Source organism: Schistocerca gregaria, chromosome 1 (assembly GCF_023897955.1).
Source record: "Schistocerca gregaria isolate iqSchGreg1 chromosome 1, iqSchGreg1.2, whole genome shotgun sequence".
In the NCBI taxonomy this organism is placed as follows: Eukaryota; Metazoa; Arthropoda; class Insecta; order Orthoptera; family Acrididae; genus Schistocerca; species Schistocerca gregaria.
Window position 1 is genome coordinate 1038545993 of NC_064920.1, and position 1153433 is coordinate 1039699425.

At 43.3% G+C, this 1153433-nt stretch overlaps 1 protein-coding gene and 2 pseudogenes across 3 annotated transcripts; 2 read left to right on the forward strand and 1 right to left on the reverse strand.

The window, feature by feature from the left end:
- Positions 1-33421: 33421 nt before the first annotated feature.
- LOC126279690 (ras guanine nucleotide exchange factor P) lies at positions 33422-597870 on the reverse strand. 3 transcript variants are annotated; one of them, XM_049979699.1, is made up of 11 exons: positions 597667-597870; positions 436702-436743; positions 316727-316964; positions 99962-100141; positions 97557-97683; positions 92552-92654; positions 55963-56256; positions 52685-52804; positions 46653-46791; positions 42642-42934; positions 33429-35265 (listed from the first exon to the last, which is right to left on the reverse strand). In XM_049979699.1, the coding sequence occupies exons 1-11, from the start codon at positions 597757-597759 to the stop codon at positions 34486-34488; spliced, it is 2409 nt and encodes an 802-aa protein (XP_049835656.1). In that variant the 5' UTR covers positions 597760-597870; the 3' UTR covers positions 33429-34485. The 3 variants fall into 3 exon arrangements, with proteins under 3 accessions (XP_049835657.1, XP_049835658.1, XP_049835656.1); XM_049979700.1 differs by lacking the exon at positions 436702-436743 and having other exon boundaries at positions 33422-35265; XM_049979701.1 differs by lacking the exons at positions 436702-436743; positions 597667-597870 and adding an exon at positions 426772-427340 and having other exon boundaries at positions 33424-35265.
- A 24754-nt stretch (positions 597871-622624) lies between these two features.
- On the forward strand, positions 622625-622742 carry LOC126289896 (5S ribosomal RNA; annotated as a pseudogene).
- A 124754-nt stretch (positions 622743-747496) lies between these two features.
- LOC126286719 (U6 spliceosomal RNA) lies at positions 747497-747590 on the forward strand (annotated as a pseudogene).
- Positions 747591-1153433: the final 405843 nt, after the last annotated feature.

Consider the following 1153433-nt stretch of genomic DNA (forward strand, 5'->3'; position numbering starts at 1 on the left):
CAGGAGTACCCCCCCCCCCCCTCCCCCAAGATGTCTCGCGCTGCTCTGGACTTGAGGAATCGAAAAGTTTTTTCGACCATGGCCGTACATCCCGGAAGACTCATCAGCAACTTTGACGCCCTGCTATGCAAGCCTCCATTACATAAACATCACACTTTATTCATACTTTACGTCTTGCAAACAACAGATGCAGGAGAACATTCTGTCTTTTAGATGTCAGAACGGCTTTCGACAGTAAATCACCTGGTTGACTACAATAACCAAAATAGGATCTTGCGGTATATCTCCACAAATGAGTGATGAACTCGAGGGGTATTTGATTTACAGAAACCAGTACTTTCTTGCGGAGTATCTCCACAAATTGCTGATGAAGTCGAGGGTTATTTGTCTAGCAGAAACCAGTACTTTATACTGGACGGCCTAATCGCACAGAATCGCAATATGATCTGTAATGTTCTCGACATACACAACAGTTTTATCAGAGAGAATCATGACCACTATTACATTCTTCGGTGACGTTACTGTTGTGCACACGAAAGTATCGTCTTTGGATAATCGGATGGAATTGCAGAAAGACACACATAAAATTTCCGCTTGGTGAACAGCAGTTCTCTTTAAATATGTATAAATGTAAGGTAATACCTATGACAAAGGAAGAGAACCAAATAGTATCTGATTACAAGATTTCTAACAAACAGAACACAGCAGGTCATTCTCGACGACAGTGGTCTTCAGACATAGAAGACCCCCAGAGAGTATTAGACGCCAATTACTTTTCACAATATATATAAATGATATAACAGACAACATTCACAAGTTCATGAGGCTTTAGGCGAATTATGCTCTTTTATACAGAGAAGTCGTAACGCTAGAACACCGTAGCGAAATGGAGGAAGACCTGCAGATGATAAACACTTGGTACAGGGAGTGGCAATTGACCCTCAACACACACAAATGTAAATCAGTGCGAGTACACATACAGAAACATCTATTATTGTACCATTACACGATCGCAGAACAATCACTGGAAGCTTTTACTTTTATAAATGTGCATACGGAGCGATTTAAAGTGGAATGACCGCATAAAAGTAATAGCAGGAAAGACGGATAACAAGTGAGACTGGTTGGAAGAATCCTCATGAAATGAAGTCCATCACCAGCGCAGGTAGCTTACAAAACCCTCATTCGATCAATGTTTGAATATTGCTCGTTAGTACGGGATGCGAATCAAATAGGACTGATAGAGGAGACAGAGAAGATTCAAAGAGGATCAGCGCGTTTTTTTACAAGTTCATTTAATAAACACTAAAGCGCCAGGGAAATAATCAGCCAATTCCATAGGCAGACGCTTCAAGGAAGTGGTCTGCACAAGGGTGTGGTTTACTGTTAAAGTTCCGAGAACGTCAGTTTCTGGAAGAGAGGGTGTCTCAAACCTTTTAGATCAACTTGAAAGAGGTGATTGTGGGTCCACAACCGATTATTCGGGGCTTCTGGTGCAAAATATATATTTATTGTGTTACAGTCACACGCAGCGTACACCGAACAACAACGTAGTTGATCAAAGTGACGACGCCAGTCTCAAAGCATGCATGGCAATGGCGCGTGAAGTTCTGTTGTAGTCTCTCAACGATCCCTGGTGGCTATTGTACCAGGAGACAGGCAGCTTGGGTCCTAGCAAGCGGGTTTTCTACCGTTTCTACACCAGAGTCTTGACGTAACCACAGAGGAAAACGACCAGAGGTGTGAGATGCAGTGATCGCGCTGTCCTCCCTTACTTGGAGGGCCTGCTTGCCCGCGTGGTCCCACTCTGATGGTCGACGTCAGAGCCAACCTCTTGATGCGTCAATAATTTTCCCATGAAGTGCATCTTTCATTCGGCCAAACAGTTGGAACTTGGAAGGTGCGAGATCTGGGCTGTGAGAAAAATCAGGAAGAACAGGTGGCAAGAAACCTTGCGGGCACACCCCTTTGAGTACCCAAACTGGTCGACGAATGTGTCAGCACCACGAACAGACATCGATCGAGAGTGTCCGCACGTTCCAGCATTGCAGGTGTCAGAGCTTTGTGCGGCCGGTGGCAAGAGGCAGATCCCACATGTTTGCGCGATCCTGATGTGATGATGACAGGCGTCTCGCTCAACGACTCACCGTGCTTTTCTTCACTGCCGGCTCTCAGTAGACATACTGCAAGGGTCTGTGAATATATGAGATGCTCTGGTTTTCCACCAAAAGAAACTCAGTGACAGTTATCTGCTTGGAATGCAGCTCCGTTACAGACGTTACTTCGAAGATTACGTATAGCGCCACCACCTATTGGAAATTTGAAACGTTCCCTTTGAACAATTATACATGACTGTGCTTAAGGTGACACACAATATTTTTAGCGCAACGCAGTCTGACTTTCAAAAATCCCTACAAAAGAATGGCCCTGACTAACATTAGCCTATACCTTGATATTAAATGATTTACGGAAAAATGGGAGAATCTAAACCAAAATGACAGGATGAAGATTAGAACTCGATATCTGGCTACTACAAGTCTCGTAGCGTTCCCACTGAGTCACATGGTTCCGGGTGTACGTGGAACAGACAGTTCGCCAGCGAGCGCGTGCTGACAGAGGACCCAGTTAGGGCCGGTTCATTGATCTCTTAATTCGACGTGGGCTACTGCGGCAAATTATAGGGCGGGCCTCAGGGGCTCAGCTGAGACTGCCGTCGCGTCGCCGCAGCTACTGACTAATCAGCCGGCAGCCGGAGAATTGGATCTCCTATCGAGGGGGCCCCGCCAGCATTATCTGCCGGCCTGCCACACAAATTTAATTCCGCCGGTTCACTTTTAATTTAATTATCCTGATCACCTGCGCCGCCGCGACCAGGTGCATTACTGAAATCCTCGCAGCCAATCAGCGGAGGAAAGTTAGCCCCTTCAGGCTCGCGGCTCTAGCAGAGTGCTCTGCGGCGGTAGTGCACATTGTCGAGTTATCAGGAAGCCAACTGCCACAGTTTGTTTGTTGTCGCGGGATTCAGTCCGGAGAAATGTCGGACGCAGCTCTATGCTAGTCTATCCTGTACTATAGTCCGATTAAAATTACTTGACAGCTCACAGTTCGCGCGCTGTATCTGGTTTCCTCCTGTCAGAGTGCTCTGCGTCGCAACCGAACCGTTCACAGCTACCGAACTGGCTGTTTTTCTTCACTACACGAAAGCATTCAAATCCATGTTGATTTAAAGAAAATTATTCGCAGTGAACTAAGATTTCAAGACACATTATAATATCGCATGAAAATGTATTATTAGTATTGTGGTTGGCAGGAGAGCCAACACCGTGTTACTAGAGGAGGCCGAAAGGCACGCGATTTAGCTCACGCAGGTTGGCGTGAGGTCTGGAACAGGACAAGGAAATTAGAATTTAGAAACAACGGACGTAGCTGATGGAATAATTAACTTTAATCCATTAATGACGAACGTCATGATTCACAGTATCAATAGTAACTGAATATGGCGCCTTGCCAGGTCGTAGCAAATAACGTAGCTGAAAGCTATGCTAACTATCGTCTCGGCAAATGAGAACGTATTTTGTCAGTGAACCATCGCTAGCAAAGTCGGCTGTACAACTGGGGCGAATGTTAGGAAGTCTCTCTAGACCTGCCGTGTGGCGGCGCTCGGTTTGCAATCACTGATAGCTGATAGTGGCGACACGCGGGTCAGACGTATACTACCGGACCGCGGCCGATTTAAAGGCTACCACCTAGCAAGTGTGGTGTATGTCGGTGACATCACAATTAGTCTAAATTATGAAGCACAAGAAAGCAGACTAAAGCAGTTTTAATTCGCGTTCTGGGCTCATCAGCATATTCATATACAAGACCAAAAACATAACTACGAAATATAACCAGTTGAGAGCCTTACTGGAAACGTTGTTGCAGCGTAGCTGCTAATCAGCGGTAGTAGAGAAGAGCTCAGAAGAATGGTAGTCTCTTACTGCAAGATTGCCAGTAGGGCAGGCCTGCAAGTCAGTGAAGATAAGACAGAATACATGGCCCTGAGCAAGTCAGCGACAGATGGAGACCCAATCACTGTGGACAGTCTCCTATTCCATCTTTCAAATACCTTTGTAGTCTCTGCAGTGATCAGAATCACTGTGAAACTGAAATAAATTCAGGAGTTGTTGGAGGCAACAGAGCATACTTTAGCCTTCAGGACGTGCTAAAAAAAAAGATCCCTATCAAGAAGTTTTATGATCAGGCTATACCAAAGTATGATTCAGCTAGAGATTATAAAAAGAATATGAAGAAGAAGGTTGACCAGAGATGGACATGTAGCCAGGATGAATGAAGGAAGGATACCCCATGATGTGTTACTGGGAGCTATAGCTCGAAGGAGATAATGCAGAGGACGACCTCGAACACGACGGCAGGACAATATTGACAAGCACACCGAGGACAGTTTAATAAGTCACGGCTGCAAAATAATAATATTCTTTACAGACGAATAGAAAAACTAGTAGAAGCCAACCGAGGGCAAGATCAGTTTGGATTCCGTAGAAATATTGGAAAACGTGAGGCAATACTGACCCTACAACTTATCTTAGAAGCTAGGCTACGTTTCTAGCATTTGTTGACTTAGAGAAAGCTTTTGACAATGTAGACTGGAATGCTCTCTTTCAAATTCTGAAAGTGGCAGGGGTAAAATACAGGGAGCGAAAGCTATTTACAATTTGTACAGAACACAGATGGCAGTTATAAGAGTCGAGGGGCATGAAAGGGAAGCAGTGGTTGGGAAGGGAGTGAGACAGGGTTGTAGCCTCTCCCCGATGTTATTCAATCTGTATATTGAGCAAGCAGTGAAGGAAACAAAAGAAAAATTCGGAATAGGTATTAAAATCCATGGAGAAGAAATAAAAACTTTGAGGTTCGCCCATGACATTGTAATTCTGTCACAGACAGAAAAGGAATGGACAGTGTCTTGAAAGGAGGATAGAAGATGAACATCAACAAAAGCAAAACGAGGATAATGGAATGTAGTGGAATGTAGTCGAATTAAGTCGGGTGATGCTGAGGCAATTAGGTTAGGAAATAAGACCCTTAAAGTAGTAAAGGAGTTTTGGTATATGGGGAGCAAAATAACTGATGAGGGTCGAAGTAGAGAGGATATAAAATGTAGACTGGCAATGGGAAGGAAAGCGTTTCTGAAGAAGAGAAATTTGTTAACATCGTATATAGATTTAAGTGTGAGGAAGTCGTTTCTGAAAGTATTTGTATGGAAGTGAAACATGGACGATAAATAGTTTAGACAAGAAGAGAATAGAAGCTTTCGAAATGTGGTGCTACAGAAGAATGCCGAAAGTTAGATGGGTAGATCACATAACTAATGAGAAGGCGTTAAATAGGATTGGGGAGAAGAGAAATTTGTGGCACAACTTGACTAGAAGAAGGGATCGGTTGGCAGGGCATGTTCTGAGGCATCAAGGGATCACCAATTTAGTATTGGAGGGCAGCGTAGAGGGTAAAAATCGTAGAGGGAGACCAAGAGATGAATACACCAAGCAGATTCAGAAGGATGTAGGTTGCAGAAGGTACTGGGAGATGAAGAAGCTTGCACAGGATAGAGTAGCATGGAGAGCTGCATCAAACCAGTCTCAGGCCTGAAGACCACAACAACAACAACAACAACAACAACCGAGGACATGGGACTAGGAGCGGGCGAGTGGTGGCAGGAGTCTCGCAACTGGGAACGATGGCGGAGGAGTGTGGAGCAGGCGTATGGTCACTAAGGCCTAAGCTACGGATAAATAAGTAAGTAAGTAAGAATCGGAAATCAAATGCTTCGTAGTTGCATCAGACATTATTTTAGCGACTGAACTGATCAGAGGAGCAGCTCGTGGTCGTGCGGTAGCGTTCCCGCGCCCGCGTTCCCGGGTTCGATTCCCGGCGGGGTCAGGGATTTTCTCTGCCTCGTGATGACTGGGTGTTGTGTGATGTCCTTAGGTTAGTTAGGTTTAAGTAGTTCTAAGTTGTAGGGGGCTGATGACTATAATGCTCAGAGCCATTTTTTTTAAGGGGAGGAGCAGGGGATTTCTGGTACTAATAGTCTTTAGCTAAGTGTAAGAAGTAATGTGTAATTACAGTACAGATTTTGTGAAGTGTACCCTACACATACCTAGCAGACACATTATTTATATTTTTATTGTGAGAAAAGAAAGTTTGTGCGGAAGCAATTCACATGGAGATGTTTATTTAATCACATATTTATGTCAAAATGCCCTCGTTTTTTTTTTTTAATTGGCCTGATATTTTGAATGCGTATCATGGAAATAGAGTTACTGCAGAAATAAAACTGCACAAAATTCACCTTCTTTTTTATTGTAGACACATTTAGCTTATGTAGTTTTGACAAATCGGCAACACTGTCCTTGTCTGGCTTTCTTACTTCTTGTGTTTGGATTCCGAATTCTAGGACTGTCGATTTTACTTCGCGTTTCATCATAAATGGTAACCACACCAAACACAACATACGATGCACAACGATGCTAACGAAATACAGCCGTTTCATACACAGCACTAACCGAACACTACTGTATCCTTCCGCATAGGATGCGATTCGGTATTACTTGTACAGGTTTCATTGTATAAGTTTGATACGGCATTGCGTGAAGCTGAATTTTTGAACGCTGCAATTAATCGTTACGACTGGATCGTGAAAGTCATAAATATACCGATCCACGAAAGTGTAGTGGCGTCGTGGGGTGGTTAGACATATAAACCTGCTGCGGATAAGGTTTTAAGCTGGAATCACGTCAAATGCAGTGAGATGTTTTTAATCTTTAAATCTAATCAGAAGACTTCATTTATTATTTTTATTCAGTTAGTTGATTTAAATGTAATATTTTATTTATAATATTTGATCGAGTCAATTGCAAAATCGTATTGACCATTTTAATTTCTATCATCTGTTTTTTCTTTGGAATCGTTTTGTGTCGCCTATAATCCGTAGATAAGTGCCAACCAGGACTGCTCGTCGGTAGGTAACGCGACAGCTCGTGCAGCTTATGCGACGTTAGTTTCACGGAACTAATGACAGCGAGAAATTACAGATTGCTTTTTGCGCTTTTTGCGGCAGAACCGACTAAGCAGTTTTAAGGAGCAATGAAAAGTAAATTTGGATGTATAGAAAAAATGTTTTTATTTTCTAAATTCGTGTTATATACCATTTTACATTCATTTAGTTTTGAAGATAATCTCCTTCAAGATGGCGGCCGTTAGCATCAGTACATTGTTGTAGACGACCCCAGAAGTTTCGAGCAGCTCTTGCACACATATCGCGGGGTATGGCCTTCACTTCGTCAATAATCCGCTCTTTTAACTCTGGTAGAGTGTGACGGCGGCTTTCGAAAACCTTTTCCTTCAGATATCCCCAAAGAAAGTAGTCACAAATGCTCAAATCTGGTGACAGCGCAAGCCACCCGACATCACCGCTCAACGAGACGAGACATCCCGGAAACATTTCTCTCAAAACGTCAAGTGAAATTCGAGATGTGTGAGCTGTAGCTCCATTCTGTGGGAACCACAAGTCCCCCAGTCCATCTTCTTCAATAATCTCGTCCATTCTGGATAGTGGAACATTTTACGACAGTGAAACATAATGCGTGGAATTCACTGACACGGTCACTCCTCCCTCTTCAAAACCATAAGGGTCTACCACGCCAAACTGTAATATGGCCCACCACACTGTCACTCTAGGAGAATGTTGCTGTCTTTCATGAATAACTCGGGGGCTATTTTCAGCCCATTAGAGAACATTTTGCTTATTCACAGACCCACTAAGTTGGAAATTGTGCTTAGTCACAACTGAAGAAAGCTACATTCGGAGGGATCTGTGCAACCATTTGCTAACACAGATTTTGACGGTTGGCGTAGGCTGCTGGGCGTAATTCTTGACTAATCATAATTTTGAAAGGATGGAACTTCAAATCGCATTGCAGAATCCTTCTCAAACTGCTGTTTGAAATCCCCAGTGCTACAGAATGTCGTTTAGCAGAGCGTTGCGGCGATTGTTGAACTGCTGTTCTCATCCGCTGCACATTTTCTGCCTTCTGACAGATCTGTGTCGGCCATGTGTATCTATTCTTTGTGTGCTACCAGTTTCGTCCAATTGCCGAACCCAGGACCGAATAACGTTGGCATTAGGAACGGCATTGTTGCGTGGAATGTTGAACTGTCGCCGAAAAGATCGTTGTGTAGCGATCACAGATCTGTTGTTTTTATAATAAGCGCGAACGGCAAAAACAAAATGTGCACCGGTCCATACCGTATTGGCTACTGAAATGGGGTCAACGACTGAACAAAGGCAGACCACATGCAACTGCCTACCCCCACAACAGCCCCAGCGGTAATCGATAGAAACTGCTTAGTCGGTTCTGCCGCACCCTGTATTTCCGGTAGCGATTGTGGCATCACAGTAACGCCAAGTGACAGGAGCCAACAATCAAGTAATTTTTATAGCACTATAGTCGCTTCATCTCTGCTTAGCTATTGCAACCTATATCCACTTGAATCTGCTTACTGTGTCTAAGCCTTGGTTTCCCGCAACAACTCCTCCCCCATCCCCCCCCACCCACGTCTGCCACCCACACCCCACACACTTTCTTCAAATTGACGATTTCTTAGAAAGCGTCAAATCTACCGATACCTTCTATTGGCGAAATTGTATTACAAAATTCTTTTCTCTTCAGTTCGATTCAATACCTTTCCATTAGTGGTTCTATCAACCCATCTAATCTTCAACATTCTTCTGAATCACCACAATTCGCTTCACGCTTCATTTCCGTGCAGGGCTACACTCCAGACAGACAGTTTCAGAAAAAAGACTTTAAGTCCATGTTAAGAAATTTCTCTTTTTCAGGAATGCTTCTCTTACTTACAGCCAGTCTGAATTATGTATACTCTCTCATTCGGTCATTGGCAATAATTTTGCTGCCAAACAGCTAAACTCATCGGCTACTTCTAGTATCTCATTTCCTAATCAAATCTATCAGCTTCACCTGATTTAGTTCGATTAAATTCAAGTACCGTTATAGGTATTCATTTTGTAACAACTTTTCATGACAATATCCATTCCGTTCAACCACTCTTTCAAGTCCTTTGTCGTCCCTGAAAGAATTAAAATGCCGTCGAAAAACTGCATAGTTTTTATTCCTTCACCTTAAAGTTCAATTCGCTTTCCAAATCCCTCTTTGATATCCTTTACTGCCTACACATTGTACAGATTGAATAACGTCTCTTTACTCCATTGTCAACTACTGTTTTCCTTTCTTTCCCTTCGACACTTTTAATTGATTTCTGGTTCCTCTACAAACTGTAAGTAGAACGGCACTGCCGGTTCTGGCAGAAAACGCTTATTCATTATCTGTCACCACTTTTATATTAGTGGTGTCATATTACAACTGAGACAACTTTTACGCTATTATATTTTGCTTACTGCAGCATCAATACTCCCTTATCTCCAAGGCCATTCCAGGAATAAGCCGGCCGGAGTGGTCGTGCGGTTCCTGGCGCTACAGTCTGGAGCCCGGCGACCGCTACGGTCGCAGGTTCGAATCCTGCCTCGGGCATGGATGTGTGTGATGTCCTTAGGTTAGTTAGGTTTAATTAGTTCTGAGTTATAGGCGATTGATGACCTCAGAAATTAAGTCGCATAGAGCTCAGAGCCATTCCAGGAATAATGACAGCCTGCCTCGTGCAGGAACTGACCGGAAGAGAAGAAAACGAAAGGCAAAAAGGCATCGTTAAATGTAATTAACTTGACAATGTTGACTGAAATACTCTCTTTAAATTCTGAAGGTAGCAGGGGTAAAATACAGGAGCGAAAGGCTATCTACAGCCCGTACAGTTATACAACTGAGGTGACAAACACCATGCCCATATTCATGTGTCGGTAGCATCGTGTACGCGATGTATAACGGGACAGTGCATTAGCGGAGCTGTCCTTTCTACTCAGGTGAGCCTTGTGAAAAGGTTTCCGATATGATTGTAGCAGCCGGCCGAAGTGGCCGTGCGGTTCTAGGCGCTACAGTCTGGAACCCGGCGACCGCTACGGTCGCAGGTTCGAATCCTGCCTCTGGCATGGATGTGTGTGATGTCCTTAGGTTAGTTAGGTTTAATTAGTTCTAAGTTCTAGGCGATTGATGACCTCAGAAATTAAGTCGCATAGAGCTCAGAGCCATTCCAGGAATAATGACAGCCTGCCTCTTGCAGGAACTGACCGGAAGAGAAGAAAACGAAAGGCAAAAAGGCATCGTTAAATGTTATTAACTTGACAATGTTGACTGAAATACTCTCTTTAAATTCTGAACGTAACAGGGGTAAAATACAGGAGCGAAAGGCTATCTACAGCCCGTACAGTTATACAACTGAGGTGACAAACACCATGCCCATATTCATGTGTCGGTAGCATCGTGTACGCGAGGTATAACGGGACAGTGGATTAGCGGAGCTGTCCTTTCTACTCAGGTGAGCCTTGTGAAAAGGTTTCCGATATGATTGTAGCAGCCGGCCGGAGTGGCCGTGTGGTTCTCGGCGCTACAGTCTGGAGCCGAGCGACCGCTACGGTCGCAGGTTCGAATCCTGCCTCGGGCATGGATGCGTGTGATGTCCTTAGGTTAGTTAGGTTTAATTAGTTCTAAGTTCTAGGCGACTGATGACCTCAGACGTTAAGTCGCATAGTGCTCAGAGCCATTTGACCCATTGGATTGTAGCCGCACGACGGGAAGTAACAGACTTTGAACGCAGCACGGAAGTCGGAGCTAGACGTATGGGGCATTCCATTTCGGAAGTCGTTGGGGAATTCAATGTTCTAAGATACGAAGCTCAAGGGTGTGTTAGGTATTATCTGTCACCACGGACAACGTAGTTGCCGACGGCTTTCACTTAACTGTTAGCATTAGCGCTTGTGCAGAGTTGTCAGTGTTGACAGCCAAACAGCACTGCGTGAATTAGCGGTTGAAGTTAATTTGCGACGTAGAACGAAACTATCCGTTAGTACAGTGAGGAGAAATGGGGCGTTATTGGGCTATGGCAGCTGACGACCGACGCAAGTGCCTTTGCCAAGAGCACAACATCGCCTGGGCTTGTGACCATATCGGTTGGAAAACTATGTCCTGGTCAGATGAGTTCCGATTTCTGTAGTTGAGGGCTGATGGCAGGGTTCGAGCGTGGCGCGCACCCCACGAACCCATGGACCCAAGTTGTGAACAAGGCGCTGTGCAAGCTGGTTGTGGCTCCATAATGTTGTGGGCTGTGTTTTCATGGAATGAACTGGGTCCTCTGGTCCACGTGAACCGATAATTAACTGGAAATGGTTGTGTTCGGCCACCTGGAGACCGTTTGCACCCAGTCACGGAACTTCATGTTCCCAAATAACCATGGAAGTTTTATGGCTGACAGTGTGCCATGTCATCGGATACAGTTGTTAGCGAGGGTTTGTAGAACATTCAGGACAGTTCGAATGAATGATCTGGCCACCCAGATCACCCGACAATAGTTCCATCGAACCTTTGTGGGACATAGTCGAGTCGTAAGTTCGTTCACAAAATCCTACGCCCGCAACGCTTCCGCGATTATGGAGGGGTACAGAGGCAGCGTGGATCAATATTTGTGCACGGGACTTCCAACGACTTGCGAGCCCATGCTACGACAAGTTGCTGCACTACTCTTGGCGAAAGGAGGTCAAACACGATGGCAAGAGGTACCCCATGACTTTTCTAAGCTCTGTGTCGTACGGCAAGAGATGTAGTGTCAGTGCAGACAGTTTGATGGAAATTAATGAAAGATGTATTCAAGAGTGCAGTTGCGAGGTATCACATTGCTTGTCGCCATCAGAAGAGTGCAGGTGAGACCATGAACTGTTGTTTATCCTAAGGACAACATTTGGAGTCTGTGTACAATTTGCGAGCTACTACGGATGAGAAATACCCATTTGCGAGCTTCACTAAGTCGAGAAAACCATTTGCGACGTGCTACGGTTTCTCTCCATGCGCAAGCTTGGGATAAACACACTGGTTGCACTGGGTGATCACAATCATTTTATTTCAAAGCCAGTTATCCAGTAAAACTAGATGGCTGGAGTCCCCATGTGCTTCTGTTCAAAGTCAGTTATCCAGCAAAACTAGATGGCTCGAGTCCCCATGTGCTTCTGCACGAAAAAAAAAAAAAATACAATTATCACCCAAGCACGTACATAGCATGTATCCCCTTGGGGTTCCGTAAAATGTGGTTGAACTTATTAACTAAATTGGCTACGTTAGGTCTGAGGAGTGCCAACCACGTCGCTGCACTATCCCCAGTAATTTTAAATTAATGTCAAGTTTATAAAACAAATGTTAGCAGGCAGGAATAATTTTTAGTGAACACAACACAGTTTTAAGTAAATGGAGTTTATTTTAACTTGTTCAGGACCGATTTGACCGAAATACTGTTGAGTGTTCTTGATTTGACCTCAGATACCGAGTTAGTTCAACAGCGTCACTCAAATACTAATCACAGTCATTCAGCAATTATTCACTTAATGTTTCTTTTAAAATAGCTGAAACCCCAAAATGAACAAAGTTCCCAGCGGAGAATACTTCTCGAAAACAAAATGACAATAATAATAAAAAGACAATTCGAAGTCCAACAGCGTCACTCAAATATTAATCACAATCATTCAGCAATTATTCACTTAATGTTTCTTTTAAAATAGCTGAAACCCCAAGATGAACAAAGGTCCTAGCGGAGATTACTTCTCGAAAAGAAATGATAATAATAATAAAAAGACAATTCGAAGTCCAACCGCAAGCTGAAATCACAATGCCCCATAGCGGTTGTTCAGAGTTAAAGCTCCACACGACTTCGCGGTACGAAAGTATTCTAAGTTCAACTGGTGCGCGAAATTTTCTACAAGTCTTACGAACGCACCACCGAGAATTCTTCAAAGTCCAGCAGCACCCAACTGCTGAAAATTACAAGTTCCATGCGATTTCGCGGTACGAATATATTCGTGCACGGACTTTTGCCAGTCACCCGTGCTACCCCTTCCATAGGAAATGGCCGCCCTTAAAAGCCCTCGGTTTGAACACTCTGAAGTCAAATCAAGTTTGTTTTGCACATAAAATTTACTTTTACACTTAATACGGATACAATAAAATGCATAAACACTTCTATTCTGAAGGAAATTTTTCACTAAATTCAGGTTCACCATCAGAATTTCTATACGGGATCTTACTGTCGTATTATTAAGATTTATGTGCTCTTCATATAGAACTTTTCATTATTTAAAATACTTGCAATATGTAAATAACTGATATTATTATTGTGTTACCTATTTCCTTATGTTTACTTTTCTGCACTGCCGCTATCTTTGTAGTTCCTATTTTTTATTTACCAGAATTCTGCATTTTTAATTTTTTAAACAGCATTCTGGCTCCTCATTTGTACTTTTAAAACATGTGCAAAAGTTACATACACATCTTAATACTACTCAGTCAGACATTTCATTTGACACTTCGTTCGTAAAATTTTGTCAAAGCCTCCCAAGATGTCCAATTTAACGATCTTACTTAGTTCTTAAAAGATTCAACTTACTATAATTCAAAAACGGCCAGGGCGACTGTACGCGTGTTTATATGAGCACAACCGGCTGATTTTTCTGCTTTAAAATGAACATACAAGCTCCTTTGTACCACATTGGCATCCGTTTATATCATACGTTCACTTTAGCTCTATGCTAAAAGCGGGCCGGAGAAAGCCCGCCATGAGCCAACGTGCCGGCCATTGAGTTTCCCCGTCACGTGACTGGACGGCAAACTGACCGTACTCATTTTAAAGTACCGCCATCTGTCGCTCAGTGCTGAAACTAGGACGATTCTGCTGCTGTCAAGACGGCTGACACACACGCATCTTAGATGTTAACACGCCAGATTCTCGACTGACACTCTCCCGCGATTTTTACTACAGAAAATGCGATCTTCACATCCATCCCCCAAACCCTATCACTTCACAGGTTCAGTGCCTGCACCCGCCGTCAAATGTTTTCGTCTCCAATACGTGAAAAAAGCGTGTTCTTCCCGTCGGGGTGACACCAAACATACCTCTACATCGGAAAGACGTTTTGTTTCGATATGAAGGTCGTGCATAGGATATTACACAACAATGCTGACAATAATGTTTACTGAAAGCGTACAGTATTTCGGACGGCCAAAAAATTACAGTGAGAACCCAGGCAGCCCGCGGCGGGCGAGGCGATGGAAAAGTTTGTTTCTCGCTTCGAGTCTCACCCTTTGCAGGCAATCTTCTCAGCCATCTCCCGTAGCTGTAATCTTTGTCTGTTTTTACAATACATACGTCTTTCATCACATGTTGATCTTTTTTGCGTAACAACACGCTCTTGTGTTGGAAATGACGGCCTAATGTAGATTGAAAAAACGTGAAAAACTGATGTGATGCGTAATAGAAGGAATATTTGTACATGGACCCGAAAAAAAAATATTGGTGGTGTTCTGGAAAAATAGCTCTGAGTTTTAAAGTCTGTGTGCTTGCACACTGGACGCAGTGTTCGTTAGGTCTATGGATTTCAATATAGCATGAATGTGTACCTACTCTTAAATACGATTTCTAAAAGTAGTGATGCGAAAATATCAAAGAAATTGCTCAAAAAAGGTTTTGCACTATCAGAATGTCTGCAAACGAGTATGGAGTTACTAATCAAGGACACAGGGACTGAAAACATAAGCCTTATTGTTATAGTTGTAGCGGCCTTCAGTTCGACAACTGGTCTGATGTTACTCTCCCACGCTACTCTATTCTGCGCAACCCTCTTCATCTCCAAATAACTACTGCAGCCCACATTCTTTTGAACCTGCTTACTGTATTCATCTCTTGCTCTCCCTCTACAATTTTTAACCTGCGCACTTCCCTCCAGTACTAAATTGTTTATCCCTTTGATGTCTCAGAATATCTCCTGCCAACCGAACCCTCATTTCTGCCCAGTCATATATTTCCTTTCGTTCCCAGTTATATTAGTACCCCTCATTGGTTACAGGATCTACGCACCGAATCTTCAACGCTCGTCTGTAGCATCACATTTCAAAACCTTCTATTCTCTTCTTCTCTGGACTATTTATCGTCCACGTTTCACTTTCATACAAGGCTACACTCCAGACAAATACCTTCAGAAAAGACTTCCTAATACTTAAATCTGTATTCGATGTTAACAAATTTCTCATCTTCAGAAGTTCTTGCTTGCAATTACCAGTCCACTTCGGCCATCATCAATTACACTGAAGAGAAACTTCGTAGCACAAAAAATAATACTGTGCAGTAATGAAAATTCGGGAATTCGCATGTCTGCGTAACATATTTAAGTGATTAACATTGCAAGCTCACAGGTCAATGTAAGCGCGAGATAAGCCATTGCAAATTTGAAATGCTGGTACATTAATAACCGGTGTAGCCGCCATAATGTTCAATGCAAGCGTGCAAACGTGCATGAATTTTGTTGTACAGGTGCCGGATGTCAGTTTGTGGTATGGAGTTCCGTGCCTATTGCACTTCGTCTATCGACACAAGGACAGTTAATGCTATTTGTGGATGACGCTGGAGTTGTCGTCGGATGATGTTCCGTAGGTGCTCGACTGGATATAGATCTGGTGACCGAGTAGACCATCAGGAAAGTGTCGACACTCTGTTGGGCATGTTGGGTTACAACAGCGGTATGCGGGCGAGCGTTATCTAATTAGAAAACACCTCCAGAAACGCTGCTCATGAAAGGCAGCACAACAGGTCGAATCACCAGTCTGACGTACAGATTTGCAACGAGGGAGCGTGGCATAACGACGTGTATTTGGTCTCCGAACGCTTCTGGGTTCTCTGTGTGTGTCGACTTATGATTCGTCCTTGTTGTTCCACACTGACTGGTTTAAATATTGTTCGAGTTGTTTGTTTAAGTGTTTCGTGGAACCGTGTGTAGCTTGTGTGCTCGATGGAGTGAGTAGGTTGGGGCGGAGCAGCAAGCAAGTCTCCGCGGCGCGAGGCCAGGACGGTGCCGCACGGGGTGTGCATGCCCGACATTTGCCATGTCATACTTTTGCCACCTCGGACATCTGTCACACTTGCCTCTTCGTCAGGTAGCAATCCCTCAGGTAAGGGAGGCCCTTCCTCGTATTTCTTCTGTCCGCTTTCAAACCGCCGTCTCGATATCTTACTTGATACAACCAGTACGTAACGGAGCTTCTTCTTCGGCATCATGGCCAAGTCCAGATCTCCTTTTCCGAAATTGATATATTTATAACTTTTGGGAAACGAAAGCAATACCGACGATTATGTCCGTATGTAATTAGTTCTGCCAAGTATAAATATAGATCCACCTGTCTGTACGATAGCTTCCTTTCACGCTTACTGATTGCGATAGAAACAGTGCATCGCCATGGGAGTAACAAGAAAGGAACGATGTAATAAGGATGCGAATGTACGCTAGTCATTTCTTTTTGATCACTGCATTTGTGCCTACTTTAATTACTACAACTGCATGCCCAAAAGACAATAAGGAAAAAAGAATGGGTATGCGAATGTTTGAAAAGAAGAACGACGTACTCCATATTAATTTACTCTCTAAAATGCGACGAAACATTAGTTGATAAAGTGTAGCGAGACAATGTTCAAAACATGACTGAAAATACGTTCGCTAAATAGAGATAAGAACATCTATGATTGACATGTCCTCTAAAATCGACGTTCAATTTTAAAATGTTAGAAATAAGGAAATGAAGTAATACAGAATGCTATGCTTGTAACGTACGTTGTTGTTCTACATTGTTTAGCTCTGGTATTTACAGGGTCATAGAGAAAGCATCCTAGGTTTTGGAGGGAAAAGCCGTAATTGTAATGATCTGCACTCCAACAGAAACAAGAAGCACAACTTAGGAAAAATAATATAATGTGTGTTCCAGCTTACAAGCGACATTGAAGCAGATTGTTCCTGTGACTGCGTGTGGGTAGAGGTTATATTCGACAACCGGAATAAATTAATAACTGGCTCCTTTTACCGACTCCCAGTCTCAGATGAAACAGTTGCTGAACAGTGAAAGAAAACCTTAGTCTCATCACAATTAGGTACCCTACTCATACAATTATAGTTGGCAGTGACTTCAATCTACCTTCCGTATGTTGGCAAAAATATATTTTCAGACCCTACTGCAGATAGAAAAAAACTTCCATAACTGCTCTAAATGCTTTTTAAAATTTATTTTGAACAATTAGTTCACGACGCCATTCAAAATTTAAATGGTTCAAATGGAGCACTATAGGACTTGTGTGATGTCCTTACGTTAGTTAGGTTTAAGTAGTTCTAAGTTCTAGGGGACTGATGACCACAGTAGTTAAGTCCCATAGTGCTCAGAGGCATTTGAACCATTTAAACGAGAAATATATATTTATAAAGCAACTAAAAATTCGGTTGACGTCTTTCTAAGAGACAGTCTCCAACCCTTCCAAACTATGTAAGTGAAGACCATATGTGGCTTAAGTTCTAAGAAAAAGTATCAACAGCACTCGAGAGATTCATACCAAATAGATTCATAAGAGACGGAACTGATCCCCCATGGTGCACAAAACACGAGAGACAGCTGCTGCAGGAGCACCGAAAAAGGCAACTATAATTTAGACGAACGTAAACTCTTCAAGATTGGCGAAGTTTTACTGAGGCTCGAAATTTGGTGCGGATTTCAATGTGGGATGGCTTTAATAGTTTTCACAACGAAACTCTCTCTAGAAATGTGGTGGAAAATCCAAAGAGGTTATGGTTCTATGTTAAGTAAACCAGCGGAAAGTCTCAGTAAGCGATGAGGAGGTTCGAGGAGGATGGGGAGGGGGGGTGGGAGACAAGGGACCCAACCCTTCGGAACAGGTAAAATTATGGCAAATGTCCGCACACCGCATGCGCTGTCGGATCGTGAGGCACTAGCTGCGATAGCGACAAGTTCGTTTCCCACTGAACCTGGACGCTGAAGCTGAGTGACCAGTTAACCTGTTATGAAACCTCAACTATTGTGGCATCTCTTCATTCATTTGCAGGCTGTTGCCGCCTTGACCGTTCAGGCTAGTAGCATCATATGATGAGTTGGAGTTGGCGACACCTTGCAGCTGTCTTCCTATGTTGCGATTAATTATTAATTTGACTGTAACTTATAAGTGAAGTGCACCAGCGGTATTTTCTGCCCTGTGGCCGTTAATGCTCCATTTACCTGCCATTTCCTTAGCGTAGTTGTAGGCAGTGTGACATTTCCTCGTCATGTCGTTGCTGCCCAGCGTGACGTGTAGTTCGGCAGCCTTTTAAGTTGTTTGGTTCATATTTGCTTAGAATGGTTGTTGTTCCCCGGGCTCTTTTTATACGCCGATTCCTCGTTCAAAAAATGGTTCAAATGGCTCTGAACACTATGGGACTTAACTTCTAAGGTCATCAGTCCCCTAGAACTTAGAACTACTTAAACCTAACTAACCTAAGGACATCACACACATCCATGCCCGAGGCAGGATTCGAACCTGCGACCGTAGCGGTGGCGCGGTTCCAGACTGGAGCGCCTTTAACCGCTTGGCCACCCCTGCCGGCCGGATTCCTGGAGGCGTATTGCTGTTCGTATTCTCGCCCTCGGCGGATATTCTCCATCGTCGTGCTGTTGGTAGCACGGAAGGAAATTGGTTAAATTGTCGGCCGGTCCTTGGGTCGTCTCTAGTTTGGGCTGCCATCCGATTATATAACTTCAACTCTTGGCTGCCTGTGTCAGCTCACCTTACGATTGAGCTACCTTCCAAGGCCGACCCTTGGAACACTTCTGAGCACCACTTGTTCTGTTTGTTTTAAATTGTGATTTTCATTTTAGTTGAAGTATTGTGCGAGGCCATTTGCCATGTGTTAATCAAGGTTTTTTAAATTTTATATAAAGGTCTTCAGCCGTGTTAAATTAAAATTTTGAGCATTGATTTTTTTAAAAAAAGGAAAATTTATTTATTCTTAGAAATTGTTCTATCTGAAATTGTTCGTAATCTAGGCCCTAGGCCGTTAGTTGTTCCATGTGTTATGTGTGGCCTTCAGCCAAGGATTTGTGTGAACCCGTTAATAAGGCCTTCAGGAAAATTTTCATGAGAAGCTAGGGGTTTATTACAAATTATTTATCTGGCTTGTGGTTCAGGCCTTCAGCTGTTGTTTCAAATTGCTTGTGGCCTTCAGCCATTCAATAAGTTAGTCAGGTTTCAGCCGTTCTGTTGTAAGTTTAAAAAGAAATTTTTTGCTTGGAAAAATTGTTTATTAAAGTGCCTTGATTATAGTTGTCCTTCAGACGTGTAGTGTAAACCTTCAGCCGTTAATTGTTTTCATTGAATCTTTTTTTAATTTACCTTCTTTTTTAATTGCTTTTGATTTCTAAGCCAGGCCTTCAGCCATTCTAGTGTTTTCTGTGTGGTTTTGGGCCTTCAGCTCAGAAAGCGTCTCAAGTTTTTTTTAACTAGGCCTTCAGCCGTATTGTTTAATTGTCATCCTTTCAGCAAATGTGGTTCTTAGAAAAATAAAGTTGTGTGTTTGATTGTGCAACTCACATAAATGCTTACGGCCCCATCCACAACCTTAACCTTATCCTGTGCGCTCTCTGACTACCTACTAATCACGTTTCAGGTAACAAGTGCTTTTCAAATTGCTGCTTCAAATTCAGTACGATGCGCCAAAGCCATACGCCGAACACGATGGTCTTACCTCTCGGTAATGCCACGTGCCCGTCCGGAGCCCATTCTTCTTGTGACTGTAGATTATTCACGTGACCACTACTGCCAGCAGTCATGTGCAGTGACTACATCCCTGCAAAGTCCATCTGCAGTATTGCAGAAGGAACATCCAGTTTCTCGTGGCTCGATAACACGACCACGTGCAACCTCCGTTAGGTGTTGATACTGACTTCTTTATCACCTTAAAGGCATTCTTGACTAACATCAATTCACCACGTCCAATTTCAAACGTACTAACGCTCATGAACGTTATGGTGTGTATTTAAAGCAAATTTGATTTGCATCCTCATAGTGGGTCTACCACTGGAGCCACTCTTATGCGGCTGGAGCGAAATATTAGTAGTCATCGTCCTTTAAATGTAAAAACGCGCCTACGAACTTTCGTTTACGTCGCACACCTCCTTCTTGGTGTTGCGATTTCTTTTTCATCCAGTATATTTTGATGTCAAAATATCAAAACTCATCTACTTCTTTCAGTGTCTCGTTTCCTAATTTACTTTCCTCAGCATCGCGTGGTTTAATTCGACTACATTCCATTAGCCTTCTTTTGCTTTTGTTAATGTTCGTCTTAAATCCTCCTTTCTAGATAGTATCCATTCCGTTCAACTGCTCTTCCGAGTCTTTAAAATGTCATCGGCAAATTGCAAAGTTTTTATTTCTTCTCTCTGAACTTTAAGTTCGTCTCTAAATTTTCTTTGTTTCCCTTAACTGTTTGCCAGTGTACAGGTAGCATTATGAAAGTAACAAAGAGAGAAAAATATTGTTCTGAAGTAAGAACAAAGCAATAATCTTAATAAAACTAGCCTTTTAGAAAGCGCACATGTACGCACCAATGTGCAATAAAAATCTACTGCTGGATAACATTCAGCACTGTGTTACTCCATCCTGTACAATGTAATAGGCTTGTGTAATTCTTGCTATGCTGTTCACAAGTTGAGTGAGATGCTCCTCAAACCTCTCGCAGCGGTGACGGCTACACTTATCGACGGTGGCCTTTTTCAGGTCACACGTGTGACAAGGGCTCCGGCAAAGACGCACTGCAAGTGCCAACTGGTCGCAAGCATGCTGAGTCGCCTTAACCCCGTATCACACGGAGTAAGATTCACTGTAAGCTTACTTGCTGGCTTCCATCGACTGCTAGAATATTTTGCTGAACGCGTTTTCGCGTGATTGAAACGGTGCCATTCCCTTCCCTTTGAATGTCACCAGCACCAGCTTACCAGGGGTCCTGTACGCAACAACTGACGTCACAGCCTGGGAGAGGGGGCTTGCCGGAAGCGCAACCTCGCAAGAAAGACATTCTGCTGGAACATAACCTCAGAGTGCCCTATAGTTATCGTAGGTGCCTCCACAGAAAGAAAGCGTTATTATTTTAATTGATGCATGTAGGAAAGAGGTGGTCTTATTTACTGAGAAAACTCTCCTCTATTCTAAAAGTATCATCTATACTTGGAGTGGACTTTTTGCCGTGATACAACTTGCTGCCACCTTGTGACGTCTCCGCCTCCAGTCGCTGATAACCACGAATCAATTGTAACACCTAGCGAAGTAATGCTGTATCGTACTCCCTGTCCATTCGGTTGGTTCCTGCCTCCCGAAGGATGGTGTTCAGAAGGAGATACAGAGCGGCCGATCATTATCCTCTCGGTAGATGAACCCATCGCCGAAATGTTGACTGTAAGACTTGACAATGTGTTGGAGGATCTTGTCCCTATATTGGAACTCCACAAATTACCCTCAATAGCAATTAGATACATTCGACAACCTTTTCTGATGCCAGCTCAAAATGTGGATGAACCCAGCTCTCTGTCATGCTCGTAGGACTGCTTCTCTGAATCTCCATTCCCTTCCATGACGATCATCAGGCGTCAGGCAAATCCTGCTCTAGTCGATGAAGATTGGTCATATTTCAGTTTCCTTTCCCACTTTCTTCTCACACCTCGATACTGCGAGTTTGTAAAGCTGTTCATAATGGACGTCTAGAGGACACACTGTTCGAATTCCAATTAGTCCTTACTCACTGGGTTGAAACTGCCTTCCCAGTTCACTACAAAAACGTTATGTGCAATTTATCGTTGCCAGAGTTTGCCAGTAGTGTTCACGTTGGTGTTGCTGATCACATGTCGCCATTAATAAGCAAATATTCAGTGCTCCTTGTGTCACATAACGAATGAATGCTGAAACGACATCGCTGTGGCTGTACACCAATTTACCGGGCTACTTCCCGTTCTGGTAACCCTTCCTGTTACGATGTAGATGAGATCGCCCACTCTAAGCTTGAAATGATTTTCCACGCATGTTCCTTGGTTGAACTGTGTGCAAAAGCCACATTCTTCTGTTCATGATTGGAGACACGGCACTCCCGTATGAAATACGCTGAGAATGCAGATTTGCTTTTACCTCCATTAACCAGGCGTCTTGCGTAACAATTCCGCGTTGTCGAAAGAGGCTGCTAATGAAATGCACTGCCGGAAAAGGAATGAAACACCTTTAAGTACTGGGTCCATTGGCACCAGTGTATAATGTGTGCGTACTGAGGTGTCACTGTCATCGGCAATTAGATGGCCCTCATGAAGCCTCCCTGTGGACCCTCTGTATTGCCTTTGCAGCCGTAATTGTGCTATGGTTAAAGGTGAACAATGTTTGCGACATTCATTCTAACATACAGCCATGTTCACCCTCCTGTTAAACAGCTTCAGCCCTTAGAACTGGGTATGTGGGAAGCTGGGTGGATGTATCACCGGACATGTTGGGCACTTGGAATCGATGGTGTTATCGCTGCTTTCAGCTGTGGACTGTTGAACATCCCCACACCTATGACCAGTTTCTGGACGTCCGTCGTAGTATAGACACACGTCAAGATCGACGCATTGTGAGAGCAGCGGTGGCCGGTCGGACATCATCCAGGGATGATATCCGGGCCCATGTGGCACCTGCTGTGTCAGCAGGTGGCTGCTGTGGCCGAGCGGTTCTAGGCGCTTCACTCCGGAACCGCGTTGTTGCTGGGGTCGCAGGTTCGAATCCTGCCTAGGGCATGGATGTGTGTGACGTCCTTAGGTTAGTTAGGTTTAAGTAGTTCGAAGTCTAGGGACTGATGACCTCAGATGTTAAGTCCCATAGTGATCAGAGCCATTTGAACACCGCCAAGCGTGGCTACTCTCGCTTCGTGATGGAGTCGACTTGGGCGTGGATTGGCCCTCTTTTGCCTTCAGCGATGACAATAGGTTCTACCCGTATGCCACTGATGGACTTTCAATTGTATGGTGTAGTCCTAGTGAGCTGTCTGTTCCAGAATGTATTCGCCTACGACAGACAGATCCTATCTCCGGTTTCAAGGTATGGGAGGCCATGATTTGCAACTCGCTGTCGCATTTGGTGTATCTACAGGGTGCCCGCAACATTCTACAGGACATTTCTTAGCCAGGAAGATGATGTGCTTTTCAGCAGGAAAACGCACGTTCACATAAAGCTTCTGCGATGCATTGTGGTGTACAACAACTGCCCTAGCCAGAAAGATTACCCATATATCTTTCCAATGAAACAAGTATGGGACATGATGAAGCGGGAAATTACTCGTTCTCCAGATCCTGTAACAACTATTGACGAATTGCAACAAAAGTCGGAAAACGCTTGAAGTAAACTGTCAGAGAATGCGACTCGGCATATTTATTATCGTTCAAATGCGAGAATACACGTCTGGGTTGCTGCCAGAGGGGATACTCTGTGTGCTGATATGACTGTTTTGTTACCATTTGTGTGTGTGTGTGTGTGTGTGTGTGTGTGTGTGTTTGATTTGGCCTAAATATTTGTTTCACATAGTCCTACAGTGATGAACTACCTGTCACCTCGCTTGTCAATGAAATGACCTAGTCCTTGAGGGTGTTGCCCTTTTTTCTGGGAGTGCAACTAAAAAAATTTTGCATAAAAGTGAAGTAAAACATTTCCTAACGTGAAGCACTGCTCAACTTGACATTTTTCACTTAAAGAAAACATGTTTGGTGCAATAAATCGAGCTCCCAACCATTGAATTTGCAGTCGGTTTCTCACCAAGACAGCAACCCTTTTTGTAAGTTTTATATTTCTGAGGAGAACTACGAAACATATTGAAGAAAATCTCCTGAAAATACAGCCTTCGAAGTACTTATGTAGATGTTGTTTACAACATCGAAGGACTGTCACTGTGCTTAATATCGGACGACAAATTTTTTGTACCACAGTTTATTACATTTCTGAGGAATGCGTTCGATAGACAAGATTTTTTTTCTTTTTAAGGCATCAGTCTTCTGACTGGTTTTATGCACCTCGCCACGAATTCCTCTCCTTCGATACCCTAGCACTTGCACTTTACGATCCAATTATTGATAATTAATTGAAGCCCTCAGCTGCCGACAGGTGTTGTTGATATGCCTCGATGGGGACACGTTCCTAGAAGAGTCAACCAATGTCCTGCTTCCTCCCCCCCCCCTCCCCCACGTACCGTAAAATGAGGTGAATCCGATCATTTACCCAATTTTTCAACACATCAATATCTCAGCGTGGCATCTAAACGTGATTAGCGCATCTGACAACTGTTGTGAATTTTTGACTGATTTTTCTACAATAATGGTGTGTTGCAACACGCGGTACCAACTTAAGGTATTGTCAGTGGGTGCGTAATTCATCAAGTTGCACTCGTGAAGTAAATATGTACATCAGTGCGAAAACTTCGGCTGGCATCAGGTACTTCCAGTGTGCAATTAGTAAGCTGTAATGTTTCTATTTGTATATGATCATCTCAAGTGCTACTGTTTCATTGTTTTCATTGTTAATACCGCTTCGACACTATCCACGCCTTATTACGAAATTGCATTTTTATAGGGTGAGTCCAACCATGCGAGTATATAACAAGATCCCAGGACCAATCTGGCAATTAAGCTACACCTAGAAAATTATGCATTCGTAAAGCTTCAGAACAATACGACGTTCCTTACAAAGCATTAAATGACGATCTCACGAACAGATACAAAACACAAAATAGGCGGCCAATCAGCGTTAAGCAAAAAAGTTGATTGAAGGAGCATTGTATTGTGCTGAATCAGAAATGAAGGTTTCCATTCAGGAATCGTGATGTTATGGACGTTCTATAGACATCTCCTAATTGATTAGAGCGAATTGGAAAAAGATTTCATGATAATGGACCTGGTGGAGAGTGGGTAAACCGCTTTTGCAATGTGAGTGAAAACGAAATAGAGAGCAAGGGTAGCAGTTAGCCGAGAAACAATGAATCATTATTTTAAGATTCCTTAAGGGTCGTTGGACGGTGTTCCTTCCCTCAACACTATAAACTGTAAAAATATCAACTTTTGTGGTGATACTGGAAAATTTAAGTTAATAGTGAAGCGAGGTATCAGAAATACTGAAAGGAATGTGGATAGTTCTGAGTCAAGTGTCAGGGCAATTATAGCAGTGGCTGCAGAGGGGGCAGTCTATAGAGCAAAACATCTCTACCACACTTTGACTGCAGGAAGTTTAACTGTTGCAGGTGGATTTGACGTAGCAATGTTTGAATTGTGGTTTGTTCAAATGGTCTTGCCTGATGTCCAGCATTTAGAGAAACACACAGCGATTATAGGTGCAATCTCTCGAGTCATCTGTCACTTAAAGTGATTAATCTGCGCCAGGAACATGACATTCAGTTTGCGATTCTACCAGCTAAATCTACTGATTTGTGTCAGCCACCTGATATGGCCGTTTTCAATCCTCTAAAACTTGCCTGGAGAAAACTGAAAAATGAAGAATAGAAGGTTGGTGGCAAAATCCGAATTTCCTAGGGTGTTGAAAGGAGCCTTTGAGAAGGTAACAATGACTTCTAAATCTAATCATCTATCTGCGTTCGGAGACTCACGAAATTTGCCTTTCTGCCGCTAGAAATTTGTTTGACAGTATCCAGAAGAAACAAATCCCACATGGCGCCGAATCACGAGAATTTTCTTGGACAACAGCCGCCGAAATGCAATTGAAACGAGATCCCTCTAATGAAACAAAAGAATGCCACCCCGAGCAGGTACTTAGCATTACCTTCAGGAAAAGGTCATGCTGTCAGGGACTTAAATGAAACTGACCGTGATAGTGTTCAAAGTAGGGAATCCCTATGTTGTGACTCAGAGCATCTAACGGTGATGTATAACAGCACAAGTGAATTGGAAATGTAGGGATGGACATAGAAAAGGATAAAGATGATGGTGGTTGTTGTGGTCTTCAGTCCGAAGACTGGTTTGATACAGTTCTCCATGCTACTCTATCCTGTACAAGAATCCTTCATTCCCGAATAACTACTACAACCTACATACTTCTGAACCTGCTTACTATATTCATCTATTGCTCTCCCTCTACGATTTTTACCGTCAATACTTACCTAAAATACCAAATTGGTTATCTCTTATCTCAGAATATGTCTTATCAACCGATCCCTTCTTTTAGTCAAGTTGTGCCACAAATTTCTTGTCTCTCCAATTCTATTCAGTAGATCCTCATTACTTACGTGACCTGCCAATCCAATCTTTAGCATTGCTCTGTCTCACCATATGTCCAAAGCTTCTGTTCTCTTCTTGTCTAAACTTTTTATGGTCCATGTTTCACCGCCATATATTCTACACTCCATACTATTTTCAGAAAAGACTTCCTAATACTGAAAACTGTATTCGAAGTTGGCAAATTTCCTTTTTTTCAGAATGCTTTTCTTGCCATTGCCAGTTTACATTTTATATCCTCCCTGCTTCGGCCATCATCAGTTATTTTGGTGTCCAAATATAAAAACTCATCGACTACTTTAAGTATCTCATTTCCTAATCTAGTTCCCCCTCAGCATCACATGATTTAATTAGACTACATCCCATATCCTAATTTGCTTTTGTTTTCATCTTACATCCTTCTTTGAAGACACTATACATTCATTTCAACTGCTCTTCCAAGTGCTTTTCTATCTCCGACAGAAGTACGATATCACTGGCAAACCTCGAAGTTTTTATTTCTTCTTCCTGAACTTCAAGTCCTACTCAAAATTTTTCTTTTGGTATCCTTTACGACTTGGTCAATGTACAGATTGAATACCATCGGGAACAGGCTACAACCCTCTCTCACTCCCTTGTCAACCACTGCTTCCTTTTCATACCCCTCGACTCTTACAACTGCCGTTTGGCTTCTATACAAGTTGTTAATACCCTTTCGCTCCCTATAGCTTAGCTCTGCTACCTTCAGAATTTCAAAGATAGCATCACAGTCAACATCGTCAAAAGCTTTCCCTGAGTCTCCAAATGTTAAAAACATGTCTTTGCCATTCATTATCATATCTTCTAAGATACGTTGTAAGGTCAGTATTGCCTCCAGAGTTCCTAGATTGCTTCGGAATACAAACTGATCTTCCCCGAAGTCGGATTCTACCCATTTTTCCATTCCAGTGTAAACAATCGTATTATCCTATCGCAATTTTTACTTATTAATTCCGTAATTTTCACACCTGACAGGAACTGCTATCTTTGGAATTGGAACTATTACATTCTCCTTGAAGTCTGGGGGTATTTCAGTTGTCTCTGCGTCTGGGACACCAGATGGAAGAGTTTTGTCATAGCCGGCTCTCCCAAGGCTCCCAGTAGCTCTGACAGAATGTCGTCTACTACCGGACCTTGTTTTAACTTAGATCTTTCAGCCCTCTGTTAAATTCTTCTTGTAGTATCTATCTCCCACCTCCTCTCCATCTGCATCCTCTTCCATTTCTACACTATTGCCTTCAAGTTCATCTCCCTTGTATAGCCCCACTATACAGAGTGTTACAAAAAGGTACGGCCAAACTTTCAGGAAACATTCCTCACACACAAAGAAAGAAAATATGTTATGTGGACATGCGCCCGGAAATGCTTGCTTTCCATGTTAGAGCTCATTTTATTTCTTCTCTTCAAATCACATTAATCATGGAATGGAAACACACCGCAACAAAACGTACCAGCGTGACTTCAAACACTTTGTTACAGGAAATGTTCGAAATGTCCTCCGTTAGCGAGGATACATGCACCCACCCTCCGTCGCATGGAATCTCTGATGCGCTGATGCAGCCCTGGAGAATAGCGTAATGTATCACAGCCGTCCACAATACGAGCACGAAGTGTCTATACATTTGGTACCGGGGTTGCGTAGACAAGAGCTTTCAAATGCCCCCATAAATGAAAGTCAAGAGGGTTGAGGTCAGGAGAGCGTGGAGGCCATGGAATTGGTCCGCCTCTACCAATCCATCGGTCACCGAATCTGTTGTTGAGAAGCGTACGAACACTTCGACTGAAATGTGCAGCAGCTCCATCGTGCATGAACCACGTGTTGTGTCGTACTTGTAAAGGCACATGTTCTATCAGCACAGGTAGAGTATCCCGTATGAAATCATGATAACGTACTCCATTGAGCGTAGGTGGTAGAACATGGGGCCCAATCAAGACATCACTAACAATGCCTACCCAAACGTTCACAGAAAATCTGTGTTGATGACTTGATTCCACAATTGCGTGCGGATTCTCGTCAGCCCACACATGTTGATTGTGAAAATTTACAATTTGATCTCGTTGTAATGAAGCCTCATCCGTAAAGAGAACATCTACACTGAAATGAGGATTGACACATTCTTGAATGAACCATTCTCACAAGTGTACCCGTGGAGGCCAATCAGCTGCTGATAGTGCCTGCACACGCTGTACATGGTACGGAAACAACTGGTTCTCCCGTAGCACTCTCCATACAGTGACGTGGTCAACGTTACCTTGTGCACCAGCAACTTCTCTGACGCTGACATTAGGGTTATCGTCAACTGCACGAAGAATTGCCTCGTCCATTGCAGGTGTCCTCGTCGTTCTAGGTCTTCCCCAGTCGCGAGTCATAGGCTGGAATGTTCCGTGCTCCCTAAGACGCCGATCAGTTACTTCGAACGTCTTCCTGTCGGGACACCTTCGATCTGGAAATCTGTCAAGATACAAACGTACCGCGCCACGGTTATTGCCCCGTGCTAATCCATACATAAAATGGGCATCTTCCAACTCCGCATTTGTAAACATTGCACTGACTGCAAAACCACATTCGTGATGAACACTAACCTACTGATGCTACGTACTGATGTGCTTGATGCTAGTACTGTAGAGCAATGAGTCGCATTTCAACACAAGCACCGAAGTCAACATTACCTTCCTTCAACTGGGCCAACTGGCGGTGAATCGACGAAGTACAGTATATACTGACGAAACTAAAAGAGCTCTAACATGGAAATTAAGCGTTTTCGAACACATGTCCACATAACATATTTTCTTTCTTTGTATGTGATGAATGTTTCCTGAAAGTTTGGCCGTACCTTTTTGTAACACCCTGTATACTCCTTTCACTCCTCCTTTCCTTAGGACTAGTTTTCCATTTGAGCTCTTGATATCCATTCAGCTACTTCCCTTAACTCCAATGGCCTCTTTATCTTTTCTTGTAGGCGGTATGTATCTTTCCCCTCGAGAAATATGCTTGTGAATGCTTACATTTGTCCTCTAGCCATTCCTGCTTAGCCATTTAGCATTTCCTGTCAACATTCTTTAGACGTTTGTATTCCGTTTCGCCTGCTTCATTTACTGCATTTTTGTATTTTCTGCTTTCGTCAGTTAAATTCAGCGTATCTGAATTATCCAAGGAATTTTACGAGGCCTTAACTTTTAACCTATTTGGTCCTCTGCTGCCTTCAAAAGCTACCCATCCGTCTTCTATTGTATTCCTTTCCCCCGTCCTAGTCAACTGTAGCCTAATGCTTCCTCAAATTCTCAACACCCTCTGGTTCTTTCAACTTTTGTAGGTCCCATCTCTTTAATTTCCTACTTTCTTGCAATTTCTTCAGTTTTAATCTAGAGCTCGAAAAAAAAAAAAAAACAAATTGCAATCCGAGTCCACATCTGTCCCTGGAAAAGGCTTACAGTTTAAAATATGGTCCTGTAGGTCTCTTTCTTGCCATTATACAGTCTGTCTGAAACCTTCCAATGTCTCCAGGTCTCTTGTACATAGTCCCCTTTCATGACTCTTAAACCAGGTGTTAGGGATGACTTAGTTTATGCTCTGTGCAAAATTCTACTTTCTCTCATTCATTTGCCTCTTTCAGTCCTTCCCCCAGACCATATTCATCTACTATTTTTCCATCTCTCCCTTTTCCTTCTACCGAATAGCTGAATTGCGGTCCCCCATCACAAATCTTCATCCCCTTTAACTATCTGGATAACTTCTTTTACCTCATTTACATTTCTTCAATACCGCATTAACTGTGGAACTAGTTGCACACAAACTTGTACTGTTGTGGTATGTGTGGGCTTTGTGTCTATCTTGGATTATAATTCTAAAAAAATGATTTCACCGCAGTCAAATGCCCTATGAAAAGAAGTTTCAAGTGTTTTGCAGTTAAAGTTGATAATATCTTTAATGTGGTGCTTCAATTTCTCCTAGTGTGTGTGTGTTGATCGAATAGTCCACGTCTTTACTGCTGGTTCGTTGTGTCCAAAGGGCACAATATTTCGGAGATCAGTCATGTAGCCAGCATCAGGTGCGCTGACGAACTGGTCTCCTGAGGTCGCGCGATGCAGCACTCGGACTAATTAAGAACACAGTCAGCAAATACAACGTTCTGGTGGTCAGAGCGGAGACACAGCAACTACGACGACGTCACCAGAGACGGCGAAGAAATCGCCTCCACGACTGCCGACTAGCACCCTCCGGCAGAGTGAACGGTTCTGTTGGGTAGGGGATATAGGTCACCAGTGCACCCTCGAAAGGTCAGTTCCGGGATGGAAAAAAAAAAAAAAAATTATTCACCGTACTTGACAATGGCGATACATATGGCAGTCAAAATATTTTACTCGTTGTACATTAGGAACCGGCAGTACGCCCGTGGACTAATCGATCAATGTAATGGCAGTCAAATTGTTTCTGAAAGAAAAGTTCTCAATGGTAAAGTTTCCTTTAGGTTTCCGGTAACAGAAGACGCGGTAATTATAAGGATTATAATATTGAATAATACCTTTGATGTCCACAGTGGCATATAATCACTGGAACTTATATTTGTGAAATTTCCTGAATGCAAGTATTTTTATCGCAGTAATGTTGAACTTCATGTACTTATGAAAACTTGTTTAGGCCAGAAAATGTAACATATTATAAACACACCAAAATTAATGATCGGATTCACACCATCTTCCAACGTGAAACAGATCAACAATTAAATTAAAATAGTAAGTGCAATTATGAATAAAAAATAAAATGAATACACCATCATTGAAGTTATACAGTTAACACTCATAGTTTGTGTTGTGATATAACTACAGTAAATGGATGATACGTCTTTTAAAAACTAATGTTTTTGGTCAGTTTCACCCCAAATTATCGTCTATCTCACAAAAAAACAATGAAGTTAAAATTAGAGAGAGATTAGAGCCCACATGGAGGCTTACTGGCAATCGTCCTTCATGCAAAGCATTTTGTAACTGAACAGAAAAAAATGGGGGTGTATCCTCCACCATGCACCATCAGTTGGCTTGTAATGTACAGATGTAGATGTAGATCTAGATGTAGCGATTGTATGTTCTATTCTGTCTGCCTACTGAGCAAGAGAGAAATGATTATCTATGTGCATCTGTATGGGCTCTTAATTTCTCATGATACTTATGAGAGACATACAATGGTGGCAGGATAATGGTGACACAGACTTCTTCCTCAATAGCTTCTCTAAATATTTCCAACATTGTTTGATGGGATCTATATTGTCTTTCTTCCAAGAATTCTCATGTAAGTTTGCCAAACATTTCAGTTACACTCTCATATTAGCTACACCACCTTAATACTAGCCTAGCATCGTGCCTCTGAATTCATTCAATGGCAGCTCCCATGTCTACCAGCAGACTACAGTCTTGTATGTGGTTTTCTGCCCAAACCCTTCCAACAAATTCATGTCTCCCTTTCCCTTCCATGTTGCTTGTTTCTTGTGATCATCCCATTTCATATCACTTCTTAATTTACCCCTAAATACTAATATGATCTGACTTGCTGGAGCTATTAGGCACTAGTTTTGCAAATACATTTCATTAAGGATCCAGTCATTGGAAAGATGGGAGGAAACATTTTTATAATGAACACCATGTTGACCATAGTACAAACTGGATTAAAGTAGTAACTCAAGCTAAACAAGAGAGGGGGGAGGGGGGGGTAGAGGCAGGCCTCTGCTGTGGTTTAGCACAAGAAGTCATATTTAGTGCTTTTAGGAAGTATGGAGGAAAATTGGGGTTGCTAGATGGTGACTGTGTTCCAGTGCTCCCATAATTGTAAATTTTGTGCCTCATCTCCTGTGCCAACCCTCTCTGAGTCTTATAGACACAGCACGAACATGACTCAGCGAGCAAATGCCATGCTTTAGAGATAATACTGAAAGCTGAGTTTGGGCAATCAAATAAAGAATTTGGCCTCCACATAACAAGTATGAGCATAGTGTCCTACATCTTAATGACTGTACTATTTTTCTTAATTAGAAGTGCTATAAAAGGCTGGTTGACAAAAGAGAAACAGATGGCAGATGATGTATATGAACAGGAAACTGGAGCAGTGTACACAAACAAAATAAGACCTTCACTAAAACAAGGTGGAAACTACACAAATTTTAGCAAGCAGTATGGACTGTAATGAATAATAAGAGTATGCAATCAGAGCCACAAATAGACAATAAAGAAGAAAGTTTTAGTTTCGACAACCAAGCAATAAAATAACCATAATAATTCAGAGCTAGCTTCTTTTAAGTGAAAGAACTGTAAAATATTATTGTACTGGTTATGTAAGTACTGTGTAGCTATGCCTGTTCACTCTTAAAGACTCACCTACTGAGACAAACATGATGTTGTTGAAGGAGAGAGAGAGAGAGAGAGAGAGAGAGAGAGAGAGAGAGAGAGAGAGAGAGAGAGAGACAGTGTGTGTGTGTGTGTGTGTGTGTGTGTGTGTGTGTGTGTGTGTGTGTGTGTGTGTTTAAGCATTTCAGCATCAGGCCATACAGGTAGTATCATTACCATTGGGAAATAAGTAAAAACTGTTAATGGCAACATTTGTCTGAACTGAGGCTGAACATATAATAAAAAAATACATTACATACTTTTATCTTTAAACAACTACACTTGTGATTGCTCCCTACCCTACCATCATCCCTCCCTCCGGACATGATTAACAGCCATGTTAATCTCAACCAATGGTATAAATCTAGAAAATCATTCGCATAGTCCCACATTTGAAAAATATAATGAATATCTGTTTGTCACTAATAATATAGTAAGGTCACAATTGTCTGCATCTCCTTTACATATCACAGCTTGCTGTGTAACTAGTGGCAAGTTGTCACAGGTTAAAAAATAAAAAGACTGCCGTATTTCTGTCAGTTATACCACAATATTACTAGTGACACTGTCGATGTCTATACCAAAATGTTTTATGTGCTTCATTGTGAGGGTGTCAAAGTGTTATTTTATTTTTTTAATATAAGTAAATACTGTGGTTATATAAGCAAAATAATACCAGTGCTATATTACTGAAATAAACCTTAGCAACTTTGACATAATGCAATGTTTAGTTCTCAGTATGTTTATTCCTGTAGAATAATCCACATACACTATACAGGTTTTGTAAAAAACTCAATCTTTGGTTTCAATATTTGCACAATAATCTTGAAACATGCATATAACTAATTTTAAATTACAATAACTCAGACAAGATAGTTGAGTTATAAACAGGTGCAAGGAACTTGCTTCTAGTATATTTGGTAAGTCAAACTATAAATCATTTATGTTGGCTGATAAAAGTTTGAATACATCTTGGTGACATTTCACATGAAAACAGCAACAGAATTTTATACTCAGTCCAACCCATACCTGTAATTACACAATTTTGCATATGACTTTTATTTGCAGCTATGGAATATTCATTATTGTTACAAATTTGAGGATTCAACTTGTTCAGTGCCTGTCTACAGTGACTGATAATATATGAAATCCATGTAAAATGTATGTATTTGATAATAGTAACACATGAAAATTTCATTCAATTTCCACATTAAAACATTTCAAAATTATAACAAAGAACTAAGTATCTCACAAAGCTAAACACCTACATAAAAAGTAAATTTCACAAGTGAGATAAACATAAACAACAACATTGAGAAAGTTAAATATTCGTGAATTTAAATGTAGCAGTCATAAAAAGATAAAAAGCTTAAAATTTTAACAAGATGTGGGTCTAAGTACATTGCTCTCAGTGACATAATGAAACTTTAATACTGAGAATGGCATTTCATGAGAGTATTGAAACAGTTCTTCTACAAGACATTCACAGAGGAGACTGCACAAAATCTTGTTAAATATGTCACTCACTCACCAGAGGTAGTTAGCTGCCAGTCTTTATACACCATTTAAACTCCTTTGCATTTCATTACAAACTGAATTTAAGGCATTAATACCAAAAACACCTCTCCATTAAGTTTATAGAGGAGCTGTCCCATTCTCACTGGCACATATAGTAATGAGAATCAACAAATATTTTAACATGAGATAAATCTCTACTTGGTCCTTACCACTTGGTAGAGAACAATGTTCAATTTTCAACAGTTAATAAATACAATGAGTAAATTTATTCATGACCAGGTGGTGACTGATGTCTGTACTGGTGACTTCCAGGAGGAGGAGTATCAAACAATGACATTTTGAGTCTCTTGTTCTTGGCCCTTCGATTCTTGAACCAAAACTGCACATTTTTTGGTTCTAGTTTTGGAAATTTCTGCCTGTAAGGCATGCGATTTAGCTCCTCAGTATACTTCAGAATAAGGTTGTGCGAGGGGTGAGTGTTCAGTGCAAACCATTGCTCGAGCCGTGGTACTTCCGTCACTGGGTCAATGAAAGTGCGATTACGCTTACGTCTCTCATCCGCAGATGCTGATAATGCTGATAAGTTAAGTCCACTGCTGCTACTGGCTGGAGGAGCTGACACCTGTGATGTCGGTGGAGTACCTGGTGGACCAAGACCATGATGTGGTTGAGACAGTCCAGGCAAATAGTGACTCATGTACATGATACTGTGGGAGAACATTGAATTTGACACCAAAGGAAATCCTAGGCTGTGTGGTGGGTTACCATGTCCATGAATACGGGGCCCCATCTGCTCAGTTGGACTGGGACTGTGAAACTGCTGAATACGTCGCAAATCATGCTCTTGGGGACAAAGTTCATCCTTCCTTCGCTCTTCTAGTTCATCCATCTCTTCATCTTCATCCTCTTCATCACCCTCTGTCATGTCATCACACTCCTTCAAATTGTTGTTGTTATTGTGAGTGTTGTCATTGCTGCAGTTATTGTTGTTACCAGCGGGAGGAGATGGGACTTCATCTGGAGGCTCTTGCTTAATGTTGTCCATCTACAGGGAAAAAAAAGCATAAGATTATTTGAAGGCCGTAGTCAGAGATCATGCCTATGTTAAGCAGAAACAACGTAATTTTAAGACACTTTTGTACAGATTTAAGACGAATTTGAGACTAGGAGCTTTCTCTTTAGAAACTTATGCCGAAAAAAGAGTTCCGTTTCATAGGGTTTCACGCTTTTGGTAGATTTGCCTGCATCTCATGACCTAAGTGTCAATGATTATGTTCAACGTGGGTAAAATTGAAGTTAGATGTGAATTGTAATTGAATGTGCGACTGCAAAAATGTAAAACCTGGGAATGACCAACAAATTTTCTGATTCAGTGAAACGGAGGCAGTTCTGCACTGATCATTTTCTTAGCGATTGGAACGACTGAACGAAAACAGTCGTTTCGGTTGGTTGTAATTTTGTGAGTTAGTTTGATTATTCATTCCTCTTTTGAATGAGACCAATCTGGGGGAGCAACCGAACGGAAACACGCAGTTCGCTTTCAATTTTGGCGGAAACAATCACCTGTCAGAACTATCATTGCCGTTCAGATATTAATTTTTCACTGAGTGGATATAAGTAGCTTTCAGTTCAGTTTTTGGTCCCTGTTTGTTCCTTAACAGTGACCATCGTGTGTTGACCGCAATGCCAAAACGCTTAGTGATGTAGGAATGGAAGAAATCATATGAATGGTTACCTAGTGACTGGAAGATAAATTCCACTGTAACATATAGATTCTGAAAGGACGATGCGTGTTATGAAACATTAGTTAAAAAAATTCAAAAATTAACGCATGATGGAAATTATGAAGAAAGGTACTTTCAGCCGGTGTCAGTGTATGCATAAAAGGCTAATGATTAGGCCCCAAACCATTTAAAAAATTGTTGATTATATACTTTCTGTTATCGTCTTAGCAATTACTGAAACTGATCTATCGGTAATCGGTGCAAACCAGACAGAGGGAGGGACGGGCGATATATATATATATTCAATGATATTAAATAAAAAGCAATTTTTTCATTATTTCAACACACATATAAAATGTAGTACCATTTATTAATTTTTTAAAAACAATCAAAAATTCATGTATAATGCCATAAGTACGAGAAATTTGTATTAAAGTAAACAAATAGAACTAGTCGAAATAAGACACGTTATAAAATTAGCATCCCAAGTCAAGGTTCATGTAAAACCGGAAATGCAGGAAAAGTACATTATTAAGGGGAAACGTTTTCGAAACCCCGTAACAGTCTCCATTGCACGCCTGAGTTTGAAATTTGGCTCCAAGGTGCCTACCGTCTTCCTCTGTAATAATGTGCCCTGCGACATGATCCTCGGGCTAGGCGGCGCTCGTAACAGGAAAGTGTCGACACACGTGCACAATAAGACCTGAGCTCAGAAGTTCATACGAGGTGTGAGGTGGGTTAATGGTGTCACACTGGCATCCAATTTCACCACAGTTCCGCCCAAAATCCCCGAGGACTTATCATCCCTTGTGAAGATCTCACGGTCCAACCCCCCCCCCCCCCCCCCTCTCTTACCCACATTTCACTTCTTCACTCCTTCTGACGTCTCTGCCACTCAGGTCAGAACTTGACACCTAGCACTGAAATCATAATTTGCTTGTGAGTGACCGAGGGTAACACTTCAGACACACTCGACGCTCAGAATCGACACGAGAAGGTGTCAGGGGATACCAAAAAGATCATAAATGAAACCACCCCTTTCTCAAGGGCGTTGATTTCCACATATTTCGCGGTTGGAAACTACAGATAGAGGTACGATGAGCAAGAGGGCTACGTTTGTAACATTCTTTGATAACGCTGTCACCTCTGGGACGCTTCAACACTTCCCTGAGGACAAGGAAGGGTAGCAGCCCCACTGAACGGGATCGCACTCCTTTGGGGTAGAACGCGACCATGATTTTCGCTCTCATGCACAGCGTGGAACAATTAGGGACCGTCTTGATCAGTTGCTATGAGCTTTGAGAAGGGGTATAATCTCATAACTGAAGCAGAAAAGTATATTGTATACGCATAGCACATACAGCAGATTCCTCTTTCGGTAGTTTAAAAGCAAACCTGTTTCCATAATTGCCATGTAGGTTACCTGCTTTAGTTAAGTGGTAAGTATCTCCTACAACACACAAACACACACACAAATACCCACCCACACACACACACACACACACACACACACACACACACGGCAATATTATTCTTTTCGCCATTAATATCATATTCGCCATGAAACAGTGTTGGTCATTGGAGTGACAACAAACAATTAGTCAAGCTTATTTCGTGGCTTATACAGTATTTTTAAATACGTTAGAACTTTACCTGTCATAATGATAGGATAAAAGCCAGGAGTTCCCCATTATCTTACATCGTAATGTACCCTTACATGGTAGGGTAAATTAACCTAAATACACTCCAAGAAGAAGAAAAAAATACACCGCGAAGGCATTACACGAATCAGTAGACATGATGAACATGTGCAGAGAAACAAATGATTACTATTTCAGGAGAACTGGACTATTGATTCCAAGAGAAAGAGCTTCAAAAACTGAGCAAGCAAGTAAAGCGTTGGTCCACCTCTGGACCTTACGCAAGCAGCTACTCGGCTTGGCATTGATTGATATGGTTTTGGGTGTCCTCCTGAGGGATATCCTGTCATATTCTGTGTAATTGGCGTGTTAGATCTTCTAAATACCGTACTGGTTGGAGGGCCCTGCCTATAATGCTCCAATTCTCCAGTTCTCAATTGGGAATAGGTCCGACAACCTTTCTGGCCTAGGCGGGGTTTGGCAAGCACGAAGACAAGCAGTAGAAACTCTCGCAGTGTGGGGCGGGCATTATCTTGCTGAAATACAGCCCCAGCATGATTTAACAAGTAGATCAACAAAAGAGGGCGCAGAATATCGTTGACTTATCACTAAGCTGTGTGGGTGTCTTGGATGATGTGAAAATAAATGGCACCCCAGACCATCATAGCTGGATGCCGGGTAGTCTGGCGGTCGAATTAGGTAGGTATCCCATAGCTATCCGTGGCTTCTCCATTTTCTCGCTGGTGATGTGGTCAGTTCGAAATGGGTTCATCACTGAAGATAATGCTGCTCCAGATAATAAGATTACAGGCCGGAGCTGTGGCGGGAGACGTCCCAGATGGCCTTGGGATACCAACCTGTCTGTCGCCTGCCATAAGGCCCGACAACCGAGAGTTATGTATGGGGTGCCATTTCTGTTCATAGTCAGACCCCTCCGGTTGTCATCCGCTGTACCCATACAGCACTACTGTACGTCGACGGTATTCTACACCCCGTTTTGTTGCCCTTCATAGCAAGCCATTGTGGGCTTACATTCCAGCAAGGTAAAGCCCGCCCGCACACGGTGAGAGTTTCTACTGCTTGCCTTCCAACTTGCCATACCCTACTTGTCCAGCAATGTCGCCGAATCCCTCCCCAACTGGGAACGCTTGAAGCATTATGGGCAGAGTCCTCCAACCAGATCAGGATTTTGACCATCTAACAAGCCAGTTGGACATAATTTGGCACGAGATCCCTGAAGAGGACATATAACAACTATATCAGTCAGTGCCAAAACGGATAATTGCTTTCATAAGGATCAAAGGTGGACAGGTGGACCACCGCGTTGCTGACTTGCTCAATTTGTGAAGCTCTTTCTCTTGAACAAATCATGCAACTTTTCGGACATTGTAATTGTCTGTTTGTCTGCCCAGGTATATCAGATCTACCGATTTCCGTCTCATTCTAATAATTCCATCGCGGTGCTCATTTAACCACCCGTGGAAGTTTCCCATGTGATGAAACTTGTAATGTGATGATGGCTAATAATGAAGAAGAAGTAAGTCCCAGAAATTGAACCAGTCTGAACATGTGCGACGAATACCCCAATTTGACTGGTTTGAACAGTAATATAAGTATGTGCCACAGATTTTTTAAAATTTTTGTCACCCTGTTACTTAACCATTCAGGCATTGACACAGCGTGTGTAATGCAATGGAGAAGTCAGCTGAATTTCTCAAAAGGTGATTTACTTCCTCATTGGAAGAAATGGTATACACGCAATTTAAATACCGGGTGATCAAAAAGTCAGTATAAATTTGAAAGCTTAATAAACCACGGAATGATGTGAATAGAGAGGTAAAAATTTACACACATGCTTGGAATGACATGGAGTTTTATTAGAACCAAAAAAAAACAAAGTTCACAAAATGTCCGACAAATGGCGTTGGCCAGCAAAACGTCAGTGAGTGCTACCGTGACGCCGATATGTTACAGAATCCCATCATCCCCAGCCTGGCTAATAAACATCTGCTGGAACGTACGATGTTTATGCAGGATGGCGCTCGACCACATATTGCTAGACGCGTGAAAGATCTCTTGCGTGCGTCGTTTGGTGGTGATCGTGTGCTCAGCCACCACTTTCGTCGTGCTTGGCCTCCCAGGTCCCCAGACCTCAGTCCGTGTGATTATTGGCTTTGGGGTCTCCTGAAGTCGCAAATGTATCGTGATCGACATCTCTAGGGATGCTGAAAGACAACATCCGACGCCAATGTCTCACCTTAACTCCGAACATGCTTCACAGTGCTGTTCACAACATTATTCTTCGACTACAGCTATTGTTGAGGAATGATGGTGAACATAATGAGCATTTCCTGTAAAGAACATCATCTTTGCTTTGTCTTACTTTGTTCTGCTGATTATTGCTATTCTGATCAGATGAAGTGCCATCTGTCGGACATTTTTTGAACGCTTCTATTTTTATGGTTCTAATAAAACCCCATGTCATTCCAAGCATGTATGTCAATTTGTACCTCTCTCTCTACATCATTCCGTGATTTATTCAGTTTTCAAATTTATACTGACTTTTTGATCACCCGGTACATCAAATCTATAAACTATGAAATAACGCCCAACTTCAGCATCTTAGTAATGGATCATCTTGAATGGTTCGAGAGTATACATGCAGACTGATTTGTTATTCCTTTAAGTTAATTTTTAAAACGATCTTCTATATGGATGAAACACACTAAACACAGTCATACTAGCACTTCAGGACTCCACATACGGAGATGAGAATGCATTTGAATCAGAGGGCTACGGGATCTATAAAGGGAAACAGACAACAAATAATAAACAAAGTCACCATGCCCGGGACAGCTTCCATTGTCAAATGGATTTTAAAAGAAACCTCAATAAATTTTGCATCCTCGTTGGAGCGAATCTCTATCCTCTCGTTTAGATCAACAAACAGGGGCAGTTTCGGGAAAAGTAGAAAATCAGACGTCAGAAATACCAAAACAACACATGAAACTACTTTCATGAGGCTTGAACGCACAAATCGGCAGAGAAAAGAAATACAAGGCAATAGTATGAAACTTTCCTGCATACAAACGCAGCAATAAAAATGGAGAAAGGATCAACAACTTCTGCAAATAGTTCGACTTAAAACTGTCAACCTTTTTCAGAGAATAACCAAGGAGAAGGAAGACCTCTTTCGTAATACATACCTACGTGCATGTCAACTGCATCATCTGGCAATAACCAAACAAAACGTTAGAGGAAATCATGAATGTACGGCTCAGAAGAGGACTAGGTTACTGCGAGTTACTAGCAAAATACTTCAAAAATATTCTAAACTGCGAGGAATTAACATACTAATTTTCAGACAGCCTCAAAAGGAAAATCCTCCTCCAGAGCTACCGTCACTGTATCGAACTAAACAATACAATGGCAAGCTGAAAAACAATAGAGTGCCAGGTGAAGACGAGATATTAGCTGAGATGTGTAAACTAGGAGGGAAGTGGGTAGCTAAAACCATTTTTAAGGCTATTAAATATTAGTGGGAGAAAGGAAGCATAACTGATCATTGAAAAGAAGTCTTAATCCACCCGCTACATAATAAGGATGACAGGACAGACACCAAAAATTACTGAAGCATATCTCTACATCCAGTCGCATATGCAAAGCTCTACTGAAAGACGCCCACGACCAAGCAGAACAAACAATATGCGAGTACTATCCGAGATTCAGAAAAAAATTAGATAGTGCCCAGGGCAAATTTTTATCTCCGAGAAAATCTTCAGGATCAGAACAATTCGCAACTTAGTGGCTACACTCATTGATTTCGAAAAAGCCTACTGTTCTATAGAAAATATTCGTAACACTGGAAGAAACAGGTATCGACAAAACCACTAGGCAATTAGTCGAATAGATAACTTCGAACGTTGAATTCATGGGCGAAGTTAAATTCTTAGGGTAAGATGTTCGGCAGAGCGACGGGCTCTCACTGAATCTATTCAGTCTGGTCTTAGACAAGGAAATGAGACAGTGGGTTAAAGAATTACCAGAGATAAACGGCGAAGGAATCCATCTATGACAAGGAGAACGAAAACCTGATGTTAAATGTCTCCTTTTTTCTGACGATATTGAGTAATTTGTAATGACAAAACTGATGCAAAGGTAATGAGAGAAACACTTCAATAAATTGCAGGTAAAGCAGAATTACATATATCATATGAGAAATCGGAATACATTGAACATAAACACAACAGATAAAAACATTTACAAACACAATACGGAAACATCGAAAGAGTTGACAAGTTCAAGGATTTGGGAGAATGGATACAATCTGATGGATTACATCACAAGTAAAGAGAGATGAAAAAAATGGAATTAGCACTCAAACTCACGCAAAACCGATTTAATTAAAGATCATTATCATTCCAGGCACAAATTAAACACCACACAACAGTAATTTAAGCAGAAGCACATTACGAGTGTGAATGCCTCACACAGAATAAAAGAAGTGAACAAGAAGAATTGGAAAAGATGGAAAGGAAAACAAAAATTTAGGAGCACAAAAGAACGAAGATTACAAATAAACGAAAAGAAGAAACTAAGATCTATACAGAAACATAGATATAATCACAGACACAATAAGCAAGAAGGGATGAAAGTCTTACGGTCGTATTAGAATGAACTGCAATAGGCTAAAGAAGAAAATTTTTGATTTCATTTCAAAGTTAAAAAACACCGCGAGATGGATTGAAGAGACAAGAAGGGATTTGAAGAAAAAGATCACAGACGACAGCTTACAGGATAGGGAACGTTTCGGGCTACTGACCAATACTGCAAAATTTCCACAACCTAGGGGTGTGATTTCAAATGAACAGAAGAGGCCGTCAACCAACACATAAGTAAGTCCTGGGAAGGTAAAAAAATAGTTTGTACCTTAGTCTTAGGTTCTAAGCGGTCTTTAAATGGCGAAATTCTGTAATAAAGAAAAAAAAATATTTGTTATAAAACCCAGCAGTTCAAAAATTAAGAATTATTGCTAGTGATTTTGAACACGTACTTACTTGCACAGGTGAGGCTGTATGTCCTTTAGGAGAGCTGGGTCTGCTAGCTCTGTCATTTGTGGTTAGAGAGAGGGGCCCCACGGGACTGGCTGGGGGACCAGCTTCCTCGTCGTCCGAGCCGCCGGCTGAGTTGTCCGACAGGTAGGCGTTTGGAGGGAGGCCTCTGGTGCCAGGGCTGTGCAACGGCGGGCTCTCGCTCTTGTTGGTGCTGCCCATGGTGCTGCCACCCCCACTCATCATTGGTCCTGGGGGGCTGTGGCTGCTGCTGTTGTACCCATTCAGTGACAGAATACCTGTTCAACAAGAAAAAATTTTTATAATTATATAAAATTAAGTTCTTTTTTTTGGGGGGGGGGGGGGGAGACCAGACAGCGAGGTCATCGATCTAATCGGATTACGGAAGGAAGGGCAAGGAAGTCGGCCGTGTCCTTTCAAAGGAACCATCCCGGCATTTGCCTGGAACGATTTAGGGAAATCATGGAAAACCTAAATCTGGATGGCGGGATTGAACCGTCGTTCTCCCGAATGCCACTGATCCACCTCGCTCCGTTAATATTAAGTACCTGGCTTTCGAGATACGAGAGTATTTCAGAAACTAAAGATACACCGTACGCCAGAGGAACAGAATAGTTTTGGCGAGCAAGTTGGCAACAGTGGTGTTGACCTTGAACCGTTAGCTTTCTGCTCGCCGTCGTTCGGCAGTTGAACGTTGCTTCTGGTTGGAGTAGGTGGTGTTCAAAATGACTGCGTCGATGCAGAAGCCCGCCAAATGCGAAGTGCGCTCCGTCATACGTTTTCTTCATGCAAAAGGTCAGCGACCAGCGGATATTCACAAAGAAATTGTTTCTGTTTATGGGACATTATGAATCGACAAAATGTAACGAAATGGCGTCGTCATTTCTCTGAAGGTAGGACCGATGTTCATGACGAACAAAGAACAGGTCGGAAATCTGTGTTCTCTGATGCCCTTCTTCGGAGAACGGAGGAAGCGGTTCGTGCAAATAGACGTCTCACATTGGAAGAATTGCATCAGATCATACCGGACGTGTCAATGACAACTCTTTATGACACTGTGACTGTCAAGTTAGGGTACAGTAAATTGTGTGCGCTCGCTGGGTTCCAAAGCTGTTAACGGAAGAACACACAAAGAAAAGGATGGGCTTTGCACTCGACTTCCTCACACCCTATATTGAAGCAGGTGATTAGTTCCTTGATCACACTGTGACAAGTGACGAGACATGGGTTTCTTACCATACACCTGAATCCAAGCAACAATCAATGCAATGGTGTCATTCGACTTCACCAAAAGCCAAGAAATGCAAAACGTACATTTCAGCGAAGAAAATCATAGCTTCTGTTTTTTGGGACAGACAAGGCATTCTTCTGTTTGAATTTATGCCTCCTGGAACGATAATTAATGCTGCTGCATATTGCCAGACTTAAACGTCTTCGAAGGGCAATTCAAAACAAACGCAGGGGAATGCTGACAAGTGGAGTCCGCTTGCTTCGTGACAACGCTCGGCCTCACACAGCGCTCGTAACCAAAGCACTACTCAAACAATTCAAACTGGACATATTGGACCACCCGCCATGCAGCGTGGACCTTGCGCCCACCGACTTCCATGTCTTCCGTTGCCTGAAGTCACATCTTGATGGAAAATAATTCCATGGCGATGAAGAGATCAAAAATGAATTTGAAATGTGGTTCCGACAACAGGCGGCAACTTTCTATGACAGTCGGATACAAAAGCTTGTGCACCGACTTACCAAATGTTTGGATAACAGGGGTGATTATATCGAAAAATAACAAATAATCCAGTTAATAAGCTGTAACTGACGTTTTCTAAATAAATGTTCTATTTAAGGACTGCAGGCCATTGTATCTTTACTTTTCGAAATGCCCTCGTACAAACAAGGACAAAATATTAATTCCATACGTAGCTGTAATCAGAGCAGACTAATCGTACATTTTTAATGACAATCTTTATAAGTGTAGTATTGTCCACAGTCGTCAAAGATATAGTTTATGGCCATATATTGCGCTGCATATCATTATTAAAAATTGTTAGTGACCAGCTGTCGGAGTTGAGTGGAGACGATCCTCTTGTAACTGTGAATGGCCCGTCAGACCGTGATGCACAAATTTTAACTCTAAAAGGCTTTAGTACTAAAACAAATGTCACATATAATTACAAACCACGTATGAAAGTTAAGCCAACAGCAACAGAGAGTTTTTGAACCTTGTCAAGGAACAAAAGTGGCAGAATGTTTATAATGCCGATAACATACATGGGTTGGAACTTTAAATGATGGCTCTGAGCACTATGGGACTTAACAGCTTTGGTCATCAGTCCCCTAGAACTTAGAACTACTTAAACCTAACTAACCTAAGGACATCAGAACACCTAGTCATCATGAGGCAGAGAAAATCCCTGACCCCGCCGGGAACCGAACCCGGGAACCCGGGCGCGGGAAGCGAGAACGCTACCGCACGACCACGAACTGCGGACTATTTATTTACAGCTCGTACAAAATAGATACGTTTTTCACAGTTTTAATGACCTTCAAAGTAGTTACCAGCATTGTGTATAACCCGTTGCCAGTGATGTGGAAGTCGTGGGATACTCTAAGCAGTGCCAGTTGCGTTCACAGTTTGAGTGGCGAGGTCTATTGGCCGACGAATTTGTAGCAGTTCTGAAGCGAATGCGGTGAAGTATTTCCTTCAGTTTGGAAATCGATTTGAACTTACGAGGGCTTAAGTCCGGGGAGGGCAGTAGGTGGTATAGCACTTAGCAGCCTCATCAGTGAAAAAAATCAGTAAAAGCTTGCACTATACGTGCTTGAGCATTGTCCTGCAAAATGATGGTCAGATCCTGCAGAAAGTGTCATCACTTCTGTCTCTATGCTGTTCATTTATTGGAACACAACCTACCACCAGCTTAGAGACGGAAGTGATGACACTTTCTGCAGGACCTGACTACTATTTTTCAGGACCTACCTATTATTTTTCAGGACAGTGCTCAGACACGTACTGCGCAAGGTGTTACTGATTTGTTTGACTGATGGGGCTCCTAAGTGCTATACCACCTACTGCACTCCACGGACTTATGCCCTTGTGAGTTCAACTCGGTTTCTAAACTGAAGAAAACACTTCACGTCAATCGCTTCAGAGCTGATAGTTATGAGGGTAACAAACTTTTTTAACTTCTGTTAAATATTTATCCGTAGTGAATACAAAATTTCAAAACAAATGCAGTCCAGTTTTGCACTGACATTGCTATAGTTTGGAAGCACAGAAAAATGGCGTAATTTGGTTAGGTATTGTGCAAAATACAACAGATGACAGAAAATTTGGTATTAGAGCCAAATACCTAAAACCTGCTGAAAATGGAGTGGACCAATCCTAACACAATCTTCATGAAACTTACAACTTTAATTTCACATCCTGACCATTGAAAAAAAAAAAGAGTCTTGGTTTCCTTCTCTCAGCAAAGGTTTCTGTACAAACATGTTTTCAGAATGTATGGTCCAACATGTAATATGAAGGAAATTTTACTAAAAAAAATAGTAGAGTCGCACACTTAAGACTCCAAAAGGCTCCAGAGAAAGAAAGAATAGTTCTGCTCTAAGAAAATTTCACATGTTATGAAGTGGTGATAACACCCTTTATGGTGGAGCATAAAATAGCGTCCAGGCACTGCAATACAAAATACATCGTCGTACGAAATATAAACTGGTGAGACCTGCTGAAGCATAATCATCACTCGATGAATGAAGGAGCTAAAGCGACCATAACAAAATACGATCAAGCGTAATGCATAAATCTAAGACTAAGCAAGATGGGTGACAAAAGCCTACCGTCTTTTAGTTCAATAGTCAGGATAACAGGGATAGGGAGATCTTATTACTGAGAAAATTGCAGCACAAAATCAGCAGAGAAATTGTAGGATTTCGGGCTTGCTCTGCACCACCTACTGCAACACGAAGTTACAGATGAAACAGCGAACGTACCTGGACCGATGCTGCGGAGTTCTGCTCTCTTCTGCGCGGCTCGCGCATTCTTGAACCAGTACACCACGTTGTTGACGTCTAGCTGCTTCCGCCCGCGACGAGATTCCAAAGTGTTTAGCTCTTTGACGTACTGCTGGATCTGAAATACCACACAGTTACTTCAGTGGATGCAATTACTTATTGACAGCAAAGTTAGAAATTTTTTTTTTTTTGACTGTGGCTTATATTCTTTTATTATGTGTTTCTTTTTTCTTTTCTTTTTTGTTTTTGTTTCGTCATTCCATTGATTAAGACGTGTATTACTTTTGATTTTAACTCATTGTTTCTAGGTAGGCTCTTCCTTCAAACATGTGTCAATGATCTTTAAAAAACAAAGTGATCTCTCGAAGTCTAATCGAAATCATACATATCTTTCATAACTCCAGAGAAATGGTTTCTCATATAGCCCGTACGTACGTGACATAACTGAGGACTCAAAATTGTTGTTGACGAACAACCCTCACGTTTTATAAGATATTCTGTTACGGGACAAGTCGTAGTCTAGAAATAACTAAAAATTATTAATAAATTTTGAACTGTCTCGCGCAATTACAAGTACAATAGGGAAATGATATACTAGTAGCCCTGCAAAGTACGCAAATGTGCTGAAAAGTAATGCCTCCAAGATTTTTACGTGAAAAGTCTTAAGGCTTTTTAAATAAAAACTATTAACATTCTACATCTCTATTCTTAATGTCTAGATATTTATTTCTCAACACAGTCAACCTGGCGACGAACATACTTCTCGGAACGAGAGCCCAGTTTGTTCATACCGTCACTGTAGAATGTTTTACTTTGTTGGAGCCACAACCGCACGTCTGCTTCCATCGCTTCAGCATTCTACATCTACATCTACATCCGTACTCCGCAAGCCACCTGACGGTGTGTGGCGGAGGGTACCCTGAGTACCTCTATCGGTTCTCCCTTCTATTCCAGTCTCGTATTGTACGTGGAAAGAAGGATTGTCGGTATGCTTCTGTGTGGGCTCTAATCTCTCTGATTTTATCCTCATGGTCTCTTCGCGAGATATACGTAGGAGGGAGCAATATACTGCTTGACTCTTCGGTGAAGGTATGTTCTCGAAACTTCAACAAAAGCCCGTACCAAGCTACTGAGCGTCTCTCCTGCAGAGTCTTCCACTGGAGTTTATCTATCATCTCCGTAACGCTTTCGCAATTACTAAATGATCCTGTAACGAAGCGCGCTGCTCTCCGTTGGATCTTCTCTATCTCTTCTATCAACCCTGCCTGGTGCGGATCCCACACTGCTGAGCAGTATTCAAGCATTGGGCGAACAAGCGTACTGTAACCTACTTCCTTTGTTGTCGGATTGCATTTCCTTAGGATTCTTCCAATGAATCTCAGTCTGGCATCTGCTTTACCGACGATCAACTTTATATGATCATTCCATTTTAAATCACTCCTAATGCGTACTCCCAGATAATTTATGGAATTAACTGCTTCCAGTTGCTGACCTGCTATTTTGTAGCTAAATGATAAGGAACCTATCTTTCTATGTATTCGCATCACATTACACTTCGCTACATTGAGATTCAATTGCCATTCCGTGCACCATGCGTCAATTCGCTGCAGATCCTCCTGCATTTCAGTACAATTTTCCATTGTTGCAACCTCTCGATACACCACAGCATCATCTGCAAAAAGCCTCAGTGAACTTCCGATGTCATCCACCAGGTCATTTATGTATATTGTGAATAGCAACGGTCCTATGACACTCCCCTGCGGCACACCTGAAATCACTCTTACTTCGGAAGACTTCTCTCCATTGAGAATGACGTGCTGCGTTCTGTTATCTAGGAACTCCTCAATCCAATCACACAATTGATCTGATAGTCCGTATGCTCTTACTTTGTTCATTAAACGACTATGGGGAACTGTGTCAAACGCCTTGCGGAAGTCAAGAAACACGGCATCTACCTGTGAACCCGTGTCTAAGGCCCTCTGAGTCTCGTGGACGAATAGCGCGAGGTGGGTTTCACACGATCGTCTTTTTCGAAACCCATGCTGATTCCTACAGAGTAGATTTCTAGTCTCCAGAAAAGACATTATACTCGAACATAATACGTGTTCCAAAATTCTACAACTGATCGACGTTAGAGATATAGGTCTATAGTTCTGCACATCTGTTCGACGTCCCTTCTTGAGAACGGGGATGACCTGTGCCCTTTTCCAATCCTTTGGAACGCTTCGCTCTTCTAGAGACCTACGGTACACCGCTGCAAGAAGGGGGGCAAGTTCCTTCGCGTACTCTGTGTAAAATCGAACTGGTATCCCATCAGGACCAGCGGCCTTTCCTCTTTTGAGCGATTTTAATTGTTTCTCTATCCCTCTGTCGTCTACTTCGATATCTACCATTTTGTCAACTGTGCGACAATCTAGAGAAGGAAGCACAGTGCAGTCTTCCTCTGTGAAACAGCTTTGGAAGAAGACATTTAGTAATTCGGCCTTTAGTCTGTCATCCTCTGTTTCAGTACCATTTTGGTCACAGAGTGTCTGGACATTTTGTTTTGATCCACCTACCGCTTTGACATAGGACCAAAATTTCTTAGGATTTTCTGCCAAGTCAGTACATAGAACGTTACTTTCGAATTCATTGAAAGCCTCTCGCATAGCCCTCCTCACACTACATTTCGCTTCGCGTAATTTTTGTTTGTCTGCAAGGCTTTGGCTATGTTTATGTTTGCTGTGAAGTTCCCTTTGCTTCCGCAGCAGTTTTCTAACTCGGTTGTTGTACCACGGTGGCTCTTTTCCATCTCTTACGATCTTGCTTGGCACATACTCATCTAACGCATATTGTACCATGGTTTTGAACTTTGTCCACTGATCCTCAACACTATCTGCACTTGAGACAAAACTTTTGTGTTGAGCCGTCAGGTACTCTGTAATCTGCTTTTTGTCACTTTTGCTAAACAGAAAAATCTTCCTACCTTTTTTAATATTTCTATTTACGGCTGAAATCATCGACGCAGTAACTGCTTTATGATCGCTGATTCCCTGTTCTGCATTAACTGATTCAAATAGTTCGGGTCTGTTTGTCACCAGAAGGTCTAATATATTATCGCCACGAGTCGGTTTTCTGTTTAACTGCTCAAGGTAGTTTTCAGATAAAGCACTTAAAAATATTTCACTGGATTCTTTGTCCCTGCCACCCGTTATGAACGTTTGAGTCTCCCAGTCTATATCCGGCAAATTAAAATCTCCACCCAGGACTATAACATGGTGGGGAAATCTACTCGAAATATTTTCCAAATTATTCTTCAGGTGCTGAGCCACAATAGCTGCTGAGCCCGGGGGCCTATAGAGACATCCAATTACCATGTCTGAGCCTGCTTTAACCGTGACCTTCACCCAAATCATTTCACAATTCGAATCTCCGTCAATTTCCTTCGATACTATTGCACTTCTTATCGCTATAAACACGCCTCCCCCTTCACTGTCCAGCCTATCTCTGCGGTATACATTCCAATCAGAGTTTAGGATTTCATTACTGTTTACGTCTGGTTTCAGCCAACTTTCTGTTCCTAGTACTATATGGGCGTTGTGACCGTTTATTAATGAGAGCAGTTCTGGGACCTTTCTATAGACGCTTCTGCAGTTTACTATTAGCACATTAATATTGTTATTCCTTGTTGCGTTTTGCCTACTCCTGCCTTGCCGCGTCTCAGGAGGCGTCTTGTCGGGCCTAGGGAGGGAATTCTCTAACCTAAAAAAACCCCATGTGCACTCCACACGTACTCCGCTACCCTCGTAGCCGCTTCCGGCGTGTAGTGCACGCCTGACCTATTCAGGGGGACCCTACATTTCTCCACCCGATAGCGGAGGTCGAGAAATTTGCACCCCAGCTCTCCGCAGAATCGTCTGAGCCTCTGGTTTAAGCCTTCCACTCGGCTCCAAACCAGAGGACCGCGATCGGTTCTCGGAACGATACTACAAATAGTTAGCTCTGATTCCACCCCGCGAGCGAGGCTTTCCACCTTCACCAACTCCGCCAACCGCCTGTACGAACTGAGGATGACCTCTGAACCCAGACGGCAAGAGTCATTGGTGCCGACATGAGCAACAATTTGCAGTCGGGTGCACCCAGTGCTCTCTATCGCCGCCGGTAGGGCCTCCTCCACATCTCGGATGAGACCCCCCGGCAAGCAGACAGAGTGAACACTGGCCTTCTTCCCCGACCTTTCCGCTATTTCCCTAAGGGGCTCCATCACCCGCCTAACGTTGGAGCTCCCAATAACTAATAAACCCCTCCCCCCGTGTGCCTGCTCGGACCTTGCTGAAGGAGTTTAGTCTTCGAATGTGTTCTTTCACGACTGGAAACATTAAAATTGGATGCGGCCAAGTCGGGACTGTACGGAGGATAGTCGTTAACAGCGAACCCAAGGCGTAGGATTGTTGTAAACGTCACAGCTCGTGTGCGTGGTCTGGCATTTTTATGCTAAAGAAGAGAGTGCTCCATGTGTGGATTAACTATTCCAATTGTCCTCCTCGGTAGCTGTGCGGTCAGCGAGGCGGACTGCTAACCGAAAGGCCCTAGATTCGATTACCGGCCGGGTCGGAGATTTCCTCCGCTCGATGACTGGGTGTTGTGTTGCCCTTACATTCGTATAGTCATAATCGACATTCCAGTGTTGATACCGCTGTATGGGTACGTCCCAAAACCCGATTTAAAGAAATCGCTTTGAATTCAGTTTTCTGAGGGTCTCTCAGTACACTGACCTAGGTATGTTGCACAGCGCTGTGTTAAACGCTACTATTCGGATTCACTTAGCGGAAGAGTATTACAAATTGCTTCAGCTAAGCGGGGAAGTCGACCGAGGACGATGCATGACATGCAACACCTCAAGCGATTTTGAAAACAGAATAAAAAGTTCCGAGGCATTACTTTTCAGTATTCCCTCATACTTCCTTAGAATTTGAACTTTAATTTTTTTCTTTTGTGACTCTAAAATTTCTGTCGTGTAAATAAAGGTCGACTATGAAACCTACCTCAAGTAAACTACCAGTAACGTTATTTTGTTAAAAACAGACAGCAGGTGACCTCACTTAGGCGGAAAAGCAGATAAGTGCACCAAGATGTTACTTTCAATTTTAGGTTTGTTACACAGTTTGAAGACGTGCTCGACGGAAATCTTCATGAAATTATGCTATCCAGTGTGTGTGTGTGTGTGTGTGTGTGTGTGTGTGTGTGTGTGTGTGTGTGTGTGTGTGTGTGTGAATGAAAGAGAGAGAGAGAGAGAGAGAGAGAGAGAGAGAGAGAGAGAGAGAGAAAGGACCCGAAAACACACTTTCTGGATACTGTGTTTTCGTTACCTTTACTGTATTAACTCAGTACGCCGCAAAACTTATTAACATACTTCCAGTCCAGCTATACCTTTACGGATCAATACTTTTCTATATGATCGTCACCGACCCTGATCGATAAGTTGCGCTTTGGAACCAGAATCATGAAAATATGTCACTCAATTTCTTTGTTGCTTCTCTAATAATTACATTGACTCAGAAACTGATCTACGTTAACACTAAATCGCTTTACACACTTGATGTTTCATTGCTTCATGCAAACAGGTCACGCAGTAGTAACATAATTGTGCTGCCCATGTACCCATAGTGACTGAAGGTAAGGCTATTGTCGGGAAAAAATATTGTTAAAATTTGAAAATCATATTTAATTTCCCCTCCTCTGCTGTACCACTGTTCGACCAACACTGCTCTGTTGTAAGGATCCCCCAACAGTTCGGACCAAATCAAAAGCTCAGCTCGATTAAAAGTCTCTGCTACGACTACACCACTGTTTCATTAAGACAGTAAGGGCTGTCGAGGTTTAAGAGTGGATGAGCAAACCGTATTGCGTGCAGTGTGCTGTTGTTGCCGGAGTATAGTCGTTACTTCTTCGGCCAGGGCCGGCAATGAACTCGCATGACTCTAGTGCTGGCGCCTTCAGCAGCGGCAACCAGCTCAACCGCAGGAACTCACCTGCTGCCTGCTCGGGTGCTGGTTCTCCGCAAACCACCGTTGCAGCCTCGGTAGTTCAAGCTCCGGGTCGAAACTGGTACGCATCCGCGTCTTCTGCGTCGGGTACTGGCTCTGCACAGTCTGAAAATCACATTTAAATTGATAGTTTTAGGTATTTGTTACTTTTAAATTACTGTATACATTTAGTAACGTACCAATTCCTGTCCGCGCTCATTGGCTTGGAGCTATTCTATTGTGGACGCTAGAGCAGCTTTTACGGTTTCCGGAGGTGAAAAGGGGGAGAGCGGACTTGTTCAGCAGCCTGGAAATAAATGGCCTGCCATACCTTAATCCTGCGACATGATGGAGGTCTGGCCCGGTTGCTGTTTCCAAGGCGAGTGGTTTCCACAGGATTGCCGGGATTTTCAAACATCCTCAGATGATCGGCAGGGAACAGAATCTTGCAGGTCCAATTGAAGTACCTACATTCCGCTCTGGAGTCTGACTGGCCGAAAGGTCTGCAAGTTAAAATAATTTCATGGAACGGTTTTCTAGCTCGCGAAATCGGGAGTCGGCCGGCAACCGTTGCGAGGGTAGCACGGGAGTCGCAGTCCTTCGGGGAGGAGCTCAGACTTTAAATGTGTTGGCCGTACGACGTCGGGAGTGTGTGATTCTCAGTGACCAATGAAAGTGGGTTTCCGGCTTTTGTGAGAAAGGAAGTGACTCAATGAATAAGCATTTGCCAGGTGAACGGAAGCCTGACGTTACACGCATACATCGCTAGCCAACGTACGGTAGACTACCCTGTACCACTACAAGTAATTTCATCTTCTGTTCAGCTCGCAACCAGAGCGAGACAATGATGCCTCTGTGTGTTAGCTACATCGGATATTAAGTGTGCTATCGTCTGTCAATGAGGCTCTACGTGTGTAGGTAGTATCGCAGATTATTTGCAAAAATAAGAGAACCTGTATGAAATTTTGCTACAAGAACGAAATAAACTGCAGTATAATTTTAGGAATATTAAATAATGATTTTGGTGAGTGAAATATTACAAACTGATGTTGTTGAGCCTGCTATGAGTAAAATTAAAGTTTACGAGTGCTATAAGCGTTTTGAAGGAGCTTGTGAAGAAGCTACGTAGACCGCCGAATCACGATCTGATAAGTCGCTGATAATGGAAAATCAACAGGCCTACTCCATGAGATTTTTTTCTTGTGTTTTGGGTATGAAACGCGAAATTCGTTAAAAAATTGCTGCATTTAGAACAAAAATAGCATCAAACCTAACATTTGCGTGAAGCATTATGAAAAAATGACCGAATCTGTGGCGTAACTGTTGATGGCTTTTGTACCACGACAATGCGTCTATTCACACTTTGAGCATGTTTGTGAATTTTTGCCTAATGCAGTACTGTAATGATGCTCCAGCCTCCATGTGTGTACACATTGTCTCATGTGACTTTTCGTACTCAATAATAAAAAATCCTTATACACTAGTCATTTTAAAACATAAATGAGATTAAAAACGCCAGAGTGAGAGGACTAAAAGCCACCACAAACACTTGAGTTCCAGTGTTGTTTCTGAAATTGAGAAAAGCGCTGAGACAAATTTGTTACGTCTAATGAGGACTGAAAAACAAATTCCCGTTCAGTTTTTGGAGTTTCGTGCCTCGGCCTGTAAAAACGGAACCCTTTAAGGTCACTTTGTTGTTCGTACGTACGTCTTTCTCTCTGCCCGTTTGGTAAGAACCCTTTTCCTCAGGAACTGGTAGGCTTATCAGGTTCAAATTCATGCCACATTTTAAGGTTTGTAGTCCTTAGCGGTGTAAAAATGTTAAGCTTCATAGTCAGTTTAAAAAAAAAAGCTACGGCCGTTTAACGTCACATATTTTAATACTCGGAAAAACTCAAAGACCAAAACCTACATGGTACTTGTCGTTGACCTATAATCATTAAATTTCGCCAGAAGTAAGGTTTCAAAGTGCAAATAAAGGAAAAAACCCCGAAATTGTTAATGTATAATTATATCACACGAAAATATTTTTTTAACCTTTTTTTATCCATATGCATGTCTGTCCATCTGTTAAGGCACCTTTCCCTCTGTTGGCATATCAAGATCAAATTCTTGTCACATACTTAAGTCTATGATCCCTTGTCGGTGCACAAATGTTAAGCTTCTAAGTCAGTGAGATCAAAAGATCGGCAATTTATGTCATATATTTTGAAATTCGCAAACCCACTCACTGAAACCTATGGCGTACTTATCGCTGACATAAAGTCAAGAAATTACGCAAAGCAAATTTTTATAGTACAAGTAAAGGAATAACATCCTAAATTATTAATATGTAACTAAGTGACACGAACAGATCTCATTTTTTATCTTTCTGTCTCTCTGTCTGCCCTGTTAAGACCTCTTTTTCTCATGAACGAGTTGGAATATTGAATTCAAATATATATCAAAATATTCGGTCGTTTATGTCACATGGTTTGATACTCGCAAACTCACTCATCAAAACCTATAGGCTACTTCCCTTGGACGTAGAATCTTGAAATTTAACAAGAAGCATGTACTACTAAAGTAAAAAAATATTTGAAAATTGTTAAACTGTAATCATGTCAGAGAAAAAAATACCTTTTTGGGTTGGATAGAGTAGCAATCAGTCGTAGGATTAAGTTGCTTTAATATGACATTTATAGTCACAATGCAGATCAGATTTCAACCTGTGTCAGGTCATTATCAATGCAGTGCGGAATTGTTGAACTGTGTAAGCATTCACTTGAGCACGAACAACTGCTACGATTCCGCACTCTATTGATAATGACCTGACACAGGTCGAAATCTGGTCTTCGTTGTGACTATAAATGTCATATTAAAGCCAATTAATTTTACGACTGATTGCTGCTCTATCTAACCCAATATAACCACAGTCGTTGCGTGTAGCCACCCCATGGAGGGCAACCTGATGAAATACCTTTTTGCCATTGAGAGATATATTTTGAAACGGTCTCGTAATTTTCGGGACCAATATCTTGTCAGTATCTATACCGAACACAGGCAGAAATCGTTGAGATTCTCGGTTCCAAGGGTCGATGGACTATAGGTACATATACCTAGTTAACTTTACACGGAACGCTAAATGCGCAAGTTCTAGAAATCTGCTGAAACGTAGAGACGCTGCACTATACGACGCCATGCGTTTGTGGATGTACGCATTTATAACAAAAGTTCCCATTCAGATATCGGTCCATTCAGGCGCTGTGTATAACAGCCTTGCAGTTACGGTAGGACGTGCTCACCTGGAGGGCAGGGTGCAGCCCCTCGGGCGTGCGGTCTGGCGCCGAGACGCCGGCTGCAGCGGCTGCAGCAGCGGCGGCGGCAGCGGCGGTCGCAGCTGAGGGCTTGGGGACGACGGGCGGGCTGTACTGCGGCGGGGGCGGTTGCGGGGGCGGCGGCTGCGGGGGCGGGTGCCGGTGGTAGCCCGACACCTGCGCGTTCCACCACTGCTCGAACTTGCGGCGGCACTCTTCGTTCAGCTCGGGGTGCGGCGCGCCAGTGGGGCTCGAACCGCGGCACATGTAGGACAGCACCATCTACCAAAACAAAGACATCGCTTGTTACTGGACAGTACACACAGTGCGTCGCAGTTCCTTTAGGACTGCTGTGAGAAATGCTATCTCGTGGCGAGCTGTATCATTAGGATCCTTGATGCTTCAATAATAGCCATGTAGAAGGTCGAAGTCTAGCTGCACTGAAGCAGGCGTCCTGACCACAAAAGTGATAGTACGGACCTCACACTTGTCGGAAAATTGCGGTAGAGCAGCTAGGCACCATCAAGTGTTTTTGAGTCTTCTATTAAGGAAAGGCAAACCTACGTAAAAAAGATAAACAAAAACCTACGTTTCTAGCATTTGTAGACTTAGAGAAAGCTTTTGACAATGTTGACTGGAATACTCTCTTTCAAATTCTAAAGGTGGCAGGCGTAAAACACAGGGAGCGAAAGGCTATTTACAATTTGTACAGAAACCAGATGGCAGTTATAAGAGTCGAGGGGCAGGAAAGGGAAGCAGTGGTTGGGATGGGAGTGAGACAGAGTTGTAGCCTGTCCCCGATGTTATTCAATCTGTATATTGAGCAAGCAGTAAAGGAAACAATAGAAAAATTCAGAATAGGTATTAAAATCCATGGAGAAGAAATAAAACTTTGAGGTTCGCCGATGACATTGTAATTCTATCAGAGACAGCAAAGGACTGGGAAGAGCAGTTGAACGGAATGGACAGTGTCTTGAAAGGAGGGTATAAGATGAACATCAGCAAAAGCAAAACGAGGATAATGGAATGTAGTCGAATTAAGTCTGGTGATGCTAAGGGAATTAGATTAGGAAATGAGACACTTAAAGTAGTAAATGAGTTTTGCTATTTGGGGAGCAAAATAACTGATGATGGTCGAACCAGAGAAGATATAAAATGTAGACTGGCAATGGCAAGGAAAGCGTTTCTGAAGAAGAGAAATTTGTTAACATCGAGTATAGATTAAAGTGTCAGGAAGTCGTTTCTGAAAGTATTTGTATGGAGTGTAGCCATGTATGGAAGTGAAACATGGACGATAAATAGTTAGGACAAGAAGAGAATAGAAGCTTTCGAAATGTGATGCTACAGAAGAATGCTGAAGATTAGATGGGTAGATCACACAACTAATGATAAAGTATTGAATAGAATTGGGGAGGAGTTTGTGGCACAACTTGACTACGAGAAGGGATCGATTGGTAGGACATGTCTGAGGCATCAAGGGATTTAGTATTGGAAGGCAGTGTGGAGGGTAAAAATCGTGGAGGGAGACCACGAGATGAATACACTAAGCAGATTCAGAAGGATGTAGGTTGCATTAAGTACTGGGAGATGAAGAAGCTTGCACAGTATAGGGTAGCATGGAGAGCTCCATCAAAGCAGTCTCAGGACTGAAGATCACAACAACAACAACAACAACATCGTTTGTGAGCGAGAATTCATCTAATTCGACCCGAATATCGAGAGACACGTTCCTGGTCGCTTTCCCACGACACTGACCCAGTCCACAAAGTGAAGATTGTGCGGGGGGAGGGGGGGGGGGGGGGGTTGGCCGGCAAATGGACCACAGTCCTGAGTCACCCGCCTTATTCACCGGATTTGGCCCCAGACGACTCCTTGTTCCCAAAATTGTAGTTGGCAATGAAAGGACACAATTATGATGCAATTCAGAGCATCAAAGAAAACTGCACTGCAGAAGTAAATGCAATTCCAAGAAAAAGGGCTACAGTATCTGCATGAAAACGCTTTAGCTGTATACTTATTCAGGAGGAAGACTATTTTGAATAAATGCTGTGATTTTGTGAACATAAAACATGGATTTTATTTCTCATACTCGCAGTCCTTCCGGAACTGGGACACACTGTGTAGATACAAAGACAAAGGTTAGTAAGAAAGTTCGACAGTTACATTTACTGGTAACAGGTATATTCACTTCTGCCAAATGTGAAACAGCTAGAACGAGTCGTATGCCATTTGCCCACTTGATATCTGATCATGTACCCTACCACTCATATTTATATACACCATCTCACTAAAATATCCGGACACCCGCATGTAATGCGGAACTGACGAGAACCGGACCCAACAGTATAAGAAAAGGAAGCGGGGAGTATAGTATTGTCAGCAGCAAAACAGTAACAGCAGGACGGGTGTCAGGATAGCTGACTTCCAACGTGAACTTTCATACCACACCACCTGAGAAACAAATCCATCACAGACATTTCAGTACTTCTAAAGTGGCTCGAATCTACTGCTGGTGAATACAAAGTGCACACGCGAAAGAAGAAGTGTAGCTAAACGGCAACCATAAAGACTGCATGTTAAGAAGGCCGAGCATTGGCTGTACAAAATTGCACGAGATCGGTGGAACAAATTACTGCTGAGTTCCAAAGTGCTACCAGTGACTGTGTGTGGGGAGTACAAAAAAATGGGATACAATGGTCCATCAGCTCCCCATAAGCTCCACAAAGGTGAAGTCAACCGCAAGGACTAACTTACGATCAAAAGAACAATATTGTAATCGAGATCCGTTTCATTTCAGGTAATTGAAGCATACCAGAGCAGTAATTAAGACTAGAAGGTTAATAAGGAGTGTAAGAGGTGAAACAAAGCAAAGATGAAGGTGATGGAGAATAGTATGAACGAATTGCTGCCAAAATTTTCGGGAAAAGTTTTAAAGCTGCTGAGGGGCGTAGAACGAGACAGGTGGTACTACACTTTTCAGTCTGTCCTTTAAATAAATAGGAATATAATCGTATTTTTTGTGCTCTGATAGAATTTTTTCGCTGATTCTCTACTTGTCTAAACTACTTACAGTCCATGTTTCACTTCGACGCAAGTCTAGGCTCTAGACAAATACCTTCAGAAAAGACTTCCTGTATTCGGTGTTAACAAATATAACAAATATCGCTTCTTCAGAAAGCTTCTCTTGCCATTGCCAGTTCACATGTTATGCCCTCTCTGCTTCGCCCATCATTAGTTATTTTGCTGGTCAAATAGCATATCTCAACTACTTTTACCGCCTCGTTTTCTAATCTAATTCCCTCAACATCGCTTTAATTTTATTCGAGTGCATTCCATTACCCTTGTTTTGCTTTTGTTGACGTTCTTCTTATATCTTCATTTCAAGACACAGTCCATTCCGTTCAAACGCTCTTTCAATTCCTTTGAGGTTTGCCGATGACATTATAATTCTGTCAGATACAGCAAAGTTGTTATTTTCTTAACTTTCTACTCCAAATTGGATTCTTTAATGCCTTCTCAATCTTCGAATTGAATAATACTGAGGACAAGCTAGAACCCTGTCTCAGTCCCATCTCAACCATCCGTCCCTTTCATGCCCCTCGACTCGTATAACTGCAGACTGGTTTCTGTACAAAATGTAAATAAGTTTTCGCTTCCCCTGATAACTTCAGAATTTCAAACAGCGTTTTTCAGTCAACACTGTCAAAAGCTTTCTCTAAGTCTACAAATGCTATAAACGTAGACATGCCGTTCCTTAAATTCTCTTCTAAGAGAATCCGTAGGGTCAGTATCACATCGCGTGTTCCTATTTTTCTACCATTTTTCCATTCTTTCGTAAATAATTTGATATTAGCATTTTGCAGCCATGACTTATTATTCTGATAGTTCCGTAATATTCACAACTGCTTTCTTTGGAATTGGAATCACTACATTTTTCTTGAAGTCTGAGATTATTTCGCCTGCCTCAGAGATCTTACTAACCATGTGGAATGGTTTCGTCATGGCTAATTCTGCCAAGGATACCAGAAGTACTGACGACATGTCTCATATTCTAAAACCCTGTTTAGGCTTAAGTTTGTTAAATTTTTAACCTTTTGCATGCATATTTTGCATGGTTTCTGTATAGAGCCATGGTTACTACCGCTGTCAAACATTTGAGACAGCTACTGATCCGTTTTTACCGAGAGATGCGATAAAGCGCTTCATGTAAGTTTTACATGGTTCTGAGTATGTGAACGGAATGTTTCCAAAATTAATTTCTGATTTTATTTTAATTTATACAATAATCTTTCACGTTACTACAGAACCACTTGAAAGTAACCGCTCTATATCTGCATATCCACATCTAGAGAAAGATACTCCGAAGACCACAGTACGGTGCATAGAGGAGGGTACCCTGTGCCATTACTAGTAATGTCCTTTCCTGTTCCGCTCGCAAAGAGAGCGACGGAAAAACGATAATTTATATGCCTTCGTATGAACCCTAATTTCTTGTATATTAACTTCGTGGTCCTTAAGTTCAATGTATGTTGGCAGCAGTGTAATCGTTCGGCAGTCAACTTCAAATGCCGGTTCTCTAAAATTTTCACACTAGTGTTTCTCGAAAAGAACGTCGCCTTCCTTCCAAAGGTTCCCACTTGAGTTCCCGAATCATCTCCGTAACACGTATTGTTCGAACCTACTGGTAATTAATCTAGCAGCACGCCTCTGAACTGCTTCGATATCCTCCTTTAATCCGACCTGGTACAGATCCCAAACACTCGAGCAGTAGTCAAGAATAGGTCGCACCAGCATCCTGTACTCGGTCACCTTTACTGGTGAATCATTCTTTCCTAAAATTCTCCGAATAAACCGAAGTCGACCATTCGCCTTCCCTACCACAGTTCCCACATGTTCGTTCCATTTCATATCGCTTTGTAACATATGCTCCGATATTTAAACGACATGACTGTGCCAAGCAGGGCACTGGTAATACGGTACCCTAAGCCATTCATCACACCAACTGGAAATTTTGTCTAAGTCGTCTTGTGTCTTCCTGTAGTCGCTCAAGTTCGACATCTTACCGTACACCACAGCATCATCAGCAAACAACTGCGGATTGCTGCCCACCGATAGCCTAAATCGATAATGGAATACTTCTGCTGTAACCCCAGAAAAATGCTGTCTTTGCCTCTTCCAAAGAGCCAGCTCATTCGTGTAGACGATACAGATGCCACGCAACATCCGTTAATCGTTCTTCTTTCGTGAGGCTGTTTTGGAAATACTGTAGAACAGTTAGGGACTCGAAGCGTATTACAACTCTCTGACCTTATTGCGCTGCAAATTATGTATAACTAATGAACACATCGAATTCTTTCAAACGTACAGTTCAAAAAATTTACAGTTGAAACAAGGTAAAATCCATACTAAGCTCACCCTTAGCATACCTTTCGAACTGCCATAAAAGCGTTGATTTGAAAATAAGAATTGGTGAGTTCTTTCTAAGGGGAAACGAACTATCTATCCTGAATGAAATTTCATTATATGCAAGATTTAGTGAACATACTACATTATTTGATGACTGTTGTTTACTTGAACGCTCTGCTCTGTAGGTATATCTTGGGGTACTCATTCATCATAAGAGTTACCCGGTGAAATGTTTGCTGTTTGCCAGAACTATCACGTGATATCCAGGGCTAAGCAGAAAGAGTCTGTGCGATGAGGAGTGACGCAGAAATCCCACCCACACCAGCTGCCAAGAAATGTTTGCATCTGGCTGCACCAAATTTTCCACGACGTAATTCGTTTTGGGTCGAGATAAGAAGCAGCGCGGATGTTGGCTCAGCGAGCGAGTCGCTGCATATTTCCGTCCGGCGCACCTAAGCCAATCAAAGGGCACCTACTTCTCAGCGTAGCAGCCGGAGCGCAGAGGCGCATAGCAAATCATTCCATAAATCCTGGCCCGGGCAGACAATAAGGTGGCGCAGTATTTTATGGGGAATCAAGGCGTCGGATTTGCCCGCGAGTAATCCTGGACAACCTTAGGTGCTGCGCGCTTGAATTATGATTGTATTTACCAGCGCCTGTGTTGACGGGTCCGAGCATTACGAAACGCATCAGCCTGGATTAAGATTTCACGGAGAATTAAGTTCTGAGATACGAGCTCGAGGTAACGCGCTGCTCTGAGGGGAATTAGCTGTTGTATACGACGCGAGCAGGTCGTCCGCTGGTGACCGAAGAACCACTAAGATGCTCAGCGATGCGACTCCTCCTATCTACCTGTGACGAAATAAGCCACTACAAGTACTCTCATTTCCTTACAAATAGACAGTGCATGACGTTAGGCGATAGGTAAAACAAATGTATGTCATGAGCCTCTGAACTTGCTGGAAGCCTTTCTACTTTGATGTCACTTCGACGTCTTCGCTTCATTACGACACCCGCAATATTTAGATAACTGCTATGGTGACGAAAGCCATGGGAGGCGTGGCGTGCGCTCAACAAGTCGTTGGAAGCCTCTTCAAAAAATAGTGACCCATGCTGCCTCTGTAGTCGTCCATAACTGCGAAAGTATTGCCGGTGCGCCGGCAGAGGTGGCCGAGCGGTTCTGGGCGCTACAGTCTGAAACCGCGTGACTGCTACGGTCGCAGGTTCGAATCCTGCCTTAGGCATGGCTGTGTGTGATCTCCGTAGGTTAGTTAGGTTTAAGTAGTTCTACGTTCTAGGGGACTGATCACCTCAGAAATTAAGTCCCATTGTGCTCAGAGTCATCTGAAACATCTGTTGCCGGTGCACGAACAGACCTCTCGATTGCGTACCATAAATATTCCATGGGTGGCCGAATCATTCGCTCGAACAGTGCCGAATGATCTTCAAGCCAGTAGCGAATAATTGTGGCCCGGTGACATGACACATAAAATTTCATCGTTGTTTAGGGGCATGAAGCCCATGAATAGCTGCAAGAAGTCAATGATCGTTTCGTCTGACCAGAAGACACCGTCAGTTCCATGCAGACACAGTTGACACAATCATGGAGCCAGCTTCCCGTGTTGACGACTTGGGTCCATGGCTTCTGTGGTCCGCGCCACACTCGATCCCTCCCATCAGCTCTTACCAACTGAAATCTGGATTCATCTTACCAGGCCCAAGGTAGATCTAGCGTCTAACCGATGTAGGCAAGAGACAGGAGAGGCGCTGCAAGCGATGTCGTGCTGTTAGCTAAGGCAGTCGCTCTTGTCGTCTGCTACAATAGACCATTAACCCCAAATTTCGCCCCACTGTCCTAACAGATACGTTCGTCGTACGTCCCATAATCATTTCTATGGTTGTTTCACGCAGGGTTGCTTCTCTGTTCGCAACACCACACTGCGCAAGCGCCGCTGATCTCAGTCTTTACGTCAAGGCCGTCGGCCGCAGCGTTCTCCGTGTTGAGAGGTAATGCTTGAAATTTTGTATTCTCGGCATACTCTTGACGCCGTGGATTTCCGAATATTAAATTTCCTGACGATTTCCGAAATGGAATGTCCAATGCGTTTAGCTCCAACTACCATACCGCGTTCAATGTGTTAATTCCGATCGTGGTGCCATAATCACGTTAACAACGTTTTCACATGAATCACCTGAGCAAAAATGACAGCTTCGCCAATATACTGCCCTTTTACACCCTATGCGTGCGGTACTACCGCAATCTGCGTAAGTGCGTATCGCTATCACATCATTTTTGTCAGGTCAGTGTATATGCATAAAACAGCCTATGTTATTGTAGGCCCCTTGACCGTTTTCAGTCACGTCTGATTTGCCGGATTCAAAATGATCAGGATATTTGCTGGGACGGCAGAACGAAGGAAATATACTACTTAAGTATCCAATACAGTCATAAAGTCTGTGTCAACGTGGACTACTGTTTTTATTTTACAATAATCAAGAAGAATGATTACAATAGCAGAACGCGTTGATGTTGTTAATGCGCCACTGCGCAGTTTATCCTATCTGGAGGTGCAACAAGGGTTCACTTGGAAATTTCATAGCCGGCCGGGGTGGCCGAGCCGTTCTGGGCGCTACAGTCTGGAACCGCGTGACCGCTACGGTCGCAGGTTCGAATCCTGCCTCGGGCATGGATGTGTGTCATGTCCTTAGGTTAGTTAAGTTTAAGTAGTTCTAAGTTCTAAGGGACTGATGACCTCAGAAGTTAAGTCCCATAGCGCTCAGAGCCATTTGAAGCATTTGAAATTTCATAACCAGCACCAACGAATGCAAATGACCTCTTACTTGAATGTAATTTCCAATGAACTAGGGTGAATGATGCTGATGAGCTCTGGGAGACGTCCTGTAGCTTAATAGACTGTTCAGCGAATCGGAAAATTATACCGAAGATGTCCCAATGTATCAACTCGAAGTCTAAGCATGAACTATACACAAATTAGACCAAAAACACTACACAGCTCGTCAATCTGCGTGGCACGATTTGGTAGAAGCTGTGCACAAGGAACATTTCACGGGTCACATTTCGTTTATGGATGAGGTCATATTCCACACCTGCGGAAAGTTAGCGAACAGAACTGATGCATACTAGGTAAAGACTCACATTGCACTGCCATTGCATGGCAAAGGAACACACCAAAAGCTAATTGTGGCTAAGATTCGAAAAATACAACAGAGACTACAGTTTATGGACCTTAGTTTTGCGAAGAGACGATTACCGGAAATATTTTCCTTGATAAGCTGGAGCAATTCCTGAACCACAGCTTCAACAAGAAGGCACTGTTCACACGGTTGTGTTCGAACAGGATGGAATGCCCCCTCATTTTGCTAACAGAGTTAGGAGGTACCTGAATCGATGATTCACCAGTAGATGACTAAGAAGAGGTTCAAGTCATTTGACACCCTTGACGGTACCGAAGCTGAAAGATGTCCAAAACAAACGTGAGGGATCTCCAGGATCAAAGAGTCTGAATCCGGAATACAGCGTTGGCTGATTCACAAGATATGCTTCAGAATGTATTTGGGTCTCCTGTTCACCGACGGGAGCAATGCTACTAAATGGACGGAAGCCATGTCGAAGTACAATGAAAATGTATACGTAGACTGACAATACGCAGACATGCATAGTATGTAAGTGTATCCATTACTTCGTAAAAATGTATTGAGAGTATGACCATCCTGTATAATAAAACAGAATTAAAGTAAAAACAAAGAACACACTAGAAGAGACCTAAAAAAATGACCTGATTAAAAAGGATGTAGACGAGCGATGTAGTCTTTCTCCTCCATTGTTCAATCTGTGCATGGAAGACGCAATCACGGAAATAAGAGAAAGGTAAAGGAGCGGGATTAAAAGTCAGGGTGAAAGAAAATCGGTCATAACATCCGCTAATGACATTGCTATAATCAGAAAAAAAAAGAGGAGGAATTGCAGAATGCGGTGAATGGTATGAGTAGTCTGATAACCACAGAATGTGTATTGAGAGTAAATAATAAGAGTAAAATAATGACAAAAGTAATGAGAAATAGCGGAAATATTAGCGATAAACTTTTCTCAATTGAGGATCCCGTAGTAGATGCAGTTAACGATTTCTGCTACCTTGAAACAAAATAACGGACGATGAACAAAGCGAGGAGGATAAATGAAGCAGATAATCACAAGAAGAGAGATCATTTCTCTCTAAAACAAGTATACAATCATCAAAAACTGGCTTTTCAAGTAATCTAAAGCAGAAATTTCTCAGATAGCACAGAGATGAGGGGGGTCCTCTGCGGAACGAATCTATGAATAACACTATAAGTGGAACGCTACGTCAAACAAATCAGGAGACTTACTTTTTTAGAAAAAAAATGAGAAGCATCCACTCGTTGGAGCACTTTCTCACGCAGTTGTATTCAGTATTTATGTAGGGCAGAATTTAATGAAAGTGAAGCTTTGACTATCGTCTTTCAGAAGAGACATAAATTATTTGAATGCACATTTATCCTTCATAGGCCTCTACACAATAAATAGTGAAGGTATTTTCAGAACGATGCTGGTCAGTTACCTTCCTGTCCCATACACGTGTAATTTAACGGGAAGTGCACGCGTCCCAGTATCTTTTGGTTTTCTTACAGTACTTTAGCAAAATATTCAGTGACTAGCTGTAATTAGTTACTACATCTTTGTAAACAGAAGAGAGAGAGAGAGAGAGAGAGAGAGAGAGAGAGAGACGACCGGCAAGAAGCTAGTATAGAATATTATTTATCAACGACTAATTTAAGAAAAACTATTTTCTTCTGTTAGAATGAGCCATAGTCGTCGTATCTTCTTGTTCTCCTTCTTCCCGCATCCTCATGGGATCGGCATGATATTTTTAGAATTTGGCACTGTTAATGTTAGAGGGTGGCCGGATGCCCTTCCGACGTTAGCAAACCAATATCATTCCATTACGTCGAATAGAAGATGATGGTAGGTCTATCGAAGCGAAATGTGAATTTTTTTTCCACATACTTAGGCACTGCACAGAATAGTAAACACGTCTGCGAAATTCTTCAATGAGATTTTCACTCTGCAGCGGAGTGTGCGCTGATATGAAACTTCCTGGCAGATTAAAACTGTGTGCCCGACCGAGACTCGAACTCGAGATCTTTTCCTTTCGCGGGCAAGTGCGGGCAAGTGGTAGAGCACTTGCCCGCGAAAGGCAAAGGTCCCGAGTTCGAGTCTCGGTCGGGCACACAGTTTTAATCTGCCAGGAAGTTTCTTCAATCTCGTTTAGCAGACATGTTTATTAAGTGACCCAAATGATCAAGCAGAACTCAAAAAATCTCTTCTACTACTTTCGCGACTCATCCGGTTCTTTTTAAGCGTACAGTGTAAAAGTATCCGTTTATTTATATCTCATTCCCTTACACACGTATTGTTGTCACGACACTGCGTCAAACACCGACAGAAATGTCGTGACGTATATGTCACAGTCAACTCAAACCGACTATTTCCCTCTTCTGAAACGTGCAGTTGAGTATGAGGTTGCCGTATTGCCTTAACGAGGCACAGTAATTACTCCCATGCGCCCGACGCTTACGCTGCGCTACAGTGCAGACAACTTGGTCTCCAATATATGGAATGTTCACGTGACTGCTCAGAATATAGGAGCTACACACTCTGTCCATTGTTGTTTCCAAACTTACCCCTGATCCGAATTCTCGTTACATTTCATTCTGCTCAGGTGATTCCTCGGATACTTAGCAGATTTTACGATTTGTGTGTAATAACGTGTTTTCAGACTCTTTATATTTTCACTTCTCAAATGTGGAAAAGGAGAGTTCAGCTACGTGGCCAAGAAGATGTGATCAACGAAAGGAGGCATCGCTGCACTCAGGTAGATTTGAAGAGACTAGAAATGAGACTTAAAACATTTTTTTCGAAGAATATTGGCAGCACTTCGCCGCTACCGCTCACCGTGTTTCATCGAAACAACGCCTTCGATAAGGCACTTATCGTATTAGATTGGAAAAAACACCCTGTCACAATTACATTTTGTTCCATTATGCCAAGACGTTAAATTATTTAAACTGGAGATTGGTTGGAACATTACGGAGCTTCACCAAGCATTGTCTTACTGGAGGTAGCATGACCTTGTCTTCCTCCGACCTCTGAATTGTTATCTTGTCGGTTACAGGCGGACTTGGACCCCGAATTACCGTACAGTTTTGCTTGTCTGTCGTATTCAGAGTATTTGCAGAGGTAAAAGAAGCAATAAGCTACAGGAGAAAATTCCTAGAACTATCCCAGGGCTATATTCCGAACATTTCCAGTTCTGATCATACGCAGATAGCCACCTCGTTACACAAAAGATTAGGGCAATATAAACTTCACTGGCTTGCCAGAGGGAAATCATACCACTCTGCTGCCTTTCAGCTAAGTAACTGTTATGTGCATATCTGAGCAACCATTATTTTTTAGTATTTATTGTAACCATTTTCGACAAAATTTGTAGGACTGTTTCGCAGTTCGTTAGTTCATTATAGAATCGGTAGAAATGCCCGTCAGTATTACTAATGGATAGTTATGCCAGACATTCACGCTAAATGAAGATTTTTAATTTCATAGTAGGTGGTTAAACAATGCTTTAATGTATACATCTTAATGAATACGGGTCGCAGTGCGGTAATTGTGACTGGTTTCAGTATTCACCAACAATCATTTATGGCCGCGGAGTTCACGAGATTGAGAACGACTAAAATAACAGGGTAATTATTGTTCCTCTAATGCGAATTTAGCAGATAATAATTGTGATTCATGTTACAACAAATACTGGAGTGAATGCCAGTGATGAGCTGTGGACAACACGAGGATACAACGAGCTAGCCGGTGTAGTTTGCTGTAACTTCAAGTAAAAGTTATAATTAAAAGAGGCTTACTTCCTTTAATTCATATCCAGCAGTTCACTTGACCATACAGTCTGTTAGTGACGAATATCTATATTCAAGCTCTACAAACTTCTCACGTTAAAACACGTCATGAGACACCGCGAAAAGATTTGGAATGTAACTGGCACGTTGCCACGTAGTGCGGTGATCATGAAACTCACGCTGTCATCTTTCATCCCCCGGCGGAGCAAATTTCTTGCACCTCCAGCACTGAAGCCGACGCCTCCTCCCTAGCAACCACTGTCATGCAATTGGAGGTAGTTTTTAATCCACACGTGAAATGAGGAGCTACTTAGATGCAGTTATTAAAATGCGCTTTCACGCATTACATGACAGTCCGAACTCAGTGTGGAGAAATTAGTCCTAAAGGTGAAATTCTCCACACAAGAAATTAGCTATTCATATTCCTCTCTTCGGCTCCATGTCAGTTGCGCTTTTTATTACATTACATTCCTCTGACTCTGACCAGATGAAGAAAAGCTGGCAAGCTAATTTGCCGCGAGAAACACTTCGCATCAATTTTGTTTGCACGACAGTTGGTTTATGTGTTGATGTATATTCGTAGTACCGCGGAAAGTATATGTAATAATTGCTGATCGTGAGTTCAAAAACAAATAGTAATGTTTTCTCACTGATAAATTTAAATATTGGCTACCAAAAACTGAAGAGTGAAGGTGAACAGCCTAAAATTACGCTATCGTACGTGCAAACGAACATAAACTGCCATAGAGCACGGAAGAATGGAATCCATTCGAATAGTTATAATTTCAGCAAGTGTTTGTTAATAGAAGGTCCTCGTCAGGTACAGTAAACCAATTTAGTGATTACGGAATCCTAAGTCCCTCAGTTGTAAACTTTTCTAGTGTATTCTGTATTTTTCGGTGCTCGTTTAAAACTGTTAAGGAATACTGTCGGCAATGTGCAGCGAACTCCCGAGACAGCCTGTAGGTCAGCTAGGATTTCCGTTGCAAAACTGACACGATGTAAAACTTAGCCCTGCAAGGCTTCACCGACTGACGGAACGGATGAGGTTTCTCTGCGCTAGTGCGATTATCTGGCCACGTGCACCGGATATTGCCCTAGACGGACCACTTAGGACCACCAGTCAGCACAAGCAATTTAGGAGAAGCTTATTCATTTCATGGAAAAAGTATGTTCCTAACATCCCATCTACATAAAGATTACTCATTACAAACGTAATAGGAAAAGCATGCAACAAAAAAATTGGACGTAATGTGAAATGATCCGTTTCTTGAGGTGGTCGATACGAATGCGTCCACGGAAGTAAGCTATTTGCAAAATGCATCGGTTTAAAAAATCTGACAAAAATTCAGCCAACGCCTTCCTAAGAAACAGTTTCCACTCCTTGCAAACTGACTATGCAAGCGTAGCCTATACGTGGGTTAAGGTCAGAGAAATAGTATCGACGACAGATGAGAGACATATACCAAATAAATTAATAAGAGACGGTACTGACCCCCCCCCCCCCCCCCCCCCCGGCACAAAACACGTCAGAACACGAGGAAACGATATAAACATGCCAAATTTAAAAGAATGCAAGATCCGCAAGACTGGCGAAGCTTTACAGACGCTTGAAATATAGAGTGAACTTCAATGTGATTCGCTTTCAACAGTTTCCAACGAAACTCTGTCTCGAAATCTGGCAGAAAACCCAAAGAGATTCTGGTCGTATTAAAGCACACCTGTGGCAAGAAGCAATCAATACTTTCACTGTGCGATAACAATGGTGATGTTTCTCAGAACAGTGCCACTAAAGTTGAGTGGCTACACACGGTTTTCCGAAATTCCTTCAGAAGAGAAGATGAAGTAAATATACCAATATTCGAATCAAGAACAACTGCCAACATGAGTAAGTTAGAAGTAGATATCCTCGGTGTAGCGAAGCAACTTAAATCACTTAAGAAAGACAACGCTTCCGGCCCAGATTTTATACCAGCCAGTTTCGTTTCGGAGTATGCTGATACCGTAGCTGCGCACTTAGTATCATATACAATCGCTCGCTAGTATAAACATCTGTACCCAGACTGCGAAGTTGCACAAGTCACAATAATACCCAAGAAAGGGAACAGGAGGAATCCTCTGAATTACAGACCCATTTCATCAACGTCGATTTGCTGTAGGGGTTGGGTTGATTTGAAGGAGGAGACCAAACTGCGACGTCATCGGTCTCATCGGATTAGGGAAAGATGGGGAAGGAAGTCGGCCGTCTCCTTTCAAAGGAACCAACCTGGCATTTGCCTGAAGCGATTTAGGGAAATCACGGAAAACCTAAATCAGGATGGCCGGGCGCGGGATTGAATCGTCGTCCTACCCGAATTCGAGCCCAGTGTGCTAACCACTGCTACATCTCGCTCGGTGATTTGCAGCAGGGTTTTGAGATATATGCTAGGTCCGAATGTTATAAACCACATTGAAGTAAACGATTTATTGACAAATAGCCAACAAGGATTCAGGAAACATTGTTTTTGTGAAACACAACTAGCTCTTTATTCTCAAGAAGTAATGAGTGCTATCGACAGGAGACGTCAAATTGATTCGATATTTTTAGATTTGCAGAAGGCTTTCGCCACCGTTCCTCACAAGCGACTTCCAATTAAATTGCAAGCCTATGGAGTACGGTCCAGTTGTGTGACTGGATTTGATTTTCTGTCAAAAGGTCACAGTTCGCAATGACTGAAGGAAAGTCATCGATCAAAACAGAGGTAATATCTGACGTTCACCAAGGAAGTATTATAGGCCATCTGCTGTTCCTGATCTGTATAAACGTTTTAGGAGACAATCTGAGCAGCCGTATTAGGTTGTTTATAGTTGATGCAGTCATTTACTATCATATAAAGTCATCAGATGATCAAAATGCATAGCAAAATGATTTAGAGAAGATATCTGTATGGTGCAAAAAGTATCAATTAACTATAAATCACGAAAAGTTTCGAATCATCGACACGATCACTAAAAGGAATCCGTTATATTTCAGTTGCACGATAAATCACACGAATCTAATGATTGTAAACTCATCTAAAGGTTTGGGAATTGCAATTACGTATAACTTAAACTGAAACGATCTCTTAAATAGCAATGTGGGGAAGGCAGACATAAGACTACGATTTATTGACTGAACACTTAGAAAATGTAACAGTTCTACTAAAGAGACTGCTTACGCTACGCTTGTCCGCCCTCTTCTGTAGTATTGCTGCGCGATCAGGGATCCGCGTAAGATAGGATTGACGGAGGACATCGAAAAAGTTCAAAAAGGAGCAGCTCGAATTGTATTATCGCGAAATAAGGATCGAGAGTGGAACCTCAGAGAAGAGGTTCAGTGAACCCTCTTCCGGGCACTTAATTGTGAATTGAAGAGTAATCATGTAGATGCTGATTTATGTAGATCTCCAGGTAAGGCACAGCACGACTGATTTCACTCAACGTAATGACGCCGTCTTGGGCGAGAAACATTATTGGCGTGTTCTCGGTAACTTCTCACACCCCTGCACATGGTTAAAAATTTACTAGTGAGTGTCGTAAACCTCGCTTCGATATGCGAGAAAAGTTGAAGTTGTTACACACCACGTTGCGCTTTGTCGGCCGCCTTTCATTGCCACTGAGGGTACTCCACAGATATGAGCAGTGAACTGGAAGGCAATTGGACGGCAGATAGAACATCATAAGCTTTCTCTTCTCAGCTGTCTACTAATACACTACACAACCACATTTACGAAGGGAAACCTCTGTAAGCAAAATTTACAAGCATGAGAAAGAAAACCACCTTATTATATGTAACGCTTTGCTTTCCCTAGAACTAAATAGTTTACTCTTTCCTATTGGCGAAGCTTTCTCCAGCTGGTTATTAAGATTCTCCACTTGCACTGTTCTGACGTCGAAAACGAACTTAGCCACCTTACACACCGCGGAATGGGTCGTGATCATCGGACTGGGATCTGGAACATGCTTCGTCAAAATTTGTGTTCCTGTATGCTTAACTGCACACCTCTTACTGTTTGATAACAGACATACGGATGTTTAAGAGTTGTCTTATTCAACCCTGAAATCGATAACATGTGGTACTAATAAACAGCCAAAACAAAGGTAGCTGAATGGAACACATCAAACTTATTATTAGTACTGCACTTATAAAGCTTATTCCTACCACAGTTGATCGCTAATTAGATATAACTTTGTCATAAATGTAACTGAATAACAAGATGCATCAACCACAGGAACAATCTTCACTGAAATAGGAAAGGTGCTCGTATACTTGGTGAAATACCCAGAACCAATCAGTAACAAAAATGCACTGTAAGAGCTAGCCAATGGTACAGCCTCTGAAAAGGATATTAAGTAAGAAGTAAAATGATTTGTTGTAGTAAAAAGTACAAGCTCTTGAAGAAAGAAAATGACGTGCTGACGATACCTGTTGGATGTCACTAATTGTTAAATAAGATAGCATGAGGGATCAGTTCCCTAGTTTGCGAATGTAAACATACATTTTACCGAGTTATAATATACATTGTTACACTGTAACACGTTTGCACTGTTCTGCAGTGAATTCTAATTAAAGAATGCCTGTACATACTGTGTATCATACAACGATATTAAAATCATTACAACCTCGGACAACTACGTGTAACCACGCAAAGAACGTTCCCATGACGTCACTATTATATTTGAATCCGGATGTAGAAGTGTTTGATAGTTGGACGTAGAAATAAAACGACGAGGGGGAGGATTCCGGTTCGATGTTACCCACGCGTGTGTATTACGGCTGTGGCAGCAACAACTGTGCGACTGCGTTCTGAATACTTTCACACGTTCCCAGGTAGTAAGCAGCATCGAGATCGATTTACGGGAACTTAGAAGTTTCGCCACTTTTCATGAATACTCCTGAGGTAGCAGAGAGATATAGTGTGGGTGAACAGACAGTACACTATACTAAGTACTTCCTCTGATTTCTTGCCACTATCAAAGCTGTCCTGTGAACATTTTTTTGTGAAACACTTTGTTACTCCCATTCAGATACAAACAATTAATAGCCACCGACTTACGCTCAGGCGAAAGCGTAAGCAGCGGCAAATCGTGCGTATCACGTAGGTGACCAACACCCCACAACTGGCTCGGCTTCAGATGTTATAACATATATTAACTGCAGGTAATTTAATACCATAAGTGAGTAATGTATTTGATACTCGTCCCCTTACCGAAATTTAATTACGAAGAAGAACAACAGAACAATTTTAATACTATGTGCAGTAATTACGGAAGTTTAAGAAACAATCACAGTAATACTGGCTCTAGGCTACCGCTTGAAAATACAATAGCCGCAGTCAAGTGAATTTTTATTTCTATGTTTACGTCATCAGTAACAGTTTGGGTGGAAAATCCCCAGTCAAAATTCTACCGAAAATCAATTAGACGTTTTCCAAGTGTTTGTTTATTTTATTTATTTTCTTTCACAATGCAATAAACCATATAACCTTCGACAGATTTGTCAGGCTGGGGAAAACAATTAATCACCTTTCTCACGTGGATCTGGAATTAAATTTGGGTACGACAGGCCGATGCAGTCCGTTCATTGACACCGGCTACTACTTGTAACTGAAGACTAATTTATCTCACCATCTTAACATTTCCTGTAATTCGATTAGCGGTTAGGAGTGATAAACATTAAAAAAAATATTTTAATATGCTTGCAATATGTTTAACAAACACGTAACTTTTTTGTGTTTTGTCGGAATTCCGGCGAAGGAGATCACATTGCTCGAGAGTAATTCTTTTGTAATTCCCTGATGCGAAGAAAAAACCATTCAAAATGAAAACAGACGGAAAACATAAGTTGTAAGAACTTTTTTAGGTTTGGTGCCCCTTAAATTTCCGCACACGCAGCATGTGCTTAGTTAACTCACATATAGTAGAAACGGCCGAAGTTATTCCAGTGGTACCAGTTATTAGCGCTTGACTTAATCCGTAGAGGAGTCAGTGCAGACTTCAGTCTTCAAACGTACCGCTTCCAGTCACGAGCATGTCAGCATTATGGCATCCGGTAGAGGGCAAGCATCATCATGAATTGGGGTGCTCGTCTACAGTGGCTGCATTCTAAATTAATCTACATATAATCAGACAATTATTAAAGCCACCTCTTGTGCTTCACAACACAATGCAGTGCTCACGAAGTCGGCCTGTTGCGCCGTCCTCATGTGGGACGGGCAAGCTAATATGGAGAGGAACGTGACCAATGAGATGCAAAATCGCTGAGTATGTCAGAAGCAAAACATGGGAGACGCCATACTGGATTACACCGTTTGCAGCTAAGGCCCATATTTGGTAGTTCTTGTATTGTTACTGAAATGAGCTTTGATTATATGTTGCTTCAAAACGCCGGTCCATTGAGGATCTCTCGAAAACGTACAGTTTTTGTAAAGATTATTTGTTGTAACAAACTGGTAAGAAGCGACAAAACGGCAGTTAAAAGCTTTCGTATTTGATGCTTTTTGCTTTTTAACTTACGTGTTATGAAAGTCTGACGTTTTAAGGCACCAGCAGATTGAAAATTTATTAAAAAATTGTCGGTTTTGGCACGATCTGTTAGAATTAAATGCCATTTAACGATAAACTAGTGATTAAAGCTTGCAGAGCGTCGTAAGATCAGAGACAAACTGCAACAGCCAACTGATAATTGTGGTGTAGTGGATAGAGGAGCGAAGAGAGTTATGAAAGTCTGCCCTCTGCATATATAACTTTTCTGTTTGTTTGTTTTCATGTTTTCTAGAAGGTTCCAGGACGTTCTTACTAATTTCATGGAAATATGTTTTGTAAGATACGAAGTTATGGGCATGTATGATCGCTCTCCTTTCATGATCGACTACATTCTATTTAGTGAATGTGCCAAGGATTAGGGACCAATGAACTGCAATAGCTATTGCCGTCTACGTCACTGCCCGATTCTTTCGCAATCCAGTGTTTATTTATCTATCCAAAATTCTTTCCAGACTATGTCTTTGTAAGTTTTTTGTAAGAATGTGTGAAATTAGTTACACGTTCCATACAGCATCTGAGCGACTTCTATGGGAATTACGTAGAACAGAGGAATATGAGAAATAAGGCCTCACACTTAGCTTGGAAAAAACCAAAGATCGTAAAGTTGGCGACAATGCCACAGCGGATGTGGAGGTTGGGGCCACTGAGACCAAGTAAGTCTTATAAATATTTGAGAGTCATGAAATCATCAAATGGAAAATGTGAAGGTGGCTTAAATAATAAAGTAAGGCGAGGTAAAAGGGCTTTACGACACCTGAAGTCAGTCCTTTGGAATAAAAAGGGCCAAGCAGATGAAGAAACGTTCAGATGCTGAAAACATCGCTACTTACGGAGCAGAAACATGGGGAGTGAACAAACGTCAGAGACAAAAGTTGCTTGCTCTAGAGATAGACTTTTGGAGGCGAAGTCATGGTATCTGCAAGCTAGACAGTGTACCTGTAATGTCGGAGAGTCTATGGGTGTTGATTACACAATAATGGACACCATAGAGACGAAACGTCTAAAATGATATGGACATCTTAGAAAGAAGTGACAACAGCCGATGGCAAAAGAACGCGTGACAGTGGACCCCAGCGGAAAGAAGAAACCGTAGACAATCTACGAAGAGCCGGAGTCAAGAGGTTCGGGTCCCGGCGGATGCCAGAGAACTATAAGGTGGAGTCTGGCAGGATCGGAGGAAATGGAATGAGAGAAACGAGAAGCGGCGCCAAATGTTGAATACTCGGAGTATGTTAATTATAATTATTATGATTATTTTTATTATGACGTGGAACGAGTCAGTTTATAGCATACGTAGCTCGTTTCAAATGGATGCCCCAAGATGGCTATTTACAAATTTCTAAACGATACACTGGCCTAAATTTAATATTAATGAGAACGTTTTTCAGTCTCCCTCGTACACTAAATTTAAAAACTAGTTTTTCATAGGCTATGGAATAGATTTTGTCCATAGCAAACGATTTTAGCTTCGATTTGAACCTTGTTCTACCACTAGCAGATATCTCGTCGCTAAGCGAATGATCAAAAATTTTTGTTGACACACATCGAACTCATTTCTGAACAACTGACAGCTTTAGTGATGATTAATAAATTTCTTTTGGTGTTGGAGATATAGACATTGCTAATTTTCTCGAATTGTGTAGATTATTTATAACGAATTTCACCAACAAATATATTGTGAAGGTGTAGTTAAAATGTCCAAATTCCTGAAGAACTAACAACAGGATGGCTGTTGAACAAATATTATTCTTACTGCCCGCTTTTGTGCAATCAATAGTTTCTTTATAAGTGATGAATTACCCCAGAAAAGTATTCCCTAACACATTACAGAGTGGAAATATTCAAAGTATATTAGGAAGTTGAATCATGTGTTTCTTCCAGTTGAATTTTCCATCAAAATTTTCGCGAAAAATATGAAAAATTCTACCCTTTTTATTGTCCTGCTCATAAATTATACAAACTGTTGGTTTGACTATTTGTTGTACAAAACTGAAATTAGTGCATTTTTTTTTCAAAATTGAGCCTGAACCCATTTCCAGAGAACCACTAAATACTAAATTCTCTGAATATCGTCGTTAACAGTTTCCTCTGTTGTCTTCTCTCTAATGTAATTTTTTATAATGGTAGTATCGTCTGCAGAAAGCACCAATTATCCTTGGTGAATGTTAAGTGGAAGGTCATTCACATTAATGGAGGATTAATCTTCTTCCCCCCTCCTCTTCTGCCAACCCCTTTCTGGCCTCACCATCTCTTCTTCGTCTTTCGCTCACTACTCCTCCCATTAGGATTGAATTCCATCGCTTGACGGTTTCTCCGACGTGACATATGCAATACGTGCTCTTTCCGATCCTGCTTTCGTTGGCTTGCTCTTTCTGTTAATGCCTGCACTCCTAATTCTCTCCTTATTTCTTCATTCCTTATTTTCTCTTATCGAGTGCAGTCTTTCACTGGTGTAGCGAATTTATGTCTTACAAGGGGACAGCACCTACTCGTCATCACAGAGCTCCTCTAAATTCATTGTTTATGCAGGAGCTGGCCAGAAATAAAAGTGGCAGAAATGGGACCTTCAGATGGCCAAGCGTTCAGAAAAAGTACCAATTTTGCGGAGGTACGGGTGGCGAATGAGTCGTTCATCTTAGTGCATTTTCCAGGCAACCGTTAGCGCAATGAAAAGAGTACAGAACGTTAATACTAAGTTCGTGGGATCGAGTCGCTGTGCAGGAGTTTTATTTATCCCCTGTACATCGTGATCACCAATCCACATGTTAAGTTTCTCACTTTCCATTTCTGGTACTTCTCATTACTTTCGCCTTTCTTCAAGTTACTCTGAATCCATATTCCGTATTCAATAAACATTTTATTCCACTCTACATATTCTGTAGTTCTTCTTCACTTTCAGTGAGGATAACAGTATTATCAGTGAATCTTAACACTGATGTCCTTTCACGTTGAATTTTAATCCCACCCTTAAACCTTTCTCTTATTTCCATTATTAAATGGGTCAAATGGCTCTGAGCACTACGGGACTTAACATCTGAGGTCATCAGTCTCCTAGAACTTAAAACTACTGAAACCCAACTAACACATCCATATCCAAGGCAGGACTCGAACATTTGACCATAGCGGTCATGCGGTTCCTGACTGAAGCGCCTAGAACTGCTCTGCCACAGTGGCCAGCTTTCCATTATTACTTCTTCGATGCATAAATAGGACTGTGTAGTCAAGAATATTACATCAATATGTACATCAATTGCAGACTAATAATTATAACTGTTGCAAGGTGTGTAATTTTGGTACGTGTGACACAAGCACACCATCGATGTTTATTTTCCCCTGGGCAACAGGTTAGAGCACTTGCCCGCGAAAGGCAAAGGTCCCGAGTTTGAGTCTCGGTCGGGCACACAGTTTTAATCTGCCAGGAAGTTTCATATCAGCACACACTCCATTGCAGAGTGAAAATCTCATTCTGGAGGTTAGATATTGTAGTGCAGAAGCATGGAGGCAAATCGGGAAGTCTCTACTGACAGGCGTATTCCACTATCGTGGCATAGTTATGACTGTCTAAAAACATCAGGCAGTTAAATTATGCGATGTATTTGTGGGACGACGGTTACAAGCAGAGAAAAAATACTAACTTACTGAAGTGAGTACATATTAAGGTACCATTGATCACGGCAGCTATATCTGTGCATTTAACGCCGTGTGTGTAGAGTGTCGGTAGGCAGTTGCTGCCTCGTCGCCTCGAGGATCTCGCGGATAGGAGGGGCGCAGCGCGGCAGCGGCGGCGGGAAAGAGTTGGTGTGGAATGGTTTTACGAGCACCAACTGCGGCAGGTCGGCCAGCGGCAGCGGCAGCGGCGGCGGCCGCTTATTAGGATCCAGTGCTGCGCCGGGTGGCGAGCATTCTGCGCACGTCCTGGGCGCGCCGGCCCCGGGCGATCGCCCAGTAATAACCGGCGGATAGCCCGCCAACTAATCCCCGTGCCTAATCCCGGCCGGAGCACTTCCCAAACGAGGCGCGCAATTTATGGCATTGTTCCTCAGAAGAAAAGCGCCGCCGCCGCTGCCGTCTTACCGCTGCCCGCTCCTCTCCCTCCCCCCTACCTCCTTCCGGCGCCGCCGGCGCTGTTGCTCTTTCCCACAGAAAGTTAAGTCCACGAAAACACGATGTACGGCGGCCCGGCGGCGCGCTAATCCCTGCGGGGTTTATGAGCGAACAAATTTACGATAGACTCCGAGTCGGCGCCCCGGGAAGCCAGTCGGGCAGACTCGGCGTCGGGGAGCTGGCGGACCACCAGCGTGAGCCCGCCTGATGCCCTGGCGCCGGCCGTCCCCCGCTGCCACGTCATAACAGCGCACTGGGGTCCAACACAGTCACTCTGCTGCCGATCGCGCCCTGGATTTCGCGTGACAGCACCAGTACGAAATTTTCTCTTCCTTTAACCACTGGAAGTAAACTTTTGTCGTAAAAAGACTGATCGACGAGGGCACAGGACAGTGCAAGAAATAATAAGAACGACAGTAGTATTCTAGAATTTAACAAATATTTCTATAAGCAGTTGGTACAACCTTCAATTACGAACAAGTGAACTGTTTTATCCTCCTCCTCCTCCTCCTCCCACTATCTCTTCTTGTTCTCCGTCTTTTCTTCGCTGCCCTTCTCCTAATTCTCCACCTGCATCGTCCTAATCCTTCACTACCCCTTACTGTGCTCCTATTTTTCCTCTTCGTGGCACTCTTTCTCCTACTTCTTCCTTTTCGGTTTCCCTTACCATGCTAACATCCCTCCTCCTCTTCCTCATTTTTTTTATGTCCCGTGTCTTCTCCTACTTCCTTAACCATCTCTTTAACAGAGGTCGCTAATGCACGCTTGTGCGCTGGTACTGTACTCCGAGGTACGCCGCTTCGATTCTTGGTGGCAGATGAAATTTTCACCGCCAATATTCGGGCGGCCAAAGCGAGGAGAGATCGCGGCGTTAAAAAACAATCTTTGTACCAATGTATTAGATTAAATTTCAAACTTCTCCGCAGTGCCTAATGAACTGACGTCGTGTGACACTACTGATGGAGATGCGTCCGGGGTAGTTAAGCTCGGCGCTCTTCGACAGGAGTATATTATGGCCGACACCGAGTTTCATCCTCTCCCTCGTACCATCATCAAGCAACACAGACATTACACCACATATTGATTATAATCACCTACAATGAACAGATAAACGTAAGCCTCACCTCTCATAAAAGCGCCAGGAAAGGAGCTTTTGTGCGAGTGGGGAAGGAAAAGACCCCATTCCAACTAAGGTGGTTCAACCTCTCCCTCACAGTCTCCCAGTTAACAATGCCGTACGATTCATTCACTCACTCCATCTTTCCTTCTCATTCCTCCTATTTATCTTTCTTGTTCTTTCATCCCTTATTCACTTCAACATTCCCAAGTTTCAGCATCTGACAGTTATCCATCCGTAACTGCCGTTTCTGCTGAAATTGTAGTATCGTGCATCCTATCAAAGCCTATTTTTACCCAAATTTCTTTTTTTCTACGTATTTTTGTGGCACCTAGCAGACAGAGCGACTCAGTTTATTGAAAGATAAGTTACGTCAATCAATAGGGCGGTTATCACTGATTATGTAAGACAATAACGTCGAGAATTACATATGAAAATCCAATAAATATGAATCACGCAAGCTCTCAATTTTGACCCCCCCCCCCCCTCTCTCTCTCTCTCTCTCTCTCTCTCTCTCTCTCTCTCTCTCTCTCTCTCTCTCTCCGTAGAAGCAGACAATGCTCATTTTGTCCGCTCTCGCAGCTTCTGTGGCGTCCCACAAAATAACTCTCGCGACGGAGGCAAGAACCAAAGTACTCTTGCCGACGTACGGCACGCAAGACAAATTACGCTAAGTCCTGCTCCACGGATTTAAATGGAAACATTTATTGACGGACCCGGACTGCTATAGTGTACTTCTACACTATAGCAGATCAGTATACGGTTCTAGGCGCTACAATCTGGAGCCGAGCGACCGCTCCGGTCGAAGGTTCGAATCGTGCCTCGGACATGGATGTGTGTGATGTCCTTAGGTTAGTTAGGTTTAAGCAGTTCTAAGTTCTAGGCGACTGATGACCCCAGAAGTTAAGTCGCATAGTGCTCAGAGCCATTTGAACCGGATCATTAGAAGTAGGGGTCCTCAGCCTCGCTCTGACTCGCGAGACACGGTTACACTTTTCACAACTCAAAAGTCAGTACCAGAAATCTCTATAGCTACCTAATTACTTTGAGGAAGGATTCCGAGGTCTAGACATTGGGCCAGATTATCTCAACCGTTAACAGTTTATTACAACGCCTTCGACTGACTAGTAGTCATTGCCGTTGACAATCATCATAACACAAAAAGAAAAAAAGGGAAAAGGCCACTCAAAAACACCACACTCAAGTTTGCATGGTGTCAATGAATTCCAGTCATGTCCGACAGTTCTCTCTGACGCCACCATCAGTAAGCTAACTGTTCTAGACTATAATCTGAGGCGTCGGTTGAGCAAACTCCACGCTCACGAATTTACAACACTCGCTGAGGTAAACAACTACCTGAATAGAATTCGACGCCTACGCACGGGAACGTACTGTCCAATGATTCGTAAGCTTTCTGTGCCGTTCTCCAGAACTCCCGAAATGATAAACGAACTCCACCCAAAAGGCCCACGACCTGGATATTCAACTGCACGAAGGCTGCCAGCCGAGTCTTCGATTTCGCTAACTCCAAACCGCTCCACGAAATTGTTCATATACAGGCGTTTCAGCCAGTCGGAATCAGGAGTAGCCAGTAGGCATTGAGCACCTGTTTTTTAAAGTGGTGCCTCCTCCCAATACTCCTGGTGGTTTTTCTGCAACGTTGGAAAATACTGTCAGGGGAAACACATTTGACCTTCAGCTGGCTTCGCATGATCAATCCCCCTACCCATGTAGAAGAAATAGGGGGGACCATTCCAGTAACTCCAGGCTGCAGGAAACTTCCTTCGCCGGAGTATACAACAGCCACCGAAACGAGAAATTCGGTGCAGTACAGGAAATGAGTAAGTTGCAATCGATGTCTAGACATCAGTGATGAGATCGAAATGAGCATCCATAATTTTCCACATCGCACACCCCTGGTGTACACCTTACAGGATCCCAATAGTTGATGGCATACGGCTTCGTTGTAACTCTACAACGAAGATACTGGTGCGGGGAAAGCGCACCTTCTGCCAACTGCACCACTTCCTTGAGTGCCTTAAATCTCGCCTACCCACCAGCAGCATGGAACTGGCTCTTTTCCAAACGCACAGTGCTACATCTACATCACTACTAGCAGAGGGTTCATCGGACTTCTTCAGTTCTCTTTGTATACCGTTCCACTATCGAACATCGCACGGCAAACCAACACTTAACACTTCCCACGCGAGCCCTGATTTCTCTTATTTTACTACGATGATCATTTCTCCCCCTGTAGGTGTGCGTCAAGAAAGTATTTTCTCTTTCTAGGGTGAAAGTTGGAGATTTAAATTTCGTTAAAATATGTAGCTGCTACGAAGAACGTCTTTGTATTAATGATTGACATCCCAACATGCCCGTCATATCCGCGACACACTGTAACCTGTTTCGCGATAATAAAAACCAAGCTTCCATTCTTAGAACTTTTTCGATGTCCTCTTTCAGTCTTGCCTGGTAAGGATCCCATATCGCACCCCACCGCAATACTCGAGTAGAGAAGGGACAGGCATAGCGTAGGCAGTATCTCTAGTAGCTCTGGTGCACCTTCCGATTTTTCTGCTAAAAAATCCAGTCTTTGGTTCGCCTCCCCACAACATTATCTACCCGATCGTTCCAATTTAATTTGTTCGTAATTGTTATCCAAGGTATTTGGTTGAACTCACAGCCTTTAGATTTGTGTTATTTGTCATGCAGCCGAACTGCACGGATTTCTTTTACTACTAGTGTGGCTGACTTCATACTTCATATTATTTAGCCAGTTGCCAGTTCTCGCACCATATAGATATTTTGTCTGAATCACTTTGCTACTGGTTTCGACCTCCTGATGACTTTATTAGTCGGTAAATGAAAGCTTCATCTGCTAGCAATCTAAGATGACTGCTCAGATCGCCTGCTAAATCGTTTATGTAGATCAGAAACGGAGGAGGGCTTATAACACTTCCCAGAGGAACGTAGATATTACTTCTGTTATTTACGATGACTCTGTCAGTTACTACGAACTGTGACGTTTCCGACAGGAAATCCAGAATCCAGTAGCACAATTGAGACGATAATCCTTAGGCACGCAATTTGATCGGAAGGGGCGTGTGAGGGATGGTATCAAAATTTTTCAGGAGGACATGCTGGACCACTTGATAGTATATGCACAATTGCCCTGAAAGCATTCACAGTTCGATGCATTTTCCTTCGCCGCAACTGTACTTGTTGGGTTAATGTCACCACCTGTTTCCGATCACCGCCACGGTAGACCAAGTGCAAAAATATCGTGGTCGGGTAGTATTAGCACACGCACTTATTAACTTTCGCATTAATAACTTTCATAATATTACACTACTGGCCATTAAAACTACTACACCAAGAACAAGTGCAGATGATAAACGGGTATTCATTGGACAAATATATTATACTAGAACTGGCATGTGATTAAATTTTCACGCAATTTGGGTTCATAGACCCTGAGAAATCAGTACCAAGAAAAAACCACCTCTGGCCGTAATAACGGCCTTGATACGCCTGGGCATTGAGTCAAACAGAGCTTGGATAGCGTGTACAGGTACAGTTGCCCATGCAGCTTCAACATGATACCACAGTTCATCAAGAGTAGTGACTGGCGTATTGTAACGAGCCAGTTGCTCGGCCACCATTGACCAGACGTTTTCAATTGGTGAGAGATCTGGAGAATGTGCTGGCCAGGGCAGCAATCGAACATTTTCTCTATCCAGAAAGGCTCGTACAAGACCTGCAACATGCGGTCGTGCATTATCCTGCTGAAATGAGGGGTTTCGCAGGGATCGAATGAAGGGTAGAGCCACGGGTCGAAACACATCTGGAATGTAACTTCCACTGTTCAAAGTGCCGTCAATGCGAACAAGAGGTGACCGAGACGTGTAACCAATGGCACCCCATACAATCACGACGGGTGATACGCCAGTACGGCGATGACGAATACACGCTTCCAATGTGCGTTCACCGCGATGTCGACAAACACGGATGCGACCATCATGATGCTGTAAACAGAACCTGGATTCATCCGAAAAAATGACATTTTGCCATTCGTGCACCCAGGTTCGTCGTTGCGTACACCATCGTAGGCGCGCCTCTCTCTGATGCAGCGTCAAGGGTAACCGCAGACATGGTCTCCGAGCTGATAGTCCATGCTCCTGCAAACGTCGTCGAACTGTTCGTGCAGATGGTTGTTGTCTTGCAAACATCCCCATCTGTTGACTCAGGCATCGAGACGTGGCAGCACGGTCCGTTACAGCCATTCGGATAAGATGCCTGTCATCTCGACTGCTAGTGATACGAGGCTGTTGGGATCCAGCACGGCTTTCCGTATTACCCTCCTGAACCCACCGATTCCATATTCTGCTAACAGTCATTGGATCTCGACCAATGCGAGCAGCAATGTCGCGATAAGATAAACCGCAATCGCGATAGGCTACATTCCGACCTTTATCAATGTCAGAAAGGTGATGGTATGCATTTCCCCTCCTTACACGAGGCATCACAACAACGTTTCACCAGGCAATGCCGGTCAACTGCTGTTTGTGTATGAGAAATCGGTTGGAAACTTTCCTCACGTCAGCACGTTGGAGGTGTCGCCACGGGCGCCAACCTTGTGTAAATGCTCTGAAAAGCTAATCATATGCTACCACAGCATCTTCTTCCTATCGGTCTGTAGCACGTCATATTCGTGGTGTAGCTATTTTAATGGCTTGTTGTGTATTAGTCGATCACAGTATTATTGCACCTGGGAGTGTCGGCGCTTTGTTAGGCTTATCGTGAGCCTTTATCGCAATATTTCAGGAGGACATGCTGCACCACTTGATAGTATATGCACAATTGCCCTGAAAGCATTCAAAGTGCGACGCGTTTTCCTTCGCCGCAACTGTACTTGTTGGGGTTAATGACGCCACCTGTTTCCGATAACCGCCACGGAAGACCAAGTGTAATTATATCGTGGTCGGGTAGTATTAGCACACGCACTTATTAACTTTTCCATTTATAACTTTCATAATATTACATCAACATACCCTGAAAGGAACCTAAATAATATGCAGTCTGGACCAGAAGGCTTGCATTTATTACGCGATTTGAGTTGCTTCGCTGCACAGAGAATATCTATTTTTGAGTTACTCATGTCCGCAGCAGTTCTTGATCCAAATTCCGGAATATTTACTTCGTCTTCTTTGGTGTTGTTTTAATCACTCTGCAGTATCGACAGTCGCTGAGGAGAGCACCTTGTAACCTGCGCACACAAAATATTTTCCCGTCTTGTGCAACCGGCTGTGCGACGTAAAGACCGGCGCAGGTAGGAAGTACTGGGAGCGGCAAGCAGCTGCCGCCGCTGCCGTCACCTGAGCGCTAAGCTGCAGACTAGCGGGTCGGCTCCCGGCCGTATAATCCTCGCGCCGGCACGTCATAAGCGAGAGGAGCCGCTAATGTGCTCCGCGGCGCTGAACGCATCGCAGATTCCGGTAATTAGCATTACAAGGCCCGCTCATTAACGAAATAAGACGAGCGAGCGGAGCAGAAATAAGAACAGGTAGGAGTGCGGTTTCGTTGCATTCACGGCAGCTTAGCCGCGAGGTGAGGCCCGGCACCCAGCCGGTGTCTCCTGCACGCCGGCGAGAGGGCGAAGGAGCGCGAAGCACCGCGAGTGGGAGGCGGGGGCGGGAGGGGGAGGCCGTGGGGGAGGGGGGGGGGGAGGGACGAGCGCTAATACGGCAGATATTACCGGCAAAAGGGATTGCCGAGTAACCTCGCTTTTAATAAGATTACGAGGTATTATTTCGTAGCATTAATAAGATCAAAAGAGCTATGCGTGTCTGCGGAAGCCGGGAGTCGGCGCGGATTCTTCCGCAGGCGTAAGAGAGAGCGAGAGAGAGACAGCACACGCGCACTCCCGGAAACCATCTTGAACAGTGGCGCCCGCGAGCGGTGTTAATTGATTTCGCAGCGCGGCCGAAGGCGTGCAGTGTTTCCGTTCCGGAAGGCGCCCGCCGCCTCCTGCGCTGCAAATCGCCTCAATTTTGCGACAATAAAGGCCGCGACGGAGAGCGCCAGCTAAGGGGATTAGCACGAAATACTGCCGAAACAGGGGTATTTGTGGCGCGCGGGAGCCGATGTCGCGATACCGCGGTCTCCGTCTTTAATCACACCGTAGCGGACGGCACGGCGGAGGTTGCAAACGCGATGGAAAGCGATGTGCCCCACTAATGTAGCCGGGAAGTAAGAACACAAAGAGCGCCTAACACGCAGATACGTACATACCGCTTCAGCATCTGGAGTGCTGTCCATGATAAACCGATGATCAAGTATTTTCAGCTCATTCAACCAGTCAAGTAACAGAAGGGCATGATTGATAATTCATTATATTAAGGCCGAGATATCACATGAAAACTATCCATCTCCATCTTATAAAATGGAAGACAACAATTGTCAGTGGGGAAGAAACCGAATGGTTAAGGCTGTGGTATCATGCGTCGATACCATCCCACAGCAAATCAAGAATGGTAACAGAACGACAAGTTTTCCCTCTGACGCTGACAGTGGTCGCACGGGATCTGGAAGACGCTACGCTGCGCGCCTTCAGAGCCACACCTCCACCAGCTCTGTATTACGAGCATCATCTGCCGCCGCAATGCAGGATAGCCAGTGACAGCCGCTCATAAAAAATGGCTCTGAGTACTATGGAACTTAACATCTGAGGTCATCAGTCCCCTAGACTTAGAACTACTTAAACCTGACTAACCTAAGGACAACACACACATCCATGCCGAGGCAGGATTCGAACCTGCTACCGTAGCATCAGCGCTGTTCCGGGCTGATGCGCCTAGAACCGCTCGGCCATAGCGGCCGGCCGCAGCCGCTTAGCCCACTAACACTTTGAGTCACTGCACTATGACACCATGGTTTATATTTAGTATAATGAGCTCCATCCTAGTTGCTATTGTATGAGTTGGACTACATTTTGCTGCATTATTTGTAATCAGTCGTCGTGTTCTTGGAGAAACAAAAGTTAAATAAAACTTCTGCGTAATGTGTTAGCTAATCACTTCTGCTCCTGTCCAGCTTCCTCCGAGAACAATTGCCATGTCACTCTGTAGCCCATTGTTGTCTATGAAGTCATACACAACAATGGCTTTCAGCGTACAATGACAGAATGGTTCATAGTAATCAATGAGTCATATTAGAAACCTTATAACATTTTCATGGGGTTTCTTCTTCTGGGTGGGGACAAACTACTACTGCTGATCCTCAAGTTTCAGTATTGGGTCCTTCATTGTACTTGTAGTAGTGATTTTCCACTCTGAAAAGAGCATAAGTTCTGCTCTCTATTATGAACAGGGATTGTAATGAGTCGTAGCAGAGAGGAGCACCAGATAGAACAATAGAAGAGATATTCAGAAACATTCCGGAAGGTTCTCCATAGGAGGCTTATCACTTATATTCAGAAAAAAAAAAACACACAGTTCATTTAATTCTCTACGTGTCCAAAATGGTTCAAATGGCTCTGAGCACTATGGGACTTAACATCTGAGGTCATCAGTCCCCTAGACTTAGAACTATTTAAACCTAACTAACCTAAGGACATCACACACATCCATGCCCGAGGCAGGATTCGAACCTGCGAACGTAGCAGCAGAGCGGTTCTGGGCTGAAGCGCCTAGAATCGCTCGGTCACAGTGGCCGGCTCTACGTGTCCAAGATAGGCTATATCACAATAAACAAAAATATAGTACAGAGGGAAAGAAATACTTAAAACTGTATGCTCGACATTCCTAGGAGCGTATATTGGACAGAACGCGGATAGGAAAGAACATATTTTATGTTATCGTTATTCTCGGTCTGAGGTATACGCAGCCTGACTAAAGGCAAAGGTTAAGCGGCAACAACTGCCTCCCCAACGTAACTTGATGAAAGTCGATTCATAATTAGCTAATAAGCAATCTAGAGCCCATTTGAAGTTGCTAAAGAAAAGACATCTCCGAGATAGATTTTACATTCGTTAAGATTTTAACTTGCATTCCACAGGTGAAAAGCTCAACTCCCTGTCTCGCAATATGGATAAGCGATATCTGTGGAATCCCTAAATCACTAACCTAAATGACGCGTGGTTCTTTTGACAACAGCACGGTCAATTTCCTGTAACATTCTCGCCTATTTCGAGGCTGAACACCATGTCTGTGGGTCTAGTCTTTCTACATCTGTATTTGAATCCGCAACCATGTCCACAGATTCTAAACCACTGTCAAGTATATGGCAGTTATTAGGGCTTCTTCTCGTCGCATTCGCGTATGGCGAGTGGAAGAATGAGTGTTGAAACGCGTCTCTGCGAGCTGTAATTAATCTAATATTGTCCCTTCGACGGCTGCAGGAACAATACGCAGAGGAGGAGGGGGGGGGGGGGGGGGGAGCCTTGTAGTATACTCCTAACGTCATCATTTAAAGCCGGATCTTCAAATTTTGAAAGTAAACTTTCTCGAGGTAATTTGCGTCCATTTTCAAGTGCCTGTCAGTTCAGTTTTTTCAGCATCTCTCTCACATGACCCAGTGTCGAACTGTGACCATTCGTCCCTCCTTTCTCTGTATACGTTCAATATTCCCTGTTATCACTATTTGGTACGGGTCTTCCTTCCTAAAATGGTTCAAATATCTATGGGACTTAACATCTGAGGTCATCAGTCCCCTAGAACTTAGAACTGCTTAAACCTAACTAACCTAAGGATATCACACACATCCATGCCCGAGGCAGGATTCGAACCTGCGACCGTAGCAGTTGCGCCGTTCCGGATTGAAGCGCCTAGAACCGCTCGGCCACAATGGCAGGCTCCAGCTTCCTGCCGCGCGGGGTAGCCGAGAGGTTTGAAGCGTCTTGTCACGGTTCGAGCGGCTTTCCCCGTCGGAGGTTCGAGTCCTCCCTCGGGAATGGGAGTGTGTGTGTGTGTGTGTGTGTGTGTGTGTGTGTGTGTGTGTGTGTGTGTGTGTGTGTGTGTCGTCCTTTGCGTAAGTTAGGTTTAAGTTAGATTAAGTAGTGTGTAAGCTTAGGGACTGATGACATAAGTAATTTGGTCCCATAATACCTTACCACAAATTTCCAATTTTTATTCCTTCCTACCTATTTCGCTTGGAAAGAGGTCCAAGTGTTCACAGAACTTCTGACGAATGCTTTAATGAATTGTGAAGCATGTCTTCACCTGACACATATCATTTTTACAGACAACCGCGAGGTCGTTAGGAAGGAAATGCTTCAGTTAGACAGGAGTGTCATGACTCGGACATTCCTTTTTGAGAAAATTATCACACATTTATTTGAAAAAATTAACGGAAACGATAGCGTACGTACATCGGAATGCCGCCAGTAAAGAATGAAGACGAGCTGTCTGTGAGCAAGTTGTCTGTGAAATACAGATTGTTTTTTACCATCTCGGCACCAGTTGAATCAACACGCCGGAATATTCTCTTTTTTTTCAATTTTGGAGCAATCATAAATGCCAACTTGTTTCCGTTACTCCATATACACCTCGATCAGACTGATTTTGTCCAGGAACCCCGTGAAGATTCGAAGGAATTAAGATCAGTATTGAAATCTGGGCCTCAGCGAATATCAAGTCTGACGCTAGTTACAATTAAAAGCTCGGACTAACAGTGGCTGGTTACGAAGCGCTGTTGCATCCTTCGAACAAACGCATGCAGCTGTGTGAATCACATTGAGCGGCATCCCAAAACACACACACACACAGACAGACACGAAGTATTACGGAGGCGGGATTTCCGGCGGCGCCTGTGGGAGGAAGTTTAATTGTTCTGTACACACGGAATCCGGCATCAGTAAATTCCAGATAGAGCGATAATCCTCGCCGACACTACAGCGCATTAGTCTGCTGCCGGGGCTTAATTAATAGACGCAGGCCGTACAGAGACGAGCCACGGCGTGTATAAGGCGGCAAGCGGGTGACGGACATGGGGTTGCAGTCAGCTTCCTAGGAGCAAATACCCATACAGGAAGGAGATAAATAATAAAGCCTCTGAGTCGTAATTTATTTATTTATTTATTTATTGGAAGAGCGTGGTTCAAATCTACATTTGGCGACTCAAATTAGACTTTCCGTAGTTTCTCCAAACGTCTTCTGAGTAATGTTCGAATAATTTACTGAAACAAGGAGCTACATCTTTCTACTTACATCTGTTCTCCACAGGCCGTCTCACAGTGTTTAGACTGAGTTACTTCGAGTATTAGAATCGCTGTCCCCCATACCTCAAGCGTCAGCGATTGTAGTGCGAGAAGCACAGTTGGAGATAAGTCTCCGAATGGACCAGAATTCCTCTGATGGCTATTTTGCAACATGTATGTTGGAAATAGCAAAATGTTGAATACCTGTCCACGAAAGGCACCATGTCTCTTGTAGCTTTTGGGAATTTCTTGAGCGTATCCGTAACGTTTTCGAGCTAACTTAACAATTCCGGGACGAAGCGCCCCGTTTTCCTTTGGATCTTGTCTTATGTTAGACCATACTGTGAAGTCTGACACTATGACTTTCCTGGGCGGAAAACAAACCTCTCTCAAAGGATCGCAACTGATTCGGGAAAACCACTCGTGTGAAATACAACTTCCTTATTATTCAGACGTGATATGTTGTAAACAGTAAATACATCTGAACAAAAAGAGTCCGACTTCCTAGATTTCTAAAACTTAATAGACAGTGCGTCACAACGTCGACTACTAAATAATATAGGATCATACGGAGTGTCTTCGCAGATATGTGACTGGCTCGAAAAATATTTGAATAGCAGCACTCAATAAGTTATACTGAACGGCAAACATTCAATAGTAGCGTAGTAAAATCAGGTGTTCCCCAATGAAGTGAAATAGAACATACAGTGTCGTAAGTAAACAACACCAGACAAAAAAAAAAGCATCCAGTAGACATGGTCGGAAGTCAATGTAACTTCGTACATGGAAACACCTTCGGCGAGCATGTAAGTGGTAAGAGATGAAATTCTCTGTGAAAGGTAGAACGACCATTAGTGTTTAGCGTTGTTGCCAGGCCTCGTACACAGAGAAGGGACTTGAAAAACGCCGCAATGTTATCAGTAACTGAGAGTTTTTAAAAGGGCCTCAATGTGGTTCTCCATTTAGCTGGCTATTGGACGCGTGCAGTATCCGGATTTGTGGGGCAACGAAATGTGAGACTGGCTGATGTTAGAGTGCATGGGAACGTGAGAGTATGCATACTCCTCTTCAAGACTCCAATCGACCACGTCTGTCGACAAGGCAGCGCCTCCGCATTGTGCACCAAGCACATCGTTGACACTTGCACCTCTGCGCCTGCAGTGTCATACAGCACCATTGATTGGATACAACCAGCAGCATTGAATTACCGTTCCACGCATAGGCATGCCGTTAACACGACACAAATGGCTTTGTTTGGGGTGATCCCACATGGAGTACTGATGAATGCGTCGCATTGTGTTCAGCGATGAATCGCATTTCTGCAACATTCTGAATGACACTCGTCGGCAAGTATGGAGCCGACATGGGAAGAGGAGTGAAGATGCACAGCAGTGTTTTCCTGTGGTCATGGTTTGAGGAATCATCGGGTGTGACTTCAGGTCGCGGATGCTAGTAAACTTTGACGCCACAACGGTGCGTCACGGCAGTCCTGAGCTCTGATGTGTTATCTCTTTCGATAGTATCGTGGAGTTGCTTTTTAATAGGGCAATGCTTGTCCACAAATGGCACTCGTTATGAACTGTCTGTGCGATGCTGAGGTATTCCTGTGGCCAGCAAGATTCCCAGACATATCCCCGGTAGAATATGTTTGGGACCAGCAGTGCCAGTATCCATAATTTCAAGAACCATTTATAACAGTCATGGGCAAGCTTGCGTCAGAAAAGGATACAATGGGGTATGTCTCTTACACTGTTCCCAACCGAATGAGTGTATATATCATCCACGCCAAGAAGGCGTGAGGGTGGGGGGGTACAACGTAGCAACGTAGTACTTGCACTGTGTAGTTCTTTGAAAATTTAATTCTCTCAATCACTGAAGTCTCATTTCGTTTCTTCGTCCACGTCTGGGTGCTTCACTGCTTTTATTATTTTTTTTTTGTCAGGCAGTGTAAACAAAAGATTTATCCGTAGTACAGCTCTGTTAGTATGTTCTCTGAGTATGCTATGGTCTACTAGAAAATATTATTTTGCGACAACACTGAGAAAATGCAAATAGGCTTGGACAAAATTTCCATTTGGTTAATGAATGGAAGCTCTCTTGAAACACGGAAAAATGTAAGACCACTGTTAAGTCCAGTGCTGCTAAGGCGCTTAGAGCTGGTGTGTGGGTTAAGTTTCGACGTTTGTTACTCTATCACCTTTTCACAACAACTTTTAAGTGCACATTGAGGGCGACAGACTTACCTCGTCGAGGGGGCAGCCGCTGGACGCCAGCATCGTGTGCGAGTGGAGCAGCAGCAGGCGCAACAGCTTGTCCTTTATCTCGGACATCACGGTGGGCCGCGCCCTGGAACACAACACGGCTCGCTGTCACACGTCGAATGCAATCACCTTGCCGCTAAAGACGAAAGGTTCCGACGGCAATGAAAGACTTTTTACACCACATTAACGATATGATTACCTTCAGCTTTGGCGTTGAGTTATGCTAGCAATGGTGTGTGCTGATAAGTGGAATGCAGTGGTCGTGGCTTAAGCGCGGAAACGCTGATGTGGCACCGACTGTGATCTCTTGCGCTCTGACCGAAAGGGGGAGAGGCTCGTGCACGGCAACGTAACTTTGAGTCTAATGGCGACGAATGGAGGCGGATGCATGACAAGTGGACGAAGGAAGTATTTTCCTACATTAAAAACAGTAAATGACGAAAACATGGGTGTTTATCACTCAAAACAGTAGTGCACTAAAAGGCCTATAGACCATCTCAGTTTCGGAGCGGCTGCCATCTGCATCTACATCTACATGATTATTCTACAATTCACACTTAAGTGCCTGGCAGAGGGTTCTTCGAAGCATCTTCAGGATATTTCTCTGCCCTCCCACACACTAACAGCGCATAGGGAAAAATGATCACTTAAATCTTTCTCTACGAGCTCTGATTTCTCTTCTTACGATTTCTCCCTGTTTAGGTTGGCAACAATAAAATATTTTCACCTTCAGAAGAGAAAACTGGCGACCGAAAAGTCGTGAAAATATCACGCAACAACGTAAAACGCCTTTGTTTTAATGATTCGCACTCCAACTCGCTTACCGCGCTACCTTTACGGTCGCAGGTAAGAATCCTACCTCGGCATGGATGTGTGTGATGTCCTTAGGTTAGTTAGGTTTAAGTAATTATAAGTTCTAGGGGACTGATAACCTCAGCAGTTAAGTACCATAGTGATCAGAGCCATTTCAACGCAACTCCCTTGTCATCCCTATTTCTCGATAATACGAAACCAGCTGACCTTCTCTGGACTTTCTCGACTTACTCCGTTAATCCTATCTGGGAAGATCATACCACACAACAATACTCTAAGAGACGACAGACAAGCATAATGCAAGCAATCTTTTTAGTAGACCTGTTGTACGGGTTCCGCCAATAAAACGCAGGCTTTGGTTTGCATTTCCCATGGCATTATCCGTGTGATATTTCCATTTCAATTTGTTAATAATTGTAATTCTTAGTTATTTAGTCGAATTGACAGCCCTTACATTCGTGTAACCGAAATTTAACGGATTTCTCTTCTAGCTGTTGCGTACGGCCTCGCAGTTTTCCTTATTCAAAAATAATTACCGCTTCTCTCATCATACAGGTATTTTGTCTAAACCATTTTTCAATTGGTTTTTATCTTCTGATAATGTCATTATACGGTAAGCGACAGGATCATCTGCTAATAATCTAAATTTTTTATATAGATTGGAAACAGCGGAAGGCCTGTAACACTTTCTTGGGGAACGGGCTGATATCGCTTTTGTTTTACTCGATGATTTTCCGTCGTTACTTATTACTGTGCTATTTCCGACAGGGAATCATGGATCCAGTCGCACAACTGAACCGATTTCTCACAGGCACGCAGTTTGATTTAAAGTCTCTTGTAAGGAGCGGTGTCAAAAGCCTTCTGGAAATCTAGAAATATGGAACCAGTTTAAGATCCACTGTCGATAATACTCATTACTTTGTGAGAATAAAAATCTAGTTGTGTTATTTTTTCTGAATTCATACTGACTGTGAGAGAATAGACAGTTCCCCTCAAGGTAACTCGTAATGTTCGAACACTGTAAAAATTTCATAACTCTATTGCAAATTGACGTCATTGATATGAGTCTGTAATCAATTGAAATCCTCCTCTTTCCTTTCTTGAGTACTAGTGTGTCCTGTGGAAGTTTCCGCTCCTTTTGCGTGGGTCTTTTGTTGACCGAGTTCTTGTATATCATTGATAAGCACAGGGAGTATTGTAACAACATCTGAAAGGAATCTGATATACTAACAGAACTGGAAGACTTGTCTTTATTAAGTGATTCAAGCAACTCCGAGGATATCTACTTTTAAGTTACTAATGTTGATAGTTATTCTTGATTCGAATTCTGGAATATTTACTTAATTTACTTTAGTGAATGAATTACAAAAAAACTAACTTTTGGGTTGGTGATGGTTGTTGCTGATGATGATACGTTGATGACGATTCTACAACCATCGTCTTGAAACCACGAAGAAAATCTAAATTGATGTTATCTCGGAACTAATTAATAGTTTCTGGGTCATCAAAATTACAGCAATTAGATCATCCTACCTGTCCCAAGTTGATAATGGAAACAATTATATTGAGTTAATACTGTCAAACTGCGGCCACGGAGAAGACTAATAGCTAAACGAAAGAACAAAATGCTTTAATTTTAATTCTTTCCTATTCGTCGAAATAATTGCAAGTCCTATCAAATATTGAATCGTCACGTATTTGGCTTGAGTTCGCGAAAACACCGTAATTACGTCAATATTTGTTTTTCTTTCGATTCACAAAGATCTAAAGATGAGCGTCACAGTTATGGACAAATTGTCATGCAAACTAAGACGCTGTGACCAATATAGTAAATTAAATGAAACAGTGACGTGGTTTACACGGCAACACCTCAACAGATTACGGTGATTTTTTATGAATAATGTAACAGTGGACTATCTCGAATGCTTTGCAAACTGGTGTGAATACATATGCTCACAGTTTTTCAACGGAAGGTAAGCGGGTTGTAGCTTTTCGTCCGCATCGGTTTCGTTAAAGGTTGAATAGCTAAGGTGTAAACATAAGTCCACAATTCACCGTGGACTTTTAGTAAGAAACATTCCGGCGTTCGTGTTGGAAAAAAAAAAAACCTCCCCGTTCAAGCGGACGAACGAGACTTCTCATTCTGATCCGGTGACGAGCCGATTCTGGTGCATACTACACAAAAGATGAAAATCAAGAGTGGATGCTATTTTTTCTATATCTGTCTTAATAAATTTAGGCCATCTTTAGAAATGCTACGCTACATTTGAAGCAACCATTCTTGAAAGGAGATCAGATTCGACCTGGATGCAATACGAGGCAACAGTTGCATTACACCCAGGTGTTACTCATTACTAGCATGGCGTGTATGAGGGATTGGTGGGCAGATACTCCGCTCACGACGGAGGTTGCGTCGTGCAGCGAGCGGCTCAGCTCGGGTAGCCAGAGCTGTGAGAAAGTTCTCCCCAACAACTATAGCCGAGATGATACACACGGCACTGGGCTCAGATTGCCCGATACCGCCAGCAGACTGTAAAAAAAAAAGGAGGAATAAAAGTCTTTGCAAATACGCAGCATGAAGACGAGATCAGCACCATGACAAGGATGTAGTCCACCTGTACGACGTCTTCAGAGTGTGGTTTTCACGCCTTCCTAACCTCCGCTACGCAGCAACGACCTTACTTCACCACCGCTGATTGCCTACAATTATTCATCGTCCAGTTACACTCGCTCCAAAACGAAACTTACATAGCAAACGGGCTGTGTTGGGTAGCTTCCCCCGATTGAGTGCCACATCTGTATAATATTGGGCTCCTAACAGCCCTGAAATAGTTTAAAATCCGAAACTAGCAATTTCGTGAGGCCAACATCAAATTTTCTGGCTTTCTGTCCGTTCTGCACACGTTGCTATTAGTTACAACGTTGTTCTCTTGACAAAATACTAGTCTAGATGGCTGTTTTTGCCTTCCTTACATCGATAGATGTTTCAGATGGGTAATTGTATTGCACTCGATATTTAGTTTAGTGACAGTGGGATATTTCACCTTGTTTTTGTACCAAGGTGTTAGATGACGCGCCTCGGAATTTGCTTCATCAAGCCCATAGATGTTTCGAATAAGTAAATATTTCGTATCGGTAACTGAAGTCAATGCCTGTGCAGTACACCGTTGTGTTTTGGTTGTTACGGACCACTGTTGTGTGAAGTGAAGGCGAAGCGGAAAACTGGTGCCGAAACCGTAACAAACCGATTCTAAGAGCATCAAGGGGCCCGCCGTGTTTAACATCTCCTCCTGGTGGACGCACTTACCGCAAATAGTTTTAATGTTACCGCTCCGTAAAATACAACGCTGAGATTTAGGCTTTGACCGCGGACGTTGACGTACAGTCTGATGATCAGTAGCTGTATCCCAGAATGTCTCTTTCCTTTTTGCCGAAAAAATACTGCAGTACAAAGTCCCTTCTACCACCGGGATTCCATCTGGCGACCTTGAGGTGCTGCGACAACCACCTTGCGTTTAACAGCTTCAAAAAAATGGTTCAAATGGCTCTGAGCACTATGGGACTTAGCATCTATGGTCATCAGTCCCCTAGAACTTAGAACTATTTAAACCTAACTAACCTAAGGACATCACACAACACCCAGTCATCACGAGGCAGAGAAAATCCCTGACCCCGCCGGGAATCGAACCCGGGAACCCGGACGCGGGAAGCGAGAACGCTACCGCACGACCACGAGCTGCGGACGTGTAACAGCTTCCTCGGCGAATCAAGCGGTCTGCTTATCATCGAATTCTATCGGACTGTTAAGGCATAAAGAAAATCGTGAAGGGGCGTAGTCTGGTGGCACAGTAACCTGGCAACGGAAGTGAAATATATTGCACAAGCGGATGGAGGTAATCCCGTTTTAACTATACGATAGCTACGGACATCATCTATCACTACTATGTACTACATGAAATATCAGACAGCCTGGTGCCGTTACATCAAACTCGGAAATGAAAAGAGAGAGACTGCTGCTAATTCTCAGAATTCCTTCAAGAACACGACAACTGGCGGTATAGTTTCTTTTACACACTATTATATATATATAAAACAAAAATACCATTGAGACGTCCACGACACCCACAGACAGGCAGGCAGGCAGGCAGGCAGGCAGGCAGACAGAGATACTGACCTGTAGACTTCTATGCGTAGCGTGGCGACAGTGCTAAGGTCGCCCAGGATGTCTCCGACTGTGGCAAGTGGGCCCTCTGCTATCTTCTCCAGGCTCAGAGGCTTCCAGTTTTTTATCACAACAGAACCTAGAACAAGGTAAAAGGTACGTGAAACACGAAGAAGTGTTCGTATAATTAGAATTCTACATACAAATTTATGAGTTTAAATCGATTAGTATCTGCACTTTCATTCTAATCGTCTTTAGGTTGGCAGTACGGCTTAGTGCGGTCACCAAACGCTAGATGCCAAAATATTGCCTTCAAAGCCAGCGGTTCATGTGAGCGGAAATGTAACTCAGGGGCAGCCAGTTACCGGCCGCATTGTGACTGATCAAACACTTCGTATCGGAAACGCTGCAGAAGCATTTTCATTGGCCCTGCAGAGTGCGGCTGAGTACTGGCATGAAGAGGAGACCGCGTAACAGTTGTGTTATATGGGTTGCATGACATCAGGCGAAATCTCTTGCCCTCATACTTAGTAGGAGACGCTACTTCCTACACATCTTTCCGTGCTTACTGTGCACTCAGAACTGCAAAAAATGGCGACGTGACGCGATCGACGGGCATACAAGAGGCACGGCCCAACACATCTGTGCAAAGATTCCTCGGATTTTCACAGTCGTTTGCATTTCGCGATCGGTCGGAACTTACTTCCCGAATAGCCCTCGCATTTATTTATTTTTCTCGTATCAACAAGCAATGGTTTCTGCCATACAAGGCAAGGTTTTGATATGCGGGTATTCTCGTTTCTTTCACGAACATTAGAGGAATCTGATAAAAATACGCTTCTGGAATTTATTTTATGTAACGATCTTATAGACATCACATAACAAAAAGAATAGGCGTCAGTCAGGAAGATAATATTATCTAGTACGATATTACTTTGTGTCAGTGTTCTTTTTCCATCTCATAAGAGTGCATCCATAGATTTTATTATTGTTGTTGTTGTGGTCTCCAGTCCTCAGACTGGTTTGATGCAGCTCTCCTTGCTACTCTATCCTGTGCAAGCTTCTTCATCTCCCAGCACCTACTGCAACCTACATCCTTCTGAATCTGCTTAGTGTATTCATCTCTTGGTCTCCCTCTACGATTTTTACTCTCCACGCTGTCCTCCAATACTAAATTGGTGATTCCTTGATGCCTCAGAACATGTCCTACCAACCGATCCCTTCTTCTGGTCAAGTTGTGCCACAAACTTCTCTTCTCCCCAATCCTATTCAACAATTCCTCATTAGTTATGTGATCTACCCATCTAATCTTCAGCATTCTTCTGTAGCACCACATTTCCAAAGCTTCTGTTCGCTTCTTGTCCAAACTATTTATCGTCATGTTTCACTTCCATACATGGCTACACTCCATATAAATACTTTCAGAAATGACTTCCTGACACTTAAATCTATACTCGATGTTAACAAATTTCTCTTCTTCAGAAACGCTTTCCTTGCCATTGCCAGTCTACATTTTATATCCTCTCTACTTCGACCATCATCAGTTATTTTGCTCCACTCGTTTTCTACCTTAAGTGTCTCATTTCCTAATCTAATTCCCTCAGCATCACCCGACTTAATTCGACTACATTCCATTATCCTCGTTTTACTTTTGTTGATGTTCATCTTATATCCTCCTTTCAAGACCCTATCCATTCCGTTCAACTGCTCTTCCAATTCCTTTGCTGTCTCTGACAGAATTACAATGTCATCGGCGAACCTCAAAGTTTTTATTTCTTCTCCATGGATTTTAATACCTACTTCGAATTTTTCTTTTGTTTCCTTCACTGCTTGCTCAATATACAGATTGAATAACATCGGGGAAAGGCTACAACCCTGTCTCACTCCCTTCCCAACCACTGCTTCCCTTTCATGTCCCTCGACTCTTATAACTGCCATCTGGTTTCTGTACAAATTGTAAATAGCCTTTCGGTCCCTGTATTTTACCCCTGCCACCTTTAGATTTTTTGATCAAACATAAAAGAATCAAGCATTTATCCACAGTGTACTCTAGTGGTAAGGCAGAGTCTTCAATTGCACTATTTCACTTGCAACGTTTTTCTTTTTGTGTTGTTGGTAAAGCAGTAAGGTGAATAGCAAATGAAGTAGTTTTTTTATTTTCCTCAACTGCCTTTTATATGATAGTCTGGCCTGGAGCCGATGAAGGAACATGAAATGCCAGACTGCAGTCTCGCAGTATTACTGGATGGTATGCATCCAGTGAAATGCAAGAGGCAAAAAGTCTTGGAATACCAATCTTCACAGTTGTTTGCTAGTACCATAAAGGGAGCTCGCTGATTCCGTGACGACACAAGGCAGCACGTTCACAGCTGAGCACCACGCCTGCTGACACTGTGTCCCTACTGTAGTGCACTCACCCCTGGCGGCGGCGACCATGTCGCTGGGATAGCCGAGGCGCACCAGTGCAGCGCCCACCAGGTCGGCGAACGCCGTGGCCACGGGGATGATGACGTAGCTGTCCGTCTCGACCACCGGCCGCCTGCGGAAGCCGACCGCCGACACCGCCTCCACCACGCAATGCACCGGCAGCGACTTGCCTGCCAAACACAAACACATACATACCGTCAGGTATCACAACACCAGAGTCATATACTGCCTGCCAACTGGTACATTTCACACAGCTCAAGCGCTTCGATTACTGTAACGCAGGGATGGCGTAATTGTACAGGGTGGCAGCCAATCAAGGAATATTTTAGGGAATTAGTTTAAAAAATTTACTTCAAAGGTCCAGTGGAATCTTTACAGGTTTTCTCCCAGAGTAATTCACGCCGTGTCTACCTGACACAAGGCGCTTGCCTTTCAAAACCGAGGCAGTTCTGCCCAGTTAAAGCTGCTGACAGGTGATGCCCTGAGACCTCTGCTTAAACTGCTATCGGATTCATGCCATTGGTTTTAGCCAAATAGCGGTCAGGGGATACTGATCACGTGTGTGGACGCTGGAGTCGTCTGCGATGCCGAATACAGTTGTTTCTCTCTCTTGCAAACCTGACCTCGAACAGAACAGACGCCAGAGGCTACCAACGTAAGTTAACATGAACCACTTCCCCTTCCGTTGCCCATTTAATTAATTTTTCGACCTCCTACACCGGCCTAAACCTGCTAACTTCCGACCCTAGGGGCGCCCTTTGTGTTCCATTTATTGAAATATATTCTCTTTATTGTACTTAATTTCCTGTTTTGTCATTTAACGGCAGTCCTGGATGCCCACTCTCTAACCCTGACCGCTCGACTTCCTGCACACTGCTGCCACGAGGCATATGTAACAACCTTCTTCCCCCTTCCGTGCCATTTTATACATTAACATTGTTGTGCCAAGTTTCTCTCCCCATCCCCAAACCACGAACTCTTTAGAATTGGTGTCAGGAGTGAGATGTAACAATTATATGCCCCCTTCCCGGCACGAGCTCTTTTACATAATGTTCTGAAAATTACAGCTGGTTTCTCAATATGAAGACAAAAGAGAGCTGTGTTGAAACAATCATGCTTTGCTAACCACGATGATAAAGCCTCGCCTTTCTTCAGCCTATAAAAAATCTAACGGGTCAGTTTTAAGGCCATTCATTCAAATCATTTTGCCCTTTTAACACGCAAAAATTTGGACTTAACTATGATTTTTTTGGACCGTATATGGAGTGAGTGGTTTAAATCAGAGCATTTTTTTCATTTTCTCTCATTTGACACCTTTCATTTGGAAAGTGATATTGTGAGTATCCTGTCTCTTAGTTAATTACACTCATGTTCACAAAAACAGGACAGCCTGAACGACTAGAGGCAGGACATTCATGATCACAGGGGGGCACACATTAGTCTGTATTGCAGAAATGATTAGCGTTTCAGTAACTTCGGTTCTGCATGTGTCTTGTTGCCTAGTAGGCACAGGATCCACCACGTGCCCTGATTACTGGTTTCAAACGTGATGGCACCGACGTGTATAAGGCGCGAATGGCAACCTGAGGTATAGCCACCCACACTGCATTCGCCTGGTTCCAAAGTTTTTTTTTTTTTGTCGGCTGGCAATGGGACACAACGCTGCACCCATCATTTCACCATATCCCACATATTTTCGATTGGCAGCAAGTTTGCTGATATGGCGGGTCACAGCAAAAGGCTGACATCCTCTGACACTAAGAAGGCACGTGTTCGTGGAGCAATCATATGGTTCGTGCATTGTCTTGCTGAAAAATGGCATCTGCGGCTTGTGCAGAAAGGGTATGGCTTCCGGTCGCAGGATGTCATTAACGTAGGTCACACTGATCACAGTGTTCTGGAGAAGCACCAGCTACGATTTCTGGGTGTACCCAGTCGCACCCCACACCATAAGGCCTTGAGCTGGCACTGTATGTATTGTATCTTGGTCGAATGCAGTCACTATGATGCTGCTCTCTCTGTCTGCAGCAAACCAAATTGCAGCCATCATTGTCAAACAAACAGAAAGTGTATTCCTCCGAAAACACTATTTAATGCCATTCCTGTACCCAGAGACATCGTTCCATACATCTTTGCCATCTTTCTGCACATTCGTCAAAGGTAGGAGGAGAAGTGGACGAGGCGCAAATAATCCATGATAAACGCGTCGGACTGTCATTACTGATAGTTTACCATGGGTTAAATTCTTCCACTGTTGCGTCAGAGTCGAGGAGGACTCAGATCTGTCTTGCAATGCAGTTTCGAATTAGGTGTCCATCACCTCAGGGAACGATCTGCGTGGTACGACCAGACCCATTTCGTGGTGTTCTACGGTCTTCCCTGAACCATTCAGCACACACCCGTTGAACTGCCGGAACATTTCGTCCTTCATGAGCAGCAACTTCCCGAATGGATGCATCACATTCTCATGCCACTAACACGCCCTCTTTCAAACTCACTGGTCTGACGGTACGGTTAGCGCATACATCCGCGTAGCATCCTGTACGTATGCTTAAGTCACAGTGATCCATTACTTTCGATTTATAGCAACAATGAGAACCGAAACACATTTTACCAGTAGTTAGTGTTGCATCGAGATATCGGTGTTGACCTTGAACTCGTGGGCCGACATGGTTCAATTGCTTATCATTTCTGCGGAGCATACTAATGTACTGCTGCTGTGAATGTGGACGTCCTATGTGTAGTCGTTCAAAGTGTTCAGTATTTTCCTGATCATGAGTGTACTTCCTGCAGGCATCTGCGATCAGTAGACGCCAGAAGTGTGGTGGCGTGTTCGTGCTCTTATGAACATTTGTTTCGAAGATCTTGCTCCAAACGTCTAGGGCTGACAGATCACGTGATGGGAAACAACATTTGTGAGAGAGAAAATGTTTCCTAACGATTCCTGGCGACGACAAGCGCCTTTTGTTATCGATTATGCCACTAAGACGCGGCACGGTGTAGGCACTCCGTGGGGTACGGGTGCAATGTGTGTAGCCTATGACCCAGCCATCTGCTACACTTGACAGGAGGTAGTCCGAATTCCTGATTCGCTTTTACAATATCTTTCTCGTCTTAAAGATCTGCTTAAACTTTTGCTGTTGAAAATTACTATCAGTTTTCTAGGGCTAGTAGTATGCAGCTACAGAGCTTTAGCACACCGGGTAAGTGGACCCTGCTAGCTGGGGGAAATCTCGTCATCCTTGGGCCATCGAAACCGGGAAACATCAGCGAATATTTTGTTTGTTACGAAAGTTGTTCCCATGACTTGAGCTATCAACACTAAATTTTTCATGCAAAGACTTGTAAAGAACCAGTGTACACATGGTGCCGGTTAAAGAATGGGCAATATTCAGAGATGTGACAGGAATAATCATTCTGAGCAAAAAATCCTAGTAGTCATGGACTCTAACTTGCATGCCTTAAGAACTGCGACCACTTTTTTATCTTCGCTACTGTCAAACAACTCTCTTCTACTGAAGAAATGCTCATAGCTCTTGAGGTATGCATTTTAGAACCTAAGGTTACTAGACCTTGTCTGCTTCGAATGATCGTTCTTGTAATTTCCTTAAATATTGACCATTTCTCCTGAGAAAACGTATGTAATATATTCTAAGAGGTGTTAGGCGGATTTTCTCGTGGTTTGGCAGATACCTACAATTTCATTTTTGCATTGTGTAGCTGGAGTCACCACAGACAATTACAACTCGTCACGTCTTTCATGCGACGCCCACTGTCTATAGAAAGAGTCGGTTTGTTTCCCATTACAAGAAAAATTATTTTTACTTCGGAATTTTACGTGCCTATTCGATAGAGTGCTCCCAATTAGTCTAGTGCGGTGTTCGTTTTATCGATATGATACTCGAACAATAAACAACAATCCAGCAGCGCTTGAGTAGCGCTGCATGCCTGCCGGTAGCAGTCAGCGTTGGCCAGGGCAGAGCTGTCTCTGCTGAAGTACTGGCTATTCTGCCCCTGTTAATACATATCGATAAAAATATATTGCACTAATCTACGACCTTTCTATCTCGTGTAAAATTCCGCTTTAAATGTCGTTTTGTTTGTAACGGGAAACAAACTGAAGTTTTCTTTTGACACTGGACGTCGCATGAAAGATGCGACAAGCTCTATTTGTTCTGTCTGTCTGTCTACACTTATCAAAAACTAAGCTGCAGATGTTTGCTGAAACACCAGAGAAATTACGTCTCACAACTCGCAGGAGGGACACCCTGTATATAAAAAGAGTGTGAACCCGACAGTTCGGGGTGCTGTTTAGGGATATTTCTGGAGTATTTTTGAATGAGTGCTCCATGGCCTCCTGTGGTTCATTTCAGAGTGATTATAATTTATTCGGGTTGTCACGCCAGTTAGCTTTGTTTCTGTGAAAATACCGCCAGAACAAGAAAACTCTGAAATATGGAATCACACGTAGTAATGCAACAATCATCAAATGAGAAAGTACTGTGATGTAGTTGATGTCGTTGCGGCAATAGTTCACTACAGCGCCGCTGCGCCGCTTTTTCACTGCAGTCGCTGTACCCGTATAAGAAGTGCATATTGGTCCAGTGTTTATCAGTAAACCTATCCATCCTGCCGTGTATCAGTGCAGCTAACACTACTGGAAAAGCAAATCCAAAGCAAAAGCCACCAGCACTGAATGTAAGTTTGAGGGCGAAGAGTCAAGTGCGTAATCTCGTCTACTGGAAGTACATTGAGTGAATATAACAGTTATGTTCCCAAGCACGAGACACAGCGCATACCATCGTTATTTTCTCTGCTGTGTATATAATATTCAGACCAAGTAACATATTACTTCGCAAATCTATGCCGGCAGAAAAGTATAAAAATAATGTTACTCATCACAACTTCGTGTATTGAACAGCTTATTTATCCGTAAACAGTTCAGAACTTAAAGACAACTTCAAACAGCGGTATCCAATTCAAAAATTTAGTTCGCTTTTTGAAAACGGTGTTATAAATTAATTACGGACAAATACATCTTACATAAAAAATAAGACAGCTTCGTAACAAATCAAAACTAATGTAAGAGTAACATAGTCCCTTGGTTCTCTGGAACCCGGTGAAAAAATGAGATTTAATCCAGGCTATTGATACAAGCTCGGCTTTTCTGAAACTCCTGGCTGACATCTCGCCTCTACTACCATGACTTGAGCGTTTTAGCGAACTCAGCTACCTAAGTGGGTGGTTGTATCTCTAACGGCGGGACAGTAATAGAGCTATCAAAAGAGGAATTGAAGTCAACGCCTGCCTTATATAGAGGACTCAAACACGTGGGATAACGTAAGGACAACATTTTATTTTTTCGGCCTTCCTGTGTTCTTTCACCAGGAGGACATTACATTAAATCTGCGATTGAAGAAAGGTGAAGGTACAGGCGAATACTACGCAGAGATAGTCGAAACATGGAAATGATAAACGTTATTTAAAATACATGCAATACCTTATGATCTAAATAAAAAATTGTATGTCATAAACTGGCAGACTAAAATACACAACAAACAGTGAAACTTATTTAAACAGCACGTATTTCTCGCACATCTATGTCCTAAGATACTGAAACCATATATTAACGCATACATTAGATGGTATAAGACGGCTGCTCGACATAAACTAAATAAGTAACGTAAACACTTTCAGAACGTCGAGGTTGAAGACTGAACTGACATTTTGTGGAAAGTGGAAGTGAAGCCCTAAAATTCTCAACTGAAGCATAAATTCTTTCCTGGCATCTTTATGGAAGACACATGATGTATCTGATCGATTCATTATTACGAACACAGAATAAAGTTTTCTTAATGTTAATTTTTATAAACAACTGAGGGAAAACAGTCCCGATCACATTTCATTCTGCAAATCATAGTCATGGTTCTTTTCAAGTAGCAGGCTTTAAACCAAAGTTTACACTGGACCATCAATTGTATACGCACATCACGCATTCGCCTATTGACTTCTGAGGTGTTCCATTCTTCTCGCTATTCATTTGGAATTCTCAAAGCCAGACAGCTATTAAATAATTTGTAGGAAACTTCAGTTTGAGATATAACCATTTTTTACTACTTCCTTACTACTTACTACTTCGTTTCTACGTTCTATGAGCTCTTCTACTATTTTTTCAATGAAAGCTGAATTCCTGTTCCTCCAGTTTCCTATTTCAAAAGATTTCAGTACGTAAACTGAGCAGGTCAAGATCAAATTTTTCTTACAGGATTTAACAAATATCATTGCAATGGCTGCAAAGGAAGAAGATTGTCGAGGCAGCTGGAACTGTTTATTTGTTGAGTTCAGAGGACACAGAAAGACACATCCCAAATGACTATTCGTGTTTCGTTTTTGATACGACTGCACAGAAATGAAAATCGGCTTGCCACGTATTTTATAGTGTAACTGAAAATTTAAATTGTAGCTCAACGATCCTGAAGTTATTCAGCTCCGGTTATATTACTTGATGTCCAAGATTTTGATACCAGATACCAGAACAGATGGCGGCTGCATAATTTCCTCGATGATACAGAGTCCAATTACTGTAATATAACGCTGATAATTGTCTGTTAGTTCTTCTCGGACTTGACATACCTCTAATTACTAATATCTCCTGAAAGATCTATGACCAAACATCTGGAAAGGAAATACTGATCAGATACCCACTGTGTCACCGGGATTGAAACAAGGGCCTACACGTGCAGATGCTAATCAGAACTGCCACTGTAGCTGTGTCCTCTTTGCAACCATAGCAAGAACTAGTTGCTAATGACATGTGGAATGTCTTCAGAGATTTCTTGTATCATTTGACCGAGGTACAATGTAAGGTGTCAGTGAGTGAGTGGCAGCTAGCCTGGGTGGGAGTCCCAGCGAGTGTCCAGAATTTTGGGTTATTAGCTCTTCGGTGGCGGTGACCCCGCTGTGGGTTGCGCAACAGTGGTAGAGTCGCGGCGGCTTAGCGGATCTCTCGCACCTTGCATAACGTCGCGAAAGGCGGCAAGCGGCCACGTCGACCAGGGGCTTCCCGCCGCACAACACGTGTATTAACGCCTCGCTCAGCCGTGTGGTCGCCTCTGTTTTAGGGGGTCGGCCCTCCCGCCTTCACCGGTTCCGCTGACTGCGACGGCTTTCGGACCTCGCTTTTCCTGACCACCGCTACATTTTTCCTGGAGCTGTTATTACGGAAGCTGGTGTAATAAATCATCGTAGGCATTTCTCAAAAGGAGGCTACTTAACAGGGCACGATCTAGCCAGAGAAATGTGTTAGCTAATGTGTATAATATCTTATGAAAAGTACCTGGACACCTGTTAGTGGACATTGATCAGGGATGTGGCCACACTTCGCCCTTATAGCGGTTTGAACTCTGCTGGTGGCACAGTGAAATGTCAATGTCTATGGAGGAGAGGTGGCCCATTCCTACTCATCAATGAAAACTAGAGAATGTATTGATGTTGGACGCTGGGGTCTGTGGCGAAATTGATGTTCTAACTCATCCCAAAGGTGTCCCATCGCATTCAGGTCGGGACTCTCGGCACGCCAATACACTTTAGGAATGTTATTATCCCCAACTAGTGCCTCAAAGATACCGCTTTATGAAAGGCTGCCTTATGAAGATGGCAGAAACAATGAATTGGTCTTTTCTTGTATACAGTAATTTGTACAGAAACCAGATGGCAGTTATAAGAGTCGAGGGGCATGAAAGGGATGCAGTGGTTGAGAAGGGAGTGAGACAGGGTTGTAGCCTTTCCCCGATGTTATTCAATCTGTATATTGTGCAAGCAGTAAAGGAAACAAAAGAAAAATTCGGAGTAGGTATTAAAATCCATGGAGAACAAATAAAAACTTTAAGGTTCGCCGAAGACATTGTAATTCTATCAGAGACAGCAAAGGACCTGGAAGAGCAGCTGAACGGAATGGACAGTGTCTTGAAAGAAGGATGTAAGGCGAACATCAGCAAAAGTAAAACGAGTATAATGGACTGTAGTCGAATAAAATCAGGTGATGCTGAGGGAATTAGATTAGGAAATGAGATGCTTAAAGTAGTATATGGGTTTTGCTATTTGGGGAGCAAAATAACTGATGATGGTCGAAGTAGAGGGGATATAAAATGTAGACTGGCAATGGCAAGGAAAGCGTTTCTGAAGAAGAGAAATTTGTTAACATCGAGTATAGATTTAAGTGTCAGGAAGTCATTTCTGAAAGTATTTCTATGGAGTGTAGCCATGTACGGAAGTGAAACGTGGACTATAAATAGTTTAGACGAGAAGAGAATAGAAGCTTTCGAATTGTGGTGCTACAGAAGAATGCTGAAGATTAGATGGGTAGATCACATAACTAATGAGGAAGTATTGAATAGAAATGGGGAGAAGAGGAGCTTGTGGCACAACTTGACTAGAAGAAGGGATCGGTTGGCAGGGCATATTCTGAAGCATCAAGGGATCACCAATTTGATGTTGGAGAGCAGCTTGGTGGGTATAAATCGTAGAGGGAGACCAAGAGATGAATACACTAAACAGATTCAGAAGGATGTAGGTTGCAGTAGGTACTAGGAGATGAAGAAGCTTGCACAGGATAGAGTAGCATGTAGAGCTGCATCAAACCAGTCTGTGGACTGACGACCACAAGAACAACATTGTATACAGTACACAATGCTGTGAAATCTGTTCATATCCTCCTGCATTTAGCTTCTTATTAAGGGCAGCATGTGGACTACGCCCTAACGACGATAAACACTCCCAGACCGCAGTACCACCTCCTCCGTATTTCACAGTCGGCATTACACATGATGGAAAGTAACGTTTCCAGGCATTCACCGAAGCCAAATTCTTCCATTGGGTTGCCACAGGGTAGCCTGTGGCGTGATTCATCATTTCATATCGCTCGTTAGCAGACAACCACTGTGACATGGCGTCGCTATTTACTCTACTCCAAGTGTCGCTTAGCACCGGCTACAGGAATGTGGCTTACGAGGAGCTGTACCCCCATTATTTTTAACTCTCTACGACAATCATGGTAATAGCTGGAATGCTGGTAGCGCATTGGAAATCACAACTGATTCCTTCCACTGATTTCATGAGATTTTTTTTCATCCACCGTCCACAGTGCTCGGAAGTTCCTGTCTGTGGGTACACGAGGTGTACCTGGACTTGGTTTAGCTGTGATTGCTCCTTCGCGTTTCCATTTCACGGTCACATCATCAACAGACGATTTGGGCATCTTTAAAAGGGATGGTTCATGGATTTGTTGCTCAGGTGATATGTAGTAACTAGTGCACGTTCGATGCTACTTAGCTGTCCTCATCGACCCATTTTCTTCTTATGGCTTCTCTACTGTCAACACAACATTCCTCGCCTCTGTGGCATCTATTGATCAATTAGGCATTACGCAGGGGTGTCCCGATGCGTTTGTTCAGATAGTTATGGATGTAACTCTGTTCCATCAGGTCACTTGATCTTCAATCACTTTCTTTACAAAGCCGCAACAGTACACATTGGTCGACATTCTTCTCCGCACTGACGACCACGCCACATTATGGTCCTTTCAAAATTGCAAATGGTGATCAGTTACCCCTTCATTACAGTTGCCGCCAGGGACAATTCCGAAATGCCCAGAAGCAAAACCCAGCTTCTGGTATTCTGTAGCAAAATTATGGCAGAAGAAGTAGCATTATTAAATACTCTGGTGCCATGTTACACACAGCAACGGTAAGGTCACCAGGAAATTTCAGAAATGTATAGAATAGTTAAAGGAATACTGTGGTCAAAATTTAGTAAGACATAGATAAAATTAGCAGAATTTTCGGCATGAACATACTTCTTGTTTGATAGATGAATTCAGGTAAGAAAACCAAAGGACTAAAGAAGAGCCCCGGCGGATGAAGCAAAATGTCTCAGAGCTCTTCACTTCATGAACGCGTGAGGGAAAGCGCATGAGAAATAACACAACCGAGACGAACTGAACATATTACCCTCAATGACGAAATACATTCACTTATTTATACATTTATTTCATCTCGCAATATTAGAAACTTCACGCCCTCACTTACACCTAATGAGTGTAAATAACGCTGTAACGTTAGCAGATGAGATGGGGGGTATGAAACAGAAATTGATAGGGATGATGGATAGTATTAACAATTTGGGAGAAATACTATCTCGCTGCTGGAAGTAAGGAGGGCACCGGCGAAATGCCGAGAGGGAGCGTACGCTGATGATATTGGGTAAAGGTTTAATTTCCTCTGGAAAACAGAGTGGCTTTGGTTGATTCGTAGGTCACTGGTTAGTCTGTTGCAGAATCGTTTGACTGAAGTGGAGAAAGAGAGATGGAGAAAGATTTCGTGTTATGCTTCACTACAGTCAAAACGTGGACGTTTACCACCACGTATTATAGAAATAATGATAGGTATTTTGTAAGCGACGAGAGATATTCAGGGCACCAACATCAATGAAACCGATGAAGAGAACATGCAGTGAGAAAATTTCGTTGCCTGTCCAGTTGTATCCACTCTTAACTGAGCGAAGGAACGACTGCCGTGATCAAACAAGTGGATGGTGCAAACAAGAACTGATATAAGACCACTGAAAATGATATCAAAACACCTTTGGATTGGCGGACTACCGTTCGCCAAATTCAGTTCTCGCGTAGCAACCAGGGGGTAGAAACAGATGGTGATAGGAAATCTTATTGGTGACACGAGCGAAATGGTGAAGTAGCCAAAGCCGTCGTCACACAGGGCGAGTTAGATAACGTCGATGTGGAGCTCTATGAGTTTTGTAACGTCACTTTCTGCAGTTGTACGTTGAGGAGCAATTTCGCCCCGTTATACACACAGTAAGTTGCGATACTTCGGAAACGTGCTGCGTAAAGAAATTCCAATACTGTCAACAGTCAAAACTCCCTACGGCACAAGCAGAACTTGCAAGACGTCGCAATGTATTCACCTTCAGTTGAAGCCCGTGTTTGGTGGATTTTGTGTTACAACTTGCACCCTACGAATATAAGCTATCTCTAAGCACCAGCCCACTTAATGTCTCGAGAGAGCGTAGATATTGGTACTATATGCTGTAATAAAACGATGAGGAACGTCATACTGGTGGTTAAAAAAATTTTCGTATTTAGTTACTTTCGTGTTACAACTAGCGTGTTAGGAATGTGCGCTGTTTTAAAGCAATAGCACACTGAAGATTCATCAAAAACTTCGCATTTTTAGTAGGATTTGTTATAACTGAATGCTAATTAATAACATATGGCGATTAAAGCCTTCAGAAGACTTAACGTAAAATACGAGGTCATTCACTGCAGAACTTCAGCGTAGCGCAGTTGGTAGGGTCGACGCGTTACGTAACAGTGGATAATGACTTCGCGTCTATCTGTATCCAGTACCTTTTCATTGTTGGGTTTGTTAATAGGCTGAGGGAGTTTCTTATCAAATTAACAGAAATTATTTCTGTAATATTTGGCGTCATGTAATTATAATTGTGCGCTGTATCAGGAGTGAGTTAGTTCGATTTTGTGAACTTCGATCAGCTGATATCCTTATTGACTGAATATGTATTAGCCGGCCGTGGTGGTCGAGCGGCTCTAGGCGCTACAGTCTGGAGCCGCGGGACCGCTACGGTCGCAGGTTCTAATCCTGCCTCGGGCATGGATGTGTGTGATGTCCTTAGGTTTGTTAGGTTTAAGTAGTTCTATGTTCTAGGAGACTGATGACCTCAGAAGTTAAGTCCCATAGTGCTCAGAGACATTTTGAATATGTATTTTTCATTTTTGTCTTATTATATGTTTATGGATATTTAATGTATACTACAGTCAGAAAATGACTAGGATATGTACAAGGGAAAAAGTATTCGTTTTAATAGTCCAAACGTAGGAACTCTCTTCTGAGAATGTACGTTTGGAACACAGCTCTGTCTGGTAGTGAATGCTGAACCGTGAGAAAACAGATATAGTAGAGAATCGAAGAGTTTGAGATGTGTTAGAACAGGAGGACGTTCAAAACCAGGTAGAGCGTTAAGATAATGTATGAGGAAGTTTCCCGGAGAAATGGCGAAGAAAGGAACATATACAGTACACTGAAAAGAAGAAGTGACAGGATGATAGGGCATTCATTAATGAATAACCTCAATGGTAGTAGAGGGAACCGTAAAAGGTACAACTATAGGGGAAGACTGGAATGCATCCAGAAAATAACTGAGGACTTAATGTGCAAGTGCTACTCTGACATGAAGACGTTGGCGTAGCAGAGGAATTCGTAGCGGGCTATGTTACCAAATACTAATATACTTTGAAATTTTGCTCTCAGATTCCGTACCCACTACAGAGTCAAATTAAGGCCTTCTCTATATTTAAAGCCTATCTATTTAGTGGACATGGTCCACAATTAAATACTATGCTAGCAGGAAGAAATTTCGAAATTTGTGGTAAGTTCTATGAGACCAAACTCCTAAGGTCATCAGTCTCTAGGCTTACACCCTATTTAAGCTAACTTAAACCAATTTACGCTAACGATAACACACACGCACCCATGACCGAGGGAGGACTCGAACCTCCCACTGGGGTAGCCGCGTGAACCGTGATAAGGCGCCCAAGACCGCGCGGCTATGTAGCGCGGCGAGGAGGAAGAGAATCTTTTCGTACGGATCTTTGATCAAGATTCCTACCAGTGGCTGACAACTGGTTTGTCAATGACAGGATATCTCATATAGCCACGATAAGTCTCCACCTTCATCAGGGCGAAAATGTGGTGCTACATGCTCCTAGATTAAATTTATCAAACACGTTTAAATTACAAGCACAGAGTTTTTCACTACTCACCAGACAATTCCCCTTCCTCTAGAACTAGAGTACTCTAGTGACTGTGGCATCAGAAGTGACACTAAATCAAGCGAGTGAGCACTGATGCAGCACTCCGCATAGCTGAGAGCGTACTGCACAACCAGTGGATTACAAGATGCACACGGCTCTCGGTGGCAAATCTCTGCGAGAAGCGCGAGCAGAGCTCGGCCAGCCGTTACGCAAGTGAGGGTGGCGCCTTGTAGGTCAAGCCGGCGCGAACCGCCGCCTTAAGGAAGCTATGCGGCCTAAGCCGACCTTAAGCCTGCTGTATAATGTGTAGCCTTCTTAGCTTAACAAGATTACGCGCGCGCAGCTCGGCCTGGATCAGCGGACTTCCGCGTCTCCGCTACCTGTGCGCGTCCCGCCTTACTGGCTGCCCGTCAAACACAAAAGGCGGCCACGCCCACCCACCCCTGACAACTCCAATCTTCCTTTCCGATCGGCAACTGTCTGTTCACTATCAACAGCACGAGAGCAAAGCACGCTGCTAAATCACGACCGGTATTTCTCATTCCTAATCTGGATCCTTGAGATACAGCCACTTTGCGTTTCCACAACTGCAACGTCTTTTCAGTCCGTCTTTTCACACGAGCGTAGAATACTTCTGACTGTTGCGCCGAGGACCTCCGTTCGATCTTTTGTACTGGTACGGATTTTTCGCTGATGTTACGACAGGAATCGGATGTAGTTACGTGTATAATGATAATTTAGGGTCTACTTGAAAGAGCAGACTGGTTCAGACTTCGAAAACCGACATTAAAAGATAGAAGGAACATGGGTTAACCGCTTGCCCCTGCAGTACTGGCGACTCTGACGCAGAATTGTACAGCCAATAGACAAAAGAGGTCACCTTCTCCCTCCATCGCAATAACCTATTACAATAAAATTCCCTCTCCTTCTTCCTGAAGTGACCAATGAAACTAACAACCTTAAAAAAAAATGGGTGAAATGGCTCTGAGCACTATGGGACTTAACATCTATGGTCATCAGTCCCCTAGAACTTAGAACTACTTAAACCTAACTAACCTAAGTACAGCACGCAACACCCAGCCATCACGAGGCAGAGAAAATCCCTGACCCCGCCGGGAATCGAACCCGGGAACCCGGGAACCCGGGCGTGGACCGGCCGTGGTGGCCGAGCAGTTCTAGGCACTACAATCTGGAACCGTGCGACCGCTACGGTTGCAGGTTCGAATGCTGCCTCGGACATGGATGTGTGTGATGTCCTTAGGTTAGTTAGGTTTACGTAGTTCTATGTTCTAGGGGACTGATGACCTCAGAAGTTAAGTCCCATAGTGCTTAGAGCCATTTGAACCATTTGAACCCGAGCGTGGTAAGCTAGAACGCTACCGCACGACCACGAGATGCGGGCCCTTTTTAAAATTATGACCTAATGGCATGCGCAGCGAACAGGAACAACAAAATATGTAGGACACTGCATAGCTAGAACGCACCATGAAACCCAGAAGAAGGCCGCTCCAACCGTGGCCGAAACGTTGGTTTTTCTCCAGCAGCAGTAGTTTTTTACATTATGACGCGGTACCATACCCAGAAAACTTTTATGTCCACTGACTCTGGTCGCGGAAGCCTACGCAATTATTCAATCGTCTCAGTTGCCCAATTTTTATAATGATTACTAGTTTCGGTCTAAGAGAAAGATGCTGATATCAGCATGACGATTCCGAGTATCACCATCAAAATTTCGGATCCTGTTCAATATTTTCGCACTGGAAGCAATGGAAGAAAGACAGGTGCAACGATGCTATGCAGAAACGATTTTTAAATTTCACAGTACGCTGTCAGTTTTCTTGTACATGTGAACATTATTGCACCGCGTATTACATCACTAGACTCTTTCGGTCCGCGGCTATTTTCAAACGTCGGTTTTCAAATACGACACCGGTTTCAATCACGTAACTGCATTTGAAAATGATAGCATGTCGAAATGTGATGCAATTAATTTCATCTGTATAAAAAAATAACATATGTTGACTATTTAAAATGGTTTTTGCTTTCAGAAATTAGCTCGAGGCTCCAAACCCACACATGACGAAACTGATGCTATGCTGAGGTGTTCCCGCAGCAACGGTAACTAGCATACAGTAGTTCTGTATCTGTAAATGTAAGATATACAGAATGACTGAGTACTGCTGGCTTTTTCACTCTTGTGAAAGTATTTTCACAGAAAAAATTAATTAATTAAAATTAACAAAGTAAAACACTATCCTTATATTATTACTCTGTAACGAGATGACTGGTCCTTTATACCAAAATACTAAGATAATAAACCTGAATAACCTCTGAAATTTTTGTCGGTGTATTTTAGGTTTCTCCCTGCATTCAAATCCCTACCGATGGCAGAGTATACGCTGTCGTAATGAGCGTTTTGAGGCGAGTGTACTTTGTCACCATTAGGAATATAGTAACTTGCTTAGGCAATACTGAAAAGAGCTTGCCCACCGACCGTGGTGGACGAGCGGTTCTAGGCGCTACAGTCTGATCCCGCGTGACCGCTACGGTTGCAGGTTCTAATTCTGCCTCGGGAATGGAAGTGTGTGATGTCCTTAGGTTAGTTAGGTTTACGTAGTTCTAAGTTCTAGGGGACTGATGACCTCAGAAATTAAGTCCCGTAGTGCTCAGAGCCATTTGAACCATTTTTTGAACAGAGCTTGCCAGATCGAAACTAAGAAGACCATAAAAATTGTGCAACTCAACAAACAATTAGGCATATTTGCCACATTGCTTGCACAGAGCTTTAGTGAGCGCAATAAATACGACTGCAGAAGTTATCAGTCAAAGCTCACGTTACAGGATGTTTCGAAGCAGGGCTGCGTCAGCGAAAACTTGGTCTCTAACAAAACTTCTTCCCCATGAAGTAATTTCTCACTCCTAGATGTCTGATGCAAAGACATTTAAACAACTAGTATATTATGTAAGTTTGAAAGCTTTCGTGGCCGTTTTCACTGTAATTAAAAATCTTCAAATGGTTGAAATGGCTCTGAGCACTATGTGACCTAACTTCTGAGGTTATCAGTCCCCTAGACCTTAAAATACTTAAACCTCACTTACCTAAGGACATCACACGCTTCCATGCCCGAGGCAAAATTAGAACCTGCAACCGTAGCGGTCGCGTGGGTCCAGACTGTAGCGCCTAGAACCGCTCGTCCATCCTGGCCGGCGGGCAAGCTCTGTTTTGTATTGTGTAGTTACCTAAGCAAGTAACCATATTCATAATAGTGCCTAAGTATACTCGCGTCAAAATGCAAATTACGACGGCGTCTAATCTGTGGTAGGTATGGATTTAAATGTTTCCATAGCTACATGCAGGGAGAAACCTGAAATACACCGACAAAAATTTCAGAGGTTATTAAGGTTTATTTTCTTAGTATTTTGGTACAAAGGACCAGTCATCTCATGTGGCTCGTTACAGAGTGATAATTTAAGGATGGTGTTTTAGTTTGTTAATTTTAATTAACTAATTTTTTCTGTGAAAGTACTTTCACAACAATTAAAAAGCCGGCAGTACTCAGTCATTCTGTATATGTTATATTTACAGATACAGAACTACTGTTCGTTAGTTACCGTCGCTGCGGGAACACCTCAGCATAGAATCTACTGGGGTCTTGAGTCTTGTAGTGTACACTGAGTGCCCAATCTATATTTGGCACCACAGGATCCTGAAGAAGATCCCAGCAGAGGGTTCGAAACCTCGATTGTTCGAAGAAATATGACCCGCCTAGCAACTCAGAATATTTTAACTTTACATTGTATATTATTCAAAGGCTAAACATGTCTCGGGGCTTTAATCATTCTCAGTACTTCTTAACCGATGGCTGCGTCAATACTGTGGCAGAGTATTGACCTCTGTAGTCAATGACTAAGGCAGTTTCGGGAGTAGGTCAATACATTTCATTCCAGTCCAGATAGCCCCGTCAGGAGAAGTGAAAGGGGACATCAAAACGACGAGTTCCCACGAGCAACATCTGCTCTGCTCCAGACCGCGGTAACGAAGAGCGACCGAGAAGACGGCAGAGCACAAACGATCTGCTGCTGCTTTAGAGGACGCCAGCCGCTATCAGGTGACGAAGCAAACTCCTCCCCCCCTCCCCTCCACCTACTCCTCCCTCCTGCTGCTGGTGGAAATGCAGGAACTGGCGGTCCGTTCCGCGGCGCCGGCAGCCAACAGCTAAGGCAAAAGTAAGTATCGAGCGAGACAGGTCGGTCGGCGGGCATTGAGTCGCAGGTAAACAGCTGTCAGGGTCCCGCCTTTATCTGGCGCGGGGCGCTGTTTCTTGAGGAGAGCGAGTGGGCGGGCGCTGGAACGACGCCTTGACGCGAGCGCAGCGCCACACGACCGCCGCCGGCTGATACGGAGACAGCCGCGAAGCGCCGCCGCCGCTGACATCTGGGAGGAAATGAAGAAATAAAATAGAATCGTTTATAAGCAGGCGCGGGCCGAGCGGAAGGGGGCAGCGGTGGCGATGGGGGGGGGGGGGGGGGGGAGAGCGAGAGGAAAGAAGAACAAGGAGCCGTGGGTCCCCGTCACAGATTGCCGCGCCGACTTCTTCTCCCTTAACGCGTCGCTACCCTCCTCCTTACTCTTTCCATTAAATTCGGAATCGTTGAAAAGCTGCTGTGCAGAGAGATCTCTGAGTGGGCAGCGCCGCCACCCCTCTCCGTGCGCAGGCGCCGCAGAAGTTAATGTGCAATCATATCGAAGCCGCCTGGCCCGGCGGGGAAGTACCGCGCCGGCGGGGCAGTGCGGCGGGGAACCCCCGTGCTGATTAGTAGCAGCGTCGCTGGCGTCCCCAAGGCCGGTTCTTTTATCGTTTTAACCGAACACGGTTTATCAGGTCATCATGATCTTTTTTTATTGTGACCAGGCATAAGGCGCTGTTCCCAATCAAGCATCTGTTCTCGGCTGTCCTCCGCCTTGCCCGCAGTCATTCATTCATTCTCTCTCTCCCTCCCTCCCTCCCTCCCTCTCTCTCTCTCTCTCTCTCTCTCTCTCTCCCACCACCCGCAGCCACCACGCACTGATGATGATTCCTGTCTCGCTGGTGCTGCCGCCACCGCGTTATTTTGCGCTCGCGGCTCGTTTGCGAGATACGGCAGTCGTAAAACATTTAAACGCGCCTCCCACAGGCGTTACCTCTATCTTTCGGAGGTGCTCCATTCCCGCAACATACTTACAGACGTACTTGGCAGTTTTCGTTGTGAGATAAGCGCCGTGAGACATTTACTCCTCCAGATGCAGTAGTCGCATTAAGGATACCGGCCGCGGTGCAAGGACGAACGCAGCTTCGTCATCGCATTGCGACGGAGGGTTACAGAGAGTGAAACAGTGCGCTGGATTCGTAATCTGCGCCGGGTTCAGATCCATGTCCCGTCACCGAAATCTAAGTTTTCAGTGGTCTCCCTACATATCTCCAACCGAGTAACTGAGATTCACATTGTATGGGTATCGATTTATCCACGAAGAACGTCTTTGGCTTGACTCTAGCATTTCTTTTCAATACGTCACTACAGTTCGTCCTCCTCCTACGTACCTGCTACATACTGTCTCTGTTCTTTCCAACATTTTATAATTGTAATGCAGAAAGTAGATAGCGATAATTTCCATGTAAATATACATGTTTGGTCATGCTTAGTAAGTTTGCCTTACGTGACGCATTTTTGTAGTTATTTGATGCTTATTTTTCATCGGTTCTAATTATAGCCTTCGTCCTTTGCTGTTACATGCCTCAGGATGGTTCGTTGTTTCCTGGAAAATGATAGCATTGCAATAAAGAAGTGACGTGCCGCTATTTTGACGAATTACAGTTTTGGAAAATAACGGGATACCCCTTCCACAATAGCAGGCCAACCGAATACAAACTAGTGTTTGTCTTTTTATGAATACGGTGTCGATGGAACGTTAAATTCTTTCCTTATCTAATAGCTGAATTTTTTAAGATAACCTGAATGTTCCACAACTTCTTTAATTGATTTATCACACACTTCACAACTTCCATATAAAAACATCCAAAGTTGCAGGTTTCACTTTCTATTTAACTGATGTCTAGTTTCGGGTTACCTGAACCCATTTTCAAATCATCCATTCACAAATCCGAAATAGCACATAAACCATGACAAGTTTGTACATACACGTGTAACGAAGAGATTTTTAACCCTGAAGAGAAATAGAACAAACGTATATGTTTGTTACATCACTGTTCACGGTTAAAATTAACTTGGTTATACGTAGACGTAGGGCCTTGACATGATTTGTATGCTATTTGGGAAAATACTGTTTTGTCTGTCTGGATTATTTCAAAATGCGTTCAGATAACCCGAAATTAGTCATCAATTAAATAAAAAGTGAATCTTGCATTTTAGTTGTTTCTGTATCGAAGTGGTTAACACAATTTAATTTAGCATGCTGGAAATCGATATGCATATATAAACGAGTTGAAGTAAAAGGTGAAGTCTTTACCTGTCACTATCACTGGAGAGTACTCACAATTCGAAGGATGATTACTTCTATCCCATTTCAAACTACGTAAAAGTGTACTGAGGTTATTCGTTGAGTAATAAATGCATAATTTTTTGCAGCTGAATCGCTTCCGTTGAGCCAAGACAAATAACTTGCCTCTACAAGCGTAAAGTATCCGAAAGACTTCCAGTAAAACTTGTATTCTTGACATTCAGATTTTATCAAGTGTGTTCTGTATATTAGCTGTTCTTTAATTATTATTATTGTTATGGTCGTTGGTTGGAACCTTATATGCAAATTATCTGTAATAGTATCTGAAGGGGATCACTGCTGACAGCTGCAACGGTACACCCAGCGGTTCTAGGCGCTTCAGTCTGGAACCGCGCGACCACTACGGTCGCAGGTACGAATCCTGCCTTGGGCATGGATGTGTGTGATGTCCCTAGGTTAGTTAGGTTTAAGTAGTTCTAAGTTCTGGGGGACTGATGACCTCAGAGCCATTTGAACGAGTGAAAGTGTGTACCAGACCGGGATTCGAACCCGGGATCTCCTGCTTACTAAGCCACGGCCGATGCACATTCCCACAGAGCGCCACCTGTCCGCAGTTCCTGTCCATTATACTTCCGTTCCCTACTCAGAGATTCCCACAGGAGGCTGGACACATTTGTGCATCCGCACTGAAGAAGGTGGAACCATTTCCCAGCTAGGCTTATCAACTATACGAATACGTGGCGCCCGGTCTTTCGGACACGCGGAAAGAGCAGACACCAAGTATTCATATATTTCAAATAATATCTGCAAAGGTTCCCGAATATTCCATTTATTTAGGACATATGTAGTTTCTAGAATTGACTTTTCACTGTGCAGTGGCGCACAAGGATGAGCAGTCGAAAAGCTAATCGACATTTGTGACATTCTAGAATGACTGAGCTCTCAAAGCTAGTTAGGCCCTAACAAAAGAGTATTGCGGCGGCTATCTGGAGATAATTTATACTAAATTTCAAAGCTACATCAGCTGCGTTGCCAACTGGTCAGTCACACTTCGTAATGAATAAAATCTGAAAGTCGTAATTTATTTGTTGTTGATATTGAATCATAGTCTACATAGGGGAAGTGAAAACTTATTTCTGAAAGAATTCCTTTTTAAATTTTGAATGTAATGACGCTTTTTTCCGCCTTGAGTTCTTTACACAGCGCAAATGCCCCTCTTCTCGGGAACTACAGAATACGTCTGAGGTAATGCCAAGGTACTGTAGTGGTAGTCATGAGAAAATTCTCTTGTATGTGAACAAGATTACACAAGATGGCCGGTGCAAGCAAGATATCAGAAGCTGATTGGCACAAGCGCAAAAAAAATCTTCAGTAACAAAACACTATTGGTATCAAATAGTCATATGGAAATGATGAGGAAGTCCCTGAAAGTATATGCCTAGAGCAGAGAAAGGTGGACCGTCAGAAGCTTGTAAAAAGAGTGTTGAAAGCGTTTAAAGGTGGTGCTGTTGAAGAATGTTACAAATTACGTACACAATGAAGAACTAAATAAAGGGAAGATGAGAAGTCTACGGAAGGCCTTTACCATGAGAAGTCATGAACGTGACTCCATGTACGACTTTCATGAATAGTTACCTTCGCGTTGGGAAGCTCAGTAACGGGAAAAGAACAGCAAGAGCACGCAAAGATTAGTAAATGCGAACTGGTAATAGACCATGTTAAGTCTGGTATGTAAAGTGGAAAGGGTAACCTAAGAAAGGGGATTTTATAAGCTATTAGGGATATACGCTGTTATTGAGATATTATACCACGAATCAAGGCAAGAACACGTATTTTTTTTTCCTACTGTCAGAGTAGCAACGTTGAAAGCGTGAGCAATTTTATAACAGAGTTGATGTGACACATTTTTCTGACATCTTTATTTACATTTTTCTTTCCTCTGCTTTAATTAAAATTATCGGTGTTACTTGAAAATGTGAAAATTTGTGTATATGTGTTGTATACGTATATGTTTTCTGTTGTGTGGGTGCTAGGTCCAGAGAAATTAATTACTGCGCAAAAACAGAGTTGTAGGAAGTACGAAACGGTTAGCGTGAGATTTTCTCGACACCGAGTGTACGATTTCATCATTTTCATCTGAAAGGCTCAAGGACTAACTGCTAGTGAAAACGGTGTGAAAGATCGAATGAGCAGCGTGTGATTTCAAGTGATAAATGTTAGTGATATTTTGCAAGCGATTTAGGAGCTTAGAAGAGGTGATGTGTAATCTATAAATAATGGAAGAACGTGATTTTTTACTTAGTTTCCTTGAGGAATGATTTATTGCTAAATAATATTTTTGTGGAGAACTAGGTGTCATAGCACACGTACTTGTTCAACGTGTCTACTATTAAATAAAAGATCGCGCCCCTTCAATTATAAATTCGGGGAAGAATCAAATATTAGTCCACCTGCATTCGTCTACTATTCCGAATTTATTTGTAGTTTTCAGAAGAGATGTTTGATTTAAGACAACTTGTCGCCCTAAAGAGTCAACCACAAGTTTAGTGTACATTCGCGTATAATTAAGAAGGGGAGTCGCCAGTATAGCAAAACCAGCGAAAGCAGAGTTCGCAGCATCACTTAACGCCTCACCACGTAATTTGGTGACGTTTGCATTCATCTTCCGGCATCGAAAAACTTTGACAGCGGAAGTGAACAAAAGAACCACGTGAGTGCTACAAGAAACAGCAGTTGGGAGCCTTCCTTGAAAAACAAATAAGAAAACTCGCAGACGATATTATCTGGACTGCTTACATATTTTATTGGTATGACAGCTGAGAAAGATACAAGATTGTGTTAAAGCTCACAATGGGGAAGGCGACCCACGAGAGAAAACTGGATCTAGTGGAGACGCGGCACGCAGTGTGTGTGTGTGTGTGTGTGTGTGTGTGTGAGGCCGCAGGCGGTCGCTCAGACACAGAGCAGACACATAGCGTTTCGATCGTCCTTCGACGTTCATCCTCAGGTCGTCAAAAGTGAAACTTGCAAGCAACAGCTCACAATGGGGAAGGCGACCCACGAGAGAAAATTGGATCTAGTGGAGACGCGGCACGCAGTGTGTGTGTGTGTGTGAGGCCGCAGGCGGTCGCGCAGACACAGAGCAGACACATAGCGTTTCGATCGTCCTTCGACGTTCATCCTCAGGTCGTCAAAAGTGAAACATGCAAGCAACAGCTCACAATGGGGAAGGCGACCCACGAGAGAAAACTGGATCTAGTGGAGACGCGGCAGCAGCCTGCGGCACGCAGTGTGTGTGTGTGTGTGTGTGTGTGTGTGTGTGTGTGTGTGCGTGTGCGTGAGGCCGCAGGCGGGCGCGCAGACACAGAGCGGCGCCGCAGATGCGATCAGGCCGCGGCGGATCACGCGTGTCACGCGCTGAATGCTCGGCGGTAAACCCGGCGGGGCTTATCTCAGACGGGGTGCCGGGCGGAGCCGAGCCGGGGCGCTCATCTCCCCACGGCCGGGGCGCCTCCACCAACAGCGAGGGAACGCGGTGACGAACACGTGCGATTCCAGGGCAGCACTTAGAGAACCAGGAGGATTGGGAAAGAGCGATACACTGATTGGAGCAGTTATGGACGGTGTTCGCGAGCCGTAGGAGGGGGGGGGGGGGGGCTGTCAGTTGCCTCCCCCCCCCCTCCTTGGATGGCGATTATCGCTGAATCAACCGGTTTTCTTATACATCAGTACCTTCCGTGCCAGTTTAACTCTTGATGGTGAAACCGATCAAAATATCTGGTTTCTGAATTAATCGATGTTTTGTTTTTTATACCTGTTATTTCCTGTAATAAACGTAGAAGTCGTCCGCCGGTAGCTGAGTGGTCAGCGTGACAGAATGTCAATCCTCAGTGCCCGGCGAACGGCCTACCCTACCGGAGGCCCTAGTCACTCGAAAGTAGAAATCAAACAAAGATTGAAATATTTTCACTCTTTCGCTTTCAAGATACACAGAAGCACAATATTAAATAGGGAAATAAGAGAAAACTTATTCCGTCCACTGCTCGTTGCTTTTCTCGACAAGTGACAAATGAAATCACCAGTATCCTCCTACTGATTCTAATTTTTTCAGCTCTGTTCAATAATCAAGTGTAATCAGCTATCATACCACTATTTGGGCATTATGAGTAGTCAGAGATAAAGAGTGAAAACTGAGGGTGGAGAGCTCTATTTTTTCGCGTTTCGTGTTACTTTGTCTGTTTGAAAGTCTTGCAAGCAGAAAGAGCATACTATATAGACCAGGCAACAGATTCACGACTTTCTGTTTTTGATGTATACTACGAATGAATCATTAAGTTTTTGATTGATTGCTGTTACCAAATTTCCTTCCTCTTCTATTTCACAGAAATAACAGACAAATCAAGGATCTTTTGAAGCAAATCAACCATTGTACTTTACTGCTGCGTCACCCCGTTAAAAACTTCCAGAGTAGGGTTGGTACCATTCTACAACAGATGTTCTGCGACGGCAGCGAGAAACCACTGTATGGGCCAGGTGGGGGCAAGTCTTACACATTGCACATACCTTAAGCCATGACAGACGGCAACATATTATTGTCTCAGCAATGCTGTACAACTTCATACGCCGTGTGTTTATTGCTCGTTTCTGTCGGTATTGTTATTAAAATGACACTGATCTCTTTTCCATTTTCTACAATATCGCAATATTTCAAACGGAAATTTTACGAATGAAAATCACCCCTCTTTTTTAAAAGAAGGTAAATTTATAAAAGGAAAGTTATGCACTGCTGCTGTGTTTAGATATTTCGCTTCTTTTTAACTCGGTTACTAGACAAAAATAGAAAAAAGTGAGAAACATCTGTCATAACCGAGATCAAACAAATACCGAAAATGTCGCTTATCCATAACTAAAATGTCGATATAAGTTTTAACCGGTCCATTTTTCCGAACTCTACCTTCCTCTCCCTGCACCTCCCCCACCGCGTAGTAAAGAGGAACGATCGCAAATCGAACGCACGTCCTGCCCCACATACAAACAATCGTTTCTTGTATGTTGCGTGCTGCGCAGGTTGTATGTATTTGATGAGACTTTTTTACCAACACCATGAGCTGCACTTGGAATATATTTATTTACCAGATCAGTATTCGGGCGTTTAGCCCGTCATCAGTGGCGATACAAGCTGTCGTTGCGTAGTGAAAAATTATTAAAAACGTTGCCAAAATCTGCGGTACTCCGATAGTCGTCTGTACATGTTACTGTGAAACGCTCAACGACCACACTCCTTGTACTTAACGGATACTGAAGTTTCAATGTGGATAGTAGCGCCATTTTTAAAAACGTCATTTTGAGGCACATTTTGAAACTGAAATCGTTGTCAGTGGAGGATGGGAGAGAACATTGCCTCTCTGGAAAGGTGGTGGGTGCGTTGTATGTCGAGCCACACGTCGACATTCACGTTTGTACCAAGTTTGTTGTGGTCGTCACTTTTCGCACCAGCTGTAACGTACATCAATTGTACTGGTTAAGGAGAGAACTACCTTTTTGCACGCTACGCATTAATTTTTGTTTACAGGGCCAGGGGGGTTTCCCCTTTTACCAATAAGGCATCTCCAGTGGGTGTGAGTTAAACGTCTTATAATAATTTAAGTTTCCCCCATGTGGAAAACTGTTTACGGTTGCATTTTTCTGTGTAGAGTCACTATTATTTCATAACATTAATTCATTGAACTGCATGATCTTCAAGTAATGAATCATATAAATATCTGACACACACACACACACACACACACACACACACACACACAGAGAGAGAGAGAGAGAGAGAGAGAGAGAGAGAGAGAGAGAGAGAGAGGACGCCTTGTCAAAAAGGCAAAACGCCTCTGGAACACATACCCACCTATGCAGCATGAAACAGCATTTTACTAACAATAACCTGCCAACAACCTAGTTGGCACTTCGTTATAGATTATAGACGATACAGGCGATTATACACGATACATTGCAAACAAAAGAAAAGATAGGAAGAAAACCAGGAGCAAATTAGAAAATAACACGGCAAACAACTAGAAATTAGAATGAAATACATTTAAATTAATTAACTGAATAAAAATAATACTGCAATTTTTTTTATTAGAATTGAAAATTATAAAAGAAGTTTGAATGTGTATCATGAGATTCGAATTTACATCATTCTACAAGACAGGTTAATTCGCTTGCCAGTGCACCGCCGCGCGGGGTAGCCGGGCGGTCTTGGGCGCCTTGTCAGGGTTCGCGCGGCGCCCCCGTCGGAGGTTCGAGTCCTCCCTCGGTCATGGGTGCGTGTGTTGTATTTAGCGTAAGTTAGTTCAAGTTAGATTAAATAGTGTGTAAGCCTAGGACCGATGACCTCAGAAGTTTTCAACCCACAGGAACTTCCCACAAATTTCAAAATTTCCACCACCCTACGACTCTATGATACGTAAACTTGTTACTGTAACGACTCTGATAGTCCAGTACCAACGATAAATTGCAGCCTTCAAAAATTCGGCTTCATTGTCGTGCGAAACTTATCTAACGTAAGCCGATCTCTGTATTCATAAATGTGTATGTGACGCTGAATCGCGTCTACTGAGGAAAGATCGAGTAGTGTGTGGTTAGCGCTTTGTATGAAACACGTACATATCGTTGCCATCGTTCAGGAAACGAGCTCCAGCGCGTGAGGTGTCAACTATCAGGTAATCAGACTGTACACGAAAGTGTATCGAAGGCTTGCCACAAGACCGATAGGTGGTGTAATAGTCTTGTTCGTAGCAGTAAGAGCTGAAATGGAACCGGCTTCCCGTAAACGTCCCTGGTGTGTCACAGACCGTGCTCCATTTGTCTCGCGCGTTTACGGCACACATTAGATGGACTTTTAGGGAAACCAAAAGCCCCTGACCGTGGTGGAACTTGATACCGGAGTTTCTTACGGCTTTAGCGAGGGATACGGGGATAAATGCGAGCGGTCTATAATATTCTATATGAAAGGCGCCGGGTAATCCCTTAAATGGACTCTGGCCGAGGGGAGGGTCCCTCCGTCCTGCCTGGCGACAAGCCATCTGTGCTTATTATACGCGGCGGGGGCCACTACGCTAGCGGAAACACACTTGGCTCAACATCCAGTGCCTTCAGTGATCCTAACGAAGTCAACATTACTTCCGCCGTAACTTGTTTAATTGCCTCCATATAGCTGCGTGCCATAATTTCTACGGAAACAATAGATTTGTAGCAGAGCATAGCACTTCCGAAATCGATGTATGCAAGACGTCGTGGTCTCCTGACCTTCATTGTATACATATTCCGCCCTCACAATCATATTCCGCACATCAAGACGCTTCATTCGAACCCGAACTCGATAAGATAAAGTCAATGTTGCATGAATTCATGCAAACGATATGCAAATAACAAGTGCGCACCGGGGTTGAAATACTCGAGGCTGGCGTACACACATACATTCCAGACACGACGGTCACAGGAGCTTTTAGTTCGAGAAAGACAGACCACACACCGGGAGGCCGGTCCCTTCAGAGGACGAGTCAACCTCAGCCGCCAGTGGAGCAGACAGCATGTGCCCGAGTGAAAGGGGGAACGACCCTACGTTCGGCTTAAAAGCAAATTCCGCTACATTGTGTGGGAGCGTTCAACCTATGCATTCTTTACACATAGCACGCAGCTTCAGAGATTTTCACAGGGGGACAGCAAACGCCAAACGCCGATACTACAGATTTCCGGATTGGTCGCCTTAAACGAAACGTCATTCTCCCGTTTTAGAAATACAATCCTGATTGGCAGACGATATTTCTGACGCCTTGAGCTGAAAGAGTAATGGAAAAGACCAAAAGATATACCCCTTCACGTCTGGCGTGGAGAGGCGCCGTTCCATTGTCGCTCTTGGAGCAAGGAACAAGTCTCTCCTCAGTACCTCACTGCTGCGAGCGAATTTTTGAGTGGCAACGCGGTGGACTGGTTATCTGACCGGTGCACCACGCCAATAGTTAGACTAGGGGCGAAAAGGACTCCTTGACTTCGTCAAGGCATAGGGAGAGTTTGGTTGGCGAAGGTCAATCCAGATAGAACGAGATTTATCTTATTTGTCAGCAGCGAGCGGCGCAGACAGCAGTCATCGCAGCTTACGGTATTATGCGCTACAGCTATTGCGAGCCCCATATTTCCTCCACAACACTACACTTCACCGCATTTCACACGCGACAGCCTCGATGGTACCTAGCAACATTCTAAAGGATAATTATTCAAGTTGAGTAGGCGCTCCTCTCAGCCATTATTACAAGTCAATAACAATCTTAAACTTTGTATAGAAATTTACTTAGCGAATCCTTTCCTTGAGAGGTAACTTCACATTCCGAAAAGAACCAGGATATAACTTGTTCAATTCATAACTAAAAGTGCCATTGTGATTTCTCAGAATTTTTGCAAAATAAATAATTTTTGTTAGTTTCATGTTTTTCTTAGACTAACTAGCACTACTCCAGAACCCTAGTATCCCACTAGTTACGCGAGAAATTTTGTGAAGTTTTGTGTCATTTCCTTACAGCGGACGACTTCAGAAGATATTTATTGCTGAAAGTTTTTGAGTCATTTCTCTTTAGAACGTTAGGAGCGTCTGTCTGACTTCTGTAGTAGTGTGGGGGTGGAAATTGCATGTTGCAGGAGCCACAGGGTAAAGGGTACATCTCAGATTAATCCGTTGTGCAGAGTAACAGAATAGCAAATCAACCCCACACGCTCACAAGTATTGTATCTAGAAGACTGAGTACACTAGTTCTATAAAAGAAACGAAGTTGTCAAAGAAAAGTTGCGTTTAGCCTGATGTGACTGATCCATTCATCTCCAGTGCAAATGGAAAAAGTTGTCACCAAAATTTATTCTGAGTGAAAAAATTGAACCGAAATTATTCCTCCTAAACGGAACCAATAGATGTCCACTAAGGTGACAAAAGACATGGGACACCCTGTAATATTGTGTCGGACATCCTTTTGCCCTGTGTACTGCAGCAGCTTGACATGGCATGGGCTAGAGAAGTCGTTGGAAGTCCCCTGCAGAAATAGCCGACCATAATGGTGAAAATGTTGCCTTGCAGGGTTTTGTGCACGAACTGACCTCTCGATTATGTCCGGTAAATGTTCGATGATCATGAGGAGCGATATGGGTGGCCAAACCATTTCCTCGAATTGCCCAGAATGTTCATCAAACCAATCCCGAACAACAAGGTCCCACTGACATGACGCAATGTCGTCCACAAAACTTCCATCCTAGTTTGGGTACACGACGTCCATGAATGACAGCAAATGATCTTCAAATGGTCGAATATCCAGAGTATCCAGTCAATTCCACGTAAACACAGCACACAACATTATGTAGCCGACACTGCATTGCTGACAACTTGGGTCCATAGCTTTGTGTCGTCTGCGTCACACTCCAACCCTACCATCAGCTCCTAACGACGGAAATCGGGACTCATCTGACTACGCCACGGTTTTCCAGCCGTCTAGGGTTCAACTGATATGGTCACGAGCCCAGACAGGTGCTAAAGGGATGTCATGCCGCTGGCAAATGCACTCGCGTCCATCGTCTGCTGCCATAGCCCATTTACGCTAAATTTCGCTGCACTGTCCTCACTGATACGTTCGTCGTACGTTCCACATTGATTTCTTCGGTTATTTCACGCAATGTTGTTTGTCTGCTAGCACTGACAACTCTTCGCGAACGCCGCTGCTCTCTGTTGTTAAGTGAATGCCGTCGGCCATTCATGCAATGCCTGAAATGTGGTATTCTCGACATACACGTGACACTGTGGAACATGGAATATTGACTTTCCTAAAGATTTCCGAAATGGAATGTCCCATGCTTCTAGATTCAGCTACCATTCCGCATTCAAGGTCTGTTAATTCTCGTCGTACGGCCATAATCACCTTGGAAACCTTTTCACATGATCACCTGAGCACAAATAACAGCTCCGCCAATGCAGTGCCCTTTTATACCTTATGCAAGCGATACTACCGCTATCTGTGTATTTACGTATCGCTGGTGTCTTTTGTGGTAACAACGAAGCTGTAAGACTGTGGCATAAAGTGCTTAGTATCAGGTAAAATATCTAGAGGAAGTGTGTGTGTGTGTGTGTGTGTTCTAGGGGCGTAGATGGGTGCGGGAGGGACACACACACACACACACACACACACACACACACACACACACACACACACAGAGAGAGAGAGAGAGAGAGAGAGAGAGAGAGAGAGAGAGAGAGAGAGAGAGAGATTAAGGAAAACACCTGTTCAACTACGTATTTTATGTACCGGAGACAAAGAGAGACGTAAGCGGAAAACATTATTTTAATGTAAATTCCCGGTTTTTGCATGTTGTAAATGGCAAGCTGACCAAATATACCAAAAAATCTAATGTCTCAATATGTATTACAAAGCAATTAAGAGCACACTGTAAGCAACAACTACTATAGAAGACTAATTTAAGGTGACAACGCACCCATTTATCGTTATGTTAAGAGTTACTTTTGGATGTCAGAATAAATCACAGACGCATTGATGGAAACACGAAGGTGCAGAAAAACGACTAGATAGACATACAAAAAATGGTGGAAGTGTTGCAAAAAGAGGCGGAGTAAATTCTTTGGCTGTTATGCAAGTGCCACATAATTATCAAATACTTCAGTATTTAAAAATTTAAACACATTGAGCAGGTAAATGTGAAAATATTCTGATACAAGGATATTGGCAAGTTCTCCATGTTGACGTAAGCATTAAAAAATACTAGGCAAAAAAGTTAGTGCAGCATGTAATTCTTAATGTTCCCAAATACAAGAAAAAAAGAGAAACAGATTGAATATTTGCACACGTAAATGCATGTATAAAGACGACAAATATGAACATTTTCAAATGTCACAACTAATCGGAAAATACGCGAAGTATTCTATAAACTCAACGAAAAGGTAATAATATCAGAACAGTATGAATTGATCTAAAGATGAGGAAAGGAAGACTAATATATGGTCACTTGGAACCTCCCGCTACAAAAGCGACGTGGTAAAATGTGTGAATAAACTAGGCAATCGACGCGTGGGTCATGACCGTCGTGGGCTACACTGCTTTTTTTTTTTTTTTTCCAACCCCACCCTCATCCCATCCCCTTTAATAGGTGGGTGGTTCTTATCTCCACACTGATTCTTACCAGACAGTGTGTGTTTAGTTGAAATCGGTCCGCTAGTTTACGCGGGGATTTGGAATATATATACGTATGTACAACCATTTTTATAATTTGTACGGTTCATTGCACCCTCGCTACGGCATCCTTCGCAGCTGTAAAACCTTCCCGCCTAAAATAGCGGGTCTAGTGCCCCACCCTTCCCCACACAAGTACTTTCTGTGCAGCATTAGCACCGTATTCGTTAATTCATATATACTGCTGCTCTTGTCTTCTCCTCCTCTTCCTCCTCGTGGTATTGGTGAGCGAGTTTTGCGCCAGCGGAATGGAAGGAGCACGAAGAGGATCGCCCCCGGCGCAGAACGCCAGCCACGGCGCAACCTCGGCGGGCGTCTTATCCCTAGAGTTAACAATGGCGCGACCAGTTTTTGGGGTTGGGGGAGAGGCGGCGAGGTCAGAGCAGGGGAGGGGGTGGCAGCGGGTGGCGGCGGGAAGGAGGCGGGGGCGGCGGAGCGGCGACCTCGCAGACCGCCCGCCCGCCAATAAGATTAACGCCGGCTGAGATTCCGGCGCCGTTAACACCTTGCTCATTGTTCCCGGGCCCGGCGCCACCCGACTTATTGTTGGAATATTAAAGACTGCGCCGGCCGGCTGCTAAGACCGGACCGGGGGGATTAGCGCTATTGTTACCTGGCTTAGCCCGTAGCCACTTCTCCCGGCCCGGGCTCCGCTCCGGCGCGGCCCCGGTACACTCGCCGGCCCGGCCGCCGCAGAAGGCATTATCTCGGAGCCCTCTGCTGGCCTCCTCACGGAGTTTGAAGCTGATACCAACTCTTCTCCACGGGCCGAATTCTGCTTTGTTCCGTGCACCGGGGAGATTTGCTTCCTCCTCTCTTAAAGAGGGCAAGAGCCTACTCGCCGTTTTTAATTTGCATTACCTCGCAAAGCCACACAGCATCAGAGGCTACTCGCTTTGTCGTGTCTCGTATTCTATTACTTCAAGGAAGGCTACTCTGTCAGACTGCTATTAGTTTCCTATCAGATTTTCTCCACGAAATTTTTTATTTTCAAATACGTTAGTTTGCAGGTTTGTTAATGTTGTCATCTTTCTTTACACGATATTTCAACATTTTTTCTAGTTCCTTGCACCAAGTGTCGAAGGTAGTAATCTGCGCTCGACACCTGACGAAATTCATCTAAGGAAGCTCTCTAAATCTCGTGGATTTAAAAATAAGAACCATTGAAAAAAACCATGCTTGCACACAGCTGTATTAATCAATTTCGTACATAACCAGTTTCTGTCATGAAATGACCACCTTCATGTGTATTGTAACATCGACATCAGATGTGGGACAACTCATAACCACTATCAACTATCATGTCACAATCAAACGTCTCCATTTCACTGTAAATCAGGAGCAGATCCAGCGTGCAATATATCTGTTGTATTATGATGTGCTTCGCCACAGATATACTTTATGCTACATGTTCAGATGGTTCAAGTGGACCTGAGCACTATGGGACTTAACAGCTGAGGTCATCAGTCCCCTAGAACTTAGAACTACTTAAACCTAACTAACTTAACGACATCACAACCATCCATGCGTGAGGCAGGATTCGAACCTGCGACCGTAGCGGTCGCGCGGTTCCAGACTGAAGCGCCTAGAACCGCTCGGCCAATACGGCTGGCCATGCTACGTGTACACCTGGTTCATAGTTAAATGAAGAGGAGTAACGTTAAGTAACGTGGTGGTTGGCAATGGTTACAGGTTGTCACACATGTGATTACATTGTCATAGTACACCGGAAGATGGCCTATGTACGACTGAATCTGGTTGCATAATAAACTCATTACTACTGCTGTGTGCAATCATTGTTTTCAGACAGTTTTTACACACTGTAAAATATCACCTTCTGAAAACAATAAAAGTGGAAACATTAATTCGGTAAAAACCCAGGTATTGTGAATCAGAATAGCCTTATTTCCGATAGTATATGCTTAGAACTGACAAAATTTCCAACTCGATGATATGTTTCTTTTTTCATATTGCGTCCACGGCCACCCATTTATTAAAAACTAGTTCCACATTCCACCTTGGCTGTATTAGTAGCACAGTCATTTGCTTCACACGATCAGTTGATATAGGCGATGTTTTATTTTCAAGTGCATACTCCATACATGTACGTCTGTCATTTAAATATGTAACTTCTGTCGTAGTAGACTAACGAGAAGAACGTTCCATACTCCCCAGTGATTTGAAGAACACTTCTGTCTTAGTGACAAATGTATGTAAATATAAAAATCCTTGATACATAGCATAGAACATTGCTCTGCATGGGTTGATATGACACTGTGGACAGATGGACTTGTAAGTTATGAGCGGGCACTTCGAGCACTTGACAAAAGCACATCACAGAATCAGCTAATAGAGTGAAGTTCAAAGCAGTCTGTTAGAATGTATTTCATGCTCGTGTTACGTATCTACACGTGAGTTGTGGCTCGTTCAGATGGTTCAAAGACTATAGTCATCGTCTGATAGAGAAGTCTTATCTTTGATGGTATAGCTCGGCTTGTCAAAAGAGCTAACACGAAAAAAGCGGGAAAGCTCTGGACTTGCAGCATGCTATGTTACAGGACATCTGTGGTGTGGAAACAGGGAGATTGGTTTTCCCACCCACTCAGGAAAGGAAATTTCTCTCATCTACTCTGGTTTATTTGAAAAAACTCTTCTAAGCATCCATTTCGTACAGACAGTAAGGGTCTCGCAAGAGAAAAGGCTGCTGATCTTGAAAGAAATAAAACTGTATCGTTTTATCGTATTCTTTTTCCATGTACCAGCACATGCTCTACTAGATAGCAAAAGCAACAAACTATCAGCAGTGCATGAAATCATAAATTACGAAAGAGGACAAAAGACGTACGCCTCTCTGAGGTATCAAACGAAATTAGTGACTGGGCTGATGATTTGTTGGCGGAGACGACGCAACATGTTAACATCCATCCAGAAGTAGCTTCAAGTGCGTACCTGTGGAGTGTGTGTCCGGAACCTTGCTATTCACGTTATTTATTGATGGCCTTGAAGACAATATTAACAGTAGCCTCGGAATTTGTGCAGAAAGCACAAATGTTGAGTTCGATCCAGGTGAGATACCAAAGTGGTATGAAGATTGTCAACTTACCTTGAATGTTCAGAAATGTACAAGTTTTAAGTTTACGAAGCGAAAAAACGTAAGACTATAAGATTGTGTCGCAATTGGAAATGGTCGACTCATAAATATATTTGGCTGTAACAGTTTGTAGGAATATACAATAGAACGATCGCATAAACTCAGTTGTAGGCAAAGCAGGTAGCAGACTCCGGTTCATTGGTAGAACGCTAGGAAAATGCAAAACGTTTGCAAAAGAGAGTGCTTACAAGAAACGTGTGCGACGTGTGCGACCTGTGCTAGAATATTGCTCAAGGATGTTGCACCTGCACGAAATACGACTAACAGGGAATATGGTAGGTATGCAAAGGAGAGCAGTAGGAATGGTCTTAGGTCTGTTTGACCGATGGGAGAGTGTCACGCAGATGCTGAAGAAACTGTGCGGGCAGGGTGGTGAATAAAGACGCAAGCTATCCCGAGAAAGCCTACTTACAAAGTTTCAAGAGCCAGTTTTAATTTATGACTCTAGGAATATAACTACATCCCAGTGTGGAGCTAGTGGACATGATGAACAATAGAGCGCACAGAGACATTTAGATAGTCCATATTAGCGCGTCCAAGGCCCCGGGAGTAGACAACATTCCATTAGAACTACTGATGGCCTTGGGAGAGCCAGTCCTGACACAACTCTACCCTCTGGTGAGCAAGATGTATGACAAAAGCGAAATACCCTCAGACTTCAAGAAGAATATAATAATTCCAATCCCGAAGAAAGAAGGTGTTGACAGATGTGAAAATTACCGAATTATCCGTTTAATAAGTCACGGCTACAAAATACTAACGCAAATTCTTTACAGACGAATTGAAAAACTAGTAGAAGCCGACCTTGGGGAAGATCAGTTTGGATTCCGTAGAAGTATTGGAACACGTGAGGCAATACTGACCCTACGGCTCATCTTAGAAGCTAGATTTAAGAAAAGGCAAACCTATGTTTCTAGCATTTGTAGACTTAGAGAAAGCTTTTGACAATGTTGACTGGAATACTCTCTTTCAAATTCTGAAGGTGGCACGGGTAAAATATAGGGAACGAAAGGCTATTTACAATTTGCATAGAAAACAAATAGCACTTATAGGAGTCGAGGGGCATGAAAGGGATGCACTGGTTGGGAAGGGAGTGAGACAGGGTTGTAGCCTCTCCCCAGTGTTATTCAATCTGTATATTGAGCAAGCAGTAAAAGAAACAAAAGAAAAATTTGGAGTAGAAATTTATGCCCATGGAGAAGAAATAAAAACGTTGAGGTTCGCCGATGACATTGTAATTCTGTCAGAGACAGCAAAGAACCTGGAAGAGGAGCTGAACAGAATGGAAAGTGTCTTGAAAGGAGGATATAAGATGAACATCAACAAAAGCAAAACGAGGATAATGGAATGTAATCGAATTAAGTCGGGTGATGCTGAGGGAATTAGATTAGGAAATGAGACACTTAAAGTAGTAAATGAGTTTTGCTATTTGGGGAGCAAAATAACTGATGATGGTCGAAGTAGAGAGGATATAAAATGTAGACTGGAAATGGCAAGGAAAGCGTTTCTGAAGGAGAGAAATTTGTTAACATCGAGTATAGATTTAAGTGTCAGGAAGTAGTTTCTGGAAGTATTTGTATGGAGTGTAGCCATGTCTGGAAGTGAAACATGGACGATAAAAAGTTTGGACAAGAAGAGAATAGAAGGTTTCGAAATGTGATGCTGCAGAAGAATGCTGAAGATTATATGGGTAGATCACATAACTAATGAGGAGGTGTTGAATAGGATTGGGGAGGAGAGAAGTTTGTGGCACAACTTGACTAGAAGAAGGGATCGGTTGGTAGGACATGTTCTGAGGCATCAAGGGATCACCAATTTAGTATTGGAGGGCAGCGTGGAGGGTAAAAATCGTAGAGGGAGACCAAGAGATGAAAACACCAAGCAGATTCAGAAGGATGTAGGTTGGAGTAAGAACTGGGAGATGAAGAAGCTTGCACAGGATATAGTAGCATGGAGAGCTGCATCAAACTAGTCTCAGGACTGAAGACCACAACAACAACATTCCCGCGTTCCATATGTGAATTGATGAAGCCCTAATAACTGGTACAATGGAAAGTACCCTCTACCAAGCTCTTTACAATGGGTTGCAGAGTATGGATGCAGATCCGAATAGGTAAGCGAAATGACTGGCCCTTTACCCTACTGGGCTATAACCGGCGGGACAGCAGGCAGAGACCCAAAACCCCGAATACCGGTTTTGACGGGTGGCGCCCCGCGAGTGGCGGGGTCAACTTGCGGTGGCAGACGGCTCTGCCACCTGGGGGGCATTAAGGGAACCTGGGAGCGCGTGGGGGGCAGGGCCGAGCTCCGGCTGTGCAAGACGAGACGAGCGGCGGCGAGCATTATGCGGGCATTAGGCGAGGCGCCGCGCCCCCCGTGGCATTGTGGCGGGCGCCGCGATTGTTCCCCGATACACGGCGCCCCCAACTTTAAGCAAGCCAGCAAACCGAAAACAATCCCCGCCAGACCCCGACCCGGGCCGCCGCTCGCGACACCGCTGCATAATCGGCTCCGTTAATGCGACTTAAGAAACAAAATTTCCCGTTTTCATTAAGGCGCCGCCTGGGATTACTGTGGCCGCCTCCGCGTGACGTGCGCCCACCCCCACCCATCGCTAACGCCGGCTGGCATCGGAAATCCGACATTTCTCGAGTCACAAATGCGAACCCCGCCTGTAAATTCTAGTACCAAGATCTGTCCGTCTACAATTACGTCTGTACACTGCGAGCCGTCTTTCGATTTACGGCATAAAATGTCTTCGATATCACTATCTTTTCTTCCCATTCCCTGTTCCATCCACGAAAGTTACATGGGAAGAATGACAGTAAAACTCCGGATGAACCCTAATGTTAGTGATGTTCTCTTCGTGGTCATTTCGCCAGACGTACGTGAGAACCCGACTCTTCCCGAAGGTAGGGTCTCGGTATTTCGACAGCAAACCCCTCGGTGAAGCACAGCCCCTCTAATGACATATGCCAGAGAAGTCTGAACACCTCCGTAACAGCCGGCCGGTGAGGCCGAGCGGTTCTAGGCGCTTCAGTCTGGAACCGCGCGACCGCTACGGTCGCAGGATCGAATCCAGCCTCGGGCATGGATGTGTGTGATGTCCCTAGCTTAGTTAGGTTTAAGTAGTTCTAAGCTCTAGGGGACTAATGACCTCATATGTTAAGTCCCATAGTGCTCAGAGCCATTTGAACCATTTTGAACCTCTGTAACGTTCCTGCGCACTATAAACGATCTCTCCCTCTTTCTCTCTCTATTTCTGTCTCTAGAGCTAGTCCAGCCTGGCAAGGGTTCCAGACTTACAAGCTATGCTCAAGAATTGATATAACACCTATTTTGTATGCCACTTCTTTCGCGGATGAATAACGTTTCCTTTAAATTCTCCTAATGATTCTTACCCAGCATCTGCTTTTCCTGTACTGTGTTTCAAGTTGTCATTCCGCTTTAGGTCTCTCCGGATAGGCACTATAACGTGTTTTACAACACATACTGTTTCCACTGATTTCTCGCCAACAGCACAGTAGAAAAGCAGTGGTTCTCTTCTTCTGTAATGCTTAATATATTACAGAAATTTACGTTCAGGGATCAGAAGCGTGTGTTCTTTTCATAAAGCTCTACGTACAGGGTGTCCAACGAGGAATTATCAGTATTCAGTGATACTATGGGAACAATCATTTAAAGCACGAAACTGCATACGGAGATACGCCCTGTTCCGAATGGTTTCCGAGACAGAACACATTTATCGTACATTGTTACTTATTTTCTATATTATTCAATATATTGTCAGGTTTACGCATGTGCACAAGTGCAGCTAAAACTAAACATTATCACATGCGCTTTTACAAAGCATCAATTGAAAAAGTGTATTTTTAACATATTCTTCAGTAAGTGCAATTGTACATATTACAACAGCAGAAGCCATAAACATGCGCCATATTTGCATATTCTTCATTTGTGTAGATTTGTCGAATTTTCGTCACCGCGTATGCAGACACATTCAACCCATGCTGTTCTCAGCCCCCACGCATCGCTTCACTCGCAACACACCATGGGCAACTGTGCGTTCAACGGGGTATTTTAAGGGGGGAAAGACACCCCGAGCAAATAGACTGAACGCAAGAGGTAGGTTGAGCTAGAATTAAACGTAACAGAGATTGGGTAGGTAACAAAAGTACGTGCGCGCCATTAGCCCATAAACAAATGTACATTAAATTTGTTCTATCTTGGTAACCATTCGGAATAGGTCATATATCCACAAGAAGCCTTTTTATTCAAATGGTCGTTCCTGTCATGCCCTTGAATATTGACTGTTCTTCCTCGTACACCATGAACATAGCAGCATTTTCACAACAACAAAATTATTCTGGGCCTTGGTCCTGACTTAAGATGCCACAGATTCATCAAGGTTGATAATTTCTAAGCATATCTGAATGGGTTACCAATCCCTGTTCTCAGACATGACACATAAACAGGTCCCCTCCCTCCTGTTTCTCTGTGTCTTTACATTCCTCCATCCATCCCATCCTTTTTTTCTTCCTCGGAAATACTCACTGCACCTGTAAGTCTTTCATTCACATCTGCGAATATTAAGATTTTGTAAATCACTGTAACCCTTTCACTACGCCAGAGGCCGGAAGGTATGCTTGCTCCTGGCCTGAAATTTCGGCTACTGAAGTCTGATCTCGTTATTACGTTTTACAGGCTAAGAAGGCAGAGCGTTATCATGGCCTTATCTTAATGTAACACTTCCTGTCAGAATACTGATATGTTCAGTAAATTACAGCTTATTGTTGTAGTGCTGTAACGGAATTCATGAAATGTAAGTGTAGCCGTACAATGAAGTAAAATTAAATCGTTTTAGAAGTTGTCGCCACACTCTGCACATTGTTCAGTGTTAGCCGCATAGTTTTCGAATGTTTTTCATCGGCTAGTGTATGTGAACAGTATAACGCTGCCTTTCAGCATGCACACGCAGATGCACAAGCACACGAGTCTATGATAGTATTACGAGGTGTTTTAAATGATATGAAATACCCTATCATAGAAAACAATTCGTTATACTGTCACAGACATACTTACACTGTCGTCGTCGCTGAAATGTAATTGAGAGTAACGCCTGGTTGAAGACTGTAATGTTAGGCGAGATATTTAGCCATCTAGGGTTCGTACTGGGGAGAGGTGAATCTGTTTGCATGACTGTGTATGAGTCAGGAGGAATAGGAGGCCGCTCGGCCAGTCTAGGGGAGCTCAGGTACAAGGCGGTCAGCACGTGCCCAGGTATGGGTAATCCCAGAGCAGGTAGAAATTGGACGGCAGTTGCTTGTGTGGTCAGAGTGCAGAAGATGTAACAGTAATGGCGGCTTTTAAAGTAGTCCAAAATAGGGTTGTATTGTATTGTATTTTAACCGGGGACCTAGAAATGACGGAGAGGCTCCGTCCTCGCTACAGCCGCAGTGGTCCACAAGCCCACGACGACTACCGCAGTCCACTTCACCCCTCCGCCGCCCCACACCGAACCCATGGTTATTGTGCGGTTCGGACCCCGGTGGACCCCCCAGGGAACGTCTCACACCAGACGAGTGTAACCCCTATGTCTGCGTGGTAGAGTAATGGTGGTGTACAGGTACGAGGAGAACTTGATTGCCCAGCAATCGCCGACATAGGGTAACTGAGGCAGAATAAGGGGAACCAGCCTGCATTCGCCGGGGCGGATGGAAAACCGCCTAAAAACCATCCACAAGTGGCTGGTTCACCGGACCTCGATACAAATCCGCTGGGCGGATTCGTGCCGGGGACCAGGCATTCCCTCCCGCTCGGAAAGCCAAAATAGGGTCACTTACTACTCTTAGAAAATCAGTAATAAATCACAGCTCCATATTAAAGCAAATCTGAATACATCTGTGATCTCAGAAAACTGAGGTGCACCCAAACAAACAATAGTCTTTTCAATATTTTAAAAACTAAAAAAGTTAATAATTTACAGTACCCCAATATCTTCACAGCAACATTTGAATGCTTCATGCAGTTTTAACAGACAATATCAAGAATGGTAGCAGAGTGCTATAACTATCATCCCTTGAAGCTGCACTTTTGAATCTATTTTATTCATTGATTCTTTACGTTTTTAAAATCTTTTTCGTTATGCAAGTGTCTGTCAGAACATCATATTCTCCACAATAACACAGCAGTTGAATGCAGCAGGAATACCTTATATCTTGTCACACTTGAGTAATTATGTAACGAATATTTTATTGATTACAGTTGATACTAAAAAACATTTTAATTAAAAAGTGGTTAATTGCATTCATTGGCTGTGCCACCACTGAAAAGAATGCCAAGAGAAACTTCAATCAAGCAAGGGAAAGAATACCAACAAACATTTATGTCAAGTAGGGGAGAGAATGCCGAAAGACACTTTTGGCAAACATGCCTAAGTAATTGTTTAATCAATATTTGACAACAGTTTACTGTCATTTAACGTGAGTGCACATGCACAAGAATGATGGCTTATGTATATGTGAGAAAACTATTATTTATATTTATTGTAAATGGTCTCAGGGTGAGTGAATGTCTGTAGCATTTTTTTTATTTAAGATTGTTATAGTTTATTAGTGTGGAAAGTGGTGAGGTTGAGTCACATCTTCTCTGTAGAACATAAGAACGATTTATTTTTGGTAAGGATGGCCTTCAGCCGATGAGAATGATACAGTGGCGAATCAAGTAATGACAGGCACTTCATGACTGGTGCACTCAGGGGAGTGATTCAGAACAGCTTTACATCGAAATGTGGAAGAAGTGCCTGAGGTAATGGGTGATAATTGTTCATGTAGGTAATAGACTATTCATGGTGAACGGCCGCTAGAACTCTTTAACTTTAGAAGTGGCTTTAACTTTCGTGAAGTCCGATTGTGTTCCAGTTCAGAACTTTACTTTCTCCGCTTGCTTTACGGAGCTGACTCTAAAAAGAGTATGAGTTCCCACTCGTTATCTCTGATCTGATGACGTGTAAATCGTCATGCTCAAATCTGAGCAACTTTCAGATGGCGAATATTTCGTTAATGTAATTACGATATGGACTTAGTTTTTCGCGTGTCTTTGATCACTATTTGGCTTGGGGATTCTGCTACCATTCTTGTAATGCACTTAACGTAACTTTAATGCCTTTTAACAACGTTATCTTTCTGACTAATTTATAACTGGTAATTGTAGGACCAATTTCCGTTTGTCTGAGGTTATGTATTTGGATAAACATTATTTAGCATAATTCTCTAGTGTCATCTACATCAGTTTCAGACGTTAGAATAAGACCCATTTATTAATTATCTTTTACTTAATATTTATGATTATTTTATTAATTCCCAACTATTGCCAATGCATGTACTATGTGTCCTCGGAGTCGTTCGCGACGGCATACATGAATAAAACGTTCTCGGTTTTCCAGCCGCGTCAATTCGAATAAAATCCTCGAGCTTTCGATGGCCATCTGCGCCGTCGTCGTCAGGAGTTCACTGACTGCCGGGGCAGCTACGGTAGCAGACCCGGCAGTCAGTGAACTCCTGACGACAACGGCGGAGATGGCCATCGAAAGCTCGAGGATTTTATTCGAACTGACACGGCTGGAAAACCGAGAGCGTTTTATTAATGCATATACTATTTGACAGCAGGATCACAGTTACACATTACTGCAGCGAGTTTAACTGCAGGGCATGAAGGCAGGCGTGCATGGCTCGCGCCATCCTTCTCAAAGTGAGACGTGCGTATCCCAGTTGCCTAGGTAACCCGTATGGAGGTAAAGTCGCAAGTACAGTACGCTATTAACCCTTCCAGGCTTCAGCTTCAAGCTTGTTATATATTCACAGACAGAAAAGTTTGGATGGCTTAACTTTATGGTTGCCCTTATACGGTTGCTTCCTTTTCCTAATTTACACATACTTGTTACAGACGAAATTACTCGCGCACAGGTTTTTTACGATTTTTGTTATTCATCGAACAATGGCACGACATTAACTGTTATTTTTCGTGCCCAAGATAGCCTCACGGAACAAATTCAACAAAAGAATTGTTTGTTTTTTGATAAGTGAAATGCAACGTATGGTGGAGAACAGAAATGTGAGGGCGGGTGTGAACAGCGGCACGTGGTCGCGACGGCCAGGCATGTGCAGACGCCGTGTCCCGCACGTGCGCAGGCGGCTGCGACGCCGGGCGCGGCGACCCGAGCGCCGACGCGGACCCGGCCCTTTGTATTGTGTCTAACAAGGCATCCCGGCATTAAAGAGGGCTAAAATCTTAGCGCAAATCCACCGTGAAATCGTATTAGCAGGCGGCGGCGGCGGCGGCGGCGGTGGTGGAGCCGGGGAGCTTGCGGGGGGCGGCTGCGCCTTCCTTGTCTTTCAGGCAACTCTTAACTGTAAGTAGGTCTGGTGTGAATTAAAACTTTAGACTAACAGGAATTAGACCTCGTCGTAAGACGCTTTGGCCCGGGCGCCGCCGCCGCCGCAGCGCGTCTTAGCCCCTCACCCTGCACCCTGCGAGCCCGCGCCTGCAAGCCCGGCAACCCGCGCACACTCCGGGCGCACCACTGCCGCCACCCCGACACCTATCCGAGAACTTCCAGTCCGTCCACCAGCAGGAGCCTCCTCTTAAGACCAAGTCACTAAACTGCACCCGTACAAAATCTCAACAAAATTTTTTCCATCCCAAGCCACTACAGGAAATTATTGTCCAATAGTTTTCTCACGATACAGTACTGATTTTATGCTTTACTAGTGAAACCGCTACATATGTGTGGAAATTGGATATACTTCGTAGTTTCCTTTCCCCCTCTCTCTGACGACGTTCTCCCCTCCCCCCCTCTCTCTCTCCATCTTCTGATCCTCAGCATCCCTCTCTGTCCGTCATCTCCTCCATCCCTGCGCTCTCGCCGTCTCATGTTCATTGTTATTGCAAATTAAAGTTATTTTTGTTAGTCATCTGTCTTCTGACTGGTTTGATGCGGCCCGCCACGAATCCTTCTCCGGTGCCAACCTCTTCATCTCAGAGTAGCACTTACAACCTACGTCCTCAATTATTTTCTGGACGTATCGCAATCCCTGTCTTCCTCTAGATGTTTTTTGTCCTCTAATACCATGGAAGTCATTCCCTGATGACTTAACAGTTGTCCTATCATCATGTCCCTTCTTCTTGTCAGTGCTTTCCACAATTCCTTTCTTCTCCGGTTCTAGGCAGAACCTCCTCATTCCTTACCTTATCAGTCCACCTAATTTTCAACTCTCGTCTGTAGCACCACATCTCAAATGCTTCGATTTCTTCTGTTCCCATTTTCCCACAGTCCAAGTCTCACTACTATATAATACTGTGCTCCAAACGTACATTGCCAACTGTGGTGGCCGAGCGGTTCTAGGCGCTACAGTCTGGAACCGCGCGACCGCTACGGTCGGAGGTTTGAATCCTGCCTTGGGCATGGATGTGTGTGACGTTCTTAGGTTAGTTAGGTTTAAGTGATTCCAAGTCTAGGGCACTGACGACCTCAGATGTTAAGTCCCGTAGTGCTTTAACCATTTGATTTTGAAAGTAGGCTACGCGACTGGCTCAAGAAATACGTATATACACTGCATGGCGGATCTACCTTGTCCCACAGCTAGTCATTCTCTGTCTAACGGGTCGAGGGATAAATGACTGTCCATGTGTCTTCGTACGAGCTCTAATTTCTCTTCGCGGTCCTTACGCGAAATGTACGTTGGCGCTACTAAAATCAGTCGGAAGTCAGCAACACGTACCTCTTCTCAAAATTATCTTAGTTTTGTTTCGTAAGGAGAACGTAGTCCAAACATTTTCGTATTACTCACATGCTGGCCGAACCCAACAGTAACAAATCTAGAAGGACGTTTGCTAATTGCTACGATTTCTTCTTTTAATCCGGATTGGTTAGAATCTAAAACACTAGAGGCGTACTCAATAAAGGGTTGCGCTAGTATTCTCTAGTGTTCTATACCCGATTTCCAACATTTGGCTGATGGAACCCAAGATGCTATACTGGACGACAGATGGTCCACAGAAACGAAGGTAAAATCTGGTGTGCCACAAGGAAGCGTAATGGGAGACCTATTATTTTCAATATGCATAAACGATTTATCAGGTATGATCAGCAAACTATGACTGTCCGACGACGACGCTCTTGTCTGCAGAGATGCTAAGGAATTCCAAGGCATGGACGAAATTATCGCTTGGTGGCAGCTCTCTGTAACCGTTTGAGTAGCAGACGTTTCTGCCTCATACCAGCACTCCAATAATTTATTTGAAGTACCAATGCCTTTTGCATGAAACCACCGATGCTAGTGTAAGACAAAGCCCTCTAGTTCCGCAATGACAAACTTCTAAGAATGTGATGTATTGCAGCAGTCATTAACGTCGTTCGAAGACAAAAATCGGCGCTACGTGGTTGCAGGTGATTGTGACATGACTTCTTTTTTATAGTGATAATATTGAGGACATCATTGACTATGAAAGTAAATACATATGAAGTTATTGTTACGTAAATTTGTGTTTGTACGTCTGCTTTTATGAGTGGTTTCGAAATGAAACCACTGAAGTAGTATGTACATTTTATACAAATATATTAAAATTTAGGCCACTTTTCGTTGTTATTTAGGACTAAAATTTATTTTAGTCATTATAAGTTCATGAAAGTTTAGAGATAAGGGATTCTCTAAGAAGAATCTGTAATGTGAAATTACCTCCTTAAAACATCTGATTGTTTACGTTTTACCAGTTTCTTCTCGTATTCGTTGCTTACTATGATAATACAGGTTAATTCTGTGAAAAAAAGTAAAATAATATTTTTTCATATTATTGGGACTTAAAGGCTAAAACGTACATAAATATAGGATTCTATCTGTAACAAAGAGGAACAATCGTATAGTAACTGATTACAAGATCGGTGATGAATATTTCAACACTTATTTGTGTAAGTATCTGGGTACTATACTAAGACGTTATCAAGTAAAATCCATATTAGGAAAGGAAAATGTAGGACTTCCACAAGGAAGAGTTAGAGGCTCCCTCCTGTTCCTGATCTACATAAACGATTAAGGAGATAATCTGAGCAGTCTTTTTAGACTATTTGCAGATGACGCAATCATTTACCGTATGATAAAGTTACCAGATGATCCAAACCTATTGTGAAATGAGTTAGACAAGTTATCTACATGGTGCGAAAAGTGACAGTTGACTCTGAAGAATGAAATCCGCTAAATTTCAATTACACGATATAGCATACAAATCTAAAGGCTGTCAATTCAATTAAATACTTAGGTATTACAATTATGAATTGAAACAATCAAATAGATAATGTTTAAGGGAAAACAAACAAGAGACTGCGATTTATTGACGGAAATCTGAGGAAGTGCAAGGGGCCTGCTATAGAGACTGCTTACAGTACGCTTGTTGCCTTCTGGAGTACTACTGGGCGGTGTGGGGTCCGCATCAGATGGGAATGACGGAAGACATCGATGAAGTTCAAAGAAAGGCAGCTCGTGAAAGAGAGAAGAGAGTGCCGCGGACATTGTACGTGAACTGTGTGGCAATCATTAGAAGAAAGGGGTTTTTCGTTGCGGAAGGAACTTCTCGTGAAATTTCAATCACAAACTTTCTCATCATGTTGCGGTAGTATTCTGCTGGCTCCCACTCACAGAAGGATAAATTAACATAATAGTGAAATAAGATAAATCAGAGCTCGCACAGAAAGATTTAAGAGCTCGTTTATCCCGCACTCCAATCGAGTGTGGAACGGTCGAGAAGTAGCTTGAAGCCCTGTCAAGTACATGAATGTGGATTGCAAAGTAATCATGTAGAGTAAATGTAAATTGCGCTATGACGGAATTAGAACTAGAAACACGATGGTAACTCCTATTCCTGGTAAATTATGAGAATTTAGCTGCAAATAACACTCTGGGTTACGGGTTATCTATAAGGTTGTCGGAGGCTGCTTTTACTACCTTGCGCAAAACTTGTGCGTGGGTCAGTACGGAAACAGCGGAGGCGGCCCGGATCCAGTGGGTCGGTCGGGCGGTGGCTGCAGGAGTTGTGTCTTCGCCTGCGGGTTCGCGACTGTACTTGACAGGCGGGCCGGGACTTATGGTAATAACGCGGTGCCGAAGAACGGGGGACTATCGAGACGAGTCGGCGGCTAAGAATAAAGAGCCGGAAAAACAGCGCCGCTGCTCGCGGGATTAGGCGGTGCTCTGGAGCGAGGGGGCTGGGGGAGGAGGCCGTCTGGTGGAGAGGGCGTGCACGAACCTGCCAGCTAGCTGTGTGGCATGAATTAGCGGCCGCCACCATCGCGGCTGCTGTGGAGAAGCAATGGCTGTGCTCTACTGTGCTACAGACCTGCGGGGATACTAATTCTTCCTGTTCAACTTCTTACTCTCTCTCACCGAGCAAAGCTGCTGGTAACCGTTCGTTCAGTCCTCCCTGGAATACATTCGATTTTATCTTTCAGTCCAAGGAGGTTTGTATACCACATACCTCAGTTTTTTTTTCAGTATAGGATCTACGTCAACACTTCCTTCGTTACACGTACGTACTTTTACATCTACAGGCACATCCATACGCTGCAAACAACTGCTCCACTTAAAAAAATTTCTTATACTGCTCTCTTTCTCCCACCTTTCTTCCCCCTCACTCTTCCTCGCAGCTCTTCTTACCTCTCACTCTTCTTCAGCCCTCTCCTTCGCCCTCATTCTACCTCGCCCCTCTCCTTGCCTTTCATTCTTCCTCTCCCCTCTCCCTCTCTTTCATCCTCCCCTCTCCACCTCATCTCTCTCTCTCTCTCTCTCTCTCTCTCTCTCTCTCTCTCTCTCTCTCTCTCTTCCTCTCCCCAACATACCAATGTTTTCTGTCGGTATTAGTCTATACCTTTTAAAATATTCACCGTCTTCAGAATGAGATTTTCACTCTTCAGCGGAGTGTGCGCTTATGTGAAACTTCCTGGCAGATCAAAACTGTATGCCGGACCGAGACTCGAACTCTGGACCTTTGGCTTTCGCGGGCAAGTGCTCTACCATCTAAGCTACCTAAGCACGACTCACGCCCCCTTCTCACAGCTTCACTTCTGCCAATATCTCGTCTCCTACCTTCCAAACTTCACAGAAGCTCTCCTGTGAACCTTGCAGAACTAGCACTTCTGGAAGAAAGGATATTGCACAGGCATGGCTTAGTTCTGCAAGGTTTGCAGCAGAGCTCCTGTGAAGTTTGGAAGGTAGGAGACGAGATACTGGCAGAAGTGAAGCTGTGACGACGGGGCATTAGTTGTGCCTGGGTAGCTAAGATGGTAGAGCACTTGCCCGCGAAAGGCAAAGGTCCCGATTCGAGTCTCGGTCCGACACACAGTTTTATTCACCATCTTATTTCGGTGCTGTCTCCTCACAGAAGATCAGCGACCATCACGGCGTGTCATTCTCCATTCTCAGCTGTTCAAACCAAAGTGGCAACACTGAACTAAATCTTAGTTTCTAGAACAATTCCTCGCATTTCTTATATACAATGCAACGCTAAGCAGCACTGCTGGGGTCAAAATATTACTCCTTATTTCGGTCTCTAGGAGTTGAATTAAAATTCAGTTCTTTGTCGTTTTGCAGTTTCAGTGTTTGCGTTAAACCTCGATTCATTAAAGCTAGTTGGGCAAAGAAGAAACGTTATTAAAACACATATTTCACCTTTTTTCAAAAAACGTGAAATCACATAGGTGATCCCTACTTGATGAAGTTCGGTCACCGAGTTGCAAGTCGTTTCAGTTGATGCCGCATTGGGAGACTTGAGTGTCGATGATAATGAAATGATGACGAGGACAACACAACACCCCGTCCCCAAGTGAAGAAAATTTCCGACGCGGCAAGGAATCAAACCCATGCTCGCTGCGTGGCAGTCAGGAACGCGGTACACTCAGCTAAAAAGGCGGACTTTATTCCAGTTACAACGTCTGCACCTCGCGCTAGCCAATGGGAAGACGCCAAAAGCCAGGCGCCTGCGATGCTTGCGCCACAGTCCCAACGCAAAGTACCCAACTCCAAAATGACAATTATTACAAATTTCGCACATTTTGGCATTCTAAAATGATTTATTACAGTATAAAATTTTATCTTCAATTGTTCTTAGTAAAAGGTAATTATTCTGTATAAACTCGGTAAGAAAAATTATCCACAATATTTGGTATGCGGACAGAAACGCGTTCACAATGCCTAAGAGCTCCGATTACTTGTTGAAACAACTGACGAGCTCAAGTAATAGCTTCGAGTTCTTCAAAATCTCTGGTATGCAGTCTGCAACGACTCAAAGATAGGAATCAAAGATATTATTGTAAGTTATAATAAATTCACTGCAAACCACGGAAGTGAAAGGCAGAGGAAACTTGGCACTGTACCACGTGTTATTGCTTCTTATCGTTCGAATCGCGCGCGCGCAGTCATTGGTATTGCAAATAGTAGCAGGCTGAGCTGGAACAAAAGCCGAAATAAACATACGTACATGTTGTAGCTCTCTACCGCGGATCATGGTAAACGTGGATCTCAGATAGGTCATCGTGGAGTCTATACTTCCAATTTTTTTTTTAGGCCAACTTGTGACCTCCTTCTACCAGGAACAAACTGTCTAACTTTACAAGCTACCTATCGGCGTGTATTCGATCACGTAGTTTGCTTACCAAAGACATTCGCTTCATCTCAGCTGTACGATGTTTGGTCATTTGTGTATGGCAGCGGAAGATACCTGGCATCAGTAGGTGAAGAACACCACTGTCCCATTAAACTTTTGGCGAAAAATCACTGGAAACAGTAATTACCGTAAAATAGCTAAGAATAACCATACGGAACGACCTAAAGTGATTTGATCATATGGAAATTTGCAGAAAAAGGAGGCACCAGGTTGAAGTTAATGACAAAAAATGTTGTGGTAATGTGATTCGTCCACGATAGAAGTGGCGTACAAAACCTTGTTCGATCGATTCCGTCTGTGACCCTTACGAGGCTGGATTAGTAGAAGAGACAGACAATATCCAACAAATAGCCGTGCGTTTCCTCATGGGATCATTTAGTCTGCGCGCGACTGTTATGGAGATGTACAACAAATTCCCGTGACAGACGGTACAAGAGATGCATTATGTTGCGGAGGTTTGCTACTGAAATTCCGAGAGAGTATGTTGCGAGAACAGTTGGACAGCATACTAACTCCTACCCTGTCTCACGCGAAATGATCACGACGAAAAAAAAAGAAAAAAACAGGGAAATTATATATAACATGGGCCTATCCCGCCAATTGCTAGCAGAATAAGGAAAAGGGCAAAAGATAGTGATACCGGAAGTATACTCCTCCACATACCACAAGGTGGTTCCAGTAGTATACGCTCTCATTTGCAGAGACGACAGTTTAGCATAGCCTTCAGCTACGTCATTAGCTACGACCTAGCAAGGCGCCATATTCAGTTACTATATGTCTTCTGAACAGATAATATTGTGAATCATGTACCGTCAAGAGCGACGTTCATCATTAATGGATTAAATTTAAGTATCAACCTAGCTACTTCCGCTTTCTGAATTCTAATTCCTTGTCATGTCAGTATAGTTCTTTCCTCCTCACGCCAGCCTGCCTGAGCAAAGGACTCCTCTAGTAACACAGTGTTGGCTCTTCTGCCAACAAAACATCTTTCATTCGCATCGTCCGCTGAAACAAGTTTTTTATTTGACGGCAAACAGCATGGATGAGGCACTGCGCTGGAGTGCGTTCCGTGAGCAGCGCCTGCGCCTACGCACGGCTGGAGCCCGTCCAGGTGAGCGCAGCTTACTGCCGGCAGCGCGCTGGAGCTGGAACTGGAACCCGCCGCGCGCCTGACGACCCCGCCCTGGACACCCGCCTCATTGTTATTAACACCGGCGGAAATTAGGATGGTGCCGGCCCACGCCGCGCCGTCGTTACACGCCTTCATTAAGCGGCTCCAATTTTCTTTTTAATTAAAAGAGTAGCCAAATAGTAGCCGGTTAGCGAGAATGTGACTGCCGAGCGTGTACGGCTCCCGTTCGGGGAGAGGCGAGACACTATTGGCCGGTCTGCTGGCAAGCGTAGGAGACGCGGCAGTTCGTCGTTGTGAAAGGAAGTGGCATGACCTATTGCGTGGGGTCGTGGTACAATCTGCGAATCAGTGTAATGTGATGGCAACGGGCTGGAGACAAGGAACAAGTCTGTTCCTCCCATTAGCCTGCCACAGCCTGTGTCAGTCAGTAACTGAATAAGAGGTAGCGTCTGTGCTCGGAGGAGGTGTGTGCTCCTGCCTATGTCCACATCCACTGGCTGGGTGTTTCACTGTTCCTATTACAGGTTTCAACGAGCTGTAAACGGGACTTGTAGATAAGGTTTTGGTAAGGAACCGCGGTCTGGAAATGTATCGTTTGGATAATATAAAGTAAGTTTTAAACTCGGATCACTTTCAAATCTCTCGCTTCACGGTACATGCACAGCGGAGACAACGAGGTGTGCCCGGTGTGCTGTATAGGGGCAGCATCTACATCTATATACATACTCCGCAAGCCACCTGAAGTACCTCTATCGGTTCTCCCTTCTATTCCAGTCTCGTATTGTTCGTGGAAAGAAGGATTGCCGGTATGCCTCTGTGTGGGCTCTAATCTCTCTGATTTTATCCTCATGGTCTCTTCGCGAGATATACGTAGGAGGGAGCAATATACTGCATGACTCCTCGGTGGGGGTATGTTCTCTAAACTTCAGCAAAAGCCCGTACCGAGCTACTGAGCGTCTCTCCTGCGGAGTCTTCCACTGGAGTTTATCTTTCATCTCCGTAACGCTTTCGCGATTACTCAATGATCCTGTAAAGAAGCGCGCTGCTCTCCGTTGGATCTTCTCTATCTCTTCCATCAACCCTATCTGCTACGGATCCCACATTGCTGGCAGTATTCAAGCAGTGGGTGAACAAGCGTACTGTAACCTACTTCCTTTGTTGTCGGATTGCATTTCCTTAGGATTCTTCCAATGAATCTCAGTCTGGCATCTGCTTTACCGACGATCAACTTTATATGATCATTCCATTTTAAATCACTCCTAGTGCGTACTCCCAGATAATTTATGGAACAAACTGCTTTTAGTTGCTGACCTGCTATATTGTAGCTAAATGATGAGGGATCTTTCTTTCTGCGTATTAGCAGCACATTACACTTGTCTACATTGAGATTCAGTTGCCATTCCCTGCCCCATGCATCAATTCGCTGCAGATCCTCCTGCATTTCAATACAATTTTCCATTGTTACAACCTCTCGATATACCACAGTATCATCCGCTAAAAGCCTCAGTGAACTTCCGATGTCATCCACAAGGTCATTTATGTAAATTTAGAATAAAAACGGTCCTACGACACTCCCCTGCGGCACACCTGAAATCGCTCTTACTTCGGAAGACTTCTCTCCACTGAGAATGACATGCTGCGTTCTGTTATCTAGGAACTCTTCAATCCAATCACACAATTGGTCTGATAGTCCATATGCTCTTACTTTGTTCATTAAACGACTGTGGGGAGCTGTATCGAACGCCTTGCGGAAGTCAATAAACACGGCATCTGCCTGGGAACCCGTGTCTATGGCCCTCTGAGCCTCGTGGACGAATAGCGCGAGCTGGGTTTCACACGATCGTCTTTTTCGAAACCCATGCTGATTCCTACAGAGTAGATTTCTAGTTTCCAGAAAAGTCATTATACTCAAACACAATATGTGTTCCAAAATTCTGATCGACGTTAGAGATATAGGTCTATAGATCTGCACATCTGTTCGACTTCCCTTCTTGAAAACGGGGATGACCTGTGCCCTTTTCCAATCCTTTAGAACGGTGGGCTCTTCTAGAGACCTACGGTACGCCGCTGCAAGAAGGGCGGCAAGTTCCTTCGCGTACTCTGTGTAGAATCGAACTGGTATTCCATCAGGTCCAGCGGCCTTTCCTCTTTTGAGCGATTTTAATTGTTTCTCTATCCCTCTGTCGTCTATTTTGATATCTACCATCTACGTGGCGACCAAGCTGTTCGTTCCGCAAGGCGTATCTGCGACGCCTGCTTTCATACACGCGGCCCACAAACTCGGTGCGAGTCCTTGTAGCACCACAGTCAACACTCCTAATTGCGAACGTACCAGGTTCACCGGCCGTTGTTGTAGACCAGTGATTCCCGATCTGAGAGTAAATACGCTCTGAGGGGTGAAATGTTATTTTCTAAGGAGTAAAAACAAAACGTTGAACAGTGATTCGGTCGAGAAACTAAATTGTTTTCAAAAAATCATTACTATTATCACAATTCCATAAGACGATAATAATGAATACCTAATTTACCAATAATTACATTTTTTCATGTCACCATTAATGTGTGGCACCTTGTGGTGGTTACAGCTTGTCAAGTGAATGTATGGACAGCATCTTCCTCACATAGTTCACCCGCTACAGACATACTTTGTACTTTGTACCACGCTCCTGTGACAGTGAAATTGAGACGTACACATCACATATGCTTCAATATTCATGAAAATGCGTTATTCGTGTTGTAGGTAGATCCCATTACAGAACAGAAGTTACTTCATTATTCACTTCGCATCAATAGACAAAGTAATTGGCAGCACAACAAAAGAGCAACTATCTAATGTCTAATAGACTGCTTTAGAGCCTACGCTGTATTATTATTATTATTATTATTATTATTATTATTATTATTATTATTATTATTGTTGTCGGAGGTGGTGGTGGTGATGGTGGTCAGTCGAAATACATGGGCAGCCTGAACTCCTCGAATTTGTACCTTTTCAGAAGTAATAAGGCAGCAATCAAGCGATTTACACAAAATGGGAATGAGTGTAGTGCACACATGTTAGCTTGGTTAATTTAAGCGAGGACGCGGGGTGTGGATGAAGCAGTTTTTGCTCGGGAGGGGAGTGATGCTGAGGAAATATGTTTTGTAACAAATCATTAAGCTTGATGTGGGTAGTTAGCTTCCTTTTCTGAGAGGAAGTTGGAGATGGCACACTCTATGCACTGAAAATTGCTTCACAATTCCATAAAATTGTTAGAAATAACCAGTAGAAATTGTCTCATTGACTAATTAGTTCGTGGTTTAATGAAACACTTGCAATAACAAAATATGATTTATGTTTAGTGAGTTTGAAAATGAAAATTTTCAAAGAAAATTCGTTTTTGTTCTAAAGTTTACCTCGGAGTTTAGGTTGATTATGGTGGTCGTGGGAAGGGGGGGGGGGGGGGGATGGACTACTAGCTAATATCTAACGAAAATATTATGTGATGGATTGAAGCGAACCGGAAAACGTTCTCGATGCATGCTTTGTTCAGCTCTAGCATTACTAACCGTGCCGTCAAGTGGGAAATTGTAAAGTGATCGCATCTTCAATCTTTTTTAATATCCAAACCGTACATTTCCGGACACGGGTTCCTTATCAAAACTTTATCTACGTCCCCTTTACAAGCCTTAGAAGACAATGAACAGCTATTGTGTAACTCCATGTATATAGCGTGAACCCGATCAAATTTTGGAGGTTGCTCAGTGATATTTTCTGAGTATTTTGGTACAACGCTGATTTGAATCTCGTGCTTGAGTTGAAAGAATGCAATTGAAGATTGACAAAACAACGCTACGCTGAGCTGTACATCTCAAGATTGTTAAATTATTCCTTGTTTTCTTGTGAACGCTTTAGTGTTGCATATTAAGGTTTTTTTCCACTCCTGCGAGTAATTTTCACATGGGCAAATGTAACTGGGTAATAAACCTAATAAATCCTAAATGCATTTTTACTCTGTAACGAGCCACCTGAGACCATGGATCCCTTTTACCGAACCGCACTAAAAATGTTCTTGAACAACCTCCGTTATGTCTCTGGAGTTCGGCCGTATGTACATTATGCAAGGCACCGTACAGTGCATGGCGTACTGTATATCGATTTTTTGTTTACTGACATTTCTGCTCAAGAATACATTTGTCGCCGTGGTTTCATACTTTTGTCCAACCCTTGTACGTCGTCTTTCTTCAAAGCAATTCTTCTATCGGTTTCTCGAGCATACCTGTCGCACTTTCCCCTCGGCAACACCGTCCTGACACTAATGTAGCAGCACGTCTCCGATATCGTTGGATCTCCACTGTCGTGCCTATTTGACAAGGCCTCCCAACTCCGGAATAACAGTCCAGCATTAGTTGCTCTAGCGACTTGGTTGCAATTTCCTATACAGATGCAATTCACTTACCCTGTACTTCTTGCTTTACGTTAATGTTCCAGTGCAAACGGCTACTTGGAACTACTCGTATGTACGTATACTCCAGGGTTCTCTCTCTCTGTTACAGGCATTACCTTTCATCTGTCCACATTTCAAGGCAACGGCCATTCACTACAGCAAGCCACGGTGAATGGAAAGACTCACCGTGTCACGTGACTGACGTAATCAGATATATTACTAGCCGGTGGCGTGGCAGTTGAACGCAAGATAAGCAGGACGCGTGATACCATCACATTACATTACATCGCTGGCAGATAGCCCGCAGATAGACGCTTTAACTGCGAGATAGCGCAGGCACAGGACATAATACGTGGCAACACTCTGTAACAAGGTGGAACTACTGCCGCCGGCATAGTCAACTGAGAAGGGCAACGAGTCGTTGGAAATTTGTGGTAAGGTCTTATAGGAGGCCCGGCCGGTTGGTCGTGCTGTCTAACGCACTGCTTTCCGAGCGGGAAGGAGCGTCGGTACCCGGAACGAATCCGCCCGGCGGATTTGTGTCGAGACCCGGTGAGCCGGCCAGTCTGTGGATGGTTTTAGGTGGTTTTCCATCTGCCTCGGCAAATGCGGGCTCGTTCTCCTTATTCCGCCGCAGCTACACTATGTGGACGATTGCTGCGCAAACAAGTTCTCCACGTACGCGTACACCACCATTACTCTACCACGCAAAAATAGGGGTTACACAAGTCTGGTGTGAGACGTTCCCTGGGGGTGCCAACCGTGGGCCGAACCGCACAGTAACCCTGGGTTCGGAGTCGGGCGGCGGAGGGGTGAAGTGGGCTGAGGTAGTCGTCCTGGGGTTGCGGACCACTGCGGCTGCGGCGGGGGCGGAGCCTCTTCGTCGTTTCTAGGTCCCCGGTTAACATAAGTTCTTACGGGACCAAACCGCTGAGGTCATCGACAGATGTTCAAATGTGTGTGAAATCTTATGGGACTGAACTGCTAAGGTCATCAGTCCCTAAGCTTACACCCTACTTAACCTAAATTATCCTAAGGACAAACACACACACACACACACACACACACACACACACACACACACACACACACACACACACTCCCGAGGGAGGACTCGAACCTGCGCAGTCGCACTGTTCATGACTGCAGCGTCGTAGACCGCTCGGCTAATCTCACGCGACTGAGGTCATCGGTCCCTAAGTTTACGCACTACTTAATCTAACTTGAACTAACTAACGCTAAGGACAACACACACACTCATGCCCAAGGGAGGACCCGAACCTCCGACGGAGGGAGCCGCGCGGACCGTGACAAGAGGCCTTGGACCGCGCGGATCCCCCGTGCGGAAAACGAGTCATCGATGGTGGTATTACCGCCGATTGTAACTGCATAGAAGGACTACAGCATCTCATATCACTTGACAGTTCAACGCTAGACAATAATAACCAATCGTAAGAGATGACAGAAAAACACATAAATATGGTCCAGTGTAAACAGTCTCAGGCGCTGCCAGAATGCAGAAAAAATTGTACCTCGCTCTAATGCAGACGGAATGATTTGGATAAGGCATAAACAATAACAAAGAGAGCAGCAACAGCCAAAGCAGATGAAGGAGTTGTCGCAAAAGTAAAAAAAAGAAGGTAACAAAAACACGAAAATTTAGAAGCGCGAAATGTATGGAAATTGCAGAAGAAAATATGAAACAGCCCACTATTTGTGAAGATTCAACATCAGAAACTAAAAAGTCTTCTCTGCCTGTCTGTTTCATAGCACTGGTTAAGGAATATACATTACTGCTACCTTTTTTGCGTGTACTTTAAATGTGTTTGTGTTTCTGATAGTTTTCGCACTGAAAATGCTGAGAAAACTTTCTTGCCATGGCCCCGACGTTTTTTTTTTTTTTGAGAATTTTTTCACGTTTAATGGAACTAAGTGAGATCAGGAACTCTACTACAAATTTATTAAATTATTTTAATGCGTCTGTCACCTTTAACAAATATTTATTAGCATCATGCGTTTCGGCTGCAAGCTGCAATCTTCAGCTGCGTTACAGTTACATGTACATTAATCTGAAGCGTGATGAGGATTATTTGGAGGGTGTGCCAGTGAGGCTGTTAACCGAAATTTAACCATTTTTGCCGGAAATTTGTCTATCACGCACAGCAACGTAAAACACACCATCACTTAACACTTTCACATACAGATGTTTAGACACGGAAGAATCTTAGCTGCTCTATGTTCTAAGCAAATTTCCAGCGACAAATGGTTAAATTTCGATACACAACCTCACTGGCACGCCCAGCACATAATTACCATCGCACTTTAGAGTATTGTACATGAACTGTATGCATCTGAAGATGGCAGCATACTGCCGAAACGTGTCATGCTAATAAATGTTAGTAAACAGTTGATGAAGCAGTAAAAAAAATTACATCGTGACAATACTGTTCTACAAGCCGCATATTCAGAAGGATTGTACCTTCTCACTGTTTGCCTTTAACACGCTATCTTGTATTTTCAGTTATCCTTGAATTTACCATAAAACATTTTTTATGCAGTAACGGACAATACTGAGTGATTTACGAGTAACTGGGACAACATACTACATCATTGTCCAGAGATTATGAATTAGGTTTTTCCTAGTTGTAGCTGTTGCTACTTTCCGAATAACCAAGTCATAGGCGAAACGTTGATCTTTATTTTTCCAACTTAGGCACTTACGGCAAAGTTTAAGCTTAAGCGGTGACAGACTCAGAGCAAATACCAGTTTTTGCTTTGTTTGCCACATGTGAATCACTTTTCCCATTATCCTTTACGTCTTTTCAGCCTAAGTATATACCCGGCATGAAAAAAACAAATTGAACAGATTACAAAACTTGTTTCCTAAGCAATGTAATCTGTTATATCACTGGCATACATTTGCTCCTTCATCGTTGCTACCCGCTAAGCTACACCGTCGTGCAGTGAAACATAACGTAGGAGCTATTCACTTGGCGTGTACTCCCATCAGCTGTCCCTGTGTCTGCCTTAATCATGCTGTATCCATTGAAATCATTAACAGGAGATAGCACACTGAATAAATTATTTACTGTCAATAGGAACATCCAGTACATTTAGATAAGCTAGTATATGCACAAATATACTAAGTGGGTCTTCGGAATTTAACGAGATAGGTGGAAAGAAAAGGATTTATTGATTTATTGTATGCAACTGAAGTGTAACACAAAGAAGACACACAGGGGGAACTCAGAGATTTCAGTAACTACTCGGAAAATAGCACCATTTTGATAGATGGAGGCGGAGCTGTTGTTTCTACGAGCCACAAATAAAAGCTATTACTTAGTTTTTCGGCGCGGCCACAGATGTCACTCCGCGAGCGCTACTGATGCCCTCAGCCGGCTGACTCGCGAATCTCGCATCTACTTTAAATTATTCTTTCCTCATTTACAACAGCTATTTATTTTCAAACAATTTACTTTTTATTAGTGTTGTTCTACTATTTCACCGCGGAAAAAAGACTCACTCTGCATGTTCTTACGTATTTTACAGTCTTCTGTCGCGAAAAATCTGAATACGGAAACTCCGCTTCTATGGTTACGGAATAACATTTCACAAAATAGCATTACCGTTTTCCAGTATAATTCCCGATAAACCAGAAGTAAAAACGATTTCAAGACTCGCAAGAATCAACTAATAAATTTACCATCTCATCATAATTGGTTGTATAACTTTGAAATGGCGCCGAACTAGTTACATGGAGAGTTTTAGTGGAGTATTGCAGAGTCTTCCACCAACCAAGGGGAAAAAATAGAAAGCGAAAGAATTGCATGATCAGGCTGATAGGACCCAGCTATGCCGACCTGCCCCTGTGTGCTAGTAATGTTGGGAAATGTTTGCTGGAAACGTGGGACTGTGAAAGCTAAAGTCAGGTCTGGAGACCTGGTCAGGATGTCTAAAGGTTAAGACGACTGCTTACTATAAGCAGGAAATCTGGGTTCGAGCCCCTGTCAGCCACAAATTCTCCTTAGTGAATATGTATTCATACCGTGACAGGTTTTGCGAATCGAGTTTAAATCGTTGTCATACTTTGCGCAGGGCATGAAATTAAATCATATTTACAAATATAAATCAACATTTATGTTGTTGGTGTGGCACGACAGTTGGCTCATAATACTTCTCAAATTAAAAAAAATGGTTCAAAGGGCTCTGAGCACTATGAAAACATCTGAGGTCATCAGTCCCCTAGAACTTATAATTACTTAAACCTAACTAACCTAAGGACATCACACATATCCATGCCCTAGACAGGATTCGAACCTGCGACCGTAGCGGTAGTGCGGTTCCAGACTGAAGCGCATAGAAACGCTCGGCGACAGCGGCCGCCATAATACTTCTCAGGAGCTCTACTTCCTGCTGGCATCAGAATATTTCAGTGCCCTGATTATACGACAAGATCTCGTTGGTTTACGGATGGAATTGACAATGGCTCAATTAATGGTACTGAAAAACGTATCACCCATCATAGAAAATTCTTCAGTCATCAGCGATTTGACTGAATAATGCTGCAAGGCAGGTTTCGACCACGCTCTTTTCGATAAAGCGAAATCGAACAAAATAATTCCGTTGTTATAAGTGGTAACGGACTTGAAAAGGGTAAATAATGCATTTCCAAGAAACATGGACGGTGAGATTATAATATAGACTAGAACTGCATTACCACTTCCGAGAAGTAAAGTTTTGAATCAATTTCATACTAAAGTAAATAGTGCAACTGAAGTCTATATCTATATCTGAAGTCTGTATAATGAATATTACACTTGTACTACACTTCCAGTTACAGATCATCGAAATGCTCGATACTTGTTCAGTTAGTTACAAACACGTATTGAACTGCCTGAAAAAAAGTGATGCGCCCAAAAGGGTGGGGGGGGGGGGGGGGGGAGAGGAAACGAAACTTTACGGGCTGTGAGGTTACTTCAGGTCAAAATTACAAGCAATCTGGCACAATGAGCACACTTACCTACACTTCAAATGTTCAGAGATTTAAAGTTAAGGACTTCACGAAACGAAAACATATGGTACTCTACGACTATAGTATCAGCGACTCTCAATTGGAATCGGTCAACTCATATAAATACCTGGGCATACGACGGTTGTAGGGATATGAAACACAACGATTACATACTTTTAGTCGTAGGTGAAACGAGTGGCGGACCTCGTTCATTGATAGAATATGAGAGACATGGTTTCAGTCTACAAAGGAGGCTGCTCCCCAGTAACTCGTGCGACTCATCTTAGAATAAAGATCAGATGTGTGGGACCAGTACCAAACAGAACCAACAGGGCACATTGAACGTATACAGAGAAGGGTGGCAAGAATGATTACAGGTTTATTTAACATGAGGGAGATTGGCTTAGAGATGCTGAAGAAACTGAACTGTCAGACAGTTGAAGACAGACACAAATTAGCCGTATAAAGTTTCGAGAATCAGTTTCAAGTGATGAATCTGGGACTTCACTACAACGTACGTCCTACGTATCGCTACGGTGGCGGCGGCGAAGAAAATATTGGATTAATTACAGCACACGCAGAGGCATTCAAAGCGTCATTCTTCCCGCGCTCCGTACGTGTATGAAGCGGTAAGATGCCGTAGTGCACTCCTGGCCATTGAAACAGCTACACCAAGAAGAAATGCAGATGATAAACAGGTATTCATTGGACAAATATATTATACTAGAACTGACAAGTGATTACATTTTCACCCAATTTCATTGCATAGATCCTGAGAAATCAGTACCCAGAACAACCACCTCTGGCCGTAATAACGGCCTTGATGTGCCTGGGCATTGAGTCAAACAGAGCTTCGATGGCGTGTACAGGTACAGCTGCCCGTGCAGATCAACACGATACCACAGTTCTTCAAGAGTAGTGACTAGCGTATTATGACGAGCCAGTTGGTCGGCGCCCATTGACCAGACGTTTTCAATTGGTGAGAGATCAGGAGAATGTGCTGGCCAAAGCAGCAGTCGAACATTGTCTGTATTCACAACCGCCAGTACAGGACCTGCAACATACGGTCGTGCAACATCCTGCTGAAATAAAGGGTTTTGCAGGGATCGAATGAAGGGTAGAGCCACGGATCGTAACACATCTGAAATGTAACGTCCACTGTTCAAAGTGCCGTCAGTGGGAACAAGAGTTGACCGAGACGTGTAACCAATGCCACACCATACCATCACGCCGGGTGGTACGCCAGTATGGCGATGACGAAAACACGCTTCAAATGTGCGTTCACCGCGATGTCGCCAAACACGGATGCGATCATCAAGATGCTGTAAACAGAACCAGGATTCATCCGAAAAAATGATGTTTTTCCCTTCGTGCACCCAGGTTCGTCGTTGAGTACTCCATCGCAGGCGCTCCCGTCTGTGATGCAGCGTCAAGGGTAACCGCAGCCATGGTCTCCGAGCTGATAGTCCATGCTGCTACAAACGTCGTCGAACTGTTCGTGCAGATGTTTGTTGTCTTGCAAACGTCCGCATCTGTTGACTCAGAGATCGAGACGTGGTTGCACGATCCGTTACAGCCATGCGGATAAGATGCCTGCCATCTCAACTGCTAGTGATACGAAGTCGTTGGGATCCAGGACGGCGTTCCGTATTACCCTCCTGAACCCACCGATTCTGCTAACATCATTGGATCTCGACAAACGCGAGCAACAATTTCGTGATACAATAAATCGCAATCGCGAAGGACTACAATCCGACCTTTATCAAAGTCGGTAACGTGATGGTACGTATTTCTACTCCTTACTGCTTTTTGTGTATGAGATATCGGTTGGAAACTTTCCTGATCTGAATTGTAGGTGTCACCACCGGCGCCAACCTTCTGTGAATGGTCTGAAAAGCTACTCATTTGCATATGACAGCATCTTCTTCCTGTCGGTTAAATTTCGCGTATGTAGCACGTCATCATCGTGGTGTAGCAATTTTAGTGGCCAATAGTGTAATTGATACAATGGTGAGTGCGCCCTGACACGCACTTAACAGTAGTTAGCAAAGTGAGAATGTGCACGCAGAAAGATGAAGTGCGCTGTGGCCGCTTCTGCTGCTGTTAGGCACTGTTTTCCAGCCTGTCAGTGGAGGCAGGTGGAGAAGAGCGCCGCCGGACAGCGGCGGGCTCGCGTGCCGCGTGATCTCGTTTGGCAATTACGAGTCGCGCCGGCTTCACAGGGCAGCAGAGCGCGGCGCAGGCGTACGCGGCCGCCCCGTGGGAGCATGGCTTTCTGGCATTCTGGGCTGAGGCGCGCTGCGTGCCTCCAGGGAAAGCGCTCTCATTCCGACATCCCTTACGGTCGCACGCGTGACGAAAATGGCACGACGATGAGAGGACTTTTGATGTAATAACAGTAACTAGTAAGTCCAAAAATGAAGGGCAGCACGGTCAGATCCTTGCATCGGCACTTCTAAGAGTAGCCTACGAGATTAATGGGTGCATTAAAATAATGGCGTAAACGCAAATGGTTGAAAGTACGCGGTACTAGAAGCAAAAATGTCTCAGTAAACTTCGGTCCCCAAACGAACTGTTTGTGAGGTATACTACTGGCCATTAAAATTGCTACACCACGATGATGACGTGCTACAGACGCGAAATTTAACCGACAGGAAGAAGATGCTGTGGTATGCAAATGATTAGCTTTTCAGAGCATTCACACAACGTTGGCGCTGGTGGTGACACCTACAACTGACATGAGGAAAGTTTACAACCGATTTCTCATGCAAAAACAGCAGTTGACCGGCGTTGCTTGGTGAAACGTTGTTGTGATGTCCTGCGTAAGGAGCAGAAATGCGTACCATCACGTTGCCGACTTTGATAAAGGTCGGATTGTAGCCTATCGCGATTGCGGTTTATCGTATCGCGACATTGCTGCTCGCGTTGGTAGAGATCCAATGACTGTTAGCAGGATATGGAATCAGTGGCTTCAGGAGGGTAATACGCAAAGCAACGCTGGATCCCAACGGCCTCGTGTCACTAGCAGTCGAGATGACAGGCATCTAATCCGCATGGCTGTAACGGATCGTTCAGCCACGTCTCGATCTCTGAGTCGACAGATGGGGACGTATGCAAGACAACAACCATGTGCACGAACAGCACGACGACGTTTGCAGCAGCGTGGACTATCAGCTCAGAGACCATGGCTACGGTTACCCTTGGTGCTGCATCACAGACAGGAGCGCCAGGTTCTGTTTACAGCATCAGGATGGTCGCATCCTTGTTTGGCGACATCGCGGTGAGCCTACATTGGAAGCGTCTATTCGTCATCGCCATAGTGGCGTATCACCATGCGTGATGGAATGGTGTGGCATTGGTTACAAGTCTCGGTCACCTCTTGTTCGCATTGACGGCACGTTGAACAATGGACGTTTCATCTCAGATGTGTGGCTATACCCTTCATTTGATCCCTGTGAAACCTTTAGTTCAGCAGGATAATGCACGACCGCATGTTGCAGGTCCTGTACGGGCCTTTCTGGATACAGAAAATGTTCGACTGCTGCCCTGGCCAGCACATTCTCCTGCTCTCTCACCAATTGTAAACGTCTGGTCAATGGTGGCCGACCAACTGGCTCGTCACAATACGCCAGTCACTACTCTTGATGAACTGTGGTATCGTGTTGAAGCAACATGGGCAGCATCCAAGCTCTGTTTGACTCAATGCCCAGGCGTATCAAGGCCGTTATTACGGTCAGAGTTGGTGGTTCTGGGTACTGTTTTCTCAGGATCTATGCACCCAAATTGCGTGAAAATGAAATCACATGTCAGTTCTAGTATAATAATTTTTCCAATGAATACTCCATTATCATCTGGATTTATTCTTGGTGTTGCAATTTTAATGGGCATTAGTGTAATTACGACGTTATGGTTATTAGCCATCAATGACCTGAGTCTGTGTAAATATCAGCCCAATCAGGAAATGGTAACAATACCGTGCAACACTAAGAAAAGTTACTAGAGATACTTGGGTAGTTCAGGTGTTTTGAATGGACACGACAACCGTTGCATTACTGTACTCGTAGCTAAAGGAGGCTTCGCAAATATCGTCCTTGTACAATGATGCAATCCTGTACCTGTCGCTACAATGACTTTCGAATCATTTCAAACTCATCTAGATCACCTCGAAATTCTTGACAGAAAATGACAAGGCTCTGCTCCAATTGATAAACCGTGTTCACCGGAACTGTGTACACTACACATTGAAGGTGGTCACAAAACCATTGCGCTCACATCAAGTAATCTTGGAGACCACGGTACAGTTCCTCCTCGTCCAGTTCGTCTTTGGCATATCAGCGAGTTACGTGTAGTCTTGTCATAGTAACAAAATGTGCCGGTGTTCCATCATGCATGTACCATATCCTATGGCTTTATTCTAAGGGAATATTCTCGAGCCGTCCCGGAAGATGGTGCCGCAGAAACTGTTTGTAAAGATTCGTGGACAGTGTGTGACTGCTTCCAGCATCGCATCTTCAAGCACAGGTGTAATTCCTGTGCAACGTTTCCAGTTTCTGCGAGACGTTGATGTACATTTCAAAACGTCCGATCTCTGAGTGTCTTCTGGCAGAGTACGCTTCTTGGCACAAGCTGCGGCCTCTCGTGCTTTGCCATTACCCTTACCATAAATGAAATACACCTTGTTACTATAGCATTCCGTGTTACCAGCAGCACTCGTGCAACACAACTAACGCTCAACATACAACTGGCATGATCGTGTGCTGTACTGCCGCATCCATTCTGTTTACCACTACACGCCTCGAAAATGTAAACTAAGACCACCACGGACCAGCATGCTGTGTTTGCGGAGTATCACGTCAGTTGTGGCTGGTTATCACAATGTTGCAATTACATCGCAAATGGTTCGTTTGTGGAGCTATGGTCACTGAGATTTTTCTGCTTCTAGTATAGTGTACCATATGCAAGTGCGATTCAAATGGTTCAAATGGCTCTGAGCACTATGGGACTTAACTTATAAGGTCATCAGTCCCCTAGAACTTAGAACTACTTAAACCTAACTAACCTAAGGACATCACACACATCCATGCCCTACGCAGGATTCGAACCTGCGACCGTAGCGGTCGCCCAGTTCCAGACTGAAGTTCCTAGAAGCACAAACTCTAATTTTGATAATTAATTAAAAATAATGTAAGATATTGAGTACAACCCTGGTCATAGTCCTACCCTAATTGCTATCATTCTTAGTTCAAAGAAGAGAGACAGGATAATAGCATTTCTTTAGCCTCCTCAGAAGGCCTTAATTCATACTGACAACAAATGGGTCCCCATGCTATATGTAGATCTGACTTTAGAGCAAACTAAAATCCAGGAACCATACATTAGGTTACTATAGAGCCTACTAGGAACGCTACAGAGTACACTTCTGTTCAGTAGTGAAGGTAAGATTACATCTTTAGATGAAAGTGGAATTTATAGGATAACCTGCAATTTATGAGACAAGTTGCATCTATGTCAGTTAGGTAGGGCTGTACATACTAGGATGACTGAACGTAAAAAAATTTGGAGAACTACTGGACGAGTGTATCAGGTGTATCAATACTACCAACAGAGAGGTGCATTTGTCCAGTGAGGTGTTCAATTCTGATCACCATGAATAAGACTGTCCGCAGTTTCCAAAACCGCAGGAGAAGCATCAGCGTGCGGCAGGCAACCACGCAAATAATCTGACAAGTTTAGGTGACCTTGTTGCGATAATGACAGACGCTTCGCCCAAAGATTCACCCTGTTTTTGTTCACTGCCAAGTCAAGGTTGACATTATTCAAGCACCTATGAATAGCTCCGGTTTTCCGCCAACAAAAATTCACTGAAAGCTCTCTTTTTGAAACTCACCTCTGTTGCAGACGCCATTCTGAAGGCCAGATGTAGCGCCGCCACCAGTTGAAACTATAGTGGCTGAGTCGGGAATATCCCACAACAAATTCAGCATTTTTTTTCCAACCGAAGTTGGCCGCGAAAAGAATGTGAAGCTTCACTTATCGAACACCCCTGGTATAAATGTGTGGACTGTTTATTTAGTAGTCTGAGGATGACCTAGGAAGCCGGAAACCGTTTCACATGTTGTTGTTGTGGTCTTCAGTCCTGAGACTGGTTTGATGCAGCTCTCCATGCTACTCTATCCTGTGCAAGCTTCTTCATCTGACAGTACCTACTGCAGCCTACATCCTTCTGAATCTGCTTAGTGTATTCATCTCTTGGTCTCCCTCTACAATTTTTACTCTCCACGCTGCCCTCCAATACCAAATTGGTGTTCCCTTTATGCCTCAGAACATTTCCTACCAATCGATCCCTTCTTCTTGTCAAGCTGTGCCACAAACTTCTCTTCTCCCCAATCCTATTCAACACTTCCTCATTAGTTATGTGATCTACCCATCCAATCTTAAGCATTCTTCTGTAGCACCACGTTTCGAAAGCTTCTGTTCTCTTCTTGTCTAAACTATTTATCGTCCACGTTTCACTTCCATACATGGCTACACTCCATACAAATACTTTCAGAAACGACTTCCTGACACTTAAATCTATACTCGATGTTAACAAATTTCTCATCTTCAGAAACGCTTTCCTTACCATTGCCAGTCTACATTTTATATCTTCTCTACTTCGACCATCATCAGTTATTTTGCTCCCCAAATAGCAAAACTCATTTACTACTTTAAGTGTCTCATTTCCTAATCTAATTCCCTCAGCATCACCCGACTTATTTCGGCTACATTCCATTATCCTCGTTTTGCTTTTGTTGATGTTCATCTTATATCCTCCTTTCAAGACCCTATCCATTCCGTTCAACTGCTCTTCCAATTCCTTTGCTGTCTCTGACAGAATTACAATGTCATCGGCGAACCTCAAAGTTTTTATTTTTTCTCCATGGATTTTAATACCTACTCCGAACTTTTCTTTTGTTTCCTTTATAGCTTGCTCAATATACGGACTGAATAACATCGGGGGTAGGATACAACCCTGTCTCACTCCCTTCCCAACCACTGGTTCCCTTTCATACCCCTCGACTCTTACAACTGCCATCTGCTTTCTGTACACATTGTAAATAGCCTTTCGCTCCCTTTATTTTAACCCTGCCATCTTCAGAATTTGAAAGAGAGTATTCCAATCAACACCGCTTCACAAGAAACCGAAAAATAAATACTGTTGTGGAACATTGGTGTGTGTGTTTCAGTTTTTAACATGGAAGTCCGCGTGAGCGAGAGCCGCCCTGGGCTGCCCACGGCTGTTGCGCGGGCGCGAAACAAAAGGCCGGTGGGCTGCCTTGGGGCCGGCGCGGAGCCGATCGCCGGCGGAAGTGGCTAATCTTGTGGCGCAGCAGTGCATTGCGGGGTCGCAGCCGCTCGCCGCTTATTCTGCTGCCTGCTCTAGCCGGGATTACTGCCGCTGCTTCCACGCGCTCTAAGCCCAATTAACACGGACCGCCGTTCAGGGACTTGCCGAAAGCTCCCACGACACACACTCTGGCGACACATCAGCCCCCGTTCTGCAATCGTAGCTGACGTTCTTTTCGATCTTCTGTTACCGACAATAACACTCTACGTCAATAAGTCAAAGGTGAAGTCTTTTGCAGAACGTTAATGGAAAAGGTCTTGGCAGAAATGAGAAAGTGCAACGAGTGGACAATAAAATACTAGCGGCGTTCAGTAAGTAACGCAACGGGATTTTTCCTTGCCAAATTTCAGTTGAAAAATGCGGAATTTGTTGTCGGGCATCGTGAAATATTCCCGCTTCAGCCCAACTACCAACTGCCTATGCGGTATCGTCTCAGTTGTGCGACTGGATTCGTGATTTCCTGTCAGGAAGGTCGCAGCTCGTTGTAATAGACGGCAAATCATCGAGTAAAACTGAAGTGATATCAGGTGTTCCCCAGGGAAGCGTCCTGGGACCTCTGCTGTTCCTGATCTATATAAATGACCTGGGTGACAATCTGAGCAGTTCTCTTAGGTTGTTCGCAGATGAGGCTGTAATTTACCGTCTAGTAAGGTCATCCGAAGACCAGTATCAGTTGCAAAGCGATTTACAAAAGATGGCTGTATGGTGTGGCAGGTGGCAGTTGACGCTAAATAACGAAAAGTGTGAGGTGATCCACATGAGTTCCAAAAGAAATCCATTGGAATTCGATTACTCGATAAATAGTACAATTCTCAAGGCTGTCAATTCAACTAAGTACCTGAGGTGTTAAAATTACGAACAACTTCAGTTGGAAAGACCACATAGATAACATTGTGGGGAAAGCGAGCCAAAGGTTGCGTTTCATTGGCAGGACACTTAGAAGATGCAACAAGTCTACTAAAGAGACAGGTCATACTACACTCGTTCATCCTGTGTTAGAATATTGCTGCGCGGTGTGGTATCCGTACCAGGTGGGATTGACGGAGGACATAGAAAGGGTGCAGAAAAAAGGCAGCTCGTTTTGAATTATCACGGTATAGGGGAGAGAGTGTGGCAGATATATGATACGCGAGTTGGATGGAAGTCATTAAAGCAAAGACGTTTTTCGTCGCTGCTAGATCTACTTACGAAATTTCGGTCACCAACTTTCTCTTCCGAATGCGAAAATATTTTGTTGAGCCCAACCTACATAGGTAGGAATGATCATCAAAATAAAATAAGATAAATCCGAGCTCGAACAGAAAGGTTTAAGTGTTCGTTTTTCCCGCACGCTTTTCGGGAGTGGAATGGTAGAGAGATAGTATGATAGTGGTTCTATGAACCCTATGCCAAGCACTTTAATGTGAATTGCAGAGTAATTATGTAGATGTAGATGTAGATATACGAGGGTGAGTCAAATGAAAACCTTAAATTTGTAATAACAAATCGAATTTTCCGTACGTTGGTAAGCATGCTACAAACAGCGTGCAGAATTGCCTGTAGGTGTCAGCATAGTTGAGGTGTACACACACCGTCGCAGTATCAGTATAAAGATGGCCCTCCCACTTGCGACTTGCACCAGGGAAGAACAGCGTTCTGCTATTCGGTTTTTGCGTAGTGAAGGTGTGAAACCTACTGAGATTCATCGACGAATGCGGTGATGCATTTTTGTCACAGTAGCAAGTCTACAAATGGGGTAGGAAGTTCGCAAATGGTGTGTTTTCAGTGGAAGATGCTCCTCGTCCAGGTCAGGCATAACGAGTTGTGACTCCACAGAACATTGCAGCAGTTGAAGCCTTAGTGAAGTAAAACCGCCGAGTGACACTGAATGATATTGCAGTATGTTTACAGATTAGTCATGGGTCAGCACACCACATTGTGCATGATGTGCTCAAGATGGGTGCCACGGCAGCTGACTCCTGAAATGAGAGAACGTCGTGTAGATGCTTGTGAAGAATTTCTTCGGCGCTTTGAACAAGAAGGTGATGGCTTCCTTGCAAGAATCGTTACTGGGGACGAAACCTGGGTTCACTTCCACTTTGAGTGTCTTCCTCATCCACCCTACTCAGCAGATCTTACTCGAAGTGATTTCCATATGTTTGGACCACTCAAAGACGCAGCGGGAGGGAAGAAGTTCTGTTCTGATGAAGAGGTACCCCTGTGCCGAACAAGTCCACCAGTAGATACTTTGCGCTCGCTCTGCGTGTGATGCCAGGGCGAGTCGCCAGTAGAAATAGAAGCAAACATGTGTTTCATCGCAATTTTAATCTATACAGTAATCTGGAAAGCTGGCCCAATATATTTTGGAGTGTACAAAACATGAAAGATCGGACACTTCCGCGCTTACTGGTTCAAATGTTTGAAATGGCTCTGAGCACTATGGGACTTAACGTCTGGGGTCATCAGTCCCCTAGAACTTAGAACTACTTAAACCTAACTAACCTAAGGACATCACACACATCCATGCCCGAGGCAGGATTCGAACCTGCGACAGTAGCTGCGCGCTTACTCAAATACCTATTCGTCATTCATCTTTCTCGTGATGAATAAAACAACAAACTACAAAATGGAAAATTAGAGAAACAAATCGCACGTTACAAGCGTTGGACGGCCTTGAATGAGAAATAAGGGATGCCTGGGCTACAAGTACACGAAAACGTTTGTTTATATTTCAGTAGCTATTACCGTTTATAACTTTATTTGTCCAACATTGTACACAGGAGCTGAAACATATTTACGCATGTTGGTACAGTTGAATGTGGACACCGTTTGTATATCGACAGATATCGAAATGGTACTCCACTTCTCGGCACATGTTCGTAAACATGACAGGGGTTATGGCACCTACTGCTACGTAGATCCGTTGTCTCAAATCCACGAACCTTTGTTCTGTAAACTGTGCCCTTGATAAACCCTTATCCAGTGAAATCCAGCAGACTCAGAATGGAGAATCGATGGGGATCAGGCAGTGGGACTCACCTTCCGACCAAACGGTCAGGAAACACCTCATGCAGAATTGTGCTAACATTACAATGATGATGAGGGGTGTGAGTGGTAGCATACTGCTGGAAAATAAAGTCGGAAAACATCTGTGAAACTGCATAGTTCGCCAACATGTCGACATAGTTGTGCCCTGTCACTGGCGTGCATGCGCCGTGCGATTCAGCGCTGTTCATGCAGTAGTCAAGATATTATCTCGGAAAGTTTATCTATTGACTGCATTTACCCAACAACACAAAATGTTGAATTATTTGGTGACGATTTATTTGTGTATACCCCTAGCCCGGACATGATGCTTGTTCCGCAACAATGCGACGATAGCGCTCACGGTGAAAATGTCGTGTGCAAGGAATCCAATGATCATGGAACGGTGAAGGCGACAGCAGTCTTGGTACCGGCATGGTCAGACACCAGGTGAGTGCGAATATACCCACTCATATGCTAGGAAGCATGTTTGGTAACTTTGCACGTAGACGCATGGGGCCCATCACAGCACACTCGCAAACTACCGTTAGTCACACAAATATTCATGAAAGGTAGTAGGAATAATCCCCTAAATTAGAGGCCCGTATGGTTAACGTCAATATTCAGCAGGATTTTAGAACATATATTGTGTTCAGACATAATGAATTACCTCGAGGAAACGGTCTATTGTTACACAGCCAACATTGGTTTAGAAAACATCATTTCTGTGAAACTCAACTATCTCTTTATTCACATGAAGTGTTGAGTGCCATTGACAAGGGATTTCAGATCGATTCCGTATTTCTGGATTTCCGGAAGGCTTTTGACAGTGTACCACACAAGCGGCTCGTAGTGAAATTGCATGTTTATGGTATATCGTCTCAATTATGTGACTGGATTTGTGATTTCCTGTCAGAGAGGTCGCAGCTCGTAGTAATTGACGGAAATTCATCGAACAAAACAGAAGTGATTTCTGGCGTTCCCCAAGGTAGTGCTATAGGCCCTTGGCTGTTCCCTATCTATATGAACGATTTTGGAGACAATCTGAGCAGCCGTCTTCTGCTGTTTGCAGATGACGCAGACGTTTATCGACTAATAAAGTCATCAGAAGAACAAAACAAACTGCAAAACGATTTAGAAAAAATATCTGAAAGGTGTGAAAAGTGGCAGTTGACCCTAAATAACGAAAAGTGTGAGGTCATCCACATGAGTGCAAAGAGGAACTCTTTAAACTTCGGTTACACGATAAATCAGTCAAATCTAATAGCCGTAAATTCAACTAAATACCTAGGTATTACAATTACGAACAACTTAAATTGGAAGGAACACATAGAAAATGTTGTGAGGAAGGCTAACCAAAGACTGCGTTTTACTGGGAGGACACTTAGAAAATGTAACAGACCTACTAAGGAGACTGCCTACACTACGCTCGTCCGTCCTCTTTTAGAATATTGCTGCGCGGTATGAGATCCTTACCAGACAGGACTGACGGAGTACATCAAAAAAGTTCAAAGAAAGATAGCACGTTTTGTATTATAGCGAAATATGGGAGAGAGTGTCACAAAAATGATACAGGATTTGGGGTGGACATCATTAAAATAACGCGTTTTTCGTTGCGGCAGAATCTTCTCACGAAATTCCAATCACCAACTTTCTCCTTCGAATGAGAAAATGTTTTGTTGACAGTGACCTACGTAGGGAGGGACGATCACCGAGATAAAAGAATGGAAATCAGAGCTCGTACGGAAAGATACAGGTGTTCGTTCTTTCCGCGCGCTATACGTGATTGGAATAATAGAGAACTGTGACGGTGATTCGATGAACCCTCTGCCACGCACTTAAATGTGCTTTGCAGAGTATCCATGTAGACAAATGCAGACCGACGGTACCATCACCGCCGCAGAGCTACAACACGCTGCCAATGCTACCGTCTCTGTCACGAAGCTACAAAAAAACCATCGACGGTATTGTCATCGTCGCGGAGCTACAACGAACCACGATGGCACCGTCACCGCCGCGGAGCTACAACAAGCTGCCGATGCTACCGTCTCTGTCACGGAGCTACAACAAACCACCGATGCTACCGTCATCGGCGTGGGGCTACAACAAAGCGCCGATGCTACCGTCTCCGTCGCGGAGCTACAACAAACCACCGATGCTACCGTCATCGCCGGGGAGCTACAACAAACAGCCGATGCTACCGTCTCCGTCAAGGAGCTACAACAAACCACCGATGCTACCGTCATCGCCGGGGAGCTACAACAAACAGCCGATGCTACCGTCTCCGTCGCGGAGCTACAACAAACCACCGATGCTACCGTCATCGCCGGGGAGCTACAACAAACAGCCGATGCTACCGTCTCCGTCGCGGAGCTACAACAAACCACCGATGCTACCGTCATCGCCAGGGAGCTACAACAAACCGCCGATGCTACCGCTAAGTGAAAGAAAAAGAAAAGGCTGTGTACGTGCGATGCTCGTGAGCAGGTGAACTCACAGCGCGAGCACGGGACGAGGTGACGCGCACACGGCAGCGTGACGGCGGCCGCTTTATGAATCACCGGCAAAGCGTGAAGCCGGCTGCCGGCTGCGGCTGCCTGCACGCCCGCTCGCGTGACGTCACAGGGGACCCCCGCGTGGCTCCCACGCAGCGCGCCAGTCGCAGCCGGAGCGCCGGCAGGGCCTCGCGAGTGAATGAACGAACGAGGCGCGGACACGAGCAGCCGGCAACCGGTTCCCGCACCAGACCACACCGCGGCTCGGCGCAGCGCGGCAACCGGAAGCCCTAATTGTTATTTTCCTTTGTGGTAAGGCCCCTCCGCCGCGCCGCGATACACCGCAAACCGCGGACGCGGCCAAGGTCGCAGATCGGCCGCTGCAACGCCACGCTCATTCACTTCTCGCTGACATCGGCGTACACAACAGCCGTCAGCATCGCCTCTGTTTGTCCGGCTTTCCACTCGCACGCTTGAGCTTCCGCACGGTGCATACGAGCTCTCTCTGAAGCTCTTCATGAATGTTTACGAAGTCGTTCTGTGCAAGGGAGCCACCTTAATTTAATGTGAACATATTAGACAGCCAATGTCACTGACAAGGTCAGTGATTTGTTTTTAACATCTAACTTACTTATTAAATCATTACCTTGTGGCTAGCCAGTTATTACGAAGCTTACAGTAACCGTTACCCACCTCTGTAGCTGCGGTACCCACTACAAATAGCTCAAATGACTCTGAGCACTATGGGACTCAACAGCCGAGGTCATCAGTCCCCTAGAACTTAGAACTACTTAAACGTAACTAACCTAAGGACGTCACACACATCCATGCCCGAGGCAGGATTCGGATCTGCGACTGTAGCGGTCGCGCGGCTCCAGACTGAGGCGCCTAGAACCGCTCGGCCACTCCGGCCGGCCTCGTGATGACTGGGAGGTGTGTGATGTCCTGAGGTTGGTTAGGTTTAAGTAGTTCTAAGTTCTAGGGGACTGATGACCCTAGACGTTAAGTCCCATAGTGCTCAGAGCCATTTGAACCACTCCGGCCGGCGTACCCTCTACAGTTTAGCACTTGACAAAGGCTAGTCAGCAGGGACTGCATAAGATGATACGTGAGTTAAGGAATCCTTAACGTCATCCTGAGTTACGGCATAAATCTATATAAAAACCACAGCACATTGAGAGAGACTTGCTGTATGTCTGGTCTTAAAGCGAATCTCAACTGCCTCATGACGACTACGAGTAATAAGCAGTAAGCAGTTCTACTGTCAAACGTCAATGCCACTCAATGCAAACACACGGCGGGCAGTATTATCTTCGCCGCTTCTTACGTTATTCGACTAGAGTCACTCTTTTCGCCGGCCGGAGTGGCCGAGCGGTTCTAGGCACTACAGTCTGGAACCGCGCGACCGCTACGGTCGCAGGTTCGAATCCTGCCTCGCGCATACATGTGTGTGATGTACTTAGGTTAGTTAGGTTTAAGTAGTTCCAAGTTCTAGGGGACTGATGACCTCAGAAGTTAAGTCCCATAGTGATCAGAGTCATTTTGAGTGACTCTTTTCACTTTTTCTTTCTATCTTGTCCACACATCAAGGACCTTTGCATGTCTGCTACACCCAACGTCTTCAGCAACGTCTCTGCTCTTCCCTCCAATGACAAATTCTCTTCCCCGTTTGCACTGCCAAGTAATCAACATATCCCTTCTTTCAGTATGCGTACGTTTCGCAGATTCCGTCATTTCATAATTTATCTTCCTTTTGTTAATCACATGTACGAATACACCTGCAAATTCACTTGTACACACTGGCGTGGACCAGACGTACATATTCACGAAAGCCTCTCTCAGTTTCATTAAGTGTACCACAATCAGGCGGACAAACCTCGAGAGCTGTTCTTCGCAACAAACAAGTAAAAACAGTTATAGTATTATTTTCATCATATTAACGTTAGTAATGCGTTCTTAGCCAAACAATAATTGGGTGCGAAATTTATTCTTTCCCCAGATGTTGTTGTTGTGGACTTTGTAACGTTCCCTCTTTCTGTTTATTTAGGTTTGATTTGTTTGATTGTTATTCTTTATTTCTATTATTCGGAATCTCTTTTTTTCATTAAATTGAGCCTGAAACTTACGTAATAAATACTTCGCGTGAAGTACGATTTGCAGCATAAACAAAAATTAATTTCGGAAGTGTAATCCACTGAATATTAAAAGTAAAGCTTTTGAACAACGCGCGTGACTGACTAGATACATTCAGAGGGTACGTACATTCGCGTGCGAGTGGTTGCGGTCTGATGAAAAATTTTCATTGTGAAATAATTTCGTCGTAACACACTCGGAGATTGCGAACGTACATTCAGAGTAGAGGCACGTACGTTCTATCATTCTCCGTGGCCTGGGTAAAAGAATGGCAATTATTTAAATCTAAGAGTATTTCTTTTGCATCGGACTAGTATTTTTATAAGAAAAAGAAGATTGCAGGTTCTGAATGTCTCGGCAAAACGAATCGGAAGTAATTTTAGCGGCCACGAAAGGAAAGTAGAGAGCACAATCACGTACCTCTATTGTTGAGCAGCGCCGTTTTGAAGATCTTCGGTTCCATCTAAAACTCGCCTTCTCTGCTTAACATAAATACTCCATAGGCATGGGAATAAGGCTTGTTGTGCGATGAAAATAATATAAAACACATCTTGCGTCTTTTAACTCTTTCATTTACCACACACACACACACACTAGTAATTAGACAGTACGACATCCCACCAGCCCATCAGAACAAAAAGGTAGTCGTTCATACAAGAAATAAAAAACGAAGGGCGAAATTGTTCCTATGTCTCTCAAAGATAAAAAGTTTACCAGATATTTCTCTGGTGTGTCACTGGAACAATTTTTCAGCACCTCTGCGATTAAATCACAATATTTTCAGTTCCTTTACAACTTCCGTCCAGAGACTGGTTTGATGCAGCTCTCCATGCTAGTCTACCCTGTGCATCTACATCTACATCCACACTCCGCAGGCCACCTGACGGTGTGTGGCGGAGGTTACCATGAGTACCTCTATCGGTTCTCCCTTCTATTCCAGTCTCGTATTGTACGTGGAAAGAAGGATTGTCGGTATGCTTCTGTGTGGGCTCTAATCTCTCTGATTTTATCCTCATGGTCTCTTCGCGAGATATACGTAGGAGGGAGCAATATACTGCTTGACTCTTCGGTGAAGGTGTGTTCTCGAAACTTTAACAAAAGCCCGTACCGAGCTACTGAGCGTCTCTCCTGCAGAGTCTTCCACTGGAGTTTATCTATCATCTCCGTAACGCTTTCGCAATTACTAAATGATCCTGTAACGAAGCGCGCTGCTCTCCGTTGGATCTTCTCTATCTCTTCTATCAACCCTACCTGGTCGGATCCCACACTGCTGAGCAGTATTCAAGCATTGGGCGAACAAGCGTACTGTAACCTACTTCCTTTGTTGTCGGATAGCATTTCCTTAGGATTCTTCCAATGAATCTCAGTCTGGCATCTGCCTTACCGACGATCAACTTTATATGATCATTCCATTTTAAATCACTCCTAATGAGTAGTCCCAGATAATTTATGGAATTAACTGCTTCCAGTTGCTGACCTGCTATTTTGTAGCTAAATGATAAGGGACCTATCTTTCTATGTATTCGCATCACATTACACTTGTCTACATTGAGATTCAATTGCCATTCCGTGCACCATGCGTCAATTCGCTGCAGATCCTCCTGCATTTCAGTACAGTTTTCCATTGTTGCAACCTCTCGATACACCACAGCATCATCTGCAAAAAGCCTCAGTGAACATCCGATGTGCAAGCTTCTTCATCTCCCTGTAGTTACTGCAACCTACATCCTTCTGAATTTGCTTAGTGTATTCATCTCTTGGTCTCCCTCCACGACTTTTACCCTCCACGCTGCCCTCTAATACTAAGTTGGTGATCTCTTGATGCCCCAGAATATGCCCTAACAACCGATCCCTTCTTCTACTTAAGTTGTGCCACAAATTTCTCTTCTCTCCAATTACATTCTATACCTCCTCATTAGTTATGTGATCTACCCATCTAATCTTCACCATTCTTCTGTAGCACCATATGTCGAAACCTTCTATTCTCTTCTTGTCTAAAGTATTCCCCAGATACTTTATTTAAATCTGTTCTCGTGGTATTACAAGTTTTCGTTTCAGAAACTGACATACGTTTATAAAGGTTTGAGACTGGGACTTGCCTTGACAAAATACGTCATGCCTTGACAAAATATTATGAAAAGAAGAAATATTTTTTAAAAATCGTTAATGTGCTTTCATAAATGTTTCCCTTTTGAGTTATTACTGAAAGAATATTTTACGTAATACCATTGTGATAAAAATCTGTGTGCAGAAGTGCATTTCCAAATAAGAATAATCTCTGTTCTTCTTTCGGCATTGAGCGTCCTATTTCTACATAGTCGGACAGCAAATGGGTACTTCTTTGACCTCAATATTCAGTTTGTTTTCTATTTTTTTTTCTTTTTTTACAGGGAGACAAAATAATTCACGAAACGTACGTTTAGTACGCTCTGTCACTTTATCGATGTCTCGAGCGAAGTTGGGAACGCTTGCCACTGGGGTTGCAAATCTTTGAAAACGTGTCACAACCAGTTTACGAGTGAGTAGAACCAGATGGAACTCTTTTTTTTAAAAAAAATTCTATGAAGTGATGAATCGAACAGTTGCATCTGCAAAAATTGACAATGTTTTGCTTTTTCCTTCAATAACAAGTAAAAAGTCGTTTAAACATCTGGGCGTAAAAAGATATGAAAAGAAAAGAAGACGTGAGGATTCTGGGGGAAGGCGAATGGGCGACACCGATTTAATGGGAGAATTCAGGAAAGCGTGGTTCGTCTGTAAAGGAGACCGCATACAGGAGGCTAGTGCGACCTATTCTTGAGTACTGCTCGAGTGTGTGGGATCCGCACCACATGGGATCGAAAGAAGACGTCGAAGCAGTTCAGAGGCAAGCTGCTAGATTTCTTACCGGTTTGTTCGATCAGCGAGTGTTACGGATGTGCTATGGGAGCTCAATTGGGAATACCTGGAGGGAAGAAGAACACTACAGAAAACGTTTAGAGAACTGGCATTGGAAACTGACTGGAGAAAGAGCCTATTGCAGGCAAAATACATTAGGCGTAGGGACTACGGTCGCAGGTTCGAATCCTGCCTCGGGCATGGATGTGTGTGATGTCCTTAGGTTAGTTAGGTTCACGTAGTTCTACGTTCTAAGGGACTGATGACCTCAGATGTTAAGTCCCATAGTGCTCAAGGCCATTTGAACTATTTGACTACGAAGATAAGATACGACAAATTAGGGCTCATACGGAGACATATAGATAGTCGTGTTTCCCTTGCTCTATTAGCGAGTGGTACAAAAAGGGAAACACTAGCAGTGGCACAGCGTACCCTCCGCCACGCACTGTGCGGCGGTTTGCGGAGTATCTATGTAGATAAAGACTTAGGAAAACATCTAGAGGTTCTTTGGACGACAGTTTTCCTTATTTTGGTTTCAGAAACTAGCCCTCAGAACCGCCAGAGAATTAGAATGAGATTTTCACTCTGCAGCGGAGTGTGTGCTGATATGAAAATTCCTGGCAGATTAAAACTGTGTGCGGAACCGAGACTCGAACTCGGGACCTTTGCCATTCGGAGGCAATTGCTCTACCATCTGAGGTACCCAAGCACGACTCACGCCCCATCCTCACAGTTTTACTTCTGCCAGTAACTCGTCTCCTACCTTCCAAACTTTACAGAAGCTCTCCTGCGAACCTTGCAGAACTAGCACTCCTGGAAGAAAGGATATTGCGGAGACATGGCTTAGCCACAGGCTTGAGGATGTTTCCAGAATGAGATTTTCACTCTGCAGCGGAGTGGCAGAAGTAAAGCTGTGAGGACGGGGCGTGAGTTGTGCTTGAGTAGCTCAGTTGGTAAAGCACTTGCCCGCGAAAGGCAAAGGTCCAGAGTACGAGTCTCCGTCCGGCACACAGTTTTAATCTGCTAGGAAGTTTCGCCAGAGAATTATTTATTTAACCTGAGGTCAATGTTTGATGCCGCATGTGCGCAGTGCTTTACGTAGTCGCCGCGTATTTAGCTGTGGCAAGCAGTGGAGGAACATCTCCACCCATCTAAGTATCGTTTCTTGTGCCATTCTGCTAGCTTAATGTGAAGGTACCATTAGCGATACCTGACAACTATATCGTTGGGCATTCGAGAAGGTTCCAGATGCGGCAACGGTAGGGGACTCCCCTATTACAGATGTCGTGGCGACGACTCCCAGCTGGGACGCGCTGCCAGTCAGGTAGCTGCGTGTAGCAAGCCGGCCCGCACAGTGGGTAGCGGTGCCCCCAGTCCGTATTCACTATAAATCTGCAGTCTACGGCACCGCAGGCCCCTGACTGCGAGGGCGGCGCGGCTAATGAAGTTCCCCGGACGGCGGATCTCGATATAAATCTCGGCCGCGGTGATCAGTCGCAACTTAAGTTGGCCCGCGTAGCGTAATTTATTAAAGTTCCCTTTAAGATACACCTCAGGCCGGTACCGGCGCCGGTTACATTCATCAATTAGCGCGCGACGGCCGGTGCTAATTTATTATATTAGTTGCGAGTTATCTGGCTGCCACTGATCCCTTCAGCAGAGGCGTAATTTATGGCGGGCAGAGGCAGCCGCGGGCCGCGCGCGCTGCCCGTCTCGCACGCGCCGACCCGGTCACCCACATAGCACGCGCTGTCTTGTCTACCTGCCGCCCGCTGCAGTCCCAGCCACCGGTTCCTCGCTCCACTCCTGCCCACTACAAGATTATCTACAGCGAGCGCGAGAGTCGTCTACCAGGTTTCACCATTTAGCTTGTCAGACTGTCCCGGCCGCAGCACCCACGAGGCAGAGAAAAACACTGCAACCGTTTTGTATTTTTACACTCGCAAGTTCCCATATTCCCCAGATAACTTTCGTAGAGTAACGTAGCATGAATATTGACAGTCTCGAAAATGACGTAGAATTCTAGAAATTTCAAGCTGTAGTTCACATAAGATACTTGGCATATTTCTTCCGACCGTGCCACGGAGTTTCAGTGGCTTCGCACAAAATCACAAGCGCTGCCTGAATCCATGAACTCTCGGTGATGTGCGGTGCGCGGGACAAATAACGTAGCGCCCTGCTCCACAATGTACTGCGGTATTCCAGATAATTTGAAGTTTTATGGTAGTGAAGGTATAGCCAGCCAATGGAAGTCACATCTTACCGAAGGAGTGCAGAAAGCTGTACTTAGTAATTCAACCAACATAGTCCGGGGCGCGTAGCTCTGACTGGGAACAAATCACGTATGATGTTCCCTAAGGCTCAATCTTACGCCCACCACTGTTCCTCATATAAGTTAACGATCTATCTAACATACAACTAGCAGATTTAGTTGCTTTTTCAGACGACACTAGTATTGTAATCAATCAAAGCCCGCATCAGGGAAACAGAAGAAAATTTTAAACATTAATCTTAAAAGTATCATTGACTAGTTTTCTGCGAATGGTCTCGCTTTCAATTTTGAAAAGACGCACAGTTCGACACATCTAGGGGTACTACACCAAATGTTACACCTGGTGAGGAAATAAAAAAATAGGATGGAAACTTCAAAAATTTTTATATATTCATATTGATGGAAATTTAAAAGGGAAAGAACACATTCTGGACCTTCAAAAAGAACTTAGTTCAACCACGTTTTCACTACTTCTGGACTGACAAATCAGCAAGCTGCCATATTTTATACATTTCCATTCAATAATGTAATATGGAATAATGTTCTGGGGTACCTCATCTTTAAGAAAGAAAGTCCTCGTTGCTCAGATACGTGCTGTAAGAATAATAATATATTGTCATCACCCACGACCATCTTATACACATCTACTTAAGGTGCTGGCCATTATGACTACTGCTTCACAGTATATTTATTCTCTCATAAAATTTGATGTAAATAATCCGCTAGACTTCGATAGGAACAATGGTGTACATGATATTCATTACTTCACATTAGGGTTGTCTTTAGCTAAGAAAGGTGTGCACAATGTTGCAACAACAATATTTGATCACATACACAATGATACAAAATGTCGTACAGACAGAAAAGCAAAACTTGATAACAAACTGCAAACGTTCTCCTTGACAAGTCCTCCTATTCTGTAGAAGAATTTCTATTATTGTGACGAGTAAAAAGTGGTGCGTGGGATGGGAATTACTAACTCACATCTGTATACCTAAAAAAAAAGCTTAGAAATCTTCAAGTTGAAACCAAATTTAAGGAAAATGGCCCATGGAACATGAAACTAACTAACAAGTTTAATTGGAAAGGCTTATTCGCGAACCCGGATTAGTTATGATCTGTTACACTCCCAATCATTCTAAATAAGAATCACCGGTCTCGCTTTGACTTTGCGACAGAGTGTTGAACTTCTCACTATACCGTCAGTAATTAAAAGCCCTGTAGCTATCTATCTACTTTCAGGGAGGATTTAGAGATCAGTTAAAACACCCTCTCTAACCGGTCATCTCCATCATAAACATAGGACAACCATCCGAAGTAAAAATGATAAGGACACACAAAACTCTTCAAATTTCCAATTAGTATTTTCTAATTACCTTCGTCAAGACCGCGACACTTCCAACTATGTGACAGCTTCACGCCTCTTTCTACAGAATAGCTGTACGCCCACTAGACAGGAAAATCTGCCTCGAAAACAAAAAAAATGACTAAGACAGCACAAGGAAACGCACTCGCGACCTCTTCAGAAATTTTCCTAACTGTGAGAACCAATACACTGATTACCGACTACCAACATCCAAAAACACACTGAAAACGCTCCTCTCACGAGACGTGAAAGCATTCGTAGACGCGGAGCTGGTGACACCACACCACGTTCCACTACAGTGAAAAGCGTGAAAGAAAAAACCTGCCAGATTTTTGCCTCTTGGAGAGTAACGTGGCCAATGAGATGCGGCATCGGTTTTACGTCGCAAGCAGAACTTAGAATCTACCATATTGCATTAGGTAATATGGAGCCGAGTTCCGTATCTGGTGGTTTTTATATTATAGCTTACGTCATGTAAATATAAGTTGGTTTAAAGCATCAGCACACTGAGAATCTCTCAAAAATGCGTTGTTTTTGGTGCGATATGATGTGATAACATGATGGGAAATTACATATGGATAGTTTAGAGCTTGTTGTATTTCATGCTTTTTGTATTATAACTTGCGAACTGTGGAAGGAACCCGATTCAGTGCTGCAGCACAGTGATAAAATATCAAATAGACATCTGCAGTTGCAGCATACAGACGTATGTAACACTCGCATATTACGAGGTGTGTGTAAGGTACTACAGCTATGTTGAGACTGTAGTGTCCAAAACTGTGAAGCGAAAGGTAATGGGTTCCAATCTAACCACCTTAAACTTTTTCCCGCTATTTCGTCTTCAGAAAGAGTTATTAAATGAATAGAAGTATGATGTACAGCTGGTGTTCCATAGGCCAACGGCTAGAATGTTTCACCAGTGGCCAGAAATCTTAATGTGTGTGCCAGTATCTGCCAGGAGGACAATACAAGCTACACTCTGCAGGTTTTGCTATTGTGTGGAAGATAATTAACTGTCCCTTGGTTTTATGGGCTACCTCATGTTTAGTTTAGTTTATAGTAACCTGGAAAACAGTATCAAACCACTCTTTGGACGTAAATCCACAATAACGGTAAAGAGTCTTGCCTTACTCAACTTCCTGTGTTTTGTTGGTTATATCCGTGCTCTCACGAAGCAAACGAGATTTACTGATGTGTGCGGGTATGGCTACCTTGAATGTCCTCTACCGGCTGGAGTGGCTGTGCAGTTCTAGATGCTACAGACTGGAGCCGAGCGACCGCTACGGTCGCAGGTTCGATCCTGCCTCTGGCATGGATGTGTGTGATGTCCTTTGGTTAGTTAGGTATAAGCGGTTCTAAGTTCTAGGTGACTGATGACCTCAGAAGTTGAGTCGCATAGTGCCCAGAGCCAATGTCCTCTCCAGGAGACCAGATCGGAAGTCCATCAACGTCGGCAAGCCCTCGCACAAACAACTGCCGCTCGTCACAACAATTAACACACTATTTACCCGCGGTTCTAGGCGCGCAGTCCGGAACCGTGCGACTGCTACGGTCGCAGGTTCGAATCCTGCCTCGGGCATGGATGTGTGTGATGTCCTTAGGTTAGTTAGGTTTAAGTAGTTCTAAGTTCTAGGGGACTAATGACCACAGCAGTTGAGTCCCATAGTGCTCAGAGCCATTTTGAACACTATTTACCATTCCTTCAATAATCAGGCCACTGCTCGCAGTTGGAACAGCGAAGCACTGATACAATTATTTCGAGTATTCCTGATTATATTTGTTAAATAAAGGTCGTCTAATATTGCGATTAGTCATAGAAAGTAAGGTTCATAAATGCAAATCGATTTCGCAATCACCAAATAAAAAAAAACATGAAATCATACTGAAATATTCCCCTTAGAACTACTGAAAAACTATCAAGAAAACCTCATGTGGCACTTTCAATGAAATAGGAAGACTGAAAGAAGCAGGGATGAGAAGAGAGAAACACACACACACACACACACACACACACACACACACACACACACACACACACACACACCGTGACACCCCCCCCCCCCCCCCCGCCCTCCTTCCGCCGAACCGAATCAATCTTGGACTCCTGATAAAGAGTAAATAAATAGATACGAATAGCGCTAGCATGTATTCGGATAGCCTATTACAGGATTAACTCAGTTTCGGTTAGGTGCTGTCATAAATGGAAGAGAAATGCACGCTAAGCTAACATACAGAAGTACTTTGCATGCTATGTAGTTTCTGGCAGAAGTACTATTTGCACGACCCCATTCCTAATGGAGTCGCAGATGCGGGTAGGAAGAGATGTCATGTAAGGCTTAACTCTAACGGGGGAACAAAAAGAAGCAGTGTGCGACTAGCAATGGCGCTGTGGATACCAGTAAGGAGGGTAATGATATAGGTGCAACTCTGTAAAGCCTGGAGACATTTTATGTGAACTTGTTACACACGTGGCTTACTATGTAGCAGAAGATTCTGTGGGAGTGGGAAGAAGTTAACATGTAAAAGTCATAGAAAACGATCGACATTAGAGTCAAGAATATGAGAGTTACGACTTGCTACACACTAAAATTGTGAAAAAAGTAGATGTAATGAAAAAATCTGATGTATGTGCGTAACTACTACATAACGTGGCCGGAACATGGCTTGAGAGGAAGGCCTACATGACGAACGAGACTTTCTTTGACAAATGACAGTACTCGAGTTAAATACTGAATAGGAATCAAGGAAGAAGTTGCTGGACGTGACGTCTGGAGCACAACACTGTATGAAAGTGAAACACGGCCGTTGGAAAACTGGAGAAAAATAACGAAGCATCTGAAACGTGTCGCTTCATAATGATCGTCAAAGGTGAGCAGATATAGCGTGAAATTATGCAGCACCAGTAAGGATATGCTTATAATGAAGTTGTACAAAACTATTAGGAGAAAGAAAATCGTAGATTAGTGGGACGTCTATTAAGGTGTCCAACAACAGTTATTTCAGAGACTGACATCCTTTAGTATTGAGTGTCCTCGATCGGGGTGAATCTTTTCCTACAATTATTTTCATTCATTCATCGCATATGCACTTAATTATGATTACCGCTTTCACTGTTACACATTTTCTGAAGATAAAGTGTATATGACGTCAATAACTGAAAATATTTACAGCAAAATCGGTTACGTTGTCATTGTAGAAGGCAGACGTTGTGACAAACATAAGAATGTATAGCTCAGATAACCAACGATTTTAGGTGTAATAAATATACAGCGAAAAAAGATATGCGCTAGAAAGGTTATCTCCAATACAAAAAATATTCTTCTTATTATCTAGTTTATTTATCTATTTATTAGATAAAGTGCAATTCCGAAACAAATAAATGCATTGCAAAAGTACTTTTATAGAACTTAAACCACCAAATTTAATGAACGTCAGAAAACAGTTAAGTACTCATGCACAAACCAGTATCGACCACAGCTGTGCTGGACGCCTTTAAATCGTTTACCCCAACTACATGCGTCAGAACGAGAATATAAAGACGTTCATAATGTTCAGGTTGCAAATAACTACTACCAAGGCAGAATGTACAACGCATTTCCACACTGTCATGTCTGTCTGTTCCTACTCAAACATTACAGACACACGATAAAGTCTGTGCAAATACGTGGTGCAGTCATACCCTTGGCAGTTCTAATATTACAAATATATGGTAGATTCATATCGTGATGTTTGCTGTGAGGATAAATGATTTACATTGATGTCCAAGAGAGGTATAACATATAATGAATTGTGTATGAGTACTCGAAATATTTCTCTGGTTTCAGTAGATGTATGATATTTTTATGTAACACAGAGGTGGATTTGAAATAACATTGTATATTTACATAAGGAGAAAGCAACGTAGTAGCATTTTCAGGTTTATTCAGTTGTCGAGCTAACCCAATTACATCAACATGGAGAAAATAAAGGAGGTCATGTAAAGCTCATTGAAATGTTTCTAATTTGAAAACTAAATCAAGCAGTCCTTTTCATTACAAGGAGTCTACAGGTTTCCGCACCAACGAGATCTATTTACGTAACAAAAAATAGAAATTGCAAATGCTGCCTAACCCACGAGTGTCTTGTCCGCTACGATCAAAGGAAATATTCGATGGAAACGCCGTCCTTAGCATTAAGACGCTGTAGAAACCTACAGCATTGTACTGAATGATATTCCCAAAGAATTGTGGATTGTACTGTTTGCACAGATTGATTCATTAGAGAAGCATAAATATCAAACGGATTGAAAAAAGCCGAACAAGCTAACTAAATTATCTTTCGTGAGCAAGACAAATGTACAGATAAAGAAAATGATGTAAGTGGATGAGTGAACTATTTGCTGTGGCAGACGTGTATGTGTTTCAAAAATGGTGCGATGTCACGATTAAAGACAATAAAAAGCGGTTAAGTACATAGTCATAAAGTACAGCTCTCTGTTCACGGAAGTAATGCGAAATGAAATACAGGTGACGATGAGTGAACATTGCACGAACTACTAAGTCATCAGAAATGTTAGAGTTTGTTGCTATTACACTCTTGAGTCAGTTGTATAACACGTGCACTTCTTAAATTTCGAACGAATGTTTTTAAAATGCTGTGCCTGTCTGAATTGCAACTTATTTCAAATTACCGGGTGATCAAAAAGTCAGTATAAATTTGGAAACGTTATAAACCACGGAATAATGTAGATAGAGAGGTAAAAATTGACACACATGCTTGGAATGACATGGAGTTTTATTAGAACAACCTAGGCTCACGGTTACTACGAAATTGTGTTAATCATGGAGAAAGAAAGAGCGCGAAAAAAAGGAAAAGAAAAACATTCTGACATGTGATAGTAACCAACATTTTACCACTCGTTACTTCACTCTAAAATGCTATTTATATGGTATTTATTATGGGTACTGCCGCCTGGAACAGTATCTTAGATGGTGAACAACGTCATGCATTAACAAACTGAATATGTCTGAAACGTGTGTGTACTACTGCACCCTAAACATCCAGTGGGCACCCAATGATGTGGTACTTCAAAAGCTGATAAAAGTCTCCTGAAAAAATCGTTTAGTTTAGGAATAAAAATATAGAAGAAGTCAAGACGGCTATCTGAAGTATATCTAAAGTACGCTCTTACGTAGTTCCGACAGCCGGATATTACTGAAGTCACAGAAAACGGTCAGAAGCGATAGAAGTATGACCATGAAGAAAGCTAATGACGACCAACTGGACAGAAAGAAAATTAAATGGTTTGAAAGAGTTGTCAAGTGGCAGAGAAAAGTAGTAGAACTATCCAAAAGAGGAAAACAAAACATGTTTAATATTTAGATCGACACAATAAGTTTTTAAGACATATTGGAAAGAAAAATTTTGGGGAAGAAAACAGCGGAGAGAAAAAGAAAGAAAATAGTCGAAAATCTGTAGGAGGTAACGAACTGCTAAAATTATTTAGGAACGAAGAGGACAGCACAAAATAGAAAAAAATGGTTGCTACCGCAAGACCTAACCCCTTAATAACATCCTGAACAATCTTGATGTGGTAACCACGACAAAAAGTAGAAAAGCAGTTAATTTTGGGAACACCTTCCGAAGCGAGAATTACTACTTCACGCGACACATCATGAAGGACAGGTATAGCGTCAAGGAAATGTTGAAATTTTCGGATTGGCAGACAACAAGTATCTGGTGGATGCCTCCTTACAAACTTGTCAAAAGTGTGTAAGTGAGGAATGAACAGAGATTCTTCTGCACCTTACAGCTCGCTCCGTTAGAGACCGTGAAGGCAAGATTAATCTAATTACAGAGCGCACGCCGGCCGGAGTGACCGAGCGGTTCTAGGCGCTTCAATCTGGAATCGCGCGACCGCTACGGTCGCAGGTTCGAATCCTGCCTCTGGCATGGATGTGTGTGATGTCCTTAGGTTAGTCAGGTTTAAGTAGTTCTAAGTTCTAGGGGACTGATGACCACAGCAGTTAAGTCCCATAGTGCTCAGAGCCATTTTAACCATTTTTGAACAGAGCGCACGGACGTCGTTTATCGACAAAAGCCACGCACATTGGATGAACTTCGAGAATCCATCGTACATTCATGTGCAAATATCCAACTGAACACGTTGCAGTCAGTAGATCAAGCTGGCCTTCGGCGGCATCGTTTGCGTGTGGATGTTAATGGTGACCATCACCTACAGTGATATCTTTAAGTTGGACCAAAAATGAGACAACTCAGTCGATTAGTTTGCAAGTTATGCACTTTTTAACAGTGGACACATTTTTTTGGACCCCTCTGTCTATATCATCATTATTGTTCAGACGGTTTCATCGCGCGATGAAGGGATGGTTATTAAAGTCATCGGCGACGTGCGTGCTCGCTAGCTTTAAGTTCCGCTGCGAGGCGCCACTTTAAGCGACGCATCGTGCCGTGCCCATTTGGCGGTGTGCGGAGAGCGTACCTAGCTGGCTGGCTGGCTGGCTAGCGTGGCGGCGTTGGCGCTCGGTTTTGCAGGATTTGGGCGCGAGGCTGTAATGAGATTAGTTTAGCGTAAAGCCAGCTTTAGAGGGCAGCTAGGCCGGCCGGACGTATCGCTGTCAGACCGTCGTCTCGCGGATAAGCCCGCCGGGATCAGCGGCCGCTGCCGCCAACGCCGGCTCCCGTGGGCGGCGCCGCCCTTCGCCGCCCCGCCGCCCCCGCCGCCGCCGCCGCCGCCGCCGCCGCCGCCTGTCCAGCTACTGCCGTGCCAAGTGCGCGCTGCGTTGCTCCACTAGCATCTAGTTCAGCGCCCCCTTCCGGCACACGTTTATCCGCTATTCTCCATGCACGAGGTGCGATATAAAAGTAACGGGACTTTTTTTAATTTCGCTGGTTTTATAAATACGATTGTCAAAAATTTCCTTTATCTTGTTGGTATACATGTTCCTGACGTGTTCCTACACTACTAACCATTAAAATTGCTACACCACGAAGATAACGTGCTACAGACAGGAAGAAGATGCTGTGGTATGCAAATGATTAGCTTCTCAGAGCATTCACACAAGGTTGACGCCGGTGGCGACACATACAACGTGCTGACATGAGGAAAGTTTACAACCGATTTCTCATACACAAACACCAGTTGACCGGCGTTGCCTGATGAAACGTTCTTGTGATGCCTCGTGTAAGGAGGAGACATGCGTACCATCACGTTTCCTACTTTGATAAAGGTCGGATTGTAGCCTATCGCGATTGCGGTTTATTGTATCGCGACATTGCTGCTCGCGTTGGTCGAGATCCAATGACTGTTCGCAGAATATGGGATCGGTGGGTTCAGCAGGGTAATAACGAACACCGTGCCACACGGCCTCGTATCACTAGCAATCGAGATACCAGGCATCGTATCAGCAAAGGCTGTAACGGATCGTGCAGCCACGTCTCGATGCCTGAGTCAACAGATGGGGACGTCTGCGAGACACCAACCATCTGCAAGAACAGTTCGACGACGTTCGCAGCAGCATGGACTATCACCTCGGATACCATGGCTGCGAACCTTGACGCTACATTACAGACATGAGCGCCTGCGATGGTGTACTCAACGACGGACCCGGGTGCACGAATGGCAATACGTCATTTTTTCGGATGAATCCAGGTTCTGTTTACAGCATCATGATGGTCGCATCCATGTTTGGCGACATCGCGGTGAACGCACATTGGAAACGTGTATTCGTCTTCGCCATACTGGAGTATCAAATGGTTCAAATGGGTCTGAGCACTATGGGACTTAACTACTTTGGTCATCAGTCCCCTAGAACTTAGAAGTACGTAAACCTAACTAACCTAAGGACATCACACACATCCATGCCCGAGGCAGGATTCGAACATGCGACCGTAGCGGTCACGCGGTTTCAGACTGAAGCGCCCAGAACCGCTCGGTCACAATGGCCGGCCCTCTACCCTTCATTCGATCCCTGCGAAACCCTACATTTCATCAGAATAATGCACGACTGCATGCTGCAGGTCTTGTACGGGCCTTTCTGGATACAGAATATGTTCGACTGCTGCTCTGGCGAGCACAATCTCTAGATCTCTCACCAATTGATAACTCTGGTTAACGTTGGCCAAGCAACTGGCTCGTCACAATACGCCAGTCACTACTCCTGATGAACTGTGGTATCGTGTTGAAGCTGCATGGCAACTGTACCTGTACACGTCATCCAAGCTGTGTTTGACTCAATGCCCAGGCGTATCAAGGCCGTTATTACGGCCGGAGGTGGTTGCTCTGGGTCTAATTTCTCAGGATATATGCACCGAAATTGCGTGAAAATGTAATTACATGTTAGTTCTAGTATAATATATTTGTCCAATGAATACCCGTTTATTATCTGCATCTCTTCTTGGTGTAGCAATTTTAATGGCCAGTAGTGTATTTTCAGCTGTTTTGAATACTTAGTTTATTGTTGACAGTCGAGAAGGTTATATGCGTTTTCGAGTGTTCGGTGAAAGATCATAGAATTTGCATATAATTCTGCCTGCAAAATGGAGTAAAGTGCAGCACCGCATGCGAAATGTTGACTGTGGCTTTTGGCGAGTCTACTGTGAGTAATTCAAGAGTTTACGAGTGATATAAATATTTCAAAGAGAGTCGAGAAGACTTTGAAGATGTCACCGCCCTGGACGCCTTAGCATATCGATTACTGGCGACATTATGGAATAACTAAAGAAAATCGTTCGCCGATTCGCCATCAGAGAAGTTGCTGATGGTCTCTGTGTATCCTTTGGATCATTTCCAGTTATTTCATCGCATGTTTTGGGCATGATAAATGTAATGGCGAAGCCTGTTCCGAAATTAAAACGACGTCTCGTAGACATCGCTCAGTAATCGCCGACTGGAGTCGACAAAGAGCCAGAATTTCTAAAGGAGGCTATAACTGGTGACGAGTAATGGGTATACAGGTATGACGTTGAAACCGAGGGCCACTTTTCCGAACGAAAACTGCCTGAAAAGCCAAGACCGAAAAAAATCTGCGAGTCGACAACACTTGAAGGTTCTTCTCATTGTTTTCTTCGATTATAATGGGATAGTGCATCATCAGTCCCTGCCTTACGGCTGTCCGGTCAATAGGAAATACTGCTTGGAAATTACGCACTCTTCGCGTGAAGCATTCAGAAGAGAAAGTCCAGAATTGTCGCAAAACTACTTTGGAAATTGCATCATGTTAATGCTCCCGCTCACACCTCAATGCTTGTTCGTGGTTTTTGGCAAAAAACGAAACCGTATTCGCCGGACATGTCCTTCTGGGGCTTCTTTCTATTCGAAAGGCTGAACAGAACCATGAAAGGACGTCGTGATGAGATAAAAATAGATCTGCTAAAGCAGCTGAACATCATAAGGAAAAGTTAATTCCGAAAGTGTTTACAATACTGGAAAAAGCACTGGCACAACTTTATGGTATCTGTGGAGAATTACTTTGTAGGGGACAAAGTTGATGAATAAATAAAGATTCTTTAATTTGCTGTTTTTGATCACACCCCGTATGTATCAAAAAGTGACCATTTAAGGTCGTCATATTCTACTGACGGCTGTACTAATTTTTATCCGTTTTTTTACAGTTTCGGCTTTACTTCAATGTCAGTCATTTATAAACATCCAATATCTGGAAAATATACTGGGTGAGACAACAAGAATGATGACAACAAACTCATAATATACTCTCCCATATTTTCGCAGCAGTTTCAAAAATGCTACACACTCAGCCCCTCATTCACAAAAGAGACAGCACATCTCTAGACATTAGTTTTCGTCCTTGTGGCACAGAACGGATTCGGTTGAGAAACTTCCAAGTAGCCCATTCGTTTGTGCGACCATGACGGCGTCTTTCTTTAGGTATCACACTTGAAGTTGCAACATCACGCAGACAGCATGATGGACATGCAGGTAATTAGCTTTTCAGTGCATTCGCACAAAGTAGGCAGCACTGATGCCATCTACAATATGAACATAAGGAAATACTTCACAACGTGTTTCTCATTCAAAACTCGCATTTGAATGTTGATTGTTTACGAGAAGATTTTGTTATACTTTGTGTAAGGAGAAATGTCTTCCACAACGTCTCGAGTTTCGACAGCGGCAGATGGGCCGTACCCAACGTCATGCATGATCTCAAAAGTGTCCCTTAATGCGGTACCCGAGAGAAGCGCTGACAACTGTGAACCCAATGAGAATAGCAGACACACGAGTGCTGCCATGCAGTACCACATCGGTGTGAATAACAAATTCGGAATCTACTAAAATGCACATACTTGTAAATGTTGCTAGCGGAAAGTGACAAGAGATAAAGCAGACACGGGGGAGAAAAGACTGCCTCTTTCTGGCAGTACACAAAACGGACGGGTTATTTTTTCCGATGACAGTGGCAAAAAATGTAATACGGTACTCATGTTTTATGGGATATTGGCTCCTGGGAAAAAGTACATAGAACTTCCAAACACATAAGTCGGTAGTATGCTATAGTATTATAAAATTCTGAGTACGCCATCTTGTGATTTTTAAAGGCAGCTCCACAGAATTTAGTAGCCCTTTCTTGGCAGTTACATAGCGTGAAATTTCCAAGTAGTATTTTTCTATTTATTTTTCTTTATTTTTTCTTTCCTTTTCTTGTGAAACAATAAGAGGAAATGAGGCTGTTCCATCATAGGCCGTTTCCGCCCACAAAGCATTGGAAATTAATGCCTTTCATTACTCGTACTTTACTGATGCGTAAATGATTTAATATACGTAGGGTGATCAAAACGTTTAGGCTCAAAATTGTAGAGATGTAGAGGATTTTAAACTGCATGTTTGATGACAGTACATATTTTTCCAGTAACTAAGTCGCTGCAACGTCGGGTAAACCATATAACTTTTCCTATTTATAGGTAATAGTTCCGATTGCTACTTTAAAATAGAAGAATGTCCTCCCTTATTGAGCTCAAGGAGGGAGCGATCAGGGGAACTGGCAATGTTTCGTAAATACTCAGCGTGGTCTTGAGTCATAGATAAATGCAACAGCAAAATAATAATTTCTGAGAAAACCGTTAACGTTAAAGCGTACGTAGCCAAGAGTGGCCAATCTCATTCACTGTGTTTCGTATCTACAAATATCGTATTTTTCATGCGTTGCATCCCTCGTCATTAGCTAAAAGTGAAAAGCTTTTAGCGTTGTACTGTATTAAGGATACAGAATTAGATCTGTCTTCGAACCTGGTGATTCTATTTACTAAAATGCTGTAGAGTATTTAGTTTTGTTAGATGAACAGTTGAGTGAGGCAACCTCGAATGACTCAACTGAAGGAAGGCTGCCCATTAAACCCAGGTGTATGATGCGAATCCTCGTATGTCATAGAGTTATGTCTATACGAGGGAAAACGTCTGTCATTTTCTGTTGAATATAAACACTCTTGCGGGAAACAACGCTTTATCGGTGATTCATTAAACTGAAGAAAGACGAGTAATCTACCAATTCGAAGTCAGGGAAGTAAAAGTCGAAAATCGTAACGGTATGTTCAGATTATTGGGTTTAACGTGTAGTTTCAGCTGGCCTTTTAAACTATTTGCCAATGAACAAGTGAAAGGAAATGAAACAAATTTTCGAAATAGGAAAAGAAAAAACACAACGTGAACAGATGCTACTTGCTTATGGTTCGCAGACGACTTAGTGATTGTGGCAAGAGTTGTCGAATGTTCAGAAGAAATGTTGAATAGAATGGAAAGGCTGATTAGTGCAGAGTTATGATTGAGTCAAGCAAAGCAAAGAGCAAAGCGATGAGCTTAGTGGAAATGATATTAGCGACATGATAGACATGAAAACTGGCGAAATTAGAACAACAGATGAAGAGCTATTAAAGAAGAGTTATTACTAAAAATTGGAGAAAGTACACGTTTGGTGCAGACTGTTAAAGGCAAAGAAAGTTTTCTTCGTCTGGCAACAAACACAGGGTGGGTCAAAAAGAACTTTAGAACTCTTGGAATAATTTAAAATTTATTGAAATGACTTACATAATCGGTAGACGTGTCATTTTATAGCGAACAATCTCAAGTTTGATTCACGTAGTGACCGACCACGAGCGCCATCTTAGCGCACAGATAAAATCCTGTTTTCACCTGCGCGAAGCGTGCTAGCTGTGAGTTTTAGTTTAATGATACGAACTCTGCAACAACTGCTCGGCGTAAATTTCGCACAAAGTATGCTACAGAACTTCTATGAGACCTACAACTTTGATTTCGGCAGAAGAACTTTGTTGACACGGGTTGTCCACTTGTTCACCAAGTCGCCATGTGTCCACCTCGCTCCCCCGACTTGACTCCACTGTATTTCTTTCTCTAAGGTTTCATTAAGGACATTGTGTATGTTCCTCCCTACCAAACAATTTAGCCGATCAGAAAAAAATCGAATCTACGCTGCCGTTGCACAAGTTACGCCCGATTTTCTGCAACGAGTGTGAGAAGAAATTGACCATCGGTGGAATGTTCTCCGAATCACAAATGGTACTGAGGTGGATAGAAAATGACATTTGACACTTTTATGTGAAACGTGAGGTTCTTTGCTATAATACAACACATCTACCGATTCTGTAAAATATCTCAATAAACTTCTGTATCATTTCAAAGTTGTAAAGTCCTTTTTGATTTACTCTGTACTAGCACTGAATTAAGGTCCATGTCACAGAAGCTGCCTTTGGCATTTACATCTATATTCCGCAAGTCACCTTGCGGTGTATGGTGAAGGGTAATGTTCCCCCTTTCCTGTTGCACTCCTGAACACCTATTTGGTGCTACAGGGTAAGGTTAAAAATTGCACGAGTAGACAAAGTACTAAACGGATGGGTGCTAGAAAGATCACGAGTGTTAAGAAATGTATTTAAAATCCTTAGAAGAAAGGATTGGTAACTGGGAGACATGCTACAACATCCAGTAACAGGCAAATTTGCATGGGACAGTGGTGGAAACACTGAGGTAGTAGAATATGTAATACCTGAAGGAGATATGTAGAGATCTAAAGATTAGTGCTGGGCAGGAAGAGATGGAATACGGGATTAAACCAACGAAGTACCGGTGACAGAGGTACTTTGACATCCTGCTTCTGGCAAGATGGTGCACGTTCTCGTGGATACGTAGGAGGTAAATTACGACTGAAGCACAGGACGCGCCGTCAGAATTCAGTTTCGAGGAATTCTTGTACGTCGTGGCCATCAGAAAGAGAATGAGATATCGCACAAGGATCGTGGCGCCGCAACCGCAGCCGCTATGGAAATCAGTCACCAGCAGACAGCTTCCCGCATTCCCAGGCATCACTGGCCGTCATGGGGCGGGCCCTGAGACAATGCATCGATAAGTGCCACAATGGCAGCCTCATAGGAAAAACAGCGGCGTGTCAGCCAGATGAGCTTCCTGACAAAACGGACAAAAAAGACGGACGCAGCCGACACGTGGCCGAGCGCTGACACGCGTCACCCGCGGTCCACACGCAATTGGTTTCTCTACCGCGTCGGTCGCAACAGATCGCTTGCGACAAGTTTTCTCAAATGTCCTACCGAAGCAACCTACTTTGCTGTAGAATTAATTAATGTGCTGTACTAGTGCATAATGAGACTATCGGAGGTCGTGTAACTCTTCAGCAGTGAATACAACAGGGATGAGGGAAACACTAGTTATACTAAAGTTAGGCCGCTCTTTCCATTAACGAGATCCATAACGCTATGGATTGCGGGCTCAAGCTCATCCCTTGTTCTTACATTTGCGCAAAGCTTTGGATGCAGTTGCTTCCAACATTGATTGCAAATGGACAATGACTCCCTTATGGTTTTCTTATCACAGGATGGATTACTTTCTTTCTTAAACTGAGGAGAGAGAGTTATGGAATTACAGTATCCTCGAATAAACATCTCAATAACAGTATTTACTTTGATTAACCTATGTTATGAGACGACATTGTGGTACAACAGCATTGATAGTAATGAAACAAACTTCCAAGTTAAATTGTGAAGAAATTGAAATAATCTCCTAACACTATTGAAGCAATTTGCTGAATAAGGAACTAACCCAGATGTTTCTTTTAGAGACTGAATTATTCTAGTGTCTGGCCTAGTACACACTGCAGCAGCGGTGGGCAAATAGAGACACACGGGCCACATGCGGCCCGCTAAGAGTTTTTGTGTGGCCCGCCAAGACATAAAAATAAGCCTAGAATCAACATTTCCTTCCCATGCGCGACCGAAGATTTCCACTAGGATGGCCACATCAATAAGCATGCACCGTGCACAGTGTAGGTATTAGTCGCACAAACAAAGTTGACACTCTGCGCAGTGGCTGATGGCAGCGACCATTAAGGCATTTTTTTCATTTATATACTGACGTGCCGTCAGATCACACTGTGAAAGACATTTCATGCTGTCACATTAGCTGCCTTTTACAAATCTTTGCCTGCCGAAAAATTACCACGTACGAAGAAGATTGCTGAAAAAATGTTCTCTACATTTATGCCTATATATATTTCTAAACAAAGTTTTTCTTGAATGAAGAATAACAAAAGTAAATAATGGCTCCTTGATGCTCTTTGGCAAACATTAAATTGTAGGATCGTGATGAGGATCCTAACAAGCAATCCTGATTTCGAAAAAAAAAAAAAAAAATACTGTAGGAAAGGATGACCTTATACATTTGTCTCATTAAATTAATTCTAAAACTAAATGTCTTTGCAGCTATAGATGATATAAAATTAGCACAACACGTAAATTTATTAATGCTACGGCTACTTTATTTAATTTATATTTATTAATTTTACGGTAAAATTTATACGCTTTCTTAAATGAAACGTTAACTAATGAATGCAATAATTCTGAGAGGTGCAGCCCTCCGCTAACCACTGATTCCACAATGTGACGCCCGAGCCAAAACAATGGCCTAATTGCGGTATAGTGATTACAGGCGGCTATTTTAAACTTGATCTCTGCCTTTTGCAGGTGTGACGTGTGATTATGTCGACCAATACGAGTTCATCTGCCAGACTGAAACGTTTATAGACAATGCTCTCCCTCACTGAAGCAACCGAGAACACCTCACTACATGATTTAAACTGTTATCTCCCAAAATCTCTCTCCAACTCCATCCTTCGAATGTTGCCCAATGGTTAGCTGAGGTCGGTACATTCTTCTGATGAGAAAATTCATTCGTATGACAACCTTCTTGGAATTTTCATGGCCATCTTTCCGGGTCCCTTGATCACTAATTAGACAATCCAGCTATCTCCGCAATCAGATGTCGAAATTAATAAAACAAATGGTAACCTAATGCGATTCCTTCTGAACCTGTTCTTCGGTCCTTGTCTGAGAGAAGTACTCATTCGTAGAGAAGAAAAGAAATTCACTGTTACCAGGCAACTTAGACAAATCCTGTTTATCACCATGACTGCTAAGACAAAATTAAGATAATTACTGAGCGGTCCTGTGGATTTGATGACAGTTAGGTTATGCTTTTGGAGATGAAGCAGGATAACGATCCAAGCTTAACTTCCTGGTTTTCTTGGGTCTGTGCAGCTACAGGCACAGATGATCATCTTGATTTACCCGGAAGACTAGGGAAGAGAGAGAGAGAGAGAGAGAGAGAGAGAGAGAGAGAGAGAGAGAGAGAGAGAGAGCGACGTGATTGTAGATAGGGTGCATTCGCAGCTAATAAGCGGCGTGTTATCTCTGCGTGAAAGACGTCTCAGATGAACCTGCGTGACGTTTCTCACACTTTCATCTCGAAATTAGCGCTGAGAATTAAGAGACCGTTGCTATCTAGGAGTGCGTTGTCGACGGCCGCTGAGATGACGAGGGAAAAAATTATGCGAATGGTCCGACATCCGCCAGGCAACAGATTTTCTTTTGGGGCACGGAACCCTTTCAACTGCTTATGGTTTCGTGCTCTCTTCTATCTGCGACTCTCCTGCAGAATAACAATGTCACGTTTTGCTACCATTCCACCTTTCTTGATCTCGTGCCACAGATTTCTCAGTTTATGTTGTAGACTGACAAAAAGCCACTGTGTAGCGATATGCACATATGTCGATAGAGCTAGCGTGCGTACACAAGGTATTAGGGGCAGTGCATTGGCAGAAATGTTATTTGTACTCAGATGATTCATGTGAAAAGGTTTCCGACGTGATTATGCCCACACGACGGGAATTAACACACTTTGAAAACGGTTAGCTAAGTGGAGCTAGACGTGTGGGGCATTACATTTCGGAAATTTTTAGGGAATTCAATATTCCGATGTCCACAGTGTCAAGGGTGTGCTGAAAATAGCAAATTTCAGGCATTGCCTCTCACCACGTCCTGAAGATTGGCAACGATACTCAAAGATTGGCAACGATACTCAACAGTGGACAGTTGCGGAAACAAGGAAATGCGTGTGACTCACAACGAAATTGCAAAACCATATAAGAACATACTGAGAATCACTTTTTCGACACATCTACGGAATTAAGTTATTCATTTAACGTATTGCGCACTAATGTAGGCCAAATGCCAACATCTTGGCGGCTGTTTGCACTGATAGTCGCCAACACCACGGCTTCAATTTCTCTAACAAGGAACCCCTTGAGTGCAAGATCTCAAGCTCATTCTTTAGTAAGGCTCATTTGAAAGCATTGTGAGGTAACAGAAAAGGGGTGTCTGGTAGATGCAGAAATCGACGTTGCGTGGGATGTATGAGTATGTATCGTACTTCATAAAATGGACATCGTCGACATGCAAGTAATTTTCAAAACAATCCATTAACTTGCACTATGAACACCAAATGAAAAATGGCGCGCCACAGTGATCAGAAAGGTTCGCACCATCAAGATCGAAGGCGAACTCCTTAGAAGTTACAAACATGCTGTATTCGAACATTATGGTTTTTTTTCCTACTCACCTGCATTAACTTACGGTTTTCTACGTTTAGAGCTGGCCGCTATGCATCACGCCAACTACAACACTTCCCTGGAGCACTCCTGACGGTAACTTTGTCTCTGAAAGACACTCGCCATCGAGGGCAACATACTGGGTTCTGTTACTTAAGAAGTCTTCGAGCTACTCGCATATCTGGGAACCTATCCCGTATGCTAGTGCCTTCGTTAATAGTCGAATAGTGGCACCGTTCACATCCTTTACGGAAATCTAGGAATATAGAATCTGGCTGTTGTCCTTCACCCGTGGTTCACAGGATATCATGTGAGAAAAGGCTAAGTCGAGCTTTGCAGAAGCGATGCTTTCTGAATCCTTGCTCTTTTGTGGACAGAAGTTTTTCCCTCTGAATGTAGTTTATTATATTCGAAGAATTATTTTAGAGCGAGTAATGTGACATCTATGGAAACGGTTTGAGAATATAAACACTCCCAGGTTGCTCCAGTATTTTGATTAACAACAGTTACCTGGCTTGGTTTGTGCACAACTCGTCGGAAGGCAAGAAAACACTACATCCAGTGGTGTCATTATTTGACAAGCACTATGCTATCGTACCAGCCCCAGGTTTCCTCTCCTGTGGCGTTTGCACTGCAGTGCAAGTTGCCCATAGAAATAATTGTGTGCAGCAACAGGATACTTGCCTTTCGTAGAGATTTCCCTCGCCATCTGTGCTACTCCAGCACATTCCACTGCACCTATCACATGGACCGTGCATCCGAACGTTGAGCGTGCCGAGTTTCTGACATCATATCGTGGAATAGCACGTTCGGGAGACTTTCCGAACGTGCAGAGCAATATCTGACAAGTCAGATATTCTGAGCGTGCGTCTGAGCGTTGACCAGTGAGATGGCACAACGCCACCTACGTCACAAGCACCCCGTCTCCCTACAGTACAGAGTTGTGAGGCGCCATATTGGCATTCATTTCAAGCCTATATGTACATATATAGGCCGTTTCTGAGCACCAGCAAATTGAGAATCACTGGAAAACCCGTTGTTAGTTGTGTGATTCGTTCCAATAAAATTATGAGAAACATCGTCTTCGTGGCAAAAGGATTATTGTAACCTGCGTATTATGAGAATAGGCATTTGAAGGCAGCAACACACTGAAGATCCACCAAAAACGCATTGTTCTTGGTACAATTTGTTATAATTAAATTACAATTAGCAACATAATTATCTGCTATTAACGGTTTTAGAAAGCGGTAACGTAATATAATTAAGTACACAGGAAAAGTTGGGGTTTAGCGTAATGGGTAGCGTTTCTGTTCCAGAACTTTTTGTTGGGGCGGTGGTTCGCCTCTTTACGCTTCCAATTTTTTTTCCCTAACATTCGCGTTTTCATTAGGTTCTGATAGTTTATTTTATACTTTATTATTAGTTTAATATAAGTATATGCTATAATATTTGATGTTATGTAAATATAAGTTCACCTTTTTTTGAGGGGTGACTGTTCGATTGGCTTAATCTACAGGACAGCTTTCGCTACTTGTATAAAGTTATTTTGCTCCTTTTTCTTTTACGCTTCGTAATTCACATGTTGCAAAGGTTCTGCTACTGGGTAGGAACAGTGATCAAGTAAGCCTGACCTTGGGGTTTTACTAAAATGTGGGAATGATGAAATAATGTTTATCGTATGCAGAGAAGTATTCCAAATTTGTACCGCGCTGTTTGTAATGCAACTTTTAGAAGCCTGTGTCCTTATTGACTGGACATGGTACTTTCCTTTTTGTGGACGATGGAGGAAACGTGCATTTTAATAGAGCTAACGTGGGAATTTTACGCACGCGCGTTGAGTAAGCAGTGTGATTTACGAACTACTAGAAACATCCCTCAACTGGCGCTGGAGTGCGTTCCGATCGCGTATACCACGTTGGGGCCCACGTACCGTATGCACAAGTCGCATCGTTCCTGAGCGTTCAGCAGCACGTTGGATTTGGCACTCTTAGCGTTAACGTTCGACAGCAGCGACCGTGTGCCGACGGCTTAAGAGACGGACCATGTCGCGTCTTCCAGTTGCGCCAGCTTCGCTTATACTGCTGTTCGGCGCCGCGATCTCTGTGACGGAGCCAGAGAACGTCTCCATAAGCAGCGGCCACGGAGCCGCCGGGTTCTAATTTGTCGATTCTGCACGGTCGCTGGGCCTCAAATGAGGCCTGGATAAAAAGCGGCCCACACTTAATTCCTTCCACTAATAAGAAATTCGCCTACAGGGCTGGGTCAATCGCGGGTGCCGCTGCCTCTGCGTACGGAGGAAGCCCATCACGCTCGCCTCATTCCGGTGATAATTAGTTTCGGACGGCTCCCGAGGACAGCACAGAGACGGCGGGACACTTTGGCGGCCGCCGAGGGGCGCTCTCAAAGAAAAAAAGCCACCACCGCTGGAACCACCCACTTGATGTGGATATTTAATTAAGTTTGTCGCTGTAATTAAGAGTACTCGTAAGGCTTGGTCGCTACTTTGTACCGCCGCTGCCTTTGTGCACAGTCAAACTTAAGAAAACACTTCTCAAAAGACAATAATCTCCCGTTTTCAAGACTGTGCTGGCAGCAGCACGGTGGGGTGGGGGGCCAGAACGAATGAAATGAGACGAAACACAAAGCTGTAAATACAATACGCGGTGTCGCCGAAAACGAAGGGATGGTCGCTGGAGAGAAAAAAAAGAAGCCAGATAAAAATTTAAAATCCGATTGGCGTCTCGAAAAGATGAGTATTACAGTTCCGAAAGGTTTATTACTATTTTTGTGTAGACGCCGTTGCCTCCTGCACATTTTTCTCAAAGGGGAAATGTTATCATCGGCTTACTCAGCCGGGCGTAGTGCTTTTGTTTTTTTGTATACGTGGAACTTAATGCCATCTGCTAATTAAGGCTTTCTTTAGCGGAGCGGCAAAAGGAAGTACAGGTTACAGGACTTTTCTGGGAAGGGCGCGGCGAAGTTGGTCCTCGAAAGACAGAACGCCGCAGTAAGGAACTTTCTTACAAGAGACTTGACGGCGCTATTTGAGACTTCTGGTCTTATCTTCTTCCCAGTCAACAGTTCGTTGTTCAAAGACTCACCTCGGAAGTTCTATAAAATTGGTGGTTATTCACAGCAAAATGGCTCTTTGTTATTATTTGGTAGAGACACTCTTATACGAATGACAGCAATATGTTATTACCTAAGTTTACTGAAGAGACGCTCCGTGTGTGTTTCACAGTATTCGTTTTAATTTATGTAGAGGGAGAACCACAGGTGTCTGCAAGGGGGGGTGGAAGGAGGGGGGAGGGGGCAAGAGGTGGTCAGTTGCCCTCTACTGAAAACTGTGGCAGACTCCTTACTCACTTCAAAAATCTCGTTTTCTAGAAATTCTCGATTTTTTTTTTTTTCAGCGGCTAGCAAATTCTCTTCGGTGTTTGGTCTTTTGGTTGTCAGGTCGTTCAATGAAAATTGTACAGCTTTCTTGCCGTGGCTGCGTTTCCAGCATCGTTTTGCAGTCTTCGGAGACGTGAATATTTACAGAACATTGCCAAAATAGAACACCCGGTCTCTCGTATATCTCTTCCCTTTACATCCCTTAATAAGGTGCAGAAATGGACAGTTCCAACACTCGCTACGGTTGCATTGCGCCTGCTCGACACACGTCTCCAGCCCCCACGAAACCAGCACCTTCGCTTGGACACCTCTTAATCGGAACAAAAATATTGAATTTGACTAGTCAGGATCTGCTGAGACTTTCAGTTTCACACAGTACAGCGATTTTAATAGCATATGAAGAACACTGCCATGCTGTACTCAGGGTGTATTCGTCTTTAATTTATCTGAAGACTCAAACACACACACGCAAAAATACAATTTTCTGAGTTAGATGCGACAAAAAAATTGGAGAAATATCAAGGTCGAAAAGATCTGGGACCTTCTTAAATTATGTAGTAAAACTTTGAACGTAGCTGGTAAGGTTCAGTGACCGTGTCAGGATTATATTGTAACAAATCAGCCCTCGGTCACAAATATTAAGTCAAAATTCACCTGGTTTTGACGCTACTATGAGCGTCGTCTTCAGAATAGTAGCTTCGAAACCAGGTCAATTTTGGCTTAATATTTGTGACCGTTGGCTTATTTGTTACAATATAATTATGTAGTTCTTGAACTGTATGAGTTGCTATCCTGTGCGACAACCATCTATATAGAATTGTGAGTTCAGAAGTACAGGTACCGTTTATACACAACGTGCCAAACGATAGGCAAAGGCCATTTTTGTTGAGTTGTAAGCTGCTAAGAGTTAGTTCTACCTATGAACTTCTACTTGCATATGAATACTAATAATATAAACAGATGTACTTAGGGTATACAGAATGCTCTAAAATTTCCCTTACAGGCCCCTAGGAACCTTTATAGGGGACTGAGTAGACCATATTTTGAATTGTATCCAATGTCTGGAGACGTACCGTTTCCGTGCTACAATCGTTTGAACACAATTTTAGTAGGTAATTACGCAACAAAATAGTCATGGTGGGGTCGCGAACGGGGGGAGTTCTTACGTCAGATAGACTGATAACATTTGACGTCTATCCTTCTTCTCTGACCTGGTTCGAGCCTCATTCACGTGTCTGCGTTGGAGCAACATGACTGACTAAACGTTTGCAGAATACACCGACATGATTCTTCTGAGTGGTGAAGCTCGAGGTAACGAAGAGCTGCTCGTCACCTTTATCAAAACGGTTATCCGCAACGTCCGACTCCATTCGAATTTTTCCTCTGAGGTCGAATGAAGAGTTTGGTTTATGGGACTGCTGTAAGGACAGAAGAATATCTGGTGGCACAGCTTGTGATGGCTGCGGACAAGTTGCAGACACTAAGCCTAGTACAGTGTGTGTACCACAACATCATTCATAGGTACAAAGTGTGCGCCGAACTTGGTGATCGCCTCACCGAACCTTACTTGTAGCCGATCAGAATACTAACCCTCCTTCGAAAAGGACAAAACGGTTTGACTGTAACAAAACTGTTTGTGAAAACTGATTCAATTTGCTTTTTCTTTCTTTCATTATTAATGAGTGGACGAGTAAAACAAGTGATGAATTGGGTCACGCACAATAAATTACATGTAAAAGTGGTCGCGATACCAACATGTTATCAAATGGTTGTAACACGAAAACGGTACGTTTCCGGGCGTGGGCTCCATTTCAGAATAATATCTAATCAGTCCTCTCTGCAGATCCTAGAGGTTTGTAAGGGAAATTAACAGAACCATGGTTTAGTAAAATATGCTTTTCTTTAATGTAGACCAATCATCTACATTCAAAAACACTTTGACTGGATAACGGCCAAACGTGAAAGACGTAATATAGCTCTGTGTAGTTCCTATCAAATATATTTCTTAGGGCGCGAAACGTTCTGAAATTCGACAAATCAGTTTTATTAAAAATGAAACTTCTGCAATCTTGCACCCTCTTGGATAAATGTCTGCGTACACCCGTTGAGAGAACCGTTTTATTCAGTTAGACAAGCGTTGCATCGTCCCGCATAACGTAATGGACTCCAGTTTGAATATAGTCGAGTAAGGTAAATAGTTAAAAGTGATACAAGAATTGCCGGTGTATGTTTTTGTCATAATTATAGTGCTGACAGGACACAATGCATACATAATATTGCACGTACCGTAAAAACCCTTAATATTCGATAAACGTCTACGTGTCAACTTAGAGTTTTGTATAGCTAATCTATTGGGATAAAGTGTACACTCCCCCACTCACCGTGCGGTGACTCCCGGGGTGTATATGAAAATATAGATTCTGGAACAACAGTTTTTCTTAGAATTGAACTTTCTATTTAAAGGGGGTAGGAAGTCAAACAGGCTGACTTGGAGCAGGAGAGGCACCTCAGGACATTTTAATTTCCAATGTCTATATTTTTACAAATCAATTAATAAAACTTTGTCAGCATGACCAGGAGGAATTTAGTTTTCACACTCATAGCACTGGAGTTGAAAAACATAACAAAATCATTTTTACATGTGAAATTTCATCATTTTTTCGCTTACTATTGGCTGCATTTGTTGCTACAGGTACACTTTTCTTCCTAAGTATGTTAAATTCATGGGTGAATTTTGCACAGCGTACAAACCATACTTACAGGTGTATGAAACTCTACAATCTATTTAATTTATGAACAAATGAATGAGCTGTTACCTTTTTAACTTCATGTTTAGAAAAAGACAAATTTTAAATTATCTCAATTTTTACCACAGTTTTTAATATATTTGCGAAATTCTGAGCGTCATAAACCTTTAGGTGTGGTTTGTATGCTGTACAAAATTCCTACAAGAATCTTATTTATGAAGAAAAGTGTACCTATAGCAACGAATGCAGTGAAAAAATGATGAAATTTCACATATAAAAAATTATTTTGTTATGTTTTTAAACTGCCACTGCTGTGAGTGTGAATCCTGAATACTTTCTGGTCATGCTGACGTAGTTTTAAGAATTTATTTGTAAAAGTATATACAGTGGAAATTAAAATGTACTGTGGTGCATTTCCTGCCCGTTTGAAGTCCTACCTCCCTTAATTTGACAGGAATATGAAGCACTGTCTAAAAGGTTGTCCCTATAGTTAGGGCACTGGACTGTTACTGAAGAGGATCGGTGTTCAAATCCCCCTCACAACATACAGATTTAGGTCTTTCTGGTGTACATACTAGTAAACTGATCAGTGTAAATGCTAGGTTGGCTCCTTTGAACATGTCACAAGGGACTGACTTTCCCGTCCTTGCGAAACCCGAGCAAGTGTTCCATCTACGTACAACGATCTCATCGTCGACGGAATGTTAGACCCTGATTGTCATTTCAGACTCCCTAGAAGTAAGGGCACTGGAAATTTAGCTTGTTAAATGGCATAGTATACTTCTGAGTAAAGACGGCGGAGAAATGCTCGAAACACACAGCTCAAAAAGGTGGGGGCACCCCCGTATCAATGTCCGGTAGGCTAAATCTATTTTGCTACAGGCGATAACTGCGGTCTTATTGCATAGCCCGAGATCATCGCTTTCAATGTATGCAACATCTAAAGCGATTCAACATATATCGATTGTGTTACTCATTTCGATATCAAGTGACCCCTTAGAAAGAAGTGAGTAATAGTGTTCCAGTGTTTTCTAGTGAGGTATACAGACGGAAATTGTCATTTGTGGACGTCGTATTCACCCAAGCACATGCAATACGAGATCTTAGTGGAGTGCCAGTCGCAAGGACACTCTGATACAAGAAGGATGGACTTTCCGTCGTTTTGCTGCAGATACCAGTGTCCCTCCATCAATGAAATAGGTTATGGACTTACTACAGGGAGACACGTCAGTAAACAAGGCAAGGTTCACAAGGTCGCCGACGCATTGCAGCCCCACGTGAAATCCGATATCTTGACATCTCTGCGTTGGGGCGTCATACGGCAAGCGCCCGAGCAGTACAAGACGATCCCGCAAAGGCCACTGGAGCCTCTGTGTCCGATCGGACTGTAAGCAACAGGTTATGAGAAAGGACCATACGACCCAGACGTCCCGTTCCAGTATTCCGGTTGAATAATATCTCGCAGCTCGCCTATCGTTCTGCCGTTCCCGTATCAACCGGCAGCTTCGTCACTGGCGAAACGCGTTATTCAAGAACGAGGTTTCCTCTAAAGCAGGGTGCTGGCCGTGTTCGTATGTGGAGACGCCGTGGTAAGCATGTTGTTCAGGAAATCGACAGATTTGACCAAAGTTCGGCGATAGTGTTGGGAGGCAACACTACTGACGGCCGTACGGTTCTTGTCGTTGTCCGTGGTTGCCTTAGCGCCATGCACTACATCGAACAGATATTGTTGGACCATGTGGTGGCAGCTGCATGAGATGGTTGTCCTGAATTCTTTGTCATGCACGATAATGCCAAGGATCTCTTGCGAAGCCTGTACATTGAAGTAATGCAATGGCTAGCGGTGAGTCTCGACCTAAGCCCAGTCGAGCATGCGTGGAACAAACGTGGCAGACGTGTTCGTGGTCGTACTATTTCATCACAGTGTCTCCAACAGCTCTCAGGAGCTCTCACTGAAGAATGGGAACGGATGCCCCAAGATAACATCCGTAAATTGATACGGAACGTGTCACGTAAGTTTCAGGATTTAATAAACGCTCACGGGGGACATACAAGTTACTGAAGCTCTCACAGTCTAATGGAAAAGACCCGGGGTAACGGGATGAATGACTGTTTTGCAATGTAGTCTGAGGACATAATTCTGACTGGGGAGAAATCACATATGTTCCCTAATGCTCAGTCTTCCGTCTGATATACAACAAGCAGAATTAGTTCTTTGTGCGGCTACCAGCCGCCCGCGATGGCCGAGCGGTTCTAGGCGCTTCAGTCCAGAACCGCGCGACTGCTACGGTCGCAGGTTCGAATCCTGCCTCGGGCATGGATGTGTGTGATGTCCTCAGGTTAGTTAGGTTTAAGTAGTTCTAAGTTCTAGGGGACTGATGACCTCAGATGTTAAGTCCCTTAGTGCTCAGAGCCATTTGAACCATTTTTGCAGCTAGCACTAGTACTGTAATCAGTCCAAGCATACGTACAGAAACAGAAGAAATGGTAAACACAGTTCTTAAAAGAATCATTGACTGGTTTTCTACGAATGGCGTGAACCCTAATTTGAAGAAGATACAACATATTCAGTTACACACATCTAAGGGTAATACGTGTAACACGTGGCGAGGAAATAATAAATAGGGTGAAAACGTCTAAGTTCTTAGGTGTCCATATTGAAGGGAATTTAAACTATACAAGCACATTCCAGGACTCCTAACACAACTTTGTTGAACCGATTTTGCTCTTACAATAAATTACAAACCTTGGAGAGAGACAAATCAGTAAGTTCAACATATTTTACATATTTTCATTCAGCAATGCCATATAGAATAATGTTCTGGGGTAACTCACCTTTAGGAAAGAAACCCTTGATTGCGCAAAAACATGCTTTAAGTGTAATATGCGGTGCTCACCCACGATCATCTTGTATACATCTGTTTAAGGCGTTGGGCACTATGACTACAGCTTCGCAGTATATTTATCTCCTCATGAAGTTTGTGTAAATAATTCACTACAGTTCAAACGGAACAATGACGTACATATTTACAATTGCATAAGGAAAAATGAGATGCATTACTCCACATTAAGGTTGTCTTTAGCACAAAAAAGGTACACAATGCTGCAACAAAAAGTTTGATCACTTAGTCAGTGATATATCATGTTTGACGAACGGCAATGTAAAGTTTGAACACAAACTGACAAAAGTTTCTCTTTGCCAATTCTTTCTACTCCATAGAAGAATCGCTGTTGCTGTAATGCGTAAAGATGGAGGGTGGACTTACTAGGCAACATCTGTATACTGTTTTCCTTAATTTTTTTTTCAAGAAAACGTAAACGTGTGTACACATTTGCCATATGAATGTAAAATGACTTGTTCCACACCATTACGATCTATCGCGCAAAATGATCCATTGAACATGAAACTACCTAATTAACTTCGTTTTCGACACCGGTCGGACCTTTCAATCTTTGTTTGTAAATGAACCAGAACGTAATAATGTTTCGTTGTGCACTTAATTTGTGAAAGATAAAGGTATAATTTGGTAACATACCAGTCCTCAAATTATTGCTCAATGTAGTATGGCGGTGTATAAGAAACAAGGCGTCTCTCTGAGCCCCACTTATTCGGAAACATAGGTGTAAGTGAGCTGAACGATCCAACTTGCTCCTCTTTTTTCTCGCCTACTGCAAATGTGCAATTTCGTTAAGTCATTATACTTATTTTTTCTTTAATTGTCTGAGGATGTCGAAGGGTATCAAAAATAGTAAATTATTTTATTCGAAACAGCCGTTATTTAGTGTCCTGGTAGACAATGTCACTAGAATACAAAAAAAATCTCTCATCTCATTTCGAACTGGTTCTTTTTTTTTCACGTATCCACTTTACGTTCTATATACATTTAAATATGAAGACAAGAAGCATAGTAAAAGCTATCATTCTAGAACCAGCCCGACAAAAACTTAAACTTAGAGAACACATTATTTCACTTTGCGTTGGAGTGTGCCAGTTCTGGAGCTTCCGGACAGATTACAACTATCTGCCAGATAGGGATTAGAACCCGGAACCTTGCCTTTTGCAGGTAACGACTTTACTAACTGAGCTACCTAGTCGTAACTCGTCCTGATAGTGTTAATTCTGTCACCAACTCTATCCTAGTTTAAAAATTTCGCAGATGCTCGTCTGCACACCTTACTGGGCAGACTAGCATCTCTAGAAGCGAAGATATTACGCCGAAATTGCTTAACCACATCATCGGCATCTTTTACAGAACGAATATTTTCACTTTGCAGTTGTGTGTCCGCAGATTTGAAACTACTAACCAGATTAAAACTGTGAACAGGACAGGGAAAAAATACGCAGGAGAACTATTGTGCGAAGTTTGTGAAATAGGAGGGAGGTCCTAGTGGAAGTGAAACGACAAGAGCGGGACGTTCACCGAGCCTTTGCCTTTCAGCTGGTAGGAGCGTTGCCCCCGAAAACCACGGTTCTGGGATTGAGTCAAGACCCGGTACATAGTTTCAACTAGCCAAATAATTTCCATTTGTAACTTACCGCACTTATAATGAGGTGACAAAAGTCACCTTCTAATACAATGTAGGGCCTCCTTTTTCCTCGCGTAGTGCAGCAACTGGACTAGGCATAACCTCAACAAGTCGTTGGGAGTCCCCTACACAAATCTGGGCCATGGCGCCTTTACAGCCTGACCTCTGAATTATGTCCTTTAAATGTTCAGTGGGATTCATATCGGTCGACCTGAATGGCCATATCAGTGTCTTGAATTGTCCAGAATGTTCTTCGAACCAGTTCCGAACAAATGCGACCCGGTGGCGTGGCCGATTGTTATCCATAAAAATTGCATCGCTGTTTGGAAACATGAAGTCTATGAATGTCTGCAGATGGTCTCGAAGTAGCCGAAATAACTGTTGCCAGTCAATGATCGGTTCAATTTGACCATAGGACCCAGTCCATTCTAGGTGAACACAGCCCACACCATTAAGGAGCCACTACCAGCATGTACAGTTCATTGTAAATAACTTCGGTCCATGGCTTCGCTGCGTCTGCGCCACACTCAATCCCTGCCATCAGCTCTTACCTACTTAAATCGGAACTGATCTGACCAGGCCACGGTCTTGCAGTAGAGTGTAACCGACATGGACACGAGCCAAGGAGAGACGCTGCAGACGATTCGTGCTGTTAGGAAAGGCACTCGCATTGGTCGTCTGCTGCCGTAGCACATTAACGCCAAATTGCGGATACGTTCGTCGTTACGTCCCACACTGATTTCGGCGGTTATTTCATGCAGTGTTGCTTGTCTGTAAGCACTGGCAACTCTACGGAAACGCCGCAGCTGTCGGTCGTTAAGTGAAGGCCGTCGCCCACTGTGTTGTCCGTCGTGAGAGGTACTGGCTGAAATCTGGTATTCTCGGCACACTCTTGACCCTGTGGATCTCGTAATTTTGAATTCCCGAACGATATCCGAAATGGAGTTTCCCATGCGTCCAGCTCCAACTACCATTCCGCTTTCAAAGACTTAATTTCCGTCGTGCGGCCATAATCGCGTCGGAAACATTTTCACGTGATTCTCCTGGGTGGAAGTGACAGCTCCGCCAATGCTCTGCCCTTTTATACCTTGTGTACCATCTGTGTATGTGCACACCTAACAGTAAAAGAAAACCTCTATAGCTTTTACTACATAAAATAGTGAGTGTGTCTTACTCTTACTGGTGCCTGCTTAACCCGTTATACCACCAAAAATCACCAATGAAACGATACATTGTCACCTAATGACGACGATCTTGCACCTGCAGAGAGCAGAATTTGATCGCAACGAAGACTCCTGCGCAGTTCTGAGCTCGGGTTGAGGCGGCTGCTTCGCAGTGCGCCACAATCCTGAGCTGTCTGCGGTGCGATCCCAGCGCCGATAGCGCCGCGTCCTGGCGCGCGATGACGCAACAATGGCCGTGCCTGGGATTGGCCAGCGAGATGAGCGCCGGAAACGAGATAAACGAGGTGGCGCTGGCGCGGGATTAAGGGACTGCCTGCGCTCGCCAGCCGGCTTCAAACCGGGTGGGGGGATTCGCCCCCGCTGTGGCAAGCTGCCCGCGCGCCGCGCATTTGCCACATGTGTTAAAACTCCATTTCTATTTCTCACCTACAGGACAAGGAGAAAACTCACTCTGCCTGGAACTGGAGATCGAGTAGATATCTATGACCCTCCTTTTCTTTATATTGGCACATACTGGCCTTTCCATCAACGAACACACAGAAGCTCATTTACCGCAAAAATTTCTGTAAAATGCAATATAATAGTACAATGAAAATCAACTGCGTTCCCGATAAAATCAGTCACGTGAAACATATTTCGAGGTCAACGCTCCTCCAATATTCAACAAAACGATGGTAAATGTCGTACGCTTTTGTTAGCAAGGAGGCCGAAGTGATAGGTTGAAGCATCTAATCGGTTTTCTTCTTCAGCGCACAATAGCCTCTCTTCTCTCGGTGCGTGAGAGTTGCGTCTGTGAAGTGCACGTCACTGTAATAGACATTTGTACGGAAAAGTGCACAAAAAAGCGTAACTGAGTTATGTTTGTATATAGTAAGATCATATCAGTTCCTCGTACATTATTATTATTATTATTATTATTATTATTATTTCTAACTGTTACATAAATCTTCTGGCTTAAGAGTACATAAATACGAAGCTTTGTCACCTATAGTTGACCTGTATTCCGTGTTATTAACATGCGAGAAATAACAATGGATTTAATCGTTATTTGGTAGTCACGGATTGATTTCTTTTTGTGTTCAAATCAGAAGGTATAAAGCTGTGTTAAACATATCTAAGGTCATCAGCCCGTGTGTATCTGTGTGTTTTTTAGTGTACATGTAAGGACTGGCTTTCACAGTCAGCATAGTGTGTTGGATGCCAAAGAAATTCCGTATGGTAGCACTACACGAACTTTGATGTTCGCCGATGACATTGTAATTCTGCCAGAGACGGCAAAGGACTTGGAAGAGCAGTTGAACGGAATGGATAGTGTCTTGAAAGGAGGATATAAGATGAACATCAACAAAAGCAAAACGAGAATAATGGAATGTAGTCGAATTAAGTCGGGTGATGCTGAGGGAATTAGATTAGGAAATGAGACACTTAAAGCAGTAAAGGAGTTTTGCTATTTGGGGAGCAAAATAACTGATGATGGTCGAAGTAGAGAGGATATAAAATGTAGACTGTCAATGGCAAGGAAAGCGTTTCTGAAGAAGAAAAATTTGTTAACATCGAGTATAGATTTAAGTGTCAGGAAGTCATTTCTGAAAGTATTTGTATGGAGTGTTGCCATGTATGGAAGTGAAACATGGACGATAAATAGTTTGGACAAGAAGAGAATAGAAGCTTTCGAAATGTGGTGCTACAGAAGAATGCTGAAGATTAGATGGGTAGATCACATAACTAATGAGGAAGTATTGAATAGGATTGGGGAGAAGAGAAGTTTGTGGCACAACTTGACCAGAAGAAGGGATCGGTTGGTAGGACATGTTCTGAGGCATCAAGGGATCACCAATTTAGTATTGGAGGGCAGCGTGGAGGGTAAAAATCGTAGAGGGAGACCAAGTGATGAATACACTAAGCAGATTCAGAAGGATGTAGGTTGCAGTAGGTACTGGGAGATGAAGAAGCTTGCACAGGATAGGGTAGCATGTAGAGCTGCATCAAACCAGTCTCAGAACTGAAGACCACAACAACAACAACAACATATTCTTGTACAGTTATAATAAATTTTGGATAAAAATATTGATAAATATGGAAAAACATGGAAGAACAGTAAAACTATGGATACGAAATGGGAATACAGGATATTCATTATTTATACAGAAGGAATAATCCAAATTTGTGGCTTTTGATGTATCTGCTAGACAGATATAGGGGAGGAACGACACCACATGTGTGTGTTTCATAGCGGAAAGACGGTGCTATCTAGAGATATATGGTGTCAAGACAAAACTAATATATTCCCACACAAGCCTATCACACTGCATCAGCAACAGGCACACAGGAAAAATTTAGTAGGGAAGTGCGTTTATGGAACACATAGTGATCTTAAAAGTTCCTTCGAAAAACTGGCCAGCATTACGGAGTTACGATTTTAGTGCTAAAACGTATATTTGACAGACGATATCAGCATTTGTCGACATGGACGTAATTCTGCAGGGTTAAGGCGTAATCGCCAGCGCCTTCGTGCCAGATCTCGTATCAGTTATATTGGTTCCACATAAAACACATGACCCTTTAGAATAATATTATATTTGCTTATTAAACACAATAGAGTCTCGTTGACTTCTGGCCAAGTAGGTCACACGGTAATCGTTGTTCTAGCTGCCACACACCTGTCGGTGAAATATTATATTCTTATTACGCGTTGGTGTCTCGATGACTTTCGATCACACTCTCATTGGCGAATAGCAAGGTTATCATGGCACTGAAATGAGGCTCTAAGCACACTGGCATCTGCATATTTGTCATTTACTGGTTTACACTCGACATTTGATTTGACCAGTAGACAGATCTCATATTAATGTCCATCTACCATTTCTTATTTCACTTTCTCTACTAAATCTGTCAAGTTGAGGCCTGCAAAAGTACTTAGTAAACGAGTCGCTACCTTAACCCTGAGCGGCCAAAAGAAGAATCAGACATCAACAAGTGCGCATGATCTGCACCTCACGCGGTACCTTTAAAAACGCGTTAGGTGTGTAACAAACTAGAATATGGATGAGGAGAAGAAGGAAGTTCATTTTACGAATGTGGAGTGTACATCGTTACACATTTTAATAATCGGTATTTTTCTATATACGTAGAGGACCACCTAGGTCAGTTATTCTAACATTATTATTATTTCTTATGTTACATAAATTTTACAGCTTTAGAGCACAAATACGAAGCTTTGCCGGTCGTAGTTGCGACTTTATTCTGTACTATTAGCATACAAGGAAGTTCAAAGGCCCTGATCATTGTTAGTTGGTCATGGAGTGATATTTTGTAAGAATCGGTAGGCAGCTGTGTTTAAGCTGTCTTAAGTCAGCAATCATTGCGTGTGAGTTTTAGCATATACACGAGTTGACTTTGGTACCTACCAACTTCCCATTTTAACGTCTGTCCTACAAATTTGCCAATTTATGACCTCTCCTAGCAATCAGCCAGTTTTAGCCAATTCTTCAGTTTACCAATTTATGGATTGGGAGCCACTAGAGTAAGATTTGCCGCCATTTTGTAGAATCTGAACCGCAAAAACCATCTAATAACTCGCAATAAGCAAATTTAGAAGCAATGTCGTGCTTTGTTATCAATGTTGGAATCTATCACCTTCCTCATCAATGTTTACAAAATTTTCCGCCTCTTGCTGAACATGCTGTGATATCATTAATTTATACCCACTGCAATGTCCACTGCATGTGGGATTCAGATTCTATGTTGCCTCACGAAGCTACACTACCAGTCTATACTAACGCATTTTAAGGCGCGCTGAGAAACTCTTTATGGGTCTTCATTGTCGTGCGGGAGTCATATGAACCTACCGTAAAACGTCTTTTCTCAGCCTTCAGGACAGAGTTAAGGGAACCAAAGGAAATGTTCGGGGGAAAATTCCACATCAGATTAAAACACCAGGACTTCCACTAGAAGACAGGAACGTCCAAGTGTTTAAAGCTTCCAAGCTATGAAGCTTACATGGTTTTCTTATATGTATTTAGCGAGGGATGACAATCTATAGCGATTCTTTGCTCCACCTTGAATATATTCATCGAATAGTACATTGATGTATAGTTGCTCATCATGCGATGGTATTAACGACGACTCCTTACTTCAGATATTTTCAGTGTTAAAGAGAGATGCAAAATAAACATATTTTAACGCTGAAGTAATGCATTTTTCTTAAAGAGGTATGCTTGGCAATGCCACCGTGACTTCAGAGACGTCAAACACTAATAATTAGGGTAAAATGTAGACTTGCTACATATTTGCTGCGGAACCTATTAAACATCCCAATATCTTGTTCTTACGCGTGTGTTTTGGAGTAGTCATGATGGCATTAAATTAGAGCAATTTTGCCGAGAGCAAGTGTAGATTGCTTGTATTATCTTTGTCAAAATACTCATCCTAGTTCTATTTAAAACGACGTCAAAGTCACTCATACACTGTAGTGACCCTCCATGCTAGGGAAACTTCCAACGTTAGCATTCTTTGTTGTTGTTTACGTTTTTTGTTTTTATTTTTTTTACTTCTGCTCTTATATACAAGTGTCGGGGTGGGATGTACTTTTCACTTGGGAACGACATCTTGCATTATTTGTAGCTCGCGTAAGCGATAAAGAGGAAATTTTCTACGAAATTCTTAATTAATAGCGTGTAAAACTGTCTCATAGACGAGTTGCAAAGTTTAAGCCATGAATTAAGAAGTAGCGAAATCAGACAGATGATTGCGCTCAAGGTTAATTGACAAGGCGATACAAGGACTACATACCCTACAAGCTTTCATTGCTGAAACGAACATCTCTTTCTGGAATTGAGCATGTTAAGTGTACTGTGCTTGTTGGCAAAATTGAGTTAGGATAGTTACACAAGTTTTGTAAAACACTGTTTGTTGTGCTAAGAGCTAACTAAAATGGGTTTGACAATTGAAATGCTGAACATCGAAACATTTCAAAGTTAGTTTTCATGTATCAGTAATATGAAGATGTAATTATTAATTAACACGGCACGTGGATTCAAATGCTATGACGTGTCAGAACACCATACCATGAATCTACTTTAACGGATTTGAAAACGTGTTGAGAAGCTATCAAGCAAATGGAACATCAGATGTGATCCATTAGAAATGGCTTTGAGAGCCTGTAGCTGTGAAAACAATGTTTTTCTTTTTAATATCTTTTCTGCTACTAGTAACGATTTACATTTTACACGAGATGTTTCGGGTAATGATTCCCATTTTCAAATGCATTTTTGTCTGTTTACTGTGCCATTTTTTTCGTAGAGGTGTTGGTACGTGAGGTTCTGCTTTGATCTGTTGCCTTAACTGCAGAATTATTAGTTGATTATTGGTCTATATGTACAGTTAGTGCATTTTAAGTCTACAGTATATATATATATATATATATATATATATATATATATATATATATATATATATATTGTGTGTGTGTGTGTGTGTGTGTGCCGGCCGCAGTGGTCTCGCGGTTCTAGGCGCGCAGTCCGGAACCGTGCGACTGCTACGGTCGCAGGTTCGAATCCTGCCTCGGGCATGGATGTGTGTGATGTCCTTAGGTTAGTTAGGTTTAAGTAGTTCTAAGTTCTAGGGGACTAATGACCACAGCAGTTGAGTCCCATAGTGCTCAGAGCCATTTTTGTGTGTCTGTGTGTGTGCAAAAATGGTCCTAAGCACTATGGGACTTAACATCTGAGGTCATCAGTCCCCTAGACTTTGAAGTTAAACCTAATAACTAACCTAAGGACACCATACACATCCATATCCATCCCCGAGGCAGGATTCGAACCTGCGAGCGAAGCAGCAGCGCGGTACGGATAGAAGGGCCTAGAACCGCTCGGACACAGTGGCCAACGTATGTGTGTTCAAAGTACGTAAATGCAGCATTAAAATCTTAGACATTTGTATATTTTGAAATAAGTACGTTCAATGCTTGCTTCGTGGCTATGCACCGAAGGGGAAGTCCAGACGGTATGAACCCAGAATTTGAGAAAGGAACTGATTCATAATGTAACAATTGTCAGAGCGACCCTGTAGAGAGCTCCACCGCGCCAAGTATTTACGCTGTGCGCTATCCACAGTTTGTGCAAAATTAGTGCCAAGTGTCTAGGCCGTTCGTGGACGTCTTTCTGTCTGCTGTGGTGGTAAGGGAAGACGACTGGCCGGCTAGCGGTACGATGCAACGGGTTAAGGTGCAGGCGCGCTTGTATCGCCGCATTAAGTCCCTAATCCAGGAGCGGGGAGCGCTTGTAAACTTATAAGCCGGTTAGCGACCGTCAAATCCACTTGCTGGAGATGAGCCGCGCTCGACCCCGTCCTCGGCTCAGCGCTCCTCTCCTCTCTCTGCTCCGCGCTGGAAACTGACCTGTCTGCCGCCCACGCTGTGGCCAGACTCAGCGCCGACCCCTCCTACTGCCGAGGAACGAGACCTGGACACTGACTTCCCACCAGCACGCAGTTCACCGGGGCACTGGTTACACCGAGTTAATCTGCCGTCGTCTCCTTCGCGAATCATTCCACACTAGTGCATGCCAATAAAGGGGAAATGAGGAGAACGGTATGAAGAAGATCTGACAGGGATTTGAACCCCGTTACTTCAGAACACGAGATATGAGAATTAAGTACTGTGCTTTCAGTTCCAATGCTTCAATATATGAAACCAAACATCATTACTGCTGTTGTGTTGGCAGAAGAGCCAACGCCGTGTTACAACTGGAGGCCGAAATGCACGCGTTTTAGCTCACGCAAGCTGGTGTGAGGAGGGAAGAACTATACTGACGTGAGGTCTGGAACATGACAAGGAATGAGAGTTCGGAAAGCGGACATAATTAGTTTGATACTTTAATCTATTAATGAGGAACGTTGCTCTTGACGGTACATGATTCATTATATTATGTTTAGAAGACATATAGTAACTGAATATGGCGCCTTGCTAGGTCGTAGCAAATGACGTAGCTGAAGGGTATGCTAAACTTTCGTCTCAGCAAATGACAGCGTATGTAGTCAGTGAACCATCGCTAGCAAAGTCGGCTGCACAACTGGGGGCGAGTGCTAGGGAGTCTCTCTAGACTAGACCTGCCGTGTGGCGGCGCACGATCTGCAATCACTGATAGTGGCGACACGCGGGTCCGACGTATACTAACGATTTAAAGGCTGCCGCCTACCAAGTGTGGTGTCTGGCGGTGACACCACAGCTGCAATCCCACCTGTATACTCTCGCGAACCACTCTAAAGTGTGTGTTAGAAATTACTTCTCAATGCACCATACACCGAGGCGTCTTATTTGCTTCCACTTCAGCTGAGGACAGAGTGTTTCACAATACTAGTATATCTATAAAGAGGTCTTTGAAGAATGTACACAGTATCTGTCCGTAAACCACCGAGAGAGATGGGGTAGTTGTTAGCATACTGGGCTTGCATTCCGGAGGACGACGGTCCAAACGCGTGTCCGGCCATCCTGATTTAGGTTTTCCATCATTTTCCTAAATCGCTCCAGGCAAATGCCGGGATGGTTCCTTTGGAAAAGCACAGCTGATTTCCTTCCCTTCTTCCCTAATCCGAGCTCGTGCTCTGTCTCTAGCGACCTCGTTTTTTACAGGACGTTAAACACTTATTTCCTTCCCTCTCCGTCCTCCGAAGAACCACTTGCAGCCGGTGATATGCAAAGCCTCTCTTGTAGCCACTGCAGTTTGCTGAGCATCTTCGTACCGCTCTCACTTCTACTGCACCATCCCGTGACAATGTGTTTGGAGTTGGGCACCAGAACTAATCGAGCGACAGTCAGTTTCAACGAGTAGGCTGCTACTACGTTACACACACACACACACACACACACACACACACACACACACACACAATGGCTAGGTGCCAGTGGAATCGCGCTCTGAGGGTTCCGTCCAAAACTTAATGACGTACATAGACGGTTCATCCATCCCGGGAATTTAGCATCTTGTAATTTTTGCCTATTATTGATGTTGACACTGGCAAAACATCGGTCCCGAGAATGCCAAGACTTTCGAGAATGCTTGAATATTAAATTTTAAGTCGGACAATAAACTAGAAAAGTAATATCTTTTCGGGTTACATAATTACAAGTTCACAATTTTCGTAATTTTTCCATTATTTGCACTGCCAAACCCTGAATCTTGCCAAATTTCATGATTCTTGGCCAACTGGATGTGCCCTCTAGGTTTTAATGAGATAGTTTACGACAGTCAAAATATTTGACGTAAATGGCCGTATCTTTCGATTGCGTTGACTTAGAAGATTACAGTTATTATACTACCAAGGGGCCAGAGACCTTAGCGTGTGCCATAAATTTCGTATTGACAGATACACACGTTCCCGAGAAAATGGAATCTTAACAGACAGATGGACAAACAAACATACAGTCAGTTTAATAACAAACGACTAAACTTTTCTTTCGTGTGATATAATCACATATTTACAGTTAACAAACATTCGGGAAGACGGCGATTCCAACGTCGATACCAGGCAAAATTCATCAAGATTCTAAATTCCCTGGATGGATGAACTGTTTATTTCCGTGCTATTCCGAGAACTGAACTTAAGTGCAGTCGTGTCCAGACGCGTTAGTAGCGTAACGATATGGCAAAAATTTCCTGTCAAAACTTCGTTCTCTTTGATACACTCAGAAGACAATAATCTACGTAATCTTTCTTACCTGTAATTCCTGTTAGCTGTTTATTTTCACTCTAGTAGTCCGAATCTATGGATTTCGCTAATAATTATAATAACGCTGATCATTCGCACACCCAGTCTACCACACAAACAAACAGCGATTGGGATTCACCCATTTGGGTTTATTCCACTCAACTCGTACAGCTCCGTCCCCTTTACTCTGCGGGAAAGTTTATTTCTAGATGCAACGGAGGTTCATCTGGCAGAGACTATGCACGCATTCAAAAATCAACTTACACCACTGGCCATTAAAATTGCTACACCAATAAGAAATGCAGATGATAAACGGGTATTGGACAAAAATATATTATACTAGAACTGACATGTGATTACATTTTCACGCAATTTGGGTGCACAGATCCTGAGAAATCAGTACCCAGAACAGCCACCTCTGGCCCTAATAATGGCGTTGATACGCCTGGGCATTGAGTCAAACAGAGCTAGGATGGCGGGTACAGGTACAGCTGCCCAGCTTCCATACGATACCACAGTTTATCAAGAGTAGTGACTAGCGTATTGTGACGAGCCAGTTGCTCGGCCACCAATTGATGAGAGATCCGGAGAATGTGCTGGCCAGGGCAGCAGTCGAACATTTTCTGTATCCAGAAAGGCCCGTACAGGACCTGCAACATGCGCTCGTGCATTATCCTACTGAAATGTAGGGTTTCGCAGGGATCGAATGAAGGGTAGAGCCACGGGTGGTAACACATCTGAAATGTAACGTCCACTGTTCAAAGTGCCGTCAATGCACTTGGCGTGTAACCAATGACACCCGATACCATCAAGCCGGGTGATACGCTAGTATGGCGATGACGAATACACGCTTCCAATGTGCGTTCACCGCGATGTCGCCAAACACGGATGCGAGCGTCATGATGCTGTAAACAGAACCTGGACTCATCCGAAAAAAATGACGTTTTGCCATTCTGTCGTTGAGTACACCATCGCAGGCGCCCCTATCTGTGATGCAGCGTCAAGGGTAAACGCAGCCATGGTCTCCGACCTTACAGTCCATGCTGCTGCAAACGTCGTCGAACTGTACGTGCAGATAGTTGTTGTCCTGCAAACGTCCCCAACTGTTGACTCAGGGATCGAGACGTGGCTGCACGATCCGTTACAGCCATGCGGATAAGATGCCTGTCATCTCGACTGCTAGGGATACGAGGCCGTTGGGATCCAGCGCGGCGTTCCGTATTACCCTCCTGAACCCACCGATTCCATATTCAGCTAACACTCATTGGATCTCGACCGACACGAGCAGCTATGTCGCGATACGATAAACCGCAGTCGCGATAGGCTATATTCCGACCTCTATCAAAGTCGGAAACGTGATGGTACGCATTTCTCCTCCTTACACGAGGCATCACAACAACGTTTCAGCAGGCAACGCCGGTCAACTGCTGTTTGTGTACGAGAAATCGGTTGGAAACTTTCCTCGTGTCAGCACGTTGTAGGTGTCGCCACCGTGTCCAACCTTGTGTGCATGCTCTGAAAAGCTTATCATTTGCATATCACAGCATCTTCTTCCTGTCGGTTAAGTTTCACGTTTGTAGCGCGTCATCCTCGTGGTGTAGCAATTTTAATGGCCAGTAGTGTAGGGATGCGTTTCAAAATCATATGAATAATCGATAGACCTGCGTATGCTGGATGCTAGGTGCCGCTCCCCTCCCGCTCCCCCTGCCCCGTTAGATCCGGACCTGGGCTGTGAAGATTCGAAACCCGCCGGCTGCTGCTGTGCCCTAGTTGCGGGCGGCAGCTGCTGCCTGCAGAGCCCCACCTGATGGCCGCGTCTAGCGGCGCTCCCCGTGCTAATCCGGCGGCACTGCCTGCGCTGCCCGCCGCCGGCCCCTCGCACAGTGGAGGCGCGCCGCGCGCTCCTGGCCGGACGGCGCGGATTAGCGCTTATTTATAGCCTAGCCGCCAGCTGCCGTGTCATCTGTCTCGCCCTGTGTTCGGCAGGCGCGGCCACCGCTGGGCCGCTCACACTGCGTTTCAGAGCCACTACTACGCTGTCTACAGTTCTCCAGCACGGTGCATTCAGTTAGCAGCGCTTGCTCATATACAGTCGTGTCCAGACAAGTCTCTACCGCAGAACAGTTTGGAGACGCAGACTGTTCAGCGTTGGCGAGGACTGCACTAGCAGGCCGTATCTTAACAACACTACACAGACTAGGACGTGAACTTACAGTGCCACGCTATATCTACAGTAAGGTGACAAATGTCCAAGGATAACTGCTAATATCGTTTCGGACCTCCTTTTACAGCAACTCCACTCAGCATTGACTCAACAAGTCATTAGAAGTCCTCTGCAGAAATACTGAGCTATACTGTGCCTCTACAGCCGTCTCTACCAGCGGAAGTGTTGCGTGCACGAATTGACCTCTCCATTTCGTCACGTAAACGTTCCATGGGATTCAAGACGGGCGATCCGGCTGGCCAGATCATTCCCTCGAACTGTTCAGAACCTTCCTCAGATCGATTCGATCACTGTGGCCCAATAACATGAAGCACTGTCATCCATAAAAATTTAATGTGAAATGTATGTGAAATCTTATTGGACTTAACTGCTATAGTCATCAGTCCCTAATCTTACACACTACTTAACCTAAATTATCCTAAGGACAAACACACACACACACACCCATGCCCGAGGGAGGACTCGAACCTCCGCAGGGACCAGCCTAAATTTAATAGTCTACATCAAGTCTACAAATGACTGCAAATTATTTCCAGGTATCCGAACATAACAATTTCCAGTCAAATATCGGTTCCGTTGGACCAGAGAACGAGGTCCATCAAATGTAAACACAGCCCACATCATTATGGAGCCACCACTAGCTTGCACAGTGTTTTGTCGATAACTTGGATCCATGGCTCGTCGGGTCTAGGCCACACTCTAATTCTACCATCAGCCCTTACCAACTGAAACAGGGACTCATCTGACAAGGCCACGGTTTACCCCTAGGGTCCAACCACTATGGTGAGGAGCCCGGAACAGTCGCTGCAGGCGACGTCGTGCTATTAGCAAAGGACGCGCGTCGTTCGTCTGCTGTAAATCGTTCGTCCCACATTGATTTCTGCGGTTATTTCACGCAGAGCTGCTTGTCTGTTAGCACTAACAACTCTACACGAACGTCGCTGCTCTCGGTTGTTTAGCGAGGGCCGTCGGCCACTGCGTTGTAATACCTCAAATTAGGCATGCTCTGCACACTGTTGACGCAGTTGATCGTGGAATACTGAATTACATAACTATTTCCGAAATGGAATGCCCCTTTGCGTCTTGCTCCTACCACCATTCCGCGTTCACAGTCTGTTAATTCTCGTTGTGCGGCTGCAATCACGGCGAAAACATTTCACATGAATCACCTGAGTAGCTTGATAGCTTCGCCTATGCACTGTTCTCTTACACCTTGTGTACGCCATGCTATCGCCATCTGTATAAGCACATATCGCTGTCCCACGACTTTTGTCATCTCAGTGTAAATCTGCACCCCGCGAACCACTGTGAAGCACATGAAAGAGGGTATGTCCCTCTGCACCAGTTATTAGGGTATTTTCCCGTGCCTTTCATACAGTATATGGAACGCGGGAAGAATGATTGTTTAAATGCCTCTGCGCGTGTTGTAAGTAACCTGATCTTATTCTCTTGATCATTCTGAGGGTTATATGTAGGGGATTGTAGTCTATTCCTAGAATCATCATTTAAAGCCAGTTCTTGAAACTTTCTTGAAAGACTTTCTTGGGTTAGTTTCCGTGTCTCTTCAAGTGTCTACCAGTTCAGCTCTTCCAAAATCTCTCTCTCATACTCTCGCGGGTCGAACAAACTTGTGACCATTTGTGCTGCCCTTTCTGTCTACGTTCAATATCACCTTTTAGTCTTGTTGGGTAGGGGTCACACACATGTCAGCGATATCCCCCACACTTCAGAAATATTGTAAAATGGACCGCAGCAGTGAGTTGCAAGCAATGTCCTTTGCAGACTGACTGCATTTTCCTAATATTTTACGAAAAAATCGAAGTTTGTGTTGATATGTTCGTGGCCCCGTTTATATGGACCGGTTTGGTTTGCCAATCTACCAATGTTTCCACAGCTGTGACTATTTGGCTCCTGCTTAGTACAAGGGTCGTCCGACAAGTAATGCAACATTTATTTGTTAAAGGAAGATGGATTGCTTCACCAGTTAAATACACCACATTGTTCCCCAATTTTTTGGCTATGAAACCAAATGTTCCAACGTACACTTCATAACAGTCTATGGACTTACCATTTTAATGTAAGCGTTTCTATGCCGTCCTAGTTGAATTCTACTGCTCTGCGTCTCAGGCAAGTTCTTGCTGCATCGTTAACTTCCCCGTCACTGCTGCAGTGCTTCCAGCGCAGTGGGCCAAAGCTACGGATGTCCTATTTCATCGCCTGTGACAGTATTTGACAAGAAATAGACACCATTAACGTCATGACGCGTAAGCAATTCGGTTCATACGTTCCTTCGTTGCTCTCGTAGCTCCTCAGTTGGGCATTGAGGACCCCACCGAGCAGAAACCATTGAATACGCTAAATGATGGATAAGTATATCGTAACTACCAACTGAGATAAGAATTCGAGCAGTGACATGCTGGACTGTTATTCGTCGATCACCTCGAATGAGAATGTCCGGACGTTGCAGCATTGCAGGGGGCACAGTTGTGTGCCGCCAGCCTATGAGTGGAAGTTCGGACACATTCCGTCCTGATTGTTCTGCTGACGGCAGATGATTCACTCAGCGAAGTAAATGGTACTATTATCGCCTGCCCGGTGTTCTTAGACATTGTGTAAGCTGCTGTGAATATCTGTGGTGATCCGGTTTCCCACAAAAATAAGTACAGTAACTGTTCTTTGCTTGGAAAGCAACCTAATTGCTAAGTTACACTACTGATCATTAAAATTGCTATACCAAGAAGAAATGCAGATGATAAACGGGTATTCATTGGACAAATATATTATACTAGAACTGACATTTAATAACATTTTCACGCAATTTGGGTGCTTAGATCCTGATAAATCAGTACCCAGAACAACCACCTATGGCCGTAAAAAACGGCCTTGATACGCCTGGGCATTGTGTCAAACGGAGCTTGGACGGCGTGTACAGGTACAGCTGCCCACGCACCTTCAACACGGTACCACAGTTCATCAAGACTAGTGACTGGCGTGTGGTGACGAGCCAGTTGCCGTGCCACCATTGACCAGACGTTTTCAATTGGCGAAGGATCTGTAGGATGTGCTGGCCAGGACAGCGGTCGAACATTTTCTGAATCGAGAAAGGCCCGTACATGACGGGCAACATGCGGTCGTTCATTATCCTGCTGAAATGTAGGGATCGCAGGGATCGAATGAAGGGTAGAGCCACGGGTCGTAATACATCTGAAAAGTAACGTCCACTGTTCAAAGTGCGGTCAATGCGAGCAAGAGGTAACCGAGACGTGTAACCAATGGCACCCCATACCATCACGCCGGATGATAAGCCAGTATGGCGATGACGAATACACGCTTCCAATGAGCGTTCCCCGCGATGTCGCCAAACATTTCAGATGTGTTACGACCCGTGGCTCTACCCTTCATTCGATCCCTGAGATCCCTACATTTCAGCAGGATAATGCACGACCGCATGTTGCCGGTCCTGTACGGGCCTTTCTGGATTCAGAAAATGTTCGACCGCTGACCTGGTCAGCACATTTTGAAGATTAGTCACAGCGTTTTCATCTACTGGAAGTTACCGGAAATAAATGAGATGATGCTGCAGTGTTCAAGAGAGTCGCAATCAAATCAGAAAATTGGCCAAGAAAGAACGTATGTTGCACTGCTTATTGGACGCCCCTCGTACGTAATTTCCGCCAAAAGTCATTGTGACCTGCACCGCAGCTGATCCCGTAACGGACAGCAGTTGAGCGGCCAGCAGCTGCGGTGGCCACTCGCAGACTCGAGAGTCCTCCAGCGACGGCAGGGGGCGCCCGCATGCCTTCGGCACGCCGTGGGAATGGAGGAATACCGTGCCGCGCGCTTGCGCGCCCGCAACCGCGCGCTTTGCCTGCCGGCAGCGTGGCACGCACAAACTTCTCCGCCCACCTCCGAATGAACTGCAGTTTCGTCTCAAAAACCTGCATAATGATCGGCTGCCTCTGATTATGACGTAGTAAAAATATAATTTCCAATTCAAAGTTCCCTGCAAACGTCTTTCGTCATTTCGAGAACTAATGCTATTTATCAGTGATTCTAAAGTAACAGAAAAATCGACCACTCACCTCTGACATGAGCAGTCCAGTTCTGAATGTGGGCATATACAAATGTCTTTAATGTTTTAACTTATATTTACTGCACTGAAGATGGCTACAAAAAATGGCTCTGGGCACTATGAGTTAATTTCTGAGGTCATCAGTCCCCTAGAACTTAGAACTACTTAAACCTAACTAACCTAAGGACATTACACACATCCATGCCCGAGGCAGGTTTCGAACCAGCGACCGTAGCGGTCGCGCGGTTCCAGACTGTAGCGCCTAGAACCGCTCGGCCACCGCGGCCGGCCCTAGTTCATTATTTTAGGTCAACGGCAAGTACCCTATAGGTTTTGATGGGTGAATTTGAAATCATATGACATAAATGGTCGTCTCTTTTCAGTGCAATGACTTTAGCAGCTTACATTTTTTACGCCACCAAGCGACCATAGATCTTATTGTGCGACATAAATTTGAACTTGATACGCCTAAAAGCCCCCCTGAGGAGAAGGATTCTTAACAGTCGGACAGACAGACGGACAAAAAGCGATCCTATACGGGGCTGCTTTTTTAACGGTTGAGGTACAGAATCCAAAGAAGAAGATGTCATTAATCAGCTGTTTCATGTGGTCCTGAGTAGGCCAAATTCAAATAATACCAATAAGACTGGCTGTCTGAGACATCTTTAATGGCTGTGTTTGAGATAACCATAACTCTGACTGGCCGAGCGGTTCTAGGAGCCGGAACCGCGCTGCTGCTACGGTCGCAGGTTCGAACCCTGCCTCGGGCATGGATGTGTGTGATGTCTTTAGGTTAGTTAGGCTTAAGTAGTTCTAAGTCTAGAGGACTGATGACCTCCGATGTTAAGTTCCATAGTGCTTAGAGCCATACTGCTTGGAGCCATAGAGTGCTGGCGTGATAAATCTTTCATTGTACTTCGACATTTGGTGTGTGATGTAGTGCGAAATGCAAGGTGTAACTGTCCTGGATGTCAATTTCTGTTTTTTAGTATGGTTACTACAATCATGTGCTCCAAAGAAATGCTTGCTGAAAATTTTGATACACCAAGCATTGTACAAAGCTAATTAATCCTCTAAACAATGCAATAATAATAATTCACTGATTACTCTTGAGCTGCATGGCACTATAAATCTTCAGGCATATGTATTAAGTCCCAAATACTTACAGAAAATATTATCCCTTTGAACTAGAAAACAAGTTCTGAACACTTACGTCCGGAAACAAATACTCGTTCAGCTGTGAGCTACTTTGCCTATATAGGGAACGATCAGTACTCACTGGTACTGTTGTTTAGCCAACGGCATTAGTTAATAGGCGCGTGTCTTGTACGCAGAACAACATTCTCAATAACTCATTTAATCTGGGGAAAGAAAATCAGCAGAGTGCGCAAGTGTCTTGCAGATACGAGATAGTTCGCAACGAGGAAAAGTGATTGCGATAGAAATCGCGTAGTTCACACGACGTATAAAGAGAAGCGAGTCTTGCTACGGATAATTGGATAACTGGAAAACGTGAGCGAAGAAATGGAGCTGTTGAAGGCACAAACCACTCTCTTGCGTGATCAGTTCTGTACGAGCAGTTACTCTGAACATATCACTTCAAACATGTGCAAGCCATCAGGGTACAAGGCCGTCATACCATATTACAATTCTCCCAGGGGACTGTAAGACAGAGCGCTGAGGATCTCGACTTCATACTTGGCTTTCTATTTGCGAACGAGGCGGGATTCGCACAGAGTGAGACACACAGTAAGGACGTCCGGGCAAACGCAAATCCTCGAGTTATCAAGGAAGTAAAGCAAAAATTTAAATATCACTGTGTGGGCTGGAGTCTTGGGTGACAGAATCTTTACTACACAAATTAACAAGTACCGTTTAACATCAAATTCTGAAAAACAAATATCTACAGTACTGGAAATCGTTACCCAACGCATAGACAGCGGATATCTTTTAAAAACGATGGGGCACCACGCTATTTTCTACGGCTCGTATGACAGTAATTAATACGAATTATTAATGGGCGAGGGGCTGGTTGTGCAATAGCATAGCCAGCAGCATGGTCTCCTCGCACGCCTGACCTCAATTCCTTAGATTTATGGCCATGGGAACACTTAGAGGCATTGGAGTATTCCACAGCCATCGAATATATGTACAATACACATTGCAGGAACGTGTGCGCGACGCAAATTACGCAATTTCTAGGGAGAGTTACACGTGGTCGCACGAGCCTCTAATTCTTTCACGAGAACTGAATTGCTGAACACACTGAACACTTCATTTTGTGTCAAACGGCAGGTGGCTAGTACAGGACGGAAGAGATCATGTCTCAAGTTTTTGTTTTCGGTCTATGTTTGTAGGTCATTTTTTTCTAGTTCTATCAGTGTTACTATCTTATGTAGGAATGAATAGAGGACACCTTTTTAATACCCTTATACATGAAAGATCTATTCTGGCAAATACGACTGAAGCGTCACAGCGCATTCTTTTCACAAAACGGTGATAACACCATCGTACGGCACTTTCAGCTTTGGACGACGGTGCTGAGTAACATATCTTTGTCAGTGACAACGGTCACTAGAAGCGGGTATAGATGCGTCAAGAAATCCTTATACCTGCTGCCAGGCGCCTCAGGTAAGCGCACGTTGCTACTGAAGAAGACGAATCGAGGACGGCTGGAATTATTTTGTCTACCTGCCAGGCAGTTCTAAGAATACCGTTCAGTGACATAGCCACTTTCACTCGTGACGTCGCTATGCACATTCCTAACTAATGTCGAAGGCAATGTTAAAGTCCACACAGACCTGCGGAAATAGCATTCTGCAACACAGCTTCTCCGTAAATATGGTGTCTGGTCCTGATTCAGTTCACTGAGTCTTTCTTGGTCTCTAATTTTCTGGAAACGTGAACTACAACAATTACTAAAAATAAAAAGAAGAAAAATGTCATCCGTCATGAGGGAATTTAGCACTCATAGAAACGCGGCATACTGATCCTCTTTGGCAAAGGAGAATGTTACAGCGAAATCTATATGCAAACTGTAGAAAGACGAATTGACATTACTACATCCACGGAAAATGAACTGATGTGCTTTTGCGAAGTGAAATGATGTACCAGTTGAAGTCGATACTAGGAGATTAAAACTTAAAAATTACCTTATCCATCTCAATAAATAAATGATTCCGTAAATCATCAGCAGACACTTGATCGATTTGGGCCATTTCTTTCGCGCGTAATAATCGTTACATATGTGCAGTATCAATCTAATACAGGGAGCCCAAGACGCTAGAGAGCTGTGATTTTGCGTAGCAGTTGGTGATAATTTATGCCACTATCGGAAACAGTTACGGCACTGGGAAAAAATTCTGATAAATCAAAAATTTGATTTAGACACTTATTAAATAGAAATACAGCAGCAAAATGTATCGGTGAGACAGAGACAGCAAGTGTACAAATAGATACAAGAGCCTCTTGACAACAGGTGGAACGGAGTCTTTGAGAAGAACACGCCTCACTTCCTTGCCTGTCCTCCTTTAATCCAAGATCGACGGCGGGACGCTAAACCCTAATCCTCCTTTCCTCGTTCTCTTTAGCACAGTAACAACGATATAGAACTCAGGCCGAAGGAAAAAATCAAGTTTAATGTATCTCAATAACATCTCTGAAGCGCTGCACATTTGTGTAACATCTCAGTGAGATCGTAGACTGTGCTGAGGGCTGCGTCTTTAGATCAGGCTCTACTGGGAAACAGAATTCATTAAGAATAGACTGTACTGAAACTCTAAAAATAAAAGAATTGCATTTGATTATGCTTTTCTTAACGTAATCCAGAGTATAATTTTTTTTGAGTCGTTAACCTTCTGACGGGTTTTGATAGAGACCGCTACGAATTCCTCTGCTGTCTCTTCATCTTCGTCTTCACATGAGAGTAGGACGTGCAGCGAACATCCTGAGTGATTTCTTGCATGTATTCCAGTCTCTGTCTTCCTGTACAGTTTTTACTCTCTATGCTCCATCTAGTATCATCAAAGCTTTTCTCTGTTGTCTTAACACATGTCCTATTATCCTGTCCCTTCTTCTCCGTGTTTTCCATATGTTTCTTTCTTCACCGATTCTGCGCGGAACCTCCTCGTTCCTTACCTTATCAGTCCTCTTACTTTTAGACTTTCTGCTATAGCACTACACGCGTTTAGATTCCATTCTTTGCCGGTTTTTCCACAGTTTATAAATCATTGCCATACAATGCTGCACTCCAAACGCATATGCTCAGAAATTTATACCTCAAATTAAGGTCTATGATTGATACTATTATTCTGTTTTCAGAGTAGCAGAATTCCTTAACTTTCTTCGTGCGCTACTCATCACTTTCCCCGTTTTTCAGTTTACAGTCAGTTCATATTCTGGCCTCATTAGACTATTAATTGCATCCAACTGGTCCTGTTATTATTCTTCATTTTCACTGAGAATAACAGTAACGTCAGCGAATCTTCTTCGTTCATCCATTATGGATCGTGGGACAACGGCTGGCATGAACTTCTTGATGCAATAATTTACTAGCAGCCGTATGTGTTGTAGTAATTTATCTTATTTTACGAACTTCTACGTGCTACCAGTTTCGGCATTATACTGATGCAATCTTCAGGCCCCACCCGTCATAGCCGTGTATAGCGATTTTACGACGATGACGAGTGGGGCCTGAAGATGGCATCAATATAATGCCGAAACTGGTAGCACATAGAAGTTCATAAAATAAGATAAATTTCTACAATAGAATACATACGGTTCTTGGTAAATTATTGCATCAAGAAGTCACCGAATCTTATCCCTGACGAAATTCTTTCACCCTGACTTTAATCGAATCCTTTAAGTTTTCTGAGCACAAGACTAAAAACTACAACTGGATCTGGTGGTTTCGCGGTCAGTTACGTACAACAATCACAAATAACTCAAAACATTTTGTTAAAATTGATTTTTAAAATTGTCTGCACTTGCTTTCCTCTGCAGTGAGTGCATCGTAATATCATTAGACAACGGAGTTGTGTACTGGAAGATACCTTTATTCGAATTTAAGTCTTGGTAGACAAACTGTCATTACGGCTAACTATACCTGATGATAAGTACGACTCTTGTACTGCAGAAATAATTAAACTACTCATCGGTGACTGATTGGTTCAGAGTCATTTGTTGTAAGTCTTAAATATCTGAAATAGAGAGTAGTTTTCACTGAATCATTGAAGCAAATACAGACTGTGCTTTGTGTTGTGGAGTCATCAGCGGCCACAACGCCAATGCTGCAGCTCGAAGTGTGTCCAGAGCTGGTCCACAGTGCACCATGTGTGATTAGGACCACGCTAACGACCAAGGCACACCGGGGGTGAGGGTGGCGGCGTTGGAATTGTGTTCCTACGACTGACTTGAGACCTGAAGCAACTGGCTGCAACGAGGCAACGTAGCGCCTAATGTTCTGCAGAGTAAGGCATCTAACAACACAGCGTTTCCCACTGCATATCCGTTATCCCCTCAACTAACCTATCACTAACTGCCATTCATCTCGTTCACTGCCTAGGAAGGTTTGGATCGGACGAGCAGTATCACACGAAACTGAAGTAAAATTTTTGAATGCATCCTTTAACCTGCGATAAGAGAAATAATATCAGTTCTAACAGACTGACTATACTGTCGATACCACAGCAGTGGAGAAACACCGTTCAGTAAACAGATAAACAATTACGGGTTTTAATAATCACGTCTAAAAAAAAAGTTACGTAATTTTTTGTAATACCTCAAAGTGGTATACGGTAACTTAGCATGGGCATATCAATGAGTACCAGGATTAAAGACGTGCACCCGAGAACAAACGGAAGTTAATTACGCCTTTTCTTTTTCGCTGAGACGATTAAAACGTTACTACTTCTCGTTAGGGATGGTGGTTATCGATGAAAACCGATTTTCGGTTATATTTTTTCCCTGCCAGTTTAAACCGACTTAAAACCGCTCTAAATAACCGGGTTCTGAAATAATAGTAATAACAAATCAAAAATCGGTTATTCCTTGTACTAAACGTAGAAAGATCGAAAAAACTGACACTCAGTTTCAAGATACATCGACTCAAAATAATAAATTAAATACGCAAATAAAAGAAGACGTGGTCCATCCATCGTTCTCTGCTTTTCTCGAAAAGTAATAACTGGTTGAAAACTACAAAAAAATCAGCAATATTCTCTTACTGATCCTAATTATTTGAAACTGTGCTCAAAAATCGTGTTGTAATGTGGGTTTATAACGCTACTTGGGCATTGCGAACAGTCAGTGCTCAAGGGTGAAAAATGTGGTTGAAGAACATTGTTCTTAGTGTTAATTTGTCCGTTTTCAAGGGCTACAAGCAGAGAAAGGCATATTGTGGAGACACAGGCAACACATCAGCTACTTTCTATTTTTATTGTGTACTATAAATTACGTGCTTTTAATTTACTACTGTTACCATAATTTTCCACCTCTTACTATTTCATAGAAACGGGTGAGAAATCTTTAATATTTTAAAGCAAATGAAGCAATGCACTTCATTGCTACGTCACTTCGAAAAAAATATTTCCAGCATTATGCCGTGAGTTCGTCGCTCGTTTATGTCGGCATTGTTATTAAAGTACGACTGATTGCTTTTCTTATTTTTCATAATAACGCAATATCTGAACACAATGTAAATTTTACAAATTAAAATTATTCCTTGTTTTGTAAATAAAACTGCCTTTTCCTGCTGCTAGTTACTTTATTTATCCCATACGCGTTTCGCCTTCTCCTGTTCTAAGGCATCATCAGTGGGATCTATAACGATACAGTTTTGTTAATTTTAGATTATTAAGCAGTTCACTTCACGATTTTTTTTAAAAGTAATTACTTGCGATTTGCTGATCTGCGTTTTCTCACTTCAAGTCTGTAGGTCGCACTAACACTTTTATCAAAAAAATTGTTCACATGGCTCTGAACACTATGGGACTTAACTTCTGAGGTCATCAGTCCCTTAGAACTCAGAACTACTTAAACCTAACTAACCTAAGGACATCACACACATCCATGCCCGAGGCAGGATTTGAACCTGCGATCGCAGCAGTCGCGCTGCTCCAGACTGTAGCGTCTAGAACCGCTCGGTCACTCCGGCCGGCCACACTTTTATCACTGCCCTATAATCACATCTTTGTGTTCTCGCCTTCCACACACTGTTCACCATGTTTCTCACTCTTTTTGTGGTAGACTATTGTTCTTTTTCACTCACCACAAAAAAGAGTGAGAAAAATGGTGAACAGTGTGTGGAAGGCGAGAACACAAAGATGTGATTGTATGGCAGTGATAAAAGTGGTAGTGCGACCTCCAGACCAGATGTGAGAAAACGCAAATCAGCAAATCGTAAGTAATTACTTTTTTTACAAAAAAAATCGCGAAATGAACTGATTAATAATCTAAAAGTAACAAAACTGTATCGTTATAGATCCCACTGATGATGCTTTAGAACAAGAGGCAAAAAGCGTCTGGGATAAATAAAGTAACTAGCGGCAGGAAAAGGCAGTTTTATTTACAAAACAAGTATTTATATGAAACTTCCTGGTAGATTAAAACTGTGTGACGGACCGAGACTCGAACTCGGGACCTTTGCCTTTCGCGGGCAAGTGCTCTATAATTGAGCTACCCAAGCACGACTCACGCCCCGTCCTGACAGCTTCACTTCTGTCTGTACCTCATCTCCTACCTTCCAAACTTTACAGAAGCTCTCCTGCAAGATTTGGAAGGTAGGAGACGAGGTACTGGCAGAAGTGAAGCTGTGAGGACGGGGCGTGTGTCGTGCTTGGGTAACTCAATTATAGAGCACTTGCCCGCGAAAGGCAAAGGTCCCGAGTTCGAGTCCGGCACACAGTTTTAATCTGCCAGGAAGTTTCGTATCAGCACACACTCCGATGCAGAGTGAAAATCTCATTCTGGAAGTATTTATATGCTTGCTGCGGAGGATGGCCACACAAACAAACTTGTTAAAATTACTCCTTTTTAAAGAAAGATGTATCCAAAAACGAAAAATTTTAGCACTGCTACTATGAATAATCGATATTTCAGTTTCTTTACTTCAATATTAGTAAAAAAAAAGAAAACTATTATAACTGATACCAAACAAATACTGAAAAATACCGGTTATTAGAACTAAAATACCGGTATCGGTTTTATCCAGTCTGCTGTTTCCATCCCCACTTCCTGTATATGATTTGGCTGAAAATGGAAGAACCATCCAAACTGTTTTTTTCAATTGCCGATGGCGACAGTTGCTGCCAGAAATGGACACCGGCGTGGCGCCTGGAGCGTTTCTCTCCAAACTCGCTGGCACGCTTAGTCAACGCATGAGGCGCGCCTTGCGGTGCGTATGCACGACGGCGCCCGCAGCCTTTGTTATCAGAAGACACGGCTGCTCGCCAGGAGGTTAGGCGCCCCTCGCACGCAGCGCGTGGCTCCGGGGAGTCCGCCAGGAAAACAGAAATACGAGGCCTCCTCGATCAAGAATAAGTAACATTCCCCTTTCGTGTTCCCGGGCGCATCCGCGCTTCTCCACGTAGCCGTGAGCAAGAATGATGGCTGCTGCTTCCTCCACGCGTTCATTACGATGCCGTTCGCTATCTGCCCTGTGCATGACAAAACGATTGTGTCGGCTTCCTTGTCCACCCACGGTGATCAATAGTCATTTTAAGAGGGCTATTACAACACAAGGTATGCGTCTCCCAGCATATCAAGACTGCTCAAAAGGTGGAACCTGTTGTATTATTCACATATTATCTCTCTAAAATGAGACCTAGGAATGTACTCTGAGAGGCATTTCATAACAAGCGGTATATGCTAACTATGTTAATAAATGATAGATCCATTATGTGTAGTCGATTACATACTAAATTCACACACTTCTGTTTATAACGACCTGCAAATGGTGTAAGTCCACGCTTCTTAGGCAGAATTAGCCGGGCGGGGTGGCGAGAGCTGTTCTAGGTACTAAAGTCTGCAACCGCGCGACCGCAGGTTCGAACCCTGCCTCGGGCATGGATGTGTATGATGTCCTTAGGTAAGATACGTTTAACTAGTTCTATATTCTAGGGGACTGATGACCTCAGAAGTTAAGTCCCATAGTGCTCAGAGCCATTTGAACCATTTGGGCAGTATCAGGTAACGCACTGATATAACGTGGAACTGCCTCTTCTTTCGAAGAAGTGTGCTGCCCATCTATCTCTTACGTGGCCTTAGGAAATTAACAGGGGCCAAGGGACATGAGGCGAACAGAGGTTGAGACACCACGCACACTTGTTCTACTTGCAAAAAGGAGACCGTTCTCTTTGCCTTATATTCGATTAGTTGCAGTGCATTTAGATAACTTTTCTTTGACCTTTGATACTTCTTAGTCCAAGAAGAAATAACTTTATGGTATACATTGGCAGGACTGTTTACTTTGCAGTGACTATCCACAAGTGTCAAAAGCACTTTGTGAGGCAAACATTGAAATCCCCGCAGTTGTAACCCCCCTTACACATTTGTTGGAACACATTGTCTAGGTGGGATCATATCTCTGTATGGTTCGATGACGAATGATTTGGTGCTCTGTAACACCATGCAGTATGTACTACTACACCTCTCACAACCTTCGCGCCACATCTCTGGTGCGAACGCCGTATGAGCTTGTATACCAGCTCCCTGATCGCCAGAACAGCGTTGCGTTTTTGTAAGTGAAGCGTACTGTCAAAAATAAGGGAAGTATGTGGTAACAGATATTTTCGAAAGATCGATGAGATTCTTGTGTGGCTACGTTATCAAAACACAATTAAAAATTAAAAGCCAGTGGTGCAGTCCGATATGTAATGCACAATGATGTCAAAATATCTCCGAAACGAAGACAGATTCTATCAACATATTAGTGACGTACGGCGAACAATTGTTATTCAGTAATCTGATTCAAAAATGAATTTAAATACAGAAAAATATTTATAAGATGGCATTCCTCAATGTACAGTGTTCGCACTCGTCATTGTAATGTTTGTATTAAAAGTAACCAAATAACTGAAATTTATCTACGTTAGGAACCAGTTGTTGTTGTTGTGCTCTTCAGTCCTGAGACTGGTTTGATGCAGCTCTTCATGCTACTCTACCCTGTGCAAGCTTCTTCATCTCCCAGTACCTACTGCAACCTACATCCTTCTGAATCTGCTTAGTGTATTCATCTCTTGGTCTTCCTCTACGATTTTTACCCTCCACACTGCCATCCAATGCAAAATTGGTGATCCCTTGATGCCTCAGAACATGTCCTACCAACCGATCCCTTCTTCTGGTCAAGTTGTGCCACAAACTTCTCTTCTCCCCAATCCTATTCAATACTTCCTCATTAGTTATGTGATCTACCCATCTAATCTTCAGCATTCTTCTGTAGCACCACATTTCCAAAGCTTCTATTCTCTTCTTGTCCAAACTATTTATCGTCCATGTTTCACTTCCATACATGGCTACACTCCATACAAATACTTTCAGAAATGACTTCCTGACACTTAAATCTATACTCGATGTTAACAAATTTTTCTTCTTCAGAAACGCTTTCCTTGCCATTGCCAGTCTACATTTTATATCCTCTCTACTTCGACCATCATCAGTTAATTTGCTCCCCAATTACTACTTTAAGTGTCTCATTTCCAAATCTAATTCCCTCAGCATAACTCGATTTAATTTGACTACATTCCATTATCCTCGTTTTGCTTTTGTTGCTGTTCATCTTATATCCTCCTTTCAAGACACTGTCCATTCCATTCAACTGCTCTTCCAAGTTCTTTGCTGTCTCTGACAGAATTACAATGACATCGGCGAAGCTCAAAGTTTTTATTTCTTCTCTATGGATTTTAATACCTACTCCGAATCTTTCTTTTGTTTCCTTTACTGCTTGCTCAATATACAGATTGAATAACGTCGGGGAGAAGCTACAACCCTGTCTTACTCCCTTCCCAACCACTGCTTCCCTTTCATGTCCCTCGACTCTTATAACTGCAATCTGGTTTCTGTACAAATTGTAAATAGCCTTTCTCTCCCTGTATTTTACCCCTGCCACCTTTAGAATTTGAAAGAGAGTATTCCATATATATTCCATATATTGGAACCAGTACTTCATGATAAAACTCTGGACGAGGCGGTTCTGAACAGGAAGTACTACCAGGGATTCGGCGCTCACATTTGGCATAATGCCAGAAGTATAGAAAAAAGTTGAGACATTCAGTGTATTAATCCATGAGCCACATTTCTCGAAATGTAAGATCTGTACCTTGGGCTTACGATTGCCGAGGAAATAAAAAGTGAACATAAATATCAGAAAGGAGGCCACCAACTTCCTTAATACGTTGGTTGGAGGAACTGAACGTATGCACTAAAAGAAACATGCAGGCCAGGAAGGAAAATCGCACAAGTTGAGTGGATCAAAGGCGACATCTGAATTACAAAAAGAAAGTGAATAAAGCTTTGGAAATCAAGGAGTACTTACTGTATATAGTGACGTAGAACTACGGGAGGAGTCAAACTGTGTCGTCCATTTGCAGAAATGAAAAGTAGGCCTTCGGAAAAAACGAGCAACAATTGAGAGCTCCTGAAATGCAGGGCTTCACAAGATAATGAAAAGGGTAGATAGATAAAGCAGAAAATGTAACTGCATTAAAAAGAATAGGCGAAGAATGACTTGTACGGTAAAACCTAATCTTAAGTCGGTAACATTGACAGGAAATCGGATTAGACATCCAAGAATGATAATCTTTGTATTCTAAGAGTCACTTCATGGGGGGGGGGGGGGGGGGGGGAATTCGTGTTATAGACGAAGATTACCGATTATAGGTTGAAGATGTTTATGTATGACACTTTATGGAGCATCAAATTATACTACACATACCGCTCATGAATTAAAAATGAGAATTACGTACAGCATGGACACAGCTTCCGGGCTAAGAATCTTTACAAAAGACTTTTTCTTCACGAAAATGCCGAGACCTGACGACTATCTGATATATACTCGCCTCATGTGTGAACGAAAGATATTAGGCCATCAGTATGATACCCTCACTGCACTTACCACTGCGAAGATCCCCTCCGCTAGTCCACTGCATCCGATTTGTTTTTGTTTTCGGTGTCCAGCGCGGTTAGACTCCCGCTGCCAGACAACACACGACGAAAAAAGCGCGAAACTCGATACGTACGCGAGACAAAACGGCTTATACAAGAGCCAGTCATATCCGCTTCACGCCGTGAAAGGCGCTTTACGCTAGCTACGGCGAACGATGTTTATGACCCGATAAAAGGAAGCAATGGCTATTCCGAGAATGGAGGGGAGGGGCGTTTCTATAATGCCTAAAGGGCATAAAACACACGGATTTATTTGAGCAGTACATTGACTTCTGGCAGCGACTCTCCTCAGAAAACGAGGCACGTCTCTTCACTGCTGTTTCAGAATTTGATTGCCACCATCTTCTGTGAATCGTTGATACTGTACAAGCTTCCATACCGTAACAAACATCCATCATCCGCTCAACAGCTGTACACCTTGTCAGCTCCCTCCGCCAGCCGTTACTATCATCTATATAAATCGACCCCTTCGTATGACTCCCACTTTTTCGCTCTGAGAAACTGGAGGTATTGTCTAATACAGGAAGATCACATGACTACTCAACTTCCACAACAGTGTTTTTCTTTTAGCTTGGTGTTAGTCAGTTTCTTGTGGTTTTTGATGTTTTTTTTTTTTTTTTTTTGTAATCTTAAAGGCATATAGAATAATTTAACTAGTCCTGATGTGACGCTGTATGTGATTAAGAGAAGATTTCATGGTTCCAACGTCGTATGAATTATAATCTCCTCTTGCAGCATTTTAAGGATCAACGTATATCAAAATGATGTAGCTTTGTCAAAAGATCTGTCACGATTTGCACTGACATGCATCATTAAAACTGAAATACCAGTTTTCCCCTGTTCATTGTAAGTTTGATAGACGCTTTGGATGAACTGTATTTACTTTGCAATTTACAAAACTCAATCTCTTCATGTCTATGGCCGAATGGTGCACAGGACAAAAGGTATAAAAAATTAGTCTTGTATAGTTACATAGCTTAAGGTGTTTGCTGATAATAAAAGTGAGTTGGAGCACGTCCTCCATAGCAACCATAAATCTCTCTTCTGGTACTTAGGAAGTTGGACTCGGCGGATTCAATGCAGGCTGCGCTGTCAAAAGTGTACGCCACTTGAATGTTATCTGACATTTTTGGCAAGAGCTATTTTTTAGATCAAAGGCGTTCTCAAAAATGGCACTGTTGGGACGGAAGGATGAAAACCTTGAATTAAAAAAAAAAAAAAAACTTGTTCTCCAAAGTGTGATCTTTTTTCTGGTTTATTTATCCATATATTTTTAAGCACCTAGATGTCTTCTCCTGTTCTTAGAAAACAGAATACAGGACGTCATTATTAAGACGGAGAAATTTTCGGATGGTAAGGTAACGCCGGGAATACTCCAAGGGAATGTTGTAGGAAAATTCGTGTTCAAAATATCTATAAATGGCGTTGTTGTTAATGTCGGAAGCTCCATGTTAGCTGATGATGGTGTTACATACAGTGAACCCGCAACGCTAAGGATTTGCAGCGAAATGCAGTAACACCTGCAGAAGGTCGACACTTGGTGTAGCATTGACTGCTTTGTGGGTTTAAGGGACTAAACAGCAGTATGATCAGTCCCTCACTCAAGACAGAACCGATTTGGAGTTGGTGACATTAGCCAGATATTTGATGCAATTGTGATACAGTGTAAAACACAGGCACAGAAAGCAATATTGATGCCCGAGATAAATAACTTAAAGAGAGGTAAAAGTACATTAGTTAGGACGGTATTAACGTCATAATAAAGACGAGCGGTACCAAAGCGTGTTTGCATAGTATCAGGCACTTGACCTCCAGAATGAATCAGTGTAGCATACTACGCGTGGTCAGGTGAAAAAGCATTATTACACGATTGTCGGATAATCACTGACAGCAGGCAAATCCTTTAAATGTCTGAGAGTTAGCGTGCAACATAAGAACCTTCAAGAAACGTAGCCCAACGACGCAAGACATAGCTTACAAAACCACTGTTCTTGAATATCGCTCTGCAGTCTGGGTCCAGTGCCAGGAAGAACTGAAAGAGGAAGCAGAGATGATCCAAAGAAGAGCCGTGTTTTTCGTTACAGGTTCGGTTAGCAAGCACGAACGCGTAAGGGAGGGGCTCTTCCAATTCCAATGGCAGACGTGAGAGGAGTGGTGTTGTAGATGACGTTTGGTTTTCTGTAAGACTTCCGCGAGCCTACGTTCCTAGGAGAGTGAACCGGTATATTGCTTCGTCCGTCGTACAGATCACGAAAAGATTGTGAAATTGGAGATTCGAACTCTGACAGAGGTTTACCAATAAACATTACCGCTGACCATTAGCGATTGGTTCAAGAAAAAAGAGTGATGATGGGGAGGGGGGGGGGGGGGGGGGGGGGAGAAGAGACAGTTGTTCACTGAAGATTAATGTAACGCTGTGCGATGCAAAGTTGAGAACGACAGTTATGAAGTAACACTGTCAGGAGATGTTACGACTTGTTATCTACATCTACACCCACGCGATTCCTCTGCTATTCACAATAAGGTGCCTGGCAGAGGGTTCAATAAACCACATTCAAGCTGTCTCTCTACCGTTCCACTCTCGAACGGCACGAGGGAAAAACGAGCACTTGAATTTTTCTTTGTGAGCCATGATTTCTCTTATTTTATCGTGATGATCATTTCTCTGTATGTAGGTGGGTGCCAGCAGAATGTTTTCGCAATCGGAGGAGAAAACTAGTGATTGAAATTTCATGAGAAGATCCCCTCGCAACGAAAAACGCCTTTGTTTTAATGATTCCCACTCCAATTCACGTATCATGTCTGTAATGCTATCTCCCCTATTTCGTAGTAATACAAAGCGAGCTGCCCTTCTTTGTACTTTTTCGATGTCATCCGTCAGACCCACCTGATGTGGATCCCACATCGCACAGCAATACTCCAGAATAGGGCGGACAAGAATGGTGTAAGCAGTCTCTTTAGTACACCTGTTGCACCTTCTAAGTGTTCTGCCAATGAATCGAAGTCTTTGGTTTGCTCTACCCACAATATTATCGATGTGATCGTTCCATTTTGGGTTATTTGCAGCTGTAATCCATAAGTATGTAGCTGAATTTACAGTTTTCAGATTTACGTGACTTACCGCGTAATCGAAATTTACCTAATTTCTTTTAGTACTCATGTGAATAACTTCACACTTTTCTTTATCCAGGATCAATGCCACTTTTAAAACCACACAGAAATCTTATCTAAATCATTTTGCAAGTCGTTTTGATCATCTGATGACTTTACAAGACGGTAAATGACAGCATCATCTGCAAACAATCTAAGACGGCCACTCAGATTGTTTCCTATGTCGTTAATATAAAGCAGGGACAATGGAGGGCCTATAACACCTCCTTGGGGAACGCCGGATATTAATTCTGTTTTACCAGACGACTTTCCGTCCATTACTACGAAATGTGACCTTTCTGACAGGAAATCGTGAATCTAGTCGCACAAATGAGGCGGTACTTCGTAGGCACGCAGTTTGGTTGGAAGACGCTTGTGAGAAACGGTGTCCAAAGCTTTCTGGAAATCTAAAAATATGGAATTAATTTGACATCCCGACGATCGCACTTATTACTTCATGAGTATAAAGATCTATTTGTGTTAAGCAAGAACGATATTTTCTAATTCCGTGCTGACTGTGTGTCAATAAATCTTTTTCTTCAAGGTACTTCATAATGTTCGAATACAATATATGCTCCAAAACCCTACTGCAAATCGACGTTAGTGATATAGGCCTGTAATTCAGCGGATTGCTCTTAGTTCCCTTTTTGGGTATTGGTGTGACTTGGCAATTTTCCAGTCTTTAGGTACGGATATTTCTGTGAGCGCCGGTTGTATACAGGGTGGTCCATTGATCGTGACCGGGCCAAATATCTCACGAAATAGGGGTCAAACGAGAAAACTACAAAGAACTAAACTTGTCTAGTTTGAAGGGGGAAACCAGATGGCGCTATGGTTGGCCCGCTAGATGGCGCTGCCATAGGTCACAATTTTAGACGAACAGTTGGTAACAGGTAGGTTTTTTAAATTAAAATACAGAACGTAGGTACGTTTGAACATTTTATTTCGATTCTTCCAATGTAATACATTTACCTTTGTGAACTTATCATTTCTGAGAACGCATGCTGTTACAGCGTGATTACCTGTAAATACCACATTAATGATATAATGCTGAAAATGATGTCCGTCAACATCAACGCTTTTGACAATACGTGTAACGACATTCCTGTCAACAGCGAGTAGTTCGCCTTCCGTATTGTCCGCACATGCATTGAGAATGCGCTGACGCATGTTGTCAGGCGTTGTCGGTGGATCACGACAGCAAATATCCTTGAACTTTCCCCACAGAAAGAAATCTGGGGACATCAGATCCGGCGAACGTGCGGGCCATGGTATGGCGCTTCGACGACCAATCCACCTGTCATGAAATACGCTATTCAATACCGCTTCAACCGCACGCGAGCTATGTGCCGGATATCCATCATATTGGAAGTACATCGCCATACTGTCATGCAGTGAAACATCTTGTAGTAACGTCGGTAGAACATTGTATAGGAAATCAGCATACATTGCACCATTTAGATTGCCATCGATAAAATGGGGGCCAATTATCCTTCCTCCCATAATGCCGCACCATACATTAACTCGCCAAGGTCACTGATGTTCGACTTGTCGCAACCATCGTGGGTTTTCCGTTGCCCAATAGTGCATATTACTCCGGTTTACGTTACCGCTATTGGTGAATAACGCTTCGTCGCTAAATCGAAGGCGTGTAAAAAATCTGTCATTGTCCCCTCATTTCTCTTGTGCCCAGTGGCAGAAGTGTACACGAAGTTCAAAGTCGTCGCCATGCAATTCCTGGTGCATATAAATATAGTACGGGTGCAATCGATGTTGATATAGCATTCTCAACACATACGTTTTTGAGATTCCCGATTCTCGCGCAGTTTGTCTGCTACTGATGTGCGGATTAGCCGTGACAGCAGCTAAAACACCTACTTGGGCATTATAATTTGTTGCAGCACGTGGTTGACGTTTCACATGTGGCTGAACACTTCCTGTTTCCTTAAATAACGGAACTATCCGGCAAACGGTCCGGACACTTGGATGATGTCCTCCAGGATACCGAGCAGCATACGCAGCACACGCCCGTTGTGCATTTTGATCACAATAGCCATACGTCAACACGATATCGACCTTTTCCGCAATCGGTAAACGGTCCATTTTAACACGGGTACTGTATCACGAAACAAATACGGTCCGTACTGGCGGAATGTTACGTGATACCACGTACTTATACGTTTGTGACTATTACAGCGCCATCTGTCACAAAGCGAAGAAAGTGGCCCAACTAAAACATTCATATTTCTTTAAGTACTACACGAATATGTAATAAAAATGGGGGTTCCAATTTGAAAAAGAAAACAAAAAAAAAACCGCAGTTGATATCCGTTTGACCTATGGCAGCGCTATCTAGCGGGCCAACTATAGCGCCATCTGGTTTTCCCCTTCAAGCTAGACGAGCTTAGTTCTTTGTAGTTTTTTTTTTTTTTCGTTTGATGCTTATTTCGTGAGATATTTGGCCCGGTCACTATCAATGGACCACCGTGTATAATTGCTAAATATGGAGCTATAAACATTGTCTCCTTCCATATGACTGGAGCTCTGGTTGCAGAGTTTAAGAGCTGCGATGTCGCGCTATTACTGGGTTGCGAATTCGCTTGTGCCTCGTGTGTGGTAATTCCGCAGCACGGGCCTGGAACAGCGCACAGTAGTTGCGGTTGGGAGGCTGTGCCGGCCACACCCGCGGAGGCGCCGTCTCCTCTCCTCTCCTGTCCTCTCCTCTCCTCCAGACAGACCGGGACCGGCCACGCCACGCGTCTCCCTGGTCCCCGGGGAACGCGCAGGCATGCTCTCACCGGGCTCCGGCCTGCGCGCACAATGGCCAATAAAAATGCTGCCCGAGTTAACATGCAGCGCCGTCACTTCCTGAGCCGAAAGAAAATAATATTCCCACTAATTACAAGTATTAGAGTCGGAATTTTAACCGCTCCTCAGGTTAATCTCGTTTAATGTTTTTTTCTTCTCCTTCTCGTCCTCCTCCTCTTCGACTCAAGGCCCTTCCAATTTCCGAGTATAACCCTTTCTTCGAAAGTTAATTAAGAAGCTAGATCCGACCCATTAGTGGCTCCCATTATAAGTAAATACATTCCTCGCTGTCTTTGGGATCATACGGAACGGGGTTTTTATCCGGCGCGGTCCGGTAGCCAGCGCCACCGGAAATCTCCATACAATGCTCCGCGCTGCGCTGGAAGTAATTACGGGCCGGTGTCGCGGCGGCGGCCAATCAGAGTGGCGTTTCGGCGCCCCACCCTTCCTCAGACTCCGATCTCGGCGAACCACCACCACCGCCTCCTCCATCCTCCTCCACCTCTCTGCCCGGCCGCCGTTGCTTTTTTCGCTAACCGATCGCCTCGGAGCCGCTCTCTTTTTCCCGGTGCGTTTCCGGAAAAGCGCCCCGACGCCTCGGAATGTGGGCGCTATGGTTTGGCGCAGCTGCGGCCGTGGCCCGTTAAGGACATGCATGGCGTCACGCCGCAGCTCCGGCAGTGACAAAGACAATGGCCACCACAAAATATAACGCGGCCATTTCGTATTCCGCTCCCGTGCCGGCAATAGTGGATCGCATTTCCTTTCTGCCGCTCCTAAGACCATTAGAAGCTCACTGCGTCGACGGCAGCTGCTGCCTGATTACGCAGACCATCTTCAGTTGTATTCTCCTGAATTACTGATTACAGATCTTTTGTTGTCATTTGAAATTGATTTTCGTGACATCAGTTCTATGACAGAACACAGCATCTCACTACAGTTTACAATCCATCAGGGATAGTAGAGTAATCGCAACGCTTGAAAATTTTAACCAAATCCAATAAGACCTGCTGACAATCCACGCTTGGTGCAGTTATTAGCAGCTGTTCCTAAATAAAAACAAACGTAACGCATGCTGTTGTTGTTGTTGTTGTTGTGGTGGTGGTGGTTCAAATGGCTCTGAGCACTATGGGACTTAACTTCTCAGGTCATCAGTCCCCTAGAACTTAGAACTACTTAAACCTAACTAATCTAAGGACATCACACATATCCATGCCCGGGGCAGCATTCGAACCTGCGACCGTAGCGGTCGCGCGGTTCCAGACTGTAGCTCCTAGAACCGCTCGGCCACCCCGGCCGGCGTTGTTGCTGCGGTATTCAGTACTGAGACTGGTTTGATGCAGCTCTCCATGCTACTCTATCCTGTGCAAACCTCTATCTCCCAGTACCTACTGATTACAGATCTTTTGTTGTCATTTGAAATTGTTTTTCTTTCTGAATCTGCTTAGTGTATTCATCTCTTGGTCCCCCCCCCCCCCCCCCCTACGATTTGTACCCTCCACGCTGCCCTCTAGTGCTAAATTGGTGATCCCTTGATGCCTCCGAACATGTCCTACCAACCGATCCCTTCTTCTAGTTAAGTTGTGCTACAAACTCCTCCCCAATTCTATTCAATACTTCCTCATTAGTTATGTGATCTACCCATCTAATCTTCAGCATTCTTCTGAAGCACCACATTTCGAAAGCTTCTATTCTCTTCTTGTCCAAACTATTTATCATACATGTTTCACTTCCATACATGGCTACACTCCATACAAATACTTTCAGAAATGACTTCCTGACACTTAAATCCATACTCGATGTTAACAAATTTCTCTTCTTCAGAAAGGCTTTCCTTGCCATTGCCAGTCTACATTTCATATCCTCTCTACTTCGACCATCATCAGTTATTTTGCTCCCCAAATAGCAAAACTCCTTTTCTACCGTAAGTGTCTCATTTCCTAATCTAATTCCCGGCTACTGAACATAAATGGGAGGAAAGTGGTGGCGACAAGAATGGTATCCCACCACTCTCTGTCACTAAAATTTCCAAATCCAAAATTAATGAGCCAGTCCACGAAAAAGAAGAGAAGACAACTTATGGGAAAATATTCTGCGCTGACACCTCACTTAGGCAAAAACCATTCATTGCGCAAAAGAAACTAATTATAAATACTGCTCTGCAGCTGCAACATGTTTCATTAAAGACATTTATTTAGCTACAGTATCAGCTGCTGTCAAAAACTTCAGTAAGTTTCTACTAGTATCGGTCTTATGCGCGGACCATCTTCCGGTAATTAACAACAAATACAGACCATGACAGTAATAGTAAAATGTAGAATTTATAAATTACATAAATTCACACAATAAATTGATGATGTCACTATGTACTTACTGGAAAAATATTCATTATAGCACTTTCTTCTCAGATACACTATCAGCTGTTGCTCTAACTTCAGTCCGGAACCGCGCTGCTGCTACGGTTGCTGGTTCGAATCCTGGATGTGTGTGATGTCTTTAGGTTAGTTAGGTTTCAGATGTTAAGTCCCATAGTGCTTGGACCCATTTTTTGTTGTTGCCCTAACATTAACTTAAATACACAATGATCAACAGTTGTTATTACATGCCACTAATACCTTTTTAGTGATTGAACACATCTGAAATTTCGTGGAAAATACGGCTCATTCAAGAACTTATTCTCAATCTGCTCACATCGCAACCCTGCCTTGAAGTTAATTATGAATAGCGCATTCACCTTGTCAGTACGGTATTCTTCAGCAGATGCACTATGTACTACTCATAGACAACTCATTGGCTACCAACAACTTGAGAACAGCTATTGTCATCACACAAGTGACCAGCAAAGAGACTATAGTGATCTATCACTCTGTCACACACATGCTATTTTTTCCTTCTAACATCTTTCCGTATGAGCTTCCTTTTTTATTTAAAAAAAAGGCCACGATTTCTTTATCAATTTTATATTTTTCTACTATTTAACTCGGGCTAACCTATGTAGAAATGTAATTTACCTGTCAATTTTCAGCTAATTAAGGTTGTCCAAACGGCAATGTACATAGAAATGTGTGGAGGCACCGCTTTAGACAGCTAGGAATATTGACCACAGCTTCGCAATACATATTTTCATTTATGAAACTTTTTATGATTCCTCTATATGAGTCTGACAGCAACAGAGACGTACACAAGTACAAACTAGAAAGGAAAATGATCGGTATTACCGTTTAGTGAATGATAACTTTAGAACAAAAAGGGGTGAAATGTGAGGCTGTAAAACTGTTCGACAACGTACCCTGTAAATCACTGTCTGCCAGATAGCAGCAATGACTTCAAATGTAGATTAAAGATGTTTCTCCCTTGAATGTGATCAACGAACTATCCCACTAATTGAGCCGTGGACCCTCTATATGGCCAAATATCTCAACGGCCCAGCGGAGAACAAAGATGACTGCATCCCACTGATCACGTGGCTACGTCAGATGCTTGTTCATAGCATTGTGAGACAAGAGCCCGCTTGGAATCGGCTACGTTGCAATAATAATCTATGGGCAACACTACTGACCAGTTTAGACCCAATGCCCATTAGCAACTGTATGTGAATGTATATATCGTACAGACCGAAAATAAACTTTCGAAACAAAACGAAAATGGTTCAAATGGCTCTGAGCACTATGGGACTCAACTGCTGTGGTCATTAGTCCCCTAGAACGTAGAACTACTTAAACCTAACTAACCTAAGGACATCACACACATCCATGCCCGCGGCAGGATTCGAACCTGCGACCGTAGCAGTCGCACGGTTCCGGACTGCGCGCCTAGAACCGCGAGACCACCGCGGCCGGCTTTAGAAATATACTCTATGTGCTTCTATGAGCAAATTGATTGTAAGTCAAAATTAAAGATATAAAAATTAGGTAATAGGGATTTCATACACGCCGTATGCTGCGCTAAAATACAAGTATCCGCTAACGTAAGTGAAACAACAAAATCTGTAGAGAACTTCCAGATTTTTTTCTGATTATTGTCATTTTTTTGCCAATCAACGATGGAAAAATCCATTTATATCAGATAATATTAATACTATCCACATGAAATGTGTGAACCATAGCGGTGAACGTAATTCTGTGAGTTCTTCATGAATTGAAGAAACTGAAAGTGTAGAAATTCTGAAGAGTAAGCTATCAGCGATGTAGAGCTCTGAGGTACTGAAGCATTGAACCGCGATGACCTAATCAAGATGACATAGTGGCGTTATCTCCAGTCAACAGCACTGAGCCGTATAATATACAAATTAAGAGACTGGTGGCGAAGATTTTCCACTTCACTGACAGGAGCATTTTTTCCGAACTGATGCTATGACTCTGTTAGTTCGAAAACATTCACTCTGTCCTCGGGACAGTAATGCAGTGTGTTGTCCGTAGAAGTAAGTGGTGACCTGATCCATAAGTAGATGCCTGCAAATCGAATACGATATAGTAACGATAGTATTGGGTTGGGTTGTTTTGGGGAAGGAGACCAGACAGAGAGGTCATCGCTCTCATCGGATTAGGGAAGGACGGGGAAGGAAGTCGGCCGTGCCCTTTGAAAGGAACCATCCCGGCATTTGCCTGGAGCGATTTAGGGAAACCACGGAAAACCTAAATCAGGATGGTCGGACGCGGGATTGAACCGTCGTCCTACCGAATGCGAGTCCAGTGTTTAACCACTGCGCCACCTCGCTCGGTAACGATAGTGTGCGATCATCTTTGAATCAGCATATCCGTTCATTTGATGTCAAATGCTAAGAAAAAAATGGTTCAAATGGCTCTGAGCACTATAGGACTTAACATCTATGGTCATCAGTCCCCTAGACCTTAGAACTACTTAAACCTAACTAACCTAAGGACAGCACACAACACCCAGCCATCACGAGGCAGAGAAAATCCCTGACCCCGCCGGGAATCGATCCCGGGAACCCGGGCATGGGAAGCGAGAACGCTACCGCACGACCTCAAATGCTAAGAAAATAAATTACTGGCTGCGCTGTCAGCAGCGAGTTGCGCAAATGTAGTTGTTGAGACGCGGCGATGCAAATGCTGATCTACTTGGCGCGTCTTTTTCAGCGAACGTCCGGTCGACGTACTGGTCGGCTCGCTTCTTGGTACTTGTTTTGAGTACCCTTGCGGCGGAAGTGCGGACTGCGTCAGACTACTGCATACCATCAGCAACAAACACTCCAGTATCGCGCTCACTGGAGGGCAAAACCCTCATTTACTAGGTATGGACATTCCGTCTGACGCAGTCTATACTGATGTTCGTTGGAACTTGCGAATCCCATCCAGGTCAGATATTGCTAACTCCAAAAGTTCGGAATTCCAGATTTCGATGCAGCTACAATATAGGACTGGGTGGTGAAGTTACGAATTCCAGATTTCAATGCAGCTACAATATAGGACTGGGTGGTGAAGTTACGAGATAGGCTGTCAGTCTCCACGAGGCACGCATACGATGTTTAAGGGGCTGCGATGACAAAGGCTGCCTCTGTCGGCTCTTTAAAAAAGCAGGCTCAGTTTCCCGGCGCGCTGTAAACCATTAATCAGTATTCTCACGACGCGAAGCCATCCTTCTCTCTCCCGGCGGTCATTATGATTCCTCGGCAGGCCTCTGTATTTAAGAAGTCCTCCGCCACATAGTGAAGGACTGCCGGAAGCGCCGGGCGCCACTGTCACCGTTTGACGACCAAAGAACGCGCCGACGGGTCTTGAATGCGTACTCTAAGTGGAGGAGAAGGCGTTTGCGCTCGTAATAATGTTTATCGCAGTCAAATTCGCGTGTATATATATATATGTGTGTGTGTGGTTTCGACTCGACAAATATCTTCAGTTGCTTATGAAGTGAGTTTGTGGCAAAGGCTATGTTTTAATATTTGAGCGTCATTTTACATGCGAAGCAATCACCAGTAGTCCCACTGTTGTGTATGACGGCGTCCGAAGTACTACAGATGGAGGACACTATGCTAGTAGTCGTCAAACTTTTTTGCTTCACTTTGCATTGAGATGTACAGCGACACATCGGCCGCGTTGGAAGTAATGAAGGATAGTGGGTGGCGGCCAGGGGGGGGGGGGGGGGGGAAGAGGGGATGGGGGTGGCAGTCAAAGAGAAATTCAGTTTTGACGGAATCATAGTTATTGACAGAAGCTTACCACTCAACACATTTTGAATCTACGTATTATAAGGTACCACACCAATTTTTTTAATTGAAGAAGAAAGTAATATATTGCAGCTACGTGTGTTTTTCTGAGGGCGTACATAGTGATCAATTTTCCGTACATAAGCGTGTACTATGATCAGTGACATCGCAACAGACCCCATGTTTCTTTTTCTGATTTCTGGGCACATTTTCTAGTCGTCTTCACGCCCTAATACGGGAAAGAATACCGAGCGGTGCAGCAGGCAGTTTTCAATCGCACTTGTGTATTAGGTCACATACAACAGAACAGACTCGGTTTTAAATAATATAACATAATTAATTCAAAACTGTCACTAGAGGATGTATGTTGTATTGTGCATGTTTTTTGGAAATACTTTTGTTATTGTGAACACCTGGGCCAATTTTCCCAATCGACCTTAGCTGTCCACAGAAGGAACTGTAAGATTAAACTACATTAGTAGGCAAAAGAGGTTGCATAAACATTGATATTGTAAAAAATTATTACTCATCACACAACTGAGGCAACAATTAGAACTTCCCTTACCACTTCTCTGGAGCTGCCAGCACTGTGCAATGCAAAACGTATGTAGCTGCCACTTTTCCTGTCCTGGTCACTTTATCACGCCTTCTTCTTATGTTCGTAGTATTAATTGATAACCTACATAAGTAAGTATGTTATATTAATCAGTAACAGTAACTGCAATGCGACATACGATCGCAGCTGTTTACTAAATGCTTTGAATATCATTTTTCTTTTACTCGTTGCATTGTGTTACAAGAGCCTCAATATAGTTGCTAAAACATGTGCAATATTTGAAGCTGACTGTGTCTCTATTGTGCATTCACGAATCCGTGCTACTTCAGTTTGGCATTTACATAACTGCAACTGATCTATTTCACTTGCTCACGCTCTTGAGTTGTCAGCATTGGAAGACAAACACTGGAATATTTCCCCTCTCACTTCTATTAGGTCCGCAGCTGGTGTCTTCTCTTCATTCCTAGAAGTAAACATCATTATAAAAAAAACTGCTGAGAACAGCCGGCCGCAGCAACACTTGATTCGGGGCGCAGCTTGCCGACCGCTGCACTATACCCACAGAATTACTTGGTGCTTCAAAAAGAATATACGTATTATGTTGTATTACGCTGTCAAAACTATCGATCGCTGCGCCATAACTCGGGTATGGGAGGAACGAATACATTGTCTAGTTTACATTCATTGTCCCTAGATGTTGTTAGTCTTCTGTTTGCTTGGTTATCATCACACGTTGCAAAACGGCTACTCCGCAGAAATAATTTCGTATTCTAGAGTTTTCGGAGTGTAATTCCGTGTTTACAGTGCAAAGATGATCCAGGTTGAGGTACCAAATTGGATCGAACATTCGCAGATGGTACTGACGATTTGTAGGCTCAGGTTGTATATGTAAAAAGAATGAGTCCTGCCCGCCTTCATGATTCCGACGAAACTGTCCCACGAATTCTAAATGCTTTCCAACGTAGTGGTGTAAAATCAACTCTTCGGTCCAGTAGAGAGTTACAGCTGGCTACAACAGTAATTTGGCGTGTTTTGGAACGTCGGTTGATTATTAAGCCATACAAATTACAGCTGTTACAGGCTTTACGTCTTGATGACAAACGCAAATGTGTGGCATTTGCTGACGAGCTTCAGAATGCTATTGACGATAAAACTTTCGCACACTGCATAGCGTACAGTGATGAAGCGACTTTCCACTTTAGTGTGACACACAATTTTCGAATTTCGGGCCTACATGCACATAATGAACATGTTCGAAATTCACACAAAATCAATGTGTTTTGTGCGATATCCCTCTCATCTGTTTATTGTCCACTCTTCTTTGATGGAAACGCGGTTAACGGTCAGTTGTTTATTGCTGTTTCAAACTTAGTTGTGTCAGAGGCTAAACGAGGACAACATTTTTCATTCAGACGGGGCATCCCCTCATTGGAGTCTCAGTGGAACTCTACCGAGTCGATGGATTGGTCGTCAAACAGCCGGCTACAAACTGCTTCTGAGCTGACCCCCATGGTCACCGAATTTGAAGCACTGTGACTTTGAAGTTCTGTGACTTGACCCTTTGGGTTTCAATGAAGACAATGTTTATGCACCCACATTACCACAGAACGTAAAAGAGCTGAGGAGTCGGTTCCATACTACCATAACATCAGTGATGATGAACACGTCTACCGGAGATTGAGAGGAAGTCGAGTGTCGATGTTATATTGTTTGTGTCGCTGATGTGGGACATATTGAACATCTATAATCTGAACTTGAGAGATTCGTAAGTTTGTGTCCAAACTTCATACTTCTATACCTTACAATTTAACAAATTTATGTGTTCGAAATATGTATATTTTTTTGAATCACCCTGTATGTACATGAGTTTTGACGCCGATAATCTTTACTTCCAAATAGGTGCTCGCCGGTGGCATCTGCCTAACATGGCACACATGAGCCAGTTTTCATTAGTATGTATCGTTAGTGTAAAGCTATGTGACAACTGGTACTGGCTGCTGAGATAGACTGCATTTGTTTTCTTGAATAAATTTTTTAAGTCTCACAGTATAGTGAGAGCCTTTCAGTAGCCTTAGTGTCTCTATTTACTGGAGCAGATTATCTTACTGCTGAAAGGAAAACTCTTCTCAACTCTAAGATTGGCTTGCCCATCGCAGCGCTCTGCCCGATAACCTCCTATCTGAGGTGGTACACCCATGCTTCCTTTGTTTTCGAACTGACTAACGAAGTCAGTTATACTGGTGACCTACAGTTTAACGACGTGGGCTCCATCCACCAATTACACAGTAGTTCGTTAAGAGTAAGGGGAAAAAAGTTTCTTTGGGGTTATACCAAAGTTATGTGTGTGTGTGTGTGTGTGTGTGTGTGTGTGTGTGTGTGTGTGAGAGAGAGAGAGAGAGAGAGAGAGAGAGAGAGAGAGAGAGAGAGAGAGAGAGAGAAGGTGGAGGGGGAGGGAGGGAGGGGGGAGAGGTACATAGATAGATGGACTGACAGTGACGGAGAGAGGGAGGGAGAGAGAGAATTATCCCTGGAAATAATGTTTGTATACGGTCAAATAACTTGGGTACCTAAATCAATACAGTTACGAGACTTATCTCACGTGAATAAAGACAAGAAACAAGTGTACTGTCAAGTGAGAAAAATTATTATCCTATCATTCACCTAAAGCGATCTAGGAACACCAGGGCTAACCTTTATCTGGATGATCGGTAAGGAACTCGAACACTGCAAATGGCAGGCCAGTAATAATCGTTGGCGAAACTGTGACAGAATTGTGCTCCTAATGATGAATGAAAGGAAGCTTAGGGCTTCAATGTCCGTCGATGGAATTCTTTAGACACGGACCACAATGTCGGGTTGAGGAAGGAAACATGCCATGTCCTTTTTAAAGGAGATATTCCGATATCTCTTTTAAGCGGTGTAGGGGAAAAAACGAAATAACAACATATGGATAGCAGGCTAGGGACATGAACCGCCGTTCTTCAGAACGCGGTGCCAGTGTGTTAACCACTGAGCCTCTGTTACACTGAAAACCTTTGCGACTGACTAAAACTGGAGCTAGCATCATAAAAGCGGAGGTAAATATGTGTCATACAATGTGTAAAGGTTAATCCCAGGGTGGCAATAATAGTTAACAACGGCAACAGACGAGTAAGAGACGAATATGTAAACCGCTCGCACAGTAGGGGTTTCCGACACATATTATGACCGACGGGAAAGGGCTCACGCAAAACATTTTGCGGAATGAAATAATATCGGACAGCTCCCTTTCGTCTAGTTTTTCAAATCGGACAGCAGCTGCCAGGTGGTTTCTGGCGCTGCAGAATCTACGGACGTGATTAATGTTTCCCGACGAATCACCTCCAATCGCCACAGACTTGCCGCCGGGATTTCCGCCGCCGGCCGGCACGGCGGGCTCGTCGGATGCCGGACTGCCGCCGGCGCTAATGACCAGCGCGTCGACGGGCTGCCAAATCCCCGCGTCCATCCATCGAGCTGCCGCCGCCACCGCCGCCGCCGCCGCTGCCGCCGCCGACCGCGCTCCAGCCCGGGGCCGCGCCGGTCCGCTGTTTTTGCGGCGAGTGCGCATCCGGATTGAAGCGGATTTGGGAGCATAAAGCAGATTATCTCTTCATGATTGATGAAACTGCGTTGTCGGGCGGCCGCTACTAGCCGGCGCAAAACCTGTCGCCCGCGAGGCCCGGGGCGGCGCCGCCCAAACAAACGGCGGTGGGCGGCGGGCAGCGGGCAGCGGGCGCGCCGCCAGAGGATTAGCAGGGCAGGGCTGCGCGGGCACCGCGAGGCGCTGGTCGCTGCGGCGGCCGCCCGCGGCGGCAGGTACGGCCCGAGCGAAAACATCAGCGCTGCAGCAGCGCCAAGTGCCGACGGCCCGACAGGCCGAAGCGCGGAGCGACGCCTCCGCTCTGCATCTCATGCCTCGCGCGGAACACGAGACAGCTCGTGGGCTAGGTCTCGGTCGCGTCTCTTTTTATTTATTTACTTCTATTTCTATTTTCATTTTACACGACTAGTTCTGTAGGACCAAACAGAGGAGAAAATCTCCATCTCATTGAACGAGTCAGTACATGGAATTAACAAAAAAATGAAATAAAATGTAGACGAATCCGGCGCAAATGATAATATGCGCGTATACATTACGATAACCGACAACGTTACACGAGAACCAGCTTGACCCTACGTCTTCATCCACATACACACTCCGCAACACACGGTAAGGTGCGTGGCGAAGAGTAACCTCTGCCAATACAGTCACTTCCTTTCATGTCCAACTCGCAGATAGAGCGACGGGAAAAAGACTGTGTAAGAGCTTCAGTCTGAGTCCTAATTTCTTCAACATAATCTTCGTGGTCCTTTCGCGAAAAATATTTTGGTGGCAGAAGATCGTTAGGCAGTCTCAAATTCCAGTTCTCTAAATTTGCTTAACAGTGTTCCTCGAGAAGAACCATCTCCGTAATATTTGTGCCTTGTTCGAACCTAGTGGAAGAAAATCTGAATTTTTCGATGTTTTTCTTCAATCGGACCTAGCGCGGATCCCAAACACACGAGCCATAGTCAAAAATATGTCGCACCAGCGTCCTACATGCGGTCTCCTTTACCGATGGGCCAGCAGGGGTGGCCGAGCGGTTCTAGGCGCTTCGGTCTGGAACCCCGTGACCGCTACGGTCTCAGGATCGAATCCTACCTCGGGCATGGATGTGTGTGATGTCCTTAGGTTAATTAGGTTTAAGTACTTCTAAGTTCTAGGGGACTGATCACCTCGGAAGTAAGTCCCATAGTGCTCAGAGCCATTTGAACCTTTACCGATGCACCACACTTCCCCAAATTTCTCCTAATAAACCGAAGTCGACCATTCGTCTCTCCTACCACAATCCTCACATGCTCGTTCAATTGCGTATCACTTTGCAAGTTTTTCTAAAATCCGAAAGGTATTGTTGTTACGAGTAGAACATTACTTCTACTCAGAAGCAATAATTTTAGAACATCTGAAATACAAGATTTGAGCGTTGTATTTCACATGTTCTAAAAATGCCACTGTTAAATAAAGGTAATTATCTAATAAGAGTAGCTTTAACGCTTTGTTAAAAAGTGAGAATTGAGTAAATTGTATGTTGTGTGGAAGACTTTTCTAAATTTTTATAGCAGTGTTTGTAATGGAAGCTAGAAAAGCTGATGTCCTAACAGACTGGACAGCGAACTTGCCTTTTGCCTTCTACTACGTACACCGGTATTAAACTTTTTCCTCTATTGATACGACAGACAAAAAATCTTTACCATATGAACAAGGCAGAAATAACGCGTTTTAATAGAGCGAGAACATTAATTTTACGCACGTCCGTTAAGTAAACAAACAGTGCGATTGTTGGTCGGATATAATCGGCTGCCGCTGGAGAGCGCTGCGGTTGTAAATAATGGCGAGGAGATCCTCCGTGTGATGTGTCAGACCTTTTCTAAGGTAGCACCAACCACGGTGAGAAATCACGTAGGCGTGCACCACCATGAGAAACAGGCCCCGTACTACGATTACGACTACTAACGCATGTTTTGTGGGTCTACAGTCCCGCCCAATACGACATCTAAATGGTTTCTCTTCAATAGTATTGTTGTTGTACTAGCAGTTGTTACTGCCATCGTCAGTCTTAACACTTTATCCCGTGCAAGTTCTTTCATGTCTGTAGAGCTACCGTAAGTACGTCCATCTGAACCTGCGTACTGTATTCAACCCTTGGTCTTGAAAGGTGTGCATGTAACTTTTAGTAGGAATTTTTCGTTTTTTGGATGTATGGAACCACGCTCGTAAGGTTTGAATTGCTTAGACATGCCCGCGCAGCCTCATCAGACAAGCCACGCTGCACGGAGATCAGTTAGAGGTGGTCTTTGCGGTGCGAGGATGAGCGTCAGATTTATCTGTCGATCGCGAGGATTGGAGAAGAGACAGACAGTTGAGCTCTGGTGTTATAGGCGAACAGTCGAGTTTTGTTTTAGTAGCAGCAAGTAATGGAGATTTTTGAGAATTACATTATGGATTAGTGGAAGATTTATTGTGGAGAGAAGAAGAATTGTTTTTCGCATTGGTACGATTATACTCTTTCTGAAGAATGGGTGACAGGTAATGATTATGTCTGTTTTATTTATGGTAGCGGTTTGATAATACAGCGTTCTTGGTTCGTCAGACATCCAGATCAGGAATCTTTCTGCTTTTTATTTCTTTTCTTTTGCTTTGGTTAGGATTTATCGATCATTGTACGAGAAATGGATTTAAGAATTAGATTTTGGAATTTCGATTAAGGAAATATTATGTGTGTGAAGTTTTATTTTTGTAATTCTACGATTACAGTTGGGTGGTATTAGAGAAAGTTTAACTATTATTAAAGTTCCATTAAATAAGATTAAGTTAAATGGTATGAGAATGCTATTAAATTCATTTTAACCAGGATCATTGTCCACATTCCAAGAGTCAATTAATTTTCAATTCATTTAAAACCATTATCACAATTACGAACCAAGAATGATAGCAATGTTTTAGAGAATGCATTGCAACTTTGCGTATCTCAATGCTTAGATTCTGCTGCTCTGTTATGGAGACATGCTGTAGCTGCCCGCATCTCGTGGTCGTGCGGTAGCGTTGTCGCTTCCCACGCCCGGGTTCGATTCCCGGCGGGGTCAGGGATTTTCTCTGCCTCGTGATGTCTGGGTGTTGTGTGATTTCCTTAGGTTAGTTAGGCTTAAGTAGTTCTAAGTTCTAGGGGACTGATGACCATAGATGTTAAGTCCCATAGTGCTCAGAGCCTTTTTTTTTTTCGCTGTAGCTACGAGAGCAGTCTGCAAGGCGTTTCCCACTGTAACCCATATAATCCAAATAGCGGAGAAAACAGATTCTTTCTTTAATTAAATTACACAGGGTTCGACTGAAGTTGCAAAGTAAACAGTTTTTCTTCAAATTCCATAGTCAGATTTTTTGATAACAATAAGTTTCAGACAGGGCATTATTTTCTTACTTATCAAGTCCTTTGCTCACTCTGACAGAATTGCAACATCTGAACTACTGTTTCGCTTTCCTGTTCTTTCACTCTTATAATTGCAGTTTGGTTGTAGATAACTTTTTGCTCTCTGTATTTTATCCGTGCTACATTCAGAATTTCAGAGTGTGAAATCCAGACTTAATTAATTGACAGAGAGTTCGTAGTACCATTTTCAGACTGTTTCTCGAACATTACACTCTCGAACTGTCAGTGAAAAAGTGAACACAGGAAATCCTTTTGTGTGCGGTCTGATTTTTTTAAATCACGGTGTTCATTCCTCCCACTTTACATGAGAGATAAAAAATATATTAGCGTTCGGAGGAGAAAAGATCTCGCCGCAAACAGAAACGTCTTCGTTTTAATAAATGGCACACCAGCAGGCTTATGACGCCGTGATACTCTCTAGCCCTCTTATTGCGTAATAATGAAGAACAAGCCGTCGTTCATTGAACTGTTTTAGATGTCCTCCGTCAATCATATATAGGATCCTACACCGCACAGCAATAGGCCTACTCCTAAAGAGGACGTACCAGCATGGTTTGTTGCATCTTGTAAGTGTTCTGTTCTGCAAAAAAAAAAAAAAAAAAAAAAAAAAAAAAAAAAAAAAAAAAAAAAAAAAAAACGCGTACTTAATTCCACCTTCCATACATTTTTATAGGATAGTTCCAATGAAAGTTGTTCGTAATTGTAATCCACAGATATTTAGATGAATCGACAGTATATTTCTGTAATTTATCGTGTCACCAAAACTTAGTAGCTAGTCCCTGTGGAACTTGCTGCACCGAGCTCAAAACCATCACTTCGCAGCACTTTCATTATCGAACTATAGCTCCAGTCCTGAGTATAAAATACGTATTTTACGCTACACGTGAATTTCGTGTAGTATAGCTGCCCTCTACCCCTATGTTAGTTTGAATATCGCAGCGCTTTATTAGCCATGGTACTATTAGAGATGGTATACCCCTGCCTACCTCCGACCCTTTGAATTGGTGTACCCAGATAGAGTCGTAACTACAATTTAAAGATGACTCCTTTACGCGGTATGATTTAGCACCAACAGATGTCTGCAATGAATGTGAAATAAACACAAATATTTTTTTAAAAAAAAGTTACTTATCGAAGCAGCCTGTGACTGTATGTTGGACACATTTAACCTGACAGCATTCTAAAAACTCAACTGCAGTTACAATGAAGTACTCTACACAGTGACAGCTGTTGATGTTACATCCGATTTTATTTGACACAAAAATACTGGACAGAATAAGACGATCTTCGATGTTCAGCCGCGTTGAGAATTACACATTTATGAACATTTCGACTACCAGCGGTATGATTCCTAAATGTGTTTCCTGGCACCAGTCACTTTTCTAAAAACTGTATTTAATCTATTTTACAGACAAGCGAGCAAGTTGAGAAGTTTCATGTTGCACTAGCAAAGTTATCACAAAACGCGTTTTGTTTCACGACTTCCGACTCAGACGTCTGGACCGTGATTTACAATCTCAAATGATACATAACTTCTCCATAAGTTTATATCGTAAGAAACAGTTAACATACGCTATGAAATCTAGCATTATTACGACGGTATACTAATTAAATCGCAAAAATAGAAATAGCTGTTTAAAGACTAGTATACACCTGTCACAGTGAGAATATTGCAGTGGTAGTCGCCGGCCGCGGTGGTCTCGCGGTTCTAGGCGCGCAGTCCGGAACCGCGTGACTGCTACGGTCGCAGGTTCGAATCCTGCCTCGGGCATGGATGTGTGTTATGTCCTTAGGTTAGTAAGGTTAAGTAGTTCTAAGTTCTAGGGGACTGATGACCACAGATGTTATGTCCCATAGTGCTCAGAGCCATTTGAACCAACCATTTTTGCAGTGGTAGTCGTTGTGTTTCTGAGGTGATTTACGAACACCATGGATATTTCCAAGCAGGCCTGGTGGGCGGGCACTTCAGTTCTCTGGTACTAAGTCGGATTCTTTTGTCTTAAACACTGCTCTCTCATTGTTCAGAGTCTTTCTGTCACAGTGAGCAGATGTGGCTCAATTATTTACTCTACAGCCAGCACAGCTGGAAATCAATAAGCGGCTCTACTAGTGTCGTTCCGTAGTAAGGGATGAACGTGGCATTGTCACCTCCATGTTTCATACCTAACAATATCCTACATAAGTTTTAATTGTGTATATGCAGTCTACGTGTCTGAGCAGTGGTGTAATCGACTTCTTCCGGCAAAAGTACTCCGTCTTCAGGCCACAAGTGGCCCATTGGGACCGTCCGACCGCCGTGTCATCCTCAGTTGGTGGATAGGAGGGGCGTGTGGTCAACACACCGCTCTCACGGTCGTTATGATGGTTTTCTTTCACCGGAGCCGCTAGTATTCGGTCGAGGAGCTCCCCAATTGGCATCACGAGGCAGAGTGCACCCCGAAAAATGGCAACAGCGCATGGCGGCTGGATGGTCACCCATCCAAATGCCGGCCACGCCCGACAGCGCCTAACTTCGGTGATTTCACGGGAACCGGTGTATCCACTGCGACAAGGCCGTTGTCTTCTTCCGGCAAGCTGTGAGTTTATTCCAATTTAAAGATTGGAGGTAAAAGTAATTAGCGTCGTGGCATCAGCTCGAAAAAAATGCAGCCGCCTGACCTTTACACGAGAGAAAAAGCGTGTCCTATACAGTTCATACATTCTATTTCCCCCCTTCTGCGTGAAACTAAAGAACGCAGCTGTTCCATAGGATGTACTTGTGAGCCGTGAACACTTTCCAGCCGCGCGAAGTTTTACTGTTTTGCCGTGTAACCGCGTCACGATCTTTGTGGGGGGCGGAAGCCGTGGGGTGGCACCGGGGGCGGCTCCACCTGTTGCTGCGCGCCGCCACCATTCTTTATCTCGCCTCCAAGGAGGGGGAAGCAGCTCTGTCGTTGTAGCAGCCGCAGCCCCGCTTTAAAGCGAAACTCAGCGGGCCCTGGAGTGCAGAGGTGCTGCAGCCGGTCCAGCTTAAACGTGCGATCCTGACCCGGCTAGCACACAGCCCCTGGCGCCGCAGGTTACGTCGCGTACCCCAGGTCCGTTCAGCGATCTGCTAGTATCAGCTGGTTCGCGATCGCACCCCAGCAGTAAGCTACGGGCCGGCTCATGTAATATAATTGTGAAGGGAGGGGGAGAAGGGGAAGGGAAAAGAGGGAGAAGAGAAGGGGGGATATGGAAACGAAACAACCAGCTCGGAACGAGAGACAGCTGTCAACAAGTCTTCTCTACAGAATGTCGAATCAAAACATCTTTCAGCCTCCTAAATTCCCAATTACTATTTTATTAAGTAATCCGTTTCAACGATATATTACGCCATCTTCAGGCCCTCTGACCGCCATGTAAAAATATTACCACCTATGGTCCAGTCAAAATAGGCGCCAGCATTCGATGACTGGTATCCGTAGATTTATACTTGACACAGTGATCCCTTCCATCATCACTTACCGACTGTTAGATAAATTTTCGAAGGGGTCGCTGTGTCAAGCAGAAATCTACGGGTACCAGTCACTCAATACTGGCTCATATTTTGAAAAGACCGGAGGTGGGAATCTTCCTATACGTCGGTCAGTGGTCGTACTAATTCAGGCCGCTTCCAATAGGTACTGCGTGGCAGTTTCTGTCTCCATTCATCTGTCACAAGCAGTTTAATTGAACAGTAGTAGACTCCCTCGTTTATTTATACGTGCTACGTTACTTTTATGTCCATAGTCAAATGTCAGTCCCTGTCACCATAGATCCTCTGCAGTGCAACACAATTACCTGGCGTTGCTGCGATCTTATAGAGAACCAAATAAACTGCGAAAAGTCTCATTGAGGTTCCGATAACTGGATAATGTCGTGAACAATAACGGTGCCACGATACACTCTTGGGTTACTCCTGAAAGTATCTTTAAATCTATTGATTTTGTTCCCTTAACAGGTTAAGAGCGAAACGTTGAGTTACGGCTGCAAACAAGTCCTGAATCCAGTTACAAATCCAGTCAATTGGAAAGTTCCATTTGTAATGACCTTCTTTCTAATAGTTTACCTCTTTTGTGGCAATATTGTAAGTATAGTCCTATGGACATTTTAGGCCAAACCTCACGCTGTTTATTTAAGTGTTAATTGTCACTTCTACGGTCGTGGGGTCGAATCCTGCATGGAAGTGTGTGATGTTCTTAGGTTAGTTATGTTTAAGTAGTTCTAAGTTCTAGGGGGCTGATGATCTCAGATATTAAGCCCCATAGTGCTCAGTGCCATTTGAACCATTTTTTAACATTATTTAAAATAAATAACATAAAACAGAAGGTGAAAACAAATTAAAAGAAGGTGGACCTAACCTATTACCTATCCCTTCACATCTGCGGAGCTGACGACGCTATCACTTCACTACAACTTCGACATTGCAAACAAAATTCAGTAAATGACAAACACTTTGTAAAAACTGTTTTTAAAAATGTCATTAGTTGACACTTAATATGTAAATATTACCGAAAAGATATTAATTTTGTAGATCATCATTATGCCGTAGCACTGGAGTGGTATACTTTCGTAGCACACAGCTATACACTGAGGTGACAAAACTCATGGGATAGTGATATGCACATATGCAGATGGCGGTAGAATCACGTACGCGAGGTATAAAAGGGCAGTGCATTGACAGAGCTGTTGCTTGTACTAATCTGAGTCATGTGAACAGGATTCCGATGTGATTATGGTCGCACGATGGGAATTGCTGAAATGTTCAAATTGTGTGTGAAATATTATGGGACTTAACTGCTAAGGTCATCAGTCCCTCAGCTAACACACTACTTAACCTAAATTATCCTAAGGGCAAACACACACACCCATGCCCGAGGGAGGACTCGAACCTCCACCGGGACCTGCAGCACAGTCTATGACTACAGCGCCCCAGACCGCTCGGCTAATCCCGCGTGGCACACGATGGGAATTAACAGAGTTTTAACGCGGAATGGTAGTCGCAGCTAGACGCAAGGAACATTCCATTTCGGAAATCGTTAGGGAATTCAGTATTCAGAGATACACAGTATCAATAATGTGCAGAGAATAAAAATTCGAGGCATTACCTCTCACCACAGGCAACGCAGTGGCCGAAAACTTCCTCTTAAACGACAGTTTGGTTACAGTTGTCAGTACTAACACACAAGAAACACTGCCGGAAATAACCGCTGAAATTCATGTGGGATGTACGACAAACGTATCTGCTACGACAGCGCGGCGAAATTTGGCATTAGTGGGCTATGGTAGCAGACGACCAACGAAAATGCTTTTGCAGTTGCACGACATCGCCTGCGGCGCCTCTCCTGGAATCGTGACCATATCGGTTAGGTACTAGACTGGAAAACCGGGCCTCGTCAGACGATTTCCGATTTCAGTCGGTAAACGCTGATTGTTGGGTTCGAGTCTGGCGGAGACTCCATGAAACCATGGATCCAAGTTTTGAACAAGGCATGCTGGTGGTGGCTCCATAATGGTGTGGGCTGTGTTTACATGGGACTGACTGGGTCATATGGTTCAAATGAACCGTTATTCACAGGAAATGGTTATGTTGGACTGCTGGGAGACTATCTGCAGCCATTCATAGATTTCATGTTTCCAAAGAATGATGGAATTTTTACGGATGACCAGGCGCCATATCACTGGGTCACCAACGGCTCGCGATTGGTTTGAAGAACATTCTGAACGGTTCGAGCAAACCACCAACATCGTCCGACGTGACTACCATCACACATACATGGGTAATCGTGAGGTCAGTTCGTGCGCAAAATCCTGCAGCGGCAACACTTTCGCAATTGTGAACTACTTTAGAGGCAGTATGACTCAATATTTCTGCAGGAGACTTCCAATGACTTACTGAGTCCATGCCACGGCGAACTGCTGTACAACACCCGACAAAGAAGGTCCGACACGATGTTAGCAGATACCCATGACTTTCGTCACCTCAGTATAACGCCTAAGTGCCGGCCCCTGTGGCCGAGTGGTTCTAGGCGCTGCAGTGCGGAACTGAATCCTGACTCGGCATGGGTGTGCGTGACGTCCTTAGGTTAGCTATGTTTCAAAAAATGGTTCAAATGGCTCTTAGCACTATTGGACTTAACATCGGAGGTCATTAGTCCCCTAGAACTTGGAACTACTTAAACTTAACCAACCTAAGGACATCACACACATCCATGACCGAGGCAGGATTCGAAACTGCAACCGTAGCGGTCGCGCGGTTCCAGACTGAAGCACTTAATTCTAAGTTTAGGGGCTTGATGACCTCAGATGCTAAGTCCCATAGTGTTTAGAGTCATTTGAACCTTTTTTATAACGGAAAAAACATCAACTACATGAAGCTGTTACCTATCGCTATGTAGTTTTCTGTCATTTTATTATAACTAATCGTAGCCAAAACGTCACATCTTCGAGAGATCCTCAATTTGCTGATGCTTTCAAACAACTAACTTTCATACCACGTACGTTATGCGAAAGAAAGACCACCAAATGCTATGGTTTAACGCCTTACAATACGGCGGATCAGCTGGCCACGGTGGCCGTGCGGTTCTAGGCACTTCAGTCCGGAACCGCGTGACTGCTACTGTCGCAGGTTCGAATCCTGCCTCGGGCATGGATGTGTGTGATGTCCTTAGGTTAGTTAGGTTTACGTAGTTCTAAGTTCTAGGGTACTGATGACCTCAGATGTTGAGTCCCATAGTGCTCAGAGCCATTTGAACCAATACGGCGGATCCCATATTCTGTTTGTAACGTAGAACGATGCCGCATCTCAATGGCCACGTTCCTCTTGAAGAGGCAAACATCTGTCGTGGCAGATTCTTTATTTCACGCTCCCCAGAGTTGTGGTTCTTGGAGTTCCTCTCCGTGACGTCACCAACTCCTCGTCACGTGCGTTTTCTCGTCCCGTGAGCGGACGGCTTAAAGAGTTATCACGTGCGTGGTACGGAGAGCAGCGGTGTAGTATGGTGCGGTGTAGTGAGCGGGGCCGTGCTCCTTGAGCTGTGCCGCAGCTGGCGGGGCCGGCTTATCCGCTCCAGACACGGCCTCTCATCGCCGCCGCCTCAATAGAACAAAAGCGGCGCCCAATTGCGGCCGCCCTGCCCTCCTAACTAATCGCCAATTCGAATCGCTTACGGGGCCCGCGGCGTTCTCTGGCCCGGCCCACGCTGCGCTGGTCTCGTCTGGTCGTCCTCTCCACATACAGCAGCAGCTGCTCCGCGCTCGAGAGCCACCCCACACTAGGCGTCGGCATTTGTTTGCCGCTTTGCCCGGCCGTTTCTCTGCTTGCAGTGTTTCAACAAGCAGGCAGTAGCCTCTTCTGTGGATTAAGGCACATTTCGGAACTGTTCGTAACGAACAAATCGACTTCTTCCTGAGGAATCCACAAAGACTGTTTTCCCCATTGGCCCCACTAGAGATCGGCGTGCTTTATCATCTTTAGAAATTATCGTATGTTTTATGGGTCCTTTTAGGGACCTGCTCCACTGTTCATTTTTCCATCTAGTCGTGTTATGCATTACGGGTATTAAAAAAAAAAGGGTAAATTAGCAGTACTGTACCCGATAACAAGAACAGTCCCAGCATCTGAATGGGGACGGGGTGGTGATGGGGAGGGGCGTGGTTGGAGGCTGGAGTTCGGATGGGGTTGGGGAGTGGGTGGGTGTGGATGGAATGAATACAATTGAAACCTCCTGCCAGATTAGAACAGTGTGCCGGAGCGAGACTCAAACCTCAGGACCTATGCCTTTCGCGGGCAAGTGCTCTACCAACTACGCTACCCAAGCACGACTTACCCTACCGACTACGCTACCCAAGCACTACTCACGACCTGTCGTGCCTTCCAAACTTCACGAAGACTCTCTTGGAAGAGAGGATGCTGCGGAGACATAACTTTGCCACAGCCTGGGGGATGTTTTCAGAAAGAGTTTTTCACTCTGCAGATGAGTGTGCGCTGATATGAAACTTCCTGCTGAGCGCCAGACCGAGATTCGAACGCGGAACCTAAGGAGAGCTTCTGTGAAGTTTGGAAGGTTGGAGACGAGGTGCTGACGGGAAGTAAAGCTGTGAGGACGGGTCGCGAGTTGTGTTTGGATAGCTCCGCATCGCATAACAGCAGCAGTGGAAGCTGTAACTCAAGACATGCTCGCTACAGTGTGTGAACAATCTGAATATCGCATTGATATATGCTGTGCTGCTCGGGAGGGGAGGGGGCATTCTGAACACCTATGAAAAGATGCGAAAAAAAGTTTTTGGGTTTCCTGTTCATCAAAAAGTATAATTCGTTGTATGTGTTTATTAGCTTCAGAAATGTAGACCTGTCAATTCGATGATTCTTTTTTTTTTCGCCGTGTATTATGGGAGCTACCGTAAAGGGCATGGCACCACGTAAGCTGCCAAAAAAAAATGTAATATCCTCAAGGACGGTGTTTAAGGGCACCAGATTGTAATAAGAATTCGCTTATTGCAACCTGAGGAGCTGTAGTGCTAGTAATTCGGTCACTGGCAATCAGATGGCGCTCATGAGGCCTATCTGTGCACCATCTGTTTTGACTCTACTGGCAGTAACTGTACTGGGTTTAGCGGTGAACAGTGTTTGCAACATTCCTTATACGGAACAACAATGCTCCACCGACGAGTATGTATTCCTGTGGAACAGCTGAAGCTGTTCAAACGGGGTCGCGTTTTGCGCCTGCGGGAAGCTTGATGGAGGTGTATCGACGGATTGCTGCACATGTTGAGCACAATCTATCGGTGATGTGTCGCTGCTTTTAACAGTAGTCTGTGGAACGTTCTCACACCTGTAGGCCAGGTACTCGATGTCAAGTTCTACAGACTCACGTCTACATCGATGCATTGTGCGAGCAGCTGTGGCTGACTGCCCAACCTCGAAGGACGAAATCCGGGCACATGTTGCGTGTCTGCTACGTTGCAACGGTTTTTGGCCCCGTAATACTGCAATTTCTTCGACGAGAAAGGGACATGCTTTTTTTCAGTGCGACAGTGCACTTTGACATATGCTGCAGGGCAACGCGCTCTGCGCCGTGTACGTCAACTGCCCTGGTCAGCAGGATCACCAGATCTCTTTTAACTGAACACAGGACATGATGAAGTGCGAACTTAATCGTTCTCCAGGGCCTGCAAGAGCCATTGTTGAACTGCAACAAAAGATGCAAGATGGGTGGGACAGTCTATCGTAGGATACCATTCGGCACCTCTGTGGTGTTCGCTTGCGAGAATAAACGCCTGCGTTGCCACCAGAGGGGGTTATACTGTGTACTGGGGATACTATTTGGCACTCTTTACTGTCATGTGTGTGTTTCATTGTTCTGAAATTGTTATCATATACTCCTACTACGATGAACTACCTGTCACCTCACTTCCCTATGAGCTACCTTCCCTCGGAGGTGCTGCATTTACTTTTCTGGTAGTGTATTAAATCTCATCCGTTTCATTCAGAATGGAGCCAGGAATAATTTCTAATATAACCTTCAGAGAGTCTGGAAGAGCGAAAATTAGAATGCTGTAGATCATTTGTATGTGCCGCCCTAAAACCTGTATTATATATGTGTGTGTACCTATTGCTTATGTTGTGTGCAATAGCTACACGCATACATACTGCAGGACACCCATTTGTAAAAGCAGAGCAAAATGTCAAATTACTACATCGACTAAATAAAAGACATCAAATGGGTATGTTAGAAGAATTGGAGATTTATACACTCTACAGAAAATATGAAGACAAAATGCAGTCCGGAACCGTGCGACTGCTACGGTCGCAGGTTCGAGTCCTGCCTCGGGCATGGATGTGTGAGATGTCCTTAGGTTAGTTAGGTTTAAGTAGTTCTAAGTTCTAGGGGACTGATGACCAAAGCAGTTGAGTCCCATAGTGCTCAGAGCCATTTGAACCATTTGAAGACAAAATGCTACACGAAAAACTTGAAAGTGACTCGGTGAATTTCTTCAGTTGCCTCGACAATATACTTAAATAAAAGTAGTAACACACAGAAATAAGCATTATTGTAAAATAAATGTAAGCAAATCATAATCCATGTTTTTAACATAAAAATCTTCTGTGCAAAAGCATATCTGTGGACGGCATGTAACATTATCTCTGTCAACTACGTCTAAAAACAGTTTTGTGACTGTTTGTTTATGTAAGCTATTCTCGATGTGTGCTGTGCACTGAAAGTTGTGAGTGATGTTTAACATGTGTGAGACTCTGGACAGAAGGACCATAAGAAAACTGTAGGTACAAGTTCTTCCAAATTTCGCCACTAACTACAGGTAAAAATCGATAAACAACTAAAAAATGCGGGTTTTTTATGTATCGCAGTAAAGTCAACAAAACAAAGCAGAACTTCCCACATCAACATCATTAATAAAAATGGCATAGTACAAAGAAATACACACTTGAAAATGACAATCATTTCCCGAACCGCATCGTGTAAAATATGAATAAAAGAAAATCCCGACTGGTAGCAGAGAGGTTATTTAGAATCAAACCCATCGAACCCTATCAGTTGTTTGAACTACAATATTCCTAGCAAAATATGTTCGTAGAATTTATAAGATTTGTTGTGCAGAGCAGTATCGTCATCTTTCCACCCGACTCATCTGACTTATAATTGTACATCACTCTGTCTTACAATCAATACTTCTCAATTTGTCACGGTGGAAGTTTGCCAACGTAACATCAGAGCTAAAGGTAATTAGGATTTACCAAGGTACAGGTCATAAAGAAAATTCTCAGAAAATGAATCCACTCAGGATCTACAATAAATTGCCACTTTTTCTCTATTGATGCCAGTAAAAACTTAAAATGAATCTATTGTTCTGGCTATCAAACAACATATTACACAATATTAATTCATTAGTTTGTATGCGTTACGACGAAATTAGCTTGTAACAAGTATAAATGTAAACTACTGTATCTCGTCCTGTAATATCATAACTGCAGACAGCAGTGGAGTGATTCTGAGTACTAGCTCAGTGACTAGAAGATAGATAAAAAAGTCTTTAATGTATCGCCATACATGACAGTTACACAAAGAGCAAGAAAGAAAATTTGTTTCTCGATAAAACTCGCCATATAACCATTACTAACGGCGACACATTACAATTTCTTTTTATGTATCTTGTTTTCAAGAAGCCAGTGCCCAGTATCACACTGCGGAAAAAAACTTCGGTGTATCACATCTGAAGATAAGTCAACAGATCCGAAAAGTAACATAAGGAAATAAACAAACATTTCAAAAAGTGACTATTTGCAGTTTTCTTTCTTTACAGTTATATGGCCATTCTCCAATAATGGCTCTCGATTCTTTATACAAGAAAGTTCAACATCACCTCCAAATACGGTATTTCACACGAAGGAACGAGTACTTACTTGAATGTCTGCTTTAGTGAAAAATTAACTCTGTATTTAGCTTAGAAGAAAGACTGAGCACAATAAAAAATAATTGGTAATGGTAAAAGTAATAGAGATGCAACGCTTCTCAATGTCAGACTGAAGTACTGGCCTCCAGTTGTCTGGATTATATGTGAATGTTTATCATGGTCCAATTATCGAAATGATAAAAGTGAAAGAAGTTTGGTGTTAATTTTAAATCAACCAATATTTCAACCTCTAATTAACTTTATGGAAAACGCTGGCTGCGATAGAGAAGATCTCTAAACCAGCAAGATGCCAATTATCAATTTACTTTTTATAGATCGACTTGGTAATTTTTCCACAGTGTTGAGTGAGACATGACTATGGGAGTCTAAGCATGTAGCTGAAAAATGTGCAAGCTCTATGGAAGGGGTTTTGACTGCAAAATAAATTTGCGGAGATGGACCTACTTAGATGATGTAAAAAGCTGCTTCAACGCTGATTTGATGCACTGCGAGCGATCATAACTCCTACGGTAATTATTAGAAGGTTACGATTTTAAGCAATTTTAAACAACATTTTCTTTACTTTTTTCCAACCATTTTCCTAAACACACTTAGTCCGCACTGAAAACGTACAGGTTCAGACTAAGTTCCAAGTGCGCTTCTCTCATTTATAGGATGCTCTGGTGAAGGAATTACGTTTATAGCAATTTATTATTTACCAGCTGCACTGCGCCCCTGTTCCCTTTGAAGCGGAACAAAGCGCGCCGCCGCCATGGAAACAGCTTTATTTGCAGAAATTTCATACGTTTTTAGGATTATCTGGATTTAATGTAATTCCATTCGATTTCTGTCCACGGAAACGCAAAACAGCGTACATTCTATTGCTGACAATAATGTCACACTCATCCGACAGACGAAACTGAAAATAACTGTATACATTATGCTCTTTAATTGACTGACCGTTCAACAACTGGGAACTAATCAATGTCAGAGAAACTAATTTGCCATTTCGAGGTTGCCTGCCGCTGAGACAACACTAACTTATTTTGGAAGCAGTTTTGAAAGAATTAACCGCGAAACCCGTACTACTTAGGTACTACCAAAACTGCAGACATTGACTACCATTGCATACTACGTTCCGTATGCCTTTTATGAAACACTTACATTTTTATATTACATTATATTTAACGTCGTTAATGAATGCATTTGGATCTACAGAGGATGTAACGAAATCTGTACGTAGTTGTCTTACAAATATGAAACACGTTGAATCCGGAAACAAATTTTAGGCAATACCTTTCCACAAATATGATTAACGCGACACTCTCATAGTTCCAACCAGAGTTTTCACATACGATTTTTGTTCTACCCAAGATTCTTTCGGAAATATCCATAAAATACCCTGAGAAACGTTAAAATTGTCTATATTTAAGGTATATAATTATAGTAAAGAACAACATATTTCCTCACGTCTTTAATAACATGGAATACGTGTAATATACCACAGGAAACACAGATTTACGGATTCAGAAGCTGAGCACTACTTTTATATCTTCACTGCACTTACATGTTACTCCTGGGCTCTACAACTGAAATTTTTTTCCTAGAATTCCCATTTTTGCATGGAGCTACACTTTAAGTATCGAGTTGTTAAGTCTATCTCTTTTGTCCGTTTTCCCAGTTTTGAGAACACTGAACAATCGTACTACCTCATTATTCGAAGATGGAACAGCTAGTAAAAATGAAATGATCACTTCGAGGTGTTCGTAAATAAAATTACCATGGTGATCTTTAAAGCTTAGTACCTTATTTCAATAAATTTCAGTTGCCACTTTTTTATTTCTTCCTTGCCTTAAACGGAAAATTATTCACTTCGATTAGAGCTTGACATATTCGTTCATTATCTGATTTTTGCATGTTGCTTTTTGTCATAAAAAATTGAAATTTCTAAAAACATCTTCCACAAACTGTTTCTCCAGATTTCGTTCTACTTGTAGATTACACAGTTACACACCGTTGTAATCGGTCAACTTTTGATGCGATTGCTGTTGGTATAATACGAATCAGTTCCGATGTCGCTCTTAACAATGGTAATAGCACTGTTAATATAGTAAGCTACAATTAGACGGATTACATTCAACAAGTATTTGAGGAAATCCCCGTTATTAAATCGGTGGGACAAAGTAATACTACGAGTGCTGTTGACTATAAACAACAGGGTTATCACACGAAGTTCAATTTTATCCCAAATTTCCCTAAATCCCTGTCAAAATCGGTAGCCCTAAGCCATGCATGACGTAAGACGTTTCAGCGAAATCCCTTAAAGTAGAAGCTGTGGTTCTAATATCGGTACTACGGGAGAGCTTTATTCGTTTGGTGCAAGTAATCTCCAGTCTTGGTTTGACAGCACCGGGGATGAAAAAGATGGTGTCTACTGAGAACGATAATGAAGCCACAATTGTCATTCTCTACGTTGGTCTATTATTCATATATTACGTGCACTGCAACTACGTGACGCCATCGTTACTTACTCGCGTTCTTCCTCCTAATAATTGTTTCTACTATGGATAAAAGAATAAAAGTTTTAACAGGAGATTAACATGATACTTCTAAAAAATTAACAGACATATCTTTCATAAACTAAGATTATTTCGCAGAAATACCTGCAACCAGACCAGAAAAATCTAGAAGGATTACACAATTTCTTTTCTTTATTGCTAAACCCACCGATCATGCAAGAATAATTCAAGGGCTTTCATTTTCAAAGAACTGGCTTCTCTAATTTCACAACGAAAACATGTCGACTGTATAGCACACAATGTGAAAGATCTGAAAGGTTTCTTTGTCTCTACTAGCATTACCTGCGGAGTTACGGTAAGCAATGACATCTGCCACACTGCGTCGTAAGGTAAATTTTTCTTGCAAGATACATTAGTGACTCACTTATCATAAAATGCTTGGAACGTAGCAGGTTGCTGATACGATGTGAAACAATCTCACAGGCTCATTTGTAGTTAAAATCACAAGTACCCGTTTGTTGTTAGGATTCTGGAAAACTACGGTTTTATAAGCATTTCTAATGCCTACACCTGAATACTGCTCAACAGTGGGAGGACTGGCCGTATTAAGTTGAATTAACGGAAGAATTTATTTGATAAGGGAAAGGCCAGCGCGAATGCTTACAGATACGCCTGATTTTCTTGAAAATGCGAAATAAACTGGCAAACGGTTGAGTGTGGATATCTAATAGTTGACGAAATACTATTAAAAAAATTTCAAAATAAAATTTACAAAATTTCTTCTTCTTCAATTTACTGTTACTTTTCCGACCGTGAAGCAGGAATTAAAAGAGTAACGCCTCGTATCTCTACCCTGGAATGGAGCGAGAGTGCATTTTGATAATAAATTTAGAAGTGGAAGACAATTTTACAGCGGATATCTAGCCAGGAGAGGGCGTTAAGATACAACGACGTTTCGAAGAGTGACACACATCTTTGGGCGACGAAGATGGTGAGTATGAAGGTTCAGTACAAGACGCTTCCAAATGTCGCGGCATCTTAACGCAGCCACCCGGCTGGATTCCAGAGAGCTTCTCATCAATAACATACCCCGCGGAAAGTCAACATTCAGTAAGTGTACTGCGTGTCTAGCTATCGTAAATGTGTGTCAGCATGTTTACTGAAAGGTTGTCGGCAGCAGTGCTCTTCAAATCAAATCAACGTTGCGTCGGTTGCGGAGATATGACGGACGATACATAAAACTGTGTTAAAGTTATTATGCAATTTTCCAGTGCTTGGTAGAATAAATGGACAAATAGCGAGTAAAATTAAGTAAATAAATGGTTGGAATAACTTTAGGACAGACACAGACACAGTGTACGAAGCCAAAATTCATTAGCACCTAGAATTTAGAATTCAAGGAAGTTGTATTAAAAAGGTATAAAACTATCAGTTAAAAAAGTGGTTCAAATGGCTCTCAGCACTATGCAGCTTAACTTATGAGGTCATCAGTCGCCTAGAACCTAGAACTAATTAAACCTAACTAGCCAGGGACATCACAAACATCCATGCCCGAGGCAGGATTCGAACATGTGACCGTAGCGGTCGCTCGGTTCCAGACTGCATCAGTTAAAACGAGATGAGCCAGTACCTCTGAGAAAAATCTTCATCCAGCACTCCAAGAACTGGGTATGACGCTGTACGAAAGAGTAAGAATGATACTTTCCCTTCTCGTTGTTAGTTGAAATTGTTTGCCGTTCGGAGTGGCCGTGCGGTTCTAGGCGCTACAGTCTGGCACCGAGCGACCGCTAGGTCGCAGGTTCGAATCCTGCTTCGGGCATGGATGTGTGTGATGTCCTTAGGTTAGTTAGATTTAATTACTTCTAAGTTCTAGGCGACTGATGACCTCAGAATTTATGTCGCATAGTGCTCAGAGCCATTTGAACCGTTTTTGAAATTGTTTAATCTGAGCGATGCAATTACTAACAAATAAAACACAACACACCGGAATTAGCCAGCACATCAACGGGGTGGACAAAGTAACGAAGGGTTGTACCTATAAAAGTAAAAGAGAAGAGGTCGTTTTCCAGAAACTTGGTTTTAACGTCGCAGTACTTTACTATGCATAGTTCCGTAGCAGAGGTTGCAGAAACTCCAGGCACCGGTAGTTAAAGAGAGACGTATAATCTGACGTGGAATTGTAGCAATAGAGTAGCAAGGGTTTTTGACTAGTACGAAGCATTTATAGACGTGACATTAAGCTACAGAACAAAATCCTAGTACCGAAGAGAGATCCGAGACTGATACTTGGCAATAAATACGATTGTGCAACTATGTCGTAAACCGTGAAAACAGAGTATTGCTTTTCCACTGACACGAGGAACGATTAAGGAGAGCGAATATGAGTCCAGGGAGGCCAGCAAATCTATATAACTTTGCGTTTCCAACAGCGCTACCACGAACAGTTCGGCAGAAGTTCGGTGCGGAAAAAAAGGAAAAACACGGGGGTTTAACACAGTGGCGGACAGCGCGGAAGTGTGATACAAAATGTATGAGCCGCCGGCCGATCTGACAGGTAATCTGTAATCTACTTGGCGCGCAGAATCGCAGATGGCAGGCCTCGCGAAATTCTCGCGATCGACGGCTAGCGTTGAGCACGGCCAGGTGAAGCGACCGGCGGGGCGAGCCCAATGTTTTCTGTCCAGATGATATAATCTGGCGCGCGGATCTAAAGCAGGATTAAGCTGAGCGAAGGGAATTAGGGGAAACTGAGGATTAGTGTGCCAGAGGAAATCCGATGGGTGAAATGTGGGGGGGAGAGGGGGAGGGGTGAGCGGGTAGGGGCGGCAGGATTAGAGGGGGATCGGCTTAGGATTTCCAGGCGGGGGAGTGGAGCCCGCATATAGCAAAGCTCTGGCCGGATTAAGGCTTAAAATCCAGGGGATTTTTTTCTTTTCGCAGCAAATCCCCCCTCTGGCCCGCCATCAGCGGACTGTGCTCTGTTCGCGCGCGCACACACACACACACACACACACACACACACACACACACACACACAGAGTCCAGCTTGGCCGCGTCTCGTCGCACAGTGCTGCGCATTTCCGTGGCCTACTGCGCTACAAGCGCCGCTGTTGACACTGATTTACGGTTACCTGCTCGGTCGATACTTGTCTTCAATGGTTCATTCGGGGGGTGACGCTTAGCAAAAACTGCAGAGTCCATTGCTATTTCTTCCATCAAAGTAAAATTCAATGTCTCTTTTCAACCAACGACTGCATGGAGAAGGTAGGAATGATTTTACTGGAGATCCACCGAGTTTTTACTGTACTTAAGAGTGAAACTTTGTAGGGAGTAGACTCCGTTGTTCAGTCCACGTCAATACACGTGTCAGTACACCTGATGACAAAAACTGCTTGTACTGATGCGTCTGGAACCGCGTGACCGCTACGGTCGCAGGTTCGAATCCTGCCTCGGGCATGGATGTGTGTGATGTCCTTAGGTTAGTTAGGTTTAAGTAGTTCTAAAAGTTCTATGGGACTGATGACCACTGATGTTAAGTCCCATAGTGCTCAGAGCCATTTGAACCATTTTTGTAAATGCTGTTTCTTTCTCTTCTTCCGATTCTGGCCAACTATGGGCAGCGTAGAAACTAAGGCTGCTTGGCCTTTCTGTCCCCCTCTTCCTAGAAGCTCTTCACTCTTTCCCTTCTTTGTCTTCTCCTCGGAAACGTAATGCATCGATATTCCTTTTAGTGGTTTCTCTCGAAATGTTTTAATGCTGTTAACTTTTCTTCTGAATTCTTTAGTTCTCCTAGAAAATAAACACCCTTCCCCCCCCCCCCCTCCTCTACCTCTCTCTCTCTCTCTCTCTCTCTCGCTCTCTCTCTCTCTCTCTCTCTCTCTCTCTCTCTCTCTCTCTCTCTCTGTGTGTGTGTGTGTGTGTGTGTGTGTGTGTGTGTGTGTGTGTGTGACTGTCTGTCTCTGCCTGTGCTTCTCTCTCTCTCTCTCTCTCTGTTATCAACTGGCATATACTACCAGCACTATTTATGGACGAGTAACTCTTCACCCATGAAATACACTTCGGCTAGATGCTTCCACTGAGTGCGATAAATAATTCTAGTGACCAGAATAAACGTTAGTTTAAGTGGATCACACTACATTTGGTTGTGATGAGCGTCAATTACCACATTATCTGGCGTCTCTCAACTACGTTCTAGTCGGCCGGAGTGGCCGAGCTGTTCTAGGCGCTACAGTCTGGAATCGCGGGACCGCTGCGGTCGCAGGTTCGAATCCTGCCTTGGGCATGGGTGTTTGTGATGTCCTTAGGTTAGTTAGGTTTAAGTAGTTCTAAGTTCTAGGGGACTGATGACCATAGCAGTTAGGTCCCATAGTGCTCAGAGCCATTTGAACCACGTTCTAACAATGCAACCTTCATGTGCGTTTAGTAACTCAAGAATGTTAGTCCTTCCTCTTGTACCGAAGCTGTCCTTTCGCATTTCTGATGTACATTGGGCACTGCTTTTTTTCTTACTATGCCTCTCTGCAGAGGACAAGCGCAGAGTTTTTTTTTTCTTCATTTACACAACGGTATCATCTAAGAAGTCAAGAAAATTAGCCCTTCCTCGTGTACTGCAGCAGTTCCATCGCATTTCCGATGTGCATTCGACACTACTTTGTTTTCTATGTCTCCCTGAAGTGAACAAGCACAGATTTTTGTTTTCTACTTAGTCTTCGATCCAGTCACTGAACCTGTTTAACAGTAGACTCTTTGGCGGGCTTCTACATACAGATAGCACAGTCAGTATTTACGTCCTTCCCTGCGTCCTCATTGCTGTAATACATAGGCAGCGTGAAATAAATATACGAACTCCCACATATTTACATTAATTTCTCTAATGGTTTCTTTCTTCTTTTTTGTACCAGTGTTTTAATTACGTTAATGGACTGTATGAATAATTTAGCGTTCCACATCGGTTTCACATACGCTTGCGTTTTGTAGCTTATTGTCCAATGGAACTTGGGACTGACTGGTACTAATATTAGATTCCCAACTATCCCCTGTTATTATAGTAAGGTACTCATTACAGAAAAGGTATAGTTTTAAAAACGGTATATGTAGCCCAACTTTCCTTGTTTAAGAGACGCGATCACTTTACACTGTACGTGAACGGCGGCAGTAAGTTTTGAGATCTCTCCAAGAAATAAGTTCTTCCATTTTTTTTAAACCAGCTTCTTGCCGGATTTTGTTTTATTGCTGCGAAACGTCCATACGCTAACTGAAGAAAAATGCTACTGCTCTTACCGTACTTAGCGAGAGAGATGGCGGATTGGTAAGACGATGGACTGTTATTCGACAGGTTTTCCATGATATCACTAAATTGCTTGAGGGAAATGCTGAGATAGGTCATCTGAAAAGACGCGCTCCGTTTCGTTCCCAATGCTTTCCAAAGGACGTTTTACTTTGTCGGTAATAACCTCTCCACCGACGAGACGGTAAACCCTAACTTTCTCCCTTCCAGTCGTTAACATTCAGTTCTTCGGACAGTAGACAGTTACATGCAGAATCTGACTGATATCTCTCATTTGCAGCACTGTGAACGTAGAGTTCTTGTTTCGCATGGTAAGTTTGGATTGCCAGGGAGAATTAAAGCTGAAGTGTGAAAGCAACGCCGAAGAGGGAGACAAAACAAAAATAAAATAAAACGCTGATCGGTTATACAAATTTTGTATGTATATATGCAGACTGAAAAGATGAAGGGAAATTTTTACCAAGGCCGGAATTCGAAGCCAGGTCTACTGCTCACTAGGCCGACGTAACTGCTACGCCACTCTGGTAAATGTCTCCGCACAACTGTATTGTCTACGTCAGCACACTTGCCTCCTCGATCCAAATTCCCGTTCACACATCAGCCCACTTGGTATTCTCCCTAAACTCGAGCAGCACTGGGACCTGAAAAAGTCTCGGAAACGAAATAATTTCATTTGATTAAAGCACCTATGCCCGAGTTACAGACAGTATGGTCCATTTTGTTCGATGCTGAGGCACTATTCCAATACAGTTGAAGAGCCTCTGCAATGCTGTTCGAGTTTCTGAGGAATCCCAAACGGGCTGAGGAGTGAACGAGAATTTGGACTGAGGAGGGAGGCGTGCCAGGGTAATATGTACAGGTGTGCAAAGCTGCAGCGCCAGGGTGACGTAGTGGTATCTGCCTAGTGAGCGGCAGAACCAGATTCGAATCCTGGCCTTGGTGCAGATTTTTGCTTCAGTCTGCGTATATACATCACAGATGTTTTAGACTTGAAGAGGTCTCTGGAACCATATATTTCGATTTACACAAATTTGATTCTGAAAATTATCCGCAAATGTTCAATTTTGAGCTTTGCTCCTGTTAGTCATTAAGAAAGTTACAAGGCATTCTGCAATACTGAAACGTCCCCTTAGAAAAATTTATCAATGACAGTGCTGGTAAACCCCTTACGTTATTTGATTTTCAAACAGCTGAGCAGAACTGAACGTACTCAGAGATTTCGCTCTTTACCTATTCTCATCAACACTAAACTGACACACAATATTTTTAGCGCAACGCAGTCTGACTTTTAATAATCCCTCCAAAAAATTGCCCCTTTCTAACAATAACCTATACCTTTCATGAATCACTTACCTCACAAAAATCTTCGTTACTCGAACTACTGCAATACAGCGAGCGCCAATACTGCCAGCTAAATAAAAGATTCAAACTACTGAAGGCACTAACTTCTGATAGACATAGTTAGAAAATGAAGGTTTTGGTAGAGGACAAGCAACCTTAATAGTATATATATATATATATATATATATATATATATATATATATATATATATATATATATATATATATATATCAGTTCATTTACTGTCTCTGATGGACACACGTCCAGATCATCCGCTGTCAAAACTCCGCCATATCTCTCCCCACATCCACCACTGCTGGCGGCTCACCTCCAACTGCGCAACACTACAGAGCGCTACGTGGCGTTACCAATAGAAAAACCTAAACAGTCTACTTACAAAACATGTCATGAAGCTAAATCCACAACACTTTTCTACCAGGAGCATGGAATACAGTAGTCTAAAAGGTGAGACATAACTCGATCCATTCCAGCCAATAAGTTCTTTTCAAAATTAATTTCAGCCACCTTTAGTATTCATTTACCACAGTCCCAGCAAAACACTCACTCACCTCTTTATGAGCAATTTTATTACGGAACAACCTACTTACCGAAAAAATATGGCCGCATTATACCACAACAGGGTCTTCGCTTGCATTTGAGACTACATACACTCATGTTACTAATTAAATACAGGTACCAAAAATTGGGAGTAACATAAATAATAGTGTTCTTATGGTAGCTGTCACTGATCGTGTGAAACTCAATGCTGTTAGTGGCGATGTATGCGGAACTGATTGCGTACAATTTCTTAAAAATTTCATTAGAAAAATTATCTGGGTGTGAGACATTAATGAACTTCGATGCTCAGTAGTAACGGGCCCCGCAAAGTATAATTCATAATCTTCGTCTGAAGTATAGCTAATTAATAACCGCAAACTAAATCGAATTGGACTCAGTACACTCTTTAGAGTCCAAAACTTAGATCATCACTAAAATTTAACTTACAAAGTTTCACGATATTCTAGCTTTACTAGTGTCTATTGATAATGTATACAGACGTCACGACGACGACGACTACCACCAAAGGAAACTCTGAGGTACTGAAAGAAGAGGCAGAGGGAGACTGGGACAATTTGCACTCAGGTGTTCTCATCCCAATAGTCACCACTTTAAAAGAACCGACTACTTACTGCAGTAACCTGAATACCATTATTCCACACATCCACCATCAGCATAAATCTACAGCCCTTTCATAGACTTCTTTCCTAGCCTGTTATTTCTAACATTTCATTTCATTTCTTAATAACGTTCTAAGGCACTACATTGGAAACACAACCAGCCGCTTCTTCTTCGGGTTCCTTAGTTGTAGCATTCACTTCTGTACAATAACAAGCTGCGGACGTACCGTGCAGTTTCAGAACGTCTACTGCAATCCCGTGCAAATAGTACGCACGTATCAGCAGAGCCTTTTGTTGATGGAACTTATCTTCTATGAAAAATCTGTTTTCGCTACCTCCCTAAGTTCTGTCACACTGTATAATCTTGATAATACAGTTGGACGTGTCGATGGAAGAAATTGGTAACCCTCAGTTCAGCAGTGATTATTGTTGTCAAACAATCTGTTCAGTTTTCGAATACTTTCTGGCAGCGATTATTTCAGTCTGTTCTGTTCGGCACCAGTAGCTGCTATGTACAGTGTTTTGTCTTATCGCACTTATGTTCTTGCCTTTGAAGTCTAACAAAATCTACGACATGCAATAACTCCAAAAATCCTCTTGCGGATTAGCACTTTCTTCAGTCAATCCCTTATATTACTTCAGTTTTTCAACTCTGACATTTACCGTGCCGTCACTCCCATTTTTTACTGTTTTTCAGCGGTTTGGTCTGCTTATCTTTCAACAGAATACAGTGCTATGTAGACTGTTTCCATTAACTGAGCTTTGAGTAAGTTAGATCGGTTATCCCGCTTGGTGGGGGCAGAAGAATTTTTTTTCCTCCTGTCGTTAGCCTTTAAAATGGTCTGGTACTATCTTTCATATCCTCCTATCTTGTTCTAATCTTTTCGTCTCTACTACACAACCAAGTATTATTGCACTTGGCCTCCCGTGGCCGTTATTGGAAACACGCGATGACATTACAATAAACAAGTACACTGGCAACTAAGAAAAACGCATCGCACTTTCAGTGCTTTCAGGTCATTGTGTATAAACTATAAAGTTGTTCGGTGTGTTCTCGTGAAATATCGTCAACAGTGCAGTGCGGTGTTGGCCACAACCATGAGAGTGGAAAACAGCGAGATATCGCAGGAAACACTCTTGTGACCGACAAAAACGGTAGGGAAGGAAGAATAGTAAAATAGATTTGAAAGACTTTAATAAAGAGAAATAAATCGGTGTAAAACTAAAAACATGTAGAAAACAAAGGCATTATAAAAACGTAGTTTCTCTACGTGACTTCAATAAAGCACTTGTTCGATGAAATATAAATTTTCAGTGGAGGAGGCGATTTTTCGGAAAATTAAAATTTTGAGAGATGGGTTTTCTTTTTTAAAAAATTAAAACAAGAGAACCGTTCAAACAGGACTTTCCGGTATCGTTGGAAAGGATGCAGAATACTTGACAGCAATCAGAAATAATAAAAAGAAGGCAAGTGAATCAGTTGTATTCTAGACAAAACGTGGGTGGTTACACATTATACTGTACCGTAGAGTGCAGACGTTTTGGGTATGGCATCGCACTTTCAGTGCTTTCAGGTCATTGTGTATAAACTATAAAGTTGTTCGGTGTGTTCTCGTGAAATATCGTCAACAGTGCAGTGCGGTGTTGGCCACAACCATGAGAGTGGAAAACAGCGAGATATCGCAGGAAACACTCTTGTGACCGACAAAAACGGTAGGGAAGGAAGAATAGTAAAATAGATTTGAAAGACTTTAATAAAGAGAAATAAATCGGTGTAAAACTAAAAACATGTAGAAAACAAAGGCATTATAAAAACGTAGTTTCTCTACGTGACTTCAATAAAGCACTTGTTCGATGAAATATAAATTTTCAGTGGAGGAGGCGATTTTTCGGAAAATTAAAATTTTGAGAGATGGGTTTTCTTTTTTAAAAAATTAAAACAAGAGAACCGTTCAAACAGGACTTTCCGGTATCGTTGGAAAGGATGCAGAATACTTGACAGCAATCAGAAATAATAAAAAGAAGGCAAGTGAATCAGTTGTATTCTAGACAAAACGTGGGTGGTTACACATTATACTGTACCGTAGAGTGCAGACGTTTTGGGTATAGCGACTAATCGCAGTGCAACCGAAAGAGGCTGGAGGAGCAATGGGTTTCGTAGAGGGATCAGAATTAATTTATGATTCGAAACGTAAATCTCTAGATTATCACGATGATATAAATTAGGATAATTATTCCATATTTTTGGAAGAGAAACGAGAAACTGATTCCCAGTATCCCAAATGCTAGTATTCACAATCTGGTGTATCAGCTTGTTTGCTGACAAAACCAGCTCCCAACCTCCTTTTAAACTGATTGGTGCGCCTCTCGTGACATCTAGTGGTCAATCCCGTATTACATAGCGATGTGCGGATACTTTTGACCAGACAGTGTGAATTAAAATACGGCAGCACTCGACTGTGCAGAACCGCACGGTGATTCGCCGGAAGTGACGTAAGCTAGCGGCGGAATGATCCGCACCGGAACTGACAGGCGCAGACCTCTTTCTCTCTCTCTCCCTCTCTCTCTCTCTCTCTTTCCCCTCGACTGGACGCGATCGACTGTTTGGCCAAGTGGGGTGCACAGCAGAAGACGCGCCGCATCAAGTGTGGGGCGCGGCGGAAGACTCAGGGGGAGGGGGCGGTCGGCCGAGTCTTTGTGGCGCCGCGCTGCGCCGTGACACCGGCGATGGATTACCCGCGAACCGCGCCTTTGTGCGCGAGCCAAGGCGGCTGATCCGCTTACTGCACCAACCTCTCGGGCTCTGCGAATAAACATCCGCCATGAGGTACACTCCGTCCTCTCTGCCCGTCTCTCTCTCCCTCTCTCCAAATTCCGTCGCTTTCCACGATCAATTGGGGTCAAGTATCCCAAGTGCGCCGCCCCCTCCCGAGAAACTAATAAAATCATTTAAATTTTTGAATTATTTACTCATGTTCAGAAAAAATCTCGAACGACAAGAGATACTCCGTCTTCAGACCACGAGTGGCCTACCGGGAGCATCCGACCGCCGTGTCATCCTCAGTTGTGGATGCGGATAGGAAGGGAGTGGGGTCAGCACACCGCTCTCCCGGTCGTTATGATGGTATTCTTGACCGATCCCGCTGCTATTCGGTCGAGTAGCTTCTCAATTGGCATCACGAGGCTGAGTGCACCCCTAAAAATGGCAACAGCACGTGGCAGCCTGGATGGTCACCCATCCAAGTGAAGACCACGCCCGACAGCGCTTAACTTCGGTGATGTCACGGGAACCGGTGTATCCACTGCGGCAAGGCAACGTCTACAGATAGCACGTTCATATTCACAGGATATGTACATTAACATGTTCTACAGAAATGATTAACATTTGAACCACGTCGGTGCCCGCATTAAAGGATATCGCGGCGCAACACTACCTACCGGTAAAATATCCCTGCCGTTCGCTTTGTTGACTTGAGCAGACGCACAGAACGTCTCGCAGACGTATGCGCGAACCATACCGTCAGATCAGTAATTTTGAAAGAGGGCGCATCATTGGTACGAGAGAATTTGATGTATCTGGGAAACTTCTGCTCGTGTGGGACGAAGTGTTTCGGCAGTGCAACGGGTTCGTGCAGAATGGTTTACCGAAGACCGTGGAAAAAAATGGTTCAAATGACTAAGCACTATGGATCTGAGGTCATCAGTCCCCTAGACTTGGAACTACTTAAACCTAACTAACCGAAGGACATCACACACATCCATGCCCGAGGCGGGATTCGAACCTGCGACCCCGGCACCAGCAGCGCGGTTTCTGACTGAAGCGCATAGAAACGCTCGGCCACAGCGGCCAGCGAAGGCCGTTGAACACGACTAGATTGGTCAGGTCGCACCACCCAGATCATACCTCGAGAAGGTCGACACCCCATACGAGTGGCGTTGCAGGAAAGATCTGAGTCTTCCTCTGCTCTGACGCAACAGTGGAACACATCATACACCATCAGGGGTTACTGCCTATCGACGTTTATTACGGCGTAGGTTACGTGCGCGTCATCCACTTCTCCGCCTACCTATGACGAATACGCAGAAATATGCTAGACGGCAGTGGTGAATGGAACAACGTCACTGGGAATAGGAATGGCATCAGAGTGTGTTGACGGACGAATCTAGGTCCTGTTTGTTTGAAAATGATGGCCGTATTTTGTTTCACCACAGACAGTGGGACTGGTATCACAGTGACCGTATTCGCACAGGACCTACAGCGGCAACTCAAGGCCCTATGGTGTGGGGTGCTCTTGGGTACAACTACAGCACTCAGAGACGTTCCCGAACGCAGGTATAAGTGGCAGGAATTAACAGCATTCCTCGCACTGACACGCTCGCATAACCATATGTGTTAATCTGAGTGCTAATAATGGGTGCACACTACGATTTTTCACTGTGTAAATTATCAAATTATCGACATTGTGAAAGATCGTTACTATTGTAGTTTCTGAATCAATTCTATGTCACATGCACTTATTAAATTTTGAGGCGAATTATTCAAACCAATTATCTCCCTGAAATCTAGTTCCTTTATAATTATACCAAAGCGATTCACTAAGCACTGACGCAAGCAAACTATTACTACTATTACATTAAAAACTTTCATATATTTTATTGATATTATTATTAAAATCGTAGCCATCGGTGCACATTAAAACACTGACTGCAAGTTGTATTAGGAGGAGCGTGGGGTGGAGACAGTAACAACCTTTTTCAATAGTGTTTCACGCAAAGGACATCGTCTTTCCGCCGGGAATTCCAGTTTGAGTTATCGGAGCACTTCGATAATACTCGCGTGTTGATCGAACCTACCAGTTACGAATCGAGTAGCACGCCTCTGAATTGCTTCGACCTCCTCCTTTAATCCGATCTGATGAAAATCCCGAACAGTTGGGTAGTACTCAAGAATGGTTCACCCTAGTGTTCTGTTGGCGGTCTCCAGGTGAGCAACTGATAGCTAGGATACTGCCAATAAACCGAAGCAGACCATTCGCCTTCCCCACTTCCGATGTACGAGCTCATTTTATTTCCTACTCCTTTGCAAAGTTATGCCAAGATATTTAATCGACGTCACTGTGTCAAGCGACAGATCACTAATTTTTTATTCGGACATTACAGTATTGTTTCTCCTACTCGTCTTCGCTAACTTACATTCATTACAGTTAAAGCAAGCTGCCACTTATCATACCAAATAGAAATTATGTCATCCAATATATTCATACAATAAGTCAACGACAACAGTATCCCAAACTCTACAGCGCCGCCAGCAAAAGGTCGCAGATTGCTCACCTACCCGTCAGAACATTTGTCACACTTCCTTGGGGCACTTCTAACGGCATCTCTATCTCTAATGAACACTTGCGTACAGACCAACGTATTGGGTTCTATTACTTAAGAAGTGTTCGAGCCACTCTCATATCTGGGAACCTATTTCGTAAGCTCGGGCCTTTGTTACCAGGCTGCAGTGGGGCATCGTATGGGAAATATAGGAAAAAATAACTACTCCTCTTGCCCCTCATCTATGGTTCGCAGGATGTCGCACTAACTATTCTTTCTAAATCCGTGCTGATCTGTGAACAGTAACTACTCTGTTCCAAGGAAATTTATTGTGTTCGAACTTGATGATTAAGAATTCTGCAGCAAACCGACGTTCATGACATTGCTCTGCAATTTTGGAGGTCTGTTCTTTACCCCTCTTGTATACTGAAGTCATCTTGTATACTGAAGTCATCTGCGCTGTCCGCCTCCGTAGCGTAGCGGTAGCGTTTCCGCCTATTCCCGGCAGGGGACTGGGCGTTGTGGCCTTTATCATCATTTTCATCATCATCATTGACCAGCAAGTCGCCGAAGTGGTGTCAACTAGAAAGGACATGCAAATACGGCAGCCTAACTCCCCAGCATGGAGCCTCCCGGCCAACAATGCCATGCAATAATTTCATTTCATTTCATCTGCGCTGTTTTCCAGTCGGTCGGGACTTCGCGATGGGCGAGCGAATCGCAGTAAATGCAGTTATGTACTCTCTCTGTAAAACCGAAATGCGATTCCATCCGAATCTGGCGACTTATTTCTTTTCAAATCTTTCAGTTGCTTCTCGACGGCTGGGATGCCTAATTCTATGTCCTCCGTGAGAAAGACTGTGCTACAGTCGAACGATGGTATGTCTGTACGATCCTGCAGCGTGAGTGATAATCGAGCTCTTCAGCTTTCTCTTTACTGGCTTCTGTTGCCACATCACGCTGGTCTACGAGAGAATGAAAAGAATACTCTTAGGAAGAATTACCCTGACAACTGGTAAAATTGATGTTTATTAAAACATAACCGGTTTCGCGGCTTAAAGCTGCATAACAGGTGCAACCTACATGGTAAAAAGAAAAGTACAGTGTCACCATAATTTGTGGATATTAGCATTAATAAAATATACTCACAACGTTAATATGTCATAATCATACCCATCGTTCCTACTCAAAATTTATTATTCATGGAATACTATCAATACTACGGCGAGCGGAAGATAAAGACGTGCTCCATTCTTTAAAATTTACTTTCACCTAAAGAAGTGTATATTTTAAACATTTCTTTATTAATTTTAATATTCACAACATGTGGTGACACTGTGCGTTGCTTTTTACCATGCAGGTTGCACCTGACGATGCGGCTTTAGGCCGCGAAACCAGTGGTGTTTTAATAAAGAACAATTTTACCAGCTATCAGCAGAATTCTTCCTAAGACATGCCTTTCAACAGCTGTGGATGGCCGGAATATAAAATAGTTTGTGACTGAATAGAAGCTTTTCAACCGCTTATCGACTGCACGCAGGACCAGAATATTTTTCTGGTTCTCGGCAGGACTTTTTTATTAAAAAAAATTTTTTAGTTTTTATTTTTATTTTTACAGACGCACGAGGTTATGCTAACTTACGCCTGTCGGCATTTTACCGTTCTTCTTTGAACAGCGAGTGCAACAATTTCCGTTTCCTCTGCAGTTCGCGCATTTTATTATTATACCATAATGGGTATTGTCCGTCATTAATCTACTTACTCGTCACATGTTTCCCCAGGGCGTGATTAATCTGCGTTTCATATGCGTCATCGACGTTTGACACAATGTGTCAAAGCGACACATGACTCTAAAACTTGCAACGTAAAGTAACATACGATACTGGAATGCCTGGTGAAGTACCGGAACGGTATTAATACAATCAAATTACGAACAGAGACTTCGTAATATTATTACCACGAAACACTGATCCCACCGGAACAAATAAAAGTGAAATACAGCTATAAGGACCAATTAACAAACCCACTCACAATACATACGGTATCCCATCAGCTAACCATAATCCTGCGAAGCGCCATACTCGGTAACTATCACTTCAGAGGCCTCTTCAATACATGTATCCTGTTTCAGTGACACCAATTAGCGTTCCACTCAGTTCCAGCAAAATGAACAACCTTAATGACCGAATCGGAGCTGGCTGAGAGGCGAAGATTAAAGCACAAAATACGCAAGAGTGTACCACAAACATTATTCTGCACACTGACCGCTGCTGACAATAGAAAACTGATGGGTAGTATTGGGTCAAATAAAGATGGAACTAAACCGGACGGATTTCTACATAGACGGGAAAATTAACAGCGTAGCTTTCGGACAACGCCTACGCGATGTTTTTTTCTTTTTTTTTTCTATCACTTTCACCACATCTCATAGCCAAGCAATGCATGTCAAAATATTTCCAACTCTCTGAAGATTGACTGTTTGTTTGACAGTAGACTTGGACGAATTGAGAGGCACTGCCGAGGGATGACGAGAAAGACGACAATTTATTAGCGGATCCAACCCTAGACTGTACAATCGCTGTAATAGTACCAAAGCATGGCCCATTGTCTGCGGCCAGTCACTCAACTGGACGCCACTTCGGCGACTTGCTTGTGTCTGAATTCAACGTCACCTGGCGAACGCAGACGGTCACCAATCCAAGTGCTAGTCGGGTCCGACTTTGCTTAATATCGGTGGTCGGTGACTACCGGTTTTTTCCAGCGCGGTATTCCGTGATAAAACCATACCCAAAAACGTGATAACTGGAACTGATTCCGTGCAGCAAACTATATATGTAGAACAAACGAAAGTAGCGCGAACAGGTCTCCCTTGGGCGAGCGGGGGAGGAAGGGGGGGGGGGGGGGAATTGGATTTGGCTTTGTTGAGATGGAATAACTCACACGTGAATTACAAAAATGAAAAATCATTGAAGCTTAAATAATGACGGGGAAAGAAACTGTGTCCTATTGAAATGCGACTGTAGTTTAACAGCCTACCTATCTCACTCACTGCGTCATGTTCACATTCGTTGGAAGAATTCTTGGAATTTGTAACTCGACCAAGACTTGGTCTATTCTGGTGTGATAATTTTTGTAAACGTCACGTGAAGAAAAGCGATCAAAGTGTATTTTAAAAAAGAGTAGAATATTCTTCATCACATAATAACGTTTATTAAAATAGTGACCAATTTCAGTCAATTTTTAAATGCAGCTTCAGACCGTTCTCTGAAACACATTTACGAACTTAGCACAACTAACTACAAAAGTTACGATACATAAACGTAAGAAAAATTAAAAGAAAATATACCCATTGGTGGCAGGTGGAGGTGGTGAACTGCTAGAGCAAGCAGTTTATCGGAATACATTAAGCACAACCAACAGTAATGGTTCGTGAGACCGAAGACTGCCCCCCTGTGGGCAGCTCATGATCTCGGCATCGATACACAGTGCATAACAACAGCGAAGATAAAGTAAGTAGACACCTTTGGTTGTCATGGAGAAGACAAAGTATCGATATGAAACGTCTGAGGCAAGCAGACGACAGCATCAGGGATGTGACAGACACTGGCCGCTGCTACGTGTTGATATGGAACGGCAGAACTGAAGATCCATTAATGTGTCCGCTAGATGCATCATGACTACTAACGTTTTCTTGTTATTTAGCTTAGACTTCACCTTTTGCACTTCATTTTATGCTGCTACTTTATATGGACATTATTTTCGTAACGTTTTTCCTCGCTGTGGCCTTTATTGGCTGCCACTGATGTGATGCGGTAGGCGGTGGGCGGAACCTCTCCTACTTCACCCACAGTCTCTCCTCGGTATCCAGCTGTTGACGTTCGTATGTCAACATACGGTACCTGCTCCGTTCACCGCCTCCGCCTGCCAGCACTGGATATATTGTGTTTTAATTATTCTTACATTTATAAGCTGCAGTTTTTAACTCTTGCTGATTGATGTCCTTCTAAGTCAGTAAATGTACATACATTTTCGGGAAAGGCCTAAAAATTACACAAACCTATCACCATTTTAATAAACGTTTTTATGCGCTCAAGACTGTTTTAATTTTAAAAAATGTTCTGTACTAGCTTCATTCTTTCTGAGGTCCTTATTCTTAACGCTTGCTATTAGATGTCCTTCTAAGTCTGTAAATGTACATACATTTTCGAGACAGGCCTTAAAATTACACAAACCTATCACCATTTTAGTAAACGTTTTTATGCGATCAAGAAATTTATTTTTTTTTTAAAAAAAAAAAGATTCTGCAGTAGTTTCATTCTTTCTGAGGTCCTTACAGAAAAGACGTTCAACACGGAGCCAGTTTGAGTCACGATGCATTACTTATCCAGATATTGTTTATAAATTGTAGCGATGGGCACTTAAAAAAAAGAGACAGAATAAGAAAGGAATTATGAAGTTTGATTATAATGAGCAGTCTAAAGTGAGAATTAAGGTACATACATATCGAATAATTACAGTTACACAAGCAGTTAGGGCTCAATCAAAACGTGGATATCGTCTAATCTTTGGTTATGATGCGTGACTGGACTTGAAACTGTGACTGTTGGAAACTATGTACCATAGCCACATCCCATATGGTGACTTGCTATGTAGATGGAAGGGCGTCCCTTACTCGCAAGGTCTACCTGACAGTGGTTCATGTTGCGGCTTCAGTACTAATGAGAACGCAGAAGCAGATCTGGCGAGTGTGGGCGGCACAGCTGTCTGGCTGTTTTTACTCGCCGCGGGTGCAGTGTGCGCGCCGCGAGTGCAGCGCAGAACACCAAGCGCCTCTTCCTACTGCTACTGCTGCTGCTGCTGCTGCTGCTGCTGCTAACGGATTTAATTAGCTGCAGGAATAGGCCAACCTTTTAATCCGGCGACAGAGAAGTCCAGTCCAGCGTGACTGAGTGTGTTACTGTTTGAACCATTTGATTCCGTCGACTACCATAAGCAAAATATTATTTCTTTTTCATTTGCATCTAGGCCATTACAGAACAATAAAACAAAGACACAATATTGTTGCAATTGCGTCACTGCTGCACAAACGTAAGTGTTGTAGGATGTATATTGTTTTGGGACGATGGGAACGAAGACAAGACAGTGAAAGGTTCATAAAATTGTGTCATATAAAATGTAAAAAATAGAACAGAGATAGAGGCGTGTGTGTGTGTGTGTGTGTGTGTGTGTGTGTGTGTGTGTGTGTGTGTGTAAGAGAGGGGAGAAAGAGAGAGAGAGATGTGGATAGATAGGGGGACAGATGGAGGGAGGGAGGGGGAAGAGAAGGCAGAGGGGGACAAAGAAGATGAAGGGTGACAGAGAGGGTAGAAAGCGAAAGGGGGGGAGAACTAGAGGGCGGTGGAGAGTATATTGGAGTAGTAGGGAGAGATAGAGGCAGAGGGAGAGGGGGAGGAAGATACCGAGAGAGAGGGGGAGGGGATGGCGAGAGGGAGGGACAAGGGGAGTGCAAAGAATAAGAAGAGGGGTAGAGCAAGGGATCAGGAACGGGCTGATGAAGGGTAGGGAGAGGGGGAAGGAGAGGGAATGGGGTAGAGTGAGGGGAAGGTGGAGAACGAGGGTGGCGGGGTGGAGAAGCAGGGAGAAGGTGTGGAGAGCAAGGGAGAGGGGTGGAGAAGGAGGGAGACGGGGTGGAGAAGGAGGGAGACGGGGTGGAGAAGGAGGGAGATGGGGTGGAGAAGGAGGGAGACGCGGTGGAGAAGGAGGGAGATGGGGTGGAGAAGGAGGGAGACGGGGTGGAGAAGGAGGGAGACGGGGTGGAGAAGGAGGGAGACGGGGTGGAGAAGGAGGGAGAGAGGGGACTGAGAGTAAGGGAGAGGGGACTGAGAGCGAGAGGGGTGGACAGGGAGGTTGGGAGGTTGGAAGGGAGGGAGGGAGGGAGGGAGGGAGGGAGGGAGGGAGGGAGGGAGGGAGGGAGGAGTTCGAGCGGGTGTGGAGAGAGAGGGTGCAGGGAGTGAGAGATGGTGGAATGCAAGAGGGGGTGAAAACTGATATGGGGTGGAGGGGTTGAAAAAATGTGGAGTTGCATAAAATGTGGAGGGTTAATAAGCAGCTGTGGGAGAACAATCAGTCTGAGGAGAGAGTGAAGATTGGATGCAAAGTGATGAAAGACACAGAGGGCAGATGGGAGAAGTGTATGGAGTGACTATCATTTCGCTGTTTTACAACAAAGTAACAGCCCTTGAGAAGCAAGGCATATGTTAGGTTTTGTTGGTGACCTGAAGATAATGTACATTAATACAACAACTTTCATTGGATAGTGAGAAAATCAGATTTGTGAAAGGACTCGGGCAAGAATACCATATTTATGAAACAAACTCGGCTGCTCTAGAGGAATACCTCAGATTTCGAAACTGGGAAAATGAAGAAGCAACACGTATTAATCAAACACATGTGAACCACCATCGTTTTGGTGAAGGTTATGCTGTTTCCCCTCTAGTGCAAACAAGTTGGACAGTGAACGAAAGCACTTAGAGTGTCTCTGAAACCCCAACCGAAATATAATTTAAAATTGTATTTAAATATTATAAAATGAAACACTGGAAAAAAGTACCAGGGAGCAAAGCAACTGAATGGACAACAAAAGAAATACGAATAAGATTTAAAACGGCATGGAGTGCTTCTGGTAAACAAAATAGAGTATGCAAAACTATGTTTCTGATTTTTCTGAAAAAGAAAGTTTACAGTTAGTGTATGTTATAAGTTTTAATAAATGCAGAGAAACTTTTGATGTCGAAAACCATTCAAGAATTTGTAGCCGCTAAGTCGATAACTGAGGGTGTGTGTAAGAAATTGAGGGGAGGAAGAATAAAACAAACCGAAGCATCAGTAGACATAATTAGGTCTCATGAATATAAAATTCATGAGCTGAATTTAAGGAGGTAAATGGACGATAAATAGATCGTGGGTATGTTTTCTGCATTTATTAAGATAAAACTGAGAAAGCAACGTATTAGAAAGTACCCAGATGATAATAACAGACAGGAGCAAATATCTGAAGATCGTAAAACTTGGGACGCTACGGTGTTGTTGTTGTTGTCTTCGGTCCTGAGACTGGTTTGATGCAGCTCTCCATGATACTCTATCCTGTGCAAGCTGCTTCATCTCCCAGTACCTACTGCAACCTACATCCTTCTGAATCTGCTTAGTGTACTCATCTCTCGGTCTCCCTCTACGATTTTTACCCTCCACGCTGCCCTCCAATGCTAAATTTGTGATCCCTTGATGCCTCAAAACATGTCCTACCAACCGATCCCTTCTTCTAGTCAAGTTGTGCCACAAACTTCTCTTCTCCCCTATCCTATTCAATACCTCCTCATTAGTTACGTGATCTATCCACCTTATCTTCAGTATTCTTCTGTAGCACCACATTTCGAAAGCTTCTATTCTCTTCTTGTCCAAACTAGTTAACGTCCATGTTTCACTTCCATACATGGCTACACTCCAAACAAACTCTTTCAGAAACGACTTCCTGCTACATAAATCTATATTCGATGTTAACAAATTTCTCTTCTTCAGAAACGCTTTCCTTGCCATTGCCAGTCTACATTTTATATCCTCTCTACTTCGACCATCATCAGTTATTTTACTTCCTAAATAGCAAAACTCCTTTACTACTTTAAGTGTCTCATTTCCTAATCTAATTCCCTCAGCATCACCCGATTTAATTTGACTACATTCCATTATCCTCGTTTTGCTTTTGTTAATGTTCATCTTATATCCTCCTTTCAAGACACTGTCCATTCCGTTCAACTGCTCTTCCAAGTCCTTTGCCGTCTCTGACAGAATTACAATGTCATCGGCGAACCTCAAAGTTTTTACTTCGTCTCCATGAATTATAATACCTACTCCAAATTTTTCTTTTGTTTCCTTTACTGCTTGCTCAATATACAGATTGAATAACATCGGGGAGAGGCTACAACCCTGTCTCACTCCTTTCCCAACCACTGCTTCCCTTTCATGCCCCTCGACTCTTATTACTGCCATCTGGTTTCTGTACAAATTATAAATAGCCTTTCGCTCCCTGTATTTTACCCCTGCCACCTTTAGAATTTGAAAAAGAGTCAACATTGTCAAAAGCTTTCTGTAAGTCTACAAATGCTAGAAATGTAGGTTTGCCTTTTCTTAATCTTTCTTCTAAGATAAGTCGTAAGGTCAGTATTGCCTCACGTGTTCCAACATTTCGACGGAATCCAAACTGATCTTCCCCGAGGTCTGCATCTACCAGTTTTTCCATTCGTCTGTAAAGAATTCGCGTTAGTATTTTGCAGCCGTGGCTTATTAAACTGATAGTTCGGTAATTTTCACATCTGTCAGCACCTGCTTTCTTTGGGATTGGAATTATTATATTCTTCTTGAAGTCTGAGGGTATTTCGCCTGTCTCATACATCTTGCTCACCAGCTGGTAGAGTTTTGTCATGACTGGCTCTCCCAAGGCCGTCAGTAGTTCTAATGGAATGTTGTCTACTCCGGGGGCCTTGTTTCGACTCAGGTCTTTCAGTGCTCTGTCAAACTCTTCTCGCAGTATCGTATCTCCCATTTCGTCTTCATCTACATCCTCTTCTATTTCCATAATATTGTCCTCAAGTACATTGCCCTTGTATAAACCTTCTATATACTCCTTCCACCTTTCTGCCTTCCCTGAACTGGATTGCCATCTGAGCTCTTGATATTCATACACGTGGTTCTCTTCTCTCCAAAGGTCTCTTTAATTTTCCTGTAGGCAGTATCTATCTTACCCCTAGTGAGATAAGCTTCTACATCCTTACATTTGTCCTCTAGCCATCCCTGTTTAGCCATTTTGCACTTCCTGTCGATCTCATTTTTGAGACGTTTGTATTCCTTTTTGTCTGCTTCATTTACTGCATTTTTATATTTTCTCCTTTCATCAATTAAATTCAATATTTCTTCTGTTACCCAAGGATTTCTAGCAGCCCTCGTCTTTGTACCTACTTTATCCTCTGCTGCCTTCACTACTACATCCCTCAGAGCTACCCATTCTTCTTCTACTGTATTTCTTTCCCCTATTCCTGTCAATTGTTCCCTTATGCTCTCTCTGAACTCTGTACAACCCCTGGTTCTTTCAGTTTATCCAGGTCCCATCTCCTTAATTTCCCACATTTTTGCAGTTTCTTCTGTTTTAATCTACAGGTCATAACCAATAGATTGTGGTCAGAGTCCACATCTGCCCCTGGAAATGTCTTACAACTTAAAACCTGGTTCCTAAATCTCTGTCTTACCATTATATAATCTATCTGATACCTTTTATTATCTCCAGGGTTCTTCCACGTATACAACCTTCTTTCATGATTCTTAAACCAAGTGTTAGCTATGATTAAGTTGTGCTCTGTGCAAAATTCTACTAGGCGGCTTCCTCTTTCATTTCTTAGCCCCAATCCATATTCACCTACTATGTTTCCTTCTCTCCCTTTTCCTACACTCGAATTCCAGTCACCCATTACTATTAAATTTTCGTCTCCCTTCACTATCTGAATAATTTCTTTTATTTCATCGTACATTTCTTCAATTTCTTCATCATCTGCAGAGCTAGTTGGCATATAAACTTGTACTACTGTAGTAGGTGTGGGCTTCGTATCTATCTTCGTATTTATCTTGGCCACGCTACGGAGGATGTTTTTATTTAACACTGCGTATCAAATGGCTGACGACGAGGTTGACTAACAACGTAAGGAATGTCTGTAATAAAATGATTCACAGAGAATAGTGTTTCTTGTCTCTGCACAAGTCAGCCAGATGTCATTGTGCAAATGGGAGCGTGGCATGACGGTGATGCCAGCTGATGCCAGATTACGAATAATTTCAGAACTTGATATTTATTCATCTGTGCTACTGGCGAGAAAAGAAGGGCAGAGGAGATGGGAGTACAGACAGTAAGTTATACTCGAAAGACAGAGACGGGGGAGGGGGAGGGAAAAAGAAAAATAATAGGGGAACAAGACGTGGGATATAAATCTGGAGGTAAGAAATCCGCAGCTAGGCCGTGAGCCGCCAGATGAAAGGAGTTATGTGTAAGGCGGCTGGCCTGGCGGCTTCTGAATAACACGCGCGCGTATCCGGGCACGCACACACACACACACACACACACACACACACACACACACACACACACAGCCCGCAGGCCCGGCGCGCCGGCGGGGAAAGAAATAAAACACGCGGCCGGCAGGCGGGGAGTGGAGAAGTGCGCTGCGTAGCCTGACGCGGCCGGCGATATCGTCTCAAAGAAGGTCGCCGGTTATTCATCAGAGGCGGGGTGCGGACAAAGAACAGATTAAGGCTAAATCTAAGCCGGAGGGAGCAACGGACTCAAGGAAGGTAGCAACGGCTGGCCGGGCCAGCGGCTGGCGACGGAGCGCAGAGAGAGAGAGGGGGGGGGGGGGGGGGGGGGCAGCACAGTGGGGCTAAGCCGCTCAGATTAAAAAGCTAGCGGGCCGCGACTTGAGGGCAGAGAGCGGCGGACGTGCTGGGCCAGTGTAAATGGCGGCTGCTGTACCTGCGAGCTCACCTCGGAGCACTGCGCTTCGCGGTGGCGGCAACTTTGGCGTGGCTTACAGCTGCCTTCCGTTTCTCACAGGGTGCCGAATGCGTGCGTGCGTCTCTCTCTCTCTCTCTCTCTCTCTCTCTCTCTCTCTCTCGTGTTACAAAAAGCTACGGCCAAACTTTCAGGAAACATTACTCACACGCAAATGAGGAGAAGATGTTCTGTGGACATGTGTCCGGAAACGCTTTATTTCCATATTAGAGCTCATTTTAGTTTCGTCAGTATGTACTGTACTTCCTCGATTCACCGCCAGTTGACCCAATTGAAGGAAGGTAATGTTGACTTCGGTGCTTGTGTTGATATGCGACTCATTGCTCTACAGTACTAGCATCAAACACATCAGTACGTAGCCTCAACAGGTTAGTGGTCATCGCGAAAGTGCTTTTGCAGTCAGTGCAATGTTTACAAATGCGGAGTTGGCAGATGCCCATTTGATGTATGGATTAGCACGGAGCAATAGCCATGGCGCGGTACGTTTGTATCGAGACAGATTTCCAGAACGAAGGTGTCCCAACAGGAAGACGTTCGAAGCAATTGATCGGCGTCTTAGGGAGCACGGAACATTCTAGCCTATGACTCGCGACTGGGGAAGACCTAGAATGACGAGGACACCTACAATGGACGAGGCAATTCTTCGTGCAGTTGACGATAACCCTAATGTCAGCGTCAGAGAAGTTGCTGCTGTACAAGGTAACGTTGACCACGTCACTGAATGAAGAGTGCTGCGGGAGAACCGGTTGTTTCCGTACCATGTACAGCGTGTGCAGGTACTATCAGCAGCTGATTGGCCTCCACGGGTACACTTCTGCGAATGGTTCATCCAACAATATGTCAATCCTCATTTCAGTGCAAATGTTCTCTTTACGGATGAGGCTTCACTCCAACGTGATCAAATTGTAAATTTTCACAATCAACATGTGTGGGCTGACGAGAATGCGCACGCAATTGTGCAATCACGCCATCAACACAGATATTCTGTGAAAGTTTGGGCAGGCACTGTTGGTGATGTCTCGATTGAGCCCCATGTTCTTCCACCTACGCTCAATGGAACACGTTATCATGATTTCATATGGGATACTCTACCTGTGCTGCTGCAATATGTGTCTTTACAAGTACGACAAAACATGTGGTTCATGCACGATGGAGCTCCTGCACATTTCAGTCGAAGTGTTCGTACGCTTCTCAAAACCAGATTCGGTGACCGATGGATTGGTAGAGGCGGACCAATTCCATGGCCTCCACGCTCTCCTGACCTCAACCCTCTTGACTTTCATTTATGGGGGCATTTGAAAGCTCTTGTCTACGCAACCCCGGTACCAAATGTAGAGACTCTTCGTGCTCGTATTGTGGACGGCTGTGATACAATACGCCATTCTCCAGTGCTGCATCAGCGCATCAGGGATTCCATGCGACGGAGGGTGGATGGATTTATCCTCGCAAAAGAAGGACATTTTGAACATTTCCTGTAACAAAGTGTTAGAAGTCACGCTGGTACGTTCTGTTGCTGTGTGTTTCCATTCCATGATTGATGTGATTTGAAGAGAAGTAATAAAATGAGCTCTAACATGGAAAGTAAACGTTTCCGGACAGCATTCTGATATATGCTTCTTGTCTATTCGCACTGATTTAACTGAACAGGGGATAACATTATGAATTGATATTACAGTTTTTTTTTCATTTCAGTCGCCACAGCCAAAAATTTATTGAAGAACAATTTACCACCCTGGCTGTTAAGAGCACTGATATTTGCACCGGGATCAATTGGTTTTGGTCGCTAGTCATTTTGAAGTGCCTAGTCCAGTATGCTTAAAAACACGTTGTTCTCCCCCGTGTTTTTAAGAATATAGTCGTGCACTCTTGAAAACGGCTGAAGGCCGAGGATGGGGAATTGAGTTGTCGTTTGATGTTATGATCGTCAGTCCTGATACACGTGCGGTGCAACACTTCACGTTAGCAAAAACAGACGTAATGTCTGATGGGATAACAGCAATCACTGGTTTTTCCAATGTTATTTATAACCCGTATGATTGCAAAAAATGTTTAATCACATGACCAGTTTCGGTTCATCTAGAACCATCTGCAGATCTGCAATTTCGGTTACAGGAGTAACCGGTCCATACACAGCAACCTTCACAATGTTTCGTCACATGAGGTGGTGGAGGGCAAAGCCTGCACAGTAAAGAAATGTGCATAGAGTATAGAGACAACAAAGCCCTAAGGGGCTCGAGTGTAGAAAGAGTAGATGCAATGACAGTTGAAACGACAATATAGTTCAGTGTCCTCACGCAGATGACCACTGTGAGGCACAGAGACGGCAGCAACGAGCAGATCTAACCGAAGTCCTCGGTGCAGGTTTGCATCGACCGAGGGCTCCTCTGACGAAGTCCGATGAGAGAGGCACGTGATTAAAGGAACCTCTTGTGTCAAGCTAATGCGATATGGCGACCAGATGAGAGAAGCACTTTTAGAAATAACAACGTCGCGGTTTGTCGGGAAGAAACTTTTCAAGATGACAGTACAGGGTGTGAGGGAGGGGGGCGGGGATTGTGTATCGTTTTTGCTGACATTATGAGTTGACCGTCTTCCATAACACTTACTCGCGTAATAGTACTACATATCGTACTTTTTTGGCTTCTCAGTTTTAATTTTATTATTATGCTTTGGTTTCTTGGCACATTGCAAATGGTCTACGACAACTTGGGTAGTTTTTTTATTACATGTTCTCCTGCAACTGTGGCCTGGTAGCTGAAAGCGAAATTTGACTGTTTTACAATGTCTGGATAGAGAGTAACGCCTACAGTGTGTGTAAAAAAGTAACATATATTAATGAAGCAATTTTAATTAAATAACGTTTTTAACCAGTTAGATCGATGAGAAGAATATCGAGCGGTCATCGGCGTAGCAACTCGTTCTTTTTTTCTAATTTCTTCTTATTATTTATTCTGGGTTTTGACAATATCAGTTATCGGCGACTGTAAAAGGAACGTTGGGTGAAACACACAGAACAGACTATACCACTACTACTGATAAAAGGTGTTAGGATTATGATGCCACAGGAGTGATGCTGCCGAGTCAAAAGTGTGGATTGAATTTCTGTTACGGAGGCGCATGTTTACAGCATAGCATGCTGATAGTTCTTCGTTTAGGTATCAAAATCATCCATGGATGGAACTGGATGGCTAGCAACAAAGTGCCTTTAGACTTAGGCAAGAGATAGTGCCAATTAAGGTCCTAATCTAAGCAAGCAGTGGTGCCCTTTCAAGAATCGGCAGCCCTCGGTAGAGACTGGGACCCTGAGGTACCATTTCTACGCAGTGCAGGGTATTGGTGAGGACTGGAAAGCGACAAATGCAGTGCTAGCAAAATTATAAAAAGTCATTCGTCTCATCAGTCGCATGATACTGACCTGGGAGAAAGAACAGATGTTAAGACTGCAGAAATAATAGAAATTTCTGAAGACAAGCGGTACAAATTAACGTAACTTCTAAATGAGTACGAAACTGTTTTACCATTTCACCCTGGATAGAGACCTATGTGATCCAGGCAAAGCTGCACACGGCGCATTATACTAAATCATACCTGATCGCATTAGCTAAGCATGACACAGCAGAAAGGAAATCTGAGCTAATGTTTTCAAGGCAGTGTGTTCGAATCAGCAGGTAGTTTCCTTTAAGGAGAGAATTGACCCGAACTAATGGATGAGTTGTTGCAACGGTTTGAAGGGGCTCAAACTGGAACGAGTCTGGACCTTTTGAGTACAGTCACTAATCTGAAAACATTCACCTAGCAATATAGTTTTTGTAGTAGGAAATTACCACTTCTGTGACTCTATTGTGAACTTTGGCGTCTTCAGCAGTGCGCTGCCCCTTATCACGATCCGACACTAGATTATTCCACTCCCCATAGCCCATTTTCTGCAAGTCCTCCATGACTACATATGTCCGTCCAGTATGCGGTCAACCCCATCCACTTTCACCCCTTCTATTGCTCTCTAATAGTTTCTTCCGTTTCACTCTCCCATGCTACACACACTGCTTAGACCAATTTGCCAAATTTCACTATTGAATTAGTACTAGACAGCGTCACAAAACTCCTTATAGATAGTTACGAGAACATATGAAAACAGAAGACAAAATTGTAAAATCGAAATGCGGTTTGCGAAGCAACAGAACCGAGAAATGTCTGCTTCTGATACGTGTACGGTTCAGGTGGGTGGAGGTAAGACGGACCAAAGACAAAAAGGAAAAGAACACAACAAAGACGGAAAGATGCTTACCTCCACCGTCAAGCTTTGTCTACCGGCCAATTGTGGCCAGAGCGAGAGCGCAAATCCCTCCGCCCACGCTTCTGCGACGACAAACACAATGACAGACCGCGGTAATCTAATCTCCAGCTTTTGTAACATCAGATCTCTCCGCGGAAGCGGAAGACGACGGCGGAAGAGTAAGACGCGCATTTGAGGAAGTTTTTTAACTCTGCCTTCGGGGCCGGGAGAATCAGACCGGATCAGCGACAGACACGTGGAGTAATCCTCCGGCTGACAAGGTATATTTATTTTTTTCTGCCGGTCCTTCTGCGGAGGGATATAGAGGTAGGAGGGACTGAGCGGGGGAGGGGGGGGGGGGGATGGACGGGAAGGTGGGGTAGGAGTGATGACTGGAAAGGGGAGTAAGCTAAACCGCGGCGGCTGGGAGAGGAGCGAAGGAAGCGGACGGAAAGGCAAGCAAGGCGACGTGGGGGCGGAAAGCCGGCGCGGCCGGCCTGCAGGAAAAGTGGCATTCGTTCGCGCTGCAGCCTGCAGCCGGGGAATCATCAAAGGCGGATCTCAGCTTAAGGGCGGGATTTAAAGAAAGAGCGGCGCGGGCGTGAAGGCGCGCGGCTACGCTGACGTAAGCAGGCTTAGCTGGCGCACCTGCGCGCCTTTAGCGCCGCGACGCGACACACACGCGCCTGCGCGCAGCTCACCTCACCCCTCCCCTCCCCTCCTCACCTACATTAGCGGCCGGCGGAATCCTCTTACGGCGGCGAGGCGCCGCGGAGGACCGCGACTCGCCGTCCAGTCGCCGAAACCGCCAAATGCGAAGCCGCGAGGCGGCCGCGCGGTAGCGTCCGCTCGACGCGTTCACAGGTGAGTGGCCGAGTTGCCGTCCAGTGGGCTGTGTCGCTACAGCCGGAGGTCGCCTATCACACCTCCGTAATGCACTTCTTGAAGGATGAGCGCAAAGACTGCATCCCCATAACCATTTGTGTGTGTGTGTGTGGGGGGGGGGGGGGGGGGGGGCGTTTCTCTGTGTGTGTGACTGGCGGTCAACGGCTCGAAGAAACCAATATTCTCAATGGTTGGTTGGTTGTTTTAAAGATTAAAGGGACCAAACTGCAAGATCATCGGTCCCGTCTTTCATAAAAACACAGAGCACATTGAAACCATCCACCAGTCAGGCTAAGCTAAAATAAAAATTCCGGGGGAACAAAAGCCCCAAGGTCCACGGTAAGGCAACATGGAAAATGGAGCACAGCAACAAAAACAACAAATAGACGAAAGGCAGAATGAATTAAAACTGTAAAGCAGAGGACCGTGGCTGGCTGATCACGAAAATAAAAGGATAGGCCAGCCACTCTGCAACACGTTAAAACCTCCAGCCTAAAAAATTAGGCTGGAGTCCAATTAGAACACAAAACTAAGTAAAATATACAGCACAAAAGAGGGCGACGCAATAAAATTAGATGTACCTATAAAACCCAATCTGCCATAGAGACATTGTCAACTAAAAGAGATGATAAATGACCCAGGAGATTAAAAGTTCGCCTGAGGGTGGTTAAAAGAGGACATTCCAACAACATATGGGCCACCGTTACGTTTGCACCACAGCGGCAATTAGGGGAGTCCTCTCGACGCAGCAGATGACCGTGCGTCAGGCAAGAGTGACAAATGCGGAGCCTACACAGAACAACAGAATCCCTGCGAGAGGCCCACATGAAGAACCACACACAGTCGTGGTCTCCTTTACTCGTTGCAGCTTCTTGGGTGCAGACAGAGTGCACCATTAGTCTCCCCACATCCCAAAGATCCGACGGCGCAACACCGATTGGAGATCAGTTGCCGGGCGGCCGATCGCCAGAGTCAGTTTGCGAGTAGCCTCTTTGGCTAACTTGTCGGCGAGTTCGTAAGATTCTCAATGGAGAGACGTCTACAGACGTCAAAGTAACCTCTGGCGTACCACAGGGGAGTCTTATGGGATCATTGATTTTAACAATATATATAAATGACCTAGTACATGGTATCGAAAGTTCCATGCGGATTTTCGCGGATGATAATCTAGTATACAGAAACGTTGCAGCATTAGAAAATTGCACCGAAATGTAGGAAGATCTGCAACGGATAGGCAATTGGTGCAGGGAGTGGCAACTGACCCTCACATAGACAAATGTAATGTATTGCGAATACGTAGAAAGAAGGATCCTTTATTGTATGATTATACGATAGCGTAACAAACACTAGTAGTAGTTACTTCTGTAAAATATCTGGGAGTATGCGTACGGAACGATCTGAAGTGGAATGATCATTTAAAATTAATTGTTGGTAAGGCGGATACCAGGTTGAGATTCATTGGGAGAGTCTTCAGAAAATGTAGTCCATCAACAAAGGAGGTGGCTTACAAAACACTCGTTCGGCCTATACTTGAGTATTGCTCATCAGTGTGGAATCGGTATCAAGTCGGGCTGACAGAGGAGATAGAAAAGATCCAAAGAAGTGCGACGCGTTTCGTCACAGGGATATCTGGAAAGCGTGATAGCGTTACGGAGATGTTTAGCAAACTCAAGTGGCAGACTCTGCAAGAGAAGCGCTCTGCATCGAGGTGTTGCTTGCTGTCCAGGTTTCGAGAGGGTGCATTTCTGGATGAGGTATCGAATATATTGCTTCCCCCTACTTATACCTCCCGAGGAGATCACGAATGTAAAATTCGAGAGATTTGAGCCTGCACGGAGGCTTTCCGGCAGTCGTTCTTCCCGCGAACCATACGCGACTGGAACAGGAAAGGGAGGTAATGACAGTGGCACGTGAAGTGCCCTCCGCCACACACCGTTGAGTGGCTTGGGGAGTATAAATGTAGATGAACCATTCCGAGGTACTCACCGTCAGTCACATTCGGGGATGGTACTAACAAATCTCTTCTCTATATTTATATTCTTCTTAAAGAAAACAACAAAATTTTATTTATATTTCGACCTTAAATTATTGTTATTTTGAAAAGAATTCTTTGTAAATTCTGTAGATAAAACAAAAGACAACTCTAAAAAGATGGAAAATTGTAAGATGTACGACCTGTTTTAAACATCAGGTAACAGGTCTATAATTTGGCAATAAATAAATAAAAATAAAAAACCCTGTCTTTTGTTGCAAAACACTTCCCAAGTTACGCTCGGAAAGGGTGTGAGAGCATTGCACGTGAAAGGCAAAGTTCTGCGTTCGAGTCCCAGCCTTGCCTATTGTTTTCTGTAATTACAACATACACTCCGCTACAGTGTCAAAGATAAATTGTGTCACACCAACAAATGCTTCCTGTCTCCATAGCGTCATCTGCCATGGCGTAGTTGCTACAGTCACTGGCTGCCGACGTCATCGTATCACAACAATTGTCGCCACCCGAATTTTGTTTTCGAAGAAAATTTTTGATCTTCAAGAATATTTTCTTTTCCATTAGGCTGTTTCAGCTTTGCGAACAGACAGTTTCTACTTTAGAAACAGTTAATTTCAATACTGCAAACAGGAAGTTTCAACATTGTAAATAGACAGTTTCTACATTGCAAACAGTTTCATTTACATCCGCATCTACATGATTACTCTGCAATTCACACTTAAGTCACTGGCAGAGGGATCATCGAACCATTCTCATACTACTACTCTACCATTCCATTCTCGAATGGCTCGTGGGAAAAAGGAACATCTAAATCTTTCCGTTCGAGCTCTGATTTCTCTTATTTTATTATAATGATCATTTCTCCCTACTTTGGTGCGTGTGACCAAAATATTTTCGCATTCGGAAGAGAAAGTTGGTGATTGAAATTTCGTAAATAGATCTCGCCGCAAAGAAAACCGACTTTGTTTCAGTGACTGCCACCCTAACTCGCTTATCATATCAGTGACACTCTCACCCCCATTGCGCGATAACACGAAACGGGCTGCCCTTCTTTGCACTTTTTCGATGTCGCGCAGCAATATTCCAATAGAGGACGGACATGTGTAATGTAGGCTGCCTCTTTAGTGGATTTGTCGCATCTTCTAAGTATTCTGCCAACAAAGCGCAGTCTTTGTTTCGCCTTCCCAACAATATTATCTATGTGGTCTTTCCAATTGAAGTTGCTCGTAATTGTAATTCCTAGGTGTTTTGTCGAATTGACAACCCTTAGATTTATGGGATTTATTGTATACCTAAAACATTGCAAACAGACAGTTCTTCTAGAACAAACATTTTCAACTACTCGAATAGTAGTACAAAGAAAGGAAACAAATCTTTGAGTGATTATCGCGAGTCACATGTACAGAATTGGGTTCGATTCCCGAAACTGAAAGGGTTTTTCCCTGAGCAGGTTGGCTGGAATGGAGACGATGGGGACCAACTACAGAGCTATTTGGGTGATATGTAGCGGCGGCTTCGAGGTTCGTAAAGCTGCTAACATCCGGGAGAGCGGTGAGCTGATCACATGCCTCTTGTTGCCGCATCCCTTGACATGAAATGATCGTATGGCATTGTTGGCCGAAAGAATTCGTCCGGGGTTGTTCGGTCACGTGGTGCAACTTTCTCTATTAGATATCAATTCAGTGCCCTGAGAGTCTCCATTCTGAAGATGAGATGAAATAATATGAACACCAAGTTTCCGAGCGAAGCAAATGTGCGACCTGCCAGGATTCAAATTCAGGATCCCATGATGTAGACGCATCGACGCTAGTCAGTAGATGATCCGCCGCGGACAACTCATGCCTTATGCAGACACATTTGGTCCTCGAGCTCTCATCACATTTTTTTACCCCCCCCCCCCCCTCAACCCACCCCGAGTGTACCGTGACTGTTTTTCTCACAAGCGACTTCTTATCAAGCTGCAGGCCTATGGGGTATCGTCTCAGTTGTGCGACTGGATTCGTGATTTCATGTCTGGAAGGTCACAGTTCGTAGTAATAGACAGCAAATCATCGAGTAAAACTGAAGTGATATCAGGTGTTCCCCAGGGAAGCGTCCTGGGACTTCTGCTGTTCCTGATCTATATAAATGACTTGGGTGACAATCTGAGCAATTCTCTTAGGTTGTTCGCTGATGATGCTGTAATTTACCGTCTAGTAAGGTCATCTGAAGACCAGTATCAGTTGCAAAGCGATTTAGAAAAGATTGCTGTATGGTGTGGCAGGTGACGCTAAATAACGAAAAGTGCGAGGTGATCCACATGAGTTCCAAAAGAAATCCGTTGGAATTCGATTACTAGATAAATAGTACAATTCTCAAGGCTGTCAATTCAACTAAGTACCTGGGTGTTAAAATTACGAACAGTTCACTAATTTATGTAGGACAGCAGTGGGTAAAGAAACAACGGAAAAGACACATTTGAAATTCTGGGTGTTATTACATTAATGATGAATGAAACTGAGGAAAGGGTCGTAGATGACATAGCAATAGTAATGACGAAATCAGGATGGACATAAACTTCTTTACAACAGGCCAAAATAGAATAAATACTGGGTGTCTTAGGAGAAAGGGTCAATGTCCAGGGATATGGCAGATACAGTCATTCGAACCAAAAGACTAGTACAGATGGGCTCTACAATGCATATCTTAAGACCTGTTAGCACTTCTTCAAGACAAGAGATGTGTTTCACAGTGGCGAAGGTGAACAAGTGTTTTTGTGCTTCGAATGATAGTTCCTATCATATCCCAGAATACTACCCATTCGTCTTGGAAGACTATGTACAGTAACAAAATCAATAACCGAAGATGGCATTTTAGGAATCGGAACCTTAGGGAGAGAAAAAGAGTCAAGAAGTGACCAGTAAAAGCTTAGTATTACTTCGACCGAATGCCTAATTCTTATAAAATGAAAGAAGAATACTTTTGACAAGAATAGTAATTAATCAGTTAGGTGAATCATTGGATGGATTAAAGCTGAATATCATAAGAACCCTGGAGAAAATATCAATCATTGAAGACAAGTGCTGACGAATGGGGTAATTAGTTAAGCACCAAGGACAGTACGGAAAACGTGGTGTCCGAAGGACAGACGCCATCCATTAATATAACTGACTTGCCTCGATGGGTAATGAAGCCTTCTTCAGTGCGATTACAGAATTTTGTTTGATCTCCTGTGGAAATCTCAAAGTAGCTAGCATGGCGGACATGGACGGAGAAGCCCGGTCCGGAACACATTTTCACTCGTCATTTTGGTGAGGAGGGTAAGTATGGTGTTGAAATGACTGAATAACCAACTCAGAGGGAAAAGTTGAGTTTAATGTCTTATCGTCGTCTAGGTCATTATAGACGGCATTCTACCTCCCTTATACACTGGCCTTGTTTAATGAATCATGCTAACTTTAATAGAGCTATAAATAAATAAGTTAATTAATTAATAAAAAATTGTATCGGTTGTGCTGCCTTGAATTTGAAACAGATCTGTTTATTAACGATGTTGTCTTAATCGCTGTACTAATGCAGTGTATTACTTATATTTTAAATATTAAGGTAAACACAAAACTAGAGCCGATCATAGTGCAGTAGTTGGAACTTCCGGGGTGGCGCTGGAATGTGCTAAAGACTGCTTAATCAGTCTGATACGTTCGCTGACCCGAACAGCATTCGAAGAAGAGACGTCGTGGTTGTATAAGACCCTGAGTTGAAGCAGACCAGAGAGTACGCGAGGCGGCGGCGGCGGCGGCAGCGGCAGTGGCTGCGATGGCGGCGGGGAACCCCCGAGAACAGGGCAGCCAGAAGAAGAGCGCTAATCCCCGGGTTGACCCCGGCCCTCGCCATGAATAATGAAGCAACTTTTAGCTCCGGCTCGAGAGATTTGAGGTTCTAAGGGTATGTGTGCGCCACGGGCCGCGGAAGGCGAGGCCCCCCGGGCCCGCTATAGGGAGATTTTCTTGCTCCTAATCCCATCCTAATGAACCTGAAGATCCGCCGGGGCGCCCTCAAGGTGCAGGGGGGACCAGCCGGTGGGGTGGGGTAGGGCGGGACGGACAGGTGGCGCCGCGCAGCGGTTTCTGTGGGCACTAGTCTACCTCCGGCGCCGTTTCTTAGCAGAAGGTACCTGAGAAAAGCTGCCGCTTTTGTCTAAGCAAGTGTTTAAGGGTCGAAAATTAAGACACTAAAAGAGTATATACGAGCTTTAAATTACTGCAGTATAATTCTAACATAAAATTTCTCGTAGCATTATCGTAAAAGTTGGTAGACATTTCTACAGCAACAGTCAATACAACGGGAAGGGGAAGTGAGCCGAATGAGCATCACGCTAAACACACGTCGGCTCAGTGGGAAGTATCTGTCTATAACTAAAAATAAAACCATCTGTGTACAGTTGGTAAGCGTACCTCCAGCCGTGATTTGAAGAATGTATCCCATTACAGACTTATTCCAAATTCAACGAGTTTCCTCACTATCAGATCCACAAATTAGTTTACATTCAGTCCTCACCTCATCCGCTGTTCAAAACGAAGAAAAAGCGATAGCCAGGGGAGGTATGGATGGATGGTTGGAGATGGAGGGAGGGAAGGAGGGAGGGAGACAGGGAGAGACAGGACAGAGAGAGTGTTTTGCAATGATGTCAAAACCTCTTCGTTTATATGCAAAATGAATTCAGTAATACACGCGTAGCATTATAGTGGTTACATGTGAGAAAGTTACGTATGAGGACGATCATATGTGTGTGTTCTGCAGAAGATAAACACGTGTTGCATAAATTTGCTAAAACTATTACATCAACATTTATTAGTGTATTGAATGAAAAACTAAAGGCAAGATTAAGACATGGAAGCACGAACAACTACTATGTCCTCGAGACTTGAATGTTGGCAAGCCCTTGATGCTGAAAAGTTGAAGACCTTCAAAACAATGAATCAAGTAGTAGCCAAGCACCAATTCTAACACTAATCTGACTGGTTTCTCACAAGTATCTACCTCGTATATTCATATACGTAACACAACCCTAATGTAATGGCTTCCTGCTTAGCGTGACGCGTGTTTATTGCAAGAGACGTTAAGCACTCGTCGAAAGCAAAATTCGAAGCGATTTACGTTAAAAACACTGGCGCAGAAAGAATTGAGGAAATTATTTAGAAATATGTCTTTGAGTTCCACTTAAAGAATGATATTACGAGATTAAGTATTTTTCTTACATTTAGAGTAACATATATATTTGTGCGCGCGCGTTACTGATGGTTTTATCTGGCGCAGAAACGAAGAACCTTAGCCATTCTCATTACACTGACAATAGCAGATTATACAGCTGGGTACGTCAGCAGCCTCATGAAATAATAAAAAACCTTTCAAAATTTGAAGTGTAGCCTAATTACAATTGAGTATCTGCTAAGACGTGAAAAGACCAATTTCTATTCTAAGCCAATTGACAAACACTACGAGGAGCGTTAATTGTAAACAACTCTGCATTCTTACAACGTATAGTCTTTACTAAAGTAGTCTATTGTTCATTATGTGCGAACGATTACTGCAACCACAGTAATAACCTGTGCAGTGATATATAGCTGCAAGCTGCAGAAAGGCGCCAAAGCCCCCTCCGCCTGCGGGACAGACACGCAGCGAAGTTTCTCTTTACTGGAAATCCGATGCAAGCAATTCGGGACAAGCGGCCGCGCTTTGCCGGATCCGCGTGTCGATAAATCGGGCGATAGCTCTCTACGGATTATCCGCCCGCCGAGCGACACCTTGCTGGCTTCCCCAATCCTACAGCGCTCCGCGCTTACCAGTGAAGCGGCGTCTGGCGGCTTCAGCGACGTATCTCTCGACAACACTTCGGGGTACCTGTCACTGAGCAAAAGTACTACTATAAAAACAGATTCCAAAAAGCATTATGCATCTGTCAATTTGTATTTATAAGTCCAGTACCGAAAAAGAGCCGCGTGGGTTTGCCGCGTGGTCTAGGACGCCTTATCACGGTCCGTGCGGCTGCCCCCGTCGAAGGTTGGAATCCTGCCTCGAGCATGGGTGTGAGTGTTGTCCATAGCGTAAGTTAGCTTAAGTTAGATTAAGTAGTGTATAGGAGTAAGGACTGATGACTTCAGAAGTTTGGTGCTATAAGACCTTACCACAGATTTCCAAAATTTCCGAAAACGAAAGCACATAGGCAATGATACAGAAAAACTGCAAGTGAGGTCTGATGCGATGTGGTTAAGAGCCACTCAAGTCGCAGACAGGCTGAAAACGTCTTTCTCAGCAAACAGTCCACATAGAGCTCTCATTAATGTAATCGTCACCAGTTAAGGGTGCTTCTTATGGGTGGAGAAAAAGAAACGAAGACATTTTGGGAACCGATATAGGCCAGAATATTGTACCTGTCCAAGAACCCACTGAATAAGGCATTTAACCTTAGGTTACGACAGGAAATGATCTCACATCAAGCTAAGCCTAAAAATCTGTGTGGCATGAACGTTAAGGAGGGCTCTGAGCCCTATGGGACTTAACTTCTGAGGTAATCAGTCCCGTAGAACTTAGAACTACTTAAACCTAACTAACCTGTGGACATCACACACATCCACGCCCGAGGCAGGATTCGAACGTGCGACCGTAGCAGTCGCGCGGTTCCAGACTGAAGCGCCTAGAACCGCTAGGCCACGCCGGCGGGCCGCAGATATTTATCGTACATCGTAGATATGCAGTATGCATTATCGAAGGTGTGCGATAACCTTAAGTAAACAGAAAAACGAGGGAACGTCAAACTTCTCTCAATACGAGGTAGATTTTCTGCTGGAAATTATATATATATACATTTAAAAAAACAGGTAAAGTCACTATGGCCAACAATGTAAAGCCATGGAGAAATTGACTTTAATTCTCTCGTAATACAGATGCCTTATGAATGGCTCTACAAGCTGCCGCTGTGTCTGCTTTAAACAGATCACCAACCACTATTTGAAGAGTTCCTGTGGCGCAAAATCTTAAGATTAACAGCAACAGTCACATTCTGTCATTGATTGGTTGTTTTCATCAGATAGTCTCTGAGCCTTAATTCCAACTGCTCTACAGTGCTTTTCTCCAAGCGAAACCTCAGATTAAATGACTTGTTATTTAACTCCAAAAGTGGGTTCACTCTTTCACTCAGCGTGCAGGGAGGTCGTTGGGGCTCGTTATAGGATCGTCCCCAGTGGAAACACCTGAAGTAAAGTAAACGATAGGAGACAATGTAATTCACATCGCCTAGGGTTGTTGCACACAGAATTTTGTCCAGCGCTGGTCTAGAGCGCTCGGAAAACGGAGAGTATGGTATGTTTTCAGTGGTATGCTATGGGATGCTAAAGCTTTTATAATTATCTCTACGACCAATGAAGTAAAGAAAAATAGTAAAAAGTGGAAAAAATTCAAGAACTGACGTGGGTTCGAATATACACGGATGTGCACAACGGGAATTCTGAGCCACCGAAATGAATTAAACACGCCTATGTCGTTAGTTTAATTCAAGATACTTGCTTATGATCTATTTATCAACGCACGTCCAATTGTCATAGCAGTTTAAGGAAATGTTGGATAGTTAAAAATTTAATGCGAATTGCATAGTTGCTGCTACTCGAGCCGAAAGAGAAAATTGTTGGCTGCCGTCAAAATTCCCAAACTTAATTGTTCACAGCAAAAATTTCGAATTTTACTTTCTTACTCTGCTGCTAAGTGTCTACAAAATGCCTTTGAACTCATCACATAGATTACCGGTCGTCTCCCAAGAGCTGTTATGAGACTGACCATTAAGTACACACGGTGGCCAGTAATGTTTTTAACCTAACCTTTCAGATCGAAAAGAAAAAAAAAATTCGATCTGCGGCGTGGGAATCGGATAATACAGATTTACTTGCCATTATTTGTGTTAATAACAACTTTTTTATTATTTTAGCAACTATCTGCTAAAAACAAAAGCGAAGAATCATAGTGCCACAACACTATGAACTGACGACTAGAGTGGAGCCTGACTTTGAACCGCAAATTTTTGCCACTCAGATACAAACATCAAAAATAGTTTTGCTAAACCTCGTTTCCGAGAGTTCCGGAACTTGTACAGAAAATTGGAAGAGAGATCAACATGAACATCATTTCCGCCCCTTTTATTGCTCATGAGAACCACACATTGCATATTGTACCAACGCAGAGCGAGACCTTCAGAGGTGGTGGTCCAGACTGCTGTACACACCGGTACCTATAATACCCAGTAGCACGTCCTCTTGCATTGATGCATGCCTGAAATCGTCGTGGCATATTATCCAAAAGTTCATCAAGGCACTATTGGCCCAGATTGTTCCACTCCTCTGCTGTACGCGGTACAAAATGGTATAAAACGTGTCATATCGTAGCGCATTTAACGTTTTCTTAAGGGCAATAAAAGAGCACTATACTACATCCTCCGTACTACACTGCTGGCACTACACAACATGGCAGAAACTTCCACCAGGCTTTCGCAAAAACCGAAACCCTTCTATCGCATTACCACATGGTAGAGCGGCATTCGTCACTACAAACTATTCGTTTCCAGTCATCCACTGTCCAGCTGCCTTGCTCCTTATACCACCACAAGCGTCACTTAGTAATGACTACAGAAATGCGTGGCGTTGAAGGCTGACTTTGCTCCCGACCCCAGCGTCAAGTAGCACAACACTCTTCTCGATTTTTGGATCTTGCGGAAAAATGAGCTGCCATTCCTCCACAGACACTCAGACACCTCACTGATAATGTCGCTAGCAGATTTCAGGTCGCCATGAAGGCAAAGGGCGGACGCACTCCTTATTAATATCCACTGACAGTATCGCCATCAACTCTACAGTTACAACTGCAGTAACTCATTTCTTCTTGACCTTCAGATTCTCAACTGAGACAACAGCCGGGACACCTACTTCGCCAAAGCCACACCCGAAAGCTGCCCAATAGACAGGTGCTCCGTGCCCGCACGGCCCCCCGACTTCACCGCCCTGGAGCGCCTTGGGCTGCCGTAGTTGTCGCAGCCTCGCGCCGGTGCCCGGCTGGTTACCGAACGCCGGGGGCGCGCCGAGTTGCGTTCTGTTCTGTTCCTGCGGCAGCGCGTCACGCTCTGGTAGCGCTCGTAATTCCCAGATAGGAATCTCGCTGACGTTCGCCGAGCTTCCGCCCCGTTATAATCGCCCGCACGGTACGGATCTCACGCACTGCGTTAACAGCTCTCAGCCGGTTTAATAATTTCGTTTCGACAGAAGTTCAGCGGCACGACATCATGATCTGCAGCGTCCCACGTCAATAACGCCCGCCACGAAACTGCGCAGCTTCTCGGGTTTCTCCCAGTCTCTAACTATGTAGCTGTGCTAGGGTCGACACCTGGAGGATAAATAATTAATTTCCCGCCTGTGATATCTCTGAATGTCTATTACTTACGTGATACTAGGGTGAGAACATACTGCTTAGCAGAAAAAAAGATTACATTTTAACGACTCTTCGACGAAGGCCTTAGAGTCGCGTTGGGGAGGAGAGAGAAGGAAATGGGCCGTTTCCTTTTCAGACCCCTCTAACATTAAGGACAGACAGTTTAAACCTACACCGGTATTTGAGTTGTGAAGAACAGTTTTTTTTTCGGTATATGTTTCGCCTTGTTACAAGTGTTTTATTTCTTACTAATGACCGAGTAAAAAACGGAAATATAAGTTAACCATACGAACAGAACTAGAATTTTTCATTTTTATAAGCCTTTTTCGAAAACTGAGTAATTTTTATTTATAAGATTTGCATTGGTTTCAAATATTGCGTTATTAAAGAAAATGGAAAAATCAGTCAGTAATATTTCAATAATGCGTAATCCTAGTGAAAAACAGAGCGCAAGTGTTTTCCTTAAATATGAATGACGTGTCGTTTACGATGTTCTAAAATATAAATTAAGTGATACATGTGAATGACTGTATTACATATATTTAAGACACGTATTATCATGGCTAAAAACTGCGTTTCATTAAATTATCTCTGATAGCGCTCCTAAAGTGTGCTAGCTATGTGTTAACAGTACAAATCCGAAAATTGTGCAAGTTTCCACTATAAGTGTCAACTTTTTTCCGAAGTATTAGATGTTACACATTAAGATTTTTTATAGATTACTGACTTCTGACGAAGCCTACTTTATGTCAAGGTTAAAGTTCCCGTTGAAAGGATAACAGCTATTTGACTTCCCTGGCTTGTTACCAACTTTGCGTTTCAGTACGTATCTGATATGCCAAAGAATTTTAGTCTGCAGCATTTCAATGAGGGAAAAGAAAAAGTGCGACCTATTCGAAGCTACGCTCCGTTTATAGAACCTAGTACATTTATGGATACTAGATAAATTCTGTAATTTCTGTGTTGCAACTCAAAATACTCCGCTCAGCTGCATGCCAAGAAAATGAGAGTCGTTATACGGAAGCGCACACAGATCGTGCAACAGAAGATAAAATCAAACGGAAGTCAGCACTCACTAGCACTGAGTGCTAACTCTATGATTAACACCTGGTCTAGAAGTCTTGACGAGACGTTCACGTTTGAAACTTAATGGAACTGCCGCCTGTAACGATTCATATCAAGCCATTAATGCAGCGTGCGTGTCGAGAACCGTTCCCAGGCTTGGAAGCGGTACTTGCGTTTGTAGAGCGGAAATCTCTCCAGTTTATGATTTCTCAACCTGATTTGATCCACAGGAAATTACCGGACTTACTTCAAGAATGGTTCTTGAATCTAAGTCTGAGACCGAGCGCAGCAATGCTCTTTCGTTCAGAAAGAGCGGGGTTCAGATCCCCGTCCAGAGTTCATATTTGGGATTTCCGTGTCTTCCCTAAATTGTGTGAGACTAATACTGAGTTGATGCCCGCCCGGCTAGCCGCTCGGTCTAACGCGCTGCTTCCCGAGCGGGAAGGCGCGCCGGGCCCCGTCACGAATCCGCCCGGCGGATTAGAGTCGAGATCCGGTGTGGCGGCCAGCCTGTGGATGGTTTTTAAGGCGGTTTTCCAACTGCCTCGGCGAATGCAGGATGGTTTCCCTTATGCCGCCTCAGTGACGCTATATCGGCGATTTCTGAGCAGACACTGTCTCCTCGTACGCGTACACCATAATTACTGCATTACTCTACCACGCAAACATTTGGGGTACACTCGTCTCGGGGGGAGTCCACTGGAGGCCGAACCACACCATAACACTGGGTTCGGTGGACTGCTGTGGCTTGTTGTGGGGTTGTGAACCACTGAAGGCTACTGCGGGACGATGCCTCGCCGTCGTTTCTAGGTCTCCGGTTCAAGTACACAATACACAAATACAATACTGAGTTGATGTCTCATAAAGGACGCGGCCATTCCGCTTCCTCGTCTTTGTCCCGTCTTCGCCCGTGGTGAGTCTTTAATAGGACTGAAATCCTATTTCACTTCCTTTCTTTCTCTCTCCCTCCATGTTCAAACTAGAGAAGACCACACGTATGCAGAACTCATCCCTTCAGAAAGTCAGTCGCTTCTGCCCAGCTCTCGACCGCAGACAGCACCTTTAAATAGCTGTTACTGCCGTCTAGCTGCCTACCCACGTTTAACACCCACTCTGTCTCTCGAATAATGCTGCTTACAAAGTACGCTCCTGAGCAGTCTTACCACTATGTTTCATTATCCTGGTAACAGTTCGAGTTCACCTAGTGACTAGTAGACATCGATACAGTAATATCACGACCAGTCCCTTGCACTGTTACATGCTGCATGATCTGAATTAACGACCCGAATCAATAGACTACCGAGAGAAACAGAGCGAAGGAGATGCTTCTAACTCTTCCTATTCTATGTCATTAGCTAGACGTTTGTGAGTGGAGCACATCGCCAACGAACCAAAATTGTTTCTTTCCTTTTTGTCAAAATCCATTTGGACTCCATTAACATCGATATTAATTTTGCATAATTATAAGATCACGTTGATTCCGCTCGATGTTGCTCTGTCGATCACAGCTACAGTAATTTTCAAGACCACAACGTATTTTTCTCACCTGTTACCTGTACCGTCACTGGTAAGCGCTAACAGTGTCTTGCGCAATCACGTCATTACAGCTCTCCAACATCGTGGATGTGTGGATGGGATAATTTTTATGCAAGATGGCGCACCTCCGCCCAACGCAAATCCAGTTAAGCAGTTGCTGAAGCGCCGTTTCGGAAATTCTAGAATTATCAGCCACCATTTCACTACGGCCTAGCCGTCCTGATCACCTGATCTTCGTCTGTGTGACTTTTGCCTGTGGTGCTATCTGAAAGAAGTCGTATTCAGTATTCCGATTGCAAATTTAGCTGCATTGAAGACGCGCACTACGCAATATATTCTGAACGTGATCCTGGAAACACTTCGATCAGTTGTGGAACATGCTGTTTCTAGATTGCAACTTGTTGCGGAAAACCGTGGACAGCATATTGAACATGTTTTGCGCCAGTCATAAGGAAATTAATAATCCTATTTGATTTTCATTGATACTTATTACGCGGGTTGTGGCCTGAGAACAATTAAAAACCGATGGGTAAATACGTTTTATGCAATTTTGATCCTCAGGACAACTAAAAACCGATTTTTCCCATCCCATGTGATATGACCTTGCCGTGGTGGATGGGCTTTCGTAACTAACAGTATCACACCTGTACACCCATGCACACTGAGTAGTACAGTTTGCTTAACGTCAAACGTACACCTTAGGCATTTTTGTACGATTCATTTGTCATTTGTAGTCGACCACTATAAAATTATGATGATTACAGCGCCATCTATTGTTACATTTTGTAACTATCTATTTTTCTTCTTTCGTGCGTTTTTCCTCGTCTCCGATAATATTCCGTTGCAATTTGATGTCATTCTGACCAGTGGTGTTATTTGTACAGCGGTTTGGAAGTTTAATTACAGTCGCCCTGGAAGACTCTCCAGAAGTTGCAAACAGTGTGAAACAAGCCTCTTACGACAAAATTACTTTTTTTCAATGCTCCTTGATTCAGGAATTATGTCTTAGGCACCACTTTTTTCTGTTACGGTCATCACTTGTGTGTGGTTTTGGAATTCCCCCCTCTCCCTGAATCTATCAGTTTATGGAGGCCCCTTCGTATTGTTTTGGTGCTGACAGGGTTGGCGATTGCGAAATTCAGTTCTGAAATGACTTTGGAAGCTGTTGTCCTCTTATTTTTCATCACAGTCCTATTCAGTCACCGTCGGTCACGACCACTCATCACACTTTCGTCGACGTTGTGACTTAGCAGACAGTGGTTTTCCGGTTTCCCTGTATGCGGTATAAATTTCCTATATGACGACTCTTGAAACGCCAGACTCTTCGACTTAGTAACGGAAGAATCCACCATATTAGCAAGTTCGAATTCACTTAGTTCCGAGATAATGCAATCGCAAATTTCACAGAACATTATTCAAACGAAATGACAACTTCAGAGACTTGGCTGGTCACATACAGATATGATTTTATGCATACAGACTGAAGGTGAGAGTCCAAATTTCTACCAAAGCCGGGAATCGAATCCGTATCTCCTTCTTACAAGGCAGGTGCTTTAGCCACTAAGCAACATTGGCGCAGCGGTTCACACTACCGCAGGGATTACCCTGGCATGCGTCACTCCTCTATCCAAATTCTGACTGTCGCCCCAGTCTACTTTAAACTCCCCCTCACACACGAACAGAATTGCCGAGGCTCTTCATGTTCTGTCTGGAATAGCACCTCAGTGTCGAACCTGAAAGGAGGATCCAGCCTGAAACCTAGGTGCAGGTGCTTATACAAATCAAATGACAAATTCAGAGACTTTGCTGGTCTCATACGGATATGATTTTATGTATATAGACTGAAGCGACGAGTGAAAATTTATACCAATGCTGGCTTAGTGGCTAAGTACCTGCCTAGAAAGTAGGAGACACGGGTTCGATTCCCCGACTTGGTACAAATTTTCACTCACTGCTTCAGAAATATTCTTAGAAATACGTAAGAGACGTACACCAACTGTCAGTTTTCTGAATTTTTATCGGACATAGGGTCATTAAACTTCATATATGGTAAGAGTTACATACGGACAAAACATCGGCCTTTTGGAAAGATCCTAGCGAGTGCCGTATTTTTAGGATCAACTACAGAAAAGTATTTAAGGGATTTCAGTATTTTTCGACATCTGACGTGATAAGTTTGAAACTGTTTCACGGATGGAAAAATTCCACCCGTTTCAAAACAAGAAAACTGTGTCCCTGATAAAAATGGGGAACATTTTTGATATGCTGAGAGCCACTACGGAGATATATAATACACTTGAATTTCAGATGTTCCAACAGTTCTTTGTTGGAGACAAACATCTGAAGGATTTTTTTATCGTCGCACTTGCTTGCAGACAGCACTCGTCGCAACTTTGGGCTTTAGACGTCGGGTGCCGATTGATTTAGGTCAAAATAGTGCTGCAGCTTTCAGACGATTACGTCCTCGTTTTTCAAATACTCAAAGCTGCAGAGAACCAACTACACAAAATATATGACTACTATAGTTAGCAGCATAATGTTGTTGACGTTCTTAAATTTTAGGAAAACGAACATTTCAAAATTTTAATTAAGTCGCTATTTGCTTACATTTGCATACTACGAACATTTCAAAATTTTAATTAAGTCGCTATTTGCTTACATTTGCATACTACTCTATACTAGCCTTGATTTTCTAGCCATACGAAATAGCAATCACACATATTCTTCTTTTGGACTTGCAGCCCCTGCATTTGCCGTGATTGCAGTAAAACGTATTAGATATAAGGACCGCATGTTATGCAAAACACTTTCTTCATGTTACCCGAATATGTTTCAGAACATCTGTGCCGTCATCAGTTGGTTTTCGTTCTTCAAGACACAGTCTTGAGTCAAGGAAACTCACTGATCATGACTCAGAAGTGCTGAAACATTTTTGGTCAACCTGAAAAAACAGTGCTCTGCATAACAGCCGGATCTTATATCCTATACGAATAATCACACAACCAAAAAAATGTTCGTTTACTTATCTTCAATTAAGTAAAACATAACTGCACCACAAGTGCAGTTGCTTCGTAGGTCTGTATGAGAGTTGTACTGTTGGCGTTTACTGATAGTGCAACACTAAACATCATACAAATGACCTTCCTGCCATCAAAAGGTTTAGTTACTCACTACCTTGTTTCAGTTGAAGTTTCCTCTCCAATTACAATGTTTTCCTACCATAATCTGTCCCGTGATATAATATTTTCCGATAAACTCTGAACGATTAATATTGTTCCTTTCTCTCCATCATTCACGTATCTTCTTTTTTTACGTCCATTGTCAATAAAATACAAACAAACGCCTTCGACGTGTTGGCTTCTTGAAATCGCATTGTCAAATGGAAGTACCCATGTAACTAATGAAAGTGTGGTGGTGGCGTCAGTGTATTGAAGGACTAACAATGAAGTTTTGTAAATACATATTGAACGTTTGGGGGCTTGTTATTTACAAGCGGAATCGGGAAATATGTGGACACGACGACTTGGAAGCGGAGATCTGCGGACATCACCAGCTCGAGGAATGCGTTCCCTCGCCCTTAGGGATTGCTGCCGTGACTACATAGGAAGGTAGTGTTCTCTGACCGCCTTGTCCTCATTCTTGTGCTGTGGGAGCGCAGTGATTGTTCAGCGTTGTACTCACCGGAGGCGTGCTTGCCGTTGTCGTGCTCCGAGTCGCGGTCCCTGTCGAGCTGCGGGCTGGGGGTGGGCGACCTGGAGGAGGAGGGGGCGGGCGGCTGGTGCGGGGGCGGTGGGGGCGGCGGCGGCGGCGCCGACAGCTCGAGCCGGCCCATCGGCAGAGACGGCGGCCGCGGGGGCGGCAGCAGCGGCGGTGGCGCCGGCGGAGTCTTGCAGCCGCGCGTCAGCGCCATCGCCTGCGTCTGCAACAGGACGCCGAGGACCTCTTCAGGAGGTGCTAAAAGCCTTATCTCTTCGGGTCCTTGGGGTTACTCTGACAACGTGTACCCCATTCTTGTCAGAGTGCTGAACGTCTCGAGCTACAAAAATACACGATGGTAAAACCACAAAATTAATCAAAATGTCTCAATGACAGTCCAGAGAGGATATGTCCATAAACGAATAACAGCAATTCCCTCATCGGCAGCTCGAGAGGCGTCGCTGTATGTACAGGAAACAGGATAGAACTTGAGCATCTTGTGGAGTGGTTTCTCCATCCTCACCCAATAACAACCTTCCGATTGGTCTTTCAGGACTTCCAGATCGCCCACATCTATTCCAGCTGATGTCTGATAAGGAGACAAGGGGATGGAGTGGTGGCGGGATCTGTAGCTACCACGCACTCTGGAATGTACTTACTTCTGATTCACCTTCTCTCTCAACATGCTGATGTTGCTTTATTCAAGGCTACATGTCATGAAGCACACTACTCCTCCCCTTTAATTTTCCAGGTGGAGCTCACTGCCAAAGCACACTTCGCGCAAACTAAGTTGACACTCGGCGCGGCGGTTGATGGGAGCTACCGTAAAGGCATTTCCCATTTACAGCTGCTCCCATCAGCCTCCGCGTCGAGTATAATACTTTTGAATTCTGCCATTCTTTTCTCACATATTGTAATCACATGTCGCCATATATCTAGCAGGGGGATATAAACAAGGAAATAAAATTTTCAGTGGTTGTTTGTTGGTTTCAGATACCTAGTATTCACTCTCAAGGTTTCAGTAACGGCTACATCCACTCGATTTGTGTGCTTCGAGCTGAGCACCACTGGGGAATAATACTCTATGACATAGAGAAGGAGAAAGCAAAAGGTATGGTCATTAACAAAGCTATTTGCAAAAAGTTCGATTTTGGAGACAACTACAGTGGGTTGACATCATCTGCCCAGGGTTCAGACAGTAGTGGAGGTCTATTAGACCTCGGTCCAAGGTGCCATTCATACTAAGGAGGGGAGCAATGCACTAGTCGTCCAGACTGCTACAACATGCAGCTGTCTATTAACCTTTCTTTTCCAACTTGAAATTCTCATACTTCGTTTCTCGTAGATTAAATAGCAGGCAGTTGCTGACTGCAATGCGGTGCGGCCGAATTCTATTCCCGGACTTGCAGGGATTTCTCCTTGATGGTGGTATTGGACGGGACTACAGTCAGCCTCGTGAGACTAACGGATGAGATTCTTGGCAGAGTAATATCGATTTCAAGGTCAAGAAACCTGACAAATACCAGGGGAGCCGTGTGCTTACACGTGACCCTAGATACCGTATCCACTGACGTCACTGTCAGATGATGACTTGGCGTTCGGTCGGATCCGATTGGCCCTTCAGTGTCAGAAAGCGCAACTTTATTATTGTTGTTGTTGTTTCTGGGGAGCACGGGTGCTCAACAAAGAGGTTATCAGCGCCCTTGCAAAAATTTAAAGAAACGAGTATGTGTAGAAGGGCTAAAAATAGTGGCACGTACATACCTACATACGTACACTCACTCACTCCTACCTTACTTACGTTGATCCAAACAATCACTCCATATCACGCGCCGTAAAACAAAGGAGATATAGAGAAAGTTGCTATACCTGGAATGAAACGGAAGTAAAACGACGGAGGAGATACGGCACAGGTATATGTGACGGTCTGACCATTCAAAAAAGAAAAGAAAAAAAACCTCCTTCTGTGAGCCGGGCACCCTGTTAACACATTAAGGACACCTCTCTAAATTTTTCTGAAAGAATTTCGTCGCATTAGAGAACCTTATAACGCTAACCAAATTCATTTCACTGTCACTTAAAATACAGGGCAGAACTGCCGGAAAATCTGCAGCCGCCCCCTGCTCCGAAAATGAAACAGTCTAGTAAAATGTGGCCCACAGTGATCTGTACACCACAAGCACATTGAAGTGTCCTCACGGTGGAGGAAGAAGCTGTGCGTCAGAGGACTGTGTCAAGTAAGGACGACTTCATTCTGTATTCGTGGCTGAAAGGAGGTAGGCCATGGCCGCATAGTGGCCTTTAAGAGATGCACCTTATTACCTGTCAGTTCCAGCCACTCTACTCCCATCGATGCATGACTATATAACTCAACAGCGAGGTGACAGCATGTAGCGGAATGGCACACTGAAATAACGGAGGATCACGACACGCCTTCTTAGCTGTGACATCCACTCTTTCATTCTCCGCAATACCAATGCGCCCTGGTACCCAGCAGAAAGATACCTCCATCCGCAGCCGTTGTAATTGGAGGCGGGCGTCTTGGATATTCAAAATGGTTCAAATGGCTCTGAGCACTATGAGACCTAACTTTTAAGGTCATCAGTGCCCTAGAACGTAGAACTACTTAAACCTAACTAACCTAAGGACATCACACACATGCATGCCCGAGGCAGGATTCGAACGTGTGGCCGTAGTGGTCGCGCGCTTCCAGACTGTAACGCCTAGAACCGCTCGGCCATCCTGGATATTCTGGACTGCTGTATCTGCTGGGTACAAGCGTTGTAGAGAGTGAAGGGCTCTCGGAGAATGGGAACAGACAAGGAATTTTGTACTCGAAGTAGATCTCATCTGCTCCAGTGCCCACAAGATCGCATATAATTTTGCGTCGAGGACACTAAAATCTCGAGGCAGTCGGACCTTGAGGATACGATCAGGGGAAACAACAGAGCAAACAACGGGGGTCTCTCTGTTTCGATGCATTCGTAAACACAGCTGTAGAGTTGTGGTTCTCAGTTAAAATGTCATAAAATGGTATATTAAAAACATATGCAGGAGTACCACCTCTCCTGCACTGCACCAAATCCAAAATTACTCTTGGCCTCTGCAGTATCCATGGTGGCAGGTGGTTAATGATGATGATGCTGCTTGGTTTCAACTGCGTAGTTATGAACACTCATACAAATTCCCGACCCCGTGCTCGGGAAGCGAGAACGCGACCTCGAGACCACGAGCTGCGGACTGGCAGGTGGTTGAAAACCTGGATTTGGGGTTGTACGTGCCCCATGCAAGTGACGCTGGATCCCAAATGGCATGTTGCTCGTGGACTGTTGGAGAAAAAAGGAGTTCCAGGCGTAACTTTAGGTTACCTTTAATATGTTTATGACGGATGCTATAAGCTCAGCTCATGGACTGTCGGACGATGTACTTAAAGCGACATCGGATAACTTACGAATGGAGATGCATATTCAGAATCACGTCATTGCTTCCATCACCTGCTTCTTCCAGCTTTGAGACCGTTTGGCAAAGGGATGAAGGTTTGCTGGACCCTGGTTTCGCGAATCCAACGTCAGAACGCAGTGTTGATGCGAGACTCGCAATCAGTCGGGGATCAGCAACTGCGCTAATCCGCGCTGCCCGCGCGGATAACGGCCAGCGCCGCGAGACGTGCTAATCCACTTGGCGCGGCGATCAACGCCGTCGGGGGCCGGCGCAGGCCCGCCAGCCAGACAAAGGCAGCCTGCGTCACTCGTGGCGGCGCTGCGGCGGGGGCCCGAGATTAGTGTCGGAAGCGCGGCGCGGTGATTCGCCACGGGCGACGTGTTCCTTCCTGGCCGCAGCCTTCTCACTCCAGTGAGCACCGGCCGCGTCCGGCCAGGGGTGCCACAACCACAGCGGCCGCCGCTCTTCTTGCCGGCCGCAAAGCACCGTCACCGCCCCTCTTACCGGCACATCTGCGCGTCGTACCGGCCTCTAACCGAGTCGCACGAGAGCGTTCCTGACTGTCAATCAAAATGAGAGCGTGGTAAGTGCCGCAACTTGATTTACCAGAAATTTCGCTCAGTTGAAGAGGCGTCAAAATAAGCGAACTCTGTCTCGGCTTATTGTAAACATTTGACAGTTTCTGAAAAATCTAAGGGCAATGTTTTTTGAAGAATTTTGGAGGTAATGTATGTGCCTATTAGCGCATGACATCCTCCGACGAAATGGTGGCACAGTGGTTAGAGTTGTGGGATCTTAATTTTGTCCCCCGTGTTCGAAACCAGATTGTTACTGCTATTTTTGTTTTTCATTTATATACCCATGTCTGTAGAAGATTATTATACGAATCATTTCCAGCGTATATTAACATCACATTATCCTTATTCGTCTACTAATTGTATGCCAGATGAATGAATTTTGAAATAAATAATGAGAGAAATGTTTGAAATTGTTTTGGCTGAAATTCCACTTCTGAATCTTGATTCATAATCAATAACAAGCGCAGGTTTTCGGAAAAGTAATCTGTTATTCGGGGTTTCCCCCCGAAACTGTTTCCGACGCGCGAAATTGTCAACACTGTTAACGACGTTTCATCCCCGAGTGAGAGTCATACGAAGAAATGTCACTGTGTCAAACCTGCTTTCGCGCGGTGCTCTTGGTGTTTCGAGAAATCAGTGTTTCGAATGTTTCTACGATCGGTACCATCCAAAGGAAAATAACAGATCTGAATGAATATGAATAAAATATAAGAAATAATAATTGATCCGAGAATCAAATATTAGAAATTAAAAAGATTGTTAATTCCCTGCATACCAAACAAACATACACTATATGATCAAAAGTATCCGGACACCTGGCTGAATAGCCGGCCGCGGTGGTCTAGCGGTTCTAGGCGCTCAGCCCGGAACCGCGCGACCGCTACGGTCACAGGTTCGAATCCTGCCTCGGGCATGGATGTGTGTTATGTCCTTAGGTTAGTTAGGTTTAAGTAGTTCTAAGTTCTAGGGGACTGATGTCCACAGAAGTTAAGTCCCATAGTGCTCAGAACCATTTGAACCATTTTTGAACCTGGCTGAATATGACTTACAAATTCGTGGCGCCCTCCATCGGTAATGCTGGAATTCAATATAGTGTTGGCCCACTCTTTGCCTTGATGACAGTTTCCACTCTCGCAGGCATACGTTCAATAAGGTGCTGGAAGGTTTCTTGGGGAATGGCAACACGTTCTTCAATGGAGTGCTGCATTGAGGAGAGGTATCGATGTCGGTCGGTGAGGCCTGGCACGAAGTCGGAGTTCCATAAAATCGCAAAGCTGTTCTACAGGATTCAGGTCAGGACTCTGTGTAGGCCAGTCCATTACAGGGATGTTATTGTAGTGTAACCATTACGCCACAGGCCTGGCATAATGAACAGTATATTACATACCATTTTTGGAAGGTGACTCTCAACAGCCGTCAAGTAATGAATAAAATGCGTATTTGACCATTACCTGCAGAGAAGATCTTCAATACTGCTCTGTGTACACTTAGTATATTTGCCTCTAAAAGTCCTGTATCGTATATTGACATTCGTGACATGCTCTACACATTATTTAAGTTCAAATGGTTCAAATGGCTCTGAGCACTATGGGACTTAACACCTGAGGTCATGAATTCCCTAGAACCGCTAGGCCACGGCGGCCGGCATTATTTAAGTAATGACAAACATAATGTGGTGCCTTCTACCATTTTAACCGTTATCCGTGAAGATGGTCCATGACTGAAAAGGTTGATATTTGGGTATAAAAAAAAAAAGCAGTTGGTGGTCAAAAATGCATTTTATACATATATTATATAGTAAATGTATGACACTTACTGTCAAATCCGTTTGCAATTTTACAGTTCATATAACGCACTTGCACCTCTAATTTCATAGGAAACATTCGTGTAGTAACCTTCTAGAGACATGGGTAGATAAATGACAACAACAAAAATAAAATAAACAAAAACAATAATTTGGTTTCGCACACAGAACGCTAAATTAAAAAACGGCAACGCTAACCAATGAGCCACCATTTCGCTTGAGGATACCGTGCAGCAAAACTCACATAAACTACCTCGAAAATACCGCGAATACTTTGACCGTCGTTTTTTCTCAAAAACGGTCGGCTATCTATGAATAAGCCGAGATACATGTTCGCTTATTTCGACTCCTCTTCCACAGAGCGAAGTTTCTGGGATATCGGCTAGAGGCACTTGCCGTGTTCTCCCCGTCACCAGAGACGTCATGAGTAGCACGCAAGTATCAACTCCGACCGCTCGCTCACTCGTTACCGCATGATATGAAATGTGTCGGGTCCCACATTAGCCGACTTCTGCATCTAGATCCACACGATTTTTATGCAGTTCTCACCTAAATGTTTGGCAGGGGACACACAGGACAACTTCTGGCCTATTTACCGACTCTCTATGCAAAATGAACACCTATATTTTTCCGTGCGCGCTCTGGTTCTTTTATCACGTCGCTCATTTCTGCCCATGTACGTGAGAATTACCAAACTGTTTTGTCGTTTGTAGCAGAAATTTGGTGACTGAATTATCACTACAACGAATAGCGCCTTGGTCTTAATGGTTGCCAATCGAGTCTGCTTATCATATCCGTGACACGCTCCCCCCTGTTTCACAGTAAGAAAGAACGACCTGCGTTTCTCTGATGTTTGTCGATGTCCTCTCCTATAATATAAGGTTCTCATGCCGCACAGCATTTGTCTAAAAACACAACGAACAAGCATAGTGCGAGTAATCCGTTGTTGCATCTTCTACGTGTACTGCCAAATAAACGCAGCCTTGTCTTCCACTTCCCTTCAACATTTTTTATGCAATCGTTTCAATTCAAGTTGTTCGTAATTATAGTTTCCAGTTATTTAGTTGAATCGACAATCGTTAAATTTTGTAAACTGAAATTTACCGTAATTTTTTGTGCTCATGAGGAGAACCTCACGCTTATTATTGTCCAGCGTCAATTGACACTTTTCCACCATGCAGATGCCTTGCAATTCGTTTCGTTCTAACGTCTTTAGTAGACGGCAAACAACAGAATCATCAGCTGCTCATATTGTCTCTTAAACGGTTTGCAAAATTGATGAACAGTAGAGGAGCTGTACCGCTTACTTGGGAACTGCCATTTTTAACTTCTTTTTTTCCCTAGATGCGTTCCCGCCGATTAGTAAGAACTGTGACCTTTCTGAGAGAAAATCATGAATCTAGTCGCTCAGCTGACACGAAACTTCATAGGCAATCAATCTGATTAGTAGCAGCTTATGAGGAACCGTGTCAAAAGTCTTCCCGAAATCTACAAATATGTAGTCAAATTGAAATCTTATGTCTGTAGCACTAATTATTTCGTGTGAATAAAGAGGCTGTTGTGTTTCACAAGAACGATATTTTCTGTTTAAGTGACAATAGATCGTTTTCTTCTTAGCCGTCCTTATGTGACGAATGAAGACACACTCTGTATACAGACCAACGTACGCACGGTATCAGAACAGTTTATGCATCTGACTGTCAGTACACAGGCCAAGTACATTACCAAGCTGCGGTGTACAAGGCTACTCCGCAGGGTAGCCGCGCGGTCTCAGCACCTTGCCACTGTACACATGCGGCTCCCCCCTTCGGAGCTTCGAGTCCTCCCTCGGGCATGGGCGTGTGTGTTGTCCTTGCCGTAAGTTAAAGTTAGGTTAAGTAGTGTGTAAGCCTAGGGACCGATGACCTCGGCAGTTTGGTCCGATAGGAACTTAACAGCACCAAGGCTACTCACACCACTATTCGTAGACAGCGTAATCAAGAAGGCCACTCGAAACGATGCACTCCGTCTTCTTACGTGTTGAAGTTCATGTGGAAATCATCATAAACACATTGTCCAAACAGATCAATTAGACGACCTGGTACAACGTCTAGTAGCTGACTTGACATGAAACGTAGAAACTATTGCATTAAGACTGACGTTTCGTGGATAATAGGACTGTCATCGTCAAGCAGGCTGGTCTTGTTCTCAACATTTTGTCCGGGGTGATGCAGGACATACCGGCTACTGAATGCAGTCTCTGCACCTTATCGGGGACAGTGTGAAAACCATCATAAATTATACGCACATAACTGTCTAGTCCTTAGAGGAGAGTATGTCGTGCTGTTAGTTGTTACGGCCCTGATTGTGATCTCCTGGTTTGGCCTAATTTCTCTTCTTTTTACGGTTCTTCTGCAAGATGTATGATAATGCCACTCAGTCTCTGGTGTCGGTTCTCTAAACTTATCTAAAAGCAGTAAAAAGAATACAGTCTTTCTTTCCATAATATTTCACGATGTATTTAACATTTTCATATTCATTAAGACGACAGGTTTCTAATCTTTCTGTCCGTTTCAAAAATTCTTTGAGCTCGTCTTTGATTCTGACCGAGTAAAACTCCCATAAACCTCAACTGTACACAACAGTTCAGTCATATAAAAACTTCCGGTGAAATTTTACGTTTCTCCTCAAATATAGCTCTTTCATTTCACCCTCTACAACTGCCTGTTTAAATTAAGCCATGTTTTCGATGGGGCTGTAACTTTATGTAAAACTTTTATTTGCTATCGGTTAATTTCATTTTTACTATCATTCTCAGGTATTTTCGTACACATAGTCACACGTTCATACGAATGACCACGAGTAAGAATCTGGACAAATTGCAAATAAAAGTATCACAAAGTTAAAGGCTCATTGGAAATACGGCTTATTTACTCGGTATGTGATGTGGACCCCGTTATGAAAGAAACAATTGATTGTTTATCACTGTTGTGAAAGCATTGTGCCATTCTTAAGATTTTACTGAAATACCTAAATGCAGCTGCCACCGCTCACAGTATTCGATCACGTCACAACAGTGAGACGCGATAGGTCAAAGAACAGTCGGTAAAGAAACATCGGCCTTTACTTCCTTGAAGAACAATGGAGCTTTACTCTTTGGTTGTGAAGGGCATTGCTTCAGAGACAGTTATGTGCTACAGTTAGAGTATTTACCGACTGTAGGGGATCGTTGTTACCGGTAAATGCTGAATGACTCCTAAGAGGATCATTACCGCTTAGCGGATAGCAAGGTGGCCAAAAATTTTGTTCAGGAGGTAGGGGTCTTCTGAAAACGATGAGCAGTCCTTACGAACTCTTCAAAAAATATGTTGAGTACCTTTACAAAAAGTATTATGCCTCTTAAGGTCACGTGTCACTTGTTACAACATGGGCCTCTGCCCGCCTGCATGTCCTCATCCAGACAAAATTAATTACCACGGATAAGAGGAGCATTCGCTGTCGGTTTGATGATGCGCGCTGTAAACGATCAAGTAGAACACCTGTATATGCTGATACAACAAGCTTTTCTGCTAGTCATTTCGTAGTAATTTCAGGACGATCCTTACATCCCTCGCAGCTAGCTTCTGTAAGTACATTTCACAGCTACAGTACACACATGACAATGTTCATGTGACAATTTCGATTGCAGTCACTTAACACTGGTCCATCTGCTGGAAGACAACCATTAAACCAGTACCGACTCGTGACTCATGACTAGACGACACAAACTGGTAATTCCGAGTGGAAAGGGATATGCTATTTCAGCAGTGCGTTTTAATTTGTGCTTATTTTGGGAAGAACGCAAATGATGTTTATTGACAGTATTATGAATTTCGTTTGCAACAGCAACCAGCTGGATGTCATATCACTGTCTTTAGATAATATTACTATTATCTGAAGACCGGCTGTTGTGACAATGGAAGTCGGTAACACTGTGCTATACTTGTGATTATTCTTCTTGAACTACTTTTAAAAAAATGTAAGGGTGATAGATTTCTCCATTCCGACAGGGTTTCGGACTTTACGCATATGGTGGTGACGGAAAAATTTTAGGGCTGTCAACATCACGGTTGTGTTTATCCGGACGAGGAGTACAATTATTTCATTAACTCAAAATCAAGTTTCTCAGGACACTACACAGTGACGATGTTAATATGGCAATCACATTGGGAGATCGCTGATGCCATTCACAAATCCAGAGTATAATTTCAGGGATATGCACTTCTTTTAGAACTGCGGAAATAATCGCAACGTACAGCTATAGCACGTAACCACGTAATTAATCACAAATGTTATTGTAACGTATATGTAGTCGCTTAATGGACTTTCTACCTTCTGTGGACCATGTCTCAATAAGAACACCACAACTCGCGTTTAAAAGAATTGACAAGAGAACACAGTATCGAAGATGTATAGACATAAATATTATTGTAAAGATGGCAACTGAGTTCCATATCTGAGTAAAGTAACTAATCGAGTCATCGAAATCGATACACTGAAATTAATTACTATCTGTCATGGGCTAACGTGGATCATGAGCACAAGTACACGTGTGAGCAAAACTTACAGACGAAAGTAACTTTTTTTCCAGTTTCAACATTTCGTTGACACAGGGCCAGCAACTTTTTAATAGTTCATGAAGCCTTTACAAGCTGCAGTACTTATGTTTGATGACTCGTTTAGAACCAATCGGTTCATTCTCAAGCCTGGTCTACTAAGGCTGCAATGAAAGTGCCTGATCTTAATAACAAACATCAAAATAGCAATACATACTTTAGAAAGTGTTCCCAGATGAGTGTCATAATCAGCATGTGCCTACGTGGCAAGTCAGAATCAAAATCTAAATGCTTCTGATTCGCATCTAAAGTATCTTTCTCTGGTTAGAAACACTCATTCTCAAGGTTTTCTCATTGAAACTCACTGGCAGTTTACGGGTGTGTGTAGTATGCAGCATACTTGGTTAGTAGACCTTGCGAGTTCGGCGAAATCTCGTCGTCCGAGGGCCGGAGAAAGCTAATTGTCTAGCGTCGCCGGAATGTGTCAGCGAAAATTTTATCTACAACAAAAGTTTTCCCCGTCACGTGGTCTATTACCCATAGACGTTTGATGCAAAGATTTCGAAACACCCCGTAGATGTTGTTTTGCATTTTGTTTCCGTTTTAAGTGCTAATTAACAAGGAAGACTCCCTTATCCAACACATCTGACTTTTCACTGTCGAAGCAATTTTCATTTATTTCTGTTTTTATTTATGCACAGTGTAGATTTGCTTTTTTCAGGTGTTGTAAAACGTAAACAGCTTTAAACTTTTATATATCTGGTCTCTTTTGTAGTAAGACACGAGCAGGAAGCATATTCGGTCCTCACGTAATCTTTGAATGTCACGAAACGGGAGGAAAAGATAAAATAAAGTTTAAGAAAGACACAAAATATAGTCAAATGAAACTACATGGATCCAGAAGCCTTTTCCAGTCTCAAACATCCACACACACACACACACACACACACACACACACACACACACTCACTCTTGACGGCTAAATTGTATGAAAATTGTATGAAGGATCGGATTCGAAACCCAGCGGCGGTAAAAATTTTCATTCGACGTTTCTCTCTCTCTCTCTCTCTCTCTCTATTCTCGCTGCGAACACACACATATATATATAGATGTTCGCAGTGAGAATTGGTTATAGCTTCCGGTTTTAGGAGACTACGTATGACTGCCTCTTTACATGAGCAGTGTTTATCGTAACTCGCTTGCGACGTTGTTATCGGCTGATTTACCTATTAGCGTGTATCCTCTGTGGGGTACCACGAAACGCCGTCTCTGCATTTGTATCTGTAATCCATGTTTGTAAATTCTCTGCAAATAAAGTTTTATATCAAATCACTTTCAAATTGTTCCAACACATTTTCTGGCGCCAAAACCCGATAGCGAACCTGGGACCCGCAGTCGACTTTGATCATAAAGCGGAGCATGTAACAAGGGCTTTAGGGATGAATGAAAGAACTGTTTGCTTACAGCTTTCCGAGGAGGTACAGTTTACCTATTCAACAACTTAAACCAAGATTCCAGTGCGACCAATTCTACAGCACTGCCACAATATCAGGGCTCCCTGTAACCTGCGCGTAAACACCCGCCGAAAGCATTAGGAAGCCCCTCGTTGGGGTCAAACAGGTCAGTTTAGCAAACACGGAAGTATACCAACGAGGCTAGGAAAACGTAGCAGAGGATGCTGGAATAAATGCAATTTTACTACTGCTGGACCCTGTGAGGTTCATATTGAAGAGCTATATTGTAGGTGCGCTTCGAGCAAAGCGGAAAACGTCATGGAGTCGTTCATCCAACCGCAATAGATGCTGTGCATCACCGCGTGGTTTACGGTTTAAAATTCCGAGAGCGTACATTCCAACAAGAGCATTGCTGCGTTCTACCCACATGTCGCGAAAAGGCTGTGAACATAAAATCGCGGAGATCCAGTATTACACTGCTTCCCGCCCATCATTCGCAACTTGTACAGGGTGTCCATAAATTAACTTTAACCGGCCGCGGTGGTCTCGCGGTTCTAAGGGCGCAGTCCGGAACCGTGCGACTGCTACGGTCGCAGGTTCGAATCCTGCCTCGGGCATGCATGTGTGTGATGTCCTTAGGTTAGTTAGGTTTAAGTAGTTCTAAGTTCTAGGGGACTGATAACCACAGCAGTTGAGTCCCATAGTGCTCAGAGCCATTTGAATTAACTTTACAACTTAACTCTTTAATAACATAAATACTATAATAAATATTAACAAATGATTTCAACATGTGATAAGACAGCTCAAAGTGGGGTTTTACCTTCCAGGTGACGCAATTTCGATGCAAAATTTAACTTGAAAATCTGATACAATGTGGGCTCCACAGGAGAAAACTCAGTGTGTGACCTGGTTCATATAAACTTCATTCTGTGGGGTTTTTTAAAGGATCTCGTATACCGAACCAAGGTTAGAGACCCATACGGCTTAAAGGTACGTATTCGCAATGGAATGAACGTGTCACAGTGCAGATTTTGAATCGCACGTGACGGAAATGTAATTACGACTGGACATTATTCTTATCACGAAGGCTGAACACACTGATGTATATGAATGAGGAAACAGAAATTTATGAGTTATTTTATCACATGATTAAAACCATTCGTTAATCTATATGGTAGTTGTTGTGGTCTTCCGTCCTGAGACTGGTTTGATGCAGCTCTCCATGCTACTCTATCCTGTGCAAGCTTTTTCATCTCACAGTGCCTACTGCAACCTACATCCTTCTGAATCTGCTTGGTGTATTCATCTCTTTGTCTCCCTCTACGATTTTTACCCTCCACGATGCCCTCCAATACTAAATTTGTGATCCCTTGATGCCTCAGAACATGTCCTACCAACCGATCCCTCCTTCTAGTCAAGTTGTGCCACAAACTTATCTTCTCCCCAACACCTCCTAATTAGTTATGTGATCTACCTATCTAATCTTCAGCATTCTTCTGTAGCACCACATTTCGAAAACTTCTATTCTCTTCTTGTCCAAACTATTTATCGTCCAAGTTTCACTTCCAATTCGACTACATTCCATTACCCTCGTTTTGCTTTTGTTGATATTCATCTTATATCCTCCTTTCAAGACACTATCCGTTCCGTTCGTTCTACTGCTCTTCCAAGTCCTTTGCTGTCTCTGGCAGAATTAAAATGTCATCGGCAAACCTCAAGGTTTTTATTTCTTCTCCATGGATTTTAATACCTACTCCGAATTTCTCTTTTGTTTCCTTCACTGCTTGCTCTATATACAGATTGAATAACATCGTGGAGACGATACAAAACAGTCTCACTCCCTTCCCAACCACTGCTTCCCTTTCATGACCCTCAAATCTTATAACTGCCATTTGGTTTCTATACAAATTGTAAATAGCCTTTCGCTCCCTATATTTTACCCCTGCCACTTTCAGAATTTGAAACAGGGTATTCCAGTCAACATTGTCAAAAGCTTTCTCTACGTATACAAATGCTAGAAACGTAGGTTTGCCTTTCCTTAATCGAGCTTCTAAGATAAGTCGTAGGGTCAGTATTGCCGCACGTGTTCCAGTATTTCTACGGAATCCAAACTGATCTTCCCCGAGGTCGCCTTCTACTAGTTTTTCCTTTCGTCTGTAAAGAATTCGTGTTAGTATTTTGCAGCCGTGACTTATTAAACTGATAGTTCGGTAATTTTTACATCTGCTTTCTTTGGGATTGGTATTATTTTATTCTTCTTGAATTCTGAGGGTATTTCCCCTGTCTCATACATCTTGCTCACCAGATGGTAAAGTTTTGCCAGCACTGGCTCTCCCAGGGCCGTCAGTAGTTTTAATGGAATGTTGTCTACGCCCGGTGCCTTGTTTCGACTTATGTCTTTCAGTGCTCTGTTAAACTCTTCACGCAGTATCATATCTCCCATTTCATCTTCATCTACATCCTCTTCCATTTCCATAATATTGTCCTCAAGTACATCGCCCTTGTATAGACCCTCTATATACTCCTTCCACCTTTCTGCTTTCCCTTCTTTGCTTAGAACTGGGTTTCCACCTGAGCTCTTGATATTCATACAAGTGGCTCTCTTTTCTCCAAAGGCCTCTTTAATTCTCCTGTAGGCAGTATTTATCTTACCCCTAGTGAGATAAGCCTCTAAATCCTTACATTTGTCCTCTAGCCATGCCTGCTTAGCCATTTTGCACTTCCTGTCGATCTCATTTTTGAGACGTTTGTATTCCTTTTTGCCTGCTTCATTTACTGCATTTTTCTATTTTCTCATTTCATCAATTAAATGCAATATTTGTTCTGTTACCCAAGGATTTCTACTAGCCCTTGTCTTTTTACCTACTTGATCCTCTGCTGCCTTCACCACTTCATCCCTCAAAGCTACCCACTCTTCTTCTACTGTATTTCTTTCCCCCATTCCTGCCATTTGTTCCCTTACGCTCTCCGTGAAACTCTCTACAACCTCTGGTTCTTTTAGTATATCCAGGTCCCATCTCCTTAAATTCCCGCCTTTTTGCAGTTTCTTCAGTTTCAATCTACGGTTCATAACCGATATATCACAATATATCTGCCCCTGGAAAGTCTTACAATTTAAAACCTGGTTCCTAAATCTCTGTCTTAACATTATATAATCTATCTTAAATCTCCCAGTATCTCCAGGCTTCTTCCAAGTATGCAACCTTCTTTTATGATTATTGAACCAAGTGTTAGCAATGATTAAGTTGTGCTCTGTACAAAATTCTACCAGGCGGCTTCCTCTTTCATTTCTTAGCCCCAATCCAGATTCACTTACTACGTTTCCTTCTCTCCCTTTTCCTACTCTCGAATTCCAGTCACCCATGACTATTAAATTTTCGTCTCCCTTCAGTATCTGAATAATTTCTTTTATTTCATCGTACATTTCTTTAATTTCTACGTCATCTGCAGAGCTAGTTGGCATATAAACTTGTACTACTGTAGTAGGTGTGGGCTTCGTGTCTATCTTGGCCACAATAATGCGTTCTCTATGCTGTTTGTAGTAGCTTACCCGCATTCCTATTTTTTTTTATTCATTATTAAACCTACTCCTGCATTAAGCCTATTTGACTTTGTATTTATAACCCTGTATTCGCCTGACCAAAAGTCTTGTTTCTCCTGCCACCGAACTTCACTAATTCTCACTTTATCTAACTTTAACCTATCCATTTCCCTTTTTAAATTTTCTAACCTACCTGCCCGATTAAGTTATCTGACATTCCACGCTCCGATTCGTAGAACGCCGGTTTTCTTCTCCTGATAACGACGTCCTCTTAAGTAGTCCGATGGGGGACTAGTTACCTCCTGAATATTTTACCCAAGAGGACGCCATCATCATTAACCATACAGTAAAACTGCATGCCCTCGGGTAAAATTACGGTTGTAGTTTCCTCTTGCTTCCAACCGTTCGCAGTACCAGCACAGCATGACCTATGATACGGCTATCTGTATCGCTGAGGCACGCAAGCCTCCCCACCAACGGCAAGGTCCATGGTTCATGGGGACAGGCAATATCCCGACCGACTGACTCGCTCACTGGCGCCTCATCAAATGGTTCAAATGGCTCTGAGCACTATGGGACTTAACTTCTCAGGCCATCAGTCCCCTAGAACTTAGAACTACTTAAAGCTAACTAACCTAAGGACATCACACACACCCATGCCCGAGGCAGGATTCGAACCAGCGACCGTAGCGGTCACGCGGTTCCAGACTGTAGCGCCTAGAACCACTCGCCCACCCCGGCCGGCAAAAAAAAAGTGTTACGGAATAAAGTTTCTATGGAAATATCTCGACAAGAAGGAAAAAGTCGTGAGTAATAGTACCTCTATGCAAAGCAGCTGGCACTAGGCTCGTATCTAGTAAAGCTTTACAGGCGTTTAAGTATTAAGTTGTAAAGATAATTTATGGACACCCCGTACAGGAGGAGGGAGGGGGGGGGGGGGAGTGGTAGTGGCTTCTACATCCACATGGATATTCTACAAATCACATTCAAGTGCCTGGCAGAGGGTTCATCGAACCACCTTCACAATTCTTTATCATAACAGTCCCGTATAGCGTGCGGAAAGAATGAACAGACGAAGTACCTTCCGCCACGCACTATAACACGGCTTGCGGACTACGGACGAGGCTCCACGGCTGCTTTGAACCTATTGGCACAGGACTGTCAATCGGAGGCAGCTAGCGCGCGCCAGACCGTAGCGAAGGCAGAGTGCGAAAGAGCGGAGAGGGCCACGCACAGGTGTTGGTCCCGCGGGAGGGCTTTAGCGGGCGCGGTCTCCGTGTTGTTCCTGCTGCCGCGCCGCTGAGGTGCGCTGCGCCGCTGCGAGCACAGGCGGGCCGGTCCATTCGAGCGGCAACGTCCGGCCAGGGCTGCCACAGCGCCGCCTCCCTGCGGGCTGGGCTATCAAATACACACCCCATCAGCAGGTCCCCTAGCCACATCTTTACATCTTCTATATGTCCGCGGATATCGGTATGCGTACTACAGTCACGCGGTAAGACGCAGTCAATACCTTCGCTGCGCAGTGCCGATGGTACTGTTACCGACGGCTGTGTTGCTAAAGCGGAGTTATTGAACGCAGTTTCCCGAAATTCCTTCACTAGGGAAGACGAATGGGATATTCCAGAATTTGAAACACGAAGAGCTGCTAGCATGAGTTTCTTAGAAGTAGATACCTTATGGGTTGCGGAGCAACTCAAATCGCTTGATACGGGCAAGTCTTCAGGTCCAGATTGTATACCGATTAGGTTCCTTTCAGATTACGTTGATACAATAGCTCCCTACTTTTAGTAATCATATACAACCGCTCGCTCACCGATAGATCTGAACCACGGGGCACAATGAATCAGGTAGCATAATTTCAGTATAAGGTGGTAAATTATTTTTTCCTCTGTGGATATGTTGTCAGTACTGCTCTACCAATTGCCACTTGTTTTCTGCAAGATCTAGTTCCTGCCATTAGTGTTGTACTGGTGATATGTTAGTTTCGCGACAGTGAAGTAATTTTTGGGGCGTAGATAGATTGAATTTTGTTCAATCCTTTGTCACCAAATTTTAGAAAAAGCAAGTCTTTGTAACAATATCAATACTGAATTTTAATGATATAGATCTTCAAATATTAACAATGTTCATACATAACCTCACATGAGCTTTGTTTGAAACATGTACTGTTGGGGCACATTGAACCAAGCTCTTTTAATTGTCCAATACAAGCACTCTGTGCTTTGTTTCCTTAGCATGGGTAAAACGATGTGTAGGAATTTAAGGCTTTTAAATCACAGACGTTCAGCAGTCCTGTTTTATATTATCAGGTTTGAAGATGGTTCTTTCATACCGCCGGAGACGGACAGAGGTAAAACTGACCATTACGTTATGCAAGAAGCCGTACAGGATGTTCTTAATAAGGCCATGGCTGTTCACCAAGCAGCTGAATGTCATTTAATACCTTACCCAACTCTTCATTGATATGTTAAAGACATTAAATGTGGTTCCAGAGAAAGATTGACACCAAACTATGACAATCATAAGGTATTTTCTGTAGAGAAGGAGAAAGAATTAGGTAAAGGATGAAGCTTTTGTTCCAGATAGCAACAAACTTTATGTGCTCCCACGAGTTGCCACTGAATATTTCAAATTTGGAATCAGCTTCGAGTCCATTGATGTTCGGTAATTCCAAAATAAGTAACGTGATTGTGTACCTACAGATTTAATTACATGATACACACATGGAATATATGTAAACATTATGTTTAAAGTGTATTTACACTTACTTTGTATGCTAAATAGGTCCTTTCAATGAACCTGTTTAAGTGGTTCATTGTAACCCACATGTGCTGCACAATGAACCATTTACCAAATTTTCTTCAAAGGCTTGCAGCTAAAAAAAATTAATGACAATGCAATCATATAATGCCATTTGATACTTGAATGATTAAACTGTAACATCTATAAATCACAACCCTGTAATAAAATTATTGGATGAGTAACACGGAGAAATATTCGTTATGATTCAATGTGCCCCACTCTCTCCTACCTACAGATGGAAAAATTGCGCAGGTCGCACCAGTGTTTAAGAAGGGTAGTACGAGCAATCCATCGAACTACAGACCTATGTCACTGACGTCGGTTTGCAGTAGGGTTTTGGAGCATATATTGTATTCAAACATTATGAATCACCTCGAAGGGAACGATCTATTGATACGTAATAAGCATGGTTTCAGAAAACATCGTTCTTGTGCAACGCAGCTAGCTCTTTATTCACACGAAGTAATGACCGCTATCGACAGGGGATCTCAAGTTGATTCCGTATTTCTATATTTCCGGAAAGCTTTTGACACCGTTCCTCACAAGCTACTTCTAATCAAGCTGCGGGCCTATGGGGTATCGTCTCAGTTGTGCGACTGGATTCGTGATTTCCTGTCTGGAAGGTCGCAGTTCGTAGTAAAAGACAGCAAATCATCGAGTAAAACTGAAGTGATGTCAGGTGTTCCCCAGGGAAGCGTCCTGGGACCTCTGTTTTTCCTGATCTATATAAATGACTTGGGTGACAATCTGAGCAGTCATGGCTCCGATACTATGGGACTTAACTGCTGTGGTCATCAGTCCCCTAGAACTTAGAACTACTTAAACCTAACTAACCTAAGGACATCACACACATCCATGCCCGAGGCAGGATTCGAATCTGCGATCGTAGAGGTCGCGCGGTTCCAGACAGTAGCCTAGAACCGCTCGGCCACTTCGGCAGGCACGTGTGGCAAGATCAAGCCACTAGTGCTTATTTTCAACTGAGTAGCAGATCTGGTGTTGACCCGTGGGTACACAGCTGTTAGTCTATACTGACAGGTGTAGTCCACTTAGTGGTACAGTCACAACTGCGCTGGTGGAGGAAAGTAATGTACTACCACAAGCACTCCTTACTAACAGTTTGGCCAGCATGGGAACGCGTTGCAGAGCATGCGTTGCCGTTCAGCGTTATCACGCACCCTATTATGAACTACGGCTCTTCTTTTCTAAGGCCCAGAGGACATCATAAATCGCGGTGACGTCAGTGTAATTATTGTGTTTGAATAAAAATGTAATTTCTGTTGGTCCCATTGGATGATTTTATTATTATTATTATTATTATTATTATTATTATTATTATTATTATTGCCATCTTGTGAAAGTTACTTTCGTCCTTCAGTTTTGCAAAGTAGAGGATAATGTTTAACGTCTGATGATTTCTCCGTTGTTCTTGCTAGCAACACGCACAAGCGCCGCCCTAAGAAAATGAGATACTCCTTTATATTCTGCGCAGGGAATGATCTGAAAAACGCCTATCGCTAAGCGTCAACGGTGGTGTGCCATTTCTTAACGGCCGACTTACCGAAATTATGTCTATGTGTGCCCTTCTGCAAGGCTTGAAGGCATGAAGACTGTATTTACATTAACGGCGCCCAGACGCGATCATAGGTTATCGACGGAAACTTGACCACCGCTAAAAATCCTCCTTTATTGCCAAAACCGAAGTTAGACCTACTTGAATGACGAGATTAAGACATTAAGGATACTGATTGCTACATAAAATTCGTGACGTTTAATTTATGTAAATTGATCCTTTAAGCTAAAACGGATAAATATGCTAATGAGACAGGGTTCGTTAATACGCGCATAAGTAACGAGACGGTTTAGGTTTATGGGACCACCTAGTGTCGGTATTTTACAACCCTAAACTTGTCTCATGGCGACAGGTTATGCCCCTTCATCAAGTAAAGGGAAGCTTGATGTCTCTGGCTTGGTAAACTTTCGACATATCTTAGTATAGCTTCCTGTTCACGGCGACGGTAATATTTATACACAAGACATCTGGTTGGCGCAGGTCAAGTAAGATAAATGTGATCGTCTGCGACCTCTAACGTACATTTTAGAGATGTCAACGAATATAGGAAATACGAGCATAAATGTTTACACGCACAGTAAAACTAATGTTACAGTGAAATAGACGACCTGCCAACAGCACCTGCTGCAAAGTGTTTCCCGTGTTTTCTCTTTCTTTTTATGTAGATCTGACACGTGTTCTAATACTCACACTTACCCAAATAAATGTAGATGCAAATGAGCACTGCCAATGGAAATAACTATATAAGTCAGTAATAGGAAATAATAAATATTTTTTTTAGAACAGGAAAATAAACAATAAGTGAACTGTGTAACATGTGAGTCAATAAGCAAAGTTGTTAAAATAACAGAGATAGCCGGCCGGGGTGGCCGAGCGGTTCTAGGTGCTACAGTCTGGAACCGCGCGACCGCTACGGTCGCAGGTTCGAATCCTGCCTCGGGCATGGTTGTGTGTGATGTCCTTAGGTTAGTTAGGTTTAAATAGTTCTAAGTTCCAGGGGACTGATGACCTTAGAAGTTAAGTCCCACAGTGCTCAGAGCCATCTTTTTTTAACAGAGATAGTACAAACTGTTCACCTTCTCTTAGCAACAAATCAAACTGATAAGCTTGGTATGGATTTCCGATCACATAGTATAAATATTAATAGTAACGCCCAGCGTCCATATCAGTTAAATACTGATGATTGTTGACAACCATAATATCATAATCAACTAGAATTGATTATTAAATGGGAAATTTATTTTTACTTAGTGTATTAAGCGGTTTGCACACTGGCTTACTTGCATTAACATTTCGCTCATCGTAACACGGAAGTTTTACCTCATTTAATGAATCTGACATGCTGCTTAGATATGCTGTTCTTACCGGTAAGTAGAGGTTACACTGTGCTGAAGGTCTATTGGGAATAACTATAATTTAACAGAGTCATCAGTTGACACTGTAAATGGTAATACCAAACCATGGAGGAGCTGGTAACTTACATGTGATTCCGCTCTATTGAAATGCAACCACGCGGTGCATTTAATAAAGTAAGGTACGCTATTTGCAAAAATTATGTTAATGGTCCTCCACATAATACAGAGTGTACAAGAAAGGATACGCGAATTTTCATTTTCTCGCTGAAAAAGTGTACTAGTGCATGCTAAAGTGATAAAATCGGTACATGGAGCAGGAAGATGACGTAAAATTTTGTATCACTGATCGCTGTTAAGTTTAAGAGCCTTCCTTGTTTACTGAGCAGTTTTACTGACTTTATGTAATTTGATAACTGTTACTGTTACACATTCCTGTTCTTTGCACTGCGAATACTGTTTACACATTCAGCAATCTCACAATGGCGGTATTTTCGTAAAGTGAAGTTTTTAAAGTCCAAACGGAGATAAGTTCGAAATCGTTTCACATTCTACTTGTCCGAGTTGAATTCGCGCTGGCGTTTATACTTTCGACGCATGTGATCCTATTCTGAACTCTATAGATCATCTTTTTTGTGTAAATATCAGATCTAGAAATTGTTGAGTTCTTCAGTTGATGTTTTCGAGAATTTTATGTAGCTGATGTCTGTTCGCAGTAACGCTTCTGTCACGAAGAAAAAACAGTCGTAGCGGGCGTATGTAGTTGGTGGTAGAGCGAACCACAAAAGAGATCACTATTTTGTAGTGATGAAGCGGTACAACAGGCAGCGACACCCATTCGCATAAAAATGTTCGACAAAACGATGATAATTGGGGGAGTTACGCGGAGTGAATCTAGACTTTTTATATTTGAGGCGTCATGCTCGAATAGCCTCGGAACAGTCTGGGCGAACAGATCGGCTCTGAAAAAGAAACCGAAATGACTGCAGACAAGTGAAGGTGCCTCACAGAATATCGAGTCCACGAGAGTTCAGCATTATCCAGCCCGCTGTGTTCAATTACTGAGCAACCAGTTGCGGTCAGCTTGTTCTCAGACGGTATTCATCAGACACCTGCAAAGCACAGTTGCAGGAAGAAGCAATGACGCACTTTCTGGTCCCGCGGTGTCAAAGGACCTAATTTGCCCGATAAAGTTATGTACAAATAACGCTATGTTTGTTGCGTGATTTATCACTACCTCAAAAAGCCTTGTTTCAATAGAATTTCATGATCACGCACGGAAGAAAGAGCAGCTGTGGCTTTTTGTTTTTTGATTTTTTTGGAGGGGGGGGGGGTGGCGCAGGAGGGATGAAGGGGAGAGCTTATTGTCTCAGTGATCTGGTGACGCATCTGGTCTACAAGATCGGAATATCACAGCTTTACTTCTGCCAGTATCCGTCTCCTACCTTCCAAACTTTACAGAAGCTCACATTCGCAGGAGAGCTTCTGTAAAGTTTGGAAGGTAGGAGACGGATACTGGCAGAAGTAAAGCTGTGAGTACCGGGCGTGAGTCGTGCCCGCGAAAGGCAAAGGTCCCGAGTTCGAGTCTCGGTCGAGCACACAGTTTTAATCTGCCAGGAAGTTTCAACGGAGAAATAATACGACTTGTTGTGGAGGAAGAGATCGTGGAGGAAGAGAACAGCTCGACAGTAAGATATCAATTAATTAATCGAATGAAGGGGAATAGGTCCAGTAAACCGTCATCTTGACTTCCAAGCCAACTCTGAACAGAAGACTGCACCACGTCCATAATATTATTGTGAAAATTAATTAAGAGCTCATGTACCACTGATAAAAAATAACGGTTGCATACCTATTCATTATTTTCATCTTGCTGTTCTTGCACGGCTGGTCCGGGCGAAGGTTCGAGTCCTCCCTCGGGCATGGATGTGTGTGTTTGTCCTTAGGATAATTTAGCTTAAGTAGTATGTAAGCTTAGGGCCTGCTGACCTTAGCAGTTCAGTCCCATAAGATTTCACACACATTTGAACATTTTTTTGTGCTTGCACTGTACACTGTACACGGCGATACTGCTTGTCTCTGTCCTTGCAACACTCTACCTTGGCCAGCAAGCTCACCGGATCTCTCTCCAATTCAAAATTATTGGAGCATTAAGGGCAGGTCCCTGCACTCAAAGCGGATTTTGACGATCAGACTCGCCAATTGAACAGAATTTGGCACCATTTCTGTCAGGAAATACCTGCTTGATGAAGGATCAGAGGTGGACCAACGATTTATTCACTTGCTCAATTTGTGAAGCTCTTTCTCTTCAATAAATAGTGCAGTTCTGGAACTGTAATCATTTGTATTTCTGTGTATGTACGTCACATCTACCGATTTCCGACACATTCGTGTAATTCCTTCGTGGTGCGTAGCTTTTTTGTGTAAAAGTGTACTTCATCGACGAAACAGCGTCAGGCCTTGACGTATACATTGGTCCTAGATTAGTCTTCCCGATCCAGTTATTTGTAATCTACACACATGCTCATAAATTAAGGACAATGCTGATACATGGTGAAACAACGCTCTGGTGGGCGGTCTGCGGGTTTAAATCACCTCGGGGTATCACCATGCTGTGCATTTGACCTGAGGTCGTCGCACGGTGGCGCTGGCAGCAGTCCACATATGCAGAGGTGTGTTGGTGCATGTCAGAGTACGGTGCAGCGAGTAAGTGTGCAGACGTTTTCAGACGTGCTAGTGGTGACCGTGTGTTGAAAATGGCTCAAAGAACACATATTGATGACATTATGAGGGGTAGAATACTAGGACGACTGGAGACTGGTGAAACACAGCTGGCCGTAGCACGGGCTCTCCGTGGGCCACAAAGTGTGATCTCAAGATTATGGCAACGATTCCAGCAGACAAGAAACGTGTCCAGGTGTTACAGTACGGGACGTCCGCAGTGTACAACACCACAACAAGACCGATGTCTCACCATCAGTGCCCGCAGACGGCCACGGTGTACTGCAGGTAGCCCTGCTCGGGACCTTACCGTAGCCACTGGAACGGTTATCTCCAGACACACAGTCTACAGACGACTGAACAGATATGGTTTATTCGCCCAGAGACATGCAAAGTGCATTCCACTGACCCCTGGTTACAGGAGAGCCCGTAAAGCCTGGTGTCAAGAACACAGTACCTGGTCATTGGAACAGTGGTCCCAGGTTGTGTTTACGGACGAGTCCAGGTATAGTCTGAACAGTGACTGGCGTGAACCAGTGAAAGGGACCTGTATGGAGGTCGTGGTTTGATGGTGCAGGGTGGGATTATGATTGGTGCACGTATACCTCTGCATGTCTTTGACAGAGGAACTGTAACTGGTCAGGTGTATTGGGACGCTATTTAAGGCATCGCAAGAAATTAATGATGACAGCATTTGTAGGCTGTTTGCTTCAGTATGAGAACGAATTCAACCGTGTATTCGTGGCTTTCGGGGTCACAGCTCATACTGATGTTGGGTATGTTCGTCAGCTTTGAAGGGAATGAAAGTTTAATCGTTTAATGCCCGCTTTGTTATGATCAGTATGGTGCTTGGAGGTGTAACACTTTTCATTCCCGCCAGTGCATAATGGCCGGAATTACCCTTTGGCGTCAAGTTTCGCTGGAACGTTTGCCGGCGCTTGTTTACCGTTTTCTCCCGCAAACTTTCCAGCAAGAAGGGAGCCGCGGACGGATCTGGCGAAACATCCGCCACGGGCGATCCTAGAGCAGGGGCAAGCGCGCGTGCGGTGGGCGCCAAGGTGTTTCGTAACGCCACTGCTGTCCACATCGTTCGGCTTTCGTAGCACATCGCGATACAGGTGCTCGCACACCAGGAGAACGGAGCTCAGATACGCAGGCTGGCTGTCACACTTCTCATTTTATCATCGTTCTCTGCACCGTCCCACTTGAATAAATCTCTTATGGTTCTGCAGTGTTTTTTCAATGCCGGTTTTCTTGTTGTGGAGCAAAACATTTCGACATATTTGCTGTTGTCCATTTCTGCTTCCGGGCTACTTTTTTTCTCATCAAGCCTTGTGTTTCCATGTCTGTATTAAGCGTTTCCAGCAGCCAATTTCTCGATTTCATCCCTTTACTTCTCTGAAATAATATTCTTTTGACGGTGTTAGGACAGCAACCAGCCACAAATTTACTTTCAGTTCCTTTATTCAAAGGCTACCGATATCGGTTTCGAATCGTTGTGATTCATCCTCAGACGGTTTACATGCTATCTTTATGACATGTGGTGTACTTTTTACAGATTAATTGTACTAAAATATAAATAATACATAATTATAAACACGCCACATACAGATGGTTGCGTTACAGATTTTCGTTGCATGTGACTTACGTGAAACGTCGGTTTCGAGTGTTTGTTTTCATAAAATTCGTCCAGCAGATGTAAATGCATTCCAACTGCATTCTATTGTTACACTCGTAAATTGTTCTCACTGAACACTTAAGATTTTTCACTGAGATGATTTCTACCACGCACCACATGTTTTGATACATACAAAGAGCTTACAAACATATGAGTGTCACAGATGATATGATACATCGTAACATTTGACGATGATGTCCTATGTCTGGAAAGGATCATATATTCATATATATAATACTGATCAAATGGTTCAAATGGCTCTGAGCACTATGGGGCTTAACTAATTTAACTACTGAGGTCATCAGTCTCCTAGAACTTAGGACTACTTAAACCTAACTAACCTAAGGGCATCACACACATCCATGCGCCTAGAACCACTCGGCCACTCCGGCAGGCCCAAAGACTGCTCTTTATTGGCAGAACACTTAGAAAATGCAACAGGTTTACTAGAGAGACTGCTTACACTATGCCTGTCGGCTCTTTTCTAGAATATTGCTGTGTGGTGTGCTACCCGTATCGTATATAATTGACGGAGTGCATCGAAACCGTTCAAAGAAGTGCAGATCAGGTTGGGTTGGGTTGGGTTGTTTGGGGGAGGAGACCAGACAGCGAGGCCGTCGGTATAAGCGGATTAGGGAAGGTTCAAATGTGTGTGAAATCTTATGGGTCTTAACTGCTAACGTCATCAGTCCCTAAACTTTCACACTACCTAATCTAAATTATCCTAAGGAGAAACACACACACCCATGCCCGAGGGAGGACTCGAACCTCCGCCGGAACCAGCCGCACAGTCTATGACTACAAAGCCTAAGACCGCTCGGCTAATCCCGCGCGGCGGTTAGGGAAGAATGGCGAAGGATGTCGGCCGTGCCCTCTCAAAGGAACCATCCCGGCATTTGCCTGGAGCGATTTAGGGAAATCATGGAAAACCTAAATCAGGAAGGCCGGATGCGGGATTGAACCGTCGTCCTGGCGAATGCAAGTCTAGTGTACTAACCACTGAGCCGCTTCGCTCGCTGAAGTGCAGCTCACTTTGTATTATCGCTAAAGAGTGGAGAGAGTACCACGGATAGGACACGCGATTTGGGGTGGAGTAATTAAAACGAAGGCATTCATCGTTGGGGAAAGAACTTTTCGTGAAATTCCAATCACCAACTTTCTCTTGAAAGTGTGATAATATTTTGAGGCTCCCACCTACAAACGGAGAAACGATCATCATAATAAAATAAGAGAAATCAAGCTCGCACGGAAAGATTTAAATGTTGCTTTTTCCCGCAGGCTGTTCGAGACTGGAACAGTAGAAAATGGCTCTGAGCACTATGGGACTTAACTTCTGAGGTCATCAGTCCCCTATAACTTAAACATAACTAACCTAAGGACATCACACACATCCATGCCCGAGGCAGGATTCGAACCTGCGACCGTAGCGGTCGCGCTGTTTCAGACTGTAGCGCCTAGAACCTCTCGGCCACACCGGCCGGGTGGAACAGTAGAGAAACAGCTTCAAGGTGGTTCGATAAACCTTCTGCCAGGCACTTATTATGAATTGCAAAGTAAGCATGTAGGTGTAGGAACGCGTCTTGCTATCCGTGAAAATACGTAATTGGTTCAGTGTGTTAATTGGTATTTAAAGCTTAGCGCATACTTAAAATGTTGTACAGATAAAGCAACGAACAGAGATATTTTGACTGCTAAAGCAGACGCGCACAGGTGGGGTGTTTCGTGGGGCCGCCTCTTGCACGGCGCTGGTGTGCCGCCACAGCAGCCAGTGTGCTGTCGGGCGCCGCGGTGGAGCGGAGCGGAGCGGCTCCCAGCCGGCCCCAGCGGATGCGGATATCCGTGGATAAACTCTGTATAGCCGCGCCGGCTGGGCGCCGCCAGCCGCACAGATAGAACGCCGCCCGCCTGCCCGCTTGCCTGGGCTGCGCAACGCTATAGCGCTACTCGCAAGAGTGTACGGGTTTCATCACGTCGCAAATACATCACGACCCGAGCTACACACGAGTGCTTGCGTAAAAATATGAGTCCAACGCTTTTCTGATCGCTTCAATTCAGCTGAAGCGTACAGGCTTCAGCCGATATTACAAGACGCACCTGTCGTATAGAAATCTGCTCCAGCGCCCCAAGCGTGCAATGTGGAACTGCCAACTCTCTACGTGTTTTACAGTGTCTAAGAGTATTGAGGTGTCACTTCTTGCTACACTACTGGACGTGATCCAGACGCGAAATTTAACGGACAGGGAGAAGATGCTGTGATATGCAAATGATTAGCTTTTCAGAGCATTCACACAAGGTTGGCGCCGGTGGCGACACCTACAACGTGCCGACATGAGGAAAGTTTCCAACCGATTTCTCATACACAAACAGCAGTTGACCGGCGTTGCCTGGTGAAACGTTTTGATGCCTGGTGTAAGGAGGAGAAATGCGTACCATCCAGTTTGAGACTTTGATAAAGGTCGAATTGTAGCCTATCGCGATTGCGGTTTATCGTATCGCGACATTACTGCTCGCGTTGTTCGAGATCCAATGACTGTTAGCAGAATATGGAATCGGTGCGTTCAGGAGGATAATACGGAACGCCGTGCTGGAGCCCAACGGCCTCGTATCACTAGCAGTCAAGACGACAGGCATCTTATCCCATGGCTGCAACGGGTCGTGCAGCCACGTCTCGATACCTCAGTCTACAGATGGGGACGTTTGCAAGACAACAACCATCTGCACGAATAGTTCGACGACGTTTGCGGCAGCATGGACTATCAACTCTGAGACCATGGCTGCGGTTACCCATGAAGCTGCATAACAGACAGGAGCGCCTGCGATGGTGTACTCAACGACGAACCTGACTGCACGAATGGCAAAACGTCATTTTTTCGGTTGAATCCAGGTTCTGCATCATCATGGTCCCATTCGTGTTTGGTAACATCGAGGTGAACGCACATTGGAAACGTGTATTCGTCATCGCCATACTGGCGTGTAACCTGGCATGACGGTATGGGGTGCCATTGCTTACACGTCTCCGTCACCTCTTGTTCGCATTGACGGCACGTTGAATAGTGGACGTTTCATCTCAGATGTGTGGCTATACCCTTCATTTGATCCCTGTGAAATCTTTAGTTCAGCAGGATAATGCACGACCGCATGTTGCTGGTCCTGTACGGGCCTTTCTTGATACAGAAAATGTTCGACTGCTGCCCTGGCCAGCACATTCTCCAGATCTCTCACCAACTGAAAACGTCTGGTCAATGGTGGCCGAGCAACTGGCTCGTCACAATACTGCAGTGACTACTCTTGATGAACTGTGGTATCGTGTTGCAGCTGCATGGGCAGCTGTACCTTTATACGCCATCCAAGCTCTGTTTGACTCAATGCCCAGGCGCATCAAGGCCGTTATTACGGCCAGAGGTGGTTGTTCTGGGTACTGATTTCTCAGGATCTATGCAATGAAATTGGGTGAAAATGTAATCACTTGTCAGTTCTAGTATAATATATTTGTCCAATGAATACCAGGTATGATCTGCATTTCTTATTGGTGTAGCAATTTTAATGGACAGTAGTGTATTCATCATTGGGGAGCCATTCCGTCAGGTGAAACACAAAATGAATTCTGCGATATTTCGGCAACATGCCATGTAAGGCTGAACCAATTGGAAGCAAGAACGCTCCCTACATCACAAGCAGAAATCAAGAGGCCATATTGTATTTCTCGTGTTCAGTAAAAGCCCATATTCGGTGGCTTTTGTATCATATCTTCACCGTATGAATATATGCTGTTTCCAATCGCCAGAACTCTAAAATTCACAAGAACAAATTGTTATTGTCACGATTTGCTATAGTAAAATGACGGGAAACGTCATGTTGGTGGCTAAAGAATTTTCGTATTTAGTTATTTTTGCGTTATAACCCGCTTGTTATGAGAGTAAGCTGTTTTAAGTCAACTAGCTCTCGGAGACACATGAAAACGTGTCTCTCTTGTTAGGGTTTGTGTCAGTAACATGTCGAGGATTAAAGCTTTTAAAAGATTGTAGTATACACTGAAGTGCGAAACAAAATATTACAGCCGGTTCGAATCCTGCTTCGGGCATGGATGTGTGTGATGTCCTTAGATTAGTTTGGTTTAAGTACTTCTAATTTTAGGAGACTAATGAGCTCAGATGGTAAGTCCCACAGTACTTAGAGCCATTTTTGAAACTGGTACAGACATGCGTATTCATGTACAGAGATATGAAAACAGGCAGAATACGGCGCTGCGGTGGACAACGCCTATGTAAGACAACAAGTGCCTGGCGCAGTTTTTAGATCGGTTACTCCTGCTACAATGGAGGGTTATCAGATTCAAGTGACATTGAACGTGGTGGTATAGTCGGCACACGAGCGATGGTACACAGCATCACGGAGGTAGCGACGAAGTGGAGATTTTCCCGTACGACCATGACAATAAGAATATGAGGAATCTGGTAAAACATCAAATCTCCGACGTCGCAGTGGCCGGAAAAATATCCTGCAAGACCGGGATCAACGACTACTGAAGAGAATCGTTGAACGTGACAGAAGCGCAACCCTCCCGCAGATTGATGCTGATTTCAGTGCAGGGCCCACTTGGCGAACCATTCAACAAAACATCACCGATATGGCCTTTCGGAGCCTAAGGCCCACTTGTGTGCCCTTAATGACTGCACGACACAAAGCTTTAAGCCTCTCCTGGGCCCGTCATCACCGACATTGGACTGTTGATGGCTAGAAACATGTTCCCTCGTCGGACGAGTCTCGTTTCAAATTGTATCGAGCGGATGGACATGTAAGGGTATAAAGACAACCTCACGAATCCAATATGGTGGAACCGGCCGCTGTGGCCGAGCGGTTCTAGGCGCTTTAGTCCGGAACCACGGGCCTGCTACGGTCGCAGGTTCGAATGCTGCCACGGGTTTGGATGTGTGTGATGCCCTTAGGTTAGTTAGGTTTACGTAGTTCTAAGTCTGGGACAGATGGCCTCAGATGTTAAGTCCTATAGTGCTTAAGCCATGTGAACCATTTCAAGCTGGTCGAGGCTCTGTTATCGTGTGGGGCCTGTGCAGTGGGAATTATACGGGACTCCTGATACGTCTAGGTACCACTCTGACAGGTGACACGTACGTAAGCATCCTGTCTGGTCACGTGCATCCATTCATGTCCATTGTGCTTTCCGACGGATTTGGACAATTCCAGCAGGACAAGCTACACCCATCACGTCCAGAATGTCTGTAGAGTGGCTCCAGGAACACTCTTCTGAATTTAAATACTTCCGCTGCCCACCAAACTCCCCAGACACGAACATTACTGAGCATATCTGGGATGCCTTGCAACGTGCTGAGAAGAGATCTCCACCCCCTCGTACACTTACGGATTTATGGACAGCCCTGCACGCCTTCTACACTAGCCCATTTGAGAGTCTGTAGGCAGTAGCTGTCATACTACCATTGTCCTGCTGCTGTGACCTTCTCCTCGGCAGATGTTTATGCTGTTTGTCTGCCATGCGTGGCCACCCATCTTATGCATCCTTCTTCAATGACTTTTTTGATCGCCAGTATGAGGCCCGTCCCTCTTCTCTGTTAGCTTCTGAAGTTTGCTTTCGGCTCTTGCTCTGGCATCTTAACCTCCCGCTACCTGCCAGTTTCCCAATAGGTGCGAAGCCTTCACCACCTTGGCTTCATGTGGCAGTCGATGTTCACATTGGCCTTTATTGGCTTACTAAGGACACTACTCCAGTCTTGCTCTACCACCTTCAGTTTCACAACCTTCACATGAAATTTCGCGGTAGTACCATTGTGTATACTGATGGCTCTTCGACAGACCTTAGTGTCAGGTGTGCCCTTATCATAGGCGCTGATATTTGTTGGTATTGGCTTCTGGAACACTTTTCAGTGTTTACAGCAGAGTCCTTTGTCTTCTATCAGGACATGCAGTACATCCAGCGACACAAGCTATTCAATTGCGTCATCTGCTCAGACTCTCTAGGCACACTTTGAAGCCCCTGTGTGCTGCACACCACATCCCTTAGTGCAACAGGTCCAGGAAAGCTGTCACTTGCTCACTCTTGATTGGAGCTACTGTGATCTATATGTGGGTTCCTGGTCACATCAGTCTGGCAGGAAATGAGGCTGCTGCTAAGACTGCAATCCATGTACCTCAGCTGCCTAGTTCTTATGTTCCCTCAGAGAATCTCTGTGTTGCCGCCTGACAGCAAATGGTGTCTCTTTGGCATCACCACTGGCCCTCCCTTCATGGGAACAAGCTCCAGGTCATTAAGACTCTCCCAGCAGTTTGGACAACCCATTTTAACTAGGTTGTGTATACGTCACTGTCTCTTTAGCCATCGCTATTTGGCATTTTTTAAGTGTTGCTCCCCCACCACTTTCTGCACAGTGTGCCCAACTTTTGACTGTCTGCCATTTCCTGTCAGAATGCCCTTTTTTTAACCACTTACATTCCCGTTTGTGTTTCCCATCTGAGTTATCAGCCGCATTTTACTTTTTATTTGTCACAGCAATATGATGAAGGCCATTTGGTTTTTTTGTTCTGGAGCACCAATTCTCTATGGCATCTGAAGTAGCGTCAGTTCCCTCGAGCACTACTTCAGACATCAGTGGAGTCCACGCCACGTCGTGTTGTGGGACTTCTGCTAGCTCGCGGGGGCCCTTCACCATATTAGGCAGGTGTACAAGCTTCTCTGGCTCTTCTGTGTATATGCTGTCTCTAATCACCAGCACACTGAATGTCACGAGAACGAATCATTATTAGTGTGATTTGACGTCTTAAAGCGCCGGAAAACGTCATATTGGTGGTTAAAGAATTTTCGTATTTAGTTATTTTTGCGTTATTGCTCGCATCTTATGAGAGTAAGCCGTTTTAAGACAACGATCAATAGAAGATACATGAAAAAATCGTTCTTGTTAGGATTCGTTAAAATTAAGTCTCAGTAACATGTCGGAAGGAATAAATGACATTAAGATTATTCAGAATTATAGACTAAAGCGTTCGTTGTACTGTGTGTAATGCTAGTGCAGACAATTGATTGATTATGTTTACGTTTCGCAGCATTTTAGATATGGAGGACGCAATTATCTATGCTGCAGTTCCCTTGAAAGCGTCCGCCTTCGTCGTTAAGCGAAAGGCAGAACAAAGACGTAATGCCAGGAGTAGGAATTGGGTTCGTCCCGGGCCGAGAGGAATGCCTGTCAATGAAGAAGCTGAGGCCCTAAGATCCACAGCAATTTAGGGACTTCGTCAGAATGGATGTGCCTCATTTTGACAAGCTACTGTTGGTTCTACATGACGGAACTGGCGCAAGGGACAGAGTAATGAGGCAAGCTATTTCACACCAGTGCTACCGCGGAGGTGCAAAACGGCTTTTACAGTCCTCCCTCGTCGCGGCGGACACAGCTGCTCTGACTCTTGTGGCTATTCTTTCAACGGTGCCCTTCCTATCATATTGACACAATACAAAAGATACAATCCATGCAAACACGTGCGGTACTTTCGCCATTTAAGATAATACGCAAGGTATCGAACGTAGACTTATTTGCACATGAACGTAAAACATATAAACTCAGAACCAAACATTAGTAGAAGTCCCTGATCATGGCAAAAACTTATCTGGAGGATCAGAGACGCACTTTGCCTTGCCGTATGCTTCAGCAACCACATTTATACAATTATTGTTTCATTCCATTTCAAAAATAAGAAGTTGTCATTAGATACGAAGCTTTTGTCAACGACTATACAAAGAAATATGTTTTCATTTGTTTTATTACTGTACCTATAAACAAATGCTCACTGAAAAATTTGTAAAATATCTCGCGCAACAGCCAGAATCATCAAGAGCTCGCGTATTTCTCATCTGCTGACCTCAGGTGAAAACAATAACACGCAGAGAGCCCACTCGATACACTGCGTTCTACGCATGTGAGCCTACACCCTTCCTACTGCGCATGCGCGAATACACGGCAGAATACAAAATTGTTGCTATTTCAGTTCGGCCGGCAGATAGACCGTCTGCTAAAATCGCATCTTCACCCATTCTGTCGCTAGGTGGCAGTTCGTCTACAACAGACTGGAACACGTCAGTTGTGTTGTGTAATACCCTTCTTAGAGCTGCCTGCCGATCATATCGATATTACGCTCCCTCTGCGAGTGCGAATGTAGTTGCAACAAGTAATTTCAGAGGTTGCCTTTTTCCCAGCCCTGTGGACATTAGTCAATTTCAAGGATGCCTGTTGTTGGCCGATTATGAGTAAGGGAATAGAAATATCGCAGTAGATCAGGAACTTGACATTACAGGCACTGGCCAACAGCATTCAGTGCAGCGTATATAAGCAATGCCGCTTTTTTTATTGAGGTTAGAGTAAAGCCAAGTTTTCACATATATTAACAATGCTCGGAAACTCAGCAGTCGGTTGCACACAAAACGGTTGTGCTTAGGTATTAAATAGTAACAATAATGATGTTATTGTATATACGGAAATTCCGTGACGACGTTACAAACTTTCAGGGATGATGGAAAAATATAAATGCATCTATTTGAAATAAGAGACTCTGGTTCGGAATCGACTGAGTTGAAAGTTTTAAGCGAAAATCGTTCTGATATATCTGACGGTGTGAAATGTGATACATGTACTGGTACTATTGTTGCTAAAATTGTAGGTAGGTGACTTTCAAAGGTGGTTAGTTTAGACCGAAAACAGAAAAAATGTCCATTAAACATGGAATCTGAAAAGCATACTGTAAGAGCTACGAGCACTTGCTCTTCTTCGATACTGTCAAACACATGTCTTTTACTGCAAGCTCTGTAATTTTCACATTCTTGGAGAAGGTTGTGCGGACACAAAAAGAAACTGTCCAGTAAATATAGGTCTAAAATGCATCTGTTAAGAGGTGGGAACTTGTTCAGTAGAAGAGATTTGTTTCACAGTTGTGGAGATGTGAAAACACAACAGTAAGGCTGGAACAAGTGCAGGAGTAATCCATCTAAATACAAATAGCAATTTACTTGGCTTGATCACAATTTACATTCCGCTGACAAAAACCAGAAATTGAAGTTTAAGTGAAGACTGTACGTAAAATGTGTTGGGGCTCATGATTTTTTTTTTTTTATGTTAAGGGAAAGTGCCTGTCCGTGTGAAGAGAAAAGCGCTATTTGCTGTATGATCACTACGCTCACAAACCAGGAGCAACTTGGAGGCAGTAATGTTTTTGTAAATCGCCGTGTCGTACTAGCAGGCCAGAAAGTAGTTTTGAGTGGTCTCATAATTATTTGTCGTCCTCTTTCACGACATACCTGTTTGCCAATTCTATAGCTGCAGCGAAGGCGAGGTATAAAGTGCTCACGGGGCAAACATCCGAATCCAGTGTTTTTCCGAGTTGTGAGTGTAGTGAGGCAGCCTTGCATCTTTGGTTGAGAGCTTTTATGGTGGAAAAGTCAGGTGTGTGGTGTTAGTGGTTTGCGCCTTGAAGCTTTTAAGATATGGGATGAGTTAGATTTTTGGAAATTTCGTTGTAAATATTTACCATGTAACTGACGGCTGTCTCTCTGCCATAACAAAATCCCAAAGAATTACCAATATCTCGTATGTAACACATAACCTAACTCACGTTCTAAGTTTAGCTGTTTCTGTAACAAGTTGCCACATATGATAGCTGATACCGGAAGTTCAGAAATCAGCGCAACTGCGCGAACATCCTACGAACTTGTTGCGGCAAATGTCCGCGTGCGTAGCTTTGTCCCAAAACGTTTGTCTTTTTCTTCCTCCAATATTAGTACTGAACGCGCAAGATTATTAAACATATTTCATCGACCTTAATTTATAGTTCGAAATTTCACGTAAACGATGTATTGATAAGTATAAAAGACGAATGAAAACAATGAGACGATTAAACGATTGTAAGTAGGCTGTTTAGGTTTTTTATTGGTAACGCCACCGCCACGTAGCGCTCTGTATGAAAATCACTGGCTGTGCCGTGTGCAATCTGTGGCTGGTTTGCATTGTTGTCTGCCACTGTAGTGTTGGGCAGCGGCAGCTGGATGCTAACAGCGCGTAGCGTTGCGCAGTTGGAGGTGAGCCGCCTGCAGTGGTGGACGTGGGGAGAGAGATGGCGGAGTTTTGAAATCTGTAAGACTGGATGTCATGAACTGCTATATATATTATGACTATTAAGGTAAATACATTGTTTGTTCTCTATAAAAATCTTTCATTTGCTAACTATGCCTATCAGTAGTTAGTGCCTTCAGTAGTTTGAATCTTTATTTAGCTGGCAATAGTGGTGCTCGCTGTATTGCAGTAGCTTGAGTAACGAAGATTTTTGTGAGGTAAGTGATTTGTGAAACGTATAGGTTAATGTTAGTCAGGGCCATTCTTTTATAGGGATTATTAAAAGTCAGATTGCGTTGCGCTAAAAAATATTGTGTGTCAGTTTAAGCACAGTCTTGTATAATTTTTCTAAGGGGACGTTTCATATAGAACAGTCGTGTATAATTGTTCAAAGGGGACGTTACACGATATGCGAGGATAATTTACATCTAAAAGGATCCCATCGACAGAAAACGGTGTAGAACAATGAGCAAGGTAACGAAGTAAGCTGAGGACATAAGGAGGACCGCCACGACTCGTGGTCTGCGCGGATGATAAAAATGCTATCCGCGCCGGATCCGCAAGTCTCTTACCCACATCCGTATCCGCAAGCCGGCTATTCATATCAGCACCTGCGGGTTAAAATTTTGTGATCTACTGTACTTGAACCCAGTCTGTACCCTCGTGGTGTGACGGAAGACCAATGCTGGGCCTGAATTTTCGTCTGCTGAAGTTGGACCCTCGTAATACACACTGTCCTGTCATCTTAATGCGACCATCTGTCAAAAGCCTGATATACTACCTCCTGCAGTGCGGGCATCTGCGAGACTTGCAGGTAGAGGGTCAGTGAGGTTCTGGAAGGTACTGACATGGATGTGGAGCCGTGCCGAATCCATTGTCGTTGCCAGCTGCGCTAGGTTTCTCGGTTGAGGATCGATGGCGCGAACAGCCCGACAGAGGTAGTCCCACAGATTGGATTTATATCTGCGTAGTGTGATGGCCAGAGGAACACGGTAAACTAATCCTAGTGCTAACCGAACCATGCACGTACACTGAGCATTATGTGACACGATGAATCGTCCTTCTGGTAGGTGGCGTGGCGCCAAGGAAAAGTATGTAGGGGTGAACGTAGTCCCCAAGGATTACTGTGCCTTCCCGAATGACGAGATCACCCAGGGAGTGCCGCGAAAACATTCTGGAAAACACTACTTTCCGTTTGCCATCTCGGGTATTGACTTATTGTAGGGAATTAATTTTTAGTTCTTGACACAGTCACATTTTCATGATATAATTATTAACTTTCAAGGCCATTTTCCGACGCTATGGGTGGCATTTGATGAACAAGTGTTCATATTTTTTCAGTGAAAACATTCCCCAGACTATAACGCTTCCTCCAGCCTGGACCCTTCTGACAGTTGTTGCAGGGTCTCTGATTTATGACGTTTCAGGTCATACACACCAACGGCTATCTGGATAAATCATGATTCATTTGGATAAGCCACCTGTGACCACTCAGTGCATGTCCAGTTAAGGTATTGGCGTGCAAATTACAGCTTTCGTCCCCCACGAACTGCAGTCAGCATGGGTCTGCACCGGGTGCCAATATGGAGCATAGTGACACCACCAGCAGGCGACCAATGGTGTAAAAGCCCAGAAGATGACCCCTACGCCGGGTTGAAACCGGTTGGCGGTGTAATAATAACAACAAATGCGATTAAGACTGTTTTTGAATTATTGATACCGGTTGGACCCTAGACGACTGGAAAAACTTAGTCTCGATTTCAGTTGATAAGAGCTGACAGTAGGGCTCGAGTGTGACGCACACTTCAGGTAGCCATGGACCCAAGTTGCCAACAAGGGTGGCTACATGAAGGAGTGGTCTGCGTTTACATGGAATGGATTGGGTCCTCTGGTCTAGCTGAACATGAAACTTTTTGTTTTCGGTTACTTGGAGATCTCTTGCAGCCAAACAACGATGAAATTTTTACGGATGACGACGCGCCATTTCACTGGACCACAGTTGTTCGCGATAGGTTTCAAGAACATCTAGACAGTTCTGATTTGGCCATCCAAATCTCCCGACATCAATCCCATCGAACATTCATGGGATATAATCGAGAGATCAATTCGTACACAAAATTCTGCACTGCCAACACTCACAGTTATGGACGGCTATGAGGCAGCAAGGTTCGTTGTCTTTGCGGCGACGTACTGAGTCCGAGTCACGTCGAGTTGCTGCGCTAATCCGGGTAAAAGGAAGTCCCACACGATATTAGGAGGTATCCCATGACTTCACACCTCAACGTATACCTGCACCTACCCTCATTAATGTGCTGCCACAGTTGGGTTTTCCGTACCGCCGATCGTAGAAGGCAGCTGTTTCATCAACGATACGAGTATGCAATTGAACGAGAGTTCATTCATGCGCCACAGTAAATTCTGCCTCAAGGCCAGACACGCTTCGGTTGAGGGCAAGGCGTGCGGCCGGTACGGATGAATGAACTGGTGTGGGGCAGAGAGAGAGAGAGAGAGAGAGAAAGAGAGAGAGAGAGAGAGCAGCAGAGGGCCGCTGCCGTCGTGATTGGGCGAGCGAGCGGCCGCTGTGGCGCCGGCGGCTCTCCAGGGGTCAACGGGCCAAGACGCGCCAATTGTCGCCCAGCGCTGTGGGCTCTGACTGCGGCCCACCGACAGCCAGCGGCGAAGCCACGGGGCCTCTGCTACCTTCCTCTCATATGTTGTTTGCGTTGCCGCACCATTTTCTCTGAACCCTTCACATGTTCTTCACGGCATCAGACAGCTCGCTTCTCCCTGTGCCTGACTGCGAAGGACATTAACAAACACTGTCTGATCAGAAGTATCTGGACGCCCGTATGTAATTCAGAATTGATCACTAGATGTCACGAGAAGCGGACACTCCAGTACAGAAGGAAGCGGGAAGTACTGCCTTGTCGAAAGCATTAACGGCAGAATGGGTCGTTCAGGAGAGCGGGTGATTTGGAACGTAGATTCATCTTTGGATGCCATCTGGGTAACAAGTCCATCAGAGACGTCTCAACCCTTACATATCTACACAGGTGGACTATTGGGGATGCGTCTAAGGTGGAAACACGAAGGATCAACGGGTCAACCAAGAAGAGGCTTCACCACCGCACCAGGGACTGTCGAACATTGCGATTGTTGTCCAGCTAGGACTACGACAGAGCGTAGAGAGCTAAAAAGAATGATAATTTGATTATCTATTTGCTATTTCCTTTTAGTTTGTTATCTTTATACAAGTACACAAGGAATGTTGCACATGAAATGACATACAATTTTTGTATAATTTCAAATGTGTTAGTACAACGAAGCGTTATGGTGCTTAAAACAATCTACATAGAATACCTACATAAAAAGAAAAATAATTATAAATTTAAAATAAAAAATAAATGTCTACATACTATCATTTGACCATCTGATGTACAGATGTAGTAGCACACCCTTCCGGTGGGGTGCCAGGAGGTGGAAACGACTGAAGGTATGTAAGCCGTATTTGGAAGCAGATCGAATTGAGTGACTAACAATACGCATGGATTCGTTGAGTAGTAGACCTGTATGAGTCGCATACTGACGATTAAGACCGGCATACTCACAGTTCTCTGCTTTTGATGATACCGGTCCGAGTGGCGATTCTCTAAAACTATGTGCTGAAGACACTAAACAGAAAAAAATTTGTGCTTTTGAGCTCAACAGATGTTCGCGTCAAGTGCTCATTACAAGAGTGTGTGCCCTCTGACGTACTTCTGAATGCGTTATTAAGTCACACGTGTGGTGGTAAGGAACTGCCTGATGGAGGCAAGTATCCAGACAGACGCTGCCAGATAATCTCAAAGATAACGAATTTGTCATAGGACACGGATGAAAAAATGGTTCAAATGGCTTTGAGCACTACGAGACTTAACATCTGAGGTGATCAGTCCTCTAGAACTTAGAACTACTTAAACCTAACTAACCTAAGGACATCACACACATACAAGCCCGAGGCAGGACTCGAACCTGCGACCGTAGCGGTCGCGCGGTTCCAGACTGAAGCACCCAGAACCGCTCGGCCACAGCGGCCGGCTGTGATTAATTACGTGATTTCCTTGCTATAGCTGTATGTTGCGGTTTATTTCCGGCGTTCTAGAAGGCGACGACACGGATGGGCAGACTTACATTTCATCTACACAGATACTCTGCAAGCGACTCTCACGGTACGTGGAGGGCGGTCCCCTGTACCACTACTACTCATTTCTTTCCTATTCCATTCGCAAATAGAGCGAGGGGAAAATGGCTATCTATATGCCTCCGTATGAGCCCTAATTTCTCGTATCTTATCTTCGTGCTCCTTACGCGAAATGTATGTTGGCCGCAGTAGAATCATTCTGCAGTCAACTTCAAATTGCGGTTCTCTGAATTTTCTCAACTGAATTCCTTGGGGGAAAAAACGTAGCCTTCCCTCCAGGGATTCCGATATGAGTTCCTAAAGCGTCTCCGCAAAACTTGCGTGGTGTTCGAACCTACCGTAACAAATCTAGCAGTCCGCCCGTGAATTCTTCGATGTCCTCCTTTAATCCCACCTAGTACAGATCCCAAACGCTCGAACAGTCCTCAAGAATAGGTAGCACCAGCTTCCTATATGCGATGTCCTTTACATATGAACAACACATTCCTTAAATTCTCTCAATAAACCGAAGTGGACCATTCGGCTTCCCTGCCACAGTCTTCACATACTAGTTCCAGTTCATATCGCTTTGCAGATATTTAAACGACGTGAGTGTGTCAACCAGGCCACAATATCCAAACATTAACTTACGATTGTAGCTAGCTGCCATTCAGCATACTAACTAGAAATTTTGTCTAAATGATCTTGTATCCTCCTGTACTAACTCCACTTTGATACCTCATCCACACCACAGCATCATCAGAAAACAACCGCAAATTACTGCCCACTCTGTCCGTGAAATCATTTATGTATATGGAGAACAACAGCGGTCCTATCACACTTCCCTGAGGCACTCCTGACGATATCATTGTCTCTGATGGACAATCGCCGTCGAGGACAAAATACGAGGTTCTATAACTTAAAAGGTCTTCGAGACATGGACACATCTGTGAACCTATTCCATAACATCGTACCTTCGTTAACAGCCTGCAATGGGGCACCATGTGAAATGCTTTCCCGAAATCTAGAAATATTGTAGCTGCCTGGTGTCTCCCATCCATAGTTCGCAGTATATCGTGTAAGAAAAGAATCAAATTGATTTAAGCACGAGCGATACTTTCTAAAGCCGTACTGATTCGTAGATATAAGCTTCTCTTTTTCTCAAGAAAACTTATTATATTTGAACTGATAGTATGTTCAACGGTGGGATGATAATGGCATTGAAACAGAGGATGACATGCGTAAAGCTGAAATACTAAACACTTTTTTCCAAAGCTGATTCATAGAGGAAGACCGCACTGTAGTTCCTTCTCTAAATCCTCGCGCGAACGAAAAAATGGCTGACATCGAAATAAGCGTCCAAGGAATAGAAAAGCAACTGAAATCACTCAACAGAGGAAAGTCCACTGGAACTGACGGGATACGAATTCGATTCTACACAGAGTACGCGAAAGAAGTTGCCCACCTTTTAACAGCCGTGTAAAGCGTCTAGAGGAACGGAAAGTTCCAAATGATTGAAAAAGAGCACAGGTAGCTCCAGTTTTAAAGATGGGTCGTCGAGCAGATGCGCAAAACTATAGACCTATATCTCTGACTTCGATCTGTTGTAGAATGTTAGAACATGTTTTTTGCTCGTGTATCATGTCATCTCACATGAGACCCAGAAAATATTAGATACAGGCTCCCACGTAGATGCCATTTGCCTTGACTTTCGGAAGGCGTTTGATACAGTTCCGCACTGTCACCTGATAAACAAAGTAAGAGCCTACTGAATATCAGACCAGCTGTGTGGCTGGATTGAAGAGTTTTTAGCAAACAGAACACAGCATGTTGTTCGCAATGGACAGATGTCTACAAACGGTAAAATAACCTCTGGCGTGCCACAGGGGAGTGTTATGGGCCCATTGCTTTTCACAATATATATAAATGGCTTAGTAGATAGTGTCGGACGTTCCATGCCGCTTTTCGCGGATGATGCTGCAGTATACAGAGAAGCTGCAGCAATAGAAAATTGCAGAGGAATGCAGGAAGATCTGCAGTGGATAGGCACTTGGTGCAGGGAGTAGCAACTGACCCTTTTCTTTAAAATATCTGGGAGTATGCGTACGAAACGATTTGAAGTGGAATGATCATATAAGATTAATTGTTGGTAAGGCGGATGCCAGGTTGAGATTCATTGGGAAAGTCCTTAGAAAATGTAGTTCATCAACAAAGGAGGTGGCTTACAAAACACTCGTTCGACCTATACTTGAGTATTGCTCATCAGTGTGGGATCTGCATCGGGTCTGGTTGACAGAGGAGATACAGAAGATCCAAAGAAGAGCGGCGCGTTTCGTCACAGGGTTATCTGGTAAGTGTGATAGCGTTACGGAGATGTTTAGCAAACTCAAGTGGCAGACTCTGCAAGAGAGGCGCTCTGCATCGCGGTGTAGCTTGCTGTCCAGATTTCGAGAAGGTGCGTTTCTGGATGAGGTATCGAATATATTGCTTCCCCCTACTTATACCTCCCGAGGAGATCACGAATGTAAAATTAGAGAGATTCGAGCGTGCACGGAGGCTTTCCTGCAGTCGTTCTTCCCGCGAACCATACGCGACTGGAACAAGAAAGGGAGGTAATGACAGTGGCACGTGAAGTGCCCTCCGCCACACACCGTTGGGTGGCCTGCGGAGTATAAATGTAGATGTAGAATCCTGCAACAAAGCGAAGTTAGGGATATTGGTCTTTAATTTTATGGGTCGGTTCTTTTACCCTTCTTTTCGAGTTATTTATCCCACTCCCTCAGTGCCGAAGTTAGCTTTATTATTTTTTATACGCCCTGCGGGTGGGGACCTGTATGTTTCGACGGGCAGTCGGACCACTGGCAGTGTATGAGTTCCGAGAAAGCAACCTCGGCGCTCATCCCCGAAACGAGACACAAGAAGTGATATTCGCAGTGCACGCACAGCGATCGATAGGCAAGAAAATGGCTCGGCACGTTTCGGGCCTTAAACGGCGGAGTTCAGTGTCCCGGGCTGGGCGGGTAGCGAGTGCCGCCCAGGCGCCGGCGTTCGCGGAAGCGCGGGCCCTGAGGGCAGTGGCGGCGCGACGGCGCTGCACGCCGTACCGGGAACGACGGCGGCTCGCCTTACCGGCCGCAACCCTACACCGCGGCCGCAGCAGCGGCAGCAGCAGCTCTGGCCACTCCTCGGCAATGCCATTCTCCGCAGCCACGTTTTATATAATTGTAATGGACTACGGAACCGTAATTAGATCTTTACCCCTTATGTTTGAGGTGACAAAGGGACTACGCCAGGGATGCACACTTGCCCCTACACTCTTCAAGATCTACCTAGAGGAGGCCCTAAAATCATGGAAAAGGAAATGCGGAGGAATGGGTGTCCCTATAGACGGCGAGATCTTGTTCACTCTATTTTTTGCTGACGACCAAGTGTTAGTAGCTGGAGATGAGGAAGATGCAAATTACATGCTCCGCAAATTAAAAGAAGAATATGAAAAATTGGGTCTTGTCATGTTGTTGTTTGTTCTTGTCTTCAGTCCTGAGACTAGTTTTATGCAGCTCTCCATGCTTATCTATCTTGTGCAAGCTTCTTCATCTCCCAGTACTTACTGCAACCTACATCCTTCTGAATCTGCTTAGTGTAGTCATCTCTTGGTCTCCCTCTACGATTTTTACCCTCCACGCTGCCCTCCAATGCTAAATTTGTGACCCCTTGAAGCCTCAGAACATGTCCTACCAACCGATCCCTTCTTCTTGTCAAGTTGTGCCACAAACTCCTCTTCTCCCCTACTCTATTCAATACCTCCTCGTTAGTTATGTGATCTACCCATCTAATCTTCAGCATTCTTCTGTAGCATCACATGTCGAAAGCTTCTATTCTCTTCTTGTCCAAACTATTTACCGTCCGTGTTTCACTTCAATACATGGCTACACTCCATACAAATGTTTTCAGAAATGACTTCCTGATACTTAAATCTATACTCGATGTTAATAAATTTCTCTTCTTCAGAAACGCTTTCCTTGCCATTGCCAATCTACATCTTATATCCTCTCTACTTCGACCATCATCAGTTATTTTGTTCCCAAATAGCAAAACTCCTTTACTACACTAAGTGTCTCATTTCCTAATCTCATACCCTCAGCATCACCCGACTTAATTCGACTACATTCCATTACCCTAGTTTTGCTTTTGTTGATGTTCATCTTATATCCTCCTTTCAAGACACTGTCCGTTCCGTTGAACTGCTCTTCCAAGTCCTTTGCTGTCTCTGACAGAATTACAATGTCATCGGCGAACCTCAACGTTTTTATTTCTTCCCCATGGACTTTAATACCTACTCCGAATTTTTCTTTTGTTTCCTTCACTGCTTGCTCAATATACAGACTGAATATCATCGGGGAGAAGCTACAACCCTGTCTCACTCCCTTCCCAACCACTGCTTCCCTTTCATGTCCCTCGACTCTTCTAACTGCCATCTGGTTTCTGTACAAATTGTAAATAGTCTTTCGCTCCCTGTATTTTACCCCTGCCACCTTCAGAACTTGAAAGAGAGTATTCCAGTCAACACTGTCAAAAGCTTTCTCTAAGACTACAAATGCTGTAATTGTAGGTTTGCCTTTCCTCAATCTATTTTCTAAGATAAATCGTAGAGTCAGTATTGCCTCACGTGTTCCAATATTTCTGAGGAATCCAAACTGATCTTCGCCGAGGTCGCCTTCTACCAGTTTTTTCATTCGTCTGTAAAGAATTCGCGTTAGTACTTTGCAGCTGTGACTTATTAAAGAGATAGTTCGGGGTCTTGTCATAAACGTATCTAAAACATAATATTTGAAAGTGGGAAAAAATACTGTTAACGACTCACAGCTCGGTTCTGATACTGTTAAAGAGTCTTATAATTTTAAGTACTTGGGGGTGACACTGTCGTCCAATGGTAGAAGTGTGGATGATGTAAACAATAAAATAGGCCAGGTCAAGCGAGCCATAAAACAACTAAATGGTATTCTCTGGAACAAAAACATAACGCGCAGAACAAAACATACCATCTACCACACAACTATTGAAAGTATCACAACATGTGGTGCAGAGTTGTGGGAACTAACTCAGAGGCAGAAATATCGCGTGCTGTCTGTCGAGATGGCTTTCTGGAGGCGGAGTTGTGTATACTCCAGACTTGACCATATTAGAAATGATACGATCAGAGAGGTTATGAATGTCAAAAGCACAATCCTAGACTACATAGAAAGGAAGCGGCTACTCTGGTATGGTCACTTTCATCGTATGCCAGATACAAGGTGGCCAAAGCGGGAATGGCAATAGACTCCACATCAAAGAAGAAAACGCGGTAGACCTGTGAGGTGCTGGGAAGACGACGTCAACGAAGCAATGGCGGCGAGAGGTCTTAATGGAGGAGACTGGAACGACCGTGAACGATGGAGGTTGGGATGCGAGAGGCGGCGGCAGCCGTAGAAACCTCTCTCATATACATCACTAAATGCCGTGTTGATTATACGAGATACTTTACAACTGTTTTCCAGATAAGGGCTTCAATCTGGATGCATGGTGGCATATTCGTTAAGGCAACGGACTCGCATTAGGATAGCAGGGCTCCCCTTTACCTTCAGCGACTACAAGAACAGAATATTATCATAAGACCTCTCACAACACCAAAAGCAATTCTCATCATTTGTAAATACTATTTGCAGTGCCAAACTTGGTGTCCAGACACTCATACACGAGACGGGGAATGATATGAAGGGTAGCAAAACAAAAACAGAAATACTCTGTTTTCAAACGTTCCTTCACGACGGAGGAATCGAAGGATATTGCCCCAGTTTAAACCTCGCACCCGTGCAAAGACGAACGATATAGTGACACAAACGATGGCCCAGGAAGAAGGATCAGTACTGAGGGATATTACAGGAACAATCAATCGTAGTAAAACTTTCTAATAAACGTGGACTCTACAACGCATGCCATAGGAGCTGAGAGCACTTGTTCATCTTCGCTGCCGTGAAACACTTCTTCTGAGCGAGTGCTCATAGCCCTTAAGGTATGCATTTTAGAGCCCATGTTTATAAGACAATTTTTTCTTTGCTCTGATCCATACTACCTCGTACTAAACTATGGAAAGCTTGCAGTAGAAATGTGTTTCACAGTGTAATAATTAAGAAATGCTCAAACCTCTTAAGTCATGGATTTTAGAGTACATGTTCACTACACTTTTACATCGTAATCAGAATAACGGAGGCACTCGAATGTCGTATATATGTGGAACGCTTGTCGGAAAGTGTTTGTCCTGAAGTATTTATCTGCAGTTTGGATCCTCGAGAATCTGATATAAGGTGTTCCTGTACTCAGTCGTAGTAAGTCGTACCGGGAGGACCAATTGTTTCCGTACTCATGTTTATCAGAATTTTTCGCTTGTTTTATTATCCTCTGCTCAGCCATCTCATTTGCACCAATAACACCTAAACACCGTGTACAAACTAACCTTGATAAAGGATTATAATTTCACCGTAAGTCGAAAGCATTAGAAGATTACAGTTCCTCAAACTGCCATTAGTCTTTCCTCACACTTGACACTAATTTGTATCTCTCTGACGACACAGGCAGCAGCAGCGTGATCTCTTACAAACTTCGCTGCTGCATCTAAATAACTCTATTACAGTTTTAATGATAATAGACGTATCCAGGCAGTGAGAGCATGTTATTTTCAATCGATTTAGAAAGCACATCAACGATTCCATCTCAAAGTAGTTACTAAGCGCACATTTGCATGAAACTGTTCATCTTATCACCGACATCCGAAAGAATATGCAGGTACTACATTTAGAAAGCAAAGACAATATGCTTAATAGTTTAAAAGAAGTTAAGATTCACTTCCATCTAAAGAGATTTACTGATTCTGCGTTGAATGTGCAGACAGATCTGCGAGACAAGGCTCTTGGAAAATTTAAACCGTCTAAGCAGATAGGCATAACTCCTATAACTCCTATAGCCCACTTTTTTATTATCACAAGCCTTTAGTTTCCCAGACTAACCCTTTACTTTTGTCCACTAATATGGTATTGCTGAGAAACAGAGAATTTGTACTACAACCCCGGCTTTATTAATATTTTACATTTTAACTAGCCACTTTCAGTATTTTATAAATTTTATTTGTGAGAGAGGGAATTTATATTTTATTAACATGCTGCATTTTAATTACCCACTTTCAGTATTTTTAAAAATGGGAATCAATCTTTTTACATGTATTTTTTAAGTACTTAAGCATATGTACAGCTACCCCTCCCCTCACCACCCGTCACGGAGGAGGAGGAAGAGATTACTGTTTAACATCCCGTTGTCATCGAAGTCATTATAGACGGAGTACATACTCGGACTAGCGTAGGATGGGGAAAGAAATCGGCCTTGCCCTTTCAAAAGAATCAGCACGGTGTTTGCCTAAAGCGATTTACGGAAATCACGGAAAACCTAAATCAGGATGAGCGGAAGTGGGATTGAACCGTCGCCCTCCGGAATGCGAGTCCAGTGTGTTAACCACTACGCCACATTGTTCCGTATAGTCTCGATGCATTGACAGTTTACAGCTTGACTTGGCCCATTAAGTTTTTATCCAGATTTTATTTTTATAGGTTCTGCTACCCGCTTCGTTTTAAATAAGGGCTACCGCTTTTAGCGCGCTATTTGTTTGCGACATGACACCTTTTCATTATCCCTTTGTCCTTCACACCATTATTAAGGATCCTTTCTAAAAGAATTTTTTCTTTAATATTTGTACGTATCACCTGAGGATGAGTCTTCTAGTAGCGCGAAACCGGTCGTGACTTTAATAAAAAGTACTCTACAGCCAATGCGGGTTATTTCTTTAAAAAAAGTGAGAGGATGACGAGAAAGGCAGAAAGGAATTCGAATCGGAAGTCAAACTTCGTTTCAGCACTGACCCTAGAGGAAGGCGAATATAAATATCGTCATCAAGCTCAGACAACAGATGCGTGCCATGCTACTGGACAAAGACAATGTTTATATTAGTTTCCGTTCACTGAGAGTTAAAGAATGTGTTGCAATCCCATAGCGTTTTAGGTGCTGTGACCTTGACCACACGAAGGAACACTGCACAGAAACTGACATAGTGTGTAACAAGAGTCTAGATTGCAAAACAAAAGATGTTGAAGTAGGATGTATCCCATCCCAGAAAGCTGGTTGGGGATCCATAATGGTGTGGGCTGTGTTTACATGGAATGAGCCTATCATTGGCTGGAAGCGGTTATGTTCGACAACTAGAAGACCACTACCACTCGAATTCAAAACGCTTAGCAGCAATCCACGGGCTTTCAAATCGAAACTTAAGAGTTTCCTCATGGGCCACTCCTATTCTGTCGAGGAGTCCCTTGAAAAATTAAGCCAATTCGTGTTGTATTGTTGATTGCATTTACTCAAACTTATGGATTGACTTATTTCGGGCTCATAAACATTTATTTTTATCTGTTATTACTTTTATGTTGTAATTTCATGTACTGACACGTTCCATGACCTTGGAGATTTGCTCCTCAATTTGGTCCTATGAAACTTGACGTGTAAATAAATGAATAAAAAACAATTTGAAGCCATTCATTGATGTTATTTCCCCAAAAAGCGAAATCATGGCACCACGCCACAATTGTTCGCGATTTGTCTGAAGAACATTCTAGACAATTCGCGCGAATGTTTTGGTCATCGCTCGACATGAACCCCATCGAACATTTATGGGACGTAATCGAAAGATCAGTTCGTATACAAAATCCTACACTGGCAACACTTTCGTAATTATGGACGGCTTTAGAGGCTGCATGGCTTAGTATTTCTGCAGGGGACTTCCAAAGACTAGTTGAGTCCTTGCCACGTCAAATTGCTGCATTAAGGGAGGTCAGACAGAGTATAACTTGCTTCTCTTGCTTCTGTCATTTAAGTGCCGGCCGTAGTGGCCGAGCGGTTCTAGGCGCTACAGTCTGGAAACGCGCGACCGCTACGGTCGCAGGTTCCAATCTTGCCTCGGGCATGGTTGTGTGTGATGTCGTTAGGTTAGTTAGGTTTAAGTAGTTCTAAGTTCTAGGGGTCTGATGACCTCTGATATTAAGTCCCATAGTGCTCAGAGCCATTAGAACCATTTGAACAACCGCACACATTTTCAAATAGAGCGGGTGCTCGCAGCAAACACAGCCTTTATAGTAACAGATAACAGAGCTACCCATCACATAAAACATTGGGAAGTTGCGGACTGTATCTCTGGCACCGACCGCAATGTGATCCTGATAGACATTGGTTTTGACGCGCAAACCCAGTCGGCGTCTGAACGGCTCCCTAACTTGCGCAAGGCGGACAGGGAGAAGCTTCGTGACTTAACATCCTCCTTCCCGCTACACTAAGTGGTAGAATAGAGGACACCTGTACTGACTGAATTACTAACACGTGTAAAGAACGCTACCAACCCAGTCTCCACCGCTAGACCCAGAGACAGAATCCTGTAGAACAGGGAACTGACTAGACTAAAGAAGGTCTTCAGAGACAAACGTTAAGTTGTAACAACGTGATGTGGCGGCTAGAGACCAACAAGTCATACGTGAGCAGTTTAGACAGGCTAAAGTGCAGTATAAGGAAACTCTGTTCCGAGCTACAAAGAACGACTGGGAGGATTACCTGGACAGACAATTGGAACATAATGACTGGGATGACCCATATAAACTCCTGCTGACAGAACAAAAACGCCACCAGTATCGTCAACACTGGGACAGGACAATGGTGAAATGACACAGGAATGGAGACACACGGCGGAATTTTCGCTGTATAAGCTGCTCACTGACATCGATCCACAGACTGACGAACCTGAACACACGCAATTACGAGCACAGATGGAAACACAATACACGACGGACGCCGCTGTCCGCTCCTTCGCACAAGAAGTCGCTTCAGCCATTAAGAGGCTGAAGAGGTGGAAGGCATCCGGCCGTGACGGAATTCATTCAGAAGTGCTACAGCCGGTCGCTCCCCAATCACCCTGCACCTGACCAAACTTTAATGACGCCCTCCGGCTGGGACAAGGGCCTGCACCCTGGAAAGTGCCTATCACAGTTATGATAAATTATCCGTGGGCGCGATTTCGTCAGAAATCGAATCTTATCGATCGACCTGCCTTCTAAATTCACTGGCTAAGGTCCAGCAGCGACTACTGTGTCAATGCCCTCAGGCATACAGGGATCTTACTGTAATAGGCCCAAATCAGTCTGAATTTACACCCGGAAAGTCGAAAGGTGACGTGGTTAATCAGGCTGTTAGAATAGTGAACAGAAGGGAAAATAACCGCGATGTTTGCACGCCTTCGGGGCCTGCAGCTCCCAGTTTAAACTTTACAAGTATTTAAGGTTGCGAGATTATTAAACTTAGTTAAGATAAGGAGGAATCGTATACGCCTCATATCTTGTGTATGTACAATTTAATATTGTGAAAACACGACCTGACTTAGTAACTAGGTGGCAGATCATTTGTAAATGGAAGCAAATATTAATAAATAAATAAATAAATAAAACATCCAAGCAAATTTCTGCATGAATTTCTCAATTTTTGGAACGAAATTTAAATGCAACGTGTTTCCTTGTAGTCCCAACGTATATTAATCGTAAGAAAATTATACATCACTAATCCAAAATTACTTACCAACTTTCTGCGTAAATAGACGATGATAAAGAGACACGTATTCTACTTTATAGAAAGATAAACAGAGGGAAAATAAATGTATGCCCAAAAAAGAGTTCTTAAACAATAATCTGCTGTTACATCTCCATTAAAAAACTTAAACCTTACAGAATGTGAATTTAAGTCCAAAATCCAGCCTATAATAACGGTGATTGGCGTTTATATAACTCAGTGCCTAATCAGATGCGATAACGAACGCTATCTTCCAGTGAAAGATAGAGCCTCAGACGTGCTTCAAGTTTGGGTAGTGGCTCGAAATAAATAAAAAAAAGTGTAAGAAAAAGTCGAAGAAGTCATTTCAGGTATTTTCGCGTTTGTAGAACTCCGGATGAACATGGCCTGTCCACACTGTTACTAAATCATGTATTAGCTGTGTGTATCACTTTGTTTGTCCCAGAAGAGACGTTTCCAATGCGATTGCTCCACCAGACCGATGCTAATTCATGTTACTTATTTATACTGCTGAAAGCAATAAGGTTAGTAAACTTTTAAAAATGTTTATTAAAGACTCATTCTATTACTTTCCTGCAGAATGTTGGTCTGATTATGTCATATATCATTATTTTATTATTATTTTTTAAATGTTAACTGGCGTAATTAGAACTGATAAATATTTATTTTAGAGGACTCTGTTCTGATTCCCTTCGTAAAATTTAACTCTCGGCCAGCATCCGAACACGACAAAACAACTCTGAAGTTTGCCGTTAAAACGGACTCTTCACAGCCCAAGACAGAAACAATACGGTTATAGTGTTCGCAGTAGGACAGGGGCAGTCTGGTGTTGCCACTTGGTGTGCAGAATTCGTAACTCTGCAACTGCATATAGTGCTGAGTTTCACCCCAGTTCCAGTTCCTAGAGAAGAGAGTGTTGGTTCTTTTCTATACGAATGGTAAACTACTGTTACTATTAAGTTGTGCAGCTGGGGAAAGAAGCGTCAATGTGAAACTTAGGGATAGGTGTCGAGCAATATACTGCCGCCATTAAACTTTCTGGTACATTAAAACTGCGTGCTAGACCGAGACTCGAACTCGGGACCTTTGCCTTTCGCGAGCAAGTGCTCTACCAACTGAGCTACCCAAGCACGACTGACGACCCGTCCTCACAGCTTTAATTCCGCTTGTACCTTTGTAAGTAGGATGTTTAGGTTTTTTTATTGGTAACGCCCCCGCCACGTAGCGCTCTGTATGAAAATCACTGGCTGTGCCATGTGCAGTCTGTGGCTGGTTTGCATTGTTGTCTGCCATTGTAGTGTTGGGCAGCGGTAGCTGGATGCTAACAGTGCATAGCGTTGCGCAGTTGGAGGTGAGCCGCCAGCAGCGGTGGACGTGGGGAGAGAGATGGCAGAGTTTTGTAATTTGTAAGACTGGATGTCATGAACTGCTATATATATTATGACTATTAAGGTAAATACATTGTTTGTTCTCTATAAAAATCTTTCATTTGCTAACTATGCCTATCAGTAGTTAGTGCCTTCAGTAGTTTGAATCTTTATTTAGCTGGCAATAGTGGTGCTCCCGGTATTGCAGTAGTTCGAGTAATGAAGATTTTTGGTGAGGTACGTGATTTGTGAAAGGTATAGGTTAATGTTAGTCAGGGCCATTCTTTTGTAGGGATTATTGAAAGTCAGATTGCGTTGCGCTAAAAATATTGTTTGTCAGTTTAAGCACAATCTTGTATAATATTTTTCTGAGGGGACGTTTCACCTTTCAAACTGGAACTAGTGGAAGTACAGCTATGAGGACGGGTCGTCAGTCGTGCCTGAGTAGCTCAGTTGCTAGAGCACTTGCTCGCGAAAGGCAAAAGGTCCCGAGTTCGAGTCTGGGTCTGGTATACAGTGTTGGTTCAAGTGGCTCTGAGCACTATGGGACTAAACTTCTGAGGTCACCAATCCCCTAGAACTTAGAACTACTGAAACCTAATTAACCTAAGGACATCACACACATCCATTCCCGAGGCAGGATTCGAACCTGCGACCGTAGCAGTCGCTCGGTTCCAGACTGTAGCGCCTAGAACCGCTCGGCCACTTCGGCCGGCCAGTATACAGTGTTAATCTACTAGGAAGTTTCATATCAACGTGCACTCCGCTGCAGAGTGAAGATATTATATTGCCGCCATGTTTATTTTATGCTGGAAAATGGCACCAGAATCCTGGCACCATGATGCTGGAGCGGTCCGTCTCTGCAGCTCTATAAGTGCTGTACAGTGTAGTCAGAGGGACTATTTCGGCAGTTTTCTGCAAAGGTTCGTATCCAACTTGCCATTATTACAGTAATGAAACCACCTCCGACCCAAAAGAAACGATTTCTCGTGGTCAGCCTAACAAACCCATGCTACATTGCGAAAAAGCTGGGAGATTTCCCTTTGCTGTAGGAGACTACGTGTGCAGTTTAGTACAACCGCTGACAGTTATCTCTATAAAGAAGCAAGAATTCTATAATATGTATAAAGTCTGCCCTCCAAATTCCAGGAGGAGGTGAACGCCCACACTTTTCACCTCTCTGTGGACTCTGGTGAGTGTGAAACTTCCACAAGCGTTTCCGCGCACCTTCCACTGCGCGTGCGCGTGACCGCCTGGAGCAATTGTCAGGGCGGGCAGGCGGCGTCGTCGTCCGGCATGCAACGCGGCGCATTCTGAAAGTCTTTGACATCAATTGACCCAGATTTGTGGGCTCAGATATTCGAGGATTAGTGGCGGCTCCGTGGCGTGACTCATCGAGAATTCCTCAGGCCATTAGCCTACAGTGACTCGGGCCGCCGGCAAGGCGTCTCACAGCTGGCCTCGTATGCTAAAGCTCTGTGTAGAGTGTAGCTCGTAACTAGGTTTGCACTAGCCACAGTCACAGCTGAAGAGTATTGAGTGAGTGAGTGTGTGTGTGTGTGTGTGTGTGTGTGTGTGTGTGTGTGTGTGTGTGTGCGCGTGTGTGCGTGTGCGTGCGAGGGAATGGGGAGAGGGAGAGGGAGAGGGAGAGGGAGAATATACAGGAAAATCATGAAAAAATTGTGCTTGCCTAGTTTTACAACCAGAAATTGACTTTGTACGCCGCTTGATTACACGATTTGAAGGCTGTGTGGTGAGAGATTTCATCATTAGATCCTCAGATTTTTTGCCACTGGCTGCCCTCTGCGTACGTGTAACTGATCAAGTTTCACCTCGTCTTAGATTCCATGTCCACTTCGAAGATGGCTAATGATCTAAGTGGATAGACCGTCTCGTCGGATTTAGAGACGAAGTACAGGTTCGTAAGCCAACGGCCTTGCCGCAGTGGTAACGTCGTTTCCCGTCAGATAACCGAAGTTAAGCGCTGTCGGGCTGGGCTAGCACTTGGATAGGTGACGACCATCCTATCTGCCGAGCGCTGTTGGTAAGTGGAATGCAGTCAGCCCTTGTGAGACAAAGTGAGGAGCTACTTGATTGGGAAGTTGTAGCACCGGTATCGTAAACTAAGATATGGCCGGCAGAGCGATATGCTGACCACATGCAACTACACATCTGCATCCAGTGACGCCTGTGGGCTAAGTATGACACGGCGGCCGGTCGGTATCGTTGGGCCTTTATGGTGTGTTCGGAAGATATTTAGTTTAAAATAGGTTCGTAAGGAAGGAGGAAAGAATTACTTATGTATTGGGATAAATAATCCAAAAGTGATTTTAAAGAAATCAAAGAAAAACAGAGCGAGGTGGCGCAGTGGTTAGCACATTGGACTTGCATTCAGGAGGACGACGGTTCAATCCCACGTCCGGCCAACCTGATTTAGTTTTTCCGTGATTTCCATAAACTGCTCCAGGCAAATGCCGGAATGGTTCCTTTGAAAGGGCACGGCCGATTTCTTTCCCCGTCCTTCCCTAATCCAGTGAGACCGATGACCTCACTGTCAGGTCTCTTCCCCCAAACAACCCAACCCCCTCCAAGAAAACTCAAAAACGATTGACTTGAAAGGTCCTTCTGTGAGCCTCCTGCCGAGTGCGAATCTTTATCTAGATCTGACGTCCACTTGTATACAAAGGAACAAAAATTTTGAATTTAGGTGCAGTAATCGTAATCGTAAATAATCGGAAACTTGCATTGGCCTACTACACCTGTAAGTGACTGACTCAGTGGAAAATAACAAACAGTGGAAAACGGATATCAGATTTTTTATGATCTAACATTCACAGGAGCACATTTCTCTGTCTCTAGCAACAGACTCAATACAAAGAAATGTAGAATGTTGTGTACCACAACACTCGCTTATGTATGAACGCAGCGTTCCAATATGTACTAATATATTAAAAAGTAGCACCTTAATTAAAAAGCTAAACATTTCATTAAACATTTTTGAGTGGACAGTGTTTCACGAAAGCGTTGTTCATCCTTTTCTTTCCAAGCGACGTACGGTGTTTTCATTTATTTGCAGGTCATAGTCTAATTTTTTCTCCCTTCAACACATCTGCAAGATGTTTGGCACTTGAGTAATGTTTAGTAACAATTTTGCAGGTAAGTGCTCCCTTATAAAGATTCTCCTGCTGCTTCAATGTGAAGCATAGTTTACGTTTGTCTAGCTTCAACATTAAGTTTAGCACTCCGCGAAGTGAGAAGCGGCACCTTAGTGTAATACTAATGAGGACTCGCTGGTGTTCTTTGTCAATAAACAACTCTGGTGACTGTCTCAAGTAAATTAATGAATCGACGGAAGATCTAAACCAGGAATACCAGCCAGGGATTTGAACTTTTTCTTAGCCCGAATAAGAAGTCCGCTGTCTCACCTACTTTGACACCTAAGTCGGTAATCAAACTCGTGGAATGGTGACTCAAAGGAGTCCCCACGTGGCTCGAAGATCGCAAACAAATCACGCAGATAATGCGTGAGTAGTGCATATCGTTTACGTGATATCCTTCAGAGATAAGCTGTAATATCAATACCCTTGCAGATTATTGAACGAGTACTGTCAGATTTCCTAAAATTATCTCCCTATGACAATTCTGATTACATGGTTTTTCCATATAAAAAATGTGCACGTAGTTTCCAGCCGAAAGTAACATTTTTCCAGGTCAGAATATCTAGATTAGTCCTTGCGAATTCACTCCTCTTCCCTGATCAGGCAGTTGAGCTTAGCTCTTACAAGTTCTTATTCTGAGATGACCTGTTCTAGTATCGGTGCAATGGGCCTTGCGTTTCAGCCACATTTTTCCTTCCAGCAAGGAGAATTAAGAACAACTATAGATAATATTTACATCTGCATGACTATTCTGCAGGGTACCTAAGCGTTTGGCAGTTGGTTCAGAAAACCATCTTCAGACTGTCTCTACCGTTCCACTCTCGAACAGCTAGCGGGAAACACGAACACTTCAATCTTTCCTTGTCGCCTTATTTTATTATTATGGTCATTTCACCCTATGTTATTGGTTGTCAACAAGACATTTTTACAGTCGGAGGAAATAGCTGGAGATTGAAAATTCGTAAAAATATCTTTCTGCAACGAAAAATGCCTTTGTTTTAATTATTGCCACCCCAACTCGCGTACCATATCAGACACACTCTCCCCCTTTTTCGCGATAGTACAGTAAGAGATGCCCTTCTTTGAACTTTTTCGATGTACTCCGTCTATCCTAACTCTTAAGAATCCCACACCGCAAAGCAGTGCTGTAGCAGAGGACACACAAGCGACTGGTTAGTGCGTCTGTTCCATCTTCCAAAGGTTCTAGCAATCAAAAAGATAGTATAGAGTCAATTATCACTTTTCGCAGCATACACATTCATGTAAATTTTTTGCAATTAATTTTGGTTTTCTGATGACCTTTGGTTGGTTGTTTGGCTTGGGGGAGGGGACTAAACAGCGTGGTGATAGGTCCCATTGGATTAGGGAAGGAAGGCGAAGGAAGTCGGCCGTGCCCTTTTAAAGGAACCACCCCGGCATTTGCCTGAAGCGATTTAGGGAAATCAAGGAAAACCTAAATCAGGATGGCCGGACGCGGGTTTGAGCCGCCGTCCTGCCGAATGCGAGTCCAGTGTGCTGACCACTGCATCACCCCGATCAGTCTGATGACTTTACTAGGCAGTAAATAACAGGATCATCTGCAAAAAGAGTAAAACGGTTGCTCACATTCTCTCCTAAAGCATTTTTATGGATTAGGAATAGGACAGGGCCTATAAAATTTGCTTGGAGAACGCCATGTGACATTTCCGTTTTACTCGATGACTTTCCGTCAATTACTACGAACTTTGGCCTACCCGAGAGGACATCACGAATCAAGTAGCTCAACTGCGCTGATGATCCACAAGCAAGCAATATGGTTAGAAGACGAACTTCTTTGTTTTTCGAATCCCACATTGATCATATCGGGTAAAGATCCCATACTCGCAGCAATACTCCAGAAAACGACTGAGAAGAATATGACGTGAAGTGCTTTTAGCAGATTTGTTGCATCTTGCAAGCATTCTGTCACCTAAAAGCAGTTCTTCGTACGACTACTCCACAATATTGCCAATGTGAGGACATCTAAAATTGTTCTCAGTATTCTGATCCCTAGGTACTTACAAGCAAACCTACTTAAGGGATGCTTTTCGATTTCGATCGGCTTTGAGTAAGTTGCAATGTAGAGCAAGTTCACACGGTCGTTAAAGGGCTGAAAAACATCCTTAAAAAGTTTAATATTTCCGAATAAATAACGTTGAGACGGTAAGGTATATAAAAGAAACTTCAAATGAACGTTCTGTGGTTTTAAATGTACATTACAACGGCGCACCAAGATCTGTCGAAAATGTCATTTATTTCGAAATCCCTGGCCCTCAGTATTTTGATTTTTGTTTTGACATTTGACTCATAGCAAAACGTATGTTGTTGTTGTTGTGGTCTTCAGTCCTGAGACTGGTTTGATGCAGCTCTCCATGCTAATCTATCCTGTGCAAGCTCCATCTCCCAGTACCTACTGCAACTTATATCCTTCTGAACCTGCTTAGTGTATTCATCTCTTGGTCTCCCTCTACGATTTTTACCCTCCACGCTGCCCTCTAATACTAAATTGGCGATCCCTCAATGTCCCAGAACATGTGCTACCAACCGATCCCTTCTTCTAGTCAAGTTGTGCCACAAACTTCTCTTCTCCCCAGGCCTATTCAATACCTCCTCATTAGTTACGTGATCTACCCACCTAATCTTCAACATTCTTCTGTAGCACCACATTTCGAAAGCTTCTATTCTCTTCTTGTCCAAACTATTTATTGTCCACGTTTCACTTCCATACATGGCTACACTCTATACAAATACTTTCAGAAACGACTTCCTGACACTTAAATCTATGCTCGATGTTAATAAATTTCTCTTCTTCAGAAACGCTTTCCTTGCCAATGCCAGTCTACATTTTATATCCTCTCTACTTCGATCATCATCAGGTATTTCCTCCCAAAATAGCAAAACTCCTTTACTACTTTAAGTGTCTCATTTCCTAATCTAATTCCCTCAGCATCACCCGACTTAATTCGACTACATTCCATTATCCTCGTTTTGCTTTTGTTGATGTTCATCTTATATCCTCCCTTCAAGACACTATCCGTTCCGTTCAACTGCTTTTCCAATTCCTTTGCCATCTCTGATAGAATTACAATGTCACTGGCGAACCTCAACGTTTTTATTTCTTCTCCATGTATTTTAATTCCTACTCCACATTTTTCTTTTGTTTCCTTCACTGCTTGCTCAATATACAGATTGAATAACATCGGGTAGAGGCTACAACCCTGTCCCACTCCCTTCCCAACCACTGCTTCCCTTTCATCTCCATCGACTCTTATAACAGCCATCTGGTTTCTGTACAAATTGTTAATAGCCTTTCGCTCCCTGTATTTTACCCCTACCACCTTTAGAATTTGAAAGAGAGCATTCCAGTCAACATTGTCAAAAGCTTTCTCTAAGTCTACATATGATAGAAACGTAGGTTTGCCCTTCCTTAATCTAGCTTCTAAGATAAGTCGTAAGGTCAGTATTGCCTCACGTGTTCCAACATTTCTACGGAATCCAAACTCATCTTCCCCGAGGTCGGCTTCTACCAGTTTTTCCATTCGTCTGTAAATAATTCGTGTTAGTACTTTGCAGCTGTGACTTATTAAACTGATAGTTCGGTGATTTTCACATCTGCCAACACCTGCTTTCTTTGGGATTGGAATTATTATATTCTTCTTGAAGTCTGAGGGTATTTCGCCTGTCTCGTACATCTTGCTCACCAGATGGTAGAGTTTTGTCAGGACTGGCTCTCCCAAGGCTGTCAGTAGTTCTAATGGAATGTTGTCTACTCACGGGGCCTTGTTTCGACTTAGGTCTTTCAGTGCTCTGTCAATCTCTTCACGCAGTATCGTATCTCCCATTTCATCTTCATCTACATCCCCTTGCATTTCCATAATATTGTCCTCAAGTACATTGCCCTTGTATAGACCCTCTATATACTCCTTACACCTTTCTGCTTTCCCTTCTTTGCTTAGAACTGGGTTTCCATCTGAGCTCTTGATATTCATACAAGTGGCTCTCTTTTCTCCAAAGGTCTCTTTAATTCTCCTGTAGGCTGTATCTATCTTTCCCCTTAGTGAGATAAGCCTCTACATCCTTACATTTGTCCTCTAGCCATGCCTGCTTAGCCATTTTGCATTTCCTGTCGATCTCATTTTTGAGACGTTTGCATTCCTTTTTGCCTGCTTCATTTATTGCATTTTTATATTTTCTCCTTTCATCAATGAAATTCAATATTTCTTCTGTTACCCAAGGATTTCTACTAGTCCTCGCCTTGTTACCTACTTGATCCTCCGCTGCCTTCACTACTTCATCCCTCAGAGCTACCCATTCGTCTTCTACTGTATTTCTTTCCCCCATTCCTGTCAATTGTTCCCTTATGCTCTCCCTGAAACTCTGTACAACCTCTGGTTTAGTCAATTTATCCAGGTCCCATCTCCTTAAATTCCCACCTTTTTTGCAATTTCTTCAGTTTTAATCTACAGTTCATAACCAATATATTGTGGTCAGAGTCCACATCTGCTCCTGGAAATGTCTTACAATTTAAAACCTGGTTCCTAAATCTCTGTCTTATCATTATATAATCTATCTGATACCTTTTAGTACCTCCAGGATTCTTCCATGTATACAACCTTCTTTTATGATTCTTGAACCAAGTGTTAGCTATGATTAATTTATGCTCTGTGCAAAATTCTACAAGACGGCTTCCTCTTTCATTTCTTAGTCCCAATCCATATTCACCTACTATGTTTCCTTCTCTCCCTTTCCCTACTGTCGGATTCCAGTCACCCAGCAAAACGTATATCATAATTAATACCAAATTCAGTCATATGTGGTGATGTGGTATTTCAAAGATGCATGTATTTGTGCTTGTAGTTGGTGGGAAAAATGAAAGTGTATTCAGCTTTTTCGGTAGGTGATCCGAACAATTATGCGCTTTCTCATTATTGTTCCTATTTACAATAAAATTACACCAATAATTTAGAAACATTCCAAACATAAGGCAATTAATTTTGAAAAGTTACATCTTGAAACAAAATATAGCACATGTAAAAAGAAAACTCAAATACAACACAATATATATAAGGGGGAGAGGAGATTTATTAACAACCCTAAATGACAATTGACATTGGAACCGACACATATGGGGCCCGCCTACAGCGATTTAAAGATCTTTCTAACTTACTTCTGACAAATGCTTCTCTGGAATAGTACTTCAACGTATATGATTTGCATTTAATATTAACGATGATATACGTTTGCTATTAGTCAAATGTCGAAATGAAAAAATTGTGAGGAGAGGGTGATTTCGTAAGAAATGACTTTTCCGACAAATCTGGCTGTACTGTTGTAACGTACTTTAAAAACACAGAACTTTTATTTGAAGTTTTTTGTATGTATGCCACCGCTTCAACGGTTTTTATTCAGAAGTAGTAAGCTCAATTTTTCTCAAGAGGATGTTTCACCTCATTAATGGCCGTATGGGCACGCGTTTAAAAAAAGAGTACGTGTGTCTTATTTCGGTCTTCACTACAACATATTAAAAGTCCTTCATTACAACATATTCAAAGTCTATCATGATAGAAATGTATGCCTTGGTTTGGTTTACTTGTTAGTTGAAACAAACATGTTTAAATTGGTGAGTTTGATTGTGTAACCGAAATGACATTCAACTGACGCTATACCCAAGGCAGAAACAAGTACCCAATAAATCCGGACGAATCTTAATATATGGCCACAAATATTTGTCAGAATGGTCATAAATGAAAGACTGCAGGTAGCTTGTACGATTGTTTGCCGGAAAGACAGAGGCATTCCTCACCTGCACCTCGGAAGAATTGAAAAGCAATAACCAGCGAAGGGCGTGGTTGTCATTATGGACGGAAGTGACGCACGCCAGCTGGAATCTCAGGGCCCGCGTGTCCAGACACCGAGGGCCGCCTTGCGGGTTCTCCAGCCATCGGCACCTCAGCGGGCAGTCTTGGCGGTGGTTCTCGCTTCGCGACCGGCCGGAACGACAGCTTATCGACCATGGCGCTCCGCAAAGGTAAGGGCTAGCCGTTCCCGAAGCAGGTGTGGTCGTGTCAACAGGTGGTCGCAAGTAACATGCAAGGGGACAATTAACGGACTGACACGAAATGGTCGCCCGCTATCACAACAGACTCACGGGAACAGAGGAATCAATACACGAGCTTCCCAACAAACGCTCCGCAATCGAGCTCGCCGTCACAGGCTGATGTGATTTACGCAACAGATGTTTTGTCAGTCTGTTGCACGATTCTAAAGCATTTTCTGACTTGTGAGTTTAACGAGTTTCCTTGGACGGGAAAGCTTGTTGTGTATATAAATATGGAAGGATATTGAAAGCACCGTTCATGCATAATACAACTCTCGCCTTTCGCGCACAATAATCTGGATACTTAAGATTCAGTTAAACACTCACTTTCTATATTCCTCGACTTGTGCAAAGCATCAACATAGGTTCTCAAATACTTTTATGTCATGGCTTCGAATACTTTGCGTAAGAGAGACTAGTGCGTTGTGCTGGAAGTGGCTCTTCATCAGGGACAAGGGTAGCATCTGGAGTGCCCCAAGTTTCATAGGACAGCTACTGCTTTCCCACTACAAAATGATTCAAATGGCTCTGAGCACTATGGGACTTAACTTCTGAGGTCATCAGTCCCCCAGAACTTAGGACTACTTAAACCTAACTAACCTAAGGACATAACACATCCATGCCCGAGGTTCCCACTACACAAACGGTCCTTCGGTTCTAGTGGACATCTACACTATGTGATCAAAAGTATCCGGACACCTAGCTGAAAATAACTTACAAGTTCGTGGCGCCCTCCATCGGCAATACTGAAATTTAACATGATGTTGCCCCACCATTAGGCTTGATGATAGCTTCCACTCTCACAGGCATACGTTCAATCAGCATTGGGAAATGGTAGCCAGGTAGCCCATTATTCACGGAGTGCTGCACTGAGGAGAGGTATCGATGACGGTCGCTGAGGCCTGGTGCGAAGTTGGCTTTCCAAAACATCCCAAAGGTGTTCTATAGGATTCAGGTCAGGACTCTGTGCAGACGAGGGATGTTAGTGTCCTGTAACCGCTCCACCACAGGCCGCCCATTATAAAGATGCTCGATAGTGTTGAAAGATGCAATTGTCATCTCCGAACTGCTCTTCAACAGTGGGAAGCAACAAGGTGCTTATAAAATCAATGTAGGCCTGTGCTGTGCCATGCAAAACAATCAAGGGGTGCAAGCCCCCTCCACGGAAAACACGTCCACACCATAACACCACCGCCTCCGAATTTTACTGTTGGCACTACACACGCTGACAGATGACGTTCAAGGGGCATTCGCCATACCCACACCCTGCCATCGGATTGCCATATTGTGTACCGTGATTCGTCACTCCACACAACGTTTTTTCCACTGTTCAATCGTCCAATCTTTACGCTTCTTACACCAAGCGAGGCGTCGTTTGGCATTTGCCGGCGTGATGTGTAGCTTATGAGCAGCCGCTCGACCATGAAATCCAATGTTTCTCACTTATCACCTAACTTTCATAGTACTTGCTGTGGATCCAGATGCAGTTTGGAATTCCTGTGTGATGGTCTGGGTAGGTGTCTGCCTATTACACATTACGACCCTCTTTACCTGTAGGGGGTCTCTGTCAGTCAAGAGACGAGGTCGGCCTATACGCTTTTGTGCTATTAGTGTTCCTTCACGTTTCCACTTCAATATCACATCGGAAACAGGGGATCTAGGGATGTTTAGGAGTGTAGAAAACTCGCGTACAGACACAGAATCACCTGACAACGTTAGGAGTCCATGAGTTATGAGGAGCGCCCCATTCTGCTCTCTCTCTATGTCTAATGACTACTGAGGTCCCTGATATGGAGTACCTGGCAGTAAGTTTCAGCAAAATGAACCTAATATGAAAAACGTCTGTTTTTGGGGTTGTCCGGATGCTTTTGATCACATAGTGTATTTCAGACTTTGCTGATGACACTGTTATGCAAGGGAAAGTTCGAGAGACAATAGGAGGTTTTAAGGAACTTGAACTTTGTCCACAAGACTCATAAAGCAATGGATAGCGAGGCTCAGGTTGAAGCAGTATTTCCTAACTTCCGAAGGTGTTCGATAGACTTCCGCAATGCCAGCAAACGAACAGGATACCAGCTTATGGAATATCATAGTAGTTGTGTGTTTTTACTGAAATGTCTTTAGCTAACAGAACACAGCATTCTCAGTGCAGAGAAATATCCAGACTTAAAAGTAACTTCGAGCGTACGCGATGGGAGTTTTACAGGGCCATTACTGTTCGTAATACACTCCTGGAAATGGAAAACAGAACACATTGACACCGGTGTGTCAGACCCACCATACTTGCTCCGGACACTGCGAGAGGGCTGTACAAGCAATGATCACACGCACGGCACAGCGGACACACCAGGAACCGCGGTGTTGGCCGTCGAATGGCGCTAGCTGCGCGGCATTTGTGCACCGCCACCGTCAGTGTCAGCCAGTTTGCCGTGGCATACGGAGCTCCATCGCAGTCTTTAACACTGGTAGCATGCCGCGACAGCGTGGACGTGAACCGTATGTGCAGTTGACGGACTTTGAGCGAGGGCGTATAGTGGGCATGCGGGAGGCCGGGTGGACGTACCGCCGAATTGCTCAACACGTGGGGCGTGAGGTCTTCACAGTACATCGATGTTGTCGCCAGTGGTCGGCGGAAGGTGCACGTGCCCGTCGACCTGGGACCGGACCGCAGCGACGCACGGATGCACGCCAAGACCGTAGGATCCTACGCAGTGCCGTAGGGGACCGCACCGCCACTTCCCAGCAAATTAGGGACACTGTTGCTCCTGGGGTATCGGCGAGGACCATTCGCAACCGTCTCCATGAAGCTGGGCTACGATCCCGCACACCGTTAGGCCGTCTTCCGCTCACGTCCCAACATCGTGCAGCCCGTCTCCAGTGGTGTCGCGACAGGTGTGAATGGAGGGACGAATGGAGACGTGTCGTCTTCAGCGATGAGAGTCGCTTCTGCCTTGGTGCCAATGATGGTCGTATGCGTGTTTGGCGCCGTGCAGGTGAGCGCCACAATCAGGACTGCATACGACCGAGGCACCCAGGGCGAACACCCGCCATCATGGTGTGGGGAGCGATCTCCTACACTGGCCGTACACCTCTGGTAATCGTCGAGGGGACACTGAATAGTGCACGGTACATCCAAACCGTCATCGAACCCATCGTTCTACCATTCCTAGACCGGCAAGGGAACTTGCTGTTCCAACAGGACAATGCACGTCCACTTGTATCCCGTGCCGCCCAACGTGCTCTAGAATGTGTAAGTCAACTACCCTGGCCAGCAAGATCTCCGGATCTGTCCCCCATTGAGCATGTTTGGGACTGGATGAAGCGTCGTCTCACGCAGTCTGCACGTCCAGCACGAACGCTGGTCCAACTGAGGCGCCAGGTGGAAATGTCATAGCAAGCCGTTCCACAGGACTACATCCGGCATCTCTACGAACGTCTCCATGGGAGAATAGCAGCCTGCATTGCTGCGAAAGGTGGATATACACTGTACTAGTGCCGACATTGTGCATGCTCTGTTGCCTGTGTCTATGTGCCTGTGGTTCTGTCAGTGTGATCATGTGATGTATCTGACCCCAGGAATGTGTCAATAAAGTTTCCCCTTCCTGGGACAATGAATTCACGGTGTTCTTATTTCAATTTCCAGGAGTGTACATACAAATGACACAGTAGATACCTTTGGAAACTGCTGAAGGCTCTTCGCGGATGATCCTCTTATACACAGGGAAGTCACGATGCCAGAAAATTCTAGCGAAGCGCAGTAAAACCTGCAGAGAAACGGCGCTTGGTGTAGGGATTGGCAACAAACCCTCTACATAGACGGGTGTGAAGTATTGCGCATGATTAGGCAAACGTATCTAGGAGTATGCATGCGGAGCTATTTACAGTGGAGCGACCACAGGTTCATTGTATGAATCGTCTTGAAATATAGCCCTCCCACAAAGGAAGTAGGTTAGAAAACTCTTTTGACGAATTATTGTATACTGTTCGTCGGTCAAGGATCCTTACCAGATAGGATTGATAGAGCAAACAGAGGAAATCCAAAGAAGAGCAGCGTGTTTCGTTATAGAGTCAGTTAGTAAGCGCGATTGCATACGGAGCTGCTCAGTCAACCACAGTGACATATAATGGAAGAGAGGCGTTCTGCAACTCGGGCTTTATTAACGTTAAAATTTCGAGAGCGTACGTTTCCAGAAGTACACAAGGTACCCTCCGTCACAGAACGTAAGGTGGTTGTGGAGTACAGATGTAGATGTAAAAGAGTAAATCAATGATGATGGGCATGGAGCCACTCCTGTAATATTCCAATACAGACGCGTTGGAATGCCGCTTAAGTCAATTATGTCATTTAAAGTAAAGCGCGACGTAGCGAAACGGCACGAAATGCAACGAGCGCGTCAGAAACCTTGATTTATTGGAATATTAACGCGAAAGGGTAGCGGTCCTATGAACGAGACTGCGTATACTGTACTTGTGTAACCCATTCTTGAGTATTTCGGATATCCACCAGGTCTGCTTAAAGGGAAACCTAGTGGCAGTTCAGAATTGAGCTACTAGATTTGCTGTCAGAAGGGAACACACTCAAGCCGCTGCACGAAAGGACGACGCCGGGTACTTCGCACCAATGCCAGTTATTCCCTACCTTATTCTGTTCCTGCTGGCTTCGTGGGGTCACAGAGGTCGATATTCGTCCGATGGCGATATTAGGCTGGGCGGCTTGTCTGGTGTCATTTAAGAGGAGCAGTCTACACCCTGACACAACACTTAAATCTCTCCCTTCTCAGCTTTCCCGTAACAGCTATACGAAAAAAGTATGCTGCACCCATCAAATTCACCCATACGACACAGGCACGAACTGGATGAAAAAACTGTCAGTTTGGCACCAAACATGGCAACACATTTGTTGCCAGACAGAAACTGCAATTCTGAAACATATATCGCCCATACACAGGGACTGAAATATACAAGGGTAGTTAAATAAAGCCGACATTTTTTTTTTTACAGCCGTTAACATGCAGTGTATAGGTAAACGTCCTTTTAGTTTCTTCAAATTTGATGTTCCTTCTGCACGTATGAGAAGTTTCGAACAACCCGAGAAGTAGTGAAACATCAAAATTGTGTCTAGGCAAGACATTTTTACAAGGGACGTGCTTTAATTGAGTTTATGGATGCGGAGGAAAACCGTGGTGAGCGCCCATAAACGTTTCTGTTGAGATATCGGTAAAGAGAGTTGACCCGACAGGAAGTGCAGAAACTATGGTCTTGCGATCGGCCACGTTCGGGACGTGTCTGGCGTATCAAAACTTGACACTGACACTAAAGCCATCAGTGCGCAATGGAAGCCCGTCTGTAATGACTGGAACACTTAGATATTCTAAGGTGTGTTGAAGGTAGATTTCACCAATGCTTGCAGATGACCACTTTTAAGGTTCAAAGGAAAACCATTTCATATCTGAACTGTTGGAGCTGTTTGAGGCCATTGGAGAGGTCTTTCTGTTACGGATCGTTACAGCTGATTTAACCTCGGTGCATCACTTTGAGACGGAAATAGAAAGACAGTCAGTAGAGTGGTACTACCCCTAATCACAGTGAGAGAAGAAATTCGAGTCATTTACCTTTGCTGAAAGAGGCATGATGACAGATTGGAAATTTGTGGTAAGGTCTTATGGAACCAAACTGCAGAGGTCATCGGTCCGTAATCTTACATACTACTTAATCTAACTTAAACTAACTTACGCTCTGGACGAAACACACCCATTCCCAAGGGAGGATTCGAACCTCCGACGGGGGAAGCCGCGTGGCTCGTGACAAGACGCCTCAGACCGATCGGCTACCATGCGCGGCCATGATGACAGTCTTTGGGATAGTGGAATGCATTGACGTGTTGTAAAAGAGTCAACCATTAATTCCGGCGCATACATGTAGACTCGGAACAAACCCAAGAACTAATTCCGACGAGCTCGGTCTGACAAGAACCCGAAAGAAACTTGCTCTAAGACAACATCGTTCGCCCACGCCCAATTCTCAGAACCCTGGAAAACTTCGCCTAACTGAACTGGATATCATTGCCACACCCATCTCACAGCCCAGATCTGGCGCCCTCGGGCTTTACCTGTATGGACCAGTTAAGGCTTCTCTACATGGGACGCACTTTGAGGATGGTAGCGAAATTGATGACTTCGAATACAGAATCATAGCTTTCAGCAACAGGAAATACACGCTCTTACAAGAAGCTTTTGTAAGGCCACAAAATGTGATGGGGGCATTGTAGAAGAAAGGTACTTGTAAGAGAAATGTTGAATGATTTTGTCACCAAATTATAACTCTTAGGAATAAATATTTTCTGAGAAAAAATGGTGGGGCATTCTTCACTGAGCGAACCTCATGTGAAATGAAAAATAAACAAGTGAAGATGCAGTTAAATACGGAAACTACCAGACTAAAATTGCAAATTGTACATAGCGGTCGCATCGCAATGTCGAACACTTGTGTCGAAAAAATTACCTTGAAATTGCTTTCAAACCACCTGTAATATGAAAACGCAGGTAAAATTTAAGCACAAGGTCGCGAAATAGAAACAACTGTGAATATCCGATTAAGTTTTGTACAGATGTGTTGGGTAGTATCTCTAGAATGCCCGTCGATCGCAGCACGACGCTCTTTTCAATTCTGAGCGTACAGTGAACACGTAAATATGCCTAGAAAACAGCATCTTCTGCCAAGTATGAGAGGACTGGTGAGGGACTTCGCCTGACATCGTGCTGCCCACATAACAAACTGTCATTCGTTTGCCGCTCTCAGCTGGGGCAATGAAGATGCTCCTGCAGCGTTGATCACCCATAACACAGCCCGTTAATGGCTCATCTCTGCTCACATAAAAAGGTGGCTATGAAGACAGCATTTCGGCTTAGACAACGAGCTGTAGACGAGTACAGGGAATTGGCGGAAAGCACAGGCTGCTGCCTTCTGTGACGGGAGTACTGAAAAGTTGGGCAAGGCTACGACAAATGGCTAAGTCGAAGCAGCGATTATGTAGGGAAGTAGCTGTAAGGTGTAGCTAACTACTGCAAATAAAACATTTTTGATTTTTGTAATAGTTTCCATTTTCCAACCGATCGGAACTTACTTTCCGAAAAGCCCTCGTATTTTAAAGATTTGTATGATAGTAAACTGAAGACGATAATTGCATAGATCACTTGTAAGCTTAATATCCACCATGCTACAGGCAAAAAAATTATTTTTTATAAGTAAGTGCATGCGAAGTACGGGTTAAGTTGTCTCAAAACTTAAAATGGTGGAAGCAGTATGTAAAAACAATCATAACCTTGATGTCTAATTCCATTTGGAACCGTAAGCACCACGACCGTATTATTGTCAATATATTTTGGATAAATGGTAGCATCGGTCTTAAAGATTCAAAATCTTTATTTTACAGATCGATTTCGGCCGCTGTGTGACCATCTTCAGGGTAAACTCTTCGAACCATGTAGGCCCATATCATATAACGCAACATTTTCAGTAAGGTGTAACATGAACTGTGATGATTACCTCCAACATATATCTTCACTTTTACTGTACACAATAATTTTGAAATACAGAAGAACCTATCTTGTGACCTCGGCAGCTCCGGGTGTTCACCACATCCTGTAGTGCAAAACGTGCCTTGTCACTCCACAGAATGTTGCCCGGTCACGTGTCGTTAACTTCGATTCGTGCCAGAAATCGAAGAGCAAATTCAGAACTATGCTGCAGATCTTGATGTTTCAGTCTCCGCACCGTATCGATCTTGTACGGGTACCAGTGTAATACAGATCGCTAAACTTTCCGTACTACTGACTGTGGGATGGACTGTGGGTTACAGCAATAGCGACCTCGTTACCTCTTCCAGGTTCCACATCAAGCTCAGTCCTGTTTTCGAATTTAATAATCATCTTCTTTAAAGCCATTTAATGACATCGGGCCTCTCCTCAGACCTTTCAGGCGGCGATACTCTATCATGCAGCACAGTAATTACTTCCGATCACAGTTCACCAAGAGCGCACGGGGTCTCTTCTCGATACCCATACTGTTCACTCACGTTGTTGTTGTGGTCTTCAGTCCTGAGACTGGTTTGATGCAGGTCTCCATGCTGCTCTATCTTGTGCAAGCTGCTTCATCTCCCAGTACGTACTGCAGCCTACATCCTTCGAATCTTCTTAGTGCATTCATCTCTTGGTCTCCCACTACGATTTTTACCCTCCATGATGCCCTCCAATACTAAATTGGTGATCCATTGATGCCTCAACACATGTCCTACCAAAAGATTCCTTCTTCTAGTCAAGTTGTGCCACAAGCTCCTCTTCTCCCCAATTCTATTCAATACCTCCTCATATTAGTTGTGTGATCTACCCATCTAATCTTCAGCATTCTTCTGTAGCACCACATTTCGAAAGCTTCTAGTCTCTTCTTGTCCGAACTATTTATCGTCCATGTTTCACTTCCATACATGGCTACACTCTATACAAATACTTTCAGACACGACTTCCTGACAAATCTGTACTCGATGTTAACAAATTTCTCTTCTTCAGAAACGCTTGCCTTGCCATTGACAGTCTACATTTTATATCCTCTCTGCTTCGACCATCATCAGTTATTTTGCTTTCCAAATAGCAAAACTCCTTTACTACTTTAAATGTCTCATTCCCTAATCTAGTTCCCTCAGCATCACCAGAGTTAACCCGACTACATTCCATTATCCTCGTTTTGCTTTTGTTGGTGTTCATCTTATATCCTCCCTTCAAGACACTGTCCATTCTGTTCAACTGCTCTTCCAAGTCCTTTGCTGTCTCTGACAGAATTACAATGTCATCGGCGAACATTAATGTTTTTATTTCTCCTCCATCGATGTTAATACCTACCGACTCAGAACTCTTCTTTTCTTTCCTTTACTGCTTGCTCAATATACAGATTGAATAGCATCGGGGAGAGGCTACAACCCTGTCTCATTCCCTTTCCAACCACTGCTCCCCTTTCATGCCCCTCTACTCATAACTGCCATCTGGTTTCTGTACAAATTGTAAATAGCCTTTTGATCCCTGTATTTTACCGCTGCCACCTTCAGAATTTGAAAGAGAATATTCCAGTCATCACTGTCAAAAGCTTTCTCTAAGTCCACAAATGCCTGAAACGTATGGCTTGTCAAATGATAGCGCGGATGTCATACTGTCATACGAACATGGTACAGAGCCAGATTTGCACCTAGTGGCCAAAACTTGAACTATACTGTTTCCAATGTAAATCGGTTCCGCATTTACGCATTAGCGTATCTACCAAGTTTCGAAGTCATACGATACTTACAGGCGACGCTGGTCCTCCGTGAATAGCTGCAATTCAATTATAAACACCTGGTAGTAAGGCGAGGATCGCAAGGAGTGCTAACTAGGAAAAGTCCCCATCTTGAAACAAGGACCTCTCGTTCTGCAGCTGCTCACGCTAACCACGGGACCAAGTCGCTCCTCAGCTCCCACTATTCTTCACGTTGCCTATCTTGCGCATGGACTACTCAGTTTGTATATTTTGCTTATTTTTTTCGTAGTTCCACACAACTTCTCCCTGTCTTCTCGAATCATCTGTGTTCAGTTTTTCAAGGCCTATCCACTGTGCCAGCGTATAACTAAACCTGAGGGGGGTGCGATGGGGAGGTTCCCTTGTAAGCAACGTTGCCGCAGCCTCTCCGTGTGTCCTCCACCTCCTTGGACACCAGGCGGCAGGCGGCAGGCGGCAGCGGCGGCGCCACTCGACACAGCCCACAGCCCACGGCGCTCGCGCCGCCACCAAGAGGCCCGCCGCCCAGAGGTTCGAGCGCCACGAGTCCAGCGCGCAGCGTGCTCCGTTCTGCTCCGGCCGTGCCGTTCCGTTCCTCCAATTAGCGAGATGATCCCCACTCGTCGGCAGTCCCCCGGCCCCACTACTACAGACGCAAATCTGCTTACCGGCCCGAACCTAAGGCAGACCGCCGCGCCTTCCGGCCCTGTCCGACTCTCCACCTCTGCAACCCATCCTCCTGCCCCTCCAATCCGGCTGCTACGCGCCGCTTTGCTGTTTTGCGTCGGGCGTTCTTGACTTCTTACCGACCTACAGCGGCTTAGTCTACGCGGAAACACCGGCCGGAATTATCGGCAAGCGAGACAAATCCCGTTTTGACGATGCAGGCCGCCGGCTAAGCGGCGGTACGAGAGCCTGCCAGCGCGGCGCCGCGCGCGCGTCTTGCCCTCTACCGCCCACCCACCTCCTTAACAGCGGGCCCACTTGTCAGCCAGATAATTCTTCTTAATTACTCTCGAGCTCGATAAAAATAAATCTGAGCAGAGATGCCGAGAAAACAAGCAGAGGATGTTCTCGAAAGGGCTCAGCACTGCTTATCGCCATTATCTGCTACCTCACTACGCACTTTATCCCCGGTTATTGCGATAAAGGGCGCGGGAGATAAAGGCGAAATGCTTCCAGACAATTTCCTGGAGCTGTGCTGCAGAAGGCTGCTACACAACACGAGCGCGTTGTTCTCCGCCTTCTTCCACAGCACCCTTTGAATAAAGGGCGAATGGGGCGAGTTTGTTGTCTATTGTAACATTTCATTCAACATTATTTTGAGGATGCTTTTGAATTTCAAAACTCGTGAATTGGCACAACAGGTTTCTGTCACTTCTTTATTGAAATGACACCAGTTGCTGCCAAAGTACAGACCATCTTCAGGCAATTGTATGCAGCGAAACACGACAATAATTAGCATTGTGGTCAAAGACCACAAACCAAAAAGATTCACCATATAACCACAAAACAGTCATTACATAACCGCTTGCTAAAAACCATTTTGATTAAGGAGTCAGCCGTACGGTGTTGGTCGAGCGGTTCTAGGCGCTTCAGTCTGTAACCGCGCTGCTGCTACGGTCGCAGGTTCGAATCCTGCCTCGGGCGTGCATGTGTGTGATGTCCTTCGGTTATTCAGGTTTAAGTGGTTCTAAGTGTAGGGGACTGATGACCTTAGATGTTGTCCCATAATGTTCAGAGCCATTTGAACCATTTTTGTTTAAGGAAAAAATGTTCAAATGTGTATGGGACTTAACTGCTAAGGTCGTCAGTCCCTAAGCTTACACACTACTTCAGGTAAATTATCTTAAGGACAAACACACACAACCATGCCCGAGGGGCACTCGAACCTCCGCCGGAACCAGCAGCACAGTCCGTGACTGCAGCGCCTCAAACCGCTCGGCTAATCCCGAGCGGCTTTTTTAAGGAGTCATGCGTCCAAATATTATCATTTTTATCTAAATCTATTGGTGAATAAGGACGGTGTACATCTACATCTACATCCATACTCCGCAAGCCACCTGATGGTATGTGGCGGAGGGCACTTTGAGTACCTCTATCGGTTCTCCCTTCTATTCCAGTCTCGTATTGTTCGAGGAAAGAAAGACTGTCGGTATGCCTCCGTCTGGGCTCTAATCTCTCTGATTTTATCCTCATGGTCTCTTCGCGAGATATAAGTAGGAGGGAGCAACATATTGCTTGACTCCTCGGTGAAAGTATGTTCTCGAAACTTCAACGAAAGTCCGTACCGAGCTACTGAGCGTCTCTCTTGCAGAGTCTTCCACTGGAGTTCATCTATCATCTCCGTAACGCTTTCGCGATTACTAAGTGATCCTGTAACGAAGCGCGCTGCTCTCCGTTGGACCTTCTCTATCTCTTCTATCAAACCTATCTGGTACGGATCCCACACTGGTGAGTAGTATTCAAGTAGTGGGCAAACAAGTGTGTACTGAAGAACACTGCATCAGTGTTTACGTCATTTTCAGACTAATAATTCTGACCATTAGGTCGTACGTTTTTAGGTTGATAGCAGTTAGCAACGGGTTAAGTTGTCTTAAAACTTAAAATGGTGGAAGCAGTAAGCAAACTACAATCATACTTCATTATAAACATCCCTTGCTGAAAATTTAGCATGGCGATGTTGATAAAAAATAAAATACAAGGAAAACGTGTAGCGTTATCTTCACCCTTAATTTACCTTATTTAATATGAGAACGGATACCATGCTGGCGTTCATTCAGTTTCTTAGGCAGTGTAATAAATTTCGGAGCCTCGAAGCCTCATAAGAACAATTCAGAATTTCTTGTAATATTTTTCCAGAGAGATATATAAATGACGTCATATTTGTTTTGAGCTCTTACTGTTTTCATTTTACTATTGCAACCTCAGCATTTGTGCCATTTTCAAGCACGAGGTTTGATGTCATGTTATACCAAAGAAAGAGATCAAAATAACTTTGTTGTATGGTTGTGTTATTTTTATGGCACTATTTTTGGTTGTAATTAATGAGATTACTAAATTTGTTATTGCCACGAAGGTTGACGTCACGTTATTTTTAAACTATTTCTGTGATATGATAAAACATCAAATCTTATGCTTGAAGATGACACAAGTTCCGAAACTGTAACAGCGAAAGAAAAACAGTAAGAGTTAAAGGCGAATACTACGTCAGTTAAAAAAAAATTAATTCTCTTGCTTGTAGAGTCTACAAAATGACAGATCTTTTAGTTCTTGAAAATACGACCTCTTATTTCTTCAGCTATGGGAATAATAAAAAAAAAAAAAATGATCCTCGGAAATAATACGTCCACATTGCTCATGTCTCTTGTAGTCACCCCACAAATAAAACCTTTGCAGCCATTTGTTTGTAGATTACAATGCGCACAGAAGTGGAAGGGACAGGGACGAGGTTAATAAATACGCTTAATGAGTTCGTATCCGGCAGCAATCACAACTTCTGGTTACGGACACCAGACAGCTTGTCAGTCTGGGCTTAAGTGATAGGTCTACCTGATACCTAATGAACATACACCAGATGGCAGAAGACTTGGGGTCAAGCGCACGATTAAAGAAATACAAACATATGGTTCATAAAGTACCCACAAGAAGATTAATAACAACGTCAAATCGAAGTACTTGATAAGGCTTGTTTCGAGAATCTATAAGTTTAGAATGAAAGTATATGGGAAAACTGCTCACTCCACGCGAGGTATTGCAATGTGTTCGGCATGACAAATAATGCATAATAATGGCTACAGCTAGACCAAATCTTCAAATACGAAACTGTTATACCCATTTTAAGAGAAGAATGCTTGGCCCTGCAAAGGCCTCCTAAGTGATATTAATAACAGATATATGAAAGTTAACAATGAGATAGCCCTGTTCAATGCAATTTAATGTGATGTTACTGGAAAAACATATAAGTAGCTCCTGTCTAGAGAAGATACCACACAGATGAAAAGCAATGGTTATAAATGCAAAGAAGTTTCTTATTTTCACTAAATGCAAAAGTTGTATAAAAAGATTTTTAAAATGGTTCAAATGGCACTGATCACTATGGGACTTAACTTCTGAGGTCATCAGTGCCCTAGAACTTAGAACTAATTAAACCTAACCAACCTAAGGACATTACACACATCCATGCCCGAGGCAGGATTCGAAGCTGCGACCGTAGCGGTCGCGTGGTTTCCAGACTGTAGCACCTAGAACCGCTCGGCCACTGCGGCCGGCAAAGATTAACTTCAGCGGGTATTAGGATGACAGACTCGTAACAAACGTATCCAAAATTTCAGTGGTTGACCAAACGTAGACTAAGAAAATGCGTGACTTGGAAAGTCCTACGTTATCCAGTAAATAAAGTACTTGTGTGTACCCACTTGCAGACATGCTTGAAATATGCCAAGCAAACAAGATATTTTATCGTATGAGAAATATAAATCCGTGTCGAATATCAGGGCAATATTTGACGATTAAACCAGATTTATCGAATGATTAGGCCTTCAGATGTCAAATATAAGATCCATTTCAGTTTCAAGTGCTTCCCGTGTGTGATAGCTCTTATCATTGGAATTGCTTTTAGCTTGAGTACCTGAGATAATCTGAGGGATTATTTCTCAAGATCACACATACATTGCATGTGATGCCTGCATAACGAACATTATCAGATGATCCAGGGAATTTACCATTACGAAAATTATCTATTCTGGCGTTCCACTAACTTATGCAAGTACGCTCATACGTAATCTTGCTTTAGATAAGCGACAACATTAAGATGCTAATAAAAGAGTTAATGCAAGATCTTACTTGATATCTGGTGATAGTCGTTGACATAAGCTGTTTCAGACTACCGGTGACTGTTCTGTTTAGGTACAGTGATATCAAACTGTGGTTCTATTTCATTGCTCCTAAGCTACACGAAGGAGAGGATTTTCATTTTATAGTCATGGCTAACTAAGAAGGACATCAGTTTGCAACTGGTACACAATGTTATCAAAAGTATCCGGACACCTTGCTGAAAGCGATTTACAAGTTCGTGGCGCCCTCCATCGGTAATGCAGGAATTTAATATGGTATTGGACCACCCTTGGCCTTGATGATAGCTTCCGTTCTCGCAGGCATACGTTAAATCAGCACTGAAGGAAGGTTTCTTGAGGGATGGTAGCCCACTCTTCACGAAGTACTACACTGAGGAGAGGTATCGATGCCGGTCGGTGAGGCCTGGCGCAAAGTTGGCGTTCCAAAACATCCCAAATATGTACTACAGGATTCAGATCAGGACTCTGTGCAGGCCAGTCAATTCAGGGATGTTAGTGTTCTGTAACCACTCCACCACAGGCCGTGCATTATGAACAGGTGCTCGATCGCGTTGAAAGTGCAATCACCATCCCTTAATTGCTCTTCAACAATGGGACGCAACAAGGTCCTTAAAACATCAACGTAGGCCTGTGCTGTGATAGAGCCACGCAAAACAAGAAGGGCTGCAAGCAAGTTCTATGAAAAACACAACCACACCATAACACCGCCGCCTCCGAAATTTACTGTTGGCACTACACACACTGGCAGATGACGTCCACCGGGCATTCGTCATACTCACACCCTGCCATCCGGTCGCCACATTGTGTGCCGTGATTCGTCACTCCATACAACGTTTTTGCATTGTTCAGTCGTCCAGTGTTTACACTGCTACTTACACCAAGCGAGGTGTCGACTGGTATTTACCGGCGTGAAGTGTGACTTAAGAGCAGCCGCTCGACCATGAAATCCAAGTTTTCTCACCTCCCATCTAACTGTTATAGTACTTGCAGTGGATCCTGATGCAGTTTGGAATTCCTGTGTGATGTCTGGCCATAACATGTTACGACCCACTTCAACTATTGGCGGTCTCTGTCAGTCAACATTCGAGGTCGGCCTGTACGCTTTTGTGCTGTAGGTGTCCCTTCACGTTTCCGTTTCACTATCACATCGGAAACAGTGGACCTAGAGATGTTTAGGAGTGCGTCAATCTCGCATATAGACATATGACATAAGTGACACCCAGTCACCTGACCACGTTCAAAGTCCGTGAGTTCCGTGGAGCGCCCCATTCTGCTCTCTCACGATGTCTAATGAATACTGTGGTCGCTGATATGGAGTACCTGGCAGCAGGTGGCAGCACAATGCACCTAATATGAAAAACGTATGTTTTCTGGGGTGTCCGGATACTTTTGATCACGTAGTGTATTTGGCAACACACGTTGTCCCAACGGGGACTCGAACCCGGAATCTTCTGGTAACATGGTAGACGCTCTATCCGACTGAGCCATCGAGGACACAAAGGATATTGCAACTGCAGGAACTTATCTGTGCCACGCTATAAGCAGCTAATGGCTAATGGTCTGGATTTCATTGTAATTTGATTCTTCGAGAGCTGGCACACTCCCCGTGAGACCCACACTTCCAACTTACTGACCACGCACTACATTTGTAGTGCCCTGGCCACTATACTCATTACTCGTGGCAGTCAATCTACCGATTCCCGTAAGAGTTTGAGCAATGTGAGTGCATCCGCACTGAAGAAGATCATTAGCCGGTAAGCCTTATCTATATGAAGATGGTATCTGTTGTTTCGAAGATGTCCAAAAGAACAGATACCATTAGTCATCTTACAGCTCTCGAAGAATGAAATTACAATGAAATTCAGACCATTAGCTGCTTATAGCGTGCCACAGATAAGTCTCTGGAGCCGCATTGTCCTCTGTGTCTTCGATGGCTCAGTCGGATAGAGCGTCTGACATGTAAGCAGGAGATCCCGGATTCGAGTCCCGCTCGGGGCACACATTTTCTACTGTCCCCGTTGGTATTTACGCCTGTAAGCAGCTAACTGTGTGGATTTAATTGTAATTTCATTCTTCGAGAACTGCACGGACATCATAATAATTATTTTAGTATACATTCGCGACAAATCAAGAGAGGCACCACGTCATTTTAACGAAATCAGCGGAGGTAGCAGCATCACCCGCGATCTTCATATGTCACGAGATAGGAGAGACAGTTTCGTTGGCATACACCTTGTATCTCTGGGCACTGGAAAACGCTGAAAGCAAAAATGAACAAAACAGACAGCGTCAAGTGCACATGTCAAGAACCAAAGTACAATTTGAAGACGTCTCTGTCATTTTTAATTAAACTAATCATCTTACAAACATTTTCACGGTCGAAAGTACTTGATCCGTTTAAACTTATTTAGTGTTTCAGTTGTGCATATGTTTATAAAGGTTTTACAGTCGACAAATACTACCTGTTTTGTTTTGTGGACTGCACTTCAATTACATATTCATTGTAGCAGGTAATTAGCGCGTAAGCACATCATATTTTGTACCGGATAATTATAATTCAAGTGTTGCTACTCAAGGAGGACAATTGTGAGCTGTAATTACTGTATGCCAGCGATACTTGGTAGATAAACTAATGATTTAGTGCGGAACCGATTTACTCTGAAAAACTCTTAATGACACCTAGTAAAAGGTTTAACATAAGAAGAGGCACCAATGTTAGCACTGAATAGGGGATCATGGAGGAATTTTATAAGGGGGGCTATGAAAGGCATAATCAGTGTTGAATTATGATGATGATGATGATGATGATGAATGACACCTTTGGACGTCGGCAGTAAGGGGGCACATAGTTGGCACAGCGGTTCCCCTAACTTTAATGTCACATAGCAGACGGCAACACAACTACACTACGGGCCATTAAAATTGCTACATCACGAAGCTGACGTGCTACAGGCGCGAAATTTAACCGATAGGAAGAAGATATTGGGATATCCAAATGATTAGCTTTTCAGAGCACTCACAGAAGGTTGGCGCCGGTGGTGACAACTACGACGTGCTAACATGAGGAAAGTTTCCAACCGATTTCTCATACACAAGCAGCAGTTGACCGGCGTTGCCTGGTGAAACGTTGTATTATGCTTAGTGTAAGGAGGAGAAATGCGTACCATCACGTTTCAGACTTTGATAAATGTCTGATTGTAGCCTATCGCGATTGCGATTTACCGTATCGCGACATTGCTGCTCGCATTGGTGGAGATCCAATGACTGTTAGCAGAATATGGAATCTGTGGGTTTAGGAGTGTGATACGGAACGCCGTGCTGGATGGTTGGTTGTTTGGTGGTTAGTGTTTAACGTCCCGTCGACAACGAAGTCATTAGAGACAGAGCGCAAGCTCGGGTTAGGGAAAGATTGGGAAGGAAATCGGCCGTGCCCTTTCAAAAGAACCATCCTAGCATTTGTCTGAAAAGATTTAGAGGAAATCATGGAAAACCAAAATCAGGACGGCTGGAGACGGGAATGAACCGTCGTCCTCCCGAAAGCCGTGCTGGATCCCAACGGCCTCGTATCACTAGCAGTCGAGATGACAGGCATCTTATCCGCATGGCTGTAACGGATCGTGCAGCCGCGTCTCGATCCCTGAGCCAACGGATGCGGACGTTTGCAAGACAACAACCATCTGCACGAACAGTTCGACGACGTTTGCAGCAGCATCGACTGTCAGCTCGGAGACCATGGCTGCGGTTACCCTTGACGCTGCATCGCAGACAGGAGCGCCTACGATGGTGTACTCAACGACGAACCTTGCTGCACGAATGGCAAAACGTTTTTTTTTTTTTTTTTTTTTTAGTTGATGAATCCAGGTTCGGCTTACAGCATCATGATGGTCGCACCCGTGTTTGGCGACATCGCTGTGAACGCACATTGCAAGCGTGTATTCGTCATCGCCAGACTAGCATATCACCCGGCGTGATGGCATGGCGTGCCATTGGTTACACGTCTCGGTCACCTCTTGTTCGCATTGGCGGCACTTTGAACAGTGTACGTTACATTTCAGATGTGTTACGAACCGTGACTCTACCCTTCATTCGATCCCTGCGAAACCCTACATTTCAGCAGGATAATGCACTACCACATGTTGCAGGTCCTGTACGGGCCTTTCTGGATACAGAACATTCTCCATATCTCTCACCATTGAAAACGTCTGGTCAATGGTGGCCGAGCAACTGGCTCGTCACAATACGCCAGTCAGTACTCTTTATGAACTGTGGTATCGTGTTGAAGCTGCATGGGCAGAGATACCTGTACACGCCATCCATGCTCTGTTTGACTCAATGTCCAGGCGTATCAGGGTCGTTATTACGGCCAGAGGTGGTTGTTCAGGTTACTGATGTCTCAGGATCTATGCACCCAAATTACGTCAGGATCTATGCACCCAAAATACGTGAAAATGTTATCACATGTCAGTTCTAGTATAATATATTTTTCCAATGAATACCTGTTTATCATGTGCATGTCTTCTTAGTGTAGCAATTTTAATGGCCAGTAGTGTAGTTTCGATGTCTTGAGATTACATGTTTATGTTTTCGTTTTTAATGCAGTTTTGCCAATTTTTATAGTAGCGAGAGAACATTTAAAGTAATGAGTTCAAGAGTGCACAGTAACCAAATACAGTCACAACGTGTCTGCGTGATAGGTCGCGGTCTGCAAGATCACGTGCCGTGATAGGCGCTTCGGCGCCAGCATCGGCACGTAATTAACGACGAGGTGGGCCTGTATCTCCATCTGGCGGTGCGACACAGGCCTCCATCTGGGCGCCGCGGACGGTTCGCGCCTCCATGTAGGGGCGACCGCGTGGGCGGAATGCACGCCTCGCAGGCTGTAATAGCGGCCGACCCCCGCGGCACCGAAACTGAGGGCCGCGATTGTCGCTCATAACGGCCTGTTGCCGCCTCACACCCACGCGGCTGACGGCGCACTGTGAAGAACCTGCAGCGCCAATGGCGGCATTCAGAACGGAGGTTGCTGCCCTCAGCAGCGTTCAGCGCAGCATCGCTGGCCGAACAGTGGTTCCCGACAGAGAACACATGTCACATCTCTATATAAGGGCACGGGGAAAGTTTCTCGTCTCGCTGCTGAGAAGGCGTTCAATCAGTGAACTATTGCATTATTAACATACTTTGTGCAATACTTTTAACCCGCTGTTAGTGTGTAGGAGAATGGTACAGCACTTACGACGAATTTTTATAGTTAATTGCTAGACGGAATGTCTCACTGCTTTATGGCTCCAGATAGCTACAACGATAGTAGCGAGTTTTTGTAACTTTAGTTGAGAATAGGAATTCGTGAGATGCTGTTGAAACAAATTTCAGTACACTGGGGTTTGTGAAACCTCATCACCACTCTCGACCCATAAGCAGAAAAAAATCAACGTAGCTATTTCATTGGATTTTTGTGTGAATTTGTATGGGATCTGCATCTACATTTATACTCCGCAAGCCACACAACGGTGTGTGGCGGAGGGCACTTTACGTGCCACTGTCATTACCTCCCTTTCCTGTTCCAGTCGCGTATGGTTCGCGGGAAGAACGACTGCCGGAAAGCCTCCGTGCAGGCTCGAATCTCTCGAATTTTACATTCCTCATCTCCTCGCGAGGTATAAGTAAGGGGAAGCAATATATTCGATACCTCATCCAGAAAAGCACCCTCTCAAAACCTGGACAGCAAGCTACACCGCGATGCAGAGCGCCTCTCTTGCAGAGTCGGCCACTTGAGTTTGCTAAACGTCTCCGTAACGCTATCACGATTACCAGATATCTCTGTGACGAAACGCGCCACTCTTCTTTGGATATTTTTTTTCTCCTTTGTCAACCCCGCCTGATACCGATTCCACACTGATGAGCAACACTCAAGTATAGGTCGAACGAGTGTTTTGTAAGCCACCTCCTTGGTTGATGAACTACATTTTATAATGACTCTCCCAATGAATCTCAACCAGGCACCCTCCTTACCAACAGTTAATTTTATATGATCATTCCACTTCAAATCGTTCCGCATTCATTATCCCAGATATTTTACAGAAGCAACTACTACCAGTGTTTGTTCCGCTATCATATAATCATACAGTAAAGGCTCCTTCTTTCTATGTATTCGAAATACATTACATTTGTCTATGTTAAGGGTCAGTTGCCACTCCCTACACCAAGTGCCTATCCGCTGCAGATCTCCCTGTATTTCGCTGCAATTTTCTAACACTGCAACTTCTTGCTATACTACAGCATCATCCGCGAAAAGTCGCATGGAACTTCCGATACTATCCACTAGGTCATTTACACAGGGTGTTACAAAAAGGTACTGCCAAACTTTCAGAAAATATTCCTCACACAAAAAACAAAGAAAAAATGTTATGTGGACTTGTGTCCGGAAACGCTTAATTTCCATGTTTGGCTTATTTCGTGAGACGTGTTTGGGAGGAAGTAATGCGCCGCCCGACTCTTTCCGGACAGTACTCTCCCGAAACGTCAATCGTAAACTTCTTCGTGATGCAAAACGCCTCTCTTGTAGCGTCTGCCTGTGCAGCTTGTTGAGTTTCTCCGTAACGCCCTTGTGTCAACTTAACGATCCCGTGACCAAACGCGCCGCTCTTCATTGGATCTTCGCTATCTCTTCTATAATCCTACGCGGTAAGGGTCCTAAACTGATTGAAAATTACTCAAAAATTCATCGAACAAGCGCCTTTTAAACAGCTTCTTTCGTAGACGAGTTACATCCCCTTAAGAACCTCAGTCTGTCATCTGCTTTTCTTATTACACTTTTTGTTTTATGTGGTCATACCGATGGTCGCTCTGGATAAAAATGGTTCAAATGGCTCTGAGCACTATGGGAGTTAACATCTGAGGTCATCAGTCGACTAGAACTTAGAACTAATTAAACCTAAGTGCATCACACACATCCATGTCCGAGGCAGGATTCGAACCTGCGACCATAGCGGTTGCTCTGCTCCAGACTGCATCGCTTAGAACCGCACAACCACTCCGGCCGGCCATTACTATACTCCTGAGGCCAAGCAACAATCTAAAGAATGTGTTACCAAGGGAGAATCTGCATCAAAAAAGGCGAAGACCATTCCTTCGGCCGGAAAGGGATTCTCAAGGGAGAATTCTCATCGACTATCTGGAAAAGGGTAAAACTATTACAGGTGAATATCATCGTCATTGGACCGTTTGAAAACCAAGCTGCAAGAAAAACGCCAGTGATAGGACCGTAAAAAAGTCCTTTTCCAACACGACAATGCACCAGCACGTATCTCAGCAGTTGTGGTCGCAAAATTAATGGAAATAGGATTCCAACTCGATTCACCCCCCCCCCCCCCCCCCCCAACCCCCCTATTCTCCAGACATGGCTTCCTCGGACTACCATTTGTTCCCCAATTTGAAGAAATGGCTGGCGGGACAAAGATTTTATTCAAACGAGGAGGTGATCGCAGCAACTAATAGCTATTTTGCAGACTTCGACAATTCCTATTATTCGGAAGGGATCAACAAATTAGAACAGCGTTGGACGAAGTGCATGAGTCTAAAAGGAGACCATGTAGAAACATAAAAAAGGTTTACCCCAAAGACGTAAGTAATTTTTATTTTTGCACGGACTTTTCAATCGCTCCTCGTAGTGTAGTTGCACAATAGTGATTTATTTTCCTGTATATGCGCCATATGTTACATTTATTTACGTTGTGGGTCAACTGCCAGAGCCTGCACCATTCCTCAATAGCCTGTAGGTCATTCTGCAGATCGATAGTCTTAAGGCGTTACTACCTTCTTACAGACAACCACATCATCTGTGAAGTCTTAAAGACCCTTCGACGCTTTCTACTACATATATATACGTTGTAAACAGTAACGGTCCTATCACACTTCCTTGGGTACTCCGTAAATTACCTTTACATTTGGATGTTTTTCACCGTTATGAGCGACGCGTTACATGTCCAATGAAGTCTTGAATCCAGCCGCAAATCTGGTGCAATAGTCGGTAAGCGGAATCTCACAAGTCTATCGCCATTTGCCGAGTCGGACTGAAGAAGGCTATAGAGAGGATCTGAAGAAGACATGCGAGTTGGTTTGCTCAACGTGGGAGTCTCACAGAAACGTCCAACCGGCGCCAGTGCAAGACCGCACAACAACTCTTGTGATACCTGCCGAGAGCCTTATCTCACTACATGGTAAGGACTTGCGTTCCAGTACGAGTCTTTCTGCAAGGTGGAAATGAAGACGGAGGAGATGAGCCGTCGCCGTGTTATCCCGCAGTGCGTGCCGACCCCCGGAGCCGCGGCACGGCTTACCAGGAAGAGACGCCGGCAGCCGGCGTGTTCACACGCCTCGCCGCACCGCAGCACGGCGAATACGCGAACTCAGATTCCGAGAACGCTGCTCCTTGTAGCCGCTCTCTCCGTCTCCTCTCGTACAGAAGCCGCGCCGCGCCGAGCCGTCAGAAAGACGAGACGCCACGGCAGCCGCCTGGTGCGGTCATCACACTCGTCGCCGGCCGAGAGGTTCGGCGTCTGCAGACACCTTCTGGACCGTCCGGAGCAGCGTCCCGTAACCTCTTTCAACTGCCCATCCCCTTGAATTAAATTTTGGACCACCTCGCTCCGTAAAAAGTAAACATTAAAACTGTTCCGGTTTCACGTACAGTGCAGAAAAATAATAATAACAGTCATGATGACGATAATGGTGATGATGAAACGCAACTACGTCCAGGAGACCAGAGGGTGTAGACAAACCGCGGTGTTGTTCTCTCTTAATGGCACCTTTGGACGTCGGCAGTAAGGGGGCACATATTTAGCACAGCGGTTCCCCTACCTTTAATGTCGCATAGCAGACGGCGACACAAGTACACTACTGCCCATTAAAATTGCTACACAACGAAGATGACGTGCTACAGACGCGAAATTTAACCGACAGGAAGAAGATGCTGTGACGTGCAATATGATTAGCTTTTCAGATCATTCACACAAGATTGGCGCCGGTGGCGACACCTACAACCTGCTGACATCAGGAACGTTTCCAACCAATTTATCATACACAAACAGCAGTTGACCTGCGTTGCCTGGTGAAACGTTGTTGTGATGCCTCGTGTAAGGAGGAGAAATGCGTACCATCACGTTTCCGACTTTGATAAAGGTCGGATTGTAGCCTATCGCGATTGCGGTTTATCTTATCGCGACATTGCTGCTCGCGTTGGTCGAGATCCAATGACTGTTAGCAGAATATGGAATCGGTGGGTTCAGGAGGGTAATACGGAAAGCCGTGCTGGATCCCAACGGCCTCGTATCGCTAGCAGTCGAGGTGACAGGCATCTTATCTCCATGGCTGTAACGGATCGTGCAGCCACGTCTCGATCCCTGAGCCAACGGATGCGGACGTTTGCAAGACAACAACCATCTGCACGAACAGTTCGACGACGTTTGCAGCAGCATCGACTGTCAGCTCGGAGACCATGGCTGCGGTTCCCCTTGACGCTGCATCGCAGACAGGAGCGCCTGCGATGGTGTACTCAACGACGAACCTGGGTGCACGAATGGCAACAGGTCATTTTTTCGGATGAATCCAGGTTCTCTTTACAGCATCATCCGTGTTTGGCGACATCGCGGTGAGCGCACATTGGAAGCGTGTATTCGTTATCATCCGGCGTGATGGTGTGGGGTGGCGTTGGTTACACGTCCCACTCACCTCTTGTTCGCATTGACGGAACTTTGAACAGTGGACGTTACATTTCAGATGTTTTACGATCTGTAGCTCTACCATTTATTCGATCCCTGCGAAAACCCTACATTTTAGTAGGATAATGCACGACCGCATGTTGGAGGTCCTGTAGGGCCTTTCTGGATACAGAAAATGTTCGATTCCCGCCCTGACCAGCATATTCTCCAGATCTCTCACCAACTGAAAACGTCTGGTCATTGGTGGCCGAGCAACTGGTTCGTCACAATACGCCAGTCAGTACTCTTGATGAACTGCAGTATCGTGCTGAAGCTGCATGGGCAGCTGTACCTGTACACGCCATACAAGCCTCCCAGGCGTATCAAGGCCGTTATTACGGCCAGATGTGGTTGTTCTGGGTACTTATTTCTCAGGATCTATGCACCTAAATTGCATGAAAATATAATGACATGTCAGTTATAGTATAATATATTTGTCCAATGAATACCCGTTTGATCATCTGCATTTCTTCTTGGTGGAGCAATTTTAATGGCCAGTAGTGTATTTCTTCTATTGCTGACACTATCAGATCAAATGTATGCGGATACCTGTTGGTGGACATTAACATGGAAGTATCCATCCTTCACCTTTATGACCTTATTAAATGTGCTGGGGGCATTTTCAGTGACACTTCGGAATGTCTGTGGAGGAATGGCAGCCCATGCTTCCTCTAGGGCCGAAACCAGACAAAGTATTACTGTTTGGCGTTGGGGTCTGGAGCGAAGCCGACGTTATAATCCATCCCGAAGGTGTTCCACTGGGTTGAGAACGAAACTCTGGGCAGGCCATTTCAGGCATGCTATGCTACTTTATGACAGGGTGTTTTGTCATGGTGATAAAGTCAAACATCGTCTCCGAACTGTTCCTCTATGTACGCAGTACACAATCGTGTGAATTGTATTCACATGTATCTGCATTTGGCATTTGCTTAAGGGCAATAAGTGAACTCCTTATCTACGCAACCCCCCCCCCCCTCCCCCACACCGTCACAGCCTAACACCATCTCCTGCGTCTTCACTGCTGGCACTATACGTAATGGTAGCTGACGTTCTCGAGGCATTCTCCAAACCCAAACCCTTCCACTGGATTGGCACAGCGTAAAGTGTGATTCATGGCTCCAAATAGTTCGTTTCCAGTCGTTCACTGTCCACTCTTTACACATCCTCAAGCATCGCCAAGCATTTATTACACAATTGGGTGGCTTATGACCAGCTGCAGGACATTAAATGAGATCTGCGTGGTCTTGGTTTACTTGTGGCTGTCCTTTCGTGTTTCGAATTCAGTGTCACATCGCCAACAGTCAGCTTGGGCAGCTCTGTAAGTGTTGAAATGTCCTTGACAGATTAGCTAGTCAGGTGACATCTAACGTCTAATCCACATTCGTAGTCAGTGAGTTATTCTGGCTGAGCCATTCTGCTGTCACAAAGCAATAATCGCCGTCTCCTTTTATACTTTCAGGTGTGTCTCTACTGAAGTCTAGTGGCCAACTCTGCATTACACAGGGCTGGCCAGATATTTTTGATTAGACAGTGTATATCTGCATAGATACTTCGTAAGCCCTCTTACGGTGTATGTTGGAGGGTACCTCTTGTACTGTTCTAACTCAACCCCTACCTCTCTTCTTCATTTTTCCTGTTCCATTCTCGAGTGGTGCGTGAGAAAAAGGACTGTCGGTAAACATTTTTATAATCTCTAATTGCTCTGGTTTTCTCGTTGTGATCATTTCGCGAAACATACGTAGGAATAAATAATGTGTTGTCCGGCTCTGCTTGGAACTTTCACTCTTGGAATTTCACGGACAAACTACTCTGCAATATAAAACGCCTCTTTCGTACCGTCTGTCTACGTAATTTGTTGAGGTCTCCCTAATGCTATCACGCTCACTGGAGGATCCCGTGACGGAACACGACACCCTTATGTGCCTCTTCTATTAACACAGCTCAGCAAAGTTCCTGACTGATGAGCGTTACTCAAGAATCCGTCTTACAAGTATTTTTTAAGCTACTGCTTTCGTGGATGAATTACATTTCATTAATATTCTTCCAATGAATCTCTGCCTAACACCTGATTTTCCTAAATTTGTTTTACTGTTTACTGTTGTCTTACTGTTGTCATTATTTCTAGTGGTTTATCGCCAGTTACGTAATCGAACAGTAATGGGCCTCTTCTCGTTGGCAGGACCGTGAACTGAACACGGATTCTTCACGTAACAATGACATTTGCTGATGATTTGCGACAGAGTAGGCGGTTACCCATTTCAGAGACTCATCATTTTATTCTAAATATCAGTACTGTTTATAAACATTTCATGAGTGCTGTTTATAGCCTAGCAATAAAGTATTACTACCCGTAATTCTTACATAACGTTTTAAATGTTTCCCGCAGTTATTTTATTGAGTTATCAAAACGTGTACTTTCATAACTACCTGCTACTGATTATTATTTCAGTTATGATTCTAGTTTTAATGCAAACATTTTTGCAATTTCTAATAAGCGACAGGGAAGACCTTTATTAGAATGTCATGTTGTTGTCGATAAGAGTAGTAGTTACATGTTATATCTACACATAATCCTGATTTAGGCTTTCCGTAGTTTACCTAAATTACTTCAGGCAAATGCCTAGGATGGTTCGCACTAGATGGACACAGGTGATTACCTCTCCCATTCCTGTCATGTATATAAGTAAATAAATATCCGTAGATATTAATTGGGTTGTTTAACACTATTAATAGAATATAAATCCGCTTCAGTTGCCAGTAAGTTACTTATTACATCGGTGTTTCGAAGCCTGACGCTCCATCTTCAGATACCACCAAGCAATTGCATAAACATACATGTGTGGCAGCCGGGGCAGTCAGTCGCGGGCGACCACGTCCACGCCAGACAAGTGCTTGGGAACCTAGGACCAGCAACAGGAGCGCCCGTCTCGACAGCCGGCAATGCAGTCCTTCGAAACCTGTCGTGTAATAAACAAGGAACTTCGAGCAACTGGAGGGAATTTTTATTCTACTAATATGCTCATCAGCTGTGGATGTTCGCCTGATAACTTAAAAAAAAGAAAAAACATTGTTACACGACAACTCAAATAAACTGATAAAAGTGATCCATGGATAAATAATACCACAGCAACAGCATCATCTACTACTACTACTTCTACTACTACACTACTACATGTGTTACAGGACCAGCTGAGGAGACTGCAGGAATATTTGTTGATTACAGAAAGCAAAATGGTTCAAATGGCTCTGAGCACTATGGGACTTAACATCTGAGGTCATCAGTCCCCTAGAACTTGGAACTCCTTAAACCTAACTAAACTAAGGACATCACACACATCCATGCCCGAGGCAGCACCTGCGACCATAGGAGTCGCGCGATTCCGGACTGAAGCTTTCTCACCGCGGCCGGCTTACAGAGAGCAATACTGATTTCTGCATATAATAAAAACGTACGTAATGTCGTTCGGTTCACCAAACAGGCGGTCTTTGAAACTTTCTTCATTCAAACAATCATACTACAAAAATATTACTTTCTATTTTGGCCGATGCCAATGGAGAGATCCATTCAGTACCTGAAAATAATAATATCATCTAAAAAAACAAAATCAGAAGTGGTAAGTACAAGTAACGTTATCTCAACGTCTGTGTCATCTCATTGCAGTTGAACTTATGCAAATAGAGGAGAATGTGGAATAGGAGATTTGGCTCACTGATGAAGCAGTCTCTCTTCCAAAGAATGCGAACATTTTACGTTAGCCAAACCGAAGCTTATGAATATTAATTGAGATAATAACTGTAATCAGTCACTTTTATTAATCTTTCCGCTACACGCTTCGGTGGATTATACTTCCATGGTCATGTGGATTAATATCGATGTTTTGTTAATTTAAATAAATCCACCTGAAAATGGAGGCATTATCTGCCGAAACGCGTAGAAGAGAGATTAATATAAGTAAGCTATTACGCTTATTTATTCATTTCAATTCAGCCTTTTTTTCTATTTCCACAACGTCAACTAAATCTCAAATGTGCTGCTGGTGAAACGCGAAAATGATGGTTTTCTACTAAAGTAGTTCCTTTAAAAAAATAAAACAGCAGTAAGTCTCCATCGCGCCTACTCTAGTCATTTTAAGTTAACAGAGCTATAACCAGTATGTAATTTTTTCGTCCTTTGATGGCAGTACATATTTTACAGATATTTCTGTCGACTGGCAATTGACTTGTGACGTTCGCCGCCGGTACTACGCTTTTTGCAAAAAATAAATAGGTGAGATAAATGAGGTAGGTTGTTGCTGTCATGCCAGTATCAAAGTACTTGTAGTTCCAAACAACCATCGTCTCATGATGATAGCTTTCCACAAGAAAACATGAGTTGTCTGTAGTTTCCAATTTCAATTATTCGCGTATTATTTTTTACAAGCAGACATGAAAAATCAGCTTAGTATTTGTTGAAACATATACGGAAAGTCGTCAAGTATCACCTCCAGACTTCTCAACTTAACAGACAAATAAGCGTCAATTTGGTCCAGGTGGACAATCAAATATTGCTTACTTTTGTATCTTGAGAAGATTCTATACAGGTGTCCCAGGAGAAATGGGCAATATTCAGGGATATGAGTGTAACGATCATTCGAAGAATAAAAGTCTTGTAAACTTGGGCTGTACAATGCATACTTGTTCACTAGGAGAAATGTGTTTCACAGTAGCGAAGATGAATGAGTGTTCAAAGTACTTATGTATGCATTGTAGATACACGTTTACAAGACTTTTATTCTTCAAACTATCGTTCGAGTCCTATCCTTGGATACTGACCATTCCTCCTGGGACACCTTGTACAAGAAGGTCTAGGGGCACGTGAGTAATACCAACATTTGTCGGAAGCAGTCTACAGGAACAAGAGTGAAAAAACTCAGTGGTAAGCGTAACTATTAACCCGCTAGCACTGTTATTTATCTCCTAGCTCCGAACATTCTCACCTACTTGTCTACAGTACGTACATACAATAATCTGCCACATTCCTATTAAAATTGGTAATGTCATAACATTTATAGATTTTTGACACAATAATCATAACTTTTACATATGCATCTTGCCTTCCTTCCAGTTTAGTGATTCTAGGTACAGTCCCATTCGGAAATAATAAGCTAACTGACTGTCGGTTTTTTTCACTTGCACTTCTCTGCGCAAGAATCATCTACAGGCAAAACAGCGACGCAAGAGGACTCCCGTGGCATCACGCATTCCAAAGTCGCTTGCTGACCGTTTCTTTTGATGCTGACGGATGCGCTGAAGCAGGTCCAGCGAGCAAATACAGAGATCTAAACGCAGGTGCCGGCTTTTCCAGCTCGTTCAATTCTCAGGACGCTGTAAGCAAAAGATGCGCTACAAGTCAATCATTTTTCTGTCGTATTCTCGGTGAAACATTATTGGCCAATTTTAACAATAATTTCACCCTTGACTGTATTTTCATGCTGGGAAATCCACTTTAATTTTTGAAGGAAGCCATGTTCATTAGACTTTCACGCACTGAGGTCGAGATTTTTACCTTTCTTAATCACACTTATTTGCATATTTTTAACTCTATTGATTATGCCAGTGTTATTACACAACCCACCAAGCTTACGTTTTGTCATTATCACTAATATCATTTTATTGGGAATGCTTGTGTGCGTATCTTCCTGGAATGTGGAGTAGTTGCATTCTGAGCCTGGAATGTGGAGTTTTTGCAACAAATGGTTTACACGGGGAGGATAAACCATGTTTAAATTTATAAATGTCTGTCACTTTAAAACATTTGAAATCACCCACAATTACTGTGTATGTTTATTATTTAGCTACGCACTTCATGCAGTACGGAATAATCGTTAGTCTTCTTGTGTATTAAAATTTTAAGAACAATAATGTTAATGTAGCTAAAACAATATTTTTATTGCACGAATATCTGGGAATAAGATCGTTAGTTGAAGTTGCCAGGTTTTAGTACAGTGCAAAATGCTCTTGCATGTGTGATCACATATATGGGGGGTTACACTGACGCTATTGTTACATTTAGGTATGGCAGTATGTGATATACATGAGTTTAAGAACTATGGTTCAAATTACATTGCTTTGTCTACCTTAAATGCAGGATCTGCGAGTTCTCTCTGTTTTAATCATTTTTATCTAACAGTATAATTTTCAAAAACAGATCGATCCGTTACGTCAGAACATTTCTAAAAGAAAAAGTGAGTTTAGCGCTTGCCTTTGAAAAGTTATCCCGAACATATAGACTAGCCACAAGTAGAGTTAAAAGAGTATGGTAATAGTGTTTCCCGACGATTATAGGTATTTCAGTAAACGGCTAAATTGAAAACTTTTAATTAAGATTCATTTAAATATATATTCAGTTTCTGGAGGGTTGTTTGAAATGAAATGTCAAGTTCCAATCGATGCACTTAAGTAAAAAACAGGTGCCGAGCAGTCAGAACTCTGAATCATACGAAACAGCGGTTTACATCTGGTTACACAAGATGTAACAAAAAGGCATGGCCAAAATTTTAGGAAACATTCCCCACACGTCGAGGAAGAAAATACGTTACATGGTCCGGAAACGCTTTTTTCCATGTTTGAGCTCATTTGCTACTTCTCTTCACTATTAAATTAATCATGCAAAACACACAGGAAAAAGAACGTGTCGGCACAGTATCAAACACTTCCCTTAAAAAAAGTGTTCAAAATGCCCTCTATTAGCAGAGATAAATGCATCAACGCGCCGTTGCATTGAATCCCTGTTGCGCTGATATATCGCTGGAGAATTGTGTACTGTTTCACAGATTTCCACAGCACGGACACAAAGACGCTTATACATCTCATACTGGGATTCCGTTCACAAGAGCTTTCAAATGTCCACCACAAATAAAAGTCGCATCTCAACATTACCTTCTTTCACTGAAACAACAAACACGATGTTTGATTACACAATAAATCACATAAAACTAAAGACTGTCAATTCGACTGAATACCTAGAAATTACAATTATGAACAATTTCAGATGGAAAGATAACGCAGATTGCGTTGTGGGGAAGGCAAACCAAAGATTCTGTTTTATTGGCAGAAAACTTATAAGATGCAATATGTCTACTAAAGAGACTGCATACACTACGCTTGTTCGTCCTCTGCTAGAGTACTGCTGTGCTTGACAGCTTGTCAGAGGACACTGACAAAGTTCAAAGAAGAGCGGTTAGTTTTGAACTATCGCGAAACTGGGAAGAGAGTGTCATGGATATCATACGCGAGCAATCATTACAATAAAGACTTTTTTCGTTGCGGTGAGATCTTTTTATGCAATTTCAATCATCAATTTTCACCTCTGAATATGAAAATATTTTGTTGTCGGCAAACTACATAGGGAGAAATGATCGTTATAATAAAATAAGAGAAATCAGAGCTGTTAGAGAAGGGAACGGTAGAGAAATAGTCTACATGTGGTTCGAAGAACCCTCTGCCAGGCACTTACGGGGGAATTTCAGAGTAACGATGTAGCTGCAGGTGTGAAGATAAGAAGCACCACTTACTGTACATTACAATGAAACGAAACCATGAAGGTATTTTGAACATTTCAAGCAAGAAAACGGTGTATGTAATGCCAGTACTTGTGTATCTTTGTGTTTTTCCATAATTGATGTGGATATGTAGAGAAGTAAAATATGAGGTCTAGCATGGATACAAAGCGTTTCCGGACCCATGTCCATACAACATATTTTATTCCTCTATGTGTGAGGAATGTTTCCCGAAAGGTTGGCTACAACTTTTGTTACATCCGTAGTAGAAGTATTTAAAAAGTGCTGGAGATGCATACTCATGATAATGCATCAGCATGGTGTCTATATACTGGTATTCGAGATGAAATGCATTCGTTGGTGGTTCCCTGACTACGGGGACTCGAAATTCGAATGTTTTCTTGTTCCGTTTTTTGACTAACTTCGTCAGACGAGAGCAGTACAAAGCGAAAAATTTTCCATTTCTTCTAAACGAGACATTGGTCAAAACATAAATAAAGTAGAAGCAATTATTTAATCGGCAGAACATAGCTCCGCGAAAAGCTCAGAAATAGTCCAAAAATACGGCGACCATTATTTCAAAATTGTTTGAATCCATCTATTAACAGCAGACGCAACAAGTTCACACAGGCGATGAAGCTCGACTGGAATTTTGCCAATGTGTAAGTGCTAATCTCCGAATAATTCCATTTATGCTGTTCCACGGGGAAGTTACAAAGGCGTCAAAACGACCATAATTCGCACAGAACGAGGGATATCCACATATTATTGTGGTTTTTGTGGTGGCACAATTTCAATATTTCTACTCTTTGAATTGTGGTTCGACAACGGTTAATTGGCAATATTGTCTTACTGAGTCGTTACGTCAGATATAAAGAGGCTCTGCGAATAAAGTTTTGGTGGTACTAAAAGTCGTTGCCTTGGTTAGAAGACAGGGAAAGACATTTCAACAAACTTCGTGCACAAAAAGTTCTATCCGTCAAGTACCACATCTCCTAGTTCAAACTGCCTACGTGATCAGCGGATTGGCCTTATAGACCACGTTCACTAGGAACAAAGATCGGCGTATTTTACTTCGTTACAGTTTTTTTTCTGTAGGGGTGGATCAAAAGGGAAGACTTCATGAAATAAGCAAACACAAGAGACGATTTAATCGCTCAGTGTATCTTTTTGCAAAAACTGCCATGCAGAGGAATACGTAATAACAACCAGGGAACCAAAAATGTCTATTTACGACGAATGGAGCATTTTCAAAGGTGTGAATAGGATTGTAGTAATTTATGCATGGGTTTTTGCACCGCTAAGTTGTCTTGATAAGTCATTTGCGCGCTGTTGATCTTTTCTGTGGGCCCTCTTTTATACAAAACATTCAAATAGTTTCAGCGCAGCACCCACTACAACTAAATATTTTAACCACGTTTTTATCAACTTCTCTCCCCGAAACTATCTATCCTATATACACGTGAAGTAAATATCAGTCGACATGAGTCACCCTGTATCCTAAAAAGAAGAAAACGTAGCCAGAAAGGAAATTAGCTTTCCTCTACTGTAGTGACCTGTGCTTCGCTACATGGTATTGGGAAATATATCGATTTGCTACTCCCATTAATAATATATGTAGAAGTAGCATTGAGGTTAAGGTGAGCTGAATTAGCGTATGTTCAATGGAAGCATTATTGAGGAACTACGAATCTTATATTGTTTCCTACTGACATGAATGAAGAAAAGTTGACCTAAGTCCCACTGTGGAATTGTCGGCGATGACCTAGCCGACGACGTAGCTAAGGCTTTGCAAATAGGTGAGGGCTGATACGACAAAAATCCAGCAACTCGATTCCGCTACGGCATGAAGACGCATTTCGGGAGAAAATGAGACGTCTATATAAAACTGTAATACCATATTAGTGGCACACTATACGCTCGCATTGTACTTACTCTTCCAAGTGTCTCGCGGTACGAAGGCACAAATTGGAGCTTAAGTTTCAGATTGACGCCTGCTTGGTGGCAGAGATTTAAAAGGAATTAGAAAAAATACATAAAACTGTAGAAACAACTAATAAAAAACGTTTAAGAAAGTTGTGAAATTAACTTATGCCCATTCCAGAAGTGTCTAGGCTTTTCTAGTAAAAACATCAATGGTGTATGAATACTTTCATGTGAACTTTTCATAGAATTTACGTAAGTACTGCCTGTAGTGCTCTATTTTGTTTCCTTCTCGGATGGGACACGTGCTAATTTCAGTTCCTTATTCGTTGTTCTCTTCCTTTCTTCCGGTACTATTTCATCTGTTCACCGGTACTCTTTCATCTGTTCACTATGTTCTTCCTGTCTTATGACCGCATCATAACAGTTTTTTTCTCTCTTCTACTTTGGGCTGCTCCCATATTCAGTACTTTTTTCCTAAACACTCCTCTGTCAGTTGCTTCTTCAACGTTTGTGTTTTTTTTCTAAATATTTTTTCCAATTCATGTATGCAACTTGTTGACTCTTTTTCCACAAATATTTGATGATCTTTTGGTTAATCGACTGTCATGCATTTGACACAAATCTACAAAAAATACTAATCTTCCTTCTCTCTTTACTTCTGATATGTTTTCGATGTTTCGATAAATTTTGTCATTACTATGTAATTTCTAACATTGCATGGTTTTTCGTGGAACTAACTTTTTCCTACTGACTCGACTTTCTAGTATTACTGATTTATTTAAATTTTAGTTTAATGTTAGACTTTCAGTTGCATGTAGACTTTCAGGCTTCCTCGCTGTACTGTAATCCGTTATTTTTGCATTCTTGGGCAGCCATTTTCTGTAAATGTCTTTAGTTATAATCAATGCCCTTCAAATTTTACGTACCTTTCCACCTATAGCAGCTTTTTCCATACGATTGTTCTGGTGTATCTCCCTAAGATATTTAAGTCTTTTACCTTTTCAATTTGGTCAATATATGTTTCAGAAATTTGTGTTACACACACATTGTCAGAAAGTATAGCAAAGTCATCTGCGAATGCAACACAATCCATTCCATTATTTTTGTTTCCTCTTCTCAACGTTATTGGTGAAATCTTATATTCATTCAGTTTTTCAAACATATCTTTACTCTTGTTTCTAGGACACAATGAGAAAGAAATAGTGATAGGCCATCACATTGCCTACACCTGTGTTTATTTCGAAGGGCTCAAATACTTCTCCCATAAACTTCATTATAGATACTGAGTCTATAAATGTTTCAGGAACTTGATTTTATAATTTGGATTTACATCAGATTCTCAGATTATTTTATCTACAGTTTGTCTATCAACGGAATCAGAGACCTTTTTGAAATCAACAAACATTATTACAATATATTTCGAATTCAGTACTCTGTGGCGACTGACTGATGACACATTAAATATTTGTTGAGAACATGGTCTGCCCTTCCTATAAACACCTTGATATTCACCCACATCACTGTTCAGTGTTGTTTCTAACCTGTTTAGAAACAGCTAGCAAAGAAACTCCTCTGTAGTTGTTAACGTGTTGTTTATAGCTTTTTTATGTAGTAGATGTAGCATCGCTACCTTCTATTTTCCTAGAATTTTTATGTTTCCCAGAGTATATAAAAGATTAATTTATGCTTTTTTGAATTTTCGTCGAGACCATTTCAAAAGGTCCGTTGTAAAATATTATTCTCCGTCAGCTCTATTGTTTTTTTTTAATGTTTTCATTAGTTCCTCAATTTCGGAAGTAAATATTCTTCTAGATTTTCGTAAGTGTTTCACAATTCCTGTTTATCTTTTTATATAAATTGTAGACAGAATATGATGTAACTTCAGATTCATATTGTGTCGCTATATGTATTAGAGACCAAATCCGAAGGCAAAATAATAACAAAAAAATATTGTTATCACATTTCCATCATAATGCGATCTTTACTTAAGATGGCAGGAGAGTACGTCATCTATAGGCGAATGGTGTAAACTTCATTTTAATTGTTTGTATGTTATGATTGTGAGGTGAAGAAACGGTATGTGATCCGCATTTTCTAGATGGTGAGGAGAGGCTGAGAAAGGGGGGCGAGAGGGCAGGAAACGACCTGAAATCCCACTGAACGTGAAAGACGTCTGAGACCAACGGTCGTTAATTCAGCTAGCGATAGTTGCACTATGAGTTAAGCTAAGGCAACGGGTACTCAAGAGAAAATGTACCGTCTTGTAAAGTCATCAGATGACCAAAACCAATTGCGAAATGATTTAGATGACATGTCTGTATGGTGCGAAAAGTGGCAATTGACCCTGAATAAAGAGAAGTGTGAAGTTATTCACATGAGTACTAATAGAAATCCACTTAATTTCGATTACGCGATAAGTCACACATATCTGAAGGCTGTAAATTCAACTAAAAACTTCGGAATTATAATTATAATTTGTGACTAGAGCAAACCAAAGACTGCGATTCACAGGCTGAATACTTAGAAGGTGCAACAGGTCTACTAAAGAGACTGCTTACATCACTCTTGTCTGCCCTATTCTGGAGTATTGCTGTGCAGTCTGGGATCCACATGAAGTGGAATTGACGGATGACATTGAAAAAGTACAAAGAAGGGCTGCTCGTTTTGTATTATCGCGAAATAGGCGGGAGAGTGCCACATACATGGTACGTGAATTGGAGGGGCGATCATTAAAACAAAGGCGTTTTTCGTTGCGACGGGATCTTTTCATGAATTTTCAGTCACCAGTTTTCTCCTCCGATTGCGAAAACATTCAGTTGGCACTCACCTACATAGGGAGGAAAGATCATCACGATAAAATAATAGAAATCAGAGCTCGCACAGAAAAATTTAAGTGCTCGTTTTTTTTCTGCGCGTCGTTCGAGCGTGGAACGGTAGACAGCTTGAAGATGGCTCATTGAACCCTCTACAGGCACTGCCGGCCTCGGTGGCCTTGCGGTTCTAGGCGCTTCAGTCCGGATCCGTGGGACTGCTACGGTCGCAGGTTCGAATCGTGCCTCGGGCATGAATGTGTGTGATGTTCTTAGGTTGGTTAGGTTTAAGTAGTTCCAAGTTTTAGGGGACTGATGACCTAAGATGTTAAGTCCCATAGTGCTCAGAGCCATTTGAACCATTTTGACAGGCACTTTAATGTGAATAGCAGAGTAATCATGTATAAGTAGATTAGATGTAGACGCTTCGCCCAACGACTCACCGTGCTTTTGTTCACTGCCAGGTCTCCGTAGACATTCTGCAGCCGCTACGCATTTCTGCGATGCTCAGATTTTCTGGGAAAAGACCTCAATGATTTCTCTCTTCCGCTGCAGACGCCACTTTCATGGTTACATATAGCTATAGGCGCTGAAGCGGGACTATTCCAAGATGTCCCACAAGAAATTCCGCATTTTTGTCAACCGAAATTTGAGCAGAAAATAATTTGTTGCATTTATTATTGAAAATGCCATGCAAATACTATTGTGGAACATCAATATGGTATATTTAAATTTTTAATACGTTTTACGTTTCTGCAAGGACCGACGGAACATTCCATAAATTGGACTGCTATTTTTGTTAAAATATCACAAGGGTTTGCTAGGGTAGGTAACGGCTGCTCTGCTGGAGGTGGCGAGCACTCCACGTGGCACGCTGCGCTGCGATGGTCTGCAGCCGAGAGACGAGACGAGAGCAGAGCGGAGTGAGGTCGCAGTCGGCCGCCGGTGAACCGCTGTGTAAGCCCCGGGGCGTGGGCGCGGATTATCCCTGACGTCAGCTGGCGGCGCTTCTTCTGAAGGGGCCGGCCGGCCGACCCGCCGCGTCCGTCTCCTGCGGTTTCACACCACACGTGTGCCGACCGCGCAGCCACCACACAGGCCCGTCTTTACCGTATCCAACTGTACTGCAGCTGGGTGTTGCGACAGTTCCTTTTGGTGGGATTTTCTGTACAGTGGGTTAAGAAACGCCACGATTGCATCGCGCATTGCTGAAGAATGAACTGCTGACATCAGTCAATATGCAGGCATCCACGTTTATTTTGGTAAAAACTTTCTAAAGCCAAGAGCGCGCAAATATTTCTCTATTTTCGACAGCCGGTTTCGACAGACTTTGCTGGCATCTTCATGTCTTCTGTAACATAGAACATAGACATGCAATATACCGGGCGTATCGCCCGATTTAATAAAAAGCGTAACTATTATGTTATTTGAGATACGTGCGTGAACAACGTACTCTTGGAAAGAGCAAACTCTCGAGTTTTCAATGGTTCCCGCTAGGTATCAGCAGTGTACGCCCACTTCAGTCCTACTAAAAATGGTGTCGAGACAAGAGAAAAGATGCTCGTTTTGCACAGCTCGGCACTCATTCTATCTACTTGATAACACATTCACACTAATAATGACTGTTATTCATAGCAAAAACGTTAACGCTGAATGCTTTAAAGCCAAAGTGCCATCATCTGCTAATATTCGTAAAACTTTAGGAGTAGAACGTACTCGTCGAAAATGCCGCGACCTGATCAGTATAGCACGACGCCTTGTAGACTTGAATTTGTTACTTCGTTGATTCTATCTACGCAGGGTGTCCCCTGTTTTGCAGCCAGCTCCCTCCTACATTTAAAATAAATTTCTTGCTACCCGCACAGGCTCCTCAAACAGTGAAACGGAATAATGCGTTAAGAAGCCGTAAGTAAGCACAAACAGCCACCTAAATGCAAAATCTCTTTACTTACGGCGTCTCTGCTGACTCGTAAAATCACGAAAAAAAAGTAATTGCTTGGGGTGGATAGATGACAAAGTCGTCTCTGGGAGGGAAGGGTTGTTGAGGGGAATTAATATAAACTTGGCTCACTTAAAAAAGGAACGTTTCGTCCTACCGCGTTTAATCCTCATGCATAAATTCACAAAACGGATTAAGCGTGAAAGTTCCCTCGCGACCCTCAATGGACCGCGCCGTGACGTGGCGGGTAAACAATAGGAGACGATGCGAGTCGCACAAGGTTGAGCTCCGTGTTTCATTCTCTAGGGAACAATCTGTCTGTCGGGGTAAGACAGCATCTGTGGTAAGACAATAGAAATATAGCTCAGAACTGCTTGTCTCAAATTTCGATCCCTCCGTCCTGATGTAGACTTTACAGTTTTCTTAAGCTTATAAAATCTGTGATGATTCCATTAGATGGCTGTAAGCTAAAAGAGGCGATCAGAAAGTTTTTATCCGAAAATCGAACAGTCTAGAATCGATATCCCAGTCAGACAAAATCATCGTGAGCAAAACACTCCACCGATGCATCAGGTTGATGGTACCCGTTTGGTAAAACAACTTGTCCTGCTGCGTGAAGAAGTCCGTAGTTGCCTGCTGCACAAACTAGTCCAACGTGAATCGTCGACCCTTCAAGGCCTTTTCTAAGGAACTGAAGGAGTGATAGTAGCATGAGAAGAGGTCAGAACTATAGGGCGGGCCCTGGTTTGTCTTCCACTTGAGTCTCCAAGTTGAGGGCTGGCCTCCAAGATCGACCGGCGTCTAGTTTCGAATCGCGACCAGCGTGAAACTTGCGCACCCCTTAACAACGGTCGTTTTCGACACAGATGCTGCTCCGTAAACAGTCTTCAATCTCCTGTATTTGTTCATCGGTATCCAGGAAAAGAAAAACAGCAGGTCAGTCCTGTTTCGACACCTTCAGTAATAACTCGTCATAGTTCACGTTTCCGCATTTTCCGCAAGCAAGCCGGAAACCTTCGAATGCCACAATAATCCCTTGCCTACATGTCAGTACTTATATGCCCACATCACAGACGCGCTATGTCGCATATACAGGGTGGTCCACTGATCGTGACCCGTCAAAATATATCACGAAATAAGCGTCAAACGAAAAAACTACAAAGAACGAAACTTGTCTAGCTTGAAGGGCGAAACCAGATAGCGCTATGGTTGACCCGCTAGATAGCGCTGCCATAGGTCAAACGGATATCAACTGCGTTCACTATCAATGGACCACCCTGTATATTGTGAAAAACAATGGTTCTATAACGCTCTCTTGGGGTACGGCCGAGGTAACTCCTAAATCTATAGGTTCCTCTCCGTTGAGAATGCCAATATGTATTTTTTTTTTTTTTGTTAGAAACTCTTACAATTCATTCTGTTATACCGTACCCTCGTATACTGCTCATTAGACTGCAGTATAGCGCAGGTCGTCCAAAGATGAGAGACACACCATCAACTTGGGCGTCGATATCTGCTGCTTTCTGGGTCTCGTGGATGAACAGAGCGAACTGGTTAATTTTCCTTACGACCCTTCTTTTCGGAACCGATGCTGATTCTTGCAGAAAAAGAAATGAGCGGATGGCATCGTTGTTCGGGAGACTCCTATTCGAGAAAGTTCGGTTGCCAAGGGCAAGTCTTATTTCATTCGACGCCACATTTGGCGACTTGCGGGTCGGCGATGAGGATGAAATGATGATGAGGACAACACAACACCCACTCCCACTCCCCGAACGGAGAAAATCTCGAACCTGGCCGGGAATCGAACGCGGGCCAGTTTGCTTGGGAGGCGAGCACATTACGACCCAGCTAAGCAGCCGGACATTACTACAGAGATTTTCGGTCTCTGGAGGTGTCATAATACGCAGGCATAGAACATGTTCCAAAATTCGGCCACATTCGACAGCAGAGATAAAAGTCTATATTTATGGGCATCTTCTCGATGATCCTTCTTGAAAACGTAAATGACCTGCGCTTTTTCCAACCACTAGGAACGTTTCGCTGCTCCGGTGACCTGTGGCATACTGCTGGTAGAAGAGGAGCGAGCTCTTCCACATACTGTAAGCAAATCGTAATGGTATCCCATCAGGTCCAGTGGCCTTTCTTGTTGGAGGGATTCGGTTGCTATTTTATGCCACGTTCGTTTAATTCGATAGCTGTCATTCTAACGTGTATGCTACGATTTATCACAGAGCATAAAAAAAGTATAAGTGATAAATAATGTGTACGTAAAAAGCGCTTTTCCTCAAACACCTTAGGTAAGAGATATCTTCTTTGAACGTTAAGAACCAAGCAAGGTGGCGCAAAGGTTACAACTCTGGATTCGCTATAGGGAAAGGCAGGGTTCAAATCCCCGGTAGGCCATCTAGATTTAGATTTTTGGTGGTTTCTGTAAATCGATGGAGGCGTGTTCAACTGTACTTTGTAGAGTTACTGTGCAACGTATTCAAGTACGTATAGTTGTGTACAAAGTTAAACTCACTTTTTTTTAAATGTAGGTTAACTGTACTTTACTACAACTTTTTTGTCAGTTTTTAAACAGATCCTTTGACGATGACGAAGTCAAAACTAGTTATAACCTAATTTATACGACTTGAGGATGAAATATGCAACAAGGTATTTCATTTTTTTTGGCATCAATCTTATCTATATTTAATTTTATTGCTTTTATACCACAGATCTGTTGGAGGACTTAGTCCTACACACACTGTAAGGGATAAGTAAAATAAGGTTTGTTGACGATCATGGAAAAGTGATTTATTTAGGTCTCAAAATATGCACTAATGGAAAAAAATCAAAACATCAACAAATTAGTTTACCCACATAAACGAAAGTTAGTTGGTGTGTTTCTACATCAGAAAGATGTCTATTCAAATTTCGCGACAGTCACCTACGAGTGGCGGTAATAGCATCACTATGAGCATGAAACTCAGGTTTGCTTTAAATACACGCTGTAACGGTCGCGAGTGTTAGCTACCTTTGAGATTCGACTTGGTGAGTTGAAGTTAGCCAGTAACGCCTTTAAGGTGACAAAGACGCCATGATCAACACCACACTTCGTTTCAGCGAATTTGTGTAATATGGTTACGACAAGCTGGATGTACCCTCTGCGAACGTAGCCACTGCTGCACCACTGGCCACGATAATGAATAAGACAGCAAGAAGATCGGGGTCGGGACGACCACATGGCACTGCCGACAGGGAAGACCATCGTGTTCGGCGTATGGCTGTGCCGAATCGCACTGTATCTGTAGCAACAAGTTGAGTAGCAGTTGGTGCGCTACAACCAACTGTTACAAATCGGTTACCTCAAGGACAGCTCCGAGCCAGACGCACTGTAGCGTGCATTCCACTGACCACAAATCACCACCATTTTGCTACTTCATAGGCGTCACATGAAGGCTCATTGGAGGGCAGGGTGGAGGGCCTCAGTGACAGCGACCGCTGTGTGGTGGTTAGGAGGGGGCCAGCCAACCTAGCTGCGTGCTAGACACACTACACCTAGACGCAGAGTTATGGTCTGGGGTGCGACAGCGGTAGCACTCTCGAAGTTGTCCCAAGCATTCTGACTGCAAAATTGTGCGTCAGTCTGGTGATTCGACCTCTTGTGCTTCCGCTTATGGGACAACATTGGAGGGGTGTTTTCCAAAAGGATAATCGACCACAATGTGATTTTCACTCTGCAGCGGAGTGTGCGCTGAAACTTCCTGACAGATTAAAACTGTGTGCCGGACCGAGACTCCAACTAGGGAGCTTTGCCTTTCGCGGGCCAGTGCTCTACCAACTGAGCTACCCAAGCACGACTCACGCTCAGTCCTCACAGCCTTACTTCTGCCAGTACCTCGTCTCCTACCTTCCAAACTTGGAGAAGCTCTCCTGCGAACCTTGCAGAACTAGCACTCCTGAAAGAAAGGATATTGCGGAGACATGGCTTAGCCACAGTCTGGGGGATGTTTCCAGGATGAGATTTTCACTCTGCAGCGGAGTGTGCGCTGATATGAAAGGTCCCGAGGATTGAGGATTCAGGATTCAGGATAATCGACTCCAACAGACCGCTGTATTGTAACCCAAAATGCTGTATAGAGTGTTGACAGGTTGCCTTGGCCTGCTCGATCACCATATCTGTCTCCAATCGAACACATATGGGACATCTTCGGGCGAGAACTCCAGCATCATCCACAAACAGCATTAACCAACCCTATGTTGACCGACCAAATGCAAGAGATAAGGAACGTATGGAACTCCATCCCACATACTGCCATCCGACACCTGTACAACACAATGCATGCAAGTTTGCATACTTGTAATCATCATACTGGTAGTTTCATCGTTATTAATCTTCCAGCAGTTGGCATTTGTAACGGCTTATTTCGCGCTTGTATTAATCTGTGATCTTGAAATGTCAGTCCGTTAAATATGTTATCTAGACAAACCAATTCCCGCCGGCTGGGGTGGCGGTGCGGTTCTAGGCGCTTCAGTCTCCAACCGCGCGCCCGCTGCGGTCGCAGGTTCGAATCGTGACTCGGCCACGGATGTGTGTGATGTCCTTAGTTTAGGTAGGTTAAAGTAGTTCTTGGTCCTAGGGGACTGATGACCTCAGAAGTTAAGTCCCATAGTGCTCAGAGCCCTTTATTTAAACCCATCCCTGAAAATTACTCTATATTAATTATTTTTTTTGCTTTTGCCCTCTTTTCGGTCAGTGTATTTCGCATAGTAAACAAACTTACAGCTGGCGGTTCCAGTTCTTATCCCGTCAAGAAAATTTTACACAAGGACTGGTGGTTACCGTCTGCACGTCAGCACTTTGATTCTCCACACTGGGCAAATACCGATCAGGAAAATTTCTTCCGGTGAAAAATTTGCAGCAGCGACCTCCGCGTGTACCAGCAACAGAGTATCATGCTTTCGTAACCTCCAGAAGAAGCTTTGGAGTGATTTCAACGATTTAAATTGTACCATAAATTAACAATAACGTAAACACCAGAATAAATTCGCCGTAAAAAAAAGATCACAAGTACAGAGAGAAAGATTTCAGGATTACTGGAGGAAGGTGCAGGAGAAACTGTGCGACGATGCAGAGCCGCTTATCCCTTTTAATTCCCTTTATCGAGACGATCACAGCCCGAAAATTCCAAACTCAATCGCGACGGACAGCCGAGCTGCTTACGTATGCATGCGTACGGATCATGATCTATAATTAAAGACAGAAAACTATAAAAGCAAAGTACACGTATCAGCCGAAATCTATTTATGAATAATCATGCTGGAGATGTAATTCGTCGCATTTAATTGGAAGCGTCGGCGTCCCGGCCTTTCGCCTCGGCGCCGTGTTATTATAAAAGATAATTATCTGCGCTACATCTCTGTTGGGACGTCGTAATGAAAGCCGGTTATCCCTGTTAAATTATAATAATTTATTTGATCAGGCGGTAATGCCGGCGGATCGGAGGCGAGCTGTAACTCGTTATCCGCGCCGCGCGAGTGCTGCATACCGAACAGCCTCACCTCGGCTCACAGAATGGTACGGGGGCGTCGCCCTGGAGGAAGCTACCGAAGACGAAACTCCAAGTCTTGGAGAAGGGCATCGAGGCCTGTAATGCAGGCTAAGTGCGGTGGCGCTCGGCACGTAAGTGTAGCTGACACATATCCCACTGGAAGAAACAAAACACGTGGAAGAATCCATTGGAAACACAGACGGAATCCTTCACTCTACAGCAGGGAGTCCAATGTTTTTAGAACTTTAAAAGATTAAAATTCGTGCCTAAGCGGTATTTGTGACCACAGTTATTGCCTGTTGCGGCCAACGCGATTTCGAGCCAAGCTATTCAGAAGACACTGGCCTTGTACCTCACTCTTTCAGTATAGTATTGTCTTCGTCTTACTTTCCAAAATTGTCGGAAACTCTTATGCGTGCATTCCCACTAACACTCCTGGCTTTTCATCTCCCGGGAATTTTTGTTATAGCTTCTGCATCTGCATCTTCATGAATATTCTGCTACTTACATTTACATTTACGATCATATAGATAATATAGTGGGTAGAGCAAATCAAACACTGCTATTCATTGGCAGAAAACTTAGAACGTGCAACAGGTCTACCAAAGAGACTGCTTGCACTACGCTTGTCCACCCTATTCTGGAGTACTGCTGTGCTGTGTGGGATCCGCATCAGGTGGGACTGACGGATGACATCGAAGAAGTACAAACAGGGGCAGCTCGTTTCGTTTTATCGCGAAATAGGGGAGATAGTGTCACAGACATGAAACGTGAATTGGAGTTGCAATTATTAAAAGAAAGGTGTTTTTCGTTGCGAAAGGGTCTTCTCATGAAATTTCAATCACCAGCTTTCCCCTCCGATTGCGAAAACATTCTGTTGGCACCCACCTACATAGGGAGAAATGATCACGATAAAATGAGAGAAATAAGGGCTCGCACGGAAAAATTTAAGTGCTCGTTTTTCCCCCGCGCCGTTCGAGAGTGGAACGGTAGAAAGACAGCATAAAGGTGGTTCATTGAACCCTCTTCCAGGGACTTTGTTGTGAATAGCAGAGTAATCAGGTAGATGTAGATTCACTCTCGAAAAGCAGGTGAGAAAAACGTACACCTAAATCTTTGTGTGCCAGCTCTGATTTCTCATATTTTCTTACGAAGGCTGTTTCTCGGTATGTTGGTGGGAGGCAACAGAATATTTTGATATTCGGGAGAGATTTCGTTGAACGAAAAAGCTTGCTTATTTAATTTAAAGAGATCCGCTTCAGTTGTACTAATGCTTTGTTCAGACGACGACCAGTTTCAGGGTGTTAAAATCCCATATTCAGGTGCGTACGTTTATTGTACTTGGTAATGCATAACATGTGGTTGGGCCAGCCAGTGCAAGGGCTCCAGATTCCTACATCTTAGATGGAGACTGTTCGCCGCGGAGTGGGCGCGCGGTTTGAGGCGCCAGGTCACGAATCGCGCGGCCCCTCCCGTCGGAGGTTCGAGTCCTCCCTCGGGCATGGGTGAGTGTGTGTGTTGTCCCTAGTGTAAGTTAGTTTAAGTAGTGTGTAAGTCTAGGGACCGATTACCTCAGCCGTTTGGTTCCTTCGGAATTTACACACATTTGAACATTTGAGACTGTCCGACGTCGGGCAGCAGCACGGAATGAACGCCAAACACAACCGCCCGACACCTTGTTATGCATTACCAACTACGTAATTTTATACACCTGAAGATGGGATTTTAAAGTTCCAAAACCCGTCGTGGTTTGAATAACTCGTTAGTACAACTGAAATTAATTAACCATGCCTCTTAGTTGTGGATGAGCTACAGACTAGATCTTGTGTGAAAAAGCCTTCGTTTTAATGATTGCCTCTCCAATTCGCGTATCGTATCCGTGATAGTCTTTCCCGTATTTCGCTATAGTGCCTAAATCAGCTGACATTCTTCGAACTTTTTCGACGTTCTCCTTCAGTCCTATCTGGTATGAATCCCATAACGCACAGCACTACTCCAGAAGAGAACGGACAACCGTAATGTAGGGAGTTTCTTCCGGAAATTCTCATTTACACACCCTGAGAATAACTCTTAACTTTCGTGTACCCTATACGGAAGTTTGTGAGCTTAGCAACATGCTTCTGATTTCATACGAAACCTACTGTTGTACGGGACTGAAAATCCAAGAACTGAGCTCTAGAATATGTCCGACTAGTGTGATGTTTAGACTTTCCTTAGTATGTACTCCGGAATATCCCCAAATTTTACAAAAAGTCTTCTATTCGCCTTCCTTCTTACCTATACTTCGCGTCCATCCCATTCCATATTGCTTTGTAATACTACCTCTAAATATTCAAATGAAGTGACGATCTGCAGCTGTTTACTACTCTTTGTTGAGTGTTTTACTTCCCATCTTCACACACTAGACGCCGTGACTGAAGTGGTCTGATAGCAGTGGGAGAACGCGGCACTATGTGTGTGGTTGACTGCAACTGTACTTTTGACACAAGTTTGCTTATCGACATAGCTGTGGTCAAACACAAGGTCCAGCTGATTATAGATATACTGCCGGATTGTCAGTACATTTCACGGTTTGCACTAAAGCCACCTGACGGCGTTTCAGCTTGATGTCAAAAAGTTCACTGCACCTTTACAAAACTTCCTTTTAGTTTGCTACAAATCTAACAAATGATATTTCAGTGTACACCAGGAGTTTCTGTGGACCAACAAGTTAGCAACAAAATGGTTCAAATGGCTCTGAGCAGTATGGGACTCAACATCTTAGGTCATAAGTCCCCTAGAACTTAGAACTACTTAAACCTAACTAATCTAAGGACATCACACACACCCATGCCCGAGGCAGGATTCGAACCTGCGACCGTAGCAGCCCCGCGGTTCCGGACTGCAGCGCCAGAACCGCACGGCCACCGCGGCCGGCAAGTTAGCAACAACTTGCTCAATTTATGCAGCTCTTTCCCTTGAATAAATCGTCCAGTTTTCCTGAAACTGTCATCATACGTTTGTCTGTACATGTACTTCACATCTACCGATTTTCGTCCCACTCGGACAATTCCTACGTTGTATGTATTTTTCCTTTTTGTCTTAGAGCGTATTTTATTTAACCCTGAGTTGTCAGATACCATAATTTTCGTATCACAGTTTCTTCAAAAAGATGTTGTTAGCCGTTCTGCAGTCCATTACCCACTATTGCGATCACGACCTGGCTTGCTGTACGTAAGCTGAAACTAAACACAGTTTGTTGCAGAGCAAATAGAACAGTGACTTATCAATCAATCACACCCGCATTTCGATGTCTGGAAATGATTCTTACAGATCTTGTATTATGGCAAGCTGAACTGGAACTTTTGAAACAGGGTAGAAGTTATGAAGTGGACCCCCAAACATTTTGCGTAGTTTACGTGCGATGTATATACAAAGCACGCTTCAAAATATTCGTCGGATACTTTTCCATAATCCAACTATGTTTTTCTGAATTTACCCAGAAAATTTAGTTTTTATAACAAAAAGGACAAAGACGGCGCGAACGTAGACATCGGTTTACGCTACAAACTTTAATTTCGTATTTAGATTTGTTGGTAGCACTAATGCAGTCAAACCTCTCTCTCTCTATATCACACACACACAAGCGCGCGCAAACAAACGCGCGAACAGTGAGAAGGAAAGACGAACATACCCAGAAAACGCTACCAACGTAAGAAGATTTGAATACGACTTAATAAGTTTAACAGATTCAATTTTCTTCAAAAGGTACAATGATGAACGCGAAACCAGGAATATGTTTTAGATTGCAATCGGCTTGTCTTGGATCCACCTTTCCACATTTTACGTAGAATATTCCAGTGGAATGTTGTGATAAATGTTTCAACAAGGCTATAGCCCCTTCCTTGTGCCGTAACAGTAAAAAACGAATTGTCTGTCTGTTTCATAGAACCTTGCTGTTGATAATAATCCATTAATATTAAACATAACGTAAGGAACTGGAACGGTTTTATGTGTTTGTCAAAGCAACTGAGAATGCGACAGTTAAAATGCGCATACATGTCTCAACGCAATCAGATTCAAATAAATTCACCCCGTAGCCCAGAAGCTACAATAAAAAAGAGCTTTAAGAATCTATGATTTGATGTTATTTTTACCTACACTTGTGCCACGTTTCATTTGGGTCTATAAACGCTTCATATTGAATTCCCTGCAACTACCGGGAAGAGTTGAACGTAATCTTTTTCTGAGTGTAAATCTACATCATACTGTGAAATATCTGTCACAAGATAAATAACAGCGCCGTTTCGCTCACGGTTGCAGTTATTTTCTTATGAATCCATGTGTATGCTGGTGAGTGATAGTCATTAAACCGCATGATCCCCACTACACTCAGCGTATCTTAATGATTAATGACGCTGACTGCGGAAATCTAAGCACCTACATCACCATGTCGTTTGCGTGTTTTTGCTTTGTCCCGGAAAAAAGTAATGGTTTCTTCATTATCACAACAGGAAACGAACGAATGACATACAAGTAAATCACAGAGTTGACAATGAAGCTTCATCTACATCATTGTTATACATACGAAACAATTAACGAAATTACTCGTAAAATACAATATGCAAGTCTGTTATGTATGGTGCAGAGTTGGTCATGTACGGGGTATATCAATATAGGGTGAGTCAGGAGCAAAGGTACACGCTTTGATGGGTGATAGTATTAGTGATTCTGAACAAAAAACTTGTTTCCGAGACAGACTACATTTAATATCTTTTTTGTGCCTTGTTCTTCAATAACCACAAATTCACACCCTCCACGTGTTGAAGTACAAAATTAAGCTACATTAAATTCCCTGCAAAAAGAAAGTTATTAATTTTTTCTCTAGGACTAATAGTTTGCGCGAATGAAGTACGAGAATAATGAAAATCTGGCGCGATACGCTGTAGCGTAGGTAGTTTTCGTAGGCCAGTTTCATTTTGTTTCCCGATTAGATACGCCATAAGCGTCCCCTATATGAAACTATTTGTCTCGACTTCTTGCACGCAACTGTTTTCCGTTGTAAAGAACGACAATGTTTGAATAATACGAAAAATAAATAATAATGTACAAATATCTCGGAAACCGATCGGAATAGAGCCTGTGTGTATATGAAATTTTCTGTTCAGTGCTACTATCACCTCGCAAAGAATGTACAATTACCTCCGGAGTCAAGCTGTATAAATGTGCGCGCGCGCGCGCGCGCACACACACACACACACATTCGATTGCTCACCTGCCACCTTTTTATAAGTTTCTTCCTCATGTAGCAGTCGTGGTAGTCCATGAGCAGAAAACAGGCTGCTAGAACCGAATCCGCGGTCACCCCAAGTTGCTTTCGCCGTAGGCACTCCTTTCGGTAGTCCACTCAAAACACTTCAAATACACTTCACACACTAAATCATCCTCAACGAATAAGGTAATTATTTGAGACGTTCTGCTACATTTCGATCAGTGGTGAAACCGGCTGTAGGAATTTGGAGAGAATACGTTCAGAGCTGGCACTGCGCGCGTAGCCAGCCAGGTAGCAACAACGCAGATCAGCCCTTACCTAGGCACCACTCGCACTCACCAAGGCTTACGACGGCGCTCACCCCCAAATTCCAGTGTCTCTGGTATGAGCATAACGGTTCCTGCCGTCAGCCGTGCCGCAACGGTGTCGAGAGCGCCATTCGGCCGCCGGCGCTAGAAACGGGGGTTCGCGCGTTTACGAAAGCGCTATTTTCGCCGCCTCAGCGGTAAACCTGGAGGGGAAACAGCCCCCGGCACTTGTGAGCTGTGGAAGGGCCAGATGCGAGGCACTTTCTAGCGCTACGCAGCTCCTACCTTCCTGTTAGCCATTCCGCAAGGTGCGCTACCTGGTGTTTACAAGCCGTGACTAGTCCCTCATGGACACATGAAAACTGCGCTTAGTGAAATCTGCGCCAGAACAATTGGAGCCCAGTGTTCCTGGAAAATACCTGCTCCATGAGTCACGGCCTGCTTGCGCGCCGAGAGCCCTGATTCCCCCTGAGTTCACAGTGGTCTTTGGGCTGCCCTGTCCCAGCCGTGTCCACGCTGTCACGGAAATATCATGCAACGTGAACATCCTGTGCCGGAAGAAGAGCGAAACCAATGGTCGCCATAACGTTCTACGATATGCTCTCTTACATACGCACGGTCTAGTTCTCTGAACGTTTAAATTCTGCTTTTCTCTCTTTTATGATGCAAACTTGATGGCCCCAGCAAACAGAATAAAAGGCAGACTGGTTATAGCGAGAAAGCACTTCTAAAGAAGAGGATTTTGTTAATGTTGAATACAAATTTTAAGTGATAGGAAGTCTTTTCTTACGAAAAAAAAACAAAAAAAATCATTGTCATTACCTAACAATGTGAACTGCACAGCAGATTGCAAAACTAAATCTGATTTAGTAAAGAAGGAAATACGAAAAATTAAACTGTAAAGTTGGGACAGAACGTAATGTTCATGGAAGACAAAATGAAGCATACAAAATTATGAAGCACTTGCATAAACAAAAACGAGATACTTCTCAATTAAATGCAATATCCGAAAAGGGATGGTTAAAATACTTCAAATCTCTGTTTACTGGTAATGAAGAACAACTAGAAGTAAACACCAATACCGACGACTCTGCAGATCAGGTAACAATGGAAGAGCTAAAAATTGTGATAAAAGGAACAAAAAATAAGAAGTCACCTCTCACTGATAATATAAAAATCGACTTGATTAGATATGCATCAGGTCAACTAAAGCATAGACTCTTAAATTTTATGAATGTCTGCTGGCTGAGCGAATATGTATCAGACGATTGGGATGAACCTTTGGTATGCGCTACTTACAACAAAGCCGATAAATCACAAAATCACAATACTCATTGTCCGAGTCTACTGAATTCCTGCTATGAAACGTATGTTAACATTAGAAACAAGAGATTAGGATCAACAGTAAAAATACTCGTACTTATGTTAGAGATACAATACCGTTTTAGAAAAGGTAGATGATGTGCTGATTGCGTTTTCATTTCTGAACAAGTAACCCAGAAAGAAGGGACTTCAGATTGCCAACTTACTACGTTTTTATTTACTGTGGAAAGGCATTTGACAAGCTAAAGTGGACAATGCTATGGGAATCACTAAAGGAATTGGGAGATCCAGCACATCTGATAACGGCAGGTCCGTCATTATACAAAAATAATAATGGTGCAGAATCTGCCGATATCAATCAAAGAGGGGTCAGACAAGGCTGTCCACTGTCAACAACTCTTTTTGATGTTTACATTGACGATATCATTCGTAGATGGTTGAGTTTATTAAATGGCACTCTAACACATTATAATTTTTATTTTTTGACAATGCTATTTTCTGATGATCAGCTATAACAGGAGAAGCTGAAGAAAATGTTCAAACTTCAGTACATAAATTGAATCAAATTGCCGCTAAATACTGAATGAGAATGGGTTTGTATTAATTACATTTTCTGCTACCAGTCACGATTTTCTTTTATTCATACATTACACGACTCGTTCGGGAAATGATTCCTATTTTCAAATGTGTATTTCTTTGTACTATGCAACTCTTATGCAGTGTTTTCGATGTGTAAGGTTCCGTTTTGTTTTGCTGATTTTATTGCAATAAATAAAAAGGTGCAGTTTTTAGTTAGTTTTCGATTTTTATATGTAGTTAGTGGCGAAATTTTTGAAGAACTTTTGCTTGCAGTTTTCTTCTAGTCCATTTATGGGGAGTCTAACACATGTTAAACATCACTCGAAACTACTCATCGAGAATAACTTATACAAACAAGCAGATAAAGAGATGTTTCTAAACGTAGTTGACAGAGATAATGTAACAGGTCCCCCACAGATATGCTTTTATACATAATTTGTTTATCTTAACAATATGTCTTATAACATTAGACAGTTTATAAAGGACAAAATCAGACGGAATGAGAATATTGACAGATAAGATAAATATGATGGCATTTCAGGGACTGGAACCCATTAGAGGCAAAATTGTTATAGACAAATAACTGAACAAGTTAGAGAGCTTAAATATTTAGGGTGCAATTTTAAATTTCTCGTGTCAGATGATGTAGAGCTAAAATTAGCCAGATTCATACAATTCTGTGGGACTGTAGGCTACAACGTACAATAAAAAGCAACTTGCGGAAAATAATGTTAATTACTCTCTACAAAGTAATAGCGTTATCTATGCTGCTGTATGGTAGAGAAAGTGGGATGCTAACATCTGACCATTATGGCGAATCGAATCATTTGAGATGAAGTTGCTTCGCTTTGTAGCGGGATATTCATTCTCGAGCCATGAAATACCGATATTAGACAACAACTGAATGATGGACTTACTACAAAAATATAAATGAAAAATATCGACTGAAGGGGAAAGACAATGTCCAACGTATGTCTAATGATACAATAACTAAAGCGACGGTACAATACACACAGGTGGCAAAAGGAAAGTTTGAAGGCCCGGAAAGAGATGGCATGAACAATTCTGAGGCGGAAAAAGGCCAACAGACCTAATCCTTGAAGACAACAACGACGACGACGACGAAGATGATGATGAAGAAAGTCATTTCTGAAGTGTTTGCCTGGATAGTATCCTTGTACATAAGTGAAACGTAGATGATAAGCAGTTACGACAAGAAGAGAATACGAGCCTTTGAAATGTGATAATGCAGCAGAATGCTAAAGATTAGACGGGTGGTGATGAGGAGCTGAAACGAATGGTGAAGAAAAGAAATTTATGGTTTTCCCGAAAATTCGACCACTATAGGGCCGATGAGGGATTCTTGGCTTTTTCTTTTTACTTCTAAGTTTATATCTTTTCAACAACGATGGTGGAAAACATTTTGTAACAATTTCACTTCCCATTTCGCACTGTATATGACCTCGCAACAGATCGAATGTGCTGTACGTAGGTCGGAAGGGAGGAATAGAAATTTCACGTCCCGTCAACGAGCACAAGCTCCGAGTGATGAAGGTAATCGGCCGTGTCCTTTTTAAAGGGCATGTCATTTGCCATAAGCAGTCTTGAGACGCACAGAAGATCTAAAATTGAACAGAAAGACAATGGGTTGATTCAAAATTCAAATGGCTCTGAGCACTATGAGACTTAACTTCTGAGATCATCAGTCCCCTAGAACTTAGAACTACTTTAACCTAACTAACCTAAGGACATCACACACATCCATGCCCGAGGCAGGATTCGAACCTGCAACCGTAGCAGTCGTGCAGTTCCAGACTGCACCCCTAGAACCACTCGGTCATTCCGGCCGGCGCAATGGGTTGAACCTACGTCCTACCAAATGTTTGATCTGTGCTAAACACTGTAGCTCCCCGCTCAGTCGTAGACTGAAGTGTGTCAAAAACTTAAGTTTCAGCAAAACTACGCCCAGTGAAAAGCATCAGTTTTCAAAGCACATCAAATAGTTTTCAAGCTACGGAAGTAAGCGTTCTGCGAATCCTGCACTTGTGAAAGCTAATGCCTGTGCTTTCAAATGTGAAAACTGTCTCAAGCTGGTGAAGCCGAGCAATGAAGTGTACTTGGGCCAAAAAAATCAACCCCACAGTTGAACTCCAGTTTCCGAGACGGGAACTGAAGTTACTTTACACTGAGAAGTGACTCCTACGGAATGAACTATTCATTTAGATTCCAAAATCTTTTCTAGTACTTTCTCCGCTGTATCATGCTCAACTGAACACAACTGACGAAAATCGGAGGTACCGCGGTGTGAGGCGGGAGTTCAGCCGAAATAGGAAATCGGCCACGTGACGTCCCTCCATTCGGCTCCTATCGGAAAGCGGTCACGTGGCATTCCTTGTTCGCTGAGCGGTGCGATCTTTGGCTTGGTCGTCAGATATACAAAAGCAGTGTTAAGGATTTGAAGGCAGTCGTAAGTTCGAATCCTGCCTCGGGCATGAATGCGTGTGATGTCCTTAGGTTAGTTAGGTTTAATTTGTTCTGCGTTCTAGGGGACTGATGACCTCAGATGTTAAGACCCATACTGCTCAGAGCCATTTGAACCAACCAGGACACTAACCTACTGCCTTCAACTCCACAACTGCAAGTCTCTAATCACATGACCACAGCGATTGCATATAATCTTGAGAATTATTACTGTTCATCTTAAAATCTCCAAAGGCCTGTTGCAGCCAACATGTCAATAACCAAAATTTTATTACAACAAACTGAACGTGTTTGTGACAAATCTTCAGTGTGCCGTTGTCATGAAACAGCATACTGTCATAACATGGAAGTTTTAATATGGAAACAACGAGAGGATGAACGCAATATGGCGTATCATAAGTAGCGAGCAAGGGACGTCACGTGACCGACTCCCGATTTCAGCCGAACGCCATCTGCACGCCGTGAAACTTCCAAAATCACTTGTCGACTGAACAGTAAGTGACATTCAAGGCGACATGCACATATAGATACACAAAGAATCTTACAATTAATTGCGAAAACTGTCGCGGTTGAAAGTACACTATAATAGCAGCAAAAATGTCCCAAAATGGAAGGGGCCACAGATTAGCCGTTTACGAGATAATTGTCAATATGCGGTTACAAGTCGTTGGTGAATTCAGTATGAATTATTGTCCTAGTTAGTACAAATGTACTGAAGTGTACATTTTTCCGTTAGGTCTCAATCTAACTGGATCCAGATTTCACCTGTGACCTACTTTAACATGAAATACAAGATAAGTTTCACCACGTTATGTGTTACATTACACTGAACCTTTGTAGCTGTCAAAGTGTTTCACTTGTCCATCTCAAATATGGATGCAGTACTTCACTGCCGGCAGCTGCGGCCGAGCGGTTCTAGACGCTTCAATCCGGAACCGCACTGCTGCTACGGTCGCAAGTTCGAATCCTGCCTCGGTCATGGATGTGTGCTATGTCCTTAGGTTAGTTAGGCTTAAGTAGTGCTAAGTTCTAGGGGACTGATGACCTCAGAAGTTAAGTCCCACAGTGCTCAGAGCCACTTTATTGAGAACGTTTCTGCGTCTGTTATTGTATACATGTAACCAAGTCAGTTTTTTCTACGAATTATGAAGTATGTATATACGTGCGACAAGTATGTCTTATTTTTTCCCAGTAATTTCGGAAGTGTGTTAGTTAAAACAGTTTGTTACATTTGATGCGTTAGTTACAGTGGATCTCAGGACCTGCATAAAAGGTAAGCTACAGGTGTCAAACTCAACTGCGGTATCGACGGTGCCGTCGTCGGCCGCGCTGATCACGGTGGGAGACGACAAATGTAAACAGCCCTCCAGCATGCCTCTGCGAGCCCATTCTTTCCAGTACGCCACCGGAGGTTCACTAACAAGTGAACCAGATGGTAGTGACCTATCACAGCAATCACTGAACGACTTACATCATACTCAAAGTTATCTGTTACGATAAGTTCGTTTTATACATATATTGTAAATTAATATTTTATTTATTTTGTGGGCGTCTGTCTGTTGTAAAAAAGTACACTTTCAACTGCGGAGACAACACTAAACTCCGCATCATTATCTCAGTTTCCAACGTTCTTCTAATATTCCGTATAGTTCTTACAGGTATTTCCTTCTTTCCTGCTTTTATCAAGTGGACTGGAAGCGCATTCTTTCACCTGCTCTCATGAGCTAATGCATAGCTCGCTAGCTTGAGAGACAGTGAGGTGCGCCATACCCTGATTGCATCCGCACGGCACATTAACGACCACACTTCGACCTCGGAGAACATGATACAATTCAGTCAAAACGTGATGTCGTGCACAACACACTAACAAGGGGAGGCCGCCAAATGTGAAATTCAGATTCGATTCATACTGCGCATAATAAAAGCTCATGGCCAGAGGTGTAATGTGGCAAAGCACCAAGATGCACTTCTCAGCCGTTGTCGAGAAAATCTACAGTTAAACCGTTGCGGTGAAATACTCTCTACGATTAATAATCTTCTACAGCGTCGTGGCGCACCGGTAAGCACTCGGATTCGTAATCCGAAGGTGGCAGACTCGAATCTCATGCCATGCAACTTTTTGTATTATTTGTTTTTTGTAATTTACATGTATATATATTTCGTCTTGGGTAGCCGTCTCTTTCCAGGAAACAAATGTTGTGATTTTCCGTTGCCGAATCTTATGCTTCTTTTTAAATTCAGTGACCCATGTTTTTGAAGCTTTGAAGTTAAAATTTGGGAACTGACTTGCAGCGCCCAAGGCCCACTGCTGCAGGTTTCTGGTAGTAACTTGCTGGAAGTTTTGTCGAGCTTCTACGAAGCGATCTTGCACCCATGAATCGATGGTACAATATCTATCAAATTTGCTACAGCCACGTTTGGTTTGCTCTTCCCACCTCGATAAATAGCCCATATTTGTCAAACGAGAGCACCCCTTTTTTTTGTGGAGTTTTGAGACTCCAGCCTGGATGTTCTTTGGTCAGATTGACAGCTCTAATTTTGTAATCCAGAGAAATATAGTCGTACCCTTTATTTTCTTCTCGTCCGGCTCGTATTCGTCTGATGATTCGTCGGCAATGGGACTCGGTTCAACGTCTTCGTACGCTTTGTTATCGTCGATTTCATTAATGTCTATCAATTCCTCATCATGAACGAGGGTTTTTTCGGCGAGCATTTGCAGCGTATTCTGCAACATTTCTTCCCCAATTACCATGGCTTCTTCGTTGATTGATGATGACGGTTCTGCTGCTTTGCGATTACTGTTACGAAGGAGGCTTTCAAAATACACCAACGCATCTTTCAGTTGTCGTTTCGCCACTTCACTGTGTATAGAATCTTCTTCGATCACATCACTTTCATGCGAAGGGCCCGGATCGCTCTCCAATTGTACGGCCTTCATTTTTCCATTTGTTTAACAGGGTGTACCAAAGCTCTCACGTACGCACTGATTTTCGACGATGTTATAAGTTGCGCTAGGGACCGCATCTACCTTCTTTCGAAGTTAGCAGGCAACTACACTGTTACGCGGCGGCTCGTTTCCGCCGATTCAACATCTGTCCTTCAAGTGTAACGAACGAGTAACGGAGTTTATATTTCATACCTACCGCAGCAAATGTGTGTTCGTGGGGTCTCTATTCTAATTCAAACGTTTGACTTACACTATACGGATTCGTTTCGAAATATCGTTTCTACGTCTTCCGTTAACTACACATGGCAAACATTATGAAGACAATAACATTTGTGTAATACAACTTTGTTTGCGGAAAACATAATGATGTTCGAAGTCGCCAGTGTTTCCACGACAAGCGACTTTCAACAACTTATTATATGCATAATTGTTGCAACTGATTGCTGGGAATTATATATATATATATATATATATATATATATATATATATATATATATGAATTACAAAAAACAAATAATAATAAAAAAAGTTGCATGGCGCGAGATTCGATCCGGCGATCTTCGGATTACGAACCCGAGAGCTTACCGCTGCGCCACGACGCTGTAGAAGTCGATTTTCTCGACAACGGCTGAGAAGTGCATCTTGGTGCTTTGCCACATTACACCTCTGGCCATTAGCTTTTATTATGCGCATTTTGAATCTAATCTGAATTTCACAATTGGCGGCCTCCCCTTGTAAGTCTACATGAGTCACAGAGAGACGGCGTACACAACTTCCCTCCTTTTCGTTACTTGGACCACTGTGGTCTGAGGAGGGGCAGAGTTAAATCCATACACAGTACAAAACTCTCCTACTAAGCCACTGGAGCGATTTCTAGAAAATTTGGTACACATATCACTTACTGTCTATAAAGGTGTGATGGTGGAGGCGAAAAACAATGTAGCCCACGACGCGCGAATTTCCAAATTTTATACATCCAATTTTAGAGAATGATATCACTTAGTGATCTGCAACAAACTTAATACATAATACCAGACCTTTGCGAAACCTTCTCTCGCTAACAACCCCCACAAAATGATTAAAGGAAAAAGATTTATCGCTCACTACATTTTCTCTGCTCACGCAGTAAAACTGCCGCATCAGGCCTGACGTTTTAATTTACTACTTCTTTCCTACCAACTGTATACACGACACATTTTGCGAACAGTATTCACATACACCACTCAATGTACCTACAAAATTAAATCACTGCACGACACATAGTTGAAGGTATATGAAGTCGTAAACATTGAGCTGCGTGAATAAGAAACTGCAGGCCGAAATTCACTAGAGATATAAATGAACTATGTGTAAAAGTATGTGCAAAATGATGTTAAATATATGTGAAATATATACAGGGTGGCCTAAAAGTCCGTCAACATTTGAAAATTCACTAATCCACGAATAATGTAGGGAGAGAAGTAAAAATTGACACGCATACTTCAAATTTCCAGGGGTTTTACTGAAATCAAAAAGGAGCAAAAAATTGACCAACAAATGGCGCTGGAATGCAACACGTCAGTGACGCCGCATCAGAATCGTGTATAAAATGAGCCGAAGTGAGAGACACCTGACAAACACCTGCTGGAAGTTACGACTTTTACACATAATCTCTTGCCTATATCGTCCGCTTGCTGAGACGCCACTCCGGTCATGACCTCTCTGGCCCACAGACCTCAGACCGCGCGATTTTTGCTGTGGAGTTATGTGCAGTCCCAAGTCAACTACGACTCCTCAACCTCATTACGGATGTCAAAAGGCAACATCCGACGCCAATTCTCACCATATTTACTGATATGCTGTATAGTGTTGTTCACAACTTTGTCCCTCGACTACCAATAATGACGGCCGACATGCTGAGCATTTGTTATAAAGAACATGATTGTTATAAATCAATTGTTATGGTAATTATAGCTTTTGTTTCATATGAAGCGCCATTTGCTAGTTACTTTGGGATAAACGGTAGGAAAAAGCAGAAGAAAGGTGATTATCAGAACGTATTTAACTTTGCATTAAATATCTGCAGTTATTATCTAATTATCACCCTGTCAGTTCATGGCTTTTATTTTGTATTTGAGGAATCTTTAGTCCTGATGCCATACATAAGGTATTTGGTGTCCCAGAAGGCGCTCCAGGAAAACATCTTCCTCACAAGAAGTGCCTCACAATTATTCAACGAAGACATACATCAAATAATTTAACAAATCATGTTTTACTTTCGACTTTTATTAAATAAATATTGGTGCATAACATACCTGAGGAGCGGGTATTCGTAGCCAAGGAGTATTTTCGGCCATCTGTAAGTCAGAAATTTCTTGATCAGTTTTAATACTGCGTCTTTTTTTTTTTCAGTCCACTTTCACGTAAGATACTTCTTGGAAGCCTCAGTAGGCTCCTTCCGATCTTTCAGATGACCGAACATGCCCTACGGTGACTGACATTCTAAGACCACTGTTGTAGACGACGTTGCTAAGTACCTGAAACCGAAATAGAAACAGACCATTAATAAATATCTCCAATCGGAAAAAAATTGTGTTTATTGAACGTCGTATTGACACATAAATGCATAATGTTCAGTACTTTGTTTGTAGCCAGCTTTAATCACATAAAAACACCATGCGGCTCTAACAACTGTAGCATTCCAGCATTTTGAATTCACATGCATAATGTCCAAATCTGTACCTATTTTCGTGTTTTGTCAGATAGAATATAATCCCGTCAACAAACACAAACCAATATGTCGATTTTAAAAGACTGTAAGTTGATACTGGATACAAATGACAATCAACTTCGTGATATAAATACGGTATATATAGTTGTCCAGTTCGAAGACTGGTTTGATGCCAGTATACACGACTGTCTATCCAGTACAAGTCTCTCTTTCTCTTCATAACTTTTGCAACTTATATTCACTGTAATCTGCTTACTGAACACTAGCCTTCGCTTCCCTCCACAATTTTTACCCCACAAAACAATCTCCATTCCGAAACTGGCCATTATTTAATGCCTCAGGATATGTCCTATCAGCTGATCCCCTCTTTTAGCAAAACAGTATCATAAGTTTCTTTCCTACTGTCTTCTTAGTTATCGGACTTGCTCTATAGTGTTTGTCGCCCACCTTTCACCTACATATAAGTCAATGTCCCAGATAAAAACTACTATAAAATTTTCCGTCGGTGCTTAGCAGAAAAAGACAATAATAAAAAAGTAAAACACTTCCTAATATTCTACAAAAGTATATTTATTTTTTCACGAGCGAGATTTCGGCTTCTCAGCCCATCTTCAGGTGACAACTGAATGTCGCAAACACGGATAAACAAGATGTGCAAGTCACACAAATGTTATTTGTAAAGAAAATTCAAAAGTGACTTTGTTCACAAAGGATACCCAAGACACGTATTAGAATAAATATATTAGCTAAACAAGGGGGTAAATAAAGTATTTGTGCAGATACATGTAACAAATGATGAGAAATAAAATAAAATTACAGTTTGAGTCTGCTATTTGTGAAGAGAACTTCACTTAACAATGGAGAACACGGAAACTGAGTCTGATTATTTAATACTAGGGTGGCATTCTGTGTCACGTGTTCGATTATTTCCATTATTTCCAGTAGGGCCATCTATCTGCTTTCTTCAACAGAACGTAACTATTATAATTTTGTTACATTCTAAAACAATTCTTTGTTAAGAAACACTTTTCTGCCTGTTGCCAGTCAGCATCTTCTCTACTATGGCCATTATCAATTATTTTGCTGCTAAGCCATTAAAACGCATCTACTTTTCGAGTTTAATTAACCAGATGACTTTCCTCTGCATTACCTGATTCCATTCAACTACATTTCAGTACTTGCTAGCTTTGTTCTGGGACACTATCAGCAGTAATATATCTGCATCCATTACAGTATTAATATTTACTGTAAACTGTCTGTCTTCAGATCCTCTGTGGTAATACTTCACGTGTTGACAGACACTAAGCTCTAAGCTTGACTGGATGGAAATACCATTACGGATATTTTGTCTCGCTTTTGTGCGCATTAGTTAACTACATTATCAGTTACCTTAGGTTTCTGCTTTTTTGTGTGAGTTGCTGATTAACACACCAACTTTATACCATATTTCTAAAGTCTTTACTTGAGCTTTTAAGATCCTCAGTGAACTTTATGCTTTGTGAATCGGCACACCTCTCAACAACGGGAGCAAGTAACATCCACATGTACATGAGCTTCCGTTAGCAAAATTCTTCGAACTCCTTTGAGTTACTTGCGTTTTCATAAAATAATCATCGTGATATTATCGGTATTAAGAACGTAGAGATAACAGTTCGCTGTATTATAACATACTATGAGATTAACAATGAGTGAAAATGACTTGATACAGAAATCAACCTCGCGTAGCAATTCGAGATACTAAAATCAAATAATTAAGCAAGGTGAATTAACATTCAATGTCATTATTTTTGTTGTTATTTTTGTGGTCTTCAGTCTGGAAAATGGTTTGATGCAGCTCTCCATGCTATTCTATCCTGTGCAAGCTACATCATCTCCGAGTAACTACTGCAACCTACATACTTCTGATCTGCTTGAAGTATTCATGCCTTGGTCTCCCTCTACGATTTTTACCCTCCACTCTTCGCGCCAATACTAAATTGATGGTCCTTTGATGTCTCTACCAATCGATCACTTTTTCTAGTCAAGTTTTGTCACAGGTTCCTCTTCTCCTCTATTCTATTCAGTTTCAGTTACGTGATCTACCCACCTAATCTTCAGCATTCACCTGTAGCACCATATTTTGAAAGCTTCTATTCTCTTCTTGTCTAAACTATTTATCGTCCATGTTTCATTTCCATACATGGCCACACTGCTGATGTACAACTGCAAAAATCTAAACTATCGCTAATTTTCGAGTCGTTTGAGTACAGCTTTCCCGTTCTTACATCACAAGACGTCTAGGGAGGAACTGGATTACAGCTCTAATTTCACGCCAAGCGCGTTTCGCTTGCTCACTCTCAGATAATTAACAGTGGACCAAAAAATTGAACTTTACAGTGAGGAAACAAACTAAAATAATTCCGTAAATATCTGAGAGAAATAAGCACAGCTTCGCACATGAAGGGAACCGAAATCAAAATTTTGACGTGTTTAGAGGTACTCACAGGTAAGTGAAATTCCATCCGCATTCGAAGTCGCTTACCCGTATCAGCTTCCACAAGCCTTTTTTTCCGCATCTGCATACCTGGATATTAAAACTTTTTTAATCACCGTCAATCCGTTCAGTACCGTAAACTGGGTATACTCTGACTGCTGTGGATACTATGACCACTTACAGATCAAAAGGTTTACAGCTCTCTACTGGCTCTCACTTAGATGTTTAGAATATAACAACTGGTGGTAAAGTTCCATAGATGGCGCCATGTAATTTCGATTTGCTGGCGCAATAGTTGGCGCACCAATTGCGACTTATAATTGTATACAAAAGTAGTGTTAAAATGTGGTTGTGCAAAATCCATCGATATCATTTAACTGCAAACCCATTGGCATTTTCAACTGTATGTATGTTACTCGATTAAGACATACCACCGATTGCTTTTTTCTTCACGTGTATGTATCTGCCACTATATAACGATTTCTAAGGCCATGTGCACGATTTCCCAGTTTCGGGGCTACCCTGACCAGTGGTTACTGTTACCTCAAGATTACAGGCTTGACTTAGACGATGAAACAAGGTTTCTCAATTTGAAAATCATCCAAAAGCTAAGGACCTCTCAATGAGAAATGGTGGAATTTATCATGAGAACTTTTAGGAGTGGGAGGAAAACAAATAACGGAATCAGGGAACAAACTACATCAACATCAACAGGTGTTGAGGAAAACTGTGAAAACACCCTGAGAAATGTGTGCTTGAACATAAATGCAGATGCCAGGCAAGTCTGCAGGTTGCGCTATTGTCAAACGGCACCTGGCAACGTCGTCAGTACTTTGCAAATGAAAGTCGTGGTCAGAGCGGTGTTCTGTGTAGTTGTTAGGGCATTATGTCTGGATTAAGTGATTCGAATATGAACAAATTGTTGGTGCTCGCATGATGGTAACCAAAGTAACCGAAGGTGTTTCAAAAAGCGTCCTATCGAAGATTTATACCGCGTACAGGCATACCGGGAAAGCGGAAAAACACCATCCACTAATATGCACTCTCTCTCTCTCTCTCTCTCTCTCTCACACACACACACACACACACACACACACACAAAACACGCTGCCCACACTGCTGAAACGTTCCGGAAACTCACGTTTGAAGCAATGGCTCATCCTCCGTATAGTCCTGGTTTTGCTTCTTCTAACTACCACTTGTTTGGTCCACTCAAGAAAGCATTAAGGGGCTGTCTATTCACGGCTGAACGAGACGTGAACAGCGAGGCTCGCTGGTCAGTCGAAAACCTTCTTTTCTGAAGGCATCAAAAAGCTTGGACACCGATGGACCAAGTGCGTCGAAAAGGAAGTGGACTGTACTGAAAAAAGATGTTGACGTACGTTGCCTATTTGTGTTGCAAGTGTCCTACTTGTACTGCAGTATAACGTATGGCAACATTGTGCATAATTTTTGACTTATCCCCGTATCTGGTGAAACGTCCCCTTAGAAAAATTATTGAATTACTGTGATAAACCCCTTACGTTATTTGTTTTTCAAACAGCTGAGCAAAACTGAATGTACTCAGACATTTCTCTCTTCACTTCCTCTGATCATCACTAAACTGACACACAATATTTTTAGCGCAACTAACAATAACCTATACCTTTCATTAATCACTTACCTCACAAAAATCTTCGTTACTCGAACTACTGCAATACAGTGAGCGCCAATACTGCCAGCTAAATAAAGGATTCTAACTACTGAAGGCACTAACTACTGATAGGCACTGTTAGCGAATGAAAGATTTTGTTGGAAACAAACAATGTATTTACCTTAATAGTGTTCAAAAGTCATTATATATATATAGTTCATGACATCCACTCCTACAAATTTACCCTTTCTGATGGACACACGTCCAGATCATCCGCTCTCAAAACTCCGCCATCTCTCTTCCCACGCCCACCACTGCTGGCGGCTCACCTCCAACTGCGCAACGCTACGCGCCGTTAACAGCTAACTGCCCAACACTACAATAGCAAATTCCAACAATGCAAACCAGCCACGGACTTCACGCAGCACAGTCAGTGATTTTCATACAGAGCGCTACGTGACGTTACCAGCATAAAAACCTAAACAGCCTACTTACAACACACACACACACACACAAAACACGCTGCCCACACTGCTGAAACTTTACGGAAACTCAGGTCTGAAGCAATGGCTCACAATCCGTATAGTCCCGCTCTTGTGCCTTCCAACTACCACTTGTTTGGTCCACTCAATGAAGCACCCAGTGCTATGAAAAAGAAGGAGACTGTACTGAAAAGCTACGTTAACATAGAGTACTATTTGCATTGCACGTGTCCTATTTGTACTACAATAAAAGCTATAGATACATTGTGCATAATTTTTGACCTACCCCCGTATATACAAGCAGTCAACAGTAACGGTCCTATCTCAGTTTCCTGCGATACCCTTGAAATTACCTTCATATCTGCCAATTTTGTACAGTTAGGAGCGGCGTATTGAGTTCCATCTGCAGGGAAGAACTGAATCTAGCCACTAATCTGTCCCGATGCTCGGTAAGCGACCGAACACATCGCAGTGAATAGATGGGTAGTAGGTGCGAGGTGATCGGGACCAAGCGTTGTAACCACAGCCAGGTTTCGCAATGGGCGATCCCATGGTGTATTCTGCGCGGCGACAGCTTAGTGGGGCGCCGTGCCTTTGGACGCGGTTACGACCCGTAATGACGCACGACCGCTCGACCAGGCGCTCCTGAATGGACGGCGGCGACTATAAAAACGGCCGGCCTTGGCGGCCGGCGCAGGTGGCCCACGGGGCGGTCACTACGTAGGAGACCCGGCGGTCCCAGCAAGAGAGTTTCGCACTTTTAACGACCGCGAATGACGAGTTTCGGTGCAGCGCCGGCTGCATAGCCCGACACAGTTCACGACCTCTCAGATTTCGATCGCCGATTAAGCTGACCTGCTTCAAGAATTCGAGCTCCCACACTTTCGCTATTAAATTTTACACGCACTGCCGCTCCGAGATGTTTATACGACTTCGTCGTTGGTCTGGGACGCACGGATGGCTAATTAGAAAGGCTACGAGTCTTATGGTGAGCTGTAATGTCTTCCATGCGGTGTAGATCTATACAGAAAGTAAAGAAAAAATACTGCAATTAGAGTTTATTGTAAAATTGATTCCTGTTACTTCGATCATTCTCAGGTCATCAGGCCTGTGAAAGCGCAATTATCAGTCTGGGCTACTTCAAGCAGTTCATCGTCATCATCATTATCATCATCATCGTCGTCGTCGTCGTGCTCAACATCACCGTCGTCATCATCATCATCAGCCGTATGACATTTTGAAACATCCTTCATATCGAAGTCGTGGCATCGCACGAAAAGTGGTTATCAGACACGCGCGAAACGCATTACCCGAGGTAGTGGTAAGGAGATCGTATTTACTGAGACCATAGAAACACCTCTGTTACACTATTGTTCGAAAATCGAAATTTTCCATACAGCTATACATTACATTTACCGTAAATTCAAATGCTGTAACATCGTTAAGTAATTTATGAAAGAAAAGCTAATATAAACTGACGAGACACTTGAAACAACTACAAATTTACAACAATTCGTAAGAAAACAAAATTCTCTCTACTGTAAAGAAAAAACAACGGCATATTATTACACGGTAATTGTCGTCGAATTATTGCTTCCACTGTTAAAAACACATTACCAGCAAATTCACGAGTATGAGCGAAATTATTCTTGTAAAGTGAAAGGGAACTGTAAATGGCAGCAGTGTGTATGGGTCCATAATGTCAGTACCGGCAACAAAAATAAATAAATAAATAAAAAATTTAAAAATTAGTTCTTATTGTATCTCGGGTTCTGAATATACTGCCGCCTTCCAACAAAGCTGCAATGTTCCTTCGTCTCGGCGCCACAGCAGCCGTGTTGTCGCATTACGTTTCATTTGCTTCCGCGCGGTCCAAATCCACGATCTCTTGCTGTGCGTGTTGCTCGGGAGATTAACCAAGAAACATTTACTGCCAGGCTAGAATCAACTCACTGCAGTACTTGATCTGCAAAATTTTATAGTATTATACGCAGGTAAATAGGAAAGAGGCTGTTTTAGGGAATATCAATGGCGCTGTCTAAAATCCTGCGCCTTTTTAATAGGGGACTGATGACCACAGCAGTTGAGTCCCATAGTGCTCAGAGCCATTTGAACCATTTTGAACTCATCTTCGACATATTTCCATATACCACATCAGCGAACACCCGCAGACTGCTGCTTACCCTATCTGTCACATCATTTATTTACATAGAAAATAGAAGCGGTCCTGTCACACTTCCCTGGTGTAGTTCTGACGATACCTTTGTCTCTGATGTACACTCGTCGTTGAGGAGGACGTACTGATTTCTGTTACTTAACAAGTCTTCGAGGCATTCATATACCTGGGAAACTATTCCGTATACTTGTACCTTCGTTATCAGTCGGCACTGTGGCACCGTGTGAAGTGCTTTACGGAAATCCTGATCCATTTGCGAAAACCCGCACGGGAGGGGCGAATATCGGTAAGCCTCCATCTACATTCAAACTTCTGTGAGTTTAAGGACGTTGACATGTCGAGGAGATTTATGTGGGACAGTATTAGGAGGTTATCAGTAAACAATGACGTGCCGCAAAGATCAAAGACAACGTGACTTGTTCGATTTGATGTTGCTACCCGCCTGAGTTGTACCTGCCGCTGTGGCGTATCTGATCTATCTGCCTTCCATTGTCAAGTGGTCATTACGTGCTCAGCAAGCGTCTGTCCAGTGGGTCATTCGCTTCAGTTCTCATTCCAGCCGCGAATGACGCGTGGAAGGATGCGCGCCGGCGGACAGCCGTTCGTGACTTTGCACTCATTACAAGGCAGAGCAGCCCTGGTGCTGGCCGAGCGGTTCTTGGAGAAGAACAACGCTCCTTGCTCCTGGCGAATACATCAGAGGTCCAGATCAGCACAGCAAGACGGCTAATCAAGAGTAATTCGAAATTCTAACGGCAATGCGCTACAATTCAGTCCGTCACTGTGAGCGGGCTATTGGAAGAACTTGGGGCAGCGGGTGGGATTGCGCGGAATCGAGATGTATATACATATATTGTACATGCTCCTCCATTGATGTAAAATGTCTTCAATCACTGTTCGTGGATGGAACCGTATGTATCAGCATCTTCAAAACTCCAGAATGAGATTTTCACTCTGCAGCGGAGTGTGCGCTGATATGAAACTTCCTGGCAGATTACAACTGTGTGCCCGACCGAGACTCGAGCTCGGGACCTTTGCCTTTCGCAGGCAAGTGCTCTACCATCTGAGCTACTGAAGCACGAATCACGCCCGGTCCTCACTGCTTTACTTCTGCCAGTATCGCAGGAGAGCTTCTGTAAAGTTTGGAAGGTAGGAGACTAGATACTGGCAGAAATAAAGCAGTGAGGACCGGCCGTGAGTCGTGCTTGGGTAGCTCAGTTGGTAGAGCACTTGCCCGCGAAAGGCAAAGGTCCCGAGTTCGAGTCTCGGTCGGGCACACAGTTTTAATGTGCCAGGAAGTTTCATATCTTCAAAACTGCTTTTAGTGTGGGACTTCCCGTAACCCACACTCACATGAGGCTTCCCACTCATAATAGTTTCGGCTCTCCTAAAAAAATAGCTTAAGAGATTATATGCTTTCACACACTTAAAATCTTGCGCATGGACAAGGTCAATGAATGAATTACATGCGTAAAATGAAATTTCTTTGGCTCATAACAGGTTTCGATTGTATGTTTGTACAATACAAGTTCCTAACCCCACCAAAATGTTGGTGTTAATTTCCCAAGTTGTGACATACCAAAAACACTATGTACATTTCCTCGTGTGGTGATCTGTGACTCACAGACATACATTTAGACTGGCAATACCGTATACAGTACCATTCGTGTCTCTGAAGCCAGCATATTAGAACAGCAATTCGAAAGGAACGCAAAGGACACGTAATTTTTTTATTTACTGATAAAATAGACGTAATAAATGGGGATGCGCTGATATAAAAATGTTACGTTTAGAATTTTGACATAGAGGTGAACACGTGCGTCGTGTTTGTCTGTAATTTTCCTTACAGCACACGGAAGGTACTAACAAGGTAGCATGCCTCACTGCAAGCGTAACTACAAACATGTTACGTACATTTGCTTGTAGAACGTATGTAAGCCTAAGTAATTACATTACAGTTTGCCTTACCTGACATATCGGCAGTGTTTCAATATTTGATGTGTATCTTAAGGAGTTAAATAAAACTGGCGTAGCTTAATTATGTATTTTTAACCAGTTTTGATCAACTTCAGCTTTTCTTTGAATAGTATGCTCGTTAGGAAAGTGCTCCTATAAGTAGGAAGTGCTGTTTGTCGTTGATAACAGGTGTCTTTATTCTCTTGGGCGTTCTTACGACTACTACAATCTACTTTAATCGTGTGCGTACATGTTCACATGGTTCAAATGGCTCTGAGCACTAGGGACTTAGTTGAGGTCATCAGCCCCCTAGAGCTTAGAACTACTTAAACCTAATTAACTTAAAAACAGCACACATATCCATTCCCGAGGCAGGATTCGAACCTGCAACCGTAGCAGTCGCGCCGTTTCAAACTGAAGCGCCTAGAACCGCTCGGCCACAGCGAACGACTGTGTACATGTAACTTGATGTTCTTCTCATAACACTATTATACAATGCAGTATGTGTTTAAAAAAATTCAACTAGTTCGCAAATATTTCCTCAAGTGCAGAACTTGTTTAGGCCACATTGTAAAGCTTATAAATTCATTAGAATATCGTAGTAGCAGAGTACACAAACTTCCTGAGGCAGCTGTCTTACCTCACTTTTGTCAGTCTAGTAATATATGTCTGTGATCAAACTGTATCCAACAGAAATGCTGATTCTCCTTTTTGTGAACACCTCACATAATACTAACAATTACTGGAAGGCAGGAATATACCTGGCTCATAGAGATATAATAGGGATTTTCTGATTAAACTGATCCATCACATGTTAAATGTGGTGATCTGCACAGGTCGTATAGCATTATTTTCGTTACATTAATTACCAGAGCGACTGTGCAACTGCAGACAACGCAGTATGTCAAACTATCTCCGTGCAAGCGATTTAATTAATATAGCTCCATTGACTGATTTCTTAGTACACGTAAGTACAGTATCAAATAACTTATTATTACATGTAATCTGGCTTCCGTACATATTCAGTGCAGCAGTGTGACCAATGGGAATAGGTATAGAAAGTAACACCAGTTTGATGATGCGTCCCTAAAACAGCCAAAAATGTCTCATGCACAACAGATATGTACATTTACATGTTTGAGACAAATTTGTTATTATTTCTTAAATGAAAAGATGTTCCTGATGTTTTGACTTATTCCAAATCCACGAGGAGCATTTCGATTAGGATGTGTGGCTGGAACAGTAGCATAACGCTTTGCTTGCAAACATGTATTATGTATCCTTGTTTTGTAATATGCACTAAATTCTTGAAGACATCTTCAGAATGAACATATTAGACGAAACGTATATATAATTACTTTACGAATATTCATCACAATAAGATTTATATGGCAGAAACAACTTTTACACACACAATTCAAATGACTGGAGCACACTGGCAAATTGACAGATGTCTTCACGGGCGCTCAGTTGAATGCTAGTGTCTGACTAGCACATGGCTTCGACTTCTGCTTAAAAACATGTCTGATCTGGTCCGAACGTTTCAGTCCCTCAAGGTGAAACCAGCTTTGGTGGTAAAAGGTATTTATTTCTTATTTCTTTGTGTCACCACCGGTATCTGACTGTCTGTTCATAATCATGCGATTATCTGCTGCAGAATGGCGACCATTCAGCATAAACACCGAACGGAAAGGAAGACTCCTGCATCCGACATGATTAAACTTCTGCCTTACGAAATTCTACGCGAAAGATGGATAAGAAAGCAACTTCAAAATGGTAAACCTTTCAACTTGAAGCTATTGCAACTGCTTTGACGCAATGTCGTAGAAGTTTCCCCACTTGAATTCGCTATGCTAGGAGGCCACTGATGCAAACCTTCCCAGCACAGAAAAATCGGAGATGATTACCGGGAAATCTTGCCAGCAATGCGCTAAAACTATGATTCATTTACTAAAGATTGATAAATCGAAATTATCACCGCATGTGACGTTAGGTGAGAGATTTTTTTCCCAGTAGTGAAACTCAACAACAGCAGATATTTATAGACAAATTGGTCATTTTTGAGGCAACGAGTGAATATATGGTTGGCAAGTGAACGTATATACGACGGCCGAAACATTGCGAAGTTCACCTTTCCTAGCTGCAAATACTAAACAAACTGCGCTCAGACGAACAGCAAAATTGCCTAAGTGATCGGAGTCTTAATATAAACGAGAAAAATCTCCAGAACTGTACTCCTAGGCCGTTCATGAGCTATGAATAATATAGAAATATGCAAGTAATCATCATAAAAGAAACATAAGCGAAGAATAATATGCATTAAAAGTAGATATACGTCTGTGTGACTTTTGCGGGAAGATCCTCTAATGAAAACGTTAAATGTCTAAATATACACTGCATTTTCTATTAATGGTTATTAGAGGTCAGTAGACGAGCTTAAATTAACAAAATAGCCTACACAAACATATGATATGGTTGTACAAAATGATAATTCGAAGTTGACGAATAGTCGCTGAGCATTTTTGAACCGTCGAAGGCGTAGCTGCGTTACGCCACGCAATGAAGATGACAGAGATAGTTAACACGACAGTAAATATTTAGGATTACTGCTTCAGGCAAAAGATAAAGGGCCATATTATATGAAAATGAGCGACAGTGCACAAGGTAATACATGAAAGTGAGATTTAACAAAACACACCAGTAATTCTGCTTGAGTGTTACAGATTTTACGTTCGTATAAAAGCTATTTAGTTCATACATTTTTACTGTGGTAATCAAGGAAAACCTATCGGTAAAGTAATTTTCGATGTGCGCTCTGGATCACTGTAATAATAGCTACGAAATGAAACTGTTCTGAACATAGAATATGTAAACTGAACTAAAAAATTACACCAAAGATCGCGAAGGAATGAAGATTAGACTATACTAGCTCCGTGTCCATGACAGTAGAGCAGGAACTGACCACTGCTGTTTGAAATCAACCTTTAAACTTCAGAGTTCCCTATATTTGAGGGAATCAACATAAACCTGAATAACGACCGCTAAACATGGTATTTGGCGATGAGTAAGTGTCTAATGAAGGCATTTAATGGGAGGTACATCTGTTTGGGAGTGATTATGGACGCTTAAGGCGCGAATCGAAGAGTGATACGTAGGGTCTATACCAAACAACGAGAGTATAAAACAGACAGAAATCAAGCAGTGCCATAGAAAACAAATAAGACGAACAACAGTGAATACGCTTAGAACAGCGACGTCTTGATGGGGCTTATACAGAGGAAAGGGGTCTAACGAAAATAATTTAAAATGGTATGATGAAAACGGAGCATTAGAAAAGTGAAACCTCGTAAGAACACATCAGCGAGGCAGATGAATACATTTATAGATCTAAAGAGGCTAGATAAAGATCATACGTCACCTAAGCCGCAGCCTGTCGTTCTAATAACTGTGAAGAGAAAGAAGAAGAAGAAGCAGCTGTGAAGAGAAAGAAGAAAAAGAAGCAGAAGACAGAAGTGTGAAGAGAAAGGAGAAAGAAAAAGAAGAAGAAGAAGAAGAGGAGAGAAAGAAGGAGGAGAAAAATGCCTAGATGTGTTTTCCAAGTTAGAAATTTGGGAATAATTAGAACATTCAAAGACTGGCAAAACTAGCGAGTTGTAGATGACATCTTTCTGTCGAAGACTGAAACGTGTGGAAATGTGTTGTTAAGTTCCTATGGGAGCCGACTTCCGAGGTCATCGGTCCCTAGGCATACACACAAATTAATCTAACTAAAACTAACTTACGCTAAGGACAACACACACGCATGCCCGAGGGAGGACTCGAACCTCCGACAGGCGGAGCCGCGAGAACCGTGGCAGGGCCCCGTAGTCCGCGCGGCTACCCCTCGCCGCGAAACGTGTGGAGTAATAGAAAATAGCTGTAATACTTCAACGACATATTCAATATTTTGAGTTTAATTCTCGAAGAAGAGAATAGAACCTTTTATAATGTGGTCTTAAAGAACAGTAATTAATATCAGATGAGCAGACCAAATAAATAAAAATGATGCACTGAATCGCATCGGGGAGAAAAGAGCTTGGTGGTGGCACAAATTGACCAAAAGGCGGGCTACGTTGACAGCACTCGTCCTATAGCATCATGTATCAGTTAATTTAGTTAAGGAGGGCACTGGAGGAGGCAAACATTGTAGAAGCAGAACAAAGCTTGAAGTTATGGTGTAGGCTGCAGTGGGATTGGACACGGTAGACTAGCATAAAGTACTGCTTTAAACTAGTCTTCGGACTGAAGACTATAGTAACACACACAACACATACATCCGCTGCCAAATCTTGTTTTACATAAATCAACATCCCGTTGCCTCTTTCGGTGATGCTGGTAAGCACCCCAACATGGGTTCTGAAAGTGCGGCTCCCGGCTTTCAGCTTCCACAATCGTTTAGGCCCCATTGCATATGAGTGGTGATTTCGTTGTCAGTTCGCTACGTGCTTTTTAAAATATTGGCTGATGTGGGCGAAGTTATCTTGTGTGTAGTGAAGTAGAAGGAGAAGTATTTGACTGAGCAGAAAGTTATCCGGTTCTTTTATTTACCTGACGAGAAGCACAATGTATTTAAATGAGATGGAAAGCGATAAGTAAATGCTCGAATTGACGACAACCATTTATTCTGCCACGCGGGTAATTTTCGAATAGCTATACGCACTTTACTTTCTATGGTCTCGTACACGATCAACAGCTAGAGACGAAACATTTGCTACGTGCACAAGGCAGGGATCGCGTGTTCACTCCATAGGAAGTTTTCTAGCTATTTCTCTTTTTAAATTTTATTTCTCTGTCTTGGGTCACACAAATAGTATAATAACGATCGATTTCAACTGCTTAGTAGGTCATCATCAGACGATGAGAATACGCTATTCTTGTGTACAACTATTACTTTTGGCGTGGCAGGAAGAGAATAACACAGAAAACAGTTGATGTTTTGAGGTGGCTTGTTTGCATGCAGCATCCACACAACCATGTCACAAGGTCGAATAGCTTTGGGCAAAGTACAGGAATACTGAAGGCAACACAAATACACATTACGTATCTTGAGTGTGGAGATAATGCGTGTCACAGGACTCAAATGTTCTTGTACACCAATCAACCTATGAACACAGGTCTAATTCGGAATCCAATGAGCGATCACTAATAGAACTAGTAGAATGTCCAGCAGGGCTTTGTGGGCGGCGACTGTAGATAAATCCTGATGCTGTGTTAAGGCTTCGTAAGCAACCTTTCATTGTTCACATTTCAACAAAAAGACCCCTGGTAGACCAAGGCACAGGTGAGAAGATGGCTTAAAGAAAGATGCGGAAGTTTTGAATGTTGTCACTAGCGCGGCCCCTTGTCTACAGGCCGGTGACCGGTGGATAAGTAATACGTAGGTAAGCTGTCTTGAGTAGGGTTGCCATATCTAGCTGGGATTTCGTCGGGGCACTCTGAGACTTAGTGTGTAGAAATTAAGTAAAATATAATATTATTTAGTATAATTACTTTTTATTTAGAACATAATTACACGGAAATTGCTGCGGCAGAATTCATTAGTATACTATATTTTTCGGACGATTTCACCTTTCTCAGCAAGTCTTTCTTCCTATTTACGTATTTATAGAATTCCATGCAAGTCAGCTTGTAGGCAAACTGACACTGTAAGATTGATTCCACACTCCTTGGCAGCAGTCGATTTCTTTCATCAGTCCACTGGGGTGACATCAGCGAAAATACTCTTTCCACAGTGGTATTCCGTGCGGTAATGGAGAAAAAAATATACTACCCACATAATTTCAGTAGTTGGCACTTGCGTTCAGGATTTTTGGTTTCCTTAAGAAAGTAAATCCATCTTTCTACGACGGAGTGTTTAGACTTCGTTGTTCCGAGTCACGCGTAGCCGCTAAAAAGCTCTTCATGTACATATATTCCTAAAAACAATTGTCGCCTAAAATCTTCACACCACTTTTATTCAGGTATATAACAGTGTTTTCATTTACCCAATGCGGGGTTCAGACGGCGTCATCAAGTCAAATGCTTGATATTTACTTAAAGAAATAGCCCATTTCTCTAAATAATAAAATTTTATGGTATAAAAAGCCATTACCTCTTCATTACCTCAGATTTCTAAATCAAGTTAATTACTTCTCGGTTAAGCTTATCATTCCTTAGTTTGTTCAAATTCATCTTGGTTTGCATGACAATAAAATTGGCAGTCTTCCTTTTATTCAGACATTTTTGAGTGTCGATTAATATATTTCTTATTTCAATTACTGAGCCTTAATTCTTGTCCATGCTTTTTATATTTTCTTCATACAGAGCCAAGCTTGACTGCAGAAACATGAAGTAAATTTCACTGATCGGACTACTGAAAAAAATCTGAGATTATTTTAGGTGGACTGCCTTCGGCTTCAAAAAATGTTTTAATAGAATGCGAAGCTCAAGAATTCTCTCAACTGCGGGCGTTAATGACAGCCACCTTGTTTTTGAGTGAGAGGGAAGAGTCTGATGACTGACATCGTAGTATAAGCAGAATTCCAAAAATGGTTCAAATGGCTCTGAGCACTATGCGACTTAACTTCTGAGGTCATCAGTCACCTAGAACTTAGAACTAATTAAACCTAACTAACCTAAGGACATCACACACATACAAGCCCGAGGCAGGACTCGAACCTGCAACCGTAGCGGTCGCTCGGCTCCAGACTGTGGCGCCTAGAACCTCACGCCACTCCGGCCGGCAGCAGAATTCCTTCAGCTTCTCTGTTCTTACGTATATACTGAAAAATAATTGTTTTCATGTCGATTATCTCAATGTCGACAGTTACGACTTTAGCAGCGCTTGATGTGGTACTGTGAAGAATATGGGCAGGGCATACAATTCCTTCTACATTTTTCCTAGTTCTTTTTCAATTTAGTTAAACGAATTCCGCTAGCCATGTCGATGAAGCCCTCTGAAATTTGTACTACTACTGTCTCCACAAGAAGCGATTAATTTATCTAGAAGAATTTGTTCTGTTAAAGTGTCTGTACAAAACTTTGCATTTGTCTCCGATGTTTTGTTATTCCGCAAATCAAACTTCAACAGCTCCTGTCACGTTCTTCAGTAAAGTATTGAAAAACCAAAGGAAACATCTTTTCAGCCTTGTGGTTCGATGCGTCGGTGCCTATGCCGTAAAATGAGACTCCTTACAGTTGTTTTACGCATTCAGACACTGAGTGTGGTGTGAGAATATTTTTAACAATCGCTGCTGCTTTGGTTCTGGCTTTAGACTGCTTTGCAACGACTTTGGAGTTAGGATACATTGGGGCGTTCAGTTTCACGTTACAGTCAAGAGAAATGAATGACTGATGATGCTTGACAACTTCATAAGCTGTTGTCAGTTCGCCAGCAACAAGACCAGTTCTTCCTGGGTATCTTCTTTAAGCATGAATGTAGAAATAGATGTTATTGAGAATGTATTTGTATGATTGTTTGTAGAAATGTGATGCCTCACATCTGCCTTACCTCTGTGTGTTACTGAGATGAAACAGCTACAAATCTTACTCAACGCTTCCTGATCCGTATGTCTTCCCTTGACAAAAGACCACTCTTTTGTGTATCTTTCAAAAAGTAACACTTTCTCTTTCCAGCCTTAGGCATTTTCGTAAGCTATGATAAAATAATTTTATTAGACGGTAAACAGTCAACAATAATAGTTTAGCCATCGAAGTACACGTCACAAAGCATTTCACGTCCTATACACCGGCAGTAAACACTTCAAACATTACTAACTTATACTCATTGTTCGTATTACGCTTAGAAGGAATCCTCTTATCAGATGGCTATTCAAATGGGAACTGCCCGAGTCTTTCGTGTGGCGCTGCTTAAATAGTTCCAACCCCATACCATTGGAGAAGTCTGGTATTTTGCAGAATGATGGCGCTATATCTAGAAGGTATTTGCACACTTATTGACATAAATAAAACTAAATGAGGCAGCATTTGCATGTTGATCTAACAGCTGGCGTTATTTCAGTACTTTAGCCATGCTCCTAACAGTATTTTGCAAAATCGGGACAAAATCGAGTCTTTTCGGGACAAAAAAGTCAACAAAGGTGATGGTCACGATATACCGTAACGGATGGCAACCCTAGTCTTGAAGCAAGGTGATAATACCCTCAGTGACAAAACTGACTGAGACTCAGAATTATCAAAATAAATAATTTCGATAATGGTTGAACTGTGTAAGCATTCACTTGAGCACGAACAACTGCTACAATTCCGCACTGCATTGATAATGGCCTGACACAGGTCGAAATTTGATCTGCGTTGTGACTATAAATGTCATATTAAAGCAACTTAATTCTACGACTGATTGCTGCTCTACCTAACCCAATTTCGATATAGGTTCAAAATTTAAAAAAATTATATCACATAAGGAGATTTGAACCCACGACCTTCTGCATGTCAGGACTGTAAATACGCTGTACCATATTGCAGCATTATATTTAATCCTCTACAGAACGAATCGCAATGATGATTTCCTACCTTGAAGAAGTTTGGACTTATCCATAGTTTGTGAAGCTTCTACTGTAAGACGATCTCTATGATGATAATAAATTAATATGCGTCTTGTGCGAAAGGACCCAGTAGAGTTTGGCTACTCCTGTGTACGAAACGTGCGCATTTCGTTGTGTATGTATTCTTTTTGGTGCGTTTATAATACCCGATAAAATGTTAAACAAAAGGGCGAGAACCCACTACGTATCCAAATAGTTCGCGAAAGAAAGCCGGACAAAGAAATCAAAATGAACTGATCATTTGTTGCGGCAGTTTGGCAACGGCAAACAGTTATGGCGTGACAGTGAGCGCTTTGTTTAATGGAAACCAGCTCCAACGCGTGAAGTCTCAACTGACGAGTAATTTTAATTCAAGTATGTTTTACGTCTTGCTGAAGGCTGGCCTTGGCGTGTGGCGCTTCCTTTGTGTATATCTGTGTACCGTACGGTATGCGGACATTTGCCACGTCGGACGATTGCCACGATTTTACCTGCTGCGAAGGGTTGGTTGCCTTGTCTCCCCCTCTACATCATCATCGCTGTCGCGCAGTAAAGGTACTTACTGAGCCTTTCCGCTGGTTTCCTTAACATAGGACCAAAATCTTTTTGGATTTTCCGCCACATTTCTAGAGAGACTTTCGTTGTGGAAACTATCAAATGCATCTCGCACTGAAATCCGCACCAAATTTCGAGCCTCAATAAAACTTCGCCAATCTTGGAGATTTTGCGTTTGTCTAAATTATACGTGCCTTCTTCGGTGCTCCTGCAGCAGCTTTCTGTCGTGTTTTGTGTACCATGGGGGATCAATTCCTTCTCTTATTAATTTATTTTGTATGAATCTCTCGAGTGCTGATGATACTATTTCTTTGAACTTAAGCCACATATGGTGTTCACTTACATAGTTTGGAAGAGCTGGAGACTGTCTCTTAGAAAGACGTCAACCGAATTTTTAGCTGCATTTATAAATATTTCGCGTTTAGTTTCGGTGAATTTCTTTGTTATGGAATTGAGCCTCGCTCGACTGTGTGTTCACTAACCCCTGTATCTGTCGTGATGTTCAGGATTATTTGTGGCCAAGAGGTCAAGTGTGTTTTCGTAACCATTTACAGTTTGAATGGCCTCGTGAACTAATTGTTCAAAATAATTAAAAAGAGCTTTTAGAACAATTACAGAAGTTGTTTTCTATCTACAATAGGGTGTGAAAATGTATTTTTGACAACATATGGAAGGTACATTGAAGTCACTGCCACCTATAATTGTATGATAAATATTTCGATTTCGGAAAAAGAGGCTCTGTATTTCACCAAGATGTCGAAGAAGAAGGTCCCTTACGTACTGGTTGTATCGAGTAAGATGTGGAGACGGCGGTTTGAAAGCGGACAGAAGAAGTACGAGGAAGGACGTCCCTTACCTGAGGGATCGCTACTCAAGCTACCTGCTTGGGCAAGTGTGGAAAATGTCCGGCGTGGCAAATGTCCGGCATTCTACCGTACATAGTAACTCGTCAGCTGAATCCACTCGACTCCCATTCCCCCCACCCACTTAAGCAGTTTACGTTCAGTATCTACTCCACAGATTTTAAACATTTATTACTGAACAATCTCCTCCTTACCAGATCACTGACACCCGAGATAAATTCGTTCTCTCTCTTTATTAAATATTACAACGGTACAAATAGCCTTCTTTCACTATCGCTACACTTTCCTTGTCAAATTAGAGTTGTAAGCATAAAGAAATAAATAAAAATATTGTAAAAGCATGACGTGTCCGACGTCCTTGTAAATATCATCCACGAATAAATTACATACTACTGCAACTACTTATAATAATAATGCAAAGCGAGAGAGGAAGAGGGAGAACAGAGAGAGAGAGAGAGAGAGAGAGAGAGAGAGAGAGAGAGGGACTGAGGCGGGTGATCGCTAGGTGGCAGCTCCTCCGCCACTGCCTTCGCCTCCGCTTCGGCCGTAATGAGGCGCTCAGCACGCGGAGCGGCGCGGCGCGGAGCAACAGGTTGCAGGCCAAGCCCCGCCCCCTGTGACGTCGCACGCGTGCCGCTGCGTCGCCCGCCGCCTCCTCCTCTCGCACCTGCCCCTGCTGCACTCGCGACCGGTCGATATACCGCGCTGGAGTGACTCCGTTCTCGCGTTCTCCGTATCTAACGCGGCTACTACTTTGTGGTTCTCCACACATACCAACCCCACGCTTCCCTCACCTAACATAGGTACCTATTCAGGGAATAAACGACAAACGAACCAGTGGATGAGGGGCTACCAAACAGGTGGTCAGGAAGAAGTGGAGCATTCGCATCGTAGCCATCTGCGGTCTTCTCGAGGCGGACACGAGTTCTGCAATTCAGGAAAGATTGAAGGAAGCTCCTGCAATCCCACTACGTGAATTCTGCAACTTCTCTTTGAGTACAGCTCGTTTATGCATGAGGCCCCAGCGGGAATGCTTCATATGTAGGGATTTGACAGGTATGATAATTTGAAATAAAAACTTCACATGTACATTATTCAATGCATTGGCAGGTTTACACATGTACAACTGTTAGTAAACATTACAATGTGCGTTTTTACAAACTACCATTTGATAAATTCGTATTTTTAACACATTCAGCTCTAAGCTGTGGATAACATCGGAAGTCTACTGAGACTTTTTGCGGATACTGTAGTATATCGAGAGGTTGTAACAATGGAAAATTGTGCTGAAATGCAGGAGGATCTGCAACGAATTGACGCATGGTGCAAGGAATGGCAATTGAATCTCAATGTAGACAAGTGTAATGTGCTGCGAATACATAGAAAGATAGATCCTTTATCATTTAGCTACAATATAGCAGGTCAGCAAGTGGAAGCAGTTAATTCCATAAACTATCTAGGGGTAGGCATTAGGAGTGATTTAAAATGAAATGATCATATAAACTTGATCGTCGGTAAAGCAGATGCCAGACTGAGATTCATTGGAAGAATCCTAAGGAAATGCAGTCCGAAAACAGAGGAAGTAGGTTACAGTACACTCGTTCACCAATTGCTTGAATATTACTCACCAGTGTGGGATCCGTACCAGATAGGGTTGATAAAAGAGATTAGATCCAGCTGAGAGCAGCGCGCTTCGTCACAGGATCATTTAGCAATCGCGAAAGCGTTACGGAGATGATGGATAAACTCCAGTGGAAGACTTTGCAGGAGAGACGCTCAGTAGCTCCGTACGGGCTTTTGTTGAAGATTCGAGAACATACCTTCACCGAGGAGTCAAGCAGTATATTGCTTCCTCCTATGAACATCTCGCGGAGTATCGACGTAGATGTAGATATAAGCGTTGTTGCATATGTCAGCCGGCCGCAGTGGCCGAGCGACTCTAGGCGCTTCAGTCTGGAACCACGCGACCTTAACTGTCGAAGGTCCGAATCCTGCCTCGGGCATGGATGTGTGTGATGTCCTTAGGTTAGTTAGGTTTAAATAGTTCTAAGTTCTAGGGGACTGACGACCTCAGGTGTTCAAATGTATGTGAAATCCTATGGGACTTAACTGCTAAGGTCATCAGTCCCTAAGCTTACACACTACTTAACGTAAATTATCCTAAGGGCAAACACACACACCCATGCCGGAAGGAGGACTCAAACCTCCGCCGGGACCAGCCGCACGGTCCATGATTGCATCGCCTTAGATAGCTCGGCTAATCCCGCGCGGCAACCTCGGAATTTAAGTCCCACAGCGCTCAGAGCCATTTGAACCATTTCTAATAGGTCACATTACAGATACTGTACGGTTGAGAATAAATATTCGAATGTCCCACAGTCAAATTTCAATACATAGATGTGTTGGTTGTCTGAGTGGCTCTGCACTTTCGCTAATGAAGGCAGCAGCGTCTGTGATGCGACCAAGCAGGTGCTTTCACGTTCCCGTTTTCCGTTTGTACTCATCCAACCCCATAAACAAAAATCTAGCGAAAAACTCGAAAGCAACGAGGTACATTGGGCTAGAATAAAACCTCAAAGAGACTGAATGCATAAGACACACAAGTGGGGACCGCTAGCCAAATAATTAATGTCCATTGATTATTTTCTATCTCGGAAACGGTCAGGAAATGTGCGTATGTCCATATGAGGTGTTTCCCTTCAATGAGCGTTCCTGTCATATCCCTGAATACTGTCCATTCCTGCTTGGGCCCCTTGTGTGTTTGGGTGGACGAGTCCTCTAAAAGGCACTTTTCACTTCTGTGGAGGTCACAGTTCCTTACTGTCTCCGCCCTCCCTCCACCCTGCCCAAAATATAGCTCGCCATCACTCACAGTTCTAACGTGCCACAGATGTGTACGATTCTAATAACATCATCATTAAAGTTTACAAAATATTTTATATAATCACAATAATAGATAGTTTATATGTAACATATTTTTTAGCTATAATAACAATTTGTTTACATCGGTGAATAGTGCGTTGCTTTACTGTACCGCACAAGACATTGTAATTGAGAAAAGTACAGCGTCTGAAAAGTATTTATCCGAAACCTGGCCAACCAGACCCTACTTACGTCATGCAATTAACTTAAGACGTATAGCAGTAACAAACTCTCAAAACTTTGATAACGTCATAATTTACGCAATGTATACTCGAAGTGTGGACTCACAATTACCAGTATTTCTCTAATCACTATGACTGATATCAGTAGTCTACAGCAAACTAGGAATATGTTCGAAAAGTCAGCCTTTCAGTTACTTAATTGTTCTGATAGTGAAGTCATGTCTTTCTTAGTTTCCTGTTGGCTGCCAATCGTACCAGTGGCTCACGAACCGTGTTCCATTTGTTGCTGACAGCAAGTACGGTCTGCCAGCCGGTGTGGCCGAGCGGTTCTGGGCGCTTCAGTCTGGAACCGAGCGACCGCTACGGTCACAGATTCGAATCCTGCTTCTGGCATAGATGTGTGTGATGTCCTTAGGTTAGTTAGGTTTAGGTAGTTCTAAGTTCAAGGTTCTGATGGCCTCAGATGTTAGGTCCCATAGTGCTCAGAGCCATTTGTGCAAGTACGGTCTGTCTGTGCACACTTGCGCCTTTGTGTGGCAGGAGAGCTACCGGTCACGCCACAGAACAGTGCACGTGGGCAGGCGTTCGCTTTACTAAATCAAGAATATGGTCCAAGTGGCTGTGAGTACTATGGGACTTAAAATCTGAGTACATCAGTCACCCAGAACTTAGAACTAGTTAAACCTAAGGACATCACACACATCCATGCCCGAGGCAGGATTCGAACCTGCGACCGTAGCAGCAGCGCGGTTCCGGACTGAAGGGCCTAGAACCGCTCGGCCACAACGGCCGGCCTAAATTAAGAGTGTCTTGTGTTCTGTGTTGCTTGTAATTTATAAAATTTCTTTCCACCTTTGAGACACTTAGTTTTCACGCTACGTTAATTTCCGAATGTTTGTTGCCAATCTTCGAAATTGATAAACGTATAACGGAGGTGCGTTTCAGAGAGAAAGCTGTCATTGAGTTTCTTTTGGCGGAAAACCAGAGCATCTCACATATTCATAGGCTCCTGCAGCTTGTCTACAGGGATCTGGCAATGAACAAAAGCTTGGTAAGTCGTTGGGCGTGGCGTGTGCCATCAAAGCAAAGTCGCACACAGCAGTACTACCCTAAAAACAGAAGGAACGACTTCAGCGTGTTCGTCGCCACAAAAATACAAACGAATTTGTCCTTCTCTACGACAATTGAAGGCCTCTCACACACGTCCGTGCGTCCAAGAGCTCACAAAATTTCTTCGGACTGTTCTTACTCATCCGCCCTGCATCCCGGATCTCGCACCTTCCGATTTCCATCTGTCTGGCCCAATGAATGATGGCCTTCGAGGGAAGCAGTACGTGGATGATAGGGAGGTTATTGATGCAGCAAGACGACCTGTAGAGTGGTACCATGCGGGCACACGGGCCCTCACAGTAGGGTGGCCTAAGGCCGTCGCATTGAACGGAGATGATATTTAGAAATAGAGTTTTGTAGCTACAAGTGTGGAGAATAATACGGTGTATTGTAATCCTGAATGAAACTCATCTTCTTTCAACAAAAAATATGTCTTTACTTATTGAACGGCCCCCTATTCCACCATAAATTGTCTGTGTATTCCAAACTGAGAACACATTGATGGTGGAAAGCTCTACTGAAACTAGTCTACTTTGTTAATCTCCGTAGTTGCAAGTTGGTGGTAGCACAATGGATGTATGCGTTCTGCCGCCTCTAATAGGGCAGGACAAGCTAGATTCACATCTGTAACACTTCTCCATTGCGTACTGCGACGCTTACATGCCCAATTTCGAGCGCCAGGGATGTCTGTCCGCTTCCGACGTCGTATCGAGTACGAGCGCGTCGTCACGGTGAGTCTCCCGTAGCACAAAGCTCAGATCTGGTATACTTGCTGCCTTAACTTAGTGATTCTTAGAAATAACGCGACTGGTTGCTGTTTCAAACACTCAGTTTCTTCTGAGCATGAAAGTGCTTGGGGTATGTTCATTTCAGAAATGCTGTCTGCAAATGCACCATCGATGTGTGTACCCCATAAGTGCTAATAAATGGAAACGTATTAACAGGTTGCGCACCAGTGCATAAATCACGTCTTGCCCCATCTAATTCGATTTGATCTGTTTATTAACTTCATTGTAATTGGTTCAAATGGTTCTGAGCACTATGCGACATAACTGCTTAGGTCATCAGTCGCCTAGAACTTAGAACTAATTAAACCTAACTAACCTAAGGACATCATACACATCCATGCCCGAGGCAGGATTCGAACCTGCGACCGTAGCAGTCGCACGGCTCCGGACTGCGCGCCTAGAACCGTGAGACCACCGCGGCCGGCCATTCATATAATGAGAATGTTCCACAGTTTTCTAGAAAAGTTGTAGGTAGAAGCAAGATTCAAACCACCGTTCAATCCACATCCCACATAATAACCCGGGCGCAGCCCCGAATCCTCCAGAAAGCAGGTAGATAAGCAGGTAACAGGACCGAATCCCCCCAATCTGACACAATACGACAGAGCATTGTGTGCGCTAATGACCACAGCTGCCTGCGGCCACTTCGCAGTTTGCGGCGGATCGCTCTAGGGTGAACATGTCCTCAGACGAGCTTACAGTTTCAGCTTACAGTTTCAGCCAGTAAGAAGGGAAGGAAAATGTTGGTTATGAAAGGTAACACCTTCGGTTTTCAAAAACTGCTGAAAGGTGGTCTAGCGCGATGGACGTGCAACATTAATGGCTGAGGAAGGTTTGTTAAAACCATTTCTATTGAGGAGCTGGATGTCGTGGAGAGTCAAGAAGAGCACAAACATGAAGAAATGCCTTATAACAAAATTCAGAAGCAAGAAATCATTTCTGACCTAAAGAGAAAAGCCATAGAAGATATTTGTGAGAAACCGTCAAAATTAATTTGTCAGGTTAAAGGGAGAAGATACGCAAGATATAACTACGAGAGATGTCAACAATTTTCGTAAAACTAGTTACAAAGCTAGGCGCGAAAATCTGCCAAAACTGCCCACGAATGTTGCAGATATTCATGATGTTATCAACACGCTGAATGTGAAGACCACAGACAGGACAAAGTGCTTATCAGAAAATAAAACCGAGAAAAAATGATCATATTTTATGGCTCTGCAAACCTTAAAACATTAACGCAGTGACATCGTACACTTATCAATTTGTTGTATGTATTGATTTGCTGGAAGTGTAACCATGATTCATAAATTGAACACTGAGATAGAATATGTGTTGCGAAATCGTGATTTGCTATTTTAATAAATTAATTATGAAGAAATCAAGGCTATAAATGACTCCAGTTTCTAAAAATAAATATCTAAATAAGATAAAACTTTTAAACATACATTACACTCGAAAAATGTTTACATCTTCTACTGCCGATCGGAGTGGCCAAGCGGTTCTAGGCGCTACAGTCTGGAACAGCGTGACCGCTACGGTCGCAGGCTCGAATCCGGCCTCGGGCATGGATGTGTGTGGCGCGCTTAGGTTAGTTTGGTTTTTAGTAGTTCTAGGGGACTGATGACCTCAGAAGTCCTATAGTGCTCAGAGCCATTTGAACATCTTCTACTGTAACTTCATATGCTTTCCTTTGCCTGCTTGGAGTATCCATAACGTTCAGAACTGCTACCAGCTTCTAACGGGAGGATTCGGTCCCATCGTTTTTCAGACCTTTGCGGGCTTGGGAGGATTCGGTACCATTTTTCTGACCGCGGGAGGATTCGGGGCTGCGCCCACTAACACCGCATCTGTACCCAATACACCTTTGTGCACTCATGCAAAATGCAACATTAACCGCTGTCTCACATTTCATTATTAAAAAAATCGTACCCGTAGCGACGCGTTTTCTAGAGTTTCTCAACATCTGAAGCAGCATATATTCAAAGGGTATGGGTCGTAATTTAAAACTTATCCAATACGAGATTCAACTAAGTGACGAAATACAGTATGGCTTCTCCCACTTCTCAGAACTCGATATGATCTCAGAAGTCGATAGACTTCCACAACGGTCGGAACGTCTAGGTGTCGGCACGGAGAAGTGTTATAAGAGGTTGACACGTCCCCTTAGAAAAATTAATGTATTACTGTGCTGATAAACCCCTTGCGTTATTTGATTTTCAAACAGCTGAGCAAAACTGAACGTACTCAAACATTTCTCTATTTACTTATTCTGATCATGACTAAACTGACACACAATATTTTTAGCGCAACGCAATCTGACTTTCAAAAATCCCTGCAAAAGAATGGCCCTGACTAACAGTAACCTATACCTTTCGTGAATCACTTCCCTCACAAAAATCTTCATTACTCGAACTACTGCAATACAGCGAGCGCCAATACTGCCAGCTAAATAAAAGATTCAAACTACAGAAGGCACTAACTACTGATAGGCATACTTAGCAAATGAAAAATTTTGATGGAAAAGAAACAATGTCTTTACCTTAATAGTGTTCAGAAGTCATTATATATAGATATAATCAGTTCATGACATCCACTCTTACAAATTTACTCTTTCTGATGGACACACGTCCAGATCATCCGCTCGCAAAAAAACTCCGCCATCTCTCTCCCCAAATCCACCAGTTCTGGCTGCTCACCTCGAATTGCGCAATGCTACGCGCTGTTCACATCCAACTGCCCAACACTACAATAGAGAATATTTCAACAATGGGAACCAGCTCCCCACAAAAAAATTTACGAATTGTTTTGGGCACTGGCCAATACACGTTTTTTTAAAAAAAAATTATATTAACGCTAACAAACATATCTTGGCAGGATCGCCATATGAAACGTCCCCTTAGAAAACTAGCTTCTCCCTTACTGGGACCTCCCCCCCCCCCCCCCTACCCCCGTGGTAGATGTGAGGGGGAGATGGTGGAGGGAGAGAGATTAGAGGGAGTGGGGGTAGACAGAGGAACTGTACACAGGGACAGGCCGGGACAGTGCGGCGCCGAGGTCCGCGTGATTAGCGCCCTGTGGCGTGTGGCGTGCCACTGGGTCTGTCCCCGGGGGGGCCGCTCGCGGCGACCGGCTCAGGAATTTTCTAGGGCGGGCCGGCCGGCGTAATTGGATAATGATCGGGATTGGGAAGCGATTAAGCCGCGGCTGCGCAGGCAGGGTGAGTGACGCGCGCGTCCCCGGCCGGTCGCCAAGAAGAGGACGCGCCGCACGCAACCGCCCGCCTCGCGCGCTGGCCTCCTCTTCACGACACCGCGGCCCGCGGCCGAGAACAATGCTGGCGCCTCCTGGGCGGCGCAGGCGGAGGGGAAACTTGCAACGGATGCAGCTAGCTACTCTGTTGTCACCAGGCGCAAGTTACAGTTTTCGTTACCAACTAGTACGCTCCTTGCAGCTCGGCACAGCGACTGAAACATTCGCTCTTAACTACATCTTATTTTCCTTGTTGATCACTAATACTTTAACAAATAAGGCTGAATCAAAATTAATTTATAGTACTCGAGTCTCAGGAACTGGAATGAATGATGTTCTAATTATACACAGATACTTTTAAATTAATTCTCTGTAGAAAGACAAAAAAAAATTATCGTAATTCTGCTTCTTCTGACTGTAAAAATACGAAAAACAAAAAGAAGAAAAAACTGAAAGAGAAAACATTTAGGTGAACACGTACTTTGTAGGAGGACCGTATTCCACACGGGAAGTGTAATATAAATTTAATTATATGTTTGTGTGGTCTACAAATACTACACTAATTTGTTTGAAAAGTTTCGGCAACTCACCTTCTTATAAACGAGATAAAACAGACTGACATGGTAGTTCTTGTCAATGTAGCCGCTAAAAATCGTGGATGCATAAGTTTATAGTTATCAGCTGTACCGGCGAAATTGACGAAATACATTTTAACTATACCTTACTTTTGTTTATGCTTGTAGTAGACTCATTCTCGTCTAAATCTCGTCAGTCTCGCTGGTAGATGTCGTAAATGCATAAATATAACAATGACCATTGCGTCTTATTTTGTGTTCATTGTAGTGGTTCATGTTGCTAAAAAGCATAGGAACAGAGTCTCAATTTTTTTACTAGACTGATGAAAGATATGCGCGTGAGAAACGTGACTTTAATAAGCAGTAGAGTAAAGAGCGTCTAATGTGCCCGGGCTTGTTGCAATTTATGTGCGGATACGAGAAAGACAAGTTCTGGCACAGCTGAGAAAGCAACGAGAGATGTGTAATTTGGACTGACCAGTGAGCAGTCACATGAACTTTGCAGTCATGCTTTGAGGATGCTGTGGACTGCAAAGAAGGAAGGAACATGATGAAAAAGGTCAAGCACTAAAGGAAAATGAATGATGTTAGATAGAGTCTGCGCCTTGCTATTCCCTAGGTAATTGCGAACTTATGGTCTTGGTGAAGCACTGAAGTATCAAGTATGACTATGTTGTCTGAAAAGCTTTGTTAATTATTAGTTGATGTGAGTTGATAACTTACTTAAATAAAGAAGAATTACGGAAACGGTGTTTTGTGATTTCGCAGTGCGTTGTTTAAATGTAGAAACTTATAGCCCTCGCCCCTCGCAGTTGGGGACGAAGTCAGCGGAGCCGCATAGAAGGACCACAACATAAAGAGAAAACGGCGTCGGGGAAATTCAGTAAAGAAGGTAGCTGCTATTAAATGGGAACGAGTAAAGTCTTGGCATCTCGTAACATATCGATCACTTAAAGTCAACCCGTAACAAGAAGGAACAACTCATCGCGTAGTATTTTTCCAAGCAGCAACAGGGTACGCACTGAACGAAAGGACTCCCCATAATGCAGAGAATACTGCACGAAAAATGTAAATATTGTATTCAGTAATTTACGGCAGTATTATCCACTTTCAGTCTTGTCTTTCACCGCGCGGGATTAGCCGAGCGGTCTTAGGCGCTGTAGTCATGAACTGTGCGGCTGGTCCCGGCGGAGGTTCGAGTCCTCCTTCAGACATGGTTGTGTGTGTCTGTCCTTAGGATAATTTAGGTTAAGTAGTGTGTGAGCTTAGTGACTGTTGACCTTAGCAGTTAAGTCCCATAACATTTCACACACATCTGAACATATTATCTTCCATACCCAATACTTGGAACATATTAATCTCAAATTATTTGCCGTTTTGCCGACGGGGAATTGTTTGCCATAGATTCCCCCTTATTGAGGTTGGAGAAACATCGCAGACGAAAGAATCAATAAACGTACTGGATTTGGAATATTACACTTATCCTTTTGCAGAACTCGTACGCCACTGATCGCAAGGATTTTTTATGACAGTAGCTAGGATGATTGCAGGTACTAGTAGATGGGAACAATGGCAGGAGGGTGTCCACAATGAGGAAATCAAAGAAAAACTGGGAATGAACTCTATAGATGTAGCAGTCAGGGCGAACAGGCTTAGATGGTGGGGTCATGTTACACGCATGGGAGAAGCAAGGTTACCCGAGAGACTCATGGGTTCAGCAGTAGAGGGTAGGAGGAGTCGGGGTAGACCAAGGAGAAGGTACCTGGATTCGGTTAAGAATGATTTTGAGGTAATACGCTTAACATCAGAAGAGGCACCAATGTTAGCACTGAATGGGGATCAAGGGGGGACTCCAGACTGAACGCTGAGAGGCAAAATCAGTCTTAAATGATGATGATGATGATGATGATGATGATGATGATGTACTTTCGTTCACTTATACTCATCCTCAGATCGGCCTTGGCAAGACGAAGCGAGTTTGCTTGAATGTTAAGTGTGAACGGTTCAGTTGGCCAGTTACATTATTTTATTGTATTATTGACTGAACCCCAGTTAATGCATAGCTTTACTACTGCTGTTCACCCACTCCTGCACGCCACAATAAAGTGTGCACGCAGAGATCGACACCTGGCGCTGAGACCTCTTCCCCCTGTGCTGCAACTGCATTCGCAGCGTGCCACCATTGGTTCCACTGTACTGATCCGCTATAGCTTTTTCTCTTTCAATTCCGTCAAGTTTTATATCTTCTGAGGGCAAGGGCCCTGCCGCAGTGGATACACCGGTTCCCTGTCAGATCACCGAAGTTAACCGCTATCGAGCGTGGCCGGTACTTGGATGGGTAACCGTCCGGGTTGCCATGCTCTGTTGCCATTTTTCGGAGCCTCGTGATGCTAATTGAGGAGCTACTCGGCCGAATAGTAGCGGCTCCTGTCAAAGAAAACCATCATAATGACCGGGAGAGCGGTGTGCTGACCACACGCCCATCCTATCTGCATACTCATATGAGGATGACACGGCGGTCGGATGGTTCCAATGGACCACTTGTGGCCTGAAGACGGAGTACTTATACCTTCTGACGTTGCCATTTTGGCTAAAATGTTATCTTTTTATACTTTTTTACTACCACAGGACTTTGCCAAACACTGAACTTTAATTTCCGTTTCATGTCGCATATGAAGTTTTAAGCAAATATTTGCGATAATATTTACGTATCATATTGCACTGTTCCCATTTGTATTCACACAATTTTTTTCTGTCTTTCCCAGACCTATCTGGCAGTGATCATAACTGACCGAAACTAGTAAGCGAACAGAAAAATTGTGATTAAAGACTGGTAACAAATTCTACAAATTAGGACATTGGTTCACTGAGATCTTTTCTGTCATCACGTTCTATTTCATTACATTTATTCACAGACTTCCGGGCCACGCAACTTTGCGATACTCTATGAAAAGTTAAACTGTAACGCAAACAAAATAGGTAACAAAACTACGTGAGAAGAGTGTGATGACCACAACCAGAAGGCCTTGGAGACCACTCGTCTGGTTCCACAATGAGATTTTCACGCTGCAGCGGAGTGTGCGCTGATATGAAACTTCCTGCCAGATTAAAACTTTGTGCCGGACCGAGACTCGAACCCGGGACCTTTGCCTTTCGCGGGAAAGTGCTCTACCAACTGAGCTACCCAAGCACGACTCACACCTCGTTCTCACAGCTTTACTTCTGCCATTACCTCGTCTCCTACCTTCCAAACCTTACGGAAGCTCTCCTGTGAACCATGCAGGACTAGCACTCCTAAAAGTAAGGATGTTGCGAAGGCGTGGCTTAGGCACAGCCATGGGGATGTTTCCAGAATGAGACTTCCACTCTGCAACGGAGGGTGCGCTGATATGAAACTTCCTGGCAGGTTAAAACTGTGTGCCGGAGCGAGACTCGAACTCGGGACCTTTGCCAACCGCGGGCATGGTTCGCAAGAGAGCTTCTGTTAAGTTTTGAAGGTAGGAGACGAGGTACTGGCGGAAGTAAAGCTGTGAGGACGGGGCGTGAGTCGTGCTTGGGTAGCTCAGTTGGTAGAGCATTTGCCCGCGACAGGCATAGGTCTCGAGTTCGAATCTCGGTCCGGACACAGTTATAATCTGCCAGGAAGTTTCACTCTTCTGGTGAGCCGGCCAGAGTGGCCCTGCGGTTCTAGGCGCTACAGTCTGGAACCGCGACACCGCCACGGTCGCAGGATCGAATCCTGCCTCGGGCATGGATGTGTGTGACGTCCTTAGGTTAGTTCGGTTTAAGTAGTTCTAAGTTCTAGGGGACTGATGTCCTCAGAAGTTAAGTCCAATAGTGCTCAGATCGATTTGAACCATTTCTTCTGGTGATTTTGGTGACACAATACATAGCCACGCTGGTGACATAAACCCTAGCGGAGGTGCCGGCCTTTTAAACGTTCTCCGCGATAAGCGCGGTGTGTGAACACGGCCTCCGCCGCCGTCCCTGGCCCCGCGTGGAAGCCGGCCGGCTTGCCGGCAGCCACCTCCCGCCCCGGCAGCCAGCGCTGGCGGGTCCCACCTGGCGACCAGATAAGATTACGCCAGCGGCTACTGTGTACTCAGCGGCGGCGCGCCTCTCCACCCTTATCGCCGGCCGGCTGAGTGCCTCGAGACATCGGCGAACGCAATTAATCTGTCCAGTTTAAAACCCCGCCTGACTGTTGTCGGTAACTAAACACTGATGGTTAATGAGATCCCCCGTACGCCACTGTCGTTGTTATTGTTCGAATCGCGGCTTCTGTATTGGACATAGTAAATGGCTGGGTACCTGTCAGCGATGTTGAGAAGCAGGTTCGTCTCGAGGAAAAGCAATACATACGGGCTCCGACTATTACGTAACTATTAACAGGGGATCACTTTCGTGTTTCGTCTTTTGCATCTAGCTCCATCTATCGCTGATAATTAAGATAGGCAAATCATTTACATAACAATGCTACACAATACATACCAAATTCCTGTCAAGTGGTTGCTAAGCATTTACACTTCATGTCAGCTCTCACACCTGAATATGATACACTTTACCCGAAAAGCTGAACAGAATTCTCCATCTGGATATCAAAAAAGGATATAGCAAACGCTGGTAACTGAAACAGATGGGTTACGAATAAACACCGAAGAGACGGGTGTGCAAAACTTAAGAACGAGCCGGCAGTGGTGGCCGAGCGGTTCTAGGCGCTACAGTCTGGAACCGCGTGACCGCTAAGGTCGCAGATTCGAGTCCTGCCTCGGGAATGGATGGGTGTGATGTCCTTAGGTTAGTTAGGTTTAAGTAGTTCTAAGTTCTAGGGGACTCATGACCTCAGAAGTTCAGTCCCATAGTGCTTAGAGTCAGTTCATTTAGTTGTCTCCATTTGTATGAGTCCCTGAGTAGGAGTTATACTGTTTCTATTGTGATTTCTGTTCTGTTTCGCCGTGAGTATAAGTACCGTTCATATTACAGCGCCGGCCGCGGTGGTCTCGTGGTTCTAGGCGCGCAGTCCGGAACCGTGCGACTGCTACGGTCGCAGGTTCGAATCCTGCCTCGGGCATGGATGTGTGTGATGTCCTTAGGTTAGTTAGGTTTAAGTAGTTCTAAGTTCTAGGGGACTAATGACCACAGCAGTTGAGCCCCATAGTGCTCAGAACCATTTGAACCATTTGAACCCATATTACAGCACGAAGTGTTCAGGGGATCTATGTGCACCGTGCTGGCAATTGCCACCCGCAAAAACTGGATATGGCCATGCTCAGTCAGGAAATGAACCATGGCACAGGCGGAATTGGCATGATTCACCCGTAACAGTTTCTTCGTGTTTGGGAAAAGGTTGTATACCTTACGGCCTTTATCACTTTGTCGCACTTCTGTTGCCAGACATCCAACCGTAAGTATTGAGTTGACGTTTATGTTCCTTGTCTTCCCCTGTTGTGTCCCTGATCCTACTAATATGTTTAAATAGTTCAAATGGGTCTGAGCACTATGGAACTTAACATGTGACGTCATCAGACCCATAGTCTTAGAACTACTTAAACCTAACTAACCTAAGGACATCAACACATGCATGCCCGAGGCAGGATTCGAACCTGCGACCGTAGCAGCAGCACGGTTCCGGACTGAAGCGCCTAGAACCGCTCGACCACAGCGGACGGCTTACTAACGTGTCTTCCGCTCTTAAGCCAGTAGTGTGTGGCCCGATATCTGATCGTTTTGTCGATCGAGAAGACACCCGTCACCACACACAGTGCCACTGTTGAGGTAGTGCAGCCTCAGGGGTACACTCCTCTGTCCACGCCTCGTTCCTGTCTTGTTAGTCACTAGAATAAGCTTATGTGTCCATACATGTGCTCCGAAGCACACCAGCGATTCATAGAGAGTGCAGTGGTATGCTCTGATGTGTATGACTGGTATCCTTTACTGGGTAATGTTTGTGTGTGCAAATTTGTAGTGTGTTTCGTCTGATTTACTAGTAGTTAAGCGTATATGTTGGGTGAAATTGTGTTTTTCGTCAGTGTGTACTCCCACGTATCGTGTGGCGCATTCCCTGTTAATGTTTATGTCCTGCATATTGTACGATCGGTGCCGCTGTAATTTGACTTTCAGTAACATGTATGCTGTCTTGTGTACTGCGATTATTTCTATGTGTTGCACCAATGTTATATATTCCAGAATGAGATTTTCACTCTGCACCGGAGTGTGCACTGATATTAAACTTCCTGGCAGATTAAAACTGTGTGCCGGACCGAGACTTGAAGTCGGGACCTTTGCCTTTCGTGGGCAAGTGCTCTACCAACTGATGTACCCAAGCACGACTCACGCCCCGTCCTCACAGCTTCACTTCTGCCAGTACCTCGTCTCCTACCTTCCAAACTTTATACACTCCTGGAAATGGAAAAAAGAACACATTGACACCGGTGTGTCAGACCCACCATACTTGCTCCGGACACAGCGAGAGGGCTGTACAAGCAATGATCACACGCACGGCACAGCGGACACACCAGGAACCGCGGTGTTGGCCGTCGAATAGCGCTAGCTGCGCAGCATTTGTGCACCGCCGCCGTCAGTGTCAGCCAGTTTGCCGTGGCATACGGAGCTCCATCGCAGTCTTTAACACTGGTAGGATGCCGCGACAGCGTGGACGTGAACCGTATGTGCAGTTGACGGACTTTGAGCGAGGGCGTATAGTGGGCATGCGGGAGGCCGGGTGGACGTACCGCCGAATTGCTCAACACGTGGGGCGTGAGGTCTCCACAGTACATCGATGTTGTCGCCAGTGGTCGGCGGAAGGTGCACGTGCCCGTCGACCTGGGACCGGACCGCAGCGACGCACGGATGCACGCCAAGACCGTAGGATCCTACGCAGTGCCGTAGGGGACCCCACCGCCACTTCCCAGCAAATTAGGGACACTGTTGCTCCTGGGGTATCGGTGAGGACCATTCGCAACCGTCTCCATGAAGCTGGGCTACGGTCCCGCACACCGTTAGGCCGTCTTCCGCTCACGCCCCAACATCGTGCAGCCCGCCTCCAGTGGTGTCGCGACAGGCGTGAATGGAGGGACGAATGGAGACGTGTTGTCTTCAGCGATGAGAGTCGCTTCTGCCTTGGTGCCAATGATGGTCGTATGCGTGTTTGGCGCCGTGCAGGTGAGCGCCACAATCAGGACTGCATACGACCGAGGCACACAGGGCCAACACCCGGCATCATGGTGTGGGGAGCGATCTCCTACACTGGCCGTACACCTCTGGTGATCGTCGAGGGGACACTGAATAGTGCACGGTACAGCCAAACCGTCATCGAACCCATCGTTCTACCATTCCTAGACCGGCAAGGGAACTTGCTGTTCCAACAGGACAATGCACGTCCGCATGTATCCCGTGCCACCCAACGTGCTCTAGAAGGTGTAAGTCAACTACCCTGTCCAGCAAGATCTCCGGATCTGTCCCCCATTGAGCATGTTTGGGACTGGATGAAGCGTCGTCTCACGCGGTCTGCACGTCCAGCACGAACGCTGGTCCAACGGAGGCGCCAGGTGGAAATGGCATGGCAAGCCGTTCCCCAGGACTACATCCAGCATCTCTACGATCGTCTCCATGGGAGAATAGCAGCCTGCATTGCTGCGAAAGGTGGATATACACTATACTAGTGCCGACATTGTGCATGCTCTGTTGCCTGTGTCTATGTGCCTGTGGTTCTGTCAGTGTGATCATGTGATGTATCTGACCCCAGGAATGTGTCAATAAAGTTTCCCCTTCCTGGGACAATGAATTCACGGTGTTCTTATTTCAATTTCCAGGAGTGTAGAAGCTCTCCTGCGAACGTTGCAGAACTAGCACTCCTGAAAGAAAGGATATTGCGGAGGCGGTTAGAGCACTTGCCCGCGAAAAGCAGAGGTCCGACTTCGAGTCTCGGTCCGGCACACTGTTTTAATCTGCCAGGAACTACTGTTTACAACATCACTGGCTTCGACCTCTAGTTGTCTAGCAAACCACTAGTAACAGGTGCGTGAGTCCTCTTCTATGAGCTGTAAGAGAGGCTCAAATGCGACGTCCCGAAAGCCTGGTCCGCAGCCGCGCATTCGTTTGTGACTTTTTTTAGTACTTCCCCAATTCGCGCTTGCCACTACGTGAGTCGCAATGACTCAACTGTCAGTTGCTCACAAAAGTAGCTGCGAAGTAATCTGCGCGCTGTCGTGCTATTTCTTGTAGTGGCAATACGTGGCTAGGTGGCAGCTGCGCTGAAATGCGAACCGCTGGCGAGCGGGTGGCAATTTGCATCGGCGGCGTCAAGAAGGAAGGGCCCGGCCTAATGACGCCGTAATGAGCGCGCCTGCGCCCGGCCTTCCTGCCACGCGTGGCCGGCCCGGCTCCCCGTGACGTGACGTGACGCGGGGCGGCGCGGCGCGGAGCGGCGCTGCGAGCGGGTCGTTAGCCACGCCGCGTCGGCTTCCGGCGCCCGCCGGTTCAGCCCTGGACGCGGCCGCACAACTGCGCGCACCGCCCACGCCGAGTGCCGTCACTGGGGGCTGCAACGACGGGGCGTAGAAGCCCCCAGCAGTTCCCACTACTACGGCTACCACTCTAGCGATTCGCAAGCCGTACGGCGACTGAACGACCGACTCCCTGCGTTCCAAACAACAATGGTGGTAATTTTTTAATTCTGTGTGCTGCCATTTACAATTGACCTGCCACCTTGCTACGAAGGCGGGTCATATTTTCAGAATACGGAACTGTACGTGTACAGAATGTGAAACTTATTATTTGTTCTAATTTTCTATAACACTTAAGAATACTTCAGATTTAAATACTTATAAACTTAACAAAATAATAAAGAAATGGAAAGTCCTAAAATTAACGATTTCTGTATAGGTAATAGGATTTCAGGAAGACAGAAAAGATGTTGTTATTGTTGTTCAAATGGCTCTGAGCACTATGGGACTCAACTGCTGTGGTCATTAGTCCCCTAGAACTTAGAACTACTTAAACCTAACTAACCTAAGGACATCACACACATCCATGCCCGAGGCAGGATTCGAACCTGCGACCGTAGCAGTCGCACGGTTCCGGACTGCGCGCCTAGAACCGCGAGACCACCGCGGCCGGCTGTTATTGTTGTGGCCATCAGTCCGGAGACTGGTTTGATGCAGCACTCCATACTACTCTACGCTGTGCAAGCTTCTTATCTCCGAGCAACTACTGCAACCTACATACTTCTGAATTTGCTTAGTGTTTAAACCCCTCTGCCTCCCTCTACGACTTTTACCCTCCACGCTTCCCTCCTATACTGAGAACGTGTCCTACAAATCGATCCCTTCTACTAGCCAAGTTGTGCCACAAATTCCTCTTCTCCCCAATTCCATTCAATAACTCCTCATTAGTTACGAAATCTACCCATCTAATCTTCAGCATTCTCCTGCAGCACCACATTTTTAAAGCTTCTATTCTCTTCTTGTCTAAAGTATTTATCGTCCATGTTTCACTTCCATACATGGCTACATTCCATACAGTTACTTTCAGAGAAGTCTTGCTCACACTTAAACCTATACTCGATGATAATACATATCTCTTCTTCAGAAACGTCTTCCTTGCCATTGCCATCCTGCATTTTATACCCTCTCTACTTCGACCATCATCAGTTGTTTTCCTCCCCAAATAGCAAAACTCATCTACTACTTTACGTGTCTCATTTCCTAATCTAATTCCCTCAGCATCAACTGATTTAATTCGGCTACATTCCATTATCTTCGCTTTCCTTTTCTTTATGTTCATCTTATACTCTTTTTTTCAAGACACTGTCCATTCCTTTCAACTGCTCTTCCAAGTTCTTTGCTATCTCTGACACAACTACAATGTCATCGGCGAACCTCAAAGTTCTTATGTCTTCTCCAAGGATTTTAATTCCTACTCCAAATTTTACTGTTTCGTTTACTGTTTGCTCCATACAGAGATTCAATAACATTGGGGATAGGCTGCAACCCTGTCTCACTCCCTTCCAAACCAATGCTTATCTTTCACGCCCCTCGAAAATAGGTAATGACATGTTACAACTTTATGACATTTTTAAACTCGGAAAAATTTAAGAAAGCGCAATGAAAGAAAATGGGAATGTTCATAGATTTTTATTATTTAAATTGAAGGTGGACGGCAGAGAAAGAAAAGAGAAGGAACTAGTGATGTTAGGTGCAACAGAACTTTATGCGGAATCACCGGCGACGAGTGAAAATGCGTGCCGAACCGAGACCGGAACCCAGGAACTCCTGCTTACGAGACAGTTAAGTTAGACACTGCGCCATCCGGACACAATGTTTATCGCAACTGCTTGGGCTATCTCGGTCGCCTCCCGCCTGATCCACACCCTCAACAGCGAGTAGTTCGCCTTCCGTAGTGTTCGCAAATGCATTGACAATGCGCTGACGCATGTTGTCAGGCGTTGTCGGTGGATCACAATAGCAAATATCCTTCAACTTTCCCCACAAAAATAAATCCGGGGACGTCAGATCCGGTGTACGTGCGGGCCATGGTATGGTGCTTTGACGACCAATCCACCTGTCATGAAATATGCTATTCAATACCGCTTCAACTGTAAGCAATCTATGTGCCGCACATCCATCATGTTCGAAGTACATCGCCATTCTGTCATCCAGCGAAACATTTTGTAGTAGATTGCCATCGATAAAATGGGGGCCAATTATCCTTCCTCTCATAATGCCGCACCATACATTAACCCGCCAAGGTCGCTGATGTTCCACTTGTCGCAGCCATCGTGGATTTTCCGTTGCCCAATAGTGTATTTTACGCCGGTTAACGTTACCGCTGTTGATGAATGATGCTTCGTCGCTAAATAGAACGCGTGCAAAAAAATCAGTCGTCGTCCCGTAATTTCTCTTGTGTCGAGTGGTATAAGTGTACACGAGGTTCAAAGTCGTCGCCATGCAATTCCTGGCGTATAGAAATATTGAATGGGTGCAATCGATGTTGATGTAGCATTCTCAACACCGACATTTTTGAGATCCCCGATTCTCACGTATTTTGTCTTCTACTGATGTGCGGATTAGCCGCGACAGCAGCTATAACACCTACTTGGGCATCATCATTTGTTGCAGGTCGTGGTTGACGTTTCACATGTGGCTGAACACTTCCTGTTTCCTTAAATAACGGAACTATCCGGCGAACGGTCCGGACACTTGGATGATGTCGTCTAGGATACCAGCATACATAGCACATTCCCGTTGGGCATTTTGATCACAATAGCCATACATCAACACGATATCGACCTTTTCCGTGATTGGTAAACGATCCATTTTAACACGGGCAGTGTATCACGAAGCAAATACCGTCAGCACTGGTGAAATGTTGCTACTGCTCTAAGACACTGGCGACATCTGCCAGGTGTGCGGGCAGTGTAAGCAGCGTAGCTGCTGTTCCTGCTTTGACCTCAGGGTTGAACTGTGTTGTCTTCTGGTTGAGCTGCCCTGAGCGTCTCTGACTATGGAGACGCTCTATGGCGGAATGTTACGTGATACCACGTTTGTGACTGTTACAGCGCCATCTATCACAAAGCGAAAAATGTAGCCCAACTAAATCATTCATATTTCCTTACATACTACACGCATATGTAATAAAAAATGGGGGTTCCTATATTTTTTTTAAATGGAGTTGATATCCGTTTGACCTATGGCAGCGCCATCTAGCGAACCAACCATAACGCCATCTGGTTTCCCCCTTCAAACTAGACAAATTTCGTTCCTTGTAGTTTATTAGTTTGATGCTTATTTCGTGAGATTTTTGGCCCGGTTACTATCAGTGGACCGCCCTATATAAACGGACCTAATAAGGAGTAGTTGTAGTTTGCCAGGACGTCCCCTATGCATAGACAGTGCGCTAAATCGATAAACTGCACACGAAACTTCCTGGCAGATTAAAACTGTGTGCTGCACCGAGACTCGAACTCGGGACCTTTGCCTTTCGACGGCAAGTGCTCTACCATCTGAGCTACCCAAACACGACTCACGCCCCGTCCTCACAGCTTTACTTCCGCCAGTACCTCTTCTCCTACCTTGAAAACTTTACAGAAGCTCTTCTGCGAACATTGCAGAGCTAGCACTCCTGAAAGAAACGATATTGCGGAGACATGGCTTAGCAACAGCCTGGGAACAATCTGGAAACGTCCCCCAGGATGTGGCTAAGCCATATCTTATTCTGGAAACTGCACACGAATTACCACTGGTTTGCTGTAAGCGAAAGGGGGCTCTGCATTTCATCTGTGCTACGGTCCCCGCGCCGCCTTAGTTCTGCCCTGGAACGACGTTGAAGTTCGGCGGCGACAGGTGTTGTGTGCCGCGGCAGTTGGCGGAAGACGTCACCGAGACGGCTGATTTCGTTAAGCGCGCGGCTATAAACGGCCGACGGTTGCAGCAGCCGCCCGCGGGAGACGATACACCGTGAGTGCGACGCTCAATTTGGCGGCTCCCGGGTGAGTGAAAAGAGTCTTTCCATCTATCTGCGGAGGATAAAGCGGGAGCGCAGATTACGATCATCTGGCGGCGCAGGAAGCAGGCGGCAGCGAGGCCGCACCGGCCGGGCAACCCTTCGCTGCCCGCGCCGGCAGGAAGGAAAGCGATCCCGCCTCGCCTACCTGGGACAGATACTTATCTGGGCCCTGCGCTTCCGCCACAAAGTATCGCGTGTCGCCACCCGACAGCCCCGCCGCGCCGTTGCGGCAACACGTGGAACCGGCGCGGCGCTTCCACCGAGTTAGCGCGTTACTTGCTGAAGAGGAACACACTGCTGTCCGCACACGAGGTTGTACTTTCGACTGCCAGGCTAACAAGCGGACCGTACCAACTTCCTCCCACAGATGTGACGCACGTTGATAGGATACCACTAGGACTTCAACATACGTGAACAGCAAGACGCCAATCTCAACGGGTTTTCGAAAAAATCGAGTTTGAAAGTTTTTGGCACACTCATATACTCTGTAGTCCCGCTGCTATTCAAGGACTCCGCAGCCGAGCGAGCGCTCGCCCGCGACCGCTCCGGTCGCAGGTTCTAATCCTGCCTCGGGCATGCATGTGTGTAATGTCCTTAGGTTAGTTAGGTTTAAGTAGTTCTAAGTTCTAGGAGACTAATGACCTGAGATGTTAAGTCCCATAGTGCTCAGATACATTTTTGAGCACTCGCGTATTTGCAAAGCCACAAGGTGCTGGGATCGTTCTCGTTGCAGGTAGCTCCTTCTGTCATTACCATGTATTCTAACTACAGATTTATTGCCACTGACAACTTAGTCATTCACTTATTATTTCCTAGTCTACGTTGTGAAAAAAGAATGTGAGAGGGAACATGTTTCTTTTTTTCTGGAGGAGATTAAAACCTAAAACTGTACAGGAGAACTTTCAATTCCACCATTATCGTAGAAATCGGTTCTTTCTTTCTTTCTTTCACTGGTGCCACGTCCCGCGCTGACGCAAGGTCGGCATTGTTAGAAACGGATTTGGCAAGGTTAGTGGAAAGGGGTGGCCGGATGCCCTTCTTGCCACCACCCCGTACCTCCCGGGATGGAATTAGTATATCCCTGCTGTCTTCGTCTAGTGTAATTCATGGAATAGTGCGAACCTGTTCAGATGTCTGCGAGTCGTGTAACTGAGGCGGAACGTGGGGATGGAATGCCGGACACTTGCCCCTTCGCCAGGTAGCGATTCCTCAGGTAAGGGACGCCCTTCCTCGTACCACTTCTGTCCGCTTTCAAACCGCCGTCTCCATATCTTACTCGATACAACCAGTACGTAAGGGAACTTCCTTCAACATCTTTGCGAAATACAGAGCTTCTTTTCCGAAATCGAAATATTTATAACTTTTGGAAACGAAAGCAATACCGACTATTATGTCAGTATGTAATTAGTTCTACCAAGCATAAATATAGATCCCGCTGTCTGTAAGGTAGTTTCCTTTCACGCTTACTGATTGCAATAGAAACAGTCCATCGCCATGGGAGCAACAAGAAAGGTCTCGGATGAAACAGATGCTGAACAGTTCAAAGAAAACTTGAGGCTCATCACAAATAGGTACGCTATTCATACAATTATAGTTGGCAGTGACGTCACTCTTCCTTCCGTATAATGACAAAAATACATTTTCAGATCCTATTGTAGATAGAAAACAGCTTCCGTAATTATTCTAAATGCTTTGTTAAAATTATTTTAAACAATTAGTTCACGAGGCCATTCAAATTGTAAATGGTTACTAAAACACACTTGACCCCTTAGCCACAAATAATCCTGAGCGTCACGACGGAGACAGGGATTAGTGAACACACAGTCGTAGCGAGGCTCAATACCGTAACAAAGAAATTCACCAAAACTAAACGCGAAATATATAAAAGCAGCTAAAACTTCTGTGACGTCTTTCTAAGCGACAGTCTCCAGTCCTTCCAAACTATGTAAGTGAAGACTATATGTGGCTTAAGTTCAAAGAAATAGTATCAACAGCACTGGAGAGATTCATACCAAATTAATTAATGAGAGATGGAACTGATCCCCCATGGTACAGAAAACACGACAGAAAGCTGCTACAGGAGCACCGAACAGGGCTTGTATAATTTAGAGGAACGCAAAATCTCCAAGATTGGCGAAGTTTCACTGAGGCTCGAAATTTGGTGCGGATTTCAATGCGAGATGCATTTAATAGTTTCCACAACGAAAGTCTCTCTAGAAATGTGGCGGAAAATCGAAAGAGATTCTGGATCTATGCTAAGTATACCAGCGGAAAGGCTTAGTAAGCGTTGAGGAGGAGGAGGAGGAGGAGGAGGAGGAGGAGGAGGAGGAGGGAGAGACAAGGGACCCAAGACTTCGGAGCAGGTAAAATCGTGGCAAATGTCCGCACACCGTGGGGACCAGCCCGGTATTCACCTAGCGGGATGTGGAAAACCGCCTAAAAACCACATCCAGGCTGGCCGGCACACCGACCGACGTCGTAAATCCGCCGGGCGGATTCAATCCTGGGCCGGCGCGCCTACCCGAGTCCAGGAAGCAGCGCGTTAGCGCTCTGGGCTAACCTGGCGGATCCATCGTAGAAATCAGTATCACTGTATCTGCATTTATGTCTAGTATAATGTGTAACCTGTGGAGCCTGCAGGAAGCAGGATGGTACTGATCGTATAAACATAAAAAGCAATAATTTTTGCGACGTACAGCACATGCAATGAACGGTGATTGGTTGGTTTGTTGAATGGAGGGGGGGACTAAACGGCGACGTCATCGGTCCCAATGAACGCCGAATTTTTATATGTGCATCATAATGTTAGTATGTCTATTGCAAAACAAACTTCGTTTACACTCATAAAAGGTGAACGGTCATCACACAAGTTTGCTGTGAGTCACTCATGTCGAAGCATTTCACAGAATATCGATACAGACAGCTCACAAAAATAGTAACACCGGCAGCGGGATTCGATTCGACATTGGTTCAAATGGCTCTAAGCACTATGGGACTTAACATCTGAGGCCATCAGTCCCCTATACTTGCAACTTTTCAAACCTAAATGACCTAAGGACATAACACATATCCATGCCCGAGGCAGGATTAGAACCTGCGACAGTAGCAGCCACGTGGTTGCGAACTGAAGCGTCTAGAACCGCTCGACCACAGCGGCTGGCAACTATTTTGAGCAGCGTATTTATTACAGCGATATCAGGAAGTATATCCACCGGTATCCGAATCGGTGCAAGCCTCTACTTGGTGGTTAAGCCCACTATTGGTGAAAAGCAACATGAAATAGGGATTCGAGCCCCAATGTTGCACAAACTTTCATTTGTCACGACATATTCGTACATACAGGGCGAGTCAAAAAGACTTTACAACTTTGGAATAATATACAAATTTATTGCGATAACTTACAGAATCGGTAGGTGTGCCATCTTCTAGCAGAAAACTACAAGTTTCACATAAAAGTATCAAGAGTCATTTCGATTTGACGTGACTACCACTTATGATGTGGCAAAGGTCCCAGCGGAAATCAATTTCTTCACACACTCGTTCCAGCAAATCAGAAGTAACTTGTGCAACGGAAGCGTAGATTCGACTTTTCAGGTCGGCTATATTGCTAGGTAGAGAAGGAACATACACATAGCCTGCAATAAAACCTCAGAGAAAGTAATCCAGTGGTGTTAAGTCTGGGGAGAGAGGTGGCCTTGCGATTGGCCCTCCACAGCCAATCCATCTACATCTACATATATACTCCGCAATCCACCATACGTTGAGTGGCGGAGGGTACCTCGTACCACAACTAGCATCTTCTCTCCCTGTTTCTCTCCCAAACAGAACGAGGGAAAAATGACTGCCTATATGCCTCTGTACGGGCCCTAATCTCTCTTATCTTATCTTTGTGGTCTTTCCGCAAAATGTAAGTTGGCGGCAGTAAAATTGTACTGCAGTCAGCCTCAAATGCTGGTTCTCGAAATTTCCTCAGTAGCGATTCACGGAAAGAACGCCTCCTTTCCTCTAGAGACTCCCACCCGAGTTGCTGAAGCATTTCCGTAACACTCGCGTGATGATCAAACCTTCCAGTAACAAATCTAGCAGCCCGCCTCTGAATTGCTTCTATGTCCTCCCTCAATCCGACCTGATAGGGATCCCAAACGCTCGAGCAGTACTCAAGAATAGGTCGTATTAGTGTTTTATAAGCGTTCTCCTTTACAATGAACCACATCTTCCCAAAATTCTACCAATGAATCGAAGACGACTATCCACCTTCCCCACAACTGCCGTTACATACTTGTCCCACTTCATATCGCTCTGCAATGTTACCCCCAAATATTTATCAAGCGCTACACTACTAATGGAGTATTCGAACGTTACAGGATTCTTTTCCTATTCATCTGCATTAATTTAGATTTATCTATATTTAGTGTTAGCTGCCATTCTTTACACCAATCACAAATCCTGTCCAAGTCATCTTGTATCCTCCTACAGTCACTCAACGACGACACCTTCCCGTACACCATAGCATCATCAGCAAATAGCCGCACATTGCTATCCACCCTATCCAAAAGACCATTTATGTAGATAGAAAACAACAGCGGACCTACTACACTTCCCTGGGGCATTCCTGATGATACCCTCACATCCGATGAAGACTCACATCGAGGACAACGTACTGGATTCTATTACTTAAGAAGTCTTCGAGCCACTCACATATTTGGGAACCAATCCCATATGCTCGTACCTTAGTTAGGAGTTTGCACCGAGCTAAACGCTTTCTGTAAGTCAAGGAATATGGCATCCGTCTGATACCCTTCATCCATGGTTCGCAAGATATCATGTGAAAAAAGGGCGAGTTGCGTTTCGCAGGAGCGATGCTTTCTAAAGCCGTGCTGATGCATGGACAGCAACTTCTCTGTCTCAAGGAAATTCATTATATTCGAACTGAGAAGATGTTATAGAACAAACCGATGTTAGGGATATGGGTCTGTAATTTTGAGGATTCGTCCTTATACCCTTCTTATACACAGGCGTCACCAGCGCTTTTTTCCAGTCGCTCGGGACTTTGCGTTGGGGAAGAGATTGGCGATAAATGCAAGCTAAGTAAGGAGCCAATGCAGTAGAGTACTCTCTGTAATACAGAATTGGATCCACTGACCTGGGAAGCGATTATCGAGGAAACCTCGAACTTCCGTAAGGAAATGAGGTGGTACACTGTCCTGCTGGTAGTAAGCTATCCAGTCTCGATCATCTTCACCGATCAGCGGAATTAAAAAGTTTTCGAAACCAAAATACACAGCGAGCACGTTTCGCTCCAATGAAAGTAACCATTTTAAATGTGCACAACGCTAGCAATCGAGGTCCCGGAATGGGGTACTGATGCACTACGTGAATCAAACTTGAGGCTGTTTGCAACAAAATGACACATCTACCGATACTGTAAATTACCTCAATAAATTTCTATATCATTCCGAAGTTGTAAAGTCCTTTTTGATTCACCCTGTACTTTGCCTGGGAACGTGCAATGTTTTAGTCATGGAGTGTCATGAGATCTATATGCTGATAAGTTCCAATACATTCGACATACAACTTTACGAGCTGCCGTTGTTTCCGCGGTTCATTCCCTGATGTAGGGAAACCAGCGCATTTGTGTCGCGGTTCAGTGAATGGGGCAGGTGCGATGGCGCGCCGGCCTGGTTGTACTGTAACAAATGAGAGCCCTTCCGGCAATCACGCCCCGTTCGTATGCAGAGCGGGTAGGGGCAACAGGCCGTCTTTACGAGCGCCCCGGCCTCGTGCTGCTGCGCCGGCGCTGTCGCGGGATCGTGTGCGCAGACAGGCAGACCAGCTGAGCTCCAGGGAGGTAAACCGGTCCCTCCGCCTCCTGGAAGCGTACCCCGCGGCCGCGGCCGGCCGGCGCATTCGCAGGGGCAGCACTCCGCCGCCTCCGACAAACCCCGCTCCACTGCCGCGGCAATCGCCAGCGCCTGCGGGGACCTGCAGCCGTCCCCCCAGGGTGACGAGACGCCAGGCGGCCGATGGCGGAGGCTGGAATGCGACGCAAAGTGCCGCAGCTTCTCACGTAATCTTCTCACTCCTCTGACCGACACATTTTACTCAGAAGATCAACCGCGAAGGGAGGATTTCTTCCACGGCGTGCCATTGTAGGATACATCATTTCGTCTCTATCATGAACATGATTTCCATAACCCATTACATGCAAGGATCCAATAATCAATAAGGAGGTGAGGGGGAGGGGGGGGGTGTAGAGCTGACACAGTCCTTTTTTTTATTGAAGTTAAAATCTTCTGGGTTATTAGGCCGCGTCATGTTTCTTCTAAAATGTTCGACCTTTCGACCCCTCTGCTGGAATCTTCCTCAGGATCTTTTGGTGTCCACTACTGCTGGAACACCGTCAGAGATGAGTGTCGCGTCCATTTATAAAGGGGTAGTTTTCTAGCGTCCGTGCTGGAGAAGTGATAGTATTGGGTAAAATTCATATGGATACCATTGGTGGGCCATAGTCACAGGCTAATACAGAAGAAGGGGCGTTGGTAGCTCATTTACTGTGGACAACATTGGCGGTCATCATCATTGGATAGAAAGGCACTACTACACACTTCGGCCGGGGAAGGGTTATTGGTTGAAATGCCTGCTACCGCTATTGGTTGGTCGTTATCAGTGGCTAGATTCGAAACGGACGGAGCGAGAGAGGGGGAACGTTTACCCAAAATATTATTGTCCGCCTAGGTGACTTGCAGTGCGTTGTTTATGCCGCTCACACGCCGCGACCGCGTATTTACTTCCTTGATAGCGGGGAGCCACGATGCCGGAAGCCTATAGCCGTCCTCTCTTATTGAAATTAGATGCATTCTTAGACATTTCAACCGCTTGTCGGACCTTTCTTCTATAAACGTTATTAAAATCGATGTCAGAGCCGCAGTTCTCGTGATGTTCCGCTACTGCCGATTTTGCACTTTGTTTTAGCCGCATGTGCCGTTCGTGTTCCTTAATGCGTTCTTTAACAGTTCTTCCCGTTTCGCCTATATACACTTTGCCGCAGCCATATGACACCTGATAGACGCCTGCATTGCGGAGGTAATCAGGTGCATCCGTTTTCCGTCGGAAAAAGTCTTTTATTTTGTTTCGACTGAAGAAAGATGTCTGAATAATATTTTTCTTTAAAATTCTGCTTATGCGATCAGTGACCCCATAAATGAACGGTAACCTGACGGAGTGAGAAGGCGGTTCCTCGTCATTCTTATTAGCGGTAAATATTCCGCCTAAAAGCCCTGTCAATTCAATAACTATCCGACTCATTTATCTTCAATGTCCTCTTTAAAAAATTCAACTCCGATTCCCAGTTGTCGTCATCGCTGATGCGGAAGGCACATGAAGACAGAGTGTAGAGTACTGCTTGCTGGTGGTGCCAAGTGGTATCTAAATACCTGTTTGTGTTAGTCGGTTTTCTGTACACTCTGTGGCCTAGAGTGTTATCAGATCTTCTGTATACCAACACATTTATAAACGGGAGACCGAACTCACTCTCAACCTCCAAGGTGAATTTGATTTTGGGGTGAATTCCATTTAAGAAATTGTGGAACGCATGAAGTTCTTCTTCGACATGTGGCCATATAACAAATGTGTCGTCCACATAGCGGATCCAGCAAGAATGCATTAAAGGAACACTATTTAACGATTGTTGCTCAAAATGTTCCATAAAAGCGTTAGCTGCAACTGGCGAAATGGGTGAGCCCATGGAAAGGCCGTCAGCCGGTTCATAGAATTCACCTTTGTATTTAAAATAGCTCGAACGAAGACATATTTCAATTAAGTCACAAACATCTGGAGCAACATTCTCTCTTATGACCTCCATTGTTTCTGTATCTTCGGCTACTCCCAGCAAGTATAACTTTGCCCCACCTGCAGTTTCAATATGCCGCGGTTATCGAGGATTTTTAATAATAATAATAATAATAATAATAATAATAATAATAATAATAATAATAATAATAAGGAAAAATTCGTAAGATTTCTTAGTACTCCGTGGGAAAAATAAAACTCACCCAGGAACTGTACAATGCAACTAAAGGTAGCCAACCCATCATACTCCATGCACATCCAGGACGGATGATGTGAGCTGGGTAATCGATGTTAAGGTACGTGAAATGTTTTCAGGGGCACTTTTCTTTTTCTGACCGTGTATAATAATAATAGTAATAATAATAATAGTGTAATAATGTTTTCGAGTGGGTCAACTGTCTGGCGCTAGGCTTTCAATTGGACGCCACTTCAGTGATTCGGGTGTCCTGAACCCACCACAGTAAGCCTAACGAGAAAGGGGACCTACAGGATTGACTTGGAATCTGACCCACGTGTCATTTCTGGAGAATTTTCACATCACTGAGAGATGAAGGCTAGGTTAAGGGCAGACTGAAAGAGCCAGTACTCCAATCGGGATTCGATGACGAGACCATTCGGTTTCCAGGTACGCCCTTTACCACTAGACCTATGTGATAATAAAAATCATAAAAATAGTGTTAATGATGACATCGAGAAACGAGAATGCAAAATTCTTAGAAAAATCCAATATCCTCTTCTCCAAGACGGTACTTAAGTGAGACGATCCACAAAGGAACTCTACGAAACTGCAAGTATCACCGTAGATAAATGTAGCAAAATACTCTTACTGTTCTACGGACAGCAATGTAGGACAGGTGAAAACAGGCTCCTTAACAGAAATTTTTAAGTTTTTAATATAAGGAAATTAAAGTCCAGGTACACGACAGAAGCTACAGAAGACCTGCAACAATTGAACACCTCACAACAAGAAATTATGGACATCCAAAAGTTCAGAAATAAAATTAAAAACTAGAAAACTGAGCAAGTTTCAAGAAAAGAAAAAACAGGGTTTACGAAGCATAACGCGAGTTGCCGAGTTAAAGTTCCAAAGTCTAGATGTGCCTCTTATCTTAAACTAACTTATTGCGGAGTAACAGAAAGCACATTCTGTAGAAAGACAGGTTTACCGAGTGAACTAATTTCAATATTGAGCACATAATACGAACTGTGTACTAGTTTTGATGTGTATTTTATCATGAACTGATGCTTTGTGGATGATAATAATAATAATAATAATAATAATAATAATAACTTCGTGTGGTTCAGTGGCCTGGTGCAAGTCTTTCAACCATCTTTCGTTTGTGGCGAATCTCCGAATCTCCGTATTATTGAGAAGTGAATGGTAGGTTAAAATACAGAATGAAAAATCAGTGGTCAGATAATGCATTTCAGTTTCAAGGCACGCACTCCACAGTTAGACTACCAGGCCCAAGCACCACGCTAAAAGAAACTACGAGATTTGAATAGTAATTATAAGTGCTTATTACATGCACCGATGCTGAGAAGCTTTAAGTTGTTCAGTACGGATTACATTTGCTCAGCCACCATTAATGTTTCAGCCAACGAAGAGGGGGTATGCATCACGTACCGCATCTTCACAACTACTATCACTTTCAAGAGAAACGCTACAGCGGCATTATTTAACGAAGATCATATATACAGGAATATTTTTGTGGGGCGTCACCGTGGTACAACTCCTCGTTAGAGCCAAGTTTCTTTCACCGAACATTATATCTGTTAGGAAACTCGCTTCTCGCGATTAAGTGTTCTGAAATGATTTGCTAAATAAAACTAACTTTTATTTCGCTGAATTCGTATAAATAGTTTCTCACTATTGTCATCAAACTCAGTTAACTTTGTAAGACAATCGTCTGAATAATTCTTCTAGTAATTTCAAACACTGAACTGAAACTGAATTCACTGTGTAATGCCTATCGCAGTAATATATTTATGCATATAGTATCAGTCCACGTTACAGTCCTTCATAGCATTTTCACGCGTTATAGATTGTTGGCTTCCTCCACAAATGAGAAATATTTTATTTTATTAACTATTTTTTGGTTTATGTTATTGTAAATAAATTATCATCATTGTTTACGGGAGCTGGTCTTTCTTTTGCATGTTTGGGGAGAATATACAGTCGATTGTACAATATTTCATTCGAAGTATTAGTGAAATATGTGCTTAGGGAAGTGTTAGCAGTTAGCTCAGTCACTTTGACCAGTGAGAGCACAACACGTAGATCTTTTTTGGTAGAGAAAGTTTTAATTTGGATTGCACTGTGCTGCGTAATGTTTGTACAGATATAAAAAGTTATAGCGCTGCAGTATTCCATAGCCATGCAGGTAACTTGTCTGCTTGTGTTGATGAGTATTAGTGAATGTTCTATTATAAATGAGGGTATTGTTCGGTAAATTTTGGGAACAGTGAAATTTTAAAATTATATTTAGTTACTACAAAATTAAATATGATAGAAATTTACTTGTTTCATTGTTGAGCAAAAAAGTTTCAGCTCCTTTCTTTAACATTATTTCGATTTTATTTAACAAATAAATTAAATTTGGGTGAATTTTTGCTTGAACACGGTCCTCACTGGTAGGAAGATTAATTAAAGGGCGGGGGGGGGGGGGGGGAGGAGGTTGGAGGGGATCCTGTTTCGATACACAGAATCAACATTATCATCTCAGATAACATTTTTTAAGTGTCGTATAAAATCAGCCAGAAGTTACAAAAACCGTCAAAATGCTCCCAGTGTATACTTTTAAAATTAGAATTTATTTCAGTTTTATATGTTATTAAAACTTTTGCTACATGTTTGTAGACTGAAGGAATAGTAAAGAAAATTGAGGAGCATATCATGTACCTGAAGAGAAGTCGTTAAACACATTAAAAAATAAAGGAACTGCTGGAATTACTAAGGAAAACTTTGTAGTCGGACAGTAAAGTCTGACAGTTATTACGACTGTATTCATAACTAGAACCACGGCGTGTTACAAGTTGGCCGTGACAATGTAGCAGAAGATATGGATTCAGTACAATTGGTCCTCTGGTAGAGCTGTTGGTTCTAAAAAAAATGGTTCAAATGGCTCTGAGCACTATGGAACTCAACTGCTGTGGTCATTAGTCCCCTAGAACTTAGAACTACTTAAACCTAATTAACCTAAGGACATCACAGACATCCATGCCCGAGGCAGGATTCGAACTTGCGACCGTAGCAGTCGCACGGTTCCTGACTGCGCGCCTAGAACCGCGAGACCACCGCGGCCGGCTGTTGGTTCTATCTCGTGACTTTAGCAAGATACCATTTATTTATATTGGTTTTTCAAATTTTTCCACTAACAAAAGTAGCGCTGACCGTTGTTATTCAGTATACAACTTATGCGCTAGTCTCGAAAATCTGCCGAATAGTAAACAAATGCCACGCAGCTCAAAACAGTTGTTTTAGAAAATAAAAAATATCGTTCATCAAGTATTTGTATCTTACCAATAACGTACTAAATCGGTACAAGGCCATACAGCGGTCACAACTGTTTTCATTTGTCAGCATTAGATGGACCCACATCTTTCTCTGCCCCCTCCTCTTTTGTTCGAAACGTAGAGAAAAAATATAAATCCAAAATCAAACCATTTTCGAGAGTTCGCCTTTACCTCAAATATTTTATTGCATAAAGATCTAAGGCACAAGGATCGTCAAATAAACTTTTGAAGGAAGAAACAAACACATGTCAAGACTTTTTCTCCTCTTTTCTACCACTGTTATATAAGCGAAAAGTCGGTGCGTTACATCCGTGAGTACCAAGTTTTAAATTCATTCACGATTTGTCTTCTCGTCAAAGACAAAAGTCATTAGCATTATGTTGGTGAATTAAGCAGGCAGCACGTGCATTCACACTGGTCTGCAATATGCAAGCAGTGGCCTTCATTCGAAACTCTCATTTTCCCGCAATGGCGCTAAGGAGGCACGTTTTCCCGATAAATGCCTCTCAGGCGGGGACGTGACGGGACTCACTTTTACAAGCCAGTGCCTTTGTAAGTAAATGGCCAAATAACTGCGGTCACGGCGGCATTCGCAGGATGTACCTTGTAGGATGGGGCAAGAACGGCATATTTCAAGGAGAGGTTCCGAGAAGGGTCGAGCAACATGATGCTTCACACGGCTTACATTTCGCTAAGTGACCATACTGAGAAAATAAGAAATTTAAGACTTAATACGTAGGATTACCGACACTGATTCTAGTCGCACAACATTCGCTGTTTTAGGGGGTAAATCATAATGGTGCAAGGAGTAGCTTCCGCCACTCATCACATGGTGGCTTGTTGAGTGTAGATGTAGAAGTAGATGCCCTGCCACATCAAGGCAGATCTCTTTCAGGCTCTGGAAACATGCCATACCTCGGCAGCTACAGACTGATCTATCCTTAATGTTGCTCGACCATACTGCAGTACTGCCGTGTAGGTGCAGCAACATTACAGCACTGCTGCGCCGCCATTTTCCAGAAAATACGGCCCATGTAAACGCGCCCTCAGGTATCACTTTGTAGGAACGCCGAAGACAGAAATAAAAACAGTAACAGTTCACACAAAGGTGTATAATCAGCCATTCCTTCCACGCTCAGCCCACGAAAAGAAAGGCGCAAACGCCATTACATGCCACAGTAAGAAGAGGTGAAGCGCATGGTTCGATTCCACTCGGCGGCTTTGACCAGTGGCATCTAGTGTGACGCCCTGAGTTTATGACGAGAAGGATGTTAGAGGCCTGTTATTAAATGTTCTGTGGTTGCGTTGGCAACTGCTATAGACTACGCTGTTTACTTCGGGTATATTGTGATTTACGAGGGTATGGTTAGACAAGACTCTGAGAGAACACCTTAAACTGTGGCGTTAGTTTCATTTCACTAGGTGATTGAAATATTTTGCTCGTTTAATTTGCAATACTGATCCTTATGGTTTTTGCGGGAGGGGGGCAGGGAGGAGGTGGTGTATCTGGTACCGCTGTCTTCGTTTCAGCTGTAGGTCAAGCGAAATATTCGATTTTGCATTTTCCCGTACATTTTGTTCTGTTTATTCTGGACGAATTTATGCGTGTTATTCTATTCTGTGGGTGTCTAGAATTGATCTTAGTCTTACTGCCGTATTTTCAGTGTGTCTCTCGGAATGTGAACATATTTTTTTGGCGTCCACGTACATAGGGAAGAATGACCATCATAATAATATAAATCAGAGCTCCCAAAGAAAGATTAAAGTGTTCGTTTTTCCCGCGCTGTTCGAGAGTGGAACGGCAGAGAAATAGCCTGAAGGTGGTTCCATGAACCCTCTGCCAGGCACTTTAACTGTGAATTGCAAAGCAATCATGTAGATTTAAATGTAGACTGAGAACTTGGAATATAATGAAACCCGTGTTCTAAGTCAAACAAAGACCTTCTTTCCAGACACACACACACACACACACACACACACACACACACACACACACAAAGCCGGCCGGAGCGATTCTAGGCGCTACAGTGTGGAACCGAGCGACCGCTGCGGTCGCAGGTTCGAATCCTGCCTCGGGCATGGATGTGTGTGATGTCCTTAGATTAGTAATGTTAAATTAGTTCTAAGTTCTAGGCGACTGATGACCTCAGAAGTTAAGTCGCATAGTGCTCAGAGCAATTTGAACCACTTGAATTTGCTTCTGCCTCACTTTAGAAATGTTAGAATGAGGCCTCCCAAAAACCGCATGCCAAGGGGATCACAAATAGGTGAGTGTTCGCGCCACATTAGAAACCCATGTAACTGAGGATACTGTCCCGTATGGCAAGGAACTATTGTCGGGAATGAGGAACGTCACAGCCGGAAATTTGACCTAAGCGTATTGTCCATCACTCATCCTCCCCTAAGGACATGACTTTCTGTCCCAACATCGAAATAAACTGTTGCAGGGGAACGGCACAATTTTCTTCAGTATATCTCCAACAAGCGTGCAACCTCAGCTATCGCGTTATCACGGATTCCAACGTGCTATTTCTATTGCTGACGATGTGCAATTGCTACTGCTGCTGTTACGATTGGGACTCAAATAAAATAAAATAAATGCCGAGCAGCTCTAAAGAAAGAGTTAAACCGCCATTATTTTAACATTTCTTGAGTCACAAGTACTGAACAATATTTTTTACGCGTAAATGATTGATATAGATGATCGTAATGAGTGCACTTGTTTGTTTTTTAGTTTCACGTTTTATTGAACATCTGAAAAGCCAATGATATGGAACGTGTCATTTTACATTCATTTTACACAGCCATACGTAAATATTGCTGTGCACAACCTATTTAGGTTTTTTTTTATTTTCTAGTACATACATGAATTAGTAATTCCTGCGTATCATTTGTTAAAAGTGACAAAAACAGCTTTTTTCTACGTACGCGCCATTTTCTTAAAATAACGAAACAGCCTTTTTTCTACGGAATAGAAGGGCTTGTCTAGGAGGAAATTTTTCGGTTTGTTTCAGAATTTAATTTTTCTGTTTGTCAAGCATTTTATATCACTGGGTAAGTGATTAAAGATTTTGTTGGCAACTTTATGCACTTTAATGTGGATAATGAATACCAGTTTTTCTTCTCATATTGTAATTATGTACATCATTGTTCCTTTGAACTGCAGTATGCTATTAGCAACAAATAAGGGAGCAAATACTCTGTGAAGCCGTAGTCAAAATGTGTTACTCCTTAAACAGATGTCTACAAGATGATGGTGGGAAAGAACCACATATTATTCAATTAGGACATTTTTGACCTATGCAGACTTTCTTTCTTAAAGATGAGTTGCCCCAGAACATTATCCTATATGACATCACTTAATGAAAATATGCAAAAAATGTCAACTTGTTGATTTATCTCTCCCAAAGAATCGCAATTCTTCGCAGTGAAAATGTGACTGAACTAAGTTGTTTTAGGAGTTCCAGAATGTGTTTTTTCCTGTTTAAACTCTCATCAATATAGATACATAAAAATTTTGATGTTAACGTCTTAGTTATTATTTGCCGGCCGTCGTGGCCAAGCGGTTCTAGGCGCTTAAGTCTGGAACCGCGCGACCGCTACACTCACAGGTTCGAATCCTGCCTCGGGCATGGATATTTGTGATGTCCTTAGGTTAGTTAGGTTTAAGTAGTTCTAAGTTCTAGGGGACTGATGACCTCATATGGTAAGTCCCATAGTGCTCAGAGCCATTTGAACCATTTTCTTTAGTTATTATTTCCTCACATGTGTTACACTTATCATTTGTGCATTACATCTAGATATGCAGAGCTGAATACGTTCTGCCTTTTTTAGTAGTTAAGTGTGAGACCATTCACAGATAGCCTCTAGGTAATACTTTTTAATAACATTATTTACCATTTCTTGTGTTGCTGTACGTAAAAACCGTTTGGTGTCCTAATTTGCTCGTTGCGTTACAACAAGTTACAATAAGCTATCGTAATAATTTTTAAGTTCCATTTTGACTCCAATTTTTTACTAACGGCTGTCAGAAAGATACATATATTGAGATGGACAAATGATAGTTCAAGTGAAGTTCATAAATTGTTTTCCGTCATCGATAACTATAACTCCACCACTGATATTATTAACGATTATTCAAAATACTTTGTCGGCTTATGAGAAAGAGTTTAGTACTAACGAATTATTATAATATGTAATTTATTTAAATGTCTGCTGGTGTGTCTAGTAACTGATACGTTAAACGCTCAGTTTTCTTTCGGCGAAAATTCGAACCTGCAAAATTCAAGACCGATTTCAAAGATTACTCCATTTCATGGTTGGTTTTTTTTTTTTTTAAAAAAGGAATAAAATCATCTGTTTATGTACTGTTATGATGAAATGAGAATTAGCAGTCTGAAACTCCTATTTATTTGGCTTCCAAATACATTGCATATTATAACTGGATACAATCACAGGACTCGAACTAACAATCTTCAGATCGATTTCAAACATTATTTCCTTCTTTGTATTGCAACACAGTTTGCTTTTTGCGTTTGTTTAGTCTATGATGAAGTGACGGGAAAAGGAAGAGGATGAAAGATCGTGCAAAGTGTAGCCTTCTTTGTGAAAAGAGAAAGAGCCTCGAAGCTTAACACTCCCGACTGGTAGCTAATTTCACCATGGAAATTGATATGAAAAACTTTCCGACAGACCAGGACTAGGGTCCAGAACCTTCCCTTTCGCTGACAGCGCTTTAACCCACTAATTCATGGTCCGTCCGCCGCCACCGCGTCATTTTATCGATCCCTTTACCCTACTTTCAAGCTCCCCAAAGTCTCAAAATCTCGCTGGAATAGAACTTCTGGAAGACAGGATATTGCAGGGATAAGGCTAAATTGAAAAAAAAAAAGGCTCTGAGCGCTAACGAACTTAACATCTCAGGTAATCAGTCCCCTAGAGCTTGGAACTACTTAAACCTAACTAACCTAAAGCCATCACACACATCCATGCCCGAGGCAAGATTAGAGCCTGCGACCGTAGCGGTCACAGCGGCCGGCGCTCAGTTGCAGTCTAGGAGGTTATTCCCAGAATGAATCTGTCCCTCTGAAGCGGAAGGTGGAATGTTTGAAACCTACTGGCAGATTAAATGTATGTTCTGGACCGGGAAAGGAATCTTGAACTTTACTTTCCGCAGGCCGTGGACTTACCAATTAAAATATCCAGGGCGACTGACGACCCATTCTTACAGTTTCACTACCATCAGTACCTCTCCTTAAATCCTGCTACAAAGTGAGTGATTAATTTTGGAAATAATGTGCCATGTCTACATCTGCATCCACCGCTAGTCATTTCCTTCCCTGTGCCACTCGCAAAAAAATGGTTCAAATGGCTCTGAGCACTATGGGACTTAACATTTGAGGTCATCAGTCCCCTAGAACTTAGAACTACTTAAACCTAACTAACCTAAGGACATCACACACACACCCATGCCCGAAGCAGGATTCGAACCTGCGACCGTAGCAGTATCGCGGTTCCGGACTGAAGTGCCTAGAACCGCTCGGCCACCGCGGACGGCGTGCCACTGGAGAGAGCAAACAACCGCTATTTACATGTTTCCGAACGAGTCCTTATTTCTCGTATATTGTTTTCGCTGTCCTTACGCGAGATGTATGTTGGTGGCAGTACACTCATTCTGTATTCTTTGGCAAATGCCTGTTATCTAAACTTTTTCAACAGCCTTTTGCGAAAAGAAGTTCTTCCACCATGAACCTTTATGAGGAAAGAATGAACAAAATGTGTGATGAAGATAGAAGAAAGCAAAGACCTAAAGAAGGTATGGAAAAATATTAAAAGTCTTAGAAAATCCAGCTGCAGCGGCTCTAGAACATCAAAACAAAGAAAGAAGAAAAGGACTGAACTACTGAAAGATGGTGTAAACAGATTGGTGAAGGGAAGAAAAGAGGCATATTTGAAAGGGCTGTAGAACAGGGCAGCTGAAAATGGAGAGGAACATAAAATACTTTCTAAAGAAGCTAAAGAGGTATATCTGAAAATAAATGAACTTTGCTGGGATATATTACTTTCGGAAGTGGAAGACGACGTCCACGGTAGACAGGTATTTGTTCGTAAAATGATGATGAACTAGAATAAAAATACAAAAGATAATGCACAAATAGATGTGGCAGGTAAGAAACAATGCCTAGGAAAACTACAAGAAACTTTGGACAACATGAGACTATCCAAAAAAAAAAAAAAAAAAATTGGACAAAAATATTATGAACAAAGAAGAGGAAGAGACAGTAGTAGACAGAATAGAAACGACGGAATTAGAGGATACAATGTTTAAAATGAAAAATATAAAAACACCGGGAAGTGATAGAATTAACGAAGAACTGATTATATATGCACCTACCACTCTAAAATATAGATTTATCATTCTAACAGATACAGGACAAATCAGATAATACCAGAGGACTGGAAATTTGATACACTGACATTTATTTACAAGAATGGAGACAGAAGCAATCACGAAAAAAATAGAGGCATCTGTCTGCTAAATACGGGATATAAAATAATTCTAAAATAGTAACACAGAGACTAGCAATAATTGACGGAAATATTTTGCTAGAAGAGCAAACAGGTTTTAGGAAAAGCAAGTCGTGTACAGACAATACGTTTGCTAGTAGACAAATCATTGAAAAAAAAATTCAATAGGAAGATACGCTTACTATTCATTGACTATGTGAAATCTTTTGATAATGCAAATACACTAAAGGTACGGGAGATAATGAACAAGGCAATAGAAGTCGTGTATCAGACACTCTCATTGCAGAGAGTGGAAAATTAAAACCAGGGAGTAAACGAGGACGCAGCTAGTATCCGATTCTTTTTAATATTTGTGTTGAGGAAATGAATAAGTAAATTAAGTTTTTATAGCCATGACTTCAACGAAAGGAATTATTCTATGACATTACACTACGTCGATGGTAAAATTTTGACTGCTAGTAGAAAGAACACAATCCAAACATCTGCTTATATTTTACCCACAATAGCTAAGCTGCATAATCTCTTATTAACCTCAAAGAGAAGCCTTTCAGAATCCAGAATCCAGTCCCCAGCAAAATAATAACAAATAGTCAGAAAATAGTAAACTATTTCAACATCTCAGAAAATATTATCTTATTTGTGGCAGAAATATACAAAAGAAAGTGGAAATATTAAAGTGTGTTAACAGAACAATCTATAAAACCGCCAGACCTAAAGTAAGAAAGGAGATTCTTCTGAAGTTCAACATAACGATGCCAGTACCAACTGTGACGTATGAAAGTGAGTCGTGGACTGCAAGAAAAAGAAATGAACAAAGAATACAAGGATCGGAGAAGTGATTCTTAAGAAGATTAGCTGGGGACATACTATTCGTCAAGAGGAGGAGGAATGCTGACATCAAAAGTGAACTGGGAATGAAAATCTTAAATTAGTAAATCAAGGAACAGAGGAACAACTGAAAGGATGGTGCCACAAGAATGTAAGACGACAGATTACCAAGATTAATGGTGAATAATTAGTCAATGGGCAGAAGATCTTTAGGAAAACCCACGAAAAGGGGGAAACGTCAATTCAAATGGCTCTGAGCACTATGGGGCTTAACTTCTGAGGTCATCAGTCTCCTACAACTTAGAACTGCTTAAACCTAACTAACCTAAGGACATCACTCACATCCATGCCTGAGGCAGGATTCGAACCTGCGATCGTAGCGGTCGCGCGGTTCCAGACTGTAGAGCCTAGAATCGCTCGGCAACCCCGGCCGGTGAAACGTCCATTCAACCAAGTGGGTGTAACAGGAAAATTCCTGATACATGAAGGAAGAAGAACAGCTTCTGCGGCCCAAGGATTCCCATCTGAGGTTTACGGAGCAACTCTGCGATGCTTGTGTGCCGATCGAACTTACCGGTAACAAATCTAGCAGCACGCTCTTGAATTGATTCGATGTTTACGTGTAATCCGATCTGTGGGGATCTTAAACATTGCAACAGTACTCACGAATGTGACGCACAAGTGTATATGCGCTCTCCTTTATAGGTAAGCTACAGTTTCCTAGAATTCTCCCAACGAACGGAAGTCGACCCTAGAACCGATCTTACGTGCTCGCTCCATTTCACGTCGTTTGCAACGTTACGACTAAGTAATTAAACGACGCGACTGTGTCGAACTGTACAGAACTAACGCTGCATTCGAAAATCACAGGTTTTTTTTCCTCTACCCCCCTGCATTAACTTACATTTTTTCACATTCAGAGCAAACTACCGATCGTCACATAAAATGGAAATTCTGTCCAAGTTATCTTGTACCCTCCTGTGGTCAATCAACGACGAGACTTTCCAGTGTAGTACAACGTGATCAGCTGCTCTCCCTATCTGATAGACTGTTTATGTACACAGAAAAGAAGAGCGGTTCTGTCACACTTCCTGGGGCAACCTTGACTATATCTTCGATAAACACTCGCCACACCTCATTGCCTGAGACTGTGCGGAGAGATCTGCATGTAGAGCACTAGTCTGGTTATCACTAATTGACTGCCGTCGTTTCTGTTCCCGTCGCAGACACTGAAAGTACGTAATGTTGTAATCGGCTTGTTCCAGATTGGATATCAATACAAAGAGGAGACTTCAGTCACGGACAGTAGTCTTCGAAGGGTTGGCTGTGGAGCATAAGTGTTCGACTTATTTTTAGGTCTGGACTTAAAATTCTACGCGGCGTGCTGGATGCTGGTACGGTAGCGTTGATAGTTTGCTGCCGCTGCTAAAGGCGCCAGAATACAATGCTGCTATTTTTCTCGACCCTCCTGTTCTGCATATCGCCACCCATACGCAGTACCGAGGAACGTGCAGGAATTAGGCACGCGTGGATATCTGCGCCCGGCTTCTAGCAGAGTAAGCTATCGCCGGCCATTGTCTCCGCTCACGATCCGTCGGGGCCGAAGCGATTTCCCGCGCGCGTGCACGGCGGGCAGTCCACTTGTTGTTATGCGCGCGGCTGCCCCCGCGGTGGCAGTCCGGTCCGGCATACGTCTGGCATCAGAAGCAGCGGCCGCGGAGGAATTCACGGAGGTGGCGCGGCCAGGCGTCGAATCGCGACCACCGCAGAGCGGGGACCACCCGCGCATCCCAGCGTGAACGTCACCGTCACCTGAAGCCTTCGCTTCTCTGCGCGAGACGGTCCCGCTTGCCCGGTTGACATACTCGATTAGGAACTTTCAGTCACAATACATCACCGTGAAGGGCCCTACGCACCTACCAATTTACCCTCCGATGTACCAAACAAACCAATTTCGTTGCAGCCTAAACAATTCCCGACCAATGCACTCAGCGACTATAGCGCCGCCCTGTTTTCCTGTCGCAGGTTGTGGATTGTTTATAGTAAGTTCGCAGGCTTACACGGTCGGTATCATTTTGTACAAATTAACAACCAAAACAGCTAAATTACCGACGTGTCGACCTACTTGCTGCGGTTCTCTGTTCAGGTTTTCCAGAAACTCGTCTAAACACCGGCGATTTAACATTTTAGTAGATGTAATGATGTGGCCCAATATCCAAAATTATTTTATACAAAATGCTTATAGTAAGTTCACTGCAGTTATGTTGGACGAGATGCCGCTTTTTTAACAGAGAAGCAAAAACTGGGATTGGTCTCGTCTGTGTTAGAGATAAGTCCGAGAGAAAGTTGTCGGCAAAGAATCGGCTTAGGCAAGGCTGTCGATGGCAGTACAGTTAGTCGGTGGGCAAGCAGGTTACGTGATGAAAGCGGGCACGGCAATTTTGAGGGTTGTTCCACTCCATATGTGGCATAACAGCAAACCAGTGCTTAACAGTATTGGTTAAAAACAGTCTTGGTTGCAATTTTAGTTTTTTTTTATTTATCAACGACGCGTTTCGCCTTATTTAGGCATCTTCAGGTTATCTTTTCTAGATGGACGCGAGAGGCACCAAGTTCTGCATAACGCATTCCCGTTCACAGGAGCGAGTAACAGTAAGACGGGGGCTCGGGTAGTAAGCATAATGCCAAACACTCAATCCCCTAGAACTACTTAAACCTAACTAATCTGAGGACATCACACACATCCAGGCCCGAGGCAGGATTCGAACCTGCGACCACATCGGCCGGTGATGCCAACACAGATTAGCAACAATTTACAGTAATTCATTAATAGAAACGTTACAAATTCTTAACGTTAGTAAGAAAATAGGACGTGGCAATAATTAAATGTTACCTTGTATTACGCTGTCTTTCGCACTGGTCTAGTCCTGCAGCCAGTGAAAGATAACCGTGATCACTTGTAGAATGTGCAGTGAGGCTCATCTTGGCGCCGGCCGTACACACTGTCCTCTGTCCTCATACCGTCTTGCGGTGCTACTGATACTGTTCTGTTTATATATCTGGGTGCGTAACGTCACAAAGCGACGTGAAACGGAAGAAGCACTAAATGTCGGTATTAGAAAAAGCAGACTTCCGACTTCGGTTTACTGGGAGGATTTTAGGAAAGTGTCGCTCATCTATAAACAACACTAGTGCGAAATGATCTTGAGTACTGCTCGAGTGTTTGGGATCCGCACCAGGTCGTATTAAGGATAGAAGCAATTTAGAGGTGTGTTGCTCGACTTGTTGCCGTGAACTCAGATGGGAATCCCTGGGATGAGGGCGACATTTTTTTCGAGAAATACTACTGGGAAAACTGAGAGAAATGAAGCAGAACGACTGTACCAAAAAAAATGGTTCAAATGGCTCTGAGCACTACGGAACTCAACTGCTGTGGTCATTAGTCCCCTAGAACTTAGAACTACTTAAACCTAACTAACCTAAGGACATCACACACATCCATGCCCGAGGCAGGATTCGAACCTGCGACCGTAGCAGTCGCACGGTTCCGGACTGCGCGCCTAGAACCGCGAGACCACCGCGGCCGGCTAAGAACGACTGTACCGCCGCCAGCATACACTTCACCTAACAACCCCTACGGTAGGAGTATATATGTAGGCAGTCGCTTTTCCCTCGCTCCATTTGCGAGTGGAACAGAAAGGGACTATCAGTAGTGATACGAGGGACCCCCGCCATGCCCGGTCTGCGTGCTTGCGGAGTATACACGTAGACGTAGGTCCTGTGCAATATTAACGCTGACACTGTTGTTACGGATGAGAGAGCCATGAGCCCGCTTATATCCATGAAATTACAATTAAATCAAAAACCTAAGCGTTGATATATATCAACGAGGACAGTTTAAAATGTGTGCACCGATCGGGACTCGAACCCGGGATCTCCTGCGTACATGGCAGACGCTCCATCCATCTGAGCCACTGAGGGTTCAAAATGGTTCAAATGGCTCTGAGCACTATGGGACTTAACTTCTCAGGTCATCAGTCTCCTAGAACTTAGCACTACTTAAACCTAACTAACCTAAGGATATCACACACATCCATGCCCGAGGCAGGATTCGAACCTGCGACCGTAGCGGTCTCGCGGTTCCACACTGTAGCGCATAGAACCGCTTGGCCACTCCGGGCCACTGAGGGCACAGAGGACAGTGCGTCTGCAGGGATTTATCCCTTCCACGCTCCCCGTCAAACCCACATTCCCAACTTAAGGTCCACACAGTACATTCGTAGTGCCCTTGCTCATTACGCTTACTACTCGTGGCAGACAATCTTTCCGAGTCCCGTAAGAGTTCGGGCAATGCGTGTGCATCCAGCGCAGATGAAGGAGGTCAATGGCCGGTTAGCCGTACCCGTATGAAGATGGTATCTGTTCTTTCAGACATGTCCGAAAGAACAGATACCATCTTCATATACGCTGATATCCATGTTTGACGGAGGCACGTCCACCACGGAACTACCTGAATGACGTATGAGGGACACACAAAATATTCCTTGTCTTTTGCACTGTGTGTTGGTGGCTAGACTTCGCTCAGCTGCACCTCAGTACTAGGCTGCTAGTCGCTCTTGTTTGAGTTTTGTATTTTCCGGAGGATGCAGCATCCTAACTTGCTTAAAGCGAATACTGGGATGGCTTCTTTGAGAATGACACCTTGTCCCAAGCTGTTTCTCCTCTCTAACGACACCGTCCATGCATGTCCGAAGGAAAGGCACAGCAGTGACTACAGCCGTTATGAAATACACGAAATGTATTCTCTCTTACGCATATGGACAACCATCAGCTATTTATATATCTGGGCGTGTGACGTCACAAAGCGATTGTCGTCACAATGGATTTCTCGTTTATGTGAGCGGTCGCCTTACCATTAGACCATCCGACCATGACTCACGGCCATACACAAACTACCATATTTCGTCGACCACGTTTCTACAACGTGTACTGACACATTCGTTATGTATGTTGCCATGTGCCGATTGACAAATACGATACTGCTGTGTCTGTGTTATTCCAAACTACGATGCAATATCATATTTATCTACCGACAGCATGCAAGCGACTTTCACGTAAAGTATTTCCCTGTATGGGAATATACATATTGGGTGTAGAGTATTTGTTGTAGACACATGGTTGGCGACATATGGAAGCTTGAGTCAGGCCGTGAGTCTCGCTTTGTTAGTTTACTGGCAAGACGACCGCTCGCCACAAGCGGGAAATCCGGATTCGAGCCCTGGTCTGATACACATATTCATTGTCGTCATGAAATTAGACAACTGATTGTTGTTCGTATTCCCAACTGCGAATGCTTTTCATACTGAGGAGAGAGGGCGTAGCGTCGCGCAGTAGGCGGCTAGAGGCCGCGTCCGCAGACGCAGACAAGAAGTGCCCACGCTCGGTCCCGTTCGCTCTTCCAGTCAGCGGCCGGCCGGCCGACTGGCTGCGTGCGTCCCCTCTGGAGCTGGAGCTGGAGCAGTGTTTGCGCCGGCGTTCCGCGAAGCCGCGTCGGCACCGGCTGGGCCGCATTCCAGCCGTCCCCTGATCGGCCACATCGTCCAAACATGTATCCCTCTCTCACACACTGCACGGCTGCTGTACGAAAAACAGCCGTGCTCGACAAGCGAAGCATCGCAGACGTCGCTCTCAAACTTGCGTACCGCTTAACGAGACTCGACCCGTCTCAGCGGACGACGGCACTAACGCAATGTAGTGCGGTGGTGTTCACATCCAGTCAGTTAGGATATCGGTATTCTCATCATCACGGAGGAGGGAGGAGATTAGTGTTTAACGTCTCATCGACAACGAGGTCATTAGAGACGGAGCTCAACCTCGGGTGAGGAAAGGATGGGGAAGGAAATCGGCCGTGCTCTTTCAAAGGAACAATCCCGGCATTTGCCTGAAGCGATTTAGGGAAATCACGGAAAACCTAAATCAGGATGGCCGGAGACGGGATTGAACCGTCGTCCTCCCGAATGCGAGTCCAGTGTGCTAAGCACTGCGCCACCTCGCTCGGTCTTCATCATCACGATTTGGCTGGCAATTGTAGGAGTACTGACAAGACTGTTGGGCCAGTCTCTTTATACGTAGATCCGGGCAACTTTGAAATCGACATTTCCACTAGATATCGCGATGCAGCATATTCGATGAAGACGGTCTCCACGGACAAAATAATAGTCACAGAAAAAGACATCGCCGATAAAAGCCGTCTTTATAAATGGCGGGTGGGTACATGGCACACACGCGCGCACACACACACACACACACACACACACACACACACACACACACACACACACACACACATACACACAGAAAGAGAAAGAAAGAGAGAGAGAGAGAGAGATGCGATAAGGGGACGGATTAGGAATAAAACACGTACCCCAAGTCGTGAAATGAAACATCGCCTAACCAGATATGGTCCTTATACACTCCTGGAAATGGAAAAAAGAACACATTGACACCGGTGTGTCAGACCAACCAAACTTGCTCCGGACACTGCGAGAGGGCTGTACAAGCAATGATCACATGCACGGCACAGCGGACACACCAGGAACCGCGGTGTTGGCCGTCGAATGGCGCTAGCTGCGCAGCATTTGTGCACCACCGCCGTCAGTGTCAGCCAGTTTGCCGTGGCATACAGAGCTCCATCGCAGTCTTTAACACTGGTAGCATGCCGCGATACCGTGGACGTGAACCGTATGTCCAGTTGACGGACTTTGAGCGAGGGCGTATAGTGGGCATGCGGGAGGCCGCGTGGATGTACCGCCGAATTGCTCAACACGTGGGGCGTGAGGTCTCCACAGTACATCGATGTTGTCGCCAGTGGTCGGCGGAAGGTGCACGTGCCCGTCGACCTGCGACCGGACCGCAGCGACGCACTGATGCCCGCCAAGACCGTAGGATCCTACGCAGTGCCGTAGGGGACCGCACCGCCACTTCCCAGCAAATTAGGGACACTGTTGCTCCTGGGGTATCGGCGAGGACCATTCGCAACCGTCTCCATGAAGCTGGGCTACGGTCCCGCACACCGTTAGGCCGTCTTCCGCTCACGCCCCAACATCGTGCAGCCCGCCTCCAGTGGTGTCGCGACAGGCGTGAATGGAGGGACGAATGGAGACGTGTCGTCTTCAGCGATGAGAGTCGCTTCTGCCGTGGTGCCAATGATGGTCGTATGCGTGTTTGGCGCCGTGCAGGTGAGCGCCACAATCAGGACTGCATATGACCGAGGCACACAGGGCCAACACCCGGCATCATGGTGTGGGGAGCGATCTCCTACACTGGCCGTACACCTCTGGTGATTGTCGAGGGGACACTGAATAGTGCACGGTACATCCAAACCGTTATCGAACCCATCGTTCTACCATTCCTAGACCGGCAAGGGAACTTGCTGTTCCAACAGGACAATGCACGTCCGCATGTATCCTGTGCCACCCAACGTGCTCTAGAAGGTGTAAGTCAACTACCCTGGCCAGCAAGATCTCCGGATCTGTCCCCCATTGAGCATGTTTGGGACTGGATGAAGTGTCGTCTCACGCGGTCTGCACGTCCACCACGAACGCTGGTCCAACTAAGGCGCCAGGTGGAAATGGCATGGCAAGCCGTTCCACAGGACTACATCCAGCATCTCTACGATCGTCTCCATGGGAGAATAGCAGCCTGCATTGCTGCGAAATGTGGATATACACTGTACTAGTGCCGACATTGTGCATGCTCTGTTGCCTGTGTCTATGTGCCAGTGGTTCTGTCAGTGTGATCATGTGATGTATCTGACCCCAGGAATATGTCAATAAAGTTTCCCCTTCCTGGGACAATGAATTCACGGTGTTCTTATTTCAATTTCCAGGAGTGTACAGCACTTGTACATCGGACAGACATGCACATGATCCCATAATGCACTAGCGTGGAAACTGACTTCCCCCGAAAGCGTTATACTACAGTTCACTACGCACATACAGCCGAGACGATAAAGAATGACACACAACACAAACAACTGCCTTAGAAATCCTCACTAACGGGCAAACCCACACAGAACATTCGACAGAGTTTCCAGAATACTAAAAGAAGAATACTCAAGACATACCCCTGTTCACCCGCAAGCAGACTAAATGCTCGTCGGTCGTGATGGCCGAGTGGTTCTAGGCGCTTCAGTCCGGAACCGCGCGACTGCTACGGTCGCAGGTTCGAATCCTGCCTCGGGCATGGATGTGCGTGATGTCCTTAGGTTAGTTGGGTTTAAGTAGTTCTAAGTTCTAGGAGACTGATGACCTCAGATGTTAAGTCCCATAGTGTTCAGAGCTATTTAACAAAATACTCGTATAACCGTGACAATAAATGACAACAGTAATGGAATAAATAGAGACAGAAGTACATTCAAACACAATTACATAAAAGCGTACGAAAACACTGGAGAGAAATACATACTTCGATGATCCTATTGCGAAATATGCCTTCCATAACGTAATGTAGCAATAACAACTACAATAACTTTGTTTCATCTGCAAACAATAACCGGCTACTGTTTCCTAAAGGTCGCTTTAAATCTGTAACTGTCTGCGAACATTCATCACACTATGTGTAACTTGTGATAGATGAGTAGTATTTGTTCCCTAAGCGTCACTTAAAAAAGTGACTCTAATTCGGGAACTTACATCTCAGTATGCAGCCAAGTTACATACAAAACTTGGGGCGTCCGATTGAAGGACAAAGGCTCTATGCCATATGGAAAGGAGAGAAAGTCGTCAATCGCTCTCGTGTGAACACCTCTTTAGTTTGACTTGAGGAGGAATATTTTAGATTTTCGCGTAGCTGTGATTCATGAGTTACATCTTCGCAAATGGCTTAACACTGCAAACCCATTGTGATTGGTGATGTGACATACAACCAGTGAGAACACAGTTTCAGCTTTTAAGACATTTTCGTGTAAAGAGTTTGCAGAGAGCGCTACAGGTCACAAATCCTTGTTAATTTACTTAAATCTGTACGCATTATAAAAGTGTGTGCATGTATTTATGTACGTATGTATGTTGCACATCTCATCCTAAACAATTGGATCAATTTCAACCACACTTGTCATATATCACTTGTTGTCTAGAAAGAACCATTGGGTGGGGGGGTTAGAACCACCCACCTCTCAAAGGGGTGAGTGTGAACAAAGAAGCATGAGAGCAACTGCAACAAGCGTTACACAATTTCAAACCCTTACGAGACTTTTTCTTAATCACAGCCTCCACAAAACGGTGAAAGGAAAATCGTTTATGACTTACTAAGTTTGCGCCATTCAAGCAGTAAAACAGCCTTATCAGGCATGACCTTTAATTTATTACTACTTTACAAATAAGTCTCAGCACACTTTGCCACTGAATGCAGCTCCAAAACATATCGTTGTACGACAAAAAATCGTTCACATGGATCTAAGCACTATGGGACTTACATATGAGGTCATCAGTCCCCTAGACTTAGAACTACTTAAACCTAACTAAGGACATCACACACAGCCATGCCGGAGGCAGGATTCGAACCTGCGACCGTAGCAGCAGCGCGGTTCCGGATTGCAGCGCCTAGAACCGTTCGGCCACAGCGGCCGGCGTTGTACGACACACTGTTCTGCAAATGTGATGTCTTAAGCACTGAGGTACGAGAAACTGACACTCCACGGCGAAATTCCCTAGAGATACCCTTGAAATACGTGTGCATATATATGTGAAATGTGCGTATGTGGGTGAGGCCGTGGGGCAAAAGCTCCTTCTCAACCCTTGGTTTGGCTTCAAGCGAACTTGGCGCACATACCACTTACTACCTGGAAATGAATACTGTAGGGGTAGGAGCCAGCAACCTCCTATTGTGATGGAGAGGGAAGGGGACGAAGAGATGGACGTATGAGGGAGAAGGACATGGATAGAAGGGAGGGGGAAATGGATAGAGAAAGAGAAGACGAGGAGAATGACAGAGAGGGAGGGGGGGGGGGGGAGAGGGTCAAAGAGAAGGCGTCAAGAGGAGGTGGACAGAGAGAGAGAAAAGGGGAAGGAGTACATGGAATAATATAATAAATACAGACCCGGGCAACGTCGCGTACTCGGCAAGTTATTTAATGCAAGAACATGTTTCGAGGTACAAATCTCTTCTACAAGCTACGACCTCAGTACGAAAACATGTAACGAAATTAAACACAGAGGCTAAAGTTATGGCATGTGCAGAAGCATAACGTAATACGAGAGAATATTATATCCTCTATTCGTAAGTTGTCAGATATTATCAAATAATAATAATAATAATAATAATAATAATAACTTTGGCCATATGAAATGACAGTTTTGTGCGGTTTTCAGTTACACCCATTGCAATAGCTCCTTGGACCTGACAGTTAAAACACATTATCTCCATCCACTCTCGAGTGTAGTAGAAACAAGTTGACAGTCAAAACAAAGTTTGTTGAAAGTTGCAGTATGTTGTGAATAACTTGTTGATGCATCTGACATGATGACCGTCGAAATATATCACAGTAAGAGAGTGTGACTGCCGGCCGCGGTGGTCTCGCGGTTCTAGACGCGCAGTCCGGAACCGTGCGACTGCTACGCCCGCAGGTTCGAATCCTGCCTCGGGCATGGATGTGTGTGATGTCCTTAGGTTAGTTAGGTTTAAGTAGTTCTAAGTTCTAGGGGACTGATGACCACAGCAGTTGAGTCCCATAGTGCTCAGAGCCATTTGAACCATTTTAGAGTGTGACTATTTGATGTGATTGAGACCAGCACAATTTTTTTTTTTAAAAATTAAGAAGATATTGCTACTGGGACACATAGTCATGTATATTCCTAATCAGTTCCTATTTTCTATTTTAATAGTATTGAACAGAAGTTGGTAAAAAAATCTGTTATTTAATTTAGGATCTCGAATTCCTGTTTAGCCCTGGATGAAAGACAGCTCACAGCGTCAGAGTTTGAAAACAAACTTACGCGAAATTAGATGAAGCAGTTACCGTTGCAGTTCCAGCAAATATGTTACGAGTTCCCATATCAGGACCGATGTCCACAGAAAAAGTAGGACACTTCAATGAAACTAATAAAGACAAATTTAATGCTTTTTCACGATACATTCTTCAATTATACCGACGATTCTCGTTTCAAATTGTATCGATCGGATGGACGTGTACGGGTAAGGAGACAATCTCATGAATTCACGGACCCTGCATGTCAGCAGGGGACTGTTCAAGCTGGTGGAGGCTCTGTAATGGTGTGGGGCGTGTGCAGTTGGAGTGATACGGGACCCTGATACGTCTAGATACGACTCTGACAGGTGACACGTACGTAAGCATCCTGTCTGATCACCTACATTCATTCATGTCGATTGTGCAGTCCCGCGGACTTCGGCAATTCCAGCGGTACAGTGCGACACGTCCATAATTGCTACAGTCTAGCTCCAGGAACACTCTTCTGAGTTCATATACTTCCGCTGACCACCAAACTCCCCAGACACGAACATTATTGAGCATATCTTGGATGACTTGCAAGTGCTGTTCAGAAGAGATCTGCACCCCTCGTACTCTTACGGATTTATGAGCAGCCCTTCCAGATTTCAGACATTAGTCGGGTCCATGGCTCGTCGTTATGCGGCACTTCTGCTTCCCTGCGGGGGCCCTACACGAGATTAGGCAGGTGTACCAGTTTCTTTGGGCCTTCCTATGTAGAGTTGAAAATGTCTCTGGAACCTTATAGTTTTATTTGATTAAAACCTACATGTTGCTCGATGCTAGGCCGGAATTACTTTTGAAAACCCCACGGAAATTCGTCTGGACGTTTTGTGGATTAACACGTTCAATCGGACAGGCAAAAACACTTTTTGAAAATAGTCTTATTGTGTTTTGTTGCACACCCCTACATCATCGGCTGTCAGTTTTTGGCAAAAACTTTCAACATACAGAAATCACTGTTTTACAGTTTTGTTATCAATAAAGATATGTAGGAGTGGATACAGATATAGGTCTGCGCAACTGTGACGAGTTATGAGGAGGTCTGGCTACAAGTTACATTGGACAGGGGGGAGTAACGAGCAGTAACCTCCCCTTGCAGAACCGAACCCTGGATCGTCGACAGGCACAGCCGCGGAAGTGGGTCGAGCTAACGCGGGGCACAGTGACGTCACGGCGTGCTCTGTGCCGGAGGACGCGGACAGACAGTGCCCCCCCCCCCCCCCCCCCCCAGATGATCTGCGCCGCGGCTTAGGCAGGCGGCGCCCGCCACTTGCGGCCGTGCAGTGAGCCGATCGCAGCCGCCGCGGCTGAAACCGCGCGCGGCAGCCGGCGGCGCCCATCAAGACCAGTAATTTCTAGTTTATCGGTGTTTATTGATTCGCAGCAACACGCTCACCAAGCTGGATCGCAAATTAGCTCTCCATCCCTCGTATAAGGCAAAGCGCTAGGAGAAAAAAAAAGTACGGACAAAACACGAAGCAAACTGATCTGCTCTCTTACGATCAATGAATTCCGCTAAAGGCTTTAGGTGGAAAAACGGAGCCTCGGGAGTTCGGTTTTCAAATGTTCTGTCACGTTTCCAAATCAGCTAACTCGTTTCAAAAAAAAAAAAAAAAAAAAAAAAAAAAACTACCCTCTCAGATTGTATCTAAATCTGCACTTATATTCCGCTAGCCACTGTACAGTGCATGGTGGGGTCGTCTTAGTGCCAGTATTAGCGATATGAAATGGAACGAGAATTTGAGGATTGTGGCAGGGAAGGCGAATGGTCGACTTCGGTTTATTGGGAGAATTCTAGGAAAGTATGGTCCGTCTGTAAACGAGACCACATATACGACGCTAGTGCGACCTATTCTTGAGTACTGCTCGAATGTTTGGGATCTGTTCCAGGTCGGATTAAAGGAAGACATCGGAGCAATTCAGAGGCGGGTTGCTAGATTTTTTCACTGGTAGGTTCGAACAGCACGCAAATGCTTCGGGAACTCAAATGCGAATACCTCGAGGGAAGGCGAAATTCTTTTCGAGGAACACTATCGTGATAATTTAGAGAACCTGCACTTGATGCTGACGCAACGGCCTTGCCGCAGTGGATACACCGGTTCCCGTGAGACCACCGAAGCGCTGTCTGGCGTGGTCGGCACTTGGGTGACCATCCATGCCGCCATGCACTGTTGCCATTTTTCGGGGTGCACTCAGCCTTGTGACACCAACTGAGGAGCTACTAGACCGAATAGTAGCGGCTTCGGTCAAGAATACCATCATAACGACCGGGAGAACGGTGTTCTGACCCCACGCCCCTCCTATCCGCATCCTCCACTAAGGATGACACGGCGGTCGGATGGTCCCGGTAGGCCACACGTAGCCTGAAGACGGAGTGTATTTGAACCTGACTGCCGAACGATTCTGCTGCCTCCAACATACATTGCGCTTAAGTAGCACCAAGTTGAGATACGAGAAATCAGTGCTCATACGGAGCCATATAGATATTCGTTTTTCCCTAGCCTTATTTGCGAGTGGAACACGAAAGGAAATGACTAATAGCGGTATTAGGTACTCTGCGCCACACACCGTACGTCGCGCCGTACGGTGGATTGCGGAGTATATATGTAGATGTAGCTTACCAGTGACCCCAGCACACCCTTGAATCCTTAAAAGATTCGAACTCCCACGCATAAAATAGTCTGAAACGTCTGATCACTTCAGAAATGAGGTACTGTATTAAGTACTTGACGTTAAGCGCGTAAAACCTGTGTAGCTACAAGATGCGAAACGCTCATTCTGTTGGTTGTATTAGCTTCCGATTATTGACACTAGACTTAAGAAACAGGCAATACCAAAACTGTTCTCATTGTCAAACACAGCATAAATACAGTCCGAACAGTCTGTGCGGCGTGAGTTATACTGACTGAAGGTATACGCACGATTCCTAATTTAAAGTACTTTCTTCAGTCACTGTAGCAAATATCTCTGCTAATATCAGTACTGCTGGCCCCTGTTTTGAACACAACCGAGGCAGATTTTTCCTACACGTCGGTGAGGGGCCTGAAGATGGCGTAGTAGAACGCTGGAACTGGCTGCCAAATAAAATGAAGTTGAAAACTGACGGCTGAAAGATATTTAATTTGACATCCTTCTGTAGATGGAGTTCGCACTCACCCTGTGATACTGATCCACAGTCCCTAAATCTACCACTATATCTACGTAGATGCTCTGCAATCACACTTAACTGCTTGGCAGTCGGTCCATAGAACCGCCTTAAGAATAATTCTGTATTATTCCACTCTCGAACAGCGCGTGGAAAAAAATCACCTATAGCTTTCCGTGCGAGCTCGGATTTCCCTTATTTTGTTATGATGATACCGTTTTCATGAACCATAAATCGTTTTGTCATGTTTCTTCGTTAAGTAACTCTCATACAAAGCAAAATTCAGCTGTGACTTCGAAATTACTTATATTGCGAGATTGAACACTAGACAACTTGCGCATGAACAGGAACTCGTCATGTGGGTTCTGCTATTGGGTGATGCAAAAAAAAAAAAAGAAAAGTATGGACAGTTAACCGAACGGCTCCACCATGCCGTAATGTAACTGCTGTAGTACTTCCAGTCTTCCGCTCCAATCATGAAAAGTTTCCAAATGCCAGATGACTCCGGTGGGTTAGGAAACTCGAAGCGTAACTGTAAGAATAATACATCTTTCAATAACGCAAAGTGAATAATATGACGCGATTACACCTTTTGAGCTGAACGTTAACGTTTCTAGAAATATCTAATCTATATAATTCACGGTGAAAAACGATAGAATAACAGTATTTAAGCGTTGAAGCAAAGACTAAACGAAAAGTAATATGGAAACTTTCTTAATTGAAGTTGCTGGCATTTCGGTTTTACATAACAGATACAATGCCTTCTGTTTCGTTGAGTACATAAACAGTAAGAGTAATCAATACAAAATCTCAATACAGCCTATACTAGAAAAAGGTGGTGTGAACCAGTAAGCGAGAAAGTTTGTACCTTTTCTTTTTTTGCGAAAATAAATGCGCCGACTGCTCTCCGGGTGACCTGTACTGCTCAGTCACCGTCAAACGATCAGAAGTTAGCCCATAGCGCGCAGATAACGCTTCAAGTGATAAATGACTGTAGATTTCAAGCAGTTTACAAGCTGCCGCACAGCGGGAATCGATAACAGGTCTCGTCCGTATGTTACTCGATTTGCGCCAAAGAACAAAATTTCAGTGATGGATCGGAAATTAAGATTTGCGTAGTCACTAATGATCTCTTTCTTGGCTAGGTAGTAGATGATTTGTCGCTGACCTGCTCCACCCTTTTAGTGATACTACACTTGAGATATCCCCTTCCCCCGCCCTGATGCTCTGCCATTACTCAGAATTCTTACAGCAACTTACATTCGATATCTTTTCAACCAATTCTCCCTTTTAATTCCTCTTCCGTCCTCTTCTGCGTAGCGTTAGCCCGATATATTAAGTCAATAAATTGCAGAGACTTAGAACTATAATTTTAATGTATGGTTCTAAGAGATTTTGTTCCCACTGTTTATGTTCATTATCCTCCTAAAGCGAGATGACGCTCGCTGCAACACGTATAAGTATTTTCCAAGCCTTCTGGAATTCCTTTTATTACTAAAAAACGATGTTTTTCATTAGAAAATAGTACCACTAGCGATACTATCACGCTTTCCTCCGTTGAGAGCTGATCGTCAAGAATTGCGTTTTGGGTAACATCAGCCAAGAATTATTCGAACCACTATCATATTTCGGAAGAAATTGTTATAATGTCTGATATCGGTTGGCAGTGCCATTCCGTGAGTTACTGAATCTTCCGAAAATACGTGAAGACGGAATGTGTGCGTCAGCGTCAACGAAACATTTACTGATGAATATTAAGGAACGTCATTATGACCACGTTCTGGCTAACTTCGATGATTCAGCTATATACGAACGACTGAAATGTTTGACAATCATTCATCTACTCTTTTGCCTTCCTTTGCAGGAGAGCTGCGACAGTTGAATGCTGTTTCTACGGTTTGAATATGATATATGTTGCTGATACAGGCTTGAGTCGGCTGTTGTGTGGAGGCACAGCTTACGCTTGATTAGTCTCTCACTGTCCGCATTACGGACTCTGCCTTTCAGTTCTGTCTCCTGGGTACTTGGTGCGTGCTACCTGCCATTGTCCTTTCGTGTTGCTGAATGACATTCGGCACGCTTGTCTAGTAATACAATATAATTTTCATGACGCAAACACCTGTCATTACCGTGAAACCCCATTCGGAAGAATGAAAACTGTAAGCTTTGGATGAAGCTGTTCTAGTATTATTACTTAGTTTCCTGACTTATCTGCGTAAGATTACCACTGGTTTTCTGTATGTGTGATACCTCTAAGGGAGGCACAAGCATGTCCGAATGCGTTGTATTCGTCAGAATTTAGACGAAAAGCAATATGAATGCTCTTTTGTTTCGATGGTAAGTGCCAGAGTGTTAAAGGAGAATTAATGATGTAGTAAATAGAAATAGAAATTCGTTGCAGTCACTGCGTAATATTTAATCTTTAGTAGGTGTAGATTGCTATCTGGCATGATTTGCAAAATTATTTGTATTTTCAACTTATTACTCAGTGGAAATTATAACCCTTTGCTGTTTTACGTCAAACTCGAATACTGAGAGCCATTTTTAGGAATGTTTCTGGAACATATTGATATTCTGAGAATGGGATATACTTTTTTCTTGAGTGCGTTGTGTGTTTCTGTACGACTGCTCTGTGCAATTATCTGGGCCAGTGTAGGGCAGCTTCATGGAAATGAAAGGAAGAGAATGAAACACACTGTCGGTGTATATCTGTTCCACCCGTATGCTACTAAAGCGCCCTTCATTGAAACAGCGTTAACATTGTCACACACATATCACTTCACCAAAATCGTGTTCAAGTTCGAAATTTGATGCAGGACAGCTTCCGCGCAAACCAGCAGTCTGAAACTAACCACTTTTTGTAATATGTTGTGGAATAAGTTGGGATATTCCAGTACAGAACTCATCGGCAGTACATCAAGTCTTACTTAACATGTGGAAAAAGGATCTTTCATATTCATGTAGTCGGGAACATGCCAAGAATTTGTAATAAAAATGTACATAATATGTGATTTGCAGTTCGGCCTTGAAGTAAACAGAGGTGCGGCCCTCACGAAGGCGATAGTATGTGTGACTGGTTACGCGACGCGGCTCAAGATACGACACAGAAGCAGCAACCCGCACGGATGGAGAGCGTGGAAACGCAGTGGAAGCGACTTAAGTGGTGCATTCTGGGACGACAGCGATACAGCTCTATAACACAGTGCAACATGGAGTGCTGGTTGCTCACGTATCTGTATCGTACGATACATGTGGAGCGAAATTTCAAGTCATCTGATGTCCCCTTCCCTCCCTCAAAGAAAATACAATGCTACATCCGTCTCTTTTACTTTTCGCCTAAAAAACTAAAAGACACTGTTTTGGGACTCGCGCGTGTTGTGTGCTATGCAGTTATTCTGATTTGATTTTGAGGAAACTGTTCAGCAAAGAAGATTATTCTGTTTTTCATCTTACAGTCTATCATAGCCTGATAATGAACTTCTTTCCTTTTCGTTATTGCCCATAATTACTGTGATACTTCGAAATTAAGTAAAATGTAGCGCATGTTTTGAAAAGATTGCAGCAAAGATGCTGTCGCTGGCCAGTTTACGTTTTGTACATTTTAGACCATGTAATGCTGCGCAAGACCCGTCGTCTAGGAGGAGCGTCTCACATAAGTAATCAAAAACGTCCTCGGTTCGGGGTTAGAATCCCGCCAATGCCTACATTTTTAATAAAAATCATCAGTAATGGCGAGCGAAGACTTCTGGCATAAGAAGTCACCCTCATTCAGCCAACAGCCTTGTCAAAGAAGGTGGAGGAGCGAACAGAGGGCACCCTCTTGCCCTTGGGATCAGAAACAGTCACTAAAGGCAGAAGAATGAGCAATGATCAACAGCATGAGGATAAAGAGAGCAATGGAAATGACTGGAGCAAAGACACATAATGTGAACCTACAGGCCTGTAATTGACGAAGTGTCATTATGATCTCTCTATTGGCAATGGATTCCGAAATAGTCCCCCATTCGAATCTCCGGAAGGGGACTGCCAAGTGGGCGGTGACCATGAGAAAAAAAGAATGGATAACCAACAGAAGAATAAAGACCTGCCAATCAGGGCATGGAATCTCAGAAGTTTGAAACTGGCACGAAAGGTAGAAAATCTGAAAAGGGAATACTAAGGCTCAATCGATATTTAGTGGGGGCCAGTGAAATGAATTGGAAAGAAGACAAGGGCGTCGGGTGAGATGAGTATAGGGTAATAACATAAGCAGGAAGCGTTATAACAGGAATAGGATTCGTTATGAATAGGGAGGTAGGAAAGAGAATGACTTACAGTGAATAGTTCAGTGACCATCTACATAGTTCCGAAAATAGTGAGAGCCGACACTTGCGAATATTATCGCACAGTCAACTTAACAGCTCATGCACCCAAGTTGCAGACAAGAATGATATTCAGAAGAATGAAAAAGAAAATTAAGGATGTATTAGATGACGATCAGTTAGGCTTTACAAAAGGTAAAGGCACCAGAGAGGCAGTTCTTACGTTACGGTTGATGATGGAACCAAGACTAAAGAAAAATTAAGGCTCGTTCATAGGATTTGTCGACCGGGAAAAAGCATTTGATAATGAAGAGTGGTGAAAGATTTTCGAAATTCTGAGAAAAAAGGGGCGCGCTATAGGGAAAGAAGGCCATGTACAATATGCATAAGAGCCAAGAGGGAACAGTAAGAGGGAGATGAAGAACGAAGTGCTCGGATGAAACGGTGTAAGACAGGGATGTAGTCTTTCGCCACTACCGTTCAATTTACACATCGAAGAAGCAAGGTTCAGGAGTGAATTAAAATTCATGGAGAAAGGATATCAATGACAAATTAGCTAATCACATTGCTATCATCAGTGAAAGTGAAGAAGGATTACAGAATCTGCTGAATGGAATGAACGGTGTAACTAGTACAGAATATGGACTGAGAGTAAATCGAAGAAAAACAACGAGAAGTAGCAGAAAAGAGAACAGCTAGAAACTTAACATAGAAGTTGGTGGTCACGCAGTAGATGAAGGCAATGAATTCTGCTACCTGGGCAGCAAAATAACCTATGACGGTCGGAGCAAGGAGGACATAAAAAGCAGAATAGCAGTGGCAAAAAGGGTATTCATGGCCAAGAGAAGTCTACCAGTATCAAACATAGACCTCAATCTGAAGAAGAAATTTCTGAGAATGTACGTTTGAAGCACAGCATTGTATGGTAGTGAAATCTGAATGTGGTGCTATAGAGGAATGTTGAAAATGAAGTGGACTGATAAGATAAGGAATGGCAACGTTCTCTGCAGAATGGGCGAGGAAAGGAATATATGGAAACTACTGACAAGAATAAATAGGAACAGGACTCTAGGACACGTGTAATGATATCAGGGTATAACTTCCATGGTACTAGAGGGAGCTGCAGAGGGTAAAAACTGTAGATGCAAACAAAGACTGGAATACATCCAATAAATAATTGAGGACGTAGGTTGCAAGTGCTACTCTGAGATGAAAAGATCAGCAGAGGAGAGCAATTCGTGGAGGGCCACATCAAGAAGATTGATGACTAATTTAAAAAATATGCTGCGTACCAAACACAGCTAACATATCGAAATCGTTTTTAACGCTGGAAGGAGAGCCATACCTCTTCCCAGTCCCAGGTAAATACGTGACATGTTTGGAAGTAGTCGAAGACGAGGCTGCCTGCGACGCGCCACACACGAGGTTATTGCCGCCTGCTGCGTCTTGTTGCTTGTGGTATCGCTCCTGTGGGAACACGGGTGTTGCACGCATAACCTTCGAGACGCGCGAACTTCATTCCAACGTGTCATCTCGTCCCAGTGACTGCCGCGCCTTAGTTGTACCGAAGCTACTGTCGGCGATAACTGTGCCACTTCAGGTTGTTCTCTTTCCATCCCTTAGAACCTTACATGTTATACAAAATTGTTTTTTTTTTTCGTAACGTAGCAAGACACGTATTGACATCTATTTACAAGGAAACTAATTTTGAAAACATCATCATCGTACGTGCAGACGGTGTTCATCGATCTCCGTAATAGTGTGCTCACATGGTCGGTTTACTGTACCTGTGAATACCATTGAGAAACATTGTCTCACTGGCCAACACTGTAGCCACGATCACGAGCTTTTTCCTGCAGTTAGATTGCTGCCGTTGAAAACCAAAAGCTGTTTACAGCCATCAGCAATTTTCGTTAAAATGCAGTCGGCACACTCTCCTCGACTGAACATACACTACTGGCCATTAAAATTGCTACACCACGAAGATAACGTGTTACAGAAGCGCAATTTTTACCGACAGGAAGACGATGCTGTGATATGCATATGATTAGCTTTTCACAGCATTCACACAAGGTTGGCGCCGGTGGCGACACCTACAACGTGCTGACATGAGCAAAGTTTCCAACCGATTTCTCATACACAAACAGCAGTTGACCGGCGTTCCCTGGTGAAACGTTGTTGTGATGCCTCGTGTAAGGAAGAGAAATGCGTACCATCACGTTTCCGACTTTGATAAAGGTCGTATTGTAGCCTATCGCGAGTTCGGTTTATCGTGTACTCAACGACGAACCTGGGTGCACGAATGGCAAAATGTCATTTTTTCGGATGAATCCAGGTTCTGTTTACAGCATCATTTTGGTCGCACCCGTGTTTGGAAACATCGCGATGAACGCACATTGGAAACGTGTATTCGTCACCGCCATACTGGCGTATCACCCGGCGTGGTGGTATGGGGTGCCAATGGTTACACGCCTCGGTCACCTCTTGTTCGCATTGACGGCACTCTGAACAGTGGACGTTACAATTCAAATGTGTTACGACCTGTGTCTCTACCCTTCATTCGATCGCTCGGAAAACCCACATATCAGCAGGATAATGCACGACCGCATGTTGCAGGTCCTGTACGGGTCTTCCTGGATACAGAAAATGTTCGACTGCTGTCCTGGCCAGCACATTCTCCGGATCTCTCACCAATTGGTGGCCGAGCAACTGGCTCGTCACAATACGCTAGTCACTACTCTTGATGAACTGTGGTATCGTGTTGAACCTGCATGGGCAGCTGTACCTGTACACGCCATCCAAGCTCTGTTTGACTCAATGCCCAGGCGTATGAAGGCCGTTATTACGGTCAGAGGTGGTTGTTCTGGGTACTGAATTGATCTATGCACCCAAACTGCGTGAAAATGAAAACACATGTCAGTTCTATTTGTCGAATGAATACCCGTTTATCATCTGTATTTCTTCTTGGTGTAGCACCCTGGTTCGTCGTTGAGCACACCACCACAGGCGCTCCTGTCTGTGATGCAGCGTCAAGGGGAACCGCAGCCATGGTCTCCGAGCTGATAGTCCATGCTGGTGCAAACGTCGTCGAACTGTTCGTGCAGATGGTGGTTGTCTTGCAAACGTCCCCATCTGTTGATTCAGGGATCGAGACGTGGCTGCACGATCCGTTACAGCCATGCGGATAAAATGCCTGTTATTTCGACTGCTAGTGATACGAGGCCTTTGGGATCCAGCACGGCTTTCCGTATTACCCTCCTGAACCCACCGATTCCATATTCTGCTAACAGTCATTGGATCTCGACCAAGGCGAGCAGCAATGTCGCGTTAAGATAAACCGCAATCGCAATAGGCTACAATCCGACCTTTATCAAAGTCGGAAACGTGATGGTACGCATTTCTCCTCCTTACACGAGGCATCACAACAACGTTTCACCAGGCAATGCCGGTCAACTGCTGTTTGAGTATGAGAAATCAGTTGTAAAGTTTCCTCATGTCAGCACTTTGTAGGTGTCGGCACCGGCACCAACCTTGTGTGAATGCTCAGAAAAGCTAATCATTTGCGTATCACAGCATCTTCTTCCTGTCGGTTAAATTTCGCATGTGTAGCACATCTTCGTGGTGTAGCAATTTTAATGGCCAGTAGTGTAGAATCATGTACTTGTTCGTATAATGTCTAGGGGACCCTGATGTCTCGGGGTAACATCAGTGTAATTACTGAATTGGAATGAAAGTGTCATTTCTGTTTGTTCAAAAATGTTCAAATATGTGTGAAATCTTATGGGACTTAACTGCTAAGGTCACCAGTCCCTAAACTTACACACTACTTAACGTAAAGTATCCTAAGGGCCAACACACACACCCATGCCCGAGGGAGGACTCGAACCATCGCCGCGATCAATTCTGTTTGTGTCGTTGCGAATTTCTCTCATTTACCTCCCGTAATATGGTGTAGCAGTTCTTTCTATGTATGTTTCAAGTTTCATCGAGCTACGTTGCGTGGGAGCGACAGATCACATGGAAATCACTTTCGACTTTTAAGTTTTGCACACCCGTGTAGTAAAACCACGTTAAACTCAAGTTAGACTGGATGAAAAGCGGTTCGAACACTGTCACTCCCGCCCAGAATTCAGTCCCGTCAGCTGTGCGCCGCTTCGGTCGATGTGTACACAGCGTATGCGACCGCACTCGGATGTGGTGACGATTAGGAGTCTGGGGGGGCAGCACGTGAGGTAGCGGTCGCCGGTGGCCGGCTGGGGCTGCCTCCTCCCTCCAGAAGCTGGGCCGCTCTAAGTGTTTATTGGCGGCACCCGTGGAGAACGGAATGGCGGAGCGCGCCTGGCCGCGGCCACTCAACCGTGAGAGCTAATTTCCGGTCGGCTCGGCGCTGCCCCGCCGCGGCGTGGCGGTCTCCGGTCACTGCTCATCTGCCCACACAACGACACTAATGCGACCCTTCCCCAGGAACAAGGGATGGGCAAAACAGTATCAACACTCAACTACTAGGCTAAAGTTCGGCCAGAACCCTTCTACGGCACGAGGGGCATACAGTGAGGAGCCAAAAGTCATGGGGTACCTCCTAATGTCGTCTAGGACCTCCTTTTGCTCGGCGTAGCGCAGCAACACGACGTGAATGGACTCAACAAGTAGGAGGTCCGCTTGTAAGCATGTATCGAGTTATATCACATTGAGATTTTCACTCTGCAGCGGAGTGTGCGCTGATATGAAACTTCCTCGCAGATTAAAACTGTGTGCCCGACCGAGACTCGAACTCGGGACCTATGCTTTTCGCGGGCAAGTGCTCTGCATCGTTTGCAGGAGAGCTTCTGTAAAGTTTGGAAGGTAGGAGACGAGATACTGGTGGAAGTAAAGCTGTGAGTACCGTGCGTGAGTCGTGCTTGGGTAGCTCAGTTGATAGAGCACTTGCCCGCGAAAGGCAAAGGTCCCGACTTCGAGTCTCGGTCGGGCACACAGTTTTAATCTGCCAGGAAGTTTCAGCACTGATATCGATTATGATAACATCTCTGTGTTCGCTTCTTTGTTTTTTCGCGCCAGAACGAACGAGGGAGTCACAGTGTGGTTTTCTATCTGTGTGTTCGGTGTGAAGGAATCAGGCTAGGAGAACAAGTAAATTTTGTGACTATAAAGGTGTTTGATGTTTTGCAGTCATTCGTGTATCTCACGAGACGTAATCCGCGGTTCGCGAAGTCATAAACCACGAGAACATGATTACATGCCGTCGAGCATCTCATCCGCGCCGCTAAATGAAACTTGGATTACCTGTATTGGCACGGACGCCGCATCTGGATTGCAGTGTGGGATAATGTATTGTGGTGTAGTGTTACTGTATGTATCAGTGTATCAACATATTTCTTACTTTGTGAAGACCTGTGTAGTGCAAGTGTTAAAATGGTTCAAATGGCTCTGAGCACTATGGGACTTAACATCTATGGTCATCAGTCCCCTAGAACTTAGAACTACTTAAACCTAACTAACCTAAGGACATCACACAACACCCAGTCATCACGAGGCAGAGAAAATCCCTGACCCCGCCGGGAATCGAACCCGAGAACCCGGTCGCGGTAAGCGAGAACGCTACCGCACGACCACGAGCTGCGGACGTGCAAGTGTTAAAAAATACATCAGTGGATTATACTAGGTTAAAACTTGAATTTTGGTAACTGGCTCTCTTTTGTTCCCCTTGTTAGTTATCGTTTATTACAGCAATGCTCAAGCTGCTGTTCCTAGACTGCAAGGGAAGAAGCAAATGACGATTGAGTTTACGAGGTGAATGCGTACAATTAGCAAACACAGACGGTACTATAAGCCCACACTCCCCCATTCGCTGACACCCTACTGGAGAACTGAGCTATTCTGGGAAAATGTTGCCTGTGCAGGATTTGGTGCACGAACTGAACTAACCTCCCGTTTATGCCCCATAAACGTTCGATGGCTTTCATGAAGGGCGATTTCGGTGGCCAGATCATTAGCTCGAATTGGCCATAATGATTTTCAAACCAACGGCGAACAAATGCGGACCGATGAAATGGCACACTGTTATCCATAAAAATTCCATCGTTGTTTGCGAATGAATGGTTCAAGTGGTTCAAATGGCTCTGAGCACTATGGGACTTAATATCTGAGGTCATCACTACCCTAGACTTAGTACTACTTAAACCTAAGTAACCTAAGGACACCACACACATCCATGCCCGAGGCAGAATTCAAACCTGCGACCGCAGCAGCGCGGCTCCAGACTGTAGCGCCCAGAAATGCTCGGTCACCCCGGCCGGCGAATGAATGGCTCCAAGTAAGTTTCAAGTACACGAACATTACCATTTCCAGTCAATGATAGGTTCAGCTGAGCCAGAGAATCCAGTACGTTACCCAGTACATTCTATGCAAACAAAGCCAACACCATTACGGAGCCGCCGCCAGCTTGCAAAATGGTTCAAATGGCTCTAGCACTATGGGGCTTAACATCTGAGGTCATCAGTCCCGTAGACTTAGAACTACTTAAGCCTAACTATCCTAAGGACATCACACACATCCGTGCCCAATCAGGATTCGAACCTGCGACCATAGCAACGGGGCAGTTCCGGACTGAAGCGTCTAGAACCACTCGGTCACATCGGCCGGCGCGAGCTTGCACAGTGGCATCTTGTCAACTTGGGTCCATGGCTTCGTGGGGTCTGTGCCACACTCGACCACCACCATCACCTCTTACCAAGTAAACTCGGGACTCATCTGACCAGGCCACGGGTTTCCAGTCGTCTATGATCCGACCAATATGGTCACGATCTCAGGAGACGCGCTGCAAGCGATGTCGTGCTTTCAGCAACGGCACTCGCGTCGGTCGTCTGCTGCTATAGCCCGTTTTACTGTTGCCATTTCGCCGCACTAACTGAACGGATACGGTCATACTATGTCCCACATTGATTTCTGCACTTATTTCACGCAGTGTTGCTTGTGGGTTAGCACTGACAAATCTGTGCAAACGACGCTCCTCTCGGTCCCTAAATGAATGCCGTCGGCCACTGCGTTGTCCGTGATGAGAGGTAGTGCCTGAAATTTGGCATTTCCAGCGAACTGTCGACACTTTGGATCGCAGGATACTGAATTCTCTAATGATTTCCGAAATGCAACGACCCACGCGTCTATCTCCAGCTACCATTCTTCGTTCGTTAATTCTCATCATGAGGCCATACTCACGTCGGAAACCTTTTCACACGAATCAAGTGAGTACAAATGACAGTTCCGCCAATGCACTGCCCTTTTATATCTTGCGATGTAACCGCGGTCCGTATGTGTGTATATCTCTGCGCCTTGAAAATGGTCATTTCGGTGTACATTTATTGAATAAAATGTTCTCGGGATTGCAGCCCCATCAGATGGCTAAAATTCTATGAGATGCCCCCTCCATGGCGATTGTCAAGTGGAACTACTGCTCCTGGCTGTGACGTCACTGGTGCTCGCGACATCGCGGTGAATACATTGACTCTGCGTAAGCTGTGACTGCCTCGAGATCGCTGGGTTCCTCAACGCGCTGAGATACAGGCGTCCGTCTCTATTAAGCGTGTTTGTTTGTCATTGAGATGAGTTGAAAATGTGGCATGTCTTAGAACACCCGCCGTCTACAAGATACTTTGTGTAGCCAGTGTTTAAAGGCACATCTGCGGGAAGAGCGGGTATTAAAATTACAAAATTTGAAACGTAGTAAATAAATAAGTGAAGAATCAACAAAAAATTAAGAACTATGGCCGGTTATGCGATACAACTACAGAAACAAATGTAGAATTATGTCCCTCAGTTCTTTTTGTGCAAAGGAGTGCATCTTATTGTTTTAGAGGCAAGCCAAGTCAAAAGCTTTTCTGTGATTACGGCACATTTATACGGCATTCGTCCATTACCGTTTGGATTTTGCTTAAGGTAAATTTATTGTTTATATGTGAAAGTTGAATATAGTGATATTACTTAATACTTGTTTCAATTTTTGAAAAAATCATCCTCAGCTAGATTTTGTCTTCGCATGCCGAAAGATTCCGTGTTCTTTAAATGCACATAAATAGCCCAGTACGAACCATTTCTTCAGTGAATAAATGTTTTGGAAGTCCGATAAAGCAACTTTCAATTTGAAGAAATATCCACGGTCGAGTAAAAGAATCATAACGGATCTTACACTCAAATCCATTGTCAGGCGCGCCAAATAAGAGAAATGAATTATCCAAAATTATTTATTTAAGAAATTACTCAATTATTTCAGAAGACAAGGAACCTGGTCGGCAATCTAGCGCACTCTGGATCCCACGGACGAAGAGAGCAAGATAAGTTTCTAACTCTGCGGAATCCATGTTGATTAGTAAAGAGCAGATTTTTGTTCTCCTAAGAGGCCATAATGTGTGAGCATTAACAGTGCTTCCTAATGATATAGGGTATAACTTAATTCCGTTTGTAGGCATTCGGGAGTTGTAGTGGCGACCAGGCGGTTGCGTTTACACGTACCCGGAAAAGTAGTTTTCCCGGTACACGAATGTTGTTGTTGTGGTCTTCAGTCCTGAGACTGGTTTGATGCAGCTCTCCATGCTACTCTATCCTGTGCAAGCCTCTTCATCTCCCAGTACCCACTGCAACCTACATCCTTCTGAATCTGCGTAGTGTAGTCATCTCTTGGTCTCCCTCTACGATTTTTACCCTCCACGCTGCCCTCCAATACTAAACTGGTGATCCCTTGAAGCCTCAGAACGTGTCCTACCAACCGATCCCTTCTTCTGGTAAAGTTGTGGCACAAACTTTTCTCCCCAATCCTAATCAATACTTACTCATTAGTTATGTGATCTACCCATCTAATGTTGAGCATTCTTCTGTAACACCACATTTCGAAAGCTTCTATTCTCTTCTTGTCCAAACTATTTATCGTCCATGTTTCACTTCCACACTTGGCTACACTCCATACAAATACTTTCAGAAATGTCTTCCTGACACTTAAATCTATACTCGATGTTAACAAATTTCTCTTCTTCAGAAACGCTTTCATTGCCACTGCCAGTGTACATTTTATATCCTCTCTACTTCGACCATCATTAGTTATTTTGCTCCCCAAATAGCAAAACTCATTTACTACTTTAAGGGTCTCATTTCCTAATCTAATACCCTCAACATCACCCGACTTAATTCGACTACATTCCATTACCCTAGTTTTGCTTTTGTTGATGTTCATCTTACATCCTCCTTTCAAGACACTATCCATTCCCTTCAACTGCTCTTCCAAGTCCTTTGCTGCCTCTGACAGAATTACAATGTCATCGGCGAACCTCAAAGTTTTTATTTCTTCTCCATGGATTTTAATACCTACTCCGAACTTTTCTTTTGTTTCCTTCACTGCTTGCTCAATATACAGATTAAATAACATCGGCGAGAGGCTACAACCCTGTCTCACTGCCTTCCCAACCACTGCTTCCCTTTCATGTCCCTCGACTCTTATAACTGCCATCTGGTTTCTGTACAAATTGTAAAGAAATGCTGAAAGTTCTTAAATTGTAAATAGCCTTTCGCTCTCTGTATTTTACCCCTGCCACCTTCAGAATTTGAAAGAGAGTATTCCAGTCAACATTGTCAAAAGCTTTCTCTAAGTCTACAAATGCTAGAAACGTAGGTTTGCCCTTCCTTAATCTAGCTTCTAAGATAAGTCGTAGAGTCAGTATTGCCTCACGTGTTCCAACATTTCTACGGAATCCAAACTGATCTTCCCCGAGGTCGGATTCTACTAGTTTTTCCATTCGTCTGGAAAAAATTCGGGAATTCGCATAAACAACCACATACATTCAATTCTCCCGCATTTTAGGTGTCACTGAGTAGGATATTACGTATGCCGGCTTGAACTCGTTCCATCACCTGTGGTGTCACATGACATCCTTGGAGCGGGTACGGCGGCGACGGATGCTGGAGCACCAGGGATTGGTGGTTGTGTGTACTATAATATGGTACGAAGCTATCGCATCACTGTTGACGTCGGTATTCGACACATCGATCCCTACTTGTAAGTGGACACAGACAACAAGCAGACGGAGTCAGCGAGCAACATATGTGTAATGACATGCGTTTCTATGATAAACTCAACTGTCTTGGTCCCCTCTACAAACCCTCGATGTCTGCAAAGGAAATTTAGTTACATCCACATCCCGTAAAATAGATGGGCATCCAATTTCTTCGGAGACTCGGCGGGATAGACTATCTCCTATTATTACACTATCGTGTTCACCGACTTTTTTCGCCGCGTTGATGATGGCAATAGTCATCTTGAACGATGAAGTCACTTACTAGAAGCATGCCTGCGCAGCTGACGATCATGACAGGGCTACCAGTGGTAGCTGCCGAACTTTTAGCAGTGTGATTTCCGCCTACGCATTTTTGGAAATACAGAGAATTCTTGCTTCCACAGTCGATGTTGATAATGTACACAACTGTGACACATCGATCCTCCGAGGTAACAGGTTCGAATTAAATAATATGTACCTGTTATGTAAGGAGTGGTAAGTGGCACACCATCAGAGCCCTGAATGACTGTTGCAGAGCCGTAATACAGGCTCTGTACTGGGGCTATGTACTGGAGCATGTAGCGAAGAGAGTTTTGAAAGTTGCAGTCGGAAGAGGGATGACTTGTCGACATTTCCTCGAAATGCGCGGCGCTACTCGTTCAAAATCACTCGTTGAAAACCGCAGAATACCCGGAGAGCACTACACCTGCCCTATTTCGAAAGTAGAACATACATCCACAAATGGTCCTCTCAATTCATTGCCGATCCCCAATCCTCCGCCATTCTTTCTTTCGCTACTGCCTTTATCCCGCATTGTGCGCAGGGTCAGCAGAGTGAAGTACGGATTTGGCATGGTTAAATTTAAGGGGGTGGCCGGCTGCCCTTCCTGCCGTCACCCCGTACCCCGCGTGACGGAATTAGTGTACCCCAGCTGTATGAGTCTAGTGTCAATCGTGGAATACTGTGAATTTGTTTCAAATGTCTGCGAATAGCGTAACTGAGACGGGACGTGGGGACCAGCCCGGTATTCACCTAGTGGGACGTGGAAGACCGCCTAAAAGCCACATCCAGGCTGGCTGTCACACCGGCCGTCGTCGTTAATCTGCCGGGCAAATTCGATCCGCGGCCGGGGCGCCTACCCGCGTTAGCGCTCTAGGCTTTCCTGGCGGGTAATCGTCTGCAATTCGTTTGTGCAAAAAAGCGACACACAAAAAATGGGTCTGAGCACTATGGGACTTAGCATCTGTGGTCATCAGTCCCTTAGAACTACTTAAACCTAAATAACCTAAGGACATCACACACATCCATGCCCGAGGCAGGATTCTAACCTGCGACCGTAGCGGTCTCGCGGTTCCAGACTGTAGCGCCTAGAACCGCTGGGCCACTCCGGCCGGCAGCGACACATGGGCCGAATATCTAAATATACGTTTTTTGTTTATTTATAAACAACGCATGAACCTGTGTTCAGTGTACGCCGCCTTTAGCGTCTGAAGATGGTCATTGTATGGCCGAAACCGGTTATGACTGTCAGGTTGCCCTCCATTCAGAGGCTGTTGCACGCAGCGACTGTTATTGACTTGTAAATAATAATTTCAGCTATCAGTCGTCCTTTTGAATTTTTATTGGCAGATCTAGATTTCAGCTAGGAACTAGCCATTCTCACTACACTATCATTTTTGACCGATGCATGTAATGCCTATAGGTCGGGCTTCATTCACAGTTCATTATTTACAAAAAAACTTTTACACAAGAAAAAATTCTAGCAAACGTAGACTCTAAAATGCATAACTTAAGATCTATGAGTACTTGCTTATAGTCGATACTGTGAAACACATCTCTTCTAATACAAGCTCTTTGCTTTACAAAGTATAGTACGAGGTACATGGAAGAAACAAGAGAAAAAGTGTAGTAAGCATGGGCTCTAAAATGCATGCCTTACGAACTACGAGCACTTAGATGTGTTTCGCTGTAACGAATATGAAAGAGTGCTCACAGCTCGCAGGTTATGCACTTTAGAGCCCAAATTTACTAGACTTTTTTTCTTGCTTTGCTGCATACTACCACCACTGCAAGTTTGTCGTAGGATGTCCGACTCATCCTGCACTAATCGACTCTCTGTTAGTCTTCCTGAAGCGTCACATTTTCAGGGACACCCCCCAAACGTCTCAATCTACGGAAGACACTGCGTGTTATGTTCTGCTTCTCTTCCATCTCGATATCACATACTAGTCCATGGTAATTTCGGTAGTAGGCTTCAGCACGACATTAAATACGAAGCTTGTAAGAAAATCACATACCTTATTATAGGATGTTCGCGCACGAAAACGCCTTCTAAGCAGCTGTGAGTGTTCCAGGAACAAGTGCAGTTACTCGAATTTACGAGACTGTAATGCCAGATAATTTCTCCAAAGGAAAAGACAGAACGAAATAACCAAACGCAAGACGAGGATATGAGGTCTGACAATTACTCTGAAGTATCAAAGATTACGTACAAAAAAAATTTACGAGACAGACAGACACACACACACACACACACAGAGAGAGAGAGAGAGAGAGAGAGAGAGAGAGAGAGAGAGAGAGAGAAAGGAGCGCCTTAGGAAGTGAAGCAGTACCTCAACTGGTGAGGTATCAGGGAAGGATGAGTCGTTATCTTGTCAAAGAGACGAGCCCAGCATTCACTTCCATTCACTTCACCTTCATTGCACTGCTTTGCACACCTGAAAAGCAGAGTTTGCACTAGATTCTCTCTGCTGTCAGTTAGAATGTAACATTGCCGATTGCTTTGCTTATTTAAATTGATGCAGCTCCAAACGGGTATTGGTAAATGTAGGCCTACACGCAGTTTGCAAAGATACAAAAAGAAATTCAAAAAATATAAGTGGAATATTTTTCGAGACTTTCTCAGTATCCCTTGAATAGTCATGGAGATGAATATAATAATTAATGTTAATTTATCAAATAGCGACGAACTAACGCTCTTTTTTGTGCTACAAGTCTGTTTTCCTATAATAGTAACCTCAACATTTCACGTAATCTCCGACAGACACCAGTTACATTATGCAAAACCACAACTTCAAGCTACTGTACAGCATGTAGGCGCAACAAAGAAAATAACGAAAGCGAAAACGACCACGAGTTGTCTCACAAACGGAGGCAAGATACGTGCTCCCCATACAAGGAGCGTGAGCTTAGGACATGCGCACCTGCGGCGCGAACAGATGTGGAGTCTCTCGCGAGCTGCTTAAGACCCAGTGAGAACTGTTTCAAGTTTGGCACATTTGTGCTCATGAATAAGTAATGGTAATCGCCGAACGGCGGGCAAATAGTTACCGCTGCGTGCGTCTCTCCCCTACAAACACCCAAATTGCATCAGTAGCTGAGATAACGTCAGTCGTGCGATAGCTACATATTCCAGATGCTTCTGTTATCTCGCGCAGAGAGAGAGAGGCCAGATTCGTTTGTCTTTGCAGTGACGTGTCATTTGGAAATAGAACTACGGTTCAGGTGAAAGCGGAATCGCTAACACAACACAAACAACTCTCAGCGCATGAATGGGGGGGGGGGGGGGGGAGGAGAGGGGTGTAGGGGGGGGGGAGGGACTGTAGGTGAAAGGTAGCCACTATAGTGGTTCCTCAGCGTTAGTTCGCTGATTCCAAGTTCAGGTCATAACAATTTCAAAAATGGGTAGGCATTCAGTTTTAAGTGTGTGAAGACTTGTTTAAGAGGAAGTGAAACTTGGTTACGTAGCAGTATCAGAAAGAATTTACAACAGTTTTTCAACGTTTGCATCACAAAAACTTCTTTATACTTACTACGGCCGGGTACACTCTTCATCTACAACATTTATAACACGCAGAGGTCCGTATATCGTGCAAACTTAAACTTAAAAAAAAAGTTTTATATGTCATTAACATCAGCGTCATCAGAGCTGAAGTACTTTGAGCTGTATAATATGGAGACAGTTACCCGTTGAAAAGCAATCATTTTGCAATTTGAGGGGAGATATATGGTTATAACGCGAAAAAACAACTTAAAAAGATAAGTTTCCGCGGATGTTGACTTCAATAAAACTTATGAGTTTTAAGACTGAACAGAAATACTTCATTTTATATGTTAGTGCAGGCTTTCTCGGCGAATTGCACATATTAAGTCTTCGCGGGTTGTTAGCCAAACAGCGTCGTCGTCTCGTAGCAAGGTTTCGATGGAATGCGTCTCCATCATCTTAGGCGAAGTGTCGGGATATCGTCGGTCGCGGGCTGGACCGCAGAGATACCACATAGACGCCTTGCAGAAACAGGCGTGAACTATGTTACGACAAAGGAATTCAAGAGTCAAGGCTTCCAAAACGCAACGCAACTTCAAAAACCTTAAAAACATATGTTTTGACAGAGCACGGAGAAACTGTGTGACTGTGAAACTGTCGCGTTCATTTGTTGCAGCTTATGTGACAAATTATTGTATTCTTCATTTCCTTGGGAGTGATCACATTTACATTCAATAAATGTAATTCCATCCTATGTCTGGAGTGCGCGACTTCGGCCGGTCGATTTCCAATAATAAAATACCAACAGCAGTTATTTCAGTTTTATTTGTTAGGCAAACAGTTTCGACATTACATCATGTCATCTTCAGTCCTGCCTATATCGAGTAAATCTCGTGTTAAGAACTAATGCAGCGCTGTCAACTGGTATCGTGAAGATAACGGGGGTTACTCGATATACAAAGCCCTGAAGATGACATAACGTAATGTCGAAAGTGGCAGCCCAACAAATAAAATCAAAATAACGGATGTTGGTATTTTATTATTGGACATTCACATTCATACGAACACCTATATCGGGCAAGGAGGCATATCTCACTCGCTTACCAGTCGTGCAAATTAAATGCGTCGATAAGAGATTCTTGTCGTATGACCCACGTACTGCCACTAACGCCGTATATGACATACCAGACGTGTTTTCCGGTGGAGGATTCGGTCGGCTTATCGACTTGCCGCCTTGTCATCAAATGTTTGCGGTTCCATTCGAAAGCCACTTTCTTTCGGCTGCTAATAGAGTAGTTGTGCGGAATCAACTGTCAGTACAGGTCCCTATCTTACAACTCGCTGTTGCAAACGGACGTTACACCACGAAAAGCACGAAGGACCTTTGAACATGGCTCGCCCGACACGACGCCATTTCTAGTCCCGGTTACTGTACAGGGTGGTGCATTGATCGTGACGATGCCAAGTATCTCATGAAATAAGCGTCAAACGAAAAAACTACAAAGAATGAAACTTGTCTAGCTTGAAGGGGGAAACCAGATGGCGCTACGGTTGGCCCGCTAGATGGCGCTGCTATAGGTCAAACGAATATCAACTGCGTTTTTTAAAAATAAGAACCCCGATTTTTTATTACATATTCGTGTAGTACGTAAAGAAATACGCATGTTTTAGTTGGACCACTTTTTTCGCTTTGTGATAGATGGCGCAGTAATAGTCACAAAGGTATAAGTACGTGGTATCACGTAACATTAAGCCAGTGTGGACGGTATTTGCTTCGTGATACAGTACCCGTGTTAAAATGGACAATTTACCAACTGCGGAAGAGGTCGATATCGTGTTGATGTATGGCTAATGTTATCAAAATGCCCAACGGGCGTGTGCTACGTATGCTGCTCGGTATCCTGGATTACTTCATCCAAGTGTCCGGACCGTTCGCCGGATAGATACGTTATTTAAGGAAACAGGAAGTGTTCAGCCACATGTGAAACGTCAACCGTGACCTGCAACAAATGATATTGCCTGAGTAGGTGATTTAGCTGCTGTCGCGGCTAATCCGCACATCAGTTGCAGACAAATTGAGCGAGAATCGGGAATCTCAAAAACGTCTGTGTTGAGAGGAATGTCGTTACAGGTACTGCCAAACGCATTGAGGTTGACGGACAGCATTTTGAGCATCTATTGCATTAATGTGGTATTTACAGGTAATCACGATGAAACAGCATCCGTTCTCAGAAATGATAAGTTCACAAAGGTACATGTATCACATTGGAACAACCGAAAAAAAATGTTCAAACGTACCTAAGTTCTGTATTTTAATTTAAAAAACCTATCTGTTACCAACTGTTCGTCTAAACATTACAGCGCCATCTACCACAAAGCGAAAAAAGTGGTCCAACTAAAACATTCATATTTCTTTACGTACTACACGAATATGTAATAAAAAACGGGGGTATTTAAAAAAACGCAGTTGATATCCGTTTGACCTATGGCAGCGCCACTAGCGGGCCAACCATAGCGCCATCTGGTGTCCCCCTTCAATCTAGACAAGTTTTGTTCTTTGTAGTTTTTTCGTTTGACGCTTATTTCGTGAGATATTTGGCCCGGTCACAATCAATGGACTACCCTGTATATTGCACCTCTTGCTCCTGGGCTGTCGACTGCTTTTTTTTTTCACAGTCCAGTACACCTCGCTCCTGTTTTCATGCTTGGTGTGTGTTCAGTTTTCGACATTCTGTCCACTGGGCCCTTTACTACTACATCTGAGAGGGGGTGTGATGGGGTGTTTCCCTTACGCGTTTACACTTTTCCTCGCGCTGAAAACACCGCTGTAGGTCTAAACGATGTGAGCAGCAAACGAGATGGGTATTTGAGGTAAGGATGAGTACCGTACGTTGCTAAGTGTCTTTCCAGCGGTGAGCAGGTATTAAGCGTCACGCAGCTCCGAGGCTGTGGCCTCGCACGCGGTAATGCAATATGGTCGGGATGGCACGGCGAGGAAGGGGGCAAATCGCCATAAAAACAAAGGGGTTGGGAGACCCTGGCGTGCGTGCCGGTGTTTCGCAACTAATCCACGGCGCCGTGCGCGCCGCCGTAATTCGATTGGCCACCGTGTGGCGGCGCTGGCGGCGGCCCGCGAGTCGCGTGCCCGGCCGCGCCGGCCGCGAGCGGATCAGCTCAAAGCTTCCGGTTTACGTTAAATTTGCTGATTAAGTGCATTTAGCTCACTTGTGGGGCTTTGGCTGCTCGAGCAGCGGCCGGTGATCGCGTGGCAGCCGGCTTTTATTAGCTTAGCGGCCGGACACGCCCTCGCATGCGATGGCACAACCGCGCGCTTCGTGATTTATACATCCTCTCCGCTCGCCACCGTAAGCCGGCCATCAGGTCGATCGTCGCACGGCGATCGAGAAAATGGCACAGTCCCCGTTGCCGACACCTCGTTCAAAGTCATTTACGGTCACCGCACGAGGAACCAGTGCAATTAAGAAAAAGGGATTGTATTCAGGACGACGACATGGTCCTCCACTGCTTCAGATCTGACGTACTGTCCGTTTTAATTTCATTCTCCACCCTAAGGAAGAGTCAGTCGTTTGATATCCGGCTCATTGTAGAGATGTTCTTTTATCATTTTTATTTTTGTAATGCAAAATCCTAGCTAAGTAATTTTAACAATGGGGCAATGCGGCACGCGAATGTGAATTTTTGGGAGATAATTTCCAGCATTAGACTTAAAACAAAGGAAACCTGTAACAAACCTTACTGCGAACCAGAGGATTTGACCAATTATAATTTTGTTTCTAGAACAATAAGCCCGTGTCAAGTACATTGAGGGGCTAGTGAGTGAGTTGGGCCGGCCGAAGTGGCCGAGCGGTTCTAGGCGCTACAGTCTGGAACCGCGCGGCTGCTACGGTCGCGGGTTCGAATCCTGCCTCGGGCATGGATGTGTGTGATGTTCTTTCGAGTACAGGTACTAATATATATATATATATATATATATATATATATATATATATATATATATATATATATATATATAGGTGGTTGGACACCAACTGCGACTTGACTGCAAGGCAAACCGCAGGCAGTTATTTTCTGGAAAAAATCGTCGCGGGTGATGAGACTTGGTGTTATCAATACTAACCTACCACAAAGCGACAAAATGCAGACCTTCACATGAAGGATCAACACTCCGACGACATAACCGAAGCTCAAGAAAATGTAACGCTCGAGCTGGACAACATCATATAGAAGGACTTTTCTGACGGTTTCAAATGGTTGTATGAATGTTCTGCGCGCTGTACTCAAGTGGGGGAGACTACGTAGAACAACTGAAGGATTAAAACCATATGTTTTTTTAATTATTAATCGTGCCTCCAAACTACTGGTGGATGAGCTACTCCTTTGTGATTTCTACCAGAGGATATATGTTGCGAGTGTAGATAAAGGGTGTTTTATAATGTTCTGACGATTTCAAATTTGAATAACACATAAAGTAATGATGAAAGAAAACTGGCCATTTTACCCACTTAACAACATTTATTGATGTTTACGTACGAAATACTACAGCAGACAAATGACAACTGTTAGCGGCTAGACAATACTCGAGGCTTATTACCTAGTTTGTGAATGTATCTTTCGTAAATGCTAGAGGTATTCTGGAAGACTCTGCGGCTGATCCCGGCTGAGATTCGAGTCCGCCCTCGGACATGGGTGTGTGTGTTTGTCCTTAGGATTATTTAGGTTAAGTAGTATGTAAGCTTAGGGACTGATGACCTTAGCAGTTAAGTGCCATAAGATTTCAACCACATTTGAACACTTCTTTTTTTATTCTGGAAGTTTCATTGTGAATTAGACTGTTTAACTGCTGCAAGCTTCTCGACATGTCGGAATGCGACTTCATCGTCAAATAACCCCATAGGTCGAAATCTGGCACGGCTAAATCAAGCAAGCGAGGCAGACATTCAACATAAGCGCGTTTGGAAATTATATCGATACCAAACGCTTGACGGAGAAATTTCAAGTTCTTGTTGGATCTGTGCATGCCGTGCAATCTTGATGGAATCGTTTCGTAACTAATGACGAGCGCTTGCACGTAAACCGCTTCGCACGCTTGCGATGTTCTCACGAGTTCGAACGGGTCTCAGAGTGCCGGTTGACTTTCGATTCGGTGTGTTCGGCTGTTACATTTGACTGAGTCTCTGGACAGTGCTGCCCTCTCTGGACGTATTTGTACACGAGGGACAGTGGCGAATGGGCTGTCGGTCGGACGGCTATCCTTAGCTCGTGTTCGCCCGCGCCATGTAAACGGCAAAGATATATATTTTGATTGTTAACTTACCTATGAATAACAGTCCGCCACGGTAGCTGAGTGGTCAGCGTGACAGAATGTCAATTCTAAGGGTCCGGTTCGATTCCCGGCTGGGTCGGAGATTTTCTCCTCTCAGGGACTGTGAGTTGTGTTGTCCTAATCATCATTATTTCATCCCCATCGACGCGCAAGTCGCCGAAGTGGCGTCAAATCGAAAGACTTGCACCAGGCGAACGGTCTACCCGACGGGAGGCCCTAGGCACAAGGCATTTCCATTTATGAATAATAAGTGATTCTCTCAAGTCTCGTGTTTCATTACAATCTGAATGGATTCGAAGCATTATACAGTACCTTTCAATTGATGGTCCTCAGGTACATTTCGTCTGCGGACGCTAACACGGTGCATTAATTGTTGCATTGAATTTCTTACCCACTTCAATTTTGTTTCACAAGAAGGAACTGGATATCGCAGCTGAATCTTGAAATGCTTATGAAAGGCACGTTGCACGAGCACTACAGATTCGCCGTGGCGACAGCAGCACTTCACTGAGAACGCACCATGTTGCTTCGACGACTACGACTTGATTACTGAAACGTAAATTACATGAGAGGAATGGAAGTTTCCCTCTGTAGCGGACTGTGCGCTGATATGTAACTTCCTGGTAGATTAAAACCCTGTACCGGACCGAGACTGGAACTCAGCACCTTTGCCTTTCGCGTGCGAATGCTCTACCAACTGAGCTACCCAATCACGACACACTGTAGTGAGTGAGCCTCTGAGGACGGGTTGTGAGTCGTGCTTGGGAAGCTCAGTTGACAGAGCACTTGCCCGCGAAAGACTAAGGTCGTTTTTTCGAGTCTCGGTATGGCACACAGTTTTAATTAGCCAGGAAGTTTCTTTGGGATGAAATTGACTCTTCGCAGTACTAATAGACGGCACCCAGCGTCGCTGTATCTTCTTTTCAACGGACGTTATTCAAATTTGAAGTAGTCAAAACATTGCGCAACACCCTATGGCTTCATACGTGTAGATGGAACCTTGTATCTTTGAAAATATTAGAATACAAAGTGCAATACAAGAAATTCGACTGCATGGATTCATAAAAAGAAATGAGGATAGGGGAAGGAAAAGTACTTTTGCTTTCCTCCATGAAGTTCCTGGCAGCTGACGTCTTCCATCACTATGAAATTTCTATTTTCGAGGCTTTAAATCATCTGTTGTTGTTGTGGTCTTCAGTCCAGATACTGGTTTGATGCAGCTCTCCATGCTACTCTATCCTGCGCAATCTTCTTCATTTCCAAGTAGCTACTGCAACCTACATCCTTTTGAATCTGTTTAGTGTATTCATCTCTTGGACTCCCTCCACGATTTTTACCCTCCAAGCTGCCCTCCAATACTAAACTGGTGATCCCTTGATGCCTCAGAACATGCCCTACCAACCGATCCCTTCTTCTACTCAAGTTGTGCCACAAACTTATCTTCCCCCCAATTCTATTCAATACCTCCTCATTAGTTATGTGATCCACCCATCTAATATTAAGCATTCTTCTGTGGCACCACATTTCGAAAGCTTCTATTCTCTTCATGTCTAAACTATTTACTGTCCACGTTTCACTTCGATACATGGCTACAGTCCATACAAATACTTTCAGAAACGACTTCCTGACACTTAAATCTATACTCGACGTTAACAAATTTCTCTTCTTCAGAAACGCTTTCCCTCCTTTTATATCCTCTCTACTTCGACCATCATTAGTTATTTTGCTCCCCAAATAGCAAAACTCATTTACTACTTTAAGGGTCTCATTTCCTAATCTAATTCCCGCAGCATCACCCGATATAATTCGACTATATTCCATTATCCTCGTTTTGCTTTTGTTGACGTTCATCTAAATACATAAAAATAGAGCGATGATGATCTATTCGTAGCAGCTTCCACAGCTTCGCCATTGGCTTTCCTAAAAATAGTTCCGCAGGCCACATTTTACAAACATTCAGGAGCTACGCTACACGTGAAAGGGAGAACGCACTGACCGAAACTGTTCCGCAACAGGAGCGGGGCGCGTCCACTGCTGAGCCGGCGAGGTAATAAACCACCCGCCCACGACTACCGGCTCCCTCAAAGGCCTCTGCAGTGACTGCGGCCCGCCACTGCGCTCTAGTGCGCCGCATTTTTAATTACGAAACGCTGTCGCACGCTGCTCGAAAGATGGACTGGCGTGAAATCCGCCCCTTGCGCCACGGACGCGGAAATCCGGTTGCGAAACGGGTAGCACTGCCGGTGGCGACGCCGCCGCCGCGGCAGCAGCAGCAGCATTGTAACGAATTAGACGCCGATATAATAACCGTAACGTTACATTAGCGCAGCCTTAAACTGCTGGCTCTGTCCCGCACCGCCGCCGTTCTTGCGGTTTACCGACACCCACTGCGGGCTGGCCGGCGCGGCGCGGCGCGCTAAGCTCATTACCGATCGCCACAGCTGCCGAGGAGGACTCGCATGCAACCCACGCTGGTTGTGGACGCTCTTCTTCACTGGTCGGGAAAAATCCCGCCATCACACGCTCTTCACTTTTCCCATCAAGACAACAATTTGTTGTTGTTGCGGTCTTCAGTCCTGAGACTGGTTTGATGCAGCTCTCCATCATTATCCTGTGCAAGCTTCTTCATCTCCCAGTACTTACTGCAGCCTACTTCCTTCTGAATCTGCTTATTGTATTCATCTCTTGGTCTCCCTCTACGATTTTTACCCTCCACGCTGCCCTCCAATACTAAATTGGTGATCCCTTGATGCCTCACAACATGTCTTATCAACTGGTCTCTTCTTCTGGTCATGTTGTGCCACAAGCTCCTCTTCTCCCCAATTCTCTTCAATACCTCCTCATTAGTTATGTGATCTACCCATCTAATCTTCAGCATTCTTCTGTAGCACCACATTTCGAAAGCTTCTATTCTCTTCCTGTCCAAACTATTTATCGTCCATGTTTCACTTCAATACATGGCTACACTCAATACAAATACTTTCAGATACGACTTCCTGACACTTAAATCTATACTCGATGCTAACAAATTTCTCTTCTTCAGAAACTCTTTCCTTGCCATTGGCAGTCTACATTTCATTCCTCTCTACTTCGACCATCATCAGTTATTTTGCTACCCAAATAGCAAAACTCCTTTACTACTTTAAGTGTCTCATTTCCTAATCTAATTCCCTCAGCATCACACGACCTAATTCGACTACCTTCCATTATCCTCGTTTTGCTTTTGTTGATGTTCATCTTGTATCCTCCTTTCAAGACACTGTCCATTCCGTTCAACTGCTCTTCCAAGTCCTTTGCTGCCTCTGACAGAATTACAATGTCATCGGCGAATCTCAAAGTTTTTATTTCTTCTCCATGGACTTTAATACCCACTCCGAATTTTTCTTTTGTTTCCTTTATTGCTTGCTCAATATGCAGATTGAATAACATCGGGGAGAAGCTACAACCCTGTCTCATTCCCTTCCCAACCACTGCTTCCCTTTCATGTCCCTCGACTCTTATAACTGCCATCTGGTTTCCGTACAAATTGTAAATAGCCTTTCGCTCCCTGTATTTTACCCCTGCCACCTTCAGAATTTGAAAGAGAGTTTTCTAGTCAACATTGTCAAAAGCTTTCTCTAAGTCTACGAATGCTAGAAACGTAGGTTTGCCCTTCCTTAATCTAGCTTATAAGATAAGTCGTAAGGTCAGTATTGCCTCACGTGTTCCAACATTTCTACGGAATCCAAACTGATCTTCCCTGAGGTCGGCTTCTACTAGTTTTTCCATTCGTCTGTAAAGAAAGTACGAGGAGTGTTTTTTAAGTAAGTACAGTTTTGAAATTAAAAGAAGACGTGCTAAGATATCTCAATAATTTTGTTTTTACATGAAAGCCTGTACCTCAATCTACTTTTCTACATAATGTCCGTCAATATTGAGGCATAACGTTGTACCAATTTACCTCATAGAAGTCTGCCGCCTGACGTTTTGACTTCGTCATCGTCTTGAAGATGCTGACCGCCCAGGTGTTTCTTCAAGTGCAGGAAGGTAGTCACTGGGCGCAAGATCGGGTCTCTATGGAGGATGATCTAGAGTTTCCCATCGAAAAGATGTGATGAGATCTTTGGTCTGATTCGCCACATGCGGACTGCCAATGTTTTGCAGCAAAACGATGCCCTTGCTCAACGTTCATGGACTGTTGCTTTGATTCTGGTGTAACGTAGGCCACCCATGTTTCATCGCCCGTAACAATTTGGCTTAAGAAATCATCACCGTCGTTGTGGTACCGCTCAAGGAAAGTTAATGCACTGTCTAAACGTTTGGTTTTGTGCACATGCATCAACATTTTCGGTACCCAACGTGCGCACTATTTTCGGTAATTCAAGTGCAAGGTCGCAATGAAACACAGAACACTACGAGAAGCATTAGGAAAGTCATCCCGCAAGGAGGAAATCGTATATCTTCTGTTTTCTCTCACCTTATTGTCCACTTCCTGCACCAAACCTTCATTAACGAACGATGGACGTCCACTCCGTTGTTCATCATGCACATTTGTGCGGCCATCTATAAATGCTCTCACCCACTTTCTTACCATTCCATCACTCATAATGTTATCTACGTGAACTGCACAGATATCGCGATGAATATAGATCGCTTTTAGGCCTTTAGCACTAAGAAATCTTATAACAGCCCGTACTTCACACTCGGCGGGACTCACGATTATCGGAGGCATCTTAAACACTCAGTAAATAACGTAAAGAAGGAAAAATCAGACGGTAATGGCGTCAGTGCGTAGGTTAAGGTACAGGCTGTCATGAAAAAATAGAATTATTGAGATATATCAGCACGTCTCTTTTTTTTAAAATTTCAAAACGGTACCTTCTTAAAAAACACGCCTCGTACATTATCATCCGTGCATGGCTAGGCTTTCTCACCACAGTACACAGTACGAAGCCTTCAGCAGATATGAACTGAACCAATTTTGAATACGTATGGTGTCACACGGCTTGAAAATATCCCTCGTAACCTATTCCGAACTCCAAAAGCTGTTCTGATGGATCATTTTATAATGGAACCAGTTCTAGTTCTAACGTAATCGTCAGGTACGAAGTACACGTATATCTCAGCCAATGTGTTTTGGCTCCAGCCATGATATCAATAATATTATTAATATCCTACACAGCGTCGCCTCCCCCCATGAACCATGGACCTTGCCGTTGGCGGGGAGGCTTGCGTGCCTCAGCGATACAGATGGCCGTACCGTAGGTGCAACCACAACGGAGGGGTATCTGTTGAGAGGCCAGACAAACGTGTGGTTCCTGAAGAGGGGCAGCAGCCTTTTCAGTAGTTGCAGGGGCAACAGTCTGGATGATTGACTGATCTGGCTTTGTAACATTAACCAAAACAGCCTTGCTGTGCTGGTACTGCGAACGGCTGAAAGCAAGGGGAAACTACAGCCGTAATTTTTCCCGAGGACATGCAGCTTTACTGTATGATTAAATGATGATGGCATCCTCTTGGGTAAAATATTCCGGAGGTAAAATAGTCCCCCATTCGGATCTCCGGGCGGGGACTACTCAGGAGGATGTCGTTATCAGGAGAAAGAAAACTGGCGTTCTACGGATCGGAGCGTGGAATGTCAGATCCCTTAATCGGGCAGGTAGGTTAGAAAATTTAAAAAGGGAAATGGATAGGTTAAAGTTAGATATAGTGGGAATTAGTGAAGTTCGGTGGCAGGAGGAACAAGACTTCTGGTCAGGTGACTACAGGGTTATAAACACAAAATCAAATAGGGGTAATGCAGGAGTAGGTTTAATAATGAATAGGGAAACAGGAATGCGGGTAAGCTACTACAAACAGTATAGTGAACGCATTATTGTGGCCAAGATAGATACGAAGCCCACACCTACTACAGTAGTACAAGTTTATATGCCAACTAGCTCTGCAGATGATGAAGAAATTGAAGAAATGTACGATGAAATAAAAGAAATTATTCAGATAGTGAAGGGAGACGAAAATTTAATAGTGATGGGTGACTGGAATTAGAGTGTAGGAAAAGGGAGAGAAGGAAACATAGTAGGTGAATATGGATTGGGGCCAAGAAATGAAAGAGGAAGCCGCCTAGTAGAATTTTGCACAGAGCACAACTTAATCATATCTAACACTTGGTTTAAGAATCATGAAAGAAGGTTGTATACGTGGAAGAACCCTGGAGATACTAAAAGGTATCAGATAGATTATATAATGGTAAGACAGAGATTTAGGAACCAGGTTTTAAGTTGTAAGACATTTCCAGGGGCAGATGTGGACTCTGACCACAATCTATTGGTTATGACCTGTAGATTAAAACTGAAGAAACTGCAAAAATGTGAGAAATTAAGGAGATGGGACCTGGATAAACTGAAAGAACCAGAGGTTGTACAGAGTTTCAGGGAGAGCATAAGGGAACAATTGACAGGAATAGGGGAAAGAAATACAGTAGAAGAAGAATGGGTAGCTCTGAGGGATGTAGTAGTGAAGGCAGCAGAGGATAAAGTAGGTACAAAGACGAGGGCTGCTAGAAATCCTTGGGTAACAGAAGAAATATTGAATTTAATTGATGAAAGGAGAAAATATAAAAATGCAGTAAATGAAGCAGGCAAAAAGGAATACAAACGTCTCAAAAATGAGATCGACAGGAAGTGCAAAATGGCTAAACAGGGATGGCTAGAGGACAAATGTAAGGATGTAGAAACTTATCTCACTAGGGGTAAGATAGATACTGCCTACAGGAAAATTAAAGAGACCTTTGGAGAGAAGAGAACCACGTGTATGAATATCAAGAGCTCAGATGGCAGCCCAGTTCTAAGCAAAGAAGGGAAGGGAGAAAGGTGGAAGGAGTATATAGAAGGTTTATACAAGGGCGATGTACTTGAGGACAATATTATGGAAATAGAAGAGGATGTAGATGAAGACGAAATGGGAGATACGATACTGCGTGAAGAGTTTGACAGAGCACTGAAAGACCTGAGTCGAAACAAGGCCCCCGGGGTAGACAACATTCCATTAGAACTACTGACGGCCTTGGGAGAGCCAGTCATGACAAAACTCTACCAGCTGGTGAGCAAGATGTATGAGACAGGCGAAATACCCTCAGACTTCAAGAAGAATATAATAATTCCAATCCCAAAGAAAGCAGGTGCTGACAGATGTGAAAATTACCGAACTATCAGTTTAATAAGCCACGGCTGCAAAATACTAACGCGAATTCTTTACAGACGAATGGAAAAACTGGTAGATGCAGACCTCGGGGAGGATCAGTTTGGATTCCGTCGAAATGTTGGAACACATGAGGCAATACTGACCTTACGACTTATCTTAGAAGAAAGATTAAGAAAAGGCAAACCTACGTTTCTAGCATATGTAGACTTAGAGAAAGCTTTTGACAATGTTGACTGGAATACTCTTTTTCAAATTCTAAACGTGGCAGGGGTAAAATACAGGGAGCGAAAGGCTATTTATAATTTGTACAGAAACCAGATGGCAGTTATAAGAGTCGATGGAGATGAAAGGGAAGCAGTGGTTGGGAAGGGAGTGAGACAGGGTTGTAGCCTCTCCCCGATGTTATTCAATCTGTATATTGAGCAAGCAGTAAAGGAAACAAAAGAAAAATTTGGAGTAGGTATTAAAATTCATGGAGACGAAGTAAAAACTTTGAGGTTCGCCGATGACATTGTAATTCTGTCAGAGACGGCAAAGGACTTGGAAGAGCAGTTGAACGGAATGGACAGTGTCTTGAAAGGAGGATATAAGATGAACATTAACAAAAGCAAAACGAGGATAATGGAATGTAGTCAAATTAAATCGGGTGATGCTGAGGGAATTAGATTAGGAAATGAGACACTTAAAGTAGTAAAGGAGTTTTGCTATTTAGGAAGTAAAATAACTGATGATGGTCGAAGTAGAGAGGATATAAAATGTAGACTGGCAATGGCAAGGAAAGCGTTTCTGAAGAAGAGAAATTTGTTAACATCGAATATAGATTTATGTATCAGGAAGTCGTTTCTGAAAGTATTTGTTTGGAGTGTAGGCATGTATGGAAGTGAAACATGGACAATTACTAGTTTGGACAAGAAGAGAATAGAAGCTTTCGAAATGTGGTGCTACAGAAGAATACTGAAGATAAGGTGGATAGATCACGTAACTAATGAGGAGGTATTGAATAGGATTGGGGAGAAGAGAAGTTTGTGGCACAACTTGACTAGAAGAAGGGATCGGTTGGTAGGACATGTTTTGAGGCATCAAGGGATCACAAATTTAGCATTGGAGGGTAGCGTGGAGGGTAAAAATCGTAGAGGGAGACCGAGAGATGAGTACACTAAGCAGATTCAGAAGGATGTAGGTTGCAGTAGGTACTGGGAGATGAAGCAGCTTGCACAGGATAGAGTAGCATGGAGAGCTGCATCAAACCAGTCTCAGGACTGAAGACAACAACAACAACACAACACAGCGTCTGGTAATTTGGTAATAACCGGATGATGAAAATTTTTCGTACCCAATGGAGATCCGTTGCGATTAAAATAGTTGCAAAATAAAGTGATTAATCACAGTTGTTTTTAATAGTGAACTATGGCTATCAACACAGAAACCAGAATAATCTTTTTGCGATTTCCAGTGGCGCTTTCCCCCAGCAGGTAATTTATCAGTGAATTTCTTTGCAGCCAGTTATGGACAGCTATAATAAATTTGACGATTCCTTTTGACACCGTAAAATACGAAGTAACGTTTATTTGCTAATACTTCTGCACTGAATACTGTCATCTGACAGACCTTTATAAACAAAGATAACACGAACAGTATTTTACCTAAATTTACCTGTCCATATACACTGTTAAGTAGCCTATGTCGTTACTTAAAAAAATACGTACCTATAATGACAGACAGAAACTATTTACACAGACGATTCTATAGCCCCAGGGCACATTAAAGTACGATATGGGGTCCACTCAATGTGTAGGTACAGGTCTACAAATACAAAACAAACCATAAACTTCTGTAAGAGTTGTGATACATTCACACAGTAACACTTTACAGCCGGGCGGGGTGGCCGAGCGGTTCTAGGCGCTACAGTCTGGAACCGCGCGACCGATACGGTGGTAGGTTCGAATCTTGCCTCGGGCATGGATATGTGTGACGTCCTTTGGTGAGTTAGATTTAAGTAGTTCTAAGTTCTAGGGGACTGATGACCTCAGATGTTAAGTCCCATAGTGCTCAGAGCCATTTGAACCAACACTTGACATAAAGTGGTATTCGAAGGTGAGATAGAGTTATCTGACACACATGAATGAGTATATTTGTGTGTAACAAGTAATATGATAGTATGATAAACGAAAGTTGTCCACTTTGTAGTACTGTGGCCATATGATTGTACTTGAACAGAGTCTACACTCAGTCCGATTTCCCTACGCAAAGACACTCGAATCATCATTCCCCAGCGAAAAATTCATTAAAGATGTCATTTTATCTACATGGAAGTGCATACATTATTCAATACTCAGACTGTCAGTAAACAGTAGGTAACTCTATAGCACATGTTTCTGATGAAACCAAGTAAGTCGATTTCATTCTGTTTTGCAGAACCTTACAATTTTCGTAGTGGAGCTTATTTGATGTTGCTTCTACCAGGTAAAGGTGTCAAGAACAGAAGTAATACTGAGATAGAATTTGACTGCAGCAGATTAGGTACTTTGAACGTAACATTCTTAAATTTATTATTAGACAAAGTTCTGTAAATTTGGAGGATATGATGATTCTTGCAACACGTGGAGGATCCTACATTACTCAGCCTACATACTATTGTGCGAAATAGTAGTGCTTCTATTATTACGAAGTGTGATGTTATGCTCCTTTGGACATGCACGCATGCCGGTTAAGGAGACCCCTCGCGTAAAGTGGGAGATCCGGATTCGAGACCCAGTCCAGCATGAATTTTCACTGCGGCATTCCAATATACAACCGAAGCTGGTTCATATTAGCAACTGCGAACAAATTTTCTGTACATAATATTGCCTGAGGCTGCATATAGGCTGGTCGTCAACATCGCTGTTTGGTGAAAGCCAACCTCAAATCGATTTGTACGACAGTCAGAATTATCTGCATTATCTGCAGAATGTTCAGCATAAAACATAAGCACGAATTTTTAGACTAGATTCAAATTGCGAACGTACACCGACGAGCCAAATCATTACTACCCTGCTCACAGACTAATGCCTCCTGGTGGCTTTTCGGGGACGTGAGGCGGTAAGGAAAGTATGCAGACGGAGCAGAAACGAATGGGGGACCATTCTAGCGGGCCGGCCTTAGTGGGCGAGCGGCTCTAGCCGCTTTAGTCTGGAGCCGCGCGACCGCTACGGTCGCAGGTTCGAAACCTGCCTCGGGCATGGATGTGTGTGATGTCCTTAGGTTAGTTAGGTTTAAGTAGTTCTAAGTTCTAGGGGACTCATGACCTCAGATGTCCCATAGTGCTCAGAGCCATTTGAACCGTTCTAGCGAAAATAAGGGGCATAAATGGGAAAAAAGGTCGTATCGTATTGATGGCCGGCACTCCCCACCTGAAGAAGTTCGGCTGCCGAGTAGCAAGCATTTTCAGTTGATGCTGCAGTGGGTGACTTGCGTATCGAATGGTTCAAATGGCTCTGAGCACTATGCGACTTAACGTCTGAGGTCATCAGACGCCTAGAACGTAGAACTTATTAAAACTAACTAACCTAAGGACATAACATACATCAATGCTCGAGGCAGGATTCGAACCTGCGGCCGTAGCGGTCGCTCGGCTCCAGACTGTAGCGCCTAGAACCGCACGGCCACACCGGCCGACACTTGCGTATCGATGATGATCAAATGGTGATGAGGACAACACGCAGTTACCGAGCACAGAAAATCACCAACCAGGTCGGGAATCGAACCCGAGCTCCTACATGCCAGAGGCTCCTGGCCACTGAGGTAACGAGATGAGTATAACTGGGGAAATCCACTGACATATGTGACTTTGACAAAGAGCGTACTGTTATGGCCCGACGCCCTGATCGAACATCTCATAAACGGCGGAGCTCGTCAGCTGTTCGCGTACTATTGCCGTGATCATTTATGGAAAGTGATAAATTGACGGTGACACAATCGACAACAATTAAGTTTTTTGGTCAACATGGTTGTGGAGATGAAGCAGCGATTAGTATGATTAATCAATTATTGAAAAACTGTCTTAATCGCATTTATTATTATTAGTATTATTATACCGCCAACCGGTTTCAACCCGACGTAGGGGTCATCTTCTGGTCGTTTACACCATTGGTCGTCTGCTGCCGGTGTCACTCCTCTCTACATAACGGCAGGAAACTATCGAATAGTTTCCTGCCGTTATGTGGACAGGAGTGACACCACCAGCAGTCGATACGAAGATTCTTAAAGACAGAGCACCGGTTCTGAATTGAGAATGGTGAAGAATGTGTTCATCAGTGGCTTTTTTATTTTGTTTAAGGATTTACGAAAACAGCAGTTGTCTAAATTAGGACGCCCGCACCGTGATGTGTACCCCGTTCTACCGAGCGCGTTTCAGTGTGTTAACCACCGTACCGCCTCAATCAATCAAGAGAGTGTAAAAGAAACCTTACGTCTTCGATTATTTAGCTTGGACAACATATTATTAACATTTGGAGAGCGGATCAAATCAGTGCCGAAGACGCAGGTCACTTTGTTATCGCTCAATCTAATCGCCGCGTTTATCCTCATCGACGACTGTTGACTGCACTGAAACCCATGATATTTACAGAACTTAAGCTCTTGCTTGTTCGCTTATATTCTTCGACATTATCAGTAGCTGTTGCTGAGACCGCAAAGATAAGATAAGTTTAATTCTCCGGTTAATGTCACTGTGGAATCTCGAAAGTTGACTTGTCTTTCCTTGGTCGTTAAATACTGGAGAACTTGAAAAACAAAGATGATAATAGCAACATTCGTCGATGTGAATTACCTGACGTTAACAACTGCAATGCATTCTACCCCTGTTAAAAAGATACACATAAACAAAAGAAACCTTCATGTAGGCTATTTATAATTGTCTCACTCTCTAAATGTGTAATGAAGTCTTTACGTATCTCGTGTTTTCACAATAAAATGGTTACAACTCAAACATAAAATTAGTCACATTATATTATAGTTGCAAATTAATTTACTTTAATAACACATAAAAACGCAAGCGGCCGTGACTCAAGATGTAACCTCGAACACGTCACAAGGGGACTGCCGTTGACATACGGCGGAAAATACGCAGTTCTCTAACTTCTGGGTCGGCAGTTTGTATCTCGCCACTGAAGAACACGTTACGCAGCTGTCTGAATATAACAGTTCCCTCATTTTTCTGGACATGGGCTTTCATTTGGAACTGTGTTGGATTTTCTGCGGGCAATACGCGAACAATAGACATACACTAGACTTAGATTACACAGATACAGACATAGATATATACACAGCAATAAGAGAGGAAGAACAGTGGGCACAATTAAACGCACTGACAAACAGTGTTTCAAAAACAACACATGAAGAGTATATGCGGACACGACATCACAGACTTGCCTATGTGCAGCGTAACAGAAATCTCCAGAGGGTGGACAGCGATACCCACAGTGGCAGCGAAAATAGTGACAATGAGGTGGAACAGGAGGAGGAAGCAGAGATGTGACAGTAAATAAGCAAATTGCTGGCAATCTAGCCAAGAAAACACCAAATGCTGTACATGGATGGGCACCTAAAGTAGTTAATACATAGGATTAGTAATAAATAGGATAAACAACATTATTTCTCTACTAATAACCATTTTTGTGTGTGTGTGTGTGTGTGTGTGTGTGACTGGCGGTCAACGGCTCGAAGAAACCATTGCGAGGTATTCACCGTCAGTCACACTCGGTGATGGTACTAACAAATCTCTCATCTATCCTATCTTCTTTTTATATTCTTCTTAAAAAATTAATTATATATAAACCTTAAATTATTGTTATTTTGAAAAGTATCATTCTTTGTAGATGTTGTAGATAAAACAAAAGGAAAGAAAAGTGTAAAAATTTGAAAAACGAAAATTGTAAGATGTACGAAATTGTTTTAAACATCAGGTAACCGGTCTATAATTTGGCAATAAATAAATAAAATAAAAATTAAATTATACAGAATTTTTCCGATTATATGCCTGTATATTATCCGTGTATAGTTCTGTGATTTCCGAAGAAAAAAATTTTAAAAACCCTGAAATCAGCTATGATTAGAATAAAGATTTTCGTTTAGAATATTCTGTTTTACTTATGTCTCACGTTGTACCACGCTCATCTCCTTTCCCATGTGGCCTTGTCCCGCATCGGTGCAGGGTCGGTGCGGTTATTAACGGATTTGGCACGGTTAGTTTAAGGGGTGGCCTTATTCCCTTCCTGTCGCCAGCCCGTTACCCGCCGGGGCAGGAAATGTGTACCCTCAGTGTCTCCGTGTAGTGTGATTCACATGTAAGTGATAGGACGTTTTCTAAACGTCTGCAAATGGTTCACTGAAGCAGGACATGGGTAGCAGCGCGGTTTTTACCTAGTGGGATACGGGAAACCACCTGAAACCGTATCCAGGCTAGCTGGCACTCCGACCGTCATCGTTAATCCACCGCGCTGATTCGATTAGACGACGGCGCCCCTCCCCGTTCCCGTAGCGGCGCTTTAACGCGCACGGCTATTCGGGCGTCTATGTTGTATCATGCACACCGAAGCACGTTAATCTGGAATGAGAGAATGGTGGACGAAATTCGTTTGAATACAATAGTGTTTTGGCTATCTGGAAATTGAGAACCGTCGTTAGAAAAAAGTGAATGAAAAACAGAAACATAAAAAAATGAATGATTATTTTCCGTAAGTGAACTAAAAGCAGATGGTACGAAATGGATAGTGTTGTAAGGATAATTTTCTGCATTTATTTCTAAACTCTACAAGCCACTTGTGGTATGTGGCTGAGTGTACTTTGTGTACGACTGTCATTTCTTTTGCGATACCAGTCTCGAATGGTCCGTGAGCAAAACCATTGGTGGTGAGCCTGTGCGTAGGCTCAAATCTCTCGAATCTTATCTTCATGTTTTTTTTCTTTTTCCGCGAGACACACACAGAATGAAGCAATATATCTACATCTACATCTACATGAGTCTCAGTCTTCTAATAACAAACCGCCTGGGAACTTTACCAGTAACCTACACCGCGCTGCAGAATGCTTCTCTTGTACCGTCTGCCAGTAGAGTTGGGTGAGAAACTCTGTGACTCTTTCAAATTATTAAATAAACCTGTGACGAAATGCAATGCTGTCCTTTGGATCTTCCCTATATCATCTATCACTTCTATCTATTTCCGGCCGCTGTGGCCGAGTGGTTCTAGGCGCTTTAGTCTGGAACCGCGCTGCTGCTACGGTCGCAGTTTCGAATCCTGCCTCGGGCCTGGCTGTGTGTGATGTCCTTAGGTTAGTTAGGTTTAAGTAGTTCTAAGTCTAGGGGGACTGGTGACCTCATGTTAAGTCGCATAGTGCTTAGAACCATTTGAACCATTTCAGTTGTGTCTTTACGATCCCTGACTGACGAGCAATATTAAATATCTGTCGAACGATGGTTTTGTAAAATTGATTACACATTCTGAAAGTCCTCCGAATAAATTTCAGTGTAGCATCTGCCTTACCTGCGATTACTTACATGTGGTCGTTCCACTTTATAAACTCTGTAGATATTTAATGGATGTGACTGCATCGAGTGATTGTTCTACTGTCCCGTTATCAAACAATAATGGCTCTTCCTGAATATTTACGTGTATTACTCTCATCTCTTTATGTTGAGGTCAACTGTAAATGCCCGCACCAAGGGCTGACCCTGTAGTGTTGAGACTTCTCTAAATGCAAGGTGATTTTCACTAATGTTTGAAAACCTCCGAACCGACGTAGATGACGCCGATAGAAGTAATTTGATATGTAAATGTGATGTGTTGTATACGTAGAAGCTACAAAATTGTCTTCGCTGTAAGCAAGCAAAAGCTGTTATTATTTTGTATTTATTTCCTTTTGTCCTTCCTTGTTTTATATACATACTTTATTTAGTAAAGAAAGCGTACGTCGTTTACCACTAACGGTGCCTTTCTGGAACTTATACTTATTCACTTGTGACGCAATACGGTGAGTTTCTGTTATACTGTACGCTGCAAATTAACCAGCAGATTCTTACATCAGTATGAACACAAAACTTTCTAACGCAATACACAAACCACTGTCTGGAGGAGGCAAGACTCGAACCCTCAGCCCGACGCCCTAAAGACGTCCATGCTTGACTTGGTTTGGGACGATCAGATGCGAGTAACATGTAAATAATGCTGTATACTTTGAAAATACTTTTCAGCACAAAAATTATGTATTTTTGGTTATATGTTTCTTTCGGTTACCGTTACAGTCTCGTTACTTAACTGGGATAATCGGAATTCAGCCGTTTATTGTTATGAAAGATTCTGATTCTGGCCCTCCACCGGCAGCAATTTTAAATCACGTTTCTTGGGGTCGTAACTTAGCTTTCTGCTGCGTTTTCGGCCGGCCGCTGTAGCCGAGTGGTTCTAGGCTCTCCATTCTGGAACCGCGCCACCACTAGGGTCGCAGGTTCGAATCCTGCCTCGGGGATAGATGCGTAACCTGTCTTTAGGTTAGTTAGGTTTAAGTAGTTGTAAGTTCTAGACTACTGATGACGTCAGGTGTTAAGTCCCATAGTGCTGAGAGCCATTTGAACCATTTTGCTGCGTTTTCGGTAGTCGATTTAGAACTGATATTGGTTTCCATGGACTACATGGTCCACGTCAGTAACCTGTCTGATTTGTAAGAGAATTAAAAATTTTCAAGCGAGCTTTAAGTTCAAGTAATTTTCAGGATTGCAGCCAGCCGTCGTTAACTAAAAATGGTTCAAATGGTTCTGAGCACTATGGATCTTAACTGCTGTGGTCATCAGTCCCCTAGAACTTCGAACTACTTAAACCTAACTAACCTAAGGACATCACACACATCCATGCCCGACGCAGGATTCGAACCTGCGGCCGCAGCGGTCGCGCGGTTCCGGACTGTAGCGCCTAGAACCGCCCGGCCACTCCACCGACCGTTAACTTCACCCCGCAATATTTGGACTGCGTACCTCCAAGTCATTCTCAGTTGAGCAATCGAACACTGGCCAAGATGCCCTTCGTTCCGCAACTACCCGGCAGACAGTGCTTTTGCATGTGGAACCGTGGAAATATTCTTCGTTTTGCTCTCGCCGCGGCCATCGGCGTTACCTGTCGTCTTCGATTTGAGCAAATCGTGCGCAGGCGAGGGTTCCAACTGATAACCAATTTCACGGTTCATTAGATTTTCTGTCATGTCCACATCCACGGATTTTTAAAAACAGAATCGCTGTAGTCAGAGTCCATGGACTGTCAGAAGGAGATACAATTTTCGACAGTGGCAGATGTGCTTGTTAGCAAAAGGCAAGTGAAGCGTTGATGTGCGTGCACAGTTTGTGTCTGTCTATTAAGAAACTGGCATAGATTTCTGCTCCGTCCCACCAGTCCACGAAAGGGCCATAATTACCGGTAACGACAAAATATTCTACGATGAGAGAGCGCGCGAGGCGTCCCTAACCTGTAGCACGTCCGCCGGTCTTTGATCGTCGCCGGGAGAAATAAATTTCGGTTTGACGGCTCGGAGCGGCTCATTACTCAGGCGAGATCACAGCGCGGTCGGCACTGGCGCGCCATTTATCTGGGCGCGTGCACCGTGCGTGTCCCGGGGCCCGCGCAGCCGACAGCGCGCCGTGCGCTACACGCCGGCGGACGCCGCGCCGGCAGGCGGCCTGGTTCGCCGCTTCCTTCCCGCAGCAGCCGAGCCCGGCCCGGCCCGGCTCATTACCATAATCGAAGCGGCCTGCCGGCCGGACTGTTGCGAATCGTGAGTTGTGGCTCCTTATTACAGTAATTGTGCGCGCGCGCCGGCCGACACGCCCGCACGCCTCCGCACCTGGGCCCGTGTCGGCCTGATGATGACGGTGCACCGCCCCGCCGAAACTGTACCAACACACAGCCCGCTCGCCCCGTCCTACGCAGAGTCGTGCCGAGATGACCATGCGTTCCTGGCAGAAGTGTCCCCTCTTCCTACCCCGGTAAACGGTTCAAATGGCCCTGAGCACTATCGGACCTAACATCAGTCCACTACTTAAACCTAACTAAGCTAAGGACAGCACACACATCCGTGCCCGAGGCAAGATTCGAACCTGCGACCCTAGCGGTCGCGCGGTTCCAGTCCCAAGCGCCTAGAACCGCTCGACCAGAGCGACCGGCTCCCCCAGTAAAACTAATATACTGCCGGAAATCAAAATTAGAATACCTGGAAAGACGATGTCGATTTTGATCCGATGACGGTATAAGCTCTGGTTTAAGGATCATGAAAGAAGGCTCTGTACGTGGAAGAGGCTTCGAGACGCTGGAAGGTTTCAGAGAGACTATATAATGGTAAGACAGAGATTTAGAGACCAGACTTCACATTGTAAGACATTTCCAGGGGCAAATGTAGACTCTGACCACAATCTATTGCTTATGAACTGCACATTAAAACTGAAGAAACTGCAAAAAGGTGGGAGTTTAAAGAGATGGGACCTGGATTAACTGAAAGAACCAGAGGTTGTAGAGAGTTTCGGAGAGAGCATTAGGGAATAACTCACCAGAACGGCGGGAAGAAGAATGGGTAGATTTGAGAGATGAAATAGTTCAAATGGCTTGGAGCACTATGGGACTTGACTTCTGAGGTCATCAGTCCCCTAGAACTTAGAAATACTTAAACCTAACTAGCCTAAGGACATCACACACATCCATGCCCGGGGCAGGATTCGAACCTGCGACCGTAGAGGTCACGCGGTTCCAGACTGGAGCGCCTAGCACCGCACGGCCACACCGGCCGGCAGATGAAATAGTGAAGGCAGCAGAGGATCAAGTAGGTAAAAAGACGAGGGCTAGCAGAAATAGTTGGGTAACAGAAGAGACATTGAATTTGCTTGATGAAAGGGGTAAATATAAAAATGCAGTAAATGATGCAGGCAAAAAGGAATACAAATGTCTCAAAAATGAGATTGACAGGAGTGCGATATGGCTAAACATGGATGGATAGAGGACAAATGTAAGGAGGTGTACTGAAGGGCAAAGAGTCGATCACTGCAGAGAGTGGTTATAAAAATTTCATGGAATCAGCGGAAGGAATCAATCGTGCTGGAAATAGTCCACTGCGCACAGTGGGGAAGATAAAAAGAATGGCGCGAAATAGTTGAGCATTTTTTCATAAGCCATACACTAAATGAGGGTCAGTGTGACTCTGCCGGACAATGGATGACTAGAAACGAGTTAACTGGAGCGATAATAACGCTACATCCTGTGTCAGCTCGATGGATGGGATTTGCTTTTGGCGAGCGCCTCGATAACGTTACTTGCCATCATGTGTAGCTCAGCAGTGAAGTACAGAGGAGATGGCGTTACGGCATGGGGGTGATGTTTTTTCATGGTTGGGTTGTGGTCCCCTTAATGTGCTTGAGAAAACGTTAAGTGTTGGCGAACATATTTTTCAGCATTAGTAGAGCGTACAGTAGAGGAATGTACAGAGACCATTAATGTATCAGCTTGACAGTGCACCCTGTCATAATGCATCATCTGCCAGGTAATGGTTTGTGGACAATAACATTCCTAAAATTGATTGATCAGCCCAGAGTCTCGACCTGAATCCAAAGGAAAACTTTTGTGATGAGTTACAACATCGACTTCACTCCAGACCACAGCATAAACATCACTGCCTTCTCCGGCTTAGGAGTTTGAGGACGAATGGGTTGCCATTCCTTCACAGACTTTCTGACACCTCACTAAATATGTCCCCAACAGAGTCCAAGTGATTATGAGGACGAAGGTAGACACACTTCATATTAATGTACATTAACAGGTGTCTGGATACGTCTGAACAGATTGCAAGTAAGGCTTGCTGCGAGTGAGCGCACGATCGCAGATGCTTGATCAATCATGGTGCAGATGATCAATGACAGAGCGCACGTTTGTCGGCACGAAAGTCCAACATAGGTGGACAGAGTATAATTGTCTGTAAGCACAGCGACTAACACCAATCGTATCCGCCACAGGTAACTGGAAGCTTTTATAGACAACCTACATTAGTAGCTGTGGAAGGCAGCATGATCAGGAAGCGTTCATTTCGTACCGAAAATATGCACAGGACCAAATTTTGTTAGTGACATTTTTTGTAATCTTAGTAGGAAAGGAATCGTGCTGTTGCATCCAAGTACGCGAAGGTTGAATCACGGGCTGGTAATTCATATTTTCTTAAAATTCGTTCAAGCGCTTTCACAATCATTGTAATTCGCACAGTCTTTGTCCCATTTTATAATTCTACGCACGACTGAAAATAATGTGCTGTGCTATATATCTGCTTCCTAAGTCGGCTTGTTCCTTTGTTCCTTTGTCTCATTTCACAACCTCTTTTATTTCGCTCGGCATATGCGAGTTGAACGTATCCGCACTAGACGTTTGTGACTGCTTGAGTCAATTACAGCTCCTAGACGGGTTCTCAGTCGGCTAAGTGCTATGGAGCAATACGTCTAGTCCGGTTGTAGCTACACGATGACAATCTTGGCCTACTCTTCAAATACCAACAGACGTTTCAAAATGGAGTTAAATTTTTGAACACTCAAAGTTAAATGAACGATGCGTCCCTAACCTTGTCACAGAATGTCGTTGCTCAATTTCAATACCACTAGAAGGGCATGTAAACACAAAGTAGCGGAACTCCGGGGACTCCAATACTTGAATATTAAAAGGCGTAACAATGCATTTATATGTGTAGTGAAACGTCCGCAAACGTTCGTTCGCGGCAAAGAAGTAGCAGTCTAAAGCTTTTAAGAGTGCACTATTATAAGAAATTATTTTGTCTACGAAAAGGATTGTTTCTAATAGTTTTATTCCGACGTGACATATACACTGTGAATCCAGACAGCTCCATAACAGTCGATGTGTTTAAAAATAAACAGAAATAACTAAATCGTAGCCTCTTTTCTTTCTACTAGTAGTGATCGGTTTCGGCTATCATAACCATTCGAATAACTTAGGGGATTACAGCCAGGCCACGTCTTGTCGAAGAAGTCACACAGCTGCATTACCGTAAGTTATTTGAACATTTTACACACCGGGAGAAACTCAAATTACATCATATGCATTAGCTGACCACAGTTAATTTACCTAGATCGTACGAGAAGACGGTGCCTCGGAGCCACTGTGAGTTATCATGAAGCAGTCATCACCGACTGCTGAGCAGTTACTACCTATTCTTAAAACTTCTTTGCCGATTAAAACTCTCTGCCGGAAGGAAACTCGAACATGGGATCTTTGCCTTTCGCAGGCAAGTGCTCTATCGTCTGAGCTATATAAGCACGACTTCTGTCTTCACACCCATATTTCCGCCATCGTGCTTGTACAGCTCAGCTGGTACAGCACCTGGCCGCGAAAAACAAAGGTTCGTGTCCCGGTCCGGCACACAGTTTTATTTGCCAATAAGTTTCGTATTAGAACACCCTCCGTTCCAGAACGAAAAATTCTTTCTGATTACTTACACAAGCAAAAATCGCTGACGTTCCAACATCCTGTTCAAGTTCCTAAGTTTGGCGCATTTCTTGACACATACTGCGTATTGAACAGTGTACCCAAACATCCATAAGACGTACATTTACAGGAAGGCTGTGGCCTATAGATTCAGTCCCTTTCATTCTATAGCACCGAAATACGAGCTGGTCGTAACAAATTTTCGAGCTTATTCATCCTGCATCTCCACCATTTGTTGCCGACATCTTCCGCTTCGTAATAATGATATTTACAAGTCGCTGGGCGTTTGTGACACTCGCCTTTACGTGTTCCCTTTGCGGCTTTAGGAGACGAAAGCAATGTTCCCTGCTCGTTCGACAGTGAATCCGATGCTCAGCAGTCTATAATTACGAGGCTGTAAAGCCGCTTGCCGACAATTAGCCACCTATCGTGACCCACCTTCCCTCTTCTCTCCGTCCCCACACTCACGGACCGCCCTTTCAGCACCGGCATCGGCTCGCTGTTACCTGCGGAACCGCTGAGAGGGACCCGAGGTGAAACAGCCCGCGAGACCACTAGTGATAACGGTTTGCGACTGTCTTCCGTTAACCCGGAGCCGATTCCCGCGAAAATATCTCCGGCGGACAGGCGGCAGTAAAATTGTTCCCGGCAGCTGCACACAATGGCTGGAACTCGCGCTGCTAAGGAAGTGCCGTCATATTCCAGTCCTGGACTGCCTTCTGGCTCCGCGAGTCACACTTCTGTCCCGAAGTACTGCTCCAGTCTGAAACCGCGGTGGTGGTGATTCGCACCGCGACGGTAGCCTGCAGGTGACCGGTTCTTCCTAGCACAGGTGTTCTCAACGCACTGTTGCGCCCTTATGAGAATGGTTTCGTATCGTACTAACCTAAAAGTATCTTTAAGCGAAGCAAGAGACTACAAGGGACAGAGGGGGAAGGGGCAGGAAGTATGTTTCCTGATGCAGGAATCTGATAAATACTTGTCGTAGAAGTAATGGAAGTACCCTTCGCCACACATCGAAAGGTGGCTTGCAAAGTACATAATGTAACCCAAACTATACTGTCAAAATTTCGGTGACAGTAATTGGAAACTTTCCTCGTATTTTGGCATAACCTCGTCAGCCCTTATGTAGCATATATGCTACAAAAATGGTTCAAATGGCTCTGAGCACTATGGGACTTAACTTCTGTGGCCATCAGTCCCCTAGAACTTAGAACTACTTAAACCTAACTAACCTAGGGACATCACACACATCCATGTCCGAGCCAGGATTCCTGAGACCGCAGCGGTCGCGCGGTTCCCGACTGCAGCTCCTAGAACCGCTCGGCCACTCTGGCCGGCCATATATGCTACACCCAACTTTTATTTTCTCCTAGCTTACGCAATTAATTAGACTGTCTCTCCTAAATTGCAGCATATACAAACATCAAAAAATATTTTCATCACGTCGGATCAGAGAGTTCCGGAATCTGTACAGAAAATTGGAAAAGATATCAACATAAACATCATTTCCGCCCTTTTTATTGCTCATGAAAACCGCACATTGCATATTGTACAGCGAGACCATCAGAAGTGGAGGAGCAGATTGCTGTAGACACCAGTACCTCTAATGCCCAGCAGCACGTCCTCTTGCATTGATGCATGCCTGTATTCGTCATGGAATACCATCCACAAGATCATAAAGACAGTTTGTCCAGATTCTCCCACTCCTCAACGGCGATTCGGCTTTGATCCCAAAGACTGGTTGGTGGGTCAAGTCGTCCATAAACAGCCCTTATCAATCTATCCCAGGCAGGTTCGATAGGGTTCATGTCTGGAGAACATGCTGGCCGCTCTTGTCGAGCAATGTCGTTATCCCGAAAGAAGTCATTCACAAGATGTGTAAGATGGGGGCGCGAATCGTCGTCCGTGAAGACGAGAATGCCTAGCCAATATGGTGCCGATATGGTTGCGCTATCGGTCGGAGGATGGCATTCACGTATCGTACAGCCGTTACGGCGCCTTTCATGGCCACTAGCGGCGTACGTCGGCCCCACATAATGCCTTGCTGCACTCCCTGGACAGTCTGTCTAAGGCGTTCAGCCTGACCGGCTAGCCTCCAAACGCGTCTCCAGCGATTGCCTAGCTGAAGGCATATGCGACACTCATCGGTGAAGAGAACAGTCAATTCAGCATGTTGTTGGCCCTTTCTATACCGCGCTGCATGGTGTCGTGATTGCAAAGATGGACCTCGCCATGGACGGCGGGAGTGAAATTGCCCATCATGCAGCCTATTGCACACAGTTTGAGTCGGACAACGACGTGCTGTGGCTGCACGAAAAGCATTGTTCGACATGGTGGTGTTGTTATCAGGGTTCCTCTGAGCCATAATCCGTAGGTAGCGGTCATCCACTGCAGTAGTAGCTCTTGGGCTACATTCTACATTCTGTATCGACGCATGCTTGTATACATCCACATTTTTGTAATTTTTAGGTAGTTCACTTCGAGTTTTCTCAATATTCCAAACATTTCGGTTATTTTCTAACATAAATAATATTAGCTTCGAGCATGTCATAATGTTGGTGATATATACAATTTTTTTAAAATTTTTTATTTTATTTTTATTTTGTCCCCGAACAATGCATTGTCCGCAAATATAAACTCTTCATACATAAAATCGACACTCGGGGCTGAGGAGGATGAGGAAGACATGGTCTCCGATGTGTCGTTGCGGAATGACTGCGCTTCACCATACAATGCACAGACGATATTAATGTCCTTGGCTATAGTAGCGATATGGGCGTTAGGCGATCCTCTAAGGCATTTTTCTGCGTCTAACATTTGATCTACTAGTGCTGGAGACATCATCAGAGGCAATTGTTGTTTGGGCAACAGGTCATGGCGTTTTGTCTTAAGTGAGATAGGGGAACTATGTAAAATCTAAAACAGGAGGACTGAAGGGAATTTGATTCCCGAATGCGAATCCTATGTCTTAACTACTGCGCCATCTGGGACAGAAAGGAGGGGGAAGGAAGGAGGGAGAAGGGAGGAAGAATTGATAGTCGGAGGGGTGATAGGTCGGAGGGACAAGGGAGGAAAGGAGCTCCGCCGCTTCTTCAGTGAACCTACCGGACTTTTATTCTTCTTACATTCGTGCTGGTGGAGGGTATAGAAAATTGAACTGCTCGTGACAGATGAAAAGAACAAGTGACGATTCATCTGCTTTATTGATTTATTTGTACATCAAAAAATATACATGAAGAGAATTTTCTTATCTTTGACTAATCTTTTATGAGTCTGAGCAGACTTGAGGAAGGGTTGTTCAGATTTAAGGGTGCAGTCCATAGACGCGGAGAACGAGTGCAGACTGGGCTAAGATGGGACAGCATGGACTGCAGACGTTTTGGAAGAAACCAACAAGGTAATACCAGTAAATCTGGATGAAAACTTGACACTCTGTCAACGACTGAGTTATTATAATGTGTTTTTCGTTGTTGCAGAGCAATAAGTAGGCTTCATGTGCTGTACTCAGCGTTCGTATTACTGAGGTCACTGTGTGCAACACATGAAACCGAACGCAACTACGACTTATCTGCACGTGTTAGTAAACAACGAATCTCACTGTCTTTGTTAAGCCGGCCGGTGTGGCCGTGCGGTTCTAGGCGCTACAGTCGGGAGCCGAGCGACAGCTACGGTCGCAGGTTCGAATCCTGCCTCGGGCATGGATGTGTGTGATATCCTTAGGTTCGTTAGGTTTAATTAGTACTAAGTTCTAGGCGACTGATGACCTCAGAAGTTAAGTCACATAGTGCTCAGAGCCATTTTTTTTGAGGTTTGAAATTCTCAACCTCTGTTGTCGAATAGGTGAGCAGTGTCTCAATCAAATTGCCAAGTCGTTCGGTGCAAGCCAAGGAATACGGCGCACAGACATCAGAGGGGATATCATATCACCATAATTAATAATGTGGTTACATGATGTCGATGCCAAAATCCAAGCTAAAACATAATATTTAACAATAGCTGGAAGCCATCCTCCTGGAAACTTATGAAAGATTAATCGCTCAATGTAATTAGATCGTTTTCTTTATAACGTTTTCCACCTTGCAAGTTACAAAAGCGCTGCATTTTTCAGTGACAGAGGTTGTCGACAAATTTTAGTTGAACAGGAAATCCGTTACTGCCTTGCACCGTACGCCCATTTTCATGCCAAGAATGCAAATGTTAGCTGCCCATGTTCGTAATTCAACCAAATGCGGAACGAGAGAGAGAGAATTTCTGGTACGATAAATAGGTAATGCAAACTAGGCTTCGTAATCGAGATAACAACACGAGAACGGTGACTTAGGCTTACTACAGATTATAGGAACCGATTAAAATGTGCAGAAGAGACTACTATTAGAAATAAAGCTAACACAAAAGTCTACGAAGAGTACGCAGCACAAAGACACAGATCTGGGATACGGGTACGCCAGTTTCTTCGAGCTACGAGCAGCAGCCAGAAAGGTTTCGAGCTTGTAGAAGAGGAAGAATCACGCAAAAAAGGCCTGAGACCCTGAATACTACACTTTACACAGAATAATCTGCTAGCGAAAGATACTCTTATATAGTTACTTCTTCATACTTTACATGTCTTGTCATCTTCTGTATAAACGAATTACTATCTGTAAACTTCTGCATAACACTTGCTTTTTGTGTGTACTTTGTCTCATATCACGGACACAAGGTAAACATAACAAACAAATAAAATATTGAAGAATTATAAGTTGCATTTCTTTTGCGTTTTGCTATTGGTAATCATTTCCAAAATGTAAAAATGGTACAAGAAAAAAATGTTTTCTTTATTATCATGATACGGTAAATGAAGAAAGTGAATTCGGAGGATAAATTTTTGATGCACTTACCGTGTCTGGCCCGTTGATCGTAAGACGGGCGGACAAGGTTCTTGATGTTTATCAGAGAGACGGGTATTGTCTGCGATGTTGTACAGATTTTGTCCATGTTTCATTATTCTGAAGAGATTGTCGACGTGATGACAGCATCATACGCACTACGACTATCTAGCTCGTGCAATGCCATCGACAAAGACAAGGAATTCACATTAAAACTTCAAAATCACTCTTGGTATTTGTCTTATTCCACATGTCTTCCCTTTTTTCCGAGAACTATATGGGACGGAAGAATTTGGCACAAGACAGTTAATACGAATCATATATTAGTCCACAGAAAGGATATAACAAAACAGTTTTGAATTGTCATGCAGCAACAGGAACTATGTTGATGGGTCATATTAACATGGCACGTTTTAGACATGGACTTGGTAAACACAGCTAATAACGATGCTCAAGCAATTTACTTTTGTTTTCAGGAACTAAGCCTTAATTTAACGTACATGCCATTAAGTAGTCACTATAAAGACGATACATGTTTAACGCTTAAGAAACATATTTCGCCTTCGCAATAAACAGTTAATCTCTCTTCACTTTGTTTCGTCTGCAATAAATAATTCTCGAGATCTGTCCGCGTAATAATCTTTCAGCTAGAAAAAGTGACACATTGAAACACCACGCGCACCTGTTCTCTGATATGCAATTACTTTTTCCCTTTTATGCTGTTGCCGCTGAAGTGGAACAGTAGTGCTACAATAGAACATTCTTTAAAACTGAAGAAAGCTTCCATGTTCCCGTAAAATTTCGAATGGCCATTGCGTCTCATAAAATATCATATTCTCAGAGAAAGTTTTATGTATTTATTGGCCCTTTTTTCTCTTGTTAATTGTCAACTGACCTTGTGCTTCTTTTCTTACCGAAATGCAGTTTTTTTTAATTGTTACTTTACGTCACGTAAGAATACCAGTCTTTTATGATGAAAATGTTAAATTTTCGAATATAAAGAGACAATGTTACCTCTCGACATGGATACTTAACACCCGCAAAACCTGGAACACCGATGTGTTCGTTTCCTACTTGTACGTATGAAAACGTTATATGCACGTATTAAGAATTCTAAATATATAATCATTTTTTATCATAAGATAAAAAGCCAAAACACGGTGTGTGAAAATATCAAAAACAACCTCCCCGCGACACAATACTCACACTTTTTTAAACACACAGAAATCTCGGACGTACCAATTTCGTAAAACGTCCAGATATTATTTTAAGGGAAGTAGTACAGTTGTTCCGAAAAAAATGAATATCAGGATATAACCTACAATTAGTAACGAGGGTATTAGAGACGGAAAACAACCTTGTGTAAGCCAGAATAAGGAGAGAGGAGGAAATTGCTTATTTCATTTTCCAAGTAACTTCTCTGTCATTCACTATAACAGATTTAGAACAACCATAATGTGAAAGGTGAGACGTGGATGTGGATCTGAATTTCCCGTGCGAGTGTAGCCTCTTAGCACTGCGTCCTCTGACGGACTAATTCGTTTAGCTCTCGCCTTAACCACACGGAATATCCTCGGAGAAGCCCACAGAGTCTCGTTTGTCAAAGTGTAGAAAATGTACACTGAAAATCTTACTGATAAAAAAACGCCAGAAGCGCCGCAAATTCTGGAACCATCCAACGGGCAAGACAGTGTTGTATCAACTAGTGGTGACTTGTTACGAGTCTTATCAGTGAATCTCATTTCTTTTTTAAATCAAGCAAAAAAATTTAAAGGAGACAGAGAAAGAAAGAGCTTCTTTGGGAGGTTAGCCACAAGTGAATGGAAGGTATAAAATATCGTGAAGCGAAAGAAGGAGTCGGCTCACTGTTATCTGCAGCGCTGCATAACACATCGCATTGTCTCACTGGCGGAATGATATAAAACAGGACAAGATAAGAGTCGTTATGCTGGTAAAACAGCTACCGAATTTGTAAAGTTGCCTGAAATAGGGGCACGGCCTCAGTTTGCGGTTCTCAGTGCCTGCGAGAGAAAAGTTAAGCATTTACGTAAAAGCCAAGACACTCAAATTCTGGATTAGCCGTACTATGTTGCTAAATGTCGTTAACAGCTTTATTTGTTAAGGAATCAGGCATTAGTAACAGCCCTGTGTTTTGTACGCACGGAAAGGAAATAGATGCACTGACGAACGTGAAAAAACTGACGCAAATAAAGCAATGACGATTATCTCCACAGAGTGACAAACACTATACTGAAGAAGTGTTTGTCTCTGAACGCCAGTGTAGCACATGAGAAATATACCACACAACAGGAACCAGCAGCGCAAACTAAAGTATTAGTATAGGCTCATTTGATGCATCGGTAATACGAATTGCTAAGACAGTGAAGAAAGCATGCATGATGTGCAAATACGCAGAGAAATCTGAAAACGATGTCGTTTACTGTCGCCAATTTGTGGCACTGCAGCAGAGGAGAAATGCAATATGTATAAACAATGGAAAGTATAAAAGGCACAGAAAAAAATAAAAAATCGACAACTTACAAAGAAATACTCAATATTAAGCCTTCTATTTAGTTATTATTTAAGTAACTTTGTTCAAGACTGTACGCTATAATGATCGTCGGTTATGCGGTAGATCAGCGAAAGGTCCCTCCTTACTTAACCCTCCTAATACAATACGTTGTTTGTAGCGGTTGTCCATAGTTATGCAGGCAAATTTCGTAGAGGATGCGATTTTATTATACACCAAAATTTACTTTCGTATAGCACAGCTATGCGCTGTGATGGAAAAATTTACCGAGATATGGTTCTTTTCAAAGGTGTTTTAATCAGTCACTTAAAATAACACAATTACTGCACTGTATTACAGTTATCGGTAGTCGCAGTAAACATTCTCATCTCCTATTAGTACTGAGACAGTATACTAACAAGTTATTGTACGTAGAAACATACGAGATGTAGATTTTTGACCTTAAATTTATTTAAAAATGAAATCATTTTTTAAGAAAGTTAATTGGCAAAAACATGAACATTTTGTTTGCAGAGGAAAAAATAACGCAGTGCATTTCTTGTACGATTGTAGTCGTTGAATAGTGGCGACTTGCTGTATTTTTGTAGGGTTGCCCTTTTCAGAAACGAAAGAAACACGTTGTTGTTCTTCTTGATCAGTAATGTGATGGTGACAATGCTGATCTAACTGTAAAATGTAAACTTTCACTGCCGCAGGTATACTCAATAAAATGTTTCGGGCTGTTATCCCGTGATGGAATGGATTTCACCTTTAAACAAAATGTTTCATCCCTATCTATGGAGGATCAAGGGGGATCGCAGCTTCTTTGAATGTCCGGTTCGTGCTCTGGTAGTCAGCATCGGGCCAGACAGTGAATCGGACATTCAAAGAAGCTTCGATCACCCTTGAAAATGTCCTCTGCAGATGGGGACGGAAACGTTGGGTTTTAAGGTGAAATCCATTCGATCACGGCATAACAAATGGTTCAAATGGCTCTGAGCACTAAGGGACTTAACATCTGAGGTCATCAGTCCCCTAGAACTTAGAACTACTTAAACTTAACTAATCTAAGGACATCACACACATCCATGCCCGAGGCAGGATTCTAACCTGCGACCGTAGTAGTCGCGCGGTTCCGGACTGTAGTGCCTAGAACCGGTCGGCCACCAAAGCCGGCACGGCATAACAGCCCGGAACATTTTATTAACTGTGAATGACAAAATATGTTGTGTTAGTCCATGATATTGAATTCAATGCATCAGTAGGATGATATGGAAGAGTGACTGAGTGTCATTGAAGCGCTTACACCAGCGAGAATATCTGAAACTTCCTTACTATTCCTCTGCTTACCCAGCTTCCTACCAAGTGCTAATCCTCCCTACCCCACAAGCGACATTTGCAAACAGAGTGCAGAACGATTCTACTTGCCACCAACGATTATCTCACGTAAGGACAGGAGCGGATCAAGGTTCGGTTCTGTCTCTTAACCCCTCTCCACCCCTTACACACACACACACACAGACACACACACACACACACACACACACACACACACACACACACACACACACACACACAAAGCACAACTTCCCGTAACGTTCATTTTTTGCGTAAAACAAATGCCTACAATTTTTATAATATGAACAACGCCACATATTAAATATTTTAACACACTCCTGGAAATTGAAATAAGAACACCGTGAATTCATTGTCCCAGGAAGGGGAAACTTTATTGACACATTCCTGGGGTCAGATACACCACATGATCACACTGACAGAACCACAGGCACATAGACACAGGCAACAGAGCATGCACAATGTCGGCACTAGTACAGTGTATATCCACCTTTCGCAGCAATGCAGGCTGCTATTATCCCATTGAGACGATCGTAGAGATGCTGGATGTAGCCCTTTGGAACGGCTTGCCATGCCATTTCCACCTGGCGCCTCAGTTGGACCAGCGTTCGTGCTGGACGTGCAGACCGCGTGAGAAGACGCTTCATCCAGTCCCAAACATGCTCAATGGGGGACAGATCCGGAGATCTTGCTGGCCAGGGTAGTTGACTTACACCTTCTAGAGCACGTTGGGTGGCACGGGATACATGCGGACGTGCATTGTCCTGTTGGAACAGCAAGTTCCCTTGCCGATCTAGGAATGGTAGAACGATGGGTTCGATGACGGTTTGGATGTACCGTGCACTATTCAGTGTCCCCTCGACGATCACCAGAGGTGTACGGCCAGTGTAGGAGATCGCTCCCCACAACATGATGCCGGGTGTTGGCCCTGTGTGCCTCGGTCGTATGCAGTCCTGATTGTGGCGCTCACCTGCCCGGCGCCAAACAAGCATACGACCATCATTGGCACCAAGGCAGAAGCGACTCTCATCGCTGAAGACGACACGTCTCCATTCGTCCCTCCATTCACGCCTGTCGCGACACCACTGGAGGCGGGCTGCACGATGTTGGGGCGTGAGCGGAAGACGGCCTAACTGGGTGCGGGACCGTAGCACAGCTTCATGGAGACGGTTGCGAATGGTCCTCGCCGATACCCCAGGAGCAACAGTGTCCCTAATTTGCTGGGAAGTGGCGGTGCGGTCCCCTACGGCACTGCGTAGGATCCTACGGTCTTGGCGTGCATCCGTGCGTCACTGCGGTCCGGTCCCAGGTCGACGGGCACGTGCACCTTCCGCCGACCACTGGCGACAACATCGATGTACTGTGGAGACCTCACGCCCCACGTGTTGAGCAATTCGGCGGTACGTCCACCCGGCCTCCCGCATGCCCACTATACGCCCTCGCTCAAAGTCCGTCAACTGCACATACGGTTCACGTCCACGCTGTCGCGGCAAGCTACCAGTGTTAAAGACTGCGATGGAGCTCCGTATGCCACGGCAAACTGGCTGACACTGACGGCGGCGGTGCACAAATGCTGCGCAGCTAGCGCCATTCGACGGCCAACACCGCGGTTCCCGGTGTGTCCGCTGTGCCGTGCATGTGATCATTGCTTGTACAGCCCTCTCGCAGTGTCCGGAGCAAGTATGGTGGGTCTGACACACCGGTGTCAATGTGTTTTTTTTTTCCATTTCCAGGAGTGTATAATAATAGAAACGTGTTTCCATTTGTGCTTAGTTACTCGGTTTAGCATAACTTCCAAGAAATTGTAATTCAGAAAAATTTAGTATTTGAACGGCAGCCTGCTGATAATTTGAGAGGTACAGTGTGCATTCACCACTATCAGTATCGCACTAAGCACTACGAGTATGACGTCAGGTGTTGAGACTACGACCGTGCGACGTGTAAACGAGGCGAGTGGAAGGCCGTTAAGTTCAGTCGTTCCACCTACGGTCTTGAGGCCGGTCTTCTACGTCCTCTGTAGAGGCTTCTTCCCTTCTGTCTTCCTGTGCTCTCGCGAATCGCTTCGTCTTTGTTGTTGACAGCCTGTGAACGTGTGACCTAATCTGGCTGAAACGTTACCGGTTAGATCGGAATCCCATCCAAGTAGGCAAGATGGTCTCTCAAGACACTGAGAAGTGAATTGTGTAGCTACTGATTTCTAAAACTACTAGCCATTTTTGAGATACTTTAATTATCGTGTGAAATTTTGGAATTGATGTATTTAAAAACATAGGTGCTTCCACTAAAATACAGGATTTTTGGGCTTTGGGGAAGGGGGTACGTGTTCGTAAAATTCACAAAGAGAAAAGAAACCACAGTCGTTTTTCCCTCGTTACATTTGCGAGAGGAACAACAGTGATACAAGGTGGCTCTGTAACGCACCATATTGTGGTATGCACGGCATGTACTCCTATCTGGAAGTAGATGTACCTCCTTCTCCGACACATTTCATTCACGTGCGCCTAGATATACATAACAAGTTGAAGATTTCGACTCAACGAAGAGCTGAAAATGATAAACAGGGTAAAAATTTCCGATAATATGAGACAAATACACGGGGTTATATTCGGCGATGACTCTGTGGACGGCGTATGAAAAACCTCTCCACAAAAGAAGAAAGACATCCATGAGTAATTCCCGATTGGTAATCACTACACCGAAAGAGGTGACTTAGTGATTAACGTCTAGCCGCTGGTTTCACATTCGGACTAGAATTCCGTGGAGTTGACTGAATGGTTGTGCGAATCGTACGTGCCTCTTTTTATAATATTCAAGAACGTGATATAAAAGGCATTAAAAATTAGCACCTACACGAAATTAAAAGATCCTGCTTCCACTTACTAATTTCGCTATTCCGCGTAAGTACATCACCGACACGAAGTATACAGAAGGTCATGTATATGTCTGTTAGTTAAGAAATTGACAATTTTATTCCTAGCTTGATAATATTTTGTAGACTTGACTCATTTTCTTTTTTCTTTTCTCTTCTTGTTTTAGGAGAAAAAAGAGAAAGTCACCATCTACATAACATGGCATTTTTTTTTTACACATAATCTATTTAGAGAACATTGCATTAAAATCATAAAATATAAAATTTCAGAGTCGGAAATGCCACACTTCTTAAAATATTCCGTGCTATTATGCAGTGGGCAGATGAATCAGATGAATTTCATTTTGAAGTCCAACGGTTCGTCCCCATATGCGCACATCTTCAGGGAAGGACGATTGGAGTATTACGTCCCGTCGGCAGCACCGTCGTTAGAGATGAAGCTGAGATTACGAAAGAATGGGGAGGGAAAACGGCCGTGCCTTTTTCAAAAGAACCATCCAGGCATTTGCCTGGAGTGATTGAGGGAAATCGCGGAAAAGCTAATTCTGCATGGTCGGACGGGGATTTGAACCATCGTCCTCCCGCATGCGGCTAGAGTGCGCTAACCACTGAGCCACCTCGCTCGGCGACGAATTCAACGCTCCTAGACGTGCAACTGGAATATCTCACCAATACTTTGGTAAAGAATGGATACTCGTCTGTGGAAATAAAAAAGAGCGTTAAGAGAGCCATGAAAAGATCATAGCGATGTACAGGCGTCTGCAAAATCCAAGGTTTTCTTGTCGTTCATAATAAAAACGTTACTGACAGCGTAGAAAAGATCTTGAAGACCCGGAATGACGTTATTATCTACAAACCAACCCAGAACATACAGAAAATTCGGTCAAAGATGCTAGCAAACAGCTGGAAAAAGCAGGAATTTACAAGGTACCGCTTAGCTGTGGAGAAGTGAGCGTGGGTAAAAAGAACGGTCAGGAAACGGCTAAAGGAATACAAGGGCAACTGTTGAAGAGGAGAAACTGCAGTCACATGCTGATACTACGAAAGACAACACATAGAGGCCAAAGAGATTAGTAAACAACCCAGAATTTTTTAACGGAAGGAGGAAGGTGTGAAACGACATCTAGATTCCGCTGCCGAAGAAGGGATGATAGCAATATTGGACTGCAGCAACCGACAACGGCCAGATTAGAGTTATCAAAACATGTGACGTCACACGTCTGTATGGGGGCACACGGAAACGGAATTTTACGTCAGTTAGTAGCGAGCCGCCTCTGAAGACGGCCTGCGCATATATGGAGGACATGTTGGGTTTTAACAAGAAATTCATTCCACAACGGCATAATAGCCTTTACTACTTCAATTAGCGTGTCTGCATTAAGAAACTTACTAAGCAAGCAAACGAGGGCTTCCACGACAAAAGTGAACATTTATAAGGGTTCCACCTGCCGAAACGATTAGGAAAGACTTGGTTAAGGTAAATGCTGCAATGATTACTTTGAAAAAGGACTCGGCAGGTTGGCTTCTTCACCACTGTCTGCTTGTGCTGCGTCGTTCGGTATGTACTGACTACACGGCTCACGAGACATAAAACCCTTATCTACCTTCCTAGCTACTAACTAGCACACTTTTCACGATATAAACACAATCACCACACATTTAATATTTTTATTATTGATATTATTAAAATCATTTATGCATTTCTGAGAGCTAAGGTGATTTAGAAGGTGAACAAATTTCTCACCTTAAAAGAGCAATTAATCAGAACATCACACACTATAGTAAAAGTTATACTATCTTCTGATGACTAATAAAGTATTTACTTAGTGACTGGTTAGTCGTAATATTGTACCAGTAAATCACAGTACAGGACCGAGGTGTGGCACAGCCGGATTCCTCTTCTGTCGCGCCCCCTCCACCACCAAATATATTTCTGTCTAGTGTTATCGACGTGAAAGTGTGACAACGTTTTCGGAATGTTTGCGAATTGTGTAAATGGGGCGGCACGTGTATACCAGCACGGTATTCACCTTGTCGGATGTGGGAAACGGCCTAAAATCCATGCCCAGGTTGGACAACACACCTGGCCCTCGTCGTCGTTAATTCTTGCGGATTCGATTCGCGGCCGATCTGCCCCACCCAGTCGCAAAAGCTTGTGGCTATCCTGGCGAGTGTTAAAGAAACAGAAAAGGCAAATTAAAATGCTTTGCAAAATGAAGAACTCCACTTGAAACTGGCCTTCACTTTGTAACCAGACAGTATGGCGAGTCACATTTCTGTTTCTGTGAGATGCAATTTCACAGCATGAGTAAATAATACTGCTTTTCAGAATGAGGAACCAGTACGAAAGATTCCTTTAATCTAATACCTTAGCAGTATCTCCTTCATGTGAAATTGAAGTACATATCGTGAGTCTATTTAATAGCGTGTGGTGAGGAGGCGAAGAAACACAATTGGGTCGACGAAAAACTTTAGTCTTTCGTCAAACAGTAATTAACAAGTAATGTTCCTCATTTAACCATGCGTTTCAAGCTGATTTTTCAGTTTAAATAATTTGTTCATCATCCGGCATCACACCGCTAAAATACCGTAAGGGAAAATGATTAGAGTTTAACGTGCACTTGATGACCAGGTCAACAGAGACGAAGATAGGTGTGGACTGGGCGAAGGTGGGGAGGAAAGGATGTAGTGTCCTAAAAGGAACCATCTCATTGAACCATTTATGGAAACAATGAGACTCATAAATTAGGATAGTCTGACGACAATTTAAAAGCAGTTACACCGGCTGTGAGCCCACTGCGTTAATCAATGTCGATACCTAAGAAGCAGACCTCGAAGAAAAAGGTGGAAAGGAAAACTTCAAAAAACGATATGAAAACGCACTTTTCAGTGCATTAGATTTTTCAGGTACGATTTCAGTCTTAGTTGTGGTTACTACTAATAACCATTTTACAATGACTATTGTACAAACCACCCAAGCAATGCCACGAATTCATTTTCTACTAAGAGCCTGGCAGGGTTCAAACTTTCCGTGAGAGCTCTAATTTCTCTGATTTTATAATTATTTCTTTCTATGTAAGTGGATTACAACAAAATATTTTTGCATTCGGAAGAAAAAGTTTTTGATTTAAGTTTCATGAATAAATCGTGCCGCAACGAAAAAGTCTTCGTTTTAATAATTGCCACCCCAATTCACTTACCATATCCGTGACTCTCTTCCCCCTACTTCGGTATGATGCAAAACGTGTTGCCCTTCTTTGAACTTTTTCGATGTCCTTCGACAAATCTGTTAAGGATCCCATACCGCGTAGCAGTACTCTAGCAGAGGACGGACAAGTGTAGTTAGGTAGTCTCTTTGGTAGATCTGTTGCATCTTCTCAACTTCCTGTCAATAAGAAGCAGTGTTTGATTCGCCTTCTGCACGACACTGTCTGTGTAATTGTTTCAATTTAAGTTGTTGGTAAATGTAATCCCTAGTACTTAGTTGAATGTACAGTCTTTAGATCTGTGCGCTTCATTGTGCAACCGAAATTTGAGGAAGTCCTTTTAGTATTGATGAGGATGACATCACACTTTTCATTATGTAGAGTCAATAGTTCCTTTTCGCACCATAGAGATATCTTGTCTAAATCATTTCGCAACTAGTTTTGATTCCCTGATGACTTTACGAGACGGTAAATGATAGAATCCTCTGCAAACAAGTGAAAATGACTGCTCAGATTGTGTCCTGAACCGTTTATGTAGATCACAAACGACATATATCACTTCTTTTTTTACACGAGGACCCTCCGTCGATTACTACGAACTATGGTCTTTCCGACAAGATATCAAGAATCCAGTCGCACAACTTAGAAGATACTCCATGGCCATGCAGTTTGATTACAAGCGGCTTTTGAGTATCAAAAGCCTTCTGGAAATCTAGAAATATGAAGTCAATTTGATATCCCTTGTCGACAGAACTCATCACTTCGTGAGAATAAAGTGTTCGCTGTGTTTCACAAGGACGATATTCTCTGAATTAGTGCTGTCTGTGTGTCAGCAGATCGTTTTTCTCGAGGTAATGCATGATGTTCAGCTACAGTATGTGTGCGAAAATCCTACTGCAGATGGACGTCAATGATTTTGATCTATAATTCTTTGTATTACTCCTGATCCCTTTCTTGAGTCTGGGTTTAACCTGTGCGACATTTCAGTCTTTAGGTACGGATCTCTCGTCAAGTGACATAGGAAAACAACGCGAGCTTGAGAGCGTTTTGCTCTATTGTAGCTAACAAGGAAGACTCACAATCATTGTGTAGAGTACGCTTTAAAATTCAGTAGTTTCTACAGTCAATAACTGTGGCCTGTCAGAGGGATTATTGGGTTTAAGGCTTCTCTAATAGTTCTCTGTGACGCTGCCAAATGGCGGTCTGTCCACGTGAAAACCCCTGAAATATCAGTGGCGTAGTGCCTCAAACTCACTTCCGACGTCGATCCAAACGAGGGGCACGGGAGAGCAGCTCCCCGCTAAGAAGTCGTCACAAACCCTGCTAATAATCTGCCTCACCAGACAGGCGCATCAATTCGGTAACACTTTGAATGAAGTCAGAACCGATAATGGGTATTATCTAGCGGCAAGTGCACCCAGAACCGTTGTGCGTGGTATGTGTAAACTACATCTTCTTATATGTGATTAGTCTGCATTTCACACCTGTTTGGGAGTAGCCTCGTAGGAGCACTTTCTATTTCTCGCGCCCTGCATTCTCGAATGACAAGTGGAAAAATTGAGCGCCGAAGTCTTTCCGTGCGAGCTCTGATTTCTCTTATTTGACTATCACAGTCATTTCTCTCTATCTAGGTGGGAGCCAACAAAATTTTCTTATATAAAATGTGATGGCCTCCATAAAGGAGCTAGAGGCAGAAAACTCAAATTACTTGAACTTCTCTCAGTAACCAACGATCACTTAGAAGGTACAACAGATCTACTAAAGAGACTGCGTACACTACGCTTGTTCGTCCTCTCCTAGAGTACTGCTATGCTGTATGGTATTCTTACTAGATAGGACTGATAGAAGACACCGAAAAAATTCAAAGAAGGGCAGCTCGTTTTGTATTATCGCGGACTAGGGGAGAGGGACCATGTATACGATGAGTGAGTTGGGATGAAATCATTAAAACAAAGGCCTTTTTTGCTGCGGCGATCATCAGCTTTCTCCTCTGAACGAGAAAATATTTTACTGTCACCAGCATACATACGGAGAAACAAACGTCACAATAAAATAAGAGAATTCAGAGTTCGTACAGAAGATTTAAGTGTTCATTTTTGCCACTCGCTGTTAGGGAGAGGAACGGTAAAGAAATAGTCTGAAGATGGTTTAAATAACCCTCTGCCAGGCACTTAATTGTGAATTGCAGAGTAGTCATAAGGTAAAATACTGACTTAATCCTTAATCATTCAAATATAGTTCCGTTATTCACCCTTGCTAAAGTAGCAGCAGCCAGTTAATATTTTTCTCACCATAAAATAATGGTTGGTTGGTTGGATGGTTTGCGGAAGGAGACCAGACAGAGAGGTCATCGGTCTCATCGGATTAGGGAAGGACGGGGAAGGAAGTCCGCCGTGCCCTTTGAAAGGAACCATCCCGGCATTTGCCTCGAGCGATTTAGGGAAATCACGGAAAGCCTAAATCAGGATGGCCGGACGCGGGATTGAACCGTCGTCCTCTCCATAAAATAATATCCTTTTTATAAATAATGTAGGCCGGCCGCGGTCGTCTCGCGGTTTTAGGCGCGCAGTCCGGAACCGTGCGACTGCTACGGTCGCAGGTTCGAATCCTGCCTCGGGCATGGATGTGTGTGATGTCCTTAGGTTAGTTAGGTTTAAGTAGTTCTAAGTTCTAGGGGACTGATGACCACAGCAGTTGAGTCCCATAGTGCTCAGAGCCATTTTTTAAAATAATGTAGCCGTTACCCACCCACATTCCACTCGCTCATTCCACCCCCCCCCCCCCTTTTTGCTTGTCTGTTACGTTCAGCAGTTATTTTAACCACATAACATAGTAGTCTGTGCCAATACTCATTTGGGTACCATTTAGGACCTGCAGAGTCTTACATTTTTAATCTCTGAGTATAAAGTAATATAGGATTCATTTTTATAGCTTCTTTGCGAATTTCATTATGATTGTGTTTCTGTGTAGAGATGTGGTAGCAAAGGGTGAAGTATCTTTGGAAAAGAACTCTTTGTACAGCTGTGAACTCTCGCTGATGCTATACTGACTACCCGCGTAGCATCAAGTTGCCTTAGGACGACCTAGAAAAGCGAAAGACGATTCAAAACGAAATATAAAATAAATATTGCTGTAGAAAGTAGATACTATGTATTTCAATTTGTAAATATTGTCCGATTCGGAGGAGAAAGATGGTAACTAAAATGACCTCAAAAGGTATCGCCGCAGCGAAAGATGTGTTCCTTTTGATTACTGCCCTCGACCTTGTTTATCATGTCTGTGACACTATCTCTCCAGTTTCGCGCTAACACAAGACGAACTGGCCTCCTATGTACCTCTTAGATGTCCTCTGTCAATCCTTCCACGTAAAGTATCCCATACCTCTCAGGAACACTCCAGAACAGAAAAGAAAATCGCGGCGTTGGTAGTCTCTTCAGTAGATTTGTTGCATCTTAAGTGTCCTGCCAATAAAACGCAATCTATGACTTGCCTTCCGCATAGCATCGATGTGATAGTTTCTATTTAAGTTATCAGTAATTTTAAATCTTTGGTATTTGGTTCCATGGCCACCTTTAAATTTTTATGACTTACCATGTTCAGTCAATACAGTCAATATAATTGTTCGGCTTGATTGATACTTTTAATTAAAAAGTTAAAATGGCGATCAAGATGGACAATTGACTAGTGATAACGATCACGGGGTCGTATAACCATTTTATGTTATTTATGGACAAAATTTATGGTCCAACCGAAATTTAGCGGACCTTTTGTAGCTGTCATGTGAAAGACCTCAAATGACACTTTTCGCACTAAGCAGATATCTTGTATAAATCATTTTCTCATTCGTTTTTAACCCTTTCAAAACCAAGGGAGAGGAGGGAGAGGTAATTTATGCCCACCTTCTGAAAAAAATTGTAATCTTGTCAGTTACTTTACGTTTTAAAATGCTGAAAAAAACAAATTTACTGCTTTTAGCGAGTTCTTCTAGCAAATTCCATACATGTTTGAAATTTTTCAGTTAAACCCCACCCAAAACTGTAAGTTACCAAAGCAGATGTCACTTAACCCAGTAAACGTCGTATTGAATATTAGAGATTCAGAGTTTTACCTACACATTAATATCTGTTTAAAAAGTATGTTTAGAGTAAAAGTCGGGAACAATGAACGAAATTGGCATTTTTTAATTTTTTTCCGGTGACTACGAAGTTGGTAGTGTAAGTAGGCTGTTTAGGTTTTTATGTTGGTAACGCCATGAAGCGCTCTATATGAAAATCACTGACTGTGCTGTGTGCAGTCTGTGGCTGGTTTGCATTGTTGGAATTTGTTTTTGTAGTTTTGGGCAGTTGGCTGTTAACAGCGCGTAGCATTGCGCAGTTGGAGGTGAGCCGCCAGCAATGGTGGACGTGGGGAGAGAAATGGCGGAATTTTGAGAGCGGATGATCTGGATGTGTGTCCATCAGAGACAGTAAATTTGTAAGACTGGATGTCATGAACTGATATATATATATATTACGACTTTTGAACACTATTAAGGTAAATACATTATTTGTTCTCCATCAAAATATTTCATTTGCTAACTATGCCCGTCAGTAGTTGGTGCCTTCGGTAGTTAGAATCTTTTATTCAGCTGGCAGTATTTGCGCTCACTGTATTGCAGTAGTTCGAGTAACGAAGATTTTTGTGATGTAAGTGATTCATGATAGGTATAGGTTATTGTTAGTCAGGGCCATTCTTTTGTAGGGATTTTTGAAAGTCAGACTGCGTTGCGCCAAAAATATTGTGTGTCAGTTTAAGCACAGTCATTTATAATTTTTCTAAGGGGACGTTTCAGTAGGTCGGTGATATTGCTAAGAGTGTGATAACAAGTATTTTCATGTCCTGGGTCCTAATCATACAACAGCACCTCTTTACAAAGTGTGTTGTTAATGTAACTCAATAATAATTGATGAATTTTTTTATTTGCTTCGGTTCGGCGTAAAGTAACCCCCCCCCCCCCCCGTGTCCCCCTGGTAATAGGCGTTGTGGGAAGTGCCTTGGCGTTGCTAGGGTTAATGTTCGGAATTGATAGTCTCCCCACCCTTTCCAACTGTGATCCTGGATACTCGCTTACATCTCTACGATGACTCATTCAAGAAACAAGGACGTAAAATTGACGCACTCTACTTGCAGCTACGCACCTCGTGGTGCGCAAGCTGACGTCACACAGTGTGGTGTGGAGTGCTTTCGGCTAAGTGTTTTGAGACTTTTTTTTGTCGCAGAGTGCGTTTAACTTGAGTAATGACAACACGCAGAATTGCATGTCAACGTGTCCAGCTGTAGCCAGGGTGGTCGCAGGGGGCAGCCACGCGAGTTAAAACAGCGGAAAATAAAAACGAAGCAACAGGAGTGCGGTGCGGACTCGGGACTTGCAGGCGGCTAATGCTCGGTTCAATTGCCCGGCGCAGGCGAGATGAACGCCGGCCGCGCTCCTGCTCTTCTTTTTCCCGGTCCCGCTGTGCTGCCCCCCCCCCCCCCTTACCTTTTTTTTGTGGGCCCACCGCCCCTGGCGTCGACGGCGATTAGCTCGCGGGCGCGGGGCCGACCGCCCCTCCGCCACACGCCGGTGACAAAGGAGGGCCGCACGGCCGTTGACTCCGCTTCCTCGATTACCAGCTGAGGATTATCGCGCGGGATCTCGTTATTATTGCCTACAAACGCGGCCGCCGTGGCCATCCGTAATTACAGTCGGCAGGGTTTCCTGCGCGCCGCAATAAAAAATAATAACGGGCGACGCCGAGGGGACAAGCAGCGTGAGTGAGAGAGAGAGGGGGAGAAAAAAAAGTAGGAAAAGAAGTAAAGGAAAGCGAAAACCGAGCAACAGCGAGTGGGACGACAGCGGCCGGCAAAGTGGCGGGTTAAAAGGCTGGGAGCCCCGCGGCGACAGCGCCGCTTAAATGCGTGCCGTACCGCGATCTGGCCGCCGCTATCCGCTGCGAATCGCTGGCACCCGAGGTGGCGATCTCGCACCGCCGTGCTGTGCCGTGCACGGCCCCTCACTGGCGAGAGGGGCTACTTAGGCCGCGTCTTGACCGACTACTCGTTAGCTATGCCCCCGCCTGCCTGCCAGAAGATGGCTATCGAGATGCGAGCATGTAGCTCGGTGCTCAGCTTGCAAAGGGTGCGGCATTTCTGCACCACTCCGGGATAAACCACTGTTTCGAGATCCACACTATCAAATTACGTACGCACTGCTTGCTTTGCCGTAAATCTACACGAAGTACTCCTCTGTCCAGTGACGTAAACTACGGTACGGTAACTGGGGCACTTGTTCAAAAAACGTTCAAATGTGTGTGAATCTTAAGGGACTTAACTGCTAAGGTCATCAGTCCCTAAGCGTACAAACTACTTAACCTAAATTACCCTAAGGACAAACACACACACACACACACACACAGACACACACACATGCCCGAGGGAGGATTCGAACCTCCGCCGGGACCAGCTGCACAGTCCATGACTGCAGCGCCTGAGACCGCTCGGCTAGGGGCACGTGTCCTGAGATTTAAATACTTGTGTAGATTGACACTTCTGCGGTGTTTGGTGCTCCTTGTCGGATAAGCGGCGTCTCAAATGGCTCTAAGGACTATGGCACTTAACATCTGAGGTCATCAGTCCCCTAGAACTTAGAACTACTTAAACCTAACTAACCTAAGGACAGTACACACATCCATGACCGAGGGAGGATTCGAACCTGCGACCGTAGCAGCAGCACGATTCCGGACTGAACCGCCTAGGACACCTCGGTCACAGCGGCCGGCTAAGCGGCTTTCCGAAGGTAGCAAATATGCACACTAAGAATTGGTTTCCCGCCTAGCAATGAAACACACCATGCTTAAGTCTACGACGAGTGTTACTAGAAATTAGTTTAATAAACAGTGTGTTACTGGTGAAAGCGCTGATATTTCCATTGATGACTGAGGACAGTGTAGTGAACAACGTTACATAAGTACCGGGTGATCAAAAAGTCAGTATAAATTTGAAAACTGAATAAATCACGGAATAATGTAGATAGAGAGGTACAAATTCACACACATGCTTGGAATGGCATGGGGTTTTATTAGAACCAAAAAAATACAAAAGTTCAAAAATGTCCGACAGATGGCGCTGCATCTGATCAGAATAGCAATAATTAGCATCATCACAAAGTAAGACAAAGCCAAGATGATGTTCTTTACAGGAAATGCTCAATATGTCCACCATCATTCCTCAACAATAGCTGCAGTCGAGGAATAATGTTGTGAACAGCACTGTAAAGCATGTCCGTAGTGATGGTGAGGCACTGGCGTCGTATGTTGTCTTTCAGCAGCCCTAGAGATGTCGGTCTATCACTATACACTTGCGACTTCAGGTAACCCCAAAGCCAATAATCGCACGGACTGAGGTCTGGGTACCTGCGAGACCAAGCATGACGAGAGTTGCGGCTGAGCACACGATCATCACCAAACGACGCGCGCAAGAGATCTGTCGGACATTTTGTGAACCTTTTTTTGTGTTCTAATAAAACCCCATGTCATTCAAAGCATGTGTGTCAATTCTTACCTCTCTATCTACATTATTCCGTGGTTTATTAAGTTTTCAAATTATACTGACTTTTTGGTCACCCGGTATTTATCTCTTTTTCAGACTAATAATTACAGCCATCAATCTGGTACAGGCGTAGCAGTGTGGGATGGCATTCCTAGTACTAGTATCCCCCTATATATTATCGGCATTCTTCTGTCATAAATTAAATTATTTAACACGTATCTCCTACGCCTTCTTCGTTATTCTCCGCAGTTTTAGTTCTATGCACACTGTCCAACTGTTCACAGTTCCAGAAAGTGCCAGTTTTAAACAGTTTCGTACGTTAACAGATTCTTCATTTCAGTACTCGGATGATTTATGTCCATAATTTCAGCCATCGTCCACGAGGGTTCCGCACCAAACAAAAGGCATTGCAAGCGAAATTATGCATTTTTTATCTTCACAGCCAAATAAAGAATCACTGTTTTTATAAATATTCATTTTAAATGTGTTTTTAAACTGTCGATTTCCAGTATTAATATTTTGCACAATATCAAGCTGGTAACGATCGTTCTAGACTCACCTCATCAGAAAGCTGGGAAAAGTCTGCAGCTTGTAAATCATTTAGGCTATTGATTTCCGCTCACACTACACAACATGGAAAGTATGTGACAACGTAGTTCTCACAATCAGAAATGCATCAGACACACAACACATAGAAGACTGGGGTATCAAGAACCAAAACACTCGACCTTCTTGAAACATAACAACATCTATGCAAAAGGTTCGTAGAAGTAATATTCATACATGTGATAAACACAAATATCACGGCTGCAGTAAAATAACACCAACGACCACAATACTACAATTTTCAGCCTAATAACTATAATTGTTAGGAGTAACATGTTTGTAGGTTCGTTAGTACCTCCAAATAAGCATGGCACAAGCAAACTATTAACGTCTGTTTTCTCCTAGACAGTAGGCCAGGTATTGAAGTGTGGAATCTTGGACGCAAAACGGAGTGTCTGCACTGACAGGCGTAGTCCACTTAGCAGTGTATTCATGGCCAAGCAAAAAACGCCAGGTAGTAGATTATGTGACGTGTTTGCGGGAAGCCTGTTATGTACAGACAAAAAACAACTAACACGCTGAAGCGAGTACATAGTGAAGTACCAGTTATAACAATATCTGTACCTATACCCCTAACAACCTCTATGTTGAAAGACTGCGACCTGTCACTTTTTTTTAAGACAATTCATTTTACCTTTTCCAGTTTAGTTTGCTCATCTTCACATGAGGTGGTTATGGGTTGGAAAGCCTGCGAATGTGAAAACAGAAAGCCTGCTTGATGTGGCAGACTGATTTGTAGCTTAGTTCGAGGTCTAGGTTACGTTCGAATGTGACAGCAAAAAGCTTAGCCGAGGTGACTGATTTCTAGGTTAGGCCGAGGTCTAGGTTAGATTGGAATATGACACTTTGGTTGTAAGCTGACCAAACAAACGAATGTGAAGGCAAAAAGCTTAACTGGACTGAGAAATTGATGTTTTCCTCAGGCTCAGGTCTTGGTTAGGTTGGAATGTCGTGGTTTCGTTGTGAGTTGTCAAAGACAACGATTGTCAAGGCAAAAGGCTACGTGAGGTGTCTTAGGCTCAGAAGGAATGTCAACACAATCTATCTCCGCAATCTCCGCACAAGTATCTCTCTGCATTATTGTCACGAACCCTAGGTGAAAAGAATTAAGAAGGACAAAAGATAAGGTGAAGTGAGAGGGTGTACCAGTAGGAGAAGAAGTTGTACAAGTAGTAGTAGTAGTAGTACTAGTAGTAGTAGTACTAGTAGTAGTGGTGGTGGTGATAGTAGAGGAAGAACAGGGAAGGATAGTGTAATGGGACATCCTCCTCTAGTATTACTTTTCCTTAAGAGAAGTTGTCGATACCAGTATTATTTTTCGAATTTTGGACAGGTCAGTATTATCTTAGCTGCTTTTCTGAAAACTTTCATATAATTTTATTCGCAGTATGTTATATTTCAAGTTAAAATTTGTGAAAAGGAATTAATTTATTTTGGATATTATAACTGACAAATACTAGCTCTGAATGTACAGTTAAAATTATTTTTTAGTTACTTTTGAAATTGGGAATTATTTTCCATTATTAATTACGAAATCTATTACTGTTTACTATGGCTATTTCTGGATTCATTTATGAAATAATAATCGAAATCAATCGAAATTCATTTGTCACGAAAAACTGTAAAACCCTCTGGAGTATGATTATTACCGCAGAGTGAAGTAGTATTAAGTATGTCTCTGAGGTAATCGGACGTATTTTTGTATTTTGGGCGAACAATGTAATTTCGGCTTTGTTAATGTGAAAATTAAAAAGAATGCATGATACACTAAAGTGTGACAAAATATACTAACGTGTGAACAATAGTTCTGCAACAATAATCTTCAAAATTGTTTAGATCAATTCAACCATGAGAGAATTTCAGCTTCATGAGTAAGACCCCTAGAGAAGAAGAACTGGAGCCAACTACAAGCCGGCCGCGGTGGTCTAGCGGTTCTAGGCGCTCAGTCCGGAACCGCGCGACTGCTACGGTCGCAGGTTCGAATCCTGCCTCGGGCATGGATGTGTGTGATGTCCTTAGGTTAGTTAGGTTTAAGTAGTTCTAAGTTCTAGGGGACTAATGACCACAGCAGTTGAGTCCCATAGTGCTCAGAGCCATTTTTGAACCAACTCTACAAGAAAATATGTGTAAACTAAAAAGTGTGTCATCTTACTCCTCTCAAATCTTCAGAAAAGGCTTCGCTTATTGTGGACAATACGTGCAACTAGGAAGGAGGGGGTAGATTACAACTGCAAGGCACAAAGGTAGAAAGGGAATGGGACATCTATGAAAGAACACCATGAGGAGTTTGAGACTGAGCTGTACAATTGTTCCATAAGAAGTACCGCTATTGCCTACGGAGACGATTTATCTCGTATTTTCGGCTCCTAGATGTAGATGGCTCTGAGTTAATCAGTAATGTAACAACGAAAAATTAATCTCTTTATTGTTGCGAGCATACGATTTCATGCATATGTTTCTCATGTTTTGAATTGTATAAGGGGCGATCAAGAAGTTTCCGTTCGAAGGTCGAATCTGTGTGCCAATCAGGCAAAATCGCCGTAAGCATTGAGGCAACCATCCCAACGACGCACCAGGCTGAAGGCCCCGTTTAGCAAAACACCGTGTCCTGCTGCGTGTAGAAGTCCGTAACTGCCTGGTGCATATCCTCCTCCGACAGCAATCGTCGACCGTACAAGGCCTTTCTGAAGGGACCGTTGGCGTGATAATCGCATGGGAAGAGATCAGGACCACAGGGCGGGTGCTCAGTTAGTTTCTCCCACTTGAGTTGGCGTAACTGCTGCGTCACGGCACGGGACGTGCGTTATCATGAAGCAGCAGCGCCGCTCCACTGTGGTGGCTTTCGACAAACATTCTCGAACATACATCTTCCTCATTTTCTACACCTGTTTGTCCTTCGGCAGCCAAGAAAAGAATAACAGACTGTTGGTCCTGTTTCGAGGATTTTGGTAATAATGTCGCCACGGTTCACGTTTCCGCACTACCGCATGCACGTCGGAGAGACACGAATGCTACACTAATCCCTTTCCTAGGTGTCGGTGGTTATATCCCCACATCAAAGTCGCGTTACATTGTATACAGGGTCTAAATTTTAAGTTGATAAAACAGAATCACTCTAAAAATAAGCTTCACACGAAAAAATGTGTACAATCCAAAGTTGATTATTTTCGAGCGGAACGTCTGCAGATGCTAAAATTAGCCCGCCACCCCAGCCCCCTGGGGGTGGGACGGGAGGCAACTTTAAAATTTCAAATGGGAATCTCCATTTTTTATTGCAGAATAAGATCCTACATAAGAAACTACGTACATTTTGTCTTAAACATTTGTTTTGACTCTTGGTAGTTGGTGCTGCAATTCAAGAAAATCCATGTTCTCGTTTTTGTGTGGAAAATGGTTATGGATAGATAAAAAGTACTTATTTACTTCGTAAATTTTGATTCGCTAAAACTGAAACACTCCTTCTCTCCCCATAGGGTGGGGTTTGAGAGAGAGGAACTAGAGTTTTACAAATTTTGACCCAAATGCTGTAGTAATTTTTTCCGCAGGTTCGGATAAGCGGGTGTGAAGCTTATTTTTCGAGTTATTCTGGTTTGTCAAAATTTACACCCTGTATACGCTGCAGCTCTAACGGAAACCTTGTGGCTGCCCTTTATATCACACAAAAATTAATACTTTGGGACGTGTACCTTTTATTTCTTTTAAATTCATTTTGATCTCCCTCGAATACTGAACAAGCCAAGCTGCGTTATTTTGCCATCGGCGCCAGTTACCCTAGGTACGCCACTGTGGCTACGTATCTGCTTCTAACCTGATTCAGTGGTCTTCCTTGGTTCTATTAAAGCGCCCCAGAGTACTGACGGAATGGTTCGCATGCTATGGCCACACTCTTACCTTACCCTCGTCCATACAAGCGAGAGCTCCTTCTCTAATGATATCGATACAGACTAGACGCCGCCAGACTCTAATCTTCAGTATTTTATACTGCTTTCCATTTTAGTTCGCACGTATGAGGTCTGTATACGTTTCGAACCTTAACCTATTATCAATTCTTAAGTTCATATACGTAACGGGCTAATATGAATGAGGCATGCGTACTGTTACTTGTTTTACCACCCACAAACGTGAATTGTAACATATGCAGCTAAGTGACTTTAGTCCTTCTAATAAATTAAAAAAACTTCATTTAAACCTCTTTTCGTATTTCTTTTATCCATTATTGACTGAAATGAACTGCCTATTAGAGCGGAATATAATTTTGTGTGTTAGCAGAATTGCTGCAACCAGTCACTATAGCTATCGATTACTATTTAGTTAAAATCAATAACTAGTTGCGATGAGTAACTAGTGAACGTCAGGTGATTAGCTACGATGTTCTACAGAAGTTCTTGTTCATAGGAGCCCAGCTGTGTGAAAATGGCGAGTAAACAACGAAGCAAATAACTGTTGTGAAGGTGAAATACAGTTTCGAGCTCACTCGTGTAGATGTTTGGCGTAATTGTACAGATAGAAGAAAGAAGCGCATTAAGTCAATCGGAAATATTTCGCAGACGTCATGACGAGCGTTTTATATATCATAGACACAGTGACAAACGTTTTTCGAAGATTCGTGCGAATTAATGGCACTTTGTGGCAATCAGCGAGAACTTGACAAGATGTTTACATTTTAGGAGAGCTCATACCAAACAAGGTAGGTAAGAGACATATTGTTTTGGTGTCGATTGTCTTTGAAAAAATACGTTTGTTCTGCGATATCGAACATGAGAGGTAAGCATGGGAAAAAGGTCGTTTTGTGCCTTTTGTATAATAAATGCCGGCCGGAGTGGCCGAGCGATTCTAGACGCTTCAGTCTGGAACCGCGCGACCGCTACGGTCGCAGGTTCGAATCCTGCCTCGGGCATGGATGTGTGTAATGTCCCTAGGTTAGTTAAGTTTAAGTAGTTCTAAGTTCTAGGAGACGGATGACCTCAGATGTTAAGTCCCATAGTGCTCAGAGCCATTTGAACCATTTGTATAATAAATGACAAATATAACATCAGTCATCCTCTGTTAACTGCAAAATCGTGCTACAGACCTTCCAGATAGTCGAATGACAGATATGGAGTATTATACCTTTGAATATACGTACAAGAAGCTTGCTACGAGATTCCAATGTGTGTTTCTAAAATGGAAATTCCATTGGTGTCAGACAGAAACTTCGAATCTCACTAATAGTTACATTGCTGTCACCTGATACAAAAACTGCAACAACAATTACGTACTCATGTGATGTAAAGTGTCACATTAATTCATCAACACTACTGCTTCCATGTGAAGGAAATCACCACGGCGGACGTGTGCACCATATACAGAAGCATACCATCCTATGCACGTCAGTAAAACGAAACAAAATAGCGTCAACAATACAGCACCATAAAACATAAATTCTCTTGCCCATTTGTACTGCCCATACTTACTCAAATGACAGCAAACCTTTATTTTTCTTTTTCTAGACGTAATTTTAAGGTAAATGGCGTGTCTGTGACACGTGCAACTTCTGCATGTAGAAAGTACGGCACCCGACGTCGATGAGCGACCAAAAATATCTTTTACTGATTTGAATACGGCGAAGTTTGTTCAGACGTTGGTCTTACCGCTTTGTTACAGTATAAATCAAACAGTATCGTTTTATTTCTGGCGCTGTAATTGACAGTTGTCTCTTGATGGATGACACGACCAATTTTGAAATCGTTGTCTGAGAAATTACTGCTGCATGCGCCTAGAATAATTTACAGGGAATATCTAGAATTTGAAGTAGCAGTTTAAATCGAATTCTCAAATCACTGTTGCAAGTCGTGATGAAATTGTGCGACTACCTACCAAGTGTTGCAGTTGTTTATACAGTCCATTGACTGTGATTCAGAGACTATGTTTGGCTTTACTCAATCTGAACAGGATTACTTACATGAGCGTGTCAGACTCTTAGTCAGATACATTGCGTTTCGCGATAGCACTCCCTCCCACGTTAAGGTAAGATACTTTACCTGTAAGGTGGTAATAACAAACACGTCTCTTGGTATTTGCTAGAATAGTAAGAAAAAATGTTTAAGGGCGTTTTCCCGGCTTACGTTCCTCTCTACAATTAATATATTTAGAAACAGGTAAGGAACTGTAAGATCTTTTTCCCCATTATCTATATGCTAAGGATTACGCCTGTTAAACTGCTGAGAAACCAGTACAAGGTGACTTTTCGTAATGTACACTACGACTACGAGGTGGGATCTCTGGGACACCTATGTTTAAACCGAGATTTAAGGCACGGATCATTTTAACTTACGTTGTACAACATTTATTATTACAATTATTAAAGTGTTGTTTAATTGCTCCTTGTTTATTTTATTGTAATAAATAAAGTCTGCGGCATTTCACTTTTTGTCTAAAATCACATACTTCCGTGTGTGTGATTTTTTTAAATAGTACACATAAAAATGAATTTAACATTCTGAAAAATTTAATATCTCTGCAGCAAGTAAGTTTCCACATAAAACTAAATTCCAGGGTCTAAATTTGCACATAAATATTCAATTCTATAGATACGAAAAGAAAGCCTGAGAAACTGACATTCAGCCCTGGGATCTACATTTTTCTTATGACCACTCAGAAGGCATTTGATTTTAACACACGCTTGAGTATTTTATTGGAGAAACAGACAGATCCCCATCACAGCTGTCCGTAAGTTCTTCCTCTGAATGATGCTCTCGTTCGGTGACAGAACTCTGATCACTGGCTCTTGTAAAATAGTCGTCTTTTCCTTCTGATTCTTGATCAATATCACTAACGAATTCCTCCGTTCCTCGACTAACAATTTCCACAAACTTGTGAAAGTTAAAACTGACACATTCTTGCGAACACATTCTGTATTACACCGTACTGAAGAGAACAGGTATGTAGTTCACGAGGAGACCCTAACACCTGTCAGTTAGACGTATCAACAACAAACGAAAAAGACGATAACGCAGTCGACTAGAATACATTGTAGGGTTGGCAATTTAAAGAGGGTAGGGAGAGTACAGAAGCATTCCGTCACAACCGACCTTGGAGAGCGAGTTCCAACATTTTCGCGCGGTCTGAGAGACCACAGCTCGTTAAGTTGTGTGTTAATTGGCACGCAATATTAGCCTAGTCGCCTCGTGCCATTAGCTGTAGTCCATGAAGTTTTAGATCAATATTATTTATTTATGTCATTACTGTATCTTGACGGATTACATGGTAGCTTTTAAAACAGGCCTGCCTTAGGATGACTAATGTTGGTATGTCCGACTAGAATAATGATCTGGTAGTCTTCGGAGTTGGGATTAGGAGTCTAAATCAAGCTTGCAAACGCTGGTTGTCGAATACCTAAGGTAAAACTGCTCCATCTTTCAAGAGTTTGCAGTTGTCTGCGGAAACCATTGCTCGTAGTGGTACCGTAAGAGTTGACCGTATCTTCTGTTCGAGAGGAAACCTCACACGAGCAGACCAGATGAAGACGAGATACATCACCATCTTGCTATAGCATCCTTACCATGATAGGTACTTCGTCGATAAAGGACAGTGCCACGAGAACTGCGACTGATAATTAAATACAAATCAAAGAGTTTTCTACGTCTGTATTAAATGTTTCAGTGGTTCACCATATAATCTTCAGGTGGAGAATTATGTAGTCGTATCCTCAGCATCAGTGAGGAGCATAGACATTTTCTCACGATAGTAGGCGAAGTGAAGAGGTGTGTCAAGGACGCTGCCCGGATTTTGCCAAAGGAAGAGGGTCCGATTTGTTAAGTAGGACCTTAAAATTGCTCATGTTGTTCATTTATTCTGAAAACAAATTTATTTGTTTAGTTACTAGTACATAGTTTGCTTTCCGAAGACGTTCATACAAATAGTATTTGGTCCATAAACCTAAGCAAAAAATAGCTTTTCTTAAAAAAGTGTAACTAATACTCTCAACAGTATGTAAGAAATACTCAAATGCAAAACTAAATATTCCTTTACTTGAATAACTTCACCCTACTGACAAACTGATCATTACTCTAATATAAATTATTTCCTCTTTGCTATTAAAACACAGCTCATTGTTCTAATATAAATTTCACTATCACCTTCCCGAATCCCAGAAGCGGCATGTCACCCATGTGAGCCAGATAAAATTTTATCATTTTACAAAAATCAGTACCATCCGTGCTGTCATTGCAAGAGTGTTTTCTTCTGCACGTTTGCATATTTTGACCGTATAGGAAATAAATTCAAGCACATTGCATATTTTGATTTATATATACTTAATATGACAGATTTTACGATTTAATCCCATATATCCATCAGCTTTTCCTGCCTTAGTACATAATATTACCCCATTGTGCATAATAGTGCATTTTTTCAATATTGCACCATAATATATGTCATTTGCATTAAGAACTATAAATCATTTGCTTCGGCAATGACCTCGGAGTTTTCACCAACCAGAGATATAATCTCGTTACTTTGAAGAGCTGAATTTTGGCAAACACTAACAAGCAGACAAGCTCCAATCTCCATTCAGCCTCCATGGTTATCTTACGCTGTTCTTCTTTCAGCTTCGATTTGAGCTGAGGAAGTGATCAGAAATCAAGGAAAGAGAATTTTTTGGGACGTCATAATTATTACCGACAGAGTTGGAATAAATAGATCTGATAACCGTTGTATTCGATAGAAAAATTAGAGCCATTTTTGGTGGCGAAAATGAAAAGGATCTCGAATTATTCCTCACTTAAGTATTAATCTGTCACTTCTTCCAATGGAGAAAACTCATCTTCTGTAGATAAACGCATCAGGCTCAATTAGGAGAATTTGTATCATTATTTACCAGTGAAAAAATGCTCCTATCGCAGCACAAGAAAGGCGAATATGCTCCTGTTCAAAAGACTGACTGGAAAGTGGGAAACCAACTGCCTCGTTCTACCTACCTCAGCGCCTTTCAAAATTCTCCAAACATTTTGTCAAGCGGACATATCCGACACTCTTTTTAACATCTCACTCCCACAAACTCCCCCAACCCACTAGTCCATCGCTGTAAGTCGCACTTGCCCACTCTCACTCACTTATTCTGCCCAACTCATTGTCCTTATCTGTTTGTGTCTCTCTAAATGTCACCATTTCCCGTCTCAGAGCCACAGTCTCCTTCGTCCCGTCCTGCTAATCCACCTCCTCTCATTGTCACTGTCTCCCTCTCGCTCTCTCTTACTGCTACAATTTTATTTATTCCTTCCCGTCTCCCTCTCGCTCTCTCTTACTGCTACAATTTTATTTATTCCTTCCCACTGGTGCTCTCTCTTCTCACTGTCATCATCACTCTCTTCCTCGCTGTCATTGTCGTAGACTCTGTCTCTTATTAACACTGTCTCTCATCCATTTATAATTTCTGCATCTCTTTATTCCTCTCCCACTGGCACTGTCTCCTTCACTCTTTCCCTAGCACTGTTCTCTCACTGATAACTATGTTCCCACTGCCACTGTGTCCCTCACTTTATCTCACTCTTCCCTCGTCTCCTTCATTCTTTCCATACCACAACAACTGTCTACTATTGTCCATTATTTATTACTTCTCCATCACTCTCCCACTGCCACTGTCCCCTTTTCTTTCAGCATAAAATAAAATGCGAATATATTCGAGTACCAAACTCTCGGAAAAAATTAAAAAGTGATGTAGAATATGGAATCAGTCAATAGGAAATCCAACTTCTCAGTTAGAGTATTTCAAACTCGAGCATATTCGACTTTTTTGTGATCCGATAGGAGCATTTTTCCGCTGGCTTCCTTATTTTCTCTGTTACAGCAGGGCATATCACTCATACGAAAAGAACTGTGTGGCTCAGCAATGCTTTGTAGTTTACTAATGTGAAATTTAATTTTACGTGCACAAAATTTTTGCATGTGCTTCAGTATTACAGGATGGGGGCCTCAGAACATTTCTGATGATAACGGTGACACTTTACAGCATATTTCTCCGTGCTACGTCGCTTTATAAACCACGTTTCCGCCTCTCACAGGATTCTGCGTCAATTACGGTAATTTTAAACCTCTGTATCTCGGAAATGTATACGGATATCAACCAAAAAAATGGCTCTGAGCACTATGGGACTTAACTGCTGTGGTCATCAGTCCCCTAGAACTTAGAACTACTTAAACCTAACTAACCTAAGGACATCACACACATCCATGCCCGAGGCAGGATTCGAACCTGCGACCGTAGCAGTCGCGCGGTTCCGGACTGCGCGCCTAGAACCACTAGACCACCGCGGCCGGCTATCAACAAAATTTCCAAGGTTATTCGTGATCGAGATCTCAGAAATATATTGTATAAAATTCATACATTTGTGTGCATAGCCGTCTTCGAAACTGCGGCTCGGTTTTGGTACGAAAAAAAAATGGTAAGAAACCATTTTAGGGGGTTTTCTAATGAACAGTCTATGAACTAACAGTTCCTACGTAAGTCTCTTATGGCAGACTGTAGACCACCTCAAATGCAAAAAGAACCATCCGATCTGCTTCATGTGCGTAAGTAAAATATTTTTACCCTGTGTACTGTAGGATAGTGACACTAAGATGATCTTTCTACCGGACATGCAAATGGTCTGTAGCACAATGGCTATCCAAAACACTTGACCCTGCCACTCACCCACCAACAGAACCCGAGGTATAAGCCACGAAAGAGTTCCGCGTTTTTATGCGCGGAATTATGGAACATATTAGATAGTGCACCAATTTATCGTGTGGTTTTTAGTGCTAGGAGTCTCCGAAGAGATATCCTGTTCGTATTCAGTGCAGCTCTTTTAATTTAAGCAGCGAAGTCGCATCTTTGAGAGAGATGGAATCTGTCAGGACCGAAAGGAATTCGGAAGGAATTGGCTATGGCCTACAGAAAGGGACCAACACCGCGCCTAAATTGAAACTGGAAAACGACTGAAACCCATTTTCAAGGTTGCTGGCGGATGGATTCGAACCACGTCTTCTCCCGAATCACGGGGGTTTCTACCTCAGCGCCTCAACGCGCAGATTACTCCGATCGTTGGAGAATTTGGAAAAACTGGTTGTTATACATTGTTTTAAAATAAAATGCATCACAACAAAAGAAGGAACTATTATACTGCATGTTTTTCCTTTAGTTCTGCGCGTCTGATCATTTTTAGTGCAGATCTTAGGATTTAATTGTGCATGGAATTCATAGCATAATAAGAGCGCAAAAAGATTTTGGACGAAACGGTGGAAGGGAAGGGCGGGAACGCAGGACGTCAGCTCGGACGAATTCAAGCAGCCCGCTGAAAAAATCTTTTAGAAATGACGTTACCATAGACTGTGCTATCGTCACACACCCCTGTCGCTGTCCACAATCCCCTCCACATCGTTCCGTATCGGAACTGGTTTTCATAATTGAGTACCGCCCGGGTGAGCAGGCTAGGCGATTTTTTGCCGTTTGGACTACTAATGACAGATTTTCGAGCAAATTTTCTAAAGAAATGAAACCGTCGATGTTTGGGCGATATTGTTGTTGATCAATGCGATATCTGGGCGACACAGGCAAATCAAAGTGTATTTTTAAGCACTTCTTTAATATAATGTTATTTGTAATGTTGTTTACCGCTTCGGTGCCATGTGAAACACTGAACTATTGCAACCCCAAAGCTCTACCAGTCTCCACGTAACGACGCCTGTGCTAACGTTAAATAGCTGCAGATAGTTAATTAGGCTTTTATAGTAATGAGTACATAATTTTAATTTATCGTAACGCTATGGACGAATCAAACTGTTTTACTCTTCTTTCTTGTTACAAACTTATTCACTATTTGAATCTGTCGTAACAGCACACAGCACAAAAACAAAAAACAGCAGTACTTACATTAAATTCATTTGCCAGTAAGAACTGAACTGACAAGACAACAGCTGGGCTCACGTAAGGCCAAAAATGCACAATAGTTGGTCTTGCTTAAATCAGGAATGGACTACAGTCGGTGATGCTATCGATATATCGGTAGTTAAAAACCTGATCATAGATAGTGCGTGTCCCTTTCTCGTCGCTGATTGGAAATCAAAACATCTTTCAGTTACACTATACGGCAACTAGGTCATTTGTAACTTCATTTAGGTGACAGGGGTGGTCCGAGCCGCGGACCCTCTTTTGGCTACGTCCTTGTGTGTGTGTGTGTGTGTGTGTTGTGTGTGTGTGTGTGTTTTCTCACGAATACCAGGGATATGACTACGTAATTATCCACCGAAGGTGATACGGAACGTAGTAAACAGAATGAGATCGAGGAACAACAGGGATTGTGTACAGTGAAATAGAAGATTAAAGGAAGGCAACCATAGTGATGGTGAGTAAATTCTGAACCATGAACAGTTGCTTATCTCAGACACTCATTATTGTTCCAATGTGAGTCCATCACAGCTGTGAATACACGACTGCGGCGTCGAAATCTCCCTCTGCTTCTCTTCTGGGAGGCTCCATTGCTGAGAAGGAGGGGATTAATGTTTAACGTCCCGTCGACAAAGCGGTCTCTTAGAGACAAATCTCAGATTAGGGAGGGACGGAGAAGGAAATCTGCTGTGCTCTTTCACATGAACCATCCCGCCATTTGCCATTAGCGATTAAGGGAAACCATGGAAAGCCTAAACCTGGATGGCCGAATCTGTTTTGAACCGTCGTCCTCCCGAATGCGTGTTTACTCCGGTAACCATTGCGCTACCTCGATCGTTCCCATTGCTGTGTGGCGTAATTTACCGAATACATACAGCAGATAAGCGAGATGGCTTAAGAACCGGTAACTAGACTCGTGGTGCGAGCCAGCTAGCGGCTACAGCTATCGCGTGCTGGTCGCCGAGAAGATCCTCTGGCGCGCCCTGGGCCACAACTTCCGTGCTGCTTGACGCACTTTTTCGGCAATTACCGCCGGCATTACGGTTTTCCCTACTGGCCGTGACGGTCGGCGCTCGCGAGCAAATTAACGCACGCAGGAATCATTTCCATGCCACGCAAACAGGAGAGTGGAGATACCTCGTCACTTCTTTCAGCATCTGCATAATTTTTCAGTAGCTACAGTGGGGGAACCTCGCTTTCCGAATTACTTGCTTATGATACTTGATAGCTGCAGAATAAATTCCCGAGGGTTGTAGTCTATCGCCGGTGTTATTCAGTCTATACGTGGGACAAGCAGCAAAACAAACAGAGGAGAAATTTCATAGAGAAGACATAAAATCTTTGAGATTTGCCGAAGACACTGAAATTCGCCAGTGATGGTAAATGAATTGGAAAATAAATTGCATGGAACGGATAGTGTCTTGAAAAGATGTTGTAAGTTGAGTACTAATAAAAGAAAGAGAAGGGTAATGGAACGTAGGCGAAATAAATCAGGCTACGCTGAACGAATTAGATTAGAAAATGAGACACAACATGTATTTTACTACTTTGGGAGCAAAATAACTGACGATTTACATCTACATCTCCAATACTACTCTGCAATTCACAGTTAAGTACCTGGCACAGGGTTCATCGAAGCACCTCTAACATATTTTTTGTACCATTCCATTCCCGAACAGCGCGCGGGAAGAACGGACACGTAAATTTTTCCGTGCGAGCTCTGATTTCTTATTTTAGCGGGACAATCATTTCTCCCTTTTTAGGTGGGCTTCAACGAAATACTTTCACACTCTGAGGAGAAAGGTAATGATTGAAATTTCAGGAGAAGACCCTGTCGCAACGTAAGAGGCCCTTGTTTTAATGACTGCCACCCCAACTCACGTGTCATATTCGTGAAACTCTCCCCGATTTCGCCACAATACAAAAAGAGCAACCTTTCTCTGCACTTTTCCGATGCCCTCTGTCAATTCCATCTGATGTGGATTCCACACGGCACAGAAATACTCTAGAAGAGGGCGTACAATCAATGTCTTCAGTAGCACTGTTGCAATTGCTAAGTGTTCTGCCAATAAACTGCAGTCTTTGGTTAGCTTTCCCTACTACATTATCTATGTGATCGTTCCAATATAAATTATTCTTAGTCATAATCCCTAAGTATTTAGCTGAGTTGACAGGCTTTTAGATTTGTGTATTTCATCGCTTAACAGAAATTTAACGGATTCCTTTTAGTATTCATGTGGATGGCTTCACACTTTTCATTATTTAAAGTTAACTGCCACTTTTCGCACCATACACATATCGTGTATGTCATTTTGCTATTGTGTGGCGTGACAGAGGATGAGAGAGGTGATAACAACCGCAGGCTTCAAAACATTAAATCAAATGGATATAGTTAATGCAGACAAGAAGACTTGCACTGGATAGACTAGAGTGGAGTTCTGCATCACAAAAATTAATCTAAGGAATTATTGTAGGAGTCTGATACGGTTTTCATAAACAGATTCACGAGGCAGGTTTTTGTATATCGCTACACATGGTAAACAAGTTGTCCGGCCGTACACAATCAACGCTACCCTTGAGAAGCCGAGGCGGGTGGCTTGTATTAAATAATTCTTACAATTGGTTAGCACTTTATCGGTAAATTACTGTGCTTTAACTGGCAATCTCCCTTGACGGGCCTTGATGCTCCCTCATGAAACCAGTGGCATCTCGCCCCTGTATTACGCGATTTGGATAGCTTCGGGGTGTTTGTTCAGTTACTACATCCGGGATGCCGGTGCAAACAGTTGGTCGTGCAGTAAACATTTCAGTATCTCTTCACCTGCTTGTTCCAACAACACCTGAGCCATGTACGTTTCTATTACACATGTCTGTCTCTATGACACTGAGGGTCCATTGTGCTAATATCTATTCCATGTTGCGGCTGTAACTGTTGCATATCACTGTCGTTCTTTATCCAGTCTCTTCCCAACCAAGTTTCGTAATCGTCAGTGGGTTTTTATTTCTTTCGCTATGTTATGTTTGTTGGTTTTTCAACTAATAAAGGATTTGTTGTAAGAAAAGATCGACTTGCAACATGTGGATGACATACAAAATAAAGCCCACGGGCAATGACAAAAGTTTCCGGAAAGACATACGTTAACATGTGACAACAGAAAATGACTGCGTTTTGCATCAGGGTGGGTTTTCGTATTGTTTTCTCATAATGCGGTCACGTCAAGAGAAGGGAGTAGTGACGGCATTCAGCAGTGTGAAAACTTATTCTTGTGACGCTTTAAGAAGAAAATAAACGTGTTTTTGTGAAGACACACCATTAATACATAAAAGTCTTAATTGTTTATTACACCAGACCTTAGTGTGCAGCATATCCTAACATATGACAACATGACGGAAACACAAACGTCAATATTCATTTTGCGCAAGTCGAATGACGGTTTTTATTTATCGTACTGTGTAAAACAGGACTAGAAAAACAATTCAGTTGTACTCCAAGTGAATTATTGTTGCTTTCATTTGTTAGAATGCACCTGACAAAGAATTAAAGAAAACTGTGCACACAGGAGTTTACATCTTACGATGTAATAAATGTGATACGTAGTTTTGGAGGCAATGTTGGTGGCTTTCAATGCTGAGTACAGCCTTCACCAGCTATGTTGTAAAATCTGGGGCTTTCTCCGACCGTCTTCCAGAATATAATTATGTGACAGTGTCGTAAAGAAATAACTCTGAAGGAAGGAAGATAAAATTTTTTACTTATGTCTCCAGCAAAAGACAGGCCCTCCTCTAAAACACAAATGCCACGCCCGCCCCCCTCCCCCCCTAAAGACATTCTTTGGGAAGAGTCTGAAAACTCATGCATATTTTGTGAGTTCGTCACTCGGAAACATTACTCCAGAGATTACCAAGCCGCTGTAGATCTCTGTAATGTAAAGCTGTGTGAAACAGTAGGGCCACCTGTGGTTACATTCCTCTTTGTGAATTGTATTTCGTCCGTAAAACTAAAACTTACTACTTTGCCACCGTACCAGAAGTCATCGGTTCTATTACACAGTACATTTCTCTGGAACTATCGTGAACTGTGTGAGAGGTACGATTTCTTCTTTTAGTCTGTTTGATAGACACATTGCACCTTTTTAACAACACGCCTATCAGAGCAGGAAACAAATGTTTTCTCAGAAATCTTCACCAGAAGGCTAATTTAAATGCATCGTTTCGGTATAAGGCGGGTGTCTTACTATCGCAAACTCTGGCCGCGATAAGTGGATAGTTCTCTCTTGGTGTATGACACACATGTTATAACGTATTTGAAAGGAAAACGTTACGAACTTATAGCAGCCCGGGGCGCTCCTCTAAACAGTCGCTACTAAGTGGGATGGTTGTCAATCTCTTAGAAATCTAACTTTCCATCAGTTGTTATGAGGAAGCAAAAATTAATTTCTGGTACTTAGAAGTGTAAAGTATTATCGTTCCTGTCTCATCGATCTAGGCGTGCAACGAAACTCACATACATGGATACATTTACTTAATGTTTCGAACACAGAAGACAGCATGATCTTACGTCGAAACTTCCGTCCACTGATTGCGTTCATCGAACACAAACACACAATATACTAAGGTGTCAAGAAGAAAGAAACAAATCCGCGTACTTAATGTGAGATATGTATTACTGACAGAAGACCAGAGACAATATTAATACACTAAGTAATACTGGAAGTTCACGGACAGCGCAGAGATTAAAATGATGTCAGCAGCTGAGTTTCTTGTACTAGTGCAGTTGAATAGTGACAGAACGGAGAGCAAAAGAAGTAAACAGGAAAAACGAACTGAAATGCTTTTGGTAAACTAAACAGAGATTTAAAAATGATGATTCTAGTGTACCTGATTGCGACAGATTACAGTCACAGTGTACTAACAGTTTCGATGTACGGTACGGAAAAATGCTTGTTGATAGTGAATTGACAAATTAGTTCTGTGCTGGATTGTAGTAGATAGAAAAAACCGCAACGATGGCATTACTGAAGGTACATAGATAATATTAGAAAACATAGAAGTGCAATATGGAAGCTTGCAGCTGAAGACAGAAATACATGGAAAAATTATTTAACAGCCTATAGAATTACAGACTGCAAATAATGATAACGATTAGATATGTGAACCACGTTGTCATCGGCATGTATCTAGAAGATAAAGAATTTCTTCTCTCAAATGACGGACCATGTTGCTGTCTATAAGTTGTAAAGCAGGTAGAAGACGTCTTCATAACACGTAGATTCTTCGAGAAATGTGCAAAATACGCAGTGTCTCTCGTGTAACTTAAAAGAAAGGAGCCAGATGGGATAACATTGGGCGGCGTCGGTGAGCACTTGAGAAACAGAAGACCTTGGACGGTGGTGCAGAAAATCCCAGAGAGACAATTTCACATCGAGGTAAAGTCACCTGTCGCAGTTGCAATGAATTACGAACACAACTTCTGGAATTTTTCTTTAATAATAACCCATGTTGCTTACATTATTACTCTTTTAATTCGTAATACACCTGTGAAATTACTTATCTTTAGACGCGCAGGGGAAGAGCTTGACATTTTAGACCATTAGACGTCTGGTGTTAATGTGCCATGGACAGAGGAAATCTGGTTCACAACCGTACTCAGCAAACCACTGTGAAGTGCATGGCGGGATAATATGTTTCGTTTTACCAGTTATCAGGACATCATTCCGTTCTACTCACATATGGAAGAATAGTTACTTAAACGCCTCGCGCTCGCTAGTCTAGTCTTCGGGATCACTTATACTTGGCTCTTGAAATTTAGTTAGTGGAGTTTCATGAACAAGTTTACTTGTATCTTCAAACCGTGAGCAGTTCATTTCTTCAGGCACCTTCGTGACACTTTCCTAATGGTCTAACACACGTGTTCGTGCTGAGCACCTTTGTATACGCTCAATAACCCTTGCTTTCCTATTTGCACGAGTCCCTCACTTTTGAGCAATATACTGGGGTGGGTCGCACAAGTATTTTGTATGCAGTCTCCTTTGTAGACTGCCTGCGATTCGTAGTAACCTACGAACGACCCGACCTCGCAGTCTCCTTTACCTACGACTGAGTCTCTCTCAGCCTTCAATTTCATCTCTCTACAAATTGTTACATCCAAGTATTTGTACGAGTTTACCAATTCCACCTGTGACTCGTTGATACTGAAATCATAGGAGAATACGCTTTTAGTTTTGCAAAATACAAAATTTTACATTCCTGAACAGTAAAATCAAGTTTCCAATCTTTGCACCACTCCCGAAATTTTATCAAGAACATTTGAACAGTTCTTTTCAGGCAGCACTTCATCACCGATTAGTGCATCAATTGCGAGGTTACAGATAATATTGTCTGCAAGGCCATTAGTGTACAACGTGAACAGCAAGGATCCCAACACACTTCCTTGGGACACACCACAAGTTACTACTACATTTGTCGGTTACCTCCAATGCTAGATGCGTTTTCTATACGAAGAAATCGTGAATCCAGCCACGAACTTCACTCGATATCCCATTCTATCGTACCTACGATAAGAAGAATAGGTGTGGCACTGTGTCAAAATGCTTTAAAGAAGTCAAGAAATGGTAGAGCAACAACTGCGTGCTGGTGTTGATGTGGCGTTGTTTCTACCGAATAGCATGAAATGAAGGGCCTGCGTAAACTCTTCACGGGGACCGCGAAGTTCTGCCGTGCCTCGCCGACGCACATTCCCAAGGGGACGCCAGCGTTGGGGGGCGCGCGTGTTTTTTTCAGCGGCCGGCTGCGGTTTTCACCCGCGGCCGTGTTTTTCCCCGCGCGGCCGCCGATACTGTGTTATTAGGGGTCACCAGGAAGTGGGGGTGGCGGTGCGGGGGCAGGGGGAGCCGGAGCAGAAATCATTGCGTTCTTCCGGTGTTCCACATGACGGAGTAGCAGCGTCGGAGCGTGACCACGTGGGAGCGCCGCGCAACCCTCTCCGCGAGTGCGTCCACTCAGCGGCTCGTCACCCATATCGTGAGAGTGACAACGCCTCTGCAACGTTACTACACGGGGTCTAAAGCACTCGGCTACAGCTGAAACGGAGGGTGTAAGTTGTGCCTCAGCACGGTATTACTGCGGTGTCCGTGGTGCCAAAAATATTTAAGGTACGCCAGCCTGACATGTGCTGGTGCAGTATCAGCGTAGCAGTTTCAGTTTCCCGGCTCACCTCTAGAACGCCTCGACCACATTCTTCTAGCGGAATAATTTATATATACATTCTCTTTCTACAGACAATCCTCGTCGTTCAGAAGACGACGGCAAAAGATGAGAGCTGTCGAAAACGCGAATAAGCAAGCGATGGAGGAGTATTTCCGAAACTCTTGACAGTACAATGTCTCGTGAGCTGACCGCGTCGTATTCCATCATGGAGAACTCGATCGGATTAATTTCACTGGAAAAGAACACAGTTGATAAGGTGAAACTACTGAACAGTCTCGTCAAGAACTACTTGTTAAGACTGCAAACTGCCGCCGGAGACATTAAGTGTTCTGTAAAACGGCCAGTCTCGACTAAAAAGGCATTGTTGCTAGCTACGTAAACGTTCCGACTCTACAATAAAACTTTGTTACAAAAATTTGCACAAAGGGATACAGGTAAGAGTTTCAGTTTTTCAGGCTCTCGGAAAATAAGCTATTGTTTCGATTACTTCTGATAAAACACTACAATCGTTATTATGACGCCATGTACTCATATACTCTGTGAAGTGCATCACAGGTGGTGCTTGGCATGGTATCACGTGTTATGGGTTTTTCCCGTTCCAAACACGTATAGAGAGAGGTAAGAAAGAGTGCTTGAAAGCTTCTGTAGGTATTGAAATTAGTCTGATCTTGTCTTCACGATCCCGCTGGGACAATTCGTAAGGGGCTGAAAATCTCACTTACTGCCGTTTATTGAAATTTTATAATGTCTTCAAGAATCTGCTAGTTATAGTTTGTCAACATACACATAACGATCTCCTGTGAATCAAACAAACCTGTTACCATACGTGCCAACTGTCTTTGTTTACGTTCAGCAGCTCCTGTTAGTTCCATCTGTTATGGGTCCCACAGACGTCATACGTCTAAGGTGTGTAACGCAAGTGATTTGCAAGCTGTTATCTTTGTAGAGCGTATGTCTCAGCGTAATACTGAGTCTATATGCAGAGTCAACAGCCAAAATTATTAGTAAAACGTCGACGACACAAATTATGCATTGAAGAATATCTCACCGACATCTTTCAGTAGACAAACATGTCATAAAAAAAAGGAAACTGTGGCCCTTTGTTAAATGTTAGCCATTCAAATCGAAAAAAATCGTAATTTACTAGTGCCGAACTTGATGTAGCATTGGCTGACATGTTTTTCAACTGTGAAATGCCTTGTACGACGTGTTTCACGCACGAAAACATGGACCGATTGTTACGTGAGAGTGACGATACACAGTCAACGATACGGTGATTCAAGATGCCATTGCAGATGCCACAGCCATTTGTCGTGGGACAGATCTACGCATTCTGAGCAACTGCTTGGGGGTGTGGGCAGAGAAAGCGACAAGCACTGCGGACGGCGTCACAGGAGCGGGCCCGGTGCGGCGCGGAGCACGTGCGCTGACAGCTGTCGCAGCGCGGCACTGACCTGCTGTCCGGCGACTTCGCCCAACGGCCCGCCCTTCGTGTTGGCAGCCACCCACGCCTCCGCGAATGTCTCCATAGCGCTCTGAAAGTCCATATTCGGCGCAGCGCGCGCAAGAGATCCCAGCGGGCGCCTGGGAGACGGCGATGCGCAGCGATCCGGTGCGACGGCTCGCCGCACACGTCCCACCCGCTCGGCTGCCGGGCTCGCACTGAGGCGCGCCGTGCGCCTGCCGCCCGCCAGACAGCGCGCGCGTCGGCCGCGCATCGCGCCGCGGGAGGGGCGTGGCCCGCGCGGGAGGGGCGCGGCCAGCGGGTTCGCGAAGGCGTGGCCTCGACGCCGGGGCGGGCGGCGTCGCGAGGAGGGGGTGGCGCCGACCACGCCCAGCCGCCGGCAGCGCCACGCAGGAGGGGAACGGCGCCAGCGTCCCGGCGCTGTCAGACGCGCTACGCCGCCGGAAACAGGCAGACGGCCGCTGTCTGGGACGCAGCGATTCGGATCGGTCGTTGGGAAATACACGCAAGATCTGCGTCAGCGACACGCAGATTTAAAGAGCGCAAATTACCTTCTTCTGCTTTTTAACAACACTTGTGTCATCGCCGCTCCCGTAAATATGTTTAATACTAAATATCAGATTGTGTCCAGTTTTCTTGTAAGCGAAAGCTTACATTTTTTGAGCTCTGCTTCTGAAAACAGCTTATTTTATTATATTTGCTGTGTTTTACAACTGAGCTGTCAAAAGTGATCGACACACGCTTGTTTTTATCACCAATATTAAATTATACGTGTACAAAATATGAACCTCTTTCATTTCTTATTAGGGTAACAAAATTTTAACCATTAAGAAACTAATTAGGAGGATGAGGCAGCATACTGATTTTCTTTTTGTGGAATAATCACGCACCAAGGGGGTTGAATGTGCGACTGCGTTATCGTGATGCAAGAACCATGAATAGTCTCGCTACATTTCAGGCCATTGCCTTCTCACATTTTGTCCACAAAAATTTTCTACGCTTAGCTTTCACATATGATCTCCTTCGAAATACTCTCCTCCACAACTGATGCACCGCTCCCAACACCGTTTCCACTTCCGGAAGCCGTCTTACAATTAACAGTCTGTATATGAAGCAGATAGGAAAATAGGATGCCACCACTGGTGCTACGGAGGAGGGAGTGCTTCAGAAAGTTTGAGTCCCTCGCTCGTGGGATCGCCCGACATACTACAAGTCGTCATGTATGGACAAGTGCCTCAGAAATACTCTGAGCCTCTCGCCCTCAGATGACATGATACTACACCTAGGTTAGGTTACTTTACATGGCAGAGAGTCCTCTCCTCTTTTTCGACATTTCTCTTACAATTTAATATTACTTTCTAATGAACACTTGTTTCGCTGACTATTCATATAGTGATTCAATGTTTGTCGTTCTTCGGCTGTGGCACTGTCGTCTGTTCTGCTACCACTACTACTGTCTTCTGCGCTGCTACTATTATCTGTGGAATTACTCGTCGCACACGCTCGGTGACACCTGTTCTCTCGTCGCTTCAAGAACTTTTTATGCAGCGCTGTCGATATTGTGTCTGCACAGTCCCTGAGATGATGGGCCCACAACGCCTCCTGTGTAAGTGATTGTGTTATGTTGTTGTGTGAATTCGCTAGTTGGTTTTCTTGCGACTAAAAGTCACATTATACAAATGCCTGTTCTCCAGTCCCTCTCTCTGCACAGGAAAAATCAGCCTCTTGACTGAGGCTATGACAAAGCATCCGCGGGAGTTACGGCTCAAGGGCAGTAAGGAAATAATTCTTACCTTTTGTAGAACTGACAAGTTTCATCCTCAATCACTTTTTGATGTTGAGAAAGAATGCATATGTCCTATGGCTCTTTTCACAGTTGTCCCACTCCCTTTGCCACGAATTCACTCTCCGGATTTTGATTACTTTTAAGGTACGTAATTTCGCCAGCCTATATGATGCTGTGCGATATTTAATAGTTACCTCTGTCGGGTGCATCCCGAGTACCACACACGGCGCCTCCAATGAGGTGGTGCCGAAAACGCCCGATAGTCGCATGAGCACACACTCACGCCCGCACTTTCTTACCACGGTATTAGCCGCGGACAGGTTTCGAGGTGCCTACACGCTGCCAGCAAAACGAATTGTTCACTCGAAGAGTGATCACAGTCATGGACAGTCTATGGTACACTGTGCTGAACCTGTAGCTGTTCTGTTATGTTAACTAAAGTTTAATTCCTGGTCCAGGTGTATGTCCGAGTATCTTGTAGCCATGTTTCTTTTTACGATGTTTGCATCTAGTTTGTAAGTTCCCTTTCAACCTAATGTAGAAGATTTTATTTGCCACAATGGTGAATCTACGAGGTCTGTTCAGAAAATTCCGGAACTTTGTCCGTAAAATTTTTCTACGCTTACCTATTATTTATTGTGCATGGTTTCCTTCGAAATACTCTCCTCCACAATTGAAACACCCCGTTGCCAATACCGTTTCCACTTTCGGCCACAGTCTTGGTACGCGTCATGCTGAATCACGTGAAGCGCCGTGTGCAAATTTTCTTTTGTCTCGTCTCTCATTGCAAATCTTCCTCCTTTCAACGTTGTTTTCAGCTTGGGAAAGAAAAAAAGTCCGCAGGGGTGAGTTTTGGAGAGTACGGAGAATGAGGCAGTACAGTGATTTGGTTTTATGTGCAGTAATTATGCAGCAATAGGGATGATTGTGGTCGTGCGTTAGCGTGATGCAAGAGCCTTGAGTTGTCTCGCTGTACTTCAGACCATTTCCTTCTCACATTTTCTCCCGATGAACAGTTTGTTCCTGTAGCACGAATTCAAAGTTAAAGAAAACTACCAGCATGGCTTTGACATTTGGACTGACCTGATTAGCTTTTTTTGGTCTTGGAGAACCTTTTCCGTCCCATTGTGAAGAATGTATCTTGGTGTCAACATCGAGAGGAGGAGGAGGAGGATATTGGTGTTTAACGTCCCGTCGACAACGAGGTCATTAGAGACGGAGCACAAGCTCGGATTAGGGTAGGATGGGGAAGGAAGTCGGCCGTGCCATTTCAAAGGAACCATCCCGGCATTTGCCTGGAGTGATCTAGGGAAATCACGGAAAACCTAAATCAGGATGGCCGGACTCGGGATTGAACCGTCGTCCTCCCGAATGCGAGTCCAGTGGGCTAACCACTGCGCCACCTCGCTCGGTCAACATCGAGACCCACGCCTCATCATCAGTTAAACTGCTGTTAAGAACATCTCGTTCTAATTTGTGCGATCCAAAAACTCTTCGCAGACTGCGAGGCGAAGGTATTTTTGGCCTCGACTCATGAGCCGTGGGACAAACTAGGCGTCAACACTATGCATTCCAAGATACTCAGTCGGGATTTCATGACATGATCCAATTGAAATGTTACATTCTTCTGCAGTCTCTCGCACAGTCAGTCTTCGACTGGCATGCATAATTTCGTTGCCGTTCCTCGTATGAGCGTCGTTGGTAGACGTCGAAGGGTGTCCTGATCGAGGATCATCTTTAATTTTCGTGCGGCCATTTTTAAACCACGCGAACCATTCGTAACATCGAGTACGGCTTAAGCACTCATCACAGTAGGCTTCCTGCATCACCTGGTGCGTGTCTGTAAACGTTTCCTTGGGTTTCACGCAAAATTTAACGCAGACGCGTTGCAGCTCTAATTCTGCCATTGCGAAATTCGCAAACTGTGCGACGCAACGTTCTACCCAATACAGCACTGAACAATAACTAAGAGACATACAACAATGTATTACACACTAAACACAGGCGTGTGCTGGGATGCCAACCGCTTTCCACTCCAACACACCACTAGCGCGAAATTACGAATTTTCCGGAATTTTTTGAACAGACCTCGTATTTCCGCCTGATCAGTTGCTCATGATCTGCAGTATTGCTGTCGTTTTCACTTCAAGCTGCTCTCTCGAATTAGCCGCTGTGGCACAAAGGAGGTCGTCAGCATACGCGACCACTTCTGTGCAACCATTCCCTCCCACTAATCTCATAGTAGCGCTTCAGTGGTAATGCTCCAGAATGTTTCGAGAATAATTGAAGAAAAAAATCACACACTAAATTAAGTGGCAGCTGCAGTCTTATATTTTTCCGTGGATGTATCTATGTTTTGTAACAGCCCAAAAGCTGTTTAACGGATATCTGCTATTTCCAGGGGCGAATATTAGCAGTTCGAAAGGTGACCAGTGATCTTACAACTTCTAAACTGTTTATAGTTACGCCTGAAACATCTTTCCCGGCACCGACCGACGGCTCCTCCTCTGCTGTTGTACGCTACGAGATGGCGTCCGGCATCCAGTGGCACTGGAGCTACTGAACGTGACGGGTCAGACTTTCTGTAATACTTCTCAATGGGCTGCGGTCGGGGCCTGCTTCGCTAACGTCCGAATTGAGTGATTTTCTGCTTTTACGCGTCTACTCTGTAATTCAAGCTTAAGAGCCTGGCAAATGGTTCATCGGATCACTTCCACACTGCGTCTCTACCGTTCCACTCTCGAAAAGTGCGCGGAAAAATTATTATGATGATCGTTTCTTCCTACGCAGTTGGTGTCAACAAAATATTTTCGCAATCTGAGGAGTGGGTGACTGAAATTTAGTGAAAAGATTTCGCCCCAACGAGAAGCGTCTCTGTGTTAATAATTTCCACCTCAACTCGCGTATTAGATCCTGACACTCTCTCACTTATTATGGGCTAATACGAAACGTGCTGCCCTTCTTTGAACTTTTGCTATGTCCTCTGTCAGTCCAGTCGAGTGAGAATCCCATACTGCACAGCAATACTCCAGCCGAGGATGGAAAAATGCAGTTAGGGAGCCTCTTTAGTAGATCTGTTGCATCTTGTAAGCTTTCTGCTAATAAAGCGCAGTCTATGGTTCACTTTTCCCACAACTTTAGCCGGCCGCAGTGGCCGTGCGGTTCTGGCGCAGCAGTCTGGAACCGCGGGACTGCTACGGTAGCAGGTTCGAATCCTGCCTCGGGTATGGGTGTGTGTGATGTCCTCAGGTTAGTTAGGTTTAAGTAGTTCTAAGTTCTAGGGGACTTATGACCTAAGATGTTGAGTCCCATAGTGCTCAGAGCTATTTGAACCATTTGAACCACAGCATTATCTCTGTGATCGTTCTAATGTAAGTTGTTGGTAATTGTAATCCTCTAGGTATTTAGCTGAATTGACGTCTTCTAGATTTGTGTGATTTATCACGTAACGGAAATTTAGCGGCTTCCTCATGACGTACCCTCATGACTTTTAATACCAAACAGATATCTTGTCTGACTCATTTTGCAAGTGGTTTTGATCTTCTGATGACTTTACTAGACGGTAAATGAAGGCTTCATAAGCAAAAAACCTAAGAGAGCTGCTCAGATTCTCTCCTAAATGATTTATGATGATTAAGAACACCAGGCAGCCTATAACACTTCCTCGAGGAACGTCAGATATCACTTCCGTTTTACTCGATAATTTCCTTTCTCACCGAAAATCACGAATCCGGTCGCACACGTGAGATGGTCGTCCATAGACACGTAATTTGATTGGAAGTCTCTTGTGAGGAACGGTTTTAAAAGAGTTCTGATAATCTGGATGTGTGGAATCAATGTGAGATCCTCTTTTCGTGGTCATGCGGTAGCGTTCTCGCTTTCCACGACCGGGTGCCCGGGTTCGATTCCCGGCGGGGTCAGGGATTTTCTTTGCCTCGTGATGGCTGGGTGTTGTGTGATGTCCTTAGGTTAGTTAGGTTTAAGTAGTTCTACGTTCTAGGGGATTGATGACCATAGATGTTAAGTCCCATAGTGCTCAGAGCCATTTGAACCATTTTTTGAAGATACCCTTTCGATAGCACTATTACTTCATAAGAATAAAGAGGTTCTGTTGCACAAGAACGATATCCTCTGAATACGTGCTACGCGTAAATAGATAGTTTTCTTTGAGAAAACTTTCATACATAACGTTCAAACACGGCATGTGTTCAAAAATACTGCCGAAAATCGACGTCAGTGGTATGGATCTGTAATTCAGCAGATTACTCTTATATGCTTTCTATTCGGTGTGACCTGTGGAGCTTTCCATTCTAAAAATACGGACCTTCCGTTGAGTGAGCAGTTGTATATGATTGCTAACTGTGGAGCTATTGTATCAGCACATTCGGAAAAGAAGACTTGCCTTTAGTAAGTGGTTCGTACTGCTTCGGCACACTTATGAAATCTACTTCTATGTTATTCATGGTGGAAGCTGTTCTTCACTGGAATTCCCGTGATAGTAGCTCTTTTGCAGCTCCTGTTGGTAACAAGCTTTGAGGAACACTGGTAGGAAACGGAATGCTATTAATGGGAACAGGAAATGATCGCCGGCCGCTGTGGCCGAGCGCTTCTAGGCTCTTCAGTCGGGAACAGCGCTGCTGCTACGATCTCAGGTTCGAATCCTGCCTCGGGCATGGATGTGTGTGATGTCCTTAGGTTAGTTAGGTTTAAGTAGTTATAATTCTAGGGGACTGATGACCTCAGATGTTAAATCCCATAGTGCTTAAGCCATTTGAACCATTTAGGAAGTGATCATTCGAAGAGCCTGCGTTGTGTTCCTAAGGCTGACTGGCTGAAAGGGCTAGATGTTCATAAAACATCTTCATGGAATGCCCCATTTTTTTCAAAGTGCGCTTTCCCGTGCGTGGGCGTGGAATTCTGACAGAGTCACTTGCGGTTTTGACGTCTACCGATGCTGCGCATCCTCGGTAGGCCAAAAACTGAGTTGTGAGGAAGACGCACTTGGTGCGGCCTAATTGGAGCCAATACATGGTATTTCTTTCCGTGGATAATTTAAAAGTTTTCAAAAACGTTTCGGGCTTGCTACCTGTCAGCATAACTTACAATGCGCGATATTTTGACTGTGCGAATGCCACTCATTCTCAGGTGAGGCGTCAAAGACTGAAGAAAAGTTTCCCTGTCTCGCAGTTTCATTAGCGCACTGTACACTCCTGGAAATGGAAAAAAGAACACATTGACACCGGTGTGTCAGACCCACCATACTTGCTCCGGACACTGCGAGAGGGCTGTACAAGCAATGATCACACGCACGGCATTGCGGACACACCAGGAACCGCGGTGTTGGCCGTCGAATGGCGCTAGCTGCGCAGCATTTGTGCACCGCCGCCGTCATTGTCAGCCAGTTTGCCGTGGCATACGGAGCTCCATCGCAGTCTTTAACACTGGTAGCATGCCGCGACAGCGTGGACGTGAACCGTATGTGCAGTTGACGGACTTTGAGCGAGGGCGGGTAGACGTACCGCCGAATTGCTCAACACGTGGGGCGTGAGGTCTCCACAGTACATCGATGTTGTCGCCAGTGGTCGGCGGAAGGTGCACGTGCCCGTCGACCTGGGACCGGACCGCAGCGACGCACGGATGCACGCCAAGACCGTAGGATCCTACGCAGTGCCGTAGGGGACCGCACCGCCACTTCCCAGCAAATTAGGGACAGTGTTGCTCCTGGGGTATCGGCGAGGACCATTCGCAACCGTCTCCATGAAGCTGGGCTACGGTCCCGCACACCGTTAAGCCGTCTTCCGCTCACACCCCAACATCGTGCAGCCCGCCTCCAGTGGTGTCGCGACAGGCGTGAATGGAGGGGCGAATGGAGACGTGTCGTCTTCAGCGATGAGAGTCGCTTCTGCCTTGGTGCCAATGATGGTCGTATGCGTGTCTGGCGCCGTGCAGGTGAGCGCCACAATCAGGACTGCATACGACCGAGGCACACAGGGCCAACACCCGGCATCATGGTGTGGGGAGCGATCTCCTACACTGGCCGTACACCTCTGGTGATCGTCGAGGGGACACTGAAAAGTGCACAGTACATCCAAACCGTCATCGAACCCATCGTTCTACCATTCCTAGACCGGCAAGGGAACTTGCTGTTCCAACAGGACAATGCACGTCCGCATGTATCCCGTGCCACCCAACGTGCTCTAGAAGGTGTAAGTCAACTACCCTGGCCAGCAAGATCTCCGGATCTGTCCCCCATTGAGCATGTTTGGGACTGGATGAAGCGTCGTCTCACGCGGTCTGCCAGTCCAGCACGAAAGCTGGTCCAACTGAGGCGCCAGGTGGAAATGGCATGGCAAGCCGTTCCACAGGACTACATCCAGCATCTCTACGATCGTCTCCATGGGAGAATAGCAGTCTGCATTGCTGCGAAAGTTGGATATACACTGTACTAGTGCCGACATTGTTCATGCTCTGTTGCCTGTGTCTATGTGCCTGTGGTTCTGTCAGTGTAATCATGTGATGTATCTGACCCCAGGAATGTGTCAATAAAGTTTCCCCTTCCTGGGACAATGAATTCACGGTGTTCTTATTTCAATTTCCAGGAGTGTATTTACCCGGACTCTCAATAACAATGCAACACATGGTTTTTTCTTAAAGCAGGTTGGTTTCACTCAAGATTTCAATACAGTATATTATTCGTCATTCTTTTGACTACAAAACTCTATTTTTGAACATAATTAAAATGATCTATGAAGGGATCCTGAGCATCCCACCCTTGTGGCCATACCAAGCCGTCTTCAGTGCCGTGTCCTCAAAATCTTCCGCAAACAATTGTGTGCATCCCAATATTAAGTTCATGATGGAAGTTGGAGAGGATGGAAAACTTCCGTTTTTAGATGTCTTGGACTACATGAGGGATGATGGGACATGAGGACGTAGTGTTTATCGTCACACGCATACGCATACGTCATACGCATACGTCATATGCATACGGACCGATATCTTCATGCATCAAGTTGTCATCCATCGTACCAGCGCAAAGGGGCCATACGCACATTGGTGAAAAGAGCTTACACCATCTTAGATACAGATAGTTTGACACAAGAAGTGGATCATCTTTAAACTAAGTAGGATGGTTATACTGAGAATCAGATCCGTCGTGTACTACAAATTGCACCAACAGGAGACAGAAACGAATCGGTGGCATCCCTATCTTTTGTGGGGAGCATATCTTCAAAAATAGGAAGAATTTTGAAGAAATTTGATAATAAAGTGTATTCCGTCCGCCAGCTAAGACCAGAGCTCTGCTGGGCTCAGTGAAGGATGATTGGGGGTTGAGAAATCCCGAGGTCTACGAGATTCCCTGCCATTGCGGGAAAACCTGTATTGGACAAACGAATCGTACGATCCCGGATCGTTGCGTGGAGCGCCATTGCCACACCCGTTTATTTCAGCCAGAAAAATCTGCAGTGGCGGAACATTGTCCTACTAAAGGACATAAAATGCTGTACGGTGAGACACAAGTGTTTGCCACTGCGTCGTGGTATTGGGACTGTGTAGTGAAAGAACCCATTGACATCCGGCTATCTGACAATATTATAAATGGAGATAGGAGGTATCCTGTAAGCAACAGTTGCAGCTCTCTTCTATTTGACATTAATAAAACAATGGTACCTGTATCGGTCATCAAAAACTGTGAATAATGTTCGACATCGATTTTTCGTTTCCGCGAGCTTTCACCACCGGTGCTGTGTTATGCCTGTCGCTGGAGGGAAGATATGTTCGCGCACTCGCGGTGGACCCACGGTCTGTGTATAACGGAGCCGGCGCGACGTGTTTACTTTTAGTTCCGGCGTGATAGTGCGACGGCCTACTCACCTGAAGATGGCTGCCAGGTGGACCGCTGAAATATTGTGTCCAGATGTCGATATGTTCCGGATGGAGACGAGACATGAATACAATCAGTTATTATGCCGGGAAAGTTTACGGAGCCACAAAAGCTAGGTATTTTGCCAGCAGGCTATACTCTTTATCCGCCAACGGCCATGCCGCAGTGGTAACACCGAATTCCGTCAGATCGCCGAAGTTAAGCGCTGTCGGGCTGGGTTGGGTGACCATCCGGTGTGCCGAGCGCTGTTGGCAAGTGGTGTACACTCAGCCCTTGCGAGCTACTTGATTGAGAAGTAGCTGCTCCGGTCTCGTAGACTGACATACGGCCGGGGAGAGAGATGTGCTCACCACATGCTCCTCCATATCAGCATCCAGTGACGCCTGTGGGCTGAGGATGACACGGTGGCCGGTCGGTACTATTGGGCCTTCGTTGCCTGTTCGGACAGAGTCTTTATACTCTTCATCCACTTTATGGTTTTTGCATTTAACTGTCAGTTTCCTTTTCCACTACTGTCTAGAACATAAATTTTTTTCTGAGGCCTGACTATAGTTAGGCGAAGCCCTCAAACAGACTATCTAGAGATTATATAAGTTCTGTGTGTGTCTTAAGCATATTCATACTTAGTGACGTGATGACAACTCGATGATTGCAAATACAAATCAGTGTGAGAGGGCTTATGATAAACTGAATGTCTAACCAAAGCATCCAGGAAAGACAGGCAACCATCTTTCTTTACTTCCGTAGTAAACTGAATGCTCTTGTGAATGGAGTTGAGGAGACGTAAAAATTACATTAACTTATCTTCTTCGGGAGAGCACACTACGGCAGTATGGTCAGAAAACATCCTAAATGCAGTTGGTTTAAAGACTGCTGATTCCAGTGCTCTCTCGTCTCTGGGGAAAAAAGACAGACAGAGAGAGAGAGAGAGAGAGAGAGAGAGAGAGAGAGAAGTGAGCCAACAAGCGAGAAAGAGGGTTGCCCATGCGATCCCACCAGTTTGCTTAAAAATTTCTTGGCTGAACACAAACTGAAATAAAGCAGTTATGTCCACCAGGAATTTGTCATTATCATCAAAAATTTTGCGAGAGTGTCCTTTCTAAAGAGCGATAGTACGTCACAGCTAACGAAGTAGCCCGAGCTACTTAGACGAAGAGCTGTCAGACTATTGCTAAAATTGTTGCATTTTCTATACATCATGTAAAAGACCTACACCCTTTTATAAAATATAAAGGCAAATAAAAAATACATACAGAAACCAGAATATGAACCAGTGACACTCCAAATCATAATTTGCGCCTCTCTTCCCTATACTACAATTCACAGATGTCGCAACAGCAGTATGTTTAAAATCTTACGATGTCCTGAAGGCTTTAACCACCCATATGTCAATAATAGACATTTACTTGTAACAAATCGTACCAAAAACAGCGCGGTTATGACATTTTTCACTTCATCGGTATCTTCGAATGGTGTATTTACACAGTGTGCATGTTATTCTTCTAAAAGCACGAAGTACGAAAAGTTTTTAACCAAGAGAATGTCATTTCCAATTTTTTTAATGGCACCTTTTAGAGAGATCTGCACGTGCCGGAGCGAATGGAATAGCACATATTCATAGCACGTAAGTTATAACATAAAAACCACCAGATACGGTTTTCGACTGCAAACGACGTAATACAATACGGCATCTTCCAAGTTCTGTTTGAGACGAAGTAAGGCATCTTGCATCTCATTGGCCACGTCCCTTTCCACGAATCAAAAATCTGTCATGTCTGTTTCTGACTTTCTTGCTTGAAAATGACCTGCAACATGAAATTCCACGTTATACAGTCACGAAACTAGGACAGCTGCTCGTCCACGAATGCTTTCACTTTTCGTCAGCGAACGGCTGGAATTCTGGTCGCTTGAAGACTCTGCGCAACGCCAGGTAAGCTTCGACGACGGAATGAAGAAACGTTTTACATCCGAACGAAGTGTCGAATCGTCTATTTCAATAATCAAAGTGAACGCGCTTCGTCCTTATGCATGAGAGTATATTCAGTCTAAGGTTGCTTTGAACATCAGAGTACTATGCTAAGCATGCTCATACATACAGTAAATCAAGCCCCTTACGGTAGACAGTGGACCACTATCATGCCCTTCCCCTATTCCCTCCCTCCACATTAGCGAACAGTTGCATGGAGGGCGATTGGCGGTAAGTCACTGTATGACTCCGGAATCCTCTCATTTTCTCGTAATGGTTATTTCGCGAGATGCAAGAGGGGGAAGTATTATGATGCCCGAGTCTTCTAGGAACGTATGCTCGCGGAATTTTAACAGCAAAACATTCCTTCATACACAAGGCCTCTCTTGTCGCGTCTGTAAATGGAGTATGGTGAGCATTTCCGGGAAACTCTTGCGCCTGCAGAACAAAACCGCGCCTAAACACGCCGCTCTCCTTAGATCCTCTGTTTCTTCTATCATTTCTACCTGGTAAAGGTACCTGACGAGGCAGCAGCACTTAAGAATTTGTCGATTAGGATTTTAAAGCTACCTCTTTTGTTTCTGAATTACATCCCTTTAGGGCTTTTCCAGTGAATCTCAGTCTGATATCTGCTTTTCCTATAATTCGTTTTACATGACGTTCCATTTTCTTCAAAGAGACTATTGGTGTATGAAAGTAAGGCCAAGGCACCTTGCCACGGTTCGCGCGGCTCCCCCCGTCGGAGATTCGAGTCCTCCCACGGGCATGGTTCTGTGTGTGTGTGTTGTCCTGAGCGAAAGTCAGTTTAAGTTGGACTAAGTAGTGTGTAAGCCTACAGACCGATGACCGCAGCAGTTTGGTCCCATAGGAACTTACCACAAATTTCCAAATATACGCTATGTGATCAAAGTACCAGCACACCCCCAAAAACAGATCTTGCTCATATTAGGTGCATTTTAGTGCCACCTACTGCCAGGTACACCAGATCAGCGACCTCAGTAGTCATTAGACATCGTGAGAAAGCAGAATGGAGCGCCCCGTGGAACTCGCGGACTTCGAACGTGGTCAGGTGATTGGGTGTCACTTGTGTCATAAGTCTGCACGCGAGATTTCCAAACTCCAACGCATCCCTAGCTCCACTGTTTCCGATGTGATAGTGAAGTGGAAACGTGAAGGGACACGAGCGGCACAAAAGCGTACAGGCCGACTTCACCTATTGACTGACAGAGGCTGCCGGCAGTTGAAGAGGGGCGTAACGTGTAATAGGCAGACATCTGTCCAGAATATCACACTGGAATTCCAAACTGCATCAGGATCCAATGCAAGTACTGTGACATTTAGGCGGGAGGTGAGAAAACTTCGATTTCACGACCGAGTGGCTGCTTATAAGCTACAGATCACGCCGGTAAATGGCAAACGACGCCTCGCTTGGTGTAAGAAACGTAAATATTGAACGATTGAACAGTAGAAAAACGTTGTGTGGAGTGACGAATCGCGGTACACAATGTGGCAATCCGATGGCAGGGTGTGCGTATGACGAATGCCCGGTGAACGTCAGCTGCCAGCCTGTGTAGTGCCAACAGCAAAATTCTCAGGCGGTGGTGTTAAGGTGTGGTCGTGTTTTTCATAGAGGGTGCTGGCACCCCTTGTTGTTTTGCGTGGCACTATCGCAGCACAGGCCTACATTTATGTTTCAAGCTCCTTGTTGCTTCCCAATTTTGAAGAGCAATTCGGGGATGGCAACGGCATCTTTCAACACGATCGAGCACCTGTTCATAATGCACAGCCTGTGGTGGAGTGGTTACACGACAATAACATCCCTATAATGGACTGGCCTGCACAGAGTCTGATCTGAATCCTATAGCACATCTTTGGGATGTTTTTGAACGCCGACTTTGTGCCAGACCTCACCGACCGACATCGGTACCTCTCCTCAGCGCAGCACTTCGTGAAGAATGGGCTGCCATTCCCCAAGAAACCTTCCAGCATGTGACTGAACGTATGCCTGCGAGAGTGGAAACTGTCATGAAGGCTAAGGGTCGTGCGGTAGCGTTCTCGCCTCCCGAGCCCGGGTTCGATTCCCGGCGGGGTCAGGGATTTTCTCTGCCTCGTGATGGCTGGGTGTTGTGTGTTGTCCTTAGGTTAGTTAGGTTTAACTAGTTCTAAGTTCTAGGGGACTGATGACCATAGATGTTAAGTTCCATAGTGCTCAGAGCCATTTGAACCATTTTTTTGAACAGATTTCCTACGCCGACATTCACGCCCTGGCCAGCCTTTGGACGTTGACAAGCGACCCGTAGTAACGATGTCCTGGCGGTTAACACTGTACTTAATTGGCAGCTATTGAGTAAGCATGCTGCTAACCGGTCTAAACCGGTTTTCATCCAATTATTCTTACATTGTAGCGTGACCAAGATCATTTACATCTGCAGTAAATACTACAGCTCACTGTTCCCTCCTGATCCAATAATATTGTTTTTCTCTTTTTTTTTAATCATCAGTTTTCTAACTCCTTTGGTTTAATGCTGCCAACCAGCAATTCTTCTCCTGCGCCAACCTACCCATCGTAGAGCAGCAATTGCGAACTACGCCTTCAGTTATTTGCAGGATGTATTCCAGACGACTTTCCACTACAGTTTTTACGCCCTACTGCCCGTCTAGTGCCACAGAGGTTATTCCCTGATGTACTAAAATTCTGTCTCCTGTTCTTGTCTGTGTTTTACATACAGTCGTTTCTTTGCCGATTCTGTGGAGAATATCCTCATTCTTTATCTTCTCAGTCCACCTAAATTTCAACATCCTTTTTTATAATGACATCGTAGATTCTCCGATCCTCTACTCTTCCACTTTTCCTACAATCCATGTTTCACTACAGTTCGACGCTGTGATGCAAACGTACATTCTCAGAAATTTCTTCCTCAGATTAAGGCCTATGTTTTCTACTCGTAGACTTCTCCTGGTCACGAATGCCCTTTCTGCCAGTTGTAGTTTTCTTATTATGTCCACCTCGCGCCATCCTTCATGGTTATTTTGCTGCCTTCGTGACCCCCAATTCTGTCGTTAAAGTTCTCGCTGTTCTCATTTCTGCTACTTCTCTTTACTTTCGTCTTTCTTCGATTTACTCTCAGTCCATATTCTGTAGTCATTAGACTGTTCAATCCATTCAGCAGATCCTGTAATTCTTCTTCACTTTCACCGAGAATAGCAATGTCATCAGCGAATTTTATTATTGATGTCTTTTGACTTCGATTTTTAATTCCACTCTAGAACCTTTCCTTTATTTCCAGCGTTGCTTCTTATTTGAACAGATTGAATAGTAGGGGCGAAAAACTACATCCCCACCTGACACTCTTTTCAATCCAAGCACTTCGTTGTTGTTCCTCCACTCTTGTTGCTCTCTCGTGGTTCTTTTATATACCGTATATTATTCAGCTTTCCCCTTAGCATGCCCCTATTTCTCTCTGAATTTCGAACATCTTGCACTACTTTACATGGTCGAAGGCTTTTTTCAGGTCGCCAGATTCTATGAACGTGTACTGATTTTTCTTCAGCGCTGCTTCCACTATCAACCTCGTCATAACTGACTCTCTGGTGCCTTTACCCGTCATTAAGACAAACCGTTCGTTACCTCACGGATGCTCAACTTTGTTTTCCATTTGTCTGTATATAATTCTTATCAGCAATCAGATGCATAAGCTGTTATTCTGACAGTGAGATAATTCCCTCACTTGTCGGCTCTTGCTATCTACGGAATTGTGTGGATGATGTTTTTAAGAACTTCCGGCATTGCACCGCGTCAGCAATCGTAAGTATCGAAATAATTATGAAAAATCCGTCTCGATTGCACAAACTACCTGTTATTAACCTAGGTTTCAGCGTGGGTAACCACGCTTTCTTCAGAACAAATATAAAACAGCTTGTCTAAATAGGCATAGTCAAACGCTAAAGTCAACACCTACAGCGGCAAGACACCATAATTTTTTTTTTATAAATACACAGTACATATGTACCAAGTCAATAATATTACTTATCTCAACCCTGTGTGTGCTGCCTCGCCCAGCCAACGTGCGATAGTCACAGGCTCTCCACCGAACTGAGGCACCGCATGTTGCTCACATGCGCGGCTATCGAAATCACTGCGCATGCGCGCGTCCAGGAAACGCTCTTCTTATGCATGGGAGCTGGATTACAAAGTTAACACGGATCGGGACCTAACTGATTGCCAAAAGTTGTCGCACAAATAGAAAATTGCGCAAATGTTAAAAGCGATGACGCTGGAATTAAGACATAGTCGTGTCATCACCGCTTCTAGTGGGGATGTGCTCTTTATATCTAGTCATGAGAGCTCGGCCTGTCTGACCTATGTAAAATTAGGGCAGTCACCGCAAGTGATTTTATACACTGAGACAGTTTATCACCTGTGATCTGCAACGAGTGGATAAAATTCTTATGCAGATTATTGTTGGTGGAAAAGGCTACTCTAAAGTTATAGTTTTTAAGCAAACGCCCTAATTTGTAACATAGATATTGTTGCCATCGGTTTGTCATTTACTAAATCTCCTAATGTGCAAGCCGTACCATTATATTTATTTATTTTCTTATTGTACAAACGTCTTAGTAGTTGCGAACTGTAACCATTATTTCTAGCGATAGCTAGAATGCGTGGTTACCCATGTTGAAACCTAGGTAAAGACCAGGTAGTTTGTGCAATCGAGGCGGATCTTTCATAATTAAAATGATGTTTTTCCTGAAGTCTGTTGGTATACCTTGAGTCTCATACACTCTACACACCAATGTGAACAGTTGCTTAGCTGTCACTTCCTCCAGTTGGTATTTCAGAAATTTTGAATGAATGTTGTCTGTCATTCCTTACAAATGGTTAAGCATTTCACAGTCGTCATGGTGCCTTCGGTTACTACCACAGGAACCTCCAGTATTGTATGCCCCCACACGTTTCTGTACGTGGTGCGGTACATGTTCCGAGCAGCAATTCACCTGGGTGACGGCTTACCCACACACGACCATCAATAGGGCTTAACGGGAAACAGTATTCATCCTACCAGGAGGCGCGTTTCCACTGATCCACGGTTCAGTCTTGATGGTCCCATTATCTCTACAATCACAAGAGATGAGAACGCTTAGGGGTCGTCTGTCGCAGAGCCTCACGTTCTGCAACGTGCGTTGAACGATGCTTTCCGAAACATTTGCGCCTGCTCCAGCTCTGTATGCCGTCCGATCTGCTACAGACGGACACCACGACAAATACGGGCCCCCACAACAAACTTGTGACGTCACACTAGTCGTTTAGTCCTCCAGACTTCGTGAACATTCGGCTTCTTTCAGGGCCCACGGGAAAATTATATGTCAATGAAAAGGTACATATCAAAAAAGGCTTAACTTTCTCTTGTGCGATCGAGAGCTTGGATGCATTCAAACGCGCAGTGAAGAAGTACTAAACTCATCTGGAATAACTAGTCGCTCCCCGCTGGAGACAGCTGCTAGCACTCGTTAAGCGCTTCAGTGTCGCCTGCTGGGACTTACGATCGGTCTATCTCTCTCGTGGGCCTCGTGCTACTAAATGTCGCCTGTCTTTCTCTACAGGACGGGTGAGCCTACGTCCTCCACACCTCCACATTCTATGATGAAGCGTGGATGTCCAACAGCTTGTCGCCTACTCGTTCTTTCACCGTTCTTTAGGAACCTTCCATATACAAGGTGGTCCATTGATAGTGACCGGGCCAAATATCTCACGAAATAAACATCAAACAAAAAAAAAATACAAAGAACGAAACTCGTCTAGCTTGAAGGGGGACAGCAGATGGCGAAAAAAAATACAAAGAACGAAACTCGTCTAGCTTGAAGGGGGACAGCAGATGGCGCTACGGTTGGCGCGCTAGATGGCGCTGCCATAGGTCAAAAGGGTATCAACTGCGTTTTTTAAAATAGGAACCCCCATTTTTATTACATATTCGTGTAGTACGTAAATAAATATGAATGGTTTAGTTGGACCACTTTTTTCGCTTTGTGATAAATGGCGCTGTAATAGTCACAAGCGTATAAGTACGTGGTGTCACGTAACATTCCGCCAGTGCGGACGGTGTTTCCTTCGTGATACATTACCTGTGTTAAAATGGACCGTTTACCAACTGCGGAAAAGGTCGATATCGTCTTGATGTATGGCTATTGTGATCAAAATGCCCAACGGGCGTGTGCTATGTTTGCTGGTATCCTGGACGACATCATCCAAGTGTCCGGACCGTTCGCCGGATAGTTACGTTATTGAAGGAAACAGAAAGTGTTCAGCCACATCTAAAACGTCAACCACGACCTGTAACAAATGATGATGACCAAGTAGATGTCGCGGCTAATCCGCACATCAGTAGCAGACAAATTGCGCGTGAATGGGGAATCTCAAAAACGTCGCTGTTGAGAATGCTACATCAACATCGACTGCACCCGTACCATATTTCTGTGCACTAGGAATTGCATGGCGACGACAGATTTTTTGCACGCGTTCTATTTAGTGACGAAGCGTCAATCACCAACAGCGGTAACGTAAACGGCATAATATGCAGTATTGGGCAACGGAAAACCCACGATGGCTGCGACAAGTGGAACATCAGCTACCTTGGCGGGTTAATGTATGGTGCGGCATTATGGGAGGAAGGATAATTGGCCTCCATTTTATCGATGGCAATCTAAATGGTGCAATGTTTGCTGATTTCCTACGTAATGTTCTACCGATGTTACTACAAGATGTTTCGTTGCATGCCAGAATGGCGATGTACTTCCAACATGATGGATGTCCGGCACATAGCTCGCGTGCGGTTGAAGCGGTATTGAATAGCATATTTCATGACAGATGGATTGGTCGTCGAAGCCGGATCTGAAATCCCCGGATTTCTTTCTGTGGGGAAAGTTGAAGGATATTTGCTATCGTGATCCACCGACAGCGCCTGACAACATGCGTCAGCGCATTGTCAATGCATGTGTGAACATTACGGAAGGCGAACTACTCGCTATTGAGAGGAATATCGTTACACGTATTGTCAAATGCATTGATGTTGACGAACATCATTTTGAGCATTTATTGCATTAATGTGGTATTTACAGGTAACCACGCTGTAACAGCATGCGTTCTCAGAAATGATAAATTCACCAAGGTACATGTATCACATTGGAACAACCGAAATAAAATGTTCAAACGTACATAGGTTCTGTATTTTAATTTCATAAAACTACCTGTTCGTCTAAAATTGTGAGCCATATGTTTGTGACTATTACAGCGCCATCCATCTCAAAGCGAAAAAAGTGGTCCAACTAAAACATTCATATTTCTTTACGTACTACACCGCAATAATGTGGCCGTCGTCGAAGTCGCTTATGTCAATGGATTTCCTCATTTGCAGCCCTTATCGTCGCTATAATGATTCCAATTCAGCCTACTCCGCTAACCACACTTTCCTTACAGCATCACATCCCAGCAACACTAGCAAGGCGTATTCAGTTTGTCATTCTGCACTGCCCATAATATTTTGCTTCGCGAGTGTATTTGCTGCAGAAAATACCTTCATTAATGAACTTTATAGTTCAAAATGGTTCAAATGGCTCTGAGCACTATGGGACTTAACATCTATGGCCCTCTGTCCCCTAGAACTTAGAACTACTTAAACCTAACTAACCTAAGGACATCACACAACACCCAGTCATCACGAGGCAGAGAAAATCCCTGACCCCGCCGGGAATCGAACCCGGGAAGCCGGGCGCGGTAGAACTTCATAGTGATTCTTGAGGTATTCGTATTCATGTTACAGTTAAAATGTGATGTGACTTGCTAATAGGGGCTATCAATAAGTAATGCAACACATTTTTCCCGCGACAGCAGGATGATTTTAATCAGGATTCCTGCACACCATGTTATTCCCGACTCGTTTGGCTGCAAAGCCCTATTCTTCAACAGAACCTCAATCGAGTGTGAGGACCTGCGTTAGTCTATCATATTCGAAAGGCCTGAATGCTCGCATGGTACCACTCTACAGGTCGACGTCGCAGCCAGCGTCTAGCAGCATCAATAACCTCCCAGTCATCCACGTACCGCTTTCCGCGGAGTGCGTCCTCCATTTAACCGAACAGATGGAAGTCGGGAGGTGCGAGATCCTGGCTGTAGGGTGGATGAGGAAGAACAGTCCACTGAAGTTTTGCGACGATGTTTGACAGCAAAAGGGTCACGATCACCCTCGGAACGCTCAATCAATTCCGCACAGGTGGTCCTTCTTTGATCGTTGTGGCCTCTTTTAGGCGGCCAGGAACCCGTAGGGGACATACCTTTGAGTGCCCCAGCAGGTGAGTGAGAGTGTCAGAACTACCAACAGGGACGATCAGTTAAGCAGCCAGGTGTCTTATTGCGATCCGTTTATCACCTCCTTCTAACATCGCAACCTTTGTGCGGCCGGCCGACACGAGCCAGATTGGACAGGTTTGCGCGACCTTGCTGCGATGATGACAGACGCTTCGTACAATGAATGACGGCGCTTCTGTTCACTGCCAGGTCTCTGTACACGCTCTGCAAGCGACTATGAGTATCTGCGATGTTCTGATTTTCTGCTAAAAGACATTCCATGACAGCTCTTTGCCTAGAACGGACCTCCGTTACAGACACCGTTTCGTAGGCTACGTACAGCACCGCCAACTATTGGACCTTCATGAAACTATACAAGCTTAAACGGGAATGCTTTACGATGTCCCACAGCAGATTACGCATTTTTCAACCAAAATTGGCAGCAATGAGAGTTGTATTACTTGTTGAACGCCCCTCGTGTTTTTCACTTACGGGATATACTGCCAGAGGTAAGCGACAAAAAATTTTTCAAATGGCTCTGAGCACTATGGGACTTAACATCTGAGCTCATCAGTCTAGGGGACGTAGAACTTAAAGCTAACTAAGGAGATCACACGCATGCATGCCCGAGGAAGGATTCGAACCTGCGATCGTAGTGGTCGGTTCTAAGATGAAGCGCCTAGAACCGCTTTTTTTCGATTTAGCTCGTTGCGTTTGGTCTAGGCGCACGTCACAAGGCATCGGTTCAAGTTGATCTTTTATTATTTGACTCAATTTTTTTTAAAATCCAGAGAGCACGCAGCCCATTGACCGAAAACACTGACCTACCGTGTCGGCAAACACACCGACCAGCCGAGGTAAGAGACACAAAGTGACAACGAAATAGTTGGATTCGACCGGTGTTCGAAGTATTAAAATAAAACTGAACATAATATCACGACAAAAGAATAGAAAAGCTGAGGAACTAAATTTCTTTCTATCAGGTCACTTATCAAATACATGCTACTCTTAACGCAAATTTCATTTTGAAGTTGATACCAACGATCAAATTAAATCAAAATTGTATTGCCAAATTTGCCATCAGAATTTTATTCGATCAGACTCTTTTTCGTGTCGTCTGAAGGAGCAGAGATTCACGCCTCCCATCCGCACCAACCGGAGACAGAACTGAGCAGCACTGAATGCAAGCTTGTCGACGAAGTGTAAAGTAGACATTGCCTCTGTCAACAGCAATTACCGTCAGCGAATTGAACAAGTCTGCTTTCAGCCAAGACTGAAAGTACACACTGTTGACATCTGCACCGCTATGCAGATATTTCCAGTGTAGTACAGATATCATTGTAACCAGGAGTAAGAAGTCACACGAAATACAGTTACTCTGTAACGAGCCAGCGCAGACCACGGCTCCCTTCTACAAAAATAATCAGAAACTATTCTTCACTAACCTTTGAAATGTTGTCCGTTCAGTTCGGGTTCACAGTGTATAACAAACGTAACCAGTTAAATCAAAAATATTTTATTTTTAATTTTAAACGACAAATGTAGCTAACTAGCACAGCGTTATTCGTAAGGACGGTCGGTTGGAGTGGCCGAGCGGTTCTAGGAGCTACAGTCTGGAACCGCGCAACCTCAGCAGTTAAGTCCCATAGTGCTTAGAGCCATTTTATTCGTAAGGATGTCATCAGTTGCAAACTCTTGTCACGTATGAAGATAAGTTTTAACCAAAACCTAGCACGACAATGCCAGTTGGCAAGTAGCAGTTGTATTAGGTTGACGCATAAGTTCGTAGCGTTTTTGTTTCCTATTGCTTTATTTACCAATTTTTTTACTTCAGAACTGTCATTTTGTCATCTGGAGATAGTCAGTGCAGGTCTGGTCGCTAGAAAATGGGGTGCCAAGTTTAAGACGTGTTCTTCTGTTTGCGTTCAATAGAGGGGTGACCGCACTGGAGTCAGGCAGAAGCATTTGTACCGCGCATGGAGATAATACCATTGGACACAGCACAGCAAAAAAGTGGCTTCCTAGTTTGGAAGAGGATCGTTTTGACATTAGGACTTTCTACATTCAAGAAAACCTTCGCGGTTTGATGAAGATCGTTTAAACCCATTAATTCACAGTTTTAGTGAAAGGGATACGTGGAGTCCGGTGGTTCGTTTTAGAGTAATATTTCAGTTATGGTCTATTCCACGTCAGTGTACTCGAGAACTTGCATATGTGAAGAAATATAATAATTCCACTATCGTGTGACATTTTTATACAGTGGTGTACTACGAATTGCTTCCCTGAGGTCTAACCACCACGCGTGACATTTATTATCAACAACTGAAAAGTTTTGCAGACGCAATCCAAAGTAAAAAGACCCTCAAGACTGTGTGGAGAGGTGCTACTACATGATAATGCCTGCCCGCATTCTGTTAAGACTGACAAAAAACGCTATATAGGAGTTGGACTGGGAAGTCAATTCGTACCCATCTTTTCACCTTTTACGCTCTTCATCGAACAACCATCGAGGAATTTCCTTTCCGGATAAAAATGAGCTCCGAAAAACGCTCGACGATTTCTTCGCCGCAAAACCACGTGATTTCTACAGTCGCGGAATCGGAAAGTTATTCCAGCTGTGGCAGCCCGTTGTACATAGTGAAGGGGAATATATTATTGATGTTAAGTCCCTGTTACGTGTATTTGTGGTGTTTATTAAAACTTGTGCAAAAAGGCTACGAACTTGTGCAGTAACCTAATTTGTTTGAAAAGCCGTGCATACCTAATTAAGAACCAGAAATGTACCACTGTAATATAGCTGCTAAACGGGAACGATGATTTGCGGGCGGCAATGGCGGTAATTAGCCTCCGTAGCTGGGTGGTCAGCGTAGATGGCTGCCATATGGGGGACCCGCGTTCGATCGATACCGACAAGGATTTCTCCTTGGTGTAAGGGTTTGTACGGGGTGCACATGGCCTCGTGATGCCAATTAAGGAGCTACTTGATCGAATAGTAGCGGCTTCACGGTCTGGAAAGTCCGAAAAACAATTGGGAGAGCGGTGTGCTGACCACGTGCCTCTCCATACCGTATCTGCATGACGACACGGTGGTCGGTAGACATTCCGTGGACCTTCGCGCCCCTGGACGAGGAGCTAATTTTTAAGGGCGGTGGTTAACGCCGTTTCATTATAGATCTCATAGCTGTAACTGCATGTTAGCGTTCAAGATGGGCAGCGTTACAGGCTTGCGTGGAAGCGTCGCTTACATAACACGCCAATATGGCCCTTCCCAAACTCATATTAATCGGTTCATAAAACTGCAGTGCGTTACTGTACCTGGGTTCTCACTGCATGCATCGTGTAACACCGGCTTTCGACAATGCACGCTGATTTTTCTTAGATTTTTTCCGCTTTCTCCCTGTTAAAAAGCCAAATATACTATCAAGTACTATCTGGACGCCCTCTTGTAGCCGTCATCTCTGTTGTATCCTTTAATGCAGACTTACCAGCACTAATTTCATCTTCCACTGTGGATATGGAAATAAATGTTCAATCAGCAATATTGTTATTACAACTCACGACTAATAAATGGTTCAAATGGCTCTGAGCACTATGGGACTTAACTTCTGAGGTTATCAGTCCCCTAGAACTTAGAACTACTTAAACCTAACTAACCTAAGGACATCACACACATCCATGCCCGAGGCAGGATTCGAACCAGCGACCGTAGTGGTTGCGCGGTTCCAGATTGTAGCGCCTAGAACCGCTCGACCGCCCCGGCCGGCTCATGACTAATAGAGAGAAAAAGCGCATGTACAGGCTTTTCCCTCTTAAAGCTTTAAGTCTGTGAAATAGATGTCTGGAGCTGAACATGTGGGCTGACGAAGATTTTGATGAATGTAAAAAGCACAGACACAACCTTTATTAAATCTGTTGAAATGTTAAGTACTGCATTTGGACAAAAGATTTACAGCTCAATAGTTGCTTATTAATTAGTTAATATCTGGAGCTAAGTTGGAAGGGTTGTGCCGAACAGTTTCCATATCCAAAGGATCAGTGTACCACATTGTCTTAGCGGTTGAACTAACCTACAAACGCGGAGATTTTAGATGCGATCTAAGCTCAGTATTCGAATTTTTGTCCTTTACTTACCGCTTAGTCCGCAGCTCGTGGTCTTGTGGTAGTGTTCTCGCTTCCTGCACTCTGGGTCCCGGGTTCGATCGCCTGTGGGTCAGGGACTTTCCCTGCCTCCAGATGACTGGGCGTTGTGTTGTCTTCATCATCATCACTGATCCCCGTTACAGTCGGAGGAAGGCAATGGCAAACCACCTCCGCTATGACATTGCGTAGTTGGCGGTGAGGGTCTCCCTCATCGTTCCCTATGCTCCTCGGAGTATGGGACCTTATCATCATCACTTACCCCTTAGTTCTCCTCAGGCAGTACTTGTTAATGTGAAAAACGATGGGCTGCCCGGTGGTTTGGAGTCCATGTTGAACTGTGAGTCCCCCTATGAATGTTTGCGTAATACGCAAAACATGTACGCAAATTACAGAAAAGGGTCATTCGAGTAATAAGTAAAAATAGTAACCGAGCTCCCTGTAAGGATTTCCTTAAACAGATGGAGATTATAACTAACCCTGTGAGTACATCTACGAATCTGTTATGCACGTCAAGAAGTATAGCAGCATTCACCTCACGAGGAGCAGAATTCATGATCATGGAACAATAACCAGACTAAATTTGCATTTACCAATAGGAAACAAACAAAAAAATGCAAAACAGCGTTTACTACAAGAGAATAAAATTGTACAGAAAACTGCCTAAGGTGATTAAAGAGATAACGAAAATCTAGACATGCAAAAATTCAGTTAAATTCTACCTCTTACATAATGCAGACTACGAAGTCAAGGTTTATTTAGATAACACAGAGTTAGGAATAGTAAAAAATTAATATTATTGAAAGCATAAATGCAATGGGCCTTCTGCACCACTGTCAACAGCCTTACCGCAGTGGCAACACCGGTTCCCGTCAGATCACTGAAGTTAACCGCTGTCGGGCTGGGCTAGCACTTGGATGGGTGACCATCTGGTCTGTCGAGCGCTGTTAGCAAACGGGGTGCACTCAGCCCTTGTGAGGCAAAACTGAGGAGCTACTTGATTGAGTAGTAGTGGCTCCGGTCTCGGAAACTGACATCCGTCCGGGGAAGCGGTGTGCTGACCACATACCCCTCTATATCCGCATCCAGTGACGCCTATGGACTGAGGATGACACGGCGGCCGGTCGGTGCCGTTGCGCCTTCATGGCCTGTTCGGGAGGAGATTTTTTTTTTTCTTCTGCATCACCACAGTGAGTTCAGGTGGCCCCCGCTTGGTGGCGATGCAGTCGGTTACTACCACAGAAAGCCAACGAGGCCTCTGGTCGCTGCAGTCGACAGTCATCTTGCTTTGCTAGTTCGAACTCTGACTCCCGTAGATGTTACCATGGAAGTTTCATCTCTGACCCATGGTCCACGATATTTCTCTGCTAGTTCGGTGTCTGGTTCTTCGCTGGCGTATTTCTCCCTGTAGTTTGATCGCTGACCCCTGCTCTGCCTTTGTGCTGGTTAGGGGCTTGCTTCTAGCTTTCGAGTCTCATGCAGGCTCCCATACCCACTACAGTGCTCACTTTATCATTGAGCACGACGCACTAAACATCTTGCAAATGGCACCTGATAATGCTTTCTGGTAAAAACCGTACACAGGTAGGAACGGACTATATACTAACTACGCGATTTGTCAAAGCCATTTACCACCTATTTTAAAGTGCTGAATGGCGTGACGACTTTGTCGGACTTCTTCGCAGTGTTTTCATCACCAACCATCATTTTAGGGCCGAAGAACAAAAGCACCATCTTTTAGACTAGAAAAATAATACTGACATTATTGGCTGGCTAATGAAGCTTTTTATTAGTTTCGATTTTAGGCCTGCCCATGATTCGATAAAAGAATTTTCATCTTCTTACGTTATTACTTTTTTAGTGATGCTTCACGTCACCAAGTGTCATTTTGAGGGGGAAGAGGAGAGTGCATAATATTTTACATTATAAAAATATAATGGACATTATTGGCTGCCTAATACGATTTTGTATTACTTATAATTTTATGCCTACATGACCTTATCTTCCACAGGGATGGATAACATTTATTCTTATCTACGCCATAAACGTAAATGAAGTAGCAGCTGAGGTAGAAGACTGGAAACAGGTCAAGCCATGTTTTGAGCTACTCACTTTCAAATTCTTTTGAGGGATAAGGGTTGCTATGATTTCAGTTATCCACTTTCAAATACTTTTCATCCAAATGAAAACTGTAGAGTATCATAAAAAGAAGACATTTGTAGGGTTTCTTATGGGGGTAGCGAACAAGAAAACTAGCAAAACGGTAATTGAGTGACGTGTGCTATTTTATCTGAAATTTGAAGGTGTTATTAAGCAGTGAGGCTACTGTGTATTGTGAGATGGCAAGAACCATGCCCCTTACATGAAGTCATTAAAGATCACCTAACTCACGTTGAGCAAACAGTAGGACTGAACAAAAATGACTGACAAGGCAGAATGCATCTTGTAGAGGGTACAGTATGGACATATTGCAATAATTAATGTCGGGTGATGGTTTAAAGTAATTCACACGGCATGAAAACTTTGTGGAAACGCGTCGAGTTACTGGAGGCTAGTTTACCCCAGGGAAGTACTCAGAATTGACCGTGGCCGCCGGGGGAGCAGCTAAGGGAAGCTACAATAGGCAGCTCAGGGCAGCCCAAGCTCTGAAAAAGCGGTAACGGGGCGCGGCCTCCAGCCGCCTTAAGATCAGTGACAGTGAGTGGTGGTTGACCCCAACTCCATGCTGGTGTGCCAGGAAACAGACAGAGAACTTGTACGCCTATTGATAAATGTCCGTCATCCCATTTTCTGTTAAACATGTGAGAAAGCCGCGCAAATCTACGGTGGAGCAGTCAACAGAGATCAAAATATGTGTGTTCGTGACTATAGCAACTACACGCTGAATTCACGGTCCGCAGAGTCTGAAGCAAATCAGGTGAAGAGCGACAGAATGGGAACGTAGGACCAAGGAATTTGAAGTACTCTCCTGGGAGTCAGAATTCCGGAAAACTTGGTGTTGTGCAGACACTAACCTTGATGTGTGGCCTGGGAGGGGCTAAATAACAGAAGTGAGAGGAAGGGAAATTTTGTTGGAATTTGTTCACTTCCCAGAGCAGGCATTGGTCGGCACTGGGAAGCGACACATAATTAACGCGACTTGCCCTGCAATTGGCGTAAGTGATTTTGCTGGAGGGGAAACCAAGACGAAGAGCGGACTGTGAGAAGTCTTCGTAGAGGTCTTCCGTTCTCAGCTTGCCTAGAGTGCGGATGTGGCATTCTCGACTCAGCTTGCCTGAGAAAGTGTGAGCATTTCTGCAGTTTAGGACTTAGCAAAGGGAACGATTGAGCTTGGAGATAGGAAGTTTTGTTTCAGCTATGTACTGAGCAACATAGCTAGGAGTGAATAGACAAGTGCAGCCTTGCAGCACCACGAGGTCGGCTGACGTCCACACAATGACGCCGCTGCGCCACACTGTATTCGGTGATATTGCGCCCTCTCCGTCCACTGATTAATTTGTTGGAACACTTCGGCAAAGGTTCCACGAGGGTTTCATGGGCCGTGTATTGTAGAATTCTTCTCGCACTTCGCATTATGCTTGGGTCAGTTGATAGGAATTACTTTTGAGTTATCGCGCTTTACTCCACGCAAACGCAATTTATTACCACTGCCTGATAGGAGAGTCTTGTAATGTGATGATTGAAGGTCGGGAGTTAAAATAAATTTGTGCTAATCCGCTGCATCTGTTTTCAATCAAAAAATGGTTCAAATGGCTCTGAGCACTATGCGACTTAACATATGTGGTCATCAGTCGCCTAGAACTTAGAACTAATTAAACCTAACTAACTGCCCGAGGCAGGATTCGAACCTGCGACTGTAGCAGTTTCGCGGTTCCAGACTGAGCACCTAGAACCGCGAGACCACCGCGGCCGGCTGTTATCAATCAAGTAGTTGAAATCCCAAGTCACTTTCTTAATTAATTTTATATTCAACATTTGCATCTGGTGTTCAATAGCTGAATATAACATCAATGTGCATCCCTTTTTAATTAAAAGTGATTAATTCTGAATAAATTAGTGTCAACACTGCCACCGCATTTCAATCAGGAGTCACAGGGCCATATCACTTTTTTGCGTTATCCTATATTGCGGCAGTTTTGCACTCCCTGTTGATCTATTAGTCAATTAGTTGGAGTGAACACACGCCAATACCAACTAAGTGACGGGTGGGGTGTTACAGTACATTCAAGATTCGTATAATGAGCGTCTAGTATCACGGTAACAATTCACTTTGGATACATGCTACGTGAGTCTGCTCTTAAAATAGAAAACAGTCCAACAACGCGCAGAACCGCCAACAGCCAGGCTGCAGAGAACACCTCGGGTCGAGCCGACACCGCAAGTTGCGACCACATACCCTGGCATAGCAGACATAACTGCAATTGTCAGGACTGAGGCATGTGCCGCATTTAAAGCTCAGGACTCGCTTGGGTTTGTTGTCCAGACCATCACTGATGCTGTCAGTGCAGTAACGACGGGCAACATACAGCAAACTCTGACGCGAGTGAGAGTGAGATCCGTCAGCTGAAAGGGCACAACTTCTCGACGGAAACCGGTCAACAAGTCTGACGAACTTGAACAATATCAGAGTCGCAATAATCTCAGAATGTTCGAAATTCAAGAGAAAAAGCAGAGACAAAACAGACGAATGTGTGACGGATCTTGTCCTCGAGACCTGCTACATGGTACACTGAATGGCACTGACAGAAGTTGTAGAGTGGGACGCAGGTGCCAGAATCCACAAAAACTAGACTGATAATACTGAAGTCGTATCACACAGGAAAAGATCTGAAGTCTTCAGAGTAAAGAGGAAACTCGCAAAATCGGGTCTGATAGTATCAGAGGAATTCACCTCCAAAAGATTAAACATTTTGACCAACACGATTCCGAGACTGGGGCTAGAAAAGGGCAATGGTGAAGACCGAAATTGAAGAAAAATCAGTCTGCAGTGAAAGCGAACTGGAAACCCTGTGCTTTAGGAGCTAAGAATATGTCCACTCTTGATGTTGATACACTCCTGGAAATGGAAAAAAGAACACATTGACACCGGTGTGTCAGACCCACCATACTTGCTCCGGACACTGCGAGAGGGCTGTACAAGCAATGATCACACGCACGGCACAGCGGACACACCGGGAACCGCGGTGTTGGCCGTCGAATGGCGCTAGCTGCGCAGCATTTGTGCACCGCCGCCGTCAGTGTCAGCCAGTTTGCCGTGGCATACGGAGCTCCATCGCAGTCTTTAACACTGGTAGCATGCCGCGACAGCGTGGACGTGAACCGTATGTGCAGTTGACGGACTTTGAGCGACGGCGTATAGTGGGCATGCGGGAGGCCGGGTGGACGTACCGCCGAATTGCTCAACACATGGGGCGTGAGGTCTCCACAGTACATCGATGTTGTCGCCAGTGGTCGGCGGAAGGTGCACGTGCCCGTCGACCTGGGACCGGACCGCAACGACGCACGGATGCACGCCAAGACCGTAGGATCCTACGCAGTGCCGTAGGGGACCGCATCGCCACTTCCCAGCAAATTAGGGACACTGTTGCTTCTGGGGTATCGGCGAGGACCATTCGCAACCGTCTCCATGAAGCTGGGCTACGGTCCCGCACAGCCTTAGGCCGTCTTCCGCTCACGCCCCAACATCGTGCAGCCCGCCTCCAGTTGTGTCGCGACAGGCGTGAATGGAGGGACGAATGGAGACGTGTCGTCTTCAGCGATGAGAGTCGCTTCTGCCTTGGTGCCAATGATGGTCGTATGCGTGTTTGGCGCCGTACAGGTGAGCGCCACAATCAGGACTGCATACGACCGAGGCACACAGGGCCAACACCCGGCATCATGGTGTGGGGAGCGATCTCCTACACTGGCCGTACACCTCTGGTGATCGTCGAGGGGACACTGAATAGTGCACGGTACATCCAAACCGTCATCGAACCCATCGCTCTACCATTCCTAGACCGGCAAGGGAACTTGCTGTTCCAATAGGACAATGCACGTCCGCATGTATCCCGATCCACCCAACGTACTCTAGAAGGTGTAAGTCGACTACCCTGGCCAGCAAGATCTCCGGATCTGTTCCCCTTTGAGCATGTTTGGGACTGGATGAAGCGTCGTCTCACGCGGTCTGCACGTCCAGCACGAACGCTGGTCCCACTGAGGCGCCAGGTGGAAATGGCATGGCAAGCCGTTCCACAGGACTACAACCAGCATCTCTACGATCGTCTCCATGGGAGAATAGCAGCCTGCATTTCTGCGAAAGGTGGATATACACTGTACTAGTGCCGACATTGTGCATGCTCTGTTGCCTGTGTCTATGTACCTGTGGTTCTTTCAGTGTGATCATGTGATGTATCTGAGCCCAGGAATGTGTCAATAAAGTTTCCACTTCCTGGGACAATGAATTCACGGTGTTCTTATTTCAATTTCCAGGAGTGTAGTTTGTGTGATTACATTATTATTTGTAGATATAAGTCATCCATAAATTAACTACTGTGGCAACTGTTTTGTTTTACGACATCACTAATTTCTGTTTTTCATTTATTCTTATTTAATTTGATATTTACTAAGCCACTTTTAGTCTACTTCAGTTTTTATTCAGCCACTTTCACACATCAAAAGTGTTTGGAATCATCTCGGTTCCGAGAGTTCCGGAACCTGTACAGAAAATTGGAATAGAGACCAACATAAACATCATTTCCGCCCTTTTTATTGCTCATGAAAACCACACATTGCATGTTGTACAACCTTCAGATGCGATGTTCCAGATTGCTGTAGACACCGGTACTTCTAAAACCTAGTAGCACGTCCTCTTGCATTGATGCATGCCTGTATTCGCGGTGGCATACTATCCACAAGTTCATCAAGGCACTGTTGGTCCAGACTGTCCCACTCCTCAACAGCGATTCGGCCTAGAGCCCTCAGAGTGGTTGATGAGTCACGTCGTCCACAAACAGCCCTTTTCAATCAATCCCATGTAAGTTCGATAGGGTTCATGTCTGGAGAACATGCTGGCCACTCTATTCAAGCGATGTCGTTATCCTGAAGAACGACATTCAGAAGATAAGTTTTACTTCATTACTAATTTTGTTTTTTATTTAATCTTATTTACTTTGACAATTACTGTACCACTTCTAGTCTTACTTCCATTTTTATTCAGCCATTTCGAATTATCATCCATTAAGACGAATGCCTCCCCAAAATGCTGCCAATATGGTTGCACTATCGGTCGGCGGATGTCATTCACCTACTGAACAGCCGTTACGGCGCCTTCCATGACAATCAGCGGCGTACGTCGGCCCCAAATAATGGCACCTCCACCTTGCTGCACTCACTGGACAGTGTGCATAAATCGTTCTACCTGACCGGGTTGCCTCTTACACGTCTCCGACGATTGTCTGGTTGAAGGCATATGTGACACTCATCGGTAAAGAGAACGTGTTGCCGATCCTGAGAGGCCCCTTCGGCATGTCGCTGGGCCCATCTGTACCGCGCTGCATGGTGTCCTGGTTGCAAATATGGACCTCGCCGTGGACGTCGGGAGTGAAGTTGAGCATCATGCAGCCTATTGTGCACAGTTTGAGTCGTAACACGACGCCCTGTTGCTGCACGAAAAGCTTTATTCATTATGGAGGCGTTGCTGCGAAAACCTTCTACTTACGTTTCAAATCTTGACTTTAATAGTAAAATAGGAAGGTACTGTTAATCAGAACTGAGGGAGAAGTTGTGATCTAAATGACAACAGATTTATTCATCCTTAACATCACAAGACAACAAAAATGACGAAAGAAACGTCACACAAACATTTTTATTTGACAAACGTTTTGACTAGCATGATGTCTATAGTGGACAAAGCGATCAGCTGGGTATCGTCACATGACACTAACAGGAACACTAATCGCTTTATCTGACTTCATACTCGTGAATCGGGGTTATGGCACAAGACTATGCCACCATCAAGCATCTGTATTCTACCATTCCAAAAAAGAAAATATGGTTCGAAAGAATAGGGTGCTGAGAGACATATAATGGAGCCCTACGCCGTAGCAGCGAATACTTTACCCTCCTGGTGGTGAGGGCGGCACCCCACGATGCGTTCGGTGACTGAAGTCATGGACGGCCGCAATCTGTTATTAATGGCACGCGCCCGAAAAATGCAAGTACGCGGTCCTGCGTTCGGTTAATTCGGAACACAGGTACTTTCCTGTGCGCCTTTGAAACCCCGGTGGATTCCGGTGTGCATGTGGACCCATCTGCTGGTCTGCCAAACCAATTTGACTCCGTGCGACGACTGTGCGTGACGGAATATGTTAAATGTTTAGACTGCAGACTCAAGACAAATAAGTATACCCACATATCAGTCGTTGTGTGCATTATGCTAGAAGCAGTGCCTCTGACACTTCAGGAGGTGACTGGCACAGGCTCTAAGTGGCACACTAGCAAAGGACACAAGTCTCACCGTTTAGGTAGAGACCTACATTTCTTTACTAGCGAAGAGCCAGTACAAGAGTGACTTCTTCTCTTTCTATCCGCTTCCTCCTCAGCTCGGTAGCAAAAGTCCATTTACATCTTAGACTTCCCCAATCACGAGCTGGAGCACGGCGTTCGAAGCTTGGAGAGCGCCCCTTGCTCTTCATACAGCGAATTCACAAATCAAAGACTTTAAAGTTAACTGGGAGAAAAAGGAAAAAAAGAAGTTTTTGCGTCGTGGCCTCGGCCTCTTTCCCACGCGTTTGCCGTGTATTTTGCTAACAACATGACCAGGATGGAACCACAGCCCTTCACAAAAAGCTTGTTATCTCTCCTGTTGCTTTCCATTTCGAAGTTTCCAAAGAATGACCATAAACTTGCTAAAAGCCTTGTGCTTTCACAAACATGTTTCGTAAATGAATCTGGACGTCTCGCCACTAGTCAGTCTAACTGGACGTGGCTGGCTCCCAATCTGTGGCAACCAATGTGCCTGCACAATGAGACTGTGGAATTTGGCCGTCCGGGAATGTCTCCTCCCAGGCTCCGCAGAAAAGAAAATCGCTTTTACTGCAGTCATTTAAATTGACACCCTATTCCTTTGAATACAGGTAAATCTTACCGTTATTCCTTCCCTAGAGCATGAAAGCAAGAGTATTAACTACTGCCCACCATCATCATGATGTATGAAGTCAAGATTGCAATAAAGATCATATTCTCTAAGAACATGAAGTGGCATAACACCGAATTAGAAGTGAAAGTGCCCTGCAATCTCTCAAATGTCAGGGTTTCTCTGAGCCATCATCCGTAGGTAGTGGTCATAGTGGTCATCCACTGCAATGGTAGCCATTGGGCGGCCTGAGCGAGGCATGTCATCGACAGTTCCTGTTTCTCTGTGTCTCCTTCACGTCCGAACAACATCGTTTTGGTTCACTTCGAGACGCCTGGACACTTCCCTCATTGAGAGCCCTTCGTCACACAACATAACACTGCAGACGTGATCGAACCGCTGTACTGACTGTCTAGGCTTGTTTCAATTACAGACAATGCAAGCCATGCACCGCCTCCCTGGTGGTTTTATGACTGGTAGGTCACGTATGCAGCTACTTTTACACAATCTGATGATGACCCAAAAGGACGAAACGTCTCATTGGCATTAAATAATTTTGTAGCCTAGACTGTTTTTGTTCTCAAACACTTTTACACTAATTGCTGTAACAGCCTGCCACGATGGAACGCGAATTTTTTTTATTAAGCAAATGCTCTCTTTCTTGCAACGTGGTCGCTACTTGAGTGTGTCCTACCTATCACACAGATATATTTGCAACGAAATCCTCAAACGGAGTAATTCGTATCTCTCAAATATCTGCACCTTCATCGCCTCCATGGCATAGTTCTCGTAAAGCACTCGCTAGAATGTCCCAGAAGGAAACCACTGACTATATAGACTTCAAACGCATTAACGTAACTTGCAGCTGACGCGCAAGAAGTAGTTGGAAAGACGTCTGCTATTTCCTTCTCGGACATACTTCATGGATTTACTAACGAACTTACTCAACTTAGTCAAGTGTATGACAAACATACTCTCCTAAATATCGGAAAAGTAAGAAGGAAACCTGCACCTTGGCTAACTGAAGAACTAAAACAACTCATGAATATCAGAGATGTTGCAGATCTGGCATACAAACTACGCCTCACGTGTGAAACTCATATTACTTACCACAAGAATAGGAAAATAGTTCGTCAAGCTGTGAAAAAAAGCCAACCTTGGGCATGCCCGTGCAATAACATACAACAGAAACAGGCCAGCTGTCCTAAGGAAAAACCTGTGTGGTCTTGGTACAAGCAGAGTAAAAGCTGTCACAGCTAATGAACTGAACCAATACTTCACTTTACCTGTAATCACAATTGAACCACAAACGAAACATAGACTCACTGATTACTTCATGGGAGTAAACGACTGCAACCACAGAAAATTCTATCTAAAGCATGTTACTTTGAACCCCGTCAAAAAAAGTCATAATATGTATCAGATGAACATCTACTGGACACCACGGCATCACAGTCCAAATGATGAAGCTCACTGTTGACCCAATGACACCCACTATAGCAGATATCTTCAGCCACCCCTTAACCACAAGTGTTTTCCCTGATACCATGAAAAAGAGACTAATTAAGCCATTTCCTGAAATGGACATTGTCACGGCCGGGAATCGAATCCGAGCCCACATGCATGGGAGACGAGCACGTTACCACTCAGCTAAGCATGCGGACATCTCTCCAGTAAACTACAGTGACAAATTGTAAGGCGATAAAACAATCATCTAGCACATCGAAGAAATATCGATTCTTTGTAACACAAACACTACATAGCTTTCCAGAGGTGTATGACACCTGCTGTTTCCAAAGTTCAAGTTTGATTACGATTCGGAAATTGTGATATGTTCACAGCAGTCCTTATAAAATGATCGTCAACAACCGGAAATGCATACAAAGAAACAGTGACATCTCACAAGGAAATAAGTACCACAATCAGTAGCCATACTAGATGCAACAGTCTTATCGCAGTTTACTACTGCCTCTAGTAACCGTCCGCATGCACATAGAAGTCATGGTCTGATATTAGGTTGTATACGCGGGATAATATTGTAGTTTCGCTTTGACACCATGTCTCTAGAATGCATCTTTATATACAGGGTGTCTCACCTAACTCTGCCACTTCACCAACATGAACGTACGGCAGGGGCTTGGGAAACCAAATAATATGCAAAATTTTAAAACGTAAACAAACACTGTTTTCAACACAAACTTGTGTATTTTTAAATGAACACCCCCTATTATGTCGTATGCAATCAATAGCATGAAAAATCACAAACATAATGAGGTTGGTTGCATTGCAGTACGTCAATTACATCTCGTAAATTGCGAAGCGAAGTTGATGCTTGATATACGTGAAGCGCACAGCTAGCGCCCGTCCTGAGAATCAAACGTGCACCTCAAGCTGCCTCTGTCAGGGGAAGGTATGCACACTCCACGAAAACAAATAAGTAACACGTCCAACGCAAAGTTACGTTTTTCAAGTTGTAAATGTATTTCTATTCTACTGAAATTACAACTAGAGCTGCAATTAGAGATAACACATTTTAATTCACTTTGTCTACCCACATTTACTAGTGCCCTGTCCCCCACAGAAACTCTATTGTTGTGCATTACATCCAGCATAGAAAATACACCCACATCTTGACCAGTGAAACTGTCACACATCAATATATAGAGTGTTACAAAAAGGTACGGCCAACTTTCAGGAACATTCCTCACACACAAATAAAGAAAAGATGTTATGTGGACATGTGTCCGGAAACGCTTAATTTCCATGTTAGAGCTAATTTTAGTTTCGTCAGTATGTACTGTAGTTCCTCGATTCACCGCCAGTTGGCCCAATTAAAGGAAGGTAATGTTGACTTCGGTGCTTGTGTTGACATGCGACTCATTGCTCTACAGTACATCAAACACAGCAGTACGTAGCATCAACAGGTTAGTGTTAATCACGAACGTGGTTTTGCAGTCAGTGCAATGTGTAAAAATGTGGATTTGGCAGATGCCCATTTGATGTATGGATTAGCACGGGGCAATAGCCGTGGCGCGGTACGTTTGTATCGAGACAGATTTCCAGAACGAAGGTGTCCCGACAGGAAGACGTACGAAGCAATTGATCGGCGTCTTAGGGAGCACGGAACATTCCAGCCTATGACTCGCGACTGGGGAAGACCTAGAACGACGAGGACACCTGCAATGGACAAGGCAATTTTTCGTGCAGTTGATAATAACCCTAATGTCAGCGTCAGAGAAGTTACTGCTGCACAAGGTAACGTTGACCACGTCACTGTATGGAGAGTGCTACGGGAGAACCGGTTGTTTCCGTACCATGTGCAGCGTGTGCAGGCACTATCAGCAGCTGATTGGCCTCCACGGGTACACTTCTGCGAATGGTTCATCCAACAATATGTCAATCCTCATTTCAGTGCAAATGTTCTCTTTACGGATGAGGCTTCATTCCAACGTGATCAAATTGTAAATTTTCACAATCAACATGTGTGGGCTGACGAGAATCCGCACGCAATTGCGCAATCACGCCATCAACACAGATATTCTGTGAACGTTGGGGCAGGCATTGTTGGTGATGTCTTGATTGGGCCCCATGTTCTTCCACCTACGCTCAATGGAGCACGTTATCATGATTTCATACGGGATACTCTACCTGCTAGAACATGTGGCTTTACAAGTACGACACAACTTGTGGTTCATGGACGATGGAGCTCCTGCACATTTCAGTCGAAGTGATCGTACGCTTCTCAACAACAGATTCGGTGACCGATGGATTGATAGAGGCGGACCAATTTCATGGCCTCCACGCTCTCCTGACCTCAACCCTCTTGCCTTTCATTTATGGGGGCATTTGAAAGCTCTTGTCTACGCAACCCCGGTACCAAATGTAGACACTCTTCGTACTCGAATTGTGGACGGCTGTGATACAATACGCGATTCTCCAGGGCTGTATCAGCGCATCAGGGATTCCATGCGACGGAGAGTGGATGCAAGTGGATGCATGTATCCTCGCTAACGGAGGACATTTTGAACATTTCCTGTAACAAAATGTTTGAAGTCACGCTGGTACGTTCTGTTGCTGTGTGTTTCCATTCCATGATTAATGTGATTTGAAGAGAAGTAATAAAATGAGCTCTAACATGGAAAGTAAGCGTTTCCGGAGACATGTCCACATAACATATTTCCTTTCGTTGTGTGTGAGGAATCTTTCCTGAAAGTTTGGCCGTACATTTTTGTAACACCCTGTATGTTCGAAGTGTCCTTCGTTTGCATCAATACGCGTTAGCAGACGGGTAACGAGAGAGTGTTGCACAGATTGTAGAGATTCTACAGTTATTGCCGCACACGCCGCAGTAATACGATCTTACATATACTCTACTGCCGTTGGGGGTTCTTGACACACTCGCCAAAGAAAGAAGTCTAATGGCGTCAAGTCGGGGGACCGTGCTGGCCATCGTAAAGTACCTCCCCGGCCCATCCACCTATTTGTAAATGTCGCATCTAGTGAGTCGCTGGCAATTTTTGCATTGTGTTCGGGACATCCATCATGTTGGAACCACAATGACAGACAAGTTACCAATCCTAGATCGTCCATGAGGAGCACTAGTGTGTGTTGAAGAAATGATGCCCATCGCTGTCCATTTAATGTTCTACTATAAAAATAGGGACCTACAATACAGTTATCAATGATACCGCACCAAACATTCACACTCCACTGCCGTTGATGAGCAACTTTGTGAATCCAATGGGGATTTTGCATTTACCAGTAGTGCATGTTCCCCAGATTCACATTACCGTGATTTGTAAATGAAGCCTCGTCCGTAAACAATGTATTGCTTAGGAACACTGGAGTACCTTGCAACTGTTGAAGTGCCAAACGACAGAATGCAATGCGGGATTCAAAGTCATCTCACCCTTGGCACCGTGAAATATGGAACGGTTGAAATGGATAACGATGTAAGATTCTGCACACACTACTATGGCTTATTCCTACACTTCAAGCAATTTCTCATACACCCACCTGAGGATTGTGCGCTACAGCAGCCAGAACAGCAATTTCGTTTCCATTGCCAGTCGCTGGCGTTGTACGTCGACGTTTTGTGGGAGCCCAGCGTCCTTTTTCCCTGAGTGACTTGCAGATGTTGCCAGTGGTTCGATGTGACGGGCTCCGACGATCTGGGTAGCGTTCAGCATACAGCGTCACAGTGCGGTTGCATTTCTGAGACATTCGCCATAAATTAAAATAATATCTAGTTTTTCTCCTTTACTGAAGGTCGGCATGTCGACTACTCTTTGTATTTATTAATTTTTGTTGTGTCGCCTATGGCGCAAATTGTTGAAGCAGTCTTATTGCCTTATATTTGTTAACTTGTTAGTCGGCACATGCTATTAAGGTGACTAAATTGGAGGTACCCTTGTATTTCGGCCTCTAATTTACAGCTTTACCAGTCTTAAATGAAAATATTGAGCATGGAGACTTGCGTAACATTATGTACCTAGCCTGCAAATCAGTGGCTTGTTTTTCCGCTCTGTGCAGGTCGTGTGAAGATCTGATAATTGTATCTTAACTGATAGGATTTTATGTATCTCAGGTGCGCCTGCCATATTTGTTATCTAAGTCTGGCTGGGTCCGTCCAGCCGCAGGAGCAAGCTGGAGTCCCTTTGGAGCATTTGGTCGGTTCCATTGGATTCCCGGTTTCCGCAAAGGTAACATACACATCGGAAATGCAAGCCGATGTGTGTTATGGTGTCAAGGGTTTCTCAGTCTATACATAGAGCCTGACTCTCTCAATACGTGGATCCTGCAGAAAATTGTTTATTGTCATAAATTATTGTGTACACTTTTGCCGCTGTAACTTTGAGATTTGATCTAACATGTGTATTTGCTACCTTCTCAGCTGCTGATATATCTCCTGTTATAGTGTATAAGCGAATAAGTTGTTCAAACTGTCCACTTCCTTTGAAATGAAATTTTAATATTGAATGTTTGTAATTTTTTTCCTATTTGTGAGTTTGTGCGAGTTAGAGCCTCTTTGGATTTTTTTCTAATTAATTATTGGTTTGTTTTTGGGAGTGACATCTATTTCCTGAAGTAATATTAAGTGTTTAAAAGGTGCGGAAGTAAATGCTTTTCATGTTAGCGCCCTGATAAAGGCAATAACTTCATGAGCATTATATTATGTCTTGGTTTTGTACCTCCTTAGACGGATGATGTGCCATAATTAGGAGATTATTTGTCTTCTTTCTTGTTAGTTTTATGTAACAAAATTGTGTGGCTTTAAAGTTTCCCTCGTTGTCGGATCTAGGTCAGTTAACAAATGTAGTTGGCCCTTTTAATTTTATGATAATAAGTTGCTCTTGTTAATTGCTGACACATATTAATTATGTGATAAAAATATATTTGTTTTTTTATCAAGTGGTAAATGTTGCTAAAGAGAAAGCCACTGGGATCCAGTCATTCCATTTGGGTCCTTTCCCGGAAATCCTAAGGGCGCCAAAAGAGTGGTTGTTTTGGTAGAGAATGGGTGGGAGGCAACCATTTCTTCCCTTGCTGACAACACCTCTCACCATATAGTTCTCATATATGTATTACTGTGTACTAGACAATAGTATTAATAAAGTTATGTATTTCAGGAAGCCTTTACAAAGGATGAGGTTTCCTGGGAATTTCATTTCTTGGACGTGATCAGTTGCTGAGCGACGACAGAGCTGCGGATCTGGCAGCCTGCACGCACGCCGTTTCAGGTAGACCGTTGAGCCTCACTCTTGACAACACTATCGAGGTAGGTGCTGCACTTAATATTTGTCCAGCGGCTCTTGTAGCAGTGTTATAGAACTTTGAATTTCTTGAAGTCAGCCAACTGACCCGAAAGAAGGTGTATAAGGTCAAGGCTCCACTTACTCACGTGGGTAAACGACCTTACGCAGCTGCAAGTAAGTATGGAACAGACTCGTTTAACTGATCAGTTGCTTGGCCAACCAGAGAGTTGCATACGGACTTTAGCGTTCCGGTTTAGATGATATGGTAGGGGAGAGTGAAGGAGGTGCTTTGGCTTCCAAGCAATTAGTGTAAATTAGTGGTCCCGAAGGAAAGGCCGAAGGAAGTGGCCGTGCGGTTCTAGGCGCTGCAGTCTGGAACCGCGAGACCGCTAGGGTCGCAGGTTCAAATCCTGCCTCGGGCATGGATGTGTGTGATGTCCTTAGGTTAGTTAGGTTTAACTAGTTCTAAGTTCTAGGGGACTAATGACCTCAGAAGATGAGTCCCATAACGCTCAGAGCCATTCGAATCATTCGTAGGAGCGGCGGCATGAAGTAGACCCAGCGTTGAGTCTTTCGCCATGTTGCATAGCCCTGTTGTTCATTTGCTTCAGGGAGTTGCTGAACTTTCAGTTGATGGTTGCGCAGGTTGAGTTTATCTTGTGGTTGACTGTTTGCTTTGAGTTTCATGCCGATGCCCTTGGGTATGTCACATCGAATATTCAGATGAAATTATCCACCTCTCATTAAGAGTGAAGTTAAGTGCAAACATTTCTGCCATGTGCGGTCCCCGGGGAAAACTCTGGCAAGGTGTATTGAGGACATTCACACCATGTTGTCTGCCTAAGAACTACAGATAGGAGAGTGTGAAATTGTCAAGAGCATTATGGAACATATGACGTTTGACGATTGTTTACGTGTAACCTTTTCGCAGAAGCCCACGACATTTATGGAATTAAAATCCTTGGTCACTAACATTGAAGGTCTGAGGTTTTCTGACGAGCAGTGTGGGGACTTAAATGAATCTTAATTTTCTGATAAGGTAAACTAGAGAGAGCCTGTGAACTTCGAGAGAGTCTACGCTGAAAGTTTGTTTCGAATGTGGCAATAGGGAGCATTCTGTGTGTGTGTGTCCTATAAAGCGTGGACCACGGCCAAACAGCTAACGCCATAAGAAACAGGCAAGAGGGTGTGCCCCCGTGCCCCTGAAGCACAATGCTCGTAATAGGCCGGTAACAGGTTAGATTTACTCCTGTGTTACTGCCCAACTCAGTAATGAACCTGTGTGCACGTTGCTCGACTCTGGCAGCACAATCTCACTCTTGGATTATAGTTAGTATCTTGGATTTAGAGCTCATTCATCTGTGCATTTCGTCTCAGAGATGTCAGACTGTCAATAAACAGAAGTAGCTTTTGGTAGGTAAGTTGCACGGCAAGCTTGATACACTCGACTTTTCATGGCTAATGGTTTAATTGTAGTTATTAATCTGTGTGTTAATCTTATTTCGGCATTTGGCTTCATACAGTGGACTGGTCTGATCCTTCTGCTGCAGTAGTCGTGCCATGTTTTATACCATTAGTAATCGCTGTAGGCCATCAGTCCCAGTTTAGATAAATATAGAATTATAGGCAAAAATCAGCGAAGTATTGGGAATATGTAATATACTGTGCTTAAATTTTAATGGCAGCTTGGACCTGCACACGTTCTGAATCAAGCAGAAAAGACAGCAGGTGCAGCAAATCTCTTTGTTGAGTGCACCTGTCTCTATTGTTAGCAGCTTGAATTACTGAAGACGTCATTAGGGAATGAAATATGACAATAGCCTGTCGACGAGTGTGTCTTGCACATTTGTATACAGCACACAACTTTTCGCACACGTCGACATTTCCTTTCGTTTTGTTGTTCTGCTTTGCTCATCTCTTCATCAACACTGACACCATAGTGGAGACTGTATACAATATAACATTTTTGCCTATTTTAGGAATGTGTGATACATGAGTACAAGATTTGTTGATGATACACATTTTTGAATCCTCTGGATGCTTGCTTGGCTTCCTGAATTCAGGTAGTAATTCTATTCTTCAAAAATAAATTGACAGAACAATTAACTAACCTGTGCCTAACAACAGAAGGTAAGTATCAAAAAGTAACACTGCAATAATAAGAAACTCTTTACAATAAACTATAATTTGGTGTCCATTTCCTAAAGGCAATAATGCAAATTACAAAGAACACCATTGATCAAATGGTTCAAATGGCTCTGAGCTCTGTGGTACTTAACATCTGAGGTCATCAGTCACCTAGAACTTAGAATTACTTAAACCTAACTAACCTAAGGACATCACACACGTCCATGCCCGAGGCAGGATTCGAACCTCCAACCGTAGCAGTCACGCAGTTCCAGACTGAAGAGCCTAGAACCGCTCGGCCACCACGGCCGGCTCGCCATTAGTCACGTAGGACTGTCAGCCCGCAACTGCCGAACATTCCACCACCGCTGTCCTAATCCAAATGAAACAAAGGACTCCGCAAAATGTCAGGCTTGAATTTAGCCCCTGTGAAATAATATATACACTACTGGCCATTAAAATTGCTACACCACGAAGATGACGTGCTACATGCGCGAAATTTAACCGACAGGAAGAAGATGCTGTGATATGCAAATGGTTAGCTTTTCAGAACATTCACACAGGGTTGGCGCCGGTGGCGACACCTACAACATGCTGACACGAGGGAAGTTTCTAATCGATCTCTCATACACAAACAACAGTTGACCGGCGTTGCCTGGCGAAACTTTGTTGTGATGCCTCGTGTAAGGAGGAGGAAATGCGTACCATCACGTTTCCGACTTTGATAAAGGTCGGATTGTAGCCTATCGCGATTGAGGTTTATCGTATCGCCACATTGCTCTCGCGTCGGTCGAGATCCAATGACTGTTAGCAGAATATGGAATCGGTTGATTCAGGAGAGTAATACTAAGGCTGTGCTCGATCCCAACGGCCTCGTATCACTAGCAGTCGAGATGACAGGCATCTTATCCGCATGGTTGTAACGGATCGTGCAGCCACGTCTCGATCCCTGAGTGAACAGACAACCATCTGCACGAACAGTTCGACGACGTTTGCAGCAGCACGGACTACGTTCTCGGAGACCATGCCTGCGGTTACCCTTGACGTTGCATCGCCTGCGATGGTGTACTCAACGACGAACCTGGGTGCACGAATAGCAAAGTTATTTTTTCGCTTGAATCCAGATTCTGTTTACAGCATCATGATGGTAACATCCGTGTTTGGCGACATCGCGGTGAACGCACATTGGAAGCGTGTATTTGTCATCGCCATACTGGGGTATCACCCGGCGTGATGGTATGGGATGCCATTAGTTACACATCTCGGTCACGTCTTGTTCGCATTGGCAGCACTTTGAACAGTGGACGTTACATTTCAGATGTGTTACGACCCGTGGCTTTACTCTTCATTCGATCCCTGCGAAACCCTAAATTTCAGCAGGATAATGCACGAGCGCATGTTGCAGGTCCTGTACGGGCGTTTCAGGATACAGAAAATGTTCGACTGCTGCCCTGGCCAGCACATTCTCCAGATATCCCACCAATTGAAAACATCTGGTCAATGGTGGCCGAGCAACTGGCTCGTCACAATACGCCAGTCACTACTCTTGATGAACTGTGGTATCGTGTTGAAGCTGCATGGGCAGCTGTACCCGTACACGCCATCCAAGCTCCGTTTGACTCAGTGACCATGCGTATCAAGGCCGTTATTACGGCCAGAGGTGGTTCTTCTGGGTACTGATTTCTCAGGATCTGTGCAACAAAATTGCGTGAAAACTTAATAAAAAAATGGTTCAAATGGCTCTGAGCACTATGAGACTTAACATCCATGTTCATCAGTCCAGCAGAAAGGAAAAACTACTTAAACCTAACTAATGTAAGGACATCACACACATCCATGCGCGAGGCAGGATTGCAACCTGCGACCGTAGCAGTCGCGCAGCTCCGGACTGAGCGCCTAGAACCGCTAGTCCACCGCGGCCGGCAAAACTTAGTCACATGTCAGTTCTAGTTCAACATATTTGTCCAATGACGTTTATCATCTGCATTTCTTCTTGGTTGTAGTAATTTTAATGGCCAGTAGTGTATAATGTCGTGTGACGAGGGCCTCCCGTCCGGTAGACCGCTCGCCTGGTGCAAGTCTTTCGAGTTAACCCAACTTCGGCGATTTGCGCGGCGATGGGGATTAAATGATGATGGTTAGGACAACACAACACCCTGAACGGAAAAAATCTCCGACCCAGCCGGGAATCGAACCCGGACCCGTAGCACTGGCAGTCTGTCGCGCTGACCCCGCACATACCGGGGGCGGACCCCTTGTGAAATTATATCTTTACGGTCTTGCCAAAGTTTTGAGTGGGTGGACAGAGCTCAGTCTCAGCACTCGGATTTTGAGATAAGTTATTAGGACTGGTAGAAGCTAGGGAACTTCCGAAAAGTCTGGTTGGTATCCCTGACTCCTTATTAATAAATTTGTGGCTACTTACAAAATTAAATTTAACATCAGCATCTTGCAGCGAGCTCCGTACAGTCTTCCCTTCTCCCAAGAGGAAATTTTGTGGTAATTAGTGAACGGTATGCACCATGATGGGGTGATCAGACCCTCAACATCACTGTATGCCACCCCCCATATTTCTTGTTCCTAAGGGGCAAAGTGTGGAGTATCAACCGGTCACGTCTCTTGGATATTGTGTTAGGCGATCTCCACTTTAAGTCCGTTTATAATTACTTGGATGATGTTGTTGATTGTAGTATCACATATCCAGAGCATCTCCAGCATTGGAATGAGTTGCTACCCCGCCTTAGAGGGGCTGAGTTCACGGTGCTGTCTATGAGACAGCGCTCACCAGGTTTAAGTCGAACGCACAAAGACCATCACTTTCATGGCTGAAGACCATTGCACTCCATTCCACTTTTCCACGTGATACTCTGACGGCACCAGGCGAGCCACGCCCGTCAATACTGCCGCGTGAGTGCAAGATGGGCTAGAGGTATCTGTACTCGTAGAACCACACCTAATAGCCGGTTCAAAATAGCTCCCGCTGACAAGTCAGGACTCACAAGTCGTTTTATCTGTGCTGAGGTAGCTGTACGATCTAAAGCTGCTTCCTTTAAAATGTGTCGCTGAGTGAACATCCAGAACATCGTTTATGGATGTGAGATGTTCATGTGGCCACTGATACCAGCATCGTTGTGCAACTGACGCAGCACGTCCAACGTGTGAAGCACTTCTCCAAATGAACAATTCGGCCACTTGGAAGGGCACAATATGACCTCATTCAAATTCCCTCAGTTGGCTGTAGGAAGTACAAGTGCATCTCCGTGGCATAGCTGCCTGGTTGCTTCACACTTCTGCATCACACTCAACCTTCTGGCTGTGAGCATTCCTTATTAAAGAGTAGACACAGATGGCACTCTGTTGGCTATGTCACTACGCTCTCTGTAGGTGGACGACGCTAAAACCAATATCAGTATTTTCCCCTGGGCCGCATATTCCATTATCAGATGAAAACCGACGTCGTGTTTATGGGTGTACTAACTTTCTTGCGGCAACACCCACACACACACGCGCGCGCGAACGCCCGCGTGCGCGCGCAAGCACATGAGCCGTGTCCCCATTTTGTCCATTTGGGAACAGTGTATTGTCTTGTCCTTATCATCATAGACGCACAACACGCTCACAGTGGCGTCAACTGAAAAGACTTGTAACTCAGCGGGCGAATTCCACCAGGTGGGGACCACAGCCATCAGTGCCATCGTATAATTTCATTTCATTCATATGTAATGTCCGGAGAAAGGTTCTATTAATTACAGAGGATGTAGTACGCATCAAGGGAAGAAACAAAAGTCACATAAACATTCGTCATAAACCTCATATCTTCACCTGCGTGTGTATGAGGAGCACATACTGCACACCGAAGACGTTGGTGGATGGCAAATGAGGTGGACGACGTTGAAATCAATATCAGTACATCTATTTTCCTCTGGGCGGGATAAGCCATCGTCTGATTAAAATCGACATCAACTTTCTAGGCGTGCTAATTTTTTACCAGCAGCACACACACACACACACACACACACACACACACACACACACACACACACACACACACGCACATGGACCATGTGTATGTTTGAGTTGGTATCAACCATGTGTACCATGCACCCATCGCAATGACATGAATAGTATTTCACAGCGTCCTGCAGACGATTGTGCAGTGTACTGGTCAGGTATGCTATTTTCATCTGGTGTACCTGTAGTGTTTATATGATGCATTGTTTGTTATGACACAGCAATAAATTATTGTAATTTCGTACCGCGTCCGTCACTGGATGTACCGCTCCCAATGGAGGCCTCCTATTCAACACTGGAGCTGGCAGATATAGTCTTCTGCTACAGGCAGGCAGATGGAAGCAGCTTAAGGGCATTTAACATATATGTTGACAAATATCCTCCCTGCCGTCCACCGTCTGTAAAGATGTTTAGTATTCTGCTCCAGTGAATTTCGGAAAAAGGATCCTTGCACAACGAACTCAGGTTCATAAGAGAGCTCGAACCACTTGCACAACTGATATAGAATAAACGGATATTAAAACATGTGAAGGACAACCCTGGTACGAGTGTACGAAAAATATCTGCAATGGAAGGTGTTCCTAAGCCTTTTATCTGGACAGCCCTCCTTGAACAGTTGCTCTATTCCTACCATGTGCAGACGCGCGTGATTAGCCTAGCGGTCTAAGGCGCTGCAGTCATGAACTGTGCGGCTGGTCCCGGCGGAGGTTCGAGTCCTCCCTCGGGCATAGCTGTGTGGGTTCGTCCTTAAGATAATTTAGGTTAAGTAGTGTATAAGCTTAGGGACTGATGACATTAGCAGTTAAGTTCCCTAAGATTTCACACACATTTGAACATTTGAACCTACCATGTGTAGCGAATCTCTCTGCTGCCACATAAGCAGCCCACCAGATGGCAATTCTGCCTGTGGTTTCTCCAAACGTGTGCTCATGATATGTAGTTCATGGGGGAAGGTGTTGTCTACTGATGAGGTGGCCTTCACGAGAGACTTTGTCGCAGATTACCATTAGATACATGTGAGCGACAACGCCAACCTGCATGCACTTGGAGACGACACCAGCACACATTTAGTACGAACATTTGGGCAGCCATCCACGAGGCAGATTGCTATGTCCTACGTTCTACACAATTCAGTGAATGGTGCTAGGTATAGTCACTTCCTTAGGAGCCTGTTACCTGTGTTCTGGAAGAATGTCCCAATACTTGAACGACTGCAGATATGGTACATGAATGATGTGGCACTGGTCCATTTACCACTTCAGGTGAGATGACACCCAACACAAATTTCTCAGGAGCGATGGATAGGTAGGGAAGGGCCAATACCTTGGCCTGCTCCTTCTCCTGGCCTTGATACTGTGGACTTCTGGCTTTGGGGAAATGTGGAGATCTTCGTTAAACGGCCCACATAGATGATATGGATACACTATGTGTTGTATTGCCAGAAAAGCCAACACCGTGTTACAGGTGGAGGCCGAAATGAACGCGTTTTAGCTCACGCAGGCTGGCGTGATGAGGGAAGAAATATACTGACGTGAGGTCTGGAACATGACAAGGAATTAGAATTCAGAAAGCGAACGTAATTAGTTTGATACTTAACTTTAATCCATTAATGATGAACATCGCTCTTGACGGTACATGCGTCACAATATTATCTGTTCAGAAGACATGGTAACTGAATATGGCGCCTTGCTAGGTCGTAGCAAATGACGTAGCTGAAGGCTATGTTAAACTGTCGTCTCTGCAAATGAGAACGTATATAGACAGTGAACCATCGCTAGCAAAGTCGCCTGTACAACTGGGGCGAGTGCTAGGGAGTCTCTCTAGACTAGGCCTGCCGTGTGGCGGCGCTCGGTCTGCAATCACTGATAGTGACGACACGCGGGTCCGACGTATACTAACGGACCGCGTCCGATTTAAAGGCTACCACCTAGCAAGTGTGGTGTCTGGCGCTGACACCACACTATGAGCACGAGTGTGAAATGCCTGTGACGCAATCCGGCAGCAACCAGAGGCAATCCGTTGAATGCGTGATTCCGTGAGACATAGGGTGGAGGGCAGCACTGCAATGGCTGGCGGTCACATCGAGCAGAGTTTGCGAAGCTTAGAGCACAGGTATGATGATCATGGTTAGCAGCGGTACTAGACCGTAAGTCCAAAGCTATGTTTATAGGAACTTTTTTCCTCCCATTGTTGCACATTACATCCCTTGTAAATAATGTACCCTTTGGCGGTCATCGTGAAGGGGTCTATATATATTTTTAAAAAATAATTTTTGCGTACCCATTCGTTATAGTGGTATCATATTAGTTTGGTGTGATACTCGTTTCGTCGTTACGTATTAATAGGAATTTTAAAACACGAGGAACAACCAGTAGTCCAGAAGCGACTAAGCAACGCTGCTGCTTGGAGGGTGGCCGGCCGCTGTAGCCGAGCGGTTCTAGGCGCTTCAGTCTGGAACCGCGCGGCTGCAACGGTCGCAGGTTCGAATCCTGCCTCGGGCATGGATATTTGTGATGTCCTTAGGTTAGTTAGGTTTAAGTAGTTCTAAGTTCTAGGGGACTGATGACCTCAGATGTCAAGCCCAATAGTGCTCAGAGCTACACTCCTGGAAATGGAAAAAAGAACACATTGACACCGGTGTGTCAGACCCACCATACTTGCTCCGGACACTGCGAGAGGGCTGTACAAGCAATGATCACACGCACGGCACAGCGGACACACCGGGAACCGCGGTGTTGGCCGTCGAATGGCGCTAGCTGCGCAGCATTTGTGCACCGCCGCCGTCAGTGTCAGCCGGTTTGCCGTGGCATACGGAGCTCCATCGCAGTCTTTAACACTGGTAGCATGCCGCGACAGCGTGGACGTGAACCGTATGTGCAGTTGACGGCATTTGAGCGAGGGCGTATTGTGGGCATGCGGGAGGCCGGGTGGACGAACCGCCGAATTGCTCAACACGTGGGGCGTGAGGTCTCCACGGTACATCGATGTTGTCGCCAGTGGTCGGCGGAAGGTGCACGTGCCCGTCGACCTGGGACCGGACCGCAGCGACGTACGCCAAGACCGTAGGATCCTGCGCAGTGCCGTAGGGGACCGCACCGCCACTTCCCAGCAAATTAGGGACACTGTTGCTCCTGGGGTATCGGCGAGGACCATTCGCAACCGTCTCCATGAAGCTGGGCTACGGTCCCGCACACCGTTAGGCCGTCTTCCGCTCACGCCCCAACATCGTGCAGCCCGCCTCCAGTGGTGTCGCGACAGGCGTGAATGGAGGGACGAATAGAGACGTGTCGTCTTCAGCGATGAGAGTCGCTTCTGCCTTGGTGCCAATGATGGTCGTATGCGTGTTTGGCGCCGTGCAGGTGAGCGCCACAATCAGGACTGCATACGACCGAGGCACACGGGGCCAACAACCGGCATCATGGTGTGGGGAGCGATCTCCTACACTGGCCGTACACCTCTGGCGATCGTCGAGGGGACACTGAATAGTGCACAGTACAGCCAAACCGTCATCGAACCCATCGTTCTACCATTCCTAGACCGGCAAGGGAACTTGCTGTTCCAACAGGACAATGCACGTCCGCATGTATCCCGTGCCACCCAACGTGCTCTAGAAGGTGTAAGTCAACTACCCTGGCCAGCAAGATCTCCGGATCTGTCCCCCATTGAGAATGTTTGGGACTGGATGAAGCGTCGTCTCACGTGGTCTGCACGTCCAGCACGAACGCTGGTCCAACTGAGGCGCCAGGTGGAAATGGCATGGCAAGCAGTTCCACAGGACTACATCCAGCATCTCTACGATCGTCTCCGTGGGAGAATAGCAGCCTGCATTGCTGCGAAAGGTGGATATACACTGTACTAGTGCCGACATTGTGCATGCTCTGTTGCCTGTGTCTATGTGCCTGTGGTTCTGTCAGTGTGATCATGTGATGTATCTGACCCCAGGAATGTGTCAATAAAGTTTCCCCTTCCTGGGATAATGAACTCACGGTGTTCTTATTTCAATTTCCAGGAGTGTATTTGCACCACTGAGTGGCGGTAGAAGTCAGCGAAGGCCAGGGCAGTGCTGTTGCCGCTGAGTTACTGTTTGTTTTCCGTTTCTTACTGTCCCTATAAACATATATTGAAAAACGAATATCGCACTGGACTACTTTGAGGACCGCTCTATCGATGAGCATGTAAAATTTCGCTTTACCAATAATTTTGTTTACAACGGGAAACAAACGGACGCTGCCATTGACGCTGGGCGTCGCACGAAAGACATGATGGGATGACTCCAGCTACGCACTGCAAAAGCCGAAGTGCGAATATCTGCCGTAACACCAGAAGAAATGCGCCTGTTGCCTCTTAAGACAGACATCCTGTATTTGCAGGGCGAGTTACGTAGAGCACAACATCCTCTTTATTTAGTGACAGGTCGCGCATTTCGAAAGCGGATTCCAGCAAATTTTAGAGCGTCGAGGGGTACGTATCATTTTGTTTGGTTAATGTTTTTGGCACTCATATCAGCAGAGATATTGAGGGAGGTACGTTTTTTAAAATGGAATCAATTACTTTTTGTAACTCCAATCGAAAGCTCTCGAGAAGACAATTACAGTGTTGTATCGCTTGTTCCCGTTGACGTTGGAACGTGCCGTGAAAATGTCTAAGAATTTGAGAGCATGGTGGCCGGAACCGGCGTTAGCAGTGCAAACACTACCAAGTAGAGCTCTCGTGCTATGCTGTGTCAGGATGTCGACACATTCGCTTCTTTACTTTTCTGCACTGCAAACCGCTCATTTCTGCTCCAACATTCGTTGCGAGTAGATATGTACACCAGTTAGGAGAAGTTGGATATAGTACTTTTATTTGGGAATGTAAAAGAAATTCCGTAAAAACAAGTACAGCGGTTTAAGGCTATCTATCCGGAACGCCAGTGTCCAACGCGCCAGGTAACTGCACGAATTATTAAGAAAGACAAGAAAGAAGACTGCAGCTGACAGAGGACACGAAGAAGCTGTTCTGGATACGACGCTAATGAGTCCGCGCAGTGGTACGAGACACATTGCCAAGGAATGTGAAATCAGACAGATGAGTGTCATTCGAATCCTATCTCGATAGAATTTCCATCGCTATCATCTGTCGTTACATCTGACATTCAACGACAGTGGTTTCGAACGTCGTACAGAATTTTGTCTGTTTGAGCTTCAGCAACTGAGGGACGACCCTACATTCTTCCAGCGCGTGCTCTTTACCGATGAAGCAATGTTTACTAACCATGCTATTGTAAATTTGGATAACATGCATTACTGGGCAGCCGAAAATCAACACTGGCTTCGTCATGTGCAACATCAACGGCCGTGCAGCGTGATCGTATGGTGCGGCATCATAGAAAATTACACTCTGGGACCTTACTTCGCCTCAGGCAATCTAAATGGACATTCCTAGACACACTTTCCCCTGACGAACATAATGCTGGTTGTTCTAGAAGAGGTACCACTGGATATTCGACAGTGTATGTGTCTGCAATGCAACCGTTTCTCAGATCACTCGTCCCATGTAACAACGCCAATGCTGAATGAGAACTTTCCTGGACGTTGGATAGGACGAAATTCTGATGTCAAATGGCCTGCGAGATCCCTCTATTTGACTCCTCCTGATTTATTTCTTTGGGGAGCACTAAAAGATGCAATCTATGACGAAGCCCCAACTACGCCATACGACATGTGTCGTTGAAACGCCAATGCATGCTCTACCACATCGTCCATTGTAATTACATGTGCTAATAATTATTCCAAACGGCGATATCAGTCCACGGTCAACAGATTGAACATACGCTTAAATAAACGATGAAGTTATTTTTCTGGGAGATAAAATTTATGTTATATAATTTGGGTGATTACGAAACCATTTTTAATAAATTGTTTATTTTATTTACGTCTGTGTGAAATCGCCTTGCAATGTCAAATCAGTCGACAGCCTGTACTGCACGTAGATTGTAGCACTGTCATTACGAGCTTATTTTCAGCTTGAGACGCCGTTTCGTTAAAAAGAATAATTATTTTGCGATGTCACCGAAGTATTTTAATAAAATTTTTAGTTCAACGAATGTATCCCATATGTTATAATTTAGAGCAGTGTAGGTCGACACAGATGTCCGACAGCACGCATTTCACCTCTAAGAAGCACACAACAATTACAGGAAAAGATAGGTCAAATCATCCTTCTAACATTTAGATATTTAATAGAATAGTTACGTTTTGCAGCGTATGAGACCTCTTTATTTCTGAAGAATGTACAGTTGGTTTCTGTGTTTCAGATCACGTAAATCTGAAAGGACAGATAACCATGAAATAGTTTTCCTAAGCCCTTTGTCACATGCTGGATTCTCGTCGATGTTGTATTCCCAAATACAACTTTCGTAGGTGAACCTGTATCTAGGTAGTAAGTTGGTTCAAGGGGAAATAAGGCTTTATCTCGTAGTGCAGGTCTACGTTATAGTATACAGCTACGCAGCATGGTCCGAGACGCGTCCTTGGCAGAGTTTCCACCGCAAATGCCGTTCCTGGCCTACGTGCTCTCAAATTATAGAACATTTCTCAAATTTTGTACGACAGTTTCAGTGTCAACGTTAGCAAAGTCTATACACTGTAACTGAGTTCTCAAGAGATATCGAATGAAGTTATAAGAAGTGCATTGTTCCGTTTGAAAAAAAAAAAAAGTACGTACCTTATTACCTCAGTTGATACCAATGCTAAAAACAATTAACCAAAAAAACAAAAAACGTTCTGAGGTGTGGGGTTGATCTGTTATTCTGCGCAACGGATTAATCTGAGATATGTCCTTTACCCTGTGACTCCTGCAAGATGCAATTTCCACCCCTACACTACTACAGAAGTCAGACAGACGCTCCTAACGTTCAAAAGAGAAATGCCTGAAAAACTTTCAGCATATCTTCTGGAGTCGTCCGGTGTAAGGAAATGACACAAAAATTTACAAAATTTCTTACGTAAGTATTGGAATACTTGGGTACTGGAGTAGTGCTAGTGTAAGAAAAACATTAAACTAACGAAAGTTATTATTTATTTTGCAAACATTCTGAGACATCACAATGACACTTTTAGTCATGAATTGAACAAGTTATATCCTGGTTCTTTTTGGAAGGTGAAGTTACCTTTCAAGGATAGAATTCGCTAATGAAATTTCTACACAAAATTTAAGGTGGTCGTTAACTTGGCAGAATGGCTGAGAGGCGCGCCTACTCAACTTGAATAATTATCCTTTAGAATGTTTTTAGGTACAGTGGAGGCTGTTGCATGTGAAATGCAGCTAAGTGTACTGCTGTGGAAGAAATATGGGGCTCGCAATAGCTGTAGCGCACAATACCGTAGGCTGCAATGACTGCTGTTTGCGCCGCTCGCTGCTGACAAATAAGACAACTCTGGTTCTATCTGGATTGACCTTCGCCAATCAAACTCTCCCTATGCCTTGATGAAGTCAAGGATTCCTATTCGCCCCTAGTCTAACTATTGGAGTGGTACACCGGTCAGATAACTAGTCCATCGCGATGCCACTCAAAATTCGCTCGCAGGCGTTTAACTATAACTCTGTCCGTTCATACTGCACAATAAGTATGTCGGCCAACAGTGAACAACGCTTAATCGCAAGGATTCAATACAGAGTCACCCTTTGATTCGCTCTCGACGGAGGCTCTCCCAGTGAAGTACTGAGGAGAGACTTGTTTCTTGCTCTTTGAGTACACGAGCGTCCGCGCACGCTCTCGTTACGTGTTCTCGCTCAAAGAGCGACAACAGAATGGCCCTTCTCCACGCCAGACGTGAAGCGGTATATCTTTCGGTCTCTTCCAATATTCCTTCAGCTCAACGCGTTAGAAATATCGTCTGCCAACCAGCATTGCTCTTCTAAAACGGGAGAATGACGTTTCGTTTAAGGCGACCAATCCGGAAACTTGTAGGTTTGGCATTTGGCGTTTGCTGCCTCCCTGTAAAAATCTCTGAAACTGCGTGCTACGTGTAAAAAATGTGTAGGCTGGCTGCTCCCGCACAATGTAGCGGAATTTGCTTTTAAGCCGAACACGGGGTCGTTCCCCCCTTTCCACTCGGGCCCACGCTGTCTGCTACGGGCGGTCACCGGCCGACATGGGCTGGGTCGTCCTCTGATGGGCCTGGCGTCCCACTGTGCGGCCTCTATCCCAAAGTAAAGGCCTCTGTGACCGTCGTGTCTGGAATGTATGTGTGCACGCCAGTCTCGACAATTTCAACGACGGTGCGCTCACTTGTCAATTGCATATCGTTTACACGAATTCATACAACATTGACTTGATCTTATCAAGTTTGGGTTAGAATGAAGCGTCTTGATGTGCAGAACATGATTCTGAAGGCGGAATATGCAAGAAATGAAGGTCAGGAGATCGCGACGTCTTAGAACGTACCCCTTGACACTCTTAACATTTGCCGAAAACCGCGTTTTCATGTGTGTAACCGTTTATGAAATAAAACTACGTAACTCCTGCTGTATATCAAAGCAGCAATGGTTTGTACGTGTGAGATATTTTTGTAAGAAGCAAACACTTCTCTTGCGACAGCTCTGTGCAAAAGGTAAGAGTTTGACATTGCTAATTGCAAGTGAACCATGTTGGTTTCTCGAAATCTATCGGCTCAGATGCTGAATTTTGTGGCAGAATGGCTTTGGGAATACGATTCAGTGATGTGGTTTCTGTGCTGTTTATGAATTGCATTTATCTCGCCATTGGGTCTAGCAAATCAGTGTTTCATTCACCTAAAAGGCTCTGTCTTACATGATTGTGCACTGTACATTGAGGAACTGATCTTAGTGGGGTAAGCTAAAGACAGCGCGTGTCTCACGTCGCTTTAATCGATGTGGGCTATGCTGATTTTGAATCTGTGGTGTTCAATAATAATCCAGGTTAATGTAAGTCTTACACCTTTTGTTTCAAATCCATACATGCCATATATTCAGTTAAATGAAATACAGTTCTTGTGAGAATGTTCTGTGTAAGTGTGAAAGCCACAGACTAAATGTTTTCGTGGCCACTTCAATTTATATTTAATTCAGCACTACTTTAGCTCGTGAAGAATATTCATAAATAAGCCACTCTTTGTATTATTAAGGCACTTTTAGATCTCACAAGGTACGTCACCTCAAGAAATTTGGAATGGGAGCTGCATCACATTCTGATTACATGTTTTGTGATAGGAGATTATTACAAACTCACATGGGAAAAGACATCCACCTTCTACACGAATGCACAAACTTGGCCCCATATATTATGAACTCGAGAAAAGGTGGAAGCTGGGAAGATTGAATCTGGTTTCAGTAAAAGGAAAGTTAGGAATGAGCAATATTAAATTATCTGAGATGTCAAATGTAACGACTGTTGAGCTAATTATCAGGGTCTGAGAAACACAGCTGAGGGTAGTCAGAGTGCTTTATATTAACTAGGGTTTTATCATTTTTGTAAGATGGGCAACCTTTATGTACAACTTAATGACCACCAACTGTTGCACTTTAAAATACAAGAAAACGTTTTCACTATACCGACACCATGCGACTGCTTCGCCTTCAAAAAATCGTTATAACTTCCATACATTTCAAGTCATCTCAGACTTCAAGAAGAATATAATAATTCCAATCCCAAAAAAAGGAGGTGTTGACAAATGTGAAAATTACCGAACTATCAGTTTAATAAGTCACGGCTTCAAAATACTAACGCAGATTCTTTACAGACGAATGGAAAAACTAGTAGAAGCCGACCTCGGGGAAGATCAGTTTGGATTCCGTAGAAATGTTGGAACACGTGAGGCAATACTGAACCTACGACTTATCTTAGAAACTAGATTAAGGAAGGGCAAACCTACGTTTCTAGCATTTGTAGACTTAGAGAAAGCTTTTGACAATGTTGACTGGAATACTCTCTTTCAAATTCTGAAGGAGGCAGGGGTAAAACACAGGCAGCGAAAGGCTATTTACAATTTGTACAGATACCAGATGGTAGTTATAAGAGTCGAGGGACATGAAAGGGAAGCAGTGGTTGGGAAGGGAGTGAGACAGGGTTGTAGCCTCTCCCCGATGTTATTCAATCTGTATATTGACCAAGCAGTAAAAGAAACGAAAGAAAAATTTGGAGTAGGTATTAAAATCCATGGAGAAGAAATTAAAACTTTAAGGTTCGCCGATGACATTGTAATTCTGTCACAGACAGGAAAGGACTTGGAAGAGCAGTTTAATGGAATGGATAGTGTCTTGAAAGGAGGGTATAAGATGAACAACAACAAAAGCAAAACGAGGATAATGGAATGTAGTCGAATTAAGTCGGGTGATGCTGAGGGAATTAGATTAAGAAAAGAGACACTAAAAGTAGTAAGGGAATTTTGCTATTTGGGGAGCAAAATAACTGATGATGGTCGAAGTAGAGAGGATGTAAAATATAGACAGGCAATGGCAAGGAAAGCATTTCTGAAGAAGAGAAATTTGTTAACATCGAGTATTGATTTAAGTGTCAGGAAGTCATTTCTGAAAGTATTTGTATGGAGTGTAGCCATGTATGGAAGTGAAACATGGACGGTAAATAGTTTGGACAAGAATAGAATAGAAGCTTTCGAAATGTGGTGCTACAGAAGAATGCTGAAGATTAGATGGGTAGATCACATAACTAATGAGGAAGTATTAAACAGGTTTGGGGAGAAGAGGAGTTTGTGGAACAACTTGACTAGAAGAAGGGATCGGTTGATAGGACATGTGTTGAGGCATCAAGGGATCACCAATTTAGTATTGGAGGGCAAAATGGAGGGTAAAAATCGTAGAGGGAGACCAAGAGTAAACAGATTCAGATGGATGTAGGTTGCAGTAGGTACTGGGAGATGAAGAAGCTTGCACAGGATAGAGTAGCATGGAGAGCTGCATCAAACCAGTCTCACGACTGAAGATCACAACAACAACAACAACATTTCAAGTAATGAAACAACTAACGGAAATTATGTGCATTTCACTTTAGTTTTAACAAAACTTAACAGCACGGATTAAAATTTGCAAATATGCTTCTAAATGTCTCACTAACATCACTGAAGATTGAAACTGCACCCAGTCTCCGTTTCTGAATGAATGACTCATTTCATCGTAGCTAGTTCCGAGCCTAGGTCCACCGTCAGACAGCAGTGAGGATTTCTCGCACAAATTTTGCATTTTAGCCTGTAAATAACAGAATAATCATGATACTGAGATTTACAGACGCTTTTCCGTTGTGTGCCGGTTCTATACCAGGGGAAAGTTTTCTTTTGTACGTTATAACGTAGAGGACAGCATGGTGGTCGCTTGCGTTTAAGTTTGTTATGTTTACATCTGACGCCGTGCCAGGTAAGTGACTTAGGTGGCTCTCACAAATAACAAGGTGGTTTGTTCAGTGATTGTATACTTACACACCTACAATTTCTGTTATTACGAAACTTCTTATTCCTCTCCAACATCGTAAAATGAAACAATAATGTCAACGGAAGACAGATTTTTTTGATGCAGAATAATATTTACTTTTTCTTCTTAACTAATTAACAAGTGACATGTCGAAAATTACCTTTTTTTTTTACGGGAAGAACATGTTGAAAGAATCACAACGTCACAATTTTAGCTTCTAAGACATACAGCGGGATTTATTTAATTTAGAAATTTTTCAAATTTCTGCCTCGCCAGGCGGTTGGAGAGCTGTACACCGCTACCGCAGCTGTAGCAGATATTACAAGGGCAACATCGCGAGCACATATCCTTGGTTGACGGCACATCAGTGAACAGATATCATGGCACAAGACGACCACAATTTGTAAAGCGAATTTCATTTTCTTTGACAGTTTCTTCAACACTGTTGCTTACAGTTACCAATCGCTTGAATCTGCAGCTTATTTAATATCTATAATGATAAGTTGATGCTATTGTGGTACAGTTAAGTGTTAGGAATGGAGAAAAACTGAATTAATTTTCATTGTAATTTCTTGGCATATGCTTGCTAGTGGCATCTGTCTGTGTCCAGGTTCCAGAATATCACAGAAACGTGGAATGCAGTTAATGTTTTCAACCTTATAAAGACGATATATCGAAGTCCCCACTGATGGAACATCATACACTGCCTTTATTTTCTTCCTTCTGCTAGGCAGCTGTGTAACAATCACATCTGCAACAGTTCATCTGTTAATATAAACTGCACGATATTAAAAAATTAATGATTTGAGACATTTTATGTGTTTCAAGTGCTTAAAATTCAAGTGTGTGTACCTCAAGCTACGTGTGCTTATTCGCCGATTCGAGCGCTTGGCAAGAAGGGCTGTTGTAAGCGGTTCTTCGTGCGGAAAAAATGAGTAACTCAAACATTTTCTAAAAAATACTTACAGTGCGCCTTAACAGCTAAATTTTCGACATTGCATTCCTTTCAGTATATTCTACCTCCATGAAAAATTTCAGGGTAGGTTTCGATACGTCGGCTCAGACCACTTCCTACTACGCTAGCTTTGGCAGTGTACATATTTTTATATCAAAACAAAATGACAGTATTAGGATGAAATTTTGTAGGAATATTTGATTTCTTAATTCTGGTGAGTCATTCAAGATACAAACAAGATTGTTCTGAGTAAGTATTTATTTACAATACTTCCAAAAATATCATTTTTCCTCCTTTTTCAGCAAAATGCAATATTTTTAAGTTTTCTTCATTACTATTCTTTGCGTCTCCATGTTAGACCACGTGAGCAGCAAAAATTGATTTATTTAACTTGTATAGACTGAATTCATCGATGTGTTATTTGCATCGTGTGCTAAAATTCCTGCTACTTCGGTCAATGTAAAATTTACGTCATACAGAACAGTTAAGTTTATAAATGCCGGATTTGTGGTAACCTACATTCATAAATTTAAGTTGTGAATTAATGTCTTTTTTTTATTGCAGTAAAAGAAAGTATCCATTAAAAACTTTGGCTGGCTGCAGTTTTAATCTTCAGTGGTATTTCCGAAACCAGCTGCGGTTTTCTCAAGCCATCATCGACAAAATAAGGCCGTAAAATATGTATATCGTCAAAATAGGTTTACCCGACTAGGTATTAGTCACTCGCCTTGGAACGCTGTAGATATCTTTGACTGTTAACAACCACTCCTCTGGCACTCGAAGACATAATTCATGCCAGTGAAGGGCACTTCATGAATTGGGTGGCGACGTGACGGAATCACTTACATTTACCTGCTGCATAACTTCCGGAAGATGATAACCGAATTGCGAAGACCGTTTTTCGCTTTCGCGTTTATATGTTAAGGCCTAAAGTGGTTTTGCTAGACCGGTTGTTTCATATAACTGGCGCCTGGAAACCAACTGTTCCGTTTTTCGATTTAGTCACCATAATGAAATATTAGAGATGGAGAATTTCATGCTCAGTCTAATATTACTAATTCTCTTTCACTGCAAAAATAGTCACTCTGCAGAGTAGGCAAAATTTTTTAAGAACAAGATGTAATCTGACGCTCCAAAAACGATTGTGCGGTTACATGGAAGCGAAAATAGATTGTGGAAGTGAGAATCCAGCAGCTACAACCGCAGAATCAGAATTGATATTGGACTGTGTAGAAGAACAAGTACAAACGATGTTGGGAAATCGATGTACGGAATCTGGTTTGGGGAGCACCATGTAAACATAGTGAATGGCAGAAAACAGATATGTCCGGACGAGTTAACTGTCACATCGTGGCCGAATTGTTCGTATATATTTGCGGGCTGGCCGCCTTGTCTACAAAGAATGGAATACCACTCGCAGGCAAGTAACATTGCGTAAGGATAGTGAGCGTAAGGGGGCCGTAACCGACAGAGACCGAAGACGATTGTCACGCCCTGTAATTGACAGTCAATTACGAATCAAAAAAATGGTTCAAATGACTCTGAGCACTATGGGACTTAACTTCTGAGGTCATCACTCCCCTAGAACTTAGAACTACTTAAACCTAACTAACCTAAGGACATCACACAACACCCAGTCAACACGAGGCAGAGAAAATCCCTGCCCCCACCGGGAATCGAACCCGGGAACCCGGGCGCGGGAAGCGAGAACGCTACCGCACGACCACGCGCTGCGAACGCAGTGGTGTAGTGTGCCCGAACTAGTCGCGATTTTTCCACACTTGAAATAATGCAAGGCGTGGAATGCCGCGACAGACTAATGAAGCATCTAACCAGCAGTGTGGAGAGATTTGTGACATTTTGTCGATGTTTTAGGTAGGATGATTTGGGCATACTCTTTCATATTTGGTGAGCATGAACCGATATACTTATTTCGCCACTATCAGTGACCAAATGTTGCCCTTAGTGGTTCAAATGGTTCAAATGGCTCTGAGCACTATGGGACTTAACTTCTGAGGTCATCAGTCCCCTAGAACTAAGAACTACCTAAACCTAACTAATCTAAGGACATCACATACATCCATACCCGAGGCAGGATTCGAACCTGCGACCGTAGCATTCGTGCGGTCCCGGACTGCAGCGTGTAGAACCACTCGGCCACTCAGACCGGTTGCCCTTTGTGCTGCATCTTCGTGATAAGTACTTTTGAAAGTAGGCAGCTTAGTTTTTGTTGTATGGTAATGTACAGTTATATTTGCTGGAATTTTGTCCGTGTGTGTGATTAGAGAAACCGTTAAGTGCGTATTTAAGTTCATAAGCAATCTAGTAATTCTTGAAAAGTGATCATCAATGCAAAAGTCAATTAGAAATGCAACAGAAAACTGTGTACTGCAACGGTCGTGGTGAAAGTACAGTCTGTTCTATTGAATTAAAGAAAACTGTGCTGTTAACAATATAAGTAATCTGATTGACAGAAAAATATGAAATATAAGTAACTACCAAAACTGAAAAGCATGTCACCGTTGAAATGTTAATTGTAACACACGTAAATTATATATGGCCTGTCAGTGTGCGCAATGAATAAATCCTGAGCTGATGCTGTCTCAGAACTATTGAGGCTGCTGCTGCTATGCTAGTTAAAAAATAAAACTTCAAACTACCAGCAAAGCGACGTGCAATGCGTGCTTGAAACTTTAGAGACATCCACAAAACCTCTGGGCTGATAAATCTCCCCATTGTCAAATAAATTTTACTACAGAGAGACTCGGAAAAGCAAAATTACATACGTGAAACTTGAAGTAAAGAGACGAATGCTGAGTGATATCTTTGGGACAGATGTTGCCCGACATCGCTCAGATGTTATTGAAACTTTACATCTCCGCGTGACAACCAAAATATCACCGAAATTACAATTTTTTGTATAAAACAAAACCCTTACATGCTACGGACACTGGCAAGATGAAAACATCCGTATTTAAGAGTCTGCACACCCTCGCTTGGCCTCGTATAACACCCTTTATCTTAATCCCATGGAAAAAGTCCGGGACCGTTTGGCACAGTGGGTGAAACCTTACAATCAACATCCCTGAAATTTGGGAGGTGTTTGGCGTCTAATCAACAATGAGCAACTTCAGCTGATATGTCGTATCTGAATAACTTGTGGACTCGCTTCCTCATTTAACTGAGGTCATTGTCAGCGGCAGAAGTGTTACACGCACGTCTTTTCTACTGAACAAATATTGATAGCTGTTAAAGTATACATTTTAGAGACCCTTTTATTGGATCTTTTTTCTTGTTTTCGCGGGTTCTAGTGGGTGGTTTTAGTTAAAGTGCCAACGGCCTTGCTACGGTGGTAACACCGGCTCCCGTCACATCAACGAAGTTACGTGCTGTCGGGCTTGGCTAGCACTTGGATGGGCGACCGTCCCGTCTACTGAGCGCTGTTGGCCAGCGGGGTTCATTCAGCCATTGTGAGGCAAATTGAGGAGCTACTTGACTGAGAAGTAACAGCTCCGGTCTTGTAAACGGACAATGGCAGGGTGAGCGGTGTATTGACCAGACGCCCCTCTATACCCGCATCCGATGATGCCTAAGAACTGAAGATGACGCGGCGGTTGGACACACCGGTACTTCAAGGTCTGTTCGGAAGGAGATTAGTTTAGCTAATCACTGAGGTGCAGTGTGGGCTGTGATTATGCTGTGACAGCGAAACAGCGTCATCCGTGAAAATAATCGGATATACTACTATGGGGACGGTGTACAACGCATCAGAGTTTTCAGTACATGTCATTAGTCTAGTTGTATTTGCAACAGACAACAGCAAAAATAAGAGTTGAGCTAAAATAGGTGGGATATCAGTATTTCACCTTCAAATAACAATTACACAAACATTTAAGACGGAACAATAAACAAATCGGAATTGCGAATTTCACCTTCGCCTTAATGTTTGATCACCGTTTCATTCAGAGACGTGATAAACGGCAGAGCAGCGCCTGATCAGAGTGGAAAGTACCTTTAGACTCTACAAACGAGAGCGGATGCTTCGTAATTGACAGCAGTGGCCGGTTTAGTGGGAAATTCGGGAAGCTTCGGCCAGACACGGTGTCCACGAATAGCCCCGTCCATCGCGAAACCGCGGGGACGGCCAGCCATCAAGGAGGGGGTAATCCAATAAGACACTCATTACCTGTCCGGGGCGCAGCTTGGCGCTGGCCCGCTAATGTAGTTGAGCGCCGGCGCCGTCGCCGCCGCCGCCGCCGCCGCTGCAGTCCCAGAGGTCGATAAAGCGGACGCCCAGGCCACACGCCGCCCGCAGTCTGTCAGTGAAGACGGCTGCCGCGGGACTCGCCAGTGTACGTAGCGGAAGAGTCGCATCTACCCAGATATGTCTGAGCCGTCGAAACTGTAGGGGCCCCCCATAAGTCATCCAAACAAGGGACACCTTTGACCTCGAACGCTCGGAACCATTCCAAACCAAGCTTAGATTAACACTTGATTATAAAAACAACGGTGGTCTATGTCGTTTCCGTGAAAAGCTCCGCAATTGTCTGCTAGCGCAATCAGACGGTGGCATGTTGTAGCTGCACAAACAAGTGTACGAATTGCGTGAATGGAATAGCAGTAAGAACTCGTCTCTTGGAGTGGTCACCTTGAGGTTACTGTAGAAACTGTGTTCAGTGAATCAAAACTAGACATGATTGTCTTAATGAGATTTCCGTGATCGTTCAGTAAATAAAAATATGGCATTTCAGTCTTTTGATCGCTATTTTTTATTGTCTATGACCGGTTTCAGGCTAGCTGCCCATCTTCAGATCTGTCAGAAAAAGTTAAAAATATAATTAACAAGAGAGATACAGTTAGTGATAGAAATACCTTAGATACAAAAAGAAATTTTAGAACGTATTAAATGCCAACCTAACATATATTGCAGTTACAGAGTAACTGGTCACTACAGAACTATCGGTTCTCTGTCATAACTAAAGTAAATTTTAATCTGTTAAAACCTTGTAATGCAGTTTTAGAGAAATCTGATTGGTAACAGTAAAAAGTGCCCTCTACCTTTAAGAATTGTGTATATGTTATTATTTCACCGTACATATTAATGTCGAATATACTTTTAAATAAAACAATTTTTAAAGTAATGACATGAATAATCTTTTTTTGAGTGGACCATGAACAGAAATAATTTACACTAGTTTAAAATTTCTTTATGAAGAAACTTAAAAATATAGTTAAGATGTAGATATTCTTTCGAAAATGTGCGTTTCCTCTTCTTTGTTTTGATTGGTGGTGGAGAGGATTTCCCTACGTCAGAATGTATACAACGCCATATACAACGCCACGCCCCAAGTCCTCTTCCGTCGCGCCCAATTCACCTCGCCGCCAGTACCCTGAGGGCCGTTCCGCTGCACCTGGTTCTTACTGGAGCGTGCTGTTGCATTCAAGAGTAAGCCTAAAACAGGGCTTTATAAATCTCATAATAACTCCTGTGCATAAAATCACTTTGCTCATTAAGTAATAGGCCTGGGGCTTTTCTTTGATGACCGCATATTTCAATCTCTTCAAGCACGTTGAGATAGGGACTTTTTGGAGCTTTGTGTAGTACCTCCATTTCTTGATTTATATTACGCACTTCATGTTTACTATCTTTTACATGTGCTCCAAATGCTGTCCGATTGCTATGACTGCAATGTTCCCTGTATCGAGTTTCAAAATTCCGCCCTGTCTGTCTTATACAGAGTGTTACAAAAAGGTACGGCCAAACTTTCAGGAAACATTCCTCACACACAACGAAAGGAAATATGTTATGTGGACATGTCTCCGGAAACGCTTACTTTCCATGTTAGAGCTCATTTTATTACTTCTCTTCAAATCACATTAATCATGGAATGGAAACACACAGCAACAGAACGTACCAGCGTGACTTCAAACATTTTGTTACAGGAAATGTTCAAAATGTCCTCCATTAGCGAGGATACATGCATCCACTTGCATCCACTCTCCGTCGCATGGAATCCCTGATGCGCTGATGCAGCCCTGGAGAATCGCGTATTGTATCACAACCGTCCACAATTCGAGAACGAAGAGTGTCTACATTTGGTACCGGGGTTGCGTAGACAAGAGCTTTCAAATGCCCCCATAAATGAAAGTCAAGAGGGGTGAGGTCAGGAGAGAATGGAGGACATGGAATTGGTCCGCCTCTATCAATCCATCGGTCACCGAATCTGTTGTTGAGCAGCGTACGAACACTTCGACTGAAATATGCAGGAGCTCCATCGTCCATGAACCACAAGTTGTGTCGTACTTGTAAAGCCACATGTTCTAGCAGGTAAAGTATTCCGTATGAAATCATGATAACGTGCTCCATTGAGCGTAGGTCGAAGAATATGGGGTCCAATCAAGACATCACCAACAATGCCTGCCCCAACGTTCACAGAAAATGTGTTGATGACGTGATTGCACAGTTGCGTGCGGGTTCTCGTCAGCCCACACATGTTGATTGTGAAAATTTACAATTTGACCACGTTGGAATGAAGCCTCATCCGTAAAGAGAACATTTGCACTGAAATGAGTATTGACACATTGTTGGATGAACCATTCGCAGAAGTGTACCCGTGAAGGCCAATCAGCTGCTGATAGTGCCTGCACACGCTGTACGTGGTACGGAAACAACCGGTTCTCCCGTAGCACTCTCCATACAGTGACGTGGTCAACGTTACCTTGTGCACCAGCAACTTCTCTGACGCTGACATTAGGGTTATCGTCAAGTGAACGAAGAATTGCCTCGTACATTGCAGGTGTCCTCGTCGTTCTAGGTCTTCCCCAGTCGCGAGTCATAGGCTGGAATGTTCCGTGCTCCCTAAGACGCTGATCAATTGCTTCGTACATCTTCCTGTCGGGACATTTTCGTTCTAGAAATCTGTCTCGATACAAGCGTACCGCGCCACGGCTATTGCCCCGTGCTAATCCATAGATGAAGTGGACATCTGGCAACTTCGCATTTGTAAACATTGCACTGACTGCAAAACCACGTTAGTGATGAACACTAACCTGTTGATGTTACGTACTGATGTGCTTGATGCTAGTACTATAGAGCAATGAGTCGCATGTCAACACAAGCAGCGAAGTCAACATTACCTTCCTTCAATTGAGCCAAATGGCGGTGAATCGAGGAAGTACAGTACATACTGACGAAACTAAAATGAGCTCTAAGTTGGAAATTAAGCGTTTCCAGACACATGTCCACATTACATTTTTTCTTTATTTGTGTGTGAGCAATGTTTCCTGAAAGTTTGGCCGTAGCTTTTTGTAACACCCTGTATAATAACTGTCACATTCAGCACATTTGATCTTATATACTCCGGAACTGTTGTATTTAATCTGTTTTGTCGTTACTGGTTTACGGCTTAGCCTATGTGCCATTTGCCCTTCATTCTGGAATGCCACAGCGATGTTTTCTGGAAAGCGTTTAGCAATTCTTTCCGGCACACTCCCTTTATATGTCAGGGTCATAAACTTTTTCTTAACTTTAATTTTCCTGGAATCGTTACTGATACCCGCGGATTTGTTTTTGATCTTGTTAAACATACGTGTAACATCTTGTGTCCTGTATCCATTAGCTGCTGCTACTTGCTTAATAATACTTCTTCCTGCAACTCATCTTCCTTTAGTGGCAGTCTCATGGCTCTGTTGCAAAGTGCAGAATATGGAAATGAAATCGGATCCGAGGATAGAGTATTCGTTGATATACTAAACAACACAATAGTTCAGAAATATAATGGGGATGATACAGAAAAACACGACGTTATGCTGAACAGATATACTGATTTTTAAGGACAGGAAGAACCTGAACTTGTAGGCGGCTGTTCAAGCAGTACATCTCCAGAGCAACAGGAACAATCCAGTCAAAGTGAGAACGAACTATCTCCACCCGAACAGTCGATGCCCAGAGTTTTAGAAAGTACAATGATGAGCAAAAGCATTATGACCACTGCTCACCGCGAGCCGAATGCCTACTGGTGGTCTTGCTGGCACGTGACGCAGTAAGGAAAGAAAATGAGCGGAAGCGAGACTAATGGGAAGCCATTATAGCGAAGATAAGGGCCACAAATGCGAAAATCCACCGATATAAGCGGTTTTGACAAAGGGTACATTGTTATGGCTCTGCGGCTATAAACGAGAATCTCTGAAAGCACATTGTTATGGCCTAGCGGCTGGAAACGAGAATCTCTTAAACGGCGAATCTGGTCAACTGTTGGCATACCACTGTCGTGAGCACCTAAGGAAAGTGGATGGAAAGTGGTTGAAGGGCGGTGAAATAGGGTGTAGGACGTGTGCTACATCTACATGGATACTCTGCAAATCATATTTAAGCGCCTGGCAGAGGGTCCATCGAACCACCTTCACAAGCGTGGTGCAGTCAGTCTCCTTAGTAGGTCTGTTACATTTTCCAAGTGTCCTGCCAATACAACCCAGTCTTCGATTAGTCTTCCCCAGAACATTTTCTATGTGTTCCTTCCAATTTAAGTTGTTCGTAATTGTAATACCTAGTTATTTAGTTGAATTTACGGCTTTTAGGTTAGACTGTTTTATCGTGTAACCGAAGTTTAACGAGTTCCTTTTAGCACTCATGTGGATGACCTCACACTTTTCGTTATTTAGGGCCAACTGCCACTTTTCTCATCATTCAATACCTTTCCTAATTCGTTTTGCAGTTTGTTTTGATCTTCTGATAACCTTATTAGTAGATAAACGACAATATCATCTGCAAATAACATATTGTCTCCCAAATCGTTTATATAGATAAGGAACAGCAAAGGGCCTATAACACTACCTTGGGGAACGCCAGAAATCACATCTGTTTTACTCGATGACTTTCCGTCAATTACTGCGAACAGTGACCTGTCTGACAGGAAATCACAAATCCAGTCACATAACTGTGACGATATTCCACAAGCACGCAATTTCACTACGAGTGCTACTGGAAGACTACGTCTCATCACAAAACGCAGAGGTCGGAGGATCACCCACTGTGTAATCTAGGATAGACAGAGATCTGTGGCAAATCTGACAACAGACTACGATGCTGGTGCAGGCAAAAGTGTTTCGGAGCACACCCTTGAAAGGCCATTGTTGAACATGGAGCTCCACATCACACGACCCCTACGTGTTCCTGTGTTCACCCAACGACGTCGTTAGCTATGATTGCAGCATCGCTGAGTTTCCATCGTGGGCCAATGTAAACGTGTCGCCTTTAAAATGAATTATGTTCCTTGTTATATCAGGTCGATGGTTGCGACTTACGCGCCGTCATCCAGACAAATGTCTCCACGAAACATGCACCGCACCACAGATGCAGGCCTGTGAGAGCAAAATTATGATATGGGGTACATTGAGTTGGGCTTACGTGAGATCTGTGGTAGTAATCGAAGGCATCGTGACAACAATGAACTACGTGAACATTATTGCGTGCCACCTGCATCGCTTGATGCTTGAAGTCTCACCCTATGACTATGACATCTTCCAACAGAATAATTGTCCTGCTACGGTGGTTTGAGGGGCATTATAGTAGACTCATATTGATGTCTTGGTTAGCAAATGCGTCTGATCTGTACCCATTGGAGCATATATCCGGCGCCAACTGCGTGCCCGTAAATCACCATCATGTAATTTGCGGAAACGTGACGGTGTAACGTGACGGTGAAGCACGAGTTCCATATCATAGGAAGAAGACTGGATACTCCTTATGATGATCTAGTAGGGAGTGCCCTCCTGAGGACACAAAATGATGTAATTAGCTGTGATGAGAAAGCAATTAGAAGACAGGATCAAAGTATTTTGCTGCTGGTTATACCCAAGACGGTAACAAAGCTGCATGTCAGTCTTCTGAAGACTGTGGATCAAAAAATGGTTCAAATGACTCTGAGCACTATGGATCTTAAGTTCTGAGGTCATCAGTCCCGTAGAACGTAGAACTACTTAAACCTAAATAACCTAAAGACATCACACATATCCATGCCCGAGGCACGATTCGAACCTGCGACCTTAGTGGTCATGTGGTTGATTGTGGATCAAATGACAACTTTAGGTAATGAAAGACACATTAATAGACATGAAAGGAGACGTGTTTTGAGACAGTCCATGACTCAAACTGCAGACTGAAAATCAAAGACATATCCTGAGGTGAACACTGCTGAGTTTTCTTTAAGACAAGATAGCTCAGCACCAAAAAGGGCCACAAGAACTGGTAATGGGGAAGGAAAGATTTCAAGAATATGAGAATGAAACTTTGGTCCAAGTACACTGTATTCTTTTTGCTGTCTGTGCAGTTGTCTAATTGCAACCATTAGTCATTTTCAACCACATATTTTAAGATTTATGATTCATTTCAGTACCGAAATTGGCCAATTGCTCATATAAAAAAGGAATACATGTTTTCGTTCTCAAAACACATTGAGGATGTGGGTCCTCACATAAACAAAGTTTTAAAAAATTTAGGGATACACATATATCAAAAAAGTTTTGCATCACCCCAGTTCCCAGAGTTCCTGAAGATGGACGTTGACTGTAAATATTGTATCACAAACACAGTTTCTTTGACTGTTCAGAGATGTTACTTCACTCACCCAAAGATATAAAAAACCATGCTTGAGCAGCGCCTATTAGACGGAAGGGGTCCGACAGCCGATCAGTTATAGTCATTCCACCAGGAGGGAGGTACATGGCTCGTGTTGTCTGTGCCTAGATGGTCAATATTGCGCTTCGATTGCGGCCACATTGTTACTTTGTGCTAGGAAGGGCTCTCAACAAGGGAAGTGTACAAGCGTCTTGGAGTAAACCAAAGCAATGTTGTTTGGACATGGAAGAGATACAGAGAGACAGGAATTGTCGATGACATGCCACGGGACGTCGTGTTACTACTCAAACTGTGCACAATAGGCTGCATGATGCGCAACTTCACTCCCGACATCCATGGCGTTCTCGATATTTGCAACCACGACACCAAGCAACGAAGTACAGATGGGCCTAACAACATTCCGCATGCACCGCTCAGGGATGGTATCACGTTCTCTTAACCTATGAGTGTTGCATATGCCTTCAATCAGACAATCGTCGGAGACCGACACAGGCTGAACACCTTACACACACTGTATCAGTGTAGCAAGGTTGAGTTCCCCTGCTGTTTTGGGGTGGCATTATGTGTGGTCGACGCACGCCGCTGGTGGTCATGGAAGGTGCCGTAACGGCTGTACGTTATGTGAATGTCATCCTCCGACATATAGTCCAACCATATCAGCAGCATATTGGCGAGGCATTCGCCTTCATAAACGACATTTCGCGTCCCCATCGCGCACATCTTGTGAATGACTTCCTTCAGTATAACGAAATCGCTCGACTAGAGTGGTCAGCATGTTCTCCAGTGGTCAGAATGTTCTCGAACATACCTGGGATAGATTGCAAAGGGCTGTTTACGGACGAAGTGATCCACTAGACACTCGGAGGGATCTACACTTAATCGCCGTTAAGGAGTGGGACAGTCTGAACCAATAGTGCCTTGATGAACTAGTGGGTAGTATGTCACGACGAATACAGGCATGCATCAATGCAAGAGGACGTGATACTTGGTATTAGAGGTACCCCTGTTTACAGCAATCTGGACCACCACCTCTGAAGATATAGCTGTGTAGTGCTACAGAATGATGTGAAAAGGGCGGAAATGTTGTTTATGTTGATCTCTGTTCCAGTTTTCTATACAGGTTCCGGAACTCTCGGAACCGAAGTAATGCATCGCTTCAGTTGCTGATGGAATTTCCAAATAACCAAAAACATTCAAGTATTTTATTATTTTGCTCTTCTCATCTGCTGCTACTATTTTCACAAACAACAGCAGAAGTAGCTTCATTTATATACATTTAAAACATTATAAGATGTGATGATTGTACAAAAATGTTTTCTATTAAATGGAGTCTCTCATCAAGAACAACCTTATGTACAGTGGTAAGCAACCATTTGTGATAACTGATAAAAAGTATAGTCCTTGGTTTAAGGATAACGATGTTGCTGAAGTTTTAGAAAATGGGCAACCTCCAAATGGTATAGAAAAACATGTAGATGATGATGATAAGGCATAATTTTCTTATCTCAAATGAGTGTTTGATTCAGGCATCCCTCAAAATTCACAACTTCGCATTATATTTATCAATGAATTTGGTCTATGTTCTTTAATTTTTAAATCACAAAAAGAGGAAGCTATATTACTTAAAGAATTGGTTACTAGTGAAGACTGGCCTTCAATCTGAAAATATGGAAAATATCAGATTAAAAATGAAGTAAAACAAATGCATCATGCTCAAATAATTCACTTCGAAAATTTAAATAAAACTCAATAAGATTACATACAAAATTTAAATGGATTAGTATAGAACACTTAAGGAATAATTAGAACAAAACAGAGAAATAGGTAGATTATTACTACATACAATACAACAAACTAAAAAGCCTTATTTGAGACCAACTTTTGTTCTTTTAAGACAACATGATTAAAACTGTGAATATAATTATTATGTCATTAGTAGAGTTCCTATTTTGCATATAATTTTTACGGTATCTGGTGTTGCATCTTTATGAACTATGATATTCTGAAGGTACTAGAGCACTTTAAATTGAAATTTAAAATGTATATATTTGCATATTTTTGGCACTTGCGCATATTATTATCAAAATTAGGGGAAATGGTCATAAAGATATATATTTTTGACGTTTAGAGGTCATATTGAGGTTCATTAAGTTCCCTGACATCCCAAAAAACTTCCAGAATATTAGGCCAAAAATTTTCCAACATGAGATAATACGGGACGAGACATCAGAATAAAAGCCTTTCAGGTAAATGTGGGTAGCTTATGGATGCGCATAGCTTTGTTTTCCCACTTAGTTAGCCTTTTGGATAAGAATTTTAAAGACTTGTGAGGGTTCATTGTTGCAAGATGGATTACTGGAGTAGGTACATACTTCGGTATTTGTTGTCTGCAGTTAATATATGTTCACGTCACTCAACTGATCTCTGCAGTGGGCCAACAATGCCCAACTAATTGTTGTTGGCATTTCGAAATATGAATCATTCTTACATGTGTTTCAATGCAGTTCACACCAACTCTTTGCTACCTTCTCCAAATTACAAATGTTCCCAGCCCAAAAACCAATCATTTATGGAAATGGATTGGGGGCAATAATGCTTTCACAACAGATGGAAAAATTATATTCTGACAACTGTGTGAAAAAGAGGTGATTAACTTTTTTTTCTTTTTCGATAATTTTTCCAAGAAATTAAAACAATTATTTAGTTCCCAGAATGAGATTTTCACTCTGCAGTGAAGTGTACGCTGATATGAAACTTCCTGGCAGATTAAAACTATGTGCTCGACCGAGACTCGAACTCGGGACCTTTGCCTTTCGCTGGAAAGTGCTCTACTATCTGAGCTACCGAAGCACGACTCATGCCCGGTACTCACAGCTTTACTTCTGCCAGTATCTCGTCTCCTACCTTCCAAACTTTACAGAAGCTCTCCTGCGAACCTTGCAGAACTAGCACTCCTGAAAGAAAGGATATAGCGGAGACATGGCTTAGCCACAGCCTGGGGGATGCTTCCAGAATGAGATTTTCACTCTGCAGTGGAGTGTGCGCTGATATGGAACTTCCTGGCAGTTCATTTCTAAGTTTGTGTGCATGTTTTCTATCTACAAATGGGAAGGAACAAAATAAACCTTTAGGAATTAGCTTCAGCGTTCTTGCAAATTATAAAAAAATGTTGAATGTTGTGAGGGGATCGTAGTTCCAAATTTTAGAAACTTATTTTTAGTCTTAATTCACTTTTTGAGTGACCATCGCACGTATACACTGTTCTCTTACATATATGTACAATTATACATACTTATTGATATTTATTCTCTTCTCCAACGCTTTAGGTCAGGTTTGACAAAATATTTTACCTGGTTCAGTATAAAAAGACATCTCACCACCAGAACAATGTCACCAAGCCACAGTTAGAAATGTCACAGCATACATAGATCTCCTCATTTTCAAAGCACATGGAAGACAAAAATGAGTTCAATGAAGATCTTTATGAGGCTTTAATAAAAGCAAACATCCCCTTGGACAAGCTGGAGAATGAAGGATTAAGGACTTTATTGAAAAAATACACAGGAAACGATATTCCCACGAGTCAATGCTCAGAAAGAACTATGTGGACCCATTGTGTGAACAGGTAAGGTTTTTTGGTAGTTTTTATGAATGTAGTTATGTGAAAGTCAATGGACATAATTTGGTATATACGTGGGCCAAAATAACAGTCGTTAATTTAAAAAACTAGAAAAATAAATTAAAAATGTATTTGAATGTTTATTTTGGTGAAATATCTATTGTTACTTGAATGTAAAAAAAATTAAATTTAAAGTAAGTGAAGGTTTTCAAGAAAGGGAAAGTCAAATGAAATAAGGACTTGACAAGGAGACAGTCTGTCTCAATACATCCATTGTAAAACAGAAAGTAAATTTATTTTTAAAGAATATAATTTTTTCTGTTAATTAAATGACTATTATTTTGATGCATGTATATACATAAGAAAATAGTCAAAATATAGGTAGGTGCTAAAATGGATCTCCTATGTAGTGCCCATATGTTTATGTATATTTTTGTAATTAAGTGTTTCTATTACAGAGATTGGAGAATATTAGGAAAGACATTGGCAATTCTCCAGTCTGGCTATCCGTGGACGAAACCACTGATACTGGCGGTCAGTATATGGTGCACATCTTAGTTGGAAAACTCTCTACTGTTGAGGCTGGACGAGGACACCTCATACTGTGCAAAGAAGTGGAATGAATGACATATGCCGCTATTGCAAGCACAGTGCAGGAAGCACTGTGTAAGTTTCGCCAATATTGAATGCTTTAAAATAAATTACAGGTAATATAAGAGTGCTGTTTTCTGCATCATATCCCAAGCCAGTAATTAGTTTTTCACATCATGTCCTGAGCCAGTAACAAAATAATAAAAAAACGTGTAAAATTTGCAAAATCTTTTGAATTTCTTTCAGGCCTGCTGTGGAGAAGTCAAGATCAGACACGTAGGGAGAACAAGGTTTTGGCCATCGTGACAGATAGTGCAACATACATGATGAAGGCGACAGTGTGTTTCTGGGTGTTACCCTAAAATTATTCAACTCCCGTGTCTGACTCATGGCATCCATCAAGTCGCTGAAGAGGTCAAAGCCACACTGCCAGAGGTCAACAGCCTTACATCTCCGTCAAAGAAGTTTTTCATCAAGGTGCCAAGTCGAGTGAGAGCATTCTAGACTGCTCACCCTGACTGTCCTCTGCCTCCAGAACAAGTCTTAATGAGGTGGAGAACGTTGATTTCAGCTGCAAACTATAACGCAGAGAAGTTGAAGAGGTACTTCTGGATAAATTGAATAAGCAAACAAAACGAACACAACATAAAATTCCAGTAATAAGCTTATTTCTCTGTACAGCACTTTTGAGCTTGGAACCGATATTCACTAGATTACTAATTTCTTGTTCCAGGTCCTAAATAGTTTTCAAGGTAGCGAAAATTTAGCCAAGGAAGCCTTGAAGAATTCCAGTCTGTTATACAGCCTATTTTTCAGCCGAGCGCACCTGGGTGACCTTCCCGACCTGATTGAGAAACTAGAGACTCGTAACATGGAAGTTATGAAGGCAGTGGCTCTCGACAAAGGACTTACGACACAGAGAAAGAATTGTCCTGGTCGGATCAGTGAGAGAATTAGAAGAAAATTGGATGCAGTTCTCCATAGAAATCCTGGTTGGCCTCGGAAGTTCCCTCAGTTACTGGAAGAAGAGAAACACTCCGAGACTCTAGATGATTTCACATTATCTAATGTCACTGCCCTTAAATTTTTAAAAGTAGTGTCAAGTGATGTGTGAAGAAAGGAAGAATGTTCATCTAGAGAATATGAAAAATGTTGGTAGTTCAAATGAACTCTAATTTTCAGAATTTACCGAACTTATTGTGTAATTACCTATGTTATACTTCATTTTATTTATTGAATTATAGCCATTACTAAAAATATTTTATTGTTATTCATTAATTTTCATAAGTAAGATGCAGATTTTAAAGAATTTATTTAAGAGAAATGAATAATGAAAGAATTTTATCTGCATATTTAAAGGCACACACTGGAAGTAAGATCATATTTTAACGTATATTTCGAGGAGTTTCAGTGCTTATTTGTGGGTTTTAAGCACATATGGATCCGAACACTAGTCATTAGAATACAACACAAAATTTACAAACGCAGTTATACAGATTTAAAGATAAACAGTGAAACTGTGAAGAAGAGTTGAGACTTGGTTTCACTCCCAGTTCAATAAATTTATGCCAAAGAATCACCAAAAATTTTAATATCGTCTGTTCTCATAACCATTTCAATATTTCGCTCAGCTACACACAAGAACAACTGATTAATGATGTAATTAGGATTGAGTTAATATAAGATATTTAATAATGCTGCGACACATTGAACAAGAAGAATGATCTGTTAACAATTTATCAACACATTCCTTATGAAACACCTGATTACATTGACTTTTCACAAATTGACAGTTTTCATCAGTTAAGTATATAGAGCAGTCTTTGCCTTCAAGCTGTCGCATTATTTCATAATTTGTTGCTATTAACCTTTGTTTGAAAGATCCACTTTAATTTTGTGAATCCAAAATCTTATCCCAATCAACTTTATCCTCAAATTCTATTATAAAATCTGTAGACAATCCTTGATCACTTAATATATCCTTGAAACTCTCTCATAAAAGTGTCAGATAATTCTCGTGTTACTAAAATATTTTTCCAATTCATTCTATCTTGACATCCTCTCATAAAATATTCTGATAAGAGTTGTTCACTTGAGATATATTCACAGTCTAATCTGTCTTGAAATTCTCTAATAATTCATCAGACATCGAAAATTTCTTATAAAATCTAGAGATGAATTTTCATTAGTTGATATGAATTTTTAAATTCTCTCATAAAATCTTCAGACATAAAATTCCAATCAGGTTCATCACATAGATGAAGATTCTTTCTAATAAAACCAACAACTTAATTTTTATATACTTCTGTTTTTGAAAGCAATATACATCAGTCTTCAAAACACATATTTCTTGAATCATATTCAGTCCATCCAGTATACTGTTCTATTTTAGTCAAGAACATCCATATTTCTTTTGCTATAGGTTTTACATTATGATTAGTCTATTTATTGTTGCTGTTGTTGATGATTAGATCAGTAAGTCATTGTTTAGAAAATCCTTTATATTCTAATTCTTTTGCTCTCGCTTTTAATTCACTAATTTTTAGGGCTTATAGGTTCACCAGTTTTAAGATTTATTTTTTAACAAGAAAATGAAGAACTATCTGTTTTGAGGAATTCATTCAGAAGGAATAATATCTATATATTTGAACGGAAAAATATATTAATTACTTTCGATATTTAGTACTTTATGCTTTATTTATGCAAAGATTTCCAAAAGAACAACCCCCCACCTTCTTCTGGAAATCTGAAACAAAATAACAGAGATTATGGTTTATACACAGAAATTTTCAAGATGCTAAAAACTTAAACTCTTTTGAAAATATAGTTTTTCGTCCGCTCCTAATAATTTAGTTCAAAAACATACATTTCAAGAAACTAGTAATGAGGTTACAAATAAAAAATCCTAATGAAATCACAGATTATTTTATCAGAGCTAAAGAAATGTTTCATCATTACCTTAACTGCATGAAAGAATACAAAGTAAACTAGAATCCAAAAACTATTAAACTATAGAATTTGAAAACAAACAAAAACATAACCACAACTACAGCAATTAAAATGGAAAGATAAGGAATACATACAACCAGAAATGTTGTATATGATGATGTGGAGATCAAGAAAGAACAGATTATTTACATTGTCACATCTAAGCAGTTTGCCAATAAAAATTATTACGGAGTTGTCATGTTCAGTCAACATTAGACTTACAAGGTAAATTCTCTACATACAACAACGCTAGACCTGATATTGGTAAATAGTTGTATGTATTCTTTCAAGAATGTTGTAATTATAAGCTTGTTGAAAACATAGTAGAAAAGTATTTAGGGTTACATGGACAAAAATAAAGAAATGTATCAAATGTACTTTAATGATATATCATACTATGTTAAATTTTTCTTTGAAAATATGAATAAACATGCTAACATGTTAACTTTCTATAGAAGCACAATATATTCTGATATATGAACTCAACTACCTATAGAGTTTGATCCAATAGTCACTGTGCAAAAAGTTGTGGTATAGTTGAAGACTGGAAAAAACAAATAATATAAAAAATAAAAAATGATTAATAAAATAAAAATAAAAATGAATAATAAAATAAAACTATAAAATAAATTTCAGTAAGTACCTACATTATCAGAAATATCTAAATTGACTATACCTCATTCAATCATCTTTGGAATGTTGGGTAATTTATAGGTCATAAAAAAAAGTAGAACAAATGTTTTTTCATGGCTAACGATTTTTTCTATATCTAAATTACTTAATGCATTATGGTACACATCAATTATTTTGCCTAATTTCCTTTACTCCAACACCCCCTCCAGTTTATTTGTTATCCACTGCTAAATTATTTCTTCTTAGTTGTGTATCATTTATTTGTTTGTCATGAACTGATTTTGCAATAGGTGTTTGTTCACCTGCTGATGAACCAATTGTCCTAATGCTACCAGTAAAATTTGAATAATTCTTTCTTCATGTTTTGTTAGCCCTGGTCCTTACTTCTTTTGTATTATGTATTCAATAATTTTTTGTAACAGGTATGCCTTGCATTATGAGTACATTTCCATCTCTTTTATCCCCTATTTTTTGTTCATTACTTAAAGAATTATTAATACTATCTAACTGTTCTTCATTTAATTTAATTTTAATTGCCTTAGCTCTAGTTTTGCCATTGGGTGGCAGTTTGTAATTAATGGTTAAGTTATTGATTCATAAAGATAAAAATTGTAATGAAGCATGAGAAGCATTCATTCTTTGTTTTGCTGCTAACCAAAGTTCTTCATCTGGTTCAAGCCTTTTTTCCAAATTTTCCTCATTTCAATAGGTGATGTAATGCTGCTGACAAACTTCATCTAATGGATTACCTTGTTGAACTTCTCTAGTCAACCTTTCCTCTAGTTTGGTCCCAGGACCACACAGTATCTAAGCTGACAGATGCATTTCAAAAGGTAATTTATTAGTTAAAGGGTTAATTAATCCTTTTCTTTATTTTCCATTTTCCCAAAATGTGTGTGGTAAGTTAGTCAAAAATCTTATGAGATACCAAATTCCTTTTGGATTACTAACCATGAAATCACTAAATGTGTTTGCTAATATTTGTGTCATTCCTACATTTTCATTATGATAATTTCTATTTCCATCTAATTCTTCTCCATAAATTACTGCACATAATTCATTCAGACATATTCCACTGGTTTTATTTCGTTTGGATTATTATCAAAATATAATGTTCCTGAATGGTACAATGTACTCACATAATTTGATAATTCAGCAGCATCAAACCTACTGTTTAGATTGTCTTTAGTAATCAGTTTTTTATTTAAAAGCTTCAACAATCCATTATACTTTTATATTCTTTTTCACCAATTTTACATTTATCTCCATAAAATTCCTCAAACATGATCTTATAACATTTCAAAATCTACCAAACATTCCAAGTGGGAAAGCTCCTCATTTTTCTTGCTCTTCATTTTTGATTGTTAAATAGATGACCTGCCATTCTTATTATTTCAGCAAGAGATGACATCAAATGCAACCAAATTGGTGATGAAATAAAAGGACACTTATGTCTAGACAAAATATTACTTTCTCTCTTCATTATTAAAAATAGATATTTGAAATTAATAAGTAACTGTGATTTTCAGTTTTTTGAAATATTGGAATATTAATTTAATTGGTATTATTACTCTCATTCAACACTACAATGTCTCATATTTTTTTCCTCAAATGAGTCAGGTCTTACAAAATCTTCTTTTATGCCGAAATTATTTTTTGAAAAACAAAAATATTACAAATTTATGTTTAAAAACTGGTTTCATAGTATAGGAATTCGTTTCTCTCATTTTCTTGCATTTATTTTTTCGTAGAAGGGGACCATTAGACAATTTTAAAATTTAGTTGTCTCTATCTACAATTTTGATTAAGTGAGATACAAATAAAGTGGGAACAGCAGAGGTAATTTGCAGATTCTGAATCATCCACTGAAATGATCAAAATTATACACAGAATAGCTAAATTTTCAATTCTTTTGAGAGCAAAAATCATATAAACACACAAATGATTTTTATTTTTAGAAAACTGAAAATTTCGCTATTTTTATATACAATTTTGGCATATTTTAACTACGTGACTCAAACCTATAAATTATATATCTTGCTCTGCAATGTCATTGAAAGAACATAGTGAAAATCTGTAGGAAACAATAGATGGGTTATCGGCATATTGATTAAAATTACACTCAAAGTGTGAATTCTTAGGACAGGAAAATACATTCTTTGGATGCAAAATAATGGTGAAAGGTGTAGGGCCATATGTGCATTATGTGGAGAAGGTGGAAAACTTCCTTGCTCCAAAATCCACCAGGGAGATAAAAGGGAATTTAGGGTTAACTTGATATTACTGTTGGTTTATTCCCGAGTTCAGTAAGACTGCAAGTCCACTACATAAACTGCTGAATACAGTAGTATCATTTGGTTGGGGTGATCAAAAACAAGTTGCACTTAAAGAACTAAAATTTAAATTAGTAAATCTTCCAATGCTGAACTACCCAGATTTCGAGAAGCTGTTTATTGTGACTACAGGTGTCAACAGAACCACACTGGGACAAACTCTGTCACAAGGGAAAATAGTTGCTGGTATACCAATAGCACTTGGTGCACTGCCATTGAATAAGGCTAAAAGGAGCTATTCTCTAATGGAGGTAGAGTGCTTAGCGGCTGTACAGGCAACAAAACAAATTAGATCAGGGGTTCCAAGTAATTTTAAGTTGCTTCTGAATAATTTCGATATTTTTTGAGGTCCTAAGAAAGCACTTATATTCCTAACAAATTACCCAGAAAATAATATGAAATACAAAATTACATTTTCCATCTGGGCCAGGTTTTTAGTTTGATTCATCTGAGGAGCAACTTATATGAACAGTGACTTCAAAGCAGGTAGCTGTTATTCTTCAGAGTTATTGCCTCTTCCAAAAATTCTGTTTTGAAAATGAAGTTTCACAAAATTATGTGAAGCGAAACATAGTGTCCTGGTAAACAGCTATTGTTTTGCAATTTCTGTATATTTGTGATACAGGTTTACACCAAAATTCGTGGAAAGATGCAGTTATACAAGTATGTTATCTCCATTTAGAGTAAAGGCTTTGAAAGGTGGAAAAGCTTCAACAGCTGAATGGTCAGTGTGAACAACTGCCGTCCTAAGGGGCCCTAGTTCGATTCCCAGCTGTGCCGGGTTTTTCTCTGCACAGGGACTGGGTGTCATCATCATTTCATCCCCATCTGGCGCGCAGGTCGCCCAATGTGGCATCGAATGTGGTAAGAACTCCAACAAGGCGGCGAGACCTGCCCCGTAAGTGGCCTCCCAGCCAATAACACCAAACGCTCATTTCCATTTCATTTCCAAGGTGGAACAACTTTGCAGCCACATCAGTCCATCCCATCACTGGAGAAACTTCAAAAGACAATATTAAGAAACACATCAACTTCCCTGCAAATTCCTTTCTAAATTCCATTATAAAATTTTAAAATAATGTTATTGCCTATACCAGAATAACTCTGTATTCAAGAATTGTTGGAAAGTTAATCAGTTCTTGACATGCAATGTCTTTTTTCAAAGGTATCCAGTTTGTGATGGAAAGAAAATACACTTTTTATCAGATCACATATTAATTTCTAATTTCCCTATAACTTAGTATTGAGTGCACTTAAATGTTTCAGAATGTCTTTGAGGAAGGCCACTAGTAGCATACTGCGTTCGTTTGCTGTTAATATCAGATGTTTCCTTGGTTCTGGTGTATGCAGGTCAACTAAGAATGAGACTACTTCTTCTATTATTTGTCAAAAATATTCTATCACTTGACCTTTACTTAGCCAACGAACATTATTGTGCTGCAGTAAGTCGGAATGAGCCAAATCACATTCAGATAGAATATCTTTGGACTGTTAGTGCTGAAAAGAAGAGCGAGATCTCATAAAATTACTAAACTTGGTCAAGTTGTCCATTTATTCTTTCATAGTGGCACTAAGATTTCCACAAAGGTCTGCTTGGTGAACCAAGTATTAATAAGACAACAACTACCATTGTTATCCTTAATTCTCTTTACTGATCTCTTTCCTTTCCCCACCATTGCTGAGACCCCATCAGTTGAAAGACACAATGTTTAATGATGATGAGCTTTACTAGTATAGGAAAGGTTTTAAGGAACTGCTCATGACTTGTCTCACAGTGTTGCTTTAAATTGGCACTCATAAGATGGGTGACAGTAAGGCAACCTCGAACAGCTCCAGGCCCATCAGGCAGCATTACTGTTCAGTCGACTCCATCAAAAACGTCCCTACTTTCACTACTAACTTCATGCTTTTAGGATCCATTTTCATGTAAAAAACATTATAAGTCATGACAATGAAAAAACAAATCCAGAGCAGCTCCATACGAGATCACAAGAGCTGCTGCTGAAGTGACAATAAAATTTCTCTGGTTTATTTAGATTCGTTCCTTATAAACGTACTGTCTCTAGGCATGAAGCACTTGCTGACAAACCACAAAGGAGTTGCTTCCATGTCAAAATGTATGTTGACATGTCGCAATGCGGCCATGCTCTCCCCACGGAACCATCCCGGCATTTGCCTTAAGTGACTCAGGGAAATCACAGAAAATCCAAATCAGAATTGCGGGACGTGGATTTGAACCGTCGTCTTGCCGAACACGAATCCAGAGTGCTAAACCCTGCTATACCCCGCTCGGTTTCACGGTAAACGTGAACCCTTCACATATCTAGGAATACTCGTCTGTTACGGCTGTTGGTATCTGTTTCCAGACATATAATTATAGGAAGTTTTCTCCTACAAAGAAATATCACCTGCTTCACCTCATGTTTTAAGGAAAAAAAAGACACTTCCAAGATATCGGTCCCAGCAAAAGATCTCATCCGAAAATTTGGGCCATAATCCTGATAGTGCGCAATTACGAGCATCCGAATGTAAAGCACCGGTTGTTTCTCATTCGCTACGACCCAGGTAACCAGTAAACATAATTGGTGCATATGTACGCTTTTCATTTCCGGCATATTTATAAATACATTGACTTGTGTTTACAAATGTGCTGTGGAATTGAAGGGCGGTTGTCTTTTACTTCACGAAACTAATGCAGTAACAAAAGAAACACTGACATCAGTGGACAAAATTAAGTGAAATATATTTCACTTCAACACCGACAGCTTTAAAAACCAAAGAAAATAGTGCCCAACAGTGACGTAAATGAAGAAGGAGCCCTCCGCTATTTCTTTAACGACGCCCTTCGTTTCGTTCATTTACACTGCACATGTGAATCGGAACATAAAAATATTCAGAACAAAGAGATCTCTGGCACCAGCTACAGGTTAGAAACCGAGCAATTCAACATAATGAACAAAAACATTTTACCATATTCATACATCGTGACCTACAAATTGTCTTTACAGCATATGACTTTCATACCTTTAAAGTTATATTAGCCATTAAAAAATGGCTTTCGACGTTTGATAACTCATAAGTTTTTTATCTCCCCGATGATCCAGTTTAGATGGAAATAGAACTCGAAAATGTGGTACAACGAGGACGCCACAGCGGAATGTTCAGCGTGTGGCCCGGACCATTCAGACGACTACGTATACCGAATTGCAATGAAACTTTCGAACACGGTATAGAAGGCACCCACCATCCCGACCAACTGTTCGAGCTTGGCATACGTCATTTATGAAAGCAGTTAGTGTTCTCCATAAAAAGGGGACGGGCCGCCCTTCTTTTTCAGATGCCTATGTGGACAAGGCGTTTGTAAGAAGTCCGACTAAATCGATGCGTACGGCGGCCAGAGAGATGGAAATGAGACGATCAACACTGCATAATGTCTTGCATAACAGGTTACATCTATGTCCCTACAAGGCGCAGCTGCTTCACGCATTAATGCCTACCGAGAAACCTTAGAGCGAACAGTGTGCAATGGATATGCTAGACAAGATGACGCAAAGAATGACTTTTTGGAAAAGACTTGTTTCTCAATGAAGCAACGTTTCATGTATCCGGCAAACTGAATCATCATAATTTTCGTACAAGGTGTTACAGTAACCACACGTCTCACGGTAAATAGAAGAAACAGGTCCAAGGTCAGTGTCCGGTGCGGACTGGTGCAAGGTTGCATCACTGGTACATTCTTTTTCATCGAGTCTGTCACAACGTCACAAGAGCTTGTTGTGTAACAACTAAAAGAAGTGCATCCTGATTTCATATTCCAGCAGAATGGGGCACCACGCCATAGTCTTTAAATGTCCGCCAGTTCCTAGATGAAAAGTTTCGAGACAGGTAGATTGGACGAGATGGTCCAGTTCGGTGGCCGCCCCTGATCTCACATCACCAGACTTCTTCCTGTCGAGTTTTTTAAAGGATCTAGTGTAGCGAACCAAGCTCAGAGACCTACAAGACTTGAAGGTACGCATAAACAGTCCATTTGAACATATCACCCTGGAGATCTCGCATCGTTAATGGAGACCGAATTCCAACTAGACATTATACATACCACTCAAGGTGTACATAGCGCTATACACTGAAGCGCCAAAGAAACTGGTATAGGCATGCCTATTCGAATACAGAGAAACGTAAAAAGGCAAAATACGGCACTGCGGTCGGCAATGCCTATGTAAATGTCTGCAGAGTTGTTAGATCGGTTACTGCTCCTACAACGGCAGGTTATCAAGATTTAAGTGAGTCTGACTGTGGTGTTATAGTAGACGCACGAGCGATGGGACACAGCACCTCAGAGGTAACGATGAAATGGGCATTTTCCCGCACGGCCATTTCACGAGTGTACCGTGAATATCAGGAATCCTGTAAAGCATAATATCTCCAACATCGCTCTGGCCGGAAAAAGATCCTGCAAGAAAGGGGCCAACAACGACTGAAGCGAATCGTTCAACGTGACGGAGGTGCAACCCTTCCGCAAATTACTGCAGATCTCAATGCTGGGCCATCAACAGGTGTCAGAGATCGAACCATTCAACGAAACATCGTCGATATGGGCTTTTGGAGCCGAAGGCCCACTCGTGTACCTTTGATGACTGCACAACACAAAGCATTACGTCAAGGCTGGGACCGTCAGTACCGACACTGGACTGTTGATGACGAAACATATTGCCTGGTCGGACGAGTCTTGTTTCAAATTGTACCGAGCGGATGGACGTCTATGGGTATGGCGAAAACTTCATGAATCAATGGACCCTGCATGTCAGCAGCAGACTGTTAATACTTATGGATGCTCTGTAATGGCGAGGGATCTGTGCAGTTGGAGTGATATGGCACCCCTGATGCGTCTAGATACGACTCTGACAGGTGACATGCACATAAGCATCCTGTCTGATCACCTGCATCCATTCACGTCCATCGTACATTCCGACGTACTTGGCTATTCCAGCATCACAATGCGTCACCACACACATCCAGAGTTGCTACAGCGTTGTTCCAGGAAGACCGTTCTGAGTTTAAACACTTGCGCTGGCCACCAAACGCCCCAGACATGAACATTATTGAGCATATCTGGCATGCCTTGCAACGTGTTGTTCAGAGGAAATCTCCACCCCCTCGTTCTCTTACGGATTTATGGGCAGCCCTGCAGCGCTCATGGTGTCAATTCCCTCCAACACTACTTCAGATATTAGTGGAGTCCATGCCACGCCGTGCTGTGGCACTTCTGGGTGCTCGCGGGGGTCCTGCATGATATTAGGCAGGTGTGCCAGTTACTTTGGTTCTTCAGTATATATGAATGAGGATAAAAAAATTTTACGAGTTACTACATTTTGAAAGCCATTATTAATATCTAGTATAGTTTTAAAGGCGAAGTCTTCAATGGCAAAGATAAGTAATGAACATCCTGTATTTCACAAACCTCTTATTCACTCCACTGTGCAGTACTCTGCGCTCGGGCAATAAGCGGCTACAGTGAGGCGGGGAGACTGACAGACAACGGACGCAAGCGTATTTTAAAAGCTGTACATTCAGAAGGTCATAACTGCTTAGTACCAGAATCATGACCCAAATTTTCGCACTTGAGCTATTTCTGGGGCTGATACCTTGTAAGTCCTCTTTTTCCCCTTGAAACGTTGTGTCGAGTTCCCTGGTTGATCTTAACCAATACTACATCCTGTAGGAATTCGTAAATACGCTGCGTACAGAGGTGAAAGTAACGACAGAGAAAAATTCAAGTGCCGACCAAATATTGAACATTTACATTTACATTTTCGATCTACAACCGCGTCTGTCGCCGACAAGTCACTTCACGTAAGTCAGAGGCAGTCGTGAATGCCAAGGGCTTACTCTGACCGGCGGCCGATCCTGGAGTAGAGGATGATACGGGAGGTCCGAGTACGCAACAGTTGCGATCGGCCGCTAGCTGCGAGGCGAGCTCGGGGCTTTACGGCTGGTGGCCGCCCTGGTCTGGGGGACGCCCCACAGCTGAAACAAAGAGAACGGGCAGAGCCGCGTAGAGCCGCCAAGGAAGCGCGCCGCGGCCGCGGCTGCTTCAAGTGGCCATTGTACAGCCCTAAGAGGATTATCTCCGGGTAAATCTAAAGGGCGCCGGGTTTACGGCCGGCAGGGGCGGCTCACGCTTTGAATTCCAGATCAAGGTACATTTGTTGAGGGGGATAGGCGGCCGCATGAAAAAATTAAGAGGGTAGCGAGGCGTGGGGCGGGCCGCTGCGAGAAGTGGATGGGCGGCTGGCTGCAGGAGGGCGCCGGGGGTAGGGGGGGGGGGGGGCAAGGGGAGTCGGGGGAGCAAGTGGGAGGTGAGCCGCCGGCGGGGCGGCGTTGCCTCGTCGGGAGATTGACGCGCCACGAGATTCGATATCGGCAGTCGATAAAAGGGCAGAGTGTTATCGATACGCACCTTTAAAACCTGTCAACCTGGATCTGCTCTTAAGGATACACCTGCCGGCTTCAAATGGCTCTGAGCACTAGGCGACTTAACTTCTGAGGTCGTCAGTCGCCTAGAACTTAGAACTAATTAAACCTAACTAACCTAAGGACATCACACACATCCATGCCCGAGGCAGGATTCGAACCTGCAACCGTAGCAGTGGCTCGGTTCCAGACTTTAGCGCCTAGAACCGCACGGCCAATACACCTGCCGCTAACATTCTTTCCCAAATTAACGATACTATGAGCAACCAGTGTTTGTAATCGTTGAGAAAAATATCTATAAATGGGGAGTAGAAGCCGACAAAGTCAACCGTCGAAATAAGTCCTAAGCGACGGAAATCAGCTGACAAAGGTTAAAGGACTTTCCTCAAAAAGATGTAATTGGGTTACATTACGAATGAAAACACATACGACACTGCAGTAATATTCTGCAAATAATTGTAGCAGATCAGCAACAGCCATCCACACAAAGGGCGCTTAGCCAGTAATTCCACGATACTCCGAAGACCCAAAGAAACTGGTACACCTGACTAATATCGTGTAGGGACCACGCGTGCACGTGAGGGTGCCGCGATGCACGCAGGAGTGCCGCAACACGACGTGGCATGAACTCGACTAACGTCTGAAGTAGTGCTGGAGGGAACTGACACCACGAATCCTACAGGGCCGTTCATCAATCCGTATGAGTACGAGGGGTGGGGATCACTTCTGAACAGCACATTGCAAGGCATCCCAGACAATGTTCATGTCCGGGGAGTTTTGTGGCCAGCAGAAGTGTTTAAACTCAGAAGAGTGCTCCCGATTCCACTCTGTAGCGATTCTGAACGTGTGGGGTGTCGCACTATCCTGTCGGACTATACGAATGTAAAGCACCGGTTGTTTGTCACTCGCTCCGACGCACTGCAGCCGCTTAAGCCCGAGCACCAAGTACTACATACAGTAAAGAGAGGTGTTTCGCATTGTCCTACTGGAATTGTCCAAGTCCGTCGGACTGCACAATGGACATGAAGGGATTCAGGTGATCAGAAAGGATGCATACTTACGTGTGACCTGTCACAGTCGCATCTAGAAGTAACAAGGTCCTGTATCATTCCAACCGCACACGCCCCCCCCCCCCCCCTCCCCCCGTTGTAGAGCCTCCACCAGCTTGAGGTTACCCTTGCTCACATGCAGAGACCATGGACTCATGAAGTTGTCTCCACACCCGTACACGTCCATCCGCTGTATGCAATTTGAAACATGTTTCCAGTCATCGACAGTCCAAAGTCGGTGTTCACGGGCTCAGGCGCGGTGTAAAGCTTTGAGCAGTCACCAAGGCCTTCGGCTCCGAAAGCCCATATCAACGATGTTTCGTCGAATAGTTCTCACGCTGACACTTACTGATGGCCCAGCATTGAAATCTGCAGCCACTTGCGGTAGGGTTCCTCTTCCTGCCACGTTGAACGATTCTCTTCAGTCGTCGTTGGCCCCGGTCTTGCAGGATCTTTTTCTGGCCGCATCGATGTCGGAGGTATGATGTTTTACTGGAGTCGTGATATTCAAAAGAAAACCCCGTGAAATGGTCGTGAGCTGGTGCGCTGCTGGCGCCAGTCTCCATCGATTGTCATCCCGATCGTCGTGAGTCGATTTTCGATACCTACTTGTCTTCTTTGCATCTTTGGCGGATGGCTATTTAACCGCGGCGCGTGCGTTGTGCAGGGGTTTGCGTTCGGGTGTCAGCTGTGTGAGCGACAGTGACGTGTGGCGCTGGCGAGTGACCTAGTCTGTACGACGAAGGAGCGTGGGCAGCTGCTGCAGCGTGTTGAGCCGTATGAATGCAGATCCGCTGCCGGTGGTGACTGGGATTTCCTGGAGATTTGAAGGACAGATTTCCTTCGCGTCTGTTACATGTTACCCAGAGTGAACGAACGGGAGTTGTCGAATTGTTTCTCGGTGGGTTCTGTTCACGTTAATTGAATCCCCGAATGCACTGAAAACTCTCTTGGTTGTTTCAGTTATTCGTTACTGTACTTGGTCTGGGCGCCTAATATGTTAATGGTATTTCAAGGAGTGCTAGCTACGTTCAACAATAGACATGAAGCCGTGCTTAATGTTTAGCTAGAGTCGCATCTAGACGCATCAGGGGACCCATATCACTCCAACTGCACAGACCCCACGCATGTGTAGCTAGAGGTCATGCCAAACAGTACGAAAGTCTGTGCCTGACGTTCAAGAGCGTGCCGAAATAATTTACCTATATCCTGTTCCTATGTTAGTATATTATTTCTTTGGTCTAGAGAATTGGCAAATAAATTTTAAGAGCCGTCACTTAGCAAGTGGTCACCTACGTTAGTCCGGCTTGGGTTCATTGGTGCCGTGTATAATTAAAGGTCTATTTATAACCAGTTGGGCAGATATATTTGTTTAACTGATGCGCCAGAATGTTGTGTGCCGCTGATGTGTTTATGTTTCAGATAATTGGCAGAGGTTGACGCGAGCAAATTCCGATCGGGGTATCAAGGTGGAAGAGGGAAATTTAAGGACCTGGATCGGTATCTATGGTTACGTTGTTAGTGTCATGTAATTCCATCTATCCGGTGGAGCGTTGTGGTTTTTGGAAGGTTTATTGTAGTCCATAGTTGAGTATACACTACTGGCCATTAAACTGCTACACCACGAAGATGAGGTGCTACAGACGCGAAATTTTACCTACGGAAAGAAGATGCTGTAATATGCATGTGATTACCTTTTCAGAGCATTCATACAAAGCTGCGCCGCTGGCGACACCTACAAGGTGCTGAATGAGGAAACTTTCCAACCGATTTCTCATACACTAACAGCAGTTGACCGGCGTTGCCTGCTGAAACGTTGTTGTGATGCTTCATGTAAGGAGGAGAAATGCGTACCATCATGTTTCTGACTTTGATAAAGATCGGATTGTAGCCTATCGCGATTGCGGTTTATCGTATCGCGACATTGCTGCTCGCTTTGGTCGAGATCCAATGACTGTTAGCAGAATATGGAATCGGTGGGTTCAGGAGACTAATACGGAACGCCGTGCTGGATTCCAACGGCCTCGTATCACTAGCAGTCGAGATGACAGGCATCTTATCCGTATGGCTGTAACGGATCGTTTAGCCACGTCTCGATCCCTGAGTCAACAGATGGGGACGTTTGCAAGACAACAACCATTTGCACGAACAGTTCGACGACGTTTGCAGCAGCATGGGCTGTCTGCTCGGAGACCATGGCTGCGGTTGCCCTTGACGCTGCATCACAGACAGGAGTACCTGCGATGTGGTACTCAAAGACGAACCTGGGTGCACGAATGGCAAAACGTAATTTTTCGGATCAATCCAGGTTCTGTTTACAGCGTCATAATGGTCGCATCCGTGTTCGGCGACATCGCGGTGAACGCACATTGGAAGCGTGTATTCGTCGTCGCCATAGTGGCGTATCACCCGACGCGATGGTGTGGGGTGCCATTGGTTACACGTCTCGGTCACCTCTTGTTCGCATTGACAGCACTTTGAACAGTGGATGTTACATTTCAGATCCCTGTGAAACCATACATTTCAGCAGGATAATGCACGATCTCATGTTGCAGGTCCGGGACAGGCCTTTCTAGATACAGAAAATTTGTTCGACTGCTGCTCCGGCTAGCACATTCTCCAGATCTCTCACCAACTGAAAACGTCTGGTCAATGGTGGCCGAGCAACTGGCTCGTCACAGTAAGCCAGTCACTACTCTTGATGAACTGTGATATAGTGTTGAGGCTGCATGGGCAGCTGTACCTGTACACGCCAGGCGTATCAAGGCCGTTATTACGCCCAGAGGTGGTTGTTCTGGGTACTGATTTCTCAGGATCTATGCACCCAAATTGCGTGAATAAGTAATGACATATTAGTTCTAGTATAATTTATTTGTCCAATGAATACCCGTTTATCATCTGCGTTTCTTCTTGGTGTAGCAATTTTAATGGCCAGGAGTGTAGTTCTGTTTACGTTCTCGTCCGTGAATCTCCTTTATCTGGTATCACCTTTCGGTATACTCGAGTCCATCACTAATCTTCAAAATAAAAACTGCAACGGCTCCATGTTAAGACTATTTAACATCCTGTTATTATATTCTGGCCACGATATGTATGTGAACCTCGTACCAGTGAGTAATAATAAAGAGGAGCTTAGCCAAGTGCATTAATCTGATAATGCTTTTCATTTGTTATAATTGATTAAAGTCAGTCCATGGAAGCAGTTTAGAATTTGATATGGAACCCATTTCATATATGCATTCATTTCGTCAGTTAAATTTTATAAATTTAATTAGTGAAAATTGCTTGAGTAACTTTTGGAAGAACTGGGTCTGTCACGTTTAAATGCATTAATGTTCCAAGTACCGCTGCTGGTTCTGTAGGCCAGGTGCCATTTACTGTAATCGTGTTACTCCTGGTTTCATTAACAACTCCAACTGGTTATGTGTTTAATTTCGATGTGTCGAAACGAATAGCGCATCAGGTCGTAAGAGAAAATGCCCACTTCATTGGTACCACGGACATGCTGTGTCCCATCGCTCATGCGCCGATTGTAACACCATGTTCTAACTCACTTAAATCTTGATAACCTGCCATTGTAACAGCAGTAACCGATCTTACAAGTCCGCTAGATAGTTGTTGTCTTATATAGGTGTTGCCGCCGCAGTGCCGTATTCTGGCTACTTAAATATCTCTGTATTTGAATACGCATGCCTATACCAGTTTCTTTGGCACTTCAGTGTATTATGAATGATTTTAATGCCATAGGTAAAACGCACAGGGGTCACTAATGGACTTATATACAGAATTAGACATTTTCGATCATGGCACAGGAAATGGTAACATGTTACTAAATCGGTATAACACTTAAGTTTGTGAAGTCTTGGTGGAGACACAATTAAACTGAGCATTCTTCATTTGTGTTGGCCGCCGTGGCCGAGCGGTTCTAGGCGCTTCAGTCCGGAACCGCGCTGCTGATACGGTCGCATGTTCGGATCCTGCCTCGGGCATGGATGTGTGTGATGTCCTTAGGTTAGTTCGGTTTAAGTAGTTCTAATTCTAAGGGACTGATTACCTCAGGTGTTAAGTCCCACAGTGCTTAGAGCCATTTGAACCATTTTATTCTTCATTAGTGTTGTACAACAAAAAAACCTCTTGAACATTGTATAGTAAATTTTAGGCAATGGACCACGTTAAACATAATAATTAAAACACGCCATCTTACAGTATTAAAGGTTGTACGATTATGATGCCGTACTTTGTTAGGTCGTGACATTGGTTAAGAACTGTCTAACTGAGCACTACTATCTTACGTTGTCCAACAAATATGTTTTACATTGTAAATTGCAAATTTATCCTATGAGCAATATTAAACACAGGTTTTTGGGTGTGTGGGTGGTTGATTCCATCACAGACAGCCACAATGACACATACCGCTATGAAAAAAATTAAAACACAATTGAACTTCCTATTCCTTACTTTGCTTACCTCGCCAACTTCAACAATAATACTTGTAATACTCCAATATACTGTATTTAACCATGTACTGCGTTTAACATTGCCCATTGCATAAAATGTAATTTACAAGGTAAAACATATATGTTGCACAACATAACTTATACGCTCAGTTAAACAGTTCTCAACCACTGTCCCGACTTCACAAACTACGGCATCATAACCATAAAACCTGTGATACATAAGGTTGTGTGCTTTAATTATTACATATAACATTGTCCATTGCCTAAAGTTTAGTTTACATTGTTAAGAAACATGTTTGTTACACAACGTAAATGAAGAGTGCTGAGTTTAACAGTTTCTCACCCAATGTCAAGACCTCACAAACTTTAGTATCAGAACCATTTAACCTGTGATATTGTGTACTTTAATTATTTATTCTGCTTAATATTGCCCATTGCTTTCAGCGTAATTTCAACATTAAAAAACAGCTTTAACGCATAAAACTCTGTGCAATCGGATTGTATCGTTGCTTATAGTGTTTAGCTACCTAAGAAATGGTGTCCCTTTCAGATGCTAGTTAGTTGTTTCCTGAAGGTGGCCCAGTAAGCCAAAAACTAATTTGAAATAAACAAGAACCACTCAGACGCAAATAGTGTACTTGTTATTCATCTTAACGATTAAGACTAGTTCATCTTAGCACTTAAGACTCTTTGGAATGATGTGAGCATCTGTATGCGATACTGTTAAGCTGTGATGTGTTTGTCACTGTGTTCTGTGAGTCAGACAACTGAACTTCCAATAAAAACATAAGTAAAGACCCTGGTGAAATGTTCTAAATACGCAAATCGCTTAATGTGAACATCAAAATATATGTATCTTTCTGTACAGCATTGTACTTCGATACAGAATCTCACTGCCACACGCAGCAAACACACACACATTTTGTTAAAGGTGAATACAGCACTTCAGTTCCGGAAAAGAGTGAAATATACAAATTCACTTGAACTCTGGCAAATTCAAAACAGGTCAGTCGGGCGGGGCAGTGTGCACCCACTGTAAAAAAACACCATAGACGTTAGAGACGCATAAAAAGAGAATGTACTTTTAGAGACCAGTTGCTTAAAGAAAACTTTAGTCCAAGATGCAATATAAAGTCTTACATTAAATTCGTAAAGAAAGGAAAAAGAGCTATCTTGAAATAACAGAAATTAACAAACATATGTCTATTTGCTCAAGCATATTACTGAATGGTTACACACAGTTTCATTATTCAGCACTTCTAACTGCAGATAGTACTCATAATACCAGCCAGACCCTGTAAACTATACTGCCTACTCACATCCCTCTTCCTTCCTTTACTTCAGTTTCTATAGTTTCATACACCCTATTAAAAATTTTTACTTCGTATAATCACAGGTGCTGTATTTAGCTACTCAATCCCTCTTGTGTATCTTACCTGTCTGTAATATTACACCTGCTAAAGGTAAGATTTTTTGTTCAGTTAACTCGCTTGGAACATATCACCATAGATTATTGTTAAATTTATTTTCTTCTCAGAACAGCTGTTGGAATTTTTTATATACTTCATTGTTTAAAGTGTCATATATTGTATCCAAGTTCAAAAGTTTTCATCACATTTTTACTAAAATAATTCCTCTCGTTTTAGTCCTAAATCAAACATTATCATCTTAGGAAACCAACTGAGACACTCTGTGGAGGCACTAGTTTAGAATCTTTGATCCTACAAAAGATTTCACAGCCACATAAATTTATCTTTGCACTTGATGATGGTACCTGATGATGTCATAACTGTCGAAAATTAGTTTGTAAAAGTAAATAGTAAACCCCATATGGTAGAATATTGCACCTGTGTCGAGTCTGTTTTCATTCATAATGTACTATAAAATATTCTACCAAGAACCGACGGAGCAGATAGTAAATGAAGTTTAATCGGTTAATTGTAGAGAAGCTATCTATTCCTCTGGGAGAACAGTGTTCTATAGCAGTTTAATTGTAGCAAACAATGATAATACGCAAGTGACTAAGGAATCCTACGATACTGTTTGCAAAGGGATATTTGTTAGTTGTAATCGAAAAATAATGGTAAGGTCTTATTCATCATAAGAGAAAAAAACAATTTTTACGCGAAAACTCTTAAAGCTTTTTAAGTAAAACAGATGTTATTAACATTCTGCACCTTCATTATTCATATCTACAGCGTTATTTCTCAATATAGCCACCCTGGTGGCGAAACAAATTTCTCCCAGCGAGAGATCATTTTGTTGATATTTTCACTGTAGAATATTTGTCTTCGTTGAAAGAGCCACTACCTCACCTCTGCTTCAACCGTTTCATTACTATCAAAGTTAAATCCTCGATGGTATTGTCTACGCTTTGGAAACAGATGGAAATCGGATAGTGAACCCAAGACGTCGGGTTCCTGCAGATGTCGTAGCGCTCGAGTGTGGTCTGGCATTGTCCTGCTAAAAGATAGGGTACTCCATGTAATTCGATTGCAGCACGCAGCACGCACCAACGTAATAACATGTTACACACCGCTATATTACGTTGCGAGGTGCCGGGGCTCGCAGTGTATTTAACACTAAATTCTTCGAGAATCTTCATACGGAAATAATGTTCTAAGCTCCCCCTTTTCTAACTCCGACTTTTGCTGTTGCACATGAATTAAGAAGAAACGCGAACTGACTGTAATCGACCCTGCAAGTGGAGTAGAGAAGAGTGTGGCACCTGTAATAATATAATTTTATAAAAATTATTTTGATAAAGGAAAGTTTCATTAACGTAGTGACAAATGAAAGGGTTGCTCTACCGAAAGGAACAATTTGATTTATTGTGACTAAACTCAAAATAATAAACAAAACATATGAAACATCTACAATACGTCAAATTGGATACTCAAATAAATGCTGTGAAGGTGAAGTTGGCCATAAACTAGATTGTGACATTCATGACGAAGTGGTATGTGGAGCCAATTCCTTGCAACTCAAATCTTAAGAGAAACACCCAGCCAACCCAACATTAATTGCTGCTACAGTAGTGAGAACTCAGACAATGAACACCTAAGACTGAACCACGTTAGAAAAGACGAGAACAGGCGCGCTCTGCTGAGCTCTGATTGTCACATAGCAAAATTCCCTAATCTGCCGGTGCCTCGGACATACATTACCAAGCTGTCTCCTTAGCTGCAAGGACACGATCTGACATACCGGAGGCGATGGCTGGTTGCTTCGACGTCCCGTCGTGGTGATGATAATGTCGCGAGTATAGCCCGAAACAAATTCTCCTGGTCTGGTTGTTCCAAAGTAAAGACTCCCTAGCAACACCAATACGCCTCTGAGAGAAACGAAGAAGGCTCGGTACACAATCACTGACGGTACAGTGATTTATTTTAACAAGCGACGTCACACAGTAACTCCGATACAGTTAACTTTAGCCAAAACTGCTCAAGACGGACAACATAGGCCGCTTGTACGCAGAACGCTCAATTGCCAACTGTATTCGGAAAGCTACTTTGAAGTCGAAACTTCAGCAACTTCGTCAAACAGTTACAATTAAATGAAATTATATTAGACAGTCAAAGGAAGGCAGGCTGTCCAGAGCAGCGAGAGCTCAGTCTTGTAGCCTACTCCGACCGAAAGGCGAGAGCCGACTCTCAAGACCACCCGAAACACCGAACACAGAACATTCCCGCCCCCACGACAGTGGCCGTGGTTAAACGTGCCAATGAGCAAATCGAAAACCGGCGGAAAATTCCACTCTATCGCCGAAGCACTACTATTCCACCAATCGAGATACTTGGCCCCTGAGAAAGCCAATCACAGTTATGATTTTGCAGAAAACGCTGGAATTTACCCGCCAGGACGGCCTGGGAACACAAGTCATTCCCACTCCTCGCCGGTAGCCCGTCAGAAAGTGTTTTCACAAAGTTTCTGCGAAGTAACGGAATCTCTAGCCCCAGTCCAGTTCCTTCAGGCCCCTGTAGGCTTGTCGCCCCCGTTCTTGTGACAATGTCGGCATCTGGTCAGCATCCACTCGACTCCCTCACACCAGTCGGCATAACCCTTTCAAGATCAGCAGAACCCACCTGTCACCGGACGACCCAGGTGACGAGAGACGCTGGGTGGGAAGTCCGCGTGTGAAGGAATAGTAACTTTTCACCGCATGCTATTAGAGAGGAAAATATTCATACACTCCTGGAAATGGAAAAAAAGAACACATTGACACCGGTGTGTCAGACCCACCATACTTGCTCCGGACACTGCGAGAGGGCTGTACAAGCAATGATCACACGCACGGCACAGCGGACACACCAGGAACCGCTGTGTTGGCCGTCGAATGGCGCTAGCTGCGCAGCATTTGTGCACCGCCGCCGTCGAGTGTCAGCCAGTTTGCCGTGGCATACGGAGCTCCATCGCAGTCTTTAACACTGGTAGCATGCCGCGACAGCGTGGACGTGAACCGTATGTGCAGTTGACGGACTTTGAGCGAGGGCGTATAGTGGGCATGCGGGAGGCCGGGTGGACGTACCGCCGAATTGCTCAACACGTGGGGCGTGAGGTCTCCATAGTACATCGATGTTGTCGCCAGTGGTCGGCGGAAGGTGCACGTGCCCGTCGACCTGGGACCGGACCGCAGCGACGCACGGATGCACGCCAAGACCATAGGATCCTACGCAGTGCCGTAGGGGACCGTACCACCACTTCCCAGCAAATTAGGGACACAGTTGCTCCTGGGGTATCGGCGAGGACCATTCGCAACCGTCTCCATGAAGCTGGGCTACGGTCCCGCACACCGTTAGGCCGTCTTCCGCTCACGCCCCAACATCGTGCAGTCCGCCTCCAGTGGTGTCGCGACAGGCGTGAATGGAGGGACGAATGGAGACGTGTCGTCTTCATCGATGAGAGTCGCTTCTGCCTTGGTGCCAATGATGGTCGTATGCGTGTTTGGCGCTGTGCAGGTGAGCGCCACAATCAGGACTGCATACGACCGAGGCACACAGGGCCAACACCCGGCATCATGGTGTGGGGAGCGATCTCCTACACTGGCCTTACACCTCTGGTGATCGTCGAGGGGACACTGAATAGTGCACGGTACATCCAAACCGTCATCGAACCCATCGTTCTACCATTCCTAGACCGACAAGGGAACTTGCTGTTCCAACAGGACAATGCACGTCCGCATGTATCCCGTGCCACCCAACGTGCTCTAGAAGGTGTAAGTCAACTACCCTGGCCAGCAAGATCTCCGGATCTGTCCCCCATTGAGCATGTTTGGGACTGGATGAAGCGTCGTCTCACGCGATCTGCACGTCCAGCACGAACGCTGGTCCAACTGAGGCGCCAGGTGGAAATGGCATGGCGAGCCGTTCCACAGGACTACATCCAGCATCTCTACGATCGTCTCCATGGGAGAATAGCAGCCTGCATTGCTGCGAAAGGTGGATATACACTGTACTGGTGCCGACATTGTGCATGCTCTGTTGCCTGTGTCTATGTGCCTGTGGTTCTGTCAGTGTAATCATGTGATGTATCTGACCCCAGGAATGTGTCAATAAAGTTTCCCCTTCCTCGGACAATGAATTCACGGTGTTCTTATTTCAATTTCCAGGAGTGTATTTTCTTAGTTCTCAGTTCTAGCCTTGTAATGACCATACTCGGCTATACTTCCCCAAATCGAATTACTCAGAGTAAGATAGAAATATGAGAGGGGGGGCTCATGTCACCTCTCAATGTGTTACAATTTAGAGCCCTGTAGCGGGAGAACCCTGCAAATATGTAGGCTTGAACAATAATTATGTAAAATGATCATAACTTTTGTTTCATTTAAAAAGTTTTACGAGTTTTCACATAAAGGATTCAGAGACATTACATTTCAGTACGCTCTGGTGAAGTGGGTCGGTGACGCGGTTACTTAAGCTTCGGAAGTTAATATAAATTTCTTTCAAGAAGCTACCATTAATGCGTTATTTTACTATGTTCTCCAAGCAACCACAAATAAACCATTTGTCTTCATCAGTTCATCTGTAATTTTAAAATTACGCAGTTCAGGTGCTAAGGCACCTACGGAAAGCAATTTATCCCAATGAAACAGTATGTGATCAAAAGTATCCGGGCACCTGCCTGAAATGATTTACAAGTTCGTGGCGCCCTCCATCGGTAATGCTGGAATTCAATATGGTGTTGGCGCACCCTTAGCTTTGATGACAGCTTCCACTATCGCAGCCATACGTTCAATCAGGAGTTGGAAGGTTTCTTGGGGAATGACAGCCCATTCATCACGGAGTGCTGCACTGAGAATGTCGGTCATTGAGGCCTGGCACGAAGTCGGCGTTCCAAAACATCACAAATGTTTTCTGTAGGTTTTAGGTCAGGACTCTGTGCAGGCGTGTCCATTACAGGGATGTTATTGTCGTCTAACCACTCCGCCACAGGCTGTGCATTATGAACAGGTGCTCGATCGTGTTGAAAGATGTAGTCGCCATCCCCGAATTGCTGTTCAACAGTGTGGATGAAGAAGGTGCTTAAAACATCAATGTAAGTCTCTGCTGTGATTGTGCCACGTAAAACAACCAAGGGTGCAAGCCCCCTCCGTGAAAAACACGACCACACCATAACGCCGTCGCCTCCGATTTTAATGTTGGCACTATACACGCTGGCAGATGACGTTCACTGGGCATTCGTCATACCCTCACCCTCCCATCAGATCGCCACATTGTGTACCGTGATTCCTCACTCCACATGACGTTTTCCCACAGTTCAGTCGTCCAATATTTACGCACCTTACACCAGGCGAAGCGTCGTTTTGCGTTTACTGGCGAGATGTGTGCCTTAGAGCAGGGGTTCGACAATGAAATTCAAGTTCTCTCACCTCCCGCCTAACTGTCGTAGTAGTTGGAGTGGATCCTGGTGCAGTATGGAATTCCGATGTGATATGGTCTGGGTAAATGTCTGCCTGTTACACTTTAGGACCCTCTTCAACTGTCGGTCTCTGTCAGTCAACAGACGATGTTGGCCTGTACGCTTTTAAGCTGTACGTGTCCCTTCAAGTTTGCACTTCACTAGCACATTGGAAACAGTGGACCTAGGGATGTTTAGGGATGTGAAAATCTCGCGTACAGAAGTATGACACAAGCGACACCCAATCACCTGACCATGTTCGAAGTCCGTGAGGTCCGCGGAGCTCCCCATTCTGCTCTCTCACGATGTCTAATGACTACTGAGGTCGCTGATATAGTGTACCAGGCAGTAGGTGGCAGCACAATGCACCTAATATGAAAAAAGTATGTATCTGGGGATGGCCGGATACTTTTGATCACATAGTGTACTTGAAAATAAGGTTTGAATTTAGAAACAAAATGTGACCTACATAAAATGTTTAACGTTGACATTTCGGCGAAAATCTGCCTCGAGTTTCATAACAGTAAAGGATACATTAACACCTTAAGAACCCTGGTGAAATAAAGTATTACTGAACTGGATGTTAATTAAAGGAAAAAAAAACATGTGATAGGACAGGAAAAGAAAAATGTTTTTGGGACGGAATTTAGTGGCATTTTCAAATGATCTAAAGTTCTCTCCCATGCAGGTCGTGATAATAAAGTAAGATTATTAACAGTTATCGCGAAAGAACGTAAGTTGTCATCCTTCGTACATTCCGTAAGTGGGAAGAATGTGAGCAAATTTTGTTACATGATGCCCTCTGTAGTGCTCTTTCCGCTAGCTCACAGAGCGTAGATGTAAATGAAATGTACGAGTGTAATTACTACTAACTAAACCAGTGTATCTGAAACATATGGCTGTGACGCTTACAACGTCTTACAAAAGATACGAAGCATCCAGAAGGAGAGGAAGCAGTGAAATGAGACTTCACGGGTCGAGAGGGCTTGTAATGTCATTTCAGTGATTACAAAATCAAGTCAAATTTACGAAGCACTTGGCAGTATGTGCTCACCAGTATGACAATCCATCCCCTCTGACCTCGACGAATGCATTGATTATGCGGGTAAGAGTGCCCTAAAATCGGTGTATATTCTCCTGAAGCTAGCTTGCCCACAGCTGTTGTAAAACTGGTCCTTGATATCCGGTATACTGACGTCCAATATAGTTCCAGACACGGTCTGTCGGGGACAGATCTGTGGATCTTGCTGGACACGTGGGTAGCACCACGCCTACTGTTCACAGCGATAGTTGTCGTGTATTGACAACCATTGGTCTCTTGAAAAATGGCACCACGGTACTGTAGCGTGACAGGTAACACAGGAGGATGCGTGACGTCCATGTAGCGTTGTGCCGTCAGAGGTCCCTCAGTCACAACCAAACGTGACCTGAAGTCATACCTGATAACTACTCACAGCATGACACCAGAAGCAACACCGCTGCTCCTCTCCAAAACATTGGGAAAATGAGATAGCAGTCGATGCTTCCCACTCGCGGCATCAATGCAAACACAGCCGTTGGTGTCATGGTGTTAACGGCAGAGGACGGTAATTCCCCAGTCCCGTTTTTGCTAGTGTCCGACCAGTGGTGCAGAGTAAGACTGTATGCTGCAGTGACTTTATTACTTCATCGAGGACGGCAGGTGCAAATATGAAGGGGTTTCGATGTGTTTGCTGCACATTACGGCGATCGTTCCTTGTGGTGGTCGAGACGTGGTCGACCGGAAGCTCGAATACGAGTATGCCTGCCCTCAGGTTCCCTTGCAGTCCAACACCGGGCCACTGCCACGTCTGACTGCCCCGTAAATCTGGATGGTGCACGATTCGACCAGCCGACCAAATGGAGCTCCACAAAGAGGCCCCTTCCAAATCTTTCAGGTGCTGATAACGCTGTCTCACACGGGTACGCGGCGTCTCTGTGTTCTTGACACTGATCACTCGACGTCTTAGAACTACTTAAACCTAACTAACCTAAGGACATCACACACATCCATGTCCGAGGCAGGATTTGAACCTGCGACCGTAGCAGTAGCGCGGTTCCAGACTGAGAGCCTATAACCGCTAGACCACCGCGGTCGGCGAAAAGAGAACAATACCAATGTTCCCCAGGGTAGTGTTACAGACCCTCTCCTGTTTCTTATGTATATAAACGAGTTGGAAGACAACCTGAGCAGCCACAAAACGATTTGCATAAGATACCCGTATGGTGCGAAAATTGGCAATTGACCCTAAATAACGAAAAGTGTGAAGTCATCGATATGAGTGATAAAAGGAATCCCTTAAACTACGGCTGCCGCACGGGATTAGCCGAGCGGTCTAGTGCGCTGCAACCATGGACTGTGTGGCTGATCCCGGTGGAGGTTCGAGTCCTCCTTCGGGCATGGGTGTGTGTGTTTGTCCTTAGGATAATTTAGGCTAAGTAGTGTGTACGCCTAGGGACTGATGACCTTAGCAGTTAAGTCCCATAAGACTTCCCACACATTTGAACATTTTTTGAACAAACTACGGTTACGCAATAAACAATCAAATCTAAAGGCTGTAAATCCAACTAAATACCTAGGAATTACAATTACAGACAACTTAAATTGAAATGAGAACATAAAAAATGCAGTGGGGAAGGCGAACCAGAGATTGCGTTTTATTTTGCAGCACACTTAGAAGATGCAACAGATCTACTAAACAGACTACGCTCGTCTGTCCTCTATTGGAGTAGTGCTGCGTGGTGTGATATCCTTACCAGAGAGGATTAACGAAGAACATCAAGAAGGTTCAAAGAAGGCCAGCACGTTTTGCATTATCGAGAAGAGAGTGTCACCGATACGATGTGGGATTTTGGGCGGAAATAATGAAAACAAAAGCGTTTTTCGTTGAGGAGGGATCTTCTCATTAAATTTCAATCACCAACTTTATCCTCCGAATGTGAAAATACAGGGAGCAGCAGCTTCATAGTAGGATATTAAAAACACACCATCAGACAGAAACTGTAATTTATTTATTACCTCTCATGCCAATCAATAGTTAAAGGTATGCCATTTACTTATGCGTAAGTCATTGTCCATTGCGGGGATTACTTTTTGAATATGACGCCTGTCAAATGATGCCCCCTCTGCACAACAGACTCATCTAGGCATTTAGAGCTAGGTAAACAACTTTCTCCCACACAACTCAACCATGCATAAGATTTTGTCAGTATAATAGGTATGAAAGAACAGCATAAAGTCAGATGTAGGCATAACAATAAGTTGAAAAAGCATATGTCACAAATTCCAAAGGTGAATGACAATGTACCTTCCACTAAGCATAAATTCTCAAAACATCTAGTAAATTCAACTAACATCACCTTCATTGATAAAGAAGTAAGTTTGCTTAATAAAGGACTTCAACATAATATCACCCCATCTCTGACTGAAAATAATGTTAAAGAATTAATAGTAGGCACCAAAATAGCCTGTGATACTGCAAAACTAACTCAGAATGATCAGATTGCCATAGGCTGCAAAATTAACAATTTTATCTCCAAACAAATAGAGAAAGCAAATAATAATAACAGTATAAAGCACCATGACAGAACAATAGTTAAAACTGTTAATAAGAAACTAAGTGACAATAAAGCTTTAGTAGTAAAAGCAGATAAAAGCAATGCTATTGTTGTAATGTATGAAAGTGAATATGTAAGAAAAACCATTGAATTTTTCAGTAACAATAATATAGTAGAAATTCAGTCTGATCCCACTCTTAAGTTACAGAATAAACTTAAAAATATGATGAAAAAAGAGATTTCCTCTTAAACGCAAAAGATATACATGAATGCACTGTTATGAACCCTTATGCACCACGTCTATGAGCACAACCTAAGACCCATAAAGTTAACTGTCCCATACGTCCAATTGTTAATTCTCGGAGCAGCCCAACTTATAACATCAGCAAGAAACTGAATGAGATCCTTAGCAACACATTCAAATTTTAAGAGACATAGTCAGTAAAGAACAGTTATGAACTTATTAATTGTCTAAAGGAAATTCAGATTCCTGATACTGCTAGGTTTGCATCACTTGACATCACAAAACTCTACACAAACATACCAGTCAAAGAAACAATAGAAAAAACTAAAAACAATTTACTTAACCATAAAAATTTGGCATTACCAGAAATACATGAATTCATTGATCTATTAATACTAGTATTATCACACAACTATTTTTCTTTTAATAACAAAATGTACCAGCAGAAAGAGGGCCTGGCTATGGGTAGCTGCCTTGCCAGTTTGCCTGCAGATATTTTCATCAATAACTTAGAATGTAAATTTTTTAAAGGAAACCCCCAGATAGTAAACAAGACAATTTATTACAGAAGGTATGCTGATGATATAATAATCTTATTTGATGGCACAGCAGAAGAAACTGATAACCTTGCAAAAGAAATGAATAAAACGCATCAGAACATCATCTTTACTGTAGAACACCAAACAGAAGTAGGTTTAAATTTTCTGGATCTCTGCATAAGTAGCTCCAACAACAAACACAAATTTCAAGTATACAGGAAACCAACATACACAGATAACACAATTAATAAATCATCCTGCCACCCGGATAAACATAAGATGGCTTCATACAGAGCAATGCTAAACAGAATGCACAAAATACCACTAGAACCAGCTGACCAAATAGAAGAACTAAACACCATCAAAGCAATTGCTTGCAATAATGGTTCAATCCAAAATTAATAGATGAACTAAACTCTAAGATAAATCCCCATATAAACAAATACAATAACAAAACTACATTAAAGAATACCACAACACAGACAAAAGAAAAATATGTAAGCTTGCCATTTGTAGGAAAGCTGCCATATAAAATAGCAAACCTGTTCCGAGGAACAGATATCAAAACCAGCTATAATACAAATAACAAAATAAGGGACAAAGCTATCTATAACATTAAAAATAATACCAAACCGTACCATCAATCAGGAATATACAAACTTAACTGCAACTCATGTCTAAAAACATACATAGGCCAAACAGGGAGAAACTTCAGCATACGGTTTCGAGAACACATGGATGCTCTTCGTTTAATAAACTTAAATAAATCCACATTCGCCCAACATGTAGCAGAAGAAGAACATCAAGTAACGGACATATCCCATAACCTACAAGTTCTCCACTTAGCCAACAAAGGAAAAAGAATGAACCTCCTAGAAGAAATCGAAATTTATTCACATAAACATGCATCCCCTTCTGACACACTTAACGACAAAAGAGAGCTGCCAAACCGAATATTTCTGAAAAACTTCCACAGTCTACTTATCAAACCACTTACTAAGCACAATCAAGAAATAACATAATCTATTATAAACCCAACAAATGCATGTAATAACATAAAACATAAAAGCCTTAATTCTAAAATCTTAATTCTATCTTTGTTATATTGTAAATCTATGAATTACTGCTTTGTATAAATGTGTTATGTTAGTTTATTATCTTCAATACTACAAAAAACTGTATACATCGTACTTAGAATACTTCTATCAGCCAAGTCAATATTTAGAAAACAGTAGCTAATCTTAGAACCTCAAAACTTTCGTAAAATATAACTCTGTCCATAGATAAACCATTTGTATGTGAACAAAAACTGTCAGTCGACAACATGGCGGATAACGCAGTGCGCCTGTGTAAAATACGCGATAAAAAGTGTTCGTGTTGTTGCAAAAAAGAAGAAAAAACAAGGAGAGGAGAATGTAAGTAAAATGAACAACTGATAGTGCGTAACTTTAAACTCACGAAATTGAAGTAAATGATTGGAATCGTTGCTTTTGCACAGACCTGCTGCAGCATCCAAACTGCTGTCGAGATTGTACTCCTGTAGTAACTGAAGATCCATGTAATTTGCCGGCTAAAGATGGTTGCAAACCCGAAGTGCATATTGACGTAAATAAAACGCATTAAAAAGTGGCTGGTTGCTGTATTTTTACAGTGAAATATCTAGGCAGTGTTGGAAGCCTTCCATAACTCGGCGTAACGTATTCCCTGGGACATTGCCGATGGACGTTCTGATTCAGTTCTTCAACTCAGCAATGGTGGCACAACGTGTTCGGAACACTTCTTGCTTCAGGTAGCCCCAAAGGAAAAAGTTTGCACATGAAAGGTCAGGTGAGCGAGGCGGCCAGAAAACGTCCCCAAAATGGGAGATTACCCTACCGGGAAATGTCTGTCAAAAGAAATCCATGAAAATTCTGGCTGTATGCGAGGTAGCTCCGTCTTGTTGAAACCATAATTGTTCCACATCCACACCGACCATACCTAATTGGGGAATAGCGAAGTCTTTCAGCATCTTTAGATAGCGTTCACTGAGGGGGCATCATTTGACAGGAGTCATATTCAAAAACTAATCCCGCAATGTACAATTACTTACACATTAGTAAATGGCATACTTTAACTATTAATTGACATAAGAGGTAATAAATAAATTACAGTTACTGCCTGATGGTGTGTTTTTAATATCCTACTATGAACGTTGCCGAACCCTGTACTTTGTTGACGCCGACCTACATGGAGAGAAACGATGATCATAATAAAATAAGGGAAGTTTTTTTTCTGCGCGCTGTTCGATAATGGAATAATATTAGTATGGGTGGTTCTATGAACTCTCTGCCAGGTACTCAAATGTAATTTGCAGAGCATCCATTTAGTTGTAGATGTGGAATACTAATGTAGTCCGGTGGCCGTTTTACCTATCAGAGAGAACTGCAACATACTTTCCGATGACGCATAAGAGTACGAAGTTACATTGATATCTGATAATGTCTTCTGGGTGCTTCACTTTTTTTTGTCGGGCTGTGTACTCCCTTTCAGGTGGTGAATATTTTTCTAGACAATTTCTTTGGTAACCAAGTGAGCCTTTAGGCTAAGTAATTCGCTCTTAGGTGATAAAAGGGGAAAGATGTCAATTAACAAAACCCGAACATTATGTAATAATTGTTCTCTACAACGCATAAGAGAGCCCTATTAGGCTATTAAAGAGTAAGTTTTAGAAAAAGACATACTTAATCCCACTGAACCTATCTTTCAGCGTATTCTTCGAATAACAATAATAAGGATTTTTAGATATTGATTTGGCGTTTGCAAAGGCTCTCAAAAAATGGTCTTAATAAATCCAGAGACTGATGATAGCTATGACCGGGCGTAAACAATAAGAAGAGTAACCATAAAATGCAAATTAACACTGGGGAAAGAAGTAGCAGACCATCTTTTTGTGAATAGCCGAGAGTCACAAAAGACGTGGAGGCGCTCTTCTCAATGGCGGGTGGATCGCGATCGGGGCCATAGTGCTAAAGGTGAAAAACGATCACGGACCAGTTTTTGACATCTTGCACGATATTTTGAACATGACATTGTAGCTGTCCATTGGGTTCTGTAACTGCTCACGTTCATTTAAAAGCCCCGCCTAAACGAAGTGATAGTGCAAATGTTGTAGCTTCGTCAGGACAATCCAGATTTATTTAACAGCCATTAGGCTACATATAATATCATAACCATTTCCGGCAAAGTGACACTGAGTGATTTTTTGAGACTGCGAGTGCTTGGTGCTAACAGGTCATGCTCGTTGGGGGAAAACCGTCACAGGTAAATACTACCAAAATATGACGACATTGTGAGGGCAGTCAAGACAAGGAGTCGCAGAAGCTGTCCATGGAGTTTCTCTGTCTGCTCAGCAGACAGTAACTCATGTTGGTTCCTTGGAGCTAGTGAATTTTTTCTCGTCCCTTTATACTCTTGACATACCACCCAGTGATTTTTTCCTCTTTTCTCGAATGAAGAAATCATTTCGCTGCAGGAATTCCCACAAGTACGACGACATCATTTCCAAGATGGAACTTTTCATGAATAAACAAAAGTCTACAAGCAAATCATTCGTCGTTGGAAAGAATGTGTCACCTGTGAGGACGCCGCGTCGAGAGCTCGTTTCTTGAGAAGCACATTCATCTTGCATATCCTCAACTGAACGTGAAGGTGATGTGGTTGTTCACTTGCACCGTACAAGGAACTGTGCCTAGTCTCCTGTACTGATCTTTCCCGACTGGTTACAGTTACTTGAGCATTACAATTCATATTCGTAACAGTCATGGTTAGCCCTAATCTAAAATGCTGACAACAAATGACAGGAAAAATCCTCAGGAACTATAATTAATACACCAAAGAACCGGCCTTAAAACTATTCTATCGACCGATTCCTTAATATTGCTCGTCGATCTATGACCCTACTAGACTGCCTTAAGTGAGACAAGAGAGAAGAGCCATATAGAAACAATGCAATTGGGCACAGTTTCGTTCAGAATGCGAGAGAGCGTTACTGAAAGGTTCATGGTAGACTTTACAAAACATGTGTCGCCCGTCGCTGAAAGGTTTACTGTTAAAATTTCTAGAGCGTTCATTCGACAGAAATTACATTGACCATATGTTTCGCGTGCCTAACCTTTTTTGTCATGCAATGTCTATTTACGAATAGACACTGCAGCCCTTATTACACTGAAAAATGTGTTACGTTAAAGTGATATATCATGTTAAAGTGATGTGACATTATGGTGATTTAACATACATTTTACAAACTATATGATTAAGAATTTGCAGTACGCACCATGTGACGGCAACTTGTAATATCCTTTCATCGGCCTTCCCAATGTAAAGGAAGTGTTCTAAGCAAATTTTACAATCTTATTTTCAACACTTACGTAAGAACGACGTTACGGAACGTATCAAGAATGTGATAAGGTGTGTTAGACTAAAATGTGGTCTTGATCGGCCTCTATGTTCTTCCTCTATGAACCTTGCTCATGCTGCACATTAAAATTCGTAGATAACATTACGCCTTCTGCCCTCTGTTGGTGGCCACATGCCGCGCGGGATTAACTGAGCGGCCTAGGGCGCTGCAGTCATGGACTGTGCGGCTGATCCCGGCGGAGGTTCAAGTCCTCCCTCGGACATAATTTAAGTTAAGTAGTGTGTAAGCTTAGGTACTGATGACCTTAGCCGTTAAGTCACATAAGATTTCACACACATTAAATTTTTTTAATTTTTTTGTTTTTTTGGACACGTAGATTGCACAAGGAAGAGCTTCTGCTATGTCCTACCAGTCATTTACGAATTTTGACCAGTTGTCACTCCACAAAAGCACCTTGCATGTTTCTATGCAGTGAAAGGCCAATATTGCTCTCATCTACTACCGCTGTCTTCGTTGGTCCACTGCTCGGGCTCTACTGTGGCAGTTTCGATGAAAGCGGTGTTTTCAATGCCCTGGAAGAAGAAATCGGCGATTCCATTAGAAGGGAAGGTGATGATTCCGTTGTTGATCCAGATTTCTGTACAGCTAAATTCTCAGGTAAGTAAAAATAAAACAAATTAATGTAATGGAGCATTTGAAATATTGTATCGCCTAACCGAACATTCGTAAAAGAACTCTGGTAGTGTAAATTATCACAAAGAATCATACCGAATATGTGTCTGCAAAGCGTTCAAACAGTTCAAATGGCTCTAAGCACTATGGAACTTAACAGCTGAGGTCAGCAGTCCCTAGACTTGTTGTTGTTGTTGTGGTCTTCAGTCCAGAGACTGGTTTGATGCAGCTGTCCATGCTACTCTACCCTGTGCAAGCTTCTTCATCTCCCAGTACCTACTGCAACTTACATCCTTCTGGATCCGTTTAGTGTATTTATCTCTTGGTCTCCCTCTACGATTTCTACCCTCCACGCTTCCCCCCAGAACTAAATTTGTGATCCCCTGATGCCTCAGAACATGTCCTACCAACCGGTCCTTTCTTACTGTCAAGTTGTGCCACAAACTCATCTTCTCCCCAATTCTATTCAGTACCTCCCCATTTGTTATGTGATCTAGCCATGTAATCTTCAGCATTCTTCTGTAGCACCATATTTCGAAATCTTCTATTCTCTTCTTGTCTAAACTATTTATCGTCCATGTTTCACTTCCATACATGCGCTACAGTCCATACAAATACTTTCAGGAACGGCTTCCTGACACTCAAATCTATACTCGATGTTAACGAATTTCTCTTCTTTAAAAACGCTTTCCTTGCCATTGCCAGTTGACATTTTATATTCTCGCTACTTCGACCATCATCAGTTATTTTGCTCCCCAAATAGCAAAATTCATTTACTACTTTAAGGGCCTGATTTCCTAATATAATTCCCGCAGCATCACCCGATTTAATTCGACTACATTCCATTATCCTCGTTTTGCTTTTGTTGATGTTCATCTTATATCCTCCATTCAAGACATTGTCCATTCCGTTCAGCTGCTCTTCCAGGTCCTTTGCTGTCTCTGACAGAAATACAATGTCATCGGCGAACCTCAAAGTTTTTATTTCTTCTCCATGGATTTTAATATCTACTCCGAATTTTTCTTTTGTTTCCTTTACTTCTTGCTCAATATACAGATTGAATGACATCGGGGATAGGCTACAACTCTGTCCTACTCCCTTCCCAACCATTGCTTCCCTTTCATGCCCCTAGACTTAGAACTACTTAAACCTAACGAACCTAAGGACATCACACACACCCATGCCCGAGGCAGGATTCGAAACTGCGACCGTAGCAGCAGCGCGGTTCCAGACTGAAGCGCCTAGAACCGCTCGGCCACAGTGGCCGGCTGCAAAAAGTGTTTCGTTTCCGCTAAGTGCCAGAAGGGAAGAATGTGCCGAATATAAACGCTGTGATGGTGTCCAAATATACCACACTAGTATCCGGTAATTTTAGTACCGGGTGATCAAAAAGTCCGTATAAATTTGAAAACTGAATAAATCACGGAATAATGTAGATAGAGAGGTACAAATTGACACACATGCTTGGAAAGACATGGGGTTTTATTAGAACCAAAAAAACGTTCAAAAAATGTCCGGCAGATGGCGCTTCATCTGATCGGAATAGCAATAATTAGCCTAACAAAGTAAGACAAAGCAAAGATGATGTTCTTTACAGGAATTGCTCAATATGTCCACCATCATTCCTCAACAATAGCTGTAGTCGAGGAATAATGTTGTGAAGAGCACTGTAAAGTATGTCCGGAGTTATGGTGAGGCATTGACGTCGGATGTTGTCTTTCAGCACCCCTAGAGACGTGTGTCGATCACGATACACTCGCGACTTCAGGTAACCCCAAAGCCAATAATCGTACGGATTGAGGTCTGGGGACCTGGGAGGCCAAGCGTGACGAAAGTGGCGGCTGAGCACACGATCTTCACCAAACGACTCGCGCATGAGATCTTTCACGCGTCTAGCAATATGGGGAGGAGCGCCATCCAGCATAAACATCGTACGTTCCAGCAGGTGTTTATCAGCCAGGCTGGAGATGATGCGATTCTGTAACACGATTGTCATGCGCAGTCACTGACATTTTGCTGTACACCGCCATCTCTCGGACATTTTGTGAAATGTGTGTGGTTTTCTTTTAATTTTGTTCTAATAAAACCCCATTGCATTCCAAGCATGTGTGTCTATTATTACCTCTCTATCTACATTATTCCGTGGTTTATTAAGTTTTCAACTGTATACTGACTTTTTGATCACCCGGTATATTACAGCAAGACTTCTCGGATTAGCTAAATCCGGTTCCATCATTTCAAATGAAAAGTCATACACATATGTTGTGTTCATGGTTGCGAAGCTATTATTTTCAGAACTGTATTAAAAACAGGAATTCAGCTGCCCTGTCCAGGCTGACTCTCGAATGCGTTAATACGGTTTAGACGATTCTAAATGGCGGACGGGAGTAACGGACTGCCGACGTGGTGAGCACGCGGGTAGCATTTCTCCTATCCGCGCAGACCTCTAGCTGCCACCTTATATAAGAATCAATGAGCAAATAAATATATGCGCGCGTATAAAAACGGGCACTACTTCACAGGCACCTTCAGAGGGGGACGGTGGCCGCTGGGCACGCTCAGGGTTTGATATTAAAACATTCCGAGGAAACAAAAAGCCGGCTGGCGACGCGGCGGCGCGCCGCTGCGGCCGGGATGGCCGCTGGCTGCGGATTCCTGCGCTCGCGTGCGCCCCTCCCACCCCACGCTCCGCAATCTCTGCCGCCGGCAGCGGCGCCGCCTTTTTCAATCTCCTCCATAAATTTCCATTGGCTCTCTTCCTCTCTTAGTACAAACAATTTCCTTCGGCATCCCAACAATCCGTAACTTAGATCTGCGTTTTGTTTTCTGCCAGTATAAAAGGGCATGTCTGACAGTAGATCCGCACCGAGGTGATCCCGCGGCTCTGGTAGAACTGCCGGAGCTTCCTCCCCCTCTATCTCCCCCCCCCCACTCCCCCCCCCTTCGCCACAAGTCTGTGAGGTCACTACTCGAAGACAGAACGGAAACGACTGTTGTCCATCAAGATCTGATACAAGAACTATACGCGTTAAACGTCTAACACTTGGCAGCACAGTGACACAAGTGTCACAAATCGATTACTTCAAAGACAGTTCCCAACCTCACGTCCTCTGCGCTGTATTCCACTGAACCCAAACCACCGCCGTTTGGCACTTCAGTGGTGTCAAGCGAGAGCCCATAAGGACAGGGTGCAGGTGTGTTGTATTTTCTCATGAAAGCCGGCTTCGCCTCGGTCCAAGAGAAGGCCATCTATTGGTTAGAGCGAGAATACACTACTGGCCATTAAAATTGCGACACCAGAAGAAATGCAGATGATAAACGGGTATTCATTGGACAAATGTATTATACTAGAACTGATATGTGATTGCATTTTCACTCAATTTGAGTGCATAGATCATGAGAATTCAGTACCCAGAACAGCCACCTCTGGTCGTAATAACGGCCTTGATACGCCTGGGCACTGAGTCAAACAGAGCTTGGACGGCGTGTACAGGTACAGCTGCCCATGCAGCTTCAAAACGATTACACAGTTCATCAAAAGTAATGACTTGCGTATTGTGACGAGCCAGTTGACGGCCACCATTGATCAGATGTTTCCAATTGGTGAGAGATCTGGAGAATGTGCTGGGCAGGCCAGCAGTCGAAAAATTTCTTTATTCAGAAAGGCCCGTAGAGAACCTGCAACATGCGGTCGTGCATTATCCTGCTGAAATATAGGGCTTCACAGAGATCGAATGAAGGGTAGAGCCACGGGTCGTAACGCATCTGAAATGTAACGTCCGCTGTTCAAAGTGCCGCCATTGCGAACAAGAGGTGACCGAGACGTGTAACCAACCCCATACCATCACGCACGGTGATACGTCAGCATGGCGATGACGAATAGACGCTTCCAATGTCCGTTCACCGCGATGTCACCAAACACGGATGCGACCATCACGATGCCATAAACATAACCTGGATTCACCTGAAAAAATGACGTTTTGCCATTCGTGCACCCAGGCTCGTCGTTGAGCACACCATCGCAGGCGCTGCTGTCTGTGATGCAGCGTCAAGGGCAACCGCAGCCATGGTCTCCGAGCTGATAGTCCATGCTGCTGCAAACGTCGTCGAACTGTTTGTACAGATGGTTGTTGTCTTGCAAACGTTCCCATCAGTTGACTCGGGGATGGAGACGTGGTTGCACTATCCGTTACAGCCATACGGATAAGATGCCTGGCATCTCGACTGCTAGTCATACGAGGCCGTTGGGATCCAGCACGGCGTTCCGTATTACCCTCCTGAACCCACCGATTCCATATTCTGCTAACAGTTATTAGATCTCGACCAACGCGAGCAGCAATGTCGCGATACGATAAACCGTAATCGCGATAGGCTACAATCCGACCTTTATCAAAGTTGGATACGTGATGGTACGCATTTCTCCTCCTTACACGAGGCATCACAACAATGTTTCACCAGGCAACGCCGTTCAACCGCTGTTTGTGTATGAGAAATCGGTTGGAAACTTTCCTCAAGTCAGCCAATCTTGTGTGAATGCTCTGAAAAGCTAATCATTTGCATATCACAGCATCCTCTTCCTGACGGTTAAATTTCGCGTCTGTAGCACGTCATCTTCACGGTGTACCAATTTTATGGTCAGTACTGTAGTTGAGGGCCTGCATCCAGCTTGTCTGCGTGGTAGAAACACTGGATCTACAGTGATGTTATGGCATGGTGTGCCGTTTCATATGACCACAGGAGAACTCCTATGGTTATCCCACGCACCCTGACTGCAAATCTGAATGTCAGTCTGGTTATTCGACCTGTTGTCATGCCACTGTCGGACAGCATCTCTGATGTCGGAACAGCATTCCCAGTTGTGTTTTCCATCAGGGTGACTGTCGTCCACGTACCGATGTTGTAATCCAACATGCCCTACAGACTGTCGACATGTTGCTTTGATGTGTTCAATTATCAATTCTGTCTGAATCGAGCACGCACGGACATCATCGGACGACAAATCCAGCATCATACAGAAACAGCATTAACCGTCCCTATATTAAACGACCCAGTGCAACAAGCACGGAACGCCATCCCACAAACTGCTTTACGGCACCTGTACAACACAATGCATCCTCGTTTGCGTGCTTGCTTCAACATTCTGGCGGTTAAACCGGTTATTAATGTATCAGCGTTTCACATCTTCAATGGCTTACTTCGCACTTATATTAAGCTGTGATCTTACAAAGTTAATCACTTATATATGATAACTAGGTAAATGCATTCCCGAAATTTCATTACTCTAAATTAATCAGGTTGTTGTTACGATTTCTCTGCATATATAAGGTCCAGTTCTAGTGGTCTTAAGACACCAGATGCCTCTGCAACGCGAGGCTTCCATTTAATGTTAGATGGACGGAATATAGCAGACTAATACGCGCAACGACTAACAACCGCCGCAATGCTATTAATCAGCAACAAAGGCTTACTTCTGAATTCTTGTTATTTACACAGCAGATCGTGCCAAACAAAACTTGTAGCAGCAAAACTCCTGGCTGGAGGGGAAAGTAAGTTGCATATCCCCTCGACCTTTTTTCTTTGCTTTCTCGACCTTAACGTCTCGCTCCGGTCCCCAGGCAGCAGACGTTACCAAAAATCGGAGAGGTCTTCGGTTAAATAGCGAACTTCCTCCTCTTCAAGCAGCAGAACATAGTAGGTCTCTGGAGGAGCAAAGTGTTCCTGATCATTGGAGTAAAGCAAAAGAAGAGGCGTCGAACAGACGGCTGTATATCTGACGTCAGTCTGTTGTAGAATTTTGGAACATGTTGTATGCTCGTGTATTATGACATTTTTGGAGAACGAAAATGTACTGTGTAGGAATGAACAAGGTTTCCGAAACGCCGGCCGAAGTGGCCGTGCGGTTCTAGGCCCTACAGTCTGACACCGCGAGACCGCTACGGTCGCTGGTTCGAATCCTGCCTCGGGCATGGATGTGTGTGATGTCCTTAGGTTAGTTAGGTTTAACTAGTTCTAAGTTGTAGGGGACTAATGACCTCAGCAGTTGAGTCCCATAGTGCTCAGAGCCATTTGAACCATTTGGTTTCCGAAAACAACGATCGTCTGAAACCCAGCTAGCTCTGCTCGTCCACGAGACCCAGAAGGCAGTAGATGTCGGCGACCACGTAGGTTCCATGTGCCTTGTCTACCAGAAGGCGCTCGATTCAGTCCCGTACTGACACCTAATGAACAAAATACGAGCGTACGGAGTATAAGACCAACTGTATGACTGGACTAGAGATTTTGTAGAAAACAGAACACATCATGTCATTCTCAACGGAGAGAAGTAACCTCAAGGGAGTGTTATAGGTCCGTTCATGCTCTACACAGAGAAATCGAAACGCTAGAAAATTGGAGCAAAATGCAAGAAGACCGCAGAGGATCGACGCTTGATGCATCTGGCCCTCAACGTAAACAAATGTTACGTGCAGCGAATACATGGCCAGAAAGACCCATTATTGTATAATTACAAAACTGCAAATCAGTCACAGGAAGCAGGTACTTTCATAACATATCTAGGAGTATGGGTTCGAAGCGATCTGAAGTAAAACGACCACATGAAACTAATCACAGGAAAGACAGATGTCAGACAGATTCGTTGAAAATGTAGTCCGCCAACAAAGGAGGTAGCCTACAAAACCCTCGTTCGACCAATACTTTCATATTGCTAGTCAATATGGGATCTATACCAGATAGGATTGAAAGAAGTAATATTGAAGGTCCAAGAAAGTAGCACTTTTCGTTACATGTTCATTTAGCAAATCCGGAAGTGTCACAGGTATGATCAACCACCTCTGGTGGAAGACCCTGCAAGAGAGTGTTTCTGCATAACAGTTTGGTTTATTGCCAAAGTTCTGAGAGCGTACTTCCCTAGAAGAGTCAACATCCATATTGATATCTCCTACGTGTATCTCGCGAAAACACCATGAAGATCAAATTGCAGATATTGGACCCCACGCGGACTGGAAAAGAAAAGGGGGGTGGGGACTGGTACTCAAAGTACTTTCCGCAACACACCGCAAAGTGACTTGCGTAGTATAGGCGTAGATGCTTCAGCAACCGTTTGCCGACCTTGTGTCGTGACAGCTGCTAGAAACGTCACGTGATTATGTGAAGGACACAAACCTCTTCGGTACCAGTCGTTTCTCTATGATGTTACTTGAACGAAATGACGCTGTGACAACAGCCATCATTGGCTCCGGAAAGCTCCTCTGTCTCGAAAAGCGGAGGGCGAAGACTCGATTCCAGCAACTGTCATCCATGTGTTCGAGATGGAACGGTGTCCTTGTGGTGTGTGTGTGTGTGTGTGTGTGATATATATATATATATATATATATATATATATATATATATATATTGTGCACGATTCACCGACAGAAGACAAGCTTCAAATCACTCCATTTTTATTATTATGACACTGCGATATTAGGGATAGCTAGCTGCTTCAGAAGTACGAAAACATGCAGAAGGAATTTTCATGCATGATTCGCTCATACAAGATGTGGTGGCGGGTGAGAGAAGAGCAGGTAGCGATGATGGAAAATCGGCAGATTTTTGCATAACAGGTGTGAAGAAACATAGCTCATACACTACTGGCCATTAAAATTGCTTAACCACGAAGAAGACGTGCTACAGATCAGAAATTTAGCTGACAGGAAGTAGATGCTGTGATATGCAAATGATTAGCTTTTCACAGCATTCACTCAAGGCTGGCGCCGATGGCGACACCTACAACGTGCTGACATGAGGAAAGTTTCCAACCGATTTCTCATACACAAACAGCAGTTGAAAAATGCGTACCATCACGTTTCCGGTTTTGATAAAGGTCGGATTGTAGCCTATCACGATTGCGGTTTATCGTATCGCGACATTGCTGCTCGCATTCGTCGAGATCCAATGACTGTTAGCAGAATATGGAATTGGTGTGTTCAGGAGGATAATACGGAACGCCGTGCTGGATCCCAACGGCCTCGTATCACTAGCAGTCGAGATGACAAGCATCTTATCCGCATGGCTGTAACGGATCGTGCAGCCACTCCTCGATCCCTGAGTCAAAAGATGGGGACGTTTGCAAGACAACAACCATCTGCACGAACAGTTCGACGACTTTTGCAGCAGGATGGACTATCATCTCAGAGACCATGGCTGCGGTTACCCTTGACGCTGCATCACAGACAGGAGCGCGTGCGATAGTGTACTCAACGACGAACCTGGGTGCACGAATGGAAAAACGTCATTTTTTCGGATGAATCCAGGTTCTGTTTACAGCATCCGTGTTTGGCGAGTGTATTCGTCATCGCCATACTGGCGTATCACCCGGCGTGATGGTATGGGGTGTCATTGGTTACACGTTTTGGCTACCTCTTGTTCGCAGTGACGGCACTTTTAACAGTGGACGTTACATTTCAGATGTGTTACGACCCGTGGCTCTACCCTTCATTCGATCCCTGCGAAGCCCTACATTTCAACAGGGTAATGCAGGAGCGCATGTTGCAGGTCCTGTACCGGCCTTTCTGGATACAGAAAATGTTTGACTGCTGCCCTGGCCAGCACATTCTCCAGATCTCTCACCAATTGAAAACGTCTGGTCAATGGTGGACGAACAACTGGCTCATCACAATACGCCAGTCACTACTCTTGATGAACTGTGGTACCGTGTTGAAGCTGCGTGGGCAGCTGTACCTGTACACGCCATCCAAGCTCTGTTTGACTCAATGCCCAGGTGTATCAAGGTCGTTATTACGGCCAGAGGTGGTTGTTCTGAGTACTGACTTCTCAGGATCTATGCACCCAAATTGCGCGAAAATGTAATCACATGTCAGTTCTAGTATAATATATTTGTCCAATGAATACCCGTTTATCATCTGCATTTGTTCCTGGTGTTGCAATTTTAATGGTCAGTTGTGTATTTCTTCTAATCCCCCATCCGACAGTCTCGATGTGGCTAAAATTAATATAGTATTAGCGGATAATATATTCACCTGTTTTAATGTTGGTATTTAATCATATGATCGGTTCATAAACTAAACAATTCCGTTTTCAAATGTGATCGAGGTAAACCAAAACACTGAAGTAAATAAAGTGACCCTAAACGAAACGACATCGAAAAGCGACAGAACCGACTCAGAGCCATTTGAACCAAAATAATTGTTCAGTCAGTAGATCGTGAGCCCGCTAGTGCAATGCACGAATAATAAAACTATAAATTAAAAGTCTTGAGTATTGGAAAATTCCCGTACTTGTGTTATTAATTGCTGGCTTTATAACTACGAGGGTTGACTGAAAAGTAATGCCTCCACCTTCGTAACTCTTCAACAGTTGTCAGCATTGGTATGCGGCAGGTACTGGCTTCCGTAGCCTCTTCTCTACAGCTCCAGTTGGCGGGAAGCCTTAGCATTGAACGGTTGTGTTGCTACAGCGTAAAGTATCGAACCCTGTGCACACGGTCGGTCAATGCGATTTAAGCAACGTGCAGTCATTGAATTCCTGACAGCAGAAGGTGTCACCCCAAAGGAGATGCATCAGAGAATGCAAGCAGTTCTTGGTGATTGTGTTGATGTGAGTACTGTGTGTCGCTGGGTGAGTAATTTTGAAAATGTTGAGGCGGGAACATCTGACCTGCCTGACAAACAAAGAGTTGGACGTCCTGTGACCGCAATCACCGAGTATCACAAGCAAAATGTTGACAGATTGACTCAGGATGATAGTCGAGAAATTGCAAGCACTATGGGCATTTTACAAGAACGTGTGGGTCACATTATTGCTTTGCTTGGCTATCGGAAGATCTGTGCACGATGGGTATCGGAAGGTCTGTGCGCGATGGGCAACCCGGATGCTGACTCGTGAAATGAAAGCACACAGACTTGAAATTTGCCAGTAACTCCTCTAGCGTTACGAGAATGAAGGAGACGCCTTTTTCCATTCAATTGTGACAGGAGAGAACTTTGAGACTGTGGTTGCGAAAACAGAGTGTCGGCTTCATCCGTGACGGCTTCAGAAAACTTGTTCATCATTGGCAGAAATGTATCCTACCTGCTGGTGTTTATGTGGAAAAGGGAATATTGCTAATTACAGATCTCATTCTGAGGATTATTTATACGTTTGATTTATTAAAATATTCCCACCCAAACACAATTAACGAAGGCGGAAGCATTACTTTTCATTCAACACTCGTACATTCATTTTTCCCTACCCATTCAGTATCTAATTCTCTTCCGTACACACCCATATACTGTCGATCATCAAAAATCAAGGAAGACTGGATTTCATGATCATCTTTATGGTTTCCACTAACTGGACCACTATTCGCAGAACAATTATTTCTCGTGCTCTCTTTTCCCGCCAGAAATACACATTCTCCACTCCCCATCCCCCCACCCCCAGTTCTTCAAAATCTTTATCCTCATTAAATATTTCTTTAAAAACATCATTATATTATAAACGCTATTTACTCAGATCCATGATTTGCCTAGCATAATCATGCTTACTGAGTTCCCAATTCTCAGGTGGCCACTTCTGAAATCACTGAATCAAAATCTCTCTCCTTCTTACTCTCTCAAAGTTCAACAAATAAATGTGTCCTCCCAACTTTTTCATTCGTACCATTTGCAACAGAATTCACATAATTAGGATTTGTAGTATCACTCACAGCTTCTACCACGAAAATGACATCTGTAGTTATGTTCTGCACATTACAATCAACATCTGATTCAGGAACCATTGCCCGTTCACAATTAAATCCTCCCACATTATGGGAGTTTCTTGTACATCCCCATTCACACGAACTCTTGATTCTGTTAATATTGGTTCCACACAATTTAAATTGGCTTCCTCTGAAGCAGGTTCCATTTTAACGAAATCAGTATCAATATTGTTGCGAACTACACTCACATTTTCAACACTACAGCACACACTCGCTCAGGCTGTGCAGCTGAGTCTGGTTAATTATCTAATACAGACGCCAATCCCACATTTTTTTTTTCTTCTACATTGATAACAATGCTATCCTCTTCATTAAATAGTCCCCATTCTTAATTTGCCCCCTTGATTTCTTGTTTCTCTGCAAAAACGATTTGTGTTATTTCACAACGGTTTTTTTTGTTGGTACGCCATATCTCCCACACTACTTAATCAAAATTAATGCTTGAGACATCATTTTCTAGATTTCGTTCACAACTAATGGCGAAAAACACACAATTGGTTTAAAGTTACTGGTTTCATTAAAAATCTTTATTTTGAAAACATCTTTATAAAAACAATGTAGAAGGTTCAATCTATTGACGGTCTGAGTTAACATGCTCGTCAACTTTCTTGTTTAGATACTTTACCAAAGCGTAGTCTATCATGCTATTTCGATCATACACGTCGATGCAAAGAATTTAGAAGGGGTCATCTATTTACAATATGATTTTGCTATTATACACAACAGCAGTTGGCGATGATTACTTTCTTTGAGCGAGCGTTGTGTCCTGTGAGAAAATGATGAAAGTTCCAATAAAAGTACCCTTAGCTCTGAGCACAAGGTCAGACGCTTCAAAGAGCAGGATTTTATTTACCAGAACCTGTTTTTTTCCACAGACGGTTATACACGTGGCTATTTCACGAGTTCACATTTCCAGTGATATTTTATGTTTGCGCTAAGGACACATACCGCCAAAACGTGAACGATGATCACATTATAGCTGCTAACACTGTTTTCGACGTTTAAGGAATTTTAAAGAAAATAAAATTAATCTGACAAAGATAAATCTGCTTTTTATGTGTTTACAATTCACCATATTCTATATACTGATATCGATTATTTACAGTGACACTAGCATTTTTGGTGCTACTATTCAAAATATAACACCTTTTATTAATAAATACTTGCATGTACTTATTTCTCCGTTGCAATATTACCTACCGGCGACTGATAAGGACAGAGTGCGAATTATTTGCACAGGTCAACTAAATTCTCTTCTTAGCATTTCTTTTGTCATGCTGCTTTAACCAGTCTCCAAATAAATTATCATTTTCCATAACTGTCCCCATGCCACATATTCCTCTCTTGCCTTATTTCTTTGCTTTTATTGTTATTCTAAAAGACTCATTTATAATGCCTGTAAACATTTTGCCGTCTCTTGGTCTTATGAGTTACATTATTTTTTGTCCCAGAGCGGACCCCGGGTTGAACAAAATTCAGTTTTCCGAATTCTGTCCCTGTTGCCCTCTACTCAATTTCTCAATCCTATTTTCATAGATTGCTTGGTTCATTCCTGTAATTACTTTCCCATGGACCCCTGTGACTCCTGTCATCATTAAACCTTCTTCTGTTTCGTCTCCAATTCCTATCTTGACACCTATTTATCGTCTACCCCTGTTGGTTGTTCCCTCAATTTCTCTTGTTACTACTATCTTGATAATTCCTCTGATTGTTGCCCTGGTTATTACCCCTAAAGCTTCCGTTGTGGTACAGTGCCTGTTCCATTCTCTCTAAAAAAATTCAAGAAATTTTCATTGGACTGTAGGAAAAGGTGTTAATTCCCATCGTGGATTTTTAGGTAATCTTCTTCTAATTGTGGAAGTTTCAGTCAGCGGCCCCAATGGTCTCTCTAAATGTACCATTTTCCGGGCTTCTTAGGACAAATCTCTTCCTCTGTACGTCTGTCCCCCTTGTACACTGATCCATATGAAATTCATTCTGTAATCTACATTGCTTAGCTTGACTTCAGTATTTATTTAAAAATAATTTTTCGAATACATCATAGGAAATTAACTGATCAGCACATTGGTTTACTCTTGTCTAAGCAGAACCATTCGATAATCTCTTGACAAATTTAATTTTAGGGTCATCACTCATCCCATGAATTAATGATACAAGGAGGTCCACAGCATGGTACTCGTTTTTTCTTGAAAAGGATTTTCCATTCGATAACTGCATCATAGACCATCTTGCATTTCCAGAAGCATTGCATAATTCTAGATTGCAGATCATACGGTTTCTTTGCTGATTTCACCATTGTTCACAGAAACTATGTTTTCCATTAGCAAAGTTTTTGTTTGATCACTGCTAGCCTCGGTCTTCCTATCCACCTCAGTCCAGGCCTGCCTTCTCTTCATCGCTTGTGTTACGCAAGCGCTTCCTGAATAAATTTCATCCCGTAATTCAGTCTCCATCGTATCAATTCGAGTAAGCAAATTCTTTTCTATCTCCTCAAACTTTACTGTTTAATCCTCCAGCTTGTCACCAAAACTGTCAATTTTACTGTCCAAATTACCAACTGATTTTACTACATCACCAATTTTGCTAACTAAATTCCCCATAAATTTGGCTAAATTTTTCAATTTCTTCAAAATTGGACTACGACCGATGCTAATGGCATTCTGTTGCTACCTGCTCCTTCTGTGGGATTTGAGGCTCACTCCCACTAGCATGGATCCACAGTCGACGATGAATGACTTTTTGATTTCGTGATCCATCGCTGTGGCTAACAAGAGAGCGGAAAATCACAAAAACAATGTATTTGGTGCTACAGTTAACTTTAGATGTGGTTGTGACTCTGCTCCTGCTGGTGCCTGCTTCTGTGTGTTGCCCCTTAGCGGTGAGATGTGCCCCCGTGGATGTGGAAAAGCGGTGGACTGCTACCGTTGGCTGCTCATCGTGTGCCGTGTATCATCGTGTGCCGTGTTGAGTGGCGTGGTGTGGTGTAGTGTACGGCTCGAAAGTGGGAGTGGCTGCGGCAGGTTCTGCTACCGGCTGGCTAGTCAACACTTGGACTGGCGCTACGCACTGACACTGCTGGCTTATATGACATACTTCTCGCACATTACTGAATTGGCTTCACACACAGTCCTGTGTTGCCTACCGAGGCTGTTTCCAGACGAGCCCCCAGAAGCGACTTGACGGACAATTATTAAACGGCAAACGGTCTCGGACGACTATACGGATAATAAATAAGAAGAGAGAGAAGTTAAAACGTGTTGCTTTCACAAAATAATTGTTCAATCAATAGCTCGGGAGTTCCCACATGCAACTGCACGAATAATAAAATTGTAACTCAGAAACTCACCGCTTACAATGCCTCCGAAATGTGTGGCTCTAAGTGTTGGCTACGCATCTGCTGCATAACCCTAAAAAACCCAGTCACAGGATTCAGATAAATTCAGGCAGGAATTTGCAGTAAAAATAATGTTCACTTCTCCCGGCGATTTAAATTTTAGCGAAACTGAGTTCATTTCAACTGAAGTAATTGTGTGTGTATTGTGTATTGAACTGAGGACCTAGAAGTGACGGAGAAATTTCGTCGCTCCGTAGCCCTCAGTGGTTTACAACTCCACAACAGGCCACAGCAGTCCACCTACCCCACCGCCGCCACCCAGTGAACCCAGGGTTATTGTGCGGTTCGGCCCCAGTGGACACCAGCCTTCCGCGCCGGGAAAGTCTCATACCAGACGACTGTAACCCCAAATGTTTGCGTGGTAATTATGATGTACGCCTACCTGGAGACAGTGATTACGCAGCAATCGCCGACATAGTGTAACTGAGGTGGAATAAGGGGAACCAGCGCGCATTCGCCAGGGCAGATGGAAAACCGCCTTAAAAAACCATCCACAGGCTGGCCGGCGCACCGGACCTCGATACTAATCCACCGGTCCCCGGCACGCCTTCCCGCTCGGGAAGCAGCTCGTTTGACCGGGCGGCTAGCCGGGCGGGCACAATTGAAGTAATACTTATCACATTTAATAACTGTTCATCACTGAAATAATGGTCTGAGTGAGGGCTTAAAAGGAACCAGAACAACATCTCATTTTCACGTAAACTTCTGGGTAAATCATGGAAAAATAATCAAAGTTCTTTTAGCGCAAATCTAAAGTACCACAGCTGCAAAACAGCTGATGCTAAGTGGGAATAACTCTACAAACTGCTGCAGTAGAGTTCTTAAACTTCAGACCAATTTGTCTGATGTGAAATTTACCAAGTTCCAAAGTTGAAAATATTTCAGAATGTTTACTAGTGCTCGCACTAATATCACAAGTCCATTACTCAATGCTTAGAAAAATCACACCACCCTCTAAACGTGACCTACCGCCAACACGTCAGTTCTCGTGCTAAAAGATGTCAAGCCTGACTTCCGAACGAATGCCAACCATACAGTAAAATGTCCCACGAAAAGAGGACGCAGCTATTTCAACCTTTGCTTTGATGTGAGTTAAGAACATACACTTCTGACTTCGCCAACATACTTAAAACTAAAAATTTAAGCCAGCCGGAGTGGCCGTGCGGTTCTAGGCGCTACAGTCTGGAACCGCGAGACCGGTGCGGTCGCAGGTTCGAATCCTGCCTCGGGCATGGATGTGTGTGGTGTCCTTAGGTTAGTTAGGTTTAAGTAGTTCTAATTTCTAGGGGACTGATGAGCTCAGAAGTTAATCCCATAGTGCTCAGAGCCATGTTTTATAAATTTAACGTTAAATAAATGTATCATATATGAATTTTCACGTAAATTTCCTGAGATGTCTAAAGTCGTTCTTAGTTTTTATCTAATTCAAACATTTCGTTCAGAACACTGCTTTTATCCAGACAACCACCATTTTGCGTTGTTCTGTTACTAATAATTATAAACAATGAAAACTAGGTAGATTGCTTCATCCCTAACTATCTCTACTTAATAAAGCTGCCACAAATTTCGATGTTTCACAACTTATTTTTGTGTAGTTTAGGTTTTTAGTTGCAGAATGTACTTGCCTACCTGTAATTGAAAACAGGAAATGTTTGAAAAAAAATCTCCGATAACAGTCCGACCGTGTTCAGTGAGACCTACCTGTACACACCTGATTCGTACAAGTCGCTTAAGGCGTTGTCGAGACATTAATTTTTTATTTTATTTTACACGTAAGATATTTAACACGAAATAACTTGAAAACTGCATATCGTGTCGAGTGCGCGTTTTCACCCGTGCACTTTTCTAAAAATTTTCTTTGTAACTGTATTGCTGGCTTCTCTGTAACTATATGAGTTCAGTTTTAAATGCATTTGATTTTATTTATTGTTTTATTGTGGATATTCACTCCAGCTATGGTGGCTACCCCTCCATGTTTCACTCCGGTTTTTCCCGGCCACGCGGCTACAGCATGCATTATTCGACCAAAGTGTCCGCCAATGAGTGCTGCTCAAGGGATCCCACCATCCTTTTCGTGCGGCCTTGTTCGGCCTCCACCCATTCCTGGCTGTCAGACACTCGTGCTGGCTCGATCTCCCCTGGTGCTATCACAACAAGAAGCGCGCTCGGCTACGTATGTTTTTAAATTTTATCGTCACAATTACCGGGATGTACTAACTCAGGTAAATACAGAAACTCACAGTCACATTCCAAATGTTCCCATTTGTGAACCCCTCTCCCCCATCTCACTCAAACAAGCCCTTCTGGTTTGGGGATGCAGAGCGAAAAGTAAAAAATAAACAAACAATAGAAAATCTGCGAGTGGAAAGTGTATTGGCAAACTGTTACTCCACAATTGGAATGGATACTCCATACCTTGTTTTATGAGAGTCCTCTCTTTATGATTTTCTGTGGCAGCGGTTAAAGGCGATAGGTTTTTCATTTGCTGACACATGTTCTACTGACACATGCATATGTGTACAGGGGTTCCAAAGGCTTTGTATCAGACGTCTAAAGGTGACAGCTCGCGTCATGGTGGAACAACTTTTGATAAAGACAAAATGTTTGCCGACTCTTACCGGCGACACTGGGTATCCTTTAATATTCACTGCCCTTGGGACGATGTTTCATTGAACTAGCATGGTCTACTAGCCAGGCGTGCTGCATACTACCTACCTCAGTAAACTGGTAGAGTGATTTGCAACAAGAAAATCTCAAGAATGAGTGACTCTAAGCATATGCACGTCAGAAACTTCAGTTTTCTTCTACATACCGTCTTCCACATGGAGCACACGGCAAGACAGGCAACACACATTGTTTACGAACGTCACCGAATGTCTGCATCCCGCCGCATCTCATGGGCATAACCAGTCTTAAACGACACCTTGCATCGTTGTGAAGCATCAAAAGGTATTTTGTTCTTAAAACTTGTCCACTACGACTTGATCTAAGACCCCTAGACGTTTGATGCAAAGACTTTGAAACACCCTGTATATTTCGGTAGTGAACAGATGAGTGAAGAGTATAATTTCTTTTGTTGACAGATGGTTGTTGAAATTAGAAAAAATAATTTCCTTTCGGTAATAGTCGCTCTGTTATTGTCTCTAATGGAAAAAGGTTTTGGCACCAAATACCATCATCAACAAAAGCCTCAGAGTGTGTAGTGAAAATATTATCTAGGAAATATTTACAAAATATCACTCGATGATGGTACTCGGTTCCAAAACTGATTGTTATTAGATAAAGTAAAAGTGCGACTGTAGACTAAAACAATTTCTTAAAGGAATTTCGCCATATGCAAAACGCCCTTGTAGTTTTGTTTTCACCCATACGTGTTTCAATATTTTTTTCTGTTATTTTCGGCGGGTTTATTTCTTTATTTTTATTCTCACATGAAGCTATTGGATGTTCATGCTTGTGGCTCCAGGTCTACTACAGAGTCTACAGGCAAGCTGTAGATAACGTAGTACACCTAGAGCTACTAGCATAAATATCAAATAGCTTCATGTGAGAGTAAAAATAAACAAATAAACCCGCCGAAGATAGCAGAAAAAGTATTGAAATGTGTATGGGTGGAAACAAAACTATGAAGTGTCTTGTATAAGGTGGAATTCCTCTCCAATTTTCTTAGCGAGCACAGAAATAAGAATCGAAAGATGATTAATTTTTTTCTGATTATATTGGTCGTTGTTCCAACCAAAGGCACGGCGGGATATGTACTGAAAAAATAATCATTAGAACAATAGTCAGATGTGCTGATGCCCGAGGAACATTAGCTTGTCGAAAATGAGTATAAATTAAACAAACAGGTCGTTTTCCGTATGATAGAACTTGTAACTTCTTAGCATATGTCGCACATCACTTTTGTCACCATACAATTAATTTACTAACGAAAATTATTTGGGTCATTTTTTTTTTTTTTCATCAAGGCGCACAGCCGAAATTGCTTGGAGAATCAGCGGAAGAATTATGCGTTTCCTCTGCCCATCCTCAAGTATTAGAAAGTATACATGGTGTTGTATTCCGGACGGATAGATGAAACTGATGTACACTAATCACTTTATGCCAGTCTGGTTTGGTTTCTTATTGCTGCTGTGCACTTGAACCAAGACGATCTGCTGGTAACACTATGTACACCATGGGACACACCGACTGATTTGATGGTTTGTCTGGGTTTATTCGAAAAGACGCGACTGCCGACATCTGTGGAATTCATTCCACTGACTGTACGCTTTCTAAAAAGTATGACTCTCAAGCATATTGAAACGTCCCCTTAGAAAAATTATACATGACTGTGCTTAAACTGACACACAATATTTTTAGCGCAACGCAATCTGACTTTTAATAATCCCTACAAAAGAATGGCCCTGACTAACAATAACCTATACCTTTCACATATCACTTACCTCACAAAAATCTTCGTTACTCGAACTACTGCAATACAGCGAGCGCCACTACTGCCAGCTAAATAAAAGATTCAAACTACTGCAGGCACTAACTACTGATAGGCATAGTTAGCAAATGAAAGATTTTGATACAGAACAAACAATGTATTTACCTTAATAGTGTTCAAAAGTCATTATATTATATCAGTTCATGATATACAGTATTAAAAATTTACTCTCTCTGATGGACACACGTTTGGGTCATCCGCTCTCAAAAATCCGCCATCTCACTTCCCCACATCCACCACTGCTGGTGGCTCACCTCCAACTGCGCAACGCTACGAGCTGTTAACATCGAACTGCCCAACACTACAATGGCGAACAACAATGCAACCAACCACAGACTGCACACAGCACAGCCAGTGATTTTCACACAGAGCGCTAGGTGACGTTACTAACATAAAAACCTAAACAGCCTACTTACAATATTAATTATATTATGATTTATCTTACTTTTTGTCATCTGACAGCGTTGGTCTTTCAGTTACAAAAGTAAATGGTGCTAACATGTTGGCTACTGTAAGGCTTGTAAACCTAATTATTTGACTGTGTAAACTTTGTAATCACTCAGCCAACAGTAGCCTCAACATAATACAAGTTGTTTGCTGCAGATAGTACACAACATTATGGTAGTGGACATTCGACTCTGGCTTTGTTGTCATTCTATTCTCATCCTTCACATATTTTACAACGCGATTATTGACTACATATGTATGGAGCAGATATTTGGTGTACGAGGCTGAACACAAATACATTGGCAGACCAGTGAGTAAAACTGCCCTTTACTGCTCTTTAAAAGCAGAGCACGAGGAAGACGTGCAAGTGACTTTCAACTGACGACCATTCTCTAGAGGGACAACAGACCATAGGCACGAGATCACGTCGCCAGTCGAATGAATCACATTTCTTGTTGCATCAGATCGATGGTCGTGTCTTGTTAACCGATGATCCAGGGATATGGCAGCAAGAGAGGGGAAGAAAACCAATGTGCATTCCTTGTGCATACCGGGAGGAGTCATTCTAGATGTGGAAAGGATCCTTCCGGATGCCATGAATGGTACAGGGTGCACCTATCTGCAGGTGGTCGCTCATGTCGGCACCAATGATGTGTGTCGCTATGGATCGGAGGAAATCCTCTCAGGCTTCCGGCGGCTATCTGAGTGGTGAAGACTACCAGTCTCGCTAGCGGGATGAAAGCAGAGCTCACCATCTGCAGCATCGTCGACAGGACTGACTGCGGACCTTTGGTACAGAGCCGAGTGGAGGGTCTGAATCAGAGGCTGAGACGGTTCTGCGACCGTGTGGGCTACAGATTCCTCGACTTCCGCCATAGGGTGGTGGGGTTTCGGGTTCCGCTGGATAGGTCAGGAGTCCACTACACGCAGCAAGCGGTTACACGGATAGCAGGGGTTGTGTGGCGTGGACCGGGCGGTTTTTTAGGTTAGATGGTCTCGGGCAAGTACAGAAAGGGCGGCAGCCTCAAAGGGTGCGGGGAGAAGTCAGGACATGCGGGGCCAAAGCAGCAATCGGTACTGTAATTGTAAACTGTCGAAGCTGAATTGGTAAAGTACCGGAACTTCAATCGCAGATAGAAAGCACCGAAGCTGAAATCGTTATAGGTACAGAAAGCTGCTGAAGACAGAGATAAATTCTGCAGAAATTTTTACAAAGGCGCAGACGGTGTGTAGAGAGGATAGATTGCATGCAACCGGTGGTGGAGTGTTTGTCGCTGTTAGTAGTAATTTATCCTGTAGTGAAGTAGAAACGGAAAGTTCCTGTGAATTATTATGAGTGGAGGTTACACTCAACAACCGAGCTAGGTTAATAGTTGGCTCCTTTTGCTGACCTCCCGACTCAGCAGCATTAGTGGCAGAGAAAATTTGGGATACATTTGACATAAATTTTCTCAGCATGTTATAGTCTTAGGTGGAGATTTCAGTTTACCAGATATAGACTGGGACACTCAGATGTTTAGGACGGGTGGTAGGGACAGAGCGTCGAGTGACATACTGAGTGCACTATCCGAAAATTACCTCGAGCAATTAAACAGAGAACCGACTCGTGGAGATAATATCTTGGACCTACTGATAACAAACAGACCCGAACTTTTCGACTCTTTAAGTGCAGAACAGGGAATCAGTGATCATAAGGCCGTTGCAGCATTCATGAATATGGAAGTTAATAGGAATATAAGAAAAGGGAGGAAGGTTTATATGTTTAGCAAAAGTAATAGAAGGTAGATTTCAGACTACCTAACAGATCAAAACGAAAACTTCTCTTCTGACACTGACCATGTTGAGTGTTTATGGAAAAAGTTCAAGACAATCGTAAAATGCGTTTTAGACAGGTACGTGCCGAGTAAAACTGTGAGGGACGGGAAAAACCCACCGTAGTTCAACAACAAAGTTAGGAAACTACTGCGAAAGCAAAGAGAGCTTCACTCCAAGTGCAAACGCAGCCAAAACCTCTCAGACAAACAGAAGCTAAACGATGTCAAAGTTAGCGTAAGGAGGGCTATGCGTGAAGCGTTCAGTGAATTCGAAAGTAAAATTCTAAGCACCGACTTGACAGAAAATCCTAGGAAGTTCTGGTCTTACGTTAAATCAGTAAGTGGTTCGAAACAGCATATCCAGACGCTCCGAGATGATGATGATATTGAAATAGAGGATGGCACGCGTAAAGCTGAAATACTAAACACCTTTTTCCAAAGCTGTTTCACAGAGGAAGACTGCACTGCATTTCCTTCTATAAATCCTCGCACAAACGAAAAAATGGCTAACATCGAAATAAGTGTCCAAGGGATAGAAAAACAACTGGAATCACTCAACAGAGGAAAGTCCACTGGACCTGACGGGATACCAGTTCGATTCTACACAGAGTACGCAAAAGAACTTGCCCTCCTTCTAACAGCCGTGTACCGTAACTCTCTAGAGGAACGGAAGGTTCCAAATGATTGTAAAAGAGCACAGGTAGTCCCAGTCTTCAAGAAGGGTCGTCGAACAGATGCGCAAAACTATAGACCTATATCTATGACGTCGATCTGTTGTAGAATTTTAGAACATGTTTTTTGCTCGCGTATCATGTCGTTTTTGGAAACCCATACTCTACTCTATAGGCATCAACATGGATTCCGGAAACAGCGATCGTGTGAGACCCAACTCGCTTTATTTGTTCATGAGACCCAGAAAATATTAGATACAGGCTCCCAGGTAGATGCTATTTTCCTTGACTTCCGGAAGGCGTTCGATACAGTTCCGCACTGTCGCCTGATAAACGAAGTAAGAGCCCACGGATTATCAGACCAGCTGTGTGGCCGGATTGAAGAGTTATTAGCAAACAGAACACAACATGTTGTTATCAATGGAGAGACGTCTACAGACGTTAAGGTGGCCTCTGGCGTGCCACAGGGGAGTGTTATGGGACCAATGATTTTCACAATATATATAAATGACCTGGTAGATGGTGTCGGAAGTTCCATGCAGCTTTTCGCGGATGATGCTGTAGTATACAGAGAAGTTGGAGCATTAGAAAATTGTAGTGAAATGTAGGAAGATCTGCAGCGGATAGGCACTTGGTGCAGGGAGTGACAACTGACCCTTAACATAGACGAATGTAATGTATCGCGAATACATAGAAAGAAGGATCCTTTATTGTACGATTATATGATAGCGGAACAAACACTGTTAGCAGTCACATCTGTAAAATATCTAGGAGTATGCGTGCGCAAAGATTTCAAGTGGAATGATCACATAAAATTAATTGTTGGTAAGGCTGGTACCAGGTTGAGATTCATTGGGAGAGTCCTTAGAAAATGTAGTCCATCAACAAAGGAGGTGGCTTACAAAACACTCGTTCGACCTATACTTGAGTATTGCTCATCAGTGTGGGATCCGTACCAGATCGGGTTGACGGAGGAGATAGAGAAGATCCAAAGAAGAGCGGCGCGTTTCGTCACAGGGTTATTTGGTGACCGTGATAGCGTTACGGAGATGTTTAGCAAACTCAAGTGGCAGACTCTTCAAGAGAGGCGCTCTGCATCGCGGTGTAGTTTGCTCGCCAGGTTTCGAGAAGGTGCGTTTCTGGATGAGGTATCGAATATATTGCTTCCCCCTACTTATACCTCCCGAGGAGATCACGAATTTAAAATTAGAGAGATTCGAGCGCGCACAGAGGCTTTCAGACAGTCGTTCTTCCCGCGAACCATACGCGAGTGGAACAGAAATGGGAGGTAATGACAGTGGCACGTAAAGTGCCCTCCGCCACACACCGTTGGGTGGCTTGCGGAGTATAAATGTAGATGTAGATGAAGATGTAGAAAATGACTCCTCGAAACATACACTGCGCCACTAAGTCTGTCCGGTGGAGGCAGTATTACGCTGTGGGAGGACGTTCACATGTACTTCCGTAGAACATCTGGTAGTAATCGAAGTCACGCTCTGCGCTGCAGTCGCTGGAGAACGTAAGCCTGTGGTCCATGAAGACGCAAATTAAGCAGCCGTGGCTTCCTATCAGCGGAACGTGGCACAAAGGGTGACAGATGCTCTTGAGAAGCCAGACAAGAGTCTGCATACAAATGCCTGGATAACGAAAAGACGTCGCATTCGGCAAGATCCTTATTGGCGTGAGCTGCTACGAATTTGCTGATCGTGCAAAAGATTCCTGCGGTGAATAAATTTACGCCACTAGATCTTGGGAAAACCGTGCTATAAAATAGCCAGTAACGTTAGTAGCTATGTTCTTCATCTAATGTTATTACACTAGTACTCTTCGACTCCTCATCCATCAGCTACCTAATAGTCGTCACAGCAATGACCGCAGACCACCTACAACACAACAGTGACTGCACTCATCAGGAATTCGTGTGTTAACGTGGAGAAATCCTCCATTAGGTTACTCTGAAAATGCTGCTAAGAGAAAAATCAGGAATGAAGAACGCTGCTAGTCATCAAAATTGCAACACCATGAACGCGACGTGTGACAAACGTCAAACAGGCATGTACTACTTGCTTGTATGTACAAGTGATCAGCCTTTCAGCGCACTATGGGTGGCAACATGGGGAACACAGCAGCGCTTAGGCAGTCTCTGGCGTTCGTATGCAATGTGAGTTGCCTACCGTCCAGCCTTCTGTTCCATGTGAAAGGCGGTGGCGAGCACAACTGAAGATCTTGATGCGCTTCTAAAATATCTTTCTGTGCCCAGAGACACTCATTCTTAAGGTTTCCCTAATAAAAAGCACTTTGTCAATTTACTGGGGTAGATAGTCCGCAGCACATCTGGTCAGTAGACCCTACTAGTTCAGAGAAATTTCGTCGGCCCTGGGCCGGAGAACACTGAAGGATGCCTAGCATCATTGGTAAACATCGGCAAAAACTCTGCCACTAACAAAAATTGTTTGCTCATGAGCTGGTCTATGACCCGTAGACGCCTGTTGAAGAGACTTTGAAACATCCTAGATAGACAAAGATTACGTAGCAGGTTTCTGACACAGAAATCGTTTCTGAATGATTATGAGAAGATACTGTTAAGCTTCATGTAGGATGGAGGAATGTCTACGAGCACTTCTCGGAATTCGACAGAGGCAATACTGTGGCGTATAGAGACTGCAGTTTTCCGTTGCGTGATAATGCTGCTTAACGTTGGTCGGCATTCCACGACTATCAAGCGAATATGGGTAGCGCATCTACAATATTCGACCAGAATCGAGCACATTAGGAAGTGGATTACGGCGGAGCCAGCTGCAGGAAATCATATATGTTAGGCCTTGCAAAAAACAACACAACCGTCGCACGTTTCGATGCAAGCAGACCTGCCGAGTTGAGGAAATAGTTGACAATGCAGCCCCTAAGCGGAAGAAAGCAAAAGCCTTTCTACACCAGCAACCGCAGAAGTCTGTAGTACACGTGCTACAAGCCGTAGCATACCCCAAGTAAGTTCAGCCCTTGAGTGTATAAACCTCCGTGCTGAAATAATCTTGTGTTAGTACAGCAACACGACTACCACTGCGTTGTGACCCTTGGTGTGTCATCCACAATGTTGTACAGGGTCTGCATTTCGACACCACATCAGGGCAGCCTGCCCTGAGACATCTGACGCGGAGCCGCCGCTGCTATAGGGTCATCCGCGTCCTGGGACGGCGCGTCGGCCACAACGCTTCAGAAGTTGGTCGCTGCGTTACCTGTTGCCGCCAGCGAGGCGGTGCTGGATATATCGGACGTGCTTCGGCCGCCACCGCCTTAGCTGCAGAATCCGGGAATGTAGCTGACAGAATCAGAGGCGTGCCTCATCCATGCTGTCGCTGGCGGGGAGCCATAATAAAAGAATCTGAAAAGTAGAAAACAATCTCTCTCAATCTGGCCATTTTCAATGGTACTAATAAGTTTAATAGGACCATTGTGAATGCCATGCAGTGTCTCAGTGACTGCACTGTTTGCTCGGCTGTGCAAGGCCGTACAGATACATAACGTACCTTGAGTTACTTGTTTGCAGTAAGACAAGTTCTCAAATGAACAATCCGGCTGCACGTGGAGCCCATAGTCTGTCAGCCCTGCGATCATTCTTACTGCTTTCCTTGACACAGCAGCAGACCGATGCACGCCACTAATTGTGCTCCCAACAACACTGAAGAAAAGAGTAGCGCCACATCGTATTTTCAGGTAAGTCTTGACTGTCCATCCAGCATCGTAATGGACGGCCCGTATGTGGAGACCCCAAAGGCAATGGTCACAGGCATATCGCATTCGTCGTCGATATAGCTGGCCCATAACCTGGTGTGTTGGTATCGTGTGCCACTGGGTACATTGCACCATCACCTCTTGTTCACATAGCCGGTAATTTGGACAGAAACCGTTAAGGCTGGTGACTGTGCCCCATGTTCGAAGTCTCCGTGACATTACCTTTCAACACTATAACACAAGACACTGTCCATGATCTGACCTGCCGCGATACAAAGGGTGTTCGACTGCTGCCAGCACTTTCTCCTCATACCTCCCTTGTTGAAAATATCTGTTCAGAGACTGCCGAATGCCTGTCACACCACCATTCATCGGCTACTATGATTCATTCTGGCACAGAGTTGAAACAAGATGGAATGATGTACCCGTATTTGTCATCAACGTAAAGTTCGTCTCAATGCGTAGCCGGGTTAAAGTTACTGATGCTATTAGAGGAGGCAGCTCCGTGTATCAAATTTCGCATGCTGTATACTCCCAAATTTAACCATGTATTCTACCTACTATATTGGATACGTGAAACAGGTAAATTTTAGTTATTAGCTATTCTTCCTGGTGTTGAAATAATAACGGCTAGCAGTGTATATACTCAAATGCGCCTAGCACTGGGTGCAGCCGATCATATGCTGACTGAATGTTGCTCAAATGCGAGAGAAGTTACTGCTTCTTCCACACCAGTTGCACAAATATTTAGTTATTTGCTATAAAACACTCCCCTTTTGTTATTAACTTATGTACCGTTGTTTCTAGTTTAACAGACGGTCAGAACACCAGGGTGGTGGTTGGAGATGTGCAAATCCCTCACACCTCCAAAGTTTCTCTAGAACACTCCGACCTGGTACCTTCCAGAGATACACCTTTCGTAGCAGATGACAGCACCACGTCGTGGCTTCGTGGAGTTGTTGTAGTGCTTTTAAGTTAAAAATTGTAGGAAATCGAGGAGCTCATCTGCAATAACTAGCACATCAGGTATTTTAAGGGGTGCCATTTTTTATTACAGTCTGTAAGTCTTACCACAGCACTATGTTCAAATGAAATTATTTCTGCCCTCTTTGATTACAGTCACACGTACCAGTTTCTGGTACAATAATCCAATAATACCTAACCACATTTTATAGTAATATGATCGTCTTTGGCGATAGTTTAGTCAGAACTTATTCCGTGTGGTGTCAATTTGTTTTGGCCGGCACTTTTGCATTCGATCGTGACAAAGTTAATGATTCGATTTCTCGTAACAATTATCTATTGTCATCACAATCACAGCCGTTTACTTTGTCCTCATATTCTCAGTAATAAACAATAAATACTATTTTATAGCAGCTGTCAATTTCTACACCATGGCTAGCCACACACGACACATCACAGTGGTTGCCTTCGATGGACTCCCTCCCACCACTGATAACGGAGTTCCCGGCGGAACAAGGGCGCTTCTGCCTCGAATGTTCCCACCAATCACAGCGAAGGAAATGTTCTTGCTGCTGTATATGATGGAACCCTGCTTAGCCAGTAGCAAGCGAGGTCGTTGTTACCCGGTGATAATACCGTGCCACGCTGCAAAACGCCAAGTTCTAGAAACTCCAAGTGTCCTCCTGCCCAGATCGTAGATTTTGTGAAATATTGCACCATATTCCGAATATTCGGTACTCATTTTAACGTAAGTGATACAGCTATCATTCCCGGAGTTGAAATTTTAATGAGCACCAGGTGCTCGCCATTTGCTTCTTGCGTTTTATTTGTTGCTGCTGTAATGCCATCACACAAACATGAGCAAGCCATCCTGATCTATGATCACTCAGTGTCATCCAACAACTTGTGGTGACTGTTCGCATCCTGATCTAAGACGTGCACATCTCGCTCGATTGCATCCCAGATGTGAGCAGTGGGACTGAGATAAAGCAAAGTGACCTGAGGAGCTATAAAAACATCCTCACGTCCGTTGAGTATTCCTCAAACCGTACTACGACATTTCTGGAGCAATGGGTTCCTGCATTGTTTTGTTGGATGTACAAGTCGCCTGCGGTTTGGTGAACAAGTGTGTAAATGTGATAAGACTGTAGTTCCCAGCATTGATGTCGGTAAAAATGGAAATGAACGTTTGGCGTCATTGGCCCGGAGGCCCGTTACGGGGCAGGTCCGGCCGCCTTGGAGCAGGTCTTATTACATTCGACGTCATATTGGGCGACCCGCTCGCCGGATGAGGATGAAATGATGATAAAGACAGCACAATACGCAGTCCCTGAGCGGAGAAAATCTACGACCCAGCCGGGAATCGAACCCGGGCCCGTAGGACGGCAATCCGTCACGCTGAACACTTTTTTTTGTGTTTTTTTATTTTTTTCTACAAACATAAACTGCTTCTAGCATTTTTTTAATATATAAGACGATGACTTTATAAAATAAACTTTTTCTGGGAAACGTAAATAAGTGGACTTTTCATTTTTTTACATAAAAAAACCTGCTTCTGTCAGGACAAGATAACAACGGTCTACGTTCCTCTTTCAGGCGCGTACCTCGCTAATACCGTCATACCTCGCGTTGGTGTCGGGTACGTCTTCACGTGTGTTTGTGGATCCTCTCCACTGTCCTGGTCCTTTCTTGTTCTGCTGCTTATAGACAATAATTACATTCTCCTAAACGGGACACCCCAACTGGGTGGGGGATCAAGCAAGGCACTCCCTAAAAAATTTGCGTAATATGTTCGATATCTCGGATGTCTCATAAGCTGTGAGTGATGTTCCTGTAATAAGGCCCAGAAGTCAAGCACATTGTTACTGCCGTCTCGGGATAGATAACGCACAGTCAAACCTCGAATCCAAGTCACTGCGTTTGTCTTTGTTCGGGGATAATATGTCCTATCTGGGAGAAGTAATGTGCGTGGTTCTACTGTTTGCGGCCCCACCCGAAGGAGGAAGGCGATCATTTTTTTAACCAAACACCATACGTCCGCCGAAGGACCGCATATCAGGCGATGCTCCTCTGTGTCTATAACATTGAACTGCGGACACAGTGGCTCGTCCGCCATATGAATTGTATGCAACCTGGAACGAGTCACGTATTTCCCATTCCACCTGATACCACAGTGCGCGCGTTCCCGTATCAAGGTGTGGATGGTGCACTGTACGCCATACCACTGACCACGTAACTGTTGGTTGGCTGCGCTCTACGGCATTATTCGGCCGTCGTCGAGTCAAGATGTGATATATATCACGTGCTGTTGCCGTCCAGGTAGTCGGTAGTTCCATATGTACATAACAATGTTCCACAAAAAAGGTTCGCATATGGGTAAGCGATGGTGAGATGTGAGCCACCGCTACCGGAGCTAAACGAGAAGGTGGAGCGAGTTCGTCTATCAAGGTGCCCGTCAGACTTGTCTGCTGTCGTGTCCACATCTTTATCATTGTGGTTACAGAAATAGCCACTGCTCGGTCGCGTACGTGGACTAGTCCAAGACCTCCACGACTACGAGGAAGGTTGAGGGTTTCGTATCGTACCTTAAAAAGCAGAACTGTGCCCACAAAATATCCTAGTGCCGCCAGGATTCGGCGGGCCAGCACCACCGGCATAGGAAGAACTTGTGCCAGGTGGGGGATGCGAGAGGCTAGATAAGTGTTGGCAAAGGTGACCCGTTGTATCATATCCAGCGCCCTTAACCTGTGACTTCAGACACTCGCACGAATTGTTTGCAGAAGATGTCTGTAACTCAGTGCCGCCGTGCGTCGAACGTCTGTAGTGAAGATAATTCCTAGGCATTGCATCTTGTTGATCGGCTGTAATGGTGCTACACTACCTGTCGGGAGTCCTCTCCCGATGTTCTTCGCTCCCGACTTTGCCATGTTCAGGCTCCGTGGAGTAGTCTCATAACGACGGTGACAAAACTTTCCGGAAACTTCATTTTTGTCTCATGTCCGTGAGATAAGCATGACTCAGCCTGTCAAATGCGCGATCGAAGTCTATCGATACCAATACACCCCGGAGACGACGTGTTGATGCCAGTGCGATAACATCGCCTTAGTCACTGAGTGCCGTTTGTATATTGCTGTCTCCTCCTAGCTGGGTTTGATCTAGTGAAATCACTTGGCGTATTACGCGTTTAAAGCGTGCTGCACGTATCCTGGTGTAGATCTTGTAGTCGCAATTAAGAAGTGTCAGTGGCCGGTAGGCCTGTATCCCTGTGCCGCCAGATGGTTTGTGGATGGGGATGATCATTCCTTCTACGAAGGAGGGTGGAAGAGGCACGTTGGGAGACATCAATTCGCAGTACATGGCAGTCCATCGTGGAATCATGAGATCTTTAAATGTACGATAGAACTCTAACGGAAACCCGTCTGGCCCCGGCGATTTGTGCGACGCTCCCTTATCAATCGCTTCGATTACGTCGTCAACTGTGATTTCACCTGTTAACTCCAGGTTGGCCGACTCGTCGAGACACGCGGAGAGCGTTCGTCGGACCTCATGAAAGGCTGGCTGATCGTGTTCCGCTTCTTCATAGAGATGACCGTAGTGTTCCACGAAAGCGTTGGCAATATCTTTTTGCGTTGTCATGCGGCGACCATCTGGCACTACGACCGTCTGTATTAAGGTTCTGCGGCTACGTTGTTTTTCTCTGATAACGTGATACATCGACGGTGATTCTCCACGGACTCGTTCAAAGGCCCTTGCACGGATTGCGACTCCCTCCAGACGGCGGCGCGTTATGGAAATTATTTGGGCCTGTGCTCGTTTTATACCGGCTCGACGCTCCTGTGAAGGTGCTTGTACAGAAAGTTCGCGGAGCATCGTGAAATAAAATTCCGTCGTGTGTCGTCTCCACATCATCTGCTCTCTTCCGTATGCAATTAACGCTCGGCGCAATGCAGGCTTAACGCATTCCAGCCACCACTGCAACGTCGTCGGATATGTCGGGAGGCGTCGTTCACACACGTGCCAAGCGTCTTCGACTATGCGTCTGCACTCAGGTTCCCTGAGGTGTGCTGTATTCAGTTTCCAAACACTGCGACTCCTCCACACTTGTTGACGACTCAGGGAGACCGTGCAAATATATGCTATGTGATCTGAAAAGGCGACAGGCCACAATTCCGCATCGAGGATCGCAGGTTCGAGACGACGTGTTACGTAAATGCGATCGAGACGACTTGCAGAGTGACTCGTGACGTAGGTGTAGCCACGTCTGTCGCCATATATCTCCTCCCATGTATCAATGAAATTCATGTCCTGTATGAGATGTCGCAGCTCCGGGCATGAAGTATAACGTGGGTGTTGATCTTTTGGTGCGAGCACGCAGTTGAAGTCGCCTCCAAATAAGACATGTTCATACCGACCTAAGAATAGTGTTGCAATCTCCTCTGCGTAAAATCGGGATCGGTCGCGCCGTCTGTCGGACCCCGACGGTGCGTAAATGTTAACGACCCGTACTCCCAGCACTGTGAGCGCCAGTCCTCGCGCTGACGGCAGGTACACCACGTCCTCGGCTACTATGCCGCTACGTAGAAGTATCGCTGTTCTGCTGCCGCCGTCGGTAGTAGGTGTAATGTACGTATCGTACTCATAGAGGTCGGGGAAGCTCTCAACACATACTTCCTGCAGCAGAATGATGTCGACGTCTGACGCATGCAACATGTCTCGTAATAATTGCGATTTTACAGGCGCTCTGATCGTATTAATATTAATAGAGACTGTTCGATATGCCTGCCGCTGTTCCTCAGTGCGTAAAGCGCACATGAACACTTATGTTAATTTGCGTGCTGCTGCCCGGTGACCTGCTGTCTGTGCGTCAGTCTGCATCTTCTGCGCGGTTAACATCCGGTGGACGTAGCACTTGCCATTGCGGGTGCGTCGACGGTGTGTGGGTCAGTATCGGATTCGTCGGCCCAGTTCCTGTGCTGGAGGTCCAGCTCCCGTCGCGTCTCTCCGGCCGGGCTGACCGAAGGCGGTGGCGTTGCTGCGGTGGGTGGAGGGACTCCTTCCGTTGGCTTTCCGTCCGGTGTGTCTGTATTCAACCCCTGTCTAGCGTGATTCGCGTCGTACTGCTGTGTGGGGGGTAGAACCTCCCGTTGCGCATCCGGATGCACTGTATCGACGTTACACCCAAGTTCGTCTGCCGTGGACTGCAGTAAGCAGGTATCCGACGGCGCTTGCCGTCGTTTCTTGTGGCGCTTCGGCGACCGTTGTTTGCGAGTGTGCGCCTCCGCATCCGAGTGCGGAAGTGACTCCCGGTGCTCAGGGACGAAAGAAGCTCTCGGCACAACCGCAGGATCAATTTCCATATCTCCTACCGATCCTTTCCGCTCGGTTAAGGGCGTCGTCGGCGCCGGAGCGGCAGAAGTGTGCGTCGTTTCGTCACTGGAGGCGGTCTCTGCTTCAGTCGGTTGCCGTAAACTGTCAGGATTCTGTAGCTGGTCATTCTTCGGGATGGGATCTGTTCGAAATGCGTCCGCATTCGTTAGTGGCAGCAGCGTCAACATGGACGGAGGTACGGGTTCGCCGTTTGGAACTTGCACTATCCTCCGCTGCATACATTCGGAACGGACGTGGCCCTCTTTCCCGCAGCCTGAGCATGTTTTGGGTTGTCCATTGTAGATGACTATAGCTCTGCATCCGCCGATGAACAAGTACGAGGGTACATGTTGTGTCATTTCTATTCTGATTTGACGCACCTCATTGAGAACGGGGTAAATCGTGAAGGTGGACCATTTTTCCTCGACGTGGCTAAGCACTCTTCCATATGGGCGTAAGGCGTCAACGACCAAGTCAGACGGAACCTCGAAGGGAAGTTCGAAAATGCGTATGTATCGTAAGCCCAGTCCTGCATGATCAATAGTTACTTCTCCAACATGTCCATCAGAGTGACGAAATTTGAGTCCATGTTTAGTATCTTGGATGATTCTGTCACATACTGCATCGTTAATGAGCTTGACGTAAACGACACTGCTCACTATGGAGAGATGGATTCCGATAAGTTCGTTGTAGTCAAGTTTAACTTCGTCTCGTAGGAACCTTTCTATTTCGTAGGCTTTCGGTCTCGCATATTCATTCGAAAAACTAATCTTGAGAGTCGACTTTCGGTATTCATGTGCCATTCTACACTCCTGGAAATTGAAATAAGAACACCGTGAATTCATTGTCCCAGGAAGGGGAAACTTTATTGACACATTCCTGGGGTCAGATACATCACATGATCACACTGACAGAACCACAGGCACATAGACACAGGCAACAGAGCATGCACAATGTCGGCATTAGTAAAGTGTATATCCACCTTTCGCAGCAATGCAGACTGCTATTCTCCCATCGAGACGATCGTAGAGATGCTGGATGTAGTCCTGTGAAACGGCTTGCCATGCCATTTCCACCTGGCGCCTCAGTTGGACCAGCGTTCGTGCTGGACGTGCAGACCGCGTGAGACGACGCTTCATCCAGTCCCAAACATGCTCAATAGGGGACAGATCCGGAGATCTTGCTGGCCAGGGTAGTTGACTTACACCTTCCAGAGCACGTTGGATGGCACGGGATACATGCGGACGTGCATTGTCCTGTTGGAACAGCAAGTTCGCTTGCCGGTCTAGGAATGGTAGAACGATGGGTTCGATGACGGTTTGGATGTACCGTGCACTATTCAGTGTCCCCTCGACGATCACCAGAGGTGTACGGCCAGTGTAGGAGATCGCTCCCCACACCATGATGCCGGGTGTTGGCCCTGTGTGCCTCGGTCGTATGCAGTCCTGATTGTGGCGCTCATCTGCACGGCGCCAAACACGCATACGACCATCATTGGCACCAAGGCATCTACATCTACATCTACATGACTACTCTGCAATTCACATTTAAGTGCTTGGCAGAGGGTTCATCGAACCACAATCATACTATCTCCCTACTATTCCACTCCCGAACAGCGAGCGGGAAAAACGACACCTAAACCTTTCTGTTCGAGCTCTGATTTCTCTTATTTTATTTTGATGATCATTCCTACCTATGTAGGTTGGGCTCAACAAAATATTTTCGCATTCGGAAGAGAAAGTTGGTGACTGAAATTTCGTAAAAAGGTCTCACCGCGACGAAAAACGTCTATGCTGTAATGACTTCCATCCCAACTCGTGTATCATATCTGCCACACTCTCTCCCCTATAACGCGATAATACAAAACGAGCTGCCCTTTTTTGCACCCTTTCGATGTCCTCCGTCAATCCCACCTGGTAAGGATCCCACACCGCGCAGCAATATTCTAACAGAGGACGAACGAGTGTAGTGTAAGCTGTCTCTTTAGTGGACTTGTTGCATTTGCTAAGTGTCCTGCCAATGAAACGCAACCTTTGGCTCGCCTTCCCGACAATATTATCTATGTGGTCCTTCCAACTGAAGTTGTTCGTAATTTTAACACCCAGGTACTTAGTTGAATTGACAGCCTTGAGAATTGTACTATTTATCGAGTAATCGAATTCCAACGGAGTTCTTTTGGAACTCATGTGGATCATCTCACACTTTTCGTTATTTAGCGTCAACTGCCACCTGACACACCATACAGCAATCTTTTCTAAATCGCTTTGCAGCTGATACTGGTCTTCGGATGACCTTACTAGACGGTAAATTACAGCATCATCTGCGAACAGTCTAAGAGAACTGCTCAGATTGTCACCCAGGTCATTTATATAGATCAGGAACAGTAGAGGTCCCAGGACGCTTCCCTGGGGAACACCTGATATCACTTCAGTTTTACTCGATGATTTGCCGTCTATTACTACGAACTGCGACCTTCCTGACAGGAAATCACGAATCCAGTCCCACAACTGAGACGATACCCCATAGCTCCGCAACTTGATTAGAAGTCGCTTGTGAGGAACGGTGTCAAAAGCTTTCCGGAAATCTAGAAATACGGAATCAACTTGAGATCCCCTGTCGATAGCGGCCATTACTTCGTGCGAATAAAAGAGCTAGCTGCGTTGCACAAGAGCGATGTTTTCTGAAGCCATGCTGATTACGTGTCAATAGATCGTTCCCTTCGAGGTGGTTCATAATGTTTGAATACAGTATATGCTCCAAAACCCTGCTGCAAACCGACGTCAATGATATAGGTCTGTAGTTAAATGGATTACTCCTACTAGCCTTCTTGAACACTGGAGCGACCTGCGCAATTTTCCAATCTGTAGGTACAGATCTATCGGTGAGCGAGCGGTTGTATATGAGTGCTAAGTAGGGAGATATAGTATCCGCGTAATCTGAAAGGAACCTAATCGGTATACAATCTGGACCTGAAGACTTGCCCGTGTCAAGGGATTTGAGTTGCTTCGCAACCCCTAAGGTATCTACTTCTAAGAAACTCATGCTGGCAGATGTTCGTGTTTCAAATTCTGGAATATTCCATTCGTCTTCCCTGGTGAAGGAATTTCGGGAAACTGCGTTCAATAACTCCGCTTTAGCGGCACAGTTGTCGATAACAGTACCATCGGCACTGCGCAGCGAAGGTATTGACTGCGTCTTGCCGCCTTGTGTACTTTACATACGACCAGAATGTCTTCGGATTTTCTACCAAATTTCGAGACAATGTTTCCTTGTGGAACCTATTAAAGGCATCTCGCATCGAAGTACGTGCCAAATTTCGCGCGTCTGAAAATTTTAGCCCATCTTCGGGATTTTGCGTTCTTCTGAACTTCGCATGCTTTTTCCGTTGCCTCTGCAACAGCGTTCGGACCTTTTTTGTGTACCACGGGAGATCCGTTCCATCTCTTACCAATTTATGAGGTATGAATCTCTCAATTGCTGTTGCTACTATATCTTTGAATTTGAGCCACATCTCGTCTACATTCGCATAGTCAGTTCGGAAGGAATGGAAATTGTCTTTTAGGAAGGCTTCTAGTGGCACTTTATCCGCTTTTTTAAATAAAATTATTTTGCGTTTGTTTCTGATGGGTTTGGAAGAAATGGTATTGAGCCTAGCTACAATGACCTTGTGATCACTAATCCCTGTATCAGTCATGATGCTCTCTATCAGCTCTGGATTGTTTGTGGCCAAGAGGTCAAGTGTGTTTTCGTAACCATTTACAATTCGCGTGGGTTCGTGGGCTAACTGCTCGAAATAATTTTCGGAGAATGCATTTAGGACAATCTAGGAAGACGTTTTCTGCCTACCACCGGTTTTGAACAAGTATTTTTGCCAACATACCGAGGGTAGAAGCGACTCTCATCGATGAAGACGATACGTCTCCATTCGTCCCTCCATTCAAGCCTGTCGCGACACCACTGGAGGCGAGCTGCACGATGTTGGGGCGTGAGCGGAAGACGGCCTAACGATGTGCGGGACCGTAGCCCAGCTTCATGGAGACGGTTGCGAATGGTCCTCGCCGATACCCCAGGAGCAACAGTGTCCCTAATTTGCTGGGAAGTGGCGGTGCGGTCCCCTACGGCACTGCGTAGGATCCTACGGTCTTGGCGTGCATCCGTGCGTCGCTGCGGTCCGGTCCCAGGTCGACGGGCACGTGCACCTTCCGCCGACCACTGGCGACAACATCGATGTACTGTGGAGACCTCACGCCCCATGTGTTGAGCAATTCGGCGGTACGTCCACCCGGCCTCCCGCATGCTCACTATACGCCCTCGCTCAAAGTCCGTCAACTGCACATACGGTTCACGTCCACGCTGTCGCGGCATGCAACCAGTGTTAAAGACTGCGATGCAGCTCCGTATGCCACGGCAAACTGGCTGATACTGACGGCGGCGGTGCACAAATGCTGCGCAGCTAGCGCCATTCGACGGCCAACACCGCGGTTCCTGGTGTGTCCGCTGTGCCGTGCGTGTGATCATTTCTTGTACAGCCCTCTCTCAGTGTCCGGCGCAAGTATGGTGGGTCTGACACACCGGTGTCAATGTGTTCTTTTTTCCATTTCCAGGAGTGTGTATCGAGTCGTCTAAACGCGTGAGTACGCCGAAGAGGTAAACAACTGCGCGAGCGAGAACTTCTCCGGCAGGGACGTAAACAGACGTCCGTGCCGGAGCACCGCCGAAGGCAGACTGTACTCAGCTATCGAGCGGACATTGTTCGTTGGTGCAGAAAACGAAGTGCCACAGACCGCTGTTCGTCACCCCAGACATGCCGCCACCACATAATGCCACACCATTTACTTGCCTGGAAGGTGCCCTGTGTCCTGGAGGGATACACAATCTTATGCGGGTTTCGACTTATTCGAGCTCTTCCACCGGCATGTACCAACTTATACCTCGACCCATCAATCCAGGTGCCCTTCCGTTTGTTTCGAATACCCCGTAACACTGTTCCTGCTTCCACGCTGAACTCAGTGCCCTACGGCGTGTGGGCGGTTGAAGTTAAGATTGACTGCTGTACATCACAGCAAGGACTTGACTCTCCGTGGGGTGGTAACACGTGCATTGATGTTATACAACAATGAGCTGGAGAGTGACTTGCTGCACTTCGGCCACTCGTCGTTCGGAACACACTGGCATCAGATCTGCTAACGTTCATGACGTCATGCGAAAGTCAGCTTCATCGTTTAGTATGAATCTGTAGATGAATCTGCAGTCTTTGCAGTTTGCTCACGAACTGGGTCTCTTCGTATCGAAATGAATTTAGCAGTGAAGTGTTGAACGAGTTCAGTAAAGTCCCAAACACGAGCGTCGCACACTAAAACAGATCCACAAACCTTATCGTTGCTTCCAGAGTGGCAATTGTAATAAATATTTCCATGATGCATTTGATTTGATTTGAAGCGTCACTTTTTTGTGGATGAGGAAGAGAACGCCAATGACAGGATTCATGCGCCCAGTTTAAGGATGAAAATTAGGTTTGAAAATCACTGCATAACACTCTCATGAACATGGGGTTGCTATGGATATCGAGGTTTTGAGATTAGACAGTGCAACTGTCGAAAAATTGACGACCCAATTTGAAAAGGAAACTAATACCAGGTTGTTAAGCAGTATACTCCGATAACAGCTGAAGTGGACGTCCCTCAACTGCTTGTAAAACACTCAAGGTTGTCACCTTTGAATATTTCTCAAGAATGTGGGACTCAAACCAAATGGAACTAATAGGTAATACTAGCTAACCTTAGAATTGGCTTATCCAGTTTACGGTACACTCCGTGGTCTGGTGCAATTTGGCATTTTTCACCGTAACAAAATCGTTTCCAGAGGTTTAATAAGCAATAAAAGAAAAAAGAATAGCAGCAACGTGGGACTAAACCCCAGTCCTAAGGAGTTGTAGTCCACTTACTGAGTGACCCACCTTTTTTTTCATGAATATTAGCCAGTTAGCAGCCCCGATGCCGGTACACAGCAAAATGCATCTTACTGTGGACCAACCTTGAAATGGAAGTACCACGTAAAAAGCGAAGAACATGCATTATCTTGGAGTTGAGGAGCCTGATGTGTCGAGCATCCTTTATCTGAGCGTCAACGATACGACTATCATGTGTTGCCCTTACTGCGCTCAGATGACACGCCGACAGCTCCTACAAGTTGTGACGCGCACCTCAGTCGGTGAACTATTTTGTGCGCCATGGTGCTAAAAGCGCTTTGTCTTAGATGCAACAGGTATCTTTAATTCGGTTGCTCAAGAGGTACACTCTAGCGATAATATCCATATATAATTCAATATTCTTACTGAAATAATGTCTACTCTGCTTTCATGTAACTTGCATATAACGTTTTGTATTCGAGAAGATATAACACAAGTCTGGATAAAATTATGTCAAGGATAATAACTGCATTACGGAGGATGGATTTTAGCATATCGTCCAAGAGTGTCTCAACATCACTTGCGCCATCGCTATCCATGGTGGCAGAATACGCCTTTTGTGCGTGTTTATTTGACAGTTCTCGTCGTCGCCAACACCTACTGTCCAGTTTAGACGCCTACTTCATCCGGCCCTCACCTGCCTAATGATGTAGAGGTGTGCAGTTACAGTTACCGCCTCTGACACCGCCAGTCCACTTCCTGCCGTGCCTCTTATATTCCATTACCTTTACCTTCTTTATTAACTTTGGCAGACTGTATTTCGACATTTTGTGGGCATGTGAACACCACTTCAGCGTGAAACCTTCCCGTCTAATATTGGATGAACGTTTGCTTGCTGACTGAACGCTGCGTCTCTTAAAATCTTTTAACTGCTGCTCTGTCAAGACTACCTGCTGATTATTACGACGAAACATAAAATGTGTTGTCGCCGTGGCCCTCAGTCGTTACCTGAAATTATTAAGACTGATTCTTACCTTTAATTATTTATACTGGATCGCCATCTGACTGCTACAGCAAACTGTGGAATGAATATACTTACTTCTCTTTAACATAATTATAAGCTGCTGGTGGAGTTTCATAATACTTTGTGACTGGAATTCTTTAAGTTGAAGTTAATTTAGATTTGATAAAAGCTGAAGCTCAGTTTAGACTTTTCTTTTAAGATAACAATAAATTCCGTAAAGCATTTACGTGAATGATTTTGGGATAGAAAATTCTTAATGCATTTAATCTGGTAGAAGTTAACTATATTCTGAGAACGATCTTGACAAACAATTACAAGGGGTATAGTTCTTTACAAAAATTCTTAAAAAGTAGCGTTGCGCTACATACCTAATTTTCCATCAAAATTACATAACTATATTCTGAGAACGATCTTGACAAACAATTACAAGGGGTATAGTTCTTTACAAAAATTCTTAAAAACTAGCATTGCGCTACATATAGCGAGTGGCTGGCGAGCACACCGCTTCTTTCAAAGTGTTAATTCATACCTCGCTTACAGCGACCTCCTCTCATGTCTCGCTAGCTACGACTGCCTCGTCTCACATCTTACTCGCAACTGCTCGCTTCCAACGCTCAATGCTACAAAAGTGCGGTCTCGCCGCCAACAATGGTTTTTGGTGCAGACAATCCCTGCTACCATTACAGATGTATTACTGCGCGCTGTTTCCCGCTCTTTCTCAAAATGTATCTATGCGCGGTTTCCCGCTCTTTCTCAATAATACACAATGCAATTTAATTAACAAAACAATTTAAATAAGAAACAGTTCAGATAATTACATGCTAAAACAGTTTAAATACGCCTATTACATAATTACAAGCTGTTGCTCTTAAACCGTCTCCCTTTAGCTGTCTATTTACCTTTTGGAGAAAAAAATTTCCAGAGGCTTCGCATTTAAATTTTTTTTCCGAATGGTCCTGTGATTCCTAATCTTGCTTTTACATTCTCGCAGGTTTCTCATTTCTGCTCCTTGGATCTGTTTATTTCTTCGCTTACTCAGTACCCAAGATTCGCAGCCGTAGGTAAATAGGTAGATTTCAAAACAGCCGACTATCTTCGAATATTGCTCCATATGAGGCGCGCAATTCCATGCATAACTGCGATACTGCGAGCACGCCCTCTATCGGAATGCTGGACTGCGGAGTTAAAACTATGGCGTCAATAAAACTTGTCGCTGTTCGTCTCATTAGGTGTAACATGTCTTCCTCCTGAAAAAATTAAAGAAACCGCCAGGTCCCATACCTTACCCAGTAGAAAGCCTCTAAGGCGATTAAAAAGATCTTCCATCAAACGTATTTCACAGATGCCTTAAAAATAGAATCCCAGAAGGACCTCATCGGGGCGACGATGTCCGTGGCATATTAATCCATAGAATGTCATGTGGAGATAAAATGCTCTGCTATGACTGACTTTGTGGCATCAGCTTTTGCTACCACACTTGTTAGGGGTTGCAGTTATCGACCCCGGTCCGTGTTAGTATCGTTGGACCCGCGAGTCGTGACCAGCACCGCTAGCTCCGTTCCGCGGCTTGTATCTAGTTTCTAGAGAGCTCTCGTCCACTCTTGCTCGGGACATCAAGTAGTAAAGTAGCATAGCTTTCAGCTGATAGGAAGCAATCTCTAACAAGGCGCTTGGTAACGTATGGCCTAACTGAGACCTCAATAGCTATCAGTTTATAATTATATGTATGCAACCAAGAAGAATCCCGTACAGCCAGTTAAGTACAATACATATTATTTTTACCAACGACTTCTAATTATTTTAGTCGTTGCAGATCCAGACCATGCAGCAAGCCCCTTATCGCCGTTACTGAACCTGCTGTGATTTATATGTTTCTATCTAGTATTGGCCATCAGTCAACATTGGCGACGACTCGTTCGTCGTCATCATAACAGACTTCTTAGGCTGGAAAGGGCGAATGAGGTCAACAGAGTGAAAGCATCTTTCACTTACTGTGAGTTTCCTCTGACCAATATAGGCTTCCTGTAGACTCATGCAGCAGCGACCTGTGCGAATGTGACTCTGTGCCAGTTTTTTTGTATAAACTTAACGAAGTGCTCCAGCAGTCTACACTGTAAGACGCTCGCCTGCAGATGGCTGGATGGTAGTCGTCTACCTTCTTTTCAACATCTGTCGTCTTGCTGAGGAAGTTTCGTCTGATTGCTTTAACAGATGACCTGCTGCTTCTGCGCTTTCTAATGATTTCTTCTTGGATCTTCTCATTTGCATTGCTGATAGAGCCCAAGTACTTCAATTTATAAATTAGTGTCTCCTTCAGCTGTGAAATTACGTTCTTCTTTCCGTAATTATAATCTTTTTTTTCGGCGGAGGTAAGTTTCTTCTTCTGTTCTCCTGTCAAGAAATAGGCATGTTTGAGGTTTCAGTCGCTGGAAGCTTCTGCCACAAGGACGTCTGCAATAGTCAAGTTGGACAGACGTACAGGTTTCAGTTTTTAGTTTCGGATGATTGGTTCAATTGGCTCTGAGCACTATGGGACTTAACACCTGTGGTCATCAGTCCCCTAGAACTTAGAACTACTTAAACCTAATTAACCTAAGGACATCACACACATCCATGCCCGAGGCAGGATTCGAACCAGCGACCGTAGCGGCCACACCGGCCGGCAATTTCGGATGATCAACTTCCTTTGTAACATTGTCGCCCTATAGCTTTATTATCCGGTCAAGTGATATTACAAAAAGAAGCGCAATGAGCACTGCTGACCTCCTAATGAATTCTGCAGATTTGTGATTTTCTGGTCTCACTGAATTCCACAAATTTATCTACAGGCTCCGGTTGGATCTATACGTACAAAATTTGGCCTACTCCATTTTATAAAGTTCCAGATTTCGTATCTCTAGGACTCTGTAAAACGCCGGGTTCAGGTGATGAAAAACAACAAGAAAGGTCATGTTTATTCGCAATGTTTTTGACTAGCCATCCTAAGTGTGAAGATGAACCCTTGGTTGCCTCTGAGCGAAAGAAACACTGCCTTCTCATAATCTGTTTTCGACCTCGTTCCTCAGTCTGGTTTATACGATTATTGAGCGGTTCGTTCCGGGTACAGGAGGCAATTAAATACCTCTAACGTTACTGTACTCACGATTATCCCCTCTAAAATGGGCATGATCATAGCAGTATCGCACTCTTGTCTTCCGTCCATACAACATCATTTTTAGATAGCAGATCATTTGGATCGTTCCAAAATATTTTAATTTCTCGTGCGATGTAATCGTTTAGCGGCCTCCATGTATTAGACATTAACAAGTAAACTCAAATATTTTCCAGTGGAAGCATGGGGGCAGACACAGTCCATCAGCTATGAACTCTCATGTGCACCAGGAATAAGTGAGTTTTTGTGTTTACGCGAGTCTGGTATCCACTAGTTTATTTAGAGGTTAACTGATTCATTGTAGGATGATGCTTGATCGCCAAGTGCCGTCATAGTCGACATTCATCTGAGGTGTTGGTAGCACGAGGAGCTCCGCACCTGCACGAAACTTACCTACTAATCCCCATACTTTCACCACAGAAGCACACGAACAGTTCTTAGACTTCATTTCAGTAGTATTTCTCCCACTGATCGAAAGGCTTTCTTTTTTTCAATTTGGAAAATTCCTTCCTTCAGCTAAGCATCAGTAGTATTCATATTAAAAATGGAACGATACAGAGAAGATCAGTGCGTAAATGTGACACGCAAAACCTTGAAGCTTTTCAAATTTTTGCTCGCCGAACATAAGCATTAGTGGTATTATTCTAAGTTAAACACAGTGTGTTCTTTGTAGTACAACTGGACAGCGTATTAAAACGGTGTCAGTACGTACATAAAATAAGGAAGTCAGTTCATCTTACTTAATCTTAAAAGTATCTTTCACTGTGTTTGCTTAAAGACAAGGATATCGCTGATTTTGCATTTATTCACTTTCTGGGGCAATGCACCTCACATTAAAAAAATTGTTATTTATCAGCTGTGTGTAAAATAGAAAAACGCACATCTTGCAGAAGCCTAATTAAGGATCTTGGAATTCTTACGCTCACTTCCCATCACACTTATTCTTTATAATAAATATCAGTTTCAGATGAACTGAAGATATGAAACTAATTTTCTTGTAGACTTTGCTTCCCTGTCTAGGGCTGAGAGTGGACTTCTATATTCTGGTGGAAAGGTAAACAAAATGCCCCCACTTAATGTGAAGCGAGATATTGGGAATCCCTACAAATTCAAAAGATACGTAAAAATGTTCTTCATTAGCTATTTCTTCTATAAATTACATGATTATATGGATTCAGGGATTACAAACTCTTGTTAGCTATATGGTAAGTAACAAAGTTCATTGTAAAGCTGTGTGACAAATAGTAGTGTACTGTAATCAAGTGTTCGGTATAATAGATGCACGAAGCTATTTTATTTGAAAAATATCAGTGTAATCAAGTAAGTATTAAGAAAATAGGTGGAAAGAGTACAATGAAGGGATGGGACAGTCTGGTAATGTGGTAGGAGAAGAAGTCGGACCTGATATTGAAGACATTGGGGAGCCAGTATTATACGCATCTTATTCATGGAGGATACCAAGGCCAAATAGTTATTGAGTGAATAAGTCATTTTTCTGCTAAGGCATTTATTTATCTTCAATAGAGCTATGGAGGACTTGCGATCATCTAAGGCGGAAGGCATAGAAAACATTCCTTTGGAGTTTCTAAAAACATTGGGAGGGGGGGAGTAACAACAAAACAACTCTACATATGTTTTTGGATAGGGTCCGCCTTTAGCAAAACACAGTTTTGTTTTATAACCCAAACATGTTTCACTGCAGTTGCAGCATCCTCAGTGGGCTTTTATTTTCCATCTGTTAAAGATAAAGAACGTTCTTTGTTGTTTTGTATACATGTAGCTATTAGTTTTTAAAAATGTAATTACAGATATTTGAAAAAACACATAAATTATGAAAATTCATACTTTTTTACCACACCAGGTGGTAAAAAGGTATGAATTTTCATAATTTATGTGTTTTTTCAAATATCTGTAATTACATTATGAAAATTCATGTGTTTTTTCAAATATCTGTAATTACATTATGAAAATTCATACCTTTTTACCAGATGGTGTGGTAAAAAAGGTATGAATTTTCATAATTTATGTGTTTTTTTCAAATATCTGTAATTACATTTTTTTAAACTAATAGCTACATGTATACAAAACAACAAAGAACGTTCTTTATCTTTAACAGATGGAAAATAAAAGCCCACTGAGGAGGCTGCAACTGCAGTGAAACATGTTTGGGTTATAAAACAAAACTGTGTTTTGCTAAAGGCGGACCCTATCCAAAAACATATGTATTGTTAAAGCAAACACGGGAAAAAAGAGCTTCATTACCAAGATGATTATTAACAAAACTAATATTCACGTGATTTGCAGAATCTGTGAATCTGGGGGAAATACCATCAGATTTTAGGAAAAATATCACTCACAACCCCGAAGACAGCAAAGGCAGATAGCTGTGAGAACTATTGTATGTACAATCAACTTAACAGTTGATACATTAAATGTACTGACACCAATAATATACAGGAGAATGGAGAATCAGTTAGATGAGGATCATTTTGGCCTTAGGAAAGATAAAGGCACCAGAAAAGCATTTCTGGAGTTGGTACTGATAATGGAAGCAAGACTGAAGAAAAATCAAGATACGTTCACAGGATTTGCTACCTGGAAGTACCGTTCGACAACGTAAAATGGAGCAGGATGTTCGAAATTCTGAGAAAAGTAGCAGTACACTGTTGGAAAGGGAATACGTACAAGAAACGAGAGGGAACAATAAGACTGAAAGATCAAGGCCGAAATGCTGGGACCAAAAAGGATGTAAGAAGGGGAAGCAGCCTTTCGCCCCTCCTATCAAATCTATCCATCGAAGAAACAATGACGGAAATAAAAGAAATGTTCAAGAGAGGGATTAAATCTAGCCTGTAAGGGCGTCATTGTTTAGATTCGCTGATTACACGGCTATCCTCAGCGACAGTGAAGAAGAATAAGATGACTAGAATGAACAATCTAGAGAGAATAGAATATGTATTCAGAGTAAACCGAAGAAAGGGGAAACAGCGAAGAGTAGCAAAAATTTCACTAGCGGGAAACTTAACATCAAAATTATGGATTATGAAGAAGACGTAGTTACGGAATTGTGCTACCTTGTATGCAAAATAACCCGTGACGGACGAAGCAAGGAGAAAATGAAAAGCAGACCAGCACAAGCAAGGAGGGCATTCCTTGCCAAAACAATTCTGCTAGTATCAAACATGGTCTTAAATTTGAGCAAGAAATTTCTGTACGTTTGGAAACAGCATTTTATCGTACTGTACAATGGACTGAGGGAAAACTGGGAAATAACAGAATCGAAGCACCCCAGATGTGGCGCTATATAAGAAAGTTGAAAATTAGGTGAATGAAGAGTAAGGAGGTTCTCCGCAGAATCGGCAAAGAAAGGGACTTATTGAAAACACTGACAAAAAGGAAGAAGATGGATTACCCAAAAGAAAAAAAATAGTTAATATCAGCTGTTCAATAGAGCTTAGGTCGCAGTACCTTTTTACAAAGTAGCAACTTTCCTACTTAGCTGTCATAAGCACAAATAATATTATGCGTTGTAGAGACAGTTTATTTTTATTAGTGTGTACAGATTTAGTTTTTAAGAGAAAATTTTGTATTAATGTATTCCTCCACTTGTTCCACATACCTTAAAGTATCTATTCCTTGATGGGATCTACGTAACACGCTGAATGAATGTCTCAAAGAAAGCAGTGAGTGAAAAGCGCACTGCCTGTTTACAGAACAATAAGTTAAAATTAGTTATTCAACTGTATTTCATTTCTTAAGACCAGTTGATATACCTTATTTGCAATAACATTTTCTAGATTGTATGTATTATTTATTATTTTTAGAGCCTAGTCCATACTTCAAATACCTTGGAGAATCTCACAGCAACATCACCTGAAAAAAATTAAAAAAGGATTAGGGTTAACGAAAAACCTCTACAACTAAAAATAAATGTCAAGAGAGGTAAAAATTCGACACTACAATATTATCATAAAACTAGCAATCCTCTACGCAAGTGAAACACAAACCCTTAACAGAAAACTTGAAGACATCAAAAAAAAAGAGAGAAATATCATCAGGAAAATTCTAGGAGGAAGACATGCCCAAGACGGTTATAGGCTACGATCAATTACAACAGCAGAAAAGTTTGCAGACGCCGAAATTGATATTAGGAGAAGACGAATGAAATTCTTTGATCGTCTCAGCCGACTACCAGTAAATCAACTGAAGAGAATAATAGATTATGTAATCTCGCTTAAGAGTTCCACACCTTGGCTAGATGAAATTCGAAAGGACCTAAATAATGCAAACTTAAGACCAGTCGACATTCTAGAAAAAGACACCTTCAGACACAAAGTAGACAAATCGGAAGTTATATCAGAGCAACCAAAATAAAAATAGTACAGGCCAAAGTGGTCGGAAGAGCGTAAACTACGGAAGAGCGAAAACAGGCCTTTTCGGAAAGATTGGCAGACTATTGTAAGAACAAGGAGAACTCAAAGAAAAACTGATCGAGTTATTTGCTTAACGTCTTCCACTTCTGGGGAGAATTCGCAAGTAATAATAATAATAATAATAATAATAATAATAATAATAATAATAATTAATAAATAAAAAACAAGGTAACGTAGAGTATGGTTAACCTCTAGGGTTCGACTTATTAATAATATACCTTGGAATTCAGTTATTTTTGGATTACATTTTATGATACTTTTTACTAAATGACGTGTCTGCAGAAAATAATTTTTTTCGCATAATATCAGTCTGTGATTAAAGAAATAATGCTAAGCTGTCATAATATCTTCGTTTCTAATTCCAATTAGCTTATCCATTTATGACCCAAGGTAACTTTCTGTTCGAGTAACTAATATTCACTTCTGCCGCACTTCCAATGTGCCAGCTTCAGGCATCCGTTCAATATAAATGCATCACTGAACTGCAAAGCAATAAAGAGAACGAAGTTCAGGTTACAGATCATACCGTCATGCAATAAAGAGTGTAAAGCTTAGGTTCTAAATCATGTCCCAACAATGAGCCTTTTTATTAAATTGCACTACTGTTGCCTAGATGGAATAACTGTCACTTTCAGTAAAATCACAGCAGTACTACCGCTCGTAAAATGATGCCCAAACAAGGACTGTGGTGTTCCAACGCCCAACGACCGCCGGGTTGGCGAGTCCTTACTGTGATTCGGTATAAACACACTCGTTTTCCTGTCTTTGGAGCTGCCTGATACACACGACAACACATTGTTCTGTCGTAAGGAAGCAGTTTAGCTGCTCGCCTGTCTGTGATGCGTAATGTGCGTCAGAAACAACAGCGAAGGTGCTGGCCTACAGGGAGAAGGCGCCGCCGCTTCCGAATTCGGCTGTGATACCCGGAGACGAAGAGGACGCCGTGGAGTGGCGCGGTGCTGCGCAGGGCCTCCCAGGTAGAGCCGGCACGTCCCGCCTCAGGAATGGACATCACTCAAACATCGGCGCAAAAACACGCCCACCGGCAGTCTATCGGCTTTCGCGGGCGCCCCTCTTCTTATTATGGAGCCGGCCGTGTTTTTACACGTGACGCGCCCAGACGAGAAGCGCCCCTGAGCGCAAATCACGAGAGAGGCTCATCAGCAGCTCTAACAACGTCCAGTAGAGCCGGCCTTGAATTAGGAGATCTGGAGATCTGGCAAATAGGCAGTGGTGAAGGAGAAAATGTCAGGGCGTTCCTTATCACCTTTACAGCGCACAGCTGCGTATCAGATCTATTTTTTTTTAATAACAAAAAGTTTGCGCAGATGCACTTTCTTTGCAAGGAAGAGTGGAACCAGGCCATGTATCGTTAAATGACAAAGTCCAAACAAATGGCTTTTAGAACAGAGAGTGACTCTTGTCGGGCGCTCACCGATTCATCACACAGCAGCCATTTAAGATCGATTTACAATGGACAGCGCTATGTATTTCAGACGACAGGATTCGCAAATCAATGGAACCGAAAGTCGCCGTGTACGGTGTTCGGGAGGAAAGATTTATGGCTTTGGCAGGACGGTGGCGAAGTCTTGCGATGGATCGGCTCCTCTGTGCACATATATATTTATATTAGCAACCTTCCCCGGCTTCTATGAGGATACATCAAAATAAATAGTAACCATTTGCTTCCAACTTACCAGCTGTCCCAAGGTATGGAAATCGATAGAGTGTACTACAGAGGCCTTCCGTACATCAAAGACATAAAACTAATAGCCGAAAAGGCTTAGACTGGCAACGAAAACATCGACCAGCCTCAACAGGACAAGAACAAACCATCGTAGATATTTGGACTTGCTTCACCGATGAATAAAGGCACTTTAAATCAGAATAACGTTTATGGTACTACTCTGGGCAGCGATCCTAGTTCTCTGCGGTGACCTAAAATGGAGTCGAGTACATATCCAGCGACATTACACATTTGTGCCATTTTCTTTTTTACACTGACGGAAAAAATCGCAACACCAAAAAGTAATTAATGAAGAATAACGAGATTTCGGGGATACATTAGTGTAGGTAACATATGTAGGTGATTAACATTTCAACACCACTTGTTATGCAACCAGGAGAAAACCATTGCAAATGTGAAACGCTGGTATGTTAATAAGCGGTGTAACCGCCAAAATGTTGAATGCAAGGACGCAAATGCACATGCATTATGTTGTACAGGTGCCGAATGTCAGTTTGTGGGATGGAGTTCCATGCCTGTTGCACTTGGACGGTCAATACAGGGACGCTGTTTGTGGAGGATCCTAGAGTTGCCGTCCGATGGTGTTGCATTTGTGCTCCATTGGAGAGAGATCTGGTGATCGAGCAGGCAAAGACAACATGTTTATACTCTGTAGACCACGTTGGTTCACAACAGAAGTACCTGAGCTAACGTTATCCTGCTGGAAAACACATCCTGGAATGATGTTCATGAATGACAGCACAACAGGTCGAATCATCGGACTGAGTATAAATTTGCAATCAGGATGCGTGGGATACCCACGAGAGTGCTTCCACTACTGTCATACGAAGTCGCACCCTAGACCATAACTCCGGGTGTAGGTCCAGTAGGAGCACGGAGACGTGTTGCTTGAAAGTCCTCAACTGGCCTCCTTCTAACGAAAAAAGGCTATCACTGGGACCGAGGTAAAATCAGCTTTCATCAGAAAACGCAACAATTTCCACCCTGCCCTCCCAAGAGCTCTCGTCTCACAGCATGGAAGTCTCAAATGGCGATGGTTTGGGGTCAGTGGAATGAACGCTACGGGCCGTCAGGCTGGGACCTGTCCTTAAAATAACCGATTTTTAAGAGTTCGTTGGGTCACTGGGGGGGGGGCATCGGCTGCTGAAACTGCTGCTGCAGATGCCGCACGGTGCGCCACACTCATACGCCGAACATGATGGTCTTCCCTCTCGGTAGTGCCACGTGGCCTTCCGGTACACGGTCTTTTGTGACTGTGCATTCTCGTGACCACCGCTGCGAGATACCATGTACAGTGGCTACAATCCTACCAAGTCCTTCTGCAGTATCGCAGAAGGAACATTCAGCTTCTCGTTCAAACTCACTTACATGTTGATAATGGCATCTTTGTCCCTTTAAAGGCTTTATTGACTAACATCAACTCACCTCGTCCTATCTCAGAGGTAACTAACACTCACGATATTTATAGCGAGCATTTACAACAAACGTAATTTGCATTCTCCTACTGGCGCTACTACTTCACTCTTACACGACTGGAGTGAAATTTTATTAGGTATCATCTTTCATACGCAGAAAACGCTTACCAACCTTCGTTTACGTGGCACAACTCGTTCTTGGCGCTGTAGCCTTTTTTCCGCCATTGTATAAAAACGTTTATGTGTAATTTTTAATCTAATACTTATATATTGCGTCTCTGATCATATGTCAGTCGCTACGTTGTACATTCAATAACACTAGAAATTTCACGATCTAAAATCATCATGATGGAAAGATAGTGGCTATTCCTGTAGATAAATAATTTCAAACATTCAAACTGTTATTAAACTCTCTTTTGACAATTTCCGTAAAAATGTACTGAATTGTAGTTTCGGCGTTCCATTGTTGCTATCAGTTTCACGTGGAATCTAATTCTAAATTTCCAGAACCAGTCATTATCAAAGTTCTAACGTTTTCGCTGTGTAGTCTTCCGAGCTGGGAGCAACTTACATCCTCGTGAGCCGTAGTCAAACTGTGGACTCCCTTACAGTTTTAACCTCTCCCAACACCTCTAAATTTTCCTCCTTTACCAAATGAACTATTCTTTGAGGTCTCTGCACGTGGTGTACCAATCAGTCCTTTCTCTTAGTCAAGTTGTACCATAAATTACTTTTCTCCCCTGTCTGATTCAGTACCTGAGCACAATTTACTCAATATACCTATATAATCTTCTTCATTCTATTATAGTTCTATATTTCAATGGTTTCTGTTATGTTCTCCTGTGAATTGGTTATGATCCACCTTTCACTTCACTGAGGACAAATACTTACAGAAAAGACATCCTAATATTTAAATTTTGTTATATGTTAACATATTTAGCTGTTATAAAAACCTCTTTTCTTGCTATATCCATTGTGCCTTTCACATTATCTTTGCTTTTGCCATCGTCAGTCACTTTGCTGTCTAAACACAAAAGCTCATCTGGTGCATTTAGTTTCGCATTTCCTAATTTAAGTCCATCATCACCAGCTGGTTTTATTCGAACACATCCCGTCACTCTTGGTTTATTTTACGCGATGTTCCTCTTCTAAACTCTTTTCAAGACACTATTTTGTTCAAGTGATCTTCCATATTATTTTGTGTCTTTACGGAATTACAATGTCGATCAAAGCTCCCAATATCCACCACGGGAGGTGGAAGCGTGAACATCAGTGTACGATAGTAAGCATCCCATAATTAGAAACAGCCATTGTCGCTTCCAAATTGCTCCTTGGTTTCATTTGCTAAAGCTGTAAGGTTTCTGTGTAAGTTGTAGATAGCATTTCTGTCGTATATTGTAACCGTGCTGCTTTCATAATTTCGGGGAGAGATTTTGTTACCCTGTTTTAACATTTGTTTAACACCTGTTGTAGTTGACGCTATAGTAGGCTTATGGCCACTGAATCCCTCCTCGTTGTTAACACATTTCAATTCATAATCATTCGTGGCAACACAAATATCGCCGTCGACGCTACCTGGGTGAACACTTTACAATTCATAACAGGTTGGAGGTAGGCAGGTGGGAATCAAGGGTCCGGTTCTAGGCGTAAGGGGCGGGGGGAGCAGGGTGTCACATTTGTTACTGTCTCCTGCCGCGACAAATAACTTGCACTGATCTCCATTTTTAATGAGACATAGGTGCCTAAGATTTAAATAATGATAATTGAAATATACAAAAAATTGTATAATAATAATAAAATAATAATAAATTGGTAACTGAAAGAGTACTATATCTAGCCCATCTTTTGTAATACTTGTCGGGAATATATACTTTTCATTCATTTAATGTAGCAGTGTTTACACAGATAATAGCTGGGAGAGTGAATGCTTAGGAAACCATTATCCGTTAATTTCTACATACTATATTTCACATCATCCTGTGTTATATTGTCACCATACTTCCCTTCAAGAATAAGTCCTATAATGTGTGGATGAATTAGTAATCGAATGTTTGTTGGTAACTAGAGAATCAGGGTAGCTTGTTTTATTATTTCTTTGTAGAGGCTCAGTAATTTTCAATTGAATTTTATTTTTCACACCTGGGTTGTGGCGTGAGCGGGTCGCAGGTAATAAACTTCCCGCTCTTCTTAAAAAGTACGCTCTATGATAGGTCATGTGAAATCCGGCACGGGAAGTTGTGGGAAGTTCCACTGACTTTTCCATTCGGACGTTGTCAGGTAAACTTTGGTGGGAACAAGTCACTGAGTTTTTGGTGGTTTGTGGGCGTCGATTGGATTGGATGAGTAGGTGACACGACCAGCTCGTTTTAGTGATTGGCCGAGTAACGCCCCTAACGCGCAAAGACCCTCTAAGTAGCGGCTAACGTAGATTTTCAAAACTTTTTGTTACGATCGGTTTAGCTGTTTCGTGATTCGATGTAGGTGTTCATTGACGTCCTTAAATTCAACCTCAAGGAGCATTTATATTCTTTGGGAACGTGTTCAGAAAAGAATTTTTCTAAGATCGGTAGCTATTTCATTTGCAAAGTATGAGTGCGGTCTCATGGATCGAATTACTGCTCTAACGGTTATTCAGACTGTTAGAAGTTGAGTAGAATTAATATGAAGATCGATGTATAAATTTATATGTTATGAATTTAACGATTTTCTTCTGTTTCTTTGCAGAATGACTTTAAGGTACTGGTTCACTCATGTTACTATCATGCTTTGGTTTCTTACGCCAGGTTTTAAGCACTATAATGCAGGCAAGTCATGGGAAACATTAGTTGCTTGAGAATCTGTCCAGGCTTATTAGAAACTTCGCCAACATGGTGAACTTAGTTTCTGGGCGTTTTTCATTCACCCATGTTGGCGTTGTCTATTGACTGTGTGATTCGTGTGCTTTCCTCTTGTAATTTCCTATATAGCTGATGTAAATAATAGGATGTTACGAGTGTTTACAACTTATTAGGTTCCCGGTAGCATCCCTGTCATGATCCTTTCCCAATCCTGATATTTGTTGGACATTCACGCCCCGAAAGGAACCATAGCGGTAAGTTCGTTCTATGTTTGGTACTTGGTGAGCGAGTTGGAAAAGGGGAGCTTAAAAGAAAGCCGCGCGTGGTAGCCGCGTGGTCTGAGGCGTCTAGCCACCGTTCATGCGGCTCCCCCCGTCGGAGGTTCGAGTCCTGCCTCGGGCATGGTTGTGTGTATTGTCCTTAGCATAAGTTAGATTAAGTTGTGTGTAAGCCTAGAGACCGGTGACCTCAGCAGTTTGGTCCCATAGGAACTTATCACAAATTTTCCAAAAATTTTCTTAAAAGACAATAAATGCTAAATCTCGTGGAAAGTAACTCATTTCTTGTTTTTCCGCCATCGTCCCACATCCTCTGTGAGATCTCTTGTAATGGCAATGAACAGAGAAGTCTGACAGAATCAATCCTCTCCGTTGCGCTTTTAAAATACACTCCTGGAAATGGAAAAAAGAACACATTGACACCGGTGTGTCAGACCCACCATACTTGCTCCGGACACTGCGAGAGGGCTGTACAAGCAATGATCACACGCACGGCACAGCGGACACACCAGGAACCGCGGTGTTGGCCGTCGAATGGCGCTAGCTGCGCAGCATTTGTGCACCGCCGCCGTCAGTGTCAGCCAGTTTGCCGTGGCATACGGAGCTCCATCGCAGTCTTTAACACTGGTAGCATGCCGCGACAGCGTGGACGTGAACCGTATGTGCAGTTGACGGACTTTGAGCGAGGGCGTATAGTGGGCATGCGGGAGGCCGGGTGGACGTACCGCCGAATTGTTCAACACGTGGGGCGTGAGGTCTCCACAGTACATCGATGTTGTCGCCAGTGGTAGGCGGAAGGTGCACGTGCCCGTCGACCTGGGACCGGACCGCAGCGACGCACGGATGCACGCCAAGACCGTAGGATCCTACGCAGTGCCGTAGGGGACCGCACCACCACTTCCCAGCAAATTAGGGACACTGTTGCTCCTGGGGTATCGGCGAGGACCATTCGCAAACCGTCTCCATGAAGCTGGGCTACGGTCCCGCACACCGTTAGGCCGTCTTCCGCTCACGCCCCAACATCGTGCAGCCCGCCTCCAGTGGTGTCGCGACATGCGTGAATGGAGGGACGAATGGAGACGTGTCGTCTTCAGCGATGAGAGTCGCTTCTGCCTTGGTGCCAATGATAGTCGTATGCGTGTTTGGCGCCGTGCAGGTGAGCGCCACAATCAGGACTGCATACGACCGAGGCACACAGGGCCAACACCCGGCATCATGGTGTGGGGAGCGATCTCCTACACTGGCCGTACACCTATGTTGATCGTCGAGGGGACACTGAATAGTGCACGGTACATCCAAACCGTCATCGAACCCATCGTTCTACCATTCCTAGACCGGCAAGCGAACTTGCTGCTCCAACAGGACAATGAACGTCTGCATGTATCCCGTGCCATCCAACGTGCTCTAGAAGGTGTAATTCAACTACCCTGGCCAGCAAGATCTCCGGATCTGTCCCCCATTGAGCATGTTTGGGACTGGATGAAGCGTCGTCTCACGCGGTTTGCACGTCCAGCACGAACGCTGGTCCAACTGAGGCGCCAGGTGGAAATGGCATGGCAAGCCGTTCCACAGGACTACATCCAGCATCTGTACCATCGTCTCCATGGGAGAATAGCAGCCTGCATTGCTGCGAAAGGTGGATATACACTGTACTAGTGCCGACATTGTGCATGCTCTGTTGCCTGTGTCTATGTGCCTGTGGTACTGTCAGTGTGATCATGTGATGTATCTGACCCCAGGAATGTGTCAATGAAGTTTCCCTTTCCTGGGACAATGAATTCACGGTGTTCTTATTTCAATTTCCAGGAGTGTAATTTAGTGGGTCACATCCGTTTCACGATTTCTCGCGACATTGCACGTCATTGAAATCAGGATTTAGAGGTGTAGTGCCTGCTCTCCAAAAGATGTACCCTAGCTCCGACAAGTTCGAGGGATACGGCGGAACGCTAGGTCCGATGAATAACAGATGATAGGAATTAAATTATGATAGAGAAGTACAGCGACACCTATTATTACATCAGTGCGTGGTACATAACTTCAAAATAAGTTTCAGTTATTTGCAATTCAAAGTAATATATCATTAGTGGAGCATTTGTATACGAATTTGGAAGTACCTGTGTCATGCACTTGAGATAAGAACTACACTGATGTGACGAAAGCTATGGAACATCTACTAATGCCGTGTCGAATCTCCTTTTGCCCTGTGTAGTGCAGCAACTCGACGTGGCATGGACTCAACCAGTCGTTGAAAGTCCCTTGAACAAACAATGAGGCATGATACTTCTGCAGATGTCCACAAGTGCGAAAGTGTAGCCGGTGTAGAATTTTGTGCACTAACTGACTTCTCGATTATATCCCATAAATTTTCGATAGGATTCATGGCGGGCGATCTGGATAGCCAAATCATTCGCTCGAATTGTCCAGAATGTTCTTCAAACCAATCGTGAACAATTTTGGCCCGGTGAAATGGCGCATTGTCATCCATAAAAGTTTCATTATTGTTTGGGAACATGAAGTCGATGAATGGCTGCAAATGATCTCGGAGTAGCCGCAAATAACTACTTCCAGTCAATGATCGGTTGAATTTGTCCCGATCCATTCCATGTAAAGACCACCAGCTTGCCCAGTGCCTTGTTGACAACTTGAGTCCATAGCTTCGGGAGTCTGCACCAACCCCTCTTACCAACTGAAATCGGGACTCAACAGGTCACGGTTTTATCGTCTTCCAGGGACCAACCGACACAGTCACGAGCCAAGGAGAGGTGCTACAGGCGAAGCCGTGCAAACGCACTCGGTCAGCTACTGCCAGAGCCCACTAACGCCACATTTTCCTCACTGTCCGAACGGATTTGTTCGTTGTGCGTCTCACATTATTTTCTGCGGTTATTTCACGCAGTGTTGCTTTTGTGTTAGCACTGAGAACTCTAAGCAAATGCTGCTGGTCTCGGTCGTTAAGTGAAGACCGCCGGCCACTGCATTGTCCGTGGTGAGAGGCAATGCCTGAAATTTGGTATTCTCGGCACGCTCTTGGCACTGTGGATTTCGGAATATTCCCTAACGATTTCCGAAATTAAATGTCCATGCGTCTGGCTCCAATTACAATTTCACGTTCAAAGCAAGTTAATTCCAATGACATCTGTCAACTCAGTGTGTAATAGCAACTAAGTTGCACATCTTTGACAACTCCTTAATTTTTACGCTATAAAATAGAGGTGTCCACGCACTCATTTAGCACTAAGATTGTGACTGTGGCTGTCAGACCGTACATATCGGCGGAATGCGATGCATATTAGTCGTTTCCGCATACGTTCGGGAACGTACTTTTTTCTGGTACTTTTCTTCCTGATTGAAGACCACTCCCCTTTCTTTCTTGCCTTATTCTACACCCTGTAGCTCACGGTTCAGCTTGTGTACTCACGAACAGTCGCAGTTTTTTCTATTTGTTTGGCTTTATGTAGTATTCACCAATCCACCACCTACATCTGTATACGATGCGCCATTTGCAATTACATTTTACCCCATTTATGTTGTTGTTGTTGTGGTCACCAGCCTGAAGATTGGTTTCATGCAGCTCTCCATGCTACTCTATCATGTGCGAGGCTCTTCATCTCCAAATAACCACTGAAACCTACATCCTTCTGCATCTGCTTACTACATTCACCTCTTGGTCTCCCTTTACGATTTTAACCCCCATCCCTCCCCCCTACCACTCTCCAAGACTAAATTGTTAATCCCTTGACGTCTCAAAATGTGCCCTATCAGCCAAACCCTTCTTTTAGTCAGGATGCAACAAATTTCTTTTCACCCCAATTGTATCCAGTAGCATCTCATTAGTTACATGATCTACCCATCCAATCTTCAGCAGTCTTCTGTGGCACCATAATTCAAACGCTTCTATTTTCTTCTTGTCTAAACTATTTATTATCCATGTTTCACTTCCATACACTCCAGACAAATACCTTCAAAAAACACTTCCTAACACTTAAGTCTATATTCGACGTTAAAAAATTCTCTTCTTCAGAAAAGCTTTTCTTGCCATTGCCGGTCTACATTTTATACCCTTTTTATTTCGTCCATCATAAGTTATTTTACTACGCAAATAGCAACAGTCATATACTACTTTAAAAAGTGTCTCGTTTCCTAATAAAATTCCCTCAGCATTAGCTGATTTAATTTCCATCATTCTCGTTTTGCGTTGGTCGAGTTCATCTTATATCCTTCTTTCAAGACACAGTCTACTCTGCCCAAATGCTCTTCCAAGTCCTTCGCTATCTCTAACAGAATTACAATTTCATTGGTATACTTAAAACCTTTTGTTTCTTCTTCCTGAGCTTTAATCCCATACTCCGAAGTTTTCTTTGGTTTTCTTTACTGCTTGCTCATTGTACAGACTGAATTACGTCTCACTTCCTTCTCAACCGCTCCTTCCCTTTCATGCCCCTGACTCACGTTACTGCCGTCTGATTTCTGTACAAGTTGTAAATAGCTTTCCGCTCCCTGTATTTTACCCCTGCTGTCTTCATAATTTAAAAAAGGGTGTTCCAGTCAACACTGTCGAAAGCTTTCTCTAAGTCTACAAATGCTGTAAAAGTAGGTTTGTCTTTACTTAACCTATGTTCTAAGATAAGTCGTAGAACCAGTATTGCGACAGATGTTCTTACATTTCTCCTGAATCCAAACTGATGATACTGATGTCTGAGTTTTTTAGGCAGATTTCTGTGATGTGTTAGCCCCTTTAATCACTCGTACTTAAAAGAAAAATAATGAATGTAGGTAATGGAACCCTCGGATGGCTCAAATGTAGCTGTGTTTGGTACTGATTGCTTATTAATATTATATGATGCAAACTAACTTATTCTTCACTACATGACTTTGCACTTGGGAGTCTGTAACTTCAGTTTTACACGGTAAGATCCATGCCCTAACCGCATTTGTGCTATGGAGTTCTGGAGCCGCTTACACATTCTGACACCTACAAATCATTGTGTCCTCGGCAGTTTCGGCTGAACACGGTGATAATATCTTCCTCTGTTTCTCCCAGTGCAATTTATCCTGCGCTTCTTGACGTCTTTTTCAATTTTTGGTGTTCCCAGCTGGTATGGTGAGCCTGTAAATGGGTACCTTTTCCTGACTCGTGTTTTTTTTTTTTTTTTTTTTTTTTTGCCTGTCAGGCAGCATACCTAGGCACGTGGGCTACCTTGTAAGTGCTTGGAATTTCTTTCTATTTTAGAGATCGTAGATCGTTAGTTTTCATACAAATGTATTCTGCGAGATCTCTGATACTCTGGTATTCCACAACTAAAAACTAAGTGACAGCTTTCTGGTTGGAACGCACCTCCGTTACAGACACCATTCTGAAGCCTACGTAGTACAGCGCCGTCACCTATCGGAACTTCCTGCAACAACAGGAGCTGAATCGCGAATTTCCACCATGTCCCACAGCTAATTTCGCATTTTTTCAACCTAAATTGGCTGAGAAAAGAATGTGTTGCATCAGTTATTGAACGCCCATCGTATTTCCATTGAGCATTCTTTCACAGGAGAGGTCAGATATCTGAAAGCGAGAAATGGTCTAGGTTCACAGTAATTGCACAGAGAAAAAGCTTGCGCTGGGTATAAATTCGAACACATATTGCTGAGGCAATTTTCACCAAACAACCGTTTTGTAGAGCGAAGTCAGGTCTACTGAAAGAGAAAAATATATTTGCTATCGACGTTCTTTGGTACTTGGAAAAATAAAATACAACTGATAAGGGAAGATAGGGTCAGTTCATTACGTTATAATATTGTTTCATACCTTCGCTAGAATATAAATGTCGATGTTTCGAAATGTGTTGACAACACCTTGTTTCACTTCGCAGCATTTTACCGTACAGACTTTATAATTCACGTCGGCTATGAAGTTTGCTTTGATCATTAATAAATTTCGTCACTGCTACTTCCTTAATTCTGATATTATATTTCAAGTTCTTGTATCGGGATTGGTATCCCGTAATATCAGTTTCACCGTCCGGTTCTGGCCTAAGCGAACTGACGCCGTGTCGACGTCCGTCTATTATGGAGCATCAACCTTTTGACGGTGACGTCGCCTGACGTTCCGTTGTGTCGCGATTTGGCCTTCACACAGGGACCCCTTGCAAGTCGGGGCCGCTGTGAGCGCGGCGAGCGCTACCCCGGCGCCCTCTCGGCACCTGAGGCGGTCCGGCCGGAGCGGGCTTGACGCAGGTTTAGGGCGCGTTAAGGCAGGTATAATCCCGCAGCCTCCCGCCGCGCCTCGCCGGGCCGTCATTCTTAACATTTCTATCCGCGGGACACGTTTTTATGGCGCGGTTGCCACACGCTCGGCTGCTCTACCGCCCCGCTCCGCCGCTGGCGCCGGCGGCCGTGGTCCCAGCGCTCGCCTGCCTACCCAGCCGGCCCGCGCCACACCGCGCGACTTGTTGCGGACAAGTGCCACGAACAAAGGAACATCGCGCCGGCGCCACCGCCGCTGCTCGCCCGTCACCCGTCCCTGGCCGCTGCCGCGTCAGCCGTCACCTCCTCCACCGCCCAGGCTCCGTTACCTAGTGGAGATGTGTGCAAAGAGATGCGCCTTCCAGCACCAGCCCGAATGTTTACCAGTCATACTTTACCTTTTTGTATTCACTGTGTCCTGCAGCTTTTATGAAGTTCATAAACGACATTTTTAAACGAGGGGCATTAGTAAGTAACGCATCACTACTTTTTCCCGTCACTTTCGCTTGAAGACATGCGGAATTTGTTGTGGAACATGGTGAAATCCTCCCGCTTCAGCCCCTACAGTTTCATGTACATTACTGGCCATTAAAATTCCTACACCACGAAGATGACGTTCTACAGACGCGAAATTTAACCAACAGGAAGAAGATGCCGTGATATGCAAATGATTAGCTGCTCACAGCATTCACACAATGTTGGCGCCGGTGGCGACACCTACAACGTGCTGACATTAGGAAAGTTTCCAACCGATTTCTCATACACAAACGTTGACCGGTGTTGCCTGGTGAAACGTTGTTGTGATACCTCGAGTAAGGAGGAGAAATGCATACCATCACATTCCCGACTTTGATTAAGGTCGGATTGTAGCCTACCGCGATTGCGGTTTATCGATCGCGACATTGCTGTTCGCGCCGGATGGAATCGGTGTGTTCAGGAGGGTAATACGGAACGACACATTGCTGCTCGCGCCGGTAAGATCCTATGACTGTCAGCAGAATATGGAATCGGTGTGTTCAGGAGGTTAATACGGAACGCCGTGCTGGATCCCAACGGCCTCGTATCACTAGCATTCTAGATGACAGGCAACTTATCCGCATGGCTCTAACGGATGGTGCAGCCACGTCTTGATCCCTGAGTCAACAGATGGGGACGCTTGCAACACAACAACCATCTGCACGAACAGTTCGACGACGTTTGCAGCAGCGTGGACTAGCAGCTCGGAGACCATGACTGCGGCTGCCCTTGACGCTCAATCACAAACAGGAGCGCCTGCGATGGTGTACTCAACGACGAACCTGAGTGCACAAATGGAAAAACGTCATTTTTTCGGATGAATCCAGGTTCTGTTTACAGCATCATGATGGTCGCATCCGTGTTTGACGACATTGCGCTGAACGCACATTGGAAGCGTGTATTCGTAATCGCCATTCTGGCGTATCACCCGGCGTGATGATGTGGGGTGCTACTGGTCACACGTCTCGATCACGTCTTGTTCGCATTGACAGCACTTTGAACAGTGGACGTTACATTTCAGATGTGTTACGATCCGTGGCTCTACTCTTCCTTCGATCTCTGCGAAACCCTACATTTCAGCAGGATAATGCACGACCGCATGTTCGAGGTCCTGTACGAGCCTCTCTGTTCGACTGCTGCCCTGGCCAGCACATTCTCCTGATTTCTCAGGATCTATGCACCCAAATTGCGTGAAAATGTAATCACATGCCAGTTCTAGTATAATATATTTGTCTAATGAAAACCCGTTTATCATCTGCCTTTCTTCTTGGTGTAGCAATTCTAATGGCCAGTAATATAGTTTCGACAGGTGGCGGCGCTACACGTATCTTTCAAAACAGCTTCTACAGCGAAGGTGCGTTCTAAGCAGAGAACTGTCGAACTTCTTGTGGAGGAAAACCAGAGCATCAGAGATATTCACAGGCGTTTGCAGAATGTTTACAGAGACCTGGCAGTGAAAAAAGCAGAGTGAGTCATCCGTCATCATTTCAAAAAGGTCGTGTAAACCTGTCGGATCTCCCGCGTGCGAGCCGGCCGCACACAGCTCTGACTCCAGTAGTATTGGAACGTGCGGACACCCTCATTCGAGGTGTTCGACGGGTCACAATGTATCATCTCGCTTCTCGACCAGATGTCTCTATTGGTAATACTGACTCAACCGCCCACCACTTGGGGTACTCAGAAGTACCCGCGCACTCGGTTCCTCGCCGTCTGATGGGGACTGTGGCATGTCGAAGATCGCCACAGGCGATAAATCACGGGTACTTCACTTCGAACCGGAAACAAAACGGCAATCCATGGAGTGGTTTTTTCCCCCCGAAGAAAAAGTTTAAAGCCACACCTTCATCCGGTAAAGTCATGACGACGGTCTTTTGGGATTCTGAAGTGATTGCTCTGTTTGGTTGCATCTCTCATCGTGCAACGGTCAACTCTAAACTGTATTGTGCTACCCCTCAGGACAATGAAGACATGACTTCAGTGTGTTCGTCACCACAAAAATGCAAGTGAATTTTTCCTTCTCCACAACAACGGAAGTCCTCACAGAAGTCTGCGAAACCGAGAGGAGTTCGCGAAACGTCGTTGGGCTGTTCTTCCACATTCACTCTAAAGCCCGGGTTTCGCAGCTTCCGACTTCGATCTGTATGACTCATTGAAGGAAGTACTCTGCGGTAAGTAGTATATGGATGATGGGCAGCCGCGGGGGGTTTAGCCGAGCGGTCTTAAACGCTGCAGTCATGGACTGTGCGGCTGGTCCCGGCGGAGGTTCGAGTCCTCCCACGGGCATGGGTGTGTGTGTTTGTCCTTAGGATAATTTAGGTTAAGTAGTGTGTATGCTCAGGGACTGATGACCTGAGCAGTTAAGTCCCATAAATTTCACACACATTTGAACATTTTTTTGATGATGGGGAGGTCATTCACGCAGCACGACGCTGCTCCGACGTCGATCACTAAAGTGGTACCATGCGGTCATATAGGTCCTCCCAGTAACGTGGCGAAGGCTGTCACATGAGACAGCGATTATTTTGATAAATAGGGCTTTATAACCAAAACAATGGAGAATAATATGATGTACCGGAATCCTAAATAAAACCTACATGCATTCAGAAAAAAAGTGTTTTATTATACACTGAATGCCCTTCGTATTCCGTAAACAGTACATAAGCAACCCTGCCTTTTTCCTATATTGTATTGGCCGGAACACTATCGGACTGCATGCCTATACCAGTCGTATGGTATACAGAAGAAAGTGTACGGAATTTCTGTACACTTTCTTGGAAACTTTACTTTAATTTTTAACTGTTTTCGGCACGAGACTTTGCTTGTAAAGCACGCTGCCTCAATCTGTACGACAACGAGGACGTGCTGAAAATTATTTAAAAGTTCAACCAAAACTTCGAAAAAGTCTTCAAAAATTCTGTGCTGGCAACAGAGAAAATCATACGCCGGTAAAGATAGGCATCTAGCCCGACACTAACCGGGCAATAAAATTTTTGAAGGTATTTGAAATTTCGTTTCTTCAGCGTGTAGGTGGAGTCAGTTCAAACGAATGCTGCTCATCACGTCTTTCATGCGACTCTTGGTGTCGACGGAAAGCTTTGGTTTGCTTCCTGTTGCAAACAAAACGACTTTTAAAGCGCAATTTTACGTGCTCATCCGAAAGAACGGTCCCAAAATTAGTCTAGTTCGATATTAATCTCGTCGATGCCCATTAACGGAGACAGTAAAACATGAAGAATAATCAGTACCCCTGCTGCGACTGCGCAGCGCCGGTGCGTGGCTGTAGCAGTCAGCGCTGACGAGAGCTGAGATGTCACTGCTAGAGTTCAGGTTATTCCTCGTGTTTTGCAAGCCAAGTAGATCTTTCCCAGCACAAATTTCAGTTTTGCAATTAATTCTCAGGCAACAAAAAATTTTCAGCAAGAACTTATTTTGTATCTTCGTACATTTTAAAAAAGCTTATGATTTCGTGGACAATAAATCTCTATTTCACATTCTGACAGAACAAGGTCTCGACACCTAAACCACAATATTTATTACTGAAACATAAGTGACTCATAAAATGAAGTAAAATTCTAGGAAGAAATTTCGGAATATAGTGAAACTGAAACAAGACTGAGACAAGATGAAGAATTCTCTCCATTACTTTTCAGCTGTGTCTTAGAAAAAGCGGTCCAAGAATAGTGGAAGTAAAAGTAGAGCTTAAAATCGACGAACCAGTCAGATAAAGAAGAATGAAATTAGAACGGAAAGCATAGCTTTCGAAAGCGACGTGGAGATTCTGTCAGCACATTCAAAAGGCACGAAAACAAATAAAAATTATTAAAGGGACAGTACAAAGAGAAACGCTCGAAGCATCTTTTTAGAAACTAAAATACATGACCAGCAACAAAATGGCGCTCAAGGTTCCAGAAACTAAATACGTAAAACGAGAGAGTTTCTTAGTTCAAATATTTAGGCGAAATCATTCAAGAAACGGGCCCAGAAACGCCAGGTTTCGAAATTCATTGTCGCAAACTGATAACGTCTTTCAGGCTTACCAGAAATGTCATAAAAACATGCAACTCAAAATACACAAACTGATACACTACAAAACAGTTGTCAAACCCGACTGTCTTCAGGGGACCGAGACACTAACTTCAAACAGGAAGAAGTAATCGGGAACATTTTAAGTCTAAATTACACCGAAGAAAAATCACACTGATTCAGAATAAATAAATAAATTGACAAGTACTCCAGCATGTATTCGGACATGAAAAAAACGCAGATCAAAATTCTATCGGCATTTTAAAAGAATGCAACCAATCAGTCTTAACCAGGGTTTGGAACACTAATACAGAATGACGCTTTTGCACAGGGACATTTCTGCAGGGTGTGGGGCTTTTACTGCGATAAGCGGCTTTTCGCAGGTAGTCTGTTAGTGAGTTGGTAAAGTCAACGCTTGTGAAAGCAGAAAACCTAATTGTGGTGACAGACTGATCTGTAGCTTGGGCCGAGGTATGTTAGTTTTGAATGTGAGGGTTTGGTTGAGAGCTGACGAAGTTTGCGAATATGAGGTTAGTCTGGAATGTTGCGCGTTGGTGAAATAATCGAATATGAAAGTAAACAACTGCATGAATTGTCTTGAACTTCGTAGAAATGTCTTCAAATTTCACTTCCTCACAAGTGTCGCTCCACACACACACACACACAAAATTGAAACAATAAATACGAAAACATTTAGTACGAAAATTCACTACTGGATAGTTGGCATGGAAGAAGAACACAACAAGACCGGAAAACTTGGTCTGACGACCGGAAAAGAGCTCAATCAGAGAGAATGAAATTAATGTGGCAACAAAGGAAAGTTGAAGCATAGCTCTGGAAAAGCCCAAGTTGTGCATTGCCTAGTCCAGCGGGGCCCAAACGTAAATCATAACAATAAAATCAATTTTCACTTTTATTTTGCTTTTTATACTTTTGAAAGTCTGAAAATCTAAAAACAGCTGTCATGCCCTCAGGAGCAAGCCATTAACATTACACTGCCGATTTACTTTCATTTTAGGACAAAAAGAATTAGTCATACGTAGAATATTGTCACAAGACATCTACATCTACATCTGCATGGATACTCTGCAAATCACATTTAAGTGGCTCGCAGAGGGTTCATCGAACCACCTGCACAATTCTCTATTATTCCAATCTCGTACAGCGAGCGGAAAGCATGAACACCTATATCTTTCCGTACGAGCTCTGATTTCCCTTATTTTATCGTGGTGATCGTTCCTCCCTATGTAGATCGGTGTCAACAAACTATTTTCGCATTCAAAATGGTTCAAATGCCTCTGAGCACTATGGGACTTAACATCTATGGTCATCAGTCCCCTATAACTTTGAACTACTTAAACCTAACTAACCTAAGGACTTCACACACATCCATGCCCGAGGAAGGATTCGAACCTGCGAGCGTAGCAGTCGCGCGGCTCCGGACTGAGCGCCTAGAACCGCTAGACCATCGCGGCCGTCATTTTTCGCATTCGGAGGAGAAAGTTGGTAATTGGAATTTCGTGAGAAGATTCCGTCGCAACGAAAAACGCCTTTCTTTTAATGACTTCCAGCCCAGATCCTGTATCATTTCTGTGACAGTCTCTTCCGGCCGGGGTGGCCAAGCGGTTCTAGGCGCTACAGTCTGGAACCGCGCGACTGCTACGGCCGCAGGTTCGAATCCTGCCTCGGGCATGGATGTGATGTCTTAGGTTAGTTAGGTTTAAGTAGTTCTAAGTTCTAGGGGACTGATGACCTCAGAAGTTAAGTCCCATAGTGCTCAGAGCCATTTGAACTATTTTGTCACACTCTCTCCCATATTTCGCGATAATACAAAATGTGGTGCCTTTCTTTGAACTTTTTCGATGTACTCCGTCAGTCCTATCTGGTAAGAATCCCACACCTCGCAGCAGCATTCTAAAAGAGGACGGACGAGCGTAATGAAGGCAGTCTCCTTAGTAGGTCTGTTTTCTAAGTGTCCTGCCAATAAAACGCAGCCTTTGGTTAGCCTTCCCCACATTTTCACAAGAGGAGTCAGTGTGTCTCTGAATGTTATTCATTCGGTTATTATTGCTTCATATTGGTTCTTTTCAGAAGACTGAATCAAATACCCGATATTCTACATGTGCATTTATACTCCGCGAGCCACCCAACGGTGTGTGGCGGAGGGCACTTTAATTGGCACTGTCATTACCTCCCTTTTCTGTTCCAGTCGCGTATGGTTCCCGGGAAGAACGACTGTCTGAAAGCCTCCGTGCGCGCTCGAATCTCTCTAATTTTTCATTCGTGATCTCCTCTGGAGTTAGAAATAGGGGGAAGCAATATATTCCATACCTCATCCAGAAACGCACCCTCTCGAAACCTGGCGAGCAAGCTACATCGCGATGCAGAGCGCCTCTCTTGCAGAATCTGCCACTTGAGTTTCCTAAACATCTCCGTAGCGCTATCACGGCTACCAAATAACCCTGTGACGAAACGCTCCGCTGTTCTTTGGATCTTCTCTATCTCCTCCGTCAACCCGATCTGGTACGGACCCCACACTGATGAGCAATACTCAAGTATAGGTCGAACGAGTGTTTTGTAAGCCACCTCCTTTGTTGATGGACTACATTTTCTAAGGACTCTCCCAATGAATCTCAACCTGGTACCCGGCTTACCAACAATTAATTTTATGTGATCATTCCACTTGAAATCGTTGCGCACGCATCCTCCTAGATATTTTACAGAAGTGACTGCTACCAGTGTTTGTTCCGCTATCATATAATCATACAATAAAGGATCCTTCTTTCTATGTATTCGCAATACATTACATTCGTCTATGTTAAGGGTCAGTTGCCACTCCCTGCACCAAGTGCTTATCCGCTGCAGATCTTCCTACATTTCACTACAATTTTCTAATGCTGCAACGTCTCTGTATACTACAGCATCATCCGCGAAAAGCCGCATAGAACTTCCGACACTATCTACTAGGTCATTTATATACATTGTGAAAAGCAATGGTCCCATAACGCTCCCCTGTGGCACGCCAGAGGTGACCTTAACGTCTGTAGACGTCTCTCCATGGATAACAACATGCTGTGTTCTGTTCGCTGAAAACTGTTCAATCCGGCCACACAGCTAGTCTGACATTCCGTAGGCTCTTACTTCTCCGGAGTCGAATGCTCCGTGTCACTGTAAATTATTCATCGCGAGGAGAATTAAGGAGATGAATGCACTTCTTCATTTGCAGTGATATCTGACTTTTCTTTCTGAGTATATTGCGTAGTCTGTATTGGATAATGGCCCCCCGGAATCTATTGTTTCTACGACACGAGATTTCTGACCGAGCGCAGAGGCGGCTCTGATATATTTCCGCCTGCCACTCAGCGGCGTTGTCCGTCCGGTAAGTAACAGATCTATCGGCTGTCGCGCGGCCGAACCACAAGTCAAGACGTCGCCGATGTAATCAGGCCCCCTCTCCGGCTGCCCTGCCTGGGGAGCGGACCTTAATCCCGCCTGCCGCAGCGCGGCGCGCGCGCAGGTAGAATTCTTGGTGGTCATCAGATATCCGGCGAGATTGGTTCAGCGTAGCGAAAGCCCGGCCCGGTTTTTTGGGGGCACGGGGACCGCGGGCGGTGCGTCTGGAGGCCGACTGGAGGGGGCGCCGGGTCCAGTACGGCTCCAGGGCGGCACTTTTACAGGACGAGCAGGCAGGGGGCGTGCGAAATAACGGCCCGAAGGCTTCTCAAATACAAGCTGAGGCAGAGGCTGCGCATGCGCAGAAACAGGCCACTGCAGCGTTATTTGTTAACATCGGTTCTTCTGCCTTCGGAGAAATGCTAGCGCTAACCTGGTTAATGATCACGTCATTATGAAAAATGCCAGCTTTTGGGAATAATTAGAAAAATGCTTGCTTAGAAACAATGAAAGATACGACCCAGGACGGACAATATAGATGCTGAGTTCTTCCTAACTTACAGCAGCCATTGACGCTCTACTGTAGGAGTGCTTTGGTTATACTAGCATAGGGTGACCAAATTATTTTCGGTGAAAACCGGGACACATTCACCAATGTGACACCTCATTCCACATGTACCCAGGTTTCTTAATTTTAAATATTAATGTTTTGTTGATACATTTTGTTAACTCGATTATTATAACTAATAAGAGGAAACAAAAGATTGAAATAATCTAGATTATCTGTATAATTAATGACATTTAATAAACGCATGTATTACGATTTTACAAAATTTTACAGCCATTCAACTTGTAAACAATTAATATTAACTTGAGCTTTAATATTACTGAGCACTTGTAGATGGAATTAACTGTCCTTGGAGAAAAGGGTATTTTTCACTGCCTCCAGCCTTCTTGATCATGTCTTTGTTATTTGAGACACAGTGATAAAACTCGGCACAATCCATTTTGTAGTTGTACAGGAACTGCAGGATTGCTTCAAGAGAGTCCACCTCCATTCGGTTTCTTTCATCAGTCCACTGGATATTCATGAACGAAGATATTTTTTACACATTGGCATTATGGGCTGGGATTGCAAATAAATACCTTGCAACTATTACCAACTCAGAGTAATGCTGAAGACAGTCACAGCTTTTTAAAAAACTCACCCACTTCTCATGACATTCCAATGGTGCTTTTTTTATCATTCCACTTGTGAAGACTTTCTTCAACAAAATTTGTCAGTATGCCGAACTGACCAAAGAGAATGGAATCATCGATTTCAATCTCTTTACTCTTCAAATAAGAAACTCTCTCTTCAATACTTTCTCATTTTGGCACTCTCTTCAGTAACACCCAATGAGACACCGGCGATAAGGGTTAATATGAGGCGCTCCACTTGCTGAGATATTCTACACAAGTGTCATAAAACTTGTTAACTTCTTCTCTAAAACTCCTTTTCGCTGCTTCTGATACTTCTGCTCTTTTAATGCCAGATTTAACATTAAAAGAAATGAACTGCTGTTCTCTCCTCTTAGTAACAGTTTCCAGACATTTATCTCTATTACCTCTATTAAACTTTTTGTGCTTCCCTCAATTTCCTTTTACCATGCTGCAAAGTGCTAAGCTGACTGTGAATGAACCATAAGTAGGCTTCACTTAAACGGTTACTGAAAAACTGAACCAATATTTTGGGGGCTTTGTCTTCATTTAGGAAAAAATCTTTTAACGGTTCAAACAGGCGGATTACTTTCAACTGCTGGAAACAGTGATAACCAGCGAGTTTTCGAGTGACACATTACATTCATATATTCAGTTCCCACATAATCACAGAACTCCTTAAGCCTCACTGTTCTAACAGTATATATGTAAAAGTGTGAGTATACCTTCATGATGATAGTTTCAACATCACAGCTTAAACTGTAAGTAGATGTCTGCACGCTATTGTGTAAAACGTGTGCAGGGCACCCTATGCATTCAATGTTTTCATGCAATGTTGCCTTTAATTTGGTAAATACGTTGCATTTGCCTTGTCTTTTTAAACCATCGAAGTTTATGTTGGTGTTATCTCCACAAACTGCCACACATTTATTTTTCTCAAGATCAAACATTTCGATAATATTCATACAAAATCTTGAATTTTCGTCAGATGTTTCATTAGGTAGAGAACTCACCTTCAAAAGTTTGGTCTGAATTCAGTGATTGATATAGAAAAACTGAACAACAAACGGAAATATTTTAGTGGCCTTATGATTGGTGGCATCAGTGGATATCCCGTAGAAAGAAGACTTTTTGATGTATTCAGGCTTTCCTTTACACTCTGAGGAGCAATAACTCCTTTCACTAAGGCTGATACTTCAGTTCTTGCTGAACTAAACTTTTTTGGCAATGGGAGATTCATCAAACATAATGCTGTTAAGCTTATTAGTACAATCACTACATCTATAAGTTTGGTGATGTTTTACCGTGTGGTAGGCTACTGTAAGCTCGGCTGCTCGAACCTTCATCTCTTCACTTGACTGATGTTTCACAAAATAATTTTGTAGATTTTTACTGCAGCTCGGTGCACTGTATCTGTTAATGCGTTTCTTTTACCTGATGTGATCAACTATGTCGGAACGTCCACCATGACTAATGAAACAGCTACATACGTCACACTCTGCTTCGTAATCAAAACGACCTTTCTTAATTAAATTCCATTCCTTGGAATAACAGTCACTAAACTTGCAGGCACGTTTCGGCATTGCGTTTCACAGTACTGCAGCAATAATACCACTAATATGAGAAAAAAACTATTGCAGTTTGTCTGACAAAACATCAACTACTACACTGTTCTGACAATGAGTGTGTGAGTAAGTGGCGCGACAATCGGACGGTTTCATAGCTCGGTTACAATAATACAACTTACTACTTGTTGGTCAAAGTACCGGTCAAAGTAAATTATTGCCTGAGTGTATCAATACTGATACTGTGATTACTAGTATGGGACAATGGAGGTTTTAGACAAATAAGATAAAATATATTAATTTCCTTTGTTGTATTTCCTTTAATATAGCGAAATCCCAAAAATTTGAGACAGTTTCACGAAATGTATTTAAAAACTGAATTCCGGGACTCTTGGGCGTCCCGAAACAAATTTTCGGGACCCCGGAACACAGGGATGAAAACCGGGTCAATCCCGGTTTTCCGGGACGTTTCGCCACCCTGTACTAGCATTACTGAACGTATATAACTTTCTTCATGTTACATTCGTTAAGATCAGGGGTCTCCAAACTTCTTAATCCGCGGGCCACATTGACTCCTCCACGAACTCATAAGGGCCAAGGTCTACCTAGAGGGATTAATGCACCCTAGCACTCCATGATCACCGTAATGTGAGGCTAAAGGAAAGATGAAATCGCAAAAATCTAAGGTTGTCGGAAAAGCTAGCACTGAAACGAACTACGATTTTTATTTAATTACATAATTTTGATTGGTGGACGTACCTGACCGAAACTCTGGCATATTTTATTCTGGCGAATTTCACCGACAAAAAAGTATATCATTGCACATTCTTCACGAAAGCGTCCTGCAAAGTTAACGAAACCTCAAAATAATTGCTAGCAACACTATTACTGCAAGACGTAACAGAGGTAGAGTATGTCAACGCATTGTTATTTCAAGTGGCGCAACAATAAGATTTGTTATGTAGTCTTGTAGCGAGTAACAGAGCCAATGTCGCGCTGTATTGGTCGCGATAGGCCTCGAAACTCAATTGTTGGCAGTATAGGTACCACCTCAACACTTGGCGGGCCGGACACCTGGGATGTCTTGCCAGCTAACGCGGGCCGGTTTGCCAGCTCTCGCGGGCCGGTTTCGGCCCGCGGGCAGTAGTTTGGAGATTCAAATGGTTCAAACGGCTCTGAGCACTATGGGACTTAACATCTGTGGTCATCAGTCCCCTAGAACTTAGAACTACTTAAACCTAACTAACCTAAGGACATCACACACATCCATGCCTCAGGCAGGATTCGAACCTGCGACCGTAGCGGTCACGCGGTTCCAGACTGAAGCGCCTAGAACCGCACGGCCACACCGGCCGGCGTAGTTTGGAGACCCCTGGTTTAGATGCATGTAAATTGCTAATAGTACAATTCAGTATCTTATTTTTATTGTATTTATTATCAAAAATCTGTGGCACAGAGATCAGTACTTTCTGCGTCCGTTATGGATTGGCAAATCACACCAAGGATACTTGGTGATACTTGGCGCCGTCTATGAATTATTTAATAAATAACACGAGTCACATATCTCCTCCCGACGGTAAAATGTTAAAGAAAAATATTCTAATCAGTCCAGTAGTCACAGCATACATCGTTTGTCTTCTACCTGTTTGTAAATTTTATGAAACGTTTCACCGTGCTTTTGAAATTTAACTAAATAATTGGCTCACAAAAACTGAATTTGTCGTTTTTATATCCTCTTATGGTAACTATAAAATGTGGTAGATCTCCGCTCCAGAAAAGTTCTGCAAGTCCCTCCAAATCCTTGAACGCCATTTTATGCACGCAGATGGATACTTCGTGTCAACCACTGTACTCGCATCGTTTACTTGCACGCTGCCCTCCTTATGGATACATTACTTGAAGCAGCTTGCAACTGGAAGACGGCCCTGTGCAACAAAGTTCAAAAATGGCTCTCAGCACTATGGAACTTAACATCTGAGGTCACAGTCCCCTAGAACTTAGAACCACTTAAACCTAACTAATCTAAGGACAGCACAGACATCATGCCCGAGGCAGGATTCGAACCTGCGACCGTAGCGGTCGCGCGGTTCCATACTGAAGCTCCTAGAACCGCTCGGCCACTCCCGTCGGCCTGCAACAGAGTGATTGCGTAACTCGGTGTACCACATAAGAACTCTGGACGGAACAATACCCCTCCCATTGTGTCGGTATAAGGTATCACTGTCCTTTGTACTATGACATTCTAACCCATTCCACCAACTGACGATATCTTAAGAACCGATGTACAGGACCTAAGAATTTGAACCCGTAAGTTTATTCATAATAAAGTGCACTCAAGCACCTCTTACTTTCAACCATGAAGTCTGGATCGTTGTCGACAATGACACTTCGATTTACAGTGTGTCAGGAAAAAAACAAAAGAAAATGGATATCGTGCAATCCGTCTCATCCTGAACCATCTAATCAAATTCCCACCCCACCCACCTCCAACATCGAACGCCTCCGCATCTCCTATTCTTTACGCAAACTAGATTCCAGTCACCCCGTTGTCTCCCGCCTGATGACAAACCTTAGTACGCTAGCGCGCCTTCACAAACACATCCGTCTGTCCCTTCATCTACAAACACTCCATATCCTGTCCCAACACAGTTTCAACTAACTGTCTTTCCCAAACAGTGAGATCTGCCCTGACACAGGGTGGTCCATTGATAGTGACAGGGTTAAATAGCTCACGAAATAAGCATAAAACGAAAAAACTACAAACAACGAAACTTGTCTAGCTTGAAGGGGGAAACCAGATGGCTCTATGGTTGGCCCTCTAGATGGCGCTGCCATAGGTCAAACTGATATAAACTGCGTTTTTTTAAACAGGAACCACTATTTTTATTACATATTCGTGTAGTACTTACAGAAATATGAATGCTTTAGTTGGACCACTTTCTTCTCTTTGTGATAGATGGCGCTGAAATAGTCACAAACGTATTAGTACTTGGTATCAGGTAACACTCCGCCAGTGCGGACGGTATTTGCTTCGTGATACATTACCCATGTGAAATGGACCGTTTACAAATTGCGGAAAAGGTCGTTATCGTGTTGATGTATGGCTATTGTGAACAAAATACCCAACGGGCGTGTGTTACTTATGCTTCTCGGAATCCTAGACGACATCATCCAAGTGTCCGAACCATTCGCCGGATAGTTACGTTATTTAGGATAAAGGAAGTGTTCAGCCACATATGAAACGTCAACGACGATCTGCAACAAATGATGATGCCCAAGTAGGTGTTTTGGCTGCTGTCGAGCTAATCCGCACATCAGTACTAGACAAACTTGCGAGAATCGGGAATCTCAAAAACGTCGGTGTTGAGAATGCTACATCAAAATCAATTGCACCCGTACCATATTTATATGCACGAGGAATCACATATTATGCCGTGTACAGTTCTGCCATAAGATTTCACACACATTTGAACATTTTGTTAATGTATGGTGCGGCATTATGGGAGGAAGTATAATTGGCCCCCATTTTATCGATGGCAATCTAAATGGTGCAATTATTGTTGATTTCCTACGTAATGTTCTACCGATGTTACTACAAGATGTTTCACTACATGACAGTATGGCGATGTACTTCCAACATGAAGGATGCCCGGCACACAGCTCGCGTGCTGTTGAAGCGGTATTGAATAGCATATTTCATGACAGGTGGATTGGTCGTCGAAGCACCATACCATGGCCCGCACGTTCACCAGATCTGTTGTCCCTGTTCCTTTCTGTGGGATATTTGCTATCATGATCCACCGACAACGACTGACAACATGCGTCATTGCATTGTGAATGCTTGTGCGAACATTACACAAGGCGAACTACTCGCTGTTGAGAGGAATGCATTGAGCTTGACGATCAACATTTTGAGCATTTATTGCATTAATGTGGTATTTACAGGTAATCAAGCTGTAACAGCACGCGTTCTCAGAAATGATAAGTTCAAAACGGTACATGTATCACATTGGAACAACCGAAATAAAATGTTCAAACATACCTACGTTCTGTATTTTAATTAAAAAAACCTACCTGTTACCAAGGTCTATAATTGTGAACCATATGTTTGTGACTATTACAGCGCCAACTATTACAAAGCGAAAAAAGTGGTCCAGCTAAAACATTCATATTTCTTGACATACTACACGAATATGCAATAGAAAATGGGGGTTCCTATATTAAAAAACGCAGTTGATACCCGTTTGACCAATGGCATCGTCATCTAGCGGACCAACCATAGCGCAATCTGGTTTCCCCCATCGAGCTAGACAAGTTCCGTTCTTTGTAGTTTTTTCGTTTGATGCTTATTTCGTTGAGATATTTGGCCCCATCACGATCAATGTACCACCCTGTATATCCTTCCTACCAACTTTAACTCTTCCCTACCTACCCAACTCCACACCTGGTCTCATCTCTCCTCTCCCTCTCCATCCATCCCCACCCCTTTCCTCGTGCAACTACTGCTCTACCCACACGACACTCCATTTCTTGCACTCTCAGTTCCTTCGTCTAGTCTCCATAGTAGTTCCTGTCTAACAGACGTTAATCTTTCTACCCATACCCCTCAACCCTAGGGAACATACTCTCTTTTTCGGAAATACCTCTCACTTTATTTCAGGTTCTTTAGTTTTTAAGTGAAAGTGCGGTGCTTTCGTGCTTTTATCAGAAGAATTTCACCATCCTAGGATGCGTTTTTCAAATGTGTATGTTTCCGCTTTTAACTTTCCGTCTTTGTTTCTAATTTAAAATACCAAACAGCACCAAATTTTGTTTATCTTTCCCACTGTAAATTTTCCTCATTCGCTTGGCTGTAGAGCGGAGAATTCTACTGCTGACAGCCCACTCCTGTCCATACGGAGCAAGGGAGATGATATAACAATAAAGGAAAAACTGATTAAATATGGAAGTAATTCTGTACACCAATGTCAATAATCTTACTTGTATTTTATTTTATTTTATTTTATTTCTATGCAACTTCTAAATTTTATTAGAGACCATGATTGCATTACTGTGTAGGTTGTGTATTAAATATTTCATTATGGTGGACGCCACACAGCCAACCGATGTTTTCTCTGCAAAGCCTACGTTTATTACACACTAGTCTTTAATGCACTGTGAGAAGAACCTGAACAAAACGTGTATACTATACGAGGGCATGTATAACAACTTTGAAACACTGGTATGTAATTTTATGTACAATCGACGCAGGTTATGTCATGAGTTGTAATTTTTGTACACAATGTTCTGACTATATACTTTTTGTATTTTTAGCATCGATCACGGGTAGTTACTAGCCGCAATATGGATCTGCTTTAATTAAGGTAGACTGATTGCTGCTGGTTTTGAGAGACACTAATCTCTCCTCGGCGGACTCTCTCCTAATATTGTAATTCATGTTGTGCTTTTGTGTCTTCTTAATCTTTATTTTGTTGATTGCTTTGCTTTCGTAACACATTCCAAAGATTTCACGAGGACCTAATGCACTGTCTGATCAAAATTTTACAATCCGGCGGCAAACCCGAGAAGAGTATTTGCAGCAGATCCGTCGGGAAAGCATGAAAAGTCACATCTGAAAAGGTGCTATTTATTGCCTTATAAACATTTTTTGAAGTGTTTTTAAGTAATTATTTCCCGGAATAGAAAACGCAGGTGTTTTGAAATAATTAGACGAGACGTTCCTATTTTTCCATTTTTCAGGAGTGGTGTCGAAAACTTACCATACGAACTTTGTCTAGGACATCAATTATGGATTTTGATTTGGTCGTTAAAAGCCGTTTCATCATTGCCTGATCCTACATAATGTTACGGTATATCGATTTCTTCATGCAAAGTGTAGATGTTCATAGCCTAACTTTCATTGTAGAGGTGGAAAGCTACACAGCAGATAGTTCTCACAGCACAGGAAATTTTGGTGCTGCCATTTAAGCGAAAATGTTCCTTCACCATATGCAAAACTCGGTACACTAGTAAAACGCCAGGGGCGCTGTAATAGACTCCTCACCACGATTAGTGGTTAACGACAAGAAAATCGCTCATGGAAAAGGGATCAACGTAACGTATAACACCCGTTTATTCCAGAGAACTGTTGAAGCCGAAATGTAATCTATTTAAATGATTTAAGAGACAATCAGGGCTTGTTTGCAGATGATGCTGCCATTTACCGTCTAGTAAAGTCACCAGAAGATGGTGTACGGCACAGTCCGCCGGCCGGCCGGTGTGGCCGAGCGGTTCTAGGTCTGGGTCTCGAAGCGCGGTACCACTACGGTCGCAGGTTCGAATCCTGCCTCGGGCATGGGTGTGTGTGATGTCCTTAGGTTAGTTAGGTTTACGTAGTTTTAAGCTCTAGGGGACTGATGACCTCAGAAGGTAAGTCCCATAATGCTCAGAGCCATTTGAACCATTTTTTTTAACAGTCCGCCACCTCCCCATAGGTTCGCCCGCCTGAACGAACCCATGATCACACAAACACCCAAAAAGTCCTTGAAATGTTATGCGATGTGGTTGGTGTCTATGAGGGTACTTGTTCTGGTATAGCCGTGCTGCGTCTCAACGGTTGCAACTTGCTTGGCCGTAAACAGACACCGCCCTTCACGTTCCGACATGAATACCGACCATTTTGCTGCTCACAGCACGCTGCGTCAATCAGACAGCCTGTAACACACAAGGAACACACAGCACGTTGGCAGTGGAACTGTCATTCGTCAGAACCATCTACCGTGCACTAGCTGTCATTCGTCAGAACCATTTTCCGCGGCCTTTGTCACGGTAGATGGGGCTAACCAATGGCAGTTCCTCTGCCCGAGTGCTTCATGCATTTGCGAACTTACGTTCATAGAACTCTTTTCACTCCACTTCCCGTCAGGAATCCGTCCATGCAGTTAGTCGGTTTTATTAATGTTTACCCTGTATATTCACTAAAGAGCAGTTAAATTGTAAGAGACTTTCATGTGCTACTGTGGTACGCACTGTTCCTGTGTTTCTCCCATTGTCGCGTTGTATAAAATGTGCTCTTACTTGGAAAAAGAGGTTCAAATGGCCCTGAGCACTATGGGACTTAACATCCGAGGTCATCAGTCCCCTAGAACTTAGAACTACTTAAACCTAACTAACCTAAGGACATCACACACATCCATGCCCGAGGCAGGATTCGAACCTGCGACCGTAGCAGTCTCGCAGTTCCTGACTGAAGCGCCTAGAACCGCACGGCCACCGCGGCCGACGGAAATAAATTATTTCAGACGCTCATTTTCGTCGTTTACTCATCAGACATATGTTATGAACGTTTGCTGGTCCTTATTCTTTTGTTACATGCTATATATTGGACTACAATACTCTGAGATCACTCATCATTAATGAATCGGCCAAACGTAGTGGTTACAATCATTTCGAACACACGATTAGTATCTTAGACACTACATCAAGACATCGTTTTGATCTGGTTATGCAGTCAGGTATCTCGTGATGATAACATTTATGCCAGGCGACAGTCTGAGGTATGAATATATGCCATCATAGTCTCAAGTGATTATAAAGCGCTAGCCGGGGTGGCCTAGGCGCTTCAGTCTGGAACCGCGTGACCACTACGGTCGCAGGTTCGAATCCTGCCTCGGGCATGGATGTGTGTGATGTCCTTAGGTTGGTTAGGTTCAAGTAGTTCTAAGTTCTAGGGGACTGGTGACCTCAGATGTTAAGTCCTGTAGGGCTCAGAGCCATTTGAACCAATTGAGCTACGCACAGGCGCGTTATGTTGACGTGCCGCTAGTAGCAGTGGCCTGGGGTAAGTTCAGGCACACTCGTTAGCCTCTCAGCGCCTGTTTCGCCACAGTGTCCTGCTTACTTTCACAGATGATTTCACTTTTGCCTTTACTATTATCGTGCTGTTTGTACGCACGAGTGGTTCCATACATTGTCTTTTCTCTTTTTACCACTTATTAGCAACAGACGGCTGCGTGCGCACAAGTGATATGGCTGATTGATTTACAGCTATGGTTCAGCAAACAGAAGAAACCTGCTGGGCTACGTCCTCTACTCTCCAAAATACCTATACCGTGACAAGCAGACGTGGGGAGACGGTTTCTCTAGCTCCTCGAAAGGTAAACAAACAGTGGACGACCTCGCCCCTACCGCACTTCTGAGATGGAGGAGCGTGCTCAGCACTAAGTGGACAGATAAACTGGATCCGGTTGCGACGATTGGTAACGACAGGACGCGTGAGCCATCTTATGGTGTGGTTACAGCAGTAGTGGCAGCAGTCGTAGCACCAGCTGCAGTAGTTTATAGGTCCATGGGTCACTTTCACAAACATTTTAGACATGTAGTGGCATTAGAGTTTGAGAAGGAAATAGTAATATGCATTTACGGGCTGTTACATCCGTATCTACATCTACACTCCGCAACCGACGTTATGGTGTGTTGCGAAGGGTACTTAGTGTGTGACTGTCACTTCCCTACTTCCCTATCCCATTCGCAAAAGACGCGCGGGAAGCACGGTTATTGATAATCCACTGTGTGGGTTCGCATCTCTCTGATTTTACTGTCATGATCTTTTTTGACAAATATACATAAAAGGGAGCAATATATTACTTAAATCTTCTAGGATAATACGCTTATGAAGTTTTAACAGTAAATCATAGCATGATACACAACGACTCTCTAGTAACATCTGACAGTGGAGTTGGATGAGCGTCTCTGTGACGCCTCCTGAACGAATCCGTAGCGAAGCACGCTGTTCTTCTTTGTATCATCTCTTTTCCCACCCCTAGCAATCATGTCTAGTACAGGCTCCAGAATGAAGAACACTTCAACTATACTTCTTCATTTTCAACATTTCTTTGAGAGCGAACAGCAACTTCATTTTAATTCCTTAAAGTGTTTATTAACGGTTGTGTCAACAGTTGCAGTTATTTATCAGGCGACTTGTTTAGAACTCCTACAAGTTCATTTTTAAACCTGGCCCACTGAGAGTACAAAAACAGTACGTAGTTGTCAGTGTACAGTGAATGCAAAAGACGTATTACATTAAGAAATTCAAATGTGACAGAAATTAATTACTTGAATACAGACATACCTGCAATTAACAGTGCCTGAACTTAATAATAAATAGTGAGTGGCAACGCATGCTCTATAAATGTTTAAAGGATGAATGCCACAATCCACACCTGCTTGTTACCAAGTCAAATCAAACTGGAGGTCAACATAGCCGATTAATGGACTAGGGACGCTGCACTGCAGCATGCGATAAGTTAGGAATTTGGTCGAACAGATAGCGTGCCCAGATGGACGAGGCCTTCAAAGCAACCGTTCTAGAGATGCGGGGCATCCATTTTCGAATCGTGGTCCGGCACAAATTTTCAACTTTCGCCATCGCATTACCACATTAACCTGTGCGGCTGGAAGTCACGAGTTGCCAATCCGTCCTTTCCCTTTCCTTCCCCACCCGCTACTTCATATAAAGAAACTCCACAGGCACGCAATTTGATTAGAGGCCGCTTGTAAGGAAATCTAAAAAATACGGAACCAATTTGGCAACCAATGCCATTAGTACTTCTTACTTCGTTTTCTTTCACGAGAACGATATTTTCTCGATCCGCGTTGGCTGTTTGTCAATAAATCATTTTCTGTGAGGCAATTCATGATGGCAGAACACTGTGTATGTTCTAAAATCCTACTGCAAATCGACGTTAGCTACGTGGGTACGTTATTCAGCGGCTTACTCCGATTTTCTTTCTTGGTTATTGGTGTAACATGTGCAACTTTCCACTCTTTAGGTACGGAACTCCCGACGAGCGAACAGTTGAATATGATTGGCAAGTATGTATTAGCAAATTCTGAAAACAATCTGAGTAGTATAGAGTCTGGACCGGAGGCCTTGCCTTTATTAAGTGGTTTAATGTGCTTCGCTACACGGAAGAGAACACAGATTCTGGCTGTGACCGCAAGGAAAGGAGCGTTTCATCGTACGAGGCGTGTTCTTTGAGTAAGTACCGTTTTGAAATTATAAAAATACGTGCTAAGATATCTCAATTTTATTTTTACATGACATCCTGTACCTTAATCTACTTTTCTACATAATTTCCGTCAATATCGAGGCTCTTGTCATAACGTTGTACCAGTTTTTGAATACCCTCCTCATAGAAGTCTGACTTGATAACCACTGCATCACCACTGTTTTGACTTCGTCATCGTCTTGAAGACGCTGACCGCCCAGATGTTTCTTCAAGTACAGGAACAGATAGTTGTCACTGTGAGGAAGATTGGGGCTGTAAGGAGGATGAACTAGAGTTTCCCATCGAAAAGATGTGGTGACATCTTTGGTCTGATTCGCCATATGCGGACGGGCTTTGTCTTGCAGCAAAACGATGCCCTTGGTCAACTTCCATGGACTGTTGCTTTGATTCTGGTGTGACGTAGGCCACCCATGTTTCATCGCCAGTAACAAATACGCTTAAGAAATCATCACCGTCATTGTGGTACCGCTCATGGAAAGTCAATGCACTGTCTAAACGTTTGGTTTTGTGCACGTCCGTCAACATTTTCGGCACCCAACGAGCGCACAACTTTCGGCAATTAAAGTGCTCACTCACAATGCCATACAAAACACTATCAAGAAACATTAGGAAAATCATCCCGCAAGGAGGAAATCGTAAAGCGTCTGTTTTCTCTCACCTTATTGTCCAATTCCTGCACCAAACTTTCAACGACCGAAGGACGTCCACTCCGTTGTTCATCATGCACATTTGTGCGACCATCTTTAAATGCTCTCACCCACTTTCTTGCTATTCCACCACTCATAATGTTTTCTCCGTAAACTGCACAGATCTCACGATGAATATCGATCGCTTTTAGGCCTTTAGCACTAAGAAATCTTATAACAGCCTGTACTTCACAGTCGATGGGACTCACGATTGTCGGAGGCATCTTAAACACTCAGTACACAACGTAAACGAGGAAGAATCAGACTGTAATGGCGTCAGTACGTACATTAAGGTACAGACCTTCATGTAAAAATAAAATTACTGAGATATCTTAGCACGTCTTTCTTTTATTTCAAAAAGGTACTTACTTAAAAAACAAGCCTCGTATTAAGACTCAGAGTTCACCGACTTCACAAGCCCTCACCACCTGTTGACGACTGTGTGGCAGGAAGAAACTAGTGACGCAGATGGGCTGGAAGCAGTCCCCTGCGAAACAGTGGCGGCTGCAGCCCCACGTCATTCTGGACCAGGGCTCCGAGCAGGTAGCGGCCAGAAACAATGGTCCGGAACGAGGCGGCGGATCAGCCCTAGAGATAAGCCTCGCAGCTGAAAGACCCGCCCCTGGATCCTCGGCTAAGTGAAAAATGAACCACTTCCAAGAGGAGTTCCTGCCGGCGCTCAAAGGACCGCCTCCGGCATTACATCGGGGTGAGACTGCGATATAACGCCGTCCTCAGCTTTCTCAACAGACGTGCAGGTACCGCCAGGGCAATGAATTTCCTTCCGTGCCGAAGCACTCGACCGCCGTGGGGCACTAAATACTGCGAAAGAAAAGCCACTTCGTCAACAGGTTGTTGATTTGCCCTACACAAGTAAAATAAATCGCACCATTACGACGATATAATAGATATGCCCGCTCTTTGTCCATTACCCCGCTTTAGATGAGAAAAAGGTGCTCAAGATGCAAATGCACTGTTGTAACTGATAGAGTTCGGTGAAGTAAACATTTAGATATAGAAGCACATTGGAGTCTACTACAAGAAAAAGGAGGCTAACAAGCAAGAGTAAAAGTAAGAATATGAGACCTGATGACAGAAAGAATTAGAACTGGGAGAGGAGTTAGACAAGGCTGTCTCTTTCACCAACTCTGTTTTATATCAATTTTGTACGATTGTGTTAAAAGCTGCTTCCATAAACGGAGTTGTATTACAATACAATGAAGGAATATAAGATAATACAATGTGTTTTACAAGCAGCGACACAGTTGCGAATACACCTTATAGATTTTCTTTAATTCCAGGCAATGATCACTACCAGATATGATGAATATTCCAGAGTGAAGCGTAGAATGAAAATTTGCACCAAGTGCGGGATTCGAACCTGGGTCTCCTGTTCACTAGGCAGATGCTGTAACCACCACACCACCCTCGGCAAGGTGCTTTCCCATTAAGAGGAATACCAAGTAGGCTGAGGCATGAATGACAATTTGGATTAAGGAGAGAGGCATGCTGGAACAGACTACGCTTTGCACAATTGCAGTGGTTAGCATATCTGCTTAGTGAGCAGGAGATCCGGATTCAAATCCTGACTTTGGTACAAGTTTTCATTCGTCGCTTCAGTCTGCATACATACACCATAGATATTTCAAAATTGAAAAGGTCTCTGGAAACATATAGACACGTTGATGACCCCTTCCTGATATGGCTTCATGGTGAAGATACACTACAGCAGTTCGTCGATCACATGAATGATGTACATCGCAACATTAAATTTACTGTCGAGGTGGAGAAGAACGGTAAGCTACCATTATTGGATGTTTTGGTTGAGCGGAACGCAGGTGTACCGTAAACCAACACACACTGATCGGTACTTGAACGCCAATAGTTTCCACCACCCTGTACACAAGAAAGCGGTGTTGAACACGTTGGTTCATAGAGCTAAGATTATCTCAGACGACGACAACCTACTGTCTGAATTGCAGAAGTTAAAACGCGTTTTCGGGGAAAATGAATACAGCAAAAGAGACATCGCAAACGCTTTCAAGGGCCTCCAACGAAAGAAACCTGGCGAATCAGTAGAAAAGGCCAAACGAACTGCATTTCTGCCATACTGTGGAGCAACCAGCAGCAAGTTAGGACGTCTGCTGCAGAAACATGGGCTAAGGCCAGTGTTCTGGCCCGCACCCAAGATACAAGATATGTTGCGGCCGATTAAAGACGACATTGCTCTTCGAGTGTCCGGTGTGTACGATGTACGCAGTGAGTGTGGCAGCATGTATATCGCACAACAATTCGCACGGTTGCGGAGCGTTGTACTAAGCAAAAGAGCCATATAAAACCAAGTGAGCTTGACAACTCGGTCATAGCGGAGCATTGCCTAGAAAACGGACATAAAATACAGTTAGAAAATACAAAAGTGTCGGCTCATGCATCTACTTATTGGGACTCCATTATAAAAGAGGCGGCCGAGATTCGTTTAAACAACAACAATGTCAACAGATACCAGGGGTACACAAGTAGCAGAGCATGTGGGCGGGCGTTGGACATCGAAAGAAAGCAAAGATAGATGCACGACGCGGGAGCAGCAGTTTGAAACGTGGCACATGCCTCTGGCGCCACCTGACGTCACCCGTGCTACCACGGGCAAGAGCTCCGCTAGCTGCCCGGGTCGTCTTACGCGCTCGCGCCGCATTGGGTCTATCTGATGGGCTGCTGCTGATGTCATCATGCCCATATAAGCGAGAAACCATAGCAGTCCCAGCTAACCATTTTGCTTCCCACCTATCTGAGGTCTTCCCCATTCCTGACGATCCCCATTTTGATTACTCCCTCTTCCCCACAGTCCTTGACCGCACTGACACCTCTGTCCCCCCGCTCGCCCCTAGCTCCCAGTACTTGGATCGGTTCCCGCCCTCAGACATCAACACTCCCATCACCGCACAAGACATCACACTTGTCCTCTGCTCCAAACGCAACACCGCCCCTGGTCATGATGGCGTCACCTACCGTCACCTCGAATCCCCTCCATCCTTCCTGTCTTTCCTTACTACCCTGTACAATGTCCTCCTCTTCACTGGATTTTATCCCGACCTGTGGCAGACTTCCCGTGTCCTGCTGTTCCCTAAACCTAACAAACCCCCCTATGATACTTCTTCCTATCGTCCAATCTGCCTCACCTCCGTGATCAATAAGGTCTTCGAGGCCATCCTCTCTCGCCGTATTCACCGCCACCTTAACCAGCACCGCCTCCTTCCTCTCACCCAATGTGGCTTCCGGCCTTCCTTCTCCGCCGACGACCAGCTCCTTAACCTTACCACTCTTCTTTCCCTCCAACTTAGCTCCCGTCGCTCCGCTATCTTTGTTTCCCTTGATCTCCAGAACGCCTATGACTGTGTCTGGCATCCGGGGCTCCTCTTCAAACTTCAGACCTATGCTCTCCCCATCAACTTCGTCCGTCTCGTTGCTTCCTTCCTCTCCCATCGTCCCTCCTATGTGACTATCCACAATTCCAACTCCCATACTTTCTAAACTTTTGCCGGCGTGCCCCAAGGTTCTGTCCTTTCTCCTCTCCTCTATCTCCTGTACACTGATGATGTACCCAAACCTCCCCCTCCTGTTCATCTTCTTCAGTTCACTGATGACACCGCCTTCCTAGCCCTTTATCCTACCCTTCCACGGTCCCAAAGTACCCTCAAAACCCACCTTGACCAATTCACCGCTTGGTGCAACCAGTGGTTCCTCCGTGTTAATCCCTCCAAGACCCAGGAGATCATCATAGGCCGCACCACCCGCTCTCTCCGCCTCCATGATTTCTACCTCACCATTTATGGCTGTCCTATCCACCTCATTCCTACCCTCAAATACCTTGGCCTCACACTCGACTGCCACCTCACCTGGACTCCCCATCTCCTTATCATCCAATACAAAGCTCACAACCGCCTCCGCCTCCTGAAACTCCTGTCCGGCCGGACGTGGGGTCTGCATCCTTCCACCATCCTTCACACCTAAAAATCCTTGATCCGCCCCATCCTCTGTTATGCCAGCGTCGCTTGGATTTCCGCCCCACCCCTGTTCTATAAAGCCCTCCAAATCCTCGAACGCCATGCACTCCACCTAGCCTTCCGCATCCGCCTTCCATCCCCCACGCGCATCCTCTACGATCTCATCCCCTTCCCCCACCTTCTCCTTTTCCTTGAACACATCCGCACACTATATACTGTCCGCTGCCTTGATCCCCCTCACCCCCTGGTTTTTCCCATCCTCTCCACCCCCAACCACTTGTCGTGCCTTTACCGTTGTGTCCCACCCTCTCTCCATCGCCACACTCTCCATCTCCTTTCCCAACAAAACTTTCACCTTCTACCCCTCCCGGGTGATGAGCTTCGCCCTGACATCTACCCTTCCTACCAACTCTAACCCCTTCTTCCTGCCTCCTCTCCTGGACTCCGTTTCCTCCCCTTCCGTCCTCCTGAGCGGCTTCCCCCTGCTACTTCCCCTCCATCTCTTGTGCCTCCTTCCAGTGCCTCTGCGCTCCATCCTGCCCTGCCTTCCCTCTTCCTCTGCCGCCCCACATGTCTCCTGTCTTTTCATGAAATCACTGATGCCACTCCTCTCTTCATCCCGCATCTTCCCCAGCTGCCCCATGCTCTCCCCTCCTTTTCCATACTCTCTGACCTTTTCCCTCGGCAGGTCCCACCTGGCAGTTTTATTGTTCATCGTGTGTGCTCCAAGTGGGTCTTAAGTGTGTTGTTCCAGAGTGTTTTTACTACAGTGGCCGACTTTTAACCTGTGCCTGCGCATTCAGTGTCTTCTCTGTGTTTTAAGAATCGCCAACTGTGTTTTTTAACTTTCTGGTGACTTTTTTTTAACTGTTCCCCATGAATGTCTCTATGTCAGTGTATATTTTACCTCCATTTTCTCCCCTTACTCTGTTTTATGTTCCCCTTTTTTATCTCCTTACGTATGTATCACTTTATTCTTGTTTTAGTTGTAGTGTCTCTCGGCTGAAGAGCGGCGGATTGTGCGCTGACAGCCCTACCCATATGCCATATGGGGCAGGGGAATGAAATCACAATAAAAAAAAGCAGCCCCAGCAGTCAGCGAACTTCAGACGACGATGGCGGAGATGGTCATTGAAAGTTCGAGGATTTTATTCGAACTGACGCGGCTTGAAAACCGAGAACGTTTTATTCATGTTTGCCGTCACGAAAGACTCCCAGGCCACACCATATAGTTTCATTTCATCATAAACAAATTATCATCAGACTATCGACTTCGGTCCATAATGACCATCTTGTGATCTGTCAAAAAATAGCATATTATACGATAGTCAAAAGGTGCAAATTTCATAACGAAGAAACCAGGGGCTTAAAAATCTGATGAAAGATACCTGACCAAAACACAAGAAACATTACATTGTCCTAATATGATTAAACCGAAGTGGCATCGTCATAAGATATAAACAAAGTTAATTTCACATCGTGGACATGTGTCCGGAAATGCTTACTTTCCATGTTAGAGCTCACTTTATTACTTCTCTTCAAATCACATTAATCATGGAATGGAAACACACAGCAACAGAACGTACCACTGTGACTTCAAACACTTTGTTACAGGAAATGTTCAAAACGTCCTCCGTTAGCGAGGATACATGCATCCACCCTCTGTCGCATGGAATCCCTGATGAGCTGATGCAGCCCTGGAGAATGGCGTATTGTATCACAGCCGTCCACAATACGAGCACGAAGAGTCTCTACATTTGGTACCGGGGTTGCGTAGACAAGAGCCTTCAAATGCCCCCATAAATGAAAGTCAAGTGGGTTGAGGTCAGGAGAGCGTGAAGGCCATGGAATTGGTCCGCCTCTACCAATCCATCGGTCACCGAATCTGCTGTTGTGAAGCGTACGAACACTTCGACTGAAAAGTGCAGGAGCTCCATCGTGCATGAACCACATGCTGTGTCGTACTTGTAAATGCACATATTGCAGCAGCACAGGTAGAGTATCTCATATGAAATCATGATAACGTGCTCCATTGAGTGTAGGTGGAAGAACATGGGGCCCAATCAAGACATCACCAACAATGCCTGCCCAAACGTTCACAGAAAATCAGTGTTGATGACGTGATAGCACAATTGCGTGCGGATTCTCGTCAGCCCACACATGTTGATTGTGAAAATTTACAATTTGATCACGTTGGAATGAAGCCTCATCCGTAAAGAGAACATTTGCACTGAAATGAGGATTGGCACATTGTTGGATGAACCATTCGCAGAAGTGTACCCGTGGAGGCCAATCAGCTGCTGATAGTGCCTGCACACGCTGTACATGGTACGGAAACAACTGGTTCTCAACACAAGCACCGAAGTCAACATTACCTTCCTTCGATTGGGCCAACTGGCGCTGAATCGATGAAGTACAGCACATACTGACGAAACTAAAATGAGCTCTGCCATGGAAATTAAGCGTTTCTGGACACATGTCCACGGAACATCTTTTCTTTCTTTGTGAGTGGGGAATGTTTCCTGGAAGTTTGGCCGTACCTTTTTGTAACACCCTATATAAGACTGAAAAAGTTAATCCCTTAGGACGGGAGGACGAAATGATATGATATTTCACTTATTAAGATGGTATGTGATGTTACTTCAATGATTGCAACATCGAATCAAATTTAAATATAAATTTACTTATCAGTATGGCGTTGCACATCCTCTGACCTGAATGCATGCCCTGTTTCTGTTGGGAAAGGTGTCATACAGCCGTCGTATCCCCTCCTGAGGAAAGCACGTCACAGCTGTTATAACTGGTCCTTGACATTCTTGATATTGGCGCTGGGATGAAGTTTCCATCCGAGGTGGTCCCACACACGTTCTATCAGAGACAGATCTGGGGATCTTGTTGGCCTTGGTAGTATCTCAACATCATGCACACAGTTCAAAGAGACACATGCCGTGGGTGGACGAGCATTATCGTGTTGGAAATGGCACCGCGATGTTGTCGCATGAGAGATAACACCTGAGGACACAGGACGTCCTTGACGTATTGTTGAGCCGCCAGACTTCCCTAAGTCACTACCAGCTATGCACCGAAATTACACAGGGGTCTCCTGACACCATGATGCCAGGAATAACACCGCTAAGAACCGGAATGCTCACTGACGGTGGTCATCCAGTGTAGTGGAGGACCGCGATTCTTCGCTGAAGACCGCGCGACGCCATACATCAGCTGTCCGAGAGCTGCCTACTCATGCCACCAATACAAACTTAGCCGTTCGTACGGTGGTGTGAACGGTAGCCTTCGCATGGGACGGTGATTTCCTAGTCCGGCTGTTGCTTGACCAGTGGTGTGGGATGACAGAGAATATTTCAGGGAGTCCACTATATGTCGTCGGGTGGCAGTCGCAAATGTGAAGGGGTTACGATTCGCTTGGTGCAGACGTGGTAGACCGGAACTTTGATGAGCAATGTGCCTGCCCTCACATTCACATGCACACCTACATCAGGTCACTGTCACATCAAAATGTCCAACATATCTGGATACTGTGCCATTCGACCTGCCGGACAAATGGAGAACCACAATGAGGGCACCTTCAAACCCCACCAGGTGCTGATAACACTGTCTCACACGATTACGCGGCGTCTCCGTATCCTTAGCAGTGATCACTTAACGTCTGACATTGTTCACGCCTCTCGTATAACCTGCCAGACTTAGTAACAACACTAAAAACGAACAAGACTAATGTACTGTGGTGTCCGTTCTACCAGTCACAGACAACTTTAACCCTACTCCGTTGCGTACCAGTCGATGGCGTGTATGTGTACGAAATTATATTGATATGCAACCAAGTCTTGTAGTTGCTTCTCTTTTTTTGTCAGTGAGTGTGAAGTCAAGTATACGACGCAGATACATTTGCCATCCAAACCGGACAACTACGACGCTGATAGTCCCATACATGTTCTATCAGAGACAGATCTGGAGTTCTTGCTGGGTTACGAAGGGGTTGCACCGTGCCATGAGCTGCAACAATCCATCTTCATTACGTAGTAGTGACAAGTTCGTTTGAGATTTTATGAATCTGATAAGAGATATTAACACAAAACAAATTCTGAGAGTATCCATTTGACATTCGCTGACAGCCTGCTGGGAAAAAGACTGCTTTAGAAATTCGGAAATCTGCATTTCTGGTCAAACATACAATTTCAACTCCTCACTTTTCAACTTTCAGTGGTATTTTGTTCAGGAGGAAATCGAATGTTTTGGAAGCTATCTTTTCAACACGTTAAACGACTTTGCATTCATTGACATCTGAACAAGGTTATGGGAATTTTTATTTATTTATTTATTTATTTTCGCCCACCTTCGGCAGTAGCTAATAAAGTCGACGCAGCGATTTCCCCACGTGTTTGTTTCCGGAAACAGAATGTGAATGATTAGTGTTTTGCATGACGCCTACAACTGTAGGTGAAGAGAGTTTCGACTGCAGTCAGTGTTGTCCAGCACATACCATGGCGCTTAATAGGTAACGCAACATAAATTTGGAAGTTGGGCTCCATAAGGCTACCTTTCTGTGCAGCGACCGTGAAATGTAAAATTATAAAGAATGACTTCGTAATAGAAATCTGCCAAGGACGGTACTTCTACTTATGGCATGTATCATTTAGAAAAATCCACCGATGATGACTGATATCAGTCGAAATCGATTTGCAACGAGATAAATATCTTTCCGTTACTGGTGCTACATTTTTTATAATTTTATGAATTTGAAATTTGCAATTTCTATTGAAAAAATGCGGACTGGTAGTGAAACGTCGGGAAATATTCGCGCTATGATCCTATAGTTTTATGAAGTCCAATAAGTAGCGGTGCTATACATAGCCTTCAAACTGGCGTCTGTAACAGCGGTGCGTTCCAAACAGAGAGCTTTCATTGAGCTTCTTTTGGGGGAAAACTAGAGCATCGCAGATGCCCATAGGCGCTTGCAGAATGTCTACGGAGACCTGGCAGTGAACAAAAGCTTGGTGAGTCATTGGGCGAGGCGTCTGTCGCCATCGTAACAAGGCCGCGCAAGCTTTGTCGACGTCTCGCGTGCCATGCCGGCCGGTCGCACACAGCTGTGACTCCTGCAGTGTTAGAACGTGCGGACACTCTCATTCGAGATGATCGACGGGTCACAATCGAACACCTCGCTGCACAGCTGGACGTCTCTGTTGGTATTGGTGACACACTCGTCCATCAGTTGAGATACTCAAAGGGCGTGCCAGCTTGGTTATTCGCTGCCTAACAGAAGCCCACAAAGAGCAACGAAGAACCATCACTTGGAAACTGATTGCGCGATACGACGCTGATCGTGATAATTTTTGGTCGAACATCGTCACAGCCATTGAATATGGGTTCAACACTTTGAAAGGAAAGAAAACGGCAATTCATGGAGTGGCGCAACCTCAGCTGGCGAAGCCTTTCCGATTAACTCTGAAGTGTATTGTGCTACTCTCATGTTACTGAAGAAACTACCTCGGCTTGTTCGTCTCCACGAAAATGCAAATGAACTTCTCTTTCCCGCCAGGCCTCGCACAAGTCTGCGTGCCCAAGAGGAGCTCAAAACAATAGACTGTTGCTCCTCATCCGCTCTGCAGGGCGGATTTCGCACCTTCCGACTTCCATCTATCTGGCCCAATGGATGATGCAGTCTGCGAGTAGCGGTACGAGGCTGACGGGGAGATCATTGATGCAGTCAAATGTTGGCTCGATGTCGACCTGTAAAGTGATACCATACGGGCATACAGGGTCTCCTACCGTAAAGCCACCGAGATTATGTTGAAATATACAATCTTGTAGCCAAAAGAGTTGGGAATAATACGTACAGTGTACCGGAATCCTGAATAAAACCAACTTGCTTTCAGAAAAAAAATGTTGCCTTACTTATTGAAAGCCCCAAGCACTATGTGATCGTTCCTGACCGCCCACCAGTCACGCTGGAAAGCACGCTCACGTTTGTGCGCACGTCCGATTTCATTTCTCGTGTGAAGACTTCTTTAGAGCAACCGGCAAGATTTGAACTACCAGATTTTTAATTCAGTCTCCTAAAAGACACTGTTGTAACACTTAGATTAGAGAAGAAAACGTTCTTTGGACTGCACGATAGTCTTAGCATTTACAAGTGTTCAGTACGAGGCCCAACATTATATGGTGTTGGCTGACTTCAGGCGCAGCAGTTAAATAGAATAAATATAATCGCACGTAACTGTAAATTAGACGTGAATTCACGACTTCGGAAAACTTGATAGCTAAATAAATTATTTTCCACTGGGCTGTTGTAGCAGTCAAAATACAATCGACCTAAAGATAATTATGCCAAAAATATAACTGTATTACGTCATTTAAGAGTGAGTGCGAACCTGAAACTCCTTTTGGCATAAAAATAAAGTGAAGAAAAGGGGCTTGTTGCTGTATTTTTTACTATTCGCTTGGAGGATCCATTCAAAGCGTATACTTGTTTCTATCAGACTTTGCTAGCAGTATGACGAGAAGCAGTTACCCTTGAAACTTTCCATTCTCAAAATTATGACCCCAGGGGTAACACCTGTTTGCCAGGACTCCTAAAAATCTTCACTTACAATGCTGTTACATGACGAGAGACGTAATTCCTTCGCTAGAGTTATGAAGGGTTCCAAGCGACTGTAAAAATGTGTAGGTGATTCCTGCTTCCAAGAAGAATATTCAGACAGTCCCACGTGGCTACGACACTAACGGCCACAGGTTTTAAGCTCAGGTACGATGTTTTTGCTGAACCAGAATCTGCATTACAAAAATCAACATGGATCACGTAACACAAATTGCGCAAAACTCAGCTGATTCTTTTCCTCTATGAAATACAGAGGGCCATATACGCAGGTCCCCGGGTTGATTCTGTGTTCCTTGACTTCCCAAGTGCATTCAGTACCGCTCCGTACTGCCGTTCAGTAAAGAAAATGTGACTAGATTCTGGAATTCGTTGCAGATAAGACTCAACACCTAGTGTTTAACACGACGATATCGACATATATGAAAGTAATTTCAGGAGTACTCCAAGGGACTGTTATATAGCCTTTAGTGTTTGCGATACTGAGTGCTCTAAAACTGCCTTTACAAGCTTATTGAGCTTGTAGAAAGGACTGAGCAACAAATATATTGAATTGGAACCCATGTTCGGGAATGTAGCGTTCCCGTGCTATACCGGTTTGGAAACACGTCGGTAACGCGCCCACTTTCACAAGTAATTTATTAGGCGGGACCCAGTACTAAGAACGGTCCCAGTTCGATCACCGAAGTTAAGTGCTGTCGGGCTGGGCTAGCACTTGGATGGGTGACCGTTCTGTCTGGTGAGCGGTGTTGGCAAACGGGGTGCACTCAGCCCTTATGAGGCAAACTGAGAAGCTACTTGATTGAGAAGTAGCGGCTCCAGTCTCGTAAACTGACATACGGAAGAGCGATGTGCTGACCACATGCGCCTCCATATCCGCATCCGGTGACTCCTTTGGGCTGAAGATGAGACGGCGGCCGGTCGATACCGTTGGAAGTTCATATCACGTCCGGCCGAAGTTTAGTTTTTAGAGACTCAATATAGCACTTGTCTTACAATTCCACTCACTAATAATCAACAAAATAAAAAGGAAACTTAATCAGTTTTCACACACACTCTCGTTAACAGTTAAATTTAAACCACTTTTGTCTGTTTCAAAGGTTCTATGAGGCGACCACCAAGTTGGTGCACACATTGTGTCTGCAAAGATTTTGTGGTACACGCGCTCTGTCACACTTAACATCTCTGCAGTACTTCCTGCAACGACCATTAGTCGTGAGACGAGATATTCTTCCGTCTCTACAGGAGTATCTCAAACCAAACTCTTTAGTCGACCCCAGACGTAAAAGTCCACTGGAATCAAATCCGGTGATCCGAGAGGCCACCTGACCTAGCCATCTGTGTCCGAATAGTTGGTCCAGGTGTTCCCGAAGATGTGAAAAGTGAGTGGATGCGCCGTCATGCGGGATGAGGTTTGACCAGTGTCAGAGAGATAGGACAGACGTCACATGATATCAGCTTTCAAACAGCTGCAGCACGTAAACAGTACGTTTTCGGACATGGGATCTAATTAAAAATATTGTCTACTCAGTCCCTTCTACAAGTCCTAGAAATGTGTAAGAGGAATTTCAGAGACTCGATATATACAGAACTCCATCGAAAAAATGTCTGAGGTTGTTGAGGGATATTTTCTGAGTATTTTGCTACAAGGGATCCGTGGTCTCCGGTGGCTTGTAACAGAAAAATTGTGTGATTATGATTCATTCCTTGTACCCCAGTTATGGGAAAATACTTTGACATCAGTAAAAATAATCTTTATAATGCAAATACAAAACAAAGAGTAGTATAACAACTCTCAGACAGATGCAAAAGTAGAGTAACGGTGCTGCCGTCGATAGGAGAGGATCTCAGCATAGTATCGCACTGCCGCCCCGTGAACCTAAAGACGAGATGCATTCCGGCAAGCTTTCCATCAGTAAATCTGTGGGTACTGATAAAACACACACACACACACACCGAGAAGGAAAATAACAGTACTGAATGCAATCTTGAAGTCGAAGAGTAAAGTTGTCAACTACAGGTACCTGAGCGAATGGAAAAAGTCTTTCCAAACAAGACACACAGTGCATAGCGTCGACATTTGCAGAATAATTTATCTGTTTTCAGTGCAACACAAATAGAAAGATTAAATATGGACAAGAAATCAAACGAAACGGAATTACTCGGTAATGATCCACCGGGGACCACGGGTCCCTTGTAGCAAAATATTCAGAAAATACTCCAGAACAACCTCCGATATTTTTTGGGTTGGTTTCTGGTTCACCATGTACAGATAATCTAGTGGACGACCTTCGAAGCTCTGTAAGTCTGTTCTCAGACGATGTTCTTGTAGGTAGGAATGTTACAGCGCCAGAATACTGTAGTGGAAGATCTTCTGACCATCGAACTGGCAACTGACCCTGAAGGTAAATAAATCATGCGTTCTGCACATAAATAGAAGAAGAGATCCATTACCGTTCGATAATGCTATTGCTAAAAATCGCTGGAATCAGTAATAACAGCTAGAAGTACCTGTCAGGACAGACGTAAAGTGGATTGCTCACGTGAAGCTAACTGTAGGAAAAGCAGACTCCAGGCTGCTATTCATCTTAAGGAAATGTAACTCACCCGGGAAGAAAGTGGAGTACAGAAAAGGTATAACACTGATTCCTAAGTTTTTGCTACCAGTATTCCACCCTCACCTGACTGGTTTAATAGAAGTAATTGTTTCCGAAGGGCGAGATGGTTATGGAAACGCTCACGAAACTCCTGTGCAGACACTACAAGAAAGAAATTTTCTGTCAAGGAGAGGTTTATTATACAAATTCCAAGAGCGTGCGCTGTAAGAAGAATAGATCGATATATTTATTTCCCTTATATACTGGGGCGTGCTGAAAAGTTATGTGTCTGGAACTCTAATGTGAAAACTCTTAAAGCTTTTTAAATAAAACAAACATTATTAACATTCTACCTTTTCATTCTTCTTGTCTACATATTTGCATCCCTTTGCCGTTAAAGGGATCTGATCTGTAACGTGTAACATGGAGGTCTTTCGAATTCAAAGAGTTCTTCCACACATGGGTCATCTATCCTCTTCTTCAGCATGACAGTCCCAGACCACACACAAGCGCTGCGACATCTGCAACAAACCGGCGCCTTGTGTTCACTATCATCGATCATCCTCTATAAATTGCCGACTTGGCTCCATCCGTTTCGATCTGTTTCCAAAACTTAAAGAAAGCCTTAGCGGATTTCGCTTTGATGTGTTTAACCGGTGAGAGGTTGAAACTTCCTGGCAGATTAAAACTGTGTGCCGGACTGAGACTCGAACTCGGGACCTTCAAGTCTCGGTCCGGCACACAGTTTTAATCTGCCAGGAAGTTTCATATCAGCGCACACTCCGTTGCAGAGTGAAAATCTCATTCTAGAGGAGAGGTTGTTGCTCCGTCAACAAAGCGAACACTCAGTGACGGTATCAACAGACTGGTCTCTCGATGGTCGCCAATAAATAAATATAAAGACAGGAAGATTGGTTCAGATGGCTCTGAGACTATGGGACTTAACTTCTGAGGTCATCAGTCCCCTAGAACTCAGAACTACTTAAACCTAACTAACCTAATGACATCACACGCATCCATGCCTGAGGCTGGATTCAATCCTGCGACCGTAGCGGTCGCGCGGTTCCGGACTGTAGCGCCTAGAACCGCTCGGTCACCCCAGCCGGAAAAGACAGGAAGAAAAAGATGTAGAATGTCAATAGCGTTTGTTTTATTTAAAAAGATATAAGAGTTTTTAAATAATAACTTTCAGAGTAGTTATTTTCGAGCACGCTCTTGTACATCTCACGTAATTGTCACCACGAGAAAATAAGAGAAACTGGAGGTCATACAATGGTTTACATCATGTGCCATTCGCGAACTAAACGGTGAAGGGCGAAAATAAATGTAATCCCAATATTACCCTACATGATACACGTTAAAGTAGCTAGTGGATTTTAGTTATATGTGAAGGGGTAAACGTGCTTGATTTCCGCACCAAGTGTGTTACTATTTGGGTGCTTCTTGTGTTCCTGCAAATGAAGTGTTGAGTGCTATTGACAAGGGATTTCAGATTGATTCCGTATTTTTGGATTTCCAGAAGGCTTTTGCACGGTACCACAGAAGCGGCTCGTAGTGAAATTGCGTGCTTATGGAATATCGTCTGCCGGCCGCGGTGGTCTCGCGGTTAAGGCGCTCAGTCCGGAACCGCGCGACTGCTACGGTCGCAGGTTCGAATCCCGCCTCGGGCATGGATGTGTGTGATGTCCTTAGGTTAGTTAGGTTTAAGTAGTTCTAAGTTCTAGGGGACTGATGGCCACAGATAGTCCCATAGTGCTCAGAGCCATTTTTGAATATCGTCTCAGTTATGTGACTGGATATGTGATTTCCTGTCAGAGAGGTCACAGTTCGTAGTAATTGACGGAAAGTCATCGAGTAAAACACAAGTGATGTCTGGCGTTCCCCAAGGTAGTGTTACAGGCCCTTTGCTGTTACTTATCTGTATAAACGATTTTGGAGACAATCTGAGCAGCCGTCTTCGGTTATTTGCAGATGACGCTGTCATTTATCGACTAATAAAATTATCAGAAGATTAAAAAAGCTGCAAAACGATTTAGAAAAGATATCTGAATGGTGCGAAAAGTGGCAATTGACCCTAAATAACGAAAAGTGTGAGGTCATGCACATGAGTGCTAAAAGGAATTCGTTAAACTTCGGTTACACGATAAATCAGTCTAATCTAAACGCCGTAAATTCAACTAAATTCCTAGATACTAAAATTACGAACAACTTAAATTAGATGGAACACAGTAAATGTTGTGGGGAAGGCTATCCAAAGACTGCGTTTTATTGGCAGGAGACTGCCTACACTACGCTTGTCCGTCCTCTTTTAGAATACTGCTGCGCGGTGTGGGATCCTTACCAGGTAGGACTGACGGAGTACATCGAAAAAGTTCAAAGAAAGGCAGCACGTTTTGTATTATCGCGAAAATTGGGAGAGAATGTCACAGAAATGATACATGATTTGGGCTGGAAATCATTAAAAGAAAGGCGTTTTTCGTTGCGACGGAATCTTCTTACGAGGAACGATCACCACGATAAAATAAGGGAAATAAGAGCTCGTACACAAAGATATATGTGTTCATTCTTTCCACGCCCTATACGAGATTGGAATAATAGAAAATTGTGAAGGTGGTTCGAAGAACCCTCTGCCAGGCACTTGAATATGATTTTCAAAGTATCCATGTAGACGTAAATGTAGAACTAAATTTAGAATTATATTTCCAAAGAGCCAAAGAGTCCCATGTACTGAGTTGCCGCGAAGTGCATCAATTTCTCCGCGTCCTCGCTGTTGAAACAGTAACGCGCAGGTTTCGAAACGCGGGGCGTGCTAATTGCATTCCAATCCGGCAGCCACCAGCTTCAGCGCCCCCTTCGTCACCGCCCTCGGCTGACGCCCTGACCCCATTACCAGGCGGCGTTGTCACTCATGGCGAAACACACCTGTCCAATTAATCACAGCTGCCACGTCATCTGCGGCACAAGCGCTGCGGGGATTACAGAGCACCGGCGAAGCCATTAAGGGTGCGTGGCATCGTATGTCTAAAACCGAAATTTCTGACCTGAAAGGTAAAAACGGGATACGCGGTATTTTTAAACTGCTGAGTGTCACTTTCTGGCTCCTATGTCGAGTATGGAACTATAAAATCTATAGATTCGACGGACTGAATTAGGAATTTACCGTTTTAGAAACCGCGACATGATCTTCTCAGGTGGTCGGCATAACATCTGCCTTCTTCAGAATTTACTTATAACTCTGATTTTATACTTCTTTTAAAACAGTGTGGTGGATTGGAACTCGAACCGGGAACCTTGCTTGACAAGGCTCCAGTAGGTAAATTTCCGGATTCCAGCTTCTTTTCGGCATAGTTTTAAAATGAGGCAATTTCAGCGTGACTACCACTGCATAAAACACAAGGCAAGTCTGTACCTCCTTATTAATAAACAAATAGCATTTCGTAAAGATGTGGCACAGTATAACGGTTTTTGACTGTTCTTGAGGGATGAAGAAGCCATATTCTGAGACAAGCATGAACCATACGCTTCCTTCTTAGTGACTGTTGAGTGACGTTACAATGCCCAGGGATTGGTTTAATGGGCCGCGGCTTATTCCCACTCGCTTCCAGCCTCGGTCTGTCAACAACCACCGTTCTCCAGAATGACGTCACGGAACGCAAGAGGATGGTAGTCGTCACCACACCCTCAGCAGCTATAACTACTGTTTATCACATTCGCCTTTGCTATGCTAATCCGTAACCCATCATCATTGTTAAGTATGTTGTACATTTCTTTCAACAGGTTCTTACACCTGGTCACAACGGCTATGTCGCCAACAGTAAGCTTTAGCATTTGTGAGGAGGCAAATGCGCCTATAGCGTCTGTCAATGTGATAATTCAGTTGCCCTTACGCCCCGAGAAAGGGGGCGTATCACTGGTTCCGCTTGCTGAAGACTGTGTGGGTACAGCCCATGCTTGACAGTTAACTGTAACGCAGGACCACGACACAGAAATTATTGTTCGTTATCGCATACGGAAAAGCAATGTAATATGTTCAGGTCAGAGACTGAAAACCGGAAAATTTAATAGCTTCTGTATTTGAGTAACGTAACATTAATTTCAATATTTTTCAAGTTGTTAATTAAGGTGTACAGTTGTAATATAAATCACTAAAACGTTACAAATTATCGGCTATTGTGATTTAACATACAGATCAGGTATTTCAGCATCATATTTATTACATAACATAATAAATCTGCAATCGTTTTCGTGCCTGTAATTACAATAGTTTAAGGTAAAGGGAATCTTCAGTCGGCACATTCGGAAGTGAATAGTTCTATTTGAAAAACTGTAGCTTCCCAGATTATAGACTGACAGGAAGTGCAAAATGGCTAAGCAGGTATGGCTAGAGGACAAATGTACGTATTTAGAAGCATTTATTTCTAGGGGAAAAATACATACAGCCTAGAGGAAAATTAAAGAGGCCTGTGGAGAAAAAGAGAACCATCTGTATGAATATGAAGAACTCGGATGGGAAACCGGTGCTAAGCAAAGAAGGGAAAGCTGGAAGGTGGAAGGGCTACATCAAGGCTCTATACGAGGGAGACGTACTTGAGGGCAGTATTACAAAAATGGAAGAGGACGTAGACGAAGATGAGATGGGAGACATGATACTGCGAGAAGAATTTGATGGTTCAAATGACTCTGAGCACTATGGGACTTAACAGCTATAGTCATCAGTCCCCTACAACTTAAACCTAACTAACCTAAGGACATCACACAACACCCAGTCATCACGAGGCAGAGAAAATCCCTGACGCCGCCGGAAATCGAATCCGGGAACCCGGGCGTGGGAAGCGAGAACGCTACCGCCTGACCACGAGCTGTGGACGAGAAGAATTTGACAGAGCCCTGAAAGACCTAAGTAGAAACAAGGCACCGGCAGTAGACGACATTCCTGTGGAACTACTGACAGCCTTGGGAAAGCCAGCCATTGCCAAACTCTTCCATCTCGTGTGAGTAAGATGTATAAATACCCTCAGATTTAAAAACGAATATAATAACTACAATTTCAAAGAAATCGGGTGCTGGCAGGTGTGAATATTACCGAACTATCAGTTTAAGAAGTCATGTTTGCAAAATAATAACACGAATTTTTTACAGAAGAATGGGAAATGTGGTAGAAGCCGACCTCGGGGAGGATTAGCTTGGATTCCGAAGAAATGTAGGAACACTCAAGGAAATACTGACCCTACGACTTGTCAGAGAAAGGTTAAGGAAAAGCAAATCTACATTTATAGCATTTATAGATTTCTAGAAATCTTTTGACAATGGTGACTGGCATAGTCTCTTTGAAATTCTGAGCGTATCAGGGGTGAAATACAGGGAGTGGAAGGGTATTTACAACTTGTACAGAAACCAAACACCCGTTATAAGAGTGAGGGGCAAGAAAGGGAAGCAGTGGTTGAGAAGGGAATGAGACAAAGTTGTAGCCTATCCCTGTTGTTATTCTATCTGTACATTGAGCAAGCAGTAAAGGAAACAAAAGAAAAAATTTGAAATTAGAATTAAAGTCCAGGGAGAAGAATAAGAAATTAGAGGTGGCGATTAAACAGTAATCTTCTCAGAAACAGCAATGCACTTGGAAGAGCAGTTGAACGGAATGGACACGGTCTTGAAATGAAAGTATAAGATGAACGTCAACAAAAACAAAACAAGGGTACTAGAATGTAATCTAATTAAATCAGGAGATACTGAGTGAAGTAAATTAGGAAACTAGGCAGTTAAAATACTAGATGACATTTGCTATTCGGGCAGAAAAATAATAGATGATGACCGAAAGACAGAGGATTTAAAATGTAGAGTGACAATAGCAAGAAAAGAATTTCTGAAGAAGAGAAATTTGTGATGAAGCACACAGGTTGATGTGTGAGGAAATCTTTTCTGAAAGTATTTGTGTGGAGTATAGCCATGTATGGCAGTGATACATGGAAGATAAAGAGTTAAGGCAAGGAGAGAACAGAAGCTTTTGAAATTTGGTGTTACAGAGGAATGCTGAAGATTTGTTTGCTGAAGGTCACGTAAGTAATGAGAACGTACTGAATAGATTGTGGAGCAAAGAAATTTGTGGCACAAGCTGACTAGAAAAAGGATCGATTCGTAGGCCATGTTTTGAGACATCAAGGGATCACCAATTTAGTACTGGAGGAAGGTATTGAGGGGGGGGGGGGGAGGGGAGAGAAGTAAAATCGTAGAGGAGACCAAAATATGAACACAAAAGCAGAATCAGAAGTACGCGGGGAGGACTGTAACCTATTCCTGATGTTATTCAATCGGTGCACTGAACAAGCAGTAAAGGAAACTAAAGGAAAATTTGGAGTAGGAGTTAAAATTCAGGGAGAAGGAAAAAAAATTCGGGCAGACGTAGGATGGAACCCTCAGTTTCCTCACAGCGAGCTGCCTATTCGAGGCTCAGCAAGCTCTCTCAGGTGGTACAAAAGTCGAAATAGCTGTCCCAACTGGGAATCTAAGTTAACGACAATTTCTTCCACAGTAGTTATTCGGGGATGAAGACATGAAGACCCTTGGCACACGGCAGAGTAGCGTGGAGAGCAGCATCAAATAAGTCTTCGGTGTGAAGATTACAACTACAACATGAACAGAGAATTATAATAAACTTCTCGTATGAAAGAAATCTCAGTCCATCGTGGAAGAAATAGCCGTTAACTTAGATTCCCAGTTGGGACAGCTATTTCGACTTTTGTACGACCTGAGAGAACTTGCTGATCCTCGAGTAGGCAGCTCGCTGTGAGGAAACTCAGGGTTCCATCGGACGTCTGCGCGAAGTTTTTTTTTTCTTCTCCCTGCATTTTAACTCCTACTCCAAATTTTTCTTTAGTTTCCTTTACTGCTTGTTCAGTGCACCGATTGTATAACATCAGGAATAGGTTACAACCCTCCCTCACTCATTTCTTCTCAACCACTATTTCCCTTTCATGGCTCTCGAATGTTATGACTGCCGTCTGATTTTTGTACAAGTTGTAAATAGCCTTTCGCTCCTTGTATTTTACCCCTGCTGCCTTTAGAAGCTGAGAGTATTCCAATCAACCATTATCAAAAGCTTTCTCTAATTCTACAAATGCTATAGACAGAGCCTTGGCTTTCCTACTCCAAACTACTCCCAGGGCCTTGTTTCGAGTTCGGTTTCAATGTTCTGTCAAATTCTTTTCGAAATATCACATCTCCCATCTCATCTGCATCTACGTCCTCTTCCATTTCTTCAATATTGCCTCCACGTTCATCCCCCTTTGTATAGATCCTCTACATAATCCTTCCATCTTCCATATTTCCTTTCTTTGCTTAGGACTGGTTTCCATTTGAGCTCTTGATATACGTACGGCATAATTTGTGTGTAGACGGTATCTATCGTCCCCAAAGTGAAATATGCTTGAGAGTCCTTAATTCTGTCGTCCAGCCATCCTGCTTTGCCATTTTGCTATTCCTATCAATCTCATTTTTAGACATTTGTATTCCCTTTCACCTGCTTCATTTGTTGCATTTCTATATTTTCTACTTTCAACGATTAAGTATAATATCTCCTATGTTATCTTTCACACTCTATTTCAAATTCTGAAGGTGGCAGGGGTAAAATACAGGAAGGGAAAGGCTATTTACAATTTGTATAGAAATCAGATGGCAATTATAAGAGTCGAGGGGCATCAAAGGGAAGCCGTGGTTGGGAAGGGAGTGAGACAGGGTTGTAGCGTCTCCCCGATGTTATTCAATCTGTATATTGAGCAAGCAGTTAAGGAAACAAGAGAAAAATTTGGAGTAGGTATTAAAATCCATGGAGAAGAAATAAAAACTTTGAGGTTCGCCGATGACATTGTAATTCTATCAGAGACAGCAAAGGACTTGGAAGAGCAGTTGAATGGAATGGACAGTGTCTTGAAAGGAGGATATAAGATGAACATCAACAAAAGCAAAACGAGGATAATGGAATGTAGTAGAATTAAGTCGGGTGATACTGAGGGAATTAGATTAGGAAATGACACACTTAAAGTAGTAAAGGAGTTTTGCTATTTCGGGAGCAAAATAACTGATGATGGTCGAAGTAGAGAGGATATAAAATGTAGATTGGCAATGGCAAGGAAAGCGTTTCTGAAGAAGAGAAATTTGTTAACATTGAGTTTAGATTTATGTATCAGGAAGTCGTTCCTGAAAGTATTTGTATGGAGTGTAGCCATGTATGGAAGTGAAACATGGACGATAAATAGTTTGGATAAGATGAGAATAGAAGCTTTCGAAATGTGGTGCTACAGGAGAATGCTGAAGATGAGGTGGATAGATCACGTAACTAATGATGAGGTATTGAATAGGATTGAGGATAGGAGGAGTTTGTGGCACAACTTGACTAGAAGAAGGGATCGGTTAGTAGGACATGTTTTGAGGCATCAAGGGATCACAAATTTAGCATTGGAGGGCAGCGTGGAGGGTAAAAATCGTAGAGGGAGACCAAGAGATGAATACACTAAGCAGATTCAGAAGGATGTAGGCTGCAGTAGGTACTGGGAGATGAAGAAGCTTGCACAGGATAAAGTAGCATGGAGAGCTCCTTTAAACCAGTCTCAGGACTGAAGACCAAATGGTTCAGATGGTTCAAATGGCTCTGAGCACTATGGGACTTAACTTCTGAGGTCATCAGTCCCCTAGAACGTTGAAATACTCAAACATAACTAACCTAAAGACATCACACACAACCATGCCCGAGGCAGGATTCCAACCTGCGACCGTAGCGGTCGCGCTGTTCCAGACTGAAGCGCCTAGAACCTCTCGGTCACAACAACAAACAACATCCAAGGATTTCTGCTAGGTCTTGTCTTTTTACCTATTCGATCATCTGCTGTCTTCACTATTTCAACTCTTAAGTCAGCCAGTCGTCTTCTGCTGTATTCCTTTCCCCTTTTCTGGCTTACAGATCTAAAACGCAACATGGTAATTTCGGTTGCAGAACGCAGGTCAGAGTTCAAGGAGTTTCATAAACAGCTCGCACCTTACGGCGCTGGCAGTGAAAGCGCCAGATGGTAATTTACGGCCGGAGGAGTGTCCGCGGCGGGTTGCGGTGAGCCGGCGAGATAATCCGGCAAACACGCGGCCGTGTGTGCGCTGCCGGCGGCGCGGAGCTGAGCGCCGCCAGATAGCCTTATCGCCGCCAGCGGGGCACCGGCGGGCACGGCGCGAGCGCTGCCCAGATAAATCAGGCGGGCGCAAACAGCGCGGGTAGGCCGCCTTAAGAGAGCCTTCCGTCTTATCTGCGGCCGCGCCGGTTAACACGCGAGCAGCGCTGCGTTATCCTGCGCGGCAGCCGCGCACCGGGACGGCCCGTATCGGCGGCGACGACGCCCACGCAGTTTACACACGGGGAGCAGCTCTCCGGGTCTCACAGCCGAGATGCCGCGGTGTCACACTGATGATACCCCGAAGTGCTGAGGGACGCAAACCGACCCTTTTTACGGTTCTCAATCGATAAACTCAAACCAACTTCTGGTACACTACATTGTCAGGATACCTTAGGTAGGAGAGGCGAAGTATTTTCATTAAAAAGAGTGTTAGACAGTGATGTTGCCTTTCTCCGCTGCTGTTCAATCTGCACTGGATGGTGCATATACAGGGTGGTCAACTGATCGTGACCGGGCCAAATATCACATGAAACAAGCGCCAAACGAAAAAACTACAGAGAATGAAACTTGTCCAGCTTGAAGGGAGAAACCAGATGGCGCTATGGTTGGCCCGCTAGATGGTGCTGCCATAGGTTCGAAAGGTTCAAATGGCTCTGAACACTATGGGACTTAACTTCTGAAGTCATCAGTCCCCCTAGAACTTAGATCTTGACTTAAACCTAACTAACCTAAGGACATCACACACACCTATGCCCGAGGCAGGATTCGAACCTGAGACCGCAGCGGTCGCGCGGTTCCAAACTGAACGGCCTAGAACCACTCGGCCATCCCGGCCGGCGCTGCCATGGTTCAAACGGATATCAAATGCGTTTTTTTTTCAAATAGGAACCCCCATTTTTTATTACATATTCGTGTAGTACGTAAAGAAATATGAATGTTTTAGTTGGACCACTTTCTTCTCTTTATGAAAGATGGCACTGTAATAGTCACAAACGTGTAAGTAAGTGCTATTACGTAACATTCTGCCAGTGCAGACGGTATTTGCTTCGTGATACATTACCAGTGTTAAAATGGACCGTTTACCAATTGCGGAAAAGAACGATATCGTGTTGATGTGTGGCTATTGTGATCAAAATGCCCAACGGGTGTGTGTGATGTATCCTGCGCGGTATCCTGGACGACATCATCCAAGTGTCCGGACCGTTCGCCGCATAGTTACGTTATTTAAGGAAACAGGAAGTGTTCAGCCAAATGTGAAACGTCAACCACGACCTGCAACAAATGATGATGCCCTAGTATGTGTTTTAACTGCTGTCGATGCTAATCCGCACATCAGTAACAGACAAATTGCGCGAGAATCGGGAATCTCAAAAATGTCGGTGTTGAGAATGCTACATCAACACCGATTGCACCCGTACCATATTTATATTCACCAGGAATTGCATGGCGACGACTTTGAACGTCGTGTACAGTTCTGCCACTGGGCACAAGAGAAATTACGTTACGATGACAGATTTTTTGCACGCGTTCTATTTAGCGACGAAGCGTCATTCACCAACAGCGCTAACGAAAACCGGCATAATATGCACTATTGGGCAACGGAAAACCCACGATGGCTGCGACAAGAGGAACATCAGCGACCTTGGCGGGTTTATCTATGGTGCGGCATCGTGGGAGGAAGGATAATTGGCCCCCATTTTCTCGATGGCAATCTAAATGGTGTCATGAATGCTGATTTCCTACGTAATATTCTACCGATGCATGACAGCATGACGATGTACTTCCAACATGATGGATGTCCGGCACATAGCTCACGTGCGGTTGAAGCGGTATTGAAGAGCATATTTCATGACAGGTGAGTTGGCCCGCACGTTCACCGGATCTGACGTCCCCGGATTTCTTTCTATGGGGAAAGTCGAAGGATATTTGCTACCGTGATCCACCGAAAACGCCTGACAACATGCGTCAACGCATTGTCAATGCATGTGCGAACGTTACGGAAGGCGAAACTACACGCTGTTGAGAGGAATGTCGTTACACATATTGCCAAATGCATTGAGGTTGACGGACATCATTTTGAGCATTTATTGCATTAATGTGGTATTTACAGGTACTCACGCTGTAACAGCATGCGTTACCTGTTACCACCTGTTCGTCTAAAATTGTGAGCCATATGTTTGTGACTATTACAGTGCCATCTGCCACAAAGGGGAAAAAGTGGTCCAACTAAAACATTCATATTTCTTTACGTACTACATGAATATGTAATAAAAAAATGAGGGTTCCTATTTTAAAAAACGCAGTTGATATCCGTTTGACCTATGGCAGCGCCATCTAGCGGGCCAACCATAGCGCCATCTGGTTTCCCCCTTGAAGCTAGATGAGTTTCGTTGTTTGTAGTTTTCTCGTTTGACGCTTTTTTCGTGAGGTATTTGGTCCAGTCACGATCAATGGACCACCCTGTATGTAACAAGACTCTTCTGAAGCAAATAACAGTTAGAAAGACAGATGGATGAGGGTGGGAAACGTCCGAAGGTACTGTAAGATAGATATTAGTCCTCTTTCTTGGTGCCGGCCGCGGGGGTCTCGCGGTTCTAGGCGCGCAGTCCGGAATCTTGCCTCGGGCATGGATGTGTGTGATGTCCTTAGGTTAGTTAGGTTTAAGTAGTTCTAAGTTCTGGGGGACTAATGACCACAGCAGTTGAGTCCCATAGTGCTCAGAGCCATTTGAACCATCTTTCTTGGTATGTAACCAGTCTGTGTTGTCTTCTGATGCTTCATTCATTCCATTTTGCACCGCTTGTGTGTCTCCTGAGATGAATACATTTTAAAGTGAGTCTGAGCGTGTTTTCTGTGGCTGAAGGGGAGCATGTCCTAATGCACGTTTACATATTAGTGCGTGGACAGAGAGTAACCTGCACAACTCGTTCGGGAAGTAGACAATGGTCGTTTTTACTACCAGGGCAAGAGGAGCTAAGCTTCTTTCCCTCCTCCACGGCCGTGCGCGGCGTGCGAACGGAAGCCGCTTTGAAAGAGCACTTGCGGCTCGGAGACAACATAAAGCAGAAGTGGGTAAGCTCCAGTCCTCATTTAATATTATCTAGGTATTCGAATTCTTACACCAGTGCGTTAATACATTGTTTAATCATTTCAGTGTTGAAATATTAGTCGAGGTTTCGGTGTTCAGTTCTGTTTGAATGAGGCACATAGGGGAACTTTGGATTTTACATGCGATTGCTTTGTGTAGCGGTCCGTAGGTCCACGTGTAGTCAGCGTAGAAAAGAAGTTATTGCAATAAACCCACTCTCAGTTCTTAGGAATAATTAATGCGAACTAATGCGCTTCACCCGAGTTCATAATTCGTAGACTGTTTGTGTTACCAAAAACAGGAATTCACTGTCTTTGTGCCTTTGTACGATCCTTGATTAACCTGTGCTATAGTCTGGATTAACTGAGCAAGGACAGGTTAGTATTATAGAGTTGAACTATCCGAGTTATGCACACAGTAGGAACTGTTTTGTGTCGGAACTTCAGGTGGTTTCTTTATGACAGTGGGGTAATGAATGTCCACGTATGCTCCAGTCCATCCGCCAGCATCCACAGTACCAATGGTGAGATAGAATCCTCCCGCACGTTTGTCAGTTAATTGCGTGCAATCGTAGGATATGTTTACATAGCGATTTTCTGAGATGTAATGATATTTTCGGGAACTTTCCATATTTTGGCAGGGTAGCACTAGGAATGGAGGGACACACTTTAAATTCTCAGAGGCTATAGATACTGCAATAATGAATAGCTCAGTAGGCAGTATACTTGAAGACGAATGGAAATCTATAGCAAGGGCAATCAGAGAAGTTGGAGAAGTAGAAGGAAGGTAACTGCGAAGAAGCCATAGATGACGGAAGAAATACTTCAATTCACAGACGAAAGAAAGAAGCACAAGAATTCTATGGGAAATTCAGGAATACAGAAACATAAGCCACTTAGGAATGAAATAATGGATGGAAGCTAAGCCGAAATGGTTAATTATGATTGATGTTAAAGGTTGGTCGAAGAGTTTCTGTGAAGTTTAGAAGGTAGGAGACGAGGTACTGGCAGAATTGAAGCTGTGAGGACGGGTCGTGAGTTGTGCTTGGGTAGCTCAGATGGTAGAGCGAAAGGCAAAAGTCCTGAGTTCGAGTCTCGGTCCGGCACCTGGTTTTAATCTGCCAGGAAGTTTCACATCAGCGCACACTCCGCTGCAGAGAGAAAATTTCATTCTGGATGACTGATGTTTCTTCCTTTCAGGTGATGGTGTTACACCGGATGCACTGAAAACGTACTATCCAACGCCACCCACACAGATCATCCATTACCTACAATGCGGTGATGGTGCTTCTCGTAAAATTCTGTGAAACTGGCTCTGTCACAGACTAATAGAAAGCTGGACGATCGCAAACAGCTATGCACGAAAAAAAAAAAAAAAGTTGTTCTGGCATCGTTCAGTAACCGAAACTGCGAACAGAGGTAGATTTGTTGATACCTGAGATGGCGTTTCAGTACTTGATGAATGGGTGGAATGGATATCAAAAGCCATAGAATGCGATGGACAAAGCGTACAACATATCGTATAGACTTTTTGTGTTATCACTAGCATTTGACGTGCTCTGTACAGGACGTGTCATAACTCGAGAGTGAATGAAGCTATTCTCAAATGGAAGGCACCTTTCTTTTGTCGTGTTGTTCAATAAGCCCATTTACAACATGGGAGTTGTAACCAAGATGATTGCTTCCGAAATGACTGTCATGTTGCTAACATGGCCTGGCAGGTTACCCACTCCCACATCTCACACAACTTCACTTTATAATTCTGTTGACCTCTTGTTTCTGTTTAGAGTGGTATGGGCCGCCCTACACTTTGAGGACGCAATATCGTAAATAAAACACAGGTGAACAGATATCAATTATAAGATTCGCTGTTACATTACCATCCTCAGTGACAGTGAGAAGCCGGCCGGTGTGGCCGAGCGGTTCTAGGCGCTACAGTCTGGAACAGCGCGACCGCTCCGGTCGCAGGTTCGAATCCTGCCTCGGGCATGGATGTGTGTGATGTCCTTAGGTTAGTTAGGTTTAAGTAGTTCTAAGTTCTAGGGGACTAATGACCTCAGATGTTAAGTCCCATAGTGCTCAGAGCCATTTGAACAATTTGACAGTGAGAAAAAATTGCAAGACCTGTCCAGTGAAATGAATGAGGGCAGAATACGGACTGAGAGTAAACAAAAACGAAAGTAATGAGAACTAGCAGAAATAGAATTAGCGATAAAATTAACATGAGAACTGAGGGCCATGAAGGAGACTAGGTAAAGGAATTCTGCTACCTTGGAAGTAAAACTGCGCATAACGGACGAAGCGAGGAGGATACAAGAAGCAGGCTGTCTGAGGCAATGAGTTCATCCCTCTCCAAAACAGCAAGAGTCCTTCATTAAAAATGTCTAAATTTTAAATAACTAAATTTAAACATACAAGGGGGATTTCATGACCATAAACCCAAGATTTCCACTGCGTAGACACAAATTAATACTGAATACTTTAACAGATGCTGCTCATGAGATATAATATACAGACAAAATATAATGACAAAATCAATGGGCAATAAAAGATGAACTTTCTCACCATATTTGGCAGGTATAGTTAGTGTGTTTTGTAGTCCAGCCTCGGGAACATTTTGAGCTGTATCTCCCTTCATGTAAACCGGGCCGAGGGAACATGTTTTATTGAAGAGTAATAGACAATCATACTGTGTGTTTTGGGTCATCTGAAGAATATTTGCGACTAACAACATTTCTGTGACATTTTCTACTCAGTTTCGTGAGAAACAACATATGTTATGTTCATCTGTTCTGTTTAAGTTTTACTTTTTGAAGAGATAAGAACTATTATATGGGAAAAAGCACCACCATACCTGAATTTTGCGAATGTCTGTATTCCGTCACTTGAAACATTTTACTGAAGATGAAAACGGCGGGGGAGGCCTATGTTCACAGATGAAATACTGTCTTGGAATGCCTCATTAATTTGGTAAGGCAAATGCGTAAGGTGCGTAACGTGCATTAATAAGTGTCTCCAGTACCCGTTGGAGACAACACGGTTTCGGGTAGTAGCAAGGATCCCACAACAAATGCGTCAAGGAAATCAAATACACTTTTGGCAGTGTTGGGGCCTGAGGATGCCGGTAATGTGCCGCCGAAACTAGTCGTATGATGGAATAAAGACATTCTCATGACACAGCTGTGGTCGTACTTCTTCTCATATATATCATCAGCTAAAGTTCCTCGTCCATGTAATACGACAGACATACATAAAATAAGGACTATTATGTTCCGCAAATGTCTGTACTAGCTACCTGTGCGTAAACAAGAGACTGCAAGAGACCTGGCCATCATTGCTAGGATCATAGAAACGTAATGGAAGATTCGTAAAAATCCAATTTTGAACTTAAAAAGAAGCTCTTGGCTGTTCATTTTAAGGGTAAGTCCCACAATAGCACTCACAGGTGGTGCTCCAGTGAAACTGCGCAACTAATAACGCTTTATCGTAAAAAGTAGGACTAATTTAGGTAACAACCCTACCTTCTCTTGTTTCAGCTCTTGAGGAAGGATGAGTTGCCATTCCTCAAATTCATATGGTTCAAATGGCTCTGACCACTATGGGATTTAACAGCTATAGTCATCAGTCCCCTAGAACTTAGAACTACTTAAACCTAACTAACCTAAGGACATCACACAACACCCAGCCATCACGAGGCAGAGAAAATCTCTGACCCCGCCGGGAATCGAACCCCGGAACCCGGGCGTGGGAATGCCATTCCTCCACAGACCTTCAGACACCCCATTAAAAGGGTCCGCCACTGAGTTAAAGCTGTCATAAAGGTGAAAAGTGATGTATCTACTACCGGGCCAGTGCCACACGCATATCTTATCTAGCGCAATTTAGTCGTGTTCGAGAAGTCAGTTTGTCAGAAACATCATAGAACTCTATTTTGATTAAATGACTGATAGCTGTTTTTATTTTCGTTGTTACTGACTAGTGTCGACCAGTGAAGGGAAAGCAAATACAGAGACGTAGTATTTTGATTCTGAAATATCCGGTGGCAGCCAGGTCAGTTCGGCGTTTTGTAATCAATACATAGATGTGTTCAAATACCTGAAACATTTTACTGAAGATGAAAACGGCAGGGGAGACCCGTGTTCACAAATGAAATACTGTCTTGGAATGCCTTATCAATTTGGTAACGCAAATGCGTAAGGTGCGTAACGTGCATTAATAAGTGTCCGGAAACCTTGGATCAGATAGTGTACTTCCGAGACCATAAATCACGATTTCAAAGTTTTTGTACTTCAATTCCACCATCAGCTCCTTCAGTTTGTATGAAACCTTTTGAATCACTTTGTGCATACCTATTTGGAAACTTACCTGCAGCATGATCACCAAAAATTTACGAAGTGACTGGAGTACGCGACAAACATGTAGCAAGTGATGGCTGTTTGAGGACTGAAGATGTTCGTTCTTTGACGAAAGCGTCGTGCGATTGCCGCTCTCACGAGACCTTTAGCAGGCCAGCTGTGCGCGAATCGCAGCTCTGCCTACTGATGTGCGCAGCACACATCGGCGCCAGCGTCCTGGCGCCCTAGCGGCAGAGGCACGTCGCATCGCCGGCTTGCCGAAGGAAAGGCACCCGCCAGTGTGGCTTCTCTGCTGTCCCCTCCCCTTCCCCCTCCCCCCCACCCTCATCAACCCTGCAGGGCTGTCCACTAATCCTGCGCGGCTTAGCCCGAGGTGCCCTCCTCAGAAGCCACTCGGCAGTGAAGCGCTGCGACCGGGAAGCTACTGAAAGCGCCACCGCGATGACACCGCTTTACGTCAGCAGTGTCGAAGCCGACTGCCTCGTCCTCTACTTCGACGGCTGTAGCACGGCCACGTCTCACGTAGCTCTATACAGTGTTGCACGGACGTGGAAATAACACTGGTAAAGGGCCCCTGTTGCGCAAGATGTGACTTGAAAGTGCACACTGAGGGCTGACTTCGAAGAGTTCTACCAATCATCCACACTTTCATAGACTTTTTTCGCTGCAATAAACGACCCGAAATTATGGATATTTAACCTTCATATAGACTGAGCCAAACGGCACGGATGAAAAACGAAAATATCCTTTCTAAGTGACTTAAGACTATCTCCGAAGAGTAAAAATGCAACCACCAATGCTACTTGAATGAATGTCCCTTTTTTTTCCTCGTTCGTTCAAAATGATTCAAAATGGCTCTGAGCACTAAGGGGCTTAACTTCTGAGGTCATCAGCGCCTAGAACCGCTCGGCCACTCAGGCTGGCCCTCGTTCGTAGTTCCTGCGTCAGTTCTTTCTCATACAAATTTTAAGTTCTTTTCTATTTTGTTGGTATTCGTCGATTCCTCACTCTCGCTTGTACGAGGTAGTATACACTATGTGATCAAAAGTATCCGGAGACCTGGCTGAAAATGACTTACAAGTTCGTCGCGCCCTCCATCGGTAATGCTGGAATTCAATATGGTGTTGGCCCACCCTTAGCCTTGATGACAGCTTCCAGTCTCGCAAGCATACATTCAATCATGTTCTGGAAGGTTTTTGTGGAATGGCAGCCCATTTTTCACGGAGTGTTGTACTGAGGAGATATCGACGTCGGTCGGTGAGGTCTGGAATGAAGTCGGTGTTCCAAAACATCCCATAGGTGTTCTATAGGATTGAGGTCAAGACTCTGTGCAGGCTAATCCATTACAGGGATGTTGTTGTCGTGTAACCACTCCGCCACAGGCCGTGAATTATGAACAGGTGCTCGATCGTGTTGAAAGATGCAATTGTCATTACCGAATTGCTCTTCAAAAGTGGGAAGCAAGAAGGTGCTTAAAACATCAATGTAACCCTGTGCTGTGATAGTGCCACACAAAACAACAAGGAGAGCAAGTCCGCTCCATGAAAAACACGACCACATCATAACACCACCGCCTCTGAATTTCACTGTTGGCACTACACATGCTGGCAGATGACGTTCACCGGGCATTCGCCATACCAACACCCCGCCATCGAATCGCCACATTGTGTACCGTGATTCGTCACTCTACAGTTTTTTCACTGTTCAATCGTCCAATGCTTACGCTCCTTACACCACGCCAGGCGTCGTTTGGCATTTAGGTCTACTGGCGTGATGTGTGCCCTATGAGCAGGCGCTCGACCACCCTCCTAACTGTCATAGTACTTGCAGTGGATCCTGATGTAGTTTGCAATTCCTGTGTGATGGTCTAGATAGATGTCTGCTTATTACACATTACAACCCTCTACAACTGTCGGCGGTCTCTGTCAGTCAATAGATGAGGTCGGCCTGTACGCTTTTGTGCTGTACGTGTCCCTTCACGTCCCACTTCTCTATTGCATCGGAAGCAGTGCACCTAGGAATGTTTAGATGTATGGAAATCTCGCGTACAGACGTACGACAGAAGTGACACCCAATCATTTGACCACGTTCGAAGTCCGTGAGTTCCTCGGAGCGCCCCATTCTGCTCTCTTGCGATGTCTAATGAATAGTGAGGCCGCTGATTTGGAGTAACTGGCATTAGGTGGCAGCACGATGCGCCTCAGATGAAAAAAAAAGTTTGCTTTAGGGGGGGGGTCCGGGTACTTTTGATCACAAAGTGTAGGTTATATCCCCTGAGACAACAACAAAACTCTTAATTAGACCATAGAAGTTCCGCTTTATCTTAAACCATCTTCAGTGGTCACTCTAACAATGTGATTTTTCTTACAAGTCTTTTTGCCAAGATCGTAAATGATTCTCATTTTTTAAAGTGCTACTACTGATTAGTATAATATTACTATTATTACTCACGATTTTTTGTTCGATATTTCATTCTTAATGTTCTTCTAGACATGTTGTTGTTGTTATCTTCAGTACTGAGACTGGTTTGATGCAGCTCTCCATGCTACTCTATCCTGCGCTTCTTCATTTTCCAGTACTTACTGCAACCTACATCCTTCTGAATCTGCTTAGTGTATTCATCTCTTGGTCTCCCTCTACGATTTTTACCCTCCACGCTGCCCTCCAATGCTAAATTTGTGATCCCTTGATGCCTCAAAACATGTCCTACTAACCGATCCCTTCTTGTAGTCAAGTTGTGACAAACTTCTCTTCACCTCAATCCTATTCAATACCTCCTTATTAGTTACGTGATCTATCCACCTTATCTTCAGCATTCTCCTGTAGCACCACATTTCGAAAGCTTCTATTCTCTTCTTGTCCAAACTAGTTATCGTCCATGTTTCACTTCCACACATGGCTACACTCCAAACAAATACTTTCAGAAAAGACTTCCTGATACATAAATCTATATTCGATGTTAACAAATTTCTCTTCTTCAGAAACGCTTTCCTGCCCATTGCCAGTCTACATTTTATATCCTCTCTACTTCGACCATCATCAGTTATTTTACTTCCTAAATAGCAAAACTCCTTTACTACTTTAAGTGTCTCATTTCCTAATCTAATTCCCTCAGCATCACCCGATTTAATTTGACTACATTCCGTTATCCTCGTTTTGCTTTTGTTGATGTTCATCTTATATCCTCCTTTCAAGACACTGTCCATTCCGTTCAACTGCTCTTCCAAGTCCTTTGCCGTCTCTGACAGAATTACAATGTCATCGGCGAACCTCAAAGTTTTTACTTCTTCTCCATGAATTTTAATACCTACTCCAAATGTTTCTTTTGTTTCCTTTACTGCTTGCTCAATATACGTATTGAATAACATCGAGGAGTGGCTACAACCCTGTCTCACTCCTTTCCCAACCACTGCTTCCCTTTCATGCCCCTCGACTCTAATAACTGCCATCTGGTTTCTGTACAAATTGTAAATAGCCGTTCGCTCCCTGTATTTTATCCCTGCCACTTTCAGAATTTGAAATAGAGTATTCCAGTCAACATTGTCAAAAGCTTTCTCTAAGTCTACAAATGCTAGAAACGTAGGTTTGCCTTTTCTTAATCTTTCTTCTAAGATAAGTCGTAAGGTCAGTATTGACTCGCGTGTTCCAACATTTTGACGGAATCCAAACTGATCCTCCCCGAGGTCCGCATCTACCAGTTTTTCCATTCGTCTGTAAAGAATTCGCGTTAGTATTTTGCAGCTATGACTTATTAAACTGATAGTTCGGTAATTTTCACATCTGTCAGCACCTGCTTTCTTTGGGATTGGAATTATTATATTCTTCTTGACGTCTGAGGGTATTTCGCCTGTCTCATACATCTTGTTTACCAGTTGGTAGAGTTTTGTCAGGACTGGCTCTCCCAAGGCCATCAGTAGTTCTAATGGAATGTTATCTACTCCGGGGGCCTTCTTTCGAATCAGGTCTTTCAGTGCTCTGTCAAACTCTTCACGCAGTATCTTATCTCCCATTTCATCTTTATCTACATCCTCTTCCATTACCATAATATTGTCCTCAAGTACATCGCCCTTGTATAAACCTTCTATATACTCCTTCCACCTTTCTGCCTTCCCTTCTTTGCTTAGAACTGGGTCGCCATCTGAGCTCTTGATATTCATACACGTGGTTCTCTTCTCTCCAAAGGTCTCTTTAATTTTCCTGTAGGCAGTATCTATCTTACCCCTAGTGAGATAAGCCTCTACATCCTTGCATTTGTCCTCTAGCCAACCCTGCTTAGTCATTTTGAATTTCCTGTCACGTTAATGTAGAATAAAATGCTGTATAAGTGTAACGTCAACATGAAAACTTGGAAATTGCACATACGGCGAAACACGCTTGTCGTGAACCTATTCAATGAACAAGAAAGAAACAATTTGCAGCTAATCTTTTCAAGACTATGAAGAAGATTTCATAAATGGCTTGGTTGTAATGGCTCTGAGCACTATGGGACTTAAAAGCTATGGTAATCAGTCCCCTAGAACTTAGAACTACTTATACCTAACTAACCTAAGGACAGCACACAACACCCAGTCATCACGAGGCAGAGAAAATACCTGAACCCGCCGGAAATCGAACCCGGGAACCCGGGCGTGGGAAGCGAGAACGCAACCGCACGACCACGAGCTGCGGACGAAGATGTCATATACGACCTTATGTAAGCTACGGGCCCATCAGAGAAGTTCGTTAATAAACTATTTTTCTTTCCAGCAAAGAATATGAATAAAATCTAACAAATGAAGCAAAGCAACATCGTTAACTTTTTAATACAGAAAGCTAAATCAGTAAATCCCTAAATCGTAGCCAAGTAAATTCAACGTTAGTTTGTATTTGCAAAGGTAACATTCTCTCACCGACATAAACCTCCGAAAATACATCTGTCACTCCGGCCGGGGTGGCCGAGCGGTTCTAGGCGCTTCAGTCTGGAACTGGGCGTCCGCTGCGGTCGCAGGTTAGAATCCTGCCTCGGGTTTGGATGCGTGTGATGTCCTTAGGTTAGTTAGATTTAAGTAGTTCTAAGTTCTAGGAGACTGATGACCTCAGCGGTTAAGTCCCATAGCGCACAGAGCCATACGTCTGTCACTGAGTTAAAAAGCTAAAAGCGCCATCTATTGGTTCTTTGGGGTTCTAGGAAAGTAAAAGCGCCAACAGTTGGTTCTTTGCCGTACTATGCTCACATGCTCTGCTAGATATACGAAATGTTATGTAGTTGGGTGTAAGGACCCTCGGGTCGTAATCCTATAAAATAAAAAGAAATAAAAAAGCTGCTAAACTGAGCAGACGATATTAGGTAAAATTAACAGCAATAGCACACCTCGACCGCAAAAAAGGAGTCTTGACCCAGGTTTCTATACTGTTATGAGGATCTTCAACAGAAATGAACCTCTCAAATTGGCCTATAACAGAGCTACAAAATTACAGGAAACAAAGAATTTTTAAGTGTAAATACTAGCTAGTAGTACAAAAAAGAAACAGTACTTACATGTCATGTATTAAACTAAAAATTGAGCGATAAAGCTTTACTCACAACATTTGTAAAACAGAATACATAAAAGGCAAACTACTATGGGCTGCTCACTTGCGGCAAACGACCGTAGCATTAGACTGAGGGGCCCGCGTTAGCAATTGCGGCCAGGTGAACGTTACACAAAGACTGCCATCAAGTAGTTGCAAATACAAACAGCCTACTTAACATTCAAAATGTAGACAGACGAATGTTACGATGAACATTATTTTGTACATGAAGTAAAAGGCAATAATTTTACCGGGCAGAAGCGAAAACGGTAGCAAATTGTCTACATAAGAGCTTATAAATACGGTTTAAAGTCTGAAAATGTCATTTTAGAAATACAAAGGGAGCTGAATAACTCAGAGAGCAGAAATTAAAGGTATAACATGAAATGCTGTTCATATAATCTTTAGAATACAAAAAAACATGATTCGACTTAGACAGAAAAAAATATTTCGGTACCTGCACGAGGGAACACGAAGTCAAATATCAAGTACGGGCTTTATACCATTCAAGACTCCGTGTGCATTCCGGGAGGAGTCATTCCTGATGTGGAAAGGGTCCTTCCGGATGCCATGAAGAGCACAGGGTGCAGCCAGCTGCAGGTGGTGGCACATGTCGGCACTAATGACGTGTGTCGCTTTGGATCTGAGGAAATTCTCTCTGGATTCCAGCGGCTATCTGATTTGGTGAAGGCTGCCGGTCTTGCTTACGAAATGAAGGCAGAGCTCACCATCTGCAGCATCGTTGACAGAACCGACTGCGGACCTTTGGTGCAGAGCCGGGTGGAGGTTCTGAATCAGAGGCTCAGACGGTTTTGCGACCGTATTGGCTGCGCCATAGGGTGGTGGGGTTTCGGGTTCCGCTGAATAGGTCAGGAGTTCACTACACTTAGCTAGCGGCTACACGGGTAGCGGAGGCTGTGTGGCGTGGACTGGGCGGTTTTTTAGGTTAGAAGGCCTCGGGAAAGTGCGGGATGGGCTGCAATGTCAAAGGGTGCTTGGCAATTACAGGACGTGCTTGGATCAAGGAACAGTCGGAATTATAGTTGTAAACTGTTGTAGTTGCGCTGGAAAAGTCCCTGAGCTTCAAGTCCTAATAGAAAGCACAGAATCTGATATCGTTATAGGTACAGAAAGCTGGCTAAAGCCTGAAATAAGTTCTGCAGAAATTTTTACGAAGTCTCAGACGGTGTTCAGGAAAGATAGATTAGGCAGAATTGGTGGTGGAGTGTTGGTGTCTGTCAGTAGTGGTTTATCTTGTAGTGAAGACGAAGTAGATACTCCGTGCGAATTGGTGTGGGTCGAGGTTATACTTAACAGCCGAATTAAGTTAATAATTGGCTCCTTCTACCGACCCCCAGACTCCGATGATACAGTTGCGGAACAGTTCAGAGAAAGTTTGAGTCTCGTAACAAATAAATACCCCACTCATACGGTTATAGTTGGTGGGGACTTCAACCTACCCTCGGTATGTTGGCAAAAATACTTGTTCAAAACCGGTGGTAGGCAGAAAACGTCTTCCGAGATTGTCCTAAATGCATTCTCCGAAAATTATTTAGAGCAGTTAGTCCACGAACCCACGAGAATTGTAAATGGTTGCGAAAACACACTTGACCTCTTGGCCACAAACAATCCAGAGCTGATAGAGAGCATCATGACTGATACAGGGATTAGTGATCACAAGGTCATTGTAGCTAGGCTCAATACCATTTCTTCCAAATCCATCAGAAACAAACGCAAAATAATTTTATTTAAAAAAGCGGATAAAGTGCCACTAGAACCCTTCCTAAAAGACAATTTCCATTCCTTCCGAACTGACTATGCGAATGTAGACGAGATGTGGCTCAAATTCAAAGATATAGTAGCAACAGCAATTGAGGTATTCATACCTCATAAATTGGTAAGAGATGGAACGGATCCCCCGTGGTACACAAAAAAGGTCCGAACGCTGTTGCAGAGGCAACGGAAAAAGCATGCGAAGTTCAGAAGAACGCGAAATCCTGAAGATGGGCTAAAATTTACAGACGCGCGAAATTTGGCACGTACTTCGATGCGAGATGCCTTTAATAGGTTCCACAACGAAACATTGTCTCGAAATTTGGTAGAAAATCCGAAGAAATTCTGGTCGTATGTAAAGTACACAAGCGGCAAGACGCAGTCAATACCTTCACTGCGCAGTGCCGATGGTACTGTTATCGACGACTGTGCCGCTAAAGCGGAGTTATTGAACGCAGTTTTCCGAAATTCCTTCACCAGGGAAGACGAATGGAATATTCCAGAATTTGAAACACGAACGTCTGCTAGCATGAGTTTCTTAGAAGTAGATACCTTAGGGGTTGCGAAGCAACTCAAATCGCTTGATACGGGCAAGTCTTCAGGTCCAGATTGTATACCGATTAGGTTCCTTTCGGATTACGCTGATACTATAGCTCCCTACTTAGCACTCATATACAACCGCTCGCTCACCGATAGATCTGTACCTACAGATTGGAAAATTGCGCAGGTCGCACCAGTGTTCAAGAAGGGTAGTAGGAGTAATCCATTTAACTACAGACCTATATCATTGACGTCGGTTTGCAGTAGGGTTTTGGAGCATATACTGTATTCAAACATTATGAATCACCTCGAAGGGAACGATCTATTGACACGTAATCAGCATGGCTTCAGAAAACATCGCTCTTGTGCAACGCAGCTAGCTCTTTATTCGCACGAAGTAATGGCCGCTATCGACAGGGGATCTCAAGTTGATTCTGTATTTCTAGATTTCCGGAAAGCTTTTGACACCGTTCCTCACAAGCGACTTCTAATCAAGCTGCGGAGCTATGGGGTATCGTCTCAGTTGTGGGACTGGATTCGTGATTTCCTGTCAGGAAGGTCGCAGTTCGTAGTAATAGACGGCAAATCATCGAGTAAAACTGAAGTGATATCAGGTGTTCCCCAGGGAAGCGTCCTGGGACCTCTACTGTTCCTGATCTATATAAATGACCTGGGTGACAATCTGAGCAGTTCTCTTAGACTGTTCGCAGATGATGCTGCAATTTACCGTCTAGTAAGGTCATCCGAAGACCAGTATCAGCTGCAAAGCGATTTAGAAAAGATTGCTGTATGGTGTGTCAGGTGGCAGTTGACGCTAAATAACGAAAAGTGTGAGATGATCCACATGAGTTCCAAAAGAAATCCGTTGGAATTCGATTACTCGATAAATAGTACAATTCTCAAGGCTGTCAATTCAACTAAGTACCTGGGTGTTAAAATTACGAACAACTTCAGTTGGAAGGACCACATAGATAATATTGTCGGGAAGGCGAGCCAAAGGTTGCGTTTCATTGGCAGGACACTTAGAAGATGCAACAAGTCCACTAAAGAGACAGCTTACACTACACTCGTTCGTCCTCTGTTAGAATATTGCTGCGCGGTGTGGGATCCTTACCAGGTGGGATTGACGGAGGACATCGAGAGGGTGCAAAGAAGGGCAGCTCGTTTTGTATTATCGCGTTATAGGGGAGAGAGTGTGGCAGATATGATACACGAGTTGGGATGGAAGTCATTACAGCATAGACGTTTTTCGTCGCGGCGAGACCTTTTTACGAAATTTCAGTCACCAACTTTCTCTTCCGAATGCGAAAATATTTTGTTGAGCCCAATCTACATAGGTAGGAATGATCATCAAAATAAAATAAGAGAAATCAGAGCTCGAACAGAAAGGTTTAGGTGTTCGTTTTTCCCGCTCGCTGTCCGGGAGTGGAATAGTAGAGAGATAGTATGATTGTGGTTCGATGAACCCTCTGCCAAGCACTTAAATGTGAATTGCAGAGTAGTCATGTAGATGTAGAAGACGCTTCTATTACGTAATTGTAGCTGCTTAATAAGAATGAGACCATCATTAATAGAAAGATGCTTAAAATATTTCTAATTTTTCGAACACATATAATCTGTGTCGTTTGTGTGCAAAATGTTGATATCGTGAACAGCTTTGGATGTGTGACCTGTAATCAGAAGGTGGTCGGCAAAGGAAGAATTCTGGGTGCTTGTGCCATTTTTTCTTAAAATATGTTCTTTGTATCTGACTGTTAAGGCACGCCCTGTTTGTCTTATGTCGTAAGAAGAGCAAGTGTCACAAAAAATCGTATAGACGCCAGAGTTTTTCCATAGGGAAACAGGTCGAATTTAAATTGTGAGTAAATTTTTTTCCAAACTGTTATCGTTTGAAAAGGCGACATTACAGTTGAATTTATTACGAAGAAGGCACTGAATCTGATAGGAGATGAGTCTCAAGAAAGGATTAGAAAAGAACTACTTCTTTTGGTCGGATTCAATGATAGAGGTGCTGAGTGCAGTAACTGTTTTAACAGTTTTGTTTTTAAGGATGCTGTCAACTGCGGCAGGTTGGTATTCGCTATTAACTGGTATAGTTTTGATCAAATTAATTTCTACCTCGAATTTTTCTTTCTAGAGCGGAACTGAAGTAGCTCTGTGAATAGCACAGTCAAAGAAAACGTTTTTATGAGATTGAAGGTACATAGAAGAAGCAGATACGATCTGATCGGTATATGTTTCTTTACGAAAAACATTAAAAGAGATTTTATTTTCTTGTACTGTTAACATCAAGTCAAGAACAGTTCTACATCTACATCTACATGGATACTCTGCAAATCACATTTAAGTGCCTGGCAGATAGTTCATCGAACCACCTTCACAGTTCTCTATTATTACAATCTCGAATGGACACCTATATCTTTCCGTACGAGCTCTTATTTCCATTATTTTAGAGTGGTGATCATTCCTCTCTATGCAGGTCGGTTCCAACAAACTACACTCCTAGAAATTGAAATAAGAACACCGTGAATTCATTGTCCCAGTAAGGGGAAACATTATTGACACATTCCTGGGGTCAGATACATCACATGATCACACTGACAGAACCACAGGCACATAGACAGAGGAAACAGAGCATGCACAATGTCGGCACTAGTACAGTGTATATCCACCTTTCGCAGCAATGCAGGCTGCTATTCTCCCATGGAGACGATCGTAGAGATGCTGGATGTAGTCCTGTGGAACGGCTTGCCATGCCATTTCCACCTGGCGCCTCAGTTGGACCAGCGTTCATGCTGGACGTGCAGAGCGTGTAAGACGACGCTTCATCCACTCCCAAATATGCTCAATGGGGGACAGATCCGGAGATCTTGCTGGCCAGGGTAGTTGACTTACATCTTCTAGAGCACGTTGGGTGGCACGGGATACATGCGGACGTGCATTGTCCTGTTGGAACAGCAAGTTCCCTTGCCGGTCTAGGAATGGTAGAACGATGGGTTCGATGACGGTTTGGATGTACCGTGCACTATTCAGTGTCCCCTCGACGATCACCATAGGTGTACGGCCAGTGTAGGAGATCGCTCCCCACACCATGATGCCAGGTGTTGGCCCTGTGTGCCTCGGTCGTATACAGTCCTGATTGTGGCGCTCACCTGCACGGCGCCAAACACGCATACGACCATCATTGGCACCAAGGCAGAAGCGACTCTCATCGCTGAAGACGACACGTCTCCATTCGTCCCTCCATTCACGTCTGTCGCGACACCACTGGAGGCGGGCTGCACGATGTTGGGGCGTGAGCGGAAGACGGCCTAACGGTGTGCGGGACCGTAGCCCAGCTTCATGGAGACGGTTGCGAATGGTCCTCGCCGATACCCCAGGAGCAACAGTGTCCCTAATTTGCTGGGAAGTGGCGGTGCGGTCCCCTACGGCACTGCGTAGGATCCTACGGTCTTGGCGTGCATCCGTGCGTCGCTGCGGTCCGGTCCCAGGTCGACGGGCACGTGCACCTTCCGCCGACCACTGGCGACAACATCGATGTACTGTGGAGACCTCACGTCCCACGTGTTGAGCAATTCGGCGGTACGTCCACCCGGCCTCCCGCATGCCCACTATACGCCCTCGCTCAAAGTCCGTCAACTGCACATACGGTTCACGTCCACGCTGTCGCGGCATGCTACCAGTGTTAAAGACTGCGATGGAGCTCCGTATGCCACGGCAAACTGGCTGACACTGACGGCGGCGATGCACAAATGCTGCGCAGGTAGCGCCATTCGACGGCCAACACTGCGGTTCCTGGTGTGTCCGCTGTGCCGTGCGTGTGATCATTGCTTGTACAGCCCTATCGCAGTGTCCGGAGGAAGTATGGTGGGTCTGACACACCGGTGTCAATGTGTTCTTTTTTCCATTTCCAGGAGTGTATTTTCGCATTCGGAGGAGAAAGTTGATGATTGGAATAACGTGAGAAGATTCCGTCGCAACGAAAAACGCTTTTCCTTTACTGATTTCCAGCCCAAATCCCGTATCATTTCTGTGACACTCTCTCCCATATTTCGCCATAATACAAAACGTGCTGACTTTCTTTGAACTTTTTCTAAGTACTCCGTCAGTCCTATCTGGTAAGGATTCCATACCGCGCTGCAGTATTCTAAAAGAGGACGGACAAGCGTAGTGTAGGCAGTCTCCTTAGTAGACCAGCTAGATTTTCTAAGTGTCCTGCCAATAAAGCACAGTCTTTGGTTAGCCTTCCCTACAACATTTTCTATGCGTTCTTTCCCATTTAAGTTGTTCGTAATTGTAATACCTAGGTACATAGTTGAATTTACGACTTTTAGATGAGACTGAGTCATCAGTTTTGCTCGATGACTTTCCGTCAGTTATTACCAACTGTGATCTCTCTGACAGGAAATCACAAATCCAGTCACATAACTGAGACGATATTCCATAAGCACGCAATTTCACTACGAGCCGCTTGTGTGGTACAGTGTTGGCGGCCCTCGGTTTCGAGTTCACTGGTGAAGGATATTTTCTAGTGTAGTTAATTAAAAATATTGAAAAAACTGTCAGTAACATCAATAGGTCCTTTGTAGATGACTAAACTATCCTCGACGTATCTGAAATAGGAGGGAATGCCCTGTACTGTAACTGAGAAACAGTTGAAGAACTTTTTTTCCAGAAAGTTAATGAAAATGTCAGCAAGGATACCAGCCAAAGGATTCCCCATAGAGAAAGAGGGCTGCTATTGCTGTTAATTTTACTTTGTAAACAGTCACTGACCACACAGCCATGTTCAAAACTTTAAGATTTTAGTTAACATTTTAAATTGCTATATCATTCTTTTAACTTTCCTATTTTGATAAAATGAAGCCTATACGTTGTCCCAAACTACGCTCAAGTTACCTGTGAAATCCCATGTAAATTCGTCAAATAGTGTCGGAGATCAGCATATTGAGACAAACAGACACAACTGTTTTACGTATTTGTTATTAGCATAGGTATGAAGGGTGTTTGCGTAGGAACGTAAAAAAACTTAACAGTACGTAGCGGACGCTCCACTGCACAATTTGAGGTAAAGACCCTAGGGTCGGAGAAGCCAGTTTAAGGAAATAATAGGAATGAAATCACATTACTGTGTACTTTTCTATTTACATTAGTTACAGTTAAGTGCAAATATCGTCACTGACACAATGAACATACCATTTGTACTCTACCTTACCGAAATGTGCCGAAGTGACGGCTACCAACCTGAATGCAAGCATGGGATCGGCAAACAAGATTCTGACGCACCATGGCAAATATCCCTAATGTGTTTCGAATCACATCACGGACAGCTAGCTGAGTGGCCGAGCGGTTCTAGGCGCTTCAGTCTTTAACCGCGCGACCGCTAGGGTCGCAGGTTAGAATCCTGCCTCGGGCATGGATGCGTGTGATGTCCTTAGGTTAGTTAGGTTTAAGTAGTTCTAGAGTCTAGAGTTTAGAGTCTAGAGGACTGATGACCTCAGCTGTTAAGTCCCATAGTGCTCAGAGCCATTTTTTGAACGGGCAGCTGCAATTCAGGCAACTAATTCCATCTCCTGATCCACTGTGGTCTCATACACAAGTGACTAGATATCCCCATCGCAAATAATCAAGGGCACTCAGGACACGTAGCCTCGTATGCGCTGGAATACGATCTCCTCATCCAAATCAGCAACCAGCAAATAGAGCATGGAGGTGGTAGCAGACATACGCACTGAAGTGAGGCTGTGCAGCGTCACGTTGTATCAGCATCCTATCACGAACAGCCAAGGGTACGTTCTCCAACAACTCAGGTAGAGGTCTTTGCACCTAAAGTACAGATGGCCATTCAGACGGCCTAGTAATCGGGCTCGTCCCCCTCTTTTCCTTGCAGGAAATACAGAATGTACATGCAAATAAACAGCACAGTACGTGTAGATTTATGGAGCATTCCCTGTGTCTAGTGACATTTTTGCACTCTGTGGATACACAGAGTGTTCAGAACTTTCCGTTACAAAACCTAGAGGGGAGTGAGTGCATAATACACCACTGGCCATTAAAATTGCTACATCACGAAGATGACGTGCTACAGATGCGAATTTTAACCGACAGGAAGAAGATGCTGTGATACGCAAATTATTAGGTTTTCATTACATTCACACAAGGTTGGCGCCGGTCGCGACACCTACAACGTGCTGACATGAGGAAAGTTTCCAACCGATTTCTCATACACAAACAGCAGTTGACCGGCGTTGCTTGGAGAAACGTTGTTTTGATGCCTCGTGTAAGGAGGAGAAATGCGTACCATCACGTTTCCGACTTTGATTAAGTTCGGATTGTAGCCCATCGCGATTGTGGTTTATCCTATCGCGACATTGCTGCTCGCGTTGGTCGAGATCCAATGACTGTTAGCAGAATATGCAATCGGTGGGTTCAGGAGGATAATACGGAACGCCGTGCTGGATCCCAACGGCCTCGTATCACTTGCAGTCGGGATGACAGGCATCTTATCCGCTTGGCTATAAAGGATCGTGCAGCCACGTCTCGATCCCTGTGTAAACAAATGGGGACGTTTGCAAGACAGCAACCATCTGCACGAACTGTTCGACGACGTTTGCAGCAGCTTGGACTATCAGCTCGAAGACCATGACTGTGGTAACCCTTGACGCTGCATCACAGACAGGATCGCCGTAATTTTTTCAGATGAATGCAGTATCTGTTTACAGCATCACGATGGTCACATCCGTGTTTGGCGACATTTCGGTGAACGCACATTGCAAGCGTGTATTCGTCATTGCCATACTGGCGTGTCCCCCGACGTGATGGTATGGGGTGCCATTGGTTACACATCTCGGTCACGTCTTGCTCGCGTTGACGGCACTTTGAACAGTGAACTTTACATTTCAGATGTGTTACGACCCGTGGCTCTACCCTTCATTCGATCCCTGCGAAACCCTCCATTTCAGCAGGATAATGCACGACCGCATGTTGCAGGTCCTGTACGGGTCTTTCTGGATACAGAAAAGGTTCGATTGCTGCCCTGGCCAGCACATTCTCCAGATCTCTCACCAATTGAAGACGTCTGGTCAATGGTGGCTGAGCAACTGGCTCGTCACAATACGCCAGTCACTACTCGTGATGAACGGTGTCATCGTGTTGAAGCTGCATGGGCAGCTGTACCTGTACACGCCATACAAGCTCTGTTTGACTCAATGCCCAGGCGTATCAAGGCTGTTACTACGGCCAGAGGTAGTTGTTCTGGATACTGATTTCTCAGGATCTATGCACCCAAATTGCGTGAAAATGTAATCACATGTCAGTTCTAGTATAATATATTTGTCCAATGAATACCCGTTTATCATCTGCATTTCTTCTTGGTGTAGCAATTTTAATGGCCAGTAATGTATTTTGGATAGGCACCAATGCCCGGAAACGTACCGTACGACGGTTCCAACGTGCAACGCGTCCACGTCTGCTAAGGGACAGAGAAAAGCCTCGGAGCTGTTGGTCCCGGTGTGCAAACGGGTGGAGAGGACGACGTGTACCACGTCAGACAGTCCCTGATTGTCACCAAACGTCTCCCTTGCTGCGAAACCTACAGACAGAGGAGCTGCGAAACCTACAGACAGAGGAAGATCTGCAGGCACGAGTGCCGACCACTGCACTAGAAATTGAGGATAGGGAGAGTGAACCAGAACACGTTTCGTAGGTACAACGTCTGTAACAACGGTGGTGGTCGCCCCATCGAACCGCTGTTATAATATATCGTACTGATCTGTACGTACACTGTGATGAATTCTTTTTGGATTTATTATAATGCAAACATGTAACGTTTACGTGTTAATACAAATAAATGTGCTTAAGTGATGAATCTATTGTTCGTTGTATTTCCTTTCGAATTGTTACCCGATAATTAATTGTACTGCGACATGTCTAATTGTGTTCCTCAAGCAGAAGTGGATGAGTTCAACATCCGAAATGAAGCCGTCGCAGAACGGAAACGGTACGCTTCCGAACATGGGTTCCTATTCAAAATATCATGTACTCAGTCCCCTCTACAGGTCCTAGAAGTATGTAAGAGAATTTCCGAACACCCTGTGGATGTTTCCTTACAAGGAGAGGTCCCCAGCAGTGCGATCGACTTTTTGAAACCATCTACGTGGTGATGTAGGTCAAGATCCCAAGTATAACACACTGCAGCCTTTCAACCTTGTGGGCTCTCGTTTGCGAGTAACTGACGAAAGAAAAATTCGACCTTTTTGTGTGATATCAACGGCGTTAAAAAAAAGTTGCGTTGCATAGTCTGCTTGCGTGGGGTACTGGATAGGCTAACAGCTTCATCTACAGGAAGTTGTCTGCTAGAATTACGTCAGGTATACAAATTATTTTTTATTTTTAAATCGTTATCGAAACTACTGCGATCGCTATTTTTATTCAGTCGGTTTAGATGTTATTTTTTAATTCCACTCCTTTGTCACATAATTTTAATCATAATATCAACGTCTTCATTTGCTCTCATTTTGAATCCTGTCATTGTTTCTCCGCTTGAAATCGTTGTTCGTGTGTTTTAATTAATTTTATGTATTAATTTTGATTTAATTTCTTTTGTTTTATTACCCTGTTTCTTCGTTCATATCACTGCTATTTCTCCTTTTGCTTGAATTTCGAATTACTTATAAACCTGTCTATGATTTAAATTTTCATCTGTGTTATTTTGTCCATAGTACAATAGGTATTTAGGTTATGTTTTAAATGTCTGTACGAAGATTAAACTAAACTCTGCCGGTACAAGCCATGATGGCCCAATGGTACCGACCGGCCGCCGTGTCATCCTCAGCCCATAGGCGTCAGTGGATGCTGATATGGAGGAGCATGTGGTGAGCACATCTCTCTCCCGGCCGTATGTCAGTTTACGAGACCGGAGCCGCTACTTCTCAATTAAGTAGCTGCTTAGTTTGCCGCTTAGATTGCTAGCCCAGCTTTACTTCGGTGATCTGACGAAATCTGACTGCTCCACTGTGTGCAAGGTCCGTTGGCTTGTATGACGATTACCACGCAAAATATGGCTCATCTGGTAACAAAAATATATTTCTGACACCACTGCACAAATACAAATACAATGTTGTCTTGGCTTTAGCTGAGAAATCCAAATTTTTAAATAACTGGATATGATAAGAGATAATCATATTCGTATCTACAAAGAGCCGATTGGAAAAACAATGACATAAAGACAAAAAATGAAATAAAAGAAAAAGTTTTATTTTATTTTTTATTTACACATCAACTTCCGTAGGACCACATTAAGGAGCAACTCTCCAAGATCATGGAACGTGTCAGTACATGAAATTACAACATAAAATTAATAACAGATAAAAATAAATGTCCATGAACCTGAAAAAAATCAGTCCATAAGTTTAAGTAAACACTATCAGCAATACAATAAGAATCAGCTTAATTTTTCAAGGAACTGCTCCTGACAATAGAAGGAGTGACTCATGAGGAAACTCTTCAGTTTCGATTTGAAAGCAGGTGGATTACTGCTAAGATTTTTGAATTCGAATGGCAGCTTATTGAAAATGGATGCAGCAGTATACTGCACACCTTTTTGCACTAGAGTTAATGAATCCGATCCAAATGCAGGTTTGATTTCTGCCGAGTATTAACCGAGTGAAAACTGATTATTCTTGGGAATAAATTAATATTGGTAAAGAGAAATGACAATAAGGAATATACATATTGAGAGGCCAATGTCAAAATACCCAGACTCGTGAACAGAGGTTGACAAGAGGTTCGTGAACTCACATCACTTATTGCCCGAACCGCCCATTTCTGAGCCAAAAATATCCTTGTAGAATGGGAAGAGTTACCCCAAAATATAATATATAGTAAAAATGGCAGTATCAAGACTTTGAACTAGATCCTGAACGTGGGTTTCCAACGACAGCTTACTATCTATCTGAACACTTAGAAATTTGAACTGTTCAGTTTCACTAATTATATGCCCGTTCTGTGAAATCAAAACGTCAAGTTTTGTTGAATTGTCTCTTAGAAACCGTAAAAACTGAGTGTTACTGTGTTTTAGCATTAGTTTTTTTTTTCTACAAGCCATGAACTGAGGTCATGTACTGCACTACTGGAAACCGCGCCAATGTTGCACACAACATCTTTTACTACGAAGATAGCTGGCCGTGTGTGGTCGAGCGGTTCTAGGCGCTTCAGTCTGGAACCGCGCGACTTACGTTCGCAGGTTCTAATCCTGACTTGGGAATGGCTGTGTGTGATGTTCAGAGGTTAGTTAGGTTTAAGTAGTTCTGAGTTCTAGGGGACTGATGACCTGAGATGTTAAGTCCCATAGTGCTCAGAGCCATTTTTTGAACTACCAAGCTAGTGTCATCAGCAAACAGAAATACGCTGATTAAAATGATGAGACAAAGGCATAGAGAGCTGGAGAAGAGAACATGAAAACCTCACGCGACGCGCATGGGCTATAGCTCATGTAGTCTTGTAAACCTGTTGGTGGCTGTTTCCCAACTTAATAGAACACAAGTGTCTTGTGTAAAATTCTTCGTTTCGACTTCCACTGCATAGCTTTGCTACGTTGTAAACAATAATCGTTTACACCCTATATTTACTTCACGTTGTCTCTGAGTTCGTAGGCGAAGTAAAGACTTTATGGAAGAATAAAATAAAATGTTGTTTTCTCATCATACTTGCGCCACACGCTTAGTAAAAATCAGGTTTTTATGTTGCATTATTAAAGTTAATGCAGCAGTAAAAATAATTATTAAGTTCGCAGTAGCAAAGTTTTTGGTTTGAAAGCTCCTTCTGAACAAATGTTTTGGAGATAATAAGTAAATACGATTTTATGGCAATCTATGTCTTTTCAGATGAAGCGGCACCGCTTTCCTACTGCGCCAAAATGACCCACAACCCACTTTTTTACCAGAGAAACCAGACTAGCAGGTAATGCAAATTGGAAACAACGAAACTTAAAAATAATCAGAGCCTTCCTAAATGAAATGTTTTGTTTATGAAAGATACACGAAAATAGTTTTATATGAATTTTCTTACACTAAAAATTAAGCAAATTATTGAAAGTTAGTTGCTAAATCAAGTCGATGAAACCAAAAAATATATGAATAACAAAAAAAATCTTGTCTTGTTATGACTTCTGCTGTTCATCGATATAATGAAGTGAGATGATTTGCCCATTTGTTACCTGAAAAGACGTACCTATTACATACAACGTAATTCTATGTAATTTACGTAACTATAAAATACTTTTTGATTACCGGTAGTAGACGCTGAATAGCCAAGTGCAAGAACAGTTTGGAACACATGTAAAACGTGCGAGCGCAGTGAACGAAACGAACAACTGGATACTCAACTAACTAGAAACAGTCGGAAGTGGAACTGAGACAGGTGGTCATGCGAAGAACAAGTGCGGCCTAGGGAAACCAAGACTGAGACGAGCACGCGATCGAGGCTGGAACGAGAACTGCCGAAGTGAACTAGTGGACTATGAACCGATCGTTCCTCGTTCCCGGGAACTATAAGTAGACCGCTGCGACCGAAGTGAACTATGAACCTATCGTTCCTTGGAATTCGTTCCTCGGTCCTTTCGTTCATCTTGTTGAACCGTTCCTTTGCACTCGTTCGTTCGCAAACTACCCATCTTTAGAACAGGCCTCTGCAAAACAATTTTTTTAACGCAAGTGCCACACAAAATACCGAATTTTTCTTTCGACACTTACTCGCAAACGTGGCCCCACCAGGGTGAATGGCAGGGTGAATGGCTGTACTCCAGTGCACTGTTTAAATTATTACACGTCTGTGAATCTAGCAACAGTGATAATGTAAAAGTAGATCTTACAACTAAAAAATTTAAAATTCTGGACAAAGGTTTAAAAAAAATTTCCTGATTTTAGTAGATGGTGCCTGGTACTTGTACCAAATATGCAGCAAGCTCGGTGTTTAATAAATAGCCTCGGTGCCTGCAACGAATCCTACTGCGGAGGTTTGTGCGTGATAGAGGACGGCGAATGGGAGCGCCGGCGCACATTCGGTTGGCGCGAGGGAGCAGACAGATTCCGGGGCTCTGCTGTGGCACGCGGCGCAGGCAGCCCAGCAGCCCGGGTGCTCCGCCGGGCGAACCGCAGCCCGGCGATAAATTCTGTCCGGCTGCGCCCGCCGCGGCCCGAACAATTGGCGGCGCTTCGCTTCGCGGCGAGCATCTGGGACTGCGAGCGGCAAGTTGTCATCTTTATTTGCGGCCGGCGGGTCCCGCGGTCCCAGGGGGCCGATGGGTCGGGGCGGCGCTGCGAGCTTTTACGGCCGGCGGCGGCGAGGTTTAGGCGGCTGCCTGCCTGCCAAATGATGCACAGTGGCTTCCGGCGCCGGATCGCCCACGCGAGCGGACGTGCTCCGGCGCGTTATTGAAATACAGCCAATACCCGCCTGATGGCTCGCGGGATTCGGTGCAGCACTCCCTAAAAATATTTCCTCTTACAGCGGCGGCCGAGTTCCAGAAAGCGAGGAGAACAGACGCTGCACCAGTGCAGCCGCGTGGGAACGTGCGCCTCACGAATAACAAGGTTTTTCTCCAGAGAGCTTCTAGTCGTACTGCGGCATTACTTCCACGCAGAGATTCTCCCCACCCGCGCACAGGCTCCCAGCACTCTGTATTTGTACAGATTGTCTCCTGCGAAGCTTCTATGTTTCCGACTGCCTCTGCTGCTCGAAAGACATCCTTAAATGTACGATAGCGTTTCCGAGATGCTCAGCATACTCCAGAGCACTGACCATACTTTATAATTATTTTATTCGAACCATAAAACAAATACGATACATGGTAATTACACTACTGGCCATTAAAATTGCAGCACGAAGAAGAAATGCACATGATAAACGGGTATTCATTGGTCAAATATATTATACTATAACAGACATGTTATTACAATTTCACCCAATTTGCGTTCATAGATCCTGAGACATCAGTACCCAGAACAACCACCTCTGGCCGTAATAACGGCCCTGATACGCATTGGCACTCAGTCAAACAGAGCTTGGATAGCGTGTGCAGCTACAGCTGTCCATGCAGCTTCAACACGATACCACAGTTCATCAAGAGTAGTGACTGGCGTATTGTGACGAGCCAGTTGCTCGGCCACCATTGACCAGACGTTTTCAATTGGTGAGAGATCTGGAGAATGTGCTGGCCAGGGCAGCAATCAAACATTTTCTGTATCCTGAAAGGCGCGTACAGGACCTGCAACATGCGGTCGTGCATTATCCTGCTCAAATGTAGGGTTTTGCAGGGATCGAATGAAGGTTAGAGCCACGGGTCGTAACACATCTGAAATGTAACGTTCACTGTTCAAAGTGCCGTCAATGCGAACACGAGGTGACCGAGAAATGTAACCAATGGCACGCCGTACCATCACGCCGAGTGATACGCCAGTATGGCGATGACGAATAGACGCTTCCAATGTGCGTTCACCGCGATGTTGCCAAACACGGATACCACCATCATGATGCTGTAAGCAGAACTTGGATTCATCCGAATAAAATACGTTTTGCCATTCGTGTAACCAGGTTCGTCGTTGAGTATACCAACGCAGGCGTTCCTGTCTGTGATACAGCGTCAAGGGTAACCGCAGCCATGGTTTCCGAGCTGATAGTCCATGCTGCTGCAAACGTCTTCGAACTGTTCGTGCAGATGGTTGCTGTCTTGCAAATGTCCCCATATGTTGACTCAGGGACCGAGACGTGGCTCCATGATCCGTTACAGCCATGCGGTTAACATACCTGTCATCTTGACTGCAAGTGATACGAGGCCGTTGGGATCCACCACGGCGTTCCGTATTACCCTCATGAACACACCGATTCCATATTCTGCTAACAGTCATTGGACCTCGACCAACGCGAGCAGCAATGTAGTGACACGATAGACCGCAATCGCGATAGACTACGATCCGACCTTTGGCAAAGTCGGAAACGTGATGGTACGCATTTCTCCTCCTCACACGAGGCATCACAAAACGTTTCATCAGGCAACGCCGGCCAACTGGTGTTTGTGTATGAGAAATCGGTTGGAAACTTTCCTCATGTCAGCACGTTGTAGGTGTCGCGACCGGCGCCAACCTTGTGTGAATGCTCTGAAAAGCTAATCATTTGCATATCACAGCATCTCCTTCCTGTCGGTTAAATTTCGCGTCTGTAGCACGTCATCTTCGTGGTGCAGTTTACTATTACAAACAAATGAAATAAAGAATTATGAAGCAACACTGCTCTGATCAAATTCTTGTGACCAGTGCACACGGTGTCACAAGATGACCTTCTTTTGTGCGAGACACAGGGCACAACTGCCAATGCAGAAGGCGCTCCGTGGTCTATGGTTCTCTGCAGTCACAGCTGCAGTCACACGTGGAGGTTCCATTTCTGGAGGTTACTCCTTAATCTTCTAACTACAGAGCAAACACAGATGAGTCGCTTCCACACGACCCAATTCTGTTTATGATCATGGGCGAGGGTTTCCGAAGGGTGAGGGCAGGCAGAAGTGTTGACAATTCGAGTGGTCCACAATCGTTTTATACATCTACGTCCACACGAGTAATCTGCAATACACAAGTATGTGCATGGAAGAGGGTTCTTCTAGCCTTCTTCGAGCTATTTCTCTAAAGTTGAATTGTCGAACTGCTCGCGGGGAAAGCAAACACTTCAGTATTTCCGTGCGAACTCTGATTTTTGTTGTTTCATTACGATGATCATTTCTCCCTATGTAGGTGCACGCCAAGAAAATATTTTCGCATTAGGTGGAAAAAGGTGTGAATCATATTCGTGACACTCTCTCCATTACTTCGTAAAATAAAAATCGAGCTCCTTTCTTTGAAATTTTTCTATGTCCTCCACCAATCATAACTATGCGGATCCCATACCGTGCAGCGGTACTCCAGAAGAGGGTGGACAAGCGTAGCGCAAGCAGTCTCTTCAGTAGACCTGCTCCATTTTCTAAGTGTTGTGATTATAAATCAGTCACTGGTTCGCTTTCCCCACAACATTATCTTCGTGATCACTCCGTTTGAAGTTATGCGTGATTGTAATCCCTAACTAATTAGTAGCATTCACAGCCTTTATATTTGTGTGATTAATCGCGTAACCAAAATTTAGCGGATTCCTTTTACTACTGATATGGATGACTTCACATTTTTCATTATTTAGACTCAATTGTCATTTTTCGCACGATTGAGATATCTAAATAATTTTGGAATTGGGTTTGATCATCCGGGGACGTTACAAGACGGTAAATGACAGAATCATCTAGACACAGTCTAAGAGGACCGCTCATCTTGTTTTCTAAATCGTTTATATAGATCAGGAATTAGCAGAGAGCCTACAACACTTGCTTGGGGAACGCTAGATATTACTTCTGTTTTACTCGACGACTTTCCATCAGTTACAACCAACTGAGAGCTTTCTGATAGGAACTCACGAATTCACTCGCATCACTGACACGTGCTGCGTAGGTATGCACTTTGATTAGAAGTCCCTTGCCAAAAATTATGTCAAAAGCCTTCTCGAAATCTTAAAATATGGAATCAATAAGACATCCTTTACCGATAGCACATTTACTTCGTGAGAAAAAAGAGCTAGTAATGTTTAACAATAATGAAATTTTCTGAACCCGTGTTGGTTATTTGTCAATAAATCGTTTCTTTCGAGGTAATTCATAATGTTTGAACACAGTGTATGTTCCAAAATCCAACTTCAAATCGTTGTTAGTGATATGGGCCAGTAATTCAGCGAATTACTCTTTTTTTTTTCTTGAGTATTGATGTGACTTGCGCAACTTTTGGTCTTTAGGTATGGACCTTTAGACAAGCGAGTTCTTGTATATGATCGCTATGTGCTGAGCTATTGTATCACCATACTGTGAAGTGAACGTAAGCACTTTATTAAATAATTTAAGCTCCTTCACGCCACCGAAGTGCCGGTCTTGATGGCCGAGCGGTTCTAGGCGCTACAGTTTGGAACCGCGCGACCACTACGGTCGCAGACTCGAATCCTGCCTCGGACATGAATGTGTGTGATGTCCTTAGGTTAGTTAGGTTTAAGTAGTTCTAAGTTCTAGGAGACTGATGACCTGAGATTTTAAGTCCCATAGTGCTCAGAGCCATTTTGAGCTACACCGAAAATATCTACTAAGTAAGTCATGGTGGTAGTCGTTCTTGATTCGAGCTCTAGAACGTCTACTTCGTCTTCTATGGTGAAGGAATTTCGGAACACTGTAAGCGATAACTCACTTTTAGTGGTACTGTCATCAGTAACATTACCATTGCTATTGTACAGTAAAGGTATTGATGACGTGTTGCCACTGCTGCACTTAACATACGACCAGAATTTCGCTGTGTTTTCCGCCAGATTTCGAGACAGAGTTTATCTGTGGGAACTATTAAAAGCATCCCGTATTGAAGATCTTGCTGTAGCTGTTGTTTGCAAGACTCAAGTAGTCTTGACTAAACTTCTTTTGGACCTTAAGCTTGGGACTGTTGGAACAGGCCCATTTAGTGGATGATTTTCTTGATGAAGCTGGTTTGTTCCTTTCGCTTTGGTAGCTACTTCACGACGAATATCTGGTGGAGCAGTGCCAGCGAGTAGGTAGAGCCTTACAAGTGGCGTAGATTCAGACAATCTGTAATAAGCCTACAAGTCGAGTTCAGCACTTTGCCCCCACTATTTTTGCTTGGATGTCTTTATATCAGCTGAGCACGCATATTCCGTAACACTGTAACTATCTTTAGTAGGTGGAAGCGGCTGCCCTTAGTTTCCAACTGTGCCTAGAGGGTGTAGCACGCCAACATGAGATAGTCTAAGGAGATTTTTACGTATGACGGTGCATGTTTGCAGCTAGGTATTTACTTTTGACGGTTCCTAATGGCACAGAAGCCTTAAGGTATGATATACTACAGGACGATTAAATATTTTGATATGGTTATCAGTACGTGTAGTATTGCGTCTTATTGATGTGTTTCCTTGTTTTACACCATTTGGTAATAGGACAACATAGTCGCGAAATATGTAGTGCTAAAATGATCACACATTTGACAACGAGCAGCGTAACATTCTCAGTACCGCTCTATGACACATCTGTGCGGTGGCGACGCAAAAGATAATCTATAACACGTAGAAGTGGCATCATTCTCAGGGTTTGTGGTCAGGAGATTGACGTGCTACCAGTGATCTTGCGAGGGATGTTATTTCTAGCTTCACCTTCATTCTTGTAGTCACGCAATGCTGCTTTTAGACAAGAGTGCGAGCTAGAGTCACTGACAGATACTACGGAGGAATCATATTTACTATCACACCCTATGCCATTTGATGTCAAGTTTTCGATATGTCTGACTGGGCTCAAGATGAACGCACATAATGGTTTTTTAGCTTGGTTTGGACGAAGTTGGTTGTCAGGGTAATAGGCACTCAGCTCCTTAACGCGTCTGACATCTCCATCAACAACGACAACCCAGGGTCCCCACACAGAATTTCTAATTTTGTAGTAAATTTTGAGTAAGTTTGGTGAAACTACAATCTTCTGTCACCCACTGTGAGAGCACGGTGATTGACAGTGTCAGAAGCGGCCGCCAAGTCAATAAAAGCTGCTCCTGTAACTCGTCGGGTTTCAAAACCATCCTCAATAAATTTCTCGAAACTGAGAATTTAAGATGTGCAGCTTTTTCCTGGTCTGACACTTATTTAACCTTGAATTAAAACTGGCTCTACAAGCTTAATGGAAGGATTCAGTTGTTGTTGTGGTCTCTAGTCCAAAGACTGGTTTGATGCAGATCTCCATCCTACTCTGTCCTGTGGAAGCCTCTTCATCTCCTAGTAACTACTGCAATCTGCATTCTTCTGAATCCTCTTGATTACAATGTCTTCCGCGAGCCTCAAAGTTTTTATTCTTCTCCCTGGACTTTAATTCCTACTCCAGATTTTCCTTTTGGTTGAAATCGTTCAAATGGCCCTGAGTACTATGGGACTTAACAAATATGGTCATCAGTCCCCTAGAACTTAGAACTACTTAAACCTAACTAACCTAAGGACATCACACAACACCCAGTCATCACGAGGCAGAGAAAATCCCTGACCCCGCCCGGAATCGAACCTGGGAACCCGGCAGTGCGAAGCGAGAACGCTACCGCACGACCATGACCTGCGGACGATTTTCCTTTTCTTTCATTTACTGTCAGCTCAATAGACAGGTTGAATAACGTCGGGGATAGGCTACAACCCTGTCTTACTCTTTTCTCAAACACTGCTTCCGTTTTGTGCCCCTCGACTCTTATATCTGCCATCTGGTTTCTGTACAAATTATAAATAGCGTTCCACTCACTGCATTTTACCTCTGACACCTTCAGAATTTAAAAGACCGTATTCCAGTCAACATTGTCAGAACCTTTCTCTAAGTCTACAAATGCTATGAACGTAGGTTTGCCTTTCCTTAAGCTATCTTCTACGAGAAGTCGTTGGGTCACTACTGTCTCGCGTGTTCCAGAATTTCTCCTGATCCCAAACTGATCTTCCCCGAAGTCGGCTTCTACCAGTTTTCCATTCTTCTGTATAGGATTTATGTTAGTATTTTGCAACCGTGACTTATTAAACTGATAGTTTTTTTAAATTTTTGCACCTGTCAGTACATGCCTCGGAAATGGAATTATTTTATCCTTATTGAAATCTGAGGGTATCTCGCCTGTCTCGTACATCTTGCTCACCAGATGGAAGAGTTTTATCACGGCTGGCTCGCCCAAGGCAATCAATAGCTCTAACGGAATGTTGTCTACTCTCGGGGCCTTGTTAAGTCTTTCAGTCCTTTGTCAAACTCTTCACACAGTATCGTATCTCCCTTCTCATCTTCATCTACGTCCTATTCTACTTCTACAACATTGTCCTCATGTGCATCGCCCTTTTGTAACTTCTCCATATACTACTTCCTTCTTTCGGATTTTCCTTAGAACTGGTTTTCCATCTGAGCTCTTGATATCCATACAGGTGTTCTTTTTTCTCCAAGGGTCTCTTTAATTCTCCTGTACACAGCCTCTACCTTACCTTTAGTGACATGCTTCTACATCCTTACATTTGTCCTCTAGCTATTCTTGCTTAGCCATTTTGAACTTCCTGCCGTTCTCATTTTTTAGATTGTTGTATTCCGTATCGCCTCCTTCATTTGTTGCATTTTTATATTTTTTCCTTTCATCGATTTAATTCAATATCACTTGTGTTACCCAAGGATTTCTACTAGCCCTCGTCTTTTTACCTAACTGATTCTTGCTGCCTCACTATTTCATCTCTCAAAACTATCCATTCTTCTTCTACTGTGTTCATTTCCCCTCTCCTTGACAGCTGTTTCCTAATACTCCCTCTGAAACCCTTTGCAACCTTTTCTTCTTTCAGTTTATCTAGGTCCCATCTCCTTCAAATCTTGCCTTTCTGCAGTTTCTTCCTTTTCCTACTATCGAATTCCAGTTCCCCATTACTATCAAATTTTCGTCTCCCTTCACTATCTGAATAATGTTTTTTATCTCATCATACATTTCCTCAATATCCTCCTTATCTGTGGAGCTAGTTGGCACATAATTTTGTACTACCGTGGTGGGTGTGGGTTTCGTGTCTGCTTTGGCTACAATAACGCATTCACTATGCTATTCATAGAAGCTTATCTTGTTTCTGTATTTTTATTTATTTTTGGACCTACTTCTGCATTGTCCCTACTTGATTATGCATGTATAATCCTGTATCTACCGGACTAGGAGTCCTGTTCCTCCTGCCACCGAACTTCACTAATTTCCACCTTATCTAATTTTAACCTATCCTTTTCATCATCATCATCATTATCATCATCGTCATTTAAGACTGATTATGTCTTTCAGCGTTCAGTCTGGAGCATAGTCCCCCCTTATAAAATTCCTCCGTGATCCCCTATTCAATGCTAACATTGGTGCCTCTTCTGATGTTAAGCCTATTACTTCAAAATCATTCTTAACTGAATCCAGGTACCTTCTCCTTGGTCTACCCCGACTCCTCCTACACTCTACTGCTGAACCCATGAGTCTCTTGGGTAACCGTGTTTCTCCCATGCGTGTAACATGACCCCACCATCTAAGCCTGTTCGCCCTACATCTATAGAGTTCTTTCCCAGTTTTTCTTTGATTTCCTCATTGTGCACACCCTCCTGCCATTGTTCCTATCTACTAGTACCTGCAATCATCCTAGCTACTTTCATATCCGTAACCTCAACCTTATGGATAAGGTAACCTGAATCCACCCAGCTTTCGCTCCCAAACAACAAAGTTGGTCGAAAGATAGAACGGTGCACAGATAACTTAGTCTTGGTACTGACTTCCTTCTTGCAGAAGAGAGTAGATTGTAGCTGAGCGCTCACTGCATTAGCTTTGCTACACCTCGCTTCCAGTTTTTTCACTATTTTGCCACCCTGTGAGAATATGCATCCTAAGTACTTGAAACCGTCCACCTGTTCTAACTTTGTTGCTTCTATTTGGCAATCAATCCGTTTATATTTCTTTCCCACTGACATTACTTTGGTTTTGGAGATGCTAATCTGCATACCATAGTCTTTACATTTCTGATCTAGCTCTGAAATGTTACTTTGCAAACTTTCAATCGAATCTGCCATCACAACTAAGTCATCCGCATATGCAAGACTGCGTAATTTGCGTTCACATAACTTGATCTCACCCAGCCAGTCTATTGTTTTCAACATAACATATCCATAAATAATATGAACAACAGTGGAGACAGGTTGCAGCCTTGTCTTACCCCTGAAACTACTCTGAACCATGAACTCAATTTACCGTCAACTGTAACTGGTGCCTGACTATCCATGAAAGACCTTTAGTTGCTTGCAAAAGTTTGCCTCCTATTTAAATTCCTCCTAGGAACCCGGTCATATGCCTTTTCTAGATCTATAAAGAATAGATACAGTTCCCAGTTCCACTCATAACACTTCTCCATTATTTGCCGTAAGCTAAAAATCTGGTCCTGACAACCTCTAAGAGGCCTAAACCCACACTGATTTTCATCCAATTGGTCCTCAACTAATACTCGCACTTTCCTTTCAACAATACCTGAGAACATTTTACCCACAATGCTGATTAAAGAGATACCTCTGTAGTTGTTACAATCTTTTCTGTTTCCATGTTTAAAGATTGGTGTGATTACTGCTTTCGTCCAGTCTGTTGGAACCTGTCCCGACTCCCAGGCCCTTTCAATTATCCTGTGTAGCCATTTAAGACCTGACATCCCACTGTATTTGATGAGTTCCGACTTAATTTCATCCACCCCAGCTGCTTTATTGTACTGCAATCTATTGACCATTTTCTCCACTTCCTCAAATGTGAACCTATTTCCATCACCATTCCTATCCCATTCTACCTCGAAATCTGAAACATTGCTGATCGTATTTTCACCTACATTAAGCCACACTTCAAAATATTCCCTCCATTTGCCCAAGGCATCCACAGGATTCACCAGCAGTTTTCCTGACCTGTCCAAAATACTTGTCATTTCCTTCTTACCTCCCTTTCGAAGACTGCTAATTACACTCCAGAATGGTTTTCCAGCAGCTTGACCCAACCTATCCTTTTTCCTTTTTAAATTTTTCTAATCTACTTGCCCCATTAAAGGATCTGACATTCCTCGCTCCGATCCATAGAACACTAGTTTTGTTTCTCCTGATAATGACGACCACCCGGGTAGCTCCCGCTCGGAAATCCGAATGGAGGATTATTTTACCTCCGGAATATTTTACCCAAGAAGATGCCATCATCATTTAACCGCAAAGTAGAGCTGCATGCTCAAGGGAAAAATGGCGGCTTTAATGTCCCCTTGCTTTCAGCTGTTCGCAGCAAGGCGTTTTGGTTGATGTTACAAGGCCAGATCAGTCAGTCATCCAGACTGTTGCCCCTGCAACTACTGAAAAGACTGCTGCTCTTTTACAGGAACCACACGTTTGCTTGTCTTGTCAACAGACTCCCCTCCGTTGCGTTTGCACCTACGGTACGACTATCTGTATCGCTGAGGCACGCAAGCTACCCAAAAAACCCTAGATTCAAGATCCATAAGGGAGAATTCAGCTATATTCGGTCAAAGATTCTGAGCAAATGACACAGCAAGGATTTTACCCTGTAGTTTTCAGGCTCAGTTGAAAATTTACGCCGCGAGGGATTAGCCGAGCCGTCGGAGGCGCTGAAGTCATGGATTGTGCGGCTGGTGCCAGCAGAGTTTCGAGTCCTCCCTCGGGAATGGGTGTGTGTGTTTGTCCTTAGGATAACTTAGGCTAAGTAGTGTGTAAGCTTAGGGACTGATGACCTTAGCAGTTAAGTCCCATAAGATTTGACATACATTCGAACATTTTAAGATCGGCTTTCCCCCGCTGCTTTTATACGGTTGCTGAAAACAGTCAAAATCCACTCTCTCGCTTTCTCGCTCCATTCTGATGTCGTCTACCCTGTTGGTTTGACGGCCTTACAACTGTTTGTTGCTACTCTCAGTTCTTCCCTTGTAATCTGACTTACGTGTGGCATGGTCTCGTTTTCCTTTATTTGTAAACTGACGATCCACATGGTTGGCAGTTACACTGGCACGTTCCCTTGTGGCTGAAACGCCCCTTTCGTCTGTTCGCGGAACTTCCCTACTTGCCACGCGAAGTTTCAGTCACGGCAGAGATCCGTGAACAGTTACCGAAGCGCAGCTCGTGAAACAAACGGCGCTACTTATTGTTTCAAAGCTTCACTAGTAAACATTTACTGCCGGAACTGGAATAATACTTCACACTGCTGCATGATATAATCAGCACTGATACCGTTAAAATGTTACTACGTCAACAACACCAAACATTATCAAGTATACCGCATTATGGGGGTAGTTCAGGAGCTTTCCCACGTAAACAAGACTACCATGTGGTTCTGGGTGAAAGTGCATAGCGGATCAAAGGGCAATAAATTAGATGTTGTAGCAAAGGAAGCTGTGCGCCTTGGTTCAGTGAAATATGATAAACTGTCACCTGACTACCTCCTAGATACAATACGGATTAGAAACAGGGCCTGATGGAACGAAAATCTCCATCAGAGCCACAGTGACACCTTGCCTCCCATCGCGTCCTTAGTTCTAAAATTGCAGATACTTTGTAGTGACAATGTCGTCAATACGGTTCAGTCAAAGGAGATTCTGGAAACATCCTCCTGCCTCAGTAAGATTGCATCTCCTTCATGTGAATCTGACAGTTAGGTAGATGACAATGATATCTTATTCAGCTGCGACATAAGATACCAACAAATAATGAGACTACTTCAGCGCCTGATGTCGTCTGGTAGTAGTTTACCAAAAAGCATTCAAACACTTTCAGCGATAGAAGATATGCACTATGTGATCAAAAGTATCCGGACACCACCAAAAACATACGTTATTCATATTAGGTGCATTGTGCTGCCACCTACTGCCATGTACTCCATATCAGCGACCTCAGTAGTCATTCGACATGGTGAGAGAACACAATGAGACGCTCCGCAGAACTCAGGGACTTTGAACGTGGTCAGGTGATTGGGTGTAACTTGTGTCATACGTCTGTACGCGAGATGTCCACACTCCTAAACATCCCTAGGTCAACTGTTTCCCATTTTCTAGTGAGGTGGAAAAGTGAAGGGACACGCACAGCACAAAATCCTACAGACCGACCTCGTCAAAAAAAAATTTCAAATTTATGTGAAATCTTTGGGACTTAACTGCTAAGGTCATCAGTCCCTAAGCTTACATGCTACTTAACCTAAAGTATCCTAAGGACAAACACACATATCGATGAACGAGGGAGGACTCGAACCTCCGCCGGGACCAGCCGTATGGTCCATGACTGCAGCGCCCAGACCGCTCGGCTAATCCCGCGCGGCCCGACATCATCTGTTGGCTGACAGAGACCGCCGACAGTTGTAGAGGGTCGTAATGTGAGAAAGGCAGATATTTATCCAGACCATCACACAGGAATTCCAAACTGCAGCAGGATCCACTGCAAGCACTGGGACAGGCGGGAGGTAATGAAACTTGGATTTCATGGTCGAGCGGCTGCTCATAAGCCACACATCACGCCAGTAAATACCAGACGACGCCTCGCTTGGTGTAAGAAGCGTAAACATTGGACGATTGAACAGTGGAAAACCGTTGTGTGGAGTGACGAATCACGGTACATAATGTGATGGAAATGGAAATGAGCGTTTGGCGTCATTGGCTGGAAGGCCCCTTGCGGGGAAAGTACGGCCGCCTTGGAGCAGGTCTTATTACATTCGCCGCCACATTGGGCGACCTGGGCTCCGGATGAGAATGAAATGATGATGAAGACAACACAACACCCAGTCTCTGAGCGGAGAAAATCCCCGACCCAGCCGGGAATCGAACCAGGGCCCGTAGGACGGCAATCCGTCACGTTGACCACTCATCTATCGGGGCGGACTACACAATGTGATGATCCAGTGCATGGTGTGGGTATGGCGAATGCCCTGTGAACGTCATCTGCCAGCGTGTATAGTGCCAACAGTAATTCGGAGGCAGTGGTGTTACGGTGTGGTCGTGTTTTTCATGTTATTTAACGTGGCACTCTCACAGAACGGGCCTACATTGATGTTTTAAGCACCTTCTTGTTTCCTACTGCTGAAGAGCAATTCAGGTATCGCGATTGCATCTTTCAACACGATCGAGCACCTGTTCATAATGCACGGACTGTGTCGGAGTGGCTACACGACAATAACATCCCTGTAACGAACTGGGCTGCACAGAGGCATGAGCACAATCCTAAAGAACACCTTTGGGATGTTTTAGAACGCTGACTTTGTGCCAGGCCTCACCGACCGACAACGATACTCTCCTCAGTGAAGAATGGGTTGCCCCTCCCCAAAAAACCCTCCAGCACCTGATTGAACGTATGCCTGCGAGAGTGGAAGCTGTCATCAAGGCTAAGGGTGGGCCAACACCATACTGAATTCCAGCATTACCGATGGAGGGCGCCTCGAACTTGTAATTCATTTTAGCCAGGTGTCTGAATTCTTTTGATCACATAATGTAGAAGTGTTAACTTCTACACGATCTTATAAGAGACGAGACAGATGAAATACTCTCAGACTTCAAGAAAAAAATAATAACTCCAATTTCGTGAAATGACAAATATTCGAGACATTGCAGCTAGCATAGAGGCTTACCGACAATCATTCTTCACGCTCGCCATTCGGGAGTGAAACAAGGAAAGGGAAGGGTTATCAGTCAGTCGTCCTGGTAGTATCTCACAACATACACCATTAGGTGGCTGGCTGAGTATGATATAGATATAGACTAGAGTAATCTCTTCCAAATTATGAAGGTAGGAAGCAGGGTTAAGATTCAGAGAGCGAAGGCCTATTTAGAACTTGGCCAGAAAGCAGACAGCAGTTATAAGAGTCGAGGGGCACGAAAAGGTAGCAGTGGCTGAGAAGGAAATAAGACAGAGGTGTAGCCTATCCCCTACGGTATTCTGTCTGTGCGCTGAGCAAGCAGTAAAGGAACCCAGGGAGAAATTTGGAGTAGAAATTAAAGTTCAGGGAGAAGAACTTCACGTTTGCCGATGACAAGAAATAAACACTTGACGTCTGCCGATGACATTGTAATTCTGTCAGGGACAGAAAACGCCTTGGAAGAACGGAATGGACACTGTCTTGAAAGGACGATTTAACATGAACATCAACAAAAGCAAAACAAGGATAATGGAGTGTAGTCGAATTGAATCAGAGGGAATTAGATTAAGAACGAGACATTTAGAGAAGCAGATGAGTTCTGCCCCCCCCATGTACCATGGACCTTGCCGTTGGTGGGGAGGCTTGCGTGCCTCAGCGATACATATAGCCGTACCGTAGGTACAACCACAACGGAGGGGTATCTGTTGAGAGGCCAGACAAACGTGTGGTTCCTGAAGAGGGGCAGCAGCCTTTTCAGTAGTTGCAAGGGCAACAGTCTGGATGATTGACTGATCTGGCCTTGTACAAATAACCAAAACGGCCTTGCTGTGCTGGTACTGCGAACGGCTGAAAGCAAGGGGAAACTACGGCCGTAATTTTTCCCGAGGGCATGCAGCTTTACTGTATGATTAAATGATGATGGCGTCCTCTTGGGTAAAATATTCCAAAGGTAAAATAGTCCCCCATTCGAATCTCCGGACGGGGCTACTCAAGAGGACGTCGTTATCAGGAGAAAGAAAACTGGCGTTCTACGGATCGGAGGGTGGAATGTCAGATCCCTTAATTGGCCAGGTAGGTTAGAAAATTTAAAAAGGGAAATGGATAGGTTAAAGTTAGATGTAGTGGGAATTAGTGAAGTTCGGTGGCAGGAAGAACAAGACTTTTGGTCAGGCGAATAAAGGGTTATAAATACAAAATCAAATAGGGGTAATGGAAGAGTAGGTTTAATAATGAATAGCAATATAGGAATGCGGGTAAGCTACTACAAACAGCATAGTGAACGCATTATTGTGGCCAAGATAGATACGAAGCCCACACCTACTACAGTAGTACAAGTTTTTATGCCAACTAGCTCTGCAGATGACGAAGAAATTGAAGAAATGTATGATGAAATAAAAGAAATTAGTCAGATAGTGAAGGGAGACGAAAATTTAATAGTCATGGGTGACTGGAATTCGAGTGTAGGAAAAGGGAGAGAAGGAAACGTGGTAGGTGACTATGGATTGGGGCTAAGAAATGAAAGAGGAAGCCGCCTGGTGGAATTTTGCACAGAGCACAACTTAATCATAGCTAACACTTGGTTTAAGAATCATGAAAGAAGGTTGTATACATGGAAGAACCCTAGAGATACTAAAAGGTATCAGTTAGATTATATAATGGTAAGACAGAGATTTAGGAACCAGGTTTTAAATTGTAAGACATTTCCAATGGCAGATGTGGACTCGGACCACCATCTATTGGTTATGACCTGTAGATTAAAACTGAAGAAACTGCAAAAAGGTGGAAATTTAAGGACATGGGACCTGGATAAACTGAAAGAACCAGAGGTTGTACAGAGTTTCAGGAAGAGCATAAGGGAAAAATTGACAGGAATGGGGGAAAGAAATACAATAGAAGAAGAATGGGTAGCTTTGAGGGATGAAGTAGTGAAGGCAGCAGAGGATGAAGTAGGTAAAACAACGAAGGCTAGTAGAAATCCTTGGGTAACAGAAGAAATATTGAATTTAATTGATGAAAGGAGAAAATATAAAAATGCAGTAAATGAAGCAGGCAAAAAGGGATACAAACGTCTTAAAAATGAGATCGACAGTAAATGCAAAATGGCTAAGCAGGGACGGCTAGAGGACAAATGTAAGGATGTAGAGGCTTATCTCACTAGGGGTAAGATAGATACTGCCTACAGGAAAATTAAAGAGACCTTAGGAGAAAAGAGAACCACTTGTATGAACATCAAGAGCTCAGATGGAAACCCAGTTCTAAGCGAAGAAGGGAAAGCAGAAAGGTGTAAGGAGTATATTGAAGGTTTATACAAGGGCGATGTAGTTGAGGACAATATTATGGAAATGGAAGAGGATGTACATGAAGATGAAATGGGAGATATGATACTGTGTGAAGAATTTGACAGAGCACTGAAAGACCTGAATCGAAACAAGGCCCCCGGAATAGATAACATTCCATTGGAACTACTGACGGCCTTGGGAGAGCCAGTCCTGACAAACCTCTACCATCTGGTGAGGAAGATGTATGAAACAGGCGAAATACCCTCAGACTTCAAGATGAATACAATAATTCCAATCCCAAAGAAAGCAGGTGTTGACAGATGTGCAAATTACCGAACAATCGGTTTAATAAGCCACAGCTGCAAAATACTAACACTAATTCTTTACAGACGAATGGAAAAACTAGTAGAAGTCGACCTCGGGGAAGATCAGTTTGGATTCCGTAGAAATATTGGAACACGCGAGTCAATACTGACCTTACGACTTATCTTAGAAGAAAGATTAAGGAAAGGCAAACCTACGTTTCTAGCATTTGTAGACTTAGAGAAATCTTTTGACAATGTTGACTGGAATACTCTCTTTCAAATTCTAAAGGTGGCAGGGGTGAAATACAGGGAGCGAAAGGCTATTTACAATTTGTACAGAAACCAGATGGCATATATAAGAGTCGAGGGGCATGAAAGGGATGCAGTGGTTCGGAAGGGAGTGAGGCAGGGTTGTAGCCTATCCCCGATGTTATTCAATCTGTATATTGAGCATGCAGTAAAGGAAACAAAAGAAAATTTGGAGTAGGTATTAAAGTCCATGGAGAAGAAATAAAAACTCTGAGGTTCGCCGATGATATTGTAATTCTGTCAGAGACAGCAAAGGACTTGGAAGAGCAAGTGAATGGAATGGACAGTGTCTTGAAAGGAGGATATAAGATGAACATCAACAAAAGCAAAACGAGGATAATGTAATGTAGTCAAGTTAATTCGGGTGATGCTGAGGGAATTAGATTAGGAAATGAGACACTTAAAGTAGTAAAGGAGTTTTCCTATTTGGGGAGCAAAATAACTGATGATGGTCGAAGTAGAGAGGATATAAAATGTAGACTGGCAATGGCAAGGAAAGCGTTTCTGAATAAGAGAAATTTGTTAACATCGAGTATAGATTTAAGTGCCAGGAAGTCGTTTCTGAAAGTATTTGTATGGAGTGTAGCCATGTACGGAAGTGAAACATGGACGATAAATCGTTTGGAAAAGAAGAGAATAGAAGCTTTCGAAATGTGGTGCTACAGAAGAATTATGAAGATCAGATGGGTAGATCACATAACTAATGAGGAAGTATTGAATTGGATTGGAGAAGAGAAGTTTGTGGCACAACTTGACCAGAAGAAGGGATCGGTTGGTAGGACATGTTCTGAGGCATCAAGGGATCAACAATTTAGTATTGGAAGGTAGCCTGGAGGGTAAAAATCGTAGAGGGAGACCAAGAGATGAATACACTAAGCAGATTCAGAAGGATGTAGGTTGCAGTAGGTACTGGGAGATGAAGAAGCTTGCACAGGATATAGTAGCATGGAGAGCTGCATCAAACTAGTATCATAACTGAAGACCATAACAACAAGAACAATGAGTTCTGCAGTTTGGGCAGTGCAATAACAGACGATGGCCCAAGCAAAGAGGATGTAAAATGTAAAATGGCAATGGCAAGAAAAGCATTTCTGAAGAAGAGAAATTTGGTAACATCGGATAGAGATGTAACACTTTCTGAAGGTATTTGTCTGGAGTCAGCCGTCTTTGGAAGTGAAACATGGAATATGAGAATAAAAGCATTTGGAATGTGATGGTACAGAAGAACGCCGAAGACTGAATGAGTAAATCGCATACTTGATGAGAAGGCACTGAACAGAACTGGTCAGACAAGAGCTTTGTGGCACATCTTGAGTAAAAGAAGGGATCGGTTGATAGAGCATGTTCTGAGCCATTAAGGGATCACGAATTTATTACTAGAGATAAATGTAGGGAGCTAAAAATCGTAGAGGGAAACAAGAGATGAATACAGTAGGCAGATTGAGAAGGATGTAGCTTGTAGCAGTTATTCGGAGGTGAAAAGGCCTACAAGGGATAGAATATCATGGAAAGATGCACCAAACCAGTCTTCGTACTAAGGACCACACCGACAGAAGTATTAAGCATACTGGGAAAGAGCTTTTTTTAAATTTTTGACGTTGTAATATAGTAAATGAATGTATTTCATTGCTCTTCATGTTACCTGGATATAACGAATAATTGTTAGCTTTAATGGTTCTGGGTAGTACACATTTAAATGTCAATAATACTATCCCGATGCTACCTCTTTGGGTGATTTCCGAAAGCTGTTAAGAAATTTGAAAAACTACTCACCACACCAAAGTAAACAGTTAAAATCCCGTGCCTATCCTACTATTACGAGGAAGTTACCGAGATCCTATCACTGGACTAATGGTTCACAAACCGTCTTTTGCAGCCTACTAATTACTTCTGTCGATAAACTCCAATATAAGAAGGAAAATAAAAACTGAACAAAAATTTAATCCCAATAGGATAAAAACAACACACAAAACACCACACTCAAATATTCCGCAGAAAGAAAGTAATTTATCTGCTTCATAAAACATTGGCAAGTCCGCTTCATTGCTCATCACTTCCTGATAGCTGCTGCATTCACGAACTGATGCAAGGTATCTGACTAAGCAGCACGTCCACACCGACTTAATCCCACCAATCATACACGTAACCGGACATGCGTCAATCACAATTTGATGACCGAGGAAGCGAACGCACAGAGGGTATAAGAATGCTACATACCACGGCGCTCGCGACGGAAGATATGTAGCTCAAGACTGGAACATTGCACAGGTCACACCAATACACAAGGAAGGAAAATAAAAGTAATTAGATGAAATACAGACCCGTTAAAATGAAATTATTTCTTAGTGGGGATCTGACACATACACTGTGTTCCAGCACTATGAGATACCTTGAAAAGAACAACCAGTTGACACAATATGCACTGATCAAGAAAACACAGTTGTTGTAAGACACTTTATTCATACGTGCTACCGACTGAAGATACCAACTTGGACTTACATTTCTGGATTTCCAGAAGGCTTTCTCCACCGTTCTTGATTTAACGAAGGCTTTTGACTGTGCTGACCACAAAATACACTCCTGGAAATTGAAATAAGAACACCGTGAATTCATTGTCCCAGGAAGGGGAAACTTTATTGACACATTCCTGGGGTCAGATACATCACATGATCACACTGACAGAACCACAGGCACATAAACACAGGCAACGGAGCATGCACAATGTCGGCACTAGTACAGTGTATATCCACCTTTCGCAGCAATGCAGGCTGCTATTCTCCCGTGGAGACGATCGTAGAGATGCTGGATGTAGTTCTGTGGAACGCCTTGCCATGCCATTTCCACCTGGCGCCTCAGTTGGACCAGCGTTCGTGCTGGACGTGCAGACCGCGTGAGACGACGCTTCATCCAGTCCCAAACATGCTCAATGGGGGACAGATCCGGAGATCTTGCTGGCCAGGGTAGTTGACTTACACCTTATAGAGCACGTTGGGTTTCACGGGATACATGCGGACGAGCATTGTCCAGTTGGAACAGCAAGTTCCCTTGCCGGTCTAGGAATGGTAGAACGATGGGTTCGATGACGGTTTGGATGTACCGTGCACTATTCAGTGTCCCCTCGACGATCACCACAGGTGTACAGCCAGTGTAGGAGATCGCTCCCCACACCATGATGCCGGGTGTTGGCCCTGTGTGCCTCAGTCGTATGCAGTCCTGAATGTGGCGCTCACCTGCACGGCGCCAAACACGCATACGACCATCATTGGCACCAAGGCAGAAGCGACTCTCATCGCTGAAGACGACACGTCTCCATTCGTCCCTCCATTCACGCCTGTCGCGAACCCACTGGAGGCGGGCTGCACGATGTTGGGGCGTGAGCGGAAGACGGCCTAACGGTGTGCGGGACCGTAGCCCAGCTTCATGGAGACGGTTGCGAATGGTCCTCGCCGATACCCCAGGAGCAACAGTGTCCCTAATTTGCTGGGAAGTGGCGGTGCGGTCCCCTACGGCACTGCGTAGGATCCTACGGTCTTGGCGTGCATCCGTGCGTCGCTGCGGTCCGGTCCCAGGTCGACGGGCACGTGCATCTTCCGCCGACCACTGGCGACAACATCGATGTACTGTGGAGACCTCACGCCCCACGTGTTGAGCAATTCGGCGGTACGTCCACCCGGCCTCCCGCATGCCCACTATACGCCCTCGCTCCGGCGCCGACTAAATGTATCTTCACAATGACTCTGCAGAACTCGGCCATCCAGAAATGTCTCCACACATTCCGCAGAAAAAATGCCCTTTGCTGGGTCCATCATCGCCGGAGCTTTTACTGCAGTCGTTTAAATCGGCACCCTATTCCTTTGAACGCAAGTAAAGCTTACCGTCACTCCTTCCCTAGAGCACGCAAACAAGACCATTAACTACTGCCCTCCATTTCATCATAATGTACGACGTCAAATCGCAGTAAAGATCATATTCCAGAAGAACATGAAGCGGCATAACACCGAATCAGAAATGAGAGTGCCCTGCAATCTCACAACGTTTGAACCCTTCTAAAGCTGCCCTTGTTGGCTATTGGTGATGTGATTGTGAAGTGAAAGTGTGTAGGAACAACCACGGCTAAACCAAGGACAGGTATACCTCATGCACTGTCGGACAGAGACCGTGGAGCAATGCGGAGGGTGGTTCTGAAAAACGAATGAAATCGGAGGAAGGAATCATTTGTAAGTTCCAAAGTGCTTGCAGCAGTTCAGCTACCACAATGACTGTGGACAAGGAGTAACGAAATGGGATACAATGGCCGAGCAACCACACTTTCCTGCAGGCAGTGCTGAGCGACGCTTGAGGTAGTGTAAAGAGCGACGCCAGTGGACAGTGGATGGCTGGAAACGAGTAATTTGGAACGATGAATTACGCTTTACATTGTGTCAGTCGATGGATGGGTTTGTGTTTGGCGAGTACCTGGAGAACGTTAGCTGCCATCATCTTCTGTGCCAACACGGAAGCACAGAGTAGGTTGTCTTGCAGTATGGCTTTTTCGTGGTTAGTGAATCACCTTACTACACTTAAGAAAAAGCTAAATGCGGAAAGATATGAACAAATTTTACAGCGTTAAGTAACGAGTCAGAGACGACGATTTTTTGTATCGGGATGACAATACCCCCTGTTGTAAAGGAGCATCTGAAAAGCAGTCTTTTTTTGCACAGTAACATTCCTGAAATAGTCTTATTGGCGCAGAGTCCCGACCTGAACTCAATGGCACACCATTGGGATGAGCTAGAAAGTAGACTTCACACCGGATTCCAGCGTCAGACATCACACTCTCTTCTGGTTTCGGCTCTTGAGGATGAATGAGGTGACATTCCTCCGCAGACATTCATACAACTCACTGTAAGTATCCCCAAAAGAGCTAAGGCATTCACCTAGGCAAAGGGTGGACAAACCCCATATTAATGTCCACTAATAGGTGTCCGGGTACTTTTGATCATACAGTGTAGTCCCGCCCGCTCTACTCTCCAATATTGCGAGCTGCAATCCGCTCCAAGAATTATTTGACAACCAGGACTTCGTGCCGCTCAGCTTCAGTATGCGAATTCAGGCACTTCAATTGTGCATTTGGTGCTCCATTAATAATAGCGCTACGTGGCACTGCCTGCCATGACTTTTATGAAGACTTTTTCCAGCAGTATTTGGGAAACAACAGCCTTCATGGGAAAGTCAGTAACCCTCAGACAAGAGGACCGGCCGCAAACAGTTTAGAAGAATTATAGTGAGCACGGCCACTCGTCTCCAGGTAGTACGAAAGCTCCGCTTCTCCAGACACCTATCAGCCATGGCGCCGGCAACTGGGAACAGCACGAGCACAAAGCCGCAGCTGGGAAATGATACAATATCCATCGCGAAAAACCAGAGAAAAGACGAGCAGCGCATACGGGGCTAGACAGTCACTCGTTCTTCCGATAAGTAATGAGAGTGGAAGGGGAAAAGGAGAAATGAGAGTGATACAAGAAGTACCGTAAGATCGGCATGCACTCATCAGCCAGAATATTGTGACCACCGACTTACTATCGATGTAAACCTGTCCAGGTGATAGCAGCGTCACCTCGGGAGGCATGACGGTGTATATAGTATCAGTGAGGGTGCTGTCCGTGTGTAGAGTGGGAACGGCGCGCAGTCTATCTGAGTTTGAGCGAAGGCAGATTGTGGTGACCCGGAGGTTCGGCACAAGCATTCACAAACTGAACTTGTCAGGTGTTCGACGGATGCTGCAGTGAGTGTCTTCGAAACGTGCGAATCCAAGGTGAAACCACGTCCAGACGTCGCAGGGTTGAGCAGCCACCTCTCATTACAAGTACCGGACGTCGTAGACTGGGCAGACCGATAAAACAGGACAGGCGGCGAACTGTGGCGGAACCAACATCAGGCTTTAATGCTGGGCAAAGTACAAGTGTGTCTCAAAGCACAGAACACCGTACACTCCTAATGATTGGTCTCCACAGTCGACGATCCACGCTTGTACTAATATTAACACTACGACATCGGCAACTACGACTGAAATGGGCACGTGATCGTCGGCACTAGGCGTTGGGGCATTGGCAGAGCGATGCATGGCCCTGATTAACACCTATAGGTTCTTCATCACGCCGATGGGAGGGCGGAAATCCGTCGTCTTCCGGGGAACAGCTTCTTGAAACCTGTACTGCGGGACGGAGACAAGCTGGCGGCGCCTCCATTATGCTCTGAGGAACCTTCACGTCGGCATCCATGGGTCAACCAAGACGCCCAACGAATAGCGCACTTTGGTTGCAGACTACGTGCACCCCTTCATGACGATCATGTTTCTTGCGGTAGTGACCTTTTTCAACAAGACAATGCGCCGTGTTATACGGCCAGGATGTGATGGAATGATTCGAGGAACACTGTAGAGAGATCCAATTGACGTGCTGGCCCCCCAACTATATCTCCACCCGATCGAACACATCTAGTATGTGACTGAACATGGCCAGAGCTTGTCTGTCCTCTCCCCAAAGTTTACGGGAATTAGATGGCCTGTGTGTGCAGATGTGATGCCAGCTCCCTCCAGCGACCTACAAAGGCCTATTTGCTTCCATGCCGCGGCGCTGTTATCGTACCAAAGATGGACATACCTGCTATTAGGTTATTGTTGTTGTGATCTTTAGTACAGAGACTGGTTTGATGCAGCTCTCCATTCAACTCTACCCTGTGCAAGCTTCTTCATCTCCCAGTCCCTACTGCAACCTACCTGCTTACTGTATTCATCTCTTGGTCTCGCTCTACTATTTTTACCCTCCACGCTGCCCTCAGATCCCAAACTCGTGATCCCTTGATGCCTCAGAATGTACCCTACCAACCGATCCCTTCTTCTAGTCAAGCTGTGCCACAAATATCTGTTCTCTATACAAATATCTGTTCTACCCATCTAATCTTCACCATTCTTCTGTAGCACCACATTTCAAAAGCTTCTATTCTCTTCTTGTGTAAACTATTTATCCTCCACGTTTCACTTACATTCATGGCTACACTCCACACAAATACTTTCAGAAACGACTTCCTGACACTTAAATCTATACTCGATGTTAACAAATTTCTCTTATTCAGAAACGCTTTCCTTGCCATTGCCAGCCTACATTTTATATCCACTCTACTTCGAACATCATCAGTTATTTTGCTCCCCAAATAGGAAAACTCCTTTACTACTTTAAATGTCTCATTTCCCAATCCAATTCCCTCAGAATCACCCGATTTAATTCGGCTATCATCATCACATTCCATTATCCTCGTTTTCCTTTTGTTGATGTTCATCTTATCACTTATTCAAGACACTGTCCATTCCGTTCAACTGCTCTTCTAGGCCCTTTGCTGTCTCTGACAAAATTACAATGTCATCGGTGAACCTCAAAGTTTTTATTTCTTCTCCATGGATTTTAATTCCTACTTTGAATTTTTCTTTTGTTTCCTTTACTGCATGCTCAATATACAGATTGAATAACATCGGGGAGAGGCTACAACCCTGTCTCACTCCCTTCCCAACCACTGCTTCCCTTTTATCCTCCTCGACTCTTATAACTGCCTTCTGGTGTCTGTACAAATTGTAAATAGCCTTTCGCTCCCTGTATTTTACTCCTGCCACCCTCAGAATTTGAAAGAGAGTATTCCAGTCAACATTGTCAAAAGCTTTCTATAAGTCTACAAATGCTAGAAACGTAGGTTTGCCTTTCGTTAATCTATTTTCTAAAATAATTCGTAGGGTCAGTATTACCTCACGTGTTCCAATATTTCTACGGAATCCAAACTGATCTTCCATGAGGTCAGCTTCTACCAGTTTTTCCGTTCGTCTGCAAAGAATTCGTGTTAGTATTTTGCAGCTGTGACTTATTAAACTGGTAGTTCGGTAATTGTCACATCTGTCAACACCTACCTTCTTTGGTACTGGAATTATTATATTCTTCTTGAAGTCTGAGGGTATTTCGCCTATCTCATACATCTTTCTCACTAGATGGTAGAGTTTTGTTAGGTCTGGCTCTCCCAACGCTATCAGTATATAACAATACCGTCTGCTACTGCTGCTGTACCATAACCTTAAAGCAGGTTGTGAAATAAAACAATCTTATTAAAGCAATTATGGTATAACGCAACAGAGCAGTGTTACTCTCTGAGAGGAATTTTGTTGTGTTGACCGTGATGTACCTAACGGAGGTGGCTTATCGGAAGTGAAAGTCAGACTTACGGAAATATTTCAACAGTAAGAAACAAAATTTTGCCTATCTGCACTGTTTAACGGGTAAAGAAAACGGTCGCCAGCCTAACTAGGCAAGAGAATGATTAACATTCTCGTTCAAGAAAATAGTTATTAGTAACTTTAATGGATAAACACAACCTATACTTTGTCACACGCTAGTGCAGTGAACTCTTGACACATACGTATGTTTTAAGATTGAAGCTAACAACTGGAGCAGCACAAACTATTTGCAAAATTATAACAGATACCGAAACAAACTATTACTTTCAGGGCTTACACAAAGTGGATGGTCTTTATAACGTTATTATTACTATTCACTGCTGAATCATTAATTGGATAGAGGTTAAGTCTCTCTCAGTTAAATACTTTACTATTTAAAGTCCACTAACAGGTTGCTTCTCACTATCATTTCAATAAAGAAATTATGGTTTTCACAATTAATGGTCTTTCTGTTACTTGTTACCGAGCATTAACACAATAGACAAACTGTGGATCCTGGTATACTATTCATATGCACTTCTAATACACAAGAGAGACAAACACTTAGCAAACATGAGTATATAACGTTGCATACTGCAGTTTTCCACTCTTATTACATTGAGAGACAAAATTAACATATATGTAAGATACTGACTCACCTTCTGTGATTTACAATAGGCAGTAATGAGATAATTTACGAAGCAAAACTTTATAAGCCTCAGTCTTAAGAACTTTTAATTTGAAGTTGGCAACAATACATTAATAAGCAGTTTTACTAGGAAAATTATTTTCGGCAAGCATCATTAACTGTAACTCACTCTCTAGCCACATTAACTTTTACTTTCATTTAACTATGTTCAAGAGGCATCAATTAGCAAAACACTGGGCTTTAATGTTCTTTCAGTAAGGACACTCGGAAATCACTTTAGTTCAAACGGAGAGGAACCTGAGAGGTGTTACGATAAGGAGAAAAATCAGGTAGGTACATAAATTCAGTTATAAATTACCTTATATTTGAGCACACTAACACATCCATTTAGCTGATCCTTCATTGTACATTACTGTAGTGCTCCATTACATTGATTGCGCAATGTGGTGGCGATTGCATGTTGGTATTTGAAATTGCAGTTAGAATTGCTCGACTCTGTTATTTCTTGGTGGCGATGACACATACAAATTCCAGAATAGTTCCAGCTATTTATCCATCCATCCGAGGCATTGGAAAGTAGCAGAAAAAGCCTCTCTCGGGACCAGCACAGTATGCAACATTTACATGACAGTGTACAGTTCGGTAGCTCGTCCCCGACTGGTGGCTCGTCCCCGACTGACTCTTGTTCCACCTTTTCCACCTAGGCCAACCACAATTTGCGCGCGCTACACAGTTCCGTTCCCGAGGGGAACCACTACACCTTTTATATACTAAAGAAATAAGAACCGTAAGTGGGGATCAGAAGTTTACATAACAATAATCAAATACATTAAATAAAACAAAACATTTGCACATACTGACATTTCTAGCAAAAATTATTCACACAAAATTACTATCATATACAGTAAGTTTTGTTCCCTCCAAATGAGACAAAGAATTCAAATGACAGATACAATACATTGCATAGAATCAAATCATGACATCAAAGTTTTAAACAAAGAAAAGAGTATACAATTTTGTGACATCTATTCAATCAAACATATTTACAGAAGCTCAACGATGTAACATTAAATAAAACAGAAGCAAAATAAATCATTGGAATATTAGAGATATGGTGTTACAAATAGTTCTAATGGAATGTTGTCTACTGCCGGGGCCTTGTTTCGACTTAGGTAGGGGGTCATAACGTCCTAACTGATCAGTGTACATGTACGAGTGTCGCTCCAGAAGAATTCTATAACATTATTTCATAAATCCAAGTTTTGTTCAGAATCTTTGCTATTCACGGAGGTCGTAGTAACATTCTTCCCACTTGTATTCAAATTTAATTCAACAATTTACCGCAAGTCTCGCTGTCGCAGCACGATGTCAAGATTCTTCTTGCTCTTGACGTTCGTCTGAAGAAACGTGCTGTTATATATTTCTTGTGGTGTACGAACAAGACTGTGACAAACTGCGACAAACATTCACAAATGTTTGAAGAAGGTGTGTGGGGATGATGCTGCTGATTGCAGTACAGTTAGTCGTCGGGAAGACAGATTACCTAGTGAAAGTTGCCATGCAAATACTCGGGACCTGCAGCCCAGAGGCAGACAGAGCGCTGCACGGGCTCCACACCGTGTGCAGCGCATTCACAGTCTCATTTTGGCTGACATAGTGTAACAGTGAACGAACCGTCTGTCTAGTGGATGACGGAAGAAGCGTTAGTGTGCGGAATATTGAAGAATTTTTAGCTGAAAAAAGTTTTTATCTGCTGGGTTGTGAGAACGTTAGCGCATGCCCGCAAAACAGTATACGGAAGTCAGTGCAGCGAACTTCTGGCGCAGTACGATAATTCTGGAGAGTAGCTGCTTGAAGATTTCGGACGGGAGGTACAACCTACTGGCATGGCTTTGAACAGTAGAAATCGGAATCGCTGTAATGGCATCGGGCGGAATCGCCTGAGAAGAAAAAATTCAAAACTGCGCATTCCGTGGGAAAAGTGATGCTTATTGTTTTTTTCTAGTTTACAAGGACTATTGCTTGTGAACATCATGTCGCAAAGAAGCACTACAACTCTGACGTGTATGTGGCAGCCCTTAAAAAATTTCGTGCCCGAATGTGTCACGTCCGACAACATCGGCAAAAATACAATGTTTTGCTCTTGCATGAGATCGCCCGGCCACATTTCAGTGAAAAAACCACCAACGACATCATAACGCTTGGGAGGTAACACCCAACCTACAGCCCTGATCTGACACCGTTTGACTACCACTTCCTAGATAAACTGAAGGAATCCGTTCTTGGAACGAAATCTGAAGATGCTCATTACCTTTTGAGGGCTGGTGAACAGGAGCTAAAACTTGCTGGTCATGACTTCTACAGAGCAGGTATACAAGTCCTAGTTTGAATGTGGCGTAAGGCAGTTGAGACGGGGGACTAAGTCAGTTGAAAGGGACGGAGATTATGTGGAAACACCACGTTTTGTCTCTCAAGAGTGTATCAGAATGCTATAAAACTATCAAATGTATGGATAATAAACTGACTGTCTGAAAAAAACATTGTGAATTTCTATTGCAGTAGTCCTCGTAGATGTATTTTCTTACTGTCGCATGCTACAATTCCCTATTTTACCGACTGATTTAGTGTAGTATACTATTACTATTTAGTGTAGTATACTATTATCAGGTCTGCGATACGAAATTTTTCAGACAAATTGTAATTCATGCAACGTATGAGCTACTAAACTATCCCTCGCAGAACGCAGAGTCCAAGGAGATGATTCTCTAACTGAGGGAATCCCACAGTAATAGTAATTATGATGCATTTATTAGCGATAAGAGATGCGTGTATTAGTGTGCACTCTAAAATATCTCGGCCCAAACATTATCTAATGAATGAGAAATTTCACTTAAAAGAACACAACTTCGCTCACAATCATCGGCAAATCCAAACACGTTAAATTTACGAAATACGTTATTGAACCAGTAAACAAGAGTGAACAAAACCACAAAATTTGGATTAATCGATTTTGACTGGCTGAGAACTTACTAAAAAGAACTTGGTGAGACATCTGTTTTAGAAGTACCTATCTCCTCTGTTCAACACTTGATAGAATGCGTAATGTGATATAAAACAAATAATATGTTTCATTGATATTTGCGAAATGATTGAGACCATTGTAATCAGTCTCGGTCGCTAAAGACCTGTAAGGATCATACATAAAAATATGTTATACAAAACATATGGAACGAGCAAATTGTCATAGTCTGCTAAACGTATGTCAGGAAAACAAAATGCGCGAGGCTCAATTCTCAGTTGATCCTAAGATTTTTCCGTGATTTATTGCGTATTTCGTCCCTGTAATTTATTTTTTATGTAAATACTGCGAAGTCACATAGTGGATTGAACTTCATGACGAACTGCAGTTTCCAGTGTAGCGCCACATGAACTGGTAATGAACACCTGTAAATCGTACATTATCATATTCATTTTTTTTATCTGTACCACTCCTGCCTAAAACAGTTATCATGGCTACGTGGAGATAAGTGTCGAACCTATCATGCCAGTTCTTTGCTCTATCGTCTGGTCTCTGATTCACCTTCAACTCTATCTGAATAAATAGCAGAAATACTCGTTTTCGACAAAACCAAAACATGTTTATACCACTCAACAACACGGTCATGTTCGCATAATCAGTTTCTGTGAAAGAAATCTTTCTTTGCTAACATCTTCTTCAAAATCTACGAGATTCAAGAGGCCGCTTAATTTTCAACCCCCCCCCCCCCCCCCCATGAACCATGGACCTTGCCGTTGCTGGGGAGGCTTACGTGCCTCAGCGATACAGATGGCTCTACCGTAGGTGCAACCACAACGGAGGGGAATCTGTTGAGAGGCCACACAAACATGTGGTTCCTGAAGAGGGGCAGCAGCCTTTTCAGTAGTTGCAGGGGCAACAGTCTGGATGATTGACTGATCTGGCCTTGCAACAATAACCAAAACGGCCTTGCTGTGCTGGTACTGCGAACGGCTGAAAGCAAGGGGAAACTACGGCCGTAATTTTTCCCGAGGGCATGCAGCTTTACTGTATGATTAAATGATGATGGCGTCCTCTTGGGTAAAATATTCCAAAGGTAAAATAGTCCCCCATTCGAATCTCCGGGCGGGGACTACTCAAGAGGATGTCGTTATCAGGAGAAAGAAAACTGGCGTTCTACGGATCGGAGCGTGGAATGTCAGATCCCTTAATTGGGCAGGTAGGTTAGAAAATTTAAAAAGGGAAATGGATGGGTTAAAGTTAGATATAGTGGGAATATAGAAGTTCGGTGGCAGCAGAAACAAGACTTTTGGTCAGGTGAATACAGGATTATAAATACAAAATCAAATAGGGGTAATGCAGGAGTAGGCTGATTAATGAATAAAAAAAATAGGTGTGCGGGTAAGCTACTACAAACAGCATAGTGAACGCATTATTGTGGCCAAGATAGATACGAAGCCCACACCTACTACAGTAGTACAAGTTTATATGCCAACTAGCTCTGCAGATGATGAAGAAATTGATGAAATGTATGATGAGATAAAAGAAATAATTCAGGTAGTGAAGGGAGACGAAAATTTAATAGTCATGGGTGACTGGAATTCGTCAGTAGGAAAAGGGAGAGAAGGAAACACAGTAGGCGATTATGGATTGGGGCTAAGAAATGAAAGAGGAAGCCGTCTGGTAGGATTTTGCACAGAGCATAAATTAATCATAGCTAACACTTGGTTCAAGAATCATGAAAGAAGGTTGTATACATGGAAGAATCCTGGAGATACTAAAAGGTATCAGATAGATTATATAATGGTAAGACAGAGATTTAGGAATCAGGTTTTAAATTGTAGGACATTTCCAGGGGCAGATGTGGACCCTGACCACAGTCTGTTGGTTATGACTTGTAGGTTAAAACTGAAGAAACTGCAAAACGGTGGGAATTTAAGGACATGGGATCTGGATAAGCTGAAAGAACCAGAGGTTGTACAGAGTTTCAAGGAGAGCATAAGGGAACAATTCACAGGAATGGGGGAAAGAAACACAGTAGAAGAAGAATGGGTAGCTCTGAGGGATGAAGTACTGAAGGCAGCAGAGGATAAAGTAGGTAAAAAGTCGAGGGCTGCTAGAAATCCTTGGGTAACAGAAGAAATAATGAATTTAATTGATGAAAGGAGAAAATATAAAAATGCAGTAAATGAAGCAGGCAAAAAGGAATACAAACGTCTCAAAAATGAGATCGACAGGAAATGCAAAATGGCTAAGCAGGGATGGCTAGAGGACAAATGTAAGGATGTAGAGGCTTATCTCACTAGGGGTAAGATAGATACTGCCTACAGGAAAATTAAAGAGACCTTTGGAGAGAAGAGAACCACGTGTATGAATATCAAGAGCTCAGATGGCAACCCAGTTCTAAGCAAAGAAGGGAAGGCAGAAAGGTGGAAGGAGTATATAGAAGGTTTATACAAGGGCGATGTACTTGAGGACAATATTATGGAAATGGAAGAGGATGTAGATGAAGACGAAATGAGAGATAAGATACTGCGTGAAGAGTTTGACAGAGCACTGAAAGACCTGAGTCGAAACAAGGCCCCCGGAGTAGACAACATTCCATTAGAACTACTGACGGCCTTGGGAGAGCCAGTAATGACAAAACTCTACCAGCTGGTGAGCAAGATGTATGAGACAGGCGAAATACCCTCAGACTTCAAGAAGAATATAATAATTCCAATCCCAAAGAAAGCAGGTACTGACAGATGTGAAAATTACCGAACTATCAGTTTAATAAGTCACAGCTGCAAAATACTAACACAAATTCTTTACAGACGAACGGAAAAACTGGTAGAAGCTGACCTCATGGAAGATCAGTTTGGATTCTGTAGAAATATTGGAACACGTGAGGCAATACTGACCCTACGAATTATTTTAGAAAATAGATTAACGAAAGGCAAACCTACGTTTCTAGCATTTGTAGACATATAGAAAGCTTTTGACAATGTTGACTGGAATACTCTCTTTCAAATTCTGAGGGTGGCAGGAGTAAAATACAGGGAGCGAAAGGCTATTTACAATTTGTACAAACACCAGAAGGCAGTTATAAGAGTCGAGGGGGATGAAAGGGAAGCAGTGGTTGGGAAGGGAGTGAGACAGGGTTGTAGCCTCTCCCCGATGTTATTCAATCTGTATATTGAGGAGGCAGTAAAGGAAACAAAAGGAAAATTTGGAGTAGGTATTAAAATTCATGGAGAAGAAGTATAAACTTTGAGGTTCGCCGATGAGATTGTAATTCTGTCAGAGACGGCAAACGACTTGGAACAGCAGTTGAACGGAATGGACAGAGTGTTGAAAGGAGGATATAAGATGAACATCAACAAAAGCAAAACGAGGATAATGGAATGTAGTCAAATTAAATCGAGTGATGCTGAGGGAATTAGATTAGGAAATGAGACACTTAAAGTAGTAAAGGAGTTTTGCTATTTAGGAAGTAAAATAACTGATGATGGTCGAAGTAGAGAGGATATAAAATGTAGACTGGCAATGGCAAGGAAAGCGTTTCTGAAGAAGAGAAATTTGTTAACATCGAGTATAGATTTAAGTGTCAGGAAGTCGTTTCTGAAAGTATTTGTATGGAGTGTAGCCATGTATGGAAGTGGAACATGCACGATAAATAGTTTGGACAAGAAGAGAACAGAAGCTTTCGAAATGTGGTGCTACAGAAGAATTCTGAAGATCAGATGGGTGGATCACATAACTAATGAGGAAGTATTGAATAGGTTTGGGGAGAAGAGAAGTTTGTGGCACAACTTGACCAGAAGAAGGGATCGGTTGCTAGGACATGTTCTGAGGCATCAAGGGATCACAAATTTAGCATTGGAGGTCAGCTTGGAGGGTAAAAATCTTAGAGGGAGACCAAGGAATGAATGCACTAAGCAGATTCAGAAGGATGTAGGTTGCAGTAGGTACTGGGAGATGAAGAAGCTTGCACAGGATAGAGTAGCATGCACAGCTGCATCAAACTAGTCTCAGGACTGAAGACAACAACAACAACAACAAGAACAACAGTTATGTCTTTTCTCTCCCATGTTTATCTGCAGCTCACTTCAGCTAAACTCTTCCCTCCCTCCCAGTTTCCCTTCCCGTTTCTTACAACTTCCTCAAACAGTCTTCTTTGTCTTTGTTATCAGTTACTATTACTGTCATTTCAATCTTCTACTCCATCATTAACACTCCTGATACTAATTACGACAAACAAGATGTTAAAAGTGCACAACTAATTATTATTTTTGTTATTCTGTGTTTGTTATGACTATTATTATTATCGCTGTTGTATTCAATCACACATGGGTAATTACAGTCAACCTCATAACAATATCGGCCTGCCAATGTGGCCGAGCGGTTGTAGGCGCATCAGTATAGAACCGCGCGACCGCTACGGTCAAAGGTTCGAATCCTGCCTCGGGCATGGATGTGTGTGATGTCCTTAGGTTGGTTAAGTTTAAGTAGTACTAAGTTCTAGGGGACTGATGACCTCAGATGTTAAGTCCCATGGTGCTCAGAGCCATTTTTGAACCATATCAATATCAGACGTTTGCGTAACTAATTCATACACTGTAGCGCCAAAGAAACTCGTGTAGGCATGCGTATTCAAATACAGAGATATGTAAACAGGCAGGATACAGCGCTGTGCTCGCTGTGCTACGCCTTTATAAGGCAAGTATCTGGCGCATTTGTTAAATCTGTTACTGCTTGCATAATGGCAGGTTATCAACATTTAAGAGAGTTTGAACGTGGTGTTATAGTCGACACACGAGCGATGGGACACAGCATCTCCGAGGTAGCGATGAAGCGAGGATTTTGCCGTACCACCATTTCACGAATGTACCGCGAATATCAGGAATCTGGGAAAACATCAAATCCTCGACATTCTGCAAGAACGGGACCAATGACGACTTAAGAGAATCGGTCAAAGTGACAGGAGTACAACCCTTCCGCAAATTGCTGCAAATTTCAATGCTGGGCCATCAACAAGTGTCACCGTGCGAACCATTCAACGAAACATCTTCGATACGGGCTTTCGGAGTCGAAGGCTCACTCGTGTACTCTTAATGACTGCACGAGACAAAGTTTTACGCCTCACCCGGGCCCATCAACACCAACATTGGACTGTTGATGAGTGGAAACATGTTGCCTGGTTGGACGAGCCTCGTTTCAAATTGTATCGAGCGGATTGATGTGTACGGGTAGGGAGACAAGCTCATGAATCCATGGTCCCTGCATAACGGTAGGGGACTGTTCAAGCTGTTGGAGGCTCTATAATGGTGTGGAGCGTGTACAGATGTAGTGATATGGGACCCCTGATAGTCTAGATACGACTCTGGCAATTGACACGTACGCAAACATCCTGCCTGATCACCTGCATTCCATCATGTCCAGTGTGCATTTCGAAGGACTTAGGCAATTCCAGCAGAACAATGCGAAACCCCACACGTCCAGAGTTGCTATAGGGTGGCTCCAGGAACACCCTTCTGAGTTTAAACAATTATGGTGCTCACCAGACTCTCCAGACATGAAATTATTGAGCATATATCGGATGCCTGGCAACGTGCTGTTCAGGAAAGGTCTCCACCCCCAAGCACTCTTACGAATTTATGGACAGTCATGCAGGATTCATGTTGTCAGTTCTCTCCAGCACTACGTCAGACATTAGTCAGGTCCATGCCACGTCGAGTTGTGGCACTTCTGCTTGCTCCTGGGGGACCTACATGATATTAGACAGGTATACCAGTTACTTTGGTCCTTCATTGTAAGTACTCATGGAAATAAAAAAGTTAGTTAAAAATTTAGGTAATAGTCTTTGATATGTATGGTTCACGGGCCGATGTAAAGAATGTCGTAAATACCGTAACCTGTTCTGGCTGCAGAAAACCAGAAATAAATTAATAACTGGCTCATAAATAAGGTCAAGGTTCGTAGCAAGGGATAGGCAAACTATTTCCAACAGGAGCATGCCTAGTAAACCACTATGTTGTTCAAATTAATCTTTGGTTTGATGACGGATTTAGTTAAAAAGAGATTGTCCCTTATGCCTCATGAATTATGTAAACCGCAACAGATGAATCAGAAACCCAAATTCATTCACTGTGTGACTTTTGTAGTAGTGAAAGGATTAGCTCATAAATAAGTGGCATGCGAACATCGAGCTCATGCCGACAGATGATATCTGATCAGCACCATGATCAACCATTTTGAGTGCACTGACGGATAAAGGCCTCCTCTACACATTTTGGTGCATTATGACCTTCATCCTTATGCATCCATGATGCTTTCGCGCGTTTTCTAATTCCATTTATATACAAACATCGTCGCTTCGGTCTATCATAGGACAGAACGGCCCTTATCGCCACAAGTTTTTGTTTTCATCAATAAGCTAATAGTAATTTTCTAGTTTTTATGAATTCTAGCCTTTGTATGTGTCACTTACGTTAAACATCCTCTGCATTACGCTGAGAGATGTTAAAGCATAACGTTAGACTCAAGCCTTATAATTTCTGATTACAGCTAATCGTTTGAGTTTAATCTCGTTGCTGATTTTTTATTCGTTGAAATGAAGACCTAATTCTAAATACAGAAGTGTTTGTCGTCCACAAATACCTGATAAGGTGACGTACAGCTAAGGTATTAAGATTCGTATGTAATCAGCGGGCTTGGTGGAAAGCAGACGCCTTCCTCCAGGTTTTTTCTGCTGAAATGACAGTTCGCTGGCTTGCGAGCCAGCAACCCCTACATCCCCGGAGAAAGCTTAACGAACTTAATTTAGTTGTGGGAAGCTCCACGCTTCCGCAGCGGGTAGGCCGCTAATTAGTAAATATTGAATTCATATGAACAGTGAGCAACCTAACTTAATAATTTTCAAACAAAAAGCTGTAGATGAATGAGGAAGGTAGACGAACCCCGTACGTATAAAATTTAATTAACATCAAGTATAGTATAAGTGAAATAGAATTAGCACGTGGAAGGGGAGAAGCTGGTCGGCTATTGGCAGAATTCAAAGCTGAACAGTTAGACGCAATAGTTCCGCCAGGCTACTCAAAAAAGAAAAGATACTTGTCCCCTCTGAGAGAAGGCGGGCCATGAATTGTACGAAAAAGTGGGTTTTATGAAGTACAATGTTACCTATGGATACACAGTGACACTCAAATGTACGTAATTTTTTTAAGGTTTTTTCGATTATTCGTAGTAACGTTCTTCCTGTTTCATTATTTACGCTGTATTGAAATGTGCGGTGGCCACAATGCAACATAATGCATTTCGCAATCATAGTGAATGATATTTAATTGTACCCAACAGCAAGCCTATCGAAATATGAAGCCACACAAAGTGTGACGTAGAAATTAAGCATAAAACGGACTGAAGCATTTTTTTGAGAACGTTCTACGTGATAGAACTTAGTGACAATCTTTGGGTATAACAGTTTTGAATTGTTTCAGCATCACCAGTTGTCTCGTAACAGGACCAACGTAATTCACACGCTGGAAGAAGTGTGTGAGTGAAGTAAGGAGTAAGACTAATCCTCACAATCTGGACGCAAATCAACGTAAATATCTCCAAAAAACCAGAAAGTTAGAAAAAAAATAATTGCTAGCAGAAAATCGGAAAAATATATAACAATAATTAAAATACACTGACGAACGGGAATCAATGTAAGATACAAAAACGTCTATTCAGGCGGCGGAATAATTCTCGTAAGAACTGCTTGCTCCGTGTAGTCGGCGTCCCTCACTACGCTGATGCTGAGCGGGTAGCCTAAACAACGGCGCTCAGGCGTAGTCGAATATGGCATATATTTCTCGACACAGGTCACTTATCAAGTCATTTGCTGCAGTACAATGACACGAGCAGTTTCGCAAGCTATACGATACTGGATTACGTCGACAAATCCAGACGTCAGTACAACGATGATGGTTGGAAGATGAAGTGGGCTTCAAAAGAATTCAAGTTTTAGTTCGAAATGGCTCTGAGCACTATGCGACTTAACTTCTGAGGTCATCAGTCGCCTACAACTTAGAACTAATTAAACCTAACTAACCTAAAGACATACCACACATCCATGCCCGAGGCAGGATTCGAACCTCCGACCGTAGCGCTCGCTAGGATCCTGACTGTAGCGCCTAGAACCGCACGGCCACTCCGGCCGGCTTCAAGTTTTAGGACGAGGAAGTTGAACTAACCAGATTATTTGCGACAACAGAGATTTAAGACCTAAAATAAATTATGAGGGAAATGTTAAATGCGAATTTTCATTTTCCTTTTGCATAGTTTCGCTATTAACGAAGAAGTTCTTGAAGATCTACGAATGGTACAGTGTAACATTTCAAGAAAGTGGGACGAAACATATGCTTGTCTGTGATCAATACGGACAATGCGACGTTCTGGTTATAAATTACAACTGAATTTGCGGCGCTTACTGGAAGGAAAGCGTCATTCTTAAAAAATTTTGTGGAGACTAAATACATTCTAAGACAAATAAAGGAATTATTCGAATGGCACGGAAATCGGTAGATGTGATATAAATGTTTATAATTCCAGAAAAAATGTATGATTTATTCAAGAAAAAGCTTCACAAACTGAGAAAGTCAATAATGCGTTGGGCTACCTTTGGACCTTGCGGGCTTTCTACAATAAAATAATGAAATGATGTTGGTGTGGTGAATGAAATGAGGTGGCCCTCAACTACGTACCCTGTGACTCAGAGTTGCTACATTAAACTTTTGGCTAGTTTAGTTGCCTAGGGGCTGTTGAAACTTCCCCTTAGAAAAATTATACATAACTGTGCTTAAACTGACACACAATATTTTTAGCGCAACGCTAATCTGACTTCCAAAAATCCCTACGAAAGAATGGCCCTGACTAACATTAACCTATACGTTTCACAAATCACTTACCTCACAAAAAATCTTCGTTACTCAAGATACTGCAATACAGCGATCGCCACTACTGCCAGCTAAATAAAAGATTCAAACTACTGAAGGCACTAACTACTGATAGGCATAGTTAGCAAATGAAAGATTTTAATAGAGAACAAACAATGTATTTACCTTAATAGTCATAATATATATAGCAGTTCATGACATCCAGTCTTACAAATTTCAAAACTCCACCATCTCTCTCTCCATGTCCACCACTGCTGGCGGCTCACCTCCAACTGCGCAACGCTACGCACTGTTAACATCCACCTGCCCAACGCTACAATGGCGAGTATTACAACAATGCCAACCAGCCACTGACTGCACACAGCACAGCCAGTGATTTTTCATACAGAGCGCTACGTGCTGTTACCAATAAAAAAAACCTAAACAGCCTACTTACATAGCCCCCATGCTCCCCACAAAAAATTTTACATATTTTTTTGGCACTGGCCTATAATGATTCGATAAAATTTTTCATAATTACAATAACAAAGATATCAAATGCACACACTTATTGATACAATGCTGGTCAAAAGCTAAAATTTTCTCACTGTCCATAAAGACAGTCCTGATCGTTCATCATAGTAAAATTGCAGTGTTTTTCTCAAAGTCTGAGCAATACAAGAAATTGCACTTGGAAGTAGTGGATTTCTAAGCAATCTTGAAGAAGTAGTGTTGTCCTTCCAACGGAAAGAGAGTGCTGACTCTTGACAAGCAGACAGGTAATGGGCCAAAACAGAGCAAACCCACAGCAGAGTCAGTCGAAGTTTTGAAAAATATTAGTAGGTAGGTCAACACAGAGTAGACCCATTGTAGTCCTGGTAGAGATTAGGGTATTGGTGGGCCACCAGAGGTGCAGACCCACTGCAGTCCTTGTAGAAATAATGGTATTGGTGGGTCATCAAAGGTGTAGACCCACTGTAGTCCTTGTAGAGATGGCCAGCAGCCATCTGTTTGACTGTGCAGGCGCAAAATCACCATTGAAGAGTCTTGTGCACTCACAAAAATTGTTTTTGAAATGTCCTTAGAACCAGCAATACTGTTATCCAGTCCCTTGCTGAATTATCAACTCACATGCAAACACTTTCAGTCCCTACTTCTGACATATTGTCCATATACTATGACCAACAGAAACGTGTGCAGTGAAATGTAAGTTATAAGTTACTTAATTTGATGAACTGGTGTCAATTACAATTTTATAACGTAAGAATAGAATAACAAAGGTACAAAATACATCATTAAAGAATATAAAAATACAGCTAACATTTGTAGTAATAGGGGCTTTACAAAAGAATAGAAATAAACATATACATCAGTGTTACAAGAATTATGACATAAGTACATACATAAAGATCAGAATAACTTTTGAAACATCAACTTCACACATGAGCATTAGAACAAATCAGAATAAATAATGTGTAAACATCTTTACGAAGTAAATAACATGTTATTAATGCAAATTATATTTGAGGATAGTGGTATTCCTCATCATAGTGAATGTAGCTTAGTATTAGAAGAGAAAGAATTCTATGAAACAGTCCACAGAGACAGGAAGAAAATAAATACACAAGGGTACACAAACACATAGTGGGATAACCCAAAAGGAAAGGACAGGGTTTGTTTTCAGGGTAACATTTGGTACTGCAGTCCAACCCAAAACTTCATTCCATAGATCTTTCGTCTTATTTCAACATTTGTTTCCACCAAAAAAATCCTATCAAAGCGTGCTTTTTGTATTTATATGTTCACATATTTCTTACCTCATTATTTATTTTCCAGTATCTTACCTCATCATTTATTTCCAAGAAAATCCTACCTATAACTGCTTTCTGTACATTTTTTGTATAACTTCTCAGTGCATTTCTTCCAATTCGTTGCAACTCATTCTTTTATATAGGCTACCCCCTTTTAAGCTAACTTAAATCTACTGAGCTCAGATGCTAAACTAAGGGACGAGGCAACGCAGCAGCACAAAACAAATTAACACAAACAGCAGTGACACAGAAAAATGGAAATTGGTAAAGCAATTGCAATATTACAACTAATATAAGGCGCTGTGCAGCAAACAAGAAAAATAAATCCCTAGTAAAACTGGTTTAACAGAGTAATACAAAGTGAAATTCAGTAACACTATGCCTGGCAAACAGCAGCAGCAAATGCTATAACTTATATCTAAACATGACAAAGCTCAAGCAGAAAAAATATTACAGTAAAGACAACAACGCAGAGAAGGGAAATGTATATTCACATCTTAATGTCTATATCATTAAAGTGGTGCATGACAAAAGCTAATTCTACAAAAAATTACCAAGTAGTTGAAAAGAAAATTAAGTATGCAGTGACTTATTAATCCCTTCTTATTGTTCTTTCCTTTCGAAGTGCTCCTTTTTCGAAGAACGTGGATCATAAAATGATTATTTAATAGATCTGTTGACAGAAAGTGTTCACATTAGCAAATGCATGTAATTTTATTTTATAAAACCAATGAAAGGCAAAGTATAAAAATATCATTCAATAGTCATGTGACATTTCATAAGTTAGTACAAATTCTCTCAACTCTCGTAGAAAGACGCTTGTCATTATCAGGTGTGCAGATGTAAGAAAGTATCTTTCCAAGTAATGAGCGTGTCGTTTTTGCGATGCTTTCTACAAAGAAATGTCAACAGCGAGGATAATGGCCTCTTTTTTTTTTCACCTGTGCCTCTGAAAGGCACACACTAATGGCTTGTTTCCAGGTGGCTGTCGCGCAGCTGGGTGCCCACGACAAATTACGTGCAGGTGGTCACTTAACTTTCTTACCGAAATATTTACGACACCAGTTTCTGCTACAGTGGCAGTCTAATATAAAAATATTTTCACAGGTTGAGAATTTGCGTTACAAATGTGGAGAAAATAAAATCCTATAAAAATAACATCGTCCAAAAAATTTTCGACAGCATTGTAATACATTCACGCATGTACACACATGACATAATTCTTAAAGTACGATTCTTGGTTTCCAACATCCTTTTCCACAAATCAGAGTCCCTAACCACTAGTCATTATTCCTTACCTTATTACACATATACATATTCGTCGACACTTCTTCAATATTTCATCATAACAGATACGTAGCATAACCAAATAACTCATATAGCATCGGCTTAAACATACATCAACAGCATAATACACATCGTCGTCGTAAAAATAACATCGTAACACCTCAGTCAAATCTCAAACACGTCATAGCTTTCTGCAATAATTTCAAAACCTAAAAAAAATTTTCTGCTCATGTCAAAAGTGTCATCTACCTAAAATGTACTTTAAAAATCATGATCCCATACCAAATATGTCATTCAAAGCTCTTATAGTATCACAATGGTTCCGAAAAAATATGAACAGTTCACAAAGTACAGACAAAATACAGTTTCATAAGTGTCAAGTTATCCAACTGTGTAATTGTGTAAACATGTGTCACTGATGTAGTAAAAAAAAAAATGTTTGTCTCTCAGTTAAATTATCAGATAGCTGTGTAATTTATGTGTTAGAGAAATCTGGTACCGATGTGTAAAGTTGTCTGAGGAAATACCGTATTAGCTAGGCCTCCTTGTGCTTGCCATACACATGATACACAAAGTAAGCATGTACCCCCCTGAGGATTAATGTAATTATACCCTCAGGTGTTATAGATTACAGCAATGGAATGAAATGTATCACGAAAAACTTTCTTCGTAATTCAACAATCTTGATAAATAAATGGTTTATGTACCAAATTAATCACTCAAATGCGTGCCCTGTAGTGCTAAATGTGCGTTTTGCTGTAAGATAATTCTGTGGAACTGTCGAAGTTATCGTCCTCTGTCAGCAAAGTTCTGCTGAAGTCAATGTACTTGCCTCATCATAAACGAAAGTGAAATGCTTTCCGTATAGATATCGTAGTTATTACGTACCTTACCGTGATCAAGAAAGTACTATAATGTAACGTATTGTTGTGCTACGATAAAGGCTGTCTCATTGTAGCTATACCACAAAAGTTACTACTAAAACATGTTTTACTTCCCAGAATAATACAGAAAAACTGTGCAGATATAAAACAGATACACCGCAAAAGCAACAATGTAAATCGTGTCACATATTAGTAGCGTCGTGATATAATCGTGTAGCTATCAGAGAAACCAAATGCTAAGTCATCTTTAATCTCACCGAATGTACTTCAAATAAAGAATGTCTTTTCAACTAAACCAAAATGTTGCATTAAAATCTCATTAACAGTATATGTTCTAAGTATGTAAGCCTTATAGTCGTTATGTAGTCGTGCAACTAACAAGCAAGAATGTACACTCACAATAACACTGTGTCGTCTGTTCACTATAACAATGCACTCGTAAATACTGTCTAAATAAGTTCTCTGCGTTCTAGACTGGATAGTTAACTTCAAAACATTGTTGCATGTTAACAGTTTGTCTGTGTGACAAATTGTACTAGTAGCATGAAGTGAAAATTTTTATAGCAAAGACTGAGTTAAAAAGCAGGTTATCATTCAATAAACGGTTTTACATGTGAAATGTGGTGTAAACCTTTACTCTTCCTCAGTATGCAGGAAATCAACTTGAACGCAATTATCATGTGATATACGTCGGTGAGGAATACTGGAATTTTTCTCAAGGTTAGCGTCTATGTTATTTTTCTCTGAGCCAGCCGGCGCAGGTGGCTGCCTGCGGTACGAGTCATTGTCTGCCTCTTTGTTGGCGCGCGTCGTTATTAGGATTAAGAGACCTACCTTCTACAAATCCACCTTGCCGAGAGGGCCCCGCCCTGTTTGAATCCCGCCAGTTCTGATGAAATTCCGGTCTGTCGTTATGATTATACCGTCTGTCGTCATGTCGGTAGTTCCTGTAGTTTCTTTCTTGTCGGTTAAGTGGTGGACAATTTCGCCCTGAATTATCACTGCGGGGTGTACCCTTGCTTCTAAAATTATTCTGTCTCCCGTGATAATAATAGTTCTGGTTGCCATATTGTCTGTTTCTATGATTGTCTGTGTAATATTCATTACTACGGAAATGCGATCTTTCTCTGTAACTATTACTCTGCCAGTGGTTGTCATATGGCTGGTGTCTGTTTTGTTCACGATTTGCGTTGTAAGAATAGCCTTGCCTTGTCCAGTTATTATTTCTTTCATCGCGGAATTGCGACGGATGTGACCTGTAATTTTTGCGTTCCTGTTTTCGCGTTCCGCGATTGTCAGTGTCAATTTCTAATTCTTGTAAGAGCCCCTGAAAAGCTTCAATGTCGTCTTTGCAACGTCCTGCCAAAATAATCTGTCGTAAATGTTCAGGTAATTTGATTAAGCAAATGCGAATGAGTTCTGAGGGGCTGTATGGGTTTGAAAGATACTGATTCTTATGTAACATGTCTTCAAAATATTTAACAAGACTGGAAAATTCAGATTGTTCGAAATGTTTCATCATTATGATGCTATGTTTTACTCGGTCTTGTGTAGCTTGAGACCAATATGCTGAGAGGAAGGCATGATAAAATTCTCCTTCACAATCGTGAATGACCGATCGCATTCTTAAAGCTGGTTCATTCTCCAAGTAGCCACAAATAAATTCTAATCTGTGCTCTAATGACCAGTTTCGAGGAAAACAATGAGAGAATTGATGGAGCCACGCTTGTGGATAAATGTCGTTGCCAGAATTCTTAAATGTTTTGAATTTATTTGCAGTAATGAACAGCTTATAGTCAAATATCATATCGGTCATTGTTACGTCGTGTCGGCGGTTCCATCTCAAAATTCGGTGCACCTTGCCAATTTCTTTCATAATTTTCGAAATGCCCTGTGTTATTATTTTGTGGCTTTTCCGTATTTCTAAGTCCCTCTTCCCGTGTTGGAGCGCGAGTGTCCTCTGAAATACGTAATTCTTGTATTACCTGTGTCAGCTGATCTTGCACTTCCCGGATTTCTCTTTGGTTTTGTGTATTAATTTGATTCTGACTTTGTTTGAATTTCCTAATTTGTTCGCACTCTTCTGTATCATTCAGATCATCATCTACCTTTGTAGATAAGTTAGTGAACTGATCTGAAAGTTCGGCTACTTTCTCCGATAGTGAACACATTTCCTATGTGTGTTTTTATGAACCAAGTTTCAGAGTGTCCATTTGTGTTGAAATCGAATCTACCGTGTCCTTTAAGTTTTCCTGAGTTCTTGCAAGTTGCGTAACCGAATCGGTGGATGCAACTGAGTCCATTTTAGCTTCCAAGGTGTCGTGATTTTCACGAACAATAGTTTGCAGTTCTTTTATGGCTGCTTCATGATTCTGTAACGCATTTTCATGCCGCGAAAAAATAGGTTGAAAATGCTCAGATTTTTTGGCATTTCGATTCAATGCTGTGTAACTCAGTAGTTAAATCTTCACGTGTTTGTTCAAGTGTGGTGTCTAACTTTTGAAGCTTTTGCTGTGTTTGTCTCTGATTTTGTTCCATTGTGTCTAACTGTTGCTGTGTTTGTCTCTGGTGTTGTTCCATTGTGTCCAACTTTTGAAGATTTTGTTCCATTGTGTCTAACTTTTGAAGCTTTTGTTGTGTTTGTCTCTGATTTTGTTCCAATGTGTCTAACTTTTGAAGATTTTGTCCCATTTGTTTCTGATTTTGTTCAAGCATTGTGTCTAACTTTTGTAGCCTTTGTCCCATTTGTTGTATTAACTGTAATAACAGTGCACTGGTGTCTGAAACATGTTCCTCAGTGCTTTTCGGCAGTGAAGTTGCACCGGCAACATTCACATTTTGACAAGAAGGAAATGTGTCTTGATTTATTTTAGAAACGATGAGGACCCAAAACCTGAATCTGCAGTATTTGTAAGATTGTGTCCTGTCATTCCCGATTCCTGAGGATGGATGGACGCGAGATTGAACCGTCGTCCCCCGGAATGCGAGTCCTGTGTGCTAACCACTGCGCCACCTCGTTCGGTGAAACTTAAAGAATACCTTTGATAATGATGAAGCCTTGCGAACAGAGGTGAGGTTATGGTTCCGTCAACAAAATCAAAAAGTCTACCCTGATGGTATCAAGAAACTGGTCTCTCGCTACGAGAAATGTGTTCGTCTACAGGGTGACTTTGTTGATAAATAAACATGTAGACACGGGGAATAAATATGTGGAATGTTAATAAAGTTTGCTTTATTTAAAAATGCTATAAGAATTGTGATGATGATGAGTCCCATACTCCGTTTACCGAGCGTAGGGGAGCGACGCGGGAGACCCGCGCCGCCATACTAGGCAAGGTCCTAGTGGAGGTGGTTTGCCATTGCCTTCCTCCGACCGTAATGGGGATGATTGATGATGATGATGAAGACGACACAAACACCCAGTCATCACGAGGCAGGTGAAAAATCCCTGACCCCGCCGGGAATCGAACCCGGGACCCCGTGCTCGGGAAGCGAGAACGCTACAAATTCGGAGAGGTTTCTTTCCAACAGGACATTTAGATAAAGGCAGTGTGATTACTGTGAAAGAAATAATCTCAAAATGTTCGTTTCAGATAAATAAAGGTTACTTTCCTTTTTGTTGCTCCACCAACGATTATAAACGCATCCTCTCATTCCATTACTTGTTAGGTAATTGATTCACTTGCCACTGCTGGTGAAAATTATGGACCAAAGTAATATTTCTACTTTTGCAAGTACCGCTACTAATCACTAGCATCGCCTCGGCACGTCTTCAACCACTGAGATATCGAATTTCCTCCCTGTAACCACTGAGTGCGGCACCCTTGATCTAATCCGGCTAAGCGCTCCGCGCTTAGCTAATTACAGCCAAGTAATTAATGGACAAATGTTGCTACGTGCCCAAGTATCTACTGCGATCACGGCCCTCTCGAGAGGCAAGCGACTGCCACACACAAACTGCTGTTCACAGAGGAAATGAGTTCCTGGAAATTAGTGAAATTTGCCTCGGGAGGATAATGTCATATTGTCTTCGTGAAAGGAACGCTACTTATCCACTTTAATCTGCAAATTAGCTTCGTTTCCTTCTCTTCCTGGTGTTAACCTCATATTTCGTGCCATGTAACAATGTTGTAGAATGAGGTATACTCATTTACGAACAAAGGAGACACAACAGCACCAATACGTGTGTAGAAACGAAAGTAACTTTTAAACCACAAAGTTACATCATGATCGTTGTATCAGAATACTTTGTACTACGGCACTAGAGAAACGAAGGGAAATGATTGGGGAAAACTTCAAAGGGGTTTCATTCGGCTAGGTGACAGGATGCCTTGACTGCTGCACCAATAATTATGTTGATCTTGTTGTCTTCAGTCCACAGACTGGTTTGATGCAGCTCTCCATGCTACTCTATCCTGTGCAAGCTTCTTCATCTCCCAGCACCTACTGCAACCTATCTGCTTAGTGTATTCATCTCTTGGTCTCCCTCTACGACTTTTACCCTCCACGCTGCCCTCCAGTACTAAATTTGTGATCCCTTGATGCCTCAGAACATGCCCTACTAACCGATCCCTTCTTCTAGTCAAGTTAATAATTATAAATTTGTGATATTAATAGTGTGGTTTAAGGCTTACATAGAAGGAAATAATGACCAGAGAACTTGATTCTTAAGTACACTTGCGGCACAAAGAAAAGGAATATGAAAAAATAATCGTTAAATACATACTTTTCACTCCACTGGTAGCGCATGAGGTGAAATTTTGTTTCATTATCTTCCAAATTTACAGGATTCTAAATGTTTAACTTCACAATTAGTGTGTTACTTTGCTCCATTGGTTCTGTACTTCAGAATCAGACGTCCAGTAGACGAGTTTAAAAGGGAGAGTCTGTGGACTACAATGTTTTCCATATTGGTTTACTGACGTAGATATAGTGTATAAAAGTTCTGAGGCGGGGTTGATCTGTTATTCTGTTATTCTGCGCAACGGATTAATCTGAGATGTACCCTTTACCTTCTGGCTCCTGCAAGATGCAATTTCCACCCCCACACTACTACAGAAGTCAGACAGACGCTCCTAACGTTCTAAAGAGAAATGCCCGAAAACCTTTCAGCAATAAATATCTTCTGGAGTCGTCCGCTGTACGGAAATGAGACAAAAATTCACAAAATTTCTTACGTAACTAGCGGGATACTTGGGTACTGGAGTAGTGCTAGTTAGTGTAAGAAGAACATGAAACTAACGAAAGTTATTATTATTCTATACATAGTTTAAGATGGTTGTTAACTTGGCAGAATGGCTGAGAGGCGCGCCTACTCAACTTGAATAATTATCCTTTAGAATGTTGCTAGGTATGGTCGAGGCTGTCATGGGTGAAATGCAGTGAAGTGTACTGTTGTGGAGGAAATATGGGGCTCGCAATGTCTGTAGCACACAATACCGTAAGCTGCAATGAGTGCTGTCTGCATGGCTCAGTGCTGACAAATAAGATAACTCTCGTTCTATCTGGATTGACCTTCGCCAATCAAACTCTCCCTATGCCTTGATGAAGTCAAGGATTCCTATTCGCTCCTGGTCTAACTATTGGCGTAGTACACTGGTCAGATAACCAGTCCACCGCGATGCCACTCAAAATTCGCTCGCAGACGTTTAACTATAACTCTGTCCATTCACACCGCACAATAAGTGTGTCGGCCAACACAGTGAACAACGCTTAATCGCAAAGACTCAATATTGAGTAGCACTTCGATTCGCTCTCGACAGAGGTGCTCTCCCAGTGAAGTACTGAGAAGAGACTTGTTCCTCGCTCCAAGAGCGACAACAGAACCGCCCCTCTCCACGCCCGACGTGAAGGGGTATATCTTTCGGTCTCTTCCATTGTTCCTTCAGCTCAAGGCGTCAGAAATATCATCTGCCAATCAGCATTGCTCTTCTAAAACGGGAGAATGACGTTTTGTTTAAGGCTACCAATCCGGAGACCTGTAGCATTGGCGTTTGCTGTTTCCCTGTGATAATCTCTGAAACTGCGTGCTATGTGTAAAGAATGCGTAGGCTGGCCGCTCCACCCAATGTAGCGGAATTTCCTTTTAAGCCAAACATGGGGTTGTTCCCCCCTTTCACTCGGGCCCTCGCTGTCCGCTACACGGGCGGTCACCGGCCGATATAGGCTGGGTCATCCTCTGAAGGAACTGGCGTCCCGTTGTGCGGATTCTCTCCCGAACTAAAAGCTCCTGTGACCGTCGTGTCTAGAATGTATGTGTGTACGCCAGCCTCGAGTATTTCAACCACCGTGCACTTACTTGTTAATTGCATATCGTTTACATGAATTCATACAACATTGACTTTATCTTATCGAGTTTCGGTTCGAATGAAGCGTCTTGATGTGAGGGCGGAATATGTAAGCAATGAAGGTCAGGAGACCACGACGTCTTACAAAGTTAATACGTGAATTTTTTGCAATCACACTAATATAAAGAAGAGATACGTCATTAGAAATGCTCTTCGATAAAAACAAAATTAAATAAGAATAACTTTTAAGGCTATTTACTACATTATATACTGCTTACACTCTTCTCGAAAAATGAGAAAGACATAATATATTAAACAATAAAGGAGAGTGGTCGTATCACCCAAGTGCGCTCACTGAGAACCGTGAAACACTGAAGAATGAACAACATTTATAATTACGTGATTTTAAGATGGAGAGGGAGTAAAAGGAAAGGAAAGGGAAGGAATTCATGGTGTCATTTGCATTTCGACTTCATGTGGAATCAGCGGTGACGAGCGGCAGTCTTCTTCTGTGGTTGGTCTTCGACTGTCGGAGTCTTCGCGAGTTATGCGGAGCTCATGGGGATAAGCAAATGTATTCTCAATGAGCACCAACCGTGCTTAGTTGCGATTCCCTTAGAGTATTAGGAGACAGTATTAGGTAGCGAGCAATATTTTTCCATTTACGTTGTTATTTTTTCCCGTAAATTCATTGTTTCCTCAGCAATTATGGGCTTATTGTCCGACCGCTGTCCGTTAAGTAGTGCAAGTACACGATTCAGCCATTCTTCATGCGAGGGCTTATATTCTTGCTCTTGAAGTTGTAGTACCGCCTTTTAGCGTCTTTCATTTACTTTTTCATGGAATGCGTGTGGAAATAAGAGTCCTTAAACTCAGTTTTGCGAGAGAGACTTATGGTCCTTTGTGCTACATCACGTAACCATGTGGTTAGTGGTTGGCTATATACTCAAATTAACGCAGAGATATTGCTTGTATGAGTGGTAGTTTAATCTATATTGCTTAGTTCTTATTCTGGTACAGACAGTGAGTTTAATCTTCGTTAGTGATACACTCATTTCCATGAAGATATATAATTTAACCACAACCATCACATACATTTATCCATTCGCCCGTTACTTTTCTTACGACATTGTGGATGGGCCGCGCTGCTGACACAATAATTTTCCTAGATATATTGAACCCAGTTGTAAGAGGAAAGCTCTGAGTACCGTGCTAATGCGGCATTTGTATAAGATTAAGCCTCTCTTTGTGACGAAATCGTTTCACGTGAGAGTGTAACAGTATCGCTCCGAATTCCCATTTAACTTCTTGCTTGTTTTAGATCGTTTCTTTCTGCACTAAAGAACGTAATAACATTTAACGTTGACTGAGATCTCTCACACAAATATCAAGTTTCGCAAGCCCCCTGTAGATGCTGTTGATGAGCAAATTAATTAATAAATCAATTAAGTAGCTGGTTTTCGTGAGGTCGTATGGATTCCCCCTTACATTGCCAGAGAACTATCTCATCTCTACGGTCCGTTCCGATCATTCGATCATTGGAACTACGAAACTGCAAACATACCTATCAAAATTCTTCTCTTCAGAATAAGGGAAAAGTCGTGGTTTAATGCTACATCTCAATGTGGTGAAAGCAGGTGCACTTTTGTGAGTAGGTTGAGATGAAGGTTAAAAGTAGATGCGAGGGCTGTCCAGAAAGCAAGTTACAATCGGTCGCGAAATGGAAACGACTAGGAAAATCCAATAAAGCTTTACAAAGATGTGTTGGGCAGTGTCTCTAGTGTGACTCTAGGTAGAATTATGTCGCTATTTTCATTCCTCATTCCTGACCTCTTAGTGAGCGCGTAAAGATGTTATAGAAAATAGTGTCTCCCGCCAAGTACGAGGGCCTGGTGAAAATTTTCCCCTGAAGCTATGCAACCAACATTACATAACTGTCGTGCGGTTTCTTCTTCAAGACAATTCTCAGCCTCATTCTCCAGGGGCAATGAAGATGTTCCTGCATCGTTTCAATTGGAAATGTTTGGTTACCCACAATACAACCCGTAATTGTCTCCCACTGAGTTTCATCTCTGCTCAAACGAACCGATGGCTATGAAGACAAGATTTTGGCACAGGTAACGAGCTTTAGGCCAGCGTAGAGAATTGGCGGAAAGCACTGGCGTCTGTCTTCTATGATGAGGGTATTGGAAAGTTGTTACAATTAAAACATTTCTGATTTTCACTGTCATTTTCATTTCGCTACAATCGTAACTTGCTTTCTGGAGAGCCCTCGTATGAATTTTTATAGAAGCGTTCTGCGTAGTCAGATGCGTTAAACCACCAATTATGATAAATCTGTATTGCCCATAGTAGCCACAGATCGGCCACTAAGCCAGTGAATCTAGTTTTTAAAGTCTAGTCGACGTCAACGTCATTGCAGGCAGTAGCACACGCTCGAATGGGTAAGGGATGGGGCAGGAAATTGGCCATACCCTTTCGGAGGGAAACATGATTCAGGGGAAGGGGCTGCACTGGCATTTGAAACGCTATACTCTCGAAAGCGAGTCGAATGTGCTAACCACTTTACTACTTCCCCCACTTTACTACTTCCCTCTGTTTCTGATAAGAAGAGATGGGTTGATGGAACTTAGGCATCGAAGAATAGCTAATTTGGTATAAAACACAGTATGTGTGGATGTACCCTCTTGTACTCAGGGTGAGCTGGCTTTCTGAGTTAAGATGTAGACATAGAATTTTTTCTTATTTTCAATATTTCGGAGTGCTGAGTCGCAGACAGGCACAACAAAAAGACATTCACACTTAAAGCTATCGGCCAATGGCCTTCGTCAACAATAGGCACGCTTATGCACACACACACACTCATGCAAACGCAGCTCACACACATGACTGCAGTCTCAGGCAAGTGAAACCACACAGGGAGCAGGAGCACCAGTGCAAGATGGGAGTGGTGACTGGGTAGGGGTAGGGAGAAGGCTGGGGTGGGGAGGGGGAGGGATAATGTGGTGGGGATTGAGGACAGTGAAGTGCTGCAGGTTAGGCAGAGGGCAGGGGAGAGGTGGGGAGGGGGGGGGGGAAGTAGCGGAAAGGGACAGAAATAAATAAAAAGAGTGGGTGTGATGGTGAAATGACAGCTGTGTAGTGCTTGAATGGGAGCAGGGATGCTGCTGGATGGGTGAGGACAGCAACTAACGAAGGTTGAGGCCAGGGGTCCTATTCTATATCGTTCATACGATCGGTGCAGAAGGCTAGTCTCGGTAGTGACGTCATTTTCGGTTCTCTATCCGAATTTCCTATTCAGTAAGCTTCCGAGACCTGTTACCGAACGGTCCTCCTGCCGAATTTTCGACAATATTGTACTAAGAGGTTTTGGATTTCGGTAGGGCCCTGTCATTCTGTTAGCTGTAGTTTATTTACAACTATAATTTTGTATTTTAAATATATTGAGCAGATTGAGCTGTGGATTTAGTGATTGTGTTACAAAAGAATCACCACAGGACGCGTCCAGTTGGAAAGTGAGTTCATAATAGACTAGTTTTCTTTGTTAGAAATATGATTACGTTAGGTTGTTACTGTGAATGATTGCAACATCAAAAAAAAAACGTTTTCTGTCAATATTCTCTCAAAATACCTGTTATTTTATGCAATTAAGAGTTTAAAAATCATTAAATATCAAGACATCATGTTCGCTTACGTATATTATATGAGTTTTAGCTGAAATTACTAGTGACTTCGCATACTCTTTCCCGCAAATGGTTTACTTGTTAAGTATCCAAGCGAGTTTAAAACTTAAGTAACAATGCAAAGGAATTTTATGAAGCCTGATGGAGTAAACCTTCCAAAATTTCATGCATTTACGGATTACGCCCGCATCATTCGGCAACGAAGTCAACCAGCGTCTCTCTCGTCTGCAATTACATAAAATAAAGAGTCGCTAGCAGGAAAGCTGTAGTAGCGAAGTTGGTAAGGTAATGAAGTGCTGTCATATACAGCCAAATACGACAGACAGGAATCTAGGAGCACAACGTAAATTACTGCGAATGTAACTAGCAGCAATCGTCTTTATGCACTAGCTTGTCACAAGTATTTATCTGCGATCGAATCGTTAACAACAGTAGACAGAGAGGAAAGGTTCCCGCCACAATATTTTCGGACTATACTACCATATATGAAAACTTTTTGATTCATCAGATGCATGTTATAAACTAAAACGAACTTCTATAGCTGCACTTGCCGCACGAACTTGGAAAGGCGATTTTTTAAATGTTGTTTTTATGAACCAATTGTACGGTATCCTATAGGGAAGTAGGCTACTTCATCATTTGGATCCCTAGGGGCGAGCTATAACCACATTCTATGCATCGTCTTATTCTTTCACACTCTCTTAAACAATTTTTCGGGTTCGTGGGGATGTGTTCCATCTATGCAACTAATTGAAGGCAGTGTATTCTCATATGCGTTTCGCTTCTTTTATTTGTGAAGCATCATCACAAATAAAGGAAGCGAAACGTATATGGCAATAAAGAAACTGCCTTCAATTAGTTGCATGGACGGAACGTACCTCCATGAAGTTTGAAGTAACTAAGGAACGATGGAAAACAGAAAAAATGACGAATTTTTCGGGTGTTTCTATAGATGTATTTGTATAATGGGGTACTACATGCCATTCCTAACTCATATTCCGAAATGCAAAATCGAAAACAAGACGTCGATGGGAATGAAAATAAAATAACATAATGTGACATTTACGACACTTTCCAGAACACAGCCATTGTTCTATCGTTATCATGCATTCATGGAAGCCCATGGTCAGCGAAATTTGAACAGTATTACGTACTCTAACCACACCTTTCGGTACTGTGAAGAATGGCATGCCCGTGTCGCTGCAGAACACATGCACGGATCTGAGATTGCTTTTCATTGGTTGGAGCGAGTAGAACTGACAACTGCGTTTCGGTTCCCTGGCATCGCTTTCGAGGTGCTTACTGAATAACGTTGGGGCTCTGTTTCGAAAACAAGGCCGTTCAGTGCGTTCGCGAAATGAACCGATTTCGCAAAATGGCAGAAAGATACCGAATAGGGCCCCAGGAGGGTTACGGGAATGTAGGATGTATTGCAGGGAAAGTTTCCACCTGCGCAATTAAGAATATCTGGTGTTGGTGGTAAGGATCCGTATGGCACAGGCAGCGAAGCAGTCATTGAGATGAAGGATATTATGTTTGGCAGTGTATTCAGCAACAGGGTGGTCCATTTGTTTCTTGGCCACAGTTTGTTGGTGACTATTCATGCGGACAGAGAGCTTGTCATGTCAACCAGTTGACATCACAGCAGCTGAGAAGAATACTCCACACACCATCTTCGAAGGATGCCATGCGTCTGATGAAGGTCATGTGATATGACCGAAACCGGTCACCTATGTACTTGTAGCAAACGTGGTGTGATCAAGACTGAGCTTTTAAAAGAATTTTTTTTTTTATAAATTTTTTGATCGCCGTTCCAAAAACGTTTATTAAAATTACTTAAAAGTTTATTTTGTGGCAATGATACACTTTTTAAATGGAACAATGCCTGTTGAGATCAACAAACTAAACGTAAAGTAAATGGGAATGTCAGTGCTGTTTGTTGCAGGATTCTTGTGCGAGTCATTTACGAGACGTATTTTGAAAAATTTTCACATCGACAATTGTATGTGCCATTCAGCCTGCGTCGTTAATAGTTACGACGTTGTTATGTTTGCTTAGCGCGTGGTTGTTTATTCCTTAGGTGACTGCAACTTGCTAGTCAGTTAGCGTTTAGCAGTCAAAGCAGTACTAACGCACAAAAAGCTGACATTCTTGGTGTATGGAGAGTGTAGGAAGACTGTACTTCGTTCTCGTACGATTTATGCGGCAAGGTATTCCAATAGACGTCAACCATTTCGGTAATTATTTATCAGTCTCTTCAACTAGTTACGTTACAGAAGAAAACAAGCGACGACAGAAGAGTGAGAAATTCAAGTTTTTGCTACTGTTGCAGTTAGCTCCCACACAATTGCACGAAGAAATGGCGTGAATCAGGCAAGTGTTCTACGCATTCTCCGTCGACATAGGTTCCATCCCTACCACATTTCTCTCCATCAAGAGCTGCATGGAAGTGATTATGAGAATCGTTTTATCTTCTGTACATGGGCATTAAGACAGGATGCCCCAGACGTATCGCATGTGTTGTATAGTGATGAAGCCACATTTACCTTTCATGGGCAGCAAAACTGCTGAAACGTGCACTATTGGTCTGTTGACAATCTCATTTGGCTTCGTCATGTGGAACGTCAGCGTCCATGGAGTATAAAAGTGTGTCGTAAGGTAGTGAACCATCAGCTCCTAGGCCCGTTTTTCATACACGTTAACACTAAATGCTCAGAAGTATCGCAGCTTCCTAACAGACAATCTTCCAAGGATGCTAGAAGACGTTCCTCTGAAAACTAGGAGGAACTTGTGGTACCAACATGATGGATGTCTCGCTCATAGCGCACGAAGTACTACAGCATGTCTTCACGAATTGTTTCCAAATCGTTGCACTGGACGTAGAGAACTTGTACTTTGGCTGACCCTTTCCTCAGGTTTGACACCTGTAGACTTTTTACTGTGGGGAAAGCTGAAAGACGTTGTCTACAAGGGCACATCAACTACAACTGATAATATGCAACGACATATTTTGCAGCCTGCTCGGACATCTCCGCAGAAATGCTAGCACGTGTACAGCAGTCGTTCCATTCCAGACTGGAAGCGTGAATTGCCGCAATCCAAGATGAGCAATTGTCTCGTTACTGGTCATAATCGACATAACTAGAGTATGCAGTTCTGTCGCTCTTTAGTGTGCGACATAACATATATTGTATAAGTGTCAGTGTGGGAACTTTTCGTCAGACTTCATACCTTCCAACGTGTTATTGACAAATTCACACAGCCGATCGCTGTGACAGAGCGATTCTAGGTGCTTCAGTCTGGAACCGCACGACCGCTACGGTCGCAGGTTCGAAGCCTGCCTCGGGCATGGATATGTGTGATGTGCTTAGGTTAGTTAGGTTTCAGTAGTTCTAAGTTCTAAGGGACTGATGACCTCAGATGTTATGTCCCATAGTGCTCAGAGCCATTTGAGCCATTTTTGAACTTTTGAAAACACGGTATCTCGTAAACGACTCATACAAGAATCCTGTAACTAACACTACTGAGATTGTAATTTACCCTGCTTTTAGTTTGTTAATGTCAATACGCTTTGTTCCATTTAAAAAGTGTATGTTTGCACAAAATATATATTTTCTAAGGGTTATTGTAATCTGTTGATTGGCTTACAATATGAGCCCTTGCCTACCAATCCATTATGTGAAAACCGCGCAGGAATAGCACTTTTTATTTCCGCAATATTTGCGGTGCCAGTCTTAGGTGATTCACCTTGCATGATAGCCGCCCTTTAGGCGACAAATGTGTGTGAATTTCAAAGGGACCAAACTCCTGAGGTCATCAGTCCCTAGTCTTACACACTACTTAAGCTAACCTATGCTAAGAACAATACACACGCCCATGACCGAGGGAGGATTCGAACCTCCGGCGGAAGGTGCCGCGCAATCCGTGACATTGCGCCTCAAACCGAACGGCCGGGCGCGGCTTTGGGCGACAGACGGACCTAGTGGGGCGGAGTGATCGCCAGCTCATCCCCAGCCAATGTCGTTATATGGACGCGATATGGAGGGATGACGCTCAGCACACCGCTCTCCTGTCTGGTTTAGCAGAATTAGTGCCACTACTGCTCGGTATAGTAGCTCCGCAATTGTCATCACGAAGCGGAGTGTAACACGTTCTAGTCCTCCAACCAAGGAGAAATCCCTGGCAGTACCGAGAATCGAACGCAGGTCCTCCGCATGGCAGTCAGCCACATTGACCACTCAGCTAACAAATGCCGCGACAATTCTTTAAACATTACACGGACACCTTCCCACAAGCTAATGCTGCCGCAGCTAATGTGTCAACGCTAATGGGACGGTGTGTGGACATTTGCCACGCCGGACATTGGCCACGATTTTACCTGCTCCGAAGGGTTGGTTCCCTTGTCCTCCCCTCCTCCTCCTCCTCCTCCTCCTCATCGCTTACTAAGCCTTCCCGCTGATTTACTTAACATAAAGCCAGTATCTCTTTGGATTTTCCGACACATTTCTAGAGAGAGTTTCGTTGTGAAAACTATTAAATGCATCTCACATTGAAATCCGCACCAAATTTCGACCCTCAGTAAAACTTCGCCAATCTTGGAGATTTTGCGTTCGTCTAAATTATATCTGCCTTTTTCGGTGCCCCTGCAGCAGCTTTCTGTCATGTTTTGTGTACCATGGGGGATCAGTTCCGTCTCTTATTAATTTATTTGGTATGAATCTCTCGAGTGCTGTTGACGCTTTTTCTTTGAACTTAATCCACATATGATCTTCACTTACATAGTTTGGAAGGATTGGAGACTCTCTTAGAAAGGCGCCAACAGACTTTTTAGTTGCTTTTATAAATAGATATATTTCGCGCTTAGTTTTGGTGAATTTCTTTGTTAAGGAACTGAGCCTCGCTACGACTGTGTGTTTACTAATCACTGTATCTCTCGTGATGCTCTGGATTATTTGTGGCTAACAGGTCAAGTGTGTTTTCGTAACCATTTACAATTTGAATGGGCTCGTGAACTAAGTATTTAAAATAATTTTAAAAAAGCATTTAGAACAATTACGGAAGTTGTTTTCTATCTACAATAGGGTCTGAAAATGTATTTTTGTCAACATACGGAAGGTAGATTGAAGCCACTGCCAACTGTATGAGTAGGGTACCTATTTGTGACGAGACTCAAGTTTTCTTTGAACTGTTCGACAACTGTTTCATCTGAGACTGGGGATCGGAGCCAGTTATTAATTTATCCTGGTTGTCGAATATAACCTCTGCCCATACTAAGTAACAGGAACTATGTGTTTCAATGTCAATTGTGAGCTGGAACACACATTACATTATTTATCCTTAAGTTGTGCTTCTTATTTCTGTTGTAGTGCAGATCATTATAATTACGGCTTTTCTCTTCAAAACCTAGGGTGCTTTCTCTGTGAGCCTGTAAATACCAGAGCTAAACAACGTAGAACAACAACGTAGGTTACAAGCATAGCATTCTGTATTACTTCATTTCGTTATTTCTAACATTTTAAAATTGTACGTCGACTTTAGATGACATGTCAATGATAAATTTTCTTATCTCTATTTAGTGAACGTATTTTCAGTCATGTTTTGAACAGTGTACCGCTACACTTTATCAACAAATTTTTCGCCGCAAGAGATATCGCATTTTAGAGAGTAAATTAATATGGAGCATGTCGTTTTTCTTTTCTCACATTCACATACCCATTTCTCCTTTCCTTATTGTCTTTTGGACGTGCAGTTGTAGTAATTAAAGTAGGCACAAATGCAATGATCAAAAAGAAATAATTAGCGTACATTCGCATTCTCTTTGCATCGTTCCTTTCTTGTTGCTCCCATGCCGATGGACTGTTTGTATCGCAAATCAGTGAGCGTGAAAGGAAGCTACCGTACAGGCAGAGGTATCTATATTTATACTTGGCAGAACTAATTACATACTGACATAATCGTCGGCATTTCTTTAGTTTCCCAAAAGCTATAAATATTTCGATTTCGGAAAAGAAGCTCTATATTTGGCCAAGTTGTCGAAGAAGAATGTCCCTTACGTACTCGTTGTATCGAGTATGATGTGGAGACGGCGGTATGAAAGCGGACAGAAGAAGTACGAGGAAGGACGTCCCTTACCTGAGGGATCGCTACATCTACATCTACATCCATACTCCGCAAGCCACCTGACGGTGTGTGGCGGAGGGTACCCTGAGTACCTCTATCGGTTCTCCCTTCTATTCCAGTCTCGTATTGTTCGTGGAAAGAAGGATTTTCGGTATGCTTCTGTGTGAGCTCTAATCTCTCTGATTTTATCCTCATGGTCTCTTCGCGAGAAATACGTAGGAGGGAGCAATGTACTGCTTGACTCTTCGGTGAAGGTATGTTCTCGAAACTTTAACAAAAGCCCGTACCGAGCTACTGAGCGTCTCTCCTGCAGAGTCTTCCACTGGAGTTTATCTATCATCTCCGTAACGCTTTCGCGATTACTAAATGATCCTGTAACGAAGCGCGCTGCTCTCGGTTGGATCTTCTCTATCTTTTCTATCAACCCTATCTGGTACGGATCCCACACTGCTGAGCAGTATTCAAGCAGTGGGCGGACAAGCGTACTGTAACCTGTTTCCTTTGTTTTCGGATGGCATTTCCTTAGGATTCTTCCAATGAATCTCAGTCTGGCGTCTGCTTTACCGACGATCAAGTTTATATGATCATTCCATTTTAAATCACTCCTAATGCGTACTCCCAGATAATTTATGGAATTAACTGCTTCCAGTTGCTGACCTGCTATTTTGTAGCTAAATGATAAGGGATCTATCTTTTTATGTATTCGCAGCACATTACACTTGTCTACATTGAGATTCAAGGCGAAGGGGCAAGTGTGGCAAATGTCCGGCGTGGCAAATGTCCGGCATTTAATGGGACCACCGTCGACGGAACATCAGCCTCTCCTACCCGTGCGACATGGGATGTCTTACAGCACGCTGTTCTCTGTACCATAGCTTTGCGACTTGGGCGCCCTCGGTCCGGTACTAAGAAGAGACCACCGTGCTTTCCCCTCTGTCGAAACGTGTGCGGCAGCTCCGGCCTAAGCTGAGGGCCTGCGGCCGTACGAGACCGGCGGGACTGTCAAAGGGCGGAAGGGCGCAGGGCCCGTGTCCGGTCGTAGGGTCGGCCGCCTCAGCCGCCGCGCGCCATCCCGCCTTGTCACGGCTCGCCGCTGCTCTTACCCAGATAATTGATTTATTAATTACTGAATTAAGGCAACTTCCGGCGGGCATCTTGTGCGAAGTGGGTCAGCTCCTGCCAAAGGGGCCTCTGGCCTCTCTGATGCAATTACGGCGGCCACAGCCACACCCACGCGGCGCTGCGTGCACCACGACCGAGGCGCTCGCAGGGGAGGGCCGCATCCTGTCGCTACGGCTGGGGCTTCTCCCCACCATGGAGCTAATCTGGCTCCTCTGTCGTGAGAGCGGCACATGTGAAAACCACAGTCAGCCTTCGCAGCCACCAGATTACGAAAATCCGTGTCTACCACATACAGAAGATTCTTCGAATTATTTCCCTCACACCCAGGACAAATAGAGCTTCTCGCCACGACGTCCTTGTCTGGAACGTTTATTGTCGCGTCAGGTGTGCATAAAATGTCGCGCTTTCGACGCAATCCTATCGTCTCCATCAGGAGCAATTGACAGTTGAGGTTGCTCTCGTGCTGGTCATTTATAGCCCATTGACGGGTTGTGAATGGTCGGCGTTCGTCGTCATGACGTCTTGCTGCCAGTGTGTGTGTCCGTGCCTGCACTGGTGACGAAACCGTTCTAGTGGGAACGTAAACAAATCAGCGAGTTTCTCTGTGTCTTACGGCGTCGCGAGCTCGCCTTCGCTAACCTAAGGACATCACACACATCCATGCCCGAGGCAGGATTCGAACCAGCGACCGTAGCGGTCTCGCGGTTCCAGACTGCAGCGCCTAGAACCGCGCGGCCACTTCGGCCGGCATTACACGGCAACTAAACATTATTCAGAGTTTATATGCGAGATTGCATTCAGCAAATGCTGATTTCTCAAAATCTCAATTTTTAATATGCCTTCCGGATTTCTAAAAGCGAGATTGTCTTCAACCTGGCACAGCATCTCAAAAAGAGATTATCCTAAGGACAAACACACACACCCATGTCCGAGGGAGGACTCGAACCTCTGCCGGGACCAGCCGAACAGTCCATGACTGCAGCGCCTCAGACCGCCCGGCTAATCCCATGCGGCTCTCAAAAGTGGTTCAATTGGCTCTGAGCACTATGGGACTTAACATCTGAAGTTATCAGCACCTCTAACTCAGAACTCCTTAAACCTAACTAACCTAAGGACATCACACACATCCATAGGCGAGGCAGGATTCGAACATGCGACCGTAGCGGTCGCACGGTACCAGACTGAACCGTCTAGAACCGCTCGGCCACTGCGGCAACTCCTTGACCTTCTTGAGTTGTCGGAAAATAGGTCCTATGCTTCTTCCTTTCGGTGATGCTACATCTAACGAAATAGATAGGATCCTGGAAAGAGGAGGCATAAGACATACTTTACGACTAGCCAATTAGGTAAACGAGATGCTGCACCCGTTGAAGGATCCCAGGAATTAGTAAGCTTCCTTACGAGTGCGGAAGCAACTACAGGGGGTGGAGAAAAATATGGGAACACCAAAAACACAACACATTACCATGCTTAATGCGGTATAGAAAAACCGTTGGCTTTCGAAACAGCTTCCAGACGCCATGGAATGGCTAAAAGCAGGTCCTATTTTTTTTCTTTTTTTGTTAAGGGAATATTCTGCCTGGAAAATAGTGAGTAGTGCAGGTAATAATGATGATGAAGGACCGCAATCACGCACTCTTCTATCCAAAGTAGACCACAAAAGCTCAGTAGAACTGAGATCTGGTGACTTTGGTAGGCAGAGGAGATGCGACAGTCATCCTCGCGCTCATAAAATCTGTTATGCAGGAGCCCTTGTCATCTTGGAACACAGCATCACCATTGGGAAACAAACATTGTGACATGCGATGGGCCTTATCGGTCTAGGGGTGGAAAAGAGCACAGGTAGTCCCAGTCTTCAAGAAGGGTCGTCGAGCAGATGCGCAAAACTATAGACCTATATCTCTGACGTCGATCTGTTGCAGAATTTTAAAACATATTTTTTGTTCGAGTATCATGTAGTTTTTGGAAACCCAGAATCTACTCTGTAGGAATCAACATGAATTCCGGAAACAGCGATCGTGTGAGACCCAACTCGCTTTATTTGTTCATGAGACCCAGAAAATATTCGATACAGGCTCCCAGCTAGATGCTATTTTCTTGACTTCCGGAAGGCGTTCGATACAGTTCCGCACTGTCGCCTGATAAACAAAGTAAGAGCCTACGGAATATCAGACCAGCTGTGTGGCTGGATTGAAGAGTTTTTAGCAAACAGAACACAGCATGTTGTTATCAATGGAGAGACGTCTACAGACGTTAAAGTAACCTCTGGTGTGCCACAGGGGACCATTGCTTTTCACAATATATATAAATGACCTAGTAGATAGTGTCGGAAGTTCCATGCGGCTTTTCACGGATGATGCTGTAGTATACAGAGAAGTTTCAGCATTAGAAAACTGTAGCGAAATGCAGGAAGATCTGCAGCGGATAGTCACTTGGTGCAGGGAGTGGTAACTGACCCTTAACATAGACAAATGTAACGTATATCGAATAGATAGAAAGAAGGATCCTTTATTGTATGATTATATGATAGCGGAACAAACACTGGTAGCAGTTACTTCTGTAAAATATCTGGGAGTATGCGTGCGGAACGATTTTAAGTGGAATGATCATATAAAATTAATTGTTGGTAAGGCGGGTACCAGGTTGAGATTCATTGGGAGAGTCCTTAGAAAATGTAGTCCATCAACAAAGGAGGTGGCTTACAAAACACTCGTTCGACCTATACTTGAGTATTGCTTATCAGTGTGGGATCCGTACCAGATCGGGTTGACGGAGGAGATAGAGAAGATCCAAAGAAGAGCGGCGCGTTTCGTCACAGGGTTATTTGGTAACCGTGATAGCGTTACGGAGATGTTTAACAAACTCAAGTGGCAAACTCGGCAAGAGAGGAGCTCTGCATCGCGGTGTAGCCTGCTCGCCAGATTTCGAAAGGGTGTGTTTCTGGATGAGGTATCGAATATATTGCTTCCCCCTACTTATACCGCCCGAGGAGATCACGAATGTAAAATTAGAGAGATTAGAGCGCGCACGGAGACTTCCAGACAGTCGTTCTTCCGGTGAACCATACGAGACTGGAACAGGAAAGAGAGGTAATGACAATGGTACGTAAAGTGCACTCCGCCACACACCGTTGGATGGCTTGCGGAGTATATAAGTGTAGATGTAGATGTCTTTGATTCATAATCAAAACGTCTTCGGTCCCGGGTTCGATCCCCGCCACTGCCTAAATTTTGATAAATAATCGGCATTGGCGGCCGAAGACTTCCGGCATAAGAAGTCAGCCTCATTCTGCCAACGGCCTTGTCGAAGAGGGCGGAGGAGCGGATAGAGGTTCAGGGCACTCTCTTGTCCTTGGGGGTGGGAAATTGCCCCTAAAGTCGGAAGAATCAGCAATGATCAACGACATGAGGACGCAGAAGGCAATGGAAACCACTGCATTAAAGACACGTAACGTGTATCCGCAGGACATGTGGCCTGTTGTTGAAGAAGTGTCATGATGATCTCTCCATTGGCAAAAGATTCCGGAATAGTCTCCCATTCGGATCGCCGGGAGGGGATTGCCAAGGGGGAGGTTACCATGAGAAAAAGATTGAATAATCAACGAAAGGATAATGTTCTACGAGTCGGGGCGTGGAATGTCAGAAGCTTGAACGTGGTAGGGAAACTAGAAAATCTGAAAAGAGAAATGCGAAGGCTCAATCTAGATATAGTAGGGGTCAGTGAAGTGAAGTGGAAGGAAGACAAGGATTTCTGGTCAGATGAGTATTGGGTAATATCAACAGCAGCAGAAAATGGTGTAACAGGTGTAGGATTCGTTATGAATAGGAAGGTAGGGCAGAGGGTGTGTTACTTTGAACAGTTCAGTGACCGGGTTGTTCTAATCAGAATCGACAGCAGACCAACACCGACAACGATAGTTCAGGCATACATGACGACGTCGCAAGCTAAAGATGAACAGATAGAGAAAGTGTATGAGGATATTGAAAGGGTAATGCAGTATGTAAAGGGGGACGAAAATCTAATAGTCATGGGCGACTGGAATGCAGTTGTCGGGGAAGGAGTAGAAGAAAAGGTTACAGGAGAATATGGGCTTGGTCCAAGTAATGAAAGAGGAGAAAGACTAATTGAGTTCTGTAACACGTTTCAGCTAGTAATAGCGAATACCCTGTTCTAGAATCACAAGAGGAGGAGGTATACTTGGAAAAGGCCGTGAGATACGGAAGATTTCAATTAGATTACATCATGGTCAGACAGAGATTCCGAAATCAGATACTGGACTGTAAGGCGTACCCAGGAGCAGATATAGACTCAGATCACAATATAGTAGTGATGAAGAGTAGGTTGAAGTTCAAGACATTAGCCAGGAAGAATCAATACACAGAGAAGTGGAATACGGAAGTTCTAAGGAATGACGAGATACGTTTGAAGTTCTCTAATGCTATAGATACAGCAATAAGGAATAGCGCAGTAGGCAGTACAGTTGAAGAGGAATGGACATCTCTAAAAAGGGCCATCACAGAAGTTGGGAAGGAAAACATAAGTACAAAGAAGGTAGCTGCGAAGAAACCGTGGGTAACAGAAATACTTCAGTTGATTGATGAAAGGAGGAAGTACAAACATGTTCCGGGAAAATCAGGAATACAGAAATACAAGTCGCTGAGGAATGAAATAAATAGGAAGTGCAGGGAAGCTAAGACGAAATGGCTGCAGCAAAAATGTGAAGACATCGAAAAAGATATGATCGTCGGAAGGACAGACTCAGCATACAGGAAGGTCAAAACAACCTTTGGTGACATTAAAAGCAACGGTGGTAACATTAAGAGTGCAACGGGAATTCCACTGTTAAATGCAGAGGAGAGAGCAGATAGGTGGAAAGAATATATTGAAAGCCTCTATGAAGGTGAAGATTTGTCTGATGTGATAGAAGAAGAATCAGGGGTCGATTTAGAAGAGGTAGGGGAACCAGTATTAGAATCGGAATTTAAAAGAGCTTTGGAGGACGTACGGTCAAATAAGGCAGAAGGGATAGATAACATTCCATCAGAATTTCTAAAATCATTAGGGGAAGTGGCAACAAAACGACTATTCACGTTGGTGTGTAGAATATATGAGTCTGGCGACATACCATCTGACTTTCGGAAAAGCATCATCCACACAATTCCGAAGACGGCAAGAGCTGACAAGTGTGAGAATTATCGCACAATCAGCTTAACAGCTCATGCATCGAAGCTGCTTACAAGAATAATATACAGAAGAATGGAAAAGAAAATTGAGAATGCGCTAGGTGACGATCAGTTTGGCTTTAGGAAAAGTAAAGGCACGAGAGAGGCAATTCTGACGTTACGGCTAATAATCGAAGCAAGGCTGAAGAAAAATCAAGACACGTTCATAGGATTTGTCGACCTTGAAAAAGCGTTCGACAATATAAAATGGTGCAAGCTGTTGAAGATTCTGAAAAAAGTAGGGGTAAGCTAAAGGGAGAGACGGGTCATACACAATATGTACAACAACCAAGAGAGAATAATAAGATTGGACGATCAAGAACGAAGTGCTCGTATTAAGAAGGGTGTAAGACAAGGCTGTAGCCTTTCGCCCCTACTCTTCAATCTGTACATCGAGGAAGCAATGATGGAAATAAAAGAAAGGTTCAGGAGTGGAATTAAAATACAAGGTGAAAGGATATCAATGATACGATTCGCTGATGACATTGCTATCCTGAGTGAAAGTGAAGAAGAATTAAATGATCTGCTGAACGGAATGAACAGTCTAATGAGTACACAGTATGGTTTGAGAGGAAATCGGAAAAAGACGAAGGTAATGAGAAGTAGTAGAAATGAGAACAGCGAGAAACTTATCAGGATTGATGGTCACAAAGTCAATGAAGTTAAGGAATTCTGCTGCCTAGGCAGCAAAATAACCAATGACGGACGGAGCAAGGAGGACATCAAAAGCAGACTCGCTATGGCAAAAAAGGCATTTCTGGCCAAGAGAAGTCTACTAATATCAAATACCGGCCTTCAGGAAGAAATTTCTGAGGATGTACGTCTGGAGTACAGCATTGTATGGTAGTGAAACATGGACTGTGGGAAAACCGGAACAGAAGAGAATCGAAGCATTTGAGATGTGGTGCTATAGACGAATGTTGAAAATTAGGTGGACTGATAAGGTAAGGAATGAGGAGGCTCTACGCATAATCGGAGAGGAAAGGAATATGAGGAAAACACTGATAAGGAGAAGGGACAGGATGATAGGACATCTGCTAAGAGATGGGGGAATGACTTCCATGGCACTAGAGGGAGCTGTAGAGGGCAAAAACTGTAGAGGAAGACAGAGATTGGAATACGTCAAGCAAATAATTGAGGACGTAGGTTGCAAGTGCTACTCTGAGATGAAGAGGTTAGCACAGGGGAGGAATTCGTGGCGGGCCGCATCAAACCAGTCAGTAGAATGATGACCAAAAAAAAAAAAAAAAAAAGTGCTTGGCATTAATACGACTTTCTAGTAGCAATATCGTCTCTGAACCCCCGCCATGTTTCACACTTAACGACGTAAAGCTGGCCAGAAGTTGGAAACAGTGTTGTGACTTGGCCCCTGATGTTTCTCTACACGTGGTATAAATCTTCGAAGGTGCTTCTTGAAACACCAAATACACTACTGGCCATTAAAATTGCTACACCACTAAAAGGACGTGCTACAGACGCGAAATTTAACCGACAGGGAGAAGATGCAGTGATACGCAAATGATTAGCTTTTCAGAGCATTCACACAAGGTTGGCTCCGGTGGCGACACATACAACGTGCTGCCATGAGGAAAGTTTCCAACCAGATTCTCAAACACAAGCAGCTGTTGACTGGCGTTACCTGGTGAAACGTTTGTGTGATGCCTCGTGTAAGGAGCAAAAATGCGTACCATCACGTTTCCGACTTTGATAAAGGTCGGATTGTAGCCTATCTCGATTGCGATTTATCGTATCGCGACATTGCTGCTGGACTTTGTCGAGATACAATGACTGCTAGCAGAATATGGAATCGGTGGCTTCAGGAGAGTAATACGGAACGCTGTGCTGGATCCCAGCGGCCTCGTATCACCAGCAGTCGAGGTGACCGGCATCTTACCCACATGGCTGTAACGGACAGTGCAGCCACGTCTCGATCCCTGAGTCAACAGATGGGGACGTTTGCAAGACAACAACCATCTGCACGAACAGTTCGACGACGTTTGCAGGAGCAGGGAGTATCAGCTTGGAGACCATGGCTGCACTTACCCTTGACGCTGCATCACAGACAGGAGCGCCTGCGATGGTGTACTCGACGTCGAACTTGGGTGCACGAATGGCAAAACGTTATTTTTGCAAATGGATCCAGGTTCTGTTTACATCATCATGATGGTCGCATCCGTGTTTGGCAACATCGTGGTGAACGCACATTGGAAGCATGTATTCGTCATCGCCATACTGGCGTATCACCCTGCGTGACGGTATGGGGTGCCATTGATTACACGTCTCAGTGACCTCTTGTTCGAATTGACGGCACTTTGAACAGTGGACGTTACATTTCAGATGTGTTACGACCCGTGACTCTACCTCCACGGAGCCCTACATTTCAGCAGGATAATGCACGACCGCATGTTGCACGTCCTGTACGGGCCTTTCTGGATACAGAAAATGTTCGACTGCTGCCTTGGCCAGCACATTCTCCAGATCTATCACCAATTGAAAACGTCTGATCAATGGTGGTCGAGCAACTGGCTCGTCACAATACGCCAGTCACTACTCTTGATGAACTGTGGTATCGTGTTGAAGCTGCACGGTCAGCTGTACCTGTACACGCCATCCAAGCTCTGTTTGAATCAATGCCCAGGCGTATCAAGGAGGTTATTACGGCCAGAGGTGGTTGTTCTGGATACTGATTTCGTAGAATCTATGCACACAAATTGCGTTAAAATGTAATCACATGTCAGTTCTAGTATAATATATTTGTCACATGAATACCCGTTTATCATCTGCATTTCTTCTTGGTGCAGCAATTTTAATGGCCAGTAGTGTAGTTCGGCTACCTTGGCTACGGAAGCATCCACCATACGGTCTCCAACGATGTGAACGCGTTAGAATTCACTCATGGCTACACAGAACATGGTTCTGAACACGAGTGCCATTTGCAGCGTACTGAGCACACTATGACACATACCGTCCGTTGTCAAACACAATAGCACAACCTACAGGCATCGATGTTGAAATATCGTTTCTGGATTTGGTTTCGTATTCTTGTCCACTCCCGTTTATAGTGGTTTGTCTCTCCGCACTGTTACCAACCATTGGGTAGAACAGCAAAGACACATTAAAAATTGAGAATATGAGACATCAGTGGTAGACAATCACAGTCCCACAAATTAATCAAAGAATATTACTAGACGAAACTACAATATGGTCCCACTGTTCTACATACTGGGCTTATGTGATTAAAGAAGCAGTAGAATTTATGATGAGTAAAAGCAACTCCAACCGTTACAGCGACTATAATCTCAGGTGTCCGTCGAAGCGAGCATTTGACGCTGAGAAGGTACGAAGAAAAGCGCTAAATTGCTTCCCCTCCTACCTTCACAGACTACCACTGCTGGCCTGGCTCTGAGCACTATGGGACTTAACATCTGACGTCATCAGTCCCCTAGAACTTAAAACTACTTCAATCTAACTAAGGACATCATACACATCCATGCCGGAGGCAGGATTCGAACCTGCGACCGTAGCGGTCGCGTGGTTCCAGACTGTAGCGCCTAGAACCGCTCGGCCACTACGGCGGGCAAGCACTGTTGGAAGAAAAGGAAATGTAGAAAGGGGCAGACACAGCGTTGGTGTCTTTTCCAACATATATCTTTCACTCTGCAGCTGTATGTGTATTGTACATTTGTCTTGATCATATATGTAAGTGATTAACATTGTAAGATCACAGGTTAATGTGACTGCGAGGCAAGCCCTTGCAAATGTGACAAAGTGTAACCGCCAGAATGTTGAATGCAAGCATGCAAACGTGCGTGCATTGTGTCTTACAGGTGCCGGATGTCAGTTTGTACGATAGAGTTTCAAGCGCGATGCGCTTGGTCGGTCAATACATGGACAGCTAATGCCTTTTGTGGATGAAGCTGGAGTTCTCGGCCGTTGATATCCAGTACGTACTCGATGGTGACAGATATGGTCATCGAGTAGGCCAAGGCAACATTTCGACACTCATCAGAACAACAAGAGACGTATGTCGGTGAGCGTTATAGTGTTGGAAAACGGTACATGGAATGCTGTTCATGAATGGCATCACTACATGTCCAATCAGCAGATTTGCATTCAGGGTGCTCCTCCTATCACACGAAAAAAAAAAGGAAAAAGTAAACCCAGACGGTAACTCCAAGTGTAGGTCCATTGTGCCTAGCAAGCAAAGAAGTTGGTTGCATCCCCTCAACTCGTGTCGTCCTAAGCAACAAATGTTCATCACTGGCACCGAGGCATAACCAGCTTACACCAGAAAGCAAAACAGATCTCGACGGTGCCCTCCAACGAGCTCTCGCTTGACACCACTGAAGAATGCACGCTATAAGGCGTCTGGCTCAGGGATGACATAGTAGTAAACGATTTCTAACAGTTCGTTGTGTCACTGTGGTGCCAACTCATGCTCAAATTGCTTTTACAGATATAGTACAATGCGCCAGAGTCATACGCCTAACTCGACTGTCTTCGCTCTCGGTAGTGCCAGGTGGCCTTCCAGAGTCTGGTCTTCCTGCAGACTGAACATTCTCAAGATCACAGCAGCCAGCTATCGTATATACTGGCTCCATTCCTGCCAAGTCTTTCTGCAATATCGCAGAAATTAATTCCAGCTTCTCGTAGTCTTATTACACTACCTAGTAAACTCAATGAGGTGTTGATAATGACGTCTTTGTCTCCTTATAGCTATTGCGACTAAAATCAGCTCACCATGTCCAATCTCAAATATGATCAACGCACACGTCACTTACAGCGTATGTATAAAGCAAACCTGACCTGCATCCTCATAGTGGCGCTTCTAGCGCCACTCTTATTTGATTAACGGGAAATCTGAAAAGACATCATGTTTCTGATACAGAAACACACCTACCAATTTCGTTTATGTCGCACAACTTCTTCTCAGTGTAGCAACCTTTCTATCAGTGTAGATTATCAATAGCTTTGTCCGCCCCCGGTATCTGAGTGGTTAGCGCGATAGAATTTCAATTCTAAGAGTCCGGGTTCGATTCCCGGTTGGGTTGGAGCTATCCTCCGCACAGGGACGAGGTGTTATGTTGTCTTAATCATCATCATTTCATCCCCACCGACGCGCAAGTCGCCGAAGTGGCGTCAAATGGAAAGACTTGCACGTGGTGAATATCTTTGACGAATTAAAACATATTTGAGGTGAATAACTGAACTTGTGGGGTCAATAAGGTAGTCTGCTGTTTGGTTTGAGCCGGCTAGTGTGGCCGAGCGGTTCTAGGCGCTTCAGACCGGAACCTCACTGCTGCTAAGGTCACAGGTACGCATTCTGCCTTGGGCATTGATGTGTGATGTCCTTAGGTTAGTTAGGTTTAAGTAGTTCTAAGTCTAGAGGACTGATGGAGTCAGGTGTTAAGTCCCATAGTGCTTAGAGCCATTGGAACCATTTTGTTTGGTTTAAATTTCTTCATATATCTCAAATAATTGAGATGTAGACAGAAAATACTGTTGATTATTAAAATTATTTTCGTCTGTCCTTCAATTTACTTGCAGAGAAGCGTGATCAGTTCTCTTGTTGCCACAGTAAAATTTGTTTCTTTTGCAAAAACAAAGTGGAGTTTACAGAACGCCACATCACTAACATGCTGATGCAGAATTCGAAAACAGTGGTTTGTTAAGCAAGGAACTGAAGCCAATTCAGATCAATAGCGTATGAAGAACTGTATCTAATGTAAAAATAAACGAGTAATTTCTTAACTTATATCGTTTCAATACCACTCAAATTCTCATTCCCCCAGCTATCGACGACCCCTGACAAATTCCGTTGGAAAAAAACTGTATTGCTCGTACATCGCGGTAGATAAGAAAGTTCATCATGTCAAGCACGTGAAAAAATACTCTGCTCCTTGCCTGCTACTATTTGCCAAAATCTAGTTTCGATATTTCGAACCATTTTGGAGGCGTGAGGGATGTTATGAATATTTCATTCTAGCGCGAAGATCGTGTATGTATACAGCCCACTTTTTCGAGACTGGAGGCAGATGCTGGTCTCCTCCTACGTTTAAGGAAAAATTCACACTGGTACCTAAATTTCATACGCAGCAGTATGCCGACAAATAAACCCAAATTCATAGAGATTCCTATTTTCACTGCACACGATTCGAATTTTGTGAAGTGATGTATGCAATAACTATGACTTTTAAAGAGAAGATATGCAGTTCATCACGAAGCTGAGGCTATAAGTAACCAAAGGATAAAAAATTTTCACCTAATAGTTTCAGTTAAAAATTGCAGGATAGTCGTCGTCAAGCGCGCCGCCGCCGTTCTGCCAGAATACCCGTCTGCCACCGGCTCGCTAACACACAGGCAAAGATTGTTTTGTTCGTTCTAGTTAATGGGGTGGCACTTGTCCGCTGCCGTCGGAGCCATTCCGTGGCCACTGTGTACTGCCCCATTAGGAACACAGGGGTATTCCTCGAGCAGGTCCAAGCGGTCCCCCGATGGCCTCTGCTACCCAGGTAACCCACTTTCTTTCTGTGCCCGCACGTGGCCCATGATAAATCAAGGCCTGAGCGCGTGTCTGTGTGACGTCAGCAATGTAGTGTTAACAGCCGACCGACGCAAATGCATGCTTTGTCAAAGATATCGTCAAACTTATTCGACCCAGCGTCTTCAAGCTATTCTTCTATAGTAAAAGTTTTCGCCATAACTGTTCAGAAATCGAGGCTAAACGGTTAACAGCAGCATATGTACGTGGCAAAAGTATTGCTTGAAAAGAAAGACAAATGGAAACGATTAAGGGTGAAACTGTGGATAGTGATATGACAAGCTCGAAGTGTTCAGCAGAATTTGCTTCATGAAATACAGTGTGACGACGTAAAGACCAACTAAAATTATTAGAGTGAGCGAACAAACATTTCAGTTTCAGCTCGTGCAAGTGGCCCCTCATATTTGCGTACATGATACTCATTTAAGAAATTTCATTTCTCAATTTCATTCGTCACAATCGATGTTTCTGGATAGCCTGAAGCTGCGTCATCCATGATTTAAATAATGAAGTACTGCGCTAGTTTTGTAAGGTTTTATGCTTAATATGACGTTTTTCGAGAATTTGTTCTCATTCTATCGCTTGCGCCTTTGTCCCGCATTTTTCGCGGGGTCGGCGTGGTTAAATCGGATTTGGCATGTTAATTGCAAGGGGTGGCCGGATGCCCTTGGTGCCGCCACCACGTACCCTCCGGGACGGAATCAGAGAACCCCATCTGTCTGCGTCCAGTGGAAATCATGGAAAAGTGCGGCTATGTTTCAAATGTCTTGAGTCGTGTAACTAAGGCGGGGCGTGGGGACCAGCCCGGTATTCACCTAGGATGGAGGGATGTGGAAAACAGCCTAAAAACCACATCCAGGCTGCCCAGCACACCGGCCCTCGTCGTTAATCCGGCGGGCGGATTCGATACGGGACCGGCGCGCCTATTCGAGTCTAGGAAGCAGCGCATTAGCGGTCTCGGCTAACTTGGCGGGTAGAATTTGTTCTCATTATCGAAGGCAAATATTCAAATAAGTATTTCATATTGTGTTTGGATGTATTGTTCTGCCTCTCTTGCCTTGCAGTTGTATTTTTATTGTTTACTGCAGTTGGACAGATTTGTTTGATTTTCCGAAATATCACATAAAATACCTATGTGAATATTTGTTTTCGGTCATAACAATAAATTCTCCCAAAACGTTCCGCAAATAGTGAAAAAAAAACCACTGGTGCAGTGGTTCGTTATTTACATTGCGAATGCTGTTTCTGCTAAACATCATATCATGGCTAACTTAAGATTTCTAGCAACAAGCAAAAGATATTCCAGCTTTCATTACAGTACTCGAATACCACAGTTACCATTTTATGCTTTATTCCAGAAACATGTAAACCACTATATATGTCTCCTGAAAACGTGTTTATGAACGTTATGTTAGGTTATCTAGAAAGCAAATACATACATTAATTTCACTTATATACACTTTGAACACACTTATCTTTTAACATTTCCATTTTCTTCGACGTTCTTTCGTTCTATAGAACGAAGGTAAGGTCGACATCACCCATCGACATCACCTACAATGCCGCCACTTCGAATCCAGGTCATGGCGGTAGCTATTTCTTTGTAAGGTTTCAACCGCTTATTACTGTTTTTGCAGTCAGTGTGCTGTGTATTAAGAAGAATTTAGAATACTTCATGCTTTCCATTGATAACTCTGATGGCAGCTACGCATCAAATATACGTCGTTATTTTATAGCTTAAATGCACGTAGCAAGCGAAGCGACACTTAAACATTATCCCCTGTTCTAACTTTTACCAAAAATCTTTGCTAAAAGCTTCCCCACTTCACTGTCAAAGATCTGATCAAAGAGCTCTGCTAAGTATTTATCGTTGACCACGAGCACTACAGTCCTGACGCCACACAAACGTCCGCTCAGGCATGTATTTATCGTTGGCTACGGTGCCAACCGGAGGGACATGGCAAGTGGCGTAGCGCGCACTTGGGCAGATGACACACGCATTCTAATGGAGCAGCGCCTACCGAACTAATATGACATAACTGAGTGGTATGGAACGCCACGCCAATGCAACACTAATGCGACGTGCTTCGCTTTTTGTCATGCGCCACGTCAGTGCTGCTTATAGTTTATGAGCCTTTCTGCTTTGGTTATACGATTGTCTCTGTACCCAGGAAAATGAGGAAGGAGCCTGAGATCGATATTCATTTTTATTGGTCTAGAGGACAGATATCCATGTATTTACGATCACAGCTGCGCTTAAAACAGGACAGGAAAGCTAGGAAACGAAACGTAGAAAAGGACTACTGGTGCAATATCATAGACAGATGCAGTAACTGGAGTTCATTTGATTTGTTTATGGAAGAGAACGAAGATACAGAATAAATAGAAACACATGAGGTGGTTTCCATAAAATATTTCTGCGATTTCTTTACTCATTTGCTGGATTTAATATAATATCAGATCCTTTCGCTATGTAGCTAAACACATACTTTGTCCTCACAAAACTCTACAGAGTCGATTACTCATTGTTTGTAAGTCGCTGTTGGTTTTCTGGTTTTTTATATGAGTTCTGGACGGGTGGACCACCTAGTGCTACACAGAAGATTTATAATATAAACCATTGTGAATCCACATAAAGTTATGAAGCAAATGAATAGCATTAACTATCATATCGGTGTTCCCATGTGACAATTTATTGATATACCACACCTGGAACTAACATACATTGTACAGTCCAACTTCCCCTTTGATAGTATGTTGTTAAATACACGCCTTTCATTAGTTAATTGTCTATGAGGATATACTCTCATTATGTGTTTTGCGAGAGGAAAAGCAGTCGTCTTCTGGCAAGGCTTAGGTTCCGGAAGTGGGACAGTGTCTCCAAACAATGTTTCACTGAAACATCTTCCTATTACTACTTTCCATCACTTTTGTGATCATAGTCTCCTACGAAACATACAACAGCTGATAAAAATAATCCCTCTGCATCTAAAACAACTGACAAGGCTATGAACTGGAATTATAAAACGTTGATACAATCTTACTAGGAGCTGTAAAAACCTCATGAGCTTTTTTTCGAAGCTAACAATACAGTTCGGTGGATTCCACACTTCCTAGTAACGATCAGCGGTATGCTTCCTGAATAATTGAGTTGGTATTGGTAAATATTCAGGCTGCGGATGTTCTCATATTTCTTTTGACGTGTCGGTCTTAATTCTTCGAATGGCAGTGTGTTCTCAGAAAAAAATAGAAATGGAAGGCAGACAAATATTCAACGAGAAATCCACCATCTGACACAGGCGAAACTTCGCAGGATATAAGAACGGTGAAAATAAAGAGACTCTTGCTCTGACTTTAGTGGCAACACCCAATTTTTCCGAGAAAATGACGATCAACGTTCGTAAGGCAGCTTGCATAGTATCTAAAAGCGAGTCAGTTAGTGTAGAGGGCAAGAGCAACGTTTGGAACTTCTGCGCCCTGTGTCCAAATCCCATCGTATGTTTCTTTATATCTACATTTTTTCCTGTCATGCAAGTATCCGACATAAATATTTTTTGTGACGTCGTGAAATACAGTAAAAGTATTAAATAAATAAGTATGCATTTCAGGTCTTACTGAAATGATCGTCACAAATTTTATATTACCTTACGTCATTAATACCAATTTAAAATGAAAAATATATAAATTCTGTTTACTCGTTTTTTCGCTTTGGTATTTACTTCCCTATTCCAAAAGTACCAGCACATTCCCCATGTCGACAGCTATCACAAAAAAAAACATAAAACTTTGGAGCACCACGAGTCACGTGAGAAGACAGGCACGCAGCAGTTACATTTTTAGTATGAATGTCATTAGAAGAAGTAACCTCCTTAATGTTGCTGTATACCTCGTGATTTGAAGATAATTTCACGGCTAACGACGACGCACACCGAAGCATTTCCTCGAAATCTGGAGACTTCAACTGATAGTGGAGCAAGGTGTGCATTTTAATTGCATTGCTACTACTTGTGTTTTTATTTTGCTGTGCAGTGAGTGTAGGGTACTTTTGCAATCAGTGAACGTAATTCTTCGTCTGTTGCTAAAAGTGTCTGTCACGTTCCTGATAGAAGGTGTACTCTTTAGCGGAATTGATTTTAATGAACATGTTGGTATTCCAGTTTGATCGACAAACAAACCATCATTTAAGAAAACTAAATACTAGAATTTATAAGCTTCGAATTTTCTATCGTTTCTAATAAGTTTTTATAATATTTTTGATGATGAAATATATTTTGTAGTAACATTTGAAATACTTGCTCCTATTGTCAATAATTCCATTGTATGTCACAATGACAGTAAAGTTATTAATGTCTCGTACCTCTGGAACGGCAAAAGATAAAGAAGAAGGAAATGAAAGATTAGATTTGAACATGGAGGACAAAAAATGTGACTCTGTGCTGTTAACCACTATGCTGCCGCCGCGCAACCTTACACAATGCTCGAGCAGTCTCACAAAGTAGCACCAGAACTTAATCGTCCTTTCTACGAAACTGTTCAGTGTCAGCACTAAGCCAAAATAGGCGCTCCTTCGTTTTGACCCTTCTGTCACCCTGCAAATATTCTTCTGTGTCATGGAGCCATGTATGGTGGGATCCCTTCTGAGTTCATGCAAGCGGAATGTTTGGGGAACGTCATCTGTGCGGTAAAGTTTTGAGAAACTCCCACATTTAAAATTTTGGGAAACTTCTATATTTCTCTTATAGTTGACCAGGTAGTTCACCAGTTTAACTTACAAAAGAATTACCCAAATGTATCTCTGTTTCTTACTGCTGACATGTTTCTTTTTATTTCATCCAAGTTTGTGACAGACTTGAATCCTTTCTCAGTAATTGTGTGTTCAAGTTAGTGACTTTCAGAACATTGTATATACAGCGGGATCTCCTCCATACATTCATATCACCTGCTGGCACGACTCAGCGTTGTTAGGGTGCTGTCTGATACGATCCGAGTATTGCGAGAATGTGTATAAAGAGTTCAGCTTACGGAGCTTCTTTCAGTTTGAAACTACTATATGAGTCTTGAAAACCTCTGATGATGTCTCCATTATTAGGAGACCGTAAGAGAGTGTTGTGGGGCCGTTACTGAGTACAATTTATTGTTCAGTATGTGTTGGAGTTAGGGGTGTCGTGTCTAGCTGGGACCTCGCCGGGACACTCTGAGATAGTGGTGTAGAAGTGAAGTAAAACATTTATTTAATATAATCACTTTTTATTTAGAACATTATTACATGGAACTAGAGGCAGTAGTAGCTGGTACATCACATTTTTGGGAAGAATTCACCTTTTTCTTTCAGGAAGTCCTTTTTCCCTTTTGTATAATTACAACACTCCATGCAAGTCAGTTCTAGTTAAATTGCCACTGTAAGGCTAATTCGACAGTCCCTGACAGCAGTAGATTTCTTTCATCAGTCCATTGGACCGATATGACGAAAATACTCTTTCCACTGTGGAGTTGTGTGCGGAAATAGAAAACAAATGCTCGCACCATTTTAGCAGTTGGTATTTGTTTTCAGGGTTTTCGATTTCCTTAAGAAAGTAAAACCACCTTCCTTCCACGGCGTTTCTAGACTTCCATTCTTCCGAATCACGCTTAGTTTCTAAACAGCTCTTCAGATACATATCTTCCTGACAACAATTGTCGCCCTAAATTGTACAACATTTTTAGTCAAGTATATCATAGTGTTTTCAATCATCACCTAGTCTGGGTTTCAGATAGCGTCATGCAATTTATTAGAAAAAATAGCCCATTCTCTCAGTAATAAAATGCTATGGTATAGAAACCCATTGTCTCTTCCTCAAATTTCGAAAACCAAATAATTGTTTCTTCGTTAGGGTTCACATTCTTTAATTTGTTTCAGTTAATCTTCGTTCGTTTGCACGCCAGTAAAACTGGCAGCCTTCCTTTCATTCAGACATCTTTTGAGTGTCGATTGATATATTTCTTATTTCAGTTATCGAGACTCCACGCTTTTTATACTTTTTTTTTCAAACAAAGCCAACAAAATTGGAAATCAGCACACATTGCACCATTTAGATTTCCATCGATAAAATGGGGGCCAACTATCTTTCCTACCATAATGCCGCACCATACATTAACCCGCCAAGGCCGCTGATGTTCCACTTGTCGCAGCCATCGTGGATTTTCCGTTGCCCAGTAGTGCATATTACGCCGGGTTACGTTACCGCTGTGTGTGAATGACGCTTCGTCGCTAAATATAACGCGTGCAAAAAATCTGTCATCGTCCCGTAATTTCTCTTGTACCCAGTGGCAGAACTGTACATGTCGTTCAAAGTCGTCGCCATGCAATTCCTGGTGCATATGGTACATCCCCATTACGGTCGGAGGAAGGCAATGGCAAACCACCTCCATTAGGACCTTGCCTAGTAAGGCGGCGCGGTTCTCCCGCGTCGCTCCCCTACGCTCTGTAAAGGAGTATGGGACTCATCATCATCATCATCATCATCATCATCATCATGGTACGGGTGCAATCGATGTTGATGTAGCATTCTCAACACCGACGTTTTTGAGATTCCCGATTCTGGCGCAATTTGTCTGCTACTTGGGCATCATTATTTGTTGCACGTCGTGGTTGACGTTTCACATGTGGCTGAACACTTCCTGTTTCCTTAAATAACGTAACTATTAGGCGAACGTGACGGACACTTGGATGATGTCCCGGATACCGAGCAGCATACATAGCACAGGCCCATTGTACATTTTGATCAAAATAGCCATACCTCAACACGACATCGACCTTTTCCGCAATTGGTAAGCAATCCATTTTTACACGGGGAATGTATCACGAATCAAATACCGTCCGCACTGGCGGAATGTTACGTGATACCACGTACTTACACGTTTGTGACTATTACAGCGCCATCTGTCACAAAGCGAAAAAAGTGGTCCAACTAAAACATTCATATTTATTTACGTACTACTCTAATATGTAATAAAAATGGCGGTTCCTATTAAAAAAACTCAGTTGATATCCGTTTGACCTATGGCAGCGCCATCTAGTGGGCCAACCATAACGCCATCTGGTCTCTCCCTTCAAGCTAGACGAGTTTCGTTGTTTGTAGTTTTTTTATTTTGATGCTTATTTCGTGAGGTATTTGGTCCGGTCACTATCAATGGACCACCCTTTATACACGCAGCGAACCCTTCAAACGTAACTGACTCACGCTCGTTGTTCTTATTACGTTTAGAAAGAATCGTCTTATCAGGTCGCTATTCACATGGAAACTGCCCGATTCTTCCGCATGGCGCTGCTTAAATATTTCCAGCCCCTTACTTCTCTGGAGAAGTCCGGTATTTTCTCGAATGACAGTGCTAGATCTAGAAGGTGCTTGCTTCGCCGATACAGGATACGCAATATGCAACGCCATGTGTGAGATGACCTTGTCAACATAAACTTGTTGAGATAAATAAAACTAACGACGGATGGCAATCCTAGGTGGCGTGGAGGAAAAATATGATGACGTTGGCAGACGATGCTGTTGTCTGTACGAAGGTTGCAACGACCAGAAGACTACAGAGGATCGAAGGTTGGGGCAGGAAATGGCAGGTGATCCTGAACGTAAATAACTGTAGCCCACTGCGCATAAAGAGGCGAAGAGATCGACTGCTCTTCGGGTACATAATTGGTGACAGATCACTGCAGGCAGCAACTTCTGTGAAGTACCTAAGACTAACATTTCACGCAGATGTAAAGTGGACTGACCACCTAATACAAACAACAATAAATTCAGAAGCCAGGCTGCGATTGGAAGGCGTTCTGCCATCTAACGCAGTATGATGTGATGAGTCGTACACCTCACGTTCGCTGGATTCTTGGAACTATGGGAACAGAGCGCATCTTTTTGTTTCAACAGGGACATTGTCTCGCTATTACGGTCAAAGATGTCGAAGAGCTGCCGGTCCGATTCTAGTATGAGAGAGGGGAGTCGTTGTTCGGGGGACGCGGAACGGTGCGTGTTAATGTGTCGCACCAAAACTGTTTGACTCGTTGCTAAAGTGGTGAGTTACGAATGTAGTAGTATTAGGTTATTCAGTAGGATAATAGTAAGCATTGATACCCATAACTATACATGAAATTCTTCATTTGTATGGCCATATTGTTAGTAGTTGCTTTACAATTCTTGAGAGTATTTTTGTTCTGTCGTTGCAACTACAAAAATGCGTGATTTTTTTCCACCAGATGCGTTTCGGTTTATTGAGGTAAAACATTATGTGATCCGTAATTAAATTATTTACATTTTGAGTTGTTTTAAGATCGAAAAACAGTTAGTTAAGAACATGTTGATTTGTGCTTACGGTGATTTTCGCTTAATTTCTCATTTACATTGGGAAATGCCTTCTGATAGCACATCGTTGCTCTTTTTCTACATTACTCACTGTTAATTTTGGCCTAATTTTTAGTTGTTCTGCAGCACTATGCATTTCTTTTTTTTTTTTTTTAACAGCACGCTTCTATCCACACTATATAAAAAAAACAGTGGTGTGTGTAAAAGTGTGCTGTGAACAACATAAGAAATGAATAGTACTTCAGAACAACTAAAAATTAGACCAAAATTATCAGTGTCTAATGCAGAAAACCATCACCGACTTGCTAGCAGACGGCATTTCTCGATGCAAGCGAGAAATCAAGTGAAAATCATCGTAAGTACACATCAACATATTCTTAACGAACTGACTTTCGATCTTAAAAGAAATCAAAATGTAAATAACTTAGTTGAAGACCACTGATGATACTTTACCTAATAAAGCGAAACCCATCTGGTGAAAAAAATCACGCATTTTTGTGATTGCAACGACAGAACAAAAATACTCTCAAGAACTAAATATGTAATCAACGTACAAAACAGTATTGTCGATGATAGTCAGTACGTTTTGTTGCCGGAACATATTACTGTTTCAACATTTATAAAGAGGGTACTATGCACAGAAACGCTTATTCGGAATAACAATATAGCAGCGGCAAACTTTAGTGTTGATGTGGAATACATTTGACTGTTAAAAAGAACATGATTGTGTCTAGGCATTGTTAGGAAGTCTGTTACGTGCAAAAAACCAACAAGCGAATTAAAATGATCTGTTCCGTTATCCTATCAAAGCAACATTTCTCCGCGCGTATTTGAGGTACTTAAATATTGGTGAAGTAAAGAGCGATGTTTTCAATTTAGGCACGATGGTCAGATTCATTTAGCAGTAAAGCATGTCATCTCTGTTAACCATCCCGGAACCATGTTCAGGCACCCAAAATCAAACTAAACTATAGGAACAGGAGGTGACAGTAATTTGTCCTGCCATGGATGCCAACTGTTAAACCAGCCTGTGTTACGTAGTTTATTATGTTTATTTAAACTCATGGCTTGTCGTATACATAGGATTCATATATATTACATTTTGTCTATTATTACTCGTTATAATTTCATTTACTGAATCGTTCCACGGCCGTGGGAACGTGGTCCTCAAAAATCGGTCAAATGGCTCTGAGCACAATGGGACTTAACATCATTGGTCATCAGTCCTCTAGAACTTAGAACTACTTAAACCTAACTAACCTAATGACATCACACAACACCCATTCATCACGAGGCAGAGAAAATCCCTGACCCCGCCGGGAATCGAACCCGGGAACCCGGGCGCGGGAAGCGAGAACGCTACAGCACGACCACGAGCTGCGGACGAACTTGGTCCTCAATTCGGCTCTACGAAACATGACATATAAAATAAAAATAAAATAAATTTTCCCCCTGTGGATGCCCAGAGGGAGAGGAGTGCAGGGAGACCATAGATATAAGTAGGCCAAGTGGGTAACCTGACACCAGAAGTCCTTATCAGCGATCATCAAATAAGAAACCAGTTACAGTCAGAGATTGAGCCTGCACTGGTCTCCTACTGTGAAGTGTGTGTTTCTTTTTATAATGTTCATGTTAATAAGGGTAATCTATGAGTGATACATAGGATTACGCAATGTTGGGTAATACACTCCTGGAAATTGAAATAAGAACACCGTGAATTCATTGTCCCAGGAAGGGGAAACTTTATTGACACATTCCTGTGGTCAGATACATCACATGATCACACTGACAGAACCACAGGCACATAGACACAGGCAACAGAGCATGCACAATGTCGGCACTAGTACAGTGTGTATCCACCTTTCGCAGCAATGCAGGCTGCTATTCTCCCATGGAGACGATCGTAGAGATGCTGGATGTAGTCCTGTGGAACGGCTTGCCATGCCATTTCCACCTGGCGCCTCAGTTGGACCAGCGTTCGTGCTGGACGTGCAGACCGCGTGAGACGACGCTTCATCCAGTCCCAAACATGCTCAATGGGGGACAGATCAGGAGATCTTTCTAGACAGGGTAGTTGACTTACATCTTCTAGAGCACGTTGGGTGGCACGGGATACATGCGGACGTGCAATGTCCTGTTGGAACAGCAAGTTCCCTTGCCGGTCTAGGAATGGTAGAACGATGGGTTAGATGACGGTTTGGATGTACCATGCACTATTCAGTGTCCCCTCGACGATCACCAGAGGTGTACGGCCAGTGTAGGAGATCGCTCCCCACACTATGATGCCGGGTGTTGGCCCTGTGTGCCTCGGTCGTATGCAGTCCTGACTGTGGCGCTCACCTGCACGGCGCCAAACACGCATACGACCATCATTGGCACCAAGGCAGAAGCGACTCTCATCGCTGAAAACGACACGTCTCCATTCGTCCCTCCATTCACGCCTGTCGCGACGCCACTGGAGGCGGGCTGCACGATGTTGGGTCGTGAGCGGAAGACGGCCTAACGGTGTGCGGGACCGTAGCCCAGCTTCATGGAGACGGTTGCGAATGGTCCTCGCCGATACCCCAGGAGCAACAGTGTCCCTAATTTGCTGGGAAGTGGCGGTGCGGTCCCCTACGGCACTGCGTAGGATCCTACGGTCTTGGCGTGCATCCGTGCGTCGCTGTGGTCCGGACACAGGTCGACGTGCACGTGCACCTTCCGCCGACCACTGGCGACAACATCGATGTACTGTGGAGACCTCACGCCCCACGTGTTGAGCAATTCGGCGGTACGTCCACCCGGCCTCCCGCATGCCCACTATACGCCCTCGCTCAAAGTCCGTCAACTGCACATACGGTTCACGTCCACGCTGTCGCGGCATGCTACCAGTGTTAAAGACTGCGATGGAGCTCCGTATGCCACGGCAAACTGGCTGACACTGACGGCGGCGGTGCACAAATGCTGCGCAGCTAGCGCCTTTCGACGGCCAACACCGCGGTTCCTGGTGTGTCCGCTGTGCCGTGCGTGTGAACATTGCTCGTACAGCCCTCTCGCAGTGTCCGGAGCAAGTATGGTGGGTCTGACACACCGGTGTCAATGTGTTCTTTTTTCCATTTCCAGTAGTGTATTATGACGTTGGAGAGCGTCGTGCGTAGCATCGCTGGTGATGTGGCATTACATCACCTCGTAAGATGACGGCTATTGGCCGACTCCAGAAGGTAACATATAAATCGGCAAAAAAACGGAAATCTCTGATTGGTGTAAGACACGAGGAAGTACTTTCCTCCGCTGTGGCAAGGTAACAGAGCGGCAGTAATGAGTGGACGGCGGAGGTGAACGGCTGCGTGTCGGGCGAAGACCCCGCTGGTCATGCCAAAATATCTTATCAGTAAAATTGTGGCACAGTTTAGAGTTTGTTAAACGTTACTATCATTGTTTTGGCTCAATACGCCAGTGTACGACCATTGTAATCTGCATATGGCGCGGACGGATGATAAATTGTGTAAAAGTGTTTTGCGAACCACCACAATGGAAATTACTGGAATTGAAAACAGCATTCATTCAAAAAATGTGTGCGCTGTTATTGGACCACTGAGGCCTGTCAGACTTCACATCATGCTAAACCATTACAGCCATGCATTCAGATCTGTCGAATCCATTATTTCTACTGTGCAGAGGGGGACATCATCATATGAAAGACGCAGGTCAGTGTATTTCAGGTACCTACAGTGATACGACAGAGGTGCTTATCCCCACCGGCAACCTCACCTTTAGCTTTCAGAACTTGTCCATTTAGCCAGCTAATCACAGAAAATGTCGTATTACAGTCGGTTTTCACAATTACGGGACAGACATTACTGAAGTCTACTTTGGTACGCTATAACATAGGATTAACAAAGGTGTGGTTCAGAATGGTTCTGAGCACTATGGGACTTAACTGCTGAGGTCATCAGTCCCCTAGAACTTAGAACTACTTAAACCTAACTAACCTAAGGACATCACACACAGCCATGCCCGAGACAGGATTCGAGCCTGCGACCGTAGCGGCAGCGCGGTTCCATACTGTAGCGCCTAGAACCTCTCGGAAAAGGTGTGGTTCGACATAAAATAAGATTAACAATGAAAGTGTACGATAACGAGTAGAAAAGACGAACATGGAATGCAGGATACTCTCTAGTAGTATGTTATAAAAATCCTGCTATTAACACAACAATAAATGATAAATCGCCGCTGGTATACATTTGAGACATTCCCAATTCAGTTCACATTAATTAATATTTTTCTACATTAAGAACTAAATGTTCTTCATACAGCGTTTGAGAACTGTTTCAAAGGTAGTGGATGGGGAACTGAATACCCGTGCAGGTCTCAAAGCACCATATAGACAGAACAGGAGCACAGATGCCGACTCCATGACGCCTGAGGGGGCCCGAGTCCCCCGACCTTCTCCCCCCCCCCCCCCCGCCCCCCAATAATTTAAGAAAATTATTGGTTACGTGATGCTTTGTAAAATCACGAAATTATGTTGGAATTTTTTGTTTTCCTTGTTTGGCGACAGTTACCTTTTAAAATACATTCAATATTGAGTTAAAACAAATAATTATTACGGTAGTAAGCAGATTAACTGGAAACGAGTGGTGTTAATCATGATAGTGTTAGGGTGCTGCAAGCACACTTACAATTTGTCCCGGTACGCGAACCTTCGGGTGGTTTGGCGCCGGCTGGCCAGCGCTGCGGCCGCGGCGACATCAAAAGGACTGGAGCAGAAGCGCCTGGAACCCTCCGCCTCGCGTCGCCTTGACGCTTCCAGACATTACGACGCCGTCGCTATATAAAGCCTACACTGCTGTCGCAGTCATTCGGTGTCGGTCGTTTCGTTTACTGTATGCTGCAGACATATGTAGTGTTCCGACTTTAGTGTCTAGTGGCCTATTTTATATGACTGTTCTTATTCGTTTACTCTTGTCTCTCAGTGTATTGTGAATCAAGTTTGCAATGGATAAATCTGTTACCAAAAAGGCGCGCTTGGAAGCTGATGATACTACAAGTTAACCTCGAACAATTATTGTGTCGTCAATTGCTTCGTCGTATTCAGGCGAGAACCATTCAAAGCCGAAACCTGGGCAATCCGTTAAGGGGGGATCATTTCAGAAGTCCTGGTTGATCAAATAAACATGACTAGAATATGAAGCATCTGCCGAAAAAGTTTTCTGCAAAACCTGCACAAGATGCATTTACTTTCGTAGGGTTTTCTAACTGGAAAAAGGCTTTCACTATATAATTATACACACTGTCAACAAATGTAGGTACGATCGTGTTCTGCACGGAAGATGGCATCCCGAACGACGGACAACCACGCCGTCTTGAGATTTACGAGATATTGCGTCCGCTCCGGCCACTGATTAATTAGTTGGAACACGTCGGCAAAGTTTCCACGAGGGTTTCATGGGCCGTGTATTGTAGATTTCTTCTCGCACTCCGCATTACGCCTGGGTCAGTCTATTGGAATTACTTTTGATTTATCGCCCTTTACTCCACGCAAACGCAATTTATTACCACTGCCTGTTAGGAGAGTCATGTAATGTGATGATTGAAGGTTATGAGTTAAAATACATCTGTGCTAATCGACTGCATCTGTTTTCAATCAAGTAGTTGAAATCCCAAGTCACTTTCTTAGTTAATTTTATGTTCAACATTTACATCTGGTGTTCAATAGCTGAATATAACATCAATGTGCACTCCTTTTTAATTAAACGGGATCAATTCTGAATCAATTAATGTCAACACTGCCACAGCAGTTCAATCCGGAGTCACAGGGCCTTACTACTTTGTTTGCGTTATCCGACATTGCGGCAGTTTTGCACTCTCTGTTGATCTGTTAGTCAATTACCTGGGGTGAACACACGCCAAAAACCAGATAAGTAACGGGTGGGGTGATACACTTTAATTTTGGACGTCAGTGTAGATGGTTTTGTCTTTCTTACCCTCCTCAAACACATAGAGGGTCACACTGGACGCGCATTCGGGAGAACGACGGTTTAATCCCATATCCGGCCATCCTGATTTAGGTTTTCAGTGATTTCCCTAAATCGCTCCAGCCAAATGCTGGGATGGTTCCTTTGAAAGGGCACGGCCGACTTCCTTCCCCATCATTCCCTAATCCGATGAGACCAGTAACCTCGTTGTTTGGTCTCTTCCTCGAAACAACCCAACATAGGGTGGTAGCGCTTGAGTCGTTAGAGGTGTTTGTTGAACTTTCAATGATTAAATTTTAGTCGTGCTATAACAGGAACTCGGCGAGTTGAGGCAAGCTTTCACCAACAGTTTCTCTGACCGGTGTTGCTAACCCAAGGGGAGTGTTGAAATTTGGTCTGAATTTGTTATCATATACTCCTACAATGATGACTTACCTGTCACCTAATGAACTACTCCTGACGGTGTTGTATTTTTTTTTCTTGCAGCTTAGGTTCTAACATTCTGCGTGGTGTCTGTTTGTTCTAAGTCGTGTCTCCCTACCACTTTCGCGCAACGACGCTCTGAGCGTGTTTTTTATGGAATTGACTAGCTTGAACCTGGGACCTGTTGCTGGTAAGGAGACGCCAGACCACACATGACATGTAGAGTTCAGAAAAGTTCAGTGAGACTAGCGATGATATAATCAAATACTTAATGATTTCAGCGTCAGCTCCACTGCACTCCCTGTAAAAGAATCTTAATACTAACTAAATTTAGTGGAAGGGGTTCAAGGCTTTCCTATTTTTAGTTAGCTGGTAAGATAACGTCGAAGAATCAGTTAAGTTTACCATTGGAAATTTTATTCTACTCACAAAACATTGTTCATGAATTGCACTATTGATAAAAGGAAATATTTTAATACAGGATGATAAAAACCAACTGCGTTCAACAAAAGTGTGAACGAATATTTCCTGAATGGGTTTCCAAGTTCTACAATGTATCGAAGGATGACCTATGCCATATCACATCAATACTCTAGATTTAAGTTAAGTTTCATAAAAGAGAAAACTATCAAAATGGTCTACAGTGATCCTCAATTATCTTTAGTTACTTATCTAAATTGTCGTAAATTACAGTGGCTGATGTGGCTTCTCGATAACAGAAAAATCACCGCGTTTCATATTTTAACTTCACGTAGCAAATGTGAATACCATGAGCTTTAATTGACGATCGACACTAGTATTACGCAAAAAGGGGTGTAACAGATGAGACTTCTGCAGTTCTGAGTGAAGGTTTATGTGCTCTCATGCGGCATTGCGTGCGTTCATTACCTTGTCGTTGGTTAGGCAGCGTCAGGGGGCGGCGGGCGGCGCAGTTTCACACATCTTGCTGGCTCGGAAGCAACTCCCTCCTAACTTCTCCTTACTACAATTTACCAAAGTTGGTTTTAAAAAAGCTATCTGGCTGTGTTTTCAACTGACCAATCAGGGTCTCAATGTTAACCTTAAGCTCCACCTACAAATCTTCTGTCTATCCAATGAGAATCGTTATGCTTTTCGTGATGGGGCAATGTTTTTAATGTTTGATACGTAACAGAGACGCGAAAAAGTCTCACGCTAAAACTTGCAGCTGGTGTGGCCCTTTTAGTGTTATTGTAAGATCTATGCTGTTCTTCTGGAGGGCTCTATCTTTTAGTATGGGCTGGGGGGGGGGGGGGGGGGGGGGTTGGCGGTCGGCTGGCGACGTGGGTGTCCGTCCCTTATCGTAGGGCCTCCTAGCCTACACGATTCTGCTCTCGGCTTCTGTTCTCGTTTCTCCTCTCAGAACTGCGTCTGTTTCGTGGTGGGATGGTATGACATGCATTTAGGGGTTCTTGTGTTAGTCTGTGGTATTCCATTTGCTCACTCGTTGATCGTATTACTTTGGTTAATTTAATGTCAGGATTTATTCGGAACTATGTGACATACTGTCGGATTTGCTATCATGTCAGGGTTTTCATGGAAGGTGTTGGATTTGCCTGCCACCTTAACAAGGTGTAGGATACGAAATGGTGGGGCGCGGAGAGGTGTCTTGGAGCAGTGCCCAAAGCTCAAATAACAAAGACCACGAAGGATGCAGATATAAGCAGTGCAGGTCCTCACCGTATGACGAGACCGTGCTCCTTTCAGACTGTGTAAGTGGTCGTTACGATGCGTGAAGGCAGGTGGGGCCTCCAGCCCGTACGGGCGGCGGCGCCGACAATGGCGCCCCGGGCCAGCCGGAAGCGAGGCGCGCCGCGGCTCAGATGAGCGGCTGCGCTGCGCCGCGCCGTTCTTGGGCGCCGGCATAATGCGGCGCTGCTAATTACATTCGCTGCCTCCTCCGCCCGCTGCTCTCGCCTCCTGCAGCCGGGCCTCGCAGCTCGCTCGCTTGCTTGCGCTATATTTAAGTGCCTATCGCAGTGGAGAAAGCTCCGCCGAGTTTAATAAGTAAATTAATTGACTCTTAGTATGATAATTATTATAGAGCCGAGTGTACCTTGGCTTCTAGACTTGTCGGTCTTTGATAGACTCCATTAAGGAAGTGGTGTAATCAGGTTAAAGGGTGGAGCAGGGAGCCCGCCAGCGACTAGATGGAAGCTCTGCTGCGAGCAGAAGCAGCAGAGGCGGCGGAGACGGCGGGCGAGCGGGGGTGGATGAGTGAGAGGAGGCGGGTCCGTCGCGAGGAGGCGGTCCGTGTGTGTGTATACGCGCGCGCGCGTGTGTGTGTGCGTGCGTGCGCCGGGGACACGCAGGCAGGCCGGAGAGAGTCGGCGCTTGATAGCCGCGTCCCTGGCCGCCGCGGCTAATTCACTTGTTGCTCGGCAAACACGCTCTCGCTTAATTAAAGAACTAATGAGGAAGGAAGGTCCGCCGCCACCGACGCTGGACCCTTCCTGTGGCGGTGGAACGGCCTCGCCCCGACGACACCCCCGCCTCCCTCGCCGGGCAGCGGATAAACGCAGAAGCCGTGAAAAGCGCGCCGGTTTTAATGCCCGGCGCTAAACACTCGCCGCAGAAGTAAAGCCACAGGTGTTAAATCGCTCGGGCTATGGGAGAATATCTCACTCTCTTTTTGCGTCTACATTTAAGTGGAGCTTGTTCCAGATAAAGTGTTTTTCTCTGTACTATACAAAATAAATTTTAAAGGAATATTTATTTACATAGGAAAATATAAGGAACATTTTGTGACCGGAGTGCCCTTGTGGCCCGCTCTTGCTTACTAACATGAAATAAGGAAGCGTGATTCTTCCTTGAACTAACAATTTTTTTTCTTGTTTTGTAGTCCATACATGTTTCGGAGAAGTTTCTTCATCTTCAAAAGTAAGTACACATATTTAAATACGTAGTGGTTCGGATTCCACGTTAAACTGTAGATCCGCTTTCTTCAATTGACCAGCTGGGGTAGGTTAGGGACACACAAGTCGCCGAAGCGGCAACCAATAGAGAGAATTGCACGAGGTCATTAAGCAACAAAAAATTATCTATATACATAATTAACTTTGTACTGAACTCTCGGAGCACGAGTCCACTAGAGCCTACCCGCTTGTTTCTATCACATCGTTTGTAAGCAGCGGAATGCTCGGTTTAAAGTTACATTACTGGTGGAACTAAACCCTGACATGCACTGATCAGGAGAGCTATGCCCTATCCTAGATGATGTTATGACGCATGTAATTGATCTACGAACGCAACCTGTCTACAGTATCATAAACGGAACTTACCTGAGCATTACACTCGTACTTTAAGAGTGCATCGGTAAGTACCACCATACCAAGTGGTAATTTAACTTAATTGACCATGAAAAAATCGTCTCCAATATTTAATCTGTAATGAACGTGTTCCAGCAACTCGATTTATAGTCTGTTACATTGTACTGGAAATGTGAACTCCGATCCATAATTATAGCACTTAAATATGACACACCGAACATATACGCTTCTGTAAAAAAAAATATAGCGTCTCTGCAAGTTGCATCACACTCACGACTTACTTATCTGCTGAAAAAGGCGTGTAGCCTCGTAGCTATCGATCTCACAAAGGAACAAGAAATTAGTAAAGGTACAACGGACAGAAGTCCTCTCGCGTTGTTCATACCAAATTCGCCAAACGAATTAGTGAAAATTTGGCCATGAAAAGCAGCAGCCTCAGAAATGATTAATGAAATAATATTGTATACATGCAGTGCCTACGGATAACCCCAACAACATGAAGCATCACACCAAACAGCTGCTCAGCGAAGTGTCGCATTCAGCACAAAGTACACCTTCGCCTCGCCACAGTTCACACCAGAGAACGTTCCAGCGTGCTCTGTGAGCAGCCAACACAGTCATTAGCTGGGACACTCGGAAGTGCCCGACAGCGGCTTCAGTATCCCAAGAGAGTGTCTGCATCGACACTGGAAACAATATCATTTTTGCCGTAATGCTGCAATAAAAAGAGAAAGTAAAACTGAGTATTGGTTAACAGCTAACTTTCAACCTGATGTATTTGAGCCAGTTGTGTAGAAATAAATTTAAACCAAATTTCTATCAGTTTTGGTTGGAGAGGTAGAAATGTTCAAATTTACAAGGCTGAAAGTAACATGTTGTACGTAATTGGCTGTGTTTGGATGGATGTTTATTTAACTGAGATGCTCGAAGGAGAGCCCATTTCCCCGAAAGCACCAATCAGTGCAGCTTCTAAACGACCTGTGGACGGGATGTAAAGTTACTGGTGTCACGGAACGACAAGCCCCCACAAAGCAGTGGTTGAAGTCGTCTGGGGTTGTGCGTTCGGCAACATAAACACGATGCTTTAGATATCCCCATAAAAACAAATCTAGTCATGCTAAAACGAAAGACTGTGCGGGCCGGCCTCCTAGCCGTCTGCCAGGAAATCTGTGGCAAAAGTTGTTGCACAATATCAAGCGTACTAAGGGCAGGATGATCATCGTGGTGCATTTACTTACGGCCTCTAACTTTTGACGGTAAAAGCTACGTACATCACACCTGCCAAAGTTTTTGCGAAGTAGTATGAACCGACGATTTCATCGCCAAGGATTCTACTCGGCACAATAATTCTACCCTCTGCTGGAGATGAAACTTTCATGTTAACGACACAGGTAATCCGAAACGGTTTTTTTTTCCGCTCTCGCTGATGCAAATTTCAGAAATATCTTCCTTCCTGTATTTATATTCCTATTTACAGCCGTATTCAGTAATGCTGTAATGATCTTTTGATAAGTGATTCAATGTTCTACGCTGATTGAACACAAAAGTTAGGGGCTGTTGGTGATCAACAGGTCTAATATGTTCATGAGTCAGCTCTCTGATTAGGTACTCACGGCAATTTCCTACGAAGCATTTAAAACAGTTTTCTGTTCCTACCATTCAGCTTAATTACTTGAATATCTCAGTCTATAGGGGATAAGTTTAAATCTCCACCTAACACTGTAACATGGTAAGGAAATTTACTGGACACAATCTCAAAGTTTCCCCTCATATAATGTGTACAGAATAGCTTTCATATTTTTCTTGTAAGAGTGATATATCCAATCCCTGGTGGAGTTACGTTTGTCATTTATTTAAACCAATGAGTATAATAATCCTTCTTCACCTTCATCTTTCTTTCGCTGGTTCCCATAAATGTAAGGCTCGATGATAATAATTACCATGATTTTGGCAGGCAGTGGGTTTATAGTTAACCTGTTTACCATCCAGCAGCTCTTGCAATTTTTTTCGTAGTGAGCAAAATTACCTTGACATTTTAACTTACACGAACTACGAGAAAAATAGCACCCGCCACTACTCTTCCTGAGGCAGTGTGTCTATAAAAGCATCCGATGACCATGTTTCATAGTATGAGAGCTGTGTGTATTATGGCGCTCCCCTCAGTACTGGTTTTAGATCCAGATGGCCTTGCTTCATGATGCAGTGAGGACATTTTTGATGTGAATTCACAACTCAACGTGACGATGGAGTGAAATTTTCAAATACTAAATGGCGCAGGAGGGAAATTTGAAAAAGCAAGATTATACTGGCGGGAAGTTAAAACTTTTTAGCATATATTAAAATGAAACACCCAGTCACAGCGCAGTATTTCACCTGGGCAACGAAGCAGCTAACAGTGTGTAATTAACCATTTTCAAAAGTATTCGATGAGTCATCAAAAATATAGCCAATATACAGTGTTTCCATGTAAAAAAAAATTACATACGCTTCACCTAAGTTGCGTAAATTGGCACCATGCTCAAAACTACCCGAAACATCTTAATATGCTTATCAGAAATAAGTTAGCGCACACAAACAACAAACGCGCGTGCACACATTTTCCAGTATGTAAAGAACGTAAGGGCGTTATCAGGCATGTCGGCAAAGCCCATGTTAAGTCAGCAACAGCTGGAGTGAGGTGACTTGAGGTATAAAACGCAGAGACTGCCGTTGCTGTCAGGTGAGGTAACGGGCCAGCAATTACTGTATTGAAATAGCGTTCTATCGTTTTTGATTATGGAGCTATGCCCATGTAAGTAATAATCCACGGAGTTATTAGCATTTCATCGGAGACTAGGAGGATTAGGGCTATGATCATTATTGCAGCCCCATGATTTTATACATTAACTATGCTTCCAAACTACTTTTCAAAGTCAACCGAAATTACAGCAGTAGCAAATGTTTGACATCTTCCTCTGAAAATAATAGCTTATGTTGTCGCGCAATTGGAGACTAAAAAATACTTTGATGAAGTAACATATTAAACAATAGTTGGTGACCACGTCAATTTATTCGAAAGAACCTTGTGCAGTGAATCTTTCAAACAGCGTGAAATGATCCTTTCCGGCCTGATTGTAAATGAGACAGAACCCTACTACTACTTCTTCTGAATATCTTTCTAAGTGCATCCGTAATCTCAGTACCAGTTTTAGTTTTTTTAGAGCAGCGAATCATGCATATCATAGTACCCACCAAATTCTGTTCACTTTTTCATTCTTTCCTGCTAATGTGGTTACACAAAACTTAGGGGAGAAACCGAGCAGGCTGACGCTGGTATGAACGCAGACCGTGTAACAATTTAAAGTTCGAACAGACCTCTTTATTATAATAAGAGTTATATTTATCGCAATGAAGCGTCAACAAAATAATTTACTACAGAAGAGAAGGAAAAAACGAAAGAAATAAATACCCTCAATATAAATTCATTAATGAAACATTTCGTTCCCTTTTTTATTCGCCACACAATTAAACATACTTATCCACCTTCAACTATTTTTGCAATAATATCTATAGCAAGTGGTAGGTTGTTACATGTAATATCTCTTGCAGCTAGCTAATTTATGACAAATGTATCTGCCTTAATAAAATCAAACTGACACTAAATAGCGTTTAGTTAACATTTGCATTTTCAAACATACAATATCTTTAGGTCCTCTTTCTTACACGGTCAGCTATAGGTTCTCTGTTTGCAGGAGGAAAGTCACATCTACTTCCCAAGCTCGCGTCCGATTCAGTTCCACTCTTTAATCTGATATGCAGTATGCTAACTGGTATTTTAAAATTTTTAGCAGCCTTCCTAATCAATAAAACTTGAGCAAAGGATTGCTTTCCCTTTTTCAAATCTTCTGTAATCCATTTACTTTTTCTGTCTTCCGTATATATTTTCTGACCACACGAAACTTAAAAAAAATATATAAAATTGGGTGCTATTGGTGGAATGATGGACAGTTTACAACGTAACAGCCGTTATCAGTTTATATAATGACAGCCTTTACCCCGAAAAAGAACAACATTTTATATTTTTTACCAATTTTCGTATATTCTGCATTTTTATCCCGTAATACACTGCTGGCCGGTGTGACCGAGCGGTTCTAGGCGCTTCAGTCTGGAACCGCGCGACCGCTGCGGTCGCAGGTTCGAATCCTGGCTCGGGCATGGATGTGTGTGATGTCCTTAGGTTAGTTAGATTTATGTAGTTCTAAGTTCTAGGGGACTGATGACCCATAGTGCTCAGAGCCATTTGAACCTAATACAGTGCCACTACTAGTAGTACATCTTTCTTTTCATATGCTCTTTGTAAGCTCTGTCACAATATATGCTACACGCTCACTCCTTGGTCTTTTATCAGGTACACTGTATCTGGATGGGTAATTGTCTCTGGAATTTGCAATAATAATTCTATCCACTTATTGTCTGACTTCCCGTGTTTGAATGAAGTACCCAGCTTATTATAATTTGTACAGAAACCAGATGGCAGTAATAAGAGTCGAGGGGCATGAAAGGGAAGCAGTGGTTGGGAAAGGAGTGAGACAGGGTTGTAGCCTCTCCCCGATGTTATTCAATCTGTATATTGAGCAAGCAGTAAAGGAAACAAAAGAAAAATTTGGAGTAGGTATTAAAATTCATGGAGACGAAGTAAAAACTTTGAGGTTCGCCGATGACATTGTAATTCTGTCAGAGACGGCAAAGGACTTGGAAGAGCAGTTGAACGGAATGGACAGTGTCTTGAAAGGAGGATATAAGATGAACATTAACAAAAGCAAAACGAGGATAATGGAATGTAGTCAAATTAAATCGGGTGATGCTGAGGGAATTAGATTAGGAAATGAGACACTTAAAGTAGTAAAGGAGTTTTGCTATTTAGGAAGTAAAATAACTGATGATGGTCGAAGTAGAGAGGATATAAAATGTAGACTGGCAATGGCAAGGAAAGCGTTTCTGAAGAAGAGAAATTTGTTAACATCGAATATAGATTTATGTATCAGGAAGTCGTTTCTGAAAGTATTTGTTTGGAGTGTAGCCATGTATGGAAGTGAAACATGGACGATAACTAGTTTGGACAAGAAGAGAATAGAAGCTTTCGAAATGTGGTGCTACAGAAGAATACTGAAGATAAGGTGGATAGATCACGTAACTAATGAGGAGGTATTGAATAGGATTGGGGAGAAGAGAAGTTTGTGGCACAACTTGACTAGAAGAAGGGATCGGTTGGTAGGACATGTTTTGAGGCACCAAGGGATCACAAATTTAGCATTGGAGGGCAGCGTGGAGGGTAAAAATCGTAGAGGGAGACCGAGAGATGAGTACACTAAGCAGATTCAGAAGGATGTAGGTTGCAGTAGGTACTGGGAGATGAAGCAGCTTGCACAGGATAGAGTAGCATGGAGAGCTGCATCAAACCAGTCTCAGGACTGAAGACAACAACAACAACAACCCAGCTTCAATAGCGAATTCATTCTTTTGAGTGTTCAAGGCCCCCTTAACTAACCACGCTCCACATTCTTCACCCAGTATACCTGAAAGAAGCAGCCATCTTAGAAACAGATATTTTAGGAAATACCATCTTTCTGTTGCAAGAACGGCAAAAGAACAAGTCTAACAACATTCTGGACGGACGGTCGGAGTGGCCGCGCGGTTCTAGGCGCTACAGTCTGGAACCGCACGACGGCTACGGTCGCAGGTTCGAATCCTGCCTCGGGCATGGATGTGTGTGATGTCCTTAGGTTAGTTAGGTTTAAGTAGTTCTAAGTTCTAGGGGACTGATCACCTCAGAAGTTGAGTCCCATAGTGCTCAGAGCCATTTGAACCATTTGAATATTCTGGACGTACCGAGCCTGCTTACCATCCCCTTCAGAAACCCCAAACGTGAACGAGAGCTGTGGCTTATCGCACCTCAAACCATAAGGCCTAGGATAGGGTCAGTGGGTCTTGGAGGAATGCATTCCAAGCCTCAGCGCTCACCAGGTCTACGTCGCATTCGCAAACGACCTCACTTGCATGCAGGCCCAATCTGTTTTCATCACTGAAAACCACAGCGTGCCGTTCCATCTTCCTAGAGATGCTCTGATGGCACCAGTCAAGCTGGGCGTGTCGATGCTGTGGCGTGAGTGGGAGATAGGTGCGAGCCTGTTGTCCCACTGCTGCTAATAACCAGTTCGCAATAGTTCGTGTTGACACATATGGGCTCGCAAGTCTTCTTATCTGTGCTGTGGCAGCTGTATGATCTGCTACTGCTGCACTTACAATACGACTATCCTGGCGCCCATCTGTGCTGTGTGGGAAACCAGAACATTCTCTTGTAATAATGCTGACGTGACCATTTGTACCAGCAACGTTGCAGAACTTGTATGGAAATTCTCCAAAAGGACTATCCCGCCACTTGGAAAGGCACAATCTGAACCCATCCAAACTCGCTCAGTTGACTGTATGAAGCATGAGTGCGTCTTCATGACATGCTAGGCTGCTTGCTTGACACGCCAGCACCACACTTAGTCTTCTGGAGGTGAGCATTCTCTGTTAAAGGCTAGACACAGATGGCGTTCTGATAGCTATCTCACTATGCTATTTTCTGGTGGACGACGTTGAAACGTTTGTCAGTATACCTACTATCCCCCAGCTGGCATACGCCATCCTCGGATCGAAAGTGACGTCGTCTTTCCAGATGTCCTAATTTATTTTTCCGTCAGTGTAGCATTCTTACACCAGAAGCTGACAGTGTGCTTGTGCAGTAGGTTCAGCTGCCGGATCTTAAATAGTATTACAACACCAGGAACTCACACGGTGTATGTGTGCAATGAGTATCAGCTACTGGACGTTAAAACAGTTTTCTAACACCAGCTGCTGACAGTGTGTATGTGCATTGGGTGTTAGCTACTGGATCTTAAATAGTATTCTAATGCCAGAATCTAACATTCTGTATGTGCAGTGGGTGTCAGCTGCTGGATCTCCCTCATTTAATCTTCGGTTACGGATAGATATCAATCAAAATTGTAACAAACTACTCCATACATCGTTATGTTGCATCAAAATTGTAACAAAATACTTCACACATCACCATGTTACAGGAAAATAGCAACAAATTACCCTATATACCATCATTGTTATACAAAATTGTAGCAAACTGCCCCATACATTGCAAACACATTGTGGATACTATTGGGGCAATTGAATCTTTCATTTTTCTGTGATAGTAATTCTACACTGTTTTAAATGTTCTTTTGAGTGATTACTCATTTGGTGAACAATGCTAGTTTCCTGTTGAGGGATAATACAGTATATCTTCGCCAGGATCATATACATCCATTTGGCAGTCGCTGTTTGATAAATGTTTGCTCTAGACTTTTCCAAACAATACGCCCTTCATATATACACAACTAAGTTAATCTTGCACATTTTATAACATTGTCTTCACACTGGTCATTGTCTCGGTGTTTCTGATTTCTTGGAATTCACAAAAGAACATCCTGGGTCTGTCTACCCTCCACAGACCTCAAAAAATGTCCTGTCTCCTGCATTTCATTTTAGTTACAGTCACAGTGATGTCTTTGACGTCGTTTGTCCCCTTGTACATCTTCTGTTTTCTGTCCTTCCCAGTAATTATCAACATGTATCTCATCATAGTTGTATGACCACCACACAGTCCTCGAGCAGTTTTTCACAACATACAGGATGAAGAAAACTTTGCGCACTCGGACTTCGCAGCACTATTCTTCACATTCTAGTAATACAGAAAGTCTGTCACAAAATTTCGTCCTCCGCATATTTCCGGCAGTAAATGGACGTTACGGATTGGCAGCCTGACAACACTGGTGATCACATGTACGGTAACTACCTCTGCCAACCCATAAGGGTAGTGTAGTGATTAACACTGTGGATTAGTATACAGGAGGTTGAGAGCTCAAGTCTGGGTCGAGGCGTATTTGTTTTTATTTGCCAGTTTCGTTCTGCAATATAATACCATAGCATACATCATTTCTTACCCACATGTATTAGACATTGACAATTAAGTGTCGAAGAACTGGTATAGGCAAGCGTATTCAAATACAGAAATATATAAACAGGCAGAGTACGGCGCTGCGGTCGGCAACCAACGACGACTATAGCACCATGTTCAGACTCACTTAAATCTTGATAATTTGCCACTGTAGCACAGTAACCGACCTGACAGCTGCGCCAAATACTTGTTGTCTTATATAGGCGTTGCTGCGGCCGGAAAAAGATCCCGCGAGAACGGGACCAACGGCGACTGGAGAGAATCTTATAACGTGACAGAAGTGCAGCCCTTCCGCAAATTGCTGCACATTTCAATGTCGGGCCATCAACAAGAGTTAGCGTACGAACTATTCAACGAAACATCATACGTATAAGTTTCCGGAGCCGAAGGCCCATTCGTGTACCCTTGATGACTGCACAACACAAAGCATTACACCAAGGCTGCGCCCGTCAACACCGATTTTGGACTGTTGATGACTGGAAACATGTTGCTTAGCCGTATGAGTCTCGTTTCAAATTGTATAGAGCGGGTGGACGTGTACGGGTATGGAGACAACCTCATGAATCCATGGACCCAGCATGTCAACAGGTGATTGTTCAAGATGATGGAGATTCTGCAATGGTGTGGGGCGTGTGCAGTTTCCCTGGAAATGTGCCGCCTAAAAACCGTTACACATTAATTCCAAAGTGTGGAAGTGCACCATCATATTGGAACCGTAAATTGTGCTGAAGTGGAACATCTTCTAGTGCATCAGGCAAATGGTTTGAGAGGAATGCATAACATCTGCATCCAGTCAGCTGGTCAGGCAACAAGTAAAGCAGGAATTCAATATTCTGGCCCAGACGTTGATGTCAAAGTGAACTTGATAGCCACTGTCACGGGTGACGTGTGGGTTAGCATCACACCAGCGGTAGGCGTTGTGCATATTGAAGACACCCTAACGAGTGAACGCTGCTTCATCCGACAATATTACCGTCTTTATGAGGTCGTCGTTGGCTTCCTGTTGTTGTTGGAACCATTCACTGAATTGCATCCACAGATGGCGGTCTACAGGAAGGAGGTGTTGCGTTAAAGGATAATGATAGGTGTGCAACCACTGCTCTTGCATCAGGTCAGCAACGGTGCACTGTGAGACAAGCAACTGCTTTGCTACGTTACTTGTAGTTAGTTGGAGTTCTTGGTGTATGATCACCAGAGTGGCTTCCTCAGTAGAGGTGATTCTATGGACAACCTCTGTCACGCAAGACTAAAGTATGAAATGTGTACCGAACATGTATGAAGTCTGTCATGGGTGCATTACTCCGCTAGCAACTACTTTCTGTCTGGTGAACAGCGCATATAGTATAAACACGTCATTAGTTGCAGCATGCTGTTCCACCTAACGCGCATTGCCTCCCTTAAAGCTTTTGTGCTGCATGATTCATCCTGACTTCGCTAATTGTGGTGTGTTCATTTTCGAATTATGCTCCTTCCCTAACGGTAATGGACGTGATGTTTCCACATTTCCATAGACAATAATAATAATAATAATAATAATAGTAATAACGACACATGGAGATACTTAGTAAACAGCATGTGCTAATCAAACTCATTTCTGAAGGCATAATTAGTGGTTCCATGGTGTAAACACATCAAAATGCTAAACGCGTTTGAAAATTATTTGCAAACCACATTGCTAACCTTACTGGTGGCGACACAGAAAACGGGTTTGGAAGTTAGTAGATGCAGTGGGGCGAAACAAATCGCATCCACAATGCGCAAAAGGCTTTTTTAAAAGATCACCAATGAGAACGATTGTACTTCCATTTCTGTGTTCATAGTACACAAATGCAAATGTTTTGTAGAAGACCTACTGTAACTGCTCTGTGGTGATTAAGACGCCAAACTCCGTACCATACAGACTGCATTCAGCAAATAAAAGCAAATAGCCTTGACCCAGAATCGAACCTTCAACCTCCTGGATGCTAACCTAAAACACTATCTACTATACCAACTGTACAGTACTATATGCCGACAGAGGTAGTTACCGTACATGTGAGTACGGTGTTGCAGATTGCCAATATTTAACGTCCATTCACTGTCGGAAATGCACAGGACGAAATTTTGTGATAGAGCTTTCTGTATTGCTAGTATCTGAAGAATCGTGGTGCTAAGTCAGAGTGCGCGAATTTTTCTTCACCCTGTATGTAACTGTATGTAATACACACTGATTCTAAGCTTTCTTTAAAAAACGCAGTTTTCGAAATTGCTGTGTAGTTTACCGAAAGTCTTGAAGCCTATATTTACATCTATGTTTATTTCTACCCCTAACCATATAATTATTGTTACTGTCTTCTTTGAATGAAAAAATCTTCAATCATTTCTATGAATTCATTGTTAACTTCCACTATTGTCTTTTCAATATATTAGTTATAAATTGGTTTTGTCTCATTAAAATTGGTTTTCTGGCCAAGTTTCAAACTTTTACTATGAATTTCTTCACTTTATTACCTAATTTTATCTATGTTAGAGTCTAACGGTACAGTAGTACAATGTTGTCCATATACTGAAAGTGGTACAGACAGGATCCATTACATAATATTCATTTTCAATATCCCAGATTTAAGACCAGAAAAGGCAGCAGAGAAGGCAGATTTGTGTCTTATCTGTCTCCTTTCTTGTGCAGGAGAGTAATTTCAGCACTGTTGCACTTCTGCGTATTTTGTGTATACATTAGTTGTATAACATGACTGTAAATTGTTGGAACCGATGGAAGTGCATGAGGCAGATGCACTGTCTTACTACAACCGACCTTTGTTAAAATTCCCAGTGTATGTAACTGCAGTTTGCCAACCATCAGGAATTCACATAACATAAGAAGTAATGTCATTTCGCCCAGTTGTTGATTTAGGATGAGTTACCATTCTGCATGTGACTGTTCTGAATTCACTTGACAAATGGCTCTGAGCGCTAGGGGACTTAACTGCTGAGGTCATCAGTCCCCTAGAACTTAGAAATACTTAAACCTAACTAACCTACGGACATCACACGCATCCATGCCCGAGGCAGGATTCGAACCTGCGACCGTAGCAGTCGCGCGGTTCCGGACTGAGCGCCTAGAACCGCTAACCACCGCGGCCGGCGAATTCATTTGACAGCATGTCATCACAGCTACAGCACATCGTATGTTTTTCCCTTTGAAGCGACTGGTGCATGATTTGTACAGTCACATAAAACATCAGTGTTGTTGATGTCTTTCGACATGAAAAAATCTCAATACCATCTTGTTAATTCACTTCACTCTTGACATATAAATCTTTACTGGAACTCACTCAAGTTAAACAGCCTATAATACTAAATTGTCAATATCTTTATGTATTTCGATAGCCATATTCAGACATAAAAATACTTCAAACATTTTAGATTTGATACATCACTTCAGATGCCAATGATAGTCTGTGTGTAGTACATACTAACCTGTTTAGAGTGGTCCAACAGCTCTTCATCCAACAGTGGAGGTCAAGGACTCCTCATCCAAGATCGTCACTCAGCTCCAAACCAGAGGACCGTGATCAGTTCTGAGAATGGTGCTACCTCCAACCATCAACTGAGGCTGTCTTCACCACAGCAGCTAGCCATCGATCAGAACCGAGGATGGATCCTGAACCCAAGTAGCAGGCGTCATTCGTGCCAACAAGAGCCATGATTTGCAACCAGATGCACCCAAGTGTATTCAGTCACTGCCAGAATAGCCTTCTCCCCCTCCCCAGCAGGCACTGTGAACGCTGGCCTTTTGTGAAATTGTCCACTATTTCCCTCAGAGGCCCCATCACGTGTCTAATATTGGAGCTCCCAGTGACAAGCAGTCCACCATCTGTGCTTGTTCAGAACTTCCAGGAAGGTCAGACTCAGTCACCATAGATAAGACTTCTTGTGCATGCTCAAATGTACTTTAAGCACTGTGGCAACAGTGTGCAGTACCTGAAACTTGCAAGTAGACAGCCATGTGACCAGTAGCCACTGGTACCCACTCACTGCCAGAGATTCGCAACCCACCACTGTCCGTCATTCAACGTCAAGTGTCGACTGGCCAAAACATGTGAATCTAAAGGTGCTGTTGCATCAGAAGCCCAGGCGATAGTATAGGTATCTCGTTCGTCTCGGGTGCCATACTGCCACCTAAGTCCTGGATGGCAGCTTGAAGCCCATCTACTGTGGCCAACACAGCTTCCAGTTGCTTACAGTCGGTGGTCCATTCCCCCTGCATGCAAACACAACATGCGCAGTCGCTATCCATGTTTAATCAATTTTCGTCTATACCTTGAGTAATATAACACTAGTGCAAGCCGTTGCTGGGTGCAATCTAAGCTCTGCTTCTATACTACTTCTGTTTTTGCTACACCCCAAAGTAGGCTCATACAATGCAGATGCACTAAAAGATATTCAGAAACTTAGATTAAGTTAACATAAGCTTCTCGACATAGCATTGTCAACATAAACTTGTGAACATAGCATTGTCTTCACAGAAGCAGGAGAAAAAAATAAATCAGCTATGACCTGTGTATACACAGAAACTGCTGATGGTATGTACACTCATCTGCTAATGCGGATACATCCAGAGAAATCAAGGAAACCCCAAATTTGAATGACTGGACAAGGATCTTATCCACTAGATTTTCAAATACGTCACAACTGCCTTACCACCGCACCAGCTTCTCGATCTGCCAGAGTATAGATGTAATTGTAGTGATGTGATGAAAAGTTAACAAATTGGTACTTGCAGATATGTAATTACTTATAGTTCTAGTTTCACAAACACGGAATATTCCTCATCATAGCTAGAGTATGTATTTTTAATTCTATACAGAAATGTAACAAGACATTGAATGTAACAACATTATATGTAAAAACATTGACTATAAGAACATTACATGAAAAAGAAAAAAAATTGCAATAATTTTTATATTCAGATTTTTTTCTCATTCCCACTGTAGTATATTGTATGTGCCCCATGGAAAAGAAATAGATGGAATTTGACATGTGTTGTCTCTCTCAGCAGCTAACTAGCTGTGTAATCACATATCTGTGACACTAAGACATGAAAAGCTGTTTCTTCCGCATTGGCATCCACAAAGTATGTGCGTCCGTGTGTGTGTGTGTGTGTGTGTGTGTGTGTGTGTGTGTGTGTGTGAGTGTAAGGGTGTGTGGGTGTGTGTGTGTGTGCATACACAAGAGTGTACATGCATCTCTGTTTTACTAACAACACAGCACGAGTATTTACACTTCTTTGAACTTTATGCAAAAAGTTGAAAGTTATCCAGCACAGACTTGTTCCCACAATGGAATAGGTGTCAGCTACTGGGGAATGACAGCTACTAGAGGTGTCACTTGCCAGATGTGTCAGATGTTGGGAGGTGTCAATTGCCAGATGTGTCAGATGTTGGGAGGTGTCAGCTGCTGAGGGTGTCCGCTGATGGAGATATCAGCTACTGGAAGTGCCGTCGGCCACCGGGGCCGTCGGCCACCGGGGCCAGAATAGCAATTCTGTCGTACATATTTTGAACGTTTGTATTTTCTTGGTTCTAATAAAACCCCATATCATTCCAAGCATATGTGTCAATTTGTACCTCTCCATCTACATTATTCGGTGATTTATTCAGTTTTCAAATTTATACTGTCTTTTTGATCACCCAGTAAATCAGAGGCAACTATCTTTGAACATAACGCCTTTTTACGAATATCTTTGAAAATGACGCCAATTCAAGTATTTTTTTCCGGAAATACTGCATACTTTTGGAACTCGGTGGCATTTTAACACAGTTAAAATGAATGGCTGCCTTATTTTGACAATACACTGAGGCTGGCTCTAGGTGGGAGTGGTGAAGGACGAGGGGGCGGGGGGGGGGTGAGTGTAGTAAAGAGCACGACTGTTTTATCTCTGTCATCTTGGATTTTTTGCAATTTCCCTCCACTGCCTTCTTGCTGTTTTGAATTTTCCTACCAATCATGTCGCGCATTTTTTAATTTCCCGAAAGCGCCACCTTGAATTTTTGGCGGAAACAACTGTGCACCTATAGTAGGCAGATATATCACTGTCGGGGCCGTCGGCCACCGGGGCCGGCATCTACTGGGGATGTCAGCTACTGGGGATATCAGATGCAAGCTACTCAGCTGCATGCAAAGATGTCAGCATCTTGGTGTGTCAGATGCAGAGGAAAACTGTATTCCTTTCATTCCTTTTGTAATATCTTACAATATTATTAACTTATTAAAATAAGCATTAATGAAAGAGAGGTTATAGTAAGCGTTAGAGAAAGAGAGGCAGAGGGAGGGAAATTTAAAGAGATTCTCATTTAATCAGTCGGTACACAGTATTTACAGAGGTGAAACCATACACAGTGGGCGTGCGCTTGTGGATGTGCTTGCGTGCGTGTGTGTGTGTGTGTGTGTGTGTGTGTGTGTGTGTGTGTGATGTGTGTGTGTTGGCGCCAGTTTACATGCCGGGTGATCAAAAAGTCAGTATAGATTTGAAAACTTAATAAACCATGGAATAATCTAGATAGAGAGGTAAAAACTGCTTGGCATAACATGGAGTTTTACTAGAATCAAAAAAAATAATTAAGTTCTAAAAATGTCCGACAGATGACGCTGGACAGCAAAACTTCAGTGACTGCGCATGACAATCGTGTTACAGAATCGCATCATCCCCACACTGGCTGATAAACACCTGCTAAAACGTGCGATGTTTTTGCAGGATGGCGCTCCACCCCATATTGCTAGGCGCGTGAAAAATCTCTTGCGCGCGTCGTTTGGTGATGATCGTGTGCTCAGCCGCCACTTTCGTCATGCTTTTCCTCCCAGGTCCCCAGACCTCAGTCCATGCGATTATTGGCTTTGGGATTATCTGAAGTCACAAGTGTATCGTGATCGACCGACATCTCTAGGGATGCTGAAAGACAACATCCGACGCCAATGCCTCACCATAACTCCGGACATGGTTTACAGTGCTGTTAGCAACAATATTCCTCGACTACAGCTATTGTTGAGGAATGATGGTGGACATATTGAGCATTTAGTGTAAAGAACATCATCTTTCCTTTGTCTTACTTTGTTATGCTAATTATTGCTATTCCAAAGTGGCACCAACTGAAAAGACTTGAAACTCTACAGTCGAACTTCTATTGCACTTTTTATTTATTTATTTATTTATTTATTTAACCTGGCAAGATTAGGGCCATCAGGCCCTCTCTTACATCTAACCAGGCATTCTACTTATTTTACAGTCATATGTTTTAGTAGACATGTTAAACTACATCTAATACAAAAAGTGAGATAAACAATTAGAAAGGTACACCTCGAAAAATACATTATTGAAGAGAAAGATTTTAGATAGGAGTGCTGGCAGCAGGGAGTATGAGGGAGACTCATGGTGAAGGGAGGAGAAGAATAGAGAGACATGATGAAACATAATTAAGGAAAATATAAAGGAAAAGGAGACTGCGTGGCTAATAGAGATAGATGAAGAGGAAGGCATCTCAGGAGCAAGATAGAAGACGCTAGCTTTGCTATTTGACAGATGAGAGGATCGGCCTTGCACATTAATTTTGTGGAGAATTTTATGCGGATGATAGTAGGTAATGCTTCAACTTCTTCTTAAAAGCAACAGGAGATTGAATTTTCGTCAAGGTAAGGGGCAGTTTGTTCCAGAGGCGGACAGCGGCAACTGAGAAGGAGTTTGCAAAAGTTTTTGTTTTGTGAGTGGGCACAGTTAAGATACCAGATAAGAGTGACCTCGTGTTTCGATTATGATGGCATGACAGGTTTTTAATCTCTGAAGCTAGGTACTGGGGTGCTTGCGCGACGAGGAGTCGGTGAAGTAGACATAGAGTGTGGTAGTCACGCAGTTTGTCCGGCCGCAGCCACCCTAGCTCGGAGTATGAAGCACTAGCATGATCATATCGGCGAATGTTGCAGGTGTAAGGCACACAGGCATTCATGGTTAGCTCTAGCCGTCTTTTGTTTTCACTACTCATGCCTTGTTGAATCACATCACAATAGTGGAGGTTCGGTAGAACGAGTGCTTGCACGAGCTGGCGTTTCAAGTCCTGTGGGAATATGTTCCGAAACTTTTTCGTCCACTGTATGCGAGATATTGTGTCCCAGACGTATGGAAGTAGTGGCTGGCTCGACCCACAATGGAGAAGACGGGTCGATAAATATGAGTTGAATTTTCATTAGAACAACCCAGATAGATAAAATTTAAAGACTACGTAGTAATCACTTGAAACCGAACACGAACGTTCATCATGAATAAAAGACTCTTCAGTCATGTAGAAGAATGAGTCTAGCGAATTTCAGAAATATAAAAACACGGACAACTGGGCTAGGGCTCGCGATCTGAGGGTACCGTACAAACTTAATTATCTATGTAGGTAATAATACGTATCGCTCAGTGACGTAGTACAAATCTTTCTATTGGACGTCTTTTCGGTGGCTTGCGTGTCCACAACCTACAGCAGTTATCCAACTGGGGAAAAGGAACCTACAGGTTAACGTGAAATCCGAACCACATGTTGTTTCTGGTGCAGGATAGGTTAAAACGATGAGCGAGTTTGTGACTATCAAAATATGTAATATACTCGCATGTGGAAAAATGTTTTGATTCCATAAGAGACGGACAGGTAGATAGGCAGACGGACAACAAAATGTAAAACCAATACTTCTAAGTGACATATTTACGAATTACGAATTATCGGATATTTTCCTTTACCTTTCTTGTGAAACCCCGTTTATTGTCAAATTTCATGATTCTATGTCGAAGGGAAGAAAGCTATAGGATTTGATGAGCGAGTCTGGGAGTGTCAAAATACGCGACATAAATGGCCGTATCTCTTGATTACGTTAACTTAGAAGGTTACGTTTTCCACATCTCCAAACGACCGCAGGCCTTAGTGTGTGACGTAAGTTTCACCTTGACACCTCTACCCGTTCCTGAGAAAATGGGGTCTTAGCAATCGGACGGACTTACAGACAGAGGGACAATGAACGATCCGATAGTGATTCAGCTTTTAGCGATTGACGTACCGAACCCTAAAATTTCGTCAAACTTTTTAGTTTGATGAGCTAGCTGCGAAAATCTGTATCGACAAACTGAATACAAGTGAACCACCTAAAGAGAGACACAAATTATTTAAACAAAAAGAAGACAATCAATGAAACAGTGGTAATAATACAGGAACCAAAATTACATTTCTTGTAATATGTTTTAACCCAATCATTCGTTGTTTTCTTCTTATGCACTTTACTGTTAGGTGATAGACAAGTTACCACAAGGTGACTTTCAGGATCCACTGGAAGGTCTCAGAAACTTGTCAGAACTAATGAATCTAGGTCCTTCCCTGGAAAACGTAGAGGTTCTTTCATCACAGACCTAAACAATATATCCTCTCTCATCCCAAATCCTATTAATTAGCTACCGATAACGAAAGAAAATGGAGAAGAAGACTAGATAGAGAGGTTCTAAAACAAGATATTGGCAGTTCTCGGAGACTCGCTGCAAACAATCTTAATTGATTTACTTAGACGCTCTTTCCAAGCAAACTACTCACCGTGAAATACGTATTAAATCCTCACTAATGTATTTTCCTCAACGTTAATAAACGCTTATTTCTAAGCTCTAAATTCTCAAAATATTCATATCCAGTTTCCTTGAAGCTTTTACGGAAGGTAATTCGCGACACTTTTAGGGCAGATAATAAAATATTCCCAAGCAACAACAAGAGAAACATTTATTTTTCTGTCTTTATCTGAAACAGAAACCGGACTGTTTCATTGAGGTAAATGTTCAACAATAATTTTACAGTACAGACCCGAAACAGCTGTTTATCTCATTTCAGTAGGAGATGGACACACGATATTCAGTTTTACTGTGTTTTATCACAATAGTGCCTCGTTATCAGTATTCAGAGACGTATTTACTACTTTTCTAGTTTATTGTCGTACCCAGTGGTAAGAGTAAAACACTTTCTTGAATTTTTGACTTATTAGTCTTCTTGTTTTTCAACTATCAGTTTTATGCTTGTTTTGTCTTTGGCTTCGTCAATGCGACACAAATGTTTAGTGAGAAATCAAATGAAAGAACCACAACCACAAGTTTTACAAATGAAAATAACACAATGTTTTGATAAGTTTTGTTACTTGGGCAGCAAAACAATTGACAAATGCCGGAGCAGAGAGGATATTGTGGCGACTTCCTTTCTTACAATGCGCACTGAATTTACTTAAAAATGTCGTTCGAGACTGTCTCCAATGCTGATCACTACTATTCCGCCAAAGCATACGAGGTGCTTTCCAAAATGTTCGGGACTGGTGCTGCTATCTGTTGGAAACCTTACCTTTGCATTAATGGTCACCATCACCCTCAAAGTAGTTCTCATTCGCTCGTACACACCGGTCCCAGCGCTTCTGACACTGGTCAAACGTTTTCTGGAAGTCCTGTTCTTTGAGGGTGTTTATCACCACCAGCGATGCTTCTTGAATCCTCGCTAGAGTGTCGAACCGACAACCTTTCAACTTGAGTTTCAGTTTTGGGAATAGCGCGAAGTCGCAAGATGCCAAATCTGGCGAGTAGCGTGGGTGGGTTCCAACCGCCATGTTGTTTGCTGGCAATGAGGTCCTGGTGAGAAAGGACGTGTGAAAGGGTGCGCTGTCGTGACACAGCAGCGAGATCCTTTGACGCCAAAGTTCGGACCGTCGTCGCCGCACATTTTCACGGAGCCGTCGCAAAACTTCACAATAGTACGCGGAATTCACTGTTTGGTTGGATCGGACGAATTCTTCGGGCACAATTCCTTTGGTATTAAAGAAAACGATTATCATGCTCCTCACTTTGCTCTCTGCACCTGTCTCGCTTTTTGGGGTCTTGGAGAGACCGGGCTCTTCCACTGGGACGATTGTTGCTTTGTCTCTGGGTCATAACCCTAAATCCAGTTGAATCATTGCAAAGCGAGATTCGCACAGAATTTGATATACACGCGTTGTTCTGCTAGCGGATCCATTGTAAAATCGCCACACTCCAAACACAGAGTATTCGGAACTCACTGTGGACACGCAACACGTTCTCCCAGCTGAATGCCACTCCGTACACTGACTCAACAGATATGCATCTCTCGTCACCTCGCGGTGCAAAGATCTACCACGCCTACATTCCAGATGGCAGTACCAGTCCTGAAAATTTTGGATTCCACCTCGTACGTTAATTTGACAGCTTTGCTTGGGTGAATCACCGCAACAAAGAGCCTAAATAAAAATTCCCTGGAAAGTAAAGGTACGAGTATAAAATTCATAACTGGGGCCCTAGACCTAGCATCTGAATGTAGCAGAAATATTGCACCAATTTTGATGCCGCCAACTAAACTGTTGCATTAAAAATAACGTTTCCAACGAGTAAATGTTCGAATTAGCTTCACTTGGTGATTTGAGTAGTGCACATTACGCAAAACTACAGAAACTAAATCGGCACTCTTTCATGTCATTTCACTCTGTAAAATTAACCACTGATCACTAACTTAAAAACGTAATACACTTTTGCGCAAAACTTAAGGACGAAAGTAACTTTCGCTTGATGTGTCACTGTCAAGTGATATAGCTCGATGAATCTTGGACCATACATAGAAAGAACCCTACAGTATACTACAGAAGGTAACTGAAATAAATTCGCCGTGAGATGAACAGAAAAGACACTTTTATTCGAAGACAATAATACACCGCGTCATCGCGATCTATGATGATCTCTTGGACATTACTATGAACGGGAATGGTTCCTAGCAGGGTGTGTGATCACCACGAACAGCTCTGCTATGTGCTCCCAAGCCGAACAAAAGGTTGGTGAGGAGTTAGTGTTCCAAGGTGATTGACAACTTCTGGATGGTCCCTGGTGCAGAGTGCGTGTAACAGTACTTCTGCCGAATGCATCCCGCACGTGCTCGACTCGATTTAAGCTGGGGGAGCGGGCAAGCCAATTTATTCACCGCATATCCTCTCCTCCCAAGAGCTCTTCCACCCGCTCTGTTCGATGGAGTGGCACGCTGTCATCCATAAAAATTAAGTCAGGGTGGAATGCACCCATCAAAAGACAGGCTTGGGGAGGGTCTACAGTGTCACAGTAACGTTGGCCGATGAGTGTACGGATTTCAAAGATTTGGAGGTCAGTATGCCCATGTAACATTATGCATCCCCACACCAAACACCTGGATGACCTAAACGAACATCGCCGATGTCCTAGTGTGCATTACGTGTTCCCAGCTCTTGGCATATACAGTGGGTCCAGAATCATTTCTCAGACCGAATCTGCTATCATCTGAGAAGATCATGTGGTGTGTCGACCACATGCCCCTCCATAATCACATTCAGCGACGCCTGAGGGTGAGGATGACACGGCGGCCGGTCGGTACCGTTGGACCTTCATGGCCTGTTCGGGCGGAATTTAGTTTTAGTTAAAAACATTATCAGCTGTTGGGTGCTGAATGTTCTGCTCCACCACAGCATCCATGCTAGTTTTCCCCGGGTGCTGCACTCTCCGGAAAGTGATACTGCGTGGCGGATCGGATGTTACAATGACGAATAGAAAGTCTAACTCCAAGAAGGAGTTGTACAACATAAACGGAAGTTGATATGCGTGTTTCTAGATCTGAAAGATGATGTCTGTTCAGAATTGGCGCCAGTCGCGTAGGAATGGCGCTAAAAGCGCCACTATGATGTTGTAAATCAGGATTGCTTTAAATATACGTTATAACGGCCCTGAACGTAAGTTACCTTTGAGAATGGACGCGGTAAGTTGATGTTAGTAAAGAACGCCTTTAAGGTGACAAAGACACCGTTATCAACACCTCACTTCATTCAGGACAGGTTTTCTAACTTAACAATGCTCTCCAACATACCGCTCTTTTGTAACCAAACATTCTCTACAGAGTGTCGACACGTTGCCCTAGGTTGCCCGATCACTAGATCTGTCTCCAGTCGAACACATATGAAGCATCGTCGGACGACAACTCTAGTGTCATCCACAAACAGTGTAAACCGTCTCTGTGTAGGCCGACCAAATGCTACAGGCATTGAACTCCATCCCAAAAACTGGTGTCCGGCACCTGTACGACACATTGCTTGCTCGTCTGCCAGCTCGCATTCCACATTTTTGCGTTACACCGGATATAAGTTTACTAGCATTTACATTTTCAATGGCCTTTTGCGTGCGTACATTAACTTGTAATTTCGCAGTGTTAACAACTTAAATATAGTACCCAGACGAATGTATTCACAGAATTTCATTACTCTGCAATAATTATTTTTTGATGTTGCAATATTTTCCGTCAGTATATCTTATGTTTGTAGGGTTCATAAATGATGGAACATACGATGTCTGTTTAAAAAGCTGCACTCTTGTTCCAGAAATTCGGTTCGAGTTCTGGCTGTACGTTGGTGTTTTTAATAATGCTGCTTTCAGAATTAAGATATGAATTTTACTGAAGGCCTTGCCTTCGGATTTGGACATATGTGTGGTTTAGACGCGACATTGTTTGATGGAGACGTCGGAAAATTCAAATCATCTGCAGGGTGTCCCAAAAAACACCAACAGTTTTTAGGGACTGGATTCTTACACCAAAGCAAGAAAAAGTTGTCTAGTAAACAAGTACTGTAAAGCGCATACCTTAGATACTATGAAACACATCTCTTCTACTGCAAGTTCTTTGCTTTTAATACTTTGGGAGGAAGCACGTAGTAAGAGCCAAAATAAGAAAAATCATGTCGAGTAAGTATGTGTTATAAAATGCATGTCGTAACAGTTGTCAGCATTTCCTCAGCAGAAAAGATGAGTTTCACACTAGCGAAGATGAACAAGTGCTCACAGCTCTTAAAGTATGTATTTTAAGCCCCATGTTTACCAGGCATTTTTGTTTCTTTTGGTCAATATTTCCTGCCCCCAAAATGTGGAAATCAAAGCAGTTGCAGTAGAAGAGATCTTTTTAGTAGGATCGAAGATGAACAAGTGCTCATACCTGTATTTTGGAGCCCATGTTTTCAAATCTTTTTTTACTTGTTTCTGTATAAGGAAACTGTTCCCAAAGTTTGTCGGTTTTTTTGAGGGGTGGGGGGCAGGATGGGGGAGGGGCATCATGTATATCACCACGGCTTCAATTAGGCAACATAAAAGCTGTCGACTACACGGACAGGAATCAGAATACAAATAGTACATATTTCATAAGATCCGTATATTCAGGATTTAAATACGGGACTCAACTGCATATCAGGGATCCATCACTGTTTTCCAGAGAGGCACTTGAGGACCCAATGAAATGGCTGAAACGAATCGATCGAGTCGCCAACTTGGGCAGTTGGGATGACACGACGTGTTTGGCAAATGTGTTTGCAGATGTGTGCTTTTACTTGGACGGCACACCCAAGCTTGGTTCGAGAACAACGAAGAGAAGCTCAACAGGTGAGACAAATTCCAGTCCGAATGGAAGAAAATGTTTGTCAACAACCAGCAGCAAGTTATCTTAGCGAATAACAATAGAAAGAAATGGCCCAACGCTGCAGGAATACGACACAGTTGAACACGAAGAATGTTTTGGCCCTGTGTCACATCGAGAATCCTAACATGACAGAAGCCAATAACAAAATCTCACATGCAGCAAGTTCTTTTGGTAAAGAATGTCAAGACAGAGGGATTCATCAAATGGTGACAGCAATCAGAAAAAGCAACAGAAAATAATCGGACGAAATATCAAAAGTATCCGCACACCACCATAAACAAACGTTTTTCAGATTAGGTGCATTGTGCTGCCACCTGCTGCCATGTACTCCATATCAGCTACCTCATTAGTCATACATAGTGAGAGAGCAGTACGTCTCTAACAGCTTCCAAGACGCTTGAAGACCCATAACGACGGCGCCATTTAAAGGCTGTACCGCCCGCATCTCGTGGTCTTGCGGTAGCGTTCTCGCTTCCCACGCCCGGGTTCCCGGGTTCGATTCCCGGGATTTTCTCTGCCTCGTGATGGCTGGGTGTTGTGTGATGTCCTTAGGTTAGCTAGGTTTAAGTAGTTCTAAGTTCTAGGGGACTGATGACCATAGATGTTAAGTCCCATAGTGCTCAGAGCCAAAGGCTGTACTACAAACTGTGATCAGTACCTTCACGTGCGGAACGCTTTGGTGAGACTGAATTTGATAATGGTCTATTAACTGACTATGTTAATCGAAACTAGTCACTATGGGAGGTGGTGTCAAAATTGTAGGCACCATAGCTCATTAAACGGAAGGGGGAAACAGTTGGTTTATGTTGCTCTGGTGGCAAAATCTCACATCCAGTACTAGGTGAGCCTGAGAAACCCTTAAAGACTCTTTTGCACGAATGTAATGAATCGAGATTTCTATAAATAAAATTAGAAAATTTAACGAAAGCTTTCAGATTCGACATACAATGACATAATAGAAACATATTCATTATGTACCACCATATCAGTACTGCATATACTTTTTATAAATACACCTTAACACCATTATATATACAGATATATCGGAAAAAACTAGTTTACTTACACACCATGAAGCGAAGCAGCAGGTGCCCGCAACTCGTGGTCATGCGGTAGCGTTCTCGCTTCCCACGCCCGGGTTCCCGGGCTCGATTCCCAGCGGGGTCAGGGATTTTCTCTGCCGCGTGATGACTGGGTGTTGTGTGATGTCCTTAGGTTAGTTAGGTTTAAGTAGTTCTAAGTTCTAGGGGACTGATGACCATAGATGTTAAGTCCCATAGTGCTCAGAGCCATTTGAACCATTTTTTTGTAGCAGCAGGTAACAGCTAGTACGCCACATAGTAACTGGAAGAGATACAGCAGTGTATGGCAACCAGAAGCGTCAGACCGAACACACAAAATATAGCAGCCATAATTGTCACCCCTAAACATCGGGAGGTAATAGAAAATGTTCAAGGAAAGGTTTATCAGTCTTCCGCACCAATCTCCGCCATCAGGTGAAGGCGCCATGAAGAATGGACTTGGACTTACGCCACAGCCGTCAAACAACAACCCAGCATCGAATAAACGCAGGTACAACCAACGCCAAATAAAACGCTCAACGGAAGAACAGACGTTTAGAGGAGAGAGAACAACACGACAGTGTGTTTCTAATGTAGGTCTCCTGGAAAAGTTGTACATTACTGCGAAGAAAGAAGACGAGTTTTTGGCAACAAAAACATAGCCGCACGTCAACCATCTCAATAGTTCTATACACGCTAGTCAAAGCCAGACGATATAGTCGATCTGTTGGACGAAGCTCATCTCCTTACCTTGGACGAGGTCGCTCCCCAACACATCTTAGGCGCTCCCTGTCGCCCTACACAGGCTCCAGCCGCTCACATAGCCGCCGAATTCATAAAAGTGGAGCGAAATGACCACCTATGAAGACGAGGCCGCCAAAGATGCAAATCCTCCAAGAAAGATAGTCACTAACACGTCAGGAAAATTCATATGGTTCAAATGGCTCTAAGCTCACTGAGCGATCCAGGCCTTCCAATTTATCGTTTTATCAGAGTGCAGTTGTACAGTTATTCTTGGATGGGATTTCACAAGCGGTCAGAGACTATGTGAGATCAGAGCACCAGATGGATGAAGCTGTTCCACAGTTACACATAAGAAATTTCGCATTGGGTGGCTGTTTGCCATTGAAGAACTATTATCCTCCCATCAACGAGTCGAGTTCCAGTCACCAAGATCCTCACTTAATCCGTGAAACTTGTGTCTATTTGTCAGGTTCACAAAAGAAATATATATGGCAGCAAAAATTGTAAGCATCGTAGGTGCATATTGTGTATTGAACTGGGGCCCTAGAAATGATGGAGAGGCTTTGTCCCCGCACTAGTCCTCAGTTGTACACAACCCTGCAACAGGCTAGAACAGTTCTCCCACCCCACCGCCGCCCCACACCGAACCCAGGGTTACTGTGTCTTACCCCCCTCCCTCCCCTTCCCCCCCTCCGAGAATGTCTCATACCAGACGAGTGTAACCCCAAATGTTTGCGTGGTAGACTAATGATGGTGTACCCATGCGTGGAGACAGCGTTTACACAGCAATCGCCGACATAGTGTAACTGAGGCAGAATAAGAGAAACCAGCCCGTATTCACCGAATTCTCCGAGGCAGATGGAAAACTGCATAAAAACCATCCACAGGCTGGCCAGCACCCCGGACCTCGACACTAATCCGCAGGGCGGATTTATGCCAGGGACCGGAAAGCCTTCTCGCTCGGGAAGTAGCGCGTTAGACTTCGCGGTTAGCCGGGCGGGCAAGCATTGTAGGTGGTCAACGACAGCTTTGGATCCCTAATTGTAAGGACCAGCCAAAAATTATCCTTACCAGCATGTGCCCAGCAACAGCCAGATCATTCCTGGAGGGGTAGCTTAGTGTCACCAACGAAGAATCGTTTCCCATCACTATATCCAATGCAGGGGACGAAACAACTACTATCGAACTGCCAGTAGGATCTGGTGTGATAAGGACCAACGGCGGCGACTGATAGCTTTCCTGCGTTAACTATCGGGTGATTTTCAAATCTGGAGTGGAGAAGAGACAATCAAGCGGCCTGTGGTAAAATATTATGTCAACATTGGGGATCATCCACACGTTAACCAGGGCTAATATAGGGTATCCCCGGGTGAATGACGCATAATCTGGGAGGAAGTGGAGAAGATGCTGCAAGATGACATCATTGACTCTTCAGATAGTCCTTGATCCTCTCCTCTGGTTCTTCTAAAGAACAAGGACGCCACATGGCGTTTTGCGTCGACTAATGATGAACGAACAAAATCACAAAGAAAGAAGTCTATCCATTGCTGCACACTGATGACACGCTAGATTGATTCAAAGGAGCTAAGTGTTTCTCAGATATGGACCTGCAGACAGGCTACTGGCGAATCGAGACTGACAAGTCTGAACGTGAAGAGATTGTTTTCATAATTCCTGACCCCGGTCCCTATAAGTTTAAAAAGTTATGCCTTTTGGACTGCCTAACGCTCCATCCACTTTCTAACATATGATGGACAATAAGCTTAGGGACACCTTAGTGAAATACGTGTCTTTGCTGTCTGGACGACAGCGTCGTTTTTTCGAAGAAATGTGAAGAACGTCTAAGCCACCTGAAGTATGAAGTGTGTTCAGACTGCTGACCTCAACCTGAATCTGAAATAGTACCTATTCGTCGCCCAAGAAACAAAATCTTGGGGCATTTACTTAATAGCACTGAAGTCCATCCTGATCCAGAGAAAATAAGAGCAGTCACAGATTTGTTGACTCCTCAGCACGTTGTGGTGATGTGAGGTTTTTGGAATGTGCTCATACCACAGGTGATTCATGAAAGACTCCTGGACCAAGGCACGTTCCTTGCACTAACTACTTCAGGGAGACGATAACATTTCATGCGACGAAGCACAAGTAAGATCTGTCCAAGTCGATAAGGCGGCGCTGTATATTGCCTAATACTACAGCTGTATGATGACAGTGCCGATACAACTTCAGATCAACGCGAGCGGTTGTTGCGTTTAGTGTAGTTCTAGTACAAATATTGGAGTATGCTGAGGAGGTGATAGCTTATGCTTCCAGAGTACTAATCTACAACCGAGAAAGATTATCTTGCATTTGTATGACCCATCAACAAATTTCTTTGGTAAACACCATTCAGTATTATGACAGATCACCAATCTGTACGCCGGATGAGTAGCATGAAGGATCCAGCAAGTCGCCTGGCAGAATGTTCACTGAGGCTTCAGGAGTACAATGTCACTTTGTTACATGAAAACGGACCGAGACACATGGAAAAAGATTCCTCTTCAAAGAATCCTGTGTGTAACACAGCAGTATGGATGAAATCTGTCATCACTGCATCAAGTGACATTGCTCCTGAACAGAAGGAAGATCCAGCACTGGTGAAAACAATAGAAGCCTTAAAAAAGGAGAAACTACCCAAGGGAGAACGCCAATCGATAAACTGAACATTGAATAGCAGGAACTATGATCCAGTGACGCGGAATGGTTGCTCGTCATCCCAGGTCATCTACGGCCAGCTGGCCTGAAGAATTTCCATGACGCTACAACATATTGTCACTTGGGGCTCTAGACGGAACCAGTCGCGGGTATAACTGGCCAGGTCTCTATGGATCTGTTGGACGCTGTGTGACCGACTGTAAGGAGTGCAAGTGACAGAAGCATGTGCCACAATTGCTTGCAGGACATATGGTGCCAGTCGCAGCAGCAGCAACGTCACTCCAACGACTTGAGCTCGACGTCTTTGTTAGATTCCAGGAGTCAACAAATGGGAATCGATGGGTAATAGTCTGCACTCCCACCCGCTACTAAAGCAGTGCCAACTGCCGAACTTCCTAGCAGCAGATGTCATTTTGAAGTATAGGGCACATGTTTGATGGTCTGTGATTGTAGAAAAATTTTCAGTCGAGATTGGTATCAGTGATAATTTCACTTTGCGACATCACCCACAGAATGAACATTATGTATCATCCACAGATGAATGGCCTCACGGAATGCTTTAATAAGACGTTGACAGATATGCACTCGATGCACCTTGATGTTGAAGAGAGTACGGGAATACGGGAGAGAAAAGAATGGGACTGACAACGCTTCGAGCAATCTGCAATGCTGTGTTGTCCTACATGTGTAGACCAGTGAGTTCATACCTTCCAGATGCTCAGACCGATTTTCAGCTCCATACAGTCATTAAACGATTTCCAAGAGCGCCATCAGTGAAGTTGTGGTTGTGTTGTTTTTTAAGTAGACGGAACAGCGAAATTAAGAGCAACGTTATGCCACAAAGGTTTTGGGTTAAACTTCGGGAATCAGCGATTGTGACCTTTGAAAAGTAGAGAGGCCTATGGGAAACATTACTTATCAGGAGCACAAGTTCTTTGCTGGCACAAATCATTTTTGGAAGGTCGATAACATGTTGAAGAAGAACCTTCAGATTAAAAAACCGACGTAAATGTCTAACGCGTGCGTGCTCTTGTGAGACGAGACCGACATTTAACAACAAGGATGATGGGTAGCGTATTGAATTTAAACACGTCCACAATACATCAAATTTTGACACCGAAGTTCTGCCTATGTGAAAGGTTTGTTCTAAAATCGTGCCGAAAAACTTCACAACGGAGTAGAACGACAATCAAAGAAACGTGTGAATTTATCTTCTTGACAGGACTGCCAATGACCACGAACACGTCAGTCGTGTCATCACAGGTGATGAATCCTAGATTTTTGATTAAGGTCCTGCGACAAAGTGACCTAGTGAGGAATAGAAATATGAAAAAAGTGCTCGAATAAACAAATCGAAGATCAAAACTTGGCAGTAGATCAATACGTGTCCTCCAGGATAAACTGTAAACTGGGTGTTTACAGAGATGTCCTTGAAAGGCTCAGGACAAAGGTGAATCGAGTGGAACCTGGTATTGCAGAGAAGTGGATGTCTTGTCATGGCATGACGTCACGTCACATGGTCGCTTCCATCACGAACATTTTGACCTCAAAACGCTTTCCTGTTGTTTACTTGATCTGAGTCCTTGTTTCCTTTTTCCAAAAATTATTTTATTTAAAAGGACGTCATTTTGGGGCTTCAGGGGACATTAAAACAATTTGACCGACCTGTTAAAGGCCCTATCAGTTGAGCCCTTTGAATTCAGCCACCATGACTGAGTACAACGACTCCACCAAAGAAGAGCTGCTGAAGGGAATCTCATTGAAGAGTACAATACTGCTGTTTGAAAAAAAACTTTGGTAAATAAAAAACCAGTTTCACTACTTTTCTCAGACGTCTCGAACAATACTGCCCATTGTGACATTCACATAGAACATAGTGAAGCAAGACACTACAGGTTTCGCACTATTCTTTCTGCTCCAGAGTCGCGAGGCAGAAACTATGTGCACTCTGTTCCCGTTTCTACCAGATGATACTCAGCGTGACTACGTAACACACCTCATCACCAGGACTGAAGAAGGAATGCAGGTGGCTCGCATACGGACTCTGAGTGCCCAGGTGATAGGCTGGGAGCGCTGTAAGGCTGACAGTGTCACTGACCAGCCAGAGACGGCCTGGGAGACTTGGTATGGATCTTTACAATTTTGTGAAAAGTCGAACAATCGGAAAAGTTACTAAAGCGCTAGATTGGGCCTCGTCCTATTTCGTCGCTTGTCGGTCTCACACACAGAGTCGAGAATCAGGACCCTTCATCAGGAAGCCGAAAGTACATTGACATATGCGCCATGTGAAGCACTACGAAAGTCCCAAGCGCAGATCGACGATGGGGAGGCTCATTCGACGATCAGGAACCTCTGACAAAAGGAGTTACATTTAATGCTCACTATAGTGAGGAGGATGTGAGGGCACGCCCAGAACGCGAGGATTCGCCAGCGTTGCCACACAGAGGACAACTGACAAGATCTAGATCCAGGGTGACGTGGTAGGGTCCAATGAGAATTTCTCAACGGTGGGTCGACATTTCTCCATGCGATGGGGCACTGCCGCGAGTTGTGGTGCTAACAATGTGACATAGTGGTCTATGTCGCTGGGTGGCGCGCTGCTTTCCTCCTGCGCGAAAAAAGGGTGAGTATGCCCTATCGGTACTAATCCTTGATCTGGTGGCGGAGCCAGTGCTTCTCTGTGTGAATCATCTCCTCATAGTTCCCAAAATGTCTTAGACGAATAGCACCCTTTAATAGTCCAAACAAGTGGAAGTTCGAGGGGCTAGGTCAGGGCTGTTTCGCGATGTGTTCAGCAGCCCTCAGACTTATGTGAGGCCAAGCGCTATCGTATTGCAGCAAAACATCTCGGTTGCGGTGGCGCTGAAGTCGCCGGAAGCGTGTCTTGAGTTTTGTTAATGTGTTCACATATGCTTCTGAATTAATGGTACCACCTCTTGGCATCACATCAATGAGAATCACACCTTCACAGTCCCACAAGACGGTGATCATGACTTTACCGGCGGAAACAGTTGCTTTGAATTTTTTGTTCTGCCGGGAATGGGAATGGCGCTATTCCATCAACGGTAATTCGTTTCGGGCTCAAAATGGTGAAACCAGGTGATGACATTTCACAATCGGAGACAAAAAGGTCTCTCCCTCAGCTTCAAAACGTTGCAACAAATCAAGACCAATGTTTCTTCTGTGCGATTTGTGATCTACTGTTAAACACCGCGGGACCCATCTTGCCCAAACTTTTGAATATCCAAGAGTACGGGTAATCACACCCACACTTCCTTTGCTGATTGGCAGATGCAGCGCCACCTGCCGAGTTGTAATGCGTCTGTCCTCGCGAATGACAGCATCATCTCGCTGCAACATGTCAGGTGTGACAGCCGCCGCAAATCGTGGAGTTCCGCCGAACGCCTTCTGATGACCTCACCCCCAGCGAGTAGCTGTACTTCTGTCGCCAGCAAAACGTTTGCACAACTCTTTGTGAATATTGCCTACAGTTTCTTTCTATGTAGAGAGAAATTCAAGGATGGCATGTTACTTGTAATGTACATCACCTACAGACGCCATTTTGTAGCTGTGCTGCAGCTACGGTATCTGTAGGAAATGACGGAAACTTGGCGTGCTCACACAGACTTCAGTTAGTACACAACTTTTCGCATTCGTAGCGTTTTTTTTTCCGAGTGAGAAAAAACATGCGGTTAATTACTTTCTGGGCAACATTCATACATTTCAAATTCATCTAGGGTGTTCCTTTTATAGCCCTCGTCTATTAAATACAGTATTTTCACGTTAAGCAAGGGTAGAGGAGGAAGAGTGTGTTTCTCGATTTTGATATGTTCTGCAAAAGTTGACGTATATGAATTCTCACCGTCTTTGTTGAGCAAATGCTCACGTATGCGGTTCTTAAATGCCTCTGTCTGTATAGAAATTATGACAAATATAACAGTGTATTCTATACACCCCAGATTTGAGAAATTTGTCAGCTGAAGGTTTCCCGTTATGTATAAAGAACAACTTGGTGATAATATTGGTGGTAATACATTATGAAGATAATATGTTATATTATTTAAATAAATTAGTTGTACCATATGAAATGTCACCCAGGAATGAGATTGTAGTGTATTAATTAACCGTAAGACCATTTTTATAGAGTGTAGAGGAATGTATATTCATCTTGGTTTTATTTTTGTAGAGGTTTTGTACAGGACTTGGTAGAAATCCGTTTTTGACCGGTATATACTTTAATTTATTACGTTTGGCAGCAATAGCAGGTGGGGTTAGGATCACCTCAGCAATAAGGTCGATCATGGTGTGCAAGAAGGCTAGTTTGTGCTTAAAGGAGTGACAAAAAGAGCCATAAATGATGTAATCTGTTGTGGGTTTCCTGTAAATATCAACATTAATTTCACTGTCTATTAAAGTGAGTTTCAGGTCCAGGAAGCTAAATTGATTACGTTAATTTTATGTTTCATGTGTAATTTTGGGTTGGAGGCATTTCAGTGACTCACTAAGTGATTTGACATCATGCACATCCCCTTTTAATACAATGATGATAGCATCAACATATCGTATGTAGAAAGAAGTGGTGTTGCCTATAGTGGGAGGGGAATTTAAAAAAAAACTGAATTTCAAATTTGTTAATGCAGATGTCGGCAAGAAATCCAGCGAGGCATTTCCCCTAGCAAGCACTTCATCTTATTGATACAGCTGACCATTGAAGCTAAAGTAGCTGTACTATAAAATTAATCTCAAAAGTCTTATAAATTCTTTCATTTCATCTGCATTTAGTTTCTTATGCTTAGTGTAATTGTCTTCAATAATATGAGTCGTTTTGTGTATAGGCATGTTAGTGTTCAGATTTGTAACATTTGTAACATCCAAAGATGCGCGTATAAGGCAGGAAGAAAAAGTGACTTTTTTTTAAGGGACAATGATCTCTTTCCTATTTTGACAGCGAATCATTTTATTGTATGTATACACACACATTATATATATATATATATATATATATATATATATATATATATACTCCTGGAAATTGAAATCAGAACACCGTGAATTCATTGTCACAGGAAGGGGAAACTTTATTGACACATTCCTGGGGTCAGATACATCACATGATCACACTGACACAACCACAGGCACATAGACACAGGCAACAGAGCATGCACAATGTCGGCACTAGTACAGTGTATATCCAACTTTCGCAGCAATGCAGGCTGCTATTCTCCCATGGAGACGATCGTAGAGATGCTGGATGTAGTCCTGTGGAACGGCTTGCCATGCCATTTCCACCTGGCGCCTCAGTTGGACCAGCGTTCGTGCTGGACGTGCACACCGCGTGAGACGACGCTTCATCCAGTCCCAAACATGCTCAATGGAGGACAGATCCGGAGATCTTGCTGGCCAGGGTAGTTGACTTACACCTTCTAGAGCACGTTGGGTGGCACAGGATACATGTGGACGTGCATTGTCCTGTTGGAACAGCAAGTTCCCTTGCCGGTCTAGGAATGGTAGAACGATGGGTTCGATGACGGTTTGGATGTACTGTGCACTATTCAGTGTCCCCTCGACGATCACCAGAGGTGTACGGCCAGTGTAGGAGATCGCTCCCCACACCATGGTGCCGGGTGATGGCCCTGTGTGCCTCGGTCGTATGCAGTCCTGATTGTGGAGCTCACCTGCACGGCGCCAAACACGCATACGACCATCATTGGCACCAAGGCAGAAGCGACTCTCATCGCTGAAGACGACACGTCTCCATTCGTCCCTCCATTCACGCCTGTCGCGACACTACTGGAGGCGGGCTGCACGATGTTGGGGCGTGAGCGGAAGACGGCCTAACGGTGTGCGGGACCGTAGCCCAGCTTCATGGAGACGGTTGCGAATGGTCCTCGCCGATACCCCAGGAGCAACAGTGTCCCTAATTTGCTGGGAAATGGCGGTGCGGTCCCCTACGGCACTGCGTAGGATCCTACGGTCTTGGCGTGCATCCGTGCGTCGCTGCGGTCCGGTCCCAGGTCGACGGGCACGTGCACCTTCCGCCGACCACTGGCGACAACATCGATGTACTGTGGAGACCTCACGCCCCACGTGTTGAGTAATTCGGCGGTACGTCCACCCGGCCTCCCGCATGCCCACTATACGCCCTCGCTCAAAGTCCGTCAACTGCACATACGGTTCACGTCCACGCTGTCGCGGCATGCTACCAGTGTTAAAGACTGCGATGGAGCTCCGTATGCCACGGCAAACTGGCTGACACTGACGGCGGCGGTGCACAAATGCTGCGCAGCCAGCGCCATTCGACGGCCAACACCGCGGTTCCTGGTGTGTCCGCTGTGCCGTGCGTGTGATCATTGCTTGTACAGCCCTCTCGCAGTGTCCGGAGCAAGTATGGTGGGTCTGACACACCGGTGTCAATGTGTTCTTTTTTCCATTTCCAGGAGTATATATATATATATATATATATATATATATATATATATATATATATATATATATATATATATATATAAGTGTATTTCTCTAGAACAACCAGTAATTTCCTGTACAGAAAGTTTTCAGGGCTACTAACTCCATTAACAGCAGGATGACTAGGCCCATCATTCTTATGAATCTTTACTTGCAAGCGTGGAGCTGGTGTCAGGATCCGTGCTTAGTAATCTGGAATGGTGCTTGAGAGGGAAGAGAGAATTACTGGAATCAAAGTGCTCTTTAAGCTGTTTAATGCATTTAGCAATGGGGTCCTTGTTACTGTTACGAACGTCGTTATCAGAAACGAATTCTAATGTTTCATTTACATAGTCGTTTTTATACAAGCTGACAGAAAAATTACCTTTACCTGATTTTACAGTCGTGGCGTTACCTTCTTTGAGCTTCTTATTAATGCTGTTCACTATAAAAAGAAAACTGTTTTTTATTCTGTGACTTCCGTAGTTTCGTTTGTGATAACCTCATTAACCTTCCAACCCGTTTAAGGTTGTTTACATTTGTAAAGCTTGACAGTATACATGACAATTTGCACATCAACATTCGGTTCAGTAATAGTAGTCTAATATGGAAGAGTTTCAATGTTATATTTAAGAACTTATCCAAAATTTTAAAGGCAGTAAAATTTTTCTGTTTATAAGAATAACTTTTTTGAGCATATTTATGGTTTAAGGGCTTCTTGAAGTGTTGTTGAGCGAACAGATCTCACTCTACAACTAGCCAGTCATAAATGGATTTTAAAATAATGTCATCTCGTGTGTCATGCAATAATTTTCTTAATACTAAATGAACAGATAAGCTTTATAGTTAAGAAAGTCTTTCTTACTGTAGAGGTCACATAACTCCTTGTTAATCAAGAATGGACTGTGAAGAAGTTATTGAGATCTGCTAAACCAATTCTAAGTAAGTTTCTGTAACACACTTCTAATACTTTGCATAGATATACACTTAAGAGCTAAAGAAACTGGTACACCTGCATAATATAGTGTAGGACCCCCGTGACAACGCACAAGTGCCTTAACACGACATGGCATGGACCCAAATAATATCTGAAGTATAGCGGGGGGGAGCTGACACCATGAATCCTGCAGGGCTGTCCATAAATTCGTAAGAGTAGGAGGGGGTGGAGAACTCTTATGAACAGCACGTTGCAAAGCTTCCCAGATATACACAATATTGTTCAAGTCTGGTGAGTTTGGTGGCCAGCGGCAGTGCTTAAACTCAGAATAGTGTTCCTGGAGCCACTCTGTAGCAGTCCTGGACGTGTGGGGTGTCGCATTGTCCTGCTGGAATTTCCCAAGTCCGTTGTAATGCACAATGGACATCAATGGATGCAGGTGATAAGACGGGATGCTTACGTACGTGTCACCTATCAGAGTCGTATCTAGACATATCAGGGGTCCTATATCACTCCAACTGCACTTGCCCTACAGTGTTACAGAGCCTCCACCAGCTTGAACAGTCCCCTGCTCACATGCATGGTCCAAGGATTCATGAGGTTGTCTCCATAACCGTACACGTCCATCCGCTCGATACAATTTGAAATGAGACTCGTCCGACCAGGCAACATGTTTGCAGTCATCAACAGTCCAATGTCGGTGTTGACGTGCCCAGGCGACGCGTAAAGCTTTGTGATGTGCAGTCATCAAGGGTACACGAGGGGGCCTTCGGCTCCGAAAGCCATTTCGATGACGTTTTGTTGAATGGTTCGCACGCTGACACTTGTTGATGGCCCAGCATTGAAATCTGCAGCAATTTGCGGAAGGGTTGCACCTCTGTTCCGTTGTACAATTCTCTTCAGTCGTCGTTGGTCCCGTCATTGCAGAATATTTTTCCGGGCGCAGCGATATCGGAGATTTGGTGTTTTACCGGATTCCTGATATTTACGGTTCATTCGTGAAATGGTCATACGGGAAAATCCCTACTTCATCGCTACCTCGGAGATGCTGTGCCCCGTCACTCGTGCACTGACTATGACAGCACGTACAAACTCACATAAGTATTGATGACCTGTCATTGTAGCAGAAGTAACCGATCCAACAGTTGCACCAGACACTTGTTGCCTTATACAGGCATTGCCGACCGCAACGCCATATTCTGCCTGTTAATATATATCTCTGTATTTGCAAAGGCATATATATATATATATATATATATATATATATATATATATATATATATATATATATATATTGGCCCATTTATCTTGACCACCCTAAATAATTGGTTGTCCAGATGCAAACTGCAAATTTCAAAGTATTTCAAGCTTATGTTCTTTAGACGACAGGGGGACATGAATCAGTATGATTGCCTTTGTTGTAGCTTTGTTTTCACAAAGATATGAACAGCGGTATGACTTTTTTAAATGGCACGATGTATTTTTTATTCGGTAATTCATTTCCTCTCCTAAAGACTATTCAGAAATGAATCACTGTGTACCATTCACTGAAACACAACGTTATTAATTACATAACACAACATTGACGTTGACGCTCCCAGTGCTTAACAGAGTATTTATTCACATACATGCTAGTTGCATGAAGTCGTCGAAGAGCTGGAAGTAACAGAACATAGAGACAAAACTAATATTCATCAAGCAGACAAGAGGGTCATGAACCTATGTTTCCTCCGGCAACTAGGAAGGAACGTTGATGTCTTGGCATCCGATGGAACACATCGTCGCTAGCTCCAGTACATCAAACAACCAGCCGTTAATTTACAAGAACTGGTTGATGTGCACTTAGACGTCCAATGCCGCATACCTCTAAACCTACCAGGGACTTGAATCCGTGCCACGCAGAATAGCTGCTATAATGCGTTCCAAAGTTGGACTAACACACCTTGTAGCTGATGGTCATAATGTTTTGTGTCATTCTTTCCTCTACGACAACAGTACATTTATTTTTTGAGAATATCGCATGCCGAGTTATGTTCTTATTGCCTAGATATAAACTAATCCATTCTTTTCCCTAATTCCGAAATATTTCAATTTAAAAAAACAAAATTCAAAATAAAATTCAGTCATCAGCTGCATAGATATTTTTGTTTCACTTTACCAGTTTAAACAAATTAATTTGCGATCTTTAGAAGCCTGCATAATTGGGCAGGGTGATTCACGAAGATATGCAAATATTTTAATATGTTATTATACAAGTAAAACTACAGAAAAAAGTCCATATAAACGTAGGTCCGTAAATGTTTAGTTACGGAGTTACGGCTAATAAAAGATTTTGCCTGAAATTTAGCACCTTCGCTCATATGAAGCCATCGCAAACTGTTCGAGGTAAAAGTAAAGCAAGATTTCCATTTTTTGTTGTTGTTGTAGGTTTTGGTCCGGCGAATCTAACAAAAGTGTCCGAGACGTGTATCTACTGTAGTTTTGCAGAATATCCACAGAAGGAAAGATTATTATAGAAGTAAATTTGTTTGCCCTCCATTAAGAATGTAGAAAATTGTATGTCATTGTTGGAAACCGTTAGCGAGTTGCTTCAGTTTTTTCCTAACTTGGAAACGAGTTAGTTTTCAGTATTGGTCAGTGATAGAACATAATAACAACAGTGTACTTAAGTGAAACCACATAGTAACTGATGGGGTTTGTAAATTATTTATGAAATAGAGATACCTCTCAAATTTACCACAGAGGAATACGCCGATATGGTATTTATTTTTGGCAAATGTGATGGCAATGCTACGGCTGCAGTCAACGAATATCGCGTACGTTATCCAACTTTGAGTATTTCGAATGTACGAACCATTAGCGGAGTATTTCGAATGTTGCGGGGCACCGATTGTCTACCTAGCGTTCATAATCAGTACGAGCCCACGATACGTGAACACGATGATGAGGCTATTATGGATGCTGTTCAACGTAGTCCGGGTGCCGGTACACCACTTATCTCTCAACGATTAGGCATTTTACAATCTATGGTATGGAGCACACTGAAATACAATAATCTGCATCCTTCCCATGAACAAAAAGTGCGGCATTTACATCCGGGAGATCCTGCCCTTCATTTGTGAGTTATGCAAATGGTTAAGTACTAATCGGCAGCCGGCCGGAGTGGCCGAGCGGTTCTAGGCGCTACAGTCTGGAACCGCGCGACGGCTTCGGTCGCAGGTTCGAATCCTGCCTCGGACATGGATGTGTGTGATGTCCTTAGGTTAGTTAGGTTTAAGTAGCACTAACTTTGAGGTTCGCCGATGACATTGTAATTCTGTCAGAGACAGCAAAGGACTTGGAAGAGCAGTTGAATGGAATGGACAGTGTCTTGAAAGGAGGATATAAGATGAACATCAACAAAAGCAAAACAAGAATAATGGAATGTAGTCGAATTAAGTCTGGTGATGCTGAGGGAATTAGGTTAGGAAATGACACACTTAAAGTAGTAAAGGAGTTTTGCTATTTGGGGAGCAAAATAACTGATGATGGTCGATGTAGGGAGGATATAAAATGTAGACTGGCAATGGCAAGGAAAGCGTTTCTGAGGAAGAGAAATTTGTTAACATCGAGTATAGATTTAAGTGTCAGGAAGTCGTTTCTGAAAGTATTTGTATGGAATGTAGCCATGTATGGAAGTGAAACATGGACAATAAATAGTTTGGACAAGAAGGCAATAGAAACTTTCGAAATGCGGTCCTACAGAAGAATGTTGAAGATTAGGTGAGTAGATCATGTAACTAATGAGGAGGTATTGAATAGGATTGGGGAGAAGTTTGTGGCACAACTTGGCTAGAAGAAGGGATCGGTTGTTAGGACATGTCTTGAGGCATCAAGGGATCACAACTTTAGCATTGGAGGGCAGCGTGGAGGGTAAAAATCGTAGAGGGAGACCAAGAGATGAATACACAAAGCAGATTCAGAAGGATGTAGGTTGCAGTAGGTACTGGGAGATGAAGGAGCTTGCGCAGGAAAGATTAACATGGAGAGCTGCATCAAACCAGTTTCAGGACTGAAGACCACAACAACAACAAGTTCTAGGGGACTGATGACCTCAGAAGTTAAGTACCATAGTGCTCAGAGCCATTTGAACCATTTTTTGAACTAATCGGCACTTACACAAATACATTTTATTTACTGATGAGGCACAGTTTACTGGAGATGGTAAAAACAATTTACATAACTAGCACATATGGTCTGAAACAAACCCACATGGAACAGTGAAACTCAATTTTCAGCAGTGATTTAACGTAATTGTATGGTGTGATACAATCAACACACACTTTATTGGACCATTCAGTTTCCCAGGACGTCTATCTGGTGAGGCATACTTACAATTCCTTAAAGAAAAAATGCCCCGCTTGCTCGAAGATGTTCCACCTGCTGAACGATTGCAAATGTATTTTCAAAGTGACAACGCGCCTCCACATCTAACCATCGCCGTTACTACACTTATAAATAACCATTATCCTCAGAAATGGATTGATCGTGGTGCTATACGTCTGTGGCTGCCCAGACCGCCCGATTTAACACGAATGGATTTTTGTGTATGGGGATGGATGAAAAACGTAGTCTATGACGATAAAGTCAACATACGTGAGGCATTACTTGCTCGCATTATCAATGCAAAAGACGAAATTAAGAACAACCCTGTGAAACTGAAACGGGCAACAAAATCTGTTCATACATGCCGCTAAATGAATTTGTTGTGAATGTGTTGTGAAATTGTATGTACACTGAACAACTTCCTTAACACTGAGCTTTCTTTTTTCCGCTTTAACATGACTTCACGTGTGCTATGGTATTCATAAAAGCAGATTATCTAAGAGATTCATACAGTTTCAGTCAACGTTAATACCATTACTATTCCAAAATTAAATTATCTACTTCTGTTGAAAACTTTGTGCAATTTTCTGGAGTTTAAAAAACAAATTGGGCCAAGTAGTTAATAAATTAAAAAATTTACGAAATTACGTCGTTGCTTCTCTGGATACTCAGGAAAACTACTGCAGATACTCTTCTGGGACATTTTTATTAGATTCACCAGATCAATAACAACAAAATAAAAGGAAATCGTGCTCTAATGAAACCTCGTACTGTTTGGCGATGCCTTCATATTAGCTAAGTTGCTAGATTTCAGGCAAAATCTTTTATTAGCCTAACTCCGAAACTAAACAGTTGTGGATCTATGTTTACACGACTTTTTCTTTAGTTTTACTTGTAGAAAAACATATTAAAACATTTGCATGACTTCTTGAATCACCCTGCCTAATTATGCAGGCTTCTTTGTTGAAACTGGTAAAGTGAAACAAAAATATCTGTGCAACTGATGACTGAATTTTATTCTGAAATTTTTTTATAGAGAGGAATACTTCGGAATTAGGGTAAAGAATGGTTTATGTGATTGTTCAGTTTCTCCCGGCGTATTTCTTGCTCGAACAGTCCATGGGTATACTGCCGGTCCAATGGGCACAATATTTCGGCGATCAGACATGTCACCATGGTCAGGTGCGCTGACGAACTGAACTCCTGAAGGATGGCTGCCGTCTTAAATCCCCTCCCCTCGCGAGTTGTTTTCTCTGCGGTCCGCGCCCGCGCGTCATAGATCGGTGAGACGCTGGCGTCGGCGTCTGTGATGGCGTCGGTGTAACTGCCTCGTCCGCCCTAGTCGCCCGTTCGTTTCCTTTGCTGAGCGTCTTTGTAATTAGACTCAAATCTGGTTTCCATGCCCTGCTGAGGTTGTAGCTGCAAACTCGTTTGATGAGTCCGTCCCTGGTACGAATTTCGCTAGCCTTTCTAACGCTGCTGTCCCAGTAGTTAGATGTCTGTGCCAGAACCCTGGTATGTTGATAGTCCATTTCGTGATTTTCGGACATACAGTGCTCTGCGACCGCCGACTTGTTGGGGTACCCAATTTGAGTGTGCCTCTGATGTTTTCGGCAACGATCTTCGATGGTGTGCACTGTCTGTCTTCCCACATTGACACGGAATCTGGTATATGCCGGCCTTCCGCAAACCGAGATCTTCTTTGACATTTCCCAATAATGTTGCGTTTATTAATATTTTCATAAAAGGCATGGAGGAAAAGGCTACGGAAAATTTAGGATAGCAATTAAATTTTCAGGAAGGGATTATAAGGAGAACAAAAGAGGCTCTTATATAAATTTAGGTAGTCTTATCAGTTTACAGTTGATGATTTACACATGTGTTCAAATAATATGCATCGTAAAAACAGGGGAAGCTGTAATTTTCTCGGCATCTTACGCACTTTTTAAACGCCACTTTTTTATTATTACGTTGTTGTATTTAGGTTTGTATTGAAAAGTAAACTTGGTTTACAGCTGTAGATTGTTTGCCCTGGTAGCACAGTTTGACAGAAAATCACGCGTAACGCATCGTTTCACCAAATACTGGCACGGATAACTGCACAATGGAATGGAATTGCCGGCCGTTGTGGCTGAGCGGTTCTAGGCGCTTCAGTCTGGAACCGCGCGACCGGTACGGTCGCAGGTTCGAATCCTCCCTCGGGCATGGATGTGTGAGGTATCCTTAGGTTAGTTAGGTTTAAGTAGTTCTAAGTTCTAGGAGACTGAAGATCTCAATGTTAAGTCACATAGTGCTCAGCGCCATGTGAACCATTTGAATGGAGTTTTGATGCGGTCTTCTCGCTATGTGATTGCTTTTTCACTCTCGATAAAATACACTCCTGGAAATGGAAAAAAGAACACATTGACACCGGTGTGTCAGACCCACCATACTTGTTCCGGACACTGCGAGAGGGCTGTACAAGCAATGATCACACGCACGGCACAGCGGACACACCAGGAACCGCGGTGTTGGCCGTCGAATGGCGCTAACTGTGCAGCATTTGTGCACCGCCGCCGTCAGTGTCAGCCAGTTTGCCGTGGCATACGGAGCTCCATCGCAGTCTTTAACACTGGTAGCATGCCGCGACAGCGTGGACGTGAACCGTATGTGCTGTTGACGGACTTTGAACGAGGGCGTATAGTGGGCATGCGGGAGGCCGGGTGGACGTACCGCCGAATTGCTCAACACGTGGGGCGTGAGGTCTCCACAGTACATCGATGTTGTCGCCAGTGGTCGGCGGAAGGTGCACGTGCCCGTCGACCTGGGACCGGACCGCAGCGACGCACGGATGCACGCCAAGACCGTAGTATCCTACGCAGTGCCGTAGGGGACCGCACCGCCACTTCCCAGCAAATTAGGGACACTGTTGCTCCTGGGGTATCGGCGAGGACCATTCGCAACCGTCTCCATGAAGCTGGGCTACGGTCCCGCACACCGTTAGGCCGTCTTCCGCTCACGCCCCAACATCGTGCAGCCCGCCTCCAGTGTTGTCGCGACAGGCGTGAATGGAGGGACGAATGGAGACGTGTCGTCTTCAGCGATGAGAGTCGCTTCTGCCTTGGTGCCAATTATGGTCGTATGCGTGTTTGGCGCCGTGCAGGTGAGTGCCACAATCAGGACTGCATACGACCGAGGCACACAGGGCCAACACCCGGCATCATGGTGTGGGGAGCGATCTCCTACACTGGCCGTACACCTCTGGTGATCGTCGAGGGGACACTGAATAGTGCACGGTACATCCAAACCGTCATCGAACCCATCGTTCTACCATTCCTAGACCGGCAAGGGAACTTGCTGTTCCAACAGGACAATGCACGTCCGCATGTATCCCGTGCCACCCAACGTGCTCTAGAAGGTGTAAGTCAACTACCCAGGCCAACAAGATCTCCGGATCTGTCCCCCATTGAGCATGTTTGGGACTGGATGAAGCGTCGTCCACGCGGTCTGCACGTCCAGCACAAACGCTGGTCCAACTGAGGCGCCAGGTGGATATGGCATGGCAAGCCGTTCCACAGGACTACATCCAGCATCTCTACCATCGTCTCCATAGGAGAACAGCAGCGTGCATTGCTGCGAAAGGTGGATATACACTGTACTAGTGCCGACATTGTGCATGTTCTGTTGCCTGTGTCTATGTGCCTGTGGTTCTGTCAGTGTGATCATGTGATGTATCTGACCCCAGGAATGTGTCAATAAAGTTTCCCCTTCCTGGGAAAATGAATTCACGGTGTTCTTATTTCAATTTCCAGGAGTGTATAAGTCGTTTTGAAGCTTTTTTTTATCAAGTTCCTTACCTGACGATAAAAATAGACATTGCATGGTTGTGCTAGCGGATTGAGTTAGCCATTTAATACTGCACGATGGCCACCCTTCTTCAATCTGAAAAATCTCGGCGCGTAGATGTGGAATTGTTCGTCTTCCCCAAGAATCGATTTAGAGAAAAAATTTCTTCTCTTGCACGAAGGGGTTCATCACACCGGTGAAATAATTTTTATATAAGGCTTTTTGACGAAGTAATGATCGCGTTACTATAATTCGCCGTGCACTCACAGTGTTTTTTCCTCGGTCCAGAAGAGTCAGCGCCCTCTCTCGTAGGCTTTCGTAAATTTGGGACAAGAATTTTCCAGAAAGGTGGTGGTGGTGGTTAGTGTTTAACGTCCCGTCGACAACGAGGTCATTAGAGACGGAGCGCAAGCTCGGGTTAGGGAAGGATTGGGAAGGAAATCGGCCGTGGTTCAAAGGAACCATCCTGGCATTTGCCTGAAACGATTTAGGGAAATCACGGAAAACCTAAATCAGGATGGCCGGAGACGGGATTGAACCGTCGTCCTCCCGAATGCGAGTCCAGTGTGCTAACCACTGCGCCACCTCGCTCGGTTTCTCAGAAATTATTACAGCATATTGAGCTGTATATGTGAGGCTTACTTGATATACATGTTTGCAATGCATGTTAAGTAAAAATTGAAAATTAAGAACTTTGTGCATAGAGATTCGACCACACCATCCAACCCATTACCGTTTCATACTCTACCTACACTAATAGGGGCCGAACTGTAAAAATGGGCGATGCCCCGCCCGATCCTGATGAAATACGCTATTTTTTCCAAACGCTTGGCCATGTGTAGCCCCGATCTCTTTCTGTATCATTTCTGTCCAAGCCCTCCACCAAAAATTTGGACGTAATTGCTAATGACAAGAAGTCGCGGCCCACTTGTTAGCCTTTGGCGTAAAAGGGGGAGTGGATAATTCGCATTTTCTGTAGCTTAGACGGATATTGTGGGCCGAGATGCGCTTCTCAAAATTTCAGAAAGCATTCTTTCATGGAGATCGAACAGCGATCGGCGTAAAATGTTAAAAATTAAGTAAAACAGTCCCGATCGCCACAGATATTTATCTCGGTTGGCAACCAGTTTCGGTCTATAATTTAGACCATCATCAGGCCGCAAGGGATGCAATGGTAATATATATTCAGAGGAATTTCTGAGCAAAAAGATGGTAATATGGCTAAAATAATCTAGAATAGAAGCTATAATAATAACAAAATAAAATGTTGTGCTTGTGATGGCGGCTGCTGGCGGTGTACGAAGCAAGATCCGTAAGGATATGGATGTCAACACCTGAACAGGGCAGCATTACTTGAGAATTTATACTGTAAGCACCGTCCATCGTATACGGCATTACATGATTGATAATAAATCATGTACTCATTACGTGAGGTGTGTTACGTTAAACCTATAATTAAAATTTACGAGAAATGTAAGTACAAAGACATATATAAGAATTAGATACATAAGACGGTTCACAACAAGTCTGTTCATAATCTTATTTAAAATAAAGAAATGCAGTAACAGACATGATTTAATCGGTTTTATGTGATGGGTCTGGCTGGAGCGTAACAACGAATGACAGCAAGTCATAACCATGGTAACCAATCATTTCTGCTGCGACTACTTTCAACGATCTAACTTAGAACAGAGCCGGGTGACGTCATTGACGACTGATGATGTTTCGAAAGGAGCACGCCCAGCCATTTTCAAGGCATAACTGCAGCAAATTTTAAACCCTGGTTTTCAGAGAAACTCCGGAAAGATAACATTCACACACAATGTAAACACTAGCTCTATCACAAACCAAAGATTCCATTGCACAGCGGTTACTTGTTGCCGCTATGCCTTGATAATGGCAGGGTGTGCGTCTGTCAAAATATCTGGGGTTGTCGATGACGTCACTAGGCCGTATTCCTGCAAATTATTTCAACATTGCATACCCCGGGAGAGGACTACGGCCTTGCCGCTGTGGTAACACCGGTTCCCGTCAGATCACCGAAGTCGGGCTTGGCTAGCTTTTGGCTGGGTGACCGGCCGGGTCTACTGAGCGCCGTTGGCAAACAGGTCCCACTCAGCCCTCGTGAGGCCAATTGAGGAGCTGCTTAATTGAGAAGCAGTCTCTAGTCACGAAAATTGACAACAGCTGAGGGAGCGGTGTGCCGACATCATGCCTCTTCATATTCGCTTCCAGTGGCTATTGGCTGAGGATGACACGGCGCTCGGTAGGTACCGTTGGGGCTTCCAAGGACTGTTTGGTCGGAGTTTAGTTTTAATTATACCCCGGGAGAGGCTCCGGTCTTACTTTCAACGAATTCATACAAATTCACGTAGAGGGCAGTCTACCTACAAAACCGTTTAAATCATGTCTGTTATTGCATTTCTTTATTTTAAAAAGGTTATTAAAGATTTTGTTGTGAATCATTATGTACGTAATTTTTGTGTATACGAGTATACTTTTGTACTTATTTTTCTTCTAAATTTTAAGTATACCATTGAACGCAACATATCTCATGTGCACTACTGACCATTAAAATTGCTACACCAAGAAGAAATGTAGATTGTAAACGGGTATTCATTGGACAAATATACTATACTAGAACTAACATGTGATTGCTTTTTCACGCAATTTGGGTGCATAGATCCTGAGATATCAGTACCCAGAACAACCACCTCTGGCCGTAATAACGGCCTTGATACGGCTGGGCATTGATTCAAACAGAGCTCGGATGGCGTGTACAGGTGCAGCTCAATATGCAGCTTCAACACGATACAACAGTTCATCAAGAGTAGTGACTGGCGTATTGTGACGAGCCAGTTGCTCGGCCAGTTTTCAATTGGTGAGAAATCTGGAGAATGTGCTGGCCAGGGCAGAAGTCCAGTATTTTCTGTATCCATAAAGGCCCGTACAGGACCTGCAACATGAGGTCGTGCATTATCCTGCTGACATGTAGGCTTTCGCAGGGATCGAATGAAGGGTTGAGCCGCGGATCGTAAGACATCTCAAATGTAACGTCCACTGTTCAAAGTGCCGTCAATGCGAACAAGAGGTGACCGAGACGTGTAACCAATGGCACCCTATACCATCACGCCGGGTGATACGCCAGTATGGCAATGACGAATACACGCTTCCAATGTGCGTTCACCGCCATGTCGTCAAACACGGATGCGACCATCATGATGCTGTAAACAGAACCTGGATTCATCCGAAAAAATGATGTTTTGCCGTTCGTGCACCCAGGTTCGTTGTTGAGTACACCATCGCAGGCGCTCCTGTCTATGAAGCAGCGTCAAGGGTAACCGCAGCCATGGTCTCCGAGCTGATAGTGCATGCTGCTGTAAACGTCGTCGAATTGTTCGTGCAGATGGCTGTTGTATTGCAAACGTCCCCATCTGTTGGCTCTGGGATAGAGAGGTGGCTGCACGATCCGTTACAGCCATGCGGATAAGATGCCTGTCATCTCGACTGCTAGTGATACGATGCCGTTGGGATCCAGCACGGCGTTCCGTATTACTCTCCTGAACCCACCGATTCCATATGCTACTAACAGTCATTGGTTCTCGACCAACGCGAGCAACAATGTCGCGATACGATAAACCGCAATCGTGATAGGCTACAATCCGACCTTTATCAAAGTCGGAAACGTGATGGTACGCATTTCTCCTCCTTACACAAGGCATCACAACAACGTTTCACTAGGCAACGCCGGTCAACTGCTGTTTGTGTATGAGAAATCGGTTGGGAACTTTCCTCATGTCAGCATGTTGTATGTGTCAGCACCGGCCCCAGCCTTGTGTGAATGCTCTGAAAAGCTAATCATTTGCATATCACAGCAACTTCTTCGTGTCGGTTAAATTCCGCGTCTGTAGCACATCATATTGGGGGTGTAGAAATTTTAATGGCCAGTAGTGTAATATGTAAGGGATTGGTGGTCAATGACGTGACGCCGTATGCGATGGGCGTGGCTTACAGTGTACGAGTATATTCTAGAGTAATACTGCCATATTCAGCCGTTGACTTTCGTGTTCTTAGGATACTGCTCCGTCCACCGCCACCAACCGCCATAATGGATAGAATATTTTATTTTGTTATTATTGTAGCGTCTGCTCTGGATGTTTCAGGCGTATTACCTACGTTTTTTTGTATGTAATTCCCTTTCAATACGAATTACTATTGCACTGAAGTTCTTACGGCCTGAAGAAGGTCTAAATTATAGACCAAAACCTGTTGCCAAACAAAATAAACACCTGTCGCGATCGAGACTGTTTTACTGAATTTTTCATGTTTTCGATATGAGGTTGTTTCCCGGCATGATGGATCAGAAGCGTCTCGACTACCCCTATACCGCTACTGCACGTTGTAAACAGTTACCATTCACACGCTGTAGGTTAATAACAGCTAACACCGAGAAGTATAAAATGTCCTTCCCGCACTGCATTCCTTATTGGAACAAGACGAAACCTGATGTATTGGACCAGCTAGAGACTCGCGGTGATTTGCGGAGTGCATCAGCAAGTGAGCCTGAGACGGGCGGTTGCGGTTGCGGCTGGAACTGCGGCAGCGCAGATGAGACGCGAGTGGCTGCCTGACCCATAAGGCGGTCGCGCATGCGCGCTGGCGCCGCCGGCCTGACCCGCTAAAAGGGAGAGATACGTCCTGGGGTCCCTAAGGCATTCATCCCGCCTGCTTTGAAGGGATTATTTTGCTAGCAGCGCCGGGAAATCACCGGGAATATTCAGTAATATGATCGCTACCTTCATCCTCCCCCATTAAGGACTCCTTTTATCTCGCTGGCAGACGATCCGGCGCTTCTCTTTGGAGTACGTGGGCGGCTCTGCTCACTTGGCGAGCCGCATTTGCAGCTGGCTCTATGAATTACCTGTTAAATATTGATGATGATCACCGCGGCACACAGCTCCACTGCAGTGCGCCCCGAAACCAGCTCGCAATGAACGTGGGATCTGAGGCGACCAGCGATAGGAAGACGAAGTCGGAGATATGGAGAACCATTTTATTAAATAAAAAATGCAGCAACGATATCATAATACTTTTAGCAACTGACTAGCTACACAACATTTCCTGCTTGTTTACCTTATAAGAGTAACACGACAGCAATTGACAAGGGAGTGAGACAGGGCTGTAGTCTACCCCAATCTATACCAGATGTTATTCAATCTTAGACTGAGCAAACTCTAAAGGAAACCAACGACAAATTTTAAGAGGCGTTAAAAAACACATTAAATCTTCGAGGGTTAACGGTAACAACGTGATCTTGTCAGTGACTTGAAAGAGCAGTTGAACCAATGAAAAGTGTTTTGAAAGAAAGGTTGTAAGATGAATATCAACAAAAATAAAACAGGTGCGATGGAATGTAGTCAAAGTGAATCGGCGATTCTTAGGGAACTAGAGTACGAAATGAGACACTAAAAGCAATAGCTCTGTTTTGTTATTTGGACAGCACAATAACAACGGCTGAAGTAGAAAGCACATAAAATACAGCTTGGGAATAGAAAGAAAAGAATCTATAAGAGGGGAAAAGTGTAACCACAATCATACTATCTCCCTCCCATTCCACTCCCGAACAGCGCACGGGAAAAACGAACACCTAAACCTTTCTGTTCGAGCTCTGATTTCTCTTATTTTATTTTGATGATCATTCCTACCTATGTAGGTTGGACTCAACAAAATATTTTCGCATTCGGAAGAGAAACATGGTGACTGAAATTTCGTAAATAGATCTCGCCGCGACGAAAAACGTCTTTGCTTTAATGACTTCCTTCCCAACTCGTGTATCATATCTGCCACACTCTCTCCCCTATTACGTGATAAAACAAAACGAGCTGCCCTTTTTTGCACCCTTTCGATGTCCTCCGTCAATCCTACCTGGTAAGGATCCCAAACCGCGCAGCAATATTCTAGCAGAGGACGAACGAGTGTAGTGTAAGCTGTCTCTTTAGTGGACTTGTTGCATCTTCTAAGTGTCCTGCCAATGAAATGCAACCTTTGGCTCGCCTTCCCCACAATATTATCTATGTGGTCTTTCCAACTGAAGTTGTTCGTAATTTTAACACCCAGGTACTTAGTTGAATTGACAGCCTTGAGAATTGTACTATTTATGGGGTAATCGAATTCCAACGGATTTCTTTTGGAACTCATGTGGATCACCTCACACTTTTCGTTATTCAGCGTCAACTGCCACCTGCCACACCATACATCAATCTTTTCTAAATCGCTTTGCAACTGATACTGGTCTTCGGATGACCTTACTAGACGGTAAATTACAGCATCATCTGCGAACAACCTAAGAGAACTGCTCAGATTGTCACCCAGGTCATAAATATAGATCAGGAACAGCAGAGGTCCCAGGACGCTTCCCTGGGGGAACACCTGATATCACTTCAGTTTTACTCGATGATTTGCCGTCTATTACTACGAACTGCGACCTTCCTGGCAGGAAATCACGAACCCAGTCGCACAACTGAGACGATACCCCGTAGGCCCGCAGCTTGATTAGAAGTCGCTTGTGAGGAACGGAGTCAAAAGCTTTCCGGAAATCCAGAAATACGGGGTCAACTTGAGATTCCCTGTCGATAGCGGCCATTACTTCGTGCGAATAAAGAGCTAGCTGCGTTGCACAAGAGCGATGTTTTCTGAAGCCATGCTGATTACGTATCAATAGATCGAGGTGATTCATAATGTTTGAATACAGTATATGCTCCAAACCCCTACTGCAAACCGACGTCAATGATATAGGTCTGTAGTTCGATGGATTACTCCTGCTACCCTTCTTAAACACTGGTGCGCAATTTTCCAATCTGTAGGTACAGATCTATCGGTGAGCAGCAGTTGAACATGAGTGCTAAGTAGGGAGCTATTGTATCAGCGTAATCTGAAAGGAACCTAATCGGTATACAATCTGGACCTGAAGACAAGCCCGTATCAAATTATTTGAGTTGCTTCACAACCCCTAAGGTATCTACTTATAAGAAACTCATGCTAGCAGCTGTCCGTGTTTAAAATTCTGGAATATTCCATTCGAATTCCCTGGTGAAGGAATTTCGGAAAACTGCGTTCAATAACTCCGCTTCAGCGGCACAGTCGTCGATAACAGTACCATCGGCACTGCGCAGCGAAGGTATTGACTGCGTCTTGCCGCTTGTGTACTTCACATACGACCAGAATTTCTTCGGATTTTCTACCAAATTTCGAGACAATGTTTCGTTGTGGAACCTATTAAAGGCATCTCGCATTGAAGTCCGTGCCAAATTTCGCGCGTCTAAAAAATTTTAGCCAATCTTCTGGATTTCGCGTTCTTCTGAACTTCGCATGATTTTTCCGTGGCCTCTGCAACAGCGTTCGGACCTGTTTTGTGTACCACGGGGGATCAGTTCCATCTCTTACCACTATATGAGGTATGAATCTCTCAATTGCTGTTGCTACTATATCTTTGAATTTGAGCCACATCTCGTCTACATTTCCATAGTCAGTTCGGAAGGAATGGAGATTGTCTCTTAGGAAGCCTTCTAGTGACAATTTATCTCCTTTGTTAAATAAAATTATTTTACGTTTGTTTCTGGTGGATTTGGAAGGAACGGTATTGAGCCTAGCTACAACGACCTTTTGATCACTAATCCCTGTTATCAGTCATGATGCTCTGGATTGTTTGTGGCTAAGAGGTCAAATGTGTTTTCGCAACCATTTACAATTTGCGTGGGTTCATGGACTAACTGCTCGAAATAATTTTCGGAGAAAGCATTTAGGACAATCTCGGAAGATGTTTTCTGCCTACCACCAGTTTTGAACAGGTATTTTTGCCAACATATCGAGGGAAGGTTGAAGTCCCCACCAACTATAACGGCATGAGTGGGGTATTAATTTGTTACGAGACTCAAATTTTCTCTGAACTGTTCAGCAACCATATCATCGGAGTCTAGGGATCGGTAGAAGGAGCCAATTATTAACTTAGTTCGGCTGTTAAGTATAACCTCCACCCATACCAGTTCGCACGGAGTATCTACTTCGACTTCACTACAAGATAAACCACTACTGACAGACACAAACACTCCACCACCAATTCTGCCTAATATATCTTTCCTGAACACCGTCTGAGACTTCGTAAAAATTTCTGCAGAACTTATTTAAGGCTTTAGCCAGCTTTCTGTACCTATAACGATTTCAGCTTCTGTGCTTTCTCTTAGCGCTTGTAGCTCAGGGACTTTCCCAGCAGAACTACAACAAGTTACAACTACAATTCTTACTGTTCCTTGATCCAAGCACGTCCTGTATTTGCCATGCACCCTTTGAGATGCAGCCTACCCCGTACTTTCCCGTGGCCTTCTGACCTAAAAAAAACGCCCAGTCCACGCCACATAGCCTCCGCTACCCGTGTAGCTGCCAGCTGAGTGTAGTGAACTCCTGACCTATTCAGCGGAACCCGAAACCCCACCACCCTAAGGCGCAAGTCAAGGAATCTGCAGCCAACACGGTCGCAAAATCGTCTGAGCCTCTGATTCAGACCCTCCAACCGGCTCTGCATCAAAGGTCCACAGTCGGTTCTGTCAACGATGCTGCAGATGGTGAGCTTTGCTTTCATCTCGTAAGCAAGACCGGCAGCCTTCACCAAATCAGATAGCCGCTGGAATCCAGAGAGAATTTCCTCAGATCCAAAGCGACACACGTCATTAGTGCCGACATGTGCCACCACCTGCAGCTGGCTGCACCGTGTGCTCTTCATGGCATCCGGAAGGACCCTTTCCACATCAGGAATGACTCCTCCCGGAATGCACACGGAGTGCACACTGGATTTCTACCCCTCCTTAGCCGCCATATCCCTAAGGGGCCCCATTACGCGCCTAACATTGGAGCTCCCAACTACCAATAAGCTCACCCTCTGTGATTGCTCGGACCTTGAAGGCTGAGAATCATCCTCTGAAACAGGGTAGGCAGCTGCACTGGCTCAGCCAGAGACAGTGCCTGAAACCTGTTTGTCAGACGCACCCGGGAGGCCTTCTGATCAGCCTCCGAGGACGTCTTTCGCTGCCTGCCACGCCTTGGAACGACCTCCCAATCAACCACAGGCGAGGGCTCAGCCCCACTGCGGGCAGCAACCGGGGCAACTACAGCGCAGACCGGTCTGGGGACAGACGGGACGAGGTTGACATCCCCGTGATACCCAAGTCCGGCTCCCCACAGTGGTTTCCATTGGCAACAGCCTCAAGCTGTGCGACCGAAGCCAGCGCCGCTTGCAGCTGTGAGCGAAGGGATCGTAGTAAATACGTATATGGACAACTAGTTTCGGCAATTTACATTGTCGTTTTCAGATCGTCTACATACATCAACCATTTATGCCGCTCAATGTAGTGTGTTGTCATCTTGTCATAAACGTATTTGGAGGGACTCGTTCAAGAAGAAGCAACAGTGTAACGTCTCGTATCATATGATAAAACAATACGTATGGTAAATACAGAAGTTTCTGTTAAAATACATTCGGTTCACAGGGTACTGTCTGCTGTGGCTGTATTGAAAGCAGTCAATACAATTAGAATTTTTCGTGAGTGTTTACGGCAAGTATGGCTCAAGGCTCTAAGCACTATGGGACTTAACATCTGAGGTCATCTGTCCCCTAGACTTACAACTACTTAAAACTAACTAACCTAAGGACATCACACACATTCATGCCCGAGGAAGGATTCGAACCTGCGACCGTAGCAGCCGCGTGGTTCCGGACTGAAGCGCCTAGAACAGCTCGGCCACAGCGGTCGGCTATTACATGATACGTTACACTGGGGCGTCTTACTTACAAATGACAGAGCACATCAAGTGGCACAATGGTTGATGTATGTAGATGAAATCAAGATGCCAATGTGAATAATCGAAACTTGTTGCCTTACATGTATTTATTGCTGTCTGGGCAATTAAATTTCTGTAGTAAGAAAAATTTCATTTTTCAATTTCAGAGATCGATCACCTGCTGACTATGTCAGGCAATCTTGAAATAGGCCTATATTAACTTCGAGTATAAATTTTAATGTTAGGAAGTCCGTTTCTGTAGGAAATTGAAGCGTGGATGATACACTGTTAAGAACAGGCGACTGTGGAAGCTGTCAAAATGTGCAGAATATTACTTGTTTATGGCTAGATCGAGTAACTAAAAAGAGGAACTGAATCGAATGGGCGGTAAAACGAATGTATGACTCAAATTAATTACAACTATGACTCAAATTAATTACAACAAGCGATCCATCTGTAGGACACATCCTGAAGCATCAAGGATCTGTCAGTATGGTGATGCAGGGAAGTGTGTGGGGTAAAAAATGTAGAGGGAGAGCAAGGGATGAAAACAGTAAGCAGGTTCAAACGGATTTACGTTTCAGTAACTACGTAGAGTCGAAGAAGATTGCTCAGCATTGACCACCGTGAAGAGCAGCATCACACCAGTTTTCAGACTGCAGATCATAAAAACAACGCCTTCATTAAGAATAGGAAATTGAAATTTTGAGAGTGCAGATGGTTTTGATCTAGTTTAAACTGATCGCCATAATTCGCAGCTTTTAGTGTTCCATTTTATCTCAACAATTTAGCAGAATTACTATTAAATACAAGTGCAATAGTAACCCTCGGGGAGCTTTAAAATCAGTATCTTTGGATGCATTATTACGAAAAAAATAAAAACATGATATAAAAACCTCAATTAAAATTCCAGGCAAAAACATAATTAGGGCCAAACCTATAAAAATAATAATAATAACAACCGAATATCCACAAGTCAGTTACTTATAATGGTAACTATGTAAACATGTAATATCGCTGATCCAGTGTCATCCAGGCTGTCAAGAGAAAAATAGCGTACATAAAAACCTACTAAAGACAGATATATGTCTCGAACATATCGAACTTACACATCTAAGAAAAAACTAATAATTCTAAAAGAAGATACCACATGACAGCAACGATATTACAAGTTAGGAAAAAATCACGAAACGAATGCATTATAAATTTTCTGTTCATAGTTACAGACCATTATATTAAGACCGTCACTTACCTACGTATTTACAGAGCACCTGAAGATCGCAGTGTGCCGAAATGTGCTCATTGTTAGTGATTTATAAAATAAAAATCATTTATAGAATAGTAAATTTTTGAAATTTGTGATAAGATCCTAAGGGACCAAACTGCCGAAGCCATCGGTCCCTAGGCTTAGACACTACTTAATCTAACATAAACTAACTTACCCACGCCCGAGGGAGGACTCGAATCTCCGACGGGGGTGGCAAGGCACCTCATAGAGCAGTGTAGATGTCATTAGAGAACATGTTTTGCACTGCAGGCCAGAAAGGACAAATACAGCTGGTCATTTGATGCGACTGGGTTAACTATGTTTTTAGACAAATAACGAACTCCATGACACGAATTAGTGTTTAATCAAAGTAATTCCAATTACAGTTGTCTGTGCTTTACCATTTGTACCATGGATGACATATGTGTGACTTAAGGCATGTTACAAAACTAACGGAGTAGTTTCTGTACCAGTATTACAATTATGTAGCACTGTTGAATAAAGAGTAATCAAAATTATTTTCTCGAATACCCATGCATTATCGGCTGGCGGAAAAATAAAATCGAACGATGTTTTAGAATTGAAGTGACAAAAGTCGTGGAATAGCGATATGCACATATACAGATGGCGGTAGTATAGCCTTCACAAGGTATAAAAGGACAATGCACTATCATTTTTAGTCATGTGGTTCATGTGAAAAGGTTTCCGGCCTGATTAAGACCACACGAATGCGGAATGGTGGTTGGAGCTAGACGCATGGGACATTCCTCTTCGGAAATCGTTAGGGAATTCAATATTCCGGGGTCAGCAATACATTTTAGGCATTACCTCTCAGCACGGATAACTAAACGACCGAGAGCAGCGGCGTGGGACGTACGACGAAGGTATCCATTAGGACAGTGCAACGAAATTTGGCGTTAATGGACTATGGCAGCAGAAGACCGATGTGAGTGCGTTTGTCAAAACCATGGCATCGCCTTTCCTATCTCGTGACTATATCCGCTGGATGCTAGACCACTGGAAAAACGTGGCCTAATTAGAAGAGTCCATATTTGAGTTGCTAAGAGCTGATGGAAAGGTTAGTGTGTGGCACAGACCTCGTAAGTAATGGACGTAAGTTGTTAACAAGGCACTGTGAAAGCTGGTGGTGGCTCCATAATGGAGTAGGCTGTGTTATCTCGGAAAGGACTGGATTCTCTGGTCGAACGTATAACATTTACGTAGGTATGTTATGCCAAATATGACGTCAACGTACAATAAGTGTTGCCCTCTGGGAGGAATTTGGAAGTTTGGCAGTGAGTTGAACTAATGGACAGAGGGTATCGAACAAGAATTTCGTATAAGTGGCAATTAGTAGAGAACTAAACAGCCTATACTTTGAAGATAAAGAACATAGTAAACGCATACAAATAAAATAACAAACGGTCGACAGCGTAACTAGGCATAATAATTTGGAACATTAGTCTCAAAGAATGTAAATAAATTTAGCAAAAAGGGTTTCATTCTTTCTCTCTTGGCAAAGTGCAATGAACACACACAAATACTAGACGAACTGACCTGTGGTAAGCAGTAGTCATCTTTTGCATAAATTGGCAGTCACGGAAAGATAACTAGCACTTTACTTCTCTTGATAATAGTCACCACCTCAACCAGTAACCAATTCAGCACCAAGAGGTTATCAAAGACCTCACGAGACTACATGAAGTATGACAAGAGTCCTGGTTTAACTAACACATACACCACATAAATAACACTGTACAAACACTTTTTTACCCTTCCTCATTTATGGGAATACTTCAGATTTCTTTAGTAAAACTATCTTTACTTTAACTTTCTCACAACAGAAAAAAATATAGTGGGGACTCATAAACAGTAACTTCCTTTATAAGCGAACTATGCACACATTCCATAAACAATTTGCATCACACTAATACTGATTTCTAACCCCACCTGAAATTATTTATCTTTCAATGCTTTATAGCAATTTACACAAACAATACTCTTAATTAACTTTAGAAATAACTTCAAGGTAAAGTTAAGTTTCAAGTAGGATGAAAATTGTGTGCCTCTTTCATTACTTGTGAAGCAAGTGATTTTAACTAACAATATTTATGCCCTTTAGCATATAACTTTGGCACATTCAAATTAGAAACAATTCAAGGCAAAATAAAGTTTTCTTATAAGTTCCAAATTATGTGCACTCTCTTTACCTGTGGAATAAGTAATTTAACTAGCAACATTTATATGGTTTAACACAAACTTAGGCACATTCAAATAGAAACAAGTTGGTGGTTCCTCATAAACAGGATACTCGGTCTTTAGCACGTTTAGGATAGGACCCTGCTTAGTTTCATCAACAGGCCAGTTTCAAAGTTCAAACACGGATTTTTATCATTGAAATTATTATTCAAAAACACATCAATATACTGGTCCATACTGTGATAGATATTTGAACACCAGCAGTTGGTGGAGCAGTGGCACAATAGTGGTGGCAAGCACGTGGCGGCAAAGTGGTCCCATGTTTTTCAAGTTGGATGCTCTTTATAAGTTCTTCTTGGCGACGTATTTCCTTCATGTCAGAGCCATTCCACGATAACAAGAGCGCCATACGACAGCCAAAGCACATCCGAGGCAATTTCAACATCAATTAACTTCCAAATGCTTCACTTGGCACCCGCGTTGTTGACAGTACGACGTCTAACCACTGACTGCGTAATGTAATCTCTCTTGCCGCCCAGATTGAACGCCAGATCCACCTTTTCCCACGCGCCAAGCCCGTTCCGTAGCGGAGGGGGGTTTCCTACGTCCTTTACGTTATATCACACAATTTTCCTAAGAATGAACTAGTATTCGAATGAAAAATTCTCGTTTATAAACAAGCATAATTTACATAATTTCATTATTTTGAAACAATTTTTTTTAAGTTTTTATGTTACATATATTACACTCAATGAACTTAATCAGTGAAGAACAACCACTTCAAACTCATATACATAGAATTACTCAGTATAAACCACCTTCAATCTATATTGGTGTTACAAACTGAACAGATCATGCACTGTGCTGGGCAAAAGGAATTCTGACAAGATGTTAGGAGGTATCCCATGACTTATCACCTCAACGTAAGCCGTGGGGAGGAACTGTTAAAACATGATATATGTGTGTGGCGTCTGTTCTTTCGGACTCGTCAGACGGAACGGACACCACATATATATATATAATTTCGGTGAGGACGGCCAATGTGGCTGCACACCAGGCTCGAACTTTTATGGGAACAGGTGGAATGGAGCGAGTAATGGGGGTATGGGCAAGGAGTACTACATTCGTAGTGTGTGAAGGTGGGCCTGAGGGGGGGGGGGGGGGCGTGCTAGTGCATACCACTGTGTTTGGATGGCTATGAGATCACATCTGCCTAGCGACGAGCAGACCCGGGTTCGGATCCTGCTCCAGCACAAATTGTAAATTGTAATTTAAATAAATGCCCAATCGCAGCCATTGACCGTAATTCGTTTGTGTCCTATTTCCTTAAGATATATTCCGTCTCTCAGAGCACTTTCTATTCTGGCCACAACATACAATGAAAATACAAAGTTATGCTTTCGGCAAGTATTAAAATATACCCTATGTGCAGAGGAGAATGAAATTACATAAGGTAGGATGAACGCCTTCCGAGAAAAGCTAATTAGACTTCCGTCGGTCGTTTTCAAATTTAGGTCGTCCCACTATATGCATACAGCTGAAAAAAAGTTAAGTGGTTAATTTCTAAGGAGGCGCTATGAAACGCTTCGTGGATTCGAAGAGAAACTCTCGCATGATGTTGTAGGCTTCTGCCTCTACCGGAATCAAAATTAACCGCAGTGCTGTGTCGCTAATCTCTGTAACACCTCGAAAATCATGAAGAAAATTGATTGTTGCTTTACAAAAAAAAAAAAAAAAAAAAAAGACTGGGACATTAAATTCTCAGTAAAGGAATGCATTCTCGTTGAAAATTTGGAAAAGTTTCACGAACGCTAACCGCTCCAGGAGGAAGGAGTGGCCTTCATGCAACGCGGGGCGTACAGAGCAGCACCAAGTGAGCAGCTGTTTGGTTAGCTAAACCGCCGGCAGATGGCTCGCGAGCGGTCAAAAGAGCGGGACGGGGCATGTTTGCGTGGACAAACAGAATGGACACAGTTTTATAGTAATTAATCTGGCCCGCTCGCCGAGTGGCGCCGTGATTAAAGCGTAACCTCGATGCGATGCGCAACGCAAATATTGACCTTTGCGCGCGACACGCGGCACTCGCCAAATGTGTGCGGCGATCCGCCGCCGTGCCGGCTGAAGAGGCCGCGCCGCGCTGGGTCACTCGCTATCCGGCCGCGTGCCGCCGTCTCTCGCTAATACCGGGCTCTATCGCATCAGTGCGAACAAGTGTCTCATAACTAAGTCTTCCGCCCCACTCTCTAATTACTACCAAAGTAGAATCTCAAAGCATTCTGCTCGACAACCACATCTTTAATTGAAATGGCTTAAACAAATCATCCTCTCTCCCATGTCATGTATGAACTGGTAACCTTCCCCCATCTCCTAGAACATCTGGGATGCCTGGTCGCAAAAGCTAATCCCAACAGCTCAATGTATCCTTCTTTGAGAATCCTGTATTACTGCAGCGTCTCTATTAACACGTTGCACCTTCCACAGATATCCATACACTTCATGTAAAATCCAGGATCGAATTATGACAATATTATAAAAAGGATAGATTGCTACTCAGCATATAGCGGAGATATTGAGTCCCAGGAAACACAATAAGAATACTGGTAAGCAACTGAGTTTTTGGCTAATAGGTCTTCTAAAGTAGGCAACGGCCACACACACACACACACACACACGACCACTGCCCACTGAGGCGAGTTGTGTGTGTGAGTGTGAGTGTGTGTGTGTGTGTGTGTGTGTGTGTGTGTGTGTGTTTACTTCAGAAAAAGGCCTTTTGGCCGAAAGATCATTTGTTTCGCAATCATTTTGTTTAGCCTGCCTGTGACTCAACATCTCCACTATATGGTGAGCAGCAATCTATCCTTTTCACAATATTGTCATACACTCCATATCCTATACAAGAGAAATTTCAACTTCCGTCCCCTCCCAGACCACGAAATAATTCCTGAGATCTACCCGTCGTATCTACTGTCTTTGATTCCAAAAGAAGGCCCAACTCTCCTGTTCCTTCCATAACTGTAATCCTCCCCATCTCCAGTCACATAGATCCTGTCTCATGGCCCTACCCAATACTCCCAACACTCATTGCATATTCTTTCTTAGGTAAATTCCATCCCAGTCTCATTTGCATCCAAACTCGTCACCTAAAAAATGTTACAAGTAGCACTCAGATACATTCTTTCTTTCACTGGAGCCATGTCCCGCACTGACGCAGGGCCGGCGTTGTTAGGAACGGATTTGGCAAGGTTAGGATGAAGGGGTCGCCAGATGCCCATCCTGCCGCTACCCCGTAGCCCCCAGGATGGAATTAGTGTATCCCAGCTGTCTGCGTCTAGTGTAATTCATGGAATAGTGCGAACGTGTTCAGATGTCGGCGAGTCGTCTAAATGACGGGGAACGTGGGGACCAGCCCGGTATTCACTTAGTGGGATGTGAAAACCGCCTAAAAACCACATACAGGCTGGCCTCCTATGAGTTTCAAGCAACCCACAACGCCTTCATACCATAAAAAAGAGTTTCATGTCCTCTCTCTCGCTACAAGTAAACTATCAGTCACACAGAAAAAAATGAACAGGCCCTTTTTTAGGAAATGTAATGTAGGCAATTTTTGTACTGTAATACGTTTTAGATAGAGGTCGTATTTTAGACGTATTCAAGTGCGAAAGTTGGTTTAAAACGTGTCTTCCTTCAATAACTCTAAAATCATGGCCATCAGCGAAAACATGTCACAAAACAAAGTTTAACAACATTAATCCTTAGCATACCATTGTCTCTTGTCTGGGGCTCAAATATTTTATTTATTTATTTCCATGCAAAAATAAAACTTTTAATTTTATTGTTGCATCCTTAAGTTGAAATGACTGATCTAATGCATTAAAATTGAAAAGAAATAATTTTTTCCAATTAGCTTATATTAGGAAAGGAATCCGAAGAAATTCTGGTCGTATGTAAAGTACACAATCGGCAAGACGCAGTCAATACCTTCGCTGCGCAGTGCCGATGGTACTGTTATCGACGACTGTGCCGCTAAAGCGGAGTTATTGAACGCAGTTTTCCGAAATTCCTTCACCAGGGTAGACGAATGGAATATTCCAGAATTTGAAACACGAACATCTACTAGCATGAGTTTCTTAGAAGTAGATACCTTAGGGGTTGCGAAGCAACTCAAATCGCTTGATACGGGCAAGTCTTCAGGTCCAGAATGTATACCGATCAGGTTCCTTTCAGATTACGCTGATACTATAGCTCCCTACTTAGCACTCATATACAACCGCTCGCTCACCGATAGATCTGTACCTACAGATTGGAAAATTGCGCAGGTCGCACCAGTGTTCAAGAAGGGTAGTAGGAGTAATCCATTTAACTACAGACCTATATCATTGACGTCGGTTTGCAGTAGGGTTTTGGAGCATATACTGTATTCAAACATTATGAATCACCTCGAAGGGAACGATCTATTGATACGTAATCAGCATGGCTTCAGAAAACATCGCTCTTGTGCAACGCAGCTAGCTCTTTATTCGCACGAAGTAATGGCCGCTATAGACAGGGGATCTCAAGTTGATTCCGTATTTCTAGATTTCCGGAAAGCTTTTGACACCGTTCCTCACAAGCGACTTCTAATCAAGCTGCGGAGCTATGTGGTATCGTCTCAGTTGTGGGACTGGATTCGTGATTTCCTGTCAGGAAGGTCGCAGTTCGTAGTAATAGACGGCAAATCATCGAGTAAAACTGAAGTGATATCAGGTGTTCCCCATGGAAGCGTCCTGGGACCTCTGCTGTTCCTGATCTATATAAATGACCTGGGTGACAATCTGAGCAGTTCTCTTAGATTGTTCGCAGATGATGCTGTAATTTACCGTCTAGTAAGGTCATCCGAAGACCATTATCAGTTGCAAAGCGATTTAGAAAAGATTGTTGTATGGTGTGTCAGGTGGCAGTTGACGCTAAATAACGAAAAGTGTGAGATGATCCACATGAGTTCGAAAAGAAATCCGTTGGAATTCGATTACTCGATAAATAGGACAATTCTCAAGGCTGTCATTTCAACTAAGTACCTGGGTGTTAAAATTACGAACAACTTCAGTTGGAAAGACCACATAGATAATATTGTCGGGAAGGTGAGCCAAAGGTTGCGTTTCATTGGCAGGACACTTAGAAGATGCAACAAGTCCACTAAAGAGACAGCTTACACTACACTCGTTCGTCCTCTGTTAGAATATTGCTGCGCGGTGTGGGATCCTTACCAGGTGGGATTGACGGAGGACATCGAAAGGGTGCAAAAAGGGGCAGCTCGTTATGTATTATCACGTTATAGGGGAGAGAGTGTGGCAGATATGATACACGAGTTGGGATGGAAGTCATTACAGCATAGACGTTTTTCATTGCGGCGAGACCTTTTTACGAAATTTCAGTCACCATGTTTCTCTTCCGAATGCGAAAATATTTTGTTGAGCCCAACCTACATAGTTAGGAATGATCATCAACATAAAATAAGAGAAATCAGAGCTCGAACAGAAAGGTTTAGGTGTTCGTTTTTCCCGTACGCTGTTCGGGAGTGGAATAGTAGAGAGATAGAATGATTGTGGTTCGATGAACCCTCCGCCAAGCACTTAAATGTGGATTGCAGAGTAGTCATGTAGATGAATCAATTTACCTACTTTGTATCTTCGCAGTTGGCTGCACACTATGCCTGCTGGTAGCTTCTGTACAACAATGAATTCTGATTTAGTTTTCTGTGTGGAATTATAGACGTACGGATGTCCATGTAACATTCAGTATATTTCAGATCTCCTGAGGTGAGGTAATGCCAGTTTATTTTGTCTGTCCCATTAATGGGACAAGACATTTTTCATATGCCACATTACTAAATATGCTTCTTATATCGATAAATTATTATTTTCATTGTTGAGATCTGCTTTTTCTATATTTTATGAAAATATATCCAGGGTTAAGTTGCAGAATGGAATAATCCCTTCACATTTTACAATTGAAATATCATAAAAACAGGTCACGTGGACTTACAGATGAAGTTCTAGCAGAGCCGGAGAGCTATGAAGTGAGTGAAGATGGAGTTTATGAATTAGAATCGGTGATTATTTCACCCAATGCAAATGAAATGACAGATGAAGAAGACATTGAAGAAAATGAACTGAACAATAACTATACAGGACGAATATTAATAAAACCGACAAACTGCAAGGACGGATTCCTGACTGGAAATTGAGGAAAAATGGTCGCATGAACATGTGTCCAGAAATACATCATTGTGACGCCAGATGGCAGTGACGAATGGAAGTTCCTCTGACTAAGTGCCGTGTGTTTCTCGTCTGTTGCAGACTGTGTGATCGACCAGTGAATCGTCGCAGCATAATGGCCCGGTATTATTTCAGAAACAATCCGAGATGATATTTGTGTACGACCAAGCAGATGGAAACGTTCGAGAGGCAAGACGGCTTGATCAAAAGCACTACCCTCACAAATATCAACCACTTTACACAACATTTCAAGCCCTTTTCGGGCATTGGTGTGATAATGGATCCTTTCACACAGACGCCTAAAAAGGGCTTCAAACGTTGTGTGATGTGGTTGGTGTCCTGAGGGCATTTGTTTTGCTATAGCCGTGCTGCCTCTCGAACGTTTAATCTGCTTGGCAGTACACGAACCCCATCTCGGCTTCTTCCAGACATGAAAATCTCAGCATTCTACTGCATACAGAAAGCTGCGTCAATCACGAGAAACTCATGGCATGGGGTAAGAGGAACTTCCATTCGTCAGTGCCATCTGCCGTGGCAACGATGCATTTCTGGGCGCATGTTTATAGGACCTTTCTCCTCCATATCTAGCCAGGAATCCTTCATTTCAGTCTGTCGGTTTTATTAATATTCACCATGTATTGAACAAGTTGTAGCATATACTTTAGAATTTATAATTAGCAGGGATGAGGATTCTATGGCTACATATTTGACAAAGAGGATGAAGTTCTTGTAATGAAATGGAACGACAAAACACGAGTTTTGCAGCCACAAATTACAGTAGTATTACTCATTTGAGACGTGCTAAAAGATACTGAAGGGGAAAGAAGAAGGAAATGTCTATTACAATGTCACATTTCATTGAAGAATACAATGTCCATATGAGAGGCGTTGTTCTATCGGGATAAGCATATACCACTTTATAAGATAAGAAAAAGAAATGGTAGTGACCATTATTCACCCAGATGATTGATATCTGTATGAGAAACACAAGTGGAGTATACTAAGTTGCTAGCCCAGATGAGAAGCTCTTACTTCTGGACATCCGAAGGAGAATGGTGATATTGTTCTCATACCTTTCAAAGAAAACAGGATCGACACCATTAACGCAGAGGTCTACAAAGAGGCAAACCGATAGGAGAATGGATGAATATAAATGTACGACTAGATACAGGAAGCCACTTTATTGAGCCAAATAAAACAAAGAAGATAAGTGAACGCTGAAAGGCATAAATACAACAAAAATCTGTTGTAGTGCCATACTCATTTACGTGGGGGAGTTGGAAAATAAGTTTCCCCTGTCGACTGTGGTCAGTGTTGTGAGTGAAAGGAAAAAAAAAGAGAATGAGACATTAAAGATAAGACGTATCTTTATTCTTCCACATAATTTCCAAGTACATTGAGACATATGTCATACCGCTTTATAAGCTTCAGAAAGCCTTCCGCGGAAAAAAATCAGGGCGCTGCATACGGAAAAAGCATTGAACGGCTTGTTTGACGTCAGCATTGCTGCCAAAGCGCCTTCCGCTGAGAGTCTTCTTCAAGGCGGGAAACAGATCGATCTCACTTGGTGCGAGATCCGGACTGTAAGCCGGATGGTGTAGGCGCTCCTAACCAAGAGTTGCTATATGGTTTTGCGTTGAGGTCGCAGTGTGTGGTCTCACATTGTCATCCAACAGCAGAACGCCAGATCTGAGAAGGCCAGGCCGTTTTTTCCGAATCACCTCTTTCAATTAAGGCAGAGTGGCACAGTACCGTGAGGCAGTGGTTGTTGCGTCCTCCAGAAAGTCCAGCAGAAAAACTCCTTTGGCGTCCCAGAAAACGGTGAGCAGCACTTTACCTGCAGACGGACTGCTTCGCAACTTCTTTCAGAGAGGTGATGACGGATGTTTCCACTCCTACACTTGCTGACGTCCATCACTGAATTGCTGGCACCATCTCCGCACCATTGGCCACGACATCACACCTGACCCGTACACCTCAACAAGGCGCTTATGAATTTCTGTGCCTGATAATCCATGTACCCATTCATAGCGCATAGCAGCTCTCACTTCCGCCTTTGACAGCGACTCCAAAACGCGCCTTCCCTCCATAACTCCGGGAAAAGGCTGAGCGGCTGGCCTCCGCTTTGCGCAGGCACTGCGACAGCGCCATCTGCTTGATAGCGGTCGACCTCTACCCAATGGGGTATCGGTGTCTTGCACATGGCCGATCACCTGCCATGTCGTCTTTGGCCCATGTCACACAGCTCCACCCACAGTCAACAGGGAAACTTATCTTCCAACTCCCCCTCGTACATGACAAGTGTTTTGTTTCATTTCTTACTGAATAGATCCACAATAGTATTACAAACAGTGTTTTTATTTTCTTCACGGTCTTTCCTATATTGGGCAACCTGAAAATGGTATAAAAGGCTGAAACCTAGATCTCAATTAATAAGCAACAATACAGTCAAATGGTAGTTTGTTCATTTTAAAAAATTACCGTAAGACAGAGTACAGTTTAGGCTCGAATAATGATGAAGACTTTAACGGTCAGCGTTAACTGTCCGATGATCGCTCGTTGACAGCTGCTGGGATATAACTGCTGCAGTTATAGGTAACTGTCTGGCAGCTGCTGCAATGCGACAAGTTGTAGGCAGCTGCTGGTATGCGAGAATTGCCCGGGTGAACGTGAGCGCCCGCCATTTATCGGGGATCGTAGGACGAACGTGCTTTTTCGCTCTATTTTGTGGATGTAAAATGTAGTCCTCTATGGCGTCAGACATAACTATCGTCTGATAGATACGATTATTTCAGTGTCGTGTGGTGGAAGCATAATGTTATGCACGCCATCTGTGTGGAGACTGATCATAGCTACGTGGCGCTAAGTTAGAGATTGCTTGGCGTCTGCCGCTGTCTGTAGGTATAACTGTCTCTTATTAAACGGGTCGACACAGCACCTATCAACATGCACTCTGTAGGACGCAGTCCCAACACTTACTTTGACTAGTGACAGAGCAACAAACTTCTTCGGTTAACACCACTAAAACATGATGTAGATTCTAATGGAATCTTCCTTCACTTGCAGATGTCCGCAGTTGGGGAGGGGGGAGATTATTCTCCTCCGACAGGAATCTGCGTTACTGACGTTTTATTCACCACAGAATTTCCTCATGTTTGTGGAAACGGCTGTTAGTCATTCACGCAATTGTCAAATTTAGCCTATTCTTACATTACTTTGTTAAGCCTTATGGCAAGTAGCGTTATTTCAGTAGTCACTATATAACATGAGTTTCTTTGGGTGTCATGCTTTTCACGGGTAACTGTGTTGTTTCGCGGCGCAGCGGTGTTTTCTGAAGTTTACTTCACTCAACGCGAATGCAAACCTTAACATTGCCCAGATAGAGGGCACCACTCACCGGCTCGCCCGCCAGCAAGACGTAAACGTGTCTTGGTACTCTTGGCCGTCTTGATCAGACCACTTCAAGAGGTATTACGCACGAAAAGGGATACATGCTTTTCCATGTAAAATACCTCCGGAGTAGTCTTGTCAGGTATGCATTTTGTTTCATTTCATTGGGTTGGTTTATTTAATGTAAACTCTTACATAGGCATTTTTTTATAATGTAGTATTAACGTTTTTCCTGGTTACCTCCCTTTATATTTATTTACTATTCTACTTTTTACTTTTTAAACTGCATTACTATAGCACTGTCAAAATGACATTTACTGTGTGTTTGGCTCTGAGCACTATGGGACTTAACAGCTGAGGTCATCAGTCCCCTAGAACTTAGAACTACTTAAACCTAACTAACCTAAGGACAAAACGCACATCCATGCCCGAGGCAGGATTCGAACCTGCGACCGTAGCGGTCGTGCGGTTGCAGACTGTAGCACCTAGAACCACTCGGCCACCTCGGCCGGCTGTGACTTTTGGCTGTGAGGCTATCGGAAAGACGTTGTGTTCAGTGTATCGATTGCAAACTTAGCTTCATTGAGGGCACGCACTGTGCAACACATTCTGAACCTGACCCCGGAAACACTTCGATCAGTTGTGGAACATGCTGTATCTCAATTTCAACTAGTTGCAGAAAACTGTGGACAGCATATTGAACATGTTTTGCGGCAGTCACACGGAAATTAATATTCCGATTTGATTTTGATTGATGCAATTAAAAACCGATTTTCCCATCCGATGTGATACGACCTTGCCGTGGTGGATGGGATACGTAACTAACAGCATCACACCTGTACACCCATGCACACTGATTAGTACAGTTTGTTTTACGTCAAACGTACATCGTAGTATTGTGTATGACTCAGTCGTCATTTGCAGTCCACCACTCTTAAATTATGATGTTTCCAGCGTCATCTACTGCTACATTTTGTAGCTATTTATTTTTCTTCTGCCATAAATTTTTCACCTTCTCCGATATTATTCCGCTGCAATTTGACGTCATTTTGATCAGTGGTGTTATTTTTACAGCGGTTTGAAAGTGTAACTTTAATTATAATCACCCTGTACATCTATATTCAATGCAGAAAGTGAGCGGTCTGTGACAATTTGCAATCATAATGGAAGCTGCCAGGTGGACACCAATTACAAAGCCGCCCATACCGTCACAGTAATTAAGGTGATTAATTGTTGGGTACTACTAGCCACATTTATTGTTCAATACAATTAGCCACATTTATTCTTCGACACAACTAGCTTTATAACAATTTCTCATGGTGATGTGTTAAGTCCTTGGCGTATCTGCCCATGAACCAAGAGCTACAAACCTTGCCGAAGTGGGGTGGCTTCTGTGGCTCAATGACACAGATAATCATAATTGAGTGGTATCTGTGGGGAGGTCAGACAGACGTGCGGTTTCTGAAGAGAGTCAAAAGCCTATTCAGTTTGGGTAACTGACTGAAATGGCATTGTAACGTTAGCCAACATGACCAAGATGACCTTCGAACCCGTCGTGGATTGACATCGGCTTTCTGTACAAAAGGTATTTTGGCGTGAGAAGTGTCGTTGTTGGCAACAGGTGCCTGCACCCACAAATAGCGCAAATGTCACTTCTATAAGTGCGCGTTTTCTGAAAGAGACGTTAAGAAAAAATAAGGCAGTGTGAACACATGTCGTCAAGAGATGTCCGATTGAACAGACACAATTTTTGATCCAACACCCACGTTCAGAGTACCAGGTAGAACGACTGGTGGCGCGCGTAAACACATTCAGAGCACACAGGGACAGGTACAAAGGCGCGCGCGTTAGCACTTCTAGAGCAGTTAAAGGGTTAAGACACAAAGGAATTACAGACCTTGGCTGCAAGCGGTCATTGATTGAAATCAATGGAAAGCTGAAAATTTGTGACGGACTGAGATTCTAGCCCGGCTCTCCTGCTTACTAGGCAGGATGGCTAATGATCTTTTCGTGTAGATGCACACTAGGCTCGAACCCTTACGGGAAACGGCGAAGTACCAAGAGTGATGAGAATAATGGACAAGCGGCACTGCAGTGTGTGGATAAGTTGACAAGTTGGGTCTGATGGGAGGCATGCTAGGGTAGTCCGTGCAGATACAATAACCGCTGTGACCGGATGGCTCAGTGACCAGAACATCTGCCTAGTGAGCAGAGGACCTGGCTTCGAATCCCGGTTCGGCATAAATTTTCAATTTCCTCATCGATTGCAACCAATGGACGCTCGGAGCCAAGATCTGTAATTCCTTTGTGTCTTGTATAAAAAAGATCAATCTAAGTAATAATGTAGCCATCCTGGAAAATGCTACAGGAAGTGACACACAAACGGTGCTGAGCAACAAAAAGGTGTAAGAGACACTGTTATGTGAAGAGTCTAAGATAAATTGACCCTTAATGAAACTATACGACATTCCAGTGTGAATGTCAAAGTGCTGGGGTCACCAAAGGAAAAAAAAACCAAGATAAATGTCCTGACTTTTGCAGATGATATTGTGCTGATAGGAAAGAACAGGGAATAACTGCAGAACATGGGAATGGTGTTAATGGAAGAAGCAAAGAAAGTAGGTCTAAGTATAAATGACAGTAAAATAAAGTTCAGGGTAATAGGACGAAAAGCTCATTTAGAACATCTAAAAATCGGAAATCTAACAATACAGAACACAGACACAAGCACGTGTCTCGATGTCAACATCAACCAACAAACCCTTATAGAATAAGAGATAGTAACAAGAATTCAAGCTGGGGGAAGATGTCTAGGAACTACTCACAACATCATAAGATCGAAGGTACTGTCTAAGCAGGCAAAAATAAGAATATATCAGACCATCATCAAGCCAACAGCGCGCTATGCAAGTAAGACACGGACCCTGCCAAAAAATCAGAGAAAAACTCATCAGTTTTGAAAATAAAGTACAGAGAAAAATATATGGACCAATGAAAGAAAATGAAGAGCGGAGAATAAGGAAAAACAGAGAACTCAGACAATTAGACACACTGACTGACATGGTAGCGAGTGTGAAAATTGAGAGACTAAAATGGCACGGACATGTGAGGACAAGAGGGAAGAACACGGTAATAAAGGCTGTAATGGTGGAGAAGCTGCAGGAAAGAAAGCATTGGGACGGTCGAGAATGAGATGCTAGTATAATACAATGGGAGGCATGCAGCTACTGGGTTTGGGAGATGAAGATGCAGATGGCAGGAAAAGTGTTGGAAGGCTGGACTGAGTGAGGCCAAAGACAGGCTGCGGTTTGTGTGACCAGCATAAGTAAGTAAATAAGTAAGTACATATACGACATTCCAGAGGAAAAAGTTGCGCTAAAAGATGTGCTAAAAGACAGCACACATGCAGAAACTTGTAGATGAACTGACCAAGGATAGCTTCGAAAGCGGCTTCATCGCAAGATTCGGGACGGGACCATTGGGAAGAAAACCGTTCTGTCAACTAGTGAATTGGACCTTGCGGTTAAAACGCTCTCGTGAAGCGACAAGAAGTATGTCTCGGATTTCATTCGGTTTTAGTGAAAGACTGCCTAACTAGGAGGCGGTGTGCGTAATGCTAAGATCTTGGTTATCTGGCGTAACATTGTGATAAACAAGCAGTCAGAGATGAATGCGACACGTATCCAGCCTTCCTAACAAAGCAGAATTTAAGAACGGATTATGGATAGCCATCTCATAACAGTGGAAAGCAATGGGAACTCTAATGAAACCATTACGTGCCGTCTCTGTAAAAACATAAATCACTGTCTAGGAGGAGGGGAAGAGGTACCGAAAGAGTGAGGAATTTCTGACCAAAAATGAGCAGAAAAGCGCATGCGACGCAGCCCGAAGTAGAGCATCATGTACCTACGAGAAAGTTTAAAAGAAATTTTTGCCGAAAATTCAGAAATAGAACAAAGAATCGAGATCAAAGGTCCAACCAGGAGTGACATATGGTACAGTCCAGGAGGATTTTGTGACAGGAATTGGGCAGTTGTATGTAGAATGCAACAGAACATGAGCTGAGGAAGATTCTCCACAGCCTACATTAGTAAAAAAAGATTCGCCAATGCAGGACATAAATCTGCCACAAAAACAAAGTCAGACTCAGAGACAGTTTGTACAGCAAACATGCAAATGATTCAAATGGCTCTGAGTACTATGGGACTTAACAGCGGAGGTCGTCAGTCCCCTAGAACTTAGAACTACTTAAAGCTAACTAACCTAAGGACATCACACACATCCATGCCCGAGGGAGGATTCGAACCTATGACCGGAGCGGTCGCGCGGTTCCAGACTGAAGCGCCTAGAACCGCTCGGTCACTCCGGCCGGCGGAAACATGCACCTACTGCATACAAGTAGCCAATAGAACACAACCGGAACAGATCCGCGACAAATTTATGAAAGCATACACAACGTGGTGCAAATTACTGTGCTATGAGAGCCGGTAATGCTTACTACATCTTTAAAACATCTGGTAAGGAATACATACCCATAGCAAGAGTACTGTGCCTGGTTTCGTAGACAGAATCAACTTCAAAGCGAACAGTCTGCCAGCAGAAGTGGAAAACTGGAGAATTTATTGAAACACGTTTCTGCCAGAAGGAATGAATGATTTTGTTCGGACACGCTGTAATCGTCTAGTACGGGATTGCAGACGAGAATGGCCAGACTACTTAATATATACCCATAATCACAAATGGAGATAGAAAAAAGGACAGCTTAATGCCTTCAGAGGCGCCATCGTGCTACATGAGGGTATGACAGGAGGAGGAGAGTTGAAGATGGAAGTATTGTGTCTCCAAGAACAGTGCACTAAGACAGGAAAGGTTGATAGTATGACAGTAACTACCCACATAGTCAACCAAGTCAATGTTCAATGACAGCACAAATAGGATGTAACAAGTCCACAAGTATCACACTAGTGTTCAGAACACGTAATCCCTGTAGAATATTAATTGGAAACGAGAGTTGCATCCTGGTTTCAATGTATTTTCAATTATCTGATGAGTGTCTGCTAAGGCTATGGGCTGGTAGTCGCCTAGAACGAATTAATCCTCTTCTGTATCCCACTGATGCAAATGCGAAGTCAGTAGTGTGGCGTAGCCGCCTGAGTGATGACCGTGGAAGGCATCTAACGGAAGCCATCAAGAGGGTCAACATACAGGTATCAAATAAACCTTTCAGTTGGCCAACCTGCGAAGGGAGGGTCAGAGCAACGTCACTATGTCAAGTTTGATAGCAGTGAGAGGTGTGAAAGGCTAGAAGATTGATAGTGGAATGAGATCGAGTGATCTCAATATCATACCACTATTCCATCACTGGAAGGTAAATCCAAGCCCCCACAGAAAATGTGCTCATGAGACCCAAATTCAGCGTCATGGAGGAAGGAAGACCTGAAGGGAAAGTTATCGGAAACTAAAATGGAACGATGGAAACAATTCGTAGAGACTAAGTTAGATGCAGATCTGTGGGAATACCATGCATAATAATCTGCGAGAAAATACGATCACTAACCGGATTATCCCCCCACAAAAGTTAAGATGCGACAATAACAGGAAGATGGGAACAGTCATCTGCTCTGCTAAGGGAGACACTGCTTTCTCACGACGAAGAATGAGATTAGCCAGGTGATCAGCGTATATTACGAAAAATATAGACTATAGAAACAATAATCTTGTGTGCCCCTTCGCACAAGAAGAAATTAAGCAAATAATTTTAATACTGAAAAAGAAACAAATATTCCATGACCGGATGGGTTCAAATGGCTCTGAGCACTATGTGACTTAACTTCTGAGGTTATCAGTGCCGCGCGGGATTAGCCGTGCGGTCTTCGGCGCTGCAGTCATGGCCTGTGCGGCTGGTCACGGCGGAGGTTCGAGTCCTCCCTCGGGCATGGGTGTGTGTGTGTGTGTGTGTGTGTGTGTTTGTCCTTAGGATAACTTAGGTTACGTAGTGTGTAATGTTAGGGACTGACGACCTTAGCAGTTAAGTCCCATAAGATTTCACACACATTTGAACATTTGTCATCAGTCCCCTAGAACTTAGAACTACTTAAATCTAACTAACCTTAGGACATCACACACATCCATGCCCGAGACAGGATTCGAGCCTGCAACCGTAGCGGTCGCACGGTTCCAGACTTCAGCGCCTAGAACCGCTCGGCCACTCCGGCCGGCTGACCGGATGGGACCCTGCTGAAGTGATACAAGCATTATGTGACCAATTAGATACTCATTTGGGTGAATTGCACAATCAGTGTCTCCTGCAAGAAAGAGTCGCTGCACCGTGGAAGAATAGTGTGATGGTGATTATTAGTAACGGGGAAGACAAGGATCCCATAATACTGAAGTACTAAGGAACAGTTTGTCTTCTGAACCTTCTCTGTCACACATGTAAGAAACTATTATGCAAGAGATTACAAGATCGTAGACTGCTGCACTGGATGAGCCTTCACAGATTTAGAAAAGGGAAGTCCAACTGAAGACGCAATTAATTTCACTATCTTGTTAGTGCTTTCGGTAACCTGTGGTGGTTGCCTTCATTTGATTGCCCTAGGGAATTGGAGTATCCAGAGATGTTGCACAACGGCCTGAGAGACGCGCCATGAGAGAGATGCATATTCAGTACGCTCAGGAAAGAAAACGTCGAAGGTCATGTCAGAAGGCTATTTGCAGGGATCTGTGTGTGGTACAGAGTTTTGGGCAGTAGCATTACAGCCCGTATTACAGAAGCCACATGCAGTAGTGTAGGCTAACCGGTAGCATTTACAGATGTGTCCTTCGTAGTAAGCGGTGGCTCAAGAAGAATTGTAGAATAAAAACATAAGGCAGCGCTCCAAGAACTTGAAGGATGGCGTCAAATTGTCACTAGCAATTCAAAATATCTCTGATTGCATACTTAAAACTTCATGTATTTCTTTCCCATAGGATGTGGGAAAATTAATCAAATCATCGATCTTTTCCAGAATTTTTGTCTTTACTCCCGAATTTCTTCTTCTCTGAGTGAACACATTAACTTTCATGCAAATTGGCGCTTCGATTTCGTCACCTATCTTTTTCGTGGTAATCTTAACTCGTAACCCTGCAGAAGACCTTCTTCTTATTCTTCTTCTTCTTCCACAAACCCGAAATAAATAATTTTCAATTCTTCATTTCTATCACAAATGCTTAAACTCCTTCTTCCAAAATCAATTCTACATCTTGCCGTTAATAAATCATTATCAAAAATCCGATTCATAGTTAACAAGTTAATAATCAGCACAGTCATGTCAAAGTATCTTTTTAAAATCTTGCATCCACTGAGAGCTTGCCAAGAAACAGCACGACTTTTATAATCAGTTCCTGAGATTATATGTACACTATTTACAAGAGGGACAGCTATCTCTTCTGTTTCACGAAGCTGTTCATATAAATTCTTCTATAAAATAGTAGCATCACTTCCGGAACCTAGGACGGATGCAATTTTACGATTATTTTCAGTCACTGCAATTAAAGCATCATCCGTAGCTTCTACTTCTCCTCTCATTAGTTCAGCTTCAACATCTTCAGTATCACATCTAATCATCTGAATTTTCAGAGATGACCCATTAAATTGTTCACGTCCTCGGAGTTGCTCCCGGCGTGTTGCTGACTCCGATGTGGGCACCCAAAATTATCTTGTCATGGTGCATCACGTTGCTGAATATTTTGACTGCGTCATGTTGTGCCTTGTTCTGATCTATGTGGTGTTCCTTTATTGCCGATCTCATCTAAACGGTCAACAACACTTAATAACCCATCCAAATCATCGATTTTTCACATTCCTACTCTCCATGACAAATGTTTTCTCAAAAAGATAGTCAGATCATCATCGCTGATCGGTTCATTTAAATAACTATTCGATTTCCAATGTGTTTCTGATGGACGTTAATGCACTGACACTTTGTTGCGATCATAACTGTGGATCGAAAATAAATTCTCTTTGATGCTTCATTGTTTCTCTCGCGACCAATACTTGCAGAGATATCCGTTTCCTATGTATATAAATGTAGTATGTTGTTCAAACTTAGGGTTTTCCCTTGCTATAGTATCTGCACTCATATGTCGTAGAAGAATAACAATTTTTTTTTAAAATCCATTCTGAACTTGCGCGAATGAAACTCTACATTGTTTCATGAAATCAACTGGATGTAATTGTTTTTGTGGGTCCAGTTCCTTCATCTGTCCGTGACCGAACAAATGATCGATGATTATGTTCGTGCAACAGCCTGTGTCACAGTTTTTCTTGCATTAGAGTTTCTACTTCCTTTGGAACTAAGTTCATACTAACTGGCGTGCTATAAATTTTTACGGTCTTCACTGTTTCTTCAGTTTCAAATTTTGATTACCGTCAAGTAATTTTTTAATATCTGCCCTTATATCTGTGTTACGGTTTTGTAAAAACTGCTTAAATACATCCTACGTCGCCTTACGCCTCTCCACTCCACGGAACTAATGACATATTTTCTTTTGCTGGTACTTTTCAGGGAGTGGACATTGACCGTTTCAACTGACAACAGTTATTAGTGAATCGCAGACTGTACAGTTCATCCCCGAAAACGTTACTCATTTCAAACAATTTAACTACACCAAGTTTTAACAACTTCTCGAGTGTCACACTACTGTATTAATTGATTCACGATCACAGCAAGGAAAATTTGTCCACAAACACATTAGCGAGTGTGAATGGCCAGCGACAGACTATAAACCACTGCACAGTGGAACTACTGTGTCACCAAAACCGCGCGCCCGAAGCAACAACAATCACACCAGAAGACATCATCAGCGAGAAAAGTCTACAAAATGCTACACTTGGCCAAACCGCATAAACCAACGGTAGCTGCTGTAACATAGTACATGATCTGTGACGTAGCTAATCGATAAACTGACGACAATGAATAACAAATGTATCCGTGTGGAAGGTTATACGATCCTCACGAATGTAACGTGTAGATTAAAAGGAGAAGACGCGCATTAGCTCAAGATTTTAGTGAAGAGTTATCCAAGACTGAAGATAAGTCGGGAGGAAGTATTACTGTGTAGAAATACGATAAGAAGAATAATGATATAATTGAGGTTGTGCCTCTTGCAGGTTTATATCACCTGTTAGAGCAAGAGGTGGAACACGTGACGACTGCACAAAAAGAAACCTGGTGGGGGCCCGATGTGAATGTTATTGCAAATGAGTCTGTGCGAGCAAACAGGAATAGGGTGAAACATCAGATAAAGTAGGTGAATTTCAAAGCATTAAAAGTAACGCTTTTGCAAAATAGCATCTGTATTAGCGTGATGTCAACAAGTATGGAGTTGTCCAGACAGGTCATGTCAGTACTTAAGGCTGATCTGTTTTGAGATCTATCCACTGGGATGCTGTACGAACCAGCCACTGGGATGGCGTAAGATGTAAATGGAAGAAGATTCGTTACAAGAATAGTACTCTTCGCTCTAAGACTGCAGTAGATCTCAGTATGGACATGGTTAACAGTACTGTAGTACTGAAGAGATCTGATCAAAAGGTGTACAGTGTCTTTTTGGTAAGTGGACAATATTTCTTGTAGTTTTCTTGACAGGTACCAAATTAACAGTTTTTGTTAAAAGACATTTGTCTAGGTAACATATATAACCGACGAACATTCAAGATCACGGATTAATGTAATCGCGAGATAAGACACTGGAAAATGTTAAATGCTGGTACATTAGTAACCAGTGTAATAGCCAGAATGCACGCTACAGACTCGGAACTCTCCTTGAAGTAACAGATTTGTAACAGTTAGCTGTGTCACTGTGGTGCCAACTGCTGCTCAGATTACTGCTAGAGCTGCAGTGCGATGCACCAACCAACTGCTGCTCAGATTACTGCTAGAGCTGCAGTGCGATGCACCAAAGCCAGACGCTGGACATGATGCAGTATCCTCGCGGTAGTGCCACGGATAATTTGATTTTTGTACACATATGAAGGAAGAGAAACTAATTTCCAGATTGAGGCAAAATTATGCCAGTATTTGAAGAGCTGCAAGAGTTTAAAGTTGCCACCACCGCCTAGTATTTTGATTTTGGGGAAAAGAATATGAGGAATACTGGAAGATAAGTATGAAGAAAAAGTTAAACCACTTCTCACCTGAAGCTCTGGTAAGTGTCCAACAAGATGATTTTGAAGGTGATATTACAGGCATTACAAAACTATGTCAAACCTCTTTCATGACACAGTGAGAGTGATAATAGAAAGTATTTTGAATATTTCCAACATGGAAGTGGATTAAGGGTATGTGATAACAGAAAGTGTAGATCATTTTGAGTTCCATGTGGTGATCTGTGAGAGTAAATGGGCTATCAGCATGTATGTGTATGTACGAATGTGTTTCTCTGCATGGTGGATTGTTTGTATGTGGATATGTTGACTGTCTTTAATGATTAATACTTCAATGCAGTGAAGCTAATGACACAATAATGTTGTTGTATTCTGCCTAACTAATTGGTTTACTTCAGGTTGCGTGAATTTAATGCCGATGATTTAATGTTTAGATGTATTTTTCACTGTTCTGCCTGGCTAATCTACGTTTTAAATGCAATTATTTTTATGTTTAAAGATTTATTTTAGTCTGGCGCCTGATAGATTTACAATTGCTTGGATTCTGTATTGTGATGTCTCCTGTCAGTGAAGTTGCTGACATAATTATTAGGTTATTTAGTTGTAGTATACCTTACTGTCCAGATCAGTAGCTGAATTGAAATTTGTCATGCAAGGTTAGCTAACTTTTCCTACAAGTATCACTCCGCCCTCTAGTATTCAATCGCATGTTTACACAAAGCGGAATAGATTCAAAGAGATTGTGAATTCATAATTGCTTGGAAGTTTGTTATTGGATCACTTACAACTTCATTTTGTGCCATACTATCCTGCATTCTTCATTGTTAACTTGCCATGGAGTATAAGATTTGATGAGAATGTATTTGTATGTAACGAGAAGTGGAGCTTGGATAATACCTATGAGGCTGTAAACTGTGTAGACTGTCTTTAAAGGTACACATGAACCATTGAAACAAAGTGTTGCGAGATCGTTCACGCAAGTATTATCCTGTGTACTTGCTTTATTTAAATTAGTCACATTAGTGAGCTCCCATTTGTCTTGCTATGGATCTCATAAACGCCATTCACAGTCACTTTAATAAATCAGTGCTCACCTGCAGACTAGATATTGATAACTATAAATAGCAATCAGCAGAAGCTATATGCATGCTAATTAGTTTTCATGAAGTAAGTAAGGTAAGGCTAAGCTCACCCGGTTAGCCGAGCAGTCTAACGCACGGGTTTCCGGAGTGGGAAGGAGCCCCTGGTCCCCGGCACGAATCCGCCCGCCGGGTATGTGTTGAGGTCCGGTGAGCCAGCTAGTCTGTGGCTGGTTTTTAGGCGGTTTTCCATCTGCCTCGGCGAATGCGGGCTGGTTCCGATTATTCCGCCTCAGCTACACTATGTCTGCGATTGCTGCGCAAACAAGTTATCCACGTACGCGTAGACTACCATTACTCCACCACGCAAACATAGGGCTTACACTCGTCTGATGTGGGGGGGGGTCACCCGGGGCCGAACTGCACAATAACCCTGAAAGAGTGGTTCGGTGTGGGGAGGCAGAGGGGTGAAGTGGACTGCGGTAGTCGTCGCGCGGTTGTGGATCACTGCGGCTGCGGCGGGAAAGGAGCCTCTCTTTCGTTTCTAGGTCCCCAGTTAACACGCAGTACAATACAATACAAGGTAAGTCTATATAATTATGATGTTTTGTAGCTTGACGCTGATATTGTAGCACTGCATCACTGAACTATTATGATACTAGACCGTTAGGAGCTGAGATTTTGGTTAAATGATCTTTCATCTATTTAACTACTTACTGCATTCCGAATTAAATAGCACACAACTGGATAGACTTCCCCTTATGACAGTTGGACGCTATAAGAGGAAAGGTAGCACATATTTTCCAAGCAAATCTGTTCCTTCAATGACGCTACTTGTTCCTATAACGCGTAACACATGCGATATCGTGATATGCAACCCACTCTTTCCGCTGCACTGAATTTATGTAAGTTTGCCATTTGTAACTATTTTCAGTGTAACTTATATTCTACTCAGATAGCGCTATTAACTTTTGTGTATCACAGAAATATCACTTCACTGTCTGCTTTTCAAACATACAGCATATATATATAGAAATCTTAGGAAATTAATGGCACTAACCTATGAGTTCAAAATGAGTTCATGGTATGTAATAAGCCATTATTGGGTTTGCCTGCAGCTGAAATTAAAGAGTGGTCCAAGTTGACCCGTTTTTGCACAACCATAAATACAGGCAAGTATAAACATAATCAGATTGAAGCATATTATCAATTCCAAACAGTCGGAGGTAAAAGACAATTAAAACAGAAAATCGTTGATCAGACTCAATCAGACGTGACATGACAAGCGCAAAGAGGGTTTGGGTAAAGAAAGGCATCAGATTAATACTTCGTACCTCATCAAAAAGACCAAATACACTGTTGCCCTGAGGACATAATGATCACCTCGATCTGTTGTTGGAGGAAAGGATATTACATGCAAAACCACATGGTGCGTCAGTCATTAGTGAGATACCAAACACTTCATGCAATGCTGAAATAAATTCCTGTTAATTTATAGAAACCCACTAACATTTTCCCAACTGCCTTCATTTTCCCTTCGCCACTGCAGTTAGTTCTTACTGTGTGTCCAAAAAAATAATTCAAATAGCTCTAAGCACTATGGGACTTAACATGTGAGGTCATCAGACTTCTAGACTTAGAACTATTTAAACCTAAGACATCACACACATCCATGCCCGAGGCAGAATTCGAACCTGTACTGTAGCAGCAGCGCAGTTCCGGACTGAAGCTCGGCCACTGCAGCCGAACCTGTACTGTAGCAGCAGCGCAGTTCCGGACTGAAGCTCGGCCACTGCAGCCGGATAGTGTGTGTCCCCTGTGCTGCAACGTGAACTGCATTCGGCACGTTGCCGTTCATGTGCTTGTGTTGGGTGATGGATGCAAGTGCCATTCGAAGGTTGCTGCTTCCAAATTTGCCCTTCCCAACCATCTACATACTTGGAAGTGTAGCGTCCACGTCTACTGCGTAAGTATGCGTGTATCTGTCAACCGATCGAAGTGTCCAAGTATCCGAATTGTCCTGTCTGCTACTAGTTCTGCATGGAACTGCCGTCAAAATGTGTTCGTCTTCCAGTCAAAAATTTGTTAGTAGTTCTTCCAATAGAATACCTGATAACAAAACTTGCCCTCTCTCCTCCTAAAAGTTTATTTAAATATTAGCCAATGTCTTATTTTTCCAGGCTGGCACAGCTTTGACAATTTACCGACTATCTCTCACTCTAAAGACATTTTCTTGCGCCAGCCAACGCGAGTAGCAGCTGCAATATCTTTTCTCGGAAAACGGCGACCGATCCCCACTTAAGCTCCTCGTTGTAGCATTGGCCAACCATCGTTGTTCCTTCTGTTTTCAACAGTGCTCGGGTCAATAAACTCGGTGCCGTGGTGACAAAGAGTCACCCAACTGGTTTTTACAAAGCGCGACTGACTTCCCACATGTTTCGCACTCTCAAGAGTCATGCAGTCTCTCTCCGACCACTGCCACATCATTCTTTTATGAGTAATATCCAACCTGCTGCCAGCAAGATACGTGTGATATTATTTCAACTGGAGATGGCATCACGTAAAGAAATGTACAGTTCTTGCACACTTCCAGCTTTCTCAATAGCACATACTGCTAAGGGATATTTGCGATGCCTGTCAGCCAGCAGTCTCTACAGTTTCTCCGAAAAGCCAGCTCGGTACCTACACATAATAACAGTGGCCTGGGTTCCTATTCTGTATCTTACCGTCATTGTGCCGATCGAGCACCGAACGGTCTACTACTCCAATTAGAGCCCCTGCATTGTTCAGTATGCATTTCGCAAGCGATATCGTTAGGGTCTAAAGAACCGAAGTGCTGCGGTCAGTTCGTGTCGCGCAAGCCAATCAAAAGCACAGTGCCACGAACACAAAGCGGCTAGCAGACGAGACAAGAGCGCTATTCTTCGAAGTACCGAAAATTGCATTTAAATTGCCATAACGCATGACGCCGCATTCCATCGAGCTGACGTGCCCGCTTTCATTGCTCTTGCTCTATACGTAAGCAGAGCCAATGTCTTGATATTCAATGATCTTTAAACTCTTATTTGCATAAAAGTGACACGTATTTTAAGTGAATATTGACCGAAAACTTTTTTTTTGATGTAATCATTCACACAGTAACAGCCTAACCTAACCAAATTTCTAACAAAGTAAAATAGCCTATTATGAACTCACTTTCCAACCGGATGCATCCTCTGGTGATTCTTTAGGGACACAATCACTAAATCCAAAGCTAAAACCGCTGAATATGTTGAAAATAAAAAATTATAGGTGTACATAAACAGCAGCTCACTGATCGACAAGGCCACACCGAAATCCAAAACCTCTCGGTACAGTTGACGTAAAATCGGTGGGAGGACCGTCCTGTAACAGAAGCTTACTGAACAGGATATTTCGATAAAGAACCGAAAATGACGTCACTACCGAGACTAACCTACTACACCGATCGGTATGAACGATACAGAATAGGCCCCCTGGTGAACTCTGTCGTCGTTGAACGGCCGCTTCAGGGCATTGCTCTGCGTCACGGCATGGGTCTATAGATTTCAGGTTAAGACGTCCTCTGGGAGCACCTCCTACCTCGTGGCTAGCAAGTGGTCCCTAGCGGAATCGCTCACTAAGACTCAGCGAAATTGTCCAGCCCAGTACTGCGTGTAAACTAAAGACTCAGTCAGATTTATTTGATTGAAAGATAACTTGACGTCCGCAATCATCTGTATTACTCACTTTCAAATGGAAATTTGAATTAATCGAGAAGAAAGAGGAAAAAAAAAACGGCAGCGTTGACCGGTAATAATTAATGATAAACTGAGTAACGAAGTAACGAGGCAGTGTGGCATTAGGCTGATGATTTTCTGTAGATATATGAATGGGTAATAATGGCACTGGGTGCATTTATCAGCACCAGTCTGCATGAATGGACAGAACACAGGTTGTGTTGAGAGGTATCTACTATCATGGTAGAATTAACAACCACTGTATTGTACCTGAAATATGCCTCGAAAAACACCAGTGATACTAGTAGCATTTGTTTCGCGGGAAGTACTGAAAATTTTACATAATTGTAAGCAAAGCTATTACAATCCTATAGCGTCGGAGATAGTGAAACAGTTGAGAATTCCACAGAAGAATAACAAAAGAATTAAATTTATTTAGGCATAAGGCCACTGCGTCTTCCGTTACAAGAAACTGGTGGGAAAATGATGTGATCATTAAGGGCATCTTGAACTTTGACTCCGTTGTGACCATGAAGGAGCCGCTAAGACCAGTGGGACAATGAATGGTGCCTCTAGGGGACCCTGTAGTGCGATTTTTGGGATGAATTAGTACTTGGGTCCAAAACCGCAAACAAATAATGGACATGCTATTCCTGATTTGAGGTCCATGGAACAGTGAAGACCTTTAAGTGTGTAAATGCACTTGGCATAAGGAATGCCAAGATTATCAAGTTAGTGTCTAATTTCCGTGTGGTAGTGCAGGTGAACCCTTGCCTGGCTCTCTCAGAATAGAGAGATAAGATCTTATCAATTTTACTTTCTTAAGTTATTGTATTTTTATACCTGTATCTGTCGAGGCATTTGCAAGAATCATCATGAACCAGTGTTGTATGCCATACGTTGTTCCCGGAACCCTTCTGATTCATGTAGCTTGCCCAGTTAGACAATAACGTGTAATTCACCTGAGTACACTCACAATACCCTCACACTGCCTGAAACGATCGGCTGCAAATAAAACGTCGTTTCAAAATTTTGTGGTCTCGTGAATCTATTGTCCACTGACGTGAAGGTCCAAGGTTCGTTTCTAGGTGAATGCTTCTCATAAGTGGAAAGAACTGGAGGACGGTCTACTTGTCTGCTTTAGAAAATACAATACGATATCAATATGCTAGCTGCCGAAGTATATTAAAAGTAAAACTTCCACACAATTGTACTTGACATGTACAGGGTGCAGCAAAAAGGTCTACCCAAACTTTCAGGAACATTTCACACACGTAGATGAAGAATATGTTATATGGACATGGGTCTGGAAAAGCTTCATTTCCATGTTACAGCTCAGTTTCTACAACTCTTCAATACATTAATCATGGAAAACACACAATAAAAGAACGTATCAGCGCAGTACGAAACACTTTCCTAAATGAAATGTTCCAAATGCCCGCTGTTAGCAAGGTTATATGCATCAACACACCGTCACATTGTATCCTTAATGTACTGATGTGTGAGAGGCTGTGATACAATACGCAATTCTCCAGACAAAGTACAGGCACGAAGACTGTGTAGATCTTGAACCGGGATTCCGTACACAGGAGCTTCCAAATGTCCTCACAAATAAAAATCGAGTGGGTTAGGCTCAGAGAACTGGAGGCCAAGGAAATGATCCACAGATACCTATCGATCTGTCACGGAATCTGTAATTTAGAAGTCCACGAATATTAACACTCAACGAGGAGGATCTCCATCGTGCATGGAGTACATGTTTTGATGCACTCGTGAAGGCACATGTTCTAGCAGAGCAGGTAGAGTATTTTCTAAGAAGATATGGTAAGTTTGTCCGATAAGCCCGGGTGGAAAATGATGAAGCTCTAGCTAACAGTTTTAACACTTATATCTATTAGAAGTAGGTTTACATTACGTAACTGCGTATATGCTGCTATGGAGTGTGTATTCTGTGTTAGTTAAAGTCATTGATTTGTGACAGGAAATTTGGAGTTCTGTTATGTATATAAAATAAAGTGATTTGTTAAAGTAATAATTTTTATAATATGTGTATGTTAATAAAAAAGACAATGTTTATTGGAAGGTGATACATGCTCAGGGCACTTGCAATTGTTATATATAAAATATGTATTGAAGTCATTCCGCAACAGAAGTGGCATTGCGCGATGTAAAAGGTGGTTTTGGAGGTCGAACTGGGCGGCTCCTTGGTATGAACAGTACGCAGTATATGGCTAGCTGTAGAATGATACACTTTGACAGTGCCAAGAGAGGTGACTGAAAACTAATTTGCAAAGGATTTTTGTCTCGGATGTGGATCTGCTAATTATTTGGTATTCTCGGCATAAAGGAATGGCTGTAATATGCTGAAAATCCGACGCCAATAAGAAACTTTGTAGAGCATTCGAACATCAAGAGCTGCCATGTCGCTTACGACAGAAACTTCGCCACTGCTTTACTAACTTCATACACCCACTATGTGTATGGGCATGGACCAGTTAATTTATGTGTGTGGTTTTAATAATAATCCGAATGCTATAAATCTGTGTCCGGAGCCATATCTCCTATCCTGATCACGAACCTATGCAGGGTTCTCGCCTAAGTGCTACTAAAACTGAGTATCCTGTTTTAAATGAACAATTCTTGCATTCAAGAGTTTCAAAGCGATTTTTTGTTAAATGTAAAAGGAGTAGTAAAAGATAAAGTAAAAACCACAGGAGTGTAGTTAGATAGGATTTTGCTAAAGTACTCTTAGTTTATTGCAAAATATAGTTTTGCAGGAATACAGTGCCAGATTGTGTAAATGTAATTATCTAAAACACCAGCTTCACGGGTAAAAAAGAGGCCAAATAAGTTAAACTCATTTTAACAATAGTGTGTTTTTGATTTCTATCAAGGATGGTTCCTTTTTTGAAGTTAATTAAGCTTAGTGTTGAATTTTATTGTCTTCTCAAAGCGAAGTGAAGTGAAGGATTAGCTGTGTTTAAATTAGTCTTTTCTGCTGAAATGATCATAGAGCGTAACCAGTGACACTATAGTAGTTTATGGTTCCCCATCATATTCTCCACAATTAGAAAGAAAATTGAACTATTACTGCTGCTAAGGAAAACTGATATGTGTAGAGGAGTATAAACTGTGTATTTAAGAAATTATTTATCTTTATTTGTGTTTTTAATGTCAGTTTAGATAGAAGCCCCTCATGTCCAAATTTAGTTCTGCACTTCATGCAGTAATATTTCAATACTGGTTTAAGTAATGATCTTGAGTGTAGCTGTTAGTCGTATGAGTTTGGTGCAAATTTGCTTTGCATAATTAATGGCGTGTGCGTTATTGTTAACTGCTGCTACACACAGCTCATTTTGTATCCTTTGTGCTATTCAAAAGGAAATATTCATGAAAGTAACTTCAATAACGAATATTCAATTTTTTTAACAGATATTTCCAAATTAATGTGCCTAATTGGGCTGGCGGCCGCTCATTTTTTCCATTCACATGATTTTTACCACTTTCATTAACTCCCAAGGTTAAAGTCTGTTTAGTTTTTTTTTTTTAATTTCACCGTATTAAAAATTATAGTCCGTTACCTTTGTCCATTAGACACACGCGCGGTCAATTTTCGAATCCTCTAAAAAGGGTAACATTAGCTTGTATCACGGCAAGTTAGTTGTTATACAATTACCAACAAAGACGGCCCAAATGTGGACACAATATCTTTGTTGATATCGTGTTTGCTTAATTTCTTGAGGTTTTCGACAGCCCATAATAAGTAAATAACAAGTAATACAAGTGGGCCTAAGAAAATACGGTAAGTCTTTCCTTTGAGCCCGGGTGGAAAATGATGAGGCTCTAACGAACGTCACCAACAAAGATGCCCAAGGTGGCCTAGAACCGCTCGGCCACAGCGGCCGGCGAAGCGTCAGATTCCTGTGGGATGTGATCCGTTTTAGCTTCTTTCGACAGCGACTTCCACTGTCGAAGAAGTAACTGGCAGTTCGGTCACGTCCGTCCTTCCCGCTTCGTGCACCACTACCCGACCAGAACGTTTTTGACGAACTTCGTCTCTAACGTCATGGCCAATGAGGAACACAGTTAAATATCGTGACCTCGGTAGGCAAATTCGTCATTTAGTTGTATTCCCGACGTCTCTTTTAAGACAGACATTTACATTATAAATGGATTAAGAAACAATCTCGACCCCCAAAACATTTACTTCGGTGGTAACAAGTTTCGATCAGTGTTTCACCACCGTCAAACGCTTAAACCACGATGGAAGGCGGTGGCGGTGAATGTAGCAGGTCTTGTAACCCCACTAGCGGCAACCGAGCAGTTGACATTCGTAGAGTTACAGAGCCCGTTTGTTTCACCGCCACCGCCTACTATCGTGGTATGATGGTCTACGGGTGGTCACACATTCACTGAAACGTTTACCACTAAAATAAATGTTTTTTTCGGTTTAGTCCATGTTTAAAGTACATTCAGCCAGATCGCTGTTTCCCCACGAAAAATATTCTCAGAAGTTACAGACATTAACTTACTGACCGGAACTTTGTAAAGAAGTCGGTTATACAGGGTGCGGCAGCGTTCATAGTATGATATTAAAAAACACCATCAGGTAGTAACTGTAATTTATTTATTACCTCTTATGTCAATTAATAATTAAAGGTACGCCATTTACTTATTTATTTAGTTATTTAATCTGATCAGATTAGGGCCATCAGGCCCTCTCTTACATCGGACCAGTGTTCCACAGATGCAGCACTTCACACATCAGAGTTACATCATAACAATAGTTTAAATAAGAAAATTAGATTACTCTAGTGACAATATGAGCAAAGAGTAATGACTAAGACCTCATAAAGTAAATGCTGGCAGTATTTTTACAACAGGTGCTATACATACAAATTATGATAAAAGCAATAATAATAACAGTAAAAAAATCAAATAATAATCATAAACATGAGAAAAACTGGCAATAGTAATGAAGATTTGTACAGATGTACATTAATATCTTGTTGTTTAGAGTAGATGTTTACTAGTATAACGAGTTTTGGGGAAGGGAGATTTAAGGGGGGGGGGGGGGGGGAAAGAGGGAAGTAATGAGGTGAAGTGCATTCATGTACAGAGGAAGGCATTACTGTTGTTTACGTAGATACGTCATTAACTGTTTTTTGAAGCCGGACATGTTTATAAGTTCTCTAACATAACGAGGGAGGTTATTTCATAGTCGGGTTCCCGCTATTGTAAAAGACTTTGAGAAGGTGACTGAGGGATGCAGTGGAACAGAGAGGATTTTATTATGATGGGAACGTGTGTTTCTGTCATGTTGTTCCGACATAAGCGTTAAGGACGAGGAGAGAGATGAGGGACAGTGTACATTTGTAAGGAAGTAGACGAGACAGAGTGTATGGAAATCTCTGCGTTGGTCTGCACGCGGCCAGGACAATTTTGCATATGCTGGTGAAATGTTATCCACAAGTGGAACGTCACAGATATATCGGACGCAGGCATTCATGACCGGTTCCAGACGTCGTGAATTTTCCATGAGAGAGGCCTTGTAGGATAATATCGCTGTAGTCAATGATTGGGAGTATAAGCGTTTGTACTAATTTGTTTTTCAGAAGGAAAGGGAAGAGTTTTTTATATTTTTGTAGGACATGAAGGGATGCAGATGCTTTTTTACACACTGCAGTTACGTGCTCTGTCCAATTTAGATTTTTATCTGTTATTACAACCAAACTCTTTGCTGAGGGAGAGCAGTTAATATTTGTTCCATTTAGGATAAGAGATGGTACGGATTCCCGATGTTTTGGGCTAATGAGCTTAGAGTGACCAACAAGTACCGCTTGGGGTTTAGATGGGTTTTATTTTAGTCCTATGTCCTGTGCCCATTTTGATAGTGCATCGAGGTCAGTATTGAAATTTTCAATAGCCTTCTTAAGACTTCTTGGTTTCCCACTTAGATACAACTGATTTGTAAGTCATTGTCCATAGCGTAGGTTACTTTTGAATATGACTCCTACCAAATGATGCCACCTCTGCACAACACACTCATTTAGGCGGCGTCGGAAGCTTTCTATAACTCGGCGTGACGTATTCCCTGGGTCATTGCCGACAGCAGTTATGATGCGATACTTCAACTCAGAAATGGTGGCACACCGTTTTCGGAACACTTCTTGCTTCAGGTAGCCCCAAAGGAAAAGGTGTGCACATGAAAGGTCAGATGAGCGAGGCGGTCGGAAATTTCACAAAAACGGGAAATTAATCTACCGGGAAATGACTGTCACAAGAAGTCCATGCAAATTCTGGCCACCTTTCCTGAGTTGAAGGATCGCATCAGAACTGCCGCCGGCAATGTCCCAGGGAATACGTTACGCCGAGCTATGGAAAGCTTCCAACGCCGCCTAGATGAGTGTGTTGTGCAGAGGGGGCTTCAGTTGACAGCAGTCATATTCAAAACGTAATCTACGCAATGGACAATGACTTACACATTTGTAAATGGCATACCTTTAACTATTCAAAAATGGCTCTGAGCACTATGGGACTCAACATCTGAGGTCATCCGTCCCATAGAACTTAGAACTACTTAAACCTAACTAACCTAAGGACATCACACACATCCATGCCCGAGGCAGGATTCGAACCTGAAACCGTAGTGGTCGCGCGGTTCCAGACAGAAGTGCCTAGAACCCCTCGGCTTCCACGGCCGGTTTTAACTATTAATTGACATAATACATAATAAATAAATAACTGTTACTGACTAATGATGTGTTTTTAATATCCTACTATGAACGCTGCCGCACCCTTTAAGGATATCGCTCGATTGAACCCAGTGAATGGATGACGTGTGGTGACTCACATCTCGGTCACAATAAGTAAACCGTTTTGCCTATGGACGAAAGAAAGTGAAAAGGTGAATGACCAGGATCCCCTCTCCACACAAGGGCTCGACAAACATATTCAAAGAGCGACAGACGGCTCCTGTGACGCATTCAAGGGTGCGAAACCTGCTGGCTCAGGAATAAAGCGAAACACGGAAAACAGAGAAAGCGGCGATTTTTTTCCGCTCATTAAAACCTGTGCAAAAATCACGGTAATGAGAAATACACAGCTCGTCCGCCGGCTCTCGCCCTTTCGCGAAAAGACTCTCACAAAGAGGCCACCCAATACAGCATCAGAAAAATAAACTCTTAATAGACAAATAATTCCATCTCTGCCGTCTTTGCCGTCCGTTTCCGCCGCTTCCTTCCGCATCTTTGCAGATGCCTCCGCGTATTTTCTTTTTTTTTTATATTACTTCTTCGCCTCAGTGGGATCGCGATGTATCGTCTTCGGTGGCGGCATTCGTTAACCTTCAAAAAAACCTCGCGGTGCGGGTTCTTTTCGTTCTGGGGGCGCACACGGTGCGCTGTATACACACTAATCAGCGGCGACGGCGCTCCTTTTCGTCGGCTGTGCCTCCCCCCCCCCCCCCCCCCCCCCCCCACCACCGCTCCCCCCGCTTCCGCCTCCCGCTGCTGTCCTAAGTCGCCTATCGGTGGCGCTTATTACGGAGGAATGTCAATACGGGCCGGCGGTGGCGCTGTTGACTCGGCTGCTGCGGTGGCCGTTTGCCGAGCTGGTGCGCATTTAATTATCTCAATCGACGGACGAGTGCGGTCCGCAAACACGGCAGATACGGGCCGCGCCCGTTTGATGTGCGCAATCCCGGCCTTACACGTGGAATCAGCCTAATGGAGTCAGATGAGCGGCCGGCCAGCGCGCAGCGCTCGCGACAAATTACACCGGCGCGGCGCTGGGGAAGGTGGGCGGGGAGGGCGGGGCCCGGCGCTCCTCTCCTCCGCAACATACCTGCGTCGGCGTCTTCATCTGCGCACCGCATGTCAGTGCACGGCGGAGGGTACTTCGTGTGCTGCTAACACTTCCCATCTATCCCGTTCCAATGTTAAGGCATCCTCTCACGGGAAGTGAACACATTCGGGGGAGAGCTGTTGATATTTTAAAAAATATCAGGAATCCGACACATCGATATTAAAATTTTTTATCATCGACACTCGATATATCGAAAAAGAATATCGGTATATCGACGGGAAAAGGCGACGTCGCTGCCTATAGAACATACTGGTTGCACACTGTATATACACTACTGGCCGTTAAAATTGGTACACCAAGAACAAATGCAGCTGATAAACGGGTAGTCATTGGACAAATATATTATACTAGAACTGACACGTGATTACATTTTCACACAATTTGGGTGCATAGATCCTGAGAAATCAGTACCCAGAACAACTACCTCTGGCCGTAATAACGGCCTTGATGCGCCTGGGCATTGATTCAAACAGAGCTTGGATGGCGTGCACAGGTACAGCTGCCCATGCAACTTCAACACGATACCACAGTCCATCAAGAGTAGTGACCGGCGTATTGTGACGAGCCAGTTGCTCCGCCACCATTGACCAGACGTTTTCACTTGGTGAGAGATCTGGAGAATGTGCTGACCAGGGGAGCAGTCGAACATTTTCTGTATCCAGAAAGGCCCGTACAGGACCTGCAACATGCGGTCGTGCATTATCCTGCTGAAATGTAGGGTTTCGCAGGGATCGAATGAAGGGTAGAGCCACGGGTCGTAACACATCTGAAATATAACGTCCACTGTTCAAAGTGCCGTCAATGCGAACAACAGGTGACCGAGACGTGTAACCAATGGTACCCCATCTATATCTACTTCTACATACATACTCCGCAATCCACCATACGGTGCGTCGCGGAGGGCACCTCGTACCACAACTAGCATCTTGTCTCCGTTTTCCGCTCTCTGTACGAGCCCTAATCTCTCTTATCTTTGTGCTCTTTCCACGAAATATAAGTTGGCAGCAATAAAATTGTACTGCAGACAGCCTCAAATGCTGGTTCTCTAAATTTCCTCAGTAGTGATTCACGAAAAGAATGCCTCCTTTCCTCTAGAGACTCCCACCCGAGTTCCTGAAGCATTTCCGTAACACTCGCGTGATGATTAAACCTACCAGTAACTAATCTAGTAGCCCGCCTCTGAATTGCTGCCATGTCCTCCCTCAGTCCGACCTGATAGGGATCCCAAACGCTCGGGCAGTACTCAAGAATACGTCGTCTTAGTGTTTTATAACCCCTCTCCTTTACAGATGAACCACATCTTCCTAAAATTCTACCAATGAACCGAAGACGACTATCCGCCTTCCCCACAACTGTCATCACATGCTTGTCCCACTTCAATCGCTCTGCAATGTTACGCCCAAATATTTAATCGACGTGACTGTGTCAAGCGCTACACTACTAATGGAGTATTCAAACATTATGGGATTCTTTTTTCTATTCATCTGCATTTATTTACATTTATCTACATCTACATACCATCACGCCGGGTGATACGCCAGTATGACGATGACGAATACACGCTTCCAATGTGAGTTCACCGTAATGTCGCCAAACACGGTGCGACAATCAAGATGCTGTAAACAGAACCTGAATTCATCCGAGAAAATGACGTTTTGCCATTCGTGCATCCCGGTTCGTCGTTGAGTACACCATCGCAGGCGCTCCTGTCAAGGGTAACCGCAGCCCATGGTCCCCGAGCTGATTGTCCATGCTGCTGCAAACGTCGTCGAACTGTTCGTGCAGATGGTTGTTGTCTTGCAAACGTCCCCAAACTGCTGTTTGTGTCTGAGAAATCGGTTGGAAACTTCCCTCATGTCAGCACGTTGTAGGTGTCGCCACCGGCGTCAACCTTGTGTGAATGCTCTGAAAAGCTAATCATTTGCATATCACAGCATCTTCTTCCTGTCGGTTAAATTTCGCGTCTGTAGCACGTCATCTTCGTGATGTAGCAATTTCAGTGGCCAGTAGTGTAATACATTTCTGGTTTTGGAGTTGTATTTTTAAGTATTGAGTTATTAGATATTCTGTACATCGACAAGCTGGCTGCCTGTCTATTCCCTTTTGAGCAAGAATTGAAAGAAAAACGAAGCTCGTTCACGCGTGCCGGTAACCACTTTGGTAATAATGGAAACTGCATGTAAGTGGCACAATAAAAGATGTCCCATGGGTCCGTTGTTCGGTTTCGACGCGTATCATATTTGTCCACAACACTTCATGTCCACTTCCCTGTTTTTTTTTCTTTTCTGCCAAGGCTAGCGACCTACCAGTGGTCGTGTCAAAACTGCCTGGTGAACCTAAGCATTGCAGTTTCTTTTTATGGATGTCCATCTTACTGCACAGACAAGAGATTTCAGATTATGATATATTTGAGAAAAAGGAACCAACACAGCTCAGTCTTCAGACTGTCTTTATTTTGTCACACGACTATTTTCGGCGGCACTTTACCGCCATCCTGAGGCTCCGCCATTGCCAAAAGAGTAATTGATTATCATGGCGCATTTACTGTGAGACACTTGTTACTAGCATACGTGGACTAGCTTTCATCAGGTGTCTGTACTCGACACTGTGTTGTCTCCATTGCTATTGGGGTGTCGAGTATAGACTCCTGATGAAAACTAGCCCACGTGCGCTAGTAACAAGGATCCCACAGTAAATGCGCCAAGGAAAGCAAATACCCCTCTGGCAGTGGTGGGGACTGAGGCTGGCGGATTCATCATTTTGTTTTGGAGTTCCTTGTATTGGCCGTGTTTGCAGATAAAATTGTTGGTTGTGAGGTCCACCACTTAACCAAAACACCGTTTTTTCTCAGTACCCAAACATGTTTCGGCACCACTGTGCCATCATCAGTGGGTTTTCGTTTTTACTTATTCTGCAAAGTGAACATTTTTGTATTCAACAAAGAATTTTATTCTCAACATGAAGGAGTACCTATGGGATCACTAATCAATGGCCTCCTAACTAACATATACATGATCTTCAGACACATAATAAAACCAAAAAACTACAAAGTTATATACTGGTACCGTTATGTCGATGACATAATATGCCTGATTGACGAACCACATACACACATAGAAGAGCTACACAACGAAATAAACAACTTACACCCAAAAATTAACTTCACACTAGAAACAGAAACTAAGAACACACTACAGTTTCTAGATCTCACCATACATAGAACAAACAACACACACAACTTCACAATATTCAGGAAACCAACAACCAATAGCACCATCACTCACAACCTGTCAAACCACCCATTGACACATAAGCATGCAAACTTCATATTCATGCACCACAGATTAAACAGAACACCCATGAACAAACAGAACTAAACACAATAAAACAAATAGCAGTAAAAAATGGTTATTTTACCCATATGGTAGACAAGTTAAATAAAAAAATATGCAAGCAGTACAAAAATGAACATCTCGACCTACAACAATCGCCCGTTCGAGTCTCCATTCACAACTGCACTCCTCGTGCCGTGGCGCGTCACGTTAGACGCCCTTGGAGAGGGCGGCCTGGCTATTGCCCCAAAGATACAAATGACTGGAGAGAGAGGGCAATAGTCTCCATGACTCAAGTGTATTGACAGAAAATACCTGCCGCCAAAGAAATACAAAATTTCTTCCCATTAACTGGCCACTCAAACCATTCAGTCGCGCCCTGGGTGTACTCCTTCAATTATATCCAACTTCCAGCATAAGGTTGGCAGATTATCTTCCCTTACTACAACCAATGTATCAGGCTGCTCCCTCTGACTGGGTGCCTGCTGTTGCAGATGACGTAGGTAGTCTGATGACCAGCGCCGCCCAAAGAACAGTTCCCACCTTGTGAGCAAGCTCAGTTTAGCTGTACCTTGAGCTGGCTGAGGGATACTTGTGATAGCGGTTCCAACCAGGAAATGACCTGGTGTGAGGACTTGAGGGTCAGAGGGATCGCAAGATAGTGGTGTGAGAGGACGAGAGTTCAAGCAAGCCTCAATTTGACAAGTCAGGATTGCCAACTCTTCAAATGTTGGACATAAGGCTTCCACTGTGGTACTCGAAGGAATTCACTCCTAATTCCCATATTAAGTGAAAGTGTGGAGGAATGAAGTCCCAATCGATGCCTTCTTCATGTATGAAGTTTTTCACCAGTGACTGCTGATAATGGCTGCTCACAGCGGCTTGTAACTCACAGAGTTCCCGACTGGCTCCGATAAGGTTTGACCCATTGTCGCTGTTCAAACTTTAGCACCTACCCCGTCATGACACAAATCTTGTAGGGTCGACAGGAATCCTTCAGTAGCTGTTTTGACAACGCCCTCCATATACACTGCTCGTGTCGCCAGGAACATAGACAGGGCAACTAGTACCTATCCTTTAATTTGGATCGCCGTGAGCCAGTTCTCACATAGAACAGTCCTGCGTAATCAACCCCGCAGTTGAAGAAAGGCCTAACACCTTTAACACGTAGGCGTGGCAAGTGTCACATGAGCTGATGTGCAAGCTTTGCCTTTTAATCGCTGACAAGTCAAGCACTGATGCACAACACGCCGGATTTTATTTCGTTCGTTAGGTAATGAATATTGCTTCCTGAGAGATATAAGCAACAGTTGACACCCAGCGTGGCGTTGTGAGAAGATGGTGAGGTGGCACTAAGGATTGATGGTTCTCCTCATATGGCAGACCAGCACTTCATAGACTGCAGCCAATCCGTACTAATCTCGTGACATCGAGGATAGGATGTGATGATCTGTGGTTGATATTCTTTTCTACCAGCTTGTTAGCCTCCAATTGGTATGTTTTTGTAGCATATGTGGCTTCTGTGCTATTCTGACGCACCGTAGCAAGACATCCTGCAGTTCATTGCGCAACAATTCAGCAGTTACTATTGTTTCCCGTACAGTTTTGCAGTTATTAACAAATCTGATATAGTTTGACATTATCAGCTCTAATCGTGACGAGTTCGTGAATCGACAGATTACCTTGGATTACTCTGGCGATGTGACAGAGTGCTTTAGCTATATCTCCTGGCAACCGCTCAGATGCATGACCGCTAGAGGCGTCTAGGATAGGCCATGAAGTGAAGTTTTCTGTAAGCCAGGCTGGTCCTTCCCACCACAGACTTTCCTTGCAGGTCTGCAGGAGAGGAGACCCTCCTCGCGAAGTCAAATCAGCTGGTTTTTCCGTTGTAGATACATGGCCCCATACCACAGATGCTCTGGTGTCCTGTATTTCGGAAACACGGTTCCCCAAGAACGTCTTCCACCGCGTGGATGGATTCGCGACTTATGTCATCACTCTGGATGAGTCAGTCCACAGTTAAGTTCGTTCGATGTGTATCACCAGAGCCGCGAACAACGTGCTGCAGTAGTCGTGAAAGCAGCAGAACCCCACAGAGCTCCAGGCAAAATAACTAACGCCTTTTCGGTGGAGCCACTCGTATTTTGGAGCTCAGAAGCTTGACTCCTGTGACTCCACTCTGATTACCTGATCGTACATAGATACAACAACTATAGGCCTTCGCCGAAGCGTCGCAGAATCCGTGCAGGTGCCCCTCCTGCAATGGCTCTACGTCAACACAAATGTGTCATACTAATTTCGCTGTACAGTGTCTGCCACAAGTAGTGCAACTCTGGAGCCAAGAGACAGTCCCACACATTGCAGAAATATCTTGGATGCGATCACAATTGGACCAATTGATACCAACGGATCAAAAATGGATAACGAGACAGACATACATTGTGTTTTGCGAAGCTGTGGACATTACTTGCTGGTTTGATATTGTTCGGAATTTGAAACTGATCAACAGCTGGATGCCAGAATATACCTAAGGTTTTAACATCTTCGTCGTCATCCATCTTCGTCGTCATCAAGCGGTAAAGGTAGTTGTGTTTCTCGCAACTCTGACAGGATATTTTCAAGCAGTTACGCGCTGTTGCTGCACCAATTCGGCAATGAGAACCCACCTTCCTTCAATAGCTTCGTGAGATCTTGCTGGACCTTGATTGCAGCCTCTACCGTATTGCAGCCCGGGATACAATAGTCTTCACAGAAATCATTAACAAGAATTTTTGCTGCCTCGCTTCGCTCACCCTCTCCTTGAGCTAATTGTAACAGACACCAAACTGCAGGAATGCGAGCACAAGCAATTCCGTACGAGACCGAGTTTAATTGGTATTCCTGCAGTGGTGCTGATCTATTACTCCTCCAAAATATTCGATGGTAAGCGCGATCTTTATCCCTTACCAGAACCTGTTGATGTGTCTTCTCTAGATCTGCTGTGAAGGCAATGAGAAGCTTGCAGAGACGTAATATTATGGAACACAATACCAGTTGAATGTCTGGACCTACCATTAACAAACTGTTTAGTGACAAAATTGTATTCGTTTTGGCGTAACACTCAAACACTACTCCAGAACTAGTAGAGATGGCTTCGTTAACAACAGCATAATATGGCATGAAATATGAAATGATTACATCTGTCGTGACTTCTGGTTCCATATGTCCTCAGTCTTCATACTCGCTCATAGATTCTGTGTAGCTTTCCTTAAGCTCCGGTTGTCTCGCTAGTTCATGTTCTGTCTGAGAGAAGCGTTTTGCTGCAGTGTGGAAAGAATTGCCTGACTCGGCGCTTCGAAAAACGGAAGACAAATAACGAATCTGCCTGTGGAATCTTTAGTTGCGAGTTTCACAAAGTGTGCTTCACATCGCTCATCTTCTTTCGTCATTGCAACACGATTTAATTCTTACATCTCCATGAATTTCTTCAAGAAGGTTTGAACATCAGTGTCAGTTTTTACAAAGCAAGACACGAACTTCCGCCTTGATGAAATGTTGTGCTTTACCGTTTGATACTGACCAGCCTAGTTCTGTCTCTTGAAGCACAGGATGATCAGTTCCTATGGAGACAGCCCCTTTCTTCTGAATGTACGGACAAACTTCTGCTCCCATATCGCGTCGATCTTACCAGGTGACCAAAATTCTGGATCAGTGAGTTGTACACTCGGCAGGTCTTACGTAATAGAGGTCAATTGTTTGTTTCGGTAAACGTCAGTTATCTTCGGCAAAACTAAACATTCGGGAAATAACATGAAATTATTTATGCAGAATCCGACTTGAACAGAGACACGGTGTTTTGTTTGTGACAGGGTTGCATCCACTCTTCGAATCGGTACTCTGGTTCGTTACTTTGAAACCTGAGGCACTGTGCTCATGCTTTCGATATAAAGCATGACTGCGTCCAGAATCTAAGAGAGAACGACCAGTTTACCATTTGCCAGTGTTGTCTTGCAATCTTATTCTCGCTGTCGCAAGTAGCACTTGTTTACCAGGGTTTGATGTACTTGACGAATGGCCGGTCGCGGTGGTCTCACGGTTCTAGGCGCTTCCGTCCGGAACCGTGCGACTGCTACGGTCGCAGGTTCGAATCCTGCCTCGGGCATGGATGTGTGTGATGTCCTTAGGTTAGTTAGGTTTAAGTAGTTCTAAGTTCTAGGGGACTGATGACCACAACAGTTGAGTCCCATAGTGCTCAGAGCCATTTGAACCATTTTTCTTTAACTTGACGAATGTAAGCCACTGTATTTCTGTTTCATGTCACTTGGACAATCCTTCTATGTTCCATCTTGTATGTGTTTTATTTAAGAGTGCACCAACGTGTGGTGTCGTTTTCGACAAGCATCACAACAAACAGATTTGCATTTAGAAGCCCTATGATCACCCGTCAGACAAATTTAGCACAGTTTGTTGCACGTCACACTAGCTTTGCGTTCGCTACATGCAGCCTGCTTGAATTTGCTGCACTTGTGCAATGCGTGACACAGGTTGCACATGACACATGTAGTGCAAGTAGCGACGTAGGTTTGTCTCGAATGCCCAAAGTGCTTGGCGTTGGAGGCGTGCTGCTGTTTGTTCCCAGATGTGCTTTGCCGTTATGGTATGTAGCCTGACGATTTCCAATGATCTTCAATTGTTTTAGCCAAAAGCGCACCTCTCTTTCAATGCCTGAAAGCTCAGACTGGCATCAAATTCTGTTCTTATAGACTGGCCAACATTTTCTACAAGGAGCTGTGACGTAATTATGTCTTGCAAGGATACATCTAGTTGTAACGCCGACAGCGCATGGTTCAAATGGCTCTGAGCACTATGGTACATAACATTGGAGGTTATCAGTTCCCTGACAGCGCATGCACACTGGTTGAAGTCTCGTTAAGTAGTGCACGAAATTCGCTTGCACATACACTTGTCATTGACGCCAGCGTGACCGGTTTCTTCAGATGTGCCGACGCAATCAATTGAGGGCTATTGTATCTACTGCACACCATATTAAAATCTACCTTAAAATTAGTTTTAGTTACCGGGAGATGAGTAATTACATTGTGAAATTTGCCTGTTAATGAATTAAGCAAATTAGCAGTGTCCTCTGATTCCTCATTATATGCCTCGAGACTCACGAATGTGTCATAAAGTGCCTGAACTGAGTTACATCACCATTAAATGGTAGCAGTTTTAAGGTGGATAACTTGATGCTGCCTTCTCATCCACTCAGGGCAAATTCAGCGTGTGACGAAACCATGTGAGCTGCGTTGGCGTGATTCGTCTGTACTGCTCTCAGTTTTCTCGAAACCTCGAAGACCATATTTTCGAAGGGTTCCCTGTTGTTAGCTTGTACATCTACGTCTTCAAACAATTCGAGCTACGACTGCGCATCTTCATACATCTCCACGACCTTTAGTAACTGCTCTAGCCTAACAATAATATCCAAAGAATCCGATTTCCCTGTTACGTCAAATCCGTTTGCAAACTTTAAAAACAGTGTGAGGCTTGCTTTCGCCACAGAACGCAAAGTAAAAAGTTTCTTTTATAACACTTCATTCATCATGATAGATTAGTGGTAGCACGCAAGAGCAGAAGCAGCAGTTAGGATGAGCAGGAATTTACAGGAAGCAGGATAACAAGACCAGGTACTTAGCTTATACACTGAAGCGCCAAAGACACTGGTACAGGCATACGTATTCAAATACAGAGATATGCAAACGGGCAGAATAAGGTGCTGCGATCGGCAACGCCGTGAATGTAGGGAATCCGGTAAAACATCAGATCTCCGACATCGCTGCGGTCGTAAAGAGATCCTGCAAGAATGGGACCAACGACGACTGATGAGAATCGTTCAGCGTGACAGAAGTGCATCCTCGCCCCAAATTGCTGGAGATTTCAGTGCTGGGGTATTAACAAGTGTCAGCGTATGAACCATTCAACGAAACATCACCGATATGGACTTTCGGAGCCGAAGGCCCTCTCGTGTACCCTTGAAGACTGCACGACACAAAGCTTTACGCCTCACATGGACCCATCAACTCCGACATTGGACTGTTGCTGACTGGAACATGTTGTGTGGTCTGACGAGTCTCGTTTTTCAAATTGTATGGAACGGATGGACGTGTACGGGTATGAAGACAACCTCGTCAATCCATGGACCCTGCATGTCAGCAGGGAACTGTTCAAGCTGGCGGAGGCTCTGTAATGGTGTGAGGCGAGTGCAGTTGAAGTGATATGGGACCCCTGATACGTCTAGGTACGACTCTAACAAGTGACACATCCGTAAGCATCCTGTCAGATTACCTGCATCTATTCATGTCCATTGAGCATTGTGAGGGACTCGGGTAATTCCAGCAGGACAATGCGACACTCCACACGTCCAGAATTGTTACAGAGAGAATCTAGGAACACCCTCCTGTGTTTAAACACTTCCGCTGGCCCCCAAACTTTCCAGACATGAACATTATTTGAGTATATCTGGGATACTTTGCAAAGTGCTGTTCAGAAGAGATCTGAATACCCCCTCGTACTCTAACAGATTTACGGACAGCCCTGTAATATCCATCCAGCACTACTTCAGACATTACTCGAGTCTATGCCACGCCGTGTTGCGGCACTTTTGCGTGCTCGTGGGGGCCCTACACTGCCTTAGGCAGGAGTACCAGTTTCTTTGGCTCTTCAGTGGATATGCGCAGAGTCGATATTGCGTGGTGCGTTCACGTTAAGATAGAAGCTCGTCGCTGCTGTTCCACGCATGGGTTGCTGCCACTGCATTCTACTTCGTCAAATCTATCATAATCCGGCCCGGAGGACCAAAATGTTAAAGTCCGCAGACGGAAATTTGAATCATCAGTTTTAACGGAGGACCAGGAATTTAAAGGACTGTATAATGGTTCAGATCCATTCGGATTGCAAGGAATGAGAACATATGTAGAGGAGCACTTCTTACTGAAAACAATCAAACACAAAGAAAATATACCTGTTCGCCTCTTAGAGTACGAACCGGGCGTGCTCCGACCTACGACAGCCACCCGATCGAGTCTCCATTCGCAACTGCTTCCCTCTCGCCGTGGCGTGTCCCTTTAGCCGCCCTTGCAGATGAGCATCCTGGCCATTGCCCTTCAGGTACAAATAACTCGAGAGAGGGCAGTACTCTCTAGTGGCTCGGTTGAGTGTAGCTAGTGAATAAATGTGAAATAATGACATTTGTACTTGCAGCGTTTAAACATGGTGTCCCACAAAACTTTTTCTATACTGTCACTTTGAAACAGTAATATAGTTGAAAGTGCCGTAGTCTACGCAGAAAAAAGTTGGAGGTTCGCGTCTAATTACTTTCGTTTCTTTCCCCTTATGTTCTCTAAAAAGAGTCTGTGACTTTCTTATTAATTTATCATAAATATTATCTGCAGCAGTCGATGTTACACATTAAGAATAATGTACTTGCTGCAATTGTTGTTGCTTAGGCCAACACCTGGAATATTTCCCCAGTGGCTCCCAGTCTACGACAGAAAATAAACACAAGTTACACACTGGAAGTTTTTGTTACTATGGAACTTTCTGTAAAACATAAACAACTACATTTTGGTTTTATGAACCCTCTCATGTTTCTATCTTGTCGGTAAATATCTCTTTCAATGATAATAATAATGAGCATATGGCATTGGTGGCCGGGAAACCCCTCGCGGGGCGGTTCGGCCGCCGCTCCACACGTTCTTTAACGCCACTACGGCGACTTGCGAGTGAATGAGGATGAATTGATGATGAAAGACACACAACACACAGTCATCTCGTGGCAGAGAAAATCCCTGACCCCGCCGGGAATCGAACCCGGGACCCCGTGCGCGGGAAGCGAGAACGCTACCGCAAGACCACAAGCCGCGGACTCCTTCATTGATGGTGAGTACTTTCAAAAAACAAAATTACGAAATGAATCTCGACCTTGAAATCTATATGATGAAGTACGTTACTTCGCAGTGATGGTAGTCAACACAACATCGAAAATATGGACGTTACGCTTGTGTAAACCGACATTAGACATATACTCCTGCTAAATTCAATATAAACCGAAAATGTGATGAAGATTCAACTGAGTTAACGAATAACTTACACTAATACGTATCTCAAATCGATGTGCAGCTGGCGTAGCGTTCTGCTACCAGCAAATCGATGTTCAAGCCATCGACAAGTCCACTATCTTTCCCACGATTTTCTCTACTCTTCTTCGACGATCGCTAACAGAGTTGACGCAACCATTTTACGCTCTTCCCTTTTCGTACACAAAACGATGTGAACAGGGCGCCAGATGCAGTTGTCAGCTGCCACTGGAGTACGCTGCGGTCGCAAATCACGGAGGGGAGAACGTCCAAGAAGATGTAGAAAGGTCATTCCACAGCATGTAGCATCCATGACAGATATCGCGTCTGGCATGATATGCCGTGACAAACAAGTCCCGTGTGATGACCGCTTTAGTGTACATTCATTCACGAGCCACAACTTTAAATAGAGAGTAGCAAAGCAAAAGCAGAAGAGCGGAACTCCGTCTTCAAATCTTCCTTTTCAAAGGAAATCCAGGTGTATTGCTCAAATTCAATTCTCGTACTACTGCAAAGGTGAGTGAAACGATTATCTATCTCTACATGTATACTCTGAAAATCACACTTAAGTGTGTGGCAGAGGTTTCATAGTGCACAGGCGTTGGGAGACAGCTCAAATCATTAAAATGGAGCAACGCTCCAGAGTCTCATGGAACCCCTATCAAATACAACACTGTCTCAGGATGCAATATGACAGGAACGCTCATCTGAAGTATAAAACTTCATATGGATACAAGCCCCTGTGGAACAGTTTCCGAGATAAAAGACAGTATTGTACATTTGTTTTTGGGTTAGTGGTACGCACGTATGTGTCTTACTCACAAAATCTTCTACGTTTTGTTCTAGCATAACCTACCTCGCTGTCTAACTTCTCTGCTCGGGATGTCTTTCTGCCATCGGGATAGGAGTGGACCCAAAATCGAGTGTTGCGCGACTCTGTGTTTTTCACAAAGTCACTAAAATTTTCTACTTTTCCACAATTGTTTGAATTATTCAACACAACTTTCTGCATTCCGTTTGTTAAGTAACATTCAAATCAGTTACGTGTAAAGTCTTTAGATCCCTAAATAACAATGTACATTAAATGTGTTCCATCTCGGAAACATTTGGAATAGGGCACATACCCACATGAAATTTTTTGCTTCAAATGATCTTTCCTGCTGTATCCCTGAATATTGACCACCCCTCCTGGGACACTCTCTACACCGAATTTTATGCTGAATTAGTCCGTGTTTGAAATTTAACATGTCGTAGATCCCTCCAAAATCATGCACAGTAGCTCGAAGAATGTATCCACATAACTACCGTCTAATATCACTTACATCAACTTGTTAGAGAATCTTAGAACGTATTCTAAGCTCAGAAGTAATGAGGTGTCTCAGGCAGAAAGAACTTCTCCACGCCATTCAACATGAATTCCAAATCATAGATCATGTGAAAACCAACTCACGCTTTTCTTACATCAGTTCATGAAAGCCATAGATCAAGGCAATCAGGTCGTTGTAGTATTTCTTCAGTTGACGCAGTATCACACAGGGCTTATTATCGAAAGTGCGTTCATATAGGGTATCAAGCGAGGTTTGTGACTGGACTGAGGAGTTATGATTGGGAGAACGCAGCACAGAGGAGCAACCTCCGGTGGAGGATTAGGCAGTGAGTATTGTGTTGCCAGTACAAAAGCAGTAATACGAGAATGGGTTGGTCACGAGAAGTCGGTGACTTGGAACGTAGACCAGCCATTGGATATCACCTTAGTGACTAACCCATCAGCCACGTTTCAGTCCATCGAAAGCTGAGCAAGTCGACTATTGGTCATGTGACTGTGAAGTGTAAACGAGAAGGAACGACGAAAAAGCTAAACAAAGATCAAACAGATCTCGTATACTGACAGGGAAGTTCCGTCGGGCACCGCGGAGGGTGTTTGTAAAAACTCCCATAAAATTAGCGGATTGAAACACTGCTAACTGAAAAATGTTCAAATGGCTCTGAGCACTATGGGACTTAACATCTGAGGTCATCATCCCCTATACTTAGAACTACTTAAAGGTAACTAACCTAAAGACAGCGCATACATCCATGCCCGAGGCAGGATTCGAACCTGCGACCGTAGCAGCAGCGCGGTTCCGGACTGAAGCGCCTAGAACCGCTCGGTCACAAGGGCCGGCTGCACTGCTAATTCCAAAGTGTTTAAAGCAGTTCACGTAGCACAGTGTGCGTACACAGTTAGAAAGAATTGGTTACAATGATCGATCAGTTGCTCATTCACCATGCAATTCAGTGCTCAATCCTAAGCGACTCTTGAGATGGTATAAAGCGTGACGCCACTTAACAGTTGTCGACTAGAAACGTGTGCTTTCGAGTGATGAATTACTGTACACCGTGTGCCAGCCGACGGAAAGATATCGGTTTGGCAAATACCCGGAAAACTGTATGTGCCATCGAATGTGTGTCGATACTGTGTAAGTAGGCTGTTTAGTTTTTTTTTTTATTGGTAACGCCGCCGCCACGTAGCGCTCTGTATGAAAATCACTGGCTGTGCCGTGTGCAGTCTGTGGCTGGTTGGCATCGTTGTAATACTCGTCATTGTACTGTCGGGCAGCGGCAGCTGGATGCTAACAGCGCGTAACGTTGCGCAGTTGGAGGTGAGCCGCCAGCAGTGGTGGACGTGGGGAGAGAGATGGCGGAGTTTTGAAATTTGTAAGAATTGGTGTCATGAACTGATATATATATTATGACTATTAAGGTAAATACATTGTTTGTTCTCTATTAAAATCTTTCATTCGCTAACTATGCCTATCAGTAGTTAGTGCCTTCAGTAGTTTGAATCTTTTATTTAGCTGGCAGTAGTGGTGCTCGCTGTATTGCAGTAGTTCGAGTAACGAAGATTTTTTGTGAGGTAAGTGATTTGTGAAAGGTATAAGTTAATGTTAGTCAGGGCCATTCTTTTGTAGGGATTATTGAAAGTCAGATTGCGTTGCGCTAAAAATATTGTTTGTCAGTTTAAGCACAGTCGTGAATAATTTTTCACAGGGGACGTATCAACTGAAGTACGGAGGAAGTAGTATTGGAGGTGTCTGTCACTGTTAGGCAGTGGTGACATTTTAGTGCTTCAGAAACACTGAATGTGGGAACATATGAACAGCACTGGGCGCTAGGTGCAGTACAGGAACAGTTCGGAGACGATGATCTCTTGTATCAGAATGAGCATGCACCTTGTCGTAAAACAGCATCTGTGAGTCAATGCTTTGTGGGCAGTAACGTTACTGAACTGACTAGTCTGCCCACAGTCCCTACTAGAAGTGAATGGAACACCCGCCGAATTTCGTTCCAGATCCCAGCGTTCGACATCACTGACCTATGGCGTTTCAACTCTTGAGGAAGAACGAGGGGCAATTCCTCCACAGAGACCGAGCGAGATGGCACAGTACTTAGCACAGTGGACTCGCATTCGCGATGACGACGACTCAAAACTGCGTCCGTCCATCCTGATTTAGGTTTTCCGTGATTTCCCCAAATCACTTTAGGCAAATGAAAGGATGGTTCCTTTGAAACGGCACGGCCGACTTCATTCCCCATTCTTCTCTAATCGGATGGGACCGATCATCCCGCTGTTTGGTCCCCTCCCCCTACTCAACAAAAGAACCTCCACAGACATCCAAAACCTCAATGAATATATCCCCAGCGCCATAAACGCGAAGGTCTCATTAATGTCCGTTAGTAGTGTTCCGATGCTTTTGATCAGACAGTTTACGCTCTTCGGACGACGCAAAAGCTATTCTGTTAGCAATAACGAGCCAGACGCCGGTTGTGCGGGCTTGATCGGGCAAGGGATGCGATGTACATCTACATCTTTGCTCCCGTCCGATATAGGCACAACATTGCTGTAAATATTTGCGCCCCTCAAGCTCTGGGCTTGGATTGAAAGAAAACATTACTTTAAAGTACACCAGTCTACTTTTCACAAATTTTCGAAACGCGTTAGATTATAGTGGAACATTTTAATTGCATGATCGAAAAACGGTAACAATCCCGTAATTTTAATTACTGTGCTATTTACAGAGCCAGAAACGTGTGGTTGCTAAACACAAGCCACCTATTAGTGCGGGAATATCACGAGATTCTTTCACTTTGAGACAAATGCCTTTCTTCCCGTCCAAGATAGAAAAGCTGAACTGTGCGGTGGTTCCATTGTGCCAATTTATAAAGCTTTATACTTAGACGAAGTGTCAATGGAGACTATTATTTTAAGCGCTCAGACAAGTATAAGGAGATTCTGACTATATACAACACAACCCATTACTTATCAGGCAATATAAGGCTAAGATTCTCCGCATTATTTATATAGCCGCAAAAGGATAAGCAATTTGATCGAGAGATGCACCTCTGGAGTTCAGTCTTGCCCAACCCTACACCATGAAATTAAAGAACACAACCCACAACTAATTGCTGTCTTGGAGGATGCACAGGGCCAAGTATATAAGCATGGAAGACAACTGAAGGCCACATAACCCAGCATTATCAAGACATCTACACCAGCACAGACGCCCGTACTATACAAATTCCATAGCTTGCTCGAATCCCTGACCATCTGCAAAAAATGGAGGACTCAAACCCCAGAATTTCTCAATCCTTCGACTAAAAAGAACTAATACAAATCATAGAACAGGATCCAGCTAATAAGGTGCCTGGAGCAGAGGGTATTTCCACTAGCTTTAGAAGCCGTTTTGGCAATAGTTGGGTACTCAACTTTTTCAGATCATTAATAAATTTTTAAATGATGTACCATCGCCTTAGACTTTCACTGAGGGACTTGGCGTCCTTGCAGACAAGCAAGCCCAAACCAGAATGACACAGCATTATCAAAAATGGTTCAAATGGCTCTGAGCACTATGGGACTTAACATCTGAGGTCATCAGTCCCCTAGAACTTAGAACTACTTAAACCTAACTAACCTAAGGACATGACACACATCCATGCCCGAGGCAGGATCCGAACGTGCGACCGTAGCAGTCACGCGGTTCCGGACGGAAGCGCCTTGAACCGTTCGGCCACTGCGGCCGGCACAGCATTAGCAGTCAATCGCGTGCCTTAACGCTAGTTTCAAGTTTTGTGCCCAGCCACTTACTGTAGGTATGCGGATAGCCACCAGTCCTAATAGTATCAGTCTGCAGCAGTACCGGTTCAGTCCATGGGAGAGGTTCTTGCAATACACAGACACACTGTATTAGTGCTTTTCGCATTTTCAGACTTCACAATTGCCTATGATAGCATCGAGAATTACTACATAAAACAATGCCCACGACTTGCGGTTTTGAGCCCCACTTCGTTCAGACTACAATGGGGTTCATCTTGCATGCCAAAACCAGACTCATGGTCGTCTTTTGTCTGAGACAATGTTGCCCGATATCGCCGACATATGCGTTAACCATTAAACTAATTCTGCGACGCCTCTGTTCTAACCTGGAGGGCCTCACGCTATTCGGATATAAATATGGAGCTCAGAGATATGCAGATAACGTCAGTTTCATCCTTGCTGCCGAAGTAGGTCTTCGGCTCACGTTACAAATACGATAGCACCGCTATCTACAATAGGCAAAAATCAGCCCATCTACAATTGGGCCGTCAACATGTGGTATCCCAATCGCTGCAGCGGAACAACTGGATGCACAAAATGCAGTACTGTAAGATTGTAGCCGGCAGGTGTGGCCGAGCGGTTCTAGGCGCTTCAGTCTGGAACCGCGCGACCGCTACGTTCGCAGGTTCGAATCCTGCCTCGGGCATGGATGTGTGTGATGTTCTTAGGTTAGTTAGGTTTCAGTAGTTCTAACTTCTAGGGGACTGATGACCTCAGACGTTAAGTCCCATAGTGCTCAGAGCCATTTGAACCATTTTTTCTAAGATTGTAATTCGCCCACTTCATTAAGACCTATACATTACATAAGCTCCAACACGCTCTACCAGATTTCCCCAACCATTTCAAGATAGCAAAATAAATTCTGGTAGCCGCTGCTTAACCAATCTTGTGGTGCATTATCTTCTAGTAACCCACTTTAACGACAGCCAAACGTATTATTAAAGGCGGTTTTAGATTGTGCATTTCAACATTATTTACAACGTAAATGCTTTTAATTTCTTTACAGTTACTGTAAATTCTGTAATGAAAACCTTGTTCAGCGCCTCTATTTGAAACCAGTCTCCCCAACTAAAGAAAATGCGGATTTTTTCACCTGATTAGTTTCGTTTTATTGAAATACTATTTCATCAGGGGCCTGTAATGAAAGGTATTTACAATTTGGCTTGCTTTCTAGATGGAAACCAGTTCATTAAAAAAGAGCTTTTGTAACGAACTCTTTTTCAATCTGGAAAGCAAACAAAATTGTAAATGTCTTTCAATACAGGCCCTTCATGATGTTTTATTTCAACAAAATGAAACGCGTTTGGTGATAAAATACTCATTTTCTTGTAGACGCAAAGATGGATTTAAAATATCTTCAATAGTTAATTGTTGTTGATTCAACTAGATATATTGGTGTTGCAGTTGCATTACGGTTTGAAACGGAATATGGAATCATCACATAGAAAAGTTCTGGGGAAGCTGAAACAAAAACTTTTCTTTCACAAAACTTACAGGATTTGAGAATTTACTTAAGAGACTGTCTATACTAAGCTTGTTCGTCCTCTTCTGCAGTATTGCTGTGCGGTACGAGATACTTACTAAGTATGAAAAAATTATAAGAAAGGCAGATTGTTTTGTATTATTGCGAAACAGGAGACAGTGTGCTACGGTTACGATCTATCTATTGGGGGTGGCAATTGACATAACAAAGCAGTTTTATGTTGCGGGGAGATTTTTTCACGAAATTTGAATCACCACCTTTCTCATCCTTTTGTTGACTCCCGTCTACATAGGGCGGAATGATCATCGTAATAAAATAAGATAAATCAGAGCTCGAACGGAAAGATTTAGGTTTTATGTTTTTCTTCCACATACTATTCGAGAGTGGAACGATGTGAAAGTTATCTCAGCGCTCTGCCAAGCACCAACGTGCAAATTCGAGAGTAGCTGTGTAGCTACAGATGTAGAACTAGGCCTACAACCATAGCCCTCAGTCTCATTTTCCAGTCAGACTTGCAAATGTTCTCAGAGACCAAACACCGATCGTATACTTGGTACGTGTCGCATTCCAGTCATTACTCGATAACCACAGTCATCACTGATTAAATTTTGGTAGAAATTCGTTAGCATTGGTGGCCGAAAGCTTCCACTACAAGGAGTAACCCTCGTTCTGTCAACGTTCTTGACAAAGTGGGCCGAGGGACAGGTAGAGTTTCAGGGCAACCTCTGTCTTTGGCGTGGGGAACTGTCCTTAAAAGGAAGAAACATCAGCACTGATAAATGGCATAAGGATTCAGAGAGAAACCATTGAATTAATGACCCATGAAGTCAATGGGAAAGTCGGCACATACTTTCTTACCCATATTTTCATATCTCTGCAACGGAGATTAGAACCGCTAAGCCCAGGGTTGAAATCAGACGGTTTTCTTTCGGGTTCCAAAGGAAAATGTCTCAGATACCCCTCCGCTCAGAGTCGACACGAATAAGGCCTCAGGAGATGGAATAAAGGGCATCTATGAAACTTCCCCTCCTCTTCACGATAGAAAAGCGCAGTTCGCAGAGCAATGAGCAACAGGAAGACATTCTACACAACGTTTGACTGTGGACACGCCCACCCCCCACCACCCGGGCGACTCAACTCTTCTCTACGAACATTGTTGGGCTGCGACCCATGTGAATGTGATCAGACTATCTCGAAGTAAACCACGACCACAGTAATGCTGTTCTAGCGCATGAGGGCAGGCAACCCCTTGGCCACCCATTATATTCTGTACTCCCGACAGCTGGTGCTAGAGCGCCACTCAGAATCCCTGTATAGCTACTCAAAAAAAAAAAAAAAAAAAAAAATGCGTGCCCAACTGGGGAATCTTACAGAGCACTTTGCCGTTTTATATACGCATGCGTCAGCAATATACCCTGCCGCCACCCCCTCCCCCGCTGATCACGCCACAGAAGAGCTGAAAAGCATGAACACCCTTTGTTGCTTCGGATCAGGTTCAGATTTCGTCGATCGGTTTTGAAAATTCTGTAGTGGTTCCACCCTATATTCCAGAGCAAAAATTGTGAGGGCGCTACACTCCAAAGTTATCGGACCTCGATGTCCTTAGAGAAAGGCTCAATCGTCCAGGGGTGTCAGTAGTGTTGAACTTTGTCGTCCTGCTGCTCATCGCCACGTGAACTGTTATTTTCGACCCTGAAATGTGCGGGAGCAACGCCCCAATGGACATGTGGACTCAGTGACGCCCTTTATGTCTCTCCTGAGGTCACTTCGTTCCGATTCTGAGCGGCAGTGTGTTCTAAGTGTTTTCCTATATCACAAATAAGAAAACCGCCTGGTTTTAACACTGAGCGTCGCGGTTCTGACTTTCTTCACAGAGGCGTTCAAATGGCTCAAACGGCTCTGAGCACTATGGGACTTAAAATCTGAGGTCATCAGTCCCCTAGAAGTAAGAACTACCTAAACCCAACTAACCTAAGGACGTAACACCCATCCACGTCCGAAGCAGGATTCAACCTGCAACCGCAGCGGTCGCGCGGTTCCAGACTGAAGCACCTAGAACCGCTCGGTCACACCGGCCGGCCACAGAGGCGTCAAAAGATGGAATGAGATGTTGGTCAGAGATTGGTGTGACTACCTTCCCAATTCGAGACATGTCCATGGTGGCGTTGGATAAAATTGTGGTGAAAATCTGTTCGCATGTGACATCATTAACCCACCTGACACCTCACATGAACTTCTGAGCTCTGGTCTCCCCCGCCCCCCCCCCCCCCCCCCCCAAACACCCTTGACTCCACATCTTACTGTCTGAAGCGTCACCGATCCCGAGAGTGACGTCACAGTTCACTACACTTTGGCACAATTACAGAGGAAGATTGTAGGCACCTTTCAGACAAATTTCAAACTTTTTCGCCGCAATGGGAGACAATTACGGCAGTCTGTACATATTCCTAGATATTTAACAGTGTTGTACTGTCTACAGTGTGTTGGATCGCCTCAGTATAATCATTATAATCATACGGGTTTCGTTAACATTTAAGCACAATACACTATATTTTTCTGTGTCCTTATCTAGTATCTGCGTATATCTGTTTCGTAAGTAGACGGCCATGAGTCAGTCCAAGCACCAAGCGTGAATTTACTGCAGGTCTTCTAGCTTCCCACTACACCTTTCTAAAGTTCTGACTGTCCTTTAACTAATCCACCTTCTTAGGGATGCCATGTCAGAGAGTCGGGCAAGGGCAACAGATTTTTTCTTTCTTTTTTTGACCAGACTGATGATGGAAGCGCGTTCAGAACTCCCAACCAAGAAACAAGTCATGCTCTCAATTTCCAAAAGGGGTTTCCGCAAGAAGTCGCTGCAGGCTGACACAGGCTACTGCTATTTCCCAACAATGAATGTAGTAACGATTTGGCGTTCCGTCAAGGCAGTATTATGGAATTCACCGAAGATGATCCGAGTGTCAGACCCTCAGGGAAAGCCTCAAGACAAACAAAAACAGGAAACTAAGGTTTAAAATTTTTCTGCCTTATAGACTGTACCACGAAATTTTGCGGCATACTGCATGTATTTCCGTCATTTGAAAATTTTGTGCTCTGCGTAGCCGACGTCTTCTGCGCAAATGTTAAGTGAAGACAATCGATGTAAAGCCGATAAGGCTAGCTTTCACGAAGGAAAGCGCTCGGAATAACGCACAGGTTTAACAGCAGAAGCGCATACGCTCAAGCAACTCTTTTCGCTTGCGGAGAGACAATCGAGTAGACCATGAGTGCGCTGGCGCAATCTTAATTTGGGGAGCTACGTGCACGTCCGGCAGTGCAAACCTGATGTTGGTCAGAAGACTCTGCGCCGGAATATCGCGACAGGAAAATACTGACATCTAGCAGTTCCCCTGAAATTTCATGGCAGAAAAATTGGAAAGCTTAATAAATACATTCAGGTAACAAAAGTCAAATGGCTCTGAGGACTATGGGACCTAACACCTGAGGTCATCAGTCCCCTATAACTTAAAACTACTTAAACCAAAGTAACCTAAGGACATCACACACATCCATGCCCGAGGCAGGATTCGAACCTGCGACCGCAGCAGTGGCGCGGTTCCGGACTGAAGTGCCTAGAACCGCTCGGCCAGCGGGGCCAGCTAACAAAAGTCATGTGATACCTCCTAATATCGTGTAGGACCACCTTTTGCCCGGCACAGAGCAGCACCTCGACGTTGCACAGACTCAACAAGTCGTTGTAAGTCTCTTGCAGAAAATATTGAGCCGTGCTACCTCTAGAGCCGTCCATTACCTGGAAATGTTTTCGATGCAGGATTTTGTGAACGAACTGAGCACTCTATTACATCTCATAAATGTTCAATGGGATTCATGTCGAGCGATCTGAGTGGCCAAATTGCTCCGTCGAACTGAAAAACTTCAAACCAATCGTGAACAAAATTATTATCCATAAAAAATTGTTTTTTGGGACCATGGAGTCCGTGAATGGCTGCAAATGGTCTCTAAGTAACCGAACATAACCAATTACAGTCACTGATCAGCTAAGCTGAATCCATTCCATGTCACAATGAATTGATAACAACTTGCGGCCATGGCTTCGTGGGACCTGCGCCACACTCGAACCATACCATCATCTCTTACCCACTGAAATCGGAACTCAACTCACCAGGCCACGGTTTTCCAGTCCTCTAGGGTCGAAATGATCTGGTCACGAGCACAGGAGAGCCGCTGGAAGCGATGTCGTGGTGCTAGCAAAGCCACTCTCGTCGCACTGCCCTAACTGATACGTTCGTCTTACGCCCCACATTAATTTCTGCGCTTATTTCACGGAGTGTTGCTTGTCTGTTAGCACTGATGACCATGCAAACGCCATTGATCTCTGTGGTTAAGTGAAGGTCGTCGGCCACTGTGTTGTCCATAATGAGACCTATTGCCTGAAATTTGGGAGATTTCTCGGGGCATTCTTGACAATGTGGATCTAACGATTTCCGAAATAGAATTACGCATGTCTAAAGCTGCTGAGTGACGTCGTGCGGCCATAAGGACGTCGGAAACCTTTTCACATGAATCGCCTGAGTATAAATGACAGCTTCGTCAATGCACTGCCCTTTTATACCTTGTGTACGTAATACTACCGCCATCTGTATTTGTGCATATTGCTATCCCATGATTTATGTCATGTCAGTGTAAAAGCACATGGTACGCGGCGATGGCATTATATCAGTCCGTCAAAAACCAAATGATGTAAGGCATCCGCTTGGTATCAAACTACCGCTCAGCCAGAGGGCTGAATTATTATTGTGTTAGGGATGTCTACATGACATGAACTGGAGTTTCCATCAATGTTGTTGTTGTTGTTGTGGTCTTCACTTCGAAGGCTGGTTTCATGCAGTTCCTGACGCTATTTTATCCTGAGCTAGCCTCTATATTTCTGCATTACTACTGCATCTACATCCATCTGTACCTGACTGCTGTATTCGAGCCTTGATATCACTCTGCGGCTAACTCTCACACTTTTCCATAACCAGATTTACTATTCCTTGATGCCCCGAAAACCGAGCCTTTCCTTTAGCAAAGTTGTGCCATTCTTTTTTCCTCAGCTGGATTCAGTACCTCTTCATTGTTATTTGGTCTACCCATCAACGTTTCAACTTTGTCTCGTAGGAACATATATTTCAAAAGATTATGACCCATCCTTGACTGAACTATCTATCGTTCCCGTTCCACTGCCGTTCGATGCTACACTTCAGACAAATACTGTCAAGAAAGGCTTCCAAACAATGAAACTTATTTCATTGTTAATACTTTCCTCTTTCCAAGACACACTTTTTAATCTATTGCCAGTCAGCATTTTATATTCTCTCCACTTCACCCTTTGTCAGTTATTTTGCTGCCCAAATAATAAAATCTGTCTAGTACTTTCAGCATTTTATTTCGCAATCAAATTGTCTCAGCCTCTCCTCATTCAGTTCGACTAAATTCCATTACAGTAATTTATTTTTGTTGGGGTTAGTATTCTAACCTGTTTTCAAGTCACTGCCTGTTCCATTCAACTGCTCTTTCAAGTCCTTTGCCACATACGCAATAGTCATTCACAGGAGAACGGTACAAGAAATTAATGTCTGATCAGGTGCATTTGCATGTTTGCATGTTATACTTCGCAAACATCCTGACCTTCAATAAGACTATATAACACTCCATTGCTCCCGAATTCTGTAAGAATGGTGTGCGGGGGTACGGATATAAGTCTGCCTGTGAGGGCTGTAGGTCCAGTGACCTCAGTCTCGTAGAGGGCAGCGGAAATATCATGAAATACGAGGGGTGCCACTTGGACCTAGCTCCGACAAATCTCCGTGATCTACAAACAGAGGTTGACTGATAAGAAATAAGGATTGCTTGCGCTTGCTCTGTTCTCGGTTAGTGTGATATACAATACAAATTCCAATTTCGCTTATCCTTTTTATCTAATATGCAAGTTGTTACCTACCAGCTGAAAACTTGCCTTAATATGTTCTGTCGATAAAATATGCTGCGAATACTGCAAAAATAAATAAACAAATAAATAAAATAAAAATAAAAATGTTGCTCTCAACCGTCGAACAGTGAATCCCTTTTACGGTTGCTCAGACCAAGTACGCTTCAATCAGCCTCAACCTACCTCTTACTTTCATAGCTGTACAGGAGTTGTTCTTCGCCTGCATGTATATATACACTGAGCATGCCGGTCTCTGGTGCGGGACGCAAAGTACTTCCTGAGTCACTGTGACTTTTCCCCTTTTTGTTTAAGTTATGAAAGGTGCACAGGAAAAAAAGCCGTTGGTTAAGGCTCAGTGTGATCTCGAATCATTCTAATTTACCTTCACGGTAGGAGGCTGATTTTGCTAGCGACGTATGCTCTCGAATGTTCAAGAGTAAACCACATTGTGATGTACAACCTCTCCTTCGTAGCGTCTGCATCTGAAGTTGGATAGCACATCCTTCACAGTTTCGCCTTGACTAAAAGAATTCGTGACGAAACATGCTGTTCACCTTTGGAATTTGTCAATTTTCTCCATCATTCCTATGTTTTACGGGACCCAGAGTGTACTTCCTTCGTCGCTAGACTACACTGCCTGTGGGTTCTTCTAATGAATTTTAGTCTGGCATCCGCACTTACTAACCATTATTTTTATGTCGTCTTTGCAGTTTGTATCCCTCTCAACGCTCATCATAAATATATAATTGCTGTGACTGTTTCCAGTGATTGTTCGGCAATGGAGTAATCAAACGATCCTTCATGCCCTGCAGGGCGAGCTTTGAGAAACGACGGAAAATAACGTTTACGACAAGTAAGGTGCGTGACTGACGACGCAGCTTCGCATACAGGAAGACTGCAGCGTTCATTCCACTGCAAAAAGGAGTGTTCAGTACTTGAACTCCATGCTCTGACTAAGCCTGGTATGCCATCGATTCTCACAGGAGATCCTCTACGAATTTTCGAAAGGTGAGGGCAGATGGGATATTTGAAGCAGGCATATCCTCGGTGTTTGGTCGATTACTGATACTTTCTTCACCATCATCAGATAGTTGATTGCCAAAATCGATAGCTTCTATTACGTTACCGTGTCAATGCCACACGTGCTCATGTTGCTTGAATGCTATGAATCTTCCTTCTACACTGTGCTGCACAATTCTGTAAAACCAAATACTACCTACAAAGCAATAGCCGACACTCGGAAAGACTTGGTTCAAATGGCTCTGAGCACTATGGGACTTAACCTCTGAGGTCATCAGTCCCCTAGAATTTAGAACTACTAAAATCTGACTAACGTAAGGACATCACACACATCCATGCCCGAGGCAGGATTCGAACCTGCGACCATAGCGGTCGCGCGGTTCCACACTGAAGTCCCTAGAACCGCTCGGCCAGACCGGCCGGCATAAAGACTTGCAGCGATCCTCATTCGGAGATGGAACAGACCAAAGTGACACCTTGCAAGTTAGTCGAAACGTCGTCTTTCCTTTTAGAATTGCTATTCGGTTTCACAGAACTGCGTGCCACAATGTAAAAAAATACTTTACTCAGTTTAAACAGACTATTGAAACATTTGTACTCAAATTTTTTAGTCTGTCACGTACTTTGAGTAGCCAGCGACCTTGCCGCGATGCTAACACCGGTTCCCGTCAGATCACCGAAGTTAAGTACTGTCGGACTCGGCTAGCTCTTGGATGGATGACCATCAGTCTGCCGAGCGCTGTCGGCAAGCGGGATGCACTCAGCCCTTGTGAGGCAAACTGAGGAGCTACTTGATTGGGAAGTAGCGGCTCCGGTCTCGGAAACTGACATACGGCCGGGAGAGCGGTGTGCTGAACACATGCCCCTTAATATCCGCATGCAGGGACGCCTGTGGGCTGAGGATGACACAGAGTCCGTCGGTAATGTTGGGCCTTCATGGCCTGTTCGGGCGGACTTTTTAACGTACTTTGAGTTCGATAGCCTACATTGTAGTAATATTTCAGAAGGTTCTAACACTCCCTCACGCCGGCCGGTGTGGCCGAGCGGTTCTACGTCAGTCTGGAACCGCGCGATCGCTACGATCTCAGGTTCGAAGCCTGCCTCGGGCATGGATGTGTATGATGTCCTGAAGTTAGTTAGGTTTAAGTAGTTCTAAGTTCTAGGGGACTGATGACCTCTGATGTTAAGTCCCATAGTGCTCAGAACCCTTTGAACCACTCCCTCACTAGACTGGACCCTGAAGACAGGTTTTTGTACATTGACAAAAAAGAAAAGAAAAAAAACCAATAAAGGTATGGCGCCACTATGAGCATACATATCAGATTTGAGACTGTACATGATGAGTTGATGTTAGTCAAGAACGTCTTTAGGGCAACAAAGACGCCATTGTCAGCACCCAACTGAGTTCGAACGAAGTCGTGTGATAGGGCTACGAGAAGCTGGATGTTCCTTCTGCGATACTGCAGAAAGACTTGGCAGGAATGTAGTCACTGAGCATATTTGCTGGAAGCGGTGCTCACGAGAATGACTGGTCACAATAAGACCGGGTTCCGAACGACCATGTGGCACTACCGGAAGGAACACCATCGTATTCGGCGTATGGCTCTGGCGCATCGTACAGCATCTCCAGCAGTAATCTGTGCAGCAGCTGGCACCACAGTGACACAAGTAACTGTTACAAATCAGTTACTTCAAGGACAGTTCCAAGCTCCTGAAGCGCGCATTTCGAGGTCCTGTAGCGTGCATTCCACAGACCCCACAGAACCGCCATTTACGACTACAGTTATGTCAAGTGAGACCTTATCGGAAGGCAGGGTGGAGGTACGTTGTGTTTTCTGATGAAAGCCGGTTCTGCTTGATGCCAGTGATGGCCGTGTGTTAGCTAAAAAGAGGCCAGTTGAGGGCCTGCAGCCAACTTGTCCGCACGCTCCACAACATACTGTACCTACACCTGGTCTGGGGTGCGACTTCGTATGACAGCAGCAGCACTCTCTCGTTTATCCCACACACCGTGATTGGAAAATTTTACGTCAGTCTTGTGGTCCGACCTGTTGTGCTGCCGTACATTTGGATTGGATTGTTTGGGGGAAGAGAACAAATAGCGATGTCATCGGTCTCATCGGATTAGAGAGGAACGTGGAAGGAAGTCGGCCGTGCCCTTCCGGAGGAACCATCCCGACATTTGCCTGGAGTGATTTAGGGAAATCACGGAAAAACTAAATGAGGATGGCCGGACGCAGGATTGAACCGTCGCCCTCCCGAATGCGAGTCCAGTGTGCTCATCGCTGCCGTACGTGAACAGCATTCTAGGGGGTTCTTTCCAACAGGATAACACTCGCTCACATACTGCTGTTGTACGTGGTCTAAGGGTGTCGACATGTTGCCTTGACCTACTCGATCATCACATCTATCTCCAATCGAGTACATATGGGACGTCATCGACGATGACTCCGGCATTACCACAAACAGCATTAACTGTCCCTGCATCGGTCGACCGAGTGCAACAGGCAAGGAAGTCTATATCACAAACTGACATCCGGCACATTTACAACACAATACATGTGCGTTTGCATGCTTGCATTCAACATTCTAGCCAGCATTTCACATCTGCAATAGTACCTGAGTAATCTGTAGAAAAAGATACGGAATATACAATATGTGGACAACCAAGAGAGAACAATAAGAAAAGGAGACCAAGAAAGAAGATCTCGGATTAAAACTGCTGTAAGACTGGGATGCAGTGTCTCGCCCGCACTATTGAATTTATATATCAAAGAAGCAATGACGACAATAAATTCGCTGATGACGTTATCCACGGTGAAAGTGAAGAATTATGGGGCATGCTGAATGGAATGAACAGTCTGATGAGTACAGAATATGAATTGAGCGTAAACCAAAGAAAGATGACAGTAATGAGGAGTAGCAGAAATGAGATTAGCATCAAATTTTACATAGAATTTGGTGATGAAGTAGGCGAACTGAAGGAAGCATAATAACAAATTATAGACGAAGAAAGAAGGACGTAAAAAGTAAACAAGCTCAAGTGAAGAGGACTTGCTAGTCCAAAAGGAATTTACTAGCATCAAACACTGCCCTAGAACAGTTTTGAGAATGTACTTTTAGCTCACAACATTGTGTGGGGTGAATCATAGGTTGTGGGAAAATCGGAAAAGGAGGGAATCGAAAAGTTTAAGATGTAGTACTGCACAGGATTCTTGAAAATTAGGTGGACTGATAATACAAGAAATACGGAGGTGGACCATTTGTTAAGACATTAAAGAATAACTTTCGTCCAATAAATTTAGCGATTACCATTTTTTCCCTCTTCGTCGATTCGAACAGTTGCCACATAGTGGCTAACCACCGACGAAAGGCCATGAGCGAACTCCGAAAACGAACTACTATTGCTGGAAACTGACTGATTCTAGCAACAACAACGTTAACAACTGGTAACATATTCATTCTGTCATATGATATCCCAACAAGAGGAAATTTGCAGCTAATATGTTGTCATTGTTGTCTTGGCTGTAGGATAATATAAACGCAGCTATTCAAAATGGTTCAAATGGCTCTGAGCACTATGGGACTTAACAACTGAGATCATCCCCTAGAAATTAGAACTACTGAAACCTAACGAAACTAAGGACAACACACACATCCATGCCCGATTCTATAGCAGTGCCGGATGTTGTGACCGAGTAGTTCTAGGCGTTACAGTCTGGAAACGAGCCACCGCTACGGTCGCAGGTTCGAATCCTGCCTAGGGCATGGATGTGTGTGATGTCCTTAGTTAAGTTATATTTAAGTAGTTCTAAATTCTAGGGGACTGATGACCTCAGAAGTTAAGTCCCATAGTTCTCAGAGCCATTTGAATTTGAACCGTAGCAGTCGCGCGGTTCCGGACTGAAGCGCCTAGAACCGCTCGGCCACCACGCCGACAAACGCAGCTATTCTGTGCAGCATATCAGTAGATTGGTACACAATTGCACGAACTGTCATGAGCTTGATGTCTGCAAACAGTTTTTTTTTAATTTTTTTATAGAAGAACTGTACTTCACTCAGTCCTAAAAATTTGTTCACCCGTGTATTACTCGTGAAGATAAGCGATTATGCGAGACTTTAATGAGTTTATAATAGAGGTTCAAATCGGTTATACTGTGCTTCCGGGAAGCCAGTGTTTCCCCAGGTGAGGCGCCCGTAGATAGTAAGACAGAACACGTGGGCTCGGGAGAGCATATAGGTTTCGGCGGACGTAACTCCAGCAAAGAAAACCGACTTGCCGTTCGCTGGTTACGCATTTATGGTCTCTGCCACGCAGTAAGTCTCCCTTTTTATGTGTGTATGTGTATTTTTAGTATCATTAGTACGATTTCTAGAATCTACTCGAGAATGCTGCTCGCTAATTATTACTGTTTCTATGGAGGCTCGGATTAAAATTTCCGAACAATGTGTCTGAAATATAACGAAAAAATGTTGTGTAGCTTTCATCCTGATGCAAATCTTTTGATCTGATGTCACTTCCGTAATTTTATTGCCTATATCACAGCATGTTGAAATGTAATGCTCTACCATATAACTTTGAACAGCTGTTCTGTGCTGGTGTCTTAGATTTAAGGTCTCTCCTTCATCTTTCTAATCACGGACATTTGTTTTTATTACACGATTTGTAAGCTTTTGTCTATCATGACATTGTGATTGGATCCACGTCTTGACGCCAGAAGTCGTTAGTTAACTAAAGGAGAGGGGTTCTATCAATGTTTGCCAGCTGAGTGTGAATCGTGTGAGCATTGTTTTTCTGCAAACGTCTGTTAACCGTGTGTCGCGGTTTCTGAGACCAGACTGTAGGTGGGACCGACCTCCACCGACACGTGCACGAGAAACCGCCTAAAAAACAATTAGGCTAGTCGGTTTGTTGCACCACCTGTTTTTAATCCTCAGGATAAGCTTCCGGGACTTGGAGCGAGTTTCCGTTTCCATTTTGCAGACAATACTACTGTGAGTCAGCCATGTTGTTCAGGTTCTACGAGTTCTGCTTGTGCGTGTGTTCATTGTCTGGACTTCAGATTGTGAATCAGTGTTTCGTCGTTATTTATAACAGAGCCGTCTCCCGACATCCGCGACGACCATTACTGCTCATTTGTTTTTCGGAGTCTGTACTGTTACGTGAAACACATACTCGCTCAGCGTGTTCCAGCTCTAATGGATGAGATGGCCGTAGAGGTCTTGACAGATTTGGAGTCAGTCTCAGACATTGCTCAAACTGAGACCACCATCCCGTTTATTAGGTTTTCAATCTTCATTTCTCTTTCGTCAACTAAGAAAAAACTTTTCTTTGAGATGTTAGAGATGATAGAAGTCTCCTAATGCAGATTGTGCAACGCATTCCATGCAAACGCAGCATGTGTTGCTTGGGGGCAGACTATTTACAAAAGTCGAGTAGAAACGCAATGAACGTCAGCGACACACTTTACTAAAACAAAACAAAAAAAGCCAATAAGGCGTCGCCGAACGCTACCTATAATATAATCATGAAATGAAATACGACGAGACAATTATGATACGCAAACTTTCTGGGAGTGGACCTAAATAAGAGGTGACGCGAAACCTAATGAACTGAGACGTGAGCGTTTCACGGAATATCAGTGCAGGCTCTTAGTTAGTTAGTTAGTTAGTAGTCAGTTATATGTTCCATAAATAATAATTTGAACGATTCTTCGTCAGCGGAATAGGAGTTATCCAGGACAAATGGTTGTAAGCTAAATTTAAAACTAGCTTAGCTATTTGTCAGATGTTTTATGTTCTTGGAAAAATGATAAAACATTTTTGTTGTTGCATATTGAGCGTCTTCCTGCTAATAATGGATAATCAACGTCATTTTTCCCTTCAGTGTTGTAGGTATGAGCATCACTGTTCTTCTCAAATTGCGATTGAATATTTGTGATGAATTTCGGTATTGAATATATGTGCTGTGACGGCGCAGATAAAACGCCTAGCTCCTTGAAAAGGTACCTACATGTCACCGTGGATGCACACCACATATTATACGTAGTGCTCGCTTCTGTGCAATCAATACTTCCTTTCTAAGTGATTAGTTGTCCCAGAAAATCACTCCCTGAGACATTACCGAGTAGAAATATACAAAATATGTCGGGAGATTGATTAGTTTACTTCCAAGATTAGCAATTATACGATGAGCAAAACTAACTGAACTTATCCGTTCACAAAGTTTAGTAACATGCTTGTTCTAGTTCAGGTTTTCACCAATATGTACACTCAAAAATTTTGCAGCCTTCTACCCTATTTACAGACTCCTGCTGATGTGCGACATCAGTTGTTGGAATGGCTGTTTTTTTGTACAGAACTGAATGTAGTGAGCTTTTTCAAAATTTACAGACAGTCCCTTTCCTGTGAACCACTTTAAATTTGTTTGGAAAATATCATTTATCTTCTCTTCTGTTGCTTTTTTGTAATGGGATTTATTATAACACTAGTATTGTCAGCTTCTTGAATGTTAAGTGGAAGGTCATTGACACATATAAATAATAGGACTGGACTCTAAATTAAACCTTGTGGGGCTTCCTTTATGATTTCTTCCCAGTCAGTAAAATTTTTTACCCTTCCAATATTGTTTGACTCATTCAGCACAGTCTTTCATTCTGTTTGCTATGTATGATTCAGTTCAGCTGTGAGCAAAACCATCAAACCCATAAAACTTTAGTTTTTCTAAGAGAGTAACAAAATCTATAGAATCAGATGCCTTCAAAAGATCACATAATATACCAACTAATGGTGTTTTATTATTTAAGGGCTGTACTCGTACTATCTGATGAGTGAACTGTTAAACAGCATTCTCAGTGGAGCAACCTATCTGGAATCCAAATTGCAATGTACCAAGTAAACGGTTTCCACTTCAGGGTCAAACTGCTCTCGAGTACATTACTTTTTCGAGTACTGGAAAAAGATGTCAATAAGCAAATCGGATGATAATATTTCAAGTCTGTTCTGTCACCTTTCTCATGAAGAGATTTTACAATTTTACGCATTAACCTGTCTGGAAAAATTCCCTGTTTCACTGATGCATTGCATATGTAACTAAGGACATTACTTATTAATCTGGAAAAACGTTCCAGGATTCTGTTTGAAATTCCATCAACACCACAGGAGAATTTGATCCTTAGAATTTTTATAATTGAATTAACTTCAGTGAAGGATGGTGGTGTTACTTCTAGCTGCTTAAAGTTTTGTGGAATGAAATTTTTAATAACTTCTCTTACTTTTTCAAACGGAACATTTAATCCTATTTTTGCTGCTATATATGCAAAGTGATTGTTAAAATTACTCACAACTTGTGAATTATCAGTGACAACGTTGTCATTTAGTTTCATAGTTATAGAGTCTTGTATATTTATTGGCTGCCTCATCTCCCATCCAGTAACATCCCACGGTGTTTTAATCTTACTATCTGCATTATGTGTTTCTGTCAGGACATGCATACTTCTGGACATTTTAATGTATTTTCGTTAAAATACTACAGTAATTTATGCAGTATGCAGGTAATTTCTGATGCTGAACCTCTTGCCTTTATATAAATTTCCTTCTTCCTCTTACATGAGATTTTAATTTCCTTAGTTGCCCACAATTTACTTCCCTTTATTAATGCATCTTCTGGATTCTTTTAGGACAGAAGCTTTCAAATACTGACGCAAATACACCATGGAATAAATTGTATATGACATTAGCATCTCTTTCTATATATACTTCATTCCACATCATCTCTCTTAGCATACCATAAAACAAAAGAGCATCAGTGCACGTTAGCCATTACCACAAATTTCCAACTAGCAGCTCCTGCAGAAGAAGACTGGGCCTGTTGTACTATAGTTCATGAAATGGAAAGAACAGCTCAGCCGAACATCAAGAAGCATACCATCAACCAACCACTCTGAGAAAACATCAGATGTGATTGTTAGTATGGCACATAGATTCCTGCTCATCTTCCTGCCTGACAAGCAATCTTGCAGGTCTTCAACTTTAAGAGCAGTAGTATATCTACGAGGACTCACACAGCACTTAAATGACATTGAAAAGTAGAGCTGCTGGTGTAGGTTGCCTACATACAGGGACAGAATGTACGATGTCCTCAAGAAGGCAATGGTGGGAAAGGAATAAATGCAAGTTAGTGGAACTAGCCTAGTTGTGCTTGGATCCCCTCCCACTACCCTGTTTCACCCTCCACACCCCCTTCCCGCCCCCTCTCCATCTTAACTTAATCTACGTCTAATATTGACATGAGTCACGCAGCTACTTGAATTGCGTAAAACTGGCACCGGAGTCAAAGATATGCAGTTTTTTCCGAAAAAAATTACACAAGCCTCCCTTGAATTGTCCTCATGTTGTAAAGTATTTGCGTATAATGGCGTCATTTTCAAAGATACTTGCCTTTGAAATGCGTGCACACAAACGCACGCACACACACATACACACAAATGCACACAAACACACTTTAAAAAATACGAGCCTTCGTGTGAATCGCGTAAAATTCAGGCATGTTAAAAAAGATATTGTCAACTTTCAAGGACGTAGTCAAAGGGCCGGGCGTCTGGATTCCCACTACCGCCCAAATGAACTTATACAAGACGTCGTTGTCCTGTAGTGAAAGTGAAAGATATTTTGATTTTCAATCGTACGACAAAAACGGGAGACGTACTGTTGACAGTCAAGCCCATCGATCATTTCACTTCTTACTTGCAGTTGAATTTAATGTAAGATGTGCTGGAGTTTATTGGGATGGTTTCTAATAATCGATAGGTTTATAACTAGAAAGAAGAAAAAAACAGATTTTGATTCGTCCACACGGTTAAAAATATGTATGCACTACTGTAACAGCCTAATTACCTATTTTTAGTTACATGTTAGCAATGGAGTCATTATTCGGAGACTGGTAGAACATCGGGGGTGCACTAATTTGGTATCGTACAAGGCAGAGGAGTGGTAAAAATATATAATAAATAACATTAAAATAACACGTGTGCAAGAAAATGGACTTGGATATTCCTGTGTCGTCCAGTAATCGCATCGATCAACAAATTATCGTCCAAATGGCGATGGTTCATTTCCTTACAAAATTCACTCAAAAATCTATCATTAGTAGCCAAAATGGAAAACGCTCGCCCATTGTCGTCACGTGAGTGGTATCCAGTTATGAAAACCATTTGCGATAGGGAACGATGGGGAGAGGTTTGTGTAGAGCGGAAGGTTTGTGTTGACAGCACATGCTATTGTTCGTTCATTTCTAAAAGATATCTTCATCCGGCTGCTTGAATTCGTCCGAGCCAATTACACCCTTGAAAATAATTTGATAATCCAAAAATGCTTCCTATTTGCATAATTATTATGGGGAGAAATGATTCTACATGAGCTATCGACTGATTAGGGCCAACATAATGCTTATTTCGTTCCTTTGCATGAAGGATTAGTGAAAGGCCTCAAGGCTATTCATTACCTCCATCTGGCAAAATTTGCACTTCACTTAAAATTGGTGAAAGGAATTAATCTGTAATTAAAATATGAGTTTTCATTTAACCTTATTATTATTTGATCTCAAGAATACAGAATTTTATACAGAATGAAACGATTAAAGTTGCATGTGGCACATGGTAAAACCAGCACAGTAAAACAAAAATATGCTTCATAACATATATTGGAAAAACTTCATAAGATGCAAAAACTGTATGATGAATAAAATAACATCTTATTAAATCCTATCGCAAATCAAATACAGCTTACAACAGAACGTTATGTCTCACAGTTGACGGTATATTCAAGCCCCAGTCAGCTTTGCATTTAGTATCAGTGCATAAGAAATCTCAGAATACATTATGCCTCGGCAAACATTTATCTACAGAAACATATCTTCTCACGCAGTATAGTTGCATAACGAGAGCTTAAGAGTTTTTGTAGCACTTCACCAATTAAATCCATCGCTACTTTTACACATAGCTTGGTCTCTCTCTCTCTCTCTCTCTCTCTCTCTCTCTCTCTCTCTCTCTCTCTCTCTTCCCAGCGTACTTAAATGCAAGCACTTTTAATAGCCCAATATGTCACACAGTTAGAACAGAATAGAATGAACAAGAAATCTTTATGCTCATTTACAACTTGCAAACCATGTCTAGACCGGAGCTGGTGGACTTCTGTATGTACCACAGCAGATAATAGCAAAAGTTGCTCATGAATAGTTGACACACAATAAAACAAATATAGAGAAATTGGCCAATATAACAGACCACTCTCATCAACCTCACCTGGAATTTTAGTGCAGACGTAGAATATTTTCTGCTAAGTAACTGGCGGAACACATTCCAAGATGATCATCTAAATTATATACTGTCATAACACACAGAAAACTGGTTTTCACTCACCAGTAGTTCAAGAGTAAACATAGGTGAAGATTTATCAAACTTTAAAACAACTCTAGGATAAATCGTACTAATAAACCGGAATGTGTAAGCACAGTATAGTGGTGTGCAAAATTAATTGGCATAAGCTCATATTTCACAAGGAACTGAAGTTGGTAGCGGCAACCGATTTTATCCGCCCAACTGTTGGACTCTTGGCAGTCTATTGTTCTCTTGACTATGGTGACACTTTCTTATTGTCTTCAACGAGAAAAGGCAGATTTGGATGAAAACAGAAAACCACACATAGAGCTGACAAAACTCTGCTTATAAACAATACAAATGGTCCTCAGACGACAAGGAATGAATTTCAGAGAGATTTACTGGGGTTAAAATTGACTGTTCAATGGAACAGCATAGGCTGCTTGATTGTGGGTGGAAGGCACAAAAGTCAATTGTTAACACCTGCCATGTAGAAAAAGCTGTTGGAATAGACCAAAACATATAAATCCTGGACCTCTAATGACTGAAACGAGTAATATTGAGTGATGTGTCACATTTTATTGTTCAGGGTTATAGAGCAAGGTTTGGAGGCAGTAGAAGCTAAGCATCTTGAAAAGACGGTAAAATATCCCCCCAAACAACTTTTGTGGGTGTTTTCACTGCATATGGCCCTGCGCACTAGTTCCAGTCGATGGGATAACGAATTCAACCAAATATATGAAAATGCTTAGATGCAAGATTGTACCATTCCTAAGACTTTCCAGCTGGTGGAAGAATGTTTCAACATGACCTAGCTCCATGTCACACTTCTAAATCAGTCCTGATGTTCAAGGAAGAAAACAACATTACTGCACTTCAGTGGCGCGGTAATTCACCATACTTAAATCCCATTGAGAATTTATGGAGTGTTGTCAACAGGTGTCTGATGAAACAGACAGTTCAACAAAGGAATACATGCTAGTACATGTGCTAAAGTGTGGTTACATGATGACAAACTATGAGACATTTGCTGTTATCTGGTCGAATCTACGCCACAACATGCTCATGAGCTCACTAAATTAAAAAGAGAACACATCAGTTATTAATATTCAGTAATATTACACATACAGTAATACATATGCACAGTTAAAATTTGATCAACATGTCTCAAGTTTCATGTTATGAATGTTGACATATTAATACAGAATTTGTAGAAGAATCATCATATTAAAAACGTCCAAAATGTTGTAAATACACATTGAACGCTGTTATTTAACTGGAAAATGGGGCCATAGTGTTTTCTCGACATTATCAAAAAATTGTTTAAGTGGCTCTAAGCACTATGGGACTTAACATCTGACGTCATCAGTCCCCTACATGTAGAACTACTTAAACCTAACTAACCTAAGAACATCACACACGTCCCAGCCCAACAAAGGATTCGAACTTGTGACCTTTGCAGCCGTTAGGTAGTGGACTGAAGCGTCTAGAACTGCTCGGTCACAGAGGCCTCCGAACATTATCATATTAACATATAATCTATACAGAAACAGTAAGATAAAGATAATGTAATAGTCATTGTAAATATTCTATAATATAAATCATTCACGCTGAAAATGGAATCATAATGTGACCTGACATAACAGCATTGAAAATAAAAGTTCTGCAACAAACTGTTAAATTGAAAAGCGTCATATACAAAATACACATATGTATTTTTAAAATAAAATCTGTAGGGACAAATCTTAAGTATGACCCCACTATGGCCATGCTGTCAAAAGTGGAACATCCAGAAATAATAACAAGCATAATTTCTGTAGTAAGCTCCAAGTTAAACATACCATTACCACTGAGGCTATAGGTTGATAACTTCAAATGTACTGTCTTAATAATATTGACTAAATTACTATATAGACAAGAGCATTTTATTTAATTATGGACTTGTGGACCTCGTATCTCAAAATAGAAGGCATTTGCAAATATGACCTCTATGATCTTTTAAGTGGTTAAACAAAACAAATATGAACAAAAAATTTATTAAGTTGTGATAGAGTATCCAGATAAAAGAATTAACAAATTATAGCACTTGTAGGCTGATGAAGTTTAATTACCATAATATCAGCATCTTAAGCTAGCAAAGTCATGGCTTTTGTAGCCTCCTGTAAATGAAAAAAATCATCATTACATTAAACAGTAACATTATGACATCAGTGACATTACCATATTAGTTAGTAAAGTAAAGTTCAGGAATGGCTTCCAATATAGTCCAAAAACAAAAGATTTTTTCAAGATATTTGCTCAAAACTTGATGTAGTGTGTAAATGTGCATTGGCCATAGACTAATAAATCCACAATTGGAGCAGCAAATGAAAATGTTTTCATGAAACATTATTAATGGATTATTATTGCCCATAATTACAAAAGTTAATTTATTGTCTACTCATTGAGGGGAAATGACACTGCAAGTCTTATGTTTTATGCAATAGTTCTTCACAGTTCTGCAACATTCTACAGGATAAATAATGAGTTTGTGGTTACATGGAAATAAGTTTCTCCCAGGCTTGGAGTCAAAAACACAGTAGGATCACACTGTTCACCATGACTCATCTTGGTAGAATTGGTTACGGTCAGACATTCACAGTCAATGATTCTTTGCACAAACTTTTGTTCCAATTGTTTTTAGCATAATTATTTATATGTAGAATTTTCGCTTTACCTATATATATATATATATATATATATATATATATATATATATTGCACATGACTTACATATCAATTCACAGCTTTATGCTATGTAACATTATATACCACTGGAGAAAAGGGAGAAAATTATTGAAACATGTAAAATCTGTTATCACTTAGCCATCCACACATTATCACTGCACAAAAAGAACACCCAAGAATCTCAACCTTAATAAAAGAGGCTTCGAAATCTCTGACCTTTTGTTTATCCAGACGAGACATGCTCTCTTCGAAGTAACTATCTTTACCTTACTAAGGAATGTAGAGAGGAGGTTATCTATTTAATCCCATCCCCTAGAATTCCATTTCCTTCCTGCCACCCCCCTCTCACATACAGGTTTTCTATAGTAGCTATATTACACCTAACATCAGTTCTTCGGTGTCTATTGAAAATAAACAATGTCGCTTCGCTTTTTAAGGCAAATCTCGATTAGTTGCCTCCAAGAAACCTCATTTACTCATTATCAACCGATAAGTCAACACAAGAAAACATATCATATTGTTTTTCAACTTCTTCTTGGGGGAAATTGATGTAATCTCTAATCCACCTCAAGTTTACAGGCATCTACACAGCGTAGCCATAACAATTTATCAATGATGACACAGGCAAAATATCCTCCACACCATACACATTTCCACAGAACTAATGCTCTGTTGCAAACCACTATTAATTCGTCAGCACACGTGGATCAAAACATCCTCAAAATAGATGAACAATCTTTCATTCAGAATAAGGAAATTGTAAACACTCAAAACATATTAGCTCATGCCTATACGTATTTACACTAAGTGACATATCTCACAGCATCTAAAGATCTGCACTCATGGCCAGATATGTTGTGTTCGTCTATGTTTCTATTTGTCATCCTTAGTTTTTTCTGTATCAAGATATTTGTTCTTCAGGTTATTTTTAGTTCTTGTTCTTTGTGTATGTTGCCTTTCCTGTGAGTTGTTATCTTGCTGTTACAAACTTTTCTTGTTCCTGCATACTTGTGTGTGTGTGTGTGTGTGTGTGTGTGTGTGTGTGTGTGTGTGTGTGTTTGTTCATGTTCTGTGTGTCAGCGTTTGTGTGTTCGTGATGAACTGTTTGTTTCTATGTGCTAGGCGCCCCCTTCATTTTTGTTTTAATTTTGTGGTTTAGTTTGTCTGCAATGTTTATGTCTGTCCATTCTCTACAGACATTTGCTTGATTATGTGCAATTCATTTCTGTATTTGTATTTCGTCTTAATATGGTTTAAAATATTTTTTATTAGTGTGATTGAGGAAGATGTTGGCTGGGAGTCGACTGACATGAAAATTCTCAAGTGCATCGACAGCCCCTAATCGACTAATAACGGAAGAATACTGACAAGTAAAAATGCCACAGTCGTAGGAAAACAGATAGTAAAACGAATACAAAGCTCTCTGCAACGGATCACTGTTCTGGGGCCTCACAGAACTATCAGGCAACTCCAACACATAAATACATACATAACAATACGTTAATAAATAATCAAACCAAACTCACCCTTTCTCCTTCTTACACACACACACACACACACACACACGCACACGCACACACACACACACACAGACACAAAACTGTCCATCACTTTATTTTCATAGCTTGTACATGGAGAGAGTGAGAGCTAAAACGTGCAGTTTCTCACAGAAAAGATGACGGGGAAAGCTAAAAAAGTAAGTGAAACATATTAAATATATACACACAAACACGCACACAGATACTAATCTTCCACATAGAGTTAATTACTATTATACCTAACTACAACATTTCTAGTCGTAAAATTTCGAGATAAATAAGTTTTTTTTACATTAACCTTTGTATGATAGCAGATAATCTGCGAAAGAAAAACAACTGTAATGCAAAACATACAAATCCATGAGAACCACACCATGTGGTAAGGTGTCTACACAAAACTTCGTTGTATGTGTACATGTTGTAAGGAGCATTTTACCTGTTATTTAAAGGAAACAAAAGAAGCGCCACGGTTGATGCTGAAACTTCAGCGGAACATGTCCGAAATAAATTTTCCCTCTGTTGTGGAGTGTGCACTGATGTGAAACTACCTGAGAGATGTAAACTGTGTGCCAGACTAAGGCTCAACTCGGACCTTTGCCTTTCACAAGCAAGTAATCTCCCAAATCAGCTAACCAAGCACAACTCACTACCGATCCTCACAACTTTATTTCCGCCATTACCTCATCTCTTACCTTCCAAAGTTAGCAGAAGTTATCCCTCGCAAATTGCAGGACTAGAACTCCTTGAAGAAAGGATACTGCGGAGTCGTAGCTTAGCCACAGCCTGAGGGATGTTTCCATAACGAATTTTAACCTTGCAGCGGAGTATGAGCTAATATGAAATTTCCGGTCAGATCATAACTGTGCACCGCACCGAGAGTCATACTTGGGACCTCTGCCTTTAGCAGGTACTTGTTCCACGAAGAGAGCTACCCAGGCACCCCTCACGACCCATCGTCCCAGATTTACTTCTGCTGGTACCTCATCTCCTACCTGTCTCCTGTGGAACTTTCAGGGCCAGCATACCTGGAAGGAACGATACAATGGAGACATGTCTAAGTCAAAATATCGGAACATGAATTAAAAATATCCCGGATGTACACCCAAAAAATGATGGAAGAGTGGACAGAAGAGGATCAGATTATTTCAACTCCCTGCCAAGCATTCACTATTAAGCTCTACAATATATTCCGAAACAACAAAGCAAAATGACACCAAACTAATCTAAGCGTAAAATTTAACATATTCTGTCTTTCACATAATGTAATATCTAAGGTCATGCATGTCAATCTAAACAGATAACCACGAGCAACTCCATATGCCAAGCAAAAAGGCTACATTAGCTGGCTGAAATGAGTAATTAGATAGCTACATACTAAGAAGTATGAACTAATATCAAACTATTCAAAAATCACCTGGAACCAGGAAGGGCATCAAAATCTTTGAAATACAACGTATTTAATGACCTCAAGAATACAGTCAAACAAACACTAGCAACTGAACACAATTCTGAAACAAAATGAAACTATTAAACATAAAAACAGCAGGTAAGCAAACCACAAATGCTACAAATGCCTGGTAAACCTCACTGATATACAACTTACCAAACAACTAAGAAACAGATTTACTAGAAACAGGATCTAAATATACTGTCAACACACACATTACTCACTAGACAGTGTAGAATGCTATCACAGAAAAGGAGCACATTGAAAACTGGAAATTTGTGATAAGTTACTTTGGGACCAAACTACTGAGGTCATCGGTCCCTAGACATACACACTACTTAATCTAAGAAACTAAATTAGGCTAAGGACAACACATACACCCATGTTCGAGGGAGGACTCGAACCTCTAACAGGGGAAGGCGTGCAAACAGTGACAATGAGCCTCAGACCGCGAGGCTATCCCGCGAAAAGGAACACAGAATTAAACAACAACAAAGAAACACTAACTCAAACTCTAACTCATAAGAGAATTAGTTGCAGAAGAAATTAGATGCATAATAAGGTAAAACAAAAATAATTTACTGACAGAAAAAAAAGCGAAGAAGAAGAAACATCCAGAATAATAACGAACAAACTTACAACAAATGGGGCGCTTTCCACGAAATCAGAAACACCATGACACTAATGAAACAGGAGGAATACAAAAATAAAAAAAATTATAGGAGGTAACTCAATAAAGCCAGCCAGTGAGCCAACACAAAGATATCAGAAAAATACAAACACACTTCTAAAAACGACATCCCACCCATATTATCAAAAAGTCAAAACAGAAAATGAATTTGCTAAAAAAAGACTTCATGGCACTCACACTGAACAGCCTATTAGAACTCCACTAGTAGAGTATGCCAATAGACCCAGTTACAAATTTCAGAAGTGCATGTATCACCTATCTGTAAATAAACACATATTTACAGAAACATTATATACACAAAAACAACAGTAGCGTACACAACAACAAGAGATAATACAAAAATTCAAACACATCAACATATGCACAAGAGCCACACTCACGAAATGATAGCATGATTACTGTACCACACTTTGTAATCAAACTTTCTTTTCTTATCCGCAGCACCAATATGCACTCCAAATATATATCTATTTTAATCTTATAGACCTATGAACTTACTGCAGTGGTACCATCTGTGTTTCGTACATTACGACCTACATATTTTAAGAAATAATACAATTTTTATTTTCTGCAAAGTTTAAATTGTTGTTTGCAATCATAGATCCGTAATTAGAAGTGTGTATTATGATAAGCAACCTGTCCACGTGTTGCATTCGATATATGATGAATAAATTCATGATATAAACTGTGTCGCCAGAAGTCACATATGACGGGTGGAGACTGCGGCTAGATGTATTGCACGTGCGAGTATAGACAGAACACATCCCAGCACTGTGTTACAGACGTGTGTGTGGTAAACATGGTAACAAATTGTCAGCCAACCGACTCTGAACGTGGAACGTAATCTGTGCAAATTTCGTGGGTGATAATGTATCTGAAATAACACGAGAATTCATGTTTCAGCGCTCGATGGCGGATCTTCATTATAGTAGAATATTTCCATACCGTCCGCCGCCGCACTAAATGGCCACCGGTCTTTGACAGACGTCGTCTGTACGGAGCCATATAGCGCAACTGACAGTCAGTTGTGAGTCAGATTGTTCCTAATTTGAACGTAGGACTCCAAAACCCGTTTCTGCGAGGACCCTAAGGAGTTTATCTTCGTATATGCTTCAGCTACCGACGTTACAGTAACATCCCATGACTTTTGGACTAGATCTCTGGAACCATCAAAGACGTCAAGATAAGATTTTCTATAAGCGACGGTATGCAAAGTGCCATGAATATTTCACTGCATAATCAATTATCTTGAATTTTCTATCTACCGAGATACTAAACATACTTTTGCTTGGATGATAGTCAAGAGTCCTTGAAAACGTGATGATAGCAATGCCACCGCTTAATGGCTATAATGAAGTTATCTGAAAAGTTAGGATGTTAACACACTAAATAGGAAAGCCAACCGAAGATTTTTCTACGATAATATGTGTAGTGGGAATTCTGGTGAAACAACGAGGTGCTGTCAGTCTCGAACTTCACTATTTATCAAATTATCCTCATTATTTGTGAAAAGTTTGTCTGAAAATCATAACAAGTTTTTAAACATCCTAGCCTTTATATAGGGTGTTTCAAAAATGACCGGTATATTTGAAACGGCAATACAAACTAAACGAGCAGCGATAGAAATACACCGTTTGTTGCAATATGCTTGGGACAACAGTACATTTTCAGGAGGACGAACTTTCGAAATTACAGTAGTTACAGTTTTCAACAACAGATGGCGCTGCAAGTGATGTGAAAGATATAGAAGACAACGCAGTCTGTGGGTGCGCCATTCTGTACGTCGTCTTTCTGCTGTAAGCGTGTGCTGTTCACAACGTGCAAGTGTGTTGTGGACAACATGGTTTATTCCTCAGAACAGAGGATTTTTCTGGTGTTGGAGTTCCACCGCCTAGAACACAGTGTTGTTGCAACAAGACGAAGTTTTCAACGGAGGTTTAATGTAACCAAAGGACCGAAATGCGATACAATAAAGGATCTGCTTGAAAAATTTCAACGGATTGGGAACGTGACGGATGAACGTGCTGTAAATGTAGGGCGACCGCGTACGGCAACCACAGAGGGCAACGCGCAGCTAGTGCAGCAGGTGATCCAACAGCGGCCTCGGGTTTCCGTTCGCCGTGTTGCAGCTGCGGTCCAAATGACGCCAACGTCCACGTATCGTCTCATGCGCCAGAGTTTACACCTCTATCCATACAAAATTCAAACGCGGCAACCCCTCAGCGCCGATACCATTGCTGCACGAGAGACATTCGCTAACGATATATTGCAGAGGATTGATGACGGCGATATGCATGTGGGCAGCATTTGGTTTACTGACGAAGCTTATTTTTACCTGGACGGCTTCGTCAATAAACAGAACTGGCTCATATGGGGAACCGAAAAGCCCCATGTTGCAGTCCCATTGTCCCTGCATCCTCAAAAAGTATTGGCCTGGGCCGCTATTTCTTCCGAAGGAATCATTGGCCCATTTTTCAGATCCGAAACGATTACTGCATCACGCTATCTGGACATTCTTCGTGAATTTGTGGCGGTACAAACTGCCTTAGACGACACTGCGAACACCTCGTGGTTTATGCAAGATGGTGCCCGGCCACATCGCACGGCCGACGTCTTTAATTTCCTGAATGAATATTTCGATGATCGTGTGATTGCTTTGGGCTATCCGAAACATAGAGGAGGCGGCGTGGATTGGCCTCCCTATTCGCCAAACATGAAATCCTGTGACTTCTTCCTGTGGGGACACTTGGAAGACTAGGTGTACCGCCAGAATCCAGAAACAATTGAACAGCTGAAGCAGTACATCTCATCTGCATGTGAAGCCATTCCGCCAGACACGTTGTCAAAGGTTTCGGGTAATTTCATTCAGAGACTACGCCATATTATTGCTACGCATGGTGGATATGTGGAAAATATCGTACTATAGAGTTTCCCAGACGGCAGCGCCATCTGTTGTTGACAATTGTAACTACTGTAATTTCGAAAGTTTGTCTGCCTGAAAATGTACTGTTGTCCCAAGCATATTGCAACAAACGGTGTATTTCTATCGCTGCTCATTTAGTTTGTATTGCCGTTTCAAATATACCGGTCATTTTTGAAACACCCTGTAAGAACTGTGTAATGATCTTTCTTGAACAAAAGCCCATACTTTCGTTCAAGAAATCATAGTTGTTTCTGTAGGGACATCTCTTTACGAAAAGAAATTGCGAGCATTCACCACTTCGCTAGATTCTTTGTGCACACAGTGGCTAATCGAAAACTGTGGACTCCTTTTACCAACCCCTTCCGTTATCGTCAAAGCACCAACCACATTGTCGTCATGTGTGTCTTATAGAAAATCATCAAAGGAATAACTTTTATTGTATTTTAATCCTGTTATACTGATCTTTTAACTATAAAAAACACTGTACGAACATATTTTAATATCACGTGGTTGGACAGTAAGAACATGGCAGCACGGTCGTCACCGGTCGTCGTCGATTACATCGCCTGCTCTTAGTGGTGACATAGGTACACCGTACATGTCCAGCAAATCTCCATACACGCGTAACGAAATTCACTTACACATACAACAGTCTTTCACATGTTCGTTTGATGCATATTGTTCCAGAATTAAATTAGAAATAGTTCCCATTTTCCGATTCTGGCCTAGGTTTTCGGCAAGTTTCCCTTGTTTAAAAGATAAATGTCAGAAATGGAAATCCCCTTCCAAATAATGACAACAGGGACTCCGTCTGCCGAATACTAGCTCGCGTAGTACATGGCTGAAAAGATGACGGTCTTACCATGGGTTACAACTCGAAAAATTCCCAGTGCGTTTAGAGGTAAAGAGTTAGTTACTACTTGACAGTGGCTGAGGAATCCCTGGCCGACAGCTTTTGGATGTATAAGGATATGACGCTGCTCCAGAACATAAAAATGTTATTCCATCTTAACGTATGCCCCTTGAAACAAACATTTGATGTTGATTTAGTTCGATATTGTTGTTGCTGTCAAATTTTATGTATTTGTGAGCTCTCTTATCGATTTGACGTGTGATAAAGAGTGTGTGGGGCCTATGAGTGTTTAAAACGAAAACACTTAAAACTGTAACAGCAACAATAATAACCATTTACTTCTCATCAAATAGTTGTTCCACCATTGAGGTGTCGACATCTATTGCATCAAAATTCGTGATTACACAACTCATCGCTCTGATTTTCAATGATGACATTAATATTTCATTTGCCAATCTTCCCACACTAAACTTCTTGTCACTGATAAGTATAGAAAGCTTAAAATTTGTTACTGATATAAAGATCTAGTTGAATCATAATTTAGTTCGTTGACAAGGACAGTGGCTTGCGTTGTCAGAATGGCAACTTTGGTGTTGTCTAGGTCAACAGTTGCAACAAGGGAACTGAGACGCTGAATTCATGAAACATTCAAACACGTATGACGCAAGAGGCGTGGGTTAAGTGTCGACTGTTTTGAAAGTTACATGTATCAGAGCGATTGTCTATCCCAAGTGTGAACACAACGCACTTCTGGTGTTGGCTCCATTATACGACCTAACCACCTGTATCCTACATTGTCATATTTCATTAGCAATGATGACTCAGCGCAGTCTTTCATCTCTTAAGCGTGACGTAAAGAAATGTTGCAATACGATCACTTAAAAATTTTGAAATCTGTGTCTTACGAATCGACGATTAGCGTGAAACACAGCTAATGATTCAGCTTCACGGGCGCTGAGTAAGTTGCCGATAATGGCGTTTTTTCTGGCACGTGACACGATTAGCTACTACGTACGTTACACGTAGATGGCGTCGTTCATTAAACTTCACGATGAGAGGGAAGGGTGGGGGGGGCGGGGGGGGAGTAGAGGAGGGAAGGGGACAGTTTTGAAACAAATACGCAATAATTTTTTCAAACCCTTCACAGTACTTCGGCGAGTGAAACACATTTGAGTCTACTTCTACATATAACCAACGTTCAGTGCGTGACGGAGGGTACATCATATTAGTATTATGAATTTTCTGCCCTATTCCACTTACGTACTAAGCGAGGGAGAAGCGAACGGTATACGTTCGCGCTTATCTTCCTCTCATGATTCCTATGCGAGTTTTCGATGGTAGTAGTATAATGGTTGCAAATTCTTCTTCGAATTTACTCAACAGGATTCCGTGAGAAAGATATCGCCTTTCTACTAGCGATTCTCATATAAGTTTTCGGAGCAGTTCTTTTACACTTTCGTATGGGCTGTTCCTGCCAGTTACGATCCCAGAAGCGCGTCTCTGAATTCGGTAGATATCTGTTGTGATGCCTGCTTAACATGGACTCCAGACATTGGAACAGTATTTTAAAATTAGTCACACTAGCGACTTGTATCCCATTTGATGCATTGCGTTTCTCCTTCTCCTTCTACGAATGTAAGTCTTTCAGTCGCCTACCCTAATAACGATTTTAGGTGATCGTGCCATTTCATATCGTTTTTACTATTTCCACTAAATACTTATGCAATGTAGCGTACTTCGGATGTTCACCACTAACCTTGAAATCAGGTACTATCAGGTTCTTAATGTTTGTGACAGATTTCGTCTTAAACGTTCCGTTTAAAGCCCAAGATGGGTCAGTCGACCCATGTATAACGACCGCCGTGTTACCCTCGGCCAATGGTGTCATTGCATGCGGCATAGAAGGTCATGTGGTCAGCACACCACTGTCGGGATCTTGACACTGAAACTGCTGGGGAGGTTACTAGACTAGGGTAGCCCATGCAGGTAAGTTAGTTACAACCCTAGGGGGGGGGGGAGGTGAAGTGGATAACATATCAAAAATATGTCCCCTGGGAAACGTAATTACATTCAATCTTTGTCTTTACCTTGACTGTAAATAATAATAAACTTAAAAATTCAGAGTATTTTCAGTGAGATAGTTCGTGGCGTGAAGGACAATATGCAGGTTGAGTCACATAAGACGTAACACCCCTTTTATTTCGTGAACGGCTACACATATCGTAACGCGGTTTTCGACAGATATTAGAGCGTCGAGGGGCACGTGTTTTTTTTTAATGATTTTAGCGCTGATATTAAACGAGATATTGAAGCAAGTACGTTTTTTAAATGGAACCTTACACATTCCATTACTGCATTCGATAGCTCTTGAGAAAACAGTTACAGTTATTATACAGCCTCTGTTAATGTTTACGTTAAAACCTGCAGTCAAAAATTCGGGAAATGTCCTAGAATGTGAGAGCCGGTGGCTGGAAATGGAATTATCGGTGAAAACACCGCCGAACAGAGCTTTATGCTACGCTGTGTCAAGATGTCAACACATTTGCCTGTTTACTTGTCTACACTGCAGGCAGCACATTTCTGCTTCAACATTCGTCGCGTGCAGCCATGTACACCAACGAGGATAAGTTGGAAATACTACTTTTATGTGAAAAATGCAAAAGAAATGCCGTAAAAAAGCACAGTAGTACAGAGCTATCTGTCCGGGTCGCCAGTGTCAGATAGGCCAGGTAATTGCACGAATTATTAAAACTTTAGTGTGGACAGGTTGCTTGAACGTCAAAAAGAGGACAAGAAAGAAGACTGCAATTGACAGAGAACACGAAGACGCTAATGAATCCGCACAGTGGTGGGAGACACATTGCCAAGGAATATGGAATCAGGCAGATGAGTGTCATTCGTATCCTATATCGACACAAGTTCCATCCTTACAAATCTGTCATTACATCAGGCACTCCACGACCGTGGATTCGAACGTCATACAGAATATTGTCTGTTTGCCCTTCAGCAACTGAGAGACGGCCCTAAATTTTCCCCTCGTGTGCTCTTTACCGATCAAGCAACGTTTATTAACGACGCTAACGTAAATTTATATAACATGCACTACTGGGCAGCCGAAAATCCACACTGGCTTGCTCAGGTGCAACATCAACGGCCGTGGAGCGTTAACTTATAGTGCGGGAATCACAGGAAATCACATTGTGGGACCTCACTTCATTTCAGCTGCTCTAAATGGACATTCGTACGCAAACTTTCTGACGTTCTTCTAGAAAAGAAACCATTGGATGTTCGACAGTGCATGTAGCTGCTACACGATACTTATCGAGCTCATTCGTCCAGTGTTGCCACGCAAATACTGAATGACAACTTTGCTGGAAGTTGCGTAGAACGGAATGCTGTTGTCAAATGGCCTGCGAGGGCCCCCGATTTCACTCCTCTTGATTTCTTTCTTTGGGGAGACCTCAAAGACGCAGTCTACAACGAAGCCCCAACTACGCCAAATGATATCTGTCGTCGAATTGGCAGTGCATGCTCTACCATATAATCCACTGTAACTACATCTTTTCATCGTTCTTTCTAACGGTGACTCCAAATGTGCTTATCAGTCCAAGGTCAACAGTTTGATCACATGCTCAAATAAAGCATAAAGTTTTTTTTTTTTTTTTTTTGGAAGACAGAATTTACGTTACGTGGTTTGGGTGGTTACCAAATCTTTGTTAGTAAGTTGTGTACTTCATTTACGTATGTACGAAGCTGAACTGCAATGTCAAATAAGCCGACACACAGTGTACTGCAAGTAACTGATATGCGCTCACGTTTAGCATGAAACGACTTTTCGTTAACACAGATATTCATTTCGCTGTGTACAGGTGATGACCAATGTATTTTTAATAAAATGTTCAGTTCAACAAATGTATGCCATACGATGTAATTAAGAGCAGTGTAGATAAAAACAGTTGACCGACAGCATGTATTTTAGCTCTAAGAAGCACACAGCCACGTACAGGAAAAGAGGTCAAGTCTTCCTTCTAACACTTAGATATTTAATACAGTAGTTGTTTTTTGCAGCGTGTAAGACCTCTTCAGTTTCTAACAATGAACAACTGATTTCTCTGCTTCAGCTTACGTAAATCTAGTAGGATACACAAATGCGAAATAGTGATACGCTAGATTTTTATATAGCCTGTGTCCATATAAACACTCGTAGGTGAACCTGCTTGTAGGTCCTGAGTTGCTTCAGGGAAAAAAACCTTATTATCATAGCACGGGGGGGGGGGGGGGGGGGGGCTATCTGACGATATACAGGGTGAGCACAAAGTCTTGCCCTGATTATAACAATTTATTACAGAATAACCGTTTGACATAATAATTCACATTTGATGCCGTTACATAGGTTAGTGTTACTAATTTTTTTAAAGACCACTTACGTTAGTAAACCTCAACGTGTGCTCCCTTGATAGCTCGGAGAATATCGAGGAGGTATTCCAGTTCCCGCCAGGTGTTTCGTAACATGAGCTCTGTCACAGTACCCACTGGAGCTTGTATCCTAGCCTTCAGTTCGTCGACGTCAGCAACTGGTGTGACGAAGACTCTGTCCTTCATATAGCCCTAGAAAAAAAAAGTCAAGGGGCGTAATGTCTGGAGAGCGGGGTGGCCAAGGTGTTGGGCCGTTATTTCGAATCCACCGAACCGGAAACGTTTCATCCAGAAAATGACGCACTATCAAAGCCCAATGGTGTGTGTGTGTGTGTGTGGGGGGGGGGGGGGGGGGGGGTGCTCCAACTTGCTGGAAAATTGTCCGTGGTTGATATTCTTGTACCTGGAGGGCAATGAACCGTTGCAAAAACGGTCCAAAAACCTTGTTAAACATGAGGCTGCACCAAACATTCACTTTTTCGCTGTCTCGCTGTAACTGTACAGTATTATGTAGAGACTCTGGTCCGCGTATACAGACATTATGCCTATTTACCATTCCACTGACATGAAAGGTGGATTCATCGGTAAAGCATATGCAATTTAAGTAATTAATAGCGTCATCAATCCTGTTGAGAATCACAGCTGCAAATTCAGCACGTGTCAGCAAATCATTTGGTTGCAAGGCCTGCACGATTTGCACTTTGTAAGCATGCAACCTAAGCCTTTCATGGCTCTAAGCACTATGGGGCTTACCATCAGAGGTCATCAGTCCCCTAAAGCCTTTCATGAAGAATATTAAACACATTTGTTTGCGGTATTTCAAGTTCACGTGATGCTTGACGGGTTGATTTAGCCAGACTCCGTTGAAACGATTGCCGAATACGAGCAACAGTTGCGTCACTCACACGAGGCCTGCCACTTCGAGGACGATCTTCAACACTGCTTGTTTAGTTAAACTTTGGATACCATTGCCTTTTTTTATGGAGGGCTGCGTCCATAAGAAACCCGAAATTTACGCTGAACACTGATGGGCGATTTAGTTTAGTGAAACCAAAGCACACATTGCGCTTTCTTCTGCTTCGACGCCATTTCACCAGCAACTAACGTGACCTAACAGACTGCATCGGTGTTGTGGAGCACTAGCGCTATCTATTGGTCACAACAACTAGTAACACTAACGTATGTAACGGCATCAAATATAACTTATTATGTGAAACGGTTACTCTGTTATAAATTTTCATAATTAGGGCAAGACTTTGTGCTCACCCTATACAACTACGCAGCCTGGTCCAAAACACCTGCTTGGCAGTGTTTGCATTGCAAATTTCATTCCGGCCACCGTGCTCTCACATTCAAGGGCATTTCGCGATGTTTTTACCACAGGTTTCAAAGCCAACATTAGAAACCTCTACATCACTGTAATTGTCTTCTCAAGAGTTATTTAACAATGTTGCAAAAATTATACGGTTCCATTTAAAAAGCGTACTCACCTCAATATCTCAGTTGACACCAGCGCTAAATACATTAACCAAACAAACACATACATGCTCCTCGACCCTCTAACATTTCCCGTAAACCATGTTTCTATGTTTTGTAACCGTTCATGAAATAAAAGGAGTGTTACATCTTACGTCACTCTTCCTGTATACTTATACTACTCATTCCATCAAAAGGGAATTTCATGCTGTTTGTTATGAAAACTGAATACTGAACCTCAATGACGAAAGCAAATAAGAACGAAGTAATATGTTTAAAGCTCCATTCGTTCGATCGTACACACACGTAATTCCATCTTCTATTTATGAAACGTGTATGTGCCTTTGAAAATGTTTGCTGTAGGAACCACATGGTGCGTATTCTCCGTTAATAATAAGTGATTTGTCTTCGAAAACAGATTAAGCTGCTATGTTACGGACACAGAACAGCAATATTATAGAGGAACAAGATGAGCATTCTTATCACTGTTTCTTTGCAGACGCCATCAACGCCTGTCACGCCTTGTATAGCTCTGTGAAGGCTCTCTGGGTAGATAGCTGAGAACTAACACGAGTCCATTATTGTTTCAGAGAAAAAAGATCAACATCCACATATCTCTGAAGCTCTGTACTCGTTGAGGTAAAAGGTCAAAATTAAACAAGGTGGAACGTTATACAAAGAACAGTGTTTGCAAATGTTGCTGGTTAATTTTGTATCACAAAATAAAATCTAGCATTAAGCCATGCATATAAAGGCGATACTAATCTGTACTGCTGATTGTTTTATTTGTAAACAGTCCAATTTCAGTGCCGGCGTGAAGAGACTTGTTAGAGTGCAAATTGGATATTACTATAGGACCACGAAATTGCACCATCAAAATTTCTGTGTGAAACAATAAAAGCTAACACAAATGCACCTTGTTACTGCGGGATAAGTAGTATTTCCTCAAACGTCATGGACTAAAATAAGTGACTTCGTATATCACGGCACCGGATAAAATAGGTGCTGCACGCCGTTTTCGGTATTACCTGTCAGGGTGCTTCCATGTATATCCACAGTTTTTCGGCGCTCACAGTTGGATCAGACGGATAGTAATAAATTGTTGATGTGAACATTGGGCATAGCACTGTCATAGTGCGTACGCGAGTAAGTAAGATGTCCACTATCCGCCTCTTTATATTGTTATCCAGAACATCAAAATAGTCATTCCTGTGCAGTTGCAGCCTCTCCTCGCCCTTTATGGCCAACCGACTTCTGAAGATGCGGGATTCTATCAGTAGGAGTTCGTGAGAGAAAGCTTTGCCCAGTCTGTCAGCGTGCCAGTAACTTTCCATAAACTCTATAAAAAGGAACGACAGACCTTAATTTAGCAGAATCTTTTAATACTGCGCGGCATACAAGTGTTCCTAATGGAACTGCCTGTATTGTATTTTTTCTCTTTCTACGTAGGTCACATCAGTAGCTACATATGCTTTACATTCGTGCTTTGTTCCTCGTGTATTATGAATTGTCACCTTAGACCAATGCCGACTTTGGTGGTGCAGTACGCAATGCGTATCGTCTACCATCTCGGCCACTATGCCTTCCTGACGTTCCCAAAACCAACTGTTGCAAGTGGGTAATTTAAAAGCAGAAAACCATACAAGGGCCATATTATACTTCTTACACCAAAATTCAACAAATAACACTCGATTGCTTCGGAAAAAAAAGTCTTAGTATTCGCAACATAGTTTCTAACCTAGTTGTTTAACATATCGTCGCTTATACTCGTGTCAGTTAAAATTGGTGATCGACGTATCTTTGCTTCGGAATATTGTTATTAAACTACGGAAAGGGACGGAACAAAAGTGCCAAGTAATACCTCGAAATACATCATATCAGTCTCAGATCTGCTACAGTGATGATTCTGATTCAAAAAGGTATCATACAATATTAATTTCCAACAGTAATACGCTACTGTCAAACTCTAATTGTGACACCTTAATTAATGAACCGGACGTTTCATTGTCTTCTGATGACTGCCTGAAGATCTTCGCAGTTTTTGGCGAAAAATGTGGAAAACATTGTGTAAATTGAAGGTGGATGGAGAGGAGATGACAACACAGTGCTACACCATAGCTGATAAGAGGAAGACTTGAAGTCTGAAGGATATACGGAACTTCAGTTGACCTTTTCATTTCATATAAGAAACCAGTTCCACAATTTGTTCCCAAGATTTTTATTTACATATAGGTACCTGGCGGTAACTACACGTGCGAGAGTCCCTACAGAATTTGCTCATCATTAATATGTACAAATACGTACAATGTTGTGTTATACGCGAAATGATATAACGGAGGATTACGTAAACCACACCAACATCAGAATACAACATTTAATTTTATCTTATTGGAGCTACTTCATTTAAAAATGATAACAAAAAGTGTGGATGCATTAAAGTTTCATAATATACAAATATGTGATCAATACAAGACACAACATAAGGCATCCACCAAGGTCGTCGCATTTTCTGATGAGCCAGATCAGGACCGTATTCACACGAGGCATTCATCTTCTATGTCTCAAAGCACCGGCCTTACTAACTTGAATAGCTCTGAGAAACATGTTAAGCTGGCTCTGAACTTCTGCAGTCATGTATCTAAGAGAATTAGGCGTTGCCTGTGGTCATTATGGACACTTTTCAGAGTTCACATCGCTTCAAAAACTCGATTATCTGTCTTCAGCTGTCGCTGCACGTTTAGTTTTCAACGGCTAGTAGACTTCCAGGAACTACAAAAATTGCCGATCATGGAACTCAGGATAGTCGCTGTAACACTTAACGCATTACACCGAAGGTAATGCTAATTAGTAATTCTGAAGGGCCGTCTGTAATAATATAAAAACAAAAGTCGAAGTCGCATTAAGACAAACTTCAAGCCTATGGAAACACGGTAGCACGTATAACGTAGAAGCTCATTCTTACGTAACAAAGAGTGATGCTGTTTTCGTAGGGGGGAATATCTGGGTTCTCCTGCCTCGCTTATAAACGGGTGGCTGTAGATACTACAGACAGACATTCGGAAATAAGCTGACCTTGATCCAAAGGACTTCAGTGGCTCGTTACTAGGTAATTCGATGTTGATTTGGTGGACACTTAGTATCTCTAGGGCCGTTATTGATGGAGATGGATATTAAAAACAAACAAATCAATTCGGCATTACTTTCTAACGACTATTATAGCATCCACAAAGAAACAGACACTCAAAACTTAAAAACAGATTCTATAAATAATGCAACAATAACCGAAAAAACGGAAACAAATCTTTTACGCTACAGGAGGACGGTCAAACTTGTATAGGCAGATCTTCAATAGATCTTGTCGCATCTTTTAGGTGTTCTATCAATAAAACGTCCTCTTTTATTCATCCTATTTTATTCACTTTTCCCATAACAGTAGCTGCGTGGTCGTTCCAATTTAAGTTATTCGTAACTGTGTTCCCTAAGCATTTAGTTGCATTTACAGTCTTTAGGCTGGTATGAGTTATCGCGTAACCAAAACTTAAAGGATTCCTTTTAGTACTCATGTGGATGACCTCACACTTTTCATTATTCAGAGTCAGTTACCACTTTTTTTCACCATACAAATACCTTGTCTAAATCAGTCTGCAATTGATGTTGATTTTCTGATAACTATACTACGTAAAATGACAGCATAATCTGCAAACAACTTAAGAGGGCTGCCTAAACTGCCTCCTATAATATATATATATATATATATATATATATATATATATATATATATATATATATATATATATATATATATATATATTACGAACAGTAGAGGTTTTATAAAACTTCCTTGGGGATCGTCAGATATCACTTCTGTTTTATTCGATGACTATCCATCAGTTATTTCTGCCAGGAAATCATGACACCAGTCATACAATTGAGACGGTACTCCATACATATGATTAGATACCGGCTATGAGGAACGGTATCAAAAGCCTTTTGGATATTTAGAAACATTGGATCAATTTGAGAGCCCCTGTCGATAGTAATCACTACTTCGTGAGAATGAAAACCTAGTTGTGTTTCAGAAGAACGATATTTTCTGAATCCGTGGTGGCTATGGGTCAACAGACAGTTTTCTCGGGGTAATTCACAACGTTCGAACACAATATATGTTCCAAACATCTACTGCAAATTGGCTTCAGTGATATTCATCAGACTACTACTACTTTCCAATTTGACTATCGGCGTGGCACGTGCAACTTTCCAGTCTTTAGGTACGGAACTTTCCAGGGAGTGATTGTATAAGTTTGTCAAGTACACAACTATCATAATTTTCATGTACAGAGCTATTACACTAGCATACTACGAAAGGAATCCAAATGGTATACTGTCTGGAAGGGAGGACTTGCCTTTATTAAGCTGTTTTGCTAAACCGAGGACATTTCCTTATATGTTACTTATGTTGGCAGCAGTACTTGATTAGAATTCTGTAATAATTACTTCGTTTTCTTTGGTGAAGGAATTTCTGAAAACCGTACTTAGTAACGCCGTTTTAGTGGCGCTGACATCGGTAACATTACCATCAGTATTGCGCAGTGAAGGTACTGATTGCGTTTTGCCACTCGTGTGACCAGAATCTCTGGATTTTCTGTCAGATTACGAGACACCTCTGATCAAAACAATGCCTCATGTCCTCTGTGGGGCCACACAAAAGACCGAGCTTTTATCCCCCCTCCCCGACGCCTAGGACTCTTGAAAGCCTGCGACATCGCATTGCTGAAGCTGTGAATTCGATAACTAGAGACCAGCTGTTTCGTGTGTGGCAGGAAATGAGCCACCGTTTTGATATTTGTCGTGTAACACATTGTGCTGACACTGAATGCATACAAATTTGAACTTTTCTCTTTCCAGGAACGTTTCAATAGTATTTCTATCATTTGCAATTTGGAAGCAATAAATGTTTGAAATCTGTTCCTTCTTTATGAATAGCTCTTCATTTGAATGTTGCGGTGTACAGTCTCGCTATAACCTTGTTCTCACTATTCCCTGTATCTATAATAATGCTCCATATTTGCTCTGGGGTTAACTATTTCAAAGAGGTTGTGTATGTTTTCGCAAACATTTATACTTCGAGGGCTTCCTGAACTAGTTGTTCATAATAATTTTCGGAGAAAGCATTTAGTACGATTTCTGACTATGTTTTATGCCTTCCACCGACATTAAAAATGCATTTAAGCCAATACATCGAGGATGCACTGACGTCACCGCCAACTATAATTGTATGAGTGCGGTACCAATTTAAAATGAGACTGAAGTTATCCATTAACTCTGCGGTAAATGAAGCATCGGAGGGCGTGGGGGCGGTCAGTAAAAATAAACAATTGCTAATTTATTCTGGTTGTCAGGTATAACCTGTATCCATGCTAACTCACAGAAATTATCTACTACAATTTTCACTGCAAAATAAACCACTTCTAACAACAACAATCACTCCATCACCAAGCGTATTTAATCTCTCCTATCTGGACACCGTTATAACCACTGCACAATTTCAGTTGAACTAATCTTAGGCTTTGCCAAGCTTTTAGTGCCTGTAACTATCTGAGCTACAGTGCGTCCTATTAGTCTTTGGAGTTCTGGTTCCTTCCCAACACAACTATTACAATTTACAACATCAGTACCGATTGATAAAATTCTCTCGAACTTCCCAGCCGCCTCAAGTGGTTCAAAATCCATGAGCTTTCGGCCAAGTACTCATGGCCATCGTCAAATGATTACTGTCTTTTGGTTGCTGCTACCGCTCTTATATAGCCGTGATGCCTTCGGTGACGTCACTGGTGCTCGTTGCAGCGCCATGTAAGATAATGTTCTCGTTGCGCGCCCGCAGCTACCGCTTGAACCTTCCAATTGCCGGTCCCGCGCCATGCTTAGCTTCAGGCCGCCTTCATTATTGAGGGTGTTGTCGCAATTTTTTTAACTCTATCACTTCTTTTCTGATAGTATGCCAGAAATTATCAGTCCGTGCAGTAACAGATGCCTCATCGAATACAATATTAAGGCCACTTCTTACAGCATTCTCTGCTACCGCTGATGTCTCAGAGTACCGAAGGCGAAAACGTCTCTTGTGTTCTACACAGTGCTGTTTTAATAACACGCACAGTCTATGCAATATAGAAATGTCGACACACACACACACGCGCGCGCGCGCGCGCGCGCCGTATTTTATGTACTCCTGACTTTCAGAGGCCTACGTTGTCTTCCACAGGCCTCATGTCTTGTGGAACTTCTGCTGGAGCCTTATAAATGAAATCGCTTTTATGCCTTATTAGAAACCAGCTAATTTTTGTTGTTACCGAGAGACAGAATGGTAAAACGAATCTTCTTCGAATCCTCCTCGGGGTCCTTTGCTTCCATGTTTTCGGAAACATGGCTTGCAAAATCTGGCAGGTTATTATAGCCGTTTTCCTTGAATACTTTCTCTAAGTGGCTCACTTCAGCAGGTTTTCAGCTAATGAGATGGAATGTGCTCGACGCACCAAGTCCTCAGAACAGAACATTTCTTTCTCTGCCTCGTGATGACTGGGTGTTGTGTGATGTCCTTAGGTTAGTTAAGTTTAAGTAGTTCTAATTTCTAGGGGACTGATGACCATAGATGTTAAGTCCCATAGTGCTCAGAGCCATTTGAACCAGAACATTTCTAAGACGATGGTGAAAGCTGTTAGTGGGAAGATATCAGTCCATGTGGGTGGATTTCCGGTAAACCCTGTGGCTGACACACTCATTTGGTTTACGGAAGACAAGTTCGTTGAAGAGCGGCAAGGCACCATCTGTCTCTATGTGCATGGTGAAAGTGATGTTGGCGCGGATATTGTTGATGTGATCCAAGAATTCTCTCACCTTTTCAAGTCCATGACACCGATGAAAGAGTTATAGACGTAATGGTAAAAGCAAGGTAGTTTTGCAGGAACCGTGTTCACGTCGATGTCCTCAAAGTACTCCATAAACAGGTTTGCAATAACTAGAGCTACGCGATGCTGTACGTCTAGTTAAAATATGCCGCATCATACAGAGTGCGACGACATCAGAGTGTGCTCAAGTAAGTCCATAAGAGTGTCGCCAAATAACAGGGGAGCAGAACTATAGAATCTTTGATGGGAACACCCTTGAATAATGATACCACATCAAATACGTCTATAATATTTCCTTCTCTAAGAGGTAACGTGTAACTCGTCTGAAGATATCGGTCGTATTTTTGATGCGGTATACCCTGTGACCAACGTGCGGAGTAAGGAGGCTGACCAGATGTTTCACAAATCTAAGTCGGCGATTCAGTGGTGCTCACGATGGAACACAGAGTAAGGCCGCACCATCTAGGCGGGCAAGATGCCGGAGGGAGGATATTTTTAATGACATTCTCTTCCAGTAAAGACCTCTTGAGAAGATCCTACATCTTCCTTATCATTCTGGATGTTTGATCCCTTAATAATTTTTTTATATATGTCCTCCTCCAGCATCAACAATATCCATGACAATAAGTTATAATGAAGTTAGAGACAGATGGTGCCTTCCCATTCCTTAATGTCCTCGTCGGCCTTAAAGGAAATAGGTGTCTCGGCCACAGTGTTTGCGGCAAACATTCCCACATGGACTGATATCTTCACGCTAATCTATCGTCATCCTTCGTAGAAGCATTCTGTTGTGAGGACATTGGTGCATCGAACGGGAGACGTGTCACACGCTGAAAATCTGCCGAAGGAAGTGAGCCATTTACAGAAATTGTTCAAGGAAAAAATGGAAATGAGCGTTTGGCGTTCATTGGCCGGGAGGCCCTTACGGGGCAGGTCCGGCCTCCTGGGTCCAGGTCTTGCTACATTTGACGCCACATTGGGCGACTTGCGAGCAGGATGGGTACGAAATGATGATGAAGACAACAGAACACCCAGTCCCTGAGCGGAGAAAATCCCCGACCCAGCCGGGAATCGAACCCGGGCCTCTTACGATGCCAGTCCGTCACCCTGCCCATTCAGCTCTCGGGACGGACAATGGTCAAGAAAGCCGGTTACAACAACCGTCGGATTTCGCAAGCCATCTTCCGGATAAAGCGTAAGCAGAAAGACCTGGAGAAGGAGATGAAGAAGCTTGCGTTTTGCCGTTCTATAACAGGAAAAAGTATCAGTTTCATAGTCTTAAATCGATTCGATTTTCAGGGTTCCAGCAAAAATTCGACAGTTCATGAGGCCTGTGAAAGACAATAAAGGCCTCAAAGTGCAACAAGTATAAAATGGTTCAAATGGCGCTGAGCTCTATGGGACGTAACACCTGAGGTCATCAGTCCCCTAGAACTTAGAACTACTTAAGCCTAACTAACCTAAGGACACCACACACATCCATGTCCGAGGCAGGATTGGAGCCTGCGAACGTAGCGGTCGCGTGGTTCCAGACTGAAGCGCCTAGAACCGCTCGGCCACAACGGCCGGCTGCAACAAGTATATGAAGTACCATGTTGGTGTGGAAAGTTTTATGTCGAACAGACTGCGTACTGCTGAACAACGCTGTGTAGACTACGAGAGATGTTTTCGCCTTCAGTACTCTGAGAAATCAGCAGTAGCAGCGCACGCTCTAGGAAACGGCCATCATATTGTATTCGACGAGACATCTATTACTACTCGGATTAATAATTTGTGACATACCATCATAAAAGAAGCGATCGAGAATGAAACTTGTGACAACACTCTCAATAATGATGGCGGGCTGGAGCTAAGCACGACGCGGGACCGGCCATCGGAAGATTGAAGGGAGAGCTGTGGCGTCGCGGCATAAACATTACCTTATATGGCGCTGGAGCGAGCACCAGTGACGTCACAGAAGGCAACACGGCTACATACGAGCGGTAGCAACAACCAAAAGACAGTCACCATTTGACAATGGTCGAGGAGTACTTGGCCGAAAGCTCGTGGATTTTAAACCATTTGACGCGGCTGGAAGTTCGAGAGAATTTTATCAGAACATATCGCCGCCAAACCATGCATTCGCGTATTACCAGTCCGACTTCTGTTAGGTTTACTCTCGCCCTTTGAGACTGCTGACTTTCCTGTATCCTCCCGAGAAGCTCTACCCTAGAAAACCGCCAATTCCTATCCACACGGCCTCCGCTACGCTTGTAGCCCTACCTATGTGTAAGTAGTTGTCAGTTATTCTTTTCTTACAGAAGCAACCGCCATGCCCGGCAATGCTTGGCACTTTCGGCCTTGCCCTTGACGGTGGTTTATGGAGCATAGATTTAGTAGTAGACTCTCACTGTACGGCACGTTTCGCCAAATTCACGATTTGGGAAAAATAGTATGGTTCCGAAAACTAATGACAAAGCAAGGACTTAGAAACTTTTATATTTGTAATGTTATGATTTTTGTTCGTGCAAATCGTCTGGGATTCGGCAGTAGGGAGCGCAATTGTAGACTCTAAACACGATTAGTTCTGCTGCCTGCGCCATCTTGAAGGTTTACAGTACCAAGGAAAGAAACTCTCGATGATAAATGCTCACGCAGCTCATTGAAGATACAGGTGAAGTTTAATTACCTATAAAAAATGGAATGGTCATACGTCATTGGTTCAAATGGCTTTGAGCACTACGCGACTTAACATCTGAGGTCATCAGACTACTTAAACCTAGGCCTGTCGGAGTGGCCGAGCTGTTCTAGGCGCTACAGTCTGGAACCACGCGACCGCTGCGGTCGCAGGTTCGAATCCTGCCTCGGGCATGGAGGTGTGTGATGTCCTTATGTTAGTTAGGTTTAAGTAGTTCTAAGTTCTAGGGGACTGATGACCTCATAAGTGAAGTCCATAGTGCTAAGAGCCATTTGAACCTAACTAACCTAAGGAAATCACACGCATGCATGCCAGAGGCAGGATTCGAACCTGTGTCCATAGCAGTAGCACGGTTCCGGACTGAAGCACCTAGAACCGCTCGGCCACCACGGCTGGCATACGGCATTGGTGACAAGAAGTCCCACCTAGATAAGTTCGGCTACCAAGTTACATATCTTTTCAGTTGATGCAAGATTGAGCGACTTGCGTGTCGATGATAATGAAATGATGATGACAACACAGAGCCCAGTCCCCTAGTGGAAAAAAATCTTCAAATCGGACACAAACAGAACCTGACCCAATGCGTGGCGTTAGACGCGCTGACTACTCAGCTAAGGGGGCAGAAAATTACCAATAAATAAACCTCCAAAAATTAATAAACAAACGGAATGAAACAAATATCTTTCCTATTTAATGAAAAAAATTCCAGAAAATGGTACATGTTTTACACAAGAACGCCAATAAAACGAAGCGTATAGAACCGTACGAATATTATTTAGAGAAAATGGTTGCCTCGTCAAATGGTTGTAGGACAGAAAAAACGATTTAATTCGTTAAAGCTAATCTTTAATTTAATGATTCAAATATAATATGATCCACAGATCAAGGGAAACTATAGTGAGAATTAACCATGTCGCGGATAACGAAATTAATGCAGACAGAATTACAAACAGAAAGAAATTACCCACTCATAAGGTTAATTTCCTGTCTATACTGACTGCAATGAATAAATGCTCAAGGCACCTGACCTTTCAAAATGTGAACAGCTAGGAAATGCAATACATCTACATCTACGTGATTACTCTGCTATTCACAATTAAGTGCCTGGCAGAGTGTTCAATGAATCACCTTCAAGCTGTCTCTCTACCGTTCCACTCTCGAACAGCGCGCGGGATAAACGAGCACTCAAATTTTTCTGTGCGAGCTCTGATTTCTCATATTTTACCGTAATGATCATTTCTCCCTATGTAGGTGGGTGCCAACAGAATGTTTTCGCAATCGGAGGAGAAAACGTGATTGAAATGTCATGAGAAGATCCCGTCGCAACGAAAAACGCCTTTGTTTTAATGATTGCCACTACAATTCACGTATCATGTCTGTGGCACTATCTCCCCATTTCGCGATAACACAAAACGACCCTAGGTGAATACCGGGCTGGTCCCTATGTTCTGCCTCACTTACACGACTCGCAGACATTTGAAAACGTTCACACTATCTGACAGCTTACACTAGACGCAGACAGCTGGGGTACATTAATACCATCCCAGGGGGTACGGGGTGGCGACAGGAAGGGAATTCGGCCACACTCTGACACTAATATCGCCAAAATCCTATTAACAGTGCCGACCCCGCGTTAAAGTGTGACAAAGGCCCAAAGAAAATGGTGATGATTGCAGCATTGTGGTGGTAGATCTGTACCTTGACCAAACATTTATTCTTGGTATTTTGCATTGGCGACCTGTTGAAGTCGGATTGTGATCCGTATCTAGTGGCTAGTGGTCCTGTTCGGCACCTTCTAATACAATAGAGTCGATGCTATATTTGTGTTCGGGTTGGTATGGTGATTTGCATTGAGAGAGGTATTTCGTTTTAACAGGCACTACAGATTTTAAAACGGTCATACAGTCTCTGCTGCCCGAAGATTTTCAAAAGTCTTTCTCTGACTCGTTTAGGAATTGTATGCTAAAGGAACCATTAATGCAAGCTTTGAGCGGAATTATCAGACACATAATTATTGACGTGTATGACTGCTCATTAAGGGGACATTAGAGGGGCGCATTTGCCAACACCTGAAAGGGTAGAATTTTGATTAACTTGTGTAACTTCCAAGACCTACAATGGTGATGGAGTCTTAGCACTCGTTCACACCCGAGGAAAAACTTCTGTAAACACAGTGAAGATCAAATAAATATTTGGTTAGTGAAAAATTAAAAATAGTTCCTGATTCTCATTTGAAGCCATTACAATTTTTCCTTAACTAATCTTGAGTCAGAAGAAAGAAAGGAAAAGGAAGTAATTGTTTGGAAGATATACAAAAGAGAAAATAAAAGTATTTGTAATTCTGTGTTAATCACATTGAAGAGCAACAGTCCAAAGATACAGCCTTCAATTTTACGTCTACCTAGACGGTAATGATCATTTGCATATTATTTGATGTAAAGAAATGAAAAGAGGAAACAATTAATTTGTACAGATGATAGATATAAAAGAAATATTTGACTGTAAGAGGAAAAGGAATAAGAGAAACAGCTGTTCGTAACTGAAAGATAATAAACAGCATATTAATATAATACATCTGACTTGGCGATTAACTTTATTTCCGTTTGTGGTTAGGAAAATATGTAAGACAGAAGAAAGAAGGAATGAAGTTCGTAGGCATATTTCGGTAAACTGTAAGTAAAAGAATATTTGCTGTCGCTAGGTGTGCCAGTTATTCAGCATTTTAACCGTAAATAAACGGAAGACAGAATATTTCGAGAGCAGCAACTCACTAACTATACTATCCTTACAAGTCAGTGATGTAGTAGAGGGCCAACTGCGCTTAAAAACAGTTACTGTTATAATCGGAATATTATATAAGGGAATGGTCCACTCTTCAATGATAATGTAATGGAGGGAATTAAGCATTAGCAACACGTGAATAATAAGTTAATAATCAATAATATTACTAGCTCATCGACGTACATTAGGTATTTACATGCTATAAAAACAGTACGATACATTAATTTCTCAGCGTTGTTTTGCAGGAGGATTGAAGCGATTTGGTAACATCATTTCAGTATTAACGAAAGGATGATACATTACAGGTATTACAATATGTATGAGAAAGGGATGTACTGGTTTTAGTACTTGAGTCTGCATGGAATGATATTGTAAATTCAATTTTAAAAATTCGAGCACATACACGCAGCCTGGGTCTTTGTCTATGTGTATATAAGTCAGATACATCGGATTGCATGCACGTACGTACTTAAATTGTGTACTGGAAAAGAGTAACATAGGACCGATACAAGCAGGGCATCTACTCACCTTCTAGGAACGTAGCCGCGAATGCTTACGAAATTATTGAATTATTGTAGAGAGTAATATGCGCAGTGTCTGGAATTGGTATTAAACGTCAACACCGCACATAGATTGTCGTCATCGTGTGGTCACGAGGTGATGAAGATATAGTACATTCTGTGAATTAAATTTTACTTTGTGGTACAGTGCACAGAGTTTTGGTCACTGCAGTGATTAGTTTGAGAGGCACCCCGGTACATGGATTGCGAACTTCGTCAGTGGAGGCAGATTACGTGTAAGACTGTTACTCGTACTATTCCAAAAGAGTACACGGACGTTCACTAGAGCATAAGAGTCTACTACATCTAGCTCGAAACACTGTAGCTCGGAGTAAGTGTTTAAGTTAGGTGCTGTCAGTGCGTTTTTCAGTGAGAAACGTGGCCAGTACGAACTCTGTTAAAAGAGGAAACGTTACCGGTTCAAAGACAGTATCTAATCTGGTTTTCGTCATAAATTCGTTACCGTCTTTCCACAGGTCGATAAATTCCTCAACATTGCATATTGATGAGAACTTGAAATAATAGGATAATTTGAGGAAACAACCATCCATCAAAAATGGGGTAGTGCCTTTTACTAAGCATATCCCGTGAGATAGACATACAAACGATACCGTTCTAGAAATTATTAAATACGTGATCTACTAACGGATGACTGAATTAGAAACACGATTCGTGTTTTTGTATTGACACTCCATGCCTTAACCCGCACGACTATCTCTGTCCAACGAAAATTCTCAATCTCTCACATTCTAGCATCTGCTGCCCATTAACCTCTTTGCTCGCAAGAGTTCGAATGTAGTGCGCAACCACTGAAACTATCATGAGCTGTCTGTGCCCACGTATAGTACTACAGGTGTATTCATAATATAACGATGCTTCTGTTTTATTCATATCTGAAGGTGGTCGTCATTACGAACCGAAATCGGTGGTCTCACAACTGGTTTGTCGGGTACTACACAGAAATTCTATACTTTCTAGATCACTCTCTTTATTCACGACTATATCGCAGCTTGTAATGATTGAAACTTTTAGAGCTGCTACTTGGAAACTGTCTTTCACAAAACCTCTTGTTTAAGAATGATTTTTATTATCATTACTTTCTAACGTGTACACTTACTTGGCAGGACTATGAGCTCTTATTTCTATGTTGCTACAAGAATATAGCGTCTCAACGTGAAAGAAGTGTTCTAAATTACGATCACAGTATTGCCCTTTTATTCTGATCTAGAATACCCTTTCCTACACAAATTTTTAATAGGAACATAGCCGTGTGTAATGCCAATTGCTGAATCTGACAATGTGTTAATAAAATTGAATACAAGTAATGGCTATCAATAATAAAGAGAATGCCTTCTTCCTCAAACAATCATAACATACTGCCTAACTTTAGCGTGCTGCATCTGTATCCGTTAGAAAACGCACATACTGAATTTTGTGAAAAATTTATAACTGAATACATTTTCCTAATTCTGTCTCACAAAGTTTGTTTTGGCCCTACAATTCATTCTTACCTCCGCAACAGACAATTCAGCTCTGCCTTGTTCTGCCTTACTGCATAATATGAAACACTGCATTGAGCGTCCCTGAAGGAAATCACTGCGCAGTTGATTGCCTTATTCTTTACTTTGAGCTGCCTTTTAAAAAGAATTACTTTTTTACAGAAAAATGTACCTAACTTTTCAGGCAATACTCCAAGGTGTGACAGCACAATTGTGTTATGATTTGCATTCACACTGAAAGGAGCGACCTAGTGAGATGTTGGCAAATGACTGAAAAGTTTGCTTTAACTTGAGGTTTTATTAAAGCTCTATTCAATGACTCGGAAGTGAATCATATTAACATGAGACTATTATTTTTCTACAACACTGTCATAAACAACGAAAACTGGTCCAGATAAACAGTGCTAGAGTTAGGAAATTTACTCTTTGCCTTTCCTATGAAATACTTTTAACTGGAAGTGGAAGTAGAAGAATTGTTATTGAAATTCTGAACACATGGCCGATAATTTGCTTTGAATGCCTAATGTAAATATTGTGGAGCGGAATGCAATCTTACATTACAAGAATTTACGGTTAGCACTTGCAGTAAACCAAATGTACTTTCACTACATGAAAGCATCTCAAAAAACCATCCTGTTTCCTTATTTATACCAGAGAGAATTTTATGCCATGGAGCATTTCAATTAAAAACCATCCTCTATTCGCTACGGCTCCTCGAGCACTAGCCACTCGATACCCTCCCTCGGAACAGAACAACAGTGACGTCATATACTTCAAACACAATCTTTGGTAGCTAAAGAGTGACATGGCACACATGCATTCAGGTATACAAAGACGCTCATAATGCCAAATATTTCAAACTACCATTTCTCATTATGTAGAAGCGTTTCAAGGTCACTGTGTTTTCGTTGTGTCCGCGCTTTGTAGTCCAGTGCCAAAATTCACACTGATCTCAATAAGAAAATGACGCAACGGCAATATCACCTTCATACTAGTCTTTGCCAGGCATATGTTAACATAGGCTGTTACTGTCCAAGACTTTGAAGACAGATGATGAAATATCGATCATGTGTTGAAATACATTGATCAGTCAGAACATTATGACCACCTAATAGCCAGTAAGACCACGTTTGGCAGTGATAACAGCAGCGACGCGTTGTGGCATGGAAGCTATAAGGCCTTGGTAGATCTACGGAGGGAGTTTGGCACCACTTCCGAGGACGGGAGTTATGAGCTCGGACGCCAAGTTCAATCACACCCCAGATGTGTTCGATCGGATTCAGATCTGGAGAGGTTGGGGACCAGCACATCAATTGGAACTAGCCACTGTGTCCTCCACTCCATCACATTCCTGGCCTTCAGACACGGCGCACTGCATTGTTGAAGAATGCCACTGCTGTCGGGAAACATGATAATCGTGAACGGGTATGAGTGGTCTGCGACCAGTGTACGGCTCCTTGAACTTCATGGTGCCTTGCACGAGCTCCACTGTATACGTGGATGCCCACTTGTATGTTCCCCAACGGATTCGCATCCTCCCATCGGCATGATGAAGAAGGTATCGTGATTCATCGGACCATGCAACGCTCTGCCACTGCGCCAACGTCCGGGGCCGATGACCACGTGTCCATTTCAAAAGTAGTTGCCGGTGTCGTGGTGTTAACATTAGCAGACGCATGGTTCGTCGGCTGTGGAGGCCCATCTTTAGCAGAGTCCGCCCCGATAGCTCAGTGGTCAGCGTGACGGATTGCCGTCCTACGGGCCCGGGTTCGATTCCTGGCTGGGTCGGAGATTTTCTCCGCTCATGGACTGGGTGTTGTGTTGTGCCGGCCGAAGTGGCCGAGCGGTTCTAGGCGCTAAAGCCTGGAACCGCGCGACCGCTACGGTCGCAGGTTCCAAACCTGCCTTGGGCATGGATGTGTGTGATGTCCTTAGGTTAGTTAGGTTTAAGTAGTTCTAAGTTCTAGGGGACTGATGACCTCAGAGGTTAAGTCGCATAGTGCTCAGAGCCATTTGAACCATTTTGTTCTTGTGTTGTCTTCATCATCATTTCATCCCCATCCGGCGTGCAGGTCGCCCAATGTGGCGTCGAATTTAGTAAGACCTGCACCTAGGCGGCCGGACCTGCCCCCCAAGGGTCCTCCCGGCCAATGACACCAAACGCTCATTTCCATTGTTAGGAGAGTTCAGGTCACTTTATGGTCAGACACACTTGTACCGTGTCCAGTGTGATGTTAGTTCTCCGCCCGTCCTGCTGTACCAGTATGCCCACCATACGACGTCCGACATCTGTAATGAGGGGGGGGGGGGGGGGCGCCCGCTCCACGACGTCTGGACTGGTTTCACCTTGGTTTCGCCACGTGTTGAAGACATTCACCACTAACACTCAAGTCGTGCAGTTTCTGAAATGCTCGTGCCGAACCTCCGGGCTATCACAATCTGTCGTCGGTCAAACTCAGACATGTCGCGCAGCTTCCCCATTCTACACACGGACAGCACACTCACTGATATAACATGCATCGTGCGTGTACCTGACTAGCAGTCATTCCTCGCCAGTTGACGCTGCTATCGCCTGGACGCGTTTAAAACAATAGTAGGTCGGTGTTCATGATGTTCTGGCTGATCAGTGTATATTGCTTCCAGAAAATTTTTAGCTTTCTGCAAAACAGTAACTCATTTATGACTCTTGCGTATGTGCTTGTCTGTTAACAATGTATTGCTTTTTCATCTGCGTCTGATTGCCCAGTCAGTCGGTTCGTTGTCTTTCGAATATCGATTGGTCAAAAATGCTCAGTTTTATCTCGATGGGTAGTAGTGTTGCCTTAGCAAAGAGGTAGACAATACCCACAACGGCAGTGTCACTATATTCAGCGCTTTCTGTGGTACCACCCGTTACTACTAGCCGCTATGAATCGAGAAGTCTTTTTGCTGTTGCTTCCAAAGTGATAAGAGTTCGTGTATCGCTTTGTAGGTCAAACTGTTACTGAGTTTCTTTTGGGAATCGTGTCTGTTTAGTGCTCAGAGCATAAATCCACACACATACAGGTACTCATTATTAAGCTTCCGCTTCCTGTAAAGGCTCCCATGAAAGTCATCGTAGGACAATGAAACTTAGTGGAAACACTTGTGTGGAAGAGAAATAACGAATAAATCACTGAAATAAAGACATTCAGATTCCCACATGAAGGGATAACATTTGTTAATTCGTACCACATACATGTTCCAAATCACAAACATTGCTCAGTTTGACCACTGTCTGCATCCGCGACATCGTAGAACCGCTATAGGGATTGCTCTGTTGCTACCCGAAACATTTCAGGTGCGATGTTCGCTACCTTCTTGGTTATGCTCATCTTTAACCTCCAAGGTGTGTTACTGTCCTCCAGTTAATACAACAGGTTTCACATCAGTAATTCCGAATGTATTGCGGAGTAACTGAGTGGCATTACGAGCAATGCATGGTGGAGCTCCACCGCGCATCGAAACTCTTGCGTTCCCACAGAGCAGGGATCACGTATCGGCGAAGTAGCTTACAGTACCGTGCCGTTCACTTCGTCCTTGGCGTCAGAGTTCCGTCGACGTCGGCGCTCCAGCACCGGCGCAAATCATGACGCTGACACTACCAACTACACAAATCCTGCAACGGAACACCATTTATATAAGTCCGGTACACATACGCTAAATGGTTTTTCGTCTACACGGGCTCCAGCAGCGAAACTTCCATTGTAATCGGCCTGTATCTCGAAAAAAATGTTGAAGATTGGAGAACATATTTTTACATATCTTCTGTAACTTTGTTGTGTTTTCTGTATATTGATGTATTTGTTTACGCGTGTAATAAAGCCTGTTATATCCAAGTTTTCCATGGCATATACCTTAAGCCTTACGAATATTCCGAGAATATTTTGACGATGAAGAACCCTGACAAAGGCTTGCATCATACGTTGTAAACATTTCCGAAACATTAGTAGCATAAGATGGTAAGTTTTTGTTGTGACTGAAAACACAGTTGCTGGCTGGAAGTTTTAAATTAAATCTGTTTTAGCATTAGTATTATAAAGTAAGTGATTCAGATTTTGATAGTAGCAATGGGCATTACTCCAATAATTTTTTTGTTGCATTTTGGAATTTTAAATTAAGTACGCCTTTTCATTAGAAAATCTGGGTTACAGACAGGAATTCCTGTAGTATCCTGTGAACAGATAGTTGTTTGTTTTAAATTATAACTGCAAATTACAATATAAGCCGTTTTTATGCAACGTAAGTAATGAAAATTGCTCAATGAAATAATATAGGTATGCTTTTATACATGGATAGTCTTTTTCAAATTCTGGATCTATTCGAACAGGTTATAAAATAATCCTCGAGTAAGTCAGTGTAACTAGTCTTAAGTACTAATGCCATTAACTTACGATCGTCCAATAACTTCGATTATATCCGACTACCTTGGAGACTTACGTCGTAATTTAACTAATACGTAAGTCAGAGTTTCCGTATTTTGTCCACGAAACACACAGTTTCTTTCACTTATTTCAAACATCAATTTAACCATATGCTACATGAAATTTACATAAAAGCAAACTTTTCCAGAACGCTTTTCTCTTTAAGTCTGTTCTTCTGACCTTGTGGGTCATACGTATCTCCAACTGATTTTGGAATTTTCCTGTAATGTGCCTTATGTATATCACACGAAAACTGATTCTAAACGGAATTTTCCAGAGTATGTTTTCTTATACTGAACGTCACGCAACAGATCGTCTGGGACTGTAGTATTTGTATGTTACTTGTTAGAGTAACTGGTGAAAGATGTTGTTATATCAAGCGTTCGCCCTTCATTGTCATGGATAATTTCGCTTTTGACTGTGCTATAGACTGACAGTTGGACATAATCTCGTAGTTATTTGACACATTTTCCGTTTTTGTCCTCTATCACACACTTTTCTTTGGAGTTCCAAAAACATGGCAGAGGGCTGTTCAGTTTGCTTCACTCTGGTCACGGTGTTGCCTCTATGGTATTCTATCTCTTTGAGATATAAAGATCTTCATTTCTGCACATCTATGTTTTGGAACAAAATTGTCTTTTCGTTACGTAATGTGTTTTTGCTGTAAAATGAAATTGTAACTTTAATTTGCATGAGGGACAGAGAAAATTTTGATAAATGTAAAATGTCGACAGTTACACAGAAGACGAGAGATTACACCTGTAAAGCAAGTAAGAATAGCGAGACAACGGTCTGCGTGGACAGACGTTGTGGTCAGGCTCATAGGGAATATGTTTCCGTTAGAGATGTCCATTAGGAAAAAAGCCCAGTGTAGATGATGGAGTTGTTAACGCGGACTGAGAATGAATGAGTTTGGAACCGGATACGGAAGAGAACGACGCAAAGCCGAAATATAGAGTGTGACTGACGAGCTGAATTAACAGTTTTATAGAATGGCCTCAATAAGAACTGTATTGTAGCTCCACGCTTTCTTAGAGTCACAAGATGCTTCTTTGTGGCGTATATTAACATCTCTTTCATCCAGTTTCTGAGTATCTGTTGCTGATTGTTGCTCTCCGTTTTTCTTACTTCTTTTTTTATTTTCTTATGAGAACTGACTTACAGATGTAAGTTAAAATTATTTTTGTTTCAACCAACAGTATGAGGTTCATGGGTGACTAAATTTACTATACTCTGAACTTTGGATGTCACATTCTATGTGACATTGCAGTAACGTGGTATTACGATAAGTTTTAGTTGGTTTTCACACGGTGTTGACTACGTAATAGTAACTGTTAGTTACTCCTTTCATTTCCGATGTTTTATGTTAATATGCTATGATTTAAAAGTGAATGACATTATGTGTGGTAACTCATTTGTCGTGACGACTGCCAGTTTGTCCTTCGAGTATATAATGGAAACCCAGTTCTAAGCAAAGAACGGAAAGCTGAAAGGTGGAAGGAGTATATTGAGGGTCTATACAAGGGCAGTGTACTTGAGGACAATATTATGGAAATGGAAGAGGATGCAGATGGAGATGAAATGGGAGATACGATACTGCGTGAAGAGTTTGACAGAGCACTGAAAGACCTGAGTCGAAACAAGGCCCCGGGAGTAGACAACATTCCATTGGAACTACTGACGGCCTTGGGAGAGCCAGTCCTGACAAAACTCTACCATCTGGTGAGCAAAATGTATGAGACAGGTGAAATACCCTCAGACTTCAAAAAGAATATGATAATTCCTATCCCAAAGAAAGCAGGTGTTGACAGTTGTGAAAATTACCGAACTATCAGTTTAATAAGTCACAGCTGCAAAATACTAACGCGAATTCTTTACAGACGAATGGAAAAACTAGTAGAAGCCGATCTCGGCGAAGATCAGTTTGGATTCCGAAGAAATGTTGGAACACGTGAGGCAATACTGACCCTACGAATTATTTTAGAAAATAGATTAAGGAAAGGCAAACCTACATTTCTAGCATTTGTAGACTTAGAGAAAGTTTTTGACAATTTTGACTGGAATAATCTCTTTCAAATTCTAAAGGTGGCAGGGGTAAAATACAGGGAGCGAAAGGCTATTTTCAATTTGTACAGAAACGAGATGGCAGTTATAAGAGTCAAGGGGCATGAAAGGGAAGCAGTGGTTGGGAAGGGAGTAAGACAGGGTTGTAGCCTCTCCCCGATGTTATTCAATCTGTATATTGAGCAAGCAATAAAGGAAACAAAAGAAAAATACGGAGTAGGTATTGCAGTCCATGGAGAAGAAATAAAAACTTTGAGGTTCGCCGATGACATTGTAATTCTGTCAGAGACAGCAAAGGACTTGGAAGAGCAGTTGAAAGGAATGGACAGTGTTTTGAAAGGAGGATATAAGATGAACATCAACAAAAGCAAAACGAGGATAATGGAATGTAGTCGAATTAAGTCGGGTGATGCTGAGGGAATTAGATTAGGAAATGAGACATTTAAAGTAGTAAAGGAAGTTTCCTATTTGGGGAGCAAAATAATTGATGATGGTCGAAGTAGAGATGATATAAAATGTAGACTGGCAATGGCAAGGAAAGCGTTTCTGAAGAAGAGAAATTTGTTAACATCGAGTATAGATTTAAGTGTCAGGAAGTCGTTTCTGAAAGTATTTGTATGGAGTGTAGCCATGTATGGAAGTGAAACGTGGACGATAAATAGTTTAGACAAGAAGAGAACAGAAGCTTTCGAAATGTGGTGCTACAGAAGAATGCTGAAGATTAGATGGGTAGATCACATAACTAATGAGGAGGTATTGAATAGAATTAGGGTGAAGAGGTGTTTGTGGCACAACTTGACAAGAAGAAGGGACCGGTTGGTAGGACATATTCTGAGGCATCAAGGGATCACAAATTTAGCATTGGAGGGCAGCGTGGAGGGTAAAAATCGTAGAGGGAGACCAAGAGATGAATACATTAAGCAGATTCAGAAGGATGTAGGTTGCAGTAAGTACTGGCAGATGAAGAAGCTTGCACAAGATAGAGTAGCATGGAGAGCTGCATCAAACCAGTGTCAGGACTGAAGACAACAACAACAATCTTATTTTACGTTAATTTTTGGTTACGAAGTGCAACATTGGTTACCAACGAATCCTACGTGTTAGATAAGTACGATATCTAAATTTATTTCTTGTAGTACAAGTTCACTAGACTGTGATTTTTTTCGCTCGGGGACTTGGTGTTGTAATGTCGTCTTCATCATTACATCATCATCGACACACAAGTCGCCTAGCGTGGCGTCAACTTTAAAAGACTTGCAACTCGGTGGCCGAGCGGCCGTGAGGGCCTGGTCACATCGCCAGAGTAAATGTGCAACTGAGACGGCAAAACAAACCATAAATTTTAAAAATCGTTTTTATTCGTCCGAGGTGGGGTAGTTCACTTGCGTAAGTGTTTGCCCCTCCCTGAATCTACATTTGTTGCAGGAAAACGGACAGGGGGTCCAGCCTACTGCGTGACAGCACAAATAAGAGTGACGGAGGCGCGTCGTTAGCTGCCCTGTGAGAGTACCGGGGCTCGGCAGGGACTTCCCAGCAATCACCTGTGGCCGCCAGTCCTCTGCGCATCGCTGCTGCTCGAGACGCCGCCGCACCTCCTACGTTATGGACGCAGGCGCAGCATCCGACTGGAGAGTCGCGGCTCGCGGTGTAGCAGTGTCTTTGACGCTGCTCCTGCTACTGGCACACGGTCCGTTGGCTTGCTGCGCTCACTAACTCACTGTAACGACACTCGCAGCGCTGCCTGCGCGCAAGTTAGCTCACTTTGGCTGTAGAAATAGAATTGTATCGTCATTCTCAAAAGTGTCTGTGGTATACTTAGCGGGAACAGAGAATACTGTGCTCACTGGAGAAAATTTTAGTCACCCTTTAACTCTTCCGGACCCACTGGCTACAGTTTTGTACATTAATTTTCACTGTGTTCCCTCAGTGCACGTTTTTGAATGTTCAGTTTTTTTTCATCACCAACAATTGCTGGCACACGTTGCGCACTAATACCAAAAAAAATTAGTTTGTTGCGTAAGTTCGTAGCGTTTTTGTTTTGTACGTTGCTACTCTGGTTGCTATGGGTTTATTTATCGATTGTAATTTTTTGCTCGTAGTTCATTGTTGCTGTCTGAGTTTACATATTGTCATTTTGTCATCTGGAGACAATGAGTGGAGCTGCGGACGCTAGAAAATGAAGTGCCAAGTGGAGAAATCGGAACATTTCGGACATTTTCTTCTGTTTGCGTTCAATAGAGGGGTGACGGCAGCAGTGAAGGAAGCCAGAAACATTGCCATTGGATAGAGCATGGTAAGGAAAGGGTCTCTCGTTTTAAGGAAAACCGTTGTGACATTAGTAGCCGCGCGGGATTAGCCGAGCGGTGTAGAGCGCTGCAGTCATGGACTGTGCGGCTCATCCCGGCGGAGGTTCGAGACCTCCCTCGGGCATGGGTGTGTGTGTTTGGCCTTAGGATAATTTCGGTTAAGTAATGTGTAAGCTTAGGGACTGGTAACATCAGCAGTTAAGTCCCATAAGATTTCACACACATTTGAACATTTTTTGACATTAGTAACTACCCAAGTTCAGGAAAACATTTGGGGATTGATGTATATCATTTAAACCTCTTAGGTCACAATTACCCCGTCAGTGCTGTCGAAAACTGGCAAATGTGATGAACTGTGATCATTTCACCACTGTGGGACATTTGTATGCAATGGGAAGGTTCAAAAGTCGGATATATGGATACCGCATAAGGAAAAGAAATCAATGGTTGTGCCAAAGAAAGCAGCAAATTTCCTTACAAAGATCTGCGCTTATTCACAAATGGTAATGTTATGTATCTAGCGGAACAACGATGGTGTGGTGAATTAAGAATTGCTCCCCGAGGAGTAATAATCATAGCTGACATCTATTTTCAATAACTGAGACATCCTGCTGACGAAATTCAAGAACAGTGACCTGGAAGACTGCGTGAAATGATGCCACTCCGCGATAACGCTCGCAGGCATTCTGCTACGTGACAAAAAATCCTAAGCAGGAGTTGTGTTGGGAAGTCATTCGGCACCTAGCTCATTCACCTATCTTGCGCCATCAGATTTTCTCGTTTTCCGCTCTCTGTGAAAGAACCTTCAACAAACTTCCTTTCTGGGTGAAAATGCGCTCCGACATGGCTCGACGATTTCTTCGCCTCAAAACCACGTGATTTCTATAGTCTCGGAACAAAAAAGTTACCCCAGCGATGGCAGACTGTCGTAAATAATGAAGGAAAACATATTATTAACGATTAAAGTCTGTGACACGTGTATCTGTTGGGTTTATTAAACTCAGAAAAACGCTACGAACTTATACACCAACCTAATATCAACAAGTGAATGTAGTAGTGGCAGTAGCTTGTCACCATCAGGATACACGGAAGTGGTTCGTTAGTTATATTCCATTGCATAATTCAGTGTTATCATTGTTATTTTGCGTGGTAGTTATTGAGTCACCAGCTTTTTATTACAACAGTGAATACAGAAAAATTAATTCCAAAAATTAAGCACAAAATTGTAACTATGAGCTCTCAAGCACAATATGTGACATAGCCTAGACTTTTGTGTTTATTCGGTGTGCAGTTGGAGTTGTAACTGTTTATTTGTTTTCAAAACAATTTTTACGAGCTCTCATTTGGATAGCTCTGAGCACTATGGGACTCAACTACTGTGGTTATTAGTCCCCTAGAACTTAGAACTACTAAAACCTAACTAACCTAAGGACATCACACACATCCATGCCCGAGGCAGGATTCGAACCTGCGACCGTAGCAGTCGCACGGTTCCGGACTGCGCGCCTAGAACCGCGAGACCACCGCGGCCGGCTCTCATTTGGATATTTTCAAAGTAAACATGTCTCTTTTATTACTGGTAATTGATATAACGAGTTACAGTTAGGAAAATGATCATAACATTCAATTTCCATTTATCGACAATGTAGTTAGGCCTACTGTTTATTATTATACACAGAAAAATACTACTACTAGGATTATTATCTGTGGTTTTTTAATTTTTGAGGTCTGGTTATCAAGATAAACTAACACAATTTCAACAATGAGCAAATTGCAGATAACATTTTAGAGATGCTGATGAGTGAGAAGATGTCAGATTTAGATTTATTGTCAGATGAAGAATGAGTTCCTGACATAGTATCGTCGTGTATTTCAAGAGAAATATAAGTGAGTATGGGAAGAAAACAATGCCCAGAAAACGTCAAATAATGAAAGAGATGAGTGTATTGGCAATGACAACAATGACAGCGATATTCAAGAAAGTGGTCAGATCACCATTTCATCAGAAATAAAGGACATCAACTGGCGTCACCAACCAGTTTCAACATTGGATTTGTCTGTGAATGGGAACAATGTATTGAAGACCAAGAGTTATTTTCTCTTTCATTAAGACATTTCCAGCGACCTCTTCAGCACTATGGTTGATACGACAGACACACATGCGCCAAAAAGTGGAAAGACTAGCTATTTCAAGCAGACTACAACAGCAGAACTCAAAACATTATCTGGGATTTGTAATATTATGAAAACTCAAACATTTCAAAGAGTGTACTGGGACACAAAAGTGAAAATGCAACTATTCATAGATCGTATGTCCGGAGACAGATCTTTCCAATTTTCAACTTAGAACCCCATTTACGAGTAGCTCTTCGTAAAAAATATGTGAAGAGCAAGGTTTACTCAATGAGGTATCAAGATGTACATGTTACGTGGTAATAGTTGACAACATTACAATTTTATTCTTTAGCACTGTGCATCAACTGAATCTCTGGAAACACTATTGAAGGCATTTTACAGTTAACCAAGAGAATAAAAGAAAGGGGACTTTTTTCTTCACGCAGGTTTTTCCAGCATCGAAACAAGAAAACATGTGTGCTGCTGGTACAGCCAAAGTCAACCACTTTGGTAATCCTCCTCTCATGCCAGACAACGAGGCACTGAAAATGGAAAGAGGATTTTCAGAAGAAACTTAAATCAGAGGTGACGTAACATTGATAAACTAGTTTCGAAACAAAACAACTGTCGTGGATTCCAATTTTGTTGAGAAAGGAGAAAACGACAAAGCTGGATTGTGGTACAAGAAACAAAATAAATGACATATTATTATTGATCGACCAGAAACTGTAAAATATTATGAACAAAATTTCTGACATTTTTATTTTTAACTACAAACGTGGATAATTTTACATTTATTTCGTGTGTAAAAGAGTTCACATTTGGCTGCGTAATGTAAAGAAAGTTTTTTATCTAAGATGATTACAGTGTATAATTGTGTATAAATTATATTTTGGAAAGGGTCCATATATTTGCATTAGTAACATTCCTAAAATAATTTAAAAAACAACAAAAAGCATTACAGCATTAAAAAATTCCTTCTTCCACAAAAAAGTCAGGTTCAAAGGGTTGGAAGATCTGGATCTATCTGGAGCGATGTAATCTAGTTGAACTGTTACCAGGCGGTCTTCTGTTACTCCACTGCTGACTGAAGTCATGACTAAAGAGAGGATTTATAGGTGCAGCATCCTTCCAAAAATATGGCTATTTTCACAAAGGCCAATTTTTGCATTTGAGGACATGAAATACAGCTAACTATCACAATTTGTCGCTCCTTTCTGCACCATTTTGTGAGTTTATAACGTTTTGTACATTTTCCCTTCTATTCCATACTTAAGCACATTTCTGCCCCCCACCCACCCCATTTTTATCGACGTTTTCAGTCAATTAGACGAATTTTTTTCTCTTCATGAATAGGATTTGAAGACTTCATTTAATCATAAGTCAACAATGGCCAATAAATATTAAAAAATAATTTATGGAATGCACCAGTAATTATTCATACCGCCCATAACAATGGCGAACCTCAGCAGTAATGATCTACCTGCAGCTGTGAAATCAAATAAACTTCAAACAATGATGCTGCAACTGTTGCAACCTAAATTCAGTTAGTGCGGGCATCAATTTAACGGTTCCTATCAATAGACTGTGTACTGTCTTTTTGGCTGCATTAGTTCTTCACCGAAACGAATTTTTCACAACACAAAAGAAGTTGTCTGCACTTTCAGAAGACTTCAAAGCTCGCTCATTTTATCGAAAGTGATGGCATCATCCTGCGATGTGACGTCTGCGAAGCATATATTGCAATCGATGACAAAGAAACAGAATAAACCAACACATGCAGAACAACAAACATTAAAAGAAACTGAACTTCGCCAGTCGAAACCTGAGCCAACTATTCTGAAATACGCCTTCGCTTCATGATCTGAAAAGCACCGGTCACTGAATGAGTTTAGTGAGGATCTTACCATGGCATTAATCCAGTCATTAATTCAAATCCACAAGGTAAACAATCCAACAATCAAATCATTTCTTGAGAAGCACACACCAAGGTCAATACCAGACGAGGGCATTCTGAGAAAACGTTACCTCCAGAAAATTTATGAGAACGTTTTAGAGAAAATAGAAGACACGATCGGCAAACATAAAGTGGAATATTTTTGGATTGAAGCTACTGATAAGCTCGAAAGATATACTTTGTGTGTGTTGGTTTCTCCATTATCTGGCGACTGCGTAAAATCTACGCTTTTTAAAATGTACCAACTGAAGAAGACTAATGCCTGCACGATGGTGCAGTCATTGAACGATTCCTACATAAACCTGTGGTCAAGGGGCATACAATACCAAAAAGTCAAGGTTGTGGTGACTCATCATGACGGTACTTACTTTCGGCTTTCAATCAGTGAAAATGTATGTACCCCAACCTCAGCCATGTGTCATGTATTGCACATGGTCTTCATCGTATCTGCGAAAGTATCAGTGAGAATTACTGCAGGATAAATGACTTCACTGTTACTCTGAAGAAGATTCTGGTAAAGGCTCTCATTCGTCAAGTTTTGTACCAGGAAATGACAGAGCACCATCTTCCACAGTTTCCCGTTACCACAGGCTGGGGTACTCGAATGAGGCGTGAAGTTTTATTGTGAGAAAACTTTGATAAAATCCAACACTTCCTACGTGCCCTAGGCTCAATGGACGCAGCAGCCATCAAGCAGGCTCAACAAATAGTCAACAATAAAGACCTGGCGTGATTCACAGTTTGGAAGCAGAAGGTATGTGGAGGGAGAACCAATGAGGGAAAATGATGAACATTAGAGGCATCCTCGATAGATTTGTTAAATACAGATTCCAACTAAATTCGAAGAACAATCAAGATGTGGAAATTTTTGTAACTTTGAGTGAACTTCCTTTACGGGTGCTGACAAGATAAGCTCCAATGGTTTCAGTAGATGCTCAGCTTAGTTTCTACGAATATAAGCGCCAGACACTTGCTTAGTATCAAAAACATTGAAATGATGTATGTAATCCCTACTAAAAGAACCCTGTAAGTGTGACAACGAAAGTTAATGTAGCTTGTGTAACCCAGATAAAGTAATTTCATCAGCACCTTTCCTGAACATTTTTATATGTATTTTTAGAATCTCCCCCCTTCCTTTTCTGACCATAAACTGCAGCTTAAAAACCTTTCACTTGCCATGACAGTGAAGTGGTGTGTACATGCCAGTTTGTTATATGCAGTCATCTACGTCCACGACATATTCCACAAGCCACCGTAACGTGCTTGGCTGTGGCTGCCGGTACCAGATACTAGGCGTCTCCTTTCCTGTTCCACTAGCAAACAGAGCGAGGGAACAATGACTGTCTATATGCCACCGTACGGCTTGTAATTTCTCTCACCTTTTGTGGCCCTTATGCGAAATGTACGTTGGCTGTAGCAGAATTCTTCATCGTCTTCAAATGACGTTTCTATAAATTTTCTCACCAGTGTTCTTCGAAGACATCATCGCCTTATCTTCAAAGTTTCCTACTTGCGTTTCCAAGCATCTCCTTAACTTGCGTGCTGATCGAACCTACCGGTAACAAATCTAGCAGCCCGCATTTGAACTGCTTAATTCCACCTGATGGGAATCTCAAACGCTAACGCAGTGCCCAAGAATGGACCGCACTATTGGTCTCCTTGACAAATGACTCACAGTTACCCTAAAATTCTTTTCCCAAAAATCGAATTCGACCATTCGTCGTCCCTACTACACTGCTTTCAAGCTACAGTCCTGGAAATTGAAATAAGAACACTGTGAATTCATTGTCCCAGGAAGGGGAAACTTTATTGACACAGTCCTGGGGTCACTTACATCACATGATCACACTGACAGAACCACAAGCACATAGACACAGCCAACAGAGCATGCACAATGTCGGGACTAGTACAGTGAATATCCACCTTTCGCAGCAATGCAGGCTGCTATTCTCCCATGGAGACGATCGTAGAGATGCTGGATGTAGTCCTGTGGAACGGCTTGCCATGCCAACTCCACCTGGCGGCTCAGTTGGACCAGCGTTCGTGCTGGACGTGCACACCGCGTGAGACGACGCTTCATCCAGTCCCAAACATGCTCAATGGGGGACAGATCCGGAGATCTTGCTGGCCAGGGTAGTTGACTTACACCTTCTAGAGCACATTGGGTGGCACGGGATACATGCGGACGTGCATTGTCCTGTTGGAACAGGAAGTTCCCTTGCCGGTCTAGGAATGGTAGAACGATGGGTTCGATGACGGTTTGGATGTACCGTGCACTATTCAGTGTCCCCTCGACGATCACCAGAGGTGTACGGCCAGTGTAGGAGATCGCTCCCCACACCAAGATGCCGGGTGTTGGCCCTGTGTGCCTCGGTCGTATGCAGTCCTGATTGTGGCGCTCACCTGCACGGCGCCAAACACGCATACGACCATCGCTGAAGACGACACGTCTCCATTCGTCCCTCCATTCACGCCTGTCGCGACACCACTGGAGGCGGGCTGCACGATGTTGGGGCGTGAGCAGAAGACGGCCTAACGGTGTGCGGGACCGTAGCCCAGCTTCATGGAGAGGGTTGCGAATGGTCCTCGCCGATACCCCAGGAGCAACAGTGTCCCTAATTTGCTGGGAAGTGGCGGTGCGGTCCCCTACGGCACTGCGTCTTGGCGTGCATCCGTGCGTCGCTGCGGTCCGGTCCCAGGTCGACGGGCACGTGCATCTTCCGCCGACCACTGGCAACAACATCGATGTACTGTGGAGACCTCACGCCCCACGTGTTGAGCAATTCGGCGGTACGTCCACCCGGCCTCCCGCATGCCCACTACACGGCCTCGCTCAAAGTCCGTCAACTGAACATACGGTTCACGTCCACGCTGTGCATGCTACCAGTGTTAAAGACTGCGATGGAGCTCCGTATGCCACGGCAAACTGGCTGACACTGACGGCGGCGGTGCACAAATGCTGCGCAGCTAGCGCCATTCGACGGCCTACACCGCGGTTCCTGGTGTGTCCGCTGTGCCGTGCGTGTGATCATTGCTTGTACAGCCCTCTCGCAGTGTCCGGAGCAAGTATGGTGGGTCTGACACACCGGTGTCAATGTGTTCTTTTTCCTATTTCCAGGAGTGTATTTCCATTTCATATCACTTTGCAACGTCACGCCTAGATATTAAATCGAGGTGACAGTGTGTTTGAATATTACGGGATTGTTTTTCCTACTCATTTGCATTCAATTACATTTTTCTACATTTAGAGCTAGCTGCCATTCATCAAACCAACTAGAAAATCTGTCGAAGTCATCTTGAATCCTCCTATAGTCGTTCAAACACGACAACTTCCCATACACCATTCCGTCATCAGAAAATGCCGCAGATTCATGCTCACCCCTCGTCTGTTCATTTACGTATTGGTTTATAACAGTGGTCCTATTACACTTCCCTGGGGTACCCCTGACGAGACCCTTGTGTCTGGTGAACACTCACCGTCTGTAACTTAAGAAGTCTTCAAACCATTCGTATATCAGGGAACCTACACTGTATACTCTTATCTTCGTTAACAGTCTGCAGCGGTGCACCATATGAAACGCTTTCCGGAAATCTAGGAACATGGAATCTGTCTCTTGCCCTTCATCCACGGTTCGTAAGATATCATGTGAGCAAGCTGACTTCAGCACGAGAGGTGCTTTCTAAATCCATGCTGATATTTGGAGAAGAGCTTTTCCATCTCAAGGAAATTTATTATGTTTGAATTGAGAAAATGTTCAAGAATGCTGCAGAAAAAGATGTTATAGGTACTGGTCTGTGACTTTGGAGGTCCGTTCGTTTACCCTCCATATATATATAGGTGTCACCTGCGTTTTTTCCCGCTCACTAGAGTCTTTAGGCTGGGCGAGAGAACCGCGATAAATAACGCTAGGTATTGGAGTCAATTGGGATACATCCGCACCTGGTAACTTACTTCTTTTCAAATATTTCAGCTGCTCCTCTATGCAAGGGACATCTATTACTATATCCTCGGTATGGAAACCTGTGCGACGGTCATAGTGTACGATCCTCCTGCGTGAAGGATAAACGCGAAATTGAAAACTTCTGCTTCCCATTTGCAGTTTTCTAATGCCAAAGCAGACTGGTCCACGAGTGACAGGATAGAAGCCTTCGACACGCTTACCTACTTTATGTAGTGTGATGAAATTGGATCAGTGGTGACATGAAATCCAACCATAACCGCCATAACCACCTATGTTACTCAATGATATCAGAACTGAACCATATGAGGAAACTGTTCTACTTTGCGTAATTTTGACCTTGAATTTCGATTGCTTTAACTCTAAAGAAGCTGTTTTACTTCCAAAGTTAAGTAAACCACGTCAAAGCCCAGAAAGAAATTCCAAACGAACTTAGAAAAAAAAATCTCGCAAATATTTCGTTAACTATGATGAAGTGGGCTGTAATTTGATTCAGTTGTAAATAAGTATGAGTATGCTGTATTCTGACATCCTACTGAATGTAAACACAGCTTACGTAGCTGACAGAGCTCTGTCAAATTCACAGCTTACGTAGCTGACAGAGCTCTGTCAAATTCAAGTTCCCCGCTACAACGTGCCTTGCACCAATAGCGAACCAGCGGCCTTGCTATATCTGGTCGGCTCTCGGAACCTACAGGCGGAAGCCACAAGTTACATGAGCTTCACACACCACACCAATACATGTAAATGTGCCTGTTAGAAACACTGCCCAGACTCAAAAAACAACATCCCTCCTAAAAATACGTTATCACATCTAATGATAGTTACAATAAAGTAAAAGAGAAAGAGAGAGAGAATGTAAATAGCAATAACTAATATTAAGGGTGGAATCAATAATGTCAAGACAGATTGCACACACACTATAAAGATACTACATTTCTTTAAGGAATGTAGTTATTAAGAAATGTTTAAGACAAAGGAAAAGTAAATCGCAATTGAAACTACACTAAATGCTGTAAGTGCTTACAGAGGGGAAAGCGTTTGGCATTGCAGCTTACCTTGTGTGGTCGTTGTGTTTGACGTCGATGACGGATCGTTAATGGTGCTGGGGTAATTATATTGCTTTCTCAGTTGTGAAATTGCACGAGATACATCCTCTTGCTCAATGTGTAATTCTTCAAGTGATAATGAAATCTTGCTTTCCATTCCTTTTGTCATAATTTTCACTGCTGTTTAAAAACTCCACGAAGCTCACAGTATTCGCACAGTCTAGCATACAGTTTCATAACATCCACGCCAAAATTCAATTTATACCGTGACCGAAACGAACACGGTCAATGACTTTGGTGTTTTTCTATCTAGCACAATTACACAACACACGCCTCAACAATGCGTGCACCCGACTGTCAACTGTTCGACTGCAATCAACCACTGATATAACTCTCGCATCAGAGTTCGTACATTAGTGATACATACCGCATTTAGATTCACACAGCGTATTTCACAAAAGCATTACAAAGAAGATCGGCCAGACACTGAAAATCCACGTACTCGATTAATCCGATTACACAGAGATTCTTGTAGCAATATAAATAAAGCAAAACATAGCCACATTTCTTATCAGAGAACAAAACGAGAAATATTCTAGACCGGCAAAGATACTGTACATAGTAAATGAAGCAAGAGAAAAGAAAAAAGTCCATCGCAAATAGCAGTATCTTCACAAGGGGACCAGAATTTTCTCGCGTTCTCATAAAGATCTTCTGTTACGGTATGGCGGCGGTATTTGCGAGCTTCGCGCTTCGTTATTTTTATAGACGAAGCGCAGTAATGCGGGCCGACGTAGAGACGTGGCGAAAGGCACAAACGGGCCGTCTTGTTAGCGCGTGGCCGTGTCGTGAGTGTAGTTGCCCGATTTGTTGGTGTATTATTGCAGGCTATCCAGCGTGTCTACTAGGAATGCTGCACCACTCGCAGTCAACAATCGGGCATAACAACATTAGTTGTAAACAGATGCTTAACGACAATAACCCCTCCCTCTCCGCGATTGTAACGCCTTGTAGATGACAATCCGTTTCAAACTGGACAAGACTTGCTCCGGTCTATGAATGCTGGAGCATCCCCTCGCAGCAAGAGCATCCAACCGCTCTCTGGGGACTCTCCAGATACGTCTTCGCTGGTCATGTGGGTTCGTTTCCAAGCGAGACTCATCACTGTAGACAATTCTACTCCTACTGAAAACAATTCTATTTCAGGAGTTCTGCATGGTTCGCAGGAGAACTTCCGCAAAGTTTGGAAGGTAGGAGACGAGGTACTGGCAAAAGTACAGCTGCGAAGACGGAGCATGAGTCGTGCTTGGGTAGCTCAGATGGTAGAACACTTGCCCGCGAAAGGCAAAGGTCCTGAGTTCGAGTCGCGGTCCGGCATACAGTTTTAATCTGCCAGGAAGTTTCATATCAACGCACACTCCGCTATCTCATTCTGGAATTCTACTTCAGTCAATACGATTCCAGGCCGAAGACGTCTCTGGAGACGCCCAAGACACCGGTGGGATGCAATTGACTGTCGCCAGCGATACGGTCCGACACTCAGTAGTGATGGTTTGGGATGCTGTTTCTTTTCACAGCAGAACCACTTTGGTTCATCCGTGGCATCCTTAAAGCACAGCGTTACACTGACGATATTCTACGCCCTGCATTGTTACCCTTCATGGCATGCCATCCTGGGCTTATATTTCAGCAAAATAATGCCCTCTCCCACAGGGCGAGAGTTTCTACTGCTTCGTGCTTGCCAAACCCTACCTTGGCCAGCAAGGGCGTCGCATCTCCACCCAATTGAGAACTTTTGGAGCATACGTTCAGTGTCCTCCAACCAACCGGAACTCTGAAGCCACTAATTGGACAGGATTTGGCACGATGTCCCTCAGGAGGACATCGAACAACTTAACGAGTCAATGCCAAGCCGAATAACTGCTTGCATAAGTGCCAGAGGTGGACCAACGTGAAACACACTTGCCCAGTTTGTTAAGCTCTTCCTCTTGATCAACTAATCCAATTTTTCAGAAACTGAAGGTCTCTGTTTGCCTGTACATTTACATCACACCTACCGTTCGTAACAAAGTTCCCGAACATGCTGTCCTCCAGGAAAGTTCTCACGTTCAAATTATTATTTGGAACGAGAGCTAGCTAAAACCCGAAATAGAAAGACCTGAGATATTTAGCCACTCATGGAACGTTTATGGAGTGAACAGATTACATACCATAAGACGGAGAGTGTCATTGCAGTTGATAAAAATATTCCCTCTATCGAGATTGAAATTGGTTGTGACATTGAGGTTATATGGTCGCGTATAACAGGTCTAGGTAAAACCAAATTAATCGTTGGTTGTTTTTACTGGCCACCTGATTTCGCTTTAACAATTCTAGAGTCATTCAAAAGTCATTAGCGCGCAAACACCCAGATCATGCAATACTAGTTGATGGCGACTTTAACATATCAAGTATCGACTGGGACGTCTATGGATACATTGCAGCGGTACGGACAGACTCTTCCAAAGCAGTTCGGAAACTGTCTTGAGCAGCTAGTTCAGCGGTCCACACGCAGTGGAAATATCTTCCACCTTGCGGCTACAAACAAGCCGGACATTATCGATGGCATCGTTTCAGATAAAGGGATTGATGATCATGATGCCATCATAATGGCTATGGTTACGGAAGTTAATAAAGCGAACAAGAACGCTAAGAGAGTCTTTCTGCTAGAAAGAACACATTAGTAATTGTTAGCATCTCAGACAATGAATTGCAATCATTTAGTTCCAGGATTATGGGCGTATAGGAATTATGTGCGAAGTTTAAACAGACTGTAAATCTTGCGCTGGACAAATAGGTGCCTAGTAAGCGGATTTAGTAGGGAAAAGAACCTCCGTGATTTAGCAATGAAATTCCTACTACTAGTCATATCTAAGAAAAGACCTAGCCGAGAACCCGAGAGCATTGTGGTCCGTCAAAAATCGCTAAGCGGGTCTAAGCCCTCCCGTTCAGCCACTCGTTGACCAGTCTGTTGTGGCAGTTGAAGATAGGAAAACAAGACTCGAAACTTTCAATTTCGCATTTAAGAAATCGTTCACGCAGAAGAATCGTACAAACATAGCGTCGTATGATTGTGTCACAGAGTTCCGTATGGACAACATAGTAGTTAAGTGTACCTTGTATAGAGAAACAACTCCAAAGATTGATAACTCGTAAGTAGCCACTTCCAGATGAAATCCCGTTTCGGTTTTACAAAGAATGCGAATAGTGTGCGACTTTGGAAGATATCTCCCTGATAGTAAATCTTCCACACAAATTATCAACACTACACAGTTTTAAAAGTTTCCTAACAGAAATGTTGGCACCTTTAACTTCTAAATTGCTTTCGCGCATATCAACTCACTAGATGCAAGCAGGCGAAGATTAATGGCTTGTGGTCAAAGAGTAGTCACCACAAGCAGTCAAGTAAACCACATACTATTATCCTGTCAGCCGTCAAATTTAAGAAAAAGCTGGTACGTCGTTTTCTCCTTCTGTGTCATTTTGGGCCACTTTCCCCTAGTGCGTAATAACTCCCATCATGCCCCGCGGGCAGCAATGCAGTTTGAACGTGCTAACTCAAACCATTAAGAATTTATGATGATTTTATTTCATATAATTCAATAATTGTCACCCTGTATGTACATTGTAATTATTATTTTTATGTGCGAATATTTCTTTCCCATAGCACACCGTGCGAGGTGGCGCACTGGTTAGCACACTGGACTCGCATTCGGGAGGACGACGGTTCAATCCCGTCTCCGGCCATCCTGATTTAGGTTTTCCGTGATTTCCCTAAATCGCTTCTGGCAAATGTCGGGATGGTTCCTTTCAAAGGGCACAGCCGATTTCCTTCCCCATCCTTCCCTCACCCGAGCTTGCGCTCCGTCTCTAATGACCTCGTTCTCGACTGGACGTTAAACACTAATCTCCTCCTCCTTTCCCATAGCGTGAATCTTGCTGGTACAGTATTTTTATTTACTTTTTGCAGAAGAATGATTTAGTTAAATCTTTTATATACACAGATTTGGAAGGAAACCCCATGTTATTACTGTACGAAGTATAGTCTCTGTGATCTCTAGTTGTAACAATTAAAATAATTCTACATGAACAATCGTTTATGAATACTTTTTTCCTGAACTGTATATTGCGACGGACTGCCAGCGTGCCACCTGTTAATGAGCGCGCCTTAACGCGGAAGCACTGAGAGGTGTGACGACATAACTGTGCCCGACAATGAAAAGATAATGACCTTAAATATACTGCGGAAACAGGTCGTTTGTAGTTGTATCATACTCCCATTTTCTCAAGTTTACAGCACAGAGAGCAGACATTAATCCCACTGAACATCTTTGGAGTACTTTTGAAGTAATGGTCATAAAACATATTGTTGTTCCACCGTGATTCAATCAATTTATAAGTGATCATTTCACGTTTTATAAAATATGGTAGCCTGTTAATAATTTGTTACTTTACCTTCCGCTTGTTCAGATCTTTTCCAAAACATAAGAAAACCTTACAATTGACTGTTCATCTTTTGTTATGACATAATATGAACTTGGACCCTTTTCATATCTTCTTACGAACAATAATAACTTTTGAAGAGAATTACTTTGGAGAAGCACCTACGGTGCTACCTACGTTACAGAATCGTTTCCATAATGTGGTTTCTCGCTTCCAAATGTTTGACAACTATTGATATACTCTCACGAAAAAGATGGAGTAGTGTAGCAGTAATATTTGTTCTAAAATTACAGACGATACATTTATTTCTCTTGTTTATAGGTGACTGTGGCGTACTGCGGAAATATCCATTCCGACAGGAAGCTGATGATACACCAGCTGAAGGTGAGTGGAACTGAACTGTTAGAGATAATTGTAATCAGTTATTATCTTGAAATTTTAAACTAAAATAAAAATCCCAGGAAAAGTTAATTAACCGGTATATAAATCGTAACTGGGGCCGTAGAAAACGCAACTGACTGCTGTTAACAATGTTCCGCCACATCGTGCGTCGAAAGCCAAAAAACGAGTGCTAACTGGCAAAACAAGGGATAAATAACTGTTTCAGTTTCACGTAGAGAAATACACATTCACTTACAAGTGGACCACTCCTACACTTCATCACCGATTCGTCAAAATTTATGGTATAATCAAGGCTTGGCGAGAAACGAAATGGGAGCTCCAGATGACCAACCGTTTAGAAAACAAATAGCACTTCCGGTGTGGGAAGGGCGACACATGAGCCCTGTACGTAAAAAAAATTTCCAGCCAGTGGTTGACTCAACGGGTAGAGTGCAGAACGGTTAAGTTGAAGATCTTGGGTTCGAGAACATTGAAGATGGCCATTCCGCAAATTTATTTGTTACCCGAAATTTTCCTTTGGTTTTCCTTTTCATGCTTTTCATGGAAACAATACCAAAAAGAATATATTGAAAAATATTTCGGTAGATTGGATGTGTAAGTAACGCAAAAACTGATTGCCGTTCTACAATCTTCCCGTTGCGCCCACCGCTAACTGGAAACTAAAATAACAACAGTAGCGTTTTCTCAGGGTGTGCAAGTTTGTTTGGAAGTGGGGACTGACAGTGTCTGAAACCATTCGACCGGTCGATGGTGACAGAATCGAGGCACACGCTCTGCAATCTTTCTGCCGGTCACTGTGGCCGAGCGGTTCTAGGCGCTTCAGTCCGGAACCACGCGGTTGCTAGGGCCGCAGGTTCGAATCCTGCCTCGGGCATGGATGTGTGTGATGTCCTTAGGTTAGTTAGTTTTAAGTAGTTCTAAGTCTAGGGGACTAATGGCCTCACGTGTCCCATAGTGCTTAGAGCCATTTGAACCATTTTGCAATATTTCTCAAACGATTTTACAGAAACTATTTGGTAAAAAAAATCATTTTTGCTTTACTTATAGCTTTATATGTTAAGTTTATGATTGCGTGCCCATCATTTCGTTAATTGTCATAATTATTGTGATGTTTACGTGGAAGTAAGACACTGCACTAAAATCGAAAAAGTTTTTTTTATGAAAAGTAGAACTCGCTGTGAGTTTGCGTTTCGTGGATATTACATAATATGCTGCAGTGTATGAAATTTAGCTAACATCTTGAATTTCTTCTTAGTCTGCAAATTGTTGCTCATGTCGGCACCAATGACACCTGTCGTCTGGGTTCAGCGGTCATCCTCAGTTCGTACAGGCGGTTGGCGGAATTGGCGAAGGCGGAAAGCCTCGCCGGCGAGGTGGAATCGGAGCTAACTATTTGTAGTATCGTTCCCAGAACCGATCGCGGTACTCTGGTTTGGAGCCGAGTTGAAGGCTTAAACCAGAGACTCAGACGATTCTGCGGACATCTGGGGTGCAAATTTCTCGACCTCCGCTATCGGGTGGAGAAATGTAGGGTCCCCCTGAAAAGGTCAGGCGTGCACTACACGCCGGAACCGGCTACAAGGGTAGCGGAGTACGTGTGGAGTGCACATGCCTCGGGCATAGATGTGTGTAATGTCCTTAGGTTACTTAGGTTTAAGTAGTTCTAAGTTCTAGGGGAACGATGACCACAGCAGTTGAGTCCCATAGTGCTCAGAGCCATTTGAACCAGACGTAAACAGTAATGAAATCCTAAACTCAGATTGGAATGTATACAGCAGAGACAGGCTGGACAGTGAAGGGGGACGCGTGTTTATAGCGATAAGAAGTGCAATAGTATCAAAGGAAATTGACGGAATCCGAAATGTGAAATGATTTGGGTGAAGGTCACGGTTAAAGCAGGTTCATACATGGTAATTGGATGTCTCTATAGGTCCCCTGGCTCAGCAGCTGTTGTGGCTGAGCACCTGAAGGATAATTTGGAAAATATTTCGAGTAGATTTCCCCACCACGTTATAGTTCTGGGTGGATATTTTAATTTGCCGGATATAAACTGGGAGACTCAAACGTTCATAACGGGTGGCAGGGACAAAGAATCCAGTGAAATTTTTTTAAGTGCTTTATCTGAAAACTACCTTGAGCAGTTAAACAGAGAACCGACTCGTGGCGATAACATATTAGACCTTCTGGTGACAAACAGACCTGAACTATTTGAAACAGTTAACGCACAACAGGGAATCAGCGATCATAAAGCGTTTACGGCATCGATGATTTCAGCCGTAAATACACACCTGGAAATGGAAAAAAGAACACATTGACACCGGTTTGTCAGACCCACCATACTTGCTCCGGACACTGCGAGAGGGCTGTACAAGCAATGATCACACGCACGGAACAGCGGACACACCAGGAACCGCGGTGTTGGCCGTCGAATGGCGCTAGCTGCGCAGCATTTGTGCACCGCCGCCGTCAGTGTCAGCCAGTTTGCCGTGGCATACGGAGCTCCATCGCAGTCTTTAACACTGGTAGCATGCCGCGACAGCGTGGACGTGAACCGTATGTGCAGTTGACGGACTTTGAGCGAGGGCGTATAGTGGGCATGCGGGAGGCCGGGTGGAAGTACCGCCGAATTGCTCAACACGTGGGGCGTGAGGTCTCCACAGTACATCGATGTTGTCGCCAGTGGTCGGCGGAAGGTGCACGTGCCCGTCGACCTGGGACCGGACCGCAGCGACTCACGGATGCACGCCAAGACCGTAGGATCCTACGCAGTGCCGTAGGGGACCGCACCACCACTTCCCGGCAAATTAGGGACACTGCTGCGCCTGGGGTATCGGCGAGGACCATTCGCAACCGTCTCCATGAAGCTGGGCTACGGTCCTGCACACCGTTAGGCCGTCTTCCGCTCACGCCCCAACATCGTGCAGCCCGCCTCCAGTGGTGTCGCGACAGGCGTGAATGGAGGGACGAATGGAGACGTGTCGTCTTCAGCGATGAGAGTCGCTTCTACCTTGGTGCCAATGATGGTCGTATGCGTGTTTGGCGCCGTGCAGGTGAGCGCCACAATCAGGACTGCATACGACCGAGGCACACAGGGCCAACACTCGGCATCAGTGTGTGGGGAGCGATCTTCTACACTGGCCGTACACCTCTGGTGATCGTCGAGGGGACATTGAATAGTGCACGGTACATCCAAACCGTCATCGAACCCATCGTTCTACCATTCCTAGACCGGCAAGGGAACTTCCTGTTCCAACAGGACAGTGCACGTCCGCATGTATCCCGTGCCACCCAACGTGCTCTAGAAGGTGTAAGTCAACTACCCTGGCCAGCAAGATCTCCGGATCTGTCCCCCATTGAGCATGTTTGGGACTGGATGAAGCGTCGTCTCACGCGGTCTGCACGTCCAGCACGAACGCTGGACCAACTGAGGCGCCAGGTGGATATGGCATGGCAAGCCGTTCCACAGGACTACATCCAGCATCTCTACGATCGTCTCCATTGGAGAATAGCAGCGTGCATTGCTGCGAAAGGTGGATATACACTGTACTAGTGCCGACATTGTGCATGCTCTGTTGCCTGTGTCTATGTGCCTGTGGTTCTGTCAGTGTGATCATGTGATGTATCTGACCCCAGGAATGTGTCAATAAAGTTTCCCCTTCCTGGGACAATGAATTCACGGTGTTCTTATTTCAATTTCCAGGAGTGTATAAATATTAAAAAAAGGTAGGAAGATTGTTCTGTTTAGCAAAAGTGACAAAAAGCAGATTTACGAGTACCTGACGGCTCAACACATAAGTTTTGTCTCAAGTACAGACAGTGTTGAGGATCAGTGGACAAAGTTCAAAACCATCGTACAATATGCGTTAGATGAGTATGTGCCAAGCAAAAGCGTAAGAGATGGAAAAGAGCCTCCGTGGTACAACAACCGTGTTAGAAAACTGCTACGGAAGCAAAGGGAACTTCACAGCAAACATAAACATAGCCAAAGCCTTGCAGACAAACAAAAATTACGCGAAGCGAAATGTATTGTGAGAAGGGCTATGCGAGAGGCGTTGAATGAATTCGAAAGTAAAGTTCTGTGTACTGACTTGGCAGTAAATCCTAAGAAATTTTGGTCTTATGTCAAAGCGGTAGGTGGATCAAAACAAAATGTCCAGACACTTTGTGACCAAAATGGTGCTGAAACAGAGGATGACAGACTAAAGGCCGAAATACTAAATGTCTTTTTCCAAAGCTGTTTCACAGAGGAAGACTGCACTCTAGATTGTCGCACAGATGAAATAATCGTAGATATCGAAATAGACGACAGAGGGATGGAGAAACAGTTAAAACCGCTCAAAAGAGGAAAGGCCGCTGTATCTGATGGGATACCAGTTCGATTTTACACAGAGTACGCGAAGGAACTTGCCCCCCTTCTTGCAGCGGTGTACCGTAGGTCTCTAGAAGAGCGAAGCGTTCCAAAGGATAGGAAAAGGGCATAGGTCATCCCCGTTTTCAAGAAGGGTCGTCGAACAGATGTGCAGAACTATAGACCTATATCTCTAACGTCGATCAGTTGTAGAATTTTGGAACACATATTATGTTCGAGTACAATGAATTTTCTGGAGACTACTAATCTACTCGTAGGAATCAGCATGGGTTTCGAGAAAGACAGTCGTGTGAAACCCAGCTCGCGCTGTTCGTCCACGAGACCCAGAGGGCCATACACACGGGTTCACAGGTAGATGCCGTGTTTCTTGACTAACGCAAGGAGTTCGATACAGTTCCTCACAGTCGTTTAATGTACAAAGTAAGAGCATATGGACTATCAGACCAATTGTGTGATTGGATTGAGGAGTTCCTAGATAACAGAACGCAGCATGTCATTCTCAATGGAGAGAAATCTTCCGAAGTAAGAGTGATTCCGGGTGTGCCGCAGGGGAGTGTCATAGGACCGTTGCTATTCACAATATACATAAATGACCTGGTGAATGACATCGGAAGTTCACTGAGACTTTTTGCAGATGATGCTGCGGTGTGTCGAGAGGTTGTAACAATGGAAAATTGTGGTGAAATGCACGAGGATCTGCAGCGAATTGACGCATGGTGCTGGGAATGGCAATTGAATCTCAGTGTAGACAAGTGTAATGTGCTGCGAATACATAGAAAGATAGACCCCTTATCATTTGGCTACAAAATAGCAGGTCAGCAACTGGAAGCAGTTAATTCCATAAATTATCTGGGAGTACGCATTAGGAGTGATTTAAAATGGAATGATCGTATAAAGTTGATCGTCGGTAAAGCAGATGCCAGACTGAGATTCATTGTAAGAATCCTAAGGAAATTCAATCCGACAACAAAGGAAGTAGGTTACAGTACGCTTGTCCGCCCACTGCTTGAATAGTGCTCAGCAGTGTGGGATCCGTACCAGATAGGGTTGATAGAAGAGATAGAGAAGATCCAACGGAGAGCAGCGCGCTTTGTTACAGGATCATTTACTAATCGCGAAAGCGTTACGGAGATGATAGATAAACTCCAGTAGAAGACTCTGCAGGAGAGACGCTCAATAGCTCGGTACGGGCTTTTCGAGAACATACCTTCACCGAAGAGTCAAGCAATATATTGCTCCCTCCTGCGTATATCTCGCGAAGAGACCATGAGGATAAAATCAGAGAGATTAGAGCCCACACAGAAGCATGCCGACAATCTTTCTTTCCACGAACAATACGAGACTGGAATAGAAGGGAGAACCGATAGAGGTACTCAGGGTACCCTTCGCCACACACCGGCAGTTGGCTTGCGGAGTATGGATGTAGATGTAGATGTAGAGCAGATGTAGACTTGGCAATCACCAATCTCGAGAAAATTCCTCTGATGAAGCACACTTATTTGCGATCGCGCCGTGCAAGCGATAAGGCCAAAGTGAAATTTTCACAACATTCCTCATATTTCATAAATGGCTTGAGATATCGAAATGAGGCTTTGGCAAATAATAGCACACAACAAGCAGGGTATTTTGCGATATGGTTATTATTCGAAACTTCGTTATCTTTGCTGTTATTCCATTAATTACAGGCTTTTTCCGTAGAGGAATTCAATTTTTAAGGCCCATCGATAGCCGGTGAAGTGAGTAATGCTATGGGTTTTGGAACAACATAAGTGAAGGCATTACATGTTTATTTTGTACGGAGAATGTGCTTCTTCACAAGCTACTGACTACTTTTCATCAGTTAATTAATAAAGTTAATAAACCTCTTTTCAGAATTCTTCTGCAACTGCATCTGCAGAACAAGTTAGTGAAGTGAGACTGTGTAAACCGTCCTGTGTTTCGGCAAAAGAAGCAAATTTTAACATGGCAGTCAGAGAAATGTGTAGGTTTTACAAAAAAATTCGCCAATTTTGATGCCACTCTGAAAGTTACAAATGGTTAACAAGCCAGGCGAAAATAAATCCCTGCATTTTCGTTTTTAGATTCTAACAGAAGAAGAGGTGACAGTAGAGCTTTTTGAATGGCCACAGTGCGAGTGTGGACGTGGAGGGCGCCCACTTAATATTTACAGAGAAAGTGAGCATAAGCTTCAGTTTAAAACGCCACTTCCCCTCCGGCGCTCAGCATTTCCCCTACAGCGGCTGCCCATAACCCTCGCCACTACCGCTCTCCTCCCATGAGCCCTGCCCCTGCTCTCTGCATGTCCAGCGGACACTGACTCCTGCGCGCACTATAACCAGTGAAGTGCATGCGTGTGTGTGCTCTCAGTCCTCATTTCTTCTCCTTGCTAAAACTTATCAAGACATTGCTTTGGTTTCCAGTGCTTTGTGTTGAATGTTGTTTTCGAGTTGCGTAGAGAGTATTCTTGCTTACGCAATCAAGTCAAAGGCTTAAACATTCCATATAGATACTGAAAGTATAGTAAGACAGATATTAAACGCCAGTTTTCATCACCTTCTTAAGCCACCCCAGTGGCTGAGTGTCAGTGCAATGGAATGTCTTGCCATGGGGTCCGGGTTCGATTCCAGGCTGGGTCGGAGATTTTTTCCACTCAGTGACAGGGTGTTGTGTTGTCCTACATCTACATCTACATACATACTCCGCAATCCACCATACGGTGAGTGGCGGAGGGTACCTCATACCACAACTAGCATCTTCTCTCCCTGTTCCACTCCCAAACAGAACGAGGGAAAAATGACTGCCTATATGCCTCTGTACGAGCCCTAATCTGTCTTATTTTATCTTTGTGGTCTTTCCGCGAAATATAAGGTGGCGGCAGTAAACCTGTACTGCAGTCAGCCTCAAATGCTGGTTCTCTAAATTTCCTCAGTAGCGATTCACGAAAAGAACGCCTCCTTTCCTCTAGAGACTCCTTTCCTGAAGCATTTCCGTAACATTTGCGTGATGATCAAACCTACTAGTAACAAATCTAGCAGCCTGCCTCTGAATTGATTCAATGTCCTCCCTCAATCCGACCTAATAGGGATCCAAACGCTCGATCAGTACTCAAGAATAGGGCGTACTAGTGTTTTATAAGCAGTCTCCTTTACAGATGAACCACATCTTCCTAAAATTCTACCAATGAACCGAAGACGACTATCCGCTTTCCGGAAGTCTAGGAATATGGCATCCGTCTGATTCCCTTCATCCATGGTTCGCAAGATATCATGTGAAAAAAGGGCGAGTTGTGTTTCGCAGGCGGGATGCTTTCTAAAGCCGTGCTGATGCATGGCCAGCAACTTCTCTGTCTCAAGGAAATTCATTATATTCGAACTGAGAATATGTTCGAGAATCCTGCAACAAACCGATGTTAAGGATATTGGTCTGTAATGTTGAGGATCCGTCCTTCTACCCTTCTTATATACAGGCGTCATCATCTAATCCTCATCGACACGCAAGTCGCCGAAGTGGCTTCAACTCAAAAGACTTGCACCTGGCGAACGGTCTACCTGACGGGAGGCCCTTGCCACACAACATGTCATTTTTCATCACTTTCTTATAATGAAAAGAAACCAGTGTCTGACAGCGGCCAACTATGTCACGCTCTCAAGATGTCAACACGTGTGCAAGATGCAAGAGAAAGGTCTGAAACGCATTTCTGTAGAAAATTTTGTGATGTTGCAGAGTGTCTTTGCAGGCGTCTTGTGGTGAACAAATTTTACTGTAGGACACGTTCGCTACTTTCAAACAAAAACGTGTATGGAATGATCAAGGATATGAGGATCTCAACCATTTGAACAATGCAGTGAAAAAAAGACAGTGAGTCTGAAAGTCATTCTTCTAGGATTTTTCAAATTCAACAAATGTATTTCATCCCCTACTAGAATTGATAGTTTATTAGATTGCTGACGAAGAGCTGAAATATAGCTGCATAATGAAAAAAGTGAGAAAGAACAGCAAGATGTTACAGAGGCTCATTAATGTTGTTGCTATTTAGGGAAACAGGAACTGCAATTCTGGGGTCAGAATGAAAATGAAGAGTACTTCAGTACGTGGAATATATACGGAATTCCTTACTGCAAGTGCTGAGTTCGATTCTGTCCTGAAAGGACACTTAGCAACTTCTACAGTCTACCGCGGAACCTCAGCAAGTATTCCGAATTATTTAATACCTTCAGATGCATATGTACTGACAGACGTAATTTAAGATGACATTCAGAAAACGATTTTGTGGCAGTCATGCTTGATGAGACGTTATATCTGAGCAACAAGTCTCGGCTCTCGACCATGTTGCGATGCTTTTCTGTGTCATAAAAAAAAATAATAATAATAGACAAACTACTTGGAATTGTTGACGTAAGTGCCAATGGAACTGGGTGCAGCAGCCCTTATTGACTCATGTAAACACAATCTCGGACAGATATGAATGTAGCGATAAATTAACTGCCCAGATATACGATGGAGCGTCAGTGATAAGTGGCTGCCTTAGTGGTCTTCAAAGGAAAGTATAAGAAAAGTATCATAAGACACGCTTTACACATTCCTATGCTCGTGTTTTTAACTTCATTCTTCAGCAGTCTCTAGCGTCCAAAAAAAGAGCTTCAAGTCTTCTTCAGTGACCTTAAATATCAACCATCACTCTTTTCTTATCCTGTAAACGGCTGCACTAACTTTCAGTCTTCCTGTCCAGAAAGCTTCCGTCAATAGCCAACCGGTGGAATTTTACGTTGATACTTACCGATACAATAGTAACAACAGACAAAAATAGATGTCTTTATAGCATTTTTGTCAAAGTGGTTTTTTCGACAACTGTAGTGAAATGACAGGTAGAGGATTTTCTTCCTTTCTGAAGTATTTCAAAGATATATTTTTAATAGAAATGTTGCGAAACTTCCTGGCATTTTCATATGTAATGTTTAGCCTATTCCAATGGGTGAATGGTTTGGTTTTGTATTGTAGTAATAAAACAGATGAGTATCACCAACGGCTGCAAAAGGAAAGAAAGAAAGACAACTCTGAATCGTTATTGTCATTTACTTTGGATAAAACTAGGGATGAAGAACTTACACCCAGAAAAAAGTGGAAGGCTGAGTGATGAATCACGTGAAAACTATTTTCGAAGTATGTATTTCGGTATCATAGATAACATCAGCAATCAAACAAAAATTAGATTCTCATCTTTGGAGAAGTTGCAGTTCTTTAGTTTGATAACTCCACCAAAAACGAGCCACTTCATTATTTACTGAAAAAATTACAATGAATCTGCGGGTATCTTTTTCATTTGAGCAAGCTACAGAATATGGTTTTCGTATGTTACGCTCCTGAAAAAGGATCGAAAAAACACCATATCTAATTGTTAATTATTTACCAGAAATTAATGTGCAGAGTGGCTTTACAGAACTTCACAAACTTCCTGTGTTCTTTCCAACAATTCCATCCACACCACTCATAGGGAGATCATTTTCGTCCCTGAACCGGATTCACACATTATGTCGTGCTACACAAACCTCACATCGTATGGATAATCTGTCTCACATCTGCATTTAGAAGCAGTTTCTCTCGAAGAAGATGATAAATCCAAATTCTACGAAGACGTGATCAAGAAATTCTTGTAGAAAGAACGCAGAAAGGAATTAGAATTCAGAACTGTAAGTAATGTGCTCGATTTGTTGTTGCTAATTTAAACCCTTTTTAATTTTTGCCTTTTTATTTTTTGCTAAAGGTCTACCGTCGAACTCACACTTGAAGATTTTGGCATCGCAAGGATGGGAAATGACTAGGATTGAGGAGGTAGCGCCCGAGGCCTTAATTATGGTGCTGCATATGCCTGTTGCGCAAATGGTAAACCATTTTCAGAGCTGCCGTACTGTTGGTCGTCACAACAAATTAGGATTAAAATTCATAAACAGTTACCGCAAGGCAATGATTGACAGGCGGCGTTGAAGCGTGGAGAAGTTCCTCGCAAAGAAATGCAACTGAGCCACAGAGGCGGCCTTGGTTGTGCTGCAGGCAACAATTGGCGTGCAAGGTGCGTCGCGGCCTGTACGGCATTGTCGGAGCTTCCGCTTTACAAAGCAGTAGGTCATAGGAGACAGTGTGAGTTCTTGTACCCTCACAGAAGCCAAAGAGGCCGATTTAGGTGAGACGATGGTTTTTGAAATGCTTATTAGAAACTGAAAAAACCACAAAACAGACTCACTGACCGAAATATTCTACATCTACATGGTTACTCTGCAATTCACACTTAAGTACCCGGCAGAGCGTTCATCGAACCATTTTCATACTACTTCTCTACCATTCCACTCTCGAGTGGCGCGTGGGAAAGAGGAACACCTAAATCTTTCCGTTCGAGCTCTGCTTTCTCTTATTTTATTACGATGATAATTTCTCCCTGGGTGTCAACAAAATATGTTCGCATTCGGAAGAGAAAGTTGGTGATTCAAATTTCGTAAATATATCTCGCCGCAAAGAAAACCGCCTTTGTTTCAGTAACTGTCACCCCAACTCGCGTTTCATATCAGTGACACTCTCACCCCTATTGCGTGATAACAAGAAACGAGCTGCCCTTATTTGCACTTTTTCGAAGTCCCCCGTCAAACCTACCTGGTAAGGATCCCACAACACGCAGCAATATTCCAGCAGAGGACGGACAAGTGTAATGTAGGCTGTCTCTTTAGTGGGTTTGTCGCATCTTCTAAGTGTTCCGCCAACAAATCGCAGTCTTGGTTTCGCCTTCCCCACAATATTATCTATGTGGGCTTTCCAATTCAAGTTGCTCGTTATTGTAATTCCTATGTATTTAGTCGAATTGACAGCCCTTAGATTTGTGCGATTTGTCGTACACCCAAAATGTATCGGATTTCTTTTAGTAGCTATGTGGATGATCTTGCTCTTTTCTTTGTTTAGTGCCAATTGCCACTTTTCACACCATACAGAAATTCTCTCTAGATCATTTTGTAATTGGAATTAATAGTCTGATGGTTTTATTAGATGGTAAATTACAGCGTCATCTGCAAAAAATCTAAGGGGGCTGCTCAGATTATCACCTAAATCAATTATGCAATGACACTACCTTGCGGAACGCCAGATATCACTTGTTCTACTCGATGATTTACCGTCTATCACTACGAACTGTGACCTCTCTGAGAGGAAATCACGAATCCAGTCACACAACTGAGACGATACTCCACATAAATGCAATTTGATTAATAGTCTCTTGTGAGGAACGGTATCAAAAGCCCTCTGGAAATCTAGGAATATGGAAGGGATCTGAGATCCCTTGACGATAGTGCTCATTACTACACGGGAATAAAGAGCTAGCTGTGTTGCAAAAGAACGATATTTTATGAATCCGTGTTGGTTATGTATCAATAAGTCATTTTCTTCAAGGTGATTCATAATGTTCGAGTGCAGTATATGCTCCAAAATCCTACTGCAAATTGAGGTCAGTGATATGGGTCTGTAATTCAATGGATTAATCATGTTTCCCTTCTCGAATATTGGTGTGACCTGTGTTACTTTCCAGTCTTTAGGAACAAACCTTTCGTCAAGTGAGCGGTTGCATATGATTTCTATTGTGTCTGCATACTCTGAGAGGAACTTGAATGGTATACCATCTGGACCGGAAGACTTGCCTTTCTTAAGTGATTTGAGGTGTTTCGCAACACCAAATATATCTACTTTTATGTCACTCATGCTAACAGCTGCTCTGGTTTCGAATTCTGATCGTTAAGTGAGTCAACTTGTGTACAGTTTGTTCTATTCGTTATGGGAGTATGGGATGCGATATTTGAATGAAGTTTGACAAGTTTGATTACACTTCCGCGTGACGTTTTTTACTATAGCAGTGCCTTCTCAACTGCTTCCCCCCTCCCGCGGTAGTCTATGTGCTTCTCCCCTCTCCCCAAAGACCACCCTGACGGGATCCCAGACTCAGGCATGGCAAACCTATATATGGAGCACTTCGAGGAAACAGGTCGTGAAACCGCCCGACAGAAACAGAAGTGCTCTACCGGTATCTGGACGATACATTCTTGGTATGGCCGCACCGCATGGCGAACAAAACCTGCAAGAATTTCTTGACCACCTTAATAGCATACACGACAGTATGAAGTTCACTATGGAGATAGAAGAAAACGGATGCGTACTTTTCCTCGATATCATGATAAAGCACAAAATTGATGCCGCACTGGGCCATTTTCTCTACAGAAAAAAACGCATACGGATCTGTAACTAAATGCCAGTAGCTGCCATCTTCCAGCACAACGAAAATCTGCGCTCAGCACCTCGGTGCGCAGAGCACGAGATAAATGCGACAACACGAGTTGCAGCATCTTCGGGAAACCTTTCGCAGGAATGGCAACTCGGAGACGCAATTTCAACCAAATAATAAGAAGAAAGAAGACAACCGGGAAGAAGATAGAAAGCATCCGGCGTTCTTACCGTACACTGGACTACCAAGGGCCAAGATTTCTAGGCTTTTTTGGATAAAAATAACCGGAATGAAGATTGGTGGCATCTGGCGTTCCTTCAGGACACTGGGCCACCATGGGCCAAGACTGACAGGATTCTGGAGAAACGTAACATAAGAACCATTTTCCTTTCATTGGCTAATATCAAAAATGTGCTCGGGTCAATGTAGGACAAATTAGGACTGTGGATACCAGGAGTCTACAGCATCAGTTACGTGTGGCAAACAATACGTCTGCCATATGCAGTGGTGTGTTTCGCAGCACCGATCAGAACATCTAGAAGCGTATGTCTGAGCCAAATGGGCAAAGCTGTAGTCGTGGGGCAAGCCCCAACGGTGGTCATATGTTTGTCTGTGAACAGACCAAGGTGCTGCGCCAGGAGAACGGGTTCTGGGACTCTTCATCAAAGAGGCAGTGGAGATACGGGTCCATGACTATCTTGTCAATCGGGATAGTGGTTTCTAGCTAAGCTCTGTGTGGGATGTGGTGGCTGTAGGAATAGGCCAAGAGCGTTCCGATATGTAGGCGACGAAGGCAGCAATGGAACAGACAGGCAGCGCCAGGACACGACGCCCTTACCCTTTAGCACGCCGCCCCTTCCAACCCCCCCCCCCCCTCCCCACCTCCACCACCATCCGTGCCTCTAGCCACCACCGTCCGTGACACCCCTTCCGGAGGCGCGAGACTGGCACAGTCGTTCCAGGCAAGGCAAATGAGCATGTGGTCCAGCGGCTATAAAGACTCGGAATGGACATGAATTCGACGCTTCGCCTTAAAGATAACGATAAGGAAACATGTCGAAACGCTGCCGCAGAACGACTCTTTGATTCCACTGAAAATCAGATAAAACTTCATCATAAATTTCGTAACGGTTTGAAATTACGTGTAAACTTTGTTTCAAGACGCTAAGTGTTCTCATTCTCAAATACTGGATTAGTAAATTCTGGAAATTCACGTGTAAATCCTACGCTTTTTTCTCACCCTCGTCCCTCTGATTGATAGATGATTCTTGCCCCCACAGCGATTGTTACCTGACAGTAACAGAATAAGATGGGGCTCAAGTAGTAAGCATAATGCACCACAGTTACTCGCTCCTCTGAACGGGAACGCGTTATGCAGGTCTTGGAGTCACTCACTTCCACTCGATAGCGCAAATCAGTCTGTTCTCGCTGTCACAATATTAAACAAGGATTCAGTAAACATTTGCATTATTGATCAGTACATATTTTATGTTTCCGTATAATAGGTTCCAGAGCGAGGTGACGCAGATGTAAGGCCAGTGAACGCGTATTCACATCTCGCCATCCAGAGTTAGGTTTCTTATGACTTAAAATGAATGCCAGAAGTGACACTCTGAAAAGGATGCTGCAGACATTCTTTTCATTTACGTTCGTTAGGAACTTTTATTACATCTCTAATTACGTTGACATCAGCTAAACACTGAAGAACATTAACGTCACATCCCTATTTTTTGGTCTGTTAGTTGCATCTCTGGCGAAGTCTTGGAATTGATGAACACGTTTGACCTGACCGTACACGAAATAGCTGACAAAGATTGAATTTAACAACTTCCCTTTCAAAAGGAAGCTCGTCAAAACTGCATAATAAAATGAAACTTCCTTGTATATTCAAAATTTTTGACTCGAACCAGGAACCTTTACCTTTTGCGGCAAGTGCTGTACCGACTGAGCTATCCAAGAAAGTCTCTCGAACAGCCCTCACCTTCGTTTCCGTCAGTACCGCCTCTTTTGGGTAGGGGGTCCGATTCGGCACAGTTTTAATCTGTCAGTCTTTTTTTTAAAATTAGTGCGTACTCCGCCGTACAATGTGATTCTCATTGGAATGTCACTACAGGGAAGAGGAACATCTGACAGGTTACGGCGGGAGTGCAATCATTCATTGTATGCCGTTCATACACAGAAAATTCCGTATGCCCTTCATACACAGAAAATTCTCAGACTTCCTTTCGGTATTAACATAAACTACCCAAGAAGGGCCAGCTAATGGAACAGCATGACGTTTAAATTTATTATTTGTTTGGTACTACCTCTATTCGCAATAAATTTCTAAGACATTATCCACGTATGCCGTTGAATGTAATTAAAATATTATATCATTGTGCGACACGCAACACAGGAGACATGACGTCATAAACGGAGAGATGCGTAGAAAACTGCCGCATCGTGTATGACGTTTAAATTTATTACTTATTTGTTACTAACACAATTCACAACATTTTGCACAGGCTGAATGTACCTACAGATTATATCATTGTACGACACGAATAGTTCAGGAGTTACGACGTCATAAACATTAAGCACAAGGCCAGGCACTGCGTGGTACGAGCGTGGACGCGCAGCTATAAATAAATGGCTAGGTAACGCCTGGTTTTCCGCTGGTAACAATATATCAAATACATATCTAAACACTTTACATGAAGAGTGTTTGTGCGCTTATTTCTTTCAGAATACCAGTTTCAATGTTTGCTTAACAGAAAATCTATGATAATATCTTTCATTAGTTGCATACGAACTCTATAATGAAGAAAAATTACACTAAAGTTATTGTTGCAGTAAGTATCGTACGTGAATTAAAACCTAGAATTTCACCAGTGTTTTCGTGGTGACATGGTTTTGCTGGAGTGTTTCGTTATTACGTTATTTGTATCACTATCAAAGATCTACGTATACTTATTGCAGTCAGCTGCCTAATACTGTGACTACTCTTATTATTTTGTAATTTATTTGGCGCTAAAATCACTAAAATCTGTTTTTAACCCTCAGAATCACCATTTCGGTTCATAATATGTATTTTCATAGAATTAAAGAAACCAGTTTTTCGGTACTGGTATTCAAGCGGTAACTATGACACTTCGGTCTTCAAGGTCGTTTAACGCTTTTAGGGGTTATTATTTTTCACAGATAATAGGTACTAGACCTGGCCACGGTTTCTATGTTTCTATACAGTGTATCGATACTTGGAACTGTTTCAGTGTTTCGGAACGGCTGTGGTTCACTGTTTCGAAACCGTGGTGTTTCATTCCGCCCCTGTCTCGGGTAACCGGACCAGATTCGATCTCGAGCTAGTCACAGAAACTGTATCCTTGTTTCCGAATAAAGCTGTTTCAGTCCACCTGTGCTTGGAACGGACTAATTGTATCGAAACAGTGATGTTTCATTCCGCTCTGTGTCGGACGAGATTCGGGCTCGGCACAGGTATTGAAACACAACATACCACCTCACGGACCACTTTCAACAGCGTCGAAATCTTTTTGACAAGCAATAACATGAAGTTTAAGATACCCGAAAATAAAGCTTCGTTTCTAGCTGACTGTCCTTTATAAACACTAAGCGAACAATAAAATAACGCATACTATTCACATTCAAAGTAATAAATATGTGAAAATCATTCAGTTAAATTACACTTTTTTATAACATACGCTTCTCTGTTCATGTACAGTGATCATATTAAGAAACGCAAGAAAGCCTATAACATTTTAAATGAAAAAGGCGTAAGTGACAGTTATTAGACATATACATAAATTTGATGTAGGTATAATTGCAAGCAATCTGTTTGACATATCACTTGTAGTGTAATGGTGAACGGGAAGGGCGGGGAAGCATGTTGAATTTATAGTAACGGTCCGAAACACCTTGAAAGACAAAATTTTTTTGCCATATTTTGTTATTTATTCGAATTATTGGGCGTTATTTGTGAGTCTATAGTCACTGTGCCTATTATCCACAATGATTCTCTTTGTGTGCATGGAAATTAGCAGGATGGGTATATTACCCATACTAACGGAATGTGGGAATCCCAGTAGCATATCCGTTGTTTCTGCAGTTTGCTCCCACCTCCAGTTCCGCTTCGTGGCGGTTCTTCTGTCTTCAGCTATGGCTGTCCTCAGCCAATTGAAAAGGATGAAAGTCACACTACACGAAAGCAGTGCAGTTGCTACAGGAAATACGAAACTGCCAAGACGCCTAAGCGATAGTTTCATACTTTCTGGGACCTTTCTCGCACCTCATTTGTGATTATACGGACATACTCATATAGTAGATATTCAAGATGATAAAATGTGTAGGTTTATTAGATTACAAAACACAAACTGTTTCACTGTTTCGAAACAGCGTAGCGAAGCATTACATTGTCCTGTTTCATTTGTTTCGAAACAGTTACGTATTTCAGTTTGCCTATCTCTAATAGGTACGGTCCTAGCTTTTGATTACCGTTAACGGTACATCGTTACTGGTTTTATTGCAATATTTCACCGCTTTGCCTATACCTTTGAGTGGCGTGTTACAAAATAAATCGTCCATGTTGCCTCTCCGTGTTGCCTTTCTCTGTCTACTAATCTCGAACCAGAGGACGAGAAGTTTATACCACACCCTGATCTGGTGATAAAGGGGCGTTTTTATTATTCTGGAAGGTGAATGTTGACTTGAAAATGTCTACAAAAAAGTTCCATCTCCGACCCTGTTAAAACTTGCGCAATACCGACTTTTCAGTCATTTTCTCCAAAGAAAAATATGTGACTAAATTATATTTTTTCCTTTCCCTGAGAGCTAGTGGACTGGGGCGGCTCCCCCTTGTCACCAGGCTTGGGCTCCCTTGGCAGGAACTCAAAAATACACGCGTGTACATTCGGCAAACCATTCAATAAAATAACCAGCTGCACTGTACATTTGTCTACGGTTAGCCACACGTGTGCTCTCAGAACTAATTCTTCTTTGTTCGTTATTGTACGACGGAGTTCGGAATGTCTTGCGACCTATTACTGCAATGAAGTTCGTTAAGTACTGACGTCACATTGTCGGTAAACACGTTTATACACATAATGTAACTGAGTTTCTCAGTGATAATAGTCACAAATATCTTGACAATAATAATGGTTCACGTATGCATAAAACACTGCGGGCAACAACATCTTTCATTAGTTAGTGAGCACAGTACAGTTCTATAAAAATATTTTAGCCGCCCAGTTTGGCCGTGCGGTTCTAGGCGCTACAATCTGGAGCCGAGCGACCGCTACGGTCGCAGGTTTGAATCCTGCCTCGGGCATGGGTGTGTGTGATGTCCTTAGGTTAGTTAGGTTTAATTAGTTCTAAGTTCTAGGCGACTGATGACCTCAGAAGTTAAGTCGCATAGTGCTCAGAGCCACTTAAACAATTTTATAAAAATATTTTCCTCTAATTGCTCGCAATATTCGAGCAATCAGTCACTTAACGCGTAACGCGATTTTGCATTACGAGATGGTACTTGCCTACACGATCCCATCACCCCACTGGCTGCCTCGTGTTGGTGCGGCGACAATGACCAGCTCCGGCAACAATGCATCAAATCTAACGCTGTTCAAATGTTCAAATACTTCGTAAAATGAGATGACAGTACGCCCACGCTTTCGTAGTCATTGTTTAAAATACTGTAATATCTACAGGTTGCGTGTTTAGACGAGTTTCCTCACGTCGTTACTCTCTTTCACATGATGCCATTGCATGTTTTGAATCTTTATTAATATACACTGACGGTAAACAGTTCGCAAAACCAAAACTATTAAATGTACAGTAATGAAATTTCGGGAATACATTTGTCTAGGTAACGTGTTTAAGTGATTAACATTGTAACGTCATAAGTTAATCTAAGCACGAGATAAGCCACTGGAAATGTGAAATGCTGATACGTTAATAACTGGTGTTACCAACAGGATGTTGAATGCAAGCTCGCAGCAGTGCATGCACTGTGTTACACAGGTGCCGGATGTCAGTTTGTCTGGAGTTCCATGCCTGTATTATTGTATTGTATGTTAACCGGGAACCTAGAAACGACGGAGAGGCTCCGTCCCCGCTGCAGCCGCAGTGGTCCAAAACCCCCACGACGACTACCGCAGTCCACTTCACCCCGCCCCACACCGAACCCAGGGCCAGGGAACGTCTCACACCAGACGAGTGTAACTCCTATGTTTGCGTGGTAGAGTAATGATGGTGTACGCGTATGTGGAGAACTTGTTTGCGTAGCAATCACCGACATAGTGAGAGGTAGATGGAAAACCGCCTAAAAACCATCCAAAGACTGGCCGGTTCACCGGACCTCGACACAAATCCGCCGGGCGGATTCGTGCCGGGGAAACTAGGCGCTCCATCCCGCCCGGAAAGCCGTGCGCTACACCGCACAGCCAACGGGGTGGGCCTCCATGCCTGCAGTACTTCGTTGGTCAATACAGGGACGGTTAATGCTAGTTGTGGATGACTCTGTAGTTGTCCGATGACGTTCCATGTGTGCTCGATTGGAGACGTATCTGGTGATCGAGCAGGCCAAGGCAACAAGTCGTCACTCTGTAGATAATATTGGGTTACAATAGCGATATGTGGGTGAGTGTTATCCTGTTGGAAAACACCCCCCGTTCATGGATGGCAGCACAACAGCTCGACTCACCAGACTCGCATATAGTTTTGTTGTCAGGGTGCGTGGTATAACCGCGAGAGTGCTCCTGCTGTCACATGACACTGCACCCTAGACCATAACCCCAGGTGTAGGTGCGGGCCCTCAACTGGCTTCCTTCTAACCAACACATGGCCATCACCTGCACCGAGGCAGAAACCAGCTTTCCTCAAAAACATAACAGACCTCCACCATGCCCTCCAATGAGCTCTCGCTTGATACCAGTGAACTCCTAAATGGCGGAGGTTTGGCGTCAGTGAAATGCATGCTTCAGGAGTTTGGAGCTGTCCTTGAAGTAACCGATTTGTAACAGTTCGTTGAGTCACTGTGGTGCCAGCTGCTGTTCAGATTGCTGATGCAGATGCAGTACGATGCGCCAGAGCCATACGCAGAACACGCTGCCCTTCCGTTCCGGTAGTGTCACGTGAGCGTACTATCCAGGGATCACCGGTGACAGTAATTATGACATTGGGTACATTACTGCCAAGTCTTTCCGCAATATCGCGGAAGGAACATCCAACTTCTCGTAACCTTATAAACACAACCTCGTTCAAAGCCAGTGACCTATTGATAACGACGTCTTTGTTGCCTTAAAGGCAGTGTTGACTGAAAACTCACGACCGCCACAGCGTGTATTTAAAGCGAACCTGATTTGCATCCTCGTGGTGGTGCTACTAGAGTAACTCTTATGCGACTAACGCGAAATTTGAATAGACATAATCTTTCAGATGTACACTGCTGGCCATTAAAACTGCTGCACCGCGAAGATGACGTGCTACAGACGAGAAATTTAACCGACAGGAAGAAGATGCTGTAATATGCAAATGATAAGCTTTTCAGAGCATTCACACAAGGTTGGCGCCGGTGGCGACACATACAACGTGTTGACAGGAGGAAAGCTTCCAACCGATTCTCATACACAAAGTTTACCAGCGTTACCTGGTGAAACGTTGTTGTGATGCCGCGTGTAAGGAGGAGAAATGCGCAGCATCACGTTTCCGAATTTGATAAAGGTCGGATTGTAGCTTAGAGCGATTGCGGTTTATCGTATCGTGACATTGCTCCTCGCGTTGGTCGAGATCCAATGACTGTTATCAGAAAATGGAATCGGTGGGTTCGGGAGGGTAATACGGAAGGTTGTGCTGGATCCCAACGGCCTCGTATTACTAGCAGTCGAGATGACATGCATATTATCCGCATGGCTGTAACGGATCGGGCTGCCACGTCTCGATCCCTGAGTCAACAGATGGGGACGTTTGCAAGACAACAACCATCTGAACGAACAGTTCGACGTTTACAGGTGCATGGACTATCTGCTCGGAGACCTTGGCTGCGGTTACCCTTGACACTGCATCACAGACAGGAGCGCCTGCGATGGTGTACGCCAAGACGAACCTGGGTGCACGAATGGCAAAACGTCATTTTTTCGGATGAATCCAGGTTCTGTTTACAGCATCATGATGGTCACATCCGTGTTTGGCGACATCGCACTGAACGCACATTGGAAGCGTGTATTCGTCATCGCCATACTGGCGATCACCCGGCGTGATGGTATGGGGTGCCATTGTTTACACGTCTCCGTCACCTCTTGCTCGCATTGACGCAACTTTGAACAGTGGACGTTACATTTCAGATGTGTTACCACCCGTGGCTCTACCCTTCATTTGATCCCTGCGAAACCGTATATTTCAGCAGGAAAATGTATGACCGCATGTTGGAGGTCCTGTATGGGGCTTTCTGGATACAGAAAATGTTCGACTGCTGCCCTGGACAGCACATTCTCCAGATCTCTCACCAACTGAAAACGTATGTTCAATGGTGGCCGGGGAACTGGCTCGTCACAATACGCCAGTCACTACTCTTGATGAACTGTGGTATCGTGTCGAAGCTGAATGGACAGCTGTACCTGGACACGCCATGCAAGCTCTGTTTGACTCAATGTCCAGGCGTATCAATGCCGTTATTACGGCCAGAGATGGTTGTTCTGGGTACTGATTTCTCAGGATCTATGCACCCCAATTGCGTGAAAATGTAATTACATGTCAGTTCTGGTATAATACATTTGTCCAATGAATACCCGTTTATCATGTGCATTTCTTCTTGGTGTAGCAATTTTAATGGCCAGTAGTGTAGAAACACGGCTAGTAACTTTGATTTACGTCGCACAACTCCTTCTCGGTATTGCGATTATTTTTTTCTGTCAGTGTAGATTTTACTTTCGCGGTGGCCGTGAAATAATTTAGAGGCTACTGTAGTGGCGGCCCCGTCACGCTACGCGCGGTCACCAAAGGTCACTCGCCTGGCGAAAACTGTACACAGTAATCCTTCAGCCTACTACTGCCCATATGACAGCTGGCTGACTTCGTGGCCGCCAAAACTGCGGCAGAGCAGAGGCTGATGGATCGTCGGCTGGTCAGGCAGCCAGCTCCAAACGCTACCTCCTCGGGAGTTCTGGTTGCCTGTGAAGGGCTCTTACTGTGTCACCTTTTCCATTCGATCGTTAATCACTTTTACAGGGGTATAGGCGATGTCACGGAATTAAAACTTAAGAAAAAGAAGTATAAACCATGTATGCAGGCTTTTACATACTTACAGATATAAAGTCACAGTGATGGGGCAGTTTGGTGGCCATGGCCTCATAATAGGAATCATTCTATTTGTAAGTAACTCAGGGGAACCATAGAAAAAATAAATTTGGATGGTCCGCTGACAAATGGAACCTCCACCCACCCAAATACAAGGCCAGTCCGTTTAAAATAGTTCTACCTTATTCGGTATATTCATGGAGTACAATACCGTTTTGAAAAAGTCACTTCATCAAATGAAATGCTAGTGTTACACTATTAACTCACTTCTCACTCCCAGACACTAAACACACCATGCTAGATTATTTCATAATGTAACATTACATACACTGTCAGCTGACGTCAAGACCATAGCGACGTTGTTCGGTTACCATTTTGTGTACCACAATTTCCCATTTGGCTAGCCGCAAAACCTGAGTCAGCATACCTCTATAGTGCGTAAGATTTGGAGCTCGGAAAGAGTATTAAGGTGTCTGTATTATACACGGCGTAACTTTGAGAGTCGTCCAGAAAAAAATTGTAAGTAAGAAGGAGAAAGAAGCACAGTGAAAGTGTTACTTGAATTAATGTTATTATTATGTTATCTAAGTACTCCTTCACTGTAAATAATCTATACCTTAACTGGATCTTCTTAACTGTCTTTTTAAATAAATTCGCTTTAGTAATATATTTAATCTAATTTGGCTATTCATTGTATAGATTAATTCCTTGTTGGAAAATGAGCTCGACTACTGTTTTTGCTTATTATTATTATGGTCCAGTTTTATAGATTGAAAAGTGTGTTCGAATTATGTGCATTTGTTCCCCAGAAAAGAATTTAATAGCTATAACTTGAGTGTACAGATGCACTGTTACAAAGTGATGACGGTACTCGAAATCGCTGATGACTTTTGTCTGCAAGTACCTTTGTGTGTTAACACAACTAAAGGAATGGTCATAAAGAATTTCCTAAACATTTCAGCACTGGAGGTCTATATGCGTTTTGTGCCTCTTTCTTAATATATTAAATGTTGACTAAATAAGTGCTGGAAGTTATAATTAGACTTATTATACTTTTGCAATAAACTTTTTGTTCGTCTGGATCTAAATATTTCACGTTACATTAAACGATGTTAACCACCACGTGCTGCCTCATTTCTAACAACAGTTGACTAAAATTGGAGGATCACACTTAAATTAAAATTGCGTTAATTAAATATTAGTCTGCCTTTTATACAGGGTCACAGTTACTGAACTACTTGAAAAACAACATAAATTAGTTACAAACTACGGTGTGCACACACTTTATACAAGATGTAAACGTCTGATTTAGGTTATGACATGTTCGATATGCCTCCCATGATTGGCGATGATGTGTTGCAGACGAATAGCGAAATTCTGCATGGTCCGCTGAAGTGTCGTAACATCAGTGCTGTCGATGACTTTCTGAATGGCAGTTTTCAGCTCATCAGTGGTTTTGGGGTTATTATGTACACCTTGTCTAGACAAAAGCCCCACAAAAAGGAGTCGCATGTGTTCAGATCCTGAGAATATAGGGGGCAATCGAGTCCCATGCCAGTGGCCTCAGGGTATCCCAGAGTCAGAATGCGGTCCTCAAAGTGCTCCTCCAGCACATCAAATACTCTCCTGCTTCGTGGAGGTCGAGCTCCGTCTTGCATGAACCACTCATCGAAATCATGGTCACTTTGGATAATGGGGATGAAATCATCTTCCAAAACCTTCGCTTACCGTTCTATAGTCATCATGCCATCAAAAAACATCGCACCGTTATTCCGTGACTGGGCACTGCACAGCACATATTCACCAGTTGATGGTGAAGAGAGTTCTCGATCGCGAAATGCGGAATCTCAGTCACCGAAATTCGCCAATTTCGCTTATTGACGAACCCATCCAAATGACAGTGAGCTTCGTCGCTAAACCAAACCAGGCATGCACATACTAATTCCCGTTATGCTCCGCGGCCAACAATGCAGTTTGCATCTCCTAACGCAAACTATTCAGAAGTTATGATGATTTATTTCATATAGTTCAACAATTGTCACCCTGTATTTTGCGATCTGCAGCAAGTATTGTTGAAGATTTCCAAGTCATGTCTTATTAAAATTTATTTACACAACTTAGTTTAATGGTGTAGTACTGAAAGAAAGTAATGCTGTGCAGCTCACCCCTAGCGCGTGAAAGAAGATGTACATGAAACTAACTCTTCCTCTGTTCTGTACACAAATAGGTTCCTCTTCCTACCTCTTAGCACGCTTCTTCAGTTGGAGTAACTTAAAGGTTTTTACTTAACCTCTGTAGTATTGTGCAAAGTTCATTAGAAGTTTGACTTGATTTTTTTCACTCTAACGAGAGTATTGCCTTTCTCCACATCTGTTTGTCATTATTCTCCTTCCATTCATTCAAATGTATATTGGGGTAGTTCTGGGCGTCTTGAAATTAGTGAAACGCGAATCAGCTGTTTTCTTTCAAGAATTTAGAGAAATGGTTTAAACATTAATCAGCCCACATTTAAACAAAGTATATAATGATATTTGATGGGGAACTATCCATTAACAAGCTATCATATTCAACCAAAAATGCATGCAACAGAAAGCCACAAGTATCATTAATTACTTCTTATTACAAATCATTAGAACATATTTTGAATAAAAAAAACGATATACACCTACAAAAACGTTTGACACGAAGAAACAAAGCAAGTTCACAACTGTTATTTCTCTCATCGCTTGTGATAGAACATTAGTTCCGTTTTACACCCGTCAGGCTAGCGTATCTGCTACTGCAATGACTACCAGTAACTCATATTTAAACCATAGACCGCAGCCTGCACTGAATAATCTTTCCACTTCACATTTAATTCCGAAATAGTGCACTGGAAGAGAGATTTTCGGCAAAGTACTGCATAGGCCTGAATTTCTCTTTCTTAGCCCTCATGGTCATTACCCGACAAACAACATGCAGAAAATAAAAATGTTCTTTAACCGAACTGCAGTGTGCGCCCTCTAAATTCGGAGACGTAGATGCTACGACTTGCATAATGCATTCTTTTAGTGAACTTGGTTCACAATTTTTAACAGCTGCTAAACAAACCAACGAACAGATGCATAACACTTCTTTCAATTTATGTTTTCAGAAATAACTGCAAACACTCGTCTTCTGTGACGGTTCAGTTTTTATTATGCCATGACGGGTTTTCTGAAGCATTGTGGGGTTCATGTTGAGTTATTAGCACCCATGGGTTTGATCATGTTGCACACATTACTTTGGAAATCGTAATTCATGTTTTTCAGTTACGTTGAAAATGGAGTTGCTGCCAGTAATAAAGTTTGTGAAGTACTGTAGAGTTAGCATACTCAGAGAACAAAAATTGCTTTTCCCGGGGTGAAACGTGCATCAGGATTAAACAATTGGTAATTAATAACTTAAGACGACCCCCACAATGCTACAAACAGTCATTAAAGGTGTGTACCATTTGAAGATTAGTCGCTGACCGACTTGAAACCAGTCATGGTATTAAGGGGGTGCTACGTAATTCTCTTTCTCAAGCTGTTTCGCAACACCACGGACGCTAATACCGGGTGAGCACGAAGCCTTGCACTGATTATAAAAATTTATAACAGAATGACCGCTTGACATAATAAGTTACATTTGATGACTTTGCATAGGTTAGTGTTACTAGATGTTGTGGCCAATAGATGGCGCTAGTGCTCCACAACACCGACGCAGTCTGTTTGGTCACGTTGTTGGCAAAATGGCGTCGAAGCAGAGGAATGGGCAATGTGTGCTTTGGTTTCATTAAACGAAATCGCTCATCAGTGTTCAGCGTAAATTTACGGCTTCTTATGGACGCAGCCCTCCTGAAGTTAAATCAGTAAAGCGATGGTATGCCCCACTGGGCTTTGATAGTGCGTGGTTTCCTGGATGAAATATTTCCGGATCGGTGGACTGGAAGGACCGGTCCAACACCCTGGCCACCCCGCTCTCCAGACATTACGCCCCTTGACTTTATTTTCTGGGGCTATATCAAACACAAAGTCCTCCTCGTCACGCCAGTTGCTGACGTCGATGAAAGTAGGGCTGGGATACAAACAGCTACATCTACATCTACATACATACTCCGCAGTATACGGTGCGTGGCGGAGGGTACCTCGTACCACAACTAGCATTTCTCTAGCTGTTCCACTCCCAAACAAATCGAGGGAAAAATGACTGCCTCTATGCCTCTGTACAAGCCATAATCTCTCTTATCTTATCTTTGTGGTCTTTCCGCCAAATATAAGTTGGCGGCACTAAAACTATACTGCAGTCAGCCTCAAATGCTGGTTCTCTAAATTTCCTCAGTAGCGATTCACGAAAAGAACGCCTTCTTTCCTCTAGAGACTCCCACCCGAGTTCCTGAAGCATTTCCGTAACACTCGCGTGATGATCAAACCAACCAGTAACAAATCCAGCAGCCTGCCTCTGAATTGCTTCTATGTCCTCCCTCAATTCGACCTGTAGCGATCCCATACGCTCGAACAGTACTCAAGAATAGGTCGTCTTAGTGTTTTATAAGCGGTCTCCTTTATAGATGAACCATATCTTCCCAAAATTCTACCAATGAACCGAAGAACACTATCCGCCTTCCCCACAACTGCCATTACATGCTTGTCCCACTTCACATCGCTCTGCAATGTTACGCCGAAATATTTAATCGACGTGACTGTGTCAAGCGCTACACAGCTAATGGAATATTCAAACATTACGGGATTCTTCTTCCTATTCATCTGCATTAATTTACATTTATCTGTATTTAGAGTCAGCTGCCATTCTTTACACCAATCACAAATCCTGTCCAAGTCATTTGTATCCACCTACAGTCACTCAACGACGACACCTTCCCGTATACCACAGCATCATCAGCAAACAGCCGCACATTGCTATCCACCCTATTCAAAAATCATTTATGTAGATAGAAAACAACAGCGGACCTACCACACTTCCCTGGGGCACTCCAGATGATGCTCTGAGTACTGCGAGTACTGTGACAGAACACATGTTACGAAATACCTGGAGGGAACTGGAATACCGCCTCGACATTCTCAGAGTTGCCAACGGACGTAAGCGGTCTTTAAAAAACTAGTAACATTAACCTATGTAACGGCATCAAATGTAAATTATTATGTCAAACGGTTATTCTGTAATAAGCTGCTATAATCAGGGCAAGACTGTGTGCTCATCCTGTACTTCTTTCATTCATCTTTTCAGGAGTAAATTGGAGCAGGTATACTGTGTTTTCCTTTGTAAACGAGCATTTGAAAACGTAGTTAATCATTTCAGCTTGCCGGCCGCGGTGGGCTCGTGGTTCTAGGCGCGCAGTCCGGAACCGTGCGACTGCTACGGTCGCAGGTTCGAATCCTGCCTCGGGCATGGATGTGTGTGATGTCCTTAGGTTAGTTAGGTTTAAGTAGTTCTAAGTTATAGGGGACTAATGACCACAGCAGTTGAGTCCCATAGTGCTCAGAGCCATTTGAACCATTTCAGCTTTTGTTTCACTACTCTCAATTTCAGTTCCTGTCTCATTTGCTAGGGACTGGACACTAATTTTGATTCCACTAACAGCCTCTACATAAGAGCAGGATTTCATTAGATTTTGTGAAGTATAGTTTGACAATATTCTGCTACGCTGGACACTGAATGCATCACGCATCGATCTGTTGACAGCCAAACGCGTTTCACTCAGTATCACTCTGTCTACAGCCCTATGCTTTGTTTTACACTTCTCATGCAGTAATCTTTGTTCCACTAGAAATGTATGTACAATGATTGCTTATGGAGGCATGGAGGGCCCCTCTCATTATGAATTCTTCTACTGGATACGTATGTAGCCAGAGCATGGTGAACTATTGTTTTAAACTTGAGCCTTAGTTCCTCTACATGCTCCTGCCCTACATTGAGAGTTCAAGTTCCTCACTGAGATATGACACCGCTGATATTTGTACCTAGTTAACTGCTCATATATATCTTTCTGCTTGGTTTAGTTGTCATTTGCACTTGGTAATCTTCGTTGCCACAACCACGTCATGGTCACTGAAACCTGTTTCTATGTGGACATCCTAAAAGAGGTCAGGTCTATTTGTTGCCATTATTCAGTGCAACTTCATTCTCATCATGAGTGAGATTCCTCACTATCTGTTCTAGGTAGTTTTCAGAGAAGTCATTTAGAAATGTCTCATCTCGCCCGTCACAAACAAAACTATCATTTCCCAGGTAATTGTTGGATGATTAAAATCTTAACCGATGATTACTGTACGACTGGGGAACTTAACAGACAAATGAAGTGAGATTTTGTGTGAAGTTATCGGTTACATCAGGAGATGGCTGGTGGGCGATATAAGAATCCAGTTATTATTTTATGCCCACCCCTGCTACTGAGTGAGGTCCAAACAATCTCACATGCGGCTTAATTTCTATCTCGGTGGATTTGAGTTTCTTGTCTACTGCGATAAATACACTACCTCTATTTCCCGTTTGCCTATTCTTTCGAGAAACACTCAAATTTTCCCCAAAAATCTCACTGATATCAGTTTCAGGTTTCAACCAGCTTTCTGTGCCAAATATTATGTGAGCTTCACTGCATTGTAGAAGTGCTTCTAACTCTGCCACATTGTTGCAAATGCTTCGGCAGTTAACCATTGGGATTTTAATAGTCTCACCCGTGAGAGGCCCTTCTTTCGATCTTACGCAATTACGCCTGGGGTTCCTACAGCTATCGGTATGTGGATTGGATTGAGAGTCGCCTAATCGAAAAAAAACCTTGTGTACAACGCAACAGTCAGTTACCTGAGTACTAGCCTCTGCCGTTAGTCCACACCTCACCCATTTAGAGGAACCCTACAGTCAGAACTAGACTCAGATCCAAAGGGCTACGATGAGTTTTCGGGATAATGCTGCAAATTGTGAGCTCTGTTGAAAACCATGCAGAAGGCTGGTCTTCTAAACCTTCTTTACCAGTCGCTGGGATGCCCCAGGTATGACCTCGGAGCCCAGACGACAAGCACAATTTGTTCCACATGCACCACAATCTGCAGCTGATTGTACCCTGGTCCCTCAATGATTGCTGGAATAGCCTCTTCAACATGTTGAATGAGGCCCCCCAGTATACACACTGAGTGCACCTGGTGTCCCTTGTTGCCATTTTCCATACCATCATTCGCCATTCGTTTGAGCTGCTGCCGGCCGAAGTGGCCGTGCGGTTCTAGGCTCTACAATCAGGAACCGAGCAACCGCTACGATTGCAGGTTCGAATCCAGCCTCGGGCATGGATGTGTGTGATGTCCTTAGCTTAGTTAGGTTTAATTAGTTCTACGTTCTAGGGGACTGATGACCTCAGAAGTTAAGTCGCATAGTGCTCAGAGCCATTTGAACCATTTTTGGTGGTGGTGGTGGTGGTTAGTGTTTAACGTCCCGTCGACAACGAGGTCATTAGAAACGGAGCGCAAGCTCGGGTTAGGGAAGGATTGGGAAGGAAATCGGCCGTGCCCTGTCAATGGAACCATCCCGGCATTTGCCTCAAACGATTTAGGGAAATCACGGAAAACCTAAATCAGGATGGCCGGAGACGGGATTGAACCGTCGTCCTCCCGAATGCGGGTCCAGTGTGAACCATTTTTGAGATGCTGATGATTGACTATCCTTTTTTTGCCTTTGCCTCCTGCTGACGCCGGACAAAACAGCTTTCCTCAAAACAGGTAAAGTGAGTCCCATTGGTTCAATTTCAGTTTCAGTGAAAGACAGTATCTCAGAGTTGTTGGTTAGGGGATCAGTACAACACCCTGAGTCCTCTCTGCTCCCCGTCTGTACAGAACCCCTACAGCTGCCATTCACACGCCACTTGCATTCAAACGGACGAGTAATGTCAGATCGTGTACTTTCTACAGCGGAGAAAGGATCCACAGGAGAGGCCATTATCTGAAATACCTCTGTTAGCCGTATCACAGATACACGATGCTCGGGAGCTCTTTCAACACTGCGACAAGCATCAGCTATCAATCGTGTAACAGTAGTCAGGAAGATTTCCAGCTGCTTACGAACGTCAACTAACTCATCTCGGGTTCGAGAACAGCATTCACAGTGTGCCTGCATTTTGGAAACTTATTTAACAGGGCAATAAACAAATAACTTTTAATTAAGCCCGCTGATTATCTTTTAATTTGTTGAGCTAAAATAGCAGTTCATTTCTATAAGAATTGAATCTAATGGATTAAATGAGATTTCTATTTCCTATAAGAACTGAATGAAATACACTAAACGAGATTTCTATTACGACAACACCAAAACCCAAAAACCTGTGGTAAAAATTACTGCTTCCCTAAAACGCTTTGAGGTTAATTATAGTTGTTGTCAAACTCGAAAAAAGAGTTATTTGCGATGAAAGTGGATAATCTATAGGGCTATTCCTCTTTAAAGGAAAACTAGATGTAACACAATATGTCAGAAGAACATCTGTTACAGTAACTAAATCACAAACGCCGATTTACTACAAGTTACTTGTAGATTATGTAAAATATAATGGTAGCTTCCCAGAATTCTCAAAAACGCACGTTTATTTACGTTGATACCGAATATAATGCAGGGGTGATGTATTCTTTGGCAGTAACTGTGAACAACAACAAATGCTGTTTTGCTATGGAATAACTTACGTTTCCAAAACACTCGTACCGGCAACTTGCGAGAATACAGTTTTGTAAGCGTGCGAAAATCCTCAAAAATTCCTATTACACACGTAATTATACAGTGACGTTAGCGACCAAATTTTTTGAACGACGGCAGGCCAACTGTTCTCAAAAATTATGAGAGCACAATGAAGTTTAAGCCTACAACTGACGATAATAGTACGAATTTTTTTCGGAACTCGCGATTCGAAATTTCACAATATATCAGAATACAAACAGGTATCCTTACTGTCACTGACAGATTACGTAGATGCGACACGAATATAATAGTAAAATAATAGTAAAATATGGGAATCTAGTACTTCAAATCCGTACACGAATGTTGTACATGCGACATCACAGAAAGGAAAAGTCGACTTTTATACATAAATAAACGTGCGTATTGCACGGCTTTTTCACTTAGCTTTTTCTGTGCACACTTCTTCATTGGCGTGCTGAAGAAGAACACTGCAACGTGAGTTCATCCCCGTCAAAATCGCTAAAATCTGCACCACCAACAAAGTACGTCTTGTGCCTGTTGCAGCTGACAGTGCAATTTATCTGCGGCTAAATACGATATTGCACCACGGCTACGTCGGTGTGATCGAGCACCCACATACTTTGTAGGTGTGCCGCACACATAAAGTTTTTATTTTGATTAGAAAAATAAAATAAATATTAGTTACTGACCTTTATCAAAAAGTAACGAACTATTAAAACCCAGAGATGGAAGTTAAAATTTCTGACCTCGGAAACACACATTTGTTTGTAATCTCTTTGTGCAGTGTCAACTAAGCAACACATTCCCCCGTTCCTTACTTTTCTCTGTCCAAGTCAAAGGTAATCCCCAGAACAACAGTCGCACTATACCTTGAGTGGAATTCTGTCAGGTGTCACGCTGCAACACGCCCACTCATTTCGTCAACAACTGTTTTAAAATATCTGCTTGCCAATATTGAGCAATAATAAATAATAATCCGAAATAGAAGGACGCCAATTATTGCAGACTACGTCGATAGTTATTTTTTATTTCAAACATAACAGCGGTGTGGATTAGGATTTCTCTGTAATTGTTTTCATGTAATCTGTATTGTTATCGTTTTGTTTGTTGAGACAATGGCTTAGAAGGACGCAGAAGCTTATATTTTAGACTGAAGGGGTGCTACCGCATTAAAAACTAGTATAAAGGAGAGAGTCTGCTGACGGGATGCGTGGAGCAAAAGCTCTTTGTCACGCAAGAATTTTCTGTTTTCGAACGTTGCGTAATAACTGGATGCGTGTGGAAAGCTGAAACACTATATTCAGTATTGCTTTTAAACATACTTTCGAAATCGAACAGTTTCCTATTTTCTACGGATAAATTCGCCATGCATTTGTCCTAATCATCACAGATGGATATTATTAACACCGACAATAGTGAAAAACATGTTCAGCCGAGAAAAAGGAACCCGGGAACGTGTCTTCTGACAGTTCCTGTAGTACACAAGCAAAAATTGTAAAGAAAGCGTCACGCATGTCATACCAAAGGATGGAAAAACACATTTCGTTGGATTTATTACACCAAATAATTGGACTAACTGTTGCTTTTAAGTCAGCTGCGTTACCAACAGAGCTGGGGCAGCCTCAATGTATGCCGTTTCAATGTTGCTTTATCACAGTACAGATCTTTATGAAAGGTAATTATTTAAAAAAAATATCGAGACTGTAAAAAACATATACGACATTCCGTCAATGATATGCACCCACAGTTTTGGTCCTAACTTGCTTTGAGGGTTCATGAATCCTGATATAAAGCTACGGAAACGTTAATAATTTGACACTTATCACTGGCATTGTTGCACATTGATGTGTCATAGCGCTCATTGACATCACAGTCTGTCCTTCTTTAGGTCGAAATGATGAAGTCCAGTTTACACATAGATCTTGCAAGAAACCTGACTAATTCCCTTTATACACATCATTTGAAGGGGTAACAGGAACTTCCGTCTTCACGTCAGCTAAGAATTTCTCTGCAGTATTACCTATTAATGACATCTCTACACGTTTATTTTAAGTGATCTGCGCAATTTTGCGACTTCAATTTTCGTATATAATTTCCTGAATCTGACGTCACAGTTTCATAGATCTCCCTCTGTAACAGTGCAGTGACGATTTCTAAATCTACATATACATCTACATGGATACTCTGCAAATCACATTTAAGTGTCTGCCAGAGCGTTCATCGAACCACCTTCACAATTCTGTATTATTCCAATCTCGTATAGAGCGCGGAAAGAACGAACACCTATATATTTCCGTATGAGCTCTGATTTACCTTATTTCATCGTGGTGATCCTTTCTCCCTATGCAGGAAGTTTCACTTTGGCATATACACTCCTGAAAATGGAAAAAAGAACACACTGACACCGGTGTGTCAGACCCACCATACTTGCTCCGGACACTGCGAGAGGGCTGTACAAGCAATGATCACATGCACGGCACAGCGGACACACCAGGAACCGCGGTGTTGGCCGTCGAATGGCGCTAGCTGCGCAGCATTTGTGCACCGCCGCCGTCAGTGTCAGCCAGTTTGCCGTGGCATACGGAGCTCCATCGCAGTCTTTAACACTGTTAGCATGCCGCGACAGCGTGGACGTGAACCGTATGTGTAGTTGACGGACTTTGAACGAGGGCGTGTAGTGGGAATGCCGGAGGCCGGGTGGACGTACCGCCGAATTGCTCAACACGTGGGGCGTGAGGTCTCCACAGTACATCGATGTTGTCGCCAGTGGTCGGCGGAAGGTGCACGTGCCCGTCGACCTGGGACCGGACTGCAGCGACGCACGGATGCACGCCAAGACCGTAGGATCCTACGCAGTGCCGTAGGGGACCACACCGCCACTTCCCAGCAAATTAGGGACACTGTTGCTCCTGGGGTATCGGCGAGGACCATTCCCAACCCTCTCCATGAAGCTGGGCTACGGTCCCGCACACCGTTAGGCCGTCTTCCGCTCACGCCCCAACATCGTGCAGCCCGCCTCCAGTGGTGTCGCGACAGGCGTGAATGGAGGGACGAATGGAGACGTGTCGTCTTCAGCGATGAAAGTCGCTTCTGCCTTGGTGCCAATGATGGTCGTATGCGTGTTTGGCGCCGTGCAGGTGAGCGCCACAATCAGGACTGCACACGACCGAGGCACACAGGGCCAACACCCGGCATCAATGTGTGGGGAGCGATCTCCTACACTGGCCGTACACCTCTGGTGATCGTCGAGGGGACACTGAATAGTGCACGGTGCATCCAAACCATCATCGAACCCATCGTTCTACCATTCCTAGACCGGCAAGGGAACTTGCTGTTCCAACAGGACAATGCACGTCCGCATGTATCCCGTGCCACCCAACGTGCTCTAGAAGGTGTAAGTCAAGTACCCTGGCCAGCAAGATCTCCGGATCTCTCCCCCATTGAGCATGTTTGGGACTGGATGAAGCGTCGTCTCACGCGGTCTGCACGTCCAGCACGAACGCTGGTCCAACTGAGGCGCCAGGTGGAAATGGCATGGCAAGCCGTTCCATAGGACTACATCCAGAATCTCTACGATCGTCTCCATGGGAGAATAGCAGCCTGCATTGCTGCGAAAGGTGGATATACACTGTACTAGTGCCGACATTGTGCATGCTCTGTTGCCTGTGTCTATGTGCCTGTGGTTCTGACAGTGTGATCATGTGATGTATCTGACCCCAGGAATGTGTCAATAAAGTTTCCCCTTCCTGGGACAATGAATTCACGGTGTTCTTATTTCAATTTCCAGGAGTGTATTTCGTATTTCGTGCAAATCTTTCTCCATTTCTTCAAATGACGGTCAGATTTTACGAAACTGAACCGGTTTTGCGCACTGCTTAACAGCCTTATCTTTGTCGCTGAAAGTTATGGCTGTACATGTTTGCTTTTGGCTTGGAAGGTATTGTATTTTGGTTCTGGACTTTAATTAGTACGACAATCGTCGTTCCTACTACAACTCACGGAATCGTCTGAGGGGTTCCACGTTTCTTCTAGTGCTTACACAATTTCTAACGAAGTGCCTACATCATTTGAGTGAATTTTCAAGAAATTAACCAATAATTAACAGGTTTGCCAACTTTCCCTATTTTGCTGACACAATCCCTATTTTCACGTTGTCCCGCAACCAGACAGCATACCTGTTTTGTCCTGATTTTTGGAAAAATCACTCCGTCATCAGGCCACAAGTGGCCCATCGGGACCATCCGACCGCCGTGTCATCCTCAGCTGAGGATGCAGATAGGAGGGGCGTGTGGTCAGTACACCGCTCTCCCGGTCGTTACGACGGTTTTCTTTGACCGGAGACGCTACTATTCGATCGAATAGCTCCTCAATCAGCATCACGAGGCTGAGTGCACCCCGAAAAATGGCAACAGCACATGGCGGCCCGGATGGTGACCCACCCAAGTGTCGGCCACGCCCGACAGCGCTTAACTTCGGTGATCTGACGGGAACCGGTGTATCCACTGCAGCAAGGCCCTTGGAGTCAGCTAATTCGTTTGTGTTAGACTGACGCACGAAACTCTCACTCGGATAAGTACTTTGCCATCCCGCGCCCGCCACACGAACAGCGCTCGTGTTTCGTATCCCACTCAACCCCCCCCCCCCCCCCCTCCTCACCGCCGTGCAGGCCATGCATAGACATTCGTGTGGACAGATTGAACAAGAGAATACACAGACGTACGTGCGTTTGGAAAATTTGCAAGTGCGTTAAGTTCACATTGTTTTATTCGGTAACTTTGTGGTAATTGTTTTTGGTGAATACCTCAAAACTACAAGTAATTTATCATTTCTTAAATAACAATAATTATTTTATCGGATACAGTATACAGTGCGATTAGTGTTGCCTGACAGCTCGCGCGCTTTCGTAGCTTTTCAAGATAATCGGTTAATTTCTCAGTTCCTTCATATGTTACGCTTCCTTCATTAAAAATAATAATATGTAACTTGCAGCCACACGTAGGTAATAAGGTAACAAATCTATCTCACCGAACGCGACACTATGAATTGATGAGTTTTATTCATTTTGATTAAGTATTGTTTTTAGGGATTCGGTTGATTCGGTTGCCAGGATTCCTGTACAAATATTTATGTGTACATTTATTTAATTTTGTCATATTTTTCAACTTTATTTTATGGGTGTCTAGATGAGACCAGGATGGCATGGCTTGACATGGAATAGCGTGATTTTTTCCTCTCTTTTCACACAACAATTTGCCGCAATAATAAAAAAAAGGCAAAGCGTTTATGCAAGTTTCGCGATGACTGGTTACAAAGTAATTCGTTGGTAGCCAAAGGCAGTTCAATTTTTTACGCACGATGCAAAATTTGCGATAAGAATTTTTCAATTTCTCACTATGGATTGAGTGACATTGAACATCACGCAAATGGACATGAACGTAAAAAGAAACAGGCTTCGAGAAGAACGTCGAACTTTATGACAACGTTTTTTACAAAATGTATTTCACAGAAATTTACATGACAGCCGTGTCAGATTTAACGGAAACATTGTGTTAAACGCAGTATTTCACACTGATCCGTGGACTGTTCCATGAAATTGCTTCCTCATATCCGATTCAGCTATTGAATATATACCCTGTGTAAGAACTAAGTCTATAAGTACAGTCAAATTTGTATCAAATATGTATTCGGCCTTAAAGCTGAAAAAATTGCAGTGACAGCTGTTAAATCCTGTGGTCGTGACGAATATGATAAAATTTACTTCAGTATCTCTACAGAAACATCTAATAAAGGAAATAGAAAAATATATCCCATTCGTATTCAATATTTTTCCCATGAAGACGGATATCAAATATAATTACTGGATTTTATTTTGGGGGCCTTTCGAAACGTCTAATGCTATAAGCGATGCTATTGTAGACACGTTTTCATTGTTTGATCTGGGTATGGTATGTTTCTTGGCATTCAGTGCAACTGGTGGGAGAGCTTATTAAGCAATTTTTAAGATTTTAAATTACTTTATCAAATTACATTTGCTTACGTCAAAAGCCACTTTGATCATAACGAATCAAATCTGTTAAAACACCTGGAATCATTGTCACTGACTAATGAGTTGATATTTACAGAACTTGGTGATGCTGCTTCTGTTGTAGGATTCGATTCATATGAAGGATTTTCAACTGATGAACTATTTGAAGACTACAGTGTTTTAAAGAAAATATTGACTCACATCAGTCAAAATGAAAGTGTAGATAAAAAATGAGTACAAATATTTAAAATCGACGCGTACAAATATTTAGAACCGCAAAAGATCGTAAGTTAAATATGTTATTTAGTATTGTATCCCGCGCTTTGAGCATACCGCTCTCCAATGCATATGTGGGACAGGTTTTTTGTTTAATGACCATGAAATGGACAAACATCCATAACCGTTGCTCAGTGGACTTAATAAAATAGGAGCTCCAAATATCGGCTAATATGGACATAACAGGTTCGGAACTTTTTAGTATCTATTCAAATTAATCCACATTGTTTAAAGTGAGTCGCAGTAACTAAAATATTCACGGAAAAATAATAAATAAATAAATTTATATAATAATAGTGATAACAAAATAACAGATAAGTTTTTCCTACACTCGATCGTCCGTAACTCCCCCCACCCCACCTCCCACCGCCCAACCGCGACTTCGAGCTAGTGTTCCGAATTTTGTAGCGTGAAAGGTGGCAACCATGCTTATGTAGATCTTCAGGAGAACTAGGTCATTTCGATCACATATCACGTTTTCTTATTTCATCTTTCTTTGGTTTGAAACGTAATTGTATTCCACATTACTGTGAACTCTGGCACCTGCGTAACGAACAGAAGCTATTAGCAGGTAACTATGAAGAAAACACAAAGAAAATGAATTCAGTTTCATCTCCTTTATCAACACTTAGCGATACGGCAAAGCGAACTGCTAATTACTGTGTATATTAAATGAGTTGTGAATTCTACAGAATAGTAACTGTGAACAATTGTGATAAACTATCAACGAAGACTAAAGTTCACTTTACAAATTACGATTGCATCTGATATCTCTGTACTGATGTGCCAACAACCAAGGCTATGCGCCTGCCGTTTTAGGCATGCGCTACAACCACAGTACGGTTGTACAGTCCTCCACTTGGCTGGCGAGCAACGAATTTGCCAATTTTCAGCGTTTCTTTAAATATTTTCAGCTAAAATTACAACGTTGTGTTTCTTTCAGTGCATTCCTCCTGTATAACAAAATTTTCAGAGTTGGTTTCGAAATGTCATATTGGACCATTTCCTCGTAAGTCCACCTTCCCGTTATCTCTTCGCGATGATACGTGGTGACACTCTACCTGTAATCTCTTTCCCAGATTTGAGATTTTGTCATCTGTCTAACGGTCAAAGCCAGTCGCACAGTCTTCCAATTATATTGTCTTTCTGGACATATTCGTGCCTATTATTCTTTCACACTGTTGTCCTGAGCCATCTCGTCACCAGGCGTTCTGTCGCCATTGCACTACACCCACAGCTGGTGCAATCCATCGGATTGATCAGCTTAGTTAATAATACTGTGAAACTGTATACTGTGAAACACAACTAGCTCTTTATTCACATGAAGCGTTGAGTGCTATTGACAAGGGATTTCAGATCGATTCTGGATTTCTGGAAGGGTTTTGACACTGTACCACACAAGTGGCTTGTAGTGAAATTGCGTGCTTATGAAATATCGTCTCAGTTATGTGACCGGATTTGTGATTTCAGAGAGGTCACAGTTCCTAGTAACTGACGGAAAGTCATCGAGTAAAACAGAAGTGATTTATGGCGTTCCCCAAGGTAGTGTTATAGACCCTTTGCTGTTCCTTATCTATATAAACGATTTGGGAGACAATCTGAGCAGCCGTCTTAGGTTGTTTGCAGATGACGCTGTCGTTTGTCGACTAATAAAGTCATCAGAATATCAAAACAAATTGTAAAATGATTTAGAAGAGATAACTGAATAGTATGAAAATTGGCAGTTGACCCTACATAACGGAAAGTGTGAGGTCATACACATGATTGCTAAAAGGAATTGGTTAAACTTCAGTTACATGATAAATCAGTCTAATCCAAAAGCCGCAATTGAACTAAATACCCAGGTATTACGAACAATTTAAATTAGAAGAAACACATAGAAAATTTTGTGAGGAAGGGTAACCAAAAACTGCGTTTTGTCAATTATATATCATGCTATAGCTCGACGAGTAAATGGTTTCTGCTTCTATCTTCTCCATAATTTTGATAATGAGTCGTAAGATGAAGTGCATCTAATTTGCATCTATTCTTACTTTCGTTAAGTCCTTTATTTAAATAAACGCCTTACATATCGTGATGATCGGACCCATTATAAAAGTGAACGGATTACTTTATTTAATTTTCGTAATTCAACAACATATCTATTCTTATTCTCGTAATTGCATTGAGGACTTGGATGGGGTTGTCACTGAAGTCTTGGGTTGTTTATAAGCATTCCATACCGATGGTTTATTCATCAAGCACATTTAATTTGACTTGAATACTTAAAGAAACTGCAGTTGCCAACACAATGCATAATCATGGTCCCTTCTTTACATAAAATCCAAATTTATGTCATATCTATACTGAACAATCGCATGAAATGTGTTCAAAAATCGCGTGGTTTGGGGTAGGAACTTCATATTCACAAACTCATGCACTCATCAAAGGAATAGAAATGAAAGTAATTCTTCACACCCGATGACTTCTACGACGCCATCTGATTACTTGTCATTGTAGTTGAAACCAGAGCAAATGCTAACCAGGGAAAATTTACAAAATCATATAACCACAAAATGAGAAAATAATCCAAAGATGGCGAAAACATTCTATTCCACAATTTTAGTTCCATCCAATGATTAACAGAGAAATGAGTTTCGATGTGCTCTCAGTGACATGTGATTGAATATACCATTGCACATACAAAGGACCCGATTTTTTACAAGTAAAATTACCTTAAATTCCGAATAATGAACGTATATTGTATTGTACAACCACTGAAAGTGCAATCATTTAGTGATGAGTAATAGAAGAGAGATCGTGATATCTACCAACGACCATGTGGCGTCCAGTGTGAACAAAATCAATAAATTTTGAGTCCGTAAATAACAAGAAGAATATTAAATTCTTTTTCGCTCTTCACACAGGTATGCTCTGTGAATTCACTTCACACATTAGAAACGACTACATATTACTAGCTGTATTTGACAATAATTCTTTTTATACTGAACACCGTGTGGTAGCCAAAACACACATAGACAAAGTATTCCATCACAAAAATATAAAAATAATGTTATATCTGCATCCAGAATTACTACTACTGTAATCAGCGTGATTCCTCTAAGATTAATAATGCTGAAACAAAGTTTATTAAAAATGAGTATCACACACTACGTAAATTCCTATAGTTCAAATCACAGACTACTCAAAGATACTTTCGACCTTACCTAGCCTCACCAGCAAAGTATACATGTACCACACAAACAAAGACCGCCTCTCACTTACCCACATCGCCAATGTACTTAAGACTATGAGCTCAGGTGCCTGTCATGAGGATCCAGTTAAACTTCTCTGCCTTTCTGTCCAAACTACCACTACTGGCAGATCTGCACTAGCAGGCAGCAGATATTGGACACTCTTAGGAAACTCACATATATGTATTTCAATTACACACACTCGATGAAATAATAGGAAAAATATATGGGAAGGCCACACATGCATAAATATCAAAGGAAACACTGAGAACAAAGAGATTCATTTCCTTCTGAGAGGCATCATCGATTTGATAGATCCATCTCATCTCGCGAAAAGAAAACGTCTCGGAACTAGATTTGCAATGAAAATTTACTTCTAAGCATTTTAAGAATAATTTATTTATTATTTCTCTATCTATTCACAATGATTGTCGATTCCCATAATATATCAGTTGGGGATGTGAATGTAGAGAGCAGGCATTAACTGTTTTACAAGGATTACACATAAAATACAGAAAAGTAAAACAGAGAGAAAAAAATTTCATAAACTGAAAATAATCAAAAATCAGCATGAATTCAAAATATATATTATTTCAATCAATTTTCAAATAGACAACATACAGAAATGTGCCACATTTACCAAAGACAAAAACATGAACTGATTAATCATACAACTATGATTTGCTGCCACTGAAGAATATTGTTTGTAGACAAAATTAATCAGCATAATAAAAAAGTGTGATTTATAAGATACTACTACAACAAATTATGATTCAGAATGTATGCCTGCACTCGATGTTCGAAAAATGAAAGTCATATGAAGCTTAAAACTACAAGGAACAAACAATCAAACTCAGTTTTGTACAGGAAAAGTAGGCAGAAGAATAATTTGAGGTGTAAAATCGAAAGATATATTCAATTATACAGGGTAATCAATGTGACATAGAAAATTAAAAATGACCCTGTCATGTATGTGCCTTGAAGACAATTGATTGTCACTAGTGGTGCAAAAAAAATATTCAGTTAATAAAACACTAAAACATTTACTCAACTTATAATAAAACTGCACAAAATCAGTACAATAGATGGACCAATTCTGAATTCGAATACTAAACAAAGAAAATGCACCATCATGCAAAAGTGTAAGAATTATTAAATTACATAAATAGAATTAACAGCGCATATAAAATTTTTTGGATGAGGAAATGACTTTGTCTTAGATACAATCTGAACACAAACAATCCTAACTAATTATGCATATCAATAAATCATTAATAAGAGTGGAAATACTTACATACAATCAATGACTTAAGGAGATTGCTATGCAATATCTGTCTATTAATCAGTTTAGTCGTGGCGGAAGTGACGTTATTTACTAGTCAAAGTTAGTACACTTGTCACATAGCATATTATTAATAAGAAACAGTCACACATTTTCTTGATGCAAAGAACATCGAATTTTGGTAAGTTCAGACACAAACACATTCAAATGAAACCTATATTTACACATTACAGCTCACTGTTTGCACACACTAGATGATGATGCATATTGTTGGAGCACCTTAGAGGAGAGTATTGTCTTAAAGAAGCGATTTGAAGGACAGATTAGGAGTGAATCAGGAGGGAATTGCCGCAGCTTTTTGGTGGAAATGAACTTATGATCTCTAGTGACAATTACAACCTCTACTTCTCATGCTACTCATCGAGATGGATCCACAACTCGGCTCACACCATCCACCAGTCAGGAAATAATATTCTCTATGAAACTTCCTGGCAGATTAAAACTGTGTGCCCGACCGAGACTCGAACTTGGGAGCTTTGCCTTTCGCGGGCAAGTGCTCTACCATCTGAGCTACCGAAGCACGACTCACGCCCGGTACTCACAGCTTTACTTCCGCCAGTATCTCGTCTCCTACCTTCCAAACCTTACAGAAGCTTTCCTGCAAAACGTGCAGAACTAGCACTCCTGAAAGAAAGGATACTGCGGAGATATGGCTTAGCCACATCCTGGGGGATGTTTCCATAATTAGATTCTCACACTGCAGCGGAGTGAGCGCTGATATGAAACTTCCTGGCAGATTAAAACTGTGTGCCCGACCGAGACTCGAACTCGAGACCTTTGCCTTTCGTGGGCAAGTGCTCTACCATCTGAGCTACCGAAGCACGAATCACGGCCGGTCTCACAGCTTTACGTCTGCCAGTATCTCGTCTCCTACCTTCCAAATCTTGCAAGTTTCGCAGGTGAGCTTCTGTAAAGTTGAGAATGTAGCTGGAATGTAGCACAGTAACAATTTAACTGATAGACAGCGAAACATAGTATTGACAAGCAGTTTTTCTTGACTGTAAGGCTTTCAAATCCTAATAGAATATTTGATTACGTTTGTACATAACTATATTGATCCTTGGAACATGTTTTCACACTTGGAAAAACCTTAATGTTCTGCTGTAACTTTTATAATTTTGAGAAGAATACTGCAACACATAAAAAGTGAATGACATAATTTAAAAATGGAATAAAAATGTACAATAAACTTATATTACAAGGCTGGCTTCTCGTGAAAGTCTGAGAAGTCTTCTGAGGTACTGTACTCTCCCTTAATTGTACCAGCCTGCACACAAAAAATGTGCACAAGATACATCATAAATTAATCTAACTTAAAAATTATTTACACTCACCCTTATTCAAATTTTTGTTGGCATAATCAAAGTATGATCAATTCTCCATGTCCTTTCTCCAGGGCTTCATGTGGGATATGATGTGACAGTCCTCATGATTTTCGCATCCAGATTGTTTCTATCTGTTAGCACTGGGATGTGGAATCCTCCTTATTCTGTAAGATTATAAAGAAATTCTTACATATGTCATTACACTTACTGTTTAGTCAATGGGAACTTAAAGAATATTCTGCCTCAGGTGGAAAGTAATTTTTCTTACCCATTTACCACTGCACTGTATCCTGCACTCTATAACTAATTTTAAATTCTTTATCCTTGTGTCTACAATAAAAGCCGGACCAAGTTGGCATTCTTTTGGCCGCTGCACAATCTCCATAATTCCGTCGGGAGGCTCTTGGTTCTTAAACACTACAACTGGAAGTAGCAATGTTGATTTCCTTGGAAGCTCGTTCCACATCCTTTGGGATAACCGAATATGCATATCCCATGTCCCATACTTCCTGAAACAGTAGAGCCTGCAAAATTTGCCTAATTGTCTCATTACTCATCTGACTGCGTCAAGGATGATATGAAATAAAAATTGGTGTTTTCTAGTCATATTCAGCCAATGGTGTGACCTAACCTGGGGTCCACAATCAGAAGTCATTCACTTCACTGTTCCAACTCCACACAACAAATATTTCACGAAATCAGCAGCAACCATTTCTTCCAGAGCTTTTGGTGAGAGCATCCAACTAACAGATTTAGTCGTGTGTTGTAATGCATCAAAATATACGATTAACCTGAGTGAGTCCTTAGCATAGGTCCAAACAAGTCAACCTCATCCAACTCTTTTAATACTGTTGAAACGACGTGGTAAATTGGTACAGTGTATGAGACTACAAGCATGTCACCTTCTGATAGATCTTGCGTACTCTTAACACAGAATGAATCCTTTTCAGCATATTGTTGAAGACAGGTGCTTCTTTCAATTTTTTAATACTCTCGAGTGAACTGAAATTTGCATAGCTATGGTGAACATACCAAATGAGCTTGTTTATCAAATCATCAGGAATTACTAGTAGCAGTTACGAAGCTCCTGGTTCTCAATGATTACCTAGCACATCATTCATTGTTAAGTAATGGAGGTATAAGAACACATTGTCCCCATCACACCACTTTTCTTTATGTCCTTCAGTATAGGATTTTCCACCTGCTCCAGTGAGGAAGTCTCGTAATTTTCAAATGTTATATTTTTTAAATACAGTAACTTTACATCATGTTGCTATTGGTGTCCTTCCATACAGTGGGGAAAAGTGCTTCATACAAGACAAAATATGTTTGGCACTGCATCTTTACTTCCTGGAATGTTCTCAACTGATACTATTGAAAATAATGTGCCCAACTAGGTAATCTACTACAGATCAACTTTGCAGACATTAAAGATTGTAAAGCAGGATGATAAGTGTACAGTTAAGCAATTCCGAGAAACATAAAGAATTCAAATTTTGTAAATGGCCACATAATGACAAATGCATCCAATTCCACTACATAATAATTTCATTCAAACTGGGAGAGAAGACAACTTGTGAATGATATAGTCTGCGACGATGGCAGGTCATTGTTTTCTACCTCTTGATGCAAAACTGCACCTAGTCTCGTTCCCAATCTATCTGTCATTGTATAAAATGGGTTACTCAGACCTGGATGCGCTAAAATTGTTGCATTTGCAAAGGCATCGGTAATATTTGCCAACTTTCAGTTTCCCAGTTCCAGTGTTCATTCTTCTCTGTTCAAACACACAGTCAGGATGTGGACAAAATACTGTAGTAAATAAAATGCTTACAAACATTTTCTAGACCTAGTAAAGCCCTAAATTGTTTCGTAGTGTTGAGAACTTGATACTTGTATCTCTTCTGGATCTGCCTGAATTCCTTTTGCTGACAAAATAAGGTCAAGAAATTGTATGCTATGCCTCCAAAACAGGAATTTCTCTTAATTCACTTTAGCATGAGAGTACTTAAATACATCTAGCAACTGACTCAACACTTATGGTCTGCCCAGGACTTTCGTGCAATTCTAATAGCTTTCACATGAAAAGATGTTCTGATCCTTAAATCATCTAGGAGGACCATATTCAGCTCTTGTATGAATGCAGCAGCAGATATATTTAGATCTAATCTAAGGCTTATGAATTGGTAACACTTACCACAGTACAATGCATGCAATACAATTTGCCAGTAACTAGAACACAGATCTATGGAGTACAGCAACTGTGCAGTTTGAGACATCTTCTAAACATTCCAGTTAGATGGCCACTGATGAAATAATAATTCTAATTTGTCAACAGCCCAAAACTAGCCACACAGTGTCGTCTTTCTTTCGAACTAACATTAAAGGATTACTGCAGGACTCACAGTTCACTGAGTAATTCCTTCTTCTAGCATTTCCTGTATTTCTTTCTCTACCATATCCTTGTATGCTAGTGGAAGACGACATTGTTTCACAACAAACTTTTGATGCTCTTGCGCACTAATCATATACTGAGCATTTCTAACAGTGGCAGATTAGTCAGAAAAAAATTTCCTATATTTTCTGCAAAGAATTATATAATGGTGCTCGAGCTGCCTCTGAAGCACATCCATCACTTGAAACACTATTCCTTACCATATTCAAGAAAGACTCATCTCTTCATTGCTCAGTCATCAGAATATTCTGGCGTCTCATGCAATCATCAAGTCAATTAGGCTCAGATTGAAGTATCGCCTTAAGGCAAGTCATTTACAAAGAACCCCTCACAAAACAGAACTGATCCATCCCATAACAACCTTCACATTTATCATCCATTCATCTCCTAACATTTTTTTGGTTGGAACTAAAAACATCTACATCTAATATCACGCCTCTGGTACAGTTAAGAAATGTGGCTCTACCTCACTACCTTGATAATCAAATGCTAACGAAGTCTATCTCTAAATGGAACAACTGGCCCAGTTTTTAACTTCCTCTCATTTCTGAAATGTACTTTTACTTGTAACTAATAATGGACTGCCTGTGTCAAAGACAGAACTTAGGCAACAAAGATCAACAGTGTCAGATTCACAGCTGGAACTTATGGGTTACTTCTTCTAAAATGATTTCCCTTATGTCTGATGTAGTAACAAAATTAACATTGCTCACCACCTCTGCTTCCACTTCCTCGGTTATTTTGTCTTTTGACACTAGCACGTGTCTCTGTTGCTGAGATTCTCTATTTTCTAGGGGATTCTGTGGTATCTCCAGAAAATATCTCCACAACTGATGGAACCACAGTCGTCTTGTTGTTTTTCATTTCAGGTCCATATTGATATTCTTTGCGAAAATTCAGCCTACACCAGTTTTCTTTGTTTGATCTGTTCCACTGACAACTCCTGCCTATTAATAATAATTGTTTCTGTTGTGATTCCAACCATTCCATTGATAAGATCGGAGGCACCTATCGAAAGAAGCAAGTCTGCGCATTTCTTTATGTCTGTAGTAGTGTTTTGAAGGGCTCTACCTCATCCTTGCACCTCCCACCTAAACTGATGTATTAATTCCGCTGGACTATGTGAGTTGCATAGGAACTGAGTCTTTTGAACTGTCTGCTCAAACAGCATGGCAGGGCTCGTAAATCTGATTGGTTATAGTTCTGAATCATGATTGTACTGTGTTTATCTTGTGATGCCTCTGATCAGTTTGCTGACAGCAACTCTAGACAGAACTGCTTATGTATAGTACACTCACAGGCAATGAGTCGCATTCTAAGTGTTATTTGTCCCTCCAACCATCTGCATATAATTTCTATGTGATAGTCGTTAGACCATGTGGGAAATAATATATAGTAAAACTGTTCTAGCCATGCCCTAGCGTAGACGTCATTGAGAGAAGGATGAAAGAACTAAAATATTAACAATGCAAAAAATGCTAATAGTCAAAACCTTCCATCTCGTATTGTAGCGGAATTCCTTGGACATTTCCATCATTATTCCGACGATGTAAGAGGCTGTAAACTTCTGTTCCAGCATCTAATTCATCTTCATATGTGGAATCATACTGTCCCACCCTTCGACATTTGTTGTTGTTAATGTTTCCCTCATTTAGTGACTGCAACATAACGAAGTCCCTACTTGGTATACTTGCTCATAAAGTGTCCTCAAAAGATATCGATGACGCTGATTAACTTCACACTGGTCTCTATAACAGGGACCTGGTCCCTTCGCAGCTCACAACCACAATAGACATAGCACGACTGGAACTTTTCTACATACTTTCTAGTTCATTGTCACTCTCAGCTAATTTAAGCAGTCTGTCCTTAGAGTATAAATTTTCCTCCATGGTACTCAACCTTAACACGTATAACCGATCCTCCAATCCTTGGATTGATACACTGTATTTCACTATATGTCCATGATCTGTAGTTTGTTGGTCCAGTAAAAGCTTTAAATCACATTGCATGGCCTCCTCAAGCTCTCTAATCCCATCCCATAACCTCATTTGTTTCATTCAGTTTGTTTCAGTTGTGTTCCACATCTTCGAAATTCTCTCCTCCAGTTCCATTTGAAATTCCTTCTACAACTGAATGCTAAGGGCTTGGTACCTCTCTTCTGAGCTGCACTTCCTCAGGTTTCTGAGTACGTTTTTCAGCTGTTACTCGCCACTCCCTTGCCCTCCTTTCATGCTATTCACTGAATTCGTTTGACTTTTGTCTCTTCTGTCGAAAACTTTCACCTCGTTCCGTTAGTCTCCCGTTCAGATTTTTACTTTGTTCCACTATTTTCCTCACTTGAATTCTTCTATTGTTTTTCAGCTTCTTTTTCCATTTCTTCCATGTAAAAAAATATAAGCTGAAACCACTCCTTGAGTGATTCTTGTCTCATAGATCCCCCAACTTGCTTTTCGTTTTCGCGTAGTTGCGTATAACAAGAGCCTAAACGTGGTTGCATGTGCTGCAACATTACTTAAAACATTACTACATCTTTCAAAAACGTGCATTGCAAAGGAACACCATCATAGAAGTGCTAGGAGTTTTAAATTTCCTGCCAGAGGTCGCAGTAACTTGTTCACTGAACAAACGAAGTGCATCCTGTTCGCTGTTTCCACCCTTGTACTGTATATTCACATTTTATAACGACCCTGATTTTTAATCAGATGCACCTCACACTTCTAATCCTATCAAGACTTCCCCAAATCGCACTTGCATACACAAAAACAAAATAAACAATAAACTTCTGTCAGTATCCCTACAATTGTACACAAACACAAGACAAACAGGAAAAAAACGAAAATCACAACAAATCAAACGTAATACAAACAGAACATTTCTAACAACAAAAAAACAGTGATAATATACAAGGAAAATCCATTTGATAGCTGAAATAAATTCATTCAGTACACATCCTATTCATATTACCTCTATCCTTCACCTCAGTCTATCAGAAATTCCGAACTACCGTTCTTTAATCCTTTGGCAGGGTACATCAAGCAAATGGTTGCTGTTAACTAATAATTTAGGCAGCAGCCCCATGGAAATGGGTTCTGCTTTAATGACAATTGCATATTACTGCAGGACTCGACATGTAAGTGGCTCCTGCTTAATCCCCTCTATCCTCTCTATAATTTTGGCATTGAGTCGCAGTACGATGTGTACCTAATTTGCAGTCTGACATCAAATACACTGTTACTTTAACACACTTACTTTTGTTAATTTCTTAGCTAATGTAACGCTCACTTATCACGATCTCCACTTAATAATCACCTCTCTATAAAATTGCAATAGATAACTTTATTTCTTTTTAATAGTTCAACAATAGAGTCGTAGTATCGAACACAATTTTACTCATGAGAAATTTATCTTACTCTTTCATAAATGCGTAAAGGATTCAAATGGCGTTGTCATATGAAAGTTTTGGGCTTCTTTTAAATATTCCATGCGAATGATTTATACATTAAGCACATATGATTTGATTCGAATACTCAAATAAACTACACTTAACAACATAATGCAAGGGCATGGTCCATACTTCACATAAAAATTATATTCATTGGCTGTATACACTAAGTAGTGGCAGGGAAGGCCGTGATCTGCATATGAAGCAAGAAGTTTAGTATAGGAATTCCATAATCAAACACTCGTTCACTCGGTCTTAGCTCAATCCAGGACAAGTGACAAACCAGAACCAAATCTATTGGATTACTTAACTCCAAAATGACGACAAATAATCCACCCATATAAGTGTTCTCTCTGCTCTCTAATTTGAATTCTATCCTGTGATTGACAGAGGAATAAATTTCGATACAATCTGAGTGGAACGTGGTTGAACACATTACCATGCATGCAAAGCAATCCTATCCCTTTTATGAGAAAAATTACCTTCCAATCGGAAAATTGCACATAAATTTTATAATCACTCAAGGTGCAGCCATTTTCTGATGAGTATTGGAAGAAAGATAAAAATTTCTTCCAGACTAAACAAATAAGCTGAACAAATTCCGAGTCCGTGAATACTATGAAAAGCACACAGTTCTGTTCCACACTTTACACTGTGATGGTCTGCGAGTCCACTTTACACATAGGAAGCAACTGCATTTTACTACATGCATCGGAATATATTATGTTCGTTTTACTAAACACCATGTGGTAGCCAGCACTATCGTAGACAAAGTATTCTCTCTCGAGACCACAAAACTTTTCATCCGAAATTATCTCTGCTATAAACAGTATGGTTCCCCCTAATATCTAATATGCTGAAATTAAAATTGTTAAATATGAAAATGAAACACTAAGTAAATTGAAATATCTCCATTCACAGACTGCCTGAAGACAAGGCCACCGTTACCCAGTCTCTGTGGCAAGGTGTGCTTCTAGGTCTGACGAGTGGTGACCTCCCTCACCAACCCCTGTAGTGGGGGTCGCCACCAGAGATCACCAGAGTGTCCTCTTGCCAACCTAACCGTGACTATCCGCTCATGGTCATGTCAAACCTCTCTGCTTTTCTGCGTAAGCTGCCACTACCAGCAAAACTGCACTAGCAGACATCAAATACACTTAGGAAACACTCATACGTTCATCTCAGTTGCACATACTGGATGGAAAAATAGGAAACGGATAGAGCAATGCGTAAATATCAGAGAAATACCGAGAATAAAATGACTCATCTCCTTCCGAGAGGTGTACCACAATCAGAAACACATATCGAGTTGGCATTGGTAAACAAGACAGACGTACAAAAGCAAAAATACCTTTGATGTGGATCTGACGGATATGTCTCAATGATATTAATAACATCTGGTTATTAAGAAGGAAACTGCATCATCTGAAACAATGTTTTGTTCTTCTACAATATATTCATTATGGTAGTTGTCGATCACCTGATATAGTGCCCCACCACGCTCCCCCCCCCTTCCCCCCCCCCTCCCCCCCAACGCAGGAAAACCCGAAGAATTGAGAGAGATCAGCTCCTTCCTGAGTTATATGAGGAAAATGGAACGGATAATAAGTATTCGTTTATATCTCGCTGAAAACAATTCATGTATCCTTCTTTCCCTTGCCCTTTAAGATTTCAGTGTGTTTCTTCATCAATCTTATCATGACCCACAGTTATAGCGTGCCTTAGGCAAAGCACAATCGTGCCACTGCTTTAAGAACCCGTGTCTGCATGCAGTGCTGTTGGAGGTGATGAGGGTATAAGCGCTCCTCTACCAGAGATTTAACAACTGGAGACAACAACGGTGTGGTGGATAATGGGTGCGGTGTGACTTAAAACTTCCTAAGCAACCTTTGTGTTCAGAAGCAAATTCACTCTATCGCCTCTAGTTTTCTGGAGAAATTCTCTGGGAAATTACTCTTCATAGATGAAGATGTCTTCTGTGGGTAAGAGGCTAAAGTCTGTCTATGGTCCACAGAAAATTTATTTCTGTTTTCTGAGTATACTGGTATGAGATTTGTGAGGCAAAGTTATAATCCATCTCAATTCTTTTTAACTGGTCATTCATTGTTGATTTGTTTCAGAAAAAAGCTCATCAGACCTACCGGACAAACAGCTAAAGCAATCAAAGCATAGTAGACAAGACACACCAGACGAAATAACCACTTCGAAAAAAGACATAAAAAAGACACAGAGTGCAGGTATGTACGAAAAGGCGAAACGTCTGCACGAGCAGGTTTCACACTTTACTGAAAAGCATCAGAGGCGGCAAGCTCAATGGTTGGAAGTTCAGGACCATATTCTCCAACACAAAGCTTTCACCGAAGAGCACGTCGTTGACATGGGCGACAAAATTTGTTACTGTAAATTCAAAGAACCTAAACTAGCTTCAGTCTCTCTAGAAGCGAAAGATGGAGGTATCACTGGCAGTAGAAAAACTGATAATGTTCAAGCTGCAAAATTAGAAGAACAAGCTAAAGTCAATACAACCAACGGCACTAAGAAGCCAGAAAAAGTGAAATCTGAATTCTCTCCATTTTCATCCACGTCTGGAGACCACAGTTCTGTAAGGACCAGTTCTGGAAAACCGCACACACAGTCAGTTACAGCCTCTGTTCAATCTTCTGATTTCAACTCAGAGGAGACAGGTGACATTAATCTAACATCAGTAAGTCTCACACAAAGTTCTACGGCTAAACACAGCCAGGAAATTCCCACACAGGGAACATCATGGCTCATCCAAAAACTATCAAGGCGTCCACCTAAGGGAGAAGTACAGGTAGCTCCAGGTCCATCAGGAAACAATTACGAATATCCAATTCATGTAGAAGGTACAGGAAGTGTTCCACATCAGAACAAACAAACTCTAGCAACTGGGCATAATGGAACTTCCTCTGTCTTACAAGCATCTCCGTTAACTACAGGAAGGGCACAGAGTTCAGCGAATGCACAACCTGAAACATCCTCAGCAATACCACAATCCCCACGTACTACAGAAGGTGTACAAAGTGAGAAGGCATACAGTTCAGCAAATGCACATACTGAAACTTTCTTTGCAGTACTACCACTATCCGTGACAACAGGAGGTGTTACAGGTCAGAATGCAAACAGTGTGGCCAATGCACATGCAGAAACCTCACTTGCAATACCAGCATCTTCCACAACAACAGGAAGTGTACTAAGTCATAACACACACAATTCAGCAAATGCACATGTTGAAACTTTCTCAGTGTTACAACCATCTTCTTGGACAATAGGAAGTGTACCAACTCAGAATGCATACACTCTGGCAAATGCACAAGCTGGTACTTCCTCTGCTCTACCATCATCTCTCTTAACTGCAAGCAGTGTAACTAGTCAGAACACACACACTTCAACAAATGCACATGCTGAAATTTCCTCTCCATTGTCACCATCTCCCTGGACTGCAGGAAGTGTACGTAATCATAAAGCACAGAGTTCAGCAAAGGCACATGCTGAAACTTCCTTTACATTACTACCACCTTCGAATACAGGAACTGTAACAGGTCATAAAACAGACAGTGCAGCAAATGCACAGGCTGATACTTACTCTGCAACACCACAATCTTCCTTGACTACAAGTAGTGTAACGAGTAAGAAAGCACACACTTCAACGCATACACATGTTGAATCTTTGTCTGCAATTCCACCATCACCCATGACAACAGGATGTGTAGTGAGTCAGACTGCACACAGTTCGGAAAATGCACAAACTATAACTTTCCCTGCAATTACTATATCGCCTTGGACTACTGGAAGTATACCAAATCCCAATGCGCAAAGTGTGGCAGATTCACAAGCTGAAACTTTGTCTACCGTGCCACCATATCCCTTGACCTCAAGTAGTGCACCAAGTCAGAAACCACATCCTGGAACTTCGTCTGCAATGCCATCACCCATGACAGCAAGAGGGGCAACAACTCAGAACCCATACAATTCGGTAAATGCACATGCTGAGATTTCCTCTGCAGTACCAACATCTCTCTGGACTGCTGCAAGTGTACCAGGTCAGATTGCACACAGTCTAGCAAGTGCACATGCAGAAACAATATCTGCAATACCAACATCTTCCTCGGCTACAGGAAGTGTACCAAGTCAGAATACACACAGCACAGCAAATGGACATGTAGAAACGTTTCCTGCCTTACAACCATCCCTTGTCAAAGTAGGAAGTGTGCCAAATACCAATGCACAGAGTGCGGCAAATTCATATGCTAAAACTTTCTCTGCAGTACCACCATCCCCGTGGTCTACTGGAAAGGTATCAAGTCAGATGGCACATAGTTCAGCAAATGCACTAGCTGCAGCTTCCTCCACATTACCACTATCACCCAAGATCACAGGAGGCGTACCCAGTCAGAAAGCACACAGTTTGGCAAATGAAAATGCTGAACCACCCTCAACAACTCCAATATCTCCCTGGACAGCAGGAGGTGTACTAAGGCAGAATGCACACATTTCAGGAAACGCATATTCTGAAAGTTCTGGTGCAGAGGCTCCGTCTCTCTGGACTACAGGAAGTTTACCAAGTCAGAATGTGCACAGTATGGCAAATGCACAAGCTGAAACATCCTCCAAAATAGCACAATCTCCTTGGACTACAATAGATGTACTAAGTCAGAATACTCACAGTTCAGCAAGTTCACATGCTGTAATGCCCTCTGCA

Bases quoted from the DNA above. Each gene is read 5' to 3' on its own strand.
- LOC126279690 (XM_049979699.1), bottom strand. From the start codon at position 597,759: ATGGACTTTCAGAGCGCTATGGAGACATTCGCGGAGGCGTGGGTGGCT. The intron at 100,142-316,726 runs GTGAGTACAACG...TGTGTTTGGCAG, and splicing joins CAACGGCAAGCACGCCTCCG to GCAAGTCGCTGCCGGTGCAT. The intron at 46,792-52,684 runs GTGAGTTCCTGC...GTGGTATTTCAG, and splicing joins AGCACCCGAGCAGGCAGCAG to ATCCAGCAGTACGTCAAAGA.